A 1,042,535-nucleotide genomic window follows, 5' to 3' on the forward strand; every position below is an offset into this window, starting at 1 on the left:
GAAAACTCAGGAATGAAGCTGCAGTCCACTGAGGGATACTGATGGATGTATGATGTTATTACTACGGCTTGGACGATACAGCTATCTCCCAATTCCATACTATCACGATACTTTGGTGCCGATCTGATATGTATTGCAATTTCTAAATATCGCGATTCGATATTACGATTTATTGATTTACTTTTTTAACACTAGACCATGGGAAAAAGTTGAATCATACACTTCTAGGGACTTTTACTTTGGAAAATACATAAATGTCAGTATATGGTGCTCTACAGTTGTAGCGTCGGCCCATTTGACCGTGGCGATGAGGGCGACGGCCGGCTTGACCGCATGTTACCGCGATACGATAACGTTTCCTGTCCGTGACAGAGTTAGCAAGCAGATGTCTAGCTCTGCTTTTCCTGTCAATGTGTGAAACCCAAAGTGTTTACATCCTTTACTGGATGTGTAGCGTTTACCACGCTGGATTTAACATGTGAGGGTGAAGGTCGTATCCACGTGGACCCTCCGACGTTTTCTGCTTTCTCGTTTCGGCTCGGTTTGTTTTGGTTGACGGATACGGAAAAGATATGACGTCACGTCTCTCAGACTACAACAATAAAGCGGTGACTTCCTTCTACCTCTGTGAAGCAAATATATCGATTCTGGCATAAAAAAATCAATTTAAAAATCATAGAAGTAGATTTTGATCAGTAGATTCTCCTTCATTCACGTCTTACTTCTCAGAGCTTGGGCCCGATGTGGCTGCATCATGTATCCCTGTTAGTCCGGTGCAAAAATAGCCAGATGCTCATCCTGAATTTAAATTTCTCTTTGATTCATTATTCACCTCGTCCCTTGGAAAATAATAAAAAAAAAGCTTTCAGTGGTGTTTAAACAGAAGGTGCTGAGCAAATTGAATCCAAATGCATTCTGGATGTTTGCTAACCACTCACAGATGTTGCTGCTGAGGCACAGAGGCCAGCTCTTTGTTTCTGAACACACACTGATGTATTTTTTAACACTTAATATAATTTATCCACAAGGATTTGACTGAGTGCTATTTTTCTGCATCACTCTTCTTCACATTCATGTCGTGGAGCTCATTCGTACCAAGTAGCTGCTAAGCCGTGCTGCTGCTGCTGCTGGCCACGGATCAGCTCAGGTGGAGTAACTGCCTTCCTCAGGGGCAACTCAACATGTTGCTTGAGGCAGAAATAATATTTTCTAGCTTGGTTAAGGTCTTTGCACACCAAGTCCGTATAATGTAACACGTTTAAAAATAAATACAATCTGGCGTCAATCTTGTTTACACCTCGGCCCTGAAACTTTCGTCCGTCATTACATTTTTCAGAACAACTTTGATTTACTAGTTGTTTTTTTTGCATTCGTCAAAAGGCAAAAGAGAGTTGTTTGACCATTCAGAGCCACCGTCATCATCCAAAATGGCATGATAAACATTCACTCCGTCTCCCAGCACAAAACTCTTTACGATAAAGAAATAAAAGAATACTGAGGTGCAGAATTTAAAGATAGATTGTGGCAGATGATTGTAGAATAGCTTGGAATCGATGGTCGCAAAACAAAAGGATGTATGAGATTAGACCGTCGTGATTGTGAATACTAACCACCAACCACCATGCGTGTAACCTCTACAAAGTCAGCCACAGCTTTCTGATGTTTCCTGGAAGTTTTGATGGCGTCTTGAGCCAGCACGTTGTCAGACACCGTCAAGGTAAAATTGGAATTTATAGTTTCCAGCTCCCGTCTTCTTCCATCCCATTGTGTTATCACCTCAAGCTGAGTCCATCTCTGATTTATAGAGCACACCTTCTTTGTCAGAATCGGCGCCTACCCCTCGTTCCCATCATCTGTTTCCTTTTTTGGCATCTGTTCTTTTGATAGAGGAAGCTGTGTTGGCTCCCAGCAGCTTTGTGCAATATGAACTCGGGCACCTTGTGTATGAAACATCCGTTTTCCCAAAAATAACTGCGTCGGCGGGGGAATAAACAACCTCCATCCTGTACATGACGTAACGCAGATCTGGAATCGATTCTCCCCGCAGCAGTGAGAAACTCGTAGCTGCAGCACAGTAGTTTCTTAAAGTGCATCTGTCCTACTGCATTTTACTCTGCATGCAGTTCACAACAGAGCCGAGGCTGTGTAGTCTCAGGTCCATTTGTTCTCACTTCTGACAGCAGGAAAGAACTGTAGTAAAGATCTTCTTATGAATGAATTATAGCTCCGCTCCCCTTCTATTGTAAAAATATCACGAGGTCGACATGAATCAATGAACTAAAGGAGCGTGCCAGCCCAATGGCATCCCATCTGTGCCACGCAGCGGGTGGCTTCTTTCTCAAGGTGGGTCCCGTGACGGGTCCCAGATTGGCGGTGCCAGTCGCCAAGCGGCGGCGCCAAGCGTCACATGATGCAGCAGTCTGTCGTTCTCCCCCAAGGCAGTCTCTTTTTTTCCAGGAAAACGGAAGCAAGCAGGTTGGAGCTCGAGCAGAGGGACTGGAAACAAAAAAAGCATGTATCTGACTCACTGAATTCAAAATGTGGGTGCGGGCGTACGCGGCTGCTGAGGAGGCCTCGGTGCCATGCCCCCAGGCCCTGGTCCAGCTCCGAACAGCAGACTGTCCTCTGTGTTCTTTCACCACTTAGCTCGTCTTTACGCCGATCTCCTGACGTTCCAACTGGACCTCACCGTTCTGCTCCTTAATTCTAATTTCTCTCATTTTTGTGCAGCACTTTCTCAATCATTTTAGGTGCCCAAAAATGGCGCCAAGTCTTTATGACACAGATCCAGAGTGAGCAGGATTGATAATTATGTAAAATACAGGGCTGTCAAAGTGAACGCGATAATAACATGTTAACGCAAATTCGTTTTAACGCCACTAATTTCTTTAACGCATTAATGCAACTTGCAATTTTTAGGTTGTAGCGAGCTCAGTTTTAAAGCTAGAGTGAAGATACTGGCATCATATGAAACTAGAAAACCTAAATAATCCATCGGTACCAGCCATGTCATACTAGCTTGTCACAAAGGAGGTTAAATAACGCTCCAAACGTACGCAAAATTTTGGTGAGGAAAAACAGGCATGGCCATTTTCTAAGGGGTCCCTTGACCTCTGACCTCCAGATATGTGAATGTAAATGGGTTCTATGGGTACCCACGAGTCTCCCCTTTACAGACATGCCCACTTTATGATAATCACATGCAGTTTGGGGCAAGTCATAGTCAAGTCAGCACACTGACACACTGACAGCTGTTGTTGCCTGTTGGGCTGCAGTTTGCCATGTTATGATGTGAGCATATTGTTTTATGCTAAATGCAGTACCTGTGAGGGTTTCTGGATCAATATCTGTCATTGTTTTGTGTTGTTAATTGATTTCCAATAATAAATATATACATACATTTGCATAAAGCAGCATATTTGTCCTCTCCCATGTTGATAAGAGGATTAAATTCTTCACAAATCTCCCTTTAAGGTACATTTTAAACAGATAAAAAATGTGCGAATAATTTGCGATCAATTACGATTAACTATGAACAATCATGCGATTAATCAAGATTAAATATTTGAATCGGTTCACAGCCCTGATTGAATCCCACCAGAACACAACGGAGTACTTGTAAGAGATCATTCTTAGGCCTTTAGTTTGTCAAGGCTACCATATGGTTGGTTCTGACCACATCTGGGTAGTCCAGATGTGTGTCAGGTATGGTGTCATTGACTGTCAATCACTGTCAGTCTCAAGCTAAACAGACAACGGAATGGACTACTAATTGATGGACACTTGTTGCAAAGCTTTGTTTGGACAGGAAAATGTAACTCCGTGTCAGCACTTTACACACACTCATTTAAAGATACCCGAGCAAACTCCGACTCACACACACACACCCAGAAACACAAACAAACAGACGGCAAAGCGAGTCTCAGAATAAGCGACGCAGGAAGCGAGGCGGCTCTGCACAAAGTAACCCGAGACGTCAGCGGTCGCGAGGACCAAAGGAGAGGATCTCCGTGCCTTCGGGAACTGATGTGGGCCTCCGGGCCAAACCCGAACAGGCCTCCCTGCACCTCCTTTATATCCCAAATAATCACCGGGCCTCCAAAAACCAGAGAAAATAACTTAATTGGTATGCTGTTTGAGTTTGTCTTTTTCCAACAGCGCGGAGCTGCTATAAATTATACATACTGAATTTCTCTTACCAGGCAGCTCTTTGCAGTCTTAATCAAACTGCACTTCTCACAAATCTTTCTTTCTTGGTAGTAGCTGTGAAAGCATCATAATGTCGACAAGTTAACTATGTCTCCGTTGCACTGTTATTTCAGTAGTTCTACTACGAGAGAAAAGCTCAAAGCGCGGTCAACAGTAGGGGGAAAACGCAGAGCCTGTCAAATTAAAGGCAACACAAAGACGCGCTTGTTGAGAAGGGAGGGGGGGTCATGAACTCTGGATCCGGACGGAGACCACAGCGTAAATTCTACCTCGCTGCAGCCTCCACCACCACCACCACCACCTTCCTAAAACACCAAGACGTCAAAGAGAAACCAGAGAAATTCACCCGGGTCTTTCCTCGGCCTGTCAGCGGCCATCCGTCTCTCTTATGTGTCCCTAATAGCATCTGACCGCGGCAGCCAGAGGAGGAGCAGCGGCGGTGCAGCCGCAGGCTCACATCTGACCGGACTGGAAAACTCTTTATTACTTCTAACTCTATCCGTCCTTTCTCGCTCTCTCTCTCTCTCTCTCCGTTATACCGTCAGAGCAAACGTAGCATACGAGGATTTAGCCGTCTCGAGGCGGTCTGCAACGGAGTGGCTCTTGAGCTATTGTAACCTCTGACCTCTTACCCAGCATGCAGTGAGATGCTCTGCTGTAGGGGATTGGAAGTGTTTTTTTCTTTTTAATCCTTTGCATTCGTAACCTTGCGCGTCTCCTTGACGACAGCGAGGTCAGCCGGTCGCGACCTTGTCGTTGCAGAGCAGTTAAAAGTCCCATTAGCTACACGAGTCACGCTGGGACGGCTCCATTACACCAGCTCACCTCTCGGGGGTTAATTACATAAAGGGATCACTTTTAACCCTTTCCACTCGCAGTATGTATTATATTTATGATGTGTGTTGCAACAAGACATGATGTATGCCTGAGGGTTGGTCAAGTGTCGCTGTAGTGCTATATCTCAGACCACACACACACACCAAGTGGAGTCTTCCAGGCTTTATCCCGGCTGTGCAGAAGCACTAACCCTGTTTCAGACAGCACGGACCGGGTCACTCTGAGCCTCCCGAGAGGGGTGTCTGGCTCGGGGAGGGGGGGATCAGCAGGGCTGAACGGCAGATCTGTGCTCAGTGTTTTCCTCAAGATTCAAAAAGAGATCTATTTTAAAACATTTTGTTTTAAAGTACTATCATTATGCATTTAATCATTATACCTGTTAAGAGCTTGGATGTGGCATCCTGATCCGATGCCCGAACCACCTCAACTGGCTGCTTTCGACGTGAATGAGCAGCGTCTCTACTCCGAGCTCCCTCCGGATGTCTGAGCTCCTCTCTAAGGCTGAGTCCAGACACCCTACGGAGGAAGCTCATTGAATTAAAACGTTCTATATTGTTTGTTTAATACATCCAAAAGCATTTTGTAGTTTAAGCTTATGTATGAGACTATTCCTTGGCAGTGCACCGTGACCTCTTGGAGTCTTGTCGTCACTGTGAGGTTGCCAGGCAACCAGTGAGACCTCAGGTGCGATGCTTTTATTCAGAAGGATTTTTCGCGACAAAGATGAAACTTTAAGGGATAATGCAACAGTAGTTTTTTTTACATGTAAGATTTTAGCATATTATGAATTTGCAACAGTAATTCACCACAAAACATGCACATCATTTGTTCTTGTGGAGCACATTTGAATCAATTACTGACCAGACCTCATTTCTCCGCACCTCCTTATCCTCCTTCACGACTCACTACCTCTCCTCCCGCTGCTCAAACTAACACCACCTCCCACTATCAGCAGCACCCACTCACCGCGTACTGAAAGCTGATAGTAAATATTTGGGTTATTCCAGCAGTAACCACAGTCCAATCCCCCCCACCTCCCCACTATGATAACATAATGCTGAGAAATGCTTATGATAGGGTCTCCGAGTGGCTCGGCTGCCCGCTGCCAAAACCACATACTCAAAGTCAAACCCTTGGCACATAAAACTGTGGCTTACACTAAGCTTTGGAAGAGCTTTTTCTGCTGACTCGCCATTTCGGAACAATTTCATAACTATCAACTGTCATAAAAGGTGAGAAAGGGCCTGAGAAGGAGACGCTTTTCTGTGCTCATCTGATGTTATCTGCATGATAATGAGGACGGGAGTCAAATAAACGAATAGCCTCATCAATCAAAACACACTAGAAACTAAACACACATCAGCATGTTCGGGGTGTTGCATGAGTTGACAAGGACTCAAGTGGAAAAAAGTTATCTTACTGTATGTCTGCTTGTCTCGCAGCTACAAACAGGCAGTGATACATATGATGTACCAAAATTAAACTTTTTTACAAACTATTGAGTTAATGCGTTAAAGTGTCTTAATCAAATAAAAAATACAGAATGAGTGGAAAATGCAAAAAAAAATAAAAATGAATAGGCAAAATTAAATTATGTCAAATAAGAAATATATATAATTAGCGTTGTAAATTGATAAAAAATATTTAATCGCGATTAATCACATGATTGTCACAATTAAAAGCAAATTAATCGCACATTTTTTGTCCAAAATGTACATTAAAGGGAGATTTGTCAAGTATTTAATCCTCTTATCAACATGGGAGTGGACAAATATGCTGCTTTATGCAAATATATGTATATATTTATTATTGGAAATCAATTAACAACACAAAACAATGACAGATATTGATCCAGAAACCCTCACAGGTACTACATTTAGCATAAACAATATGCTCAAATCATAACATGGCAAACTGCAGCCCAACAGGCAACAACAGCTGTCAGTGTGTCAGTGTGCTGACTTGACTATGACTTGCCCCAAACTGCATGTGATTATCATAAAGTGGGCATGCCTGTAAAGGGGAGACTCGTGGGTACCCAAAGAACCCATTTACATTCACACATCTGGAGGTCAGAGGTCAAGGGACCCCTTTGAAAATGGCCATGACAGTTTTTCCTCGGCAAAACATAGCTCAAATTTGGAGCGTTATTTAGCATTCTTCTCGACAAGCTAGTATGACATGGTTGGTACCGATGGATTCATTATGTTTTCTAGTTTCATATGATACCAGTATCTTCACTCTCAGATGTTGTGTTATTGCGTAAATCGAATTTGCGTTAACGTCGACACAGCCTTAGTTGTAACATTATCTGCTTTTATTCTGAAGTCCTATGGAGTATACCTAAAGCCTCTTTATTCATCACCGTGAATATGCGTTGTCGTTTCAGCTGTTTAGTTATGTTTAGTTTAAATTTGTCATATACTTAAAATATCATTAAAAAGATCTAAAAAAAGTCTTATATTTGACTACCTGACACCTGCATTGACCTAAAATCCACTAGAAACCACCGCTGTAGCAGACACACCAGCTCTCTGCACACCACTGTACTCTCCGACTCTCTCCACCGTCTCCAGTTCCGCCCCACAGGAGCCCATTTATAGAGCCGGCGATGAAATGCTCGACATCTCAGTAAATAAAGACAAAGGAGGATTTATCCAGGCCACCGTTCCCCTCGGTTTATCAAGGAGAAGTGCTGAAGAGGCAGCTGACCTTTTCCCTGGCATTCCCAATCCGCCTCGTCCTCCTCCTTTACTTTTTCTTTCTTCGTCTTCTGCTCCCATTTCCTCCTCGTGTCCCTCCCTCCTCTTCTCCTGGCCCCTACCTCTTCATCCTCCCACCTCTGTCCTTCCTTCCCTCTCTCGTTCTGTCTCCCACCAGCAGCATGCAGAGATGATAATGAGCTCATTTTTATCTTATGAATAGATTAAATATGAGGAATGGACAGAAATCCTAAAGTAGATGACTTACACAATCAGAGTGTGATGGTTTCCTCTATTAGTTGGAGAACTAGCAGCTGAAGCTTATCCTACTCTACTTGTCACAGAGGATGGAAGCATCTGCTAAACGCCTTTAATATAAATGTAAAACGTTGTTAATCGTCGGTTCTGTGGGGAGAAGGCTGCAGCTCCGCCCGATCTCTACCTCGGCGGCTCATTTGCAAGCCCAACAATCGTCTCCCAAGGTTAGATCCATCATTACAGCAGCAGCAGCAGCATCCCTCTTTGCAGGGGTCTGCTGTGCAGCTGCTGCCTCTCTCCCCCTCACCATCTCAGACAGAACAGTGCCATCTGTTGACGGGTGGGGCTATTACACGTCTGGGGTTACTCTGCAGGTAAGCTGAGGCTGATGTACTCGAGGCTGAGGAGGCTCTGAAAGAGTCAAGATTGTCAGTTCACCCAAACTACTAATACATATTTCTCATTTACTCCTTCGTGGCATCAAGTGGCATCGTGTCTTTAGAAAACAACGCCTCTTTTACGTGAAACATTCGTTGTTAGGAACGTTTCTTTGGTGAATGGTCATCTTTTCTACATCTACTTACATTTTTTGCAACCCCTAAATATTCAGTTTTTGCCCTTATATCCCCTTAATTCATCAATCAATAGACCCGTTTTGTTTTTTAAGAAGGTACAGGGGGTCTTTAGGGGAGATAGCAGGTCAACAGTAGATGTCACATAGAAGTGGTGTACATCATCTGAAAGCTGAGAACCTGGAGATGAATTTAAGAAGCAGCTCAGCACTGTGTGTCAAGTTGTTCTAGTCATGAATCAGGAATAAACATGAATTAATTAAGAGTATAAGGGTTTAGAACATTATGATAGAAGTATACGATGGTCATCCCCCATGCTCTATTATGTCTCATAACTTGTTGCAGTAATTTTTGGGTTGATACCATTTGTTACACAGATTTGGTGCTAAATTTAATTTTTTTTGAAATTTTGTATTGATAAAAATGATCAATAATCTCTCCAAAATACCACATTAAGACACCAAGACCTTGAGGAACACCATGGAAAAAGTCAAGCTGTGATTTGGTATCAAAAACTTTTTGACAACATTTGGAGATTTCTGCAAGAATTGCATTTTTTTTTGGCGATTGAATTGGCGAGCACTTCTGTTGTGTAAAACCCCCTTATTGTCAATCTAGCTAGGAAAGCCATCCATCCTCTGAATGCTCTAGGTCTCTAGTTTGATCCATCCATCCTCTGAATGCTCTAGGTCTCTAGTTTGATCCATCCATCCTCTGAATGCTCTAGGTCTCTAATTTGATCCATCCATCCTCTGAATGCTCTAGGTCTCTAGTTTGATCCATCCATCCTCTGAATGCTCTAGGTCTCTAGTCTGATCCATCCATCCTCTGAATGCTCTAGGTCTGTAGTTTGTGGCTGTAAAGTGTCATGAGGCTGTGATTATCCTAGAGGTCACCACAGGTCATTTTATACAATACAGTTGGACTCATTGGATCCACAAAAGTCTCAGCTTTACAGTGATTCCCAATTTATGTAATTCCAAAACTGTTCAGCGACCCCAGTACGCAGAAATATTCAAAACCATCATTTTAGAATTGCGATAATGAAATCTCAATAGTGAAATTGGGACCATTCTGAACAGCTAAACTTGGTTGTAGACAGAAATTGTGACAGAAGTAGTTGAATGAAAATGAGTGAGAGAAACCTGCTTGTCGGTTTTGGAAAGTTGATGCAGCCTCCCCACGTCTCACGTAAGAAATATGTCGGGGGGGAGAAGGGCTTGGACGTTATTATTTCCCCATTGGACCCGATCCATTTCTCCTCTACTCATTCTGATCGGCCCTTATCTTTACAATCATACTCCACTTTCTGCTCCTCTTCTGAGACTCACAGGAAGTGTGTTGCACATGTTTCCAGGCAGTGTGATTCATACCTCCTACTCCTCTTAGTCGAACTTCCTGTGCTTCATCTACTCCTAAAAAATCTTTGCAAATCGCTGCGAGTAAGCGCGTCAGCGAAATCCTTTCATGTAAAACACGGGCTGTTGATATTAAAAGGCTTTGGCAGGAGACAAATGTTCTAATTCCAGGCCGATAATGGGCTGCGAGCAGCTTTGGCAGGCCCGCCGCGGCCTCCGTTTGATGGTCCCCGCTGGTTCGTCCTGGGTGCTTCTCGGGCCACACAGAGGTTGGGTTCGGGTGGGCGTATCAGTTTGGCCGGTGCCGAGCCGATCAGTCAGACACCTCGTTAAACGACCCCGCTTCCGAACCCACACGCCGTCCCCCCCTCCACCCCCCGCTGAGCTGCTGCTTCAGCTCCCGATCCGGTTTCACTCAGCCTCCACCGCAGAGCAAGCATTCAGGGTGTTTTGTCATGCCGCGGCTCGAGGAATAATGCTCCAGAGAGGCTTTGACTCACTAGCTTTATTATTGTACTCAACTTTTTAAATCTCCCAGCTCTAGAGCCATGCCAGCGGTGGCATACAATCCAGTCTTTTCATTCCGTGGCCCTGACCTCCCTGCTGGTCGGTTTGTGTGCCGATGTGTGTGTAATCTTTACTTTAGTAAAGTGCTGTACGGTCGCATGGACCAAGGAATCGCTTCCATGTCTGCCTTCAACTTACACTTGTTCTGCTGTGGTTCACTTCCCTCTCACTGACTGCCATTCATCTCTCTCTCTCTATTTGTCTTTCTACCACGCTCTACCTCTCCCTGCTCTTCTGTTTTACCTCACATGAAGCCCTGATCCGTCTCTTTTCCCCTCCCTCTGGCCTCTCGTGGTCTCTCTCTAGTTACCTCCCTACCTCTCCTGCGCTCCAAGGCCCTGACGGTGGCCCCGGCTACGTTCGGGGTCGGGTTAGGGTCACCTATGGCAACCTTTTTCCTTAAGGGACATATTTCATGTATGTTTCATATTATATTTAGGTCTGTCAAAGTTAAAGCGACTTCATTGTCGTCATTGCAGCGCGCAGGTTTTGGTTGTTTAGTAACGACAGGCACGACAGGAGCGCAACCTCCCGAACACCTTGGATAAAAGGATGAAAGCGGCACTACGTTTTTAGACGCGGCATGTGTACACCCCTTAAAATTAATACGGCCTCGCGTCCCCCCGCGAAGCTTTGGCGACCCTTATGTAGGTTGTCTCTTTCTTTTCATATGAGCTGTTGTATGGCAGTCAGTTAAAGCTTCAGTAAACTGCCAAATGCATTTCTCTGTTGTTACGCCGGTGTATCAGAACATCAGTTATTCTGAGTTTTTCCACGTTGATGTGGTTACGTTTAAGACGTTTAAGACGTTTGGGAGTTTGTTTCCTTCAGCCGTCCCCGTGTTTCCATCTGGGGAGCTGGCAGAGATTTGGATTATATCTTCTGTGACCATAAAAACATGTGAAGCGTTTATGTTAGATTAGTCTGACAGTCGGATGGAAACGTAGCTTCTGTCTTAGTTTCACTCCGTCCCTGTTCCTCCCCTGCCTCTCCTCTCCTCTCCTCTCCTCACGCTCTGTTCTCTGTTATGCTGTCACTCTTCACACAGAACAAAACTCATGCTTGATACCACTCTCTCCTTCTCCTTCCCTCTGAGCATTTCTCTCCTTTGTTCTTTCATTTCAGTCTCCAGTGCTGTTTTAATTCGGGTTAACGCTGGCTGAGAGCCGCGGTATTACAAAGATGGCAGAGGGGCTTTCGTAATCTTTGGTCATCTGAGAACCGGAGTGATTCTCGGCGCTCTTTGATCCCGACTGCTTAGACCTAGATGTAATTAGCGCCGTGGCTTTAATATACATTTTGTCATGCAGCGAACATCGCGCCTTGAAACACCTGAGACCAGCGTTCTTTGCTGTCATTTCTCACCTTCACAGACGATTCTTCCTTTGTTTTGTTCTGCCTTGTGCTCAGGAGGATTATTGGACACGTTTTAATGCCCATTTGTTGATGAAGTAACCTTGAAATCAGACATGGACAAAAACCTAGTTCCTATACCAGATCTTACACCTGTTTTTTGTGGTTTCGAGTTTATCTAATGCCGGTCACCTGATTCAACTGTTATCAGGCCATTAAATAGACGTTATCAGTCGCTTTAAGCACCATAGATGTGAGTCAGTAGGGGCCTACTACAAGTGAAAGTTGTAAAAGTGAAAGTGAAACTTAAAACCAACACGTTCTAACATGTTGTAAAACTGAATGAAACGTTACGTTTTGAACACAAACGGAAACACTTCTTTAGGTTTAGGCAACAAAACTACAACTTCTTTAGAATTAGGCAACAAAACAACAACTTCTTTAGGTTTAGGCAACAAAACTACAACTTCTTAGGTTTAGGTAATACAACTACAATTTCTTTAGGTTTAGGCAACAAAACTACTACTTCTTTAGGTTTAGGCAACACAACTACAACTTCATTAGGTTTAGGCAACAAAACTACAACTTCTTTAGGAGTTTCACACTGTCTATACTGTCTATCCAATATTTTTAGTCGGGACTCTTGTTGTTCAAGAATGAATCTGTTAGTTTTTGTTGTGCTGTTTTGGACAAAATGTTGTTCTCCGCACACTATAGGAAGAAACTGTTAAATTTAACATAACATGTTGTTATGTGTGGGCTCTCTCACATTTCCAACATCTTTTAGTGTAGGCCAGCCTTTAGGGACAAAATATTAAAGACATCTTGGGGCCAAAGTTACTGCATAAGGTACAAGATTTGGTGCTATAGAGAATATTGAAAAGTGCGATGGTTTATAGGCAATGTCATACTTTGCAGGTCCATTGATACAAAGTTTTCCTCCGAGACCAAACCTTTATCAAACTTGGTCTGTGTCTTGAAAAAGTTAGTAAGCCCCCCTGCTTTAAGAGGCCCTGTAGGCTGCTCCGAGGTACACAGGTTATTGAGGCTTGTCAGCAGTCTAGCTTAATGTTTACCTCCAGCGTCGGGGTCAAATGCAGGTCTGGAAAAACCTCTTCGCTCCGTTTGAAATGAATTGCTGGATTAACGGGGCCCAGGGCTCAGACAGTTAAGAGTGCAGCCACTTTTGTCTGGGAGTGAGTGAATGGTGAGCATGGGTTACAAGGGACATGGCACCGGGTTGGAGGAGTGAATGAACTGCTACAGTTACTCTCTGTCAGTCTATTCCCCTCTCCGGCTGTAGAATTTAAAAACCTGCCCGGGCATTTGAATCAGAGCACGACAAGAGAAAAATTCTCTTTGCAATTCTTGTCACTCTTCCAAGGTGCTGGCATCTCGTAACCATCGGTAACCGCTCTACAAAACAGTCCTAGACGGGCCTAAATCGGCTGCTTGCCATCTGAAGGGAGAGACACATCCCAGTGGACCAAAACCTGTCGGAAAGAATCTGCCCGCAGATCGCAACAAAATGAAAAACAGCAGCTCTCCCAGAAACCTCTCCTGACAGGTATTCCCATAATGGGGGGAAAATGTCCAAGAAAGCTTCATTCATAAAGTAGTAGCAGTTTTACAAGTCCCCCTCCGTGCATTTCTCTTGCTCATACTTCACTTTAATACTGCTGACATTACTTAATGCTTTCTATTAGAACCAAATTAGTATATCAGAACAGACCTGCTGATTTATAGACCACAATTCCTTTTAGTATTTGATTGTTGCATAAATACATATAACATTTTAGATCTGATGGCATTCAATGTTTGATATATTTTACATAAAACACATTATATGCATGGTAAATTTCAGTGTACGAATTACACCGTAGCTTCTGGAGGAGCCCTATTTTTTTGGGGATGGGAGGGTACTATACACAGTACTGTACTATACTTTGTTATGTCCATCTATAGTGGTCATATTAGCTCTCTAATATCTCTTTTATATTGCTGTGAAAACATCTCCTTCAAACTGTATTTATTTAAGTTTCTCGCCAAAAACTAAATTTTACGAGATTACATTTGAATACATCGTGATAAATTTAGAATTTACCTTTGCCCAATAGTAATTTTTACTACGGAGCTTGAACACACCATGATGTAACTCAGTGGAACCTCCGTTAACGTTAGTAGCTCCGTTATTTAGCCAAGCAGGACTGTGCTGCCCACCAACTTCTAACAGGTAACGCTACTCTCCTCCTGTTGATTTCAGCACTGATTTGTTTGGTCACTGTGTTGCATTATCAGGGAAAAAATAGGGTGCGTCCCATCAGGTTTAGTCGTAGTAACACCATGCTTTTGAACGCTTTTTTTCTCTCTGCCTTGGTTCCAGTTTAGGGGTGAAACGGTACGTGTATTTGACCCGAACCGTTCGCTACAGGACGTTCGGTTCGGTTCGCGACATCCTTTTGGTTCGCTGTTACCCAAACAGCTGTTTATGTCTACTACTTGCACGCGCGGAACAGAAACTCTGGCAATCAATTGACGTTCACTTGTTGGCAATATACGTTCTTTGGCTTTACATTCTGTCTTCCTACATTATAGGGCACACTACTTCCTGCAGTGGCATTGAACGTTGGCACCGGACGTCAGTTGGGAGGTGCGGAATTGTCCCATGGACGTAATTCCTAGGCTTAATGGACTGGTCGGTCATTGTACTGTTTCCATTTTGCATTAAAACACAAAATTCAAATGTGTTCTGCTACAAGCATCAGCCATGATTTGAATGCAAACTTCCAACTGGGAAGAACTGACCGTTCTCATAGTGTCCATAAATGGGTGACCACTATTTACAACCCGTCCTCCACGGCAGCAGCTTGTAGTGCCGAGGGAAAAAAAAGAATTTCCTCATCTGAAAACAACATGACCTAAAATAGTAAAAAATGCAGCCCACAGAATCAAAAAAGACTGTTAAACTGAGATGCATGGGGCAGGAGGCTAATTTCTTAAACCTGTTAGCACTTAGCATGAAGGTGATAGCCCAGTACTATCTGTGCATCTTCATTCATTTGTTTTTTTCTCTACTGCATATTTTCACCTGAATGCCGCGTTCTCAGTAGGAACACATGTCAGACCCTCGGGGTGTTCCCTGTCCACACAAGTTCCCTCGCCTGCTGCTATTGGATGGGTGTCAACGGGACCCTAAAGGCAAACACAGCCCCCTTTTTCTCCTTCATTCTCCCCTTCATTGCCCCTATAAAACCTCCTTCCACTCACCCCAACCCCTTGTCCTTCAATCCTCACCTATGTCTCCTAATTTATAATCTCATCTCAACTCAACGCACACACTCAGGTGTGTGAAAGCCTCTTTGTTCACAGTCTATGGAGCCATTGTCCTCCATTAAACCCAACTCTGTTCACTCTCCTCTCTCTCCGCTTCGGTCTTCAATCGGTATTCCAATCTCAGAGCCGCTCAGAGGAAGGGGGACCTGAGACTCACCTCTCACAAATCTCCGCAAATCTTCCGCTTATTTCACCAGCAGATGGTTTGGCTCTCATTCCGTACCGACTTCTCAACGTCCTCGCACGCCGGGAATCTTCACGCTCGCAGCTCAGGAGGAAATCCTGTCTTGACTTTTGTCTCGCATTAGGAGTTCACCCATCAATTACGCCGTTGTAAATCCAATCGGCGCTGAACTATGCCAGACACGGGCGCTATTAATCACAGGAGCTTGGAAGGAAGGCCTCGCGCTTCTGTTTTTTTTCTCGCATAATTACTGCCTTTTTGGAATCGGAGGCAAGGTCAATCTGTAGTATTGCTAAACACATGTATTAGACGAGTGTAACGTAGCATTAGAGGGCAGGCGCTACTGTCATGATGACACTTTTATTTGCTCAGGTGAATAACAACGAAAATTGATGGTGTGTTTTACGAGCTGTTTGTTTTTGTCTTTTGTCGGTGACTCACTGAGGTTTTGGTTGAAGGCGCCCTCTGTCAAAAGCCTCTGCCTCGGGGTGTGTGCAGGCATGTGTGTGTGTGCACTTGTGGTTCATGTGTGCACACTTTGGAATGCGGTCAGATTGGGGAGGACCAATGTGCCACCGGCGTGCTGATTTTTATCAGCCTCATGTTGAAAGTAGACACGGTGCTGTGTTCAGCCTGTTAGAACTGATGAGATAACACACGAGCTGCGCCGCAAACACACACCTCCCCCCCCCCCCCCCCGCTGAGGTTTGCAAGCTCTGATCTCAATCTGATCTGGTCGGAGTGAGCCGAGCGACAAGCGATGACCTTGGTTCTATCAGGAGCTTGTTTGTTTTCCATCAAATTAGTCATTCTTTTAGCAGCATTTATCAGCATTCACTGCTTGAACTTTCGGTTAGTTAATTGGATTGGAAGCAGGACAAAAAGAGAGCGACGCATGGGGGACCGCAGAACAAAAAGGCAAAGATAGGTGGGAAATTAAAGTGGAGATTCGGGTTTATTATCTCAAGTGGGACGGGATGTGCCTTGAACTGTAAGCTAATTCAGTGAGGTGTGCCAGAATGAAGTCGCTTGGAGATAAACCTTCAGTATCTATTTACACACCGTGCACGTGTGTGTGTGTGCGGACGCCTGGTGTGTATGTACACACGGGTCACTACCCTTCCCCTGTCAGATGTTTTTGTTTTTCATTGGTGCAATATAACATTACAAAAAGACATAGGACAATTGGACAGTGTTAAAACATACAGACATTAGGACATTAAGACAAATACAGAACAATAGAATGGTTTATATTGAACTGGGAGTTCAGTAACGTGATTATGTGCAGTGTGTTTGTAACAAGGATGGGTTGTAACGAGGATGGTTTAGTGACGAGGATGGTTTGTAACGAGTATGGTTTGTAACGAGGATGGTTTGGTAACGAGGATGGTTTGTAACAAGGATGGTTTAGTGACGAGGATGGTTTGTAACGAGGATGGTTTGGTAACGAGGATGGTTTGTAACGAGGATGGTTTGTAACGAGTATGGTTTGTAACGAGGATGGTTTGGTAACGAGGATGGTTTGGTAACGAGGATGGTTTTTAACGAGGGTGGGTTTGTAACGAGGTTGGGTTTGTAACGAGGTTGGTTTGTAACGAGGATGGTTTGTAACGAGGTTGGTTTGTAACGAGGATGGTTTGTAACGAGGATGGTTTGTAACGAGGATAGTTTGTAACGAGGTTGGTTTGTAACAAACCGCAAACTTTGAGTCTGCTCCTCATATCTTCTATTATCTCACCTTTAAGCTTTGGGGTGCAACATTAATTCTGTTTTGACACTTCCTCTTCACCTGCCTCAAGTTAATTTCCCAGACTGTTCCTCTCCATCGAACAAATATCCTCTCTGCACTTCTGGCTGCTTTTTCTTATTTCTTCTTCTTCGTTTTGGGTCTCTGCTATCTGGCTGTGGAAGAGGAAGCTGAGCTGGAGCAGACCAGCAGCCTAGAAGCTGTTTTCTCAGGAACAGAGCTCCCTAAGCCCTGTAATCTTTTTTTTTTTATAATAGCGTGTGTTGCTGGTTGTCATGTGTTTTGACAAAACTGTGTACAGATAGTAGTTCCCTCTTTACATTAATCCTTCATGGGTGGGACATGTTGTTATTTGTTTTAAACATTACACAAAAGGATCAAATCTGGCTAATTCTTGAAATGATTTATGTAATCTAATCCTAAATTTGACATCGTCCAGCAGCCAAAATGTGATCATACCAAGACTGAAACACAAGAAAAAGATTACATAACAAATGATTTACAGTAAAGCTTGAGCTTGTTGGGATTAACCTCTGCAGGACGAGGCTGTGCAGCAGGTCATGGATCGCTTTAATAATTCAGCTTCTACTGTGCAGGAGGGGAAGCTTATCTCCAGCCGGCACGCACTGCTGACCTGACCTCAAACATCATGTAACCACAAGAGGGGGGTGTAGAGAAGCGCACCTGTCAGTCTGGGTGGGAGACAGTCAATCCACTTTCTTTGTTTGTTTTGTGGACGTATTTTAAAATGACCAGCACGTAGTAGGACAGAGGTACAAGTATAGAAAGTTTGTTTTCTGTGTTCTCTTTCATATTGGTTAAAATGCTAGTGCTGGGACGACACACCTATCTCCAGATTCGATACTACCAGGATACTTGGGTGCTTATTCGATATGTTTTACGATCCTACAAGTATTTTGATTCAATATTACGATTTTATTTTGATTTTTGTTAACATTTTTAACACTAGACCATGGGGAAAAAGTTTAATCATACACTTCTAGGGACTTTTATTTCAGAAAATATCTAAATGAATACAGTACAAATTTTGTAAGTCGTCAGAAATGTCCTAAAGTCAAATATGTCAGTCCTTGTCAGGCATAATTTATTAAATTTTTACAGTAACCCAAAAATCAAAGATTAAAGACATTTCCCTCACAAATTAGTGCTATTTTCTTTTTAATTTATAAGGGACATGTAATGTTTTATACTTCTGGTGAATATAATCCAATCAATCTTATTTCCATAGATGTATTTTGTGTTTACAGTTCCCTTTGTTAACACCTTATTTTGAAAACCGAACGTAGTCACACGTGTCTACTTCCTCTAACTTCTCCAAGTCCGTCTCTAGCTCTCCCGTCAGCTCCGTTCTCTTTATCCATCCATGGTCAGCTCCATCGGGGCCGTTTGAATGTATTTAACATAAATGTCAGTATCTGGGTGCTCTACAGTTGTAGCGTCGGCCCATTTGACCACGGAGACGAGAGCGACGGCCGGCTCGACAGCTTTTCCACGCAGACCGTTGAACGTTTTGGCTCGCTGCAGGTTGTTTTGGTTGACGGATACGGAACAGATATGACGTCACGTTACTCAGACTACAACAATAAAAGTGGTAACTTCCTTCTACCTCGACATAGACTCAAATGAAGCAAATATTGATTCTGGTATTAAAAAATCTATTTCAAAATCATAACAAATAAAATGTGATTCATTCTTTTTTTCCCCAGCCCTATAAAATACATGATAATAAATGATTTCCCCATGCATCAGAGTAAAGTATAACACTTAAAAATGTGACAGCTCTTGGTGAATCCTCTCAACATTCTCCAAGATAAAAATCCATCTGTGGATTTGGAACTATGACAGAATCCGTTTTCATTGTTTACAGAAAAGTCCTTCATCTGAATCATTCCAACAAATTATGGAAATAAATCAAAGTCTTTGAAATCTAAAAAACACGGGTCAAGATCTAAATGAGTTGCAGGCTTTCTTTCATTTGGGGTGCACATGTGACGAAAAATCACAGCTGCGTTTCTGATTCCAAAGAAGAGACAGTCAAATATTCTGTTAGGTCAGATCTGGAGTTGAGATCATTCTTTGGTTCTTTCGTTTAGTGTTGTGTGGTTGATAAAAGCCTTACTAAAGTGATACTCTTGTGTGTATAGTATGTAATAGAAGGTGCCACTGGGATTTCCGTGTTTCCAGTCTAGTAATATTGTTTTTTTAGCAGCCTTAAGTTAAAGCCACTACGAGGAACTTTCATTTTGTGTTGATTTTGGCGTTGCACCAGACTCCCTTTAGAAAACCTCTCGTTTTACTGCAGCGGGGTGTGACAGTCTTCTCTGCTCAGTCCTGGTTCTGGTTCTCCTCCCGTGCCTTCCTTCCCTCCAGCGGGAGCAGCAATACGGCCCGGGTCTCCAGCAGGCGCGTTGTCTGCGTTGGCACCATGGATGTATTAAGAGAACTGGTTACAGCGTTGGAGGCGGGGCCCCGTTCACTCCTATGAAAGTTGCTCAGTGGCGCATGAAGCCTAAATGGCTCGACTTCCATCTGGAAAAGTACCCGGATCTTGGGCACACGGAACATGTGCAGTAGCGTCCGCTAGGTCACATGACTCAGTCACGGGGTCCCAACGTCACGCCGTCGTCACGGCTTGGTGCTCCAGCCTCGGTCTGGGTCTCACTCACATGAACGGAGGAAGGGAAATAACTCTGGATTCAGCTATTAGTGCATTTTACAACTTTAAAAACGTATTTTTTTAAATAAAGGCTATTAGAGTGTTCGTACTGGGAAGTTGATTCACCTCAAAAAAAAATATCCGCTGAGTTACAGACGTCTCTTTCCCAATGTAAGTCTATGGGAAAAAGTCTTTTTGGGCCCAATGGTATCACGTGAAAGTTGAGATCAACGAGCGGCGCTCTTCTTGGGGGCTTGGTTGGCACCCAGCGGAGACTCACTGACCAGAGAGATGAAGCTCGCTGCTGCCGGGCGCGGAGCTCTTCACCTCCCGCCGGAGCTCCGACTGCAGGTCGAAGGCGGCAGCAAAGCTAGATCCGACCCGGTGGCACCGATGACGAGCATTAAGTATAACTATATATTTTTCTAGCTGATGGTCTTATATGCATATGCAGGTCAAATAGAGGTCTCAGTTACATTGAGACTGTTTCATAACCAGTTAAAGGTTCCTCACAGTAACTTTAGACAGTGTAACTGGTTTGCTCTGTAGTTCTCCACACATGTGGAAGAGCTTGTTATTTAGTCATCTGGCTCTTGGAAATCATGTTTCTTGAAGCTGCAGATAAAAGCGGACAGTTTGTAAAAATCATGGATCAGAATCCAAATTGGGTCACAGCACATCTTCCACCGGATCTTCATGTGACGCAATCAGAATCAGCCTCTCCTGAAAGGCAGAATTCAGTTTTCCAACTTTGACTGCTAAAAACACACGGTATGGAAGGTGTTGTGGAACAAGTCGTGACCAGAGATGAGTGTGTGACAGGTGCAGTAATTTATGAGGCTCACATGTGAGTGTTTCACGTAAAGCACGGTGATATTTTTTTTATTTTTATGAATGAGACAGACCGCTGCAGCGAGAGTCGATTTGGAGCTTCACAGTTTGCTGCCGGCCGTGATGAACAAAGAGCGGCCAGTGCTGTATGTAGGTCAGGTCGAGTGTGTGCACCGTGTGTGTATGTGTGTGTGTGTGTGTGAGAGAGAGGGAGAAACTTTGACTCCTGAAGTTCTTTAATGAAATGTAACAAAACCTTGAGGGAATAGTAACTAAAAATACCTTCAAAACTCATTCAGAGAGTCGGACCATATTTTGTGAGTGCAGGTTCAGTCTGAAGCTCTGTTATTCCCCTCACCTTCTTAAAAAGTTTGAGTTTGGTGGCTTGAGTTGAATGAATAGAACAACCAGCAGATCGGCAGCCTTCCTGATGTATTTCTTGAAATCGGCTATAAGACATATTTGTATAATAACAATGGGCCTCATGCAAGAACCGCTCGTACGATCAGATCCGTTCTTAAGCGGGGTTCACTCTCATCGCTCTGATGGTGTTGTTTTAAGCCACCACAGGTTTTCTGCGTCACTACCTGCCAGATATTAAGCTACTAAAGCGGACATTTGTGTCTTTGTTCATGTTATAAAGTTGTTATTGTCTTTTCCTATATGTGAAGGAAGAAACGGAGCTGTGCTTGTGTTTGTCTCTCGTGTCCCTCTTGCACTGTTTACTGATGTTGAACACTGGGAATGGATGAACCTCACAGCAGCCGTGTCTTTCAGCATTGTTAGAGTCGTATGATAATGAGGCAGGCTTTCCTCGGCATGCTATTCTTCCATCTCTCTGACCAGTCGCTTGGTGATCCTCCGGCCGGATGAGATCTGTTCAAAGAGCCCCTCGGCTATCAGTAAATGCCAACTTATTACATAATGCCGGACTGACCTCGGGGCAGATGTAGGCTGGTGGGCTGGCTGCCGTTGTTACCCTGGAAGCGTGCAGCAGTCTGGCTCACTAACAGCAGGCTCAGTGCAAACAACTGGTTGAGCCCTGAATGTTAAACAGCCTGCTGTGTGTGAGAGAGAGAGAGAGAGAGAGAGAGAGAGAGAGGAACAGAGAAAGACAGCGACAGAGACAGAGTTGCATATTTTTATTTACCTGTCTTTGCCGGTAAATTTGTTTTCCATTTCCCTGTATGCATGTGTTTATCAGCCGTCTCTCTGAGTACACACAATGTCAAACGCTTGTTTATTCTGTAAGGTATCTGTTAGTGAGTGTACTGTATATCTGTGTGCACAAGTCTCTGTTTGCCGAGGAGGATGCAGCCCTGAACCAATACCCCGTTGCTCTGATTTGTTTTGGAGACAGAGTTTTTGTTTTTGTTTTAGCAGCTTTGGGTAAATGTCATTTGCCCGATAAGCGGTGATGTGCCAAGGATTTCCTTTTTAGGTTGTAGTGGGGAGATACTGGTATCATATGAAACTAGAAAACCGAAGGAATCTAGCATGTTGCAAAGGAGGTTAAATAACGCTCCAACTTACGCTAAATTTAGGCGAGGAAGAACTGGCAGCATATTTGTCCACTCCCATGTTGATAAGAGTATTAAATACTTGACAAATCTCCCTTTAAGGTACATTTTGAACAAATAAAAAAATGTGTGATTAATCCCGAGTAACTGTGGACGATCAACAAACACAGACAGACGCATTCCTGCACAAACCTAAATCATTTTCTCCAGCAGACCGGCCTTGAGATCCTGAAAATGCTGGTGAAAAGAAGACATATTAGATGCCAAACTGAGCTAAATACTGTAATTGTGATAACTGATAGAAACTGAATATTATGAGTAAAGAAAACTAAAAGTTTATTCAAGAAAGCCAGAGCCATAATCATGCTGTTTTACTTTAAAATGTGGTGCCAAAGCTGTGAATCTAATCCGTGATCATCCACCTGCAGCCGTTTGTTCGCTCTTCATCAAACAGCCTGTTCAGACGGCTCTCAGTTCTCCCTCACCTCACCGGTCCTGTTAGTCTGCCAGCAGCATCACAGGCTCCTATACGTGTTGGTCTAAGTCATGTTGAATGTCAGAAGAAGTGACAACAGTGAGCCTCTTAGTGTCAACAGGCTAACCACAGAGTCTGGGAGATGACACTTCAAGTGCATCACTTATAGCGGCGCTGCATCCATCAAAGCATCTCGTTTCCAACCCCGCATCTGTCCTGCAAATGTCCTCTCAGGCACATGGCGAGTCTGACAGCTCTAATTGGACATGAGTGGGGATTCTAGATGTACACACACTATAGTATGAACTTGAGAAGCAAGAACAAGGGCACAGTAATTTGTCGATGGCGAGCACATGTTGACCGACCCTATAAATCTGTGATGCATTTAACTATAAAGAAAGCAATGTGTCTGACTTTCCCTCTCTGTGTGTGTCACTCAAATATCTCAAGAACCGCTCATCCGATCCACTTCACGCTTGGTGGGCGTGTTGCTGGGGACCCAAGGGAGTGCAGTGTCGAATATGGTGCAATTTGGCCAGATGGTGGCGCTAAAACAATGAACTTTACATTTTGGCTCGTAACTTTTGAACTGTAAGTCTCAGAAACACAATTCCCCTGGACACAGACTGTATATAAGAAGGGGACGTAGTCACCGTGATGTCATCCTCCAGCCCTTTTGAATAGGGCTGTGTATTGATAAGAATCTGGCGCTACGATATATATATATAATGATATGGGGGAAACGATTCACTATATTACAATATATTGAGCGAAAACTGTCATAGTATAAAGAAACACCACCATATGTATAAAATCTGAGTAAAGAAAAGTCACTATGTGAAATGGGGACGCATGGAGATGATGGGGAGTAACATCATTAGGCTACACATGAATACAATTTTACTCATAGGAGTCTCAGCTTTCCAGTCATACTCAATTTATGCAAATCTAAGACTGTTTAGGGACCCCAGTATGCAGAAATATTCAAATACACCAATTTAGAATAGTCAAAAATAACACATTTGTACTAGTGGGCATGTCTGTAAAGGGGAGACTTGTGGGTAACCATATTGAACCCATTTCCATTCACATATCTGGAGGTCAGAGGTGAAGGGACTCCTTTTAAAAATGGCAATGCCAGTGTTTCCTCGCCAAAATTTAGCACATGTTTGAAGTGTAATTTAACCTCCTTCCCGACAAGCTAGTATGACATGGTTGGTACCGATGGATTCCTTAAGTTTTTTAGTGTCATATGAGCCCGTTACAGCCTTAAAATCGCAACTTTGACACACCTAAATATAATATGAAATATACATGAAATATGTCGCCTTAGGTGACCCTAACCCAACCCGGAACGTAGCCGGGGAGTGTTATTTAGCCTCCTTTGCGACATGCATGGTTTTCTAGTTTCATATGATGCCAGTATCTTCACTCTAGCTTTAACAGTGAGCCCACTAAAACCTCCGAAATACAGAATAGCATCCAGGTCCGCCGTTGGGCCGTCGGATCTTTAAGAGGTTAATTAAAAATCAATACAGCGTTTTGGAGAATCGATACAGAATCGCGATTCTCATGTGTATGTATGTATATTTTCTTTGAGTTCAGCATTTTGTCTGTCACCATCAGGTAAAGTTAAACCAAGACGATGAGCGGAAAGACGCTAAAGCACTCTGTGAACAAAGAGGAGCTGCAGACACCTTGGCTCGCAGCTTTTAATTTTCCAAATTGACAACATGTTACTTACTGCAGCCTTTCATGGTAATTTAATATTGTAGTGAAAGATTCAAAAGGCTGGATGTTTTTGTATTTTTACTCTATTTTCAGGGGATGTAAATCAATTTGTAAGAGATTCCACCGAGAGCTAAAAAGATTAGTTTCGCTTGAACACATGTATTTGATTTGGAGGAGGAGGAGGAGAAAAAAAACAAAAGAAGTGACGACACTAATGAGAAATTAGAATGAAAGAATACGCTCCATTCTTTCTTCACTAATTCCCCGGCCCACTCTCTTAATAGCCTCTTAAATGTCTTTAGTTGTTCTAATCACTGAGTCTGGCTTTGCTGCCAAATAGGGCTGTGGTGCTGCAACTGATTGAATGATGAGGTGGAGAAGGCTCCTTTTGCTTGTTAGTGCATAATATACAGTACACTATTTAGAATAATTACTCAGAAGTGATGTTCAGCTGTTACGTAACCGGTTCCCTGAGAGGACTGCAGGTAGACGGGCAGTCCCCATGTGTCCCCATTTCACATAGTGACACAGCCCTATAAATGACTACTTTTGGTTGTTTTCTCAGAAGACAACTCTGTTTCTCTGGTCAGCCTTTATTCCCCTTCTGTTGTTCAACCAGCTCCGACAGGAAGAAGTCTGGTCAGTGTTTTGTTGATGTTTTTACTGCCCTACAGTGAGCCCAAAAGCCAGTTGCACATACAGCAGCAAAATGAGCACGTAACAAACCACAGATAACCTCTCCTCTCTGAAGTGCCGAGGAAAGAAGCGGAGGAAGCCTGAGGGGAAGCGGGCCGATGTAAAATTGTTCCTCTAGCGGACGGAGGCTCTCCGTCGCGTGTCTAACCGCCAGTGGCCAAAAGAGAGCTGTAAACATCTAGTGCTCCCCGATGACTTCTCCGTCTCTGTTTGTGTGTTGCTGAGGTACAGTTTGGATGTGGGTGTTAAGTATTTTTGAGGAAATGAGTGTGTGTGTGTGATTTTGGGCAAAAAAGAAGCCCAGATGGCCACAGGGTCACAATCCTCTCTCGCTCTCCTCCAATCCTCCCGTTAAACATCACCATGAAAGCAACAAGGAACTGATGGGGTAGGGAATTAAATATTCACTGTGCTCCTCGGTAGTTTAACTCATCGTTCCAACGTCAGGATATTACAGGATATGGTCTGTAATAGAGATGGACGTTCCTGAGGACGAAGCCAAAAGCCTCCCAAGAGAGAGACGTGAGGCAAAAGATACTGCGTCAGGTGAACTTATCTAAACATAGCTCTCCATCTCTGAGTCATAACTCAGTCATATCTGTACACACAGACATGAAACATCCCCTTAGATTCACTGTGACTTGCTCTTCCCGAGGATGTCTATGTCTTGGTAAATAAATAGATGAATATAAATAAATAAATGCCCATAAATCCGCTTAGAAATCATCGGTACTAATCGTCTTTCGGAGCCGCCATTGTTGTTTTGAATGAAACAGTCTCCTCTCTGTGTCATCTCACTCACACCTAAACCACGGCCGTAGCTCCCCACAGGACGCCGGCTGGTGTGATCCACTGCGGGTCGAATACAAACGCACTACTTGCAGCTTGGCAAAATAGATTTTTGTGTGATCCAGCGAGAATCCAGCTGCCGTGCAACGTAATCCTTGAATAGGTTTGGAATTACATTTGGTTTGCACTATTGAAAGTCAACATATACACCCTGTTATTCCCCACTTCTTCTACTGCCACAGTCTACTTCATGTAATGCTTTTGTCTCTCTTTTATAGCACAGAGAACATACAGTATTTACATTTGCTCATTGGTCATTTAGGACGCCTTGAGGAAGAAACAATGTCTTCATGGATTGGTATAAAAAGTACCTCTTCTCCTCTACCCACTGTTTCTCTGCAGCCCCCCTTGCGAGTACCAAAGTCTCTGTGAGGAGACTAACTTAGCATGTAGCCTTGCAGAATCCTACATAACCCCGCTGTTAGTGACACCAGATAACAACAACGGCTCAGCCTTGTGCAGCATTAGCACGTCGTTCTGGGAGGGAACGGACTGTGGCATCCCATTCTAAGCAGGGATGAGGGATGGAGAGCCGCTCCCGCTCGGGATAGGATTTTCTGCTGCAGGCCTGTTGTTCCCCTAATGCGGCATGAGGATGGAGGCAGCAGCGTGCCGGGATTCAGCTCTGCTTTTTTTCCAGCTCTCAGCTCTTTGCCCGCCGCGCTGCCAAAACCAGAACCTTTTTCACATAGTGCTTCGTCTTAACAAGAGGAGCTGTTTGGGTGGTGGTGGTAGTGGTGGTGGTGGTGGTAGCTTTCCCAGCGAGGCTTCTTTCATCTGCCAAACACCCATTGTTCGGCAAATTACTGAGGCCTAACTTTTATATGACGCAGCAAATTCTTTGGTCGCACATAATTGCCAGAACTCACTTGTTATGGCATGTGCTAATGTATTTTACATACTAGTTTTTCCTCAACCAAACAGTTTGGTCACAGATTAGTTCCAACTGTGCTGATAATTCCCACGAAGCCCAATTAGTCATGGTTTTATACTGCTTTTTGTTCTCGAGTGCACACTGCTGAGGAGAAAAACATTTGGTGCGGTTGTAACTGTGAAAGAAAAGCAGCGCCAGCGAGGATGTTCTCTCCTGTGATTGTTAGTGTGGGTGTGCTGCAGTTTACTGCCTACCTGTCACAATACTGTCACATCCATGATGGCCAAGGGCATGCATATTTATCTCACATTTTGAATGACATTTAGTACTTTTTCAGCGTTTCCTCACTTCTTCTGCAACCTAAGTGGATCCAGAGATGTGGAATGTTATAGGGCTCAGTTGGGGATCAAACCTACAGCCTTCAGGCCAAGAGCAGTCCGTCTAACCACCGAGCAATAAACTGAATTCAACTCTGCCTCGTCTTAAATGTAAAACTATCTTAAAAGTTATAGCTTCGGTATTCTTCAACCTAGACCCTATTTTCTCATAGACCTATACAATCGGCCTTCTTTTTGCAACCAGATGAGTCGCCCCCTGCTGGCTATTAGAAAGAATGCAAGTTTAAAGATTAACTTAACTAACTGACAAATAAGGATAACCATTTTGGAAATTGGTCCAATGTTTAGGGAGAGCGCTATAGACGGCAGCTGCTCAAGGGTTGCAATATGGTGCTAATGGGGCAAGCTGACACCGTCATTAACATCCACTAAAAGTGGGTAGCCTTGGTATTTATCAACCCTATTTTCCCGTGTTTTTTGTGTGTAACTGACTAATACGGACAACAATTTCTGAAATTGGTCCAGTATTGAGGAAGAGCGCTGTAGACCCACAGGCTGCAATGTAATCCTATTGGGGCAAGCTGGCACCATCTTTTAAATCCATTAGAAGTGCTTGTTTTTGCCATGACAGGCTCTGGTTGTTATTATAAGTGTCTGACATTATAGAAAAAGTCTCACTCAAGTAGAAGTCTCGTTATGAGTACAGCCAGAAAGGATAGTTGATACACTGAGCTTTAAAGGGCAACTTTGGTATTTTTCAACCTGGACCCTATTTTCCCATGTTTTTGTGTCTAACTGACTAATAGTGACAACAATTTCTGAAATTGGTCCAGTTTTGAGGGACAGCGCTGCAGACCCAAAGGCTGCAATGTAATCCTATTGTGGCAAGCTGACACCGTCATTAACATCCACTAAAAGTGGGTAGCTTTGGTATTTATCAACGTGGACCCTATGTTCCTGTGTTTTTGTGTGTAACTGATTAATAGTGACAACAATTTCTGAAATTGGTCCAGTATTGAGGGAGAGCGCTGCAGACCCACAGGCTGCAATGTAATCCTATTGGGGCAAGCTGGCACTGTCATTAGCATCCACTAAAAGTGCTTATTTTTGCATGCTCTGATTGTTATTATACGTGTCTGACATGATGGAAAGAGCCTCGCTCAAAGAGAAGTCTTGCACTGAAATCTGGCGAGGTGACGTGTTGCTGGAGGACAACGGTTGAATAGTGGAATACATCCATGGTGGAAATGTGAGTGTCAGCCAGACAGAGTTTGTTGTGTTGGAGTATAAAAAGCTGAGCTTAGTGTTGTCTAAAAGACTTTCAATGTCTGAATATTTGGATGATTTCCACAATGTGAATGCGAACCACCTCCATGGGTGGCTGATCCTGACCTCTGACCTCCCAGTGGAGGGAATAAAAAAAAAGAAGCTGCTTCACCACCACATTTTGGTCATAGAAGAAAGAGTATTGAAGGAGGCCAATACATATTGTGCGAGCAGATGACTGCTGACAGTGAAAAATGCAGATGGACCACATGTTTCCTGCCAACGTCTTCATCGGGACGTGATGGATGGCGCTCGCCTGTTCCCAGACGTGACCCTGCAAATGGTGCTTTAATGCCATTCCAATCAGCAGCCCTAAACTACAGCGTTGAGCCGGTGGCTCCAGCCCACAGCTGGAAGTTTCCGCAGCAGTTTTGCTGCGATACCAAAAAAAGTTTGACCTCAGCGCTGCACTCGGCATCTAAAATTTGATGCTATCGCAGTACAAATAAGAAAAACCACCGAGCAGTGTTGCAAAGCAACAGACGCTCGCCTTAGTTCCCACATTTGGGCGGCTTTTAGTAACTCTAGTGCAGTGGTTTTAATGTAAGTTGTTCGTTCTTGTCATGTCCGTGACCTCATGACACCAATCTGTCAATTAGTTGAAGCAGGACTGGGATCAACTTCAAGACTCTTGCTGTGTTCTCAGTCATTTGACCCTGATTGCTTTAGTCTCGAAAGAGCCAAACTTGAGCTCTGTCTTTTCCAATCCTTTCTCTCCCTATCTAACCTCACTACTGTTACAGTTTTATAAAGAATCTTTTGTAATAGCATTGATCCCTCTTAAAGTATGGTTAGCATCATGTCACATGACAGGCCAACCCACATCTCCAAGAGAATACCTCATGCGCTGTAATTCTTTGGACCTGCTCATCCCTTGATCTCTGTTTGACACGTTGGAGCTTCCACATGCCAAGACTTTTGTCTAGTTTGCGTGTTTAGCTCCTCACCAGAACTGCAGATATAATGATGGTGTCCAGTTTCCTCAGTTTCATGAGTCCTGCGTTCCCGTGGATTAGCCCCGTCAATAGTTGCCTCGGAGCGCCGTCGACTTTCCATCCGAGCGTGTTTCTGTACAGCCAGCAGATTTTGTTTACCCAGATTATTATTATGATTTTTTTTTCTCCCCCCCCTTCTTGTTTTCTATCCCAGCACTGAGTGCGGTCTTTTTATGGTTCTTATAAAAAGGACGGAGTTTGCTTTGAGGCCGTCTTGGTGCTCTCTTCGCCAAAGCCACAGCAGATGTGCCGCTTTTGTTCTTCATTACCGATTGGCAGCTGCCCGGCGCTCAGAGCTGCCCGAACGTTTCAAAGACACACAATGCGTGAGTGAAAGCTCACCCTTCTAATGAAGTAAACGGTGAGGATTTTCTTCCTCATGTCAGCAGGAGGAAATCAGAAAAATGATGTTTGGAACATATTTCTGCTCTTCTGGTGATATCAACAGTTGAAAACCTCAATATTCCGTCCAGGAACAATGGCTTGATTACGTCTCGGCGCACTCGCACACAAAGCAACAAGACGCACACACACATCCAAAACAAAATGCACTCACTGAGACGTTCTCTCATTCACTGAAATTCCTGCCGTGTGTGGAGCTCAGTCTGGGGTTTTGTGTTCTGGGACGAGACCTTGCCGCTTGTTTGTCCCACAAAGTCACCAGAGCCACTTAAAAACTCATTCACTCCCGCGGACGCCTGCTTTACCTCGAAGGAAAGCGGCAACACACAAAGGAAGTCAACTGAGGACCACACATGCTTGTGTATGAGACTATATTGGTGTCTGTTTGTGTCTGTGCCATGGGAAAACCATTATATCTGCCAGTACAAGACCTGTGTGCCTTTTGTGGTATGGTGTTACAGACGAGGGACCCATGTGATCAAAGGTTACTGGTGAAGCCCTCAGGATGGTTGAGAATGTCCCTCAATCTTGGGACAGTTGGAAATTTATGTCGGGTTACCACCACGAAGTTCCTGGTAAGTTTAGTTCCGGGACTGTTTTTCAAGGAACCAAAAGGTTCCTTCAGTCCATTGTTGTCTGCGTTTCCACCGCAACATGACATGGGACGAGGGCTGCTGGTGGTAGCGGTGGTAAACACACTCAGTGGGTCCGCCCGTCTCATCTCAAAAACATGTTAAAGAAATAAACATGTTTTGTGTCACTACATTGACATTCACTTCTGCACAGTATTTACTGATGCATGTTGGATGTCATGAATTATATGCAGAGGAGTTGAATTAAACTAAGAGCATCCGTCTCCACAGTGAATCATCTGTTTATTTATTTGTGATTTAGAACGTAACCGCCGTGAAACAATCAGAACCTTTTTTTCCTCTCATTCACAGCATCATTGTGGCATCCCTCTCTTCTACCGCTCGCCCTCTCAGCTCACTCGCAGCGGGGAAGCTGACAGCAAAGCCAAACTTTACTTTGAATGTCAACGAACAGAGAGAAATGTTCTCCCCTCGTCCTAAATGCTCCTAAATTGATACTAGAGTACTTCCTTGTTTATGAATGAAGTTTCACCGATCAGCGACGGTCATCCCTGCAAACTTAATTTAGACCCTAGTCCCTGTGGTCGAAACGCAATGAGTTCCTCAAAAGGTTCCTGGTTCGGGGGAACGTTCCTGTGGTCGAAACACATCGGGTTCCTCAAAAGGTTCCTTGTTCCAGGGGAAAGGTCCTGCGGTTGAAACGCATTGAGTTCCTCAAAAGGTTCCTAATTCCGGGGGAAAGTTCCTGCAGTCGAGACCCAATGAGTTCCTCAAATGGTTCCTAGTTCTGGGGCAAAGTTCCTGTGGTCGAAAAGGGGCTTTAGGCACCTAACCTATGACTGGTTCTCTGTGGCTGTGTCCCCTAGAGGAGGCCATACATAGAAGTAAAAGGTGATATGTCATCTTCAGTTAAATAATATGCATTATGCATGTTCCTTTTTCTTTTTCTTTTTCTTCTTCCCTGCTAGAAACTGGCCTTTCAGAGGAAGATGGTTCTGTTTTCCTCCCTTTGTCCCCAAACAGTTCATCTTTCACCCATCGGTTATTGGTGAAATGTGTTTTTTGACATTGGTTTCTTCATTGGTTTTGGTGATATGGTGGTTTGTGATATGTTGGCTTTTTTTTTTCTTCTTTTGTTGGCTCCTTGCATGGTGCCAACTATTACCACGGCTCGAGGCTGCATATTTATCTTGCGATCAAAAAAAACAACCACTCTATTTTTCTCACCCACAACACAATGGAAAGAGCCTCGGGTCATGTGCTTCCAACGCATAACATCTGGTCGGTTTGTGGGTGACAAACGTTGTATTCATGTGTGAATAAACAGAGCAATGCTGAAAAGAGCATGCATCTCAGCTCAAGAACGCGGCGTACCTTTTCACAACAACCAATCGGACATGGAGGCAGAGGCTTCTGGAACAAGCAGGCGGATGAAGAGACGAGCTGAAGAATAATTGAATTGTCAGGCTGCAGGATGATTAATTAAGTTGTGAAGCACGGTAGAGGGAGAGGTTGTCTAATCCCTGTGTTATATGGAAAAACCAGTCAAGCGTAACCCAGTCCACCTTGAGACACTGCGTTTGACCAGAATTAGTTTATTTGCAAAGTGATAAACAATGGATGTAGGAAATATTGACCTATTGTTCATGAGTTGAACAAGAACAACAAGAACCAAAAAACAACAGACAACTACAGCGACGTATTCTCATACAACAGTTTGTATGATACAGCACGTGTCAATTTCTGCTTGCTACATGCATACAGTCTTTCAAAATAAACTTCCGTCTTCACAGGAAACAACAAAACTACTCAGTTAGGTTTAGGCAAGAAAACTACGTAATTAGGCTGAGGAAAAGGTGGTGGTTTGCCCTAGAATAACTCTGGAAGTGGCGTTGCTTAAGTACTTAACTTACGTGACAAATAAATCAAGGTTGACTTCTGGTGTCACACGGGACACGAACGCCGTCTCCTGGGCGAAAGTCTGGTATTTTTTGACCCACTCATCCACCCCGACCTCCTCCCTAAGCGGCTTTTGCTGCTATTTATATTCCCTGGTTTGTTACGTTAATCACACATTAATTGATTTCGTGGGATATACACAAATTACAGTGCATTACTTTTCGTAGGTATAGTTACAAACAGTCAACAGTCCCAGTAAGAAAACAGTAGATTTGCTTGAATTTAGGTTCTTAAACCTCAGCAGGGGGAGTTATTTTCCTCTTCTCTCCGCTCCACAAAGGTCAAGGTCAACAACAACAGAGCGCTTCAGTCGGGTAAATGCTTGCCGATCTGAAACCTGAAGCTCGATTAGTTTCCCACTGTTATCACATTTCAATCACAGAGGAAGCAGTTTCATGTTTGTTGTGACAGTCGGATACCAGCTGCATTTCGCAATGCATTCATGATCCGCAGTGCGACGAGAGGGCAGACCTGTTTGACGAGATGTCGCCCTCACAATCAGACGAGATTTACTGTCAAAGCATTACGGGTGTTAGAAAAAGACACATGGCACCAGTCCAAGTTGGCAATGAAACAAAGCAGCAGTGTTCATCTTCTGTTTTGAGACATCTCCTTCTGTTGCTACTCACCGAGTTGCCTTCAGCTCCAACTGTAAGCCAGCACACACACACACCTGTGGGTGAATGTGAATTGATGAATCCTTTATCTCTTGACGCCTCTGCCAGGAGTACAAAACGTACAGCGTCAGTCACTGGAGAGGCTCACTCGTTGGGCCCGTTGTCTGCCGATGCACCTCGTGACCTCCTCCCCCGCCTCCCTTCCCCTATCGTGTCACAAACCAGACATCTGCTTGCCAAAAATGCCAGGCTGCATTTCTACCCTGTAATGCCCACTTATTATCTTTTTTTATACACACACGTATTAAAGAGCTCGTGTTTACTAGAGATTTTATTTTTGGCAGAAACTTCCCAGCCTTATTCTAGGGGAAAGTAGGGATAAATTATTCAGGCAGCGTGGGGAGTCGTTACCCAAAATCTATTCTGGGACTGCATTGTGCTCAGCAGCCACTTAAGGAGATGAAAGAAATCTGCATTTTTTTGCAAGTTCTATGTATTCAGGGAATGTTGTCCAAGTATGAATAAATCCATCTGTACAGCTGCCCTGTACAGTCACAGCATTTTACTGCTTTAACTGGCAATAAGTCTGTTGATCTAACCTTCAGGTTTACGCTGATCCCAGAGGTGTATTGTTGTATCAATATTATATCATGAACAATAGGCTTTCTATTTTTAAATAGATTTTTTAAAGCCAGATTCAATATATTTGCTTCATTTGAGTCTACGCGGATGTAAAGGGAAGTTACCGCTTTTAATGTTGTTGTCACATGACGTCATATCCGTTCCGTATCCGTCAACCAAAACAAACCGCAGCGAGCCGAAACGACAATGTCGAACATGGCGGAGGGTCCACGTGGATACGACCTGCACCCTCACATGATAAATCCAGCGTGGTAAACACTACACATCCAGTAAAGGATGGAAACACTTTGGGTTTCACACATTGTCAGGAAAAGCAGAGCTAGACATCACGGCTAAAGCTGCATGCTGACTCTGTCACGGACAGGAAACGTTATCGTATCGCGGTAACGTGCGGTCGAGCCGGCCGTCGCTCTCGTCTCCGTGGTCAAATGGGCCGACGCTACAACTGTAGAGCACCCATATACTGACATTTATGTTAAATGCATTCAGACGGCCCCGATGGAGCTGACCATGGATGTATAAAGAGAACGGAGCTGACGGGAGAGCTAGAGACGGACTTGGAGAAGTTAGAGGAAGTATACATGTGGGACTACGTCTGGTTTTCAAAATAAGGTGTTAACAAAGGGAACTGTATATACAAAATACAAATATGGAAATAAGATTACTTGGATTATATTCACCAGAAGTATAAAACATTACACGTCAGTTATAAATTAAAAAGAAAATACCACTAATTTTTGAGGGAACTGTCTTTATTCTTTGATTTTTGGGTGGCTGGAAAAAAAAACCAATAAATAATTCCTGACAATGATCCTGATATACTTGACTTCAAGACATCTCTGACTACATACATGCTGAAAATCAAACAGTTTTACTGCATTAATTTAGATATTTTCCGAAGTAAAAGTCCCTAGAAGTGATGAAATATCATGTCAGTCATGTAATATCGAATCACAATACTTGTAGAATCACAATACAAAAAAATCGCAATATATATCAATCTCCCAAGTATCGTGATCGTATAGAATCAGGAGATGTTTAACTGAATTTTATATCCAGGTTTTTGGAGGTGTTCTTGTATCACTGGAGGTCACTTTTCCATCTAATTCCCTCTCTTTATCTGTCTTACCTTCCCCTCTCTCCTCTCCTACACTCCTTTCTTTCCACTTTCCTCATTTCCTCTCTTTGCCCTTTTTCAGTCCCTCTCATCAAGTAAAAAGACTGTTGGATCAAGTTAAGAAATCACCCGACCTGTCCTACTGAAACCTCTGTGTTTTTCCACGAATGCCAGATTTTCCGTCTGTGACATTCTCAGTTCTTTTCCTTCCTTTGATTGACACACTCCCCCATGTGAAGAGAAACCGCTGATTCGGACTGTTTTCACTGGGGGGGTCTCAAAGCGCAGCAGTTGCGGTTCTGACCGAGCCAGGATCTGTGGGCTGCACAGTTGAAGAAGGGGATGTGAAAGGGAGGTCCTTTCCCTCTCATTTAAAAAAAAAAAAGAAAGTGTCTCTGCTTTTGCTTGTGTGTCAATTAATGCCAAAACTCTGGAGATGAAACTCAGCTAATCCCCCTCTGTTTCCTCCCCGTCATGAGCGTTTTGCTCAGTAATTGTTTACATCTGCCTCATTCCAAAAAAGCTGTTGCTTGGGGGAAATAAAAAAAAAAAAAGCCCTCCAAAAACGTCTCAAGTCCCCGCTGGCCTCTGGATCCTTTGGCAGAGGATAAGAGAGGCCGTCAAATGCTACAGCCAAGCTGCACTGCACTGCACCAGTCCTCCCGCTCCAAATGAAGTTGTCTAATCAAGGTCACCACGTATTTATTAAACTGCTTCCACTTCACCGTATCAATATTCATGTAACCGTGGCCCGTCCTGACCCTGCAGCATGTCATCCTCCAGTTAGTGCCACCTGTGCTGCCTTACTTTCAGCCAGTCCCGCTGCTCTGTGAGCCCAGGGTTGTTTATCACTCCATTCCAGCCATAATTATACAGTAGGCGTGTCTGTCGGAACATGTGGAAGATGCGACCGGTTGTACTTTACTTTAGGTGACATGGGTGATTTATAGTCCATTAAAGGAGCTGGGAAATGAGAGCGAGGTGCTGTTTACCCTCACGATGCAAATGCTGGTACACAGGTGATGAATGTCTCTCTGACAACTGACAGATAAGAGTCAGCTGCAGTGAGAGGCATCTTTCTATGCGGTCTAACTTCAGGCTGCTCATTTTGCATCAAAATTCACAATATCATGTGTATGTGTTATACCAACACGACTATTGTAACCATACCAGATTACAGTAAGAGTGAAAACAGCCCCGACAAAGGAAACAACAAGCACAGAGACCTCACAAGAGGGGAAACTGGGCATTGAGGCGGACTAACAAGCTCCCTGTATCCCAGCACCCTCTGGGATTTCCTGACTTTGTTCTTTTTGCTTCTTCTTAGCTCCTTGGTGTAACAGTAGCCGTATTTCCATTCAAATGTCAAGCCAAGTTTTAAGCCAACTTTGAAAAAGACGCAAAAAAACATCCCATCAACTTTTTGGAGCATAGACTGTATAAAATATGGACGTAGTCTCCTTGACATCAGCCATAGGGTTTCTGAAGAGCGGTTGTGAAGTTGTGGGCGGTTCCGGCCGTCACATTCTTGGCAGTGTCGACATAACTTAAGTTAGGCTAATACAAAAATGGGCAAAGAGGTGTGTCTTCGGTGGAGCGGAGTCTGGCCCTGGGGGACACAGCAGAGTAGACAGCTAACGACCTGGTACGCCACCTACCTCTCACTTTATGCCCTACTTTAAGCCTTTGTATAATTTAAACGGGTGACTACAGTTGTCATGAACGGGGAAAATTTGTAATAGAGACCAAAACCGTTTTTGTACCAGGCTGTAAACATGTTCATTTTTGCTGTTAAATTGGACATTTGAACATGGGGGTGTATGGGGATTGTCTCACTTTTTGGAGCCAGCCTCAAATGGCCATTTGAAGAATTGCAATTTTTGGCACTTCCGTGACTTTCCGTGACTTTGTAATGCCATATTTGTAAATGCAACAAGCAAAATGCAAAAAAAGATGTCTGATTGTATAGAAGTCTATGAGAAAATGAGCCTACTTCTCTCTTGATTTATTACCTCAGTAAACATTGTAAACATGAGTTTATGGTCTCAATGGCTAGTTTCAAGTCTTCTTCAATACAGCATGATGTTCATTTAGTAAATTATGGTTCCATTTAGAGTCAAATAGACCATAAAGCAGGGGATGCTTTAGGGCGGGGCTACCTTGTGACTGACAGATCGCTGCCACGGCGTTGTCCGTGTTTTTGTCTTACAACTTTAACCCTTTCACGGTGTGTTTTTAGTTCATGAAAGTTAACATTTTGGTCGTCTAAAAATGTTTTATTCGGCGTTCGTTTGTATTTAGCTCCACCCTCTCGTGTCACTTGTGGTTGCAAAAAAACAAGATGGCGACAGCCAAAATGCCGAACGCGAGACTTCAAAACGGCAGTCCACAAACCAATGGGTGACGTCACGGTGACTACGTCCTCTTCTTATATACAGTCTATGGTACTAATAGCAATAATCTGCTTGGAGGACACATTTTTCTGCGATGGCCACTTTACTTGTGTCGTCTGAGAGGAATAGATCTCCCAGCTTATTTTGTTTTTATGTTTTTGGAGAGGTATTTGTGCTGGCAGGGCCGTGAGACAAACACATTGTCCAGATCTGCAATGTGGATGATGCAAAGCCAGATATCATTTGTTCAAAATGTTGAACAATGAGTATCCCCTGTACATTAAATTCCCACACAAAGTCTTGGATTATCTCAAGGCTTTTGAACCACAGCTGTTGCAAGAGATGTGGTCCAAAGGTGACGGCTGTCCCCGCACGCAGCAGCGCTGTGTCCGAGGGTGGAGTGCTGTCCCGCCTGCTTTGGAAAAGCCCTTTTTCCGTCTTCAGGGAATTAGCTTTTAATGCCTCTCTCACGCCGAGACATTTACAGCCCTCTTGATTTTTCTCTCGGGCCGCTTGGAGCTGGATGAAAGCGGCCGTCTCCACTGGGGCATTTCAGCACAGAGTGAGCGCTGAAAACGTGGGAGGGATGTGGGAGCGGGAAGGAATGTGGAGGAGTTCCAGAGCTCGCCGTTCAAACACTCCTAACCCCGCCTCTTTCTCCTTCCCTCCTCCCTCCTCTTCATCTTTCACTCTCAATTTCAGTTAAATCAGCTTTATTGGCCTGACATGAAAGGCTATTGTTGCCAAAACATTAAGATAAAAAGATGATTTTTTAAAACCCATTTGTGCCCGTGTCCTTTCCCCTTCCATCCTCCTCCTCACCCCCTGTTGTGGTACAGAGTGTGGTTTACACTGAAGCTTGATGTTTATAAGTTTGGAACAAAGTCATGGCCCTCTGTTCTCTAGTCCGGCTTTGTGGTGGCTGATAAAGTGTTTTCTTAAAAGATGAAATGCAGCTTTCAGTATGGTGTCGACAGACGTTGGCTGCAGGCGGTGCTTTTTTAAGAGCTGAAGCTCCTTTGATTTGGAGGCGTACACAATCACCTCTTAAGATAAGTCCAGTAACACTTTGATTTCAGTTTTGAATTGCAGCAACCCTGCAGAGCCCTCAAGGACATCATTGTCACGAGGGACATGTCCCCTTCACTTTTCTAAACCCCACTGCACTTTCACTTTGATTTTACTCACTAAACTCTGTCTCAAAAGCGTCTTTCTTATATGTCCAGCTGTCATAATCCAGATAAGAGAACCTCGGAGTTGATAAAAATGTTAATACACTCATCTACATGTAGGTCGCCTTCCCTTTTTACAGTGTGCTCCCTGCAATAATCGTTAGAAAGGAATGGACTTAATTTTCCCTGGCTTATGTCTTTCAGGCTACACACAGGCTTCAGCCTGCAGACACTACTCTGGACTTAAAAAACACAGTCTCAGCATGTTTTGGGGAAAAAATTATTTTAGTGTATTTCCATGAGAATATAACATTTGTCCCAGGGCTGTCAAAATTAATTACGCGTTAATGCAAATTAGTTTTAACGCCACTAATTTCTTTAACGCAACCTGCAATTTTTAATTAATCTCTTAAAGATCCGACAGGCTGTCGATCTTTCGTAGGTTGCACCGGGCTCAGTTTTAAAGCTAGAGTGAAGCTAACCTAAGGAATCCATCGGTATCAACCATGTCATACTAGTTTGTTGCGAAGGATAAAATAACGCTCCAAACATGCACTACATTTTGGCGAGGGAAAACTGTCATGGCCATTTTCAAAGGGGTCCCTTGACCTCTGACCTCCAGATATGTGAATGTAAATGGGTTCTCTGGGTACCCACGAGTCTCCCCTTTACAGACATGCCCACTTTATGATAATCACATGCAGTTTGGGGCAAGTCATAGTCAAGTCAGCACACTGACACACTGACAGCTGTTGTTGCCTGTTGGGCTGCAGTTTGCCATGTTATGATTGGAGCATATTGTTTTATGCTAAATGCAGTATCTGTGAGGGTTTCTGGACAATATCTGTCATTGTTTTGTGTTGCTAATTGATTTACAATAATAAATATATACATACATTTGCATAAAGCAACATATTTGCCCACTCCCACGTTGATGCAACCTCTACTTCTTCTTCTACTTCTGTTTACTGGTGGATTACAGCCGTGCAGCCTATAGCGCCAACTTCTGACCAAACTGCACTGCGGCCAAGTTTATTTGCTCCAAACCAGTTGATGGAAACGCTCCTAATTTCTTTTTTTGCAACATTTTACTTAACAGCTACTTTATGAATATAATATTTTCCAAAACAGAATATCAGATCAGTAAGAATCAAATCCTACATGCAGGCTGCTTGAGAGCTGCAAATGCTACTCAATGCTGAAAACACAATGTCCTTATTTTCTCTTGGAAATATGCTAGAATTGAATTTTAATCAAAGTATCATGTCTGTATCAATGAAATAAATGTGATTCCAAGCAGAGTTACAGCAACTTACATCGTATTTCTATTATGCAAAGCCTTATAACCGATCAGATCAAATATCCTATTTGCTTTCATTATTATGAACATGTGTGCTTTTATAGTCTCCGTCCATTATTATTAAAACATCTCCATTCACAAACCACAACTGACACTGCTTTTATTTCCCATTCCACCGCCCACCGAAACAGGCACGCCACTTTGTCGTATTGCGCTTCGCCTTCGGCTGTATTCATGTCACAGCCATTGTTGGCTTTTTGCTTTCGTCTGAGGTTTAATTGTATCCTTCCCGCCGTAACGCTGAAGTCATTACGGCGACAGGGAAGTTTCTTTTACGAATCAAAGCATGAAAGCATCGCAGATAAGTCTGTGCCCTGGCGCGGCGACAAGTTCTGCATGATTCAGTGTTTGTTACTGGAAACGTCTCGCAGTCGGAGATTAGACGGAGTTGATGTCTCCCCAAAGGCACCGTTCCTTATTTGGAGACACACACACACACGGAGATGCATACACACAGTCACCAGTCATCAGAAGTAGGTTATGCTTGTCACTTCAGATCTCTTGTGTCCTCTTGATGTATCAATTCTTCTTCCTTTTTCACCAACCTCGCTTTTGTATCGAGAGCGAAGGTCCGTTCAATCGCGACGTTCCTGTGACACCCCGAGCCCACGCCGTGCCATATGCGATGCCACGCTGAGACAGAGGATTAAGAGATGAATTAATTCGAAGCTTTGGCCGCATCCTCGCCGGTATCACACGGACACCCGCAGAGACGGAGCGCCTGGCCTCCACATATGGCCACGGGCGCGAGGCCGAGCTGGACACACACTAACACACACGCTCTATGTTTCGTCTGGAGGGTGTCTTCCAGCCAGCAATAATACCGCCCAGCCCCTTGTAAAGCCTGTGGGGGGATTATCCTCTTTCAAAATGTACAAGGCTGACATTTGTTACCGTGCGCTGCTATTTCTGATCTGCAGGATTGTCACTTCAAAAACATGAAGCGCTGTCTTGTGGGATCAGCGTGTGGTTTTCATGAAAAGGCCCAGTCATATGGTCTTGAATAAGTGCATATTTAACTCCATCGCTCAAACACGCATTCCAATTGTTCCCATCGCTTCCTATAGCTAATCTTATGTAAACCAGAGAGCTGGTTCTATTCTTGTACATATGTGCTTCTTGGCAGGAGATGTACTTATGCTGTACGCATGCATTTGTAAGTGCTGCATTAAAACCCTGGAGATGGCGAAGAACATTTTTCACCATTCTTGCGGTTGCTTTGATGAAGCCACATCACTGACGCGGCCATGCCCGGCGTCACGAGAAACACCCCCTCTGGTGTTACTGCTGTAACACGACAAATCACAGTCTGGATTCATATCCTCAAAGGCCTGTGTAGGGCTTTAAAAAACAGCTGGATGTTGACCTTCTGCCTGTTGCATTTTGGTTGTACCAAGTAGAGGGCTGTCAATCGATTAAAATATTTAATTGCAATTAATTTGCGATTAAATATTGTCCAGAAACCCTCACAGGTACTGCATTTAGCATAATACATATGCTCAAATCATAACATGGCAAGCTGCAGCCCAACAGCTGTCAGGGTGTCAGTGTTCTGACTTGACTATGACTTGCCCCAAACTGCATGTGATTATCATAAAGTGGGCATGTCTGTAAAGGGGAGACTCGTGGGTACCCATAGAACCCATTTACATTCACTGATCTGGAGATCAGAGGTCAAGGGACCCCTTTGAAAATTGCCATGCCAGTTTTTCCTCGCCAAAATTTAGCTCAAGTTTGAAGCGTTAATTTAGCCTCCTTCGGGACAAGCTAGTATGACATGGTTGGAACCGATGGATTCATTAGGTCCACTACAACCTCCGAAATATTAACGTTAACGCGTTGTTATCGCATTAACTTTGACAGCCCTAGTAGACATATATTTTTATAAGTTAAAGGTACTATTTGGAGGCTTTGACCAGAGACATTATGTTCTGGCATGTGAATAAGGACGCACAAGTACTTGCACCAAGCATTAAAGTGATAAATTCCTTTTACCTTTTACGTGTTGTTGAGCTTTTTCAGTCCTTAGGATCCACAAGTTGTGGTTCGGTACCGTACTAGACACCGGTTCTTTGAATACAAAATACATTTATGTGAATGAAAGAATGTATTGTTAAAACATTGGACTTATCTTTTGTCTAGAAAGTGTTTTTTTAGGGATGAGGCTTTAGACATGCCAGGTAGCCTTTTTATCCAAGTGAATATTAAAGCCACTATGTGTAGAATTTGAACATTTCTGTCTAAGTATTAAAAAGATACTGAGCAGAGTGACCTTTTCAAAGCGGCATATGACTGCAAAAAGGCAGCGGCATACCAGCAGTCAGCAGCGACATCATTAGAATCAGCATCATCAGAGGTCACCACCCCACATAAATCCATTCTTCTCCCCCCCATGTATAAATCTACTGCACCGTCCCACCATATAATATAAATCACTATACAGTACGTCCACATGCAACCATGTAAATCCCTCCATCACAACCATAAATTGATCAGCTGTAACCATCAATCCCTCCATCTGTCCATTCCATCACAGACGCATGCATATCTCAGCCTGCAATATGAAGCACTAATGATGGACTAATGCCAGCCATCCATCTCTGCTGTGTGTGTGACGGCCGTGGGACACAGCAGGAGGTGAGTGTGTGTGTGTGTGTGTGTTGGTGTTGGTGGTGGGGGTGAAGAATGCAAGTCAGGGCTAAAGTAATGTGTCTGGAGAGCTGGGGGGAAAGTGACAGATGGTGATGGAGGGATGGGGGAAGGATTGTGTGTCACTAGGGTATAGTGGGTGGGTGGGGGTGTGTATCCATGTGCGGGCATGTTTGTAGGATTAGTGTGTGTTTGTGTGCTTGTATTAACCATAAGAGTGTGGATCTGTGTCAGTGTGTAGATGTGTGTGTGTTAGGGGGAATGGGCTGTGTGAGGCGACGGCAGACTGGTCACACGCTGGACGTACGTAGCGCGGTTCTCTCCATCCACCTCCAGGCTCGGTTTCACTCTTGCATCCCCGCCTCTGGAGACTTTTTTCTGGGGCACGTCAGAGTGACATCCCCCCCTTACCTTCTCGCCATCATGAAGTGGCTGGCATCTGTGCGCGCGGCGTTGTCCGGGGGCAGCCGTAGCGCCCCCGTGACCCCCGCTGCCAGCCCGAACATGCCCTCCAAGGCAGATCTGCACGCCAAGCAGGTAAGCTGCGAACAGGATGCTCGACCTACAAAAGCAGAGTGTTTGCATTGCCGGGTGTGTTGGTTTTGGCTGTTTTACAGTTCTTTTGAGGATAGCTTTTTTCTTGCCTTGCTCGAGGGTTTCCCAATCAATTCTGCCAGCTGTTTTTATGCGCCTCACACGGCTTGTAGTCTTTTCCTTGATTGCCTGTTTTATTGATTTTTACGATCCATGTAATTGCACTTGGATTTTAATCAGATGAAAATGAGCGCCGCGGCGGGCAGACGAGACACCGCGCTCATGTGCATGTGTGTGTGTGTGCAACCTGCACAAAATCACTGTCCGGGAATGCAGCACGAGAAGCCATGAATGGGATTGAGTTTATTTTGCTTGGACGTCCCGCTTTCCCCTTTGCTCACAGCGAGTCTGAATCAGAGCTTCTACTGTGCTATTGTATGGAAATAGCTCCCTCTCTGTACCGAATCTCCCATTATGTCCAAGCATAATACAAATAATCAGCTACATGTTCTCAAGGATGTATTGTCGGAGAGGAAGTGCGCAGCAACTTTGGAGTATAATGGGTCATCATGTGTGTTTGTGTGTGTGGAGCCACAGTAGTAGTATTAATCCCCCACTATGACCCCACACTGCTCTGATCCTGCAACGATCCTCTGATATCACTGCAAGCCCCCCCGCTGCCTGATCCTTTTCACTCAAATTGAATGTTGAGTATCATGTGCTTTACATTTTTTTTTACCAAGAGTTTCCTCTCAGAGGTGGAGCAGCAGGAAATAATTGCTGCAAGCGTGGGTTCGTTTAGCCGTCTCTCTCTAGAGCGCACTACAGCGAGGGGCGCGACCAGCCAGCCACGATTTGTCATAAATATTAATGAGTGAGGACTGCTCCATTACTAAAGCACCAGGGGGGCTACAAAACTCATTACACACCAATGAATGACACCTAAACATCAGTGTTTGTGTGGTGGCTGCAGGCTACGTCATGTTGTCCTTTTCGAACTTCAAGTACATGTCGTTCTTACTGAACCACCACCGAGTACCAGGCTTGGGCGGTGAAGCGGTATTACAGCAGGCCTCAACAATAACCCTTTCACGCTTGCCCGGGGGCAAGTAAAATGCCGCATCGGGCCAGTAAATCTAGCAACTCACTTGACCGATTGGACGAGTGGTAAAAGTGGTCGCTTGCTTCTCACCTCTGTTGAGATTTGAACATTATGAGCTGAACTGCAAGCGAGCATTTCAGTTATCCTGGAAACAGGAGTTTGGTTGGGTGGCGTTGGAGAGGATGTGGGCAAAACGACAACTATGTATTCCGCAGTTTGCTAATGCAAGTAAGTTGCTAGTGCATGTAAGTCACGTAAACAGATGCTATAACGTGGGCTTCAGAATAAAGTAGTGCTTTGGGCGTTTATTTCCTGAGTGACCCTGTCTTTGAACGATGTGAATGAGACAGCAGAGGAGGAGAGACAGGTGATCAGAGATGGGGAGACAGACAGCTGGACTCGGTGGGCTCTTTCAGTTCCACTAGCCAGCGCTCCAGTCACGTTACTGATCTCCGTTTCAGCAGCAGTTTATGAGATGGACCGTTTTGTCCTTGGTTTTAACATCGTAAAACTCATCTTTACGTCCACGAACAATACAACAGTGTCCCCTCTTTTGTTGTCTTCCGTCCTATGTCTCCTCAGTCTCCGTCTTTCACGGTCTCTACCGTTGTATCTGTAGAACTCAGCCGAGCCAACCAGCCTCGTGATGCCAAAGGCTAGAGAGCTGCAACACGGCGGCGCTCTCGCCATGAAAGATGAAACAAAGCTCCTCTACATTTATCATGTTTGTTATATAATTAGCAAACCAGCTTAACTTGGTTCACTGTTTCATCTCCACTTTAAGGACCACACAGCTACACTCGAGTTTTGCTCACACACCAAAGTGCAAGCGTTTACGTGTTTAAAGATATGTGCATGATAGCTGTCAGCTGAGGGCAAACTGCAATCTAAATCGATGCTCTAACAAAGGTAGATATCTGAAACGTGTGTCTACTCATGTAATGACTCCAGTGCCTTTGGATGGTACAAAGGCATGAGCAACAGCTGAAAGCAACTATCAAACTCAAAATTGGCTTTGCCCATTAATTGCTCCATTTCATTCTGGTGCGGTTTCTGTGGTTAGCTGCCCTCACTTGTACTGACGACGCAGCCGAGTGATTACTTCCTCATCCAGGGCCCAGACAGGATTTTGGGGGGCCACAGAGTCAGAATTTGTGCGTTCCTTCCCAGCCTAATAGCAGATAATGAGGGCAGAGTAATATTGAATCACCTAATATTTACAGCAGGAATGTCTCTGACCGAGGCTCCGGTGATTGATGAGCGGGTTGCGCCCCAATCATCCGGTCTTACCAAATCACCCGAGAGCCAACGAGTCGGGTTGCGATGTTGTGTCTTTTCTCAAACAACCGCAGACGGTGACAGATAGAGGAAGCCGAGGAGATGAAGAGAGAGTGCCAGGTAGAAAGTGAAACAGTTTCTGTGCACAGTTTTAGCCGATTCAAAGAGTGAATGGAAAAGAGAGGAAGAAAGAAGTGAAAAGAAAGTGCAGGAGATTGTGATTTCAATGAAAGCCACATAAAACCACCCATCAGGCAAAATTGCTGACAACACTCATCTTGTAAAGGGACAGGAGGAGTTAAGACAAACAGGTTTTAGGTGACGGACGAAGAGAGGAAACAAGGATTCGACCTTGACTTGCTCCTTTGATTCCTTTATCAGGCCACTGGCAGATAAGAAGGGAAGTCCCCAACAGCTATGTGCTGGTTTCAGAGAACAGCTTTTGTTCTATCAGTGGATGAGTGTATCATGAATCACTTCCAGCTAGCAGCACCTTTGCTTAATCCTCCTCTCAGCCTTCTCCTTATAGGCCGTTCGGATCAATATGGGAACACCTCATTGTGGTTGTAAGTGGTTCTTATTTTGTGTCGGTGCTGTGGTACTTTGACCTCATGGATTAAATCTTAACTGTTTCTATAGGTGGCACTCTTCATTTTTAGGAAAAAGCTATTATTAAAGAAAACACTACAACATGTGTGAAGGTCACTAGCATGAGATGGACATGTGTAGCCAACCAATGGGAGGATGACTGGTCCTCCTCAGTGCTGCGGCACATCCTGTCACCCTTTGCTCAAATCACCCTGAACTGATGTTTCCATTTTCTCTGCTCAGACAGACCGGGGGAGTACGACCTCCATCGCTCTGTCTCTCTCTCGCCCCTCTGTTGTTTTCACTTCATTGAGTGTAGCTGCTGTCTGAACTCCTCTCTTCTCCCTTCCATTTATTTCATCCTCCTTCCCTCCAGTAGTATAACAGTGAATGTAAAAATGGATGGAAGTTGAAGGATGAATAATGCAACGTTAAGATTCATTTCCCTAAGAGGCTCGTGTAGCTGTGTTTATCCTCTGTACATCCGCTCCGGCCTCCCACTGGGCTTCCACAAGTGCTACAATGCTAACAGCTCATTGACTGTCTGACTTTCTATCTCAGCCTCTCTCTCAGTTTCTCTCACTCCGCCTCGAGTGTTACGCTGATAAATTCCCATTGACTGTCTCTCTTTCTCTCTCTCTCTCTCTCTCTCTCTCTCTCTGTCTAAAGCCCCACTGACTTGCCCATTAACCTCTATTTATTTCCATCATCACTTTCCTCTTTAATTTTCTCCTCTTTTTCTTTTTCTCCCTCATCCCTCTGTCTCGAGATTGGCGACTCTCTGTCTCTCTCTCTCTTCACAGCTGCGTAGTGTCGATCGCTCTCTGAGCCACCTCTCTGTGCGTATCGGTGTGACTTCCTCTTCAACAATCAGTGCTCCCGGTGTGACTACTCAACACTGAACACACACTCTAAAGCCACACGTGTACTTATTGACTAGAATAAGCATGAAGGCATGTGAGCTCACTTCAATACACGCTCACTGACAAACACTCTTTTCTCTTTGGCCCTGTCGACTCCGTAGAAGGTGTTCAACGTTTAAATGTAAAGGTGATCATTTAAAATGTAAGAAAAAAACATGATATGTTTTTTGTGTACAAAATCTATTTATGCAGGTTTAAACTAATAAAGAAATATAAGATATAGTTTAACATTTAATTAGAGATTTTCCAATAAAATTTACTCCTTCCCGTTACCGATTCCGATACCTGAACTGCGTATCGTCCGATACCGATACGATACCGATACGATACCATTGCGTTAAAAACAAGTTGCCGTTTTACTGGTGGGATTTTCCAGTCCAATATATCGACAAATTGCTGACATTTTACTAGCTCAGATGTTCCGATAACATTTTTTCTTCCCGTTACAGATTCCGATACCTGAACTTGCGTATCGGCTGATACCGATCCGATATCAGTGTGTTAAAAACACGTTGCCGTTTTACTGGTGGGATTTTCCAGTGTAATATATCGCCAAATTGCTGACATTTTACTACTTCAGATGTTCCGATAACATTTTTTCCTTCCTGCTACCGATCCCGATACCTGAACTTGCAAATCGGCGGATACCGATACGATACCGATACGATACCATTGCGTTAAAAACACATTGCTGTTTTACTGGTCGGATTTTCCAGTGTAAGATATTGCGATACTGGGCATGTGCAACTCTGAACAGAGATGAGAAAGAAGCGAGACGGCTCACTCGTTTGTTACTTCCATCGTCGATTTCGGCCGTATATACAATTTTTTTTTCCAGAGCTGATGATGGGGCAGGATGAACGGATCGGGTATTGAGTGACTCGCGCTGTTGTTCCTGTTGTAGTGTAAATGAGCTGATAAATGATATTTTAACATGATATCTGATCGGTGCATAGACTTGCATACTTGTCCATGACTGATCCAGCATTTCAGGCTTTATCGGAGGCATTTAGGATTTACTGGTATTGGTGTCGTAACAACTCTACATGTTACTGTAATAGTAGTGAAAGTAAGAAAGATTAGGGCCTCAGGCTCAGGCTCATACTTTACTGCTACCATGGTAATGTCAGACTTTTCCCCAAGGACATGTGGACTATGTGGAATCTTCAGCATTTGAGTTTTGTTTTGGTAAAGAACCTGGTTGTTCTGGCTGCAGCGTAGCAGGAAGTGTTGCTCAGTCTACGGCTCTCGTTGTCGGCAGAATCTGTCTTATAAAGATTGCCAGGTTTTTCCGAGTCCCTCATGTCCCCAATGGCCAGGTTGTATCTAGTTAATGTCTGGTCACTGCAGCTCAGTGTGCTCTTTTCAGAACTAGACATCCACTGGTCTATCTCTCTCTATAGCCTCTCTCTCCTCAATAACCTGTCCTCTCTCTCTATGGCCTCTCTCTCCTCAATAACCTGTCTCCTCTCCAGCTTGGCCGAACGCAAAAAAAAAAGTAGCACTTCCAAATTTCATCAAAAGCCAGGACACGGTGCATCCCACCTCCAGCCTCCGCATGAGAGAGAGACGTATGAAGAGACGGAACGAGGGGAGACGGAGAGCAAAACTCTCAAAGAAAATGAGCAGGAGGGAGAGAAAGTGTTACGCAATGTGTTATTTTTGGGATTGCAGAAGTAGAAATCGACTCGCTCGTGTGTTAATACGATGCTGGAAGCCTGTGAGAGGGCCGTGTGTGTGTGTGTGTGTGCGTGGTATCTCCCATCCCTGCTTGATTGGTAGACCAGCGTCTGCGTATGTGTGTGTGTGTGTGTGTGTCTGAGAGAACGGCTGAAAACTTGATGCTGTTCCTCACATCGCTCTCTCACTGCTGAATCATATCTCTCCCCTCCATGTTCTCCTCCTGTGCTGGCCTCAGTTTGCTCCTTACCTTAAAAAAACTTTCTACCTCTCCGTTAACTCTGTTTTTTTTCTCCACATTGGTCTTCCAGAGCTGAAGGAAGACATTCTACCTTTGAAACTTCCCAATGAAGTCTATTTTAGGGGGGTACAGGGGGTCTTTAGGGGGACATAGGAGGTCAACAGTAGATGTCACATAGAAGTGGTGAACATCATCTGAAAGCTGGAAACCTGGAGATTAATTTGAGATTGAGTTGTTCTAGTCATAAATCAGAAATAAAAAATAATTCATTGATTAATTAATGAAATAAATGTTTAATGTGTACAAGGGCTAAGAACATTATGATAGAAGTATATGATGACCATTCCCATGCTCTATCTTGTCTCATATGTTGATGCAGCAATTTTTGGGTTGATACCATTTGTTACACAGATTTGGTGCTAAATTTAAAAATAATTTACTACTCGTGAATTGATGCAAATGATCAATAATCCCTCCAACATACCACATTAAGACACCAAGACCTTGAGGAACACCAAAGAAGAAGCCATGCTGTGATTTGGTTTAAAAAACTTTTTGACATTTTAGAGATTTCTGCAAGAATTGCATTTTTCGGCGATTGCATGGCGAGCACTTCTGTTGTGTAAACTGCTCAGAAACCCCCTTATTGTCAATCTAGCTAGGAAAGCCATCCATCCTCTGAATGCTCTAGGTCTCTAGTCTGATCCATTCATCCTCTGAATGCTCTAGATCTCTAGTTTGATCCATCCATCCTCTGAATGCTCTAGGTCTCTAGTTTGATCCATCCATCCTCTGAATGCTCTAGGTCTCTAGTTTGATCCATCCATCCTCTGAATGCTCTAGGTCTCTAGTCTGATCCATCCATCCTCTGAATGCTCTAGGTCTCTAGTTTGTGGCTGTAAAGTTTCATGAGGCTGTGATTATCCTAGAGGTCACCACAGGTCATTTTATACAGTGATGGTCTCACTACAATGAAATGGCTCCTATGGGGACTAACATCATCACACATGAATACAGTTGGGTTCATTGGATCCACAAGAGTCTCAGCTTTACAGTGATACCCAATGTATTCAATTCCAAGACTGTTTAGGGACCCCAGTATGCAGAAATATTCAACTACACCCCCACTCCCTGCTGTCCTGAGTTTGGTGTTTCCTTGTGAGTTAGATGGCGAGGTCAGACTCTACATCCACGTATAATCTGTCCCATGTGAGTCGGCCGACTGAAGCGATGGAAACGTTTGACAGAAATAAAGAAATAAGACTCAAGCTGTAATAAACCGTAATTCTCCTTTAATTTAGCAGTATCTAATTATCGTAAGGCGCTCTGAAGAAAAGCCCGTCGGCCCGAACACTCAAAATGTAAAACTGTACATTTAAAAAGGACGAGGGAAAAAATAAAGAGCGGCGAGAGACACATCAGTCATTGGCGCGCTGAGATGCAGGGCTTTCTCATGCTGTGTTATTCAACCAGAGTGGACAGTATTTGAGCTGGCACACATATGTTTGGCCCGGGATAAACAGCAAAACACAGAGCGGCGTCCAAGGAACCGTAGTCAGAATCATATACGAGTTGGCCAACCGGTTATTATAAGATACTTAGAGCAGAGCGTCCCGCAGGCAGATAATGATCACTTAAAGCTTTGTCTCCTGCTCTGACAGATCTGCTGAGGAGCAGAAGGGAACTATCTATCATTTAAAAGCAATTACCAGTATATTTCTGTTGATGTTCACTTTGAGAAGACTATGAAAAGACTGAAGTCTGACACCCTCTCACATCTAAAGAGTCTTTAGTCACAGACTGTAATATTTTGCAAAGACTGAGGATCTTGCAAGGTCACTATTTACAAGACTACAACTAGACATTTACAAGAAGAAAAACTGTTCACAAAGAACTGGACAGAAATTACTGCAGCCCTCAAAATCCCTGGTGAGTATGCTAAAGCTGTATGTTTTCAGCTGAACATCAACGAAAGTCAGCGTCGGGCTCGCGCTTGCTCGCTCTAAATATACCTGAACGAGCATCGCTCAAAGCAGTGAGGCGACACACGTCAGCTAAAACCACAATATCACTCTATATTTCAGCTGCTTGGCAGTAATGTTAGCTGACCAGACGAAGGTCTCTCCATGAACATGATTTAGATCTGATCCTAGTGTTGGCTTTTCCTGCTTCAGTGCAGCGGGGCTCTGCAGCGTGTCTCCCTGCTCTCTCCGCCCGCAGCCGGAGAGAGCAAGGGGACACCGGCACCCGGTCGGTAACGAGACGATAACGTAACTCGTTACAGAGCTCCGTCACTTCACAAGACACGGGAAACCTCTGTTGGTCTGGAGGAGCTGCAGCAGTTATTTCTGCACAAACGTCCACTGAATATTCACTAGATATTCTCAGAGCTAAACTAACTCTTCTGCAGTGTGGAGTGAGCGCGCGTTCACGTCTAGAGGTGGAGCGAGCTGAGCGAGAATGCGCGCTGTCTGAGTGAAGGCGAGCAGGTAGAGGAGGAGAGGCAGAGGCTACACGCAAACACGCATATGCGAGCGCGCATGTGTCCCGACCCGGTACATTTATACGCTTACAAAGTTACAAATAGTCCCTTTAAGACTGAGTTTTATGACCACCTTACACTAACCGATCGAGATCACGGGAGCGCGCTGCAACTCAAGCAAAACTCTTGTGATTTTATTCTGACGATGGAAAAATGTTGTGAAAAGTGTAATCGCAATCGAAGGTTGGCTTTAGTCTTTTTATTCTATATATGAAGTATCTGTTTTTATCCCTTCCACTGTGCTTTGCAGAGAGGACTATTTGACTTGGAGCCGATCCGTCAAAGCTTACCATTCATGTTTACCGCCCCTTTGGGAATGACAGAATCACTTCAGCCTTGAATTTCTAAATTATTTCCATCAATTAACTCTGGTGACCAGGCTGATCATTTTCCTGTCAAAGAACATATTCCAATCTCTGGAAGGAATCCAGAGTCAGAGGGCCAAACCACCACACTTACAGTACGCTCACATTCACACACTCTCTCTCTCCCTTCATGCATGCAGTAATGAGTTTTATGGCTGAGTGATTTATGCATTTAAAATGTGGCCAACGTTGTCCTTTAACTGTCCACAATGAGATAACAGAAAACACATCAGCTGCCTGACAGACAGACAGAGAGGTTGAAACGCCGCCCCGCCCCGCACCGCTGCAGAAAGGTCATTCGCCTCCTCTCCTTCCAGTCGACGGTAATTACTTTGCCCCGAGAGCGTGAAAAAAAGCATATTTTTCTTTGTATGTGATAGAAATGTAAATGAAGGAGGAAGGAGGAGAATGCAGCAGGGCATCAAAATGACTCCCTAATTTGTTTTTGGGCTCATTACCGTACATCTTCCCCAACACACACACAGTCCCACGACTAGATTAGAAATAAGTTGCGTAACCGGCGAACCACGATATAGGCTATAATCACTCTTAGACATGCTGGAGGATAAATGACATATATGATGTCTTTTTTTCTTCTTCTTCTTCTTCATGAGAATAGCTTCCAATAATTCCATGCTGATCCCAAAGCATCCAGTTGAGACTAATCCATTCACCCCCTCCTCATCACTGAAGCTGAGTCTGGCTGCGTCCGCCCCCTACTGGGACAGCATGATGGGAAACAGCATGTACAGTTGGCATGTTGTCATTTGATTTCTTTAATTTTTTCTTTAATCTTATTGATTTTTCTTATTCATATTTAGCTTTTAGAGAGAGAGAGTAGACATGTGGCATACAGGTTGGCATTTACAGTAGCCTATTACTTTGTATATTGTTGTATAGTGTATAACATTTTTCGTTACACTTCATAAAGCACTTGCTCTCATGTCAATCGATTCCTTAAGTTCTACGTAGCAGGAAAAAACGTTTTCTTGCTGGTAACTAGAGCTGCTGATCTTGAATGAATTGACTTGGTCTGGTTTGAAGGAGTTATAATGTCCAATGATGGTTTGAAAGCTGTTTCCGACATGACTGGAAACATTGTCTTTTTCTTTTTTGGCTTGACCGCAGAGGGCTCAGAGTGACTGAGTGATGAAGTTACACGATTAGTGGACCGAGTGTTGGAGTTTCCTAATTGGCCGTTGCTCTTTCCAAATGAAAAGGCGGGAGCAGTCCTTATTCAGCAGCCTGTTTCTTGCTTAAAATGTTTTCAGAAGTAGATTTTGGTGGATTGTTTAGACGGAATAACAGAAAGTTTACGAGCATGCTGCCACGAGGTTTTCTGTTTGAAACGGCGAGCAGAAAACCAGAGACCAATCAGATGCATTCAACGAGAGGGTACGTCACCGCTTGAACTGCCTGTTGAGTGGAGCAGCGCGTCCCCTAGTGTCCTCACTGGAGCTGGTGGACCGCTGGATTTAGCACTATAGACACAACCACTGACTATTTGTGTAACAATTTAGCCACAAATTCACAGACTGACCGAACACGGTGCAGACATATACTCAGTTTGGACCGAGTCTTGTTGTCAATATAGATAATGGAGGACATTTAAAAAGAAAACTTTACACTAATCCAAGCAAACTGTTGTCAGAACATCCCAAAAGGCCCATTAGCTTATTAAGACTAATACACAGATGTATATCCTTTGGTACTGACTGACTTTGTCACTTTCTCTTGTGCTGTTTTTTCATTGATCCACTGCTGTGCCCTGCTGAAGCTTCTTCTTCTTACCTCCCTCTTTCACTTCTTCTTCTTTGGGTCAAATAGAAAGGGTTAGGGTAAAGGAGTGAGAGAGGAAGAAAAGCAGTAGTGAAGAACAGAAACCACAGAGAGTCCAGGGAGCAGCAGGACGGTCTAGGCAGACAGTGACTTAATAGAAAGCAGCTTACAGCAGCTCCACTTTGATGTGTGGACTTCAGTGCGGGTCCCACCGGACGGCCCCTGGCTTCCAGCCCTTCCGAGCAGCAGCAGCTCTCACTAGTCTGCGACACCTCGCTGGGCCGCTGAGAGCCGCTAACACGGACCCGAGAGAGTTGTGTGTTTTTTCCGTGCAGAGCGCTGCAGCGCTGACACTTATTTCAAGTGTGCTGAGCCTGTGTCTGAATGTAACTTCTGGGAGAGTTCCAGACGGTGTAGAGTTTTAGTTTGTGTGAGAATTTCTGCTTTTTGCCCCCAGTTGTCACATAAATGTTTTATACTTCTGGTGAATCTTATTTCCATAGATGTATTTTGTATATACAGTTCCCTTTGTTAACACCTTATTTGAAAACCGGACGTAGTCACACGTGTCTACTTCCTCTATCTTCTCCAAGTCCGTCTCTAGCTCTCCCTTCAGCTCCGTTCTCTTTATCCATCCATGGTCAGCTCCATCGGGGCCGTTTGAATGCATTTAACATAGATGTCAGTATATGGGTGCTCTACAGTTGTAGCGTCGTCCGACCCTCCGACGTTTTCTACTTTCTCGTTTGGGCTCGTTGCGGTTTGTTTTGGTTGACGGATACGGAACGGATATGACGTCACGTTACTCAGACTACAACAATAAAAGAGGTAACTTCCTTCTACCTCTGCATAGACTCAAATGAAGCAAATATATTGATTCTGGCATTAATAAATCTATTTCAATTTTTTCCCCACCCCTACTATTTAAATCATTTGAATTATATCATAATTGTCGAGTTCCAGTTTTTCAAAATGAGAGAATTTGCTGCGTTTTTCTCATTCGAATATTTCTCTCTGGCAAAAAAAGGAATTTGAATACGTCACTTTGGGCTCTGGGAACTGGGGATCATTGTTTTGAACTATTTTCTGACATTGTCTTTAACAGAAAGACAGATGAATTGTAGTACAGTGCTGTTTATAAAACACTAACATGCACATTCTTAACTGATTTTGAAAACCTGTGTACTCAGCTGTGCTTTGGATTTAGCCGCTCCGTCGTCGTACCCGTCATCTCTGTAAAGATCACCCTCTTTGCTTTACACTGCAATGATGAGAAAAGATGGAGGACCAGAAGAAAAGCAGCTGATTTAATCCTTTACTCGCGGTGCAGACGTGCTTCCCCGCTTCCCCGCCCAGGTAAACACAATTAGTGGAAACGTAATCCCTGTAAACTACGTGATTTGTGCAAAATGGTTCTATGGTATACGAGTGAAAGGAAGGAAGGAAGGAATCAGAGGGGAAACCAAAATGACTGCTATGGAATAAAGAGGTCGTCCTGGGACACGCAGTAGATTCCTCGATCCTGCGGACGCACTCCGTGACCTTCGCCCGTCCCGCCGCTGTTTCACCGCAGCCATTTGTCCATACGTCAGAACTTTAAGAGCTGGCTATTACCATAATGAGTAGGTGTGCTCCAGACTCATTTCTGCAAATATTCGGAAGCCTATCGCCTGCTGCTTCAGGCCAATAGCATTCACTCCTCTTATCCACATCCCCCCCTTCCCTCCTCATCTGGGCTATTAGGCCCATTTCACAGTGGCTGTGCACAGTGGCTCCAGCGGGTATTAGCCGTGAGGAGAGAGATGGTTTCCCACCGTCCCCACAGCGAACGCTTAGCCAAACCTGGCCTCTCTCTCACCGCCTGACCTCACGCTCAAGTGGGCGTGCAGAGAATATGTCTTGGAGCACGGAGAAAAAACAACAACGTTAAAAAAAAAAACCCAAAGGAGGGAATAAAAATATGTGCATTTAATTACAGCTGTCAACTTCTTCAGTTGTCCACAGTTTACTCCACAAAGCTCTGCTTAATGACAAACATGCATTATCTCCTTATTTATTTTAATTCTGATTGACGGCACCCCGACTCTGCCAGATATCTCCTCACACCTCTCATCCCCACCTGACTTCCCTGCCGCCTCTGGCATCTCCATCAGTTGTGTTTTTTTTTCTAATTGGCCTCTCTGACTCATATTTTCAAGAGTTTATTTGTTTTTCTGTCCCTGTGCACAAACCACAGAAAAGGCTAATGCCCCAATCTCTGCGCTGCAGAATCTGGAGGGGAGTTTTGTTTGTGAAATTAACATTCCTGGCCGCTCAATATAGCGGCGGTGAAATATTTTCCTCGTCGTGTTTGTGGTAATTTCACAGTCCAGTAGTCGTGGGAGCGCTCTCCAGCTGGGCGGGGAGGATGCTACGGCCTCTGCTTGCTTTCCAAAGTCGGATGTTCGGTCCTGTTTTTAGCCAATCACGTACCTTTAACCCCCCCTGAGACATGAGACCAACTTTACTGTCTTTCAGAGGCTGGAGCCGGTTCAGTTTAAGAGATAAACTGGAAAAAACAAAGGAATCCATTGGTACCATAATGCTCCAAAGTTTTATCCTTTGACCTCTGACCATTTCTTTTTTTAAACTTGACCTCACTGTATAAAATGACCTGTAGTGACCTCTAGGATAATCACAGCCTCATGAAACTTTACAGCCACAAACTAGAGACCTAGAGCATTCAGAGGATGGATGGATCAGACTAGAGACCTAGAGCATTCAGAGGATGGATGGCTTTCCTAGCTAGATTGACAATAAGGGGGTTTCTGAGCAGTTTACACAACAGAAGTGCTCGCCATCTAATTGCCAAAAAAATTGCAATTCTGCAGAAATCTCAAAAAGTTTTTGATCCCAAATCACAACATGGCTTTTTCTATGGTGTTCCTCAAGGTCTTGGTATCTTAATGTGGTATTTTGGAGGGATTATTGATCATTTTTTATCAATTCTCGAGTGGTAAAAAATGGTTAAATTTAGCACCAAATCTGTGTAACAAATGGTACCAACTCAAAAAAATGCTGCAACAACTTATGAGACATAATAGAGCATGGGAATGACCATCGTTCTAAACCACTTTCACAATATATTTTAATTAATAAGTTAATTAATTAAATAATTCATGTTTATTTCTGATTTATGACTAGAACAACGAGACACATATTGCTCAGCTGCATCTCAAATTCATCTTCAGGTTCTCAGCTTTCAGATGATGTACACCACTTCTATGTGACATCTACTGTTGATCTGCTATCTCCCCCTAAATACCCCCTGCACACCCCTAAAAAAGACATAAAACTGGTCTATTGTGGGTCTCAGAGGGTTAATTTGCGTATATCGAACAAGAGAAGGGGACAAAGTAAACTCCTGTTTTGCTCACTACTGCAGTAATTTCTGCTCTTACTGCCTCTGAGAAATATTTGCTCTTTATGCCGGACGGCTCGGTGATGAATGTTTATCCTGGGTCTCAAAGCGGGTAATACAACAAATGTTTCTTTATGAATTATGGGAGAATGTGACTCCCTCTCTCCACCGCTCGCCGCCGCCTGGATTCAGCTCCAGTTTTCCTTCCTGTGGCGGAGCACCGAGTCATTACAAAGCCATCAAAGGTTATGAACTGGTAAGCAACCCCCCCCCACCACCTCACGCAAGAAAAAAAAAGTCCTTACACTTGCAGAAATGTCGACATAAATACAAGCGAGCGTCCGCACAAACACGCTTTCTTTACAAGTCATTGAACAGTCACTCGGGCCTTAAACATGACTCAGCGGCGAGGATGTTCAATTTCATAAAGTACCATGTGAAGCACTTTATTCCACTCCAGGAAACTCAATAATCTTCAGAGCAGCTCATCTCCAACTCCGACTCTCCTCCTTCTGGCTCAATAGCAACGATTCCGTCAAGTATTTTATTTCACATATCATGACAAAAGCACATTTTGATAGGTGGCCCACTTACTTACTAAGCTGTTGATATATATAAAGGAGGATTCCGGCTCCGCTAGTTCAGTTCTACTGTGCAACAACTCAAAACTGGCTTTTTGATTTTATACAATATCGCCTGTAAAATCTCACAGCTGCTCTCTTTTCTATGATATGTTGTTGAGTCATTCATTTCTGCATCGGCCCATTTAACAACCCATATGTAAAGGTTGCCTTAAGATATGCCTGTCATAGGTTTTCCACTGCTCTCCACCTGCTTTGGGCCTCAGGAGGTAATAAATCCAAGCTCCAGGTACACTCAAGGGGGGAAGGCATCCAACAGCTTGTTTACAACACGGCAACTAATAAAGCAGAATGTGCATTAAGTAGGGCCGTCAATCGATGAAGATATTTAATCGCGATTAATCACAAATTAATCGCATTTTTAACTCTTCAAAATGTACCTTAAAGGGAGATTTATCAAGTATTTAATACTCTTATCAACATGGGAGTGGACAAATATGCTGGTTTATGCAAATGTATGTATATATTTATTACTGGAAATCAATTTACAACACAAATCAATGACAGATATTGTCCAGAAACCCTCACAGGTACTGCATTTAGCATAAAACAATATGCTCAAATCATAACATGGCAAACTGCAGCCCAACAGGCAACAATAGCTGTCAGTGTGTCAGTGTGCTGACTTGACTATGACTTGCCCCAAAACTGCATGTGATGATCATAAAGTGGGCATGTCTGTAAAGGGGAGACTCGTGGGTACCCAGAGAACCCATTTACATTCACTGATCTGGAGGTCAGAGGTCAAGGGACCCCTTTGAAAATGGACAGGACAGTTTTTCCTTGCCAAAATTTAGCCTCCTTTTCCGAAAAGCTAGTATGACATGGTTGGTACTGATGGATTTCTTAGCTTTTTTAGTTTCATATCATACCAATAGCAGAATGAGTTTTAAGGGGTGGCGTATATCCAAAAGGTTCTGGTTCGTTAAACTCAGTGGAAATGTGGGGCAGAACTTAAAACTAAAGCCTTACTGTTTCCTAAAAGTTCAGGTAATTGGCCCTTCAGAGGAAAAGTGAGTAAACGTTAAAGGACTGATGGATTGATGCATTAATTTTTCACGCAGTTGAGTTACAGGCCAGGTTATTTGTGACACCCCCATCTTGAACCACACCTGATTTGCATCTCATGTTCTGTCCCTTTCTAGAGTTAACTCTGCCCTGCTGCCTCTCTCCGTGTCCCCTTTATGAAGTGTGCATGAGTACACGTGTAAAGTGTACATACTTCATCCGGCCGCGCTGCTCTCTCTCTCAGCTCCGCGCTATTTGTTCTGTCAGGTGCTTGGACGTTATTTGTTTGGGTGGAAAAAAAGTGGAGCTCAGCAGCCACTGGGCTCGAACACCAGTTAGTTCCATCGCTTCTCGTCTTCTTGACAAAGCCGCGTCCCAACAGCCTCACCAGCACCACCACCACCCTCTCTTTAGATGTAGATGGAAGAACCTGTTCCACTGTCTCCCTGCATATGAAAAGCTTAGAGACAGTCAGTAATGACTTCCTCAGGCCACGTGGAACACCAAGCCTATAGTTAAAGTTATTGATGGCAGATATTATAATATCACACATGTGAATACTTGTCATCTAATTACAGTGACTGTAGGAAACTGTAGCACCCGACTGTGACATACCAGTAACCACTGTCACTTCTGGAAAACTCTTTCCTGCACTGCACCGCCGCTTCCCTCGATAAATACAAGAAGACAGCGGTAGCTGAGGAGTTAGAGGAGCGAGCCCGCGGCTGGCTTTCGTCCTGTGTTTTCTGCTCCCAGGCCGGTCTTGGCGGCTCTAGCTCATTTCTGGTTTCTCCGAGGGGTTTTAGGAAACTCTGCAAACCAAATGGTCGGATAGGGATCAATGCCGTTATCTGACAGCATCTCAAAGACTTAGAGCGACGGGTTGAGATAACGCAGAGTGATGAGAGCCTCAAACCAATCCTGAGAATGTGGTTCTTTCTGTTCCACAGGTCGGGGTATAAAACTTCCAAAATCAGAAAGAGCTTTTCAACCTGCAAGAAATTGACCTTTTAACATTTTGGCTACAAGAAGATGCTGAGACATGATTGCTAACCCGACCACCATCCGTCAGGTCACTCAATCATCATCGTCCAGCTCTTCGGACAGGCTCATTTTCTATATGGCTGCAAAGTGATCTGCTAATAGTGCACTCTGCCTGGGCCCTGGTCCACTGATGTTGAGATAACATATGCATTTGGTGTGTTGAGAGAATGGAAGAGAGTGATTTGTTCCCTCAGGTCGGCCCTACGGCGGCATCAATCAATCTGCAAGTGAGCAACACTTCTTTTTCTTTTTTTCTGCCAAACTGCTGCAGCGCCGTTTTCACTGCCGTCAGCATGCAGTTTACTGGCCCGGCAATGAAGCATAAAAACATGTATAACATTTGTTACAGTCAGCTGTTTTTGAAAGGACTGCATCTATGTAAGAATATTATATATTATTATAATGTGTTATTAGAAAAATAAATATCTTTTGCTAATTTTATGGTCTGCCTCTGAAGAACGAGAGACGCTGCTTTTCGTAGCTCTACCTATGAAAGACAGTGCACTGTAATTTGTGTATATCCCACAAAATCAATTCGTATGTAATATATATGTATATAATTCAAGTAATTGTCAACAAACGCTACGTACGGAGGAGGTCGGGGTGGATTAGTGGGTCAGTGTCCCGTATGAAACCAGAAGTCAACGCTGATTTATTTGACACGTAACTTACATACTTGAGTAACGCCAGTTCTGGTGTTATTTTCAGCCAAAACACGATATTTTTCTAAACCTAACTAAGTAGTTTTGTTGCCTAAAAGCTAAGTCGATCTTTTCCTAAACCTAAGCAGTTTTTTGCCTAAACCTAACTGAGTATGTTTGTTGCCTAAACCTAACCAAGTTGATCTTTTCCTAAACCTAACTAAGTAGTTTTGTTGCCTAAACCTAACTTAGTCGTCTTCTTTGCCTAAATCTAACTAAGTTGATCTTTTCCTAAACCTAATTAAGTAGTTTTGTTGCCTAAACTTAACCTAAGGTGATCTTTTCCTAAACCTAAGTAGTTTTTTTTGCCTAAACCTAACCAAGTCAATCATTTCCTAAACCTAAGTAGTTTTGTTGCCTAAACCTAACTTAGTCGTCTTCTTTGCCTAAACCTAACCAAGTTGATCTATTCCTAAACCTAATTAAGTAGTTTTGTTACCTAAACCTAAGGAAGTTGTTTCCTGTGAAGACGGAAGTTTATTTTGAAAAGACTGTATGCATGTGCCGAGCAGAAATTGACACGTGTTGCTTGATATTTGTATTTAAATGAACAAAAAAGGAGGATTTGTATGTAGGTGTGCAGTATTTCGTTGCTTTCGGACTCACCCAAGCTAGCTGTTTCCCCCTGTTTCCAGTCTTTGTGCTAAGCTAAGCTAACAGGCTGCAGGCTGCAGCTTCATATTGAACAGACAGATATGCAAGTGTCTTCATGACTTTGCAAATTTTTGAATTATTTGAACTGGCACCATTCACACCCCTACCCCGCCACCTCTCCATTCAATCATCTGGAAATGGACCTTGACGACAGCTGAAGGCATTCTGGATCATTTTGATGATGAATTGTTTGCCTCCGTAGTTAACTGACGTGGGCTGTGCTGTTTCATGGCTCCCTCCCTGCAGAATGGCCTTTACACAGATCAGTCCCAGAGCAGCCGGTTACATTACGCAGCAGCAGCAGACCCACCAGCCAGTTGTGCCGTTGCCATTTTCACAGCAGAGCGACATTTCGTTTAAAGCAAAGTTACAGCTCAGTGTTATGGTTCACCGGCCGGAGTCTGCAATATGTTATAACACTGCTCACAATCCTGCAGCAAGTGTAAAGTCTAGCCACCTCGCTCCAGGGCACACACACACACACACACACACACACACACACACACACAAACACACACTCATTTCAGACTGGCAGTCGGTCCAAACACAGTGGTGGGAGGGAGGGTAGGGGGGCCATGGATCTGACTCCTCCAGGCCTTTTATAGCCCTGTGCCCACGCGCCAGTGCCCACCCACTGATGATGAAGTGTCAGAGCGGGCAGCATCACACACCGTGGCCTGTCAGGTCCAGAGAGCGAGATTAACTCCCCTGACCAGACTGTTTGGGGCTTTGGCAGCCTGTGGCAGTCTGCCTGGGCACGGAGAAGGGAGTAGAAGACCTTAATTGGACAATGCGCATGTGGTGGTGAAGGGTGATGGGTGAGAGGGGGTTTACTGACTGACTGACTGACTGACTGGCTGGCTGACTGGCTGGCTGGATGGCTGGCTGGCCGTTGGCCTCTCCCAGCCCCCGTTTGGTTTTCATCAGAGCGATTTGAGCAAGAGAAATGGGCTTCATGCTAGAGGCGCTCAGCACTTAGCCACATGTTCAGCTCTTTAATAAAGCCGGCATGCAGCCACAGAGAGGCCAAAGCTTCGTCCTCACTGTGCTGAACCAACTGTAATGACCAGTTAAAGTGATTTGCGAGTATGCTCTTTTTACTTTCTATCGCAAAAAAAAAATGTAGATAAGAGAGGAAAATGCTGGTCTTCACTATCCACTAAGAAGGGTCAAGGTGAGGTAAAGATACCGGTGAATTACTGCTGCTGTCAGTTGGATTATCAGCAGACATTGGAAACTGTTACATGTGGCGGTGATCTCCCAATAACCACCATTACCTCTGTCAAGCTGAGGTTTGTTTTAGCAAATCCTCCTCTCTTTCATCCCGGCTTTGTCTGATCCAAAGGAAGAATTTGAATAAACTAAAAGAACCCACAATCGTTGAGGCATAACTCAAAGTGAAACTTGATAAAGAGTGTGCTTATCTATCGATGACTGGAAACTGACTCATTTAACTGCATTGGTATATTCTTGCCAATGACAACCTGATATTGGCTGCGGTCCAGCTGACTGCGCCCCTCAGATATGTCCTCCCTACGGAGAACCCCTTAACTCCCAGAATAATCAAAGTCTAAACTCTGCGAGAGCCAAACCGACAGATCTGCACATGGCGATTTCAGTTTTTTCGACTGTTTGTCTGGAGGCAGGGAGCCAACAAAGGGAAGTAGGAAGGAATTAGAAGTTTTTGGCAGCTCCGCGACTCGCTCTTTCCTCCTAAATTTGATTTACTTCCACGGCTACAAGACAAAAATAAAAGTCTGTGTTACTCTGGGGTATGATTTCAAAGTCCATTTAGCCCTTTAATCACATCACGGTACCAGTAACCGTTTCTGCAAATTACTTTTACATGGAAGTGGCTGCCGGATGTGTGCAAAAGGAAAAGTGTCGATACCGACTCCTGCCAATGGTTATCCACAGTAGCGTTTGGGACGTGAGTGTTGGGACATTGTAGCGCCAGCTGCTACTCCGCTGCTAAATCATGAGTTCCCCACTGCTAGATCACTTTGACTAAATGGCTTCTCCACTGCTGCCCCACCACAGAGTTCAGACAACCACTCAGACTGGGTTGCTTCTGACTAATTACTGGCTTCTGCATGCAAATCTGAGAGATTCTTTTTCATTTTGGATTATGCTGCAAGGGGTCATTACCATCTGATTGGTTAATGACACATTCAGAAGCATGCTTGGCGGCCGTAGCCATGCTAGTCATAGGTGGCACAGTGCTTTCTCTTCTTTTTGTACCTTTTCTGCTTTATGACAGATGTACCTACAGATGCAGCCAACTCGAATTTCCACTCCCTCCGAGCTGGCCGATCCGTGAAGGGTCCGTGCTGGGTCCTTGAATGAAAGAAAATCCCTCATGATGACGTAGTGAACGCGGGGCCGATTCGTAATGCCCCTACGGCGCCATATGTGGTAACCAGTTGCAATGATTTATGTATCCACAAGGTGGAGCAGTGATTATCGAAGCTGAAGCGGTTGTATAGGCTACTTCACCGTTCATCTGTTCTTATCATATTTGATGTGTATAAGGAAGTGTGCTTCCCACACAGACCATACTTTTAACTTTTAACCGAAGTTCCAGCAACTCCTGTAAATCTGAGAAACATATAGTGCAAACCGTGGCCTTAACAAAGAAACCTTCAGTGTACTTCAGTGGTATATAGTTTTTTGTGAAGGAAGCACCATCTCATGGTTGTCAAGAGAATCGATACTTCTGAAAATGTGACAGTACTTGTTTTTCTACAGTATTTCAGGTACTGTAAGTATAGTCAGAGCTCGGGACTAACATCGTCCCGGTGACAATTGAAAATTTCCCTTATAATACTACATTGTGAACAACAAATCCGTGTTGAAATCGGCAGACGGAGAGCTAGTTAACGTTAGCTGCTAGCAGCCGTTGCGCAGCACAGTTCTTCATGGCTAAATAACGGAGCTAACAGCTAACGTATGGAGGTTGCATTGAGTTACATTATGATGCATTCAAGCTCTAGTCAGTGAACATTGGGCTAAAGTAAATTCTAACGTTATCATGATGAGTTCTAATGTAATCTTGTAAAATTTAGTTTTTGCCGAGAGAATTTAGGCGGATCATCAGGGATTAATAATACATTTGCAAAAAAGCAGTATGCAAACGGTAATAAAGTAAGTAGTACAAGAAGTACATGTTATTTATTGGGTTTTTTTTTATCGAATTGAGTATCAAGAATCGTGGAAGGTCCCTGGTATTGGTATCAACGACTAAATTTCTGGTATCATATTTACCAGATTTGGAAAGCAAAAGAGGTTGTTACAGTAGAGTAATAATAAAATGGCGAAGATAAACATGCATCTTTATGATACAAATTTCTGTTGACCCATCTCTAATGTACATATATTATTTGGTAGTTAAATAAAATTTGAGTTGGAGTGACCTAGTGACCTGTATACCTATACAGAGGCTTTATAAGGGGATTACAGCGCCTGTTTTTTAGTTGTGATTTTGCATCTAAAAGGAACCTAATTAATCTGCAGCGATAATGAGTGATATTAACATTTCCCGTCTGTAGTCAACAGCTGCCTATCACCACCACAACCAACACTCTGTGTTGTACTATAAGTATCCAGATGGTTGATGTAACAATACATTTGTATGGTTCCACCATATAACATACAATAAAGTCAGAACACAGAATAAAGCCATTAACCACTGATTACAGGACAGATGTCTTGTATAACATGAGTACTTTTACTTTGTCGTTTACTTTCCCCATTCAGTCCAAAACTTCTTTTTTTTATATTTTAGTCAGTCTAACGAAAACCAAACCTTGTGTTTGCCATTTAACTTTGAGAGAATCCTGTAATAACCGCCGCCATTAAGCTTTCAGCGGCTGTCATCAGACACAGCGAAAACACCGAAAAGAGCCTTGAGTGTAAACACTGGCTGGACCACCCTTAGATACAAACACAACACAGGAGGAAACACTCTTTACTCACCACTATCTTCTATTTTTACCCTCATTGTCTGTTCACATTAAAGCTCTCTCTGTCTCTTTCTCTCTCTCTCTCTCTCTCTCTCTCTCACTTATTTGCTCTCTGAAGTGTTTGTATGTCTCACTGTCAGACGGACACACACTTTACACTGCATGGCCTCCAAGGCTTTGGTGGCATCTCACTGATTGATGGAGACAGCAGGGGCAGGAAGACAAAAGAGGAAGAGCTAGAGTCTCGTAGAGAGGTCGTTGGCCTCAGCGATGATTCCACTTACATACACTTAATAGTTGTCTGGCATTCCAGTTCTTTTGTTTCTTATTGTTTTTCAGCAATGTTGATGTAACCCAGGCCTCATGTCGCTATCCATAAGCAGCTCAGCATGGGCCACACTTGCAAAACATGCCCACAGGAAACGACAAATTAACCCCAAAATGTCGACACATCATCACTGAGGCTTGGTATATCATGGTACCTTTAAGGCATTGACCGAAATAACCCCGTCCCCAAGTAGTATCGACATTTCTCCAGTCAAACTACACCTGGAGTCGATCCTTTTTGTGTCCACATGTAGACAATCAATGCAAGCGTTGTTCAATTTAATGCAACATGTGATTGGCCCGCTTCCGCAGCAGCTACAACCCATTACTTTAGAATGAGCCGTTCTTATCTACATAGGGAGCGGGTCCTGGTCACGGTGTCCGGCATGTTGCATCACCATGCTTCTACAGTAGCCCAGAACGGACAAACCAAACACTGTTAACTTTTCCGTCTCAGTCAATAATGTTACTCGCTGCTGACGCCGCCGCCGCCGCTCTCTCTCTCTCTCTTGCTTCACCACTCACTTCTCACATACATCCTTACTCTTACAACGACTGGCTCTAGAGAGAGTATTAGTATGGTGTTAGCACTGTGCATCGTAACCCATTGCCGGCTGGGTAAAAAGTGACGAGTGATGAGTGCAGCGTTTTACCCAAAGTTGAAGACCAAACGTGCAACGTTCGGCGTTGAATAGACGCTCTGCACCTTGTCACGCTGCTGGTGTTTGTAGCCAAGTGTGAATACACGGCGCTCCCATTGCAAATGATTCGAAAAAAGAAAAGTACGTGAACATAGCGGTTGTGGCGGTTGCTTGCTATCCGCTGTTGTTGGCTTGTCAATAGCTCGGTATTGCAATATTGAGGTTATTGCGACAGCCCTGATGATACCCAGCCCAAATCATCACTGAAATGTATTTCATACAAATGTTTAGTTTCTAGCCGAAGTTTATTCTCTGAAACAGCATTTAGACCCAATACAAAGTTATCATATTAACGTTACACATCCCGTGTTCGGGGAATGAAGATTCTAAGTGTACAGCAGTCATGAAGCAGGAGGCCCATAAGTCCCATCTGCTACAACACGCCGCCAGTCAACAGGATGTACGGCCGACACATTTGTGTCAGAGGAGAGAAACTCCCACCGCCGATACTGTCTTGTCACGCACACACACACAGTCATACTGTAGGTAGACACACTTCCTGCTCACGGCGACTCAGCTGCGGAGGTGGACCTGGATCTCTCAGAAAGCCTCTGAGTTGTTGCTCCGCAGGTCAGAGTGTACCAATTAGATGACTGTCCTCACTCCCCCTCTCTCTCTCTCTCCCTCTCACCCTCCCTCATCGCGCCATAAATCAAAACAGAGCCGAGACGCCCGCCAGCTGCTTTTTCTTAGAAATTTATGTAAGGACCGTGTGTAGTTTACAAGACAGCGAGCACGTATAGCGCAGCGCCGTAGGCCGTGTGTAAAGGCATCTTTAACAAGCCAGTGCTGTTGAGTAGACGTTAAACATAATGAGATGTTGTACAGTGAATGCAGCCGGCTTTTTTTTTGGTTGTCATGCAACGTTGTCTTTTCATGTATGTGAATTTCTGAACTGTACAGTATACATGAGAGGTACATGTGCACAGTATCACGCTCACATCTGGACACATTGACGGCGCGCCAGCTTCCAGGGGTACGGCCGAAGGCGGCCTCTAACCCCTCTTCTTTAATCAGACGGCGCTCTCAGACAGCGTTAAAGCGGCCATTACATGAGCCTCGGCGCTAATGAGGGGCCGAGGCAAAGCAACCCCGGGGCCGGCCACAGATGACACCAATATGTGTTTATCAGATGAGCAAACAACAAGCTTTCCCTGTTTACAGCCCGGGGGGGATGGAGGTTAAAAGCTGCGTGTGCCTTAACACACACATTTGAAAGTAATGAGGCTTAAGCTGGTGACTCAGGGGATAAAGAGCACTTGTCTGTTGTTTGGTAAAAGCTTATGAGGTTCAAACGCGCTGCCTTTGTTGATATTATAAAGGTGTTGACTGTATAATAAAAGAGTCCTTCTATGGTCATGGGAGCACAGTTTGTCCCAAAGCTCATGTGTTTTATTAAATCTCCTTAAGAAGTAACATGAAGGCTAAATGAGAAGCTTTAAGTGAATGATGAATGGAACTGAGGGTAGACATTGCACATACAGTATGCATTCAGTATTATGGTGTGTTGCACGGTGCGATTACATACAGAGTCAATACAAAGAGGCAAATAGATGCAAATTTGCGCCGGGCGACGTGAATGGCGCAAACAACACGACACAAGCTAGGGTTGCATGGATACCAGATAGGATATCAGGCCGATACTGACTCAAATAGCTGGATCAGGTATCGTGACAATTGAGCCGATCGATTCAATTCAATTCTATGTTTATATACTTTATACATTACATACTGGAATTTAATTCCTGTTTAAATTTTGACCAATTTGTTGCGAAACCCCATCAGCACTGAGATTCTCCTCCTGTCGTCACTGACGGAGGAAAACAATATTGTAACCGTCTGTGGTCACCGAGAGCTACGATAGTACGTCATATTTCTACAGAAACCGGACCAAACTCTGAATAAATGTATGTGTATAAACCACAGACTGTCGCTGCCGTATTTATGGCTAGATGACGTTATCTTGAGTGTTGATGGAGCAGCTGCATAGCCCGGCGCTGATCCATCCAAACTCCATTCAGAAAACAAGCATTTTAAAAGTTGCTTGCTTGTCGTCTGGTAGACAGACCTGACTGAGCATGAAGTTAGACTTTTTACAAATCTGCATTATTATGTAGTTATTTCGACATCTTTTTGATCTGTTTATTACAATTAAATCACAGCACAATCTGTTTATTTTTGGGGTTCATACCGCAGTAGCGTTGTGTGGCTTGCTAGATAAAGTCATGTATCACACTGCATGTGAATATAGCTCGCCGCCGGGTGATGTTATGAACCCACACAGGACGGCGTTTTGGTTTTCTTACAAAGCAGCAACAGCAACATTTCTTCCATGCTTGACGGTGGAAAGAAGCTGTTGGTATCTGTGGACCCAAGCTCCTTCTCCTCTCCGGCGTCTAGCACGAATGAACACAAATGATACCGGTCTTGGTCTGAACGCAGTATTACACCCCCACAATAAAACATGCTTTCACTCTGTGAATACATTATGATAAATGTGTCCCCGATGGAGTCAAGACACCAGAGGTGGTGAAATGTCTTCCTGCTGGTCGAGGCAGAGTTTCCTGCAGTCTGTCTCCTGAGGAGCTGAATGACCATGACCTTTGAGTTGAGTTTGTCTTCACCTTGTCTCAACATGGTGGCTGATTTTCAGCTGGACTTGCCGTTAATAAAACATTTCAACGCCATCTTCCCAATTGGTTTAGTTGTCAGCATATCAGACTGGAGGTCTGGCGTAACAACCAGGTGTATGTAGTGTTTCCCACACTTTGTGGTGATTGATGAGGTCAAGTTGTTCTGGGAAGCCCCAACAGTTTGGACAGAGCTAGTGTATGTTGTCACAGATGAATGCACTTTACCAGCTTACTGTACAATCAATCCACATTTTCAGCTGCATTTCCCTGTAGAGAAAATGCAGGGCAATTGAGACAGAGAATAATGTCTCTATCATAATAGGACATGTCTGTCATGGAGAACAGTATATTATGATTTGTCATGTGGTCATCCTGATTGTTGTTGCTGTGTATTCTCCTGTAAGCCAGTGGTACCCAACCTACTTTCCTTGAACCCCCCCTACTTTTATGTTAATTTACTATAATAGTGTTAGAGTCAAACTAGATTTTTTTTGTTATTGTGGTTAAATGTTAAATGTAATTTATGGCCCTGTTAAATTGCTGCTCTTCCGTCTTGTTAATACAGTTGTGGGCTCCATTTGCGTGCGGGGAGTGGGAAAGCCGATGAAAATGCTGTTTTTGAAAGGCTAATCGCCAACAAAGATGGACTGAAGCAGAATATTTTGTTAGATAAAAACATGTTGTGATGTTTTAAAATTATTACATCTATCTTTCTTTCATTCAATTTTGACTTTTGGACTTTTTGATGCTCTGGAGTTTTTGGAAATGTTTGGATCAAGCGAGTCTGAAGCAATCCTACTGTACGCATCCACCACTGGAATCTGATTCTACAAATAGTATATTACTAATAATATTAGTTTAGCCTGATCTTTATCTGCAGCTGTAGACAAATACTGGGTTTAAACAGAATGTGGCCTACTAAGCAGCAAAAAATATATCTTTTTGAAAAGTTTTATATACAGACTCTTGTATAATTTATCCAATAAGTGTGTCATTATCATGGTTATAATTATACATGTGCAAATCTAAATTTGACAACCTTACAGCAGACAGATCCTGGTGCCCGGACCCCAGGTTGGAAACCGCTGTTGTAAGCCAATATGGGCTGGGCACCATATGGTGCAGGACACTCAAATAAACAAATCAATCAATCTAACGAAAAAAAACAAAACTTTAAACTCCAGGGCAGTGGGGAGAGTTGCACCACCAAAGTTATCGTTTCCATTGATTGAGTCAATATTAGGCAAAAACATCAATTGACCATTTAAAAGAAAATCCAATTTTTAAGTTTCTTTTTTTCTATAATTCATTGTTGTGCCATATCTATATCTATATCTATATCTATATCTATATCTCTCTGTCGGGCAGAGGGCTTCCACCTGCAGCACTCCAGCTCACCCAGGCTTCGGGACAACTCCACATCCTCTCTCCTGCTTGTTGTTTTTGAGGGAAGAGTCCCCATTCAGCACTTCAGGACTTTATCAACTCCAGCTGTGAAATCCAAGATTCGCCGAGGACACACAAGTGTTTTACAAGATGAGGGAAACGTCGAGATATGGGGGTGGACGCGGGGAAGACCGCGGCGAATCACGAGAAAAAAGGAATGCGATGGTCATAAATGGGATTGATTTACGCCGACTGGGCCGCAAGGAATGAAAGTCATTGGCCTTTGAGATTTGTCAAGTGTTTTTTTTTACTGAAGGGAAGTGAGGAAAGCTTTGACAGCGGAGACTATAAAGCGATGTCGGGGTGAGCCGGGTGATTTGACAGGACAAGGAGCAGTTGTCATGATGTGTAAAGGCTGACATTGAGGGGTACTCTGCTGCTTAAAATGCTCAAATTGCTTCCTATATGGTCGATTTTCTAGCAGCCTGTCATTGAAAAACAGGAGAGTAGCTATAAGCGTCACATCGTGTAGGAGAAGCTGCATGAAAATGATGTATTGTCATTGCCTTCTCCTCCCTAATCCCCCCTTTGTAGTATCATTTTATCCTTGTGTCATAGAACAGGAATGATGTTTTGTTTTCACTCCTCCAACACAGTGGGATGGAAAGCAAGGACTCTTTTGACGTTCTTATTGTAATTCTGGATCCAAGTTCTGACCCCAGAAGTATTACTTTACTTGTAATATGAGCTAGGGGACTTTGGTACTGTTGCTTGAGAGGAAGATGGAGCAACAGTGGAAGAGAAAATGTCCAGGTGAAGTAGTGAAAGTGAAGATAGCAAGAACAAGCAAGTGAATAAGTAAAGGTTTCAATGAGGGAGTGAGCTAAAGCATATGTAAGTGAATGAGTGAATAAGAGAGAAATAGTGAATGTATAGCTGCAAAAGCAAACAGTGTAATTGTCGAATGTTATCAGCCGATTGAATGGGCGTTATCAGGTTTATCACTACCATTCTAATGCTTCAGATGGGGCAAACTGCACCTACCAGCACGTTGTTAAAGTGAAACCGTCGTAATTTTACCCATGTGGTTAACGTCGTGAACTGAAACCACTCGGTTAGATTTAGAATAAAAGATCATGGTTTGTGATTAGTACAGTATGTTTGGTACTTCCGTAAGTTAAATCACGTTACGTACGTTAAGTGAAGTTACATGCACGGACTTTGTCGCTCTTTATACTACGTCATCTGACTTCCTCCGTTGCTCCCGTTTTAATTACTACATCCAGTAGAGGTCGGCGCCTAACTTTGTCTTCTTGTATTAGTATTGGTGATCAACCATGTGAATAGATGATAACGGCACTTCTGAACCTCTTAGTAGGTGTAGCATGCCCCTTCTAACCATATCTATGAGGCTGATATTCACTGATTACGCTGGTCCACCTTAAGAGAGTCCATGTTACCCACACGCATGCTCATCAGAGTATAAATGATTAAACGATGAGTGCCTTAACTTCAAAATCATACCTTTAGGTTATTTTCATAATCCTGATTCTCTGACTAGTGTGAGTGAGATCAGGTTACTTCCAGGCGATAATTAATCGTTTACATGCTGGAATATCTATAAACAGTAATTGAGAACATCTCATATGGGCAGCGATTCAGAATTGAATATGAAGATCTGCAACGTGACCTAGAGGATGTGTGAAAGGAGGAGAGATTTCCCATGATGCTCCAATGTTTTTGGATGGATGCGTGGTGTTTTTTAGCGTGGGTGGTTGACCGCGGAGAAGCCAAAGGTTGACCGAGGAGCAGGAATCTATCTGTGAATCTTGAAACCAGAGAGACGGAGAGAGGATGAAAGCGAATGTATGTTTACGTCCTCCCCGGGTCACGCTTGATGTACGTTAATGGCACATGCCTGTGTTCACTGAGCCGCCGTACATGCCTCCGTACGCTCAGCCACGTCTCTGTTGTGTATGTGCCGGCGCTCAGAGTGTGTTTGTTTTATTTTCCATGTTGTCTAACGTGCGGTTGACTGATAGCATTCAGAGCGCTGACAGGTCCAGGTGCGTGACTATCTAGCCATCCTCCCTGGGGGGGTTGTGTGTTTGTTATACTCTGCGTGTGATCCTGTGTGTGTGGTGCATGCTGGGAGGGTGGAAGGTGTTGACCCCTCTTATCTCCAGCACCCCGGCGTGTTTGTTTTCACAGCCACGGCGCAACCTCGGTGCTGACGTCACGTGACCCTGGGCGGTATCTTTCATATAAACCACACAGGTTACCAAGCATCCACCCGCCGCCTGGAACAGATAATAAACACATGACATTATTGATTCCATAACCCAGATTTATATGTTTTTCTAACTGACTAAGCTGCTATTAGACTTGTTTTGTTTTCCAACACTGACATGAACATCACAAAGGTGACATCAAACTGAACCAGGAGGGAAACATGTTGGCAGAGTTTAACACCAGCTGTTAGAAAACTGAATCCTACATCCACACTGAGAAATAATATAATGAAAACTGTGTTTTAATATGAAAACGATCTCCGTACAAACGAGCCTTTTAGTACCGATTTAGACATAATCTCCGTCCATACTACCACGCCAGAAAACGCATGAGCATGCTGGTGTAAACAGGAAAGCAGATTTGACTACTCTGCAGTCGGTGGTTTAGTTACAGAAAATACAAAGAAGTATTATTGTACTTCCTATAATAAAACACAGGACTTTCAACCAGGACACTGGTGTTTTGTTGTGACGTTTGTCACGCATTTTACATCTTGATATTATGTTGTTTCTGTATATATTTTACTTAATTCAGCGATTGTTCCGAAAACTTTAAAGGTCCCATATCGTGCTCATTTTCATGGTTCATACTTGTATTTTATGTTTCTACTAGAACATGTTTACATGCTGTAATGTTCAAAAAAAACTTTATGTTTCTCATACGGTCTGCCTGAATATACCTGTATTTACCTGAAACGCTCCGTTTTAGTGCATTTCAATGGAATTGCGTTGCTAGGCAACAGCGTGGGTCCATGTTTACTTCCTGTCAGCTGATGTTATTCACATACACTGCAGCAGGAAATAAACTGGGACACATTTAGAATGTTTACATTTAAAACTGTGAAATGATCTAAATATTGTAGATTTGTGACATCACAAATGGACAAAATCCTGACAGCTTCTGAATACGGGCTGTGTGTATTTCTCTGTGGATTGAGTGTTTTGATACTTTCACAGTATTTATACAGCACTTAAACCTACTTTATGATATAAAAGACGTGAAAATCTCACTTTTTACAATATTGGACCTTTAATGACGGACGAAAGTTTCAGAGTTTGTGTGTAAATGCGATTGACACAACGTGATGTCTTTTTTATTTTTAAACGTACAACAATTCAGACGAAAAAATTCAGACTTGGTGTGCAAAGGCCTTAATATACCTAATTACACAAAGCACTGAATAATTGTATCAGAAGCTGCTTGCAAGTGTGTCAGCCCCCCCCGCCCCCAGCTTCCATCCCTCCGTCCTTGAACGCCACCTCCACCTTCCGCCTCCCCTCCGCTGGAATGCGTTCTCTCTCCACCACATATTTAGTGGTTGGTTTTTTGCCGGAAACCTAGGGAAGCTTTGCTGGGCAGCGCTACACAGGAATAGTCACCGGAGCTTTAAATTTAGGAGCGGTGAAGTCTGTTTCATGTCTGTGCCAAAATAAGACTGAAGGCATTTTAACAAGAGGTTATCTTCAGTAGAAAGAGAAAGTCTTCGTCTTCACCTCTCAGACGCGCACACATGGTCAGAATTCTACAAATCACTTTGCTGATATTGAAGGGATCGGTCGTGTTCCTGCAAATACATCTTTGTTCATAGTCGTTTATTTTACATTTAGTTAGTCTTGTTCCTACTACTGTAGGATTGAAGGTGCTGTATGCTTTGATTTACTGCGGTATTTTTCTTGTCTTGGTTGTGACCAATTGCTCAGACTCAGTTTATAAATTTGACAGGACCTAATCTTGGAACGGACTTGGACTCAACCGAGGTGGTCTTCTCGACTACAGCTCCCACTGATTGCTTTGCAGTCTGGCTGCCATATTTTCTGAAATATTACTCAAAGATGAAAACAAAAAGTTGAGCAATTCAACATACAGCGTGATCATTTAATCTCCCTTTGTCAACACGATATCCATTCCAGTCTTCACCTCGCACCACTCGCTCCGCATTTCGACCGTGACATGAGTTGACGTTGCAGTATTTTTAGAGAAGTGGTCGGCCCGCGGTGGCCAAACATAAGGATGCTGACCTGCCCGACGCCGTGTGTTAGGAAGGAAGTGAACCTGAGATCTGCTTTGCCGATGTTGACCTTGGAAGTGGTTCGCTGTTGTTAAACGAGGAGCTGCTGTGTTACAGCGGTGGCCTTTTTACCTGCAGATAGCAGAGACGCAGCAGGAAGGTGATTGTCTCGGCAGATGGTCGTCCACCCAGAGCGGGGTTCTGACCACGGTTTCCACCCGTTAAAGGGGACATATCAAGCTCATTTTCAGGTTCATACTTGTATTTTGGGTTTCTACTAGAACATGTTTACATGCTGTAATGTTTAAAAAAACCTTTATTTTCCTCATACTGTCTGCTTAGATATAGCTGTATTTACCCTCTGTCTGAAACACTCCGTTTTAGTGCATTTCAATGGAATTGCAACAGAATTGCGTTGCTAGGCAACAGCTTGGGTCCATGTTTACATCCTGTCAGCTGATGTCATTCACACACACTGCAACAGGAAATAAACTGGGACACATTAAGAATGTTTACGTTTAAAACTGTGAAATGATCTAAATATTGTATATTTGTGACATCACAAATGGACAGAAATCCAAACGGCTTGTTTCAAACGCACAGTTTCTGAATACGGGGCTGTGTGTGTTTCTCCATGGATTGAGTGTTTTGATACTTTCACAGTATTTATATATCACTTAAACCTGCTTTATAATATAAAAGACATGACAATCTCACTTTTTACAATGTGGGACCTTTAAAGATCTCTCTGAGGTTTGGTGTAAGCTTGTTTCGTCTCTGCCTCCCTCCCCACCGGGATGTCACATCCCCAGACAGTGTTGGACGCCCGCCAAGTGTTGCCCCCGATTCGTGCAGCTTGGCAGTCGGCAGCAGTAGAAGTGCTGGTTGGACCTGTGCCATTCATTCACGTGGTATCCTGTTGTTTTTTTAGGCTTGTCATGATAGCCCCCTGGTGCATGATTGAAAACATGTTGGAGTAGCTGGTGCTATTCTGGGCCGGGTGGAAGCAGCGTCCCTATTAAGGCAATTGACTGTCAAAGGCATCGAGGCAGCAGAAGGAGGAAGCAGTGGTGGTGTAAAGTAATCATGTTGTACTCAACTGATTCCTACAATACCTTGACCTTCTTCTACAAGGCAAACTACTAAACAAAAAAGGGGAGCACATAAGCCCGACGGATGGAGATACATTTTTGTGGTAAAATCCCATTTGTGAGACAACCCCCCCCCTTCCCCTGCTTCTTTTATTGGCCGATGCCGTGTTAAAAAGATCCGGTTTTCACAGTGACACTGCAATGTGCCCCTCTGATTCCAGCACATCTCCTCGCCTCTCTAAGCTGAACCAGATGGAGCCTTTTTCATATAAAACTTTCACTCCCTTTTATGTAAAAAAGGAGAGAGGAAAAAAAACAAAAACTTGCTACATGTCATATTGTGTCCGGTTAATGCAGTCCAAATGCAGTACGGCTCATCCGTCTCTCAACAAGCAACAAAAACATCTGATAGAAAACATGTAGTTCCCGATGTTGCACACAGCTGCAGTCTTTGAAGAAGACCTCCCCTTACAGATTTATATCTGTCCTGCATTAGTCCTGCTGTCCTTTTCTGTAGGATCGCAAACTGTAGCACGCAACTGTCGCTGAAACCCAACTGAGAACGATGCTAAACGTGATCAAAAAGCTTGAAGAGAGTTATTATTCAGGATGTCGAAATGCAGTTATTTTTATGTATCATGTTTGTGAGAGATGCTGTCAGCCTCCTGCTGTCCACACCAGTCTCATATATACTGTACATGCATAAGACGTTGACGCAGCCTCTGTTTCTTGTTACGTAGAAGCAGCCTGAAGCCAATTTTGTGGCCACTTCCAGCAGCTGCTCCGTTGTAACTTTCCTCCTGCTTCACATTGCCAATTTGGTTACTTCAGTTAACATCTTTTACACGCTTTTACCAACCTATAATGATATATTTACTTTAAAATATAAATTTTGAAGTGGCTTTTATTCATAAAGGCAACAGTCGGGTCAGTTTTGTTTCATTTAGATTAAGACGAATGCAACCACACACAACATTAAGCAAATTATATCCTATTTCTAATGAATGAAACTAGCTTTGTATTAGTCTAATATAAAGGGTTCAGTATGCGAGGTCATCTGACTATGTCCTAAGGTACTATTCCAAATGGAGACACGCAAAGGCAGGGTGAAAAGCCAGCTATCATAGAGAGAGGGGCAAGATATAATGAATCATATACTGTATGGGGACACGCTATACACTTTGGAACAGTTTCTCCTTGAAGGCATTCATGGTAAAAGAGAGCTCAAGAGAGATGTTAACATCATGCCTACTTATTCACCTCGGCATATCTAGATAGCTGCTGAGCAAAGTCACCCGATTCCACTGTTATCAGCTCATTGAATGTGCGTTATCAGTCTTTATTACGCGGCTTTGTTGAATACTTGATTCTGATTGGTCAATCACAGCGTTCTACGGCCTGTTATTGTTTTTATAGCAGACTGTTGCTATGTATAACAAACCGTTGCTATGGTATGATGTCGGACTCTGGCGGACCGTTTTTATGTCAAATTATTGATTTTTAAGTAAGTAAGAGTATAATAAGCAGGATAATGTACAGCTAGCGGGTCATTGTTGTGAAATAAACCCTTTCGAGTCCCTATCGGGATTTATTTCACAACAATGGCCGGCTAATAAGCCTCATAGATGTGAGTCAGTAGGGGTCTGCTACATCTACTGCAAAGTGAAAGCAAAAATTAAAAGCAACTTCTTTAGGTTTAGGCAGCAAAACTACAACTTTTTTAGGTTTACACAACACAACTACAATTTATTTAGGTTTAGGCAACAAAACTACAACTTTTTTAGGTTAAGGCGAGAAAAAAAAATCAACTTCTTTAGGTTTAAGCAATAAAACTACAACATCTTTAGGTTTAGGCAGCAAAACCACAACATCTTTAGGTTTAGGTAACAAAACCAGTTAGTTAACTTTCGGGAAAAACATATTTTTTTGGTTTAAAAATAACTATGTTTCGAAAGTGAAACTTAATGTTGTGAACACAAAGACATGCATGTTTTTTGTACCGTCCATTGCCCCCATCCTCCAACCCTTATGGAGTTTCACACTGTCTAAACTACAGCGCCTGACTTCCGCTTCTGCTCCTGTCATAATTACTACGGTCGCTAGAGGTCGTTGTCGTCTTCTTTTATACTTTCTTTTGGTGATCGACCATGTGAACCCTCATTTATGAGGCTTATACCGATAACGCCTCATTTAATGACCAGATAACAGTCTAACAGGCTGGCAGATTGTAGCTTTCAGAAAGTCGTAGCCTCGCCATCTCCGACATTGTAAAAGTGCGAAAGAAGGGTGTTTCAGACACTTTGTTTGAAGCATACTAAGGTCCATATATTACCGAAGGTTTCCTGGGTTCATTGGTTCGTTTTGGATCCAGCCACTGCTGCCACATTCCCGTTAAATCTTAACAATTTTGGCACCTGCTGAAGTGGTACCTTTTCATATTAATACTGAAACAACTGAAAGAAATTACAATTTCTGCAACACACTGCATGTGCACTTGATGAGGCTGTTTCTTTTAAAAAGTTTAATTGTTTCCATTCAGGAAGAATAAAAAAGGGAAAGGGAAAGAGTGAGTGTGGCCAAGAGTTGCTGTGAGAGAGAGACCGAATACTTTCCAATCTAAGGCAAAGAGCAGCCACTACAACAACACGCTCAGAAACCAGTTGAGCAACAACCAAAGTGAGTTTTTTTCTCACAAAGACAGCTCCCAGAGCTTCCAGCAGCTGTTCACAAACTGGAACTCCTTATTTCAACCCTCAAATAGTCTTTTTTTTTTTTTTTGATTTCCTGATTTTGTGTAACTCGTAGGGCTTTTCCCCCCCTCTCACATTTTCACTATTTCTCTCATCAAAGGGAGGGGCAGCTCCAGATGTAGACGTCTATTTCTAGTGTTCTCTGTTCGGGTGAGGACAGAGAGAGAGAGAGAGAGAGAGAGAGAGAGAGAGAGCTGTTTTGACAGTTGTGTTGAGGAGCAGCGAACACTCTCAGCCAGGTCTCAGTAATCAGGGTTTTGCCGAGTGGTGGTTCTACCTTCCAGAGGAGTTCACGCCCCCTTGAACTGTTTTGGCTGACTTTGTGGTACACTTCTGACAGAGAGAGAGAGAGAGAGAGAGAGAGAGAGAGAAGGGGAAAGGGAGGGAGGAGTGTTGCTTGTGGGAGGAGAAGGAGGAGGGAGTGAACGGGAGGAAGGAGAAGCTCTCTCAGTTTCTGTGAGTCCTGCTCGCTGTAGGCTACAGAATGAGCGCAGTTGCTTTCCTCTCAGTCTGAGAGGCAACTGCTGTCTTTTCTTTTTCTTTTCTTTTTTTTTTTTTTTTTAGTTTTCCCTTCCTGTCCTGTGTCAAGACATCAGAAGGAATCACTGCAGATCTCCTCATCGTACTTTTTTTGGACCTCTTTCTCCCCACACACACTCCTGTGTTATTATTTTTGTGTGCCCGGGGAAGCACCATGCCGGTGGTCGGCGTAGCCTCCAAGCTCAGGCAACCCTCCTCCGCGTTGGCCGCCAAGCCGGTGCACACCGCTCTCCCCATCCCCAGCGCGGTCCGGGCGGCCGCCTCGCAGGGCTACGCGGCCCGGCAGCAGGCGGGCGAGGGCGCCCCGGGGCTCTCCTGCCAGCTGTCGATCAAGTCCGAGTACCAGCAGCAGCAGAGGACGCCTGAAGGGAAGTCCAGGGCTGAGACGGAGGAGAGCAAGATCTGCAAGGTCAGTGGAGACGGATCTCGCTGAGTGGCTGTTTAGTGCTTGCGTGCAGGCAGCGTGGTGACGCTCCACAGGTGTCAGGGATGAAAGAACCAACAGTGTCATGCTCTGAGCAGGTGTCTGAAACTCACACAGTGATGAGTCATGTGTCCTACGGTGGGATGATGTCGCTGGTTTGTGGTCATCACCTAAAAGGAGAAACTAGATGAGTCATGCTGTCAGTGTGTTACCTCATCCTGATTCCCCTTCAGTCTGTGCATCATTTACTATGTGTAAGTGTAGCAGGATGGGGGGTTAGTCAAGACTATAAAGATCGCTACCTGGGAAGTGAACTGCTCTTCTATGGGGAGGTAAACTAATACCAGGGTAATGGGTGCTACCTGAGAAGCCCCACATTAGGGGGTCTGAATACTCTCTTTCCCCCCTGCTTTCCTGCTCAACCTGTCCCCCCCATGCTGGGTAATATTTCAGATAGATTACCCCTTAATGCCCCCAACAGCGACCAAATGTTGCAGCTGGTTTAATATACGCACAGAGATCATTGCTAAGCGTTCCACCATACTAAACACAGGCTGTGCCAAAGTCCTTTTCCTTTTTGCAGAGAAAGGTTTGGCTCAGTTTCTCAGGCTGCAGCAGAGAGAGAGAAGGCGGTCCCCCCGTCCCGAGGAGGAAGGAGTTTTCAAAACTCCCCGCCAAATAGTTGCAGCAGCGTCTCGGCCCGTCCCACCTCCTCAACTGTCAGAGCGCAAACTGAAACTTTCCTGTTTGGCTGGTTCATCTCCCCACTTCCCGCCCCCCACCCCCACCTCTTTCTACCGTTACAAGACTTCCCGAGAAAAAAAAAAAAAGACTCCCTGATTCCTTTTCTGGCTTTTGATAGTGAACAAAGCTGCTGATTTTCCTCGTGATCTAGAGGAAACGTGTTCAGGAGACATCAAAGTGCGGGTCAGCGCTCCCCTGCTTCTAAATCCTCCCAGCGTGTCCGTGACTGAGTCCAAATCGCCTGCAGTACGGGGGTTGGGGGGGGGTGTTCATCATTAACCTGCTGCTGAACTGGCAACTTCAGCCTGACTTTCAGCTTGTTAACGCAACTGGGTCCTTACAACTGGGTCTCTTGTCTCCGCCTCCTCGGCCCATTAGAAGTGGTTCCTATAGTTTGTTTTTATCTGGGTTTGTAGAAGATGAAGCATCCATCTCTCATCATTTTCTGTAAAATGAAACCCTTCATGCTTCCCCACATCTTCATCCTCAACTTGTATATTATCTTCAAGCTCTTCTGCAACAGAAACAATGAAAGAGTTCTAAGGCTCTGACCTTTGCCCTTCTTATTGTTGGTGGTTTGTTTTAACCGAGCTGTCTTAAGTCAGTCTTTTTCTCGTCTTGACATTCCCATAAAATCACACAAGTTTAATATTATCGTAAGTTCAATGATGCAAAAGCTAAAGCACCCCCACTGGGGATTTCGAGGGCTGCAGTAATTTCTGTCCACTTCTTTCTCAACAGTTTTCCTTTTTGTAAATTACCACCCGGAGCAGGATGTGACATCATCTCTCGTAGTCTTGTAAATGGAGTGCTGTAGGAAAGAATCCTAAAACCCGGAAATGAGTTAGCATTTTAGCACTTCCGGTTCCTTCGTCTGGAAGTCAATTACTTTTTTTAATGGGTTTTTAGTTAGATGCCTGAAATGAGGTCTGTGGTTAATGCTAACATGTGGCTAAATGAAATTACGTAACGTCATCACGCCGCCTTTACGGCTTCGTTGTGTATACTAGCGATTGCATTTACGCTTCAAAAATCATAAAAGTGGTGTTCAGTTGTGGAGATTATCTTGATGAACAAAACGTGTAAGTATCATAAATGTTTCTTTGCCACAGAGCTTATTTTTTGCTTTAATCCAAAACCCAATGGAACAATCCCATTGGCTTTTTGTCGAGGGAACCCTGGGAGATGCTAACTTCCTGGTTGGCCTACAAAAATACATCATCCCTGGAGCACTCTATAGTGACCCTGCAAGTTTATACAATATAATCTGTGACTAATATATAGTCTGCGACTAAAAACACATTGTCTTAAGATGTTAACAGGGTGTCAGACTTCAGCCTCTCCCAGTGTACGGTTGGCATCAGTTGCCTGAGATGTACAATCAGTGCACCCTGCTCTAGTCCTTGTCCTTGGGAAGCTCGGAGGCAGGCAGAGCTGTCTTGCCTGCCCCAGCCTGTCGATGAGGGTGAGGAATGGGTGGTATGGAGGGGGTAATTAGTCTGTCTAATTGTGTTTTGTAGTCTCTTAAGAGCTTTACTCTCCAGGCTTTCAGGGGGGGAAAGTGGGAGAGAAGGTGGAGTAAACGCTGTCATTACTCCTTCACATTAACTCCTTGTTTATTTCGGAGCACTATTATCAAGCGTATGACTGTGTGTGTGTGTGTGTGTGTGTGTGTGTGTGTGTGTGAGTGTGTGCAGTGCATGACTGCATGCTTGTTTGTGCACATGAGAGCCCCCCCGTATATACAATAGTCAGCATGTGTTGGCTTGTTTGCCAGAGGTTAAACATACCCTAACCTGGGCGGTGTTTGCCAAAGTTGGAACGTTATTTTTCAGTTGTTTGATGGTGGAAAATTCCACCTGTCAACAAAAAGGTTTCGACCCATGACACATTTATTTATTTATTTTATTGTGGCAGTCGTGCAGAACAGCGTGCGGTCAGCATAACAGATTGAAATTCCTAGATTAGCTAAATTATAAGCAGCCAGAAGCACAAGAATCAGCATCACAGTAACCCCCTCCCACCCCGACATTATTCCTGCAGCAGCAGAATGATCATGAAGAGTGAGCAGAATAAATAAGAGGGTTTAAGCGCCGGGCGGAGAGGAAGAAGGGATTTGTGTTTTTCTTTGGTGTGGTGTTTGCAGAAGACAGCAGGCCGGGCTGATGTTGTTTTGAGCAAAGCCAAAGAGGAAGTCCAAGGGAATCTTGTCCAAGTGAAAGACGAGCTCCGCTGAAACAAATTCGATCCGTCTGACACCGATGGCCCCCCCGACGGTGTTTGGATTGAGAGGTTTTCGCAGACGTGTGACTGCTGCACTCCAGGCTCCGTCTGCAAGAGAGAACGCACAGAGCTGATGGTGTCCAACAGTGTCTAAAGGGCACAGTTAAAGGGACAGTGGCAAACCAAACACTGGCTCCTGATAGAGCCATTCAGTTTTCGCGTCAGCCACCGTAGTTCTCCTACACACTTGGCACACATCAATTTCAGTTGGTTGCAATCTGCAACCTCACCGCTAGATGCTGCCAAATCCACACTGCACCTTTAAAGCTGCCCAGAAGAGGTTTATTTTTTGGAAAGAATTCAGAATCAGTTGCAGCTAATCTCAGCTGTGTTAATGCAGTCTGCTTGTATTGTGTGATAGATAATCCGTCAGATCCACTTTACAATACACAGCAACCTTGTTTCATGGGAGTGTCAACAAGCTGTGTCTGCATTTGTGAGTGTTTTAGTCCGTGCATAGGGGTTTTTAATGACATGATAAATGAGTTTATGGTCTCAATCGCTAGTTTCAAGTCTTCTTCAATACAGCATGATGTTCATTTAGTAAATTATGGTCCCATTTAGAGTCAAGTAGATCATAAAGCACCCTTTTGCAGTGTGTTTTCAGTTCATGAAACACTTATTCAGTGTTCGGTTGTACTTAGTTCCATCCTCTCGTGTCACTTTCTGCAAAAAAAAAACATGATGGCCAACCTTGAGGCTTCAAAACTGCAGTCCACAAACCAATAGGTAATGTCATGGTGACTACGTCCACTTCTTATATATAGAGTTTGTAGTCAAAACCAAGAAAGGCCCAGAGATTAGAGGAGTGAGTTCATCACCGGGACGCCGTTACTTTGAATGTAGCACAGGTTATTAAATACATTTCACTCAAATCATTTGCTGGGAAGCAAAGTGGAGATGAATCCCATGAAGCACCCACACAATTCCTTCAAGGATGAATACAGATGAATCCAATCAGCATCATTTGTTCCTCTGCCATACTGTAGATTTAATCAAAAGCTTTGTGATGCAATTTTCAGTTCCACCTCAAAAGAAACTCCAGCATTAAATAAGAAGTCCCCAGGGCGGTGTGTGAGCTGGACAGCTGCCAAAAACTCTTGATGCACAAGATAATTCGCTATCAGTGGTGGCGGCGCTGACACTTCATTAAAGGCCGCTCGACTACGGATGAGCTCTTCATTCCGGCTCGTCACCCCCGCAGTGCCAGAGGCAGAGACTGATGTGAAGTGTCAGCAGAGAGTGCAACAGGAAGAGCAAACGTCTCCATTATGCAGGGACGACGGGAGTTATCGACAGCACAGATTCATACACGGATTAAGACGGGAGGCCTCGAGTGACAAAAGGTGTTGCACAACACCACCTAAGAGACTTTTTGGGAGTGTGGGAGAGCTGTGCCACGTGAACATCAGTCACGTAAGATAGCCGGAAGAAACGTAAACAAAGCAAAGTGATTATCTGCATTGCATTCAACATTATGTGATGCTAAGGCACTTCCTCATTGGCTTCACTTTTCAGACCTGGAGGTCCTGACCCTGAGAATACAGACAATTACAGAACCTCCACAGTATGATGAAGACTTAGAGTCACCACATAGTCCCTGTGTTTATTACTTGCTCTATTCCCAAGAGACAAATATAGGGGAAACAAAGTTGTGCCTTCCTTTTATTATTCTCTGCATATCTTTCTTTTACATAGTAGAAGTAATTGGGTGCAGGATAAATGCACAAATTGTGTATTTACAACACCAGAAGTACCTACTGTAAACCAATTCTAAAGTTATCTTCCTCTGCTGTCAGTCTACCCTGACATGCCCTCTCTTGTGTCAACAGAATAGAGCCATACTACATGGCGAACGTGTCCTTATCTCAGAAATGCAGCTCATTGTATACTCCAGCCGTGACCGTCGCAGGCTGCTATTTTTTCCCGGCCTCTGATGTCAGTGAAACGTTATCCAGGAATGTTGCTTCTCAAGAATAAGTACACAAGCCGGAAGTGCGGACGAGTGCCAGACACGCTCACTCACTTAGAGGACAGAAAACATCCTGTTGGTTCTCTTTCTCTTTCTCTTTCTGTGTGTGTGGCATACTGAGGAGAATAATCTGTTTTTGCATATTTGTCTTGTTTGGTGCATCTCCTGCTCTGGCCCGATAATGCTCCAGGCAGCAGCAGCATGGGTGGGTTCAAACTAGGAAAGTGAGGTAGAGTGCCTCAGGGAACGGTGTCGGGGTCCAGTGAGTTTGAGTGAGCGAGTAGAATGTAAATAAACCTCTTCTTCCCTTCTTTTTCCTCTTTCTCTGGGTGGGCCTGTCACTGTCTCTTTCTGTTTTTCTGTCAGCATGCAAGGTTTTCATGCACACAATATCTGAATGATTGCTAACACTCCATAAAGCCAGTCATTCCCAAAGACTGGGTCGGGACCTACAGGTGTATGGAGGACGGAACCTGCCGAAATAAACAAATAAATTAATGAATAAATAAATAAATGACTCGATAAATAAATAACTGTCATTAAATGTAGCAAAAATAATATTAAAAATAAATGTAGCCAATAATTCATTGCTAAAATGTGGCATAAATTGATATTTCTGTTTTAATTTGCTTCTTTGCTTCATTTGCATCCTGAGGCAGAAAAAAAAGAAATAAATAAGGGGAGAAATGCAAAGGAAAAATTGTGCATAAATAAATAAATGAATACATACATTTAAAAATAAATATAAAATTTATCAAAATAGATGTAAAAAAGAAAAATATAAAAAAGAAAAAAATGCAATAAATAAATAAATGTAAAAAAATAATGAAAAATATGTATTTATTTATTTATTTATTTGGCAGATTCCAAAATCATCGCAGGAGACTTTATTCGGGTTGACAAATAAATTTGCAAAATTTCTTCCATAGTCTTTTATTTAACATTTATATCTGCAGTACACCTTTGAGCCACATGAGGGAGCCCGAATGCTCGTATTGTATTGTAATATGAAAGGCTAGCCTACATTCTGCTTGTTTTACTGATGAAAGGGAAAAGGCCTGTTAACTCTACCTAAATGCATTTATTTGGTGTCATTTATAAAGTATTTAAAATGTGTATATGTTTTCAATAACACATGCATAAAACTAAGTTATGATTTATCAAATACATCTCTTTGAAATGGCTGGTTTACCTATTCAAGATAATATACTGTGATGCGATGGTTAGTCATTCAGGTTATGTGATATGTAATTAAATAAACACATGTAGACTTGATCACTCCATCCATGTAGAGCTGCATGTAGCCTCTAATACTTAAAGATGTAAGAGTCATAAATGGCTTCTTAACAGCGACACCTGTGGCCGTTAAGTCAGCGATAGTCACCGTCCTGTTGTTCGCACTCCCGCTTGTGCTAACCTGGGTGTTGTTTGTCTAAGGTTGGGCTTCTAACATGATGATGTTGGCTCGGGGTCCACTAGAGTTTGTGTTGGAGTCTGAGTTGTGGTGGGGGCCGGTCGTTTGTTAGTGTTGGCAGACTCCATTTCTAACCGAACGTTAGCTATGGTTGCACACTGTTAGCTCTGTAAGCTGACCTGAAAATGAAGGCGCCATGCGCGCTCGCGATCTGTTGGATTTTCCCAGAAAAAACGGCCCGTGTTTTTCACATTAAAAGCAGTCTAAAGGCTGAGAGAGGAAACCCTGAAAGTCCTGTTCACACATTGGCAATAAAAAACAATTATACATGTAAAAAACTCACATACAGTCTCTTTAGTTGCAAATGCATTTATGTTTATTAGCTCCATTACAGTGACATCTGTTATGACCTCAACATTTGGAGTGCTGTAAAGGAAGAATATGAATAAGAAACTCATGTCATCTGGACCACAATTTTAGCAGTGATGCATTTATGGTTTTGTCCAGCACGCCAGTGGTCAAAGCTCTCTCTCTGTCTTTTTTTGCTCTCGCTCTTCCCCTCCTTCGGGTGTCTCTGACACTGCTGAAACAACAGAGAGGACAGAGGGAAGCGAGAGGGGGGCCAACTTGTTCCAGCTGAGGGAGGAGGAGGAGGAGGAGGGAAGGTTTGGACAGGATGGGTTGTTGGGGTGGTGTCTGAACGTGTCCTAGTCATGGGTGGTCTGACTCGCCGTGTGCCGGACTCCATATCTGGAAGTGGAGTTGTCGTCGCGAGGAGGAGGTGTGAACGCTAACGAGCAGGAGGAGCGGCGCTGCTGCATCTGCACATCTCCCAGCCGGCGAGGCCGAGCGAGGAGCGATCTTTAAAACTCATTGTGACGGGACTGAAGTGGTTGTTACGCTCTCATTGATTCTAAATTGCATTCTTTAAAAAAAGGGAACCACAACTTCTTGAACTTAAGTATAGAATGACATGAGAGTTGGCATGAAAATTGCCTCGGTTGAAAAACCGCTGACACGCATAACAAAAGGATGCAGGGCAAGTTTGTTATTTGCCGTCTCCGTGTTCTCGCTGCTGCTGCTCTGCAGTACAGTAGTTTGTCCTTGCTACTTTATAGGAAGGTCAACAGTCTGTGGTCTGTTCAACCAATCAGAAGTAATGTGTTAACAGGGGAGTCCACCCCAGCTCACTTGGCCTCATCCAAGCTGGAAACATGGCAGTGATTTTAGGTCTAACACATGATTTTTTGAACCATAAGATTATCAAATCAAAGGAAAAGATTGGGTTAACATGTGTCGCAGCTGCCACTGATGTGATTCACTCACATTTTTCTGCATTAGTCAGTCCACTTCTGCAACATTCCCCCGCACACTGCCGAGATTCCTTAATGACCCCCGGGTTGGAATTGGGAAAAAAAATATTTGAGACAATATTATGCTTTCCAGTGCTCTCTCTCTCTCTCTCTCTCTCTCTCTCTCTCTCTCTCTCTCTCTTTCTCTCTCTCTCTCTCTCCCTGTGCTTTTTGTCTCTCACACAGTATTTCATTGCCTTTCCGTGCCGCGGGGAGTCTGCTGCCGGCTGCGGTGTTTAAATCTTGGAGTGAGAACACACAGAGCGGCCGGTGTTTACAGTACAGCCACGCCGGTTAAAAATACCCTCCCCTGGAAGTACAGTCATCGTGATCGCTCCACCAAACACCAGGAAAAATAAGACTCGGTGCAAAACAAGTTCAAGTGCATGAGCGCAGCAGGGAAATATTTTTAGGTAGGAACTCCATGGGCTTCATTCTTTTACCGGAGCTATGGGTTACCTAATAATGACACTTTTTTAATGGGAGTTTTGTATAAAAGAAGAGATTACTCATTCTGACCACACGTTGCACTTGAATTGAATATAACACTACGGTCAGATCTTGAGATTTTGACGTCATTTGGAGTCAGAGTCAGCTCAGTAGTGGTCGTGAAATAGTCACGAAATTTAATGTTTTTGATTTGTGTACATAGGAACGAATTTCCCTTTTTTTTCTCAGCATGACTTTCAAAAATGTATTTTTTGTGCGTTTTCACTACGAATGTCCAGCAACACGTTTACGCATTTGTCAATTTCCGCTCCAGTCTTTTCACAATAAAATTTAGGTTTAGGAAAAAGATCAAATTGGTTAGGGTTAGACAACAAAACTACTTAGTTAGGTTTAGGAAAAGATTGTGGTTTGGGTTAAAACAACACCAGAAGAGGCGTAACTTAAGTACGGAAGTTACGTGACTACATTCGTTTTATAGCATCAAATAACTAATTAAAACCAAACTTATCAGAAAAATGAACACTTGAAGATACATCAGCTAGATAAGAACTACCTAAGATGACAGAAACCATCTTTGGGAAAAATAGATTTGACGTGTCCTTTGACTTTTTAGTTTGGCCCATGTCCCATCCGCTAACATGGAGGAGGCGGGCTTTATGACCTATATCACAGCCAGCCACCAGGGGGCGATTGAGATGTTTTGGCTTCACTCTTGGGGAGCTGTCAGGCCGTCCATCTTTATACACAGTCTATGGTTTGCCTTCACAGCGGCTTGCACCTGGGGTTTTTAGGTCTCCACGCACTCTCGCTGACCCGAGGCCGCGTAATTCAACAAATACACGAGACTAGAGTGAACAAAGCCTCCCACCGCCCTGTTATTATTGTCTCATCATATTCTGAGCTTTCTCTCTGATGTTTCTAACTCTGTTTTTGTGAGGCATCATGGCACTGATTAGATGCAGGAAAGTGTGTGTGTGAAAGAAAGTTACCCCGCTCTCATGCAGAGAGGTTGGTGTTTCTCTAGCACATACACACTCATGCACGCACCACTTGCTCCAGGCTTTCTGCTAGTTCAAAGGTAGAGCTCGCTAAATGATCCAAGAGAGGGACGGTTCACTTGTTTGTTGTTTAGCGCCATAAAAGAAGAAACGTGGAGAAGCAAAAGGAGCATGTGTTAAAGGCAGAGGCTCTAGCAGGATGTGTGACTATTAGGGCTGTCGATCAATTAAGATAGTTAATCGCAAATTAATCACACATTTTTTATCTGTTCAAAATGTACCTTAAAGGGAGATTTATCAATACTCTTATCAACATGGGAGTGGAAAAATATGCTGCTTTATGTAAATGTATGTATATATTTATTATTGGAAATCAATTAACAACACAAAACAATGACAGATATCATCCAGAAACCCTCACAGGTACTGCATTTAGCATAAAACAATATGCTCAAATCATAACATGGCAAACTGCAGCCCAACAGGCAACAACAGCTGTCAGTGTGTCAGTGTGCTGACTTGACTATGACTTGCCCCAAACTGCATGTGATTATCATAAAGTGGGCATGTCTGTAAAGGGGAGACTCGTGGGTACCCATAGAACCCATTTACATTCACATATCTGGAGGTCAGAGGTCAAGGGAGCCTTTGTAAATGGCCATGACAGTTTTTCCTGGAGCGTTATTTAGCCTCCTTCCCAACAAGCTGGCATGATATGGTTGGTACCAATGGATTTAGTTTCATATGATAACAGCATCTTAAATATAGCTTTAAAACTGAGCCCACTACAACCTAAAAATCACAAGTTGCATTAATGCGTTAAAGAAATTAGTGTTGTTAAAACAAACTTGCCTTAACGCGTTGTTATCTTGTTAACTTTGACAGCCCTATTGACTGTAAATGGTGAAGCCTATACGACTGTCTCTCTAAACGCTCTTGGTAACCTGCCAAGCCAACGCACAGGGTAGCACACGTTTTTTTTGCCCTGAGGCCCTCCTAACAGGTTAATCCAGCCAGGTTCACATCATCATATTGCAGCTTTTTCCGTGTAAAGTCACAGTATTTCGTGTCAAGTGCAAATTGCTTTTTTGCACTTGACAATAGCATTTTACTTGACACTGACAAGGTCTGAACTCTCCTCATGTGGGACGCTTCGCCCACCTGATGCTCATATAAGGTCACTATAAGGTCAACAGACAGAGAGAGACACATGCTCACACAGGGTGATGTTTGGAGTGGTGGCAGATCACCTCTACCTCCACATAAGACATCCTACCATGTGTTTCTCTGTCAGCTGTCTGTCAGCAGTCTCTCGATCTGCTGTGTTGCTTTGGCGTCCTCTCCTCTCCTCTCCTTTATTCTCCCTCCATCCCTTCTTTTCACTTCTTCCCAGCACTTATTTTTTTTGCCACTCCGTCTCCTGTCACCGTCTTTCTGCTCTTTCCCATTCCCAGCATTCCTCCTTGGTCTCCTTTTTTTCTGTCTCTCTTCCTCACTAGAGCCGTTCTCTTATTCCACTCACTTACTGGTATTTTCCTCTGACCTTTACCCCCTCCCCCCCTTTCTCTTTGTCATATTCTTTTTTTTTTTTTCCACCGTCATCTTTTCCCTCCACCTTTCTCTCTCTCTCTCTCTCTCTCTCTTCTTTCTCTGTCCATCTTTTCCTCTGTGATATTCATAATGAGAAAAGCAGCAGGAGGGAGTTAACACACACCTGGCCCAGTTCTGTCTCTCCAGCTGTCGCAGACAACCTTTCCTCTGCTCAACCAATAGGTCTCTCTTCTCTTCTCTTCTCCTCTCTAGCTCTTCTATCACTTTTTTATCGTTATCATGTGCAGCGTTTCTAACGGTGACCCAGGGCAGCTTGCAGGGAAACATCTGGGAAAGCCACAACAACGCGGTGTGTCTGAAGCATCAGAGTGAGCGTAGACAGGGAGCAAACATCCGAACATATCCCGTAACACATGCTAACAAGGATGTGTTGTTTTTTAAGGCATGCACGGAGAATGATTGCATGGTGTTATGAGTCAAGCGAGCGGCCTCTGTGGTATTGACTCACGGCTTACCCAGCAGCAGCGGCGGTAGATCACTAACAATCAACGTGATTACCGTTTCTTGGCACTTCGGAGGCACCTGGGATGAAGATGTTCTGCTCCGGGGAGTAACTGCGACTATACAGATATATACAGTTACAGGCTAATCGTGCACCTTCGGGCTAAATGATTGTCAGTTTTTCTTAAAGGAGCCGAACAGATTTGAACTCCCCCGTACTTCGTTGTTTCCTGCTGTCAGAAAACTCTGTTCATCACAATGTGGAGTAAACAAGGTCCTCATGAAGCAGCACAGATTATGCATCTAGTCAACCTAAATGAGCTGCTTATGCAACATAGTAAAAACCAAGAAAAATGCAAATGATTTCAAGTCATTGATAATCTGATCTCCCATTTATTGAAATTACATTTTCCAAAAATCTAATTATTTATGTTTTTTTTTCTTTTCTTTTTTTACTTTGATGCAATTCTGTGTTTGTTTGAATGCTGAAAAAATAATAAAGGTAATGATAACAGCTACTTGATCAGCATTAAAGGGACATTGTGCCTTGATGACACCGAGAGCATATTGCCAGAAATCTGGAGAAAAGGGAGGATAGTTGTGTTTTTATGGGGATGGCATCAGCTTGGACAGCTTGCTAGGCCATGTGGGAAAAACCCGAGGGACGACTCCAGTGCAAACTTCGTCTCCAGTTGCTCCAGTAAAGCTCCTCAGTAAAAAAAAACAGCGGTTTCAGTTGGTCGTTCCCAGGTGTGAATGTATGTAGCAGTTTGAATGTGAAACAGCGTCCTGCTGAAAAACAGCATCAATCATCCGACCATGGGCTACATTTAGGGGTTGACTGTTGGATGTTTTTGATAAATAAATAGAAAACACCAACCGAGCCGCAGACGCAGATGGCTGGATGAAAAGCTCTGGTTCTGGTGGGATGCTGGGTGGCGGTTCGTTTTCTGTACCCTCCCTTGGCACGAGCTTTTACAGGGCGCTCAACAGAACGAGCACACATGTTTTTTTGGAGCGGTTAGCCCTCACATTTAGACTCATCATTACCCACAACCAGCATCTATGTTCTCATTATTTTTCCGCTTTTTTTTTTTCAATCCAGACATGTTGGTTTTCTTATTTTCTTCATTTTGTCTCTGCGAGGGCTTATGTAAGGGGCCAATAAAACGGCAAATGGAAATCGTTGCTTTTTCTGTATGTTTACTCTGAGCGTCAACACCCTGTGAGGGATTTTCTTGGGTGCATTTGGTTGAAGTTTTATTCAGATTGCCTTGAAAGTACCACATGTGCATGCTTGTTTGGTTTGTGGCCCCAGTTGGATCAAACCCTTGACTCCTTGCAGTGGATTTACGTTTTCTTAGAAAAGGTTATCTTGTCGCTATACCTACGAAAATGATGCACTGTAATTTGTATATATCCCACAAAATCAATTTGTATGTAATCCATGTGATCGTGAACCAGGAAGTATAAAGAGCAACGAATGCAGCGTAGGGTGGAGGTCAGAGTGGATGGGTGGGTCAACAAAGACGGACTTTCACCCAGGAGACCGCTGCTCGTATTCCTGTGTGAAACCGGAAGACAACCGGATTTCTTTGTCGCGTAACTTCCGTACTTAAGTTACGCCACTTCTACAGTCATTTTTAAGCCAAACCACGATCTTTTCCTCAACCCAACTAAGTAGTTTTATTGCCTAAACCTAACCAAGTTGATCTTTTACTAAACCTAACGAAGTAGTTTTATTGCCTAAACCTAACCAAGTTGATCTTTTACGAAACCTAACGAAGTAGTTTTATTGCCTTAACCTAACCAAGTTGATCTTTTACTAAACCTATCTAAGTAGTTTTATTGCCTAAACCTAACCAAGTTGATCTTTTACTAAACCTAACGAAGTAGTTTTATTGCCTAAACCTAACCAAGTTGATCTTTTACGAAACCTAACGAAATAGTTTTATTGCCTAAACCTAACCAAGTTGATCTTTTACTAAACCTAACGAAGTAGTTTTATTGCCTAAACCTAAGTAATTTTGTTGCTTAAATCTAACCAAGTCAATCTTTTCCTAAACCTAAACAAGTAGTTTTGTTGCCTAAACCTAGATAAGTAGTTTGTTGCCTAAACCTAACCAAGTCAAGCTATACCTAAACCTAACTAAGTAGTTCTGTTGCCTAAACCCAACCAAGTGGTTTCCTGTGAAGACGGAAGTTTATTTTGAAAAGACTGTACGCATGTATCGAGCGGAAATTGACACGTGCGTCACGTGTTGATGGACATTCATACGAAAAATTAGAAATAACTTTTTCGGAAGATATCATACGAACCTTTGCATGAGGATATGTTGATCCGAAACAAAAAGACACATCTTTTAAAGGATTAAAAAAAAAAATGCACGAAAAAAACATTGAGAAACCTCCTTTGGCACTATTGATGAAATACTTTAGGTCCTCCATTAGTTATAGGAACTCTTTCCTTGTCTGAATTGAACATGTGGTTATGGTGGAATGTTTTGAAACCTGATTTTAATTCTGAAATGTAAGGCAGATGTCAGTTTGGCCTTTTCTAGTGTTATCCTGGCAGCGTTGGTACGATGCCGGACACACTGAGATGCAGCTCTCGGAGGTTTACAGTCGCGGAAAAGATCCTGCAGGTTGAGGCAGACTCACTAATGCAGTCATGAGGTCATAGGCTGACTCAGTGGTGCGTGACCCCTCCAGCCTCTGGCCTGTCTGCAGAGCATTGTGGCAGCATTTGATGTGTCCATGGCCTTTTGGTAACGGTAAATCGAGTGTGAAACTGCATGTTGCGAAAGCTGCAACTGGAGCCTTGTGGGTGCCGGTCTACGTCTGTGCGTCTGTGTCAATAAAAATGAAATAAAATGAAATGAGCTCTTTTACAGTAATATAAATTATAAAGCAGTTTTTCAGCGCGCGGAGGCTCGGCGGTTGAGTTTTTTTTTAACGTTGCTGTCTCGCAGCGAGAAGAACTTGGCCTTGATTCCTGGCCGTATTTCTTTCTTTATGTGGTTTGCGTGTTCACACCGTGTTCAAGTGTGTTGCCTCCCACAGTTTATAGACGTGTAAGTGCATTGGAGAGTCTCAATCACCCATAGGTATGATTATACGCCATGGCTATTTACTTGTATGCCGGATTATACAGACGATTCACAACCTGGAGTAGGAAACAGGCAGAAAATTAATGAGTGGTGATTTTTCAGTGCACCCCATTATAATATCATTTGACCATATGTGAGGACTCCATGTTTTGGAAAGCCAGGTCTTAATGATCTATCCCACAGTGGCCTACTATACTTCACTGTCAGGGCTGTTCTATTGCCCTTCTGCTGTCTTGATATTGCTCTTCCTCTGGGGCTGCAGGTGGGCCTCTTTCCCACCAAAGTGCAAAGCACCTCTCCATTAAAAAAAAAAAAAAAAAGAGTCATTTCCGCCTCAACATCACAACCTTATTGCCTCTGCCATTCCACTGTATTAAGTTTGCCCATAAAGCGTGTTAACTCTGCCATTAATGAGTGTTAAACATGAACTACCCGCCCTTGACACCGTCTCCAGAGATGGGGGAGCTGAGGTCTAATTCCACCTCCCCCTTCCTCTTTTCCCTCTCTCCTCCTCCTCCCTCCATTGGCCTCCCCACATGGCCAACAAAGCTCTGCTGTTTGGGCCGGAGCAAGTTTTCTCACAGTCTCCTGACACACATTAGAGTTTGGTTTTTATTTACTGGCTGCTGTTGTTGTTGCTCCCACGTGAGAGCTCATACTCGCTTTTAACAACCCCTCGTTTTTTTTTGTTGATGCATCCTCTGAGGCTTTTTCCGGAGCTCCGCTCATTTCCTCTCCCAACCCGGCGGCCTTGATTGTTGTCACTTAAACAAGCAACGGTTTTGTTGAATTGCATCTGCAACAAGGACGGCGGTATTGCCAAAGCTTACAACCGATGGGATTCGGTAAATCTGTGATTTCTTTTCCCCTTCTGCCAAACAAGGAACAATTTCTCCTCTATTGCTGTCGATGAATAGCACTCACTCTTAAGACTCATATTTTTCAGCATAATCTTAATGGTGTAATGGCCCTCCTCACATGGAAAAAGGGAGGCGAATTGCATACACAGAGAATCTTTGTCTCTGCCAACACTGGAAGGTCATAGGTCGAGGTTTCAGGTCGTACATTAGCCCGTAAGGCAGATTTGTGGTGGTCCAAAAAGGCTTGGGCAAATGAGCAAACATTTTCCCTCATAATCCTTTAATGATGAGGAAGGGCTGTTGGCCATCTTGGACTGAAGAGACTCATTACTGGAGTCATAACGAGAGGACAAGAGGTTCCTTGTAGCAGCTACCAGGGTTCACGTGCTAACGGGTCACATGCCAATAGCTTGTCCGACCAAAGTCAGCTGCCCCTTCGGAGATAAAGTATAAAAGGCTTTTGTGTTGCTCTACGGTACTTTCCAATGCAGATGTCTTCAAGCCTTTCTATGTGAAGCAAAATGAAGACTGGTGTTATGTAAGATTCCTTTGCCTTGTAGACATTGGCCAACTCTATCAACAGGACAGCTTATTTTCTTAATTTAGTTGTATCAGTATTTTGGGAGAGTCAACAGTAGGGAGATGACAGGAAATGGGGGGGAGAGTTGGGAAATGATGTGCAATAAAGGTCCCCTGATGGTTTTGAACCAAGGACATTGCAGCCCATGGTCGGTACCTTTAAGGGTAACCAGTATTTTACAACCTGGACCCTATTTTCCCATGTTTTTGTGTCTAAATGACTAATAGGGACAACAATTATTGAAATTGGTATCCAGTATTGAGCGATAACGCTGTAACCGGCAGCCTTGAAACGAACTGCTAGGGAAAATGAGCAGCGTCGATGTAACATTACGTTTACTAAAAGTGCTTGTTTTTGCCACTGACAGGCTCAGATTGCTATTATAAGTGTCTGACAAGATTATGGAAATGACCCAACGGAAAAACCTTTTTCTTACCTTTTGATTGATCTGGCCTGTTTGTTGTTCTGTCCAAGTCCCGCTCGAGGAGAAGTCTCGTTGTGAAATCTGAATATCCGTATACTCTGGCCATCGAATTCAAAGACCTCATCCACATTGTGGAAATCATCTAAATATTCAGACATTAAACATATTTTACATAAGCTTCGCTTTCTGTACTCCAACACATCAAACTCTACCCGGCTGGCACTCACGTTTCCACCATGGATGTATTCCACTATTCCACCGTTGTCTTCCAAGTCACCTTGCCAGATTTCAGAGCGAGACTTCTCCTTGAGCGAGACTCTTTCCATTATGTCAGACACTTATGATAACAATCGGAGCCTGTCACGGCAAAAATAAGCACTTTTAGTCGACATAAATGGTGGTGCTAGCTTGCCCCAATAGGATTACATTGCAGCCCGTGGGTCTACAGTGCTCTCTCTCATTACTGGACCAATTTCAGAAATTGTTACCAAAGTTACCCTTTCTACCTCTAGGCTACAAGCTTCATTTTAATTCTCTTATGCATTGGAAAACAAACAATATTAACAAACAATATAATCATTGCAGTGGTTAGTGCCACAGTTAATTGGCAGCACTGAAGGATAAATTGAAGACAATGATAATTTAAGGGCGGAGTGCTTGGAAAATGAAAGGCACAGGGGAGAGCAGTCAAGGAGAGGGCTAGAACAGATTATTTGAGTGTAATTAGAGTGAGTCAAGAGGATATGATTCATGTGGAGAGGCTGATGCAAGGTACTTCACAAGAAGATGAGTTGACCCAAGCTGGTGTGTGTCCCATCTTGAGAAAGGAAGGTCATTCCACCCTTGACGAACCAGGAAGTACACGGGTAGAAAACACTCAGAGAAGCGAGGGTGAGCGGCAGCACTGTTTCTTTTATTATTTATTCAAAGAAGATGTGGATGGTAGGAGTTAACTCGCCTCCGGATTGGAAGCAGATGCAGGCACCTCATTCAGGTTTAAAACCTTAATCACTCTCCGCATCTGGCTCCCTCCTCTTGGCCTTGTGGAGAGAGCAGCTGAAGGTAAGATACCGAGAGGGCGGAGGGTTGAGGATGTGGGGGCGAGGGGGGGAGGAAATTGTGGAGGGTGGGAAGGGAAAGTGTGAGCCCATGAAGGGGTGAGGAGAAATAGTGGTGGTTGTGTCAGGGACACTGCCTTGTGCCATGATTTAAGGAGCTAAATATTATCCCGTAGGTTACAGTTGGAGTCGAGCCATTTTTGGATTAAGTTGCGAAGGAGAGAGAGCGTGAGAGCAGAAGAAGAAAGAGAGGAAGTGGATTGAGGGTGGAAGTCTGAAAGCATGTGCCAGGCTGATCTTCTGGGATTGGGAGGTGGGTGCATTGAAGGCCAGGTGCTTCATGTCAAGGATACCCTAACAGAGATACATTTTGGATCATTCTTTGGAAATTTGCAAGGATCCTCGAGCATTCGATCCCACCGACTCCCCGCCAGTTAATCCATCCGTCGAGCCACGCAGAGTGGATCACACAGAAGCGTCTGGATGAGTGCGAGTAGCTTCATGGAAGCACAGGGACCAGCAAACATCGCCCCTTCTTCCCCCTCGCTGTCGTCAGATCGGCGCTGGCCGATATTAATTTCCGTGAGCTTGACAGGGACCATTAGTCTTGGGGAGTGAGGTTTGAGTTACAGCGTTTAGGGGGGGCAAGGATCCTCTGGCGCACGCAGCAGTATATACAGTATGTGTTATACAATAGCCCAGACCACAGAGAGGAGCAGAGGGAGAAGCTGTTGGACAGACAGTAATAGAAGTGTGGGAAAGATGAAATGTCTTTCTCAGCCAGTCCGTCCGCCTTGCACACTGACAGATACTGTAGGACAGCGATCTGCTCCCAATCATTCATCTTTACAGTAGAAGAGCTGTCCGATGGCTTTAAATGTGAATATTTCTCACTCGCTGTTACAAAGTTGATGCCTACTGCAGAGGGCAGCATCAGACTCAAGTAAAACACAGTGTGAATATTCAAAGATACTTCGCGATACTCCCTTGTGTCTGTTGAAGCACCAGGAGTAAGACATTAATGTTGCGTAGCAGCAAAACCTGAGGCGGACTGACTGCTCTTACCAAGGCCGCGGGGTCCGTCCTTTGTGCTGACTATGCTGTTCACCAGGATGTTTGAGTTCTCCTCGTGATCGCTGCACTGCTCCCCAGATGTGTTGAATGAGCAGGAGGAGGAAGGGCAGGTCTTAGGGGGGGCCTCCCGGGCTGGTCAATCCAGTACAGCGAGAGAAAGTGAGAGGGAGATAGGGCCTTTGGGTTGAAAGGTAATGTCCTCTCCCACATCCAACAAACCTCCACTTGATGACTGATATTTGGCTCGGCCCAGCAGCGGCTACACTTCCCCCTCCCATCAGTCACTTCCTCTCGCCCTCTCAGAATGAAGGTTGCTGTAATACTTAGGAGTACAGTGCGTGTTCAGCAGGATTGACTTGGTTAATTGGTACTGACAAGCTGCAAGACAGGTTTGGCATAAAGAGCCAGGGATAACAGGATGTCGGTCGCTCTGACCCGAGCACAGTTGGTGAGGAGGAATGGAGAAACCAAAGGTGTGTGCTGGTAAAGCTGCATCCCATTTCCTCCTTTCCCCCTTCGGATCGACCTAGTGGTGTCCCGGTTCCAAGCAGGAGCTTTTTACCTCCGCACTTGACATTCAGAACAACACCTTGTTAATAGCTCAAGTGTAAAAAATGAATGCAATGCAAGATGATTGGCACAAGAAACATCCCATTCCATAGTGGAGGGCTTTCACTACTTATCATTGTAGATGTACTTTTGGAGGGCCTCTCCAAACCAAAGGTGACTCCTTAAGAGTGAAGGCTGAGTACCGGGATAAAGCCAAAATGATTCTGACTATTATCAGGTCACTATAGTTTTAATATTTACAACAGGCAGGACAGTTCAACTTTGTGGTTTCTGCAGGTTTACTGCCTTGTAAAATGTCTTCAGGTCTTTATACACCGGGGATGTGACGAATAAACGACTCGGAAATAGGAAATACTTGCCTGCGAATATTATATATCTAGAGCTTTTATTGTGAAAAGTAAGAACAAAGAAATGTATTTGTTATACGTTGCCCGGGTCACGGTTTGAAAGGCGTATCTGTGTTCTTGTTTCATAAATATGGGCGGAACTCGACTCGTTCTGCACTATTTGATCTGTTGATTTGTGGTGCGAAAGCTCAGAAAAATGGGCCTTAATTGTTGCTTATTCGCCGTGTAATATTCTCGTTCTGTGTGAAAGTATTCATGACAAAAACAACAGAAAAACACATTGACGTGCTGTGTGTAAAAGCATGTAGAAGGAATTGCACTCCATGCAACCAATTAGCATGCAAGCATACACTTCATATACATGCATGTATATGAAATCAAAGCATGCATCAGCCCTTTTATGTGTACATTTGTATGTGTGCACATGCATCCACTCTGAGTAGATTGTGAGTGTGTGAAAAAGAAGGGAGGATTGTGCCGTTGCCTTTTATGTGTGTTTGTGTGTGTGAGGCTCGTTTTCCCAGGTCTCCACTCCAGAGTAGCACTTGGCGCTGAAAGGCCGGGCTGTAACTCTTTAATAGCAGAGCTGTTTACTCTTAATACCAACCCACTTCACCCTCATTTTGGGAGGGTTCCTCCGCCTTTGGCATAGCAGCATGTAGACATTTTTACAGCTTAGTATGCTCAACACCATCTTGCTAACAGATTTTATGGCCCAGTGGTTCTGGTGTGTGTGTGTGTGTGTGTTTTTATAATAACTGCAGGTTATGCAATCAAACTTCGGAGCAGCCAAATGCTTGATCGTAGCGCTTAGCTTCTTCTGTAAACTCAACAGGTTGCTGCTGAGAGTGTGTGTATATACTGTGTATGTATATACGTTGCTATGGTTACACTTCTTTTACAGTTTAGCCTATGGGTGCAACAACATTCCTGAGGATTTTGGAGATTATTCCATTTAATATCTGACATTTTCACAGATGTTTGGGTGAAAATGTCAAAGCAGCACCTTGCAGCGCTCTAGGGGCATACTGGAGTGTTAGCATGGGGGGCCCCAGTGAGAACAAGACCCCCAAACCTTGGCAGCGACTTACACTACACAGGCAATTTGCTTTATCTGGAGAGCAACACATGACGGTTTGCCCAGAAGGTATTACCGAACGCGTCGTATTAATACCGCAGCTGCAAACAGCCACAAAGGCTTCACCGGCACTACCATCCCTCTGCTCAAGCCTGAAGGGGGAGGGGGGGGGAAGTGCCGTTACAATATGATGATTAAAGGTGATCGGGGCTTGCCAGGAAGTTGACATTTTCAATATTTGGCTGCAGCAGCAACAGGCCTCGCATCGCACGCTCTCTTCAACTTTTCATCTTGTGAAAGGGTAACGGCTCCAAATGGAGCAGCGGGAACATGAGTCAGCAGCGGGAGGAAAAACTGATCAGCTTGATAGGGTGTGTGTGTGTGTGTTGCAGCATGGCCCTACTTATGTCCTTACTGTGAAGATGCCTTATTATTAAAATCTTGTCTTAGTTTGCATGAAAGTGTTTTTTTTACTATCCTTGTAGTGTTTCAGTGTAGTTTGACAAACATATCAGATTGGTTTTAAAAGCAGGCATGTAAAATATTAGAGCTAAATCATCAGAGGCTTCATTTTATGATATTATCACAATACGTAATCGCGATACGATCTTACGGTGAATTTAAACAAGTATTGTGATAAGATATATTGCAGTTTAATACCTTTTTCCAGCTGCAAATTGTGCAGTTTGTTAATATCTTTTTTATCTAATATGATACATTTTGCACTTGAGGTCAGAGGTCAAGGGAATCCCTTTGGAAATGGCCATGCACAGTTTTTCCTCGCCAAAATTTAGCCTAACTCTGCAGCGTTATATAGCGTTTTTGCTTGGTACCAATGGATTCCTTCTGTTTTCTATTTTCATATGATACCAGTATCTTCACTCTAGCTTTAAGACTGAGCCCGCTACGACCTCTGAAACTCAGAATAGCATCTGATTGTTAAGAGGTTAATAGTTTATATAATAAAAGATCGATATCTGTGTATGGATATATATCATATGTGTAGTGTTTCGTCGTCTGCAAGTCCAACTGAGCGAACCTGTGCATCCAGCCTGGGTTTTTCCATTTGTCTTACTTCATCAGAATAAATCAACTTTAATGTTTAATAACTACGTATACAAGTAATGTTTAACATTATTAAGTGTTAGCATTAGCTGGAGCTGTCAGCGCCGTGAGGAGACAAGGTGGTAAGAGGAAAAGAGGGGACACTTAATGCCTAAAAGGGTCATTTTGTCAGCAGACAGTCGGTGTATCAAGAGGTGGGTGGAACATTAGGAGGGAATTATGGGTACATTTTCCACCGCTGTCTTCAGAACCTTGCCAAGCCCAAACACCGAGCTGAGACGGCAGCCAGCTTACTTAGTGGCTGCGCTCTGTCTGTCCTCAGCATGAGACACCTCAGCTGATGTTCTGGGCCGGAGCATTAAGCCGCATTGGGTCGAAGTATGTTTGCCTTGGAAGCGGCGGCTGAGCCGGTGAGCACCGACGTCGAGCGGTGCGCCGTATTAATACCATGCCGGGTCGAACTTGGACGCCTGACGTGAGGAATTACATCTGCGGTTGTTTCAACACGAGCCTGAAGTGGTCGGCCCCGGAGGCAGCGTCGCATCCAGAGGTCGGGGAGGGGTGTAATTAAGGGAAATCTGTTTAAATATTTTAACATATTTATTGGTGCTCTGTGACATGTGGAATTATGCCCCTCTTGCGTCAGGACTGCACAGGCTTCCCAGAGAGTTCTCTTAAAGCGGCGAGCCTCCATCTGTCCTCTCTGGAAAAATCGCATGAGGTCTCAAAGCCGACCGGTCGCTCTGTATCAATACTCTCTGCAGGCTTCGATAAGTCACGCTCACCCTGAGGCAGTTAGGAGTTGGCGTTTCTTCCTTTTTTTTTTATTCCCTGGCATCCGGTCAACACCCTCCTCTTAAGATTTTAACTTGGAGATTTTACTCTGAAAAGAGCAGATTTCTTTCTCTCTCTGCTTGTCCTCCACTCCACCTTCAGTTTCCACCACGCAACCGTCATCACACACACACACACACACTTTCCACAGCTAGTGTCTTCATTCAAGTCGCCGGAGCTTTGAGAAAAAAAGTTAGTCCAGAGGTCACAGAAGCACTGCGGTTTCAATCTGGGAGGAGGATTTGAATGAAAAAAGCTTTTTTTTAAGTATGCATTAGTGCCCTCGAGCAAGGCATTGGACCTCTAAGTCCTCTGCTCGGCAGCCAACAGATGAAGATCTCAGACATGAAAGTGTAGAACATTGTTGAGTATAAAGTACGGCACCGCCGCACATGCATGCACGCTAAGTCAACCGTCCCTGGATAAATAAAAACTTTTTAAAAAATCCCGTTTCGGATCCAGTCTTCCTCACGACCTGCTGCAAACGCATCACATCCCAAGAGGAGCTCTGTTTTTATAGTGCAACATATTTTTGTTGTAAATCACAAAAATTCAAGAGATGTTTTTTTGAATTTATCTCTCAGGCCAGAGACACAAAAACGTTTTGCTTTTCCAAACGTCTGGAACTTAGAGGATCGTAAAAATAACTCAAGGGTGGTCGCCTGCTCTGTGGACTAACAGGCCAGGGTCAGCTGATAGGGGTTGTTTACACCGGTCAGCTGCTGGGAGCCTCAGCGCCCCCCCACCGTCTACATCCTTGTAAACACGTCACTAGTTATCTAGAAGCACTGCCGCCGCCGTCCATCCATAACTTCATCTGTTAGAGAAGCCGTTTTGTTGCCTTTCGAGCTGGAAATGATCATCCAGTAGCTCGTAATTGCAACCTCTGTATGTTCTATTAGATCAGCTCAGGGAAACATAGACGCCTGTAAGACATTCTTTAACCGCGGCTAATAGATGACGCCAATAATATTCGGGAACGTTGGCTAGCTCGACTGGACTGCTCAGTTACTTTTAGCAATATAAACAAGTCGTAAATAACGCTCTCTTGCCTTTACAGGTGTTGACGTGAGATTTGAGGAAAGTTGGGGTGGAGAAAGTTTCCTACTCTGGAATAATCACTTTGAGGGCTGCTGCTCCATTGTATTATTCATTTTGAAGAAGTCAGAATTTCCAACATTCTGACCTAACGGTTCAGAGAAACGCACTCACTCACTCACTCAGACAGGACACTGCGAGTTCGGGAAGGCAGATACATGGAACATTAGCAGCCTCGGGGCCGTGCTCAGTTCAGTTCAGACAGCTAAACATGGAAGTGAGGCTGTAAGCGTGGACCAGAAACACTGACGTACAGAGAGAGAGTGGGTGAGAGACAATCAGAGAGAGAGAGAAGCAAGTGCACGGGTGGTCTGCTGAGGATTGGCTTCATGTCCTCACACTCTGCATGATGTAAACACACGAGGTTAACATGCAGATTGTGTTGGAATCGCTGTTTTTCTACTTGGAAACACATGCTGCTCCTTCACTCCGTTCACAGGAAGAACTATCTGGTGTCATTAGGAATGATCTGCGTTTATTGGCATGATACCATTTATTTATTATTCTATTCATTGTACGAATTTGCAGTACAAGACAATACTGAATTAATTATCGTGGGTGTGATGGATAGCGCTAGACCTAAACGGGGCTAATGAATGAATGAATGACATTAGCAAGAAGCTATCGTTTAGCTGCCGAGAGCACAATCACTACCGTCTAATCTTTCCTACATCTTTTGTTTTGCGACCATCCCCGATTCCAAAGCTGTTCTGCCATCACCTGCCACGATCTATCTTTACATGCTAAACACCAGCATTTTGTTATTGGGAGCATATTAGCATGCCAAAATGAGCTGAAAGCACCGCTGTGCCTAAGTGCAGCCTCACACAGATGTTAGCTGTACACTGTTACACACTGTTGTAGTTGTTCTTTCGTTTCATTAACTTGCATGTCAATACATTTTTTTGGAACTGTTGTTGTTGTCATGAATACTTCCACACAAAAAGTGATGTGGCAAAAGAGCAACACTTTTTTTTCGTAACAAAGTCAAGTTTTCTGAGAAAACGGCACCAACCTATCACGTTGTGCGGGACAGCTTGAGTTGCACCTTTATTTATGAAACGACAACATGAAGGCTCCGCAGTCTGAACCAAGATGGCAAATTGATTTATCTTATCAACCTTGAGAACGGCAGCGCACACCGGATCCATTCCTTCCATTCTTACCTTTCACAATAAAAGCCCTAGATGTATAATATGTGCTGGCGAGTATTTTACATTTTTGTGTCATTTTGTGCGTCACACCGCTGGCGTGTAAATGCCTTTAGTCTTATATATATCCATGCATACCTTTTGGTATGCAACCTTCATTCATTTATATGAACCTACTGAACCTGATTGGGTTTTTACTGTCACGTTAAAGGACACTTCAGCAAAGGTGATGTTCGCTAACACTGGTTCCGTCCTTATTATGCACGTATTCAGCACCTCAAAGGACGTTGTCATCACAGCCAGAGAGGCTCATTTAACACAGTGCTTACTTGGAAACTGTTTCATAGCAGCAAAATAAACAGCAACAGCATCTTGAACCCCATATCATAAAGCATATGGCACATTATCAGACGTTCTGTCACTTTGCAGGCCGTCCAAGAATGCGGAGGGAGTTTTTCCACAGAGCCTGTTTGTACAGTAAGACGGAGACAAGGGCGTTGATTTGTATAATTAATTGGAATATTTGAGGAAGACATCTGTGAGGAAAACACGGCTGACGTGGGGAGATTGTGCGAAGCGAAGTGACCTCTGTTTGATAGCCTTCGGCGAGTTTTCCTCTGAGAAGCTGGAGCCGTTTCAGACTGTATCCAGGCATTTCATGAAGCTGTGAGGAAATGCAGACCGCGAGCTCTCCCTCACACTTCTTGATGGATTGTGTTTTTAGGGAGAGTGCAGCGGGGCTAATTCAGATGCGGTTGTAATTGTTTCAGTGGTCAGTTTTTTATAGTGGGAATGTACGAGGACTTTGATTGCTTAGTTAGCAGAAACTTCACATGGAGAGGAATCAACTTTTCACTTGGCTTCCTGACCAGGTCTGATCCACTTCACAGTTCACTTCAGTTCTTAATGAGGAATGAGTTTCATAAAAAAAGCTCAGTAAAAACATACAAGAAAATCACAAACATGAGCTGGTAGGACCAAATAGAGGACAAATAGCTGGTTTTACTAGAGTAAAACATTACTCATCCATGCATAATATTAATATGTATACGCACTCAAGCTGCGGGATTTTATATGCAAATTAAGAACTTTGGGAAAATACTTTTCCTGGTTAGTGTATGTGTTGGCGTTAGCTGCTCTCCAAAGTAGGGGAGAGCATGCGGAGTAGGGCTGAGCAACATATCAACATTATATCTATCCTGATGTGAGACTAGACATCCTCTTAGATATATTGGATATCGTGATATGGCAGAAGTGTTATCTTTTCCTGATTTTAAAGGCTGCATTACAGTAAAGTGATGTGATTTTCTGCAACTTACCAGACTGCTCTAACTGTTCTATTATTTGCTTTAACACGCTTACGCTTCGTCCACACTGGGAACGTCAGGAGCGTACATTGGCTGCCTCGCGTGGCGGCTGCGTGATTGATACATCGGGTGTTCGGGTGTAAATAATAGTAATAAATCGACTATTAAAACCCTGTACTATATTCATTCATGATGCCCTGCAAGTCACTGCATGTTCTACAACACTGTCTGGCACATATTTCAGAATAAAAGCTTTGTGTTAACAAATGAAGGAATTCTCTCCACAGAAAAAAAACGGTTGAGGGCTTTTATTTCTAAATGAAAGCAGGAAGTGTTGATTAAAACCCCGTACTTTATTCATTCATGGAGCTCATAGCTCTCATAGCTCATGAAATTATTATTTTTTTTAAACAATATGTTTATTGAGATTTTCCATTTTTCCACAACAAGAGATGCAATACAATCAATACAAACAGCATCAGCCATCAACTCCCACCCCACCCCCAAATGTCCATAATGGGAAAGAAAAGAATAAATAAATAAATGAATAAATAAAACAAAAAACAATGAATAAGTAAATAAATAAATAGATAAATAATTAAATAAATAAATAAATAAATAAATAAATAAATGTGGCCAGTTTAACCTTCACATACAGTCATTTAGCTGGCTGAACTGTTAGCATGTTTACAACCCCTCTGATCATCTGGCAGCTTGCGTTTCTTGCCACATCAGACTTTGCTGTATTGTTGCCATGTTCCCAGATTTCTTGCTTACAATGTTAGTCATAACTGAATGAACTGATAGCCAAAACAACACAAAAATATGGTCCAAGTTGTAATAAACCGGCATTATCCCGAAGGGGAAAGGAAATACTGATGAACCGTGAAGAGCTATCTGGCAAGATGCAATGGGGGGAGAAAGGGCAAGAGAATAGAGACGAGGATAATTCTCTCTTACTGGAAAATAAGAACTTTAATAGGTTGATTAGGACACAGGTCAAGTTACCGCTTCTTAAGGCTTCTATGTGTTTTCTTCTCTGTTCATTTTCAGATAAACTAGTTTTGTTTTATGCACATTATATAGTTGGTGGACAAACAGACGGATGGTGAGACACAGTCGCTAAAGACCTGAACTCTTCTCTGGTCAGCGAGGAATAAAAAATGTTGAATTAAGCGTTTTTCCTGTTGTCTCAATATCTCAGCCGTTTGCACATGCTCGTGAGATTCATAAGCTCAGCATTTCATCATGATAATAGCAGCCTATTTTGTTACCGCGTGGCTGGAGAAGTCTCTCTGTTTAATGTAGCGTTGTCATGTTTTTCTTTCTGTGAAATTACACTCTCGTCTCTCGTCTCCTCTTCCTCCCCCGGTTGCTGTAATGAAAAAAAACAACCACTTCTTTCTTCTTTGTTTTGTTTTCTTTCTATTACTTCTATAATGACGTCTATTTGATATGACTTTTCTGTGATTACGGAAGCAATCCTCACCCTCACTTTCAGTTCTGCAAGTGTGCAGATTATTTGAGGTTGTATCATTGTGATCTTTCTGAAGCATTCGTTGCTGTCTTTTAGAGCAATCGGCGGTGAAAAACTCTCTTCATGCATTTATTTAGCGATAAATCAGAGCTGGTTGTGTGTGTGCGTTCTGGTATCAGTCTGTATCTGGTGGATTCGCTTCAGTGGCCTCGACCTGGCGATACAGGAGGAGATTGGCTCTGCTTTGATGTTGTGAGGTCGAGGCTCGTCCCAGCAGGAAGCGACAGGAATAACTCGCCAGTCAGGGAGGACCACCGCGCCTGGCCTACTGGCCGACGTCTGTCTAGAAGTGTCTTTTCAAGTCAGATCTGGCTGACAGATAACCTTCTAACTCACTGTTATCAGAGGAGGAAGGAAGCAAACTGTATATTGCTCCATCGCAGACACATTCAAAAGGTTTCAGTGACCCACTTCCACACCTTTTGGAACGGCTCTCTTTTTTTTTAATGAACGCTCTTTCCTACGATTCAGATTTTTATTCCACTGGAGTGTAAAAGACGAGTGTATGATTTGAGTTAGTCGAGTGTGTTTCCTCCGGAGCTCCAGTCTGAACACTGCATGCTGTGACAGACAGAGAGCTGTCTGATGTCTGTGTTTGAAGGCACTCTGTGATGCCACCGGAGTTTACGGGCCGCCACTCTCAGCCCAGAACTCTTAGAAAAGACTTTTCTGAGAAGAGTCTGGAGGTGTATCTCAAACACACGATGCCTCTGGAGTGTGTGTGTGTGTGTGTGCTTGCAGATGAAATACAATCATATACCTCTCAGACATCTCGGTGTGTGTGTGTGTGTGTGTGTGTGTGTGTGTGCAGACGAAATAAGATACGCCACAAAGGCAAACACAGCAGTTGAAGCCGTGCGCGCCCTAACAGGTGAAATGAGATATTCCACAAAGACAACTTGGATTTATCGCATGTACTGTACGTGTGTTTATGTGAGCGCTAGCAGACAAAATAAGATACACCTCGAAGACAATCCCGCCACTTGGAGTTATTGTGTGCGAGTGCGCTGGCGGGGCCTGTTAAACCTCAAAGGCCAGCTTAACATTTGTGGCTATCACTTGTGTGTGTGTGTGTGTGTGTGTCTGGGACGCTGTCAATGTTGACATTCTCCTCTGAAGTCTCGTCCTCTGAAGTCTCCTCCAACAGTCGGCTTGGGTTCCTCAGAATCCCACCTGCACGCTTGACGCAAAGCCCACCGACAATAACTGACCCGTCCGTACCCGTCAGTCTGCGTCTGACGCCTCTAAACCACCGCGCTGCTTTGAAGTGACTGAAGTGTTTGTTTCTGGAGCAGATTCCGGTAAAAACACAGAGACAGTTAACGGTCTTAAGAGGGAAGCGGCAGCAATATTCCATAACGTATCAGGGTTGGTGTTCTCTTGATCATGAACGTAGTCGATGGAAACGTGTGGATTCACATTTTATCTTTTCAAAATGTACCTTAAAGGAAGATTTATCAAGTATTTAATACTCTTATCAACATGGGAGTGGGCAAATATGCTGCTTTATGCAAATGTATGTATATAATTAGTATTGGAAATCAATTAACAACACAAAACCATGACAAATATTTTCCAGAAACCCTCACAGGTACTGCATTTAGCATAAAAAATGTCCTCGAATCATAACATATCTGGAGGTCAGAGGTCAAGGGACCCCTTTTGAAAATGGCCATGCCAGTTTTTTCTCGCCAAAATTTAGCGTAAGTTTGGAGCGTTATTTAACCTCCTTCACGACAAGCTAGTATGACGATTCTTTAGTTTTTCTAGTTTCATATGATGTTAGTATCTTCACTCTAGCTTTAAAACTGAGCCCTCTAGATCAAATGTGTTAATGCATTATTATCACGTTAATGCAAGTTTGTTTTAACGCCACTAATTTCTTTAACGCATCAACACAGCTTGGGATTTTTAAGGTCGTAGTGGGTTTTAAAGCTAGAGTGAAGATACTGGTATCATATGAAACTAGAAAAGCTAATGAATCCATTGGCATCCAAAGCAGCATATTTGTCCACTCCCATGTTGATAAGAGTATTAAATACTTGAGAAATCTCCCTTTAAGGTACATTTTGAACGGATGCGTTTAATTTGCGATTCATCACGATAAACTATTTGAATCCATTGACAGCCCTAAAAATAATACGAGACACACACAGTGATTTTGACTCGGCCACATTTATCTCTCTGTCTCGTCTCTTCCTCTGAAGCAGGAAGCAGCAGATCAGGACTGGTTCCCGAGAGGATAAGATAATATAATAACCATAAAAACCTTCCTCCAGCCCCCACACACACACACACACACACACGCACCCACACACGCACACACACACACACACACACACACACACACACACACACACATACACGCCGTCTCCTCGCCTACAGCCTCCTGTCAGGACGGCGGCGCAGCAGCAGCACCTGTTTGGAAGCTCTCCAGCTCCGCCCGGCTCATTTCAAATCACCTCCCCGCTGAAGCCTTTTCATGTATCTCACAGGCTTTTATCCAGTTCAGCGCTGAGCAAACCAGGCTCGTTGTTGTGCGCTCATCCCGGCTATGACGGCTATGTTTTGCACCTGGCGGCTCAACACGGCAGCAGAGGGTGGACGGCATTTAAAGATGAATCACTGAAGGCATTTGCTGCACACTTGTTTTGGCTGAATATGCAACCCAACTGCATTTCTTTAGCATGTTTGAATAAGCACTAATTAGGTATTTATGAAACTTGCAGTTGCAGTTAAACCTCTTTGTAGTCTAAAAACTACAAACCAGCCCCCCCTCTGGGCCTCAGCACATTCCCAAGATGCACTTCCACGCTCTCACCAGCACTGAGATGAAATCCAGGAGGGATTGCCTCGGCCAGCAGGAGTTCCTGTGTTGCAACCGTCCTCGGAGCATGCAAAAGCCCATTTTCACAAGAGAAAGGAGGAGGAGGAGGAAGAAGAGGAAGATGCCCCTGGGATGAGCAGGAGTTGACACTGTCGGAGTTCATGAGAAAGGAAACGTTGGGAAGAGAGAGGACCGGCAAGGATCAGAGCCTTAAGCTACCATTTTGCTACAACACAACGAGTCAATATGTATGGAGGACAGAACGCGCCATAATGAAAAATAAATTAATTCATAAATAAATGCCTCGATAAATAAATAAATACACCATTAAAAGTAGCAAAAATAATATTAAAAATAATTGTAGTCATTAATTAATTGATAAAATGTGACATAAATTGACATTTCTGTTTAAATTTGCTTTTTTATTTATTTACCTTTAGTGTTAATTCCCTTATTTATTTACTCCTCTGTTTAATTTCCACTTTTGATTAATGATGTATTTGTTTGTATAATTTTAATTTATTTATTTTTGCATTTGTTTTTTTAATTTATTTATTTTTGCATTTGTTTTTTTTAATTTATTTTTAAATGTATATATTTATTTATTTTTGCATGATTTTCCCTTTGCATTTCACTCTTTATTTATTTCCTCAAACGTATTAATCTCTGTATACTTTTCTTTATGCATTTATTCGCACATTTGTTTTTTATATTTCTATTAACATTTTATCAATTGATTAATGGCTACATTTATTTTTAATATTATTTTTGTTACTTTTAATGGCATATTTATTTATTTATTAATTTATCAAGTCATTTATTCATTTATTTTTTTGATTTTGGCAGGTTCGGTCCTCCATAGATGTGCCTAATCTGTGAATGCCATCTAAATCCTCAGTGTTTGGTAGCTTTTCCCATGAAAAACCCTGGAGTTCTTCACACACTGTCACCAGAGATGGATAAAGCAGTTTTGTTTATGTTGTCAATCTCTCTGACCAAACACCGGCGTTGTGGCCAGTTAAGGCCAACACCCATAGACAAGGCCGCCGCGCCCGCCTCGGGATCAGAAGCGTCCGAGAGCGGTCGTGTTGCGTCTCACCGCAACAGCTCAACTTCTCAAGGTCCTGATCTCGGGCAGGCCGCACGACTTTGTGTCAAAGTTGCTCTCCCCACATTTCAAGGTCCTTGGCAAACCCAGGCTGCCAGCGACCAACCGCTGCACAGCGCCGGATGCTTTCACATCATCTGATCCAGAACGGAGGAGCAAATACGAGGAAGGAAGAACAAGACAAACAAAAGGAGAGGGAGTTTGGAGATTGGAAAGTCAAAGGAGCAAACAAAACAAAAATAAAAGGAGGATATGAAAGCTTCACAAAGAGACAGAGAAACCCAAGGGGTCGTCTTTTATTTTCCAAATTAAAAAAGTTTTCATCGGATACACGAGCTGACAATGGTCTGGCGACAAGGACGTCTCAAGTCAGTGAACTGTCATGTTTTACATCTGGTCTCATTTCCTGCTCGACGCGTATTGAGAAAGATGAGGGAGCGCGGCGCAGCACGGCGGCAGCGCTCGCCTCAGGAAGGAAGCGTTATCAGGCGGATATTGAGCGAGGATGCTCTGCGGAGTCATTTGGAAGCAACAAACCCCAGGAAGCAACTTCAGCCCTCCTCCTCCTCTTCCCCCCTGGGTTACCGTGGTGACAGGGCCTACTAATCCACTGACACACTTACTAGATCGCTATCTAGCTCTGGATTCAATTAGCTGGGTCTGGTTGGGAAGAGATAAAGAGCCTTTATTGGGACTTTGATATCCTAATGAGGCACATGTTTGATTCTGTTTAGGAGTCGAGATGAGAGATACGAGCTTATCAGTGACGTTGGAGGGAAGGAGATTTGTCTCCGAGCATTAGTGGCAGCGTAACATGATACAGCGGTTAATGATGCGTAACAACCATGCTTACCCTTGCCTCCGCTTTGTTCAATATGCAAAGGAAGGGGAGAGGAAAACAGCACCAATATTGTCAGAGCGTAATTTGTTCGACAGCGTCGCCGTCTGCAAAGATTTTCTCCAGTTTGTTCCCAGCGCATAATTCCTTTAGACAATTACACAGGCACGCCATTCATCTTTTATGGCACGCTAATTGTGTTTACCAGCGGTCACGGAGGCTTGTTTGCCGGCTCCCTTAAGTCACACACATGAGCTCGGTTTTTTCACCGAGGAGGCTCCGTCCTCCTGTCGCTGCACCGCTCAGGCCAGCTGCTGGTTTGATCTTTCGAGACGAACCCTGAGAAAGAGCTACCGGCGGCGAAGAGTGCTCGTCATCAAACTACATCATCAAAGACGGGATGGAAAACCCGACGATTTGTGAGTGCTGCTTGGTACCTGCAGGACCTGCTCAGCCACAAAATCACCTTTCCAATGATTTAGTACCGACGCCACCAAGACAGATTCACCTGTATTCATTATTCACGGGGAACAAAGTGAGTCTGATTGTGGCCAGAACTGCTGTGTATCTGCCCAACGGCAAAATGAATCAAATCCTCATTTGCATTTCCTCCTGAACCTTCTGCTCCATTTTTCTCGTTACCTTAAATGCCTCAGAAAACAAATCGACAGAGGTGTGGACTTGAGTCACAAATTTGATGACTTTAAACTCGACAAAATAAAATAAAAACTTGTACAAATTCACCAATGACTCACTTGGACTTGAATATTCCTCCCCCCAAGTGTGAAGCTTAATAATTATGTTATTTAGAAAGTGTACAATGAATCAATTCTACTCTTTTTTATGATGAAGTCCAGTCGCATTGGTCTTAACAAACTTGTTTTAACAAATTTTAAAAAGCATTCATGATTTTTATAAATTTAAAATGGCATTACATTTGGTGAAGAGCGCATTATGACTTGTTTAGGATTCGAAACTCAAAGTTTAGGACTTGGGAGACTTGTCTTGGGACTTGGCTTGGGATTTATCAGTCTTGACTTGGGACTTGATTTGGGACTTGTCAGTCTTGACTTGGGACTTGCCAGTCTTGACTTGGGACTTGACTTGGGTCTTATCAGTCTTGACTTGGGACTTGACTTGGGACTTGTCAATCTTGACTTGGGACTTGATTTGGGACTTGTAAATCTTGATTTGGGACTTGACTTGGGTCTTATCAGTCTTGACTTTGGACTTGACTTGGGACTTGACTTGGGACTTGTCAATCTTGACTTGGGTCTTGACTTGGGATTTGTCAGTCTTGACTTGGGACTCGTTTTGACTTGTTTTGGTTTGAACATTGAGTCTGACTAGCAGCATGGATTGCAGAGGATGAGCTGATGTTCAGAGACACTCAGTGCCTCTTTCTTAGCTTCTAAATCATGGAGTCATTGGTATCGATCAGCAGCTCCCTTTAGCTCCCTGCAGATATATAACGCTCATTTGGTGCCATTGGAAGTAAATTGCCCTTCGAACGAGTAGGCGAGAAAAATAAATGCAAAGCAATGGTTATTTGTGATTGATGCAATGATCATCCATCAGCCGCTGTTGCACCATTATATTCCTGTGACTAATGCTAGCGCTGTTTGTAAGTCACTCCTCACGTTAGCCTGTAAAACCCCACTGAGGACGCATCGTAACACCCGGTCTGAACAGGGCCTCATTCTCCCCTCCGTCTTTAGGGCTTTGCAGAAGTAATTGACCATATCAGCTTTTGATGTGCTTCGCTGTTGCACAACCTTCCAACATGCCGGCTGCCGCATTCCTCCGGGGGGGCTCGGGGTAAGGTGAGGTACCTTTTCTCAGTCGCAGAGATGCATTACTGCTTGTTTGTTTGACAAATGGTCGGGGGGCAAAGGTCGACCCCCTTTGAGGACCGTGTGCTGGCACGGCTCAGGGAAGCTGACTGACAGCTCGACTGTGTCGGAGCGCTGGCGGCTGATTTGCGACGCTGACAGCTGATTTTCTTATAGAGGTTTGTGGGGTTGTGCGGCAATTTTCACATACTGGGGTGAAAAATTGGACTCGTCAACCCCAGAGTGTCTTTTCTGATATGAAGGATATCCCACCATGGTAATAATAGCCTTCCAAAACCCATGATGACTAAACCCTCCTACTAAAGGTGTAATCTGAGCTCATGCATTTGTACTCCAAACCTTTAGAAGAGTAAGGAGGGACAGGTTCTTGAGATAAGGATCGTACTGACGAGCCTTGTGTTCACCAAATAGCTGTCTTTGTTTGCTGAAGGTCAGTGGGTGTTTACCTGACCGGTCTGAGGTCAGCCTGGCTGTGGGAACTATACCTCCACCTCTAGTTAGGTATTGTAGGAGCTGGAGGTGACACACATTCCTCAGTCAGCGTTCAGAGGCACGCTGACTGAGGAATGTGGTGCGTATGAGAAGGACGTGTTTATATATGTATTTACTTTGGATTAACGTACGTCGAGACGCGTTTTTTGTCGTATGGGTGTGATGCACCTGATGCACTGCAGGCTGATGCTGTGAACCAAACTGTGTGTACAGTGTAAATGGGCTGGTTTGGCTGTGAGGTTTTTAGTTACATTTTCATTAGATTTTTAATCCACCTAACACTGAATGTTTTGCAGATATAAGATGCTTACCAGTGACGAGCCATTTGTCAATGGTGTGGCGAGGTCTGGGCCGGGTGCACTGTAAACCTTCGCCCCGAGTCCTTCCAAGCCGACCTAGAGCCGGTCGCGGCGCATCGCCTCGTATGCGGGACTCCCCAGCCTGCCGTGTGTCACTTACACCCTCCATCTGGCTGTTAATGAGAGTCTTTTGGGACAGAGAAGTACGTGTACTTGTACTCGGTCTGAAAAAAAAATGGTATTGATGCATCCCTACCAATCATACCATCAATTTTCAATCAGTATTTGTAGCAGCAGTGATTCCAGAGCGAGCATTGTTTCCCAGCGTAGCGAGACATGAAGGCAGAGGGCGGTCATGGTTAAAACCAATCCTGCCAGATGTTGCTTCCACCACGGGCACCACTGGTCACCAGATAGAGCAGCGTGGATCCAATTCCACTTCAATCAGAACCACTGACCCTGCTGAAAAATAACATTTTCAAAATTAGAGCGTGTGTGCCAGCTGGCTGCGTTCCCTTACAAACTGATCTGGGAGCACTCTTTGAAGAAAACGTTGCTTCATTTGATATAACTCACTTCATTTCTCTTTTCATCTCTCTCTCCGCCCCCCCTCACTAGATCCTCTGTATATTAGGGTATTAAGATGAGGTTTGTGGTGATGGGGGTAATTCCCCCGTGGCTGCAAAATATCACTTTCTCCCTGTTGGGGTGGATGGATTACTGACACGCTCCACAAAAACCAAGTGGCCCGCGGTCTAAGGTTTCAGGGCCCCGACCATTGAAAAGCCTGCATTGGAGAGGAGCGTATCGCTTACAAAGCCTTCCCTGGGATCGCAGTTTTTATCGGTGAAAATGACTCACTGAGAGAGACGTCTTGACGTCACGTGGCCTCAAAGCATGTGGAACATTCTGGGTTTAGCGATAATTAGGGGGTTGCCCGCTTTCTTTAAAAAATAAAAAAATAAAAATCATCACGGTTTTGCAAAAAAGCAGATTTTTTCCTTCGTTCATATCCCATCAAAGCCGGTTCAAATTTTGCCCCGATGAATGATTTTTTTGTGTTTTTTTTTTGTTATGCCAAGTATATTTCAGTGGAAAGGTTGCGGTGACCTCAGTGGATGATGGATGGCATGGAAAAGGAACAGAAGGACAAGGACGAAAAGGAGCTCATAATAGAAACAGACGGTTCTTATAGAGACTCAAGTCATTTAGTTTGAAGAGGGCGAATTCTTAAACAGATGTGGCCTCTCAAATGTTCAGATCTTTGTTGTTTAATTTGGTTATAATTCAGTTTTAATTTGGGATGGATCAAGAAAAGATTCATCGTCTACAGTACTGGGCATCTACAATCACTGCAGGTTATGAATTTACGGCGATTCAGCTATCTAAGGTTTCATATCACCCTAATAGCTGCTACTATACTACAAGAAGCCACTCACTTTTAATTGCAAGTGACCGGCACGCACACTGTGGCTGTTAGGATTAACTGCTGCGAAGCCAGACGCCGCAGGAACTCGGCTGACACACACACACGGTCCCGTTTCCACCCGAGCCGGAGACACATCGTGCTGCTGCTCACAGAGCAGTGAGAGACAGACTGTCCAGAGGCAGGAGTGTGACCTGCGATCTGATCAGCTGCAGAGAAAACCACGAGGAGAAACCACTTCTTTTGCAAGCTTTTAGTTATTTCAAAAGCAGTTCTGCAGAGCGTGGAAAGAGCTCGTCTCCACCAGTCGTTGGTAGCTGCCCCCTCTCAGTTGATTAGTTAACTAAGAGGTCGTTTTGGTCTTAAACGACTATTTCTTTAGTCGATTAGTCATTTTTTATGCTTTTGTCATGCTGAATGACTTATTTCCAAGAAACTTATGAGGACATCTCTGATAAACAAGATTTAAAGTGTTGTGATTCTTTGTGGAGAAACTCAGTTTTAGAGTTTTACGGTCTTTGCACATCATGTCCGTATTTTTGTATGTTTTTTGAATCCGTTATCTGATAGAAAAAAGTGCTGACTTGACTATGACTTGCCCCAAACTGCATGTGATTATCATAAAGTGGGCATGTCGGTAAAGGGGAGACTCGTGGGCACCCATAGAACCCATTTTCATTCACATATCTGGAGGTCAGAGGTCAAGGGACCCCTTTGAATATGCCAGTTTTTCCTCGCCAAAATGCAGCGTGTGTTGTTGTTGATGTTGTGCAGCGTTATTTAACCTCCTTCCCCGACAAGCTAGTATGACATGGTTGGTACCAATGGATTCATTAGGTTTTGTAGTTTCATATAATGAATGTATCTTAGAGCCCACTACAACCTAAAAATTGCAAGTTGCATTAATGCATTAGAGAAATTAGTGGCGGTAAAAACGCATTTGCGCTATTATCCCGTTAACTTTGACAGCCCTATTTCTTTTTTCCTACCGTGGTGAAGGCATGACCCGCCCTGCTCCGTCTCTGGTTGGCTTACTCAGATATTCTTACCCTTAACCTAACTAATCTCACTCCTTATGCCTAAACCTAACCATCCCAACCAAAACAAAGGCAACAAGGAATAAGAGTCAGAGTGGCGGGTCATGCCTTCACCAGTATGAAAAGAAATGGTGAAGGTCCAATGATGTCATTCTGCATAATAATTAGCCATGTGCTTTTGTTTAGTCTGTGTTTTCGAAGCAGTGGGCATTCGGAACAATAGGCAGTCCCTGCTACTACTGTAGCATTACTGAATACATTGTTTTAAAAAGCAGACAAAGAACATTACCCACAAAAGGTTTATCACCCTCCGTCAGCATCTAATCTGCATTTTAACTGTGCATTATTGCTTTACAGCACTTTACTAACTCCCAAGCTCACATTAGGTTGGCCTGATCGGAGTGTATTTGTGCTGCCATCGCAGGTTCTCATCAGCTCTTCTACTTCTCCTTTCTCTTTTAAAACAAACTGAGCAAGGCCAAGGGGGTTTATGGGAAAGGTGGTTCTCATTTGGAGAAATCCAAACTGCTTGCTGATTTACGGGGGTCGGGGGTTTGATTCCCACCGGATCCCCCGCCTTCCACGCTGAAAAGCACTTTGGATTATAGCCTCCAAGAAATGGCATAAGTTATACTGTATATTTATACGTCAAATGTACAGCTGCAGCTCAGGGTCTGAATGAAATGAATTGCTATCTGTTCCCCAGAAGCGTCGCTGCGAGGCCTCTGGGGCGGCCACATTATATTAGGGAGGTAAATCAGAAACACACCCCGGGATCTCCCTCCCTGTTGCCTCTTGTTGAATTCTTATTCTCTGAGCTGTCCAAACCAAACCGCCCTATCGGAATTTGTCTTCATTCGCATTAGCCTGGTGAAGAGTGAGAGGAGACGGTGAAAAGGAAGGAGAGAGGGTGATCATTAAGTGGAGGTCTAACGGAGAATGATAAGAAGGAAAAAGAGACAGAGAAATAGGGGCAGAGGATTGTATATTGCAGAGTTATACGACCAGAATCCTGCTGTGAAACTTTGCTTATTCAGTCACATTATGTCATCCAGACAAAGCACCTGATTCTCTCATCATCTCCCTCCCGTCCCATAGGCCAGACTAGACTTCTCTCCCTCCCTTCCTCCCTCTGTATCCCACTAGGGTATACGCATGGCTTTGTGATCACTTGTCTGGGGTTGAAGATGAGGAGGAAAAGGAGGGGATAAATAGGAAGATGTAACACAAGACGAATGTTACGAGAAAGTACGAGGAGGAAGGTGAAAATGGGACAGAAATTGGGAGGAGAGGTGGAGGCCCAAAGAAGAAGTAGGAGATAAGGGAGAATATTAACAGCCGGCAGTGGATGTTAAGAGCGGAGAGAGGAAGGGAGATGATGCAGCTCTTGTAATGGTACAAGATCAAAGAGGCAGCATTTTGCAACAGCATGGATATAAAGCTATATTTTAGGAACATTTTGTGCATCGCTCGGCCCAGTTCCCACTCTGTGCCGCCACCAAAGTACAGCAGTCGTTATATTTGTGCCAACATTTTTAGCTTTTATTTATCCTCAAAACTTCCCCATCTTTGGTGCTCGGGGCTTGTTGTCGTGGATGTCTGCGCTGCATATCCCAGAGGTCACCTGTCAGTCAAACAGTGTAGTTATGTTTGACCCAGCGGACCTTGGGGCCACTGAACCCCCCCATTTCCTCCCATTCTCTGTGCATTGTGTTTGTACCAAGTGGTCATTAGACTCGTGCAAACTACACATGACTGCCAACCAGTACTACCACGCTCAATTTGTGCTTGGTCCCAAGTATGCAGTGTGTCAGATTGATTTATAGTCATTTGATGCAACACATTTTTTTAAGAAATGCGTTCTTTTTAACTACAATATCAGTTGGAACTAGATGGGCACTCGGAGAGCGCAGACCAAGGCCAATCCGCTCCTCGGCCCCTGCTCCACCCTTCCACCAAGTTTCATGTAAATCGGGCCAGTAGTTTTTCCATAATCCTGCTGACAAACGGACAAACAAACCGAATTGAAGACATGAACTTCTCGGTGGAGGTAACCAGTCACCTTTCAAAAGCTCCATTAAGGGGTCTGCATCCGACAAGTTTTGCAACCTTCCAAAAAGAGCAATCCAACAGTCAAACCCACACAAGTGAGAGTATTCAAGATTTGAAATTCTTTCTCAAGCTCATTTTTTCAGTCTTCACACAGCTACTTCCATCACTTTTTTGTGTGTAGAACTGAGTGTAACGTGAGGAACGTCTTTGTGGAGAGACTGTCCAAAAGTGTGCACTGTTATTCCTTTATTGGTGTGATTCATTTTGGCTCGGTGGGCTACGGTACCCTTGAGTCTGACGGCTGGATGATGGGCCAATCAGTGAAATACTGTAGAGGCGGAGGTGTAGATGGTGTGACTACTGGCTAGACTAGTAGAAAATAAAACACAAAGTTTAGATCTGACAAGAATCTGAATGAACGAAACCTATTCAGACACCAATTTTGAAAATAATCTACAACACAGCCCACTTGAAAGTAGACCTGTGTGAGAAATGCTAATCCAGTCTCCTGCTCGGTCTGTGCCAATCAACAAGACCCCTGATCCAAGACAATAGACCCTGATGTGAAGCATTTCTTGAAGGGTTCTTTTTAGCTGACAACAGAACGTGGTGATCGGCTTTGCTGCTGAGACTGCCGTGAAAAGGTCAGTCCTCAAATCAAAGCGGCCGCGAAGGCCTTCATCAGAAAGAGATTACGTTGCAACGTGGCAGTGGATAAACTAATTCACTCCTGTTTTGGCAATGCTTCCTTTATTCAAAAAACTAGTGAACAACTTCTGCTTCAAAATAGATGAAATCATATCGCTCGAACCAGCTGGATATATATCTCACTTGGCTGAATAATGAACTTGAGATAATGATTTTTTTTTACTCCTGAAGCACTTGTGAGTAGCGTGCTTTATCTGCTAAACCACAGGCGATGTTAAGAGACAGGTTATTACTTCAGTACAAGCACTTATTGGTTGCCTCCGCGTTATTCGTCTTCCAGCGGGCTGCAGATGTGACTGGATCTCTTGTTTGTTATTCACTGCAGGCAGCAGCACTCGACTGGATAGTTAACACCGTATCTGCTCTGCACTCCGGTCAGGAAGATGTGCTGATAAAGGATTCATTGCTTCCTCTCCTTTACTGTATCTCTACTTTCGTCTGTTCCCCTCTCATCCCTCCATCCGTCTTCCACATTCATTTTGCTCGCTTTGCTTGCATGGGGCTGATTGTTGTTTTATTATGCCTCGGACCTGGTAAGACTGTGAATCGACAATGATCTGGCGATTTGATACGTATCATGATACAGGGGTTACAGTTCAATATATTGCGATATACACTGATCAGCCATAACATTAAGACCACTGATAGATGAAGTGAATAACATTGATTATCTTATTACAATGGCACCTGGCAGTGGGGGGGTATATTAGACAGCAAGTGAACATTTTGAACTTTGTGTTGGAAGCAAAAAAAATGGGCCAGCGTAAGGATGTGAGCGACTTTGACGAGGACCTCATTGTGCTGGCTAGACGACCGGGTCAGAGCATCTCCGGAACTGCAGCTCTTGTGGGATGTTCCCGGTCTGCAGTGGTTAGGACCTACCAAAAGTGGTCCGAGGAAGGAAAACCGGGTCAGACCCGAGGCTCATTGATGCACGTGGGGAGCGAAGGCTGGTCCAATCCAATAGAAGAGCTACTGGAGCTCAAACTGCTGAAAAAGATAATACTGGTTCCAATAGAAAGGTGTCAGAACACACAGTGCATAGCAGTTTGCTGCGTATGGAGCTGCGTAGCCGCAGACCGGTCAGGGTGCCCACGCTGCTGACCCGTGTCCACCGCCAAAACGCCTACAATGGGCATCAGAACTGGACCATGGAGCAATGGAAGAAGGTGGCCCGGTCTGATGAATCACGTTTTCTTTTACATCATGTGGATGGCAACGAGTTTGAGGTGTCGACTACGAATGTCTAGCAACATGTGTGTGTCATTTGTTTTGTGGGATATATACAAATTACTTTCACTATTTTTCGTAGGTATAACTACGTACAGTGTGAGAGACCAGCTTGGTCTGTTGATAGAAGTGTTGCTTTTAAGTCTGTTGGTGCAAGGCCAAGTCAAACCTCAAGTCAGCTGAGAAAGCTGACTGCGTGCATCCATAGACTGAACATTAAATGTGTTGCAGAAAGCTTTCATGCATTTTCTTTGCTGTTCTTTTGACTCTCATCTTCATCTGCCACCCACATTTGAAATCTGAACTGTAATGTCTGATAAACAGAGTGGAAACATGTTGGACTGAATGCTGTTCTGATGGCTCTGCCAGCAGCGCAGAACGTTGACTTTATCAGCGCGCTCCTCAAGGTCTTTTCGGAGATGGATTTCTCTTATATTTGTTAAGGCTTTACGGTACATATTGATGTTGAAAACCCTCTCTGCTGCAGACAAATTAAAGATGTGTGTGTGTGTATATACAGATGAGGCTATTATAGATTCCCCGTGCATACAGTTCAAAATGTAAGATAGTATGTAGTTAGCAGAAAAAAGCATTCTATAAAGCAGTGAAAACGCAGCACACAGTCATTTTTACACCAAACACAGAGTCATTTTTTATAATTTGCTCTCTCTGCAAGGCAAACAATCGATCTACAACAACGCCAAAACCCCTGGGCTCTCCAGACGGCGTGTGCTGGCGTGTGCTGCAGTGTGTTCTGGGAGCGTGAAGCCAAGATTGCTTAGTCGGTGTCTGGTCGCAGCTCTGCACCTTTTGGGGTTGTTTTTTTTTCCCGGCTAAATAAGGGAAAACAAATCAATCAGTGTTTAGCGCAGGGACTGCTGACTCTGAGTCAGAAGAAGAGCGGTGACCTGTCATTTCTCTCTTCCTTACACTTTCACAGCCTTGATGACAATGTTTTTTTTTTTTTTTAGTTTAACCAATGGAAATATCTTTTTTTGACCGGACCACAGAGGGTCAACCCTACAAACGCAAAAGGTCTGTGACTGGGTGAAATGAATAACTGTTTTTCGTTTACATTTTCATTTTTATCATTGTTGTAGGTCTATGATACGACGGTACGACGGAGTATTAGGGCCACATTGAGGAAAAAAAATAAATCTGAGATTTTGAGAATAAAGTCATAATATTATAAAGTAGTAATTTTATGTGTTATTTTCTTTTTTTCTCGTAAAGTTATGACTTTATTCTCGTAATATTACGTCTTTTTTTCCCGTAAAGTTATGATTTTATTCTCGTAATATTACGTCTTTTTTTCCCGTGAAGTTATGACTTTATTCTCGTAATATTACGTCTTTTTTTCCCGTAAAGTTATGACTTTATTCTCGTAATATTATGACTTTTTTTCTCGTTAAGTTATGACTTTTATTCTCGTAAAGTTATGACTTTATTCTGGAAATCTCAGATGTTTTTTCCCTCAATGTGGCTCTAATACTCCATAGTACATTTGCACTTTGGTCCTCACTGCATTAGACTTATATACTATATACTTAGACTATAAACTATTCGTTCCTGGTGGACATGTACGGCTGGATTTAACATTATAGACATGACCACTGACTATTTGTATAATAATTTAGCATCAAACCGTACATGGTCCAGACATATACTCGGTTTGGACCGAGTCTTGTTAAGCTCAGGGTGGAGTCATTTTCTTAATCCTCGAAGGAAGCTTGTAATCCATATTTTGACACGTCATGAAAATTGCCAGAGATGGTTATTGAGAGTTTCCTCATAGCGTAATGAATGCATATGTTTCTAACACGCCCCGGTGGGAGTTGAACCCGTCACCCTTGCAGTTTCAGCGCCTTACTCAGCTTCCTGATGTCCAGGAAAAAGACAAGAGATCGTAGACAGTGAACAGGAGGCCCGTCACGCTCAAGCTACAGTCCAACCGTCCTTTTGATCACAGGACACTGATTATCAAACGCCAGGCCAAAACTCTGAGTGCATTAATCAGCGTCAGAATACACACATCCTTTTATATATGCACATCCCGATCCGTGCCCACATCAAACACTCTTACTGTAGACTTTGATCCTCAGTCAGCACCCAAATTTGATGTTTAATTTATGTATTTATCCCTTGGAAAGGATTCAGGAAACTGTGGAGTTTCTTCTCCGCACTGCTTAGCACTTCTAATTGCCCTATTTAATGGAAGCTAATGGAAGAGAGGGATTATTGTGTACTGTACTGTAGCTAGCGTTAGCTCTCAAGTTCACCTGCAAAGTAAAGTAAACACTACACATCCAGTAAAGTATGGAAACACTTTGGGTTTCACACATTGACAGGTAAAGCAGAGCTAGACATCACAGCTAAAGCTGCATGCTAACTCTGTCACAGACAGGAAACGTTATCGTATCTCGGTAACGTGAGGTCGAGCCGGCCGTCGCTCTCATCTCCGTGGTCAAATGGGCCGACGCTACGACTGTAGAGCACCCATATACTGACATTTATGTTAAATGCATTTAAACGGCCCCGATGGAGCTGACCATGGATGGATAAAGAGAACGGAGCTGACAGGAGAGCTAGAGACGGACTTGGAGAAGTTAGAGGAAATATACACGTGGAACTACGTCTGGTTTTCAAAATAAGGTGTTGACAAAGGGAACTGTATATACAAAATATATATATGGGAATAAGATTGATGGATTATATTCACCAGAAGTATAAAACATTACATGTCCCTTATAAATTAAAAAGAAAATACCACTAATTTGTGAGGGAAATGTCTTTATTCTTTGATTTTTGGGTTGCTGGAAACATTTTTAATAATTAATGCCTGACAATGACTGATATATTTGACTTCTTGGACTACATACATGCTGAAAATCAAACATTTTTACTGTATTAATTTAGATATTCTCCAAAGTAAAAGCCCCTACAAGTGTTTGATTCAACTTTTCCCCATGGTCTAGTGTTAAAAAAAGTTAACAAAAATCGCAATAAATCGTAATATCGAATCGCAATACATATCGAATCGGCACCCGAGTATCGTGATAGATTGAATCAGAAGATAGGTGTGTCGTCCCAGCCCTACTATACTGCAAAGGAGACAAAGACATGTTGTCACAGTTGAGGTCTCTCAGTTCAGCTATCAGCTGAGAGCGGCGAGCCTCTGGAGGATACATTAAGTTCTCTCAGTAGCTATCACTGGAGTTCAGTGTCCTCAGCTCCTCCACACTGCAGCCTTTCATCAGTATTTTTGGACTCTGCGTCTAACCCAGCCTCTGCTCTGCAATATCCAGCCCTTTTTTATTGGGCCTGTCCCGTTGACTCTGGGTCTAGACGCAGCGCAAATAGACTGGAAAAACGCTCGCTGTCTCGTCCCAGACACATCTCTCTCCATCACTCTCGCTCCTCTGAGAGAAGAGAAGTTCCCCCCGTGACCCTTCTTCCTTCATGTTCACTCCACCCCCCCCACAACCCAATAGGGGTTGGTTACAAAGCTGTCCGTCACCCTCATGGCATCAGCTTTCTGTTGTCTCTGCCTTTGACCCCGCCAGTGGACTGAAACTGCTGTCACTCTAAATCCATTAGGAATGGGTCATAAATAACGCTGTCAGCCGCTGGGTTCTTGTAACCTGATCACACCATCTCTCACCCCCGGGTCCCATCTGCAGAGACCCCCCCCCCCCCCTACCCTTTCTTTCTCCCTTGTTGGAAGATCTGTGGTAATTAGGGAAGCTAATAGGCAGCCAGCTTAAACAGGGCAGCAGCAGCCGAGAGGAGGGGCGCTGTTGATGCTCGGGTTAAAAAGAGCTTTTAGACAAAGGCCCCCCGAGATTTAAAAGCATGATATGATGTTTAAAAAAGAAGTTCCTGCAGCAGCAGCCTCCTCTTCAACGTCTCAAATTCCCCTCCCGACAACAAAAGGCTGAAGGGGAAAGAGAGGAAAAAAGGTCCCGTCCCCTCGCTGATCTTGACAAGTCTCTCTTCAGGCGGTGTTTTCTCGGTACAAAGCCCGCTCCTCGCACACTGAGCTCCTTTGAATGCACTTGAAAATCGCAAATTGGCAGGGCCTGCCTCGACCTTGCAGCGAGAGACCCAAGTTGTCCTGGAAGCAAAGGCTGTGCTTTCTGCCCCACGTCAGAGCCAAACAATAGAACTCAGGAGCGAAAGGAACAAAGTCGCAGGGAATTGGAAAGTCCGGGCCATTTGTCAACTTGACTCAGGTCAAAAATAGCCGTTCATGTTTTCTTTTTTTTGCCCTGACTGGAAGTCCTGCAGGTTCACTCGTAAAAAAAAAGTGCCTCCCTCTGTTTCCTTTTGTTTTTCCTTCATTTGGTTTTCTCCCCAGCACGACGCCTCCGGCAGTCCCGTCTGACAGCAGGTGTTTGTCCCTGGCTCTGCTCCATATACAGATGTTTTTAAAATCACAACTTTGCCCATATTCTGCTGAAGATCTCCGACAGTACCCGAAGGCCTGTTGTTGGACCTGGCCGCTATTCGATCTTTCAGAGGTTGTAGTTTTAAAGCTAGAGTGAAATTACTGGTATCATATGAAACTACAAAAACCTTAGTAATCTATTGGTACCAACCATGTCATACTAGCTTGAACTTCAACTGGCATGGCCATTTTCAGAGGGGTCCCTTGACCTCTGACCTCAAGATATGTGAATGTAAATGGGTTCTATGGGTACCCACGAGTCTCCCCTTTACAGACATGCAGTTGCAGTTGTTTGCATGCAAAATACAGTGTTACTTTAGCCTATTCTAGTGGTTCTGGTGTGTTATTTATACTATGACAGTTTTCCTAAAATTAGATTTTAAAAAATCGCAATATATCACCTTGCTTAAAGTATTGCAATATTTCGTATCATATTGAATTGTTACCCCAGTATCATGATACATATTGTATTGCCAGATTCTTGCCAATACACAGCCCTATAAAGACAGACGTCTATGATATTTTTTGACTATTTAAATGGCACCCAACACACACATTTTAACTCTTTTTTAAGCACTTACACTAGCCGTTCTTTGGTTACCTTTTGCCTCATTTTCTCTTCTTTAACACACATGTTTACACACAGATACACACACACACTCTTCCCTTGTCTGGACCTTGTTTTTGTAGCTGTGTGGGGTGACTGAAAGAGTGGAAGGCTAAGGCTATGTGTGCGACAGAGACAGCAGAGGGGGGACCCCTCCTGTTGCTTCTTGTCACCAGCCATCAGTGGTAAAAACACAGGGTTGGTGGAAGCGTTTCTGGCTGTGCCCCGTCTCCACGCATCTGTCAGTACGGGGCCATTTCCCTCTCGGCCGAGGCGGCTTCTCAGGTCGAAAAGCAAAAGAAGGAAATCCTGACAGAGCGCCGACTGAATGAACCCTAACCTCTGTTGTAACAGCTGCGTATTACAGCCTGAGGTAAAGGAATGGAAACAAAAGAGAAAACTGAAGTTGTTATGTAATGAAGCTGAGGCTCACACACCGTTAGCAGCTGTACCTATCAAAAGTAAATGCGCCGTAATTCGTATATATATCCCACGGAATTAATTTGTATGTATGAGAATAAGTTGCATAAAGCTGTGATCGAGAATGTTTCACTAATTTTCTGACACTTTATAGACCAAAAGATTAATTTGTTATTCGAATAAATGTATTAATCACTCATATAAATAGGTGTTAGTTGTAGCAGAAGCAATAGCAGTAGTCATTTTAACAGTAATAGAAGTAGTCCTTGATTGATAGCCTCAATTGGAAATCTCTTTTATCATCAAAACCAAAAAAAAACAAGCAACACATTCAGTATGAAGGCGCAATCAATCAGCAGAACGTGAGGAAAGGAATGACAGGATAAAAACAACACAAGCCTAATGGGCAACAGTGACACACAAGGCAAGAATGAGCGTCTCACAGTCTGTTGGCAAGTGAAAGGGGAAGATACAATGCAGTGAAGCCTCAGTGACTCTCTGTGACTCAGCAGCAGCCACCTGTGATTCAGGGCCGAGTCACAGACCCCCGGCCCCCAGATGTTCAGCACATACACACTGCGTTTACAGTAAATGTCAGGGCTGATGGGGTGCGAGCAGCCAAGCTAACCGCACCGTTATTCAACCCGTGTTTTGACACTGTGTTCGGTGTCAACTATCTGATGTGCTGGTTGCATAAGGTGGACTGTTACTGGAACTCCCTGTCTGCTAATGGAGGTGAGGTCTGGGGCGAATGGTCGTCATTGTGTTTTGGGGTTGTTCTCTTATTCTAGGTGATGATGAGTGTTGTCACAATGCCTATTGCATAGTTGCTCTGGAAAAGTTTCCAATTGTTTTCTATGATTAGAAGTCAACCCGTTCTCACTCCCAACTCGTCAAATAACGGCATTTGGTCAGTGCCCCTCGGCATCGGAAACAAAAGCACAGAGACACCCTTTAGCGACAGTATGTGACGAACCGGGCTTTCAACTAGTCAGTCCCGAGAGTCACGTGAGTCACATGAGTCATGTGAGTCGGTAGTATCGTTAGTCCTGTAAGTCACGTGAGTCGTTAGTATTTTCAGTCTTGTGAGTCCCGTGAGTCGGTAGTATCGTCAGTCCTGTGAGTCACGTGAGTCGATAGTATCGTCACTCATGTGAGTCCCGTGAGTCGATAGTATCGTCAGTCATGTGAGTCCCGTGAGTCGATAGTATCGTCACTCATGTGAGTCCCGTGAGTCGATAGTATCGTCAGTCATGTGAGTCGGTAGTGTTGTAAGTCCCGTGAGTCACTTGTGTCGGTAGTATCCTCAGTCTTTTGAGTCACGTGAGTCGTTAGTATCGTCAGTCACGTGAGTCGGTAGTCAGTGAAGTTAACGTCAACCACGACTATTTCCTAACCCTAACTAAGTGGTCGTGTTGCCTAAACCTAACTTCCTGTGAAAACAGAAGTTTATTTTGAAAGGACACTATGCAAGTAACAAGTATGTTAACACGCCGTCCCTGGTCCGTCCAAAAGTAATGCAAAAGAGTTACCCCGTGCGTCGTTCTTCGATGCCGAGGGGCACTGACCGAGGGGCGGTATTTGACGAGTTGTAGAAGCTGTATGTTAACTTGCAGTTTGCAGTTTTAATGTTTCTTTACGTTGCGGTTTTTCTTACCAAATCTCCTAAAAAACACAGCTTTTAATTTCAATTATCCTACGGTTCAAACAAAGGTTAGTGGAATGAAATGAGAGATTGGATTAGATAAATGATTCCCATCACAGAAACTGGGTTACTGAAGCAACAGTTAAGATTCAGATACAGCAGTTATCCTGCTTGTAGCCTGAGCACCAGCTCATTATAAACCTGCAATTAGCAGCTATTTCTGCTGGTGTCATGCACAGTGACATCAGATTCATGAATAAGGATGACTCTGTTCGTAAACGTAGAGGGCTCAGGTTTGACTGAGCTGGTGGAGCTGCAGTAAACACCATGGTGGGGATTAATGGCACTATCACTGGAATGACTCAATTAATCATCAACGCCATGTTTTCTGGTCTGCAGGTCCCTCTACTGGTGCCAGCACAGAACTGGCAGCCCAGCACTGGCTTAGTTACCATGATGCTCTCGCAGCTGAGTGTGTGGGGGGGTTTATTTAACCAGTGGATGACAGTCTATGCTGTGAAATGGGTTTGTGTGGGAGTCTGGCAACATGCCCATCTACTTGGCAACCCACATACTGTATCAGATTGTTTCTAAGTTTCACTTTCTGCTGGATACTTTTGGCTTCATCTCAAAGTTAAATTGAGTAAAACGTCTCTTTTAGGCCATTTGAAGTTACAAGGAATTGTAAAGTCACGTATTGATTTGTGTCCACTGATTTGTGTTGTATTAAGCGAGCTCAGGGCACATACTGACACTGAAGAAGACCTTCATTGAAGTGAAGTCAGTCGACCTCATTGACCCTGATGAAAGCACCATTAGACAGCCAATGAGGTCCATTCAGTCCTCAACCCCTTGAAGGTCATGATCCCAATCTCCCCCTGATTGGTTCATACTCAGCAACACACACAACCTCCTGTTGCCTCCACTGAGTTCACCGCTACAGTATGCTGCCACGTTAATTAAGTAATGACTGTAGATGGGTGTGAGAGGGGCATAGAGGTCATGGAAGTGTGAAGACAGGCTCTAGAGAATCAACTAATTTACCTATGTAGAGGAAAAGCATATGGAAGAAATAAAATTGCTGGAAAAATAAGTTAAAAATAATATTTCTAAACACAAGTGAAGTGTATTTGAGGCTTTATTGTGTTAGCGTCAGGCCTTAAATGTACCAGGTGTGGTCATAAACTCAGAGTAATTGTGGACTTGAGTTGATTAAGAAAACTGTTTTTCCCCCCAAAATAATGGTGGTTGAAATATGACTTTTAAAAGCAAGCTCATAATCTAATTTAAATCCCGCTGATTACCAACATCATTACGTATGCGTAACAGTTGTTGCTTGAAATGAATGCCACATGCTTTGCTGTAGTAGAGCTAAATAGGCTCTAACCTCTCCGTGCCCTATGCTGTCACTGTTCACCTAGCCCGTGACCCAACCTCATTTGGTTGGGTAATAATGTCAGAGAGATTAAACTGAAGGCAGTGAAAAATGGCACCAGCGTAGGTCAGTCAATATGGCACTGCATTGTGTTTTCTCTACTAGAAGGGCACCTTAGAGCGCACTTCATTGTGTTTTCTCCACTGGAAGAGCACCCTGGAGGTCACTAAACTGTGTTTTATCCACTGGAAGAGCACCCTAGAGGGCACTTCATTGGGTTTTCTCTACTTGAAGGGCACCTTAGAGGGCACTTCATCACATTTTCTCCACTGGAAGGGCACCTTAGAGGGCACTTCATTGTGTTTTCTCCACTAGAAAGGTACCTTAGAGGGCACTTCTTCACATTTTCTCCACTAGAAGGGCACCTTAGAAGGCACTGTATCATATTTTCTCCACTAGAAGGGCACTCTAGAGGGCACTTCATTGTGTTTTCTCCACTTGAAGGGCACCTTAGAGACTTCATTGTGTTTTCTCCACTGTAAGGGCACCCTATATTTTATCTACCAGAGGGTCATCCAAGAGGGCTGTTGCAGTGTTTTTTTCCCAACATTGTGTCCCTCCTGTGGGTCCACCAATGGTTGAAGGGGTTCTCCAGAGGATTAATATTGCACTTCCATAAATTTGGGATACTTGAGAGACAAATTGAAAAAAAAAAGGTCAACTTTGATGCAGCACGGGCCGACATATCCTGACTTTTAGTCCTTGGCATGCACCCTATACATTTCCCATCATTCAACTAAATATAGTCTCTTTCTCAAACCCTCCCTGGATGGTAAATGCCCACATATTTCAATCCCCTTGCTGACATCATCACGGTTATATTTTTTTCCGACGTGACAACATTTTTTTCCAGAGCCACAGAAGACGTTATGACCCTTTTCACAGTGTGAATAACACCCCGTGTGATGAGTAAACTCATAGTGGCGTTACCCTTTAATTTGCTTTTATATTGACTTTTGTTCTGCTTTAGAACTATTTATAAAAGTGAGTTTTAAAATCCTATAAAGGGGCATTTCATGCTTTCTGACCGTCAGTGCTCAGTGATGTGTTCCTTTAAGGTCTGGACAAGGGGGAGTCTGGTTTATAGGTTATGGCTGCAGTAGAACACAGGGAAATATGCCTCATTACTAACCAAAGAGCCAAAGCCACTCTGCATTTGAAGTGGCCGGCCGTTCTGGCTTTCACTCTCAAACAGTGATTCACAGATGATCTTTGGATGACTCATTAAGTTCATTCGTACCGACCCCCGACTGCTTTTCAGCAGCCAGCAGCTCCACAAAAGGCAAATATGGTTGATTCTGCTGCTGCTGCTGGATGGAGAAGGCTGAGGGTTAGTGAGGTGGAGCCCTCTGCTGGTCGCTGTGTGGAAAAACATTTTATTCAGAATGGATTGACAAGCGTTTGAGTGCTGTCTGTGTCTTTGTTGTCTCAAGGCTGAAAAAAGCCCTATATAGCCTGCCTCAGCCCTCCCTTACAACTAGAGTGGATTCAACAGGATTGTTCACCGTTCAACTGACTTGTGAACACTTTATTTCAGGGAAGGCAGACTTCTGGTAGAATTACATCTGGTAATTTATAATTATATATGATTAAACAATGACTTGTGATGCTTAAGGTGTATGGCTCAGTTAGATTGTTAAGGTGCTTTTTAAAGGGGACCTATCATGCTTTTGTGCTTTATCCCTTTCCTTTATATAGTTTTTTGTGCACGTAAAAGGTCTGCAAAGTTACAAAGCCCAAAGTCCACGCCAAAGGGAGTTACTCTCCCCTAAACTGCCTGAAATGCCTCGCTTGAAGTCCCGCCTTTTCTTACGTAACGTGGTGATGTCACCAAGTAACACATTTGCATAACGGCTAGTTTGGCACGCCGTCAAACAAAGTTAGGAGCTGGAGTCCGAAGTGTTTGGTTTGGTTGACCAATCACAACAGAGTGGGTTCAGCTGACCAATCAGAGCAGACTGGGCTTTTCGAAAGAAGGCGGGGGTGGAGCTCAAACAGAGCTTTTCAGACAGAGGGTGAAAAGAGGTGCTGAAGTACAGCCGGATATGAGAAAAATAAAGCGTTTTTTGAACATTAAAGCATGTAAACAAGTTCTAGTAGAAACCCAAAATACAAGTATGCACCTGAAAATAATAACACAATTGGTCCTCTTTAACATGTGGCCAGTGGCAGGCTGCATTAGCTCCCTCATATTCTCAGCTATTGTCCTTGAATAACCTGGCTTGTCAAATGAAACTAACTTATAACATTAGCGCATAAATACCAGTTAGAGAAAACAGAGAATTGCGGGAGGAGGGAAAGTGACTTGAGGCATATTTAGCACCTTTATTATAAACAAACAAATGAACTAAATACTTGAATCATTAACATTATTATGACTGATAGAAACGATGCCCAAAATTATCAAAATAACAAGAACATACAACTGGAATTATCCCTGAACAATAACTAAGATGGTTTATACCGAGCTCGGGAGTGACTGACAGCTGCCTCCGTTGAATGAACAGCCAATAGGAATGCTTTCTCTCTGAAATGACCTGTGCTTAAGTCTCCCATCACAGGCTACATTTTTAAGGCCGGAAAACGAGCCATGAGGAGGTGCAGAAGTCTAGTTATCTCTCAGAACACTTGAGTTACAATATGCTGAAAGGTTATTATGGAATATTTGCCCAATGATGCCAAAAACATTCTACCTACTGCCGCTCTAACACTTGATAGAGCAAGAAAGACACGTCTGAAACGACAAATAAAGGAGACGGAGTGATTGATTTCACTCTGCCTTCACAGAACAACTTCCATCCAAAAGTAAAACCAACCACTTGAAACAAATGACAGCCTCTCCTGTTCGAGCACCACCAACAAGCGTCGTTGCTCATCAATAAGTGTACAAAACAATCAACGGTCTGGCCGCTCCGCTAAGTGGCTGGGCGTAGTGTCGCCGTCCTGTCCTCGTCCTCTTGAGAGGCTTGTTAATAACAGAACCAGGCCCGGGCTCCTGGCAGTCTGGCCGGCACCCAATCAAAAACCCATTAATCTAGCGATCTACATTAATTTGTTTCTCAACAAGCAGATGGCAGTCCCCGATTGAAACCAAACAGACATGTGTTGCGTTCTGCATATAAATGGGTTTATAAAATGAGATTTTTACACAAAGGTCCAGATATGTCCGATGGGGCTGATACCTGATCAAGATTGTGGCAGTTGGTGGGCCCGCTGATAGCTTTCAGGGCTCAGTGTTTACCGTAAACTCAGGGCTGTAAATACGAGTATTTGTACAAAACTCTGCAACCTTTTGACCTGCCATCTGCACAAGCCTGATTACAACCCCCTTGTGTTCTTATTTCTGTGTTTTTCGTTTGATTTAAAAGGCAAATAAAATAAGTTTTCCCACCATGACGGCCCAGAGAGGGCGGCTTATTGTGGTGAAAGCAACAGTTGCAGCTGAGAGTGAAAGTGCCTTCAAACCAGGCTCAACTGGAGCCCGGTCTGTAAAAGCCAACCAACCACAACTAGTCAGCGGCTGACTCATCCTGATTTAACAAACGGTAAGACGCTGTGAGGAAGTGTGACTAATCAGTGCAGGCCAGCGGTGAGTCACGCCGACATAGATCGCGTCCTCATCATTTGGCTTTTTGTCGGTAGAGAATAATCGGATGGAGAATAATTCAGACCCTGCAGGGGGGGAATGACGAGGATGTGTTTGTATGCTTCTGTAACCGATGCAGCAGGGGTTTAGCTAATGACACGGTAGCCCCGCTCAGCCTCCTGATTTATTTGTGTGTGTTTTGGAGTGGGCGGAGCCTGCAGAGGTCTGAAGGAATGATTACAGAGCCCCGCGGCGTCCCGGAATAGACGGGTGTCAGCCGGGAGCTGCGGGGCGCTTGTTAAGGCCGCCGCCGAGCAGGAAAAGTTTGCCCGCCGCTCAACGCAGGGCCTCAATTTAGGGCTGCTACCACGACAGAGAGGTGATCTGAGGCTGTGGAAGGAGCTCATGTTGGGAGCTAGCGGCTAATCAACACAGGCTCTCCACAGAATGTCACACAAATGTCTGCTGGCTATTCATAATAGCTGGTAGAGGCACATTATTTTTCCCAACTGGCCAGAGCCAACCTGGATGTTCAGGTGACCTAATTGGCGAAGGCTGGAGACTATAGGGACACTGAGCATTGAACATGAGGCACCACAATTATGCCGGGTACACACTACGCGAGAATTTTAGATGAATTTAAATCATCAAATGGTGTATTTGATGAAGACAGAGGGAACAGGTCTGGCTGGTAGCAAACAGACAACTATCCTTTCCTCGTAGTTACAGTATGGGGGCGCTGATTGCATGCAGATTGAGCTCACCTGTGCCTCGTTATCTCTGAGCAGCACAGGTGAGCCTCTCTGAGCTCATCAGGATGATGACAGACACGGAAGACTTCCAACACTGGATCTGAGATCATAACAGCTGATTTAGTTTTGGTTTAGATATAGATTTTAGGTGTGATAGGCGCCGAGAGCTCGAAATGCTTGTGCCTGAGGTTGCATGTTGTTGCCAGTGCGTGCCCTCCCTTCACCAGCACGACGGTGGCAGCGTCTGGCACGCAGGCCACAGAGCCAGCGAGCCAGACGCTGCCTCACATGCTGCGGTTACCATGGTAAGGTGAGATACTGCAACAGTGTGTGTGTGTGTGTGTGTGTGACTGCTTCAGCATCTGCTGCAGACTACATGTCTGTACTTTAAGGGCAGAGATGATGATGGCTTGAACACACCGCGTGCTTCGGTTTAGGTTATTTATGGGATTCCTAATATTTTTATCTCGGTAATAAAACACGCTGTAGAGGGGAGGACATTTAATAACAGTGGTAGAATGAAATGATTCAAAAAGACTGACAATATATGACTGAAGTTCAAAGTTCGAGGTTCTTTTATTTGTCATTTGTCAATTCCAGCAAAGCAATGAAAATCTTTGGTCTCAGGTTCCTTCAGCTATGCTCATAAAATATGTTTATATAAAAGGGCAAATCACACAAGTTAAAGTGAAAGCAAAATGATAATGTAAGGTATAAAATAGTGCAGTTAAAATAAATATCAACATAAGTAAATCTAAAATATTAATGTAAATTTGTAATTTAGTTGAATGTTAACAGGATGTAGTAGCTACTGTATGTATACGCATGATGAGAAGTAATGTATGTACACACAGAGGTGTAAACAGGAATGTATAGAGAAGTAATAACTACGTTGTATATACACAGAGGTGTAACAGAGTGTATACATGATGAAATATATATGAAGTGCCTTTGTTTAGAGAACAAGATTAAAACATTAGTGCAACGTGGACAACACATTGCTACATTCCTCCAAAAATAAAGGCATTTTGAACACTTAGTCATGCTCGAATTTAAACTTTACATTGTAAATATCACCTCATGATTGATGTTTTATAACGTAATCGGTCTAACAATGTGATTGCTGTCATGACGATAAAGCACTCTAGCAATGAAATTGCGATTTACAAAACAAAAGAAAGTCCAAAGTCCACGCCAAACGGAGTTACTCTCCCCCGAACTGCCTTAAACGCCTCGCTTGAAGTCCCGCCTTTTCTTCCGTAACGTAGTGATGTCGCCAAGTAACACATTTTGCCCAGAAGCTAGTTTGGCACGTCTTCAAACAAAGCTAGTTAGAGCGGAGCTAGAGAGGAGTCCGAAGAGTTTGGTTTCGGTTGACCAATCATTACACAGTGGGCCAACTGACTAATCAGAGCAGACTTCAGGGCTTTTCAAGAGGGCGGGGTCGCGTTTCAGAAGACAGAGGGTGTAAAGAGATGCTGCAGCACAGCCAGTATGACAAAAATAAAGCATTTTTTGAACATTTAACTATGAAAACATGTTTTTGTAGAAAACCAAAATACATGTATGCACCTGAAAATGAGCATAATAGGTCCTCTTTAAAAACAACTCCTGGATTGAATTGTACATTTCCAACTACATTTAACAGTGTAAAAGCATCAAACTGAATATTTTTTACAGTGTATTTTCTCAAACCTATACTCTAAGTTCCATTAGCTTCTTTTAAATGTTTTTATAATGGCACGCCGGCAACATTATGAAAACATTCCTCCATATTCTCTTCTGCGTCTCATATTTTGCATTTGTGTAGTGTTCACCTCCTCACCTCTGTGTTTTATAGCCGTGCAAACTAAATGACCTGTTGGACATGGAGACGGTGTAAATCTAGTCCTCCGGTCCTTCTGGTTTGGGGTAAGAGGGAGGAAGTGTTTCAGGATGTGTGTTTGAAGGTTGTATAACATGACTCCTCCAGCATCTGATGGGTTTCCGTCACATAAACATGAACTCAGCCACTGAGTCTCGGTTTGTTGTCGGCGTAGCAATGAGAGTCTCTCCTCCAGCAGCGCTGCTTCATACATTCTCATTGTAAGGTCAGCGGGAAATTGATGTGTTGACGCTGATGTTCACAGTCATCAGGTTACATTGTGCTTGGTTTATTATACTTAGTGGATAGCTGTGATTTAGATGCGTCCTTCGTGTGCCATGCTGGAATGATATTAGATATTTTAGCATTTTTTCCTGGCAAAAAAAGTAATGGAAAGCTACTACGCGTAATAATTCCCCCGTGTGCTACCTTAAAATTGCGCTGCTTTGGCGAATGATTGTCTGTAATTGGTGCTCGTAACCACTGACGGTTTATCAAGATTGGTCAACAAACACATCTGTCTTGTATTCCTGTCCGTCTCCTAAACTGTGTTGTGCTCATACGTCTTTTTATCTGTTTTGGAGCTGTCATTTCTTTTCTTTTTTATCTGACCATCCCTTCTCTCTTTGGCCTCAGAGAGAGAGATCGGCGCTGACTGACGTGTGTGTGAGCACGTCCAACATGGATTGTGTGTCCAAACTTCTCCCCGCCATGCAATTATGTCATTTTCTGCTCAGGATTTCCCCTGAAACGACAAAGTGGCTTGGCAGGCCGTGGGCACGAGCAAACAATGACTGAATGTTTCAGTTTTTAGCAGCTTCTCTTCTGTTATCTTCTGGTCTTATAGTGAAGTCATGCCAGAATCGCTGTTAAGTGCTTCATTTGAGTCTATGCAGAGGTAGAGGGAAGTTTCCGCTTTTATTGTTGTAGTCTGAGTAACGTGACGTCATATCTGTTCCGTATCCGTCAACCAAAACAAACCGCAGTGAGCCGAAACGAAAAAGCAGAAAACGGTGTCCATGTGGATATGACCGGCACCCTCACATGTTAAATCCAGCGTGGTAAACACTACACATCCAGTAAAGGATGGAAACACTTTGGGTTTCACACATTAACAGGAAAAGCAGAGCTAGACATCACGGCTAAAGCTGCATGCTAACTCTGTCAAGGACAGGAAATGTTACCAGTATACAAGTATGACTACGTCTGGTTTTCAAAATAAGGTGTTAACAAAGGGAACTGTAGATACATATGTGGAAATAAGATTGATTGGATTATACAGACCCCTTTTCTGTTAGTAAATATGATGACATATGTTGTGGGCGGAGCGTTAAGTGGTGATCACGTTAGTTAAGTTTTGTGTCGTGTCATCCCAGCCGATTCTGCTAGAAGGTACCGAGGCACCTGTATGTCCAGGTCCTGGGATGGAGCTGCTCGGTGACGTATCAGTGGTTTAATGTGTGCAGCTGGCTTAATATGCAGAAGGAACCTTGAAAGCAACATCCTAATCAATTTTCCTTGGAAGCAATGAGCCAAACAAACAGTGATGCACACTTAACAGGCTCTCAGGAAACAGTGAGTAAGACTCTGGCTCAGGGAGGCTTTCTTTTGGTGGAGAAAAATTAGAGTTGAATAGAGTCATTTTTTATTCTCACGTGCATGAATTGATTATTCACATTCATTCCATCTATTCCACATCTATTGCTGCAGTTGATTAGTGTTTTATCACTGCGTGTAAGCTGCTGGTTGTAAACACAACTGGACAGATCTCTATAGCCAAACGCACACCCAGACTTGGCCCGCGATCGACAGTTGGCACGGCAACAATGCTCATCTCCCTCACATCCAGTCCATTTCTTGCCTCTTAAAAAATCGCTGTCACGTAAATAAAGTTATTATTTTTGATCCTTCCTCACTAGCGGCCAGGCCACAAGGAGACTTCGAGTCCTCCATTTGTATATTGCCGGCGTAAACTCCCCACTTGGGTGTTTGCAGAGATTGGAGTGGAGCCAATGTTGGAAAGGCGCCGGCTGCTATTACCTCAGGATTAGGTGGGTTTGAAGGAGGCCTCTCTATCCCGCTCTCGGGACAAGATAATGATGGTTTCTGAGGGAATAGAGATGCGTCAGACTTTATCCCAGGATACTCCAAGAAGGTTTATATAGTGGAAATGGCTTCCAGGTGCCTCCGTAACGTAGTCGGACGCTGACAGTCGTACCGGGCCCCGAAGGGTTTCGTCAGAAATCTCATGGTTATCTATCATTCTGACCTCTTCCTCACTGGACACGCTGAAAGCAGCAGATGCTCACAGTTGGATGTCTCCAGGATGAGGCAATTCATCTGTTTTACTGACCCTAGAAAAATGAATTCACGCTTTTGTTTTCTCTTAAAAAATTGGATGCTCAGCTGTCCAGTAACACCAGCTTTACTTTTGGGAAACTAATTCAAAACTCAGCAGCTTCTTCAGGCCAGAACGTTTTTATGACATTATTACCACAGTCTTCCTTCACGGACTCCCAATTTACAAGGTACCACAAGACCTTGAGCTGCAGTATTGCTGATCTACCCGACTTTCTATCATGTAAATTCAACTTCCAACTGTATTATTTAAAGTTCCCCTCCACTTAGAAATGTGTTTTGCTTATTTGCCATTTGAATGTGTGGCCTTCACTGTGCAGAACGCAGAGTTTTACACTAGAATGCTGATTTCATGTTCATCAGCTGGAAAGGGAAAAGTTTCTCTGCGCTCACCTTAGATCTGAGTTTCTTGGTATGAGCGGGATTTTGTGACATCAGCAGGGACTAGTTGCTGGAGAAGATGTGGGGAGCAATAGGATTTACCAGAACAAAAAATAAATAAATAAATAAATGAATGAATAAATAAATTACTCGATAAATAAATAAATATGTCATTAAATGTAGCAAAATAATATTAAAAATAAATGCAGCCATTAATTAACTGATTAAATGTGACATAAATTGATATATAAATAATTATTAAAATTAAAAAATGATTATTAAAAAAATTATAACAGAAATTCTGTTTTAATTTACTTCTCTATTTATTTATCTTTGTATTAATCCCCTTATTTATCTATTCTTCTTTTTAATTTTCCTTTACATTTATTCATGTATTTATTTATATATTTCTTTAATGTATGTATTTATTTATGTATTAATGCATTTATTTATTTATTTATGCATGATTTTCCCTTTACATTACTCATAATTGCTACATTCATTTTTAATATTATTTTTACTATGTTTAATGACATATTTTTTATTTATTTATTCATTAATTTTTTTTTATTTTGGCAGGTTCTGTCCTCCATACATCCCAAACATCACCTTTGAATAGAACAGCACAGTCAGAACAGATTTTCTGTTGAGTTAGACTTTTTGTGTGTGTCTTTTTTTCCTCTCTACCACCCTCCATAAACTCAGCAACAGCCGCCATCCCATCCTCGATGCTTCCATCCCTCCATCACTCCTGGTCTGTCATGACCCAGAGACATGGAGTCATGGAGGAAGCTCTGTCGCATCAATTCCGTCGGCTCATCGCTCGTTTAGTTAATGCAGCTTTATGTTGTGTTTAATTACATTTAGGAGCCATGCGGGAGCAGAGCTGCACCGTTGCCAAGTTGAGCTCTCCGAGCCGGCCTATAGCCACAGAGGAGACGTCTCTCCTGGCTAGACTGTTTCCAAAAACAGCATTACACAGCTGAATGTCTCCCAAGTGATTGTGTATACGCACAAACCCCCCTTAGATGCAATTAAGTTCTTAATTTATTAGACAGCGTTGGAATGATGCCCTGATTAAAGAGCCCATACATTTAGGACATTGATAAACAGTGCACTTCCTTCCTGCTCTCACTCCAGCATCTCGCCTCCCCCCCGGAGGCTGAGCGGCGCCACTGCAGGCTCTGCCAACCAAAAAATACCTGCGTAGCTGTAGTCACTGCATTGTGATCGGGACTGTTGAAGGCAGTTTATCTGCTCCGGGTGGTGAGAGCCGGCTGTTTGTTAGCTCTGCCGAGGGGGGAGAGATCTGCAGAGAGGAAGAGGAGGAGAGGGACGACACTTCATTGTGGCATCAATGAGGATAACATCAGCACGGAGACTGGACTTCTGCTGATTGATGCTGGCTGCCGAAACACAGAAAGAGGAAGGAGGGTGGGCAAGGGGAGGGGGTTCATTTGTGTTTGCTTGTGCATGAGCAGCTGGGGAATTGGTATAGATTGCATGTGCATGTTGTCTCATCTAGCATGTGTGTCTCTATACGATGTCTCTGAAGGCGGCGTTAATGCTGATGTTTTGCCGCTGCCGTAGCGACTGGGACTCAGAGAGAGGAGAGAGGGTAACGAGTGCAGGAGAGGCTGCTGACAGGCTGAACTCTCATGAAGTGAGTGGATCAGTGAGTCGGCGGCTCACGCTGAGACAGGAGGCAGGCTTCTTCTTGAAAGTGTCGCTTTGATGTTTGCGTGTTTCATCAGAAAGCTCAGAGAGAAGAGGTTGGATGACAGGTGACAAGAGGTCCCAGGACTTCAGGGTCAAACGCAGGACATTGCCGATTCACCTGCAGGCATCGACATGCTTCAAAGACCATTCTTAAGGGTTTTTTCTAACTGAACTTGAAGTCAGTGTGAGGAACAGGAAGTTGAAGCTGTTCTTTTGAGTCCGAGTCCTCTGCCTTGATTTGTTTGAGCTCTCCTTGCAACGTTTCCAACTTGAGTTCCCAAAAATGTCCAGATCTAGAAGTTGGTGGCAGACACTTCCTGGGGTTCCTCTGTGATGTGTACATTTTGGCATATTCCTTCAGATGACTGGCGATGTTTTATATCTGTGTTAAAGCAGCAGTAGGCAGTATATTTTTGGCATCATTGGGTAAAGATTCCCAAAAATCCAAAAATCTAGCCCATGACGGGAGACTTTGACCAATCACAGGTCATTTCAGAGAGAGAGCGTTCCTATTGGCTGTTCATTCAATGGAGGCAGCTGTCATTTTACACAAGAAATAGGCATTGCAGTAACAGAATATTGATTCATATTTGACCAGCGCTGCCTAGATTAACCGTTTGATCGGAGGTCGCGAGTTATTGACAGCTGCTCAGAGACAGCAAGGCTCCAGCTCGGCTCTGATTGGTTGTTTTCCGCCAGTCTGTGTCTGTAAAGGGGAGACTCGTTGGTACCCATAGAACCCATTTACATTCACATATCTTGAGGTCAGAGGTCAAGGGACCCCTTTGAAAATGACCATACCACGGCAAGCTAATATGACATTGTTGGTACCAATGGAATCTTTCGGTTTCCTAGTTTACCAGTAGCTTTAAAATTGACCCGCTACAACCTAGAAATAGTTGCATTAATGTGTTAAAGTTATTATGGCGTTAACCTTGACAGCCCTACTTTGAAGTAACTTTTCTGTTTGTGTCTTCAGTGCTGTTGTTTTCATTGGTTTCAGTTTGAAACTGACCTGCAAGCAGATCTGTAATCAGCCTGAGTGAAATTTTATCTATGACCACCTTCTTGTTTGATCCTTTTTTAGATTCCCGTATGGACGCTTTGTTCCATTCAGCAAGACAAGTGTTTGCAGATAAAGAGTGTTTGCTCAGAGAGAGATTTTAAACTCGCTTTAGTTTGCTTTCCTCGTGATTGTGTGAAGCCCCGTTGTCCTGCTGCTAAAACAAACTTTCCAAATCAAATGCAAATACTGTTTTGACCTCGGGGCTGAACAGCTATAGTGTGCAGCCCTGAAGATGAGTGTTTATTGGGAGTCATTTCCCTCCAGGAGCTGCGGCAGATGCAGAAGCAGCTGGCTATTTTAGCCACAAATTGAATTCATCCGCTGGGTATCGCTCCCTCCGCTAGGTATGTGGATCACTCCCCACCTCCTCCATTCACTTCTTACTTGCATCCACGAGTGTTGAGGAAGTGATTGAAAGGCCTCTGTGTTTTCCCGGAAACATTAAGTGTGTTTCCATCCACCTGTTTTGAAGTGCATTTTCAATTTAGAAAAGCACTAACTCTTTATTTTGATGCACTCAGCTCAGGTAGCGGATGGAAACGCAATTTAATTAGCATTTTCTTTTGCTGCTTTTCTGGAAATTTAGTTAAAATGCCTATTATGCCTATTGTGCTTTTTCCTTTTCCTGTAGTGTGTTATATAGTTTTTTGTGCGTGTAAAAGGTCTGCAAAGTTACAAAGCCCAGGCCAAAAGGAGTTCCTCTCCCTCAGAAATACTGTTCCTGAACTGCCTCAAACGCCTTCCTTGAAGACCCGCCTTTTCTTCCGTAACGTGGTGATGTCACCAAGTAACACATTTGCATAATACCTGCCTAGCGGCTAGTTTGGCACACCCTCAAACAAAGCTAGATAGAGCAGAGCTGGAACGGAGCCCGAAGAGTTTGGTTCGGGTGATCAATCACTACAGTGTGCCAATCGAACTAAATATTCTGCCTCAGTCCATATTTGTTGGCATTTAGCCTTTCAAAAACAACATTTTCACTCTGGTCCAAAACCTATTGGGTCTCCTGCTTGATGCGCACAAAGGGGCAGTATATCTTTTGGCATCATTGGGCAAAAACCTTTCAGCATATTGTAATTCAAGTGTTCTGAAAGACAACTTGAGCGTTCCTATTGGCTGTGCTCCGGCTGAACAGTACACTACAAGATGTTTCTGAAAACATTTGCGGAGAGAAATAGGCATTACAGTAACAGAATATTAATTCATGTTCGATCAGCGCTGCCTAGTTTGACCGTTTGATCGGAGTTTGCGAGTGACGGCAAGGCTCCAGCTCGGCTCTGATTGGTTGTTTTCCTCCGGTCTGTGAAATCTTGCAGATGCCATTAGGAGCACCAGAGGACACAGGGGCACATGATATTTTTCAGAATACCTGTCTCATGCACTACTGTCAGGATATAGTGACCGTTTTATATAAAAATAACTTTTTTTAAATCACATTTGCTCCATTTCTACCTACCGCAGCTTTAAGTGTGTTTCCATCCACCTGTTTTGAAGTGCATTCTCAATTTGGAAAAACCATTAACTCTTTATTTCGATGCACCGAGGTCAAGTAGTGGATGGAAACGCACTTCAATTTGCATTTTCTTTTGCTGCTTTTCGGGAAATGTTGTTAACGTTGGAGCTAAATTTGGATGTGAACCTGTCTATTGCTGGCAGGAGGGTTGAGTCTTTTTTACTCTGGTTCTGTGCTGCAGCGTTAATCCTCTGTCCCTGCTCCCTTTTAAGGGTACGGATAGAGAGAGAGAGAGAGATGTATGGCAGCGGGAGGTGGCTGCTAAGACATTGTTACAGATCAAACCCTCCTCCTCCTCCTCTTCGTCGTCCCAGGTCTCTAATGAACTTAGCTGTCCAGCAGCCTTGGTGGAATTTCCTGCAGCCTGATGTGTGACTGTATTTGACAGCATCCTAATTCCTCCTCACTTTCCCCATCCTCCTGCTCTCCTGTTTGTTTACTTGCCCCCCGATGGGATGCGGTTTGCATTTGCGGTGTATGTGTGTGTATTTATTTGCACGTGCACATGCCTCTTGTTTGCGAGCAGGTTTTAGTGTGTGTGTTTTCCTCCTGCGACGGCTCTCATTTTTTTGTCCGACTTTACGACTTCTCATCACGGAGAAAGTCGCCGAGGGAAAACCACAACAGATAGAAAACTTCTGAGAGGCGGCGTCTTTTAAAAAGGAGCGTCTCTCTCTTCCAAGAAAAAGAGAAAAGAGCGGGAGACAAATGTTTTTAATTACGGGCGGTGTGAGGTAAATGAAGGGAAAACGGGATTCTTTCATCATGAGAAACAAGTTTTATGAGGGAATTCCCATTTGAGATGCCGAGAAGCCTGTTGTGCTTATAGAAACTTCATCTGCAGAAAATTTTGGAGACAAAGATGTTAAAGTTCCACCACACAGTTTGACTGACAGGAAGTATATACATCTGAATTAATTCTACTTTTTGACACTAAGGACCCCCCATACTCCTGGAGGATCTTACATTTCTGAGGGGATTTTCACCACTTTTTTTATCCGGGGATAACAAGAAGAAGTTTCCGGCAGCAGAGGAGCAGTTAGTGTCTTTATATGGGCTGCTACAGATTTCCTTTTGGTCCCAAAATCTAATTTCAAGCTGAGCAGGAAGAAAGACGTTCCTCCATGGCTGTCTGTGGAAGTTTGTTTCAAACGCTCTCTCCTCTCCGCACAGTGTGAAGAACCAGATTGCTTTTCTAGTTCTTGTAACTTCCCAGGTGCCGTCTAGTTCTTCCTGCACCAATATGACTGTTCTCAGGCCATTAAATGGGCGTTATCAGTCGCTATAAGCTCCATAGATGTGGGTCAGTAGGGGCCTATTGCGTTGTAAAAGTGAAAGCGAAACTTAAAAGCAACAGGTTCTAATATGTTGTAAAACTGAATGAAACATCACCTTTTGAACACAAACAAAAAGGCTTCTTTAGGTTTAGTCAACAAAACTATAACTTCTTTAGGTTTAGGCAACAAACTACAACTTCTTTAGATTTAGGCAGCAAAACTACAACTTCTTTAGGTTTAGGCAACAAACTACAACTTCTTTAGTTTAAGGCAATAAAACTACAACTTTTTTAGGTTTAGGCAACACAACTACAACTTCATTAGGTTTAGGCAACAAAACTACAACTTCTTTAGGTTTAAACAATAAAACTACAACTTCTTTAGGTTTATGCAACAAAACTACAACTTCTTTATGTTTAAACAATAAAACTACAACTTCTTTATGTTTAGGCAGCAAAACCACAACTTCTTTAGGTTTAAACAATAAAACTACAACTTTAGGTTTAGGCAACAAAACTAAAACTTCTTTAGGTTTAGGCAATAAAACTACAACTTCTTTAGGTTTAGGTAATAAAACTACATCTTCTTTAGGTTTAGGTTTCTGCTAACGGCTATTTAATTGTCTGACAACAGTCTAATTGGCTGCTTAGTGAGAGAGTTCTGGAAGGAAGAAGAAGAAAAAAACACCACATTGGTGAAGTTTTAAGGTATATAAAACTACTTGGGGTGCTTGAAGCAGCCCTTCAACGTTTACATCTTCTTCGATCCTCAAGCTCATGTGTGAAAAACGGAACCAATTGCACACAAAAAGAACCTGATTCTTTTAGTCCGCAAGCCACAAGCGCTTGGACGCCAAATGTGATTCCCATCTTTCGCCTTGGGGGTGCCCGGTGAAATCGCAGCAGCAGCTGTCCAGACCACTCTGTCGTCCGCCGGACAAAGCGTCGCTTATCGGTCAGCTTATGGGCTCTAATGAAAGACGGAGCGGCTGTTTAAGAGGTTTAGGTGACAATACAAAAGATTATCCAACATGCTCCTCTTCCGGGTTTAGAGACTCCGTCGGGGGAAGTGAATCCACCTGTTACAGCAAACGTCTTCGTTAAGACTCGACTTAACAAGATTCCGTTGTGTGATTGCTCTGACTCGTGCCAAGTTTGCTTTGTCTCACTGTTCTGTGTTTGACCAAAGGTCCAGCACACGTCTTAAAGACTGTCCTTCATTTGGATGCTCATGTAGTTTGTCAGCGCAGGCTGTCACATTATCTATCTATGTCAGAGTGTTTCTCTGGGATCATTTATGAATCCCATTGAGGAAGATAAACATAAACAGCTCTCTGTGCGACCCTCGGGTGCCAAAGCTTGATGAAATATTTGTGTTTGAGTAGCGGAGATGTGCAGGGAACGGGGGGGGGGGGGGGGGGTGTTTGGACAGTACTCCTGGCAGGACATTTATCACATCACTGTAGAGAAGACAAGAGAGGCAGTCAGAGCGCTGTGCTGTCGGGAGAGAGGCAGCGAGGAGGAGAAGTTAGGTTAGAAATGACTGTAAGGATAAAGTAGACTTCAGGGTCAGAGACAAAAACTCAGCTTTCCTTCTTTTACTCCATCCAACATGCAGTATGTGATGTTATCGACACACACACCTCCTCTCTGTCTATGTTTCACGCATATATTGACAGGATGTCTTCTGTTATCGTTGCAGATTTACACGGACTGGGCCAATCACTACCTGGCCAAGTCTGGCTGTCAGCGCCTCATCAAGGACCTGAGCCAGGACGTCACCGATGGAGTCCTGCTGGCACAGATCATCCAGATCATAGGTAGACATCCACACACACACACACACACACACACACACACCTTTCCTCTATTATCTACTGCTGCATCTATTAATCCATCATCATCTCTCCGCTTCTTTCTTCAGCTTAGTGATTAAGTTCACACATTACAAGTGCATTCACTTTTAATAATTATAATTACTACATACATAATTATCAGGATAGATTCCTGCTACCAAAGCAGTATATTATAACGATACACCTATCTCCCGACATCACAATATGGCATGCATATTTAGCCGTGATGTCTAGCTCTGCTTTTCCTGTCAATGTGTGAAACCCAAAGTGTTTCCATCCTTTACTGGATGTGTGGTGTTTACCACGCTGGATTTAACATGTGAGGGTGCAGGTCGTATCCACGCCAACCCTCCGCTGTTTTCTGCTTTCTACTTTCTCGTTTCGGCTCGCTGCGGTTTGTTTTGGTTGACGGATACGGAACAGATATGACGTCATGTTACAGTAAAAGCTGTAACTTCCTTCAACCTCCGCATAGACTTGAATGAAGCAAATATTTCAATTCTGTTATTAAAAAAATCTATTTCTATATCTTAAATCTTACAGAATTTGATGTCTTACTTACAGTTTTTAAAAAAAAATAATATTAATAAAGCAAAGATGAATAAATCCAGCGTTAATAAAACACTGCGTGTGCCTATGATTCTGCTAGATGAAACGACCACCCACACACACACACACACACACACACACACACACACACACACTGTGTGTTTGGTCTTTGTTGTGGTGAGTTGGAGGGAAGCTGTTCCTCAGTCTGATATTTGGGCCAAATCTCAGCAGCTCTGTTGTTTTGGGTGCAGGGCGAGCTGCAGCAGCAGCAGCAGATCTATGGCCCTGACACCCCGGGGTGCAGAGGCATGTATCTCCCATTGGACCCCAGAGACAGTTTAAGTCTCTCTCCCTCTCCCCTTTATGCCTTTATGTCTCTCTTCCTCTCTGGCGCTCTGCTTCTCTTTGTCTCCATCTCTCTCTTTCTCTCTCTCTCTATCTCTCCATCTCTCACGCTGTTTCTAGGTCTCTCTCTCTTTGTCTCTCACCCCCTCTTGTCCTTCTTTCCTCTCTCTGATCTCCCTTTCTCTTTTTCTCCTCTTCATCTTGTACTAACACATTACTGACTAACGCATTACAGTGATCAGGGATTACAATTGAAAAGCAGTAATCTCATTACAGTTACTGTTACTTTGATATCCTGAGAAGAGGGCAGCCTTTTTGTAGATTGTAGATTTCAGTTTTTTTTTATCTTGGGGACGTGTTCGCTTGATGCAGCAGCTGGAAGGTGGTGGGAGGCGACCATCCTGAACGCCAGGAGAGAAACATCTGCTTTCCAGTGGCTACAAAGCTGGCTACCTACTGTACAGTAGTCACTTGCACGCCTGAGAATGTCCTCGCTAGAAAAGCAACAGCACGCACAGGGCGATCTATTTTTACGCCTCCACACCGGCAATTATGTTGATAGCGTTAATCGGTTAAAATGCTTAATGTTGGTTAACATAGGGATGTTAATCCCTAGTAGGGATGTTAATAATTAACTGTTTAACTGTTAACCGACATTAAGCATTTTAACCGATTAACGATATCGGTTAAAACGGTTAAAAGTCAAATCTTGTCGGTTAACGGTTAATAATCGGTTAACGAGGGTCGGTTTTCGGTTAAGAACGTTTTATCATCAATGTATTCATGTATGTATCAATATTTTGATCTTTTCGACACTACCATATGCGTTGCGGTCGGCACGGCAGATCGGAAAATGGTCACATGTCGTATCACATGCCTCCACTGACTGCTGGTTGAACCCAGCATTAATCACACAGTAATAAATAATGAGCAGCGCTGGCTCTTACGCAATTCTTGTGTCTTTTCAGACACATTTCTGTCACATAGTCTTTTTCTTCTTCTTACGTCTGCTGTCTTTGCTCTCTTTCTTTCTTTCTTTCTTTCTTTCTTTCTTTCTTTTTCGTTGTCTCCCCTTCCTGTTGTGAACTCTTCTCTCTCTGAGACTCCCTCTCTCTCTCTTTCTGTTTATCACACTCACACAAACACATTTTCCTCTCTATTACATATGCTGCCTTTCTCACTGATGCTGTCTGACTAACTTCCTTGCTCTCTCTCCATTTCTCTCTCTCCATCTCTCTCTCTCTCTCTCCCTCTCTCTCTGTTGAACTGAAACTTTACCCTCCCTGCTCGCCCCAACAGACAATGAGGCCAAGCCGGCCTGTCAGTAATTCTCTGGCGGCAGCTGACGAATTAGGCAGCTTTGCTTCCCAGACCTTTCCTCCTGCGTCGCTCTGCACCTCAACACACACACACACACACATTCACTCTACCATGCTAACCCTCAACAGAGGTTTCCTGCTGGATTTGTGCACCTGAACTCAACAGTCACTGGACGCCGGGATGTTTAGTAGTATTAAGCAGTAGTATTAGGTGGGACGACGGTAAACATCTTCATCTCCTCTCTCTCTCGCAGCGAATGAGAAGGTGGAGGATATCAATGGCAGCCCCAGGAGCCAGTCGCAAATGGTGAGTGCTTCAACTTTTATATTCATCTATGTTTAATGTGCTGTTGCGCAAAGGGAGAATTATCGTTATGAGGAATGTGTGAAGTACTAACTGCTCCGCCGTTGAGCTGTAATGATGTTTTATAGAGTTGTAGCAACAGTAAAAAATCCATTTAAATATCGTAGATTACAGGGATTACAGTTCTGCAGAGATCACACCACATGTTACAGGTGATGCTCTCATCCAACAGCTACTGACAACAGCTCAGCATCCACCGACCGTCTTAAATCAGCTTACTAGCTGAAATTCAGATCTGATTCTTCTCTCCCTGTTCTGTTTCAATCTGGTGATCAAGAGATAACTTGGATGTCTGCTTTTTGCTGCTTTATACTTCTACTCCGCTACATTTCAGAGGGATAAATTGCACATTTTACTCCACTACACTTGTTTGGCAGCTGTTTCGTCTACTTGCTTTTCAGATTTAGATAATAAAACCCACATGTATGCATTGTTAAACCCCCAACATTTTGGCTCGTGACTCCTTACGAAGCAGTGTCTACGTGCTGGCGCCTCGTCACATTTCAGATGTGTGAGTTGTTTGCAGTTACCCGACTTAACTTCTGCGATTGTTTGAATTGTTTGAATCTTTTGAATTAAAGGAACAGTGTGTAGGATCTGGCGGTATCTAGCGGCAAGGTTGCAGATTACAGCTTCTCCCGTGTGCAAAGCGTGTAGGATCGCTACGTGAATGGCCCTCTCTAGAGCCAGTTGTTGTAAGAGTTGAGTGTGTACGTGGGAAGTGAGTGGTGAAGCAAGAGAGAGAGATGGGGACGACGGGAGCGAGTAGCGTTATTGATTCCGGCCCAAGTAGGAAAAGTTAACAGTGTTTTTTGTGGCGGACTCTTTGAAGAGGACCCGCTCCCTATGTAGATATAAACGGCTTGGCGGCATCCAGTGGTGAGGTTGCAGATGCAACCGACTGAAACTTCTCCCGTGTGCCATGCGTGTAGGAGAACTATGACGTGGCCGATGTGAAAACGTAAATGTCCCTCTCTCGAGCCAGTGTTGTTAGAGTGAAGATACTGGCATCATATGGAACTCGAAAACCTAATGAATCCATCGGTACCTACCATGTCATACTAGCAAGAAGGAGGTTAGATAACGCTCCAAACTTGCCCTAAATTTTGGCGAAGAAAAACTGGCCATTTTCAAAGCCGTCCCTTGACCTCTGACCTCCAGATATGTGAATGTAAATGGGTTCTATGGGTACCCACGAGTCTCCCCTTTACAGACATGCCCACTTTATGATAATCACATGCAGTTTGGGGGCAAGTCATAGTCAATATTTATTTATGCTAAATGCAGTACCTGTGAGGGTTTCTGGACATTACCTGTCATTGTTTTGTGTTGTTAATTGATTTACAATAATAAATATATACATACATTTGCATAAAGCAGCATATTTGCCCACTCCCATGTTGATAAGATTATTAAATACTTGACAAATCTCCCTTTAAGGTACATTTTGAACAGATAAAAATGTTTATTAATTTGGGATTAATCGTGATGAAATATTTCAATCGATTTCTGCCAATAGATTCTCGTAAACATTAGACACTGTTCCTTTAAGTAAAGCATCTGAATATTACTTCTTCCATCTGCCGTGCACTCTCACTGAACCCTCTAATGTCACATTTCAGGCCGCTGTCACAGTAGAAACGGACAAACTGTCGCTTGTTGCTTTGCACGGAAATTTCATGCAGCCAATAATAACAACTCTGATCACCAATCATCATCATCTTTATAATTCGGAGAGACGGCTGATGACTGCAGTAACCGCACTTGACCAAAAAACCCAGTAAAGACCTGAAAAGTTCAAACCCCGACATACTTTGACTTCCTAATAATGTGTATAAAGCTGCTGCCACGCGGCCGGGCGCTGCGGGCGGTGTCGTCTCCCCCTTTCTGTTAATGAGATGACGGGCTGTATAACCGCTGATTGTCGTCACTGTGAGATAATTACCCCTCACTTTAACTACAGTTGACTAAGTGTTTATGCAGTGTCGGTTTGCCCTGGCATCCATCCCTCCTGCCATTAAAAGTGACTAAGGCTTGTTTAGCTGCTTTTGGCGCGCTGTCTTAGTGAGAGCATAGTGAGTGTTTGGTCCTTTTCTTAAAACTGTGTTTCTTATATGTTAACGCTCCCTGTGCTGCATTTATCAGACCGTTTCCATCTCTCTGTAACGTATACATCGTTCTAATACGTGTCAGTATTTTAAAGTCGCTGCTAGTTAGAAGAGAAGTGATAAACTCTCTGAGGAGAATCTGTCCAAAAGGGTCCCGTCACTGGAATGAAGCAGATTGTACAACTGGTTTTCTCACGTTCATCAGCTGTTTGATTTTTTTTCCTCCAGCTGCAATGGAAGCAGAGTGTTAGCACTTAAAGAAGCAGGAAGGAAGACAATGTCAAGGTCGTGTAATGTGAGTCCCGGTGAACCCTAATGTCACTGTGTGAGCTCAATGTGTCAAAACCAGCTCTGGAAAGATAAAGACCTGTGCCTTTTATTTAATAATTTATAGTCAAATTCAGAATCAGAAATACTTTATTGATCCCGTTGGGGAAATTGGGGCGTAAGAGTTGTTCTGAAATGTAAAAAGATAGAAATAAAGGAGTAAGTAATGTGCAAATTATGCACATATAAACAAAATATATGAAAATAAATATAAATTAAAAAATTTTAAATAAGAAAATGAGAATAAATATAAAATATATATAAAAATATTTGCATTAAGACATGCAATATATAGCATATAACCACAGTGCGAAAAAAAGTAAATGCAAAACGCTGAGAAGTGGGATCTATTAGGTGTTTTAAATATAAAGGCCAGATAAGAAATGAATAAAAATATTTCTTGAATGTACAGTATTGCCCAGTTTTGACAACTCTTTTCCAATGAAAGTAGCGAGCAGCACTAGCTCCAAAAGTCCCTAAATCTAGAGAGGAAGTTGCCAAGTAATAACGCGTTAACGCAAATTCATTTTAACGGCACTAATTTCTTCAACACATTATCGCAACTTGTGATTTTTAGGTTGTAGCGGGCTTAGAGTGAAGATACTGGTGTCATATGAAATTAGAAAACCGAAGGATTCCATTGGTAACAACCATGTCATACTAGCTTGTCGCAAAGGTTAAATAACGCTCCAAACTTACGCTAAGTTTTGGCAAGGAAAAACTGGCATTGCCATTTTCAAAGGGGTCCCTTGACCTCTGACCTCCAGATATGTGAATGTAAATGGGTTCTCTGGGTACCCACGAGTCTCCCCTTTACAGACATGCCCACTTTATGATAATCACATGCAGTTTGGGGCAAGTCATAGTCAAGTCAGCACACTGACACACTGACAGCTGTTGTTGCCTGTTGGGCTGCAGTTTGCCATGTTATGATTTGAGCATATTGTTTTATGCTAAATGCAGTAACTGTGAGGGTTTCTGGACAATATCTGTCATTGTTTTGTGTTGTTAATTGATTTACACAATATAAATATATACATACATTTGCATAAAGCAGCATATTTGTCCACTCCCATGTTGATAAGAGTATTAAATACTTGACAAATCTCCCTTTAAGGTTCATTTTGAACAGATAGTAAATGATTGGACAGGCGTATCATAGTCCTGCGACAGCCACAGATACCAGATATTCGTAATTGCTGTCGGATTGAAATGAGAATTTCAACTAATCACAGCACTACCAACCATGCCTTTAAGAGATTCTGGTCGTGGCTGGAAACAGACATAGTCCAGACTGACGCATCGGTCGCTAAGGGGCGAGCTGCAAGCACTCCAAGCATGTGACTCGATGTGCCAGCGACTTCTCTGTGTGTGTGTGTGTGTGTGTGTGTGTGTGTGTGTGTGTGTGTAGCTATAACTCTTTGTCTCAGTCACTTACTAAGCCCATTGATCCACCACCTGCTCCGACCACAGACGGTCCGGCCAGCTTGGGAAGCCGAAGTTTGAGGAAGCACGGTTGCTTAAAGCGTGGGCGCGAAGGGGGAAGGAAACATCTGACACACATATAACATCCACAAAGATAGAGCCAGCTAGCAAAACCACTGTTTGGAAGAATCTCACTATCTACGTTGTCTTACTTTTTTTGTCCGGTTTTTGGACCGAATGAGCTAACCTTGAGAGACCGAGGTGATGACACATGAACAAATTGCTCTCCTTGTGCAAAACTGTTTTGTTAGGCTTGTTTATCCCCTGGGCTTGAACGCTGATATTAATCTGAAACTTTAGTTATTCACTGACAACCTTTACCCCCCCCCCCGTCCTGAGAATAACTGGAGCTATTATTTAAACTTTTGGCCATGTATTGGCAACGCGAGCTGCGAATATTGGAAACCCGCCACTGGCCACCTACTGTAACACCTGGAGCTTAAACTCGTTGGCCGAAGACATCACAGTAGCAGCAGCAGCTGTCAGTGGCGGAGCAGATGAGTCTTGATTTACTTCCTCTGCACAGATTTTATTTCCCTCCATTTGGGACTTGAAACGGCGATCTTGCAGTCACACAGGCCCGTTTCTCCCAAGTGGCGGGTCGCCGCCGGCCCGGTGAGTGGACCGAGGCCAACTGAGCAGCTGCTGGAAGCCGAGGAGCAGAAACCGGCGCGGCACCAGCATCTGCAAGTTTCACAGCTAATCTGCTTGCATAATGAACTCTGTTTCTCTAAAAACTGTGTTCACAATGCGAGGGGATCCACAAGTCAGTTGAAGTCCTTGCAGAGCTAATCCAACTTGGCTGATGTGTGGACAGTCAGTAAGAGTAATGGCTAAGAAAGGTCTGCTCTGGCTTCTCACAGATATCTGCCACCAGCTGACAATTCATTCATTTCCTTCTTATCCCCTTCCAAAGTTATTTTGTTTTTCAAATGCTCCAGTTGCATCCATCGCTGGAGTGAATGGTATCATTTAGTGCAGTGCCCGTTTGGAGCGCGTGCCAGTCCGAAACAGGACAATTCTTTTGGCCCCCAAGAAGTGCTGCTTGCGTGGATATGCAGTCATACATACGTACACAGACAGACAGAGAATACTTTCTTTATAGTGAGATGCTGCTGCTACAGCGCCACCCATTGGCCAAATGGCACCAAATTTGTCGTGGTCACTCAGACATCATATCTCCACATGCCCACCAAATGTGGTCACAATAGCGTTCAGTAGATAAACAGGACGCTGAGTTTCGTTGACTTAACAGCCTCAGGTGTCACTGTTAACAAGCAATTTCTGATTCTGAAGAAAGTTAATTGTTATAGCACCACCGCATGGCCAAATTGCACCACATTTGACACTGCACACCCTCGGGTCCTCAGCAACACACCGGCCAAGTGTGAAGAAGATCGGATGAACGGTTCTTGAGATATGCAAAGGACACACAGACAGACAGACAGAGATTCCTTGCTTTATAGTTCGATTCATTTTGATGCACTGATCAGATCAAGCTACATAATCTCTACATTTCTCGTTCATTTAAACTCAGCCAACCACTCCATGCCTTCAATTGGCACCTGAATACCTACAGTAATAGGTTAAATAGTTATAAAATAGTTATAATTACAAGGCCAAAGTGTATGACCTCTGACTGCTCAGAGGGCTCATGGGATACAGCAAAGAGCTGGAGAAGTGTGAATTAATAGCCACCCCCTCCTCTACTTGCTCTAATTTGCTTTCATCAGGAACAATATGTTAAAGAGTCTGACCTTTGTACTGTAACAGTGAATAATAAAAGCCTGCATTTATAGTGCGCAGGTATCATCTATTTAATACTAAAAGGTCAAACTTTGGTCACTTTGGTGGCTAATGTGATATTGAAGACTGCAGCTTTTAAAAATGCTGTCCCATAACTTTTCCTTTCGTCTGGAAATAATGCAATAAAAAGGAGTTATAGTTACACTAACAGCTCGTTGATCCTCTCTTAGATCCCCCAAATCCCTGGTCTTACTACTTTTAATACTGCAGACAGATTTCCCCTTCTTAATGCTTCTCTTGAGGTTAGAGCAAACGTGCAGAAATCCACAACAAAATGTCAGACCTCTATGTTTTGGCTGTGCCGTGCAGTAGTTTGCTTTCGGCAACGGGAGGATAAGTGTTTTTCTTTTGCATTTCCTGTAAGCCTCATTTCATGTAAGACACATCTACATTGTTAATGCAAATGATATTCCACACATTCGAGGCCTGCGTGGCGTTCCCAGCGGTCAGACTGGACGGAAATGCCAAACATGCCCGTTTTTTTCCTCTTAGAGGCTGTAGTGTTTCGGGGAATAGTTCAGGTTGGATTTATTGGTAGGAACTAATGATTGATGGGAATTTATTGCTTGAAATTGGGAGCGGGGCTCGTGTACAGAATCATACCTCTCGACCACATTACTTGGTCCCGGAAGGAATCGTCGGCAACCCCGCTGTGAAGATGATGAGAACGAGGAGTGACGGGTGAAGTGGTATACGAGGGGCTTTCAACTCAGCGGAGATTTGAAGTCTTGTTGTGTTTCTTTCCACCGGATTGAGTTCATGTTTTATAGCTTTGTGATAATCAATAAGAGTGCTGACAAAATGTAGAACATGTGATTCAGTAGCTAGAGAGGGATGTGAGGCGGCTTTGGAGACCGAAGTTTATTGTATTATTCTTCTCTTAGTTTAGTTTTTAAAGGGCAAGTCCATTATTTAGTTGTTTTTTTTTAATCATTCTGTAGCTTCCCAGTGGTTGAAGTACGTATGTTTTAGCGTCAAACTGCTATTTCTCCACGCCCTTCTAAAAACGTTTTCCCATGTGACCTGACGTAGGTTTTGGCATGATGCCTTTTTACGTATATACACATATCCTTATGTGTATTATTACCTTCTGTGACTTAGATGGCAGTTGGCGTGCTCCCAGTTTGGAGCATGGAAAGTACGCAATGTACTGCAGTGTGGACGCCACGTTAGTTCAGATCCGAAACTCACACAATAACTCAAACAAAACTAACCAAACGATACAGCAGACTCTCCACACAGACTGTTTACCTGCATCTAACCAAAGTCTGCTCAAACGTGATAAGTCAAAACTACTTGGACTACAAACATAAATTGCTTTCGGGACCAACATCTTGTCCCGTTGCAAACTGATGTTGCTTTTCTTTTTCCTTTTTAAATCCATTTTTCTGCTGCTCCCGTCCGCAGCTGCTTTGTCTCGCTGTCAGACAGCCCTTTCTGACGGAGAACTGAAGTCGCTCTCTTCAAAGCCACCAGACTCCATTGATTAAAAACAATAATTTTACCTTGCAGAACAAGGGAGTATACATAATAACCCTACTTTGAAACCCAACAAAAAAATCCAAACTAACCCTTTCAGTTATTTCCAAACTTAGAACAGGTAACATTGAGTCAGCTAGTGCTAGCATTCACATTATTCACAACCTTATTGATTAGTTTACTTTAGTAATCTGTCATATGCTTTTTGCTAACAGCTGAGTGAGCGTTTCCATTTGAAAAATTACACAAATGGACTGCCCCTTTAATGTCCTCTCTCTCTCACTACGGCCCTCACATCTTCTAGATTACTTGTATACTTGCAACAGATGGATTCGACTTTGGGATTTTGGATAAAAGCGTCAGCTAAATGCACGTGATGTAAAACTATGAACGCAGTCTGTGGATTAAAGATCTCACACAACATGTCTTCAAATGCCTCGCTCATATCACGGTGCACTCTGCAATCCCTCTCCCATGTACAGCAAAACCTCACGGCCTCTGACGGTGCAGTTTCCCCGTAATTGTACTGACATCCAACAGAATTATATGCACACCCAGGTTTTTGAATGGAGTGAAGGGTTTTTTTCGTGCTCAAACACGAGAACGGCAGGCGGGGGACCCAGAAGAGGCCCATTCAGCAGAAAATATTAAAGCCTCGCAACACTAATCCGCCTCATTATAGACAGACATCATTAGCAAACCATAGAGCTCTTCACTGCAAATACGGATGACTGTGCAGTTTCACTTTCTCTGTGTGTGTGTGTGTGTTTAGCTTCTAGAGACCTCAGCAAAAGATGTCAGGGAAAAAACAAACACTGTCAAAATCTTACATGAATGCAAAGATGCAACATCTGTCAGCAGAACAGGGAGGGAGAGATTACATCAAAACAGCTCACCGTTTTTACAGTCAACTCCTCCTCGCCGCTTCTCATTTGTGGTATTGGATTTGAAAGTGTGTCATGGATCACACTTTAGGTCGGCTATTCGCAGCCTTGGCTCTTGCCCAAACCGGTTTGATTTGACAATTTAATTTCTTTGGCCGTTGATTTACATTTGAGGGAGCGTTTGTGTGAAAGTGCGACACAGTTTGTCAAATATGTAGTGCGCTTCATATTTCAAGATAAATCTGTTTATGTTCGCCGTTGGAGGAAGGCACCGTGGCGTGACTGTGACGAGGTAAAACAGGAAAATGTCTTGTTTGTTTTGATTTTTGTGTTGTCGGTATTTAGCACACAAAAGATCATTTCTGAATATAATAGATAGAAACATAAAGGGAAAATAAATGAGTGATTCTGTGAAAATGCTGTGCTCTCTCAGAGTTAGGTGCTGCTTTTTATTCCCATAGATTTTTAGAACATTGGTGAACAAATCTTTAACAGTAAATCTGCAACTGAAATACTCAAAACATGAGTGTCATTGACCATATTAGTAGCTTTTAGCAGTGGTTGCTGAGTTAATAACCTTTAAACAGTGATAGTTTTGTATCAAACCAAAAGAAAACCAGCAGTTCAAACAAGGGCTGTGTATTAGCAAGGATGTGACCCATTCACATATCTTGAAGTCAGAGGTCAAGGGACCCCTTTGAAAATGTCCATGCCAGTTTTTCCTCGCCAAAATGTTACATATTTATGGGGCATTATTTAGCGTTATTCGCAAATCTGACATGGTTGTTACCAGTGGATTTCCTCTAGTTTCATATGATGCCAGTACCTTCACTCTAGCTTTAAAACTGAGCCCGCTACAACTTACGAAAGACAAAATAACGGCCAGGCCCGACAGTCGGACGATTCTTTTTAAGAGGTTGATTAAAAATCGATGGCTACAGCGTTTTATCCCAAAACAAAATATCGCAATACTCATGTGTATCGTTATTTTCTTACAGCAAAAGGGCATGCAATAACATTAAGGCGTAATGAGGCAATCACTTATCAATGCATTTGATTGGTGGTATAATAATTTTGCAGGTATTTGGTGTTAAACCAAAGTATTGGACGAATTGAAAATTGGACCTGACGATGGTGCTCGATGAAGAGTCGAGGGATCATCAAAGTCATTGCAATGCCTGCACAAAATTCCCTGGCAATCCATCCAAAGGTTGCTGAGATATTTTAGTCTGAAACAAACTGAGAGACCCGACATTGCCATCCCTCAAGCCATGCCACAAAAAAAAAGACTTGACTGTAAATCTTTCAACTAAACTGAACTCAACAAACTCAATGGACTCAGTAAAGTGTGTAATTTCCACTACTAGAAAAGTCACACTGTTGAGTAATTTGGCCTTTGAGGCAGGTTTGGTGTGCTGCCTTTAAGGCCTAATTGGGTCTAGGGTTTCTTGGAGACTATAAAAGCTCACCAGTCTCATCTGGGTCCCATCTGTTGGCAGCCTGCACTCCAGCCAGACAAGAGGACAAACGGCCCGAGTCCCCTCAGTAGTATCATCTTCAACGGCTTTATCATCGGCACGGCTCCCCATTAATCTCTGCTTCTAATTGATCGCGTTCCTAATGTGAGCGGCCTCTGGCCCGGGTTCCTGCAAGGCCAAACCAACTGGCATCCGTCCGCGTGACACTCTTCCTCAGCTCGTTGATTTCTGAGAGCGCCGGCCCTGGCTGTCAGACGACTCACCTATAATGAGAGTCAGTTGGTGTGGAAACAAACAGACAAATGGATGATGGGAACTGTGGGCTTCTGGAGCATCCCCGACGTCATTGTGCATGCCCAGCGACTGGCAGCGAGCGGCCTGAAGAGAGGCAGAGGCAGATGGCCCGTTTAGACTGCTCAAACTATAGCTATACTGGGGGGGTATTATTCACCCTCTCCTCTTGTTAACAGTCTGGATGCCTTGATAGAAGAGAGGTGAGCTCGTGACAAAATCGAGTTTGTCCGCTGCAGATGTCATCTTTTTTTTGCCGTGTATAGCTTCAACGGAAACAGTTGGTCTTCAATATTTCATCTACGTATTGAAAAGGAGATCATTTCCAGTGTATCTTGTTTGGACCAACGCACATTTGTCTTCCTTTCAACACCAACTATACAGCCAAAGAACGAGATATCTTGTGTCAGCGTGTTTCATTATTAGCCCAATGGGTGTTGAAAGAGGCGCATGATGAACGCGTGATGCCCCGAATTAGGATGTCTGGAAGCGGTACCGAGGACTTAAGAGTGCGATCCAGTTCTTAATGTATGGCTGCTTCATGTATGCGAGTGCCTCGGCAGCTGTTTGGGCTAAAACTGCTTTCACACCGTGTGAACATCGCTCCCATCGCTCTCTGACTCCTGTGAAGCTGCTTTTAGGGGTCCATCTTGGGGTCCATGTATTTTATTGCAAGAGGTGTGTGTGTCCCGGTGCACAGGCTGACCCACTCATGTTAGTTTAGCAGCATGGAGCACGGAGCACCCAGGGGCTCGTTACAGGCTCACTTGTAGCTCTATTGGAAGCTTTTAATCATTCATTATAAGTGAATGAGGAGGGCAGATGTTCTGTTAAGGGAGCGACGAGCTGACTTGTTAAAGGACTGGTAACCTTTTATCTTGTTTGACTGTGATGCACCAGCTGCAGTCTCTCTGTGTAGTTCTTTCCCTGTGACTAGTAAATAGACTTTAACATGTAAAGAGTGTCACACAACTAGGAGACTGGAATACTCCAACACGGCTTTCACTCTAAACACTGAGATGCAGCTAGAAAACTAATCTTGGTTAACCTCGTCTCAGTTGATGTCTTTGTAAGTAAATAACAAACAGAGGCGCTATTATTAATCTTCATATCAGAGTACATTAAAGTAAGCATGCAGAGGAGGATAAATGAGCGGCAGATGTTTATTCAGGGCGAGAGGAGGCATTACTCTGCTGTCTTCTGTCTCTTCGTCACATCCACACTGTTACAGTCCTGGTCTGCGTACGTAGGTAGACATCACCAACGTGATGGATAGCATTACTGTTGACAGGAGACAGATTCGGCCTGTCAGTCCCATCTGAGGCTGTTTCTCCCCAAAAGGGTCAGCGGGGTTAAGCTGCTGACTCTTAAGGCGTCTGTTTGTATAACCTGCTGACCGGCCATAATGCAAGGTGAGAAATACCTCCACAGCCCTGCTGCTTCCTGCTGGTTCTCAACCTTCCTGTCTCAGTGTCTTCTTATGGCCTTGACCTCTGACCTCCAGATATGTGAATGTAAATGGGTTCTCTGGGTACCCACGAGTCTCCCCTTTACAGACATGCCCACTTTATGATAATCACATGCAGTTTGGGGCAAGTCATAGTCAAGTCAGCACACTGACACACTGACAGCTGTTGTTGCCTGTTGGGCTGCAGTTTGCCATGTTATGATTTGAGCATATTGTTTTATGCTAAATGCAGTACCTGTGAGGGTTTCTGGACAATATCTGTCATTGTTTTGTGTTCTTAATTGATTTACAATAATAAATATATACATACATTTGCATAAAGCAAGAATATTTGTCCACTCCCATGTTGATAAGAGTGTTAAATACTTGACAAATCTCCCTTTAAGGTACATTTTGGACAGATAACATACATAGGATGGACAGGAACTAGTTTGAGTCACTTTGAAATAGCATGTGTCATATTGTATGTCATCTTTGTATGACTCATGTGCATATTGTAAATAATAAAAATCGCAAGTCATAAAAAGAAAAAGAAGAATATAACAGACCTATTTAATGAGTATTACTGGCTGCTTGGATCATAATGTACCTGACTGAACCTGCTATGAGCCAATAAAAGTCAGGCAAAATGAAGCCGAGGTTGATGTGGAGGTAAAAAAAATAATTGTCACATTGCTCTTTTGTTTTGCGTTATGTGGTGCTTCACAGAGTAACTTAATGATGCACCTTTATTATCTGCTGCAATAGTCTTTAGGCCACTGCAGTCACTGTCTGTCTCTCTGTCTGTCTTCCTCTCTGATTGAACCTGGCTGCAGTCTCTCACCGTCTGTGTGCGTCAGATTAAACGCTGCAGCGGATTGTGCACCAGCTTTCCCCCGTATGTTAAATGTCAGATGCAGTTTCCTCTGCTGCAGTGGACAGTCAGCAGTGATAAATCAGGTGCAGGGGGCTGTTTACATGTACACATTTACATTCCCTCCTCCCATATGTTGCGCCTCTGAACATTAAAGCCAGTAACGTGGTGAACTCGGTGCAGCCCCTTTAGTTAAGTAAGGACAAACAAGTTTCTTTTACAAAGCAGCGAGTGAGCGCTTTGTCCTTTTGTTTCAGGGTGAACTGAGTCATTTTGGGCGCTAAAAATAAATCCAAACAGAAGTCACGGACTTTGAGCTTTCACGCAAATCACAGTCGTTGTTGTTGTTTTCGCTTCATGAGGCAGAGCAAACTACAAGCCTCCTTTTGTTCAGAGCAGCGAGGAACGGAGTTAGAGACGCTCAGCAATCACTTGCAGCCGCGACATTTGCCATGTCACGCTGCGGGTGGCTCGGGAGGGTGCCAGGCGGGTCGCGTTTAGTGTTTAGTGAGGGCAAAGGGGGGGGGGGAGCTAGCGGCCTGGCTGTGTATGAGCTGCCCATGGGTCCTTTGGCAAATACTCAACAGGGGGAAAAGGAGAGGATGAAGAAGAAAGAGAATCCAGCTTTCCTCACATACACTACACTTAATTCTAACAGGCTAAGGACCGAGACTTTATACTTTATTACGTACTCCAAAACCGCAGCATTCACAGTGCACCCAATTTGACTGTTATCAAGCCATTAAATAGGCATTATTGGTCATTATAAGCACCATAGATGTGGGTCATTAGGGGCCTACTACACCTACTACCTTGTAAAAGCAAAAGTGAGTTTTAAAACATGTAAAACTGAATGAAACTTTAATATTTGAACACAAACAAAAAGACCTCTTTAGGTTTAGGGAGAAAAACACTTAGTTAAGTTTAGGGAAAAACGTGTTATTGGTATAAGAAACTCCGAACACAAAGACAACTACACATTGTTGGTTTCACACGGGATGTGAACTCTGGTCTTCTGATCAAAAACCCCGTATTTTGTGTCTGACCTCCACCCCTTATTTCACACTCTCGATACTACAGCACCTGATTTCTGCTTCTGCTCCTCTCATAATTACAACGGTGACTGAAGGTCGTCTTCTTTATACCTTTTTTCAGTGACCTACCATGTGAATAGATGATAAAACCTACTAGTGGGTGTAGTAGGCCCCTATTGACCCACATCTATGGGGCTTATAGCGACTGATAACGCCTATTTAATAGCCTGACAACAGTCTAATCGTCTGAAAGAGACGGTTCCGCTGCTGGAGGCCAACATCATACCTCTATATTGGACTTTCTTTTCCTCCTCCTGTTTTCTCCATTTTCCTTAGCGCACCTGAAGGCTTGGACCTTTTCGTTATGAAGAAATGTACTACATCTGCGCCTCTTGACATCTGTCTGTCTAGCGATCTTACATCCTGACCCGTACCGTACCACAGCAGTGTGATGTTCAAGTGCAGCCGGGCAGATGAACAAGTGTGAAAAAAAAGGGGTGAAAAGTGAAGAAGTGCGCCCACTGGCATTTTTTAAAAACCCTAACCCTCAGGCAACAAAACCAGGCTAGACTTCGTGGTTTGGGTGAAAACAGATCAACAGATTTAAAGAGATTAACCCAGAGATTGATGAGATGAGTCGTCAGTCTTTGTTGCCAATGAGACATCTTTGTTTGCCTGTCTCTCTCTGCCACTCGCTCACACAGCCTTTACACACACATGCGGTCACACACACACACACACACCCCGTCTGTGCAGCAGATGCGTAAAGCCACATGGAGGCCCTCCAAGTTATTTGATGCTGTAAACATTTGAAATTGAACCGCCATATATCACGGAGACATCCGTGGATGTAGGCTCGTGTCGCCATGCAGATCCTGTTGATTATACATCATGTGTGTTTATATGCTGACTGAGCTCGTAGCTTCTTAAAGAACGAGGAACGTCACAGACAGTGAAGTCCTTATAGAAAATGATTGCTATATTTACATGAATATGAGGCATGATGTGATAAAAATTGCTTGTTTTGTCTCCGAAGCCTCGGCTACTTGAATTGAATCATTTTACTTTGGCTTTCTGGCGTTCTAAAAAGTTTTATGGTGTGCGGTTTTCATAACATTTAGGCTGCTCTGAATGCAAACATTGGCTTTGTCAGGCTGAGCTGGCCACATAAATCTGGCTGCACGAGGTTCAGTGTGAGGTTTACACTCATGGCGTTGCAAAAAAATTGAGCAATTACCTCTTTTTCAAAGATTTTAGGAAAGACAGATCCTCGGCTCAGCTCAGATTTTAGTCAGAGTAAGGAATTATGACGGACTGCCACCGTGATCAATATTGCATGGAGCAGTTTCTCCAGCCGGTGCCAGATGAGAAAATGTTTCTTTACTTTGGGTTCTGACGTGATGAGCGATGATCCCGGGATTATGAGACAGGATCCTTTAACCCAGTCGCCCCTCTGCCCATCAGCCGCCGTAAAGCTCTGTCCCGTTTGATTCATCGGCTGTCAGCAGCTGTCTGCTTTGGATGCATTTAGAGTGATAGGGCAGGGTGAAAGAGGAATCAATGTGTTTTTGGGTGAGACCAGTGTCAGAGCCCCAGTCTGGAGAGGAGCGTTGACGGAGAGGTGATAGACAATGAGAGAAGTGGTTTGTTTGCTCAAAGGAAGGCCTCATATTTTGACAGTGGAGTGAAGTACTCTGCTGCTACGTCTCTTCACGTCTTGGTCATTCATGGGACAAAACCAACACGTTCTAACTCCCAACAAGTCAAATACAGACGCTTGCTCAGTGGCCGTACGCTTCAGACTATGACACTCCAGGGCTGTTCTCATGCGCCGTTCGTAGCTATACCTTTGAGAAGTAATGCACTGTAATTCTTATCCCACAAAATCAATTTGTATGAAGAGCAACAAACAGTGCGTAAGGTGGAGATCGGGGTGGATAGGTGGATCAAAGAACATCAGACCTTTGCCCAGGAGATTAGTGTTCGTACCGAGTGTGGAACCTGAAGTCAACGTTGATTTATTCGTCACGTTATTTTAACCCAAACAACGATCTTTTCCTAAACCTAACTAAGTAGTTTTGTTGCCTAAAACAAAGTAACTTCGTTGCCTAAACCTAACCCAGTCAATCTTTTCCTAACTAAGTAGTTTTTTTGCCGAAGCCTAACTTAGTCAATCTTTTCCTAACCTAACTAAGTAGTTTTGTTGCCTAAAACAAAGTAGTTTTGTTGCCTAATCCTAACTAAATAGTTTTGTTGCTTAATCCTAAGTAAGTAGTTTTGTTGCCTAAACCCAACCAAGTTGTTTCCTGTGAAGCCTGAAGTTTATTTTGAAAAGACTGTATGCATGTAACGTGCGGAGATTGACACGTGTTGCTGAACGTTCGTAGGAAAACGCAAGGAAAATGAGGACTAACTTTTCATAAGATATCATACAAACCATTGTATGAGGATATGTTGGGCGCTCTTGGTACCCCTCTAGCGTCAATTTTGTACTCAGGAACAGCGTGTCAAGTTTCCGCTCGTAGTTTCCTCTTTTCAAAATAAAGGTCTGTGGTCTCCTGGTTGAAAGTCCTGTGTTTTCAGTCCAATTGTTCTGACTGTTTAATGATGACGCAGGTGGGTTTACATTGTAGGTAGTTCAAAGCCTGTTGCGTCTCATACAGACCCTAAAGGGTGCGTCGGTATCAGACTCCGTCGGTATCAGACTCCGTCGGTATCAGACTCCGTCGGTGTCAGACCCCTGACCAAGCTGTGGTACTTGACGCATTGGGATTGAAACCCAAATAAATCACACAAATAATTCTCGCCTTGTATTTTCAAACCCTTTGGGCCACAACTCCGCAGCAGCGAGCAGAGGGACTTGGCTTTGTCTGCATTTTAAATGTTTGGCTTCCAAAGCAGCTCAGCTCATCGGCAATGATTAATAAAGTATATTCTGGCTGCGTAAAGCATCCCAGTTATGTGTCGCCTCAGCGTGAGTGATGAGCTTTGCCTCATTAGCTTTCCAGTGCCAAAAGGAATTAATAGATACAAAAAAAGTCTGTATTCATCTTGTCAACGTTGTGGAGTGGAGGAAAAAAAGCAGCTCTGACACAGGGGTGTCTGAGGCAAAACTCATAACTTTAGCTGGTATCGATTTTGGTCTGCTGGCTTAAAACGATGACGTGAGGGATTTTTTTTATTTATTTGGATTCCCCTGACTCATGGCCAGAGTTTGATTTCTGCCTTAAGCGAAAGAACATGATGCTACAAAAGCCAATCAGCTCTTTGCTGTTTTGGTTTTATACCCATAGCCTTTATTAACCCCTGTGTTGATTCAGGTTCCAACCACCACGACAAGATCTGATCTCCATGTGGGTGTAAAATGAATTAATAAACACTGACAGCATTCAGAAAATAACCGCTGGGTTGACAGTAAAACAGATTGGAAAGAAAAACTAGAAGTCATCCCAAGACGTGCTCACGAAACAGCTTTATTTGTGAAGTCATCTGTGTTTTTGAAATACTGACTTAGGGATTTAAGGTGGCATGTATTTTCCAGTGGATATGTAGCATTTTGGAATAAAACCCTTCAATTATGGAGCTGTTCTCATGCGCTGTAAAGCGCTAACGCCTGCTTTTCCAGTCCCGTCTTGAAGGGGGTTGTTTTCTGTCCCGTAGGAAGTGGTAATTAAGGTGTTGGCCCATTTGTATTTGACAGTTGCATCGGAGGGGGATAACACTTTCCAATTCCAGCCAGTCACTTGATATGTTCAGAGAGAGAGGCCCGACGTGCCCCAGCAGCACGCTTTCATAAGGCGAGGAGGGACGCGAGGAAATGAAGCTGCAAACATGCAGATGTAGCCGCTGTCTCATTCTGTGTCTCATTCTGTGTCAGTGGAAAGAGTGTTGAAATACGCTGAAGTACTGTAGAAAACGCTGCAACATGCTGCAACATTGCTGTAGAGATTTACCAAAAATGGGACTTTTCAAGTGCAATCAGAGAAAAAGATGAGTCACGTTTTTACAAAGAACACTCTTCCATGTGATCTTTTCTGTGCAGCTTTAAAAGTACAAAAGGACAGAGTTCACTACGGTAGTCTTTCAAAAGAAGAAGAAAGAAAAGAAGAAGAAAACCTTAGAAGATAAAAGTGCAAAAAAAACGAATTAAAGCCGAAACACAAACGGACAATTTTACATTTGCTCAAAAAAGTGCAAGCCGAAAATACTAAATTTCTTGTTACACATACACAATAAACGTAAAGCACCACACCAGTGATTTTGAATGTTTTAGCCAGTTTACTAAAATCACATTTACTTAACTTCATAGTTAAAGGTAGGGTCGACGATGTTGGAAAGCTATCAATATTTGAAAGTAGCATCGCCTCAGGAGCTCCGTCGGCGACGCGCTTTGAGTTCAGGCTGGTGCACGCCAAGGGTAGAGTACGAGCAGGGAGGCAGGGAGGCATCTGATTGGTTCTTTCCAAGCGGACCGTGAGGCAGTGATTGGTAGACGTTTTTACAGGATTACAGCAGCTACAGATGACGCCTCTTTTCCGGTCCTTTTTCAGAGCTCATCAGTAACGGATCGATGTCGGGGTGTGAAGACCATTTCAACCAATATAATAGTGTCTACTGGAGAACATCGTCAACCCTGCCTTTTAAGCAACATTTTTGCGAGGAAAAACTGGCGTGGCTATTTTCAAAGGGGTCCCTTGACCTCTAACCTCAAGATATGTTCTCTGCCAATATAGAGTCATTTCAATATATCTTTAAAGACTTGTGTGCTGTACAGGATGGTAATGGATACAAGACAAGTTCATTCACTTGGTCTCCTCCTCTATCATGTCCCTCAGTCTCTACTACTCTTTCTTAAACTCATCAGTGATTATACAGGAGACGGTGGAGGACAGGTTGAGGCAGGGAGTGCGGTTATGCCTCGTGTCGACCAGCCATGGCCCAAAAGCTCCCCTCCGCTCTGCTGCCTGTGTCAGTTGGAACGTGATATTTAGATTTGTGGTGTGGCTTTGTAAAACCAAGCATAGCTTAATTGAAACTGATTATCACAGCTCCCCCCCTCATTCTTCTCCCAGGCTTAGTGGCAAGTCCTCTTCCCCCACATGTGCCCTCCTGTCACTTCTCCGAATGTGCTCCCCTTTTCGCTTTAAGTGCTTCACGATTGGGGCAAAGTGCGCCTCATCAAAATGCCCTTTTCCAAATTGCTTTTAATGGCTCATGCGGATCCGTCTGATGCCAGCCCGCGTCGGAAAAATAAATGATGTCGGTTTCTCGAGAAGCTGTTGCAGGATGCCGCAAAGCCAAACCGCCCACCAAACTAGCAGTTAAACATGGCCAGAACCCTGCGGAACATTAATGCCCCAGCCGTCATCAACGCCTTCAATCATTACCCCCGCTTGTTTACGTCATTTTGGAGTTAAGGCCGACTGAAAACAAACAGCGGTTTTGCCTAAAAGCCTCTGGTTGGAGTTTCACTCGAAGGCTTATTGGAAGACGGTGATGCCTGTCCTTAAGAAAGACAGAGCTCTGTCTCCGACTAAAGAGATTTACTGTTTATGAGTTCACTCCTTTTTGTCTTTATCAGCTATTAAAGCAGCCTTCAAACACACACGCTGCCTGTGGAGCAGATGCAAAAGTGCTCCATCAAGGCCTCCCAAGCTCTTTTGTCGTAAATATTTGAACCTAATTGAGAAGTCCCTCGATGGAAGTGGCTGTTATCATACAAATATTGTTGATTACATATCATCTGTGCCTGCAGGCTGCTTATTTTGGCACACGATTGCACTTTGAGAGCTCCTACACCCCACATCATCCCGATGCTCGCTCTAATTGAGACTGTAGTTAATGAGCGCTCGCAAACGCTGCTCGGCACATGTCTCTCTCCGACTTCTGAGAATTTGTGTGGGATAATCAAACCAGCTAGCACCCGGGCACACACATGTGTGTGAGCGTCTGGTGTGGGAAGAGAATATGGAAGCCCACATGTGAGGGTTTCGCCTGCTGTGAGAATGCGTGCGGCGTTTGGGGGGGAGTGGGAGGTTGTGTCAGGCAGATGGAGGAGCTCGATGTCTGACTTCTTGTCCCACTGGGCTCCCTGTTGATACAACCAGTGTAAACATATCAGTCTGCGGTGAGAGAGCGACGGGAAGGGGAGCACTCGTCTTCAGCAACTGCTTGAGGTGCCCTTGAGCAAAGTGCTTGATTCACGGTGCAGCTGCTGCGAGGCCTGTAGTAGAGGATGTGGTCGTAATGGACAGTCTGCACGACTGGTGCTGAGAAAGAGCATGTGTTGTCAGTGATCCGTCCTGTAAATTGGTTATAAAAATCAGTTAAAACTAGTTGGTCAACTACAATGGTTATTTTGCTGAGCAGACCGTGAACGTCTCTTTATAATAACTGAATGGCACCTCCGTTAACAGGTAACGTAACTAACTCTCCTCCTGCTGATTTCAACACAGATTTGTTGTTCAAAGATTATGTTTATATTAAACAGTAAAATGTCTTTCTGGAATTAGTGTCCCTCAAATCTGCCATTAAACTCACATGGCATACTCCTCTCACTGCAGTAAAAGTACAATGCACTGCTGCCACACAGCAAATTAAATGACAAAACACGTCATTCGTCCGTGGCAGCCCTGTAGAACGACACATAAGAAGCCTTTTCTGATCCGACGCCTGTCAAATCACTGTTGACAAATAAATCAGTTTTGTGATGTAGACGTGCTTGTCATTTTCTCTGACATTTCTCATGGTGAGTGGGAGGAAACCGTGTCAAGTAATTTGACGTGATAGTGAAATAGTTGGGCGAAAAGGACTTCTCTGCATTTTCCAGCTGACTCGGCTTCATCGGGTTCTTCTCAGATCAAATACTGCAAACTTCACAGGGCAAAAACTGGAGCAAACAGGTTGATATAACAGACTTTATTATACTAATACCACCCATGTTTTCTGGCTTTCAGTGGCTAATTCTCTCACATCATTAAGCCACGGAGGACAATGGAGCTGAGCTCAGTGGGAGTAAGAGAAGAATCAGCGAGTATCTAAATGGTCTGGGTGCAGATGTGACTCATTATCCCGGTTCTACAAAGTCTCCCTCTCACTAATACAGAGACACAGAGTGAGAGAGCATTTTAAAAAAGAGATGGAGGAGAGTAGTTACAGCTCATGAATCATCACTGCCCCGCTGGACGTCTGGCTGAGCCGCCCCGGCCTGCCCTTTGTGTTGCCTTGGCACACTGCGCTGACGCGGAGCACTCCGACCTTTGACCTTGTTATAAAAGACCTCCTGAGGAAGGGGGGGGCTTTGGCGGCCGGCCACCATGCTAACGAAGCCACCCGTTAGCCGCCACCGCCAATGAATGCAAAAAAAAATCCCCCTAATAACTGCGACCTCAGTGGGCCTTTGTGAAAGCGATACCCGTCTGCAGAGGTGACGGTTGTTGACTGTGCTGTGAAAGGCCTCAAGTGGGCCCCGCTGACCCACACGACCTGTGCAAATGTGTGTCTACAGTGCTGGATGTGAATTTATTGTACATATGTGTGAATTGCCGAGGCAGGCGTGTAGGTGGCAGGCACATTTCGGTCAGTATGCCACGCAGCCGGCTCCCAGGGTCAAGCGGGGGTCGGGAAATAACCACACAATGACGTGCTTTATGGGTAGTAATGCAGATCGCTCCCCGTCCTCCGAGCCCTCTGCCCCGAGACATTTAGGCTCATTGAATGTTCGTCACATTCCTGCTGCGTCTGTCCTTTGTGCTGACTGTCCGCTGTCTCGTCTCCTCCGCAGATCGAGAATGTGGACGCCTGCCTCAGCTTCCTGGACGCCAGAGGAGTGAATGTACAAGGGCTCTCAGCAGAAGGTAAGAAGAGCGAACGAGGGGCCCCGATGAAAAGTCTTGATGATCCCTGTTTGTATTTCTAATTTCTCGACCTGGAAAATTCATTTGGCTCCAGCGCCACCCAACCTTTCTGCGGGTAGCTTTCCATTTCTTCACAGCACCAAATCTCTCTCTATTTCCAAGACATGCTATTATACTTCATAGCAATGGAATTTACCACGTCGGTATCATGACAGGGCGCAACAGTTTCTCCATCTCCAGCTTTCTACTATGGCAGCGTAGGCAATCATTAGGGCATCAAAGTGGATTGTGGGAGGATAAAAAACTCCAGCGAGGGATTGGCCTGCCGACCATCATGGTATATACAGTACACGGCTTATACGACTGCAGCGGCGCTCTGTGCTGAGTGACTGCTCGCCAAATTGAATGATAAGCTAAAAATTGTCTCACAGGGCCAGAGCTGAAATTACACTTAAGTTCCAAACTATCTGTTCGGATTTTTGTTTTACACTTGATTTGGACTCCACAGTAGGAACCCAAGATTACCTCAAAGTTCCTAAATGAATCCAACTGCAGTCAGTTTTTTCACTGCATGCAAAGAGCTCATGTACTGTAAAGTGTTAACTATGGTCAATTTAGCTTAGTATTTTTCAACCTGGACCCTATTTTCCCATGTGTTTGTGTCTAACTGACTAATACGGACAACAATTTTTGAAATTGGTCCAGTATCAAGGGATAAAGCTGTAATCGGCAGCCTTGAAACAAACTGCGGGGGCAAGTGAGCAGTGTCAATGTAACGTTACGTTTACTAAAAGTGCTTGTTTTTGCCACTGACAGGCTCAGATTGTTATCATAAGTGTCTGACAACAATGACTTCAAAGACATCATCCACATTCTGGAAATCATCTTAACATTCAGACATTTAAAATCCTTCAGACAACACTAAGCTTCGCTTTCTGTACTCCCAACACAACAAACTGTCCGACTGGCATTCACGTTTCCACCATGGATGTATTCCACTATTCCACCGTTGTCTTCCAGCAACACGTCACCTCGCCAGATTTCAGAGTGAGACTTCTCCATGACTGAGAGACTCTTTCCATAATGTCAGACACATATAATAACAATCAGAGCCTGTCATGGCAAAAACAAGCACTTTCAGTGTACGTAAATGAAGGTGGCAGCTTGCCCCAATAGGATTACATTGCAGCCCGTGGGTCTACAGCGCTCTCCCTCAATACTGGACCAATTTCTGAAATTGTTGTCACTATTAGTCAGTTAGACACAAAAACATGGGAAAATAGGGTCCAGGTTGGAAAATACCAAAGTTACCCTTTAAAGCTCAGTGTATTAACTATCCTTTCTGGTTGAGCTCCAACACAACAAACTCTGCCCAGTCCTCCTCTCTCCAAATCTCACTCACGTTTCCACCGTTGTCTTTTGGCAACAAGTCACCTTTCGCGAGATTAACGAATGACACTTCTCCTTGAGCAAGACTCTTTCCATAATGTCAGAAGACACTTATAAAAACAATCAGAGCCTGTCATGGCAAAAAAAAGAACTTTTAGTGGACGTAAATGACGGTGCCAGCTTGCCCCAATGGGATTACATTGCAGCTTGTGAGCTCAATACTCGACCAATTTCAGAAATTGTTGTCCCTATTAGTCAGTTAGACCCAAAACACATGGGAAAATAGGGTCCAGGTTGAAAAATACTGAAGTTACCCTTTAAGAAGTCGGAGAAATTTCACCTAATCTCTCAGTATATCTGAAAAATTCACCAGACGAGGACAAAATGTGAAAACAAATGCTGCTTTTCTGGAGCTTTAACATGTTTCAAACCTGAGAAATGGGGAACTTATATTGATGCCAAGAGGCACAGATGGTTTTTGTACAGTTTACAGTGTAAAAATCAATGTTTTATAAAAAAGAAGGAGTGATGTGAGAACGATTTGGTTAATAGAAATCCTTCTGATTGGGTTTTGATACAAGCATGTCTCAATTATTCTACCAGAAAACGTCTCCTGCTGTTATTTAGGACCTCAGACCCCATGTTGTTCCTGCTCCCCTTTAAACATTAAAGAGCTGTGTGCCCTTGACCTCTCCAGCAGCAGAAATAGTGTGAGAGCCTGACACACTGACCGACAGCTCTACATTATGCCCCCCCCACTACAGCACTAAAAACAGCAAAGTGACTCACCAGGCCTGGCATTTCTAAAGTGGGCCTGTAAATATATGGGCTATTGGGTTACTATGTCCATCACTGTTGCTGCCGCGTTTCATCACTCCACTTCCATCTTTCTCTCCCTCGCTCCCTTCCTTTTTATTCTCTCACTCCATGTGCTGCATTGTGTTTGTGACGGCCACGTTTGCCCTCTCACGTCTTAATTGAATCAGGGCTTTCCACATTCTGTTGGCTGGCATATGCACTCTTTATTATCTTTTTACACGGCGTGGGTTTAAAAAACAAAGTGGAAGGTTTGATTTTTTTTCTGAGACAGCCTACTTATTCTAACAACCTCTCTAGAAGTCCCCTTGCATCTCTCTGGTGGGAGGCTGTAAACCCAAGGTTCCGGAAAAACTCATCATGTTGAGGAGTGTTCTAGTTTCCTCTCAGACGTTTCCGCTGAGGGAGGTTAAAGGCCGTAATGAGAACATAACGCTACGGACAAGTTGTCATTGTGAACCTGCTTAACCCCTCATCATACCAACGTATTTAACATACAAGGACTACCGACTGGGCACCTCAAGAATAAACTACTGTAAGGAAACAACCATCATAGCAAAATGTTAACTTATTCCTGATAGTTAGACCTGTGTATTGGCAAGAATCTAGCGATACGACATGTATCATGATACACGGGTAAATTCAATATATTGCGATATATTGCGATACTGTATGCAATATGTTGCGATTTTTAAAAAATGTAATTGTAGGAAAACTTTAAACTGCAAACATTTTGCCGCAAACGGCATGTGATTATCATAGAGTGGGCATGTCTGTAAAGGGGAGACTCGTGGGTACCCATAGAACCCATTTACATTCACTGATCTTGAGGTCAGAGGTCAAGGGACCCCTTTGAAAATGGCCATGACTGTTTTTCCTCGCCAAAATTTAGCCTAAACTTTGGAGCGTTATTTAATCTCCTTCGCAACATGCAAGTATGACATGGTTGGTAACAATGGATTCATTAGGTTTTCTAGTTTCATATGATGCCAGTTATCTTCACTCCTCTATAACGTCCAAAAGATCAAATAGTGGCAGGGCCCGACCACGGCCCATCGGATGTTTAAGAGGTTAATTAAAAATCCCAAGTTGTGTTAATGCATTAAAGAACTTGAATTTGCATTAGCCGTGTTATTAATGCGTTAACTTTGACATCCCTAGTATTTATGAAATGTAATTTTTGCTTCAGACACGTTGATATTCAACGTATCCCGTGGTTTGCAGAAATGTACAGTGCCAACAGAGAACTCTAGACTCTTGAAAAAAGCTCCACCAACTCAAACTCACACTTGACCCCTTAACACCAAAAGAAAAAGGTTTTACTACTTGAAATGTGATAATTATCCACAGGAAGTTCAGTCTACCGTTACCAGCCTTAAAAAAGCAGGTGTAAAGCTCCTAAACACACATTTCCTGCAGTTGATAATGGCTTACAGTGAGGGGTCCTTACAGCAGGTCATTAAAGCCTCTTTCCACTGCAGATGAGGCCATAGCAGAGCAGCCTCTTATAGTGCTAGCGGGCAACCTTTAGAACGACCTGCTCACCACATTAAAGTGCCTCCTGCTTGATCTCAGTGGGTGTCTGGTTTCATTAGGTCACTTTACTGGGTCAGCAAGGGGTATACATTTAGTCTCTGACCAGAAGGTGAGGCCCAGGGCGAGGGTAAGGTTTTAAGTTAAAGGGTGACTTTGGTATTTTTCAACCTGGACCATATTTTCCCATGTGTTTGTGTCTGAGTGACTGATGGGGACAGCAATTTCTGAAATTGGTCCAGTATTGAGGGAGAGCGCTGTAGACTGCACCAGCTAACGGGCAGCAATATAATCCAATTGGGGCAAGCTGGCAACGACAGTGCTTGCCCCAATGGGATTACATTGCAGCCTGTGAGCTCAATACTCGACCAATTTCAGAAATTGTTGTCCCCATTAGTCAGGTAGACCCAAAACCATGGGAAAAATAGGATCCAGGTTGAAAAATACTGAAGTTACCCTTTAAGAAGTAGGAGAAATCACTTAGTATATCTGAAAAATCCACCAGACGGGGACAACATGTGAAAAAAACTGCTTCTTTTCTGGAGCTTTAACATGTTTCAACCCTGAGAAAATGGGGAACTTATATTGATGCCAAGAGGCAAAGATATTTTGTACAGTTTACAGTGTAAAAATCAATGTTTTATAAAAAGGATAATAATAATACCAATCAGAGCCTGTCATGGCAAAAACAAGCACTTTTAGTGGACATAAAAATGTGGGCCAGCTTGCCCCAATAGGATTACATTGCAGCCCGTGAGTCTACAGCGCTCTCCCTCAATACTGGACCAAATTTCAGAAATTGTTGTCCTTACTAGTCAGTTAGACTATCTTTAACTAACTAACTATCCTTTCTGGTACTACAACACAACAAACTCTGCCCGGAACTCCTCTTTCCAACTCTCACTCATGTTTCCACTGTTGTCTTTCGGCAACACATTACTTTGCCAGATTAGATTTCAAAACGAGACTTCTCATAGAGTGAGACTCTTTCCATAATGACAGACACTTATAAAATACTTATAATAGCAATTGTAGCCTGTCATGGCAAAAACAAGAACTTTTAGTGGACGTAAAAATGACGGTGCCAGCTTGCCCCAATTGGATTACATTGCAGCCCGTTAGCCGGTGCAGTCTACAGCGCTCTCCGACCAGTTTCACAACTTGTTGTCCCTATTAGTCACTTAGACACAAAAACACAGTAAAATAGGGTCCATGTTGAAAAAAATACCAAAGTTACCCTTTAAAGTAGTGTATTAATTATCTTTTCTGGCTGAAAAAAAAAATGTCTGACTGTGTAATAAGCTCAAAACAGTGGAACAATAGTTGTTTGACAACGTAATTGGGAATTAAATGGAAGCCAAACATTGGAATTAAAACCAAATTTACACAGAGAAGCCGAGGGCAGCAGCGGAAGCAAAGACATAACCAGCTGTGGAGTTGTAAAAGAGAGACCCTGGCTGTATTGTCTGGGGATTAAACAAAAAAAAGAGGCTGATTAAGTAGGTAAAGACAGAATATATAGTCCTTAAATGCTCTCACAGCATGTGTCCTCTTCTTCCTATTACCCAGCCGTGCTAGAACCTCTCCTTCACCTCCTCTAAAGTCCTCTGTGACTCATGAAATAACTAACCTCGCCAAATAATAATAAAAAGGAAAGATTGAATGAAACCACGTCAACCACTTAAAAGGCCTCCAGAAGCAAAGGCCCATTTTCACTGAGCGTGGGCCAAAGCAGAAACACTTGTCTTCTACACTCTGCTGCTCCAGAGCAGCAAGAGCCCTTCTGCTTTCAGGGGATGAAAGCTGACAAAAATGTCTAATGGGAACTTTAAGCAATCGGAATCCAGCTATTCTTTTCTCGATCACAACTTCCCCCAAAACTCTCAGAAAGTTGAAAAAAGGTGCAACAGAAAAGGAGTTTTCAGCAAACACAATTATGGAGCTTTGTCCAGACGACAAGCTGAACTACAGACACTTTGATGGTCGAGCAGAAAATATCTGAAGTGCTAGTATCTCTGTCCTACATCACTGTGGAAGAAAAAGCCAGTATGGTGCACTCTTGTACAGCAGCAGCTTGTCAAAGTTTCCTTTTCATGCATAAATCCTGCATAAGTCCTATTTTGCAACTGCAGATAATTCTCCTCGAAACATTGTGCAGCAACACCAAAATAATTACAAGATAAAGCATTTGGCGGAGATTAACCCTGTTCATATGCAGCTACTTTGCGATACTATATGATATGCATTGAAGTGAACATTTGATAAACTAAAACACCAGGGATCTGGACAATTATTATGATTTATTAATGTAAGAAAAACATACAATTAATATGCTCTCCTCAAAGCCACCAGACTCCATTGGCAGAAACAGTCATTTTACCTTGCTGATTATCAAAACGCAACTTCATTCAACCTCAACAGAAACAAAATAAAACTCATCGAAACCATCTTGGTTCATCTTTCCACCGTTCCAACAATCAACAACTTTGTTTTGGTCGAAATAGAAACATTAATTCACTTAGTTATATGTGAAAAGACCGTTATATGCGCTCCTCAAAGCCGCCAGACTCCATTTGCAGAAACAGTAAATTTACCTCACTGATCGTTGTAAAACACGCTTCATTCAAACTCGACAGAACGCTGTTCCACTGTTTCAACAATCACCAACTCTGGTTTGAGAGTGTGAAAGAGAGACTGAATAAGTAACGGATATAAAGACAGCCCACGAAAAACTTACTGGGTTGACTTATTTCACAGTTTGTGGGTTGGTAGGAACTCCAGATACCCAGATGTATGTGCACAAGCACTGAAAAAGTGGGGTTTTTGACACAAGTTTGACACAGGGACATCAAGACAGGGCTTGGAGATCAGATCACCTTGATCTTGTCAGTTGATGCTGTGCTTTCGTGGTGCATAATGCCGAACAATTGTTCAAACAAATGATCATAAAGCAGTGATCCTGGAGCTCCGGGGTCCCGGCACAGTAGCCGAATTGCTTGGTTAGTAGTGTAACCTTGGTGCAAGCCTACACCTTGCTAAAGTTTCCTTGAGTGAGATACTCAAATGCAACTTTCCTTTTGGGATCGGTGAAGTATTATTATTAATTTCTGTTACCATTTGCCACCAGTTTCAGTCCACAGTGGCTCTTTGGTGCGGCTGAATCTGCAACACGTCTCTCCCTAAAGCACAGAAAACGCTGCTGCTCCGACTCTCTAAGGCCCGGTATAAATTACCGCCTCTGGGTGTTAGAAAATGAAAAAAAAACACCCCCAAGAGATTAATCTTCCCCAACTTTCACAGTCTCCAAACAGCGCTCTGTAGCCATGGATGGCTGAGGGGGAGAATGTCTGAGCCCTCACCAAATTGAAAAATGGAGTAAAAAAGCCCTGCGTCAGCCGCCGCTATCCTTCCCCGTGCCTCTGTGTGTGCCAGCTCTCGCTGAGGGTTTGATCTGAAAAGTCCATTTCACAAATGGGTGCGTTAGCCACAGTGATCAATTCTTCCGCCTCTGTGACTGCTGAATCCCATCCCGGGCTGTGTGTGTGTGGAGGAGTCCGCGGGAGATGCATTTGTTTGAGTTTTGTTTGTTGAGGATAAGATGAACACCCCAGACAAAGTTGCTCATTGATTAGGAGTTTGTTTCCAGCTCAGCATATTGAAACGGTGACTTTATCTGCAGGGCTGCAGTTTCTGGGAGATCAAAACCAGGAATATGAGCTCTTTAAATCTCATACATTACTCTTACGTTGTGCTACTGTTTTCTGGCTTATTTCATTGTAGTTGTCTTGTAGGTCCCCAGTATTATCTTTTTCTTTGTATGTTATCCTTTTATATGGTTACTGCTTTCGCCTCACAGCAAGAAAGTCCCAGGTTCGATCCCTAATCTTAGCATGGCCTCTCTGTGTGGAGTTGGTTGTAGCGGACTCGTTTTGAAGCTAGAGTGAAGATACTGGTATCAAATAAAACTACAAAACCAAAGGAATCCATTGGTACCAACCGTGTCATACTAGCTTGTTGCAAAGGAGGTTAAATAACGCTCCAAACTTTTGCTAAATTTTGGCGAGGAAAAACTGGTATGGCCATTTTCAAAAGGGGTCTCTTGACCTCTGACCTCCAGATATGTGAATGAAATTGGGTTCTCTGGGTACCCACGAGTCTCCCCTTTACATACATGCACACTTTATGATCATCACATGCAGTTTGGGGCAAGTCATAGTCAAGTCAGCACACTGACACACTGACAGCTGTTGTTGCCATGTTATGATTTGAGCACATTTGTTATGCTAAATGCAGTACCTGTGAGGGTTTCTGGACAATATCTCTCATTGTTTTGTGTTGTTAATTGATTTCCAATAATAAATACATACATACATTTGCATAAAGTAGCATATTTAGCCACTCCCATGTTGATAAGAGTATTAAATACTCCCTTTAAGGAACATTTTGAACAGATGGAAAATGTGCGATTAATTATATCAGTTGACAGCCCTAATAATATCACCTTCATCAATACACTGAAATGTGTCACTTCTGCCATCGCCCCACCACTGAACCTGTAAATACACTATCAGTTCCTCATTTCACGGCAGAAGCAGAACTGTAATTGAACTTCCTGTTTTATATTCTGGGCTGCGTGGCCTCAGACTTGCCCTCAACACAAGCCAGTTAAACACGCTGATGCTTCACTCCTAAATGAACCAGCTGTGTGTGTTAGCAGATGCTTTAGTCTGGATCTATGACAACTGGTTCTGCTTGTGTTGCCGTGGCTTAAATTATTCCTCTACAGAGTAAGTGTTACGTCGTGCTGAATACAGATTAAATGCTATAACTCTGCATATTATATACAGTACATCAATATTTCCTGCAGTTAAAGCCAGTGTATAATTACTCTTATAAAAGTTGTACGCTTGCTGTGCAACAGCTGCACTTGAGCTCCATCCCCAAGTGGCTTCTTTTTTTTTTTTTTTAAAGTCAACATATGTTCACTTTACAGTGTTTGAAAGTTACAATACATGGTGGGGAGAGCATCCTGGGACACAGCTTTGGTTCTAGACAAATGAAAAACAAAAGTTAGACTGTTTTCAATTGCAAAAAATGGCTTTATTCCAAGAAAATGCATCTGTTCTGCTGGAGCAGGGGTCAGCAACCTCTGTCTCTTTAGCTTCTCTCCAGTGGCTCCCTGTGGGTTTTTAAAAATGGAAATGAATAACTGTTTTTTGTTTACATTTTCATTTTTATTTATCATTGTTGTAGGTCTATGGTACGACGGTACGACGGAGTATTAGGGCCACATTGAGGAAAAAAAAAATCTGAGATTTTGAGAATGAAGTCGTAATATTATGATAATAAAGTCATAATTTTATAAAGTAGTAATTTTATGTATTATTTTCTCTTTTTCTCTTAAAGTTCTAACTTTATTCTCGTAATATTAAGCCTTTTTTTCTCGTTAAGTTATGACTTTATTCTCATAATATTACGACTTTTTTTATCGTAAAGTTATGACTTTTTTCTCGTAGTATTTTGACTTTGTGTAAATCTCAGATGTTTTTTCCCTCAATGTGGCCCTAATACTCCGTAGTAAATTTGCACTTTGGCCCTCACTGCATTAGACTTATAAACTATATACTTAGACTATAAACTGTGTTACTTTCATCACAATGATCAGATGTTTTGTGGCTCCAGACAGATTTCTTTTTTTTTTGCCTAAAATGTCTCTTTTCATAGTAAAGGTTGCCGACCCCTGTACTGGAGGATAGACGGTAAAGGTCCCGGTACACAGTAGTGATGCACGGATTCAGGATTTGTTCATACGATGGCACCAAAGCGTAAATCAGACGCTGACATTTCCTTCTCACTTTGTTCCTCCAGAGATCAGGAATGGCAACCTAAAGAGCATCCTGGGCCTCTTCTTCATCCTGTCGCGCTACAAGCAGCAGCAGCAGCAGCAGCAGCAGTACTACCAGTCCCTGGTGGAGCTCAGCCAGCAGACCAGCAGCACCGCACCGTCCGCCAGCAGCCTCAAGACGCAAGACATGCAGTCCAGGTAGGTTACGCTCCAGATATTCAGCAGTTTGGTGTCAGTCTCATTTTGGGGGCAGATTTGTAGCCCAAAGGTCACAGAAGCAGGCTGATGTCACTGGTTTGAATTAGTGGAGCAATTATTTTTTAGGATCTATGCTGGAATAGAGGTCGACTGATTTATGGCTGCTTAATTAGGTCCAGTTAGAGCTTTTGTAAACAGGAATTTGTTGGATATGACCGCCTCTCAGTGTGAAATGAATAACAGCCTTCATGGGGAATGTTTCTCATTAGGGCTCTTGCTGCGTCAGCTCTGTGAGGAACGTTTTGACTGGGAAGAGCGACAGCAAGCTACATTAGATTTACATCTTGAATGTCGTCCTAGCCTCAGAATGGAGAGGAAATATACTCATTCACTCTCTGGTTCAGAGATGAATTAGAAGATTTATACGACTCTCATATCTGTGTGTTAAATATGAAGCTACAGCCTGTTAGCTTAGCATAAAGACTGCAAGCAGGAGGGAAACGGTTCGCCTGACTCTGTCTGAAGACGACAAAATCCACCTGTGGGTCGTGTTGCGTTGTGGGTAATGTAGGTGCCAGGTTTTGACGAAGAAGAATTTGTTTCCATCCACCTGTTTTAATGCACAATTTGCACACAAAAAAAATATACGTTTCTTAAATATAGGGCTATCAAAACTAACGCGATAATAACGCGTGAACTTAAATTTGTTTTAACGACACTAATTTCTTTAACGCAGCTTGTGACTTTTAATTCCTAGTAGGCCTCCGTCGATCCGGGTTTGACCATGGTTGGTGCATCCTACGAGTCTGGCTGTCTGGGACAGCGTCTCTTGTGACTGAGAAGCCCTATGCAAGAGTGTCAGTCTCGATCACAGAGGTCGCATCTGTGTGTGGTTTCTGGTCGGCCGGCGTTGCTGCGTTCTTTCCCACGGGCCCTCTCGTCTGCCGCTGCGTCCGTCAGTTTTTGCTCCCCTGTCATGAGGTGTTGGTGCAAGGTGCTTCTCCACCTTGTGCAGCTTGTTGCAAAGGAGGCTAAATAACGCTCCAAATGTACGCTAAATCCACCACCCCTCACACCCACCCTTTGTGGAGTTTCTCGCTCTTTATGCTCGTTATTACACCACGTAACTTTCAATAACGGTTGCTCCGTATACTACGTCACTTGCTCTGCACGTCCCTCATTGTAATATGCCATATGAATGCACATCAACGTATTAGTGATTTACAGAATTGTGCAGTACAATGCCAGCAGTTTTTTTCCTGGCGACTGGCCAACATCACTGGTTCTTCCTTCAACTTCTCCACCGTGACAATGTTACAGGAGTGCAATACTAAATCTGTGAGGAGATTTCTTTTTTTAAGGAATGGCGAGTTCTCCTTTAGTTTAGTAGTTGTAGGTTTTTACAATATGAAGAAGTTTACGAGGTGCTTTATGATATGAAGACATGCATTGCACAGTAGAGGTGTTGGCATAGAGGCAGCCAGGCAGTGAAACGGCAGTAAAAGCAAAGCAGGCCTGACCCCGTGTGATGTAAATAGACGGAGCAGGCCTCAGAAGAGCATCTAAAGGAAGGCCTGACATGCCACACATGAGCAGCATTCCCCTCTGACCTGATCGAGTTACTGCACGGCCGCTCTGTTTGGCACTGCAGTGTGTGTGTGAGTGTGTGTGTGTGTGTGTGTGTGTGCATAGAATCAGTGCAACAGGAGCAGTTAGTCTCAGCACTTGAGGAGAGGGGCTTGTGGGTAAGTCGATATCGTCGAGCGCTTTAGCCCCGCTCTGTTTGGGCGAGTTAGGAGGCGGTAGCGATGGGGTCAGTGTATCGAGTGTGTGTATGGGAAGTTATTAGCGGCACAGCTGCCTCTCATTCCTCTCGCCTCCCCCCCTCCACCCACAACAGGTGGAGAACGCTGTCACACACACCGAACAGTTAAGTTCGAACACACACATACTGATAATAGAAGTTCACCATCACAACACACAAGGAAGTGTCTAATAACAAGTTGGTTAGTTGCTATTTGAGGTTGATGAGATATTCTCCACTGATAAGAAGGACAATTCATGGAGGAAGGTCTCCTATAAGTGGTTCAGTTAATTTCCAAATAGACCCCCTTCCCTCGTTGTCCACGAGTCACCAGTAATGTCTCAGTCCCCTGGGCTGATAAGTTAATCAGAAGGCTGCAGTGGAGGTCAGAGGATGGAGCCCGTGTCTGTCAGCGATAAAGTAAGCCGTTAATCGGTGAGCTTTTGGGGGAAAGTTTGGGCCATTCAGCCTCTCTCTCTCTCCGTGGTTCAAGAAGATGGGATTGGTGTGGAGAATGAATTTTATCATTTCCACACATACTGTATTGTGTGAAGAGCAGCCTGGAGGTATCGAGTAATTTGGCCTCGTGTCACTTAAGTTGGGAAAAGTGTGAATGAGTTCGGGCCCTGACTGTCCAGCTGGACTGGAGAGTGTGTGTGGTGGAGGCAGATGATGATGAGTGTGTGAGTTAAACGTCAGAGTGTTGCATCCCAAAGTTCAGGATAACAATGTCCAATCATAGACTGAATATAAGAAGTGGACATAGACACTGTGACGTCACCCATTGGTTTGTGGACTGCCGTTTTGAGGCCTCGAGTTCAGCGTTCTTGGTTTTTTGCCGCCAGAAGTGACATGAGAGGGTGGTGCTAAGTACAACCAAGCGCTAATTAAGACATTTTTTTAGGTACTAAAATGTTAATATTAACTTCCATGAACTGAAAACACACTGTTAAAGGGTTGAAGTTCTAAGACGAAAACTCCCAGACCGTCAACGCCGTGGTAGCGACCTGTCAATCACAAGGTAGTCCCGCCCTAAAGCATCCCCTGCTTTATGGTCTATCTGACTCTATATGGGACCATAATTTACTAAATGAACATCATGCTGTATTGAAGAAGGCTTGAAACTAGAGATTGAGACCATAAACTCATGTTAACAATGTTTACTGAGGTAATAAATCAAGAGAGAAGTAGGCTCATTTTCTCAGAGACTTCTATACAATCAGACTTCTTTTTGCAACCAGAGGAGTCGCCCCCTGCTGGCTGTTAGAGAGAATGCAAGTTTAAGGCACTTCAGCATTGGCTTCACTTTTCAGACCCGGAGGTTGCCACTGTGTTTTTTTATAGGAAGCTTTTATAATGCAGTGTTACTGCTGCACGTTTAATACATGTGTAAAGAAAAAGAATCCTCCCTAAACTGATTCTGAAATGCTTTGACCTCTTAAATGCGACTGACTCACTGATAACGTCAGTCATCGTGAACTCACGCTGTGCAGTCAAACATCATTTAAACCCACAGAAGTTTATTTTGAATTTCTAGCAGAGATCACAGAGTTTCCAAAGAAGATGGAGATCAAATATTTCAGGCTGACTTCTCGGGTATAAAATGATGCACAAGACAGCCACACGATGCAGCCATAAAAATATGTAATTTAGGGGTTTGAATATTTCACTCACTGTAAAGATGAAGTTCTTTATGAACTTCGGAAATACAGTAGAGAAACATTTATAATATTTCACTTGTCTTTATATGATAATCTCAGTTTAAGGCAAAACACCTTGTTGCTCGTTTCCTTTTAAATGAGATGATAACAAAAGGCTGTTATCCTTTTTGGTCCTTTTTGTACGAGCTGCAGTGCAGCATAATTTATGATGCTTGTCTCACCTTGACTCTTTATCTGAAGAAGTCACTGTACGTAAAGTAACTACTGCACAAACTAATGATATATCTGATGTTCAGCTTAGCTTACTCTGCCCTTTTCATATCGTACCACGTCAGCTTCAAATGATTTTAAAGATTTGTAACAATCCTTTTGTTGGAGGCTTCATGCCTGGCTGGCGTTCAGACTCCTTTTTCCTTTTCATCCACCTTTTGGAAGCACTGAAATGTAATTAAATACAGTCATAAAAACGATCTTTTCTACTTCTAATTTTCCACAGTGATGAATTCCTGTGAGCCCGAGCCGAACCCTGAAGATTCAGCTTGTCTGAGTAACTCCATAAAACATCAGATAAGCTCGAAGAAGAACGGATGCTTTAAATTAGAAATGTTAAGCTTTTTGAATTATCAAATTATCCGTCTCGCTAGATTTACACACAGACAGAGACATTTGGCCTGCCGCACATCTACAGTAGTGACATGGGGAGCTTTCTATAGACAGCACCTGCTGGGCTGACGGGTGTGTGTGTGTGTGTGTGAGGGGAAACTCCCTATTGGACAGGCCGCGACAGCCCGGAGCCACGGGAGGTTTTCAGTGCTCTTAGCAGGGCACAGCGAACCCTCCTTCTTTAACTCACCATGTCCCGGGGCGATCAAGTTGACCCCCTGGTCTGGCGCTCGTCACGCCTTCCCACCGCCGTGTCTCGCGACAGGAAGAGCCGTTTGCCTTATGGGAGAGCCAACAGCAGCCTGGCCAAGCCCGACTCGTCTCCTAGGTACACTTTTAACTCGTGTGTTTAGTGTGGTGACATCGAGGCAAACGGAGTTTTGGATCTTTCTGGAGAACACATGGTGATATGAGGAGGATGGATTAGTGTCAGTGGCATCATGAACTGGTAAATTGGTTTGGTTCCACTTGTGTTCTTTTTATTATAGGTTGTTAATGCATAGATGTGAATCATTTCTTGATCTATGTCATGGGATGCTGTCAGGGAGAAGTTTCAGTTGAAGTCTTGCCAACAGCTTGTTTTGATGAGTGGAGTACTACACAATAAAAGTTTGTACTGCATGTGTTTTGAACTAATTCTGTATGTAGGTTCCGTCACCAAGAGGAAGCGTTGTATTGCAATACTTAATCTTCTAGTGTATCCTGAAGAATGTTGCAAATAGATATTGGCGTATTGCAGCTATAGCACCTCAAAGCCTCATTAGGAGAAGGTCAGGGTGGATGGTTGGACATAACAAGAGTCACCACTGCTTGCATCCGATGTCCTGCTAACAGTCACTGTTTCTTTTAACCATGATCTTTCACTGACTGAAACTATGAACCTTTAGTTTCCTAAACCAAACCAAACCTTAACCGTAGCAGTGGCAGATCAGAAAATACTGATATAAATGATCTAGATCTGAAGGCTGTTTAAATGTACGCTAGATATTTTCGATGGCGAACTGAACTGAAAGGGAAACGTATCTATACTTTTGTCATTTCAGTTCAGTTCCGCGTCGGGTGGGGAGAAGGAAAGGGTAGTCTGGCGGCAAAATAAAGCGGTGAAAATATTCGAAATATAGCGTACACTTCAACGGATATTGATTTTTTTGTTGGCGAGCCTTTCTTTTAGGTGGCTAAAATAAGTTTTTCTGACGTCCACGTCCACAGCACTGTATTGCTTTGCTCCGGTGTCGGTTCTCCTGTCTGTTTCTTGATGCTGGGGGATAAGCACCTCATACAACCCCATGAAACACCTGAAATATCACTTTAGGGCGTCTGTATGCTTCATCAGAAGTACTTGTTGGATGGTTGAACAGCTTCAGAAACGCCCTCTATCGATCAATACATCCATCCATCTATTTGTTGATATATTGGTAATACAGGATATAGGTGCAAGATGAATGCAAGAGCTTCAACTACTGTAGATTATTCTGTGTACATCATTAATGCTGGTGAGCCGCAGCATACAGTAAATGCACAATTTACCCAGCAGCCACCTGTAGATGCTGAGTGCAACATGTTGTAACATAACAAGCATCAGTCCACAGTATGTTGAGTTGACTGTGTCACACTGGAATGGATATATGTGACTCCATGTGTGACTGCATCCAAGCAACAATGCTAGAAGTATAGCTGATTCAACAGCTGCTGATAGGGCTTTGAAAGGGCCACGTTGGACAAGAAGGTCGTATGACATCTCATTACCTGCTGTCATCACGTTGGCCCCGAGCGGCTGAACGCACGCCATGTTGGATCCCGAACCCCTCAGTTTGCGTCTGGCCTCAGGGCTGCGGCTACAATCAAGCTGAAAACTGATATCACTCACATTTAATAGGACAGCGGAGGCATCCAATATCGCTCGCATGCGCGCCGCAGTGTCGTGGACTATTAAACGGAGGCCCCGTTGATGTATGTTGTATTGGATCAAAAGTGACAGACTGGTCACCCCCCCCTCCTTCTCCTTCTCCATCTCCTTCTCCTCTTCACCTCCACCCCATCCCCCTTTTCCCCCAGTCCTAGATCCTGCCCTCATGAGTTCTGGTGTCTCTTTTTCCACATTGGAAAGATCTTAAATGCTGCGGGTTGGATAAGCACTCCAGGCTGGGGACTCTATACCATTGCCTTCATGTTTCATTGCATTTTATAAAGCTGGAGGTGGGGGGGTGGAGGTCAGGATGGGCCTTGTGGTGGAAAAATGAACCACAGCACTCCTGATTTCTCTTACTGTCATATACAACTGCTCCTACATGAGCTTCACTCACACTACCTTCTCTCACACTTCTGCGCCCTTTGCTGCCTTTAAAGATAACCCTTGCTAACAGCCCTGCATCGCATTCACACTCTGAATATGAACAAAAGAAAGACAGAAAGAAAGAAAGCAAAAGTTTTACTTAAAGAAGAATAAGCTTGACCCCTTTTTTCCATCGAAACGCTGAAAAAGCATTTTGGAGTGTGACAGGCTCCATTAATCTCTGTCTAAGCTGATCTGTCTATGTTTGTGTGTAGTTTTGTTCATAATTTGCTGGTAAAAAATGTAGTTTTATTTGTTTAAAGCGTGAGAAAATAGCAGAAAAAGCCACTTGTGTTTTAAATGCTAAAGTTATAATAACAATAAATGTTCATTAAGAAGCTTTCTTTCCTCATATATGTTGGTTACATTTTCAACATTTGTCTTTTTTCTATGTTCGTGTGTATTTTTTTCCATAATTTGCTGACAAAAATTTTGTTTTCTGTTTAAAGCGTGAGAAAATAGCGGAAAAGGCCACTTGAGTTTGTTGCTTTTAAAGATAACCCTTGCTAACAGCCCTGCACCGTCCACACTCCCACCCTGAATATGAACAACAGAAAACAAAACAAAAGCACAAAAGCTTTCCTTAGAGAGGAATCTGATGCACAAATTTAAGCTCGACCCCCTTATTTCCATCGAAACGCTGAAAAAGCATTTTGCAGTGTGACAGGCTCCATTAATCTCTGTCTAAGCTTGTCCTGTCTGTGTGCTAAGTGCCATTTAGGGTATTTAATAGAGCACAAAACATACCACTGGGAGATGAAATGTGTTGCGGGGCTGTATTTAGTTGCCAGACATCATTAACCGACGTGTCATGTATCATATAGTTTATTAATAACACCATACGAAGGTGCTCGCCTCGCCGCCATAATGGACCTGAACCTGTTTCCCCTCTGTTCTGCTGTCTGCTCCGGAGCTCGTTAGCATATCGCCGCATCATGAAAACCCTGCAAGGTCAATTAGAAACGCACAGTGACTCGGCACTTTATCACAGGTGGTTTAAAAAGCGACGTCCGGACTCGGAGGGAGAGGCGTAAATAGAGAAAGACTGTGTGTGTGGGAGTGCATCTGCAGCAGAGGCAGACGAGAAATGTGTGTTAACAGAGAATGGGAACCGAAAGACAGACTTTAAGAGAGTCAGACAGCTAATTAAAATTTCGCTCAGCACCTTAAAAGATCCTTGTCGCTCACAGCTCGACCTCTTCTGAACAAAAGCCTTAAATATCACACTGTCGCTCTCTCTGTGACGGCTGATTTGATTCCACAGAATGATGAAATTTATTCAAGGTATTGACTGAGAAATCGCCTCAGCAAGGACGGAAACTTCTGTTCCTGTCCTCCTTTTGTTGTACTTCTGCATAAAAGGAAATTATGCTTTGAGAAAGAGGTTTGCAAAATATTCATCAGCAACAGGTTTTTATAAAAGTCATGGCCGGTACTTGTACTGAACCCTATTCCTTAATATAATACCAATTTCTGATGGTATATATGGGAGGTGTAATTCCTATTATATAATAATTCATGGTTTATTCTCTTGTCCTTGTGATCATATTCCACTCAACGCAATATTACGACTAGGGATGCACCAATCCGACTTTTACAGTCCTGATAGCCATACCTAGGCTTTGAGTATTGGCCTTGACTTAAAGGTCCCATATCGTGCTCATTTACAGGTTCATACTTGTATTTTGTGTTTCTACTAGAACATGTTTACATGCTGTAATGTTAAAAAAAAACTTTATTTTCCTCGTATGGTCTGCCTGAATGTACCTGTATTTATCCTCTGTCTGAAACGCTCCGTTTTAGTACATTTCAACGGAATTGCAACAGAATTGCGTTGCTAGGCAACAGTTTGGGTCCATGTTTACTTCCTGTCAGCTGATTTCATTCACATACACTGCAACAGGAAATAAACCGGGACACATATAGAATGTTTACGTTTAAAACCGTGTAATGGTGTAAATATTGTATATTTGTGACATCACAAATGGACAGAAATCCTAACAGCTTGTTTCAAACGCACAATTTCTGAATGCGGGCTGTGTGTATTTCTCCATATATTGAGTGTTTTGATAGTTTAACAGTATTTATACAGCACTTGAACCTGTTTTATAATATTAAAGACATGAAAATCTAACTTTTTTATAATATGGGACCTTTAAACATTGCTTTCCTAACTATGTAAAACAAAATGTAACAAATAAATCGTACACCAGCAACTTGGTAAATCTTCAAAACTATCAGAAATTACAAATTAAACGTAAACCCTTTTAATGCAGCAACAAAACAGGAATTAAAATGCCAGTATATAATATATATGGTATAGAAATATAGAATTTAATTGAATAGATCGGCCCCGTTGTCACCGATATCCGATCCAGCAATTTGAATCAGTATCAGCTTGATATCCGATCCGGTAACGGAAAAAAAGTCTGTTGGCATTTGTTTCCTTTCAATTTCATGCAAACCCTAAAAGCAGACAGAGCGGAGAATAAGATGTGATGACGGCAGTGCGTCACTCAGCCAGCCAGCATAGGTAGTTTATTGTCCCAGTCCACTTTCACTCACCAACGCCACACCAGCAGCCCACAATCACAAAACAGAGAACAAGTTGTTCCTTGTTGTCAGTAAAAGAGGGGCGTCTAAACAGACTGCTGGTGTTTGTTGCTTCCTTCTGTCCTCCAGCTGAAGCTCAAACTGCTCTGGTCATTGAGGAGGACAGTTAAGACAGTTTTACTGTACAGTTGTTGAAGTACCGCGGCTCCCGCCTCAAAACGAACTGCTTGGAAGTGTTTTTGTTCTCTGGTCAGCCTGTGGAAGGTATGAATAAAAGTTTATTTGTGTAATGTGTAACAGTCAAGAAGGATTTGTTCCAGTATTCAAAACTAAAGGGGAGTTTGTTAGGGCGGCTGTGGCTCAGAGGCTAGAGCAGGTCGTCCACCAATCGGAAGGTCAGTGGTTTGATCCCCGGCTGCTCCGGGTCACATTGAGCAAGACACTTAACCCCAAATTGCTCCTGAAGGCATAGCGAGAGAATGAGTATTTAGATTAGATTCTGATGGACAGGTTGGCACCTCAGCAGCGTCTGAATGTGTGTATGAATGGGTGAATGCTGACATGTAGTGTAAAGCGCTTTGAGTGGTCAGAGGACTAGAAAAGCACTGTATAAAAGCAAGTCCATTTACCCACTAATGTTGGCTAAGCATGCCACACTGCCTGCAATATAATGTTAATATTTTCAACACTTGTCTTGTTTCTATGTTTGTGTGTGGTTTTGTTCGTAATTTGTTGGTAAAAATGTAGTTTTCTTTATTTAAAGAGTGAGAAAATAGCAGAAAAAGCCACTTTTTAACACTAACGTTATGCCGGCTGAGGCACACAGAATGTCAGTCAAGAAGCTTTCTTTCCTTATTGGCAGAAGTTAAATGATACTGTTGCTTTGAGTTTAGTTTTCACTCGCTTGTTTAGCAATAAAGCCAGCCACAAACAATATTTCCTCCCAGGCATTTACGCTACTAACGTTAGTTAAACAAGAAAATATGTCTAGTTGATATAGAGGGGCTTTGAATCGAGGCTCTGTTCACTCAGTTTATGACAACAAGTGAGAAACACTCACATGGTTTGCGAGTCATGCAGTTCACACAGGAATAAACAACAGCCTTGCCACCTGGCCTTCCACTCTTCATTGTTTACAGGGTGTACGCGTGATGATTAAAGGCATCTCTTTGTTCATAAAGCACTCTACAAGTAGCTTAACTACTTCCTGTGAAAGACGAACGCCGAGGCAGCCCGCGTTAATTCCCGTCTCTCCGTGAATGACTAACAGTGAGTGTCGGGTTATAAACTGTGACTGATGCTGTGGGCATTTCCTTGGCCTCTGCCTCGCGTGTTGTGTCTCGGGGGTTTTTCTTCAAACGATGCCACCGCGAAATTGATTGTGAAAGTTTTTCTAGCTGTTTTATGTCAGCGGACCTATAAATGGATTGAGACATGTTATTGGCTTAGTCATATGCGTGTGGTGATAAACATATGTGAGCCATCATGTGAAATGGTATGCTCCAGTACAGCATGTACTATGTGCTTCTTCTTCTCTCTCCTTGGTTATCTCTTCTTCGTCTTCTTCTCTGCTTCTATCTGAATGACTCCTCTCACGCACATTATTACATTAAGGCATGGATTAAGAAAATTCCAGCAAGACGCTGGTCTCATTCCTCCTCTAACTGTCTGTCTGTCCTCTGCTCTCTCTTCAGTCTCACAGCACGATATGCAAGTCCTCCGGGCCACAGTGGATTAGGGTCGCCACAGAAGAAAAACACGAGGTAAATACGGCAAACGCTTCATGTACCTCCTTTATTTTATTTGATTCTCAAACTATCTGTGTTTTTTTAAGTGCTTTATGCGTGACCCTGTGCCTTCATACGATCGTCCACTTTGCTTTTCATGTTTTGGTGATACCGTGTTAACACCTCAGGGAGGTCAAAGGTCAGGGTCAGCTAGAGAGCAGCTGGTATGCATTTAGTGTTTTGCTCGAGGATACTTCAGCAGGGCGTAGATGTGACTTTTTCACAGGTGATTCAACCTAATTAAACCCGTTCTTCTCATTAACGTCAAGTATAGTGCAATCAAATAGGCACACATGTAACTGTGAAGGTGCTTGTACAAAACCTTTCGAACAAGCGATTGACAAAATATAGGATAAGGGCTGTCAAAGTTAACGCAATAATAACACATTAACGTAAATTTGTTTTAACGCCACTAGTTTCTTTAATGCATTAATGCAACTTGCAACTTATAGCGGGCTCAGTTTTAGAGCTAGAATGAATAAGGCAAGTTTAAAATATATTTTAGCGAGGAAAAAGTGTCATGGCCATTTTCAAAGGGGTCCCTTGAACTCTGACCTCAAGATATGTGAATGAAAATGGGTTCTCTTCACATATCTTGAGGTCAGAGGTCAAGGGACCCCTTTTGAAAATGGCCATGCCACTTTTTCCTCACTACAATTTAGTGTAAGTTTGGAGCGTTATTTAACCTCCTTCACAACAAACTAGCATGACATGGTTGGTACCAGTGGATTCCTAAAACTGAGCCCGCTACACCCTAGAATTTGCAAGTTGCCTTAATGCGTTAAAGAAATTAGTGGCGTTAAAACTAATTTGCGTTAACGTGTTTTTATCGCCTTAACTTTAACAACCCTACTGAATACGTGAAGAAAGAACATTCACCTTCCAGTGACCAGCTGATGGAGCTCAGTGCATGAACACATCAGTGAGTCATTTTCACCAGAAAGGTCGCTCCGAACACTAAAAAAAGGAACTCGAGGATCGCTCCAAAGTTTTCACACAAGTAGTTTACATGCATTTGAGCCTCTCTGTCCTCAGTCCAGCGCTTTTACTACTCGAGAAGTGCTGTTCTGTGTGATGCGTCCTTCGGGAATAGCCCTTTTACACATCTTGGCAAAGAAAGCGGCTGCTAAATAAGCTACCAGACGTTATAATGACACTGTTTGTGTTGCCAGGCTCTGAGCTGTAGCCAGCAGTCAGGGAACCACAGGCTTCAAGCTACTCTTGAGGTGTGAGCTGGTAAACCTATCAAACACACACACAGGGCCACTGACCTTCCTACCGTCTCATTAACATAAGCGTTTAGACGCTCATGCCTGTTGTACGCCTACTGTACACATTTTAATGTTCGTGCATATGAGCAGTTCTGTACATGTGAGAGCCACAAATCTCCCACACATACTGTATGAACACCCCAGGGTCCAGTTGTCTGATGCTTGCAGCATTTGTTCCAGCTCAGAGGCAGCGGGGAAACAGCGTGTTGGCAAATAATTCCTCTCCAGCCGCAACTGAGCAATGGCAAAAATGCTGTAGCCAGCAGCTCCGGCCCTATGGGTGGTAATCTGCCCTCTCTCATCACTGACAACCAGCCTCCCTGCTGCTAGTATGAAGACACACACACAACGCAAAGCAAAGAAAAGACATGTATTGGAGGTCAGCGAGTGGTGATAGTGAAACCGTTCCCCCGTCCTCATTCATACGAGCGTGATTACTGCGTTTAATTGCTTTCTTGCAATCTGAGGAGTTATTTTTAATCACCGTGAATTGTGTCTCCTCTCCTATTCGCCCGAAGCGAGAAAGTTTTAGCGGTTCTAAAATGGGAAAACAATTGATGTCTCCTCTCGCATGCTGTGCTGAATGCGGCGACGAGCGTTCCCCTCAAGGTGCTGGAGTTTTTAGTGCGCTCTTTATGAGACGTTGTGCTCGTTAGCCAGAGCTGAAGGAAGAACTACCTTCTTTACAACAGCAACAACTGCTCTTTCCACTTGCAGGGACAGGAACAGGTCCACTGTAGTGCAGTTTTGTTTAGACTCATGCTATCCAGTTGGGTATTACTTATATTCTTTGGTGTTCATACCAGTTAAGTTTGCATAAACAAACGGCTACATAGGCTCAAGACAAAAGGTTGTTTCAGAGTTTTACGTTCGGCTTTCCGAGGATGAGGAACTGGTGATTATTATGGGTGCCGATATAGAGCTTGTTGTGCATCTCTACACTTCAGAATGGGTTGCTTCCTCTCGTCGGTACTCATTTCTTTCTTTCTGATGAACCGCTCTGTGGTTCTTTGTTTGTTGAAGACACCTGACCAAAACTATAACAGCTTTACAGTCTGAACAAACTGACCTGGTGCAAACACACACAAGTGCTTTTACTTTTACCCCTGGGGGTCACCCATGATCAGCATCTATCTATGCATATGCTACAGGGCACTAGTGATGGGCACACATGTTGATAAATACTTGACAAATCTCCCTTTAAGGTACATTTTTAACAGATAAAAAATGTGCAATTATGGACAATAATGCGATTAAATGCCAGCCCTAGTATTTAATCGTTACATTTTGTTTTACAAAGTTAAGAAAGCAATGTTTAAGTCAAGCCTGATGTTGCCTTACACATAAAAGAATGATCCCAGTCACTTCCACACAGCGAGGCATACAGCTTATTAATTATACACTGGTATCTGATCGGTACTCGATACCCAAAGCTCATGTATCATGTATCGGTATTGGGACTGAGAAAGTCGGATCAATGCATCCCTAGTTTCAAGAGTCTGCTCATTGATTTTTCATAAAATATAGAATACAAATCAATGGCGGAGCTGAACCAGTAGAAAATATCCATTTAAAACACTATAGCAATAATGTAAAAATAGATTTGATTATTATTCTAAAAGTGCTGAAATATGGTCCTTAAAGTTCAGCGTCTTTGCAGCAGGGGGTGATGTTTGACAGCTTGTTGGCCTCCCGCTAGCTTGTGGTATCTTTCTACCACTTTACTGAGCCCGAGGTGGCTTCAGCCTGAAGGTAGTGTGAACTCCCGGCTGGCTGCACCAGATAACCTGCACTCAGGCAAACTGGAGAGTGGAAGTTGGCATAATCGCTGGCGAAACCTCGGCAGGAGAAGTTAATCGTAAGCGCTCCCCTCCTCTGGTGGAGAGCCGGCGACTGACTGACAGGCTGAATGATGTGTTTGTCCGTTCCCTCTCGTCCTCACCTCTCCGTCCTCTGTGTCTGATACACTTCCCCGAGTACGTCATAAAACAAAATCATTGTCCAGAATTTCATTTCCCCTCTCACGCTCCATTTTGCTGAGGCATTATCAAACATGTATTTTGCGAGATGAAAGAATCTTATGATAAAAGGGACTTCCTCTGATTTCCATTTGAATTGCCTCATTTTCTCACTGTTTATCTCTCATCTTCTCTGCCTGGGTTTGCAGCTACACTATTTCTTTTCTCTCTGATTCTCTCTCCCTATCTGCGCACATTTCCCTTTCACTCCCATTCTTTCAATTCTCTCCTTTGTTCTTTCTTCATGTCTTCTTTTAATTGTTTGCTCTCTCACTCTCTTCCATTCCTTCCCTTGTTGATTGTACTAAAGGATGGGTGTGGATTCGATATGTATTGCGATTTTTAAGTGTTGCAATTCGATATTAGGATTTATTGCGATTTTCTTTTTTAAACTTTTTTAACACTAGACCATGGGAAAAAGTTGAATCATACACTTCTAGGGACTTTTACTTTGGAAAATCTCTAATTAATACAGTAAAAATGTATGTATTTTTGTATATACAGTTCCCTTTGTTAACACCTTATTTTGAAAACCGGACGTAGTCACACGTGTCTACTTCCTCTAACTTCTCCAAGTCCGTCTCTAGCTCTCCCGTCAGCTCCGTTCTCTTTATCCATCCATGGTCAGCTCCATCGGGGTCGTTTGAATGCATTCAACATAAATGTCAGTATATGGGTGCTCTACAGTTGTAGCGTCGACCGCTGAATGACCGCCACGTTACCGCGATACTATAATGTTTCCTGTCCGTGACAGAGTTAGCATGCAGCTTTAGCCGTGATGTCTAGCTCTGCTTTTCTTGTCAATGCGTGAAACCCAAAGTGTTTCCATACTTTACTGGATGTGTAGTGTTTACCACGCTGGATTTAACATGTGAGGGTGCAGATATGACGTCACGTTACTCAGACTACAATAATAAAAACTTCCTTCTACCGCCGCATAGACTCAAATGAAGCAAATATATTGATTCTGGCATCAAAAAATCAATTTCAAATTCATGAAAATTTCATAGGTGAATTGATTTTTTCCCACCCCTAGTCATTTCTCTCCTTTTCTCTCTGTATTATGGGATTGCTACTCTACTAGTCCATGTGTGAGTGGCAGCCTCAGACCAGCTCTGCAGCTCAGTTCAGACCACCAAGTCTCAGGCTTGGATCAGCTTTTTCCAATCAGAGTGAAGTCTGCTGGTGTCGCCGCCGTCGGATGTTTGGGGATCTGCTGCTTCTTGATGTCACTTATTTTTTTTTGCACTTGAGCACATTTTTATTTTTGAACAAGTGCCTGTGCAAAAACAATGTTTGCATCGTTCAGCACACGGACCGACTTATTAGGCAGTTTTGCTCCGACGTCACGCTGTGCAGGTTGCTTCATCGCTGAGCCTTGTTCTATTTTTCAAGGGGGACACCCAGAGTAAACTTTTGCAGCAGTCCCTCCACTGCAATATAGGAGGAGTGCTGAATTTTTTATTGCATGCTTTCTGTGTTTCTCGTTGCATCAGGAAATGCAGCGGATGCTTTGTCTGATAAACCCTGCAGCTTAGAGCATCATTTGCTTCACTGACATCAGTTAGTGAGCTGTCCTATAGAGGTGATGTTAGCATGGCCAGGTGATAACAGTGATATTTCATGTGTCAAGTCAAAAAAATACTTCATAAAAAGTATCCGTAAACTGAGATGTGGATTGTGCATTCCACTGAGACAGTAGGGAGCCAGCTTCAGTATGTGTTGCAGACTTTGTTCAACCCCCTGAGACTTGCAAACCCCGACCGTCTTTACTGTCTTGCAGGAGGTTCGGTGTTAGAGCTAGAGTGAAGGTACAAATATCATATGAAACTAGAAAACCTAAGGAACCCATTGGTACCAACTATACTCTTGTGGATCCAATGAATTGTATTTATGTGTGATGATAGTTAGTCCTCATTGCAGCCATTTCATGAATGCATTTTTGACCCGTGGTGACCTCTAGGATAACCGCAGCTTGAGTACTGGGCTTGAGTTTGCCATGTTATGATTTGAGCATATTGTTTTATGCTAAATGCAGTACCTGTGAGGGTTTCTGGACCATATTTGTCATTGTTTTGTGTTGTTAATCGATTTCCAATAATAAATATATACATACATTTGCATAAAGCAGCATATTTGCCCACTCCCATGTTGATAAGAGTATTAAATACTTGACAAATCTCCCTTGCGATTAATAGCAATTACATATTTTAATCGATCGACAGCCCTATAATAAAGAGAAACTGAGATGTGGATAATGCATTAGTAGGGTGCCAGCAGCAGTGCGTGCTGCAGACTTTCTTTCATGACTATCTCTCTTAGAATTTGGACCAAATAGATTCCAGATCCAGTGATGTGTTTGAGGCCAAAAGGCAGATCACCAGCTTTTAATTCTGCTGTATTACTGATCCGCATCCTGAAGTGTTGAACGGACACTCCGGGGAAATAAAAGATTGCTCCTCCAGTAACACTATTGATTTGGTCACTCTGTCGCCTTTCTTATCAGTTGCAACCAGTGTGACAAAATAAAGGTTGACTTGTTCTCGTGGTGTGTTTGATAGTGTATAAAGAAAAAGCAGAAAGTGAATCATGGAGAAGAGAACATCCAGATGAAGTTCATCATAGCTACTTCTATTTGCCAAAGGAATAAACCGGCTCTTCGGGGCAGTGTTTTATAACGTATAATCAAGTTTTTAATCAATGCTACATGTCAATTTCTGTTTGTTTAGTTTTATTTGTCAAAGCCGAAAAAAGACATAATGGAACAAATGAAATATGTTGGGGTTTTTTTTCCGTCGGGGGGTTTTGACCACTTCAGGATTCCACCCTTTTTAAAAAGAATTTCCCCCTCCGACATCTCGTCTCCATCTGCGATACAGACGCGAGTGACATATTCGGCGTAGCAAATCGATTATCTTTGTGAAAGGACATCACGGCAGCATTCGTGCAGGGAGAGAGAAGTCGTTAGAATCTGTCCAAGGGTGGTTTTTTTTTCCTTCTTAATAGCGACAAAGAGGCAGGCTATGAATGGAAACACCCACGGCCCTCTGATGCAGGCAAGGTCGTCACTCCGTGCCCATTTTTTACCTACCTTTTACTCCCACCTTGTCCGCTGTGAGACTCTGTGCTGCTTCTTGTCTTTCTATCTCTTGTCAGACGTACATTTTCTATTGGATTCCTCTGCAGTCTAGTCACAAACAAGCAGACTGTGAAGGAGAAAAAAACATATATATAACTAAACTGTGACGTAAAAAAAGCAGTCTTCGGAATCAGTTCATAAAAATCACATCAAACCGTAATAGTAAAGATTAATGGTAGAAATAAATCCCAGTTGTCATAAATCTTGTTGTGATCCGTGCGCCAGATGCCAAATCTGTTTTTGAAATAACTTACTAACAAATCAGATGGGTAAAAGCATCTGGCAAAGTGCAAACGAAACGCAATATAAAGTTATTGTACAATAACAACAGGTTTTTGATGAGATAATTCTTTTATCGTCCTCGTGGGAGTCGTGAAAATCCTCCAGCTGCGGCGCGGCAAATCAACATTTGACACTGGCAGCTTTGACTCTGTCGAGTAGAAAGGAGATTATGCGAAAGTGTGTAGAGAGACTGAAATACACAAAGAACCTCCCCGGTAGGTGTGCGTGTAAGCCTCTGTTTCTCTATACAGTGTCAGTGAAGACAGAAAGGCATAGTGACTAAACATGGAGGAGGGAATAAAGAGCCGTCGCATCGTCTCCGTCGTCTGTTTTCATGACGGATCTCAGTTGACCTGTCATGAAGCTGACTTTTGTGTCTTTCTATATTCTGTCACATAGTTTCACCAGAGTTCACCTCCTTCTTTCATCCTTCTTTCTCAACCCACAGTGGAACACACACACTCTGTCTCACAGCACTCTCTTGATCTCTCTTCATCTCACACGCCGAGCCCAGGGTCAGTATTCACGACACAACGGAAAGACTCTTTCAACTTATAGGGAGTCGGACTTTCTTTGCCTAACTCGTGGTCTTTTATCTGCAGGGTTTCTCACCATCCACGGCTCACATTTAAAGGACAGGTTCACAATGGTTTTCAAGCCTATCTTAAAGGGACTGTTTGTAACTTCTTACACGTATAAATCATTGCGGGTCAGTGTCCCATGCGCGCTCACGTGTGGCTACGCTGGTCAGACTCAGACTCCAACGCGAACTACACGGAAGCACCAAAACCGCAAAGTTGTATCTAGTGAAACCCGTCTGTTAAACAGTGTTGGTCGCGGTCGGAGGACGCGGAGGAGACCGTAGCTTTGGTAGAGGCCGGAGGGTTGTCCAAGCTTTGTCCAACGACACTCATTTCTTTAACGCATTAACGCAACTCTCGTTAGGTTGTAGCGGCTCAGTTTTAAATCTAGAATGAAGATACTGGTATCATATGAAACTACAAAAAACCTAAAGAATCCATCGGTACCAACCAACGTCATACTAGCTTGTCATGAAGGAGGTTAAATAACGCTGCAAACTTTTACCAAATTTTTACGAGGAAAAACTGTCATGGCCATTTTCAAAGGGGTCCCTTGACCTCTGACCTCCAGATATGTGAATGTAAATGGGTTCTATGGGTACCCACGAGTCTCCCCTTTACAGACATGCCCACTTTATGATAATTACATGCAGTCATGCACATCACATCGCAAATAACAATATGCAAACTGTAATAAAAGAGTGTATGTTGATGTACATAGGATTTATTGTTTTGTTTTTGTTTTTTTAACATGGTATCGTGAATAATGTAATTTCACTGGTTTTGGTATTGACTACTAACTTGTAATATTGTGACATCCCTTGTACATAGGAATGGAGTTTCCTCATGGGTATGGAGAAGAGAAACAATTACAGCAACCAATAACTCTTTGAATGTGCATGAGAGTTTTATTTATTCAAAACCTTGTCTGAGGTTAAAGTCTCCGGTGGGAGCAGACAGTGATTTACAATGTTTCTGGCTAAGTAATATTGTCATGTAGACATATTTCTGCCCTCCCAGATGAGCTCTACTTCAAATATGTTATCTTAACATCCAATCCCTTCTCTTGCAGGTTACCAGGCCCCTCCAGAGTTCCTGCTGCAGGCAGCGGGGCCTCCAGGAGCCCGGGCTCATCCAACCTCAACCGCCGCAGCCAAAGCTTCAACAGCATCGACAAGAGCAAGCCTCTTCAGTATGCCAGCGGCAACGACAGAGGTGAGGATATGAGATTGTGATATTGTCAGAGAGATGGAGTTGGTAGAAGTTGATGGTAGGATGGAGCATTTTACATTCTCCATCCGAACCACTTGGTGGCACCACTGACTCAGACAGACGAGGCTGCAGAGAGAACCGGTCCCTCACTTTGCCAGTCTTCACCAGTCTGCTGAATCATCCCCCAGTTCTTTATTCCAAGTGAGTTATAATGGATGCCATTAAATAGAGTTTTCACAGCACGGCAAAAGCCATTTGAGGGGACGACCGAAGGGGCGAATTCAGCTCCGTCAAGCATGATGAAGCTAATCAGAGTGATTATGTTTTTGAGAGAAGGGTCTCACAGCAGATTTTTTGGCAGTTTATTTAACACAAAATTGATTATTCACAAATAAATAGTTTCTTTAACGGCCTCTTTCTGTTGTTACAAGTAAATATATATCTGCTCACAATGCTTTAATTACTTCGCTATTGGCTCACTAACTACTTATAATAGCTTTAAGATTTCCTTTTTGGCACATTCGGCGGATTTATCGTGACTTATTGGCTCATAATAATAATTCAAATCGATCCCACTGCTCACAGTCGTTTTAATAATTAAAACCATTCGTGAGGAGTTTATGGCGTTATAATGAGAGACAGTTTTACTTTGGCTCGCAATATACAGCATGTAATCATATAATGTCGTCTAACTAATGAGATCTTTGATTTTAACCCTCTGAGACCCACAATCTGTCTTTTTTTAGGAGGGTGCAGGTGGTCTTTAGGGGGAGATAGCAGGTCAACAGTAGAAGTATGTGATGGTCATTCCCATGCTCTATTATGTTTCAAGTATTTGCAGCAATATTTGGGTTGATACCATTTGTTACACAGATTTGGTGCTCAATTTAGCAATTTTTTACTGCTTGAGAATTGATCAAAATGATCAATAATCCCTCCAAAATACCACATTAAGACACCAAGACCTTGAGGAACACCATAGAAAAAGCCATGTTGTGATTTGGGACCAAAAACCTCTGACATTTCTGCAAGAATTGCATCTTTCAACGATGTTCAGAAACCCCCGGAGGAAAGCCATCCATCCTCTGAATGCTCTAGGTCTCTAGTCTGATCCATCCATCCTCTGAATGCTCTAGGTCTCTAGTTTGTGGCTGTAATACATAGAAATACATGACAATACTTGCAGGATTCAGTTTGTAGAGTTGAGAGGGGATCAGTAGGAGGTGATGGAGGTGGAGGAAAGATGCAGTGAGTGGCTTCTCTCTTTGATTCTGTCTTTCTCTTGCGTGTTCAATCATAAAAGTCCGAGCAGGATGTGCACTCACGCTTCCGATTTCTGTCTGAAACGTCAAACTCTTCAGTGAGAGGAAGAGGGAAGGCATGGCGAGAGATCATGGAAGTCGGGAGGTGGACATGGAGAGTGTGAGCTCAAGTGTTTGGAGCTAAAAAGAGAGCAAAGGGGAAGTGGAAATGATTGAGAAACTGATTGTAATAGTCAATCATTTGTTTAGGTTTATCCTCAGCAAACTGCGTTATAAAAGGATCCAGTCGATCGGTTTCTTTTCATTGTTCTGCGAGAATAGTTGGCATTTTGTCTAAAAGGGGTGGATGTGTCCTATTCCGGGGCCGTTCACACGGTGCAGTTGAGTCCTGCCAGAAGACAAAGCTTCAGTTTGCAGAGGATAAGACACCAGGCGTTGGAGCTTCGCTGCAGGGGAGATGAAACGGTGTTTTGGTCTAAAGTAAAACGGGGAAAAAAAGAAAAATCAATTGTGGGTAAATGTCAGCGATGCAGACAGAACCTTCTGAGCAAAAGCAGGTAGCAGAGAGAGCAAGAGACAGAAACAGATACAGGAAGTGTCTTCAGGAAGAGTTTTTCTCTCTTTAATCTTGTATCCTTTTATGTTTTTTTTTCCACTTGTGGATTTACAAGCCTTTATTTTAAATACATTATTCAGATATGAACAGAAAATGCATTCTGAAAAGATCTCAGATTTGCGTAAAATCACTAATCAGTTCAATACTCAGCAAGGTTCCTCCTCAATAATCCAGCAGGGATCAATCTTTAACAGATTTGCAGTGCAGCATAAAGCTCGACAGATGTTGCACAGGTGTTATTTTTACCGTATGATGCGATAGCTTGAAGCGTGGGCCTTAAAAGACTTGGCAGAAGACAGGCTAAAGTTAGAGATCATCTCAAAAGTGCACGCAAAAAAAGCCTGGAGAGCTTTTCAGATTTTTGTCAATAGCCTTTTCAAGTTTTTTCTAAGACACTTCAGACCAACGTCTGTTTTTCACCAGAGCCACATCCCATTATATACAAAACCTCCAGTTTTAAGAGTGTGTCCCAATGCTTATGCTTATCAATACTCCGGTGCCCGTTTAATACCAGGTTTCGGTACCCATCCCCTCGGCATTTATGGCCTCATGGGGATGAAGTGTTGTTTTGTTTCTCTGCTGACACACAGTGACGCTCTGACCAAAGAGCTCAAAGGGCACAAGGAGCATCATTCTTGTTGCCATGCAACTAAATCTCATCAGCTTCAGCCAATTAAATTAAAGCATCAAAAGGGCACGCTTGTAAAAATGGGACTAAAAGAAAGTTGCTCTGCTCGTTGTCAGGAATGAGGATGAGGAGGCGATTGCTGAACTTGGTGAAAGCTGAGTGGAGAAGCTGCTGACTTCCTCCAGCGAGGCGATAATGTGTTATCTATCTGACAGTGATGTAATGGGAAGAGCAGCTACAGGAGTGCGATCCGATGCATCCAAAACAAGAGCTGCAGAGGTCGGAAGAGTGAACAAATGTTACTACTGCAAAACTGGCTGCAGGTGTTAACTGGTGTCCGTGCATCTGTGTACATGCATGTGATCCAAATATGCATGTTATCAATTAAACCTAGGCGTTCAGTTTCTGTGCATCACTTGTTGTGTAGTTGCAGACAACACGTATACGTGTGTCCATGAACAGAGGGGTCCACCCAGGAGAAATGACATTTCATTCCTCGGCTGCTGAAGCAACAAAAAAAAAAAAAAAAAAGAATAGAGGAGTCTGTTGCCATGGCAACGGCGAGTCACTGCACAGTGAAAAAGTGTGGCGGCGCTGCGAAAAAACAGCCTCCGGGGTTTGGGGAAGGAGGAGGAGGAACGGGGAGGGAGGGAGGGAGAGAGGGGATCTCTAAAGACGAGGTTAATTGAGTGGACACACAAACAGGAGAGACACACACAGAATCACACGAACGCTCGTGACCTCTTCATTCACATTCATAAACTGCCCCGAGGACCACCAAGTCTAAAGATGAAGGGTGGCGGAGAGGACACACACTAGAAACACATAAACACACGCTCTCTCGTCCATGTTTATATCATCAGTATCAGACGGCTATCTACACACAGACACACACACACACAAAATAAGGGTGTGGTTTCTTTACACCAGCTAATTAGTGAGTTTATCTGATGAGGATCTATTGGTTGGTCTGAGATCAGGACCCTCCGTACTCTGGCTCATCCAGCTTTCTAACCCGCGAACTCATTACAGTAGAACTTGAGAGTGTCTGCCGGTTCATTGCCCTTTAAATATGCAGAAACAATGTTCTTATGCAGGCAAGAAGAGGTTCTACTATTGTACTGACACACTTTCACACAACTCGCCGACACATTCAGACAAGTCACATGCGCTCTTTTGTTCGTGCTCGAATATTAAAGCTGAAGTAGGCGGGATTGGAGGAAATATGATTTAAAAAAAGGTATTTTTATTAAACAGTAAAACCTGAAAAAAATCATGTTCCTCTGTGTCCTCCGGTGCTCCTAACGGCATCTGCAAGATTTCACAGACCGGAAGAAAACAAGCAGTAAGAGCTGATCTGAGGTCTGCTGTCCATCTGCTGTCTATGAGAGCTGGCTGTCAGTCACTCGCGAACTCCGACCAAACGGTCAAACTAGGCAGCGCTGATGAAATATGAATCAATATTATGTTACGTTAATGCTTATTTCTCTAGTCAAATGTTTTCAGAATCATCTTGTAGTGCACGGTTTAGCTGTAAAATGAGAAAGTTTGTGACGCCGCCGCCGCCGCCATTGTAAAGTCTGGTGAAGGAACGCCAAGTTCTGGTCACATGACCGGAGCACAGCCAATAGGAACGCTCTCTCTCAATGAAATGACCTGTGATTGGTCAAAGTCTCCCGTCACGGGGTAGATGTTCTAAAGCCTGAAAACAGAGCCATGAGGAGGTGCAGAAGTCTCGTTTCCTCTCAGAACACTTGAATTACAATATGCTGAAAGGTCAATGAAGCCAAACATATACTGCCTACTGAAGCTTTAAGTAGAATAAATGAAGTCTTCAGAATTAGAGGAAGATGATACATTTCATTGGTCAAACTTTTTTTTTGAGACGGCTGGTTTTGTAGTAAGACCCCTAAATATTGTTATTGCACGGCTATGTTGAATACTCGATTCTGATTGGTGAATAACGGCATTCTACGGCGTCTGTTATTTCCTTATAACAGACCGTTGCTATGTATAACGGACCGTTGCTATGGGCGCAGCTCTGATGTCGGACTCTGGTGGACCGTTGATTTGATTCTACTCCTGTTCTATTTCAATGTATGTTAAACTTTTTGAGATTTACATAAAATGTTGCTTAAATTAATATAATATTTATGCCACAATAAATCATTAATGCTTCAACCATGTAGATACTTCACTATATATACGTATAGTGTTTTAGTCCAGTTCATGTATCGGTACGTTGTTTGTAAAAGTGATGACCGGTACGTTTTAGTACCCAGCTGGTTTTGTTGGCTTGTTTCTTGAGATGATGTCAGTAAGATATTCTTGAGCGCCCTCGGCATTAGCGGCAGTAGTTTTACACCTGATGATCGACCAAAGACCTATAAAACTAAATTAGAGTACCAGAAGTTTAGCAGAAGTTGCAGTGAAGTGTCTCTCTTGAAGTCGTAATGAGTATATGGTGATAATAATAATTGGCTGTCTTGAATGAAGACATACGGAGGTAAATAAAAAGGTTTTATTTTACTGTCGGCACACAATGTAAAGTCTCTGTTATAGCCTGACAGATTGCACTTTTCACTCTGGATCTGTCACAGTGCACTGAGGCGTCTTCGGGCATGTTTTAAGGTCTTAGAGAATGTTGTCAGACGTGTAAGCCGGTTAAAGTCTCTGGACCCCGGCCACAGCTGAAACTGAACTCCCTCCTCTCCTCCCCTTCACTCCCCTCTGGCTGCCTGAGAGAAGAGGGGCTTTAAACTGCAGACTGGAGGTGACTCACAGCCAGCTGAACCCTGCTCACCGAGCTGACTGACAGCCAGACAGACACTCACTCAGTCTAATGGTGCATAACTTCACGCTGTCACTCTGTCGCCTTCTTGTCTTTGTTCCCACCCCATCTCTAATTCCACCTTTCCTCTTCTTCTTCTTTTTCTCCTCCGTCTCCTTCGTCTGCGTCTCTTTCCCTCTGAAGCGACCTCAAACTCACATCCAGGAGGAGATGGGTTTCTGCCTGTCGTCTGTTGTGTCCATCTTCCTCAAATACTATACTTATCTGTCTGCTACTGCTGGATCCTGAATATGTGTTTGAGAGAGAGAGAGAGAGAGAGAAGGAGGATGCTGATGGTCTTAGTATCAACCAGCCATGAAAAGTGGTGTGTGTGTGTAAAGGTTAATGCTCTACGCTGGACCCTAAAACATTTATTTCACACGCATGATGGATGTTTATGTGCTCTGTGTGAATGTGTGTGTGGTTTGGCTCGGCATGTTTCAACTTTCTTTGCACCATTTGACTGAAAATCTGGTAGAAGTGAACACCTTTGTGATGCGTCATAGCTCAGCATTCAGGCCTGGAATTCAATAAATGCCAGTGAAAGGTAGTAAAAGTATGCCTGCTTTATGCAAATGTACATATTTATTATCGGAAATCGGCTAACAACACAAAACAATGACAGATATTGTCCAGAAACACTCACAGGTACTGCATTTAGCATAAAGAAATAAGCTCAAATCATACCTTTGCAAACTGCAGCCCAACAGACAACAACAGCTGTCAGTGTGTCAGTGTGCTGACTTGACTATGACTTGACGTGATTATCATAAAGTGGGCATGTCTGTAAAGGGGAGACTCGTGGGTACCCATAGAACCCATTTACATTCACATATCTGGAGGTCAGAGGTCAAGGGACACCTTTGAAAATAGCCATGACAGTTTTTCCTCACCAAAACTTAGCGTAAATTTGGAGCGTTATTTAGCCTCCAAGCTAGTATGACATATTTGGTACCAACAGATTCCTTAGGTTTTCTAGTTTCATATGAGACCAGTATCTTCACTCTATCTTTAAAAGCAATCGCTATAATCCTAGCTCTTATATGTGTAGATAAATGGCTAAACGTGGATGACATGATGACCCGATATTTCCATTTTACAGCAAGAAACATTTGAGGGATTTTCGGTTTTGAAGTCCCAAAAAGAGCAAGACAATGGCTTTCTTTTAGAGCTGCCATCTGCCACCGGTGTTGAATAGTCATGCAATTTCTACACCCACTGCAGCCTCAATATGAAGACATTTTTGAGTCAAGGTTGCTCACGTTCTTCTGCAGAACTTCACCAGAACTTTAAAAGTTTCAAAACTTTAAATTAAAAGATACATTCTTAAACTCCAAGAACATACTGATCATCAAAGACTGATGTTGAACGTTGAATCTGAGGGTGAATGGTTTCCCCTTCAGAAGGGAAATTCTCCATCCATTTTAACATGTGATCTCTTCTGTTGTCACGGTTACAACACGGTGGCCCGTCCCTTACAACCACTGTTATCCACCTGCAAACAAGCTGTGACAGGCCTCTGTAGAAGTGTGGGGCGGAAGTCTTAACAGGAAGCTACAGCACGCTCGAGTGCAGCAAACTCTGTGGAGACTCCAGCGTAATAATAACAGTGAAATCTTTTCTCTCTTTTAACCACGACCTACTGTAGATACTCTGTCAATCGGGAATAACGCTGAAATCCTTCTGAAAGTTTTGTTTGACTTTTGAGCTGAATGTGTGTAAAGCCATAGAGGAAGACAGCGTATAGAGTATTCAGCTGTGACTTTAGAAAAAGGTTGTCAAATAAATCCAGGAAGATTGTGAAAGTTTGAGTGTGTGCTCCAAACTTTTTGGTTTGCTTTTAAGATTCTTACCGGTGTCAGAGTCACTACAATGGATACTACTACTAGTATCTACAAATGTTCCAAAATTAGATATCAGATGTCTGTCTTATATGAATGAATAACAGAATTAAAACAAATTTACACGTAATTATTGTGAATAATGTGCGAAACTGACATCAGAGTCCCCAGTTCACCTGTCCGGGAGAGTTAGTAGCCATGATGCGGCGTGTATTGCCATGGACACATGCAGCCACTGGCGTAACGTTACTCAGTCAGCCCAGCATAACGTGTGAACGTAGCAGTGAGTGTACAGTTTATTTGTGGTGAATAAATGCTACAACTCCTCAAGACCTGAGCCAATCTCCTGTATCTGTAGCACCAGCTCAAACTCACTGACTGTTAAGGTGGACCAGCTATTCTCCTTTAAGTGACGAGCCGCTCCTCTGAGTTTTGTTATTTCACTGTATCGTATGAAATGTGTTAATTTACCAAATGAGCCCGCTTCTAATACCTGTCCTTCCTGTTCCTCTCTTCTCCCCTGGCTCAGAAGCGGTGAGGGGTATCCCAGTACCTGGTGGGATGAACGGGAGCAGTATTGGTGGGACAGTTCCCACCAGCCTCAGCGGGCAGCAGCTGGCCTCTGCCATCCCCTCTCCCACCACCGGCAAGTCCTGGCGCAGCAAGTCCATGAACCTCAAGCACAGCGCCACCTCGTCAATGCTGGCGAGCCCCACGCACTCCCCCGCCCTCTCACCCTCTGAGGGCCTTCAACTGCACGGTGGCGACGGGTCAAAAGCAGGGTCGGCCGGTGGCGGTGGACCCCAGAGGTCCATGCTGGAGAAGTTCCGCCTGATTAACCCGAGATCGGCTTCGCGAACGTCTCCGTCCGTGGCGGAGATGTCCCTGCAGGAAGAGGACGACTTGTCGGAGTATGGCGAGGACACACTGACGCCCACGGGGTCGGTGTGCAGCAGCGGCAGTAGCAGTGCTACGGCCAAGCAGATGTCCTCCAAGACCACTCCGCCGTCCCTCAGTGCGCCGAGCAAAGCTTCCTCCCCTTCCTCTTCATTTTCAAAAGCGTCTGCCAATGGCAGCAGGTCCATGGCCTCGTCCAAAGACAAGGAGGACAAAAGCAGATCTGGGAAATCTTCTAAAGACAGCACTCCACCCAAAGACGAGCGCGAGTCATTTGCAGACCCCAACAAGAAAAGCTCCAAAATCGCCAGCCTCATCCCCAAGGGAGGGAAGCCATCATCTGGGAAGAAAGATGTCGGCACCTCTCCGGCGTCCAGCGGCATCCCCAAGCCGGGACTTAAAGCTCCCTCCTCCGCGACGTCCAAGCCTCAGAGTCAGTCGCAGAGCCAAAGCCAGGCCGCCTTAAACAGCAGCGGCAACATGCGGGGCGGAGGCGGGGACGGGGACCGAGCCAAGCTGACGAAAGGAGGGCAGGGTGGGAGTTTCTACATCCAGCGCTCTGGTGGGGGCTCAGAAGGCAAAAGGACCAGCATGACCTCCTCCACCAGCACCTCGGCCCTGTCGGGGTCCACTGGGATGCTGGGAGGAGGAGGAGGGGGCGGAGGGGGAGCACTCGGAGGGAATGGAGTAGTTCAGCTTCCTCAACAGCAGCAGCACAACCACCCCAACACCGCCACTGTGGCCCCCTTCATGTACAGGTGAGACAAGTGTGTGTGTCTGTGTGTGTGTTGCAGTATCTATGTAGTCGAACTGTTTAGCTTAGTTTGCCACGTATCTAACTCCCGTTTTCAATCCAATTCCCCCTTTTTTTCCCCCATATATAGCAGATTTTCACACTTTTTGTACCCCCCTTTTCGTTATCTTAGCTGGTTTCTGGAAATGAACAGTGTGTATAATCCCTACTGTTTCCACCCGGATGACAATAGAGCTACACCAACTGTCGTTTCCCGGCAGAAGAGACCGCTCTACGCTTGCGACAGCTCATGTTTAAGCTGCGCTCGCAACAGCATGCAGCGCCCAAAGTTGGGCCTTGCTCGATGCGACAAAAAGCTGCAGCGGCGCGACGGCACTGCCAATGGAAATAATGTGTTTCAGAGCGCAGTGATGTCGCGTTGTGTCTGAAAGGACCTTCAGAAGTACGAAGAGAAAGAAATACTCATACTGTTGCTGCTCTAGAAACAACATTTAGCCTAGTTATATTTAAAGTATATGTATAGCTAATATGCACACTTAAATATTTGAAGTCATATTGAACAATGTCTAGATTTGTCTCATATCCTCCATAGCCTAATGTTGACCCTGTTTCTCAAAGTCCTACCTGCACACATCCGGCCACACATCCAGTATATATTCCTGGAGCACTCCCAGTGATCAGCTGACGCTCCCCACTGTGCTTCTTGCTCTCGCCTCCACATCTCTTCACAGTCATTACAGAACAAATTAACATCCCCTGCCTGACGCTTGCCAAAGCCTATTATTTAACTGTCTGGGCTTCATCTTTGATGTGAGCATCCAGACATCGGCGGCGTTCGGGAACCCTCTCCTCCTCTCACCATTCAACCGGTGATGTTTTTTGATGCATGCAGCTGGCGCGTGGTTCCCTGGCACTGCCGACCATCAGAGGTGCAGGAAGTGAGGTAAATCTGCCCAGCAGGGCCGGTTTTCTCTTACAACAGCAGAGGTAATCCAGGGGGAAAAAAAAAACGGAAGAGCCGCCAAAGTCTCTGGGATGCCTTTGTGCTCGGAGAGAAAGAGAGTTAGGAATCCCATTAAACAAGACTTAATCCTTCACCCCTTCTCTCCCTCTCCCGTCTCGCTCCTCCGTTGTGCACAGTCAGCTCTGCCACACTGAGCTGCGCCTTCTTTTGAGCATTAGCATTACTTTAATCCCACACATTTAGCAAGTTAAAACTGCCGCGACTATCAGCCCTGGGCCGATAGTGGGTGATAGTCAGCTGTGAAGAAGGAGGAACCAGAACTGAAACTGTAAAAGCACAGACAGCCCACTCAGTGAGCAGAAAGTAAACATTGAGTGTAGAGAGAAGTGGACCATCTGTGAAGTCCCCCCACAGGGTTCTGAAGGAGCATTTTGAAGCGTGGACTTGAGTTTACCACTTGCTGCCATATTTGTCAGTAATTGGGGCTAGAAGTTCAAAATGTTGCCGCAGCTCCAGCTGTTCAGATACAAACCTCTCGCTGATTCTTCACCAAATAACACTTTAGCTGTTACGAGACTCGGGGAACCAATTTACAATTTACATTTGGAGAGAGAAGCTGAAAGGTTTCCTTACTCACTCCAGTACAGTTTAAGTTTCTAGCAGCCATTAGACACCAAATATTAACAGTAATATCTGATTATTGATATTTCAAAATCTGACGTAGATGACCAGCAGAGTAAATGGACAGTCGGGATGTAAGAGGCTTTACTCTCTCTGCTAATGTTAAAGGGACTGTTTGTAACTTTCAGAAATGCTTGTTAACAGCGACACCTGTGGCCGTGAAATCAACGAAAGTCAGCGTCGGCTCGCTCTAAATATACCTGAACGAGCAGGAGAGGAGACACCGGCACCCGGTCGGTAACGAGACAACAACGTAACTCGTTGCAGAGCTCCGTCACTTCACAAGACACGGAGAACCTCTGTTGGTCTGGAGGAGCTGCAGCATTTATTTCTGCACAAATGTTCACTGTGCATTCACTAGATATTCTCAGAGCTACTAACTCTTCTGCAGTGTGGAGTGAGCGCGCGTTCACGTCTAGAGGTGGAGCGAGCTGAGCGAGAATGCGCGCTGTCTGAGTGAAGGCAAGCAGGCAGAGAGCGGCTATGAACGTGCATGTGTCCCGACTCGGTACATTTATACGCTTAAAAAGTTACAAACAGTCCCTTTAATGAACTTACACCAGATGACTTTTCAAGCTGTCGCAGGTATTTTTCCATTGTCGGAATAATATGAATAATAAATAATATGTGTGGAGAGTTTTGGTAGAGGTGCGGCGTGCTCCCGTGATCTCGATCATTTAGTGTAATTTCAAGGGGTGCAGCAATTTCTGTCCACTTCTTTGTCAACAGTTTTTCTTTTCAGTTTTTCATCATCTCAAAAGGAATCTAGTTGTAGTCTTGTAAATAGTGACCCTGCAAGATCCTGAGTCTTTGCAACATATCACAGTCTGTGACTAAAAGCTCTGACTGAAGACACATCGTATAGAGAACCTTTATATAATAATAGTCCTCGTTGTTGGCGCCGTGCCTTCTCCACTAGACTAAAGAGCGTATGAATCCGCTGGTTATGTTAGCACCTTGTTCTTGCCTTTGTGGTAGAGTGCATTGTCCTTCTACCTTTTATTTTCTGTGCCAAGACTTTTCCTCATGAGCATATTCCTGTAGCCTCCATCATCGTCCTCCTCCTCTCTCGCTAGACATCTTCTTCCCCGCCAGCAGGCCTCGCCCAGCATGCAGACAGTAAGCGTAAAGGCCCCCCGCTGTGCTGCAATTTACCATCATTTTCAGCCCAATTAGGCATCTTTGTCTTTGTTCACTTTCTCTTCCATGCCCACTCCTCCAGAGGGGCTGCAGGACTTTGGTGCAGTTAGTGTGCAGGATTGATTGGTGTTCCCTCCCCACTCTCTCTCTCTCTCTTAGCTGTCCATGGTGTCTGATGATTACGGTTGCTTCAGGGGGCTTGGGGTGGGGAGGGTTCAGCGCAGTTGGCGCCGGTGCCACTTCATGTGGCTGTGGAGGCCGATGCGTGAGCCACACACTCGCCCGCAGATGGGGCGAGGGAGCCCAGATGTTGGGGTAATGCCGGCTGCCCGCTGGTGTCGTTGGACACGCCTTTTTGGTCCTCCTCTGTTGAGTGATGTGATGTATTTGTTCGGCCGCTCTGGCACAGGTGTACCTGCCAGGCTGACCTATCGAGTGTCAGATGTTCTAGATGGGTGGGGATTATGTTGCAGCGCTTGAGGAGTTCTTTAGTATAGTCCTTGTAGCGCCTCTTTTGACCCCGTTTTGCATCGCTGAGTTGCCTGTAGAGCGCTTGGCGGGGCAGACGGTGGTCGGGCATGCAGATAGTATGCCCTATTCAGCGGAGATGTTTCTTAGCCACTGATGCTTGCATGCAGATGGAGTTGGTCACGGAAAGGATCTGTGTGTAAGGCACCTGATCTTCCCAAGAGAGGCCGAGGATTTTTTCGGAGGCATCGAATGTGGAAGGCCTCCAAGCTTGTGATATGCCGTCTGTATGGGGTCCATGTTTCTGCCCCGTAGAGCAGAGTGGAGGCACATACCGCGTTGTAAACACTAACCTTGGTTCTGATCTTTAGGTTTTTGTTTTCAAATACCCTTCTACGGAGTCGCTCAAAGGCGGATGAGGCATTGATGATGCAACTGTTTATTTCAGTGTCAAGGGAGCAGTCTGAGGAGAGTGTGGAGCCAAGATAGGTGAACTGGTGAACTACTTTGAGTGGAACACAACCGATTTGAAAGCTAGGGGGTGAAGGAGGTTGGGTAGTGAGTTGTGCAATGACGTTACACGTTAATAATAATAATAATAATTTGTCACCGTTCCTCCATATATCTGCTTTCTTATTTTAAGCCCAGCAGTATAGTGTATGTCTTTGCCTCTGTGTTTTTTGTGAATCTACCGAGGTGAGGTGAGGGAAACTTGCAGGCAGAAAAAAGAAAAAAGCTTTTTCACACGAGCTGAAGTCACAGGCTGATGCTGTTGTCGCAATTTTTATCTGCAGCTCTGCAGGTGGCGGTGGTCCCTGGAGTGTGTGTGTTTGTGTGTGTGTGTGTGTGTATGGGAGTGGATGAATACTATACAGTAGCTAGTGTGTTTCTGTATGAAAGCTTCACTGTGTGTATTTCAGGATTTTCATGTTGCTGAAAGTGTTAGTTTGCTTTTCATCGTGTGTGTGTTGCTGTGTGAGTGTGAGTATCATCTGTCAGCGTGTTTATCTGTGTCTGTTTCTGACTGTTTGTACATACGTGGTTTCCTCTACGTTCGCCGTGCACGTGCGTGCGTGTGTAGGACTGTTATCTCGCGAAGTGTGTTGGACTCGATCCTTGTTTCTTCAGATCAGCAAACAAACAGCGGAGCGTGGTGCAGCTCAGGGCTGAGGAAGGAGAGGCAGTCGCACACAAACATATTCCACACACACACACACACTCTGAAGCACTCACAGAAAACAGCTCATCGGAGACCGCCTCCCTTTAGAGGTGTCCATCTGTTGCTCATGTGACGGAGACTAAAAACGGACTCAGGAATCCAAACTCTTTTCTTGTTGAACATGGCAGAAACACAGAAAACAGACTGGATGCAGAAGAGAGAGCATTCTGGCTGATGCTTTTCTAACCCTTCAACTCCAGCTGTACAAACACTGCACCATTTCATACACTCAACAGACCATAATATGTTTATGTGGTGCTACATTTTTAATGTGATAATAGTTTTTTTTATGCCATACTAAACCAAATGGTGCTAATGAGACAATCTAACAACTTAAACTTTATTAGAATCATCATATACATACAGGTGCATACATCAAATTTGACCTTTAGCATCCAGGGAGCAACTTGGGGTTCAGTGTTTTGCTCAAGGACACTTCGACATACAGACAATAGGAACCGGGGATCGAACCGCAAACCTTGAGGTTAAATGACGACCTGCTCTACCCACTGAGTAACAGCCACCAAACAAGCACAAGAACCATATCAGATAACTAATGTTAGCACTTTTAATGCGTGTGCCAAATATGATTCATTTGCAAGCATCTCTACCCTGTCGAATACAGCTTCGTTTTTCATGGCGAATAATGGTTGCCATAGCAATGGCGTCCCACGAAAACTCAAAAGCTTTGCAGTGTTGCATCATTGAAGTCTTAACATTTCACTGACCAAATTTGAGGTAGATCTGGTTAACCTGCTGAGAGTAGCAAGCCAAAGTATAGCGACCGTAACTTCCTGTTGCCGCAAGGTGGCGCTATGAAAATGGCCTGTAGATGTCTTCAGGCTTGGACTCTCATCAAATGTGTGAAATTTCGTTGCATTGTCTGACAGTGAATGAATGAACGTAACACCGGAGAAGCTCTCACCACTTCCAGTAAAAAACTCTCCTTTTGAAATGAAAGTAGTGTCAGTGGTTGAGATATCCCAGCCCGTCTTCATAACCGCCGTGTTTTATATATATATTCTCTGTTGCCCTCAGGACGTTCTCAGAAAACGACTGCACCATGATGGCCCCAGCGGACCCCTGCCTCAGCCCCACCAAGGGAGAGCTGGTCTACAGCAAGACAGCCAAACAGTGCCTGGAGGAGATATCAGGTACAGCGGGGTCAACAACACACACGCTGAGGCGCTCTGCATGTATGATACTCCTCTGTGTGGGTGTGTGAATGTGTAAATGCCGTGTGCGTCAACATTTGTCTCATGTAATATTGGTCATATATAGTCGGGATTCAACCTTCATCTGCCGTTAAGCATCTATATTTAACCAACGTTGACCTGCTGCGTTGCTGCTCTGGATGTGAGAGGAAATGTTTAGATGATTCATTTGCACTCTTCAGGAAATAGAACGGTTCAGTTTACATTAAGACTGTTGTGTTACATTATGGATTAGCTGCTCTACCTAGCATTTGAGTGAGAGTAGGCTGCACTCTCTCTGAAATGACCTGTGATTTATTAAAGGCTGAAAACAGAGCCATGAGGAGGTGCAGAAGTCTCTCAAAACACTTGAATTACAACATGCTGAAAGGTTATTATAGAATTTTTGCCCAATGATGCCAACAAAGTGTTGCCTACTGAAGCTTTAATGCAGGGTAGTTAAAGGGCAGCTGCAGGATGGGAGACTTTTTGAAGGCTGCTGCTCTGGATAGCACAATTCACTGATGTCATGCAAGCTGGTGTGTTTTTGGTGTGTGTGTGTGTGTGTGTGTGTTTACTGGGGGGATCCCTGTTCCTCGCTGGTTTCATGTAGCGAAGGGAAAAGGTCAGCGCTGACAGACGGACACGGGGAGCATCTGCAGCTCTTTGTTTACGTCCCCGCAGGCCGCCGTCATGTGTTTACGAGCCCCGCTCTGCATCACGACCGGCCACATGACAGACCATCGTCAGTACGTACACAGCATTTATTGTTTTCAGCCTCAGCAGAGGGATTTGAAAAAGGGTTACTCGGCATTTGATGGATAGTTTTTTGATCCAAAGCTCCTCGAGTGCCGTTAGTTCAGATATTTGAGCCATGTCCAGATGGAGGACTGGATGAACTGCACCCATAAACTACAGTGGAGCATGACAACTGGCTATGGGGAGGAGTCTTAAGCCTTGAGTGATTCAATAAAGGTGGAGGTTTTGAGGAGAAGTTGCTTAAACACTAGGTTTAAGATCCGATATCGATTCATTAAATCCAGAGATCAATCTTTTATTATGTGCCTTTTTTCCCATGGGTGCGTGAAGCTTAAAACCGACTAGCCAACCTCAGTAGAATCGAAACATGCCGGGCAACTTCAGCGCTAATTTCGTCTCTGCTTCGATCGCTTCGAACAGCTGATAAACATCTGGATGGCAAGTCATAGTCAAGTCAGCACACTGACACACTGACAGATGTTGTTGCCTGTTGGGCTGCAGTTTGTCATGTTATGATTTGAGCATATTGTTTTATGCTAAATGCAGTACCTGTGAGGGTTTCTGGACAATATCTGTCATTGTTTTGTGTTTCTAAATGATTTCCAATAATAAATATATACATACATTTGCATAAAGCAGCATATTTACCCACTCCCATGTTGATAAGAGGATTAAATACTTGATAAATCTCCCTTTAAGGTACATTTTGAACAGATAAAAAATGTGTGATTAATTTGCGATTAATCTTGAAACCAGAGCGGTAGATTAGTTGACTAATCGACCGAGAGGTGGCAGCCCCAGTTCTCTGAAAACCTTGTTAACATCCAAGCTATATTGGTATTGTAACTGAAATATCCCTGATCAAATAGATATTGAATTGAATCAGAAATCGAATCTGCACCTTGTGAATCGAAACCCAGATAGCCAGCCTTAGCAACCACTCAGAAACAAAAGCCTGCTGGTTGAAATGAAATGGTACTGTTTGTTTGCAAAGCCTGCAGTGCAAACGTCTTTATTGTATTTTAATTACAGTCCGTGGACATCTGCGCAATTGAGCTTCTGCAGCTGAGAGGTCAGGGCTCAGGAACATTTGGCCATTTTAAAGGAGTTTCTAACCACGATCTTAAATTCCTGACAAGGAGATGGATGAGAGGTTAAAGCAGTCACAACACCAACCGTTGTTTTAATTGCATCTTGCCTTTTGCAAATGAAGACTTCAGTGTCACAACTCCATCACATTTTACATTAAAGATCGCTGCGTTGCCTGACATTCGTTTGCCAATATCTACTGTATATGTGTCTGTTTTAAGCAGAAGTTCAGAACATGACACTCTTTAAATGGTGGATTTCTTGATTTGGAATAACCATCCTTATAATAACAGAAATAATAGAGGTCAACATGGATGATGAATCAAACCAGCAGTTAAAATAAGATGTCAAGTTCAAAGTGAAGCCAGAAAGACTTTAAGCGCAGCATGCACAAACAACAGCGCGTGATTACAGGTTTCTGGGATGTCAGGTCGGCGCTGACATTCCAGACATTTTGCTTTCGGTCGCGGCTTTTCCGAAGCCCATCATTTGAAGGATGGAATTAGACTGCAGCGCCGGTCGTTGCCTTTGTTCGGGGGTCCATTTCAAACACTTGCTTCTTTGTCGTTACACGTTTCATGGTCGTTTCACATCCTCCGCTTTTTCCCGACTCTTTCTCCACAGAGGGGGAGGAATGAGTGTATGCGTACAGCAGTAAACACCACATGACAAGCCCAGTCGTTTCATAGACCAGCTCTTTATCCACATGTTGATTTTAAGCTTTTGTGAAATGATTTGTAGACAAGGAATGTAAAGAACAGCTGAGGGGAATCTCACTCGTAATTTTATAGATTTGTATCTCTCTGCTGTCAATCGATTAAAATCACATATTCGCATATTTCTTTTATTAGTTCAAAATATACCGTTAATGTCAAAATGTGCGTTAATGCATTAAAGAAATTAGTGGCGTTAAAAGGAATTTGCGTTAACGTGTTAACTTTGACAACCCTCTTTCTAATATAACTAATACTACAAGTCAAAACTCCTTAAAAACAAAACTATATGAAGGAATAGTTCACTCAAAACACCTGCTTTTATATTGAAAAGGCATTTAGGAGAGCGGAGCAACCAAAAAATGAAAGAATATCCGTGCAAACGGACTTCGACGGAGTCCGAACGAAAGACAGCATACAGCAAAAGGTTATAACCTCCTGCACTGCATTACCCGAGTGTCATGTATCTATCCGTGGGCTCATTGAAACACAACTATTTTCGCTAAACTATTGCTGAAAAAAGCAGTTTCAGATTAACCTCCAGTGAAGGAATTTGTGTGCACAACAAAGTCCTTCACTGGAAATGCTTTGTTTAGCAATAGTTTAGCCAAAATAGTTGTCTTAGTCAGTTTGCTGTCTTTCGTTCGGCCTCCGTCGAAGTCCGTTTGCACCCATATGCTTTCATTTTTCGATCGCTACGCTTACACCATTGCATGCATTTTGTAGTTTCATATGATGCCAGTATCATCACTCTAGCTTTAAAACTGAGTCCGCAACAACCTCCGAATTATTGATTGCGTTAAAGAAATTAGTGGCGTTAAAACGAATTTGCGTTAACGCGTTATTATCGCGTTAACTTTGAAAGCCCTAATAATAGCACAAAAATTGCTGCTGACTAATTTGTAGATGAGTCACTTACAGTGTAAACAAACAATTAGGAAAACCTTCATTAGGGTTTCTGAGGTCCCTTCTTTCTGTCGGTAACGAGGATGAAAGAATGTGTGGAAGACAGCTGTGACTAATAGCGACAGGGCTAATAAAGCTTGCACTGATTGATGGGGATATGTTGGTTCTGTGGTCTCATTGTTGATCCGCGATAAGCTGTGGGCTCGCTCCTCAAGATAGCATTTAATTAAGTCGGCCGGCCGGTTGGTGCGGCGGGGAGGGGGGACTCTGAGCTTACAGGTGCTGCTGTCCAAACAACTCACTGTCACACTGCGAGGGAAAAGATGGAGAGGGTGAAGGATAGTGTGAGGGAGGGAGGAGGAGAGATAGGAAGAGGAGGGCAGAAAGTGAGAGAATGAGAGGGATTAAGAGAAAGAGAGGGTGATAAGCACAGAGAAGGAGGGCTGAGAGACAGAGAGAGAGAGAGAGAGAGAGAGAGTACCGCAGGCTGCATGCAGGAATGAACAAGCAGACAGAGAGCCGGCTTCACCGCCCGTTCATTCTCCGCTGTGAGGAGAGAGCGACTGTCAGAGGGGAGGCAGGAAGAGTGTGGCGGCGAGGTGGTAATTAAAGGAGAGACAGAAGGCGGAGGGGAGAGAGATAAGAGTGAATGAAAAGAGACTGTCGTTTAATAGGAGGGAAAAGATAAAAGTGCGGAGCGCAGGAAGGGAGAGAGGACGTGTCGGTGGCGAGGGGAAGGGAGATGTGGCGACTCGTTCATCCACGCCCCTGACTGTGGTGGAGGAAGGAGCCGAGAGGACAGGAGACAAGGAGTGGAAGAAACAAGTGTTTGTCTCACCGTGAGCATGGACTGGCTCCAGGATGGATCCGGATTCCACCTACGTGCCTGAGAGGGAGGTTTCCTCTCCGATCTGCTCGCTTTCCCTGCAGCCCTCTGAAGCCTGGACCTCAGTCGGGGGAGGCGTGGGACGTGGGGACACATCTCTCCGTCCCCCGTCCCTCCATCTGCTCTCCCAGCAGTGACAGTGCAGCCAAGATGTGAAACAGAGAGCTATCGCACAGGTAGATCCGCTCGCATGCCTAGTTTCACTCGCTGAAGGTAAGCCAGGAAAAAAACCGGAGTGTGAGCAGAGATGAAGAGAGGAGCAGAGTTCTCGGTGTATCAGGGAGGCAGCCCGGCTCGCCGGCCTCCCCAGCCTCTCCCCGACAACCTCAACCTGCGGATCAAGCAGCGCTCGCTCACAAACCTGACCCTGCTCAGCGACGGCGAGCAACGGGTGTACTCCTTCGAGCTCGACGAGTCACCGCCTCGTCTCTCGCAACCTCAGAACTCTTCGCAGCGGGCGGGAGGCAGCCTGCAGGGGAGCCCCAGGAAGGAGGTGGTCGCCAGGGGGGGAGGCTCACGGGGCACCCGGACCAGATCCCTGTCGCTCTCCCTCACCAAGGTGCTCTCCCAGTCGGAGCACTCCCTCATCCCGGTGCCTTGGCGGTGCACGGGAGGAGGCGGGCGGCCGCAAAGGGCATCGTACGGCGGCCACCCGCGGGCCGAGCCGGCGCGGGTGTCCATCGAGGCCGGGGGGACCGACGAAGAGGGCAGCAGCGGGCGTTCGGACGAGGAGCCGGCAGCGGAAAGGGGCGGCGGGAAGCGGGTAGGCAGGGAGAAGGACGGCGGGTACTGGGCGGAGGAGGAGGTGTCAGGGGGAGGTCCTCGCGAGGGGACGGCTCAGCTGGACAAAGAGGTCATCCTCACCATGCTGGGCGACCTGGAGCAGGTGCTGCACACACAACCTCGCCCACGTAAGTCCAGGAAATGAGCATGAATGTGGAAGTCGTTACATACTATAGACACAAAGAATACATTCCTCCGACACCAACACAGGATTACTGTGACAGATTTGAAACTTTGTACAGGAAGAGAAAGAACTCGTGAAGTTTTGGTTTAAAAAAGCAGACTTGACCAGAATATTAGAACGTCAAAGCAGAACAAGCTGGTTATGTTCTTAATCCTCACGATGGGGAAACCTATTTCTCAGGGCACACTATTAGCATTTTAAGACATTATTTGAAAGGAATTTGTGAGACGAGGCTGTAAAGGCTCACACGCCCACCCCTTGTGCAATTCATACGCACACACACACACACTCAATGCACCCACAAGGTTTACTCCAGCAGCTGTAGTTTGAATTCAAAGACGCGAAAAAGATCCACTTTACATATAAAAACTACGGCCTTCGAAGTGAACGCGATAATAACGCGTTATAATTCCACAAATTTCTTTAACGAAACTTGTATTTTTGAGGTTGTAGCGGCTCAGTTTTAACGCTAGACTGAAGATACTGGTATCATATGAAACTAGAAAACTTAAGGGAAACCTAAGGGAACGCGAAGGAGGCTCATCGGTGGTGGATGGAAAGCTTTCATTCATATTATCTTTTGCTGAGTTTCTCGAAATTCAGTTAAAATTTGCGATACGATTTGGATGGAAAACGGTCGCCAGAAAAAAGTTCGGTATTGTAAGTTTCTGCAAAACACGGGATATTTTGAATGGCGACGTCTCTAAACCGAAAACAGGTTTTATAAATACTAGGGCAGTCAAAGTTAACGCGATAATGCGCAAATTTCTTTAACACATTAACGCAACTTGTGATTTTTAGGTTGTAGCGGACTCAGTTTTAAAGCTAGAGTGAAGATACTGGTATCATATGAAACTAGAAAACCTAAGGAATCGATTGGTACCAACCATACCAATGGTTGGTACCAATCGATTCCTTCTCGACATATTAGCTTGTCGAGAAGGAGGCTAAATAACGCTCCAAACTTGCAAAAACGTCATGGGGGTCCCTTGAACTCTGACCTCCAGATATGTGAATGAAAATGGTTTCTATGGGTACCCACGAGTCTCCCCTTTACAGACATGCCCACTTTATGATAATCACATACATACATTTGCATAAAGCAGCATATTTGCCGACTCCCATGTTGATAAGAGTATTAAATACTTGACATATCTTCCTTTAAAGGTACATTTTGAACAGATAAAAAATGTGCGATTAACTGCAATTAAACATTTGAATCGATTGACTGCCCTAGTTTGAATTCATGAAACACAGGCAGGTGAACAGATCCCCTTTTATATAAGAACATCCTTTTCATCACTTGCATCCGTCACAGTCTGCAAATGAGGCTCCGAGTGCAGCATTGTTAAGTGCTATACTGTGAGTTTAGCAGCCAGAGTCTAACCCATACCTACAGGTACATCGCCATACCTCGACAGCAGCTCCATTAACATCCAGCCTGCCACGGAGTCTGATTTGTGCTTCTGCAATGAGCTTCCATGTACCAACCTGGCTTTGATGTGAGAGAGAATATTGAGATGGACCTTTTTTTTCTTTTTGCATATTTTATTACGACTCTACAGAAAGTAAAATGCGCAGCACAGCGAGGGTGAGCTTTGGCAGATTTCCTTTAAGCGGGTTGAGGCATGATGCAGCAGAAAGAAGGAATACCTTGAGATATACAGTAGATGATGGAAAAATCAACACCTGCACCCACTGATGGAGCACAGCTTTTATTACTTACACCTCCCTCACTGCCTGTGAGTCACACAGCCAACGTGATCAATAGCTTATTATTACACCTCCCTGTGTGTGCTTATCTGCACTCTGTTCATGCATACAGGTGCTTTTTTTTTTCTTTCGTACATGCAAGTGTGTTCCTACTAGGGCTGTCAATCGATTTACATATTTAATGCATATATTTATTATTGGAAATTAACAACACAAAACAATGACATATATTGATCCAGAAACCCTCACAGGTACTGCATTTAGCATAAAACAATATGCTCCAATCATAACATGGCAAACTGCAGCCCAACAGGCAACAACAGCTGTCAGTGTGTCAGTGTGCTGACTTGACTATGACTTGCCTCAAACTGCATGTGATTATCATAAAGTGGGCATGTCTGTAAAGGGGAGACTCGTGGGTACCCATAGAACCCATTTACATCCACACATCTGGAGGTCAGAGGTCAAGGGACCCCTTTGAAAATGGCAATGCCAGTTTTTCCTCGTCACAATTTAGTGTAAGTTTGGAGCGTTATTTAACCTCCTTCACGATAAGCTAGTATGACATGGTTGGTACTGATGGGTTCTTTCGGGTTTTTAGTTTCATATGATACCAGTATCTTCACTCTAGCTTTAAAACTGACCACTACAACCTCTGAAAGAGCGGCCTGTCGGATTTTTAAGAGGTTAGAGAAATTATTGGCGTTAAAACGTTTTTGCGTTATATGATTTATTGACCAATCAGTCTTTCTGGTTGGAGTCGACTAAGATTGCTTTAGTCATTAGTCATTAGTCTTTGCTTTTTTCATGCTGAATGACTGTTTTCTAAGACATTTCTCTGGTAAACACCAGATTTAAAGTACTCAGTTTTACAGATCTGTCAAATTAAATCGTCAAAATCGTATTTGTCGTGTTTTTCGACTAACAGTTCCTTTGGTCGAGGAAAACTCTAGTCAGAGATCAATCCAGAAAGCTGATATCCATCCTTAAAGAACTCGTTCACCCCGTAAAAGCTGGCTGTCAAAGTACCACCGCTGCTGTCGTGGCAGTTTGAGCCTTTTTATCCTCTGGGAGCAGTTGTCGTTGATGCGCATTAACAAGCTCTCAATTCGCTGCAATGCCTGTTAGGAAACACATTCAGCAACAGGGCCGTAAAAATTGCGTGTGGACGCATCGATCTGTGTGTGTGTGTGTGTGTGTGTGTGTGTGTGTGTGTGTGTGTGTGTGTGAGAGAGAGCTGCCATAGCGACACGCCAGTGACTGACAGCCAAAGCTTCATTAAGGCTGATTTGTGACAAACTGCTGCGACAACGGTAGAGCTACTGTTAGATCTATGTGTGTGTGTGTGTGTGTGTTGGCATGCATTTGTATAATTAGATGACAGGGATGGTACCCTAATAGTATTCAGCTAGAGCGAGGGGCATCAGCACCGGCTCACATGCATTATTGAAAGAGAGGGGGAGAGAGAGCTGGCACTAAAGCACCCACTGCTACAGTGTGTGTGTCTGTGTGTGTGTGTGTGTGTGTGTGTGTGTGTGTGTGTGTGTGTGTGTGCGTGCGTGCGTGCGTGCGTGTGTGTGCGTGTGTCTGTGTGTGTGTGTGTGTGTGTGTGTGTGTAAATGTGTCAGCCCCAAATTGCATTTGCATTGCGATGCGTCAAGTTTATCTCCAACAGCGTTTGTTCTACACACCGAATGTGTGGGTGTGTGTGTGTGTGTGTGTACCTTCTCTCCCTCCGTGCCCTTTTCGAACGTCCCCACAGACTCAGTTTGGCTGCTTCTCAGCCTCACCGACCACGGCCAAGAACCGGACAGCGGCGTGAATCCAAATGAACGCTTTGTGGCTTCTCACCTCTCTGTAGTGTTGGAAAGTGGAAACAGCAGCTCTGTACGTGTATCAGCAGCCACTGCGTCGGGATATTAGGTGCCAGTGATATAGCACCTTTAGCTACTCCCCTTGATCCGCAAAAAGGGTGTTGAGCTGGTAAATTGCTTATAGGTATTGTGTTTTGGACCGAGTGTTCTAATTCAAAGAGGCTCCAATGTGTGAGTGTGCAGGTGTTTGTCTATATGTCCGACAATTAAATGAACATGATCGACTGCAATATTGATGTTCGGTTGAATGGAACCCTGGAGCGTTTACCCTCTCGGTGCGGTTCGTTTGGGCAGGTGTGAACACGGCAATCGCACTCGGGTGCGGTACGGTTCGGTACGCTTCGTTTGTCGACCCCGACCTCGATCCGGCCCAACTGGAGAAATCATTGCGCCTTTTTGGATTAAACCAGATCCGGTAGCGAGCTGCGCTGTGCATGTCAACACCAGACAACATTACTACAAAAGAGCCAACGCTTGCCCTCACTATGAGCCGATGAGCATGTCACAGTTTAGGAGGGTTGATGCACGCCTCCTCCTCCGTCCTCCGTACGTCTTGATATGTGACTCCAGTGCATCAATACATTGTTTTCCAGTTGCAGTCACGCCTCATTTTCAAACTGTATCGTTTGCCTTGAGGGAAAAATTGCTACGATGTAAAAAAAAAGATGACCAGGGCCAAGATCAAGCCGCACAGTTGTGTTTTTATGCAAATAACCACTATAGAAGACAATAACAAGGTATAAGGATAACATTTAGAATTTCTTCCACAAGATGGAAGTGAAACCAGCGCTCCGTTGATTTAAATATGAAACTTGCTGTCGCTGCTCCTAAACTATGGAACAAGTTACCCCCTGATATACGCGCTATCACTGACCTAATACTTTTAAAATCTAAACTCAGTACTTTTTTATTTAGATTTGCTTTTAATACCTAGTAGCGCTATGTACCTTTTTTATGATTTTATGATATGTTTTATTCCTGTTATTTCCTTGATGCTAATGTAAAAACACTTTGGGTACCTTTTGAGTATTGTAAAGGGCTATATAAATAAATGTTGATTGATTGATTGAATCTGCAATAAATATGTTTTGTCCCTATAATCGTGATGAATAATCCTGATCTCAATATTGATCAAAATAATCCCGATTAGCATTTTGGCCGTAAACGTGCAGCCCCCAGTGTGGGATGCAGTAGCGCTGCCGACCAGCTGGCCTCTCCTCCACCGCGCAGAGGAGAGACCTCTGCTCTGCCGTTCCGCAGTGAATTGCTCACAATAAAGCATAAATGCACACACACGCCTCCGGCTGCTTCTCAATGTTGCATGAAGTGTCCGTTCGCGACGGCGACTCCAGGGCCAGATCTCCTCGTGTCACTTTTATAATGGGATTGTAATTGGATCTTCCTGGAAAGAGGAGGAGAGGAAAGGAGCAGGGAAGAAAGAGAATTAGAGAAAATATCAAGATAACAGTGATGCTTTGAGTTTGTGGATGCAGAGAAACACATCTCCCAATAATGTCTCAGACTGGAGCTGCAACCTACTGGAAAAAATGACAACAGCATCACTCTGGGCTTCGAAGGAGAGTCGTCTTCTCTCAGCGTTGTTTCAGATTTATCCTGACAGGATAAACTCAGGGCCCAGAAGCTTCCGTGCATTGGCCGTGAACACAGTTGTGTCACTGTGATTGTGTGTATTCCTTTTTCTTGTAAGTTTTAGATCATATGTGGCTCATCCATTTCTGATTTCTGGCCCCAGAGTGAACACCTGATATGGGGTCAGAGGTTAAGAGCATGTGGCACCGCTTCGACCTCCCACAACCTCCGGTCTGTTTGCTCTGCAAAGACGAAACATGACCTCAATTATACCCGACTGTGAGGTCATTACACAGTGTACGATACGGGATAATTGAGGTCATGTCTTGACTTAATTTTTGGAAGAATACTTTTTAGAAAGCAGACACTGTGGTGTTTGGATCTTGAAGTCTTGAAACAATGTGACTTATGCCCTGTTCAGACCTGGTACTAACATGCGTTCTCAGTGAAGTGGACAGCTTTGATCCAATCTCACTTCCCCGCTCTATATGCAAATAAACACGTAGTAAACACACAGCTAATACAGCAGCCATTGTGACGTAATATTACATGAATGTCAGTAGTAATATCCTACATATTATTGAATTCTGGTATATTGTATTAACATCAAAATAAAGGTTATTGTACCGGCGGTCCCTGGGTACCTCCGTGCCGCCGGCACCGCTGCCTTTGCCAGGAAACAGCGGGGCACATGGCTCCAGCGGGCGGTTCGAGTGTCAACTCCGCGCAAAGTAGCGGAAGAAAAACACCGACACATCTCCGACAGCATGATAAAAATGCACTTGGCGTGCCTAGTCTGATAGTCTGTAGATATGTAGCCTATAAACAAGATATATTTTAATAAAATACAGTTGTGAATGTGGTCTTAAAGATCCGATCTCAATGCATCTTGAGTGTGTTCACACCTGTACTTAAAGCTGTCCACTTGTGATCGGATCACTGAGGACGCATGTTAATACCATGTGTGAACAGGGAAACAATGTTAACCGGTACTGAATCCTGTCATTGGCGGCAAGTGAAAACTTATGAATCTCTCATCCTATCTGCTACTGTTGCTGGCTTCCTGTCGCTGCATTTTCAGCTCCTAGCAGTGTCCTGTTAGTGTCCTGTTAGTCTGTTTAAATGAAATCATTTCTTTCCAGTATGTGGAAAAAGATAGGAATGAATTGTATACAGTCTGTGCATTTTTGCTGGACAATTTATCCAAATGCCATGAGGTCGACTCTCTAGTTATCCAGGGAAAACTGGCAGTGTTGCTTATTTTCAACACCGACCTGCTTCATAATCCCGCATATAAACACCTCGACAGTTTTCCTCCCCCTGGCATTGAGCTGCGCCGCAGGAGTCGCTGGGGGCCTTTTTCAAACCTCCACTGCTCCCATCTGTCCCCATTTGTCCCCTGTAATCACAGTAGCTTGCTCTCAGTACGTCTGCACAGAGAAGCTGAAACCAGCACGTAGTGACAGAGCACAGCTTCTCACACTCGTCTCACCATCGCACAGCGTTGTCGTCTCCAGATCCGCTGGGCTCATTTCATCTCTCGCCGTGGAGGCTTCTGAAAGCACCTTTAAAACCGGAGAGCAGTGTGACCGCCATCCACTCTGCGTCTCATGCCACTCGTTAATTACCCATTCTGTGGTACCCGCCCGCGGGCGTACCGTAGGCTAGCTTGACGAGCTAACAGAGAGGCTTAATTGGAGCAGACAAGCAGATACTTTGGTGTGCGCCCACAGCTCACAGCTCTGAAATGTTGCCCGCCCCGTGCTTATTAGCGGCTCCTTCAGAATAGGCCTGAGCAGCTCCTTCAGAACAAACCCGAGTGAAACAAGTGCTTCATCTGCAAACAAGACACTTAGAAGAACATGAAACATATGACTTATAGCCGTACGCCGCTGCAGGGCAAGGCAGGGCGAGGCAGGGAGACGGTACACTGAAGTGGCAGCGTTTTCCAGATACGCCTGACAGAGAAGCACAGGAGCTCTGACAAGAGTTTTGCTTTCGCAGTGTCCCGAACTAACTGACAGAGCGCACGGTGTCATGGCATGACATTTCCTCATTGGCCTGAAGGGGAAAATGTCAGTACTGCGTAAAATAATGTATCCCCCTTTTTAGACTAAAAGAAGTGCATGTGGTGCAGCCTGACAGGCCGATTCATTTGAACGGCTTTCCAGATTGTCAACGTGGGGTTTAAGAAGACGTGCACCCATGCTGGCTGCCATCGTGATCGGTCATCATTCTGTTTCCCTACCGAGACGTTCAGTGACATCCAATAAAATACTGCATGTCAGATGTCCTCCTCACTTACTTACATATTGTGGGTGTGGCTGACTGCTGTGTGTGTGTGTGTGTGTGTGCGGCTCCAAACATCTCAGTAAATCATATAAAATGTGTGTCTGCAGGAGAGGATCCTGAGGCGAGACGCATGAGGACGGTGAAGAACATCGCTGACCTGCGGCAGAACCTGGAAGAAACCATGTCCAGTCTACGGGGGACACAGATCAGCCACAGGTAGGCACACAGATGGTACTACCTGTTAAGCTAGAGTGAAGATACTGGCATCATATGAAACTAGAAAACCTGATGAATCCATCGGTACCAACCATGTCATACCAGCTTAGGAGGCTAAGTAACGCTCCCAGCATACGCTACATTTTGACGAGGATAAAACTGTCATGGCCATTTTCAAAGTGGTCCCTTGACCTCTGACCTCCAGATGTGTGAATGAAAATGGGTTCTATGGGTACCCACGAGTCTCCCCTTTACAGACATGCCCACTTTATGATAATCACATGCAGTTTTGGGGGCAAGTCATAGTCAAGTCAGCACACTGACACACTGACAGCTGTTGTTGCCTGTTGGGCTGCAGTTTGCCATGTTATGATTGGAGCATATTGTTTTATGCTAAATGCAGTACCTGTGAGGGTTTCTGGACAATATCTGTCATTGTTTTGTGTTGTTAATTGATTTACAATAATAAATATATACATACATTTGCATAAAGCAGCATATTTGCCCACTCCCATGTTGATAAGAGAATTAAATACGTGATAAATCTCCCTTTAAATGTGCAATTAATTGACTGTGCGATGGACAATCATGCGATTAATTGTAATTAAATATTTTAATCGACTGACAGCCTTAGTTACTAGTAATGGTAAATGACTCTGGTCTGTTTTTTTTTGTTAAGAAAAGTGATAAAACTGTAGACAATGAATTGTTTGGGATAGTTCCATGTACATAATGTATGGTGAAAGTGACAAAAGAGATTGATTCTAGTCTTGGAGATGCAAGAGTATAGTTATTTCCCATCATATCTCTCGTCCAACGATTCAATCCATCAACCATCCAGTCATAAACTCACTAAACTGTCAAGCCCGTAGCTACAGCACATGCAGCAAAATTGAGCAGTAATTCACTCCTCAAAACTACTTCATGTTCTCACAGTCAATCTGCTTCTACAGTGGCATTTATTCACGAAGACAGGAGGTTTAAATGAGCTCTAACAAATCAGAATACATTTTTAAAACAATTTAAAAGTTTTACCCAAATGACTAAGTGAATTATTCTGCACAGCCTGCTTTTCGGCTGGTATGTTATGTAACTGAGACAATAACTGTAATGTAACACCTCAGATCATTTCATCTCACAAACCAACTGTAAAAAACGCTCCCATCTGCTTCTCAGGTGGTTCGTTTAATTATTTATACTTTTACTGGCACTAGATTTGTATCGCCGTGTGTTATGTCTGACCACTACACCAGAACATTTGCCTGGCCGGCTTCAAAGATCCGCCTCCCCCCCACCTGGCTCTCCGCGGGCAGCACACGACTTCACTCAGACGCTGTTTTAGAAGTAAATCAAATGCAGAGAAAACGGATTTGGGTGCCAGCGGTTATTTTAAGACACTTAAGAGACTTATGATAAAATCTAAAAATCTAAAGTTCACTTTCTGTCTGAACAATATAAGAAAAGTTTGCTGTGTTTGGTTCTCCTGTCTCCTTAGCTGCTAAACGCTCCACTGCATTCATCCCCTAGTCGTTAACTGTCTGTCTGCTTTTTGGGACTGGGAAGTTAGTGTGCTGTGTTGGGCTGAAAACATCTGGCTGCAGCATCTGGAAACAACACTTGTGATACGATCTACATTGTTTTTTAGGAAATTCCTGCATAGTGTACTGTACCTTTAACCTCTAAAGCCCTATAGGGTGCTGGAAGGTGTGGTTCACCTAGACAGACATACCCAAAATAAATCAAGAATAGCTCCACAACTACCTGGTCTATATGCATGATCATGGTCTCTATGGAGAGGTAAGACCTCAGAGAATTCATCCCCAGTGTAAGAAACATTGTGACTGTCGTATGCGAGACTCCCCAGCCTGCCGTGTGTCGCTCACACCCTCCAGCTGGCTGTTAACGAGGGTCTTTTGGCACAGAGAGGTACTCGTATCGGTACTCGGTATCGGCGGGTACCCAAATGTAAGTACTTGTACTTGTACTCGGTGCATCCCTACATGCTGGTATAGATTCTAATGTCAAATCTGGAAAATGGAAAAGAATGAAGGAGCCTCTTTGAAATAGAAGAAAGGCCTTTAGGCCTGCTTTCAAAATCTTCATACTGACATACAGTAATGTGCGGCAAGTCTGAAGCTGAGACATGTTTCCTCAAAATGCGTCATAGCCAAAACAAAAGCCTGTGAAGAAGACCCACACATGTCACGACCAAACCACTGAAAATAACCAGTTTCCTTTGTGATCACAGTTTCACGTCCCAGCGCTGATTATCCAAGTCAGTTTTCTTTGTGCATCCGTTGTCCTTGGAAAATAAAAGCAGCTCTGATTCTGCTACCTCTGACTCACCCGACGCAGTTTATCTCACCGATCCAACTATTAATGATGCCGTTGCCATCTTCTCCTCCACGTTGTCCTGTATTTAATTAAAGCCAGGCGTCTCCCTTCCCCACCAGCTGGCACACATGTAATGACATTCAGGAGCTGATGGACAACCGGCACCTTTTAAAAAAGACCGTCCCATCTGTGAGCCACGGGCAACATGGACAATCTTAACAGTGTGGTGAGACCGCGGTCTCAGGCGAGGACAAAACGATAACCATTGGTTTATGTCAGCTCCCCCGGGCAGCGGCTCTCTCTGCTCCTTCCTCTGCTTCTCCCTCAGTCTATTATTTTGTGTGTTTTGCCCCATTTGCAGAGGAAGACGGTGGCCAGGCTGCAGACAGCCATGACAGATGGCAGTCTATGTGTGCGCGTGTTTGTTTTCTACTTTTTCCTCAGAGGAGTCTCAGCCAGTTTCACGATCAATACTGCGCCATTGTCTTACCACCACGTTTTAATCCAACGGGGTCTGCAGGATTGGGGGTGTGAGGTTTGTGATTGGTCCAAGATGACAAGTCTCATTCACATGCATCAGATGCACGAGGACAGCCGGCATGAAATATGTGCAAAATGCATCATGGGACTCCACATTAGCATCATATACAGCGTGTGGAGGTGTGTGAGCAACCATTACATTTAATGGAGATAAAAAAGGGGAAGTTGGCTCGTGAGTGTGTGCCTCTGCGGACATGTTTATATTCCCAATGTTAGGATAGCCTCAGAGTATGCATGCCAATTCTGTCCATGACAAAAAAGCCCGGCCAGACCATGCTAATCTCTCTCTCTGGAGAAGAACTGGCTGGTAATCACCGTGAAGCTTTGGAGCACCTTAAGTAATTAATCACCGTTATGCTCGAGCAGACATGACTGTCATATTCATCCCTCTGTGCTCTCTCGTTGGGATTCTCCCTCCATACCTGTTTATGCCCCCTTTTATGCTGACTGGGTGTTCAGACGTCCAGCAGGAGAAACATGGAAATGTAGTCCACTTCAACGTTAAAGGGACTCTTTGTAAGAATCAGAAATTGCTTGTTAACATTGACACCTGTGGCTGTTAAGTTAACAACAGTCAGCATTTTGTTGCGCTCGCTTATGGTCAAGGTCCCACCGTGAATCGAAGGCCCGGCCGATGTTGCGCCTAGTTTTCCTCTGACGTCGGTCACATTCCTGTTTTGCAAAACGTGCTTCACTAGATATAACAACTGAGTTGTGGTGGGGGGCTGGTCGTTTACTGGCGTTAATGGACTCAATTTCTAACCAAACGTTAGCTATGGTTGCACACTGTTAACTCTGTAAGCGGAGCTGAAAACAAAGACACATGACGTCACATCTGTTGGGTTTTTCCCGGTATAAACGGGTTCATCACATTAAAAGCAGTCTACAGGCTGAGAGAGGAAACCCAGAAAGTTGCGTAAGGTCTCATTTCTTAGGTTCGGTCACAACCCGTTCACACACTGGCAATAAAAAACAATTTATATGTGTAAAAAGTTACATACAGTCCCTTTAATGTTTTTTAGGGGCTGTCAAAGTCAACACGATAATAACGTGTTAACGCAAATACGTTTTAACGCCACTAATTTAATTAACGCATTAACACAACTTGTGATTTTTAGGTTGTTCAAGATACTTGGCATCATATGAAACTAGAAAAAACGAAGGAATCCATTGGTACCAACCATGTCATAATAGCTTGTGGAGAAGGAGGCGAAATAGTGCTCCAAACTTAGGCTAAATTTTGACGAGAAAAAACTGGCATGGCCATTTTCAAGGGGGTCCCTTGACCTCTGACCTCCAGATATGAGAATGAAAATGGGTTCTATGGGTACCCAGGAGTCTGTCATGGACAGCTGTTGTTGCCTCGACTCTTAATAGTGCAACTTAATTTAACCACAGTTCCTAACTGCATTGCCACGTTAGATAAAATCTACTACTGCAGTGATGGAGCTCACTAATACCTGCTCTTTCCACCATTAGTTTTGCATCATTATGCATCGGGCCTTTCTGCTCCATAAAGACTTTGCTCCCAGAAGCTCCATGTGCATTATGAAAATTTAGATTAAAACTGACTATAAATTGCGTGCTTGCCTTTGGAGTCGGTGGCTGCTAACGTTAACGTTAAATTACCGACCCGGTTGATAAGGCTCTGTGTTGTTAAGCTGCAGTTTCCGAGGCCCTGAAACCACGTCCCTTTCTCTGTGAGCTGACCTTGCTGCTTTGATGCTGCAGCCATCACGGCAGCTCAGTTCACATCCGAGACATTCTTCAGTGTGTTGTGGCCCCAGCAGACGATCTCTATTGATCAAAAAACACATTAAACCCTCCACTGTTTTTTTTCTTTCTATCCAGACAATGAAAAATGGTATTGATTGGCATTTTGAAGGGAAAAAGAAACAGCTCCACGCGTGAGGAAATGCAGTCATTTTCAAGGACAAACTTGGCTCAGCAAACAGAAAATCTCCACTTCTTGTATCCCTGGCTGCTGCTGCTGGGGCCTGAGGGATCCCTGTCTAGTCCCACGGGGATTCAGCCAGCGCCACATGACTTTTCCAACATAATAGCTTCACCCGGTCGGGGTTTGTTTTATTCTGTGTTTACATTTGGAGTACGTAGAGGCCAGCTGAATTATTCATCGCTTTTGAAGTGAGGAGATAGTCGCTGGTCATATTGTCAGGGCTGGCTTAGGGCATAGGCCATATAGGCAGACGCCTAGGCCACCACCTTCTGGGAAATAATCCAAATCCGAATTTCGCCTATGGCTGAGAAAAACCTAAGAATCCATCGGTACCAACCGTGTCATACGAGCTTGTCGTGAAGGAGGCTAAATAACGCTTCAAACTTACGCTAAATTTTGGCGAAGAAAAACTGGCATGGCCACTTTTCAAAGGGGTCCCTTGACCTCTGACCTCAAGATATGTGATTGAAAACGGGTTCCATGGGTACCCACGAGTCTCCCCTTTACAGGCATGCCTACTTTATGATAATCACATGCAGTTTTGGGCAAGTTGCGGTGTACGAGGCTAGGGTTAGGGTTCTGGGGGGGTTGAACCGATGGATGTATAAAGAGAACTGGATACAGCATTGGAGGCAGGGCCCTGTTCATTCCTATGAAAGTTCCTCAGTGGCTCATGAAGACAAAATGGCTCGACTTCCGCCTGGAAAGGTACCTGGACCTTGGGCACATGGAACATGCGCAGTAGTGTCCGCTCGACACATGAGTCCCAACGTCACGACGTTGCCACGGCTTGGCGCCCCAGCCTCGGTCTGGGTCTCATTCACATAAACGGAGGAAGGGAAATAACTCTGGATTTAGCTATTAGTTCGTTTTACAACTTTAAAACTTGATTTTTTAAATAAGGACTATTAGAGTGTTCGTACTGGGGAGTTGATTCACCTCAAAAATAATTATCCACTGAGATACAGAGGTCTCTTTCCCGATGTGGGAAAAAGTATTTTTGGGCCCAACGGCATCACGTGACGGACATGGAAGTTGCAGTACCGCCGTTTGGCCACTACGAAAGTTGGTATCAACGACCGGCGCTCTTCCTGGGGGCTTGGTTGAACCCTTACTTTAGAGCGCTGCCACCATGGGGGGGACCCCAAATCCTAATTTCGCCCAGGGCACCAAAAGGGCTAGAGCCGGCCTTGCATATTGGCGTGCATGTATGGGATTGTGAAACAAACATATTTTTCCCTTTTTTTAACGTACATGTAGTCGACACTTCCATCCCAAGCGATTTGCAATGATTGCAGCCGCACAGTAAATGTGAAGCTAAGCTACCACATTTACAAGTTCTCAACGGTAACGACGTTTCAGAGCCAGAGACACTTTTCAATCCCTGACAATGTTCTTGTGAGAGCAGTCGGACTGGAGTGGAGAAGTGACATGATTCAGCTGGAGGAAGGTAATACGAGGCACTTCTTGACAAGATGAGTTTTCAGTTTATGATGGAAGATGGAAAGTGACTTGGCTGTTCTGACTGGAGTGCACTTGTTGAATGATGGTTGCGTCGGCGGTGGGGCGGCGGACCCTATCTCAGGATCCAGATTGAAGATGTGCGCTGTGATGGCGGGGAACAATTGCTCTGAATTGCTCTCAATCCAGTAGAGTTTAACATCTGTCAGTTCCAATGCCAGCCTCGCTACCACATACGCGTGCACACTAAACAAGGCCAGTATTTTCTGCCCTCCAAAGCTGGAGAGCAGTAACTGTGAAACTCAACCAAGCATGAGTTGCTGACTTACAAATTATATACAGTATATTGGATATCTAGGTTCTACAGTGAGGCTGGAATACATTAAGGCTGTGAAATACCCAGTCATGACACTTTCTCAAAATAATTTACATAACAACGGAATATTTATTTGTAGTTTGATTCTTTCTTTATTAATTCTCTTTTGCTGTAGTATGAACACACATCCCACTCAATCTCAATGCAGTTTTAATTGCAAAGCTTTTTTTAAATTTATTGCACAACTGAATCTTAATTATGTAAATTCATTTTTTTACATAAATCCAGGTAATGAAACCGGACCGCTAACTGCAGCTGATAACTCAGAGCTGGTTTGATTAAAGGTATGATTTCCCAATAACAAAATACTAAATGACCATAAAGAAGTGGTCATAGCTGCTGGGTCTAAAAAGTGAAGCCAATGCGAAAGGTAATGTCAGACACTTATAATAACAATCGGAGCCTGTCATGGCAAAAACAAGCACTTTTAGTGGACATAAATGGCGGTGCTAGCTTGCCCCAATAGGATAACATTGCAGGCCGTGGGTCTACAGCACTCTTCTCAATACTGGACCAATTTCAGAAATTGTTGTCCCTATTAGTCAGTTAGACAAAAAAACATGGAAAAATAGGGTCGAGATTGAAAAATACCAAAGCTACTCACTTTTAGTGAATGTTAATGACGGTGCCAGCTTGCCCCATTAGCACCATATCGCAGCCAGTGAGCAGCTGCCGTCTACAGCGCTCTCCCTCAATATTGGACCAATTTCAGAAATGTTTTTTCCTATTTGTCAGTTAGACACAAAAACATGGTAAAAAAGGTTCCAGGTTGAAAAGTGCTTAAGTTAAACTTTCATTCTTTCTAACAGCCAGCAGGGGGCGACTCCTCTGGCTGCAAAAAGAAGTCTGATTGTATAGAAGTCTATGAGAAAATGAGCCTACTTCCCACTTGATTTATTACCTCAGTAAACATTGTAAACATGAGTTTATGGTCTCAATCGCTAGTTTCAAGTCTTCTTCAATACAGCATGATGTTCATTTAGTAAATTATGGTCCCATTTAGAGTCAGATAGACCGTAAAACTCCTCCCCTCTCGTCCAAATATGGTCACGTCTGGCTCCAAAAAAACTAAGATGACGACAGCCAAAATGCCAAACGTGAGGCTTCAAAACGGTAGTCCACAAACCGATATTACAGTTTATGTAAAAAAAAATGTTTTGTTTATTTGTTTATTTATTTTGCACAATTTAAGACTATACAGCATAACAAAAAAAAAAGAATAATATACAGTGCAAGAAGAGGCGAATAACCCACTGGGCTTATCTGAAGCCTCCACCTATGATAGATATGTTGACATCAGATATGGCTGACTAAGAGTGTGTTCCAATCCGCGTACTTCTGTACTTACACTTACTATTTTGAGTGCATAAGTGCGTTCACACTGGGAAGCACGGCAAAATGCAGTGCACTCAAAGTAGTGCAGTATACAGTATAGTTCTGCTAACAATCCCACAATGCAATGCGTGAGCACTGCAGATGTGAAAATCACAAGTTGTGCAACACTTCACCTGTCAGCCGTGATGCAAAGTTGTGATTCTTGAGTGCCTGAAATCTCCATCGACTGCTTACTACAGAGTGAAGCAGCAAGCGTATGTCCCATAGGGAGTTGTAAATGAGTGAATAGTGGGAGTGATTTTGGAGTCTTTGTTGTGATTTAACTCTCAGTTTATGATGCGGAGTGCACTCAAGTTCAGACCAACTCCCATAAAGGGAATATGGTGCGTTGAGCAGCAATAGTTTAGTTTAGAAGAAGAAAACACAGCCTGCATCTGGATCCTTTCACTGGGAAACCAAAACTAACAACAGTCCTCTAAAATAAAGTCCTCTAATGCTATTAAAACTTTGTAGGTGATCTAGTTATAAGGTTACAAGGAATGAAAGAACTGCTTCTATGAAAACATACTGAGGCTAATATTGCACATGACATTTGAGAGCCTTTGAAGTGGTGTTGCAGAATTACATTTGTACGTAGATCAGTGAATGAACCTCCATGAGAACTACATGTTAAAACTCTCATTAGCAGCAGCAGGAGAACCTTCCAGTGTATTTATATTTAGCATTGCTCAGCAATAACCAATCCCCTGCTGTCAACATGGATTCTTCTCCTGCCGAGCTCTTGGCTAAACAGAACAGTCCTCCCTCTGTTAGGATTTATTTTGGTTTTGGTTCTGCCTTCATACCAGATCGTGTAATCAAGCAGAGATCCTCAAAAAAGCAGCAGGGGTTTGTGGGAAATGTGGTTCTTAATTTTGAGAAAGAATTACATTTAACAGCCCAGTTTCACAGCAGTTTGTGAAATAGTCACGAAATGTGATGCATTGATTCGTGTACCTAAACACGTGGTTCAAATTGTTTTCGTGATGGTCAGCACGAAATAAATTCACTATGTAATCCATGTAATTGTGAACCGGGAAGTATAAAGAGCCAGGAGACCGGTGCTTGTGTCCCGTGTGAAACCAGAAGTCAACGTTGTTTTATTTGTCACGCAACGTCCGTACTTAACTTACGCCATTTATTGTTATTATTTTAACCCAAACTGTGATCTTTTCCTAAAGCTAACTAAGTCGTTTTTTGTAAGGCAACTTCTGTTCTTAAGTTACGCTACTTACGGAGTTATTTTAACCCAAACTGCGATCTTTTCCTAAAGCTAACTAAGTTGTTTTGCTGCCTTCAACACCAGACTTTCAAAACACACAGGCCTTTCGCCCAGGAGACCGGTGTTCGTGTCCCGTGTGAAACCAGAAGTCAACGTTGTTTTATTTGTCACGTAACTCCCGTACTTAAGTAACAGCACTTCCGGAGTTATCTTAATCCAAACCGCGATCTTTTCCTAAAGCTAACCAAGTAGTTTTGTTGCCTTAGCCTAACCAAGTGGATTTATTCCTAAGCCTAACTAATAAGTTTTATTTTGAAAAGACTGGAGCGGAAGTTGACACGTGCGTTGCTGGACATTCATAGGAAAACAAACAACGTTGTTGAAAACCGCGCTGAGCGACTGTTTCACAAACTGTCGTGAGACTGTGTTGCTATATTTACCGGAGACAACCAATGATATATAGCAACAATATGTTGATGTTATACTGTATGTAGTCTCTAATCATACATTGTAGAATGTGTTATATCCTGTGTGTTCATATGTGGTAGTTTAGTAAAATATCTCAGCACCTTTCCCTTCTTCCTGCTCAGTCATATCCTTCATCCTACACACACACACACACACACACACACAGTCTCCGTCAGTTTATCTGCCTCTCTTCTGTGTTTTTTTTTTCTCTCTGCTGCCTGGAGATAAAGATAAGCTGATTTAGCGAGTTACATTGTGTACGAACGGTTAAATGATTTTGATTTCTATACCGTGGCAAATTGATTTCTGTGTTTCCATATTCGGTCTGCGATCGCTTGTCAGATTGTTTTTTTTTTTTGTTTGTTTAATTTGGCTTCTCGGCACTCTGACACGGCGCTGCGTGTGTCATTGGGTTTTGTGTGTGTGTGTGTGTGTGTGTGTGTGTGTGTGTGGATCTCGGCGAGGTGTTGATGGAGATGCGTTGTGAATATAGGCTGGCATCGCTGCCCCTCTCATGTTGGCATCAGAAGGGTGCAGCGTCCCGCCCTTTACTCACCCAACACACACACATCACAGACGAGGCTGTTCTCACACCTCTCTCACTGCTATGTGTGAGACGCTGCTTTAAGATGTCATTGCTTTTGTCACCTAATGACGGCCAGCATACAGAGGCAGGCATGCAAATAGGTGTCTCGTCCCACATATCCAGCTACTGTCCTCCACTTCAACTGCATCTTTAGCTATGTTTTTTCCCCTTAAAGAATATTGTTTCTGTCTATTGTGTGTGTTTTTTTTGTATTGGCTGCATCTATACATCATTTATAAGTGAGTACTGGCAGACAATGAGTGTATTTACATTAGAATGAATATGCTGATAATGCTTCAATTTAGTGTTTTAATCAGGTTTGTCAAAGTTAACGTGATAATAACTCCCTACTTTAGTGGGGCCAAAGGTATTAGTGTAATGATTTGAGCATATTCTTTATGCTAAATGCAGTACCTGTGAGGGTTTCTGGACAATATTTGTCATTGTTTTGTGTTGTTAATTTATTTCCAACAATAAATATATACATACATTTGCATAAAGCAATCACATTTTTTTTTTAAATATTTGACAAATCTCCCTTTAAGGTACATTTTGAACAGATAAAACGTGCAATTAATCACGATTACATATTTTAATCGATTGACAACCGTTGTATTAATATACAAACATCACATCCTTATATTGTATAAATCAAATTGTTTATTAAAGTGTTAGCAACGTGTGCCAACAGGCACATATAAACCCCTTAATCCTGTTTACACTTTTCCTATATATATTAGTCTTGTTTCCATGGCGATACGTATATAATAGAGCACGCCGTCATTGTGTTGACACAGGGATGTCTGTGACTGGAATACACATCATCCTTAAAGACACAGATCAGAGCAGCTTCATGTGTGGTTTGTTCATGGTGTGAATGCAGTGCACTCTTTTTCCCAGCAGAGAGAGCTCACGCTAGGTACCACCGCCACCGCCGTCATGCTCTGCTCTCTCTCTCTGTGTCTGGATGCATCAAGTGAGTGGCCTTCACAGTCCTCACTTGCTGCACTTCTACTGTAACACGCCGTCATAAAAATGTGCAAAATCAAGCAGCATTCTTTTGTTGTAAAGATCTTGCAAGGCATCCTTTGATAGATGAAAGACGTGTGTTGCACAGTACTCGACACGTTCAGATCCTTCCAGAGAATAACGGGCTACAGTGTCTGTCGCAGGGCTAATGGAGGATTGTCAGGATAGTGAGTCAGTCCTCTTTGTCTCCCTCCATCAGGTTGCATTCCTTATCTTGGCTGCTTTTATTTGCTAACATCTCACTTACTCTCACACTCACACTGTTCTCTCTCTCCGACACAAGATCTGTCTTTCTCTAGTAGGGCTGCACGATTATGGGTTTAACAGCATTCGAAAAAAGTTGCTAATCTAATAAACTGTTTCTGTCGCAGCAATATTTAGTTCAGATAAGTTAGAAAAAGTACAATATTATAGTAGGTTAAATATTGATAACTTAAAAGGGACATGTTTTGTGTACAAAACCTCTTATTTTTCTCAGAGTCCCAAGAGATTTGGTGACCTTACTGCAGACAAAACCAACCAGATTTTCTCATCTATCAGAATACCAAAGAAACATGTTGATGCAACTTTAATTATTTCTATTTTATTTTACGTGCAAATGGTGATATAACAATATAGAAAACCTGATTGGAAATGACAAGTTATTAAAGATCTGTAAAGCTGCTGTTATTACCTCTTTTTTTCTGACATTTCGGAGGTATGTTTACTCGCTGCCACCCTGATGCACCTGATTCACATTTTATTTTCTCTGGCATTTCAAAAGTATTCATAAAACACACTTGATGGTTGGATGGAAGTATAGCTGTTTCTCTCTCTCCATCTCCATGTGACATATGTCCTCAAGGGAGCCTTCACTTTCTCCTCCTCCTCCTCCTCCTCTTCAAGTTAACACACTGGAAGTAACAACACTTTAGGAAGGTCACCCGCACACACACACACACACACACACACACACACACACACGCATACATAAAGCGATGTTAGAAGAAACAGCGTGAGATTTGAAGGGAGTGGCGCTCAACTGATGTAGACAGCTCTCTACTTAAAATACGACTGATCTTTTCACCTGAATGACTTGCCCTTCGCACAGGAGTGCACCTGATACGATGACTCAGGCTTGTGATTTTGGTGCATTTAACCCACAATAGACCAGATTGTGTCCTTTTTAGGGCAGTACAGGAGGTCTTTAGGGGGAGATAGCAGGTCAGCAGTAGATGTCACATAGAAGTGGTGAACATCATCTGAAAGCTGGGAACCTGAAGATTAATCTGAGATGCGTGGGTACCCATAGAACCCATTTTCATTCACATATCTGGAGGTTAGAGGTCAAGGAACCCCCTTTGAAAATGGACATGACCGTTTTTTTCCTCGCCAAGATTTAGCCCAACTTTGGAGCGTTGTTTAACCTCCTTCCCAGCAAGCTCGTATGACATGGTTGGTACCGATGGATTCCTTACTCCTCAGTTTCAAATGCTATCTGTTCTTCACTCCAGCTCTAAAATTGAACCTGCCGCTGAAAGACAGTAAAATAGGTCTCAAGGCACTTTTGTTTTTTGCTGTGTCATATCAAGAATCAGCGTTAACCCTTTGTTTTCTCTTTCTACCCCTCTGTCTCCACAGTACACTAGAAACGACCTTCGACACCACGGTAACCACCGAGGTCAATGGGCGGAGCCTACCAGCCCTCACCACGCGCTCCTCCCCCATGGCCTGGCGTCTGGGCCAAACCCAAACCCCGCGCCTCCAGGCAGGCGATGCCCCCTCAATGCCCAGCGGCTACACCGCCGCGCCCAGGGCGAGCACGACGAGTGCCGGCACCACCACGGGCCGCTACAGCGGGCACCCGGACCCCTCCAGGTTTGTGTACAGCGCCCCCCTCAGGCGAGCGGCGGCAGCGGCAGGGGCGAGGGGGGCGGAGCAGGGGGAGAAGGGAGGAGGAGGAGGAGGAGGAGGAGGAGGGCTGGAAGGAGGGAAGCAGATGGAGATGGCAGGGTACATGAGTGATGGGGACATCCTAGGGAGGAACGGCCGGATGGATGAGATCACCAGCGGGTAGGATGACGAGTGCTAAGCATGTTGGCTTCCTCTGATGCTCTGACTAATCCCTGCTTTAACGGCCCGATCAATAATTTGATTTAATTGATTCACATGTATAACAATGTTACTCACCAAAATGCATTTTGTGCATCCTTTACATGCATATTTGCTCGCTAACAGTCTTCTTTGTTGGCACATTACTGCCATGAGTGTCGACCAAAGGAATAACACGCTCACACGCATGCCTACTGTATGTGTGCCTGGTACTAACAAAATGTGCACCCACCCATAAAAACATGACTCCAAAGTGCTGCTAGGAGCCAAAACCTCCACAAGGTACCCTTTAACTGACGTAAACAAACATTGAACATCATCATAGCAAGCTTTAAATCTTATGCTCTAAAAATTAAAAGATTTGTTCATCAATGTGAGACTAATAGAGGGTACCAAACCTGGTGGTGGAGTCTTTATATCTGTATCAGTGATTGAATATTTATGGCTTCAATTGCAGCGGTGTACCAGCTGCAGGAGCACAACAGACGGTCCCCAGTTCACCCGTCCAGGAGAGTTACGATAGCAGGATTGCAGACACGCAGCCACTTTCTCCACCGCACATTTAGTTTAGTTTAGCAGCTGTGTGTCTGTCCGGCATAACTTTAGCAAGTGGCCGACAAACAGTGTGTGTATTTATGCTACGTTGATCGGTTAAAATGCTTAACGTTGGTTAACGGTTAAACGGTTAATTATTAACATCCCTAGCTTCAATCGCTATCACCTGAAGACACATGATGCATTTTGGTCTCCCGTCGCTGTTCTCAATAAACCAAGCTCGATATAACTGTCATCATATTTTTCTCTGTTTAACTAATTTGGTCTCAGCGTCACTTGATGATGTGGATTGACTCAAAGCTGAGCTAAGCAGCAGCAGGAACGTTTCATTGCGCCCCGAGTGAAATGACTGATTCATGACAGAGTTTCTATTGGCCCAGAGCTAACTATGGATGGTAGTTAATGGACACAATATACTCGTTATGTTGGCACAAATGGTTCCCATCTGTATGTATATGTACTTTTTAATGACTCAGCACAATTTTATGATTTATAGCTAATTATTTCGCCGACCCCCGGACAAAGTGCACTTTGAAAATCACTGATTCGTACGAACTAAATCACGACTTTAAAGGTTTTCATGAATCAGGGTCATCAGGAGAAGTGACACATTTCCATTCAAAGCCGCAGTGCCTTCTGGGTTTAGTAGAAAAAGAACGTCCTGTGATTCATGGTCAGCTGTGTATTCATACAGTCACCAAGGCCTCACCCATCTCTCTTTGTACATTAAAACGAATAGCCGGCTGACATCCACCAAGGCCGTCACAGCTTTGTCATGCCTTGAAAGTGAAGCGTGAACCTTGAGGCCACCGGATACGCTGACAGATTAGCTGAATGAATGAAAACAGATAAGTCGGAGTCTTCCACAAACATCGCGATGACAACGTGCGTGTGAGAGCTTCTGACCTTCATTCACTCAATAGCAGTAAATGCCGTGAGCGAGTGGGAACACACACACACACTCCCGCTTGGTATCCGTGCGCTTCCTGCAAAGAGTTTCTGTGAAGCAAGGAGTGATGGAGTAAAGCATCCGTAGGATTAAAGACGTGTCAGAACAGAAAATGTAGCAACATGTCGGGAGGGAAGGGTGATTAGCTGAATTATTAGCTTAATTAGCTGAACGCTAATGATCCCCGTGTCTTATCAGCCGTGTCTGATAGCTTTCTGGCAGCAGCCTTGGATCTTACTCGCTGCCACACATATACGTTTAAACATGCACTTTTTTTGTGCAGAAATGCTCATACAGCCTAAACTCATTAGTCAGTGTAACCATCAAGTCACTGTATTTTCTCTACTGGTTTAGTTTAATTAATCTGTTGCTCTTTATTAACCCTCTGAGACCCACAATAGAACAGTTTCTGTCTTTTTTAGGGGGGTACAAGGGGTCTTTAGGGGGAGATAGCAGGTCAGCAGTAGATGTCACATAGAAGTGGTGAACATCATCTGAAAGCTCAGACCCTGACGATTAATTTGAGATGCTGCTCTGTGTCTCAAGGGCTTAGAACATTATGATAGAAGTATATGATGTCCATCCCCATGCTCTATTATGTCTCATAACTTGTTGCAGCAATTTTTGGGTTGATACCATTTGTTACACAGATTTGCTGCTAAATTTAACCATTTTTTACCACTCAAGAATTATTAAAAATGATCAATAATCCCTCCAAAATACCACATGAAGACACCAAGACCTTGAGGAACAACATATAAAAAGCCATGCTGTGATTTGGGATCAAAAACATGACATGACATGAAGAGATTTCTGCAAGAATTGCATTTTTCTGCAATTAGATGGCGAGCACTTCTGTTGTGGTAACTGCTCAGAAACCCCCTTATTGTCTCTCTAGCTAGTAAAGCCATCCATCCTCTGAATGCTCTAGGTCTCTAGTTTGTGGCTTTAAAGTTTCATGAGGCTGTGATTATCCTAGAGGTCACCACAGGTCATTTTATACAGTGAGGTCAAATTAAAAAAAAAATGCTCTCACTACAATGAAATGTCTCCTATGGGGACTAACATCATCACACATGAATACAGTTGGGCTCATTGGAGCCACAAGAGTCTCAGCTTTACATTGATACCCAATTTATGTAATTCCAAGACTGTTTAGGGACCCCAGTATGCAGAAATATTCACCCATAAAATTTTCATTTGCATATCTTGAGGTTAGAGGTCAAGGGACCCGTTTGAAAATGGCCATGAAAGTTTTTCCTCGACAAAATTTAGCTTAACTTTGGAGTGTTATTTAACCTTCTTCGCGACGAGTTAGGATTACCTGGTTGGTACCGATGGATTCCTTAGGTTTTCAAGTTGCATATGATATCCTTATCCTCACTCTAGCTCTAAAACTGAACCTGCTACAGATTCTAAAAGACAGTAAAATCGGTCGTGATCGCGGGTCTCAGATGGTTAATTAATCTGTTGCTCTATATTAATTAAAAAAGTATGCAGCACCTTCTTTAACACCTACATCCTCTAATTACTTCCCCTCTCACAGATACCTTACAGACGGCGGCCTCCATCTGTACACGCGGAACACAGGCCGAGCCTCCGACGCCACTTCTTCTTCTCGAGAAGCATCCCAGAGAGGGAGCAAAGAGATGCAGGGTGACATCGACAGGTAAGGATGGAGTCTGTCAATCATAGCTGTCGCTTCTTGCTTCGCTGATGTGTGTTTGACGCTGTTGTGGAGTCGACCTCACCCGGGTCTAATTGAGGTTCTTTGAGATTCACACACGGACACAGCTGGATACATGAAAGCACATTGTTAAATATCCAAATTTGCATACAGTTTCACATTCAATTTTTTGACATTTAGCTGACGTTTCATCTGCAGAGCACCTTGCGACGAGTTTGAGTAAGCTCCAGTGGCTTGCCATTCTCTTTAAGCCAGGTGGATGTTTGCAAGGGCGAACGCACCAGACTGTGCTCGGCAGCCAGTGATGTGTGTGCGCGATGAAAAGTGGGTACGCTGAAAGTTTGAAAATGTATCAAAACTTTCCCAAGCAGAAACTGCAGGCAAGATCCTCTCAGAGCCAATTGAGTTGAAGTAATCGGCAGGTAAAGCGTCACCTTGAGGCCGCTACCTAACAACTTCTACAAGGATACAAGGAGAAGAAGCATTAGAAATTAAAGGGAGACACCTCAAGCAAAAACATTTTGCATCCATAACATGTCTTCTTTCAGACTAGTGGAAAGAAAACATCAAAAATACACACTTTGTCTATTTGCGTCGGGAGATTCCTCCTAAATTTGCCATTAGATAATGTCTCATTTGCATATTTAAACATACAATTTCAGAAAAATTGTAATACAACAAAAGTATTTGTCTTCATGTAAGTTATCAAATGGGGAAGTTTCCTGGCGATATCTATTAGTTAACATTTTTTACTCATCTTTATTCACCTGTAGTGTCTTGTAAAATGTATGGAATTTTACAATCCATATCTTTAAAGGCTCTGAGCAAGAAATCTCCACTTCAGTAGCACTTACGTCCACCAAATTTTCCAGTTTCACTCCTATCTATATTCTGAAGTTTTCTACAGAGGGTTTTGTAGGAAGGACAGAACCTGCCAAAATAAAAACTAATTGAATGAATAAATTAATTAATTAATAAATTAATAAATTAATTAATAATTAATTAATTAATTAAATAAATAAATAGATAAATAAATAAATAAATAAATAAATAAATAGATAAATACATAAATAAATAAATAAATAAATGACTCGATAAATAAAATTAAAATATCCATACATTATCTGTTCAGAGTTGTAGCCGGGCTGGAGCAGAACCTAGTTGACATTGGGTTAAGGCGGGGTAAACCCTGGACAGGTCAAAAATAAAAATGTATTAATTAATTAAAAAATTACCAAAACTAAATACATAAATAAATAAAAGGGAAAATTAAACAGAAGAGTAAATAAATAAGGGAATTAATACACAGATAAATAAATAAAGAAGCAAATTAAAACAGAAATTGCATTGCATTTATGTCACATTTTATCAATTAATTAATGGCTACCTTTATTTTTAATATTATTTTTGCTACATTTAATGACATTTATTTATTTATCAAGTCATTTAGGCAGGTTCCGTCCGTCCATAGGTTTGTTCATATATCATTCATAGCCCGGTTTATAGGACTATTTATCCCCAAAAACATGGCAATTTTTTTTTTTTTTTATGGCTGTTGACAGTATTTTGTGATTTATGGAATGATATAAAGAGATAGACAAAATTTCCTCTGTAAAAACCTTTCACCCCTAATATGTCAACAAAATGAAACAAGAATGTTCAGATATCTGCTCTGGAAATGTATGCAAATTAGCACATATTTAATAAGATAATGCATCATTTGCATATTTAAAGCAACCTTGAGGATTTAGTGAGTATCTACTGCTCTTTCTAAAAGTAACTTTAGAGCACTGACATTACAAGGAGCTAATCATAAGGCGAACAGTAAGGAGGACCACAAGTGCCACGAAAAATAGTAATTAAAGCATTTAATTGATTAATAACTAACTGTATGAGAAAAATAGGAATTAGTAATTTTTTTTACAAACAACTAGTACTTAGAATTATTTTTTATCAATTAAATGCTTTATTACTATTTCCGTGACTCTTGTGGTCCTCCATAGAACAGGAGTCAGACAACAGAGAGTTTTTAGTTGAAGATAGAAGCGTACTGGGGTATAACGGTGAGGTATTAGAGGGGAAATGTAGTGAAAAGGTAACGGGTGAAGAGCTTTCAGCCTACAGATGATATGGAGCAAACATCTGCTTTACACCAAACACATCTCATTTGCTCATAAAAAAACAAACATAAAATAAAAACTATGAAATAGGTTCATGTCCTTGAGAGAGACGACGGTCAGGACGCCGCCCCACTGCAGGGACATCCAAGACTAAACGAGGCGAAAAGGAGAGAGACGCGCTATCGATTTAAAGCTGCCACGCTACGACTGTGTGATGACAGGCCTTCAGAGAGGCTGCTGGGGAATCGACTGATGCGCTGACATTTACCCAACTCCCAACTTCTGCCAAGATTTTAATGATTGGCAGTGTTACCAGCCTCCGAGTGGGAGGCATGAAAAGCAATCAGATATGCTTCTCAAGAATTAGTTGGCTTTTGTTATAATGATTTTAATTAGTAAAGGGCTGTTAAAGACACAATGCATGGTCGGTTACGTAAGGCGAATTTAACCAGGGTGAAGTGCAGCTTGCAGACGTGCTGGTGATGGTTTGCTTCCTGCTGAATCTGTCTGTGCTACCGGTCTGTATATAGACCACTTTCCTGTTAGGTAACATGATGACGTATTTTGTGGGCGGAGCGTTAAGTGGAGGCAGAATTGAGGGCGTATAAATCTTTGGATGCCTATAGTTAACTATCCTTCAGTAAAGTCAGTCAAAAAGAGAGTCGTACAATGTCGGCGAAGCGTTTCAGAGATGGAGAGAAAGCTCGCTAGAGCCTCGAATCACAGTTTGTCATCTCAAATGTATGTGATATCTGGATTCTGGCACCCAACAACACAGTAAGGTGACATTTTCGATGTGTAACTTTAGCCCACTGCTAGCGTTAACCTCCAGTCTTTCCTTTGTTTTGCCTCCAGCTGACACCGTGACCGTAACCATGACGTTGACACACATAAAGGGTCTTTATAATCCAATTGTTTCACAGCCCAGACGATCCGTCTGTGTCTGGTGTGCGTGATCGCTCTCAAGAGCATGTTCGTCACAACAGTCAGCCGGGGGCGAGTCCGATCATATCTGCGAGCTTCACAACACGCCAGACCCGAGCAGAGGTTCAGAATAGTGTGATTAACCTGCCCTCCCTCCGTCAGTCTCACACTGATCTGCCCGTCAGAGCGAAGGGATGTGTAGGATGAGAATAAGCATGAACGCTGTGAACTGTCTCTTCCATTTGCCACGTCGCAGCATCACCCTGCATGCGTTTTCATCTCCGTATTTGAATATTACGCCTAAAGTGTCCCTCACCTTGCCTTGACATAAATCCAAAAGAATCGCAGCTTTTCTCAGCTAAAGTCTGTTAGCGCTCTGGGCCTCGGGGCCGATGAGGAAATATTGATGCCTGCTTCCCCGTAAGACGCCTGCAGGCAACAGACTCCAGATTGGATCACAATTTGAACTCTCTAACCTTCCTTCCTTCCATTTCCCTCCTTACAAACCTGTATGAACGTACACACAGAGCTACACATGGCTTTAATGCTTCCCCCTGCCTCCCTCTGACATGTGTGATTGTCAGAAGCTGAGCTGTCACTTCCCGCTGACATACGACAAAGCTCAGGGGAGGGATTCATTTCCGAAGCGATTGCACACCTCAGCCCAGCTTTAGCTCCCTCCGTAGGACAGGATCTGCCTTCCGTGATCGGTCCCCCTTCCTTCTTCATCCCAAAGCATTCGTCTTCTTTCCCACATAACCCCCCCGGCTTTAAGTGAAATGAGTAGCGGATAAAGCCCAAGTTCAAACCATCTGTTCGCTGACTTTGAAGAACTTTTCATTCCCTCAAATGCACACGCTGCCGTTCTAGGAATGACAAATAGCAGAAAAGCATACAGGCAAATATACGTTGTGTAGTTTCCCTCTGCCCTCTGTCATATTACTTTTATTTATGGACTTACATGTCTACTCCGGTGCTGCTTTATTACGGCTCCGTTATCCAAGAGAAAATGTTAGTGTCCTATTGGATAGGCTGTTTATCTTCAATTGGTGACATTCAGGATGGACCCCTTTGAAAATGGCCATGACAGTTTTTCCTCGCCAAAATTTAGCGTAAGTTTGGAGCGTTATTTAGCCTCCTTTGCGAATCCGATGGATTTAGCATCACTAAGCATTTCTCTTCTACCTCTCGGAGTGATAAGCAGTAATTGGAGGCGAGTACACCCGTCCCTCCACTCCCTGGTCCTCCCCGGCACACTGGCAGCAGTAGAGAGGCTTCCTGCGAGGCAGAAAGCGGGAGTGGGTCTGTGTACATAAACTGCTCTCCCACGAGGCTCGTTATGCTTCACGCTTTTTCTCCGTCCGTAACGACTCCCCCGGCTGCCACCCGTGGTAGCTTTATCCCAAACCAACAGAGCCCCCCGAGGAAATGCATCTCGATGACTCATCAGATGGAGACCGGCGGCCAGCAGGTGACTGAGACCATCTGGGGCTAGAACAGTGTGGGCTTATGCTTACTGCTCTAAACCTTACATGAGACATGTGCTTGATGTGACTATAGGTGGTGTTATTAGATACTGCTGATCTCTACTTCTTCAGATCAGCTATGTGGGTGTCCATGTTACTTGGGAAAAATGCTCTGCTGTACAGAAAATGATGCGTTATCTTTGTGAAGGAAGAAGATGAGCAGCAGCAGCTCTCGAGGGAAAGCGTTCAACCAATCAGGCGCCTTGTGTCTAGTGGCAGCCGATCACCCATCGTCTAATGCTGGGAAGCGAGGCGATCCCTCGCTATAAAAAATGCCCCCCTGTGGACATGTAACATTTGTGGAAAATGCCAGCTGTGCCGCTTTTGCTTTGCAGATTGCGCGCCTGCCGTTATTAAGCAACCAAATCCTGCGTGCTGCGATGACGATGATGATGAAGTTGCGGTAATTTAGCAGGAAGCCTCACTGACCAAACTAAATACAATCAATACAAAGATAAATGCATTTCCAGCGCCGTAAATCCCTCACGGTAGCTTTACACTCAATTTCTCTGTGTCAGTCCGACTCACCTTTTTAACCAGATGTTGTGACGTCCTCGCACAGAAAGGGTGAAGCCAGTAAAATACTGAGTGGGACAGATCATAAAGCTCTCGGTGGTCCTGCACTAAAATGATTAACTTCTCCACCGTATTTACCATAGACTGACATCTACGGAAGAAAGAAAAGATATCTGCCGGCTGTGATCGGTTGCTCCTCGTCACATGACATGCGGTGGGTGCTGCAGAGTTCCAACAGTTACTAACTATTTTCATCTTGGGTCGCAGCCATCATGGCCCGCAAAATAGGCGCTTGGGAACTCTTGTGCGTCGCGACAGCGTCGTTCTCGCGTTTGAGCGCCGTGCCGCACGTCTACAATGACAACTAGAATGGCACTCGGAGAGCGCATCCCTACGCCAAGGTGCGTGACTTTAAAAACAGATCACAGCTCACAGCTGGCGGTACCGTGAGGTGGTCGGCTTATTATTAACACGGTGTGTTTCCGTGTAACGTATCGGCGGATGCCTCTCTCATTCAACAGCTTTATTATGTCTGTATAACGTTACACTACGTTGTCTCTCATCCCGTCATCTACCGCTATTTTCTTTCTCACCGCGGACGGACAGCAGCTCCCGCCGCACCTCGCACCATCTCGCCACACATCCACACACGTATGTCTCTGCTCTCAGAAAGAGGCGGGGTCACGCGTCGTTCAACGCGTCATCAGTTACACTGCGCATGCGTTATACCCTGTGGTCTTAATGCTCAGGCTGATCGGAATCCTTAAAAAACATTCCTGAATCCGGATCGCCACCAAATTGCTAATGGATTGTTCATTGTGCTACACTCCACCAATGCCGGTGAAAACAATACTTCCTTCCAAGGCCTTTGGAAGGACGTAACAATAGATTTGAGCAAGGACGCGGCGTGTGTACGGCCCCTTAATCATCACTATGGGAACAGAGACTGCCTTTCACCACCAGTATTCATGAAACTGAGTGTGACAAGATACAGAAGAAACAATACAGAGTGTCAAAACTACTAGTTATTTTGGCTGTGTTTCTCGTTTATGCTGAGAAAACAGTAAAACAATTCCTGAAAGTGACCATCTGCCCCAGAGCAAGCTGAACAACAAAAGCTCAGCTCTCTCTTCTGATCAGTGCATTTTAAAAAAAAACACACAATGGTGAATTCAGCCTCGGCTAAAAAGCCTCTCTTCTAAAAATACCCTCCTGTCATGCAACATAGATGAGCGCATGCTCGTGGCTTTACTGTCAAGGAGAGGCGCCCTAAGGAGAGTGTCTTGACACCGACAGGCTCCCCCGTGCTCAGCAGAGACATGAATAAGTAACCGGGCCTCGCTTTTAGCATCCTGGTGTGGCGTATCTCTCTCGTCCTCGCTCACCCTCTTGTCTGACCATGGCAGCTGGCTTTGCATTTTTTTGTTGTTGTTGTTATTTGAAGCTTTGGGGGATCGGAGACCAGTTTGAATGTGTGTTGTGTTGTCCACGCTTGACAAAAAGAGAGCTTGTTTGTGTGCTTGTCCTGGACTCCATATGCATACTGTGTGTGTGTGTTTGTGTGCCGCTGAGCAGCAGGATCCCGGCTGTCACTCTGCAGAGCAGTGACTCCTCGGTGCTGCCGTAAGCAGCGAGGAGATTTGGGGGAGAAGGTTTTTTTTTTTTTGCCATTAATGACAAAGCCAGTCGTTATATAAGTTTCTGTGCGGTTCATCTCTGCCAGGGGCGCCGCTTAGGAAGGAAATATCCTCTCACGTCGCACCTGAAAGTGCAGCGTTTCTGCTTTCTAGCTTTCTGAAGTGTTTCTGGCACTCGTCAGTCTCTCTCTCTCTCTCCGTCTTTTTTTTTTCCAGTCACCTTAACGAAGAGCACACAGACTAAACTTAGCAAACTGTGATGGTAATTGGGAGAAGTTTTATCGCCGATTTGAGTACCCAGCTGTGTCTGGCTCGTGTGTGTGTGTGTTCATGCAAATGTGTGTGTCCTCACTTGTGCAGGTGCTCGCATACAGATATAGGCCCACACAAACACACACTCATTAACATCTATTCATTCAGAGTAGCTCAAGGGAAAGTGTTTTTTTTTGGAAGCTAAGTTTTCCTCTCATTTCTTATTCGCGGGCGTTGATTCAACTGTGTCTCTCTATTTGTCATTAATCTGAATATTTCTCTTAATTTCCTCCAGGGGAAGCTTGGTACCCTCATTAATGCCTGTTCTCGCTGAATTAATAAGAGAAGTCAAGTAGTTACAGAGTGGGCAGTGATGAAATAAAAAGACATCCTGCCCTACTTTGTTTTTCTGGAGTTTAGAGTCCACCGAACGCCGTCGTACTCAAATGAATCAAGTTATATTTTCCCCTTCCAAGCCTCAAATCGTCCACAGTGTGCTGTTTCACTGGCTAAATAAGAGCCTTCCAGTTTAGCAATCATGCATCCATTATGATTTGAATTCAGCCTTAGATGAATGCCCATTTTGGTCCATATTTTTACCAGCCCTGTCTCCTAAAAATTAAGTTCCCATTAGGGCTGTCAATCGATTAAAATAGTTAATCGCGAAATGTACCTTAAAGGGAGATTTGTCAAGTATTTAATCCTCTTATCAACATGGGAGTGGACAAATATGCTGCTTCATGCAAATGTATGTATATATTTATTATTGGAAATCAATGAACAACACAAAACAATGACAGATATTGTCCAGAAACCCTCACAGGTACTGCATTTAGCATAAAACAATATGCTCAAATCATAACATGGCAAACTGCAGCCCAACAGGCAACAACAGCTGTCAGTGTGTCAGTGTGCTGACTTGACTATGACTTGCCCCAAACTGCATGTGATTATCATAAAGTGGGCATGTCTGTAAAGGGGAGACTCGTGGGTACCCATAGAACCCATTTACATTCACACATCTGGAGGTCAGAGGTCAATGGACCCCTTTGAAAATGGCTATACCAGTCTTTCCTCGCCAAAATTTAGTGAACGTTTGGAGCGTTATTTGGCGTTCTTCGTGACAAGCTAGTATGACATGGTTGGTACCAATGGATTCCTGAGGTTTTCTAGTTTCATATGATGCCAGTGATCCCACTACAACCTCCGAAAGATCGATTGCTTTATTGCGTTAAAGAAATTAGTGACGTTAAAACGAATTTGCGTTAACGCGGTTATTATCTTTGACAGCCCTAGTTTGCAATGACAATCCACAAAAGTCCACGTAGGGAGGAGGTCGGGGTAGATGGGTCAAACATCACAGTCAGGATTTTCACCCAGGAGGCCGCTGCCCTTCAGCAAAAAGAGAACAAAAGCATAACCCTCTCTGTTTTGTGACCTTCCTCCCCCGCTAATAATTTTCATACAGTCCATAATTTTCCTCCCATCTGTCAGCTGATCCATTCATGTTTTGCTTTTTACAGAGTAGAGGAAAAATGAGAAGATTCAGAAAGCTTTCAGAAGGTTTATACATCCTACCGTTACGTCCACAGTTCTCTTTACTGCATACCTTCTTTATCTATCTACAGTATGTGTCTCATCACTTTCATGTTCATGGATATGAGCCCAGCACAGTTCAGAGATCTCAGGCTCTCTGACTGTGTGTGATTTACGGGAAACGGTGATGCTATAATGATGACTCACCTTTGAGGTGACATAAGAGGTTAATAAGACATTTATATCCCTCCCTAGTGCATAATGCATCAGAGATCACACATGAACGATCGTCCGGGCCATGCAGTCTTGATGTAAATACATGTTTGCTGCATTAGAGTTAATGTGATGTAATGTTAGAAGAGAACACAAAGGTGATCTTAACCGTGCAGTGACGTAGCGCCGGGTTAGAAAAGAGAGCGATTCCCTCCATTACCCACCCGCAATGGTTCCGATACATCTCGAGCCTCAACGCTCTGGTGGTTTTAAAACTTTTAATGGAATAAGTTTGTCTAGTTAAAAGGCCGAGTGTTTGCAGAGGAGAGAGAGCCGCAGCTTATTTGACTGTTGATGCCGAGCTCTGGTGTTTACTTGGATCGGAAAATTAATTTACGAGATTGAATTGTTTTTTCGAGTCGAATCATCTGCTTTGTGATGCATTTGGAAGTTGTGATAAAATCATTTTTAAGGGTATCTTGTGCCTGAATGATGACGTGTCGTCAGCAGTTTTCACCTTTCATTTAAAGCACCTTGTTCTTGTTCTATTCATAATTTTCAAAAGCAAACGGAGCGTTGGAAATCATTCTCTATTTTCTGAATGTTTTTACCCAGCAGCAGTGACTTAGGACAGTCTTTAACCCTCTGAGATGACCTACTTTACTGTCTGTCAAAGGCAGATTTGTGATGATTACATGCTGTCTTGCGCAAAAACCGTGCAGTTATTTGAATGCAGTATAAATGCGTTTATTTTCACCTATTCTAAACTGATGTGTTTGAATATTTCTGCATACTGGGGTCCCTAAACTGTCTTGAAATTACATAAATTGGGTATCACTGTAAAGTTGAGACTCTTGTGGATCCAATGAGACCAACTGGATTCATGTGTGATGATGTTAGTCTCCATAGGAGACATTTCATTGTAGTGAGAGCATTTTGTTTTCTTTTTAATTTGACCTCACTGTATAAAATGACCTGTGGTGACCTCTAGGATAATCACAGCCTCATGAAACTTTACAGCCACAAACTAGAGACCTAGAGCATTCAGAGGATGGATGGATCAGACTAGAGACCTAGAGCATTCAGAGGATGGATGGCTTTCCTAGCTACTGCTGACCTGCTATCTCCCCCTAAATACCCCCTTAAAACAGGACAAAAACTGGTCTATTGTGGGTCTCAGAGGGTTAGAATATACTGCAGTACCCTAATGTGGCTGTAGATAATGGGGTCCATGAACGATTTGTCTGTATATAGTGCTAATGCAAGATAGATTTTGGGATAAGTAGGCTAAGCGGGCCTTCTGCTGCAGCCGCTCCGATTCATTTTTGTTGAAAGTTTCCGAGGATATGAGTCCATTCATCATGTGACAGACCTAATGAGTTTGTGAAGATAAGAATCGACAAAGCTCCCGTCGTTGTTAATTCACTTTAGCGCCATGGAGCCGGACTCTGTTGTGGATTATGAAAATGTAATCTCGTTAAACGGCGAGTGTTATGGTGTAATTAAGGCAGCTGGACATTTATGAAGCTGTTGTTGTGTCTGTGTCTGTTTTTGATCAGTTCAACGACACTAAAAGATCCAAAAGAGGTCTTGATAGATCTTTTTGTTTAGGCGTCAAGCTTCAAGTGTCAGGACAGACGTACAGTCGCTGTGGCAACTCTGTCAAGTCCGTTTCCCACAGAGACTCAGTCGGCTGTCGGCTGCTCATCACTGATTCTGGACACTCACCAAGATCGCTGGTGGTGGGATTGGAGTCTCAGCTGAGGGGCTTGGGAGAGCTGCCACTGTGCTGCCTGCCGCTGTCTGTCAAGTTGTAATGCCATGATCCTGCAAAGATAAAGGCTTCCCTGTGCCAGAACAGTAGATGGTGCGAGGTTTGGCGGTGTACAGTTTTCCCCGTAGCGTCTTACCAGAACTCTTGATGATGGCATGTTCAAAATTGTTGCAGATGAATTTTCTTTCCATCGACTAATCGTTGAATTGACTTTCAGCTCATCCCCTGTTCATGCATTTTGATCATTTGACGTAACGGACCAGTTGGTTGTTCCTAATCTCCGTTCTTTTCCGATGTAGGTTACCACAGTAAGCTAATCAATAAGGTCATTTGACCTCGCAGAACACGGGAGATGCTCGTCTACCGCTGCATTGATCGGTTAGTTTGTTTGTGTTATTTTGTGACTTTCGGATGCAAACTAGCGTGGCGTCCACAGCTACTGTATGTAACGTTAACACACTGACTATAAGGCTGTATATATATACTGTATACTGTATATGCAGCAGCGTCATCATGCAGGAAACATTTTTAAAATGCACATTTTGGCACTAAAACTTACGTTCTTTGACCAAAATTTGAATGTTTGGATTTGAATACATAAGGAACACCACTGGGAAGCTACAGAATGATTTAAAATTAATAAATAATGGACCCGTCCTTTAAATTATTCATGAACATACACATATGTTGTGCACAGTACGGTGTATTTGTTTGTACTGAGGTCAGTGAGTGTGTCTCCTTTCAGGCCGGAGGAGGTCGGCGGTCGTGCCGGCGGCGGGTTAGCGAGCACTTCTGTGGGCTGTCTGTTTGTTTGTTTGCACACTCACTCGCCGGCACTTTGCCACACACTTGAACAAACCCCTGCCGGGTTGCATCAGCTCGCTGGAAACCCCTTCGCTTCTGAGCGGCTAAAGATTTTGTTTGTCGTCTTTTGACTGCATTGCAGCAGGGAAGTTTTGAACCAGCCCCAGCCAAGGCAGCGATGACGTCCTGCTGTCTGTCACTGCTTAGCAACAGACGCACTCACACCAGAACAGAACCGTCCTTCCAAGGTCACTCTGTTCCTCTTCTTTAATTGAGTTGTGCCGAGCTGAATTGGATTCCACAAACCTATTAAGTCTGTTTTTTCATCCTGTGACACAACATCTTAATCACCAAAAAACACTTTTCACAGTAGTGATTCAATCTGTATCACTTCCGGCATCAGAGACAAAAGTTTGATTGTAATAAAAAGAAGAATTTGGTGGTTAGCATGAGCAGTGACCAGAAAACCCAAAAGAAGGATGGCTCATACTGTTTGTGATCTCATGGAGGATATTTCTGTCTCTCCTGGTTGCCCTCTGACACCAGACTTCAGCAAATAAAGACGTGATACCGGGCAGCTCTGTGATTGTGAAAGACACTGATGGTTGGTCTTTCTTGTATAAATAAAGACGAATGAACTCCAGCATCATCTTCTTCTTCTCGCCCGCCATTACGGCGCTGAGAGAGTCATGAATAATGTCCCAGGCTGTATGGACTGACTTTTTCCTCACGTATTATGCATGAGATCACTTCCAGTCAGAGGCACAGTCGGCTCTCATCCAGCTCCTTGATTTGGCTCTGTTCTGCGTTGTCATCCTGCTTTAATTAACCCTCGGTAGCCCGCTGCTGACGACATGTCTGATTGCCTCTCCGAGGGCTGACAGGCCCATCCTGGTGGGGAGGGGAGGGGAGGCGAAGAGAGAGGAGGAGGAGGAGGAGGAGGAGGAGGAGGAGGAGGAGGAGGGGAGCCAGCAGGCAGCAGCAGCATCACAGGGTGAAAGTGGAAGAGAAGAGGTAGTCTTCCTTTGTCTCTCGTTCCCATTTCCTCTCTGGACTCCCGGTCGTCTCGCAGCTTCTCAGCTTCTCCGTCAGGTGGGGTTCTGCCTCCCGTGGTAGTGGGCGCGGTAGGGAAACAGCATCCCACTAGAGAGGTGAGTTGACAGCGGAGCTAGAAACTACTCTAACACACACAACCTGTAAACAGCTGATTGATGCTTCTTTGTTTCGTGTGAGTTGAGTCAGACTTCGGGGAGAAAGTGAGCCAGCATTTGGCAGCAGAAGAAGAAGTCATTTGAAGGATGTCTTGGTGTTTTTTCACATTTAATTGCGAGAGCTCAGGCACATAAACTCAGACTATGGTACAGGCAGATGAGGGAGTGCTTTCCATTTACATTACAGAGCCTTGCTCTATGTCTCCCTGTGTGGGAGAGAGGAAATACATCTCAAAGTTTGTGTGTGACACAAGATAGTTATAGTCACGGTGGTTGGAAAAGGACGTCTTTGTTGTTGCTTTTTCTACACTGAGCACTCTAGCTGTACAGTTAGTGATTCATTATCATACCTAAAGCAAGCATCCAGGAAACACAATGACACATCTTGACACTAAAGTTTTGATTTTAGGCCTTTATCTGATTTATTAGATGCTTTTTACGTATTTTTTTGACTTTTTTTTTTTGTATTCTTTGATCATCTGGTGGTGATATTTTTTATCTTTTCAAAATGTACCTTAAAGGGAGATTTGTCAAGTATTTAATCCTCTTATCAACATGGGAGTGGGCAAATATGCTGCTTTATGCAAATGTATGTATATATTTATTATTGGAAGTCAATTAACAACACAAAACAATGACAGATATTGTCCAGAAACCCTCACAGGTACTGCATTTAGCATAAAACAATATGCTCCAATCATAACATGGCAAACTGCAGCCCAACAGGCAACAACAGCTGTCAGTGTGTCAGTGTGCTGACTTGACTATGACTTGCCCCAAATTGCATGTGATTATCATAAAGTGGGCATGTCTGTAAAGGGGAGACTCGTGGGTACCCAGAGAACCCATTTACATTCACACATCTGGAGGTCAGAGGTCAAGGGACCCCTTTGGAAATGATCATGCCGTTTTTTCCTCGACAAAATTTAGCGTAAGTTTTGAGCGTTATTAAGCCTCAAGTTATGACATGGTTGGTACCAATGGATTTCTTAGGTTTTTCTAGTTTCATATGATGTCGGTACCTTCACTGTAGCTTTAAAACTGAGCCTGTTTCTTGAAAATTAGTCACTCAGCATGAAAAAAGCATAAAAAATGACTAATCGACTAAAGAAATCTTAGTCACTGTAGACTGTATGATATCCTAAGACCTACAGAAAGTGAATACACTTTAGCAGACTTCAGTTCCTACAGTATGAACATCACAAAGTGTCCAATAAACAGGTAAAGAAGTCCTTGAGACAGAATGACGATGATGAGTTGCTAATGAAAAGGTTTTCAGTCTCACGATTACAAACACAACGAAGTTATTTGGCTTTCATTAGACCTCTGTATGGGTTTCAGTTCAGAGTTAATATCTGATAAAGCTTATTTGTTCATTTAAAAATGATCATCCCATTCGTTCAGCCTCACATTTACCATCAATCGAGCAGCAGAGAAAGCATCTCTCTTTGACAAAGAGTTGTTCCTTTGAACCGTCTGATTTCCTCATCAAAGGACGAGGAGGTAGGACTTTTATTCACGAGGCGTTTTTTTTTAACTTTTAATCGCTGTCAGGTGAGAACTGTCTTTCCTGATTATTCATCTTGTATATATTTTCCAATTTAGCCACAGGATTTTTCAGCAAAAAGTTTCATGAATTGTTCCTTTAATTGAAGCTAAAAAATATAAATTTGCAAAATTGGAGTTAGGATTTAGATTATAATGATGATACATATTTTTATTATTTATTTTTTATTTTTTTTATTGGAGGTTTATTTGTTTATATGTTGTCAAGGTGGCTGGCTTATTTTTTTAAGTAATATTGTTTGACTAAGATCATGATTATTATTATTACTATTATCACATTTCTCTTCCATCATTGGTTATTAATTTAAAATATAATAAATACATTTAATATATATTTAAATAAAAACAAAGTACATTTAGTCTAGAAGAGAAAAAATAGATAAATGAATTATAATAATGATATTGACATATTCTCCATTAAGTGTGAGACAGCCATTCATGAATCCAAACTGGTCCCAGTGTCTTCAAACGCCATGACATGTGAGCGTTTCTTCTTCTGTGTTCTGTTATGTAAGAGGTCCTCTGAGTATGTGTTGCAGTCTCCCATCTGTGGACGTCCCATCTTCACTTCCTTCAACACTATTCCCCCCCGCCAAATATTAACAACCCCCCTCCATCAAATCCTCATCAATCTCCATGATTTAGCGTAATCACCGATGTTATCCTTTGTTCACGCTGCTAATAGCGTTTTTGTGTCCTCTGGGTCGCATTGGAAGAACAACAAGACCAAGTGTATTGAATATTGCATGAGATAATGTTTGCATGGCTGAGTGGAGCCCCGGCGCTGCATGGGAGCAGCTCCACGCCGCAACGCAGCGGGCAGAAATCAAGCACTTGCAATGGAATCTGCGGAAGGAATACAAACATGTAGAGACGCCCGTTTCCATCCTTTAGTTTCACTCTTTCCCCCCAACAGTTCCTGGGTTTTGAAAATCAGGTCATACCTTTTTATAGCACTAGTTATCATACAGTTCCACACTGCTTTACACTAAAGGTCGCACTATGTAGGCCATCGTAATGCATCAGAGTTGTGTTTGCCTAATGAACAGAACCATCACAAGGGAAACACAGTGTGTGTTTTCAGATGGATTTTGAGGAGGGAGACTATGACTTGTTCAGCGCCATCGCCATCGCCATCTGCCCGTTTCACCGCCTCACTTCTGAAAGTGGGAGAGAAGGAAGGAAGGCAGCGTTCTCCACAGCGGCCGCCTCTCAAGCGTTCTGCTCTGTACGTCGTTGCTCATCGTTAATTTAAGAAGTTATGACACAGAAGTCCGGCTCGCCCGCCCCCTTCCGCTGTCGGGTTGTTGAGTTCAGCTGTGCCATTTTTGAGGATGCAACCCCCCCCCGTCCTGTGGTGACGTGCATGTGCAGGTCTGAGTGGGGGGGGGAGCTTGGTTAGCCGCGGCTTTGCTCCGTCAGAGCAGCTGGAGCTGATCCAGGGAGTCGGCTGATTAAATATTCAGCCCGTTGCCCGGCTCTCTCTCTGGAGGAGGAGCGCAGTTTACTTTTGTTGTTCTTGTTTTCATATCAACCCTCTTTATCTATGGAAAATCCACAGAGCAGTCCCCAGCTTCCCATTCACACAGACAAACACAGTCATCTATTCACTGAGCGGCTCCACTGGAGCAGCTCGGACACTGAGGGGTGCAATAATGACGCTTTTCCCCACCCGATCTGCAGGGTTTACTGGGGACGCCGATCAATATCGATGACTCAGTGATTACCTCACTTTGTGCGGAGGTATCTGGCGTTCAGAAATCGTTTTCTGACCCTTGTCTAGATTGGCATCTTGAGACTTTTCACACAACTGTCCTGATGTGACATCTCTTCTCAATCTGAAGATTTTATACATTTTCGTATCTAGCAAAGCCACATGCTGTGATTTATTTGCAGTAAACAGATCAAAAAGGATGTCAAAATATTAAACATAATAAGGCGGATTTGTAAAAAAGTCTGAATTCATGCTTTGTTTTCTGAATGGAGTTTGGATCAATCAGTGCCGGGCTATGCAGCTGCTCCATCAACACTCAAGATAGAGTCATCTAGGCATAAATACAGCAGTGACGTTGTTGTTTATACCACAGACAGTCTGTGGTTCGATCCACTGTCAAAAAACTTCTAAAACAAACGCTGTTTTGTTTTGTAGGCACATTTTGAATTAACAACAGCGGTCATCGCAAACCCCTGTGAGATTATACATCACATATATCCCGTGAATGCTTCACAATAAAAGCCAGTTGAGCACCTAAAGATAGGGTCGACGATGTTGGAAAGCTAGCATCAGCTCCGTCTAAACTGCCCCCCTCCAATCGGGGCTCCTTCCAATGCAACGCCCCCCACACATGCACAAGCACCGCCGCATCGTAACTACTTCACAGACAGAGCGGAGAGAGGACCTCAACTCAACAACGCTACCTCATGACAAGTAACCGCGGCAGTGCTACTGCAGGGCTGAGTTTTCTCTTCCATTCTCCAGTAAACGTGCGGCGGCGACGCGCTTTGAGTTCAGGCTGGTGCACGCCAAGGGTAGAGTACGAGCAGGGAGGCAGAGAGGCATCTGATTGGTTCTTTCCAAGCGGACCGCGAGGCAGTGATTGGTAGACGTTTTTACAGGATTACAGCAGCTACAGATGACGGCTCTTTTCCGCTCCTTTTTCAGAGCTCATCAGTAATGGATCGCTGTCGGGATGTAAAGACCATTTCAACCAATATCACAAATAGTGTAGACTGGAGAACATCGTCAACCCTGCCTTTAATATGAACTAACAGCGGTAGGACACCTGGCGAATTACATGAGCAGTAACCTGTGGCTCTGAAGGAGAGTGATGCTGGATAGCGTGCTGCTGCGTCGTTTCCTGTGAATCCCTCATGCGTGTGAAAGGCAATTTAAGAGGACAACAATGTCATAATAAGAAACAAAACCAAAGATAGAAAACGTCAAGCTCCTGTAGTTCTCAATAGCACCTCAATAGTTGTTTTGGGAAGAGAGCATCAGTGTACACAGCCAATTATGTACATGTATTTTGCCCTTGAGCTTTGTAGCTATGTCCATTGTTTGCATTTCCATTCATTGTGTTCCATTACACTAACCCATTTGTGTTAATTAACACAAATTTGCTCTAAAGAATTACATTTACAGAAGAGAATGCAAAAGCTAAAGGGCATCTTTACTTTGCGATTATGACTTGGAGAGCTATTCACTGTGACTCATTATGTTAATTAAGAAGACATAGTTAGAATCATATTATACCCGCAGTTCAGGCTAATTCTCCAGAAAGCAGATTTTCAATATTGTATTAGAGAGAGACCACCCCTAGGAGGAAAGAGAGCGATATGCTGCAGCCAGGGGAGAAGACATGTTTAGATAAGAACTGGAAGTCAATGAGCTTCTTCACAGCCATCTGCCTCTGCCTCCGCCTGGCGTGTTATGATGATAGACTAACCGTCCTCTCACCGCTGTTTCACCATTCCTCCTTTTTCTATTACCCAAGTGAACGTGCGACACTTCATGTTATCGAGTCCAATTTGTCACCGTTTGGAGGAAATTAATAGCGATGTGGAAACCTTTTTTCTCACTTTAAAAGAAGCTCGAATGATATTTCAGATGTGCAATTAGGCATAAGTAGCAATCAGTACTTGCAAAAGACCATCTGTGTCTGTGATCTCCCCTAGTCTCCATCTTTAAAGCATGTTTCGCTCAGAGAATTTAACGCTTATATGCTCTCAGATCTAATATTTCTTTTTACACATAGAGACGTGACTTTCTGTATGTCTGCAGGCAAAACCCGTGTTTTTGGAGCGCAGCCAAGTCACTTTGCACTGCTTCGTTTTGTGGGTGCATTAAATTTGGCTCCGTCTGCCCCGGTTGTCTGTCACGCACTGAAGGCTGGTCTCTGAGGAAGCTGCAGAGTGCACTGCAACTCTCCCGTCGCTGTCAAGCTGAGCAGAGGGGGTAACTTTAAATCAGTTTGTCAAGATGACCCAGCAGCTGCTGTCATCGCCAAAACTTAAAGGTCCCATATTGTAAAAAAATGAGATTTTTGTATGGCTTTTATATTATAAAGGAGGTTTAACTTCTATATAAATACTGTGAAAGTATCAAAAGAAATACACACAGCCTGTATTGAGAAACTGTGTGTTTGAAATAAGCTTTCAGGATTTCTGTCCATTTGTGATGTCACAAATCTACAATATACTGTTTAGACCACTTCACAGTTTTAAACATTAACATTCTAAATGTGTTCCAGTTTATTTCCTGTTGCAGTGTATGTGAATGACATCAGCTGACAGGAAGTAAACATGGACCCAAACTGTTGCCTAGCAATGCAATTCTGTTGCAATTCCATTGAAATGCACTAAAACAGAGTGTTTCAGACAGAGGGTAAATACAGGTATATTCAGGCAGACAGTATGAGGAACATAAAGGTTTTTTTAAACATTAAAGCATGTAAACATGTTCTAGTAGAAACACAAAATACAAGTATGAACCTGAAAATTAGCATGATATGGGGCCTTTAAAGACCCTGCCAAGCAACAATTGCACATTTAAAGAGGACCTATTATGCTTATTTTTAGGTGCATACATGTATATGGGGTTTCTACTAGAACATGTTTACATGCTTTAATGTTAAAAAAAAGATTTATTTTTCTCATACCGGCTATGCTGCAGCACCTCTTTTCACCTTCTGTCTGAAACGCTCTGTTTGAGCTCCTCCCCCCTCCCGAAAAGCCCAGTCTGCTCTGATTGGTCAGCTGGCTCCACTCTGTTGTGATCGGTCAACCAAACCAAACTCTTCGGACTCCGCTCCAGCTCCGCTCTAACTTTAGCTTTGTTTGAGGGCGTGCCAAACTAGCCGTTAAGCAGGTATTATGCAAATGTGTTACTTTGTGACATCACCACGTTACGAAAGACTTCAATCAAGGCGTTTAAGGCAGTTCAGGAGCAGTGTTTCTGTGGAGGAGAGTAACTCCCTTTGTCGTGAACTTTGGACTTTGTAACTATGCAGACCTTTTACATGCACAAAAACTTTATAACACACTAAAAGAGAGGGAAAAAAGCACAAACGCATAATAAAGTTCTCTCTAACCTCATCGCTCAGATGTGTTCCTCAACTTGCTGTTGCATTCTTGGAACAAGTCAAAAGCAGTCAGCTGCCCTCAACTCAAAACAAACAAAGCCATGGTATCAGCAAAGACAGGCTTAAGTGCAGATGAGAGGAAATGATGAAAGGGAAACAAGCCATGCATCTTTCAAAGCCATCGATTTGCACAGGCTTTGTTTGCAAAAGCCTGATGTGTGCGGAAACACTTACTCAAACACTCGGTTTGACTTGTGTTTGATATCGGAGCTCCGCTCACAGTGCTCAGCCCCTTTTTTATTAAAGAACTACAGTAAAGCTACGAGACGGTAAAGCTCCGACTGACAGCGAGGGTGCCATTTATTTTTCGTATGACTTTAAAACATCCATCTCTGAAGCGCTTTTCCAATAATGGCTTTGAATCGAAGGAAAATGATATCTCAAAATGACAGATTAAGGATGGCAAAATAAGAAATTGGTTATGATGTTCAATAACACAAAGGCCCATTCCCTGTTTTCTTTTGCATGGTTTCTTCTTTTCGGAACTTTTTTCAACCACGTGACGACACAATCTTGAACACAGAGATGGCTTTATGTTTTTACGCATTATATAGAGCCCTTTTCGACGTATTTTGTGGTTGGAGCTTTAAGTGGAGGCAGAATAATTCTCTGAACATGTTAATTAACGCTGGCAGTCAGTCAAAAAGAGAGTCGGCAAAGCTTTTCAGAGATGGAGAGAATAGTTTAGCCTTCTGATAACCGCAGCCGTGAGCCATTGACTAAATTGGCTTAATATGAGCAACATTTTCTCTCCATCCCTGTCACGTTTCGCTGATGTTGTAGCTCGCTAGAGCCTCGACTCACAGTTTGTTAAGTCAAATGTATGTGATATCTGGATTCTGGCACCCAACAACACAGCAAGATGAAATTTTCGATGTGTAACTTTAACCCACTGCTAGTGTTAGTTAGCCTCCAGTCTTTCGTTTGTTTTGCCTCCAGCTGACACCGTGACGTCATCATGACGTCGACACAAAAAAACGGTCTATACAGCTATAATATTCCACCCTAAAGCAAAGCCATGCATTTGTACTTTTTTACTCCGCTATATGAGTCATGGACCCGGTCAGATTTTTGGCTGTGAAGATAAATGCTGCTCATTCTGAATCTGTCATAAGAGCAAATCAATTTCACACTGCACCAGTGGACAACTGGGTTGCAAGGTGTCTGCTCTGCACTATATTCATTACAGGTGTCAGGTCAATATAGACGTCTATTAATTTTTGCATGCAGACTCTAGCAACAGCATTTAACATTTATGATTTGTTTTATGTTAAGATGTTTTTATTTGTATGACTATTAACACTCCATTTAATAAAATGATGCTAATTAAAGGCATCTGTGTTTTTAAGCATAACAACTCTTATTGATTTTCTTCAAACTTTAGAAAATCAATAACGTCATTATCTCCCCCGTTCATCCGCTGCACACATCTCCAGCTCGCCCACATCTCCCCCTCCTCCTCTCTTTGTGAAGCCTTTTAAAGAATGAGTCATTATTCTCTCATTTTCAGCCTGCCTTCGGGTCTCATCCTCGTCCGCGATGAATTATAGATGGCGAGACCGAAATTGACTGGTTGAGAAATAAAGTGTAATTAGCTTCTGGAAGTTGTTTCAGAATTTTTATTTTTTAAAAGACTCATTTGAAAACGGCTGGGTGTGTGTTTGAGACTGAAAACTCACATCAGATGAAAGGATCTGTTACTGAAGGAAGTTGTTTGCTCTTTCACTGCGATGCCGTTGTGTTAACAGTCATTTTGTTAGCATTGATTGTCATTTCTCTCTCTCTCTCTCTCTGTCTGCTGCTCTGCTCATTCATCTTTCCTTCCACATTTAAATGAACCCATTATCATTCCACCCCGTGTCTTAGAGGGATCGACCGGGGATGTTCAGGAGTAGATAAATAGTCAACAGTAGAAGTGGTGTACATCACCAGAAAGCTGGGAGCCTGAAGATTAAATAATGAACCAATTGATTAATTAACATAAATTGTGAAAAGTGAAATGCTCATCCCCATGCTCTGTTATGTCTCATAAGGTGTTGCAGCCATTTTTGGGTTGATACTATTTGTTTCACTGATTTTGGTGCTAAATTTAACCATTTTTTTACACTTGAGAATTGATAAAAAATGATCAATAATCCCCCTAAAATACCACATTAAGACACCAAGACCTTGAGGAACACCAGAGAAAAAGCCATGCTGTGATTTGGGATCAAAAACTTTTGACATTTGGAGATTTCTGCAGTAGTTGCTTTTTTTGGCGATTGGATGGCGAATACTTCTGTTGTGGAAACCGCTCAGAAACCCCCTTATTGTCAATCTAGCTAGGAAAGCCATCCATCCTCTGAATGCTCTAGGTCTCTAGTTTGATCCATCCATCCTCTGAATGCTCTAGGTCTCTAGTCTGATCCATCCATCCTCTGAATGCTCTAGGTCTCTAGTCTGATCCATCCATCCTCTGAATGCTCTAGGTCTCTAGTCTGATCCATCCATCCTCTGAATGCTCTAGGTCTCTAGTCTGATCCATCCATCCTCTGAATGCTCTAGGTCTCTAGTCTGATCCATCCATCCTCTGAATGCTCTAGGTCTCTAGTCTGATCCATCCATCCTCTGAATGCTCTAGGTCTCTAGTCTGATCCATCCATCCTCTGAATGCTCTAGGTCTCTAGTTTGATCCATCCATCCTCTGAATGCTCTAGGTCTCTAGTTTGATCCATCCATCCTCTGAATGCTCTAGGTCTCTAGTTTGTGGCTGTAAGGTTTCATGAGGTTGTGATTATCCCAGAGGTCACCACAGGTCATTTTATACAGTTGGTCTCATTTGATTCACAAGAGTCGAAAAAAGCCATGCCGGTTTTTCCTCGCCAAAATTCAGCATAACTTCATAGCGTTACTTAGCCTCCTTCCCAACAAGCTGGCATGACATGTTCGGAGTGTTAAGGGGTTAAACTCTTAAGGACGTTTGGTCAGATTTTGCACATGCATATAAATGCAAACACACATGCAGTGTAAGTATCTGTGTGTCTATCACTGTACATATAAGCTGTCACAGCTGCAGTGCTGGCTGTCATTTTGTGGATGCGTGCAAGAGAGAGAAATTAATGAAAGAGAAGAATCTATTATTATTGATTCGTTGCGTCTGATAGCTGAAAAATGACTTTGCAGATTAGCGCGACATACTGCAGGAGTTTTAATCCTGTTGTAATTAAACGGAGCGTGTGTTGAAGTGATGGCTGTTGGATCCATACGCTCCTCGTTTAGGGCGCTCTCTCTCGGTGTCTGTCAGCCTCCGACAGCTAAATAATGCCGGTGCCGGTGAAGATCCTTTTTATTCCTCCGCACACTCAGAGTTAATGAGAAGCTTAACGATTAATGAGCCTATTTTTTTTTTTTTAAAAGAAGATAGAACTCAAATACCCACAAGTCAATGTGGCCCTAAAAAGGAGCGCAGCTGTTTTGAAGAGACAAATTGGGCAAATGATGTACAAGTCTTCTAGCCTAGCTGGTGAGAAAATTATATTTCATTCCGGCTCTTTTTTATTCTGCAAATCCTTCAGTCGGTGACATTTAGAAGTTTTAATTAGAAGGTGAAGATGGCAGAGGGAGTGTATGCTTGTTAGTGAAGCACTGCTGTGTAAGGTCAGATGAAACTACTCCTGTTAGAATCACCTGCTGAACATAAACCACAAGGCTCCGAATGAGAACTCAACTGACCTCTACTCTTCCTTCTCTCCTCCTGTAGTTGGGACGACAGCAGCTCGGTGAGCAGCGGCCTGAGCGACACGCTGGACAACATCAGCACCGATGATCTGAACACACCCGCCTACACCGCCGTCAGCTCATCATCCCGTAAAAGCAAGGGAGCGCAGGTAAGAACGCAAGCGCTAACCACTTCCCCTTGACCTTTCCTCTAGCGCCATCATCACGTCAACATTTTAATTTCTCTGATACTTTAGTTAATGACCATTCTTATTTTAACGTAGTCTCTTGTGAGTCCCTCAACTTTATGAAAGTGCAGTTCTAACTTCCTGTAGTTCCACTTTAACACAAAACATGACAGGGGAAAGTTTACAAAGCATCATAACTGATAGAAAATGAGTCTAATTTTGTGCTTAAAAAAAAAAAGATTGAATTGCCAGATCTGACTAAATGTCTTCATCAAATGCCGAGTTACAAGCATGCTGGTTTAGCATGAAACCGCGGCCAGTCTGTGTGTGTGTGTGTGTGTGTGTGTGTGTGAGTTCTGAAATCACAGCTGAGGGATTTAACTGTGAACTGAAGGCCACCGCTCAGCTCTCCTCACAGGCTTTTGCTTGTGTTCTGCCAAGTATCTTTGGCCCCTCATGAAATACTCAACAGACTGGGCTCTTAAGAGACTCTGGTGTTGCTAGGGAGACTGGCCATCTGTCAAGGTAGGCTAGTTATCGCTGTTGTGTGTGTGTGTGTGTGTGTGGGTGTGTTTGCATGCGTCCCAAAAGAGGAGATCTGGACACGGGTGAATCCAAAGATAGCTACGACTTCACACACACACACACACACACACACACACACACACACACACACCCCGCTGCTCTGTTTGTGCAGGGACTCATATCTCGCTGTAGTGACTGTATGTGTTTATATAACTTTACTTAAAGGATCATACCGGCGGTTTGTGTTTTAGACTATTAACTACAAATAGGCGATACTTTACATCATTGCTTACCAATTTTTTTAATATTTTGGGGAATATATTAGCAGAAATGGAATATAATATTCATAACTATGTTTTTATTAGTGTATAATCACCTGAAACTAAGAATCGTTTTCGTTAGTTTAGAATGAGTCCTTGACCAGAGGGGTACTCAGTTGGTGGCAATCTGCAACCACACAACTAGATGCCACCAAATCCTACGCACTGTACCTTTAATAACTATGTTTTCTTAATGTATAATCACCTAAAAATAAGAATCGTTGTGTTTTTATGAACCGTTTATATCAACATACTAGTGGGCAACTCCGGGGTCTGAAAAGTGAAGCCAATGCGGAAGTGCCTTAAACTTGCATTCTCTCTAACAGCCAGCAGGGGGCGACTCCTCTGGTTGCGAAAAGAAGTCTGATTGTATAGAAGTCTATGAGAAAATGAGCCTACTTCTCACTTGATTAATTACCTCAGTAAACATTGTAAACATGAGTTTATGGTCTCAGTCGCTAGTTTCAATTCTTCTTCAATACAGCATGATGTTCATTTAGTAAATGATGGTCCCATTTAAAGTCAAATAGACCATAAAGCAGGGGATGCTTTAGGGCGGGGCTACCTTGTGATGGACAGGTTGCTACCACGGCGTTGTCGCCTCGGGGAGTTGTCACTTATTTTCATTTCATGAAAGTTAATTGTAGCTTTTTTGGTCGCCTAATTCTTATTCAGCGTTCGGTTGTACTTAGCTCCACCCTCTTGCGTCACTTCCGGTTGCAAAAAAACAAGATGGTAACGGCCAAAAAACAAAACGGCGACAGCCAATACGCTAAACTTGAGTCTTCAAAACAGCAGTCCACAAACCAATGGGTGACGTCACAGTGACTACGTCCACTTCTTATATACAGTCTATGCTACATATGGAGCGGGTCATCTTCACAGACCCGGTCGCCATCTTTCTACAGTAGCATAGTAACATATTTCACTCAACCATCTATTAAAATCTTTATGTGCTTTCTTTGATCCCCCTCAGTCCCAGAAAGGAAGCAGGTCCAAGCATGCACAGCAGGAGGTGAGCAGCAGCTGGGCCGGAGCCGAGGACCTGAAGAAGGTGGAGGAGGAGCTGGACGCGAGCATGGACCCCGGCAGCGGCTCCTCCCGCTGGAAGACTTCCTCATCCTCCTCCTCTTCCTCTCAAGCCCAGGGCCAGTACGAGGATGCCAATCAGAAGGCGGCCGCGCTGGCCCAGATGTCCCAGACGGGCTCGTGGAGGAGGGGCATGACGGCCCAGGTGGGCATCACGCCACCCAGGACCAAGGGAACCTCTCCTGCCCACAAATCACCAGGTAGGAGTCGTTTGCATGACCATGTCAGTACTCATATGTGCATAAGTGTGCTCTTCAGTATAGGAAGACATTGGTGAATGTAATCTTTGTAAGTGGGTTTTAAGAAGAAATGTCTTCTTAAGAACGGTTCGTGAATGAGGCTCATTGATTTTGGAGTTTTGAGTTGCAGCATATTTGTTGCCTCTATGTGAAGATGTTTTTTCCCCGCTGATACCTGTGCTTGGAGACGGTGCAGCTGCTTTTAAACTTCCAGTCCACTCAGCAGGTTCAGCAGCTTTGTTGCAGATAAGTATTGCTATTCAATGCAGCTGAGCTGTGATAAACACGCTCCTGGCTGTTGGCCAAAATGTACACTAACTTGGCTTTTCCTGCTCTGTGGCCCCACATGTGATAAAAAAACAAGCACTGGGCCAAGAATCTGCTGAGGCTAATGTTTCTGGATTCGTGCTAATAAGTCTTTATGCAAATTGACAGGCAAAACTGATGATGCTAAGGCCTCGGAGAAGGGCAAGGCGCCTTCCAAGAGCTCAGCTGCCATCCAGCGCTCACCCTCAGATGCTGGGAAGAGCAGCGGAGACGAAGGTAAGAAACCTCCTTCTGGCATCGGACGCCCACCCACCACTGCTACTTTTGGATACAAGAAGATCCCGGGTGCCAGTGGTACCCTAATCACCTCCAGTGGTGCAACGCTCGCCAGCGGCTCAGCCACCCTGGGCAAGGCGCCCAAATCCTCAGCCGCCCTCGGCAAAGGCGCGGGCATCGGCGGCCCGCGTAAAACCAGCCTGGATGGCTCACAGCCCCAGGATGACGGCGTTCTCCTCAGCTGCAGCAGCTCCAAAGTGACCCTGCAGTACCGCTCTCTGCCCAGACCGGCCAAATCCTCCAGTGGGGTGGCGGCGGGGCGCAGCGGGCACCGCTCCAGCTCCAGCAGCATCGACTCGAATGTCAGCGGCAAGTCGGTCGGAGGGGCGGCGACGCAAGCCGGCGCCAAACGCCGGGACGGAAAGGCGTGCTCGGACCGCTCCAGTCCCATCACCATCAACCAGACGGACAAGGAGAAAGTGGCGGTGTCAGACCAGGACACCACAGCGGGACTGTCCACCTCCCCCAAGTCCAGCCCCACCTCCAGTTCAACAGGCCAGTCAGGCCTCAGGCAGCCGGGCTCCAAGTACCCCGATATCGCTTCTCCTACGTTCCGCAGGTCAGACACACATAACACGCCGACAGCTTCTGTTCCGTCTTTGTGCCTCGCCATGTGTTTCTACGTGAATCAAGCATATCATCACATGCTACTTTTACAGTCCCATGATTATTAGCTATAGACCCTTTCACAGCCGACGTCATGATTACGTCACGGTGTTAGCTGGAGGCATAACAAAGTAAAGACTGGAGGCGAACACTAGTAGTGAGCTAAAGTTACACATCTTGCTGATTTGCACATTTGAGATCTAGCGAGCTACAATATTGGCGAAGCGTTTCAGAGACGAAGAGAAAAAGCATGCCTTTAAATGCATTACAAGTCTTACAGTACTGATGATTCTGACTCGATCTATTTCAGAGTTTAAGGTTGTTTTCATTCATTATGATGAACTGTTTGTGGTGCTCAGCGATTTCCTGATGCAGACTCGCTCCCCAGACTCCTGTAACAGATTGGGGCATTTATTGAAGACGTCATCTGTGGTGGTGAAGTCTCACCATGGCTCACCATGTCACCTCTAGCATATTTAGATGCGTTTGGAAGTGCAAAACGAATATAAGACACTTAATAAATCATATTTCAGCGCCTTCATGGAGAGATTGATTGGGCGAGTTTACTCGGCTGCACAGCCAAGGGTGCCACGGATCGTTCCCTGGTGTCGGTGATAAGCCACTGCAGATGAAACATATCTTTACCCCGAAGATGAAGGGGGCGATGGCTCTTCATTCGGGTCAGGCAAATCCAGCTCAGCAGTCTTGATCAGAACAGACAGGAGACAGGAGTTTCTCGGCACGCCAAATCCCTGACTCATTAGAAGCGTGCGTTCTGCAGCCGTGTCCAAACATCCGTCCCATCCGATCTGTCAAGCCGACCCGTTTCATCTGCATGTCTTCAAGCTTCTTTTTTTTTCTCTCTCAAAGAGAGCGTCACCTATATATTTCATGTGATTGCGATGACAGGCTGGGACAGGCGCAATATGAGTAGCAGCAGGCTGTCGGAGCATATGTGGGAGGCAAAACAGGAGTTGAGTGGCCCTAACAGATTAGGTTCTTTAAAGTCACAGGGTTGAGACGGGCAAAGCTATCAAAGCAGATGTGTCGATGTAAATTAGTGGAAGTGGAGTTCGCTGCGAGGGATGAATGTGTTGCTCAGTACTTTATCTGCAGTTTAAAGTTACACTAAAGTTGTGGGGATGATTTAGTAGCTGTTACTTGATGCGTTGGAGTAAAGTAATTAATACAATGTTTTATAGATAGCTTAAAGTAATGGATAAACAGTTATAGTTTCTTGATTCGTGTGACCAATACAGTGATACAGTTTTATATGTAATATCCATTAGATAACATCAATGTAATCCACTTTCTCAAAGCACCACAGTTCTTCATTTTCCAGTATGGATCTTGCAGATGCTCCTCACTTGTCCTTTGGGCATTTCTGAATGACTGCACCCACCTCTCTGCCCCCCAGATTGTTTGGCACCAAAGCCAGCAGCAAGGCCAGCTCTCCGGGCACTCCCGACTCTGGCAAGTGCCCCTCAATACTGGGCAGCCCCCACGGCACGCTGGCGAGGCAGGCCAGCCTGGACTCGCCCTCCTCTGGCACGGGGAGCCTGGGCAGCGCTGGCGGCCTGAGCGGCGGCAGCAGCCCGCTGTACGGTAAAACCCCAGACCTGTGCACCGACTCCCCGGCGTCCAGCCCGGCCTCTGGCCTCTCCCTGCCCTCCAACGCTCGGCCCTGGCCTGCCTGTAGCTCGTCCGCTGGCAGCAAGGACACACTGAGCTGCCAAAGCATGACCAGTCTGCACACCAGCTCTGAGTCCATTGATTTGCCGCTGGGCCACCACGGGCCCAAGGTTACGCGAACCGGCAGTGTCAAGTCCACCCTGTCTGAGGGGTGAGTAACAGGGAATACGATTGGGCTGAATCGTATTCATTGTTTCATTTGAGAACAGAGACAAAGAGTGTATCTCCCTACCTTAAGACATAGACACACAATGCAGAGGAACCTCAGTAATACAAGTAGAACAAGAAGAAGAAACTCACCTATCCAGCATTCATTTTTCTGGCATGGTTTTGGTGTTATTTCCAGCGTAGTCTATTGCATTGACAAGGTACCAATCTTAGTGTTTATGGGATCATCATTAAAGCCATGCTAGAAAAAGTCCCACAATAATTCAGATCATTTCAGACCATTGTTTTGTCCACATACTGTGCATGCTATACATCTCATAACAAAGAATAATAAGTTCCCTTACTAGTTTAGCTGTATGTCTCAAAAATGAAACAATTGATTAACATTTAAAACGGCCTGTGTTTTATATTTGTTGTCTTTTTCTGTGATGCATCAGTAATTGTTTTCTCCATTGTCTTTGTGTTTGTCAAAAGTAAAAAAAAAAGAAATGTGATTTTTTTTCTCATGTATCACAAAAACAAATGTTTTCTTGGTGTTCATCTAATTCACTCATCCTCTGTGTTTTAACAGCATGCCTCTTGACAGAAACACGCTTCCCAAAAAGGGACTGAGGTACAACACATCTGCAGACAGATCCCATTCTCAACTGTTCTTCTTTTATTCACTCACTCACTCATATACATTATTAGTATACATTTGCATGAAAATAATCATTCTTCAATCTATGAAGTGTAACTTTCCATGTTATGTTATACATGTGGCATGCTGTGGCGTCATCTATAGCAGCGATTCCCAACCTGAGTTGCCTGTTCCTCAAGGAGTATTTCAGTTGCTCGAGTATATTAAGGCCTTAACGTAATAGATAAACAGTTATAGATATCGTAACATAATAGATAAACAGTTATAGATATCTTAACGTAATAGATAAACAGTTATAGATATCTTAACGTAATAGATAAACAGTTATAGATATCTTAACGTAATAGATAAACAGTTATAGATATCTTAACATAATAGATAAACAGTTATAGATATCGTAACATAATAGATAAACAGTTATAGATATCGTAACATAATAGATAAACAGTTATAGATATCTTAACATAATAGATAAACAGTTATAGATATCTTAACGTAATAGATAAACAGTAATAGATATCGTAACATAATAGATAAACAGTTATAGATATCTTAACGTAATAGATAAACAGTTATAGATATCTTAACGTAATAGATAAACAGTTATAGATACCTTAACGTAATAGATAAACAGTTATGGATATCTTAACGTAATAGATAAACAGTTATAGATATCTTAACGTAATAGATAAACAGTTATAGATATCTTAACGTAATAGATAAACAGTTATGGATATCTTAACGTAATAGATAAACAGTTATAGATATCTTACAGTGATAGATAAACCGTTACAGATAGCTAAAAGTAATAGATAAACAGTTATAGATAGCTTAACATAATAGATAAACAGTTATGGATATCTTAACGTAATAGATAAACAGTTATAGATATCTTAACGTAATAGATAAACAGTTATAGACAGCTTAACGTAATAGATAAACAGTTATAGATATCTTACAGTGATAGATAAACCGTTATAGATAGCTAAAAGTAATAGATAAACAGTTATAGATATCTTAACATAATAGATAAACAGTGGATGTGGGTGTGCAATTGACAAAAAGGGTTGGGAACCACAGATCTATTGATTAACAGATCTAGTGATTATCTCGTGCAACCTTCACACTGCAGGAACACATTTCTGCACAGATTAAACTAGCAGAGAGTTTGCTGTTCTCTTATATTTTCCAACACGTTTCAGTCACCTTATGTACCAAGTAATAGTTTTTGACTTAATTGAGGTGTCTTCCCTAATCCCCAATGAAGTCCCAAAATCCAGATTAGATTATAACTCTCATTAAGTAAGGCGAAAAAAAATCTGATGCAGTATAAAAACGCTGCGTCATGATGATCAGGACAGGAACGTTTGCATGTCTGCTTCTCTGTGTGCATCCTCATCCGATTCTCATTGCTCAGAAATGCGGCAAAACCCCGCCGCCATGACGGAGCAGTTCTTCCTCAGCTCCCTAAAATGGCCTAAACCCTCCTGATAACATTTGCTGTGCCGCTAGCCAAGGGGGGGGGAGAAGAAGAAGTAGAATGGATACTTTGATTTTAGCTGGGACTAAAGAGACTCTGACAGAAATACCATAACCCATTCATCACAGTGGCACAACCTCTGCAGGGAACAAGCCCTCTTGCCAATTATACAACTCTGCTGCAGAGGGGTCGGACGGGGCATGCTGGTTTCAAAACCATTCTTTCATTTCGATGGTGCTGATGCTCTTTACTGGGCCTTAAAAGCATCTGATCTCATAGTACACATTATGCCTGTTGGATGGGATGTTGAGTACTGACTGCAGTGTTTTCTCCACAGTGACGGTCATTTGTTCACATCTTAAATCAGCATTTTTAGATTTCCTACAAGAGGAGCTTAGACTAGTAATTGCCCCCTTTTAGTCATGTAAATAAGCATGTTGGTGCACAAAGTATACCGAGTCAAACGCTGACCCCTTGGATATTTCAGACTGTTACGAATGCTGCTGTGTCACACCATTCAACGCCACTCTTTAGACACCCCGATCCCTGGTGGGGAGAATGCGAAACACAGGCGTGGTGGGGACTGGAGCCGGGTCAGGATGTGACAAGCGTAGTAATGGGGGGCGTTGGAAAGGAAGACGGCGTTGAAAAGGAATGAGCGCAAACTCAATTATCATCCTCGGAGGATTAAATATGGCCGATTGTCATGCCCAGCGATAAGGGGGCCTTCTGTTGCTGAGCCACTTTGGAGCTGGGGGAAGAGAAGAGATGAACAGCAGCGTCAGTGCGTTGGCAGCTTTGAGCCGAAGCAGTGTGTGTGTATACAGTGTATGTGTGTGCATGCATGTGAGCATCTGTGTGTGTGTGTGGCTGCATGCTTTTTTTTTTTTTTGCCATCTGCTCACATGCTTCTATTATGTAGCTCTGCACTCACTTTCACCAACACACAACTTCACTTCTTGGACTTTCCACATATCTCTGTGTTTGCCTGGAGCTCACTGTGTCTTTGTGGGTTTTCAGGTACCCTCCGTCCTCGCGGCAGGCGTCTCACGAGGAAGGGAAAGAGTGGTTGAGGTCCCATTCAACAGGGGGGCTTCAGGACACAGGCAGCCAGTCCCCACTGTCTCCCCCCGGAGCCTCCTGCACCACCACTGGAAAATACCACTACTCCAACCTGCGTAAGTCTATAGAGGATAAACTCTAATAGATAGCTGAGTTATAGCATGTACGTAGGCAGTGAATGTCTGATGATTTTATGTTAAAGCTTCATTAGGCAGAATATAGACTGTACATTATCTCGCTTATTACACAGCTACTTACTTAAGAAATCAATATTTTGACACAAAAACGGTCCGCCAGAGTCCGACATCAGAGCTGTGCCCAAAGCAACGGTCTGTTATACATAGCAATGGTGTGTTATAGAGAAATTACAGACCGCAGAACGCCGTGGTTGACCAATCAGAATCGAGTATTCAACACAGCCGTGTAATAAATTGTTTTAAAGAGGACCTTTTATGCTTATTTTCAGCTTCATACTTGTATTTTTGGTTTCTACTAGAACATTTTTATATACTATAATGTTCAAAAAACGCTTTACTGACCAACCAAAGTCAAACTTTTCGGACTCCGCTCCAGCTTTTGTTTAAGGGCATGCCAAACTAGCCGCTATAGGTTACTCAGTGACATCACCACGTTACGGAAGAAAAAGGCGGGACTTCAAGCGAGGTGTTTCAAGCAGTTCAGGGGAGAGTAACTCCCTTTGGACTGGACTTTGGGCTTTGTAACTTTGCAGACCTTTTACATGCCCAAAAAACTATATAACACAGTAAAGGAAAGGGAAAAACACAAAAGCATGATAGGTCCTCTTTAACCATCTTCATAGAGCTCTTAAGTTTACATTTTTCTGTTTCTAAAATGTATGAAAATACTGTTTGTGAAGTGGAATATATGACAGTAGGACACATTGCCTTGGAAACAAGCTGTATGACACTGAACTGTATGCACATCTGCAACATGATTTGATCATATCCAGCTGTATATGTGTTTATTATTATCACTGAAAACTGTAACAGGGGAAAATATAACTTATCAACACTGATCTTGGTGTTTTTTCTTTTGTCCGTGCAGTGAGCCCCACTAACATCAGCCAGTACAACCTGCCACCAGGCAGCAGCAGCATGAGCCGCTCCAACAGCATCCCCGCCCAGGACTCCTTCGAGCTCTACGTAGAGGGTCACCCACTAGGTGGCAGCGCGACCTCCCTGGAAGACCGCCCGCGGGGCATCAGCCGCTCCGGCTCCTTCAGGGACAGCACTGACGAAGGTAGGACACACACGCTCTTAAACACACTCTTTAAATGACCTCCCTACTAAGAAGCCATTAGAACTCATTTAAGGAGCACATTAAGCAAAGTAAAGTCCCGTCAGTCATCAAGAGCTTTAATACCAGATTTAATGAGCTCTCACTGTGTTTGTTCACACTGTGACGGACTTGGCTCGCTCTGTTCTGATCTTTTTGTGGGTGATATAAGACGCTGTGATTGCATCCATATAGAGGTCAGCTTTTTAATGGACAAATCATGTTTGTTTTTTTCTGGTATAACTCTTCACAATTAGCTATCAAGTAATATTCAGTCCGCTTTGTAATCAAGGATAAATAAAAAAGCAATTAATAATGTCATATACATTTTGTATTAGTTTCTTTAAACCAGTTTGTCACTCATTGCTCTCCATATTTGCTTACAGTTCATGGCTCTTCATTGTCTCTGGTCTCCAGCACGTCTTCACTGTACTCTGCGGTAAGTTACAGCCACGTGCCGTATATCTAAAACTAGTAAAGCTGCTCCAACCACTTTTATATTAGCAATGTAATGACTTCGTAGTGGCATATGCACTAAGAATTACATTACATTACATTATTAAATTAAATTAAATGGAGACCAAAACAGAGCTTAAAGGAAAGTAAATATCGGTGGCCAAAAAACACAACTCCAAATATGTTGCTTTGTGTCTGCTAACTGTGTAAATAAATATGCAACTGTTTGCTAACAAGTTTGCCATCGCACCTTTTATAAGGTGATACTGTGTCAGTGTTGTGTTTACAGCTTGTTTCCCAGTTAATGCAGGGTTTAAAGCTGCACTGCCTTGTTGTAGTACCCAACAGCACCCCGAAATCCTTAAAGAGGACCTACTATGCTTTTTCTTTACTGTGTTATATAGTTTTTTGTGCATGTAAAAGGTCTGCAAAGTTACAAAGCCCAAAGTCCAGGCCAAAGGGAATTACTCCCCCACACAGAAACTGCCTGAAACGCCTCGATTGAAGTCCTTACTTTTCTTCCGTAACGTGGTGATGTCACCAAATAACACATTTGCATAACACCTGGTTTGGCAAACCCTCAAACAAAGCTAGTTAGAGCGGAGTTGGAGCGAAGTCCGAAGGGTTTGGTTCAGTTGACCAATCACAGAGTGGGCCAGCTGACCAATCAGAGCAGACTAGGCTTTTAAGAAGGGGGGAGGAGCCTAAACGGAGCGTTTCAGACAGAGGGTGAAAAGAGGTACTACAACACAGCCGGTATGAGGAAAGTAAAGCGTTTTTTTTAACATTAAAGCATGTAAACATTGATTTAGTAGAAACCCAAAATACAAGTATGAACCTGAAAACAAACCCAATAGGTCCTCTTTAAAGTCTCAACTCATTGTTTTGAGACTCAGTGAGCTAAGAGGACAGCAAGATTGTAATTTTAAACATTGACTGTTTAAATATAGATTATTTAAATGCGACAACACTGAGTTAAATCAAAGCCTTCCAGCTCTTCCCGGTGATGCAGTGTAGCATCGCATCTCATATCATACACTCTCTTCCAGTATTTCTATCTTCTGTTTCTGTAGAACCAAAAAAATAAATAACTTCCCATCGCTGCATGCTTGCTAACTTTGCCAGATAAGACTCTGGGCAAGTGTTGGGTTTCTAATACCACAGGCAGCGTTCCAGTCTTCATGTTCAGTGAGGCAACAGATTTGTTTTCGGGGGGAGAATCGATTACCACCCACCTCCGCCTGTTTCCAATTGCAAGTTGCAGAGGAAAGGCTTGGATGAACGATGGCGATAGCGATATTTTCTGTTATTTTAATCTAATTTTATTTATCCTCTTCGGCTATGTGGTGATCATAATTCCTCTTCATTGACATTAAAATGCATGTATAAGATGCTTGATTGAACACAATACACAGAGCCAATGATCTTTTTTTGTTGTTAATTATGTTATGCTTCTTCCTTGCAGACGGAGGAGAAAGCACACTCAGAGGTAAGGATGGATAATATTCCGTCTGGCTGCATGTCTGCTTTCTCTTTAGCACCTTCCCGCTTCACATTCAGACAGTTAAAGACATTTACAACCTTAAAGCTGTGAAGTGCTGCACTGTTGGCCGCTGAGCAGCTCTGCAGATACTTGGCGGGGGTTAATAAGTGCGGAGGAAGATAAAAAAGGAGTTTATCCTGTTTAGTTTACATTTTTATTCTGGGAAGTGACACGGGTGATTTGCATTTGTACGTCTTTACGTTTGCGTGTCTTTCTGTTGCACTGCATCTATATATCAGAGTCTGTCTATGTCAATCAAAGCACAAACAGTGATATTTGCTCATCTAAATTTGGCCTTTTATGGATGATAGCCAAAATGGATAAAATGGTATCAAGTTCTACAATAAAGCAGTTTAACACTATGTTGCATTGCTTTTTTACATCAGTAATATTTAGCATTAATTTCCTCTTCATCAGCCGTACTGTGCTACATAGCTTATATCATTTACTCATTATAAAATCTGACACTATACATATGTAATGCATGCTCTGCCCTTTGGCTCTGTTTTTGTTTTTGTTCAACCATCCTGTTCAGTTTATCACTGATTCTTCTTTGATTTCCTGATTATCTGTTAGAGTCTCTGTTCTGCTCATTAGAGCTTTAACTTCCAAGTTCAGATCAAACCGTAACGGCAAATACTGCTGCGGTGTTTGTTTTAATCCTGCCAGATGGGTGGAGTTTAGCATTTGAGGACAGCTCACGCAGTACAGACTGACAATGATGGACTACAGTTAGGGATGCACCGATACCGATACCTTGGATTTGAGTGTCGGCTGATACCGAGTACCGATCCGATACCAGTGTTTAATTAATAAGCTGTATGCTTTTATTCGTAAGTAGGGCTGTCGCAATTAATCGCATGATTGTTTATAGTTAATTGCACAGTTTTTCTGTTCAAAGTATAACTTAAAGGGAGATTTGTCAAGTATGTAATACTCTTATCAACATGGGAGTGGGCAAATATGCTGTTTTATGCAAATGTATGCATATATTTATTATTGGAAATCAATTAACAACACAAAACAATGACAAATATTGTCCAGAAACCCTCACAGGTACTGCATTTAGCATAAAACAATATGCTCAAATCATAACATGGCAAACTGCAGCCCAACAGGCAACAACAGCTGTCAGTGTGTCAGTGTGCTGACTTGACTATGACTTGCCCCAAACTGCATGTGATTATCATAAAGTGGGCATGTCTGTAAAGGGGAGACTCGTGGGTACCCAGAGAACCCATTTACATTCACATATCTGGAGGTCAGAGGTCAAGGGACCACTTTGAAAATGGCCATGACAGTTTTTCCTCGCCAAAATTTAGCGCAAATTTGGAGCGTTATTTAACCTCCTTTGCAACTAGCTAGTATGACATGATTGGTACCAATTCCTTAGGTTTTCTAGTGTCATATGATGCATGGATCTTCCCTCACTTAGCTTTGAAACTGAGCCCGCTACAACCTATGACAGCCCTATATATAGTATATAAACATAGAATTAAATTGAATAGATCAGCCCCATCGGCCCCATACATACCCCATCCAGCTATTTGAGTCAGTGTTGGCCCGATATCCAACATCAGTATCGGTGCATCCCTAACTACATACATTGACCCAATTCTGGTTATTTTTTCCTTCAAAACTGACTCACATTTTGATATTTTTCTACTTTCAGATCCTGAGACAGGTGACCTACACATGACTTGAATTTATCACCACTTACTTGTTTGTTGTTATGTTGGCACAACGGCAACTTGGCTAAGCATTGTCGGCACTGAGGATGAGAAACGGCAATCAAAAGAAGTCATGAAAAGGAATTGATTGGCAACCAAATCTAAAATGTCAAAACTGTCAATGAACCGTGTGAAAACATGTCTTTTGTCATATGGATTATATGTAAAAAAAACAAAAAAAAAACAGACATAAACATCAAACTAAAATTCTGACATTAAGAATAATTTGGAAATGTGAAAGAAACCAAATCCTTTCTTGTGATTGTCCATACTTTCTTGTACTTGTGTTGTCCACTTTGGTAAACTGACACATCTGGCACTCATTATATAAGGAACAATATCAGGTATATGCTCCTTGACCCATGTCAGGATTACTTACCTCTATCTCTGCTTCGCTGCTCAAAGTGTAACCATGAGAAACCCCGTGCTGTGGCTGCCTGTGCTAACCCCTTTCCTCTGCAGCCACATCACTAACATGCTGTTTGATGGAGGCGTGCAACATAGTGTTAATTTTTGTTACTCTTCTCTTTTCAATCAAGGGCCAAACAGTCCAAAATTCCACGGTAATCCCCCCCACACTTTGTGTTCACACTTTTTTACCCCAGTGTCTTATTCACACATGTTACTGCACAGTTTTTACATCAAAAGTTATCAACAAGGGAGTCCTTCTTCTCTTTTACGTTCTTCAGGAAGCGTTAACTTTACCTCTTTTGCTTTCTTCACCTGAAACAGCAAATCAGAAAGCTGCGCCGGGAGCTGGACGCCTCTCAGGAGAAGGTGGCGACCCTGACGTCTCAGCTGTCTGCCAATGTGAGTTTGTTTACCTGGAAAAGACGCCGTCAAAAAACAGCCGGCTCATTTGCATGATAACCTGCTGTCAGAGAGCTTTTACGGGGAGCGTTGCCTATCGAAGCTCTGGGAGGAATACAAATCTTTGAGACGCCCACTAATTCCTTTCCTCTGTGTTTGAAGCCACCGTGCGTGTTTTTAGGCTTTTTGATTTTTTGTTAGTGTGTGTTTTTGTGTCTTTAGATGGGATGTTTTCTTGTGTGTGTTTGTGTATCTATCGCGGATTGTCTCTTTGCTTTTTGTCTCAGCCGGTGGGGGTTTCAGCGAGAACTTTCCAAATCCAACCAAGCAGAGAGAATCAAATAGAGATAGACGGGGCGCGGGAAAAAAGAGAGAACGAGGGAGATGAGGATAAGTGAATCTAGACTTGGAGTGCGTCATACGTGGGTGAAACAAGAGTGAGATACAGAAGACCTCCAACCCCCCAGACGGAGCCGTCTTTGTGCTCAGATGCAGATAGATCGACAAACTCCAGCGTCTGACTCTGACTCGGCTCGGCACAGCCGCCCCGCCCTCGACGCCGAGTGCCTGATCAAGCGTGGAGGCAGACGGGGGTCTTCGCTTCGGTCTGACGCTTTGATCACTAAGTTGTGCGGAGCTGAAAACTGAAGGCTAAACGGCGGGGAAACTTGACGAATGGAAGAGGGAGACATGACTTTATAAAAGAGGAGTTATGTAGGGACAGTCAGACAAACTTTTGGTTTGTTTTGGTCATGGTAAATCTCACATAGAGATTCACATTTGGAGTATAGTCTGAGTGGAATAATTCACCGTAGTCTTCAGCTGTGAGTACTAACAATAGCCATGTTGATTGATTACGTCCTTTATGATCATTTTAGGGGAGTGGCTTTGGAGGGAGGCCTGAATGGACGGGCTCTCAGTGTTGCCGACTTGGCAACTTACTCTCTAGATTTAGGGACTTGAAAAAACGACAGCGCACGGGGAAAGCACCTGTGGGTGGAGCCGCCCTCGTCAAGTGGGTTGATAGCGCCTGAAAGACCGGTTGCCCGCCCGCCTCCCTCCACGTCGCAACCGGGTGAGAGAGCGAGGAGTCCAGTGCGCCGTTCGTCTACATGCACGCCATGGATGCGTGCTCGCGCTGCAGAGGGCAGAGCTGGCAAGCTTAGAGAGTGAATCGGAGTAACGTTTAACAACTCTTTACTAATAAAAGTGCTAAAAAACACTTTCATATAACGCTTGTCGTCCTTAAATACAAGGTGCAAATCCTTAGTATCGATACAATGGATTTTTGCGTTTCAAATTTATATCAATAAACGTCTCCCGTGAAGGACAACTTGCCGAGTAACTATCGATGTAGTTGGATCGTAGGAATATAAAGCTATACATCAATGTAGTAAATTGAATCGTTACACCCCAAGCTGTGAGTACTAACAATAGCCATGTTTGTTTGTAGAGACAAGCCACTGTCACTGGTGTCAAGTCTGTAAATGACAACAGGTTATAGTACAGTAAAAACATAATTATATACGGCATTTCATACTAGCTGGTTTCAAAACCCCACTGGCAGGATTCTCATCGTCCTGTAACAAGCGAGAGAGAGACGCTGCAACACTACGAAGCAGTAAAAACATTGAAGAACTAATCAAGTATAGCCAGGCGAGAACACAGTTTACATCTGCAAGGGCCAAATAATTTGCTCCATACATTTTATAACATATGTTGCCGTAGCTTTGAGAAGCAAAAACATTTAAAAAAAAGACTCTAGTGTTTCGCCATATGTGTTGTTTGGTTTTCACTGGCCATTAACAAGGTCACTGAGCATCAAAACAGCAGCTGAAAAAGGCTACCAGTCTCCTGTGCCAAGCCATATGCAAAACACCCACATGTGCTTTACAGCTCCCACTCTCATGTTACCGGCTCGGGGATTTAAAGAAGGAAAACAACATGTTGTACTGGAGCTGCATCACACTGTATCCACATGACAGCGTGGCGGTTTGCCGGTGCTGGTGCTATAAGCTCGTCTTATCCTCCCAGTGGGGAGTGTGACCCCACGGATACGTATCAGCCTCGGCAGCCTCTGACATGCTGTCCACCCACGGCTCACAAACCAGACACTCTCGAGTGTTGAGACCTGTGAGAGACATCGTTTAGTCATTAATATTCCTGAACGGATATAGACAAACGTTCCTTTGTACAGGAAACCTACACGTTGGTAGGTGTTGCATCCTTTAGTTAAAGGAAACTTTCATAGGAATAAACGTTTCCCCGCCTCCAGTGCTGTATCCAGTTCTCTTAATACATCCATGGTTGAGTTGCGCCTATATTAATGAAACAACAACAACACGGAGGCCCTGTAGTCCGATCCAAGACGGCAAACTTTATTACTCCTTTCAACCTTTTGACAAAGGCAGCTCAGACCAGATACACTCCCTCCGTTTTTACCTTTCACAATAAAAGCTCTAGACGTATAGTATTCGCAGGCGAGTGTTTCACATTTGTCACGCCCCCGGTGTGTAAAGGCCTTTAATGTGATGTTATACAAAACTAATTTCTTTAATACTGTATATGTTATGGTGTGTATGCTAAAAGGTAATTTCAGTTTGGTTGTGACCTCAACTTATTTGACCTTATCTTGTGGTTTCAGAAAGTGTGTCAGATACCAAAGGTCTAATTTTCTCAACCTGAAAATAACCAGAGTTGATAATGTCAATATATATATTATACGGTTGTTGAGAGAGAGCATTTTGTTGGGAAAAGATTTGCGTAACGGCCTCAGGTGTCGTCGTTAACCAGGGCTGCACACGATTGTTGAAATCGCAAATATGGCCTACTGCAATGTTCAAATCCCAATATTCGTTAAAAGTGAGATATGTGTCAAAATACCGTTCTAAATTAAATGTTGTGATGATGCATGTCCTGGCCTACACATCAAAAATGTATAATAAAAAAATATTATTCCCTCTCATATCCCAAATCATATCGCCATGGCAATATCAGTCAAAATAATCACAAATTATATTTTTGTTTTCAGAATCATGCAGCCCTAATGTTAACTTGTAATGGTTGAATGCGTATTCATTTCATCTCCTGTCTTTCCATCAGAGAGCCACGGTGGAGATCTTTCAGTGATTGAGGTCATCTGATGTTGATCTCCTCTCATTTGCTGCCGCTGCATACATAATTATAATAATAATGATCATTTTCTGGGTTTGTTTTTGTGCAGGAAATTGAATTTGGATCTTAAATAAAATATTACGGGGGGGTGTCTCTGACTCGGATTAAGAACACCCCCGTTGATGTCGTTTTAATTAACTGCGTATTTGTTTTTGGTCGCATTTGATCCAGACGGAGCAAAATTAGTAAAAACCAACATCCTGTCAAAGGGATTAAGAAGAATAAGATGCTGTATGTACCACCTCTCAGCCTGTGAAGGGGATGCGTTCTCCTGCCTGGACTGATATTAAATCGGGTTTAAGAGTTCACACAGACTCCCCTCCTCCTCCTCTCAGTCTTTTTCCTCTTTCTACTCACTGTGTCACCCTATCACCTCTCCCTTTCTGCTCAGCCTGCTCTTCTTCCTCATTTTCTCTCTCATCCCCTCCCCTCCTTTCCATTGGTTGCCTCCCCTTCATGCTGTAGTGTTTAAAGAAGGTAGCCCAGCAGCAGGTGCTGGCTTAGACCACTCTAGTCGTGACTGCGCGTCGTCCGTCTTCCAACTGACACACAACCTCTCCCTCGAGATGTCGTCCGCGTCTTTATCAGTGGCGTCTGGCAGCACTAACACCGATGACTTCTCCTCGTCCAGCTCACTTGTTTGGCCCACCGTCAACCTCTACCCCGGACCTCGGGGTCAGAAAAACGGGGGTTCGGGGTGCAAGCGTGTCCGCGTCTGGGGCCGTGTCCCGGGAGGAGCAGGACAGATGGTTCAGCCACCACGGGACACGTGGCAGGGTGATCGGCGCCTCCTTTGGGGAGGACAGGTGGGCAGAGAGGAGGGAGAGGGGGGTGTCGAGTCGGAGCTCACAGGTGGAGTTGGAAAGAGATGTGGAGTTTGGAGAGATGAGTTGGAACAGTTGGCATTTCTAAAAGGTCGAGACCTTTGTAGATTCAGCCAGAGACACGGAGTGGAAGAGACAGCTCAGGGTGCTACCGCGTGTTTGTTTCTGGGTTTATGAGGATCTTAAAGCAGAATAGGAACGCTCTCTCTCTCTGAAATGACCTGTGATTGGCCAAAGTCTCCTGTCACGGGCTAGATTTTTTAAAGCCTGAAAACAGAGCTATGAGGAGGTGCAGAAGTCTCTCAGAACACTTGAATTACAATATACTGAAAGGTTATTATGGATTTTTATGCCAAAAACATTCTGCCTGCTGCCGCTTTAAGTCCTCATAAGAATAGTAAGATTATGAATTTTCCCATTTTGACAGAGCTAGATTGCACATTTGGGAACTAAATGCTGTTAAATTCAGTAAATGAAAGTCCTTGAATGTATAATAATGTGTGTGTTTGTGTTAAGCAGAGATTGTCTGGGCTCGCTGCCCACCTCTCTGTGACACAGCAGGCCTGACAGGTGTCTCAGGATGAGAGGATGAGCTGGCACATAGAAATATATATATACACCGATTTTTACAGATTTGCACGAGGACACACAGCCGCGAACATAAGGCGACATTCAGACATAAACATACATTCAAAAAAGCACATGCACAAGTAAATCCAGATACACATGCAGACATCACACACACGAGGTTCAGCAGAGCAGATGGCGTGACGTTCGCCATCCTTCAGCGCGTCGCCTCTGCATCTCCAGGTGACAGATGAGGTCAGGGAGGTCACTGATCTGCGTCCCCTGTGTGATATCCAGACTGTTTTCATGCTGGTATTAGTCCAGGAAGTCTTTGGAGCGTGCTCAAATCCATAATTCACAGCGATAAGATGCAACTGTGACGTTATATAAAACTCTCCTAACAAACTCCCCGTTCAAGTAAGTCGTTCTGAACATGCTTTGTGTGAACTTGCCCTTGAAATCTGAGTCACTCAGAAGTGAAGGGCTTCATGTTTTTGTTTTGTTTTTTCTAAAGCTAGTTATCTCAGCAGCAGTTCTTTATAGGATACAGGGAACCTCTTCAGGAGGGCGCAGTAAGAGCCTTCAGACGTCCCACATCTCGTCTGCTCCTCATTCGTCTTTGGCTCAATCGGAAACTCACTTGAAAGCTTTCATCCCCAACCAGCAGACCAACATTTTAATTCTCTGTACAGGCTTTTTCTTCAAAGGAGGACTTGATTTGAATATTGATGATAACTTGTGTTTATTGCAGTGTACATTTTGACTGAGCTTATTTTACTCTGGCTAGGACTCCAAATTCATATTTGGGTCAGTTTTGAGTTTTGTAGTTGTCATTTTTATACCGCCGCGACAACGTAGTCGTGTCTGTCCTTACGTCCGTCCTTACATCCGTCTTTACGTCCATTCGTATGTCACACTTTCGTTTCCAGAGCAGAATTCGGAAACTATTGAACTTAGGAACTTCACATTTGGTATGATGGTCGACAGTGTGGTCTAGTCTTAAGAGAATATAACCTAATGAGACGTGTTCTACATTTAAATGTTCTGCCATTTTAAAGGAACAGTGTGTAACATTTAGAGGGATCTATCGGCAGAAATGTAATATAATATTAATAAGCAAATAGGTTTTCGTTACCTTATGGTGTGTTCACACCAAGAGCGATTACATACAAAGTCAATGCAAAGAGGCGAATAGACGCAAATTCGCGCCGGGGTGATGCGAATGACGCAACGCGAACACGCTCGCATATTCGCAGGAATTGAAGTATTTCAACTGGAGTGAGAAATTTGTGTGACGCTGTGTCGCGAAAGCCTATCAACGTTGAGATTCTCCTCCTGTCGTCTCTGACGTTCTGATGTTGTTGAATCACAAATAGAGGAAATAAATGTTGTAGCCGTCTGTGGTCACCCAGAGCTACGATAGTACATCATATCTGTACAGAGACCGGACCAAACTGTGTATAAATGTATGTGTATAAACCACATTGCTGCCGTATGTTTCTAGCCCAGAACGGACAAACCAAACACTCCAGATAGGTCCATTTACATTTTCACATTTCCGTGTCGGCCACTGTAGTATGCTTGGCACACAGGAGAAATTTCAGTTGGTTACAGTCTGCAGCCTCACCACTAGATGGCGCCATATCCTACATACTGCACCTTTAAATATAGTTGGTATCATTTGCCTAATGGAAAAATAAATCTTACGGTAACTAAAACGCTTGTTTCCCTACAGGTATAGCAGGTGAATAATGTATTTGTGTCTCTGTGTGTCTGCAGGCTCACCTGGTGGCGGCCTTTGAGAAGAGCCTGAGCAACATGACCTGCCGCCTGCAGAGCCTCACCATGACCGCTGAACAAAAGGTACAAGAGCTCAGTCCTGAGTTTGAAATATGCTGCATGTGAACTCCATAACTCGACGGGATTACAGGGAGGAGGAACGATTAGAAACAGGCATCGGTTTGACATTGAAGTAGCGCAGCGGAACGTACGGATTTAGAGGTCTGCGGTTGCGCATTAAAGGATTTTTTTCATCTTAAAGGTTCAGTTCCTGACCGATGTGAAAGGTTTCTAGTGACATTTTCTTTTTTCACCAAAGGTTTTTCTTATTGCAGTTTGCCTGAATCTTTCTCTAACTTCCCTCCTAACCTTAACCAAAGGTGTTTGACTTAAAGTGCAAATCTACAGGGAGGTAAAGGTGCCCAGTTTTTGCACAGGCATGCAAGAATTCAGCATATTGCATGAACCTAAGGCCCAAAAACCCATTTGAAACCAGTGTATTCACCAGAAATCCTCCAGCATTTATCTGCTCCTGGTTCTATTTTTTCTCCGCTTTCATACGAGTCGACATTTTGACCGACAGGACGTTTCAGAAGAGCTCGAATTGCTCTGAAACACTGATCTCACAGCAGCAGCAATATGCTCAAAGATATATCCCTACCATAAATTATGAATACGTCCCTCTGTTCACACACACATACAGAGTGCTGACAAGCCCTGCCAGCTTTTTAATCCTCTATAAATTAAAGCAAACTGGGATCTGGTGGGATGTCTTTGTTAAACAAGGCCGTCCCAACTTTTAATTAAAGCGGAAACCCTATCTGCGGCCCTCAGCAGGGTTTCAGGCATGCCAGAATAGGAGACTCCTTCTATCTGATCCTGTTGGTTCAACAGAGTAGAGCTTTTTTTTATTCTAAGCAGCAGCAGGTGGTGCCAGGGTTGGGACAAATCCACTGGGAGACTCTTATCTTCTTCAAAATATCCTGCCGACAACGCCAAATTTAGGAGTTTATGTCCAGTGACTAAGCTCCGCACATTCGGCCAAGCGAAAAGCAGTTTTTTTTTGGTGCGTCATCCTTTGTTTTAACAGCTGTCTCTCTCTCTCTCTCTCTCCAGGAGTCTGAGTTGGTCGAGTTGAGGGAGACGATAGAGGGGCTGAAAACCCAGAACACTGACGCGCAGACCGCCATCCAGGTGGCGCTCAACGGCCCTGACCACCTCCACAAAGGTAATGAAGGAAACCAGGATGTTGGAGCATTAAATCGTGATATTTTGAGGGTTTCATGAGTGGATGCATGTTTAGCCTGATTGGCCCTGGGGGGGAATCGAACCTCTAATAAATGAAGTGTTTGTGCTGTATAGGTCCGTTTTAGAAAGCCTTGATTAGTCACAGAAACAACCTGAGTCAGATGTGTAATCAATTTATTGAAATGACCTTTTCAAGTATCCAACCTCCTCGTAGCTGCTTATTCAACCCAAGTTTCAAGCCAACATAGCTGAACATTAAAGTTATAGTATTAATATAAAAACTAGGACTGTCAATCGATTAAAATATTGAATCGCTATTAATCGCATGATTGTCCATAGTTAATCGTGTTTAATCGCACATTTTTTATCTGTTCAAAATGTGCCTTAAAGGGAGATTTGTCAAGTATTTAATACTCTTATCAACATGGGAGTGGATAAATATACTTGCTTTATGTAAATGTATGTATATATGTATTATTGGAAATCAAATAACAACACAAAACAATGACAGATATTGTCCATAAACCCTCACAGGTACTGCATTTAACATTAAAAATATGCTCAAATCATAACATGGCAAACTGCAGCCTTTCCAGTCTTTTCAGCGCACTAAGGAAGATTTTGTCTGTCATTTCCAGACCTGCGGATCAGACGGCAGCACTCGTCAGAAAGCATGTCCAGCATCAACAGCGCAGCCAGTCACTCCAGCATGGGCAGCCTGGGCAAGGACGCCGAAGACAAGAAGAAGAAGAAGAAGAGCTGGGTAGGTGGAAGAAACTAAAGAAATCATTGTGTGGTAATCCTCAGACATGACCTTGCTCAACTGCTCTTCTGCACAAAATGCCAGAAAATATGAAATATAAGTTTGCAAATAACTCCCCAACAATCTCACTCTGCTACTTTGCAACACATGCATCTTCATCTCAAACCTGTTCGATCTGTTGCAGCAGACATCAGAAGATGTATGTTTTTACATTTAGTTTTCTAGTCATTGTTAAGGAGGTGGATTTGGTGTTGAAAGACTCAAACACACATACTGTATGAATTATTCAGTGGCCGTTAATCTAGTTCAAATATACTCTATATGCTTGCATTAAAAGATTAAATGTCTTCTTTACATAAATGAAGGCAGGAAATAAAGCTTATAAAGCGTGCTACTGTTGCACCCACTGAAAGAGCTTCGAAAAATGAAAAGGTAGAATACGTTTAATATTATGAATATAGCTCGATCTATCCAAGAGCTCAGGATGACGGAGTTTGGTCGCGACTCAAAACTCCACATCAAAAGTAGTACGATCATTTCTTCCCTAAAAGGCAATACATATTTTATGAGGTATATAAGATATACTAAAAAGGATTTACATTGATTTATTGCTATGGATTGTATTTCCATTAATCCCTTTGTGAAGCTGGTGTTAAAGTGCAGCTGTGTAAGTGAGTCAGCTTGTGAATAATATGTTCAGTCACTGCTTGTGATCAAGTCACCACTTACCTTCGCCATCCAAAAGGGTTTTTGTGTTTGGACATTTTCCAGGTTCGAGGCGGAACATAAGTCATTCACCTCTTGCTTTGTCGGCATTCCCAGTCTGCCATCATGTCCCCGTTGCTAGGTTACAGTGCTGGAGATGGTGTCAGGTACCATCCAGCGGTGAGAGGGGTCAACCGCCCTGCAATTATTGTCGGAGACGCATTTTGAATTTCATATACAGCGGCATGCAAATTAGGTGGCGAAAGAGGCAAAGTGGCCACTATCGTCATGGATACTGAAGCTTAGCTTGAAACCAGGGCGATAGGTTGCCCAGAGAGGTCAGAGAAGTGATGGTTGAATCTGTGAGTCGAGTAGGAAAGTCTGGATAGAAGAGACACTTCCCACAGTGCTTTTGAGAAGGGCTCTTAATCCCTCAGTTACTCAACTGGGCTCGGTTAAGTTTCAATGTCTAGAAAGACTCAAAATCTTGCACAAAAACCAAACTTCACAGTTTGCTAAAGTGTCCAAGATGTGCTCGCACCTGCTTTGGGGTTGCAATATAGCGTGATTATGTCCCACAAATCAATGCAAAAAAAGCTATATTATCTAAAAATGCGCATACACAAGCATTAAGCTTTCTCCTCTTCCTCTGTCCCTCTCTCTGGTTTCTCTGTTCTTTGCTCCACTGTACAATAGCAGCTCAGTGTCCCTGGCTGGAGAGCTGTTATTTGCTTGCAGCCCCCCCTGAGTCACACAGATGACATATTAGAAGTTCCGTCTCAGCCAAAGAGCGCAGAGAGCCAGCACCAGCACCATATTCGCTCTCTGCTGCAATGCAAAACGCCTGCCCTTGAAATGAAATGCAGCCCACTGAGAGTGACACCCTGGCCTGCTATGTTAAATGAGAACACCCCCCAAAAATAATTCAAGTCATGAATACAAATCAATCCCTTATTTAAGCAGCAATTAATTATTCATTTGAATAAATCCCGCCTCGGTGCGCGCGTGGTAGGAGACACGGATAGAGGTGAACTGAGGTGAAGTGAGTTAAGAGCGAGCAGGAAAGCAGCAGATCATGCTAACAAGAAGGGCGGCATAATGAATGGAGGTAGAGTGCCCTTCAGTGAGGCGGCGACTTTGTGCTGGCAAGCATCTTTCCTGCTAAAGTAGCCTTAAAGGTAGGGTCGGTGATGCTGAGAAACCAGCAAGAGTACGCTAAAATTTGAAAAATGATCCAACCAAATAACCCGGTCCAGTGTTTCGGACTCTTTTCCAATGAAAGTAGCTACAGCACTAGCTCCTAAAGTTACTAAATCTAGAGAGAAAGTCGCCCAGTCTGCAACACTGACAGTCTGACTGACTTACGCTTCTGCTCCTGTCATAATTACCACGGTCCCTAGAGATCGCTGTCGTCTTCTTTTATTCCTTCTTTCATGGTGATCTACCATGTGATTAAATGATAAAACCTACTAGTGGGTGTAGCAGGCCCCTACTGACCCACATAAACTGTACACATACTGCTACACCTACGTTCACAACTAGAACGCCACCAACAACCTCACACTCACCGCCAACACACACACGGTCTGTTGGAAACTCGCTAAAGTTACGCAGACTACGTGTGCGGCGGCGGCGAGCACGAAGCCTCCGGCAATGCTAGAGCTGCTAACGTAGCACAAATACACACACTGTTTGTTGGACACTCGCTAAAGTTCCGCCGGGCAGACACACAGCTGACAACCTGCTAAACTAAACTAAACGTGCGCTGGAGACTTTTACTGGGAAAGTGGCTGCATGTCCGCGACACTACACGCAACATCGTAGCTGCTAAATTAACACTCCCGGACGATGAACTGGAGACTCCCATCAATGAACATCTGTTGTGCTCCTGCAGCTGGTGCACCGCTGCATGTGAGGCACAAATCTTGTCGGTTAACGGTTAATAATCGGTTAACGAGGGTCGGTTATCGGTTGAGAACATTTTTCAAAATTAGCATCCCTAGCTTATAACCACTGATAATGCCTATTTAATGACCTAATAACAGTCTAATCTGCTGGTTTGTGTGTTCTGTTTAACATGATCAGGGACTTGTTGATTTCATGCAACATTGTGTACTACATGCTCATAACCATATATGCTTGTTTGGTGCCACATAATATACTGTAAACAAAATGCACTAAATAAACCATATAAAAAAACGATTAAAAGATTATTAGGATGCTCTGAACGTAATCATCATAGAATCATCTTCATCATCATCAGTGCTCAGTAAATCAGACACATTGACAGCGAGCAGGTGTGTGTGTTTGCGTGGCTTAATGTTGGGTGTGTTCTGCGTCTTCAGGTGGCTGATTCCATCCCGGCTCAGGTCAGTGGCTACATGAGTGTCTTCTGTATGTGTGCTGTGGTTGTTCTCCATCCTCCCCGTCCTTTTCCCCCCTCAGAGCAACCTCTTCTTTCCCTTTTCTGGAAACGTTGGCATGGATACGGCAACCCTTCCCTTTTCCTCCTCCCCTTTTCATTTTGATTGCCTGTTCAGCCATAATCTTTAGGGTCATTACAAAGCCTGATCCCCCTTTCCTCCCCTTTCTCTCATTTCCATCTCTACTTACGACCTCGCTTTTTGCCTCCCTCTTTACCTCTAAACCAGACCAGTGACCATTGCTTGGAAACAACACAGTGACTTCCTGATCTGGCAGGATGTGATGTCACCAGAGAACTCATCTCTTAGGATACTGACATGATGTGATTTTAGAGGTCAGCGGCGTGCGGCGATATTGACCATCTTCGCCTCTGTATCTTTGTGTGTCTTCTGTCTTACAGTTGCGTAGCTCCTTCAAGCAGGCGTTCAGCAAGAAGAAAACCAAATCCCAGTCGTCCCACGACGAGATGGAGGAGATGACCGACTCGCTGCCGTCCTCGCCCAAGCTGCAGCACGACAACAGGCAAGGCAGCATCGCCACGCTGCATTCTTCGCCCTCCACCACAGAGTGAGTTTTTACACATGCATCCACTCTCATACATATATATACTGTATATATACACACAGGTAATTCTCTCCCCTCGTACACACTTGCATATATCACTACATACAAATCAACTAAATTCTTTTCACTGTTATTATTATTTTTGTTTTGATTTCACAAATGTCTCGCCTTTCTTTTCCGACCTCTCTGTTCATCCTTTTCTTTAACCTGCTGTAGCAATTACATTTGGGATAGCAAGTCCTCCCCCATTTGGACGCCAAAGAAAAGGCAAAACGGTCACGTGGTCTACAAGCACAGATCTCGGTAATAGGCATGCTCCCAGGGAGTGTGTGTGTGTGTGTGCAGTGCTGTTTGTTGGTGTGACTTTCTCTCACATCTCGGCATGTCGGAGGTGATGATCTCTCTCTCTGGTTTGCAAACTGAACCTCTGAAGCGTCACGAGAAGTAGCAGTAGGCTGAATGAAGGGTGAAAAGGATGAGTTCACACCCCAGAACGAATCGGCTCTATGTCACTACAGAAGGGACAACATGTGGCGACATTTTGCCAACAAGCATGCAAGTGCTGCGAGTGTGCACATGTGCTGTGCAGTGTGGCATCTGAGGAGATGATTTGAGATGAGTGTGACGGATTCTTGTTGATTTTTGACTTTGCATCGAACTCTAGTTATTGTGTCGGATCTCTGGCTGTTTATTGTGAAAATAACTGAATCATGATGATGGGATTACTACCACAGCATCATCTGTATATCCTGTATGGGGAGCAGCGTCTGAAAGTAGCACCCGCCGCCCGTCAAATGCTGATAAATTGTTGGCAGTGGCGGGTGAAATCATCAGGCCATCCGCCACCTTAGCATCACATACCTCCGTGACTATCGAATCCTCTGTATTGATGCTTTACGACGGTTACGCACGCTGTATCATGTTTCAGTTTGTGTAGGACCAGAGCTATGGCGGAAAAAAAAAAAAGCGCTTAAAAGTGTGGCGCTGCTACTCCTAAACCTGAGGGGACGCACCTTGTTTCTTCCCTGATAATGCGACACTGTGACCAACAAATCAGTGAAATCAACAGGAGGAGAGTTAGTAAAGTTACCTGTTAGCAGCAGGTGGGCGGCTCCAGTAAACGTGCGGCGGTGACGCGCTTTGAGTTCAGGCTGGTGCACGCCAAGGGTAGAGTACGAGCAGGGAGGCATCTGATTGGTTCTTTCCAAGCGGACCTCGAGGCTGTGATTGGTAGACGTTTTTACAGGATTACAGCAGCTACAGATGACGCCTCTTTGCCGGTCCTTTTTCAGAGCTCATCAGTAATGGATCGCTGTCGGGGTGTAAAGACCATTTCAACCAATATAATAAATAGTGTTTACTGGAGAACATCGTCAACCCTGCCTTTAAATAATCTTAATCATTTGAATTGTGTGTTTTTATGCAAACCAAGATAGATGAAAATAGCAAAGTACAGTACAGTAGTGTGTACAGTATTCTCCCTACCCTGAAAAATAGGGCTCTGCCAGAAGTTACGGTGTAATTTCAACTCTGCAATTTACCATGCACATAATGTTTTATGTGTAAAATATATTGAAATGACATCAGATCTAAAAGGTTATTCCTTCATTCAGTGCAAAAATGGCAGATAAACATTTGATTCAGACCTCGATGGGGAGTATTGTAAATGGGGGTGGATTCGCTGTCCCAAATGTCTCAGTTCCCTTCACCTCCATGTTGTGCAGTATCCACCACTGACTCCAGCTTCCCTCTGAACTCCAGCTCTCTTGTTTCCTTTAAGTGTGTATTTTCTCGCTCTAGATTGTGTGTGTGTTTAGTATAACCCTCGAGGTGACCCCCGCCCACCCACTTCCTCCTCCCTGTGTGTAATCCCGGTTGCAGGCTCTGCGAATGCACCGAAGCCGAGGCGGAGACCATCCTCCTGCTGAAGAATGAGCTGAGGGAGAAGGAGCTCAAGTTGACGGACATCCGCCTGGAGGCGCTCAGCTCCGCCCACCACCTGGACCAGATCCGAGAGGCCATGAACCGCATGCAGGTGAGATTACTGCCTCGGCTAAAACGCAGGTCAAGCTTGCGCTTGCTGCCCTGTGGGCATCTATTTATGTTTGAGAACAGAGCGCAGAATTGCCCTTTTTATCAGGAGATCACGGTGATGAAGATCTCAAATTTAAAATGTCAAATTGGCTTTAGTTCTGTTTGCCAACATGAAAAATTCTGTCGTAACATCAGTCATATTTATACCTGTCTTTTGACAAATTCATAGGCCGTAACAAGCCACCAGTTTTCTTTAAAACAGTGGTTCCCAACCTATTTTCCTTGAGCCCCAACTACTTATATCTAAGAAAAAGCTGATAAATAATAATAATATTGAATAATAATGAATCAATTTGATTAATGTTACTGTTAAATTTCTGCTTGAGACTGCTCCGTTAATATAGGTGTGTGCCTCCCTTTGTGTGCGGCAAGCTGGAGAGCAAATAGATTTTTTTGACCGCAGTGAAAATGTTGTTTTTGAAAGGAAATCAAATATGGACTGAAGTCGAATTTCTCGTTCGATAAAAACATGTGAATTTTGGAAATGATTACAAATATTTTTTTTTCAATAAATTTCGACTCTTTGGACTTTACAACGCTCTGAAAATGTTGTTTTTGAAAGGCTAAACGCCAACAAATATGGCTTGAAACAGAATATTTTCTTAGATAAAAACGAATTTTGGAAATGATTACATCTATCTTTTTTCAATAAATTTTGACTTTTGGACTTAACAGCACTCTGGAGTTATTGGAAGTGTTTAGATCACACGAGTCCAAAACAATTCTACGCAGCCACAACTGGAATCTAATTCTACAAATGTGTAATGCTCATAATATTAGCCTGATCTTTATCTACAACTGTGCCCAAATACTGAGTTTAAACAGCTATTTAGTAGCAAAAAATATCTTTTTAAATAGTTTTATATACAGGCTTTTGAAATGATCCAGTATGTGTGTTATTATTTAGTTATACATGTGCAAATCTAAATGTGACCCGCTGTGATCTTTGTCGCCTCCGTGAACCAAGAGGCCCAGATAGAGGCATCTCATGGAGAGAAAAATACCTTTGGTTGTACAGTTTACTTTTTTCTGCGAAGGTAAAACTTCACTCCGTCTGTCCAATTTATTTGGGCTAAAGTGGTGTGCTTCTCCCTGAAGGCACTGGAGCATGACAGCTACTAGCAGTTATGAAGTTAATACTGCCTTCAGTGGGGTAGCGGATGGCTGACAGGGCTCTAGAGAGGCAGCAGGAGGGCTGACGGCAACAAACAAACACACACACTAACACAGAGCGTCTCTTACTAGATCTATGCACTCGTTCAGTTTAGCTTAAAAATTGTAGTTCTTGATATTGCTTTATTCTCCACAGAACTATTCCTTTAACGCTGGAGTACGTAGAATTGGAGCAAATATGATTAAATAAGACAGGTATGAGACAGGTAATCTGAAAATAATCATGTGCCTCCGTGTCCTCCGGTGCTCCTAACGGCATCTGCAAGATTTCACAGACCGGAGTTGAACAACCAATCAGAGCCGAGCTGGAGCCTTGCCGTCTCTGAGCAGCTGTCAGTCACTCAAGAACTCCGATCAAATGGTCAAACTAGGCAGCGCTGATCAAATATGAATTAATATTCTGTTACTGTAATGCCTATTTCTCATCGCTGCCTAGTTTGACCGTTTGATCGCGAGTGGTTGACAGCTGCCTCCTGTTGAATGAACAGCCAATAGGAACGCTCTCTCTCTCTCTGAAATGACCTGTGATTGGAAAATCTAGCCCGTCACGGGCTAGATTTTTCTAAAGCCTGAAAACAGAGCCATGAGGAGGTGCAGAAGTCTCTCTCAGAACACTTGAATTACAATATGCTGAAAGATTATGATGATATTCTTGCCCAATGATGCCAAATATATTCTGCCTACTGCCACTTTAAGATTGAAAGTCTGAACATTTTTGGAAGAGAAACACAAGAAAATCTAAAACTAGCAGAACATACAGGATACCATTCCAGCTATCCCACTGAGCCAGCATGCTGTCCAAAACTGGCATTTAATAAATGTCATTTAAAGAAGCTTTCAAGGTGAACACGCTCCGGAGACGTGGAATAAAATAGTTTAATTGCCCCATGAAATAAAAAGATACAACGTGAAGTTTTCTCCCCTGCAGATGCACACATTTGACTTTATTTATATCATTCCCATTGATGTATCTCAATGAGACGCCACCCCATCCGTTCACAGAATAATCTTCATTTCATATTCTTAAAAGGAAGCGCACGTTCAAAGAATAGCACCATGGATGTCTCCACTGTTAAGTGGGTCTTTGTGGATGTGGATTTGCCTCTCTCTGTAGAAGCCTATAGTCTCCTCTCAGATCTGGGGATCATGTAAGGCTCCTTATCTGAGACGTAACCTTCAGTACAAAGAGAGCCTTGAAGATCAGAACGCTGCTTACAGCCCATGATTCCAATAATACTGATTCAGAATAACAACGGTGGCCGGCCTGAATGCAGAACAACTATTATTCAGAGTCTTTGAATGCAGTTTTCATTCTTTTCTCAATGAACAGAATGAGATCGAGACGCTGAAAGCAGAGAACGATCGCCTCAAGTCCAGCGGCAACGCCACGCCGACGGCCACGCCACTCAAGACGGCCCGGCCGCCCTCCGAGACCTCCAGCACGTCCTCGTCCTCCTCGCGTCAGTCCCTGGGGCTGTCGCTCAACAACCTCAACATCACGGACACCATCATGTCAGGTCAGTTCAGCGTCAGCACCGTGAAGTGTTTGTGTCTAAATCAGCGTCAGTAGCCTGCAGGTGTTTCTTGAGAGTTGAGAGAAGTGTGGAGAGTGAGAGTGAGAGTGGTGGAAGTGAGGGAAATGGTCAAAATAATAATTAGGGCTGCCAATTGATTAAAATATTTAATCGCGATTAATTGCATGATTGTCCATAGTTAATCTTGATTAATCGCACATTTTTTATCTGTTCAAAATGTACCTTAAAGGGAGATTTGTCAAGTATTTAATACTCTTATCAACATGGGAGTGGACAAATATGCTGCTTTATGAAAATGTATGTATATATTTATTATTGGAAATCAATTAACAACACAGAACAATGACAGATATTGTCCAGAAACCCTCACAGGTACTGCATTTAGCATAAAACAATATGCTCAAATCATAACATGGCAAACTGCAGCCCAACAGGCAACAACAGCTGTCAGTGTGTCAGTGTGCTGACTTGACTATGGCTTGCCCCCAAAACTGCATGTGATTATCATAAAGTGGGCATGCCTGTAAAGGAGAGACTCGTGGGTACCCATAGAACCCATTTACATTCACATATCTGGAGGTCAGAGGTCAAGGGACCCCTTTGAAAATGGCAATGACAGTTTTTCCTCGCTAAAATTTAGCGTAAAGTTGGAGCGTTATTTAGCCTCCTTTGTGATGAGCTAGTTTGACGTAGTTGGTACCGATGGATTCCTTAGACTTTACAGTTTCATATGATACCAGTATCTTCTCTCTAGCTTTAAAACTGAGCCTGCTACAACTTCCGACAGATTGATTGCATTAAAGAAATTAGTGGCGTTATTATCACGTAAACTCTGACAGCCCTAAAAATAATACATCTTGGAATGCTTTCACCTGCCAATCAGGACTGAGTGTTCAACAGAAAACAGAAATGTTTTTTAGTCTTTAGAAGGATAAGTTCTTTTTTTTTTTTATTTCTAAACTGTTGGCAGGTGTATTCAGCTAATCAGAATGAAACCTCCAAGTTCTGGCGTTGTCAGCGCCATGTTCTTTTGTCTAGTTAAGCTGTAGGACACACTTTAACGGTCTGCAGCAGCTCTCAGGGCAGATTTTTTTTTTTTTCTCCGTGGCATCAAGTTGGATTAGCTCTCTCCACACTTGCCTCGATAAATTTGAGAGAATTGTGTTTGCGGAGAGAAATGATCCGGAGTAGCTGCATGAAATGATGAAATAGCTGCTCTCTCTGCTGCGAGGGCTGGCAACGCAGCAGGAGCCCGTTACACACACACACAAAATCTCTCCAGGCCGGCTCCGTTGGAGAAGTGAAAGAGTTCTGTCCCTCTCACTTGTCCTGTAATTAACATAGAAGGCGCGGGCGCTCTCCGAGGACTCGGGCCCTCATTAATTGATGGAGGGATGAGCCGAGAGCAGTGACGCGTGGGAAGACGAGTGGGCCAACGGGCCGTTATCGCCCCAACACAGAGCCCTCAGCTAAGGGAAGCCAGCCGAATACAAAGTACCTCCTTCCCTCTCCGAAAATGGAGTCTGGGAAAATGGGAATGAAGAGAGAGTTGTTTCAGTCAGGACCACTTTAGTCAAAGAAAAACTTTATTACCATTTGCAGTAATATATATATGTATATATTTGGCGGTATGGCTCTGTTCTGGGATCACGCTGCACATCCGCGTGCCTACGTGGATCCACGCGCCTACGTGAAAGCATAAGGCAAGGAGAGCACACCTCCTTGCCCTTCCATGTGCATACATAGAAAGCCAAAACAGACTCTTACCGACTACATGTTCAACTCAACAAAAACCTCAAATAAACCTAATTTTGAATGATTGAATTCTTTGTGTCCCTCCCCCTAGATTGTACTCTATTTAATTTCCTGACACAGTCGTTCTTACATTATCATTCTGTGCACTCGCTAGAAAACTCTCTGTATGAAAACATTGATTAAATGCAAAAGTAATTATCACATGAAAGAAAACCCATTAGCTATCTTTTACTTTGGAGTCTGTTTGTCCGTTTCCAGCTCTAATTTGCCAGCGGGGCAGAGTGAAAGTTTGTTTTCTAATGAATCACGGCTCTGACAGAAAGTTGTGTGTTTTCAGATATTCTGCTAGATGACGGCTACGAGGGCAACCTACGCAAAGAGGGCCGGAGTGTGCGAATAGTGGTTACCATCAGCAGTGGGCAGTATACCACCAAGGTTAGTGGATGAAGAGTGACATCATTTCTATTTCTTCTTGCTAAAAACCACTGAAAAAAAATTCTGACTCTTGTTGTTTTGATCCGTTTGACCACTCTTCAGGGTAAACAAAGCCACGCGTACCTGATCGGGTCTATAGGTGTGAGTGGGAAAACCAAGTGGGACGTCCTGGATGGGGTCATCCGACGCCTCTTCAAGGTAAACACAGCATTTAGGCACATTGACACTTGTCATATGAGCAGGAATAGCACACACATAATAACATTAAAGAGGACCTATTATGCTTTTTTCCCCCTTCCTTTAGGTTGTTATATAGTTTTATGTGCATGTAAAAGGTCTGCAAAGTTACAAAGCCCAAAGTCCACGCCAAAGGGAGTTACTCTCCTCCACTGAAACGCTGCTCCTGAACTTCCTGAAACGCCTCGATTGAAGTCCTTTTCTTCCGTAACGTGATGATGTCACCAAGTAACACATTTTGCTTCGCGGCTAGTTTGGCATGCCCTCAAACAAACCTAGTTAGATCGGAGTCTTAAGAGTTTGGTTCAGTTGACCAAACTCAACTCAAGTGTTTTTTACAGCATGTAAACATGTTTCTAGTAAAAACTCCAAATACAAGTATGAACCTGAAAATAAACATAATAGGTCCTCTTTAATGCTGGTTTCATTCCAATGAGGTTCCTGTTGTAAAAATGTGTTTAACTGGAATTACTGCACATTCATTTAATTTAAAATACAATTTTGAGATGAAACTAATTGAAAAAAAAAATAGAGTAATGCATGTGCTCTCATTACAAATGCTGTATCCATCCATCCAGCCGCACAGAGGCCCATATTTATTTATGAGGCATTTTATTCCACTTGATTGCCTAGAATTGGATTTTGTATGCCACATCCTACCCGTGGATGAAGGCATACCTTTTTCATCTTCTGAAGTTAATCTTAAGAATTATATACCTACAAAAATATTTAAAAAAAATCCCTGCCCACCTGAATGTGTGGCAGGTGCATCGGAGGAAACCACAACGTGAATAAAAATGAAAAAAACTCCTGCAGACCGGCTCTGATACTGCTATTATATTCATGTATTTACAATGTTTTCATCATTACAGTCTATATTTAAGCATGATCAATAGTTCCTCTGATCGCTCCCTTCCTGTAGGAGTATGTGTTTCGGGTGGACCCTCTGACCAGCCTGGGTCTCAGCTCAGACAGCATCGTCTGCTACAGGATGGGCGAGGTGGTTCGCTCCCACTCCTCCGAAGTGCCTGAGCTGCTGCCCTGCGGCTACCTGGTGGGCGACAACAACATCATCAAGGTCAACCTCAAAGGTACAGCAGCAAGGAAACAAAGGAGTTTCTATTTCAGGATTGCGGCTGATGTAGAAACCAGAGTTCTCAAGGAATGTGTTAGAGAGTAGAGAAATAAATATTAACTTATCCATCATATTCCCTCCCTCCTTTCCTTCCTTCCTCTTCCTAGGTGTGAGGGAGAACAGCATAGACAGCCTGGTTTTCGACACGCTGATTCCGAAGCCCATCATCCAGCGGTACCTCAACCTGTTGATGGAGCATCGTCGCATCATCCTCTCAGGACCCAGCGGCACCGGCAAATCCTTCATGGCCGCCAAGCTGGCCGAGTACATCATCTCCCAGATGGGGCAGCAGGTCACCGAGCACAACGTGGCCAGCTTCAACGTGGACCAGAATTCCAGCAAGGTAAGGAAGAGGAGTTCAAACTAAGGCAGCGATTTTTTTATTTCTCACCCAGTCTGCCTTATCTACAGTACTTATGTTTCAGTTTACTGACTTCCTACATCTCCCAGAATGCCTTTCAACAATGCATGTGCATGTAGAAGGAGACTTTTGATGGTGAAAAGCGACCACCAATCTACCAGACATGGTTTTGTATATCACCTGGACATATTAAAGGGAAAGTTCAGATGATTTGAAGTGGGGTTGTATGAGGTACTTCTCCATAGTCAGTGTATTACCTACAGTAGATGACGGTTTGCACCCTCCCAGTTTGGAGAAGCAGACAGGAGTACCAGCACGGAAGCGAAGCAACGTACTGCAGTGGACGGGGCCGGCAAGAAAACGTGTCAAAAATCAGTTTAAGTGTACGCTATATTTAGAATATTTACACCGCTTTGCCTTGCCGACAGACAGCCTTTTCCAAATGGGGAACTGAAGCTACGTTCTCTTCAAAGCCACCAGACTCCTTTGACAAAAACAGTAATTTTACCTCGCAGAACACGGGGGGTTTGTTGGTCTCCCACTGCCTTGATCGGTTACTTTTATTAGTGTTATTGTGTGACTTTGATGACTCCAAACTAACCCTTTAAAACACCAAAGTCACAAGATAACACAAACAAACTAACCAATCGAGGCAGCGAGCGGTCGACCAGCAACTCCCATGTTCTGCGAGGCAAAATTACAGTTTTTGTCAGTGGAGTCTGGTGAAAAGAGAGCATCGATTTTTATACAACGGCTTCAGTTCCCCCGACGGCAAGGTAAACCGGTGAAAATATTCTAAATATAGCGTGCACTTTAACTGATATTGAAGTTTTTAGGTGTCTAAAATACGTTTTGCTGTCGGCCCGTCCACAGCAGTACATTAATTTGCTCCTGTGCGGTAACTCCTGTCTGTTTCTCCAAACTCTGGGCGTGCCGACTGTCATCTACTGTAGGTAATACTCTGACTATGAATAAGTACCTCATACAACCCAACTTCAAAACACCCAAACTATCCCTTTAACAGATCTTCAAATATGTGCACCTGGTTGCATTACATTTTCATTCTGCCACTGAGAATGGTCTCTCTGCCTCTCCTACCATGGGTTTCTCCCTATAGAGTCATACTAGCATTTAAATAACTCCAGAATGTGACATGCATCACCAGTAGCTGTATGTTAAAAAAAAAAAAAGACATTGTAATTTTAATTATAGTAAAGTTTGTCCAGAGGGAGAATAGCACGAACAGGAGTGAGCATACAGAGCTGTAAGGCTTTCATTTAAATAACTAGAGTTTAACATAAATTTTTAAAAAAGACGCAGGGACTCAGATCATATTGCTCCATTTAAGTTAAAAAAAAATTGCATGCAAATGAAAACCTCTTGGTATTTCTTCCCCAGGACCTGCGTCAGTATCTGTCCAACCTGGCAGAGCAGTGTAACTCTGAGGACACGGACACAGAGCTCCCCACTGTGGTGATCCTGGACAACCTCCACCACATCGGCTCCCTCAGTGACATATTCAACGGCTTCCTCAACTGCAAGTACCACAAATGGTGAGTAAAGACGGGCATTGTATTAAAAAAAAATCAATAAAATCTTAACTAAAAGATTTATAATGTCAGAATAAGACATTTTTAAAAAAATGACAGGCCTAACACGGCAACGTGATGCAGCCGTTTTAATCTACATTTAGTGATTGATTTTTGATTCGGCATTCCCAGTATTGTTCTTCTAAAGTTTTTTCAACTTCTTCAACTATTTCTTCCATACTTTTTTTGGACTTTAACTACTTCTGCATACTTTCAGCTACAGAAACCATTCAACCATCAAAATATTCAGCTCTTTAAGGACATTAGTGATATGACTTTTCTTGTTTCAACTATTTATACTTTTTAAAATATTAAGCTTTTTTCACATTTGTTTTTACAATGTAACTCAATGGAGAAAATCTTCAAATCCTCTTAAACATACTCCTCTTTGAAATGCTACTGCATTGCATTTGGTCTTAAACATTTTTTCAGGCAAGTCATTTTACATTTCTGCATTTTCAGCAATGCTTTGCAATTAATTTCAGCTGTCAGCATCCCCACTCATTTTCTCACTTATCTTTGTCTCTCTCCAGCCCTTATGTTATCGGGACCATGAACCAGGGTGTTTCCTCTTCTCCTAACCTTGAGCTGCACCACAACTTCAGGTTTGTGACACACACTTTAACTACAACCTTGACTTCTTCAGAAATGTCACTGTTTGAACTCCGTGACGTCTCCCATTGTTTTTTCGACTACGGTTTTGTAGCCTCGAGTTCGGCATTTTGGCCATCGCCATCTTGGTTTATTGATACCGGAAGTGACACGAGAGGGTGGAGCTAAGTTCAACCGAAAGCTGAATACAAATTTTTTAGGCGACCAAAATGTTAAAATGAACTTTCATGAACTGAAAACACACCGTGAAAGGGTTAAAGTTCTAAGATGGAAACACGGACAACTCCCAGACCGGACAACGCTGTGGTACCGTAAACTCACGTTTACAATGTTTGCTGAGGTAATAAATCAAGTGAGAAGTAGGCTCATTTTCTCATAGACTTCTATACATTCAGACTTCTTTTTGCAACCAGAGGAGTCGCCCCCTGCTGGCTATTAGAAAGAATGCAAGTTTAAGGTGTTGGCTTCACATTTCAGACCCGGAGGTTGTCCACTTTTCCGAACCAAGACGGCAAACTTTATTACTCCTTTCAAACTTGATAAAGGCAGCGCAGACCAGATCCACTTCTTCTGTTCTTACCTTTCAAAATAAAAGCTTTAGACATATAATATTCGCATGCAAGTTCGCATTTTCATGTTGTTTATTTGTCACGCTCCTGGTGTGTAAAGGCCTTCACTCATCATATTGTGATTATTAATAATGTGTGCAGATGTTATTGGTCCCACAGATAAATGACTTGTATTTGCTTTGCATCATCTCACCTGTCAGATAATGTGTTGTGATTTCACTTCTCTGTCAACATTTTACTTCTCCCAGATTGTAAACTAAAGGCACTTTCACAGGCAGCGCTGTAATTACATCTCTCAGATAATTAGCTTGTTAAATGGAAATGATTAGACCATAATGCTTGCTCTGAGTGGGAATCATTTCTGCTTGGCATGTTTGACTAGCTGATGATTTGGCAAATATAAAGTCATTAGGGGAAAGCTCATCATGGGCCAGACATGAATTTAATATGAATATATTATGGGAAAGTGAAATAAGGCCAAATCTCTGAGCTGCTTTGATGTGGTTTATTGTTGAGCTGATTTATCAGCCTCTGTTTCACCATCGATCGTGTGTCCTGTCGTAGGTGGGTGCTGTGTACCAACCACACCGAGCCGGTCAAAGGTTTCCTGGGCCGTTTCCTGCGGCGGAAGCTGATAGAGACGGAGATCGATAAGAACATGCGCAGCAATGACCTGATTAAGATCATCGACTGGATCCCCAAGACGTGGCAGCACCTCAACGGCTTCCTGGAGGCGCACAGCTCCTCCGATGTCACCATAGGTCAGTCTCACACACCGACACACTCTCTTTCTCTCTCTCCCTCGCTTGTGTTTGTACTATTAGACAGATACCGAAGCTAGTATAGTGTAGTCTGTCTACTGAACACACTAATATTGAGTCTTTGGTTACGTGTAAGTGAGTATGGTAACCCTTTCAGATAATATTCTAAATATAACGTACACTTTTTTGGCAACGTGTGTGTTGAGATTCTGCTCCGTGTCTTTTGGTCTTTCCACCTTCCATTCAACAAATGCTCATCACCTGGACTCTTTTGTCCCTCGACAGGCCCCCGTCTCTTCCTGTCGTGTCCCCTGGATGTAGAAGGCTCTCGGGTTTGGTTCACTGACCTGTGGAACTACTCCGTGGTGCCCTACCTGCTGGAGGCTGTCAGGGAAGGGCTTCAGGTACGTCCTGGCAACACTTGAAATGAACTTGAAGTTGCTGCAATTTGTAATTGAACCAATAATAATGGTCCAATAATATAATACAGTACAGACAAGGGTCATTCACTGATATAGGGTAAGAATATCTTTCTTTGCTTGCGTCCGTTTCCCTCCCAAATTATTCATACCTCCTCTTCGTCCCCCTTTGACACACCTGCAGCTATACGGCAAGAGAGCAGCATGGGAGGATCCGTCCAAGTGGGTGAACGACACGTATCCGTGGAACGCCGCCTCGCTGCAGCAGGACGGCCAGTCGCTGCTCCAGCTGAGGCCGGAGGACGTAGGATACGACGGCTACAGCTCGTCCAAGGAGGGGGCCTCGTCCAAGCAGGTGTCTCAGAGCGACACGGAGGGAGACCCGCTGGTGAGGAAGACGTATACACAAAACTACTGTAGTGATACTTCTGTTAAGGAGTTTCTAGTTCATGTATAGCATTTAAGACAACATAGGAGAATGAGTGTTACCTTGGCGGAAGGAGGCAGAACTATTCAGCGAGGGTAGACAGACGGAGAGAGAAAGACAGAATGGATTTCCATTTGGTGGGTTATTGCAGCCCAAGACGACAAAGGGTAGTCATCCAGCAACAACTGGCGAGTGTGTGTGTCCGTCTAGGCGAGACCAGTTTTTAGTGCAGGTGTGCCAAGTCTCATATTCAGGAACACTTGAAGCGATTCGCCAGATGCAGCAGCTCATGTGCATTATTTAGTCCATTAGCTCAGTTGCAGGGATGAGAAGTTCTGCAGTTTTATTGCGGTGATTTACCGCAAGTGCTTTTTTACCACATGTTCTAAAGTATGGAGACAAAGTTTGAGAGTCATAACACTTTACATTTATAACAGGTGTTTTTAAAGATAGTGGTTGGTCTGCTTATTTTCGCCAGATCAGATGTTGTTTGACGTGCAGTTTGAGGGGGGAATTCACCCGTCGTAGAACAGCACAAAGTAACGCTGCCTCGCTCTCTCTTTGTCAGCATTGCTGAGGATGCAGTCGTCTTATCTGAATAATCATATTTGAACTGTCAAAGGACAAAACCTGATTATAATATGCAACGTGAGTACAGGATTTACAAAAATAAAAAAAACACAAATCACATGCAGTTTGGGGCAAGTCATAGTCAAGTCAGCACACTGACACACTGACAGCTGTTGTTGCCTGTTGGGCTGCAGTTTGCCATGTTATGATTTGAGCATATTGTTTTATGCTAAATGCAGTACCTGTGAGGGTTTCTGGACAATATCTGTCATTGTTTTGTGTTGTTAATTGATTTACAATATAAATATATACATATATTTGCATAAAGCAGCATATTTGTCCACTCCCATGTTGATAAGAGTATTAAATACTTGACAAATCTCCCTTTAAGGTACATTTTGAACAGATACATAATGTGATTAATTGAAGTATGTCTGTGCAGCATTATCTATACCAAACATTTCTATATATCATTAAGGCGTTTCTTTGTCTGTACGTTGCATTTCCAGATGAACATGTTGCTACGGCTGCAGGAGGCCGCTAACTACTCCAGCACGCAGAGCTGCGACAGCGACAGCACCAGTCACCACGACGACCAGCTGGACTCCTCGCTGGAGTCGGCGCTATGAGACCCAAGAGAGAGAGCTGCGCTGTTGCAAGGACACCAGGAACCTTTGAACCTCCATCGCTATACCAGACACCTCTAATAGTGCACACAGACGTATGAAAAGTTTTATTCATCCAAAATGGTATATACCCAGAACGCATATTTTTTACATTACAATGGTGCAATATTAAAATCGAAAAAAAGAGTTTTAAAGAGCAGTAGCCAACTTGGTCATCAGTGGTGATAAAGTGATAAACAATCATACAAGTTGGATCCATATATATATTTTAAACACATCAAATAGTCATTTTTTTTAATGGATGTATAACATTTTCGAATACAACTTTTCATATACGTGCAGGCAGGACGTGTCTGACGAGGGACAGTCGACTTCCACATTTGTGCTCAGCCACGATGAGCACCCGGTTATTTCAACTGTGGGTGTCAATCTACAGAAAAAAAAAAAGAGAAAGCCAAGAGTTTAAACTGGATTTTTCTTTTTTTTATTATTATTTTTTATCCCAGATATATCTTCAGATGTTTACAATGGGGGGGCAAGTTCTGTTGTTTATGTCTTTCCTTGTTTACAGAGGTGCTTCTCACACACATACACTCATGCACTTACACACAGGCAGCAGGAGGACACTGTCCTTTAATCAGCGGCTTCGATCGGGTTCAAGCCCCCATGTGACCAACAATCCAGCCTGCCAAAGTGTCCTTGAGCAAAGGCACTATTTATACCCTCATCTCTGACCACCCCACCTATGAGGGAGTCAAGTAAGAGGAGAGCGTTGAGTGTTATCAGGTGATGTAGTGCCCTCTGGTGGCCCACGATGGAGGCTCAGAGCTGTTAGAAAACTGATTCATCACAGATCCATCAGATTTTGCGTCTAATTGTTTACCACTATTTCACGATATTTGGGCGGCTTTGCCTTTTTCTGAACATAAAGAGCCCAACTGGGATGACATTTTCATCACCTACACACACACACCCTCCTGCTCAGTCGTCACTTTGAGCTCCATGGTGCTGGTCTCCTGCCCTGAGCCTCCTCAGTGTCAGGCACTGCCAAGCCGCTCCTCACCGCCCCGCATTGCCAACGACAAGCACAACGAAAGCGCCATTGTCCGTGTGTCATCCAGCCAACATTGCTACTGTGAAGAAGAAAAAAATGGATAAAGTGCCAACGTTCCCTTTGATTTACTGCCAAATGTGCACACACAGACTTAACATCACAAGACACAGCTGACCATGGTTATAGATTAAGTTGTTCTTGGCCTTCCACACTCCACACACCGGATGTCACTCCATGGCTTTCAAAGCACCCTGAGAACAGCAGGCAGTGCTGTCTGTGGCCCAAAAGGCTGTCTTAGTTGACCGTTCGCTAAACCCCTCCCTCGAAGCAGCGATCGTCCAATCATTAGCCGCCGTGACTGGGCAACTCTTATCAAGCTTTCTCCGCATGTTAAAGGGGACATATAATGACACTTTGTCAGTGCTTGTGCACATACATTTGGGTATCTGGAGTGTCTACCAACCCACAAATTGTGAAGTAAATCAGTTATTTTGTGGGCTGCCTAGATCAGAAAACATGTGATTCAACAAGCCAATCAGATTTGGCTCCCCTTCCTATGTCACATGCAGGCTCATTTGAATATACCACCCATGGCGAATTCGGGAAACTTTCGCGAGATGGTTAATGTTAAGCACCGATCTCAAATAGTTTAGTTAAGGGTTAAGTTTTTGCGCAAACTCAGATCAGATTTCACAATTTCGTTACCTTCTAGACACAACCCTTGAGAACTACCTTTGCAAAGGTGCACCATCTTTTTTTCGCAAGCCAATCAGAGCAGGCGCTAAAACGGAGCGTTTCAGACAGAGGGTGAATACAGGTATATTCAGACTGGAAAATAATGTGTTTTTTGAACATTAAAGCATGTAAACATGTTTTTGTAGAAACACAAAAATACACGCATGAAGCTGAAAATGAGCATGATATGTCCCCTTTAAGTTGTGGTGTGTATTTCGAGAGATGCTGAGCAATTTAAAGAGTTTGGAGGGTTAGTTGCAAATGTTAGCAAGATTGCCAAACAATTAGGTCACCGTAGTCCTCGTCCTAAAAGCCTTCTTCTCTTGTAACATTAAAAAGTGAAAACATACTGAAAATACAAAACAAGTATGAAAGCTATACAGCCAAACAGTTATTTTAGAATTCAATAGCAGTCTGCTTTATGCCGCTGTTTCTTCCATGTCTTCTACATGGATCAGCAACTGGTGAGGATGCTGACTGTTTGCCCTTGACATCTAGCTTTAGCTTAATTCTTTTACCCCAAAATCATGTATTTAGCCATCAAGTGCACATTTATGACCTATCTACAAGATTATCAATTTAAAACAAGTCATAAAACATTAAAAAGTAGCGACGGTTTGGGCCGGGGCTTAGCGAACAGTCAATCGCAAAATAGCTGAATTCTTGTGACATTTCCGTTAACCTGCGTGGAGAAGCAAGCGGGTGGTGTTTGCTGCGACGGGATATTTAGAAAGTAATATTAAAAAGCCTGACTTTGAAACACATATGAATCAGAGCTAATCAATCAACAAAGTAATATTGAATTGAATGATGCAAGCTGCCAGCGTCCTGCTTGGATCTTTTTCTGGCACTCATTTGATCAACATCAGGAGGTACCAAAAAATAATCCAAAGTATTTTGAAATGCAAGTCAACCAGAGCTGATTAAAGGAACAACGATACTGGTGCTTTCTCACTGCCTTAAATGTGCAAAAGTTTGGGACGCATGCTCTGCTCCTAAAAGTGAGAAGATGTTGATGTGGGATGATGATGATGATGATGATGATGATGATGATGATGATCTGCTTCCTGCTACGTCGAAGAAGCAGCTCTTTTGTTTGTTTGTTTGTCGCTCCCTCTTCCTCCAAACCGCCCTTTTCTTGTTTCTGACAGTGGAAGTATAAAAGAGTTGATGCTGTATTTCAATTTAAAAACTGACCAATATTGTAAAAACATTTAAAAAGGGGGTGGGTGTATTTTTTAAGTTGTCGTTTTCTCGCCCAGTTGAGCTGGGCTCACTTGAACTGACAGGAGCACAACCAAACTGTTTATGGGGGGTTTTTCTAGCCTGACGAGCATGTTTTGAAGCTTTTTAGAAAAAAGGGGGGATGCATCGAGAAGAGACCTTCACCCGTTACGTATGCGTGTATCGGACGGAAGCCATTTTTGAATTTTGATTGTCCTTCTCTTTGTTTTATTAACGAGTGGGTTGGTTTTGCACACTTTGAGGTTTGGGTGGGTTGTAAATACTTTAAGTCTTGCACAGTGAATCAAAGATGCATTCTGCCCTGTTGATGTTACAAATATGCTTAATCCCGCTGAGTAAATTATTGTACTTTTGAAAACAGAGAGAGAGATAAAAAAAAAAAAAGAAGCAAAAACTCAACACGCTGTCAGAAACAGGTGTGTGTCATGTGGTGATTGGATGTTTTGCCTATGCAGGAGGCATACGGTGTACAGTAAGAAACAGTTTTTAACTCACTAAAATCACAGAAAAAATAGGCACTTTTCCAGTATTCTCCCCCTCTCCCTACCTGCCGTAATATTATCTGGATTCTCTCCATCTTTAGGAAATGTTCTTTAGATGCACTTCCTCTCTGGACATTTTCAACCCCCGAGCTTACCGCCACGTTAGGCTGTCCGAGGCACCCGAAGCTGACCTGACACCGTACTGTATACATTTACCAACAACCCAACAGGTGCTACTGGTCAGTCGAAGCCCATCAGAGACCAAGAAGTCATGTTGTCACAACCTCAGGACAATCCTATATCCTCTCTACAATCCTACCTGTGCTCAGCTTCACACGTGTCTCTGCAGCCAAGCCTCTGATATTCGCAGACTTGTGTCTGCAAGGTGCATGGTAACAGGTCGCTCCTTACCTACAGTTAACACCCATATATCAAACCTGAGCTTAGATCTCCCACAATCCACCTCTTCTCAGCTACTCCAACACTCCCGTCGTAGGCCGTGAGTTCCCGAGCAAGCAAGACTCCGTTAAACAGTGTTACACCATTCGTGTTGATGATCAGCTGGTCATTTTTCTCCCACTTAACACTTTGCAGTTACATCTCAGTTGAAAAACCATAGCATTTAACTCTGGTTTGAGAAAGTTTTTTTTTTTTTTTTTTTTCTTCTTCTTCTTTTTGGGTGAAACATTTGTCCTTAAATGTTTTATATTTTGTACATTTGTATGTAACATATCATGTAAATAGACAGAGACAGTGATTTAACTCATCTGGAGGATTTTGTAGTCTTTGTAAAGCCCTAATAAATGGTATTTGGTGTCACACGAGCAAACAATGTGCTGAGCTTTTTTTTCTGTGTTCAATTGAAATGTGTTTGTGTAATATACTGAGTCTTTTTATTTTTTCAACATACTATGACTTATTTTATTTTTTTTAAATATAATATGACTTATTTTATTTTTTAAAACATACTATGACTTATTTAATTTTTTTGACAAACTATACTATGACTTTTTTTATTTATTTATTTTTAAAAACTGACTTATTTTATTTTTTGACAAACTATACTATGACTTTTAATTTTTTTAAACATAACTATGACTTTTTTATATTTTGTCGACATACTATAATTTTTTTTTTTTTTTAAAAATGACTTATTTTATTTTCTCAACTTAAAATATTATGATTTCGTTTTGACATACTATACAAGGACTTATTTAATTTTTTTGACATGATACTATGACTTTTAATATTTTTTCGACAGACTATACTATGATTTTTTTCGAAATACTTACTATGACTTTTTTTTCCACATACTATACAATGACCTTTTTTTTCATATTCTATACTATGACTTATTTTATTTTTTAAAACAACTATATGACTTTTATATTTTTTCAACATACTATGACTTTTTTATTTTTTCGACATACGATACTAAGATTGTTTCCCCACGTACTATACTATGATTTATTTATTTTTGCAACATACTATATTATGACTATTTTTTACAAATAAATACATAAAAACAACATTCAGCTTTTTTCGACATACTATATGACTTTATTTATTTTTTTTAAACATAACTATGACTTATTATATTTTTTCAACATACTATACTATGACTCTATTTTTTCCAAATATATATAATAATATAATAAATAAATAAAAACAACATTATGCTAAAAAAAAGACAAAGAAGAAGAAGGCCAATCAGCAACTCGGCCTCTGATTGGTCGACACTCGACGCAGTGCATCTTGGGATATACCTCAGCAGGCAGCTAACAGGTGGCTAACAGGTAGCTAACAGCAACAACTCCTCTCAACACGGATCAATAGATAACTGATCACTAAAGATAAGAACTGGTGGATTTATTAGTGTTATAAAGTCTCTAAATACCTTCACTGTTGTTCTCTGCTGGATTTATAAAGCTTCTAAAGAGACACGATGCTCGCCTCTAGCTACAACACCAGCAGTCAACGGTCAACGGCTAACGGTCAACACTAACGGTCAACACTAACGGTCACAACGGAGGACTTTACTGTCATATAGAGGTTTAATGTGTCTCCTATCTTTATGTTACCATGGTCACCTTCATGCAGATCTGCTACCTGGTTAATCACCATCATGCTCATCACCTGTTAGGGTGTTAGGGTTAGTTGTTTGGGTTGTTGTTATAGGAGCTGGACTAAACAAAAACAATCCATAGTCTTTTATATAAGTAACAGAATTGTATAAGTTCTTTTTTTGGAAATTAAAGTAAGATTATGGGAATAATCTGTATTACTGTTCTGCCACCTGTTGGGTGTTTGTGGGAACTACAGTCTTGTTTTGTTTTTTTGTTTTTTTTTAAATAGTCAGTATAGTATGTTGAAAAAAAAGTCATAGTTAGTATGTTGGAAAAAAGTTATAGTATAGTATGTTGGAAAAAAAGTCATAGTTAGTATGTTGAAAAAAAATAGTCATAGTATAGTATGTTGGAAAAAAAGTCATAGTTAGTATGTTGAAAAAAAATAGTCATAGTATAGTATGTTGAAAAAAAGTCATAGTATAGTATATTGAAAAAAAGTCATAGTATAGTATATTGAAAAAAAGTCATAGTATAGTATATTGAAAAATAGTCATAGTATAGTATGTTGGAAAAAAAAAGTTATAGTATAGTATGTTGAAAATTTCATGAAAAAAAAGTCATAGTACAGTATATTGAAAAAAAGTCATAGTATAGTATGTCGAAAAAAATAGTCATAGTACAGTATGTTGAAAAAAAGTCAGTGTAATATGTTGAAAAAAAAAATCAGAGTATAGTATGTCGAAATTTTTTTGAAAAAAAAGGTCATAGTAAAGTATGTTGGAAAAAAAGTCATAGTATAGTATGTTGACATTTTTTTGAAAAAAAAGTTATAGTATAATATGTTGAAAAAAAAGTCATGGTATAGTATGTTGAAAAAAAACCCAAAAGTCATAGTATAGTATGTTGAAAAAAAAGTCATAGTTAGTATGTTGGAAAAAAGTTATAGTATAGTATGTTGGAAAAAAAGTCATAGTTAGTATGTTGAAAAAAAATAGTCATAGTATAGTATGTTGGAAAAAAAGTCATAGTTAGTATGTTGAAAAAAAATAGTCATAGTATAGTATGTTGAAAAAAAGTCATAGTATAGTATATTGAAAAAAAGTCATAGTATAGTATATTGAAAAAAAGTCATAGTATAGTATATTGAAAAATAGTCATAGTATAGTATGTTGGAAAAAAAAAGTTATAGTATAGTATGTTGAAAATTTCATGAAAAAAAAGTCATAGTACAGTATATTGAAAAAAAGTCATAGTATAGTATGTCGAAAAAAATAGTCATAGTACAGTATGTTGAAAAAAAGTCAGTGTAATATGTTGAAAAAAAAAATCAGAGTATAGTATGTCGAAATTTTTTTGAAAAAAAAGGTCATAGTAAAGTATGTTGGAAAAAAAGTCATAGTATAGTATGTTGACATTTTTTTGAAAAAAAAGTTATAGTATAATATGTTGAAAAAAAAGTCATGGTATAGTATGTTGAAAAAAAACCCAAAAGTCATAGTATAGTATGTTGAAAAAAAGTCAGTGTAATATGTTGAAAAAAAAAATCAGAGTATAGTATGTCGAACTTTTTTTGAAAAAAAAGGTCATAGTAAAGTATGTTGGAAAAAAAGTCATGGTATAGTATGTCGAACTTTTTTTGAAAAAAAAGGTCATAGTAAAGTATGTTGGAAAAAAAGTCATGGTATAGTATGTCGAACTTTTTTTGAAAAAAAAGGTCATAGTAAAGTATGTTGGAAAAAAAGTCATGGTATAGTATGTCGAAAATTTCATGAAAAAAAGTCATAGTATAGTATGTCGCAAAAAATAGTTATAGTATAGTATGTATGTCGAAAAAAAAATCATAGAAACTAAAAAAAAATTACTCAGATTTAATTGTTTGATTCAACTTTATTGTCATTGCACAAAGTACAGGTACTGAGACAACAAAATGCAATATGTACAGTGTAAAAACAGAATAAAATATTGTATATTGAATGAACAGTAAGGGGTATGAATACACTAGATATATACAGTATGAACAGTATTAATAGAGTATATAATTGCTATCACAGATGTGCAGACTTCAGCAAGGTGTCAGCTGAGGAGAGAAAGCTGTTCTTGAGCCTGCTGTTCCTGGAAGGATATCCTGTAGCGCCTAGCAGAGGACAGGAGGGCATACAGTCAGTGACGAGGTGAGAGTTTTGCTATTACTGTCATAGTATAACATGTTAAAAAAAATATTACAAAGTCATAGTATTGCATGTTAAAAAAAATATTTAAAAAATCATAGTATAGTTTGTTTAAAAAAGACATAATATAGTATGTTTAAAAAAAAAATGTCATAGTATAGTATGTTTAAAAAATTAGTCACAGTACAGTATGTCGAAGTTTTTGGAAATAAAAGTCATAGTATAGTATGTAGAAAAAAATAATCGTAGTATAATATGTCAAAAAAAGTCATAATATAATATGTAGAAAAAAATAGTCATAGTATAGCATGTCGTTAATATCATGACAAAAGGTCATAGTATAGTATGTTGAAGATTTCATGAAAAAAAGTCATAGTATAGTATGTCGAAATATTTTTGAAAAAAAAGTACTATAGTAGATCGAAAAAAAGTCATAGTATGTCGAAAATTTCATGAAAAAAAGTCATAGTATAGTAGGTCGAATTTTGTTTTGAAAAAAAGTCATAGTATAGTATGTCGTTAATTTTATGAAAAAAAAGTCATAGTATAGTATGTCGTTAATTTCTTGAAAAAAAAGTCATAGTATAGTATGTCGAAAATTTTATGAAAAAAAAGTCATAGTATAGTATGTCACTAATTTTATGAAAAAAAAGTCATAGTATAGTATGTCGTTAATTTCTTGAAAAAAAAGTCATAGTATAGTATGTCGTTAATTTCTTGAAAAAAAAGTCATAGTATGTCGAAAATTTTATGAAAAAAAAGTCATAGTATAGTATGTCGTTAATTTCTTGAAAAAAAAGTCATAGTATAGTATGTCGTTAATTTTATTAAAAAAAAGTCATAGTATAGTATGTCGTTAATTTCTTGAAAAAAAAGTCATAGTATAGTATGTCACTAATTTTATGAAAAAAAGTCATAGTATAGTATGTCGTTAATTTCTTGAAAAAAAAGTCATAGTATAGTATGTCGTTAATTTCTTGAAAAAAAAGTCATAGTATAGTATGTCACTAATTTTATGAAAAAAAAGTCATAGTATAGTATGTCGTTAATTTCTTGAAAAAAAAGTCATAGTATAGTATGTCACTAATTTTATGAAAAAAAGTCATAGTATAGTATGTCGTTAATTTCTTGAAAAAAAAGTCATAGTATAGTATGTCGTTAATTTCTTGAAAAAAAAGTCATAGTATAGTATGTCGTTAATTTCTTGAAAAAAAAGTCATAGTATAGTATGTCACTAATTTTATGAAAAAAAAGTCATAGTATAGTATGTCGTTAATTTCTTGAAAAAAAAGTCATAGTATAGTATGTCGTTAATTTCTTGAAAAAAAGTCATAGTATAGTATGTCACTAATTTTATGAAAAAAAAGTCATAGTATAGTATGTCGTTAATTTCTTGAAAAAAAAGTCATAGTATAGTATGTCGTTAATTTCTTGAAAAAAAAGTCATAGTATAGTATGTCACTAATTTTATGAAAAAAAAGTCATAGTATAGTATGTCGTTAATTTCTTGAAAAAAAAGTCATAGTATAGTATGTCACTAATTTTATGAAAAAAAGTCATAGTATAGTATGTCGTTAATTTCTTGAAAAAAAAGTCATAGTATAGTATGTCGTTAATTTCTTGAAAAAAAAGTCATAGTATAGTATGTCGTTAATTTCTTGAAAAAAAAGTCATAGTATAGTATGTCACTAATTTTATGAAAATAAGTCATAGTATAGTATGTCGTTAATTTTATGAAAAAAAAGTCATAGTATAGTATGCCGTTAATTTCTTGAAAAAAAAGTCATAGTATAGTATGTCGAAAATTTTATGAAAAAAAAGTCATAGTATAGTATGTCACTAATTTTATGAAAAAAAAGTCATAGTATAGTATGTCGTTAATTTCTTGAAAAAAAAGTCATAGTATAGTATGTCGTTAATTTCTTGAAAAAAAGTCATAGTATAGTATGTCACTAATTTTATGAAAAAAAGTCATAGTATAGTATGTCGTTAATTTCTTGAAAAAAAAGTCATAGTATAGTATGTCGTTAATTTCTTGAAAAAAAAGTCATAGTATAGTATGTCGTTAATTTCTTGAAAAAAAAGTCATAGTATAGTATGTCACTAATTTTATGAAAAAAAAGTCGTAGTATAGTATGTCGTTAATTTTATGAAAAAAAGTCATAGTATAGTATGTCGTTAATTTTATGAAAAAAAAGTCATAGTATAGTATGTCGTTAATTTCTTGAAAAAAAAGTCATAGTATAGTATGTCGTTAATTTCTTGAAAAAAAAGTCATAGTATAGTATGTCACTAATTTTATGAAAAAAAAGTCATAGTATAGTATGTCACTAATTTTATGAAAAAAAAGTCATAGTATAGTATGTCGTTAATTTCTTGAAAAAAAAGTCATAGTATAGTATGTCACTAATTTTATGAAAAAAAAGTCATAGTATAGTATGTCACTAATTTTATGAAAAAAAAGTCATAGTATAGTATGTCGTTAATTTCTTGAAAAAAAGTCATAGTATAGTATGTCACTAATTTTATGAAAAAAAAGTCATAGTATAGTATGTCGTTAATTTCTTGAAAAAAAAGTCATAGTATAGTATGTCGTTAATTTCTTGAAAAAAAAGTCATAGTATAGTATGTCGTTAATTTCTTGAAAAAAAAGTCATAGTATAGTATGTCACTAATTTTATGAAAAAAAAGTCATAGTATAGTATGTCGTTAATTTCTTGAAAAAAAAGTCATAGTATAGTATGTCGTTAATTTCTTGAAAAAAAGTCATAGTATAGTATGTCACTAATTTTATGAAAAAAAAGTCATAGTATAGTATGTCGTTAATTTCTTGAAAAAAAAGTCATAGTATAGTATGTCGTTAATTTCTTGAAAAAAAAGTCATAGTATAGTATGTCACTAATTTTATGAAAAAAAGTCATAGTATAGTATGTCGTTAATTTTATGAAAAAAAAGTCATAGTATAGTATGTCGTTAATTTCTTGAAAAAAAGTCATAGTATAGTATGTCACTAATTTTATGAAAAAAAAGTCATAGTATAGTATGTCGTTAATTTCTTGAAAAAAAGTCATAGTATAGTATGTCACTAATTTTATGAAAAAAAGTCATAGTATAGTATGTCGTTAATTTTATGAAAAAAAAGTCATAGTATAGTATGTCACTAATTTTATGAAAAAAAAGTCATAGTATAGTATGTCACTAATTTTATGAAAAAAAAGTCATAGTATAGTATGTCGTTAATTTCTTGAAAAAAAGTCATAGTATAGTATGTCACTAATTTTATGAAAAAAAGTCATAGTATAGTATGTCGTTAATTTCTTGAAAAAAAAGTCATAGTATAGTATGTCGTTAATTTCTTGAAAAAAAGTCATAGTATAGTATGTCACTAATTTTATGAAAAAAAGTCATAGTATAGTATGTCGTTAATTTCTTGAAAAAAAAGTCATAGTATAGTATGTCACTAATTTTATGAAAAAAAAGTCATAGTATAGTATGTCGTTAATTTCTTGAAAAAAAAGTCATAGTATAGTATGTCGTTAATTTCTTGAAAAAAAAGTCATAGTATAGTATGTCGTTAATTTCTTGAAAAAAAAGTCATAGTATAGTATGTCACTAATTTTATGAAAAAAAGTCATAGTATAGTATGTCGTTAATTTCTTGAAAAAAAGTCATAGTATAGTATGTCACTAATTTTATGAAAAAAAAGTCATAGTATAGTATGTCGTTAATTTCTTGAAAAAAAAGTCATAGTATAGTATGTCGTTAATTTCTTGAAAAAAAAGTCATAGTATAGTATGTCACTAATTTTATGAAAAAAAAGTCATAGTATAGTATGTCGTTAATTTCTTGAAAAAAAAGTCATAGTATAGTATGTCGTTAATTTCTTGAAAAAAAGTCATAGTATAGTATGTCACTAATTTTATGAAAAAAAGTCATAGTATAGTATGTCGTTAATTTCTTGAAAAAAAAGTCATAGTATAGTATGTCGTTAATTTCTTGAAAAAAAGTCATAGTATAGTATGTCACTAATTTTATGAAAAAAAGTCATAGTATAGTATGTCGTTAATTTTATGAAAAAAAAGTCATAGTATAGTATGTCACTAATTTTATGAAAAAAAAGTCATAGTATAGTATGTCACTAATTTTATGAAAAAAAAGTCATAGTATAGTATGTCGTTAATTTCTTGAAAAAAAGTCATAGTATAGTATGTCACTAATTTTATGAAAAAAAGTCATAGTATAGTATGTCGTTAATTTCTTGAAAAAAAAGTCATAGTATAGTATGTCGTTAATTTCTTGAAAAAAAAGTCATAGTATAGTATGTCACTAATTTTATGAAAAAAAGTCATAGTATAGTATGTCGTTAATTTCTTGAAAAAAAAGTCATAGTATAGTATGTCGTTAATTTCTTGAAAAAAAGTCATAGTATAGTATGTCACTAATTTTATGAAAAAAAAGTCATAGTATAGTATGTCGTTAATTTCTTGAAAAAAAAGTCATAGTATAGTATGTCACTAATTTTATGAAAAAAAAGTCATAGTATAGTATGTCACTAATTTTATGAAAAAAAAGTCATAGTATAGTATGTCACTAATTTTATGAAAAAAAGTCATAGTATAGTATGTCGTTAATTTCTTGAAAAAAAGTCATAGTATAGTATGTCACTAATTTTATGAAAAAAAAGTCATAGTATAGTATGTCGTTAATTTCTTGAAAAAAAGTCATAGTATAGTATGTCACTAATTTTATGAAAAAAAGTCATAGTATAGTATGTCGTTAATTTCTTGAAAAAAAAGTCATAGTATAGTATGTCGTTAATTTCTTGAAAAAAAGTCATAGTATAGTATGTCACTAATTTTATGAAAAAAAAGTCATAGTATAGTATGTCGTTAATTTCTTGAAAAAAAAGTCATAGTATAGTATGTCGTTAATTTCTTGAAAAAAAAGTCATAGTATAGTATGTCGTTAATTTCTTGAAAAAAAAGTCATAGTATAGTATGTCGTTAATTTCTTGAAAAAAAAGTCATAGTATAGTATGTCACTAATTTTATGAAAAAAAAGTCATAGTATAGTATGTCGTTAATTTCTTGAAAAAAAGTCATAGTATAGTATGTCACTAATTTTATGAAAAAAAAGTCATAGTATAGTATGTCGTTAATTTCTTGAAAAAAAAGTCATAGTATAGTATGTCGTTAATTTCTTGAAAAAAAAGTCATAGTATAGTATGTCACTAATTTTATGAAAAAAAAAGTCATAGTATAGTATGTCGTTAATTTCTTGAAAAAAAAGTCATAGTATAGTATGTCACTAATTTTATGAAAAAAAAGTCATAGTATAGTATGTCGTTAATTTCTTGAAAAAAAAGTCATAGTATAGTATGTCGTTAATTTCTTGAAAAAAAGTCATAGTATAGTATGTCACTAATTTTATGAAAAAAAGTCATAGTATAGTATGTCGTTAATTTCTTGAAAAAAAAGTCATAGTATAGTATGTCACTAATTTTATGAAAAAAAAGTCATAGTATAGTATGTCACTAATTTTATGAAAAAAAAGTCATAGTATAGTATGTCGTTAATTTCTTGAAAAAAAGTCATAGTATAGTATGTCACTAATTTTATGAAAAAAAAGTCATAGTATAGTATGTCGTTAATTTCTTGAAAAAAAAGTCATAGTATAGTATGTCGTTAATTTCTTGAAAAAAAAGTCATAGTATAGTATGTCGTTAATTTCTTGAAAAAAAAGTCATAGTATAGTATGTCACTAATTTTATGAAAAAAAAGTCATAGTATAGTATGTCGTTAATTTCTTGAAAAAAAGTCATAGTATAGTATGTCACTAATTTTATGAAAAAAAAGTCATAGTATAGTATGTCGTTAATTTCTTTAAAAAAAAGTCATAGTATAGTATGTCGTTAATTTCTTGAAAAAAAAGTCATAGTATAGTATGTCACTAATTTTATGAAAAAAAAGTCATAGTATAGTATGTCGTTAATTTCTTGAAAAAAAAGTCATAGTATAGTATGTCGTTAATTTCTTGAAAAAAAAGTCATAGTATAGTATGTCACTAATTTTATGAAAAAAAAGTCATAGTATAGTATGTCGTTAATTTCTTGAAAAAAAAGTCATAGTATAGTATGTCGTTAATTTCTTGAAAAAAAGTCATAGTATAGTATGTCACTAATTTTATGAAAAAAAGTCATAGTATAGTATGTCGTTAATTTTATGAAAAAAAAGTCATAGTATAGTATGTCACTAATTTTATGAAAAAAAAGTCATAGTATAGTATGTCGTTAATTTCTTGAAAAAAAGTCATAGTATAGTATGTCACTAATTTTATGAAAAAAAGTCATAGTATAGTATGTCGTTAATTTTATGAAAAAAAGTCATAGTATAGTATGTCACTAATTTTATGAAAAAAAAGTCATAGTATAGTATGTCACTAATTTTATGAAAAAAAAGTCATAGTATAGTATGTCGTTAATTTCTTGAAAAAAAGTCATAGTATAGTATGTCACTAATTTTATTAAAAAAAGTCATAGTATAGTATGTCGTTAATTTCTTGAAAAAAAAGTCATAGTATAGTATGTCGTTAATTTCTTGAAAAAAAGTCATAGTATAGTATGTCACTAATTTTATGAAAAAAGTCATAGTATAGTATGTCGTTAATTTCTTGAAAAAAAAAGTCATAGTATAGTATGTCACTAATTTTATGAAAAAAAAGTCATAGTATAGTATGTCACTAATTTTATGAAAAAAAAGTCATAGTATAGTATGTCGTTAATTTCTTGAAAAAAAGTCATAGTATAGTATGTCACTAATTTTATGAAAAAAAAGTCATAGTATAGTATGTCGTTAATTTCTTGAAAAAAAAGTCATAGTATAGTATGTCGTTAATTTCTTGAAAAAAAAGTCATAGTATAGTATGTCGTTAATTTCTTGAAAAAAAAGTCATAGTATAGTATGTCACTAATTTTATGAAAAAAAAGTCATAGTATAGTATGTCGTTAATTTCTTGAAAAAAAAGTCATAGTATAGTATGTCGTTAATTTCTTTAAAAAAAGTCATAGTATAGTATGTCACTAATTTTATGAAAAAAAGTCATAGTATAGTATGTCGTTAATTTCTTGAAAAAAAAGTCATAGTATAGTATGTCGTTAATTTCTTGAAAAAAAAGTCATAGTATAGTATGTCACTAATTTTATGAAAAAAAAGTCATAGTATAGTATGTCACTAATTTTATGAAAAAAAAGTCATAGTATAGTATGTCGTTAATTTCTTGAAAAAAAGTCATAGTATAGTATGTCACTAATTTTATGAAAAAAAAGTCATAGTATAGTATGTCGTTAATTTCTTGAAAAAAAGTCATAGTATAGTATGTCACTAATTTTATGAAAAAAAAGTCATAGTATAGTATGTCGTTAATTTCTTGAAAAAAAGTCATAGTATAGTATGTCACTAATTTTATGAAAAAAAGTCATAGTATAGTATGTCGTTAATTTTATGAAAAAAAAGTCATAGTATAGTATGTCACTAATTTTATGAAAAAAAAGTCATAGTATAGTATGTCACTAATTTTATGAAAAAAAAGTCATAGTATAGTATGTCGTTAATTTCTTGAAAAAAAGTCATAGTATAGTATGTCACTAATTTTATGAAAAAAAGTCATAGTATAGTATGTCGTTAATTTCTTGAAAAAAAAGTCATAGTATAGTATGTCACTAATTTTATGAAAAAAAAGTCATAGTATAGTATGTCACTAATTTTATGAAAAAAAAGTCATAGTATAGTATGTCACTAATTTTATGAAAAAAAAGTCATAGTATAGTATGTCGTTAATTTCTTGAAAAAAAGTCATAGTATAGTATGTCACTAATTTTATGAAAAAAAGTCATAGTATAGTATGTCGTTAATTTCTTGAAAAAAAAGTCATAGTATAGTATGTCGTTAATTTCTTGAAAAAAAAGTCATAGTATAGTATGTCGTTAATTTCTTGAAAAAAAGTCATAGTATAGTATGTCACTAATTTTATGAAAAAAAGTCATAGTATAGTATGTCGTTAATTTTATGAAAAAAAAGTCATAGTATAGTATGTCACTAATTTTATGAAAAAAAAAGTCATAGTATAGTATGTCACTAATTTTATGAAAAAAAAGTCATAGTATAGTATGTCGTTAATTTCTTGAAAAAAAGTCATAGTATAGTATGTCACTAATTTTATGAAAAAAAGTCATAGTATAGTATGTCGTTAATTTCTTGAAAAAAAAGTCATAGTATAGTATGTCACTAATTTTATGAAAAAAAAGTCATAGTATAGTATGTCACTAATTTTATGAAAAAAAGTCATAGTATAGTATGTCACTAATTTTATGAAAAAAAAGTCATAGTATAGTATGTCGTTAATTTCTTGAAAAAAAGTCATAGTATAGTATGTCACTAATTTTATGAAAAAAAGTCATAGTATAGTATGTCGTTAATTTCTTGAAAAAAAAGTCATAGTATAGTATGTCGTTAATTTATTGAAAAAAAGTCATAGTATAGTATGTCACTAATTTTATGAAAAAAAGTCATAGTATAGTATGTCGTTAATTTCTTGAAAAAAAAGTCATAGTATAGTATGTCGTTAATTTCTTGAAAAAAAAGTCATAGTATAGTATGTCACTAATTTTATGAAAAAAAAGTCATAGTATAGTATGTCACTAATTTTATGAAAAAAAAGTCATAGTATAGTATGTCGTTAATTTCTTGAAAAAAAGTCATAGTATAGTATGTCACTAATTTTATGAAAAAAAAGTCATAGTATAGTATGTCGTTAATTTCTTGAAAAAAAGTCATAGTATAGTATGTCACTAATTTTATGAAAAAAAAGTCATAGTATAGTATGTCGTTAATTTCTTGAAAAAAAGTCATAGTATAGTATGTCACTAATTTTATGAAAAAAAGTCATAGTATAGTATGTCGTTAATTTTATGAAAAAAAAGTCATAGTATAGTATGTCACTAATTTTATGAAAAAAAAGTCATAGTATAGTATGTCACTAATTTTATGAAAAAAAAGTCATAGTATAGTATGTCGTTAATTTCTTGAAAAAAAGTCATAGTATAGTATGTCACTAATTTTATGAAAAAAAGTCATAGTATAGTATGTCGTTAATTTCTTGAAAAAAAAGTCATAGTATAGTATGTCACTAATTTTATGAAAAAAAAGTCATAGTATAGTATGTCACTAATTTTATGAAAAAAAAGTCATAGTATAGTATGTCACTAATTTTATGAAAAAAAGTCATAGTATAGTATGTCGTTAATTTCTTGAAAAAAAGTCATAGTATAGTATGTCACTAATTTTATGAAAAAAAGTCATAGTATAGTATGTCGTTAATTTCTTGAAAAAAAAGTCATAGTATAGTATGTCGTTAATTTCTTGAAAAAAAAGTCATAGTATAGTATGTCGTTAATTTCTTGAAAAAAAGTCATAGTATAGTATGTCACTAATTTTATGAAAAAAAGTCATAGTATAGTATGTCGTTAATTTTATGAAAAAAAAGTCATAGTATAGTATGTCACTAATTTTATGAAAAAAAAGTCATAGTATAGTATGTCGTTAATTTCTTGAAAAAAAGTCATAGTATAGTATGTCACTAATTTTATGAAAAAAAGTCATAGTATAGTATGTCACTAATTTTATGAAAAAAAAGTCATAGTATAGTATGTCACTAATTTTATGAAAAAAAAGTCATAGTATAGTATGTCGTTAATTTCTTGAAAAAAAGTCATAGTATAGTATGTCACTAATTTTATGAAAAAAAGTCATAGTATAGTATGTCGTTAATTTCTTGAAAAAAAGTCATAGTATAGTATGTCACTAATTTTATGAAAAAAAAGTCATAGTATAGTATGTCGTTAATTTCTTGAAAAAAAAGTCATAGTATAGTATGTTGGAAAAATATTTAAAAAGTCATAGTATGTTAAAAAATAAATGAATAAGTAATTAAAAAAAATAAATAAAAAAGTCAGTTTTGTATGTCGAAAAATAAAATAAGTCAGTTTTTTTTTTTAAATTAAGTTATGTAATATAATAATTGAAAAAAGTTTTAAAAAATAAAAGTCAGTTATGTTTTTAAAAAATAAAAAAGTCATGTCGAAAAAATAAAATAAGTGATTTAAAAGTAATTATTGTATATGGAATAAAATGTAAAAAGTCAGTATTTAAAAAAAAAAAAAAAGTCGTATAGTATATTGAAAAAATAAGATAAGTTAGTAGTAGTAATAGGGCAGATAGCACATCACAATTATTGCAAATTTGAACTTAATCCAAGTAATAGGTGAATAGGAAAATCCATTAGACTAAATTGGTACAACAAAAAATAAAAGAAAATATGAAATATTTTATATAAAAAAATCCAAGTAAAAAATACTTTGGTCAGTGATCATAAAAATATTTTAACAATTGTTATTTTGTTGAAATAAAATTGACCCTCTGCCCAAAAATGTCCACAAATATTTTAACTATTTTAACTGGTAAACCAGAAACAAAAACAGAGAACTCCCTGAGTCACAAGACAACATGAAGACACAGATAAGGGTAAATAGACTTTATTTTTCAAAGCTTGTTTACAGTATTGAAAATGTCATTATTTTTTTTTTTATTTCACCTCTTACCCCAGGCAACTATTCACTTTAATGCAACTTAAAAAAAAGAACTCCCTCTATGTACATTCATTCACATTTGAGAACAAGCAAAGATATTATTACATGTGTTTTTTACTGTACATATAAACATATGCTAAAGTGGCCAGAGAAGTTAAAGAACAGACTTTTGTACAATGTTAAATAGTAGTGCAGGTTCATGTTATTAGCAGTGCTAAGATGACCTACGTATGACGCACACGTTAAATGCCTTCATTCGTTTCACATACATGGGGAAATAAAGCCTAGAGGAAATATTTCAGCAGTATTATTTTTAATATTCTGATTTTACGGTAGTCAAATTTGCAAATTAATTGATGCATGTTATGTGTTAATGTGGTCTGACATGGTAAGGGCACTAACCGGACACCCAACAGATTATCTTTCATAGACCCTTAACATGTTACAAGTCAAACCGGACAACTTCACTTTACCAATCAAATACGCTTTTATGGAAGATTTTCACATGGCAGGAGCCAACGTACACACATTTCAAATTCATATTATTCATATTCTGCAATCGTAATTCAGCCTTCAAAAACTTCAAAACTGCGAGTACAAAATAAGAGCTGTCAACAGGCACACCGGCAGACTAGTGTGAACATGAGACGTGTTTATCCAGTCGTGTCAGTAATGGTCTCATCACGGAGCTTTGCAAACTTGTCACAGCAGAGAACACATGGGCAAACATGCCATATGCAAACCGTTATGTAAAGAAACCTGAAAATCAGCCTCTTCTTGGCCCTTTAAATGATGTAATGCTGTTTTAAAAATATGCTATGTTTGTCCAAGAGTCATCTGCTGCTGCATCCGCAAACATCCACACTCTCAAAGACCTCAACAACAAGTATAAAAAAGTCTATATAACTGTTATTCTAAGTCTCTTTTGTGCTACATGGAAAATGAAAAAAAGTGTGCATTATGTACAAGCAAAAAAACAGCACTTTGGTGTAGGCTTGTTAAAGTAACCAAGAGATTAAACTTGTTTTAGTTTTTTTAAGAGTGGCCTCCTAAAGCTCAAGGTCAAAAGGTGAATATCAAGAAGTTACTGACAGCAGCCATTATTTTTTTTTTTCTCCCTCCAACAGATGGTGCTCTTGCTCCTCCAGTCCCACCAACAACTGACTTTCATTACATTTTAACCAAACACAGATGTGTGTGTAACTCCACTTCTCCACTTTTCAACAGACCCTCAACACTAAAACGATGAATGCCAACAGCGGGCTCAGCAATGCGACAGATCATCACACTTATCTTAATACACTCACATGAATGAAAACTGGTCTACACGTGTATAAAACGTCCTTACTTCATTAGGACTGAACAGCAGTGTTTTTTTGTAAAGATGATTCCCCCGAACGTTCCCTGACGGACACGGAGCAGACAATATAATGGTTTGGTCTCGTTTATTACAGCATGTCTTACAGTCGATGTCACAGTGAATAAAGTTCCCCCGACACTGCTACCATGTGAACTGTCTCCTATCTAGCATGAACAAGGAATGTTCAAATTACAGTGAGATGCGAGCTTGTCCTCACAGTTAAGACTTAAGACAGAAGCCAAAAACGAACACGAAACGTACGTTACAGTGAAAATCTCCCTCGAGTCAAAAGACAAACAGTATGACTATTTAACCAAAGGGAGAAGTTAGATGTAAACACAAGACGCTCTCCTCCCAACTCCGTGTTTCTACCTTCAGTCCAGAAAGTCAAAACACACAAGCCCTCACCAAACTACGCAGCGACAACAACCACACGGCTTCTCTGGCGCACCACCCGTGCATACAGTATGCTGAGGAAAATAAGGGTGAAAACAAGACAGTCACAAGGCAGGCCACAAGTTTTCTTTTTTTTGATTTGGCTCATCTCAAATGGGTTTAAGGGACAGCACTGGCCTTTCCATGTTGGCATTTCTTTTTTTTTCTTTCATCTTCAGCGAACAAAGCGGGCTTTGTGTTGCTTTCACTTCGCTATAAATTTGGTCGTTAGCTGGGCCGGCTCTCGAAGGGTTTTTTCCCCACACGAATGCGCATACGAGGAAGGAAGTCTCCAGGCGATCAGATTAGTGTTTGGGCCACCTGTCGGTCATGTAGGTGGCTGCGAATGAGGTGACCACCTTCGTCTTATTATCGTAACGATTTGAGCTACGAGGAAAAAAAGCTGCTTACAAATACAATACGCTGATATCATGTTAGTCTAATTGATATTAGAATACCGCAGCAAATTTAGCCATGTGGGTTTCACATTATAGCAGGTCTCAAGTCTCTACTTCACACACGCGCCCACGTTACAAATGACTTGGGCGACTTAGCGGTTAATGTAGAGGGGACCTGTAGGCACTGAGCAGGACAGACTCTCAGTCTGGCTCTTCCCTACTTAAAAAACCCCTACGGGGCGCTCTGCGGTCGTCATGTGAGGTTCAGAGCAGATTGGAAGGGAGGAAGAGAAGATGAAGGGGGGTGTGAGGGTGGGTTTATTCGGGTAAGTTGAGCTCAGCTACCTCCAGTTTCATCTTGAAGTACTGGTTGAAGCGCAGGACTGCATATCTGAGACGCACAGAGAGGAGAGCGGCGTCAGCGACGAGATAAAAATATACATGTTAGCTAAACACACCGTGCGCTGCGGTGACACAAATGATAATCAATCTGGATGGGTCACATTTTGTTCTTAAACAGAGCTGTTGATAAAGTGAGCTTGATGGATTATTTTCAAGACGGCAACATACCCCAAGAAGTCAAAGTCGATGGTGGAGACCTTGGCCTGAATCAGAGCCCAGAGACCCCAGAAGAAATGAGATGCCTGGACACAGGAGAGAGAGAACATCGCAGAGACACAAAGGATTAGCATGTACTCGCCGTCTAAACAGTAAATGCCGTTTCTAATAACCCAACACAGCACACTCAAGCATGCACAAAGCCAGCAGAAGCCCCTATGGCAACAGCAACAAATAGCTGACACAGAAACACAATTGCTGCCCATCCTCCACACTGCCCTCTTTTTCCCTCTTGACAGTAAACAAGGGTAACAAGTTGTCATTAGGAGCGCCTTCCCGTGCGCTGGCCGGTGGCCGCCTCAGTGGGCACATCACAAACATCCATACACATCTACCTCTCGTAATCAGAGCAGGTAGCGGAGGCATGTTATGGCCTGCATCACTCTGTACTCTGTTTAACCCGCATCATGCTGTAACCCATGTTTGCTGACCCAACACCTGGCTGCAGGCCTGGAAAATCCCCTCAGATGAAGCCCCGAGGACGCTTTACACTTTGCTCTACAAGTGTTCAGTTTCAATCCTTTCACCATATCCTTCACCGTACAGTATATGACAAGGCTAACATTATTAACTGTTTAACTACTGAGAAAATACAGCACATGTTCATTTAATACTGACGTTACATTTCTTCATATTCTGATCAGATCCGGTGACAACTTTGTTTCACCAACTGTTCGGTATCAGCCTTCACTGCCCTCAAGGCACGTCAAGCACAAGTGTTTTAGCAAACAGAACTCAATATGGGTGAAAACAAGCCACTACTCCAACCGAGGCTCACAACCACGGTCTGAAATTAACTTATTTTACATCCTGCCACTGTGGCAGGCAAGTGTTTTGTCTGCCACTCAGAAATTGTATCTGCCAGTTTTGAAATCTTTGCGGGGTCCTAACGTCACGCCGTCGTCACGGCTTGCGCTACAGCGTCTCACTCACATGAACGGAGGAAGGGAAATAACTCTGGATTCGGCTATTAGTGCGTTTTACAACTTTAAAAACTTGATTTTTTAAATAAGGACTATTAGAGTGTTCGATGGGAAGTTGATTCACCTCCAAAAAAAATTATCCGCTGAGTTACAGACGTCTCTTTCCCAATGTAAGTCTATGGGAAAAAGTATTTTTTGGGCCCAATGCATCACGTGTCTGACACGGAAGTTGCATACAGTCGTTTGGCCACTACGAAACTCCGGATCGACGGCCGGCCGGGCTTGGTTGTAATTTATCTTTCACCCAATTGTCATTTTGCTGAGCAGTCCGTGAACGTCTCATAATAATAACTTAATGGCACCTCCGTTAACGTTAGTAGCTCCGCTATTTATCCAATCAGGACTGTTCTGCCCAGCTGCTGCTAACAGATAACATTACAAATTCTCCTCCTGTTGATTTAAACACAGATGTGTTGTTCACAGTGACGCATTATCAGGGATAAATAGGGTGTGCCCCCTCAGGTTTAGTAGCGCCATGTTTTTGAGCACTTTTTTTTTTCTCTCCAGATGTGCTCTACTGTAATCTAATGTGTTTCATAATGCATGTGCAAATAGAAATGCTTACCAGGGCAAATCGGTTGACTTGGACGTAAAGAACTTCCACCTCTCCGTCCGTCACTTCAGTGCCTTGGCCTTTGAGCTCCTTATAGGCCTCCAGGTAGGAGCGGAGCCACTGCAGCTGAAAGGCCCTCTGAGGGTAGTTACTATAATCCACCTCATTCAGGCCTGCAACACATAAAACACACACAATGAGCATTTCATACACACATCTCTTTTTTATTTATACATATCAAGCAGTGCAAGAAGAAGACACACTCACCAGCAAACTCATTGAAATGATTCCCAATGTCGTAGGCTTGGTAATTGTACCCAGCGTACTCGTAGTCAATGAACTTTACATTGCCTGGAGAGAGAAGCAGCGTCGTTTAGACAGGAGACACGGGCAGCAGACATAAAATGATTATGATGTGTTTTCCCTTTGATAACTCTGAATGTCAAGGCTTTTCATACTGTAACTTTCTTCCTGTCTGAACTGGAGTGGCTGGCTAGTTAGCCGATTGTGGGACAAGGAGTAAGAGCTTGCATTTTGAGGAACGTTAAGACTAGTTTGGGAGACTTCAGGACAGGAAATGAAATAAAGGGAAGACACATTTAAAACGTATTCTTCTGAAAATAATTACAAACATTTCCTACACATGCAGTATAATGTTTAGGACAATCATGCTGTTAAGTTTAGGGAGTTATATTCAGAATAAAAGCTTTTGTTAAGGACTACAAGGGAAGCATACAAGAACATACAGTTAGTTTGCACATTGAGTGGTCAATCTCCAATGATTAGATGCACTAGTAACCGATTTATCAGCCTTTTTTTTTTCCGCAAGACCTCAAAAAAAGGCAGCCGGGTTACATTAGCAGAGATGAAAAATGTTTGATGCAACACATGGAACGCAGACAAAAAACGAGCAAGAAAAAAAAAAAAAAAAGTAGTACATCTGGCTTTTTTAGAGAATGTTTGTTTTGGATACATGCACAGAATAAAAAAAAAGATAAAATGGCTGAGTTATTATGTTTTGAAGAGATGGAGGGGGAAAGAAAGGGGGCAAAGAAAGCAAGAGAGACAAAGGGAGGAAGATAGTAAAACACGAAAAGAGACACTAAAAGCACAGTGAGCTGCCAAAGCAAATGTACAGCAACACACTGTTTGATTCATGCTCTCTCAAGAGAGAGCAATAACTGGAGTTATAGCTCTTTAGATACACACTAAACCTTTTAGACGCGCCAATTTAAAACGTTTTTTATAGTCTTGTGATGTTTATGAGGATCCCGTACATCTCGACTAACAGCTTGAATGCTTAAAAAACATTCATCTACGTCTGGACAAAGTGTCTGTTTAACTTGTAAATCCGGTCAAAGAATGTGTTGTTGATTTGCATTTGAAGGTCAGTGAGAGATATGAGGCGTCGGCGTTAACAATGAACAAAAGGAGGGAAGATTTCGAAATGGTGGTGGTTGATCTCAAAATACAAACCCTTACTTTTTACAAGCCCGGTTGTTACAGAAATATATGCAGATAAATAAATATCATTATCAAATGTCTCCACTCTTTGTTTGTTTTGGCCTAGGCTAATTTCTTTGGTTTAACATGTAGTTTTTGAGGTGGTGCTGGACTACAGAGAAAGACACTTTGAGGTGGGTTACCAGCCGACGTGTAGGTCCTAGCGGGACACAACTGAACACCTCCGGGCAGTGGCTATAGCCCCCCCTGTGCAGCAGATGAAAAGGTTGGGGCAAACACATCTTTCACACATGCTCGCTCACTCACTCTCACACTGACATATTTGTCTCTTTATCCATTCTTGCTCCCACGCACAGTGTCGAAAAAACATCAGGCCCCCGCAGCCAAGCTCCCATTCCTTTACCTCCAACCTCCCCCCCCCCACCCGCACCCAAACACATGCAACCTCACTTCCCCTTCTCACAACACTCCCCTCCAATGCTCCCTTCCCATTGGTCCACTGCGAACCCAATAGCGTGACACCTCCGCGGCTTCTGCGAGTGACACAATCTTTGAGGGGGTTTCCTGTTGGCTGCTGAGCTGCGGGGTTTTGTGGCCCTTTGGGACCCAGTAAAATGTGTTTCTCTTTTCTTGAGTGAAAGTGAGAGAGGCAGGGAAACTAAAGCAGCCCGTGTTAGAGGCTGAGAGACACAGTAAAGAGAGACAAAAGGAAGAAAGAAGAAAGCAGCACTTGTTGAGAGTAGATTTGAAACTTTTAACAGTTTGAAAACTGAGAAAAATTAGCTTTCCACTTCTGTTTATGGTTTTATCAATACAGTGAGTGGTGGCTTGTCTGCGGTCGCGCTTGGCAGCTAAGAGGTGACAGGAAGCAGCGTGTAGCTGTTCAGTTTCTCTCCATGCCTACTCTGTCTTTTTTTAAAGTCAACAAAAGGCTGTAAGTGCAGAGTAAGATGAGCATTGCAACGACGGTTAAGAGAGCTTGAGGTGGGCGCGGTCAGAAATGCACATTATCCTGGTGTCCATTCCATTGAGGGTGTCATCTGTAGGGGTGGTCTAGTTGCAGTGTTAAGCCAACATGTGATTTAACTAGAGGTACTGGGGGATAAGAGGAAATTCATTTCTATTCTGGCTTTTAATTAATAATACTTCCAAAAAAAAGAACCTCAACCTTACTTATTGAAGCCTGGAAATATGATTCTGCAAATATGCATGGATGTTGAGCACAGCCTTTTTCAATAAATGTCTGTTCAATAGATACTATACTGTTCATTAACTTAATATTAGCATGTTGTATTTGTCACAACTGAATGTACAAGAATTTAAACGGGAACATTTGCCACCTTTAACGTGGATGTCCAATCAGTGTTGATGATGAATGTAGTCAATAAAAGCAACATTGCGCACAAGTTTGCAGACGGTACAAGTGAAGAGAACAAGGAAGCTCTGTATTGTTTTTTGAGCGACATCAAGAGCATGTACGATCCCTGGCTTTGCAGAGGCGGAGTCTAGAAATCCAAACTGAAATAGCAGTCTGTCGTTCTTACTTGCACTCCAACTACATCATGTCAAATGACGGCGCTGGACGCAGGAAGAATAACAGATTCTACAGCTGCAAAATCAACTTTATTGCTTCAATCAACTACATTTCCTCTCAACACTGACTGGACATCCACATAAAAAGTGGTGCATTTTCCCTTTCAGGGTGTTCTACGCCGGCCCAATCCCAGTGAAACTGGGTATCTTTCCTTGCTGAAACAAATCAGCACTTGTTTTTTGATATAAAGAACCACAGATTCAAATGAGAGTCTGCAGGTGTGCACGTCTACTCTCCTACGTGTGAGCTATGTTTACCCAGAAACACTTTTTTCTGTGCCCTCAGGCACAGGTACAGGTATTTCCCCGCATTTTTGCAGAAGCATGTTTCAGCTGCAAAAGGATAAAGCTGATGATATTCTATATATTATTGTTAATTTCAACAAATTCCATGAAAAGACCAACATCTCTCAATACTTTCTAACTTCCCCTGCATGTCTGTGGCTCTCAGCCCATCCTTTCTGAAGACAAATCTCTAAATAGTGAGTCACAAATTTACACTTTCATTTAGTTTTTTGTAGCAAATGTTACTAAAATATACATTTATTGACTATTTTCAGCAGTGGATTAATGCACATTTGGTGCACTAATGAGTATTTGGATGGTGAATGTGTTATTAACTCAAAATAAACTACATTGTGTGTGTTCATCATGTCGCCCAGTCAAAAATAGTGTGGCTCACTATGGCACAGAGGAATTATATATATATATATATATATATATATATGTATATATATATATATTTAGAGAAGGTTTTAACTACACAGGCAATTTTTTTTTCATGGGATTTGTTGACAATATAACACAAATACAGAATATCACCAGACATATCCTTCCACTTGTATATGGTCTGCCCAGTGATCAATACTGATGCTATGAAATGGAAATTGCGAAGTAAGGAGCAGTGACGGAAAAGTAGCTTTACACTTGAAGGCTGGTGCTCAGAGTGACTTGAAGCAAGTGCAAACCATAAAGATGTGTGTAATAACCAGCCTCACTACAGTCAGTAGGGACAACCGGTGGTGGGCGAGTAGCATTGGAGGGTAATAGGGAGGAACGTGAACTCCTACTGCTGCCGTGAACTCATCCCGATTAACCTGAGCAGTGGGCAGACTACGCGAGGGCCCCTCAAAGCCGACTGTGCGTGAGGTTTGTCTCTCTCCATTGCCTCCCCAGGGCAGGGCGGCGCGGGAGCAGCCCCAGCCTCGGCTGTCATTCCTAGGGGAGAAAGGCTAGACACAAGGAGCTGTGAGAAGGGCCCCGCCCCTCGCCGCGAATCCGACGAGGGGGCTGACAGCTCTAAAATCACCCCCCCATCCCCAACTCCCACATGCATCAAAAAACCCTGAACTCTCGTCTTTCCCCCCTTCCTTATTCGTTGTCACCCGTTTAACCTGACAAAGACAATGATTAGAACAGTTTCCCTGAGTCTCATTGACCAGTATAATATAAAGTCGCCCAGACTACTAAGTTTTCCTGAGGACAGGTCGATCTTCATTTCATCAACACAAAAAAAAAAAAAGAAAAGCACCAAAAACATGTGCTCTCAATAAAACTTGGTATGTGGTATGATGTAATGGTATTGTTTTTTTCAGGCTGATAACAGTGGTTTAAGTTTACAGAACAGAATTAGAACGACAGATCAGACACAATTTTGGAAAAATAAATGAAATCCATATTAGAAATCGATTTGCACCTCTGAACGAGGTCTTGTTACAGGGGGGGTTTCCCGGATTTAAAAAAAAAAGATATGGAAAATCTGAAATCAAATCTGTTACAGATGCAAATCTATTTGTGGCACATACACAAAACTTTGCCTCACCCTCTAATCCTCATTAGTCAACACACAACTTTAATTTAAGAGGTGTGGATGAGTTGCTTTAATACATATTGGCCAAATTAACTGGAAGCAGATGCACTCCACTTTGCCCCACCCTCCGATCCCCATCAATCAACTTTGTTTTTCAAACGGGGATTTCCATCTGGAGCAAAAACAGAGCATCCAAATTTGTCTTTTCTGACCGTTCTAATTCGACGCCTGCAGCCCAATGCAAACACCGACAATGAGTGAAGCATGTCACTACTAGGGTTTCGAGGAAGTGCAAGTTAATGCAGTCCTACCTGAGCGCAGAGACCAATGCGGTTCACACTACAACACAATTCAGTCACACACGGTAATGTCTATATGACTACACTTGTGCAGTTAATACTCACCTGCCTCCTCATTATATATTATGTTTTTGCAGAGCAGGTCGTTGTGGCAGAGAACAACGGGGGAGCCCAGCACAGACAAGCTCTGCTGGAGCCACACCAGCTCTTCTCGGAGGCACCGTGGGCTGGGCACCTCCGTACGCAACCTGGAGGGGGCAGAGTCACAGAGGAGAGGTATTAGTATTAATAGAAACGGACAAGATGGAGGTATGGTCGGTATGGGGGAACCTGAAAGTAGACTTAGAAATAGAGATAAGGATAGAAACGGGAACTGAAAATAAGAAGCAAGAGAAATGAATAACAGACTTCACAATACACTTTATGTGGCAAAAGTGGAGGAAAAAGATCACACATTTTTTTATCTGTTCTAAATGTACCTTAAAAAGGAGATTTGTCAAGTATTTAATCCTCTTATCAACATGGGAGAGGACAAATATTCTTGCTTTATGCAAACGTATGTACATATTTATTATTGGAAATCAATTAACAACACAAAACAATGACAGATATTGTCCAGAAACCCTCACAGGTACTGCATTTAGCATAAAGAAATATGATCAAATCATAACATGGCAAACTGCAGCCCAACAGGCAACAACAGCTGTCAGTGTGTCAGTGTGCTGACTTGACTATGACTTGCCCCAAACTGCATGTGATTATCATAAAGTGGGCATGTCTCACATATCTGGAGGTCAGAGGTCAAGGGATCCCTTTGAAAATTGCAGGTTTTTCAAGATTGGAGCGTTATTTAGTCTCCTTCCCGACAAGATAGCATTGGTAACAATGGATTCTTTAGGTTTTCTAGTTTCATATGATACCAGTATCTTCACTCTAGCTTTAAAACTGAGCCCACTACAACCTAAAAATCGCAAGTTGTGTTAATGCGTTAAAGAAATTAGCGGCGTTATAATGAATTTGTGTTAACGTGTTATTATCGCGTTAACTTTGACGAACGTTTCCGCTTCGTTAAAAGAAAGGTCAACTGAAATCCTCCCAATTTTACTACTAGAATAAAAGATTTAGTGGCTTTGAGTCCTCACTACAGCTTGTTTACAACTACGTTTCCTGCCTGTTAGATTAGGTTCTATTATTACAGTAGTTTTATCATTAATGACGGTCGGGCTGCAACTAACGATTATTTTCATTGCCGATTAATCTGTCGACTATTTTCAAAATTAATCGATTAGTTGTTCGGTCTATAAAATGTCAGAAAATTGTGATTGTGATTGTAAGATGATGTCCTCAAATGTCTCGTTTTGTGCACAACTCAAAGATATTCAGTTTTCTATCATAGAGGAGTAAAGAACATATTCACATTTAAGAAGCTTTTTTCTTAAAATTACTCAAAATGATTAAAAGATTAATAACTGCAGCTCTACACGCTGCTCAGTCACAGTGCTACTTACATACAGCAGTATACTAATTTTTGTGCATTTCCATTTTCTAGAAAATGTCTTTATTTAATGCAAATTGTCTTTCTCTGGCTGCTTAGATTTGTTTAGTTAAATCGTTTATTTGTCAGACCATGTGACTGCTAACATTTCGTGGTCACGGGACATGATCAGGAGACGACGTGCTGACAGTAAACAAACATTGTGCAACTCACAATGGAAAAAGCCGGCTTCATTCCTCGTGGTCGTAAAAACACACGCCACGCCTATTTTAATTGTTTTTGCCTTCAACATAGAAGAACGCCAAAGACGCTGCGGGTTTCGCTGACGGTAGTTGTTATTACAAACGCAATGTTCAAACAACATGTCATAACTCCACTTGTCTGTGATGGAGCGCACCTGTATTGTTTTGTGTTGTTATAGAGACACACCCAGCTTACAGTGGAACTGAGGTAACATACATATTTAGATGAAGAGATAGAATTACAAGGTTTGTTTGTGTCATTCCACAACACAGGGTTGCACAGGGACATGTGAGTGATGCCGGACGGCAGCAGGCGGTGAACAGGCTGTTGCTGGGGTGTGTATTGTTTTTTAATATCCTCTGGTTAAAGGATATTTAAGAGTAATACAAGTACTTGTAAGTAGAGCTGTCAAAGTTTACGTGATAATAAACACGTTAACGCAAATTTGTTTTAACACCAATCATTTCTTTAACGCATTAACACAACTTGTGGCAGTTTTAAAGCTAGAGTGAAGATACTTGCATCATATGAAATAAGAAAACCTAAGGAATCCAACCGTGTCATACTAGCTCGTCAGGAGGGAGGCTAAATAACGCTCCAAACTTGCTCTAAATTTTGGTGAGGAAAAACTGACATAGCCATTTTCAAAGGGGTCCCTTGACCTCCGACCTCAAGATATGTGAATGAAAATGGGTTCTATGGGTACCCACGAGTCTCCCCTTTACAGACATGCCCACTTTATGATAATCACATGCAGTTTGGGGTCAAGTCATAGTCAAGTCAGCACACTGACACACTGACAGCTGTTGCCATGTTATGATTTGAGCATATATGTTTTATGCTAAATGCAGTACCTGTGAGGGTTTCTGGACAATATTTGTCATTGTTTTGTGTTAATTGATTTCCAATAATAAATATATACATACATTTGCATAAAGCAGCATATTTGCCCACTCCCATGTTGATAAGAGTATTAAATACTTGATAAATCTCCCTTTAAGGTACATTTTGAACAGATAAAAAATGTGTGATTAATGGACAATCATGCGATTAATCACGATTAAATATTCTAATCGATTGGACAGCCCTACTTGTAAAGCTTTAAGCTTATGCAAGACTAATACAAGACTTAAAAAAAAAAATAGGAGTCACAGTGGTAACTAAGGGTAATATTAATGAGCCCTTCCATAGAAAGCAGTAGCAATAATCTGTTTGTTTTTTTAATAAATTATTATTTGTCATATTTTCAGGGTTCTGCTCTTTTATGTTTGATGCTGTTTAGAGAGAACTGGTTATTCACTCTTCTGTGTTATCTCTCTCTCAGGAGTGCAAGAGCTGTAAAGTGAAGTCACACCTGCTGAGATTATCAGAGGAATTCCACGTATTTCTTCCGGCATGTGAGACATCAACCACTGATAACTGATAACTGATAACTGATCACTGATAACGGAAACTCTGGTGTTGTGCCATCGCACATGTGGCTGCTTGGATCATCTATGACTCACTGATAAGAGAGGTAGGGAGTCATGCTTCCACGTGGAGATACGTCACAACGGAAATATACAAGAGGCAAAGCCATGTTTCCCAAACAATGTTATTAGAGCATGTTTTTACCTTTTTAAAAATGTCTTAAAAGATCTAAAAATGTGATACAAGTTCCTCAAATCTATTTGTTAAAGGGGTATTTTTGTACTTCATCATTTCCAGTTAAATGCAGGAAAGGGTTGGTAATAAAATGTGACGAAATTTATCTCATATCATTCTTCAAATAACTTTATACTCCTAATTTGTATTTTTCAATCCGTATTCTGCTTTTTAAATGTTTGTTCTTGCTTCGTTTTCATCTCTGTAATTTAAAACCTGTCTGGTGAGTCAGTATATTTATTTATCAGACGAGTACTTCGCAAAACATCAAGGCCGCACACATTTTTGACAGATAGAAAACTGAAAATCTCACAGACGTCAATGCAAATTTGACGTATTTTTGGATTGTAATTTCGACAAGTTTGTACGCATTCATGGCTTGTCAAACAAACGTTTGTTTTATACACATGTCTAATAATTATTTAGCGACCTTGCCTCAACCCTAAGTTGATCGCCGTCAGTCTTCATCCGTGGATCAATGACCGAACACGGTGGCCAGATATTGCTTATCCAGACTTCTAGACATATTTGATTGAATCCCTATCATTAGGCTAAGTGTTTGTCTGTAAATAACCAAGTGTTCATAGCCAACTGTTTGATCTATAGGCTGAGATTTAGTTGGAGACAACAGTTTTTCTCCATTTCTTTCCCCCAAAAGGGAGGCCTCGCCTTGGCGATGACACAGCCCTTCTATCAGGATCTTTTTTAGGACGTGGCAGGGGAGCAAAGCCTAACTCTGGATGACGTATGGCCAGTCTGATGTATAATACATCTTGCTTCTCAGCCAGGACTGTGAGAACGAAACTGAATTAGGACTATCAAACTCTCGTTAATGTTTTACAATGTCTGAAGGTCTATCAGCCACATCGAACGTCTGGCAGATGTCAGTAACCTTAATCTACTACGCGGCCTCACCTGGCGTTCCGCTCAGGGTCCGTGAAGTACTTGGGGATGAGAGCAAAGTATTTGCCCATCTTCAGCCACAGGTCAGACTGGGGCACCCAGCCGTTGTGGGCATGGATGGCGTGGTACTTGGACAGCTGCCTGGCAATGAGCCTGCAAGGTAGAAAACGGGAGGATTTGAATTAGAAATAGTTAGCAACAGTCCAGCAATTAAATTATGAAGGGAAAAAAGAAATATTGAAATGTTTTCATGAATGCAAAATCATATATTCACGACAAAAAGTAAACAATCGAAAACAAAAATGTGTTAAAAAGTGTTATTAGGATACACTTAGACCTAATAACAATGCTTTAAAGCAACTCGAATCTTTTCAGATAATTGTCAACCCTGCATAACTGGCCTCGGGGTGGTAGGGAACAGGTCACATAACACCCCTCGAGGCTCTTTGTTGCATAACAAAGGCGTGTTGTTTTACCTGAACACAGGTTGGCTGCGGATGTGCTCAGGCTCCAGCGCAGTTCCTTGCAGAAATTCATAACAAAGGCCATTGTTGAAGGTGCAGTATAGGTGTGGGGCGCAGCGGTTTTCGTGTAGTACACGGAAACTTTTCACTTCGTTTTCCCGGTCGACCAACAACTCCGTTTTGTTGCCATAAATGCGAACCAGGACCACATCCTGCATGACTGCGCCCACGTAGCAGCCCAGCAGCTTGTTGGTTATCCCATCTGTGAAAAACTGCAGAGAGACAGATAAGAGGAAAGAGAAGAGAAATGGGAGAAATTATAATAATATTAATTAATTAATTAAAAGACAATAATTTGTCTCCAACGATTTAGCTTGACGCCTTCAGTTGGAACGACAGCGGGACCATCCTCCACATTATACTATTTAAGTGCTGTGGAAACCTACATTGTTTTGAGTATTACATAAGTTCTGAGAGGAGTCAGAATCTGGCAAGCTGCACAAAAGAGAGGATGAATGTAGCATTGGAAAATTAGAGCTTGTCCGAGTTGATTTAAGCTGAACTGTCTCTGCTGGGAAGCTGGGAACATTTTTGTGGAGAGGTGGTGGTGGTGTTGGGGAGGGGGTGCCGACATACCAGCCCTAATTGTTCACTCTATAAGGGATTGTCTGAGAAAAACAGGACGGTCAGGAATTTTATTTTGCATGAGGAAACTATGGTAGGCATTTGCTGAGCTCTCACATTGCCCTCATTGATGAATATAGTCAGAGCATGGCGGAGCATGTGACCAGCTCCCATCCTCGCCGTGTTTACCAAGTGGAGCCACACCCCCCAGTCTGTTACTCGTTACTGGTACTAGCTCTGGGTGTATGCATGTATGCACAGGCTTTAATGTTGAGCATATGTGTCTCCATGTTTAGGACAAAATGTTCTCTTTTCTGTTTGTTTTATTTTAATTGGTTTGACTTTGGCAGATCAGGGAGGACACGTAAAATTACATTAAGTAAATACAAGTACTCGGTAGTGATGCTCTGTTTGTTTCTTCCAGAAGTTTACAAGAAAGAAATCATGTGCTTCTGTGTCCTCCGGTGCTCAAAACGGCATCTGCAAGATTTCACAGACTGGAGGAAAAACAACCAATCATAGCTGATGTGGAGCTCTGCCCAATGATGCCAAAAATATTCTGCATACTGCAGGTTTAATAGCATCTCAGCCTCTCGACCTATTTCATAAATCCCAGAAACTCTGGGCGCAGCATGATGAGAATAGTGAGTTGAAGCTGACAGATATAGCTCTCTTCTCTCTGTATATCCACCTCCAGGTTAAAACTGACCCTCAGATGAACAGGTACTGTTATTTTACAGGCTGCACCAAAAAAGCAGAGAGAGAAACTCCTTCTTGTTTGATCATAACCTGAAGTGACGCAGATGCTATTTGCAAAAGGCAAAAACATTAACCCTTAACAGGGGAGGAATTACAGCAGTATTTTCGAAAGCTGCAACACAGCTATTTTATAGTGACATTTATTAGCATTTCAGCTGCCTATGGTGTCATTATAATAGCTGGTTTCTCTTATTTTGCTTGCTTTATTGTGAAATATATTATCTCTGAAATCCACTTCGAACAAATGGCTTCAGAACTTGCCTGAGAAATATCACGTTTTTAGGTTTTCTTCAGTATCAAAGCAATCCTGTGATAGTTGTCTATATATCCATGGGTGCACTGCAAAAATGAGCTTCTAATAGATAATTCGGCATACTTTTAATGGCTAATTTGCCAAAATATAAAGAAATTTAGGCTTATCTCTGAAATCCACTTAAAAAAATAATCAAACAGAACTTGCCTGAGAAATATCACGTTTTTAAGTTTTCTTCAGTATAAAAGCAATTTAGTGATTAATTTTCTATAAATCCATGGATGTACTGCAAACAGGAGCTTCAAATAGATAATTCGGCATACTTTTAATGGGTAATTTGTCAAAATATAAAGAAATTTAGGCTTATCTCTGGAATCCACTTCAAAACATGCTTGAGAAATATCACGTTTTAAGGTTTTCTTCACTATAAGGGTAATCCAGTTATAGTTTTCTATACATCCATGGGTACACTGCAAACAGGAGCTTCTAATAGATAATTCGGCATACTTTCTTAATGACTAATTTGCCAAAATATAAAGAAATTTAGGCTTATCTCTGAAATCCACTTAGAAAATCTGAAATCCACTTCAACAAATGGCTTCAGAACTTCACTGAGAAATATAACATTTTTAGGTTTTCTTTACTATTACTGTAATTTAGTGTTTAATTTTCTATAAATCCATGGATGCACTGCAAACAGGAGCTTCTAATAGATAATTCGGCATACTTTTAATGGCTTTAATGTCAAAATATAAAGAAATTTAGGCTTATCTCTGAAATCAGCTTCAGAACTTGCCTGAGAAATATCACATTTTTTGGTTTCCTTCAGTGTCAAAGCAATGAAAGTGATTTTTTTCTATATATTTATAGGTGCACTGCAAACATGAGCTTCTAATAGATAATTCGGCATACTTTTAATGGCTTTAATGTCAAAATATAAAGAAATTTAGGCTTATCTCTGAAATCCACTTCAGAACTTGCCTGAGAAATATCACATTTTTAGGTTTTCTTCAGTGTCAAAGCAATGAAAGTGATTATTTTCTATATATTTATGGGTGCATTGCAAACATGAGCTTCTAATAGATAATTTGGCATACGTTTTAAATGGGTAATTTGCCAAAATATAAAGAAATTTAGGCTTATCTCTGAAATCTACTTAGAAAATTTGAAATCCACTTCAACAAATGGCTTCAGAACTTCACTGAGAAATATAACATTTTTAGGTTTTCTTTACTATTACTGTAACTTAGTGATTAATTTTCTATAAATCCATGGATGCACTGCAAACAGGAGCTTCAAATAGATAATTCGGCATACTTTTAATGGCTTTAATGTCAAAATATAAAGAAATTTAGGCTTATCTTTGAAATCAGCTTCAGAACTTGCCTGAGAAATATCACATTTTTAGGTTTTCTTTACTATTACTGTAATTTAGTGATTAATTTTCCACAAATCCATGAATGCACTGCAAACAGGAGCTTCAAATAGATAATTCGGCATACTTTTAATGGCTTTAATGTCAAAATATAAAGACATTTAGGCTTATCTCTGAAATCAGCTTCAGAACTTGCCTGAGAAATATCACATTTTTAGGTTTTCTTTACTATTACTGTAATTTAGTGATTAATTTTCCACAAATCCATGAATGCACTGCAAACAGGAGCTTCAAATAGATAATTCGGCATACTTTTAATGGCTTTAATGTCAAAATATAAAGACATTTAGGCTTATCTCTGAAATCCACTTCAGAACTTGCCTGAGAAATATCACATTTTTAGGTTTTCTTTACTATTACTGTAATTTAGTGATTAATTTTCTATAAATCCATGGATGCACTGCAAACAGGAGCTTCAAATAGATAATTCGGCATACTTTTAATGGCTTTAATGTCAAAATATAAAGAAATTTAGGCTTATCTTTGAAATCAGCTTCAGAACTTGCCTGAGAAATATCACATTTTTAGGTTTTCTTCAGTATCAAAGCAATCCTGTGATAGTTGTCTATATATCCATGGGTGCACTGCAAAAATGAGCTTCTAATAGATAATTCGGCATACTTTTAATGGCTTTAATGTCAAAATATAAAGAAATTTAGGCTTATCTCTGAAATCCACTTCAGAACTTGCCTGATAAATACCACATTTTTAGGTTTTCTTCAGTGTCAAAGCAATGAAAGTGATTATTTTCTATATTTTTATGTGTGCACTGCAAACATGAGCTTGTAATAGATAATTCGGCATACTTTTAATGGCCAAAATATAAAGAAATTTAGGCTAAAAATAAATGATTTCATGGCAACATTATGCTTCCTATAGCTAGCTAAACATCCATTTCCACGCCTTTAACCTCGATATACTGAACTATAGAGGATATTTAGACGCGTCATAGCTATCAGATTAACCAGTTAAAGTGTTATATTGAGTAAAAGTACCTTTAGTTTGACCTCAGCCGGCTTCCAGCTCGGTCGGAGCTCCTTGATGAGCTGCAGAGCTCCGGATCTGTAGTCGCTCTCCTCGACTGTCACGTTTATTTTAGGAACAGCTGGAGCCTCGTCCGGAACGTGGATGTAGTTCGCCATCTTTATGTCCTTTATTTGATGTGTATCTGTTAATAAAGAGACTCTGGAGGTTCTAGTGGAGCTGTTTGTGGTGTGTAAAGCCGTGTGACGGAGATATGTAATCCTCTGGAGGAGAACTAGTGAGGAGGAGGAGCTGCGGCAACGCCTCTCAAACACCAGAAGAAGAAGAAGAGGAAACCTACCGATGCATGCTGGGAGTCGGATGACTCACTTAGGAGCGCTTGTTTGAAGCGTCAGCGTGCCCGTATGGGCGGAGCTTAATCATTAAAACATATAAATAATGAGAATAATGTTAATGTAATACGAAGACAAAACAGCATACTTAACAGTTTAAAACATACACGAGTACAAATAAAGATATAAATCAAATTTATCAATGTTAATTCAAGTCGCTACCTCTTGGTGGATACATACAAGCGTACCCCCCCTTTGGCACACTGTGTTTCTGACGTCACATCTAGTGATGGGAATTCAGGCTCTTTTTAGTGATCCAGATCATTTGGCTCAGCTCACCAAGAAGAGCCGGCTCTTTCGGCTCCCAAACGGCTCTATTTTTTAACAACTTCTGCCTTTTATATAATTCAGCCAAATTTAGCTTTAGCTGTTTTTACCTATGATAAGTATGTGTGCACATATATCACTTAAATTATTCAATATAATTATACTAAACCTTATAATTTCCATAATACCATAATTTTACATGCTGCTTCGTTTCCGACTGTCACTCATCTTGTCTGCTATTCGCGCACCGCACTCCTCTCTCTCTTTCTCTCCTCCTCTTCCTCCTGCTCTGTACCTGTAGACTAGGTGTCAGCAACCGTTACTATCAAAAGAGCCATTTTAGACAAAAAAATATATAAAAAATCTGTCTGGAGCGGCAAAACATTTGAGCATTGGGATGAAGATAACACAGTTTATAGTCTAAGTATATAATATATAAGTATAATGCAGTGAGGGCCAAAGTGCAAATGTACTATGGAGTATTAGGGCCACATTGAGGGAAAAAAAACCCCCAGAGATTTCAGAATAAAGTCATAATATTATGAGAATAAAGTCATAACTTTACGTGAAAAACGTCGTAATATTACGATAATAAAGCCAGAACTTTACGGGAAAAAAAGAAAATAACTCACAAAATTATTACTTTATAATATTATGACTTTATTCTCAAAATCTCAGATTCTTTTTTTTCCTCAATGTGGCCTAATACTCCGTCGTACCATAGACCTACAACAATGATAAATAAAAATAAAAATGTACATAAAAAACAGTTATTCATTTCCATTTTTATAAATCCACAGGGAGCCACTAGAGAGGAGCTAAAGAGCCGCATGTGGCCCCGGAGCCGCAGGTTGCTGACCCGTGCTGTAGACCGTCAGCGTGCCGCCCCTCCCTGCTTCAATAACACAACATTCAGTCACATTCAGTGCATGGAGTGCCCGTGGCGCAGAGAAGATCGTCCTATCATTCTGCCTTGAATTAATTAAAAGAACCGGCTCTTTGAGCCTACTCGTTCGCGACGGACACATCACTTGCTTGAATCAAATGAGCTTTGTGTGTCAAGAGACTGAAGCAGTTTAAATGTCAGAGGCCTGTTGTATGTCACAGAGGTTAAATCCATTTAAACTCAAACTAATCTGGCTTTCTAGTCTCATATAAACACACACAGGTGTGTTAGCTGTAAAGGAGAAAGTTTTTGTAAACACAGAATGTATTTCTGTTGCTATTAAACCTGCAGAAGGGAGACTACTTTTTGGCATAATTGTGCAAAAATTCCATAATAACCTTTCAGCATATTGTAATTCAAGTGTTCTGAGAGAAAACTAGACTTCTGCACCTCCTCATGGCTCTGTTTTCAGGCTTTAAACAATCTAACCTAGTGACGGGAGACTTTGACCAATCACAGGTCATTTCAGAGAGAGAGAGCGCTCCTATTGGCTGTGCTCATTATACAGCTAAACCGTGCACTACAAGATGATTCGGAAAACATTTTATGTGAGACATAGGCATTAAAGTAACAGAATATTGATTCATATTTGATCAGCGCTGCCTAGTTTGACCGTTTGATCAGAGTTTGTGAGTGATTGACAGCTGCTCAGAGACGGCAAGGCTCCAGCTCGGCTCTGATTGGTTGTTTTCCTCCGGTCTGTGAAATCTTGCAGATGCCGTTAGGAGCACCGGAGGACACACAGGAACATGATTTTTTTTTTTTTTTACTCTCAGGATATAGTGATCATTTTATAAAAATAACTTTTATTATTCATATTTGCTCCAATTCTACCCACTGCAGCTTTAATTTGTTATCAAGAAGAGAAATCAAGCTGTTTTGTGGGCTCATCGTCATGCCCACTTTATCTTGTTTCTGCTGTCTATATCTACAATTTCATATATGTATTATTTATTAAAAGGAGATAAGAGTTAATGCATGTCATGAACAATTCAGACCAATATTTTTTGCAGTAAGGATTCAGGTCCATTGCAACATGCAAAATCTATTTGCAACCTATGTTTTAAAATCTAAATATACTGTACATCAATGGTGATACCCCCTGGTGTATTTCCATCTTGACCATGAGCCAGTTTGACCGACGTAGTGTCTGTTCCACGCTGGCATCAAAGTCATGCCAGCTCTGCCTCGTTGCTTGGTAACGTAGTAAAACATTACGAGGGATCTCATTGCACTAATTGTCCTTTACCCTCCATATCCATCAGAGATTTGAATTTTATCCACCACGGCCAGTGTTGACTCACCTTGTAAACAAAAGCCCTGCTCTCCACCCACACAGAGGTACACTTGGGAGAGCTGCCCAGTGCAATCAGTCTGTCATTTCCTGCTGATTGATGTGGAAAAAGCTCCAGTTGAGCTGAGTGGAGGTTGTCCAGGGATACCTCATCAGCAGCTCTTTAGGAAAATGAGTGATTTTTATTCATGCCCTTATGTCTTCAATCTGTTTTTGGAGAGTTACGCTACGTTCCTAATTACATACTTTTTTCTTTTTACTTTTAGTGCATACTGCAGCTGCCCTTACAAAGTATATACTGTCGCATGCAGTATGCAAACTATTGGACATCCTCATAACATTGTGCCTTGAACTTTGACCCTCTTGCTCATCCTCTTGCTCAGGTTCCTGTTGGTGAACCACTGACCCCAAAAACACACCTACAGGCAAACCAGCAAGTGGAAATGTCGGTTTGACTTCTCTCAGTCATTTAAATTCTTCTTGTGACTCTTTCCACTTTGCTTCTAATGTTTCCTTTCAAACGTGGAGTTTTAGGGGGTTTTCACGTACCAACTTATCCAAGAGCAACATGTCCAAAGGAAACAATGGACTGATAATGTCTATTGTTATAACGCCTGCTGAGGCGCAGGAGGAGCCGTAGGTTGAAATTTGATCGAGAATCACTAAGACAACATAGCAACAAGAGGATTATCTTTCTTTACCACCGTGTGCTGCTGAATGTTTCCCATTCTTCTGATTAAAAACGTGTCTCATACCTGCAACTGTTTCTCATATAAGTTAAAGTGGCAGTAGGTAGAATGTTTTTGGCATCATTGGGCAAAAATTCCATAACAACCTTTCAGCAAAACTAGACTTCTGCACCTCCTCATGTCTCTGTTTTCAGGCTTTAGAAAATCTAGCCAGTGACCGGAGACTTTGGCCAATCACAGGTCATTTCAGAGAGAGAGAGCGCTTATAGTGGCTGTTCATTCAACAGGGGCAGCTGTCAATCACTCGCAAACTACGACCAAACGGTCAAACTAGGCAGCGCTGATCAAATATGAATCAATATTCTGTTACTGTAATGCCTATCTCTCTCCTCAAATGTTTTCAGAAACATCTTGTAGTGTACGGTTTAGCTGTAAAATGAGAAAGTTTGCTGCGGCTTGGTATTTCCTAAACTGATCTCAACATTTTACAGATTGGTTGTTTTCCTCCGGTCTGTGAAATCTTGCAGATGCCATTAAGAGCACTGGAGGACACCAGAGGAACATGATTTTTTTCAGATTACCTTTCTCATGCATTTTAGATAAATAACTATTCTTGTAAACTTCTGGAAGAAACACAGATTACAAACAGAGGGTCACTACCGAGTACTTGTATTTACTTTATGTAATCCTACGTGTCCTTCTTGATCCAAATGAAAATAAAGCAAACAGAAAAGGGAACATTATGTCCTAAAAATAACCTTTGCTCCATTTCTGCTGACTGCTGCTTTAATGAAGCATTTGCATTCATGCCTTTTCTAAACATATCACTCAAGTGCTACTTTAGTACACTTGGTTTTCAAAATAATTTATTTTAAAGCAAAAATATATTCTTAAATTTACAAGTTTCTTAATAAGAACCAAGATAGTCGCTCATCAGAGAGCTTCTTCTCGTTGTTAATAAAGTAAAGTAAAAATCGGACACACCCATTATCTCGGACGTGCAACATTTCCTTCTCGCTGCCTTCAATGTGTTGCTGAGTCATACCCCCATCACGCTCAATCGAAGTAGTCCTCTATATCAATGTCAGGGTTGAGCAGCTCCTCTCCATACGGGGTCAGATCCATCTGGTTGAGGATCAGGTTCTCAAAGGTCTCCTCCAGGTCCGTCTCCCCGATCAGCACCGCCCCCACCATCCTACCTCCGCTGAGAACCACCTGCAGCAGAAACACAGGGGGGGAATTGAGTGTGAAAATGAGGCTAGATGTTGTGATTTCTCCAGTGGTGGATGATGCTATCCTTTTACAATTTGAACAGATAACCAGCTGATCCAGTTTTGCTTCTGGCTCGTTGGCAGCATTAGATCATAACCGCAGAAGAACAGTGGCTTCTTTCACACAGCTACAAACATTCAAATGGCACATTTTCCAGATGCCATTGGCATTACAAGAGTGTCTACCGCATCCACACAACTTGTGACTTTAATACTGCTTACAAAACAGGCATTAAAGGGGCTGTATGTTAGAAACAGAAATTGCTTGTTAACAGTGACACCCGTGGCCGTTAAGTCAACGACAGTCAGCGTCCTGCTGCTCGCGCTTGTGCTCAAACTATGTAGACGCGAGCATCGGTCAAAACAGTGACTGAACGTGATCGACAGGCACTAATGTTAGCTGACCTGTCCAGTAGGGATTTTTCCAGCTCGGGGTCCGTTTTGATACCCAAAACCAGACGAATGTTCAACCATGAATTGAGGATTGTCGGTCACATTTCTGTTTTGCAAGACGGGCTTCACTAGATCTAACTTTTTTGTGCTACAGTGGAGTTTGTGTTGGAGTCTGAGTCGTTTGTTGGCTTTAGCGGACTCCATTTCTAACCGAACGTTAGCTATCGTTGCACACTTTTAGCACTGTAAGCGGAGCTAAAAATAAAGGCACTTGCGAGCGTGCATGACGTCACATCAGTTGGATTTTCCTGGAAAAACGGGCCCGCGTTCTTCACATTAAAAGTAGTCTACAGGCCAATAGAGGAAACCCAGAGAGTCACAGAAAGTGCAGCTTTAACACACAAGAGCATTAGTGCACTGTAATTCTCTTCAGTTTCACCTTGACATACTCCCGGCCTTTGGTGCAGCGTACCAGCAGCTCCTGGTCGGGCCCCAGCAGCCCCTGCCCGTTAAACTTCCCCAGCAGGACCACCTGTGGAATGACCAGCAGAGAGGAAGTTATGTAAACGCACAGTGTGAACAAGCCTAGAGGTAGAGACGAGAGGAGGAGAAGGAGGAAGAGCGCTGTGAAATGACCTTGAAGGCGCTTGAAAGTAATGGTTATAATTTGCACAGTAGATGATTAACACGTTAGTTAAGTATTTAAACAACACCCCCACCGCAGTAAAATGTCACGCACCTTGTAGTTGAAGAACTTGGTGATGTGTGAGAAGAGTTCGAAGCAGAAGTCCAGTTCTATTGGTTCTGAAAGGACGTGCGCCGCCATGCAGCGGCCGGCGTACCAGCCCATCTGACGGGCCTGCGTCCACAAACGCATCTACACAGCACACACACAAACAGCTTCTTTTCAGTTTCTATATGGTCTCTTCTAACAGCCTGATGAAATGTACATGTTCAGCTCTCCCACCAGTGCCAGGAAAGATTTCATTAGGTGAATTATAGTGGTGTTGACTCCACATGTCTATATTATGTCTATATATAACTTATAATATTGTATATTTTCACAGATGTGTGTTTCCAAACCCATATTCAATGCCATCCTGCTGTAAATTAAAGTACTGTCTGTGTGTAAATGTCAGACTCATTTACTCATATCAGGGATATCAGGTTCATCTTTTAACTTCAGTAAATGATTGACAGTGCACGAGTTTAATGACTGATGACAGAATCAGCTTTGTTGCCTTTAAAGAGGACCTATGGTGCTTTTTTCATTTCCTTTAGTGTGTTTTATAGTTTTTTGTGCATGTAAAAGGTCTGAAAAGTTACAAAAACAAAAGCCCACGTCAAGGGGAGTTAAGCTTGGTTTATGCTCGCCGTAGTGAAGACGGCACGAGGTGCGCGAGTTAGAAAATTACGTCATCGTGGCTGTCGCGTGGTGCGCGAAGGCTCTGCCGCGATGTCTTCGAGGGAAGACTGGCCGAGCAGGTTGGCCTTTACAGACATCTCTGAAAACTGTTCATTTAGAGACAGTCACATGTCATTAAATACTTGGAAAGAAATAGGCAACACACTGGGGAAAGAAGAGGCTTTTTGCTGCAGGCTGTGAAAGAATGTGAGGGATCGTTTTGTAAAAGCTAAAAAAGAAAAGGTCTCATAGAGAAAAATCATTAGTTTTACTCTGTTCCATTTGGATACATTCATACTTTTATTTATTTATATATTTTCATTCATGATTCGTTAAGAGGCAGTTGTATTCAGACGTGGAGGATGTCATAAGGCAAAATAACCTGGCACTGTCCTGTGTACTGTAGTTTCTAAAGTAGTCGGAGGAAAAACACAGGTTGTGTGATGCAATGATTTGTCAGTTAGTTTACCTGCTGCCACAGTGGGCTGCGTTCCCAGCATGCAGTGCACACATCTCCTGCAGCATACACATCTGGCTCTGACGTCATCATGTGGTTATCTACCTGCAGGCCGCCATCACCTGCCAGTGCAAACTAAACACGTATAACACAGAGAGAAAAAAAAGAGACATTATCGTTAAGAACCAGTTTATGATTCATAATTTATGCTCACAAAGGGGAGAAACAAAGTAATATGCAAACTCTATACTGCAAAATTTTGCTGTAAAATTTACATTAATTCTGATGAGGTGGCTCTACATAGGGAAAAGCTTTCCATGAGGGATTCAAAGCTTAAAACCAGAGGGATTCAAGTTTAGTTTAGTTTATTTGAGAAGGGACAGTGCAAATGAAATGAAAAAAGGACACACAGTTAAAAGCAGTAGAAACAGTAGTTACCTTTGTTCATATATATATATATGCAGACAAGCAGGACATATAGATAGAACCAGCAAAAAGATAGTTTAGTGCTGATGTGTATATATTAATCATCCATTGTTTTAATTAAAGATCTATAGGTGTTTAGTTTTCTGTTGTGTGACAAAGCTACTTTGTCCTTTAGTGACATCTAGAGGCCTTAAAGGGGAACTACACCGATTTTCAAAACATCATACATGTTATTCCTTTATGGTCTAAGACAGTCTAAAAAATATTAGTAAACATGAACAACTCTCTCGAATCCAAAAACTAGAGTGCTAAAACTCAAACTTGTGATGTCATCGCGTATAAAGTGTGGAACCGCTCCATAGACAATGAATGGGGAGAGATGTTCGAGATAACACTGAGAGGGGAATGATCTGAGTATATGAGACTTTCTCTGGTTTCTGGCTTTGAGAGAGAGCAGCTCATGTTCACACATATTTATTGAACTTTACTAGGTCACAGAAATAGCATATTAGAATTTTTAATTTGGATGGTGTTCCCCTTTAATACTCAACTTCATTACATAACATAAGAAGATGCAGCCTTGCAGCCCAATTACAAGAGAGCTAATTTCTCCGTTATATATGCCTGCCCTTGCAATTCTTTCCAAGATGTGGCAGACATAATGGTCATTGAACATATGTAGTCCTGATTTGGCCATTTGATGTGCTTTACTTGATAGCTGGTCAGCTACATACGTGACCATATGATGGATGAGAAACAGCGGGAATTACTTGAATGTATTAGAAAACTGCAAAGCTTGAAGATCTCCAAAGCAAATGTGATTAATGTTTCATACGGGTGAGTTTACTTACATTGTTGCCATGGAGAAATGGCTCAGTGTTTGGCACGACGCCGGTGGCGCTGACGACAAAATCACAGCCAAATGTTTTGCCGTTGGTTAGCTGGATGTAAACGGGCCAGGATCCTACTGAGAGCAGAGAAATGCTTTAAGTTGGAGGAAAAAAGGAGGAGCAAGGAAAGGATGAGTCAGAGCTCTCATCTGAGCAGCAGGTCTAGTTCTCACCATTCTCTGGTCTGAGTGTTTGCTGAGGGGAATTGAGCAGCTCCTCGGAGGTGAAGATCTTTTCCATCTCACACTGGTATTCCACTGAAACTCTGCGGGACACCTGAGCGCACGCCGGCAGAGAGAGAGGAGAGATATAACATAACAGAAGGTCAAGACATATATAGAAGTTAATATCTACTTCCCAAGCTGCACACACTATCTCACCTTCTCTGCTCCTCGTAGAACTAATCCTTCATGCCAGTCTGGGCCGAGAGCGCTGCCAGCCTCCGTAGGACCAGAGCCACGCCTTCGTGCATTTCTATCTGGATTATTATCACACAAAAACAAGAATATGATGACCTTGGGACAGATTCTACTGTCGAAGAAAAATTCATGTGTAAATAAAAAACATAACAACCTGCTGTGAAGGTCTGGGACCCTCCGGGTGCTGGTTCCTCTGTGGTGTAGCGAGTTCTCTTACAGGGAGCAGCTCTTTCTGGTTTGTCCGCCTCCAGTGAAGGGATGAGGAACTGCGCCGCCCCGGCGTCAAAGAAGGTGTTACCTATGGCCTTGTCCTTCACGGCCCAGATCACCTCGCAGCCCTCCACCTCATACCTATACAGAAGTTATATTCAGAAGCACTGAACGACTGGTCAGTGGGAATAATCTCTGAACACGGTGGTAACGTTATTCGTTCTTCAGTCGGAAATAAGAACACATTGTCCAAAAGAGTAACATCTGAAATTTTTGTTTTAGTATTTTTGTTTTAATTTACTTACACTAATTCCAAGGCAATCCCTCCGTTGCCAACGACAACGATTCTCTTTGCTTTGGATAACCGCTTCTGTAAATCCTGAAACACAAAAACAGGGAAAACTGTTAAGCATCAACATGTGTTTTTTATTTTGTTTAAAGGGATAGACACTTTTGTCATAACGCAGGGTACTTTTGTGTATAAATCCAGAGTCCTCTGGTGCAAGCTTTTATTCTGTGCTATTATAATTGTGCTTGTTCAGCTTGGTGTTCTGGTCTATCAAAGAAAAAAAAATCCACCATGACTCACATCAGCTCCGGGGCATTTCACAAACCATAAAACTCCCCTGCTGAAATGAAATTTAGGCTACTCATATTCACGATGTTATAAATGGCATCTCTAAATGTCTAAAATTTTATTTTGGTGGTGTAGACGGCGTTCCTGCAAATAACCATGCAAGCTTAAAATCATCATTGCATAATCCCCAATATTAAAGGGATAGTTTAGGGTGTTTTGAAGTGGGGTTGAATGAGGTACTTATCCATAGTCAGTGTATTACCTACAGTAGATGGCGGTCGGCACGCCCCCAGTTTGGAGAAACAGACAGGAGTTACCGCACAGAAGCAAAGCAATGTATTGCTGTGGACGGGGCCTAAAAAAATCAATATCCGTTTAAGTGTACGCTATATTTGGTATACTTTCACCTCTTTACCTTGTCGTCACACAGATTTTTTTTAGGTGGGCCTTTCATTTAGTTGGCTATAATACATTTTGCTGTTGGCCCACTTTGCTTCTGTAGGGTAACTCCTGTCTGTTTTTCCAAACTTGGGGCGTACCGACCGTCATCTACTGTAGGTAATACGTACCTCATACAATCCCACTTCAAAACACCCAAATTACCCCTTTAACCTCTGACTAACGAGGTTATGTTTTCAGTCCAGTTGTTTTGACTGTCTGTAGATTGCAAGCACACGTTTAGACAACTTCTATTTTAAAATGAGAAAACTATATGTAATCTTTTATTGCCTTTGTGTTTTAAACAAATGCGACAAAATATTGTAGCAGCTGCAGTTGTTGAAATGTTTCTGGATGTACTTCTGCATGCAGAGCCGAGGCCCAGTGGCTGTGTAAATCCCTGTACCTTTAGCAGGAACATCACATTCACAGGAATAAAGGGAAGGATCACAGCACAAAACACAAAGAAAATATATAGTTGGAGGGTGTTCTTTCTCTCTGGACAAACTGCATCTTGCTACTATAAGTGGGTCTTGTGTCAATACCAATACAAACATCCAGAGTGATGGGGTTGTACCTGGGCGCTGTCTGTGTCCCGTATCCCCAGGACGTAAGGGTTGTCCTGGGTTAGGAGCTTTGGTCTGCCCCCGCCGCAGATACACAGTTTCTCATAACCAAAAACACGACCGTCTGCAGTTTCCACAGACTGGAAATAGAAAGAAGAAAGGGAAATGGTGATTCATTTTTACAACAAGCTTTGACTTTTGTTCCTCTCTTCTCACTTTGGGAAATTAATGTTCGTTTTTAGAAACTGGTGTTGGATTTTGGACATAAAAGTCATCACAGTCCTTTTACACTGTACTTTGACAGTATGTCCACAAGGTGGCGATACTAGACAGATAATAGTCTCCAAAGAGATATGTTGCAGGAAATCAGTCACAGTTGCTTATTAAATCTAGAATACCAAACCAGAAACAACATTTTATGTAAACACAGCATAACATAAAATAATAAATGATTGTCTTTATACACACCTTCAAGATCTGTCGGTTTCTGTTACACCCTGCAAAACAGATACTACTTACATGTGACTGTGTGTGAAGTGATTTGACAGCAGAGTGGATGACGGTCAGGTTGGGAAACTTCTCCTCCAGAAAACTGGATGGTCGCTCCTCCACATCAAACTCTTCCAGTGTCTTGGACACCTTGCCGAGGAGAACAAAGGAAATGGGTACAGATTATTGAGTGCAAATAGAGTAGGATGACAATTTAATACAAACAAGTATATGTCCAATATTAATATAAATCTGGACTACCTGCAACCACCTCTTCTAACCACTGGTGCACTTTAAACTTACTTTACACTACATCCCATATACCATTTTATAGACTGTATATAGACTGTTTATAATCTTTTTGTACACCTGTACCTCTGTACCTGCGCTTTGCTGCTTTGACACCTGAATTTCCCCACGGGGATTAATAAAGGTTCATCTTATCTTATCTTACTTTATCTTAATAAAAACAAAATAAGTTGTAATAGTAGTGGGAAACAAACCCTGTCAGTTGTTAGTGCACAACATGTGTATGTATAATAATGTTTCCCTTGCACACCATCATCCCCACCATCATCATCATCACCCTGACCTGTTTATAGTTGGTCACTGCCTTGATATGTGGACCTGCTGTAATCAGAGCCACGTCAGCTGATGGGATCTGGGATGACAGCTGTCAATGAAAGATTAAGGATCATGTTTAGTTGCTACATAGATAGATAGATAGATAGATAGATAGATAGATAGATAGATAGATAGATAGATAGATAGTTACTTTATTAAAGTTTCATGTTAGTAAAAAGGCAGTAAAAAAGTTAGTAGTGCAAAGTACAAAAAAATATACCAGATATAAAAATAATAATAAAATACAAATAAAATAAATATAATATAATATAAAAAATATATATAAATAATAATATAATATAAATAATATAATATAAAAATATATATAAATATAATATTAAAAAAATATATAAATAATAATATAATATAAATAATATATATAAATATAATACAATATAAAAAATAAATGTAATATAAAAAATATATATAAATAATAATATAATATAAATAATATATATAAATATAATACAATATAAAAAATAAATATAAATAATAATATAATATAAATAATATATATAAATATAATACAATATAAAAAATAAATATAATATAAAAAATATATATAAATAATAATATAATATAAATAACATAATGTAAAAAATAAATAAATATATTATTATATACAAATTAATAATAAAATAAAAATAATAATGCATTACAGTGGTACAAGTATGTTCATTCTGTGTAGAGCTAACTTATTAATTAATGTTCACCTGTTCAACACATGTCACACCTGCGATGCCTCCTCCCACGACCACAAACCTGAATGTTTTCTCTTTCCTATCTGCCATTCCTCTCAGAACAAAACAGATGCTAATGCTAAGCTAACTGTGTCTAGCCAACACTAACTAACTCCCTCAGTCAATTAGTTGCTATATTATTATATTTATTAATTTATTATTCTTCCTTCTCTGCATGAACACGTTAATACATATTTAAAACACAAATGGTAACTGGTAAGAGTGTCAGAAAGCTCTTAGAAACGTGTTGTTAAAGCTAGCTAATGAAAAGTCCCTTTAGCACATGACAACAGAGAGAAGAAGTGACGTCACTTCCGTGTTTACATTTAACTACGGCAAGCAGCAGGAACAGTTTAAAAAAGCGAACCCTATATAATATATTATAAAATAACATAATATATCATAACATAATATAGTATATTATAATATATTATAACATAACATAATATATTATAATATAATATAATATAGTTTATTATAATATAACATAATATATTATAATATAATATTATAACATACTATAAAATATTATCATATATTATAATATAGTATATTATAACATAATATCATATAGTATATTATGATGAGGAATTTTTACAAACAGTTTATATATTGCAGGTATTGTATACAAACATTAGTAACTAATTGCGGACAAATGTTGCACTCATCATAGTTTCCCCAGTATCTGCAGTGAAAAACACTGTCTGTCAGAAGGGGGATTCGAACCCCCGCCTCCAGGGGAGACTGCGACCTGAACGCAGCGCCTTAGACCGCTCGGCCATCCTGACTTCTTGGAATATACGGAACTCAAGCTCTGAGCACATATCTATTCACATACCTGTGTTTTGAAAGAGGAGTTTTTATAAACAGGTTATATTTTGCAGGTCTTGTTTACAAACACATTAAAGTGTTGCACATAGTTTCCCTGATGTTAGCAAGAAAAAGTGTCTGTCAGAAGGGGGATTCGAACCCCCGCCTCCAGGGGAGACTGCGACCTGAACGCAGCGCCTTAGACCGCTCGGCCATCCTGACTGTACAAAATACCGTCTGAAAACAGACCAATAAATAGGTGCAGAACACTTGAACTATAAAATGCTGAAAGGTTATGTACACATGTATCTGCACATACAATATATTATATCACAATATAATATAATACATTATGACATAATATCATATTGTATATTGTGATGAGTCATTTTTACAAACAGTTTATATTTTGAAGGTATTGTATACAAACACATTAGCAACTAATGTTGCACTCGTCATAGTTTCCCCAGTATCTGCAGTGAAAAACAGTGTCTGTCAGAAGGGGGATTCGAACCCCCGCCTCCAGGGGAGACTGCGACCTGAACGCAGCGCCTTAGACCGCTCGGCCATCCTGACTGTAAAACCTTCATAAACAGCCATAATAAATTACATTTTACTAGCCACAGGAGGGGGGTGGAGAGTATATTATAATATAACATAATCTAATATATTTTAATATAAAATAGTATATTATAACATAACATAATATATTATAATATAGTGTATTATAACATAACATAATATATTATAATATAGTGTATTATAACATAACATAATATACTATATTATAATATAGTATATTATAACATAACATAATATATTATAATATAGTGTATTATAACATAACATAATATAATATATTATAATATAGTATATTATAACATAACATAATATATTATAACATAATATAATATAATATAATATATTATAATATAATATAACATAATATAATATAATATAATATATATAGCCACAGGAGGGGGGTGGTTGTACTGGAGAGAGAGTATATTATAATATAACATAATCTATTATATTTTAATATAAAATAGTATATTATAACATAACATAATATATTATAATATAGTGTATTATAACATAACATAATATACTATATCATAATATAGTATATTATAACATAACATAATATATTATAACATAATATAATATAATATAACAATATAATATAATACAATATAATATAATATATTATAATATAATATAATATAATATAATATAACAATATAATATAATATAATATAATATAATATAATATAATATATTATAATATAATATAATATAATATAATATAATATATTATAATATAATATAATATAATATAATATAATATAATATATATAGCCACAGGAGGGGGGTGGTGGTTGTAGAGAGAGAGAGAGCTCTGCTGTCACTAGTCAGTGTGTGTGTGAGTGTGTGTGTGTGTGTGTGTGTGAGTGTGTGTGTGTGTGTGTGTGTGTGTGTGTGTGTGTGTGTGTGTGTAACAGCAGCAGATCGGTTCAGGCAGCAGACGGCGGCCCGCTCCTCCTCCGGTCCACATCTACCGTTTCTCCTCCTCGGTTCATCCTCCCATCCTCCCATCCTCTCTCTCTGTCTCCTCTCCTCTACTCCTTTCTTTCTCTTCTTTTCTGTTATTCACCGGCTCGGTAGAGATGTCCTCCGCCAGACCCGGATTCTACCGGCAGGAGCTGAACAAGACCGTGTGGGAGGTTCCGGAGCGGTACCAGAACCTGACGCCGGTGGGCTCCGGAGCCTACGGATCCGTCTGGTGAGTGACTGTGTGTGTGTGGAGGGGCGAGGCTGCACAGACACAACATCTAACACATATACTGGTCAGGATGCATCAGCATAGCGATGCTGTATGTGTCAGGATGAAGCACATTCAGATCATTTCTGGTGTTTATTGTTGTTGTTATTATTATTATCATCCATTTGCTGCTTCTGCATAAGGAAAAACACATACAATAATATGATTTCTATATATTTTAATATGCATATATTATTATGATCATCCCATTTGCTGCAGCTGCATTAGGAGAAACACATAAAATAATATGATTTCTATATATTTTAATATGCATATATTATTATGATCACCCCATTTGCTGCTTCTGCATAAGGAGAAACACATAAAATCATTTTTCTATTATATTTTAATATGCATATGTTATTATGATCATAAAATAATATGATTTCTATATATTTTAATATGCATATATTATTATGATCATAAAATAATATTATTTCTATATATTTTAATATGCATATATTATTATGATCATCCCATTTGCTGCTTCTGCAAAGGAGAAACACATCAAATAATTTTCTATTATATTTCCATATGCAGATGAGTATGATTTCTTTATGTGCGCTGCTGTCAGTCATATAGACAGACACAGCAGGACTTGTTTTTATCCCTCAGCTCACTGTCTGTCTGCTGTTTCTATATGTGTGGAGGGGAATTAAAGAATGAGGCAGCATCAGCACAGGAATTTCCCAAATAACCCCCCCCTCCAACCTGACACACATACACACACACACACATACACACACACACTGCAGATGCTGGTGTAGTGGGGACCCTAAAGATGCATGCCACATCTGGAAAGAAAGGGGGAAAACCTGCAGGCCCAGCTGCTCTCGGTGGCACAATACAATGCAAATCTAACACCTTGAAGCCTACAGCAGGTGCATGCATGCATGCATCATCATCATCATTGAGCATAAACCATACACCCTCCTCCTCCTCTCTGATGTCCCTCTATAGTGTGGATGCAGACATCTTCCAATCCTGCAACATGCTTTAATTATTTTTGAACTACTTTCGTATTACAGCTGGTGGGATCACGTTGCCATGGCGATGTGTCATGGTGATGATAACCACCTCCAAACAGTCAATATTAATTAAAGCTGTAATAGCAGGCTGATGGTTACCTATAAGGAAATGTGAGACTGATCTTATAACGGCATAATCAAGATGTGAATAAGATGTTAAAGCTTTTTCTATACGCAACATTGCATGTTGGCAGCTCGCTGACAAGTAACTGAAGTGGTCTGAAAATCTTTAAGAGAGATATCGATTGATCCTGGCAGCTGAACTGTGGAGAGACACGGCCAAACAATTTACAGTATAAGAAGCTTTTGTAGATGTCAAATTAAGGATCCTTCTGGAATGTAATGATCTTCAAGTTGAGATGTCCCCTTTGTGAAAACTGACCCATCACCAAAAAGAAGTTTATTCAAGTGTGCTATTAGTATACTTCTTTTAAACTTAAAATATTTATATTTCTTAAGTATACTTGACTTATACTGAAAAGTATATATTAAAGTCTAAGTATACTTAGCTTATACTGAAAAGTATACATTAAAGTCTAAGTATACTTGACTTATACTGAAAAGTATATATTAAAGTCTAAGTATACTTAGCTTATACTGAAAAGTATATATTAAAGTCTAAGTATACTTAGCTTATACTGAAAAGTATACATTAAAGTCTAAGTATACTTGGCTTATACTGAAAAGTATACATTAAAGTCTAAGTATACTTGGTTTATACTGACAAGTATACATTAAAGTCTAAGTATACTTGGCTTATACTGAAAAGTATACATTAAAGTCTAAGTATACTTGGCTTATACTGACAAGTATACATTAAAGTCTAAGTATACTTGGCTTACACTGACAAGTATACATTAAAGTCTAAGTATACTTGGTTTATACTGTGAAGTATACAGAAAAGTCTACTGGCGTATACTTGGCTTGCAGTTGTGCTTACTTTTTGATCTCATCACAAAACATTTAGTCAAATAGCAAAAGGAGCAAGTCTCTTTATGTAATGCATAAATCATTGGCTCAGTACTATAAGTTAAAGAAAACTTACAAGTATACTTGCAGTAAAAAAAATATTAAACGAGTAGTTTACTAAGAGTGTACTTAAAGCATTCTTTTATAAAGTAAAAAGTGGGCTACAAGTATATAACTAGTAAACTAAAAGTATACCTTTAAGTTCACTTGTAGTACAACTTAGATGTAAACTAATTGTGTACTTAAATTGTACTATTCTTACACTTCAAAGTATACTTTTATAAACTAAAAAGTATGCCAATTTAGTCCCAAGAAGTATTGATGTAGTGCACTTACAAGTATACTAGTATATCGATATTATTATACTTACTACACAAAGTATACTTGGGAAATGTACTTAAACTTCACTTCATAAAATAAACTTTAAGTATGCTACTTTTTCGTAAAGGTGGTTAAAAGCTAATCGTAGCATATGCCCACTGAGCCCTTCCAGACTACACTGAGGAAAATCTAAATTTGTGGGCCAGCTCTGCTACACGTCCAAATCCTGTGATGCTTTGTACCGGGGGGGATGAGAGAGGCGGAAGATTTAACGCCGCTTGGTCCAAATTTTCTCCCAGATGGAGCGCTCACTCTTCTGTTTAGGAGTTTGGAATCGGCTGTTTATCATTTTGTATTTGGTCTTCCTCTGCGTAGGCGAAGAAGTGTCCTTAACTGACACTTATAATCCGAGCTAAGATGAATTCACTACATCTTATTCTCACTTTTGTCAGACGTTTATGTCTGAGAGAGAGAGTTATTGTAGGATAGGATCACTCTGCTGATATGATGCTCATGTGCTGGCTTGTTCAGCCACACCTCTCAGAGAGGATGTATCATCCTCACAGCTGACTTCCTGTCAGCTCAGAAGTTAATTAAGACACAGTCTGAATGTGCTTATCTGTCGAAGCTCCACTTCACGAGTCAGGCTCCCACAGGAGTATTTGTGCGTAACATATTGCCGACATTGCAGCTTTAAAGCTCAGAATAGCACAGTAGTGAAAAAAACATGTAGAGAGCTGGATGATGCTTTCAGCTGTTTCATTCACCCTCGGGAAGATGACGATGACATGCACGTGAGCATTTTAGGAGAAGGAAACTGCTAAAGTTCAGGTTAGATTCCCATCTTGGACGCTACAAATGCATGTGCCGTGTTATCAAAGCGTCCATTCAACGCTACGTGAAGCTCGTCTTTGTTGACAGAAAAAAAATGTTGCCCGCCTAAAGCAATGTGGCATTCATATTTGCTACTCATGATCTCTAAAGGTTCAGTCAGTTTGTGTAAATATAGGACTGTTTTCTGGAGCATGAGATCAGGGTAAGATGTGTGAGTGAAGTCTCTTTATTTCCCATTGATGACAAATTAGTGTCGAGTGTGATATATACGACCAAGCAGTGATCATCAGTGGGCAACCTCCGGGCCTGAAAAGTGAAGCCAATGCTTTGACTTGCATTCTCTCTAACAGCCAGCAGGGGGCGACTCCTCTGGTTGCAAAAAGAAGTCTGATTTTATAGAAGTCTATAAGAAAATGAGCTGACTAGATTTTAATCTGGAACTTTTTTAACACTAATTAATTAATTATATAAAAGTGGATATTGTTACCAAATGTTTTCATACAATATATGAACAGTATATACTGTCAAATTAATTGAGCTACTCCATAATCTTTCCACGTACCCCCTAAGCAGCCCATTCGCTCGAAAAGGCATATGAATGACACGATAATGCGCAAGGCATGTAGCGTGCGATAAGAACGCCTTTCTTGTTATTGGCGTGTCATTTGTACGCCATGTAGTCTGTACTAACTGCAATGTAAATGCATCCGCGGTAATATGCTACGCTTAGAGCTATTGATGTAGAATAAAAAGCGAGAAAGATTGCTTATGGCTCGCGATGTGAAGGTGGATGGGTCCAACAAACACAGGACTTTCAACTAGGAGATTGGTCTGTTTTTTAGTGATGTTTGTCACATGTTTTCCGTACTTATGTTACATTGTTTCCGTACATATTTTACTTAGTTAACGTACTTATTTTAAGCCAAACAAGCATGACGTTTTTTCCTAAACCTAACTAAGTGGTTTTGTTGCCTAAACCTAACTGCGGACGTTATTGTGGTTTTGTTGCGTGGCGTACAAACGACACGCGAAAAGACTAAAATTCTTCCTCATGACGCGCATAATGTCTGTGTAATGTTGTGCTATTTCTACGCCTTCCCATGAGACCGGGTTGCCTTAAGATACATGTCACTGGTTGGGAATAACTGCCCTAAATCCTTGTAGTCTGGAAGCTGTTTTCCTGCCACAAAGGAAGTGGTGTATTTTATGTGTCTGGTTTGTTTGGAGTCATCAGAAGAATTAGCAGGCGTGTTTCTCCTTCTGTTTTATGCACTGCACATTCTCAGCTGTTAAAGGCATCATTTGGACAGTATATAAGTGTGAACTCTATCTTAAATTATACACACACACACACAAAGGACATTCCTCCACACACTACCCAGCTCTGCCCTGCATTGTTGATGTTGATCTCCAGCCATTGTCAGTGACTTTCTCATGGCAAGACTTGAGTAGAAACCCAGCTGGGGGATGGGAGTTCAGACTGCGACATATACATATATATATATATGCATGTGTTTAGTGATGTTGGGGGGCTAGGATAGTCCCACAGTCTACCTCTTGAGATGCACAGCAAAACAGCTCTCATCATTCATCTCTCGGTGAACCCTCTTGAGACTGCAGGCCCGAGGTCAAGGATCCGGCAAGCTCATATAATCCATTATAGTTAGAGATGAAGAACTTATGTCCTGCCACCCATGGGAGAGGGGGGCAGAAAGAGTTTAGAAAGAGAACAGTACAGTCGGTGTAAGGGAGTAATATTAAATAGTAAGACACGGACGCAAGAGAGTGCAGCACCAGAAATACAAAGCTTGTTTAATAATTTAACACGCAGTGCTTCTTGAATTTTGATAAGTCATGAGACATAAAGTTTGGAGGACTGAACACTGGCGTATCCCCTAGCCTAATCCAGACTCATTGTCTTCTCAGCTTCCTGCTGTCAAGCCCTAATCCCATTGAATATTCTCTCTTCTGCTTTTTGAGACTAAAAAGTGGGCCAATTTTTGGACCGGCCGAGACTGAACATCAAGCGAGAATATGCACGGAGCTGATCAAGGCTGCTTTCATCTCGTGTCGCCGTATGTAACATCTGTTCAGTACAGCAGAACTTTGGCATGAAGCCTCTCATTTGGATAGCGATGAATAAAACATGACTTGCTTCATTTTCTCCTCACACAATAGTTATTAGTCTGTGCTTGTCAGATTGTCGAACGGAAATATGATAAACCGGGCAGAGAGCTAGATAGGGGTGTTGATTTGTTGCTGATCTTGTTTGGGTGGATGGGTTATCATGTAAATGTGGTGCAATTTAAAAGACACAGATGCATGCCGGCTGTAATGAGTGGGTGTATGTGAGAATAGTACTTAAAGGGATAGTTTCTTATTTTGGGATGATGAGAAGATCGATACCACTCTTGAAATTACAGCAGTTAGCACAGCTTATCATAATGACGGGACACAGCAGGAAGCCACTGCGTGTGGCCAATAAATAGTCCCCAACGCAATTTGTGTAAAACCATAACCACAGATGTTTTTGCACATCTTTTTTTGTACGAATTAAACACACAAGATTAGTGAGCTTTAGAGGTGCTGGAAAGCGGATTTTGCTACTTTCGGACTAACAGGCTGCTGGCTGGTAGCTTCATTTTCAGCGTACAGACATGCAACCCGATCTCGTGAGAAGGCGCATGAATGGCAGGACATTACGTGTGTCATGAGGATGCATTTAGGCTTTTTGCGAGTCAAAGAGTGGTGCAGGAAGATCTCAAATCTAAACTAAAATTTTAGCTTTTATATGTCTTAAAAAATGAGACTACTAAACGTCATCACGCCGACACGTCCACCTTTACAGCCTCGTTGTGTATACTCGCGCTCATGCAACCGTGTTGTAGTTCGTTTATAGCCTAACATTAGCTTTTTACTTCTGGTGATTGCAACCACATTTCAAAAATCATAAAATGGTGTTCATTTGTGGAGATTATCTTATGGAACAAAACGTGTAAGTATCATAAACGTTTGTTTGCCAAAGAGCTTATTTTCTGCAATAATCCAAAACCCAATGGAAAAACCGAATTTTTTATTTTGTCAAGGGAACCTGTATGATTCTAACTACAAAAATACGTCATCCCTGCATCACTCTATTTGTACGCCACTTTTCACGTGCCAATTGTACGCCACGCAACAAAACTACGGTAACGTCCACAGTTAGGGTTAGGCAAGAAAGCCACTTAGTTAGGTTTAGGAAAAACATGGTCATGGTTGGGCTTAAAATAAGTACGTTAACGAAGTAAAATATGTACGGAAACTACATAACATAAGTACGGAAAACACGTCACAAACATCACTAACTTACAAAACAAAACACCGGTCTCGAACACCAGTCTCCTGGGTGAAAGTGTTTGTTGAACCCATCCATCGTAGGCAGTCTTTCTCTTTTATTCTACGTCACCAGCTCTGAGCGTAGCATGCGTTTACATGGACTGGACTCAAGGCGTAAAAATGACACGTCAAAAGCAAGAATAGCGTCCATCATACACCTTTTCGTGCAACCGGGCTGATATATGAATGGTATCTTGTTTTGGCTGCAAAGGAATGCATAAAATTGGATGCAGTGTCGGATGCAAGAAACAAACCCTGTGGACATTAATCTATAGAATAAATTACAGTTTCCTCTCTGTATTTCAAAGAGTCAATTCCCTCCCCCCTTTAGATATATGCAAATCATATAAGGGTTTCCTCTTGATTTAATCAGAATGAATCACATCAACTGATAAGATTTTCCTCTGTGGATAAACAGTCTACTTGTATCATCTCACACTGGATATCAGCTGCCCCTTCCCCCCTCTTCCTTTTTTGAAACCGTCAGTGCATTAAGAGCTCGGATATAAAAAAAAAAAACTGAGACAAAAGAAAAGGAGAGAAATCGATGCCCTGGCTGGGCCGTGTGTGCTGACAGCAGTGCAGTCAGACCCATGTATGGAAGATGGCAGGGAGGAAGGTATGTGTGAGGCAGCGAGGCCTGCTTCATGTCAGAGACGGAGGAGACTGGCTGCTGTCCCGGCTTAAAACCCGGCGGGGACTTCCGGGACGGGCAGCAGGCAGATTACAAGACGCATGGATGGATGGATGCACACAACCGTGCAAGAGTGTAGCTTACTCATGCATGTAAGCATTAAAGGTCACCATGATATGATAGTCATATTTCACACCGCGGAAAAGACAGGAGACACGCATCATTTGGTGGGCACTCAAGTTGACCTGCTGGGATCTGAATTTTTGCAGGTGTTTTAGGAAAAGCAAGGAATTGAAGGTTAGGTAGGTTGATGGCTTCTTTTCTAGAGCTTTCTACAGCTCCGTCTCTGAACAGCATTCAGTGAGAAATCAGTTATCGCACCCACAATAGAATAAAACAGATCAGAGTGCTGTGCAACGAGACAAGTTGGGTTTTGAGTAAGCAGATGCGGCTTACAGTTTTTTTTCTCACAGTAAAAAAAAAATCGTTATATTTGCATTTAATATACAGTATCACTGTCTCCACCCTGCTGCAAAAAGCTGTCATACAAGGTAGTCATGGGCAACCACGAACTTAAACGAAAGACCATAAGACGGTTTGTGGTCTCTCCACCTTATTACTGAGAAATTCCTGAAATGAGCGTCACACGTTCAGATGAACTTCAAGTGTAAGAAAGAGAGGATTTCCCCTTTAAGTGATCAGAAATCAGACAGATAAACTATAGTTTTATATCATGCATGGATTCTGTTCCACATGTAAATGTACAGTATAACTCATCCTCTCTCACTTCACTTTAAATGTCCACTTGTTCCACTCTGTGTTTCACTTCTTGTTCTATTTCTGCAGTGCTGCGCAGTATTTCACAATTCTCACCCATGTTTCCTTCCTGTTTGTCTGTTCCGCTCGCTTTTGGCTGTATTATTATTACCACTACTGTGAGTGTTGTGAAAAGACAGGAAGGACTGAAAAGACACTGGCACCACAAAGGCAGCGGCGGCATCACAAGCAGAGCTCAGCGTTCAATATGTGGAATGACATTTACATTTCAAACGCGGCAGATGAAATAAACCAACACAACATAACAATATCTGACATCCGCGCCTGTCTTGTTCCAACCACATCCTCTTTCACCATCTCCTTCCCTTTCTGCATTAGTCAAGTCTGTCTGTGTCTTTCCCTCAAACCTTATCACTAATGCATAGAGATGCTCTCAGTATCGATGGCTCATACTAGGTTTGAAGAATAGTGTCGCATTTTGGGAACAAAAGGGAATAAAGACTGGACACAGGGGGAAACGGCTAGTCTGGCTATTTCCAAAAATAATAAAATCCGCCTACCACTGTTTCTAAAGCTCACTAATTAAAACAACAGCGACACCTGTGGCCGTTAAGTCAACGAAAGTCAGCGTCCTGTTGCTTGCGTTTGTGCTCGCTCTACATAGACATGAATGAGCCTCTTGGTAAGAAAGCAACATATTTCCCATATATGCCATCGGTCGTGCTGAAACCGTATGAGCGCAGTGCAGAGCGGCGTCCGTGAGCTAGCCAGTTGGGCACGCAGATTACAACACACACAGAGGGAGAGTGACTTCATTCTCTGCTCAGGTAGACATTACTCCTCTTTATATAGCAAATAGTTGTTTACTGCTATATTAATGCTCTGGATATCGTATAGAGCACCTTTAAAATGGTACCTCATAGTTATTTTTTGCTGATTGTGGAATTCAACTTTTTAGGGCCACTTACAATAAAAACAATATAGTGTTAAAGGTCCCATATCGTGCTCATTTTCAGGTCCATACTTGTATTTTGTGTTTCTACTCGAACATGTTTACATGTTGTAATGTTAAAAAAAAACTTTTTTTCCCTCATACTGTCTGCCTGAATATGCCTGTATTTACCCCTCGGTCTGAAACGCTCCGTTTAAGCTAATTTTAACAGAATTTCAATGGAATTGCGTTGCTAGGCAACAGCTTGGGTCCATGTTTACGTCCTGTCAGCTGATGTCATTCACATACACTGCAACCGGAAATAAACTGGGACACATTTAGAATGTTTACGTTTGTGGTCTAAATATTGTATATTTGTGACATCACAAATGGACAGAAATCCTAACGGCTTATTTCAAACGCACAATTTCTGAATACGGGCTGTGTGTGTTTCTCCGTATATTGAACGTTTCAATACTTTCACAGTATTTATATAGCACTTAAACCTGCTTTATAGTAAAACAGACATGACTAATACTCACTTTTGTGACTTCAAAAACTCAGGTATGTTTATCTCTCCCTGTTTTCTCTCTCCAGTTCGGCGTACGATGTCGTCTTGCGGCAGAAGGTCGCAGTGAAGAAGCTGTCCAGGCCTTTTCAGTCTCTGATCCACAGCCGCCGCTCGTACCGGGAACTCAGGCTGCTCAAGCACATGAAACACGAGAATGTTAGTGCTCCTCGTGAAAATACCCAGAGACAGGCAGACAGGCTCTCTGCATGTTTCCACTCTGTTATTGATCAGCTCTGCTTGTCTCTGTCTCTGCAGGTAATAGGGCTGCTGGACGTCTTCACACCTGCTGCAACATTAGAGGACTTCAATGAACTGTAAATCTTTTTATCCCTTCGTGTTTAGCTGTACAGCTGTCCACCTTTCACCAAAAATGCAATGATTGTGTTAGTAGAGGGCATGTGGGGTGTCGGTGGAGGCGATCCTAGGGGATTATAGGCTTGTAGAGATGTCTTACGGTTGCCATGGCAGCATCGCTATGTTCTCCTCTATAACCTCCCCAACCCCCCATTCGCTCGCTCATACGCTCTCCCCTTTCTCCAGCTACCTGGTGACTAACCTGATGGGCGCAGACCTCAATAACATCGTTAAATTTCAGAGGTTGTCAGACGAGCACGTGCAGTTCTTAATTTACCAGCTTCTACGTGGCCTCAAGGTAATTTACAGCTACAGTGTGCCTTACATGCATAATATATGAGTTAGCATGCAGACAGTGATTCCCAACCGTTTTTGTCTGATGTACCGCCACAGCCCTGACACGTGACCAAGTGTGTTCATTTGAATTGATTTGAAGCTGTTATTTAACACTATTGATTATATAAAAGTGGATATTGTTACAATATTATTTTCATACAATTGAGCTGTCAATGTTTAGGTTGCTGTAGTTTCTCTTCATACTACTAACAGAAGTTGATCATTTCACCCATTCAGCCCGTTCACAGGGAAAGCCGTATGAATGACATTTAGCGTGCAATAAGAACGCCTTTCTTGCTTTTGGCGTGTGATTTGTACGCCATGTTGTCTGTACCTGTACCGACCGTGGAAATTGCAACGGTCAGAGTTAGAGACGTAGGATAAAAAGCCATGGATGTATTAAGAGAACTGGATACAGCGTTGGAGGCGGGGCCTCGTTCATTCCTATGAAAGTTGCTCAGTGAAGTCTAAATGACTCGACTTCCGTCTGGAAAAGTACCCGGATCTTTGGCAGACGGAACATGCGCAGTAGCGTCCGCTCGGTCACGTGACTCGGTCACGAGGTCCCAACATCACGCCGTTGTCACGGCTTGTGTTCCAGCCTCGGTCTGGGTCTTAACTCTGGATTCAGCTATAAGTGCGTTTTACAACTTTAAAAACGTACTTTTTAAATAAAGGCTATCAGAGTGTTCGTACTGGGAAGTTGATTCACTTAAAAAAAAAAAAAAGATCCGCTGAGTTACAGACGTCTCTTTCCCAATGTAAGTCTATGGGAAAAAGTATTTTTGGGCCCAATGGCATCACGTGACGGACACGGAAGTTGCAGTACCGTCATTTGGCCACTACAAAAGTCTGGATCGACGATCGGCGCACTTCCTGGGGGCTTGTAAAAAGCGAGAAAGACCACTTATGGTGGGCGGGTCCAACAAACACAGGAGTTGTTTTTGTACGTATCTTACTTAGTTTACATACTTATATTAAGCCCAACCATGACAGTTTTCCTGAACCTAACTAAGTGGTCTGCGGACGTTACCATAGTTTTGTTTCGTGGCGTACAAATGACACGTGAAAAGCCTAAAATGCGTCCTCATAACACACAGAATATCCGTGTAATGTCGTGCTATTTATACGCCTTACCGTGAGTCCGGGTTGAACCATTTATCCATTACAGTTACCTAACTGTTTTAACTACTGATTCATTACTTCCGCTAACTGTTTAGACTTCTTTGCTCGCTTGCTGAGCAGTTTTCACACGCTCTCTATCGCAACAGTGTTCAGGTGTTACAGCAGACTCAATAAGTGGATATCTATTTATTTTTTTTACATATATATATATATCAAATCGTAATTTCTATTTTTACAAATATTTGTTGAGCTACAATTTTTCCATGCATCCCCTGGCAACAGCTGGTTGGGAATCACTGTGGTATACCACCTGTCAGCGATCACCACAGTCCGAGTTGCACAAACACTTAACGCTATATTTATATTGAATTTGACATTCTGTTATTCTTTGTGGATTCTGTCCGAAGCTCGCATGTTCACACTGAATCGGTCCAGCAGCCGGGAGAGCCGGCTGTTCGGCCTTCACGGTTACCATGGAACAGACAAAAGCAGTCTCCCTTTAGGCAGGGGCTAATATGGTGAACTGCACTGTTGACCCCTGTCTCCCTTTATGTCCTCTCTCTCTCTCTCTCTCTCTCTCTCCTCCCCCATCCTCCTGCCCCTCCGCCTGTCGAACAGTACATCCATTCAGCGGGATTGATCCACAGAGTGAGTGCCTTTCTCCATCAAGTTTGCAAAAAAGCATAACAGCTCTTGCTAGATACCATTTTAACATTCAGTTTCCCCCTAAAGTAACTTTAAATCTTGTTCCAACTCTTCACTGAAGATCTGTGATGTTTACACTGAAGCCTGATACTGCATGGTATATATGGCTGCACCAACTGGAAATATTCTACATTCCTTATGGATCCTTTTATACACATTTCTAAACAGATCAGCCTCCATAGGTTCGGACAATGTTTGGCAGCACAGCATGCTTGTGTATGAGTTCAACTTTGCTTTTCAGTCTTTGATTGCAACTTTATTTTAAGAGATTGATGATAAACAACTGTTTGAATTTAAAAATGTAAAAGTGAGGTTGTAAAAGAGCCTCTGACATTTCTTTAACTTAACGCAACAAATTTAGGCGAGGAAAAACTAGAATGGTTGTTTTCAAAGGGGTCCCTTAACCTCTGACCTCCAGATATGTGAATGTAAATGGGTTCTATGGGTACCCACGAGTCTCCCCTTTACAGACATGCCCACTTTATGATAATCACATGCAGTTTGGGGCAAGTCATAGACAAGTCAGCACACTGACACACTGACAGCTGTTGTTGTCTGTTGGGCTGCAGTTTGCCATGTTATGATTTGAGCATATTGTTTATACTAAATGCAGTACCTGTGAGGGTTTCTGGACAATATCTGTCATTGTTTTGTGTTGTTAATTGATTTTAAATAATAAATATATACATACATTTACATAAAGCCGCATATTTGCCCACTCCCATGTTGAAAAGAGTATTAAATACTTGACAAATCTCCCTTTAAAGGTACATTTTGAACAGATAAAAAATTTGTGATTAATTTACGATTAACTATGGACAATCATGCGTTTAATTATTGTGTTTTTATGGTTTTAAGGTTGTTAAAGTTGCGTCGAATCCAGTTACCTGGACAGGAGTGAATATTTAATATTTGAATACTAATAGAAAAGTCAATCAGATACATGCATTTCTGTGTAGCGACATCAAAAAGTAATCACCAACAGTGTGCTAAATGCGGCGAAAATGGCCAAAAATGGATTACAAACAGAAGCTGAGTGGTATATGTTGTTGTTATGATCATATCCATCCCTCTCTCTGCAGATACATCCTCATTTTAATCATGGTTCTCTCCTCCTTTGTCTGCTTTTCTATCTTTCCCAGGACCTCAAGCCAAGTAATGTGGCAGTAAATGAGGACTGTGAGCTGAGGGTAAGACTGACCTTCACTTTAAACCTACGAACCCATAAACTCCATCAATTAACAAAACTGTCTTCCCGTCCTACAGATCCTCGACTTTGGATTGGCCAGGCAGACGGACGACGAGATGACGGGGTACGTGGCGACTCGCTGGTATCGAGCGCCGGAGATCATGCTGAACTGGATGCACTACAATCAGAATGGTACGATGCCACTAAACTATAGACATTTAATGAGCTTTTTTATCAAAAGAAAACTCAATAAATGATGCTTAAACCTCTGATGTTTCTGTTCCAGTTGATATCTGGTCGGTGGGATGCATCATGGGAGAGCTGCTGAAGGGAAAAGTCCTTTTTCCTGGCACTGACTGTATCCTTTATCAGCGTGGCAGTGAATCCATTGCAGTTTGCAGCTTGTTTCCACCTCTTAGCATCAAGCGTCCATTACCTCTTTTAATGTGCCCCTGTGGATGCAGACCTCTTGTGGATTTGCATTACAATCCCGGGCGTTTCTGAAGGGGAGGTGCGTCGACTGAGAGAAGCAGGGGAATGAATAGGAGCGATCACAAAAGGGTTGTTGTATTCGCTGTCTAAGAGTAGAGCTAAAACAAATTTGATTTACTGATCTTTGTGGGTTGTGGGACTAGAAAGGAAGCTTTGAGCAATGCTCAGCAAGTAGAGTTTCAGTCTTATGACGAGTCCTAACCAAGCCCCCAGGAAGAGCGCCGGGCTTTGAAACCAAATTTTCGTATTTGCCAAACGGTGGAACTTCCGTGTCCGTCACGTGATGCCATTGGGCCCAAAAATACTTTTTCCCATAGACTTACATTGGGAAAGAGACGTCTATAGCTTTGTAAATCAACTTCCCAGTACGAACACTTGCACTAATAGCCGAATCCAGACTTTTTTCCCTTCCTCCATTCATGTGAATGAGCCCCAGACCGAGACTCAGGAGGCGGGGTTAAAGGACAACGCTAGTGCGTCTGCTCTATGGGCCCAATGGATGCGGGAGATCACCAGATGATCCGGGTATCACTCGGCAGTCGAGCCATTTTGGCTTCATACGCCACTGAGCAACTCTCATAGGAATGAACAGGAGCCCGCCTCCAATGCTGTATCCACTTCTCTTTATATACATCCATGGTCCTAACAGTCCTTAACTCCTCCTGCACTAAGATATTGACCAGCTGAAGAGAATCATGGAGGTGGTTGGGACTCCGACACCCGACCTGTTAAAGAAGATCTGCTCCGAACACGTGAGAGAAGGAAGAATGAATGGAGGAGTGATTGTAATGTTGCATACACCGACGCAGGCGACCTCTTCTAATTGATTAGTCATTCCCTTGACAAGGCTGTTTGACTGAGTAATCGATATGTGTGAGCGTTGGGGTGATTGATCACTAACAAATCATCCACATTGTCACATGCCAACGCTGGTCTCTATTCGCAGGCGCAGAAATACATCCAGTCTCTGCCCTTCATGCCGCAGCAGGACCTGGAAAAGATCTTCAGAGGAGCGAATCCAATGGGTGAGTGATACACCGCAGATTGGATTATCAGCTTCTTAAATTCAATTGGAAGGCTTCCAGAGGCTGCTAAAGCTCAAGTTGTTCTTTCCATATTGGGAACGAGTAATTCGGTTATGCAGGTTTGGCCCCTTTGGGTTTAAACTGGTTTTCCAATCTTCCTACCACATCCCCTTTTCACCTCTCGTCTGTTTCTGTCTCCGTCAGCCGTCGATCTACTGAAGCGTATGCTGGTTCTGGACTGCGATGGGAGGATATCGGCCAGCGAGGCTCTGTCTCACCCTTACTTCTCACAGTACCACGATCCAGACGATGAGCCGGAGGCCCCGCCTTACGACCAAACGCTGGAGAGTAAAGACCGAACTCTAGAAGAATGGAAAGGTAATATATGTTTTAAAACAGCAGATAGTACAATAAAACACTTATTTCCCCTATTATAAAAATGTACAAATAGTGTCTACTTCTCAATTTCTTTCAAAATAATGCACTCACTTCCTTTTATAAATAATTGTAAAAGGGCAGGTTTTTATTTTAAGGAGGAAGTTGCACAAATTGACGCCACAGATCCTAAGTTAGCTTCAAGCTGCAGAGCTCTTAAAAGGATAGTTTGGGTGTTTTTCAAGTGTATTACCTACAGTAGATGATGGTTGGGACTCCCCCCAGTTTGGAGAAACAGACAGAAATTGCCGCACAGAACCAAAACAATGTACTGCTGTGGACGGGGCCGGCAGCAAACGTATTTTAGCCACCTAAAAAAATCAAGATCAGTTATATTTACGCTATATTTAGAATATTTTTGCCGGTTCACCTTGTCCTGCAACAGCTATACAATCTATGTTTCCAACGGAGAACTGACCGTCTATGCTCTCGCCAAAGCCACCAGACTCCATTAAACAAAACAGTAATTTTACCTTGCAGAACACGGGAGATGCTGGTCTACTGCTGCCTTGATCGGTCAGTTTGATTGTTGTTATTGTGTGACTTTTGCTAGTTTGGATTCACCAAAGTCACATGCAGGCAAGGCAACGATAGACCAACAACTCCTGTGTTATGCAAGGTTAAATTACAGTTTTTTTCAATGGAGTCTGGTGGCTTTGGCGAGAGCATAGATGGATACAACAGCTTCAGTTCCCCCGTCGGAAAGGGCTGTCTGACGGGAAGGTAAAGCAGTGAAAATATTCTAAATATAGCCTACACTTAAACTGATATTGATTTTTAGGTGGTAAAAAAACGTTTTGCTGCCGGCCCCGTCCGCAGCTTTGCTTCCGTGCGGTATCTCCTGTCTCCTTCCGACCATACCGACCATTATCATACTGTAGGTAATACACTGACTATGGACAAGTACCTCATTCAACCTCACTTCAAAACACCCTAAACTATCCATTTAATGTTGGGGATTATGCAATGATGATTTTAAGCTTGCATGGTTATTTGCAGGAACGCCGTCTACACCACCAAAATAAAATTTGAGACATTTAGATATGCCGTTTATAACATCATGAATATGAGTAGCCTACATTTCATTTCAGCAGGGGAGTTTTATGGTTTGTGAAATGCCCCAGAGCTGATGTGAGTCATGGTGGATTTTTTTTTCTTTCATACACCAGTACACCAAGCTGAACAAGCACAATTATAATAGCACAGAATAAATAAAAGCTTGCACCAGAGGACTCTGGGTTTATACACAAAAGTACCCTGCGTTATGACAAGTGTTTTTTTTCTCACCTTAAGCAGGTTTGAAATACTCCTCACCTCTTCTTTACACCAATCCTAATCAACACTTCTAACATCTTTCCCCTTATTTCTCTCTCATGTGTGCACAGAGTTGGTATTCGAAGAAGTGAGCAGCGTCAAAGCATCCGGCGGCAAGACTGATAGCCTTCAGGCGGAGCAGTAAGCCTCTCTCTGCTCTGCCTCAACCCCTCAACCCTGAAGAAGGACCACGTACTCAATGATTGGTGAAAAGGACTGTGTGGCAAAAAACACCTGAAGAAAACTCTGCATTCCCTCTGCTCAGCGTGACTGTGTTTGTTCGCCCTGTCATGAGTTTATTTGAGCAGCAGGGCAGGACGGTTCTTTACAGGATCATATGCACACACCGCAATCACAGGGGAGCATTTTAGAATCCGATAGAAGGAGCTTTACAGTCCAGAAAGTTGCTTCCTCTTATGTTTCCGTTTGTTGAGGGTAAAATGAGGAACCGTTCGACGTGGCTGCGTCGGGGATCGCAGAGGACACATACGAGGGAGCAACTTTACGGAACTAAACTGTGTTTACAGACTGATAAAAAAAAAGGTATCGAAGGATGGAAACAAAAAAACGCACACTAGGATTTCCAAAGCAACGACAAGAGTGCCGTTTTGTCCCTCATCATGACAAATGCCATAAGCAGTCGGCCGCTTTCATATATGGAATTCATGTTTAAAGGCTTGCAGCGATGCCACGTCATGTCACAGAGCAGCTTTGCATTTAGCCTGCTTACTACTGCATGATTTTTGTGCATTTTATTATTACAGAATATTACTGGCATTGTATTATATATAGCCATTAAAGACTGCTTATTGCATCTGCCACGCTGCTGTGAAAGCAGCCTGAGGGTCAGAGAGAGAGAGGCATCACCAGGAAACCAACCTTTCAACCTGTTTTATCTTTGTAATTAAAGTGCAGTATGATAGAAAAAGCAAACAAAAAAACGACTGTTCTTCCAGCTGGATGAGAGTCACCCTCTTCCTGCTTAGAGAGTAGTAAACACCAACTGTGCTATTAATTAGCAACGTAATGAATATATGTCAAAGCCTGGAAGCAGAAGGACTGTGTTGCAGGTCTGTGTTTGTTTACAGTGCGACCTCGCTTCTCATATACAGTTTCCCGCTGGTGGCTGATCACCTGTTGGCTTTGGCAGCGCTCCATCAGGTTGTGTCTTTTTACTGCCCCACGGTTTGTGTTTACAATAATTAAGATCATTTCTTAAACTGGATAATAATATATTAGCCAGCTCAATGAAAGTAATGACTGGTCAAACACTCTAGGCTCCCATAAATCATCCATATTTGGTTGCGAGTAGTGATCTTTTTTTCAATTTTAATGATGCTTGAGTGTTTTAATGATGCAGGGTGTACACATTCATTAGTGACCATAGTATAAAAGCACTGGGGATGTTCTTAACCTCGATTGTTGTGGGTGTTTTTCAGTAACACTGCAGTTCTCATGGCTTATTGCAACATAAGAACGCCCTCGCAGGTAACGCACAATGCAGATTATCACAGCAAATGGCTGACTTCCTCACTGACGTTGTGACACTCATCTTGCAGCAGACTGGAGTTTTCGTTTATATAAAAACAATTTGCTGAGGTAGAAATAATCCGCTTGTGTTGAACCACGGGTTTTCCAGCTTTACATGGCTGAAGGTCAGTGAAAATGTCAAGAGGTCAAAGAGGACAACGCTGATATTATGGAATTTATTACTTTGATAAGCTACTTAAAGAAATAAACTGTTGCATTTAAAGCATCTTGGATAATCGGATAACTACCTCTACTAGATTTTTAAGAAGAAGTTAAGAAGTTAAATGCATTAAACTATATACTTAGATTGTCAGCTCCTGTTTAGTGAACTACAGTATGAGGGGGGACTACATAGTTGGCACTTAAACTCAAACTGAGGTTTAATTAGCTGCAGATATGCAACAAACAACAGAACAAGAAGTTAAGTGGAGGGTTCCTTAACTGATGCCAGTTGGTATTTTTGGCAGATAAATCAGGAGCACACATAAATCCAGTTCATATCCGACTTCTGCAGATATATACTTAAACTTAATCTGATGCTATATGGGTGGCCGGTGTAAAGCGGATGTCTAATGCCAAGTAGCAGCACTAGTAGCTCCTTGTGTTGGCTTAAAGGGATAGTTCAGGTGTTTTGAAGTGGGGTTGTATGAGGTACTTACAGTAGATGATGGTCGGCATGCCCCCAGTTTGGAGAAACAAACAGGAGTTACTGCATGGAAGGAAAGCGATGTACTGCTGTGGACGGGGCCGGCAGCAAAACGTATTTTAGCCACCTAAAAAAAAATCTATATCAGTTTAACTGTACGCTATACTTAGAATATTTTCACCGCTTTACCTTGCCGTCAGACAGCCCTTTCCGACTGGGAACTTAAGCCGTTGTATTCATCTATGCTCTCGCCAAAGCCACCAGACTCCATTGAAAAAAACAGTAATTTAAGCTTGCAAAACACGGGGTGTGCTTTGTCTACCGCTGCCTTGATCGGTTAGTATGTTTGTGTTATTGTGTGACTTTGATGAATCCGAACTAACCAAAGTCAAGCAATAACACAAACAAACTAACCGAGCGAGGCAGCGGTAGACCAGCAACTCCTATGTTCTGTGAGGTGTTTTTTTCAAGGGAGTCTGGTGGCTTTGGCGAGGGCACAGATCACGACTTCAGTTCCCTGTTGGAAAAATAGACTGCGGTGAAAATAATCTATATTCTAATTATACACTTAAAGTGATATTGATATTTTTAAGTGGCTAAAATACGTTTTGCTGCCGGCCCCGTCCACAGCAGAACATCGCTTTGCTTCCGTGCGGCTTTACCTACTAAAATATAACCAATGAGATTATTTCTGCCTCAAAGAAACATTACAACTAAAGCATACTTTTTGAGGAGCACAAGCAAGGAAACCTACTATTAACGCTTTCCCCTCCCCTGTAATGGTTCACACTGGAGTGCTACATGTAGCCTTTTGCGCAAGTCGTCCATTAACACTGGATGCAAGATGTTGAATTTACAGTCCAAATGAATCCAAACTGTCCGTCTCAGTCGAAGCGTGTTAGAGCTCTGAATGTTCAAAGTGTTATGTGCTTATGTGGATGTTGTATATGTGGTGGATTTGAATAGCAAAACTGCAAAATCGAATGTATATGTATACCGTGTGTATGTTACAAGTTAGAAGTGTCTTTTGAATACAAGGTGGTGGTTATGTGATTCAACGGTAGCCATGGGTTTCAAATCACTTAACTGAATGTCAGCTGTCAGTTTTACAAATGATTCGGATGATTTCCTCATTCTTCATCAACGGGTAACATGACTTGGCAAGCCTTGGCTTCAACAGAATAAACACCATCGGTTCTGTTAACTCTGTTCGTCAGTAACTTTCTTGTCTTATATAACATTCAGACTAGTCCAGTTTACCTCGTTCCAATTAGGAGAATTATGTGTGGTGTGAATTGTGTCTTTCCACCTTTGTGGGATAAGTCTGGGAAAGGCCTTTTCCTGCTGCTCGAAGCGAGTTTCATAAAGTTATTCCAGTCTGCTGAAGAGGAACATGACTGCCCTTCACAGAGCCCTGACCTCAAGCCTATCCAACACCTATATGAGATGAACCTGAAGTGGTGTGGACCAGGCATTAACGGTCAGTCAGGCTCCAAAAGCTAGTAAATTAGCCTTCTGTTACATTTACATATTACATATAAGCACATAAGCTCGGTGGTCCACATATAGAATAGGATAGAATATAGTATAGTACAGTTCAGTCCAGTTAGTAGTGTACTATAGTATAGTAGCCTATAGTATAGTATAGTATAATATAGTAGCCTATAGTATAGTATAAGATAGTTGAGTAGCCTATAGTATAGTAAAGTATCCTATAGCATAGTATAATATAGTTGCCTATAGTATAGTATAGTAGCCTATTGTATAGTTTAATATAGTTGCCTATAGTATAGTATAGAATATAATAGTATATTATATAGTCTAGCATAGCATAGTATGATATAGAATAGTATAGTACAGTGTAGTGTAGTATAGATTAGTATGGAATAAATCTGTGTAAATAGAATAGCATAGTATAGTACATATAATCAGTACAGTATAGATTAGAATAGTATACTATAGTATAGCATAGCATAGCATAGCATAGTGTAGTAGCCTAGAAACATTGTGATGCCACCAGAGGGCAGTAAAAACAACATGACATGATTATAATTAGGATCAATATGCATATAGATTATTAAGCAACATGCACACCAAACTAACAATTTTTCTGATTTACTCACTGTAACTGTAACACAGAAGTATTCTCAAATTGATCAAAATTAAATCACATTACATAAGACCTATAAGTAGAAAAAGTAGGCTACAAGTTATTTTCTATGATGATCCTTAATGTAAAGTTACAGACTAGTGAGCCAACTCTGCAGGACTAGTATTATTATTATTATAGGAGTATTCTAGGAGTATTCTAGGGGTATTCTAGGAGTATTCTAGGGGTATTCTAGGAGTATTCTAGGAGTATTCTAGGGGTATTCTAGGGGTATTCTAGGGAGTATTCTAGGAGTATTCTAGGGAGTATTATAGGAGTATTCTAGGGGTATTCAAGGAGTATTCTAGGAGTATTCTAGGGGTATTCTAGGGGTATTCTAGGAGTATTCTAGGAGTATTCTAGGGAGTATTCTAGGGAGTATTCTAGGAGTATTCTAGGGAGTATTCTAGGAGTATTCTTGGGAGTATTCTAGGGAGTATTCTAGGGGTATTCTAGGAGTATTCTAGGGAGTATTCTAGGGGTATTCTAGGAGTATTCTAGGGAGTATTCTAGGGAGTATTCTAGGAGTATTCTAGGGAGTATTCTAGGGGTATTCTAGGAGTATTCTAGGAGTATTCTAGGGAGTATTCTAGGAGTATTCTAGGGAGTATTCTAGGGAGTATTCTAGGAGTATTCTAGGGAGTATTCTAGGGGTATTCTAGGAGTATTCTAGGAGTATTCTAGGGAGTATTCTAGGAGTATTCTAGGAGTATTCTAGGAGTATTCTTGGGAGTATTCTAGGGGTATTCTAGCCTAAGGGTGGGCAGATGTTTTGTGGTTTTCCCCCACATAGTAGACACACCCTCAGACTGCCAGGGGCGACCAGGAGCCACTAAAAATGTGTGTGTGTGTGAGTGTGTGTGTCTTTGGGGGGTTTAACTAAAGCGACCCCTCAAAGCGAAGAGCTGCTGCTTCATCTGGAGGAATTTACGCATCACGGAAGAGAAGTGTCCTCTGCGCGTCTGAAGACATCAGTGAAAACAACAACAACAACTCCGTTCGGTCACATGAGAGGACGGAGAGGACCAGACCCACATCCCTGCTCCTCCAGCCAAGTCTGGTCTGGTCTAGTCTAGTTGGGTAGGTATTGGGTTGTGTCCATGGCTGTGCGCTCCAGGACGGGATACTACCGGCAGGAGGTGAACAGAACCGCATGGGAGGTTCCGGAGAGGTACCGGGACCTGAAGCAGGTCGGAACTGGAGCCTACGGGACTGTGTGGTGAGTTCTGCAGCAACTTTACAGCTCAGAGGAGTACTGATTGAATCATGGTGTCAGCTGATTACCCAAATGTGCATCCAAAAACCACCTTTTTCTTTTTGCATTTGCAGTATTTTAATATACAGACATATACAGAAGTGTCTTTATCTTAGTATTTATTAGTATTTTAAGTATATATATGTATAAAAAAAACACAAGGAACTTTGACCCTTTTCCTAATGCATGAGATGATTGAATGTTGGTGTCAGCTGATTGACCAAATGTGCCAAAATGCACATCCAAAATCACCTTTTTCTTTTTATATTTGCAGTATTATAATATACAGGAGGAATACAGAAGTGTGTTTAAGTATTTAGTAGTATTTTAAGTATATATATGTAAAAACAACACAAGAAACTTTGACCCTTTTTCCCAATGCATGAGATACAAACAATAAACTTAAAGGGACTGTTTGTAATAATCAGAAATGCTTGTTAACAGCGACACCTGTGGCCGTTGAGTCAACGAAAGTCAGCGTACTGTTGCTCGCGCTTGTGCTCGCTCTAAATAGACATGAACGAGCATCGGTCAAAACAGTGAGGAGACACACGTCAGCTAAAAGCACAATATCACTCTATATTTCAGCTGCTTGGCAGTAATGTTAGCTGACCAGACGAAGGTCTCTCCATGAATCAATGCTGATACTAGTGTTGGCTTTTCCTAAAGAAACGTTATCGTCTCTGACCGGGTGCCGGAGGGAACAAGGGAGACACCGGAGTTTTGGTCGGAGACGATAACGTTTCTCTCTGCGGAGCCCCGTCACTTCACAAGACACGGGAAACCTCTGTTGGTCTGGAGGAGCTGCAGCAGTTATTTCTGCACAAACATCGACTGTACATTCACTAGATATTCTCAGAGCTACGAAGTCTATTGCAGTGTGGAGTGTGCGTGCATGCACGTGAGGTGGAGCGAGAACGAGCGCGGTGTGTGAGTGAAGGCAGGCAGAGGAGCAGAGGAGCAGAGACTCCGGTCCTGGAGACCAAAGCTACGGTCTCCCCCGCGTACTTCGACCGCGGCCAACACTGTTTAACAGACGGGCTTCACTAGATACAACCAAGAGGTTTTGGTGCTTCCGTGTAGTTTGTGTTGGAGTCTGAGTCTGAACAGCGTAGACACACACGAGCGCGCATGGGAAACCGACCCAGTAGATTTATACGTGTAAGAAGTTACAAACAGTCTCTTTAAGTAAAAAGTACCTAATTGGCCACTTTTACCTTCTTTTACTCGAGTACTTTTCAGTACTTTCACTTCTACTTGTGTAATATTCCTGCAGCATCAGTCAGTACTGCTTGTGTGGGATATATTTGGTCAGCAGTCTCGCCACAGCTGGCTCTGCAGGGCCTCCCTTTGCATTGTTGTGTATGGATGAGGGTCAACAAAGAAACCCACACCCCCCCAGGCTCATTGTTGGAGGAAGTCAAAGAACCAGTTAAATGCATATAGAGGAATGCACCACTGCATTGATTCAGTCACTAACAGATAGTTTTATAGTGGCTTGTCCTATAGGGAGAAAGGTTGCAGGTGTAATTAATATCATGACTTGGGCACTGTTCCATTTAGATGCTATTAATTACACTTAGATCTCCTTATAGACGTTCAAATGTCGGCCGTGGTGGAATTTGGGTGCAACATTTGAGTTTTGAAGGTGAATTTTAACCTGTTCAAGCTTTATTTTGAATTCCATGATGTATGTGTCTGTTTCCAGTTCGGCATGGGACCGCCGGATGGGGACGCAGGTGGCCATCAAGAAGCTTCATCGGCCCTTCGCGTCCAAACTTTTTGCCAAAAGGGCGTACAGAGAGTTGCGACTCCTCAAACACATGAAGCATGAAAATGTAAGAAGAAGTATTTTAAAGGTCCCATATCGTGCTCATTTTCAGGTTCATACTTGTATTTTGTGTTTCTACTAGAACATGTTTACATGCTTTAATGTTAAAAAAACAACTTTATTTTCCTCGTACAGTCTGCCTGAGTAAACCTGTATTCACCCTCTGTTTGAAACGCTCCGTTTTAGTGCATTTCAACGGAATTGCGTTGCTAAGCAACAGCTTGGGTCCATGTTTACTTCCTGTCAGCTGATGTTATTTACATGCACTGCAACAAGAAATAAACTGGGACACATTTAAAATGTTTACGTTTAAAACTGTGAAATGGTCTAAATATTGTATATTTGTGACATCACAAATGGACAGAAATCTTAACGGCTTGTTTCAAACGCACAATTTCTGAATACGAGCTGTGTGTATTTCTCCGTATATTGAACGTTTTGATAGTTTAACAGTATTTATAAAGCACTTAAACCTGCTTTATAGTAAAACAGACATGACAATCTCACTTTTTACAATATGGGACCTTTAAAGCTGTACCAAAGAGTATAGAAGCAAAGCAAAATCAAAGCCATTTTGGACTGAAGACACTTATATATATTTATAATATTTTATTGTTCAACACAGGCCATTTCGGTAGAATATGACAATAGAATATAAATAAATTTGTTATACTTTTGTACAGCTCTCTTTTAGACGTTTTACTGGTAGTCGCTTTCAGTCCAAAATGGCGGAATCGTAGCTATGGAACCAACAATTGACTTTCACTTCTCGGCAATGTACGTTCTTTGGCAGATTAGACAGGTTTAAGGGAAACAGTCATGAGTAAATGTTATTTTAATCCAATTTTAATTTATGCTTTATTTATTCTTCCTGATCAGGTAATAGGGCTGCTGGATGTTTTCACTGCGGAGATCGCGTTGGACCGCTTGCGTGACTTGTAAGTTCCCGCGCGTTCCTGATCCGTCGCCGACTTTAAAATGGGTTCTTCTTCCACTGGAGTGATTGGACTCCTCCTCTCTTGTCCACAGTTACCTGGTGATGCCGTACATGGGCACCGACCTCGGCAAGCTGATGAAGCTGGAGAGATTATCAGAGGACAGGGTGCAGTTCCTCATCTATCAGATGCTGAAAGGACTCAAGGTGAACGCCACGGATACATGCATGTTACTCATGATCATCCAGTATCTACGAGTTGAGCTCAAGTTGCTGACGCTGTCTGTCTCCTCTCTCTCCTCAGTATATCCACTCTGCAGGGATCATCCACAGGGTGCGTGAACTTTGACCTTTCAGACTATGAGCTTTGGGGGTGGGGGCTCTTGCTCTTTTTCACACTCGATCCCATTCATCCTGATTCCCACACAGGGGGGCTCCGTGGGTGTGTGTGTATTTTTATGTCTTTCTAAACTCAACAGGACGATACGCTGTCTATTTAATTTTATATTGAAATGTTTCACATTCACATTTATAATAATAATGGGTGGATTTAGCCCTGGAAGAGGCAGCAGCCTTCCAAAAGGCCCTTGATTGTGTCTCGGGAAATAAACATTTTGATTAATATGGACTTATTTAATGATTTATATATCCACTTACTTACATACTTTGTTACCTGATATTCTCTAGGCATTAAAATATAACCGATTCTTTCCTCAAAGCATGAAAAAATGACAAACAAATGTCTTCTGATGACTTCTCTTGATCTCTTTTGTCTCACATTTCTGTTTCTCAACAGGACCTTAAACCTGGGAATCTAGCCATTAACCCGGACTGTGAGCTAAAGGTACTCTAACTGTACATAAAGTTATGTTGTAATGTGAACATCCCATACACCTGCACACTTCAATGTTACAGTTCTGCTTTTTTTCTACGTCAGATTCTTGATTTTGGCCTGGCGAGGCAGGCCGATGCGGAGATGACCGGCTACGTCGTGACGCGCTGGTACCGGGCGCCCGAGGTTATCCTCAACTGGATGCACTACACGCAAACCGGTAAACTCTCTTTGCATTTTGTGTGTGCAGAAAAAAAAGGCAAAGAGACCAAAGCTGATGTTTGTTTCTCTCTCTGTGTTGCAGTGGATATCTGGTCGGCAGGTTGTATTATGGCGGAGATGCTGCTGGGAAAGCCGCTGTTCAAAGGAAGTGATCGTATCCTTAACTATCATCGGGCTGGTTTTGTCCTCATTTGACCTCATCATTACATCATTTAACTGCCTATTGTCACTGTATGTATATGTTTAATCATCATACTAGCATTACAAGCTGAATAGAAAGCTCATATTTGAAGGTAAAATCCATGCAACGTATGATACTTGACCATAGCTACTGCCAGATCTGGACCAGCTCAGAGAAATCATGAAGATTACAGGAACGCCGGCTGCTGACTTTGTTGTGAAGCTACAGAGCCAAGATGTAAGTACTGGAGTTAGACTGATATATTAATGACAAACTCAATGCAAAATCTGTATGAAACAACTCACTGGCTGTAAAGTTGTTGTTAAAACTTTGTAGTTTTCTCCCTCAAACCTCGGAGAGGTTGTTACAATGCTTTTTAATAGTGAGTTTCACAGCATTTTCATAGTTTATAATCATACAAATAAGTATCAGAATGTCCACAGAAACTTCTCAAACCACTCCTGCTTCATAACCCTGCATCCCTGTTTGCTCAGTATGTTTGAAGCATTCAACAAGCGTTTGATTGTTGATATATTTTGGGTGGAATAACACTTAAGGTGACTCACGCTGCCACTCCTGACAAATCATTATAGTCACAGAAAAACCTGAAAACAGTCATACAAAATATGCATTTCTTTTTGTTTAATTACGTTTATAGTAAATTAATTTAAATGCATTTTGGGCGTTGTTTCCAAGTGTTTCAATACCACTGAACCACTAGCCTATGTTGTGTGTTACATTGCATGAGGAAGTAACCCTTTCATTTAATAATTTCATCATGCATGTGTGACTGTGACTTATGAAAACCGCTTAGCTTACCAACCTCTGTCATCCTTCTCTCCACTTCCTCTCTCAACAGGCCAAAAACTACCTCAGAAGTCTCTCAAAAGTGCCAAAAAAAGACTTACACTCTCTTTTCTCCAAAGCTAGCTCAAACGGTACGTACAGATCTCCAGTTTAACCAGGTGTCGGTGCACTGAACTCTGTTGTAATGCTGACCTTGTTGTGTGTTTCTGCAACACAGCCGTGAGCGTCTTGGAGAAGATGCTGCTCCTGGACCCCGAGTGCAGGGTGAGCGCCTCGGAGGCCCTCGACCTGCCTTTCTTCAGCGAGTTCAGAGACGCCGAGGAGGAGACGGAGGCGCTGCCTTACGATCAGACCATGGACAACACAGACCTGCCGCTGGACCAGTGGAAACGTAAGAGAGAGGGGAGAGGCCGGGTTAGATTTAAAGCTGCAATAATCAACATTTTTTATATTAAAGAGGACTTAACGCTCATTTTCAGATGCATACCTGTATTTTGGGTTTCTACTAGAACATGTTTACATGCTTTAATGTTCAAAAGACGCTTTATAGAACCTCTTTTCACTTTCTGTCTGAAACGCTGTGTTTGAGCTCCTGCCCCGCCCTCCAAAAAGCCCAGTCTGCTCTGATTGGTCAGCTGGCCCACTCTGTCGTGATTGGTCAACTGAACCAAACTCTTCGGACTCTGCTCCAGCTCCGCTTTAACTAGCTTTGTTTGAGGGCATACTAAACTAGCCGCTAGGCAGGTAATTACGCAAAGGTGTTACTTTGTGACATCACCATGTTACAGAAGAAAAGGAGGGACAAGCAAGCAAGGTGTTTCAGGCAATTCGGGAGCAGTGTTTCTGTAGGGGAGAGTAACTCCTTTTGGCCTGGATTTTGTAACTTTGCAGACCTTTTACATACGCAAAAAACTATATAACACACTAAAGGAAAGGGGAAAAAGCACAAACGCATAACAGGTCCTCTTTAACAATGGATCAAGAGACAATGTGTAACGTGAACGATGTCGCTCATAGTGACAAACCTGCAGAAAAGTATCACCAAATTCTGCAGTTTCCCCTCAGCTTTACGACGCGTTTAGCCTCTTTCAGCTTATTGTTTTTATTTTAAGGCCCGCAACTTTAATGTTTTGGTTCACGCTCACCGCTCTCATCAACCAGCAGCTGATTTTTGTGAAAAAGTTCTGCTAAACTCACTGAACACTACCTGAACACCACCAAACAGCAGACCGACAACTGTTAGTGACTAGCCGGTAAACAAAGTGGAGCATTTAGCCGCTAAAGAATAGAATAGATCTTTATTGTCATTATGCATAAATAAATAAAAACAACAAATAACAATAGAAGCAGAATATGGACAGGCGATAAAAGCGATAAAAACAAGATAAAGTGACCAGTGCAATTGTGTTAAAGTACCAGCATACATGGTAGTATAGCTGAGATATGTGCGATAACAGAGCCAGATATTTCCTTCGTGATTTGGTGGAGATGAAAACAGAGCTAAAATGAGAGTGAATATTAGAATTGCATTTATCGGTTCACATAAAACACACAGGTTTAAGGCTTTATTCTCCTTTAAGGTCCAATTCAAATTGACAGTGTTCTTACAGTACTTAATGTTTGCCAGAGGAGGTCACTGAAGATCTTCTTTTAACGTGTAATAATACACAGAAGGGGCCATTTACTAAGTAGAAGTAACAAAGAAAATACAGTTTTATAAGAGGAGAGGTGCAGGTGTTGAACTTGGATGTAAAAATAGGACACAGACGTTATTTAGAACGTCTGATGATGTATAATCCTGTCTTTTGTGTTTGTGCAGGTCACACTTTCACAGAGATTCTCACCTTCAGGCCGAACAGGGACTCCAGAGAGACGTCACTTTAACAGCACACACACATACACACCTGCACCCAAAAATAATATTTTCTTACTGACTTTGTTGTGTTTATGTAGGAGTAAAGAATATTAGTTTAAGTTTTCAATAAATGTGATTTGTTAAGAGGCTCAGTTGAGTGTTTGTGTGCCGGATTATTCATCATCATCCATAGACGACGTGTTTAAACTCATACTAACTGCCACTGCTTCCTTAAAGTCAGTCCATCCATTCTGTCGCCTGTTTGCATTTTGATTTATTCTGATAATGGACGCTTTTCTGGAACTAAGGGCGAGGTCACCCATTGTACGGTACCAAGGTGAATGCTGGGAATGCAGAAGTGAATAATGTGGTCTCATATTAAGCACAGTACTGTAGGTCCCACAAACAATTTCTCTTCATGTAAGGATGTTTTAAATGTGAATGACATGATGATGCAATGTTACATTTTGTTGTATATGTGTGTTTTCCGATATAAAATCCCTATTTGTTTGGGACATGTACCCTTTTATGCATGGACATTTCCCTATTTGGGCCAGTCTCCAAACCATTAAACCATCCAACACTCCCATAAACTGGCTCTGAGCCACAAGCCCAAAGACGGGCGCAGCGCTACTCTGAAATCCTTTTCCATGAACTCTCCCATCTCATCTGGCCCAACACTCACCAGTAAATACATCTGAAGTGGTTACAGGGTGACTGTGGGTCACCTTCCACGGACTTTGATCTGCCATCAATTAACAGCTATGGACTTCTCATTAGAGTGACTAAGAAGGCAGATATGTTTCTCCCCGGCTCTCTCTGATAAGAGCTGTTTGCCTGCTGATGTTGACCGACTGTTGTAATTCTAGTTGACTAGTTCCTGGTGGCTGTGCACTTCAGATTCTTACGGGACGATGGATAATACCTACATATCTAAACAATACGGACGACGCTCAAATCTCAGGAGACTTTTGTTGCTGCTGTTTCTGGCAGGTAATACGAGGATACTCTTTCTGAGAGAAGTTGATTTTTAGTTGTGATAATATGGTGCTTTGGAACAGTGTGTGAGTGCTGCCGTATTGATTTTAATGGCTGTTGGGAAAATGTTTTTTACTTTTTGTATATTACCTGTTATAAATGTGATGGATCATGAACTACAGTAAACTTTTGTGCGTTTTCTTTTCCATTTCAAGTTACTTTATGCTTCTGGTCCTCTACATCTCAGAAGAAATATTGTATTTTTTACTCCAAAATATTCATTTGAAAGCTAAAATGAAGATTTTAGATACAAAAAATATATATGCTTTAAAAATATGAAGCATTGTTGTAGATTAAACTGCACAACACCATATAAAGAAGTTACAAGTAGCACCACTTAAACCAGCTACAACAGTAATATGCTACCTCCAATCCAATAATATAATACACTTTTTTTTTCGGTATAATGAGTGCTATTCGTTTTGATACTTCAAGTGTATTTTGCTGATAATATTTCTGTACTTTCACTTTTTTTAATGCTGTATTTCACATGTAATGTGGTATTTTTAAGCTACGTTGTTGTATTGCGAGCCCATTAATTTTAACATATGCTTAACAGTGGCTACTTTAGCCACAAGTGGCAATTATGGGCTAATGGTAAATGGTAAAGCATTGTTTAATGGTAGCACAAATAAAGTTAACAAACTGACTCATTACGCAGCAGCCTTAGCTAACATTAGTCAAAATAAGCTACTGGTCATGCCAGAACTAGTAAGGAAGTAGCAGCAAAATGATTTCTTCTTTGAAAAGTTACATAGTCTAGCTTTAAGTAAAAGACGTGGTACATCTTCTACTACGGAGGATGGAACCTGCCAAAATGAAAAATAAATGAATAAATAAATAAATGACTCGATAAATAGATATTTCATTAAATGTAGCATATCGATAATTGATAAAAATGTCTCAAAAGATTATATTTCTGTTTTAATTTGCTTAGTTATTTATCTTTGTATTAATTTCCTTATTTATTTACTCTTCTTTTTAATTTTCCCTTTTATTTATTTATGTATTTTTCTATGAAATGTATTTATTTATTTTTATTTATTTTTAATTTATTTATGCATTTATTTATTTTTTATTTACTTTTGCAATTTTTTAATTTATTTATTCATTTTTGCATTTATTTTATATATATATATTTTTTAATTTTTTTATTTATTTTTTATTTATTTTATATTTATTTAGCAAAAATTAATAAATACATGTAAAAATGTATTAAAGTAAATACATAAATAAATAAAAAGGAAAATTAAGCAGAAGAGTAAATAAATAAGGGAATTAACACAAATATAAATAAATAAAGAAGCAAATTAAAACAGAAATATCAATTTATATCACATTTTATCAATTAATTAATGGCTACATTTATTTTTTATATTATTTTTGCTACATTTAATGACATATTTATTTATTTATCGGATTATTGGATAAAAGCTGTTAAGTGGACTTGAGTTGGAATTGTTTCGTCTAAATAGTATTTCCAAGGCCAAGAATGGACTGTGCTTGCTTAATACTAACGTTCTGGATAACAATGAAACATGTTTCCATTTGGTGTGTAGGCCTTCAGCCAGCGCTGTCTACAGATGAAGAGAAACCTGAACTAGATGACGACGATAAGGGTAAGTGACTTTACTTTTAAATAAACAATAAAACCTATTGAAGATGCTTTCTGTATCAATTTTAAAGTCCAGATACTGAAAGAAATCACTGTAAAGAAAAGTGTTTCTAAATCACAGTGGTAATTGTGACATTTTCAGACGGAGAGAAACTCAACTGTACGATTGTCGGTCCGGACTACGTGACTGTGGGTGTGCCGAGCAGCGTCGAGTGTGTTTCCAACTGTCCTACATGCACCTTTTCCATGTCTCTGGATGGACAGAGTGCCCAGGGTCAGGGCAACGAGCTCGCCTTCACTGTTAACAGCTGGGCGGAGGCCTTAACGGTGACGTGTACAGCCACACGTGACCATACAGGGCTGACTGCCACGACGACTAAGCAACTTCGAGTGTTAGGTAAGTGACAGCTGATCTGTATTTTTAAAGGTGTTAAATGCAAGATTGGGAGTGTTTTTCAATACAGTCTTTCCCTTCTAATGACTCACATATATTTGTGTTTCTCACTTTAGCTGGACCCGCCAACGTTTCCATCACAGGACCCGATATGATGCACCCATCAGTGAGCCACACCTACAGCTGCCACGCCTACTGCCGGCCATCTTGTAGCTACGCCTGGAGGACGGGTAAAGGCCCATGGATTAGCGGACAAGGGAATGTCATTTCTATCACTCCTCAGGAGACGGACAGCTCCAAAATGCTCGTCTGCAAAGCCATCAACAGTGTGTCTGGGCTGTTTGTCGCTGCGACTCGAAACATAGCGGTGACATGTAAGTTAAGAGTTTCACTAGCGGGTTGAAAGGTCTATTACATTTGCATTTTTTTAATCAAGCTTTTTCCGACCTCTCCTCACTATCTTTCTTCCAGCTGGTCCATCAAATGTTCAGATCAAAGGCCCAGACGTAATAGACATTGCAGAAACGTATAAGTTTGTGTGCACCGCTGACTGTCTGCCTTCTTGCCGCTACGTGTCGTCTGTGGACAGTCAGACCGTGAGGGGCAACGTGATCGAGATGACCTTGGATTACCCTCTAAAATCTGTCACTCTCAAGTGTGAGGCCCAAAACACAGCTTCAAAGAGGACAGCTACAGCCGTAAAGACTGTACAAATAACAGGTTGATTTAATGTACGTCATCTTACATCATATATATTAACACTGTTAACTGTTATTTGACCTGTGTTTCTTTTTCTTGTGTTCAGGGTCGGATCGCAACCCATCCACTCGTCCTGAAGAGACCTCAGCCGTGCTGCTGCTGCTGGCCTTTATGTTTTCTGCTCTACTGTAGCGGTGTATGATCCAGCAACATGTTTTAGTTGCTTTTTAAATGATATTCTTAATTTTATGCATCTCAACATATTACTTCTATTATTAATATTAATACTGTTAATTGTAGTTTGTTTTATTGTATTTCTTATCATTTGGTACATTTATTTTAGATGTAATATCAGGTACAGACTTGTTGTTTTTACCATCATAAAAATAATTTCTCTCTCTGTCTTTGTCTCCGTCTGTCTGATCTTTCTTTCTGTGAATAACTTTGAAAAAAGGGTAGTTGAACTGTGGAGAGTTACTGACTCATGTCCCGGTAATCTCACGCTGCATTCTTTCCCCATTAGTGTCGTATGTTGACAGTAGGCTGAACCCTGTTTGAACTTTCTAGTGAGAGGTGTGGAAAAGCACTTCAACGTCAAAGTGTGCTCATGTAAATGTCAGAATTTGTTGACTATTTGTAAGATTATTCCACGTTGATACATTTGAAATGTCGATGTCTATACATAAATAAAATGCACTGATGACTTAACGCAAGACTCAAGACACCTTGTCGTGTTTTTCTAGTTCATTAATCTCCCACTTTTCATGTCAATTATTTGTGCTGATGATTATTGAAAATGACACTCACTCACACTCAAAGGATGTCAAATTGATGGTCTTGATTCATCCTTGGCTCCACCTGCTGGTTGGATGGTAACGGTACACCACTGAGATCTGTGATCAACACACGAGAAGTGGGTGTGATCACACAAGTGCATTTAAAAAAAGCACTTATAATGTGTATATACTCTGTGAGGGAAATTCTCCAGTGTTAAAATGCAATCTAAATGGAAAGGCCGGTTCAATACATCCACACACTTCAGGTATAAGTGTGTTTACTGTAATCTAACGTTGGCAAATAGCAGTGACAGTTAGAGGACACACCCAGGGTTCATATCAGTCTTTCTGAGAAGTGCTTCACTGTTGTTTGTACTTCTTTTTTTTTTTTACTTTGATAAAAACAAAGATGCCTTTTAAATCACTCCCAACATCTGAGATTTAATTCTAAAGGTTTGATTTACACCTGCATCACTGGCACATGCTTTTAATAGGGATACTGTAGAAGACAAGAAGTAAGACCGACTTTACTGTCTTTCAGAGGCTGTAGAAGGTTCAGTTTTAAAGCTAGAGTGAAGGTACAGATATCATATGAAACTAGAGAACCTAAGGAATCCATACATCACATGTCATACTAGTGGGTCTTGTCAGGAAGAGACTAAATAACGCTCCAAAGTTAGGCTAAAGTTTGACGAGGAAAAACTGGCATGGCCATTTTCAAAGGGGTCCGTTGACCTCTGACCTATTTTCTCCTATTCTAAAATGATGTGTTTGAATATTTCTGCATACTGGGGTCCATAAAATGTCTTAGAATTACATAAATTGGGTATCACTGTAAAGCTGAGACTCTTGTGGATCCAGTGAGCCCAACTGTATTCATGTGTGATGATGTTAGTCCCCATAGGAGACATTTCATTGTAGTTAAACCATTTTTTTTAAACTTGACCTCACTGTATAAAACGACCTTTGGTGACCTCTAGGATAATCACAGCCTCGTGAAACTTTACAGCCACAAACTAGAGACCTAGAGCATTCAGAGGATGGATGGATCAAACTAGAGACCTAGAGCATTCAGAGGATGGATGGATCAGACTAGAGACCTAGAACATTCAGAGGATGGATGGCTTTCCTAGCTTGATTGAGTTTCCAGAACAGTGCAAGTGCTCACCATGCAATCATCGAAAAATGCAATTCTTGCAGAAATCTCCAAATGTCAAAAGTTTTTGATACCCAATCACAGCATGGCTTTTTCTCTGGTGTTCCTCAAGGTCTTGGTGTCTTAATGTGGTATTTTGGAGGGATTATTGATCATTTTTATCAATTCTCGAGTGGTAAAAAATGGTTAAATTTAGCACCAACAAATGGTATCAACCCCAAAAATTGTTGCAACAACATATGAGACATAATAGAGCATGGGGATGACCATCACCAGCTTTCAGATAATGTACACCACTTCTATGTGACTTCTGTTGACCTGCTCCCCCATAACAAAGTCTATTGTTGGTCTCAGACTTTTGTCATAAATACATTAACAGAACCACAAAGAAACCACCAAAAACATATCAGATCTGGCAGGCGGCTGCTGGAGTTGTTCTCTATCAAGCCGCTGTGATAAATTGAGTTTAGAATCTTTACAACTGTTGGCAGATACGAGAAACAGACGGAGACACATTGTCTGACCTGAATCAAGTGTGCAGACACAAAAGAAACAACAACCCATAATCAGAAAACAAAACCACACGACACGTCGGCCGCCTGCATGCATCACGCCCTCTGCAGAGATTAAAGCCAGCTGATAACCTGCATGGTGATAACAGTGGGCAAGGCCTTTTATAAGAGTGTGGATGGTTATACGAGTGTTGGAGAGTTGTTCAGTCTGTCTGCAGCAGCACCATGGATCATCACTCAGCCTCTCTGCTGCTGCTGCTGCTGCTCACCTGTCTGGCAGGTAAGATGCTGGATCATCACCAACTGCAGTTTGCAGTGTTGTATAAATTGCAAGAAAATTAATGATGTTAATGAATTCTCTTTTCTCATAACCAAGGTTTGTCTGCCAGTGGAACTGCGGAGGGTGGAGCCGTGGAGGAAAACTCATGTAAGATCCTTTTAATTCTGATTCTTACGTTGAAATGGATCTGACTTATTCTGTCCCAATACCGATAGTGATACCTTGGCTTTGGGTATCGGCCGATACCGAGTTAGGGCTGCGTGATTGGCAAGATATTTGAGTCAGTATCGGCCCAATATCGGTATCGGTGCATCCCTAGCTCAAATATTTAAAAACGGTATCTCTCTTATTGTGCTGTATGTCATGGTCTTCATCATAGGCTTCAGTTTCCTTGAATATTTTTGAATTATAAAAGTCTTGTGTTGTTCTGCGTCCTCCTGCAGACGGGCCGTCCTCGGTGAAGATCAATGGGGTCGATGTAGTGACCGTGGGAATCCCGTACGGTTTCAAGTGCACGGCCGATTGCTTCCCGGGCTGCAGGTTCAGCTGGAGACGGGGTAACGTGACCTCTCAGGGGCCCGAGCTGAGCCTGCAGCTCCTTCAGGTAGAGCCGACGCAGACCCTGACCTGCACGGTGGTGAACCCCGCAACTAAGAAGTCAGCCACTGTCCACAAGACGCTGCAAGTGACGGGTATGAATAATTCAAATTCATGAGATCCCTCAGCAGCACCACTTCCTCTCAACCAAATCTATTTCCAAACTTTCCAGCTGGGCCATCGAACGTACGGATCAGAGGTCCAACCTATCTGACTATAGGAACCGCGTCCACCTTTACCTGCTCAGCCACCTGCTACCCCTCCTGCAGCTACACATGGACTACTACCTGGGATGATGAAAAGCTCGAGACTGTGGAAGGCGACACCATTTCTTTCCCTCCATATACCAGTACTGTCCTCGAAGAAACTCTGACGTGTGCGGCTGAGGACACCGTCTCACACCTCTACATCACTACCACTGTGACGCTGCCGGTGGCAAGTATGTGAGAGAACTCACCTCGAATGAGGATTAACAATCAATAAGCAACAAACATTTGAAATCAACCCCACTGGTTATGTTGAGTGGGAAAAATGTGTGTGCTTTCTGTTAAAGCAGTTTAGTGATTAGATACGATACGATACGATACGATACGATACGATACGATACAGTAAGATACGATACGATACGATACGATATGATACACTTTATTGTCCCCTTGGGGAAATTTGTCCTGGACATGATGGAAGTCAGTGATATTGTTCAAAATCAAATTTTATTTCTGTAACTGGCTAACGAATTAATGTTCTGATGTTGTGAAATGAGCACAATACATTCAAGCTTCTGTTTCGCAAACTCTCTCTTTAGGCATATCCAACGTTATCATTCAAGGTGACGGCACAGTGACGATGGGGAAACAGTACACATTCACATGCTTTGCGTTGTGCAACCCGTCGTGCGGCAGCTTTACTTGGACGTACATGGGGAAGACTTTCGACGGTGACCAAATCGAGATACCCATCTTGCATCAGGGGGACAAGAAAAAGTTCGCAAGTCACCTGGAGATCACTTTTAGTGACTACTCGAAAATTGAGCCTCTGACCTGTGAGGTAACAAACAGTGCATCTCACGCCACTGCCAGCGCCACGAAGGACCTCACCGTCATTGGTGAGTCTGTGACATTGCTCCCACCTTGTGATGAAAATGGTATGATGTAATCATGTCTTTCATGTTTTGAATATTCTCCCTGCACAGACCCCATCTCAGTGCGTCCCTCTTCCAAGGGCAAGTCAGAGGCAGGCATGCCTTTCTCTCTGCAGTGCGTCGGCTCTCAGAACCCGGCCTCCGTCACGTGGCTGAAGAACAAACGCCCGATGCCGGCATCTGAAAGAGTGCATTTCTCCCCCGACAACATCACGATGACCTTCAGTCCTCTCCTGCAGGAAGACGGCGGTTTATACCAATGTGTGGTGACAGAAGTGGGGGCACCCATCCAGTCTGTTGGCTACGAGATGCAAGTATTTTGTGAGTATATACAAGGGTCAGAAATATTTCCGTCCATCGTTAGAGGTGCCCTAACGCCTTGCTTCCACAACACTAACGCAAAAATGTCACCATATATGTTGCCGTGCACAATCCCTCTTGTTCTTTTATCCTGTTTATTATAAGAAATACTGATTTAAAACTTTCATGCAAGCTGATGTTATTTACATGTTTCTGCTATTTACGTGTTTTCCCAAAAATCTGTCTGTAGTAACTATCATCTGTTCTACCTCCAACTGCAGACGGGCCGTCTTTGGTGGTGATCACTGGGGTCGACATATTGACTGTGGGAGTGCAGTATGATTTCAAGTGCTCAGCCAGCTGCTACCCAACATGCTCGTTCACCTGGACCAGGGGTAATGTGACCTCTCAGGGTCCGACGCTGAGGATGCATCTTGGGGAACTACCGCCGACACAAACCCTGACATGCACGGCAGTCAATCCTGCAACAGGAAAATCAGCCACTGCCCAAAAGACGCTGCAAGTGAGAGGTAATAAAAAAAAAAGTGAATTCGAGCTTGTGTTTTTTTTTTTAAGAGGAATGCCTAAAACCAATTCCCTTTTCAGCTGGACCATCAAATATACGCATCAGCGGTCCAGTCTTCCTGACCGCAGGAGTTGCGTCCAACTTTACCTGCTCAGCCGACTGCTACTCCTCCTGCAGCTACTCGTGGACGGTGACCTTGGAAGGGGAGCCGATCGCTGTTGCACAGGGCAACGCAATTTCTGTCACTCCACTTTCTAGTATCTTCGCCTCTGAAACTGTGACCTGTAAGGCTCAGGACACCGTCTCGCATCTCTACATCGAAAAGGCTTTGCAGCTGCCGGTGGCCAGTATGTGAAAGAACAATCAATAAGCATCACCCCACTTACTGGATCGTTTGAATTTGATGACATTTCGATTGCACACATGTTCTGCTGTAACCTGAAATGTCTTTTGTCATCTCCTTCTGTAGGCTTATCCAACATCACCATCCATGGTGACAGCGCAGTGGCAATGGGAAAACAGTACACATACACATGCAGTGCTACATGCACTCCGTCCTGTGCGTTGACTTGGACGTACATGGGGAAGACTTTCCATGGTGGCCAAATCAAGATCACCGTTAGTGACTACTCCAAAATTGAGCCTTTGACCTGCGAGGCAACAAACACTGCATCGAACGCCACCATCACCGCCACTAAGGACCTCACAGTCATCGGTGAGCCTGTGATATTGCTCCAACAGATTTTGTATTGGTTTGAGTAATATGTTATGGCACCGGTGGACTCGGGACGCTGCAAAAGTGGTCTCTCGGATTCCCCTATGATAGATAAAACATGATAAAGTGCCCTCAAAGGTGCCCTTCCAGTAGAGAAAATGAGATGAAGTGTCATTTGGGCTGGGTCCACCACTGTGTTATGGTGTAGGAGCCTTGTGATCATAATAAACTAGCAATGTTCATCACTTGATATGTTAATATCCTCTCCACACAGACCCATTCTCAGTGCATCCCACCTCCCAGGCCCCACCGGTTGCAGGCAAGCCTTTCTCTCTGCAGTGTGTCGGCCCTCGGGGCCCCGCCTCCATCACGTGGCTCAAAAACGAACAGCGAATGCCGGCAACTGAAAGAGTTAATTTCTCCCCCGACAACATCACAATCACCTTTAAGACTCTCTTGCGAGAAGACGGAGGGGTGTACCAATGTTTGGTAGTAGAGGGTGGGAACCGCACCCTCTTCTACAACACACTGTCGGTAGCAGTCGAGGGTGGAACCCCCATCCTGTCTGTTGGCTACAAGATGCAAGTGAACTGTGAGTATACCAGGGTCATGAATGTACTTGTAGGGAGGAGGTCAGGGTGGATAGGCGGGTCAAAAAACACCAGGACTTTTGCCCAGGAGACCGGTGTTGGTGTCCCGTGTGACATCAGAAGTCAAAGTTGAATTATGTGTCACGTAACTTACTTGACATACTCAACATTTCCGCAATCTTCTCATCTCAATCTTTTCTCTTTATGGTTGTGTTATATTATCCAGATGGGCCGGATGAGACGCTTATTGTGAAACCCAACAAAGGGCCGGTGGGCGAGGTGATGTTCGCCGAGCCTGGATCCACAACAGAGCTCCGATGTTCAGCCGACTGCTTCCCCGCCTGCCACATCAACTGGGTTTACAACGGCAAGCCCCTGTCCACAAACGCCACCATATCCTTCACACCTGTAACACCTCCGTACGAGGCCGCCCTCATCTGCGTGGCGTTCAACTCGGTGACGAAGCAAAACAGAACAGCTTTGACCACAGTGGTGGTGCCTGGTAAGCAAATATCAGAGGTTGAAGTATGATTCCACGAACTTTACTGCACGTCTGCACCTGTGTGAGTACGGTTGTTGTAAAAGGTTTAGCATGTATTTGCGGCTCTTCTCTTACAGACGGACCAAAGCATGTGACCATTGAAGGGCCGGACGCTCTTGAAATCGGGGTTACGGCGAGCTTTACATGCAAAGCTGAGTGCTCTCCTCCCTGCACCTTCAAGTGGACCTTGTACGGGAAGACTATGACGGGTAGCGTTATTGACGTCACCGTGAACCGTCACGTTTCCAAAGAGTCCATCAGCTGCCAGGCTGAGAACCCGTACGACGGGAAGACGGCAACGGTCAACGAGACGCTCTCTGTCTCAGGTAGGCTGTCGTTGGAGGTGTTGGAGTGTATTTAGACGGTTGAAGCGGTTATTTAAATCTAATCTATGTTGCTTTTCGCTGCAGATCCTCACTGGTGTGGATGCTGAGACACTGGAAGAACTTTCTCCTGATCTGCAAAATGCTCTGAAGCACGAAGTTATAGTTTGACAATCTTCTTATTAATGACACTTTCTGTATGTGTCGGGGCTGTATTTACTCAAGCATTGTGTATTCTTAACTGTGATGGACTGGCGACCTGAACAGGGCGTTTCCTTTGACTTTAGCATAATGCATGCTGGGACAGGTTCCAACCTCTTTGTGACCCTGAACGAGATTAGACAGGTATAGAGCGACGATATGGATTGTGTGCTTGAGTAATAAGTCTTCGGGGTTTTTAATCACACAAGGCTAATCTCTTTTTCTTCCATGATATATATTCCCATTTGTCTTGCCAAACAATATGCACCTTTATGCTTAATAAACAATGAACTACTGTACTTCTTTTCCCTGATAATTCATCACCCGTGTGACACATCTGAGATTACGTACTGAGTTCAAAACTATTTTTTTTTTTTTTCTTCTGTAGTGACTGATTCAACAACACACAAATTATAAAATAACATCTTTATTTGTTGTTCAGCTTCTGAAAAGAGACGTGTCATTTCTCACAGTTCTCTCATCAGTCAAACTGAGCCGGTTTAGCCGATGAAATGTCCGTTGTTGGTTTGTTTTGGAACATTCAAACAGGGCAGAGTACTCACAGAGACCGATCCAGACTTGTGCTGCATTCAAACAGTCTTGTTAAGTTGGAAATTCACACCTCCTGTTAATAGAACATCCCTTCATCCGACAAAAACTATTTTTCAGGTTTGCATGCTCATATGGAAACAGTTGGTTAAACATATACATTTACACAGTAACGTTGCAGAGTTCACCCGTAACACTAAAAGGTCAGAATAACAGACTACAATTTGTGAATTTCCAACTTTAGACGAAAGCAGTGTTATGAAGAGAGAGAAAGTAGATGACATCATGTTTCCACAGGTCCATAACACAGCAGTCTAATTTAATGATTTTAAAGGGCGGGTCCATCTGCGTCCTTTTGCCGTCTTTTAAAAAAAAATAAAAACACCCACCTAGTCCTCAGTCGTTGCAAAAAGCAGTGACATAGGTTACCCAAGTAAGCTATTCAATAAGGTTATGAATAATGTGATCGCTAGCACTAGCTGGGTTAACATTAGCTGTGCTAAGTTTGGAAATAACTGAAATGGTTAGTTTAGTAAGTTGAAGTAAGTTCTGTGAAGTAAAATTACTGTCTGGTGGCTTTGAAGAGAGCGCTATAACGGCTTCAGTTCCTCGTCAGACAGCGCTGTTTGACGGCGAGGAAAAGCGGCTGTGGACGGTTGCAGCAGAAAAACGTATTTTAGCCGCCTAAAATCAGTTTAGTAGTTGCGTTATATTTAGAATATTTTCAGCTTAATTACGCCATCAGACAGCCCTTTCTGACGGGGTACTGAAGCCGTTATATTGTGGTCTTCAAAGCCACCAGACTCCATTCTAGGAATGCACAATTATGAAAAAAATACTGCATGTAATTGCAATTATTTTGACTGATATGCAATTAGATATGACTTGGGATATTGGAGATTTTTTGCGGGGATCTGTACGAAACTAAAACATTTTCTTAAGTCTGTAGAATATGATGTATAGGCCAGGACATCTCTGCAGCACCACAATATTTAATTTCACCTCTAACAAATATTGCGATTTCTTCCTCATCCTGCGATTTGAAAATTACAAATTGAAAATACATTCACAAAAAACAGTCATTTTACCTCGCAGAACACGAGAGTTGCTGGTCTACCTACCGCTGCATCGATTAGTTTGTTTGTGTTATTGTGTGACTTTCGGATCTGAACTAACGTGGCGTCCACACAGCAGTACGTCGCTTAGCTTCCGTGCCGGTGCTCCTGTCTGCTTCTCCAAACTGGGAGCACGCCGACCGCCATCTAAATTACTGTATGTAACGTTAATACACCGACTATAAGGATGTATAGATACTGTACATGTAGCAGCGTCATCATGCAGAAACCTACGTCAGGTCACTTGGGATTAAGTTTTTAAAAGGGCTTGGGAAAATAAATAAAACATACTTTGACCAAAATGTGAATGTTTGCATTTGAACACCACTGTGAAGCTACAGAATGATATAAAAACCTAAAGTTTATTCAGTAATTTAGAATATAACTACGTTGTTTAGTTGGCTTTGAAAATACTGTGTGTTTAAAGTCTGTAGAAGTTGCAGCATCACACACCGTACTTCTTCTGTAAAGCTGCGACAGACGATCCCTCCAGCTCAGCTTGGTGAAGGAAGTCAAACAGTTCTTTAAGCACTGCGGAGGGGAGAGAGAAAAGCAGCACAGCAAATTATCAACATGATGGAATGTGTGGGTGGGAAGTTATGAGTCATCCTCTGCAACAGCAACATCAAAAGAGAGACTCTCACCTTTCTTCTCCGGGGACGACAGGAACATGACGGCCATGTCGAAGCGCCTCACGCTCGCTAGGCTCCTGAGGATCTCATGCATGACGGCCGGGGCTTCGTTCCTGCGTGAGACCGGTTATCAGTGTACAGTACGATAATACAGGTGTAACAGAAAACCAGTTCAAGCATCTATTAAAACTCACTTGATATAGAAACCATGCAGTGTCCTCAGGATCTGATTGAGAATGTCAGGTTCAAGGGAGTTGTGGAAAATGTTTGCGTACGCCTCGGGTTTGATTTGCTGCAAAGACAAGAACAATAACAAGACTGAGAACTTCAGTTAAAATTAGGGCTGTCAATCGATTAAAATATATAATCGCGATTAATCACATTTTTTTATCTGTTCAAAATGTACCTTAAAAGGGAGATTTGTCAAGTGTTTAATACTCTTATCAACATGGGAGTGGACAAATATGCTGCTTTATGCATATGTATGTATATATTTATTATTGGAAATCAATTAACAACACAAAACAATGACAGATATTGTCCAGAAACCCTCACAGGTACTGCATTTAGCATAAAACAATATGCTCAAATCATAACATGGCAAACTGCAGCCCAACAGGCAACAACAGCTGTCAGTGTGTCAGTGTGCTGACTTGACTATGACTTGCCCCAAACTGCATGTGATTATCATAAAGTGGGCATGTCTGTAAAGGGGAGACTCGTGGGCACCCATAGAACCCATTTACATTCACATATCTTGAGGTCAGAGGTCAAGGGACCCCTTTGAAAATGGCCATGCCAGTTTTTCCTCACCAAAATGTATTCGTCAAACACACAGCTCACCCTCAGATATCTGTAAATCACTTCCGGCTGGTGTCCGATCTTGCGGAGGTCGGCCTCCAGCTGGAAGCTGCTGGTGGGTGGAGGAGGCAGGTCTACTGCTGTCGAGGAGGAGCTGGCTGACGGTGCAGGAGGAGGATGAGCGACTTCCTGCTGCGCTGGTTGTTTGGTCTGTCTGCTAGCAGGAACTCTGGGATTAAGAAGCAGAACATCTTGTTTACTGGGCGGGAATTATGGATACCACATTCCACAAAACATTTAGTGCTTTACAGACACGTTAATAAATATCATGACGTAGAAGAGGTGGTGCCACTAACTGGTCAGATGAGAGCGAGGGCACTTCTGCTATCTCCTCGATCTTGATCATCTTGGCGCTGGGTGACGTCGACAGCGGAGAGGATTCGTCCTCAGCCTCCCTCGTCACCTCCTGGACGAAGAACTCGGACTCCACCTCGGACACCGTCACCTTTCCACTCACTTCCTCGATATCGATCCTCCTCAGAGGTTTCTGAAGAGCATCAGATGTTCAGAATCAGTCAAATAACAAAACATTCAGATCACTGATTGAACTGAATTCTAGTAAAGATATCACAAAATGAATATTACAGAATGCAGATGTTCAATCTATATTGTTGTCTATGCTGCCACCTGCTGGACAAATAATGCTAAAGCATGCTGTAAACATGGGGAGTGAAATACTGGATAGAAAAATCATGTCTGACAATTTGTATATTACTTTAATTAATTTAGCTGATTCTACAGCTAAGTACAACTTCTATAAAGACAAAAACACTGGACCATTATTTTAAAATTCATAATTTTTTTCAATTGTTTAATTAATATTTTAGTCTATTAAATGTCAAATAAAAAGACAAATACTAATCACAACTTCTTAGAGCTCAAAGTAATCTTGTAAAGCACATTATCCTGCTTCTAAGTTAAACTTTTCACCTGACGTGCAGTCCAATCCCATCTGTGTTTTTTTAGCGTCAGACGTCTACTAATCTTTCCCTTTACGGCCTTCAGCGTAACAAAATGTACAGACAGTATTGTCATTTAAAAAACAACTTCTGCACTGAGGGGGAAAAACTCACGGTTGACTGCAGATGTGTTGGTTTATCTACCGGCTGAACTGTTCTCCTCCGTGTGCCGTCTGGTGTCTGAAGAAGGCCGCTGGAAGCCACGTCCTAACAACACAACACAGAGGGACGTTAAGAGAACAGAAGTGAAGTCTGTAGAAGATCAAACCTGATAAAGTACATTGATTGTAATTTATGCCTGTTCTCATAGCTACAGGGACGTAAAACACAGTGGAGGGATAAACTTCAGTCTCTGAGTTACCGTCACAACGTTACAAACAACCAACAGCAATCAATGTAAAGTTTAAAGTTAAAAAGACATTTAAAGTGTATTTCTGTAACGCAGGAATGTATTTGACTTGTAGCTTGAGTAGCACTGCTCTTTATATTCTTTGACATTGTTCCTTCTCCCACCATCACTTCTCTGTTTCAACCTCAGTTTAACTTTTTATATTTACTGAACTACGTTAATGTGAACTAATGACTGGATCTTACAATCTGGAGTTTCTGGAGCTCGTTCAGGGCCTGCTTGTTCCCGGGTTCCAGTTTCAACACCTCCTGGAAATCTGTAACACACACAGACACACACAGACACACACAGACACAGACACACACACGGACACACAGACACACAGACTATGTTTATATGTCACTAAACAGTCAATCTAACTATAAAGCGAGGAATCTCTGTCTGTCCTTCACATATCTCGAGAACCGTCCTTCCTATCTACTTCACACTTTGGCGGGTGTATTGCTCAGGACCCAAAAGGAGTGCAGTGTTGAAGGTGGTGCACTATGGCCAGATGGTGCCGCTATGACAATGAACTTTACATTTTTGCATTTAACTTTTTAACCAAAAGTCTCAGAAACAAACTTTTCCTGGATTATGTGGGTTCAGACGAATCTATCTATATAAGCCACGCCCATTTGCATCTAGATTGATTTTCTGCCAATTTGAATTTTGTCTAACTGTGACATTTTGCTACTCGTCCTACAGATTTTGAGCTTCTTCACCAAATTTGGTACAGAATATCTCTTTTTCTATAGCTGGCCCTTAAAGTTAGCTCAAATGCTGTGGCTTATATTACAAAAAATGTCATATCTCCTTTGTGCTATTTCGACCACATTTGATGGACATTTGTAGATATGATGTCTGAGTGACCATGGCAAATTTGGTGCCATTTGGCCAATAGGTGGCGCTGTAGCAGGATCATCTAACTATAAAGGAAGTATTCGCTGTCTGTGTATGAATGAAGTTGTTGAATGTCTGCATGTTAAATTAAAGCTGATTTAGAAATAAACAGAACTTGAGCCTAAGCTGTGAACATGATTAAAATAACTTAAGAACAATTTAGCAACATATGTAAGGATGAAAATTAAAGTAACTATAAAAACACAGCACAATGCAGCTAGATATGTAAAAGACAGAATGTGGTTGCTGCTGTTTGCCTTCGGAGGACAGTGTCGTTCTATACGGCACCTTGTTTGGCTTCCTCCAGTTTCCCTAAAGCCACTCTGGCGGTGGCGCGACGGGCGAGAGCCTTGGAGTAAGAACCGTCCAGAGAAATGGCTTTGGTGCAGTCCTCCTCTGCCTCCTTATACCTGCAGCAAACAGAAAAAAACACTAGGGTAAGTTTGAATCTTCTTTTAACAGATTAAACCTTTTCAGTCTAGAGATAAAAGTTGTTCTTACTTCTCCAGCTTGAGGAAGGCCATGGCTCTGTTGGCCGGCAGCAGGACGTTCATACAGTCTGCCTCCATTCCTCTGCTGTAGCACTCAACAGCCGCTTCGTACTTCCCCTCTTTGAAATAAGCATTCCCCTGAAAGGCACATTCAAGAAAACATATTTCCAAATAAACACAGCTGGATTTGTTCACAAAATGTTTTAAGAAATATCAGGATCTAAACATTTCCTTTGGTGCCAAACAGTGCTGAAATGTTAGATGCTGGTTCTCCCTTTTTCAGACATTAACAACTGAAAAGCTCACTCTTTTTTGCCTGTTCTCAAATGTTGCCCTTGTTGGCCAACATACACTCTTCTAAACCACAACTAATAATGCAAAAAAGAGTCCAACTGGGACGCTGCAGCATAAGTGGCAAAGCTTACTCTGTCTTTTTGTACAGCCGCCTCCTGTCGTCTCTGCTGTTCCTCCATCAGTCTCTGCTGCTCCTCCATCAATCTCTGCTGCTCAGGGTCGGCTGTGGGAGCCTCCGGTGGCTGCGTCGCTTCACTCGGGGCGGCCCGTGCCTGATGTCCGAGAACCTGAAACCAGCCAGGGAGAAAGAGGAAATAAAAGAAGAGGAAGATCGTTTTAAACAATTATTGTGATGTAAAATAAAGGCATTTTAATTTTGTACAAACTCTACAGTGTGCCTCGGATTATTTTTGAAGGAGACTTGCATTTTATTCTTTTTTGAGATCATATTCCACCCATGCAAGGAGCCCTTCACAAGATTGAATAAGCACAGTACACCTGAAGGATCCAAAGAGCACCTGTATGTGATTACCACAAATACCCAGCAGCGCCTCTACTCCGTTGTCTTCATAAAAGAAGAGGAGGACTTTGGGTAATGAGGCAAAACCCCAAAATGAGCCTCACCTCTTTGATTTTTGCCACTTCAGTCTGTGCTTCCGCGTTCCCGGGGTCAAGCTTGAGAACAGTCTCATAATCTATTCACAAACAGATTCATGTTGTTATCTCAGTGCACTCAAGATAAACAGATGATCTAATCTAAATCTTGGAAGTTCAGTTCGTCACCTTCTAACGCAGATTCATATTTTTTCAGTGCAAACCGTGCTGCTCCTCTTCTCGCGTACGCTTTGAAGTAGTTGCTGTCCAGCGCTATCGCCAAGTTGCAGTCGGACTCTGCCACAGCATACCTGCAAAGAACAAAGTCTCAATGATTTACAGGGGTACAAAACATCTTACCACCGTGTTCACATCCTCCTTAAAAGGATAGTTTGGGTGTTTTGAAGTGGGGTTGTATGAGGTACTTATCCATAGTCAGTGTAACAGTCAGTGTCCCCATCCACAGCAGTACATTGCTTTGCTTCTGTGCGGTAACTCCTGTCTGCTTCTCCAAACTGGAGGCGTGCCGACCGTCATCTACTGTAGGTAATACCCTGACTATGGATAAGTACCTAATACAACCTCACTTCAAAACACCTGAATTATCCCCTTAATGTTGTTACACTTATTGAAAAATACTTAAAACTATCTGTCATAGTGCAATACAGCAGCCTTATAATCTGTGCTGTTTACTTTTTGAGTCTGAAGAAGGAGGTGGCTCGGTTTGTGGGCAGCACAGGGTTGTAGGGATCTGCACACATCCCTCTGGTGTAGCACTCAATGGCATCGTCGTACTTCCCATCTTTGAAAAACGTGTTACCCTAAAAAATAAAAGTATAATCTGCTTTAGGAAAGGGTCATTTCTTCTTCTCTTTAGTTAGTTGTATTGCAGTACTTCTTATTTACCTTATCTTTCTCAGCCAGCGCGTTCTCCTGATTACCTGCAGCTTCCTCGGAGTCTGACTCATTTGACTCTGCAGGACTTTCCTCCTTATCCATCTCTGCCAGAGCCTTGTCCTGCGACCACAGAAGCATTTAGTCAACTACTCCACGACTTCACGTTAAGTAATATTTTATAAATACGCAGTAGCTACCACATCAAACTTGTCCCATGATTTATAGTCGTATGCTTTTATCCTTGAGGCTTCCTTGGACTCCTCTGCCTTTGCGTCACCGTTGCCTGTTGGCTCCTTCTTCCTCCTTTCCCTCATCTTGGTTTTGTAGTCTTTGTTGCGCACAGGTGGGAGCTTATTCTACAACAGAGAAGAGACACAAGCTGCTGACACCTGAATCATCCAGAACATCACCTGCTCCTGAGATGGATGTGTGTGTGTGTGTGTGTGTCCAACAGAGACAGACCTGGTCCTCCTTTAGTCCTCCTGTCCTCAGCTCCTCGTCCTTCTTCTTGATATCTGTCTCCCAGCTCCCCAGATCCCTCATGAAGCTGGTCAGATCCTCCTGATTCTGTCTCAGCTGCAGCTGAAACTCCACCGCTTTGTTCCCACTGGACATTTTACACAACCTGTCAAACACACAGTTATGTTTTTAGAGAAACTCTTAACACTTTGTTGCTGTAGTTGTAGTCTTGAAGTCGAAGCCAAGAAGTAAACACAGGAGAATCACGCTGTCATGCTTTCTGTTTTAGCTAGCTAGTCACCTAAAAAAGCATAAAAAACAAACAATTAGAGCAAATAAAGTACATTTAAGTGACTCTATAGCTAATGAACGTTGTATAATACCTTACACTTGATTCTCCGGCTGATAAAACGCAGTTAAATGTGTTAATTTGGCTAAAAACTACAACAACATGTGTCGCTATTCAGAGCTTCTGTTTACGTTTGCAGCCATGACACCCGAGTACCCAGCAGCCTTTGCGCCGCTGCTACTGCGCATGCACCTTGGGCGTAACCAAAGATCGTCTATGTTACAACTTACTACAAGAACATTTTGTGAGTTTATAAAAGTCCACAACCAACCGACTGAAAAGGAAACTACACATCGCACAGCCCCTGGGTCCATTTGTATTGCCGTGTTATAAAACTGTTGTACAAACATCTTCAGTAATTGTACTCGGAACTGTCGGTTTTGGCTTTGGTGCACGCATTGTAGTAGGAGTTGACGACTTGTCTGCACGTACTGAATAGATGATCTATACCGGATCTCCAGCAAAACCGCGTTGAAAAAAAATATATATTTTAATTTATTTTTATATTATATTTAAGTGAATTATATATTTATTTTGTATGATAATAAATAAAAAAATAAATAAAAATAATAAAAAATAAATATTCCCAATTCATTACCTTTGACCTTTTGTGATCACGTGATCTACAAACAGTGATGACCTCAGAGAGCTTCTGCTAGCTGTTAGCATCTCCAGAGAGCAGACAGCAGAATGGATCAGTCTAAACAAGAGGAGGAATATGGATACGACTTATTCCCGGAGAGGAACACGAGGAACTACAAGGGAGGATCCATCGCAGAGAGTCTGTTCACTTTCAACCACAAGTGTCAGGTCATGCTGCAGCTGGCCATGGAGACCAGTGAGTGATGGAGCTAAGCTAACTGCTAACTAGCATGCTAACTAACTAGCCCATTCATTGTAGCATACAAGTTAGCATGCTAACTAGCATGCTAACTAGCCCCTTCATTATAGCATACAAGTTAGCATGCTAACTAGCATGCTAACTAGCCCTTCAGAGGGAATGTCATCTATAGCAGTAAACAGCAGATATATTATTTAACTAAGAGGTTCATGTCAAATGTGTTTATGATTTTAAATACTGCAATGTTTATGTTTTAACCTGACTGTCAGAGGAGCAGCAGTGATTGCTATCTAGGCTACATTCAGCTCTATCTAACTGGTTTCTGTGTTTCTCTAAAGGTCCTTATGCCAAACTCCTCCTCAGTGCCATGAAGAGTTCAGGATGGTAAGTATCATAATACAATTTAAGTGTGTGTGTGATCACTGTTGACCTTCCTCTGTTTATGCTTTCATCCCTGCCTTGTTTACACAGACCTTCTACAGATAATAGTTTTGCAAATGCTACTACTGCTAATAATAATAATAAAGAAGAGGAAGAGAGAGAAGTAGTAAGATCAGATATTCCTTTATCTTTCCTGCAGTGGGGAGATGTGCAGTGTACAGCAGCAAAGGGGATAGTGCAAAAAACAAGATGCATCAGCTAACACAGTAAAAAAAGAGCTAAACAAAGTGTAACAATATGAACCATTTAAATAGAAGGAAGTATTAAAATAGGAGCAGTGTATACAGTATTGACAATAAACAGACTATTAACAAAATTGCACAAGTGGAAAATGATATTGCACAGTGAGAATTAAATTAAATTCCACCTGAGTAGTGTCGATCAGAAATTATGACATTAAAGGGGAACTACACCCATTTTCAAAATTCATACATGTTATTCCTATGGTTTAAGACAGTCCAAAAAATATTAGTAAACATGAACCAAACACTAGAGTGCTAAAGCTCTAACTTGTGATGTCATCGGGTACAAGTGTGGAACCGCTCCATAGACAATGAATGGGAGAGATGTTATAGATGACACTGAGAGCAGCCAGGGAGATGTTCTGACTATATGGGGACATTTTTTGTTTCACAACTGACAACATTACAATAGATAAAGCTCATTTGGGTATAAAATAGAAAACAAAAAAACAATCTCCCATTCATTGTCTATGGAGCAGTTCCAGACTTTGTACCCTATGACATCACAAGTTCGAGACTCTGGTTTCTGGCTTTGAGAGAGAGTAGCTCATTGAACTTTACTAGGCCATGAAAATAACATATTAGAATTCTTAATTAGGTGGTGTTCCCCTTTAATTAATTAGAAACACTACTACACGTGTGCACCAAAATTCAAATTCTGAGTTAATATTCCATGTCTCCAATATTGTCTTTTATTTGATCATTTCCACCTGTTTTCCTCCTTCCACTGCCCTGGCAACTTTTGACATTTTTACAACAATTAATTTAAATTTAAGCTGATTTGAGCAAAAAAAAAAAAAACTAACTCTGATTATTTTACTCCTCTCAACACAGCAAAGTGTTTAAAGACAGACACTTCTCCTGTGAGGATTGTGACGGGACGGTCAGCGGTGGCTTTGACGCAGCTTCTTCTCAAGTAAGAAAGAGATCTATCATGGCATTAATGAAGATAAATCCTGTTCTGACGGCGTAGAAGAATGCGACTGCTCAACATTAATGATATTTGCGTTTGTTTGCAGATCGTCTTGTGTCAGAACAACATCCACCAGCAGTCCCACATGAACCGAGTGGTCACACACGAGCTCATCCATGCCTTTGACCACTGTCGGGCCCACGTGGACTGGTTCAACAACTTCAGACATCTGGCCTGTTCTGAGGTGAGCCACAACGTGTTCGACACTGGCTGCATTTACGTGCAGTGGGAACGTTATTGTGGCGATACAGTTTAATCTGTGTCTCTGAATCTTTGGCACTGTGTTCCTGTTGAACCAGTCAAAATGCTCACTCATGTTACTGCTCTTTGACATCAAAATGTACCCAAAGTGCAGGGAAACACTCAAAGCAGTCACATAGTGAGTAAGCAGTAAGCAGTAAGCAACTTAATATGGCAATAAGGTGCATGTATGTAATGTAAATCTTTAAAAGCAGCTCACGAATATACTGTATGCTGCGTTACAATTACCTCGGAAATTGCAAGGCGGTGCTGGGAATGACGTCATGCCCAAGTTGACAGAAAAAAAAGTTGTGTTTGCTGATCATCCAAAGACTTTTTTTGTGTCGTTATTTCAGATTCGGGCCGCTAACCTCAGTGAAGACTGCTCCTTTAGCAATGAAGTCTCCAGATTCAACTTCGGCTTGAAGCAGCACCATCAGGTACCTGCACTGAGATACATGTGACTTTTACTGGCAGGTTTCAAGGTTTGTGTCTGTAATCTAACACTTAGATCACGCTGTTTTGCTCTGACAGGAGTGCGTCAGAGGCCGCGCCCTTCGCTCCATCCTGGCTGTGAGGAAAATAAGCCGAGAGGAGGCGGTGAAAATAGTGGACGAGGTCTTCAACACGTGCTTCAACGACCACGCGCCGTTCGGACGAATCCCGCACGACAAGAAGGACGCTAAATTTGCCAACAGAGATTATGAGAACAGAGATCGATATTACGCTAACCTTTAACGTCGTCACATTCTCATTTAACTCGCTAAGGGTGCTGTGACTGGCGGTGGTGCTGACGAGAGCTCTGCAGCGTCAAGGCACCCGGTCAGCAGAAAAGCCTCAACGGAATGACAAGTGTGTCGAAAACGATCAAATCCCTTCAGAGGGGATTTTCAGAGAGTGATTTGTCCTTGGAACAGGAAAGCAAAGGAAGGAGCGACAGTACATTTCATGTTCTACCTTCATTTTTTTATACTAATTCTGTATAAAGGGATCGTGAGGAGTGATTTTTGCCGTGGAAGTAAATTATTAGACGAGGCCCAGGTGATTTATTTCTTTGTTTTTATTCAATCAATCGGTGCTTTTAAGGAAATGCAGGATTTAATTTTTTGTCCATCGATGTTTGCCGTTGAAAGTTTGAAGACAAATAATGTATTTCTGTTTGCTTTTCATCTTGTTGCCACATTGACCTCCACTCATTTCTTGTAAATAGAGCTGATTGTGCTTAAATTAAACCGGATTGTGTTTGAATTAAAGTTCGATTCGTCTGAGAAAGTTATTTATGAGGACATTTATGAGGGGGGGGGTGTTACGTTCAACCTTGACGCAAAATTCATGACTTGCTACTGAAGCTCAAGTAGGCGCATTTCTGATTATAACACATTTACGTTCTAATCCCGAGAGAGAGGATTCTTCAAATTAACATGTGAGGCAAAGCGATATGAGTCGAGTGAGAAAAAGTTCTTCCACAACAACACGGTCAACTTTGTTCACATCTGCGCCGCGACTGTAAAATGTCACCGCTGACATCTTTATTGGACATTAGCATTTAAAGAATCTCGTATCCCTCCGCAGAGATTAATGAGGGAAAAAGTTATAAGGGAATTAGCCTCATAATCCCCCTCCTCCCTCCCTCCCTCCTCCACTTCTCCCTATCTCAAAGACAACACCCTCTGCATCATAATCACAAAGTCACTTGGTGTGTCTCCCGTTGGAGTGTAATATGCCACTTATCTCAACGCTCCTTCTCTTAGAAAACGCGAGACGAGCGTGGGCTCTGAACACCAAGGCGAGTGGGTGGGATGACGAGCAAAGAAGATTAGGTTAATTTTAGAAGCTTAACAGAGAAAATGATGAGAACCCGCATCGAGGCAGTGGGATTAATGCGGAGACAAACACAAGAAAAACAAAAGAAGGGAATGATATTTGGATTTGTGCACTGTCACACACCCAAGTAGGCTAAATAAAGAAATCATACGAAACAATAGAATTACTGCTGGAACTGTGCACATATCAAATGCCAGCTGCTAGATACAAAACAATTAGACTTGCAGAAGAAGGATGTGAATTTGTAATATTTCATTCTCTCGTACGGAGTTCAGGACCGTAGCCGGGATTTAAAGGTCCAGTGTTTAGGATTTAGGGGGATCTATTGGTAGAAATGGAATATAATATTCATAATTGTTTTCATTAGTGTAAAATCACCTGAAACTGAGAATCGTGTTTTCATTAGCTTAGAACAGGGGTCAGCAACCTTTACTATCAAAAGAGACATTTTATGCAAAACAAAATAAATAAATCTGTCTGGAGCCGCAAAACATTTGAGCATTGTGATGAAGGTAACAAAGTTTATAGCCTAAGTATATAGTATATAAGTCTAATGCAGTGAGGGCCAAAGAGCAAATGTACGACGGAGTATTAGGGCTACATTGAGGGAAAAAACATGAGAATTCCTGAATAAAGTCGGAATATTACGAGAAAAAAAGTCATAACTTTACGGGAAAAAAGTCGTAATATTACGAGAATAAAGTCAGAACTTTATGAGAAAAAAAGACGGAATATAATGAGAATAAAGTCATAATTTAACGAGAAAAAAATCATAACTTTACGAGAAAAAGTCGGAATATTACGAAAAAGAAGGTATAACTTTACGAGAAAAAAAGTCGTAATATTACTAATAAAAAAGAAAATAACACGTAAAATTACTACTACTATACTACTATATATATATACACTAATATTATAACTTTATTCTCATAATACTACGACTTTTTTCTCGTAATATTATGACTTTATTCTCGTAATCTCAGATTTATTTATTTTTCCTCAATGTGGCCCTAATATTACCGTACCATAGACCTACAACAATGATAAATAAAATTGAAAATGTAAACAAAAAAACAGTTATTAATTTCCACTCATTTTTTAAAAAAATCCACAGGGAGCCTCTGGAGAGGGCTCCGGACAAGTATGAACGTGAAAAAAATGCATAATATGTCCCCTTTAAAGTAAAATAAAATGTTTTTAGGCAGCAGTATACAGAGATTGTTGTCAAAGATACAACATATGTATGTTAAAATGTAATTATAGCAATATTTCTCTATTTTACAACATCACCTCAGCTGGTATATTGTGGTCTTTTTGTGTTGTGGAGCAGTCATAGTTTCCTCTTTCATGACTGCAGTACCATCTCAGTCCTGTAGATGGCAGCTTTGGCCACTAATCCTCCTCATCAGAACATCCAATCCAAACTTATAAAAGAAAGTGCTGTTACTGTTTTATTGATACATATAATTGAATCCATTTCCAGGTGAATGTTGGCCCTTTTTTATGAGCAGAGAGATAGGGCGCAGTAATGAAGTTGCCGCTGCGAAGAGTGACGACTTTCATTATTCCATCTATTTAAGCAGGCAGCGCCCACTGTGATCTAATTAGGATGCTCCAGCAACACTGAAATCCCCCCACTAATCTGCTGTAGGACAACACATTAACCCCGAGAGCACTGATGAACTCGTCTCATTAATTAGAATAATGCCAGATTTAGTTGTAGCGGCGGAGAGGCGACGGAGTGCGAGGACACCCGCTTGCCTTTGTGAAGTTTTTAAGGTGCCTGCTCTTCACGGGGGTGGAGTTGATAATGAGAGACTGCTGAATTATTTAGCTCTATACTGAGAGATTGGTATTTCTGGCCTTATTTTATGAAGAAGGCCATGCATGTTTCTGCACAATACTAAGTGATGAGCTTTGGGGGGAAAAATGATTCAACGCATTTGCTTCTCGAGGTCTTGGATGACTTTGGAATGAACGTGACGGAAAGAAGGAAGCAGACCTGGCTGGGGAAAAGCTGCTCGTCGTGGCATCCTTTGGCCAAGGTGGTCGTCTTTCTGTCCCGTCTCTCCAGCACTCTGGGGAAACACTCGAACAAAGAAAACATATTGAGTCCAGTCGCCTGTTCTTTAGCCCGAGGAGAACAATCATATTCAGCAGATTGAGGACAAGAGTGCATATCTAAAGATCGCCGCCGACTTGAACCTTGTTTTATTAGTTGACATCATATCTGAACACAGATAGATGAGGATACATATCCATGAGAAGAATAACAACATGAAAAAGAACAAAAACGAAGAAGAAAATAGGTCTAACAGTAGAAGTACAGCAGCTATTAGTAGACGTGTTTGCAGAATTAGCAGTCGTACCCTTATAAAAGCAGCAGTTGTAGGAGTTGAAGTAGCTTTATTAGCACTATCGCACCTGATTCGACTATTATCAGGTCATTAAATGTGCATTATCAGTTGTTATAAGCTCATAGATGTTGGGTCGTTAAGGGCCTACTACGCCCACTACGTTATAAAAGCGAAAGCGAAACTTAAAAGCAACACGTTCTAACACGTAAAACTCAAAACATTACGTTTTGAACACAAAGAAAAAGGCTTCTTTAGGTTTAGGCAACAACACTACAACTTTTTTTTAAGTCAGTTTAAGGCAACAAAACGACATGTTGTTTCTATTATTACTTCAATTAAAGGAATAGATTGACAAGCATGACTTTTAATTGTTATACTGCCAACAGACAGCATCTATTGTACTTCAATAATACAGACTTAAAAACTAATACAGTGCATGTGGTACTCTGGGATGTGATATAATTCATTAGGTAGTTAACAGGCGACATTGACAGCGGAGCGAACAGAAAGTTGAAATCATTATAATTCACAGCACAAATCCTCTGGAGGCGAACCTTCCAACCTGACAATTAACTTCCCCAGCAGGGAAGCACTGTTTGAGACAGCGGCGGGGGGTGGAGGGCATGTATATCAATTAATTATGTGTGCGAGTTGAGGATTAATTAAGGAGGTGTTTAAAGTTGGCAGAGATCATCTTTGTATTACGAGAATTTTGTGTCATTTAAACACAATTTTTTGGCACGAATCTCTCAAAGCAAGGCCGTCTATAACCGGGATTAACACTGAACCTGAGAACTACTTTTTACCTAAGAAATAGTTCCTGTGAAAACAGTGTGCTCTGTGGATTGTCTTGAGTAACAAGGACACCGTTTCTGGACAGATATGCTGTTGAATGCTGTGAGACGAACGTTAATTCACCTCCATTGCACTATTTTACAAGTTACAAGTAAACCTCAAGTCTTGGAAATGAAGTCCCAAAGACTTGAGACAAATGGCAGACTTGGATTTGAAAGCACAAATCAGAGAGCAATCAGTGTAGTTGTGTCTTACTCAGTTCAAAGGTCGGCTGGGGTCAAAACCAGAAGATCAGGTGAGGAGGTGGGCGGGGAGGTTCAGGTGAATGGCAGGTTATTGCAGAGCAGGAGGGAGTGTCGGAGTCTGAAACGACAGGAGAGTTAGTGCTATGGTATGAGGAACAGAACAGAATACATTACAGTAACATGACTCGGGGCTGGCTGGAGTCGTAACACATACACTTTGAGTCCCACGTAAGTCAATATGCACCATCAGATTTAACTCAACTTAAGACTTCTTAAAGGAAGTGTATGGCATATTTATATGATGGAATACAATATTAAAAAAGTATGTTTTCTTTAGTGTCTAATCACTTGAAACTAAAGAATAGAATATATGGACCATGTTTGTACAGGAGCCCAGAACGGACAAACTACTGCGTTAACTCGCTCCAGAGTTAACCACGGCCCCTCCACTCAGCCGGCGGTAAACAAGACACGAAAACCCTCTGTTGGTCACAATAAAAACAGTCTAAAGAGGTATGTCCAACACTCATCCCACTAGAAAACCTAAGGAATCCATCGGTACCAACCATGTCATACTAGCTTGTTGTAAAGAAGGTTAAATAACGCTCCAAACAAAAACTGTCATGGCCATTTTCAAAAGGGTCCCTTGACCTCTGACCTCAAGATATGTGAATGAAAATGGGTGCAAGCAAAACCCCGTGGCGCAATGAAAGTGAGGGCCGGCGCGCGCCGACTAAGGTGGGATCCCGGGCCCCGGGGGATCGGGCGCACCACCGGCCCGTCTCGCCTCCGATAGGACCCGAAAGATGCTGAATAGAGGTTAAAGTCACGCTGCCGTAAAGTGGTATCGGAGCCGTTTTGCAAGTACATGAGCACAGAATCGGACCCGAGAAAATCTAAATCCACTGTAAGTGTAAAGGTTTATGTTTCACGATCCTTCAAATAGTTATGTAGCAGTTAACTAGTTAAAAACATTACTGATAAGCTTTGTTGTATATAAGTCATTGATAAAGTCTGGCCTGTGTTAAGAAGAAAAGAAAATATAGAATGAGACTTCATGTTTTTAGTTGCTCTGATAGTCTTGGCGTGTGTGGCTGTCGTGTTTTCAAAGTCAAATAGAAAAAGGAAAGAGGTGGAGAGTTAGTTTTGTGTCCTTTTCCCACGTTTGTCTCAATAACAACAGTAAGTCGAGGGATTTGTGGCACGCTGAGTGAGGTTTATTAGGAATGAAAGGACTGGAGATTATATCAGGAAATCCCCCTGAAACATACAGTACACTCACACACAGTAGATCATGTTGATACCGCTAAACATCCTGTATGAGAGTTAAGTACAGGTTTATCTGGACAGTCAAACGTAAAATTTCTGAAACACAATGTCAATGTCTCTCCTCCATTATTTCTGAAAACTTTCTACAACATGTCATTTTTCCAGCACAGATGACGAGGGGGTTTCAAGTAAATTAGCGCCGGCAGACGGTTACCATTTCACCGCAGAAATGTAGATGACTTCTACAACAGTAATTAACGCACGCTGGCATTTGAATCTCCATTTTGCTAATGATATGCGTGGTATTAATTAGGCCTAAGTGATTAACATAACAACCGCTGGACAATGTCCCGGGGTAAGAGCAGGGCTGTGTTTTTTTCTTTTTATTAACGCTCCCTAAAGGCACCCGGCTCATTAATACATCCCAACAGACAGCTCTGCTAACCTTGACAAGTCATGTTGAAAGTGATTTAGTAAAACTCTGGATAGACTGAACTGAAAGCTGAGGACTATGTGTAGAAAGTAAGGGCACAACAGTAGAAGATAATTGTAATAAACACAAGGAAACATAAAACGACCAACCTGAACAGAATGAAAATAGAGAGCAGAGCGCAGCACAGAATGAATGGGTTTGTGTAATCATCATCAATCCAGTATCAACCTATGTTTAGAGGTGAATTTGTGGCTAATAAACCTTGACACACTTTGGTTTCTCTCAGTCTAGGAGAAAACTAACCACATGTAATTAGCAGTTAGCTCTGGCACACACAGTACAAGATGAAAACTTTGTCTTCCTCGTGTCCTTAAAGATACAGGTTGCATCCGATATTCCATATTAACATGCTATTTAGCACGCTTAAACAGCATGTGAGATCTTTTTAGTGTGTCCGAGTAGTACACGAATTGCATACTATTTCTGGTGAGACATTACAGTATGCATAGCTGGACACTACGGCGTCATAAATATCCCACAATGCAATGCGGTAGATGACAACGTTCATAACAGACGTTGACGGACAGCTCTGTAACATCAATTTTTTAACTGTAAGTATTAAAAAGTACATTAATTCAGACTTTAAATCCTCACAAACCGTTGTTTTGGTCACATGAGGTTGGCACACGTTACCATGGTTACGGGTCTCCAATCAGCAAGGAGGCTCTCAGGAAGTGACGACGTAAATTACTTGCTCAGTGCGTCCGAAAAGATACTGTTTAATCACACAAAAAGTATGTTGAATGATAGTACACATATTGTGCATAGTACACGATTTTGGACAAAGCCAAAAACAAATCATCTAGCGGTGGGTGAGGTTGCAGATTGCAATCAACTGAAACTTCTCACATGTGCCAAACGTGTAGCAGAACTATGGTGGCCGGCTCCGTGAAGACGACGCGCTCCGTATGTAGATATAAACGGCTCATTCTAAGCTAACGAAAACAAAACGATTCTTATTTTCAGGTGATTATACTCTAAAGAAAACATACTTATTAAAGGGACTCTATGTAAGAATCAGAAATTGCTTATTAACAACGAGCGTCCTGTTGTGCGCGCTTATGCTCGTAAACGAAGGTCCTACCGTGAATCGAAGGCCCGGCCGATGTTGAGCCTAGTTTTCCTCCGACGTCGGTCACATTCATGTTTTGCAAGACGGGCTTCACCAGATATAACTTTGTTTTTTTGGTGCTTCCGTTGAGTTTGTGTCGGGAGTCTGAGTTGTGGTGGAGGGCTGGTCGTTTATTGGCGTTAATGGACTCCATTTCTAACCAAACGTTAGTTATGGTTGCACACTTCTAGCTCTGTAAGCGGAGATCAAAATAAAGGCACTTGCGAGCGTGCATGACGTCACATCCGTTGGATGTTCCCGGTATAAACGGGCCCGGGTTCATCACATTAAAAGCAGTCTACAGGCTGATAGAGGAAACCAGGAAAGTTGCGGAAGGTTAGGTCACAACCTGTTCACACACTGGCAATAAAAAACAATTTATATGTGTAAAAAAGTTACATACAGTCCCTTTAATACTACAGTATATTCCATTTCTGCTGATATATCCCCCTAAAAGATAACCTTTAAGAAAAGGGTTAACATGGATCAATCATTAAGATGGATCTGATCCAAAACTGTAACCTTTGTCGTAAGAATCAACTAGGAGGTCACACACTAAAGTTTGAAGAAGTTGTAGAGTCGAAACAACAACAGAAGTTACATTCAAGAAGAGTTTGGAAGTTCTTTTTTATCAGCAAGTCAAGTCATGAACTCCACATGACAAGAATGAACCTGTTCTTAATAGTCCAAGAGAGGTTCTGAGAAATGGTCCGGAGACTCTGGTCTCGCAGCCTTGTGAAGTCATCCAAGACTGAAATCTCTCTCCTGCTCCTGCCTTTGAATTCTTTGTCATTCAAAACTCCAAGGACGCCGGGGAGGATCACCTCGCCCGCCTATCCGGCCCCATTTGCGAGATGTGGCCGGCCTTCTAACCGAGGCCGGTGGGACATCCAATTCATTGAAGGGAGGAGGAGCGGGATATCGCCTGAAGGGGTCGACTCCGCTCTCTCTGGTGAGCCAATTTAGTCTGACCCCCTCGTCCCGTCCCGTCTCCTGCGCCCAGCGAGTCCAGATAACTGTCCTCCAATCTGGCGGCTTTGTCACGGTTGAGTTGTGGCAGCGGCGGCGGCAGAGCAGCTGAACCTGAACACCCACAACCGGAGGGATTACCGCGTCTTCGCTGAGGACCTATGTGAGGGAGGATTGATGCCTTTTTTTTTTGCTGACATTCGCCTCGTCTCTGACACAGGAGATGAGAAGTGGGACAGCAGAGTGAGCTGTAGAGTAGAAATAGCTCGACTGTCCTGTAACTGGAAGGTCAAGGGTTTGATCGCTTATTAGGGCCCGAGCACCGACAACGTCAGGTCAGCGAAGGCGCTAATGAAACTGTAGGAATTTTATATTTTTCACAAAAATTAATCGCCTTTTTGAGGACCTTAACATGCTCAAAAAGTTGTTAAACTTGGCACACTTATCAGACGTGGTGAAAAATCTGATATTTTAAGGGTCTCAGGCTTGGGTGTTGCAAAATGGCTCGCTAGCGCCCCCTAGAGAGTTGGAAAAATTGAGCCCCTCGCTATGATTTCACCTACATGTATGAAATTTGGCAGACAGATGTAAAATGTGGAGACGCACAAAAAAGCCTCTTGGAGGTATACCCAAAACCCAACAGGAAGTCAGCCATTTTGAATTTTTGGTGCGATTTTGGCGTTTTATAGGCCGTGTACTTTAACGAAATCCTCCTTCGGATTTAATCAGATTGACTTGAAATTTGGTCAGGACCATCTTAAGACCTTGAGGATGAAAAGTATTTCAAATGGTGAGTTTTCACTGAACGACCTGACCGTTGCGTGGCGGCAATTTTGAGCCATTCGCCAAGAAACAGGAAGTTGTTGTTTACTCAACTGTGCATAGTCCGATCTGCCCCAAATTTCTCAGGCATGATAAGGGTCCAGTCCTGAGGACATGTGCATGCAAAAATACACTCATAGCCCCGCCCCAAGATGTAAGCCACGCTCCCTTTCATAACTCATGAACCGTTTCTCGTAGAGGCTTGTGGGAGGTGTCATTGCACTCATCAGAGTTCCGGTTTCATTGTGCCTGGCCGTGTTGGTTGGCGTCCCGCCAGTACCCCCGACGCGCGGGGAGGTGCGAGGGACCGTTCATCGCTGCTCGCAGCTTTAATACTATATTTGATTTGGTCAAAAACAGTCTGGTAGTTTAGTGTATATTTGGCTCTTTGAGGTTGTAAACAAAGGTCACATGATGCACAAGCTCTTAATTGATCGGACAGTTTAGAGATTTTAAATCGAGCCATGTTTGATTCCCCGGTAACGAGCGAGTGTTTTGCGTCCTGAGAAGAGCAAGAACGTTAACAAAACTAGAGTTGCCATTGATCATCAGAGCAGAACTTTAAACGAGAACACACCTTGAACCCCTCGCAGCAATCTGTCTAATTATCTTTTAACCTGCACCGGGGCTCTACCTCAGCATGGGGTTCATTATTCAGGAGGGCGAGGACGGCTCTGACCCCGTATCTTCACCACACATCACACTCATTAGTCACCGGCGGGCGAGAGGCAGGATCAGTCGCTTATCCAAGCTTTTAACACCGCGCCCCCGACACTATTGATCAGCTGCTTTTTTGCGCTGCCTGAGCCAGCAGAAGGCAATTAAAGAGTAAACTTAAAGAAAAAACACACAGAGAATACAACCTGAACACACTCTCACATCGTCTGAGTAGGAAAAACACACACATTGATCTTCAAGTGAACTTTGGTGACTTGAATAAAGAAAGGAACCAAAGTGAAGTCAAAAAGTAGTTTACATCAGCGTATTAGAAATGTAATTTAAGTAGACAAAACTTACTTTGTGTGCTTAATTTAAAGTATATTTAACATGTGCTTTTGAAAAGTACTTCAAATATCATCAAGTTCAATTTCAATGAACTAAAAATATACTAATTCTGTAATACTTGAATACTTAAAGTGTTATATCCGTGTACTTATTAAAAAGTGCACTTTATTGTAAGTGTATACTTAAGTGTACTTCTAAAAAGTATACTAAATTTAAAATACTTACAATGCTAATTTAGTGTACTTATGAAAAGTACAATTATTTTCAAGTCCCTTATAATACACTATTAGTATGCTTTTTTTAAATTAATTTAAATTTCACTTCATTAGAAGTGTATTTAAGTATACTTAAAAATAGTGCACTTTAATATAAGTTGATTTTAAGCTGCATTTCAGAGTACTTTTAAAAAGTATATTAAATTGCAAATACTTATAGTGGTAATTTAGTGTACTTATAAAAAGAACAATTATTTTCAAGTACCTTATGATACACTATTAGTGTATTTTAATTTCACTTCATTAGAAGTATATTTAAGTATACTTAAAAAAAGTACACTTTAATATACATTTATTTTAAGTTGTATTTCAGTGTACTGTTTAAAAGTATATTAAATTACAAATACTTATAGTGGTAATTTAGTGTACTTATGAAATACTTATATAAAGAGTACTTTATACTAAGTTAGTTTTAAGTTGTACTTTAGTTCACTTCATATACATGTACTTAATCTCAATAGTGTTTTAGTATATGTATAATAAGTGTACTTTATTTGCATGCTTGGATATCATATTATTAATTTGTTTACTTTAATCATTTCAAACTTTAACTAGAAAGTATTTTTTCTAAATCACATTTATTAAACTAGATTGTGATGTTACTGCCCTTTAATATGAAATGTATCTTTAAAAAAAAAAAAATACATTTTCAAAGATTTCAAAGGCTTGCAAAGATGGAGTTATTTCAAATCTTCAGATCCACCAAAATATGTGCAAAATGTTGTGTATTATTCTGTGACTAGTGACTAGACATAAACACATATTTTTAATATATTGTCCTGGTTTGAAATGTCCTGCTTTGGGTGCTTTACACTGGAGAAACTGGAACCACTAGAGGTCACTCTGGTGCTGCTTCCTGTTCCACACATGAGGATCCCCCACTGGGTAAAACTTCACGCCTTAATCCAATTTATTAACCTGTGAATTACCCTCAGGAACTGACAACAGTATTGTAATGTAAACACAAATCAAATCCCTGTGCTATAGTGTGAATACACACACAGTATATTGGAGGTGTGGCAGTATACAGTAGGATGACTGATGTGTTTATCTTTTTAAAGCCCCCCCACCACCATTAAGTTAACAAACTGCACCCATTTAAGACCGAACGTGAAAACATTTCTTACTTTAAAAGCATTTCTTTTAATGTGAGTTTAAGTGACTCATCTCACAGTTCATTAGTTGAGAAAAAACACTCTGATTGGGTTTGCCCCGCAGGGCCACGCCGACCTTCTTCACGTTTGTCTACACCGGCAGTAAATCTAAAAGTCTGCTGTATGATTCAGGACTTTGTTGCTAATAAACGTGTGCACGGAGCCGTACCGCCGAGTGCGAGGCACATCTCACTTTTATCTGTAGCCCTGATCCTGTCACTCCCCCGCTCTCCCCCCCCCCCCCCCCAGCCGCCTCAAAAAAAAATCTCCAGAAACCACTTCTGATGGAAAACGCAGCTGTTTGCAAGTTTGCTCGCTGAGAGAGGAGAGAGAGCATGGAAACGGCTTGTAAGGCATGCTCCGACAGTACTGCTATAGGCCTCCTGGCAGACTAACACACAGGGGCACAGAGCTGTGGTTTCACATGGTTCAACATGCTGCATGAGTCACTGACCAGAAACATGTCCCGTACAGCATGGCGAGGGCTCAGTGACTTACACTGTGGTGGGCGAGGGCCAAAGACAATAAGCCAGGGGGCTGCGTAATAATATATGTGAGTGATGTCCCAGCAAAAAAAAAAAAATGCATGTGAATACCAAGAGAGAAGCCCTTTAAATATGTCATAAGAGAGTCATAGATCGTCAGCAAACCCAGAAACAGATTGGACTGGACAGACGCCCCAAAATGACTCTATTATTATCACAATTTGAGCCGTTAGATCCAATAAAAGAATTAAAGCTGCTATACGCCATATTTTTTATTCTAACAATGGATGAAAAGATTATGTATACTTTAATTTTTGTGCTTAATTTAAAGTATATTTAACATGTACTTTTGAAAAGTGTACTTCAAAATAGATATCATTAAGTTCAACTTCAATGTACTAAAATTAAATATACCAATTTTGTAATACTTAAAGTGGTATTTCAGTGTACTTATTGTACTTAAGTGTACTTGGAAAAAGTATACTAAATTGAAATTTGTATAGTGCTAATTTAGAGTACTTAAGTGTACTTTGAAAGGAACCAAAGTGAAGTCAAAAAGTAGTTTACTTCAGTGTATTAAAATGTAATTTAAGTATACAAAAGTTACTTTTTGTGCTTAATTTAAAGTATATTTAACTTGTGCTTTTGAAGTGTACTTCAAAATATATATTAAGTTCAATTTCAATGAACTAAAAATAAAAAATTCTAATTCTGTAATACATGAATACTTAAAGTGGTATTTCCTTGTACTTATTAAAAAGTGCACTTTATTGTAAGTGTATACTTAAGTGTACTTTGAAAAAGTATAAGTAAGTGCATTTTAATTTCACTTCATTAGAAGTGTATTTAAGTATACTTACTAAAAGTGCACTTTAATATAAGTTTATTATAAGCTGTATTTCAGTGTACTATTTAAAAGTATATTAAATTGTATAATACTGTAATTCTGTAATACTTAAAGTGGTATTTCAGTGAACCTATTGTATTTAAGTGTACTTGGAAAAAGTATACTAAATTGAAATTCGTATAGTGCTAATTTAGAGTACTTATAAAAAAAGTATAATTATTCGTACTTACTCGTAGATGGTTAGATAGCCAAGCAGACTTGTTTCCGGTTCACAACCTCTACTTCTTCATCTACTCTGTTTACTGGCAGATTACTGCCACGCGTAGACTATAGCGCCACCCGTTGATGGAAACGCGCCTAATTCACATTTCTTTTTTGCGACATTTCAAAAGTTTGCTTAAAATTGACAATTGAATGGAAACATGGTTAGTCCCTACGCTCTAAAAACCCAATGCACACTACCTGCTCAACATCAAACCGCAGGAAGTTGTAGCGATTAGCAGATTAGTGGAGCATTTAGCAGCTAAAGAGACAGATATTACCCTCATGAGCTGGTGGAGACCAAAACAAAGCTAAAAGGAGATACTGTCATCATAGCCAAGAATGTGACTTTTACAGGGGATTTCTGTGAAGTGTAGTGCGGAAACAATTTACAGACTAACAGTGGTTGAAAACCATTTCATTGTGGTCACATCTGAGAATGCAGAACTTCTCCGCTAAAGCTTCTCTTCTTTGTCATCAAAACGGAGAAAATTCAATTTCTGTGTTTTTATTTGTGGTGCTGAATAAAGACGTGATTTATAGGATGTCAGGGCACATTTTTCACTGCAGGGAAGAGAGTCATAACAACGTACTCATGCAAGGGTGTTTTTGTCATTTCATAAAAACAGTGAGAGCTGGTGGCTGTTGTGCTTTTTTCTCCCAAAATCAGATAAATTAAATTTGCTCTTTCAGGCAGTTTTTGTGGGTGTCAAAAACGATCACTGCAGCCGTGGCGCGAGGTGATTAAAATCAGGTGTCGCTGTATGATTGATGCAGTGTGTGCGCCACATATGTGCTGCTTTCACACTGGTAATTACAACACTTTCAAAAAGATGTGGAATTCAACCGTTTGATGTATGTTCGCCTGCGAGGACTTTGAAGAAACTCAACGGAGGACCATCTGGGACTGAAAAGAGAGTCGCTGGTGGGAAAAAAACGAGTCACATTAATGTCTGAAAATGGAATGCAGCATGTTCTCTGTAGACCTCGGATGAGACTGCATTATGTGTTCACTGTATGTAGTCCTATGTGGCTGCTAGGAAATACCCTATCTGCGAAGGATTGAACATTTAGCCATTAAATAGGCGTTATCAGTCGCTATAAGCACCATAGATGTGGGTCATTGGGGGCCTACTATGCTGTAAAAGTGAAAGTGAAACTTAAAAGCAACATGTATCATGTAAAACTGAATGAAACGTCACGTTTTGAATGCAAACAAAAAGGCTTCTTTATGTATAGGCAATAAAACTACAACTTCTTTAGGTTTAGGCAAATAAACAGTTAGATTTAGATAATAAAACTACAACTTCTTTAGGTTTAAGCAACAAAACTACAACTTCTTTAGGTTTAGACAACAAAACTACAACTTATTTAGGTTTAGGCAAATAAACAGTTAGATTTAGGCAACAAAACTACAACTTCTTTTGGTTTAGCAATAAAACTACAACTTCTTTAAGTTTAGGTAAATAAACAGTTAGATTTAGACAGTACAACTACTACTTCTTTAGGTTTAGGTAACAAAACTACAACTTCTTTAGGTTTCGGCAACAAAACTACAACTTCTTTAGGTTTCGGAACAAAACTACAACTTCTTTAGGTTTAGACAACAAATCTACAACTTCATTAGGTTTAGGCAACAAAACTACAACTTCTTTAGGTTTAGGCAAATAAACAGTTAGGTTTAGGCAATACAGCTACAATCCTTTAGGTTTAGGCAAATAAACAGTTAGATTTAGGCAATAAAACTGCAACTTTTTTTAGGTTTAGACAATAAAACTACAACTTCTTTAGGTTTCAGCAAAAAAAGTACTTACTTACGTTGGTCTACCATATGAATACATGATGAAACCTACTAGTGGGTGTAGCAGGCCCCTACTGACCCACATCTATGGGGCTTATAGCGACTGATAACGCCTATTTGATAGCCTGACAACAGTCTAATCGGCTGGTTAATGTCAGGTTTTGGTGTCAGTACCTCAACACTGAAAGGTGGAAGGCTTCTTTCTAAACCCACCAATCTGCACAGATGAAGGAAATCACAACAGTGTCAAATCCAATGCAGAACAGCCACAGAGATCAATTTGTACAACAACAGCATAAAATAGCCCTGAAATGCAAGCGTAAGACAGGTGGAGTTCTTTTTTTACTTAAAAATCTTGCTCTACTGATGTGCATAGTGGTGCGGCTGTCATCGTTTTCTCCTCCTACTTCTAAAAATGCTGACAACAAGTCCCGACATGTTCTCTGGGGGGTAGCTGAAAGGCATTCTGGGAAATGAAGGAACTGTCTAACCAAAGTGGAGTTCATGTTGAGGGCAATAAAATTACACTTAATGAGAAACACAAAGGGCATTTTATTTTTTTCAGTTCCAAAGTATAGGCTCTTTTACTGTATCCAGCACAACAATGAGCATTTTTTTCTTTCCATTATTTCACTAACTAGGTTAGTTTAATGACATATCATTTTGCGCGTATATTAACAATAAAAATCCTCTCACAAATCAGCGAACTAATTTGCTTCAGTCCCGCGAATGAAGCCACATATAGGAATCCCAGACCTAAAAGCAACATCTGGCTGGTTTTAAGAGTCATGGACAGTTTGCCGCAGGTGGTGGTGGTGGGCGGGGGTTCATATGGGTTATATGGAGCGTGGACGTTTAAAAGGGTCAATACATGCAGATACAACACAACTGTGGCTCATGTGGAGAGCTGGAGAAAAGGGGGGGAAAGTAGTGGCAGAATTTCAGGAAAAGTCGGCATTCTTTCCGTATTAAAAAGATCTTTCATGATTCTGTCATTGATTTTTAGACAAATAGGTGACTTTTACTGTAGATGAGGAAGTTTAAGGGAGCGTAAAAACAGATTTTTGTGCTTAAAAATTTTACTTTTTTGATCATAGCTTGGTGAGTGAATTAGCCACAAATGCCGAATCGATCGAGAGTGGGGGAGAAAAAAAGTCCTGTTTGAGGCCCCGGATGATGGAAATGATTATGTTCCCCCCTCGCCATGATGGAAAGTAATGCTCGGCAGCAATTTGTCCACCTGCACCTCTGAACAGCGGGCTTGGTAACAATTACTGGTCCAGGAAAGAAAACATTACAGAGTCATTACAATAATGATAGTAATTCAGGGCTAGGGTAGACGTAGCCTCCGTAGGCCCTTCTCTCCTCCTTCTCTTTCTCTCTCCCTCTTTTCCTTTCTTTCCCACCTTGACTTTTTCTTTAATACAAATGTCTCCTTTTGCCATCCTTAAAATCATTATTCATTTGAGTGTCTCTTTAATACTCTGCAAGCATATCGGACGACCCTTTTTCATTGACGCTCTGCTGTGATTTGGAGTTTATAGCCCCCCATAAATCACATATATTACCCTGGAGACGCACTTTAAGTCTGGACAGGAATATCATAGGAATATTAGAGGGATTTAAGACTTCATGTGAAAGTCCCCTGTCCTGATTAAGGGAGGGGGGCACCGTAGACGACGAAGAGGAGGAGGCCTGGCGGAGCCCCTCGCCTGCCAGGCACAACTTATTTATGTTTCAGAAAGAGGACTGACGGTGCCAGGACATTATCCAAGACGCTGATGCAGTCGCCACACTGCTGCCATCCAGTCTGGAAAACATTTGAAAATCTTTGTTATGAAAAGAGCGTAAAAAGATGCCCGTCCACCCCGGCGCTGGAGGGGAGGTGGGAGGGGGGGAAAGATGTCTCCGTTTTCCATCTGGAGCTCGCCGAGGACAGTGTGGGAGGACGTGTGTACGTTTTCAGCACAACAGAGCAGAGATGATAAAATAGCTTATGAAAAAAGACAAATGGCTGCAGTCACTGTTCTGGGTGGGCCCCGCACATGACGTATTAAAGCCTGCGAGGGATTATTTTTGTATTTCTCAGCACTTTTTTGAGTAGAGTTGGACTGATATATGAGGCCGTTAAATATCCGTCACGATGCTCTGCTTTGATATGAAGTTTCACTCTGTCTGGAATTTATTATTTAGTGCAGTTATTTAAACCAGGTTCAATCAAGTGAACTTAAAAAGTGTAACAAATCACACAGTTTACAACTGAAAAGGTGTGTGAGTACATCATTCTGTTTTTGAGTTTTGCTTTTAGAATTTTTTTTATGCGGTTTTGTGGATAAATTACATCTATACGCATCTTTCCATTGACTTTATATGCAGTCGCGCCACCTCTAAAATTCACCTTGTGCTCTGTCACAGTCACACACAGTGAATCCTAAACCAGACTCTGATTGGCTGACACCAGCAGCAGGTCACACCCGCAGCTTTACAGCGCTCCCCGCCCGGGCCTCGCCACACCGTGGACAAAGTGCTCGCTGTGCCCTCTCTGCCTGCCTTGGAGGAACGGGGCCCCCTGGTCCCGGTGCGACTGTGAGACCGGGGAGGACTGTCCTCATTGCGCCCCAACTGCGTCGTGCTGCCAGTGCGGGGCTCGGCCCATGTAAAAGGCGCGAGGGGTCTGCGGTGTTGTCGGTAACCCACCGATACTGGTATCTGTATCGATGCGTCCCTACTGTCAACCATCACACCAAATTTGAAGTTCTTAAGTTAAATAGTTTCTGAGTTCTGCTCCGGAAACGAAAGTGTGACCCGACTACGTTGTCGCGGGGGTATAAGAATAGACACAAAATTGACTTCCTGCAATATGAGGCTGATGCCAGCCGAGAAATAATGTTTCAGAGGCTTTACCCCACTGACAAGAATAAAACTGACAATAAAACTCTTGAAATGCAAAAAAAAATATTATCTATCAGCTGCTTCAAACCAAAAATATCAGTATAGCTTTCAAGCGAAAACATTTCCTTTTATGGCCGTTGAGTTTCAAAGAGAATCAGCCAAAGACAAACCATCCATCAACACTCCACGCAGTCATTCTGTGCGTGGATCAGGCTCAGACAGCGCCGGTCTGAGGAGGGGAAAGTGGGAAATCCCCCCTCGCCCGAGCTGCTCCTATGCCGCCTACTGATGTCGTAATTTCTCACTGAAACCTTAACCAAACAATAAATATTCGACAGCTCAGTTGTTCTAAAAAAGCGGCGCTGTTTGCACAACACGGCCTGCCAGAACACGCTCGCAGGGTTCACCGTGTGTGACGGTGATCGGGGCCGTTTTGATTTGTCAGACTGCACCTCTTTTCACTTACAGAGATGCAAAATATAAATCCTGGATCCACATGAGGAAAAAAAAAGGAGTTGAATTCATCGCATGCGGAGGGACCGGCCGCCATATTGTACTCATTAATGACTGGCACACATGAAGAAAGTATGAGTTAATTGCTATGACATTCCAGCCAACATATAAACTGTGGCACTCCAAACGTTCCTTCCCAGAGAAGCTATTGGAAACCCAATTGGCCAAGATGAAACTGTTTGGAAGTGTTACTTCCCTTTAGTGAGGCTCAACGCAGCGCAGCAGGTTTCACAAACACCATTTGGCGGCTCTGGGTCTCAGTAAATAGTGGCGAGGTTAACTTATGAAAACACTCACACCCTGTTATCAGATCAGGCCTCTACAAAGGGCTCTCAGCATCAACAAAAGGAGGGGAGATATTTCTTCTTTTTAAAGAAAGAGGCTCGATTAGCGCTGTGTCGTGTTGGTCTTTCTCTTCTCCGTTTCCCCCCCTCGCCCTCGCCCTCATTCCTTCCTTTGCTTTCATTTGTTCGAGCTGTCGACAGCAGGCTTGGCCTGAAATTAAAAACCTTTAGTGTTTGTTTGCTCGTTGTCAACGCGAGGCTTTTCCCATCACTCCCGGGGACAGCATTGCTCACGCCTTTTTGAAAACTGCATTTGGTGGGGCGGGCGGTGGGCTCCGAAAAATGTTAAAAAGAGTATCACAATCCTGTCCTTTTTACCTCCCACACTCTAAGAAAACAATCCGTTTTAGAAAAACAGATAATGTCCTGGCAGAAAATTACCAGGACATTTTTTCGTTAAGTTTACGGACACTTTCTTCAACCCTAAAACTTAAATTTCTGTTGATTTACAGGATGTCCTCCGTACCGAGCCAAACAGCAGACCCAACCTGCAGCATTTGTACGTTACCTATCGGTCTTTGTGGACCGCCTGAGGCTAAAACTGGGACTAACTCTACCTGATGTCCACTGAAGTCTAAAATATAAGCATTGGTAAAACATAAATAACGATACCAATCTTGCGTTAGTCTCAAAATGAGTCAGCAAAATATTCCTGGCGTATCTGGTAACGTTAACGGTGGACATTAACAGCTGAACTAAACAAAAAAACAGCTTTCCAACTAAAACAACGTTGAGCTAATGTTAAGTCCTTAACATAAATCATTTTGGTTAGACATTAATTGGGTTTTTTTTAACACAGAAGTGTGAGAAAGGTTTCCTTCATATTAACACGGTACATTGGCCACGTAATTTTACGAACTTTTGTTGCACGAGAGAGAAAGCTACAGGTTAATTTTCAGCGTTATAATATTACATTAGGCTGTGTTTTCAGCTGAACTCCCCGGATGTTTTAAAAATCTTTTAACGTTTTTTATTTCTACCCGTTTTTGACATTTAAAAACAAAATAATTTGCGGATGGGAAGTCCTGAACAGAGGTGTAAAACAGACAGGTTTGTGTGTGTTTGTGGGCGGGTGTGTCCTCGGTTCATAGTCACGGGTCAAGCACACACTCAGTGTCAGTGTGTTTGACCCAGGAGTGTCTGAAGTGTTGATTCTCCAGGAGGTCAAAGGTCAGACGGAGACTGATGAGTCTACTAGACTGGTTTTAAGTTGTGAAAGGCACATTTTTAATTTGTATGTACACCACAATGTACTGTATTCATTTTTTATACTTTTCTTGTATATCTATCTGATATATTCAAATGTTGTCAGTGACATTTATACTCAGTCTCTCTATTTGCTGTCACTGTTTGCTTCTGCAGTTTCACCCCCGACAAAGATCAATACAGTTTTGTGCAATCATTTAAGTCCAGCTGCTGCCAGGAGTGCATAATGCCTACTGATATTACAAGAATTGTCTGTCAACCTAAGAGGAAAACACTTAAAGTGAGTCTATGTAACTTTTGAAGGAGGAAATTATGTCGGATGTTCTTCATCTTAAAGAGGATCTATTATGCTCATTTTCAGGTGCATACTACACTTTATTTTTCTCATACGGCTGTGCTGCAGCACCTCTTTTCACCCTCTGTCTGAAACGCTCTGTTTGAGCTGTGTTACTTGATGACATCACTGTGTTACGGAAGAAAAGGCGGGACTTCAATCAAGGCGTTTCAGGAGCAGTGTTTCTGTGGAGGAGAGTAACTCCCTTTGGTGTGGACTTTTGGCTTTGTAACTTTGCAGACCTTTTACATGCACAAAAAAAAACTATATAACACACTAAAGGAAAGAGATAAAAACATAATAGGTCCTCTTTAAAATTAAAAATTGAGTTCAAAACAAAAACACACCCTTACTTTGTTCAGTATACTGTATATAGAGGTTTTGCTGCTACTGCTTTATATGGTCTGGTATGATCGCCAGGCAGCTAATGGTGGCTAATGTTAACTTGTGCTAGCAGATTTTATAGGTAGATATCTCTTTGTGGGAGCGAAAAGTTGCTTTCTGGTAAACCCATCAATCACATGGAAGTTTCCTGTAGCCAGTAAGAGAAAGAGAGACCATGATAACCAATCGGTAAAGACCAAGAGCCCACATGCAAATTGGAAGATGTAGATTTGAGTCTTATTCACATTTGTGGATCTTCATTTGTGGTTTACTTTAGCCTCTTCAAGTTCTTAATATAATCTACGTCTCTGTCTACCTTGTCTGTTTTCATGTAATTTTGTTTTCACCTGTGTTGCTGCTATCCGTGCATGTCTTTATTTGCATCCACTCTCACAGGGCTTTTCCAGACACACTGTCAAAAAGGACTCAAACAAATTGAAAAGATAATTGCAGGCTGCCAGCAACACCAGCCAGCCACCGTGTCACAGCTCTGTTCGCGTATCCAGCGAAGGAATGCAACGAGAGGCTGGAGCGTCAGATATAGTGTTGACAGGACGAGCGGAAGCCACCTGGAGCTTAAAGACTGAACTTGAGTGTTCATCATTTTTGCCAACTTCTTGCGGGTCAGCCAGACAGCGCAAAGTGTGTTTTCATTCTGTGATGATGATGATAGACAGCTGCAGATGTTACACTGAATAAGAACAAGCAACACACAGTTGGGACTTATTTGTTTTTGCAGCTTGTGACAAAATATCTGGTCTAAAATAAACTATTAAGTGTGATCGCTATATATATAAACACACATATAATATAACATATAAATATCTTGGTGGCTCGTAAAATCCTCGGGGGTCAACGCACCAGCCTGGACTCCTCCAAGCCGAGTGTTTGACTAAAGACAGACAACAATTATCTCCTTATTCTCCACCAATTTGTCTGGGATTACTTCTGAGGTGTTTGACGCTGGAACCATTTAAGCAGCTTTCGTTGATGTAACAAATGTGCTGCTATCAATTCTGAGTTAGTATGCATTCCTGAAAATAAGTATTATGAGTGATGATGATGATAAGTAAAGCTGTAAACGTAAAACAAAGAATGACTACGTGTCCCAGGTGCAGGGAAACAGCTTCAAGCCTCTGGTGGTTGGTTGTCAGTGTCTGTGCTCATAAATCTCTACTGTCATCACTACGAGCCCTCACACCTTAACTCCTACCCTTCAGGATACACACTACAAAATACCCAAAAGCTACCTGGAAACACACTTTAATAGGCTACTCTATCAAAAAGTAAGCACAACTTGTTAAGTATAGCTCTTATAAGTACATAAAAAGTAAACTGTAAGTATACTCTCTTATTTTAAGTTTAAAAGAAGTGGGGCAGCTAAGCGGAAATATTTGTAACAATTGTTGTGAAAAGATATAGATATCGGGGCGCCGCCAAACGTCACCCCCTTCACCCGCCTTCATGATAGAATGACAACCAATACACCATTAGAACGACAAGATCTTCAGCTTTCCATCGGTGCATTTATCTTTTCATTGGCAGTAAAATTGACAGAGATATCGCTGGATAAAGTTCTGGGTCACCAGTAACCTCTAATCACAGTTAAAGCGATACTGAACTTTGGTAGAACTTTGGGTTGTATCGCTAACTAGCCTTGATATATGCCCAACTAAAGGAGATAGTCATCTTTAAATAAACCACTAATTAACATGTTATAAATCGCTTGTTTGATTTGAAGCTTTAGAAGTGCTGGTAGGCGGTTTTCTTTTAATTGGACAGAGTCATGCTTGCCGTTTCCTCCCCTGATTACTGATAGCTAGTCCTGTCCTGGCTTTAGCTTCATACCTAACAACAGATACGGGAATGGTTTAATTGATCTTCTTTCGAAAGAGAGAAAGCGAATATACTGTAGCTTGTTTCACCAAATGTCAAACTCCTTTAAAGTGCTGGACTTTAATTTCAATATATGTTGGCCTTTCCAGCTGCCAGACCTTTTTTCTAGCTTTGGGATTTCATCATTTCAAACTTTGTCATCCATCCCTCAAACCAATCCCTACAGAGGCTGATATAACCTGCAGAAAAAAGGGAAAATTGGAGTTGAACTGTCCAATTCAACTGTCCCTAATTGGCTTTCGCTCCTCTCTGTATCAGTGTTAAACCTTTTAAAGTACAAGGGTGAAGATTTGAGCTTTTGAAAGTGCCTATACAGACAGCATCTTTCTCTCCGATGCCTCAGAGACTGTGATTCACAGTCTCGGCCATTACGGTCGTGTCTTTTACAGGCGTTGGGGGTGTCGGTTACTGCCGACCACAGACACTCAAGCAGCCTGACTGATTTAGCTCTTTGGATTTGTGTGGAATTAGTCACAGTGGAGGGCTGGCCGAGACAGCGGGGAGTTTAAGACATTGTTGGGAAAGAGAAAGCCTGGAGTGAGCGGGCTTCTTTCTTTCTGGTTTTTACGACCCCTCAGGTTTCCACCTGTGCTGACACGGCTGAGACTTTACAATAGTCCTGAAAGAGTTACAAGCAGCCGCGTAGAAATTCCAGGCTTCTTCTACCCCTTTTCTTTTTTTCCTCTTTTACTAGAAGGGTGGGGTGGGGGGCCCGGTTATTGTGGAACATTTGTCAGGCAGCCAGTTGCAGAGGCAGGGCCAACCGGTGATTTATGGCAACATCTGCAAGATGCAAAGCCGTTTGTATGTGCTTTTAATCATACAAAAGAGCCCTGGCTGGATTGGAGATTGAAAAGAGATGAGGTCTGATGGGGTTTTTATGGAGTCCGTGCTGGGATTCACACTGATGGCAAACCCGTGTGAACATATTATATGACCGTGGGATTTTTTGCAGCTCAAGTGTTTCCAAGTTGGCTCGGGCTGGTGTTTGCAACAAAGCGAATGCCGTTTTTTTTGTGATTCGACACGGTCAAAAAGATTCTCACCGAGCTTGAAGATAATCTGCGAATGAATCGAAATGTTTCGTCACATAAGAGGAAAACCCAAAAGGATCAGCCAAGGGAGAGGCGAAAAACCATCTGCGAAAAGCAACACAACACAAATCTTGTTGGATTTGTCTGTCAACAGTTTGGGGGGGATTCGGGGTCCAAAGCGATACCGAAAACTGCAGGGTCACTTTGTTTTTAAATGTGTATTTTAGCACTGACAAAGCACATCTAAATAGTAGAAGTGAGCTCAGTGGTTGTAAAAGTCAGACACCCATCCCCCAGCAGATTTCCTGCTTCATAACAGAGGAATAATAATTCCTGCGAGCCGCCTTCAGCTATTTAATATAATAAACATCTGTCTGCATGTCACCACATCTGGCAATAATGAAGGGCAAATTAGCTACAAAATTCAGAGTGTCTGGCAATGAGATAAGACCACGGCGTGCTAAATTCATTTTCTTGGCTCAGTCTCTGGGGCTGTAGGAGAGCGGAGAGATGGCCCCGAGGAGCTGACCCCGGATCAGCGTCTGACTACTAACGTGAACACTTCCCCGGGTCAGAAAATAGAGATTAGACGCTGATCTGAGAGCAGGGGGGGTCAGCAGACTCCATCAGCCGTCTGCCAGTCATTGGTGGTCTGGAGGAATTGTCAACTTCCTGTCTCATTTCTCTGGACGCCGAATCAAAGTGGGGGAAATTATTCTGCAATCTGGCCGCTGTTTTTTCTTTTTCCCCCTCGGCTGGAAATGTGAAGGTTGCCGTTGCTGGCTGCAGACTCGGCAGGAGACTCCTGACTTTTTAAAAACCTTCTAGTCGCTTGTTAGGCCACAAATTGTTTTTTTTGGTTGCAGCAATTTCAGAGACTTTCCTTCAAGGAGTAAATAAACCATTCGGAGGGGAATTACATCCACCCGCTTAATTGTAACACGCATAGTTTAGTGAAGTGTAAAACCCTGCCTACAAAAAAAAAAAAGGGAATCACATATTGTTGAGAGGAGCGTTTTGAATCCACCACACCAGCTGCTAAACTGCTAAAGAGGGGAAGAAGTTTTTTTCCCACAGTTGCAATTAAGTGACCTTGAGCAAGGCAGTTCAAGGAAAAGTCCCCCCTCAAATCCTCTTACATGGTTTAACAATCAGTTTTTCAACATAATCCAGGAGTCATTTTGTAATAGAATATAGCTCTTTATCTGTTTTCCCTCAACCTGCCTTCCAGACATTTCCTTCATTATGGCAACTCCTGTGAAACATGTGTGAGCTTGTTGCATTCAGCATGTAGAAAGAGTGTTTAGTAGTGCATTTTAACTGATAAAGAGAGAGAATTGCAGCCTACACTAATAAATTAACCTGTCTTGCAGAGGCATTATAGTCCATAATATTCGTACTCTCAGTGGGTGTAGAAATGGATCTCACTGCCTCTTCTAACAATACATTTTTCCGCTGAAAGAAGCCTTTTGTCTTTCTGTCCATAAACTGTACGTAACAAGTGTACGTAGTCGTCGTGATGTCACCCATTGGTCTGTGAACTGCCGTTTTGAAGCCTCGAGTTTGTCAATTTGTCCGTCGCAATCTTGTTTTTTTTGCAACCAGAAGTGATACCAGAGGGCGGAGCTAAGTACAACCGAACGCTGAATATGACATTTTTAGGTGACCAAAATGTTACTTTCATGAACTGCAAACACGCTTTGATCAAAGTTCTAAGACGAAAACAAGGACACCTCCCAGACCGGACAACGCCGTGGTAACGACCTGTCAATCACAAGGTAGCCACGCCCTAAAGCATCCCCTGCTTTATGGTCTATTTGACTCTAAATGGGACCATAATTTACTAAATGAACATCATGCTGTATTGAAGAAGACTTGAAACTAGCGATTGAGACCATAAACTCATGTTTACAATGTTTACTGAGGTAATAAATCAAAAGAGAAGTAGGTTCATTTTCTCATAGACTTCTATACAATCAGACTTCTTTTTGCAACCAGAGGAGTTGCCCCCTGCTGGCTGTTAGAAAGAATGCAAGTTGAAGGCACTTCTGACTAATGCTTATAGGGCTGCTTTATAAATGTTTTTGTATTAAAAATGTGTAATTTAAAAAGTGATTCAACAGAGAATGATCCCCAGACTCTGCAGTTCATCTCAGTTCTACGGAACATTTTAGCATCTTTCAGCTCATTGTTTTGGTTTTAAGGCACACATACTTGTACTGTACCGGTTGACTCTCACAGCTCTCATCAGTGTAATTAATTTCAGCCACAGTACGCAGCTGTCTTTAGCACAAACACTCTTAAAAACCCACTGCATGCTACCTGCTCAGCAACAAACAGTAGACAGACAGTGACTATCTTGCGTATATACTGACCAAAAACACCTTTTGGTGATGCTTCAACACAAAGATTTGTATTTTTAAGGTGATTATACACTAAAGAAAACATACTTATATATATATTACAATCCATTTCTGCCAATAGATCCCCCTAAATGTCACACACTGTTCCTTTAAACTCCCTCCCACTGCTCCAGCGGAGCTATTGTGAAACCCACAACTACTAACAGCCCTTTCTGTTTTGGTCATACACATCTTACATGCATCACCAGCTCATCATACATCATTTTTGCCCACACAAAAGTTTGAAAATGTACTTTTCAAACAATACACAACGTGCCAGTCCTCTAAATATCACCACATTGTGCTGAGAACAAGAAGTGCAATCAGAGCCCACTGAGTTTATCATTAATCACTCCCAGGCCTCACTAATCCATCCTGGAGGGATCAGGTTTGTTAGACGTGATTTCTGCTCTAACCAGACACGACTTCGCGCTGAGATAAGGTTATTAGGCAGAAGTGGACTGGTCCTTGAATGTTGCCTCAGCAGCAGCAGCAGCAACAGCGGCTGCGGCGTCGGCAGCTGTTTCCCAGGTGTTTGGATGTGTGTGGCTCCACCATCTTGTCTTAATCGCAGCCTCCTCAAAGAACTGGCAAGACTTCCAACAAACCTCCTCATTCCTTTACAGTGGGGTAAAGGCATAGGACCCAGCGCGGCGTAGTAGCCAACAGCCAGGTGTACTTAAACATTAGTCAGCCAGAGGGATGGGAGCGAAATAACGAGTTCCTAAGAAAGCAAATCTCATCATCAGCATTTCACAAACTAAGTGAGAGGAATCCAAACAGACCTTTTAGGGTGCACATGTTTAAAACAAAATGTACTACTTTTCACTCCGCTGCTTCTCACGCTGCCAGACTGCAACAACTGCCCTTGAACAGGAGGATCTGACTAAACCTTCTTCTAAACTGCTGGCACCACCATCGTGAATCTGCCATTTCGTAAACACAACTCCACTGTGGCAGGCCGGGAGCCCGCAAGACGCTTTTCCAAGTGCAAGTTTCAACAGCTAGCCCCCCGGTGCACAAGCACACCTTTTTCCCCTCGTGTTGGAGAGGAGAGGCCTGAAACAACAAACCGCCAGGCGAGAAGGGCTGGGGTGGGGAGGTGGGGGGGTGAGTCATCCAGCAAACAGACAGAGTTTAGTTTGAGCTACATTGTGCCGTTACTGTTCTACCAGCAATTTGTGGGTTTAAAATGAATTACACTTCATTATTTTAAGTTGTTTGTAATTATGAGCATCATAATTAATAGAGTCATTATTAATGATCGTGGTTGCAGCAGTAAATATTGACAAAGGTGGTTGATCATAGCTGGCTGTAGGAGTAATAGAAGTAGTATTAGTACTACTTCTACTGCAATACTTTCAATACCACGGCTTCTTCTACTATTAATCTCTCAGCTACTTCTACTATTACTACTGATTGCAGAAGCAGCAGAAGGGGTAGTCCTAGTTGTAGTTAAAGGTTCTCTATATGATAGCCAGAGCATTATTATAGCAGCAAACAACTATTTGCCATGTAAAGATATAGAGGAGTAATGTCTACCTGAGCAGAGAATGAAGTCGCTGTCCCTCTGTGTGTGTTGTAATGAGGGATACACCGATACCGATACCAGTATCGGGTATCAGGTATCCGGTCCAATACTGTGCTCATGTACTCAAACGTTGTGTCGCTCACACCCTCCAGCTGGCTGTTAACCAGGATCTTTTGGCACAGAGAAGTACTCGTATCGGTACTCAGTATCAGCGAGTACCCAAATGTAAGTACTTGTACTTGTACCCGGTCTGAAAAAAAGTGGTATCGATGCTTCCCTAGTTGTAATCCAAGCTTCTCCTTGCTTTGCTTTTAGTGCATGTGAGTGTGCCCTGCTCACGGCCGCCGCTCTGCACTGCTCTTTCATATGACGGTTACAGCTGACAATGCCGCCCCGACCTATTGCGTCGTCGCAGCAGCGTAGCCAAAGAACGTTTATATTGCCAAGAAGTGAAAGTCCATTGTTCGTTTAAATTGCAACATCAGCACTCAGCAGCAGAGCTATGCTTCTGCCATTTTGGACTGAAAGACGCCAGTAAAACATCCGCCTAAAAAGTGTTGCACAAAAGGGAGATGCATGACTTAAACTGCATTGCACATGCATTTACTAATTGAACTTAATATTATCAGAGCAAAGCCAAATAATACTTGAACACTAACAGTATTTCAGTACATGGGAACTGAGTCAAAGTGAACACAAAGGCATAAAAAGGAACAACTCACTTTAGAAGACGCATTTGAAGACAGGGAGGATCATGTATGTCTGGTAGCACGGCAAACAGAGAAATGTTCTTCTCCTCCAAGCAGCACTGGTTGCGTGCTGATTGGGCTCACCTGTTACTATAGATCAGAGTCAACTAGACACAGGTGAGCCTGTGGCTTTGTCTCCTTGCTTCTATACTCATTACATTGGGAAAGAGACGTCTGTAACTCAGCGGATCATTTTTTTTAGATGAATCAACTCCCCAATACGAACACCTAAATAGCCCTTATTTAAAAAATTAAGTTTTTAAAGTTGTAATAGCTGAATCCAGAGTTATTTCCCTTCCTTCGTTCATGTGAGTGAGAAACACAAATGTGTTACGTGGTGACATCACCACGTTACGGAAGAAAAGGCGGGATTTCAAGCAAGGCGTTTCAGGAGCAGTGTTTCTGTGGGGGAGAGTAACTCCCTTTGACGTGGACTTTGGAACTTTGCAGGCCTTTTACATGCACTGAAAACTATATAACAAACAAAAGGAAGGGCATAATAGGTCCCCTTTAAATCACAATATGGCAAAAATATGCAAAATAACCTGAGATCAAAGCCTTCAGCTTGCTCCGAATCATTAGTTTGGACAACAGTAAAGTTGTACCACATGATCCCTCTGATAGATTTGTAATTCTTGCCCAGCCCTACATGGAACCAGATTGTGATACCAAACAGTTAAACATCCTCTCCGTCTCTCTCTCTTGGTGGGGGGGCTGACTGATGACAGACCTGAGGCGTCCTTGGCGGTCTGTGGTTCTGCTCTGGAAGGCCGGCGTTCAACACCCACCACCACCACCAGCAGCAGCACCACGTCCTCTAAATCTCCTGCGCGATCAAGACAGTGACGTCACTGAAGACTCGTAGCACTGAAGTGAATGTAGCAGCACACATTACGGTGTTTTTTTTATTGTTTACACATGTGCAAAACAAAGCTTCATTCAAAGCTGGAATAACTGAATAGGCAGGGCTGCAAAATACTCATACACAAAAAGGTAAGCAAAAATAATGGAATCTGTTTATATACAATTTACAAAATATAATAAACTTTATATAAAAAATGTATATATTCATCTATATTATTAAACTGAAGCTGGGTCCTTAAAGAACAGCTGCTAATATGCTCCTTTTGACTTTTCTCTCGGAGCATCAAATAGTCCGTTTACATTCACTCGTTGCACATTTGAGGAGTCCTTTTATTGCAAAAGTGTCCATCCAGTGAGGTAGAAATTTTCATTTTTGGTTGTCCTCTTCATGAAAACACAAGAGTCACTCAGCTAAGTGCTCGTTCTGCGCTGCGGGACGGGATCAGTCCTGCTGCTGTCGAACGGCTGTTCGTAAACGCTGTCGCTCTGCTCCGACGCCGAGTCCTTGGCGAGGCCGCTCTCCTCAAAGTCTGAATCGGCGTCCGGAGCGGCGTAAGGATTCTCGTGAAGAGTTATTCCGTTATGCGTAGCCAACGGCGGGGTGAAACCTGTGTACAGGTCCTTCTGAGGCCTCCAGGGAGTTTTCCCAAATGTTCCTGAGCGAGAAAGATAGGAGAAGTCAGACCGACGTGCGGACAAAATCCGGAAAAGTTCTGATCAACTCAAGACCTACCCATGAAGGTGCTGGAGGGGGAAACACACTCGTGAGGTCTGCCGTAGTCGTTGGCTTCTCCCTCCTCCACCGATGGTCGGCGGTCGCTTTGCTGCTGGTGGGAGGGGCCGTGATGGAGACTGGCGTTGGGGAGCTGCATCAGGACGGAGGACGAGCAGAGGTCAAAATGCTCAGACAGGAAGTAGTCCCTCATTTTAGAGCTGGTCAGGCTGCCGCTGTAGGAGTCGATGCCGACGGGCTTTTGGTCGATGGAACAGCCTGAAGGTCAAAAAAATTAATTATTAGTTACAGAAAACTTCAGGAATACTTGGATCAACACATGATTCACAGATGATCTGTACGGACCTGTGAAGACGTCTGATGGCTCAGTGGAGTACACGTTATCCCGGCGAAGCAGCGAGCTGACTGGACCTTGATAATGGCAGAGCAGAGGGTCGATGGCTGCCTCCATGTCCGCTTCACTACCTGTATCCAGCTGACAAAAACCTGTACGAGCGAAGGGACGGTATCGCATTAGAACAACGTGACGCTGCAGAGGGATTCGACTACGGCAGAGTATTAAATACTTGATGAATCTCCCTTTAAGGCACATTATGAACAGATAAAAAATGTGCGACCTTTAGGAAAGAAAGGGCGTGTGTTTTACCGTTCATGTCTTTAGGCTGCAGGTAGAAGCCGCTGATTGACGACGCCATATACTGGTGGCTGCTGCCGCTCTCTGATGGGATGTAGCCGTCCTGTCGGTCGGCGAGCGTGCCCTGGGAGGAGAGGTAGCTGGGGATGTCGGCAGGCAGGTTGGTCTCATCTGGAGCACAAGGACATTTGTATTGTTAACAGATTCGTCGATACTTCGTTGACCTTTATAAAATAAAACTCCAACAACCATCGTGAACCAACCTGTGTTGGTGACGCTGCAGTCCTCGTTGCGTCGCCGCGTGTGGTAGATGATGACGACCCAGACCAGCGAGGTTCCCACCACGCAGCACACCACAGCTATGATGACGATTCCCACCGTGGTCCACCCGTCGTCGTCCGATCCCGCCCCGACCACGCCGCTGACCGCCACGCCGCCCTGCACTCCGGAGTCGCAGTTGGGGTTCGGTATGACCGCCAGCCGGACGTTGCCCCTCTCCGTGCCCAGCGCGTTGGACATCTCGCAGGTGTACTTCCCCGCGTCGGCCTCCGCGGCGTCGACGATGATGAGGAGCTGGTTGGCGGCTGCGAAGAAGTGGCGCTCGGTCACTACCAGCGGGCTGTCGTCTTTGGTCCAGTTCAGCCTCGGGGGAGGGCTGCCGCCGGCTATGCACTGGAGGACGGCGGTTTCGCCCTTGGCCACGGTGCGATCCATGAGGGGACGCAAGAAGGAAGGTGTTTCTGGAAGAAGGACCACGGAAGCAGAATATGTTAGTGTGACAAGGAACCAACAATATCTATCCTTCATACACGCCTTTCATCCTTCATTCACGCCTCTAAACGTGGATTCCTGTTCCTCACCTAGCACAGTTAGCGTAGCGTTTGCAGAGATAGCTCCGGCCGTGTTCTGGGCCGTGCAGCTATAAACGCCGATGTCCTCGGTCTTGACGTCCACTATGAAAAACACGTCGTCCTCCGGCATGACGTGCATGCGGCGTTCGCGGGCGGCGGGGAAGTCAGTGCCTCCGTCTTTCTGCCAGGCGATCTGAGGGGAAGGGTGACCGACGGCGGCGCATTCCAGCCTGGCTGTCGCTCCGGCACGGATACTCAGGTCCATCGGCATCTTGGTGAAGGACGGGAGCACTGGGAGTGAGACAAAAGACCTTTAATTAGAATCATTTAAGACTTGGACGGACATTTTATGGACCTTATAGAGCAGGGGTCTGCAACCTGCGGCTCCGGAGCCACATGCGTCTCTTTAGCCCCTCTCCTGTGGATTTTTAAAAATGGAAATGAATAACTGTTTTTTGTTTACATTTTCATTTTTATTTATCATTGTTGTAGGTCTATGGTACGACGATACGACGGAGTATTAGGGCCACATTGAGGAAAAAAAGTAAATCTGAGATTTTGAAAATAAAGCTATAATATTATAAAGTACTAATTTTACGTGTTATTTTATTTTTTTCTTGTAAAGTTATGACTTTATTCACGTAATATTAACACTTTTTTTCTCCTAAAGTTATGACTTTATTCTCGTAATATTACAACTTTTTTTCTCGTAAAGTTATGACTTTATTCACGTAATATTACAACCTTTTTTTCGCGTACAGTTATGACTTTATTCTCGTAATATTAACACTTTTTTTCTCCTAAAGTTATGACTTTATTCTCGTAATATTACAACCTTTTTTTCTCGTAAAGTTATGACTTTATTCACGTAATATTACAACCTTTTTTTCGCGTACAGTTATGACTTTATTCTCGTAATATTAACACTTTTTTTCTCCTAAAGTTATGACTTTATTCTCATAATATTACGACTTTTTTTCTCGTAATATTCTGACTTTATTCTGTAAATCTCAGATGTTTTTTCCCTCAATGTGGCCCTAATACTCCATATAGTACATTGTCTCTTTGGCCCTCACTGCATTAGACTTATATACTATATACTTAGACTATAAACTGTGTTACCTTCATCACAATGATCAAATGTTTTGCAGCTCCAGACAGATTTTTTAGTTATTTATTTTTTCCCTAAAACTGCTCTTTTGATAGTAAAGGTTGCTGTATGTCTATAACCCCTGTTATAGACCAATTGGTTTGTTCCATCCCAAACTTACTGTTGACGGTGAGTCTGGCCTTGGTGGAATAGGACGATCCGAAGTGGTTGGAGATGACGCACTGGTACTTCCCCTCGCTGGAGAACTCCACATTGCGTAGCTGCAGGGTGGTGGTGTACTCCGTCACCTCCGTCTCGCCTCCCGTGCCTCCCTGCACCCGCAAGTGGGCCTGGTTGTGAATCTCCGCGTCGTTCAGGCCCTCGTTGTCTTTCTTCCAGGCGAAGGTCATGGGCGAGTCGCTGGAGCTGGCCGCCGAACACACGAACGTCACGTTGGTGTCCTTGAGGGCCGACTGGGTCTCCGGCTGCACCGTGATTTGAGGCTTTGGGAAGTCATCTTGGGAAGACAATAAAAGGGAGGATTTTAAATTTCTTTGGCTATTTAGCAATGTTTAGAAATGTTTGGTAAATTCTTTGGCATTTTGTTGGCATATCTGAAAGGGGAAAGTTTCCTCAGTACTTCTCTACGGTGGTAATCAGGAAAGCTGAAAACTTAACCTAGTACATTTCCACAACGTTCTCTCCGTGAGGCTCATTAGCTTGTCCAGAAGTCGGGGAGGAAAATACTGAACAATCTGGGTCAGCTCGTAAATGGAAAACCTGTGTGTGTATGTGTGTGTGTGTATAAAGGTGTTACACCAAGTGAATGCATTGCTTACCACACACAAACTCCTCCTGGCTGACGGCGAACACGCTCCTGCCCTTCAGCATCTGCGGGTGGGCGCAGCTGGCGTTGACGCAGGGCAGGAAGGTTTGTTCTGCCACCCAGACGGGAAGCCACTTCAGCTGGCAGTCGCACAGCAGGCTGGAGGTGTTCAGGCGCCTGCCAGGAGGGGAAGACACCACAGAACACTTCATTCACAATACGATAATATCACTTTAAACCAGGGCTGTCAATCTATGAAAATATTTAATTAATCACAGTGTTTTATCTGTTCAAAATGTACCTTAAAGGGAGATTTATCAAGTATTTAATACTCTTATCAACATGGGAGTGGGTTAATATGCTGCTTTATGCAAATGTATGTATATATTTATTAATGGAAATCAATTAACAACACAAAACAATGACAGATATTGTCCAGAAACCCTCACAGGTACTGCATCTAGCATAAAACAATATGCTCAAATCATAACATGGCAAACTGCAGCCCAACAGGCAACAACAGCTGTCAGTGTGTCAGTGTGCTGACTTGACTATGACTTGCCCCAAACTGCATGTGATTATCATAAAGTGGGCATGTCTGTAAAGGGGAGACTCGTGGGTACCCATAGAACCCATTTACATTCACTGATCTGGAGGTCAGAGGTCAAGGGACCCCTTCGAAAATGGCCATGGCAGTTTTTCCTCGCCAAAATTTAGCGTGAGTTTGGAGCGTTATTTCACCTCCTTCAGGACAACCTAGTATAACATGGTTGGTACCGATGGATTCATTAGGTTTTCTAGTTTCATATGATACCAGTATCTTCACTCTTGCTTTAAAACTGAGCCCGCTACAACCTCCGGAAGACCGATTGCGTTAATGCGTTAAAGAAATTAGTGATGTTAAAACAAATTTTGAACTTTGACAGTCCTACTTTGGTTTTCTGTGATTTTGATCAGTGCACGATCATGTTTTTCTTTTCGGAAATACGGCCTTTTAATGTTGCTTTGCTTACTGATGGAATACTTAAAACTGCGGGAAACTGTGTCAAACATACGACTTATTAAGTCCGATCATTTGGGGAAAATTAAAAAATTCCAATGCAACGCTTTATACTAGAAACTATCCTTTAGTGGAAGAAGACCTGGAACCTGTGAACCCGTTATTATTAACAGCGAAGCAAGCACTGTTTTGTTCCCGACTTTCCCAGCAGACCATAATGAGTTTCACCTGGTTGCTCTGTCCCGCATCAATACCAAAAACACTAACTAAAGCTGGCCGTACTCACAGCTCCTGCAGGTTCTTCATCTGAGAGAAGGCGTTCGCTTGGACGGACATGATGGCGTTGTTGCTCAAATCTCTGCGGAGAGAAGAAAGAGAAATTAGGACTCCTCGCGGAAAGATGGCAGCTTTTTGTTTTCTGCCAACATCAGCCGTATAGAGTGAAGGCTACAAAAACTTCAATCGAGAAGAAGGGAAAAAAAAGGTCTGGGCTCCAGAACAATAAAACTCTGGGCAGCAGTTTGCTGTGTTAATCAAGAGAGGCCCAACTCTGGGCTGCTTTGAGCTCTGGCAACGGCTGGGAAAAAACTCTAATTAGAATCAAATGCAGCTGTTGTACACTCTCTCACACACACAGCTCCACTTTGGTGATCGATATAGTCTGGCACACACGTAAAGATACTAATGGCGGAGCTTTTTCTTGATTCCACATCAAAGCGGAGGAACGGGAGAAGACAGTTTGGGTGTACGGCTGTAACAAACAGCCTGTGTGTCTCAGCTCCGCTTGGTTTACAGCAACAATCAGTGAAACACGAGGCCGACTCACAGGTGCTGCAGCGCGTCCAGGCCGGAGAAAGACTTCTTGGTGACCGAGCGGATCTGGTTCCCCTGCAGAAATCTGGAGGAAGACGACAAAAAGAAAAGTCAAACCTTTGTTCATAAAGTCCATAAAGTCACCAACATCAACGTCGATCATGAACTCACAGTTTCTTCAGCTTGTCCAGCGCAGAGAAAGGCCCGTTCATGTCTTCAATGGTCCACGAGATTTCATTATTTTGTAGATCCCTTTTTTCCGAAGAGAAAAAACACAAAGACAGACCACCTTGTAAAAAGAAAAATCCACACCCAGAAAAACAACTGCACTTGCGATGTTAATAAAACTTTACGCGGCTTTACATTTCGTGTGAGGGGGGAAATGTTTTGAGACTTTAAAATTATATTCAAAGCGGCTCCGCGGTGCCTCACAGGAAGTTCCTTCCTGGCTTTTGCGGCAACTTTTAAAAGTCTGCGACGGCTTTTTTTCTGTGTTGTATAGAAAAAAAGTTTTTACAAGGAAATGCTTGCAATATAAACATGTGTGCCGCATTTTAAACTTCATTTAGGGGATAAATATACTCTGCATGCGATTCAAATATGTATGAGTTAACCTCAAAAGGAAGTGTCGCCACAGATCTTCCATTAAATGTATAATGAACTTGTGATATTTTACACATTCTATCGGTTCTTCTGTGAAAAAGGAGCTTAATTGTTGTTTGTAAACCCCTAAACTCTAAATTAAATGACCTCAACAGTGACAGCTATTTTCCTATTTACTAAACTTGCAGAGCTTTGCATGCCTGTTCAAACTCAACCTAGTTATAACGTCAGTGTTTACTTAAGTGGAGATTTACAGGTCACTAAAATAAAACTGCTTGCACCAAACACACAATAGTTTTTAGCTTCTACTAAATATTTATCCCCAGTAACTTCCCCCGTCTAGTAGCTATGCAACTGCTATTTAACTAACTGAACCAACCAACAAAGCTAACATTAGCTTCCTAGTGTTAGAGTAGATGGGCACGTTTTTAAATTTCATTTAAAAAAAACAAAAAAAAACATAATAAACCTAGTTATAAAATGTTATATCAATAATCTGTCAATATGATAAAAAGCTCATCTCTCGATGCTTTTCCTAAACGGTCTTGCTGAAGCGTAACATCCGCGGTGTTCCCCTATTTGCTTGTGCAGAAAACAAAAGAACAACATTTTCCTCTAACATTTGTAAGGATATATTATGTTTGTATTGTGTGAATATCAACTGTTACCATCAAATCAGAGATACAGGGTTCCACGATTTAATAAGTTTAGACTGAAGCACTCTTTTGTACACCAGTCAATCCTAAAACTAAATATGGAGCCTAATCCCAGATCAAATGTACGTTGAAGGGCCCTGAATATCATCTTCTGTGATTGTTATGTTTAAATGTTTGTATCCTTGTTTCTTGTCTTTGTCCTTTCTGTGATGTTGCAAACGGAGCTGCTGTTATGCAAAACAAATTTCAGACCTGTCTGACAATAAAGTATTATCGAATTAATAATGTTATGGCTTAATGAACAACTAATGCTGTAGCCTACGACTAACTCTGAAACACAATATTTCTCCATATATGCATACTAGCGTAGTATTTGATTTCACTAACTTAACCAGCATTAATCGGTCATTTAGTCTAACATAATTTTTTGGGGAATTGGAAATTTAAAATCCCAGTTTCCATCGTTGTTAAACAGCATTTTGAAGTGTCCATATACAGTATGTCAACCATATTCCATCACTTCTTATACTCTTAAATCTAAATGTCACGAGAGAAAACCCGTTAAATAGGAGATAGACTCATTTTCCATCGGCAGTAGACGAGTATTGTTTTTGTTTTTGTGTTTTTGATGTGTCATGTTCGACGTCACGAACACGCCGGAAAACAGAGTAAACGGTAGAAAGGCCAGTGAAAATGTTAAGGTGGTTACCTCATCTTTGTATCTGTTACTTATTCAGTCTCTCTTCAAACTCAGTGCCGACTAATTTGGAGCGATATTGGAGCGCTGCTTGGACGGAGACGGACGGAATTTATGGCTGAGATAAAGACAAAGAACGCGCCGGAAAAGGGACGTCAAATGTTTTAGCTATGAGTCACATCGGGCAGATAGTATACGTAAATAATTAGTAAGAACTAATCTCTATGTAAGAACCAGTTTGTGTGGTGCAAAATGTTTTGATCTAGTGTTGATCTCTTAGCCTATTTACAAAGTTTTTACAAAGTTTGGCCTTTACTTGAATGGATTTCTCTGTGTATGATCTCCGAACGTCGGAGGCAAAGTAGCGGCTCTACAAAGAAAGCTCTCGCTCTTTGATTTTTGGGGGAATAAACGATTAATGTTGACGTTCCCTGAAAAGCTTTTTTTCTGCTATCAAACTCCAACTGTGACAGCAGGTATAATGTGTCCACAGAAAGACATAAATAAAATACACCAAACAAGTAAATACGCAGCATATATGAGAACTAAATCACTAAAAGCCACGAGAGAAAATTGCTTCCTTTGATCCCTCAGCTGCTCTAATGCTTTCAAACTGTTATTTTCCTCCTCGACATGCCTGGTTATGGCTGATTAAGATTGAGGAAGGGTGTGTGTGTGTGTGTGTGTGTGTGTGTGTGTGTGTGTGTGTGGGAGGGAGTGGCGGACTCGAAGCCCTGAAGCTATCCATGTCCACCTAGCTGCACACCTGCCCTACGGTGACCTCAGCAGCACAGCTCACATTTGGTTCCAGTTAAAACGAATCCCAAACAGGGGAAATGTTACGGAGCCTCTCTGTGGGAAAGGAAGGGGGATGGGTGGAGGAAGGGGAGATGTGGGGGGGGTTGTTGAGGTCGGGGGTTGTGCCTCTCTCGGAGGTTTTTTTATGTGTGCGGAGAGACCTCAACACAGTAATCTATTTCACATCCCCAAAACAAATCAGGCAGGATATTTCCACTCAGGCGGAGGATTGATGGTGGAGGTGGGTTTAAAAGAGGGTGGGAGGAGCAACGGGGCAGCATAGGAACTACTTTTAGGGACTGAAACACTGAATCTTAAACTTAAACTTAAACCTAAGGAAACAATTTGACATTTTAGGAATAGTGTTTATTCCCTGTTTTGGAGCTAGACTTGAGACGGGATTAGCTTAGTTTAGAACAAAACCTGGCAAATTAAAGTCCGTATTTTTGAATACGACCTCGCGTTGTGTGAATCGCGATAACACACCGACTCCGAAACTTTCGTGCATCATTAGATTTTTTTGGAACAGGTTTGATTTTCTGACTTTTCTGCATCCGTCAAAAGGCAAAAGAGGGTTGTTTGACCACTCAGAGCCACCGTTCGTGCAAACGTCATCATCCAAAATGGCATCTGATAAACATTCATTTCATCTCCTAACCAAGCCCTCAGGAAGTCGATCCGGACTTTCGTAGTGGTCAAACGGCGGTACTGCAACTTCCGTGTCCGTCACATGATGCCATTGGGCCCAAAAATACTTTTTCCCATAGACTTACATTGGGAAAGAGACGTCTGTAACTCAGCGGATCATTTTTTTTTTGAGGTGAATCAACTTCCCAGTACGAACACTCAATAGTCCTTATTTAAGAAATTAAGTTTTTAAGTTGTAAAACGCACTAATAGCTGAATCCAGAGTTATTTCCCTTCCTCCGTTCATGTGAGTGAGACCCAGACCGAGGCTGGAGCACCAAGCCGTGACGACGGCGTGACGTTGGGACCCCGTGACCGAGTCATGTGACCGAGCGGACGTATCAGTATATTTGATTAAAAGTCCGATTTACACACGAAGAGGACAAAAACATTAGGAAATCTTTTGCTCTTTTGTTTTGAATAAATTCATTCATAAAATCAATATTGAATTCAACTGAATTATTATATAAATATTAATATTTTTTTTAACGTAAAACTAAAAACCCATCTATTTAGTCTGCCTTTTACGTATTTTATTTATCATCATCATTACAGTGTTTATTTTACTCTATTTTATTTAATCAACATTTTATTTGCTGTTCCTTATTATCTCTTTTATTCTATTTTATTTAATTAAAATGTTATTATTTTAATACAATCTCCTTATTTTTTGTAGTTTTATTTATTTCTTTTTATTATTATTTTTATTTCCTTGTATTTTATTTATCTTTTATTATCCTAAGTACCCATCTCTTATTGCTTTCTTATTCAAATGAACTTTTATATTGGTTGTTTTTGTGTGCATTAGATAAATCTAAATCCATTTTAACACTCTATTTTTGTCAACCGTCTGTCCAGCACTTTGGACTTGTTTTAAAGATGCTATATAAATAAAGTTTGATTGATTGAACTCACAGCATCTGCAGGTTGGAGAGTCCACGAAAAGCTCCGTCTGCGATGAAGCTCACGCGGTTGTTTCCGATGTGGAGCTCGTCCAGCACGCTGAGGCCTACGAAGCTGGACTCCTCCAGTCTGGACAGGTGGTTGGAGGAGAGGTTGCTGCAGGACAGAAGACAACAACAAAAACATGAGAACAGTAAAGAATTGAGGTAACTATAATCAGTGTTTTTCATTTTATAACTTTTTATTTTGTACGAGTTTGAGGAGATAAAAGTGTTGCAATAAAAACAGAATTCGAATAATTCCGAGAAGCCGGTTCTTTTTAAGTAAACTCAGATGAGAACAAATCAGATAGCCGGGCACGCTCCCAGCCGACGGGCGGCTTGTTTACTCTCAGCTCCGTGTGATAAGAGCTGTAGAGAGAGAGAGAGAGAGGAACCGGCGGGGGAAAAAGAACAACAACCTATCTGTGAAAAACACCCCAGAACTCTGCAAACACTGAACTGACCGCTGCTGTAAACAACAGCCACAACAAAGGAAATTCAATCTGCTTGCAGGAATGTGTGTTGATGTGAAGGGCAGGGGGGAATCACTGAAGTTTGTGGGTAACGGAGTGTTTGACAAAGACTAATAATGGAGTTTCCAATAGGAAAAAATAAGTGGGGACTTCCGGAGGTGTTGTTTTGGCTCAAGTGACGGCAGAAAAGAGAAGAGGCAAAGGGGTGTGTAATATGTTGGCACTCGCTGGCAGAGCATAAGAGACGCTGCTTTGTCTGTGTGTGTGTGTGTGTGTGTGTGTGTGTGTGTGTGTGGATTGGCGACGAGAGGAACTGGAGTGTGAGGAAGGGCAGGCGGGAGTGCCAGAGGGGAGGAGAGGGCGACACAGAGAAGTGTTGGGAGTTCAGAGTGTGAATGGAAAGTGAGGAGGGAATAACGAGAGGGAGGGAGGGAGGGAGGGAAAGAAAAAAAGGTGGACTCACAGCTCGCTGAGTTTCTGGCAGAACTCCCAGGCGTCAGGTCGGATCCTGCTGATGGCGTTGTGGCCGAGGTGGAGCTGCTGCAGAGTCAGCAGGCCGTACAGCCAGCCCTTACTCACCTCCGTCAGGTTGTTGTAGTCCAGCTGCCTGCAGGCCCACACACACACATAATGAGACTTTATACTACATTTGGAACGAACAGAACTTGATGCACATCTTAATTGTAGATTTTGCTTACAGGACTTCCATGTTGCTGAGGCCCCAGAAGGCTCCGTCCATCAGGCGGCTCAGGCCGTTTCTCTGCATCTTCAGGGAGCGGAGGGCGTGCAGGCCGTGGAAGGTCAGACCCTCCACCCGGCGGACCCGGTTCCTACTCAGCTCCCTGAAACACAAACACACACAGATCAGTTATCGTAAGAGCACAAGCAACAAGGAAAACCTGCAGATATTTTACAATGTATTGTAAAATGTAATGTTCCCTAAAAATATATTTTTTTATTATTATTTAATGTTTCCACAGAACTGTACTGATTTCAGGGTGGAAAGACCTCAGAAACAGCATCTGGACTGTAGGGGTGGGGGATCGATACACGGACGTCAAGTATCAATCTTTTATTATATAAACTACTAACCTCTTAACAATCCGCCGCTATATATGTCTTTCAGAGGTTGTAGCGGCCTCAGTCTTAAAGCTAGAGTGAAGATACTGGTATCATATGAAACTAGAAAACCTAAGGAATCCATTGGAACCATGTCACGTTAGCTTGTCGGGAAGAACGCAAAATCTCACTCCAAAGTAACAAGGCAAAGAAAAAACTGGCATGGTCATTTTCAAAGGGGTCCCCTTGACCTCTGATCTCAAGATATGTGACTGAAAACTCTGAGATGAACAGAGTGATAACTGTATCTTTTTATGTAAAACAGAAGTTGACAAAGTGCATAATGTGCGATGTAAAGTTTGTAAATTGTTCAGTACAAACGACTTTATGGACCTTCATTTCTTTGTTTACTCTGCAAAAATAATTGTATGTCCTCAACTTGGCAAGCCTCAAAAACTAGTGTGTAGTCGGGGCTTAAGTCAGAAAAGAGAGTTGTTTTATTTAGACTGTCTGGGAAAGATGTCGATATGAGACACATCATGATTCTGTCTCTAGGAGAGCAAAAAGAAAACAGCTTACAGGTGCTGGAGGTTGGGCAGCTGGAAGATCTTAGCCGGGATGGTGGAGAGACGGTTGCGGTTGAGCCGAAGAACCTGCAGACTGCTGGACAGGTTGGTGAAGCAGCCCGTCTCCAGCGATGAGATCCGATTGTTGTTGAGGAACCTGAGAAAAGAAAGATTTAATGAATAAGACACATCAAACACTGTATTTCAACAACAGATCTTGGAGGTCAGACCTAGTAATGTATTCTAATTTAGATTAAACGTTCACTAACAGAAGTGGAAACACTCACAGGTTCTTGAGAGGCAAAGCGGGGAAGGAGCCGGCCTTCACTTCCACGATGTTGTTGTTGCCGAGGTCGAGCGTCTCCAGAGCGAGGAAGGGCCCGAGCTGCTCCACAGAGATCCTGGTGATCCTGTTGTTTGCTCTGAAAACACAGACACCGTCGCTCCAATAAATGACAAAAATACTGTGTATTTGAGTAGCGCCGCAGCATCGGGTTCATGTTTCCAGATATGCAAACAGTCAAGTCCCTCAATTAGCCCTGTGGTATGAAAAAAAAAAATGACAAACTCTCACACGCGCTTGCGAAGCTATAACTTACCACCCAACGTGAGACACTGTTTTTTTTTTTTTTCGCTGATGCTGCATTTGAAGGATGCCGACAAATTGCTCCGAATGATCAATGTCGCTGCTCTTCAAAAACCGAGTCCAAACAACCTTTTCGGTTTAGCGATGTGTGATTTTTGTTTATAAGGTAATTACCAACAAGGTATTTAAAAACGTAACCTGCCAATTACTTGGCTGATGAATACCATTCCCTCAGTGAAAGCATGCCCCGGCAGAGGCCAGCAATTTCCTGAGCTGCACGCCTCCTAAATTGCAGTGCAGGGACTGCTTAGTTATAAACAGAGCATGTACAGTGCCCTCTTTGTGTGTATGAGACTCGGCACTAGAGAGAGAGTGAAGGGGGGGAGGCAGGAATTCCCTCCGATGCACCAGACTACAGGCCTCGTTTTCAGTATTCATTGCGATGGTTACAGTCCCCCCCACCCCTACACCTCCAGCTACACCTTACTGACCAGAAGGCTGTTAGTTTTTCTGATTCGTTTTTCCAGCAGCCCTCAAAAAAAACACGGAGGGCAGTTTACTAATGCAGGTTTAATTTGGGATGTGGCGTCGTTAATGTTTAATTGTTGGAAGCTGTCAATCAAGCTGACCCACAGTACTAATAATTGTTTAATTAATTCACATTTAGTTCAGGTATGCATAAGCAAATCACCTGTCTATTCTATTCACACCCAGACTGCTGATTTTACACTCGTCCACCTCAGGCAGAGAGAGAGAGACAGCACGGCACCAACGCCGCTGTGAAACCGATTCCTATTCATAACACCGGGAGAACTCTGACCCATTTTCCACATGTGTGTGTTTGCTGGCTACTTTCAGAGCACATATTTCCATAGAAACGAGGGGGTTCTCCCGTCTGGAAAGAAGTGCAACACCTTTTGGAAATCTTCTCTATTCAAACATACAGAAGGGGAAGATTCACAAGTCAACACAGAGATCCGAGATAGATGGCAGCCCGGAGAGTTTTGGAGAGAGACTGCGCTGGAATAAACCCTGCCAGCATGTGTTTCTGAGATTTAAAAGGTGTTATTGAGAACATTTAATGTAGAGAACCTTTATAAAAAGGTGCTGAATAAAGTATGGCTTTTCCAGAAAAAAATATTATGACTGTGAATTCATCATTTAAAAAAATTTGGCGGGTCCAAAATGAATGTTTTGTTTACATATCTGATGTTTGGTTCCCACTTCTAACAAGGCTTGTGAGCCAACAGTAAAACAACGTTGGTATCACGTGGTATCTCTGGGTCATCAGTTAGTGTGGAAATTGACGGTAAGTGTCCGGCAACGACTTGTTGTGAAGTGAATGCAATGGAACGGGGGGGAGAATGCAACATCTAGTGGCTCAATGTTATCAAAAGCACCTTTATGCTTGAGTCAACCTCGGTGCTGTGGCAGGGAAAGACGGTAAACTAGGGGACCCGAATTACACAAATAAGACTTTTTCTGATGCACTGAAACTGCTGCAAGAACTTAAAATCAAATCATTGCTGGATTAAATTGTTAGATTGTTACATGAAGTTTGGTGTATAAACACAGACCAGCTAGCATGCTTCTGCAAAGCCAGACTCGAATAGCTTGATCAGGTATCGGTGACAATCAAGACGATCTATTCATTTCAATTCCATGTTTGTATACAATATACATTATATACTGTTTGTACTGTCTGTACTGTGCAGTTTTGACCAATTCGTTAAAAAGGTTGCAGGTGTACGATTTGATTATTTTAATACATTTCAGTAAACATTTATCTATGTATTTATTTGTTACATTTTGTTTTACAAAGTTAGAAAAGAAATGTTTAAGTCAAGCCTGATCCACTCACTTCCAAACAATGCAGTTTATTAATTACACACTGGTATTGGATCGGTACTCGGACACCCAAAGTTAAGGTATTGCTATCGGTATCAGATCAGTGCATCCCTAATTCTGAAAATACACCACGGCCTCAGTTTTGCACATGAACCTTCTCACTGCAGCGGCTCCAGTCTGTCCCCACATTTCTCTAACCATCTGAACTCAAAACTAAATACTCAAACATCTAAAAAGAAGTTTTTGTTGTGCAGTAACTACACGGCTACGGTAAACTACAGATCATGATGGTCCACAATAAAAGAAACCGGCACAGGCAGCTCTTTTGTTCTGAGATTTGCAGAGGGCTTTCCACGCACCACGGCTCTCAGGTCCCAAACAAAAGCTCCGCACACCACCTGTATCTCAGTTTTCATGTTCCCCTGACTGGTCGCTGAGAGAGGGAAGGCCGCCCGGTGAGAAAGAACCAGTCTTTCCAGTTTCTCTCAGGGGGGGAAAGTGGAGAGGGGCTGGTGCACACTTCCTGTCTGAGGACGAGGCTGGGGGGGGGCTGTACAGGATTCAATAATCCTGTATCAGTCCTCTCAGATTCATTTCTGTAGTATTGTTCTGTAGTGCACCTTTAAAAGTCAACCATAAACTCTGTGTGACTGCATGACCAGACGGTAAACCCTACTGTTTCCCTTTCTCCCCTCTCATCTCAACAACAACAACAACTCCTCAACGAGTACGCCTCCGTCTTCTCCGCTCACACAAACAAGCCCCTCATTGTACACTTCAATTGCACACACTTCAAAATTTGTTCACCCACTTTGCCATCAGATAACGTGATTATAGAGCCATTACAACTGTGGTCTGCAGGGCTTTGCCCGCTGTTAGTGGAAGTCAATAGAATAGAAGGCCAGCCGTGTGTCAATAACACCCCGAGGCATTTTAAGTGTAGATAGAATATAGACTCGTAATTAAACTGAGGGCAAGCAGCAGATAGACAGGAATGAGCCCTAAAACCTGGATTTGAGTTTGCATTTTAGCACTTCCGGTTCCATCGTCTGGAAGTCAATGGGTTTTGTGAATGGATGTTTGGTTAGATGCCTGAAATAAGGTCTGTGGTTAACACAAGCTTTAGAGATTTTACCGTTTTGTTCTACGACATAAAATACATCAGTAATTATTAATTAATAATTAGTAAGTACATTTGGGTCCTCGCCGATACCGAGTACCGATACGAGTACTTCTCTGTGCCAAAAGACCCTCGTTAACAGCCAGCTGGAGGGTGTGAGTGACACACGGCAGACTGGGGAGTCCCGCATACGAGGCGGTGCGCCACGACCGGCTCTAGGTTGGCTTGGAAAGGCTCGGGGCGAAGGTGTTTCCCTGGGCGGGTTCTGCCCACGTAAAAGGCGCCAGGGGCCTGCGGCGACGTCTGCAACCCACCCGACCCATCTTGAAACACGAACCAAGGAGTCGAACGCACGTGCGAGTCAGAGGGTGCAAGCAAAACCCCGTGGCGCAATGAAAGTGAGGGCCGGTGCACGCCGATAGGACCCGGAAGATGGTAACGAGAGGTTAACGTCACGCTGCTGTTAAGTGTTATCGGTGCTGTTTTATCGGAGCCGTTTTGCGAGTACGATTAATGAGCACAGTGTCGAACCCGATACCCGATACTGGTATCGGTGCATCCCTAGTAAATACCCCATCTCATGAATTTTTAAGCTTTTACGTGTCTCCAAAAAGGCGGTGGCTGACAAGTGGCTAAATGAGACGACTGAACTTCATCACACCGAACACTAGTCCGCCTTCAGCTTAGTGGTGGTGACGTGAAGTCATGTGACCGTGGTGTAGTTTGTTTATAGACGTGTAAGTATGATAAACGTGTGATTGACAGAAAGCTTATTTTCTGTAATAATCCAATGGAAAAATCCCGTTGACTGTTTGTCAGGCGAACCCAGGACCATGCTAACTTCCTGGTTTTCCTACCATGTCATCCCTGCACCGCTCTATGCTGTCGTGCTGCTGTGATCACAACCACACAAAATGTTTCCTTTGCATGATATAAAGTCAGTTTAACTAACTAAAATGATCTTTATCTGCACGTTTCCAGACTTTCCAAACCTTATTAAAACTTGAATTCATAAACTGAGTGAGTGGGTAAAGCCTTTTTTTTATTACCAGCTCATTGCACCAGCATGGTGTGGGTTTCACACAGACTCCTACCTGCCAGCACTCTTTGACAAAACTAGTATTTTGTGCTGTCAAACTGACCACTTTTACAAAGTTGTGTAAGATTCAAAGATCATTGATGAAGTTTTTGTAGCGGCGACTAACGCTTTTAACGCTCTTTAACTGGAAAGTTGCTTTTTCAGTGTGTGTGTGTGTGTGTGTGTGTGTGTGTGTGTGCATATGTGTGGTGGTGCGTTCGTGTGTGTGGTATTTCCTATTGGAAAAAGAACAGAGTTTTGAGAAGCCATCCGATGACTCCCTCTCTCTCTCTCTCTCTTTGCAGTGGCGCCTGTAATGAAAACCAGGGCTGCGTTTGTTGCGCTGTTGAGACGCCATATTAAAAAGCTCATGCACATATCTCACTCAGATGGCTGATCATCTCTAACGTGTCGGCTCCCAGTCGGAGCGGAGGGGAAGCGGAAAGGAGGGGATCGTAATAGTAACGTGCGAACTGAAGGACCTTCGCGTGAAACGGCAGGGGAGCTGTAAAAATATTGATGTTTCTGCGTTGCCTGCAAACTGAAAAACATCAAATTATGGGTGTTATGTATGTTCATAAATGCATAATGTGTCTTTTTATTGTTGCTTAGCTCACTTTACTGTAGTGTTTCTTCAAACTATGACATGTTCTTAATCATTTCTGCTGATTAACTGTAAGTTTCCACAGCTGACGTCACCTTGGTTAACTGCGAAAAGCATTTTTAAAATAGACAAAACAATAAATATACTCAATAAAAACAACCAACAGATTATGAAAATTCATAATAGTTGCGGCCCTAGTTGAATCCATATCGCACGTTATGAAAACGTCACGGATTATTGCCATAATCGCTACTGTTTTGGTTTGTAACTCTCATCTTCAACAAGGTTTCCGTACACATACCACAAGAGGTTCCCCTCCTAATATACCTAATCAGACCTGGAATCTCCAGGTCATTTGTTGAACCTCCCCCCCTGAACATAGGCAGAGGGATTTAAGCAGCGGTGGGGTTCACCCCCTTCCATAAATTCCTGGGAAATTGTTCAATTAATTAAGATGATCACGACTCAATTACTACCAGCTGCAGGGTTATTGCCGTTTGTTTTTACTCGGAGCTGCGAGGTCAAAGAAGTCGGCGAGAGCTGCCGCTATGTCTGACTGGCTGTTTGAATAAGTGCTATTCGATACCCCCGAGGTCTTTTTCTTTTTTTTTACTTCTTCTTTACTACCCTCTCAGCTCGGAAGAAACTGAAGGAGGGAGAAGAAAATTCTGGAAAAATCACACTGCGCCACCTAATCTGAAGGAAGGAGGGCGGCAGCCAACGAACGCTGTGTGTGTGAAGGCGAAGTGTGAATTTCAATTTCTTCTGTGTGTGTGCTGTTTTTCTTCATATTGCTTTGACTAATTTGAAATGAATTATCCTCCTGACGTCCAAAAAACAGCCAAAAAAAACTGTTTGATGGATTCACAATGTGGCGTCTGATGTTTTAAAACCGAAGCGGCTAATAACCATAGTTCTGTACATTTAAATGTGATCCTTTAACACAAAAAAGGCAGTGTTCATTTTGTTCTTTCAGGGACTGAAAAGGCTTTGCCAATGCTTTTTACTGTAATCAATTCAAAACTGCTTTTATTTACTGTGACATTTGCTAAGATAAGATAAGATAAGATAAGATATTCCTTCATTAGTCCTGCAGTGGGGAGATGTGCAGTGTACAGCAGCAAAGGGGATAGTGCAAAAAACAAGATGCATCAGCTAACACAGTAAAAAAAAGAGCTAAACAAAGTGTAACAAAATATGAACCATTTAAATAGAAGGAAGTACAAAAATAGGAGCAGTATATACAGTATTGACAATAAACAGACTATTAACAAATTGCACAAGTGGGAAACGATATTGCACAGTGAGAATGAAATGAAATTCCACCTGAAAATATTGCTGCTTTGAAAGATAATCTTTATTTTGAGTGTGTTAAGGCGGCAAGGATGACACCACTTTGACCTCAAAGAGTTTAGCCAAACTAAAACATCAACTTAGCAAAATAGCAACTTTGGTCAACACAAAACATAAAAGTTATAATTATAAACGTCAGTCATGTCTTTGTTATTAAATTACCATGGAATTAGCAATTTTGGGGGGATAGCATGATGACATGACTGTGGCTTACTGGCTTGTAGCTATTATCTAGAAGTAAATAAGCATTAGCTACGATGCAAACCACTAGGATTCCTAATTTTAACGTCCTTGTATTTTAGTCATATAGGGTTTTTCTTCGTAATTTTATAATATGCTTGCACTTGAACGCCAAGTGTATCGTCTACACGACTTCCCATGTCGTAACAACAAGCTCATGAGTTTCATTTGAAGTCACCATTAGTTCAGTAAACTGACATTACTGAGCCACTTTGGTGACTTTATCGGTCTTCTCTACTTGTGCTTTTGTTACACTATATATCTATTATATCAATTGTGGTCACAGTGACCGTGGTTTAGGAAAGGTGTAGCTAAATGTAGTTCATTAGCTACAAAAAAACATCAAATTTCTCTGATAAATGTCTGTAAAGTTTCTCAAAACGCTCAAGGGAATTTGTTTACCCTTGAGAGTATACAATAGGACATCTTATTTTAAAGATAAGGATAACTGTTTCATGTTATTTTGTAAATCAAAGTTCTCTTTTTGCAAAAAACAATCAGTGCAGTATTTGTCTGGAGTGTGTTCAGGCAGAGCTACCATGGATGACTTTGGGTAAAACCAAACTGAACAACAAATCAAACAGAGAAATTATGGTTTGGAGAAAGTCTGGAATCTGTGCAGGGTCTCTGCACTTTAATAAGTTTAGTTGCTCAACGGTACTTGGACAGCACACATGCATAGCAGTTGCGGCAGAGGAACCTGTGACCTCTTTCTAACCATTAAGGGAACAAAGCCAGGTGTTTATTTGTATGGGGACCAAATAATCAAATCCGAGTTACCACGCGCAGTAGGGACACTTGCATAAAAATATATACAAAATAACCCTCAAATAATGCAGTGAAATATGACATCTGAGATGTTAAAGGTCCCATTTTATAAAAAAGTGAGATTTTCATGTTTTTTTATTATAAAGCAGGTTAAAGTTCTATATAAATACTGTGAAAGTATCGAAACGCTCAATCCACAGGGAGATACACACAGCCCGTATTCAGAAACTCTGCATTTGAAACAAGCTGTTAGGATTTCTATCTATTTGTGATGTCACAAATATACAATATTTAGACCCTTTACACAGTTTTAAACGTAAACATTCTAAATGTGTCCCTGTTTATTTCCTGTTTGAAGTGTATGTGAATGTCATCAGCTGACAGGAAGTACACATGGACCCAAGCTGTTGCCTAGCAACGCAATTCTGTTGCAATTTTGTTGCAATTTTGTCGCCATTCCGTCGAAATGCGCTAAAACAGAGCGTTTCAGACAGATGATAAATACAGGCATATTCAGGCCGACAGTATGAGGAAAATAAAGGTTTTTTTGAACATTGCAGCATGCAAACATGTTCTATTAGAAACACAAAATACAAGTATAAACCTGAAAACGAGCACGATATGGGACCTTTAAGTTCTCGCCTCAAAGCTACAGTTGGTAACGATAATAAAATTTGTCGTATTTGCTCAAACTGTCACTATATCCTGACAGCAGTACACAAAACAGATAATCTGTGAAAAAAATCAGGATCCTCTGCCTCCTTTTAGTGCTCCTAATGGCATTTGCATTGACAAAGTTTGTGATCCACATCCATGTTGTCAACAGTCGATCCAAAACCAAGCACCGCCCACCAGCCGGAGCAAACTTTCTCATTTTACAGCTAAACAGTACACTACAAGATGTTTCCGAAAACATTTGAGGCGAGAAATAGGCATTACAGTAACAGAATATTAATTCATATTTGATCAGCGCTGCCTAGTTTGACCATTTGATCGGAGTTCACAAGCTTCATGAGCTGTGATTGACAGCTGCGTTAGAGACTCTGATTGGTTGTTTTCCTTCGGGCTCGGTGGAATCTTACAAATGCCATTAGGAGCACTAGAAGGAGGCAGAGGAACCTGTTTTTTTCAGAGATTATTTGTCTCAAATATGATTAAAACAAAGTTATTTTTATTATAACTGCAGCTTTAAATAAATCCGCCCACCCTCCTGTGCTGAACTCATAGCTGGAGGCGACACTGCCGTGCCGAACGTGCAAACAAATTTGTCTGATGGCCACATGTCCCGCGGCTGCCGCAGAGCGTCGTGTTGGGGCACGATGGAGGAATACGCCTCATCAAGCCGAAGGAGACGGATGCATTCTTCCACAATAACTTCACGTCGGTCGGGTTTTTTTTGTCGGAGAGACACGCCACAGAAGGCAAATAAAATTGTTGAGGTTTCACACACTAATATCTGGTGTTCTTCTGAAAGCACGTATTGCACAACAATAGGCCGAGGGATTTTCTGGGTTAGAGTCTGAACATGATGGAATACGACAAGTCAAACGGTTTCACCCTGAATGATCTCACAGTAACAGGCGAGCTCTTTGAGACACGTTTGGTTATGTTTCTGCTGCGTATATATATACACACAGAAAAACTGGGATTAATTGGCTTCTTTAGAGAGGAACTCAGAGCCTTGTTTCCAGATTAACCCCCATTCATTTCCCATGAAGGGGCCACACAGAAACACGCAATCCATCCACATAAAAAAATCACCAAATTTGGATTTTCTCATAACAGATTTTCTTTCTTTCCAGCGTCACGTCACGGCCTCCAGGTTTAAAAATACACCAGCAGCCACCAAACAAAACATTTCCATTTCTGTTGATGGCATTTTGTCTTTGACCATGTGACCCGTCTGGGGCTGGCTGCCATGTCTCAGACTGCCCCGTCTGGGAACCGGCTCAGCCAAAAAGGGTTTGCTCTCTAGAGGGAACGAACGAAGGAGGGGGAGGAGGAACCACTTCCCAGCTCACTACTTTAACCAGCAATGACAACTCCGTGCGGAGGATTACCCTGACCAGGCTGAAGTGAGAAAGTTTTACTTACAGAATGAGTGTTGTGATGTTTGAAGCGTAAGGGCCCAAATCAGGTATTGAATCCAGTTCATTGTGGTTCAGCTTTCTGTACACATCGAGAGAAAGAAAAGAGTTCGTCACATGCAGGACAATCCTGTGTTTACTCCAGAAAGCGCCGAGAACATAAAGGCATACTTACATTTCACTTAGATGTTGTAGTTTGGAAAACAAAGTGCCGTCGAGCACCTGCAATTTGTTATGGCTCAGGTCTCTGTGAAGGAAGAAAACAAAAAGGATAAATTAAGGGGAAAGTATACACCATGGATTGTGTTTCTCAGCTGCTATAGTCTTCCATTTGGGTCAAACATAATTACATACAAATGCTCTGTGCTATTGTGCCTCGACGCTGTGAACAGAGGACGTGCATCAAAGAGAAGTAATTAAACGGTGAGAAAGTTGCGGCGATGAAATGAAACAGAATGGTCAGAAAAATAAGCAGGAACATGATTTATGGCTGACACACTGTCACAAAAAGGACGTGTGGTGAAAAAAGCTGAATATGAGTGAATTTGTTTTCAACAAATTCCCAACAAAGTAAATTAAAGTAACAGTAGGCAGTATATTTTTGGCATCATTATGCATAATAACCTTTCAGCATATTGTAATTCAAGTGTTCTGAGAGAAAACTAGGCTCTGTTTTCAGGCTTTAAAAACTCTAGCCCATGACGGTAGACTTTGACCAATCACAGGTCATTTCATTGAGAGAGCTTTCCTATTGGCTGTGCTGGCGGCGGCGTCACAACCTTTCTCATTTTACAGCTAAACCGTGCACTACAAGATGATTCTGAGAACATTTGAGGTGAGAAATAGACATTAATGTAACATAATATTGATTCATATTTGATCAGCGCTGCCTAGTTTGACCGTTTGGTCGTAGTTTGCGAGTGATTGACAGCTGCTCAGAGACGGCAGCTGGACAGCAGACCTCAGATCAGCTCTGACTGCTTGTTTTCCTCCGGTCTGTGAAATCTTACAGATGCCGTTAAGAGCACAGGAAGACACAGAGGAACATGATCGTTTCATGTATTACTGTCAGGATATAGCGATCGTTTTATAAAAATAACTTTTTTTAAATCATATTTGCTCTGATCTCGCCTACTTCAGCTTTAAAAGTAAAAGTTTTCTTGCAAAATGAAAAAGTTCCAAAACAAACTGCTTCCCATTCCAGCCCACCAAAAAAAAGGGCCTACAAGTTAAACTTGCTTTTCACCCTTTTCCTTATAAAACACAGAAGAGATCTTCGTGGATGCCAAAACAGCTCACTTCAGATCCAGACCTCTCTCTGCTGAAACGCAGAGCCAAAACAGACAAGCTGATAAGTTATTGCGCTGCGAGATTCTCTTTGTGCTGAAAGGAGGCCGAAAACCTGGCGAGAGGGGAAGTCGATAAAAATGCTGGAGTCGAGGTTTCAGCGCTGGACCAGATCTCTTTTCTGGTGCCTGGACTTGTATTAACCACATTCCTACTTTGACTTTAAACCCTTCAAACCCAAATCTAACAGATTTATGGATTTCCATTGATATTTGGTTTCTGTCTCGCATTTACAGTTTACAGGACCTCAAACCTCCGAAATGTGTGTTTCAGAACTCCACTAGACTTTTGCACATTTTAAAAAAACTTCTTAAACAGTATTTGTAAATTTCAAAAGATGTTGGTTATTGCATATTGTCGTCTAGAGTAGGTGATTTCGGATCTGAGCCCGACTCAAACTCGTCTGATCCTGCTCTTGGACTGAAGCGGTCCTTGGCTGCAGCTCACTGGGGGTGAGACTCTTGTTTTTGGTTTTGAAAAGGAGCCTGAAAATCAGCTCAAGGAGTCTGGCAAGCGGAGCCTCGTGCGCCCATAAAGCGGTGGAGTTATTGACGGTGCTGCGCACGATCAACGCTGCGGTGCCAGACACTTTTTTTTTACACCCCCTCACCCTCTACCCTTCCTCCTCCTCCTCCTCCTCCTTACCTCCCTCATCTGGAATCCATCAAGGAGCCCTGGGAGGAGGGGAAGAACCTATCAACTGGTAATGTATTCACAATGCCGGGAAAAGCGAGAGGGAGGCCTTTCATGCGTCTGTGAAACACCCCTGTCGAATTTTCTGGGGCCTGTTTTTGTCCTTTTGGTGGAAAGTTTCATAAACCACTCAACCAGAGTTTTTACTTCTTAGCCTCGCTAAAGCGAACCTCCTCCTTTTCGTTCCAAGCATGCTGTTGTTTTTTGTTGTTGTAGTTCCAGCGCTGGGGGCCATATGGGAAAGGTGTCCTATCATCATACTCCCTTTAGATAAACCCATAAGTAGCTCTGACACTTCCACTTCCCTCACAAAGCGGGCTCTGAGCCGGAGCAAGATAACACGCCGTGCTGCGTACAGGCCGGTATCTGCTGGTCTGGGTGAAAATGTACCACACCACTTTCTTATCAAAGACGGAAAAGTGAATAAATGAGCCACACTTTAGGGTTACACAGAGCTGTCAGTAATGTTTTAGATTACGGTGATGGGGACATTTCAGCAGATTTCATTAAAGGTCCCATATTATAAAAAAATGAGATTTTCATGTTTTTTTATTATAAAGCAGGTTAAAGTTCTATATAAATGCTGTGAAAGTATCTAAACGCTCAATCCACAGGGAGATACACACAGCCCATATTCAGAAATTGTGCGTTTGAAACAAGTCGTTAGGATTTCTATCTATTTGTGATGTCACAAATATACAATATTTAGACCCTTTACACAGTTTTAAACGTAAACATTCTAAATGTGTCCCAGTTTATTTCCTGGTTGCAGTGTATGTGAATGTCATCAGCTGACAGGAAGTAAACATGGACCCAAGCTGTTGCCTAGCAACGCAATTCTGTTGCAATTCCGTTGCAACTCTGTCGAAATGCACTAAAACGGAGCGTTTCAGACAGAGGGTGAATACAGGTATATTCAGGCCGACAGTATGAGGAAAATAAAGTGTTTTTTTAACATTACAGCATGTAAACATGTTCTAGTAGAAACACAAAATACAAGTATGAACCTGAAAATGAGCATGATATGGGACCTTTAAAGTAAGCTAAGAAGTGTCTGTGTTTCATGTCATTCTGTGACTCAGTTATCTATTTATCACTAAATTAAATGGTGTAGTATTTTGCCCTTAATGTAGGCTACACATTGTTTAATGACATAGGATTACTACATAGCTTCAACCCTGGAATGTTAGGTAAGTAGCTAACGTACCGGTAATTTTGCATTAGCTGTGATGCAAACGGGATTGATAACGTTATCTACACTTGTTCTTCTCGTCTTTTCCCCTCGTTGTTAGTCTCTATCTATTTATCACTAAATTAGTTTAGGATTGCTTGGTAGCTTCAACCCGGGAATGTTAGGAAGGCCTAAGCAGCTAACGTCCCGGTAAATTAGCATTAGATGTAACTCAAACCCCAAGCATTCCTATTATCATCCACCTCCTGGTTTACTTCCTGTCTTTTTCACTGAGCATTATTAAATAAATGTCCTTCTCTAAGTCCAAAAAAACATCAAATTCCTATGACCATTCCCTTCAACCCATGAATCTTAGGCAAAGAACGTATATTGCAAAGAAGTGAAACTCAATTGTTGGTTCCATTTCAACATCAGCTCCCAGCAGCAACGCTACACACAGCGAATACTGGATGCATAAAAAGTGCTGTACAAAAGTAAAACAAAATTATTTCTATTCTATTGTCATATTCTGCAAGAGATGGACTGTGTTGAACAATAACATATTGCAAATAAAATAAGCGGTTTCAGTCCAAAATGGCGGCAGCGGCTGTTGTCAAAAAAACACCGGAGTTTCGTCTCTTTATTTGCTTCTATACTCTTTGTCTTAGGTAACGTACTGGTAAATTAGCATTAGCTGTAACACAAATGCCAAGGATTCCTATTATCTTTCACATCTTGGTTTCCTTCCTGTCTTTTTCACTGAGCATTAGTGGTACCTGGCCAAATAAATGTAGCTTTTAAGCTCCAGAAAACATCTGTTTGTAAAAGTTTAAAGGGAGTTTGTATACCCGCTCCAGAGAAATCATGTCATTGAGACTCAAAGTTCTCCGAAAATTAATGCACATATTGTTTTCAAATTAAAACTACAGTCGTGCCCAACTCTTAAAAGTGCCGAGGCATTAAATCTGGGCATAAATCTGTAGCCTATTTCCCCTTTAACAACCTCCCAGATACTCATGGCTTAATCCCCCACTTCTTCTTCTTCCTCTTCTCCCTCCTACTTTCTCCTTCTTCCTCCCTCCCCCCGTTTTCTCTCTGTGAGTTTGTTTCAAACTAATCCTCCACGCTCCTCCTTAATCAGTACCATCGCTGGCTCTGGAGTTGCTAATTCAGCAGAAATAATGGGGTGCTGGAAAACAAAGGCTCGGGCGGTTTAAGGGGTTTAAGATGTGCTGGAGAGCCACTCGTAAATTAGCATGCCAGAGTGAAAAGAATTTTTCCCCCCATGTGGAACTTTTTTTCATTTTCTTTGGAAGGCCGGCCCTCGGTTATGAGGCTCAGGCTGGGTCTGTTTTCTCTGGCAATGTCAAGTTTCCAGAGCAGCACATTTTAGACTGAGAAAAATCCAACAGCAGGGCAACGGCTTCGACCAGGCAGTGGATCAAGCTCTACATACACAGTACAATAATAAAAATCAAGTACTGCTTAGAGCAATAAAGATCCAGTAAGCATAATTATCTGTAAAAGGAGAACACACAGAGAAGAACATGCCATTAAAGTTGTGTTTTTCTGCTTCAACAGGCCGAAGCTCAGGCAGCTTCTCGTCTCATCTCACGGAGCCAGGAGGCAAACAAGGAGAGTAATGGAGACATTACTTTAGGAAGCAGTCCAAAAAGGCTGCACACACACAGACTGCATCTGATTTATGGCTCTGGAGGGGCCTCGAGGTGTGTGTGAAGCCGAAACCTGAAGAAGCAAATCATTGCAAAAAATGCAAATGTGGATGTAACCACACTGTCAAAACTAAACATTATGGAGGCCTTTTAGTTTGCAATTATGTGGGAGACGTAGGAGTCTGGCCTATATAGTGTTGTTATTACTACTAAAACTAGTATTGGCACCATTACTATTACTACTTATATCCTACAATGTTACATGAGAATGCATGACTTTCAAAGCACTACCTGCAGGCATGCTGGGAAGATTTATTCACAAGTATTTGCACTTTAATGAAAAGGGTTTGGAGGGGACTGACAATAGCACATTGATGTGTAAAGAACACACTGAAAGAGCTGCTTGTGCTTCCCTGCTGGCCTTCAAGAAGTCTGACAGACATGCTGCAAAGAGCTAATACAAGAAATAAAACCTATTAAGACACATAATGCATGACTTGGTGTTAAGTTGGCAACATTTTCAGATCCTTTTTTGCCATTTTTGTAACTTCAGATGAAGCAGAAAAGCTGTGCAGAAAGTTTATAAATAAATAAATAAGTTTTAATCTAAGAAAAGTGGGTTTTCTTCTGCAAACACCAGATTCTTTAAGTGGTGCGTTTTCACCAGGATTGGAATGTGGATCATCCCAAAAGTAAACCAAAACTATGTGTTCCTTCAAGTGCAAAGAGGTGTGAAAAATGGAACAATAACACAATTATGCATGAGAGTAATAAAAGGCTGGCCTTCAAGAAGTCTGACATGCATGCTGCAAAGAACTAATACAATAAATAAAACCTATTAAGACACATAATGCATGATTTTTTGCCATTTTTGTTATTTCAGATGAGGCAGAAAAGCTGTGCAGAAGGTTTATAAATAAATAAATAAGTTTTAATCAAGGAAAAGTGGGTTTTCTTCTGCAAACACCACATAAGACTAGAATGTGGATCATCCCAAAAGTAAACCAAAAGTATGTGTTCCTTCCTAAATCTGACATGCATGCTGCAAAGGACTAATACAATAAATAAAACCTATTAAGACACATAATGCATGACTTGGTGTTTTAAGTTGTCATGATTTTCAGATGCTTTTTTGCCATTTTTGTAACTTCAGATGAGGCAGAAAAGCTGTGTAGAAAGTTTGTAAATAAATATGTTTTAATCTAAGAAAAGTGGGTTTTCTTCTGCAACACCAGGAATGTGGATCATCCCAAAAGTAAACCAAAACTGTGTGTTTCCTTAAAGTGCAAAGAGGTGTGAAAAATGTGACAATAACACAATTATGCATGAGAGTAATAAAAGGCTGGCCTTCAAGAAGTCTGACATGCATGCTGCAAAGAACTAATACAATAAATAAAACCTATTAAGACATATAATTCATGACTTTTTGCCATTTTTGTAGCTTCAGATGAGGCAGAAAAGCTGTGCAGAAAGTTTATGAATAAATTAATAAGTTTTAATCAAGGAAAAGTGGATTTCTTCTGCAACACCAGGTGCAGTGGTGCATTTTCACTAGGACTGGAATGTGGATCAACCCAAAAGTAAAACAAAACTATGTGTTCAGAGGTGTGAAAAGATGTAACCATTAAATGAAGAATAACACAGTTATGCATGAGAGTAATTAAGGTGTATTTAAGTGGACTCACAGTTGAACTGTCCATTCTGGGATGGTTTCTGGTATTTGTCCTCTTCTCAGCCGACTGCAGTCCAGAAGCTCTCCAATGCAGACGCATGGAGGTGGACACGTCCTTGTGTTAACAGCAGATCCACCATGGAGACTCAAAAACAGCAGAAAAACCACAGCAAACCTCGCAAAAGCCTGCGTAGAGGAACACATTTTCTGACCCCTCCACTGGCCACACGAGAGAGAAAACACCACCAGATGAAGCAGCAAACAATCCCCCAAAAAAAGAGAGAAATCACCAAAACAAATCCCAAATCTGGTGCAGTAGTAGTTTATATCCAATCCGTTGTTCTGAAGGTGGAATTTAAAAGAAAAGTGATCCTCTGAAAGTTGCCCATTCCTGTGGAGAAACTTTTTCTTGTTGGTGCGGTGCGCCTCTCTGCCTCTCTCTGCCTCTCTCTGCCTCTCTGCGGCTGTTCGGGGCAACTGGTGCTGCAGGATCTCCACACAGCGCAGCGTGAGCGCACAGCAGAGGTATGCAGAGGAGGGGGGAGGGATCACAAGAGCGCCTGGGTAATGTAGTCCATCCATGCTGCTGCTCTGGATCCTGAAAAAAAAAAAAAGTTTTATTACAAATGGAGATATCTGCTAAAAAAAATAAATAATTAAATTAAATTAAAAATTAAAAATTAAAAATTAAAAATTAAAATTTAAAAATTAAAAATTAAAAAAATTCCGTAAAAAAAAAAAAATGAAAAAAAGTTTTGTTTCAAAGGGATATCTGCTTTAAAAAATAAAAATAAAAATAAAAATAAAAATAAAAATAAAAATAAATAAAAATAAAAATAAAAATAAAAATAAAAATAAAAATTATTTAAAAATTAAAAATTAAAAATTAAAAATTAAAAAAAATACATTTACAGCATAGTTTAAATAATTTAATCCAACAGAGCAGCTACACAACATGCTGCTGCCTCTGGATCCTGCATATTTGGATTTGGACCAGGAAGACCAATTTCAGTAAAAAAAAAAAAAAATTAAAAAAAAGTTTTGTTTCAAAGGGTAATCTGCTTTAAAAAAAAATAAATAAAAAAAAATAATAATAATAATAAAAATAAATATTGCATAAATTAAAAATTAAAAATTTTAAATGTAAAATGAAAATAACTAAATAAATAAATGTACACTATAGTTTAAATAGTTTAATCCAACAGAGCAGCTCCACAACATGCTGCTGTCTTTGGATCCTGCATGGATTTGGACCAGGAAGGCCAATTTCAGAAAAAAAAAAAAAAAAAAAAAAAAAAAAAAAGTTTTGTTTCGAATGGATATCTAATTTAAAAATAAATAAATAAATAATTTAAATTAAAAAAAAAAAAAAAAAAGTTTTGTTTCAAAGGGTAATCTGCTTTAAAAAATAAAAATAAAAATAAATTAAAAATTAAAAATTAAAAATTAAAAATTAAAAATTAAAAATTAAAAATTAAAAATTAAAAATTAAATAAATAAATTTACAGTTTAGTTTAAATACTTTAATCCAACAGAGCAGCTACATAACATGCTGCTGCATCTGGATCCTGCATATTTGGATTTGGACCAGGAAGACCAATTTCAGTAAAAAAAAATAAATAAAAAAGTTTTGTTTCAAATGGATATCTAATTTAAAAAATAAAAATAAAAATAAAAATAAAAATAAAAATTTAAATTAAGATTAAAATAAAAAAATAAAAATAAAAAAAAAGTTTTGTTTCAAAGGGTAATCTGCTTTAAAAAAATAAATAAAAATAAAAATATTAAAATAAAAAAAATAAAAAATTGACAGCCTTTATTGAGCTCAATTGACACATTTTAAACAAATGTTTTGTCTGTAAAACCCCAAAATATTCAGTCAATTATCAAATATAGGCTGAAGATAACTAACAATATTCACATTTAGGAAGTGCAACTAGTGGATATTTGGCATTTTGGCTTAAAAAAAACAAATAAATTAAATGATTAAACGATTAAAGTTTCTGTCGATCGACTCGATTAACTGACTAATCGTTTCTTCTCTACTTACAATAGAGTATTTTCTATTGTAGTCTTGTTAGTTTTGCATAAGTAAACGATCTGAGTATTTCTTCCATCACTGCTCTTGTTTGTCTGTACCGGCTGTTGTTGCAAAAATCCCCTAACTGGAGCATTGGTTAATTAAACCCAACAGTAATGTTGTTGAAGAGTTTTATAAAACATAGTTTTTATTTAAATTTTATAATAGAATATTATAGTTATGCGGCGGTGAGCTGTGGTTTTAAGGTCTTAGGTGCCTCAAGGGGCGGCAACCCTCGAACACCGTGGTGGACACCGGTGGTCAGGGAAGCCGTCCGACTGAAGAAGGAGGCCTTCCGGGATATGTTATCTCGGAGGTCTCCGGAGGCAGTTGCAGGGTACCGACGGGCCCGAAGAGCAGCAGCCACTGCCGTGACGGAGGCAAAGCAGCGGGTGTGGGAGGAGTTCGGAGTAGCCATGGAGAAGGACTTTCGGTCGGCACCAAAGTGCTTCTGGAAAACCATCCGGCACCTCAGGAGGGGGAAACGGGGAACCATCCAAGCTGTGTACAGTAAGGATGGGACACTGTTGACCTCAACTGAGGAGGTAATCGGGCGGTGGAAGGAGCACTTTGAGGAACTTCTGAATCCGACCAATACGCCCTCTATGGTAGAGGCAGAGCTGGAAGCTGATGGGGGACCATCATCAATTACCCTGGTGGAAGTCACTGAGGTAGTCAAACAACTCCACAGTGGCAAAGCCCCGGGGATTGATGAGATCCGCCCAGAAATGCTGAAGGCTCTGGGTGGGGAGGGGCTGTCTTGGATGACACGTCTCTTCAACACCGCGTGGAAGTCGGTGACAGTGCCTAAGGAGTGGCAGACCGGGGTGGTGGTTCCCCTTTTCAAAAAGGGGGACCAGAGAGTGTGTGCCAATTACAGGGGTATCACACTGCTCAGCCTCCCTGGTAAAGTCTACTCCAAGGTGCTGGAAAGGAGGGTTCGGCCGATAGTCGAACCTCAGATCGAAGAGGAACAATGCGGATTCCGTCCTGGCCGTGGAACAACGGACCAGCTCTTCACTCTCGCAAGGATCCTGGAGGGGGCCTGGGAGTATGCCCATCCAGTCTACATGTGTTTTGTGGACTTGGAGAAGGCATATGACCGGGTCCCCCGGGAGATACTGTGGGGGGTGCTGCGGGAGTATGGGGTGAGGGGGGCACTTCTCAGGGCCATCCAATCCCTGTACGCCCAAAGCGAGAGCTGTGTTCGGATCCTCGGCAGTAAGTCGGACTCGTTTCCGGTGGGGGTTGGCCTCCGCCAGGGCTGCGCTTTGTCACCAATCCTGTTCGTGATATTCATGGACAGGATATCGAGGCGTAGTCGGGTGGAGGAGGGTTTGCAGATCGGTGTGCTGGGGATCTCATCGCTGCTTTTTGCAGATGATGTGGTCCTGTTGGCATCATCGGTCTGTGACCTCCAGCACTCACTGGATCGGTTCGCAGCCGAGTGTGACGCAGTCGGGATGAGAATCAGCACCTCTAAATCTGAGGCCATGGTTCTCAGCAGGAAACCGGTGGATTGCCTACTCCGGGTAGGGAATGAGTCCTTACCCCAAGTGAAGGAGTTTAAGTATCTCGGGGTCTTGTTCGCGAGTGAGGGGACGATGGAACGTGAGATTGGTCGGAGAATCGGAGCAGCAGGGGCGGTATTGCATTCGCTTTACCGCACCGTTGTGACGAAAAGAGAGCTGAGCCAGAAGGCAAAGCTCTCGATCTACCGTTCAATCTTCGTTCCTACTCTCACCTATGGTCATGAGGGTTGGGTCATGACCGAAAGAACGAGGTCGCGGGTGCAAGCGGCCGAAATGGGTTTCCTCAGGAGGGTGGCTGGCGTCTCCCTTAGAGATAGGGTAAGAAGCTCAGTCATCCGTGAGGGACTCGGAGTAGAGTCCTTGCTCCTTTGCGTCGAAAGGAGCCAGTTGAGGTGGTTCGGGCATCTAGCACGGATGCCTCCTGGGCGCCTCCCTTGGGAGGTGTTCCAGGCACGACCAGCTGGGAGGAGACCACGGGGAAGACCCAGGACTAGGTGGAGAGATTATATCTCTACTCTGGCCTGGGAACGCCTCGGGATCCCCCAGTCAGAGCTGGTTAATGTGGCCCGGGAAAGGGAAGTTTGGGGTCCCCTGCTGGAGCTGTTGCCCCCGCGACCCGATCCCGGATAAGCGGTTGAAGATGGATGGATGGATGGAATATTATAGTTTTTTTTTAAGTAGTTTAATTGATCGTTTCCTCACACCTGGAATCAGTGTGCACATAATTCATGAATAGTGCTAATTGGACAGAAGGCCAAACTCCACCTCGTTGTAGGACGCAAAACAACCTCATTCCCCTTAAAGGCAAAGCCACTAACAGAAGCTTTAATTGACATTCTATACACTTGAAAGCTGACTGATATTTTCTCATTTGCAATTTAAAAAGGTGTGTGCTCTTTGTCATTTCCACATTAAAAGGCCCTTCATGGGATATTCATGGCCATGCAGATGAGCCAGGTTTCCGCCCTCCAGGCAAAGTGTTCAACAATTTCCTGTTGACCAAGGTCATACTTTCACTGTCCGCTGGCACTTCCTCTTCTCAGTGAGGACACAAGCTCATTAATCTGTTGACACACACAGAGATGAAAGTCAGGAAGTCCATGCTAAATTCTTACAAACAGCCTTAACGACTATCTAGTTTCTAACTAGAGATTTCCTAGACATCAGCAATGCAAATTGGTTATGTTAGGATGGTGATATGTTAGGATACGATGCAATTCGGTACGATACGATACGATAGGATAGGATATGATAGGATACAATAGGATAGGATAGGATACGATTCTATACGATACGATATGTTACATTAAGATATGATGCGATAAGATACGATACGATACGATACGATACGATACGATAGGATACGATAGGATAGGATACGATAGGATACGATAGGATACGATAGGATACGATACGATACGATAGGATACGATAGGATAGGATACGATAGGATACGATAGGATACGATAGGATACGATAGGATATAATACAGTACGATACGATACGATACGATACGATACGATACAATACGATACGATACGATACGATACGAGACAGTACGATACGATACAGTACGATACGATACAGTACGATATGATACGACACGACACAACACGATACGATATGATACGATACGATATGATACGATATAGTACGATACGATACAGTACGATACAGTACAATACGATACGATACGATACGATACGATACGATACGATACGATACGATACGATACGATACGATACAGTACGATACGATACAGTACGATACGATACCATACGATACCATACGATACCATACGATACAATACCATACGATACGACACAACAGGATAAGATACAATACGATACGATACTGTCTATATATAATAAGCACTCTGAAAGGAACAATTCTTTACACTTTACTTTTTACATTTCAGTACATTTTAAAGTGAAAACCTTGTAGTGTTTTTGGGGTACTTTTATTCAGTCACTCTGATCACAATAAACTAACTGGCAACAGTATATTAGATGGGTGATAAGCAATTCTATTGTGTTTTCGAACACTGTCTTGCGAATGGTTTATTGCCTCTGCGACAGCTGCTCTTAGAGGTGTGAGACTCACACGTTGGTCAGGTATAGCAACTCATTTGTATTAAAAAAAGAGCAAATGGGCGGCTACAAAAGAAGACTGCACGCAGATATTCTAACATTTAATATAATAGTTTACTCTATTGTTTTATTTAACATTGTTTATGCCACTTCCAGCAGCTATTAAGCATTTTATAATGGCAAAAACACAGCATGCAACAGTTTCCCGCTGCTCTATTTTGCTTCTATCTTCAGTCATTTTTTTTAATTAAAAGTTGTCAATAAATTGGATTGTGCCAGAAAAGGAACTGGGCTGTTGAACAGCGTATCGATTCTACACTTACGGGATAGAACGTATAATATACGCCAAGTGGTTTAATGTTATCCTCCTGAAAAAAAATAATGAAAACTTTATTTCCACTTACCGCTGTTATGGTTTGTTAAATCATTAATTTAAACCTATTTGTGCGAGGAGGAGCGGTTTAATTTAATTTGAACAAATGAATCAATTTAACATTAAGAGCCATGTGGCGTGAATCCAATTGGCTCATCTACTATAAACTGGCAGGAACATAATGAAATCAAATTCTCGTCCGCAGCTGAATAACTAACCGTATAAAGAGAAAATGTCCCACTAGCTGATCAATGCTGCCGTTAATACTTTTCCTGAAGGCATCTGGTGTGTTTTTTTCAGCGTGCTGACTTCTCAGCGGGGGAAAAAACAAACAAAAACACTAAACTTAGCAGGAATCTGGGGCAGGAATGGCATGCAGGGGTATTTTGCCGGCTTGTAGTGATTGATTAGATCCCTGCAGACTCCTGCAGGACTTCGGGAGAGTAGAAGTGGGGGATCACACCGTCCCAACAGGCCCACTCATCGATGGGCTGATTGCTTCCTCATGGTTTCCTCGACTGAGGCCTCACGCTGGAAACCAACTCCAGACGGCAACAACACCTCCCTCCGTAGCTCGACAAGTTGTTCAATCTAGAGACCAAGGAGAAAACCTTACCTCTTACTTCCCCTTACAAAAAAAGAAGCAAGTATACTTTATGTAATACATATACTAATATCAATGTACTTGTATATTTGTAAGTTTACTACTTCAATACTTCTTGGGACTAAGTTGGCCCACTTTTTAGTTTATAAAAGTATACTTTTAAGTACTTTAAATACAAGAGCAGTAAACTTTGAGTACACAACTAGTTTACATCCAAGTTGTATTTTGTACTGCAACTATAATATGAACAATACTATAAGTGAACTTATAGGTATACTGTTAGTTTACTGGTTATATACTTGTATCCCACTTTTTGGTTTATGAAAGTACACTTTAAAGTATACTCTCAATAAACTACTAGTTTAATGTTTTTTACAAGTATACTTGTAAGTTTTCTTTACTGATAGTACTTAGCCAAACTATACTTATACTTTTCTGTATACTTTTCAGTATAAGCCAAGTATTCTGGGACTTTTCTGTATACTTGCCAAGTACATTTTGACTTTTTTGTATACTTGTCGGTATAAGCCAAGTATGCTTGGACTTTTCTGTATACTTTTCAGTATAAACCAAATATACTTGGACTTTTCTGTATACTTGCCAAGTATGCTTGGACTTTTCTGTATACTTTTCAGTATAAGCCAAATATACTTGGACTTTTCTGTATACTTGCCAAGTATAATTGGACTTTTCTGTATACTTTTCAGTATAAGCCAAATATACTTGGACCTTTCTGTATACTTGCCTAGTATACTTAGACTTTTCTGTATACTTGTCGGTATAAGCCAAGTATTCTTGGACTTTTCTGTATATTTGCCAAGAACACTTAGACTTTCCTGTATACTTGTCGGTAAAGGCCAAGTATTTTTGGACTTTTCTGTATACTTGCCAAGTACACTTAGACTTTTCTGTATGTTTGTCAGTATAAGCCAAGTATTCTTGGACTTTTCTGTATATTTGCCAAGAACACTTAGACTTTCCTGTATACTTGTCGGTAAAGGCCAAGTATTCTTGGACTTTTCTGTATAGTTGCCAAGTACACTTAGACTTTTCTGTATACTTGTCAGTATGAGCCAAGTACACTTAGATTTTTCTGTGTACTTGTTGGTATAAACCAAGTATACTTGGACTATTCTGTATCCTTGCCAAGTACACTTCGACTTTTCTCTATACTTGTCGGTATAAGCCAAGTATACTTTAACGTTTTGAAATGTCTCATCAAACGGCGTAGCTGGGACTTTCAGTCCAGACCTCCCCCGAGCACCTAAAGGGCCTTTTCCATCAGCTCTCGCCAGCTGTACGCCCCTTAGAATCGTCCCCACAACCGATCCCATCATGCGTTCTTCCTGCACAGCGTACACAGTGTGCAGCAGCCTCGCAGCGTGCCTCAGCTCTCACATTCCTCTCCTGGTGAAATCATATTTTCTAGCCGCCGCTGATTTGTTTGGTCACAGCGGCGCCTGCATGATAGATGTTTTTCTGGCTGTGAAGCACCTCCCCGTACCCCTCGCTGCACCCCCCCATCCACAGACAGTTTGGAGGATAGTTTCGAGGTATGCAGAGCTTTAAGTTGGTCCGTCAGTATGCCAGAACCTCATGCAGTCTGTGTGAAGCACGTACAGATGTTGGCAGCGAGCTCGCCGAGCTGCTAATGCTGCGAATGGCTGACGGCCAGTCATTATACTCAGAATAGTAACGTTTGCTGAAAAATGCCTACCCATCATGCCTAGCTCCAGGTATCGCTCTCTGCCAGTAACAACATACAGTAAACGGGGCAGAGTGGCATGGAAGGTATGTCTGTGTGTGCATAGGTGTTTTCAGTGGATATTGCTTATATAAAAGGGGAGAATAGGAAACATGTTATGCATCAGATTAAAACTATCATTGTTTTTCTTTTTAATTTTGAGACAGTCTTCTCTTCTATACCTACAAAAAATAATTTGTATATATCCCAAGAAATCAATTTGTATGTAATCCACGTAATTGTGAACCAGGAAATATAAAGAGCGACTAAAGTTGAGTAGGGAGGAGGTCAGGGTGGATGTATGGGTACAAAAACACCCAAACCAGAGCCTTTTAACTAAACCTAACTAAATAGTTTTGTTGCCTAATCCTAACCAAGTCAATATTTTCCTAAAACTAACGAAGTAGTTTTGTTGGCTAAACCTAACCAAGTCGATCTTTTCCTAAACCATACTAAGTAGTTTTTCTCACGTAACTGCCGTACTTAAGTTACACCACTTCCAGTGTTATTTTAACCAAAACCACAATCTTTTCATAAACCTAACCATGCAGTTTTTGTTGCCTAAACCTAACTAAGTCGATCTTTTCTTAAACCTAATTAAGTAGTTTTGTTGCCTAAACCTAACCAAGTCGGTCTTTTCCTAAACCTAACTAAGTAGTTTTGTTGCCTAAACCTAACAAAGTTAATCTTTTCCTAAACCTAACTAAGTAGTTGTGTTGCCTAAACTTAACCAAGTCGACCAATTCCTAAACCTAACTAAGTCGTTTTGTTGCCTAAACCTAACAAAATTAATCTTTTCCTAAACCTAACTAAGTTGTTTCCTGTAAAGACAGACGTTTATTTTGAAAAGACTGGAGCAGAAATTGACACGTGGGACGTGTTGCTGAACATTCGTAGGAAATACGCACAAAAAATTAAGAATCACTTTTCGGAAGATATCATACGAACCGTCGTATCAAGATATGTTGACTGATGACATTAGTATGTAGACTGATAATGTCTGCTGCCACATCTACTTCACCAGAGGAGGTCTAGAGAGGAATTTGGTGAAGGAGACCTTTGGGATTTCTGAGGTGGCCACTTTTTTTGTCAGCAATTTTGAGAGCAACACTGGTTGGTTCCAAAACAACTGTTGCATAATTTTATTATTGTAACAATCTGCTGCGTCTCTGCTTTTTTATTACTGACTGTTGAACTTGAATTTCTCCTAAGCTCCACGAGTTTAATGGGGTAGAGGTCTGGCTATTAGTTCAAAACAAAACCAGAAACATAAAACAGGTCAGGGTATTACTTTAAGTACACGTGTGCATCATGTCTGTTGGAGGAGTTGCTGCATCGAGGCTCATTCCAGGTGTCGAGCCGTATTCACGTCCTCACCGCCCAACACAGGAGCATTTAACCGTCAGAACAGTGTACGTGTTGTCAGGGCTAAGCCTGTGTGAGGTTGATGTTGACGGGTGGCTGAGGGGCTCCAAAGTGCCCCGTGTTAAAGTCTGCGTTGTGTGGCCGCCGCCAATTACAAGTCCCAGAGCCCCGAAAACAAAATGTCTGCTGTGTGAACCGGTCAGCGGGGATAAATGAGGCAGTGTGTGTGGGGCTCGGTTAGGATGCCTGCCTCTTATAATTAATGGGACGACTGACTTTGGCATGTGAGTGTGGTGGCCATATGATTTGTCAACATGCGTCCTTTCACCCCATAATTTCACCCCCAAAAACACACACACACACACACACACACATAGTGCCTGGAAATCAAGCAGAAGCACTTTTTCCTCAACAGCTTGGAGCAGGTTCCTTATCCTGAACTTGACTATCTTTGCTCTTGACACCGGTGTAAAGGGACATTTTACTGCTAATATGGAAATCATTACTGATATCAGTATCTAAATGTGTGAAGGAAACAGATGCATTCACCTTGGGTTCAAGGTCAGAGTATAGAGGACAATTTGCCTGAGGTTAGTATTGATTGTAATTATCTTTTAGCCCTGAGGTGAAATTGCACCTCATTTGTAGCACAATAATCCTGTAGTTGTTAGACTGGCGTGCCTTTTTATCCAATAATAACCCTCTTCTGCACGAAGACACACTGACCGACATGCAGACTAGCCAGTTCAATATCCAATTTAACTTCCCAATCAACCTTTTGCACTTTCCCCCTCACTGACATTTACTTCACAACTCACCCCGGTGCTCGACTTAATTAGTGTGTACGCGTGTTTCACATGTTGATACACATGGATAAACATGCTAAATAGGGCCGGCACAGAGCAGTTATTAGATGGCAAACATGTGCTTATGCTATATATATATATATAGAATTCCCTTCCTAGAGAAATATTAAAGAGGAGCTATTATACTTCAGAGCTGTTTCTTTGTTATGATTGGTCACCAGACTCTTCACACTCCAGCTCCGCTCTAACCAGCTTTGTTTGAGGGCCTGCCAAACTAGCCGCTAGGCAGGTATTATGCAAATGGGTAGTACCCTAGTGACATCACCACGTTACGGAAGAAAAGGCGGGACTTCAAGCGAGGTGTTTCAGGCAGTTCAGGAGCAGTGTTTCTGTGGGAAAGAGTAAGTGTGGACTTTATAACTTTGCAGAACTTTTACATGTAGAAAAAACTGTATAACACACAATTAGAAGCAAACACACTAAAGGCTGCAATAAATTCACTATGGACGAAACCATCCAAGTGTTGCTCGTATCTCAAAGTAAACGAACAAATGCAAACAGTCACTGCAGGGACTTTAATTAAAGATGCATCCCGATTAGGTATAGGTTTAGGTATATCAATGGCGTATGAATGACACGATAATTTGCAAGTCATTTCATGGGCAATAAGAACGCTGTTCTTGCTTTTTGGCATGTAATTTGTACGCCATGTAGTCTGCACTGACTGCAATGTAAACACACCAGCGTAAATATGCTACGCTCAGAGCTAGTGACGTAGAATAAAAAGTGAGTAAGACTGTTTAAATGGTGGGTGGAAGGAGAGTTTGGGATGCGTCCAACAAACACAGGACTTACAACCATGCATGAGACTGCTTTTCGAGACCGGTGTTCATGTCCCAAATTATTGTTGAGTTATTTTAAGGTGACGTTTTTCGTGTTTTTCCTAAACCTAAGTGAGTGCTTTTGTTGCCTAAACCTAACTGCGTCCGTTACCGTAGTTTTATTGCGTGGCGTACAAATGACACGCTAAAAGGCTAAAAATGCGTTCTCATAAATGTTGTGCTATGTCCCTTGAGATGGGATTCCTGTTAAACCATCGATTTCTGTGAAATAACTGTGTTTTGTTCTCCCTCTTTTGGCAGGGAATCCTTCAATGGTCTACTTCAGTGACTCTTTGTCTTGCTCAAGGACACTTCAGCAGATCCTCAGCTTGAAGAGGACATGCTTTTGTGTCCTTGGAATCTCATTTTCGTTACACATTTTTCTATTTTTACCAGTTATATCTCAGGCATTTCTGCTCTATTTTAGCATCAACTCTTGAGGACATGATCTCTATAACGACTTATAACGCACCTTTAATCAGACTCTTGCAGTACTGGAGGTCTTCCGGTGATGGCGTGCGTCTCTCTCCTGACTCCGGCTGCCAAACAAGGCAGTATAGTCACACCGCCAGACCTCCTTCCTGCTGAGAGCCTCCAACCCCCTCGGACCCCCCCACCTTCACCTAACTCACCTCACGTACCCCTCCCATCGGGGAGAATCAGCGGTGGGTCCACAGCAGTGATAATGAAAGCCCAGCTGTTCAAACAGTTGGAGGCAACACATCGGGGGTGGTGGGAGGGATACACATCAGCATATTTAGTTTATAGAAATCACATTTGTTGCACATCAACAGACCACCAGACCACTGGGGCGCTAAAGCTCTGCATTGACTGATGTTGTCCCCAAAACACGTTTTAGCAGAGGGGATCTACCAGCCTCCAGTAGCATTAAACATTAACTAAAAATGTTGTTTTGTTGCCAGCATTAGTTAGCATTTTAGCACTTCCAGTTCCCTCGACTGGAAGTCAATGGGTTTTAGTTAGAAATAAGGTCTGTGGTTAACACAAGCTTAAGACATTTTGACGTTTTGTTCTACAATATAAAATACGTCAGTAAATATAATATGCTATTACTATACTATATAATACTCGCGCACAACAAACAAAAGAACCAGTGAAGGCAGGCCACACAGACCTAACCCACTCTAAGAGACTCCAGAGAAGAGAAGAAGCTAAATGGTGAGTGAATCCCACAGATAGGTTCATGTGGTACTTCTGCAGATTCACACACCCCTATGCATTTTCACTACCTCTGTCAAAGAGACAATGAGTCAGCACCTAAGCACTGAAATCAGGGGTAAATATACTGTAGGCTTCAACCACCTGATCCTCATTTGGGACAATTAGGCTCCACAGCTGCCTCTGCTCAGAGATAATGAACCCAACCAGCCTGCTGAGTGGCAAGTGACCCTCACATGGCCGACAAAGATACGTCATCCCCGGAGCACTCTATTGTCCGTATTGTACTGTAATCATGCAGTAGCATCACTTTGTGCATTCCTGACACAGTAGCGAAAGCATTATGACTTTATTCTCAGAATATTACGACTTTTTTTTCTCGTAAACTTCTGACTTTATTCTTGTAATATTATGACTTTATTTTCGAAATCTCAGTTTTATTTTTTTTCCTCAATGTGGCCCTAATACTCCGTCGTACCGTCGTACCGTCGTACCGTCGTACATTAGACCTACAACAATGATAAATAGCAATGAAAATGTAAACAAAAAACAGTTATTCATTTCCATTTTTAAAAATCCACAGGGAGCCACTGGAGAGGAGCTAAAGAGCAGCAGGTTGCTGACCCCTGCACTAAGGGGTCACACATTTGATCCCCATAACTTGTTCATCAACACCCTCAGGGGCAAAAACAGTTCCTGATCCTCCTCACCTGCTGGCCAGAGCTGAGACGTGACTGTGACGTCGGTGCATGCCAACAAGGGGGTCGTTACATTTGCATTTCAAAGAACACTTGTTAGATTAAACCACGCAGCCGTCGGGTCAGTGATGGGTTAAAAGGGTCATTGCTGCAAACAATGTACTGTTAATAGGTGACTCATTTTGAAAAGACTATAAAGGAAGTGAACACAGCCTAGCTGATGGGAGATAACTGGGGAGAGAGCCTGCGGGGGAAAATGTGTTTTCAGTTAGAGCGTCACCAGACTGCTTATTGTTTTAATTCAGGGAGGTACTCACATATTTGTAAAAGCCTTATGTAACACCTATATCTAATAACTTATATCCACTTTAAAATGTCTTCTGAACGGTAATTCAAATGGTTGAAATTATTAGTTGTGATTGGGTAACACCCCTCCAACTGTCAGGACCAAATAAGTCTGATTATTTGCGGTGTGTGCTCAGCATTGAGGTAATCAGGAGGGGGGACTCTGATGACTCAACCCAGACCCCCAACCCAACTTTTATCTTCCCCAAACCTCCTGCTGCTCGCCTCCTGAATGCTCGCCCTCCTCCTCCTCTCACCTCCTCATTGTTTGGCGACCGATGATGCGCTGCATTCAGGCCCGGTTCGAGCTTTTTGTTTCCGGAGATACCTGGTTGACCACCTGGGAGAAAAAAAGAAAAATATGTATGGGAGGGGAGGTGATATCTTGCTTTGATATTCTGTTTTACTCTTTGTAATGCTTAAAAAATATGGAAGCAGTAATGGAACATTTTCACGACCCGTCACATGATATTTTAGACCGATCACTGACCTTCATACAGTCTTTGCTGCATCAAGTCTTTACAGCGCTTCAAATTGTCTGCATGTTTTTTTCCAAAGTACCTGCCAAAATATGTTTCTACAGCAGGCTACATATGAACACTTTAAATCTGGCTGAACACACCAAACAAAATCAAATCTAAATGGTGGGATTGCGAGCACAGTGAAACTCTACATCTGCCTTTGACTTTTAAAGTTTGTGCAAGGTTACTCCCCAAACATATTGACATTTTCACAAAGTCTCATCTACCTCCCCCCAGTTCACCGCTGCTTGTTATAGCTACTTGATATCCAGTAAATGGTTGTATAACCCTTTATCTTCCATACCACAGACCAGTTATGTTCACACATGTTAAAGGAGTGTTTTGGGAAATGTGTTGATTTGCTGTCTTGCCAAGAGTTGGAAGATTGATATCAATCTCATATCTGTACGGTAAATACTAGTGGGCAACTTCGGGGTCTGAGAAGTGAAGCCAATGCTGAAGTGCCTTAAACTTGCATTCTTTCTGACTGCCAGCAGGGGGCGACTCCTCTGGTTGCAAAAAGAAGTCTGATTGTATAGAAGTCTATGAGAAAATTAGCCTACTTCTCACTTGATTTATCACCTCAGTAAACATTGTAAACATGAGTTTATTGTCTCAATCTCTAGTTTCAAGTCTTCTTCAATACAGCATGATGTTCATTTAGTAAATTATGGTTCCATTTAGAGTCTAATAGAACATAAAGCAGGGGATGCTTTAGGGCAGGGCCACCTTGTGATTGACAGGTTTGGTGTTATTGACATCTTTATGAAGAATGGACTGAATAACTGTTAAATCCGAGGTTTGTGGCAGTATATGGACGTAAAGAGCAGCATGAGACAGGTGGAGGATGTCACCCCCACACCAGAGGGAGGTGTTGAGGTGAGAATGCAGCCCTCCCCCAGCTGCAGTCCCTCCGACCCAAACACAGTCGGGGTCTTCGCTGGCTTTTGTGGAAACAAGCTGACAGGAAAGGTAAACATCAAGGTGTGGAAAGAGGAGGCTCTTCCTTCGGTGGTCTCATCGGTCACACAGGTTTAAATATACGGCCTTAAATCAGGAACGCAGGCTGTAAAGTGAAACACCAGCCAGCACAGAGGGAACATTATGATGTGAGAGGTGACGTGATGATGTGATAGCTCAGCTCTGCTCCTCTCAACACTTTGTGAAGGTGATTTCTGGTGCATAGTGACCTCTAGAGGTAGAGATAGAGGAGAGGAGTTAGTTTGCTCTTGTGCATGTCTGTCCCTGCCTCTGTTGACTCAGAGCTTCAAAACCCCTCTAGGACTAGTGTGCTTTTCTTTATCTAAAACTCCTCCTTTGATTTACCTGCATTCCTGTCAGCACGGAATGAAGGAGTGTCTCTGAGAAATAGTACATGGTAGAGTCAGAGGTTTTCTTCATGACTTAAACTTGTAGTCTGCATATGTTTCTGAGGACTGGAGGACAGAACCTGCCAAAATCAAAAATAAATTGTATGCACTGATTAATTGATAAAATGTGACATAAATTGATATTTCTGTTTTAATTAGCTTTTTTAAAAATGAATTTACCTTTGTATTAATTCCCCTATTTATCTATTTAATTTTCCCATGTATTTTTTCTTTTCTTTTCTTATTATTATTTTATTCATTTAATTATCTATTTATTTTGTATTCATTTTAAAGTTTATTATAATTCTATTTGTTTTAATTTTCATATTTTTTAATTTATTTTAATTTATTTATATATTTTTTATTAACTTTAAGTTTATTATAATTATATTTATTTAAATATTTTTTTCATTTATTTATTTATCTACTTTTTATTAACTTTAAAAATGTATTATTATTGTTATATTTATTTTTAATTTGAATATTTTTTCATTTATTTTTAACTGTATTTATTATTTATGTATTTATTTATTTATGTGTAATTTTCCCTTTGCATTTCCCCATCTATTAATTTCCACAAACGTATTTATTTCTGTATTTTTTTCGTCATACTTTTGTTTTTCCATTTCTTTATGCATTTCTGCTTCATTACGCGAATGAGGGGGCTGTCATTCAATATGTGTCATCAGGAGTGTCATTTGTCCTTCATTCTTATACAAATAGAAAGGAGGGAGAAAATAAATTGACATTTTTTTTTTTTTTCTCCATTTCCCCCCCTTTTCTCACCTTTATTTTTCATAACTTTTTTACTTGTTTTGCTGTCTCTAGGATCATTTTGCTAGTGTGCAGGTGCTCAAATTGTTGATTTCATAATGTGTCCTTTAAAAAGAGAGCTGTCAGGCTGAACGTCTGACTGAAATTCATGGCAGGAGAAGTGCACTTGTTTCCTCTGAGGAAGTATTGCATGCTTAATGTAAGTTCATACAAAGATGAACATACTCTAGACGTTTATGAAATACAAAAATTCCAATATATTCAATGCATCTTTCTGTCCACTCATTCTTGTAATTTAGCACCACGTATCTGCCGTCCTTGAAAACTTAGGGATCTCCACTAGAATTTGAAATACAGCTCATGGTGTGTTTGAACAAGCTCATCCGCACCACAAGAATTTATAGAAATAGATCCGCCTCTGGGGTTCACAGCAGGGTGCAAGTATGTATGAATATTAATGGCTGGCTGCTGTGGTGTTTAGCTGGACTAAACAAAGCCATGCCGCCTGCTGAACATTTATATTTACAACCATGCAGTATATAACATTTACTCTCCAGTCTCTACTGCGGGTCACCTTGCACTAAATGATTTGCTTTAATCACTTTGAGTCACTTTTGCTCAAACTGCATCTCACTTTATTCAAAGTTTATATATTTATGAGTTATAAGTAATATAATATATGACCTCCTGAATCAATAAAGCAGAACCTTATTTATTTTATTTATTTTATTTATTTTATTTATTTTATTTATTTTATTTAGTATTTAATTCAATTGGTATATTGATAATGATTATAATGATTGTAATATAATATATGACATAAACCAATAAAGCAGGACCTTATTTATTTTATTTACTATTTAATTCACTTGATATATTGATTAAGATTATAATGATAGTAATATAATATATGACATAAATCAATAAAGCAGGGTTTATTTATTTTATTTATTTTATTTAGTATTTAATTCACTTGATATATTGATAAAGATTATAATGATAGTAATATAATATATGACATAAATCAATAAAGCAGGGTTTATTTATTTATTTATTTAACTGTAGTATTTAATTCACTTGATATATTGATAATGATTATAATGATATCAATATAATATATGACATAAATCAATAGAGCAGGGTTTATTTATTTATTTAGTATTTAATTCACTTGATATATTGATATATGTTATTGCATGTGACAAATACCAGTTTATTGTGTTTGGTGCACTCTTAAAACCAGCAGAGATTTCACATTTTCCTTGATCTCCTCTTTGATTTACCGAACAACTGTAGAACAGATATTCATATTTCATCTCCATGTAGCGGATTATATGCTGCTTTGTTGAGTTAATCCCTCTCCAATAACATTTGGTAAACTTAAAAAATATACTACAGTGGTGGTAGGGAGGAAAAACAACACAGCTTTACCAGCTTCTGAGAAGTGGAGACATTGTTTTAAACCTATAAGCTATAAATGACAAATGTTTAACCAGGATGGGAAAGGTTTGGCTTTATGACACTATCCTCTGCCCTCATAAAGGAATGAACCTTAATAAATATTCCACTGTGGTTGGATTCAAGGACAAACTTCAGCTCATTTGTGACCTTTTTTTTAAAAGTGTATTTACCACATCGCCCCCTGCTGGTGGGATACATCATGTCCACTAGTTGCCTACTCCTCATCCATGTCTAATTTAAGTTAGCATGTTTTTACAGTGCAAAATCCAGCCATGTGGAGCCAAGTGATTTATGTGTATGGACAATATATCTGAGCTATTTCATATACAGTTGTAATGTGCTGAGACTTGCCTTCACTCTGCCTCTAAGGTATAACAGGTGTTCTCGTTTAACAGCCACACCTGCTTGTTACTGTAAGTGAGAACACCTGCAGAACGGGACAACTGTATCTTCACTTTAGTAGAGCTTCGTCTATTTAATCTCTCTAAATTTATGCAAATTTGAATTATTCCTAATTAAGGTAAAAAAATCTATTTGAAAACCAAATATCTGACTCTGTATTGAACATATTATGCGGACGCATGTGTGGGCTTCTGTAAATTATATTGTTATATCTCTGCTTGCCTCCCTTTTTCTTTTTCTTTTTTGTATTATTAACTTATTTATTTATTATTATTATTTCCTTTTTTCTCTCTTTCTCTCTTTGTATTATTATTATATATTTTTTTTATTTTATTTTATTTTTTTTAATTATTTTATTTCAATTTTGAATGCTGACGTTGTTTTCTCTTGTGTACTTATTGTGTTTGTTTCTAAGCTCAATTACTTAAAAAATGGTTTATAAACTACTGTAATTACGAACTGTAAATTACATATAAGATAACATATAATGTATTGAACATATTAGTGTAGCACGCTGGTTGACATGATGAGTGTGGAGGGTAACAAGTGCTGACTCGTTTTGGTATGTCCAAATACATACAGTACATAGTGTGTCAAACGCAGTACGCCAAAAGTAACAGGATGTCCTACTACATCCTGTCACATTTTGCAAGCCAGCAAGTTATTCTGGCTACTCTGACCCACAATCCTCTGTGCAGTGTGTATATAAGCAAGAGGGTCAAAGTTCAAAGTGCAAGTAGTATGTCCCAATTGTATGCATAGTGCATGCAACAGTACGTACTTTGTAAGAGCAGCTGCAGTATGGAATAAAAGTAAAAAGTATGCGATTGGAACATAGCCACAGTTTGGCTGGTTTAATGAGTCCAAAAGCTTAATGAGCTCACCTCAACCTTGTCTCCTAGAAATGACCTTATAATACTGAGACACTAAAGTTAGATCTGCTCTTTAAAGGTCCAGTGTGTAGGACTCAGGAGAGCAGAAATGGAATATAATATTCATAACTATGTTTTCATTCATCACCTTCTCATTTCTAAATTTTGTGCCGCCTCATCTCCTCGTCTCCTCTGTCCTCCGTCCTCCTGCCTGTGACCTGGAAATCGATCTCAGCATGCCATCTTGAAGGACGTCTCAATTCTTAAAATGTGGAGAGAGGAAAGGAATTGAGGATGTACAAACTGAGAAATGAGAAGAGCCCCTTAAACTAAGAATCGTCGGGGTTTTCGTTACCTTAGAATGAGCCCTTCATATCTACATAGAGAGTGCAAAGAGTATACAGTAGATGCAAAGAGACGAAACTCAGGTGTTTTTTGATAACAGCCTCTGCCGTTTTTTAAGTTACCTAAAAGCCACCGTAGTTCTCTGACGCGCTGAGCTGAGCGGAGGAGGACTCAGTCGGTTGCAATTTGCAATCTCACAAAATGCGACACCCTGCTCCTTTAAGGGAGCTCTTAAAGAATCCGAGCAGGAGTCTCCTCAGAGAACTTATCCTCCCTTAACAAACATGGACATTGAATCTTAGTTATAACAACAATAGAGCCTGAGGAGGGGGTTGGGGTGATGGAAGGAGCTGATCAGCAGAGTAAACAGTGATGGTGTCGGGTTATACTCCTTTATATGGAGAGCTGGTAACCTGTTGTGTCTTTTGTCTGTGTGTGTACTCATATTCCCTTTAAGTATAAACATAATAGATGTCCCATCAAAATACTATCAAAAAAAATGCATTTTGCTGTTTTAATATTAACACAAATGTTCCTGAAACAATAGCGATGTTTGGATTCTAATGTTTTTTTTATTTTATCTCAGGGATCATGTTCACTCTGAATCCCTTCGGTCTCAGCTAAACTCTGTCTGTGAGACAAAAATCACATTTCTCTTGGCTTCCCTCTGCGAGCTGCACCTCAACCTCAACAGTGCGAGCCGGTGTGAGGTTTCTGTTTGGACTTTGGGAGCGCCATGCTTCCATAATCTGAGCTCCAGTGTTTGTGTTTTTATCTATGACCTGATCACTTATTGTTGACTGTGTCAAACAGTGAGGATCATGTGAATTCTCACAGACAGAGCAGTGCATGGAGTGTTCTGTAGCCCTATAGCGGCTTTATTTGGTACTGTAGAGCTCGTAAATATTGAAAGTAGTCAGTGAAGAGACAGTGTTAATCTAAATAATGTATTTTATAGACATAATACCTTGTTATTCTCTGCCTTTTAACTCACTTATGTACTTTTAGACAGTGTCCCATTCGATTATAAATACTATTACCACGTGTAATCTATGGAGGCCTGAAACCGACTAAATTTAATAGCCTATTGTCATATTCTACGAGGGAGTACTGGGGCCACATTGAGAAAAAGAAAAGAGATTTCAAGGTATAAAATCATAATATTACGTGAAAAAAAGGTCCTAATTTAATAAGAATAAAGTCATACTATTTCAAGAAATAAAGTCGTATTATTATGAGAATAAATTCATAACTTTACCAGAAAAAAATTGTAATATTATGAAAATAAAGTCACAACTTTACGAGAAAAAGTCATAATATTACAAGAATAAAGTCATAACTTTACGAGAAAAAAAGTCATAATATTACGAGAATAAAGTCATAACTTAATGAGAAAAAAAATTGTAATATTACGAGAATAAAGTCATAATATTACGAGAATAAAGTCATAACTTAATGAGAAAAAAAATTGTAATATTACGAGAATAAAGTCATAATATTACGAGAATAAAGTCATAACTTAATGAGAAAAAAAATCGTAATATTACGAGATAAAAAGTAATTTTTAGGCAGTTTCCCCATCAGGTCTGTGTGTTTTTTTCTCGGAATAAACGCAGTTTCTTGCACAATCTTTTCAAGGTCCTGATACTGATGATAATGTGGTGCTGATGTGCCAAAAGATGAAGTATTTCCGTTATTTGTGAAACCTAAACTAAAGTATAACTTCACAGCTGCTCCACGTTCCTCATTTTCACACTATTTCCCAGCAGCAGCTGTTGTCTCTCTGCTTCTGTACTCTTTGACAACACTGCTACAAGGATGGTTGGGCTGATTGGGTTGAAGGACAATGAGCAGCCTTTGTCAGATATAAAGAAATCTGGCAATAAGCACTATTGTTATTGTGATATGTGGCCAAACTACAGGTGCACTGGTGCAAAGAACTGCTAAATCTTTTATGTTTCAATGAAATACTGTGTGTGCCTCATAGATATTTGATTCTTCTCAGTGTGGACAAGTCTCTGAATGTCTCGGCATGTGACACTCAAACTCTTGACTGAAACCAGCCGAACAAAAGGACGTTTGTGTACGGAGCTCTTTTAGTGCAGAGTGGTGCACCGCGTGGGACAATTCATTACATTTACATGGGGGAAAATTCAGTATTAGAGAATGTACAAAGAAACGCAAACGTCACTGCGGGTTTTCCAGAGATGAACTTAATGCAATAAAACCCCGTCAGTGGATCAGTGGAAGGAAACAGACTTCAGGACTGAGCAGATTACAGATAAAACGCTGCTGTAGTAGCTGACTGCAAGATTTTGAATTGTTATTGACCTTAATACTAAAACTCTTCAAACTGTGGGGGTCATTTTCTACTTCATTTTGGACAAAAATCAAGTGACCTTCAAAGATTTTTTTCAAAACCTACAAGACCAGGCAGCCCAGTCGCACAGCAGTTCGTGAAATAGTCACAAATGTAATCTATTGATTCATACACATAGAATTGAAATTCACATTTTATTTGTGATGGTCAGCATGAAATCAATTTGTATGTAATCCACGTAATTGTGATCCGGGAAGTGTAAAGAGTGGCGAAAGGTCGGGGTGGATGGGTGCAGGAGACCGGTGTTCGTGTCCCGTGTGAAACCAGAAGTCAAAGTTGATTTATTTGTCACGTGACTTCCGTACTTAAGTTACACCACTTCCGGAGTTATTTTAACCAAAACCGTAATCTTTTCCGAAACCTAACTAAGTAATTTTTGTCACGTAACTTCCGTAACTTAGGTTACAGCACTTCTGGAGTTATTTTAACCCAAAAAAAGTGATCTTTTCATAAACCTAACTAAGTAGTTCTTTCCAAGTAACTTCCGTACTTAAGTTACACCATTTTCTGAGTTATTTTAACCCAAACCGCGATCTTTTCATAAACCTAACTAAGTCGTTTTGTTGCCAACGCCTAACCAAGTCAATCTTTACTGAGTAGTTTTATTTTGAAAAGACTGGAGCGGAAATGGACACATGTGTCACATGGTGCTGGACATTTGCAGGAAAACGCACAAAAAATAAGTTGCACTGAGCGTCACAAAAATAAAGGGAAATTCCTGTCTATGCACACAACAGATGCTGTGAGACTGTTTTGGACAAGGATGTATTTCCTGTGCAGGTAATCCACTGTGTCATTTATCCACATGCCTGCACGATTATATTAATACTTCAGGTATAGCCTACATGGCAAATACTCCTGACAGGAAGTAAGAAGAGAGAGAGCATCTCCCCCAAAGTTATATTCAGCACCTTTGCTATACTGACGCATTTTAGGAATGAAAATTTAATGACCAACCTCTCTAGGGCAAGCTGACAGCAACAGCCATCATCTGAGCTCAGGAAAAGTGCACTTTCCTGCTTTAGTTTGGTGCATTTGTCCGCGTGAAAATGATGCAATTCACCAAAGAGCAGCTCAAGAGATGCCCTAAAAAAGGAGAAACATGCAGTCAAACAGAATGAAATGCTGTCGACGCTTGAATTCAGCAATTTTTTTAACTGGCAAGGAAACACCACAGAGGAAGAGTTCATGCTAAAGTTACAGGCGGGAGGATCACAGTTCTTTTGTGTGTATTAAGCTACAAAACAAATCAACTTGAAACATCAGCAATGAAAAACTGGAAATGAAGAATGAAGAAATGACTCAAGCAACTGTAATCTTGCAAATTCTCCTGAAATTGATTTGTCATCATTATTATAAGTGAGTCACTCCCAAAATCACCGTTGGGTTTGTCATTGCATTTCTCTTATTGCACTCCCATAATAACAGGCCAAGCAAGTTTTCACAGTTCATCAGCTGTTACTTCATCTAACACTTCTTTGTTCAGTCGTTCTTAAATGTCTTCTTCACATTTGGCAAAGTCCCTCTCACCATATGCACGGGCTTCGCTGTGTGACCCTTTCACATTAATCCAACGGATTGAGCTCAAATGACCCAGATTGAGTTTTCCGCCCGGCGCTGCCAGCAGCTTTATGCACGCAAAGAACATTTAGGGAGAAGAGAATACATCTGACGCTGACAGAGCAAAAAAAAGTCAATGTATAGAAAATCAATCTGACCGACATGTCAGCTGCGTTCAACTGAATATTTGACTTGTTTCAACACGTTCACTTCAACTGAGCCGACTGACAGCTTCCCTCAGCGCTCACACTTAAACTGGCATTTCAACTTAATCTGAAAATTTCAGCTTGAACATTTCAGCTGCCACTTCAGCTTTTTTCATTAGTGTAGTTATTAGTAGTAGTAGTAGTAGGCCATAGTAATCACAATAATAAAATGTTTAAGACCCTAGTTGAAACAGTGAGTCAATTAATCAATTAGTTGAGTTATATTTTCACCAATATTTATTTTAGCTGGTACACGTAAACGTGAGCACGTCTCCACCTATTCTGGCTTCTCTTCACTGGCTCTCTGTGCGTTTTAGGATTGATTTTAAGATTTTATTATTAACATATAAATCGTTAAATGGGCAAGCTCCAACTTATCTCTCAGACCTTTTAAAACCACGTCTTTTATCAAGGACACTCAGATCCACTGAGCAGTTGCTTCTGACTGTCCCGAGGTCTATAGGTTGAAGCTCAGGGGTGACAGAGCCTTTTCAGTTGCAGCTCCAAAGCTCTGGATCGTTCTGTAACGCTCTGTAACGCTCTGCCTCCACATGTTCGGCTGTCCCCCACACTGCCTGTTTTTAAATCAAACTTCAAAAAGAACTTTGATTCCTTGATGGCTTTTGGCTCGGCATCCTTTCCAATTGGTCTTAATGCTTTTATTATTTTAATGTTCTGTTGGTTTTAAGTTGGTCTTAGTGTTTTATTGTATTGTTTTTTATGTTTTTATGTTTAGTACAGCACTTTGGTCAACTTTTGTTGTTTTTAAATGTGCTTTATAAATCAATTTGGATTTCATATAATGGTGCTTTTTAAAAAAACATATTTTAAAGGAACACTGTGTAACATGTAGGGGGATCTATTGTCAGAAATGGAATATAATATTAATAATAAGCATGTTTTCTTTAGTGTATAAACACCTGAAACTAAGAATCGTCGTGTTTTCGTTACCTTAGAATGAGACGTGCGTTCACGTTTCCGCATCAGTTGTAGTTCTCCTACACGCTTGGCACACTGGAGAAGCTTGGTTGCAATCTGCAACCTCACCGCTATATGCCGCCAGATCCTACACACTGCTCCTTTAAGATGGAGAATGTGTTATTTCTTCCTTCAAAAGTTACATAATCTCATTTTAAGTGGGTTTTTTGGACTGGACTGACACTAAACTGAATGTCTCACAGACAATTCTTGTAATATCAGTACACTTCTGGTATTGACGTAAATGATTGCACAAGACTGTATTGATCCGTGTCGGGGAGGAAACCTGCAGAAGCAAACAGTGACAGCAAAGAGAGAGACTGGGTGTAAACATCACTGAGAAACAATTCAGCTACTTTCAGTGGACACTAGGGTCACCAGATCCCATCAAACCAAAGAGGAACAAAGAGTAGGTTTTTTGTGGGACAATGTGGGACACGTTACCACGGCTGAGAGGTAGTCTACAATTCTGATATCATTTTCTAACTTAAGTAATACACATTTCTACACTGCCCCTTATCTTGTCACATCTCTAAGCTTTGCCCGAATGCATCCAGAGATCTGCACATCTCCTTTATGAGCCGCACGTTTCTTGTGAGACTCACATGAACTGTGTCGCTTCATGTCACATCCCCCCATACATAACTGGCAAATTACACAGAAAGTTTCACAGTAGTTTCACAGTCTTTGCTGTAGCTGCTCTTCCTTTTCTTTGTGGTATAGTTTCCATCAGATTCCGCCTAAATCTGCACAGCTTGTGACTTTGCCGTGACTCGCAAAGCATAGCAAAGACGGCAAAAGGTCAACCTGCACTTGACTCGTGTGTGCAGTTTGACAGCAAACAGCCCCGTGATGACAACCTTCCCTGCTTTCTTCACAGCCAATTGGATAAAAGACAGATTTCAAAAAAAAAAAAAAGCGTCTGTCATGCAGTGGTTTGACTTTTGAAAACTATGTGGGACATCGTCTCAGTATGTGGGACGTGGGACAAGGGATGAAAATGCTGTGCAGTCCCTCGTAAAGTGGGACACCTGGTCACCGTAGTGGTTTACATTGTCAACTGAATAAGCTTCTTCTTATTACTATTGCTAGTATTCAGAATAAAATACATACAACAATAACTATTTTGAAAAGGGATTATTTTTTTTAAGCAAAAATATCAAACATTGGATTAGATCCAGCTTCTCAATTGTAAGGATTTTGTGTTTTTCTTTGTCTTATATGCAGTGGGTACAGTTGGAGCAAAAATGAATAAAAAAAGTTATTTTTATAAAGTAGTAATTTTACGTGTTATTTTCTTTTTTCCTCGTAATATTACGACTTTTTTTCTGACAAAGTTATGACTTTATTCTCGTAATATTACGACTTTTATTCTCGTTAAATTATGACTTATTCTCGTAATATTACGACTTTATTCTCATTAAGTTACGACTTTATTCTCGTTAAATTATGACTTATTTTCTTGTAATATTATGACTTTATTCTGGAAATCTCAGATGTTTTTTCCCTCAATGTGGCCCTAATACTCCGTAGTACATTTGCTCTTTGGCCCTCACTGCATTAGACTTATATACTATATACTTAGACTATAAACTTTGTTACCTTCTACCTACTACCAATACTTAGTTGTAGCATTGTGTTTTTTTTTAAACCCTATCAGCACTTATCAGATTGCGTGCATGGGACACACAGTAGCAGCAGTAGACCTATACCCTGCAGCAGCAGCAGCAGCAGCAGCAGGAGGAGGAGGGTTGAGGGGATGTAACGAGTATCTACTGATAACATTACAGCATGTAAACATGTTCTAGTAGAAACCCAAAATACAAGCATGAACCTAAAAAATGAGCACGATATGTCCCCTTTAAAATATTTATTTTTTAAAAAGCACCATTATATGAAATATTGGTCAGTATATATTCCTAGCAACACAATTCCGTTGAAATGTGCTAAAACGGAGCGTTTCAGACAGAGGGTAAATACAGGTATATTCAGACAGACAGTATGAGTAAAATAAAGTTTTAACATTAAAGCATGTAAACATGTTCTAGCAGAAACACAAAATAAAAGTATGAACCTGAAAATGAGCATGATATGGGACCTTTAAAAAAAATCTAGAGGTGCAGAAGTCTCTCAGAACACTTGAATTACAATATGCTGAAAGGTTATTTTTTGGGGGATTTTTGCCTCAAAATGATGCCAAAAATATTCTGCCTAATGCAACTTTAAATATCTTTGGATTCTGGGAAAATGTTTACAATTTTCTGACATTTTATATGCAAAAAATAATACTTAATTGCAGCATTTGTGTTGTTTTTCAAACCTTAATCAGCACCTATCAGATTGCGTGCATGGGACACACAGTAGCAGCAGTAGACCTATACCCTGCAGCAGGAGCAGGAGGAGGAGGAGGAGGAGGAGGACTGAATGACTGAGTCTATTATCCTCCTGCTGCTCTAAAATAGAAAACAGCCAGCACCGCCCTCTTGCAGCTCCACGTCAGGAAGCGGCTTCATTTACTACTCAGGAAATTTAAACACACACACACACAGAGAGAGAGAGAGAGAGAGAGAGAGAGAGAGAGAGCTCGTCCATAGCAGCAGACACGCATCTTTCTGCTGCTCCAAGGTCAACACTGAGCTCCCAGCAGGCTGCAGACCTCCACATCTTCATCAGCCTCACAAAGGTAAAGTAACATTGCAACAATATAACAAATGCATGTTTATCATCAGCACGCTGCTGCTGGTTAACAGGAGGATTACCAGGCTCTCGGTATGCAGAGATGAGCATGTGCTGCTATGAATGAGACACACATATGAAGAGAATAAAGGAGGCTTAGTGGTGATGTTATGAATGCATTCTGTGATGCGTTCAGGAGCCTTTTTGGTGGGTTGTAAATCTCTCTTTCCGAGCTGCCATGCTGTCAATTCCTGCAGGAAATGATTTTAAATAAAATCTTATTTTGTTTTTTTTGTTAAGCTTTTACTTTGCCTGTGTGAGCGCCTCGTTTAGCTCGTGTAGGCCCCATGTTGGAGCATTTTATAGACTGGCTTCAGCCGGTCTCCTGTCTGTCCTGTCCTTACATCAGCAGCATCATATGATCATGAGGCTGCAGTGCTGAGGAATCCCTCTGCTGTTGCATCCTCTGATTGATAGGGGGAACAACTTTTACACCTTTTCTCACAATGACAGAAACTGTGTGAGTTTCTTATTGTTCCAGGATGTGATGAGTCAGTTTGAAACAAGATGAGGAAGTAAAAAAATAACTACACGTCATTAGTTTTTCCTTGGAAAGTGTGTCACAGCTCTCTATTTGTATTCACCTCTCATGCAAGTAGTTTGCTTTTGAAGAGCATTACAAGTTAGTGTCATTTTTACATGAACAAGATACAATTATAGGATGTAAGAGTCAGCTAAAATTATAAAAAATATAGTGTAGAAAGAGTCATACAGTCAGAGAACTTACTTTGTAATGTTATCTAAACCGTATTGTTACCTAAACATAGTTAACGCCTCCTTTATTTACCTAAAAGCTTACACCAGCCTCCATAAGCTGTATCAACAAAACGCCTCTATGTATTTAAATGAGTCAGTTTGTTTTATTTTCTTTCTCACATTTTTTGCTTTAACATTAGCCTAAACATTTAAAAAAATATTTGTAATAATTTTTAATAATATAATCCACCTCCCAGCACCTAACGTTTCTAATTAACACGTTATATCTCCTTTGTTTAATCTGTACACAAACTGAACTGTAAAAACCCCCAGAGATGTGTGGTTTTATGGGGGTGTGTGCTGGACTATATCTTCCTCTGCCAGGTGCAGTCACTTCCTGGAGCTAACCATCTGCTGCTGGTAGCTTCATATTTACTGTACACACGTGGTAGTGGTGTCAATCATCTCATTTAATTCTCACCAAGAAAGTGAAAAAGCATGTTTTCATATTCCATATTAACACACAGTCTGCACCAACTTTCTATCAGCATTTTACAAAGTTCTCTTCTTGGTGAGGACATTTTTGGAGTGTACTGTATGGTGCCTTCAAAATGAAGCTCCAGAGCTCGTGTTTACAACACAGGAAGTTGGGTATGCTTCAAGTGGTTAAGTCGCAAGAACGCCGCTGCTAAGCAACGGCAATATTAACGTTGCTGTTGGCATCTAGAAGCCACAGAGGGTAACGATTTAGCAAGCTAGCAAGTGGGTAACATAATGCAGTAAATGCAAAGACATAATGACAGAGGAAGAAGATGAGGTCGTTGGGAATAGCAGCATTTTCCTCAGACCGATTATAAAATTCCGAAGAAAAACAATATAGGACTAGGGATGCACCGATACCAGTATCGGGGATCGGGTCCGATACTGTGCTCATGTACTCGTACTCGCAAAACAGCTCCAATACAACGGCACCGATACCACTCTACAGTAACGTCACGGGCCGGCTCCCACCGGGATCCCACCGTAGCTGGCACGCGCCAGCCCTCACTTTCATTGCACCACGGGGTTTTGTTTGCACCCTCTGACTCGTGCGTGCGTTAGACTCCTTGGTCCGTGTTTCAAGACGGGTCCGGTGGGTTGCAGACATCGCCGCAGACCCCTGGCGCCTTTTACGTGGGCACGACGCGGTTGAGGACAGTCCGCCCCGGTCGACAGTTGCAACGGGAGCAGGGGGCCCCGTTCCTCCCCGGCGGGGAGAAAGGGCGCAGCGAGCACTTTGGCCACGGCCCCACGAGCCACCTTCGCCCCGAGCCTTTCCAAGCCGACCTAGAGCCGGTCGCAGCGAACCGCTTCGTAGGCGGGACTCCCCGGCCTGTCGTGTGTCGCTCACAACCTCCAGCTGGCTGTTCACGAGGGTCTTTTGGCACAGAGAAGTACTCGTATCGGTACTCGGTATCGGCGAGTACCCAAATGTAAGTACTTGTACTCCGTCTGAAAAAAAGTGGTATCGGTGCATCCCTAGTTACGACAAATAGTACAATATATTAACTTATTATGCACTGAAAAATTAACTTCCATGGACTCGTGAGCTTTCAGAAAGTTTCCACTTACGAGGTTGTGAACACAACAAGAGAAAAACCATTTGAAGGCACCACTATATATATATATATATATATATATATATAAATATATATATATATATATATATATATATATATATATATATTTTTTAAATGATGCTGTTTGTATTGGAGGAGGCTCCTTTGGAACTACAGTAGAAACAGTGTTTGGTGGCTGTTTGAATGTATTCATGGATGGGGGGTGTCGCTGCTTCTCTTTAGGTTGAGGCTGCTCCTTTGACCTCCAGGCTTTCTAGTTCCTGCCCTTTGCCCTAAAGGCGAGATGGTTATTTGTCTCGGCCTTGTTTTTCTTGTTATTTAACGGTGTCTTTAGTGTAGTTTCAGTCTGCAGGTAACCTAAACATTCTTCGGTTGTCATTGTCCACACAGTTTGTTTCCCTGAAAAGCAGAGGCCTCTTTGATCATATGGGCAGGAACATTCGTGTCACACCTTTTTTTGACAGACTTTCTCCCTCTCTTTCATTACCCAGGTGTTAAAGGCCGACATTTTTGGCATATTTGGTTGGTGAGGTTCTCCTCACATAGTATATACTGTGCAGCACTGACTGACAGGGTTGTGCTCCTGTATACCTCGCGGGTATGAAGACTTTTCTCTGTGTGTTTGTCTTACGTTTGGCTCAGACATCAGCTTCAGGACCTCTTTGCATATTCCCTGGGGGACGCTTATTGTGGACACAAACGTGCTTTGTGCAAACGAAACCGCCTGATACAGAACAAAGCTTTGTACTCCACATTAAGAACAAGTTAACACTTAACAATGACCTAGAAACTAAACATCCAAATTAGTTGTCCAAGATCTATACACCTTATTTTTAATATTATAATAAATGAGTTCATTGGTGAGATGATTGGCAACCTTTAGTACACCCATAAAGGTCATTTATAGCTCAGTCTGCTCTGGAAGAACAGCACCCTCTTCCTGTTGCGTAAAGATGCATTCAACAGATTTCCCTCCAAATATGACTCCATGTTTAACACATGATAATGTATAAAACAAAAAAGGTAAATACAGAGACTGATCGCAATTAATCGCATGTTTGTCCATAGTTAATCTCACATTTTTTATCTGTTCAAAATGTACCTTAAAGGGAGATTTGTCAAATATTTAATACTCTTATCAACATGGGAGTGGGCAAATATGCTGCTTTATGCAAATGTATGTATATATTTATTATTGTAAATCAGTTAACAACACTAATCAATGACAGATATTGTCCAGAAACCCTCACAGGTACTGCATTTAGCATAAAACAATATGCTCAAATCATAACATGGCAAACTGCAGCCCAACAGGCAACAACAGCTGTCAGTGTGTCAGTGTGCTGACTTGACTATGACTTGCCCCAAACTGCATGTGATTATCATAAAGTGGGCATGTCTGTAAAGGGGAGACTCGTGGGTACCCAGAGAACCCATTTACATTCACTGATCTGGAGGTCAGAGGTCAAGGGACCCCTTTGAAAATGTCCACGTCAGTTTTTCCTCGCCAAAATTTAGCATAACTTTGGAGCGTTATTTAACCTCCTTCCTATGAAGCTAGTATGACATGGTTGGTACCAATGGATTCCTTAGGTTTTCTTATTTCATATGACACCAGTATCTTCACTCTAGCTTTAAAACTGAGCCCGGTGCCCGGGTCTGATGCAACAAAGGTCATTTTTTTAGTTCGGAAATTTTGGAGAATTTTGAAGCGTAGAGACCATATTAGAAGAAGAGCTACACCAATAAGTCAGCCAGGTAGATATATCAGTGGATGTTACCTTATTGGTGATATAACTGATAAGAAATTGCACTACAGAAACTAGTTTTTGGAGTAATTTAGACAGTAAGTGTCATCATTTAATCGCTTCTCCACTAGAGAGCACTGACATGTTGATTAAAATGTCCCGCTCATCACACAAAAAAAGTTAATAAATAAATAAATGATGTATAAATATAATTAGAAGTCTAGATTTTTATGGAAAAACTGCAAGTCAAACCACTTTATAAGCAGTGAGAAGTGGCTAATTGGTAACTGACAGGGTTTTAATTAAGCACTTTACCACCCAGAGATCACGTCAATCAAACTGTGTGGGTAAATTTAAGAAGTCTTCTTCCTCGGAGTCACTGTTAAAGTTTCTGTAGTTGGATTTCTTAATTTCTTTGACTAGAAATACAATTTTAAGAATCAAAGCCTCATTTTGTACTGCATATACTGACTTTACAACCTGGCTGCAGTGAGGAGATGCTCTGTTAAATGCTAAATGTGTGATATTTAATCTCCTATATGAGCACATAATATCCGTGCTTTTGCTTCAGGTGATGAAAGCTGAAGGCTCTACGTGTTAAAACAAAAGATGTAACAGAGATCAGAGCCTCTGACCTTCACGGCGTGTTCAGAGGTGTGGAGGGAAGCGGGAGCTTTTGATTGGATGCTGAATGTGGGTGTTGGCAGGCCCACATGGAAAAAAAGTGAAATGTACGGACTGAATCCCAGCATGCTATTGTGTCCACAACGGTGTAGTTGTGACGCATGAGTCCTTTTTGTTTTAACAAATGGCATGTCTTGATGTCAGTACCAAGCTGCCAAGGAGCGCTGCGTAAACGTGGCTTGGAGACTCATTAGACCACTTGAAAGGTTTTTTAAATCAAGGTTTCATCTCCAGATTTCAAATTTCAGTAGCTAACAATTCAGTAGAAAGGGTATTATAGTATATTTGAATGTGAAGACGTCCGCTGCATCAGAAAGCAGCTTTCAGACGGAGTTTCTGTTGCATCTTCCCCCTGTTTCGTTGGTGCTCGGGATGAAGGTCACGTGTGTTTCAAGGGGTCACTGTGGGGAGATTAGATGCTGATAAGAAGAATGAAACTTGTGCTTCCGTCATCAACATTCAGAGTGTTGCTGATTGGGTTAATGATGAACTGTTTCTACAACAAAGTGAGTAGTGTTGCTCGAAGGTTACCTTGCGTTGCCATAACTTAAAGTCCCGTGAGGCATGGGGTGGGGGCGGGTGGTGTGGTGTGAGGGTCACGCTGGTAGCCGCTGACTCTTAGAGGTCAGGTTTCCTTTTTGTAGAGTCTGACCGGTTTATCCAAACAGCATTTAACTGTTGAATTCTCCTGCTGTTCAAGGTCTCAACTAATATCACGCTTGCCTGTAATTTCAAAGATATGTATCGTAAAACATATGATTTAGTCATGTTCCCACTCATGCATCTGTCAATCTGCTTACTTTCTGTTGTCATTCTTTACACTTCAAGTCCTACAGAGCGTCACAAAAAGCCCACATTAAGAAACCATTATCAAGTAATCACTGGCCGACCTTTGACTATCAGTGAAGTCCATTTAGCAAATAAGAAGCTAAAAGAAAGCTTTAATCAGTGAGGAATGGAAGGGAGGAATTCTGTCATTAAAGGCCGGCTCCAAACAGTCGAACTGTATTCAAGTCCCAGTTTCTGTCAAAATATAAAGTGAGTTATCTTCCCATCCCAGTAATTTATAATTGACCTTCATACAAAAATGATAATTCCTCCAACAAATAGAATAGAATAGAATAGAAAGCTTAATTGTCATCGTATTAAATACAACGAGATTCACAGTTGCCACTTCTGGTCAGTGCTTTAAAACAAATATTTGACAAGACTTAACGAGGCAGGTAAAACACACAGTTATAAAGCAAATAAAACAGGTAGAGTGGATGTTATAAATAAATATAAACAGAGGTTTTACACTTGAGGAATAAAATAGGTAAAATAGATGTACTGTAAAATCTAATCTTGGTGGTGTTTGAGAGTTATTTCTTCAGTTATTTGAGCCGCACGACTCATTTTAGAGTCGGACCCAATTTCAGCTTCATCAGGCGTCGTTTGCCGTGCAGTGTACGGGAGGGACCGAGGACCGATTAATCCTCCTGATCGGCCGTCGGACAGTCGGATGAATTTCTGACATCATAGCTATCAAGATAACAATATACATTGATACAGTAAAACGTAGTTAGCTTCCCTTCAATTCTCTCTGCAAATTGGACAAGCCATATTGTCTACCTACCTAGCCACCTGCGAGTCCATATGTTTTATAGACGTTTCAGCAGACAGGATGGCACAGATGATCAAGGTAGCACGTTTCTGCCTTGTTAGCATTGTGACCTGTACAAACCAACAAAACAAACTAACTTTACCTGCCTCGGAGCTTTCAAACTAATCTTTATTGACAACTGTCAACAGGCCGACGGGCGTGTTTTTCTATCTTACACGTACAGTTTGAGCACTCCGTTCGTGGCTGACTATTGGACTGTACAGTGTGAGCACACACATGTAAATTGTGAGCTTTGGCTTTACATTGCAAACAATCTACTCGTACAGTAGGAGCAGGAATTACACAACAACATTTCTAAAATCATCCAGTGTACTGTTTGCCCAGCTTAAGAGAGATAGGCTTAAAGCTGCACTACTCATTATTATTATTATATTAACAAAGGATCAAATGATTGTGTGTATTATGAAAAGGGTCACTTGTAGTGATGAACCCACAGAGCATCTGCAGTTCCACTCAGCTTTATGGAGCATTTTAGCATCTTTCAGCTTACTGTTTTGATTTCGCGGCCCACAACTTTACTGTTTTGGTTGAGTCTCACGGCTCTCATTGGCGTCGTTTCCAGACGCAGGCAGCTGTTTTCAGCAAAGAAGCTCAGTTAATCCCGAATCTACACAATCTGACCAAACAACAGAAAAAGTTACCGACTACCTGGTGAACGTAGTGTAGCATTTAACAGCTGTGAAGTGTTAGCACGCCTCTTTGGGGGCTAACGCCACCAAGTGTGTGGGCTTACAAGGAAAACAATAGGTATGGATGTTTTGCAGAGGTGGAGGAAGAAGTAGCATACGGTATTTTACAATATTGTATCGATACACGGACATCAGGTGTCAGTCTTTTATTATATGAACTATTAACCTCCTAAGAATCTGATGACCCGCCGGCAGGCCCAGCCTCTATTCTGTCTTTCAGAGGTTGTAGCGGGCTCAGTCTTAAAGTTATATGATGATATCATATGAAACTAGAAAACCTAAAGAATCTATTGGTACCAACCATGTCACGTTAGCGTGTCAGGAAGAACGCCAAATAACGCTCCAAAGTTACGCTAAATTTTGGCGAGGAAAAACTGGTATGGCCATTTTCAAAGGTGGTCCCTTGACCTCTGACCTCAAGTTACGTGAATGAAAACTCTGAGATGAACAGAGTGAAAACTGTATCTTTATAAGATAAAACAGATGTTGACAAACTGCAGAAATTGCAATTGAAAAAAGGTAATAAATCCCAATATATCTTATCGCAATACTCAGCATATCGCATAATGTCACACATTTCACACACGTCTGCTAGTGTGTGTTTTCTTTTAAAGGTTACTTATCCCTCCTCAGCTCCACCCAGGCCTTTCTTTACATGTCTATGTGCATGAGCCCGTTGTTGCCTCGGGCCTCTCACCTTGACAGCCACACCCATATAACCCCTCCTTTTACTGAAACTCACCTGAAATACAACACCGGGGTCTCAGCTGAATTAAACCTGAGATCCTGTGTCTGTCCATGCTGCAAAGAATGCAGTCTTTTAGGCTTCCCGGCAAAGAGACTAAGTGATGTCTTTGGAGGTCACACAGACGGACACACACTCTTATAGTGTAGATACTGTGTAACTCAGCCTGATTAGCTTTTTGCCAGTTGGATGATTTGATTATAGAAACACTATTCTGGTTGCTTGCTGTTCACTTACTCAGCTCCGTTGTTTGAATAGGCTCACCAATGTGAAGGCAACCAGTCAATCTCAAGTACACGCAGAGGGCATCGGACCAAAACAAACCGTGTGTTCGACCCAGCAACACACAAGGGCGAGCCTTAATGTGTGTGTTTCCATGGTTCAGGTGTTTTTTAACTGCGGGTCTTAACTGTACCTGGTGATGATTCTCCCCCAGCCTCGGAAACAGGATTCCATCTCTCCGTTCTGTGAATTCAACGAGCCATTTAGGACATGACTTTGTGTGCTTGTGATGAATTTTCGTAATTTTTTTTGACACTGTAGCAATTGATTAATCAGATTAATCAATGATAATCCTTTTCTTTTAGCCAGGCTAGGGTTGTGGCTGTAATGGATGACAATGTCACCACTTTGATCCATACGGAAATATCTTTAATTAACGTAATCGATACCGGGCTATTGTCATACTAGCTCGTCGCAAAGGAGGCTAAATAACGCTACAAAGTTACGCTAAAAAAAACGAAGGAAAAACTGTCATGGCCATTTTCAAAGGGGTCCCTTGACCTCTGACCTCAAGATATGTGAACGAAAATGGGTTCTCTGGGTACCCACGAGTCTCCCCTTTACAGACATGCCCACTTTATGACAATCACATGCACCTGTGAGGGTTTCTGGTCAATATCTGTTATTGTTTTGTGTTGTTAATTGATTTCCAATAATAAATATATACATACATTTGCATAAAGCAGCATATTTGTCCACTCCCATGTTGATAATAGTATTAAATACTTGACAAATTTTCCTTTATGGTATATTTTGAACAGATAAAAAATCATGGACAATCATGCAATTAATCGCGATTAAATATTTGAATTGATTAACAGTCTAAATATTTTGATCATTGATTCTGAATTGAAACCGTTTTCAATACTCATTTGTCTGCTTTCTCGCCTGCTCTTTAAAGAGCGACACAGCTGGACACACACACGCTCTGCCAGTTGCCACAGCAACGGAAGCTCACACTTGACCCCAGCATCCTCCCAACCTGTTGATGACCCAGAGTGACCGTTAGCCCAGGCCAGTGGCTTTTCAAACTCTTTCACGTCAATGACCCCTAAACTGACACAGATTAAACCACAGACCCCCTTTTGATAAGATGACCAAAATAATCATACACTTAGTCATTTATTATGGCTTATGACTTATGGATGGAATTACATTGAAAATAAATGATTCCCCTTTTTGCTGGGGACCATTTTTTACCATTTTTTTGCATTTTTCGCTTTTGATATTTTGCATGTGATATTTGGGTCATGGTGCAGCTGGCACTCTTCAAAACTTCCTGTTTTAACTTTCCGCTGGTAGAACGCTCCGGCTGCGACAGACATCCAAGCCCTTTGACCTTCATGCCTAATGAGTGATTAAAGAGAGTTATAACTGGTTACAATTCAGCTAGTTGAGCATTTTTTAGATGGGTATAGAAATAGTATAAGCTTCTTCCGTGTGCTCCATAGTGTATAAAAAGGAAACACATCTTTATTAATTTATTTTTTAATGTTTTGATAATTTTGGTTGAGTACAAGCAGGCTCTTCTTTTTCATTTTCGTTTTTGCCTGTTCCAGCTCTTCTTTTCTTTTTGGCATTTTGCCATTTTTTTTTTACTGCTTTGTTAGAGGTAGAGAGGAAGGATTTTTCTAGAATTGTCATAGCAGCATATATTTGTTAGGCTTTTTAAATAAAAACAGGTTGTACGTTCAATCTGCTTTAAAGTCCCTGGTTTCGGTCCTCTCTCTGAAAGCCACAGCGTCAACACCAACGGTAAGAAATCCCTTGAGATAGGCTTAACGGTTTTACAAAAATTAGGATACTAAATTAATGCTAAATTGCAAAGTTACTACTGAAGTGTCACATGTTGAATTAAACATCTTTGGTTTGAATGAGTGATGCTAAATTGAATAGTTACAGCTGACTGTGTTATGCTGAAGTCAATATTTGTCAGGTATAATTTGTTTTTCAGCCTATGGTGTTTGATTCTAATGAGATGTCTCAGTTTTAAGTGTTTGAACTGAGTTGGTTGTTTAACTGTTTTAAATATTTGAGTATTTGAATGAACTATTTTCCAGTTTGGGGTGTTTGAATTGAATGAAACCTTTTCAGTTTTAATTACTTGCTGCTGAGGTTTGATTTTACTTGTTGCAGATTTGAGGATTTTCAGTTTAGTTACTTGATGTTAAAATGGGAATTGATCTGTTTTTGAGTTTTTACTAAATTGATGGTATAGGATTAGAAGAGGTTCGACACGACCTCATTAAACCTTGGCGAGGCCCTTGACCCAGACAGGAGCCGTCCTCAGTGTATCTGAGGTACGACCAACTTCCGTAAACCTGCAGAGCAAACACTCGGATGTTTATCCAGCCTCGTCTCTGAACGTTCACTGGGACACGGTGGTCTGAAAGAAGTGACGTAACCGAGCTGGTTATCGCCAGTCAAATGTAATAATGTTTAACAGCGTGTAGATTATAGAGAGCCGTCTGATACCCCGGTCATAGTGCATCAGTCAGCTGTCTCTGGGTGTAATATCAGCTAGGTAGATCACACATCTCCATCCTGGAGGGAAAAAAAGCTAAAAAATGGTTGTATTGTTAAAGGTCCAATATTGTAAAAAGTGAGATTTTCATGTCTTTTATATTATAAAGCAGGTTTAAGTGCTTTATAAATACTGTTAAACTATCAAAATGCTCAATATACGGAGAAATACACACAGCCTGTATACAGAAATTGTGTTTGAAACAAGCTGTCAGGATTTCTGTCCATTTGTGATGTCACAAATATACAATATTTAGTCCATTACTTGGTTTTAAAAATAAACATTCTGAATGTGTCCCAATTTATTTCCTGTTACAGTGCATGTAAACAACATCAGCTGACAGGAAGTAAACATGGACCCAAACTGCAAAACAAACAACGCAATTCTGTTGACATGCACTAAAACGGAGCGTTTCAGACAGAGAGTAAATACAGGTATATTCAGGCAGACAGGTTTTTTTAACATTACAGCATGTAAACATGTTCTATTAGAAACACAAAATACAAGTATGAACCTTAAAATGAGCATGATATGGGACCTTTAAGGATATATAAGAAGGCAAAATTCCCCTGCCAAGTTCTTGTTAACTTTTACAGATGAGCAATAGGAAGCATCCTGACAAACGGGCATGGGATGTGCACGGCTCATCTGCAGTAGATGATTAAAACCACCCAGAACATCACTGGTGCCCATCTACTGAGCATGAGTGATATCGGTGAGGTAAGGTGCCTGCGCAGAGCGTATCTGTGAGTATCTGCTGACTAGATAGCGGCTTCTTTCCTCAAGCTGTGAGACTCCTCAACTCATCCTTCACACGCCACCATAACAAATAGTTTTAGTTTTTTCTTATGTAGCATAAAGGGACTACAACTGCATTTTGTTGCGCAACCCTGTGTTGTACAATGACAATAAATTAACCTTTTTAAAGGGGCTATATGTAAGGATCAGAAATTGCTTGTTCAGGGATCCGTTTTGATACCCAAAAACCAAACGAAGGTCACTCCATGAATCGAAGGTCCAAGACGGGCTTCACTAGATATAACTTTTATTTTTTTTGTGCTTCCGTGGAGTTTGTAGTTGTGATGGGGCCGGTCGTTTGTTGGCGTTAGCGGACTCCATTTCTAACCGAACGTTAGCGATCGTTGCACACTGTTAGAACAATTATATGTGTAAAAACTTACATACAGTCCCTTTTTAAAGGTCCCATATGCTCATTTTCAGGTTACTACTTGTATTTTATGTTTCTACTAGAACATGTTTACATGCTGTAATGTTAAAAAAAAACTTTATATTCCTCATACTGTCGGACTGAATATGCCTGTATTCACCCTCTGTCTGAAACGCTCCGTTTTAGTGCATTTTGACAGAATTGCAACAGAATTGCGTTGCTAAGCAACAGCTTGGGTCCATGTGTACTTCCTGTCAGCTGATGTCATTAACATACACTGAAACCAGGAATAAACTGGGGACAGATTTAGAATGTTTACGTTAAAAATTGTGTCAAGGGTCTAAATATTGTATATTTGTGACATCACAAATGGACAGAAATCCTGACAGCTTGTTTCAAATGCAGAGTTTCTGAATACGGGCTGTGTGTATCTCCCTGTGGATTGAGTGTTTCGATACTTTCACAGTATTTATATAGGACTTAAGCCTGCTTTATAATAAAAAAACATTAAAATCTCACTTTTTTATAATATGGGACCTTTAAACCGTATCTATTAAGTGCTGCTGGTTGCAGATTTATAACCTAATCTTTCCAAAATTGTCTTTCAAGTGATGCTGAACTCTTTCAAGTGGGTGTAGACAGAAGTGATGGATATTTTCAGGCACCTTGGTGTCACCGGCGTTCCATTTGACTCGGTGCTCACCCTGTGTTTTTAATTTGCAGTTCAGAACATGTGAACGCCGCCTGTCAGTCACTCCTCTTGTCAGCTGCTCTTTTAGTCAGTGGCGTCTGGAACTGGTTGAAGGACACAGCGGAGACGGCACATGATGAGGGTTCTGGGCTTCTAAAGCAAAGAGGAAGTGTTGACATTGTAGTGACTCAACGGTGACTTTGCTTTGTTTGACTTCTAAGGTTGATCATAAACCCGAATTCGTCAAGCGTCGTCTGAAAGTGCGCCTCGTCTCATCTCCTTTAGCTGCTCTTTTATAGTCAATCTGTTTGGAACTTCATATTCGAGCCCATCAACCTAAGCTGCTTATGAGTTCTGAGGTTTGTCCGCGCATTGTCGTCACGTTCGATCAATCAAAACCAGTATCTACGCCGAGTGCTGCTGCGGACAGTCTGTAATCTGATTAGCGTGGATTAGACCCACAGTATGGACAGGCATAATCTCTAACTTTGATTAAAGGGGCAATACAACGGATATACGCAGGGGATTATATTTCCATTCACTAGGCCGGTTTTAGCACAAGATGTTTTGTTAGGATTCAGTCATCCCATCCGGTTAAAACCAGGTACTACCTACCAATACCAATGTTCCAATGCTACAGGACCTATAATGTGAAAGCAACCGTCTTATTTTGGAACACACCCGTCAACAAGTTTATAATTATTTTGCTGGCACTCTCCGGCCTCCATACAGGCCAGCAACTACTCCTTATTTTCCATATTTCTTTCTTTCTAGTGACAAGTTTATTTATGTTTTTTAACACTTGCCAAATGTGTGAGTCCTCCCACTAATTGCTTCCTGTTGACACTTATAGATCTCAGTATGTGTGAGTCTAGTCATCAACGTCGCAACCTGATCTGGCAAAAAGAGAGAGACATCATTTATTGATGTTGTTAGCTGATGTTCGCGGGTCATTTACAGACGCTCTGAAGTGTCCATTTCCTTCGTAAGGCTCTGATGTTTGTAAATGTAAACTTCCACCAACAAATACCCAGTGTTGGGTCTTATTTGTCAGCAACAGAAGCACCAAAACGTCTTAGTTTAGCATTCAGATTCAACTCTAATTTATGTTTGCCACAGAAATACTGAACTCATAATGCAAAAAAACATTTTTTTACACTAGATTTCACATGGAATACAATGTTTGGTTTAAGAAACAACTTAGTGTAATACTATTATACATAATAATAAGGGTTTTAATTTGTTTAATTTGTTGGGCCAGTGTCTTTTTGTGCCTAAACACTTACATGTGTTTGTGTTTAAATGCAGCAAGGCTCATGAGTTATGTTCAAACTAGTGTGGATTGGTTTTAAAACGCAGTTCATGTGTTTTTAAAGATGTGTAAATCATGGTGATAAGTAGAGCTATAATAGTGATAATAATTTTAGTAATTTTAACTTTTTTTTCATGCAAAAAAAGCAGAACATTTGCTGGTTACAGCTTCTGAAATGTGAGGATGTGATGCTTTTCTTATCTGTCTTATATGATAGTATAAGTAGGGCTGTCCTGAACATTTTTGTTTTTGGGCTTCAAAGCTTCGGTGATACATTTTCAAAACTCTTCAAAGCTAAACAAATAAATTCAAAGCATTCGAATACTGATTTGGAGGTCGATTTCCATGACAACGATCGAGGCTTCGAAGCATTCGTGTCAGCCCGAAGTAGAAGTTTGGGGTATTGGTATGTTGATGGAATAAAACGAGGATTTTGAATACATCTCTGGGCTGTGGGAAATCTAACATAATCTTTATTTTCTGAAATTTTACAGACAAAACAATAAATGAATGAAAATAATTGTTAGTTGCAGCCCTAGTAAAAAGCAAGCGCAGTCCACCTTGATTTCCAGTAAATCACAACATTTCATCGTCCACACTGCGACTGTATGTATACTGACGTTGTACATTTTGAGTGGAGATCATCGTCAAAAACACTGGGTTAAGAGAAGAGAATAAAAGATGCATTTTCAAATTTAGCTGCTTTACCACGGATAGGAAATTCTGATATGTTTGCAAATTGAAAATAAACAATTTAAAAGGGGCGGTTCAGTGGTATTTTTAGTACAGCACTTCCATAAAGTTGGAGGGAAACATAAATTGAAAAGCAAAAATTGGAGCAGCAGAGGCCGAGATATCCTCACTTTTAGACCCTTTGTATGCGTCAAAATCCAAAAAGGAGAGCTCCTCAGATTCCCATAATGCAACTCCGATGACATCATCAGACTTCAGAAAGCTCCCTCCACAGCCACAGAACACAATATACCATACTGTATACATTATAGTGTTTTTTCAGTGAGTGGTAGAACGATGACAAGTCAACTGACCTCGATGTGTAAAATGGAGCGTCCCTTTAACTTTGTCTCTGTTCTGATACAGGTAGCTGCTGTTGCAATCACCGGTGGCAATTATTAGTAACCGCATCTAGCTCTGTTAATCTCACATAATTGCTCATGTGTGATGCTGCGATGCAAAACATGAGGAAACCTGTTTCTTCATGTTCATTGATGTCAAACAACCAAATTGTCTGCCAGTAAGCTATTCCTGGCTGATTAGAAAAGGGAAGCTAATAAAAACGGCTGGAGCGCAACAGCTGACCATTTTGCACTATGAAGGTGTGGTAAGTGTGGTTGTGGACAACAAGTGCCACCCTTGGCTCTCTCTACATGTAATTAGGGCGTGTTTGCTTTGTACACAGCAGCACCTGGTTTGAAACGCTTCTATCAGCTGACGGCCTCTGCCCTGTTTCCATAACTGCTTGAGAACTTGTAGGCGTTCAAGGTGAATAGTGGGCGCGGCAAGTCTGGTCTCTCAGGTAGAGTGAGTGCATGCTCTCTGAGACGCATAATTAGTACTGTGTGTGTGCTTCTTCTCCAGGATACGGCCCTCTGTTATGTCCTTGTCCTTCTCGTGTCGTATTACTGCTGGCATTTGTTCATGTAAATGGGCGGACAATGCTTTTCACTTCCTTTATAATCCCACAGCCGTCTGTATACTGTCAATAAGAGCTGCAGCTGCTGATCTGATATGTATATTATCAGTAGTGAGCTGTGACTTTTTCCTATCAACAACTGCTCAGATTGAGGTTAATTCATTTCTAACCCTAACCCTTAATCTCCGCTTCTTGTCTGTCGTTGCAGTGACTAGTCAGCGTCGAGGTTGGGCCAGCGATGCCGCCCCCAGCCACGAGTACCCCCGCCGTGCCCCCACCAGACGGCGGTTGGGGGTGGGCTGTGGTGTTGGCATCTTTCATCTCCATCGGCTTCTCGTACGCCTTCCCCAAGGCCATCACGGTGTACTTCAAAGACATCCAGATCATCTTCGATGCCTCCTACAGTCAGATCGCGTGGATCTCCTCCATCATGCTCGCGGTCATGTACGCTGCTGGTGAGTCATTTTATCTCATTTTAAAGTCACAGACATTTTAAACAGTTAGCAAATCTAAACTATAATCATACTGCAGTTATTCTTAGAAATGCGTCCAATTACTTGACGTTTCTTATGGAAACAGTTGACTGAAAAATGAGAGCGGGTGATTCTAGGAGATACAAGGCCTCTTAGCGTTAGCTATCAACCACTAGCAATTTAAATTGTCTGTCTCTTACATAGACTGTCTATAAAAATGAATGACATCACAGCTCCCTAAAGGTGAAGTCAAATCATCTCGATCGCCCCCTGGTGGCTGGCTGCAGTGTAGGTCATAAAGCCCGCCCCCTCCATGTTAGCGGATGGGACATGAGCCAAACTAAAAAAATTCAAGAGGAGCTTGAATCCAGAGGCCTGTACTACGAAGCAGGATTTTGCGTTAGCGAGGTAACTTCAGGTTTAACCCTTCAGGATTTTCCGTCCTATGAAGGTGGATCAGTTCTTACCGGGGTAGATCGCCATGGTAACTGATGCTGGGTAGATCGCCATGGTAACTGATGCTGAACAGCTAACGTGCTCCGGAGCAGGTTATGTTCCAGATAAGAGATCAACTCGTATGAAAGCACCTATCAGAGCTCGGTGTGCGGATCGTGTGGTAATATTACACACATATGAAGAAGTTACAGTCATAATCCAGGCTAAAAACAACCCAGTTTAAACTGACGAATTACAGGAAGGACAGCTGGATTTATGCTGTGAGTGTTTACCGCTTTATATTTTCATACTTATTTTTTAACTTCCTCTCGAGTCCGTTTCACACCGCCGGAGACGGGGACGCAGCGGAAAGAAGGTTAAAATAGTCACACACGTCACATCCTTGTTACCGGGCATGATTAGGTGCAATCCAGTCATCCGTTACACATTTAATAGCTATTTATATCTAGACGAGTATATCTGACTTTTGAGTGTTCCAGTAAATGAATAAGTCTGTTAATTTACGCATTCACACATCTGGAGTTTTTTCTTTTGCCAGCTGTGCTTCCTGCATTTGGCAGCTTCAACTGTGTTACTTTCAGTCTGGATTAAGTGTTTAACTTCTTCGTATTTGTCTAATATAGATTGCCCCTTTCCTTTGTAAAATGTGCCACTATGTCTGTCTGCAAGTCTGTGGACTTTTCCATGTCAGATAAGCCAGATAACGAAAAGATACCCCGGGCGATGTTGAACTGGCTTCGTAGTACAGGCCTCTGGTCCTCTATTTTAACTGTGATCCTTCAAATCACAATGTTAACCTGCTTTTAGGGGAATCTCTTTAAGATTTCATCTTGTTACGCATGATGTCGTTGTCGGGGGATTATTTCTGTTGCAAGGAGGCGGTGCGTTGTTTCCTGAGCGGAACAGGAAAGAAGGAGCCACATTGGATTCATCTCTTTGTGATTTACTCAACGGTGTTCGGTCTTGTGGGAACTCTTAGTGGACTTTTATGTTGTTGTTGTTGTTGTTTTTTCCTGCCTCAAGTTACTAGAGGAATTAACAGGATAGAGATGGAAGTAGGTTGTGTCATCAGATCGTGACCTGGATTTGAAACCACGGCTTCACAGGATGCCGGCGCAGCGTCACACGCTGAGCCAGAAAAACCACCGCGCTCTGCCAAGCTCAAACAAAACACCAATGAGATTTAAATTGAGTATCAGTTACAGAGAATCTACATGTTGATTTTGGGGAAATGATTTGCAAGGAGCCCATGGGGGGAAAATCAGTACTTTGTATGAATTCAAAATGGATTTTAAATGTTATTGCAAATTACAAATGCTACAGCTGGTCTTGCATTGTTTCTTGAATAAGGAACATTTAAAAGCCTCAGATTGTGTTTCGCGCAGGTCATTTCCTCCACCGTATTGCTCTGATCACCTGCTGTATTTCCCACTTTGGCTTCAGCCCTTTTGCTTGGCAGTGCCACGGCTGCCATCTGTCCACGCCGTAATCCTCCTGTCACTCGATGTACTGCTGTTGTCACCATCTGTACCGGTCAGCAGCAGTACTGGAAAGCTCATTTACTATGTTGTGTAGCGCAGCTTCCACCAAGACCAGTAAAAGAATTTAAGTAGGACTGTCAGTCGAAATATTTAATCGCATGATTGTCCGTAGTTAGTCGTGATTAATCGCACATTTTTTATCTGTTCAAAATGTACCTTAAAGGGAGATTTGTCAAGTATTTAATACTCTTATCAACATGGGAGTGGACAAATATGCTGCTTTATGCAAATGTATGTAGATATTTATTATTAGAAATCAATTAACAACACAAAGCAATGACAGATATTGTCCAGAAACCCTCACAGGTACTGCATTTAGCATAAAACATATGCTCAAATCATAACATGGCAAACTGCAGCCCAACAGGCAACAACAGCTGTCAGTGTGTCAGTGTGCTGACTTGACTATGACTTACACCTTCTCATCAACAGGTGGCATTCGTCAAGGTTGAAACAAGCGATTTACAACAAGTTTGTGCAGTTTAGGTTGCTGGATTTTTTAAACCAGTGCACCTTACGAAAACATAAAAGATTAAGGATGGAAATATAGAAAAGAGGCCCAGTGTCTGCATCGCATAGTTTGTCCACCAGAGAGCACTTGCATGTTTATTTTCCAACTGGAAAGAGTCCCACTCAGTACTTGGTAACCATTCTTTAATAGCCACACTAAAAGGATCTTTGTGAAATTAATATTATTCTGAACAAAATAATATTATTGGAATAAAATATTTTGACAGAGCGACACTTGGAAGTGTGTCAGCCACGTCGGTTTTGCACCGATCTGCCAAGCGCTGCTTTGGCTTCACAATGGCTGTGTGGCATTATCATGCGGCGACGCCGTCGATATATGCAGTTACTAAGCGAGCGGCTCTTGTTGCTCGTTCATTCATATTGATTGCACTCATCAGCTATTCATTAAACATCTGCTCTCTTGTTCTGCCTCTTGCGCTGATGAAGCAATCTCTGTTTGAATGTTTAACACCTCTCTAATTCCCCGCTGCTCTGTGTATGTGTGTGTATTGATGTTTACATAGCTCAGTCATTACTGTGAACCTGCCTGATAATGAACCAACAGCCTCAGACACCCAGTGATATTAATACAATCACTGCAGAAAGGACCTTTTCACTTCTCACTACTGTCCAGTGCAAACCGTGTGTGTCTACAACCTGCCAATATTTTACAAAATAAAAATAATATTCAAGCTTAAAAAGGTCAAATCCATGAAGGGATATGTAATCCTTTAATTTTAATTTAGACATTAAAATCGTGGAAAAAATAGAGATGCACGGTTTTCACTCAGCAAACAGAAAATTTAATACAAAATATATGCAAAAGTTTAAATCTTTTGCATAAGACACAATACTGTTTTGTCCAATACTTAAGTAATTAGCAAATATCTGCACAACTAATGACATTCCCATCAGCCTCAGCTGTACTTTGTGCTAGTTAGCATGCTTTTTCTTTTTACTTTTAGTACATCTGCACTTACAAAGTACGTATTGTTGCATGCAGTGTGCAAACAATTGGGACATACTGCTTCATCATGACGTTGCACCTTGAACTTTGACCCTCTTGCTCATATATCTGCTGTGCAGAGCATTGTGAGTCAGAGTAGCCAGGAAAGCATGCTGGCTTGCATCCTGCAAAATGCGACAGGATGTAGTAGGACATCCTGGTATTTTTTGGCATACTGCGTTTGACATACTCTGTTTTGGGCTGTCAATCGATGAGAATAATTAATCACATGATTGTCCATAGTTATGGCAATTAATCGCAAATTAATCACACATTTTTTTATCTGTTCAAAATGTACCTTAAAGGGAGATTTGACAAGCAACACTACAGGGGATTAGCATAAAGTGGGCATGTCTGTAAAGGGGAGACTCGTGGGTACCCATAGCGCAAGTGGAGCGTTATTTAGCCTCCCTCGCTACTATAACAACGTTGGTACCAACGGATTCCTTAGGTTTTCTAGTTTGATATGATACCAGTGATTTCTGTCCTTAAAGTCTCACAGAGCTGCTAGCATTCGTCTTTACTTTGAATTTGTGATGTAAACAGTAGAGTTGTGAAAAAAATGCTAAAACAAATAATCTTACAGCATACTGGACACAAGTGCAAAAAAACAAAAACAAAACTAAGAAACTTGCATTTCCCCGTTATCTAGGTAGTTTAACACCCAGGCGTAAAGGGACCTTCACGTAACGTTATCAAGCAGCAGCTGTGGTTCTGAGGGTAGAGCAGGTCATCCACCAATCGGGAAGGTCGGTGGTTCGATCCCCGGCTCCGGGTCATATGTTGAAGTGTCCTTGAGCAAGGCACTTAACCCCAAATTGCTCCTGAAGGCTGAGCCATCGGTGTGCAAAGTTGGGCAAAGTTGGCACTTTGCATGGCAGCCTCTGGCATCAGTGTATGAATGTGTGTGTGAATGGGTGAATACTAACATGTAGTGTAAGACTAGACTAGAAAAGCACTATATAAATGCAAGTCCATTTACCATTTTATTTGTTAGTTCATTATTAGTTAATCAAAAAATATGGATAGATTAATGAACATAATCATTAGTCGCAGCTCTATACTCCTGTAGGAAGCCATACAAAATAGTCTTTATCTACTAACAGTGTAAACGACCTGATACCCACAGACTCAATGTGACTTCCTAGAGGAATCCAATGTTAACCTGCATATTATGAAATGTTGGCAGGATAACATAAGTTGCCTGAGTGACCATGCAAATCAACTCGCAAACAACAGCTTTTCCAACAAACAGATATTTCTTTTAAGCATAAAGAGAAGATCCGTAATCTTAGGGAGTGCTGTTAGTATTGTGAAAGAGGAGAAAACTGGTACCCTTTGCTCTGAATTAGGTGTAAGCTTGTAAGTTCAGTTGAAGCGGGTGTGGTTCAAAGCTGGGAACTCTACAGTAGTCACACTTTCTGTTCCGTGTAAAGGCAGGGTTGGGCGTGTTTCAACTCTGCAGTGCGACCCTTCGTAGTATTACATCAGACTGCTGTGAAGCAAGACACCATCACTCATTCCCTCACAGTCAGCACAGCCAGCGTCGCTCTGTGATGACGCCTTTAAGCTGCAGGCTGTGTGTCCGTGTTGGATCAGCGTCTGTAATCCAGTCAGAGAGAGAGAGAGAGAGAGAGACTTGACCTTGGGCGAGGCAGCGTGGAAACGGTGCACGCCCGTGTTGCATTCACTGTCTGTCGTAAACACAGGTAGATGTCAAACGTGTGCACCTGTTGGAGGCAAAATGAAACTTCTGTTTCAGGGAAGCATTGAAGTAATTCCTTTTATATTTTTATATACGAAATAATTTGTTGTGGTTGTCTGTAGAGAATCCCAGGTGCAATTAGTTTGTTTTTTTATTTCCACTTTGATGAACACCCAGTCGGTGCTTTTAAAGACATTATACTCAACTAAATAAAGGCTTTTAAAATCATTTTTCTCTTTGCTCCGCCTAAGAGTCCCTGAAGAGCGTTCTCGTGAACGTGAAAAGCCTTTTCCACTTCAAGAGCACCTTGAGGTTTCCTGGATTTACTGCATGTGTAACTGAGCCTCCGCAGTCTTTTACTGTAGATTAGGTAATCCATGGAGCATGCTGTGAACAGTTTTCATCGGCACTGTTTCTTAAGTAGAAAGTCATTCAAATGTTGTCAGTGTAAATTATCTGAAGTAACGGAAAGATTGTTCCCGGAAAAATATTTAAAGGGGACCTATTATACTTTTGTGCTTTTTCCCTTTCCTTTTAGTGTATTATATCGTTTTTTTTTGTGCATGTAAAAGGTCTGCAAAGTCACAAAGCCTACGCCAAAGGGAGTTACGCTCCCCCAACAGAAACACTGCTTCTAAACGGCTTGAAACGCCTCGCTTGAAGTCCCGCCTTTTCTTCTGTAACGTGGTGATGTCACTAAGTACATATTTGCATAATAACCTGCCTAGCAGCTAGTTTGGCACGCCCTCAAACAAAGCTAGTTAGAGCGGAGCTTGAGCGCAGTCTGAAGAGTTTGGTTTGGTCGACCAATCACAACAGAGTGATCCAACTGACCAATCAGAGCAGACTGGTGTGCTGGATCCTGGGAGTGTGTGAGGTTTTATATGTTTTTTTTACGAGACGTGCATGACCATATGAATTTCCCCTTGCGGGATAATAACGTTGACCGATTTGTTGTATCGGTTCACATGACATCCCCTAGTGGTGTTAACATATCCCCATCTAGATTCATCTCGCCAGTCCTGGATATCCAACTGACAACCTTCTTGTCACCAGCCCACCTTTAACCTCTAACCATGTTAACATCATCCAGCGTGATGCGTCTTACTGCTACACAGCTCTAAACTCTACCTCATGTCAACCTGAAAATGTGGATCAACTTTTATCACATAAATAAACAGGGTTTAGGCTGGTTTATCCTCCGTTATGTGCCTGTAAATATCGGTGTAATGGGTCGGCCAGACACGCATTCACTTCAGAAAAACCCCCCATGTCTGTGTCCTCTTGCAGCAGAGCAGCTTTTAAAAGTTGTTTGCTTCCATTTCTGTGGACTCTATCCCATTTGAAGCGTGATGGATAGCCAGCATCCTCACATCATCACGAGCTGCACCAGCCTCTCTTCGCCGCAGCTCACATTAAAGGGTCGAGGAAAAAAAAACGGTTTCTATATGTGTCATTCCCTTTTGGGATCTAGGTGGTTATATTTAGTCTGGGGTTTTGTCCACTGTGTAATGAAGTCCACGCCGCGTCTGGCCAAGAGATGATAAGCCTTTTTTTTCAAGGGAGGTAATGTGCAGGCTCAGGGGCTTCCTCGTCTCGGCCGATTCGGGTCGCGCCGAGCCCCCGAGAATACCGATCACTGCTGCGGATGCAAATGAGGAGGGGGGGGGGGGGGAACTTTCCTCAAGGTCGAAAAAAGATTCTTGCAGAGCAAATTAGGTCAGATGACTCCTTGCCCGTTGTGGCTTTTTAAATTTGCACCGGGCCCCGGCAGAAATATGATCCATCTTCTGGCTGGTAATGAGAGTATTATTTAAAAAAAAAAGAAAAAAATACATCTTTCATTACTTTTCTCTCTCTTCCCTGTTTCGATTTACACCTACCGTGCTTAAAAGTTCAGCAAAGAGATAGGAGACGGCGTCAATTATAAGATGCAGATCAGTGCTGTGGGCAGCCACATTATTTATACGATGTACCAAGATGTATAAAACTGATACCTCAAGTTGGAAATGTAAACAATAGAACACAAAGTAACAGCACATATATAATATAAAATGTATAATCTTCTCTCAACACAAGTCGCAATTCGAAAATTCAACAACCTTCCTCACCCAAGAAGCGTATCGGCTTTTCTGAAGTTACAGTTATGATTCACCTCATTAGACGACTGAGCAACATTTACAGTGATAACCGAGAATACAGATGCTGAGTCATTAGTGTGGAGGAAACTCGCACATTTGAATGCTCTTTCTGTCAATCACGTATTCTGTGTTCTGGCGATACTGAATTTCAATCACAACAAAGTTATCATCCTTACCAGTCATGCTAACACTTTAAAGCTGCACACACAGAGCGCTCCAGGGATGACGTATTTTTGTAGGCCAATCCGGAAGTTAGCGCCGCCCCGGGATCCCTCAACAAAAAGCCAATGGGATTTTTCCATTTCCATTTCTAATGCATTTCATCACCATAAAACCTTGAGTTGTGTCTGTGTTTGAAAAGGTGTTGCGACACTAAATAAACCTTCTCGCCTTAAGTTCTGAAGCCAATTTGGACTTGTAGTAAACCTGCAAAATGTTGCTGAAAGTAAAGTTCAGGTGTTTTTCATTTGGTCATTTTCTTTGGATGACCAACACAGACAAAAAAACTATATTTGGACCAACATATAAAATCAGTTGAGCCAACTTACTGTATATTGTCAGGCTCATCAGTGCTTGTCCCCTGATTTATACATCAAACAAAGCATTTCATATGACACATGAGAGGAGTGCACGCTACAATTAACATTTTTTTAGGTTTTTATTCCCAAGAGGAGATAAATGGTACATATTTACAAGATTAATTAATTAATTAATTAATTAATCACACACTTTTTTATCTGTTCAAAATGTACCTTAAAGGGAGATTTGTCAAGTATTTAATACTCTTATCAACATGGGAGTGGGCAAATATTCTTGCTTTATACAAATATATGTATATATTTATTATGGGAATCAATTAACAACACAAAACAATGACAGATATTGTCCAGAAACCCTCACAGGTACTGTATTTAACATGTTCATCTCAGAGTTTTCAGTCAGAGGTCAAGGGACCCCTTTGAAAATGGCCATGACAGTTTTTCCTCGCCAAAAATGTAGCACAAGTTTGGAGCGTTGTTTAACCTCCTTCATGACAAGCTAGTATGACATGGTTGGTGATGGATTCCTTAGGTCTTCTAGTTTTATATGATTCCAGCATCTTTACTCTAGCTTTAAAATTCAGTCCCTTACAACATCGGAAAGATCGATTAATGCATTAAAGAAATTAGTAGCGTTAAAACTAATTTGCGTTGGTTAACGTGTTATCGTGTTAACATTGACAGCCCTAGTGATGATATATCCAGTATAATTGTGCCCCCTTGTGGCCAATTAATCAATTAATGCAGTTTAAACACTGATTCAGAAGTTTGATGATCAAATAGGTTGTAAACTCTCGCTTCACAAGATTATAAACCAAATTTTCTGCAAGTGGAAAATGAGTGAACACATGCCCGAATGTCCATACAGTAGCATACAGTTCAACAATTACAACTCACAGCAGAGTAAAAGTGTGTGTATGTGTGTGTACACATAACTGTGGTACTAGAAGTACAAGAAGTGGCTGTGCAAGACCGTTTACTATGGACCGTTTGGCTAATAATATTACAGTTGACCTTTGTTTGCACTTCTAATTAAGTCATTTAGATAATATGGTTAAACGGGGGATTTGGTCACAACTTAATTAACCTCATTTAAGACTTTTTTTCTTGTCAGCTCTCTGCGACAAAGAGGTCTCCGGCACAGCTTTGCCTGAATATAACCGTTACATGCTCAGCAAATTGCAGAAAGTGCTTTGTCATTTGTGATGCCGGTTTCTTCTTTACACATCACGCAGCTCAAAACAGAATATGTCCGACATAGACACTGTATATTAAACAAAACATATAGAATAGAAAATGACTCTCTTATACGGAAGTCTTTTCTCGTTCTTCACACTGTCAGTTACTTCTCCTAAATTGATTTGGCGCCAGACGACGGGAGTGCCGTGTTTTAAAAATTGAAACAGCTTATAGTTGCTGCTATTAATAGAAGCGGGGGCTCCCGCTGGCGTGCAGCACTAACCAGATTAAATCATTATGCACTCACTTTCAGTTATCCTGACTGCTGTAAACATCCGACATGTGTGGTTTAATTTAATGTTTTTCTCTTTTTGTTTCCAGGTCCCATCAGCAGCGTCCTGGTCAACACGTACGGCTGCAGGCCCATCGTCATGATGGGGGGCTGCCTCTGTTCCACCGGCATGATCTTAGCTTCCTTCTGCACCAGCGTGGTGCAGCTTTACCTCTGCATAGGAGTTATCGGTGGTGAGTTCATCCAAATCCACTTAAGTTAATTAAATAAGCCTCTACTTCTAAGTAGCAGGTTAAAAATACAACCGTTGTAGCAGGAAGAGCATTTGTGTTTGTTTACTCCATCTATTTGGGTTCTTTTCCTTAATTTTATTAGGCTGTGATTTAATATAATTATATATGTTACTTACTACAACTTACTCTTAGTAAGGGTTGACAAATATAGAGGACTGAACCTGCCAAAATCAAATAAAATTACTTGATAAATGAATAAATGTCATTAAATGTAGCTCCTTCATTTGCATTATAAGGCAGAAATGCATAAAGAAATGTATAAAAGAAAGAAAGAAAGAAGTTTGAAAATTGTGCATAAATACATAAATAAATGCATACATTTAAAGATAGATACAAAATAAATAAATAAAAAATAAATTCAATAGTAAATAAATAAATTAAGAAATTTATATATATAAAAAAGAACTACATTAATGAATAAAAAGGGAAAATTAAACAGAAATGTAAATAAATAAATAAGGGAGTTAATACAAAGATAAATAAATAAAGAAGCAAATTAAAACAGAAATATCATTTTAGATCACGTTAATGGCTACATTTATTTTTAATAGTTTTGCTACAGTTAATGACATATTTATTTATTCATCAAGTTATTTATTTATTCATTTATTTTTGGTTTTAGCAGGTTCTGTCCTCTGTAGACAAATAGCAGACTACCTCCACCAAAATAACGTTGTTCCCTCATGAAAGCTGAAATGCTCCCTTCCCTTATTTGGCTTTATCAAATCTTTTAAGGCATATTTCAAAAAAGAAATGGGAATATAATATTAAAAAGTATGTTTTCTTTAGTGTATAATCACCTAAAAATAAGTATCATTAGCTTAGAATGAGCCGTTAATATCTACATACGGAGCGGTTCCTCTTCACGGAGTCTGCCATGTTCATCTACAATAGCCCAGAATGGACAAACCAAACACTGGCTCTAGGCAGGGCCATGACACGTTTTTGCGCCGGCCACAGTAGTTCTCCTACACGCTTGGCACACGGGAGAAGTTTCAGTTGGTTGCAATCTGCAACTTCACTGCCAGATGCCGCCAGATCCTTACACACTGCACCTTTTAAAGCGAGCAGGTCTGAGGTACGCAGTTGTTTGGTTTCTTATTTAGGTGAGTAAGAAGTCAAATAGTTCCTTTTCTAAGTGTTGCAGCACGATTGTTACCAGTCTAAAGTTGCTCTGTCATCTTTTCTGATAGGTCTTGGACTAGCCTTCAACCTGCAGCCAGCGCTGACTATGATCGGTAAATACTTCTCAAAGAAGCGTCCCATTGCTAACGGGCTGGCGATGGCGGGCAGTCCGGTGTTCCTCAGCACCCTGGCTCCCCTCAACCAGTGGCTCTTCAACCACTTCGGCTGGAGGGGCAGCTTCCTCATCCTGGGCGGCCTGGTGCTGAACTGCTGCGTGGCCGGTTCCCTCATGAGGCCTCTGGCACCGCCGCCCAGCAAGCTCAAGAAGGACGAAGAGTTGGCCATCGTCGCCACGACGACGACGAAAGAGAAACGCAGCGCCTGGCAAATAGTCAACAAGTACCTGGACTTGACGCTCTTCAAGCACAGGGGCTTCCTCATTTACCTGTCGGGCAACGTCATCATGTTCCTGGGCTTCTTCGCGCCCATCGTCTTCCTCGCGGCCTTCGCCAAGGACATGGGCGTGGACGAGTACTCGGCCGCCTTCCTGCTCTCAATTCTGGCTTTCGTCGACATGTTCGCCAGGCCCACCATGGGGCTGCTGGCCAACTCGCGCTGGGTCCGGCCCAGGATCCAGTACTTCTTCAGCTTTGCCGTGCTGTACAACGGGGTGTGCCACATCCTCTGCCCGCTGGTGGAAGACTACACCGGTTTGGTGGTGTACGCCATGTTCTTCGGCTTCGCCTTTGGCATGGTCAGCTCGGTGCTGTTTGAAACCCTGATGGACCTGGTCGGGCCTCAGCGGTTCTCCAGTGCCGTGGGACTCACCACCATCGTGGAGTGCTGCCCGGTCCTCCTTGGTCCACCTCTAGCAGGTACCATCTGTCTGTCTGAGAGCATATTTCATTCAATTAACAACACAAAACAATGACAGATATTGTCCAGAAACCCTCACAGGTACTGCATTTAGCATAACACAATATGCTCCAATCATAACATGGCAAACTGCAGCCCAGCAGACAACAACAGCTGTCAGTGTGTCAGTGTGCTGACTTGACTATGACTTGCCCCAAACTGCATGTGATTATCATAAAGTGGGCATGTCTGTAAAGGGGAGACTCGTGGGTACCCATGGAACCCATTTACATTCACATATCTTGAGGTCAGTGGTCAAGAGACCCCTTTTGAAAATGGCCGTGACAGGTTTTCCTCACCAAAATTTAGTGTAGTAAGTTTGGAGTGTTATTTAACCTCCTTCACGACAAGCTAGTATGAGATTCTTTAGGTTTCCTAGTTTCATATGATGCCAGTATCTTCACTCTAGCTTTCAAACTGATCACGCCACAACCTCCAACAGATGCATTAATGCGTTAAAGGAATTAGTGGCGTTGAAACGAATTTGGGTTATTATCACGTTAACTTTGACAGCCCTGATATTTATAGCACTGACTTTTGTCTCCTAATGTTTACACTCTGACAGAGGGGGTTCAATATAAGTGGAGAAACTGCAACACAGATAATACGATGATAGCTTCTCTTGTGTCGGGCTCTACGGCTCTCTGCTCCCTCGAAGGCCAACATTGTCAAGATCGTATGTCAAATTGTGATTGACATACGAACCATTTTTAAATACGTGCATGACCTTTACTCAAATGGGTAGAATTAATAATAGTTGACATATAAGACAAGTTTTCTGTAATGTACATCTCAGTTCTACTTGGCAATACTTAAAGATTTTATATAACTGTGCAGCTACTTAAACATTTTAAAACCTTTGTGCTGTCTTGCAGGGAAACTGGTCGACATCACAAAAAACTACAAGTACATGTATTTTTGCTGCGGAGCTGTCGTGATTCTGGCCAGCATTTGGCTCTTCATCGGAAACTTCATCAACTACAGACTCCTGGATCGCGAGCGCAAGAGCGCAGAGATGTACAAACGGACTGAGACGGAAGATCCGGATAAGAAGGAGGCCGACGGGGAAGCCCAGGCGTCGCAGGAGCTGATGGAAAAAAACGAAAAGGGCGACGAACCCATGCAGCGGGAAACCAACATCTAGATCCTTCTGCTCTTGCCAACAGCCCACCCTCACCCTTCGCGACAACCTCGCAAAAACGCCCTCCACTACGATCAAACTGAGCCCCAAAGCCAAGAGGTGCCTCTCGGTGTTCCACCAGGCTCTATTCGGGGTCCTCTGCACTTCTCTAAAACTACCTGCCAAAGCAACAACTGCGTTGTAGGAGGCTGTGGGGCGTATTATCTGTTTGTCAAAGAGCATCAGCTGTGACTGTAACAGAAATATTAACCACAGGGGAAAAGTGTAAGATAACTGTATGCATGTGAGGAGACTAAAAGTCAGAAAATGGAATGGAAAACAGTGTAGTACTAACTGTATTTTCTTTTTTTTTGCCACGTTCACCTCATATCGGATTTACTGTAAATACATGACTGCAACTCGGGGGAGAAAGTACAATCAGACACAAATACAATCAGGATGTGGGATTATAGTTTCTGTAAGAACTCCAAAATAGTGTGCGAGCTAACATGAGCAGCAAATCCACAGATGTCGGCAGATAATCGGGAAAATTAGTCAGACAATCAACTTGAGAAAAGTATTAGCAGCTACAGTTTAACGTATTTCGGTTGATCTCCATTTGTCCCAACGAGTCCAAACATTCCAAGCCGCAGCAGCAAGCGTCATTCCGTTCTTCCTACAGTGTTTTTTCCGATATGACGTGAATGCAGTGCCAGCGGGTCGCCACCGTTCCAACAGCACCAGCAAACTGAATTCATGTTCCCAAATAAAAAATCTGTCTCTTCCTTCACAACACACTAAAAGTCTTAAAACGTAAACAAGGTTAAATTAACAAGAGGAAGCCGGTTAGAAGGACCTTCCTGTTAGCGATTTGATGCTAACAACAGCCAGTGTCCGTTCTGGGTGAAGCTTTGATCTAACACTGATCCCTAACTGTGCGTTCACACCACGAGTAACATTTTTGACAAACTGTGGACAGTTCGAGGCTCTGAATGTACCAACTGTACGGTCAGATCAGACGTGCTACAATCACAGGTGCTAATTTGTTAGCATAGAAAACCAAGAATCAGTCTTTAAAGCTGGGGACACACCGACCCGACATGAGAGAACTAGCTACGACGAAGGCCGCCTGTTGAGTCGCCTCACGTCGCCTTTGTCTTGCAAAGTTGCACTCAAACACAACGTAAAGACGACAGCCAACGGCCACACACTACGTACTTGGTAAATAACTCTCCCTACGAGCAGGCGGCGGTAGTCTGTATTCGTCATTCAAAAAGGGAAACCAGAAGACCGAGGACGGCGGCTATACAAGCCGTTGTTAGGATACGTACATGAAACAAAAGCAGCGTTTGCCGACCATTTTCACAACACTCACTCGCCACTTAGCTTCATCCCAGATGGCCATGTCTCTGTGAAAATATAAAAAATATCAGTGATTTCTCTCACTGACGAGCTGCTGCATCGGCCGGAAAAACTCCCGCGGGCAGACTAGAGGCGACGGTGCAGAACACCGAAACATGTCCAACGGATGCTCACCGACGACCCCAAACTGCCCGACGACCGACCGTCGTCTTGGTCTGTCGGGGCCTTAAGATGTCTCTTCCAGTAGTCTTTCACATCAAAGTTGTGGAGGACTGTTTTGAAAGGCTGGAATCAAGGCTGCTATTTTAGGCTAATTGGTGAAATCCTATCAATAGGGAACAAAAGAGGAGCTGACTGGATGGTGGCAGCTGTCGAGCCTGGCTGATTTTTCCTTGGTCGGTCAGCTCCGCAGGAAGGAAAAAACCCTCCCGATAACTTGTTGCTCGCAGTGTGAACGCAGCGTTAGCTAATCCAAGCGCACTCAGAGATCCATCTGGTGATATGTGTCAAAGCAAGATCTCTGTTTTAAAATGGCATTTTGGGTGCCATAAAATTCCCACTTCCATAAATAAAGAACAGATGTGTTCACAGCTGGTGACGCTGGTGCCCCGCGTATTATGCTGCCCGCCTGAGCACCGTAACACCGTGTAGTAAAATCCTGCACAAAATGTCCCACTTTTTTTTCGATCAAGTTATAAAAGGCTTCCTGTAAGTCGTCACTCGGATACAGAGAAACGACAGGCCATACTTCACCCCCACCCTCCAAACATCTTTATAAAACTGCTGCAATTAAATGAGTTTAATTACGGTTGAATGTAATTTCCTCTGTGGGCCTTAACAAGGTATTAATGACCAAAAACCATCTGCATAATGGTGGTTTTTCCTACACACACAGAGCTCATGAGCAATATCATTTCTCATCTTTTACTGCAGGTATACAGGGAAATGTATTTATGGTGGTCAGCGCGACACTCCAAGTCTATGATACATTGCCTTAAATGTAATGTAAAGAATGCAGGGGAGTGAATACTTGGTAGTATTATACGAAGCTGTTAAATGTGACCCACGTTTTTTTTTTTAACTTTAAAACTCCAGTTTGTCTCCTAACACGTCTGTATTAATGTTAAAGCTATGAGATTACGTGATGTCCTGTAACTAATTCACTAACAAACGTTCACAACGAGTATTGTTAAAACATTTGAAGGAACACTACTGACGCTACTAACTGCTGATGAAGTAAACCAGTATTTTCAATTTTTCGTATTGTGCGCCAAAAAACAAACGTGCTGGATGAACATATCACGTAACTGTTGCTATGAATGTCAATATTGTTCAGTGTTCTATCCATTCCACGTGTTTTTTGTAAAATGTCATCCTGCTGTGCTGTTGATCAGTTCTCACGTCGTCCTAACAAAGCCAGACACATTCTAATAATAACAAATGTTATTTTCAAAGCAATCACGAACAAAAAAAAAATGTTATTGTCCCTCGTTTTTCGTGCTTTGAATAGTCAAATGTGTATTCATGAAAATGGATGTCCAGCTGTGTGGCGGTGGCTCTCAACCTGAGACTCATCGTGACCAAACGGCTATGTTACTGTGAAACCCTGTTTGTTGTGTTTAGCTGGAGTTCTGACGGTATCAGTTGGACATCGTTGAGAATATCTGCTATGACATTTATTGTAAATACGATTTTATTTTTTTTGAAAGATTTGCACACTTTAGGTCTCAGCTCAACGAAGCGCTCAACTTCTTCGGGCTTGCTTTTGGTCTACTTCCATTTTAGAGATGATAGTCTCGGGGTTTTGACCGTTTCACCTCCAGCAACATGCGGTCAAACTCAAGTCTGCTTCACACACCTTGCGTGCTATGACGAGGTGGAAGTAACAAAAAAAAAACAAATGGACGTTAAATGAAAATATGTGTGATGGAGTATCAAGTGATTTGATTAATTTAAAGCTGATTTGACTAAAAATCAGTCGTGATGTGACAAAAACGGAGCCGCATTTCATCATTTTCATCAGCTTACTTTCATCATTCACAACACTAAAATGATATTTATCATTTAAGGAGGTGAAGTGGCCTCAAGGGTGGAAGTAACAAGACGATGGCGAAGAGATGATGAAAATGCTCACGAATTATTATTATTATGTTGAATACTCTGATTGGTCAATCACGGCGTTCTGCGGTCTGTAATTTCTGTATAACAGACCGTTGCTATGTATAACAGACCGTTGCTATGGGCGCAGCTCTGATGTCGGACTCTGGCGGACCGTTTTTATGTCAAAATATTGATTTCTTCAGTAAGTAGCCGTGTAATAAGCGGGATAATGTACAGCTAGCGGGTCATTGTTGTGAAAGAATCCCCCTGCGTGTCGGGTCAGTGTATCTTTTGGTCATTTGATTTTCCTTTCACAAACGGATATTAAAAAAACAAAAAATTAGTAGTTATTTGATTTTCGTTTTAAAATACAAAAATGAATATTGAAATACGAGGCGTTTTTCTTTATAGGGGTCAAAAAGAGCGTGTATGAGGACGGTGCTGTGTAACTGAAGGTGATGGACATGGATCAGTATGTAGTTTATTTGAAACAATGAAAGAGTGTGTCTCAGGGAAGAAGACATGACGTCATGTCACAGCACCGTCGTCATACGCGCTCTTACTTTATAAATGGCAACTTCTGGTTGCAGAATATAAAAAATCTAGGCGTTTTCTAGTGATTTTATTTTTTGATTTTAGAATCAACCCGTTTTTTAAGTTTAGTTCATCCCTTTTTGACCCCGATACAGAGGAGCCATGAAAATGTCACATTTTACAATGTGGGACCTTTAAAGGTTCCATATTGTAAAAAGTGACATTTTCATGTCTGTTACATTATAAAACAGGTTTAAGCGCTTTATTAATACTGTTAAACTATCAAAACGCTCAATATATGGAGAAACACACACAGCATTCAGAAATACGTGCGTTTGAAACAAGCCGTTTATAATTTCTGTCCATTTGTGATGTCACAAATATACAATATTTAGACCATCATTACACAGTTTTAAACATAAACATTCTAAATGTGTCCCAGTTTATTTCCTGTTGCAGTGAGTATGTGAATAACATCAGCTGACAGGAAGTAAACATTGACCTAAGCCGTTGCTTAGCAACGCAATTCCGTTGAAATGAGCTAAAACGGAGCGTTTCAGACAGAGGGTGAATACAGGTATATTCAGACAGACAGTATGAGGAAAATAAAGTTGTTTTTTTAACATTACAGCATGTAAACATGTTTTAGTAGAAATACAAAGTATGAACCTGAAAATGAGCACGATATGGGACCTTTAATTTGAAATGCACCGACAGCCTTATCCGTTATACTGCACAGCATCTCCTGAAATTTTGTTTTTCTTTCTTTTTTATGTGTAACAGTATATTTAGAAATAAGTTTAATTTGAGGTTTGCTTAATAAGACTTCCATTATTAATTCATTTTCATCACTTTCTTTGTCTTCAATTTCTTTCTTCCAAACTTGAGGCGATAAATGGCAATTTTAGTGTTGTGAATGATGAAAGTAAGATGGTAAAAATGATGAAACACGGCTCTGTTTTCATCACGTCACGACTGTTTTAGTCAAATCGGCTTTATATTAATCCAGTCACATGATAATCCATCATTTCTCGTCCCATTTTTATCAATTAATTCTTGTCACTTCCACCCCTCATAGTGAGTTTAACTCTCCTAAGTCTGATTCATTCTGATCCCATAATGCACATCACCAGCATTTCATGCCGATATTAGGCAGTATTTTTCTATTGCCACAACCGTACCTTCCTCATCATATAGCTTTAAGTTAATGAACACCTGATGAATGTTTAACCTATCCTGCTTGCACTTAATAATTAGTGGAAAGAAGGGAACACGTCACTATGCTTGTTGTACACAATGACTCTCAGTGAGGGAGAGATGGACCGCTGTACAATCACTTTCTACCAAATAACACTGCCCCCTGCTGGTTTCAAACCGCCTCGACCAAAAGGTAAAGAAAGCCAAGCTTCTTCCCTTTCAACACATCTTTTTGTAATGACCAAACAAGGTTTAGTGCATCTTTTCTTTTCTTTTTGTGGGGGGTATTGTCGGTTTTAATATACTTTCTTGGTATTTATATGTTTAAAGTATACAACCTTGTAATGGTTTAATGAAACTAAGGGGAATACCATTGAATTTCAACAGTAGAGTTTATGAATTTTTCTCTAGAATAAGAACAAAAGAGCAACGTTATTTTTCTATAATTGCTATTTTTTCCTATTAAATACTACATAGTTGTTTATCCCTTGATATTAAATCTGTGAGAAGGGCTCTCCAGTTAGATGCTGTTTTCATTTTAAGACGACATAAGCCAAAAAACAAAGGTTTGGGAGCTGTAGGTTCAGAGGTGGTATTCTCCTTACTGTGTTCAAAATTTAAGCAATACATTTCTATGTTTTTTTGGGTTCATAATGTTTATTCTAAGAACAACGCTGATAATTTAACCCCTCTGAGACCCACAGTAGACCCAGTTTTATTTATTTTTCTTTAGGGGGAGATAGCAGGTCAACAGTAGATGTCACATAGAAGTGGTGAACATCATCTGAAAGCTGGGAACCTGGAGATTAATTTGAGATGCTGCTCAGCACTGTGTGTCAAGTTCTAGTCATATATCGGGAATATTTAAAATACATTGTGAAAGTGTGTAAGGGTTTAGAAAGGATTATGACATTATGAAAGGAGTATATGACATCCATTCCCATGCTCTATTATGCCTCATCAGTTGATACCATTTGTTACATAAGATTTGGTGCTAAATTTAACCTTTTATTCACCACTCGAGAATTGATAAAATGATCGATAATCCCTCCAAAATACCACATTAAGACGCCAAGACCTTGAGGAACACCATAGAAAAAGCCATGCTGTGATTTGGTGTCAAATACTTTTGACATTTTTTAGATTTCTGCAAGAATTACTATTTTTTTGGCGATTAGATGGCGAGCACTTCTGTTGTGTAAACTGCTCATAAACCCCCTTATTGTCAATCTAGCTAGGAAAGCCATCCATCCTCTGAATGCTCTAGGTCTCTAGTTTGATCCATCCATCCTCTGAATGCTCTACGTCTCTAGTTTGATCCATCCATCCTCTGAATGCTCTAGGTCTCTAGTTTGATCCATCCATCCTCTGAATGCTCTAGGTCTCTAGTTTGATCCATCCATCCTCTGAATGCTCTAGGTCTCTAGTTTGATCCATCCATCCTCTGAATGCTCTACGTCTCTAGTTTGATCCATCCATCCTCTGAATGCTCTAGGTCTCTAGTTTGATCCATCCATCCTCTGAATGCTCTAGGTCTCTAGTTTGATCCATCCATCCTCTGAATGCTCTAGGTCTCTAGTTTGTGGCTGTAAAGTTTCATGAGGCTGTGATTATCCTAGAGGTCACTACAGGTCATTTTATACAGTGAGGTCAAAAAAATGGTTTCACTACAATGAAATGTCTCCTATGGGGACTAACATCATCACACATGAATACAGTTGGGCTCATTGGATCCACCAGAGTCTCAGCTTTACAGTGATAACCAATTTATGTAATTCCAAGACTGTTTAGGGACCCCAGTATGCAGAAATATTCAAATATATAATTTTTAGAATTGGCGAAAAAAACACATTTATACTGCATTAAAATAATGCATAGGTTTTGAAAATGGCCATGCCAGTTTTTCATCGCAAAAATTTAGCCTAAATTTGGAGCGTTATTCAGCCTCCTTCTTGATAAGCTGGCATGACATGATTGTCACCAATATCTTCCTTAGGTTTTCTACTTCCATATGATACATGTACCTTCACTCCAGCTGTAAAAGTGAACCTGCTACAGCCTCTGAAAGACAGTAAAGTCGGTCGGGATCGTGGGTCTCAGGGTGGGTTAAATCCAAGCGGAGATAATTGATTTAATCTGAAATGCACCGATAGCCTTATCAGTTATACTGCATAGCATCTCCTGAATATTTGTGTTTCTTTCTTTTTATGTGTACAGTATATTTAGAAACAAGTTTATTTTTGAGGTAAGACCAAATTTAGCAGAGAGAGGTTAAAAGAATATGAAATACTTTAACCCCTCTTGGATTATTTCTGTACACGCACATACGTGTTGTTTGATAAATGAAGTGTTCCCTTTAGCTCTGGCTGAAAACTGTTTTATTAACTACTGTATAGTTTTTTTCCTCCTGATATGTGGAAGCAATATGTAAAGGTTCCTGGAAGAGATGTCACTTAAGTTTCCTGTATAGGATTTACACGCAGTCGTCGGCTAACACGGTGTTTATCTGATAGTTTCGAACATTCACACGGGTCCGATCATGAAGTTCGGAGTCGAGGAAACATAGTTTTTATAATCTTTAGTTCTGGACCTGGATGAAATTGAATGTTTTTATTTGGATCAGAATTCTGATTTTGGATTTTCACATTCAAAACTCCATTTGGGAAACGCTGATTTTTTTAAATAAGCTATAATCTCTGCCCTCCTTTCCCTTGTGAGCCAACGGGATCATATCTGCCTCCATTTAAGTGTTTTATTGCTTAACAAAATTCCAATCTGCAGAACTAAATCTTGCAACTTGTTGAACAAACTAGATATTTGTTTCTGGATTGATGTGGTAAGAAGAAGAATTGTATACGAGGTGGTTTGCTACTGGGAGGCTGCAGGACTGTTGATAACATCTCTGTGCCTTATTGTGCTACACTGGCCGTTATAAAACGGGTGCGAACGCGGTAAAAATGGTCTTGCGTTGCTCAAACTGTGACATTTAGGTTCAATTCCTGCCCTACTGATTGTATGTGTCTTACTTATGTACCCAAACTTCACTCCGATCTGCAAATAATAACACCAGATGTAGTCTTAATATTTATAAGTTATTTTCTTTGTGTTTATAGGATGCAAATATTTCTGTGTGAACACTTTTTTAGGACAGTCTGGACCTCAGCACTGTAGTCTGTCTCAGCAGTGAACTCCAGTCCGTTATATACTGTACCGTCCTTCCAGTAGCAGACGCACCACCGTGTGCTCTCTCTCATCAGGGCGACCACACCGTACGGCATTAAAACAAACCGTCTTTCCACTACCTCTGCAGCCGTCACGTCAGAGCGAGGGAAAAAAAAGAAGTACCACACGGGTATAGAAAAACTGATTTTATGTTTCTTTTTTTGTGATTCTAATAGAAGGTTATCACTTATCACTGTAGCTGAATAAAATAAAAGTATATATCCAAAATGAGGCTTTGCCACGTGAGTCTGTTTATGATTTTTATGGGTTGACTGATGTTTTATCTAACGAGCTGTCTGAGGGGGAAAAGCTGCTATTAGTCAAACGCAGCATAATGTGTGTGAGATTACAAATAAATGCATTTTTCCGACTTATTTATTTGGTCACAGAGAAACCGCTAGTATTGACCACACATTTGATTCATATTTTATTTTTAAAGGACAATATAGGTCCCATATATGAGTAATTCTTAGTTAAACCAGCAGTAGGCAGTATATTTTTGGCATCATTGGGCAGCAATTCCATAATAACCTTTCAGCGTATTGTAATTCAAAGTGTTCTGAGAGACTTCTGTACCTCCTCATGGCTCTGTTATCAGGCTTTAGAAAATCTAGCCCGTGTTGGGAGACTTTGACCAATCACAGGTCATTTCATTGAGAGAGTGTTCCTATTGGCTGTGCTCTGGTCATGTGAGCCGGGTCACAAACTTTCTGCACTACAAGATGATTCTGAAAAAATTTGAGGTGAGAAATAGGCATTGATATAACGCAAAGTTTGTCCCGAAGTGGCCGCTGTATTTATACCCTGTAAACGCCTTACAGAAGATTGCTTCATTCAATTCCAATCCGGTCCCTACACCCTCAGTTCCTTTGAGGGTTTGACTCTTTTGTTGCTGTGAGGAATTTTGTTTGTATCTGCCTCTTGGCAACTCCTGAAAAGTGAAGCCAATGCTGAAGTGCCTTTAAAACTTGCATTCTTTCTAACAGCCAGCAGGGGGCGACTCCTCTGGTTGCAAAAAGAAGTCTGATTCTATAGAAGTCTATGAGAAAATGAAATCTCACTTGATTTATTACCTCAGTAAACATTGTCAACATGAGTTTATGGCAGGTATGGGCAAACTACGGCCCGCGGGCCGTATACGGCCTGTTGGGCTTTTTAATCCGGCCCGTCGAATATAGGTACAAAATTGTCCAAATTATAGTAAAGACCGCATTCATTTTGCCTTTTTCCTGCAATACCCGGCGTTTCAGTTGATCCCACTCCCCAGTACTGTACAGTACTTTGTTCTTTGGAGCACATGTGTTCCGAAGAACAAAGAGGTCATGTGGTGATATGCTGGCGGCCATCTTTGATTCCGCCATCTTTGTAGTTTTACAGTGCTCGCCCTGTTGTCTGTAGGCAGACATCTTGAGACAAGAAGCCATCTTGTCTCTCTCCCCCTCTCTCTCTCTCTCTCTCTCTCTCTCTCACACACACACACACACACACACACATGCTTACACACTTTGTTTGGTTTGTTTAGTTTAGTTATTTAGTTAGATTAATCAACATTCCAAATTGATAGTATAGCATATATAATGAGACTATATTAACGTTTTGGTTATTGGTCCCTGATTCCAGGATGGTGCCCCGTTTATTATTAATGTTTATTGATAATCTTTATTAATATTAATAATTCTATTATTATTTATTAATTAATTTGCTAATAATCAAAACCTGTTACAGCCAAATCCCTACATAATGGTGCCCCATGTGAGGCATAGTATTATTGTTGGCAAATGTTCATAATTGTGCAATATTAATTTTCAGCATAATTTTTGGTCAAAAACAAAAATTTCATATTCCACTTCTAAACAAACCAAAAGTGTTTACATTCTACACCACTAGTCTTCCACAGGAGTAGAAGTCCAGCTGTACTTTTAAAGTAAACATTGTAAACATGAGTTTATGGTCTCAATCGCTAGTTTCAAGTCTTCTTCAATACAGCATGATGTTCATTTAGTAAGTTATGGTCCTATTTAGAGTCAAATAGACCATAAAGCAGGGGATGCTTTAGGGCGTGGCTACCTTGTGATTGACAGGTCGCTACCACGGCGTTGTCTGGTCTGGGAGTTGTTTTCGTCTTACAACTTTAACCCTTTCACAGTGTGTTTTCAGTTCATGACAGTTAATTATTACATTTTTGGTCGCCTAAAAATATCTTATTCAGCGTTCGGTTGTACGTAGTGCCACCCTCTCGTGTCACAAAAAAAACAAGATGGCGATGGCCAAAATGCAAAAGGCTTCAAAACGTCAGTTCACAAACCAATGGGTGACGTCACGGTGACTACGTCTACTTCTTTTATACAGTCTATGGTATCTGCCAGGTGAACCTGCCTGCCTTTTTCAATCTGTAAGACTTTTTTCGTTATTAAAGTATCGTCATAGAGCCATAACTATTCCATAAGCACCTCACAAATGTAAAAGATATTAACCAACTCAACTCTCAAATCAAATTCCGCTCAGTATTTCATCAGCGCTGTGTCACCATCACGTCCCCACCCCACCTCCGGAGGTCAGAGGACAGCCACACACTCATGGTCAACTGTGAAGCAACGCAGCTGTTGAAATCATCATCGGCTGTAGAAATACAAGATTACATCATATGGCATTAAAGAATGTGCAGAACAGAGCGCCAATAGTTTTCATAACATCTTCTAATAGTGTGCATATATGTCCAAGTATGATTTTAGTTTTCCTAAAGTTGTTTTGTGATAAATCGCTGTAGTGAACAAGACATGACTTATTCATTTATGTATGGTTTATTAAATAAGGACAGATACAGTATACATGGACAAAATGAAAACAGCTATCAGACTGACTCTGCTTCCTCTACTCACCTCCACCCGTAAATTAGCAAAGTGAGGATATAAAGCCAGTGACAGCTCTCACACAATCGTTACTCTCCATATTCTCGTTATCAAAATCAGTCCTAATCATAATGCAGGCCAAGTTCCCCATAAAATCTTAAAGGGACTGTTTGTAACTTCTTACACATATAAATCATTGCGGGTCGGTGTCCCATGCGCGCTCGCGTGTGGCTACGCTGTTCGGACTCAGACTCCAACACAAACTACACGGAAGCAACGAAATAACAAAGTTATATCTAGTGAAACCCGCCTTGCAAAACAGTGTTGGCCGCGGTTCGGAGGACGCGGAGGAGACCGTAGCTTTGGTCTCCAGGGCCGGGGTCTCTGCTGTACTCTGCTCCTCTGCCTGCCTTCACTCACACACCGCACTCGTTCTCGTTCTCTCGCTCCATCTCTACACGTGCATGTGCGTACACTACACACTGCAGAAGAGTTAGTTTAGCTCTGAGAATATCTAGTGAATGTACAGTGGACGTTTGTGCAGAAATAACTGCTGCAGCTCCTCCAGACCAACAGAGGTTTCCTGTGTCTTGTGAAGTGACGGGGCTCTGCAGAGAGAAACGTTATCGTCTCCGACCGGGTGCCCACTGTCGGCAGGCTGAGGCAGGAAAAGCCAACGCTAGGATCAGCAATGATTCATGGAGAGACCTTCGTCTGGTCAGCTAACATTACTGCCAAGCAGCTGAAATATAGAGTGATATTGTGGTTTGAGCTGACGTGTGTCGCCTCACTGTTTTGACGGATGCTCGCTCACATTCAGGTAGCACATGCACACGTGCGAGCACGAGCAACAGGACGCTGACTTTTGTTGACTTAACGGCCACAGTTGTCTCTGTTACAACCAATTTGTGATTCTTACAAACAGTCCCTTTAAATGGATAAATAAATTGTGTTCACCTATCAAACTTCTTTTTTCTAATGATATCCAGGTGGGGGGATATTACTGATTGTCACGATCATTTTGGCAAGTTGTGAATCGATCAGTCTGATTGCTGTAAACATATAAACACTGTGGTGACACTCGTAACATGCTGCATGCCGGGTACACTGTTACTGCGAGGAAGGAAAGAATTAGGAGTTAACGAGTGTTCAGGGACCACGTCGCCCACAAACACCTCCATCTCTGTGTCAGAAAAAAACTTTTCTTGGTCTTCCTCTCGGTACTTGCGGTGATTCACCGTAAAGATCCACCGATCAACAGGCCCATTACTATGCAGAAACATTCACGAGGTGCTTTGCATCGACCATTTATGGTTGAATGTGGGCGTGTAGAGGGCGGAATATGAGGCTGATCCACGTGCGCACATTCCCAGGTGGGCTCTGATTTATAAAGGGAACATTGCCTGCAGGTGTGCGTACGCAGTTTTATAAGTCTGATTTTTTTATTTTTATGCGCACATACATTTTTAGTGTGGATCCTACGCACTGTTTTATAAATGAGACCCCTGAGTCACATGTCCTAACATGTGCACTTTCTTTGCATTAGCTGGCTCGACAAAACCTAAAACCCAATCGGAGATAATGGGTATAATTTAACAGTGGTTATCAACTTTCTTTGTTAACGCAGGTTTTCTTCAGGCTCTGTGCGCATTCCCATAAAAGGGGGCTTTTGGCGCGTCATTTGAGTCCTCTACCGCACAAAATGGACCAATCGCATGCTGCCTACTTCAGTCAAAAGGAACAGCGGTCTCCACTTCCCACACAAAAGTTGTGATCTATAAAAACAAACTTGGCGGGAGAATGTGCGCACCGCTACGGAAACTTTGACCCATGCGTACGCACGTTACGGAGGCAACGAGGTTAGGGGAAACTGGCGACGCAGGTGGTGAGGTGGTGAATTGAAACCAGACTGTAGACATTAAATGTGAGATATATCTCACATATTTAACTTCACTTCATATCACACGTTACTTATAGATCCACTTTATCATAAACATTTAAAACAGCAGTGTTATTTGTGCTAGTGAGCCATAACTGTTCCATAAGCACCTCACAAATGTAAAAGATATAAACCAACTCAACTCTCAAATCAAATTCCGCTCAGTATTTCATCAGCGCTGTGTCACCATCACGTCCCCACCCCACCTCCGGAGGTCAGAGGGCAGCCAGACACTCATGGTCAACTGTGAAGCAACGCAGCTGTTGAAATCATCATCGGCTGTAGAAATACAAGATTACATCATATAGCATTAAAGAATGTGCAGAACAGAGCGCCAATAGTTTTAATAACATCTTCTAATAGTGTGCATATATGTCCAAGTATGATTTTAGTTTTCCTAAAGTTGTTTTGTAATAAATCGCTGTAGTGAACAAGACATGACTTATTCATTTATGTATGGTTTATTAAATAGGAACAGATACAGTATACATGGACAAAATGAAAACAGCTATCCGATGCAGCTATCAGATTGTCTCCAGTGCGATCACACACACTCTGCTTCCTCCAGTCACCTCCACCCGTAAATTAGCACGCCAGTTTCGGCTTTTGTGCGCACGTAAATGTTTTCATATGGATCCTACGCACTGTTTTATTAATGAGACCCCAGGTCGTTATAATGGTTAGCTTTGAAGAATATTAAAAAAACATTACTGCAAAAAAACAACACGGCTGCTGCAAATAAGGCAAGAGAGGAATTGTTAATCATGTCGTTTAGTAAGTTAATATATTTATTTTACCACTGATACGGTATTTGGTTAAAGAAAAATTCTTTGGAATATGACTCCTCACAAGTAATGATTGCACATTAATCGACCAACTGGTACAAGGAAGTAATCAAAGATTAAGCAAATAACTGAAAGTTAAGACAAAAAGATGAGTTATAAATGCATGCATTAAACTAAATGTTTTTTGACTAGAACCTATTTTCATTCACATATCTTGAGGTCAGAGGTCAAGGGACCCCTTTGAAAATGGCCATGACAGTTTTCCCTTTCCAAAATTGAGCCTAATTTGCAGCATTATCTAACCTCCTTCCCGACATGCTGGTATGACATGGTTGGTACCAATGGATTCCTCAGGTTTTCTCGTTTCATATGATACCAAATAAAAACAGTAGTGTCGGCGGTCTCAGAGGCTTTGATAATTATTTTTTAGGGGTGCTGAAATGCCCCTGGATGGGTCCAACAAGCACAGGATATCCAGCCAGGAGACGATGTTCCAGACCGGTGTTTTGTCTTGTACGTTTGTGACATGTTTTTTAGTAATGTTTATGTCGTGTTTTCCGTACTTTTTACATTGTTTCCGTAAATTTTTTACTTAGTTTACGTAGTTATTTAAAGCCCAAGCATGACATTTTTCCTAAACCTAACTGCGGACGTTAATGTAGTTTTGTTGCATGGCGTACAAATGACACCCGAAGTGCCTAAAATGCCTAAAATGACGTGCAATGTCCTGTCCTGTAATATTCTGCTATTTATACGCCTTCCCGTGACATTGGGCTGCCATGGACTAGTTGAGGGGTCACAGTTAGTTCACTTCAGACATGTCTGTAATAACAGCAGGACAGAGAGGGCCGGAGGCTGTAGAGGGTTTTAGACAGCTGAGATTACAGCTAAAAAGTTGAAACATAACTGTGTCATCTTCCTTATCTCACACAGTGAGGGGTTACCCTCATGCGTCCTGAGTACGACGTGAGTGCGTACGCATGGATGCACCTACTGTAGTCTGTGTCTGTGAGAACATTTGGCCGCTGAGTCCAAGGCACGCTGGTAAATAAACTTGGCGCTCCGGCTGCAGTCCGTGATGCTGAGCTAAAGCTGGTTTGCAGGATGGGAGTTGCATGGTGAGCCTCTCCATGGTGGCATAACAATTGTCTGGAGTGGTTTTGTGTGTACGTGCATGTGTGCGCACCGAGTGAGAACTTGTGTTTGGGCCGATGGCCCAAGAAAAAAATTTGCACTGGGGCCAATCACAATTATGTTATGCTGCTGTAACCGGTAGTTAGGTTTAGGCAACAAAACTACTTAGTTGGGTTCAGGTAAAGATCGTCAATCAACATCTTTATACTTCCTGGTTCACAATTACATGGATTACATACAAATTGATTTTGTGGGATATATATGAATTATTGCTTTTCTTTGGTTTAGCTATGAACGGTGTATGAGAACAGCCTGCGCCCATTGTAGCTAACTCGTACATGGAAGGTTGGACCGGTTCACCCTAAAGACATGATTTAAAATATTAAGATATTATGTTTTATCCAGACTGAAACTGTTTGCTGCATTGAACTTGAAATGAGTAACAATAAACGCACCCAGGGCGTGGGAAAAGATGAGCTATTTTTCTCATTTCTTTGGAAAACTCACTGGTACTTTCCACGATGAGCCAGAGCATCTCTGTTCTGTATATAAAGGCAGCTAACTTGTGCTCAAGTACAACAGAATTCAGAAGACCAGCTGACTTCTTACTGCCGATCACCGACTGTCAACAGACACGTAAGTCTTTAAGAATTTATTATTTCCTTGATGTAGACCATTCATTTTTCTATTTCAGATCATGCACTTGACAATTTTGAGATTTGAGGCTATTTTGCTTCCATAACATGTCTTCTTCTTTCAGACTAGTGGAAAGAAAACATCCAAAATAAATATTTAGGTGTTTATTTTATTACATTTTGTCTATTTGTGTCTGTAGATTTCTCCTAAATTCACCCAAAAGTTAGCATTAGATAATGCTTCATTTACATATTTAAACATAGCATTTCAGAAAACTTGTAATACAAAAAATAATTGTCCTAATGTAAGTTATCAACTGGGGAAGTTTCATGGTGATTCCTATTAGTTAAATATTTTAAACTATTCACCTTTAGTGTTTTCAAAATGTATAGAATTTTAAAATCTGAATTTTTTCTCAGACTCTGAATCAGAAATCTCCACTTCAGTAGCACTTACATCCACCAAATTTTCCAGTTTCATTATATCTATATTCTGAAGGTTTTTACAGAGGGGTTTGTTCAGATATCATTCATAGCCTAATTTATAGAACATTTTATTTTTAAAAACATGATAAAATTTTTTTTGTTTTTATGGCTGTTGAAAGTGTTTTCTGATTTATGGAGTGATACAAAGAGATATCCAAAATTCACTCTGTAAAAATCCTTTACTCTAATATGTTAACAAATTGAAACAAGAATCTTGAACCTGGTTTTATCCAATGTTCAGATTTCTGCTCTAGAAATGTATGCAAATAAGCACATATTTAATAAGATAATGCTTCATTTGCATTTCTAAACATACATTTTCAGGAATCTTGTCATAAAAAAAAATAATTGTCTTAATGTAAGTAATCAGCTGGAGAAGTTTTATGGTGATACCTATTAGTTAAACTTTTTACCCTATACACCTGGATATCTCCCTTTAAAGCTGAAGTAGGTAGAAATGCTACTGTTTAGCTGTGAAATGAGAAAGTTTGTGACCCGGCAGCCATGTTGAGATCAGTTAAAGCTGAAGTTGGCGAGATTGGAGCAAATATGATTAAAAAAAGGTATTTTTTAACATTAGTGTTAAAAAACAGTAGTGCATGAGACAGATAATCTGAAAAAAATCATGTGCCTCTGTGTCCTCCGGTGCTCCTAACAGCATCTGCAAGATTTCACATACCGGAGGAAAACAAGCAGTTAGAGCTGATCTGAGGTCTGCTGTCCATCTGCTGTCTATGAGAGCCGGCTGTCAATCACTCGCGAACTCCGACCAAACGGTCAAACTAGGCAGCACTGATCAAATATGAGTCAATATTCTGTTACGTTAATGCCTATTTCTCTCCTCAAATGTTTCCAGAATCATCTTGTAGTGTACGGTTTAGCTGTAAAATGAGAAAGTTTGTGACGTGGCAGCCAAGGTAAAATCTGTTGTAGGAACGCCAAGTTTCAGTCACATGACCGGAGCACAGCCAATAGGAACGCTCTCTCATTGGTCAAAGTCTCCCGTCACAGGCTTTTTTAGATTTTTTAAAGTCTGTAAACAGAGCCGTGAGGAGGAGCAGAAGTCTCTCAGAACACTTGAATTACAATATGCTGAAAGGTTATTATGGAATTTTTGCCCAATGATGCCAAAAAATATACTGCCTACTGACACTTTAAGGAAATATCAAGCACCGCCCTCCAGTCGGAGCAAACGTTCTCATTTTACAGCTTAATAATACACTACAAGATGTTTCTGAAAACATTTAATGCAAGAAATAGAAAAAGAAATAGTTCCCGAGTGATTGACAGCTGCCTCCGTTGAATCAGCCAATTGGAACGCTCTCTCTCTCTCTGAAATGACCTGTGATTGGTCAAAGTCTTCCGTCACGGGATAGATTTTCTAAAGTCTGAAAACAGAGCCATGAGGAGGTGCAGAAGTCTAGTTTTCTCTCAGAACACTTGAATTACAATATGCTGAAAGGTTATTATGGAATTGGATTATGAATATATGGATTATATTCAGTGTAAATTAGTGCAGTATGCATGCACATTTAATATATTATTTATTTTAGATGTCATTGTGGTGATCCATATTTGACTACTGATATTCAAATTTGTCATGATTATATTGGATCTTACATGAAAAGGCACAGTAATGCTGGTAACTTGTCATATTCTGTTTACTCACGATTTGTATTTCTTTAATGCAGTTACACACAATGGGAGGCGGTGGCTCAGTTATTATTCCCAAGGATAATGTGAAATACCTCCAGTCACATGGCTTCGATAAAATCGATAGTAAACTGACCAAAGCCACAAAAGGAAGTGCCAGCCGTCTTTGGGTGAATCGAAGAGCCGACACTGCGGCAATCACCAGGATTCAACTCACATTCAACGAGCAGATGAGTGTTGGATTGATCAAAGCAGGGTACAAAAAGCTCCCTTTTCCAATCAGTACAGGAGCTGATCCCATCTACATGTGGTTCTTCCAAGGGTCTGGAGAGTATGATACTCCCATAGTGGACCTTGAAGTCACTACAACTGCAGAAGAGGAAGTCCAGAAGTTTCAACAAGGCTGGGAGAAACTGGCCTGTGATCTGAACCGCAGGGCTGGAGGGTCCTGGCTCTACATATGGGTGAAGAGAGAGAATCCAACCTTCATCTGCGACGTCGCCGTCACCGATTCCTTCAAATCCGACGAAGAGTACATTAAGGATGGTTACATCCGTGTGGATGAAGACGCTCGCAGGGGTGTGGGAAGAGAGTTCATCTTCATCTGGTACCGTCAGACCACCGATCCCTATCGTGCACTCAGAGATCTGAAAGTCTCCACCACTGAATGCGAGTTTCAGGCCCTTCAGCAGCAGGAATACCAGCCAGTGAATCTAAACTTCCACGAGTGGATCGGAAGCCACCCGATGTACCTGTGGTACAAGAGAGAGGAATCCGGCAAGCCCATCAAGGCCATCACCCTGGTCCTCGACACTGCTGCCGTTCCAGTGTTCAATGAGGCTGGTATCCCTGTTATTGAGAAAAATCTCAACGCGGGCACTAAAGGCCACGCTGAGTACCTGTGTTTTAATCAGTGAAAGCCTGAGAGAGTCTTCTTCATGGTGGCAGAGCTGAGAATCCCCAACACTCACAATGTTAAATCATTTTGGTGATGGCGTCTACAATCCTTTTTCTCTTTTTCTATATAAAACAATGTGATTAATTATATTAGAGTAATACTACCGGTGAAATCATAAAGTATCAATGATATATGGGTTCTACTGTTAAACTCAATGAAATCAAACTATATCAAATGGCTGTTCAACACCAGTGTTAATGAATGATTGAATATTAAGTCTCTGTATCACTTTATTCTGCATATTTCCTGCTTCATCAATAAAGACAACTTTGCATGAGAACTGTGTTTGCATCACTCTCTACAAAATAGAAACTTTACTTTATTGTTACCTTATTCCCATCATGCTGACAAACCAGGGCCTGTATTTATCAAACTGATAAAAGGGACATTTTTATTTGAAAAAGAAAAGTACAAAAAAGTTGATACTGATATTGTTCACAGAAAAATTCAATCAACTAAGGTCGTCAATCGCAGATTTTTTATCTGTTCAAAATATACCTTAAAAGGAGATTGGTCAAGTATTTAACGTTATTACCAACATCAGAGTGGGCAAATATGCTTGATTTATGCAAATATATGTATACATTTATTATGTGAAATCAATTAACAACACAAAACAATGACAAATAGTCCAGAAATCAAATTTAGCATAAAAAATGTTTGCTTTAAAACTGAGCCCACTACAAACTGGCGAATTTGCATGAACACGTAATTATCATGTTAACTTTGACAGCCTTAACTTTAACACAACTACTCTTTAGCCGTGCCAGTTCTATGTTAGAACATATAGCCTATCCTTCTAGATTCTGCAAATCAGCTAAACTGTACATGATAATAGTGTCATGGTCTTGGGTTTTTGTTTAGTCTGTTTCCTGTTTTATTTTGAAAGTTCCCTCCTCATGTGGCATGTTTGGATTTTACTTCCTGTCTTTGTGTGTTTTCCCGCCTTTTTGATTGTGTGCCCAGCCCTGATCACGTTCACCTGTCACCTCATTAGTCCTGCACTCACCTCACACTCCTGCTCACCTGTAGTATCGAAACTTCTCCAGTCAAACTGTAATCGATCCTTTTTGTGCCCTGATCTAGAAAAGAAGGACTATTTGCTTGTAGCCAATCACCACAAGCGTTGTCTGATTTATTGCGGCGTGTGATTGGCCCACTACCGCAGCAGCTATAACCCGTAGCGCCGGATTTACGTGCATGAACACCGAGGTGTCTGAGCCGACGGCTAGTCATTAATAAAGATAAAATATTCATTTTAATGCATACATCAGACCAGAACATAATGGGTACTTCGCAAAAAGTCAAGACGCCCTCTTTTGGGGAATAGAAAACTAAAGATCCCATCGACTTCAATGCAATTTGACGTGTGTTTGGATTGTAATTTTGCATCCATCTCTTGTCATACAAATGTTTGTTTTATACGCATGTCTAATAATTATTTTGTGACCTTGCCTGAACCTGAGCGTTCGCAATACCATAATAAATTAAGGTTGATTGTAGTGGATGGATATTGCTTATCCAGACTTCTATACATATCTGATTGATTCACGTTAGGTTAAGTGTTTATCTCTACATAACCAGCCTGTTAATAGCCAACTGTTTGACCTTTGATGTGGTATTTGGAAATAGAAAAATTCTTTGGAATATGACTCTTCACAGTTAATTATTGCACAAGGACTGTCCAACTGGGAGGACAATTGCAACAGTTAGTTCTCCTTTTCTATATAAAACAATGTGATTATTATATCACAGTAATACTGCCGGTAATATCAGAAAGTATCAATGGTATTTGGGTTCTACTGTTTAACTCAATGAAATCAAACTATTTCAAATGGCTGTTGTTCAACGATTTTAATGAATGACTGAATATTAAAGCTCTGTATCACTTTATTCTGACAACTTTGTATATGAAGTGTGTTTGCTTCAGTTTCTACACAATAGAAACTTCATTTTGAGTGTTTTCATCATCTTATTCCCATCATGCTGACAAACCAGGGTCCATATTTATCAGATTGCTAAAAGGGACATTTTGGACTCAAAATAAAGTGAAAATCCTTTGCTTTTATTACTTGTGAACCCAAGATTAAAACTTTCTAATGGGTAAGAGTTAGGGTTTGCTCCTCACTTGCAGCGTGTTTTCCTAGCGGTTTTTAGACGCACATAAAAGTTAAAATATTACAATACAGTAAGTTAAATATTAAAATACAATACCCATCCACCGCAACCCTCCTGTCTACTGAAGGAACTGGCCTTCTACCTCCGAGAGGTCAAGGCCCAGTTACGTGCTGGTTAATCTTGTGTGACAAAGAGAATTTCCAAACAGACGGGTTAAAGCATAATAATACAATTTATTCCGAACACTTAATGTTGCATAAGTAAAATAAAAGAGTTTACAGATATCTGGATCCAACCTACATGTCCCTGACAACATACAGTGCATGGGTCAGTTCGTGAAGTCTGAACCCCGAGCTATCCCTGATCCAGCCTATTCATGGTTTACACAATATTAATATTCATGAGCTTATGGCACGTGATGTTTCTGCTGCATGTCTTCTTCTTGGTTATCTCTTTCTGACTCCTTCCTCCCTTTGGCCTTGAAAAAAGAACAGAGCATGCCATCCTCCCTGTCCTCGCAAACACTTCACACACAACAAATCCAACAATCAGGTTATTGTAGGTCATTGTAAGCACTTTTGTATATAATAAATCCAACACTACATGGCATTTGTCTCTCTTTATTCTAACTGGTTACATACAAATTGATTTTGTGGGATATATATGACAACATTCACTTAAAGGTTAGATATGAATCACTTTTGGTTATGTATGAATTTCTTTGGAAACTGAGTCTTCACTGGTAGTGATTGCACAATGAGCCAGAGCATCCCACCTCTCTATATAAAGGCAGCTAACTTGTGTTCAAGTACAACAGAATTCAGAAGACCAGCTGACTTCTTACTGCCGATCACCGACTGTCAACAGACAAGTAAGTCTTTAAGAGTTTATTATTTCCTTGATGTAGACCATTCATTTATCTATTTCAGATCATGCACTTGACAATTTTGAGATTTGAGGCTATTTTGCTTCCATAACATGTCTTCTTTCAGACCAATGGAAAGAAAACATCCAAAATACACATTTAGGTGTTTATTTTATTACATTTTGTCTATTTCTGTCTGTAGATTTCTCCTAAATTCACCCAAACGTTAGCATTAGATAATGCTTCATTTACATATTTAAACATAGCATTTCAGAAAACTTGTGATACAAAAAATAATTGTCTTAATGTAGTTATCAACTGGGGAAGTTTCATGGTGATTCCTATTAGTTAAATATTTTACCCTATTCACCTGTAGTGTTTCCAAAATGTAATGAATTTCACAATCCATATCTTTAAAAGCTGTTTTCTCTAAATGAGTTCTTTCTCAGACTCTGAGTCAGAAATCTTGATTTCAGCAGCACTTACATCCACCAAACTTTCCCATTTCAGTCCTATTTATATTATGAAGGTTTTTACTGTTGGGCGTGTTCATATTTCATTCACAGCCTAATTTATAGAACATTTTATTATTAAAAACATGGTTAAAATTAATTCTTTTTTATGGCTGTTGACAGTGTTTTCTGATTTATGGAGTGATACAAAGAGATATCCGTAGATATCTGTAGATTCTTTCCTCATTTTACAGCTTAATAATACACTACAAGACGTTTCTGAAAACATTTTATGCAAGAAATAGAAAAATAAATAGTTCCCGAGTGATTGACAGCTGCCTCTGTTGAATGAACAGCCAATAGGAACGCTCTCTCTCTGAAATGACCTGTGATTGGTCAAAGTCTTCCGTCACGGTTTAGAGTTTTTAAAGTCTGAACACAGAGCCATGAGGAGGTGCAGAAGTCTCGTTTTCTCTCAGAACACTTGAATTACAATATGCTGAAAGGTTATTATGGAATTTTTTCCCAATGATGCCAAAAATATTCTGCCTACTGCTGCTTTAAATGATTATATTCAGTGTAATTTGGTGCAGTATGCATGCACATTTAATATATTATTTATTTTAGATGTCATTGTGGTGATCCATATTTGACAAATGATATTTCAATTTGTCATGATTATATTGGATCTTACCTGAAAAGGCACAGTAATGCTGGTAACTTGTCATATTCTGTTTACTCACGATTTGTCTTTCTTTAATGCAGTTACACACAATGGGCTCCAGCGACTCACACAACAACCCAGACAACTCACAACACAACTCACACAACAACTCACACAATGTTATAGGCTCTGGTAGCAATAATCGGATCTACCTCCGGTCACAAGGCTTCACCAGCATGGCATGTCCACCGACCAAAGCCACAAAAGGAAATGCCAGAAGCTTTTGGTTCAAACATGGAACCGACATCGCGCCAATCACCAGGATTCAACTCACATTCAACGATGAGATGAGTGTTGGATTGATCAAAGCAGGGTACAAAAAGCTCCCTACTCCATTCATTCCAGAACCAGGAGCTGATCCCATCTATATTTGGTTCTTCCAAGGGTCTGGAGAGTATGATACTCCCATAGTGGACCTTGAAGTCACTACAACTGCAGAAGAAGAAGCCCTGAAGTTTCAAGAAGGCTGGGAGAAACTGGCCTGTGATCTGAACCGCGGGGCTGGAGGGTCCTGGCTCTACATATGGGTGAAGAGAGAGAAACCAACCTTCATCTGCGACGTCGCCGTCACCGATTCCTTCAAATCCGGCGAAAAGTATTTTCAGGATGGTTGGATCCGTGTGGATGTAGATGCTCACAAGGGTGCGGGAGGTGAACACATCTTCATCTGGTACCGTCTGACCACCAATCCCAAGCGTGCACTCAGCGATCTGAAAGTCTCCACCACTGAATGCGAGTTTCAGGCCCTTCAGCAGCAGGAATACCAGCCAGTGAATCTAAACTTCAACGAGTTGTGCGGAAGCCCCCCGCTGTACCTGTGGTACAAGAGAGAGGAATCCGGCAAGCCCATCAAGGCCATCACCCTGGTCCTCGACACTGCTGCCGTTCCAGTGTACAAGAAGGCTGGTATCCCTGTTATTGAGAAAGATCTCAACCCGGGCACTAAAGACCACATTGAGTACCTGTGTTTTAATCAGTGAAAGCCTGAGAGAGTCTTCTTCATGGTGGCACAGCTGAGAATCCCCAACACTCACAATGTTAAATCATTTTGGTGATGGCGTCTATAATGCTTTTTCTCTTTTTCTATATAAAACAATGTGATTAATTATATTACAGTAATACTACCGGTGAAATCAGAAAGTATCAATGGTATATGGGTTCTACTGTTAAACTCAATGAAATCAAACTATATCAAATGGCTGTTCAACACCAATGTTAATGAATGATTGAATATAAAGGCTCTGTATCACTTTATTCTGCATATTTCCTGCTTCATCAATAAAGACAATTTTGCATGAGAACTGTGTTTGCATCACTCTCTACAAAATAGAAGCTTTACTTTATTGTTACCTTATTCCCATCATGCTGACAAACCAGGGCCTGTATTTATCAAACTGATAAAAGGGACATTTTTATGTGAAAAAGAAAAGTACAAAAAAGTTGATACTGATATTGTTCACAGAAAAATTCAATCAACTAGGGTCGTCAATCGCAGATTTTTTATCTGTTCAAAATATACCTTAAAAGGAGATTGGTCAAGTATTTAACGTTATTATCAACATCAGAGTGGGCAAATATGCTTGCTTTATGCAAATATATGTATACATTTATTATGTGAAATCAATTAACAACACAAAACAATGACAAACATTGTCCAGAAACCAAATTTAGCATAAAAAATGTTTGCTTTAAAACTGAGCCCACTACAAACTGGCGAATTTGCATGAACACGTAATTATCACGTTAACTTTGACAGCCTTAACTTTAACACAACTACTTTTTAGCCGTGCCAGTTCTATGTTAGAACATATAGCCTATCCTTCTAGAGTCTGCAAATCAGCTAAACTGTACATGATAATAGTGTCATGGTCTTGGGTTTTTGTTTAGTCTGTTTCCTGTTTTATTTTGAAAGTTCCCTCCTCATGTGGCATGTTTGGATTTTACTTCCTGTCTTTGTGTGTTTTCCCGCCTTTTCGATTGTGTGCCCAGCCCTGATCACGTTCACCTGTCACCTCATTAGTCCTGCACTCACCTCACACTCCTGCTCACCTGTAGTGTCGAAACTTCTCCAGTCAAACTGTAATCGATCCTTTTTGTGCCCTGATCTAGAAAAGAAGGACTATTTGCTTGTAGCCAATCACCACAAGCGTTGTTTGATTTATTGCGGCGTGTGATTGGCCCACTACCGCAGCAGCTATAACCCATAGCGCCGGATTTACGTGCGTAAACACCGAGGTGTCTGAGCCGACGGCTAGCAGCTCTCGGTACAACAAGTGCTGACAGCCCTAACCCTAACCTGCGGTGGGGGACCGTAGGGTGGGTGTTACGCTTCCCTGACAATGGTAAGTCTCCAGGAAATTAATATTTGCAACGTAGGACTTTGATTTCTCTAACTAGTTGTTTCATTTACTACACATTATTGATCCGAATTGGTTCATTCAAGGCAACTTTCGAGTTTTTCTACTTCTGCAAAATGGCGTCTCTGGGACACATGCATGTTCGATAGGTAGTAGGCTACTGCCCGTCCCACAAAAGTTCTCTTCAATGCAATACCAGTCATTAGGTATAAGTTTACATTAATAAAGATAAAATATTAATTCTAATGCATACATCAGACAAGAACATAACGGGTACTTCACAAAAAGTCAAGACGCCCCCTTTTGGGGGATAGAAAACCAAATATCCCATCGACTTCAATGCAATTTGACGTGTGTTTGGATTGTACTTTTGCATTCATCTCTTGTCATACAAATGTTTGTTTTATACGCATGTCCAATAATAATTTTGTGACCTTGCCTGAACCTGAGCGTTCACGATACCATAATAAATTAAGGTTGATTGTAGAGGACGGATATTGCTTATCCAGACTTCTATACATATCTGATTGATTCACGTTAGGTTAAGTGTTTATCTCTACATAACCAGCCTGTTAATAGCCAACTGTTTGACCTTTGATGTGGTATTTGGAAATAGAAAAATTCTTTGGAATATGACTCTTCACAGTTAATTATTGCACAAGCACTGTCCAACTGGGAGGACAATTGCAACAGTTAGTTCTCCTTTTCTATATAAAACAATGATTATTATATCACAGTAATACTGCCGGTAATATCATAAAGTATCAATGGTATTTGGGTTCTACTGTTTAACTCAATGAAATCAAACTATTTCAAATGGCTGTTGTTCAACGATTTTAATGAATGACTGAATATTAAAGCTCTGTATCACTTTATTCTGACAACTTTGCATATGAAGTGTGTTTGCTTCAGTTTCTACACAATAGAAACTTCATTTTGAGTGTTTTCATCATCTTATTCCCATCATGCTGACAAACCAGGGTCCATATTTATCAGATTGCTAAAAGGGACATTTTGGACTCAAAATAAAGTGAAAATCCTTTGCTTTTATTACTTGTGAACCCAAGATTAAAACTTTCTAATGGGTAAGAGTTAGGGTTTGCTCCTCACTTGCAGCGTGTTTTCCTAGCGGTTTTTAGACGCACATAAAAGTTAAAATATTACAATACAGTAAGTTAAATATTAAAATACAATACCCATCCACCGCAACCCTCCTGTCTACATGGCATTTGTCTCTCTTTATTCTAACTGGTTACATACAAATTGATTTTGTGGGATATATATGACAACATTCACTTAAAGGTTAGATATGAATCACTTTTGGTTATGTATGAATTTCTTTGGAAACTGAGTCTTCACTGGTAGTGATTGCACAATGAGCCAGAGCATCCCTCCTCTCTATATAAAGGCAGCTAACTTGTGGTCAAGTACAACAGAATTCAGAAGACCAGCTGACTTCTTACTGCCGATCACCGACTGTCAACAGACACGTAAGTCTTTAAGAGTTTATTATTTCCTTGATGTAGACCATTCATTTTTCTATTTCAGATCATGCACTTGACAATTTTGAGATTTGAGGCTATTTTGCTTCCATAACATGTCTTCTTTCAGACCAATGGAAAGAAAACATCCAAAATACACATTTAGGTGTTTATTTTATTACATTTTGTATATTTCTGTCTGTAGATTTCTCCTACAGTCACCCAAAAGTTAGCATTAGATAATGCTTCATTTACATATTTAAACATAGCATTTCAGAAAACATGTGATACAAAAAATAATTGTCTTAATGTAGTTATCAACTGGGGAAGTTTCATGGTGATTCCTATTAGTTAAATATTTTACACTATTCACCTGTAGTGTTTTCAAAATATAGTGAATTTCACAATCCATATCTTTAAAAGCTGTTTTCTCTAAATGAGTTCTTTCTCAGACTCTGAGTCAGAAATCTTGACTTCAGCAGCACTTACATCCACCAAACTTTCCAATTTCAGTCCTATTTATATTATGAAGGTTTTTACTGATGGGCGTGTTCATATATCATTCATAGCCTAATTTATAGAACATTTTATTATTAAAAACATGGTTAAAATGAATAATTTTTTATGGCTGTTGACAGTGTTTTCTGATTTATGGAGTGATACAAAGAGATATCTGTAGATTCTCTCCTCAAGACGTTTCTGAAAACATTTTATGCAAGAAATAGAAAAATAAATAGTTCCCGAGTGATTGACAGCTGCCTCTGTTGAATGAACAGCCAATAGGAACGCTCTCTCTCTGAAATGACCTGTGATTGGTCAAAGTCTTCCGTCACGGTTTAGAGTTTTTAAAGTCTGAAAACAGAGCCATGAGGAGGTGCAGAAGTCTCGTTTTCTCTCAGAACACTTGAATTACAATATGCTGAAAGGTTATTATGGAATTTTTTCCCAATGATGCCAAAAATATTCTGCCTACTGCTGCTTTAAATGATTATATTCAGTGTAATTTGGTGCAGTATGCATGCACATTTAATATATTATTTATTTTAGATGTCATTGTGGTGATCCATATTTGACAAATGATATTTCAATTTGTCATGATTATATTGGATCTTACATGAAAAGGCACAGTAATGCTGGTAACTTGTCATATTCTGTTTACTCACGATTTGTCTTTCTTTAATGCAGTTACACACAATGGGCTCCAGCGACTCACACAACAAGCCAGACAACTCACAACACAACTCACACAACAACTCACACAATGTTATAGGCTCTGGTAACAATAATACGATCTACCTCCGGTCACAAGGCTTCACCAGAATGGCATGTCCACCGACCAAAGCCACAAAAGGAAATGCCAGAAGCTTTTGGTTCAAACATGGAACCGGCATTGCGCCAATCACCAGGATTCAACTCACATTCAACGATGAGATGAGTGTTGGATTGATCAAAGCAGGGTACAAAAAGCTCCCTACTCCATTCATTCCAGAACCAGGAGCTGATCCCATCTATATTTGGTTCTTCCAAGGGTCTGGAGAGTATGATACTCCCATAGTGGACCTTGAAGTCACTACAACTGCAGAAGAAGAAGCCCTGAAGTTCCAAGAAGGCTGGGAGAAACTGGCCTGTGATCTGAACCGCGGGGCTGGAGGGTCCTGGCTCTACATATGGGTGAAGAGAGAGAAACCAACCTTCATCTGCGACGTCGCCGTCACCGATTCTTTCAAATCCGGCGAAAGGTATTTTCAGGATGGTTGGATCCGTGTGGATGTAGATGCTCACAAGGGTGCGGGAGGTGAACACATCTTCATCTGGTACCGTCAGACCACCGATCCCAAGCGTGCACTCAGCGATCTGAAAGTCTCCACCACTAAATGCGAGTTTCAGGCCCTTCAGCAGCAGGAATACCAGCCAGTGAATCTAAACTTCAATGAGTTGTGCGGAAGCCCCCCGCTGTACCTGTGGTACAAGAGAGAGGAATCCGGCAAGCCCATCAAGGCCCTCACCCTGGTCCTTGACACTGCTGCCGTTCCAGTGTACAAGAAGGCTGGTATCCCTGTTATTGAGAAAGATCTCAACCCGGGCACTAAAGACCACATTGAGTACCTGTGTTTTAATCAGTGAAAGCCTGAGAGAGTCTTCCTCATGGTGGCACAGCTGAGAATCCCCAACACTCACAATGTTAAATCATTTTGGTGATGGCGTCTATAATGCTTTTTCTCTTTTTCTATATAAAACAATGTGATTAATTATATTACAGTAATACTACCGGTGAAATCAGAAAGTATCAATGGTATATGGGTTCTACTGTTAAACTCAATGAAATCAAACTATATCAAATGGCTGTTCAACACCAATGTTAATGAATGATTGAATATTAAGGCTCTGTATCACTTAAGTCTGCACATTTCCTGCTTCATCAATAAAGATAACTTTGCATGTGAAGTGTGTTTGCTTCAGTCTCTACAAAATAAACTTTACTTTGAGTATTTTAAAGGTCCCATATTATAAAAAGTGAGATTTCCATGTCTTTTATATCACAAAGTAGGTTTAAGTGCTATATAAATACAGTAAAAATATAAAATACACTCCATCCACAGAGAAATTAACAGCCCGTATTCAGAAACTGTGCTTTTGAAACACGCCGTCAGGATATTTGTCCATTTGTGATGTCACAAATATACAATATTTAGACCATTTCACAGTTTTAAACATAAACATACTAAATGTGTCCCAGTTTATTTCCTTTTGCAGTATCAAACTGCTAAAAGGGACATTTTTATGTGTAAAATGAAAGTACAAAAAAGTAATACTGATATTGTTCACAGAAAATTTCTAAATCAACAAGGGTAGTCAATCGATTAAAATATATAATTGTGATTAATTGCACATTTATCTGTTCAAAATATACCTTAAAAGGAGATTGGTAAAGTATTTAATGTTCTTATCAACATGAGAGTGGACAAATATGCTTGCTTTATGCAAATGTATGTATATATTTATTATGTGAAATCAATTAAAAACACAAAACAATGACAAATATTGTCCAGAAACGAAATTTACCGTAAAAATGTTTTTTCTCACCAAAATTTAGTGTAACTTTGGAGCGTTAATTAGCCTCCTTCCTGACAAGCTAGTATGACATGGCATATAGCTTTAAAACGGAGCCCACTACAATCTAAAAATCTCAAGAAACTGGCAAATTTGCATGAACGCGTAATTATCACGTTAACTTTGACAGCCTTGACTTTAATACAACTACTTTTTAGACGTTCCAGTTCTATGTTAGAAAATATAGCCTATCCTTCTAGAGTCTGCAAATCAGCTACACAGTATATGATAATAGGGTCATGGTCTTGGGTTTTTGTTTAGTCTGTTTCCTGTTTTATTTTGAATGTTCACTCCCCATGTGGCATGTTTGGATTTTACTTCATCAGACCAGAACATAACGGGTACTTTGCAAAAAGTCAAGGTCACGCTCCCTTTTGGGGGATAGAAAACTAAAGATCCCATCGACTTCAATGCAATTTGACGTGTGTTTGGATTGTAATTTTGCATTCATCTCTTGTCATACAAACATTTGTTTTATACGCATGTCTAATAATTATTTTGCGACCTTGCCTGAACATGAGCGTTCGTGATACCATAATAAATTAAGGTTGATTGTAGTGGCCGGATATTGCTTATCCAGACTATCCTGTTAGGCTAAGTGTTGTCTGTAAATAACCAGCCTGTTAATAGCCAACTGTTTGATCTACAGGCTGAGATTTAGTTGGAGACGACAGTCTGATGCTGCTATAACGTTAATGTACGACTGTATTACTGCAGCAGCCTCACACTCAAGCCAACGTTAGCTAGCCATGCTAGTCACTATCACCAGCATCATTTAGCCATTTAGCACACTGACAGTGAATATTCATGCCTCAAATCTCAGTGTGAAAGCCTCGGTTAACCCGCTACACAACAGCTTTACGGCAATTACTCTCCCGCGGCCTCGGCGATGACGCCATGCTGGTCTGGTCTATAGCTTGGAGCCATAAAGCCCCTCTATTATATATTTTTTAGGACATGGAAGAGGAACAAATCGGAGATCAGAGTTTTGGTAGTTATTGTTCCCTAACGTATTTCATGGCTCACCTGATCCGTTTCCTTTGCTCTTTGTTGTCAAATACTGGAAACAGCTATCAATGTGTTGTTTAAACGCTCTGAGCAATAAAATACAACACATCTTCTTTGTAGCGTCCGTGTTGTTTCCACATTACGACTTAAAGCTCACGAACACACCAAAGTCGGAAGAACGACTACCCAACTCTTGGAATATATGACCATCGGGGGAGCATGTGAGTGCACCATTAGTTAATATATATATTTTTACCATTGATGTGGTATTTGGAAAAAGAAAAATTCTTTGGAATATGACTCTTCACAGGTAATGATTGCACAATAACCGACCAACTGGAACGACAATGTCAACAGTTAGAAAGAAAACTTCTTTGGAATAAAACTGATTGTACAATGTCCGACCAACTGGAACGACATTGGCAACAGTTAGAGAGAAAAATTCTTTGGAATATGACTCTTCACAGGTAATGATTGCACAATAACCAACCAATATTTGGAATATGTTTTTTTCTCTTTTTCTAACTTATTGGCTGTTTAAATGTTAGCTAGAAAGCTAACCTTAAGTTTAAGCTGTGTTAAACTTGGCTTCGAATCGATTATGCATTTTATTGAGAAGACATATCGTGCACAGCGCACCTCGCTGCAGTCGCGCTGTTAAGGCACAATTACGCACGCACACCAACAGATCCGCTGGTTACATTTAGTGTACCTTTTGTGCTTGTTTTGGAAGGAACTTAGAGGTTGAGTGTGAGAACATTCACTTAAAGTTAATCTCTTTTGGTTATCTATCAATTTCTTTGGAAAATGAGGCCTGACAGGTAGTGATTGCGCAATGAGCTAGAGCATCTCTGTTCTCTATATAAAGGCAGCTACCTTGTGGTCAAGTACAACAGAATTCAGAAGACCAGCTGACTTCTTACTGCCGATCACCAAATTTCCAAAATATACCTTAAAGGGAGATTTGTGAAGTCAATGTAATGTCCTCAAAAGTGATGGAAACGCGCGTGTGTGTGTGTGTGTATGTGTGTGTGTGTGTGTGCGTGTGTGTGCGTGTGTGTGCGTGTGTGTGCGTGTGTGTGTGTGTGTGTGTGTTTGTGTGTGTGTGTGTAACTTGTTTTCTTTTCACATTTCTTCCTCAAAGTCCTGCCAAGCCCAACATATCCTTGGGATTTTAATCAAAGAAGGTATCACTTACACGTAACTGAAAAAAAAACAAAGACTTCCTTGTCACGCAAACACTGGAAACAGCTGTCAATGTGTTGTTGAACGCTCTGAGCAATAAAATACAACACATCTTCTTTGTAGCGTCCAGGTGTAGATTTTTTATCACGGCAGAGATTGCTTCATTCATTACTACGATGCGTTATTTTTTGATGATCAAATTCGTTGTTAAAAAATGTTTCTAAAAGTTTCTGAAATGTATGCCTTCATTGTTTGATAGCTAAGGGATAGTTTACAGCCTACCTATGCACAAATAATAATCAGAGGTGGTTTGTAAACGTTCCATTTGAATACGTGATATTCCCATAACATTATTATTATTATTAGTATTATTATTATTACTATTATTATTATTAAAGCAGCCTACGGATTGAAATAAAAGGATTACAGATTTTGTTAACAATATTTATTTATTCTTAACTCAATATTTTCAAGGGACACTTCACTTGCAACTTTTTTTTAATTTGCCATGTTGAGCATTTTAATTTGACTCGCCATGAGCCCTGTAAAGTATATCTATAATCACCTTTTCATCAGAATTTCGTATGATTTGACTTGTTACTTGCTTGACTTACAGCAGGGACTCAATTTGACTTGCTTGATTCTCATCACAGTGACTTGGGACTTGCTTGAAACTTGAAGGTTGAGACTTGAGACTTGCTCGTGACTTGCACATGTGTGACTTACTCCCACCTCTGGTATATGGGTTCTACTGTTAAACTTGTTGTCAATGAAATCAAATTATTTCAAATAGCTGTTGTTCAACAATGTTAATTTTGAGTGTTTCCATGTGTTTTCAATATCTTATTCCCATTTTGGACTCAAAATAAAGTAAAAATCCTTTGCTTTTATTACTCGTGAACCCAAGATTAAAACTTTCTAATGGGTAAGGGTTAGAATTTACACACATTGATTTTGTGGTATATATATATGAATTACAGTGCATTGCTTTTCTTTGCTATAGTTCTGAATGGAAGGTTGGACCGGTTCACTCAAAGACATGATTTAAAATATTAAGATATTATGTTTTATCCAGATTGAACCTTTCTGCTGCATTGACCTTGAAATGAGGAAATAGTCAGAATAAACACACCCAGGGTGTGGGACAAGACACCTTTTGTGCTTGTTTTGGCACGAATTTAGATGTCGAGTGTGATAACATTCACTTAAAGGTAAGATATTAATCTCTTTTGGTTATGTATGAATTTCTTTGGAAAATGAGTCACTCACTGGTAGTGATTGCGCAATGAGCCAGAGCATCTCTGTTCTCTATATAAAGGCAGCTCACTTGTGGTCTAGTACAACAGAATTCAGACGACCAGCTGTTTTCTTACTGCCGATCACCGACTGTCAACAGACACGTAAGTCTTTAAGAGTTTATTATTTCCTTGATGTAGACCATTCATTTTTCTATTTCAGATCATGCACAGGTCAATTTTGAGATTTGAGGCTATTTTGCTTCCATAACATGTCTTCTTTCAGACCAATGGAAAGAAAACATCCAAAATACACATTTAGGTGTTTATTTTATTACATTTTGTATATTTCTGTCTGTAGATTTCTCCTAAATTCACCCAAAAGTTAGCATTAGATAATGCTTCATTTACATATTTAAACATAGCATTTCAGAAAACTTGTGATACAAAAATAATTGTCCTAATGTAATTATCAACTGGGGAAGATTCATGGTGATTCCTATTAGTTAAATATTTTAAACTATTCACCTTTAGTGTTTTCAAAATGTATAGAATTTTAAAATCTGAGTTTTTTCTGAGTCAAAAATCTCCACTTCAGCAGCACTTACATCCACCAAACTTTCCAGTTTCATTATATCTATATTCTGAAGGTTTTTATAGAGGGGTTTGTTCAGATATCATTCATAGCCTGTTCTATTTCATTCTTACTGACCGCCAGAGAACGGTGCTTTAGCACTGGATATCTCCATCTCGCATATGCGCAGGTCGAGTAATTATACCAACAAAGTCACCTGTGACCATGTGATGACGTATGGCGCATGCCCCAGTATAAATCCCCTACGTCATCACGCAATCTGTTCCTTCTATCTTCTCGCCAGCGAGTATACTGGTAGCAGGTCAATCTGGCTCGTCGCTTGTAGCTTCGTAACCTGAGGGTTGGTGCCTCGTTTTTACGTCCACCAGAGGCTGCGACAAGCTTATATTGAAAGAAAAAAAAAAAAAAAAAACGTTATTGTTTTCGGCGAACGGACAGCGGTGTTTCACCGTTACAGTTTGTGCTGAACTAACGTTACTAGCCAGGTGAGTAGATTTTTTTGTTTAAAATATACATTTTTAAAAAGTGTCTCACCTACCTGCTGTGTCTACAGTGACCAATAAACCTATAATATCATTATTATTATTATTATTATTATTATTATTATTATCAAACTGATACATTTCCGAACTTCCTAACTGCAAAAAACTATTTCCCATGAGCAGACAATCTAAAGATGCTCATCTTTCACATGATCAAAGTCTTGTTTTTCTGTGCTCATGTTCTTTAAAACAAACACTGCCTTTTAGCTGTCTGAGTAGCTCAGCATTTGATATTTTAAATAACAATGCTTCTGTTCTGTGTTTCATCTGCAGCTGAAGCTGAGTGTTGCTGAAGATGGCTAAACCAGGTAAAGTGAAGCTGCCGTCACAGTATGATATTTCCATGCTGCTGTTTCTTTTCGTCACTTAAAATGGGATGAGTAGAAATATAGCTTTTTACAAAAAAATATAACAAGCAAAAAATCCTATGGAACTAGAAGAGTGACAGTAAATGTTGGCATTGAAAACAGAACTTGAACTGAAAAAGGAAAGATTGGAATTGAAGAAGTTCAACTGAAAAATAAAACACAAGCATTAAAAAAATACTTGATATTATTTTGATGACGTTTAACAAGACTTATTGTGTGAATACTGTAATACAGCATTCACAGTATGTTATCCAAATCTTTATTATTCTGCTTCTTCTTCTATTTCTTCCGTACGTTTTTTGGACTCTAACTACTTCTGCATACTTTCAGCTACAGAAACTGTTCAACTATCAAAATATTCAGTTCTTTAAGGACATCAGTGCTTACATTCAACTTGTACCTCTTATACTTTTTAAAATCCACACACAGTGGAAAAAATACTACACCGTGGATATGGTCATGAATGGGACCTCTTCTTTTTATGTTACCTGTAACTCCACAAACTAATAGTTAGCTAAATGATATGCTCCTAAGTAACACTCTTACTAGTTAGCTTGACATGCTAACTAGGGGTGTAACGATTCATCTACTACATCGATGTATCGATTTATATTCCTATGATCCAACTACATCGACAGGTACTCAGCAAGTTGTCCTTAACTGAGACGTATATCGACCTATAATCGATCTGCAAAGTAAGTTACCGATTGTATCGATACTAAGAATTTGCACCTTTTATATAAGCACGTCAAACGTAATATGACTGTATTTTTTTCACACTTTTGATAGTAGAGAAATGTTAAATGTTACTCCGGTTCACTCTCCTTGTGTAGCGGCAGCAGCGTATCTCAGACAGACGACAACAAAACGAAGCAGGCTGATAGAGAGGAAGAGCCAGAGAAGTGAGAGATTTTCAAGCCGGGTTTAAGGTCGAGTGTATGGAAACATTTTGGCTTCTGCTTAAAGGGAGATGTCCTTGATAAATTGTCCGCTTTTTGCAGAATATGCAAAGGCCAGATAAAATGCAACAACAACACGACCAATCTTTCCACGCACCTACTGAGACACCAATATTATTGCTCTACTGTTTATATTGAAAAAGAGAACAGAAGTAGGTGCTTAAACTACGGTGACCAGACGTCCCGGTTTGTCCGGGACTGTCCCGGTTTCAAGTTAGGTGTCACGAGTCCAGAGAAATATCGGTCAAACACTCGCATGTCCCGGTTTTCAACAGTCACTAACTAATTGTCCCAGTTTTCACCACAATCAAAATAACAATATTATACTTACATAGACGTTTATCATGTTCCACTTGTGACGACCCCTCCTATCCACTAGGTGTCCCGTGTCTTTTTGCTGGTTCTCCTTTGTTTTGCAGGAGAGAGGGTTGTCAGGTTGATGAGCCGCACCTGGGCTTGGTGTGGTTGGGATAAAAGCTCTCTACCTTTCAGCAGATGCCGCTCTCTTCCTTGGCTGGCACACCTGTTTTGGTTTTGTTTGCGTGAGACATTTTCACACACCCACCCATGCCTACATCACTGATTACTGACTTTCCACGTTTATTTAGTTATTTATTGTTAGTTTGTTAAAGACACGTCTGATTCGCTGGTTACATTTTGTGCAGTTTTGAACCACAGAGCCCTCCGTGCTTATGAGCACATCAAACGTGTTGTTTTGATTAATTATACACAGTTCCTTCTGCGCATCAACAGGCATTTCGCTCCTCTTATAACTCCCTCAGGACCGTCCATTCATGTCAGTCTTTCACCCGGTGTCTCCATCCTGGACAAAATGTCTGAGCTCCACAATTCAATTATAATAGCCTGAGGCAGAGCCGAGCAACATGATGTGATCAAAATGTTGTTGGAAGTTGGTTGCATTTTATTTTTTGTTAAATATTATTGCTCTACCTTTTGCTTTGAAAATGAGAACATCATTTAACTTGAATTTGATTACATTTTTTGTTAAATATTGCACTGCCTTTTGTATGTGTTGTATGTATTTGCCATTAATAGTTGTGTTTACTTGTTTATATCCATAATTAATTTATCCCTGATTCCCTTACAAGAAAAACGTTGTGGAATCCTGACCTGCATTGTCCAGTATCAGCTATTTATTTCACAGTCACACTGATAGAATCTTTGGCAAAAAAAGGTATTGTGTCGATTTCAAGTCATTGAATTGAATCGCATCATATCGTATTGCTCTAGATGAGCCAATATCGTCCTTGAACCGTGCTCGGAATCATGGAAAATTATAATAACGCATAGTTGTAAAAACGTATCACCGTTACACCCCTAATGCTAAACATTGCAGCTTATGTTAGAGCAGTTGAACACACAGTTGAGTCCATTCCCAACACTTTTTCCAAACTCTTTAAATGAGTTTTACGGTGTATGCACAGCGCTTCAACATGTGGAGAAATGCCTAGTTACGGTTGCTAAGCTATGGTTGGATTATCACTGTTTGGGCGAGGGGTTAAGCATTTGGTCAGTTTGACTTCTTCTAAAATTCATGACAATTTGATAAGTGATTTAAAAATAATTGAGATAAATGTCTGCTTTTCACTCTCCATTGGCCAGTTTTTGTTTTGCCCTATAAAGCATTCATTCCAAGCTTGTCTATTTTCAAAAAGCTTCGGGAATACATAGATTGATTAGTGATGTCATTTGGTTTATACTTAACATTGTTCCTATCTGTGCCTTCTCAAAGTGACCCTTGAAGAAACCAACCTGAAATGGGAGAGCTTTAACGGCTCTATTCCCGACGGAGCAGTTTCAATCTACAACGGATACGAAAAACGCACCGAATACGTTGCCAAATATGGGAACGAGCCCGGCTTCTTCTGCCCTGACCTGGATCCTTACTGCCACTACTCCTATGGCGGCAAAGAGCTTCTTCGCTCCCCATTTGAGATCCTGGTGAACAAAGACGACTTTGACTCTTTGAAGTGGAAGTATGGGTCCTGGGGTTCAGTCCCTGCAAATGCAGTATACACATCCCCCGATGACATGTATGTTGGGAAGAACGAGTATGGTCTTGGGAAGGTGCATGTTAAATATAAGAACTTCTACCATGCCTGGGGAGGTAAAGAGTATGAATACAAGGAATACCAGGTTCTGACCTTTAACCCAGCTGTAATCAGCGAGCACATTTCTGATGTCAAGTATAAAACTGATGATCTTAACATCATTAAGCATCCTCCAGAGATCTTGACCATTTCTGTAGTCGAAAACAAAAGCGGCCAGCCAGTGAAAGAGACTGCCACCCTCTCAAACACAACCGAAGTAGAGCAAAGGTGGGACACCAGCTTTTCCATGACAGCGGGCTTCACGACTAGCATCACTGCTGGAATCCCAGAAATTGCCTCCGCAAATGTTGGGTTTAGCGTCGAGACAACCCTCCAGTTGTCCGAGGGGACCACTCATAAAAAGTCAACCACCTACTCTGTTGCTGTTGAGTGCAAAGTCCCACCACACCACTCCTGCAAAGTCAGTTTGGTGGCATATAAGTATGGGGCAGACATCCCTTACACTGCACGCCTCAAACGCACCTACAAGAACGGGGACATCAAGTGGACGTCCATCACCGGGACCTATAAAGGCGTCAATGTGGGAGAAGTCCGGGCTGTGGTGGATCCCTGTGAACCTCTGCCGGCCCTGTCCGTGAAAAAATAATGGAAGAGGCTCCATGAGTTACAGTACCTGACATATTGAATGTTGGATACCCGTAATGAAAACCTTAAAAAAAAAAAAGTTTGATTTTTGCTTTAATTTGGCATTTAACGATTTCTTCAGTTTTTCAACAAATTGTTTACCAGGCAACAAATGTATTGTTGAGGTATTCACCTATAATGTCAGAGATACATACTCCAAAAACCTACCCTAATTCAGAGTTTAACCAATTAATTAATTCATTGACTTTAATTGACTATCCAATTGAAAATTACAGAAATACTTGGAAACATTGTTGTGAAACTGCGGTGAATCGGTATGATTTCTTTTCTTCTATTGAGCTTAGAGTGATTTAGTCTCAGATATGATTTTATTCCACATATATAATCCCATATGTCTTTGTGCTCATTTAATAGTGATAACAAGTAGTTGATTTTATTTCATTCTTCAATATGTAATCCTGTGTGCTTTTATATTCACTGGCTGTTAAAAATATTTAAGAAAGTTTTCTTTGCTAAAGGTCTTATGTATCCAATAGTTTGTTGATGTTTAGGTTGTTAACCATACATGGATCCAGAGTAAAAAAGTATAAATAAGGGGAGACAACAGATTATAGGGGGCTTTTTTTACTCTGAGGATATTTTGGACTTTTTCTTTTGGACTTTTTGAAGCTTTTGGGGATCTTTTGAGATTTTAGTGGGTGTTTTGGTTCCTTTTTGTATCATTCAATTCATGTAACCAGTAATCTTCATATTATCTTTAAAAACCAATAAAACTGGATTGTATCCTGTACATTCCAACCAAAGTCCTGTCTTGCTCATCTCTGAGGGTGTCTGCTCGGTGTCCTTAAGGTAAGGTAAGAGAGCCCTTCCCCTGGGATAGGCTGACAGTTAAAATGTAATTGTTATGAATTACAATAGCAAAGCTGAATACTTGCTAAGGTTAAAGTTGTGTTGTTTCCTTTGTCCTGACTTGCTAAATGGGGATAGCTTGGATTGTTTGATGTTCTACTGATTGAGTTGTGTTTAAGTCGCTTATGTTATCAAGGCTTAAACATAGTTGTGTGTTTTAGTGTACATTAGGTGTTAGATTGGCATCCAAATTAGGGGTGATGGGGCCAGGGTCCTGAAGCTGCCCTTCATAACCGAGCGAAGTGCCCAACCGACATAGGGTTCCTCCTCCAGGATGGACTTTAAAAACTCCAGGAGTACTTCCAGTCTCCCAACACCTATTGCATACACATTTCTGTAGCATACTAAAATGAAAGACCTGAAATACGCAATACATCAGCAGCTGGTGTTTTTAAGCCTTGCTGAACTCCTGCCTCCCTGAGCAGGCTGAGACGGTCTACTTTCTACATTTTCCAGTGCCTTATTCACACTGGAAGGGGGCACCGGTTATACTAGGCTGTATGCCATAACCGTATGAAAATAACACATTTCATATTCCATTATTATATAGTTACAAAAGTTATAAAATAAACTGACATGTAAACTAAATCTGTGTCACAATCAAGTTTCACTTGCAGAGTTGGATAGTAACAGGTTATTGAGTCTCTCTTGCAGTTCAATTGTCTGGCTGAAGTGTGAACATACAAATTTAAGATGATGAGACATAATTTTATTGTTATTCCACAAAAAAAATCATTAAGAAGAGCACCTTTTTATGGAGCTTGTCTGGGTAGTGGAAAGTTATGTAACAGGTATGTCACCAGTTCTGCTGCATAATTAGGAAATGAATGTTAGTATTTTAGGGGAAGGCAATAAATAACGTAAATAATACATTTTTAACTTGCCCAACACTGGCCATCTGCCTACTTGCTGCATATATCAAATGAAACTTTGCAGATTTCTCTTATAGTGAGTGAAGTATTAGTACTGGATCATCCAAATGCTATCAAAAGTTTGGTGTGCGACAATCCAAATGTTCATGGCGGGGTGCAGCAAGTAGACGTTTGCATGAAGCATCATGGGATTGAACATCATAAAATGAAGCTCGTCAGTAAAAACTCCCTTCATGTCTTCATCTGAATTTGCAATAGAAAAAAAATATGTTATCAGAAAAACAAAATTACAGTTGATTGATTTTATATAAAATAAACATAATTTAATGTTAATTAAATTATTAAAACTGAGTGTAAAAAGAAATGCTTTGTACTTTTAATTCCACCTGCAATCAGTTGATAGACAATACAAAAAAATTCACATCAAATATAAAATAAAATAAATAAATTTGACTAATTTCATGATATTTTTCTGCCTTTTGTCAGTTTTGGGGCTAAATACATATGGCATCAAAAAGTGTTACAAATAAAGAAGCTGTGTTAAAAAGGTATGACGCCTATGATAATATACAGTTTTAGGGAATAAAACAGGCTTCTGTTTGCTTTATAACTTAGAATTATTTCTATATTGTGGGAAACATTGGACAAAGTTGCTCAGTTAGTTTGTCAGCCACAGCTCTTCAGGTTAATGCTAAATGCACATAGTGAGTTTTTTAGTAATGTATCTCCATTTAACTAAGCTCTGCTGGCTGAGTATAATTTGTTGTTAAAAACACTTACCAGGAAAAAACTGTTAAAGGGACTATTTGTAACTTTGTACGCGCATAAATGTAGCGGGTCGTCACACATGCGCGCTCGCATATGCGCGTTCCCGTGTAGCCGCTGTACCCTCCTCCTCTGCCTGCTCGCCTTCACTCAGACAGCTCAGCTCGCTCCACCTCTAGACGTGAACGCGCGTTCACTCCACACTGCAGAAGAGTTAGTTTAGCTCTGAGAATATCTAGTGAATGTACAGTGGACGTTTGTGCAGAAATAACTGCTGCAGCTCCTCCAGACCAACAGAGGTTCTCCGTGTCTTGTGAAGTGACGGAGCTCTATAGAGATTTACGTAGTCTTCTTGTTACCGACCGGGTGCCGGTGTCTCCTCTGCTCTCTCCGGCTGCGGGCGGAGAGAGCAGGGAGACACGCTGCATAGCCCCGCTGCCTCAGCCTGCACTTAGGCAGGAAAAGCCAACACTAGGATCAGATCTAAATCATGTTCATGGAGAGACCTTCGTCTGGTCAGCTAACATTACTGCCAAGCAGCTGAAATATAGAGTGATATTGTGGTTTTAGCTGACTTGTGTCGCCTCACTGTTTTGAGCGATGCTCGTTCAGGTATATTGAGAGCGAGCAAGCGCGAGCCCGACGCTGACTTTCGTTGATTTCACGGCCACAGGTGTTGCTGTTAAGAAGCATTTCTGAAAGTTACAAATAGTCCCTTTAAGCAAGCAGATGCTCATGAAGCAGCTGAAATATAAAATAAATCCAGTAGATGGCACTGAATGAAAATTTACTGATCTATTGAGCAGGTATGCTGAAACATCAGCACACTGTCTGCTTTACACTAAGTTTGAAATACAAAAATAAACGTTTTGTAAATTACTACACACGGTGTACCCCTTACACACACTCACTTATGTCTTTTTTTCAAGATAGATATTCAAATGTACACGGTATGATAACCTTCAGTTTAAATACTGAGGTATAACGTCACAGCCTTGCTCCCTGCATCTAATTATTTTCAAACTGTGATAACGTTTCAATGATCCATTATGTTGTGAAGAGGGTCCACTAGACCACAGACCCAGGATGTAGAAGAGGGTCCACTAGACCACGGACCATGGATGTAGAAGAGGGTCCACTAGACCACAGACCATGGATGTAGAAGAGGGGCCAATAGATCACAGACCATGGATGTAGAAGAGGGTCCAATAGACCACAGATCATGGATGTAGAAGAGGGTCCAATAGACCACAGACCATTGATGTAGAAGAGGGTCCACTAGACCACAGACCATGGATGTAGAAGAGGGTCCAATAGACCACAGACCATTGATGTAGAAGAGGGTCCACTAGACCACAGACCATGGATGTAGAAGAGGGTCCAATAGACCACAGACCATGGATGTAGAAGAGAGTCCAATAGACCACAGACCATGGATGTAGAAGAGGGTCCAATAGACAACAGACCATGGATGTAGAAGAGGGTCCAATAGACCACAGACCATGGACGTAGAAGAGGTTGTGTCCTGGTCTTTTGCCCTGCGTGTTAGTAAATAGCCGATAACTCCATCAAATCCTGTTGATGTCGTGCTACTAGCGCTACTAGCTACTGGCCGATAGCCGGTTGTTTTTCAATTCCATTCAATTCAATTCAATTTATTTTTATTTAGCGTCAAATCATAACAGAAGTTTTCTCGAGACGCTTTTTATCTAGAGTAGGTCTCGACCGAACAAGAGATCCCACACAGAGAGAGAGAGAGAGACAGAGACAGACAGAGAGAGAGAGAGAGAGAGAGAGAGAGAGAGAGAGAGAGAGCACTGTAAGAACTAATACAAGTAGGACTAATAACAAGAATCAATAGCAGTGGATGTAAAAGAGTGATAATACAACTATTGGAATTGATATCATTGGGTCGTCCTCAGACGAGCTGTCCAGCGGATCTTCCAGCTATCTCATTAACATAGGAGCCCTATGTTATATTGAGAGATGGCATTGAATTTAATGCTGATGAAATCACTTCCTTAAATTTAGCTACAACACTATCAGATAGACATCTAGTATACTCACTTTTGTCTGATGGTGTGTAGTCTAGTAATAAGAATTCAAGAGTGATTAAATAATGGTCTTATAGAAGAGGGTTCTGTGGAAAGACAATTAAATGTTCAATTTCAACACCATATGACATAACAAGGTCGAGGGTTAAAACGGTGAGTGGGTTTATGCACGTTCTGAGAGAAGCCAATTGAATCTAATAAAGAGATAAACGCAGTACTGAGGTCTATCATTATCAACGTCCACATGAATATTAAAATCACCTACAATGATTACTTTATCTGTTTTCAGGGTTAGGCTTGATAGAAACTCTGAGAATTCAGATAGAAATTCAGAATATGGGCCTGGAGCGCGGTACACTATAACAAAGATAATTGGCTGTAGTGTTTTCCAGGTTGGGTGTGAAAGACTAAGAACAAGGCTTTTCAAATGAGTTATAGTTTAGTTTAGTTTGGGAACAGAGACGTTAATATGTCCACCACGGAACAGGCTTATACCATACAGCCCATGGGTGTATTAGAAGATAATAAAAGTGATGAATTACAGCCAATATATCCATTATTACAGCCACATACAGCTAGCAGGAAGCTGGTAGAACCAAATATGTCATATGAGCGTGCAGGGCGGTGCGGTCCCGTGGGTCTGATGCACGTTCATTATGGCGAGGAAAATAACTCTGGATTCAGATGTTAGTTCATTTTACAACTTTTAGGACATAATGTCGTTTGTACTTCTGATAAAGTATATTGTAGTTATTAATGCTATTTACATCTTTACATGACTGTGTCTTTTCATGGACTTGGCTGGTGGACACAGTTTCATTTTGACAGGATGGTTGCAAACAGTTTTTGTTCATCCTAAAGTTCTCAAACATGTGTTCGTAAATTTTAAAATCACGCAGGAAGTCCAACATGGCTGACTTCCTGTTGGCCAAAAAAATCTCAAAAATATTTAATCCAGGTATGAGAATATGAGCAATGACATACTTGAATTTCATGAAGATCGAAGAAACTTTCTCTGAAAAACTGCCTACATTAGGGGGCGCTATCTCGCCCCCTGGAGACACCCGAGCTGGGTCACTCCAGAACATTGAAGTTCGCGCCACTTCTGACGCATATTCCACCTTTGGTGAGTTTTTGGGGATGGCTAAGGTCCCAAAAGGGCAATCTCCGGGCAGAAAAATAATAATAACAATAATTCTTAGAAAAACAATAGGTTTCCTCGCACGAAAATTCGTGCCAGGACGCCGTTGGGTCCTGGCACTTTCATGCTCGGGCCCTAATTAGCTTTTCCTCAGACTCTGAGTCAGAAATCTCCACTTCAGTAGAACTTACATCCACCAATATTTCCAGTTTCACTCCTATCTATATTCTGAAGGTTCATTCAGAGGGGCCTGTTAATATATAATTCATAGCCTGATTTATGTAACATTTTATTTCCCAAAACATGGTGAAAATTGTTTTTTTTACTTTAATGTGTCAACAAAATTAAACAAGAATGTTGAACCTGGCTTTATCCAATGTCCAGATTTATGTTCTGGAAATGTACTGTATGCAAATTAGCCCACATTTAATAAGATAATGTATTATTTGAATATTTAAAGATATTTTCAGAAATGTTGTTGTAGGGACCTGCCATTTCTGGTGGCAGACAGGGTGACTGTCTTCTCAGGATCCTTGAGAAGATGCTCTCATTGGCCGTGAGCTCAGCTCAATCGTCATTGGCCGCTGTAGCAATTCACACCTAGGTGTGAAAATTCACCCAGAACAAAACCAGAGGAATGTCCTTTGTTCCTCCTCTTTCTACTCTTCATCTCATCTCTCCTGACCTGCGAGAGGTGAGCTGCCGCTCTCCAGAACATGCAAAGCAGTTCTGCTTCTGATCTATGGTCTGTTAGGAAACAGCCATTTCAACACAAGGAACCAAAAGGCAGAAGACGCGAGAGCCTGCCTTCTCGCAGTTAGCACCAAGCTAACCAATCTGCACAGCAAAGACGACATCTTTGATTTGGAACCACAACTTCACAAACCCTGTTCTTCCATGGATCGGTAACTTACTGGGCTTACCTTAGCATTAGCAATCGCACATGGCTGAGCAAGACTGTCCAACTTTGATTTCTAGAATTACCTGTATTAATATGTTTAATGTTATTCATTGAGTTTGACTGTGGTGATTCATTTGTAGTTATTTGTATTTGGGTATCTGGCTTCGCCACATCTGATGTGTTTAGTTTATGCTTCACATAGACAAGGTCTTGCATGCACACTAACCATCTTTTCTAACCCACTGCATATCTAACACACATTAAGATCACATACATAAATTGTGAATTAGTTAAACATAAACATACAGCTTCAGATAATCTTAACCCCACATCACCCCCCCTCCTCTCTGTCCTTCTTGAGCCCATGTGCTCCGAAGAACAAAGAGGTCATGTGATGATATGCTGGCGGCCATCTTTGATTCCGCCATCTTTGTAGTTTTACAGTGCTCGCCATTTTGTCTAGGCCATACAGACATCCTGAGACAAGAAGCCATCTTGTCTAGAGTCACTCTCTCTCTCTCTCTCTCTCTCTCTCTCTTTCTCTCTCTCTCTCTCTCTCACACACACACACACACACACACACACATGTTTACACACTTTGTTTGGTTTGTTTAATTTAGTTATTTAGTTAGATTGATATTGTGTTTTAAACCTTTATTAACTTGTAAATAAATGTTTGTGGAATATACATGCTGGTCTCTTTAATATTGCACAACAGTGAATAATGCCAACCTCTGCTATGTCAAGAACTCCGATATCCTTCAACCTTTACTATCTAGTTTGGTTATAGTTATTAATTTAATTATTAATCAACGTTCCAAATTGATAGTTTAGCATATATAATGAGACTATATTAATGTTTTGGTCATTGATCCCTGATTCCAGGGTGGTGCCCCGTTTATTATTGATGTTTGTTGATAATCTTTATTAATATTAATAATTCTATTATTATTTATTTATTATTTTGCTAATAACCAAAACCTATTAAGTAGAATCCCTACATTGTAATACAAAAAATAATTGTCTTAATGTAAGTTATCAACTGGGGAAGTTTCATGGTGATGTCTATTAGTTACATTTTTACCCTATTCACCTGGATATCCCCCTTTAAAGCTCAAGTAGGTAGAAATGGAGAAAATATGATTATGAAAAGTTATTTTTATAAAACGGTCACTATATCCTGGCAGTAGTGCATGAGACAGGTAATCTGAAAAAAATCATGTTCCTCAGTGTCCTCCGGTGCTCCTAATGACATCTGCAAGAATTCACAGACCGGAGGAAAACAAGCAGTAAGAGCTGATCTGAAGTCTTGCTCTGAGCAGCTGGCAATCACTCGTAAAATCTGATCAAACGGTCGAACTAGGCAGCGCTGATCCAATATGAATCAATATTCTGTTACTGTAATGCCTATTTCTCACCTCAAATGTTTTCAGAATCATCTTGTAGTGTACTGTTTAGCTGTATCTGTTGAAGAAATACCAAGAACCGTCCACCAGCCGGAGCAAACTTTCTCATTTTACAGCTAAACAGTACACTACAAGATGTTTCTGAAAACATTTGAAGAGAGAAATAGGCATTACAGTAACAGAACATTGATTCATATTTGATCAGCGCTGCCTAGTTTGACCGGTTGATCAGAGTTCTCGAGTGATTGACAGCTGCCTCCATTGAATGAACAGCCAATAGGAACGCTCTCTCTCTCTCGCTAGATTTTTTAAAAGCCTGAAAACAGAGCCATATGCAGAAGTCTAGTTTCCTCTCAGAACACTTGAATTACAATATGCTGAAAGGTTATTATGGAATTTTGCCCGATGATGCCAAAAATATTCTGCCTACTGCTGCTTTAATTGAAGAAGTTTCAAGAAGGCTGGGAGAAAGTGGCCTGTGATCTGAACCGCAGGGCTGGAGGGTCCTGGTTCTACATGTGGGTGAAGAGAGAAACCAACCTACATCTGCGACGTCGCCGTCACCGATTCCTTCAAATCCGACGAAGAGTACTTTCGGGATGGTTACATCCGTGTGGATGAAGACGCTCACAGGGGTGTCGGAAGAGAGTACATCTTCATCTGGTACCGTCTGACCACCGATCCCTATCGTGCACTCAGCGATCTGAAAGTCTCCACCACTGAATGCGAGTTTCAGGCCCTTCAGCAGCAGCAATACCAGCCAGTGAATCTAAACGTCCACGAGTTGTGCGGAAGCCCCCCGCTGTACCTGTGGTACAAGAGAGAGGAATCCGGCAAGCCCATCAAGGCCATCACCCTGGTCCTCGACACTGCTGCCGTTCCAGTGTACAAGAAGGCTGGTATCCCTGTTATTGAGAAAGATCTCAACCCGGGCACTAAAGACCACATTGAGTACCTGTGTTTTAATCAGTGAAAGCCTGAGAGGGTCTTCCTTTCTCTTTTTCTATATAAAACAATGTGATTAATTATATAACAGTAATACTACCGGTGAAATCAGAAAGTATCAATGGTATATGGGTTCTACTGTTAAACTCAATGAAATCAAACTATATCAAATGGCTGTTCAACACCAATGTTAATGAATGATTGAATATTAAGGCTCTGTATCACTTAATTCTGCACATTTCCTGCTTAATCAATAAAGATAACTTTGCATGTGAAGTGTGTTTGCTTCAGTCTCTACAAAATAGAAACTTTACTTTGAGTATTTTAAAGGTCCCATATTATAAAAAGTGAGATTTCCATGTCTTTTATATCATAAAGTTGGTTTAAGTGCTATATAAATACAGTAAAAATATAAAATACACTCCATCCACAGAGAAATTAACAGCCCGTATTCAGAAACTGTGCTTTTGAAACACGCCGTCAGGATTTTTGTCCATTTGTGATGTCACAAATATACAATATTTAGACCATTTCACAGTTTTAAACATAAACATACTAAATGTGTCCCAGTTTATTTCCTTTTGCAGTATCAAACTGCTAAAAGGGACATTTTTATGTGAAAAATGAAAGTACAAAAAAGTAATGCTGATATTGTTCACAGAAAAATTCTAAATCAACAAGGGTAGTCAATCGATTAAAATATATAATTGTGATTAATTGCACATTTATAGGTTCAAAATGTACCTTAAAAGGAGATTGGTGAAGTATTTAATGTTCTTATCAGCATTGGAGTGGACAAATATGCTTGCTTTATGCAAATGTATGTATATATTTATTATGTGAAATCAATTAAAAACACAAAACAATGACAAATATTGTCCAGAAACGAAATTTACCGTAAAAATGTTTTTTCTCGCCAAAATTTAGTGTAACTTTGGAGCGTTAATTAGCCTCCTTCCTGACAAGCTAGTATGACATGGCATATAGCTTTAAAACTGAGCCCACTACAATCTAAAAATCTCAAGAAACTGGCAAATTTGCATGAACGCGTAATTATCACGTTAACTTTGACAGCCTTGACTTTAATACAACTACTTTTTAGACGTTCCAGTTCTATGTTAGAAAATATAGCCTATCCTTCTTTATTCTGCAAATCAGCTACACAGTATATGATAATAGGGTCATGGTCTTGGGTTTTTGTTTTGTCTGTTTCCTGTTTTATTTTGAAGTAAGTGTGTGTGTGTGTGTGTGTGTGTGTGTGTTCAGGACTTGACCATAGACAAACACACATGTTTCTATGAGGAAGTATAGATCAAGGGGAAAAAAAGTCCTGCCATGCACAATATGCCCTTTTGATTTTATTTGAAGCAGATATGACTTACACGGAACTGAAAATAAACAGATTTTATTTTCTCGATACATACTTCCTCAAAGTCCTGCCAAACACCAAGCATGGTCCCAAACCACGCTCTACATTTTTATTGTAATTCAATCTTGTCTAAAAATATGTTTACAATGAAAAAAATATCCACCGTGTGGATAAAGAGAGGGTAACTGTCGTAATGAATACCACAGCATATGAAACAAAAGTTAAGACGACTGCATTTATATTAGGGACGTACCCAAATCTGAATACGTTATTCAGGAAAGCACAGATGATGTGATGGAAACAGATTTTTCTTCAACCCAAAGTTGCTTGTTATTATTCAGCGGGGAAAAACAGCCATGATTGGCATGTCAGTTATGCATCTTCAAATCCATTCATATCATTGTGGATACCATTCTGTTTGCAACGTAGGACTTTTACTTCTCTAACTAGTTAATTTACTACACATTATTGAACCGAATTGGTTCCTTCGAGGTGATACGTGTAAATGTATCAAACCTTTCTATCCTATCAAACCCGAGTTTTTCTACTTTTTGCAAAATGCTGTCAGTTTCTCTGGGACACATGCATGTTCGATACATCAGACCAGAACATAACGGGTACTTCGCAAAAAGTCAAGGCCACGCTCCCTTTTGGGGGATAGAAAACTAAAGATCCCATCGACTTCAATGCAATTTGACGTATGTTTGGATTGTAATTTTGCAATCATCTCTTGTCATACAAATGTTTGTTTTATACGCATGTCTAATAATTATTTTGTGACCTTGCCTGAACCTGAGCGTTCCCGATACCATAATAAATTAAGGTTGATTGTAGTGGCCGGATATTGCTTATCCAAACTTCTATACATATCTGATTGATTCACGTTAGGTTAAGTGTTTATCTCTACATAACCAGCCTGTTAATAGCCAACTGTTTGACCTTTGATGTGGTATTTGGAAATAGAAAAATTCTTTGGAATATGACTCTTCACAGGTAATGATTGCACAAGGACTGTCCAACTGGGAGGATAATTGCAACAGTTATAAAGAAAGATTCTTTGGAATAAAACTGATTGCACAATGACCGACCAACTTGTACAAGGAAGTAATAAAAGAATAAGCAAATAACTGAAAGTTAAGAAAATAAGACGAGTTTTAAATTGGAATTTAAAGGCTTCAAATGTCTGATATTAGCAGGAAGGTTATTCCAGAGGAAGGGGACATGATAGGAACTCTGGGGACAGACAGGAGTCCTGTATTCTCAGAGAGGACATCACAGGATTCAATATTTTGAATATGTTTTTTCTCTTTTTCTATATAAAACAATGTGATTATTATATCACAGTAATACTGTTGGTAATATCAGAAAGTATCAATGGTATATGGGTTCTACTGTTAAACTCAATTAAATCAAATTATTTCAAATAGCTGTTGTTCAACGATTTTAATGAATGACTGAATATTAAGGCTCTGTATCACTTTATTCTGACAACTTTGCATATGAAGTGTGTTTGCTTCAGTTTCTACACAATAGAAACTTAATTTTGAGTGTTTTCATCATCTTATTCCCATCATGCTGACAAACCAGGGTCCATATTTATCAGACTGCTAAAAGGGACATTTTGGACTAAAAACAAAGTAAAAAATCCTTTGCTTTTATTACTCGTGAACCCTAGATTAAAACTTTCTAATGGGTAAGGGTTAGGGTTTGCTTCTCTGCGTGGTGCGGCGTGTTTTCCTAGCGGTTTTTAGACACGCATAAAAGTTAAAATATTACAATACAATAAGTTAAATATTAAAATACAATACCCATCCACCGTAACCCTCCTGTCTACATGGCATTTGTCTCTCTTTATACTAACTGGTTACACACATTGATTTTGTGGTATATATATATGAATTACAGTGCATTGCTTTTCTTTGCTATAGTTCTGAATGGAAGGTTGGACCGGTTCACCATAAAGACATGATTTAAAATATTAAGATATTATGTTTTATCCAGATTGAACCTTTCTGCTGCATTGAACTTGAAATGAGTATATAGGGTATGGGTATATATAGGGTGTGGGACAAGGCAGACTTTGTGCTTGTTTTAACAGGAATTTAGATGTTGAATGTGATAACAGTCACTTAAAGGTAAGATATTAATCTCTTTTGGTTAGGTATTAATTTCTTTGGAAAATGAGGCTATAACAGGTAGTGATTGCACAATGAGCCAGAGCATCTCTGTTCTGTATATAAAGGCAGCTCATTTGTGGTCAAGTACAACAGAATTCAGAAGACCAGCTGACTTCTTACTGCCGATCACCGACTGTCAACAGACACGTAAGTCTTTAAGAGTTTATTATTTCCTTGATGTAGACCATTCATTTTTCTATTTCAGATCATGCACTTGTCAGTTTTGAGATTTGAGGCTATTTTGCTTCCATAACATGTCTTCTTTCAGACCAATGGAAAGAAAACATCCAAAATACACATTTAGGTGTTTATTTTATTACATTTTGTATATTTCTGTCTGTAGATTTCTCCTAAATTCACCCAAAAGTTAGCATTAGATAATGCTTCATTTACATATTTAAACATAGCATTTCAGAAAACTTGTGATACAAAAAATAATTTTCTTAATGTAGTTATCAACTGGGGAAGTTTCATGGTGATTCCTATTAGTTAAATATTTTAAACTATTCACCTGTAGTGTTTTCAAAATATAGTGAATTTCACAATCCATATCTTTAAAGGCTGTTTTCTCAAAATGAGTTCTTTCTCAGACTCTGAGTCAGAAATCTTGACTTCAGCAACACTTACATCCACCAAACTTTCCCATTTCAGTCCTATTTATATTATGAAGGTTTTTACTGATGGGCGTGTTCATATTTCATTCATAGCCTAATTTATAGAACATTTTATTATTAAAAACATGGTTAAAATTAATTCTTTTTTATGGCTGTTGACAGTGTTTTCTGATTTATGGAATGATACAAAGAGATATCCGTAGATATCTGTAGATTCTCTCCTCATTTTACAGTTTAATAATACACTAGAAGACGTTTCTGAAAACATTTTATGCAAGGAATAGAAAAAGAAATAGTTCCCGAGTGATTGACAGCTGCCTCTGTTGAATGAACAGCCAATAGGAACGCTCTCTCTCTGAAATGACCTGTGATTGGTCAAAGTCTTCCGTCAAGGTCTAGAGTTTCTAAGGCCTGAAAACAGAGCCATGAGGAGGAGCAGAAGTCTAGTTATCTCTCAGAACACTTGAATTACAATATGCTGAAAGGTTATTATGGAATTGGATTATGAATATATGGATTATATTCAGTGTAAATTGGTGCAGTATGCATGCACATTTAATATATTATTTATTTTAGATGTCATTGTGGTGATTCATATTTGACAACTGATGTTTAAATTTGTCATGATTATATTGGATCTTACCTGAAAAGGCACAGTAATGCTGGTAACTTGTCATATTCTGTTTACTCACGATTTGTCTTTCTTTAATGCAGTTACCCACTATGGCCGGCTACATCACACACATTCGTGTGCACCAGCACGGAGCTGATGAGAAAAGCCTCAACTCACAAAGCTTCAAGAAAATCAATGTTAATCTGAACAAAGGGACAGAAAGAAAAGCCAGCCATCTTTGGTTCAAAAAAGGAAACGACGATCCACCAATCACCAGGATTCAACTCACATTCAACGATGAGATGAGTGTTGGATTGATCAAAGCAGGGTACAAAAAGCTCCCTGATCCAATCATTCCAGCACCAGGAGCTGATCCCATCTATATTTGGTTCTTCCAAGGGTCTGGAGAGTATCATACTCCCATAGTGGAGCTTGATTTCACTTCAACTGCAGAAGAGGAAGCCAAGAAGTTTCAAGAAGGCTGGGAGAAAGTGGCCTGTGATCTGAACCGCAGGGCTGGAGGGTCCTGGGTCTACATGTGGGTGAAGAGAGAGAAACCAACCTTCATCTGCGACGTCGCCGTCACCGATTCCTTCAAATCCGACGAAGAGTACTTTCGGAAAGGTTACATGCGTGTGGATGAAGACGCTCGCAGGGGTGTGGGAAGAGGAAACACCTTCATCTGGTACCGTCAGACCACCGATCCCTATCGTGCACTCAGCGATCTGAAAGTCTCCACCACTGAATGCGAGTTTCAGGCCCTTCAGCAGCAGGAATACCAGCCAGTGAATCTAAACTTCAACGAGTGGATCGGAAGCCACCCGATGTACCTGTGGTACAAGAGAGAGGAAGCCGGCAAGTCCATCAAGCCCATCAAGGCCATCACCCTGGTCCTCGACCCTGCTGCCGTTCCAGTGTACAAGAAGGCTGGTATCCCGGTTATTGAGAAAAATTTCAACGCGGGCACTAAAGGCCACGCTGAGTACCTGTGTTTTAATCAGTGAAAGCCTGAGAGAGTCTTCCTCATGGTGGCAGAGCTGAGAATCCCCAACACTCACAATGTTAAATCATTTTGATGATGGCGTCTACAATCCTTTTTCTCTTTTTCTATATAAAACAATGTGATTAATTATATTACAGTAATACTACCGGTGAAATCATAAAGTATCAATGGTATATGGGTTCTACTGTTAAACTCAATGAAATCAAACTATATCAAATGGCTGTTCAACACCAATGTTAATGAATGATTGAATATTAAGGCTCTGTATCACTTTATTCTGCATATTTCCTGCTTCATCAATAAAGACAACTTTGCATGAGAACTGTGTTTGCTTCACTCTCTACAAAATAGAAACTTTACTTTATTGTTACCTTATTCCCATCATGCTGACAAACCAGGGCCTGTATTTATCAAACTGATAAAAGGGACATTTTTATGTGAAAAATAAAAGTACAAAAAAGCTGATACTGATATTGTTCACAGAAAAATTACTACAACTAGGGTTGTCAATCGATTAAAATGTTTAATTGTGATTAAGCACACATTTTTTATCTGTTCAAAATGAACCTTAAAGGGAGATTTGTCAAGTATTTAATACTCTTATCAACATGGGAGTGGGCAAATATGCTTGATTTATGCAAATATATGTATATATTTATTATTGGAAATCAATTAACAAAACAAAACAATTATTGTCCAGAATCTCAATTTAGCATAAAAAATAAGTTCAAATCATAACATGGCAAACTCAAGCCCAATAAACAAAAACACATTTGTGTTAACACGTTATTATCGGGTTACCTTTGACAGCCCAAAATCAACATCTTCTCCCATTCTTTAGTCTCTAAAAAACAATCTTATTTTTACTTTCTATATTTGCCTTGGAGTGGAAATCATTCCAATAAAGTTGCATTTTACCGAAAGAAATTATACAGAACACTAACCCTTTATAATTAACCACATCTCCACATGTAAAGGACTAGTGCGCGCACCAGATGGTGTTCAAATCCATGCAAATAAACATGTAATCGAATTGTTGTAAAACATACAATTCTGAAACCTTGTTTCCACCCGGCACGTTCAAAAACACAATATTAAAGCTAATGCTTCGATTCCATTAAACAAACCAAACGTTTATTTCATGTACCATCAGTTTTGAGGCCAGCACATGAAGAAATGTTATGTCACGTTATTGATCTTAAAGTAAATTATACACTTAGTTATATCTTATTAGATTGTATTTGTTTACACATATGAAAAAGGTACAAGTAGAGATTACATAAACAACAACAAATGTGATGGAGAGGAATACATATTGGCAATAAAAAGGATTTTAACATGTGTGAAAACTTACATACAGTCCCTTTAAGGTTAAAGTTAAGGTTTTTTTATATACCAGAGAGGGACTTTAAGGCCACACAGAAAGAAAGCCACGAGAGCTAGATCACAATATATACATTTCTATTCAAGCTAATAATTATACTGAGAGACAGCCTGCCTACCAAATTTCAAGTCTTCAGATATCCTGCTGACAGAGAGACAAACAAATAAACCACCAGGTGGAAACAGAACCTCCGTGGTGGAGGGAATAATCCTTCAGCGTGTCAGCACAATGAATAAATAATATCTGTGTGTATTTCCATTAACAGTCAGCACACGAGATCACCTGGACGAGACCGGCGGCTCTCATTACACTCAACTCCTCCCGCTCTCCTCCCGCTCTCTTCCTGCTTCAGACCCCCTCTAATAACCGAGCACGAGCCCGTCATTAATTCTGCCTGGTAACCAATCCCAACCCGCGCTTTAAAGACGCAACCCCCCCCCCCCCCCCCCCCACCCCCCCATCCATCCCTCTGTCTCATTAGCATGCCATGCTTTGGCGGAGGCTGCGCATGCCGATGATGGCTGGAGACCCTCAGGCAGAGTTTCAGGCTAGATTTTAATGGGGCGGGAAGGGTCAACAGGAGATGAGAGAACAATAAGCCTCTCCAGTTCCCTGTGATAGGCGTTTCAGCACCCCAGGGTGGTGGTGGTGATGGTGGTGGGGGGGGGACCTGTTGGGGTTTGAATGCACAAGAAGTTGACCTTCAAAACAGTGTCAAACTCTGTTCCCTGTAACGCTGCGGAGTTTCAGGTCGGCTGCCTTTGAGTCCTGGCGGTTGGCAATTAGCTGTCACATCGGCATACAGGCCGACCGCACTTCGCTACCGATGTTGTGGTAATAGGTTAAATACTGAAGGGATGCAGGCGGCCCAGTGGAGATGTTACCATTGTTTCTGATGTGGCGTTGAGCTGCTGATTGCCTTCCATCTACCTCTCCCAGTAGCTCTTATTCCTCTGATTTACTTTCCTCTTTTTCTTTTACATGGGCTGCATACACATGAAACAGGATGATATATATATATTGCGTGTGTAGCTGCTTAAGCTACCCCGGCTCTAACCCTTTTGGTGCCTCGGTGAAATTTGGATTTGGAGCCCCCCCCGCCGCTGCCTATGGTGGCAACGCCACTCTAGGCCCGTAAACCACAACAAACAGCAGACATCACAATGGTTTTAAGACAAAATTCAGATTTTTATTTTCATAAATAACTGTATTTCTTATAAAAATATATAATAATATAAATAAACTGCTGGTCCCTGATATTGTTGGCTTAAAAGTGTTTAGTCAGTTTCACTACAATTTACACTTTTATTAACAAATAAGTACGGCCGGGCAGATGAAAAGTGTAAGAACGAGAGTTATAGGGGTGAAAGGTGTATGTCTTTCTTTCTTTCTTTCTTTTTTGATTCGTTACCTCAATGCAGAAAATGAGGAAGGGCGCCCACCAGCATTTATTTTTTTTATTTTTTTTAAGAGGGCGACCAGCGAAAGCCCTGCAGATATTTACCTACAGTATGCCTTAAGCCGGCCCTGCCCTGCTGCATGCATCTGGGTGGGAGCAGCCGCCACATGTTTATGTATAAATAAATATATATATGTACTGTGTGTCCCTGTGCGCTCACTTACTGAGCACTTTTGCCCCCGGGCGTCAGGCTTATGCCCAAGCGGCAAAATATGACAAAAAAGGTTTTGAGATCAAATCGTTGTCAGCTTGTCACACAGCTACTTTCGTCACTTTTTGCGTGGCCAAATGAGCGCAACACCATGAAAGCCTTCAGAGAGAGACTGTCCCGAAGTGTGTGCTGTTATCCCAATTTATTACACGGTTGTGTTGAATACTCGATTCTGATTGGTTACTTTTCATCTCTGAAACATATGAAGAAAAAGTGTGCCAGAACATTGATCTTTTTTCTGTTTGTTATAAGTTAAGATTGTCTTATGTTCCTCCTTTGGGTTTATTAGTTCTGTTAATGTGATTTTGGTTTGTGTTGGATTTGGTTTCTTTTATATTCTTTCATTCCAGTGTTTCCTCTTTTATTTTGTAATTCACTCCTCCTGTGTCTTGTCTGGTTTTACTTCCTACCTTTGTTTGTTTTCCCACCTTTGTTGATTGTCTGCCCCGCCCTGATTTGTTCCACCTGTGTTTAATCACCGTCTTGTATTTAAGCCTGTGTGTTCCTCTCTGTCTGAGGTCAGTTCGTTTGTCGCTCCAGCCTTGTCTACCTTGTCCCCCGTTTTGCTCGTCACTCCTGCCTTATTCCTCGTGTTCCTCGTGTCCTCTGGTTGGTAATTTTTGTTTTTTGTTGTTTGTTGGATTTATTCTTTTGTACTTTGTTCCCCTCCCTGCATTTTTGGTTTTTGATGCCTGTTGGTTTTTGTTGTTTGGACACATGCTTCATTTATTAAAGCTCACTTTTATTTAAATCTACCTTTCTGCCTGGTAACTCTGCGTTCAAACTCACACCCTGACAAACCCCCTAGCACTATTCCCACATTCCCTTACTTTTTTTTTTTTTTTTTTTTGTACTGTTCTGTACGGTGCCATATTGTAATGTAAATTTCTCAATAAAAAAAAAAAAGTACTGCATCACTCTGGGTTTGTAGTTACTTAAGATGCCTGAAATAAAGTCTCACTCGCGTGTGGATACGCTGTTCAGACTCAGACTCCAACACAAACTACACGGAAGCACCAAAAATGTTCAGTGGACGTTTGTGCAGAAATAACTGCTGCAGCTCCTCCAGACCAACAGAGGTTTCCCGTGTCTTGTGAAGTGACGGGGCTCCGCAGAGAGAAACGTTATCGTCTCCGACCAAAACTCCAGCGTCTCCCCTGTTCCCTCCGGCCGCAGACGGGAGGCTGAGGCAGGAAAAGCCAACACGCGTCCTCCGACTGCGGCCAACACTGTTTAACAGACGGGCTTCACTAGATAGAACTTCGTGGTTTTGGTGCTTCCGTGTAGTTTGTGTAGCCACAAGCGAGCGTGCATGGGACACCGACCCGGATTGATTTATATGTGTAAGAAGTTACAAACAGTCCCTTTAACTAAAACTAATTTCCAGTTTTTAGGACTCATTCCTGTAGCACTCTATTAGGTGAGTGTGGTACAGGATAGTCCTCATGACAGCTGTTTTCATGGAATATGGGTATTTTGTGTGTGTTAATTGAAGACAAACACACATCAAGATGATTTATTTCATGTTTCATGGTGTTAAAGTTGTAGACCGTGTAAAATATGGGTTTGATGTCACCCATAGGTTTCTGAAGAGCCGTTGTGAAGCTCCGGCCGTCGCCATCTTGGCAGCGACGACACAGCCTAACTCCCGGCTAATCCAACAAAGAGGGCAAAGAGGTGGATCGTCGGTGGAGCTGAGGCGGGCCCGGTTGACGCAGCGGAGGAGACAGCTCGCGGCTAGAAGCCTGGTAGGCACCCACCCACCTCTCACTCAGAGCAGCACACCTTTAATCATGCATAACTTAAGCCTTAATATATGGCTTAACATTGCGGCCTATGGGAACTGACTTGCTTTTGGAGCCAATTTCAAGTGTGTTGTGAATGTTCATTTTCTATACGCTGTGAATCCATAACATGCGAGTGTTTTCGTGGTATCCCCTCTACGGTACGCACAGCTGTCATCGGCATCAGTTTATTAGCTCCGAGCAGTGTGGGAATTAAATCAATTACACACCAGTAGTAGCTGGTAACATAGGCCTACTCATCACGTGATGTTTTGAACACACCTGATGCAACTCCAGCCCTTAACTGTTGGATCAGGGTGGAGCATCAGCTGGTTCAGGTATGCAGGGTCTGGAGGTCTGGAGGTCTGGAGCTGGGAACCCAGTGTTGTAGGCTATAGGCTAGAATAAATATAATTAATGAAACACTATTTAAAAGTTTTCTGAATCTGCGCTATTGATTTACAGAATATGGTTTTACATGATTGACAGAAGAAGTAAATGTTCAGACAAAGGTGATGTGTGTAAATAGTGGTATGATTATTATAGCAAGTTTTGTTTTTAAGCTTTTTGGGCATTATCTATCGTAATAATAATGTAAAAAACGTTCAGGTTTTCTTTGCCTCTGATGTTTGGGGGTTTTGAATTGAAAAGACTGATCTTCTTGTGTTGCCACTGTGCACACAGGCCTATGTGGCTCAATAACCTAGCTTTGTCTTGACTTTATTGTTGGCGTATTTTCTTATAATGATGATTTTCATATTCTATTTACTGATCAGGAAGGCACTCCATTTAATATCTATCGCTGTCCATTAACGGGTGGTTTTGAATTAAAGTTGCCTTGGCATCTTGTGAAGGGAAGGGAGGGCCTCCAAAACGTCTGATGAAGGCTAAGCCTAAATATTCTTAACAATATAATTGAATGTCATGTAATGAGAGTAGGGTGACTGTATTTTCTAACACCCAAACCAGGACCTTTAAGTGTACTGTAAGTTGATGCTCGTGCACATGTTTTGCACTTTAGGCATTTTCATCAGGATAGACTGTTATTTCAGCACCATGGACAGCGCCTCTGCAGACAAAAGAGATGTTTAGTCTCCCAGAATCCACCAAATCATAGTTTATTTGAAAACTACTAGTAAACACAAAACACAAGGACTGCATTGGTGTAATATAATTAGCCTAAAACTAAAACACAAGGTCTTTCTGAGTGTGCACAAAGGCAGGCTTAATGCCAGCTATTGTATATTGCTATCTAACCATATTAATATGATCTTTTATATCAGCGTTTTCACCGTGCGTGAAGGAATTACGCCTCCTGGAGCGCTTTAGAAGAGACCGATTTTCTCTTCGGCATTACAGCTTAACCATTAGTCGACTGAAAGGTTCTGTCGGGAAGCGTCATAGCAACAGCCTCGACAACAGCGCATTCATTGATTGACACACGTACAGACAAATCAGTGTTGAATTCAGACGCGTGGTGCATTGTTTCTATATTGTGTTAGGTCATAATGAGTGGGACAGAACATGATAAACGTATGCAGTATGTAAGCGCTGAAAACAAGTATATTTTTATTATTTTAATTGTGGTGAAAACCGGGACATTTGAGCTTGAAACAGGGACAATTCTGGACAAACCAGGACGTTTGTTGACAGTAAATTAGAGACACAAAATAACATTTTATTTACCTGTATTTTATTTTTTTTGTACAGGTTTTGAGTTAGTCTCAAGTTTGTAGTGAGTGTGTATTGAACTTGACTGCGGGAGGTGTTTTGTTGTGAAGATAGAATTCGTATTGCAGCATTTTGCTCAACAAGACATGCCAGTGTTCAGCATCTGATTGTGCACCAGAACACAACGCAGTGTAGTCGGGACCTGCAGACCGTTACGGCTACATAACAATGAAATTCTGCAGCATTTCCCGCCTGTTTTCTTGTATCAGCAATCGCAGAGTAGCATGCATCATATCAAAGGTGGACGATTCCAAATGACTGATTTCCAATGTTGTCTGCCTCTAGTATTACAGAATATGTACTGAAGCTAACAGAGGAAGATCTGACCTGGAAGAAAACTGCTCTACAAGCATCCGTTTAAAACCCCCGTTATCGCGCTGCACACATCGACTGTGTGAATGAAACCAATAAACGGCGGCCCCCAAGGCGTTGTGACCCCTAACTGGACCTCAAACCGTGATGCCCAAAAGCTACAAGCTGCTCTGGTGTCTCAACAAGACACACATTAACCTTTCCTGCGTTATTTTTCTGTGGAGATCTCCCACTTTGAAGTGCTTCCATTTAACCTTCATTTAACTTTTGTGTCATGCACTCCCAGGCGCCCCACTTTGACAGCGGAAGCCTTTAGAAGTCAGAAAAGGCCCGCGGCTATAGATGGCATATCAGCACATCTGTCTGCTCCAGCGCCAGGTTGTGGAGTGAAGAACTGGCTGTTCGCTCTCCTGCGAGTGTTCTGCCGCTTACTGACTGGATCTCGCTGTAGCTCAGTGTCAGGAAGACACTTTGAAAAGACATAATCCTGATCGTGAAGACGCAATTGTCTGATTTTTACTGGAAATTATTCAGATACTAACACCGGCCCGGCAAAATGTTGGAATTTTGAAAAATGAGCTATAGCAGACTTTTAAATGTGTCTGTTTTGGCATGAAAATTAAAGTTTAAAACACCGTTTTCTTTTGACAAATCTAATTATGAAGCGAGGAATCTCTGTCTGTCTGTCTGTGGGTATGTCCTTCGCATATCTCGAGAACCGCTTACCTGATCTACTTCACAATTTCCGAGTGTATTGCTGGGAAACCCAAGGGAGTGCTTTGTCGAATTCGGTTCAATTTGGACACGCTACATGCTCAATATTAATAAGCTTTGAATAAAAAAGAGCGCTCTGTTCAGCAACCTTTTGCTGGATATACTAACGTTACATGGATGCTAGATCTACCGGTACTAACGTTACAACCAGACTCTTCTTCATTTCCCTGGAGTCAACACGAGAGTGTATTTCACCAGTGTGGCCGTGAGTAAGCTGCGACTTGAGCGTGTTTTCCTCCGCAATAAGGCCGTCCCCGGTGTCAGACTGATACTAACTTATAACACTAATAACGTTACCACCAGCAAAATACCAACGCTAATTAAATCCACGCTCTACGTTAATACCGCAATAGTTGTGTCAAAACAAAAGACTAATACGCCTATTTGGAAGTTACCTCTGCTAAGTGAATTTCACCGATGATTCTGACTGGAAGTAACAGCGTCCTGGGTGTGTTTTTCAGGGGCGGATGATTTGATAATGATATGAGGGCCCCAGGCAAACACCATTACGCCGTCTTGCTTTACTTTTGGTATTGGCAGTGGTAGAAGAAGTAGGCCTATTCAACACTTTTTTTCTGAAGTAAAACTATTAACTATTAAAGGTCCCATATTGTAAGAAGTGAGATTGTCACGTCTTTTATATTATAAAGCAGGTTTAAGTGCTATATAAATTCTGTTAAACTATCAAAACGCTTAACCCTTGGAGAAAAACACACAGCCCGTATTCAGAAACTGTGATTTTGAGACAAGCAGTCAGGATTTCTGTCCATTTGTGATGTCACAAATATACAATATTTAGACCATTACACAGTTTTAAACGTAAACATTCTAAATGTGTCCCAGTTTATTTCATTTTGCAGTGTATGTAAATAACATCAGCTGACATGAAGTAAACATGGACCCAAACTGTTGCCTAGCAACGCAATTCCATTGAAATGCACTAAAACGGAGCATTTCAGACAGAGGGTAAATACAGGTATATTCAGGCAGACAGTACGAGGAAAATAATGTGTTTTTTGAACATTACAGCATGTAAACATGTTCTATTAGAAACACAAAATACAAGTATGAACCTGAAAATGAGCACGATATGGGACCTTTAACGTCTGTTCAAGGTTGAGCTTTCAATTCTAATATGATGCAGATGCAATTTGGAGAGATAGGAAGAGATGTGTGTTTGCATATCAGTGGGTTGAAAACATTTTTCTTGTACAAAACAGTGTGGCTGAGGCCTTAATTAATTTCAAGGTTTTGGCTCGACTGTTTTTAATATAGCTGCCGGGTCACAAACGTTCTCATTTTACAGCTAAACGGTACACTAAAGTGTGTTTCTGAAAACATTTGAGGCGAAAAAAAATAGGCATTACAGTGACAGAATCTTGATTCATATTTGATCAGCGCTGCCTAGTTTGACCGTTTGATCAGAGTTCACCAGCTGCTCCAGCTGGGCTCAAGTTTTGAGAGATGGATAGCTCCACATCTCCTGATCTTAAGCCAAAGAAAGCTTTCAACGATGCAGCACTAATATTCAGTCATTTAGCTTGACGGGACATTACAACGTGCTTCTGTTGTTGCTGTCACTTTTCTACCTGACTTCTGCAGCACATTTACGTCAGCTACAGGCCGAGCTGTTTTGTCAGGTTGAGACAAGTCAGTGGTGGCATTTTAACTGACAGTTTTAGAAATGCCCTTACAACTTCTATTCACACGGCTCTCCAGATATTTTGACGAGATAATTCCTGTTATGGCTTTGAAAGCATTTGGCCTTCCTTTGCGTCTCCGTGTTATTAAAAAATTCTTACGGAGTGTGTTTTGTTTTTTTCTGTACTCTCTTAGTGGTTGCTGCACCTCTGTCATGTGTGTGTGTGTAAAGCACCAATAGCTTTTCTTTATATATACAGTCTGACATTATGAATTCCCTTGTTGTACAAAACGTACAAAAATACTATAAATACTGTACAGAAATATGAATTAAAACTTGCTTTACTGACTCTATCCTATTTACTGTCTCACGTACCATATGCACATGTATATACAGTACATGCCGTTGTATGTTAATGTACCTATGTAGCATGTTATGATTGTTAATTAATTCGGCGCATCAGTACGAGTGTCTTTGCATAATCTGACTGGAGCAAATCAGCTGGGATTTTGACACTGACTCCAGATTTTCCATCTAATTGCAGTTTTTATAGCTCTGTAATGGACTTATTAACCAAACAAGTCTTCAAACGGAGCGCTTTGATTTGGGTTACACAAGCGTGACTGCTGTGTGTAGCATCATCCGGCGCTGGAGGGAATAATGAGTCCGGAAGGGAAAATCTATTTTTTTTTTTTTTTTGAGCATCTGAGGTTGTGACAGGGTTTCTGGGGCTTTAGCAGAGATGAAGTCAGACAGTGAAGATCTGCTTTGCTGCTTTGATCTGGCCTGCCTTCCCACTTAACTTCTGATGACACTGCACTTAGAGAGGGCACCGGGAGCGTGAAGCCTTCCCTCTCACTTTTACCTTAGATGCTCTTAATATTGAGGGAGGAAGGGGGGGGATGCAGCGTCTCAGCTGCTTAAGAGGGAAAATGTTTTACCGATCAACTCATCCCATGCAGAAGCAGCTGATTCTGTATATTCAGTGCATATCTTGAGCATTGTTTGCATTGCATTGACTGTGTGGCACATTTTCCAGGCACAGAGCTCCAGCCTGCACGTAGAGGGCACTCTTAGCTCGGTTTTCTCTGCATGTAATACCACTGGGAAGTTATTTATAGAGGCTGGCTTCAAAGGGGGAGAGAGCAAGTTTTATTGAGGTGATTTTGCTTTTGTGTGATAGCTCTGTGTCTTCAACTTTGCAGACCGCATTTCCTAATCTCTATCATTTAGGGAAATTATACAGTTCTAAATTTGATAACTCTGTGAGGTCTGACATGTCTCTGTCGCAGCGGCAGCGCTGGTTTTCAAGGCCAAAGTCCGCCCCGAAGGAGGATTCTGGTTTCATTTTGGACAGTTCGGTTTAGATGAAGAGGCTCCAAAATGCGCCGTCATCGCACACAGACTTTGTCTGGCTTTATTGACAGTGAGTGGGAGGCCACAGTCGTGGACACTTGTCAATGCTGAGGGGGAATTTTTCTGGTTTATGGGCAGATTTTTGTGCTGCACAACTGTCAGGCGGACTATGAAATACGCCTCGGGCGTAAAAAGCTGAAAAACAAACAAATAAAGTTTGGAATCAATCAGCCTCGGTGTCGCCGTCTGGTTTCCAATCATTGATTATAATATTTATCAAGCAATATTTAGGAAAATATTGTCCTTAGTTCCTGATGAAATTCGCCATCAATAAATAATAATATAGACACCAGCACAAAACCACAAACAAATAAGGCCTCGGGCAAGAAGACTGGCAGCTTCTACCACTGAAACGGCAGAAATTTATGTCTCCCAAAAAATGCCTTTCCTTGGCAGCGTGTCCTTGTTTTGTCCTCGGCGTGTGTTGTTGTTCTGCTTCACGAGGAAATTACAATTTAATAACGAACATTGGTTTCCTGTGTTGTGAGAAATTAAGATTACAAATGAGTTTGATCTCAGGTAATTATGCAGAAGCAGAAACAAACAAAGTTGCTTTCATTTCTTTGGTGTCAGATGAAATGTTTTTTCTTAAAGAGCTGTTTTACACCGAACATTATTGATTTTAGCCAGTGGTGGAAGCTATGGTTGGGAATCACCAGAGGCCTCACGATACCATATTATCGCAATCATTTCATCACCATACAATCTTATTGTGATTTTAAACATTTTGCGATAAGATATATTGCAATTTATTACCCTTTTACAACTGGAAATTATGCAGTTAGTTAACATCTGTACATTTCCACAGGATCCGTCCTTTCCACGCTCCCCATTCATTGTGTATGTAAGCAGCCGTGCAATGCATTCTGGTAGCGTGGCGGCGCGATTAAAGAGACGGAGCGTCACGACTCCCGCTCCTCATTTGCATAAAGTTGAGGTCCAGGCTACTTTATGCAAATCACGAGCGTCCGACGCAACTCGCCGCCTCCAGAAACTCCAGAGAATCTTTTAAACTAAACGTTGTCGATCCAAAATAAAGACAGATTCAGCAACTGCACGGATTATTTCTCGCCTCAAATGTTTTCAGAAACACATTTCGGTGAACTATTTTCGTGAAATACGAGAAGAAAGTTTCCAAACGAGCCTCCATGTTTCCGGTTTGAAAGCCGGGAGCAGCAGCCCACGGAGGGAAAGCGTTCGTCCAATCAGGTTGGAAGAGCCTTGTTTTGTAGTGACAGCCCATCAAGCGTCCAATGCTGGGTAGCGGCGCGTCCCCTCGCGATAAAAAACGCCCGTGTGGACACGTACCATCAGAGTTTTCATTCACATAACTTGAGGTCAAAGGTCGAGGGACCCCTTACAAGACTACGACCTCTGAAAGAGGTTAAGAGGTTAATGGTTTATGTAATAAAAGATCGATACTTGACATCCGTGTATCGATACGATATTGCCACGTAAAATATCACGATGCTATGCTGTATAGATTTTTTTGACGTACTGTACTGTATTATAATTGATAGTTATTCATAATAATGGCATGTCAAAATGTTTCTGACAATCTAATAAAACAGTGGTAATATTGAAGGAGACAGTAAAGTAGGACAGGCAGAAGCTGGCAGGACGCACACGCCAGGAAGTGTAGAGAGCAAACAGCATAACAGATAACACCAGAAACAACAAGGACGCCACAAACACACCATTAAGCATAAAAGCTGCAGTATGTGCTGACATCAGAACATCAGGAAACAGAACAATGTCTGCACATTTTGGCGGTGGAAATTCATTTTCAAACACACTGACACTGCATCACATTCACAGAGGTATTTTTTTTACTTTACTCAACCTTTACTTTGGTTTATTTAAGTACAATCTCTTGATGATAATGGCAGCCAGGCAAGAGGAAAAAGGCTAACCGTGTTGGAGAGCAAATAAAGTAATAAGTATTCTTGGAATCCCCATTTTCCAGTTTGTGTTACTCAAGTTTAAGGCTGCAACTAACGATTATTTTCATGATTAAGTTGCTTGATTTATAAAATGTGGATCAGATGATGACATCAGGGCCGTCTCTAGCCCTTTTGGTGCCCTAGGCAAAATTCAGATTTGGAGTCCCCTTGCTCTAGGTTCAAACCCCCAGAACCCTAACATTGTAAACTGCAACACACATCAGACATCAAAATAGTTTTAAGACAGAAATTAAGATTTTTATTATTATAAACGACTGTATTTATTATAATATGAATATCCCTAATATTGTTGGCTTAAAAGTGTTTAATCAGTTTCAGTACAATTTACACTTTTATTAACGAATAAGTGCGGCCGGGCAGATTAAAAAGTGTGAGAAAAAGAGTTATAGTGGTGAAAAGTGTATTTCTTTCTTTGTTCATTTGTTACCTTTATGCAGAAAATGAGAAAGGGCGCCCACTGGCATTGTTTTAAAAAAATATTTTAATATTATTATTATTATTAATTTTTTTTATTATTATTTTTTAGAAGACGCCGCCCTAGGCGACCGCCTACAGTAAATGGCCTATGCCTTAAGCCGGCCCTGGATGACGTCCTCAAATGTCTTGTTTTGTCCACAACTCAAAGCTATTCAGTTTTACTTTCACAGAGGAGTAAAGAAACCAGAAAATATTCACATTTAAGAAGCTGGAATTTGAGAATTTTCACTTTTTTTTTCTTAAAAAATTACTTAAACCGATTAATCAATTATCAAAATAGTTGGTGATTAATAGTTGACAATTAATCATTGCATCTCTATTCAAGTATTTACAGCTCTTTTGAAAAAAAAAAATCCCATCCCTGGAATTAATTTTAGACCATCGTGTGAAAGACACACAACTGGGAGATAAATCACAGCTGAGACGGAGGACGTTAAAAAAAAAAACGTACCCTCCATCTCCTCACACGCACACACACACACACACACACACACACACACACACACACACACACACACACACACACACACACGGAGGAGAAGGAGGAGAAGGGGGGGGAAAAATCAACAAACAAACAAAAACAATAGATGACACAGACTTTTGTCTTCACGCCGGTGTCATTAATCACGTCCTTCAACCCGCCGGCGGTGCGGAGATTGTGTGCTCGGCTGCCAAAGTTGGACAAAAGTAGGGCACCAGTTTTTTGGTATTTAATTACAATCAAAGTGCTGACATCCGAACCAATATGCTGCAAGTCACAGCAGTTTCTCTGACGCCTCTCATGCTCATCTCTATCTCACCGGCAGCCCTGCAGAAAGCACCTTGCAACGTCTGTTTCTGCTATAATTTATTACTCTGGCTGTTTTACGTAACCACAAAAAGACACCGTGATCCCGACATCCAGCTAGACTCCGATTGCATCCTGTGCATTCAGAGTATTAATTGAGAGTAGGTGTACAAATATTGAAGACTGAAGCGTGCATGATCTGAATCCTTATGGTATAATTATAGTCGTCCGCCCCTGCAGGAGTGTCACAACGGGAAGTTTGAATGCGCAGGAAGAGTTCACCTCGGGCTCAGGTGCCATCACGTCTCCAGCCCTTTCCATATCGCCTCTTTCCACCTCTCAGCTCGCTAAAACCCATCCAGCTTCACTTAACGTCACATCACATCATCATATGGTGATCCCTGACCGCGCTCTCTTTGCATGAATTCAGGATGCTTTTTTACCGACGGTTCCCCCTCTCTTTGAAATGCAAACGCACAGGTCTGAGCAGGAGACGAGGATGCTTTAAGCACCGAGGCAGTTTTTTCTCTGACGAACAGGCCGACTCCTGACCTATCACACCGCAGGCGGCTATACTTAGGCATGTCCCGTCTACGGGGCAAGGTTACATAGAATTCATACAGCAGCAGGTTGCATCTTTCATGCCATGACGTGAGGTAAAAAGGTCACCTGTCTGGGCGCCGAGTCAGAGTGTGGATGAACACACTGTGAAGTGAAACTGCACTAGATACTAATAGACCTCTGAGCTTGTAATTCATCACACGTCTGATATTGTGGGTTGTTTATTTATTTTTTTGTTGTGCAAGGTATCTGCACACTTGTGGTTTTTCATATCGATTGCAGGAAGTATTGTGTGTCTTAAAGCCCCCAGAAAAACGTGGTTTTAAATCTGAAGTATTTCTCTATAACCTTAAATATTCACGACCGAATATGCAACAATTACAGTTAGAGTTTTGCAAAAACAACTACCATTAGTTAGGTTTTATTTATTAAGAGTTTAACACCCTAAAACTCAAAAGCCAACACTAGGATCAGCATTGATTCATGGAGAGACCTTCGTCTGGTCAGCTAACATTACTGCCAAGCAGCTGAAATATAGAGTGATATTGTGCTTTTAGCTGACGTGTGTCGCCTCACTGTTTTGACGGATGCTCGCTCACATTCAGGTAGCGCGTACACACGGGCGAGCGCGAGCAACAGGACGCTGACTTTCGTTGACTTAACGGCCACAAGATGTGAGCTTCGGTTTCTTACATGAAGGACACTTTGCTTCCTGACGTAGCACTGATCCTCACTAATACTGAGCTAGCAGTCCAGAGGGGAGAAAGAACAGCAAAGCTAAAGCTTTAGGGAAAGCTTCGCCTTTGGGAAAAAATTACATCAAAGACAAATGTTGGCACTGTGGGCAGCACTATCAATACACTTCCTGTCTCAAAGAGAATTGGATTTGCAATTTCAGCATATCTCTTTGCTAATCATCACCCCTTAATTGGCAAGAAGTAGAGGCCATTTCACTGTAATGAACACCTCTCTGCTCATTATATAAATAACAATAGAGCATAAAAATGAATCACTTTCAGTGTGTTCCCCAAATTACTGCGCGGATAAAGCACTTTCTCTGCAGCTGCACTGAATCTTCCAGCTCCTGTAGCGACGTGGTTCCTAACGGCAGAGCGAGCTTCACCAGGTCAGGTAGCATCGATGACTTCCCCTCCTCTAAGTTTACTCCCTGGGAGGAGGACCAACTCTTTCCTTGAACCTCTTTGCCTTTCTATGGATCTGACGTGCTGCTCCTCACCCATTAGCTCGCCTGATGGTTACATACCCTCCCTGCAGACCGGCTCAAACTCTGTTAAGCTCAGAGAGGCCAACTGTGGAGTTTGTGGAAAACTCAGTACTTTGTATTTACCTGCCGTGTGTCGCACCAGCAGGACACGTGTTAGACGCGAGACAGTGCTCACAGAACATGAATATAGTTTGACACTAAAGCTGTGTCAGTTGAATCATATACGTCTTATTGAAGTTTAAAGGCATCTCCGTCCTTAATCAAGACTTAGTAAGGCAACAGCAAAAAACACAGTTAGCTTTATATCATCAAAAGTCAAGAAATAACATTATCAATTAAAAAGACCATATATAAATGCATTAGCTTATTGAAATGCAAATAATACAGCCCATAAAAAGGGTTGTTTGGTAGTGCCACTGCTAATTTGAAGGGGTAAAATAGCTATGGCACTGCATGCATTACTGTTTTCTGTATACATTTTTAAAGAGCACATGCCTAAAGGAGGCTCCCTCACTCTTCATCTGAAACTCATTTCAGGGAGTGATGCAACTCAAAATGATATTCTGTCATTTTCAAAAACTGTTAACCCTTAAACACCCAGTGAAATAAGAAGTTCTTATCTTTTGTCCCTGCAGTAATTGTTATGTTACGCTTTTGTTGTAAGCATTATTAAACATGAATCATTTTTGATGACACATCCAGCACTCAGGATTGTATACACACATGTGCACTACTGATTATGATTTGGGATCATGCCTTCACCATAACAGGATTTGTAATTTAGCGACCAGCTAACCCCTCTGTACTTGACCGTCAGCTTCAAGGTCAGAGGTAGGCTTATGTGTTTTAAGTTTTAGTTGACATAAAGCTGTTTTCTATTAAACTAAACTATTTCCAAAACAACGTGGTTGCAGTCATCCTCTTAAACTAACAATGCAGGTGAGGGAGGTGTGTCTACATCTACTGTATATCAATATTGAAGGTGCTCTGTACGATATTCAGAGCATTAATATAGCAGCAAACAACTATTAGCTATGTGAAGATATAGAGTAATGTCTACCTGAGCAGAGACTGAAGTCTCTCTACCTCTCTGTGTGTTGTAATTTGAGCTTTTCAGCTAGCACACTGATGCCATCTGCTGTCTTGCCTTGCCAGTAGCAGTCCCCGTGGGCCGTATATAAGAAGTGGACATAGTCACCGTGACGTCACCCATTGGTTTGTGCACTGTCTTTTTGAAGCCTCGATTTTGGTATTTTGGGCGTCACCATCTTGGTTATTTGCAACCAGAAGTGACCCGAGAGGGTGGAGCGAAGTACAACCGAACGCTGCCATTTTTTTGGCGACCAAAATGGTTCTAATTAACGTTCATGAACTGAAAACACACTGTGAAAGGGTTAAAATTGTAAGACGAAAACACGGACAACGCCGCGGTAGCGACCTTTCAATCACAAGGTAGCCACGCCCTAAAGCATCCCCTGCTTTATGGTCCATTTGACTCTAAATGGGACCATAATTTACTAAATGAACATCATGCTGTATTGAAGAAGACTTGAAACTAGTGATTGAGACCATAAACTGTTTTCTCAGGTAATAAATCAAGTTAAATGTAGGCTCATTTTCTCATAGACTTCTATACAATCAGACTTCCTTTTGCAACCAGAGGAGTCGCCCCCTGCTGGCTAGTAGAAAGAATGCAAGTTTAAGGCACTTCAGCATTGGCCTCACTTTTCAGAGCCGGAGGTTGCCCACTGGCAGTCCCAGGAGAACATCACACTTTAAGGCGATCCTGCAGCATGTGTAAATCAGTCAAATACTCCGACACAAGAAATCTGAGTTTGACCACTCAGCCCAAGAAAGAAGAACTACAGTAACCCCTCGAGACAACTGCTATATTTTTGTTACTGACTAGCCCAGACAGGACCAACATCACTGTTAAATTATTTGAAGCGGCGCAATAAGCTGCTAGTTCAGACGGAATTGTTGACATGGGATTCCTGTGAGTCACTGCGATGTTTGATCCATTTTTCTCTTGACACATCCATCCTGACAGCCCGGTTTGTGGCTGCAGTTTTTCTAATCCAAACTATGTGCTGTACATCTCTGTGGAAAAAAAGTCTGACTCAGTAGCTTAAAGTTTAGGCAGCAAGTTAGAATGTAGTGCTATTGTAACCGATGTATTTACAGTCTTTGCTGACTGCCTGGCTGCAGTGACAGTGAGGTAAATACAGTGTGACCAAAGACCGTAGCAGGGAGGCTTGTTAGTGCTGTAGCCCGCAGACTTGAGACAAACTCAAAGGACAGGCAACACACAAGGTGAGAGCAGCAAAAGAAGGACATTTAATATATGCTGTTTGAAAGCTGTCTCTCTCTCCTCCCTTCGAATGAGTCTCCTGTTGTTGTGGCAGAACTCAATGTGTCCACGGGCCATAATAACATTACACTACAAACAGGTTCCCCGAAGCAAGCGAAAAGCGGAGGTGTCAGAAAACCTTTCTCCTTTACTGAAAGGCTCGAGCTCTGTGTGTGCAAAACACGGTAAACGTACTTTCCTCACTCTTTAACCGCCTGCTTCCATCTCCCTGAAAGACTTTGCACACCAGAGTTCCCTCTCCTCGGCTCCGTCTTCCCCGAGTCCGATCGTCATCGACAAACACTCCGTACGGCAACCGTCCTCTTATTATATCTCATGAATAATTTAGGCCGCGACTGCTTTGTTTCCAACACACAACTGTTGTTGTGCAGCTGTGCAATAAATCATCTTTCAGAGCTGATTCATGCTAATGTTATGCTGCTGTTGTTCGGGCAAGATTTGTGTCTGGACAAACTTAACATGCATCCACACTTCTGTAAGTCTGATCTGATGGATTACTTTATCCAACAAACAAATCAGATTTAATATATTCCTTTTCATGTTTTTTCATGCGAGTGAAGGCTACACGGCAGGATTACTTTTATAAAATAGACAGTTAATTGTGTGTTATCTTACTTACATACTCCAATAATCTTTACAGATACGTTTCAATCCTTACATAATGCTTTTAACAGCACTAGAAAAGATGGGTATAGATAACAAGACAAAGACAGCCATGCCAGCAGCTCTGTGAGGCTGTACTTCGCTTTATGCAAATGTATGAATATATTTATTATTGTAAATCAATTAACAACACAAAACAATGACAAATATTGTCCAGAAACCCTCACAGGTACTGCATTTAGCATAAAACAATATGCTCAAATCATAACATGGCAAACTGCAGCCCAACAGGCAACAACAGCTGTCAGTGTGTCAGTGTGCTGACTTGACTATGACTTGCCCCAAACTGCATGTGATTATCATAAAGTGGGCATGTCTGTGAAGGGGAGACTCGTGGGTACCCATAGAACCCATTTACATTCACACATCTTGAAGTCAGACGTCAAGGGACCTCTTTGAAAATGACCATGCCAGTTTTCCCTCACCCAAATTTAGCTTAAGTTTGGAGCCAGAATCTTAACTCACTCTTTAAAACTGAGCTTGCTACAACCTAAAAATCGCAAGTTGCGTTAATGCGTGGCGGTAAAAGGAATTTGCGTTTATGCGCTATTATCACGTCAACTTTGACAGTCCTAATTCTGACAAATTGATATTTACTGGATAAGAAGTTAAAGGGGAAGTACGCACATTTTCAAAATTCATACACGTTATTCCTATAGTCTGAGACGGTCCAAAAATATTAGTAAACATGAACAACTCTCTCCCAAATCCAAAAACTAGAGTGTTAAAATTCAAACTTCTGATGTCATAGGGTATAAAGTGTTAACTGAGCACACCTGTGATGTCACAAATGGCCTGTCTACACAGGAGGTGTTTTACAGTCGCCCGTCTCGCACACGTCTGACGGAGCAGATATGTTTCTATTTTAGTCAATCCAGCTGTCTACACAGGCCATGTAACGGGTCATTTTTCACTCAAGTTATGCGCCTGTAAACACAACCTAAAGCATATTCTTACACTTCAAAATCTATTTTCTACCGTTTTAAACTCACTTCGAGTCAGTTTTGGTAACTCCACAACCCCGTATGTTTGTCTGACAGAGAGAAGCATCCCATCCCCTCTAACTGAGAGGCTGTAATCTCATGAATCAAATGCAGGTGTCGAGGACTATTCGGCTCTCGTAACACCGACAGATGAATCTTATTAAAAACCAGAAAGAGCTTTCACAATTAGTTGAGACATGTTGGCAGCACTTCTTTGTCATTTACAATATAGCTTTATTCTGACACACTGTTCTTGCAGCTTTGTTCTGCAGCGTTTGTACAATATTGTACAGTAAAAAAGTCCCACATGCCACGCCAAGATCATTATAACCGAACATGTCACGCAGCGTGGGTTTGCACAAACACAATCACACACACACAGGTGCTTACACGCATGTGTGCACACGCGCTCATTCGCGGAGACATCATTTGATAACTACAACCCTTGGTGGAACTTCATTTTGCGTTTCGCTTTGTCTGCTCCGGTCTACATTTTTCATGCAGTATTAGCCGCCTCGCTGCCGTTTCCCCGCGGTGATCGCTAAAGCAGACATCAATCAATGCAATGCAACGGGCGCTGAAACACGGAAAGAACCTCTCTTAATTAAGGGATTCAATTTAAACCATGAAAATTGATTTCACTGAAGGGCCCGCAAAGCAATCAGATAAACAAGGTGACATATTCATGTAATCATCGTAATTAGTTTTGTTCCGAGCGTTCGTAATAAAACTTTACCTCATCATTGAAAATATTTCATCCCACTCGTGTTTTTTTTGTGCTATTTGAGCGCTGGAAATTGAGTTTCAGATCTTCTTTGTCATTTAAAAAAATACATTTATGTTGCTGGTAAAGTCTGTATTTGTCATGTGTGAAACTCTTCATGCCTTATATAAAGGGGAACGTGGAGCCGGTTGGCGCAGGCAGCAGAAATGCCCTTGACTAGCTTCAGGCGACAGATTTCCTCACAACTGGAGCAGGGCACTGAGGGCAGCACTATCACAAGGTGGCTGAGCGGCTGATATAAAGGGACAGCTGGCAATAACACACTAAATGCATATATTAGCCAGGTGGTGACTGTCAGCCTGACCAGCAGCTAGGAATAGAAGTACAAAAACACGTTCAATTGAATTTCTTATTCTGTCTGTATTTATCCGAGGAAAGGTTTTGCAGAGAAAATGTTTAATGTGAGTTTGACCAACCCGTTCTCGTTCCCAAAGATCGTCACATACGGACGCCTGGTCAGGACCGCTTGGCGTCATTTTTATCGCACCAGGTACGCCTTTACGTCACACTTAGGTTTAGGCAACAAAACTACTTGATTAGATTTAGTAAAAGATTGTGATTTGAATTAAAATTACGTAACTTCAGTAAATTGCATAGCCTACGTTACATGACGTAAATTAAGAACGTTGTGAAACGTATCATACTAACGCAACTTAGAATAAGTCAACATTGACAAACAGCAGTCTCCTCCTTGAAAGTCCTGTGTGAAAGAAGAGAAATGGATTTGAAGCGATGATGTGATTCCTCAGTAAATTCTCAGCTGATTGAAATCTGTCTGTTGTCAATATGTGACTGCGTGATGGACACTGGCAAGGTCACAAGCTTCTGCCGGTAACTAAATCCGGTGCAGCCTTCAGTGTGGAAAGACGAACGCTCAGCTCGTCCATTAACGGCACTGCGTCTTGTAATCCGATCGAGTCACAACTTAACATGTCAAGACAAATTGGCGTCTCACTCATTCTCTGGCCCCGCTGCGATCTCCGTGATGTACAGGTAGCTCCGTCGCAGGAATCTGAGAAGCTAATGAGAAGAAACGAGGGCCGCTTTGATTTCCCCGAGCGGCCCCGGTTCATTTGTGTGGGGTTTTTTTTCATCCTTTTAGTTTGTGTAGCTCGTGTTTTTGGTTTGGTCATGTCCTTTTGAAGTGAGATGTTTCAGTCGGCCTCTCACACAATCTGTCGGGTGTTTTTTTCTCTTCTATGAAAAAAAATCTTTTAGTTCTAGAAAATGTTTTTCGAAGGAAAAAAAAGCGCAGCGCTTTGATGGAGTGAGCGGTTCATTCAGCTCTGATCAGTGAGTCAACAAAACAACACGGAAACATTGTGAATGAGGGCCTCGCATTGTTATTGGTTAATTAAAAGGCACATTCAGTTTCAAGGGTTCACAGAGAATACGCTGTGTAGCAAGGCTGACTCAGGTCTCAGGTCAAAACCTTTTTGGCCGCATGACATGAAATATGATTTGTGAAAATCCTCTGAATAAGGACTAAGTGGGCATTTTAATATAATAGTCCAAAGCTGGCAGTTTCACTATTTTGTGTAAATACAAAATGTGAAGTATAGTATATTGAAAATCTATTTATTTATTTATTAGAGCTGTCAATCGATTAAAATATTTAATCGTAATTATTCACACATTTTTTTTATCTGTTCAAAATGTACCTTAAAGGGAGATTTGTCAAGTGTTTAATACTCTTATCAACATTGGAGTGGGCAAATATGCTGCTTTATGCAAATATATGTATATATTTATTATTGGAAATCAATTAACAACACAAAACAATGACAGATATTGTCCATAAACCCTCACAGGTACTGCATTTAGCATAAAACAATATGCTCAAATCATAACATGGCAAACTGCAGCCCAACAGGCAACAACAGCTGTCAGTGTGCTGACTTGACTATGACTTGCCCCAAACTGCATGTGATTATCATAAAGTGGGCATGTCTGTAAAGGGGAGACTCGTGGGTACCCATAGAACCCATTTTCCTTCACATATCTGGAGGTCAGAGGTCAAGGGAGCCCTTTGAAAATGGACATAATAGTTTTTCCTCGCCTAAATTTAGTGCAAGTCTGGAGCGTTATTGAACCTCTTTCTCGACAAGCTACAATGACATGGTTGGTACTGATGGATCCCTTAGGTTTTCCAGGTTAATATGATACCAGTTTCTTCACTCTAGCTTTAAAATTGAGCCCGCTACAACCTAAAAATCAGGACAGCAGACTTTCCTGTAATGAGAAGTATACAGTACATTTTACTGTATTTTACATTTTATTAATACATTTTTGTTTTAATTATTGACCTATTTTTAATGTCATTTCTGTTGTATTTAATTTAAACGCCTTGCTTTTTTGTGTGTGTTTGTGTTGACTGATCAGCCTCCGGAGGCTCCTCTGGCTGATTTAATAAATGAGAATCAGGTGTGCAGGTCTAATTAAGGTATAAATCCACAGCTGCAACTCAGCAGGAGCTGAATCTTTTCATGTGCGTGCTACCGAGGCTGTGCAGTGCAGCTCTTATTCAACACCTGATACAAAAACTATGGAAGCTATGGAAATGAAAAAGTAGATGTCAGAGATGCCAGACATGCCAATGTTAGGCTATAGCACCTTGCATGGTAGTTAGCTGCCACTGGTGTGTGTGAACGTGTGATTTTTAAAATTACTTTCCTCATTAAAACTACAGTAGGAACAGCCGACTAGCACTTTGAAGGCTGACAGTTGGTTCACAGGTTTGAGCCAGGTGTGACTTCCTGTCAGGTTCATTCTCTTTTCTTAACACAGTATTATACGTAATGAGCAAACGACTTCACAGTTTGAGGGCTGTCGCTTAAATAATGCTCAAGGGATCTTGAGTAGAGCACAGCGGAGAGTTTTCTCGTATTCCCACAAGCTCGGCGCCATCCTTCATCCACTGTTGGCCTTGAAGGAGCTTCCCCAGTGTGACCATTTCAGTCGCATCAAACACTGTGGACAGTTCGCATCTGACTTGTGTCCTTGGCAGCAGCTGACAGCGAGCCTGACAAACAAATCTATAAATACCACAGAAGAAGAAAAGAAAAGTCACAGATATTCCTGTTACAATTAGGTATTTACCATCCTAAAGGCCAAAGGTTGGCCTTCAGACAGCCTCGCTTTCAGCTGTAAATGTGCAGCGTCACTGAAGTGTTTCTGGAAAACATGGAAATACAGGTGCACCGTTTTCAGCGTGATCTAAAACACGTGGAGTGACAGGTGCAGCTGATCATTTAATTAATTACTGCGGTGCAATAACAGCAGGAGCGGAGACATCCTTCATTAGGGTTATTCCTAATGAATAGCTCCACCTGTACTTTTCCAGTGGTGGAATGTAACAAGAGTACATTTACTCAAGTACGCACATTCATTTTAACGTAACTAATTTCTTTAATACATTAACACAATTTTTACATTGTAGTGGGCTCAGCTTTGAAGCTAGAGTGAAGATCCTGACATCATATGAAACTATAAAACCTAAGGAATCCATCGGTACCAATCATGTCATACTAGCTCGTCAGGAAGGAGGTTCAATAACGCTCCAAACTTACGCTAAATTTGGCGATGAAAAACTGTCATATCCATTTTCAAAGGGGTCCCTTGACCTCTGACCTCCAGATATGTGAATGTAAATGGGTTCTATGGGTACCCACGAATCTCCCCTTTACAGACATGCCCACTTTATGATAATCACATGCAGTTTGGGGCAAGTCATAGTCAAGTCAGCACACTGACACACTGACAGCTGTTGTTGCCTGTTGGGCTGCAGCTTGCCATGTTATGATTTGAGCATATTGTTTTATGCTAAATGCAGTACCTGTGAGGGTTTCTGGACAATATCTGTCATTGTTTTGTGTTGTTAATTGATTTCCAATAATAAATATATACATATATTTTGCATAAAGCAGCATATTTGCCCACTCCCATGTTGATAAGAGTATTAAATACTTGACAAATCTCCCATCCCTACCAGATAAAAAAAATGTGTGATTAATTTGCGACTAATTGTGATTAAATATTTTAATCCATTGACAGCTCCACTTTTTACTTGATTAAATTTATCTGCCAGCTATCATTACCAGTTACTTTACAAATTAGGATTTTACATACAAAACTTATGAAGAACTTTTAAAATGGGATGCACTGAAAAAACAAAAAAATAAACTACTAAACAGCATATACAATTTGAGATTAAACAATTAGTCAAGTAAAACTAATTTCAAACCAAACAATAAACAGATTAATAATGAAAATAACCAGCAGATGATGATAATGAAAGTCATCATTAGACTATATAGACTCACAGAGGCCATTTTCACAGTGTGGTATTAGTACTTTTATTTAAGTAAAGGATCTGAATACATCCACAATACAACCGCTGTGCTTTTCCTGCAATGACACGTCAAAATATCTGCCGTGCTGATGATAAAAAAAAGATTCATGATTGGAAGATTTATTCAAAAATACAAAACAATTGAAAGCACAAGCTGGACTGAAGACTTTTGACATTGAAAGAAAAAGAAAAACTGCTGATTCTCATCATGCAAACATTGAAATCAAAAATCTGAAGAGCTGTATTTTGCTTTTGAATTCAGTCAGTCGGCAGGAGAGTGTTTTGTGTCATGAAACCAAAGAAGAAACATGCAATTCATGTTCTTTATAGGGAACAAAAAGCTGTAGCCTGGATCAGTGTGTCATACGGAGCAATATAACAAATTCATTGATATCAAAATGCCAGTGATTATTAGTTTTAGATGAAAGCAGCACACACACTCTCACTGTGATATTACTTGTAATATTAGAGGGGAAGAAGTTGTCCCCTGCAGTGTGGCTGAAGGATGAGGACAGCGTTGCCAAGTAATCTGCCGTCCTCCCCCAGTATCTGCTGTCCACTTCAGACGATAACCTCTCTCCCAGGCGGGCGGGGGGGTTAGATCTTCATTATTTCTGTGTCACATTAAGGCTCATGCACCAGAGCCTGTCCGCGGCCCCTGGGGTGACCTGGGCGAAAACACACAGACCCACCCAGATGTAAATACACAGCGTAAACGGACTCAGGAACACCGACTGCGAAAACACACACACACACAAACTGAAATAAATTGCACACATGCTCAAGTTGTTACCTGTCCTATTTGTCCTCTCTCGTTTTTTCCTTTTCACACATTGTACTATCGCTCTTTCTCTTTCACACACACACACAAAAAAAGCACTGCACCACTCTCCCCGCCGCTGACAAGATACATGATGAACGCATCCACAGTGATTTATAATAACTCACTTCAGAGCGATGCCATTGCAGAGGAGGAAATTGAACAAACAGGCCATGTTATCTGTCACCAGATGACCCAGTTCAAGTTCAAGAAGCTGCCTGTCAAGTACAATTGACTGCACAACTGATATATTAGACCTTAATGGCAGCAGAAAAAAAGAAGCTCTTAACGATTGCCTTTGCTGGGCATGTGAAGGTCCTGCGGAGGGGTGGATTGCAAAAAGGAAACAAATGATTTCCTGAAGCAGCATCTTCCTTCAAAAAAAAAAAAAAAAATCCATCTGATACAGATGCTAGTATGGCACTTTAAAGGGAGCGGTTTGATGGTGAGTTAGCTTTTAGTGGATTAAAGGTTTTATATACGATATTCAGAGCATTAATATAGTATCAAACTATAGTAATGGCTACCTGAGCAGAGAATGAAGTCTCTCTACCTCTGTGTGTGTTGTAATCAGAGCTTCTCTGTGCTTTGTTGACATAGCCGGGCCGGCCGCACACGCTTTTAGTGCATGTGAGGACAGCTGTTGATTATTTATCACCTCAGTAGCTGTTTCAACATCCAGCAGAGAATTATTAACATACGTTTAGAGTCATGTGTCTGGTCACCTGATGAACGTAACTCCAATATTCACTCTCTTTTAGCTCCGTTTTAGTCTCCACCAACTCTCGAGAAAGATCTGTCTCTTTAGCTGCTCCACTATGTTCACCAGCTAGTTGCTAACTTTGTGATCTGCTGTTTGGTGCTATAGACTAGTCGCATACAGAGGGTTTATCTGAGCCTTTTCACAGGAAACAGCTGCTGGAAATACAAAGTGTATGTATGACCAAATTTGAGCCTCGCAGATCAAATGTCCAGGTGCAAAAATCCTTTTCTTAATGTATTCGATCCTGTTACAGGAATGTTTTTTTCCCAATTTATGCAACACACTTGTCTCCGACAATTTCTCATGTACTGAGAAAAAAAGGGCTGGCTGATAAAATGACGGCGTCAAAACAAAACACGAAGAATCTGCGTTATCAAGAAGCCTGTGGAACATATGTTGCAGCATATGGTCCAGAGAGGAGATCAGGATCTGATCCGCCGTCAGACGATTTCAACTCGCTGTTAAAAGTTTGAGAAATAAACCCAGCGCACGGCTGCTTTAGGAAAACACATTAACCTTTTGGAGTGAAAAGGAAGCGAAGGCACAGCTGTGAGGGTGAAGTGGAAGCAGTGGAGGTGCATTCAAATTTGCAGTCTCGCACCTCAGCCCACTGCCGTCATGACTCCGACAGACCTCGTGCTTTTTTTAAAAATGTCTTTCCGTCACGGTGAGGCAAATCATGCTCAAGCATTTCCACAGTGGGGGCGATCTGCAGCAGCCTACAATTGCAGGGGAGGTAAAATTGCAATCAATCGATGTTGCTGGAGATCCCCAGGGGTCAGTTTACAGTTTCATTAGAGGAGCAGCAGAAAAGCTCCACAGTGACCCCGTGGAGTGCGAATCTCACACCACTAAATTATCTCCTGGTTTAGCTGACAAAACATACTTTGGGCTCTCACTTACAGGGCTGAGCTTTAAGTTGTGTTTAGTATCAGTGCAGTTAAGACCAGCACGCACTACTCTGTGTGTTTTCAAGCTGTTAATGTGCCCACCACTGCCATGTTTTACCCCCTTATTTGCAATCGCGCATTTAACTAAAAGAATGTAAACTAAACTAAACTTCTATTTCATTAATTGCGTTTTTTGGCCTCTTGGTGGTACCACAATAAGCTTTAAATGCAACATTTTACCACCTTACCAAGTTGATATGGCTAATATGTTGGACAGAGTTGTATTTACATATTAATGGGCCAAATTCCCAACAAGGGAAATGTATTTTAAGGTACATCATGGCGTCAGTATTTTCTTTAAACATTGGATGTCACATTGGAGAAGTCTTTATTTAAAGACTCTTGTTTTTTTCTTCTTCCTTTGGTGATAATGTGTTTTTTTTCCAGCTCATTAACACCTCATTTGTCAATGTGTAACTTGATAGTTAAGCATGGAAATATAATGCAAGGTGATGTCAACTTATTAAGATAAAACCCTGTAATTAATAATAACTGCGCTCATATTAGCAAAGCAGTGTTAATCGAGCCTTCTAGGGATGTATGAACGTGAGAGTCAACGAGGCCACGTTTCAACATTTTCTGACCAGATATAAATAAAGACAGAACATTAAGCCTTTTTTTTTTTACATATAAAGCTTTCCAAAGTTGGATCAATAATACGCTTAAGAAATGAGAAGAGCTCTCTGCAGTCAGCTCTCATCTTGTGTCGCACATTACTCTGTAAGCTGTTAAGGAAATAAACTCAAGAGTGATGCTGGTGTCTGTCAGGATGTTGGGAACACATGCTATAAGGCAAATGATATCCTGCTTACATTGTTTTACAGTAACCCCGCTATTATTGCAGTCATTAGTCTAAATTATTGACTCATAACGCAGCGTTTCGGTGCAGCCTTCGCTGGGTTTAGGGTTTAATTTATATGTAAATGCATTTGTACCCTGTGTATTATTTGTCAGCACATCATTTGCTGAAATGAGATGTGGGCTGTTTGGTTTGGAGGGATGTTGATTACAACTCCGATGGTTCCAACTCCAGAGAATAAGTCCAATTTCCTTTAAGTTGGAACACAGTTTTCGGGTGGAATAAATGGAAGATTTCTTTTGCTGATTTCTTCTTTGACTTGAAACAGAATGGGTTTATATTTATTCTCAGTGTTAACCTGCAGAGGCGGCCTGGAAACAACAAAATCTCTTGATAGAAGCAACAGAATGGTAAATATATAAGCTATCCTACACATGGTATATAATAATCACTGTAAGTCAGTAGCTAAATGAGCATTTATTTACACATAATGGTTATAAATTATCTACCAGCTGTAACAGTGAGCAGGAAATATTTATTTTACAATTTGAATACTTAATCATATCCCTAATTAAGCAATTTTATGTGGTATTATTTGCAACATAAAGAGTCCCAAGAGGCCGTGATTATACCGAGCTAATCATTAGCAGTCTCAAATATAACTTGTGACAGCCCTGTTGCTGTAGGCAATTAAGGATTTTTTGAGAGAAAGCGAGTTCTTCTGAACTCGGCGTAGAAGCGGGTTTAGAATTTCAAAACAAAGAAAACAAAGCTGTCAAAGCTGCAACAGCTCGATAAAAGATAACTGAAGGTCGCGAGCAGCCATGTCTTCACCTAGACTTACTTGGTTATTAAATTCGTAAAAAAAACACACCTGCATTCAGTGTTTCTTCCTCTGAAAATATAATTTCTGATTGAGCACATAGTACATAGTGGGGATTATAATGTTCTGTGTGACCTTTAATAGTTATCATATTCAGAAAATTAAAATGTTCTTCTTTCTTTTGGGGGGTCTAATAGAATTGAAAGACAATAAAGACTTCTTTAGATATTTGAAATCATTCATATATTATGAACTGTATTATGAAAAACCCTTATATACAGTACATAAAGCAGTTATGAGGCTTCATTTATTGGTAGAATTGCTCTTGTCGGACTTGATTCATTGCCAAACAGCAAACATTTTGGTGGCATGTCAAGCATAAACTCTGGTGGTTTTCATAATGTGACAGAGTACAGGAAAGAAATACTATAAAAATCGTATCTGTTCGTCCACCGTGGAGAAATTGCAGGAAAATATTAAATACAACAAACTTGTTTTTTTTTTCAAATGGGAGTTAACAGTTCAAGGGCTCGTATAATTCTACGGTTTAGTACTGTTGTGGACTCTGCTCTTGTGTGAACAGGCAGTGCCAAATGTTTGTCCATGACTAGTACGAATAGTCAAAAGCAGGCTGAATGTGTGCTTGTTATTGCATGAATGTGTTGGAAGTGAAGTAAAAGGTGAACATGCAGGTGAAGGTGGTTCACAGAAAACATAGTGTAGCCACTTTATCATGAAACGCTAACATGTGTTTAAACACAGATGACTTCTAAGCCCCTTTTTCAGTCATGCACCTCGTGATGGCAGTTGTAGACGTAAGCGCCCGAGTCACTTTTACATTAAAGTTACGATGGCGATCTTACCAGGTCGGTCCCCATAGACTGTATATATGGATGGACGACGCGCCTCTACTTCCTCCCACTGTACGGTAGCTGTTTGGCTAGAAAGACACAACAACTAACCATAATATCTCTACAACTACATCTACGTATAATCAAATTGTTCTGTCGCACAGACTTGTGACGGTTATGGAAAATTAAAGTTACGTCTCCTCTCGCAGGGACTGCCGTTGTCAGGAGGTTAGCCGCTACCAAAAGAGGAGAAATGCCGTTCCGCTAATTCCATAGTTGCCTAATTTATGTGCTGTGTCTTCTTAGCTGGCTAACGTTATCCACCGGTCAGCTTACAGTCAGAATGACCTGGTTTCGTTCAGAGTTGGAGGGTACGTGAACCACAGGGGTGTGCAGTTACTGGGGCTAAATTAACGTTAGCTGTTGATGGCCAGTAAAAATACCACAAGATGGTAAAAACAGACTATATAAGAAGTGGACGTAATCACCGTGACGTCACCCATTGGTTTGTTGACATGGTTTTGAAGCCTCGAGTTTGGCATTTTGGACGTCACCATCTTGCTTCTTTTGCAACCAGAAGTAACACGAGAGGGTGGAGCTAAGTACAACCAAACTCTAAATAAGAAATTTTTAGGTGACGAAAATGTTACAATTAACTTACATAATTGTAAGACGAAAACACGGACAACTCCCAGACCGGACAACACCGTGGTAGCCACTAAAGCCCTAAAGCATCCCCTGCTTTATGGTCTATTTGACTCTAAATGGGACCATAATTTACTAAATGAACATCATGCTGTATTGAAGAAGACTTGAAACTAGAGATTGAGACCATAAACTCATGTTTACCATGTTTACTGAGGTAATAAATCAAGTGAGAAGTAGGCTCGTTTTCTCATAGACTTCTATACAATCAGACTTCTTTTTGCAACCAGAGGAGTCGCCCCCTGCTGGCTGTTAGAAAGAATGCAGTTTCTGGCAGTGGCTTCACTTTCCAGAGCCGGAGGTTGCCCACTGGATAAGAAAAAGGTTGGCTGCTTGTTAAACCATAACGTATCATTGCTTATTTCTACATGTGTTAAATGCAGAAGATTTAACATGTGGGTGTGGAGGCTTTGGAGTTGTTTAAAGGCACATTTGACAGCACTGATGACTGAGTAGGCTAACGAAAGAAATGTAACAAGTGATGTACAGTAAGTAATTACTTTTGCTATTGATTATTTAGTTAAGTTAAAAGAAAGCGCTCATCATTAAACCTTTTTAAGAAACTCCAACACTTTGTGATGGAGGATTTCCCCATTGTAATGTCTCTTTGTAAACACTGCTGTAGCAGTGCAGCATGTGCAGATATGCAGTCAAAGGTGTGTGCACGGAATAATTGAAGGGCTCCGCTGAAGTTTTTTTTTCTCCCAGAAATCTGATGGGTGTGATTATTGATATGGACTGTCAGTGATTTACAATAAAGAAAAACCCTCTAACAGCAAACTGCCACTGCTCGGCAGCTCCAAAGTAGCCCGCTGGCAGCAAACCAAAGCGGGCAGTCCTCTGTAATCTGCTCTGACTCTGCACCTCCAGTCCTCTTTGATCTCAGACAGAGCGAATACTCCGGAGAGCATTTAATGCAAAAGTTGTGGATCTCGTGTGTGCATGTTGGAGTTCGGCTAATGTCTTATTAAAGGCGTTTTCAGACCGACTGTGTGCAATAGCTCATATGTTGAACAGACTTCCGCTGTAATAATCCCCTTACAGTACCAGTATAATAAAACAGACAGACAGTGGCTTAAAAGAGCTTCAATTACATAAAATAGAAGATGGAAATCAAATCAAGAAGACTATGGGGAAACAACCAATTGATGTGGAAAATGCATTAAAAACAAAGACAGGACAGTAAAAGGATGAAAGATAAAAAAGAAAATCCAATATCTTTACATTGGACCATTTTATGCAGAAGCAATCATCATGTTACACTGAAACTTTTAATATAATAAAACTAGGGCTGTCAATCAATTAAAATAGTTAATTGTAGTAATTATTAATTAATTAAAAATTTTTAATTTGCACATTTTTGATCTGTTCTGAATGCACCTTAAAAGGAGATTTGTAAAGTATTTAATACTCTTATCAACATGGGAGTGGGCAAATATGCTTGCTTTATGCAAATGTATGTATATATTTATTATTGAAAATCAATTAACAACACAAAACAATGACAGATATTGTCCAGAAACCCTCACAGGTACTGCATTTAGCATTAAACAATATGCTCCAATCATAACATGGCAAACTGCAGCCCAACAGGCAACAACAGCTGTCAGTGTGTCAGTGTGCTGACTTGACTATGTCTGTAAAGGGGAGACTCGTGGGTACCCATAGAACCCATTTTCATTCACATATCTGGAGGTCAGAGGTCAAGGGACCCCTTTGAAAATGTCCATGACAGTTTTTTCTCGCCAAAGTTTAGCGTATGTTTGGAGCGTTATTGAACCTCCTTCGCAGCAAGCTAGTATGACATGGTTGGTACCAGTAGATTCCTTCGGTTTTCCAGTTTAATATGATACCAGTATATTCACTCTAGCTTTGTTTGCAGCGTTCTTTAGCCTCCTCGACAAACTAGTATGACATTATTGGTACCAATTCCTTATGTTTTCTAGTTTCATATGATACCAGTATCTCCACTCTAGCTTTAAAACTGAGCCCGCTGCAACCGCCGAAAGATCGATTGCGTTAATGCGTTGAAGAAATTAGTGGCGTTAAAAACTACTTTGTGTTAACGTGTTATCGGGTTAACTTTGACAGAAATAATTCTATTTATAGCATCTCTCTCATGAAAACCAAACCTAATCAATTACTGCCTTTTAGATGAATAATTAATTTACACACACATCTAACAATGCAACAACACTGCAGGTTTTTCCAGCCTTTTCTAATTCCTAGTTCCTAGTCTAGTGCATAATATTCTGCACACATGCATTATATTTTCTGTGATTCTGTGTGGGAGCAACTGGGCGATGGAAAGGCGTGACATTCTCACCCAGACAAGTGTACGCAAAGGGAACTTTTGCCCGCCGGCAGGCTTCCTTTCTTCTTCCAACCTTGTTGCCCTGCTTTTTTTTTTACTGTCTGCATGGCTCAACGTTCAGCGCTCAAATGTGACCTTTTAGATGTCGATAAATGTTGAGGGCGGGCCGGATCAACCCAGAGAGTAGAGAGGGATACAGTTGACCTGCGCTGGCCCCAAAAAGTTGTGAGCCAACTTATGTCCTGTCAGCTGCTCGCACCGTTAACCCTCACAAAACTTAACGAACCTTTAGCTTCACCAAGTACAGCCGAGCGGTCTCTGTAAACCAGCTTGTGGCCCTATAAACCGACTCATACGATTAGCTGAACTTAAAAAGGTCTAAAGGGGCTTTCATAATCAATTCCTTATTGTTTCCTCCCCTGACATAAAATCGATGGATGGCCCATCATGAAAGCTGTGCTACTTTAATCGGGGCATGACGCGGAGAACGTTCGATTATCGGCCACCAGGTGAAGGACCTTTGGAAGCCTCCTTGAAGGGTGGAGGTGTTTTTAAACTAAAGCATCCTATAGGATGAGAATGGATGAGTATGGATGAGTATGCAGTAAGGCTGCATTCAATGTCAGCATGATCCAAGAGGTTTAATTAAAGAACAATTTATTATTTGATGCATTCAAATCCAGAGCGACTGAGACGGAGTGGATTTCTCTTTTAACGTCTGGATAAACGGTCGTTGTCCAGATCTAGTGGAATATGATGTTGCGCTGTACTGGAGGGCGCGGAGCACAAGGCAGCATCATAGATTTTTCACGTATATTTCTTAGGTCTAGAGGACAGATTTTTTTGCTCTTCTGTGGGAAAAGGCAGTGATGTTTTAAATTCAGTTTCAGTCGAGAACACTGCAAACTCTGGTGGCAGCAAATGATAACATATTTTTGTTTTTTGTGTCCACAGCATTGAAAGATTACGTGGACAAAGTCTGTCTTTTCAGAATCAATGTCCTCATTTTTTAAGATAATTCAAGTTGTCATTGGGCAGGCTGTTCTCATACACCGTTTGTAGCTATACATGCGAATATATGCAAAAGGTAATGCACTGTAATTCGTATATATCCCACAAAATCCATTCGTATGTAATCCATGTAACAAAGAAGTATAAAGATCGACAAATGTTGCAGAGGTCGGGTGGATGGGTGGGTCAAAAAACATTGGATTTTCACCCAGGAGACCGGTGTTCGTGTCCCGTGTGAAACCAGAAGTCAACGTTGATTTATCTGTCTTGTAACTTCCATACTTAAGTTACGCCTCTTCTGGAGTTATTTTAACCCAAACGTTGACTTATATGTCACATACTGTAACTTGACCGAGTTGTTTTGTTACCTAAACCTAATCAAGTTGTTTCCTATGAAGACTTATTTTGAAAAGACTGGAGCGGAAATTGACACGTGCGTCACGTGTTGCTTGACATTTGTAGAAAAACACACAATAAGTCTAGTATACGAAAATAACTTTTCGTAAGACATCATACAAACTGTTGCATGAGGATACGTTGCATTGAGAACAACCTTCGACCGAAGAAAATGTGTCACAGTTCTGTAGTTTTCCCACATTTCTGGACCTACATTTCGCACCAGATAGTATCCCGTCCAGAGCACGCAGTTTCTGAGGTTATGCTAAAGCTCATGTTGCTTTAGGCACTCCGTATTATGAATAATACTCTGGGTATTATCCGATGCTGTTTCTGGAAAGACCTCTTCAGATAAAACAGTAGGAGAAAGATGCAGTTACTCCTGCAAGAATCAAGCAGAACAACAGTTTAGTTGTTTTTGACTCTTTAACCAGCAGGATGAAGGGTTACCACGACTACTTGTGATTAATGTCTGCAGGCTGGTCTCTGACCGAGGACTTTACAGGACTTCCCAGCTATGCGCGTGACATTTGCAAACCGACCCAGAATGCAGCAAAAGCCAACTTTTTTCCACTCTGGCTCAGACTGAAGTTACTCAACTGTGCTGGAAGTGTGACCGCAGCCTAAATTGCTCTTTCCACACTTGGTGCTGGCCTGCTCCTGAAAACCGCTGGCCCAGTTTATTCTTCTCCTCCACAATCAAACTGTAATAACTGATGGAGTCTGAGCTTGAAAGGTGCCGCCGCTCCACTCTGTTCAGGCTGGTTTGGGTTTACTCAGCCGTTTAACAAAAAAAATACAAATAAAACCCTTTTTAACAGCCTTTATCCGTCCTCCGTCGCTGCTTGCTACCAGACAGTCCCCTGACTGTCGCTGACCTGCACGAGGCTCTTGTCACATCTCTCTTTCAGCCCGGAGAAATGGAGTTTGACTCGGGCTGTTCTTGCCCTGAATCCTCCGGGGGCTGTATTAAAAAGGCATCGCAGCAATGTTGACAGGAATACATTTATCGGGATTGTGTCTCCTTTCAACAGGCGGCTGGGGGTGGCGCTGGCTGCCACAGGTCGCCTTGGCTGGCTGGCAAGCCATTTGATCTCCATATCACCTGCACTGGATAGTCCCGCACCAGGCTGGCGCTTCAGACGGAGCCTCACATCATCAGACGAGCTTTTTACTTTTTTTTTTTTTTAAATCATTGAGCACAAAGCTCATTTTTCGGCAAATAAATCCACAAGCAGCAGTTACTGTTTCTCTTCTCCTTGTGATTTCTTCTCCTCAAGCTTGGCAGTAATTGCCCTGCTGTGAGGCATTCGGAATATGAATGTAGAGGCTAATGACATCAGTAGCTTCATACTTCCTGCACTCAAATGCTGCGCTGTCTTTTAAAGCATCTAAAACATCTACGCGGGATGCCATTTTAGCTTTCCGCATCAGCTCACATCAGTCAGCAGTGGGACATTTCCCTCCGCTGTATATCTCTCATGGTTTACAGCACCTGCAAAACCTCTTAAAACGTACTGTAAGAAGCGTTATTGCAGTATAACTATCAATGTCTGTTTTTTACTGCAAATGAACACCTCTGCAATCCCATCTAGAAAATGCAGATTGTAGCGTTTGTAGGACTACACGTAGATCAATTATTTCCAGTCCAAGAAACTTCCAGCTTCTTCTTCCTTTTCATTAAATCTTTCAACACGGCAACAGTGATGTCTTTAACCCTAAATATCACTCCACTGTTGGAAGCTGTAAGACATGTGTGAAGTGAAGCATCGCTCCTAATTATTCTCTCCTGAAATCCTACAGTCACAGCTGGGCAACTGAGACGTCTGACAAGATTTTGTGCTGTGTTGATGGGACGGTGTTAATGGCGGTCACATGCAGCGTCCCTGCGCTGCTGTGGATGAAGACGTGTTTGTGTGACTTAGCAAAGGAGCCGAGAAAAGAACGGATTGCATGTGTTTGTTTGAGGCTGGTCCATAGAGGCAGAGGAGGTTGCTTAATGTACTTCATTTTTTTTAATGCTAATCTGTTATTGGCTGAATCACTTTTTTTATCAAGCAGTAGCCAGCTACTTATGTTAACCAACGCAATAGTTAGCTTGCAGTAGCAGCCCTGAAGGACTGTTAACCTAAAGGCCTTGACACACCAATCGTCAGACAGTTTGGGGCCGTCGGTGAGCGTCTGACGGTCTAGTTTTTGCGGTGTGTCCTGCACAGTCTAGTCTGCCCGTGTCAGAGTTTTTTGGCCGATTCAGAATGTTGGATCAGCGGCGGAGCCCATCGGTGAGAGAAATCACTCTGATTGGCTGTTCAGCTTAAACAAATCACACAAGAAGAGAAACGGAAGAGAGGAAAGTAAGCCAACGAGTAAAGTCAAGAGGACACACAGAAGGCTCTTCTCATTTTTCATCTTCATCACATCTGATCATTCCAAGATATTTTCACAACGTCGTGGTCGTCTGGAATGAAGCTAAGTGGTGAGTGACAGTGGTGTGAAAATGGTCGGCAAACGCCGCTTTGTTTCATGTACGTATCCTAACAACGGCTTGTATATCAGCAGTCGTCTGTCTTCCGGTTTCCCTTTTTGAGTGACGAATGCAGACGCAGAACGTACGTGCTAACTTGCCGTCGGCTGTAGTCTTTGCGGTGCGTTCAAATGCGACTTGTCGGCCAAGACAAAGGTGAAGTGAGGCGACGCAACAGTTGGCTTTCATTGCTGCTAGTTCTTTGATGTCGGGTTGGTGTGTCTGGGCTTTAACGGCGAGGGGCGGGGTACCAGGGAGCAGCGCAGCCTCTGGCCTCCCTGCCTCAAGCCGCCTGGTTCAGCGTATATCTGGCTAGCTGTTTGGGGAGGACAGAGCAAATTAGGCGGGGTTTTCAATACTTTTTGAGGGAATACGTAATTTTGTTGTTGCCAGCGATTAAGATGCATCTGTCCTTTGCTAAGAAGCGCGTGCTGGCACTAGCCCTGCTCGCACTAGCCCTGCTCGCATGCCCGATACGCCTACTTGGTTGGAAACGTATTTCCAAGACGGGGCTTTCCTCCCGAGGTCTCAAAACAAGCGCAAACTTGTGTTGTGCAATTCAGGGAATTCAGACAAACACAAGATTAGTATTTTCCTCCATTTTGCTTCCCATGCCTGGCTGGCTGCCTCGTTTCTATTGGCCAAACGGGTGTTCATCACAGAGCGCAGTGAAAAGTGGCGCAAGTCATTGCAAATAATGGGTTTCAGAGTGCAGTGGTGACACGTGTCTGAAAGGGCCTTCAGCTGTCTTTGCCGGACCCACAGAGGGACTACGGCGGTGTTCCTGACCGACTGCTGCACTCGGCTCGCGACGGACTGCTGCACAGACTTCTAGTGACACATTACACACACACACAAGGTTCATTCCTATCCAAAGCCCGCAGTGATAGTTGTTAAGAAATCTTGTAAGCCATTGTTTTACTGCTTAATTTCATGTGGTCAACCAGTGTAAAAAAAGCACGACAGCGTGGGTTGGTTTTCCTCCTGTTCTCCCCAAATGTTTGAGCCACCAGCCGCCACTGGTAACCACACATCTCTATGTGGTGTTGAAGGTTTTTAATGGGCCTAAAGGTGCAGTCTGACTCAGGCAAAGTGCACAGCAATTAGTTCCATTTCTTACTTCCACTAAAGCCAGTATCCAGTAAAATAGCTCTTCTAAATGTGTGGAGAGCTCTGAGCTGGCCTTGATGGAAACGCTGCTTTAATCTCTGCCATTATTCAGTATAATGAGAACATACCGTATACGGAATGAGTATATAGTATATGAGTATGTAGAGAGGGGGTGAGTGGTTTGTTAAATATGAAAGTTATGTGAGTCATATGCCATGACAAATACATTTTTTAAGGTAACATAATCTTTGTTTAGCATGCTAACATTAGATAAAGATAAAATACAGCTGAGGCTGATGGGAATGTGATTAGTTTTGCAGTTATTTCTTAATAAACCAAAGTATTAGACTAATTGGAAATTTGACCTGATGATGGCGGTGGATGAAAAGTTATGGGATCACCAATGTTATTACAGTTAATCCTGACGGGGATATGAATGTATGTAGTAAATGTCATGGCGATCCATCCACTTGTAGCTGAGACATTTCTGTGAAAAAAACACAAATGTCAACCTCATGGTGACACTGGAGGAAATGTCTCCAAAGTCATTAAGATTCTGTCTGTATTAGATTTCATCTGAATCCATCCAATAGTTGTCGAGATATTTCAGTCTGGACCAAAGTGGTTAACAGACCGACCGACAGGCCGGCACTGCCATCCCCTTGAGCCAAGCTGCTAATGTGGCTAAAAATCACAAGCCTCTGTATCCATGAGATCTTCATGGATTTTATTAACCACCCATGAAATATATGAAACAAGACTCTCTGCAAATGTCTCTGGACCACAAAGAAGAAATCATTAAATTATGTATTTAATGTGATTTCAATGCAGAAAGTCACAGATTGTGTTGATTGATAAGCAAATACTAGCAAATGAAGTCTGAGAACTAGTGCTGATGCTGTAAGCAATTGCTGACTTTGATCACTCCAACCGTCCTTGTTTGACTGTCAGTGAAAATACTAGACCGTATAAAATATTGACGTAGTCTCCGTGATGTCACCCATAGGTTTCTGAAGAGCCGTTGAGAAGTAGTGGTAGTGACGACACAGCCTAACTGCCAGCTAATCCAAAAATGTAAACATGATTATTTCTAAAGTCGGCAACCTCCGGGTCTGAAAAGTGAAGCCAATGCTGAAGCGCCTGAAACTTGCATTCTTTCTAACAGCCAGCAGGGGGCGTCTCCTCTGGTTGCAAAAAGAAGTCTGATTGTATAGAAGTCTATGAGAAAATGAGCCTACTTCTCACTTGATTTATTACCTCAGTAAACATTGTAAACATGAGTTTATGGTCTCAGTCGCTAGTTTCAAGTCTTCTTCAATACAGCATGATGTTCATTTAGTAAATGATGGTCCCATTTAGAGTCAGATAGACCATAAAGCAGGGGATGCTTTTAGAGCGGGGCTACCTTGTGATTGACAGGTCACTACCACGTTGTTGTCCGGTCTGGGAGTTGTCCATGTTTTTTCGTCTTTAACCCTTTCACCGTGTGTTTTCAGTTCATGATAGTTGATTGTAACCTTATTGGTCGCCTAAAAAACGTCTTACTCAGCGTTCGGTTGTACTTAGCTCCACCCTTTTGTGTCACTTCTGGTTGCAAGAAAACCGAACATGGTGACCTCCAAATACCAAGATGGCGACGGCAAAAATGCCGAACTCGAGGTTTCAAAACGTCAGTCAACAAACCGATGGGTGACGTCACAGTGACTACGTCCACCTCTTATATACAGTCTATGATTTAGACATCTATGAAGATTGACTCGCTTTTGTAGCCAGCCTTGAGTGGCCATTTGAGGAACTGCACTTAAGCGTTGGATTCATTTTTCAGCACCGGACGTTGCCGCCTGGTGTAAATGCATGCAGTTCCAACATGCCACCACAGTGATGTCACCATTGCTACAAAAATACTTTTTTGGTTCATCACACGAAACCTCAGATAAAATAAATAAATCCCTGCTTTTTCAACGATCCGTGTTGCTGCCACCGGAGTTTAAATGTCAACTGTTGTCATCCACACAAACACAACTAAACATGAAAACACAGCTGGATTCAAACAAACAGCTTAGAAGCTGCTGGTTGTGATGCTCCATAAGTCATTCCTTAAATAATGTGATCTGCGAGTGAATTTTTGCCATCGGAAGCATAATGGCTCTTCATGGGTTTTTGTCATTGCATTTCACCTTAAAGGCCCCGTAGCATTATGCAAACAAGGTTAGGATGAAATCTGACTCTGACACCTACTCTGACAGCAAAGTCATTACTAAGAGATTATATGAATCAAACATTTAGTCCACAGTCAGGTTTATGAGATGGATTGCTAAGGGCTTCTGGACTCTTTTGCATTTAAATAACCTCCCGTGGCCCGCTCAAACACTTCGCTTTATTAACGCTAACCCAGACTAATGATGTAGAACGCCCTATTAATTGCTGAAAACGCCGGATTCGGATCCCCCCGTATCGCTCTTCGTTCCTACCTTTTTTACCCGCGAGAGATATATCTGTTGACATGGTGATCAAAGCCGAGCACCGATGGCACGACTGCAGTGTGAGTCGACGCGGAAGGTTAGGCTCAGAAGGATCAAGGGTCTTTATCACAGCGGAAGCCTCTCTGAATTCAAAGCAACAGATGCGCTGAGCTTCTTCTTCTCTGGTTCTGCTCGGTGTTTGGTTTCGAATCAAATATCCAAACACCACATGAGATCCAATAAAAATGTATTGATCCCTGTGGGGGAATTTGGCTGCTGCAGCGACAACAGTGTGATGACAGTCTAATACCAAGCATTGTATTCAGCAAGAAGAATGAGACTACTAGAACATAAACACAAAAATAACACTTATATTCACAATAAATGCAAGTAATAAGCAATGAAACAGTTGTATGGTTATAAACTTGATAATATTATTTTTCCACCTAAAATAAACTCATAATAAACATGAAGTTACTATTCTATATGAAACTGTTCAATATTAAATAATAAATAAATAAGACATTATGAAATAAATATTGCCATGAATAAATTGTGTACAAATTATAAATAACTAAATAAATGATAAAATACTTACTCATTACTTTTGAAATGTCATTTAATTATTTGCACAGTAAATTTATTTAATTGGAGTTTTTTTTATTATTATTATTTAAAATGTCTATTTTCAAAATTGTGTTTTTAAGTTTATATAAGCATTTTCCCCATTGACACTTTTATTCCACACTTTCATGACAGTGGAGTTGTCAACAGTCATCTCCCACTCATGTTTCAGCATCATAACATTGTAATTTACCTTCGCCCAATACTCTTATTTTACTGAATAGATCTTGAACGCATCATAATGTAACTCAATCCTCAAACCTCCTACATTAGCTGTTAGCTCCGTTATTTAGCCAAGCAGGACTGTGTTGCCCAATGGCTGATAACAGCTAACGTTACTAGCTCTCCTGCAGATTTCAAAATTGTTGTTCACAGTATGGCATTATCAGGGACATTTTCTACCATCCCCGGGATAACGGGAACGCCGTTAGTCTCGAGCCCTGATCCCTGGTACCTGCGGTACTGTAGAAAAAAAAGAGTACTGTCACGCTTTCAGAATTCTTGCATTGACTTGGTACCGAAGTATCGGTTCACTTGACATCCGTAGTGGTGACTGATGACAACTCCGCTGTCATGAATGAAGTGACGTCATAGAATAAAAAGTGTCATTGGGAAAAAAATGCCATCATAAAGTAAAAGCAGAGTTTTGTAAATGTGCATGTGGGAAAAACAAACCAATAAAAGGATAATGAAATAATAATTAGTTGAGTTTTAAAAGATGTTATGAAATTAACACATTTATTTTTAAATTGTTAAATATATAAATGAACAAATAAAAAATGTATTATTTATTTAATATTGACCACGTTGGGGCTCCATACCACTAAATCTAAACGTGTCCTGAACTAAATCAGATACTATTTGAAGCTGTGACCTGGTCGAATATTTGAAATCAATACGAAGGAGAAAATGTTTCTGAGGTGCTGTATGATCTCAGTCTACATCCTGATCAATATTACACCCTCGTTAGCGAGACAAATTATCCCCGGTCTCAGTGTAGCGGCTGTCCCGCTGCTGGAATGCTCTGCCTCTCTCCCCTCAGCCCAGCTTGTTTCTAATCACACCTAAAAGGGGATTTTTGATCGAGATTAATTGCATCCCTTGAAACCCCGGCTCCCACCTGCCAGTTTGGGCCCTCGCCACCCATCCGGCCCCTGAGAGTATCAGTTTAACCCGGGTAAAACGCCGAGACGGCTGCCAGAGAGGAAGAAGGGGGAGCTCTGGAATCAAGCACAGTGTGGTGTGACAGTAATGCAGGAAGGGGAGTATCGCTGATGGATTTTGGGAATTTGAGTGAACACATGTGTGTGTATGTGCCTGTGAGCTTTCCCCCCCACCTCCTACTTCATATACTACGCCTGAGTGGCTGCCGGATCTGACAGCCCAGCTTCCCAGGATTCCCGTGTGGCCGACCTCTTGAGGTTGGAGAGTCTTGTTGCCATGTGAACCGCGCCGAGCAGGATGCGCCACACCAGGAGCCTTTTCCCATCTGAGCAGCGAGGGTGCAATCACACCTGCTGTTCATTTACTTTAGTCCAGACCAGGAAAGTTCACTATGGTATATTTTATTTGTGTCATTTATTTTGAAAAGAAGGGCTCGTGAACAACATGACGCCAGCTCGTTTATTGGACAGTTTTGGTGACAGATGGGCTGTGTTTTAATTAAATAAACTTGAAATTAATTCTTACATTTGCATATTGTGTAATTTTAGTTTAAAGACGCCGAGAGGCTGAGAAGTAGGACTTTTTACTACTGATCAGATTTCTGTTTCAAGAAATTGTGTTGCTTTCTTTTTGGCCACTGCAGCGTGATGATACGCTGCCAAGGCACGAATCCTGACAGAGAGAGCTAATTAACTCCTGAAGTGACAGTAAACTTTGACAAATCAAGGTTTGCTGTGCTTTTATGAAGCTTCAGGTGCCTGCTCCTTTAGATGTTTGGCATTATTCAGGTTGGTTACTTTGTTGGCATGTCATTATGGTTGGCATTTTTTATGGATATTTCTCTTTTCATTCGTTTTGATCGTTTTAATTAATTTATTTAATGGTGTTTTTATTTATATTTTTGTCTTTTCAGCTTGAAACCATAACTACCAGGCACCGTCGTATCCCGTGTCACCATTCGGAATATTGTTTTTCTTATTTAACCCACTCAATTTGTGCTGCAGGATCTCTCGCGAGTTGAATTGCAGGCCTCCAGGCTTCCGCGTTACTCCAGAGCGAAGACTCTTAACCACAGTTTGTGTCTCTGGGCACAGCGGATTGATGAATCTGTAGCAAATTAAAAATGCAAATGCTGTTTTCTGTGCCAAATACTCATTTACTCAGCGGCGTATAATCAGAGCAATACATGCCTCTGCAAGATTCCATGTGTCCAATTACACTTAAAGGTCTTATTGATAACATTTTTATGTAGACGAATACATTTTAAAAAGTAATAGTATATCCACAGAACTTTTAGAAAGGTTTTTATGAAACCTCTTTTTTAATAAAAGTTTTTCCTAAAAAAAATGTTATGATTGTGAATTAATCATTTAAAAAAATTGGATGGGTCCAAAATTAATGTTTTGTTTATCTCTGTGGAAGATATCTGACATTTGGTCCCCACTTCTAACAAGGCTTGTGAGCCAATAGCATAGCGGCGTTGGTATCGCGTGGTATCTCGTCCGAACAACAATAACCCATAACATTACATTTCGGCATATTCATCCCCTCTCTCTCTCTCTCTCACCCCTTTCAATACCATCTCTGTCACTATAAATAAAGGCAAAAAGCTCAAAAAAATAATCTTAATATATCCATTTCAGCATGTTGATAGTTGTGTTTGTTGTCCCTTGTTTAGTTATTATGTTTCTCAGTTGACAAAGTCCAATATTAATTCTCATATTAGCTCTGTTTTTGGTCTCCACCAACAGAAAATAGTCCTCTTTTTCCTCATTTGCAAAACAAATCACCCTCTCAGACTGGGGATCCTGGGAAAAATGTTTTGCTTTTTCTGTAGAAATCAGATTTCACATCCTCCTATAGTTCCTTGCATTTTGGATTCATTTGATTTAGTTGGTTGGGAGAACGTTCACTCCTAATGAACCATACCACAGAACTCAAACTCTCATTTTCAGGGCTCTCTGTGTTGTCATTTGCTGGAAATTGTAGCATTCTCTGTTGGACTAAGTAAAGCATGAAAAACTGCAGAGTTCAGACAACATCCTGGCTGCGAACACAGCCCGAGCAAGCTGCTAAAACCAAAGCACACACCAACCAAAATAGACTCGCTGAACCCTGACTGACGCTTATGAACGTGTTCTCCCAACAGGAATGAGATAAAAGGGACGCGGCGGAAAACTAATATGAGATATATCCCCGCTCAGATTGTTGTTCATGTCTCAGTTACTTGTCACAGTCTTTTGTAACCTCTGACCGGCATAATCTTTTAATATCTGAAGATGTGTCTGCTGCGGCGAAGCTGGGGGTCAGTCCTGCTGCGATGGGGAAAATGTGAGACAGCAGAGGCACAATTCCTCCTTGCAGTCTTATCACCAGCCTCATTTCACCCCTCGGAAAATGAAACCGAAGTAAGGAAGACACCCGCATATATCTTAATTCTGCCATTTTCTTTATTTTAATACTACAAAGTGCTCCTGAAAGTACAAAGTAATTTGCATGTAAAGTGTCTTGACTTCCAAACCCCCACTGGGTTTTTATTTTGGCTGCAGGGTAGGTAGACGATATCTCTCTCCCACCGCCTCTCTCAGAGATGAATGAAGTTGCCCATCTGGAAATTCAGACTGCTTCTTAAAATTTGCACATGTTTCTGTCAAACCTCTGGTGTGGGACGGTGAGGAGATAGCCAGGCGAGGGTTTTAGGGGAAGCTCTCTCTAAGCCTTCATTCACAATATTCGTATCTATTCTGGGAGGAAACCAGTATGCCAGTATGCACCGAACAATGTGAGAAAGATCCACATGAGAAATCACAGCAAAATGTGTCACTGGTACTGTTTTCCCATTATTGCTGGTCTGTTATTTTAGGTATTTTTTATTACGTTTTTGTCATCATTTCTGTCCGATATTATTATACTTGCCAAAATAAAATGTAAATTGATAGAAGCTTATGTCAGGCTGTTCTCATACACCGTTCATAGCCATACCTAGGAAAAGTAAAGCACTGTAATTCATACAGTGTATATATCCCACAAAATCAATTTGTGTGTAATCGTGAACCAGAAGTATAAAGAACGACAAACGCTAAGTAGGCTGGAGGTCGGGGTGGATGGGCGGGTCGAAAGACCTCGGAGTTTCGACCAGGAGACCGGTGTTTATGCTGTGTGAAATTGAATTAATTGCCACGTAACTTCCGTATTTAAGTTACGCTACTTCCGTATTTTAACCCAAACGTTGACTTATTTGTCATGTAACGTCCGTACTTACCCTCTTCCACGATCTTTTCATAAACCTAACCAATTAGTTTTGTTGCCTGAACTTAAAAAGTTGTTTCCTGTGAAGACGTAAGTTTATTTTGAAAAGACTATTCATGTAATGAGCGGAAATTGACATACGTGTTGCTGGACATTCGTAAGAAAATGCACGAAAAATGAGGAATAACTTTTTGTAAGATATCCAGCAGACACAGATAAACATTAGCATTCATTTAGGTTTGTGTTTCTGGCCATCTGCTGCTTTTATTCCAATACTCTCCTTTTAGCTCCATTTTGGTCTCCACCAACTCTAGATGGCTCTTTAGCCGCTTATTGCTCCATTTTGTTCGCTAGCTAGTCACTAAGTTTGCCTGATGTTGCTATTTGGGGTGGGCAGGTAGTGCACAGTAGGCTTTTCACAGCTTTTTGTTTGATGAGATCGGTGAGACTGAACCAAAGAAGATAGTTGCGGGCCAAAAAAAACAAAACACTGAGCTGAAGGATGCTAAAATGCTTGATTAGGCTCTTACAGTATTGCAGCTCAAAGTGTCAAAACCAGACTGCTGTTTTCTAACATCTGCATGGAGACCAGAGTGCATAGATGTGCTACTAATTTTTTAAGGCACCTCAAGGATCTTGTGGCACCTGCCTTTGAGTAGTTGGACACTCAAATTGGAATATTTTAACGTTGCCATGACAATAAGTAAAACTCGATTCACCTGAGACGGAGGCTTTTTTTTCTTTCTCTCCTGCACCGTCATCAGCTGATGCAGTCATTACAGACTCGCGGAAAAAACATTTTATTGGAGGAGCGGAAGCCCACAGCAGGCCAGTGTTAGGATTTCAGAGAAGCCACAGTGGGAGAGGAGAAACGCTTTTCACCTTTCAGGACCAGAGTGCATCAGTCTGGTGCAGTCTTACAGTCTGTGATGTAGTTTTTGTCTGATGTGTGTCTCCAGATCTTGTGCAGTGTATAGAACACAGATTTAAAGTACGTTCTCTATCACTCCCTATCCGTCTCTTTAAAGAAGACAGATCAAATCCAATCCAGTAGCCGGAGCATGAACTCGTACCACGACACATTTATTTTTACATTCCCAAGCTGTAGATAAAGTCCGAGGCCCCGAGGTCATGTTGACTGAGATGGAAATTTGTTCACGACAAGCGTAACGCTGTTCCGTTGAACTGGCGGAGATTTGTTATTAAGACTGTATTCACACTTCTGGAAGAAGAAGAAAGCTCCGTCCCCTCCATCAGTTATTTAGATTTAAGCCTCCCCTGTGTTTTCTCTCCACCTCGCATGGCTAACCCAGGCATCAGCAAAAAAAAGCTCTTTTTATCACTAGCAGGGCTTTTGCTAGGAAATCATTCACCTATATAATTACGAATCGACAAAAGGCAATTTGTACAATATCTGATTGCAGGTGAAAGACGCATAGGAATCAATATCTCCCTATCCATCTCTTCTTGTGGAATTAAGGTCTTACGGGTGTTCTTTGTCCCTGTTCAGACACCCATATGTTCCTATCTTCACACTCATCACACAGTTTTTTTGTTCATCCTGTATTTGGTTATATTTTGTCCTGCTTTCGATTTATTCAGTTTGTTCATCTGATTCTAACTCTGCCTCGACTCTGTTACATCCCCTCAAAGCAAAAAATCTGGCCAATTAAAAAATGAAAAAAATAGATCATTCACCTTGACTTCGTTTTCTTAGGATCAACAGCTTTGTTCCTGTCTTACATCACATTTATTTTATTCACGTTATTTACAGACTGTGTTTGTAAAAACTCTTACTAGCTCGGTCCACTTTCAACCGTAATGTCCCGGAGGTTGATCTGTTGATATGGACCAATCTGACCCACATGCACGAGCACCGCCACCTCAACTCAACAACGCTACCTCATGACAAGTAACCGCAGCAGTGCTACTGCAGGGCTGAGTTTTATCTTCCGTTCTCCAGGAAACGTGGGCGGCGACGCGCTTTGAGTTCAGGCTGGTGCACGCCAAGGTTAGAGTATACGAGCAGGGAGGCATCTGATTGGTTCTTTCCAAGCGGACCTCGAGGCAGTGATTGGTAGACATTTTTACAGGATTACAGCAGCTACAGATGACATCTCTTTTCCACTCCTTTTTCAGAGCTCATCAGTAATGGATCGCTGTCGGGGTGTAAAGACCATTTCAACCAATATAACAAATAGTGTAGACTGGAGAACATCGTCAACCCTGCCTTTAACTGTACATTGTGTGTTAAAGTTTAAAGCTCATGGAGAAAGCTAGCTAGTGAACCTGAAGTTGTTATTATTTCCAAGGCCAAGAGGGAACTTTCATGTTTAATATAAAGTGGTTTCTCGGGTCCACCCACTCAGTTCTAGCTATTATTTCTGCCTCCAGGAATATTTTTTTTATGACTGAAACAACAAAATCTAATTATAGAGAATCATTAGCTGGCATGTAGTCACTACAGCAAAGCTGATTGACATCAGGATATTGATGTTAATGGAAAAAAGCCCACACTTCATTAAAAACACTTTACCTAATATTTACTTCATAAGAATGAAACAGAAGAAAACAAATTACATTATTTATAATGTAAATTGTCGACTTTTGGTAAAAACTGTTCAACTTATCCATTTGAAATACTGCCTTCCTCAAATTTATATTTACATTACTTATTTTATATTTATGCATGTTGATATTTAAGTCCAATATTTTAAAGGTCCCATATTGTAAAAAGTGAGATTTCCGTGTCTTTTATATTATAAAGCAGGTTTAAGTGCTTTATAAATACTGTGAAAGTAACGAAGCGCTCAAAATACAAAGAAATACACACAGCTCGTATTCAGAAATTGTGTGTTTGAAACAAGCTGTTAAGATTTCTGTCCATTTATGATGTCACAAATATACAATATTTAGTCCATTACACAGTTTTAAACGTAAACATTCTAAATGTGTCCGAGTTTATTCCTGGTTGCAGTGTATGTGAATTACATCAGCTGACAGGAAGTAAACATGGACCCAAGCTGTTGCCAGGCAACACAATTATGTTGCAATTCCGTTGAAATGCACTAAAACGAAGCGTTTCAGACAAACGGTAAATACAGGTATATTCAGGCAGACAGTACGAGGAAAATAAAGTTGTTTTTTTAACATAACAGCATGTAAACATGTTCTAGTAGAAACACAAAATACAAGTATTTTATTTGTGTGATTTTATATATATATAGAAATTGTTGAAGGTTACCTGAGACCAAAGATTTTCATTGCCAACAACTGCTTGCTGTAATTGTTGTGCATACGATGGATAATGAAACTTGAACTTGAACAAAACACGAGTGGGTAAAAATAGTGACATTGCTGTGACCTGCCTACAGTTCATCTCCCATTGTGAGGAGGAGACGTGGCATTTTGATGGAGTGCACGTCTGAAATTGTTTGTACGTTGTGTTGTGTAGCCTTGCCCTGGGTGTGTGTGAGTTCACTTCCACGGGGCAGAGCAGAATATTGCTGCTACTGAACTTGGCAACCTCCGATACAGTGTGTTTGTATTGGTGCAAAGATAATTTGTGAGTCTATAATAGAAAACGGACACGACACATTTTTTTGTAAAGATACAAAAATTGCAGTCTTTTATTAGCGGAGAAAACAACGTCTTCTGGGCCTAGAGTTACACTCCATTTGTAATAATAACTTCTCAATTTGGAAAGACTTTTCAAAACAGTAGTTACAGAGTGCTTCAGAGGAAGAGACACTTTAAATAAACAGATTACAAGAAATAAACCACCTCTGTCTATGTATAGCTTACATCCTCCCCCAAGCGCTTTGCAGTACACGCAATTCGATTTCAAACCTTGCTCGAAATTACCTGCTTCCCTTTCTTTATGTGGGTGTCAGGTGATTGATACCGAGCAGAAAGTAACATTATGCAGCGCTGATATGAAAACACTGAACTTGGCTCAGCGAAAAATAAGAATAAAACAAAAGTTTCTCTGTGTTTACCGTGATGGATTATCTCATTCTGTTGAGGCTGTTTTTCATGCTGAACAAGTATGTGAACAAGCAGCAAATGGCTTCTTCTGAAGGAGGAGAACAAGCGCTCATACAACCAAGAAGTGTACAGTATCCAACTCTGCTGACTGTGTGCACAATCCAAAGACTGCAGTCAAGTATTCCTGCCAAACACCATTGTGATCCTCAACACAAAAAACACTTTTGGATCATTTACTTTCTCCTCATGTTTTTGCTTGTTTGCGCTCTCACTTTTGCAAGTTTAATAAAGTCGGATGTTGTTTAGCTAATTTACTGACAGAGAATGGGCTTGCAGCTGCTGCTAATCACTCAGTCGTTGTCACGGCGAAGCAGAGCAGCAGAGCAACGAGACTAAACAGTGTCAGCGTTTCGTTTAAAAAAACTCAGCTCAGAAATATACTACTTGGAAGCAAAGATTTACAAGATAGAGCTGAAATAAAGCCGACACCAGGTTCACTTTAGTGTGCATTTACACCGTAGACTGTATATAAGAAGTAGACGTAGTCACCGTGACGTCACCCAGTGGTTTGTGGACTGCCGTTTTGAAGCCTCGGGTTTGGAATTTTGTCCGTCGCCATCTTGGTTCTTTGCAACCAGAAGTGACACGAGAGGGTGGAGCTAAGTGCAACCGAACGCTGAATAAGACATTTTTAAAATGTTACAATTAAATTCAAGAACTGAAAAACACACTGTGAAAGAAGCCGATTAGACTTTAAATAAGCGTTATCAGTCGCTGTAACCCCCATAGATGTGGGTCAATAGGGGCCTATTACACCCACTAGTAGGTTTTATCTTCTATTCACATGGTAGATCACGGAAAGAAGGTATAAAAGAAGACGACAGCGACCTCCAGCGACTGTAGTTATTATGACAGGAACAGAAGCGGAAGTCAGGCACTAAACTAGCTTAATATGGGGCGGCTGTGGCTCAGAGGGTAGAGCAGGTTGTCCACCAATCGGAAGGTCGGTGGTTCGATCCCCGGTTGCTCCGGGTCACATGTTGATGTTTCCTTGAGCAAGACACTTAACCCCAAATTGCTCCCGAAGGCTGTGCCATCGGTGTGTGAATGAATATTTAGATTAGATCCTGATGGGCAAAGTTGGCACCTTAGTAGCCTCTGCCATCAGTGTGTGAATACTGACATGTAGTGTAGAGTGCTTTGAGTGGTCGGAAGAGTAGAAAAGCGCTATATAAATGCAAGTCCATTTACCATTTTACCATTTATAAAGACTGGACGCAAGACTCCAGAAAGTCACTCCGCCTGGCTGCTGTTAACCAAGAAATAGTAACAGCATGTAGCCTAACTCCCTGGAAAATTATTAAATGTCACTTGTTGTGTTTGGATTAAATTACCCCAGATACTTTGTGTTAAATAGTGAGCTTTAAAGGTGCTGCCAGGCGTATTTTTAAAGTTTAGAAGGCACTAGGCTAGCTGTTTCCCCCTGCTTCTAGTCTTTATGCTATGTTTTAATTTATAACTTGTATATTTAGCAGAATATTTGACAGACTGATTTCATTGTTGGATACTGACTGTACAATATGTGTGTGTGTGTGTGTGTGTGTGTGATTGATGTTCTGTTGTCTCTTGTTAATATGCAAATCAGCTATTGATTCTTTTACTACATTGATTTCCATTCCCAATATTGTACTCAATTTGTTAGCTGTGAGCAAAACAGAAAAAAAAAGCAATGATTTGTGTTGTTAGTTCTCTTTAAAAACACGGGTTAAAGGGTCAGTTCACGCTGGAGGTTAATAGAATTTGTACAGAAAAATGTCTTTTTGAAATATTCAAAGGCGAATTCATTTTTTCAGGAACAGTGTCCTTGCTACAGAAGATAGTAATAACAACAAAAGCTCCCACTGTGAATAGATTCCTTTGGTTGAACATGCAGTAATTCCAATGAAAACTGTTGGTAATGTCCCTGGATTTTTATTGTGGTGGAGGCAGAAACCTGAGGTTCTAAAAAAAAACAATTAAAAGCAATATCTGCATGGATACCACTAATGGAAAGTGAGAAAATATGTTGTTTTGTAAGTTGGGTGACCCGACCCTTTAAATAAATATGAAACGTGTGTATTTTTCAATCTAGGAAATAGAAATAGTTCATGATACAATCAGTGGCAGATATATTAGCTTCACATTCCTGCATTAGAATCATTTACATTGTGTGTACGTGCATGCAATTTCACTATCGGCGATGTAAATATATAGAATGGGAATGATAAGAGCTCTACCTGTGGTCCGCCTGTCACGACTCTGTGCTGCTATCGGCCGGGATGAAGGTGACTGAGGATGACAGGCAGCCAAATGCCTTTTCACCTGCAGCTGATTTCCGAACGCAAACGCCCCGGCTTAGACAAATGGGGACGGGACGCAGCAATTACGTCATAGCTGACCTTCAGCTCGCGCATGCGACGGCGTTCCGTGATGGAGCTGTCACACGCTTCATGCTTGGCCTCTTTTAGCTTATCACAGTCACGCTGTTTGCACCTTTAATAACTAAAGAGTCCAAAGGCAAAACATTTGGTTTCTTAGTTAAGTCGTCAAATCAGAGGCTTCCTCATTTAGTGGATGGATTATTTTTTTTCCCCCTCAGAAAACGGGCACTTTATGACAATTTTTGCCTGATGGCTTTTCAATTGTGTTCATCTATTATGGTGGAGACGGGCTCTTCATCACTCTGCACTTCCTGGGAAAATTACTAAGAATTTTTTTCCTAGACAGACAAGGGAGAATGCAGCTAATAAATTCTGCATGTAATGATTAAATTTAAATACAGAGGTCAAGAGCCCTCATTATTTGGACTAAAATATTAAAATACTGTTAATATTTTATGCCAGCCAAATATGCGGCACTGAATTAATTTCAAAAGAAAAATGTTTGCACAGAATAAAGTGCTTTTGGGGCCAAGCATGTAAGTGAGAAACTTTTATCCCGGAGCTGAATTTTTAATTTGTCTGTGCGGGGCCTTGTTGCGTCCCCCCGGTTGCTCCCACGTGCCTCGGTGTCAGTGTGACTCATTGAATCATGGGAAAAATAACAAAAACACAAGTGGTGTTACCACATTATTTCTCGTTTGAATACCACCACATAGAAGATTTTTATATTATTTTGTACACTGGCTTCAGATCAGGTCTTTTTATGTATATATTAAGCACTTAAAATGCACTGGTGAGGTGATACATTTCCAGTGTGTGTGAACAGAGAGTTGAATTCTCACTTTTCATGTCAGGAAATATAAACTATTATGATACTGCAGCTATTGTGTCAATTTTTCCATTTTTTTAAAAAGGATAAAAACCTATTTTTGGCGATATTTGCTTGCAAGCGAGCCAGGAAGATAGCTACTTTAGCTTGCTAATGTTAGGACTGATTCCCACTCTATGTCACTTTTTTCTTTTTCCCGCATTCACTTCATATTGTTCAAACTTAATTACAAGCAGAAGAGTGGGAAAAAACGTTCACATCAGGCGGACAAGTCAAATGTTTTGGGAATTTCTTACAATTCATGTAGAAGAACTACAGAAATGTCAGCAAACCGTTGGCAAAATGTCTGTAAAGCCACCGTCACTGGTGGTTAAAACTAGCCTAAATAAAAAAAAACTTAAACACAAATACAAAGGATTCAGTTAATTTAAAAGGGGCTATATATCATTTGTTTGAATCTGGTTTCAATCTTGTTAGCTACCACTCCAAGCGGGCTATTTAAATGATGTGACTACACGGTTAGCTTCCCATTTTGCTGACATTGATTAAGTGCAACATTTTTATTCATGGTATTTCAACACCTGCTGAGTCATCTGCAGTTCCTGCATACTCAGTGCTATGTTTGTTACACTGGGCAACATCTGGTTCTGAAAAGTGAAGCCAGTGTGGAAGTGCCTTAAACCTGCATTCTCTCTAACAGCCAGCAGGGGGCGACTCCTCTGGTTGCAAAAAGAAGTCTGATTGTATAGAAGTCTATGAGAAAATGAGCCTACTTCTCACTTGATTTATTACCTCAGTAAACATTGTAAACATGAGTTTATGGTCTCAATCTCTAGTTTCAAGTCTTCTTCAATACAGCATGATGTTCATTTAGTAAATTATGGTCCCATTTAGAGTCAGATAGACCGTAAAGCAGGGGATGCTTTAGGGCGTGGCTACCTTGTGATTGACAGGTCAATGGGAGTTGTCTGTGTTTTCGTCTTGCAACTTGTTTTCTGTTCATGAAAAATGAAAAATGCCGAGCTCGATGCTTCAAAACGGCAGACCACAAACCAATGGGTGACGTCACGGTGACTATGTCCACTTCTTATATACAGTCTATGGGTCTAAGTAGCTTTAACAGTCCAGTTGTTGAAAGGACAAATGACCAGCAACTGATGACTTCAGCACTCTTACATCACGACACGGAGTGACTAACATACACAACATTGGAGTAATGTAGGGAGTGTTCAAAACACAGATGGTAACACCTGCGGCCGTTGGAATTGAGGTGATATTGTGAATTTGTGGTGCACACAGATATTGCACCAATCTAATTACCTCTACAGACATTGTCAGCTGGTATCTGAAATTCACACCACCTGGAGAACACTAAGGAGGTACGGGGGTGTTATTATTACAGCAGAAAAATAAATGTAACTTTTATCTCTTCTTTTTGGTTGTTACCATTGTGACACAATAAGTAAAGAAGACAGAACTAAAACTAAAGATATATATACTTATTTCATAGCAGGAATAAAATCCCAGAGAATCAAAGGAAAGAGTCCAGACTGTTTCCTCATCATATCAGCCAACATGACTGGCTGACAGTCAGTATCTAATAGACTAATATATCAGTCTAAACCTGTTAATGACTATATAATCACCTCTTGATACACTCAATCAATCTCGCTGATCAATTACACAGACGACAGATGAACTCCTCGCGTCTCTGACGCCGCAACAGATCGGCTTCCCATCAGCACACCGGAGAGATTCTGGAAATAAAATCCAATTCTGCTGCACTTCTGTTCGTCGCTTGCATACATTGGTAGGACAAGTCACGCATGGACAGCAGTGGGGCAAAGTCTCTTCTCCAGCCTGATTAGTTCTGCTCCAGAAATGTGGAGAGTGACAAGCTAATCGCTGCCGTGGCGGCGGCGAACGGAGGCCTCCGAGGGACCGGGGGGGGGGGACAGATCGATGATCCGCGGGGCTCGGCGACAGCAGGAGATGCACGGCTTCATCCAACACACAATGTCAACATGAGGCATGCGAGACACGCGCCGCCGAGGACACATTGTTGTTTAACCTGCTTTTCTATATCCAATGACACGATTAAGATGTCACCGTTTTATTACTTTTAGAAATATAAACCCCCTTCAGTGTTATATATGACTTCCATCTGTGAGCACTAGAGACTTGAAACTTGACTTGGACTTGCAAAAAATGACTTGTGAGCATCTCTGCTTTTTAGTACATGAAAGTGGACTTTGTATACTTTAACTTATATCTAAAGGATATAAGTTAAAGGAAGTCTAAGTATACTTGGCTTAAAGCATTTTAAGCCAAGTATACTTAGACTTTAATGTATACTATTCAGTATAAAACAAGTATACTTAGACTTTTCTGTATGCTTGTCAGTATAAGCCAAGTATACTTAGACTTTTAAGTATACTTATCAGTATAGGCCAAGTATACTTCGATTTTTCTGTATACTTGTCAAGTATACTTAGACTTTTAAGTATACTTGTCAGTATAAGCCAAGTATACTTAGATTTTTAAGTATACTTGTCAGTATAGGCCAAGTATACTTAGACTTTTGTTAAGTATATCTCTGATAAGTACATAGAAAGTAAACTAAAAGTATACTCTCTTATTTTCAATTAAAAAGACGTATACTTGAATAAACACTTTGGTAAGGGAGGTGTTATTTTATGTAGAACATGGCATAAAACACGTACAAACTACACCAGGAAACTTGGTATTTTGTACCACTAGTCCATACATATTAGGAAAATGTTCTAGTGTACAGTATATGAAAAATAGAAACATTTTTGCAAAGTCAACCGTGCCCCCCTTGGGTGCTCTGGCAGCAAACACTTTCACACCTTAAACATTTGCATTTTACACCTTTATGGTCTCTAGACTCCGACTGGCTGCACTTGAACCTTGCCCGAGCCGTGAAACTCATTTGCTTATTGGGCCATTTCATGTGTTACTTTTACCAGCGGTGATTTGACGGACTGCAGGTCAAACTTGTAGGACTATTAAACGTATATAATTTTTTTTTTATATTTTATGTAATTGATAAACCACAGTATTTATGATGATTTAGCGCTCAATGCAGAGAATATACACTGTGAAAAAAAAAATTATGCTGCAGTTATTATCAAGAATAGTTGTGTGAGTCTTATTTTTGTACTTTTATATTTTATTTAACAGCTTCACTGCTGAGATCAGAACTTTTATTTATTTTAATTTTTTTTTAGATTCTTTTTTTGGGGCTTTTTAATGCTGACAGTGAGAGAGACAGAGAGAAGATGACATGCAGCAAAGGGCCACAGGTCGGATTCTAACCCTGATCCACTGCAGTAAGGACTGGCAGTGTGTTCCAATCCACGTACTTCCAGAAGTACACTTCAATGTAGTGCACTGTGTGACTCTACTTACTTGAGTAGTGCGTGAATTTCAACGGGGTAGGGTCGTCTCAAATCAGATACTCTGCAGCGCACTTAACGGAAATGACGATCGCAACATTTCACCACATCGCTACCCGCCAAAATATCTTCTTCTTCTTCTTCGGGGTTTTACAGCAGCTGGCATCCTTTGTGTTGCATTGCTGCCTCCTTCAGGTTTTACACGTCCACTACCCGCCAAAATATCTGCCTGCTTTGTTGATCAAGAATACTCCGAAAATGAAAGTAAAGTGGAAATTACATTTCCAACGTTGCCGCCTACGCCTACGATGTGTCCTCCTGTTGGCTGAAAAAGCACCGGTATGTTTCCATATTGTTTTATTCTTATATCTTCGTAGCCCATAGACATCTATAAGGTACGTTGTTCAGCACCGCAGAAGCTCCTGCATCATCTGCCGCCATTTTCACATGTTTGAATAGTGGTCGTGGTCCCGCCTCTTCCGCTACGTAGCCAAGATGGCGACAATTGAGTGTGAAAAGTGTCCAACGTTCCACACTCAATGATTTGACTGTTTGGAGTACAACATCCGGGTACTTCGAGTGCACTGCATTTTGCCGTACTTCACAGTGTGAACGCACTTATGCACTCAAAATAGTAAGTACAGAAGTACGCGGATTGGAACACACTGTCAGCCTTGGTAGATGGGGCGCCGGCTCTACCAGGTGAGCTAGCTCCTGTTTAAGAGTCTGGACATGCTACCTCCCAAACATGACAATTTCACAGGAAAATACATTAATTTCCCCCAATATACATGTCCAAGCTGATACTCTGTGACTGACAGCGTATGAGGAAAGACTAATGAGATGCAGAGAGCGTTGCAGGACTTGTGGACGTGTGCTGTAACAACTGTTTACTCCCATCCAAGACGTAATTCCTGACATAAAGCAGAGCCACACTAGATATATAAGGTGCTACTTTGTCCTTCCCTGCCCGTCCTGCTTCAGATGAATTTACATGCTCGGAGTGATTTCCACACTAAACACTTTCTCGTCTCTCGTCAGGACGGATTTAGACAATGTTCCTCCGACTATATTCATTTCTTTCTAATCGTCTTTCCTCACCTGTCCTTGTATTACCTGTCCCCCCTCCCTCCTCCTCCATCCTCCTCTCTCTCCGCCTCCCTCCTTCTCTCTCGGCTGAGTGACTTGTTGAGATGGACGTAATGAGACAGGTCCATGCAGGGAGGGGAGATAGAGGCAGTGCCATGAAGGAGTGCCGCTGTAAACAAGGTGAAAAATAATCAGGTGAGGGTGGACCGCGGCTCTCTGAGGGCCCCGCCGCAGCCACCGGGCGCAGCAGCCGGCACAGCCACGCAAACAATACATCACTTTCTCCTTAGAAATGACTTCTTTACCTTCAGTCAGCTCTCGTTAGCTCCCTCACAGTTCAGCGTTTTTTTTTTTGTTTATTTGCTTTTACGTCCGTCTTGATTTAGCACTGATTCGCCGTATTACTTGTTTGCTCTCAGGCCGATTTGATTATTCCTATAAATCATTTCTTACATCTCAGTCTGTGACCTTTGCAAGCGCAAGTGTAAATTTCAGGTTTAGTGTTATAGATGACGATGTCTCTTTTCGCTTCTGTATGGTGCTGCTGAAAATGCACGGTGACGGATGTGATCGTATCTAAATTAGCCATTTTTAAACATTTAAGGTGGACTGCATCTGATTCTCTTAAAAATTGTATAATTTTAATTATTTTGTAACCAAACGTGCTCAAAGAAGTTTGGTTTAAGGCATGTTAGAGACTTTGAAATGATCCTTGTTATGGGGAAATCATTTGAAACCGTATATCTGCACACCAGGCGAATGCAAGCCATAAATTTGTCTTAAATGTGTATATATATTCACTCCCATTTTTAATGACGTCAACAACTATGATGATAATAAACAATCCGTCCATTATCTGTAATCCTATTCAGGGTCGCAGGATAATAAGAATTATAATCAACTTTATTTCTATAGCACAATTCATGCATAAAATGCAACACAAAGTGATTTACATAAAAAGCAAAGAATCATGACTTTTACGACATTGTTAAAAACAATCTCTGTTCCTGGTCTCCACCACCAAGTCTCCTGAGGGAAATATATGTCTCTTTATCCGCTAAACGCTCCACTATGTTCACCAGCTAGTCACTAACTTTGTGTGTCTGCAGTTTGTAGCTGAGCAGGTAGCGTACTGCGTGTTTAACAGAGCAGTTTTTGCTGAAAACAGCTGCCTGCTGCAAATGGAGACACCGCTGATGAGAGCAAACATCACAGTTGCGAGCTCAGGAGAAGAAAAAAAACAACAACAGACAAAAAGAATTGAAATCTGAAAATGTAGTGAAGTAAAAAGTACAAATTTGTCTCTGAGATGTAGTGGAGTAGCGGTATAAAGTTGAATAAAATGCCTATAATGTATACTTCAGAACAGTACATACACACTGTTCTTTTCTTTTTTGTAAACATCTTTTTAACTCTGATGTTAAATGAGCTGGAGCTGCTTGGTTTTTGCAACAGTCCCTGTAAATATACAACACTTTACAATCAAATTACTACCATTAGACAAGGGTAGATTGATCCAAAATACAATATAACATTACGGTGTTAAATATCTATTTAGTTTGAGCAGTTTACGTTTGTACGGGTAGTTGCACGGAACTTACATTTGTACGGAGCGTGTTCCGTGACGAACACAACGCGCCGTTGCACGTGGCCAGTAAGTCGGCATTTATGCAGGCTCGCTGTTGGAGGGTTATTTAACCCACCTCCACTCCACCGCTAACTGGTTTGAGATGGCACTTTATATGACGGACCCTCCATCAGGCGCGCAAACAGAGTGGAAGTATGTAGGGGGTGGTTTGAGAAAAGCCCCAGGTGTGAGTGTATCGATCTTATAAACAGGAATTCCCAGTTTGTCTCTTCCTCGTGTTGGAGGTGGTGGCGGCCTGACCAGGATGTGGTTCAGATGAGATGGTTTGATCCCACAGCGAGGCGGGCAGATGCAGCCTTGGACCGCAGTGGTGGATGACCTACCCTAATGGCCCCCGAAGGCAATTAAAACTGGCCGGTGGGCAGCCTTTCAACTAGTGAACCCATGGAAATGTTAAACTTCAGAAAATGCCTCCCAGAGGCCCCATTGCCTCCCGCTCTGTGCAGACTGTGAAGGTGGGGGAGCTGTGTACAAAGAGGATCCTCCGATGAGCCATGAAGTTTAACTTCAGAGTATTTGTCCTCATTTAAATTATCACAGCTTTTATTCAAGTTATCTGGAAAAAAGATCCAAGAGAGGACTTTCATAGAAATCTCATGGGAGCAAAGTTTCACAGCAAACTTAGGGAGAACAAACTTGTTAGGCTTTCCCATTAGGCTGTGTTCAATGAGACCTGCAGTATGAAGCTGACAGCACTCCGTCAGCTTCATACTGCTTGTTGTAGTCCATCTGTCCAGGTAAAGGTTAAAGGTCAGGGTAGGACTATGTTCTAGTGTCTAGAGGCAGCTTGTGTGACTTTTTTGTGTCCTACAAATCTTCTCGCTACTTTTTTGATTAGCTTATAGCTGCATTGTTTCAGTATCATTATACTCATAAATAATGTATTTGTTTATTAAAAAGCTGTGGGTTGTTGTTGCATTAGCTGCAATTTAGTTGTTTAGCTCACCCTGGCACATTTACATTGCTTTTTTAAGAACGCCAGATTTGATTAATGTCCACTGGCCCTTAGAAATAAACAACAAAATATCACACTTGCTTTTAATTCGACAGGTGAGGCCTTTGTGTTGCCCGTTTGTTGCATTTTGATCACACTTAATGTGTGTTTTAAGAGACTGTAAACCATGTGAGGAGTACCATGGGGATGAAACATTTATTGCATTAAGAGCATTACAAGCTCTTTAGAAACTTTTAGTCATCAAGTGTTTATTCGCCAAACGGCAGTGAGGACAACACTCCTCTGAATAAATGATCAACACAGGAACAGAGTAAAGTCAAAGGATGCAGTTCAGTGTCTTACGTCGAGATCAGACACAATATATTTGTCTTTTGAGGTTATTTCTGTGTCAACTTTCACTTTTACTCCACTACATTTCCTAAATAAAATGTGTATTTTTACTCCAATATCTTTCCTAGCAACTTTGGTACTTGTTGAGATAAGATTAGATAAGATAAGATATTATTTTATTAGTCCTACAGTGGGGAAATGTGCAGCAGCACAGGGGATAGTGCAGAAACAAGAAGCAGCAGTAAAAAACAAAAATCAAGATACAACACAGTGCAAAAAGCAAAACGAAAGTAGACAGACATATAAAATATGAACAATTTAAATAGAAGGGAATTTAAAAATGGGAACAATATATACAGTATTGACAATAAACAGACTATTGCACAGGTGGAAATATGATATTGCACAGTGATTGGAATGAAATTGCACCTGAAAGTATTGCATGGTATGAATTGAAATTGCAATTGAAAGTATTGCATGGTATGAATTGAAGTTGCACCTGAAAGTATTGCATGGTATGAATTGAAATTGCACCTGAAAGTATTGCATGGTATGAATTGAAATTGCAATTGAAAGTATTGCATGGTATGAATTGAAGTTGCACCTGAAAGTATTGCATGGTATGAATTGAAGTTGCACCTGAAAGTATTGCACGGTATGAATTGAAGTTGCACCTGAAAGTATTGCATGGTATGAATTGAAATTGCACCTGAAAGTATTGCATGGTATGAATTGAAATTGCAATTGAAAGTATTGCATGGTATGAATTGAAGTTGCACCTGAAAGTATTGCACGGTATGAATTGAAATTGCACCTGAAAGTATTGCATGGTATGAATTGAAGTTGCACCTGAAAGTATTGCATGGTATGAATTGAAGTTGCACCTGAAAGTATTGCATGGTATGAATTGAAGTTGCACCTGAAAGTATTGCATGGTATGAATTGAAGTTGCACCTGAAAGTATTGCATGGTATGAATTGAAGTTGCACCTGAAAGTATTGCATGGTATGAATTGAAGTTGCACCTGAAAGTATTGCATGGTATGAATTGAAGTTGCACCTGAAAGTATTGCATGGTATGAATTGAAGTTGCACCTGAGAAGTATTGATAGACAGTCGGTGTACGGTATAGTGCAGTTATTGTTATATTACAGTTATAGTTACTATTGCAAGCAAGCATGTTTGGCGAATCAGTGGTCCGAGCTTACAAGTTACATCATCCATGTGACGGGCAACTTCAAACAAAGTGCTCTCCGTAGTTAAGTTTCCATTTCCGCTCAAGTCCAGGCAGGCTGCATGTCAGATCATGATACTTGATACTCGCGATTACAACTTTAAGTTGTGAAGACCTCGTTCTTCTTCAAGTGTAATGCAGCCTCCGTTTTAAAGATGCTGTACATGTTAAAATTAAACCACAATGGATTTTGAACATCCTAAGACATTTTCAAAGTTTGAAAAGCAAAGATCTGTGACAGTGACTCAGCTTTTTCTAGTGTTAAAGAATTTCACAGTGTAAGAAAGTCTTGTGTGTTGGGTATGTATCATGGTAAATGTCAACTGTAGGTGGCTGATTCTGATTCCTATTTATTTTTACATTTTACTGCATTTTCTGCAGAGATCTACAGAAAGCATCCGGAGTCAGATTCCTTCCTGTAAAGAGGAAATTGAGTAATGTGGTCAGCTTTGATTTTTTAACCACACCGCTGTACAACACCTCAGCGCCAACAGTAAAGATAAGCCCAACCAATCGCATCGTCTTGGCTCATCCCCGCTGCTACAACTGCTGTTTTTCTCCCAACTCGTGCTATAATCAAGGTTGCAGAGGCGGAATCGATCCGCTCGTCCTGTTCTGCTGTAAAACCATTTATTAAAACATCAAATACTCTGCCCCCGGTGGATGCGTGCCCAGTGATTACCTTTGCAAATCAATTAAGCCACCGAGTAATTGATTGGATACGAGTCCGCGGTTTTCCAGGATCTCGTGCTTTCGGAGCGAGTGAAGGTCAGCCGCGTTTGTACCGGCTTTCTCTTTGGATCCCCTCGCTCTCTATTGAAGGAAGTAGAGTTAACATGGCGGGTTGAATCGATAGAGAAGGGATTGGATTTATGTTTTGGGGGTCTCTCTGTGGAGTAAAGGAACAAACTGTGAGGCTGTAATCAGTAAATGCGCTTTTCCCTTAAAGATCTCAGTTTTCTGAGTGAAGAAACGTCTTTCACTATCAAAGTTTACACGCAGATTGAAGCATTATGATAAAAAAGTATTGTGCAGCTTAAAAAATCCCTGGCAATATGTGACAGACATGGATTTCTGTGGTTGTAGAAACAAGTTTGACTAAAAAAAACATGCACAGCCTTCAGTAATAAACAGTTGCTTGGCTTTATCTTTCTGTTTTAATACTGATGGGAGTTTGTGGTCAGTGGCCGCTCTCATGCTGGGAACAAATTAAGGCAGACGGTCAATGAGCCGCCTCCATCCTCCACCGTCTGAATCGGAAAAATAAAAGCACCAGAGATCCCAGACAACCTGTTTTACAATAGCCGAATTCCCTGCAGCATGAAGATGTGAACGTCAATGCAATTAAAGACGGTTCATCCTCGCCGCCGCCGTCACGAGTTTCATTTAAAACAGGTAGCAGTCGGCAGCTTGAACGTGTGAACTCGGCTCCACATTAGTGGTCGTATCCTCCGAGGCCTTTTGCCATTATACTAGAAGAGGCAGGTTTTCCAAGAAGGCAATTATTCATTAAATTAGTGTGGAAATGAGGTTCTGGTGGTTGTGTACTGATGAATTACAGTGGCCAGTAATTTGCACGGTAATTAAAGATTTGAGCTCCTCGACGGCCGTAAGCATAAATCACATTTGCAACGATGTCGGCCAGAATCTGTGAAGCACTCCACCTCGTTACAGCCAAACTCTCTCTGAGTTTTATCTGAGTGTTTGAACTTAAACCTTTTATCACAAAGACTTTTCTACAAGGTCAGGTCTCCCACATTGACAGCGTTGTGTTAAGAACATAGATAGACTCACTTATCAGAGTTAAAGCTGCAGTAGGCAGAGTATTTGTGGCATCATTGGGCAAAAATCCCCATAATAACCTTTCAGCATATTGTAATTCAAGTGTTCTGGGAGACTTCTGCACCTCATTATTGCTCTGTTTTCAGGCTTTAGATAATCTAGCCCGTGACAGGAGACTTTGACCAATCACAGGTCATTTCAGAGAGAGAGAGCGTTCCTATTGGCTGTTCATTCAACGGAGGCAGCTGTCGCGAACTCTGATTAAACAGTCAAACTAGGCAGCGCTGATCAAATATGAATCAATATTCTGTTACTGTAATGCCTGTTTGCCTCTACGAAAGTTGGGATCAACGACTGGCGCTCTTCCTGGGGGCTTGGGCCAGACACATCGCCACGCTACCCGACGGTAAAGATCAAAGTAATCGCGCTACATATATCGACCTTATATGTCACCTTTTTTTGTAAAAATGTCCGGTGTAGTTGGTAACACCGGTGTTGCCACGAGTTAATTAACCGGTGAGAAAGATTCCTCACCGTCACATCCCCTAGCTCAGAGACGGCAAGTCTCCAGCTTGGCTCTGATTGGTTGTTTTCCTCCGGTCTGTGAAATCGTGCAAATGCCATTAGGAGCACCAGAGGACACAGAGGCACATGTTTATATGATTGTTTTATAAAAACAATCATATTTGCTCCATTTCTCCCCACTGAAGCTTTACAAACCTAACCACATGGCGCTGTGCTGCTGAGGAGTGGCGAGCGCTAGATGGATTATTACATCATTTCAATAAAAAGTGGTTCATTAGAAAAATCACATCACTTTGAACTGCGCAGCGTTCAAACGCTGTAAACAAAACATCGCCTTAAGCAGATTACCGCCAGTGATCAGGGTATACATGTAAATGTACTCAGGAATATGCAGTGAGTTTTCCAAGATGATTCAGATGGAAAGAATTGTTGCTGGCAGTGGTTCCTCTCTGGAGGACTTTGTTTACAGCCGTCTACGCATTGTTTGAGTAATGATGTATTCGCGTATACATGTACATACATAGACAAAAGCATGCTGGGATACATGAAAGCTAAAGAAGAAAGACACCACGTTGAAGCAGCACTTGAACCAACGAGAGGCGACGTGTAAAGCACAACGAGCTCGGTCGGGCTTTCCCCGCTTAATGAACTTACATCCTGCAAGATTTTATATTTTCCTTTTACCACAGACAAAGTTAATTTCCACAGTCTCTGTCAAACAATGTTTTCGGCGCTTGCCGTTGTTTAATTAAGAGGTGTGCAACACAAGAGCACGCACGCTCGGGCCGGATGAAGGAACTCCTCCGCTGGGACTTCATTGGGTTTGAGAGACTCGCGTGGGTGGAAGAGAGGAGATACGCTTGCCAGAGAAACGTACAGTACTCCACCAACACACTGAACACCCCGAGGGAGTTAAGGCAAAGAATTCCTCCTGGATTCTCTCTCTCAGCCTCTTGCTCTCTCGCTTTCTTGCTCCCCCTCCTCTCTCTCCTTCTCATTTGGCTGTGGTAATTCATCATGGAATATCAAAACCATTCAAAGCTCCCAGCACAGAAACGAAGGCTTCGGAGCCCGTGTATAATTGGTTTCAGTGAGGTGCCACCGTCCCTATTGAACCCTCTTGACTTCCTGTCCCCAGCAGTGGTATGATAAAGAGACAAGAAGAAAAACCCCGGAGACACGGAGATCATGACGACTGCGAGAGGACGGAGAAGCCGCTGCGTTTCTAACAGTCATGAAATTACAAGCTTTTTGATTCGCTTTCGTCCTTTTCATCTGTTTTAGGAACATGCATTCACACGGCATCCTTTTGAACACACACAGGAGATTTAAACAGAACGGGGCCCTGAAGGCAGAACATCCAATGGGGTCCTTCTGACCGACTTCCTTTATATCTTCTAGACCTGTAAATAAAATATGTAATTATACCCAACGATACCAATGAGGATAGACCTATTTTTGTCTTTTTTAGGGGGTCTTTAGGGGGAGATAGCAGATCAACAGTAGATGTCACATAGAAGTGGTGTACATCATCTGAAAGCTGGGAACCTGAAGATTAATTTGAGATGCAGCTCAGCACTGTGTGTCAAGATGTTCTAGTCATAAATCAGAAATGAACATGAATTAATGAATTAAAATAAATTGTGAAAGTGGTGTATGAGGGTTTAGAACATTATGATAGAAGTATATGATGATCATCCCCATGCTCTATTATGTCTCATAAGTTGTTGCAGCAATTTTTGGGGTTGGTACCATTTGTTACACAGATTTGCTGCTAAATTTAACCATTTTTTACCACTCGAGAATTGATCAAAATGATCAATAATCCCTCCAAAATACCACATTAAGACACCAAGACCTTGAGGAACACCATAGAAAAAGCCATGCTGTGATTTGGTATCAAAAACTTTTGACATTTGGAGATTTCTGCAAGAATTGCATTTTTCTCTGAATGCTCTAGGTCTCTAGTTTGATCCATCCATCCTCTGAATGCTCTAGGTCTCTAGTCTGATCCATCCATCCTCTGAATGCTCTAGGTCTCTAGTTTGTGGCCGTAAAGTTTCATGAGGCTGTGATTATCCTAGAGGTCACCACAGGTCATTTTATACAGTGAGGTCATATTTAAAACAAAATGGTCTCACTACAATGAAATGTCTCCTATGGGGACCAACATCATCACATGAATACATTTGGACTCATTTGATCCACAAGAGTCTCAGCTTTACAGTGATACCCAATTTATGTAATTCCAAGACTGTTTATGAACCCCAGTATGCAGAAATATTCAAATTCTATGCCCCAAAGTGGGCATGTCTGTAAAGGGGAGACTCGTGGGTACCCATAGAACCCATTTGCATTCACATATCTTGAGGTCAGAGGTCACGGGACCCCTTTGAAAAATGGCCATTTCAGTTTTTCCTCGCCAAAATTTAGCCTAAATTTGTAGCGTTGTTTAGTATTCTTCCCGACAGGCTGGTATGACATGGTTGGTACCAATGTATTCCTTAGGTTTTTCTAGTTTCATATGATACTAGTACCTTCTAGCTCTCAAACTGAGCCTGCTACAGCCTCTGAAAGAAATGTAAAGTCGGCCAAGCGCGTCGGCGACCTCAACGAGTGGAAGAGGTTAAATCTTGTCCCAGGACATCTGGATCATAGAGGCTGACAAAGCCCTCTAGCAGCCGTAGGAATTGAGTGTAGGCCGTCATGGCGCAAAGGAGGAAGCAGTGAGACCAGTGTGCAGAATATGGGGTTAAAAGCTGACTATGTCCAGCAGTATTCCTTATTCAAATTGCAAAACATTTATTCTCACAGGTCGCAGCGAAGAGAGCCGGTCTTCACTTCTGTTCGTGGACCTAAAACGGACCCCCTTTGGACAAAGTTGATCCAGTGCTGTGCTTGAGGAACCTGCATTAAAGCAGGAACATCGTCTCTCCTCTTCTCGGATACCAGGACGGCAACGAGAAGAAGCCGAGCCAAAGGTCAGTGGCGGGTTCAAGTGTGTGTCGGGTTAGAGAGGGAGAGGTGGGTGTGCTGTGTGGATTGTTGCAGGGCATACTGTAGACGTTGTGTGGTTGTGTTAGGGGCCTTATTGTTAACGATATGGTGATGTGTGTGCTAAGCATGTATAGCCTAGTTGATTACTTTGCTTTGCATCCATGAAATCTTGTATATTGCGTGTTGCGTCCGTGTAAGACTTCAGCGTAACACTGGAGCACTAGTTAAGGGGCAGGGCTCTAAACTGACTTTTTTCACCGTCCTCCCGGAACCGTCCCCAATTTAAAATCTTTGTTTTTCCACATTATCATTAGTTAATCATTCAAAGTGACCTTTAACATTAATTGAACATCAAAAGTGATTATTTTATTTTTATTCATACATTTATAATTTATCAAAAACATTTATTTATTTATTTATTTATTTATCTATTTATTTATTTATTTATTTAAGTCATTTTATTGTTTTGTTATTTATAATTTGTATGTTTGTTTTGATTTTGATGTTAACAATTCAGCTATGTTAAATTTAAATATTTTTGTGTATGTGTAAAGGTAGCATTTGGTTAAAAATACAAGATTTTGCCCCCAAAAAGCTAGAACCGGCCACGCTAGCTGGTGCGTCCTAAAGCTGGAGGAGCTGCAGGACAAGATGCTCCTGTCAAAACATGCACGTATTTTTCTTTCAACTCTTGTCCCAAATTCATCCCAAAATTAATTTTCATTTCCATGCGGCCCCGGGACGACAGGACGTCCTTAAGCTCAAGCCCTATTAGGGGGGACCCCAGATTGCCACCGGGTGAGACATTATTATTATAGAGGGGACAACACAACGTTGGGCTTTAAAACCAGAGACCGCCAGTCGACGTTTCTTTTTTTCATTTAATCATAAACAATATTCACTCTTCTTCAGACTCTTTAAACTGCTAAATCCTCCACTCCCGCCACTGTTCACCCCACAAGTCGCCAACTTTGTCCGTCATATAATCAGTTTTCAGAGCCTTTTCATGCAAAACAGCTGCCAGCTGTGGCTCAAAATGTGATTGATGACAGCGGCGAGAATAACCCCGAACAGTAGGTTTTCGGGAAGTAAAACACTGAGCTGTAAGATGCTAAATGTGTTGAGCAGAGTTGAGGGGAACTGCAGTCTTCACATTACACATTGATCCATCAGTAAAATATGAATATTGATCAGTGCAGCTTTATGTCGCCACGTTAAAGTAAGAAAGAAAATCCCTTTATGTGTCAGCAAAAACAGCATAACAACAACAATGGAAATCCATTATTTCATTTCACCTTTATTTAATCGGGTTAATAATCCCACTGTGGGTTGTCACTTCTTCTGTAAAACGGACCTGGCCAAGAATAATAGCTGCTTCTAAGTACCAGAACATTGTTATATAACAGTTTGTGTCAGACTGCTGCTGTCTGCTTCTACTTTTAATCACAATGAAGACAGCGTTAGAGTTGAGAGCTTCTTGAGCCTCCGCGACTGCAAAGCGCCAATGGCTTTCCAACGCCATCTGTGACTTTGGCCAGACAGTTCCTGTTGCCTGGCGCAATCACACTAGATGACACACACACGGCACCGCTGCAGCAACACTTCCAGTCGGGATCCGACAGTCATCTCCAGCCAACAGCGGGCTCCCTCTCCCTTCCCTTCCTTCCTTCCTTCCTTCCTCCCTCTCTTTTCGAAGTGCCGAGGAGGGGGAAGACCGAGCATGCCTTCTGGTTTTAAACCGAGAGCGCCGCCGAGATGAGAGAGCCTCTCAATTTACCGTGGCATCTGCTCCTTCAGACGGCGTCATCCAGCTTTCAGCCTGCGAGCAAAGCGGCCCTTTCTTTTTCATTGTGGTGGGAAAGGTCCAGGAAAGTTTGGTCATTAGGACCTGCACTCTGAACTGAACTGGTGATTACTGGATGAAGGTCTGGCTCACTGGTCACACTTTACAAAAATGGACGTTGAAGTTTTAAACGTCAGGATTAAACACGTCTCTGAATCAGTAGATAATGACTATCGATATGATAATGAGACCATGACTAGTGATTAGTTTATGGACATCTGTGAATCTGCATATTGACCATTTACCTAAGATCTTTTTTTCCTGATTAACTCTGATCTAATGTGAAATGGCACATGACCAGTAACTAATCATTACTTCACTATAGGGGTGTCACGATTCGATTTTAACGACACGATTCAATTAGATTTCTGATTTAAACCTGTCATTGTTAGTCTATGGAGTCTTGATTCATAAAGATCAATAGATCATTGGTTTTATGCCCTGACAACTGGCATTTACACTTTCAAATTCTTCTTTAACACTCCCTTTCTATTATACCTCCGTGACAACATAGTCGTTATATATATATATGTATATAGCGCTCCGCGGGTCCGTCCATCCGTCCATTGTGTTCGTGTCTCACACTTTCGTTTCCGGGGCAGAACTCAGAAACTATCTACCTTAGGAACTTCAAATTTTCTTCAAATGTCTTTCTTGACTTAAGCTTCAGCAGACATTTCCCCCTTGAGGTTTCTTTTGAGTTTGCCCAAGGGGTTCATGGGTCCCACTTGAGGGTCGTCAGTTAGGCTTTGTCAATTTGAGGGTGAGTATCCATAGTTTCAATTTTTGTAATCATTTATTCGACAGCAGGGTGGGTGATTAGCCCATGCTGCCGTTTCCACCAGTTATCCGCAGTGGTCGTAGACCATTTTTCTAAAAGCTCCATGGTCAAGAGGCGGTTTTGACTGTTTTGTCTGACCCCTCGCTCTAGACCTGTCTGGTTCAGGAGTTGCCTCCCACCGGCATAGCTCTAAAGGGTCAGTGGGGTGCACAAGCTCCCTTACCACGACAAGGTAACCGTCATAAAGAAGTCAGGTCAGCCCTGAATGTCCTTAATTATCAAATTATTTCATAAATGAAAGCCACATCTTGTCCAATTTGTTCTTATTACCACTAAAGTGGGAAAAGTGTTTTATCTTTTCCAGCTATATTGAAAGCTAATGTCACTCATCCATCCAGCATGTCAAGGTCACCCGGAGCCCTTCCAGTTCGCTACAACCGTTTACATGTAATTTGACCAACAGGCACTATCGCTTTTACCCAGAAATAAGCAGCGACGGTTTGTGCTTCAGAGTAGTCGTTGTATGTAATTTGTTCCTGGATGTGAAAACAGCTTCCTGGACCGCATGCGGTTTGAGTGCAGATCCAAAACATGAAGAAGAGTAGCTGGTGAAGTCTTGTTTTTTTCATGGGTTGGGTTAGGGGCTGCTTGATTATGGTATTATGATTATTAGAGTACTCGTATCGGTACTCGGTAGTGGCGAGTACCCAAATGTAAATACTTGTACTTGTACTCAGTTTGAAATAAAGTGGTATCGGTGCCTCCCTACCCACAAAGCGTGGTAAACGAGACGGGTTCCGTGTTTCAAGACGGATCGGGTCGGTTGCCAACATCGCCTCAGATCCCTGACTAACTGAGGACAGTCCTCTCCGGTTGATAGTCCGCCCCGGGAGCAGGGAGAGAGTGCAGAGCGAGCACTAAGCGGCTATATCCGAGCGAGGGGTGCTGTAAAACGCCACCTTCCCCCCCTGGCCTTTCCAAGTTGACCTAGAGTTGGTCGCGGCGCACCACCACCGAGGAAATACGCCCGGTGAGGGCCAGCCAGCGCCAGGCAGAGTTCCCACAAGGTGATCCTCCCACATCTAGTGGCCTCCCGTGATCCGCCGAGCGGGGCGGAGATTTATATCACAAGACAAAACGAGAGTGTAATTGCAAAACATAAAGCAGAACAATAATCGTTTTATGTCGATTATCTTGTTTTCATAATCGTCGGAAGCCAAACTTGTAATTGCTCAGCCTCCAGGTTGGGTCATTATTGTGCTACGTGGGACACATCCTGGCGAGCTCGGCTTTGGCAGTATGGAGACACTAAACCATGAGGGGCTCAGTTTGGGTTTCTGTCTTCAGCCGAGCTGCCACTCCGTGTTTGTGTGTTGGTATTTGTGAGGATGAGGGAGATATCCTGTCATTTGGCCGATGCTTACAGGTGCTTACCGTGCGGCGCTCTCAACGAGAGAGCCGGCGCGCCGCGGAAATGAGCGGTCATTAATGTATCACAGTAGCAAGCCCAGTGTCCACTTAAGCGCTGCTGCTCGCCGACGTTTCTGTCTGCTAAACAAACAGGCTGCCTGCCGGAGAGAGAGAGGGGATCAGAGCCGGAGAGCTGTGCCTCTAATAAATCCCACGGCTTCACATACTCGTGAATAGACAGTGAACAAAGGGTAAGGGGGGGGGGAGGTCGGGATTTACTGTCATTCCCCCATATGTATGTTGATTGGAGCAGCAGGGGACGTATTCATTAGCAACCCTGTTATCTGACTGCTCCAACACTGTTAATGAGGTGCTGCCGTGTTGTACAGTATAACTAATAGCAAACATGTTTTCACCGGAGTGCGTATTCATGCTGACATCAGTGCAGCTCTTCAAATTAATTGTGTCTAATTCATGAAAGTGACGTGCGTTATGTGCTCTGGAACCAAATGACATGACTTCATGTGGCGGAATTAGTTTTAAACTTTCTGAAACAGGATCACAGGAACAGTGTTTTTCAGTTTTTGCGTAGCAACGAGGCAATTCAAATAGCTTTACATGAGACATAACATAATTAAAACAAAAACATGAGGTCTGTCAACACGATGATAACGTGTTAACTTTGGTGCAAATTCGTTTTAACGCCACTAATTTCTTTAACGCATTAACGCAGTTGTGATATCAATCTTTTGGAGGTTGTATCGAGCTCCGTTTTAAAGCTAGAGTGAACATACTGGCATTATATGAAACTAGAAAACCGTTAACCTTTAACCCTGCGAAGGGTTAAGCTCAATTTTGGCGAGGAAAACTGTCATGGTCATTTTCAAAGGGGTCTCTTGACCTCTGACCTCCAGATATGTGAATGTAAATGGGTTCTATGGGTACCCACGAGTCTCCCCTTTACAGACATGCCCACTTTATGATAATCACATGCAGTTTATGGGCATGTTTATGCTAAATGCAGTACCTGTGAGGGTTTCTGGACAATATCTGTCATTGTTTTGTGTTGTTAACTGATTTCCAATAATAAATATATACATACATTTGCATAAAGCAGCATATTTGCCCACTCCCATGTTGATAGGAGTATTACATATTTGACAAATCTCACTTTAAGGTACATTTTGAACAGCTAAAAATGTGATTAATTTGCGATTAATTGCGATTTAACTATTTTAATCGATTGACAGCCCTAGTCGAAATATAAGGGATTGTAAAGTTTGATCAGAACTTTTCTAATGGGAAGGTGAACAGGCAAGCTGACTAATTTGCTTATCCAGAGAATAAAGGTAATAGAAGTAGGCACAGCAGAGAAGTGTGATATTCACAAGATTGCAATGGAAGTGCAAGATTTGAATTTTAACAAGTCAGCCAACTTAATAGTTCCACCTGTGTGGAGCTGAGGCTAACACAGTGAGTTTGAACTCAAATTAGACAACTTTGTGTCACCGCACTGTATTTTTTAGGTTGTAGCAGATAACTAGCGTTGGAATCGGCATCTTCCTCACTTTTAAATCCTGGATTTTTCATATCACCAAGCTAGATCATAAATCTTTGCATATTTTACTTTCAATGCTCAACACAAATTTACTTTGTTCAAGGCCTTGCCAGTAGGCACGGACCAAGAATTAGCCAAGACTTTAACCAGATGGAGCCATAAACCAAATTCATGGCTCTGTGAAAAGTAAAAACAAATACTGTAATTGGCATGTTTTTTAGATGTTGGCCTAAAAGTATTATTAATAGATGTCATCCAGACTCGATGTAGGGAGACACTGAGGTCACATGATTGTGATTCTGTGAGGCTACTCAAACGTGTAAGGCAGGGAAAAGCTATTTTTTGGCTCAAGGTTTATGCCATGTTCATGAAATATGGTCGTGTCTAGAAGGTAACCCACCAATTGCAAAAGCTGATCTGAAATCTGCAAAACCTTGCTGCCCGACGACCTATCCTAACCATAACCATTCGAGGTCAATGCCTAACATTAACCATCTCTCGAGAGTTACCCCAACTCGGGGGTTACCTTCTAGATATGACCACAAAATATTACCGTTATTATCAGATTCTGGCAAATAGATAGTGTTCATGTCAACACTCATGACTGGGAAACTCCAAAGCTCCAATATAAGCGATTTTGTGCTTTATAATAGTGCCTTATATATTTAATGCATAGCATTTTTAACCCTCACACCACCAACTCTGCATTTTTACAACTGTTTTGAGTTGTCTGATGTCCCTCCCTCCTCTTGTCTCACCTGGTCTTCATACTTCTCTGCCACGACATAAAGAAGGACAGGAGAACAACACTGAAGGTGACTCAGTAGTATCTTCTCAATCACCTCTTGAATGCACCTTCACAGCCCTTTTCGATAAAACTGTTTTGCTGTTAACAAAATGTTCCCGTGTCAGCCAAAACAAATTAGTTTTCATCTGGCCAGTTGTTATGAACGCACTAGATGCCAGAGTGCTGCTGCCTTTATGTTCTGCTTCTGCAGGTACTTAATTGCGTTCAACGTGTATCCTGGGTGTAAAATATTCCACGATTAGACGGCTAGAATGAAAAGCAGACAGACTGAGAACCACTAAATCACCACATATGTAATGGTAAAGTGTTTTCATGTGGTGTATTTGTTCGTATGTCAGGTGATCAGAATCCCAGTCGTTCACACGGGTCGGCAGGTTGACACATACCCACCAGTTTGTCCCTTTTTAGAGGACGTTGAACCTTTGCTGCTTCAACCGTGGCAGCATCCTCTGTTCCGCTTCTGTGGTTCCCCGCAGCAGCAGCATCCTCTCCTCTCTGCTCCTCTCCTCTCACCCCCTCCCCTTCGGCAGAAAGCAGCGCTGCGTCCAAATAGAGTTGTACGAACGAGAGAATCCCGGGCTTAAAGAACAAAAGGAGAGGCCAAGTTCGAGCGAGACGGAGAGAGTCGGCGAGATTAGAGCCGTCAATCCCGGCATCTTTAGCACCTAGCGGGGCCTCCTTGTGGGATCAACCGCAAAGTTGTTATAGAGGCGAAGGGAACTTTTTCTAGTCCACCGCCGCACTCCGCCGCCCTTACCCACGTCCCTCCCCCCAGCAGCACCAGGCCCGGGGTTCAGATAGATTTAGGCGGGGGTGAGTGGGTGGGTAGGTGCGGCGTTCGGAGAACTTTCCCTGAACTCTTCGCCGGCTTTGCGTCTCCTACTTTCATCTCAGGTCACTGTCAGTAGAGGGTTTATCTCGTTAAAAAGCGGCCCGGAGATGAAACGGGGGACCATCGCCGCTGAACACTAAGGGGCCTCGGCTTCCGGTGCTGCTTTTCTTCTTCTTCACATAGTGAAGTTTTTCTTTGTGCTAAATATGGGTCATTTAGTCTTGAGATGAAGTAACCCCAACCGTCTCCACCTGATTAATTAACTTGTGACTGGAGAAAGCGTGAAATTGCTAGGAATAAAATGGATTGTGCACAGGAGGAAAACGAGCCCTGAAAAATATCTAATCCCATATTTTATTCCTTATAATTGAATGAGTAAAATAAGAAAAGCCGCCACGAGGGAGTAGAGAGAGAGAAACTCTATTATGATTCCTTGGCATATATAGTCAACGCTGGGAGAAAATATCTCAGCCTGGCCTTGATGAACACAGAGGCATACCTAGACGGCGTGTTTGGATCAGTCAGATAAAGACACTGTCAGGAAACAAAGACGCTGACAAAACTGACAAAAGACACATTCGTTTAGTCCTGATTTGCCACCAGACATCTGACAGTTATTGAAATGACTTGCTTTCATGAAAAGCTCGGGTTTTCTCACTCACGTGTTATTTGGTTATTGTCAATCTCCCTCGCTGCTATTGTTGTCGCAGGCCTGTTTTTATGATGGCAAATTCATCCCGCACTGCCCAGATAATAAAAACCGTAGCAGTGGTGGTAGACACAATGGCAAAGCAAATGACTTTATCAGCCTCTCCGTGCTGCACACAGGTAAGTTTGATGACACCGATGGCTCACTCTAAATCATCAATGCCATCCGTTTGTCTGCTTCGCTGTAGCAGATGTAACGCTCAGCAGCATCTCATTTGCTCTTTTTTTTTTAACCAATTTTCAACCAATTTTTAGCTTCACAATAGAATCAGAAATTTGTGTCATGCGGGCAGACAATGAAGAGACAGCTTTGAGGAAAACTGATTTCTACAGACATTATGCAACGCCAGATGCCTCGGTGTTCATTGTATCCGTGCCTCTTTAATTTGGTCGCTAAACCTCGCCGGAGCATAATGCAAAGCTGCTCACTTCCTCTGAAAGCAAAGCTTTGACAGCTTTTTTTTTTTTCCTCACAAAAACTGCCCCTGATATGAATCAGTGTGGTATAAAATTAACATCAATGGTGCTACATACTTCCCAGTTTATTGCTTTATTGCTGTAAGTCGATTGAGCTCTAAATTTAGTGATTTATTCACCAAAAGTGCAGTTTTAGGTCAGCTTTAAGAGCTGAATGTACGTATTATGTATTGAATAGCAGTGTGACTGGTACTGTACAGTACAGGTTAGGGATGTCACGATAGCAGAAATTTAGTAGTCGATACCAATGCCAGTGAAATTCAACAATTCTCGATACCACGGAAAAAACAAAAGTAAATCAATAGTTAAACACATCATAATTCCCTCTCGAATATCTAGTTTATATTGCTGTGGAAACATCTCCTTCAATCAACCGTATTGATTCAAGTTTTTGTCAGAAACAAACTTTTACAAGGTTACATTTGAACACATCATGGTAACATTATAATATACACCGATCAGCCATAACATTATGACCACCTGCCTAATATTGAGTAGGTCCAAAAACAGTCCTGACCCGTCGAGGCCTTGACTCCACTAGACCTCTGTAGGTCTGCTGTGGTGTCTGGCACCAAGCCGTCAGTAGCAGATCCTTTAAGTCCTGTATCAGTTGCGAGGTGGGGCCTCCGTGGATCGGACTTGTTCGTCCAGCACATCCCACAGATGCTCCATCGGATTGAGATCTGGAGAATTTGGAGGCCGAGTCAACACCTGGAACTCGTCGCTATCCACATGATGTAAAAGAAAACGTGATTCATTAGACCGGGCCACCTTCTTCCATTGCTCCGTGGTCCAGTTCTGATGCCCATTGTAGGCGCTTTTGCGCGGTGGACATGGGTCAGCACGGGGCACCCTGACCGGTCTGCGGCTACGCAGCCCCATACGCAACAAACTGCGATGCACTGTGTGTTCTGACACCTTTCTATCAGAACCAGCATTAACTTTTTCAGCAGTTTGAGCTCCAGTAGCTCTTCTATTGGATCGGACAACACGGGTCAGCCTTCGATCCCCACGTGCATCAATGAGCCTCGGGTCTGACCCTGTCACCGGTTCACCGGTTTTCCTTCCTTGGACCACTTTTGGTCGGTCCTGACCACTGCAGACCGGGAACATCCCACAAGAGCTGCAGTCCTGGAGATGCTCTGAACCAGTCGTCTAGCCAGCACTATTTGGCCCTTGTCAAAGTCGCTCACATCCTTACGCTAGCAATATGATTAATATAGCACATTAAGTATATAGTAAACATTCTTTCATCTGATGTTGCTCCATCATGCCCATTGTGTTTTTACATTGATTTCTTTGTACACCTGTGATAAAGTGTCATATAATTCTGGGTATTGAAATACAAGTATCATTGGCTGCTCCATTGTCTCTCAGTGTGGTCCTCGTGGTTGCCATGGTCATGGGATGGAAAAGTGGAACGTAGCGCTGTGCACTCAGATGAGAGCAGCAGCCGCGCCTCGGCAGGCATTGTTACTTTTTTGAGTGTGTGATCACTTTTGGTTCCACTTCAAGATGAGTGCTGTAGATATTGTGGCTTAATGAGGGGTTTGTTGTGTGATTGGACCTTGTTGTCGTAGCGATGACATCTCCAGATCTGAGTATAATGTTGAGATGTGATCCATGTTGTAAGCTTTAACTGTTTAATTCCAATCCCTGGTGTTTTCTGAGATCAGAGGTTGATGAGACGTCAAGCAGGGAGGGGGGGGGGACGTACTCACTTTGACACCGAGACACAGGAAGTCAGGTGTTATAAGTATAAACAGGATGAATCCCTCCCTCTGCTTCCTTTGTCTTCTCCACATGTAATCCAAACCCCGCGCTGTGAGGGATGTTTCTCAGAGCTCAGGGGAACGCGGCAAACAGGCGCGATCCATCTTGGTTCTAATTAGAGACGTCTCAGTTTTTATTGGCGCGAGAAGGACCGGATACCGCTCATAACGTCGGCTCCGGTCGGCGTACGTGCTCGTGGGATCCATCCCTCATCAAATATCCGATAACTAAATATAGCGATAACACCCCCGAGGGCGGTCTTAACAACATTAATGGGTACAACTGTGATGCATCACTGTAGCACCTACAATAACAGTAAAGAAATGTCCTCAGGGGAGGTTCAGCATTTATGCAGCGGTTACCGACGCATGTGGTCTGAATAAAAAGTTTTTCTTTACAACGTTGTGCTCGGCAATCATCAGCATGGTGAACACGTCTTTAGCCAATTACATCGCTCGGGTGAAACCACAGCACCTGTTGATTAAATAGAGTAATGCCTCATATTTATTCTGAACATTTTAGTCCAGCTTTTTTTCACAGCTGCAGTCAGACTTTACGGGCTGCTACACCATGGATTACAGATTCATTTAAAGTATTGATTTAAGTTTTTCCATTTCCTTCTCCGAATACTGTGATGTTTTTCTTTTTTTTATTATATATTTACTGAAATTGGTTGTCTTTTTTAAATTCTTATTCTTATTAGTTATTTATTTAATTTATTATTATTATTATTATTATTATTATTATTATTATTCATTGTTGAATTTATTATTATTATTCATTATTTAATTTATTATTATTATTATTATTATTCATTATTTATTTATTTATTATTATTATTATTATTTATTTTATGTTTGTTTTCTTTATCTTGGGTTGGTATGTTTGTAGATGTTTGTTTGTATTGAAAATTAAAAAAAATATAATAAAAAAAGAAACGAAGTAGAAAAGATGTATACTGTAACATAAAATGAAAATATATATAAAAAACAAAAGAAACAAACAAGTGAATTCTGGGAAATGCAGTTCAGAAATGGTAGCGCTTGACACAAAAGTCTGCAATAAACAAACAAATCATAAATCAATCTAAAAAAAAATGACAAGTAAAAGCTCAAACAGTTATTAATCTGATTTTAGTGAGATTTTACTCAGATAGTGAAAGTCATGCTCAGGCCCACATTAATCCACTCCACCTGTCAGGAGTAATTACAATGTACAAAGTGAGAGCACTAATTTGGGAGTGCCAGATGGATGATGTATTATATTAAAAATGCATTACCAAATCTGTAATGTAATATAATCATTTGTTTTATATTAAAAGTGCGTAATGAAAGCAGACGTTTATATCATATTCGTTTGCACGTCTCGAATACAAAGTGTTACAGCAACGAGGCAATTTAAGATGTTACGGAACAGTCTGGGAACTCTTTAAAGCAAGATGATGTGATAGTTTCTGCAGCAGCTGAAGGCAGAGAAATTCTTTGTAATTTAAATAAATACATTTAAATGACAGCTTGGGATCTCAAATATATCAAATACACATTAAAGCTGCCCTAATCAATAACTTTAAATTTAACAATAGATCAAATGACTGTTATGTGAAAGGAGTCGCCTACAGTGACAATCCTTCAGAGAATTATCACCTATAATATTACAGATCTATTATTCCCTTCAGCTCTTCTGAGCTTTTAGCTCGTTTTTCTTTCAATGATTTGGTTCATTCTCATCAACCTTGTTTTCCAGAAGCAGCAGGCAGCTGTTTTTCTTTTTATAACAATACTAATAAACCCACCATCCACCAGCACCAAATGACAGACAGACAAAGTTACCTAGTAAAAAAGCAGTAAAGGAGCTGCTAAAGGCAAAATACCCCTTTTTTTAAATTGACGGATATCAAAACAGAGCTGAAAGAAGAGTGAGTGTGTGGTCGCTCCACATCTTCTGGATGTGTAAATAGGCAACTTTCTAAAACATTCACCGTATCCTTGAGTTGCTGCTACTGTGTCTGGCTGATTCGAGATTTGCTGCAAGCGTCAAACAGATCGCTCAAGTCTTTCAGAATTATGATTATTACAAAAATAAGTTAAAATTTAGCAGAAATAATTTGAATATACTTTGATTATTTACTTTTTTTTTTTGTTAATCTAGTCTCACGCCACTTACAGTAGCCCTCAGACTGGCTTTACTGAGCCAGGAGAGACTGTTGATCCTTGATGACAGATGCACACAATGTAACAGATGGTTATACAAATTAAAATGACTTTGTAATAGGTGTGGGGAAAAAGTCTGATTCACTTTTGTATCACAATTTTTTACGATTTTGTAGTTGATTTTTTCATGCCTGAATTGATATAATTGCTTCATTTGAATCTATCCGGAGGTAGAAGGAAGTTACCGCTTTTGTTGTTGTAGTCTGAGTAACGTGACGTCATGTCCGTCTCAAGAAAAACAAAGCCAAAGCGGGAAAGCAGAAAACGGCGGAGGGTCAGCGTGGTTACAACCTGCACACTCACATTTTAAATCCAGCGTGGTAAACACTATACATCCAGTAAAGGATGGAAACACTTTGGGTTTCATGCATTGCAGAAAAAGCGGAGCTAGACATCACGGCTAGAGCTGCATGCTAACTCTGTCACGGACAGGAAACGTTATTGTATCGCAGTAACGTGCGGTCAAGCCGGCTGTCACTCCTCTCCGTGGTCAAATGGGCCGACGCTACAATTGTAGAACACCCATATACTGACATTTATGTTAAATGCATTCAAACGGCCCCGATGGAGCTGACCATGGATGTATAAAGAGAACGGAGCTGACGGGAGAGCTAGAGACGGACTTGGAGAAGTTAGTATACACATGTGACTATGTCCGGGTTTTCAAAATAAGGTGTTAACAAAGGGTATATACAAAATTCATATATGGAAATAAGATTGATTGGATTATATTCACCAGAAGTATAAAATATTACATGTCTCTTATAAATTAAAAATAAAATACTACTAATTTGTGACATTTTTACTGTATCAATATAGAGATTTTCCAAAGTAAAAGTCCCTAGAAGTGTGTGATTCAAGATTTCCCAAATGATATAGTGTTAAGTGTTAAAAAGTTAACAAAAATCAAAACACTTAAAAATCGCAATGCATATCGACTCTGCACTCGAGTATCGTGATAGTATCTGGAGATAAGCATATCGTCCCAGCCCTATCTTGTAATGTTTATTTCTTTTTATTGTGAGATGGGTAGGTGGAATGAAGACTTCAGGCGTAAGTTTCCATAAGCTGCTGTTTGTTTGCATTCCGGTCACGACTGGAGAAGATGGAGGTTTCACGGCTGAGACAAAGCAAAGTTTTCCGACTGGAGTTCCCAGGCTCGGCTTAAAAGGATTTCAACACACAGCAGCGGCGAGAAGGCTACCGTGAATCAACACTTCTCTCTCTCACAGCTATAGCCTTTATTATACCCGCAGAAACACATAAATAATTCCATTACAGCCAGTGTCTCATTCGTCATTTGATGGCTTGATGAATACATCAGAGGATTTCCCCCCATTGCCGGATGCGAGGTGCATCCATAAAAAAAAACAGCAGCATTCATTACTTGTATATCACACATATATTGAAATGTCATACAGACTATACCGCGTTGCACCGGGGGAAAACAAATTACATGATCGGATGAAAAATGTCCCGCGTGTTGGTACCTTTCTCCGACATAATCTCCTCTGGCCTGGAAAGTTTTGGACGACTCCACATCACATCTGTAATTCTCTCTCTAACATGTAAAGTCCTTTTGTTATGTAAAACGATTAAACGAAATGAAATTTCTTTTTCCCAGAGAATCAATGAGCTCTATTCCCCTGGTGGACTGTGTAATTACAAAACCCTCATTAGATTATGAAACTACACAACATATGGTGAGAGGAGGAGATTCCTTTGATGTGCTCTTGTAATGACTGCAGCAAGAAAAAAAAGAAAAAGGAAGAGAGAGAATTGCCTGCCTTTACTTCATTTGAATCTCTTGAAAGAAATCAAAGCTTTGAAAGCGAGGTTTTTCTGTATTTTCCATCCCCCCCTCCCCACCACCACCCCCGAACGCTCCTCCGACTCCTCTGAAGTGACTCAGATGCCGAACGGGAGTCTGGCATTGACCCCGGAAATGTCAAACTGTTTGGACACGCCGAGGCCAGCGGTGTCGCAGCCTTTTGATTCACAGGGAAAAAATGTTTGTCGTTTAGCCAAAGGACGCCTTCGGTGAAGGAAGAATGAAGCTCAGGATGTTTTTGAAGTCGAAATGTCGAGAACGACGCTCCGGGCGGCGCTTCTTCTTCTGTTCTCGGTGCAACACATTTCACAGACTCGCTGTTTGGAGAAAAGGATAGCGAGGCTGGGAGTCATTCAGTGTGTTTGACAGACGCAGACGAGCAACAATGTTTACAGCGAGCACAGAGAGGGTAAAGAAAAAGAAAACCAAGGTCCATTTAAAAAACTGAACAAACAAGATTTTCAAATTGTCTCATTTCTCTGTCAAACATCTGCAGCTGGATAACCTCCTGATAACAGCTTCGCCTCCGTTGTGGGAACTTTTTTTTTTTTTCCCCTCTTGTAATTTCCCGAAAGAGATTTAGAAATTGAGAGGTGTCAGCAATGCAACATAAAAAAAGCATGGAAAATCCTCAACAGTAATCTGGAGCAGCGCGTCTTAAGCTGCGGGTTGAGATCCAAATTGATTTACAGGCTTGTTGCTGGTGGGTCCCTTTATGACGAGGATATGAAATTTTTTAATAAGCCTGTTTCCCAGAGCAAGGGAAGCTAATTTCTCACTGGGGTCTTCAGCTAAAAACATTTAAGAAGCTCTCATCTAGACAACAGAATTATATGTAATATTGGGAAATTTGTAGATGAGATAGTGTCGTTAACTATATATTAATTTATGGGAGGATCTTGTCTGTATAGGTCAGGGGTCAGCAACCTTTATATCAAAATAATAATCTGTCTGGAGCCGCAAATCATTTGAGCATTGTGATGAAGGTAACACAGTTTATAGTCTAAGTATATAGTATATAAGTCTAATGCAGTGAGGGCCAAAGAGACAATGTACTACGGAGTATTAGGGCCACATTGAGGGAAAAAACATCTGACATTTCCAGAATAAAGTCGTAATATTACGAGAAAAAAAGTCGAATAGTCTGACGCTTCATTCACAATGTTGACATTTTAATTATTATTATTAAGGCTGTCATTCAAATAAAATAGTTAATCACGATTAATCGCACATTTTTTATCTGTTCAAAATGTACCTTAAAGGGAGATTTGTCAAGTATTTAATACTCTTATCAACATTTGAGTGGGCATATATGCTTGCTTTATGCAAATATATGTATATTGGAAATCAATTAACAACACAAAACAATGACAGATATTGTCCAGAAACCCTCACAGGTACTGCATTTAGCATAAAGAAATATGCTCAAATCATAACATGGCAAACTGCAGCCCAACAGACAACAACAGCTGTCAGTGTGCTGACTTGACTATGACTTGCCCCAAACTGCATGTGATTATCATAAAGTGGGCATGTCTGTAAAGGGGAGACTCGTGGTACCCAGAGAACCCATTTACATTCACATATCTGGAGGTCAGAGGTCAAGGGACCCCTTTGAAAATGGCCATGACAGTTTTTCCTCGCCAAAATGTAGTACAAGTTTGGAGCGTTATTTAGCCTCCTTCCCAACAAGCTTGCATGACATGGTTGGTACCGATGGATGTACAGACAACTATCACTGGATACTGAAGAAAACTTAAAAACACCATGATTCTGAGTTAAAAAGAGCGTCTTCTTTTCTATGATATCTAAGCAGATTTATGGACGTTAATTTGCGATGGACCTCCGAGATAATGATATCCTCGGGAAGTGTAACTCAGGCTGAATCTCAAAAAACCTGTGTCGTGTCATTGTGTTCAGATTTGAGTTATGATTCCGAGGAGGAGGAGGAGTATGGATTTAGTGGCTAATTGTGGCTCAGTGCGATAGTGCTGTTGTCTCCTATCTAGCTAGAGAGAATTGTTTGCCAAAATTCAGTGTGAGTGTTTTTCTGTGATGAAGCATCGGCTTGTAATTTTGGAAGGTTGTTTCATTTTTATTTATTTATTTTTTTTAAAAAGCAGAAAGATTGGACTCCGAATGGGTCAACATGACGATAACAGATGGTGCTCTTGTTGTGGAAGGCAGGGTGAAATAAAAAAAGACAACCATTTGAGACAATTTAACAAGAAACTAGCAGGGATAAATCTGTCGCAGGGCTGTGCCTTTCAAAATAAAGTGACCAATTTGCCTGCTCATTTACATCAAAACGTTTCTCTCTTCTCCACATTACGTGATTTCACCCACTGTGTCAGTCATGACGGGGCTTTTTTTTTTTTCTCAGATTTGCTGAAAACCAACTTTGACTGTTGATTTGATAACTTGAGCATCCCTCTCTGAGGTTGTAAAGGACCCTTGATGTGTTTGGGGGAGTTTGAAGTGACAGGCAAGCAGCTGATTAAACTTTACTGAACTCGCATTCATTCATCAGGCGACTTAAAAACATTTTCTGCAGCTTTCAGGGTCTGTAAATTCTATACCGCGACATTCCCATTCACAAACATGCTTTTTACATGAGCAATAGAAGATGGCATCAATTAATCACTCAGCAATCAGCAACACAGCGACCATAGCCATAACCTCTCTGTACAAAGCAGTCCAGTCAACACCACCACGATTAACAGCTGAGTCAGCACCTCTCTGACACGGCATCATCAAAACCTGATGAGCTCCATAAAGGTTGAATTTATCGCGGCCCTGTTGTATTAGATTAGATTTAGACAGGTGTGCCCGACAACCTTGTAACGCACCTCATGATTATCCTCCTCTGCAATTCATAAGATACTGTAAATTCTGTATATTACAAGCAACTGTGAGGGATGCACTTCATACCCCTCTCTCTCACCTCTTTAATATTCACCTTTAGATAAAAAAGGCAAGGATGCTAAAAGAAATCAGTCTATAAAAAACATCTCAACTCTTTCAGGACCCTTTAACCACATCTCGTTGTCGGAATTTGTAGAATTGTAGACTCACATGTGCAATAGTACTTTGAGCAAAACAAAGAAATCAAGAATATATACTCAACTGCCCAAACCCCGTCTTAAACCAGTGGAGTAGCCCTAGCATTTTGCATCTGATTTCTGAGTTAAAGGGATAGTTCAGGTGTTTTGAAGTGGGGTTGCATGAGGTACGTATCCATAGTCAGTGTATTACCTACAGTAGATGGCAGTCGGCACGCCTCCAGTTTGGTGAAGAGTTACCGTACAGAAGCAAAGCAATGTACTGCTGTGGACGGGGCTGACAGTAAAACGTATTTTAGACACCTAAAAGAAAGGCTCACTTACAAAAAAACGATATTCGTTTAAGTGTACGCTATATTTAGAATATCTTCGCTGGTTTACCTTGCCGTCTCCGACAAGGAATTGAAGCCGTTGTATCGATCTATGCTCTCGCCAAAGCCACCAGACTCCAGAACACAGGAGTTGCTGGTCTACCGCTGCTTCCATTGGTTTCTTTGTCTGTGCTATTGTGTGACTTTGGTGGATCCGTTGTGAATGGGAATGTCGCTGTACAGAATTTACCAATCCATCATTTTCAGACCTCTTGATGACTGAATGTACATCGCTTTGCTCCTGTCTGCTTCTTCAAACTGGGGGCGTGCCGACCGTCATCTACTGTAGGTAATACACTGATTATAGATAAGTACCCCCAAACTATCCCTTTAAGACTTGGCCCGAAACATACTTGTACCTACAGCCATGCTAGCAGATCTGTGAGGCTGAACTTGGGCACAGCGGTGCATTGAGCTACACCGATCAGCCATAACATTAAGACCACTAACAGGTGAAGTGAATGACATGGATCATCTCGTTACATCTCGTTACTAACATTGCCATAAGCAGTTAGCATACAGATGCTTAAAAGACACACGGCTTTAGTTACACAACCATAGTTTATTACTGATGTCATCACTTACACAAACAAAGGAAGTGTCAGCGATACTTGAGTAACTAGTCAAACAGTTTTGGGAACGTCGTTGTCATTAACGCAGCCAGCGACCAGATGCTGTGTGTTTAATTTACACCGCTGCTGCTTTTGAGAATCTGAACTCCAGAGCTGTGAGACAAAAAACAAAAAATCTGGCAGATGCGGCAGGAAATGGCAGAGTGATTTTCAAAAAGGAAAAAATAAACCACTGACTGGATCCAACTTTCTGTCTGTTAACAGCTTGTAGGTTTGATCAGCTTATACCCTTTTAGTTCAGTTCAGCAGTCCTCATAATGTGTAGTAGAATGAGTTTCTTTCTGTGTTGTGTGTGGCACACAGTGTTAACAATACAATGATGAATGTGGTAGTTCTTCTTTGAAAATCACCCTGAATATCTGCTGCTCAGCTACATATTCTCATCTGAACCTTTTGAAACTACACGTTGTTAGAGAAGAAAGCCACAGTCGACCGATAAAACAAAATCACATTTTTCTGTATTGAATATTTGCGATGCTTACAACAAACCTGCTGCCTCACCCCGGTCCAACTTGTGATGCAAATCCTCCCGCGAAGGACATATTACTCTAGAAATGAACACAAGTTCACTGTTGTATTCCACTACAAGCAGTACAATGTCAAGAGGATAAAATCCTGTAGTCCGGTAAGGCTAATCATATGGAGTCCTTTCCAAAAAGGAGTGCTGAATGATCAGTGCTCGATGTCCGTAGAGTTCAAGAAGAAGCATTCAAATCAGCATTTTTCCAAAGATTAATTGCAGTCCAGAAGAAAGGAAGTCTCTATTTACAGAAAGGTCCTTTGCGTTACTTCTCTGTTGATGATCCGACAAAGAACTGTTGGTTCACCTGTGATAGAAAACAAAAAAAGGTGTTAAAATGAAATCAGAGCCATCAAAGCAGCGCTAACATCTCAGAAAGCTAACTCCACAAGCAGCACGTGTGTTTAGTTTTCATCTATATTGTACATAAATACCTGTTTCCCTCTATATCAGTGGTATAACACGATGGAAGTGAGCACTTGACATAAGCAGAGACTGATACAGAAAAAGAAAAAGAGCAGCAATAACGGTAATAAAACTCAACTTTATCAACAGAAAAAATCCGAGCGAGAAGACATGAGTCTTCCACCCACACTGATTGACATGTCAAAAGAGGTTGGCAAAGCAAGCTACAAAAATCAGATACATTATTCAATACCGAAGCCTCTTTTCATTCTCGCAGTTTATTTTTAATGTTTGCCACTGTGAGAAAGCTCATTATCTTCAGAGGAGGAAGAAGGCTAAAGGTCTAAAACCCCTGCTAGTGGCCTTTAGAGAATATACTGCGGAATAGTTGGATGAAACAAACTGCTGGCTGACAGTTTTGCTTTTTTATAGAGGCTTAGCAGTAGTTTATCAGAGGGCTGGTGCTACGGGGATGGGTCACTAAAATCAGAAGGGGTTATCCCGGGTTAATTTGATTGATCGAATTTCATTTCCAGATATGATTTGGGCTTCCAGCGATTATGGAAACAAGATAGTCGAGATAAAACGATTATTGTGTGATTACGCAATAATGCTCTTGTTTGATCTTGTGTTATAAATCCAACGCAACCGTTTCATTTATAGCGGTGTGGCCGCTCGGTGTGTGGGAGGATCCCCTCGTGGGACCTCTCCTCGGCAAGGGCCAGCCAGCGCCGCATTACCTCCATGGCGGTGCAACGTGACCGACTCTAGGTCAGCTTGGAAAGGCCCGGGGTGAAGGTGGCTCCGGCCGTGAGCTTTACAGCACCCCTCGCCCGGACTTCGTTGCTTCCCCGGGACCGTGGACTTAGTGCTCACTGCGCCCATAGACGGTATATAAGAAGTGGACAAAGTCACTGTGACGTCACCCATTGGTTTGTGGACTGCCGTTTTGAAGCCTCGAGTTTGGCATTTTGGTCGTCGCCATCTTGGTTTCTTGCAACCAGAGGTGTTACAATCAACTTTCATGAACTGAAAACACACTGTGAAAAGGGTTAAAGTTGAAACACGGACAACTCCCAGAACGGACAACGCCGTGGTAGCAGCCAATGTCAATCACAAGGTAGCCACGCCCTAAAGCATCCCCTGCTTTATGGTCTATTTGACTCTAAATGGGACCATAATTTACTAAATGAACATCATGCTGTATTGAAGAAGACTTGAAACTAGCGATTGAGACCATAAACTCATGTTTACAATGTTTACTGAGAAGTAGGCTCATTTTCTCATAGACTTCTTTTTTAGCAGCCAGAGGAGTCGCCCCCTGCTGGCTGTTAGAGAGAATGCAAGTTTAAGGCACTTCGGAATTGGCTTCACATTTCAGACCCCGGAGTTGCCGACTGGCTGTCCTGCGGGGCTCCCTGTTCCCATGCAACCGAGGCGGACTGTCCTCAGTGGATGTCTGCAACCTACCCGACCTGTCTGGAATCACCGACCCCATATTTTTTACCATGCTTTGTGGGTGTGACCTTTTTGTGTCATCACCATTCATACATACACAACCAATGTGTTTATGATTACATTTTTTACTAAAGCGCAAAGTTCTTCATAGATCTAGTCTCTTAGTTTTGCTCTCAAAGTGCACCAGATTGATGCATTTAACTTTAAAATATACAAGATCTTCTTCTGGGGAACAGACCCCCTTGAGGGTTCGAGGTCCACCCACCACAGTCTGTCAAAATCCTGAGGAAAACTCTGTTCCCCAAAAGGCTATGGCATGTTCCGAGTTCAGCTCGAGCCAAGATGACAGAAAGAGAGCCTTCATGTAAAGTAAGAATCCAAGAAAATCAAGACAAGTTTTTTTGAAGTTCATTAAATGCATGATGTTGCCAAAGTCAGTGAGTAATCCTGTTAAATAATCGTGATCTCAATATTGACCAAAACGATGGTGATTCGTGATCAGCTCATGGATCTATCAGTTCGAATGCAGTATGCAGTATCCAGAATGAAGGAGTTGGGTTCGTGCTCCACACTTTCCTCTCTCCTAGTTCGATGCTGTCAGATACTCTGAAGACCTCCATTCTCCTTGAGATTAAATTGCCTGTCATGAAGCCCAGTGGCTGACTGGCAGCTCCTCTGCTCCTCCAAAAAGTACATTCTGGAAAAAAGACTCTCGAGGAACATAACATAACAGCCTTCATAACGACGTCCGCTATCGATTCCGAACCGTCTGTCAGCCGCCACGCGGGTTTGACGGACTGAGGGGAAGCCGTCGCCCAAAACTTGTACTGCTCCATTATCGATGCTGAACTTTTGATAGGAAACGGACAGCTCTGACAGCCCGCATAGATTAATTCACAAATGGCTCGTTTGACAAAGAACAGGCCCAGGAGCAGCGACGCCGCCGCGCTGCATAGTGTCATATAAATCATCCTCAATTATGCAGAAAAGCAAAACAATCCGAAAACCATCAGGCCATCACTTGACAAGAAAACCTGCATAATCATATCAAACCCGGGGTGAAGAGTTTCCATAAATTTAGGTTGTCGCAGCACTTTGCCGGTCTCTGTACCAGGCTGTAATAAATTCTTCCCTTTACAGAGTCATTTACATTCTCAGCTGTCACCGTGATTAATGTGGTACTAATTTGAGAATAATTCCACGGCGAAAAGACAAAGAGCAGAGCCGCTTCTTGTCAGAAGAGAAAATGTCTTCAGAGATGGATCTCACTTCATGAGGAGGGAGGAAGGGATCATTAACAGTATTTGAGTGACTGTCTGAAACAACGCTAAAAATACTGAGAGGAAAACTAAGTCTTCAGCGGGTGTTGCGTTCGTTTAATTGCTGGCTGACTAATTTAACTGGCGAAGGATTCGTTTCCATTTAGTGCCTGAAGTAAGGTTGGCTGAAAGATTTAACACAGCAGGTGCACGGGCTTGTGTTTGTGTAATTCAGCCGTGTAATTGGCACACCGCAGTGTCCTTCTCAGCAATATGTTTTGTGTTGTAACTATACTGAGGCTGGGATTTTTTCATAATATGGCCATTTTAAGGCTGCACTAGGCAAGATTTTTAAAGTCTGACTGTAAAATCAGCGAAAAAAAAAGAAAGCAGGGACACTGCAGATCCAAATAAAGTTTCACTGTCAGGGCTACCTGGGGATTCTCACTACAAATCAAAACTTCTAGTGACTCTTCTGGAGGGAAATTTTGTTGGCATGATGTCCCTCTGCGTTCATTTGAATGGTATCATAGGAATTTAGTACATTAGCATCAAGGAGAACTTTGGGGTAGTAGTTGGAGAAATCAACCAAAATTCCTTTGTCAGACTCGACTGTTACAAACCAAACGATTATAACCCATTTACGCAACTTGCGATTTTTAGGTTGTAGCGGGCTCATGGTACGTGTCCACAGGATCCGTCCTTTCCACGCTTGCCATTCATTGTCTATGTAAGCAGCCGTGCAATGCATTCTGGTAGTGTGGTGGTGCAATTCGAGAGACGGAGCATCGCAATGGCTGTTCCTCATTTGCATAAAGTTGAGGGCTAGTCTACTTTATGCAAATCACGGGCGTTTGACGCGACTCGCCGCATCTCGAAATTCCAGAGAATCTTTTAAAATATATGTAGAATATATTACGGACATAAAAAAAGTAAAGATTTATTTTGAAATCAACACTTCCTGCTTTGATTTCAAAATAAAAGACCTCAAGCATTTTTTTTTCTGTGGACAGAATTCCTTCATTTGTTAGCACGAGGCTTTTATTCTGAAATATTTGCAGGACAGTGTTGTAGAACATGCAGTGTCTTGCAGAGCTCCATGAATGAATATAGTACTTTTTTAAGTTTAAATGGTGGATTATTACTATTATTTACAAATTATCACACATTTCTTAACCTTTCTCTGTCTAAAATAAATATAAATGACATTTATAATGAAATGAAATTATGCCATTATGAAAGGCAAACTCACAAAGCAATTACGCCTAGGGCACCCAAATGGCTAGCAGCGGTCCTGCAGATCATTACCATATATATTCTGGTCCTGCCCTGTTTTGATCACTTATTGTAAGAGTAGACACCAGACTTTAGAATAGATTTGATGTTCTACACCTATACAATATCTAACAAGTGATAAACTCTGAGCCCTTATGGCAATTCTGCTGGTGGCACATTTTCTTCTTCTTTCTTACCCTCCAGGATTTCTGCGTTTACGAGTCCAAAAGACACGCTGCCATGTACAGATTTTAACGCCGCAACACAACATCTATGCATGTCAGACGCTGTTCATCACTCAGAGATTTTACTCCACACTGACAGACCGTATTCCCCGCCGCGTCCTGGGATTTGTAGTAGCCAGTCGCTGCTTTTGTTTACGTTGTGAATCCTCCACGGTGTTTCCAGTGTGTATGAATGCATTTATGATACGGAGCGATAGAGGTCAGTATAGCTGGGAGATTCCCACTTTATGTTGTTGCTGTTTTCCCCCAAAAGCTCTGCAGGGGTGAAGAAGAAAGCTCCGACCCCTCGCTGCTTCAAGCAGCCCGCAGAAAGATTTGAAACTTAAGAGAACTTGTTTCTCCAGCTGAGTTCAAAGGTGTGCGAGATAAATCCGCTGGGTAATGCCGACCGCTTTGAACAGGTTGTTGTTGTTGTCTTTGTGGATCGCACACCTCTTCTCCTCTCCATCTCTGGTGTTGCTGCACCGCTGGGAAATGTGGTTAATAATACCATTTGCCTTTTAATGAAAATGTGAGGCGACACTACGCGGTAAACATTCTTTTTGTACAATGAATAATGAGACATATTAATGATCCCTGTTGTGGATTTCCCTATAAGTTAAGGACCACAATATATGGAGATAAGTAAAACCTTCAAATATATATATAAATATATCTAAAAAAAACAAGTTTATTACCTGGACTCTGCTGCGAGGCATCCGACGTTACCAAAGCTGCTCTTTGTCCGCAGAAATCTTTCCAGGCGTCCATGTTAAAGAAGACAACAACAGAAAAGATACGTTTAACGTTCATACTTTAAGGTCTTATCAAGATCTGCTAGTCATTCCTAGATGTTAGACAGGCTTGTCTCAGAACCCATGACCACTAAAAGAAAAAAACTATATATATATCCCATTTTGAGGTCCCGACAAGTCCCTGAATCAATAGCCCCAGGCTCCAGGCTCCCGGCTCCAGGCAGGTGTGGTGCGGGCAGTTTAAATAATTAAGTACATGGAGAGAGGCAGAACTGAAGTCTACGGGTCGTCATAACACAGTGAAGGATATGGGCATCGTGTTACAACGTTAAAAGCAGGTAATTGGAGTGAGTAATTGGCCAGTTTGGGTGCTCAAAGTGGCCTGAAAGTGCTAAGGCGACATGGCAGCACATTGATTAAAGGCCCCCGGGGGTCCAAGCACCGACTGTTTTTAGGGATAAAGGCAGCGCAGACGACTGTTACAGAAGCCACAGCCGGTTGACTTTGAGGAGCTGTAAAGTGTGCGAGGTCAGATTCAACAGGTTTGAATACGGCCGCATGAAAGTGTTTTTTGTTCCGTAAACTTACCTTAGTAGTTTTGATCTTGTTCCCCGTAGCGCAGCTCCAACCCTTCTGATCAGGGAGATTTTTGCATTCCTCTCCGTCAAGGCACGGATGCATCTGACACCACCACTTCTGCTCCACTATCGAGGCTGGTGATGTAGAGAGATTTAGAGGTCAAAGAGCAGATAGTGTCTTTGTTCTCTGTAATAGTGATGTCACAATACCAGAAGTTTGAGTCAGTAGTTGATACCGATAACAGTGAAATTCCACGCTTCTTGATAGCAATTCGATACCACGGTAAAAAAACTAATAAATCCCATTTACTTCAACATTCAATCCTTTATTAAAGGCCTCGACGGGTCAGGGCTGGCGGCAAAAGGGCGACCTACTCAATATTAGGCAGGCGGTCGTAATGTTATGGATTGTTGAGGCTGAAACGAAGCGTCTCCTCAAATAACCGTCATCGCTGTGTCTCAACAAGTCACGTCACATTTCACATTTTGACAGCTGTCTCAGGTAAATGATGCAAGATTAGCTTTTTGACTGGCAACACTCGCTTAAATCTAGTCGAGCATTCAAACGCACTCTGTTGTTGTCGTACATATCCACAACGTTCAAGCCGAGAACTGGAAAAAGAACTCCAGCCAGCTGAGGGGAAAACCTTCAGCTGCAGTGAGCTGCCTCCATAAAAGAGCACATTAAGCTTCTGCTACTCCATTGTACAAGACATCATTTAAATTTGGCATATTACAGAGGTCATTATCTACGTTCCACATCCCCCCTCCACCGGCATTAGTGTTCTTTGCTAATGAAGAGGACTGTTATTATAATCCACACATAACACCGGAGCCTCACTAGACTAAATTGCACAGAATGGATGCTTTATGACATGAGGGAATCAATTTGTACCACCCAGCCGGGGTTATGGCGGCGGCGTGGTGTAAAACGTGCATCAGGTCAACTGCAAGCAGATGGCGGTTGTGTAACAGCATCTATTAAAAAGCCACAAAGGTTTCCTCGTGAAATGAAATGGGAGTATTGATAACCAAACATGCATAAAGTGCATGGGATACATTTCACTTAACAGTTAATGACGCTTTAAAAACAAGAGGGCAGCTCCGACTGAAAACAGCTGGCAGCGAAAAATAGATTTATACTTTTAGTTATTTTATTGGATTTGTTGTAGCGGTTAGAAATTCCTACGAATCTTTGCTTTGACCTTGAGCTCATTTTCATTATTAATCAGTCGTTTTTTTGCACTTCTTATGAAAATAAATCTGACCTGCGTGGCCACACACATAATTTAAAAAACTGTTGAAAAATCAAGGCGTTTATCCTTAAATCAGAAGTTAAAAATGCCTTAATTGCAATCATGTGCCAGGATTGAAGATTACAGTGTGAGTGTTATGGCTGAGTGTCTTTGGAGTGTGGCCAAAGCATACGCAGTAGTTCTGGAAATTGTGGACATTAGCTGGTTCAAACAGAACAGCAGATAGTGAGTTGTAATTTTGCTGTTAGTGCAGAATTGGAAACCTGGTAGTTCTGTCTGACTGTCTACATGTGACCTTACAAGGGTTATTTTACACAGATAATTGATGATCAGGGTAACTTCTCCGCCAGATTCTTTCAAGTTTTCTTTACTTCGACCGCAACACGTTGCGATCAAGACTTTATTCTGTGGCTACCTCTCTCAATTACACATTCAAATCTATTCGAGTTTTCTCAGACGTCCGGAGGTTCATTTGTCTTCATATGAAGAGGAGATTGTCTCACACGGAGTGGAGCTAAAAGGTAATCCCTGGTTGTAGAAGAAAGAATAATTAAAAGGTTAAGTGCTGAACATTTTTTTTTTCTGAGATCACCCGTGGAGCTTTAAACTGAAGCCAGTGGCTCACAGCTCTAATTTGCAGAAAATGTCAATACTAAAATGTCAAGGAATAGGTCAAACACGATTGGGTCCAGAGTTTAGCCAGAAAACCCGCGCTTTTCAGACCAAAGTGAAGCAGCCACTTCAGCTGAGTCGGGGAGTCTGACACATTAGCATGCTAAGAGAACCTCGGAGCCATTTAGCATCAGGCAGTGGGGCAGCTTCACATTCATTCATTGGTGATTAAAAAAACACAACCTCAGGAGCCTCTTCGTAAGGACCCCCTGGATTCACAACGCAGTATCCACTCAGGGTTTCCGCCAGAAAAGTTGTTAGGCCTGGCTGCCAAGTGTTTTTTTTTTTTGGTCACTAAAATGAGGATAGCTGGTTCGCCTTAAAGGTCAGCCCACCTTCAGCGAGCCGGAGCCAAAGATGATGTCTCTCTCTCTGTCTAACGTTAAACTCACAACCTACGCAGGGAGTTATTCCTTAGAGGAGTTTGCTACTTCTATAACACATTTGAATAGATTAAAATATTTAATCACAATTAGTCGCATGAGTGTCTTGCGTGATTAATCGCATATTTGTTATCTGTTTAAAATGTACCTTAAAGGGAGATTTGGCAAGTATTTAATACTCTTATCAACATGGGAGTGGGCAAATATGCTGCTTTATGCAAATGTATGTATATATTTATTACTGGAAATTAATTAACAACACAAAACAATGACAGATATTGTCCAGAAACCCTCACAGGTACTGCATTTAACATAAAACAATATGCTCCAATCATAAAAAAACTGCAGCCCAACAGGCAACAACAGTTGTCAGTGTGTCAGTGTGCTGACTTGACTATGATAATCACATGCAGTTTGGGGCAAGTCATAAAGTGGGCATGTCTGTAAAGGGGAGACTCGTGGGTACCCATAGAACCCATTTACATTCACATATCTGGAGGTCAGCGGTCAAGGGACCACCTTTGAAAATGGCCATGGCAGTTTTTCCTTGCCAAAATTTAGCACAAGTTTGGAGCGTTATTTAGCCTCCTCTGCGACAAGCTTGTATGACATGGATTCCTCAGGTTTTCTAGTTTCTGGGCCTGCTACTTAAATTGTTATAGATGTTTTTAGGGTGACTAAAATCAATTTTGCTGTCAGTAGTACATCACTTTGCTTCCATGCCGGTAACTCCCGTCTGTTTCTCCAAACTGGGGGCCCACCGACCGTCATCTGCTGTAGGTGATACACTGACTATGGATAAGTATGTCATACAACTCCACTTCAAAACACCCAAACTATCCCTTTAAGCCAGGTGAACACTTAAATCTTTCTGACAGTTTGAAGACCAAAACATTAATTTAAGAAAATAATAACAGATTATTTAGAAATCCACAGCATATGAAGATTTTAATGTGAAATTTCTACATTTAAATTTATGAATTTAAATTGAAATGGTGTAATTATAATATGCAGTTATCACCAGTCCCTTTCTCATATTGCATAAAAAGGTCTTTGTGTCCGTGGTATGGTGCAGTAATAAAAATCACTTTTTTCCTTATTAGGATTTGTTCATGAATAATCCAACATGTAATTACCTATTATTCCCATGCAGCTGTAATTTGCTATGATAACAAACTGTGACGTTTATAAATGATCACAGACTGACTGCTCTATCTGACAACATTCTCAGAGAAAGAAATTACACTTCAGTGAGTTAGTGTGTGATAAAACACTTATCGATGATCTCAGCAAAACTAATCCTTAAGATTTGTGGAAAGGAGTATCAGCAAAAAAAGAAAGAAGAAGAAGAAGGGGCCCATGAAATATTCAGCCGGATCGTACCATCTACGCAGGACGGGGCGGCTCTGGTGGTGCCGGCCACTTGCCCGGGAAAGCAGGAGCACTTCACCGTTTGCGACCGCTCCTCGATTTTGTTCTTGTTGCAGCAGCGATGCAACGCCACCACCTCGCAGGTGCCCGTCGGGACATGGTGCGCTGCTGGAGAAAACGACAGGAAAAGATGGAATAATCAGTAAAGATTCAAGTCCAGCGGTGGTGCAGTAGTCATTTTCCCCTCATCTACACACCCCCACACTGCCGGCCTTGGATTGGAGTCCCATATGAATATCTCTCTTGGGTCTCTATTGTCTGCTCTGCATTCATCTAATCTGTCTCAATAATGAAAAAATTACCAGGGAGAGCAGACTACCATTTTCCTTTTAAAAGGATCCTTTTATTACAGCGGGTTCAATCTTCCTCTCTTTATGTGCATTATTCTTTTGAACGTATCGTTTTGTTTGAGTGGCTTAAAGTTTTTGAGGATGAATGCTGGTTTTCATTCACACACCTCCGCTGTGTAACCCAGGCTTTCTGCTATAAATCTGCTTTCTCCGAGCGCAGGCCAAGACAGCTGTGATAATATCGCTGCTGTTTGACATCAGGGTTATGTTTTGATTTGACAAACTTCTTCAAGAGTCACAGAAGACGTTAAACAACTGCTTTCACAGGCTGAGTGGTACGAACCCCGCCAGGTAGACTGAATGTGTAAGATCAAATGAGAGCCCTTGAAAAGTGTTCAGTGTTTACCTCAGAACTTTCCTTTTATCCGTATTTAAACCTCTCAAAAAGTATGGGTCAATCTCCAAACACACTGGAATACATGTCCCATAATGCAACTCCATAGCATCATTCCTCAGACCCTCCCTGACTGGTAACAATGTATGCTCGTACAACAGTTCGTATGATATCTTACCAAAAGTTATTCCTCATTTTTCATGTTTTCCTACCAATATCAAGCACAAGTGACGATTACCTCTCTTTACATGCATACAGTCTTTTCAAAATAAACTCTCACAGGAAACAACCTGGTTAGGTTTCGGCAACAAAACTACTTTGATAGGTTCAGGAAAAAGATCGTGGTTTGGGTTAAAGTAACTCCGGAAATGGCGTAACTTAAGTACGGAAGTTACGTGATTAAAAACTGCTTAATTAAGTTCAGGAAAAGATCACGGTTTGGGTAAAAATAACTCCAGAAATGGCGTAACTTAAGTATGGAAGTTATGTGACAAATAAGTCAACGTTGACTTCTGGTTTCACACGTTTTCTTTTACTCATTCATCCACGCCGACTTCTTCCCTACGCTGCGTTTGTCTCGGATGTAGCCTGAATGTAAATATAACTTTTCTTTGTTTACAAGAAAACTCCACTAGGCACCTTTAAGCTCCTGATGACATCATCGGGGTTATTGTCTCAGACTTTATAGAGCTCCCTTCAAGCCGCAAAAGATATTGTACCTCTGTTTTCACAAGCGGAGTACTACTCCTTTTGACGAGTAAACTAATCATCATGTGTAAAAATTGGTGGAGTGTCCCTTTAAGACCATTTAGTACCTGCAGTAGCTTTAAACGGTGTAGTAGTAGGTGGTAACCAATCAGGATCTGGTATTGCAAACATCATTAAGAACATTATTTTCATCATGATCAGTGTATATCTGATGAAAGAATGGTACCTTTTAAATAAATAATAAGTCAAGTATGAGATGGTAATGATTGGAACTGATACCGCTCCAGATTTCCCACAACAGGCAGCAGCCTTTAAAAAAATTCAGATATGTGAAGGGGGAAAGTGCAGCGCTGCAGTATTTGGAGCCAATTTCCAGATCACGCTCCATTGTCTGAATTATTTAGAGCCTGAGCTGCTCCATTCTCTTTTAATTGCATGTGACATTTTCTTGAGGTGTCCTTCTGCTGAGCTACTCGCTGCTGCTGCTGCTGCTGCAGTAAACAGTAAATCTGAAATGACTGCGTGAAACTGGTCCTAACTGTCTGTACTGTCGCGCCTCAACCAAACCCAGTTAATTACGTTTTCACTTCGCCGTGTCATATCGGCGGACGGCAGCGCTTCCCAGCTGCTGTAACAAGCAACCACTGAGACTAACGGTGATGGAGTCGGCCGCTCTGCTGAGACTGAGTGATATTAAATCTGACAAAGATGTTCTGCAACTGTTGAGCGTCACTATACCTCTGAGATTTACCTGTTACTGATTTTATTTAGAGCTCAGAAAAACATTACATTTACATTGCTTGCACCATATGTTTTTCCTCCTCCTACACTATTTGACTGTCTATGATTTCATAGCATCAAATATTTCACTGATGGCTGCTGCTAGAAAATATCAGCGAACAGCAGGTAGAAAAGGACAAATGCTGTATTCGAAACCGCATACTATACTAGTAGTACGTACTGCCAAGATGTAGCATGTAGTATGCAAACAAAAGCAAAATCTACAGTATGCCCAAAATACCCTGATGTCATACTGATTGGGAAAAAATCTCCAGTATGCATCCAGGACCAGTCTACTTCACCTACTGTATCCCTGAATGCAAAGCGCTGTAGCGGTACAGGCTATGGTCACAACAACAGCAGCCAAAAACAGCATGTTTTTCGTAGCTATTTCATCACTAAGGCTGCAGTCAAAAAGTATTTTTGCTTAAGATGGTTCCTAACGGAGTGAAATGGCGTATCTAAGGCCCTGTCCTCCGTGATCGGATCACAATTGGACAGCTTTAAGTACGTTTGTTCACACCTGGCATTAGAATGAGTCTGGGAATGAGTGACCACTTGTGATCTGATCTCACTTCCCCGCTCTATATGCAAATATACAGGTAGTAAACACACGGCTAATACAGCAGCCACGCATGTTAATCCCAGGTCTGACCAGGGCTTAAGTAGCTTCCTCCTTATCTCCTTTAGCATAGGATACACCGGACCGTCCTTTACCAAAGGAAGGGGATAGTATGTACTGTATGCAGTATGTACTGTATACTGCGTTCCTCAGTAGTATGCAGTATGTACTGTATACTGCATACTGCGTTCCTCAGTAGTATTCAGTATGTACTGTATACTGCATACTGTGTTCCTCAGTAGTATGCAGTATGTACTGTATACTGCATACTGCGTTCCTCAGTAGTATGCAGTATGTACTGTATATTGTATACTGCGTTCCTCAGTAGTATGCAGTATGTACTGTATACTGCATACTGTGTTCCTCAGTAGTATGCAGTATGTACTGCATATTGTATACTGCGTTCCTCAGTAGTATGCAGTATGTACTGTATACTGCATACTGTGCAGTAGGCGATTTTGAATACCGCCAAAGTGAAATTTAAAAAGCAAAAAGACAGAGCCAGGAAAAGGGAAGTTCTGTTTTGATTATTCACTCATCTTTTGATATCATATCTGCTCTAACAATCCCCCCCTCGTCCGTGTTCATACAGCACATCAAAAATAACAGGTAGTACCAGACGCCCAAAAGTAGCGGGATGCTTACTCGTGCTCTGGTCCGAACAAGAAAAAGATATGAAAGACAAACACGCAACAAGCCGAGCCGCTTCAGATGTGAGAGAAGCGCTGTCAGTATCTGTCTCTGAAGGACATGTTTCACACTGAGAGGCTGTGGTTTTTTCCTGACTGGATTTCTGGAGTTCTACTTGGATGCCTGCTCAGATTCCCCCTGCCAGCAGATACAGAGAAAAGCTTTTCACTCGGGAATCAGTCAGTCCTGCAAACCAGCTTTAAACCTGCTGCGCTGCCGCTGTGACAGAGAGGATCCCTCCGGCCCCGGACACGCCGCTGCTGCTGCTGCGGTTGTGTTTCGTAGATGTGTGTCTTTCAAAGTTTTATACGATAAAGCGTGATGCCATGAAATTTGAATAAACCGGATTCAGGGACGTCCTGGTGGCCTGGCGGGTAACAAACATACCATAACGGAACCGCAACATCCCCAGCTTGCTTCTGGCTGGCGACCTTTGTTGCATTCCCTTCTCTCTCTACCCACGTGTCCAGTCTGCATCTCAGCTGTCTCTATCCAAGAAAGTCAAAATGCCAAAAATAAAAGTACCCATGCATGAAAAATTAAAGAAATGTTTCGGGAGAAGGACATGGAACTGTAGGACATTTACTGAACTCTTAACTACAAGTTTTGGACATTTTTTTTTACATGCAAACAAAACCAAAATGAGTTTTAATTCTCTAAACTAAACACTTAACTTTGGTTTCATTATTGTCTCCATCAGGAAGTCAATCAATGGCAGTATCAAACAGGCAATTAAAGGTGTTCTGAGAAAGAGTGAGTCACCACAACCACGAGAGGTCCTTGAGCAAGCAGCCATAAATGAGTACCGAAAATATTATGCAGTTTGGTGAGATTATGCGAGATTAATCATGGACGGACACGGAGATGCACACACGCATACGGGTGCTCATTTATGGCTGCTTGGTAGGGGACCTCTCGTGGTTGCGGTGACTCACACTTTCTCAAAAACCTTTAATTGCCAGTTTGAAACTAGGGGTGGGAAAAAAAATCACCTATGTAATTTTTTTTGTTTTACAATTTTGAAACAGATTTGTTTAATGCCAGAATCAATATATTTGCTTCATTTGAGTCTATGTGGAGGTAGCAGGAAGTTACAGCTTTTATTGTTGTCGCCTGAGTAACGTGACGTCATATCCGTTCCGTATCCGTCAACCAAAACAAACTGCAGTCGGCTGCTGCGAGTCAAAGCAAACAAAAGTAGAAAGCGGTGGAGGATCGGCGTGGATACGACCTGCACCCTCACATTTTAAATCCAGCGTGGTAAACACTACACATCCAGTAAAGTATGGAAACACTCTGGGGTTTCACACATTGACAGGAAAAGCAGAGCTAAACATCACGGCTAAAGCTGCATGCTAACTCCGTCACGGACAGGAAACGTTATCGTAACGTGCGGTCAAGCCAGCCGTCACTCTCATCTCCGTGGTCAAATGGGCCGACGCTACAACTGTAGAGCACCAATACACTGACATTTATGTTGAATGCATTCAAACGGCCCCGATGGAGCTGACCATGGATGGATAAAGAGAACGGAGCTGACGGGAGAGCTAGAGACGGACTTAGTTAGAGGAAGTATACACATGTGACTACGTCTGGTTTTCAAAATAAGTTGTTAACAAAGGGAACTGTATATACAAAATACATATATGGAAATAAGATTGATTGGATTATATTCATCAGAAATATAAAACATTACATGTCTCTTATAAACTAAGGAGAAAATACCACTAATTAGTGAGGGAAATATCTTTATTCTTTGGTTTTTGGGTTGCTGGAGAGAAAATATTAATAATTCCTGATAATAACTGATATATTTGACTTTAGGACATCACTGACTACAAACAGGCTGAAAATCAAACATTTTTACTGTATTCATTTAGATATTTTCCAAACTAAAAGTCCCTAGAAGTGTATGATTCAACTTTTCCCATGGTCTAAAAAAGTTAAAAGAAATTGCAATAAATCATAATATCGAATTACAATACTTAAAAATATTGAATCGGCACCCAAGTATCGTGATAGTATTTAACCGGGAGATATGTATATCGTCCCAGCCCTAATATATAATGTTTCAAGCTTTTTGAAATGGCCATGGTAGATTAAGATCTTGTGGAAAAGAAGTAGAGCAGAAGTCTACATCCTGAGAAACAGGCGGTATTATCTCTGATATTTTTACATTTTCAGATTAAATAATTGACAAAAGGAAATATGTTCATCACAGATGTATGAAAAACAGAACCTGACCCTAATGGGTGATTTACTACAGTTTTGTTTTCTCTTGATTGTACCGTTTTAGAGTAAATATTTGCTTTTGAAGAGAATTTAATGCTGCAAGTTACAAACAAAAGCCTTCGGGCTTGTTGCATTTGCTTTGCCTGCAGGTAAAAAGCAAGAACATCATGTACAGTAAAACAGGTAACAAACAAAGGATAACAAGGACACAAAAGACAAAACAATGTCTCTTTTAATCATTGTTTCGTTGCGCGTACAGGCCGTTGTTTTCAGTGCTATTTGCAAATTTTGTATCACACACAAGCTGAGAGAGAGACTAGTCATAACACCCATCGCCGATACAAGCGCTGAATACATTTAAGATATCACAGGATGTAAAAAACGGCGTAATTGTCTCCCCTCAGGGTTAAACCAGCTGAAGACAACAGGATGTAAAGACTGAATATGTTGCAGACGGAGCGAGCAGCGAGGGGTTTCACATGTGGAGGTTGACACTCGGATCCCCCTCCATCCATCCACACAACTCAACCCATCCTTTTGTGAAAGTTCCCCTTTAGTTGAAAGGTCTGATGTTTCTGTTTTGATGAAAAATGAAGACGCACTGTTGTGAGCTTTCAGGAACCCACATCCAGTGAGTCAAAGCGTCAATCATCTCAACAAGAAAAGAGTTTGTAAACAGAACGCTACCTTTCTATCGGAGCATAATGCAGCGTTGCATAGAGACTAGATGGAGTCAACTTTCAGTAAACTGCAGTGACCCGACGGGTTTTAGGGTCAAAATGAGTGCAAAGTAAGTGCTTACTTTGACAGATCTACTGATTTGATGTAGTAAAAGACAATCTCCCGGGGTCTTATTGGCCCACTCTCAGACCGAACAATAACTACATTGAACAATAACTACATTGTTTTTTGTAATTACATGATAATTTAACAAATTGCTCTACAGTAAGTGCAATATTTTGCACAAAAAAGTCCAATATGACACATTATTACCGTTAGCTATCTCAGGCAAAATTGTCTTTTCTTTTTTTGGGCTCATTTTAGTTTCCATCCATAAACAATTACCTTTAAATGGATAATCACCATAATAATGTTTTTGCCATTTTTCTACCTGTTTTGCCTCCCTTAAAATAGACAATTAGTAATTCTGACTACATTGTGTCTGCTGTTTGTTGACAGCGTGAACGTCAATACCAATTTCTTGTTGATTTCTTGACTAAGTTACAGCTTTGTCCAAAATATATTCAGAATATCAAGATACATATATTACAAGATATTACAAAACGTGAAGAACTGAATGTGTGGAATGAGCTCGGGCATCACTCATCTGATCCCATCTACCACATCTTCCCCTTCTACCTGCTCTAAAAGTCTTAAAAATATATTTCACCCTTGTCCTTAGCCCTCATTTCTGTTGTTGTCGGCGGTATTACAGTTGTCTGTTTTTTTTATCTGACATTTGCTGTAAGGCACATGATGAAGTTCCAAATAAATATCTATCCATCTAGCAGGAATATTACCCAGGTACTGTGACTGTGATCTGCATACTTTCTACTGCTATTTGCTTGTAAAAATCAAACACATTACATCACATTAGTGCTGATTAACTTCGCAGCGACTTGAAATGAATTTTAATTTGCAGAAAGCCTTTTAAATTAAAGCAATAGTAGACATTTTTGGGAAATCCGCCTTTCTACTCTCTGGCAGAGAGGTAAATGAGAAGATCGATACCACTCCCATGAAGACTGGAAAGAGGGGGAAACAGCTAGCCTGGTTGTGTCCAAACACACCTACCGGCACCGTCTAAGCTCTCTAATTAGTACGTTATATCTTGTTTGTTTAATCTGTACAAAAATCACTTCAGAAGACTTGAGCGAGACTTCAGAGCATTACTGGTACTGGCCAAGGAATAGTCTGGCCTCTTGTACAACCACAACATTTTGTATAAGTTAAGGTGAACCCAGTCGGTAACCTCTGGTGCTGAAAAGTGAAGCCAATGAGGAAGTGCCTTAAACCTGCATTCTCTCTAACAGCCAGCAGGGGGCGACTCCTCTGGTTGCAAAAAGAAGTCTGATTGTATAGAAGTCTCTGAGAAAATGAGCCTACTTCTCTTTTGATTTATTACCTCAGTAAACATTGTAAACATGAGTTTATGGTCTCAATCTCTGGTTTCAAGTCTTCTTCAATACAGCATGATGTTCATTTAGTAAATTATGGTCCCATTTAGAGTCAAATAGACCATAAAGCAGGGGATGCTTTAAGGCGGGGCTACCTTGTGATTGACAGGTCGCTACCACGGCGTTGTCTGGTCTGGGAGTAGTCCGTGTTTTCGTCTTACAACTTTAACCCTTTCATTGTGTGTTTTCAATTCATGGAAGTTAATTGTAACATTTTGGTCGCCTAAAAAATGTCTTATTCAGCGTTTGGTTGTACGTAGCTCCACCCTCTCGTGTCACTTCTGGTTGCAGTCTATGGATGAACCCCAAAAGCAGCGTGGAATCAAGTTGCGATCAGAAAGCTGAGAACAAATTGTAACATGAACGTCCAACATTCGATGCCGACTATCAGACAGTATTGTTTTCACCCGGCTTTTGTTCCTTTCTGAGAATCCCTTGAACCAAAGTTGGTCTTAGAAGGAAGTGATGGGCCATTTCTCTCTGAGCAGTCCTGGAATTACTCTGCTCGAGAAAGCTTTTATACGTCGGTCTCTAGAGACGCTGGAGAAACTGCACATGATGCATGCTTTGTATCATTCATGAAACCGTTGTGAATGATAATGTAATCATTGCTTTGCTTTACACACTGTTGTTGTGTGTTGCCAAAAATACCAGCTCTCATATAGAGAAATGATCTCTGACGATGAGCTCGCTGAGTGTTATTCCCTCTGTACAAACCTAAATAATGAGTTGTAGAACTGTTATGTTAATAGTGATGAACACATTTTCCCCTCAAACTATTTGTTATTTTGTTGGTAGCAGTTTTTAGACGAGTGACAGATGAAGATCCATCTTTCAGCCACAATTACAAATCAGATTCAGGGAGCCAAACTCAATATAAAATAGCGAGCGTGTGGATTGATTGTTATGTTTAACATGGGGGATCCTGTTGTGTCGCTGGCTGTTAGTTACTGCTCTCTCAAGGGTGCAAGCAGTGTTTTCCTTTCTTGGCAAGATGGCTTCTTATTCATCATATAAGTCATTTTTATTACAAAGTGCAGAAAGTGGAAGGTGCAGAGCAAGCAACAATCTTTGATGCATATAACAGAAGAAGACGTACAGTAAGTCAGACATGGAGGTCATACTTCAGTGCAACATTTACAACCATTGAGGGAAGCACCTCTAAAGACATATACTGCAAACTGAAGCTGCACCTGTACCACCTGAGTGCTACATGTCTAAAAAGAAACAAAGCTTTGAACCATCAAATATATTTCATTCCACTCAGGTTCAAATTCCCCTTAGCAACCCCGCGTGCTTTGATTCTTGCTAAGTGGTTTCCCATTGTGGACCACTGAAATCCAAGGCTGTAACGTGTCTGCAGGGATCACACTAGCACAATCTGAAGGTCAGAATTTAAACTCTCTACACCCATTTGGACAAACCATAAAATCTGAAGGCGCCGTGTCCAGAGACTTGCTGCGTTATTAAAGCCAGGTGGAGATTTACCGCAGCCATTTTCCTGAGAAGATTTTTACATAACTGATCTTTGTTACATATGAACACATATGAGCTAATGTCACCTACTTCACTGATGATTAACGTTTACATATTGGTCACAGGTTGTATCTAAATATCAAAACTATGCTCAGCGCAGACTGTTCTCATACACCGTTCGTAGCTATACCTACAAGAAGTAAAGCACTGTAATTCCTATATATATCCCACAAAATCATTTTGTATGTAATCCACGTAATTGTGAACCAGGATGTATAAAGAGCGACAAAACGCCCTGTAGGGAGGAAGTCGGGGTGGATGGGTGGGACAAAAAACACCTGACTTTCGGCCAGGACACCGATGTTCGCACCCCGTGTGAAACCAGAAGTCAGCGTTGATCTATTTGTCACATAACTTCCGTACTTAAGTTACACCACTTCCGGTGTTCTTTAACCACAAACTACAATCTTTTCCTAAACCTAACTAAGTTGTTTTTGTCACGTTAGTTCCGTACTGAAGTTACGCTACTTTTGGTGTTATTTTAACCCAAACCGCGATCTTTTCCTAAACCTAACTAAGCAGTTTTTGTCAGGTAACGTCCGTAATTAAGTTATGCATCATACGGTGTTTAACCAAAACCACAATCTGTTCCTAAACCTAACTAAGCAGTTTTGTTTCCTAAACTTAACCAAGCTGTTTCCTGTGAAGACAGGAATTTATTTTCAAAAGACGGGAGCAGAAATTGACACGTGTGTCACATGTTGCTGGACATTTGTAGGAAAACGCATGAAAAATGAGGAATAACTTTTCGTAAGATATAAGAACCGTTGTCTCTGTCAGTGTTTTTTTTGTTGCATTCATTTCTTAAACATATTTAGTCTTTGCATTTTACTCCTTTTCTTTCCCAAAGTGGAATAGGCAGGTCTCTGCTTGTTGCTTGACACCACTGTTGGCCTGTAAATGTGTGTAGACAGCCAAGCCGATCTTTGCAAGGTGAACCTGAGTGGTAGTGAGATTATTAACAAAGATAGGAAATAAAGAAAAAAAAAAAAACACATTTCTAAAAATATTCAAGTTATTTTTTTTTCTCCAATTTTTCACAAATCTCATTTTACTGTGAAATTCTTGATCATTTTACCTCTAAAGACCTAAAAAATTTGAAATGTTATCATTTCAGAGGCAACGCCGCTCTTTGGTTGATTTGCTCACAAGAAATGTGGCAGGAGGGATCACAAAATGTCATCACTTCGCTTTAAACCGCTGACCTAGCGCTTTTTTCTGAAAGCTTTTGTGAAGTTAAACTGTGAGAGGAGAAAGACAAGGGTGCGGACATGACGGGGTCGAATAGTGCTGAAGAATGAATGAATGAACAAATATGTTATTAAAGGTCCCATATTGTAGAAAGCGAGATTTCCATGTCTTTTTTGATTATAAAGCAGGCCTAGGTGCTATATAATTACTGTCAAGGTATCAAAACGCTTAATCCACGGAAAAATGCACACAAATTGTATTCAGAAATTGTGCTTTTAAAAGAGCTGTCAGGACTCATAGAAGTGCCGCTAAACTAGGTGTAGGTGTTGTTGACACACCTGGTGAGTCCTAGATGCGGAAGACTGGAAAACGCTGACCAATCAGAGCAGACTGGGCTTTTTCAGGAGGGGGGTCTTAAAGAGACAGGCGCTAAAACGGAGCGTTTCAGACAGAGGGTGAACACAGGTATATATTCAGACAGACAGTATGAGAAAAGTGTTTTTTGAACATTAAAGCATGTAAACATGCTCTAGTAGAAACACAAAATACAAGTATGAGAACAAGTTTAAAAGGGGGCATGTACAAGAACAAGAAAGCAGGTAACTCAACAGATCCATTACAACTGATGCTAATGGAAATAAATCAGATGTCCTCACAACCTGTGTGCAAAGCCGGCCTGGCTGGGACTGAATCCTGTCTGACCTGATCCTCTCTCTGCTCTGCCTGCCTTCTGGTTAATAAAGGACGAGCACAAAGCCAAATAGAAAAACCACTGACATAAGTTTGTGTTGTGAACATCCACAGTAGTAAAGGGTCACTGTCTGACAGGAGAGAGAGCACAAAGCGAACGTTCTTTCTCCACATATCAGAGAGCAAAATAAACTGAATTTACATAACTGTCAGAGAGTAGAAAAGCATGTTTGAAACGTGCAAATATGATCCCGTCTTCTCCGACACAGAGCGGTTATTTAAAGACCTGAAAGCTCAAAATGTGCATTAGAACATCAACTCGTCTCCGAGCTGAAATGGACTGAATTCGCCCTGCTTGTCAAGAGAGCAGGCTTAGTTTTCTTCTTGTGTTTCTCCGGGAAAGAAATACATTTTCTCTACTTCGGACGTGTTCTGTGTTCATTTCATCCCTTGAATGATAACAGGTTTACAGCAACAGAAATAACACCCGGGGGAAATTAGGGGGGCTGCGGTGTCCATCGGAATGAAATTGAATGCGCCGCGAGATTATTCTGATCCACTTCCTGCTGAAAATGATGAGCGCCTTGAGTGGGGGGATCGCTGCCAATCAAAGCCACGCACATCAAAAGCGCCGCGATCCTATCTAATTGGTCGACAAAGAGAGGAGAGAGAGAGGTATGCGCGATTTCCATCATACTCGCAAATAGACATCCTGTCCGGCCAGCAGCGCTGCCTAATACACCACCAATTACCTGAGGCTGTGTATTGTCAGTGGGACTCCCGGTGATGAAACATGTGGGTTGGCCTCTACTTGTAATGTTGCTGAGTTGCCATAATTGATCTCCCCGGGTTTACTACTGACGACTCGACAACACTTTTAATGAGGCGGGGGGAGACGAGTTTGACTCATACCTCCAAAATAGCTATTTCAGTCCAATTACTCCCCCATTTACTACTGTGACATTTTATCTGTGATGCCGCATGGTGAGAAATTCCTTTTCCAAACACCTCACTTGACAAATGGAAGCCGCTCCTCCATACTGTTTTGTCCTACGTGTCTCCGTGCGTCGGAGCAGCGGGGGCACTCTGTTTTGGATGGAGAGCTGAGGACTCACACTATGAGCCAATCAAAGAAGCCTCCGTAAGTCCACTCGGTTCCTACGGAGCTGAGTGAATAGACGGATGGAGGCTCAACAAGCTTGTGGACATAGAAAAGTTGTTTTTGTCAAGATGTGGAGGAGAACTTTGACCTTATTTTGAACCTTGTCGGGCCACCATGATGGGGAGCAGGACAACTGAAATGTCTCTATCTTTATTTGCCCTTCTTTATTGACAGACTGGAGCAGCGGTCTCACTGTTTGGAAAGAAGAAACAAATGCCTACAGCCAAACTTTCAATGGTCTTTGGCTGTCATCTTTTCTTGTTCTATGAACAGCAGATCACCTGTCAGGGTTGGGCGATATGACAGTATATACCATGCAGCGGTAGGAATTAGGGCTGTTGATCGATTCAAATATTTAATCGCATGATTGTCCATAGTTAATCGCAATTAATCGCACAATATTTATCAGTTCAAAATGTACCTTAAAGGGAGATTTGTCAAGTATTTAATACTCTTATCAACATGGGAGAGGGCAAATATGCTGCTTTATGCAAATTTATGTATATATTTATTATTGTAAATCAGTTAACAACACAAAACAATGACAGATATTGTCCAGAAACCCTCACAGGTACTGCATTTAGCATAACAAATATGCTCAAATCACAACATGGCAAACTGCAGCCCAACAGGCAACAACAGCTGTCAGTGTGTCAGTGTGCTGACTTGACTATGACTTGCCCCAAACTGCATGTGATTATCATAAAGTGGGCATGTCTGTAAAGGGGAGACTCGTGGGTACCCATAGAACCTTTTTTCCACGTCAACTTCTGACTTTATTCTCATAATATTACGACTTTATTCTCATAATATTACGACTTTATTCTCATAATATTAAGACTTTATTCTCATAATATTAAGACTTTATTCTCATAATATTAAGACTTTATTCTCATAATATTACGACTTTATTCTCATAATATTAAGACTTTATTCTCATAATATTACGACTTTATTCTCATAATATTACAACCTTTTTTCCAAGTAAACTTCTGACTTTATTCTCATAATACTTCGACTTTTTTTCTCATAAACCTACGACTTTATTATTGAAATCTCAGATTTATTTTTCTTCCTCAATGTGGCCTTAATACTCCGCTGTACACTTGAAATTTTTGTTCTCAAGAATTTGAGTTATACAGTTTTGAGTCTGTTTTTAACTTGTGTTGTCTCATGTGAGAAAGTTGTTTTTGTTTTGTACGGAAGCTCCAACTAAAAGAAGAGAATAATCAAATGGCATGAAGTAGGGTATTACGGTTATTTTATACCATTACTTAATTAAATTGACAGAACAATTACTTTACCGTGATATGAAACCATTATCATGTGGAATGATTCCTGCCATTCAAAGCTTCCCGGCTCCCGATATCTACTGGAATAAACATCTCAAAGGAGAACTCACATCAGTATCAGTTTACTAGTCATAAAGAGTATGACTCAGACAGTTGTTTGTCTTGTCTGGCTCTGGAGGAGCTTTGTAAAGTCTAAGAAAAAGAAAAACTCTTCATGATGTCATGAGGGATATCTCAGGCTTGGCTTGGAGAATATATTATTAATGGTACAGTAAGCCTGCGTTAAAAACTGTATGTGGACGCAGGCATTTACCAGGCAGGGAGAACAAAAAACACATACTCTGCTGCGATGCTGAATTCCATAGCCCGCTTATCATTTAGTATTCGTCTTTTTATATGATGAAGAGTATGTACTGTATCCATGTTCTGGAGGGCACGCATTATGCACACCCCTGTGGAAACAAATTCCCCCTTTGGGGACAATAAGAATCTATCTATTAAGCTGCGTTATGGGAAATGTAGGATACACGATTTTGGAGCTTGACTCACACTAGGGACTAAAAAGTCAGCACATCTCAGGCCCTGCGGCATCAATTGTTGACCATCATTTTTTTAATGTCTGTTGTGATGTGATTCCCCGAACATTACCCAAGCAATTTCTGCTCGCTACCTAGCTACTTTGGGGTATATGTATCTGATAAAAGTGATTTAAGGGAGCAGCCCGGCATTATCAGAGGACCGAAACCAGCCATTCATTAGTCTCTCAATACTTTACGACTCCCCTACTCTGTCTGTGACGCTTAGCTCCGAGCCCACTCGTTTCAACTGAGGGTATGAATCTTTAAAAACAGGTCACAAATATACACCGATCAGCCGTCACATTATGACCACCTGACTAATATTGAGTAGGTCCAACAACAGCCCTGACCCGTCGAGGCATGGACTCCACTAGACCTCTGGAGGTCTGCTGTGGTATCTGGGACCAAGCCGTCAGTAGCAGATCCTTTAAGTCCTGTAAGTTGTGAGGTGGGGCCTCCGTGGATCGGACTTGTTTGTCCAGCTCATCCCACAGATGCTCCATTGGATTGAGATCTGGAGAATTTGGAGGCTGAGTCGACACCTCAAAACTTGGAGCCATCCACAAAAGAAAATGTGATTCATCAGACCGGGCCACCTTCTTCCATTGCTCCGTGGTCCAGTTCTGATGCTCACGTAGACGCTTTTGGCGGTGGACACGGGTCAGTACGTGGCACCCTGACCGGTCTGCAGCTCCATACGTAACAAACTGCTCCTCACTGTGTGTTCTGACACCTTTCTATCAGAACCAGCATTAACTTTTTCAGCAGTTTGAGCTCCAGTAGCTCTTCTATTGGATCGGACAACACGGGTCAGCCTTCGCTCCCCACGTGCATCAATGAGCCTCGGGTCTGACCCTGTCGCCGGTTCACCGGCTCTCCTTCCTCGGACCACTTTTGGTAGGTCCTGACCACTGCAGACCGGGAACATCCCACAAGAGCTGCAGTTCTGGAGATGCTCTGACCCGCTCTTCTAGCCAGCCTTGTCAAAGTCGCTCACATCCTTACGCTGGCCCATTTTTTCTGCTTCCAACACAAAGTTCAAAGTTCAAAATTTTCACTTGCTGTCTAATATATCCCCCCCACTGCCAGGTGGCATTGTAACGAGATAATCCATGTTATTCACTTCACCTGTCAGTGGTCTTAATGTTATGACTGATCGGTGTATGTTTTTATATTTTCAGTAATTCCCTAAAACAGCTGGGGATTGTAGTTTTTAACAAATGTTAGTAAAACAGAAGTAAATCGTGCATTTTTGGGGGACAATTTTAAGCCGTGGATTAATACACGTTTGGTGCTCTATTAGTTTTATAGTATTTCTGGCAGCAGGACGGTTTATGTGGGATTGATTCAAAAGAGTGTGTTTGTTCATTGTAATGAAGGAACATGTGCAACAGTGTGGCTCATTGATGTGTTTTTCATAGTTTTTGAACAACAGTGGAGCTTTGTGGCTCGGGGGGATAAGATATATATCAGGCTTTAGGCTACACAGACAACATTTGTTAGTCTTTTCATGGGGTGTGAAGGCAATAATAAAAAAAAAATAGAGAATATCACCAGCTTTATCCCTTCACTCTGCCAATATCAATGAGATAGAACATCCCAATATACATAAACCGAGCTGCTCACACTATAAGTAAGCAATAAGGCAGTAGGATCAAGGTAGTCTGTCAGACGATATGCTAATAACGCCTCTCAGCCAACAAGTTGCTACAACAGATTTGGGAAGCTTCTTAAGTGGTATCATGAAGATATTTAGGTTCTGATTCCACAAGATGATGCGGGGATTAGCACAAATTGGATAAAGACAGAAGCAGGTGGTGATAGTTTTAACCTTTTGTTAGATTGCTTCATTGGAACGGGCGTTTGTTCCCGTAAGAAACAAGTGTTTAATTAACTGTGTATACAGAGAGAGAAACTCCATCGGTATTGTAGGAGCTATTTATTTGTTGTTAGTATTTAGTTGTTTTATTTGTTTGATTTATTATTCTAGATGTTAACTTTATTTAGACTTAATTTTTGAGTGTTTTCTTTCGCTAGTTATTTGTTTAGTTGAACTATTTTCTTGTTTAGTATATTTAGTTTTTTGCCTAATTAGTATTTTGTTTTCTTTTGTTCATGAATTGGGTAAAATTGTTGGCACCTGCGAGTTATATACTGTAAGTAGGTAGGCAGGTCGGACCAGCATGCACCTGGGTGGGCTTATTGTGTTTGACCAGAACAAGAGACGCAGGGATAGCCACGTTTTCTTTGTGCCCAGCCCGGCAAGCTGACGGCGAAGCCCGAGCAGCCTCGGCCCGAAAGATAGATTGTGGCAGGTGATTGCAGAACAGCTTCGGAATCGGGAATGGTCGCAAAACAAAGACGTACGAAAGATTAGGCAGCTAAATGTTAGTTTCTTGCTAATGTCGTTCATTCATTAGCCCTGTTAGGGACTAGCTCCATCCATTGCACCCACGTAATTAATTCAGTTTGTATTGCAAATATTTGCAACAAATAGAATAATTTGTGCGTAACGTTTTTTGTTGGATTAAAAAAATGCATACGAAAAATACGGACTTGGTGTGACCCTTTAAGGAGCAAGATAAAACCAGGTGTAGATTCAGTATTATTGTACTCACCTGTTGCTCCTTCTGTCGGTACGGTCATCTCCCAGACACTGATCACAAGCACCATTACAAGTAGAGCCCCTTTACTTCCGATCTGCGTGTATCGCTCACTCATCCTGGGAAAAAGAAAAAAAAGGTCATTTATTACAGAAGCAGATTTAACCTATATCATTCACACCTTTAGAGCAGCATTATGAAAGGACTATATTTAACTACAACAGGAGGAGGGTGCTGCTCCAGCAGCTCACAGTTTAACTTCACAACAGCTCAGCTTGTCTGAGTGCATATTTGCTCTTATCAAGACAGAGATACAGGCTTTTATCCTCCGTCTTGCTTTTCAAAACAAACTACAGCTGTGAATGTGCCCTAGATCACTGTCTCCAAAGCCTCTCTTTTCTTCCACTGCACCTCCTCCCCTCTCTCCTACCAAACACGAGGCTCTCAACAGCGGGAGCACGAACAGAAGGTGAAGACCCTCCGCTGCCCCAACGGGCTTCAATAAGCCTCTCTCGGCTCTGCGGCGGAGAGCAGTGGCTAATCCACCTCCCTTCCACACTACCCTTTTCCTCTGCACTCCCCTCTCCCTAATGAAGTGGCGGAGCCGAGGCCACACTGCATCCCTCCATCTGGCACAGCGCGTTATCATCGACAGACGACGATCAGGTTTCAAACGGGGGATGCGGGAGCGCTACGGTAATTACTGGAAGAGGCCCCGGTATCGTATGGCGTGAGCGGACAATGTTACAAGCTGCGTTTACGCCTTATTTACCGCCTCTTATCTGCCTGCCTCATTGACGTATAGATTGGCCAAACCTCGTCAGGGGTCTCAGATTATTTGTGTAATTAAGTTTATTTTGGCAAGGCCAACATGACCTTTTGCCCAGATCTTCTCCCGTGTTGCACAGGAATCAGGTGTCAAAATAGCACCGACAAGACTCGCAAGATTAGAAATAAGATATCTATCATCAAGACATGCAGGCAGTGACAACAGAAATACTCATACTGACTATATGCACATATATTTGGTCTTGTTGTCTTTTCGCTTTTCTGAAATGACGTGAGGAAACACCAGGTGAAGACAGACATGCGCTGGCTGATATTTGCCAGACTGGCTCGCGTCTCTGAAGCATGAAATTCACTTTTTCTTCACTCTTTTTAATGTCTATATTTATTGAGAAATAATTAAAATTGGCAAAAGCTCGACATTTATGGAAATGCTCTCTGCTTAGTCGCCTGGCATCCTCACAGTGACAGCAAGACTCCATGAAGTCTGGACCAAACCCTGACCAAGGAATAGTTTGACTTGGACTGATATGTTGGCCTGATATGAATCATTTTGAATGTAACTAAGTATCTTTACACAAGTACTGCACTAAGTACAATTCTGAGGTACTTGTACTTTACTGGAGTATTTAAGTTTTATGCTGTTTTACACTTTTACTCGACTACATTTCAAAGAGAAACTTTTCACTGCACTCATTTGACAGCTATGGTTCCTCTTTACTTTTCAGCTTTATTTGTATAGCACATTTCAGCAACAGGGCAATTCAAAGTGCTTTACACAAACATTCAAGAACACTGCGACAAAGTGCAAAAGAACATTAAGACATAATTAAAACAGTCATAAAAATGTTAAAGATTAGAAAATAACAAGCTAAAAATAAAAAGCTAGAATAGAAATTAAAATAGAATATAACACACAAGAGTGAACGCTCTAGTGCAGTACTAGATCATTATTTGGTTTAATAAAAGGCAGCAGCAAACGGGAAAGTTTTAAGCTTTGATTTAAAAGAACAAAGAGTTGGAGCGGTCCTGCAGTTTTCTGGGAGCTTGTTCCGAATATTTTGGTGCATAAAAACTGAAGGCTGCTTCTGCATGTTTAGTTTTGACTCCGAGGACACACAGTGACCGGCTCGTTAGCCGACAGCACGGAGCTCCACGGCTTCGTTAACGGAGGTTCCATTGAGTTCCATTATGATGCGTTCAGGCTCTATTCAGTAAAAGTGTAGTAGGCGATGGTAAATTATTACGCTGTCATGATGCGTTCAAATTATGGGTGGGCAATACATCGAATATAGCCAATGAAGAGGATATTTGAAAATATCGCGATATATATCATGTGTCGCGGGATATAGCCTTATTTTTAGTTTTTGGCGAGAAACTTGAATAAATCCAGATGTTTGAAGGAGATGTTTTCACAGCAATATAAAATAGATAACAGAGAGATAAAATCGTTCTAACATTAGCTCTAAGCAGCTTATAATATATAATTAAATCTACTAATGAAAATAATTATTTTTATTTAAAGCAAATATTTAAATGAAAAATTAAATTAAAATTATATTATTATATTATATATTCTTAGAAAAAAAAATCGTAATCAGCAGGTCAGACTTTTTAAAAAATTTGAAATTGGAATCGGCCAAGAAAATCTCAACTCTAATCATCTTATCATGTTTATTTCACAAAATATGATGCATTGTTATATATCTCCCCAATATTATATACAAAAAGTTCAAACTAGCTCCATGTTGACCAACTACAACTCAAGATGCTGCTTATACTGTACAGTTATGCGTCAGTGTTAACAATCAAAATATATAATAAATAATATAATACTCACAGGGGGGGATTTTTTTGATAATTTTAGTATATTTTGCTGATAGTATTTTGTACTTTTACTTAAGGAATATTCAACATTTTGGGAGATACTGCTCTGATTTGAGACCTTCAGGTTAGTTAAAGCGGCTACAAAGCAAAGCTGTCGGTCTTTATAAACTGTAACCCCCAACCTGCCGTATCTGCTTTGATTAGTGATGCTCTGCATTTCCCAGAATGCTCGCTGGGCATGCTGGAAATAATCTGAACATCATGTTACTTTATTCGCATGAGGAAGAAAAATACGCCTAACCACTAAAAAAAATGGACCCAACTGATCTTTTATGGTTTCATGGTGGATTCTTTTTCCATCTCCAACATGATAAAACCTCCACGGAGAACCCGAGATTGGCGGCTTTCGCTACACTTAGCGGGGAACTCAGAGGTAACTGGAGAGACATGTGGAAGGAGACTCGCTCCAATGATGAGTGTGATAGCGACGTAATGGCGAGGTTCATGTATTTGCTCAAATGGATCTCAAATTGTACACTCAGGTGCTCGTATTAGTAGAGCGGTGGGCGCTAATGTTCACCTTCACGGCGACAGATTTACAGCTGCTGGTTAGCAGAAGAATTGGAGGCTGGGTTGAAATGGTGGCCAGCTGATGCTGCTGTGCAATTCACACTATGTGCGTGTGTGTGTGTGTGTGTGTGTGTGTGTGTGTGTGTGAAGGGTCATTGGTGACAGAGTGCAGGGCAGAGCACTACAGCATCATTTGTTGGGTGCTGTCTAAGGGTGCAATTCTATAAATGACATCTCATTGTCCCTGAATGTGCTGTGTTGTCATTGGTGCGGCGGCGTGCTCGGCAGAGCGAGGCGCTGAAGATTTGTTACAGTTTGAGGCCATTTTACATCTCGACCTTGAATTGGAGGTCTTTAGCGAGTTTGCAGAAATACAACAATACTGCTGCATGAAAAACTACGTGCTGTTGTAGTTCTCACCATATACTGTAGATGTATCTGTTTAGCCAGCCTTTATCCACTTCATCGAGGTCTGGTAGCTCTTCTCTGCTGCACAGGAGGTGTTATATTTTACGTTTTCCAAAACTGTTACAACTGTATGATTCATAAATGATTAATTTCCTGATCTGCTACTTCTGTGCTTACGGTTTGGTTAGGGAGCCGTACAGCATATCATGGTTAAAAGAAACCAACATGGACCACCTACAGAAACTGTAATCCTATTCTCCTCATTTAAAGCTGCACTAATTAATATGTTTATATTATTAATTGGTTAAATGGCCTAATGTAATGTGAAAAGGGGTCACTCATAATGACAATCCCACAGCGAATTATCACCTGACTCTGCAGTTCCTCTCATCTTAAAGCTCATTGTTCTGGTTTCGAGGATGGTTTTGAGCATAGACTGTATATAAGAAGTGGACGTAGTCAACGTGACGTCACCCAGTGGTTTGCAGACTGCCGTTTTGAAGCCTCGAGTTCTTGGTTTCCTGCAACCAGAAGTGACACGAGAAAGTGGAGCCAAGTACAACCGAACGCTGAATAAGACGTTTTTAGGTGACAAAAATGTTAACAGAGACGAAAGCTCCCAGACCAGACAACGCCGTGGTAGCGACCTGTCAATCACAAGGTAGCCCCGCCCTAAAGCATCCCCTGCTTTATGGTCTATTTGACTCTAAATGGGACCATAATTTACTAAATGAACATCATGCTGTATTGAAGAAGACTTGAAACTAGAGATTGAGACCATAAACTCATGTTTATAATGTTTACTGAGGGAATAAATCAAGTGAGAAGTAGGCTCATTTTCTCATAGACTTCTATACAATCAGACGTCTTTTAGCAACCAGAGGAGTCGCCCACTGCTGGCTGTTAGAGAGAATGCAAGTTTAAGGCACTTCTGCATTACTTTTCACGGAGTTGGCTCACTGGTTTTGAGACGCAGCTGTTTTTTTAGTGCAGACAGATAAAGCTAGCAACTAGCTATTGAACATAGTGGAGCATTAAGCAGCTAAAGAGCCTCATATTTCTCTCAGGAGTTGGATTGAGCGAAGCCCAAAACCAAAGCTCTCAAAGGGAAGTGAATATTGGAATTACATTCAATTCATCAAATGACTGCTAATATTGCTCTGTGTCTGCTGGATGTGTAATTAGGTAATTATTCACTAACGACTTTATACAGTCATAACATGTCAGTGTTGTAAAAAAAAAAACTTTAATTAAATAAATTAATAGCACTTAGATTAATGCGGAAATAATCAGCAGCTAAATGCTTGAATACATAGCTCCAACACTTTACTCCCCCTAAAATCAAATTACATCTATGTATGTATGGGTTAAGCAAACAAGATTATGCTAAGCATGTTCTGACCATAGACTGTATATAAAGCATATTGTTTATGCTAAATGCAGTACCCTTGAGGGTTTCTGGACAATATCTGTCATTGTTTTGTGTTGTTAATTGATTTCCAGTAATAAATATATACATACATTTACATAAAGCAGCATATTTGCCCACTCCCATGTTGATAAGAGGATTAAATACTTGACAAATCTCCCTTTAAGGTGCATTTTGAACTGATAAAAAATGTGATTAATTTGCGATTAATTATGCACAATCATGCAACTAATCGCGATGAAATATTTTAATTGATTGACAGCCCTAATATTCATTTTGCAAGTTGGAATAGTTGAGTTTTTATTGCACTGGGATCGTTAAATTGCAGGTTTTAATAAAGATTCAGTTGAGTGTTTTGGAAGGAAACAAACTCTGAGTCAGAAGCTGTCGACAGCGGTTGGAAGTTTTAATTGTTCATGTATAATGTATACCTTTAGTGACAGAATAGTCCCTGAAGAGAAACACATAATGTATGCAGATGATTGCCATAAGCATTGAAACATGAGCTGCACATTGAAAGTTTGGAGGATAGCAGATGAAAAACAAATACTAATAAACCAAAGCTTAAATGAAATGTGTAATTATCCTCTGATTGTCTGCCGTGCTTCATCCCTCCTCCTCCTCCTCCTCCTCCTCTTCCTCCTCTTTGCCAGCAAAGACAGAAGCGTTTTTCCTATCTACAGTATGTTGCGCTGCACTTGAGGACACTTTCAAATGCAAATGAACACCTTTAGTGAGGGAATAATGCATATTCTTTTCACTGGCAGCCACCTCAGTAGTTCTCCTGGATTCTGTGTGCTCAAATTTATCCAGAGATTGGACTTTTATCCCTTTGTTATGAGTTGGCTCTGTTGCGCGGCCGCGTAAGCCAGCGGTGTAGATCATCGGATTTCCTTTCAAGAGTACAAAGTGAATTAGTTTAAAACTGAATGAAGCAAGAAATCCCCGTCTCTGACCGAAAACTCCCACTCCCCGTCCTCTCCCCCGTCCTCTCCCCGTGAAGCAAATTGAACGGCAGCAGACCAATGAGTAAGAAAAAAGACTTCACTCGATGCTTGACCTTGGCGAGCGGGACACACACTGACTGAGGATCTGCTGCTTCTAAAAGACACTCACAAAGATGAAAACACCTTTACCGTAACAAGCAAATTCCCACCTCAATTAAATCAAAAGAAATAGCTGCGTTTTTATACTGCAGTGATGCCGCCAACCTGATCTCTGATGCACTGTAGCAGGAACGTCCCCGCACCTCATTACACCCGTCCAATAATAAATTATGAACAAAGCAAATTAGATTTCCTTAACTCATGATTTTCTGTTAATAATGCAAATGCATTAATTTTCCTATTTCCTATTATAGTACAGTTACAGTATGAATTAAATTAACATTATTAGGCAGTTCCACTTTTCACTGAAGGTTTTTTTTAACTGCGGAAAAAAAGTTTTGACAGGGCAAAGTGCAGCACTACCCAGAGTCTGCTTTCACTTTATTGCTGCCGATGGAGAAATAATAACATATGGTTTACTGTTGCCTAGAGACACACTGAACAAACCCCCCAATCTCGAGACTTTGCCCAATATCTTTTTTTCTCTTGTTCTGACAGTGAGACTGAACAATACATCAAAAAGGTTACAGGTTATGTTCCCTTCTGTTATGTTCCCCTCCTCTGCTCCTGGCAGCCAGATTGGGGCTATCTCTTCTTTAACAGCTCATTAGCATGCTACCCAACATGTTTTAATGTCCTAATTACACACTTAAATGAAGAGAACTCTATATAGCTATACTCTATACAGCCGTAACATTCTGACCACCTGCCTAATATTGAGTAGGTCCCCCTTTTGCTGCCAAAACAGCCCTGACCCGTCGAGGCATGGACTCCACTAGACCTCTGAAGATCTGCTGTGGTATCTGGCACCAAGCCGTCAGTAGCAGATCCTTTAAGTCCTGTATAAGTTGCGAGGTGGGGCCTCCGTGGATCGGACTTGTTTGTCCAGCACATCCCACAGATGCTCGATCGGATTGAGATCTGGAGAATCTGGAGGCCGAGTCGACACCTCCAACTCGTTGCAATCCACATGATGTAAAAGAAAACGTGATTCATCAGACCGGGCCACCTTCTTCCATCGCTCCTGATGCTCACGTGCCCGTTGTAGGCGCTTTTGGCGGTGGACACGGTGTCAGCGTGGGCACCCTGACCGGTCCCCATACGCAACTAACTGCTCCTCACTGTGTGTTCTGACACCTTTCGATCAGAACCAGCATTAACTTTTTCAGCAAATTTGAGCTCCAGTAGCTCTTCTATTGGATCAGACAACACGGGCCAGCCTTCGCTCCCCACGTGCATCAATGAGCCTCGGGGCTGACCCTGTCGCCGGTTCACAGATTTTCCTTCCTTGGACCACTTTTGGTCGGTCCTGACCACTGCAGACTGGCGGCCGCTTCACGTGATGGCTGCGTCGCGTGGCAGCTGCGTGATTCGCGCGTCCAGCTCCGTTTCTGCTGCTGCTGTTGATTTAAAAATAATTCTTTACTTTTTATCATCACCGTAACTTTTTCAACAGAGAGAGACATCGAAACTGTAGTAATGTCGCTGATATGATGTCAATATACAGTCAATAGATCACCTTCACTGTCTATTGTTGCTGTGAACTGCGCGGCTCGCGTCAAAAATAGGCGAGACCTCGAATCTCTAGAAGACACACAGCTGAGCCGAGCGTGAGACGCAGTGCTCTAATAACAAAAAAAAACAACAGGTAACGCAGCCGCCATGCGCTCCTGACGTTCCCAGTGCGGCCGAGGCTTTAGTTGTTGTATGTGGATTGAAAACGCTGATTGGATCACAATCCGCCCTCGATGCGCTTTGGTCATGTGGTCAAACACTACTCAATGGCAGTCTGATCAGCCATTACAACGCCAATGTAAAGGGGGTCTTCACCTAAATCCTGAAATAAAGTTACCTCAGCTTGCTCAGCAGCTAATGTGCAGCACACACACACTACGAGCTAACTCTCTGTTTCAGTTGTCAGATATAATTAACCAACAGCCATCTCTACACTGATTTTCCGTGACAGAGAGACTTGGCTGGTGGCAGATTTCCGATGTCTCTACAAATTCTGTGTTTGTGTGCGCAGGCAGGTGAGAGCTTAACAAAGATTTAGACCGACTACAGTATTCTGTTTGACAAGAGCTGGAGCCAGAAAGCCTGGCACTGACAAGACAGAACATAAAAAAAGATATCTCTCTACCTTTTAGCTAAGATTTCTCCGTCAAACCTGGAACAAATTCAAACGTATTACACGTCTACAGTTTGTAAAACATCAATAGGGGAAAGATAAGCATCTTAAGTATCTTCTTCTCATACAGTCACGCTTTAGAATAGTGTTGAGATGAGAGAGGAAGGTTGAATATAAAAGGTGAAATCAAGTAGATTTTGATTCTGACCTCTTTTTCTCAGTTGTCCCATTTGTGTCACTTATTTTCCTGCTTTGATGGGCTTACACAAAGCCACAATAATTTCCATTAGCCAGTAAAGGACTCCGTCGTCCTTGGCCTATTAATAGTAAATGTTGTATGCAAAGGAGAGGAAAAAAAATGTATCTTTCACCTGCTTTCTGCACGATGAGGACACGTTTTTAAGGTGGTTGTAACTAAAATGCAAATCATTTCTACAGCATGCAGACCTTGTATTATACAGTTTATAAGCTAATATGTCGTGTGCAAGGATGTATTTTTATAAGAGACAATGATTGACAAAGGCTCTACTAAATGATACAAATCGATTTTGGCAGTTTTTACCTTTACCCCAATTGATTTATGGAAATAAAAAACTGGTGATATGTTCACTTATGCAAATACAGGAGGTGACAAATATAATTTTATAAGATTTTCAGATGTAGACAGTAGGGCTGTCAAAGTTAACGCGATAATAACATGTCAACACAAATTAGTTTTAACGGCATTAAATTCTTTGACGCATTAACGCAACTTGTGATTTCTCTTAAAAATCTGACGGGCCGCCGATCTTTCGGAGGTTGTAGCATACTCAGTTTTAAAGCTAGAGCTAAGATACTGGCGTGATATGAAACTATAAAACCTAAAGAATACATTGGTATCATGTCATACTAGCTTCTCGGGAAGGAGGTTAAATAACGCTCCAAACCTGCGCTAAATTTTAGCAAGGAAAAACTGGCATGGCCCTTTTCAAAGGGGTCCCTTGACCTCTGCCCTCCAGATCAGTGAATGTAAATGGGTTCTATGGGTACCCACGAGTCTCCCCTTTACAGACATGCCCACTTTATGATAATCACATGCAGTTTGAGGGCAAGTCATAGTCAAGTCAGCACACTGACACACTGACAGCTGGTGTTGCCTGTTTTGAGGATTTGAGCATATTGTTTTATGCTAAATGCAGTACCTGTGAGGGTTTCTGGACAATATCTGTCATTGTTTTGTGTTAATTGATTTTGAGTAATAAATATATACATACATTTGCATAAAGCAGCATATTTGTCCTCTCCCATGTTGATAAGAGTATTAAATACTTGACAAATCTCCCTTTAAGGTACATTTTGAACAGAAATGTGCAGTTAATTTGCTATTAATCATGGTTAACTATGAACAATCATGCGATTAATCCCGTATAAATATTTGAACGGATTGACAGCCCTAGTAGGCAGTCTAGATGTCTGACATAAAAGTCCAGGCATTCATGTGCGTTGTGTTGTAAAAGAGAGTACAAAGTAAGTAGTATTTTAATATGAACAACACTCTACATAAATAAACCATGTTTTCGTCTACTTTTGAAACGAATGCCTGGACTTTGGGGGTTTCTGTTCTAACCACAACCTCATTTGGAGGACTTCATTAGCCAGAAACACTGTGCAGCAACATCAGTGAACTAAATGTCACCTTCTCAGTGTGTGGTGGGCGGAGGTGACGAGGAAGTTCAGCGATCGCTGCAGAGCTCAGTGTGTTGTTTCCAGCTTGTTTTCTTTAGAATAACCCCGTCGGTCAAGTACAGAAAGGGACGTATCCGAAGTTAAAGATCCCCCTCAGACGTGTTGGTCAGACATAACTGCTGGACGCCAAGATGTCACTGAGAAACTTTCAGTGTATGTGCACTGGAGGCTTTAAATTTCCACATCTCACTTATGTAAGTTTAAATGAAATCAGTCCTCTGCATATTTTTGAGTGCAGATGGACATTAAGCCTCCTTGTTTCAGTCACTTAAAAGTAGGGGTGGGAATCACCAGAAGCCCTGCGGTACAATATTATCACAATACTTAAGTTACGATATGATGTTATTGCGATTTTGAACATTTTGCGATATGCTGTGCATTGCAATAAGATATATTGGGATTTATTACCTTTTATCAACTGCAAATTACGCATCAAAATGCACAAACGGCCGGCCCGGCTATGTCAACAAAGCACAGAGAAGCTCGGATTACAACACACACAGAGGGAGAGTGACTTCATTCTCTGCTCAGGTAGACATTACTCCTCTATATCTTTACATAGCAAATAGTTGTTTGCTGCTATATTAATGCTCTGGATATCGTACTGTGGAGAACCTTTGAGGCTTCTAACACTGCCGCATTTCTCCATAAATATCTTGCCTGTAAAGCAGCTTAAGTAGTAAACCATAATGTGTTTTACTTTGGTGCCAGTAATCATTTTAAAAGTGTAAGATTCAATTTTCAGTTTCCCCTCAATTGTAGGAAGATGCTGCCTTCAAATGCAAAAGGCATGTGTGTAATCCACAGTATCACAGAGACTGCAGGGCGGGCGGAGGGAGTGTTACCAAACCATAAAAAGCTGGACTTTCCCCCTCTCTGTTTCTGCAGCCGGATTCGATACAGGGATTACCCTCCCCTTCTTCCCCCCCTCCATCTCTATCTCACTCTTTACTTGGACCGTGACAGAGACTGTCACCTCGGACGGCTGCAGGGAGCCGATTGCTCCGTCGCAGAAGCAAACATCGCTCATTCGCCAAAACACAGCTGTTCCCTCCTGACAGCCGAGGAGGGGGAGCTCTCAACCCTGTCACGCCGAAACAAGGGAGTGTGCCCACTCTTTGTCACGCGCTCTGTGAAGCATCAGCCCCAAATCCCGCTTAGTTCACTTCATAAACAAGACAAGACAGCTGTCAGGGCCGTGTTGACGTATGAACTCGGGGACTATAAAAGGAGCCGCGCTTTAGCACGTTGTCCCGACGACTTGCTAATCAAATCATTATACAGCAGCCTGCAGCGGCACCGAGCTACTCCGCCGTGTGAGTCGCCGTCCAAATTCTGTCATAAGAGACTCTAAGTGGCTGGGCTCGCTCCTCGGGCCTTCATGCCCACTTCTGATCTGCTGCTCGTATCTGATTATTTTTGGATGGCTGTTTATATGAATTCTAGGATGTAATCCATATCACAAACCCAAGGACCTGACAGCTCTGAAATATCTACATGCAATGAATGTTGTTTCACTCGCTGGCTTCTGACAGATTTCAGTTGAGCATTTTTCACGAATCTTTCCGAATCTTCCTCCAACATACCAGCCAACCCGGGTTTCAATCTCCGCTCCCGGTTTCCTCCACGTTTTACAATTCTCCCGTATTTCTCCTCATTTATGACAAATTATCACACTTTGTTTTTGTTCCTTTTCGTTATCACAACCTGTTTCTGGCACCGTACAGCGTGTAGAAGCCTTACCGTTTCCACCTGGACAACAATACAGCTACACCTAATATCGTTTACTGGCAGAAGAGATCTGCTAGCGACACAACTCGGTTTGAGCTGTGCTCGCCGTACAACACAACGCACAGCGCCCGAAGTCGGGCTTGGAAATAACGGGTTTCAGAGCGCAGTGGTGCTGTTGTCTCGTTGTGTCTGAAAGGACCTTCACTGAGTGAGAGACGGAGAGAGAAATGGGGAGTAGCCTACTGAGAAACACTCAAGAAGGGACAAAAAATGAATGAATGAAAGAAGGACTAAAAACTGATGAATATTAGTATATGCAATAGATTCACACAATGTCAGTAAGTAAAATTAAAAGTATTTAACAGTAGGTAGACTATTTTTGGCATCATTGGGCAAAAATCCCATATTAACCTTTCAGCATATTGTAATTCAAGTGTTCTGAGAGACTTCTGCACCTCCTCATGGCTCTGTTTTCAGGCTTTAAAATAATCTAGACCGTGACGGGAGACTTTGACCAATCACAGGTCATTTCAGAGAGAGAGAGCGTTCCTATTGGCTGTGCTCCGGCTGGTGGGCGGTGCTTGGTATATTCTGACAGATCTCAACATGGTCTCATTTTACAGCTAAACAGTACACTACAAGATGTTTCTGAAAACATTTTACATGAGAAATAGGCATTACAGTAACAGAATAATTGATTGATATTTGATCAGCGCTGCCTAGTTTGACCGCTCGATCGGAGTTCACGAGTTGATTGACAGCCGCTCCGAGACGTCAAGGCTCCAGCTCGGCTCTGATTGGTTGTTTTCCTCCTGTCTGTGAAATCTTATAGATGCCATTAGAAGCACTGGAGAACACTGAAGCACATGATTTTTTTTTTTTTTCAGATTACCTGTTTCGTGCACTACTGTCAGGATATAGTGACCGTTTTATAAAAATAACTTTTTTTTAATAACATTTGCTCCAATCTCGCCTACTGCTGCTTTAAGATGAATAAAGTCACCAGAATGCAGGAAGAAAAGTCTCTGAAACACAAGGGGAAGACTCCCAGACCCCCGACTTTTCTATTTTTAATGTCTCAAGGTTGAGAGGACGCCCTCAAATCACCAATCGAGCTTCACATTTTTTCCAGTTGCTTTTAATTGCAGTGTCTAGACGTGCTAATGTTTCTCAGAAATGATTACTTTGGATTTCAGCAAAACAAAAATCATCTGATTCCATCTGGTTCTGAGCAAAAAACCTGCTCACGTTGATTATAAATTGTAATCTCTGAGTCACATGTGAGGGGAGGGGGGAACTGATTGGCACGCTTCTAGCTGCGGCGTGAACCGATGCCGAGCTAGGAAAAGGCCTCGATTTCAAATTTCACCCCATGAAGAAGCCCAGGCAGAGCAAATATCAGCGCTGTTACCCGACACCGACGCTGAGTGCCCTTTCAGAGAGTTAACCACCAAAACGACCTTCCGTAACGACACGTCGAGATGCTATCTGAGAGGCCGCGCTCATCAAAACCGCAACAGCCAAATGGTCTCAACCCCTGGTCTTCCTTTTGATCAGAGTGTCTATGCATCACCGTCTCATGATCCAGTGTGCTATTTCAGTCCAACCCCACCTTCAACATATTGGCTGGGCACCATCAGCGTAGCGTAGCAAGCAGTCCTACAGATCACAGTGAAACCTTTTTATAGTTAAGATCTCATAACACAGCAGCCTACTGTTTGCCTTCCTGTAATTGCTTTCTTAGTTTTAGGCTTTATGAATTATCAATGAGTGCAGTCTAAACATTTTAGTAAAAAATAAGCATGTTTGTGTCACGAAAACTGGAGAGATTTCAGAGAAATGTATTTTTTTTCATACAAAATTATCTTTATAGTTTATTTTATAAAATACGGTGTATTGTTATAGAATAATCTCCCCCATTATTATATATAAAAAAGTTCAAATTAGTTCCATAATAACCAAATACAACAGTAAAATGCTGCTTATACAAATACACATCGGTATTAACAGTTCCATAATATGATAAATAATAATATTATAATAACAATAAAGCACAGAATAATTTTATGTATTTTGATACTCAGCAAAATAATATGCTATAAATCACAAAATTTAGCTGTATCATAAAAAGTGATATAGATGGGGACCATTCGCGGCAATAAAACAAGCATATTGTGTCCATTACTGCCGCCCACGTTCGCTTTGGGCCAATAGAAACTCTGATATGTTTGTGACACACAGCAATAAGTTCATTATTTTTGAGTTGAAGCAACGACTGAAAGTTTAAATATCTTTAAATACGTCTATTATTAGGACTATGCCAGTCTTGTTACTTGAAATGTAGGCTATAAATGCTGTCAAGTTAAGTCCAAATGCAATTAATATAATAAAAGATCCCTCTGTTTAAAGATAAAAGTGGTATTAACATTCAATAAAATCGCACATTTCCCTGTTTCTGGGAGTAATAATGGATTATCTCATCTTTATTCAAGTTGAAATGTGTTTCTGTTTATCACTATGAAACAGGTCTGAAGTATTTGGGTTGAAAAGTTGTAGAATAAACATCTAAGAGCACAAATGGTAGTAAGTTTATGCTTAATCGGTGTTATGATTAAGTACATTTTGTCCCCTGTGAGTTTGAGAACCCCTGACCTAAAAGAGTAGTTTGACATTTTGGGAAGTAACACTTATTTACTTTCTACGTATTACAACAGGGAGGTAGAGATACTGAATACATTTTCCATAAAAAAAAACAACATACAACTAAAAATGAATTAACAGTGGAGAGTTTTAATGTCTCACAATGGTCTAAATGTGTTTCAAATACTTTTCAACCTTAAACTTGGAAGGGGAAACGCCACACCAATGTCTTCTTCCCCAACAAAGTAGAAACAAATGTTCTATAAAAAGAGTATCAGGACTTAAAAAAAATGAATTATTATCATACTTATGCCACATTTTGCGATAATACTTCTGTGCTTTTACTTAAGTCAAATTTAGAAAGCTTTACTTTTACCGGACTCTGTGGTATATTAATACTTTTACTAAAGTAAAGGATCTAAAAACAGTGTCTCAGTGTCACAAACAAAAGGATTAAAAAAAAAGACTTTTAGTACATTTTGTGGTTCTATACTTTTACTTAAGTCCAATTTTGAAAGTGTTACGTATTAGTATACTGTGGTATTAATACTTTTACTAAAGTAAAGGATCTGAAAACAGTGTGTCAGTGTCACATACACATCAAAAACAATGAAAAACCAGCAGTGAAAATGCATTTTCTTTGCAGAAGTAAAGGCCAGTGACTGTTTTCTACCAGTGTCTCCTAAAAAATGAAAAAGACAACTAATGATAAATTAACTTTGTTCAGTGACAAATAGTTTCAGGGGCTTAATTTCCACCTTAAACTTGGAAGGGGAAATACCACGTCCTTGTCTTCTTCCCCAACAAAATAGAAAGAATCTACAAAAGGAGTATCCGGACAAAAACAAAACCTCAATGATGACACTTTTAGTTAATTTTGTGGTAGTTCTTCTGTACTTTTACTTCAGTCCAATTTTAAAAAAATAATTTATGCTGGTATTTGTACACTGTTGTATTAATACTTTTACTAAAGTAAAGGATCTGACTCTGTGTCAGTGTAATGTACACATACAAAACAATGGAAAACCAGCAATGAAAATGCATTTTCTTTGCAGAATTAAAGGCCAGTGACTGTTTCCTACCAATGTATCATAAAAATTAGCTTAAATAAATTAATTCTGGTCAGTAAGAAATGTCCCTTGATGATCTCAATGTGTTTCAGAGGCTTAATTTTGCACCTTAAACTTGGAAGGGGAAATATCGCGTCCTTGTCTTCTTCCAAAACAAAATACAAACAAATTGCTTATAGTAAAATATCAGTTATCGTTAGCTTCCATACTAAAGTAAAAGTCAAAAAACGGCACACAGCGTTCAGAAAATACACAGTTAAGTGTCAGATTTCATAAACCCAAACAGTTTCATGAAGGACATGCAGGAAATGAAGTCAACCTGTCAAAACGGCATCAAGGTCTGAAGTAGGTTAAATCACCAAAGTGGCATTTTTTGTCAGCTCTTCTAAAGTAATATCTTGGTGTCACATTGTGGTCTCGGCGTGTCCTCGCTGAGTCCGTCCCGAGACTGGAAGGACACGGGTCTGATCCCCTCCCCGTGTGACAGCCCCGGCGTCCTTGTGCGAGAATCCCTCTGTCGCCGCACGTCGCTGTGGACGAGTGTGTCGGCTCGATGACTGCGGAACAACACGGAGGGGTAATAAATAAATGATGTATGAGAAATTATATTTATACCTGACAGCCAGTCAGGTGCGTGGGAGTCGGCAGGAAGCTCTCGGTCTGATTGGATTTCAGCTTTGTGGGTCACTGTTTCACGCTGCTGCAGGTTTCTAATGATGTTTGATTTGATTCAATTCAACCGGCTGCAGAGCTTATTGTCTCTCTGACTGTCTCACAAAAATGATTATTAAAACATACCGGGAGTTGTTCGTCGGGATAAAAAGGGGGGATAACGTGACATGGCAACCTGAGTTTGTCCCTCGACTCGGCTGTCAGTCGTGTGATAAGCCCGAGCTGAATCACGGCCCTTTTTCTGATTTTAACATGTATCAGAATATTAAATGCCATTTTTTATTTTCGTCCCAGTTTGATAACAAGTAGAGAAATTGCATTTCTGTGTCAGAGAGCAGATAGGAGGACTGTAGTCTTCACGTTATATGTGCTGCATTTAGTTGCTTTTTTAAATTTATTACAGAAAGATTTATTATGTACTCATTAAAGGTCCCATATCGTGCTCATTTTCAGGTTCATACTTGTATTTTGTGTTTCTGCTAGAACATGTTTACATGCTTTAATATTCAAAAAACACTTTATTTTCCTCATACTGTCTGCCTGAATATACCTGTATTCACCCTCTGTCTGAAACGCTCCGTTTTAGCTCATTTCAACGGAATAGTGTTGCTATTGAATAATAGACTAATTCCTGATTTTCTAATAGTATTTTTGCGTGGAATGCACATTCCTATCACGTAGGAACCCCATCGGTCACACTAAGAACCTGAATGAGAGAATAGATTTTGAGGGCCTTTAATGTAAGTCTGACTGTAATACAATATCCTCGACTTGGTTGATTATGTCTCCGTGGCGAGAGTCTCCTGAGAGAAAAAATTTACTTTTGCCAGAACAAATGAGATTAGTTATGTTTAGGGGGTCGGCTTTACAATGCGGCTGATGCCATTTCTATATGCACAAACAACCACAAACACAATCAAATTACAGCTAAATCTCTGCTGCAGCGTGGGGGGGGACTGATCGCCCGCTACTGTACCACGACCGCTGCTCATTTCAAATTCACAGCGGGGTCGACTTCTTTTTATAAAATAAAGAAGAAAAGCGATTTAAAGAAATCACATAGGAGAGTGGGAATACATTACGCTCCGAGGTAGCCCGCCATTTATCATCATTATTAAACAAACAGCGCCTGAGTCTTGTGCCTGTACGTGTCAAAGCTCTCTGGATACTCTCTTACCTTTCAGTTAAAGCACACATAGAGAGGAGCTTTTGGCAAGTTTTTCTTCGCTCTGTGAAATAATAACAGGCTACATTATGAGTAAAATAAGGGTTTTCTTTAGTTTAAACTGGTATAATTGGCTTTAGATCCTTGCTGTGGTTTTACAGAGACGGAGGGGTTTTTATATCCAGGTTCAACACGGAGCTGAGGGAAGGTATATAAACACTTAGAGCCACAGAAGAGGAGAGTGTCAATCAAAACATTGTGACATTCGCGTGCGCTCCGCGAGACGTGTGAAATAGCTGTCAAGGCTGCAGCCGCCTCGCCTCTTTGTAAAGCTAAATAGGAAAATAAAGTGAGCAGGTACGAACAAGGAGAGAACTAAATTCAGACGTGAACTGCGCAGCTGTGAGGAGCAAAGAAAAGCAGTGATCGTGAGTTCTCTCGCCGAGTTTCCTCGTCATGTTTAAGAGCAATTTTCCCTTCTTTTTTTTCCCCCTCCTCCTTTGCGACTCCGTCTCACTTGTCAACGTAAATGCTTTCTTTTTGGTGACAGGCTCAGCGGCGCTCAGCCCCGGCGCGCTTCCTTCCTTCCTTTCTGTCTGTGTGATCGGAAACTCCAGAAATTCCCACCTCGGATTAGTTGCAGCCAATAAGCGCGGGGAGGGTGGAGGGCGGGGGAATGGAACATGAATAGAGTCGGATCTCGCACGCTTTGATGAGAAGAAAAGGTGAGGAGCGAGGTGTCGGAGCACGGGGGAAAAAATCTATTTTTAGGGCGTCTAATGAAACTTTTCAGCGGCGCACCGACGACAGGAGAGAAGTTGATAGGCGATTATGATTCTCTTTAATTAGCTCCCGAGCTCTTTGGTATATATCTGTTAGCCAACGCTGCCTCCCACCCAGGTTTTATGTCAAAGCAGAGCCAAGGAAGTAGGGATTCATTTATGACGTGGTATTAGTACCCATGTGTGAAGGACTTTTCATGACAAGGTAGCACAAGTTACATCATCACCCACTGAACCATGAACAACATAAAGTCCTCATCAACTCCGCTGTCACCGTTAATACACGTGTAGACATCGACTGTATGTGGGATAGAGGGAGTTAATTGAGCAAACATAGATAACGTGACAGATATTCCCAGCAACTACAGGTGTTTAAAGGTTCCTGTGATCTAAAACGTCAACTGTAAAAACCATCTTTCCACACGTTTTGCACTGATGTTTTAGCACTCAGACTGGAGAAGAGCCGTTGTTAGAAGAGCAGTAGAGGCCAATTTATACACCCTCACAAGGAGAAAAAGACCAGCAGCTGCAGACAGGTTGGGGTTTTTTGAGTCGGGGGTCAGCTGGGAAATCTCTCGCCATCACTCTCTTTCTCTGTGTAAAACCTGCAGCTGATTGCAAGAAACTTCACACTGCTTCTCTGGAAAGCATTCTGGGAAATGTAGGAAATAAGATAGATGAGACAGGCTGAGGGCAACGTAGAATTACAACTAAAAATAAAAAATGAAACAGAGTTTCAAGGATGATTCAAGTGTTTTTCCAACTTGGATGTTATTCTCAAGGCTGCAGCTAATCACTATATAATCATTGTGTAATGATTATTGATTAATCTGCTGATTATTATGTTGATTGATTGATGATCATTTAGTCTTTAAAATGTCAGAAAACATTGAAAACCAAGGCGACGTCTTAATAAAGTCTTGTTTTTCCGACCACTGGCCCCAAATCCAAAGATATTAAATTTACGATATTAGACAGAGAATGGTAAATGGTAAACGGACCTGCATTTATGGAGCGCTTTTCTAGTCGTCCGACCGCTCAAAGCGCTTTACACTAAGTCAGCATTCACACACATTCATACACTGATGGCAGAGGCTGCCATACAAAGTGCTAACTTTGTAGCTCTATACTCCAAGGCCTGTGGAAAGGAGGCTGGGTCACGGGCGGACATGGGTCTTGGGGTATGGGGTATAACGCATGCGCAGTGTAACTGAAGCTGCGGTCGTGCGTTGCGATTGGCTCAATTTTGGCGAGGGCAGACCAGATTTTACTGTGCATGTCTTATACCCCCAAAGATATGACCTAACCTCCTTCAATAGGCCTTGCTGTACTCCAGGATGTGTCGGTACACTGTGACATCACTGTTAGGTGTGGTTACAGGTGCAACAGAGCACTCTTCTGACCACAACCATCAACCAGAGAGGGCAATGAAACACTGATTTAGGGTCATTTCCTGACTGATTTCAGACTGAGGTGAAGTGATGAAATGCTTTTGCAACTGTAGTAGAGAAATGTATGTGTGTGTGTGTGTGTGTGTGTATGTGTGTGTGTGTGTGTGAGAGCTGAACAGGAAGAAAAAGAAATTGGAGAGAGAGAGATGGCAGCCGTGCCAGCTTATCATCACCGATCGTCACCCTCCTGAGCGGGTCGTATTTACATTCCGCCCGTCTTTGTGTTACAACACTAACGGCGGTCATGAACACGCGCCGCGGAATGACGAGCTCCGCCGACACCGGCCATAAATCAGCCGGCGCCTCGCGTCCCGTTATCTCCAGCTCTTTCGTGTCGACCTATCTCGCGTGTCAGAGCGGCGAGCGCCGGAGGCGGCCCCTGCTTGCTCCTCTGTCTCCGACGGCTGGCGAGGGCTGCTTGGACAGAATGGCCAGAAGAAAGGGGGAAAAGTGTGTGAGGGGGGGGGGGGGATCAATTTAATTACACAAGGCGATTGAGCCGAGCACACAGGCTTTAAAATGAAATTGCACCTGTTTTTTTTTTCTGTGGTTACGCTCCTCTCTCCGCTGTTTTACATCACGGAACAACGAGGCTCAAGTTATTTTAGCCGTGGCCCTCGTGAGGCTTATAATCCAGGCTAAGTGACAGGCTAATTTGTGGTATTAGATTGCTTTCATCGGGTCGTTTGGGCCTGCTTTGAACGTTAGCGGTATGAAAAGGCTGCTCTGCCTCAGCGGTCACATTGACTTGTGTGCTGTGACTGCTGGGGGGTGGAAGTGGGAGCAGAGGAGGAGGAGGAGGAGGAGGAGGAGAGGTGGGGGAGTTACAGCGGCTCTCAGAGGCCATATTTCCTCAGTCGTGTTCAATCTTCTCACTGCAGATAGAGAACAAGAAAGAAGGATTGAGCCGAAGGTACGAAAATCAGAGCAGCGCGGGGGTGGGAGGGGAGTTCCAACCAGCCGAGATCAGTCGACTGTTCAGCCTGAATTTAGTCTGTTTATAATGAGCGATGAGAGTTAAATTGAACTAAAGGTCCACGGAATGAGAAAATAGGTTTTTCTGCAGGAGTGGAAATCCATCAAAAGGGACAAGAGGCGACTCTAGTGGCGTTAACATGGCTCAATAGTGAGACAAAAGACATCCAGCTGAAGATTTCTTCATGAAGAAGTCTGAAAGTGCCTCAAGATATACCCTGAAACACAGACACAAGACCGTTTCTCTTTAACAATAAGACCCCGCGCTAAGTCAACTTATTGCTGATGACCATTCACAGTGTCACAGGCCAGAACAAGTAATTAAAGGCGATAGAAAAATGGAGGATTAGTTTGAATTAATCCGCCAACTTTTCCCATTTTCTGTGCAGAAAATGCTGAAATGGAAGGATATGGAAATCTGGCGGAGCATAGCAGAACTAATGGGTTGGCAGCTCTGCCCCCTGAAATGAGAAGGGACTAATGGATCCGCGGCCTTGGCTAAGATGGCTGAGCCAGATTGCGTGTGGATTTAAGTGATTAAGAACATGGTGCCCCCCCCTTTCCCGGTCCTTCTTTTTTGTCGGGAGGAAAATGTAATGTATGACAATGAATGCTAAAATATGAAATTCCACAGTTAAAGAATCCATCGCCGCCGCCGACCCGCGGAGAATTCAGGGCACAATTCACGTCCCAAGATTAAGAAAATATTATATATATATGCTATTTGAATGCATATCGGGCTGTAAATGACGGGGAGGCAGAAGGTGTGGTGGGAGGGACGGTAGGAATCCACATACTGACTCAGTAGAGCAATGCAGGAATGAGTCCTAAAAGCAGGAAATGAGGTAGCATTTTAGCACTTCCGGTTTCCCCGTCTGGAAGTCAATGTGTTTTTAGTTGGATGCCTGAAATAAGGTCTGCGGTTAACACAAGCTGAAGAGATTTGTTCTACGAAATTAAATACGTGAGCAAATATCCCAGAGCTTTTACCTGTCTTAAAAAAGGCGGTTGCTAACAAGCGGCTAAATGAGACTACTAAACGTCATCACGCTGACTCGTCTGCCTTTACAACCTCGTTGTGTATACTCACGCTCATGCAACCGCGGTGTTTATAGCCTAACGTTAGCTTTTTACTTCTGGCGATTGCATTCACGCTTCAAAAATCATAAAAGTGGTGTTCATGTGTTGAGCTTATCTTGCTGAACAAAACGTGTAAGTATCACAAACGTTTGTTTGCCACAGAGCTTATTTTCTGCAGTAATCCAAAACCCAATGGCAAAATCCTATTGGCTTTTTGTCGAGGTAACCCGGGGCGATGCTAACTTCCTGGTTGGTCGACAAAAATACGTCATCCCTGGAGCGCTCTATAAGAGTTATGATAAAGTTTTAACAATTTAAATTGATTTATCTCATTCATACTGGTTTAAAAACTTGATTAAAGGTGCAGTGTGTAGGATATGGCGCCATCTAGTGGTGAGGTTGCAGATTGCAACCAACTGAAACTTCTCCCGTGTGCCAAGTGTGTAGAAGAACTACGGTGGCGTGAAAACGGCGCTCTCTAGAGCCAGTGTTTGGTTTGTCCGTTCTGGGCTACTGTAGAAACATGGCGTGAAGAGGACTGGCTCCGTATTGTAGATATAAACGTCTCATTCTAATGCAAAGTAAACACAATGATTCTTATTTTCAGGTGCACTAATGAAAACGTACTTATTAATATTATATTCAATTTCTGCCAATAGATCCCCCAAAATGTTCCACAGTGCTCCTTTAAAACGTGACAAAGTGGAATTATCTCACTTAATTAGCAGCAGTTTTTCATTTCAAGACTAATCATTGGTGAAATTGGTAGTTATCACAGACAGTTTTGCACCATTAAGATCGACATGAATTATTTCAGCAATTTAAAGGATACGCTAGTGAGACTTTTACTGTGCTTTGACAAAAAAAAAAAAAGTGATTATTGATTAATAGCGCTGATTAAGTCAGTGTTGTAGCACATTTTCAACTACAGGTGCAATAATAATAATAATACTGCATAAGATGTGTCAAGTTTCCTCACATTAGTGGCCCCTTAATAGTGTTAATATTATTATTGGCTCATCATTTAACATTATGTTATGCCTATGCCAGCAGATAATGTAATACCGTGATGTTATGTTATCTGAGAATTGATAGCCTCGCCAAACGTTATTGCATTTTTAAGCCATGTAAAGACAATTTATTACATTTCACCAAGTTATTACATCATCTATCAACGAAATAAGGGAGGACTGTGTGTGTGTGTGTGTGAGAGAGAGACACATCAGAGAAACTGAATGCAAATGTACAAATTACAAATTTGACATGAAGCCATCGAGAGTCAGAGGATGAATATCTTTTGCCGTGTCATAAAAATGATTTATTCCAGTTATGTGTCATATCTAAATGATAGAGTGGGACGTTTGTCAGTGTGTTTAAAAAACAACTCAAATGGTTCAAGGCAAAACAAGTAGAATTTTCGTAAAAAACATTGTATAGACTGATATATATATATATATATATATATATATAATCCCTGTCAACCATCACTTATGACCCTTTCACTTTCACTTTACAATCAACTGTTCATTCATGTCCCCTGTTCACAACATTCAGTTTCATTTTCACTTTATAAATGTAGTGTTATGAATTCACAACATTAAAGCTTCAGTAGGCATTTGTGGCATCATTGGGCAAAAATTCCATAATAACCTTTCAGCATATTGTAATGCAAGTGTTCTGAGAGATAACTAGACTTCTGCACCTCCTAATGGCTCTGTTTTCAGGTTTTAGAAAATCTAGCCCGTGACGGGAGACTTTGACCAATCACAGGTCATTTCATTGAGAGAGAGCGTTCATATTGGCTGTGCTCCGGTCAGGTGATTACAAGATGATTCTGAAAACATTTGAGGAGAGAAATAGACATTAACGTAACATAATATTGATTCATATTTGATCAGCGCTGCCTAGTTTGACCGTTTGGTCGGAGTTCGCAAGTGATTGGCAGCGGTCTCTCATAGACGGCAGCTGGACAGCAGATCTCAGATCAGCTCTTACTGCTTGATTTCCTCCGGTCTGTGAAATCTTGCCTACTTCAGCTTTAAACGGACCAAATAAAGAAAATATTTTGCTGAGGGTCGTGGACTAATTTATGTTTTTCATCTTGAGAGCTGCTCTCGTACGTTTATGCTTGAAGACAACTAGCATATTTTGTACGACATTAGAAATTGAAAGACTTCGAGAGGTTACTTTGTGTTATTTCAGTTTTAGTCAGACTTTTGAGGGAAGTATATTGAATATGATAACACATTGCTACCTCCGCCCGTTCTCATTTCCAGGGCGTAAAATACTGATGCTTTGTCACGCCCCTCGGCGTGTGATACCAACGCACAAAGCACCCTTTTAGCTCCCGTATCAGATTCATCGGGCTTCCAATTAACTACAATGTAAACCCATCCGCAGCAAAATCAAACGCTCAGAGAAAGTGCTCTGGGATGGATGGGGTCCAACAAACACAGGGCTTTCATCCAGGAGACTGCTGTTTGTGTCCCGTTAAATTTCACTTTCACTTTACAATCAATTGTTCCTTCACGTCCCCTGTTCACAACATTTCATTTTCACTTTAAAAATATAGTGTTATGAATTCACACCATTTAAGCATGCGTTTACTGCCACCGTAAAGTGGTGCCAAGGGGTCCTGACAAAGCCTCAGTGTGCGACGAGCTGGGACGAGAACGTGTCGGCTACCTGCATATAACTTCTTTCATCTTCAGCTGTCACGTTGATATAAGTCTTTGTCTGAAGTCTTTGTCATGCACATGTGTACATGTAGAGAACTGATTAGAAACCCGGTTACATTTGGTGCATGTGAAAGCTGACTAATTAGACATACATGCTGAGTGGAATCGTTCCAGTTTAAAGGCAGCAAACTGATTTCAGTCATTCTTTAGTGAGCAGAGCCAAGTCCAAAATCTGACGAAGACTGCTAGAAAGAAAAAAAAAAGGACAATTCAGAGAGAAGTGAAATCCTTTCATAGAGCCTCTTTGAAATATACAATTCATTGTGCTCGTGCCATAGCAATCCCCCCCTCATTATAAGAGAGTAGAGGACATACAGTAGAAAAGAAGAGGTGTGGGACTGCGTGCGTGCCGTCTGAAGGCGCCACTCCGTACAGCCCCGACCGACTTCGACAGGTGCCGGCGGATAATTGGGCGCCGTGCCGGCTACAACCGCAGCGCTGCTGTCGCCTCGAGCTCATTACTATCACTCAGAAGTTCCCCCTTAAAAACCTCCGCAGCCACATGACTCGACGTATTTGGTAAAGCGGCGACTGAAATCTCTTGAAACGCCGCCATTAAAGGGGCCTGTCACTCTGCGAGCTGTTGACGCGCTGTTTGGACAGGTAAATGATTGCGCTCAGCACGTCATAAGCCTGGGAAAGCATGAGATGTGACACACTGGGTTCAACTGCACGCAAACAGACGCATATGGTTAGGTTCAGTCAGTGCTGTTATGAAACAAATGTATATTAGCTGGTGAGCAGAGCTTTAAAGCAGGACTTTTTCTGCCTTATTGCACAGAATGTTTGTAATAGATAACGGGGTTGTTAGTGAGCCAACAGTCTGCTCCCTTACTGGCATACATTTTTGCTTGCTCATTAGATTATTAGATAGTTAGAAGTAGATGGAGACAGTAAGGATGGAAAGACAGGAGAGAAATGATTCCCACTAAGAAAGCAGCAATTACCCTTCTGACGAACTGACCAGCCAGAATGCCACCCACCAGGGCTATTCAGACTGAATATAGCCCTCAGCAAATCACTGCAAGGGTCTGCGTTGGTGTCGGTGTGTTGCCTGGGAGGCTTGTCAAACACTGCAGCATGAGTTTACATTATGCTTTATTCACATTAATGCAGGTTTGTACAAGAATGAGCAATCGTTTTTTTCTCCTCCTTCTTCTCGACGCTTGTGAGGTAAATTGTGAAATCAGCAAAATGCTCAACACAGTCTCACGGAAGTTGGTGAAACAGTCACGAAATTTAATGAATTTAATTGTTCAGCACGACTTTCAACAACGTAATTTTCGTGCTTTTTCCCACGAATGCCCAACAACACATGATGCACATGTCCATTTCCTCTCCAGTCTTTTCAAAATAAAACTAACTTAGTGAGGTTTAGGAAAAGATCGGCTTGGTTAGGTTTAGACAACAAACTACTTAGGTTTAGGAAAAGATCGACTTGGTTAGGTTTAGGCAACAAACTACTTAGGTTTAGGAAAAGATCGACTTGGTTAGGTTTAGACAACAAACTACTTAGGTTTAGGAAAAGATCGGCTTGGTTAGGTTTAGACAACAAACTACTTAGGTTTAGGAAAAGATCGACTTGGTTAGGTTTAGGCAACAAACTACTTAGGTTTAGAAAAAGATCGACTTGGTTAGGTTTAGACAACAAACTACTGAGTTAGGTTTAGGAAACAAAACTACTTATATAGGCTTAGAAAAAGATCAACTTGGTTAGGCAACAAACTACTTAGTTAGGTTTAGGAAAATAGGAAAAGCCGGTATGAGAAAAATAAAGCGTTTTTTGAACATTAAAGCATGTAAACATGTTCTAGTAGAAACCCAAAATACGAGTATGCACCTGAAATAGGCATAACGTTTCCTCTTTAAAATGAATGTGGAGCTCATACTTTCGTTATTAATGGCCTTACAAGCTTTCTTGTCTTGTAGTGGTGGTTTAGTGTTCCACAGACTTTCGTTGACTTATTGCAGCTTCTACTGCCGCCTATAGCAGTCAATAAAAGAGATAATTACTTAAAGCCCCTAAAACAACTCTTACAATCGTGTCATGCTATTGAGTCATGAATTTCTGATAACTGATTTCTGTACACAACGCTGTGACTGGGAGGCATCGTCTAGCTTTTCGAATAGACACCGAGCCTCTTATCAGACAAGTCGACCATTTCTTTGTCTCAGTAGACAGAAGACTGGAGGGGACAGACTTACAACATCTCATAAGTGAGCAGTCAAACTCATAAGAATACAATCTGAGTAGTCACAGAGGCCTGCTGACCTTCCTAATAGTTCTCATAATGATGCTAAATTGGCAGCCATGGAGCTAGTTACTAATAGATTCACATACCATTCCCAAAAAAAGCTTCTCCATTTGGTAGCTGATGGTCATTACAGACTGAAATGACAGCTTCAAGAGAGCAAACAAATTCAGAAGTGTTTGATATGAAGTTCACTTTACATGCCAGAAATAATTATGTCAAAGCAGATGATGTGTGTCACTCAAGCAAATCTCTTCTAATTCAAAATCTATAGACATTTTGTGCATAGTTTTCTAAACTGCTCTTGTCAGTTGTTTTTTTTTAATTTTATTTTAGTTTTGGATAGCAGTGCACCGTCATGTGCACACTCTCACACACACCCTTCAGTCTCATTACGAATACAGACAGTGCTATGTTGAGCAGATGTTCCTCAGTTTGCATCAGATCTAACACCTCCTGAGGAACAAAGCCTCCTCGGGAAGCAACTGCAAATTGCTGGGGTGTGCTGATACCCTGAGTGCCTTCATGAAGTGGATGTTAAGAGAACATTTATATTTTATTAAAGCTTTTGGTCTCTATTTCTGTCCTCATATCACATCTTTTCATAAACTAAACCCAATCTGCCCGTAAAGTGTAATATTATCACCATTTTGGTGTTATACCAAGAATACTACTTGAATTAAGTTAAAGAGGTACTTCTTTAGTACTTCATGAAGTTGGGGGAGTCACACGAGGCAAATTCAAAAAATTATCTAAATCAATGCAAGATACCCTGATCTATAGTAAAAGGTAGGATCCTACAATTTCCATAAAGCAACTCAGTAACCCTGATGACATCATCCAATTTAAGAAAACTCCCTCTAGAGCTGCCAAACGCATGAAACAACAGTTTTGTGATCAGTAATCTGAACGTCATGTGTAAAATGTAGGGCTGTTAAAGTTAATGTGATAATACGCCAATAAGTTCTTTAACGCATTAACAGAGTCGATCTTTCGGAGGTTGTACCGGGCTCAGTTTTGAAGCTAGAGTGAAGATACTGGTGTCATATGAAACTAGAAAGCTAGGAATCCATTGGTACCAGCCATGTCATACTAGCTTGTAGCAAAGGAGGATAAATTACGCTCCAAACTTGCGCTAAATTTTGGCGAAGAAAAACTGTCATGGCCATTTTCAAAGGGGTCCCTTGACCTGTGACCTCCAGATATGTGAATGTAAATGGGTTCTATGGGTACCCACGAGTCTCCCCTTTACAGACATGCCCACTTTATGATAATCACATGCAGTTTGGGGGAAAGTCATAGTCAAGTCAGCACACTGACACACTGACAGCTGTTGTTGCCTGTTGGGCTGCAGTTTGCCGTGTTATGATTTGAGCATATTGTTTTATGCTAAATGCAGTACCTGTGAGGGTTTCTGGACAATATCTGTCATTGTTTTGTGTTGCTAATTGATTTACAATAATAAATATATGCATACATTTGCATAAAGCAGCATATTTGCCCACTCCCATGTTGATAAGAGTATTAAATACTTGACAAATCTCCCTTTAAGGTACATTTTGAACAGATAAAAGAATGTGTGATTAATTGCGATTTACGATTACGACACAGATACAGGAAACTGACTCTCAGTGTGCCGCCTCCTTTCTAAACCGTCTCTGCTTTAACTCCATTCTTTATATAGCCCACCTATCAATTGTTTTTAAACCAAATAACACAGATAATATTTGACCGGAATTTTCTCCCATTCATCCGGGACATTGAAATCTGGACCAGCCCCAATTCTTTCTAATGTAAGGCGGTCTCCTCTGTTACAATTGAGACCAACAAGAGGGGTGAATTCTCACATCTAGTACTGCCTGAATATGATGTCATCTCTACAGTCAGACAGGTGTGACGTCCGAGGAAGCGAGACCGCTCATTGCAAGTGTTTCCTCACTCCGGGCTTTGTAATTAGCTGTCAACACCTCGAGCTTGACGATGTAATTGGTTCCTATGCTGCTTTAAACTCATTAAAGTTGACTATTTGAGAACTTGATTAACGCCGTGTCCTTCAGATTGACTGAAAAGGAAACATCCAGTTCATCGGGAGTAAAAAACAATCCTCCACCAATGTGCACAGGCGGCTTTAGAAGAAGAAGAAGAAGACAGCTGAGAGGCTTACAGGCTCTTCCTTCTCTAACAGTCAGATCCAGTGCTGACTGGTCACAGGGCGTTATGTGGCACTGCTTTTCATCTCTCACTGACAGATGTGACACCCTCCATCAGTGCAGTACATCACTTCTTTTTTGGATTTCACCACAGCCTGTCCAGAGATGACATCTGCTGTACAGGATAAATAAACCAAAACAATACTGACACTGGACTAACTGATAATCCTGTTATAAAGCCAGGCTTTTGGTGCTGATATGTATAAGTAATGTCATTAGTAAGTGTTATGAAAGTCTGTACTTTTATAATGCCTACTGTATATGTATAATCGCCAGCTGTGTGTGTTTGTCGTCCGGTGCTGGGGAGTTAACGTACAGAGCTTTTTACTGTAAACAGCTGCCTGCTGTGCCTTGAAACAGGATTGATGACAGTGATGAGACTGAATCAGGCACATTATCACAGGGCTAGGAATAAGGTGGATAAAACATTGTAGAGCTGAGGGCTTTAATTGTGGTTTGAACAGTGATTGCATTATCGTTCAAATGCATCAGCAAGCAAACCAGTAAGCGATTACCTTGCTAAGACCTCGACCTAAGGTGCTGATGGTCTAGAGTTCAGTCGTAAAGTTCAGTCTGTCCCCGGTTCAAGCTCTGGTTCAAGCAGAAAACAATGAAAGTCCTCTCACTCATTCAGTGATACAGACCAAAACACATTGATAATTGAATAATTTGAACATTCCGGCAACTACAACAGATTGGCGACCGTCCCAAGTGGCACCTGCAACATCTGGCACGTATACGTCAACAAATCAACAGATCTCCCCGAGCCTCGAGACCGGAGCTCAGTGGGTTCTGCAGTCTGGAGGCTTGCTGTTACTCATTTCTGGCATGTTACGGTACTCGCAAGCCAATGTGACTGCATTTCTTCTCTTTCTCTGTCTCTCCCACAAGTGTATAGTAGCCTGACGTTGAGCCAGAGCGGATAGGGAGCGAGATGTAGAGTATATATTCATCACCGCCTCCACTGCTCCTTATTCTCCATCAGAAATTCAGGGTTTTTTTTCAGGATCACATTTAAATACACAAGACAGTCTGCATGACATTTGATTACAGTAGAGCAGATTTTGCATAGTTTATTTTTACACTAACATGTTTAGATCATAAAATAGAAGCTTGAAAGCAAAGTCACCAAACATATATATATAAAAAATACTTCTGTTATTATTCATTGATGATCATGTTGTTGAAAGGTCACCAGGCTGGCAGACCAGATTACCCAGATAGCTGTGGGCTAACACGTCTGGCCTGAACTTGAAAGGTCTGCTGTATTTAGCAGCACAGCTCCAGGCTTCATAACATTATCTCTCCGCTCACGTATGTCGTTCTCTTTTCTTGAGGATCAGTCGAGGGGTTGGTGCGGATCAATACCTGAAGCGTCAATACTATCAATACTAAATCTTGTTTTGAGCACCAATAGGACTGATACAGAAATGGGTCTGTCTCTGTTCTCCGTTGTACCCATTTGTATTTCATTATAGTGTGGGGGGGGAGACTGTCTCAGGGAAAAAAGCTTTCTGTTGTCTTCAGGTGTTAGATCACGCTCTGGGTAGAGCTGCTGGCTTCATGTTCAGCGTACAGATATAAGAGTGGTATTGATCCACTATTCCGATGAAAGCCAATAAATGTATTTCTCAAAATGTGAAACTATTGCTTTAATGTTTGGCAAGTCATTTGGTGGTTCAGGAAATGTATTAGGAGGTAGCTTATTAATGACTCATTTACATTGGTAATCATGACACGTTACTCTTCCCGACATGATAGCATTGACACATTATCACCTCATATAGTTGATATGGTGAACGAGTTAGAAAAAGTTACCTGTTTGCACATCCAACAGACGCAAAGTAACTTTAGCAGTCGTTCAGAGTCGTGTTTGTGTCCATTTTGGAATGCAGGTCTAATATATTCATTCTCCTTTTCGCTCTGTTTTGGTCTCCACCAACTCCTGAGGGAAATATCCGGCTCTGTAGCTGCTAACTGCTCCACTATGTTCACCAGCTAGTTGCTAACTTTGTCTGCGATGAGAGCGGTGGGACCGAACTAAAACAAGGTGGCGGGCGTAAAACCAAAACAATCAGCTGAAAGACTCTAAAACGCTCCGTATTGCTGAGGGGAACTGCAACATTGTTTTCATTGCGCATAGTATTTTTTTTTTTTCATTGTTAAAGATGCAAAATTTGATATCCAGAGCATTTAATATAGCATCAAACAACTATTTTATATGTAAAGATATAGAGGAGTAATGTCTACCTGAGCAGAGAATGAAGTCTCTCTCCCTCTGTGTGTGATGTCATAAGAGCTTCTCTGTGCTTTGTTGACATAGCCGGGCCGGCCGCGCGTGCTTTTAGTGCGTGATCGTGCCAGGGTTTACATTAGCCGACATATGACAGCTTTTGGCCGGCATCACATGTAGTTGTCCGGCAGATTAAATGATCCGATCAGTTGAGAAATATGCCAGATAAATAAATAAAAAGCCGGTCTTCATACACAAATACAGACAAATATAAATAATGATTACATTACAGACAGAGAGAAAGTGATAGGGGGACGAGAAGATGGACTGCATGCAATGTTTTGGTAAGGTATTAGTAATAATTTGAATGTCAACGTTATGAATGAAGCTATTCGGTAGTCTGCAGCCCTCAAAGCCACACAACACTATTTTGAATTTGACAAACGCAGAAATCAAACTATTATTTTATTTTTTAGACCTCTTCTTCATTTAACTTACTTTCATGTTATGTCAAATGTAGGCTATTATATGTCAAAAAAAAAAGTCTATCGTAAACCCTGGTTTGTGCATGTGAGCGTGCTCCACTGGCTCTGCACTGCTGTCATACGGCGGTTACAGCTGATAACGCCGCCCGGAACAACGTCTGTCAGGTTAACGCTGTTTGGACTGTTTGCGCTGTTAGCACCGTCGGCATGTTGAAAGCCGTTGAGATGCAATGGAGATGCTCCCAGTCCTATATTTAGCACCTTTAATGTAAAAATATAGATTTTTTTGCAGCATTAACCAGAAAAAAAATAACCTTGGCTCCAAACTCTGAGGTTTAACTCAACCAATGAGATCATTCTCAAATGTTAGCAAAACTGAAAACTACCATTTTTTTTTTTCCCTCTCCTGCTGCCTCTTGGTTTCACCAGCTCTCCCTGTTTCCACCTCTCTCTCTCTCTCTCTCTCTCTCTCTCTCGCTCTTTCCGTTCATATCTCCAGCTGTCGCCTGGTAGAATGTAAATGAGCCTCTCAGCACCGAGCCTATGATGGTGTCAGCCCTCTCCTTAGTCTCTGGTCTCATTAGAAGCCTAGTGTAGCTGACATTTACCCAGCCGCTGTGTTGACTCGCTCTTCATGGCGGGCCACATGGGTCAAAACAATACACAGTGAAACTTCAACAATCCAAATCTCTTTGGAAAGGAAGGTCGCCGGAGTCTGTGAAACGGCCGAATGTTGACTAAAAAAAAAAACACTAAAAATGCTAAAATAAAGCTTTGAAATGTAAAATAAATCCATACACGTTCCTTCCTAAATGATCCTAATTTGAAGCATGTGCTGTGTCCTTGCTGTACTGTAAGCATCTGACTCATTAAGATTCTGAATTAACGGCAAATGCTCAACATTAGTCATTTTATCTTCACAAAAAAAGAAATCGTGAAGGTCGTTTTGCACAACAACCTGTGTGATTTTACACGTTAGTTACTCCCAGTCCGCCCATTGATAACGTCAGAACACTGCACGCTATCGCCTTTAGGAGGTAATTCAAATTTGCTTTGATTGGGGTGAACAACAGCCGCCTCCTGAGCCCCAACAGTAAAGCTGGAGGAACGTCTCTCTGCGAGTTTGAAATTAATAGGATGGCCGCAACTATTTCCTGACTCCTCCGTCCTCCCGGGACCCCGCAGCTCTGTTTTTCTGCGGTCCTCTCATCCTGTTACTAATGCCTGAGTCTGTGTAACCCTTATCTCCATGCTCACTACATGGCCTGATAGGGCTCTGTGTGTAAGCAATTAAAAGAGCTTATTTGCCAGATAAGTGGGGGAGAGCGGTCAGATTGAAAGCCACAGGCTGCCAGTATCAGGTCTTTAGGTTACAGCCCTACGGGTTAAATAGCCCGGGGGTGCAGAGTGAGCCAGACGAGGCGTACGGCTCAGCGTGAGTGTGTGGAGGGGCTGAAACTCTGCCAGAGGGAAGCACACACACACACACACATACACACACAAGGCACTCTGTATGTTTTCCACATAACCAACATACACACCGGAATGAATATTTAACCGTCATCATAAATAAACATGGGTAGAAAGGATACATTTCTGTGTTCATATGTATGTATGTGGATTTAAGTAACCGTGCACAGATAGAATATAATATTGCACATCAAAGGCAGTTTCCACCTCTGATTTCTAACAGGCAGACAGGTGCAATGTGATCTCAACATGCTGTATTTAGGGATAAAATACACGGCTTTAATATTACAATAAAAAAACTACTATAGCTGTCAGCTGCACAGTTACCCTTCGTACACTATTTACTTCATATATAAATAAAAAATATGTGATTACACATAAAAATGTGTGATTCATCGTTTAATTAGAAACAATTTGTTTAGTTCAACTAAGCAAACTCTTCTCAAGTTTCTTACATGTTCTGTGTCACGTTAACCACAACAGTCGAGTCTTTTTTCCGTTCTGTTCTACTCTGTCTGTTCTGTCAGCTTCCCTCCTGTCTCATTTGATTGTAATGGAGCAGACAGATCACATCCCCATTATGACTCACAAATAGAGCAGCTGACAATAGCCTCAGTTAGCTGAACGATGAGAATGAACAGACATAACGTATTCCCAAAACAGATTTTTCTAATAACATTTCAGATCTACAGGTAATATCAAATAGCTCACCTGTTCTACCTATTGGACCACCAGATGTGGTTGCTTGGAGATTCGCTCACAAAGCCTGACATGACAACACGTGTGGATTAGAAAAAGAGAAGCAGTAACAGAGTCTTTCTGAAGACGGGGGGTGGCAGAGTAACGGAGAAGGAGAAGACTTCGACCTTGGCCGTGACCTGAACAAACTGTAATGAGTTCTGAACTTCTGCCTCGGCTCAGTATTGTTGTGGTTTTCAGAGTGCTGAGAGCTGGTAAACAGGATATTGAGTCCCAGATGGGTTTGGCTCACATCATGAAAGTACTGTAAGGCCCACAGCTCCGCACAAACCATCAGCCATCGAAATGAAATGGAGGGAAGGGGATGGGGAGGGGAAGAGAGGGGAAGAAAGATGTTTTTTGTCGTCCAAAATGTGCGTTGGTGTGTTTGTTCGGAGGCTGGGCTTATCCTGCGTGACGGGCACATGTTTATGAGCCACTGGGCCACACACAGAGCAACACTAAGACGCTGCTGAAGAGATAAAACGTCCACGCGGGGGGTAGAAGAAAAAACCCTGGACGCAGACCAGCGGAGCTCCGTTTTCTCTCGCTGTCTTTTCCAGTTTCTCTACTTCTGTCTCCGCCTTTCCTTCTTCCCTCTGTGTGATCACAGCTAAGTGGAGTAGGACTGCTGGATGAGGGGGAGGACAGCGTGATCACTAACTACAAAGACTGGGCTGTCCCAGCAGAGGAGGATTCTGGGATGGAAACTAGACGACAAAGAAATGTAGACCATCGAAGCAGAAGTCTATTTCAAAAAAAGGCTTAATTTCTTGAGGCAGGACAGCCCTGAACTCCACATTAAAGAGGACCTATTGTGCTCATTTTCAGGTTCATACTTGTATTCTGGGTTTCTACTAGAACATGTTTACATGCTTTAATGTTCAAAAAATGCTTTGTTTTTATCATACCAGCTGTGCTGAATCACCTCTTTTCACCCTCCGTCTGAAACGCTCTGTTTAAGCTCCTTCCCCGCCTCCTGAAAAGCCCGGTCTGCTCTGATTGGTCAGCTGGCTCCACTCTGTTGTGATTGGTCAACCGGACCAAACCCTTCAGACTCCGCTCCAGCTCCGCTCTAACTAGCTTTGTTTGAGGGCGTGCCAAACTAGCCGCTAGGCAGGTATTATGCAAATGTATTACGTGGTGACATCACTACGTTACGGAAGAAAAGGCGGGACTTCAAGCGAGGCGAGGCGTTTCAGGCAGTTCAGGAGCAGTGTTTCTGTGGGGGAGAGTAACTCCCTTTGACGTGGACTTTGGGCTTTGTAACTTTGCAGACCTTTTTACATGCACAAAAAACAATATTAATATTTAAGAGAGGTTTTGGAATATCCAATATTTTTCAGCCTGGGTTCTCTTTCGGGAGTTGTGGTCAGCATTCCACTATAACAATTTATTACAGTGTTGCATTGTTGTGATCTGGGGGAATAGCCGCAAGTTTACAAAAGATTCAAATAGGCCAAGCAGCCCAGTATCCCAAGGAATTACGTGCATATTGGACAATTCGGCAACATACATTTTGCATTCAGTGCCAACATTCAGTGCCAATGTAGGAGTCAGTGTGCTCTTTATGTTGTGATGTGAAGATAAGGACGTGGGTGGTTGATGTGCGTCTAACTTCCATGTAGGAGACTGCTTTTTAACATCCCTCTTTCTTTTTCATTTGGTATGAAGTGTTTTAGTTCATATATGACTAAACTGTGAAAAATTGTTTAAGATGTCAACAATCATGTGGATGAGTGAAATGAAGGTCAAATATGGAATCCTGGTGGTCTTAAACTCTTCGGACTCCACTCCAGCTCCGCTCTAACTAGCTTTGTTTGATGGCGTACCAAACTAGCCGCTAGACGGATATTATGCAAATGTGTTACTTGCTGACATCACTACGTTACGGAAGAAAAGGCGGGACTTCGAGCGAGGTGTTTCAGGCAGTTCAGGAGCAGCGTTTCTGTGGGAGAGAGCTACTCCCTTTGGCGTTGACAACTTTGCAGACCTTTGACATGCACAAAAAACAATATAACGCACTAAAGGAAAGGGAAAAAACACAAAAGCATAATCGGTCCTCTTTAAGACACTGACTATGTAATCACGTTCCCGTCTCTTTTTTAACTTCTACCCTGTCTTTTATCAAAATAAAAGCAAAACTTCCCCTAACATAATCATGAATGAAGCTATGAAAGAGTATAAATGGCCCTTGCTCCTTGCTCAATGTCAGTTATAGACATGTTTTCTAAAAGAAAAATGATGAACTACTTCAAAATATGCTGCTATTATTTTATCAATGCTGGCTGCTTCAGATGGATCTTGATCATCATATTCTACTAATGGGCCCATTTTATAGTCTATAAATTATTAACTGCATAAACAAAACATCATTTTTTTAAAATGGAAAAAAAAAATATTGCTGTGTCTATACATCCGGCCATACTTTTCTGCAACTACTGCCAAAAAAAAACATTATTTTTTAGTATTGGACAGACCTGAACTCTGAACAAGCAACCTCCAGGTCACAGTGTGAGTATCCAGAGTTTACAGCAGTGTGTTTATTAAAGCAATAGAAGGTTAAAATCAGAAGTGGTGTTTAAAATGTATCACACATTTGGCTCAAATTTCCACAGCAGCCAATATAAAAAATAGAGAAAGGGCCGGTCAACATAAAGGCCTGCCAAAAACTGTCAGCAGGCAGGTAAGACAAAACAATCTAATCAGAAGAAGAAGAAGACGGAGGTCAAACTGAAAAATGTATAGGAACCTTTTGCTGTTATTTCATCTTCTCTGCCGAGCTCCTGTTTATTCAAAAGCTGGCAATTTCTTTTTCTTTTTTTTACTCCAAATGAATCAGAGCAGAGCGAGCTGCAGATCAAATAGAATGTGAAAGAGAGTATGGAAAAAAAAAAGCCCTTGCTTCTTACTTACATCAAACACCCGCACGGTGGGCGCCAATCAGCCGCCGATATTTTACACAAATTCCAATAGTTTCAGCCTATCAAGCACATGGCTTTGTCTCGAGTCACGAGGCTTTCATGTGGAGCCACGATGAATGAATCCCTGGGCAGCGTACCGACGTGTCCGGTCTCATCTTCAACACTGTTTTCTAAGAACAATGAGGTGCCAGTGGTGACGTCATCATTTCTCTGATTCCACTGTGGTTTCACCAGCTAAAAGCATTTTCTGGAAACCAGTGAAGACAGATTGCTCCACCAGTTTTAAGATAACGACTCAAAGTGTGGTGTTTTGGAGTGGGGTTGTATGAGGTACGTCATCCATCGTAGGTGTATTGTTTACAGTAGATGACGGTCGGCGCGCCCCAAGCATCGACAAACAGACAGGGGCACCGACACCGGAGCAAAGCAATACACTGCTGTGGACGGGGATGGCAGAAAAACGTATTTTAGGCACCTAAAAGAAAGGCTCACCTAGAAAAATCCATATCCGTTTAAGTGTACGCAATATACAGAGTATTTTCACCGCTTTATCTTGCCGTCAGATAGCCCTTTCCTTCTTTTTTACTGACGGAGAAGTGAACTGAAAGTGAAACTTATCTATGCTCTCTCCAAAACCAGCAGGCTCAGATGACAAAAACAGTATAGATACATTTTACTTTCAGTTCAGTTTGCCATTAGAAAATATTCTAAATATAGCGTACACTTATACTGATATTGATTTTTTTTTAGGTGGCTAAAATGTGTTTTTCTGCCGGCCCCATCCACAGCAGTACATCGCTTTGCTTTGGTGCCGGTGCTCACGTAAATAATACACCTACTATGGATGATTACCTCATACAATCCCACTTCAAAACACCCGAACTATCACTTTAAGTCAATTTGGACGGACTAAACAAAGCTGTTCACTGCTCAGTTGACTCCCATCCATCAATCTATTAGCTATACCTGCTTATTCTTGAGGGTGGCGGGGGGGCTGGAGCTGGGGAGAGGCGGGGTACGCCTTGGGACAGGTCGCCAGTCAGTCACAGGGCTGGCACGCTCACATTCACACCTACAGGCAATTTTAGACTCAATTAACCTAACCTGCATGTCTTTGAACTGTAGGAGGGAACTGTGTGCGCCTGGAGGAAGCTCACGCAGGCCCAGGGAGAAGGCAAGGCAAGGCAAGGCAGCTTTATTTGTATAGCACATTTCAACAACAGGGCAATTCAAAGTGCTTTACAGAAACATTCAAGAACATTGCGACAAAATGCAAAAGAACATTAAGAAATAATTAAAACAGTTATAAAAACATAAAAACATTAAAACATTAAAGATTAGAAAATAAAAACAAGCTAAAAATAAAAGCTAGGATAGAAGCTAAAATTGCATAAAACTCAAAAGAGTAAAAGTTATAGTGCAGTGTCAGAATAAAAGGCACCCGCAAACAGGAAAGTTTTAAGCTTTGTTTTAAAAGAAGTGAGAGTTGGAGCGGTCCTGCAGGTTTCTGGGAGCTTGTTCCAGATATTTGGTGCATAAAAACTGAATGCTGCTTCTGCATGTTTAGTTCTGACTCTGGGGACACTAAGCAGACCTGATCCAGATGACCTGAGAGGTCTGGATGGTTCATAACACAGCAGAAGATCAGAAATGTATTTTGGCCCTAAACCATTTAGTGCTTTGTAAACCAGCAGCAGTATTTTGAAATCAATTCTCTGAGAGACAGGCAGCCAGTGTAGAGACTTCAGAACTGGACTGATGTGATCCACTTTCTTGGTCTTAGTGAGGACTCTAGCAGCAGCGTTCTGAATCAGCTGCAGCTGTCTGATCGATTTTTTAGGAAGACCGGTAAAGACGCCGTTACAGTAGTCAAGTCGGCTGAAGATAAATGCATGTACTAGTTTTTCCAAATCCTGCTGAGACATCAGTCCTCTAATTCTTCTTATATTCTTCAGGTGATAGAAGGCTGTCTTTGTAATTGTCTTAATATGGCTGTTAAAGCTCAGGTCTGAGTCCATGACTACACCAAGGTTTCTGGCTTGGTCTGAGCTTTTTAGAAGAAGAAGAAGAAGACGCCGGGCGGCAGAATCGTCTTGCTGTGAGGCGACGGTGCTAACCACTGCATCACAGGCTCAGTCCAGAGGTAACAAAATCCACCTAGCAGCACCTCTATAGCTCACTAACGGGTCTTTTTCACATCAGACATTTTGACTCATCATAGTAGGAAAAGCAGAGATTTTCACAGAAACATTAATGATCTGTTCTATTCAAGTGTCTCAGTGAGCCATGACAGCATGCACAATACCTCAGACCGGCAATCCACGCCCCCTTTTGAGGGAGAACAATCCCGTGTCCCTCAGAGACAGTAACAGAGTAAACAGAAGAAGTTGAAACACGTCTCCAAACTTCTACTTTTAAACAAACCGGTAATAGTAATAACGCTATGCTGAAGAGTTGCTGTGTAGTTGGTTGCACCAACAATAAATCCAAAATGCTGATCTCAGGTTTGTTCCTCTGCCACGTCCTAAAAAAGATCTAAAAGAGGAGCTTTATGGCTCCAAGCTATAGACCAGACCAGCGTGGCGTCATCGCCGAGGCTGTCGTCTCCAACTAAATCTCAGTCTCTAGATCAAACAGTTGGTTATTAACACGTTGGTTATTTACAGACAACACTTAGACTAACGGGATTCAATCACATATGTAGAGAACTCTGGATAAGCAAGTAAGTAGTCGGGGGGTATATAGCGCTCCGCATGTCCGTCCGTTCGCGTGTCTCACTTTCGTTTCCTGAGCAGAAAAACTCGGAAATCATTTAGCTTAGGAACTTCAAATTTGGTATGATGGTTGATAGTGAGGTCTTGTTGTGCCTGAAATTTTGGCCAAAAACTGTGATTTTTTTTTACTTCAGTTTCGTTTCCGGAGCAGAACTCGAATTCTAGTCTTCTACTGACTTTATCCTCAGGAAGTTGAGCTCATAACAATCTACATTGTGCTCAATAGACTAATTCAATTAGTTCCAAAAGGGAATGTGAGCCATGCTTGTTTATTAAGGTACCAAATAATATTAAAAATAATTATCAGACATATGTATAAAACAAACGTTTGTATAACAAGAGATGAATGCATACGAACTTGTCAAAATTACAATCCAACCACACGTCAGATTACATTGAAGTCAACGGGATCTTCGGCCTTGACTTTTTGCGAAGTATCCGTACAGTATGTGCCGGTCTGATGTAAACCTGAAGCAGCTAAATGGAATTCAGCCATCATTCATTTTATTATTTACAGCTGTTATCGTCCTTATATGATCACACATCTGGTATGTGTTTGTGTGTGTTTTTGATAATGCCATCTTACATCCCGGTGTCCCTTCATTTGCTTCTTTCTCTCTACTGTTCCTACTGTAACTGTCCGAGACGTTTCAAAACACTTATTTGTAAATGTAATTCCCAAATGTATTGTTTATCAAAAAAAAAAGAAGTTTAATAAGTAAGCTCCCACAAAGACCCCCCACTGCTGGCGAGTTGCGTGTCACAGCTGTTTGGAGGCAGCGCTAAGTCGGCCCGGTTGGCGAGGAAGGAGCAGCGGACCGCGAAGCCCTCGGTGTCACCGCTTTGGATCGATGGCGAGGCAGCGCGAAGGACGAGGTCACGTGACCCGCCCCCAAAAAAAAAAAAAAAAAAGGTGACATTGGCTGATCCGCCGGCGCTGACCAGACAGTCGGCACCAGGTCGCCCAGCTGGAGGGGGGAACCGGTGTGACCTGAGCCAGACGGCCCCGAGCTTTAGAACCCGATCACTGATGATGGTGGTGGAGGAGCGGCTGCTGATGCTTCCAGCTAACTGGGGACTTCCTGGGCTGCCAGTTCTTAGGAAGTAGCTGTTGGCTGCTAAAAAGCTGCTCGAGGTTGCCAGATGACGTCATGTGTGATCTGCTGCATCCTTCTCTGCTCTGTGCTGAGAGACGAGGACAAGAATCCCCGTCCTTTATTCTATAGTGAAAGTCCCGATTCATTCATGTAGAAATACTCTATTACCAATAACTGTACTGCATTCAAAGTCTTACTGAAGTATTGGCAGCAAAATGTACTTAAAGTATTAAAGGTAAAAGTAATTGCCCCTGTGACTGATATTATATTTTACATTGAGCTAGTTTTATATACAGTTACCCAACCTAAGGGTCGGGCCCCTCCAAAAGGTCACAAGATAAATCTGAGAGGTCGTGAGATGATTAAAGGGGAACAAAGAAGAAAAGACAAAAGTTCTGCTACACAAATTTCTTTCAAGTCATGACGGCAGAAATGTTCTAATTGGTTAACTTAATTCGTCGAAAGGCCTTTACGCACTGGGGGTGTTTTTTTAGCATGATTTAGTGTACGTCAATATATCTTTTTAGAACTGTTGTTTTTGTCATGAATACTTTCACACAGGATGTGAATATTCTGCAGCGACAAATCTACGTACTTTCTTTACTGGAACAAGGTTGATTTTTCTGAGCTTTCGCACCCTGAATAAGGCCGTTACGCATCGGGGGCGTTTTTTGTTTTGTAATATTAATTCGCACATAAATATATTTATTCGAACTGTTGTTTTTATCTTGAATACTTTCACACAGGACGCAAAAATTACGCGGCGAAAGAGTGAAATTTTTTTTCCGTAACAAGGTTGATTTTTCGGAGCTTTTGCACCTCGAATAAGGCCGTTACGCACCGGGGGGCTTTTTTTTTTTTTTTTTCAGTTTTGTGCGATTAATTTGCACGTCAATATAATTTTTAGAACTGTTGTTTTTGTCACGAATACTTTCACACAGGACGCAAATATTACGCGGTGAAAAAGCGGCGTACTTTTTTTCTGGAACAAGGTTGAGTTTTCTGTGCTTTTTCACAGTGACGTTACGCACCGGGGGCATTTTTTTTGTGCGATCAATTTGCACGTCAATATATTTTTTCGAACTGTTGTTTTTGTCACAAATACTTTCACACAGAACGTGAATATTCCGCGGTGAAAAAGCACATTCTTTTCACAATAAAAGCCCTCGACGTATAATATTTTATTCGTCACGTCCCCGGTGTGTAAAGGCCTTCACTGTGGAGCCACAGTTTTTCTGTCTATATGATCTTAAGCTTAAAGGTCAGATCCCCACATCATCTGGGACCTAAAGGAGTTTATTCTCAACCGTTCCAAGTTTGCTTATAATTAACGCTGTAAAAAAATGTGTTGTTCTTTGTGCAGCTCCACCTCTGACAAATGACACTACAATCTGCACGCTTGCCCCGCTGCTCCACCGTATACTCTTTGGTGTGTATTTTATTTCTGTCTCCTCCATCCACCGTGTCATCCCGTGTGTTGTAAACTGACAGCATGTCCAGTCCTGTTGTATTTATCAAATTAAAAGCATTAAGGTGTGTGTGTCTGCAGGTGGAGGAGTCACTGTCGCTGTGTCACTGCATTTCATCATCGGAGGAGGAGGACTCACTCGATTTGCTTCAGGTGAGCCGACATTAGTCTCAGGTGCAGGAGGTCACATCGATACATCGCTATTAAAATGAGTTGACTTCCTGACAGCAGTTTGGTACTTCCACTGACCCCTACCTATAACACTATATTAGCTCTGGACACTGTTGACTTTTAATGAAGACTATCGGCATTTTACAGTACAGAATACCTCTGTTGGACTCATCTGATCCAGACTTCAGTGTAGACTCCATAAAAGAGTCTCTATCAACCCAACCTGTTGTATAAATACTGAGGTCTCCATGGAAGTTAGAGTTAATGATTTGGTGAAATAAAGTCAACAGAATTGATTGTTAAGCTGCAAGACAGGGACTAATAATAACTGGAACATTGCACTCACTAAACCCCAAAAATTAGTTGAACTAAAAATACACAGGAGTCTGGTTTATGAGGGTTTTGTTTCTCTCGTGGGGAAATTTAGGAGTTTTTACAAATGCTGCAATGATATAAAATAAAAAATTAAATTAAATCCACACAAGTATGAGGCATCACTGCACTATGAGCATGCACAAAATTAATTTGTTCTCCTGTTTTAAAAGCTATATTTTAGGAATCAGTCACAGATAAATGACACAGATAAACCAGGCCTGATACTTGGTAAATACTGAAGTCTCCATGGAAGTTAAAGTTAATGATTTGGTGAAATAAAGTCAACAGAATTGATTGTAAAGCTGCACTACAGGGACTAATAATAACTGGAACATTGCACTCACTAGACCCCAAAAATTAGTTGAACTAAAATACTCTTTTTTTTCTCTCGTGGGGAAATTTAGGAATTTTTACAAATGCTGCAATGATATAAAAGAAAAGAAAATAACATTTCTAAAAAAAATAATAATGAAGTATAAGGCATCACTGCACTATGAGCATGCACAAAAGAAAGTGAAATTTGTTCTCCTGTTTTAAGAGCTATATTTTAGGAATCAGTCACAGATAAATGGCTATAAATCAGGCCTTATACTTGGTAATTGTTTCAGTCCTGATTGGATGTTGATGCTGTGCTGATGCTCCACAATAAAACACTTCCCATGCGCACTAACCAGCGGTGGAAACTCCTCTAACAAACACACACAGGGGGGCACAAAGACAAAATGACCATGTGAATGTGTCTTACCTGTAGTTGTCCCACTCCCTCCTCACACACCTTTAACGCCCTCTCAAACCATCTGCTGCTGCTGCTGCTACAATCCAGTGGTGTTCCTGTGATCTGGACACATTTGCGTCCTGGAAAAACCAGGGAGTGGTGCCTCTCCTATTTTTTTTTTTTCCCTCCACTGGATGAAATCAAACAGCTGTTGTCAGAATCAGACACGATTCTTCTTTATTCCTGCAGCGTGGTGGAGCATCTCATCCTCCCGCATCCACATCCACCTCCCCTCTCTCCTCCTCTCTCTTTATTCCGTTATAGTCCACAAACAAGCAGCTTTAATGTGCTGGTGAGCTCACAGTCACCCTGAGGATCAACACCGCACACTCAAAAATGAATATATATATAATAATTTCTCCAAAGTGGGATCGATCCGGATCAATCACTTCTTCTCTAGTCTGCAGTCTGCGGTCTTCTCCTCCGCGTCTCTCCTCAGTCTGACAGCTCGGCTCCGTGCGCAACAACTTTTTATGGAGACTCCGGAGCACACGCACAGCCGCTGTACCTCCAACCTGGGTAACGCGTTACCGCAGACAGTACTCTGATTACTGTCATATTTAGATGTTCATTTTTTAAACGTCACAGTGACTGCTTCCGTTATCACCTCCAAATGGAAAGCAATGTGATAATCAATCATAATGTGATTGGATGTATTTATTTATTTTGTCTTATCTTTTATTTTATTGGTTTTCTTTGTTAGATATGTGAAATACATGAAATATCATGTCTTTGAAATTCTGACTAAACATTTAATTTTATAATTTAATTATTAATATTGTTAGTCTGTCTGTATGTGTGTATATGTATATATGCCTATATTTAAAATTCAATAAAAATATTGTTTAAAAAAAAAAATGTAATTAGATTATGGGAAAAACTAATGATTATACTTGAAGGCTCATTTGGACATTTGTAGAATCACAAAACATAATTATTCCAATTAATTCAAAAGTCTAAAGACACTAATTTAGGAAGTGTAACGTCAAATTAAATTTAATTAATTAATTAATTAATAAATAAAGTCAAGCTGCCAGGGTGCAATTAGTGAATAACATTGAAATTGGTCATTAATAATTAATAAATCACAGTTGATTAATAATTAACCTCAACAGTGACATCATCAATACAGCCAAAATGGAAGACATAAAACACCATAATATGATCATTTCTTCCATCTTCCCAAAAAGAACTGCAGCCACATTGTAATCCTGTAAGTGACCCTTTAAATGAGAAGCATGTTTGATGAACTGTTGAACTGTGGACAGCATCATAAATGGTCCAGTACTGCCATCATGTGGACATTTTAATGTGTTTCACCAAATGTGACTCTTGCAGAGAAACACTAGAGAAAAATGTGATTTATGTTCATGGAGATATCTTTTTAAGGTTAAAGGGATAGTTTGGGTGTTCTGAAGTGGGGTTGCATGAGGTATTTATCCATAGTCGTTGTATTATCTACAGTAGATGGCGGTCGGGAAGCAGACAACATGGAAGGAGTTACCTCATCGAAGCAAAGCTAAACATATTTTAGCCCCCCTAAAAAAACATATTTAAGGCCCATCTAAAAAAAATCAATATCAGATTAAGTGTACGCTATATTTAGAATATTTCCATGTCTTTACCTTGCCATCAGACAGCCTTTTCCGACAATGAACTGAAGCTGTTGTTTCCACCTACGCTGTCGCCAAATCCGCCAGACATTTTTCATTCATCACTTAACGGTCATTTTACCTCGCAGAACACAGGGAGTTGCTGGTCTACCGCTGCCTCGATCAGTTAGTTTGTTTGTGTTATTGTGTGACTTTGGTGATTTGGAGAATCCAAACTAAGTTAACACAAAATAACACTAACGAACTAACCGATCGAGGCAGCGGTAGACCAGCAACCCCGTGTTCTGAGGTAAAATCACAGTTTTCTTCAATGGAGTCTGGTGGCTTTGGCGAGAGCATAGATGGATACAACGGCTTCAGTTCCCCGTCGGAAAGGGCTGTCTGACGGCGAGATAAAGCGGTGAAAATATTCAAAATATAGCGTACACTTAAACTGCTCTTTTAGGTGACTAAAATACGTTTTGCTGCCGGCCCCGTCCACGGCAGTACATTGCTTTGCTCCCATGCCGGTAACTCCTGTCTATTTCTCCAAACTGGGGGCGTGCCGACCGCCATCTACTGTAGGTAATACACCTACTATAGATAAGTACCTCATACAACCTCACTTTAAAACACCCGAACTATCCCTTTAAGTACACTCCACACTAAGAGAATACAGTTTGATCAAAAATGTTTATTCCATGGTGAAAACATTCCTGTCACACACACGCACACACACACAATTTTCTTTTTTACAAACAGCAAAAATTCCATAGTATAATGCAACGTGAGGAGACAAATAAAATCATCAAAGTGACATAAGCACAAAGTGATTGGCTTTTTGCAGTTCATTCAGAAATAAAAAGGGAACACTTAGAAAGTCTTTTTCAGCTCCGTCCATCAGGAGAAATCACAACAACTGATGCTGCTTTTCTTCTTTTTACTTTAGGAAAAAAAATACCATCCTAAGGCAATCTTAAGAGAGGATTCATGTCCGTCTGGTACGAGCGAACGTCGAACGTGCTCCAGATTCAACGACGATTGTTCCGGCTGCTTCTGAAAGGCATCAGCGGCTGTAGTAGTAGTAAGTAAGTAGTTCATGGACTCGTTTTTTTTTACCCCAGAGTTCCTCAGCATTCCTCTTTGATGTAGATTTGTTCGTCTGTGTCGGACTCTATGTGCTCCAGCCGGTCCGTCTGTCCGTTCATTATCTCGTCGGGAGTTTTCATGAACCTGGTGAACAGACGAACAGAGATAAGTACCTCATACAACCCCACTTCAAAACACCCAAACTATCCCTAGTTAAATATATGTTAAATATATCATGAATAGCCGGAGCAGTTCTGTTTAAAAATGTTGTCTTTAAGTTGATATACCTGAATAGAAGTCTTTGCCCAGGCTCTTTCCTGATAATGTTCAGTTTGTAGTAGTGTCTCAGTGCTCGCGACATCTTCTCGTACGTCATGTTGGTCCTGTTCTGTAAGAGGTAAAAGAACAAAACAGAGTCATTTATATTGATAATAATAATAATGTGGAGTTACTGATCTGCTCTGTGCCATTTAAAGCTGCACCAACTAATGGTTTGGTCACATGGGGGCAGAAGAACACCGCAACAAGATATGATATTAAATCTGTCATCTCATAAAAGTGTTGTGGAGAACATGTTGGCAAACAGTTCCCCTTTCAGACATCATTGTGGTCCGTAAAAACCAAAACAATGAGCTAAAAGAGGCTAAAAGCATGGTCTCAATCGCTAGTTTCAAGTCTTCTTCAACACAGCATGATGTTCATTTAGTAAATTATGGTCCCATTTAGAGTCAGATAGACCATAAAGCAGGAGATGCTTTAGGGCGGGGCTACCTTGTGATTGACAGGTCGCTACCACGGCGTTGTCCGGTCTGTCCGTCTTTTCATTTTACAAATTTAACCCTTTCAGTGTGTTTTCAGTTCATGAAAGTCAACTGTAACTAACTAATTTTGGTTGCCTAAAAAGCTTTCGGTTGTACGTAGCTCCGCCCTCTCGTGTCATTTGTGGTTGCAACAAAAACAAGACGGCGACGGCCAAAACGCCGAACTCGAGGCTTCAAAACAGCAGTCCACAAACCGATGGGTGACGTCACGGTGACTACGTCCACTTCTTATATACAGTCTAACTCATCACTATGAGCAACACCTCTCATTTTACATAGTAAATCAATACATTAATATGAATATATTCACTAGTGCAGCTTTAAACCTGCTCAATGAGCCGCCTGCAGTCTGATCATAGACAACAATAACACCTGAGGCCTGTACTACGAAGCAGGATTTGCGGTTAGCGAGGTAACTTCAGGGTTTAACCCTTCAGGGTTTTCGGTCCTACGACGGTGGATCACTTCTTACCGGGGTCGATCGCCATGATGAACAGCTAACGTGCTCCGGAGCAGGTTATGTTCCAGATAAGAGATCAACTCGTGTGAAAGCACCAATCGGAGCTCGGTGCGGTGATCGTATGATAATGTTACACACATATGAAGAAGTTACAGTCATAATCCAGGCTAAAAACAACACAGTTTAAACTGACAAAAGCAGGAAGGACAGCTGGCTGTGAGCTGTGGGTGTTTACCGCTTTGAATTATATTTTTATATTTATTTATTTTTACTTGCTCTCAAGTCCGTTTCACACCACGGGAGACGAGGACGCAGCTGAGAGAAAGCTGAAATACTCACGCAGCCACATCATTCTTTAAAGGGCAATGAAGTGTAATCTATTCATCCATTACACTCCTAAAAGCTATTTATGAAATCACTGCCCCATCTAGACGACTATATCTGACTTTTGAGTGTTCTGTTAAATTAATAAATTAATTAATTTACGCATTCACACATCGGCAATTTTTTTCTCCTGCCAGCTGTCCTTCCTGCATTTGGCAGCTTCAACGGTGTTAATTTGAGCCTGGAGTATGTGTTTAACTTCTTCGTATTTGTCTAATATAGTTTGCTCTTCCTTTGTAAAATGTGCCACTCTGCTGACAGCAGACTTGTCCATGTCTGTGATTGGTCATATGCCGCCCCGTTCATGTGAACGCGCTCATAGCCAGACTGAGAAACCCTGGGTTGACTTACTGAGTTGATAACCAGCATCGTAGGACTTAGCGGGATCTTGTTTGTTAGGGTTAGTGAAGCCAGATAAGGAAAAGATACCCTCTGGGTATGTTGAACTGGCTTCGTAGTCCAGGCCTCTGGAGCCCAGCTGAGTGTGTGTTTACCTTGTGATTGCCCCAGAGCCTGGCCAGGCCGTTGGGGTCCATGATGCGGAAGACTTTGCTCTCTGTATCCTCCCAACGGATGTAGTTCTCGTACCTGCTGTCTGACAGGAGCTGGTAGACGTAGTCCCACAGCAGCCTGCAGTCTGCAAGGACACCACAGGGAAACCCAGAGATGAGATGGATGGAATATTTAGTTTGATGCTCAGAGAATATCAAAAGGACAAGATAGAGGTCATTCTGTCTCTATGAGAAATGTGACGCCACCTCTTTGACCTTGTGAGGGCTGAATCCTACCTGCTATCCGTCCGATGGGTATCTGTTGCTCCTCTGGAGGAGACACGGGCATGATGACGTGGTTCCTGTAGAGCGCCTCCTCCTGCTGCTGCAGTAGATGCTGCTGCTGCTGCTGCTGCTGCTGCTGCTGCTGCTGCTGCTGCTGCTGCTGGGACAGCTGTATCTGATGGTGGTGGCCGTGCACTTTCCCCTCGCGCCCGTTCTCCAGCGCCGCCTGAGACGGGGGCCCACCGCGGCTGTGCCTGAAGTCCATGGCAGCACCCCCGCCACCGCCGCTCCTGTTCGGGCTGAGGAGCAAGGGGTTCATGATGGCGCTGGGCATGAGCTGGATGACGCGAGGAGGGCCCGCCTCCTGGCCCCCGGGGCTACCCGGGCAGGGGGCTTCTCGCGGCGTGGCGCAGCGGCCGTTGGGCGCATTTGGGGACACCGACAGAGGGTACATTTCCTCGGGCAGGTGGTGGTTGCTGTCAGGCAGCTGGGAGAAGGTCTGGAGGTGGTCGTCATTGGCGGCGCGGGGGTGGTTGGGCTCCGGAGGGGACCGCCTGGTGGCTTGATGGTGGGGGGAGCGGGAGCGGTGACGCAGCTCGATGGTTGGTGGATGCTGGGGGAGCGGCTCTGTACCACGTGGTGCCCGCCGTACCGTTTCTGGGTTTACAAAAGATACATGTTAAACAATTAGGGCTGTCAATCGATTAAAACATTTAATCGCAAATTAATCGCACATTTTTTATCTGCTCAAAATGTACCTTAAAGGGAGATTTGCCAAGTATTTAATACTCTTATCAACATGGGAGTGGGCAAATATGCTGCTTTATGCAAATATATATAAATATTTATTAATGGAAATCAATTAACAACACAAAACAATAACAGATATTGTCCAGAAACCCTCACAGGTACTGCATTTAGCATAAAAAATATGCTTAAATCATAACATGGCAAACTGCAGCCCAACAGGCAACAACAGCTGTCAGTGTGCTGACTTGACTATGACTTGGCCCAAACTGCATGTGATTATCATAAAGTGGGCATGTCTGTAAAGGGGAGACTCGTGGGTACCCAGAGAACCCATTTACATTCACATATCTGGAGGTCAGAGGTCAAGGGACCCCTTTGAAAATGGCCATGACAGTTTTTTCTCGCCAAAATTTGGCGTAAGTTTGGAGCGTTATTTATCCTTTATGACAAGCTAGTATGACATGGTTGGTACCGATGAATTCTTTAGGTTTTTCTAATTTCATATGATGCCATTATCTTCACTCTAGCTTGAAAAGAACTGAGCCCTCTACAACCTCCGCAAGATTGATTGCATTCAAAATAATTAGTGGCGTTGAAAGGATTTTGTGTTAACGTGTTATTATCGCATTAACTTTGACAGCCCTAGAAAAAAATACACAGCTTTATATGAAAGTAGAGTTGAGCCATTATACAGTTAGTTATTTTTCAAGCAAAAATGTGAACATTTGATGGTTCCAGCTTCTCAAACATGACAGGTTGCTGCTTTTCTTTGTCTTGAATCATATTAAACTGAATATCTTTTGATTTTGGACTGTTTCTCAGACAAAAAGAGCAATTTGAAGACCTCACCCTCAGCTCTAGGAAATCATGATAGGTGTTTTTTAGTGAACATGTATTGACTATCAATTGATAGTGACAACTAAAGTTAAATATTATGAGCTTTAAAGGTGCTATTGACAACATTCAGCCACTAGATGTCGCCCTTTTCCTCTCCCGTTCCACTGCTGCATTCACTTCACAACAAGTGGTTTGTTGCACAATCTGCATATTTTATGGTCGAGTGGAGTGAGACTTAAGATGTTGGTGTGTGATACTAACGTTGTTACACAGTTGGCTCACAAGCCTTGTTATCAGTGGGAACTAAACGTCTTCCACAGAGATAAACAAAAGATTAATTTTGGACCCATCAACATTTTTAAAATGCTTAATTCACAAACTTTTTTTTTTTTTACGAAAAGCCATACTTTTATTCATCACATTTCTAAAAGCTCTGTGGATACATAATTTTAAAAAACAGATTTGTCTACATAAGATTGTAATCTTTAATACTGGTGTTACTGGTTTCAGGACTGTGGCGTTGGCTTGCATTAAAATCTAATCAAGCATGTCCACATTATTCTGTCCGCTCATTGCACATGTATATCAAGTTGAACCAAGCCTGCCTCTACTTCCATCTGTCCAAAGGAGCAGTGAAGCAGTAACAGAGCATGAAATGAAGTGGCTTTTCATAGCTTTCACAGTCCTTTAGATATATACAGTGTGTCCTCACTGCCGGTAAATTAAAAAGGTGCTTATTACTGTTCTGGCTTCACACAGAAACGACCACTAGGTGTCACTAATATCCTGCAGTCGGGCTGAGAACAGCTGATTACATTATAGTTGAAGAGTTTCAGTAGTTCTCTGGAGTTATGCTCTGATTCCTTCAAGGCACAACCCAAGGATAAAAACATGTACAAAGTGGCACTCAAAACAAGGAAGCAACAGCAAACCTGCGATAAGCCACCCGGAGCAGCTTGTTTAAATAACGCAGCGTTTCCTTGTGGAGCAGGTTTTACTTGCCAACAGGTCACCACTTCAAACCCATCTGATTGTTGTTGGCTCATTTCCTCAGATCAGAGCCAGAAAATAAAACTCATTACTTCCTTGATTACAACAAACACAGGTGACACCTCTTTTACTTTTTAAGAAAATATTTTTACCCCAACTTTCCATTAAAAATGACTCATGTACAACTCCTATGAACATTTTGTAGAAACGGTTCCGGTATATAGTAAACCTTAAGTGTCATTAGCATCAATACTCAGCTACATTCTGACATTTGGTACATGTAATTACAGTCTTCTAATAATAATCATCAGTTAATTGATACCTACTATTTTAAGATCACATTACCTAGCTAATATTAGATCTCTGGATAGCGTCACTGTTGTTGTGGATGAATTGTTAACAACTATATTTTAATAGCTTAGTGGTTTAGCTCAGTAGAGAATAACGTTTGTCTATTATTACCCCAACTTTTTAAAAAATGACCACCTTAAAGGTCCCATATCGTGCTCATTTCCAGGTTCATACTTGTATTTTGTGTTTCTACTAGAACATGTTTACATGATGAAATGGTAAAAAAAACACCTTATTTTTCTCATACTGTCTGTCTGAATATTCACCCTCTGTCTGAAACGCTCCGTTTTAGCGCCTGTCTCTTTAAGACCCCCCTCACGAAACAGCCCAGTCTGCTCTGATTGGTTTGTGGGGCTGTCAAAGTTAACACTGTAATAACATATAATATAATAACAATAATATTCATTTTAATGCCACTAATTGCTTTAACACATTAATGCAACTTGCGTACTGGCAACATATGAAACTAGAAAACCTAAGGAGTCAATCGGTACCAACCATGTCATACTAGCTTGGTTAAATATTGCTCCAAACTTGCACTACATTTTGGCGAGGAAAAACTGTCATGGCCATTTTCAAAGGGGTCCCTTGACCTCTGACCTCCAGATGTGTGAATGTAAATGGGTTCTATGGGTACCCACGAGTCTCCCCTTTACAGACATGCCCACTTTATGATATAAACTAGTCTCTCAGATGCTGGGTGAGGAATTATTAAGATAGCATATATATTTATATCAATGAAATGCAATCATTTTGGATCCACCTATGGAGGAGTGTCGGTTCCAGTAACCTAAGATCAAGTGTAGGCCTGTTGAAGCTGTATGTGATGACGTTTATTGGACTAACCTTCAAGCTTGAGGTGCTGCGCGGCGCTTTCAGGCAGCGAGTGGAAGGAGTTCCCGGGGAAGTAGGCAGACGGGTAAAACACGTGGGGCTTCCTCTGCTTCAGGATGTGCTGCAGCAGCTCGTACAGGACGTCCCCTGCAGAGACGCAAAAAGGTCAGAGGTCACCACAGATAGCCTGCATTAAAAATGGGAAATGAATGCCACCGTCATCCAAAGAATCTGGTTCCCTTTATTCTTCTTCTTCTTCTCTCTTGCTTTTCCAGGCAGCAGGGAGCTTGAGCAATAATGGAAGAGTCTCTGAAGAGGGGGGCCGGGGCGCCATGGCAACTCGAGACTTTGTTTGTTATTAGAACAACATTTCCTAGATATTCCTACATCTAATCTGGCGAGCCGGCGAGCACACACGTCAGGCGTCGCAGGCTACTTAGCGGGCCAACCTGGACTAGATGTTGACACAAGCAAATGGGCCGTATAGCTCTATATGACCCCGGCGTTCTGCTTTAAGTGTTCATACAGTAGCGGTGGTGACACCAGGCACAAAAGCCTGAGCAGGAAGCTTGAACTGAATGACTAACAGCTGTTTGTTCAGCCTCAACGCCGCCGAGGACAGCGGCGCAACAACAAAACATTTACACGGTTAACAAATAACTCCCAAGTAGTGGTTGTGATTTTAACAACATCACACATTACCTGAAAGACGTTGTTTTTTAAAGGCTTACCATAACAAGGAAATGATTCTCATAAAGGAAGTGATGGTGAACACACGTACACAAACAAAACACACACCCCTTTCAGTTCTCACTTTCTGGTGTTGTGGTGTTGAGTTGCAGCGGGGGGGAAAATTCCCGCTTCCTGATGCTTTGATTCTGGATTTTAAAAGCTAGTTTTAAACGTCACATTGTTTGCTTACAAAACAATATGTTTATCATTATGAATCATGATTCCGAGGGAATTAAAGAAAGCAGGAGAAAGTGTCATCTTACGGTTAGTCATAGTACCAAAAAACAGCCTTTTGTGCTTCACAATTCTCCCATTAAACATTTTCAAGTCTCAACATGCAGCTGTGATGTGGCCCATTGTGGGACGTGAGGTTGAGACATTCCAGGAAAAGAAAGAAGATTATATTATTCTTAGAGCTTCTACAAAAGGAAAATATGGCACACAGCAAAGGGCTTGATGGGAACTGCACACTTACAATCCCCAAAAGGAGGAAACAGACGCATCGCCAGCCAGAGTATTTGCTCGCTTCCCTAAAATGACGTTTTTTGCGCTGATGTCACTGACAACATGGAGCCAAAACAACTAACCGATATTAGAATGTGATCAATCGCTGTCAGCGTTTTATCTCTCCACGCCGCCCAACGTTTTTAGGTTTAGGAAATAACACGATCGTAACATCTACAGTCAGTCGCTGATGCATGAAACCGTTTAACAACGGAACATCACATCGAGACGACTAAAGACAACTAATAAAACCTGCGATGATGAATCACATTTTCCAATTTTCTTTTTCCCCAGAATTTAACAGGATGTGAACATTTTTTTTGCACAGTTGAAATGAAAACACATGCTCGACAACAGCTGTCAGCTGGGCCACATCTCTCCATAACTACAGATTACTCCTCACAACATGTAATCACATTTAAAGAGGCACATTGTAGGAAATATATACTGAACAGAGCAACCTTTGCTCACGTCCAGATCGATGCTACGGAGGATTAATAATGACTTATTAAATTAATCAGTGTTTGAATCAAATACATAAATAAATGCTGAAATAAATTAATAATATTTGTGTTAAGTAAAATAATAAATACAAAATAAAAGCTGAATTAAATACATAAATAAGTGCTGATAAATAAATGAATACTTTAAGTGTTGATTAAAATAATAAAATTAAAAGCTGAATTAAATACATAAATAATTGCTGATAAATTAATGAATACTTTAAGTGTTAAATAAAATAATAAATCAAAAAAATAAAAGCTTAATTAAATACATAAATATTTGCTGATAAATTAATGAATACTTTAAGTGTTGAGTAAAATAATAAATTAAAGAAATAAAAGCTGAATTAAATACATAAATAATTGCTGATAAATAAATTAATACTTTAAGTGTTGATTAAAATAATAAATAAATAAAAATAAAAGCTGACTTAAATACATAAATAATTGGTGATAAATTAATGAATACTTAAAGTGTTAAATAAAATAATAAATACAAAAAATAAAAGCTTAATTAAATACATCAATAATTGCTGATAAATAAATTAATACTTTAAGTGTTGAATAAAATAATAAATAAAAAAATAAAAGCTGAATTAAATACATAAATAAAATTAAAAAATGCATAATCAAATGAATAAATAAATATATGTTGATAATTAATTGCAAAATAAATAAATGATTATACATTTAAGTCTAAAATTATTTTATGTATTTCTCCATGTAAAGACCTTTACAGTGAAGTTATTTACCCTTACATTATTAACGTAAAGACAGATTAAAAAAAAAAAAAAAATAGATGAAGAAGTAGAAATATATTATAAATTATTAATTTCCTGATTAATTAGCAACATCGAGTTATGTATTCATTTAATTGAATATGCGTTCAGTTCAGCTTTCCTTTATTCTTTTATTCTTCAAATATTTTTTTTCTATATTTATTTCAGTATTGATTATGCAGTCATTTTTTGTCCTCTATACAACTCCCACATTTTTCTGAACTTTCCAGGCAATGGGTGGTTTATCTTATGTCTTATCTTTAGTATTTCACAACGTTGCTCACTCATTTCTTCCCACCATTTATGACAATCATCCCGACCCACGCAGCGCTGACTGACTGTGTTGTGTAAAATTTCCAGCAAACACACTCAGACATTGAATCCTGATTAATTTCAAAATAGAAATCCAAAACTCTACACTGACTTTTTTTTTTTTTTTTGCATTATTCTCATGCGCCTGGCCGCTAGCGTTGCCAGGGCGACAGTTGAGGTCGGTTTGTACTTCCTGATCAACCGTCCCCTACTTCCTCCCCCAGCAGCCTCGCTGTGACAGCTGCCTCCCCTCCGCTGTCGCCAGATACTGTCGCCTGACACCGCCGCCTTCCCTCCTCTGCACTTTATTGATTTTTAAAGGGTGTAGTTTTGCTGTAAACACATTGATTTTAAAGCTACATCGGCTTCATGTATAAATAAATATTGGTCTAAACCACAAAGTGCGACAGCGAATCAAAGGTCACAGTGTTGGCCCCGATTACATTTTGTCATGAGACAAAAAATGTGATCATGGATGTTCATTTATCAAGTGTTTCACTCTCTTATCAGTCATTTTGTGACAGCAGGTGTCACTTTTTCCCTTAGAAAAGGAGCTTCTATGTATAATTGCACCATTTTTCCATGATTTTTTTCTGCAACTAGCCGGAGTGTTTCCATGATCTAAAACTCTTTCCTCCTAGTTGGTTAAATTCTGTTTTCCAGTCTGGGTTCTTGCTCCAGTTTGGACTAAAACAAACCATCTAATGCAATCAATGACTCATTTTGTAAAACTTTTCCCCCAGTCTGGAATACACGTCTTAATATCTCCAATATAAAATTCATGAAGATGTGGGAATGTACCAGAGTGGGGGGATCGGTAGCGGAAGTCCTCCTTGGTGAGCAGCAGCAGGGCTTTGCCGTTCATTTGGAAAGAGCCGCTGGTGATCGGCCGCAGGGCGAACTCCTTCTCGGCCCAACGCAGCCACTGGGCCACGTCTTCTCTGCTCCAGAAGACTGGCTGCAAACCTGGAGGTGGAGAGGAAGAAGATGGAGTTGAGACCAGGGTTTTTGTAGAGAAGCAACAAAGTGGAGGTGACGGGGAAGGGAAGGAAGGAGGATGAGCTCAGCGGAGGAGAAGAGGCAGAAGGACGGGGGAGGAGGGTTGGGGGGGGCGAGGAAGGAAGAAAAGAAGGAAAGGCAGGAAGGAGGGGAGGGTGAAGGGGAGGGAGGAAAGGAGGAGGGGAAGGGGGGGAGGCGAGAGGAAGGAAGGAGGCAGAGGCAGTAAAAAGGATATTGAGGAAGTGGAGATAAAAGCCAAAAGGAGGGGGTGATTACGGGAACGGCAGCGGAGATAAAGAAAAAAAAAGATGAAGGAGGAGACGGAGTCAGAAAGGGAGAGGAGGTTAGAATAAAAGATTAGAAGATGATAGGTTAAGGGGAAGAATACAGAATGAATCACAAGGATATAAAAAAGAGAGGAGAGAGGAGGGGGGGATATGAGACTGTTATTTTATTTGATCCGTTATGATCTACGCTTTTCTCAGCTCCAGACAGGCACATCAGAGGACGGGCAGTTTATTAGTTTGTGTATAAACGGACAAGGACACATGGAGGGAAAGACAGCAGAAGGAAACAGCAATGAAAGTGTCTTTTTTTTTTGTTCTCCCGCCCTCGCACTCTGAAATGCTTTTTTCACTGCCGTGGGAACAGGAGTGTAAAACATCTGCACTGGTGACCAACAAGCATTTAGAGGCAACAGAAAGAAAAGACTGTGAAAATGAAAAAAAAATGTGAACAAGAGCTCAATTTGAGTGTTTTGTTGCAGAATGAAGGATTTGGTTATAAAAACATTTCTCAGATGTGCTGTGAATGCAGAAACAATCTTACTGGCAAGGTTAGCTGACAGAATAGAAACAGAGGAACCTGAACCTGTCAAAATAATAATAAAAATAACGTAAATATGTGGTCATAAAAACGCAAATGGCGGTTAACGTTATATTTACACTCTAATATGTTGATGTAACAGCCACTAAAACGATACTGGCCTCAAGAAAACTCAGACTGTATTGAAGAAAATGAAAACTGTTTTCTCCAGAAAAATTTTAAAATGTTGCATTTCATTTTACGTTTGCCCTGAAATACAATAATTCTGGAGTCTTTGTACAAGTATTTGTTTTTTGGCGCCTGCAAACGCTGGTGTGCAGGCTAGCGAGCTTAACAGCAAAGAAACCTGGTCAAATTCTAAATAGAAACACAAACTATGGACGAATCCGCCGACCGCTTTGTGTTTTACGCCATCTGGCGACAATTCGTAGCGACTTTACTGTTTGCTACCAAGTGAGAGTAGGTAAAAACAGAGATGAGTATGTATTCAAAATTGATTTAAGTAAAATTGAAGGCTTCTACGAGGACACAGCTGCCATCACTACGAGCAACCGCGACGCATTTGGCTGAGAGTCACCAGTTCAACGCGGTTAGCAGGCGCTTTGTACGTGTTCTGTTTGTGATGCCGACCGTTTAACGAAGTTTACTTTGTGGCCGTTAGGTTGCCCCGGTTTGAGCGTTTTATTCCACAATAACGCCACAGTTAGTTGAATGAGGTAATTCATTCTGTGGGACCACCGCAGCCCGTAACGTAGCTGTTACCTAAGCATTGACGTTACTTGTTTCATCAGGTTATCAGGCTAACGTCAGGCAGCTGAGAACTGCTCAGGTTCTTCCTGAACTCTTAGACATTTCTGTCAAAAGTAACATTACGTAGAAAGTAAAGGTAGAAGTGGAAAATTGTACACCTGATAGGACAGTACTGTCAGGAGACGCCACCAGTAATGGTGACTTGTTTACTTCCAGTACTTCCCCGGATTCGTATGAGGACCAATGAATTAGCATATCAAGAAAGCAATGGTAGCGCTAACTTCACCCTATAGCAGCGACCACAACACCTCAAACTAACGTGGGAAAGTGATGAAGTGACTGAAAAGGCCCCCAATAAGCTAGACACCAGAGCGCTAGGCTTCATCATATTTGCTTCCTCCTCCGTTACCAATTGTCTTTTTCTTTTTATAGCATTAGAACAGAAGCTCATCTGGTTTGATCAAATCTGATTATGAGGTTTATTTTCAACCACTGAGACTATTATTGAAATGTCCTCAAACTCTGATATTCTTGATATCGTCTGACATAAAAGGCTGTACATATTTTTAGCATTAAAACAACAGTTTTGGACCTTTATTTATCCCGGTTAACACACAGATACTGCCACCTCATCGTATCATTTTGCGCCCTCCGTGTAACCCAACGATTTACAGCATGAGTCAGACTCACCTCCCTCTCTTTTTTTCTATCTACTTCTCTCTTTCACACACACACACACACGCAAATACAGACTTGCGACAGTGTATAGCTCCGATCAGAACATCCATGACACCCACACGGAGCATCACTCCTCATTTCTTACATCTCACTTATCGCCCGGCCTCAAACATTTCCTCTGGGAGTCGGACAGCTGTTATCTTTGGCCGCCAATGTCACTGTCAGACAAGTAATAGGAACCTTGTGCTCGCTTTCAGGCCTGTCCTCCCTCAGCTCCCCAGACCCGTCAAACAGAGGAAGTTTTCACAGAGAACAATCAATATAAAATGAAACCCTGTCTAGATTGTCAGATTCCCATTTTCTTCCCTTCCCTTCCAGTCCTCTATATTCAGATAGAGGCACGAGTGCTGCCGATAAGCCCGGGAAGGCCTCGGTTATCTGAAGCACAGCTTACGGCCTGTCGAGCTCTGACCCTCAGCTTGTCAACAGACATCCTGAGAAAGTGTCGGGGAATGGGATACAGGTGTTTCACAACCACAGGAGCTAGTGGGGGGGCAGATAAGGAGCTTTACTCTGTCATGTTTTTTTGACTGGGTTTCTAGGATTGTTTTCTTGGCCACAGTAGAAATCATAGCCAGGCTATATTATCTCTAACCTCTAAATATTCTTTTTAATCCCGATTTCCCCAATGTGTCATTAAAGCAGCATAACGTTAGGTAACTTTAATCAATAAAACATCAGAGAACACGTTGAAATATTCCTGGTAGGGCCGTCAAAGTTAACGCAATAATAAAGTGTTAATGAAAATTTGTTTTAATGTTACTGATTTCTTTAACGCATTAACGCAACTTGCGATTTATAGGTTGTAGCGGGTTCAGTTTTAAAGCTAGAGTGAAGATACTGGTATCATATGAAACTAGAAAACCTAATGAATCCATCGGTACCAACCATGTCATACTAACTCGTCGCAAAGGAGGTTAAATAACACTCTAAATTTGGCGAGGAAAAACTGGCATGGCCATTTTCAAAGGGGTCCCTTGACCTCTGACCTCAAGATACGTGAATGTAAATGGGTTCTATGGGTACCCAAGAGTCTCCCCTTTACAGACATTCCCACTTTATGATAATCACATGCAGTTTGGGGCAAGTCATAGTCAAGTCAGCACACTGACACACTGACAGCTGTTGTTGCCTGTTGGGCTGCAGTTTTTTCATGTTAGGATTTGAGCATATTGTTTTATGCTAAATGCAGTACCTGTGAGGGTTTCTGGATCAATATCTGTCATTGTTTTGTGTTGGTAATTAATTTCCAATAATACATTTTTACATATATTTGCATAAAGCAGCATATTTGCCCACTCCCATGTTGATAAGAGTATTAAATACTTGACAAATCTCCCTTTAAGAGACATTTTGAATAGAAACAAATGTGGGATTAATCGCAGTTAACTGTGGACCATCATGCGTTAATCCCTAGAAAAAATTGGTTCTTTCCTTTAACATGAAATGTGTCCCTTTTGTAGCTTCTACAAATGACTTTATGTTTAAATTTAACTGAACTATATTACGAGAATAGATCTAGGAGGATGCGCTGGAATACTCCTGACTGACTACATCATTGACTTTCTATCAATATTGAATCAAGCTACCATCTGCACCGCGTGCACCAGCTGTACGCTCGTCTCTCGTGGCCGACTTGTGAGAGCAGCGAAGGCCGGGCCGGGCAGCAGTGCAGCGCGGGGTCGCGGGGGTCACGGCTGCGGTATGCTCTCTCCAGAGCCGGAGAGAGAGAGGTTCTGCTCTGCCAAAACCCCTCCGAGATCCGGTCTGCCGGCCTCAGCCATCTGCACCGAGCCCAAAGGAGGAAGCAACAAGGGGAGCAGAAGGGACGAGGAGGAGGAGGAGGAGGAGGAGGAGGAAGAAGGGGGCCCAAACAAATGTGTCCCACAACGCACTTTGGCAGGAAGCAATCCAGCGTGGGCTCAGTTTCAGCACAGGAAACTTCCTGCGGTAAGGTTAGAGAGCGACGCCGGGAGGTTTATTAACAGACAGCAGCAAAGACGGAGAGAAAAAAGGAAGAGTGGAAACGGAAAGGAAAGAGTGATGAGAGCAGCAGCGCAGAGTGTGAAGACGGTGGGGGGCAGATGGGGTAAAATCACAAGAGGACTAAACAAAGACGCAAAAAAAAGGAAGGAAAGTCAAACAGGAAAGGAAACGGATACTAAGCCGGTACTCGAGTGAAGTTCACAGAGCGGGACGTGAATTGTTGCTCGTATCTGATTCTTGTGACCGTTCAAACCTATTCTGGGATGTAAACCAATATATGAAGCGAAGCCTGCGAGCTGTTCAGGCACTCAACCTTAGTCAAACTCTCTATTGGCATACTCTCATACCAACGTATATCCCACGCACCCTTCGGTTATGCTGGTGTACTGTATGTGAGCAGTCAGTGCTCTGCTACCACACTGCTCACTCTGGAAACTATGCTGTCACTTGCTGTCCACACTGCTGCAGCTGTTCATACAGTATTTCCATCTCCACCCCAGCATCCACCTGTGGGGACGAAGTCACCGCGACGTCACCCATCGATTTGTGGACTTCCGTTTTGAAGCCTCGAGTTGGGCATTTTGGCCATCGACATCTTGCTTTTTTGCACTCAGATGTGTCACGAGAGGGCGGAGCTAAGTACAACCGAAACGCTGAGTAAGACTTTTTTTAGGAGACCAATAAGGTTACAATCATGAACTGAAAACACACTGTGAAAGGGTTAAAGTTGTAAAACGAAAACACAGACAACTCCCAGACCGGACAACGCCGTGGTAGCGACCTGTCAATCACAAGGTAGCCACGCTCTAAAGCATCCCCTACTTTATGGTCTATTTGACTCTAAATGGGACCATAATTTACTAAATGAACATCATGCTGTATTTTAGAAGACTTGAAACTAGCGATTGAGACCATAAACTCATGTTTACAATGTTTACTGAGGTAATAAATCAAGTGAGACTCATTTTCTCATAGACTTCTATACAATCAGACGTCTTTTAGCAACCAGAGGAGTCGCCCCCTGCTGGCTGTTAGAGAGAATGCAAGTTTAAGGCACTAAAGCATTGGCTTCACTGCTTACCTGCCCACTTGCTCTGAGTCTACTTTCCCCTGTCGTCACTCCCCACTCTCCGCTGTGCCGAACTTAGTGCTTCCTCATGGGGAGCGACGAGTCTACAGCTTTTGCCAGAAATCATCTTCGCCCCTTTGCTTGCGTCACTCATGAGTCAACGTATGAGTGTGGTGTTTGCAATATGGCAGATAGAACGCAGCACTCAGAAGGGTGTCTAACTTTACAAAATAGTCGTAATAAAGAAGAATGTAGCCAAGATGATTTCATGCACGGGAGGAAGAAGTGCATCCAGGATGCTTAAGTATTTACTGCAGCATGGTATAAAAATGAATAGTACTACGTTCACTGAGTCAAAATCAAATTGTGTAAGCAACAAAAAGTCATTATTTTTCCTCTCTCCATTGACGTGTTGCTAATGTCATTATTGCTCAGCAAGCTGCCAAAACTATGACAGTTGTAGGTGAATCACGAAGATTTATTTGCAGTTGTGTCAACTTTCATCGTATCTGATTTCAGTTGTAAAAACCTGAGTCACATCCAAGCTGCGTGTTTCTGCTTGTTTTTGTATCTTCGCATCCGTGCGATCTAAGGCGGGATCTGATTCTAAAAAAAATGATTGAAAACTGTGTTGGAAGTGCAGCCAGCGAGACACAACATATCCTTGGCTTTACTTGGAGGCGGAGAGGGAAATGGATGGCGTGGACAGGGTGTGAGAGGGGAGAGCACCTTGGATCTTGACACTCTGTTCCTTCACCACATTCACACACACTTCCTTGAGCTGATGAATCTCTGCTTGTTTTTCCGTTGGAGAAGTTACAGATGCGTCGCAGGTTACAGGAAGGAAATCAATTTCAGTCTTCCTTGTCATCAGTCTTGCCTCTTGTTGAATGCATCTCAGATTCACAAGAGGGAATGTGTATGTGTGTGTGTGTTTGCGTTTCCGAGTGTGTGTGTTTGTGTGTGTGTTTACATTGAATAAAACCCTCAAGCACGACAGCAGCAGGATCCCAAGCCCCTGACTAAACCGTGGGCTCCTAATCCTCTCTGATGACACATAATTTTCACTTTGTGGTTTTCTCAGGCCCCCGCTCATGCACACTGGCACACACACACACACACACACACACACACACACACACACACACACACACACACACACACAGAGCGCACAAGTTGCCAAGGCAACTCATAAGCGCTTGGGATGAATGAAGGGAGAAGAGGAGGATGAGATCACTGGTATCTTGTTTCGTTGTTGCGGTACAGAAGCCCTCAACTTCCCCTCGCAGCCAGACGAGTTAATGAGGTCCGTCCTGCTGTGGAGCTCAGAGGTCCCGTCCAGACTCACAGTTTAGCTCTGAACACTCAACACTGCTGCTTATGTTTCTCTCACCCAACTGACAAACTGCGACGACTGCTTCTCCATGCTTTGACTGACAAGAAATAGCTTTTAAAGCTAGGGTTGGCAATTTTCTTCTTGTAGTTATGTTATATTTCTTCGATTCTCTTTACATCCCAACAACAATCAATTAATCAAATGTCTGTCACAGGACTACATTTACAGGACTGTATGTAATAAGCCCACCCAATCATTTCATTTGGCCTGAATTAAATGATGTGCACTCATTGGGATGTTAATAATTAACCGTTTAACCGTGAACTGACATTAAGCATCTTAACTGATTAACACTATCGGTTAAAATGGTTAAAAGAAATGTTAATAATTTATTAAAAGCTGAGAAAAACTCTTATTTAAGGAGAAAAGCTGGTCCACCTTAAGAGAGTCTGAGCCGGCGTTACAGATACAGGAAGTCGGCTCCCGTCTATAGCTGGATTGAGCGGAGGAGTTGTAGCCTCGTAGCATTTATTCACCGACAAATATCTGTACACACACTGTCTGCTACACCTACGTTCACAGCTATAACGCCACCGACAACACACACACGGTCTGTCGACTACACTCGCTGAAGTTACACCGCGCTGACAGACTGTATGTGTGTGACTACGGTGAGCACGAAGTTACCAGCAGAGCTACAGATTCTAACGCAGCACAAACACACACACTGTTTGTCGGACAATCGCTATCGTTAATCCGGGCAGACAGAGTGTCGTTACGCTGGGCAAATACAAGCTGACAACCTGCTAAACTAAACTAAATGTGCGGTGGAGACTTTTACTGGGAAAGTGGCTGCATGTCCGCGACACGACACGATGCACCGTGGCTGCCAAGTTAACGCTCCCGGACGGATGAACTGTGGACTCAGTTGTCTGTTGTGCTCATACACTGCAGCTGGTTCACCGCTGCATGTGAGGCAAAAATCTTGTCGGTTAACGGTTAATAATCGGTTAACGGGGGTCGGTTATCGGTTAAGAAAAATTTTCAGAATTAGCATCCCTAGTTCATAATGATAATTTTGGAGGGAAGCCTTAAGGGACGGGCTGTCAGTGTTGATGACTTGGTGACTTTCTTGCAAGGTTGAGGGACTTTTGGAGCTAGTGCTGCTAGATACTTTCATTTAAAAAGAGTTGGCAACACTGGGCTGGGTTATTAGGTTGGAACATTTTTAAAATCTAGCGTTCTCTTGCTAGTTTCTTAAGATTACCAACCCTAGTTTTAAGTGAAACCCCCACCATGTCATTCTGAGTGGATCTACAGCCACACAACAAGCTGTTTTAACCAGTTCTCTGGTAGATATTTCGTTTTCCGTCGCACTGGTTGATGAATGAGACAAGACAAAAGTAAAGTGTAATGTTAGTGCCAAGATCTCAGGTTCATTTTCTATTAGAAAATGAATCATGGGGATCTAAGAAAAGGAATAAATATTACCTATTGGTATTTTTTAGTGTTACAAGTAAGGTTAGCTAAAGGTCATGTATATTAATTTCCCATAATTTCGTAAAACATCAGATGTTCTTGTGCGTCACACATTTCTGAGCACAACATGCTGTATTTTTGAGTCATACTGGGATCCTGACTTTTCGACAGCCTAAAAGAAACAGCTGATGTCCATAAAAAATTCTAAGACAGAGGATTTCAGCTCAGCCTGGCCTAAGTGAACTATAACTAAATAAACAAAAAAGGCAGCGCCGCGTCGGTAAGGCCGGGACTTTGCTCTCCAAACTCAAAGCTCCTTAGTCACTCAGTTCTTCAGTAAATGTTTGCCTATTCTCTCCAAGCAGAAGTAGGCGGATACTGGTCTTGCTATCTCAATAAAGAAAAGGTTTTTCTTTCTCCAGACAGGAGGAGGAGGAGGAGGAGGAGGAGGAAGAAGGAAGGAGGAAGGAGGAGGAGGGCTGACCGTGACCTTCTGACACCCTGACTCAGGGACATATGGGTATGAGAGCTACACATTTCCACAGTTAATGCTCACACTATTCATCTCCTCCTCGGCTTTGTGCGGCTGTCTGTACATTGATTCCCTGTCAGGTGGGTGCGGCAGGGGAAAATCCACCTCCACACACACAAACACACTTTTACTTTTCAGTCAAGAGAAATCCCCCCTCCCAACCTCCACTTCTCTCATATTCATCCTCCGCTTCCTCCTCCGGCATGCGAGCGCTTGTCCCCGTCCAGCAAATCTGGACCTCATCCAGTCAAAACAAACATAAAACAGATCATCAATCACGCAGAACTTTTTATGGCCAGGAAGTAGCACGACCTGTTTTTTGATAGCTTGTTGTTGAGCGCGAAGAGCAAGCCGGCTCTTGTAGGTTAGTTCCTGAATCCAGCGTCAACTGCCACTCTTCCTTTTGTTCAGGAGCCAATTTTTTTTCTTTTTTTTTGAAAATGCACAAGCTTCAAAGACATTTGTTCGCTAAGTCAGAAAGGCCCCTGCTTGTCTGAACCCCCCCTACACACACACACACACCCTTTTACTACTCTCTTTTCTTTCCATGTGGAGAAAGTGAAGTCAGCATTTTGTGCAGTATAACACTTAGCTGATCACCTCTACTGCAAAGCTTCCATGGCAACCTTTTTGTCTTAAACAACGTCTACTTGTGTTGAATGCATGCTGTATGTCTACGACCTGCAAAGAGCTCAACCCAAACCGCTTCTCACATTTAAATAATCAGAAGTCAACCTAATCCAGGGGTCAGCAACCTGCGTCTCTTTAGCTCCTCTCCAGTGGCTCCCGGTGGATTTTTAAAAATGGAAATGAATAACTGTTTTTTGTTTACATTTTCACTTTTATTTATCATTGTTGTAGGTCTATGGTACGACGGTACGACAGAGTATTAGGGCCAAATTGAGGGAAAAAAAATAAATCTGAGATTTAGAGAATAAAGTCATAATATTACAAAAATAAAGTCAGAAGTTTACAAGAAAAAAGTCGTAATATTAGAATAAAGTCAGAAGTTTACGAGAAAAAAAGTGGTACTATGAGAATAAAGTCAGAAGTTTACGAGAAAAAAAGTGGTATTATGAGAATAAAGTCAGAAGTTTACAAGAAAAAAGTCGTAATATTATTAGAATAAAGTCAGAAGTTTACAAGAAAAAAGTCGTAATATTATGAGAATAAAGTCAGAAGTTTACGAGAAAAAAAGTTGTTATATTATGAGAATAAAGTCAGAAGTTTACGAGAAAAAAAGTCGTAATATTATGAGAATAAAGTCATAACTTTACGAGAAAAAAATATATATAATATATATATATATATATATAATATAATATAAAATTACTACTTTATAATATTAGGACTTTATTCTCATAATATTCTGACTTTCTTTCTCGTAAACTTAATATATATATTTTTTCTCGTAATATTATGACTTTTATGACATTCTGGAAATGTCAGATTTTTTTTTCCCTCACTTTGGCCCTCACTGTATTAGACTTATATCCTATATACTTAGACTATAAACTGTGTTACCTTCATCACAATGCTCAAATGTTTTGCTGCTCCAGACAGATTTCTTTTTTGCCTATAATGGCTCTTTTGATAGTAAAGGTTGCTGACCCCTGACCAAAACAGTACATGAACAATCTTATGCAGCCGAAATCTGTTTTGCATTTAGCTTCCCTGACCTTTCCCCACCATTGGGAACCATTGGTCACTGATTTATGTCATTTATTTCCATATTCGCAGAGCTAAACGACTTTTAATGAGGGTTGGAGTGGAAAGCATGATCCTCATGTCGTAATATTGTCTCCATCTTTCTTGGTGAGTGTTCAATTTTGTGGGGTTTCAACATTGCATTTCCCAGAATCACCCCTCAATTAAAGGGGAGCTTATCATGTCAGAATCAACTTACTAGTCACAGAGAGCTCCACACAAAACAGTTAAAGGAACAGGGTGTAACATTTAGGAGGATCTATTGGCAGCAATGGAATATATATTATTAAGAAGTATGTTTTCTTTAGTGCATAATCACCTGAAAAAAGGAATCGTGTTTCAGTTTGTTTGCAATCTGCAACCTCACCGCTAGATGCCCCCAGATCCTACACACTGCACCTTTAAGTAATCTCAGCATGGGCTTGGAAACTTCAAATTTATAACAGAAAAATATCGTAAAAAACATGTTGACTTGCGAAATTATGCTTTAAATTGACAAATATCATATGTGTGATTGACGGCGCAATTCAAACGGGATCAAAATATAAATATTTGTCTCTCGCCGTTGACTACCGATCCATGGGGTCCACCAGAAGGGGGAGGGACTTCACCTCTATATAACGCTACTTTAGGAGCAACGGAAGTCAGACGGCAGCTGGCGGTACCGCGGTTTTGCACTCTCCGCCTCATATTATCGCAGTTTATTACACGGCTGTGTTGAATACTCGATTCTGATTGGTCAATCACGGCATTCTGTGGTCTGTCATTTCTTTATAACAGACCGTTGCTACGAGCGCAGCTCTGATGGCGGACCATTCTTGTGTCAAATATTGATTTCTCCAGCAAGAAGCCGTGTGATAAGCGGGATAATATACAGCTAGCGGGTCATTGTTTTGAAAGAATCCCCTTCAGGGCAATGAGAGTCCAACCCTCTGCGGGATTCTTTCACAACAATGACCGGCGCGCTGTACATTATCCCTTAGATCACAAGTGTGTCGGAGAACTACGGCGGCCTTTAGGTAACGTAAAAACGCGAAAGTCTTTCTCTAGAGTTTCATGTTTGTCCGTTCTGGGCTTCTGTAGAAACACGGCGAACTCCATGAAGAGGACCCGCTCCCTATGTAGATATGAAGAGCTCATTCTAAGGTAACGAAAGCAATTCAGTTGATTATACATTAAAGAAAACAAGGTTATTATGAATATTATATTCTATTTCTGCTAATAGATCCCCCGAAATGTTACACACTGCTCCTTTAAAACTGCTGTTTGCCTGTTAATGAAGTTCAGTAGGAGGTCTGTTCACTGCTCACGCTCAATGCACGGCATCTCTTCTTCTTCTTTTTCTTATTCCAAACATGTCTTAGAAATAAAACACCTCATTACCAAACTACTAAACCGAGTGTTTATAGAGCAACTGGAAACGATTTCATTAACTGGGGGTATTTATCAAGAGGGGAAGAGCTTTAGGCTTTTTTGCGTCTTTTCCTTATTAAAGAAAAAAGCCTGCGATCAACCAACACGCCGTCAGTAAGTCATACGAGTGTGTGTGACGTTTAGAGTAAAGCCCACACTGTCAGAAACGCCATGTGGAGTGTGTCGCGAACCGGAAGACGGAAGGGGGGGCACTGCGCTCGGCTCGGCTCGCTCGCTGGCATGTGAGAACAGTTTCCCTTTCAGAAGAGAAAAGAGAGTTCAAACACACATACACACACACACACATGCACACACACAACAACAACAACAACATTTATTCAGGAAGCGCCGTCTGCCCACTCAGGAAATTCCTGAGGACAAGAGCTGCTTCCAGGAGGCAGGAAATTTCCCCTCAGAAAGACCAAACGCACACACACATTCTTTATAACACCAATCCCCCCCCACACAGTAAAACGGGTAATATACCACAAAGACAGAGAGAGAGACCAAAGGAAGCTGGTAGGGGGGGGTTTGCAGTCATGTACGGTAACACACACACACACACACACACACACACACACACACTTACTCATATACACATACAGTATACACCTACACTACCTCTGGCAAGCTCTGCACAAAGACACAAGATTCACTCATACTCATCCACCCACTCGCACAAGCATGCATAGTGCTAGCCCAGCTGTGAGCGCGCACACACACACACACACACACACACACACACACACACACACACACACACACACACACACACACGCACCAAGGAAACCAGCCAGTCTTGTTTCCATGGACATGGATTTTTCACATCATCCAGTAAGATATTTCCACTCTCGCAGCCACTCTTCTTTTGTATTTCGTGCATGTTTATTGTGAACTATCACTGGAGACGTCTCGTGTTTTTTAAGACCTTTAAATAATTCAGTGTTTTTTTCCCACCGATTAGCTCTCTCAGTTGCGTCACGCTGTACGAGTACGTGGGAGCCGTGTCGGAGGCGACGTTGCCTGGATCGCGATCAAATTAAAAACGTTAACGGTTAACGTCAGCGCTGCTTTATTTATTGAGAGCGGTGGTGAAATCCCTCCCAGGCCTGTTCAGTATTTGTCTCTTGACTGCGGACAAACAAACAAAAACATCTCGGGCGGTTGACAGCACTCCTCTGCGTGCTGTTTTAAAAGAGGACTAATGGATGATTCCTTTAATGACGTGTTTAATGGGGATTCTTTTTTTTAAAGCCACAATGGAATAAAAACAATTCCTTTTTAACAATCGTGTAATTAAAGTGTCTTAGTGTGGCTCTGTCTATTAGAGATTGGCACAGCCGGTGCACAAGCTTAAACTGGTTTGATTTTATGCAAAGCGGCTGAACCGGAGGTGTTTGTCATTATGACACATTCTGGCAAATTAAAAAGTAACCTGACGGCGTCACGGCGCTTAATCCAACTCGTATTGCATCACTAATAAGCAATATGACAACGTGATTAACGTAATTACTTCCGCCAAGGCCGAAGGCCTAGGAAGGAGGTTATGTTTTCACCGGTGTTGGTTTGTTGGTTTCTTTGTTGGTTTGTCCGTTAGCAGGATTACTCCAAAAGTCCGAGATGGATTTGAATGAACATGTTTTGGAGGGGTGGGGTGTAGCACAATGAACAATCCATTAGATTTTGATGGCGATCCAGATCATGATCCGGATTCAGGATTTTGTTTTAAGGATTCTGATCAGCCTGAGCATTAAGACAACAGGGTTGCATTAATACAATCGATCTTCAATTGAACTAGAAAACCTGATGAATCCACTGGTACCAACCATGTCATACTAGCTTGTCGTGAAGGAGGTTAAATAACACTCCAATCATACGCTAAATTTTGGCGAGGAAAAACTAGCATGGCCATTTTCTAAGGGGTCCCTTGACCTCTGACCTCCAGATATGTGAATGTAAATGGGTTCTATGGGTACCCACGAGTCTCCCCTTTACAGACATGCCCACTTTATGATAATCACATGCAGTTTGGGGCAAGTCATAGTCAAGTCAGCACACTGACACACTGACAGCTGTTAAATATATACAGACATTTGCATAAAGCAGCATATTTGCCCACTCCCATGTTGATAAGAGTATTAAATACTTGACAAATCTCCCTTTAAGGTACATTTTGAACAGATAAAAAATGTGCGATTAACTATGGACTGGCACCCTGCTTAGAACCCTCCTTTATTCAGATATTTTTTTTCTAATTTACCTTTATTTGAATCCATTCATGTATATGTATGTACATATAGTATATTTATAGTATGTATATATTTATTTTACCATGGATATCGAGCATATTGAGAACAAAAACTTGCTTCAGAATGAATGAATCTTATCTTAAGAACATAACATACTGCATGTGGTGACATTAGACTGCAGAAATTATGAGGTGTTTATATTGAAATGTCTTTTTTCTAATGAATGGAATACTTCAGTTATTTAATTGAAGATTCAGTGCTTCAATGCAAAAGAAAAAATAAAGCAAAGGATCAAAGTGAAAGGAAGTTAATAGAAATATGTTTTAGGGAGTGATTAGAAAAGAAGGTGAGGGTTTGGCGTGTGATGTCTGGCTGAAAGGGTTAAAATCGAGCCTGGTAGCATTCTTTAGTGTGAGGAGCAGGCTGTAACTCTCCCCGATCTAATCCACTTCCTCCCCAGGAAATGGAGAAGGCGGATTTCTGCCCACACTGCAATTTCCTCCCTCATTCTTTTTCTTTCTGTCTTTTTTTCCCCCTCTCCTCCTCTCCTACTCCTCCTCCTCCCTCCTCCTCCTCCTCCTCGTGCTCTCTTCCTCCCCTCAGGACAGAACTCCCTCTGAGTGTGGGGGTTAATGGACGGCTTGTTTTCCAGCACATGTGTGTTTAGATAGGCGAGGGGGGGAGAGAGAGAGGACGAGGTGTTTTAGTCTGCGTGCTCGGTGACAAAGACATGTTGCCGTCTGTCTGAGAGTGGATCCCGACCAGATAGCGTCCGTAAACTAAACACTGAGGAGGAAAAAAAGAAGTGATATGTTTCCCTGAACCTGCAGATGTGCGAGAGTCTGTGTGAGGAACCGGGTTTTGTAATCTGATTAAAAGTAGGACTTCCACATGTCTGCGGATGTGAACTGACCCATCGGTTTTACTCGACAGGAAACTCAACGCGGACCTGTTGAGCGTTCTTCCTTTTTTCTGCAACAATGCAAAAGAGGAAGTGGGCTGAGGGAGTTTCCTGTGTCGTCTCATCCAAGCCGCCTAGCCAAGCGCCCCCACAAAAAGCCCTGAACTTCACACTTGCTAAGAAAGAAAAAAAAATGAACTGGTTAAATATTGATGGGACGCATTGGACAAAGCAGCTCAGGGATTACTCTTTGAACATCGAGCCTATCTCTTGGCTCAGGTCCAGCCCCGCCTTCTCTGTGATTGGCTGAGCAACAGTGTGCCAATGCAAATGACCCAGCGTTGCTTCATTGAAATATGAAAACATATTTCAATAGATTTTTTTCCCTTTACTGCCTCGCCTGCAGACTATTTGCTTCTCACTTTGTTCAGTTAAGACTGGAAAGTTCCAGTAGTGTCACATCTGACCCCTTCAGGTGGTCAGATGTGCACCTACAATTGGATTTCCTTTGGCCTGAAGCAAAGTGGAAGAGCTGTCCTTGTTGTATTGCTGCTATATATTTGGTTTGTTCTGATTCAAAGGAGCCAATAAAAAGACAATCAGTGCTTCTAAACAAAAACCACATGATTTCCAATTAGGTTGTTTACTGGTTTAGCTGTAATCATGCTGTTCATACTGGTTTAAAGAGGACCTATTGTGCACATTTTCAGGTGCATACTTGTATTTTGGGTTTCTACTAGAACATGTTTACATGCTTTAATGTTCAAAAAACGCTTTATTTTTCTATTAGCGGTTGTCCTGCAGCGCCTCTTTTCACCTCTCTGTCTGAAACGCTCTGTTTGAGCTCCTGCCCCGCCTCCCGAAAAGCCCAGTCTGCTCTGATTGGTCAGCTGTCCCACTCTGTTGTGATTGGTCAACCGAACCAAACTCGTCGAACTCCGCTAGCTAACTAGCTTTGTTTGAAGGCGTGCCAAACTAGCCGCTAGGCAGGTATTATGCAAATGTGTTACTTGGTGACATCACCATGTTACAGAGGAAAAGGCGGAACATCAAGCGAGGCGTTTCAGGAAGTTCAGGACTTTTTGGACTCTGCTCCAGCTCCGCTCTAACTAGCTTTGTTTGAGGGCGTGCCAAACTATCCGCTAGGCAGGTATTATGCAAATGTGTTACTTGGTGACATCACCACGTTACGGAAGAAAAGGCGGAACATCAAGCGAGGCATTTCAGGAAGTCCAGGACTTTTTGGACTCTGCTCCAGCTCTGCCCTAACTAGCTTTGTTTGAGGGCGCGCCAAACTAGCCGCTAGGAAGGTATTATGCAAATGTGTTACTTGGTGACATCACCATGTTACGAAGAAGAAAAGGCGTGACTTCAAGCGAGGCGTTTCAGACACTTCAGGAGCAGTGTTTCTGTGGGGGACTTTGGGCTTTGTAACTTTGCAGACCTTTTACATGCACAAAAAACTATATAACACACTAAAGGAAAAGGGAAAAAGAACAAAAAGCATAATAGGTCCTCTTTAAGCCACCTGTGTTTAAGCCTACAAACAAGCATACCTAATATTAAAGGTGCCTTGGGGAGTTTTTTTGTAAAGAAACAAAAGTTATGTTTACATTCAGTGTTACTCACAGAAACACAATGTGTGTTTCCTTGAGGCCACAAAAGTGCTAAATGCATTTACTTCCTCGTAAACTATTTGCAAAACAGATTTTTAAACCGTTTTAAATTCTGCATTGTTTACATTTTTGTTTGCTTGCTAGCAGTCTTCTTCTTTGTTGGTGCATTGCGACATCTATAGCCGCGTTTTTAAAGCGTGACTACTGTGTTTGTAATGTGTCTGTTCAGAGCATGGTGGTTTGGTAGTTGTCTCTTTTGTTCTGGTTTATAGCGGTAACCATCAGTAAGAATGCCGTCACATTTCATCACAGCAGGTAGCGCGTTTCGTCTGTTAAACTCGTGACCGGAGAATGGCCGTCATTGAGCCACCCAATCTTTATGAATCAATAACAAAAGCTTGAGATGTGGGAAGCAATTCAGAACTAATCTTATTGCATTGTGCTGCCTTTATTTTTCCCCATCATTCAATTATCTGTAGTGCAGTTTGCAAGAATGGACTGATTCACCTGGCTGATGCGTTTACGGAGGCTCAAGGACGCCTCTAATGCAATGGTCATGAGAAATGTAAAGTAAACGTACTGCGTAGTGAATGGGCTTTGTGAAAACATGATCCTTGAAAGAAGAAAAGCTGCATCCATGTCCTGCACTTGAGATTCGAGGGGAGGAATTTTCTAAATGGTTGGGATCTTATCAATTTGTCCTCCCTTGTTCTTCGTCTTCTATCATTCCCAGCCTCCACATTATCTGTACCTGACTGTTGTGTATCTGTCGGTTGTTCCAGTGCAGTAGGTCCGTCTGTCTGTTCCGGTCCAGTGGAAGCGTGTACGGTTCAGATGTCTGACCCCCGGATCTGCTTCAACGCCTCCCAGCTGAGAGATCCAGCATGAGAGGGCCGGCGCTCATGCAGTGATAATAACGTGTTGTCATAACTGCATTGGTTTTAACTAGGGCTGTCGCGATAATAACCCGTTCACGCAAATTTGTTTTAACGCCACTAATTTCTTTAACGCAACTTTTTACTTTTAAGATACTGGTATCATATGAAACTAGAAAACCTAAAAAATCCATCGGTACCAACAATGTCATACTAGCTTGTCCAGAAGGAGGTTAAATAACGCTCCAAACTTTGTAACTTTGAAAAACTGGCATGGCCATTTTCAAAGGGGTCCCTTGACCTCTGACCTCCAGATATGTGAATGAAAATGGGTTCTATGGGTACGCACGAGTCTCCCCTTTACAGACATGCCCACTTTATGATAATCACATGCAGTTTTAGGGCAAGTCATAGTCAAGTCAGCACACTGATGATATGATTTGAGCATATGTTTTATGTTAAATGCAGTACCTGTGAGGGTTTCTGGACAATATTTGTCATTGTTTTGTGTTGTTAATTGATTTCCAATAATAAATATTTGCATAAAGTGGCATATTTACCCACTCCCATGTTGATAAGAGAATTGAATACTTGATAAATCTCCCTTTAAGGTACATTTTGAACAGAAATTATCATTAATTTGCGATTAACTATGGACTATCATGCGATAAATCGTGATTAAATATTCTAATGGATTGACAGCCCTAATATTAACTATTTACGCAACATTTTTATTTATTCATGTTGCCTAATAACGCCGTCTAGAGCTTTTGTTCCCTGTTCTAAACTCTCTTATATTATCGCCACTCTACAGAAAATCCCAAAGATGTCACAGTCCCGCCCCCACACGGGTTTGATTGACAGGTGATTTCTGAGACAAGACAAATACAAATCTTGACTTCCCAGATTCCCACTTCCAACCACACAGAAACATTTAGATGCTTAAAAAAAAACACTGACAAAAATCAATGTGTCCTGTTCATATGGCCGACTGATCAATGCATGTAGGAGTCACTGCTCATCTGTGTGTGTGTGTGTGAGTGTGTGTGACTCACGCAGGTGCGCAGGCAGCCTGGCAGGCTCGTCCTCCATTCGGCTGGCTGGCCTCGCGGCGGGAGCATGGACGGGGGAGGAAGTGGAGTTTGGCAGCGGGTTCGCGGAAGGACTGAAAGAGCTCCTCTCCTGCTATGAATAGACACAGAGACACAAAGCATGGCTCACAAAGCTCCACGACGCACCGGCCCTGAACCCAAACAGCCCCCACGCCAACTCGCCTCAACCTCGGCGTGCACCCACAACATCGGCTAGCCTCGGTCTCATCTCCGCACGCAAGAGAGAGGCGTGTGTGTGTGTGTGTCCTTCTAATAAACTGTCATGCCGTGAGTACACACACACAAACACACGCCGGTGATGCACATACCCAGAATGCCACACGTGCTTTGAGCACACATGTTGCTTTGCAGTGCAGTAAAAGTCTGAAACCAACCAATGCTCTGTTTGGTTTGGTAAAGATTGTAATCTCAGCGTCTCCGAGATGCATTAGTGGCTCGGAAAACAACACAGCTGGATTTTCATCATCAATCATCTGCTCTGTAAAATGTCTGAAAACGGTAAAACATTTCCATCACAGCTCAGGAACCCTGCAAACGTTTGACGTTTCTGCTCGATAAATGAAACATTTCATCTATATATCCAATATTTGTCGACGTTAAGAGATGATTAATTGATTAGTTGTCAGTTTTAGTCATTTTTTTAAGAAAAAAAAAGTCAAAATTCTCTGATTTCAGCTTCTTAAATGTGAATATTTTCTGGTTTCTTTCCTCCTCTATGACAGTAAACTGAATATCTTTGAGTTGTGGACAAAACGAGACATTTGAGGACGTCATCTTGGGCTTTTGGGAAACACTGATCCACATTTTTCACAATTTTCTGACATTTTAAAGACATAAATCAACTGAAAATAATCACTAGTTGCAGCCCTAGTTGACGTTTTGGCGATCGCCTAATCAATAAATCAATTAAAGCTTCAGTAGGCAGTATATTTTTGGCATCATTAGGCAAAATTTGCATAATAACCTTTCAGCATATTGTAATTCAAGTGTTCTGAGAGACTTCTGCACCTCATCATGGCTCTGTTTTCAGGCTTCAAAAAATCCAATCACAGGTCATTTCAGAGAGAGAGAGCGTTCCTATTGGCTGTGCTCCGGTTGGTGGGCGGTGCTTGGTATTTTCTCATTGTTTTATCGGACTTCGCGAGTGATTGACAGCTGCTCAGAGACGGCAAGGCTCCAGATCAACTCTGATTGGTTGTTTTCCTCCGGTCTGTGAAATCTTGCAGATGCCGTTAGGACCCACTCCCTAAGTAGATATAAACGGCTCATTCTAAGGTAACAAAAACATTCTTATTTCCAGGTGATTATACACTAAAGAAAACATACTTATTACTATTATATTATATTTCTGCCAACAGATCCCCCTAAATGTTACACGCAGTTCCTTTAATTGACTAATATAGAGCTGAACGATTAGAGGTGTAATTGGTTAGTAGATTGACAGAAAATTATTCAACAATTATTTTCATAACCTATGTGTCGTTTAAGTTATCTTTATTAGCATTTTTTATTATATATTTTTTAGCAAAAGTGTCAAAAATTAGCTGGTTACAACTTCTCAAACTTGAGAATTTGCCACCTTACTTTGTCTTACATTATAATAAATAAGATCTTTAGGTATTAGACTGAAAAAAACTATTCCAAGACGTCGCCGTTGTGGGGATTTTTCACTATTCACTATTAATTGATAGATTTTGGAAATAATCAGCAGATTATTGCAGCCCTAGAATAAACCTACCCATAATGGATTTCTGATCTGAAGTCAATGGTAATTACAATATGGGTCTTTTTTGAATTGTGTTATGTTCATTCCAAGTACCGGGATAATTTGAACTTTAGTTTAAATATTTTCAAAGTTGTTTCTTCCAGATGTTTCATTGCAGGGTGCCAAGTATACTGTACATCTGTATTTTTGGTCCCTTTCAAAGAGGACAAATGCAGTGCCCTTTTCTTAATGAGTCAGTACAGGACCAGCTGTGTAAGCACTGCTTTATGAATTCCCAGTTTTCCCTATTTTCTTTGCCATAGAAACACCTGTTACATCTCCAGGCACCAAACCAAACACATGTACAACCATCCATGTCTGAACGGAGGATATTCACGTGAGTATTTTGGATGTTTTGAAAAACATAAAGCCTCAACTGTAACGTGTTTGTGTGTGAAATCAGATCAGATTGATGATTCAAAATGAGATCAGTCAGAGAAAACCAGCAATTTGAATATGTCACCTATGACATTGTGACAGGCACAGGCACTACATTGAAACCACTGCATATTTTTCCATAATACCAGTTGTTAGTTGCAGCTCTCTCCAGGATCCTCTGAGATTTTAGACACTCTGCTATTGTAGACTTATTGAATCTAGGTTAAGGTATGAGGTTTTCCAGCTTGTGGTCATTCTGTTGACTGGGTTTCTTTTCCTTCAAATGAAGCCAGAGCATGAAGCCACGTTAAGTTTCTTGAGGAAATGAAGCTTCAGTTTCTCCCTTCAGTTTCAGCGCGCTGTCACCACCCAGCCACTCGGAGACCTGCACACACCAACAACCCTATGCACCAGGAATTTCCTGTGGAAGCCGAGCAATAAGCCTTCAGTGAGTCTGCTATTTCTTCCTCTCAAGAGGCGAAAGGCTTCTCTCCCGTCCATAAAAAAGGTCAGGTTAGTGGAAAGGCGACGGGGGGGCAGTTGGGACAGAGCTTATGATAGAGACGCTGCAGAAAGTGATTAGTGACCAAACTGGGCTGCAGTATAAAGGTGGAGGAGAGTCCTGTCTACCGGCAGCTGGGGTGGAAAACTTCTCATCATTCTCCGGCATGCAATTACTGCAGACGTGCATTGACATCAGACTCCGCAATGAGACATCCCTCATTCACAAAACACCATTGAACAGCTTGCATTAAGGCTAGGCTCTCGATATATATCATGATATAGCATGTTTTGTGGTAATATAATAAATAAATAGTCTACATTAAATAACACTATTTGTATACTCCAGTGTAAATTAAATAAATAAAGTACAGAGTATTTTCTCATTTGAAGAACTTTAGTGCAAAATGAACATATCAGTTTTAAGTTAAATTATAGAGAAAAAATAAATAAATATAGGCCGAGCCGAAACGATATAGAAAAACATATGTAATAGACGTTTTAATATCGTTTTGACGGTATATATATCGTCATATTGCCCAGCCCTAGCTTGTATTGAGGCTGACCTTGAATTCCTAAATGGTCCTATTAGGGCTGCAACTAACGACTATAATAACAATTAAAGGGACTGTTTGTAAGAATCAGAAATTGCTTGTTAACAGCGACACTTGTGGCCGTGAAGTCAACGAAAGTCAGCGTCCTGTTGCTCGCGCTTGTGCTCGCTCTACATAGACATGAACGAGCATCGCTCAAAACAGTGAGGCGACACACGTCAGCTAAAAGCACAATATCACTCTATATATCACCTGCTTGGCAGTAATGTTAGCTGACCAGACGAAGGTCTCTCCATGAATCAATGCTGATCCTAGTGTTGGATTTTCCTGCCTCAGCCTCCCGACTGCGGCCGGAGGGAACGGGGGAGACGCCGGAGTTTTGGTCGGAGACGATAACGTTTCTCTCTGCGGAGCCCCGTCACTTCACAAGACACGGGAAACCTCTGTTGGTCTGGAGGAGCTGCAGCAGTTATTTCTGCACAAACGTCCACTGTACATTCACTAGATATTCTCAGAGCTAAACTAACTCTTCTGCAGTGTAAGAAGTTACAAACAGTCTGTCAATTAAAGGTACTATATGTAACAATTTACATGTATTAATCAATTTGTATTGCCAATGTGTAAACGGATTGTAACGTAACTTAAAAACTGAGACCTTCCCCGACTTTCTCGGTTGCCTATAACAGCCTGTGGACTGATTTCTATGTAAAGGACTCAGGACTGTTTTGGCGGGAAAATCCAAAGTATATGGCGTTCATGCGCGCTCCCGAGTACCTTTCCTATTTTGTTTTACAAAGTTAGGAAAGCGATGGTTAAGTCAAGCCTGATGCTGCCTCACACATAAAAGAATAATCCCACTCACTTCCACACAGTGAGCCATACAGCTTATTAATTATTATTATAAACACTGGTATCGGATCGGTACTCAGTATTGGCTGATATCCAAAGCTCTGGTATCTGTATCTGTATCGGTGCATCCCTACCCAATTTATCAGTTATGAAAATTGCTGCAGATGAATCTGCAAAATTTTCCACTCTAGTGCCTGTCGGGACTCTGAGCGAGTCTGTGCTGACTCTAATCTCTCAGGATCTATAGATTACTTTCATTACTGATTAATAAATGATCATTAAGATTACAACATGTCAAACATTATGACGCATCGCAAGCACAAAGTGTCTTTAGAAAAATCATTTACACAGTCTGATCCGCAACGCCAAAGGCCAATATATCCTTTTAATAATGTTTGTTTTTCAACTATAATGATTATTTCCCTCATCGATCAGTCTATTGGTTGTTTTCAGGACTGCCTGGTTTTTAAAATCAGCGCCAGCTAAGGTGGGATCACCGCCCCGCAGTCGGGCGCACCACCGGCACTGTCATGGCACGTGTCCACAGGGGCGTTTTTTATTGCGAGGGGACGCGACGCTTCCCAACATTGGACGCTTGGTGGGCTGCCACTCGACACAAGGCTCTTCCCACCTGATTGGATGAACGTTTTTCCCTCCATGGGAAACAACATGGAGGCCCGTTTGGAAACTTTACTTCTCTTATTTCACGAAAATAGTTCACCGAAATGTGTTTCTGAAAACATTTTAGGCGAGAAATAATCCACGCAGTTGCTGAATCTGTCCTTTATTTTGGATCGACAAGGTTTATTTTAAAAGATTCTCGGGAGAGGTGGCGAGTCGCGTTGACTAGCCCTCAACTTTATGCAAATGAGGAGCGGGCGCCTAAGGAGTGGCAGACCGGGGTGGTGGTTCCCCTTTTCAAAAAGGGGGACCAGAGAGTGTGTGCCAATTACAGGGGTATCACACTGCTCAGCCTCCCTGGTAAAGTCTACTCCAAGGTGCTGGAAAGGAGGGTTCGGCCGATAGTCGAACCTCAGATCGAAGAGGAACAATGCGGATTCCGTCCTGGCCGTGGAACAACGGACCAGCTCTTCACTCTCGCAAGGATCCTGGAGGGGGCCTGGGAGTATGCCCATCCAGTCTACATGTGTTTTGTGGACTTGGAGAAGGCATATGACCGGGTCCCCCGGGAGATACTGTGGGGGGTGCTGCGGGAGTATGGGGTGAGGGGGGCACTTCTCAGGGCCATCCAATCCCTGTACGCCCAAAGCGAGAGCTGTGTTCGGATCCTCGGCAGTAAGTCGGACTCGTTTCCGGTGGGGGTTGGCCTCCGCCAGGGCTGCGCTTTGTCACCAATCCTGTTCGTGATATTCATGGACAGGATATCGAGGCGTAGTCGGGTGGAGGAGGGTTTGCAGATCGGTGTGCTGAGGATCTCATCGCTGCTTTTTGCAGATGATGTGGTCCTGTTGGCATCATCGGTCTGCGACCTCCAGCACTCACTGGATCGGTTCGCAGCCGAGTGTGACGCAGTCGGGATGAGAATCAGCACCTCTAAATCTGAGGCCATGGTTCTCAGCAGGAAACCGGTGGATTGCCTACTCCGGGTAGGGAATGAGTCCTTACCCCAAGTGAAGGAGTTTAAGTATCTCGGGGTCTTGTTCGCGAGTGAGGGGACGATGGAACGTGAGATTGGTCGGAGAATCGGAGCAGCAGGGGCGGTATTGCATTCGCTTTACCGCACCGTTGTGACGAAAAGAGAGCTGAGCCAGAAGGCAAAGCTCTCGATCTACCGTTCAATCTTCGTTCCTACTCTCACCTATGGTCATGAGGGTTGGGTCATGACCGAAAGAACGAGGTCGCGGGTGCAAGCGGCCGAAATGGGTTTCCTCAGGAGGGTGGCTGGCGTCTCCCTTAGAGATAGGGTAAGAAGCTCAGTCATCCGTGAGGGACTCGGAGTAGAGTCCTTGCTCCTTTGCGTCGAAAGGAGCCAGTTGAGGTGGTTCGGGCATCTAGCACGGATGCCTCCTGGGCGCCTTCCTTGGGAGGTGTTCCAGGCACGACCAGCTGGGAGGAGACCACGGGGAAGACCCAGGACTAGGTGGAGAGATTATATCTCTACTCTGGCCTGGGAACGCCTCGGAATCCCCCAGTCAGAGCTGGTTAATGTGGCCCGGGAAAGGGAAGTTTGGGGTCCCCTGCTGGAGCTGTTGCCCCCGCGACCCGATCCCGGATAAGCGGTTGAAGATGGATGGATGGATGGAGCGGGCGTCGTGACACTCCCGTCTCTCGAATCGCGCCACCACGCTACCAGAATGCATTGCACGGCTGCTTACATACACAATGAATGGGGAGCGTTGGAAGGACGGATCCTGTGGACAGAATATTGTTTCATATTTGATCAGCGCTGCCTAGTTTGATCATTTGATCGGAGTTCGTGAGTGATTGACAGCTGCTCAGAGACGGCAAGGCTCCAGCTCTGCTCTGATTGGATGTTTTCCTCCAGTCTGCAGATGCCTTTAGGAACACCTGAGGAACGTTGGTTTTTTTTTTCAGATTACCTGTCTCATGAATATAAAGACATAGTGACCGTTTTATACAAATATGTTTTTTAATCATATTTGCTCCAACTTGCCTACACCAGCTTTAAATTGCAGTACACTGAGTTAGTCAATAGCAGTACTCCTATCTATCCCATTACAGTAGTAGTAGCTTGCGTTAATAACAACCGTGTTATTATGTGGAGGTCACGACTTCTTCTTGTCAGTTAACGGTTAATAATCGGTTAACGAGGGTCGGTTATCGGTTAAGAACATTTTTCAAAAAGAGCATCCCTATTCATATTTCATCAGCGCTGCCTAGTTTGATCGGAGATCGCGAGTAATTGACATCCGCCTCAGAGACGGCAAGGCTCCAGTTCGGCTCTGATTGGTTGTTTTCCTCCGGTCTGCAGATGCCTTTAGGAGCACCGGAGGAACATGTTTTTTTTTTTTCAGATTACCTGTCTCATGCACTACTGTCAGGATATAGTGACCATTTTATAAAACTAACTTTTTTTATTATATTTGCTCCATTTGTACCCACTGCAGCTTTAAATCATTTCAGAACTATCTTTGCAGCAAAAATAATTGGTTACGGCACACGATGGCAGCTGACAAATAGGGCTGCAACTAATTACTTTTATGTACACATCTCTCAATTGTTGTTTGAATAAGTCAATTAAAATGTCAGAAAATTGTGAATAATGCCCATCGCAACTTCCAAGAGTCCAAAAAAAACCCCTGGATATTACATTTACATTTTTTTGCATTATTTTTATCGTAATTTTTGTTGTCATTAAAAGGTGCAGCGTGTAAGGATCTAGCGCCATTTAGCAGTGACGCTTTTTCAGATTACCTGTCTCATGCACTACTATATAGACATAATGACCATTTTATAAAAAAAGAAAAAAAATTGTAATCCTATATTTGCTCCAATTTGCCTACTCCAGCTTTAAACTGCAGCATACTGAGTTAGTCAGCTGCAGTACTCCTCTCTATCTCTCCCATTAGAGTAGTAGAATCCTCTTAATTATGTGGTTATTATGTGGTTATTATAACAACAACGTTTTGTCACGAACAAACAGTCACGACTTCTTCTTCATCATCACCAGTAGCAGCAGCTTTTAGCAGGAGGAAGAGGAGGAGGAGGAGGAGAAGTAAAAAAGCGTGGAGCAGCGAGCAACAGATGACTAGCACAACAAACGGACTGAATGGCTGCTGCAGCTCGATACAGACAGAAACACATGCAGGGCTGTAAATGCACCACAATGCAGGATTAAATGGATTAAAACCTGTAGATATAAAGTGAACAAAGAGGTGTTTACCTTGTTCGAAGAGGAGGAGGATTCAGACATTATCTCCCCTCAACTTCTCTCTTCTCTCTTCTCTCCTTCCACTTTTCCCTTGTGTCTTTTTATCTCCCTTTCTTTGCAGAAGAAGAAGAAGATCAGCTGTTGTTGTTGTGGTAGAAGTTGTTGTTGTTTTCTATCAGCTGTGCGGCTCCATAGTGCAGCTTGTCGGTGCGAAAACTTCTTTTGTCTGCGTGTGTTTTCCTCTTCTCTTCATATGTCGGCAGCGTGCTGGTTAATAATCCCTTCCTGGAAGAGCAAGTCTCTCTCTCTCTCTCTCTGTCTCTCTCTCTCTCTGTGTCTCTCTGTCTCTCTCTCATTGATCTGGATGTTGTGTGTAAAACGGTGAAATGACGTGAATTCCCAGCATTGAGCCTTGCCCCCTTTTAAAGGGAAACCCAAAGCAGGAAATAGCAGTTGCTGCTGCTGCACACAGAGAGACACACAGACTTTTCTATCTGTTTATTTCAATCAAACGCGGTTGCATAACACAGCTGCTTTAATTACACAGCATGCAAAATGATTATGGTGTGATTTTTTTGATGTTTTCACCACAATAGTTAATCTAAAATGGTATTTTGACACATTTAGCCTTTAACAAATGCTGCAATTTGAAAGTTGCAGTAGGCCATATCGATACAATTTTGATTATTTGTGCAGCCCTAATTGTTTTTTTCAATTAATCAATTAGTCGGTTAGTCTATAACATATTAATCCGTTAAAACTAATGAATCAACATTTTCTACAGCAATTTTTTTTTTTTTTTTTTTTTTTTTGCAAGGATCTGTAACCAAACAAATATGTTTTCACCACGATAGTTAATCTAAAATGGTATTTTGACACACATTTCGCCTTCAACAAAATGTTGTGATTTTAACAAATACTGCGATTTGAAAATTGCAATAGGCCATATATCGATTACAATTTTGATTAATTGTGCAGCCCTAATTGTTTTTTTCAATTAATCAATTAGTCGGTTAGCCTATAACATGTTAAAAAAGTAATGCATCAACATTTCTCATAATCTCTCAGGATCTATAGATTATTTTCATTACTGATTAATAATTGATCATTAAGATTACAACATGTCAAACATTATGACGCATTGCAAGCACAAAGTGTCTTTAGAAAAATCTCTTACACAGTCTGATCGGCAACGACAAAAGTCAAAATATCCTTTTAATAATGTTTGTTTTTCAAATATAATGATTATTTTCCTTATCGATTAATATATTGGTCGTTTTTAGGGCTGCCTGATTTTTAAATAAAATATCTAATTGCAATTATTTTGACCGATATTGCAATTACGACAAAATTTGCAATATTAAAGGGACCGATAATATAGGCATCATTATTCTCATTTTCATTAAAAAACATTAAAATGATTATGGTGTGATTTTTGTACCAAACAAATATGTTTTCACCACGATATTTAATCTAAAATGGTATTTGACACACATTTCGCCTTTAACAAAATATTGTGATTTTAACAAATACTGCAATTTGAAAATTGCATTAGGCCATATATCGATAACATTTTTATTAATTGTGCAGCCCTAATGAATGAATGAAAGATTTTATTTCGAACATAAAAATAAATAAAATCAGATACAAAATAATAACAAACAAAACAAATAGTGTCCGAAAAGGAGTAGGTAGAAATAAAACTTATATATTATTTAATAAGTAGATATAAACCAACCCTTAACGCAACCCTTATCAGATATACAGCATGCAGCACAAAAAGCAACTATAAAAGCATTAAAGGAGATGTAAAGGAATAGCCGCATGTAGGAGCACCATATATGAAACCAATTATTTCTTGCTAATTAATAAAAAAAAAATTATTGTGGTCATATAGCAATAAACTTTAAAGTCAATCATTCACAAAAGATATAATACAAAAGGCTACTGAAGGAATACTATATGAGGAAAGGAAATTAATATTACAGCATGTGTAGGACAAAAGGGAATATGTTCGTTGTCATGGTGATTCTAGAAATTCAAGTTGTACTGGCAAATTTGAAATGACTTATTTTCTCACATATTGGCAGAATTTTCCCACTTGTTCACAAAAAATTCATATATTACTATTTTTTTTACATTCAACTGATAAAGCTTTATGGAAAAACAAGATATTTGGATGAGGTGGTAAAACGTTCTGGTGGTTGTGTCCACATTAGTATGTATGATGTTGGAATTCAGATGTAGTAGACATGAATATCATGATGAATACGGCACTGGCAGATATATTAAAGCTGCACCAATCAATATGTTTACATATAAGAGGACATATGGTCATATAGCATCAACTTTAAAGTCAATCATTCACAAAATATATAATACAAAAGGTTACAAAAGGAATACTATATGAGGAAAGGAAATTAATATTACAGCATGTGTAGGACAAAAGGGAATATGTTCGTTGTCATGGTGATTCTAGAAATCAATACATCCAGTCAAGTTGTACTGGCAAAAGTGAAAAGTACAAAAATGTATATAGTAGTTATTTAATGTTCAATAAGCGCTTTATTTTTCTCATACCATACTCTGTTGTGATTGGTCAACCAAACCAAACTCTTCTGACTCTGCTCCAGCTCCGCTTTAACTAGCTTTAAGGTATTATGCAAATGTGTTACTTGGTGACATCATCACGTTACGGAAGAAAAAGGCGGGACTTCAATCAAGGCTTTTCAGGAGCAGTGTGGGGAGTAACTGCCTTTGTCCTGGACTTTGGGCTTTGTAACTTTGCAGACCTTTTACATGCACAAAAAACTATATTAACACACTAAAGGAAAAGGAAAAGGAAAAAGCACAAAAGCATAATAGGTCCTCTTTAACGACAAATTAAAGGACTGTGTGTAATGAGAACAGAGCTAAAAGGAGAGTTAATATCAGTCTTACATTCATCAAGTAGCCAGAAACACGACTCCAAATGAACGTTATTGTTGTTCTGGATCCTCTGGCTGTGTAAATAAATAAGCACATCTAATTGTTTTACGACTTATAAAAATTTACAACTTTAGTAGTTGATTATATTTCAATGGTGTATTTACAGCTTGTTCTGCTGCCCCCAAGTGGTCAAAATATGTTAATACTTCTGATGAGGGACAAATTAAAGGACAAAAAACACATAAAATGTCTTTGTTAAGGTGTCAGACCACCATGAGACTCCAGAACAGCTTCAGTGCTCTTTAGCATCTATTTTCCTGAGCTCTATTCTTCCAAAAGATATGCTCTTATTTGGTGTTTTCATGATGGTGGAGGAGAAAGAATCTCTCAAATCTCCCACAGGTGTTTGGTTCAGTTGAGATCTGGTGATTACATATGATTTAGGTCCCCAGTCTGGACACAAGGATGCTCCGTTAATTAGTGTTGTCAGATGTGACGGGGGATCTGGGTTGCTTTACGGCACAAAACAGAAAGAAGGCTCTTGTTCTTCCAGTCTAGAGAGCTGAAATCTAAAGCTTCAGAGTTTCTGGTGGCAGCAGATGGTGTAAAAAGACCATGGAAAAATCCCTTCCAACATGTACTGTATTATTCTCTTGGGGGGGCAGGAAGCAATGAGGCTGATGGGAAATGTGCTGTGAGTTAACGAGCTAATGCAGATGAGAGAAACTGAGAGAGATGATGAATGTTCATCCTCATGCTCAGACCTGGTAAATAATTGGACTTGCATGTTTTATGTTATTTCATTTATTACAACATTTAATCACAGTGTAATCAATGTAATTAGGATTTTTTTTTTCTACCAAGACCAACAGAAAAGGAACATTTAAAGGTGAAAACAAATCTACAGAAGTTGATCTAGATTAAGGACAAATTTAAATCACAAAATAATTTAGGTATTCATCGGTATAATTTGACTGTCAGAATATATACAGAGTATATACTGTATATGTGTGTGTGTACTGTATATATACAGACATATGTGTGTATATGTACAGTATATGTATATGTGCGTGTATATGTATAAACAGTATGTTTGTATACTGTATATGTACATATGTGTGTGTATATGTGTGTATGTGTGTGTGTGTGTGTGTATATATATTACATGTTTAATATATATAGATATATATTAAATCATGTTTAATAACATATATATTAAATAATGTTTAATAATATATATATATTAAATCATGTTTAATATATATATTAAATAATGTTTAAAATATATATATATTAAATAATTGTTAATAATATATATACATATTAAATATGTTTTATATACATATATTTATTAAATAATGTTTAATATATGTATATATTAAATAATGTTTAAAATATATATATTAAATAATCTTTAATAATATATATATATATTAAATAATGTTTAATATATATATATATTAAATAATCTTTAATATCTTAAATCATGTTTAATAACATATATATTAAATAATGTTTAATAATATATATATTAAATCATGTTTAATATATATATTAAATAATGTTTAAAATATATATATATTAAATAATTGTTAATAATATATATACATATTAAATATTTTTTATATATATATATATATATTAAATAATGTTTAATATATGTATATATTAAATAATGTTTAAAATATATATATTAAATAATCTTTAATAATATATATATATATTAAATAATGTTTAATATATATATATATTAAATAATCTTTAATATCTTAAATCATGTTTAATAACATATATATTAAATAATGTTTAATAATATATATATATTAAATCATGTTTAATATATATATTAAATAATGTTTAAAATATATATATATTAAATAATTGTTAATAATATATATACATATTAAATATTTTTTATATATATATATTAAATAATGTTTAATATATATATATATTAAATAATGTTTAAAATATATATATTAAATAATGTTTAATAATATATATATATTAAATAATGTTTAATATATATATATTAAATAATCTTTAATATCTTAAATAATGTTTAATAATATATATATATCAAATAATGTTTGATATATATTATTAAATAATGTTTAATAATATGTTTTGATACAAATAGATTTATGATACAGTAATCTTTTTTTATTTCTTATATACAGTAGTCTGTCCTCAGTTGCAGAATGTGTCACTTGACCTATAGATGATTCAGAAGGTGAATATGAGAATGTGACTCCAAATATATTTTTTGCATTTTGTTTCATTCTTATTTGATTTCTGGTACTCCTACAAAAACAATACAAGAAAAAAATATATATCATAAGAATGTCCTCTTCTGGATCCAGGCCTGTGTTGAGGTCATATAACACAGCGACGCCCCCAAGTGGAGGACAGACAGCATTTACTACTAAATATAGTTAAGTTTCGTTTTCCAATCATCAGAAATGATACTGAACTGTCCCACTGCCATTGAACGCAGCAGTCCTCCTCCTGATTCTGTGCGTCTTTTCTCTGGAAGGAAACAAAGAAACATCAGAGAGCGCAACAATGTTGCAGTCTGACATATTCAGGATCATCTGCGACAATCAAGGATCTGTGGACACCGACTACCTGATCTATAATCTGGGTTTAGGTGATTCTATGAATGAGGTTATTAGTGACAGAGAGAAATTTGCTCTGTGTTGTCCTTTTGGACAGCCTAAGGTGGTGGTCCGGACTGGACTGAGACTGTGTCGAACCAGGGACTGTCCTGGAGCCTGCAGTGGACTTCACCTGTGTAAGAAGTTCTTCTTCTCTGGTTCCTGTCCTTTCACTGGGTCCAGGTAGGTTCACAGTATGAGGTGTTGGTCACATGAGTGCTGGTAGAGAGGCCTGCTGGGACTCCTTCAGCTGTTTTTTTAAGGAAGCTGTGTTGTTTAAATTCAAGTTAACTTAATTTTCTTTATTTAATTGAAGTTATTCAGTGAACAACAACACTGTCACAGGTTTGTTTCCGTGTTAAAGTTGCATTTAATGACCTGTTTTTAATGGCCTTGACTCACGTGGTGCGTTCAAGTACTGTTGGTTTGCAGTTTGCAGTTCATGGACACCTTATAGCTTTACAGGCTGATGTAACACATTGAAGTCTGAATAGAAAGCTTTATTGTCATATTAAATACAACGATATTCACAGTTGCCACTTCTGGTCAGTGCTTTAAAACAGATACTTGACAACACTAAACGAGGCAGATAAAACATATAACAGGTAAAGTAGATATAATACATAAATATAAACAAGTGTTACACTAGAAGTATAAAATATAAAAATAGATGTAATGTAAACAGAGGTAATTGCATTTGTAAAACAGGTAGGGTATAGATGTAATAAATAAATACATGTAAACAAATGTAGTTGCACTTGAGATGTATATTATTGATGGTTCCTTTAGACTTTTTTAGGTAGCTTCAAAGTTAAAAAGAAATGCTATTTAATGAATAAGTCTTGACATTTTTGGTAATTGATTTCTGGCAGAAAATTAGATGATAATATTGATGCCACTCTCACGTCTGTAAGCTAAATATGAAGCTATCTCCAGCAGTATTATGACATCATTACCAGCAGCTACAGCAACACAGGCATTGGCCCCCTCAGTTTACGCCCCTGGCCCAATTTAGGCCTTTAATAGCATTATTTAGCGTATTTTAATAGACTAATCCCTTAATGCCCACTGCAGAATAATTTTATGTTACACCACTACTCACTCCATGTACAAAGTATATATGGGGGGCATATTTTTACACGCTTTTTATATCTTTATTTAAGATAATTTATCTTTTTTTAAGGAAGCTGTATTGTTTAAATTCAAGTTAACATCATTTTCTTTATTTAATTGAAGTTATTCAGTGAACAACAACACTGTCACAGGTTTGTTTCCGGGTTAAAGTTGCATTTAATGACCTGTTTATTAATGGCCTTGACTCACGTGGTGCGTTCAAGCACTTGTTGGTTTGCAGTTAAGTTCAGGTGTTGTTATAAAAAACAAACATGGACACAGTGGAGCTTTACAGGCTAATTTAAAGGTCCAATATTGTGCTCATATTTGTGTTCATTCTTGTATTTTGCGTTTCTTCTAAAACATGTTTACATGCTGTAATGTAAAAAAACACTTTCTGCTTGAATATGCCTGTATTTCCCCTCTGTCTGAAACACTCCGTTTTTAGCGCATTTTGACCGAGTTGCAACAGAATTGCGTTGCTAGGAAACTGTTTGGGTCCATGTGTACTTCCTGTCAGCTGATGACATTCACATAAACTGCAACCAGGAATAAACTGGGACACATTTAGAATGTTTACGTTTAAAATTGTGTCAAGGGTCTAAATATTGTATATTTGTGACATCACAAATGGATAGAAATCCTGACAGCTTGTTTCAAATGAGTTTCTGAATACGGGCTGTGTGTATTTCCCTGTGGATTGAGTGTTTTGATACTTTCACAGTATTTATATAGCACTTAAGCCTGCTTTGTGATTAAAAAAACATGAAAATCTCACTTTCTTTATAATGTGGGACCTTTAAGATGTCGTGGGAAGCATATTTTGATGGACTAAACTCAAAACGAGTGCTAATTATGTGCTTTACAAGGCAGACATAAAAGTAATAAAGGATAGAATCCAGATAAACACACATTTCCACATACATTTACCAACAAATATAGATAAATCACAACGTGGTCTGAAAACTAAGTGGCCTACAGATTGGATCTAACAGGAAGTAACTTTTTCTGTGACTTCCTGTAAATTTTCTGAAAGCTGCTGGAAACTGTCCGACTTGACCGCAGCTTTTTCTCGAACAAGCCTATTGTTTTTTTACCTTGTGACCTCGTGTGTGTGTTTGTGTCATCACGGCAAAATGTTGTCCTGGAGACGTCCTATTGTACGGGGGAACTACCGCAGAGGAGGTTTGGAGTACTCTTCCAGGTGTTTATAATTCTATGTGTGTTGTGTTCTTTGATGACAGGAGAGGATGCAAATTCTCCCACGACCTGCACTCCTATCACAACTTTGCGCTACTGACAGCGCACGAGCTGGACAGTCTCAGCCTCACGGAGCTGCGCACGCTGCTGATGCAGAGCGACAACTGGCTCCTGCCTCAGGTACGTCTCACTTCATCCGGAGGAGTTTTTCACATCAGGTTTTTGGATCAGTCACAAAGTGGTTCACAGATAAAAACTGTTGCCTCAGAGTTCCCGGAGTTCATCGTATTAACAGAAGTTTAGTTGACTTGACATCTGTATTTATCATAATACTTGCTTTTTGCTTTGCTTGATTGTAACCACCCTTTTCTCCCCACGCCAGATATGTCATAATTACAACAACGGTGGCGGGGAGTTCGGCCTGTGTAAGGATGGTCATGCTTGCCGTAGGATGCACATCTGCGAGAAGTACATGAACCGCGACTGCAACTGCTCCAAGACTCACGATTTCAAAGCTCCGCAGCCGTACAAGAACCTGCACGAGAGATTCGTGCCGGACGAACTCATTCAGTCCTTGAAGTCTGTTTACGCAAACATATTGGCTTTGAAGTACGTCGACAGGCAGGCCGATGGGGGCAACCGTGAACAGCAGCAACCAAACGCAGACGCGAGCAGCGACGATGGTTTGCAACAGAGGGAGTGGTACGGTGGGAGAGGGAGAGGTGGTAACAGGGGCAACTGGGGCAACAGGGGAAACAGAGGCAACAGGGGCAACAGAGGCAACAGAGGCAATAGAGGCAATAGAGGCAATAGAGGCAACAGAGGCAACGGGGGCAACGGGGGCAACGATCAACAGCAGCAACCAACCTGTTCCACTAATGACGACCTTCCTGACATCGATGCCTTTGATCTGTACAGTGAAGATGGACAGAGGGACTGGTTTTCCACCACTGTCAGCTATGCTGACGCCAACGACACCGATGCAAGCAGCGACGACGGTCAGAACAGAAAACAAAATCCAGATAAAACTTCGACTGCCGTCAGAGGGAGAGGAGGCAACAGGGGCGACCGTCATCAGCCGCAACGAACCCGTTCCACTGCTGACATCCCCGGTGCTGTCAACAACACTGATGATGGACCGAACAGAAGACAAAGAACTGGGCCTGTTCGAGGTAAATTATGCCAGTTTAGGGATGCTAATTTTCTTAAACGATAACCGTAGTCACACACATACGGTCTGTCAGCGCGGCATAACTTCAGCGAGTTTCCGACAGACCGTGTGTGTGTTGTCGGTGGCGTTATAGCTGTGAACGTAGGTGTAGCAGACATTGTGTGTACAGTTTATTTGTCGGTGAATAAATGCTACGAGGCTACAACTCCTCCGCTCAATCGAGCTATAGACGGGAGCCGACTTCCTGTATCTGTAACGCCAGCTCAGACTCTCTTAAGGTGGACCGGCTTTCCTCCTTAAAGTGCCGAGTCTTTCTCAGCTTTTTAATTCATTATTAACTTGTTTCTTTTAACCATTTTAACCGATAGCGTTAATCGGTTAAAATGCTTAATGTCGGTTAACGGTTAAACGGTTAATTATTAACATCCCTACGCCAGCTGCAAAAGCTTTCATTCAAAATGTTGTTTGACAGAACTGTGTAAAATTGAAAGAAACAACACTTTATCGTGCACTTGTTGTTTGTTTCCTTTAGATAAAACTGAGATATGCATGTACTTCGTCAAAGGACACTGTATACATGATGACGGTGAGTAATCAATGATACATCCTAGATCAAATTAATTGCACATTTTGTATTTGTTCAAAATATCTCTTAAAGGGAGATTTGTCAAGTATTTAATACTCTTATTAACATGGGAGTGACAGTCACATGAATTTTATCATCCGATGTCTTCCCAGAGCGATGCTTTAAAGTTCACACCAAGATGCCGTACAGATGGGAGGTCAGAGAGGATGATAAATGGACTCCCTTGCCTGATAATGAGACCATTGAGAAGGACTACTGTGACCCCAAAAACACATACAGGTACTCTCTGCTGACAGTCAGTGGGATGTGGGATCGTAGTTCTGGGACGATGTTATTCGTAAACTCAACCATGTCAAGATGTATACTGAAACAACCAATTTCTATTAACTTAACAATGGCAAAAAGTCGTAAGTATTTCATGCAGATTTTTTTTTTTTTTGCCATTTCTTTAAAGGAACAGTGTGTAGAATTTTGGGGGATCTGTTTTGCAGAAATGGAATATAATATTCATAACTGTTTTAATTTTTAACAGACGAACCAAACTCTGGCTCTAGAGAGAGCCTTTTGCATTTTTACATTACCGGAAGGCCACCGTAGTTCTCCGACACACTTGTGAAACTGCTGTAACGTGAGCTGCAGAGTGCAAAACCTTGGTACCGCCAGCCGCCGTCCGACTTCTGTTGCTCCTTAAGTAGTGTTATTATGGTAAGGATGGCCTCTGAGCGGGAGAACGGTGTTACCACGGTTTTGCACTAGGCGGCTCACGTTACTGCAGTCTTGGAAAGGGAGGAGTGAGTTGAGGGGTTCTCAGTTGGTTGCAATCTGCAACCACACCACTAGATACCACCAAATCCTACACACTGCACCTTTAAAGGAACAGTGTGTAACATTTAGGGGGATCTATCGGCAGAAATGGAATATAATATTAACAAGTATGTTTTCTTTAGCGTATAATCACCTGAAAATTAGAATTGTTTTGTTTTCGTTAGCTTAGAATGAGCCGTGTATATATACAAACGTAGCGGGTCCTTTTCATGGACTGTTGTTTCAATAAACTGCTGTTGAATTGTATGAATTAATAGTTATCTATTTTGCTGTCTTTAGTGGCAGCAGCCCACAAGTGCATTTTGACACGATGACCCGTGGATCGGACAAAGTACGACGGGTCTCTACCGCAAATTCTCTGCTTGAGCCGACCTTCATCCACACCACCGTGTGGCTTTGGCACTGGGAGGACCAGCACGGAAAGTGGAACGTGTACGCTTCAGCTGTGAGTAACTGCAGATATTTTTAGTTTGATTTACTGGTGAAAAGAAAAAATTCAGAACAGGATTAGAATTTATTTATATTTTAAATATAACTAAATGTTTTAGGGCAACAACAGTAATGTTTACAAAAGCAACGTCACTATAGAAACTCAATAATCTCACTGTAAACAAATCTAAAATGTCAATAAAATAAATTTTCCTGAGTGAAGTTAAGAAAGGATAAAGCACACAGACATCAGTCAGTATCAGTCCTTCCTCCTGTCCTCTGTCCTCCTTTTTAAGATTAATTATTTAGCACCGGTGCCCGTTTAATACCGGGTTTCGCTAGTTCTGTTAAAGCCGCTCTCATCAATATTTTCATAGAAACAACGGATTAGTTATGTAATGCTATCTGGGGAAATATTCTGAAATAGAAATGTCCCAGTCTCCTCAATCTGCAACATTGTATTACAGCCAATCGAGGTATATATTATCCGACCATTATAAGGCTGATCAAAGTTCGAAGTCATTACTCTCCCATAACGCCACGTCAGTAAGACCTTGTAAACATTGAAACAGTTCCTCATAGATAAGAGCTTGAGTTAGCAAACAGCGGCGCAGCATGAAAAATATGCACCCTGACAACATGCCTCGGCAAGCGAAGCTAGTGGTGCTGATCTGGGCTAAAAATGGCCTCTTTATCTCTATTTCAGTGACATTTTGCAGGCATCCCACAACCCTAAATGCTGCTGTAGTGACAACAGTTCACTGCAGCGAAACTTTGCACACGATGAGAAAAATAAGTTAGGCTGTCCAAGCTTTGCTGAAGTTGAATTTACTGTATACATCACATTACAAGTTTATATATATACATCTCAGGCTGTGTGGCAGCATCCCCGAGGAAAGAGATTAGCAGCAATTGTAGCCAGATTTTATGAATCTGAATTGTTCATGCTCATATTGGACTGTTGAATTAAGACACTGGAATGGCACTCAGAGAGCGCAGACCTCCGCCAAGGTTCCAGAGTACGGTTGCCTATCTCTCTGAAGGAAAGAGGCGGAGTCATGCGTCATCAACGTGTCATCAGTCACACTGCGCATGTGTTATACCCAGAGGTCTTAATGTTCAGGCTGATCAGAGTCCTTAAAAAATTCCTGAAGCCGGATCATGATCCGGATCACCACAAAAATCTAAAGGATTGTTCATTGTGCCAATTCATCTAAATCCATTGCAGACTTTTGGAGTAATCCTGCTAACAGACAAACCAATGCCAGTGAAAACATAACTTCCTTCCTAGGCCTTCGGCCTTGGCGGAGGTAATAAAGTTTTGAAGGCGTTTACCGGAGCTCCCGCAGCTAAAGCTGATCAAATTCTCCAACTTTCAAAGCTGACTCCGTCTTAACAGTTTGTCTTTTGTCCTCCAGGTTTACACTTCCATTACATGAAATAACAGATAAAAAATGATCGTTGGAGAAGTTATTTAATAAACGGTCTCTGGTCATTCAGTTAAGAAGCATTACTCAATTTATTTTAGCAAATGCATTTGGGTTCATACAGCAGACAAAAAGTAAAAGACAAAGCACTACAGCATTCTTTATAACCTTGAGTTAGCCTCCCTCCCCGGTGGCCCACACCTTCCACCCTGCTTGTGTGTGAGAAAGCATTGTCTATTCATACAAGGGGAGTTACTTGTGATTAGCTTGTTTTAGCAGAGTGCAGGTGTGAGGGGGATAAGAAGTGTAACACGTTAGGACAGTCTGTGCTCTCCAGGAACATTCAGATTTATCTGAGTACACGAATGATAACCTTTTGCTATGTACACATTCCAAGGGACTGCATATTCACAAACTTTAATTCGTTGTTCACTGTTGGACATTTAGGGTCTAAAATAAGCTAAAAATGGATATAAATGAATAGATTGGTAGAAATAAATGTTGAAATTCACATGTATTTATATATACAGATTTAATTTTTTTCATTGTTTGTTTTCTGATGTTTTTGTTTCGTAGGCAATAGTCTTTTTGCATAGTTGGTCATCTACCATTTCAGTTGTGCTCTGAGGTAAAAACAGACTTATCTGTCTTGTGTTGCAGGGCGGTGGACACAACCTAGCAGACATGGACAGCCATAAACTGGAGCAGAAGTTTCTGGCCGATGACAAAGATGTGGTGGCCTTCACCGCCGGTTCACAGTCATACTCGCTCAGTTTCCAAGGTAAACAAACATTACGCCATGGAGCTCTGTGTTTACACTTGTTGTGCATTTAGAAATATTCAAGCTGTGTTGTAATATTTTTCCTCAGACATGATACAAACAAACACGCAGTATGGCACTAAGAGGCTCGTGAAAAGACGGCCGCAGTTTGTCTCTGCGGCTGACGTCCAAAACAAGAAAGTGAGGTACGTCGTCCTAAATATGTCACATTTATGTTTTACACCTTTTTTTAAGAAACATTTTATTCAAACCTTCTCACAATAAAAACTAATCCCTCTTTGCTTTCTGACCCCAGACGGCCTGCTGGTCTAGCAAATTTCACCTCAATGCCCGACCGCTGGGACAAGACACAGACTCCCGAAACAGGATACAGGGTATTGTGAATACACCACACCTGCAAACTGCATGACGAACGTAACTTCAAAGTCTCTACTGTTTTGGCTAATATTCGTGCCCTGAAGAAGTTCGAGGGTTTCTCAGAAAATTTAATTCGTTCCGGAAAAATTTGTTTTGCTTTTCCACCATATCAACCTAAAAAGTGATATGTCAATGTTGTGTTCACAACGCTGCCCCCATGTGGCCCAAAAATCAGTTATTGCAGTAATTGTGCCTGAAAATTATGAGAAGATTTTTTTTTTAGAGAATCAAAAAAATGTGCCTGGGTAAAATTAATTTCTTTTCTCTTTGTGTGCTTTCCAGCGAGTCCCCCTCCAGCGTTCCTCAGACGAATTTAAGGAGATTGAAACTCTTTTCTGTCAAACTATGAGAGGCTATGACATCGTCAAAATAGAGAGGATTCAGAACAAACCTCTTTGGGAAGTCTTTCAGTGGTACGTATGTGATTATAATGTGTTTGGTCTGGAAACTGGTTGTGTGTTTAATATCTTCTTAGCTAGATTATCAGTCAATCTGCTCAGATAACCACCTCTCTCTGGGTGTTAAAGCGCTTTTATATGCAGTAAAATACACTGTTGCTCACTTGAGGGGTTTTGCTGCTACAGTAAGTAGCTTATGGTGGCTAATGTTAGCTAACTTTAGAAAAGTTTAGATAGATATTGATAGTCAGTTCCCTGACTTTATGACTTTTTTCTAATTGTTCTTTAGCAACGTATTGGTATTTATTATTATCCCTTGTTTGCCACTTGTGGCCGCTGTTGAGCCAAAGTTTCATGCTATGTTAGCACGCAATCCTAAATGTCTCAGCTTGATTTAAAGTTTCTTATGTATTTTTCCTGAAAAAAAAGGCAGAAAAATCAGATGACGAACAGCAACAAGGGGCGCAATGTGACAGAAAAACAGCTCTTTCATGGCACTGACTCTAAATACGTAGACGTCATCTGCCACACCAACTTTGACTGGAGGATCTGTGGAATTAATGGAACTGCTTTTGGCGAAGGTGAGTTGATGATTCTGGGCTTCTTACTGATTTGATAACAAAAGTTGTTTAAAAAGAAAACTTACTCTAAGAGGATGGGACGGTATTTTAGATCAATCCTAATATCTTAACATCGCACTCATTCGCACTCAAATTTAAAGGGACAGTTCACCAAAATCTTAATGGAACTTAATTTTTTACCCTTATGCGGTGTTTCTAAGTTGCTCCTTAGTTGCATCCCCTAGTGTCCATATACAGTATGGTAACATTACAATAATCCCACAAAATTTGGGATCTCTCTCTGTGTCCAAACACAGGTAGTTATTTTGCCCGGGACGCAAAATACTCCCACAACTACACTGGTACCACTCATGTCAAATCCTTGTTCATCTCACGGGTGCTGGTGGGAGACTACACCAGAGGGTCGTCCAGCTACCGCCGACCTCCTTCCAAGGACGGCGGGGACATAAACTTCTTTGACAGCTGCGTAGACGACGTCACGAACCCTTCCATCTTTGTTGTGTTTGAGAAGCACCAGATCTACCCCGAGTACCTGCTGGAGTACAAGACCATGCACCCACTTGTTGCCTCATATGGTTCTGGTGCTGCGGCAGCACCGGCACCAGCACCAGCACCGGCACCAGCCCCAAGACCAGCTGCCCGACCCAGTTGGGCAACATCATACCAACCCAGCACATCCTCATACCAACCTAGTACACCCTCATACCAACCCAGCAGAGCATTCATCCAACCCGTCATGGCACCTCCTCTACCTTCCCCACCAACCCCGCCCCCAAAGAAAAATGATTCCTGTGTCATTGCTTAGGGACACAGGTGTAGTGAGGGCAGGTGTTTTTTGATGGAGCTTGATGGTGGTGTGGCAGAATGCTTTGGCAACGAGTAGAGTGACTTTTATGCAGTAGTGTCACCAATGCCTAGTTCACACTACACAACTTTAGCCCTGATTTTCCGATCCCAAACAGTTTGTGGAGCTCCCCGACAAAAAAGTCTCAGATCAGAGGCATATCAGCGTTGGCTCGCCTCTCGTCGCCTGTAACAATAGGAACTTACTCTGTGTCGGGGTTCCCGCGGGGTCTTAAAAAGTCTTAAAAAGTCTCAAATCCAATAACTTGAATTTAAGGCCTTAAAATGTCTTAAATACAATTTAGGCAGGTCTTAAAAATTAATTAACGTTACATTCATTTAATAAAAGAAATGCATTATCTTGCTTTTATAAATATTTTGTTTTTGAGCACGCCGTAACAAAACTTTGAAACGGAACCAAAAGGGAATAGTTGTGCTCCCCGAATAGAATTTATCGGAGCACACCCGTTTCACGTGCAGTCTATGGAAGTGCAGGGTTTTTCCTGCATAGAGAATTACGAGGCGGCCGCCTCTGTCAAATTTCGCCCCGCCTCCAGCTTTCAACAAAACTCTGACAGGTGTCTTCATGGATTACACTATTTTCTAATAACAAGCATTGCACTTTATGGATTTCTGTCATTTGTATCTGCAATTGCGGCATTACTCCGATGTGTTGGCGCTGTATCATAACCATCATAGTGAACCAGGAAAGGCGCTGCCAAAACTACCAAAGAAGAAGAAACGAGCCGTCTATTTAGATTTTCGGCTGGATCGCTGCAAAGCTGGAGCGACAGTGTTTCCGCTGGTAACGTCTTCGCCACCACAGCAAACAATTTGCAAGTAATTCCGGGGTTCCGATTTTCTTTCATGTCCTTACTGATTTCTTGACAGTATTGACATGAAGTAGGTCTTAAATTACATTCATACTGGTCTTAAAAAGGCCTTAAAAAGTCTCAAATTTGACTTGTTGAAACCTGCAGATACCCTGGTGTGTGTTGCATTTGCAACACGGAGCAAAGTTGTCGTTGCACCTCGAGGAATAAATAGTAAATAAGAGTGTGGAAACAGGCAGTTTTGTGAACATCAGCAATGTGTCTCGTATATGGTATCACGTCATTTACCGTGTGTTTCTTCTGTTTTTTTCGTGACAAAACGTAGTTTGGAGACCTCATCGGGGATTCCTCCCGGTGAAAGATCTTGTATTGTGTGACCCCCCCGTCTCCGGTCATTCATGTAGTGTAAACCGTAACGACTAAAGACAGGAAGTTGTGTAGTGTGAACAGTACAGCGATAATAGAGTGCTTATTTAACACTAAAATTATTAATCACAAAAAAACTACGGTGAACTGGAAATATTAATGCCAAGTTCACAGTAGCTAAATGTTCGTGTTGTGCACTGAATCAATAAATAAATGCAAAACAGGAACAGTGTTTTATTCTCAGGTTTGCATTATACGGCCATGTTTGTTCCTGTTAGAGCTGCAGGTCTCTCTCCGTCTTTCTCTGTGTCTCATAAGCGAATTGAAAATGCCAATCATGAAAATGTAATCAGCAACTGATACTCAATAAATTGTTTAACGAGGACCTATTATGCTTATATTCAGGTGCATACTTGGATTTGGGGTTTCTACTAGAACATGTTTACATGCTTTAATGTTCAAAAAACACTTTATAAAGAGACAAAACTTTGTCTTTTCTTGACAACAGCCATTGCCGCCATTTTGGACTGAAAACGCTTATATTATTTATATTATTTTATTGTTCAACACAGGCCATTTCGGTAGAATATGACAATAGAACAGAAATAGTTTTATTTTACTTTTGTACGGCACTTTTTAGGCGGACGTTTTACTGGCGTCCGGTAGTCGCTTTCAGTCCAAAATGGCAGAAGCGTAGCTCTGCTGCTGGTCGCTAATGTTGCAATTGAACGAACAATTGACTTTCACTTCTTATCAATATACGTTCTTTGCTAACAATACTAACAGCACAAACAGTGCAACCAACGGTAACAGTGCTGACAGAGCTAACAGTGCTAACCCTAGGAGGGGAATTAGAGGGTGGGCACACGATTTTAAAGACCAAACAAATAATTGTTTATTCAAGAAAATACTTGATGAATCGATAATTAAAATAATCCTTAGTTACAACCCCTAGTGTCCATATACAGTATAGTGACATTACAATAATCCCAAAAAATTGGGATCTCTTTCTGTGTCCAAACACAGGTAGTTACTTTGCCCGGGACGCAAAATACTCCCACAACTACACCGGTACCGCTGACGTCAAATCCTTGTTCATCTCACGGGTGCTTGTGGGAGACTACACCAAAGGGTCCTCCAGCTACCGCCGACCTCCTTCCAAGGACGGCGGGGACATAAACTTCTTTGACAGCTGCGTAAACGACATTACGGACCCTTCCATCTTTGTTGTGTTTGACAAGCTCCAGATCTACCCCGAGTACCTGCTGCAGTACAAGACCATGCACCCACTTCTTGCTTTATATGGTGCTGCGGCAGTACCGGCACCGGCACCGAGACAAGCTGCCCAACCCAGTTGGGCAACATCATCAGTTTATCAACTCGGTACATCAGTTACTCAACCCAGCACACCCAAATACCAACCCAGTACATCAGTTACTCAACCCAGCACACCCTCATACCAACCCATCACAGACCCATTCAGAACCATTACAGACCCATTCAGACCCAGCACAGACCCATTCAGACCCAGCACAGACCCATTCAGACCCAGTACATCAGTTACTCAACCCAGCACACCCAAATACCAACCCAGTACATCAGTTACTCAACCCAGCACACCCAAATACCAACCCAGTACATCAAGTACTCAACCCAGCACACCCTCATACCAACCCAGCACAGACCCATTCAGAACCATTACAGACCCATTCAGACCCAGCACAGACCCATTCAGACCCAGCACAGACCCATTCAGACCCAGTACATCAGTTACTCAACCCAGCACACCCAAATACCAACCCAGTACATCAGTTACTCAACCCAGCACACCCAAATACCAACCCAGTACATCAAGTACTCAACCCAGCACACCCTCATACCAACCCAGCACAGACCCATTCAGAACCATTACAGACCCATTCAGACCCAGCACAGACCCATTCAGACCCAGCACAGACCCATTCAGACCCAGTTCATCAGTTACTCAACCCAGCACACCCAAATACCAACCCAGTACATCAGTTACTCAACCCAGCACACCCAAATACCAACCCAGTACATCAGTTACTCAACCCAGCACACCCAAATACCAACCCAGTACATCAGTTACTCAACCCAGTACACCCTCATACCAAGCCAGCAAAGACCCATTCAGAACCATTACAGACCCATTCAGACCCAGCACAGACCCATTCAGACCCAGTTCATCAGTTATTCAACCCAGCACACCCAAATACCAACCCAGTACATCAGTTACTCAACCCAGCACACCCAAATACCAACCCATTACATCAGTTACTCAACCCAGCACACCCAAATACCAACCCAGTACATCAGTTACTCAACCCATTACACCCAAATACCAACCCAGTACATCAGTTACTCAACCCAGCACACCCAAATACCAACCCATTACATCAGTTACTCAACCCAGCACACCCAAATACCAACCCAGTACATCAGTTACTCAACCCAGCACACCCAAATACCAACCCAGTACATCAAGTACTCAACCCAGCACACCTTTATACCAACCCAGCACAGACCCATTCAGAACCATTACAGACCCATTCAGACCCAGCACAGACCCATTCAGACCCAGTACATCAGTTACTCAACCCAGCACACTCAAATACCAACCCAGTACATCAGTTACTCAACCCAGCACACCCAAATACCAACCCAGTACATCAGTTACTCAACCCAACACACCCAATTACCAACCCAGTACATCAGTTACTCAACCCAGCACACCCAAATACCAACCCATTACATCAGTTACTCAACCCAGTACACCCTCATACCAACCCAGCACCGACCAATTCAGAACCAGCACAGACCCATTTAGACCCAGCACAGACCCATTCAGACCCAGCACAGACCTATTCAGACCCAGTACATTAGTTACTAAACCCAGCACTGACCCATTCAGACCCAGCACAGACCGATTTAAACCGAGTACAGACCCATTCAGACCCAGTACATCAGTTACTCAACCCAGCACACCCTCATACCAACCCAGCACAAACCCATTCAGACCCAGTACATCAGTTACTCAACCCAGTACACCCTCATACCAACCCAGCACAAACCCATTCAGACCCAGTACGTTAGTTACTCAACCCAGTACACCCTCATACCAACCCAGCACAAACCCATTCAGACCCAGTACGTTAGTTACTCAACCCAGTACACCCTCATACCAACCCAGCACAAACCCATTCAGACCCAGTACGTTAGTTACTCAACCCAGCACACCCTCATACCAACCCAGCAGAACAGTTATGCAACCCACCAGGGCATCTCCTCTGCCTTCTCCAACAAGCCCGCGCCCAAAGTAAAATGATTCCTGTGTCATTGCTTACGGACACAGGTGAAGGGAGGCAGGTGTTTTTTTAATAGTTTAATGACATTAGAAGGAGCTTGATGGTGGTTGCGCAGAATGCTCTGGCAACGAGTAGAGTGACTTTTATGCAGTATGCAGTGTTTCCGCTGGTAACGTCTTCGCCACCACAGCAAACAATTTGCAAGTAATTCCGGGATTCCAATTTTTCTTTCATATCCTTACTACTTTCCTGCCAGTATTGACATGAAGTAGGTCTTAAATTACATTCATAATGGTCTTAGAAAGGTCTTAAATATGACTTGTTGAAACCTGCAGATACCCTGGTGTTTGTTGCATTTGCAATACGGAGCAAAGTTGTCGTTGCACCTCGAGGAATAAATAGTAAAAAAGAGTGTGGAAACCGGTGGAACAGGCTCTTATGTGAGCATCAACAATGTGTCTCGTATATGGTATCACGTCATTCACCGTGTATTTCTTGCGTTTTTTTCGTGATAAAACGTAGTTTGGAGACCTCATCAGGGATTCCTCCCGGTGAAAGATCTTGTACTGTGTGACCCCCCCCTGTCTCCGGTCAGTCATGTAGTGTGAACTGTAACGCCTAAAGACAGGAAGTTGTGTAGTGTGAATGGTACAGCGATAATAGAGTGCTTATTTTTAACACTAAAATTATTAATCACAAAAAAAACTACAGTGAACTGGAAATATGAATGCCAAGTTCACAGTAGCCAAATTTTTGTTTTGTGCACTGAATCAATAAATAAATGCAAAACAGGAACACTGTTTTATTCTCAGGTTTGCATTATATACGGCCATGTTTGTTCCTGTTAGAGCTGCAGGTCTCTCTCCGTCTTTCTCTCTGTGTGTCTCATAAGTGAACTGAAAATGCCAATCATGAAAATGTAATCAGCAACTGTTTTGATACTCAATAAATTGTTTAACGATGGCCTATTACGCTCATTTTTAGGTGCATACTTGTATTTTGGGTTTCTACTAGAACATGTTTACATGCTTTAATGTTCAAAAAACACTTTACTTTTTGTCATACCGGCTGTGCTGCAGCACCTCTTTTCACCCTCTGTCTGAAACGCTCTGTTGTGCTCCTGGCCCGCCCAGTCTGCTCTGATTGGTCAGCTGGCCCACTCTGTTGTGATTGGTCAACCAAACCCAACTCTTCAAACTCCACCTCAACTCCGCTCTAACTAGCTTTGTTTGAGGGTGTGCCAAATGTGTTACTTGGTGACATCACCAAGTTACGGAAGAGAAGGCGGGCACTTCAAGCAAGGCAGTGCAGGAGCAGTGTTTCTGTGGGGGAGAGTAACTCCCTTTGGCGTGCACTTTACATGCACAAAAACCTATATTACACACTTAAGGAAAGGGAAAAAGCACAAAAGCATAATAGGTCTTCTTCAAAGGTGCTAAATTTGAAATTCAGAGCATATCTATTGCCTCCACGTGGCTCTCAACATGGCAACGGCTGAGCCGGCAGCTTGCAGCTAACGGCAAAGAGTATAGAAGCAAAGAGACAAAACTTTGTCTTTTCTTGACAACAGCCGTTGCCGCCATTTTGGACTGAAAATGCTTATATTATTTATATTATTTTATTGTTCAACACAGGCCATTTGGGTAGAATATGACAATAGAACAGAAATAGTTTTGTTTTACTTTTGTATGGCACTTTTTAGGCGGACGTTTTACTGGCGTCCGGTAGTCACTTTCAGTCCAAAATGGCATAAGCGTAGCTCTGCTGCTGGTCGCTGATTTTGCAATTGAACGAACAATTGACTTTCACTTCTTATCAATATACGTTCTTTGCTAACGGTGCTAATAGCACAAACAGTGCAAACAACGGTAACAGTGCTGACAGAGCTAACATTGCTAACCTGGGGGGGGGGATTTAGAGGGTGGGCACACGATTTTAAAGACCAAATAAATAATTGTTTATTCAAGAAAGTACTTTGCAGATGAATTGATAATTAAAATAATCCTTAGTTGCAACCCCTAGTGTCCATATACAGTATAGTGACATTACAATAATCCCAAAATGTGGGATCTCTTTCTGTGTCCAAACACAGGTAGTTACTTTGCCCGGGACGCAAAATACTCCCACAACTACACCGGTACCGCTGACGTCAAATCCTTGTTCATCTCACGGGTGCTGGTGGGAGACTACACCAAAGGGTCCTCCAGCTACCGCCGACCTCCTTCCAAGGACGGCGGGGACATAAACTTCTTTGACAGCTGCGTAAACGACGTAACGGACCCTTCCATTTTCGTTGTGTTTGAGAAGCTCCAGATCTACCCCGAGTACCTGCTGCAGTACAAGACCATGCACCCACTTGTTGCTTTATATGGTGCTGCGGCAGTACCAGCACCGGCACCGGCAGCGGCAGTACCAGCACCGGCACCGCCACCGGCAGCGGCAGCGGCGCTTGCACGAGCACCGGCACCGGCACCGGCACCGGCACCGGCACCGGCACCGAGACCATCACTCTATCAACTCGGTACATCAGTTACTCAACCCAGCACACCCTCATACCAACCCAGCACAAACCCATTCAGACCCAGTACATTAGTTACTAAACCAAGCGCACCCCCATTCAGACCCAGCACAGACCCATTGAGCCCCAGCACAGACCCATTCAGCCCTAGCACAGACCCATTCAGACCCAGCACAGACCCATTCAGACCCAGTACATCAGTTACTCAACCCAGCACACCCTCATTCAAAGCCAGTACATCAGTTACTAACCCCAGCACACCCTCATTCAGACCCAGGCCATCAGTTACTCAACCCAGCACACCCTCATTCAGACCCAGTACATCAGTTACTAATCCCAGCACACCCTCATTCAGACCCAGTACATCAGTTACTAATCCCAGCACACCCTCATACCAACCCTTCAGAACATCAATGCAACCCACCAGGGCATCTCCTCTACCTTCCCCAACAAGCCCGCACCCAAAGAAAAATAATTGCGTCATTGCTTAGGGACACAGGTGTAGTGAGGGCAGATGTTTTTTTAATAGTTTAATGACATTAGAAGGAGCTTGATGGTGTTTGCACAGAATGCTCTGGCAACGAGTAGAGTGACTTTTATGCAGTAGTGTCACCAATGCCTAGTTCACACTACACAACTTTAGCCCTGATTTTCCGATCCCAAACAGTTTGTGGAGCTCCCCGACAAAAAAGTCTCAGATCAGAGGCATATCAGCGTTGGCTCGCCTCTCGTCGCCTGTAACAATAGGAACTTACTGTTTGTCGGGGTTCCAGCGGGGTCTTAAAAAGTCTTAAAAAGTCTCAAATCCAATAACCTGAATTTAAAGGCCTAGAATTTATTGGAGCACACCCGTTTCATGTGCAGTCTAGGGAAGTGCAGGGTTTTTCCTGCAAAGAGAATTACGAGGCGGCTGCCTCCGTCAAATTTCTCCCCGCCTCCAGCTTTCAACAAAACTCTTGACGGGTGTCTTCATGGAAAACACTATTTTCTAATAACAAGCATTGCACCTGATGGATTTCTGTCATTTGTAACTGCAATTGCGGCATTACTCCGATGTGTTGGCGCTGTATCATAACCAGCATAGTGAACCCTCCCCGTCTCCGGTCATTCATGTGTGAACCGTAACGACTAAAGACAGGAAGTTGTGTAGTGTGAACGGTACGGCGATAATAGAGTGCTTATTTTTAACACTAAAATTATTAATCACAAAAAAAACTACGGTGAACTAGAAATATTAATACCAAGTTCACAGTAGCCAAATGTTTGTTTTGTGCACTGAATCAATAAATAAGTGCAACACGGGAACACTATTTTATCTTCAGGTTTGCATTATACGGCCATGTTTGTTCCTGTTGGAGCTGCAGGTCTCTCTCCGTCTTTCTCTGTGTGTCTCATAAGTGAATTGAAAATGCCACCAGCGGTCGGGTTGAGCCTCTTAGTGAAATGAGGCAGGGCATGAAAAATGATCAATATAGCTGCTGGTGCTTCCTGTGACATTAGACATTAGGCCTGCAAATCACCCCCCCTCCTCACAACACACACACACACACACACACACACATAGTAGTATACATACACTAGCAACCGCCGCCTGTTGTGTTTCGTGACAGACTGCAGTGTGAATGTGAATATGTTTGCATGTTAAGATGACACATGCACCATGATGTTTTCATTTAATCAATCCACATGCTAAAACATGCATTGCTTTTCGCTAAAGCTAACTAAATCTGACTTTATGCAATGATTTATATTTACTGTATGAACATTAAGACAATTTGTTCTAAACCAGAATACATTTTTCTTTTCCATGTTTTTTACTGTTTGCAGACAGACCACCAAACCTTGGTCCAGATGTACTTGTGCAATGTAAACAATCCTAGCAGAACATTTCATTGAAATAAACCACTGTTGTTTGGATCAAAGAATATTTGAGAGTTAAGTTTAAGGGATAATGTACAGCGAGCCGGTCATTGTTGTGAAAGAATCCTTGACGGGGCGATGCTGCACCCCGACGCAAAGGGGATTCTTTCACAACAATGACTTGCTCGCTGTACATTATCCCGCTTATCACACGGCTACTTACTTAAGAAATCAATATTTTGACACAAAAACAGTACGCCAGAGTCTGACATCAGAGCTGCGCCCACAGCAACGGTCTGTTATAAAGAAATTACAGACCGCAGAACGTTCCCGTCAGCTCTACCGAGCAGTTTTATCATCTTTCAGCATGTTGTTTTGGTTTTGCTGCCCACAACTTAACTGTTTGTTTTTTTAAATCTTGTGCGTACAACATAAAATACATTCTTCAGTTGGTCAACAACAATAATGTCGCTCTGCATCATCAGCTGGATGTTTGTTGCGCTGCCACCAAGTAGCCAAACAAAATCCATTCATGCCGCTTTAAAGCGGAAGTTGGTAATATTGAGCAAATATGATAAAACTGTAATGCCCATTTCTCGCGTAAAATGTTTTCAGAAATATCTTGTAGTGTACTGTTTAGCTGTAAAATTAGAAAGTTTGCTCCGGCTGGTGGGCGGTGCTTGGTATTTCCAACTGGTCTTAACATGGCGGCAAACTTTCTCATTTTTCAGGTAAAAAAATGTGTTTCTGAAAACATTTGAGGAGAGAAGTAGACATTACAGTAACAGAATATTGAATCATATTTGATTAGCGCTGCCTAGTTTGACCGTTTGATTGGAGTTCACGAGTGATTGACAGCTGCTCAGAGACGGCAAGGCTCCAGCTCGGCTCGGATTGGTTGTTTTCCTCCGGTCTGTGAAATCTGCTGCTTTAAATGTATTATTAGTTAGTTGTTTGAACAATAATGATAACCAAACTGAGGTGATTTACAAGCACTGGTGGATACTTTGGTGTTGGTGGTTGAGGACTTTTTTTTCCCCAACGGACCCATGCTGTAAATGGTTGGAGCACTAATCGAGAACATTTATTCCCCTTTGGTTCTAAACATACAGCTCCTTCTGTGCAGAAAAGACAAAGAGCTCTGCCGGTACGGTAGATTACGAAAAGACAATTCCCAGGGTGAAAATGGATTCGGCTGTCACTGCCGCTGCATCCATTTCTCCGCCAGCCGTGCTTCATTATGCATTTGCTGCCCATTAAGATGGAGAGGTCCTATGGGAAATGCAGCTGTGCCCCACGGGATGCAACAGCCCACCCAGTGACAGTAAATATCCACTGACATTAAGCAGCCCTACTTCCTGTCTTGTGTCTTGGCCCGACTGTCTTTTGTTGGAAGTCAGAGCTTTCAGGCCTCATCCAGCATATCAGAAAATCAGTTTATCCTGCATTGCGAGAGCTCATGAATTAAATATGACTCCTTCCCCTTTGTTTGCGTGCACCCCTCCTGGTGTTTGAGGTGTTTATGTTTCTGCTGAGTCATGGTCGTTGTGTTCCAGCTGATAGAAGAATGCTATGGCGTGCAAAAGCCCCGGGGTGAGCGGAAGTGACTCACATCTTTATTTGGCTGATAGCAGGAGAAGTTTTTGTTGAGTTTGTGGTGATTTCAATAACCGCTGAGGTAAGTGATAGATCAATAAGGCACCTGTTGATGAGCGAATTATTAAATGTGTAGAGCAGGTCTAATGTACGACGGTACGACGGAGTATTAGGGCCACATTGAGGGAAAAAAAATAAATCTGAGATTTCGAGAATAAAGTCATAATATTACGAGAATAAAGTCATACATTTAAGAGAAAAAAGTCGTAATATTATGAAAATAAAGTCATATTATTATAAAGTAGTAATTTAAGTGTTATTTTCTTTTTTCTCGTAAAGATATGACTTTATTCTCGTAATATTACGACTTTTTTTCTCGTAAAGTTATGACTTTATTCTCGTAATATTACGACTTTTTTTCTCGTAAATTTATTCTGTAAATCTCAGATGTTTTTTCCCTCAATGTGGCCCTAATACTCCGTAGTACATTTGCACTTTGGCCCTCACTGTATTAGACTTATATACTATATACTAAGACTATAAATTGTGTTACCTTCATCACAATGCTCAAATGTTTTGCGGCTCCAGACAGATTTTTTTTGGGTTTTTTTTCTAAAATGGCTCTTTTGATGGTAAAGGTTGCTGACCCCTGGTGTAGGGTAACTAAATTTTACACTGGGCGTCATGAGGGAAATTCAGCGCTGCCTATTGTGACCATTTGATCGGAGAAGTTTAGTTATCGCTCAGAACACTTGAATTACAATATGCTGAAAGATTATTATGGAATTTTCTGCCCAATGATGCCAAAAACATACTGCCTACTGCTGCTTCAAGTAGCAATTGGGATAATGGTAAATGTGAAAGTACTGTGAAATAGAGACTACCAATCCTCTGAGACTGTACCCTCAATCTTAGTTTCCGTTTTCGTGCAGCTGCTGTATGCAGATGTGTCTTGCTGTGATCGGATCACAACATTTGTGCTGCTCTTTTGGGTGCACAGCCTGAGCCTCTGTTCTTGTCTCAGATGCAACATCTGTTTCACTGATTCAAGAGGGAGCTGGGGCAATAAATGCATTCACAGCAGAGTCGGTTATGTCATGAATTCACGCTGCCGCCAATGAGCAACCACACGGAGGCTCCGAGCTGAAACATGGAGGTGATTCAGGCTCAGATTTGATATATTTGCCTGTAAATGTCCAACTTAATGCTGATGAAATATTACACTGCAGTGTAGCATTAAATGTGGAATTAATTAGTGGCTATCGCAGTCTGTGCTGTTTGCCTTCAGAGGGCTGGAACCTGGACCATAGCTTCTCATTAATTAGCTCCAAACACAATCCCAGGATTTGTGCATTCATTCACACAGTTATCCATGAATTAATTAAAAGTTTTCTTCATCCAGCTTTGTGCTTATGATCCTGTTGTGTAATGTGTTGACTGCAGTGTCATAATTAGGCTCTGTATGTTCTCATCATTAATCAGACATATTAGATACCCAACAAACTTCTGAAAAAACAACATACAAAAGACAAATCACAGCTTTATCAGTCTGCAGTTTAAAGAAATTGGCTTTTGACCACATGGATTGTACTCTTTCAGGGCAGCAAACTCCACGATGGAGCTACTCGGTGGCATCACGGCTGCAAAGTGTGGGTTAAAAGAGATTGATGATGTTGTGATTACACCCTGTTACATCAGTGACAGCCGTGGGTCGACATGTTCTTTGGTGCCTCAGTGCCGTCATGAAATATGTACCTCTGCTGATAATAGCCTGACAGATATCTCCATCATTTAACGTTCCAGTGATGTTTTGTTCATTAACTACAAAAAGGTAGTACAGTAATTGGTCAAGTTATCGCGTCCGTTATAACAAATGTGTTTTCAGACATGTTGCCTATTTACACATCCAGCAGACACCTAGCAACTAGGGCTGTCAATATTTAACCGCAAATTTATCACACATTTGTTCAAAATGTACCTTGAAGGGCAGAAATGCATAAAGAAAAGAATACAGAAATAAATACGTTTTTGGAAAATAAATAAGGGGTGAAATCCAAAGGGAGAATTGTTCAGAAATAGACAAATAAATAAATAAATAAACACATTTAAAAAATAAATATAAAATAGATAAAAATAAATAAATGCAAAAATTAATTAATTTAAAAATTAATAAAAATAAACAAATAAATAAAAGGGAAAACTAAACAGAAGAGTAAATAAATAAGGGAATTAATAAATAAGTTTTGGGAAATAAATAAGGGGTGAAATGCAAAGGGAGAATCTATCAGAAATAGACCAATAAATAACTAAATAAACACATTTAAAAATAAATGAATTTAAAAATGTATAAAAAATAAACATAAATAACTAAAAGGGAAAACTAAACAGAAGAGAAAAATAATTAAGGGAATTAATATAAAGATAAATATAGAAGCAAATTGAAACAGAAATATTAATTTATGTAACATGTTATCAATAAATTAATTAATGGCTACATTTATTTTTAATATTATTTTTGATGCATTTAATGACATATTTATTTATTTATTTATCGAATCATTTATTCGTTTTTTTGTATTATTTTGGCAGGTCCCGTCCTCCATACAATGCTCCAGTATGTTCACCAGCTAGTCGCTAACTAGATCTGTAAGCTGTTCAGTGGGAGGGTAGAGGGTTAATCAGCTTTTCCTATGATAGTCTAAATGAGAAAAATACCGCTATTTATAATAACAAAAACAACTATATTATATTTAGGATTTTTTTTTTTAATTTAAATAAAAATACATTTTAGATATACATCTCAGAGGGATATGGCAAATAAAACAAGAAAATAAGTATTTAAATAGTATTACATTTATGTGATTCTTTTTTTAAATTCTTTTCCTGCTTAAAATTTGATTCCCCTTTTTACTGAGAGATGCTCCCACAATTTCCCTGTTGGCCAATGAGCATCATGGACCGACTGCAGTAATGAAGGCACAACACCCCCCTCACGTTCCCCAAAAATAAATAAATAGAAAATAAATGCAAAAATAAATTAATTTAAAAATTTATAACAATTAAATAAAAGAGAAAATTAAATAGAAGAGTCAATAAATAAGGGAATTAATATAAAGATAGATGCATTAATTAATTAATTAATAGCTACATTTATTTTTTATATTATTTTTGCTGCATTTAATGACATATTTATTTATTTATATTCATTCATTTTTCATTTTGGCAGGTTCCGTCCTGTCAGCTATTCAGTTGAAAGGTAGAGGGTTAATCAGCTTTTAGTCCGAAAGGAGAAAAATACCACTATTTATAATGTATATATATGTATGTATATATATGTATATATATATATTTATATATATATATACATATATATAAAATTGATCTAAAACATATTTTTATTTCATTTAAAAAGAATATCCTAAATAGAATATATATATATATATGTATATATATACATATACATATACATATATATATATACACATACATAAATATGTATATACAATATATATATACATATATATGTATATATATGTATACATATATATGTATATATATTCTATTAAGGATTTTTTTTTAAAATTAGGATTTTTTTTCATTGAAATAAAATAATTTATATATATATATATATAAAATATATATATATATATAAAATTTATCTAAAATGTATTTTATTTCAATTAAAAAAAAAATCTTCAATAGAATATATATATATATATATGTATATATACATATACTTATATACACATATTTGTATATATATGTGTATATATGTATATATATACATGTATATATATTCTATTTAAGATTTTTTTTTAATCGAAATAAAAAAAACATTTTGGATCAATTTTAGATACATCTCAGAGGGATATGTTTTTTTTATGGGGTTTATTTTTATTATTATTTTTTTTTTTTATTCTATCTGTGAATTATTTTCCTGCTTCACATTTGATCCCCTCTTTTTACTGAGAGATGCTCCCACAATCTCCCTGTTGGCCAATGAATGAGCTCCATGGACCGACTGCAGTAATGAAGGCAACTACACCCCCCTCATGTTCCCGGCATGCATTGTGGAAAGAGAGAGAGAGAGAGGAGAGAGAAGAGAGGGAGGCTGAGGAGGACTGTGGACCTGAGCGCAGAAGAAGAAGCAGCAGCATCACTATCATCAGAAGAAGAAGAAGAGTCATTATCAGACACTTGCTCATCACTGACAGCCGCTCAGGTAAACCTTAAATTGCGCATTTATCTCCTGCATTGTTTCCTGCTTTTCATTATTAGTATTCATCCTCGGATAAGATGTAGTTGTCGGTGTTTTTGCTGTGTCAGGCTGCTGGTTCTGACAGCTTGGTTGAGGAACTACAGGAGGTTTATTGTGTTGTTGCAGGGATTCCCTCTCTCTCCATCTCTCTGCAGCCTCTCACTCCATCTCTATTCATTATCAGGTGGAGGGAGGTGGAGATGTAAGTGGGGTAGTATCTATTTCATCATTATGACCGAGGATTTACAGAGATGCTGGATTATAAAGTCAGTTTACTGTCACAATAACACACTGTGCATCCTCTTTAGAGGTGTGACACTGGTGCAGTAAATTAACACTAATTAAGCTAATTATTCTTTGATTCAAGATTCAAGAGTTTTATTTGCACCTTTACGTATAAGTAAATAATATGTCATTAAATGCAGCGAAAATAATATTAAAAATAAATGTAGCGTGTGACATAAATTGATATTTCTGTTTTAATTTGCTTCTTTATTTATCTTTATATTAATTCCATTATTTATTTACTCTTATGTATAATTTCCTTTTATTTATTTATGTTTATTTTGTATTAATTCTTTTAATTAATTTATATTTTTTTAATCTGTTTTATGTTTATTTTTAAATGTGTTTATTTATTTATTTGTCTATTTCTGAACGATTTTCCCTTTGCATTTCACCTCTTATTTATTATAAATAATATGTCATTAAATGCAGCAAAAATAATATTCAAAATAAATGTTGCCATTAATTAATTAATTGATAACATGTTTATGTTTATTTTTTATACATTTTTAAATTAATTTATATTTTTTTAATCTGTTTTATATTTATTTATTTATTTGTCTATTTCTGAACGATTCTCCCTTTGCATTTCACCCCCATTATTTTTTTCCCAAAATGTATTATTAATTCCCTTATTTATTTACTCTTCTGTTTAGTTTTCCCTTTTATTTATTAATGTTTATTTATTTTTTTAATTTTTAAATTAATTTATTTTTGAATTTATTTTCTATTTATTTATTTATTTAACTTACATTCAGCAGGTGGCCAAAAATAAATTAATTAAAAAAATAAAATAACAAAAGAGTAAATTAGTAATTAGTAAATGAGTAATTAAACTAAACAGAAGAGTAAATAAATAAGGGAATTAATAAATTAATTTTGGGAAATAAATGAGGGGTGAAATGCAAAGGGAGAATCGTTCAGAAATAGACAAATAAATAAATAAACACATTTAAAAATAAATATAAAACAGATTAAAAAAATATAAATTAATTTAAAAATTAATAGAGGGTTAATCAGCTTTTTCACTGACCCCATATTTAGTTTTTTTTTGTCTATTATTTAAATAAACATTACATTTATGTGACTTTTTTTTTTAATTCTATCTGTGAATTATTTTCAAAAGGAGAGACAGTGGATTATAAAGTAAGTTCAATATTCATTTTTCTTTGTAGCTCTTGTTTGTCTTCACCAACTCTTGAGGGGAAATATCTGCTTCTTTAGTGGCTAAATGCTTCATAATGTTCGCTAGCTAGAGGCTAGGTAACTTTAGCTGTTTGTTGCTGGGCAGGTTAATGTACAGTGGCTTTATTAGCTTATTAAAGGTCCCATATTATACTAATTTTCAGGTTTATACTTGTATTTTGTGTTTCTACTAAAACATGTTTACATGCTGTAATGTTTAAAAAAAACCCTTTATTTTCCTCATACTGTCTGCCAGAACATACCTGTATTTAGCTTCTGTCTGAAACGCTCCATTTTAGTGCATTTCAGCAGAATTGCAACGGAATTGCGTTGCTAGGAAACAGCTTGGGTCCATGTTTACTTCCTGTCAGCTGATGACATTCACATAACACAGCAACAGGAAATAAACTAGGACACATTTTAGAATGTTTATGTTTAAAACCGTGAAATGGTCTAAATATTGTATATTTGTGACATCACAAATGGACAGAAATCCTGACGGCTTGTTTCAAACGCACAATTTCTGAATACAGGCTGTGTGTATTTCTCCGTATATTGAGCGTTTTGATACTTTCACAGTATTTATATAGCACTTGAGCCTTCTTTAGGATATAAAAGACATGAAAATTTACCTTTTTACAATATGGGACCTATAAGAACAAAACGGCTGCCTGAAATTTTTTCTCACCCTAAACCTTTATGTTCTCTACTAACCCCTGAGAGAAATATCTCATGTTAATGTTATCTCTTTAGCTGCTAAATGCTCCACTATGTCCACTAACTTGTAAGCAGGTAGTGTACAGTGACCTTTAAGAGCTTTTTTTCGCCCAAAACAGCTGTCTGGGGCTGCAGCAAACAATGCTACTTTAGTGGGCAAATATGCTTGCTTTATGCAAATGTATGTATATATAGGGATGGAATGGTTAACGAAATTCATGGTTCGGTTCATATCAGGGTTTTGGGGTTATGGTTTTCGGTTCGGTTCGGTACATTTATGTTACAGCGAGGAGGTCATGTTCTGATTTCAACACGCTTTTCATTTATTTGCCAAAAATAAGTTAACAAATGTATGGCTTACATAAAGAATATAAACACTTCTTCATTGTCAAATCTTAATTGAAAGAATAGGACCTCTACAGTAATTAGTGCAAACGAAAAATGCAGCTTTGTTATTTTCATATAAATATGATGTAATTATAGACTAAGGCCATCAACATAAGTTGAAGCATAAGCTCAACCAGAACTTTACTGAAAAAAGAAAAAAAAAGAACTTTATAACATATGTCTCAAGTCCCTGATCATCAGCTCGTAATTGAAAGATTAGTTTTTCCACTCAAAGTGCAGTATTTGGAGGAATACGGTTGGATTTCTGTGGCACTGTGTTATTTAAAAATAATAAATAACTATAAAACACATTACAGGGATTGGGCTGTTGGAATCACTGTGTTGCCTAAGTGTATAGTGCGCCTCAAGTAACGTTATGTTAATCATATGCTGAAATCCAGCATCCTCCACGACTGCATGAAGCTGCATATCTTTCATTATAAACCTCCCCAATGTTGTAGTTATGTTTTTTGCCCTGTCTGAATCTGCATGTAGAGGATGTTTAAATACTGTGGGGAGAAGGAGTTTGCCTTTCCTACCCGAAGTGTTGCCTCTAGCATAAACCACGCGTGTCGCACAGTGCTCACACACAGTCGCCGTTTTATCCACCCCTTTTTTCCCGTCATTTTCATAGATGACACTAAATCCGTAATGCTCCCATACAGCAGAGCGAAACGATGCTGGTGGATCCTCTAAATGTACTTTATCGTGTCTACTCGCCACTTCCTTAACTGACTGACAGCCGCACTCTGCACTTCATCCGTGAAGGAGGCTGGGTCACGCTTCATCAATGCGTCATATCTTTGGGGTACAACACACACAGTAAAATCTGGTCTGCAATCGCCGAAATTGCGCCAATAGCAACGCACGGCCGCAGCTTCAGTTACACTGCGTATGTGTTAAACCCCGTAACTCAAGACCCATGTCCGCCCGTGTCCCAGCTTCCTTCCATAGGCCTTGATTACTAGTGTGACAATAAACAGAGCCTAACTCTACATGAAAAAAATACACAATCTGCCTCATAACTTATTTCAAATGAACCGAACAATTCATACACGTCCCGAACCGTGACTAGCGAACCGAACGGTTCAGATTTTTTACCTGATATTTACCTGATTTTTACCCATATACTCAAATCATAACATGGCAAACTGCAGCCCAACAGGCAACAACAGCTGTCAGTGTGTCAGTGTGCTGACTTGACTATGACTTGCCCCAAACTGCATGTGATGATCATAAAGTGGGCATGTCTGTAAAGGGGAGACTCGTGGGTACCCATAGAACCCATTTACATTCACACATCTGGAGGTTAGAGGTCAAGGGACCCCTTTGAAAATGGCCATGACAGTTTTTCCTCGCCAAAATGTTGCGTAACTTTGGAGTGTTATTTAGCCTCCTTCACAACAAGCTAGTATGACATGGTTGGTACCAATGGATAACGGATAAAATGACCCTAGCTCCATATACAGTGGATGCTGTGTTACAGCTCAGCCCTTAATATTGATGATAATGACGCCATACTGCAAAATAAACCCCATGAAATATTAATCAGGCAATCGGGAGCAAGGCAAAAGAGTTCCCTCTATAACCAGTTATCTATTTTGTCTCCCAACAGATGCCCTCAGCATGAAAGGCAGGCAGGCTGCAGCCACTAATTATCCCCTTTTTCTTCTGGTGGAATGATTAATTGAAAAATAGTGTTGACCTTTCTGTCCTTAATCAGCTGGTTTGGTGCTTCTCTGCGTGCATTCAGACCTCGTGGAGAAAAGTGTCCAGTTTGTGATGGGAGGAGACTTTGATGTGGAAACAAGTTGTAGTAATGTGGGGGCTGGTTTGTTGTGAATGGAGCTTTGAATCAATATGCAACTGATGCTGTGTACATGGAAATGATTCATCAACCGCCTGTTAGTCATAACTTAGATATGAATGGACTGGATGTGTTTTGTATTAAGTAGGGCTATTTTGAAGTGCTGAAAGACAATATTTTGTTGTTCGTTATCTTTAGAATTCTTGCATTTTTGCATGAAAATGACAAAACGCATGAAATCTCTGCCTATTTGGCTCGTCCCACTGATGCGGTGAGTAACGTCTGGGTCTTTCCCGAGCTGAGATAAGTTGTTGCTTTTAGCCCGGAGGTTTCTTGAGTGTGTCAGGAGTGAACCTGTCTAACCTCTGGAATAGTCCAGCATGTACAGGGAGAAAGAAAGGTCCGAGGTCATTTCTACCTCCTGGTCTCGTCGCCTCATTGTCTGCGCGTGAATACTAATGTGGCGTCTGCAGTGGGAAGTGCGGTGAGGTCACTGCGCGGTGACTCGGCTGTGACTACTCGCCTCACCAGCTCGTCGCTGCTGCTGCTGCTGCTGCTGCAGACACTCTCGCAGCGAGCTGAGACTGTTGTGTCGCCGAGCACATTCTGTCACTGCAGTCGTCAAGGTTCACAGTTAAAGGATGACTTTCTCATTCCTTCTGGGTAGTTCTGCAAGTGCAGGGAGCAGCAAGATTCTCAAGGTTTTAAGCTGCCTTGTTGTTAATTTAGAAGTAAATCTGCGTGTGGTGAAGTATTGTAGTCGTAATTATGTCCCCGTTATCTTATTATGTCTCGTTCTGGTTGCACTTACGCTTGAAAGCGCCTGTAAAGTCAGTGCGAAATAGAGGCAGTGTACTGAAAGCATTTCACAGCACTGAAATCAACAGCCTCAGCCTAATAGTGTCTTCACAAGCTGGCATTTTACAAGTTTCGCAACGGCTGATTAAAATAAGCCGCGGGCCTCCACACAACCTCCCACAACAACTCAACACCATCTTCTGTGGAGACGTCTCGCCACGGCATAGCTTTAAATATCTCTTAAATTCATGCCATTAATGAAGTTTAAGATATTGTTCTATGAGTATAATCCACCTCTGATATGACGGATGCTTCTCGCAGATCATATTTGTGGAAAAACAGCCTTGAAACATGCAGCAAAACTTAATTTGTGTTCTGTTACTTCCCTGACTATTGAACACTTGCGGTTTGTTAATCAGCCTTAAAGAGTTGTCCACCCTCAAAACATTTAATTAGGCTGGGATTCAGTGATTAGTTTTAGTGCATCACGATATTCTATATTGTAAGGAAGAATTGAAAGGATTCATGTAGGAGGAAACACTAAATATTACCGTTTTGTTGACGTCTTCTGGCACAAAATTGACAGTTGTTGGTGGTCTAGAATTTAATTTTATTCCACTACTGCATACATTATAGGTAAGTGTGGACAATATACACAATACTTATGATTATGAACACTTAATATCAACTATCAGCTATTCTTATGATGATAAGTTTAAGCAAAAAAAACATGTCTATTGCCACTTTAATGTTGAGATTATTGATATATGACAGTTTGTTAGAGGCTCTAAAGAAGCTTTTGTCGTGACATATTTAGCCTCTTAGTTCACTCCTAGTAGCAACACTAAGCAGAGTGCTAGACACACGATGATGAGTCATAATGTTACCATCACTGTTCCCTGAAAAGTAAGAGCAGAGCGTTACGTAGTTGGACTTCTGCACATGCAGGATCATAAGTAAAATAAGGAGCGGTTTGCCAAGAGATACACTAAAAATAACAAATAATCTGTTAAGCTGCAAAGAAGTGTCACACTGAAGTTAAAACAGACAAGAGGAAAGACAGGAGAAAAACTGGTATGAAGCCTCACAGTCTCCTTTTAACTGAAACACAGCTAATAAGCCCAACTAGGCAGACGAAAGCACTGAACAGAAACAGAAACACAACCATGATTTCATTAGTTTTAGAGCCCGGAGCCAGAATGGAATTACAAAAGAGGTCAAGGAAATACATTCGGAAGAGAATAAGATTAGATGTTATGGCAGTGTACTTATTATATTAAGATATTTTCTGTTTTCTGTGGAGATTTTGGACCAATTGGGTCACCAAAAAACATTAGGGTTCATCCTCCGGGGACCATGAATATGCATAGCAAATTTCATAAAATGCTATGGTTGCACCTGGTCGCAATTGGTGCCTTACAAACTTGTAAGCTTGTGTTTACAACGTGGGAAGTCGTGTACACATATGTGTGGTGTTCAAGTGGTAAAGGTGTGAGAACACCGCTGCTAAGCAACGGAAATATTAACTTTGCTGTCAGCGTCTAGAAGCCACAGAGGCTAACAATTGAAAGAAATGCAAAGACATAATGACAGAGGAGAAAGATTGGGTTGTTGGGAATAACAACATTTTTCTCAGACATATTATAAAATTACGAAGAAAAACAATATATGACTAAAATAATGATATATTCACTTATTTTGTACCAAAAAATTATGTCAACAAACACGTCACAACTTGTAAACTCTGAGCTTTCAGGAACTTTCTACTTACGAGGTTGTGAATACCACAATAGGGGGGCGTTCATATGGACTCTTCTCGTGAACATGGTAAACAAGACCCCATTTGTAGGCACCATATAATACGGAATATCTGCTGTAGTAAAAGTGGCACAAGGATGAAGGGAAGGCTGAAGCACGTAGGGAGAGAGGACGGACCTGCCGGCCTATATGTATTCATTTTTCCGTTGTGGTTCTTCAGCACTTGTACAGATGTAGGATGTGACGCTGTGGTCTTTGCAGTATTTGTCCCGCCCTTCCTCCACTGTGATTGGATGGCTGGGTCAAAAGTGACAGTGACGAGCGCAGGGTTTTACCCAAAGTTTTTCAACTCTCTGTGACCAGAAAAAAAAGTCCAAATTTGCAGCACTCAATGATGATGAAAAAAAGATAAAACATGAACATAGCAGTTGTGATGGTTGCTTGCTATTCCCTACGGTTGGCTTGTCAATAGCGCGGTGTTGCAATATTGCAGTTATTGCGACAGCCTTACCAGTATTAGTACATATAAGTCAAGGCGAAAAGGACAGGAAATAGGTATAGGTATCATCCTCTGGAGACCATGAATCTTTGGTGACAAGATATCTATAAACTATAATATATGGTAACCATGGCAACGTCTCTGACTCCAAGGGAATTTTTACTGTAAAACTGCGGGTGGTAATTCTCATGAACATCCATCTGGCAGCGAGTCCCACATGGTTATTTATAATCCCCCAGAATGCCCTGGGGCAGGTTCATCCCAGCGTTTGGTCCGTCTGCTGTCCCACCTCTATTTAATTTCATTCTCCTCACATTGACTTGAGTCCAGCGACCCTATGCTCCAACCAGTTACACTCACAGCCCCCCCATCAGATCAGACTGTCATGAATAATAAAAGCCATGTTTGACTGCTGCACAGCAGGGAGACTCATACCCTCACACTATCCCTTTAAGCTTACCAGTGTTGGACAATGACTGTATGTGTCTCGGTGGTGGGTGTGAGGAGGGTTCTTGTAACGGGCAGGCTACATTGAACTCGTAACCTTTCACGGAACGGCTGCTGCAACGCTACGCTTCCACTATAATCAATGAAACGGGCTACACCAGGCGTGAGAGCAGCGTGGAAGTGGTGCCTATTTTCCACGGAGATCCACTCTACAAACGTAAAAATAGGCCAGTCTTCTAGTTATATTTTTTACGTGCGTTGTGCGCGGACATTTAATACAGAAATGGGTCTCCCTCTGTGTGTGTTGTAATCAGAGCTTCTCTGTGCTTTGTTGACATAGCCGGGCTGGCCGCGTATGCTTTTGGTGCGCGTTACCTCACGGCCCCTGCAGCTGATCACGTCATCCCGACCATCGGCGCTGTTAGGGAAGCGTAGCACACTGTTAGCTCTGTCACCACTGTTGCTGTTGTTTTCACTGTTAGCGCTGTTGGCACCATTAAGCCGCCGGCTCATCCGTTGCCATTTTGAAGCAACAGAAATGCTCCCAATCTCGCATCTCTTAGCACCTTTAAAGATAACAGAATGTAAGTGTTAGTTGTTAAATTATATGAAAGTTGCCTGAACGTATCCCTAGAATACAAAAAGCTGTGGGCATCCCTACCCCTTTACCACCAATTTCCCACACAAAATCAACATCTGGTGTGTTTGCAGTTACATTTGAAAACACATAGTAGTCATTATTGCATAATTTGGTCATGTAAGGTGGGAAACAGCAGATGGAGTGACAGCACTGCATGTTCTTAACTAATTAGCCAACAATTCTAACAGGCTTTGGTGTAAATTCACAGAACAGCCATCGGAATATGTGATAGATTCAGCAGATAATCAGGATGCAAAAAAAATGAAAAAATAAAAATTGAGACCAGCAGGAAGGAACTTTAAGCTGTGCCTTCATCAATTACAATATTTTTAAAATGTTGAATAAGTATCACACACACTGTACACCAGCAGGGGTCCCAGAGTGTGGTGTGGCATCATCCTCCTCTTCCCCGTCATTACAGAGAAAAGCCTGTGATTACTGCTGAGCCAAAGTCTTTCCTGCTGTTAGAGGCTAAGGACTTTTCTAATATTTTTTCCTTTACACACTGCTGACTGGACTACTCATCAGCTTCCAATTATAGGTTTCTGTCAGGGTGGAGTGCAGTCTGTAAATATTGAGCATCAAATATCATATGACATTACAACAACCACGTCCTTTCTATTGCTTTTTATAGTTAGGCCCCAACAGACTCTTACCACACAAGTATTAAAAAGGACCTATTATACTTTGTGTGTTTTGGCATACCAAACTAGCCGCTAGGCAGGTATTATGTAGGGCTGTCAGTCGAATTTTAATATTTAATCGCATGATTGTCCATGATTATGACTAAGATTTGTCAAGTATTTAATACTCTTATCATCATGAGAGTGGGCACATATGCTGCTTTATTCAAATGTATGTATATATTTATTATTGGAAATTAATTAACAACACTAAACAATGACAGATATTGTCCAGAAACCCTCACAGGTACTGCATTTAGCATAAAACAATATGCTCAAATCATAACATGGCAAACTGCAGCCCAACAGGCAACAACAGCTGTCAGTGTGTCAGTGTGCTGACTTGACTATGACTTGCCCCAAACTGCATGTGATTATCATAAAGTGGGCATGTCTGTAAAGGGGAGACTCGTGGGTACCCATAGAACCCATTTTCATTCACATATCTTGAGGTCGGAGGTCAAGGGACCCCTTTGAATATGGCCATTGCAGTTTGTCCTCGCCAAAATTTTGCGTAAGTTTGGAGCGTTATTTAACCTCCTTCCCTACAGGCTAGTATGACATGGTTGGTATTAATGGCTTCCCTAGGTTTTTTAGTTTCATATGATAGCAGTATCTTCTTTATAACTGATTCCGCTACAAACTTAAAAATCGTAAGTTGCGTTAATGCCTTAGAGAAATTAGTGGCGTGAAAACGAGTTTGCCTTAACATGTTATTATCGCGTTAACTTTAACAGCTCTAGTTTTAATATTCAGGGTTTTCTAACTCTGCAGACCTTTTAAGTGCACAAAAACTACATAACACACTAAAGGAAAGAGAAAAAGCATAATAGGTCCTAATTACGTGGATAACCCACAGTGCTCTTTCACTTTCCTAACAAACTTGTCACTTATATATTTGCCACCAGGCTAGGAGTCACAGAGTTTGGGGTTCCCGTGGTTTCCTCCCAGTGTGGATACACTGTAGAGAGAACTAAAGAGGAAAAACCCTTAAAGGATCTAAAAGCTTCGGTTGTGCTCAGGCACAGAGAGAAAGCAGCTCATCGGGTGTTGAGAAAGTGGGGAATGTGCCAGCGGGGTAAAGATAGTGATTTTCAGCAGACGGCTCCTTATCTGTCCAATGGCATCGAGTCGTTACAAAGAGGGATGAGCTGGCAATCAGAGGCCCTGTGACTGTAATTGCCACTGCTCGTCTTGTTCGTCTCTATTCTGTATTTTCTAGCAATTTTCTATAATTTGACTTGAGCCCTGCCGGTTGACACATATACATGATTTCCAGGGGGAAGCCCCTTCACTCTGTGATAGGATAGACTGTTCAGCCCGGCTGCTGGAAGGCATATTACATCTCCCATTTTGGTGTTATTCCTCACGACATCAGGCATCTGTTGTGCTGAAACGCCCTGAGGCAAAATAGTGAATCCTCAAACTCGAGAATTAAAGGATTACTCTGAAGATATACTATCTTTTTTTAATTGTTTTCAACAAATGCCATGTAAAGATTCAAACAAACAATATTGTCTGTGTAGCCAAGCGCTCACCGGCTGGGGTGGGATCCCGGCTCCGCGGGGTCGGGTGCACCACCGGCCCGTCTTGCCCGCACTGTCGTGGGAGTGGAGCGTGAGCGTGTGCGATAGGACCGGAAAGATGCTTGTGCCATACAGTACTGAATTCATAAACATATTTATATATTAAGAGAGTCGAGGAAAAGAAATGCTCACCCCCAGAGGGTTAAATAACTTCATGTAATGTTAAGAGGGATCATTCGTAGTGACAAACCCTCAGAGATGTATCACCACTCTGCAGTTCATTTCAGCTCTGTGGAGCATTTTAGCATCTTTCAGCTCATTGTTTTGGTTTTATGCCGCGCAACTTTAATGTTTTGATTCACTCTCACTGTATGGTAATGCACTCAGTTTATTAGGAACTCCGTGCTGAATATAATCTTACCTTCATGAAGGTGATAATAATAACAATCATTTTTTGTCAAAATTGTTTTAGAGAGGTGTTAATTTAACTTTACGGTCATTTTGGAGGTTTGTGGTGCTGTTGGAGGTGTTTCTAATATTTTGTCTACCCTCATTGATATAATTGGGGGTATACTCCATGGCCTCTGTCATGTAGCTGCTGACCTCTGACTTCTCTCTGGAGGGAGGCAAGAGAAAAGAGAATTTCCCCTTTGGGAATCAGTGCAGTTCTGGGAACATGATTCCACTACTACTACAACAGCAGTTGTGATCAGGAGATATTCTTGCCTACAGATGCTCAGGCAGAAGCTACAACTTTCACTCTCCATGAAGACTTCCTGACGGTGGCTGTCTGACTACATTAACTTGTCAAGATGAAACATTTGCCCCACATCCTTTTCCTCCTGCTGACGGCTTGTTAGACCCTCATCCCCTCCTATAACTACAAAAACACCGCCGCAAACACCGGGCACATCGGCCTGGGACGTGAAGCCTCAATAAGAAATGCGCTTTCATCTCATCCGAGCTCCATTTACTACGAGCGCGCCCTAGTTTTAATCAGGTTTAAGGGGTTTCTTTTCCCCTCCGCTAGCATGCGTGCTCCGGTGCAGTTTGATAGCTAATCTGTTTGAATGTCTCTTTTCTGCCACGCTGTGTTACATAACTTGTTTCCAATCTCCCAGCGGGCTCTATCTGCTTTACAAAGAAATGAGCTGTGAATCACGGCTCCAACTTTGCATCATCACTACTGTGTCACTGAATTATTTGCCATTGGTTTCGGTCCCACCCTGTGTGGGTAAATTAATCTTATGCAAATCAGGTTTAGCATATTCATAGCTGTTCCAAAAATCACCTTAGTACACCTTTTCAATATAACACCTTCCTGAGCTTGACACTTGTTTTCCATCTCAGCTTTGCTAATTAGTGTGAACTTCAGAAAGCAGAAAAGCATCACGTTTAACTATTTCCATCTGAACTAAATTTATATGTGCCACAAAATTTAATCCTGAGTGTTGTAGCTTGTTAAATACTCAAATTCTTCAGCCAGATAAAGGCTGTTCTCATACACCGTTCATAGGTATACCTACGAAAAGTAATGCACTGTAACTCACATTTATATCCCACAAAATCAATTTGTTTGTAATCCATGTAATCGTGAACCAGGAAGTATAAAGAGTGACTAAAGTATCAAAAAACACCAGACTTTTGCCCAGGAGACCGGTGTTCGTATCCCGTGTGAAACCAGAAGTCAACGTAGATTTATTTGTCACAATATTTCCATACTTAAATTACCGGTATGCCACTTCCGTAGTTATTGTAACCCGAACGTTGACTTATTTGTCACGTAACTTCCGTACTTACTTAAGTACGTAAGTTTATTTTGAAAAGACTGTATGCATGTAACGAGTGGAAATTGACACCTGTTGCTGGACATTTGTAGGAAAATGCATAAAAATTAGCAGCTCTTCGTGAGATACACAAACCGTTTTGTGAATATACGTTGTGTGATAATATGCTTATGTTATTTTACTCACTTGAGAAACTGTCTGAAAGCCACAGTTAAACAGCATCTGTCTGCATACATAGATTTTTTTGGTCACTTGGGGGCAGCGCAACAAGCTGTAAACACAACGCTGACATATAATCACCTTCTAAAGTTGATATGATGAATGTGTTCAATATTCACTCTCTTCTTTTTTGCTCTATTTTGGGTGTCCACCAGCTCCTGAGGGAAATAGCTGTCGCTTAAGCTGCTAAATGCGTTCACAAGCTAGCTTTTTCTGTCTGTCGTTAGATGCTGGGCAGGTATATTACAAATATTACAACTGCGGCTGGAAACAAGGTTTATGAGAGCGGTGAGACCTGAACAGAAACAATTAGCCGAAGGATGTTAACACTCTCTTCAGAGCTGAGTGGAACTGCAGAGTTCGGTGATAACTCTCTATGACACCTTTCCCATTACATGTGGTCATTTTTTTCCTTTGTTAATATAAGAATACTAACTAATGAAGCTTTAATTACTTTTTTCCCCTTAAAACAGGATGTTATAAATAATCAGCTATGTACGGCATTATAAAACTGATGAACAGATCCTCTCTCCCTTCCTTTGTCCCCTGTGCAGGACTTCAGGCATTCTTCCCCCTCACCTCCTCTGGCCTGACGGACCCACCAGCCCATCACCATGAACTACCTCCGCCGGCGCCTGTCAGACAGCAGCTTTGTGGCCAACCTCCCCAACGGCTACATGATGGATCTGCAGAGGCCGACCCCTCCTGGCTCATCCACTTCCTCCACCTCTAACCCTGCCTCCCCGGCCACAGAGAGGCGGCAGCCACCGAGCATCCCGCCTGTGGCCTCCAACCCAGCCTCGGGCACGGGCACGGGCTCGGGCTCGGGCTCGGGCTCGGGCTCGGGCTCGGGCTCGGCCCCGACTGCGGGCGCAGGGGGCTTCCTCAGCTCCTTCTCCAGCGTGGTGAAGAGTGCTCAGATGGCCCAGAACGTCGCTGCCGCTGCGCATGCCAAATCAGCAGCAACAGCAGCTGATGGAGCCTCAACGGGAAGCAGTCAGCCAACTAAACCCGTCATACGCAAGCCCAAGATCCTGCTGGTCATCGATGATCAGCACACAGACTGGTGAGTTGACATGTCATGGTATTAGCGTGTGTGTGCTGGATGTTTTCTGAAAACTGCAGCGTGTAGAAGAGAAATCATTTAATTTTTTTGCTCAAACCAGTTCTTAGTTCAGCAGAACTCAACAGTGAGTTATTTGTTTTCGCGTGTCCCAGTGCCAAAATCGTTTAGGGTTCATTTAAAGTTTAGCTCCCTTGAAAAATCCACAACGGATTCCAAAAACCAATGAGCATCTTGGCTCACTCGCTATCTTTACTGACTGGAAGTAACATCACCGCTACTGCTACATGAAGCGTAGCGAGAGTATTATCTGAAAAATACAAGATGACAGCTCGCCCTTTGTTTTCAAAAGGTTAGCATGTTTAAACTGAATAAGGGGCATCCTGTTTCCCCCCGGGAATCTTTATTACATACAATATCTGACAATTTGTTGTATTTCATAAGTCATTTAAAGAAAGGAAGTAAGTGTATTTCCCAAAATGTTGAACTAGTCCTTTAACGTGCCGTTTTGGAAGCTACTTATCAGTGTCAGTGAGCTAATTAGACATCAAAATTATCGGGAAAAAATGTGTCTGAGGGGTGAAAAGTTCACACGAAGTACTTCTTACCTTTTCTTTTTTTAGCTCCTGCTAGATCAAAAACATTCGTCTGGTTCGGTTTTGAAAGGAGCGAAACGTCTTATTGTTTATGATAGACTCGTACGTCCTTGGCTTTTGCAGGCTTATACCATGGCTGTCATGGTAACGGGAGGAAGGTCCTTTCCTCTGGAGACAAATGAATGAACTTTAATGAGAACAAATGGGTTCATCTTTCAGCAGCAGCACATGCACGCATGTTAGAGGCTGATATGTGGCCGTCCTTTGCCGCACGCTGTAGAGGAATTGATTTCAGTCAAGACATGCAGCGACCTGGTTTATCATGTTTGTCTTACTGAATCAATAACCCGCTCTTCCATTTCATGAACTGTTATTTTGTCGCCTGACATTTGCTGTTAAATCGACCTCGTATAAGCTGTTATTAGCTATTTCCAGCCCTTTGAATTTATCTACACAATTAGCCGGGATCATTATGTGCCGAAGCATCTGTATCTCAGGCTCTGCTGGGAGATCAAGCCCGGGTCTAAAAATGATCACTAAATTAAAGCACCCCCGCTGACAGCCGCGTCAAAAGCGCCAAGATTGCTCTCACTGTTCTGAAAAGCCAGGCGGCCCTCTTTTCTTTAATCCAGCTGGCTGAAATCCCAAAAGGGCTTCGTTCCTCCTCAACATCCCAGTGTTTCTGAAATGAGTCGACAGAGGATCATCCACCCTCTGAGGCGTCCAGGCTCATTCAGACTCTCTGAGGGACCATCCTCACTCATGAGAGAACAGCAAGGGGTTTTTATTCACCTAAACAAACTCAGTTACTTATACAAAGAGAGAATAATGGAGGCTTTGACAAATGGTTGGCTGCTTTTTCGGCACCAAAAAGAAAGTGGGATTTTATAGAGGGTTAACACAGCAACACCTGTTTAATATCATGCAATCCACTGCAACAGCCCTGCAGTTAATCCTACCTTTGTTGAGACTGTGACTAAATACAGTTGATTACATTTTATGGTCATTTCCAAGGTCATAATTTGTGGTGATGTACTGGATTGTAGACTCATTCATGTAGACTGTGACCTGATGCACCAGATGGTTTGTTACACAGAACCATCTGAGTAGCCGTCATAAAAATAGAGCCGTGATAAGTGAGTGAAGTTGTTGCATATAGTGTTTGTAATGCTGGGTGTTCCTATAAAGCAAACTACTGTCATCTCTATGGCTGGATTAACCCATGAGGGTGCCACTCACACTGCTGGTAATGAAGTGGTTGTTGTCTGTAACATGAATCCAAGAAAGATTCACTTCATTGTTTGATTTGTAACTCAGTGTGTTCCTTTTTTGGCCGCTGCGTGGCACTGTTGTTCAACTTCAGCTTCACAGAGAAGCACTCCTCAGGTCCTCATGCTGTGATATTTCTGTGTAGAAGTGAAGGTCTTTGGCCAGCAGATGGTGATGTGCGACAGCCTCTGAGGTTTATATGAAACACTCCTCTGCTGGTGAAATAATCAGCACTCTGCACTCGTGTCTGAGCTCACAGATGTTCTGTAATCAACAGCAGCTCTTCTCAGTCAAAGCAGGGTGTCAGCCACAAACACGAGCTGAAATACTCAACGTCACACTGAAATGATTCTCATATAAATGCATGTTAAGCTCCATTAAGACACGTTTTCAGGATTGATCTTGAAGTTTAATATCCAAGTCAAGGTTTCCCATTGCTATTCAAAACCTTAGAGCAGAGGTCTTTAAAGTGGGGAGGCGTGGGGGAGTTGAAAGAGGGATGTGAGGCAATAATTCTGCATGAGGTGAAAGAGACAGGTGCATGCCAGTTTCCTAAAAACAAGTGGGAAGTTGGTTGTTGTAGTTTGGTTCGCTCACCAGCACGAGCAACAGTTGCAGCAGTGGCTCCGACACACAGCTCATGGAGACGGTTATGAAAACTGTCATGGCCATTTTCAAAGGGGTCGCTTGACCTCTGACCTCAAGATATGTGAATGTAAATGGGTTCTATGGGTACCCACGAGTCTCCCCTTTACAGACATGCCCACTTTATGATAATCACATGCAGTTTGGGGTAAGTCATAGTCAAGTCAGCATACTGACACACTGACAGCTGTCTGTGCCTCAAGATCATTTGAAAAAGTGACTCTAAATCCGAGACCTTTCTCTGACTGTTATTAGTGTGTTACATGGAAATATCATTGAGTCTCAGAGGCCACTTCAAAAGGTGCAGGTGGAGCATGTAGCAGCAGTTTAACAGTTAAAGCTCGACCCCCTGAGACAACTCGTAAAGGAGACCAAATATTTGGCTGCTGCTTTGGCAACTTGTCTGTGTCATCGTGTTGGCTTTTTCTGTCACAGTGTTTGCTTTTAGGCAACTGAGTCCTGTTGTTGCTCCATGAGGAAATAGGCATACTGTTATGCTGCTTTGCTGTTGAAATCTCTGTGCCAAGTTGCTGAAAAAAAGTCAAGATAAAAGTTTCAACCACAGCGGCCAAATTTCTAATTTGCTTGATGGCCATGTCGTGATTCCAGATGTAATCTTGTTTTTATTTTTTTAAGCCACTATGTGGTGTTCCTAGAGTCTTTTCAACAATCACCCTCTAAACAGATGTGTCGTGTTTTTCCCTTGCATTTCCATAAATCAACATTGATCATATCCCATCTGTGGTCACCGGTTTGATAGGGACCACAGCAGCCAACAAAACAGTTTTATCTGAAGGAAAAACTGTGATAGAGAGCTAAAGCCACGGTACAACTTAACACTATTGTGTTGGCAAATGTCCACCAGATAAGTAATCACAATAAACTTTAGGCGAACCATCCACCATCTACCTTCGCTCTCTCACCGTCAAAGGCAACCACACAGCTATAGCCGGCGTGTTGCAAATGTACACTCAATATTTTTCTTCAGACATATTATCATATCAGGGAAAATATAAAAACACCTGAAACACACTAAAGAACAAAACGTTTCAAACTTCTACAGATAAAGCTTCATATTTCACTAACAGCTTCTAGACAGCTTTTTAAATCTAACATCAAAGTATAGATTGGACAGATTGTATTAAAGTAAAAAGAAATTGTCTGCTGTGGTAAATGCACCGTCTTAAAGATGTTATTGATAACATTTTTATGTAGACGAATAATTTTGAAAAGTATGATGCATCCACAGAGCTTTTAGAAAGGTGCAGATTAAAAGTATGGCTTTTCCTAAAAAATATATATTATGATTGTCAATTAAAACATTTTGACGGGTCCAAAATGAATGTTTTGTTTATTCACTCCAGTAAAAATGCCAAGTGCTGAGCGCACATTATCACTGGAGTTAGAGAGAATGGTGTCCTAACTGGCACTTCCTTGTGTGTACTGCTCATGTGTAAAGACATCCATGTTTAATTTCTTAAAGTGTACTTTCTTTGCTATATTTTAGGAATAATCAGAAATCATTACATTCATATTTTCAAACGTAATCAAACTGGTATCCATAGCAACGATAGAATTAAAGGATTAAAGGAATAAAGGAGTAGAATGGAACATGGTCCGTCATCGCCCTTGACGCATCATCAGTTCTAGAATGTTGAGAATCTACCTATAGCCCAACACAAGAAGTTTAGATCAGATCGTAACTTGACTGTGGCAGAGTTGTTATCAAGACGAGAACAAACACCAAAACAATGACGGCATACATTGACTTCGACTCGCAGGAGTTTGAAATGAGGGATTTCTTCCTCACTACCCTGGAACAAACATGCAGGGTTCAACTGAATGACAGCGAGGCGAAGATCTCCCGCAGCACATCCGAGGGGAGAATCCTCCTGGAGGTCCAACAGGACGAACTGGGCAATTTCTTTGATTGCCTTCCTGAACAGCAGGACAACAACTGGGGCCAAGAGAAGGCCCTGTTGCAGAGGGAGATATCTGGCCTGAAAGCCCAGCTCGCTAAGGCTCAGGCTAAATGTGGACACTCTCCATCCAGGGATAAATCCCTGAAATCAGAGATGGAGAAGATGAAGGGGGAGAACGAGGCACTTCGAAAGGAATTGGAGGACATGAAGTCTGAAAGGAAGATGCTCGCTGTGGCTAAAACCAACATGGAGTGGGAGATGGAGGGCTTGCTCGAGATTGAAAAGGCTCAAACTAAAGAACTACAGGGAGAGCTGAGCAAGACAAAGATGGACCTCCAAAAGACAAAGGATGAGGCGAAGACCCATCAAGCCCAGCAAAACGAGCAGAGAGCAGAGACAGAGAAGCTCAAGAAACACTACTTTCAGACGGAGAATGCCGCCATCCAGGAGGCGACAGAGAAATACGTAACCAACTGTCTGTCTGAACTGGAAGAACTCCGAGTCAATAGGAGTGAGATGATGGCTGCTCTAAAGGAAGCTGAGGAGGAGCTGAAGTCTGGATATCACATGTGGCAAGAGAAAAAGTCTTCCCACTTGGCAGAGCTGGAAACATCCCAGCGCTCCCATCTTGCCCAGCTGGAGATGCAGGATGAGGAGCACAAGTCCATCGTGGCTGATCTAACGTCAAAGTTTGAAGATCAGCTAGCGAGTGAGCGTCTCCTCTGGCAGCAGGAAAAAACCTCTCTGCTGGAGGAGACTGAGAAAACCAGCTCCTCCTTTGCTGCTCAGCTGCACGAGCAAAAACAGAGCAACGACACCCTCGTGGCTGCTCTGGAGACGGCTGAGCAGCAGATAGAGAGCCATCGCATCGAGTGCCAGGAGTCATCCCTCCTTCAGGCCAAGGTAGGAGAGCTAAGTTTGAAAAATATTCTTAACCGATACCCGACCCTCGTGAACCGACTATTAACCGCTAGCCGACAAGATTTGTGCCTCGCATGCAGCGGTGTGCCAGCTGCAGTGTATGAGCACAACAGACAACTGAGTCTCCAGTCCACCGTCAGGAGAGCTACTGCAGCAGCCACGGTGCTGCGTGTAGTGTCGCGGACACGCAGCCACTTTCCCAGTAAAAGTCTCCACCGCACATTTAGTTTAGTTTAGCAGGTTATCAGCTGTGCGTCAGCGTAACGATACCGAGTGTCCGACTAACAGTGTGTGTGTTTGTGCTATGTTACACATACTGTACGTTCTGTCGGCGCGGCGTAACTTTTGCGAGTTTCCCACAGACCGCGTGTGTGTGGCGGCGGTGAGTGTGGGGTTGTCGGTGGCGTTATAGCTGTCAACGTAGCTGTAGCAGTGTGTGTACAGTTTATTTGTCGGTGAATAAATGCTACGAGGCTACAACAACTCCTCCGCTCAAGACGGGAGCCGACTTCCTGTATCTACAACGCCGGCTCAGACTCTATTAAGGTGGACCAGCTTTTCTCCGTAAACTGACGAGCTGCTCCTCTGATTTTTTCTCAGCTTTTTATTAAATTATTAATATTTATTTTAACCGTTTAACCGATATCGTTAATCGGTTAAAATGCTTAATGTCGGTTAACGGTTAAACTGTTAATTAATATCATCCCTAGTCCACCGAAAGCGTCCAGCAGACTCTGCAGCAGAAAGAACAGGAGTGGACGACCACTGAGAGCTCCCTGAGGTCCCAGCTGGCAGATTTTGAGAACCAGATCGCCAAAAGAAAGAGGACCAAGTGGTACCGGAAGCTCATCTGATGCCACGTTATGCCACGCTCAGGAGAAAGAAAATGCACATACACATTTGTTCTTGTATACTTGTGAGGATCAATCCTGTATGGGAAAGTGAATTGAGTTCACTTTTCTGGTGTCAAACTGGTCCTCACAGAGATATGATTACTAATCCACACACATACACAGGCATTTGTTCTTGTGTACTTGTGAGGATTACTCCGTCTTGACCCTTAAACAGCACTTGTGAAAAGGGTTGTTTGAGGGTTGACACTTTATTTTACTCATGGAAAGTGAAGTGAATTCACTTTTCTGGAAATAAAAAAAAAAAAAAGTTAATTCTATACTGCACTCCTCTCATGTGTTTTATGAAATGCTTTGTTTGATGTATAAATCAGGGGACAAGCACTGATGAGTTCTCATTTGCTCCCTATAGCCTGACAATGTACAGTAAGTTGGCTCAACTGATTTTACATGTTGGTCTAAATATAGTTTTTTTTGTCTGTGTTGGTCATCCAAAGAAAATGAAGAAATGAAAAACACCTGAACTTTACTTTCAGCAACATTTTGCAGGTTTACTACGAGTCTAAAGTGGCTTAAGAACTTAAGGCAAGAAGGTTTATTTAGTATCACAGCACCTTTTCAAACACAGCCACAATTCAAGGTTTTATGTTGATGAAATGCATTAGAAAACATCATATTAATTAGAATAAACTCTTTCAGTCTCATTTGGCTGCTTGTTAGCAACCGCCTTTTTCAAGACACATAAAGGCTTCAAAATTCCTGAGTGGGGTATTTATTGATGTATTTTATGTTGTAGAACAAAACGTTAAAATCTCTTCAGCTTGTGTTAACCACAGACCTTATTTCAGGCATCTAACTAAAAACCAATTAAAAAAAAAAAACATTGACTTCCAGACGAGGGAACCAGAAGGGCTAAAATGCTAACTCATTTCCGGGTTTTAGGACTCATTCATTTCCTGGCAAAAGATTAATTGTACGGTATGAATAAAATGTGGATGACTCGTTGAAGGTATCGCAGTGGAAGGGCGTCCGTCCATCGCTCCCTGTTTCGGGATTGAATTTCCTCCTGTTGGCATTCCAGCCGAGAGGCTGAGGTCTCCGGGGAAACGCTGCTCTGTCCTGACAGGCTTGGCCTCCAGCAATGACTGATGCACAATAGCAGTACACAACACTGAAGCAAAGTCTCCGGGAGCATCACCACCAACAATCCCTCCTTTTCTATCTATATGTCTCTCTCGCTCCCTCTCTCTCCCCCTCTCTCTCTCTCTCTCTCTCGGGCTGACATGTAAGACGTTTTTGCCAAGAAGCTGTCAGTCTGTTTGCGCTGTGTTCTGAATGATATGAGCATCTGATTGCTCAATTCAGCCCCGCTCTGGCAAAGTGTTCACTCCTTCATGTGCGTAGCGGAGTACTATGAGATCCTCCGGATGCCCTGAGCCATATGAAGGCAGTTTTTTAATTTCATGTCTTGTCTGTAAAGAAAAAGCAGGGAGCCCACACACTGCTGAACATCTCAAGGGCAAAAAGAAGCAGAAAATCTTATTGTGGCATTCCTTAATCCGTGCTCCAACACGGCGAAAGTTCACTAACTGCAATGTGCAAACACCAGCTTTAGAAAGTGCCAGAACTATTTAAAAATAAAAGTACTTAATAGGAAAAGGCAGTACTTAATCTGGACAACTTTGACCCCATTATCTCCTGGTGTCGGACGGACCATAAACAATGAAATCCCAGACATCTCTGGTCAGATTTTGATGAACTCAAATAGCTGACTCAATATACTATATGCAGAGAGATTTCCCTGGTGGTGATAGGCTTAATCAGCATTGTGTGAACTCATTTGGCAAGGGCTTGTGTGTAATGGAGATTCATTTATATGTAAAAGTCCCGCACTCCAGCTTTAAAAAGGTGATTATGTCAGTGTTGTGTTTTTTACGGCTTGTTTCCGCCGCCCCCAAGTGGCAGTGGGCAAGAGAGCTGTCATGTCGTCCATCTTTATAGACGGTGTATGAGCTAAACCAACACGCAGGGAATTTAATCTTCATGTATAAATATGTGTCCAGCATAGAAAATCTCCTTTGTAAACACAGCAGTATTAGCTCAACATCAAAATTAGCAGAGTGGATACCAATAGAAGCAGGGATGACTAAAAAAAAAAGGGGCAATTTTGTCCACATACATGATTCATACGTTTCCTATTAGTGGTACACAAAAGAAGGAACATATTATCATGGTAAAAAAAAAGGAATCCACCTCCGTGGTGTTTACATAGAGGGTGTGTGCGCGGCTGGGAGGAGGAAAGCCCGGACCTCTTTGCGGAGCTCGGTGTTTACATTTGGACACATGTAAAACGCTTGTTCAAACCAGAGAGAGCCCGGCAGCCTGTAAATTAAATTGATCACTCGGAGTGACGACATGTTTTGCAACGCCTTTGGAACGCATACCGCTCATTTTTAGCCGGTGAGCCTGAGGGGTCCTGCCTCACGCTCTGTAAGGGGTGGTGGTCCAGGGTGACGGGGGGCATTGCCTGTCTAGTATGTAGGTCAGTCACGCCGAAGATTCACGGCTTCCAAAATTACAGAGAATGAGACGCAAAAAACAGCTGGGAGACGTTAAGAACAAGATCCCCCCTCAGTGGCCCGTATGAACAGACTTAAAAGGACAGATGCAGGGGAGATGAAAAACAAAGAGGCGGACATGGAGAAGACGAGCGGAGGAGGAAAGAGGCTTTTGTTTGTGCTGCAAAAGGAAAATGTGTTTCGGTGTGAGTAGGTCGCTCTAACTCCCAAACAGCCTGTCCCAGTAACCGAAGGCCTCGAGCATGTAGCCCAGATCCTCAGCCACACACAGCTCCAGCCCCCAGCCCTCGACAGATTGTTAACTGTCCCACGCCTGCAAGGGGTGAGAGTTCAACGCTGAGACCCACAGAGCACCGGGACGCAACATGGCTTTGAACAATAAGAGGGCTAAAAATTTGCTTAGAGCAGGGGTTCTCAAACGTTTTGGAAACAGGGAACCCTTAAAGGAGAGAAAATTTCCTAGGACCCCTTCATAATCATGACACCGATTAAACATAATGCTTACTACCATTTGTACTCTTAGGGCACTTTCATATTAGGTACGATTGATCCGTACCGTGCCCGAGTACGATTGCGTCATCACCCACGTGTATTTGTTTATGTTGAGATCAGCTGTTCTAGTGCAGGAGCATCGTAAAACACTTCATTCAAACTTGACAGAAACAAAATAAATTTATTGGGTTACCTTCTAGACGGTTCCTTTTTAACGGGTCGTGAAAAAAAACAATCAGATTCGGCAAAAAAAGCAAATTTCATAACTTAATTCATGATTTGTCACTTGCAAGTCCCCCGACTTTATGGAACTGCAAAACTAAATGGCTAGATTATCTATTCAGGTGTCTAAACATCAGAGAAGGAGAAGAAGACAATCGTGAAGTTACAGGAATTGGAATCTGGTTTTGACTCAACCCTGGTGGGATGACATGTTGGCAAACTCCAGTAAACCAGTAAACAAGTTTAATTGTGCAATGTGGGCTTAAATGAGCCGAATGTAAAACAATGACAACTTTCCACTCTGGTTTTTCTGTTTACAAACTGCGGCTTTAAAAAGCAGGGTGAATCTCTCGGTCAATCTAAATCCTGCAGGTCTGATGGTCAGGGAGATAACTCTTCCAGTAACTGGAAGTTCACAGTGTTCAGACCGCAAGAAAACAAGTGCATCAGTGCTGGATGATTCCTGTATTACTTCCATGTGATCGTCAGATGGTTGCAGTGTGAGAGCTGGCGGCGTGTTTCTTTGATAATAGTAACAGAAATGTCAATTAAATGTAGACCTACAAATAAAAAAAAAGAAATCACAGACACACATCAGTGATTTCTCTTTATTAAAAGTACTTTATTTCACCAGTTAATCTTTGCCAAGAGATTCTGTTTACTCGAAGCTCCGCAAGGTCAGATTCTGTGATTCTGGAAAACATGAGTCATTATTTTGCCCGCTCAGAAGGTATTTAAGAAGGTCTGTTGAGATTTGAGCTCTCCTTCAATCAAATAAACAAAGGATATTTTAAGGTTGTTTTTGACTGTTGGGAGCGTTTGGAGCACATGCAACTGGACTGTCTGTTCAGGGGAGGAATCCACATGTTGAAGTACACGTATCATGTATATTGTACCTTGCAATATAGTCATTTATACGGTATATGGTTGTTCTACATTGTCTAATTGTCACATCTCCAGTTCCTTGACAGTTTGTCTTGTGTTTCCTTGCAGGGCGAAGTATTTTCGCGGGAAGAAGCTGAACGGAGATTACGAGATCCGGGTGGAGCAGGTACGGTGGATTTAACATAAATTCTGTCTGCTTAGATATTTTTAATGAATCATTTCTATGTCATAACTATGATATTTAAAGCCAGTTTTACTTGCTGTTTTTTGGGGTGAAACTGGGGGGTGAATGGGGACGTGGTTAATAGTCAGATGTAATTCATTACCATAGCAACCAGATTGCATCGTTTTCAGCCCAATTGTAGATGAATTTACAGTTGATCAGACCACAGATGAGACATGAATTAGCGCAACACACCGACTCTCTCTCTCTCTCGCTCTCCTCTTTACCGACGGGAAACCGAAGCTGTTATATTGCTGTATTCAAAGCCACCAGACCAGACATCATTCACAAAAACAGACATTTTAACATCCCAGGACACGAGAGTTGCTGGTCTACCTCTCCATCGATCGGTTAGTTTGTTTGTGTTGTTGTGTGACTTTAGCATCCGAACTAATGTGGCGTTCACACAGCAGTACATTTGCTCGGCTTCCGTGCCGGTACTCCTGTTTGCTTCTCCTAACTGGGAGCGAGCCAACCGCCAACTAAATTGTGTAGTAATATGTAGCAGCGTCATCATGCAGAAACTTACGTCAGGTCCCGTGGGAAAACGTTTTTAAGAAGGGCTTGGGAAAATAGCATTTTGACGCTAAAACATACATACTTTGATTGTTCGGATTTGAACACATAAGGAAATATGAAGCTACAGAATGATATAAAAAACTAAAAAATAATGAATAATGGACTCGCCCTTCAACAGACACACATGTATCAATCTTCTCACTTAACTCAAGAAAAGCAAAGAAGCATATTTCCCCAAACGTTGAACCATTCCTCTAAAGTAGCCTGATGTTAATTCAACACGATTGTGACATTATAATATACAGTATGTGCAGAAATATGTGTCTAGACATACAGTATTTACAGTGTGCAGATAGCATCTAATTTACCTCCAATAACTCTAACAGTTATACATCTGCAAGCCATTGTTGAGCCCGGAGCCGTCTTTGAAATGGAGTGGCGGTTTTCTTTTTATGAGGGAAGGAAAAAAGTGGGACCACAAAGAGCTGGACCGGTGATTTTATAACCTGTTTGCTCGACTCTCTACTGTTGTGGTCACGTCCTCTTTCTGGGTTCGGGATGGGGTTGGAATAGGAGTCAAGACTTTTCTGTGAAATGTAAACTTTTCAAGAAATAGTTTTGGTGTCACCGATATTGGACCCCAATAAAAATGTGGCGGAGTTAATTAGGCCCCTTAAGTTCATAGTACCCCTCCCCCCAAAGCTCAACTATAGCTCCAACTGTGACCTACTTAGATCTTTCTGGACCCTTCGCTCTTTCCCAGAAGCCCCTCCGCGTTGACGATAACAAGTCAGTCGCTAATTGCCTTCAGCAGCCAGACTCTTCGTAGGCTGTTTGTGCACCTCGCTGAGAGCCTTAGGACGATGGAAACACAATCTCTGTGTGAAAAGTTTACTTAACCCTTTCAGGGGATGACAATAAAAAGCAGAGAGTCCCACTGCACTTTCTCCCTCTCTCCCTCTCTCTCTCTCTCTCTCTCTTTAATCCCACTTTCTCGTTGGCTTCTCTACCCAGCAAACATTTTGACATTTGAATAGACTGAAACATAGCACCAACATTAAGGTTAAAGGTCGTATTGATAACGTTTTAATGTAGACGCCTTTTAGAAAGGTGCCGAATAAAAGTATGGCTTTTACTGAAAAAAATGATTATGATTGTGGATTAATCACTTTAAAGATTTTGGCGGGTCCAAAATGAATATTTTGTTTATATCTGTGGAAGATATCTGACGTGTGATTCCCATTTCTAACAAGGCTTGTGAGGCAATTATATAACAACGTTGGTGTCACGTGGTGTCTCTGGGTCGTCAGTTTGTGTGGACGGTAAGTGGCAACGACTTGTTGTGAAGTGAATGCTGCTACCTAAATGTGGTTATCCATTCAGACTTTACCTTAAAGGAATAATTCAACATTTTGGGAAGTATGCTTATTGACTTTCTTGCCAGGAGTTAGATGAGAGTATCGATATCACTCGCATGTCTGTGGGTTATGGAGTTAATGCCAGGAGGAGTTTAGCTTTGCTTAGCATAGAATAAAGACCGTAAAGACAGGGGAAAACAGCTAAATGGCCGAATCCAAAGAACTGAAGTTCAACAAAACGATATTGCAAAGTGGGTGTTTGCATTTGCGAGGTAAAATTACTGTTTTTGTGAATGGAGTCTGGTGGCTTTGAAGAGAGCGATATAACAGCTTCAGTTCCTTGACTTGTTGTGAAGTGAATGCAGTGGAACGGGGGAGGGAGATATCTAGTGGCTGAATGTTATCAATGTTGTCAAGAGCACCTTTAAAGCAATCTTAGTTGTTCAAAGCTGCGACCTAAATGTCATGCATTTTACATTTACCTACTATAGTAAGTATCTAATTTGAGTTCATAACAGCTCTAAAGGCTTATCTTAGTTGGATGGACATTGACAGTTTGCCCCACATCTATCATATTCCTGCTGTTCAAGCTCTCTGAACTACTGCTCACAAGCACCCAAACCAACACAACTCTTCTCTGGCCTACTCGCTGCCATATAAGGTTCCATCTTTAGACTCCAGCACAGACTCACCGCAGCATGTGATGCTGCCCGGTGCCAGTCTGTATGAAGGAGAAAGAGAGAGAGCGGCTTTGATTCCTCCATGTAACATCTCTCATTAAGGCTGCCCTGTGCCACCTGTACCTTCCCCCAGCTGCTGCCCACGCAGCAGGTCTCTGAGCCCATTGTTGTGGACCGTTCCCTCTCATTTACATGACCCACTTTGAAGTTACATTTGGCAGACCGTCTGAGGTCTTGTGTCCACCGGGTAACTCTTTTTATCCACGGAACAGATGCTCATGGGAGCGCCGGTGGTGGTGCTTTGTGCTCCTAAGTGACTAATAAAAACAGGCTCGAAGCCATCGCTCTTTTTTTTCTTTTTTTTTTGCAAAACGATGAAATATGTTCAGTAGTAGTTCTTGATGCTCCGAGGGCATGCCAAGCGATCCTCACAGTCAGATTAGGATAACAGCATACCTTTTTTTTTTTTTTTTTATTCCAAATGAAAAACACAGCCAGAAATGTAAAGAGGGCCGCGCTGACATGGAACTACAGAGCCAAATACAAAAAGGTCTCTATTACTCTTTACACGGCCAGAGCTGGGAGTTGTATATTAACGTCTTTCACTCTGTCAGTTAATCCCTTGTGGTTTAAAAGGAGAGTTAATGTGCTGTCACATCAGGTCAGCGCTCGTATATCACGAGCCTGTGACTCACTTAAATTATGAGATCCAGATATAAAACTAAGGCAAAAAGAAAAAATAACACAGTTTTCTCTCTGGTATGTGCCTCTTTTTTTAACCATATTGTCATACTCCTAATCTACAGTCATGCCAGTAGCATTGTGAGGCTGAATTTAGGCACAATGCTACTGTCAGCATGCTAATATGCATGCTAGATTTAGCCCAAATTGATATGATCAGAAAAATGAAGGATAGGGCCTTTGAAAGTGAACCTGTAACTTTTACTTCCACAAGCGACAATTGACCATTTGCTAAGCTCCGCCCCCTCGCTGCTACTCCGTAAAGCCGTCAGAGCTACCATAGAGCCCACATTGTCACTAACTACACTCCCTGCATAAGTATCTAGCTAATTTTTTTGAAAAAACGAAAGCAGACAGAAGGGTTGACAATATGTGTTTGGGGTAAATATGAGGATGTTAAACTGATTGAGCAGTGAAAACAGGTTAAAGAGATAAAGATAGAAGTTAAAGGCTACAGATCACAGTGTAAAAGTGAACCACCATCACCTGGAGACAGAAGACAATGAAATTAAGGACAACAACACTGTTCCTGTAAAGCCGGGTCTTTATTCACCGTTAAAGGTCCTATAAATTGTAAAAAGTGAGATTTTCATGTCTTTTATATTATAAAGCAGGTTTAAGTTCTATATAAATACTGTGAAAGTATCAAAACGCTCAATCCACAGATAAGTACGCACAGCTCGTATTCAGAAACTCTGCGTTTGAAACAAGCTGTCAGGATTTCTGTCCATTTGTGATGTCACAAATCTACAATATTTAGACAATTTCACAATTTTAAACGAAAGCATTCTAAATGTGTCCCAGTTTATTTCCTGTTGCTGTGTATGTGAATGACATCAGCTGACAGGAAGTCATGGACCCAAACTGTTTCCTAGGAACGCAATTCTGTTGCCATTCCGTTGAAATGCGCTTAAACGGAGCGTTTCTGATAGAGGGTGAATACAGGCATATTCAGACAGAGAGTAAGAGAAAAATAATGTGTTGTTTGAACATTAAAGCATGTAAACATGTTCTAGTAGAAACCCAAAACACAAGTATGAACCTGAAGATGAGCATGATATGTCCCCTTTAACTTAACGTCAAAATGAATGTCCACCACCTACAAACACAAACAAGATGACACCCAGCGTAAGGCTGCCAAACAAACTGCCTGTTTTGCTACCCACAATCCCTGCAGAGTCATAAACACTGCAATTTACACAATTGGACAAATTAGGCAGTTAAATTTGAAAGGGGTCTGTTGTTTGTGAAAGAACAAGGGGCGGTTCTTCAGGGTTGCCGGACCATGTGTGGTTTTGGGCCGGGGCAGGGCAACATCTGCTCGGCAGGCACATGACCTCAGCGCTGTCCACGCTCCTTTCTGCTGCAGTCATGGCAGCTCACAAGCAGTTGGCCGTATGTTATCCGTACCCTTTTTTGGCTGGTGTGTGTTTGCACATGACATAGGGCATCTGGGTGCAGCTTTGCTCAAGGCGGATGATAGGGTTTGGTACTTGCTGCAGACGTTTGACTGATCCAGCTGCTGCATTTAGCATCTGTGCTGGATTTCAACATTCAGTGCCTCAATGAATTATTTCACTGTCGTGGTACAAGGTGGTAGTGATTAGCAGCAAATACTTGTCCGTGGCGCACATGAATGGTCCACTGTACTTCTCAATTGCACCAGTATGTGATTCAACCGAGCTTATCAAGAGTTTATAAAAATTCTAGAGGTCGTCGACAAAAACGTAGCGGCCCTGCAGCCGCAAATCAAACAACTGCAGTCTGTTCTCTCTTTGTACACAAGACTGAATAGCTTTACCTCGTGTAACTTCAACGTGTCAATTCACCACTTTGCCAGTAAGCATTCTTTGCGATCTGGGAGTAATGCAACAGCTACTTCTATGCAACATTTTCTATTCAAAGCTGTAGTTCTTCCAGGTTTTTGGTTGGTCAAGGTTTTTTTCCTCCCATTGAAACTAGAGAGGTGAGGCAATAAAAGAAGCACTTTGTGTCACAGAAAAACATCTATTTTCAGATGAAAGGAAACCACACAATAAGAGGCTCCATCTGGGCTACAACGATTTTATCAACAGCATTTCCACTTTGGTCTTCTACTCGGGACCAAAAACAAAAAAAAAAAAGAACAACTCGATGACAAATCGGTGGGACAAGGTCAGTGCTAAAGGAATATAATAGGCATTTGCGGGGGGAAAATGAAAGGTCAGTAAGGTTAATTAGGGCCTAGATCCGCGTAAATAGTTATTGGAAAATCTATTCTCTTATTTTGCGTTAATTCTCCTCGTAATACCTGCCTCTATAATTAGAAATCCTAATAATTTCACATTCAATGAATTGACATTTTTAATACATTTTAACCCGTTTACAGTGTCTGCATCTGCAGTATTCAGCAGTAGTGCACTTTCTTTACAACATTTAGCTTTTTCTAGTTCTCTTCCTTCCCAAAAAAACGTTGCAGATTGTAGTTGAAGTGCAGCTTGACCCGTCCTTCCAAGTTGTTTTTAGGCCAAAGGACAAAAGATCGTGTTTACAATTTCACTCATGACCAAACAAAAGGCACCTCAACCACCTGAATCTCAGTGGCACTGGAGTTAGTCCAAATCTAAAAATACTCGCAAAGATTCCAGATGAGCTGCTGTCAAGTGGTGTTTACTGTACCGTCCACAGGTTCACACGGCTTGGTAGTCAGGACAGAGTGCACGCAGCGCTGCAGGGATAAATGAGGCTCGCCTGTAAATTGCTGTGGCTAAGTTAAACCAGTGCCTTACACTCAGGTAGCACCCTCCGGGTCTGAAAAGTGAAGCCAATGCTGAAGTGCCTTAAACTTGCATTCATCCTAACAGCCAGCAGGGGGCGACTCCTCTGGTTGCTAAAAGAAGTCTGATTGTATAGAAGTCTATGAGAAAATGAGCCTACTTCTCACTTCATTTATTACCTCAGTAAACATTGTAAACATGAGTTTATGGTCTCAATCGCTAGTTTCAAGTCTTCTTCAATACAGCATGATGTTCATTTAGTAAATTATGGTCCCATTTAGAGTCAGATAGACCATAAAGCAGGGGATGCTTTAGGGCGTGGCTACCTTGTGATTGACAGGTTGCTACCACAGCGTTGTCCGGTCTGGGAGTTGTTCGTGTTTTCGTCGTAGAACTTTAACCCTTTCACGGTGTGTTTTCAGTTCATGAAAGTTAATTATTGCATTTTGGTCGTAAATATATCTTATTCAGCATTCGGTTGTACTTAGCTCCACCCTCTCGTGTCCCTTCTGGTTGCAAAAAAACAAGATGGCAACGGCCAAAAACCAAGATGCCGACGGCCAAAAACCAAGATGGAGACGGCCAAAATGCCGAACTTCATAGCTTCATAACTGTAGTCCACAAACCAAAGGGTGACCAATAGGTCCACTTCATTTATACAGTCTATGCTTGCACTACAGTTTACACTACTTTTTGTCAGGTCTGAGATATTGTTATTTCAAGAGGACGATTGTCTTGATTAAAGTGGCATTTTCATATAGATAAAAACAGTTATCCAGTGGTCCATGGAAGCTTTTCCATTATCTGTTTTCATGTAGTAAAGAGAAAGAAATGTATTTTACATTTCTAGTTTGGGTTACTGTAAATAAACAGATGAGTTATCAGTGAGCAGTGGGAGTAACTATGGCTGGCAGAAACTCAAAACAACAGAAGAAGAACAATTCAGCTCGAGACACGGTTAAACCTAATCGCAACCGTGCTGTCTTCCGTAACTCTGTTCCTCCTAACAGATTAGCTGAAAGCTATTCTTAATTCAGCCTGAATGCAGGTCAACAGATGAGAAGAATCAAGCTCTTGAGGCAGTTTGCCCCCCATGTATCACTTCCTGTTTTCCTTTCCCAGGGCAAGAGCTGCTCCGAGACAAGTGTCTGAATGTGTTACCGTGATGGTAACCATGGCGCTGTGAAAAGCCTCCTGTCCTGGCTTCTGGGCCTTCTGCCCCGCACCAGCCACTCAATCCATTACGGCCAAATGACAGTGGTTGTTAGCACTCCTCTTTACCCAGAACCAGCCAATCAGAGATGACGTGGAGGGCTCGGCCCCTTGCCAAAATGTTGCCCACTCTGGTTTTATCAGGTTGCCGCAAAAGTCAACGTAGGCCCCTGTGTTTGGGATGGGATTTGTTTAGGAGATGCAGTGATGGAGGATGTGTGTGCGTACATGTGAGTGTGCAGTCTCTTTTTTAACAAGGCTGCTGAGCACACAGATGTTTCTTTCAGTGGCGGGTATCAGTAGAGAAGAGCTGAGAAAAGGAAGGGAGCCAAATGCATGTCCTTGAGGCACATTGAGTGTGAGTGGCGCCTCGTTGTCCCCTAAATAAGATTACGGCATTTACTCGCCCCCTGCTCTTCCTCAGAGAGTGCAACACAATAAATAAAAGAGGTGGGTGTTTTTTTTTCTTGGCAAAAAAAACCTAGTTTCGTTACGTTGGCACATTCTTTTCAAAAAACGAACTCACTCCCCCATACAGAGTTTACACGGGCCACGGCGCCGGATGAAAGGGAAATTTATCTCCGAGGGAATATTGCTGATAATATTTCCTTTTTATGTAGCAGAAAGCCGGCTCAAGTGATGATCACATCGTGAGAATGTGCAGATAATAATTGACTTAACTTGCTATGCAAATTAGCAGGAGCTGGGTTGAGCAGAGGGTCAGCTGGAGGATTTGCTTCCATCCCCATCCACGTTGGCGTCGTTGAAGGCTGATCTATATGAGATGTGTGACACAGAGCAGCTTACTGCAGGGTTGTGTTGTCATGACGCTATCACAGCATTAGCTAATGATGCTCTTTATAGACCCTTTTACAGCCGGCGTTATGATTACGTCACGGTGTTAGCTGGAGGCAAAACAAAGGAAAGACTGGAGGCCAATCACCTCAGAGTAATAGGCTAAAGTTACACATCCGCATACTTTTGAGATGAGAAAATGATTCGAGACTAAAGCGAGCTACAATATCAGCGAAGCGTTTCGGATACGGAGAGAAAACATTGATAATTCGCCATCATGGCTGCTCCCCTTTCACGCAGAAGGCTATTTTATATCAAATGAGTTAGTCTTTTTATTGAATCAACTTTTTTAAATGAATAGAACTCGTTAATTTCGTCAACATGAATAAAGTGATGATGTCTTGACGGATTCACCAAGCAAATGCAGATACATAATATGATTTTTTTTTGTAACGACTTAAATTTACTATAATAGTGTTAGAGCCAAAATAGATTTTTTTCTTACTGTGGTTAAATAAATGTAATTTATAGTGTTGTTAGATTGCTGCTAGAACGCCCAGCCGACAGGTGTGTCAAGCAGGAGATAAAATAGTGTTTTGATTGCAGTGAAAATGTTGTTTTTGAAAGGCTAAATGCCAACAAATATGGACTGAAACTGAATTATTCGTTCGATTTTGCTACTAAATAGGAGAAAAATATATCTTTTAAAATTGTTTTATATCCAGATGTTCGTATAAGTTTTCCATCTTTATGTATAAATTATAAGAGATTATTTTTTTAATATGGTAATGATGTCTTATTATGAATTTGGGGTCAGACTGTCCAGTCAAAAGCAGCGTAGACAGACACATGTTGTGTTTTTCTGTGGCAGCATGCTGTGGTCATGTGACAGTAACAGCAGAGCTGAACTCCTGGTCTCAGTTTGGCACATCTATGGATGGCATTTTCATTTGATTATGTTTTTTCCCCTTCATTGTTAAGAGGGAGTCAACGACTGAACGCGGTCCACCGCTGACTCAGGTTTCGAGTTCTCGCAGGCGAATGAAATGCAGCCATGTTCTTTTTGTAGTGTTTTGTTTGGTAGTCGCCCGCGTCATGTCAAATTCAATTTTTGCTTTTCCACAGAGAGTCAGCAGGCTGCTTGTTTAGGGCCCATTAAATCCACTACATTAATGTCACTACTCATACTTAAAGGCGATGTGAAGACTAACAAACGGCGGTGTTTCATGTCTGAGGTCAACTGGCTGCTGTTTAGCATCCGTCCTGAGGCTTTCTGTACCTGGAGTTTAGGATGATGCAGCCTTGAGGTGGACCCTGTCTGGGAACATGGGACATATGTGATCCAACAGTGTGTTAGTTTGACTTAAACCACTCTCTGGACGCCACAGCCACAGTCAAGAACAGCTTCTTAAGCATTCAGCAAACTGTTATTATATTAGTAGACAAAATTGTACACATGTAGCCAATAGCCATGACTGTGAAAACGCCATCATTAAAGGTGACAGAAGAAAAGTTAATTTCAGGAAAGCTAAATGTGGTCAGGAGCATTAACATCAACAGATATTCCCAACTATAGTGACAATCATTAGCAGAAAAATTGAGTTGTCCCTGTCTGGTCCTTGTCCATCTAGAAAGTCCATTCCCAGAAGTCGACTGTCGCCCCTCCTTTGGAGTATCTCTGGGAGTTTGACTGAGTCATTAGGTAGCCGGGCTACGGCCTTTCACAAGGCTCTCACTGTCCGGGAGGCCACAGGCTGGTGGATAACTCAATTTGCTTCCTCTCACCAACTCCGTCTGTCTCTCTGACTCTTGTCTTTTTCTCTCTGCTGTGTAAATGCAAAAATGTAAAATGAAGTCAACCTGAGAGAATCTATTGTCTGTACTTGTCTTGACTTTTCCTGTCCTTTTTTTCCTTCTTCTTCATAAGAAAGATGTCCAGTTAAACTGCATCTGTAGCTCCATCACATGACTTCATGAGTCAAAGGCATAGCGCAAGAGAACATTTTTACTTTCACTTTATAAAAGGAATATATTTCTGTCAGAAAGACCTTTTGTGCATCAAAGCACTGAGTCAGGGAGTTAAATTACTGTAGACAAATTTGACCTTTACACAGTATGTTGTTGTAGGATGCGACATCTAATCTTATTTTTTTTTCTTTGTGCTCCCTCAGGCGGAGTTCTCAGAGATCAACCTGGCCTCCTACGTCAACTCGGGATGCATGGTGGACATGCAGGTCAACAAAGGTGGCACCAGAGTGGTCAGGTAAGACGCTCGAGGACGAAAGAGAGCTGGAGCCCTTTGACGCATTCGCCCACGCAATCTGTAATCTGCCTCAGTGAGCCTGCACAAAGACTCCTGTTCTTTTCTACTCGGTGGCATTGTGCACGACCCGTGTATATATAACATTGCTTGCACTCAGAGAAATCAAGGCGGTAATGTGATTATGCCATGGGAAAACATTAAAAAAAAAACCCTCTTACCCTATTTTCAGCCCAGGTGGGAAAACAACATATTTAAACTTGTCACCTCTTCCACTGTTAGTCCTCACAATGTCAATATAGTGCTATTTCACATTGCAAAATGCATGTTATGCATGTTATGTAACCAGGAGTTTTGAGTCTGATCAGAGCTCTGACAGTACTGATAATTCCCATTAGGTCAGTGGTTGCAATACCAGCTCTTGTGGTAACCAGGAAGCTACTTCAGCCGATGAGTCATAAAACCCGTCATTACAGCTATTGTGGGACTGACAGCAGCGACAATGGCGTACACTTTATTCATCACCTGGATGCCAACAATCACAGCAAAGAATGAGATGTCTTAAAAAGCTTTTCATCTTGCCGTGTCAGAGGTATCCGCTGGCCAGTGAGCAGCTCCTGTAGCAGCAGCAGTTAGACACGTGAAGCTGGGTATTTAAATAGACTGCTCTGTTATGTGAAGTTGGCGGTCAAGGAGATCTCTGATCAGCTGATCTGGGTGGAAAAGATGACTTCATACTCCTGCCTCAACCTTCATTATGAATGCACATTAGTACTTTGAAAAAGGTTATCAACAAAACCGATATACAACAGTCAGACAATCACAGCTTTAAAGCGGCTAGGATCAATATTTTTTGGATTACTTCTACTTATTTATTCCCTTATGCTGTGTTCAGAAGCAAATTTTCGCCCCGCTTTACTCGTGTGAGTTGGGCCGCTGGTATCATTTGTGTTCATTCGCACTAGACGCACCGGAGAGGAGGAGGAGCTTATCTCCATAGATACCAACAACTTTTCTTTCTGCCATCAACCATGGAAGAAATAACCACTGTTGCTGTTCTGTACATTTTGTGGAAGTCCCAGATATGTCAGAAAACCAAACGCCGTCGTGTCTGGGTTCCTAACATCACCCGGTGGCGAGCTGTATTCACATACAGTACCATTGCATTGACTGTATATAGCAAGCCACACGTTGCTACTACGGTATGAGCCCCAAATTTTCAGATTGTGCTGTGATTTAATGGCAATAAATGGATCAAAATGATGCCAAAAAAACTACATAATGATGCAGATTTGTAAAAAGTATGCAGTGGTGCTTTGTCAGGTCTGTCCGCAAGACGACAATCAAACAACTTTTAAATTCTGAATGGATAAAAATAAGAAGATAAAGTCATCTAGGCATAAATACGGCAGCGACGTTGTTGTTTATACCACAGAAAGTTTGTGGTTTTATACACGTACATTTATACACAGAGTTTCATCTGGTCTCTGTACAGATATGATGTACTATCGTAGCTCTGCCCACTTTCATTTCTGATTCAACAACGTCAGTGACGACAGGAGGAGAATATCAACGCTGATAGGCTGTCACGACACAGCGTTGCATTGACTTTGTATGTAGTCAATGCTTCGGTCTTGGTGTGACCACACCATTACACCTGCAGTACAACCATTTGTCCAGCTGTCTTTTTTCTTGTCTGGTTGTTATGTTATAGCTCTGTCCTTGACACCCAACATGGCATCAACTGTCATTGCTATGAGAGTGACCAGAGTTTACACCGCATCTGTAAACTCTCTCTGCGTCTCATTCTCCATTGGTCCATTAGATCAGCTAACTTGAGCGCATGCCATCCAGTGTCAGCCCACTCAGTCCTCATTCCAGCCTTCTCGGGGAATAACCAGCTAATCTGTTGTTTCGGCCTCGACTCCACACACTCTTTTGCAAAATAACTTCTTTATCGGTGTGGAAAGTAGCATTCGTCCCGGAAATGGCCTCACCGCGCAGCGCAGCGTGAAATCAAGCGAGAGTAATCGCAGAGCGGGGGAGCTGATGTCACAATGCAACCTGTTGTCAGAAATGGACACAGAGGTCATTGTGTTGGGTTGAGTATTTTTTTTGGTGATATTGCCGTAATGATAGAGAAGCCAAATTGGCTGCAGATGGTCTGACTGCTGCCGCTTATTCACAAACACCAACATTCACTGCCAAACTGTCGCGGTTCAGCTTGTCGTTTGTGATCCTGAACTCGACTATGAATCGTGTAATGGTTGTTTCTAGCGAGCAGTCTGATTGGTTGATGACTAATAAAGCATAGCGGTTAGAAGGACACATTTAGAAGTTCAATGAGTGAGACGCTGAAAGTTTTTCTGGATAAAAGATGAGCTTAAAACCTCAGAGTGTGAGCTGATTAAAATCTGTCCTTGTCATAGCCAATTTAAGCTGATCATTTCTTTGATAGCATGTTGTAATAGACACAGGACAGACAAAACACCAGTTCCCCAAGCAGAAAACTAAATGCACTCTGTCTGATTGTGTGCGTGATCACGGGAGAGCTGCTCACATGCACACCAGCACGTTTACACTCTACTGTATATTTAAATCCTGCTTCTCCACGTGTCCTCTGGCTGTTGTGTTCTCAGCGCTCCGGACCTCTGACCTCTGTCCACCGGCACGCTCTCTGATCACACTTTCTCACAGTTCTGTGGTTTCAGGGTTGTTTGCGCAAGTGAGGTTTCCCTCACTTACGAAAATATAAATCTACTGTACGGTTAAAGATACCCAGTGGAGTAGAGACAATCGATCTCACATGGCCACTTGAATTATGAAAGCAGGTTTGTGTGTGAAGCATGTTCTTGTTTATGTTTGGCACACTGTTTGGCACATCTGATAAAAAACAATGTGCATACATACATATGTCTGGCTTTGTGCACACAATTTGCAAAGTTGTTGGTGGATGTGTTTACGTGTCATATTACTTCCGTACCTTTTGTTTTCCTCAGAAATGTATCTTGGTGAACTAATGAGCCAAAACAGTTTACTTGCGATTTTGCCACCACTACTGTACTGTATGTGCGACGTGCAACGTGGCACGCACTGCACGGCCTACAGCACAGCCGAGCGACACACCACAAGGTACAGTAGTTATGGCGTGTTGTTGCCCGCTCTACTGCTGTAGTCAGCCCTTTGGCTTCTCCGCTCACCGCTGCCAAAACCTCCAGCGAGCCGCTCGGCTCCAAGTGGGAACACTGGTCTGGCTGAAAGACGGACCACAGCAGCCGACGTATGATAAGCCACGGAGCAACGTCTCTCTCTCTCTCTCTCCTCCTCCACCATCCTCACAGAGCTCCTGGTGCAGTTAATAAAACCCGGTGATTAATTGGTGGCGATTAATGTCGGGGACTGGGCGCGTTAACTGCTGCTGATTGAGGCTTGTTTTAGCCACTCACTGGTGGCAGCGTCAGCTAGATGGATACAATGTGGATGTAAAGTAAATGTGAGGTGGAGGTTTCCATCATGTAACACTGAACTTTCAGCACAACAAACTTCAGAATACGATAAAAGAGCATGTATTGCTCTTAGAGGGCCTAATTAACACTCGCTGCTCACATTATTGTGCCTGTGAGGACACTGATACCAACACTAACACTGAATTTCAATGGAAAAAGCTTAATTCAAGCCAAGCAAGCTGTTTTTTCTTAATACACGTATTGCTCATATGGAGAAGGACTATTGATAATTGACACATCCTAAGTCCAGGACTTGGGATTTTACTTAGGCTGGACTTTGAATAGGTCAATTATAGGGCTGTCAATCGATTAAAATATTTAATTAATGGCATGATTGTCCATAGTTAATCGCGATTAATTGCACATTTTTTATCTGTTCTGTTCAAAATGTACCTTAAAGGGAGATTTGTCAAGTATTTAATACTCTTATCAACATTGGAATGGACAAATATGCTGCTTTATACAAATGTATGTATATATTTATTATTGTAAATCAATTAACAACACAAAACAATGAAAATATTGTCCAGAAACCCTCACAGGTACTGCATTTAGCATAAAAAATATGCTCAAATCATAACATAGCAAACTGCAGCCCAACAGGCAACAACAGCTGTCAGTGTGTCAGTGAGCTGACATTGCCCCAAAACTGCATGTGTTTATCATAAAGTAGGCATGTCTGTAAAGGGGAGACTCGTGGGTACCCATAGAACCCATTTACATTCACATATCTTGAGGTCAGAGGTCAAGGGAACCCTTTGAAAATGGCCATAACAGTTTTTCCTCGCCAAAATTTAGCGCAAGTTTGGAACGTTATTTAGCCTCCTTCCCAACAAGTTTGTATGGCATGGTTGGTACCAATGGATTCAATAGGTTTTCTTGTTTCATGTGATGCCAGTAAATTGCGTTAATGTGTTAAAGAAATTAGTGGCGTTAAATAAAATTTTCGTTAACGCGTTATTATCGTGCTAACTTTGATAGCCCTAGTCAATTGATATGTGTATTGACAGTAACATACACCAGTCGGTTTACACATGAAACTTGGTGGAAGCGTGTAGCATGAGCCTGAGGAGGAACCCATTCAATTGGGAGAGTATTGGCCTTGACGGATGTTGCGCCGGCTGTCGCTTGTACCAGTAAAGTTAACATTTAGCTTACTGGATTTTAAAATGTTCTCTGAATTTGTCTCAACAATACACTGAATTATGAGTTCAGATGGCCGTTTTTTTTTTTTTGTCGTGTGATTCCCGACCTTTGCGGCGGCCGTGTCACATTCCTCGCCGTTCTTTGCCCCCATAGGTGAAGGGAGGGATTCAGCCAGATTACATTCACAGATCCCTGTCTGATTTTTTTTTTTTTTTTTTTCTTGTACTCTCCTTCTATTTAATTTTCTGTCCTGAAAGCTACCGGTCTCAGCCAGACCCCTCTTCCTTTATCCAATCCCTACAGAACACATAACAAGACTCTCCTCCTTCGGTTACCTCAAGTGACGATTTACCGCTTAGACCACACAGAGAAACTTCACACACACACACACACACACACACACACACACAAAAACAAGCCTCAACCCTCCCGTCCCTTGACCCCCTTTGAAAGCCCATTTTAATCAGTGAAGGAACTGTCTGCCTGGAGCGGCCTCAACACCTAATACCTCAGACAGGTTCATCTTGTTACCGAGCAAATAAATCCCGCTCACAGACGCGCTGAGTTCAGACATGGCTTTAGGAGCCCTGAGGGGTGGTTTCCTTTCGGAGCGCTGTGACTGTAATGAAAGCATACAGAGGCCCACTCCACCATCCCCGCTTTTGTAATATAGCCATGAATACAAATGGCCCCGCTAATTCACTCAAACTCCTAACAACACTCATTTCCCCTCCTGCCAGAGGTCATTTGGTGCTCTATCGCTCTTACAAGCTCCTTTCCTCATTCCGTCCGCCTCCCGAGGGACTCTTTCTCCAAATCCTCAACACAATCACCGTTAAGCAACTAAACATTCTCTAATTGTTTTGCTAGTAGATGTGCCGAAGCTACACCCTCGCCTGTTTGGATTTTAGAGGCGTTTTGGTCGTTGGAGCGCGTCCTTTTTGTTTTCTATGTGACCTTCGATGCGTTCAGATTGGTGTGGAGATGAACCCTGGAGTGCGATTGCAGCTGAGAGCTTTGGCTGCCCTGACCGGGCCACCGCCCCGGATCGGAGCCACTGCCAGCTCGCTCTGGAGCCACCGGGCCTGGAGCCACACGGCCACAACCACAGGGAGCCCTAGATCCAGGCCAGGGGACCACAGCGTGATGCTAGGCTACGGGGAGTCACTGTACACACTGAGGATGGAGACTTCTTCAGGGTGCTTTGGGCGTTCTGTGCGTTACAGTTCCAGATAAAAACACAATGAAAGAACCATTCTTTTTTTTTTTTTGGAGTAAAACTTCACAACTTTCAAAACATAAAACAATAAAACGGCGTCGCTTTATCAGTTTACTTTTTCCAATTATTTCAACAGAGCGCTTTTCCAAAACTCACTCTGTCCACCTTTGATCAAACTTTAACAATTTGTTCCCTGCCGTCAGCCAAGTGGATCTCAATCCACCAATTCAAATAAACAAAAATGCTGATTTTCACAGAATTGGATTAAGTGGACAGAGGTTTTTTTTTTTTTTTTTGGAAACCCTCTAGTCGTTTCTGATTGATGATGTTTATCATTTAACAAAAGCATACAATGTTTTCATTAGCGGAGCGCCAAAGTCAGAATTAAAGTAAACCCCCAAAGGTAACGTCTTTGTTTAATGTTCGACCGGACTAAACATTTTCTTACTGCTGCGCTGCTGCCAAAAGGCAATCCTTCTCACATGTGAATGATTCATTTAATTGCTTTGGATTTGCAACAGTTATTATATTATCATATTGCACAAAGCACAATTGTAATTTAATAATAATGCAGCTTTGTTGACCTTTAAAGACAAAGTAAAGTTGCAACAGAGAGAACTGAGTGAGCGACCCGTGGAGATAAAACTAGACTCCCTAAAGTCCAATTTACTGATGTTATGCTTTAGATGTTTTGACCATTGAAGTACTTTTCAAACTGTCATCTCTTAAAGAACCATAATAACACTTCAAATTGTTTGACATTTTGGGAAAATATGTGTATTTGCTTTCTTTCCGAGAAGATTAATTCCCCTCTCATGTGGTCGTGTCTATAAGGTAACCCACAAGTTGGGAAAACGTGCAAAAACTCTTGCTAGACTCGCTGCCCGACGACCTGTCCTAACCTTAACCATTCAAGGTCAATGCCTAACCTCAACCATCTCGCGAGAGTTTCGCAATTTGTAGGCTGCCTTCTTAGCACAACCCTACCTTCTTGTCTGTGGATTAGCTTCCACATAGCACTGGAAGCTGAGCTAAATTGCTAACACGTTGTATCTTGTTTCTTTAATCTGTAGACAAAGCAGAAATACTTAATTTGACATCTGCAACACAATGCTGCATTCACGTGTTGTTAGCAGAAGAACAAGGAAGAACAGGGAAAACTCTTGTTATTCCCACTTGGGGGGTGTGTACAAATTATTCCAAGATGGTTCCTCCCACTTGTGAGCTTTATAGTCATATCATTTATGTAGCCTAAACTAAAACTTTAGCTGTTTTACATGTTTGGAGTGGTTCCGTTAATAACAACAACAACAAAATTCAATATATTGCCAACTCAGAATTAGAAGCCAGAGCCTGACTTGAGCATTTTTCCCTCTTGGTTGCCTGTAATTGTCGTCTGTAGTTGATGTGGCACAATACTGTAGAGGGGACTCAATTAAAGGAACAGTGTGTAGAATTTAGGGGGATTTATTGGCAGAAATTTGAATACAATATAAATAAGTATGTTTTCTTTAGTGTATAAGCACCTCAAGATAAGAATCGTTGTGTTTTCGTTACTTTAAAATGAGCAGTTTATATGTACATATGGAGCGAGTACTCTTCACAGAACCGGCTGCCATATTTCTACAGTAGCCCAAAACGGACAAACCAAACACTGGCTCTAGATAGGGTCATTCACATTTTCGCATCGGCCACCGTAGCTCTCCTATACGCTTGGTTGCAATCTGCAACCTCACTGCTAGATGGCGCCAAATCCTACACACTGCACCTTTAAGACAAGAAACACTTACAGCACGCAACGCCCCCCTAAAACCACAAATTGTCGTTTTTACATTAGTATTTATATTAAACAAAAGAGATGTGTGTTACTCTGTGAGCTTTAGAGGTGTTGTTAGGCTAAGTTTTTAAATTTTGAGAGCGCTAAGTTAGCTGTTTCCCCCTGCTTCCAGTCTTTATGCTAAGCTAGCCTCAGCCTCCCAGCTACACTCACAGACATGAGAGTGGTATCAAGCTTCTCATCTCACAGAAAGAAAGCAAATAAGCTTTGAACTTCTTTTTTTTCACAAAACAAGAACTTTTTTTTTTGTGGTATAAGCCCACATAACAATTTGTGCCACTCTGTAGAGTTGAGTTTTTACTGTTGCGTCTGTCCTCGTAACAGGAAAGCACAGACTTTTCTCTCTTAAGGTGCATTTCACTCCGATGACGGAGAGCCAGTTTGGCACAATGCACCATTGTGTACGAGCGTTGCGCTGATCCTCGGTATGGACTGTTTGACATTTGTGGCATTCCCGTCGAGTTCTACCCCGATTATCCTTATCATTGAGAGACAGACTGATGGGAGGAAGATAAGGCCCGTACCAGCCTTTGAGCCAGGCACAGGGCCGGTATAAAGACAAATGCTCTGCGCAATTCAGACATCCCTGTGGAACCTATTAGAAGGTCAGAGATTCTGTATGATAAATGCATCTGGAGGATAAAATGGCAGCACATTGTCTTGGGTTTGAATAGTTTTCTGCTCTCAGAATGCTGATGAAAACATCCTGTTGGCATTGTTGTGCAGTATATCGTACGTAGGTCTTGTACAATTGTTTGGCTTGCAGTGTATTCATAACCAGACAGATATAGAGAGTAGTGAACTCCTTTCTGGCTTTAAACATGTTGATTGGCACTTTGAGCATTACCTGCCTGTCGCTATCACTCTTCACAGAACATCATTCTGTTCATCTCAGAGTTTTCATTCACATATCTTGAGGTCATAGGCCAAGGGACCCCTTTTAAAAATGGTAATGCCAGTTTTTCCTCGCCAAAATTTAGCGTAACTTTGGAGCGTCATTTAGCATTCTTCCCGACAAGCTAACATGACATGGTACCAATGGATTCCTTTGGTTTTATAGTTTCATATGATACCAGTCTCTTTACTCTAGGTTTAAGACTGAGCCCGCTACAACCTTTGAAAGATAGAGGTTAATAGTTTATATAATAAAAGATCGATACCTGACGTCCGTGTATCTATACAATATTGCCACGCAAAATATCACGATACGATGCTAAGACATAAGACAATGAGCTCAAACATCTGAGTCCGGTGATGCTTCTCTGTGGGTGTGTGTGAAGTGCACGCAGTCATTAGATAATTTGTTAATACAAAAAGATTGATTGTAGCAGCTTTAGATATTTTAATGTTTTGCGGCATGCTACAGTTCCCTACAAACAGCCCATGACTCTCTCATACGTCAAGCACAATTATGCAGCGTCACTTTGAATATTAATTAAAGTCTTTTTAACAAGTAAAAAATCTGTCAGTAGTGTGAAATAATTCTAAATTTTATGAATAAATCTAGTGAATTTGTCATATGTGACAATAGCATCACATAAGGCAGATTCACTAGTATTGAAAGTTAAACTTTTAGTTATAAGCTGTTACCCTTTTCACAGGTTTATTTGACTCGACTTCAAGAATGAATGTTCAGATGGATATTCATTTCCAGCACGCCTGTACCTCTATCTTGCTCAATGTACCATTGAAGTGTTATGATCGTGCTCATGATTCCACATGGATCCATTCCCTTGTCATGTCCTAATCTATAACCCTGCCATCCCCCCTGTCAGTGCCTGTTATCAGCCTTTATTGCACCACCGATAACCCATTCAAAGGGCGCATTAGCATATCGCCCGCGATGTGATGACTGGGGGGGCCCGAGCGATTCGGATCGTAAAGCATAAATGTGCCGCTTCAGTGTAATCCCCGAGCCGCGGGGAGCCCTGATTCCGCATAACGAGTCCGAGTGAAGAGACAGAAAAACAAAGTTAATGGGTGACAAACCTCAGTAATGCTCTGCTGCTATAGGGCACTGGCTCCATTAACCGTGGCCCGGTGAAAGCCATCCCACCGAGCTGAATGTCTCCTGCATCTGGCCTTTCTGTGGTAATGAGGGAGCACAAAGGTGTAGTCTGTATCGTTATATGCATGCATGCGCTTAGCTTCGCGGAGAGAAAACTGTTTTCCTGTGCTATCAGCTTCTAGTAGTGATCATAATAGATAAAAACAAGCGATAAGAGGTTGTTTTAACTAATGTACATCTGCACAACAACCTTGGACTCTTGGAAGTTGTGATGGGCATTTTCTTTTTTTACTATTTTCTGACATTTTACAGAGCAATGAATCAATTAATTGAGAAAATAATTGGCAGATCGATAATGATAATTGGATGCAGCTCTACATTTTGTTTTAGGCTGACAGTACAGGTGTATTTTAAGTCAATGCCTTGGCTCATGCAGTGTCAAAACAGCCGATTAGACTGTTGTCAGGCTATTAAATAGGTGTTATCAGTCGCTATAAGCCCCATAGATCAGGGTCAGTAGGGGCCTACTACACACACTAGTAGGTTTTATCATCTATTCGCATGGTAGATCACCGAAAGAAGGTATAAAAGAACACACAAAAAACAGGGTTTTCACCCAGGAGACCGAAGTTTGCATCCCGTGTGAAACCAACAATGTGTAGTTGTCTTTGTATTCGTAGTTATTTTAACCCAGAGCACTGTGTTTTTCCCTAAACTTAAACAAGTGTTTTTTTTACCAAAACCTAAAGAAGATGTAGTTTTATTGCCTAAACCTAACTGGTTTTTTTTTGCTTAAACCTAAAGAAGGTGTAGTTTTTTTTGCCTAAACCTAAAGAAGCCTTTTTGTTTGTGTTCAAAAAGTGTCATTTCATGTTATAACGTGTTACTTTTAAGCTTCACTTTCACTTTTATAACGTAGTAGGCGTAGTAGGCCCCTACTGACCCACATCTATGGTGCTTATAGCGACCGACTACGCCTATTTAATTAACTAATAACAGTCGAATCGGTGCTTAAACTTCCCATGCACACTCTTACCCACAATGTTGTTCTCTTTTAACTTTGGGGTGTTTGCTAGAAACAGCACGTTACACAAATCAGCCAGTGCATTTATCAGGAACTTGTGTTTCACATGAACTGTTGAGTCTGGTTTGGTTCTGGAGCCTCAATAAACAGCTTCATCCAGTATAAATAGCAGAGCCTTTGGTCCGCTGCCACTGCGGCTGAGTGGAGCAGCAGGGAGGAACAGCTGTAGTCGCTCTGTCGCCGAGACCAGATCACTCCTCAGTCATGCTGCCAGTGCCGTCCGTGCCGTCTAACATAAGCAACACTTGAGGACCCAGAGCCTGTTTGAGGGCCTGGCTGTAATTTCAACCCTACAACCTGCAGCCCTTTACTTCCTGCGTGTGTGTGTGTGTGTGTATACCTGTGCATACATGCATGCATATTTTTGTCTGGACCGCAGAGGGCCAGCCCTACAACCGCAAATGTCTGTCACTGAGTGAGTGATTGACTGAGTGATGAAGTTACACGATTGGTTGGACCAGTCTTGAAGTTTCCTCATTGGACATTGCTCTTTCAAAATGAAAAGGTGTTAGAGTGTTTCAGAGGTTCCACTCGCATTTCCACCAGATCCGGTGACAAGGGCGTCTCAGCGCAAATAGCATAATAGCCTCGTCGGACCTGGTGGATGTGTAACGCTGGATTTAACATTATAGACATGACCACTGACTATTAGTGGAAGAATTTAGCCAGAAATTCACAGACTGACCATAAATGGTCCAGACCTATACTCGGTTTTGAGCGAGTCTTGTTATTGTGCATGTGAGATGGGCAAGTGTCTGCAAGTTAACCAAAGTAATCTAGCAAGAGTTTTGTGAAGCTGCTGGTCACAATCGATGATGGGAATCTGAAACATGCACAGCTGCGCAATACCTGAATCCAAACTGAAAGCATTAATAAGGTAAAACACGGCTGCTGTCAAAGTGAATTTCCTGCGTTAATGTGAAATTTAAATCTTTAAACGAGGCCTCCAGGTGCCCGATGGTTCACTTGGCCCTGCTCCCAGAACAGTTTGTAAAGGAAAGGATTAGGCTGTGTTAATTGGATAGATGGTCCAAAAAGATTAAGGTGCACCGAGGAGCATTTCCTCACCCCTTTCAGCCCGACACGGTCGCTGAATAATGGAGCCCTCCACTCTAAACACAAGGCCCAGATACGGCGTGTTAATGTGCTGACGGAGCTGTCGGCCCGGGTGGAGCCAACGTGGTGGTGATGTGTGACCTGAGCACGGTCAGGTCACAGTTACTGTTTAAAAAAGGGAAATTTATCATCACATATGTCTATGCGTCCAAATGCTGCTGATGATCCTGTCCTGAGACCCCATCCTCAGGAGTGGATAACCTTGAATTTACTTAAAGGTGCTAAATTCAATATTCTGAGCATTGATATAGCAGCAGGCAGCTATTTGCTATGTAAAGATATAGAGGAATAATGTCTACCTGAGCAGGGAATGAAGTCACTCTCCTGCCCGTGTTTGTTGTAATCCCAGCTTCTCTGTGCTTTATTGATGTAGCCGGGCCGGCCACATATGATTTTTGTGCATGTTCGTGCAAATGAGCTCTGCACTGCTGCGGTTACAGCTGATAACGCCGTCCCAACCGACGGTGTTGTTGTGGAAGCGTAGCACATAAAAGACATAAAAGTCAGTTTACACTCTCCCAGAACCTTGGTAACCCAAACCATGCCAAACCATGCCACTATCTGATGGTTTTTCATTTCCACGTCCGTCTTGTTGCAGGTCCTTCAAGCCAGACTTCGTCCTGATTCGCCAGCACGCCTACAGCATGGTCCCCGGTGAGGATTTCAGGAACCTCGTGATCGGCCTGCATTTCGGCGGCGTCCAGAGCAGCAACTCTCTCTTCTCCATCTACAACTTCTGCAGCAAACCTTGGGTGGTAAGCAAATCTTTAACTGCTCTCTTTGCTCTACTTTAACCCACACACAGGTGTCGTGAGTCCCTCCCTCGGCGGCTCCACTCCCTCCACGACTGATTTATTTGGGCTATTAAGGGGAGCTGTAACACCTGTCTCTGGAGTCGGCGGAGCGAGTGGCCTCCACCGCCATCCACACATAATTACTCACTCTGTACTCAGAGGAAAAAACAGTGAAAACGCTGTGAATGCTCAGGTCTTCGTGAGTTCATAATTGTAGTCTTGTAACCTACAGTACAAGTTCAAAGGAGCAAGTACGTTCCACAAAAGACAACACATACTTCCGTAATGTGGTGAAAGAATGCACTTCTCCATGATGTAGCTCATTTCCCACAAATATACAGCTCTGTTCCCTTTTTTACAAAGCATACCATACATTTTTAGATAGCCACAATGTTTCTGTTTATCGTGATGCTCAGTGAAAATCAAATGGTTTGGAAAATAAAAGTTTTTTGACAGATAATCCATCACTATTAGGGCTGTCAAAGTTAACACGATAATAACGTGTTAATGCTTATTTGTTTTAACGCCACTAATTTCTTTAATGCATTAACGCAATTTTAGGTTGTAACTGGCTCAGTTTTAAAGATAGATCCTGGTATCATATGAAACTAGAAAACCGAAAGAATCCATTGGTACCAACCAGGCCGTAACTTGTCACGAAGGAGGCTAAATAACGCTCCAAAATGTCATGGCCATTTTCAAAGGGGTCCCTTGACCTCTGACCTCAAGATGTGTGAATGTAAATGGGTTCTATGGGTACCCACGAGTCTCCCCTTTACAGACATACCCACTTTATGGTAATCACATGCAGTTTGGGGCAAGTCATAGTCAAGTCAGCACACTGACACACTGACAGCTGTTGTTGCCTGTTGGGCTGCAGTTTGCCATGTTTTGATTTGAGCATATTTTTTATGCTAAATGCAGTACCTGTGAGGGTTTCCAATCCTGTTAATCGCGATTAAATATTTTAATCGATTGGTAGCCCTAATAACTATTATCATTATTGAATGATAATATACTGTATGGAAATATGTCCTGCATGCAGCCTTTGGTTCCCAAACTTTTTATGTCTCCGCACTGGTGACAGCCGTGGCAAGAGGCATTATGTTTTGGGGTTGTCTGTCCGTACGACTCCTCTCTTCATTTTGTTGTCCGTCTTCGGAACATTGCGGTTTCATCACCGCGGCAGACCCGCTTCACTAACATCCGCTGTCGTCGCATCATAATTACAGGACCCAGTATAAGTTCAGTCGGATTCTCTGAGTGCCGCAGTCGTCTTTTCTTAAGTCCTTATGAATTCTCCTTCACATCTTTCCTTGACCTTGTGACGTTTTCCATGGAGATCAAGGAAAAGTGGTTAGGAAAAGACATTAGGACATCATTTTTTTTGTCCTTTTTGACTGCAGCCTGGGACTCAAGGATGAACTGAGCTAGCTTTTTAAGACCACGGCTAACCTCACTGTTATATTAAATCACAGCTAGATGTTCAACACCATTAACTGCAGTAGGTAAAGCAGGTAAGAGGAAGTCTGTCTGTCAGAAAGGATCTGAAAATAGATTTTCCTTTTATGGCAACAGGTGTTCAGAGCTGTGTCTGACCGTACTGGTTCACATTTTATAAGCATCTGAGAATGCCATTACGAATGATGAACACAGGTGTAATTTCTATCAAGCCTCAGATGTCTGTCCTCCGCTGCTTAAATAAATGTCTGACTGTCGTGTTTATTTCTGCTTGCAGTTTTCTCAGATGATCAAGCTCTACCACTCCCTCGGCGCTGAGAAATTCCCCCTGAATGAACAAACCTTCTATCCCAACCACACGCAGATGGTGAGTGCCTCGCAGATGTTATTCTTTATCGACACAATACAGACGCACACAAGAACAAAATCCCCCATAGACATCCTGTGGCCCGTTTTTCATTAAATCTTTATTATAAAAATATAAAACACAGAAATTAAGTCAAACATTTCTATAACCCCTACAAGGAACCCCCCTCCCCCACCTCAACACACACACACTTCAGGAATCAGTGTTTACACACAGACTGTACACAGCTTCCTTGATTGGATTTTTTTTTTTTTTCTTTTTAAGGATCAAACTTGACCAAGTGTTTCTGTGTTAAGCAGACAGTATATTTACACAAACATGAACCACAGAAATAGTGACACAGAAACGCCACAGCCGGAGAAAGAGCCTCGTCAACACGTATAAAGACGGAGAGGACGTGTTTTTGTACAAAATAAAATCTCTACAGGCGTAGATTTGTTTGCTTTACACAAAGTCTTTTCCCTCGAAGGTCGGTAATTATTAACTTTTCTTGTAACTTCCTTAAAAACAAAATGATAGCTAATCATGACTCTCTGTACGCTGCAAGTCAAAGATTCATTATCAAGAGGAGGCTGAATACTATTCAGAGTTTCAATTTTCTTGAAAGCTGAGTACAAGTGATGCAACATTAAACACTGAAATCAAATAATTTTATTGTAATATATATCAGCCCAATATTGTCCTTTTTATCAATCTTCCTCCTCTGATATGATCTGACTTTAGCTTGAGTGTCTGGAGGTGGTTTAAATGCTGTTTTCACATGAAGAAAACTTTGGGAAAACGCCACATTTTTGTCATTTTGGAATGGAGATGAATGAGTTTTAAAAAAAAAAAATGTTTGACTTTATGGGAAATAAGCTTATTTGCTTTCTTGCTGATGGACGCAAATTTCTATATCCTTCTCTCTCGTGTGTCCGTTAAATATAAAGCTACAGCGACAAGACCGTAGCTTAGTTTAGCAGCAAATAAACGTATTTCCCAAAAATGTCAAACTTCTCTTTTGAAAACAACCAACTTGGTCAAAGCCACAGTGCGTTAGCGACGTAATATTCTCTTGGTGTTAGTGATGAAGGGGGCTGTTACTCCCTTTGAAAACAAATCTGTGTCTGTTAATGGAATGGACTGAAGGTATGGCACTGGGGGTATAAAATAAGAAAAAGAAGGGAGCAGGTGAAGAAGAATGAATTTAGTGACAATATTGTTACTTTCATTTATATATATATATATATATTTATACTGTATATATATATATAATGTCCATTTGAAATAGTTAAATACAAAAAGATTGAATATACACTTACAAAATATCTCAATATCTGAAACCTCTGCTTATACTTGACTTTCATTTGGATTGGTGAAGAGTACCAGTCTGGGGAACTACGATCAAACTAACCAACAAAAGTACCATAAGTACCATACCACTGGAGATACTGGTCCTTCATTCTGGACGGTTGCACAGGCTGTGATGGTTGTCACAATGTAGTTTTGACCAGTTATTATATTTTTTCCTCTTTTTTTTTTATGCAGATGATACCACGTAGTTACTGTGTAATCCGATAAACATATAAATAAATGCAGTACAGAGGTTTCAGCTGAGTTGATAGTTCATTTCTGTAGCTTATGTTATATACAGCAAAAAATAAAAATATCACCATCTCTGCAAGAGCTCTTCCCGGCGCTGGCACTGTTAACACAGACTTTTTTTTTAATTTTTTTTTTAGCATTTCTCTGATATTCGCCAGTGCTCAACAGAAAGGGCGTTGTTTGTGATATAACTGCAAAATGAGTTACATTGCAAACATTCAGGTAAGCAGAGATACTACCATCCATAAAAGACACATGTTACAGTAAAAAACTGTGAACATAATCGATGTTTACTTCACTGTAAAACAATACCATTTTCAAACGTTTCTTTTGAGGCCGCAATAAGACGTATAACGCATCATACCTCACATTCGATCTGTATTGTTGATGCGTAGAACTGTGTGAGTTCTGCAGCTTTACATCTTAAATTTACATAGTGGATATTGGCAGTACTTTTTTCATTGATTGAAATTCATCTGATACGTCACGACCTAGTAAAATGACCATAACACTAGGTTAGCAGTAGGCTAACCGCAGGTCGCTCATTAATACCAATGATACTTATTGATGTGTTTAATTGTCTACAAGCCGCTGTTTGTCTTGGAGAATAGTTCTTCAACTTTGTAGATCCAATAGAGTTTGTATAAGGTCTTACACTTCTTATTGGTCTTATAAATGTCTGTCTTTGTTTTTTACACCACTGAACCCTGAAGAGACGGTTTGGTTTGATTCGTGGTTTGGGGAAAATGGTAGTTCAACAGGGCGATCTGCACAACAACAAAAAAAAAGGTATTGTTTTCTATCAGAAGTGCTACGAAACAGGCACTGTAATGGATTCGTTCTTTTTGCCCCTTTTAAAGAGGCCGTCACCCAGGCCAGTGAGCTTAAAGAGTCCTGTAATACTCTAGAAGTGATCGGGATGGGACGGAGTCAAGGGAGGCGGCGGTGGATTTCAGGGGAAGGGTGCGTCGGGGGTTTCAGGGGTCGGTGGCGTTGATGGTGGTTTTGTCGCGTGAGGTCATGCCCCGGTACCAGCTGCAGTAGCCCTCCTTCTGCTGGATGCAGGCGTAGTGCCGGGACTGGTAGCCGGGATAGCCGAAGTGGGACAGCATGTCCGTCCATAGGCACTCGTTCTTTGAGGTCACGAAGCAGGGCAGGTAGTGGCAGGGCTTAATCTACAGAGAAGAGAAGCGAAACTAAAGATGTAGCCATGATGCAGGAAACAAAACTGGATACTAGCAACAACTAGTGTAGACTCACTGTTTTCTTTTACTTAAGTAGTTATACCTCCCTTTTTACTGTAATATTATACCCTAATATAAACTGGAAAAACAAAGTTCGGAAACTTGTGTTCGGTCAATTATTTCTCTGTTGTTACAATGCTAATTGGCATTGTATTTTACATCGTTGGAAAGCCTGTTTATTTACCTTCGCAATGATGTCCAACTTGTAAGGATCATGCATTTGTAGGATGAGCAGCACAGCTGATTATGTGGGTAGCGCCCAAGAAAAATTTGCCAAAATGCTCCGTCAATGGTAAACAGTGTATTCTCCAGTTAGTATTGACTCTTGTTTTGAGTTGTTTGGTGGATTGGATCATTGAACTCTCTATCAGTAACAAGGAACAAACAAGACATATTGGCAATTTTACACTTTATTCATTTAATACAATATGTCAGGAGCCTCAGTAGCGGTGGAAGATCCTTGTTTTGCCAGTGAGGGAGATGCCGCCCCACACCATGACACTGCCCCCACCAAAAGCTGTTACTCCATCGGTGCAACAATCAGCAAAGCGTTCTCCGCGTCGTCTCCATACTTTGACCCTGCCATCCAACTTTGGCAGACAGAACCTGGACTCATCACTGAACATGACCTTCCCCCACATGTCGACACCAGCGCAAACGGGCCTGACGGTGAAGGGCAGTCATTGCAGGCTTCCTGGTAGCCTTATGAGAATACACTGTTTACCATTGACGGAGCATTTTGGCAAATTTTTCTTGGGCGCTACCCACATAATCAGCTGTGCTGCTCATCCCACAAATGCATGATCCTTACAAGTTGGACATCATTGTGAAGGTAAATAAACAGGCTTTCCAACAATGTAAAATACAATGAGCATTAGCATTGGAACAACAGAGAAATAATCCACCAAACACAAAATTCCAAACTTTGTTTTTCCAGTATATATAGAGTGGTGCAGGGATGACATATTTTTGTAGGCTAACCAGGAAGTAAGCTTCAACCTGGGTTCCCTCGACAAAAAGCCAATGGGATTTTTCCATTGGATTTTGGATTATTGCAGAAAATGAGCTCTGTGGCAGACACACGTTTATGATACTTACAGGTTTTGTTCTGTAAGCCACAAATGAACACCACTTTTCTGAGTTTTGAAGCAGAAATTCAGCCATAAAGGCGGACAAGTCACCATGATGATGACGTTTGTAGCCTCATTTAGTCACTTGTTAGCACTTGTAAGAGCTTCAAAATTCATGAATGGGATATTTACTGATGTATTTTATATTGTAGAACAAAAACGTTAAAATCTCTTAAGCTTAAGACCTTATTTCAGGCATCTAACCAAAATCCCATTAAAAAAAAACCATTGATTAAAATGCTAACTCATTTCCTGGTTTTAGGACTCATTCCTGCACCACACCCTTCCTTTGCTCTTGTTTTTTTCTTTTCTTGTCTCTCATACTTAAAAAAAGCTAGGTTAACTTTGAAAGAATAGTTTGCCACTTTGTGAAATAGGTTTATTTGTTTTCTTATCGAGAGTTAGATAAGAAGATTGACACCACTTTCATGTTTTTACATGTTTTTAAATATGAAGCTAGTTAGCCTGCAGGCAATTAACTTAGCACCTCTTAATCACTAATTAACAAGTTGTATCTTGTTTGTTTGACATTTTAATTAATTAGTGAGCTTGGCTGTCTTTTTAAAAGCTGGACAGAGCCCAGCTAGCTGAGTGGTATCAATCTATTCACCTAAATCTTGCCAAGAAAGCAAATAAGTATACTTCCCCAAAATGAAGGACATTCATATTGAGCTTATTTACTTGTTGAAACTAACCATAACTGGTAGTAACATGCAACGTCAACAACAGTGAGTCTACAGTCTAGAAGTCTATGCAAAGGCCAAAGTAGAATTAGCTTAATGAGCCATTAACATATGAAACATATCAAAACTGTACAAGCTTGGAAGAAAAGGAAGTGAGTATATGATTTGGTTGAAATATAAAAGCGTGAACATGCACAAACATTTAGAACGTGGAACATCTCATCATTGCTCTACTGATTTTCAGCTTTTGCTTTCAGTCATTTTCTGCAGCAGATTAATAGATGAGGTGTAAAAAAAGGCAGCTTTTTAAACAACTTAAGTGCAAAACCAATAAGCCTGGCATTCGTATGCTTTGTGCTGTGGAATGTTAAATGAATGTCAGCCATCATCCTGAAGCAGTGATGTTTTTTGTAAGTTTGTAACGATTCAATTTGATTTTTACTGAGCGTCTCTTTCGTGCGTCACACCTCCAGGTGCTCGCACAAAAAAAGCAGCTTCACGGATGAATATACAGCGTGAATTGACAGGAAGATTCACATAGCTACTCAGAGAGGTGATGAACGGAAACATGGTGTTTAGTGTCATCAGCTGCATGGAGCTGCGCTTATATCTGGATCTGAATGAGCCAGCAAATTTCAATTAGCAAGTGAGGGGGCACACTTCTCCATTTCGGGTGTTTTTGTTATTCAAGCCTGGAGAGTGTGTCCTCCACGGTTCGGGGATGTTCGACATACAACTTCCTGGTTTGAGTAGTTTTAATGATGTTTGGGGAATGATTTTCTAACCGGTACGCCACGCTTCCTGCTCTCCAAGCGCAGTAAATCATCATTTGTGAAGGAATGCAGAGGCCGGCGGAGTGCGTTTTTAATAAGTGTGATGATGTTTACGCCTGCCTGTGCTTACCGACTCTCAGACTGAAGTCTCGGTTGATCGATGGCCTTCTCCGAATGCCTCTGGGCTGCTGCCATGTACGCACTGAACACAGTTTACAGGCGCTGGGAACAAATAGGTCTCTCTGCTAATCCACTTATACTGATAGGGCCCGATGGTGTTAGCAGATGTCCGGGACAGTGCTGTACAGTAGGACGTTTTTACGAGGCAGGTCAACAGCTGCACAGCGGCAGGCTACATGTTTGAGTCGCGTAAAAACTTGGAATGAAAACTGGGAAAACTTCCAGAGCTGTTATTTAATAACTCCCAGTGATAGTGGATAAACTTGTTTTCTCCTTATTCCTGTTTCCGCTTAACATCCATGATGAATATTAGTGGAAATTAGGCTCATAATTCAGTCTCAATAACAATAACAACAGTCATGTAACAGTGAAGGTCGTTTTTAAGCATACGTAAATGATTTTTTGCAATAGAAGTGGAACAATAGGATTATGAGCCTGAATTTGTTTGACCCTTCGCATACAAAGGTACGTCTGTTTGAAGTATTTCCTTCCACCTGTAATCATTAATAAGCACTCTGGTGGACTTTAAAGAAGCGGTCAACCTGTTGCAGCAGTTTTATGTTTGGTTTAAAGGGGAACACCACCTAAATTAAGAATATGTTATTTCCACGGCCTTGTAAAATTCAATCAATATGTAAGAACATGAGCTACTCTCTCTCAAAGTGAGAAACCAGAGAAGTAAGTCTCAAACTTGTGATGTCATGGAGCTGCTCCATAGACAATGAATGGGAGACTGATTTTGTGGATACAGAATGTTTGTTTTCTTTTTGGGAGAGAGTTGTTCATGTTTACTAATATGTTTTGGACCGTCTTAGAGCATAGGAATTAACATGTATGAATTTTGAAAATCGGCGTTGTTCTCCTTTAAGTTGTAAAAGGGAGGAACAGTGAGCTCTAGCTCCTCTTTCTCTTGTTCTTCCTCCTGCCTCCTCTTCCCTCATCTTTCTTGTCCTTGCCGGGCAGAGGTCGCTGGTTTCCACTCACCCTGCAGTTGCAGCCCAGCTGGTAGCGATGGTTGATGCCTTTCTTCTGGGCCAACGAGAGGCGCTCCCACCGCTCGTTGAAGTTGCACAGCCCCGTGTAGACCTTGCCGTCGTACACACGTCCTGAGAAAAGAAAAGAATGGAGGGAATTGGTTAGCATGTTGAGACACAAGTTGAATCTATAAGTTTGGTTTGCTTTTGAAAAAAAAAGTGCCACTTGGAAACTTGGCAGCACACAAGTGTAGGTCATGCCAATCGATAGTAGTTGAGATATTTCAGTTTGGACCAAAGTGGTGGACCGATCGACAGACATTGCCAACACAGCGTAGATGATGGCATCAACCAGATTTCGAGTTGGCCTACAAAAAAATCCCTGCAGCACTCTATAACTTTACTAATCTCAGTCTCATTGGCACTTTATCAGAGTTGGCAGCGTATCGCTGGTATCTCATTTTGTCATTTGTCTAATTTCATAATCCTCCACATGTAACATAGGATAATGTAAACATACCGCTCAAGCAATCCAACTTGTTTATCTATGGTAAGACAATCTCACACAGTAAGCCCATATTAAACCAACACCCCTATTTCTGAATATCAAAAGGTCAGCAGACGTCTATTTTTAGCCGCCGGACCGTTCGCAGCTTACAGACCCCTGAGACAGGTGCACCGCGGCGGGACTGCGGCCTGCGAGCGCTCAGGAACATCATGATTTGTCACCATATGTCTCCTTCACCGTGTTGTCACCACGCGGGAATTTGACAGCTCACAAATATGTGCTTCTTCGAACCCCCCCCCCTTCCCTGCACCTCCCGCTCCGCCTGCATCCACCGCACTTACTGGGATTACTGGAGTCACTCGCAGGCTTATTACATGGTGTTGAATGTATGACATGCTCCTCAAATACTAATCAGGGCCGGAGCACTCGAGGCTCGATCAAAGGAGAGCCAAGCAGCTCCTCTCAGAGGCCCCGGTGCCTTTAAATTGCCCGTAATGCAGTCATGATCATAATGCAGGAACTTATTATAGATGCCTTGAGAGCAGCGAAAGACGTCAGTGATGTCACTCGCACTCCTCGGACTGGGTAAACATAGCCGTCGCTGCCTGGCAACGCCGGCTCGTTCGCTTGCACTGTGGGGTGCAGTTACAGTATTTACAGGTCGGGACTTAGCGACAGTTATATACGCCAAGCACCGCAGGGTCCAAAGTAAACTGCACCTCTGTTGGAAATAGCAACTCATAAAAAAGCTTGCACTGGAAAACGCCAGTCGCTTCCTGCTAGCTGTTAATTACAAGTTGTGAGAGAGAGAGAAAACTGCTTTCTGGCCTGAGAGGTTGAGGGAAATGAGTGCAACATGTTTTTTTAGAAAGGACCCCTGCTTTGCCTGCTTGCACAGTGGCAGGGTGGTAGGGTATAAATAGTGGGAAAGTTTGTGTCACAGGACAAATGAAGATGTCCTTGGGGAGGGGTGACAAACTCGTAATGCTGCAGGCAAAGACTCTGAAAGGCAGTAATCTGACTGGAATGTTTACAGCATCTCTCTGGTTGTGTCGTGTCACAAACTGGGTGGCAAATGTTTAATTTGAATTAAAGCAAAGATTTGAAATACCAGATATAATAAACCAATTTTCTGTATTTAAAAAAAGAAATTCAAATATTCCAATCCCAAAGGCACCTCATTAGTAACTATTTCATCTTTCATAAATACTGTAGAAGCGTAAAGGGACAGTGAGAAAATATGTGTCCTTACGTTTCTTTATACAGGAACATATGCATGTATTTAGTATAGGGCTGTCAATCGATTTAAATATTTAATCATGATTAATCACATGATTGTCAATAGTTAATCTGTTTAAAATGTATTGTAAAGGGAGATTTGTCAAGTATTTAAAACTCTTATTAACATGGGAGTGGGCAAATATGCTGCTTTATGCAAATGTATGTATATATTTATTATTGGAAATTAATTACCGACATAAAACAATGACAAATATTGTCCAGAAACCCTCACAGGTACTGCATTGAGCATAAATGACAAATAAAAACTGGTCTCCTGGTATAACTTTGAACGGTGTATGAGAACAGCCTGAAACCCTCCTTGCCAACGTTGACCTTTGATAAAAAATAATGTCAGCCCGAGAGCTTACCTGTGATCAGGTACTGGTACTTGTTGATGTCAAACTTCACACCGCACAAACTCTCCGAGGCGTCCGTGTAAATGTGCTGCACGTGCTGGACTTTTTCGAATCCTTTGTACATCTGCAAGACACGAGAAACCAAAAAATTGGGGGTTAAAACCAGACTCAAAAGTGCAATGTGGTACCCTTCACCCTGGGCGACTCCACCTCTCCACATAAATAATCAGGAATGAAAACAGTACACCGGCTTTATCAGATGACATTCCTAAAGGAATGCCTCTCGGGAGAAGGAGTATTAGGCTCTGCCCTTAACTAAATCATAGATAACATGATTACGTTGTGTAATGTGCTTTTGACTTTGATGCCGTTTTGGCAAGGACATCGCTAAACCGTGGACCTCGGCTCCTTCTATTCATCCCGGGTATGCAGAGCCAACAGTCAGTGTTTGTCCTGAGAACGGTTGTGTTTTCTTCAGTGCAATTTATTTGTCTGGGAACAACAGGAAATCCCTGTTTAGACGCGTCGCTCCCAGAAAAGCAGAACAAGCTGTTACTTAAGCCTGAAACTGCGGAGGTTTGGGAAAGCCAAAGGCATTTGTCTCAGAGGATTTGTTGAAATTTGGATGGAATCGCATTCTATTATAGCCCCACAAGGAAAACCACTGTTTGCAGTATAAAACCAGCAGGCTGTAATACAAATAAATAACCCGAGAGAGGTGCAAAGGTCGCATTTAATTCCTGAGGATAATCCTTACAGTGATGATTGGTGTGCTTCACTAACAAGAGGCCACTTAATGCTTTTGTACAAACTGGGATTGTTCTGATGCAGTGCATGACTCTGTTGAAATGTTTACACTCGGAGCGAGGAGTTTGGTTGAGCTGTAATGCCTGTAAGCCCGCTAATCCTCCGGCCTGGCTCCTGTCTGAGCAGCAGGCCGATGTCAGCATCTGTCAGAAATATTCAGCAGTTATGTAACAATATAGAGGAAGTGAAGAGCGGGGCTTTCAGGCTAAGTATCCCGAACTGCTTTTCAGCTATCACACAGCGGCTGAGGGGGCGGAGAGACAGTCAGAGTTCCTGTCACATCCAGTGTTCGGCGTTTTATGCGCCTGTGCTTTTAAATATGAGATAAAAGAGTATTCTTAAATGGAAGAAAATAGTTTAATAACACTTTCAGTGCAATGGCCTTGTGTTTACGATCAGAATCATGGGTTATATACAGTACATAGCAGAGAATTTGTCATGTGGGATCATTGAGCATTGGTCTATTTGACCCTTTTGAAATATACTTATTTTACTTAAAGCAATAATAAAAACCAAATAAAGTCCACTAAAGAAAATTGCAACCGCAGCCAATTACTCCAGTATGTCCAAGTTAACCATTCTGCTATATACACAAGCATGTTCATTCCTAAATCCATCACTACATTACAACCAAAGGAATAGTTCAACATTTTTGGGATTACGTGTATTTGCCTTCCTGCCGAGTGTTAGACGAGAAGATTGATACCATTCTCAAACATAAAAGTGGTATCAATCTTCTTGTGTAATTCTCGGAAAGAAAGTGTGTTTTTCAAAATGTCCTACTGTTCCTTTAAAGCTGAAAGAGATTCGTTGTCTCGCTTTAGCAGAGGACTGACGCGCTCACCTTCATTTGTTTGACTGTGTAGCGCATCGTTCCAAAAGGTCCATCTCTCAGAAGCTTCTTGCCCACGACTTTAGCTCGAATCACTGTGAAAGAGAGAAGAGACAGACATCAGACATCAGCAGATGACTTTGAAATGATCTGACCAAACTGTCACGTTCCTCTAACATAAAAACTATGAGCTTTCCTCTCCCAATCCGTCAAATAGCACTCTGCCTCGGCCAGTAGGAGGCATTAGCGAACCCATTATAAATACCATCTCAGGACCGGTTGGCACCACCGTTAATCCGTTTATCCGATTTTCTGCATTGCTGCTGTTTGCCAAGAAAGGCCAATGGGAAAAAAACAAGACAGGGACTTTGGAGTTTGATACAGAAATTAGAGGAAAAGAGGCCTCGTCCATTTACCAAGACTGCTCATATGTAAATGTGGAACTCGTAGCAATTACAGGAAACTTTCTGAATCTTGGATTTGATTTCGTAGTTGTATTATTCAGGTCAGAATTGGCAAAACGTGACAACACCAGTGTCCTATGAGGGGGAAAAAGGTGCAGCGTGTCTCCTGTTTCCGTCTATATTGGGATCAGGGCTTGAAAAAAGATCTTATCTGTGTGCAGGACCCTCATGTAAACGTCTGCGAGGTGAAAACGCTCAGCGGTGACTTTGATTTGTTTGCTTTCACCCGTGTTGGAGTAAAAGGGGGCTTATTGTGGAAGGCCAGGGAGCTGGGAGTGTAGAAATGAGTGATAATTTGAGCCGGTGAATGGAGTCTAACCAGAGCTGCGGGTCCTGCATAAGCAGTCAATCCTCCTGTGTGAAGTTCACCTGCTGCCCACAGCCGACCGGCCGCAGACACAACTAACACTGGCCGTGTTTGTTATCTTCTCCCGGTGGAATTTCCTTAACACATTCTTCAGGGGCTCGCATTCCCCAGAAAGGAAAAAAATGAGACGCCTTTCATTCTTTTTCTGGAGAAAGAAATGAGGCATGTGGCATGTTCTGTTTGGTCTGTTTGTCTAGCTGTCTTACATCCAGGCAAATGGAAATGAGCATAAAAATAAAAGTCAAAACAGGAAGCAGTTACAGCACGGCCACCCAAAAATTGGTGACCACAAATTTATTTTGGACATGAAGACCCCAGTTTGAACCAAGCGTTTATTTAAACAGCCTCAAAAAACTTTATTTCAAGCCAGTATGAACTAATCAAAGGAATGTGGCCATCTAGCAGCTAACCAATAGAAATACAGGGTACTCTTTTTGGTTCATTTTTAGAATAATTTTCTTTCTGATCATGAAGTTAAGTGTGAAATATAAAGGATTCAACACAAAAGGTCAAACAGGGGTCAGATGAGATCTCACGGCTCTATACTTAGGTACTCTCAGCTAAATTGCTAACGTGAGCATGTTAACAAACTCACAGTGACAATGCTTACATGCTGATGTTTGGCAGATAATGTTTACCATTGTCTCCATGTTAGTGTTAGCATGCAAACATTTCAATTTGGACCAAAGTGGTGGACGAACATCCATCAGTGGAGCTACGCAGCTAGCATGGCTAATAATCCCATTGTTGTACTTATGCTGTAAAAAAATTAACATTTGATATGTTTTAAGACCTTAACACACCGGTGGCGTGACGAATAAACGACACGAAAATGCAAAATACTTGCCTGAGAATAATATATATGTAGGGCTTTTATTGTGAAAGGTAAGAACGAAAGGAGTGGATGTGGTAAGCGCTGCCTTTGTCAAAGTTGAAAGGAGTGATACAATTTGCCATCTTGTTTCGGACTACGGAGCGAAACTAAACTAAGTTAAAGTCAAAGTTGATTGGTTGCCTTTATCTGCGGTACGAAAGCTCCGAAAAATTGTGTTCTGTGTGAAAATACTCATGGCAAAAACAACAGTTCGAGAAAATATATTGACGTGTAAAGGCCTTTAATTTGTCCGAATTTTAACTTCGTAACTCCACCTGTTAGCTTGTCACCTACGTGACGCAGTAAAGGCACCGTAAGTGAACCTACAATCCTACAATGTACCCTATAGGGGCTTTAGAATATCAACCGTACATTAAACATGCAACACTACAAAACTGCAAAATGGAAAAAGTCTTTCAAAGTGCATGTGAGGCAACAGCATATACTGTAGGCGTTTTTCACCTGTCGGCATCGTATTATAACTCACTCTCACGCTCGGTTTAAATGCATCGACCCCCTGCCTGCCACTCCGCTTTCTGACCTTTCACAATAACTTGCCGCAGAACATTTAATCCATTAATCTGTCAACTCGTCTAATATGAACCGAGAGCACCATTGCCTGACGGACCTGTTAAATGTACCCAAATGCAGTTTGACAGACATTCGCCGCTGCAATTACAGAGGAAGCGGGGCACAATTACACAGGAATGTGCAGATATATAACAGGATACTTTTGCCTGTGTTAAATACACTGCTGCCGTTATTTCCAAGTGTCACCCCAAAACCTAGTTTCCTCCTCTGCCCTGACCTCAAAAAGCAACCCTCCGGAGAAACAAGTGTTTGAAGGGCTACACAGGTCAGCTGGTTTTACCGAAGCACATCCAGATAGGCCCCCTCTTGTTGGACGGCGGCCACTAATTGGCCGGCGATGGTGCCATCACCCAGAGGAATGTGTGAAGGGCCTCAGCTGCTCCAGAGACAGAGGATCTGTGTCATTCCCCCGCAGTGACCCCTTGACCTCCTCTCAATCCAGCAGTTATATTTACGTATGACCACGGGGCTGCCTGCTCACGTCAACGTGTCGAGTCTACGTTACGAGTGTTTATTTAACCCAGTTTCATCATGTGATCTCACATCACCCTGGTTCAACTGGAAATTATGGACCATCACACTGTGTAGATTAAAGTTTCTACCTTCTAAACTCCTCTTTTTACGTACCACTTGTATTTTAACTACCTGTACTTGTACATATATCTGTGTACAGTATCTCATAAGGATATATATATATTCATTTTCAACTTTTATTGAACACATACTGCCACCACTGTTTCCTCTACAGAGGTGATAATCTGATCCAATTTTGTGGCATGTTTCTGCATGACTATACATAATCATGTGGAAACATTGATTAGTTCAATGTGTCCTCATACAACGGTTCGTATGATAATCTTACGAAATGTTATTCCTCATTTTTTGTGCGTTTTCCCACGAATGTCCAGCAACACGTGTCAATTTCCGTTTGTTACATGCATACTGTCTTTACAAAATAATCTTACGTCTTTACAGGAAACAACTTGGTTAGGTTTAGGTAACAAAACTACTTAGTTAGGCTTAGGAAAAGATCGTGGTTTGAGTTAAAATAACTACAGAAGTAGCGTAACTTAAGTACAGAAGTTACGTGACAAATAAGTAAACGTTTGGATTAAAATAACTACGGAAGTGTTGTAACTCAACTACGGAAGTTACGTGACAAAAACTACTTAGTTAAGTTTCGGAAAAGATCGTGGTTTGGGTGACGTGACGAATAAATGAACGTTAACTTCTGGTTCCACATGTGATACGAACACTGGTCTCCTGGGCAAAGATCCAGTGTTTTTTGGTGTCGTTCTTTACACTTCCTGGTTCACAATTACATGGATTACATACAAATTGATTTTGTGGGATTTATCCGAATTACAGTGCATTACTTTTCGCAGATATAGCTACGAACGGTGTAGGAGAACAGCCTGATTAGTTTTATATTGCTGTAACCGTTAATAACCCGGTAGTTAATATAGTTGAGTTGAAATATCTATCACTTTCTCTATACTGTAATATAAAAGTCTCTCTCCCTTTTACTTGCTAAATGAGGAATTACAGGCCAGTGCCGTGACGCACAAGTATTCATCTTCTGCAGAGGATCTGACATAGATTTTCAAGAGTGGGAGGCTTTTTTGTGATAAAGAGAGGTAACCAGGGTCTGACAAAAAAGAAGACGTGAATCCATTTCTCACTCGGTATCTCTTGCCTAAAGCAGGGGGATTACACAAGCATGAATGCAAATGCGAAATCTTAAGGTGAGCGTGTAATTTAGTTCAACATTCATTTCAGCCTACGTACAATGTGGCAAACTGCAGGCATGACAAGAATAAGGTTACTCATTCATGTGTGTGTGTGTGTGTGAGGGAGAGAAAGAAAGAAAGAAAGACAGCGAGGCGCAGGGCGGGTGACGGTGATTTTAGTATGCAGAAAGTGGTCCAAGTTTGAGGAGGCGAGTGGGAGGAAGAGGAATTCTCAAGACGACACCACTACCACGCTCGAAAATAAACACTGAAACTGAATCCGATGAAAGGCTGGGGCATAAAGCCTGTAATGCAAAAGGCAGCATATGAAGTGTGAGTTTTTATCACTACCTCTGATACCTGATGACGACCAGTTTTCAACAAGGCGACAAATGCTTCTGTTTGGGTTGAGCCATGGGAATCTTTAAAGTCGTTTAAATCCAAATGTGACAACCTCGAAAACGATAGTTGTCCAAGCTAAAAATCTGTGTCTTTTAGTAAGCTTTGTGTTTAAAAACAAACAAAGCCCCGTCTACAAATTACTGAGTGTCTTTTGAGTGCACTGGAAAAAGAGAGTCACAGCCAACACCTGAAGCGTTGACAGTTGGCCTGGCGTTATCTGAGCATGCTGGCTACCTTGCTGCCTGCTTTTCATATCTCTCTTTTTTTATCTTTGTCATTCACTCACTTGTTGTGTCTCTTTCTCGCTGGCTGCTTCTCGCCTTTTCTTTTTAGACTTGTTGCTCAGATGATTACCTAATTGTTAGGGGTGGATCTTTTGTTATATAAACTATTAACTGCAAGGTTGTAGCGGGCTCAGTCTCCAAGCCAGTGAAGCTAGCAAGTGAAGATACTGGCATCATATGAAACTAAAAACCCTAATGAATCCATTGGTACCAACCATGTCATGCTAGCTTGTCGGGAAGGAGGCTAAATAACGCTCCAAAGTTAGGTTAAACTTTGGCGAGGATAACTGGCATGGCCATTTTCAAAGGGGTCCTTTGACCTCTGATGATGAACAGAGTGAAAACTGTGTCTTATTGGATAAAATCATTTGACAAACTGCATCTTTTGTAGCTGAAAAAAGGTAAATAAATCGCAATATATCTTAATACTAATATCGCAAAATGTTTAAAATCACAATCAGATCGTATCGTGACTGAAGTATGGTGATAATATCGTATTGTGGGGCCTCTGGGGATTCCCACCACTACTAACTGTAAACTCCTGTGTTTAGTTTGATCTATCTTACTGCTCTCATTTGTAAAAGTCTGACTTCACATCTTTTGACAGTTACAAGCCACCATAAATAAACACTTTTCAAAAGGTCAATAAGGGTCAAATTACTCAACACCAGGCGAATAAATCATTGGTTTGTGGCGCAACAGTATCATGAGTGTGTGCTGGGCTGATGTCCATCGCCCCCCCCGTGCTGGCCTCCTGTTTAAAAACAGTGGACCCCCTGAGCGCCTGTGTGGTCATCAGAGAAGGGAAGGACGGACTGGACACTCGATACGCCTGGCTCATGGGACGAACATCCCAGGCTTGTACGGAATCCAGAACCTTTGACATCTCGTCGTATTTTAGCTCGCTTTTGGGAAAACTACGGATATCTGATCCAAGCTTACATAATGCGTCTCATAACAGGAGTCCTGGCTTCGCTCAGGTTATCATCCGGCACCTGTTGACCTGCGGATGCCGAGGGGGGAGTAGTGATTTAACTAAACGCTACTCATTAGTAGAAGGAGGAGGAGGAGGAGGGTGTACTGGTACCAGGAGAGCGCCTGTCACAAAGCCCCCAGGCGCACGCATCACTCTAAAACCTGCTACACACAAAGCTGCTCTATGCTGCACGAAATACCCACAGCAGAGCGGGGCGGGATCCGTTTTCTCTCAATGGCCTGATCCTCAATCCCAAAACCCAGCGTAAACACATATCACGCTAATCCTCAGCAACTGACCTGGTTCGCGCATGCAAGCATGTAAAGGTTTGCTCTGTCACCCCCGAGAGCGCTTGGGAACCGGCGTCCCTTACGGAGCGATATTAAATCTCAGGGTCAAAGTTTACTGCCGGGCCTCTAATCTCGCTTTTGGAGGGTTTTGGAAAAACAAGCGCTGCTCATTTCCCACTGGTGAATGGGGCTGCTTTAACCCAAGCTGCCTCATAGCAGCCAACTAGGTCTCTGAACGAGGAAGCAGCCAGGTCACTGCCTGGTGCCCAGGTATGTTAGTAGGGTGTCTGTAACCCGATCAGAACAGAGATAAGCCGACCAAACACACTGCAGAGGATTTCCCACTTATACTTCTTTGTAAACAAACCACAGAAATGACATTTTGTGAACAAATGGAAGGAATAAAATGAACTCAGATACATTCCAGGCCTCGCCAAAGCAAGACACAAAAACTCTTAAATATTTCTATTAAAATGTGACAGACTCCAATAACCCAATTGCCAACCTAATTGTGATTCATCCAGTGGAGTGCCTGCGGGTGATTATGGGTCAGGGCCAAGAAAACAAGAGCTTTGAACTCGACTACGGGTCTTAAATTGGGAAGATTCAGGCATGTCGCCTTTGATGTCGACGGTGAGAATTACAGGGTTTCTCCGTCACCGCATTAGCATTTCAACCCCGTACTTTTTTTTTGTTTTCCACATCTCCAGGTTTTAACCCGACTTGGTGACACAAGCAGAAGTGAACCTGTATTTTACGCTTCCTACACACATCTTGAAAGTCTGGACTTTGTTCATTCTCATCCCCAAAAAGTAAATTTGACCCAGATCAATGGATCTCTGCATCCAACCGGCGTTTCAGAAGTGTTTCCCTCCGAGGACCGGAGGTGCGAGAGGGGCCGCAAGCATTCAAAGCACACCTTCAAGCTAAGCTGGGGACCTCGGAAATGGTATTTGCGGGGCTCACATGTGATCACTGCACCCCATTGAAGTCAGTCCCAGATTCTACACAGGGCAAGTCTCAGCGGGGGTCAACACCACAAACTCATCTGAAGATCTGAAGGACTGTGAAAGGCGTCGCATGAGTGTTTGTGGAAGCGGCATTTTCACTCGCTCCAATCGGGTCACTTGGCCGAAGACGCAAGAGCGACCATTCTGGGTCCTTAAAGTTGCAATATCTGTCCTTCTCTTATAAAGTCGGGGTCCTCAGAAGGCCAGTAGGCTAAAGCTGCACCTCCTCCCCTTAGAGACTCGACAGAGGATTCACCAAAGCATCGCCGTGAGTTCCAGCCCACGTCCGAACTAAAAGAAGTGACTTGCGCCTACATAAAGAACCCTGGTTGTGTGTCCTCCAAATTTGGGCAAAGAAGCCTCATTTTCTTGGCTGCATTCGGAGGAGCCTTTGGAAGAGGAGAGCCTTGTAGGACGGTGATGATGTGAAGTATCGAGTAAATAGGACACTGCTAATGAAACAGCATTTTAAAGGCACGTTATGTCTTAATGTGAAGTATACCTCGTCGTTGCGGTGGGATAAGCCAACAGGAGATCAGTTAGTCTGTTTTTATCTCATGGGAAGAGTGATAGGGGCACGACAGTTCAAAAATATGTTGTATTATTGGCTAATAAGGATTCATATTTTCACCTAGTTATACAATATGAGGTCATAATTAAAGGAGTTGTACAAAAGTTTGGGAAAAATGCTTATTTGTATCTTGCCAAGTGTTAAAAGAGAAGATCGATACCACTCTTTTTAGCCTAGCTTAGCTCAAACTTCTTATTTCCCTTACACACATGAGCCGTATCAGTTTTCTATCGCCAATGAAAGTGAATAAGTGTATTTCCCAAAATGTCAATCAATTCCTTTTAAGGATATTTAACATGAAAAAAGGTTCTATTTCCTTTCACTGTGATGTCAGAGCATCAATAAGGAAATGTGTAATCTCTCATTCTCACCTCTACTGGTGACCAGCAGTAAGTGCAGCATCATTAAAAGTGACGTCGGAGTGTGTGTGTGTGTGTGTGTGTGTGTGTGTGTGTGTGTTTAGGGGCGTTGCCGCAGAAACTAGGGCTTCCCTTGTTAGTCGACACTTGGCGAAGAACACATGGGCTACACACACTGCTGCAGTGTGTGTGTGTGCTCAGTTTAGACTGAGAGATTATTGTTTGATTATGTGTCAGGGTTTTAGAAATGGTTTCACATTTTTAGGTCAAATGATCTTAGAGCAAAATATCAACTGCACTCAAAAAGACTTTGTAAATGTAAATGTGTGGCTTTAAGTGACGGGTTGTCAGTCCTTCCTCACTAGAAATCAGCTGCCTTCCTGTCCCATCTGACACATTTCACCCTCCCCAAAAAAACGCCTGCAATTCTCGACCCAACAGCTCCAGGGCAGATCAGATAATCCCAAAGTCTTTACCAGTGTTATCTAAAAACAGAGAGGCTAGGTTGGACTGGCGCTCCAGGCTCAACCAGATCCCAAAGTTCATATTATTCTCAGAGAAAGCACAACCAGGCAGTAAAACAAGCTCCGCTGTTTGTGCACCAGAGGCCGGGCATATCTGCAGATAGAGTCTGCAGATAAATAAGCACGATTTGAAACACCTAAACTGACTGTGGATGCTTTTTTTTTTATCAACTCATACTTCTTCTACCTTTGAGCCACACAAACATGCCTGAAGCTTGAAAAGATAAAAAAAAATCATCATCAATTTGGGGATGAAAAGCATGGAGATGTGGGAAAACCCTTTGACTTGAGTGTAGCAGCCATCACCTTTAAGAAGCATCACATGGTGCCTTCACTGACCATAAACATATTCATAATTGAATGAATGAATGACTTTATTTCAAACATAAAATAAATTAAAACAAATACAAAATAATAACAAACAAAACAAGACTAATAGTGTCCGAAAAGGAGTAGGTAGAAGTAAAACTTATATTTCCCTATTCTCACTTCTCCTCTAATAACTCATATATCATAGTATGATAATATAATATAATATATAAACTATCCCAGATTTATTTACATCCCAAATTAAATATATGAACAGCATCCAAAGTTTATTTACAACCCACAATATCCATCCGGAGTTAAAAAGTAGATATAAACCAACCCTTATCACAACCCTTATCACAACTCTTATCACAACTCTTCCTCAACCACATACCTCCCAAAAATATCTTTATTTATTTAGCAATTAAATAGTGAAAAAAAACACTTGCTGGAGAATACAGTATAATATTATTCTGAAATTGACACAAGCACAAGTATAGCTAGTAGTTCTGGTGTAAACATGTTAAAGTAGTTAATGAAATAAGAAGTTTTTTTTATACTCAAAAACCAGCTTTACTAAATGACTTGCATCCAGTCAGTCCTCTCTCCTGTACTAACATGACAGGCAGCACTTTGATCTCAACATCTGCTCTCAGTATTTGCTCTCTTAATATGAAAAACACACTGTTCTACATCAGTAAAAGGGTGGTTATTATAAGATGAAGCTGTTTCTTACCTATGTCTGAGTTGCAGAATGCGTCCTGTGGGTGCGTCAGAGCGCATGAACAGCCTTCTGTCAGCTGGTGAAGCTGCAGGCTGCTGAAGATGAACAGCAGGCTGATCAGCTGCTGGTACACTGACTGCATGTCTCCAAACTTTTCCTCTCCTTTTCTGCTGCTGCTTGAATATAAAGGAGTCCTGCTGTAGTAGTAGTAGTAGTAGTATCAGGCTGCGTGCGTAATGTCCAAGGTCTCTGCTCCTCTGGTGTGTCTCTACTTCTCTGGAGCGTTTCTCTCCCTGACTGAGAGGAGAGAGGCGCACTCAGCCGTACATATAGAGCTCTGGAGCTGGAGAGAGGAGCGTTCACTCCTCCTCTCCACCTCTGCAGCTGGTGGCCAATCAGAGGCCAGTGATGCCATTCAGGAATCACAGACACACCAGACAACCATGACATACTGGAATACTTTACTCTCAGCTCCGTCTCATTTTACCAGACTAGACACACACAAAAAAAGGTGTACAGAAAAAATAAAACATATATAAGATCGACTAAGAAGATGTTTATGCATATTTGGACTGCTTGGTGAGAGATGGAAATAAATGATAATAATATATATATATATTAAAGTTGTCTGGAAGAATAATTCCTGTACCTATTGGTACCTGATTGTATTTCCTCCCATGCTGCAGTATAAAGAACAGAGGATTTTTTAAATATATATATACTATAAATGACATAAACCTGACATAGATAGATATTAAAATGTAGAAATAGGTCACACACAGTTACAGTTACATGATTGGCTAGAAATTAGACATAAAAATTACTTTGTCAGATAGATAGATAGATAGATAGATAGATAGCAAAAATATACCAATCACATATACAAGACTCTCCGTAGAATATACTATATATATATATATATATATATTAATATCAAAATATATATATATATATATATATATATATATTAATATCAAAATATATGAGAAAAAGCAGTCATCTTTTCCAGTTGTTATTTTGAAATCAAATTTGAAGCACAAGCTTATCATTCCATCTACATATAGATATATAGAATTTTTTTTTTTTTAGATATTTTACAGCTGCAACTCATGATCATTTTCATTATAATAATAATCAGCCTATTAGCAATGTGATTAATTGTTTGACCGGTGAAATTCTTGAAAATTGTGACATATACCCGTCACAGTTTCCCAAAACCCACGATGACGTCTTCAAATAACACGTTGTGTCTGAGCAACAGTCCAAAAAACAGAATTTAATATCACATAAGACAAATAAAAAACGATAAATTCTCACAATTAAGCAGCTGGCGTTTTTGTTTAATAAGTGACTTAAATGATGAATTGATTATCAAATTAGTTGTTTATCAACTAAATGATTCATTTGACTAATTCTGACAGCTCTAATATAGTTTTCCGTCTATCTAAAAAACAAATTAATATAAAAGATTATCTGCTTTATTCTTTTATTTTAACAGCATTTTGCTTTTTTTTCTCACTTCTCACCCAGAGTCTCACTTAGTCATCCTGCACACCCCCTGACGCCCCCTTAATTAGTAATACTTACAGTGCATTGAAAGCAGGGTGCAGCCAGATTCCTTCAGTTTGCTGCAATCAGAGGCAACAGATGACTGTTTATCTCCAAAAACAGTTAGAAACAAGAGCTGTGAAGGAAAACAAAAGAAGGCTCCAGTTGTCTTTTACACATTTGGTGTCTACGCGTGGTGTTTAAGCAGCTTTCATTTTATTTATTTTAATATTTTTAGTTAATCTTCAGCGCTTAAAGTAGACATTTCAGCGCTACCTGTGGCTCACTTAGTCAGATTTTATTCTGAAATGGATCCACTCAACTTACTTTCAGGGCACGATCAGTCAAATTAGCCAATTAAAAGTCTCTTTTCCCTCCTTCCTGACTGTGTTCGTGGACCTGAGTGGAGCTTTCGTTATCGCTGCAGAGGCTTATCTGCAGAGACTGAGGGAGCTATGTCAAGCATTGACTCTACTCACGGTTATATAACCAAGCCAGAAATAATCAAGTCGGGGAACTCTGACCCTTAATGTGCCTTCATTAACAGTTATCTCAGATTAAAGGACCTGCATGGCCAGATGTAGACTATATGTTGTACTTACCGCGGCATTGGTGAGATTGTGCTTCAAATTTCTGTTTAAAAGGGAGTTTGATTCAGGCGGCAACCTCCAGGTCTGAAAAGTGAAGCCAATGCTGAAGTGCCTTAAACTTGCATTCTTTCTAATATCCAGCAGGGGGCGACTCCGAGAAGTCTGATTGTATAGAAGTCTATGAGAAAATGAGCCTACTTCTCACTTGATTTATTCCCTCAGTAAACATTGTAAACATGAGTTTATGGTCTCAATCGCTAGTTTCAAGTCTTCTTCAATACAACATGATGTTCATTCAGTAAATGATGGTCCCATTTAGAGTCAGATAGACCATAAAGCAGGGGATGCTTTAGGGCGTGGCTACCTTGTGATTGACAGGTCGCTGCCACGGCGTTGTCCGGTCTGGGTGTTGTCCGTGTTTTCGTCTTAGAAAATCGTTTTTTTTCTATTCTATTGTCATATTCTACCAAAATGGCCTGTGTTGAACAATAAAATATTATAAATAATGATAAGCGTTTTCAGTCCAAGTTCCGTCTCTTTGCTTCTATACTCTTTAACCTAATGGACAAACCAATGGATGACGTCACGGTGACTGCTTCCCCTTTTTATATACAGTTTAGTCAGTCAGTCTATGGTTTAATTTAAAAAGACAACTGCTTTTCTTATAATTTGATATTAAGAAAAATATTGTCATTTATTGACCACTAAATTAGACTCTTTTGTCCTTGCTTTGCAAATAGAAACATTTACTCGAGCTTATGATGACACAAACAGGATATATTGTTTTAGACTAGAATCATAACACAGGAAATGTCTTGAATTGTTTCACAGTTTCCATTCACCTTTCACCCATGACTCAGGCTCACATCAAGAATTCATCATCCACTATATTTTTTTCCTTTCACTATATATATTTTCACTTTTACCCAGAAATTAAGCCGGTGTTTGTACAGCGGTGCGTTCAGGTACTGTACATCAACACATTCCTGGTTTCAGGCCAGCAGTTAGGAACAGCAGGACGTTAACCATCTGCAGAAACATCACAATCATAGAGGTCGTATTATTTCAGCCTCCGACCTGAAGTCTGAACCAACAGATTTGTGACATTCCTTAGTTAGACACTGGATCGGCATGCAGGACAGGTGGATTTTACATTTTTGTATGCCCAAAAGAGGCGACGTAAACGGAAAAGTTTCAGCCTCACAGGAAGTAGCAGGGAGGCTGGGGAGAGGAGTGATTCACTTGTGCAATGCTACATATGACTTCACTCATACATAAAGAGGTAAAACCGCCCTGCATTCCTAACATATGTCCCAAAGATAACAAGTAGAATCAGGCTGAGAGAAGGAAACAGACCTAATAAGGAATATGTTACTGCATCAGTAGCGGTAAAGGGAAGTCCACCCACTCATCATTATTAACATCCAATGTGAAATCCAGTCACTAAACTCAGTAATGCTGTGTTACTCTGATCATTTGTGTGTTACTTGTTCGCCGTTTGACCGGGAGTTTGATGGAGGGTTGATATCAGTTGAGTCTCTGTGTGTTCAGGTGATAAGACTGGTCCAGCAGCTACTTGTTAGTTTGCTTCAGAGGCTGGAGATGTGGGGAGGAGGTTAGCAATTACCAAAAGAGGAGAAATGAGACTCTCGGTTACAAAGTTGTTGTCCAAAGTTTTAGTCTTATGTACATGTCGTGCTGCCACGAGTTAAGCCTTGAATCACCTGTTGTCGTTCAGAGTTGCATCTTCACTGTGAGGGCAGGACTTCTGTGGCGTTGTTTGCAGTCAAAGAACTAACTTTTGATGTTCATTTCCACCCAAAACCACGGTATCCTTTTCTAAAACTACACGTTTAATAGACAAATCCGGTGAACTAGCGGCGCCGCCATTACTGCGGTGGCAAGTCGTAGTGTAAGGACGGTCGGAAAGGTAGTGTGACTCACTGTCGGCTAAACAGTATTAGCTGGTGACTTTCAGCCGAAAGCGTTCATGGTTGCTCGTAGTAACTCACGTAAATGGTGAGTAGATGAGTATGTATTTAAAATGGTTTAAAGTCAAATTGAAGGCTTTTACGAGGACACCTACATGTTCTGTTCGTGTTTTCAACTGATGCCGTCACTATGAGCAACCACGAACGCTTGATCCCGACCGATTAATGATGTTTACTTTGTGGTCATTAGGTTTCCCCTAGTCAGAGCAACTAACGTTATGTTTCACAGTAACGCCACAGTTAGATGATTGAGTTTAGAATTTTATTCTGTGGGACCACCGCAGCTCCTAGACAGTGTCTTTAGTCCACTAACATTAGCTACGCTAGGTAAGCAGTGTTAACATAGCTGATGTTACTTGTTTCATCATGTTATTAGGCTCAGGCGTCAGGCAGCTGAAAACTGCTCAGGTTCTTCCCGAACTCCTAGACATCGTTGTCAAAAGTAACGTTACGTAGAAAGTAAAGGTAAAAGTATTGAAATGTGTGCGTAGTACGGCAGGAGACTTCTGGTATTTCCCCGTATTCGTTGCTTGGGGTTGTGGGGGATTTGAAGTTGATTTGAAGTTGTTTAAAAGGCGCCTTTGGCCAAGTTATAATTGTCCAAATATAGTGCTCCAGGGATGATGTATTTTTGCAGCCCAGGGAAAAATTCATAATGACATGGACCAATTTCTACGTCCACAAGAGCAGAAAGCCAACGGAGCTACATACGTTAAGTTATGTTTTTGTTCTGTGATTGATTGTTGGGTACATGTTTGGCCCTTTGAGAGTCATCTGCAGACTCTCCTGTGATAAAGAGCTATAAATGAACTTGAACTTGCACCAGCGTCTGTCTGTGTATGCTCTCTTTAATCTGGACAGAAAGCAACGAGTTCGACCTCTGCTTTCTGTCAACAGCCCTTCTTGAAAATGTTTACGAGTTTACGAGGCGGGTTGATGGAAATGGGGGCTTTCAAAAGGGCAGCAAATATTTATTGTACAGTAGTGAGTATCAAAAAAATGATTTAGATTTTTCCTTCAAGAGTGCACAGTTGAACAGAGAGAGAGCTGCGCACCATATGTGTGTGGGATCTGTCTTCTTGCCCTGCAGCTGTCCTCACATGATAGTTCAGACCACCATAAAGTAGACGAGGCCTTCCTCTTATGTCTCAGCCCGACAAACAAGGTCACTGTGTTTGAATGTTGTAGCCAATAAACCAATAAAATCGTGGGCCACTTCTTTGCAAAAACTGTGTGCTCCAGTTTAACTTTACTGTCAGAAATGGGACAAGATAAAACGTCTCCAGAATATTCTGGTTACGTGCGTCTCTCACAGCTTGTAACTTTGACTCGACTCAAGCAACAGGGAAATGATGTCACCCAACTAGGCCAACGTACTGTAAGCGTAACGCGGACTGAAAAAGTCCAATTATAGTCAAAAAGAAAATGCATGTTTTGAGGCTCGCCGGGGGAGCAGACAAACAGCATTGTGTACCGGAGGTCTTTAAGGCGTGCGCGGTTTTGGGTCGACAAAAGACAACACAGCGGCTGACTCAGAGGAAATACCTTTCATCCGACTGACAAGCCGCTAAAGAGACACAGGAAGAGGCGAAACTGGAAGAGATAGCACCGCCGGGAGCGACGGTCACCGAGGGACAGCGTCCAAGCCCTGACTCACTCGGCCCCTGTTGCACAGCCCACGTGCCGTTCCGGTTAAATGGGACAGACAGGACGTCCCCAGCTCTGTGCTGTGAGGAGGACGGGGCAGTGGGAGTCGTGTCACATGAGGAAGGCCGTAATTGGATGTTTCCCTATAGTTGCGAATAGTGTTGACCTCGCTTCTCGGGTCGCGAGGAGGATTTGGGATCTTGTGGTTTGACGATGGATCTTTCTCCAACTTCTTGTGTGGCTGATTTGTCAGAGAGGAAACACCTGTAGTCCGCTGAATAGACTGACTATTAATATCTCACAATGTGATCATGGGTAGGATGGTGATATTACATAATTGGTCTGGAGTGACATTAGATAATTGTTGCTTTTATCTGAACAATGGAGTCTGAATTGATGGAAATGAGCTCAAAGTTCAGTATCTGAGCGCCGTCAACACGGTGAGATAACGGTTGTTTGACTGGCGTTCTCGTCCTCGCCCTCCCAGTGGAATAAGAAGTGATATGAAGGCCTGGTGGCGCTTTCATTAGCCGCGCAGAACATTCTAACAGATGCTCACCGGTTTTCCAGCTCCAGCGGGATCTGTCATCTGACGTGGAGTTAAGACATCAGAGAAGGAAACACAAACACGGCCCTGACCCACGATCCCCCTCACAATGGGACTCCCCCCCCCATCCCTGCAATAAAATATGATGAACGGTCAGTAACTTCCCACTCAGGCGGGCCAAATGCAACCACAGCGCTCGCTGCTCAGACGCCGGGTCCCCTGTTGTACTCTACTGTACATATTTGGTGTGCACGCGGTCAGGAAACCCCACAAAATGACTACGTTGTATTACGGCATGAGACACCAGGCCTGACCATAAACACGGGCACATGACAGCATGGAAATAGCTTTGAGGAATTCCTTAAGGTTGAGGGAATGCCTAAACTGGGTCTGGTGCTGAGCACAGTGAAAACAAAATGGTTCTTAGCTTCAGTCTTATAATGCTTTGTATCCTGCAAACTAGGTCACCGTACAGTAGCAGTAGTCCGTTACATTTTCATTTAAGTAAACATAGAAATTAGATATAGGAAGAAATGCAGTACTTTGACCCCCCAAATACACAGATCTATATGTATTTATATCCAGTATACATACAGCGATCAGTCATAACATTAAGACCACCTACAGGTGAAGTGAATAACATGGATTATCTCCTTACAATGGCACCTGGCAGTGGGGGGGGGATATATTAGACAGCAAGTGAACATTTTGAACTTTGAACTTTGTGTTGTAAGCAGAAAAAATGGGCCAGCGTAAGGATGTGAGCGACTTTGACAAGGGCCAAATAGTGCTGGCTAGACGACCGGGTCAGAGCATCTCCAGAACTACAGCTCTTGTGGGATGTTCCCGGTCTGCAGTGGTCAGGACCTACCAAAAGTGGTCCAAGGAAGGAGAACCGGTGAACCGGCGACATGGTCAGACCCGAGGCTCATTGATGCACGTGGGGAGCGAAGGCTGGCCCGTGTTGTCCGATCCAATAGAAGAGCTACTGGAGCTCAAACTGCTGAAAAAGTTAATGCTGGTTCCGATAGAAAGGTGTCAGAACACACAGTGAGGAGCAGTTTGTTGCGTATGGGGCTGCGTATATATAATATCTCTATAACTACTAGGACTGTCAAAGTTAACGCGATAATAACGCATTAACGCCACTAATTTCTTTAACGCATTAACGTCGACCTTTCGGAGGTTGCAGCGGGCTCAAGGTTAAAGCTAGAGAGAAGAACTGGTATCATATTAAACTAGAAATCCATGTCATACTAGCTTGTCACGAAGGAGGCTGAATAATGCTCCAGACTTACGCTGTGTTGTGGCGAGGAAAAACTGGCATGGCCTCAAGATATGTGAATGTAAATGGGTTCTATGGGTACCCACGAGTCTCCCCTTTACAAACATGCCCACTTTATGATAATCACATGCAGTTTGGGGCAAGTCATAGTCAAGTCAGCACACTGACACACTGACAGCTGTTGTTGCCTGTTGGGCTGCAGTTTGCCATTTTATGATTTGAGCAAATTTTTTATGTTAAATGCAGTACCTGTGAGGGTTTCTGGACACTATTTGTCATTGTTTTGTGTTGTTAATTGATTTCCAGTAATAAATATATACATACATTTGCATAAAACAAGCATATTTGCCCACTTCCAAGAGTATTAAATACTTGACAAATCCCCCTTTGACTTACATCTTGAAAATAAATGATGTGCGATTAATTTGCGATTAATCGCGATTAAATATTTGAATTGATTGACAGCCTTATGGAGAAGAAATCAAAGTTGAAAGGAGAGTGATTATTGGATCTACATGCGAACATAAACACAAGTCCAAATGCTAATATCGCTCTGTGCTGTGTCATCATGTATTCCAGTGGGAATACATGATTTGTGTTTGTATTTTTGGCCATTTTTCTGCTCATAGACAATTTTAGACTTGAGTTCCTACAATTAACTGTGAATACTGTGTGGTGACACGACAATGCTAGGAAGCTACATCCCTCCAGCTATTACCAGAAACCTGTGTGTGTGGTGATCACTGGGAATACAGTACCAGCAGTGATGGGCTCTTAAGAAGATCGAGACTGAAATGCAAAATGTGTTCCTCAGATAACCACTTAGATTGTTTTGAGAAAGGAGAACAAACCCACAAGTGTGTTTACCCAAACATGCTCCTCTATAAACTAGTGTGTTATTCCATCTCAGCATCATAGTGTGCCCTATTAATTTGCCTCAAGTAGAGTTCATTTGGAAGACACAGTAAATCCCACCAGTGTTTCTTTCTTCTGCTCAGAAGACTGTTCAAAAAGCCAATGTTTCCCAGAAACCTGGGCAGCGGAGGGAAGGAAGGTGCGTGTGGGAGGACGGCAGAGAAAGTTAATTTAGGGAAGATGGTCGAGGGGGAGAACCAGTGAATCACCGGCAGGTCGGAGGTCAACAGGGTCCTCGGGGTGCTGACGTCACACAGCAGTGGGAGGGTGGAGGGCTAGATGGTTAAATTTAGAAATGACATCACAGTGTCAGGACATCCCCATCAGTTGTTTCCTCTTGTCTCAGCATATGTAGAGTTTAATTCCGAAACCTTTTGAGAGTTGTGCTATCTACCCGCGATGTTTGGCAGGAAGGAGGCGATTAATGAGTTACTGTTTTTAGGAATGAGTCATCTGACCTTTTGCTTAAAGAAGAGCTATTATTTTAAGAATAGCTTCATGTCACCGTCTCTGTGGGAAGTAGAGAATGCCACAGAAATGACTGTTTATGATGTAACATTTCAATAATCCTGTGAGACCTGTAAATCTGTAAGCCATGTTCTATTCAAAGTTCATTCAGCAGCAGGTTGTGATTCTGGATACGCCACTCTGCTCAAACAGTCTTGTTGCACTGCATTGTGGTCTATTCTTTTCTCGTAGCATGGACTATAAAGAGAAACAGGCCTTTTGTCCTCTTTTACAATGGATGTTTGATATTTTAAAGGTGCTATAAATAATATTTTTTATTAGGGTCAGCGATTAATTGCATATTGTCAATAGTTAATCGTGATTAATCGCAAATTAATTGCACATTTTGTTATCTGTCCAAAAATGTATTGTAAGTTTGGATCGTTATTTAACCTAGTATGACATCGTTGGTATCAATGGATTCCTTAGGTTTTTGTAGTTTTATATGATGCCAGTATCTTCACTCTCGCTTTGAGAATGAACCCGCTACAACCTAAAAAATCGCAAGTTGCGTTAATGCGTTAAAGAAATTAGTGCCCTTAAAAATTAATTTGCGTTATCGTGTTAACTTTGACAACCCTATTTTTTATATTAACAATGAATCAAATAACTATGTGTACTTGTAGTAACAAATCCACAGATAATTATCACCTGACTCTCCAGTTTCACCCCAGATCTATGGAGCGTTTTAGTGTCTTTCAGCTTATTGTTTTGGTTTTATGGGCCACAGTGTTTACTGTTTTGTTTTTTTTTCATTCTTACCGCTCTACAAGTAGCTATTTTCAGCAAAAAGCACATAAACAAAGTTAGTAACTAGCTTGTGAACACAGTGGAGCATTTAGCAGCTAAAGAGCCAGATATTTGGTTGGTGGAGAACAAAACGGAGCTAAAAGGAGAGTGAATATTGGGTTTATGTTCATCAAGTGGCCAGAAACACGACTCCAAATTAATTTTAAATTTGCTCTGTGTTTATTGGATATATAAATAGGCAACAGTTTAGCCAGTGTTGTTTTACAGTTTCTAAGGCTGCCCCCAAGAGGCCAAAAAATGAATTCATTTATATTCAAGATCCGTGGTTGGCAACCTTTTTGAATTGAAACCCCTTTAAATGAAGCTACGTCCACTTGTGATCCTTCATCAAAGGTTATGACCTTAGCGTAGATGTGATTTGTATGCCTCTGTGCCAATGACAGCAGTGGCCAGAAGGCGTTATGTTTTCGGGAAGTACGTATGTCTGTCCCATTTTTGTGGTCAAAGGTCGCTGTGACCTCACGTCCGTCCCATTCTCATGATATCTCAGGAACGCCTTGAGTGAATTTCTTCAAATTTGGCACAAACGGCCACTCACGGATGAATGATACGATTGGTGGTTAAAGGTCACTTCTAGTGGTAATTCTAGTTCCTTCTCAGATCGTTTCACTTGAAGGATGTTATTTTAAAGGTCCTGAGAGGGTTGAAGTTTTTTCCTTTTCTTGTAATAGTTTTACAAGAAAGGAAAAAGGAAAACTTGGAGAAAAAATAATTTTGTGAAACAGAAACATAGTGTATGTTTTTCTTTCTTATCCTTTTAATTAACTTCTGACCCCTTAGATTTATCTTGGGACCCTTGGAGCTGTCCTTTGCTAAATAAACATCTGGACATGACGTCATGTGTCTGCATTTGCTACGTTGCCCACAAGACAATAATAAAATACACCCATCTCGATGGAGAGATCCCACACACTTCTCCAATATTTGTTTTGAGCTCTGATACTCTGCTGTTGGGAGTTTTCCCCTTTAAAAGCTCTTCTTCTGGATGGCTCCGTGTTTCTGTGGGTACTGATGAACCTTCCCCTGGTTGAGACCAGAGGGTGTGGGCTTTGTTGACCATAGTTCACCATGATTTGCTGTACAAACCACAGCAGGAGGTAAGTCATCCCACATTTATTTTTACGGCTGGAATCCCCCATTAACCAGACGGGAGACTCTACACAAACATTTATGCACAGCATGGAAACGCGGTCGCATATCGCAATTCTTTTTCTAGCTGTTACGAAATTCATAATGGTGTTTAGATAGCTTGCAATAACAGCGTCTTTGTTAAACTTGCAGAGGGGATCTCCTCCCGTTATCTGAGTCACATCACAAATACTCAACCCTGTGTTGCATTTGTTCCTTTGTTTCTTCTGGAGCTGTTCATTTCATTTAGAAATGGATATCTATGTTGAACTAATGCAAATGCCCCCAAAATGTTAGCATCACCCTGGATTCCCTCGAAAAAAAGCCAATGGGGTTATTCCATTGGGGTTTTGGATTATTGCAGAAAATAAGCTTTATGGCAAACAAACGTTTATGATACAAGGTACATATTTTGTTCGTAAGATAATGAACTTCACTTTTATGATTTTTGAAGCATAAGTGCCATCGCCAGAAGTAAAAAGCTAATGTTAGGCTATAAACAAACTACACCACGGTCGCATGAACGCGAGTATAAACAACAAGGCAGACGAGTCGGCGTGATGACGTTTAGTTGTCATTTAGCCACTTGTTAGCAAACGCCTTTTTTAAAGACACATAAAGGCTTCAAAGTTCACACGCAGGTTATTTATTGATGTATTTTATATGGTAGAACAAAACTCTTAAGCTTTTGTTAACCACAGACCGTATTTCAGGCATCTAACTGAAAATCCATTTTTTAAAAAGCATTGACTTCCAGACGAGGGAACCGGAAGTGCTAAAATGTTAACTCATTTCCGGGTTTTAGAACTCATTCCTGTAGCGCTCTATAGTAAATGTGAAATGGATTTTTTTGCAAAAACAAATAGATAAATAGAAATAAAAATGAATAAACAATCACAAATTGCCATTAAACCAACTTTGTTTTTTAAAATTCCATACCATTCTCCAGTTGCCAAATTATTCTGTATGTGGCCTATTTAAAGTTCCTGTGAGGAACTTTTAACTGGTTATGAAACTCTCAATGTAATACTGCTGCCTCTGTATGACCAACCTAAATAAACAAGACCATCAGTAAGAAGATTGGTTATTTCTATATACAGTAGTTATTCTTAATGCTTGTTATCGGTGCTAAAGGGTTGGATTCCACGCGGAATCAGACGAAATCATGCAGGTTCACCAGAAAATCCTTCAGCTCGGACTTCAGCGGGGCCTCCGGCAGCGACCATGACCCATCACGGAATAGAGATGGGTCATGATTTTCAATTTTTAGAATAGTCTTTCAATTATAAAAATCAAATAGTGTATGCGACTATCGTCTTCTCTTAAAAACTGACTAGTTTTCGAAAAATGATCAACTAGTTCCAAGTGACAGACCGAGATCTGCAATCGGAGCTCCAGCTTATAAGATAATAAATTCCTGTTATTGAAATATACTCAGAGGATTGCACAGCCTTTCTAGTGATTTATGATAACTAAGTGCATCACAGTCGTTGCTTTCATATCGCTGTAGTGTATTACAGAGAACCACCCGTTCCTGCTGCTTGCACAGCCGGTTTAAATACAGGCTAGGTTCGCCACATCCAGCTGTTCCAAAACATCTTCCTCCTTGATGTTCCTCCTCTCTCCTCCCTATGTACCGTGTCTTAATTGAAAACAGTGGCGGCGCTGACATACGGGCTGAGCCCTGGTATGCGCTCTGCAGAAGCCCGCCTTTCCTTCCTCGGCTGTCAAAAAAGTTGCTGACTCCTCATTGCCTCGTGTATGCATTCATTCTCTGCGCCTTATCAGCGACAGAGAGCTGGAACCATTTCTTAATATGTCCCAAAGTTACTGTCATGTTGAGTGAGTGTGTTTGCACCTGTTGCACTTCATGGTTTAATTTGTAGTGTAAATCAGTGGTGTTCAAAGTCGGACACCGTGTTCCCCATCGGGCTGCTCCAAAAGTTTTTGTCTTTCACATTATTGTTCTTTGTCTTACTTTCATTTGGCTGATAATCGTGCTTTATCATGCAAGTTTTAGAACTACAGTTCCCATAATGCTTTAGGCTACAACTTGAGCCCTGTTTTTGTTTACATTTTGGCATATTGGCACCATTAAAAGTATAGCTGAGTTAGCTATTAGCAGATCCTGTTTGCATCGTACCCGTTGATGAACACAACCATCGCTGGATTACTTTGATACCGAAGAAAACGGCATTGATTCTTAGGAAAGTTCTGGAGTTATAAGGAGTGTCCTTTTCTGAGATAATGACTCCGAGAAGGAGTGTGATTTTTTTTTTTTTTTTTTTTTTTTGAATTTAACCCTTGGGTCTATATTACAAGGTTTACAGTTCAAATAAATTGAACAAGTTCACTGTTGGACCATTTGAACAGTTTAACCTCTTAACTTAACTTGCCTGTTGCTGCTTTTGAATACTTTTTCATTCTAACTTTATGGGATCTCTGCTTCGGTGAGCCGTAATATTCTCGATAATGTTCCATGAAACGGTGGCACACCACTGAGTAAAGCCCAGTGTAATGGTAGTTAAAGCGACACTCTATCCGTGCCGTCAAAACCACACTCCCGACGTCTGCTTTGTATCCTGAATGTTATAATGACGCTGCATGTTTAGAGCACCCGGTTTCCTTCATTTGGTGTACTTTCTGTGGAGACAGGATATTGGGGCAGGAAGGAATTATTCAAGGAAAGACTGCGTAGCATGTCTTCTCGGAAACCACGTGGGGACAGAAAGGTGACTGACTTGTAGGGCAAGAACTGCCAGCAATGTGTGGCCTTGACCTCTGACCTCCCTGTGTGTGAATATGTGGGTACAGAAATGGGCTGGAGTCACAGAAACAAAACAAATTTGACCTCTTTCTGCCTGTTTAGGTTTCACATTTATGCGTCACGTTGCTCACAGATGCAGGTTTGGATCCACGATTGTTTTCGCCAGCACCACTAAGCTGAAAGGATTGAGTGAATGATTCCATTCAGCCTTTGGATCATGAGACAGGGAATCCAAAACGGCACACAGTCACCTCATTTCTGCTCAGCCTTTTCCGAGACCTAATACAGCAGGAGTCCTTGGAAAATGGGAAAGAAACATCACTTTTCCTTTTAGACGGAGAGGAATGTGGCACAGCGTTGATGGTTTTTGCAGGATTGGCTCGCCCAAGGCCCGTCTGTCCTTTTTCTTCTGAAGCAGGAATGTAGGTTAGTGAATTGATTAACGCTAATAAGGCCTGTCCAGGTCCCTATTACAGCACGACCGCAGAGAAGCTGGACTGAAATAGCTCCGCTTTAGTACAGTCTGGACATGTACTTAACACTGACTTTCAAACAAATCTCTGTTTATTTAAAACGAATGGACTTGGACTCAAGTAGTGGCTGTGTTCTGTTATTAAACGATATTGGTTAACCATCTGTAATATTAACCACCTGTGAGATCACTGAGATATTACAAGCAACTCTCTCATAAGAGCAGTTTTTGTCAGAATAAGACAGCATGAAGGGGGATTTATAGTTGTGTGTGTGTGTAGGGGTTGTGTTGTACCTTAGGCTCATAACCATCATAGCTACGCTAAAGGGCTATAGCGTAGCTTACGTGCGCATCCTCAAAACTGTAACTACAAGGCGGATTTGGAGATACCACATGGAGACTACAAGAACTGTGACTGACAGAAAAACTGTATGAAAACGGCAAAATTCAATGAAACTTCCTCAATTGCGAAGAAAAAGGTTGTACACTCCATTGAGGTAGTTTTTGCCTTTGTCGACTGATCAGCTGTTTTTCGCTGTCGGCGTCTTTTCGGATATTCCCATAGCTTGTCTTCATGTCCGGACAACAGGAAACGTGGCCAATACTAGCTGAAGTGAAAGAACAATTAAAACTTGCCCAATTGAAACAAATTCCTGAACCTCTCTCCATTTCTTCTATCATAGATGGTTAGATCACCCAAGCTGACTTGTTTTGTTTTCGGTTCGCAACCTCTACTTCTTCTTCTGCTCTGTTTACTGGCGGATTACAGCCATGCGTAGCCTATAGCGCCAACTTCTGACCAAACCACGCTGTAGCCCAGTTTATTCGCTTCAAACCAGTTGATAGAAATGCACCTAATTTGCATTTTTTGTTTTTGCGACATTTCAAAAGTTTGCTTAAAATTCGCTTGATAATTGAATGAGAAAACAGCTAATTAAATAAAGGAAGTTGTAGGAAGATAGTAAATGAAACAGCAAAATAGTTACCTGGGTACGCCATCATCACTCTATATCACAAAGTAAATGAAAGACTGTGAATACAGTTACTGTAGGGAATATAATGGAAGGAATTGGGTTGGCTGTGGCTCAAGAGGTAGTCCACCAATCACATGGTTGGCGGCTCCATCCCGAGCTCTTCCTGTCCTTGGGCAAGACGCTGAACCCCACCTTGCTGATCCTAAGGGGACCATGAATGTCTATACCAAATTTCATGGCGATCCATGTAGAAGTGGTGGACCTACATGATACCATCCCCAGAGCTGTTGATTTAATAAGTAGATACTGACAGCATTTTTTAACAGTCTGTACTCTTGAATGAAACCTCCACAATGAGAAAGACAGTCATGGCAACTTCCACTAAACAATCAACAAACAATCAGTGTTGTTCTTGATGTTGGTGTCATCGTTACAGCAGTTGCTTTGGTGATGTGACTCAACTTGTAATAGATATCATACCCTGTACAGATAGTTGTTTATTTCATCTGAATCTGAAGTGAAGTCATTAAGTTTTAGTGACTCGCTGTAGACATAATCACGACTGTATTGTATTTATTGTATAGTAATGACTGGCTTGAGTAAAGTGGCAGTTAAAGCGTGACACTTCCTCCAATCACTTAGCTAGTTGCTATGACAAAGCAGGTGGCTTGACCACCGACCGTCTCCGTCACTTCTCCATCATCACCTTAGCGTTCTCAGGAAGCGTCCGCCCTGGAAACTTCCATTCTTGAGGAATAAGTTGTGTTTTCCAGACAGCTGTCCTCCTCATGGAAATACACCAGGACGGACCCTAATAGAAGCCAGATGAGCTTAAATTCCACAACAATAATTGCCATGCCCCATTAGAAGGCCTTTACTGTACACACTTTAACACAACGGGCATCTTTTGTTTAGTTGCGAGTGCGGGGCGGATGTTAGCCCAGAGGGGTTACCATGACAACTTGTAAAAGTTTGTTTATGGGGGCGTATCCAGGAACCACTGTCTGTGTCATCCTTATGTCACTCTTATTTGGAACATGTGTAAAATTGTGTTTTAAAGGTTTACAGCCTGGGGAATTTAGCCTTCACGTGTTTTGTTCACTTGAAACCCATTTCAGTGCATCGTATATACAACACCTCTAAAGCTGTAATGTTTCATTTGAAAAAATACCAAAACATCACAAACAAGACGACCATCAATTGTAACAAATAAAATTGTTGAATCTTTAAAATGATCAAAGTTAGTTCCTCCAACGACAGCCTACTGATGACAGTAACTGATGTCTGTAACAGTGATACGGTTTCACTCCGTTGATTCTCCAATTTTATTGATCCGTATAGTTCAGACAGGTTCCTGCCTCCATTTGAAACGAGTCGAACGTTTACGTGCTTTCAAAGAGAGCTGAATCCAGTCCTGTCAGGTGTATGAATTCAGTCAGTAACTTAGCCGGGACTTGCATGATAAACATTATTGGTCTCTCGAGGCTCACTTAATCCACAGGCAGGGGGATTGATGTGGGCAGGCAGTCTTTGGTCCCCACTGCGGTCGGGCTCTTGAAAAGGATTCTGGGTCGGGGTACCCTGCTCTCGTCGTCTGCCCAAACCATTGCGCCGCATGTCTCCTCCTTGATGTGGCAGGTTTGAGTTGCCATAATAAAAATTAAGAGATCATAAATGCAGGATGGATGCACCATGTGTTTTGTTGGATAATGCATGTGCCCCCAAAGAACGATCCAAGTCCTTCTGCTCAGCGACTGAAGCACTGATCTGCTCTCTACACACTTTTCATTTGAAGAAGGTGTGTGTGTGACCCATTTTTGCTTGGCTTGTGTTCAATACTTCACTGTAATTATATTATTTTACTTCATTATATGAATTAAATTGGAAATAAACACCATTTTTATCACCACAAATGGCACAAATGTCTGTAATCTGAAGGGACTGATAGTGTTGTGGATCAAATGTTGGTGACTGTACTCTACTTTGGAATTACACACATACGTTTCATGATTTTCCCTCCCTATCTGTGACAGTGTGTCTATATTTAAGTCACTGACAGGCTGTAGTAATTCAGTGTAGTGCAGAAGAAGTTAGTTAGTTCAATGTTGTTGCTATTCCTACTGGTTGCTTATAGCAGTTGAAGGTCTAAGTTCTTTAAAGGATTTCTGCAAGAATTGCATTTTTTGGTGATTGGATGGCGAGCGCTTCTGTTCTGTAAACTGCTCATTAACCCCCTTATTGTCAGTCTAGCTAGGAAAGCCATCCATCCTCTGAATGCTCTAGGTCTGTAGTTTGTGGTTGTAAAGTTTCATGAGGCTGTGATTATCCTAGAGGTCACTACAGGCCATTTTATACCGTGAGGTCAAATTTCAAACCGTGATCTCACTACAATGAAATGGCTCCTATGATTACTAACATCATCACACATAAATACAATTGGTCTCATTGGATCCACAAGAGTCTCAGCTTTACAGTGATACCCAATTTATACATCACCTTACACCATTTTAGAATAATAATCTTGAGGTCAGAGGTCAAGGGGCCCCTTTGGAAATCGCCTTGCCAGTTTTTCCTCAATTTTAAAATTTAGCATAACTTTAACATTATTTAGTATTCTTCCTGACATGCTAGGATGACATGGTTGGTACCATTGGATTCCTTAGATTTTTCTAGTTTCATATGATACCAGTATCTTCACTTTTGGCTTTAAGTCTGCTACAGCCTGTGAAAAAAGTAAAGTCGGCCGATGGCGATGGCGTCCTCAAGGAGTGGAAGAGGTTAAGGACTTCTTTTATTGACAGAGGAAGATTGTATTTGATCAAAAGCTCCTGATTTGTGCTAATTGTTTTGTCAGATAGTAGGGCTGCTTTTAGTTGTGAGTGGTCCTAATATGTGACACAAATATGTCAATAATGGAGACAGTCCTTCTGTCTGCTTTCGTTTTAAACGTGCACTGTGGGATCTGCAAACTTCCAGTTCAACTATAGATGACTGTTTCTGGGATCGGAATGTCACATGGAGATGTTTGGTAGTTAGGGGAAGCATGATTTACCTCAGACCATGACCTGAGCGAGTGACTCACTTACAACAAGCTTTGCATGTGCAGCCGGAGGGACGGGATGCGCGTGGGGGTGGACGGGCTTCCCTGAAGCATTTCCATCATGTGCCAGGCCCGGTCGTCTGGCACATTTACTGTAAATGAAGGGAGCCTCTATGTTACGAAATGAAAACCTCGACTGGTGAAATCACCCACCATATAATTAGCTTTTTTAAGCATGTGACTTCTTAACGTCTTTACCACACTGGATGCCTTTTACAGATTTCTGCTGGGAACAAAAGAAGGCAGAGTGGCGCACGTGCAGCTGGGATGAAACAGTGAGCTGAAGTTTTTAAACCAAAATTTCCACATCTGAGAGCTCATGCGCGCTAATGGAGACCAAAGGCTATTTAAAGGATGGAAACTTGTTTTGTTGAACAATCTCATAAAGTTTATCAATCACTGTAAAATAAAGACTCTTCCCATAAAACGGCCTCCCTTCTGTCTGAAGGAAAGGCTCCAGCCACAGTTCAAACCAGTGACACAAGATGTTTTCTAACTTTATAGTTGGAATCTCCAACAGAGGAATATAGAAAGAGAAGGAAAAGAATAAGTTATTCAAATTGCAGATTCTATGCGACTTATATAAAACAAATTCTGTAAAAAGAAGAGTTCAAAATTTAAAACATCGTACAGATTTACAGACTAAACACCTAATCACACCAGCATTTAAAAAAGGCAAAATTTTACACCAAAACCAATCACAGTTGTCTCGGGCGACTGTGCCCTTGCAAAATAGAGTACTTCAGGAACGACCCCTTAAACCCGGAAATGAGTTAGTATTTTTACACGTCCGACAAAGAACGTCTATTGCCAAGAAGTGAAAGTCAATTGTTCGTTCCATTCATGGATGTATTAAAAGAACTGGATACAGCGTTGGAGGCGGGGCCCCGTTCATTCCTATGAGAGTTGCTCATAGAAAAGTACCCGGATCTGGGCGGAGTAGCGTCCGCTCTGTCACATGGCTTCATCACGGGGTCCCAACGTCACGCCATCGTCACGTCTTGCACTCCAGCCTCGGTCTGGGTCTCATTCACATGAACGGAGGCAAGGAAATAACTCTGGATTCAGCTATTAGTGCGTTTTACAACTTAAAAACTTAATTTCTTAAATAAGGACTATTAGAGTGTTCGTACTGGGGAGTTGATTCACCTAAAAAAAAATGATCCGCTGAGTTACAGACGTCTCTTTCCCAATGTTAGTCTATGGGGAAAAGTCTTTTTAGGCCCAATGCATCACGTGACGGACACGGAAGTTGCAGTACCGCCGGGAGGTGTAGCTTTGCTACTGGGCGCTGATGTTGCAATAGAACAGTTGACTTTCCCTTCTTGGTAATATATGTTCTTCCCGAGCGGCGGTGCTCGCTAGATACAGTAGCTTACTAACTACCCCTGCAAGTAGTCCCGACGGCACTAAGCTCTTAGAACTACATCGTTTCTGAATGATGAATTTAGCCACCAGGTTATAAAACAGCCAAAATGCAGACACAGGAACAGCCAGAATGAACCTGCTCATATGGTGTCAATATGTAAGGAGTTACTTTATGACTTACTGTACATATGATCTAACTAATTGAATTTACTTGAACTGAGGCAATTTTATGTTTATGCTGCGTGAGTCTGAATCAGAAAACAACAGTGAGCGCATGTCTCCGTCTGCCGCTCCGGTTTCATCGGGGCCAGAGGATGTGGTCGTCTCCCTCCACAACTTGTACAGCATCTGCCGTCATTGCCACACTGATGGGAATGACTGGGAGGAACATGTCCAGACAGAGTGGGTGGCTACAGCCCCTTTCACTCAAAACACTCCGACATTGTGCTAACTGCTGTGCTCTTCTCAGATACTCGCTAAAACCTCAGGCATCTCTTATCATTCGTCATGTGACGCACTCCCGTAACTGCTGGAGAAGTCTTGAACTCCTGACTGGCCTCATATACCTTAGTGTTTGTAAAACAAAAAAAAGGTTTAGTGGCTTTGTTTTAAGCCACTAAACCAATTGAATTCCTGCTAATTACAAGACAAATTTATATGGAGTGTATTTTGTGTCACATTTACCGTAGTAGCTATGTGAAGTCTCTCTGCTGCTTCGTTTTGACAGTTATTTTTTTACATCTGTCTCTTGTAAGTCCACCAACTCACTGGCGATAATGGCCACTAATAATGGCTTACGGGCATTTACAGAATTTAAAATACAGTGAGTGGCTATTGCTGAGAAAATGCTGACCATCAACAGTAATGTAACTTTAAACTTATGAGCGAAAGTTATAGAAATTGTGTCTCTATGACTACCAATATCTTAAAGATCCCTTATTATGCTCATTGTCAGGTTCATACTTGTATTTTGTGTTTCTATTTGAACATGTTGACATGTTGTAATGTTCAAAAAACCCTTTATTTTCCTCATACTGTCTGCTTGAATATACCTGTATTCACCCTCTGTCTGAAACGCTCCGTTTTAGCTCATTTAAACGGAATTGCGTTGCTAGGCAACAGTTTGGGTCCATGTTTACTTCCTGTCAGCTGATGTTATTTACATACACTGCAACAGGAAATAAACTGGAAAATAAACTGGGACACATTTAGAATGTTTACGTTTAAAACTGTGTAATGGTCTAAATATTGTATATTTGTGACATCACAAATGGACAGAAATCCTAACGGCTTGTTTCAAACGCACAATTTCTGAATATTTCTCCGTATATTGAGAGTTTTGATAGTTTAACAGTATTTATAAAGCACTCAAACCTGCTTTATAATATAAAAGACATGAAAATCTAACTTTTTACAATATGGGCCCTTTAATAATGATTTGTTTTGTATCAGTTCTAAGATTTGAACTGTAGTTAAAATGTGCTATATTCTTCCAGTAGATATTGTCCTCCCTTTACTAAATGCTTCAAAGTGGATTACAAAGTGGACTTCTCGAGTCTCACCTCCCCTCTGTATTCTGGCACTTGGGAAGTGATAATGGAGACAATTAGAGCACACTTTATCTTGGCAGCGTGTCGGCCAGGCCCGAGCCGTCAAAACCTGTCAACAGAAGCGCCGCTCACGCCCTCAAGCAGCTCGGTGTCTGTTCAAGGCTCCGCGCAAAACAAGCTGACAGCAACATTAGGATGTACAGTCCTGTCAGCTGGCGGGGAGGGTTTGGATGGAGCGATAGCAGCTGTTTGGGCGTTCCCTTCCTCCTCGTGGGTCTGAGCTTACACCATATCTCCATGCATGATTTTGGCCTCGTGCCTCTGGCCTGAACATTATCTGTTACCATGTTTATTTAATTGTCGGCTTCACCGGGAGGTGCCCGTCGCGATAATCACTGTTAAACTTTTGGATTCTTACTAGGGCTGTCATTTGATTGAAATAATTAATTGCAAATTAATCGCACATTCTTTATCTGTTCAAATTGTACTCTTATCAACATGGAAGTGGGCAAATATGCTTGTTTTATGCAAATACATGTATATGTTTTTGACTGGAAATCAATTAACAACACTAAACAATGACAGATATTGTCCAGAAACCCTCACAGGTACTGCATTTAACATAAAGAAATATGCTCAAATCATAACATGGCAAACTGCAGCCCAACAGGCAACAACAGCTGTCAGTGTGTCAGTGTGCTGACTTGACTATGACTTGACCCAAACTGCATGTGATTATCATAAAGTGGGCATGTCTGTAAAGGGGAGACTCGTGGGTACCCATAGAACCCATTTTCATTCACACATCTGGAGGTCAGAGGTCAAGGGACCCCTTTGAAAATAGCCATGACAGTTTTTCCTCTCCAAAATTTAGCGCAAGTTTGGAGCGTTATTTAGGCTCCTATGCAATAAGCTAGGCCTACAACTATGACATGGTTGGTAGCAAAGGATTCCTTCGGTTTTCTAGTTTCACATGATACTGGTATCTTCACTCTATCTTTAAAACTGAGCCGCTACAACCTAAAAATCACAAGTTGTGTTAATGCGTTAAAGGAATTAGTGGCGTTAACAAACAAATTTGTGTTAACACGTTATTATCGCATTAACTTCGACAGCCCATAGAAGTGTATGTTTAGTATCTGTATTTAAACATCAATAAATGATAACAAAAGTACAGTTTATTCTTTATCATAATTGCTGTAAACCTGACCGAAGAGCCCCTTACATAATCTGGCGTTGCTATTACATACGAGTGGGGAAAGTGCTTTTGAAACTGGAAAAGTCCCTCTTAGATTACGTCCCATTTTCACTCATATCAGTGGATTTATCAAGGGAGCGTTTAAACCACAGGGAGGTTTGAAGTAATCTGTTGATGTTTCATCCACTTCAAGTCTACAAGCTATGAGAAATAGCATGTTTGCGGTGTGTCGGGGTTCGTCCAAACCCGTCCAACCCAATGAGCTGTGGTCTTCCACCCAGCTTCCCAGAACCTCGTTCTTTCGTGTAATAAACCAACATTCTTCCGACTCCACCTCATGCCTCCTAAACTGAGCAGCTTTAAGTTCAGCGGGACGTGAATGCATGAGAGCCAGTGTGTCTCTTTACAAGGCCACGGTTCTGGACACTTCACGTACACATACAAATCGGCTGCAAAAGGAAATAGTTTTCCGCTTCTGGTCGTCTCTCAATGTGGCGTTTACCGCACGTCTGTCTCTCTGTATATTTAGAACACAGAGTACAGCTCTGAATGTTCCTACTTAGTGTGACATCCTTTTCCAAACAGTTGACACAAACAATCCCAGAGCTTCCAACTTTTATTCTGCAGGTTCTGATCTTAAAGTTAGCAGGCTTGAAGACACATTTTAATCGACCTGTTGGTGGCCTTTTTTTACTTTGGCACTAACTTTTGTAGGGGAGTGCTACTTAGATGCCAAGAAAGCAAATACAATCTCCATCACCCCCACCCAGCTATGGAAAGACGGAGGTTATCACACCCGGCTAATAATCTCATGTTGTTCTTGTCTGCAGGTTACAACCCCTTCCTACCCTGTGGTGGTCAAGATGGGGCACGCCCACGCTGGCATGGGAAAGGTGAGTTCCTTGAAATATACAAAAACACTCACACACATTCATCTGTTCTGTGTTCTGAGAGGTAAAATTAATGTTTTTGTGAATGGAGTCTGGTCTGGTCTTGAAGGCCACAATATAACGGCTTCAGTTCCCCGTCGGAAATGGCTGTCTGGTGGCGTACACTTAATCTGATATTGTTTTTTTTAAGTGGCTAAAATATGTTTTTATGCTGCTCCCGTCCACAACCGCTTTACCTCGCCGTCAGACAGCCATTTCCGACAGAGAACTGAAGCCGTTATCTCACGGTCAAGTCCAGACCAGACTCAATTCACAAAACAGACATTTTACCTCGCAGAACACGGGAGTATACAGTACATACAACCACACTTCCGAACTAACCCTCTAAGTTATTCCCAAATTTAGCACAGTTAGCTTTGCCTCAGCCAGCTCTAGCATTCACATTATGCATAACCTTATTGATTAGCTCCCTTTGGTAACCTACGTCACTGTTTTTTGCGAGCACACGAGTTCAGATTTCCTCCTTCCCCGGCTCAGATCGCAGGCATGATCACGCTCCGATCTAGATTCCAGTCGTGCGAATCAAACATGCGATATTATCACAACAGCTTTGACTGGTCTGCGGTTCAAAGAGCAGACAAGAGATCGGAAACCCAAACCCCCCGTTTTGTTCTAGTTTCTACAGACCAGTGCTGATCTTTAACATCAGTTATGATGGCCAAATCACGGTTCTAATCAGGCTGTAGAGCGTGTAGTGTGTTCCTGGTTTACTCTCACTGAGTGGATATCTGATCGCTACAAAGGCAGAGGAGTATGCAGACAGAAACACCACTGATAATATCGTACAATCCACCAGTGGTTTTTGATGTTCCCTTATACTAAAATCTGGCTGATTTCAGATGATCTGAAATAATCGCTGCATGGAAATAACTGTAGAAGGATGTCTATCATCTCTGTTGATAGATAATGAGCAATGAAAATGAGTTAAGCTTTTGATACAACAATAAGAAAGTTCACACACTCTTTCTCTCCCGCCAGTTATTTGGATTCACAGCGGCAGACGCTTCCTATATGTCTGGACAGGCTCGGTTTCCTGTTCAGGAGCCAGACGTGCTATAGCATTTCCCATAAGGCTCGAGGGGGAACTTGGCAGGCCCTTGTGGAGCAGGACCTCGTTTAACCCCTCAGACCTCACAGAGCTCTGAGAACGGACAGGACCACATGTGGGATTTTTAGGTCGTTGCTGTTTTGTTTGCTTTTGACAGAAGCTCGTAATGCTTTTTTAAGTGGATCAAAGAAAATGAATTTGCATTTTGATACCACATTCACTTTGACATTAACTTCGAAATTAAAGCAGCAGTAGGCAAATTGGAGCAAATATGATTTAAAAAAAATAAGTTATTTTATAAAACGGTCACTATATCCTGACAGTAGTGCATGAGACAGGTAATCTGAAAAAGAAAACATGTTCTTCTGTGTCCTCCATTAGTCCACTAACCTAATGACCTTTCTCTTCTTTTGTTACATTATGTTTTATCATGTCACACATGAACAGTTCAAATCGTTTTATCACAATATAAGCACTATCTCACCAGGAAACATGTTTGTTGTTTCCTGCTTGTGGTCTCATTTCACTCATTCTCAGTCTAGGCTATACATATATGGCAACTCATTTAGCCGTTTTCATTTGACAGACATATTGACCAAACAGTGGCAGAGTGAAGCTTTACACCCAATGTTCCCATTACGTGTTTTTAAACCAGTCAGGCCCTGTATGTCACTAGTATGACATGACTTTTTCCACCAGGCGCTGTTCTTCATCTCCTCGCCAGTGTTTCACCTTCTCTGGCTTACCTTTTTACTTTCTGTTTGCATCACTACGGTTTTGTTTGGTTCCTCTGAGGAATTGCGTAATTCTCTGGACCTGCTACTAGCTATCAGGTTCTGAACTGTGAGTCACTTCCCTTAATTCAGTTGTTTGTTTAGACTGGTGCCCGTTTACTGTAAACAGGCAAGCTTCAGTGCTCAGCCTCAATGCTTTAGTCACTCTGTTAGCAACACTCACAGTATGAAAGATGTTAGACACATTTATAATACATTTGTAGTACACACATCTACTATTTTGTCATTTATGAAATAGTATGAGAGACAAAAAACAATGATACACCTAGATCAAAAGAAAGAAAGAGGACAACAGAAGTAAGGATGTTAATTTTGAAAAATGTTTTTAACCAGTAACCGACCCCACCGATTAAAAAATCTTTTAAAGGTCCCATATTATAAAAAAGTGAGATTTTCATGTTTTGTTATTATAAAGCACGCTTAAGTCCTATATAAATAATCCACAGAGAAACACACACAGCCCGTATTCAGAAACTCTGCATTTGAAACAAGCCATCAGGATTTCTGTCCATTTGTGATGTCACAAATATACACTATTTAGACCATTACACGGTTTTAAACGTAAACATTCTAAATGTGTCCCAGTTTATTCCTTGCTGCAGTGTATGTGAATAACATCAGCTGACAGGAAGTACACATGGACCCAAGCTGTTGCCTAGCAACTCAATTCTGTTGCAACTCCGTCGCAATTCCGTCAAAATGCTCTAAAACGGAGCGTTTCAGACAGAGGGGGTAGATACAGGCATATTCAGGCCAACAGTATGAGGAAAATAAAGTTTTTTTTTAACATTACAGCATGTAAACATGTTCTAGTAGAAACACAAAATACAAGTATGAACCTGAAAATGAGCATGATATGGGACCTTTAAAAGAAGAAATAACACATTCTTCTTCGTAACTCGGAAACTATTTCACTTATGAACTTCAAATTTGGTATGATGGTTGACTCTGTGGTCTAGTTGTGCTTTTTAGGGGTTAGAAGTCCAGTCCTGGACTTGAGGAAGGTGAGCTAATAACAAGCTACATTGTGCTCAATAGACTAATTCCATCAGTTCCTAAAGGGCAAAACCTTTGGCGCTACTTTAGTAGGGGTCAAGCGGTGAGCGGTGGTATGTGAGCCACGCAACAACGAGACCAGCAACTGGTAGAAAGGTTCAAAGACAACATCAGCTGTTCTCTAATAACTGAGGTTCTCCAATATGGACACCAGAGTGTGTGTGCTGTATTTCTGTACTCTTGGCTTCAACTCTTAAGATAAATATCTATTTTTAAATCTGTTCATCTGACATGTACTTTATCATCTTGACAAATTAAATATATTAGCCAGTCTGCCCTATGAGCTCATTTGGGGGAAACTAATGGATTTAGTTGCAGTAGAACAGCTTTTTATGTGGCTTCCAACAGTTTTCTTTTTATCACCCATCAAAGTGACAACACTGTTTATTGGACCACATTAACCAAATCAAAGTCGCCCGCTCTCCTTTTAAACGTTTAAACCTACTTTTTATTGTTTCGCTACCATTCCCGCTCTCGCCCGGTTTTTGCTTTATTTGTTTTCCAACTCTCGGGTCTCTTGTTCATTTTTTGCTGAGCGTTGCATCATTTTTAAAAGCTCTCGGGGATTTCTTTGTTCCACCCGGACAATTAGTGTTCTTTTTTTTTTAGGATTTGTTTGTGTGTGGAAGTGCACTAAACTTAAACTGTTATAAACACAGCATTAAACTGTTTCCTAAGACCTCGCAAAATCAGACTGAGTCATGCAATTTACATGCAACTTTTGTAATAACTTACTGTATATTAGCATCTGAGGCCAAACTATTGTACCCTGTAAAACCCTAGAAAGGACATGAAGCCTTGTTTAGATCAATCACATTCCCATACCATCCCAGAGTGAGTTGATGACCTTTACACCCACTAAGTTCACTTAAACTTACCTTCAAAACAGCAAAACAGAGTGATGAGTTAAGAGAAAACCAGGGCTTCCTGGTTTCTCTATCTGGTTTGTCTTTCTTCATGATCCGTTCCCAGCGCTTCCACTGTGTAGAACTGGGATGATACCAGTGAGAGAGATGGTGACGAGTGAGTGGAAGCTCTGGACTGAATCATTTGGCATCTTTAGACACTTGTGACAGCCATACATTAAAGCTGATTAATGTGTTTGTCTGCTAAGATGGCCCATTTCCCATGACCTGATAGAATACACCCATAGAAATAGAACAGGAGGAGAACGGACAGTTGTTTTTCCGTGGTCATTTGACCAGTACCAGTGCTCAAAGTGGGCCAATACTCACCGGTACGCTGTACTGGCACTTCTATATTTTACTCCTTAGCGTACAGAGACTTTTTCTTGCGTACCAGAACTTCTCACAAGCTGCCGGTACTCTTTTTCTGCTCTCTCTATATCAGGTTCTCTGGGAGACTCATAATGGTGATTCAAAACGGCGTTTTTGCGCCGCGCCTCATAAGCCGTACGAACATAAAACACGATGTGGAGAGCAACGAGACGAGCCGACGCACGTAAAAATAATTACTGAACTGTTCGTCATAATTTTTTTTTATTTGTGAACAAATTAAATTATATAATTTACAATAACTAATGAAACATTATTTAAAAGATTTCAGAATCTGCTCTTTTGATATATGATATGATTATAAATATGATTTTACAGGACAAACATTTCCAACGCTACAACATTCGCAATGTGTGTCAGAGTGAGGCCAATGAGAGCTCCTGTATGCAAGATAAGAGTCTAGATAGAACTACATGAGGGACTTGGAGATTACCACTGAGCGGCAGCTAGTTGTTTCCTTCCTATGTTTCAATGTCACACGTCATCGTTACCTAATTATCTAAAAGTTCTAGTGAAAAATACCTTTGTATTGTATGTCATGTAAGAGGAGTCATGTTTTGTGTTGACGGGTTCCCATTGCGTCGTTTCCCCTCAGCCTGTGTGTGTTCAGTCTAATCACTTGACGAGAGTGCGAGGTGACGTAGTTCAAAGCAGCCTCCGGCAATGTTTCCATCCAGGGACCCCTTCATTATCCCGCCAGCGTGCAAGTGTAACATTCCTGTGGAATTCTCAGCGGCCACCACAGACTTTAATTAGCCACTAACTAACTAACTAAGTGGTGTCTCTCCCTCCCACAGATCAAAGTGGAGAACCAACAGGACTTCCAGGACATCACCAGCGTGGTGGCCCTGGCCGGGACCTACGCCACCACCGAGCCCTACGTCCTGTCCAAGTACGACATCCGCATTCAGAAGATCGGCAACAACTACAAGGCGTACATGTAAGATGTTTCACACCGCCGGCATCGTACATTTGACAGTAGGGGCCAACAAGATCAATTTATGTAGGTTTCAATCAACACATATGATGGCTGATACCATGAGACCCAAAGTGGCCCTGGGTTGCCTTAAAGGGAAAGTTTGGGTGATTTGAAGTGGGTTTGTATGAGGTACTTATCTATAGTCAGTGTATTACCTACAGTAGTTGACGGTCGGCACGCCCCCAGTTTGGAGAAACAGACAGGAGTGTCAACACCGAAGCAAAGCGATGTACTGCTGTGGACGGGGCCGACAGCAAAACATGAAACCATTTTTTCAATGGAGTCTGGTGGCTTTGGCGAGGGCGTAGGTAAACCAGGGAAATATTCTAAATATAGCATGTATTTAAACTGATGGGGCCTTTCTTTTAGTTGATTAAAATTTGTTTTGCTGCCGGCCCTGTCTACAACAGTACATTGCTTCGGTTCTGTGCGATAACTCCTGTCTGTTTCTCTAAACTGGAGGCGTGCCGACCGTCATCTACTGTAGGTAACACACTGACTATTGATAAGTACCTCATGCAACCCAACTTCAAAACAACCAAACTACCCCTTTAATGATGGACAAATGGTGCCACGAGATCTGGTATTTTTCATTGTTCACGGTACATTTTTTTTAACATTTTACCAAATAAAAAAATCACATCAACTAAATATTTATTATGATGTTTTGAAACATGTCGAAACAGAAGAAACATGTCTTAAAGCTTTGAAATGACTATTTAAAAACCCTGGTAAATATGGCAGAAGGCCTCATCTGCTGGCAAAATATATTTGCAGACACAATGCAACATTGCTGCAGTAGTCACTCTGTTCATGTACAATATTGAGCTTTTATGATAAATAATAAAATAAATCTTAGATTCTGCAGATGTCTGCACTCTCACAAAGTCATGGTCCCACTCCTCCTTCAAACCCACACACCCATTTGAGACCTCGTTCTGTAAGTTAAGTCGAGCGTATAGCAACAAAGAATATGAGTCAACACCCTCTTCGCTTTCAAGTCTCTAAATCTAAACAATTACTTGACCAAAAAAGCAAAGGAACAGAGCAGCCAAGCCTTATCTCATCTCGTTATTCCCCCGCCCCTCACCATGAAAACACGTTTTTAAATGGCTCTGACACAGTCGTAATGTAGGTGTGGATGGCAATCATCATCATCGCCGATGGACTGATGATAGCTTCTCCCGTGAGGTTTTCTATTCAGCTACACATGCACAGAGTTGACTCAGTCTTGATTTCTAACCGGAGGCAGGTTGATTCATTTCTTGTTTTTGTTTTTTTGATTTGCAGGAGAACGTCCATCTCTGGGAACTGGAAGGCCAACACCGGCTCTGCCATGTTGGAACAGATCGCAATGACCGACAGGTGAGCTGACTCAGAGATACGATTCAATCTGTTTAGACAATTTACTGCCTTTTGTATAGTTCGTACCCTCAAAGGCTTCTGTCAATTCCACATATGACACAGCTTTTATGTATAAAACTGCCCTAAAAATCCTGAAGTTTTAGAGTATTATAGTTCAAGTGTATTCGTAACTGTGAGCCCTGTGAAGTGCCACGCGCCCTTCATGATATCTCTATTGTTGGGTCTTTAATTATTGTTTTATCAGTTGTTGGCGTCACTGTGTTCCAGATATCGGCTGTGGGTGGACTCCTGCGCTGAGATGTTTGGCGGTCTAGACATCTGTGCAGTGAAGGCTGTCCACGGAAAAGATGGCAACGACTATATCATCGAGGTCAGTTTGTTTTCAGATTAACACCCAACTTCAGTCTAAAGATCGCACAGTGGAAAAGAATTTCAAGAAAAAGAGGCTGAAACTTGCTATAAGAAAAATGTACCTAATGTTTTGCAAATATTATTTAAATAATTACTAGATTACTTTCAAATTTCATCAAAATCGTTTTTGCCAAGTTACCAGCCCTCGACCTTCACCGGTCATTTGTGGACCAGTTCTTAGTAGCATCGCATCGTAAAACGCCGGTAACGTTTTATAATAAGTATAAATTGATAATTAATTAAACTTAGTTAATAGTTATTTTATAACGCCAATCCAGTGTTAACATTTGGGTTTTTCATATCACAGTGAAAGTCAACAGGGAAGGGTGTAGCCAGACTTGATGGCACATAATCAGAGCCTTGAAAGGATGATTAGTCTGTAGACCAAACAGAGGCAGCGGGAGAAAGAAAACATCAGGCGGCAGCTGTTGACTCACTGCGTCTACCAACATCAGCTTGTTTATTTGGAGTCTACTGGTAAAGTTTGGCTTTCCTACGTGCAGTTTCCAGTTTGTAGACAAATAAAATCGTCTGTTGCATGACTTGACACAAACCAATTTGGTAAGTGGTAACTTCAGGTTTGTGGTTTTGTTCCCCAATGGGATGAGCATGGCGGTGACACTGCCTGGGGTAAGAGTTCAACTACCACTGGGGCCACCCATGCTGGAAAAGCATTCAAGGGTCTGTAATGCTGCTTTAATCAGTATTTTTCATATTAATCACTGATCAACTGATTATGTGTAATGTGGAAAGAGTCACTCATAGGAATGAATCCCCAGAGAATGACAGACAGAGTGGCCAACCTCCGGGTCTGAGAAGTGAAGCCAATGCAGAAGTGCCTTAAACCTGCATTCTTTCTAACAGCCAGCAGGGGGCGACTCCTCTGGTTGCAAAAAGAAGTCTGATTGTATAGAAGTCTATGAGAAAATGAGCCTACTTCTCACTTGATTTATTACCTCAGTAAACATTGTAAGCATGAGTTTATGGTCTCAATCGCTAGTTTCAAGTCTTCTTCAATACAGCATGATGTTCATTTAGTAAATTATGGTCCCATTTAGAGTCAGATAGACCATAAAGCAGGGGATGATTTAGGGCGTGGCTACCTTGTGATTGACAGGTCGCTACCACGGCGTTGTGCAGTCTGGGAGTTGTCCGTGTTTTCGTCTTAGAGCTTTTACGCTTTCACAGTGTGTTTATAGTTCATGGAAGTTAATTGTAACATTTTGGTCACCTAAAAATGTCTTATTCAGCGTTCAGTTGTGCTTAGCTCCATCCTTTTGTGTCACCTCTGGTTGCGAAAAACCAAGAAGGTGGCAGCCAAAATGCCGAACTCGAGGCTTCAAAACGGCAGTCCACAAACCAATGGGTGACGTCCCGGTGACTACGTCCACTTCTTATATACAGTCTATGGGCTTGCTTTCTCTCAAATGTTAGATATCTCAGTCTTCTCTCAGTATTGTTGTCACTTTCTCTACTTGCACATAATAAAACTGTTAAAATGTTCAGGCAGGTTCAGTCCTGTTATATGGGGGGTCGTTGCAAAACAGGAAATCAGTGGCTGAAGTGGAATTAGACGAGGCCGGTTGAGAGAGAAGTACAGAGGTGAATCATAGCATTGCCTTCAAAAGAACTCGCACAGGAGGTGACTGATGATATACTATGTAAGAGGACGATGAAGTTGGGGGAATTTTCCTTTAATGATTATACCCCGGAGAGACGGGGAAATAGTTCTGTAATCAGTTTTGTTTGTAGAGCGGTCTTTTATGTCTTCAAATCTAAAGGAAACAGGCCGGTCTGTTGGACGTCTGATGTGCCCATATTTAGCTGGAGACCATGACATCACACTTCTCTCTATCTACACGCTGGGTGAGGTCAGCAGTGAGAAAATAAGCCTCTTTTTTTTAAAACTCAGTCTCAGGAAATATCTGCCAGCTCCCCAGAGATGTGCAGTCTTTAGATTTGGGACTGTTTAGTCAGAGAAACCGGTGACACAGTCGAGTAACAATGTTCTTTGACAAGCAACACTTCCTCCTCCTCGTCTGTTGCTCTCTAACCCTTCAGCATGATGGAATTTAATTAACCGCGACAAGGAAGAGCTGCCGGTCCATCACGGCGGGAATCTGTTTTTTGTTCCAGACAGAGACATCAGCCCATGACACCTCTCCCTAATGAAAAGTAATGAGCTGCTCAGAGGCACTTCATTAACAGTTTACTTCCGCTGGTATTAACACGAGGAAAACTCCAGCTTTGTGTCGACTCACTGAAAACGTGTACAGACAATAGAGGAGGCTGCGATAAGACATGATATCCCACAACACCATGACACAGCAAAGAAGAGCTTCAAGTCAAATGACATGACAGTAATTATACAACACCACAATATGACATGTAACATGACAATAGGAAATCAACATGAAATGACATGACATGATGCAACATAATGATAATGGGACTCAGGATGAATTATAATCACTTTGGGGATTCTTTCTCTTTCCATATAGTGCTATCATCAGGTCAACATTTTAATGTGCTTACCTGCAAAGCTAAAGTCATTCCAATCAGCCTCAGCTGCATTTTGTGTTCAGTGCTGATAAGCAAAAGTTAGCATGCTTAAACACTAAACTAAGGCTGTGAACATGGTAAACCTTATATATGCTAAACATCAACATGTTAAGATACTAAACTAAGACAGTGAACATGGTAAACCTTATATATGCTAAACATCAACATGTTAGCGTGCTAAGATACTAAACTAAGACAGTGAACATGGTAAACATTATATATGCTAAACACCAACATGTTAGTATGCTCGCATACTAAACTAAGACTGTGAACATGGTAAACATTATATATGCTAAACATCAACATGTTAGCGTGCTAAGATACTAAACTAAGACAGTGAACATGGTAAACCTTATATATGCTAAACATCAACATGTTAGCGTGCTAAGATACTAAACTAAGACAGTGAACATGGTAAACATTATATATGCTAAACACCAACATGTTAGTATGCTCGCATACTAAACTAAGTCAGTGAACATGGTAAACATTGTATATTTTAAACATCAACATGTTCGCATGCTTGTATACTAAACTAAGACTGTGAACATGGTTAACATTGTACTGTATATGCTAAACATCAACATGTTACATATGATGGAGTTTTTTTTTACATGACATTATTGTACTTTATACTGTACTCCGCTACATTTATTTGACAGATACAGTTAGTAGTTACTTTGATTTAACATACAAAACATAAAGCCAGCTCATAAAATATGATGCATTCTTATTATTAAACTGAACCATAATTCATGACTAATAATAATCTAATAATATAGGATAATATAACATTCTGATAGAGGCCATTCTGTCACCTATATTAACATTTGACACTTAAAGTACATTTTGCTGCTCATGCATTTATACTTTTATACCAACAACAAGCAGTATTGAATCTCAATACTTCTTTCACCGTTGGCATCATACGTCATATTATGATCCGTGATATGACACGGCAGGATGTCGCATTCTATTACAGCACAGCTTAGCGTGATGTCACATGACGTGTTTTTTTGGCATGTATTTGGCGCATGATGTGAACAGAAAGTGACAACACGGAAAGGTCACCGGGCCTTTAAGATGCATGACTTCACATGACAAACACATTGATGGAATACGACATGACTCAATACCATGATCTTACTTGACACAGTGACGTGACATACCTGAGCTATTTGAATGATACTGACAGAGATAGAAGAGATACAGTGAATAGAGTTTAAGGACACAGTGTACTCAATAAGATAAACTATCCATGGGTTTTTATTTTTAGCTTTAACTCTTTTTCAACTTTGAGTGAATCCTAAAAATTAAGCTAGCGAGAGGGAGGATTACAAACGTCGCTATCTTAAAGCCAAAAATTGTTTTCCCAGGAAAACACCACCCTGTTGCCCATCCCTGTACCGCGACTGCACCATAATTTCAAACGAGCACATTTCACATGTTGTGCTCCATGAACTTTCCCATGCAGCCGCGGGTACATTGTCCAGACAGACAGAACACTGCAGCTCAATAAAAGAGCAGAATAACACCTCCGTGCTCCAGCGCTGGCTGCAGAGAGGGTTCAGCCTGCAGCTCCAGTCTTCTGCTAGATGACTCCGTATCCTAATAAATCAGCAGGGTGGATCCCGGCTCTGCTCGCCCACCGCACGCCGTTTGAAGTGGGGGCCCGGCGGTTGCTTTTGCCAGGCCTCTGCTCAGTCCCCTGTGGTAATGACTCAACTGGCCAAAACACCGTGCCACGCCCCACCTCGCCGCCAAATCCTCTCCAAGAAGCTGGGTGCACACAGAAAAAGGAAGGGTTCTCTGGTAGTGGTTCTGTGGAGAACAGTATGAACCCAAGTGGTTAGATCTCAAACTAAAAACAAAGAAAAAAAGTAATAAAATGTTGGATTTGACTTCATTACATTCGAGCATGCATGAAACAATCCGGCCCTCGTTAAAGATTTTAATTTTACTCTGTGGTTTGACATATTTCCACATGAAACATGATGTCGGGAGAGGATTTAACATCAGGAAGGGTTTTAACTAACGGGACCTGAATGAGACTCTGGTCAAGGATGGTTTGGCTGCGTCTGACCAAAATCTACGTCCTGTTTTATTGGAGGGAACTTTTATATACTCTGCAGAGTATATAAAAAAACTAGCACTTTCACATGCTGTAGCAAATAGAGAGGGGTTTTCAGACAGTGCACGTTACAGTAGATACCAGTACAACGATAGATTGTGGAATTTCGTAGCAAGGCGCCCTTAGTTACTGTTGCTATGCAGGTCAAGCTTTCCGTTCTCCCACATTTACAAGGACAATTATGGCACATTTGCTATCAAACTTCTGTCATTTTTATACCTCCTCGTCAGGCAACAGTTGTGGCCAGAGATATTATGTTTTTAGGTTGCCCGTCTGTCTGTACGTACCCACGTATGTTTGGTTCATTCTTGTGAACGCAATATCTCAGGAACACCTGGAGGGAATTTCTTCATATTTGGCACAAACGTCCACTTGGACTCAAAGATGAACTGATTAGAATTGGTGGTCAAAGGTCAAGGTCACTGTGACCTTATGACCGTCCCATTGTCATGATATCTGAGGAACGCCTGGGAGCAAATTTCTTCAAATTTGGCACAAACGTCCACTTGGATTCAAGAATGAATCGATCAGGTTTTGGTGGTCAAAGGTCAGGGTCACTGTGACCTAACAATTATGCTATTATCATGAAAGTGATATCTCAGGTATGCCTTGAGCAAATTTCTTCAAATTTGGCACAAACTTCCATTTGGACTCGAGCATGAACTGATCAGATTTTGGTGGTCAAAAGTCAAGGTCACTGTGACCTTACGTTCATCCTATTATCATGAAAGAGATATCTCAGGAACGCTTTGTTGTGGAATTTCTTCAGATTTGGCACAAACGTCCACATGGATTCAAGGATGACCTGATCTGATTTTGACTGTCAAAGGTCACTGTGACTTCGCGAAACACTTTTTTGCCCATAACTCAAGAATTCATATGCTAATTATGTCAATTTCTAACAAATTAGTAGTAGGACAAGTAGGATAAAATGATGAAGTGATAACATTTTGGACAGACATGGATGTAAACTACAACTTGACTGGTTGGCGGAGGCATACAAGCATGAGTACTTCTAGTTATAACATTAGCAACAGGTCCCTGGCTCTGCAAAGTCTTTTTGTACATCAGTAGTGTTTTGTACCATCGAAGGTCGCACAATTTCAATCTAACAAAACACCACACCACATGATTTGTGTGTTTTGTCTTGAGGGATGAATTAAGTATTTTGACTTGAATTGATGTCACTAACAAAAACAACTCCAACCAGAAACCGAGGGGGAAGCACTTACAGGGTTGTTTGTTTGGAATCACATCCCTGCACGCTCTCTGCAGCACGTGGTCGGGCTCCGCTCGGCGTACACTGTGTACAAGAGGATCAGCACATGCATGCATGCCCGTCATGCTGTGTGTTTACAGCCTGTGGGTCGGGGCGCGGTGCAGCAGCCTCATCCAACCACACCGGGGCATCTGCATCCAAAGCCGGCGGTGCCAGCAGCCACACTTCTCTCTGCTCCTGTTTGTTTTGGTCTTGAGGGAGGAGGAGGAGGACGGCGGGTCTCTGAGCCCCATGTGCTCTGCGGTTCTGCAGTACACGTGTACGTGCATGTGAGCTCGAGCGGTGGGAAAACGGTTTCTTTGAGGTTAATTATTTGTGCATGGCGATGGATGTGGTCTGTGCCCTTCCAAGTCATACCCGGGGCAACATAATATTTACAGAGGGAGTCACTTTTTATCTGCCGCTCACTGGAAAGTCTAGTTGTGGGTCCCCTTTTTTGCACATCAGGGGGTGGCACGGAGACATAGCTGTCAGTTTGAAAGATGAGATTTGAGTGTTCAAATTTCAGTTTATCTACTGCTTAAACAGAGAATGGGTCTGGAGCTCTCAACATTTTAGTCTCCTGAGCCCTTAAAATAAAGCTATATATCATCTCTGCACATGCACAGTAAGCTATTGAAGTTTCTCTTTTTACTTTGGTTCATTTTATTTATTATCAGGATTTTAACTTCAAGGATTTCTACTTTGTTTTTCTCAATTTTGCATGCAGGACTTAGCAGGATAGATCCAGTACAAGGGGCTTTCTGAGGAGTACAATAGTGCATGGGAACAAACAGAAAAGTCAGTGTCATGCTCAGAGCATCCGGCGATAAATTACGTTAAAGGCCAGCAGAGTGTTGTGTGGCTTATATTGTCTGAACTCAATAACGGCCAAACTACTGTGGAGAACACTGTTGTGTATGTGATCTCTCTGTGAAATGACTCATCGTCGCTGGCAAAGCACCACAGAGTCCATTATCGCTGACATCATCCAGGGGTCTGAACAATCCTCATGATAACGCTGCCATCTAGTGGAGGAATCGTAGAGTTACATTTCTGTGGTTGTTTCTGCTATCCAGGACCCTGATTGGCTGTTGTTTGTGTCTCTTGTGTAGGTGATGGACAGCTCCATGCCTCTGATCGGTGAGCACGTGGAGGAAGATAGACAGCTGATCACAGAGCTGGTCATCAACAAGATGGCCCAGGTGCTGCTGGGAGTTTCCACACCTCAGCCTTCCTCTGTCAAGGTACATCAGTATAATATATCTGACGCGTCACCTTTGCATAAAGGTAAGTCAGACTACCCTACCTTCAGCGAAAAGAAAAATTGCACTACAATTTCCAACAATTTCTGACCCCCTTCTGCCCTTTAATCCTTTCCTACTACTGCTGCTGTTGTCATTGTAACTGCTGATACTACTACTACTGGTATTACCACTGCATACTATATATATATATGTACATTCTCGGCCATAGCTGAGGCCAGTGAGGTCATGTCCTCATTATTACTTAGCATTTTCAGCATTGTTTTAGCAACCTGGGGTTAGTTTACACTCTGCAATTCAAAACGTACATAAGCGTACATAATTGTTGCAATGGAACCAACAATTGACTTTCACTTTTTGGCAGTATACGTTCTTTGCCCTTAGCGTCCTCACTGGACCTGGTGGACATGTGCCGCTGGATTCAACATTATAGACATGACCACTGACTATCTGTAGAACGATTTAGCCACAAATTCACGGACTGACCAAACACGGTCCAAACATATACTCGGTTATGACGAATCTTGTTGTAGCTAATTCCAGTACAGGAGAGTAGTGGACTATATTTAAAGGTGCAGTGTGTAGGATGTGGTGTCATCTAGCGGTGAGGTTGCAGCAACCAGCTGAAAGAAAATGTGAAAACGTGAATGTCCCTATCTAAAGCCAGTGCTTGGTTTGTCCGTTCTGGGCTACTGTAGAAACATAGCAGCCGGCTCCGTGAAGAAACAGCTCATTCTAAAGTAGCAAAAACACAATAATTTATATTTTCAGGTGATTATACACCAAAGAAAACATACTTATTAATATTATATTATATTTCTGCCAATAGAGCCCTCTAAATACTACCCACTGGTCCTTTAAATGTGACGACCTTTAGGCCAACGTAATAATATTTGACATGTTTATGGGCTTTGAAGTAGCATTCAGACGTTCATGTTGCAAAAGCTCAAAGATGTTTGTGTGCACAGCTGCACTCAGCTACATTACCATTAACTCAACCTTTTAAACCTGATTCACTGTGCTGATATCCCTGTGTCTTCATCCACAGACCACACAGCCCAGACGAGGTAGGAGACTCTTTTTGGTTGTTGTTTATTACCGGCTACAGTAGTGTTATGGTAGAGTAGAACAATTCATCTACATGTCATTTGTGTGTACCTGCTGCAGGGGGACACCGCTCTGCTTCCGCCTCTCCATCTCAGTCGGCCCAGGGCTCACCTCAGCGAGCCCGATCAGCCACCACCTCACCCAGCCAAGCCTTCCAGCCCGGTCCCATCCCCGCCACCTCCGGGCCTGGAGCTCAGAAGCAGTCACCACAGCTAAAGTACGTTCCACACTGAGGTCCCACTTATAGCACGCCAATATGATCTATGATACCATCAGTATAACATTAAAGGTGCTATTTATAACATTTCGATACCACGTGATACCAACGTTGTTTTACTATTGGCTCACAAGCCTTGTTAGAAGTAGGAACCAAACGTCAGATATCTTCCACAGAGATAAACAAATAATTAACTTTGGATCCACCAAAATGTTTATGTTTATTAGTTTTAAAAACAACATTTTGTATACAAAAGTACAGGAAAACATTTTTCAACTTTTTTTTGTCAAGGAAACAAACAAATCAAATCAAGTATAGTAGGATAATAATAAAATAAAATAATAATTATAACAAATTTATAATAATAATTATAATAATAATAATAATAAAAAAAAATAAAATAATAATAATAATAATAATAATAATAATTATAATGAATTTATAATAATAACAGTAATAATAAAAACAAAATACAAATTTAAAAAACAGACATAAAAAAATAAATAATAAATAACCAACAATAGACAAGGTAGACAAAGCCATACTTTTATTTGTCTACATAAAAATGTTATCATAAGACCTTTTAATGTGCCAAATAATTATTTGAAAATTGACTATTTCAAGTATTAAATGTTTACTTTTGTCATCTCTCTTTACTGCACAGCAAATCCCAGTCACTGACCAACACCTTCACAGAGACGTTACGAGGAAGCCTGACCGACGACGAGGCCAAAGCTGAGACCATCCGCAGCCTCCGACAGTCCTTCGCCAGCCTCTTCTCCGATTAGCAGCCTCCTCCAGAAGCTTCCTCTTTCTGTCAGTTGTCAGGTTTGAAAAACCCTGACTGGTTAATCTGTTCTGGAGTTTCCCTCCTCCTCCTCCTCCTCAGAGCCTCAGCTTCCTGTTTCCTCTCTTTCCTTCTCACTGTTTGTGAAGTTTAACACCCGGTGCAACCCGCTGTCCTCAGATCAATGATTAATCTATCACTAGAAAGGCCAATCGATTCTTTTTGGGGGGTTCTAAGATGAAGGTGTTAACTGAAGATGTCAAACTTTAAAAGCTGACATATTTGCTTATTTGTCTTCCTTACAGGAGATTTTAAAGAGATGGATATTAGTGCAGGCGCAGAATCAAACCAGATCCCATTCAAATTACTACTACTTTTACTCAGATTAATGATTATGTCTGTTTCTTATTTGCTGTTCATGCCAGTTAACAACAGATACAGAAATAGGTCCATATGAGCATCAGTCCGGCTGTTATTGTGTCAGTCTTTCGCCTCTTCGTACCCATAATGCTTTGTGTTTTTATAGAACAGCACTGCAGTGATCATGTGAGAGGACATTTTCAGACATCTTTGGTGTGTTTAAAGTTGAAACAGAGTTGAAAAGCATCAATAAAAACACACGAATGCCCCGTAGAATTAAAGATCAGCAGTCAGCTGACGGCAGCTTGGCCTTTCTAGTGGTAAATAATTATAGTATATAATCATGATCTAGCTCACAATGCTTGGTATGTAGTCGTTATTCTGCATTCTGTTTGTCCAACCAGTGAAACTGTATCATTATTGGGTCGTGTCTTACTCGTTTATATATACAAATTTATTTATGAAATTTATTTTAATTACTTTAATTGACTCGCAGCTTCCAAACTGTTTTGCAGAAGTCTACGGCAATATTCTTATCCGAAACTGTTCCAGTCAACTCATGAGAAATGTACTGAATCCTCACGGTTCACCAGCGATTTTGAGCATCTTGCCAGCCAGCCACATTTTCTCAGACGTCCACGTGCTGTAGACACATATTGGCTTAACGTAGTGACTCCTCTACCTAACATTACCAAAGTGCTTTTTAATAAAATAACCCCCCTCTGCACTGAGTCACACACACACAGCGAAACAACCTTTGAGCTTGTGATTTCACAAGGTGCAAACGCTGTACTGGCTTACAGCCATCGTCTTCCATCACAGCCCAGATCTTCCCCCCGCAGTTCTTCTTTTATTCTTAATGTTGCGTGCTTTGTGAGAAGCACTACGGTGTATTTTTCTGTGGGGGATTTGTATCATAACTACTACCGCTGTGTGTGTTTAAAAAGGCGAACAGTGAGGACGTAATATTTTGTAATGTGCGCTTAAATTTCGACGGAAAAAGATTTGGTTGTGCAACGTCACCTCTTCTATCTTTCTTCTCCTTTATTCTGTACAACCAATGATAATTTATCATCATCTCTTTTTTTGTTGTTTTTTGGGTCAATTGGTGTGTATGCAACATCTGCAGTGGTAGCAGCCGAAGCAGACACATCCTCTTCCATCCTGCTTTGGAACTGCATGTAAATGTAAAGTGAACGTACGTACAGTCCAATTGAGTCCAATTTTCTAACAGAAAACCAACACAAGCTCATGATCTCAACTATTCTATAAAGACAGCAAAAACAATGGCAACGCTTTATTTAATAGATAATGTTTATTTGTGGCATAGGTATCCAAAACCAGGAAATGTTACCATTTACAGTATAAGCGGCTATTGACTTCCAGGGGAATTTCCTTTAACTGCTCTAAAGACGGGATGTGCAACATTGTCATTCAAATTTAATGACAAAAAAGTGGACAAAGATCCAATTTAATCTATGTAAATATTTATTTATTTAATGGAAACCTAATTGTATGCTAACATTTCAGTGAAAGAAGTTTAAGCTACCACTTTTTTTGGAATTATTTGAAAGTGTACAGCTGATGACTGTCTCTATTTTCCTTATAATTAGCACTAAATTGGAAATAATTAAATCATAATTTATATATAAATAATAAGGAAGCCTGTAAAATAAATTGTTAGCAAGGTTTTTCCAAAATAGTTCCTTGGTGCATCCACTTTGTTGCACCGATCTCACAGAAGGAGATTGACGGTATATTTGGCTTTCCATGCAGAGCACAATCACAATCTAATTATCAAGCTGTCTTGTACTGTAGTTGTCTCGATAGTTATCTATGCTACAGACTGGGACCTGGACAAAAAAAACAAAATTATAATCCATCTTCTCTCCTATTTTTTTGTCCAAATACCCCAAACAGAAATACAATACAAATAGGATATTTGAATATCTTTTCATAATAATAATAATAATAATAATGCCCCCCGTTTTAAGGTAAATTTTCTTCAAATGCATGAAGTTGTATAAAAGTTATAGTGTGAGTGTGTGTATGTGTAAAGTTGTAAATTTGCCGTTATGATTGATAATAATACCACAAAAAAGAACTGCCCATTCTTGCAATAATTATGTTGATAATACACCATTTTTAATTTTGAACTATGAAGCTTGTCGCTTTAAGAGAAGCTCTTATTTATTTATTTTTACCAAGTTTTTATTTGGTGCTTTGCCATAGCCAGTCTCAACTGGCACAAACAGGAAAATGAAATGAAAAACATTGTTTGTTCATTGAGCTAAATAAAAAGCTCAATGTGTGCTAGCTTGACAGAATTCACACTACAGTGCTCATTACCAACAACAAAGCATGATGGGGATTGTAGTTTTACTTCTACAAAGCAGTTGCTCTGGAGGGAAAAGAATCTGATTGGTTGCATTTATCATCGGTGGGTGGAGCCACAGAATCACAGCTGTTAGGCTCGCTAATGGACCATTTGCTAAGCCCCGCCCCTCTTAGTTACCTGTTGCTACCTGTCGAGCTTTCTGTTCCTGCACGGTAAATATGGGCTTCGTCCCGTAACCCGTAACAACCTCATGTGACCAAGCGATGAGTTGTGAGAATCATAATATCAAATAATCAATAATGCCTAGCAGAGTTATTGACGTTACTGAGCCGTCCGCCTTCGTTTATAATGAACTTTTGTTGTTACTACTGCATTGCATTGTGGGATATTGTAGCGGAAATAGTATGTAATACTATTGGTTTCATACTATCTTATGAAATCTTACATAGGTCTACTATTTTAGCGTACTAAATAGCATGTTAGTATGGAATTTCGGACGCAACCACGCTGTTTACAATGATAATGGTGACAGTTTTACATTCTTTTTTTTCTTCTTTTTTTATATCTTTGAAACAGTTAGTAGAAAAAAGGTTTTCATTGAAATGACGTGCCTTGGCTAAAATGACCACTGTCACATTAGCTCCATGAATTAGGTGAAAATGCTGTCTCCACCTGACTTCTTAATGTATCCAACAGTTTAAAACAGGACTGCTGTAAAAGTGTCTTAAATATGCACTCAATGGATACATACATGATATTATGCTAAAAAACTGAGGCTAAAGCTTTTTACTGTTACAAGAGTACAGACTTTTAAGAACCAAAAATAACATTATCTTGGGTAATGTTGGCTGGGATGTCTTCCTCAAATCTAATAAGAGTAGAGCCCCTAATGTTAGCCTTCACTTTATGTAGTATCCAGGCCGAGTTTACACCCTTGCTATCAATTTCTACTTTCCTTGAGCCGAGAAAAGCGATTTAAAAAATCTGTGACGTCATCAGAATGTAAAGTCTATGAGCTGAGTGGGAACTCGCGGGCGTATAGCCAGCAGGAGAAATACTACTACGCATATTCAGTGGGCCGCATACTCCGGAAGTAAACCCTGGAAGATAGAAACTTTTTTTGGCATATGTGCCAGGCTAGCAATTCTCATTAGAATGAATAAGCGTCATCTTGTGGACATTTTTATTTATATAACTTGCAACCCCACAGAATAATGACCGAGGTTCGTTCGTTCGTTCGTTCGTTCGTTCGTTCGTTCATTAGTTCATTAGTTATTCTTTACTTTTTTGCTCTTGTTTTTTGGGGTTTTTGAAAGGTTAAAATAAAGACACCACGCTCCAAACACGTAAATCCAAAGCTTGGCAAGCCTGCTGTGCCTGGTTACGGTTGCTAAGCTATGATTGGACAAATGCTGTTCAAGGGAGGGGTTTAGTGAATTGTCAAATATCCTGCTGACGCTCCGACATCAGGACAGTCTGTGTTAGTGATATTTTCCTTTATTGACATTTACAACACTGTGATTCTAAAGCTCGCTCCAACCGTTCTCTCCGAGTGATTGTTTGTAAAAGCAAAATACTGATCTGCAGTCAGCTTTATCTCGAAGTGTCTTGTTATTGAGCACTTTTTGCAAGCGTTTCATCACCTTTGGCACTGTGTCAAAATGGACCAAATTAGCATTTCATTGTGAGACCGCTTGTAAAATCATATTGTTTTGTCTTTATTGTAAAGATGCCTACCACTTAGTATGTAATACTGCAGTGTGATAAGCCATAACCAAACCACGAGGATTTACTATCCCTTATACGCCACGCAATAATGGCTGCGACGTCACTGATGAACTGATATCTTAGTTTAAATCACTGTGTCCGTTCACTTTAAAGACATTAGGAAGCTGAAACTGTTTTTGATTTTTGAGTTCAAATCAAGAGAAATCATACTGCGCAGTTTAACGATGTGCTACTAGTACTTCTGTCAGGATGAAAGATAAACTTTGATGTCACTTTTTAGTTTCTCATCAGTGTAGATTTGCTTTATTTGTTTTATTTAGTGCCAGGTAAAGTCTCTCATTCATCTGTTATATCTTAACAAACCTTTTGATTTGACTCAATTCCAACTGAGCTGCAAAGTTGACTACCTCAAGTTCAGCAGTGCTCTGCAGAAACTGACTATAGCGTGGTAGTGCTGGAAAAAGATTTTGTGAAATGAGAAATCCATGTCAGTGCAAAGAAAGGGGATTAGAAATCGCCCCGTCAGCCGGAAGGGATTTAGTTTGATTCATGGACTGTAGAAAAATAACAATGTAGTGTCTGTGACATCAACCTGGCGAGGATGATAGATTTCCTGCAACATCCGAGTTGCTAAGAGCTACTCAGTCACTCAATCACTCCCCAGATATACTCTATACTAAAAGCCCTTACACACTGGGTCTGGGTGCATGACCAATAAATGACACCAAAATGCAAAATACTCGCCTGTGAATATTTCGCGTCAAAACTATTCATACCAGCAGTGATGCAAATTTGCGACAGTTGAAACTCTTTTTCAATAAGAGGTTTGAATAGATCCATACAGGATGAAAAAAATGTAATATAATATTCACAATCATGTTTTCATTAGTGTACAAACACCTGAAACTAAGAATCGTTGTGTTTTCGTTAGTTTAGAATGAGCCCTTCACATCTACATAGGGAGCAGGTCCTCTTCACAGAGTCTGCCAAGTTGCTCCGTCATGTTTCTACAATAGCCCAGAAAGGACAAACCAAACACTGGCTCTAGAGAGAAACTTTATTGTTTTTACGTCACCTGAAGGCCACCGTAGTTCTCCGACGCGTTTGGGGAAACTGCTTTAACGTGAGCCGCAGAGTGCAAAACCGTGGTACCGCCAACCGCCGTCTGACTTCCGTTGCTCCTAAAGTAGTGTTATTATGGTAAGGATGGCCTCATAGCAAGACGAACGGCGTTACAACGCACTCTGTGGCTCACGTGACCGCAGTCTTGGAAAGGGAGGAGTGAGCGTAGGGGTAATAAATTGGTTGCAATCTGCAACCACACCACTAGATGCCGCCAATGCCTACACATTGACCTTTAAGGCCAGATAAAGTTTATGTAACAAAGATAGCATTTGTAGCCTGCATTGTGAGCTCTACCTTAAGCATACATACTCAGAGAAGGGGCCAATTGGGGCCCACAGCTCATTTGCGCCCCCCAGCAGGTTTATCCGGCTCTGGTACCCACTTTTATTTCGTACTTTTTTGGTGCCAGCATGTAGCGGGCAAGAGAGGAACACGTCTGAAAGGAATTCTCCCATCGAGAAGATAATAAAGCTTAAACAGAGATATATTTTAAGGTCTTTTACTTGACTGACAGCTCCAACTACTTCCTTCCAAACGTATCTTTAAAGACCTGTTGTTGATGTCACAGATGCTGCGTCCATGTTCTGAGACAGAGTTGCGTCACTTCACCCCATCTTTTCTTTTATGTCAGTGAAACATGACCTTTAATTTGGAGAAAAGGCAATACTCTACTATGTTTAACATTTTCTTTCAGACATGACACGGTTGATTCACAGGCTCAACTCTTATGTGTGTTGAACCGATACATAGCCGAACACTGAGTTGAATATGCAGCCATTAAGTACAGCTAATACTACAAGGAAAAAAAACACTTTGTAAATGAGAGATATAATGTCATTGCACGGGTTTATTTGCCGATATTTCAGTCCACTGTGTCCCTTCCTCTCTGCTGAATGGTGGGTGGTATTGTATGGTATTTTAAGTGTATTAACGTTCTGTATATTGGTGTAAATGTGGCATGAAAACCAACCCCTCTTGTGTGCCTCAGGTGTGTAAATCCGGTCGTTACGTGATCTTTAATGTCTGGCTGCTTATTTGTGAGACGTGTGATGCATCTCATGTGTTCCTGTAATTTATTAGTATTAAGATGATTTAGTTTTCTGTATTTTTGTTCTTTTGTCTGAAAAGCAAGATTTCTGTTATTAAAGGTAACAACTTTTATTATACCTGTGGTGCATTCCAGTTCCTGTCAGTCATCCTGCAGAGCTGAGAGGATTTCAGTGTTTTCCTCCCATTTATGGTCACTGTAGCAGAAGTCCTGGCTCTCAACTCCACTTTTAAAAAGTCCTGTTTTGAAACACGCAACTTTCAGAATATGTGGTGATAATCTCAAAATCCCTTCATCTTGGATTTCTACCATATTTTATTCCTCTTGGCATGGAGCTCGGGGTGTTAAAAACTGACTGGCAACACGAGGCCGCAGAGAGGGAAACCTGCTGGACTCCGACGCTGCCTTTCATCTGCCGCCCGCTTCACGTCAAGCTCTCAAATGAATTAGGCACTAATGTTACAGAGGTAATATGAAACACATTCAGTCATGAATAAGTCACTGCACGCGCACACGTTATTACTTTTCATACAATGCCATCATCACGCAGATATTTCTGAGACTACTTCATGTCTGAATGTGCCTGAAAATATGTCCAAAATAGTTTACACCGCCTTTAAGGGAAAACAATTCGTCAAGTTTGGAACTGTATTCATGGAGATGATTATTTTTTAGTGTCAATATCTTTGAATATCATTTAGGTAAATCATTTTTAAACCTGAATTGATTGAGTTTTTGAATTTGTTTTTTTATATTTTTTTGGGGTCATTTCGGGGCAGCGGTTTCAAGCTAAAACACAACATTCACATACAGTATTATCACCGTATCAAGCTGATATACTAACACGTTAGCAAACAGTTTCTAATTTACACATCTAGTAACATTAGCGTTTATTGCACCTGAGTCTAATATTTCCTCTCCTCGTAGCTTTGGTCTGGTCTCCTCCACCTCCTGATGGAAATATCTGGCTTTTTTTCTAACTTTTTTCTAACTTTTTCTGTCTGCTGTTTGGTACTGTGCAGGTTTTTTTCTGAACAGCTGCCTGCTGCTGGAAACAAGGTCAATGGGAGCAGGGAGACTGAACCAAAACAGTGAAGTTGCATGCCCTAAAACCAAAACAACGAGCCGAAAGATGCTAAAACGCTCCACAGAGACGACGGGAACTGCAGAGTTAGGTGAAAATTCACTGAGGGTTTGTCACTATGGGCAACACCTATCACATTACACACACAGTCATTTGATCCATTGTCATCATAAAAATATGCAGCTTTAAGTTTACAATTTTTTATAACAGAATATTATAAAATTGTATTTAAAGGTGCTAAATGCGAGATTGGGAGAATTTCTATTGCCTCCAGTTATTTCCAAAATAGTTTACACTACTTTAAGGAAAAACTAATTTTGAAGTTTGGAATTGTATTCATGGAGATAATTTTTTTGTGTGTCGATATCTATAGACATCGTTATTGGTAAATCCATAAAACCAAAACAATGAGCTGAAAGATGCTAAAAGAGCTGACGGTAACTTTTGTAATCATTTTTGGGTGATAATTTACTCTGGATTTGTCACTATGCACAAGATCTATCACATTACACACACTCATTTGATCAATTGTCATCATAAAAATATTGATTGGTGCAGCTTTAAGATAACAATTGTTTATAACAGAAATAGTATAAAATGTATTTAAAGTATCTGGAGCTCCATTTAGACCATCATGGACCATGTAAACAGAAAACACCTACAATACTTGATGGCAGGAAGTCTTTACATGATAAGTTAATTATAAAGATGATTAAATATTGTAAATTATTGAATCCAATTAAAACGCAATGTGTGGAGAAAATAAGTTCTTAATCTAAGATATAGCACAATAACAGTATGCACTTTTCAACCAACACACACATACTGCGTACCTACTATCTATACTATCTAATATAGAAATAATACAGAATGATGCAAAATGTGTGTATGCAGCATCCCACTGCTGATAAATACAAAGCACCTTTTAAATCAGCTTGCAAATACTCCCCAATAGGCTTCTAATATGGTAAGCATCTGCACAACTCCAAAGCCAAAAACCTCCCGTAATAAATAATAAATGCATAAATCTTGTAGAACTTCACCGTTAATCTGCAGTAAAGTGGTTTTAACTCCAAACAAGAGCTTCTCTTTCATGTTTGCTTCATTATGATACCATTTGTTGCTCCTCCAGCTGCTCTCCAATACATCTCACTGAGAAAATAAAGTGGTGACAAGTTTAATAAAAGAGTGTTTTGTTAAGATTAAAAACACCACATGACTGTAGGGTACAGTATGTTCAGACTGCAGACCACCTTGACTACATTCAACAGCAGATGATGTAGAGATAAAAGATACAGATCACATACTATACCTTACAACATCATTAATAATTCACCTCACACAGTCGATTTCAATTATCCTTAAGAAGGGATTCAGCTCGCCTCCTCCTGTTGACCTTTGACCCTCTGTGGCATCCTTAAACTTGCTCACGGTTTTGTCCTGTGCTTCACATTTTGTCTCTCAATCTGAGACACGTGTTGCATACCAGGCCACTGGCAGCCCGATGGTAATCTGCTGCCAGCGCGATTTCGTGCATTCTTAAGGTGGAATGTCAAATCTCTCATCTGCCGCAGGTCCCTGCCTGCCTGCAGCCACGGCAACAGCCTGTAAACACAGCATCTAGATAGATAGTCCATCTCCACAACACCGTTTTGTACTGTATGCAAGGAAATAATCATCTGAATTTAGTGTCTTTATTCTTCACGTCCCATCTTGAAGTTCTGTTTTTGGTAGAAATCACAAGTAGAGAGGGCAGTTACAAACTCCTATAGTGAATGACCAGAAGGGGGCGTTGTCCTCCCAAACAAAACCCCCCATCCATCCTCATATCCATCTTCTTTCTGCCTCCTAACTGTGCACATGATTCTCTCCTATTAATGAAGTTTTCAGCAACAACTTATCTGCACACATTTAGATTCAAAGGAAAGGAAGTCATTGCTATTCGATCAATCAATCAAGCTTAAATTATACAGCAGAAGTCATACAAGCGCTGAACATAAAAAGACACTACAGAGCATAAGTAAAAAAAAAAAAAGATATTTAAATGAATAAAAACTGAGTAAAATAAAGTGTAATATAATACAACTTGTAGATAGATAAAAGCCAGGCTAAAAAGGTTTCTTTTTAAGAGGACCTATTGTGTACATTTTCAGGTTCGTACATGCTTTAATGTTCAAAAAACGCTTTATTTTCCTCACACCGGCTGTGCTACAGCACCACTTTTTACGCTTTTTCTGAAACCCCGCCTTCCCGAAAAGCCCAGTCTGCTCTGATTGGTCAGCGGGCCCACTGCTGTGATTGGTCTATCGAAACAAACTCCGCTCTAGCTCTGCTCTAACTAGCTTTATTACATGGCTTTGTTGAATACTACAATTCTGATTGGTAAATCACAGCGTTCTACCTGGTCTGTTATTTCTTTATAGCAGACCGTTGCTATGTATGACAGACCGTTGCTATGGACGCAGTTCTGAAACCCGCTTCACGTCGCTGTCCCTGTCAGGGTTTATTTCACAGCAATGACTGGCTCGCTGTACATTATCCCTCATTTGTTTGAAGGCATGCCAAACTAGCCGCTATAGGCAAATGTGTTACTTTGTGACATCACTATGTTACGGAAAAAAAGGCGGGACTTCAAGCGAGGTGTTTCAGGCAGTTCAGGAGCAGCGTTTCTGTGGGGGGGAGTAACTTCCTTTGCCATGGACTTTGGGCTTTGTTACTTTGCAGACCTTTTACATGCACAATGAACTATATAACACACTAAGGAAATGGAAAAAGCAGAAGAGCATAGTAAGTCCCCTTTAAAGATATCCACTCTCTGCTCCCCTCAGGTCCTCCGGCAGGACGTTCCGGGCCTCGCCGTGGGTCTTAGACCACAGTCTAAGAACTACTAAGAGACAGCTAGAGGACCTGGGGATCTAGTGGGTGGGCCTACTTTTATAGCCATCTGTAACACCAATCTGTCTGGGATCCAGCTGTGATTTATCTTACCAGGAAACAGGTTGATGGATTCAACAGACATTTTATTGTATCAGCATAGTCCCACTGTTTACCTTTACACTACAGACTTTATGTGACTCTGTTACACAGTTTTATGGTACTCACTAATATGAAGTCTTAGTAGTATTCTTTCCAGAGAGTTATTAAAGGGGACATGCTCATTTCCTGTTTCATACTTACATATACTACGTATTTTGGGGTTAGACTAGAACATGTTTACATGCTTTAATGTTCAAAAAACACATTGTTTTTCTCATCCTGTCTGTCTGAATATACCTGTATTCACCATCCGTCTGAAACGCTCAGTTTTTGCGGCCAAAAAGCCCATTTTGAGCTGGCTGTTAAATGCTGTTCACTAGTTCCCATAGCTATTTAATGACATAACTACGTTAACGAGCTCTTCAGCAACACTTCAACGGCGACTCGGCAACCATGTAGCTCGCCACGCTTGGACGTTTTGTTGCTTTTGTCGCTCATAGTGTGAACACAGGATTAGGCGACATTATAGTTGATCAGGGTTGATCTTCTGTCCGCCGGGGACCAAATATGCATGAATGCAGCTTTATGGTGCCTTCAGATGGGGGTCGTGTTTACCGTGTTCATGAGAAGAGTCCATATGAACGCCCCCCTCATGTCGTATTCACAACCTTGTTAAGCGGAAAGTTTCTGAAAGCTCCGAGTTGTGACGTGTTTGTTGACGTTGTCAGAAATGGCGGAGGCCATGGAAATAAATTTTTCGGTGCATAATAATATTGTAAATTTAGTTGTATATTGTTTTTTTTCGTAATTGTACAATAGGTCTGAGGAAAATGTTGATATTCCCTACAGCATTATGCCTTTGCATTCCCTGCATTGTGTTACCCGCTTGCCAGCTTGCTAAATTGTTAGCCTCTGTGGCTTCTAGACGCCGACAGTAACTTTAATATCACCGTTGCTTAGCAGCGGTGTTCTCCACTACTTAAACACTTGAACGCCACGCATATTGTGTACAACTGCACCAGTGTTGTAAACACGAGCTAACAAGTTTCATTTGAAGGCATTGTATATTCAACAAGTTGAGCGTTGAGGTAAATGTGAACAGGAAGGATGCAACAGGATGTTGCTTAGCAACAAGGAAAAACATTTTTTTTCGAAGTGGAACACCGAATAAATGAATAAAAAGAAAGATTACATATTGTATTAAAAACAATAACACACTCAAGGCTGTACTTCACTGTGAGACACCGGCACTGTTGTGATGCAGCTGTATGAACAAGGCTACTGCCTGAGGGTCGAAAACAATTTCATTGAGGGTAATGTAGTACGACAGGAGTTTCAGAAATACGATTGATGAAGTGACCATAACGGAAGTATGATAAATATATTGTGATGCTGAGCAAGAGCAGTGTTGCAGGAGTTGAAACCAGACTGACTTTTCCATTCTATGAAACAGTTATTTTACAATGTCGTAGTTCCCCTAATGACTATGAATCATATTTTCTTAGGAAAGCTGAGCTGCAGATATAAGTGAGTAACTATACAGCCCTCAGGAAATGCAGCATCGATTTTTTTAAGGGCAGAGTGGCACATCTATATTTAACCTTCAAGCTATTTTATCCAGCTCAATTTATATGTTAGACCCTGAAGGTCCCAGCATGCATCGGAGGTTTCACCATTCATCATTTAACCACGATGCGTCTGCACATAATGTGTGGATGGGTAGGTCTCTATGGATGTACCTGTATTAGCACACTCAGCGTGAGTGTGTGTGTGTGTGTGTGTGTGTGTGTGAGAGAGAGAGAAATCGTCTTATTCCCCCTCTCAGACCTGCAGAATGTACAACAACGCCTTGGTCACCATAGTGAGTATCTCTGAAACAAGGAAAGGCCTTGGTTGTCATGGCAACTGCAATGCTTCATAGAGCACAGGGTGGAGAGAGAAACGGAGAGGTGGAAATCCTCTACTTTGGATTCCTCAGTTTCGTCGTATTTCTACTGCCGTCATGTTTATGTACACATAGAGAGATGGTGAACTACATTACTAAATTATATGCCTCTCTAACCGTCATATATAAATTTGGATTTATTTGCAGTGGTAGAGAAACTTTTGCACATAATGGAGGGCGATTAAAATGTATTTGTGGTGTCTAAAGAATTTAAAAATTACATTAAAGGAACAGTGAGGGATCTATTGGCAGAAATGGAATTTAATAAGTATGTTTTCTTTAGTGTATAATCACCTGAAAATACGAATTGTTGACATTCGCGTTTTCTTGTCAGCCACCGTAGTTCTCCTACACGCTTGGCAAACGGGAGAAGTTTTAGTTGGTTGCAATCTGCAACCTCACCGCTAGATGGGGCCAAATCCTACACACTGCACCTTTAAAAAAAAAAAAAAAAACTCATGTCTTTATGGAAACAGTGTCTTGGTTAGTGATGATAATCCACCGACCTCGCTGTCTGCAGTTTTTATCGTGACGGTGTCTTCCATAGTACTTGGTCGCCAGCAGAAATCTCAAAGATAGATATTTCAAAACGTCGGCAGATAAATCCTAAATGATCAACATGGACAGATGCCACCGTGGGTAAAGGGGAACATTTTTTTTTCTGCAGCACTCTGCCTGTAGATTTCAGAGGAGATTTTCCAAGCTGCTGCTTCTCTGACTATAAATACGAATGGCTTGAAATACTGGAGTATTTGACATTTCAAACCATACATGGTTTGTATGCTGTACCATACATACACCACTTTATATAAATCCCATAGCAGTATGTATTCATGTTGGTGGGTAAGTCCATTGAAGCCATCATTCAATGATTTTACAAAACTACTAGTATAAGATAAGTCATGGGCTCGTTAAAGGTGCAGTGTGAAGGATTTGGTGGCATCAAGTGGTGTGATTGCAGATTGCAACCACCTGAGTAGCCCTCAGCTCACTCCTCCCTTTCCAAGACTGTGGCTCACGTTACCGCAGTTTCACAAGCGTGTCGGTGAATTACGGTGGTAATGTAAAAATGAGAAAGGACTCAAATTTAATTTCAGTTGTCTATTCGATTGTGTGCTAGATTTGTTTTAAAGACAGAAATATGGGGAAGAAGAAAAATTATGGGATAAAAAAGTGTTTTCATTTTGTCTAGATAAATAGTTATGACAGTAAAAAGTACTGTATAATATATAAATTGTTTCACTATGATAATTGCCACTATAAAAGTTTAACAAAAAAGTATTCTTCATCGTAAATATGACACTTATTGTGACAGTCTGAAGTTGATGAAATGCTTACACACTCTCCATAAATGATGAACTCGAGGCGATGATGTTTTTCCTCCTCTAAAGCGGATGTTCTGTGTAGCGCTTTTGAAATAAACTCTCCCAAGTTCAACCTAAACAGCTTGTCAGTGTATCTGCAGCTCCACTCAGTGAAGAAGTATGTGCTGTTTGTAAGAGATCGGGGCTGAAGAGGAGAGAAGAGCCTCGGAAGAGTCGGCCTGTTTACAGAGGGAACGTTTCCCCCTCTCTCTGTAGGCCTTTCATTTCCTCTGCTATGAAGCTTTCCTCTCTGTTTTCCCTCCTGCTCTGCCTTATAATGGAAGATTTCATCAAGAGGCTACCGAGTAAGTTCATAAAGATACAGCACATGTGAACACCACTTTTATTGACTTTCTAGGAGTGATGTTTGTCGACTGTAAATTATCTTCTGCTGTGTTTTTTTTATCTCAGTCTGTCAGTCAACTTGCTCTCCCATGGTTATTTACGTGAGTCTGCCGACATCACTAATTTTCCCCCTGGTTGCATATCTAAACAGGATGTATGGGGATATCAGTCTCTGCAAGGATATGGGAATTGTTTTCGCTCTAGAGACGCTTGTGTCCCTCCAGAGATATTTTTACTGTAGTTGCATCACCAGAGAGAGAGAGAGTTGCATGCTTTACAAGAGTGTTTTGCAGAATATTTTCCTCTAGCTGAGCACAATGCTGCAAAAGACTGGCAGTCAGATAATAGCTTTTAAACCACAGTTCAAGGACAATTATTTAAATGTGCTTCGGGCAATTCAAACTGGCAGTGAAGTGGGAAAAAACAACTTCAAAACTCATAAATATATCCTTGACAAAACAATCTCACCTCAAGGTCCACTTAAGGTTCCTCTGGAGCTTTTTGTCCACATCACATCTTCATCAGCAGATGAGGTGAGATTGTTTTGTCAGCTTCTGTTTTCATGGTCAAGAGTGAACTCTGAAACTCAACTTTAATGCCAACATCGACAAGAAGTCCTTAAAGGGACTGTTTGTAACTTCTTACACGTATAAATCATTGTGGGTCGGTGTCACAATGCGCGCTCGTGTGTGGCTACGCTGTTCAGACTCAGACTCCAACACAAACTACACGGAAGCACCAAAACCACAAAGTTATATCTAGTGAAGCCCGTCTTGCGCAACAGTGTTGGCCGCGGTCGGAGGACACGGGGGAGATCGTAGCTTTGGTCTCCAGGGCCGGAGTCTCTGTTCCTCTGCCGGCCTGCCTTCACTCACACACCGCGCTCGTTCTCGTTCTTTTGAGAATATCTAGTGAATGTACAGCGGACGTTTGTGCAGATATAACTACTGAAGCTCCTCCAGACCAACAGAGGTTTCCCATGTTTTGTGAAGTGACGGGGCTCTGCAGAGAGAAACGTTATCATCTCCAACCAAAACTCCGGTGTCTCCCCTGTTCCCTCCGGCCGCGGTCGGGAGGTCGAGGCAGGAAAAGCCAACACTAGGATCAACAGTGATTCATGGAGAGACCTTCGTCTGGTCAGCTAACATTACTGCCAAGCAGTTGAAATATAGTGTGATATTGTGGTTTAAGCTGACGTGGTTCACCTCACTGTTTGGAGCGATGCTCGTTCATGTCTTTGTAGAGCGAGCACAAGCGCGAGCAACAGGACGCTGACTTTCGTTGACTTAACGGCCACAGGTGTCGCTGTTAACAAGCATTTCTGATTCTTATAAACAGTCCCTTTAAAGAGCTGCTGATGAAGATCATATGACTTAAATATCCTTGTTTTCATGAACTGCACACAACCTGACCATTATACTAAAGGAGGTCAAAGGGCAAAGGAAGAAAAGATTCAATATTGGTGAGTTCACTTTTATGTGGACAGAAAAAACTTTCCACAGCTTTGCATATCTTATTTCCTTACTTTACGGAGAAAGAGGAAGATTTTAGAAAGAAAACAGAAAAACAAACAGCAACAGGTAGGAAGGACAATAGTTCGAAAAAGTAGTTATCTCAGGTAACGTTAACCAAACTTGTAGATTTTGTTTACATCATTGATTTGTTTGACAAACAACTCAGTTTACAAATGTATATTTTAAAAATAATGGCAAAATAATGTCTTTTGTATCATAACTTTGACATTAAAGTTTTCTTATTAATTTAATTTTAATTCTCGCAAAGTTCCACATTCACAAGTGTAAATTTACCCCAAAAAAAGCCTAATTTCTTTGTATTTATGAAAGAAATGGATCTTTATCTGTGAACAATTTCTTCCTCACAAAACAAAAAAGCAATGAAAACAATGAATGTATGCAATATCTTTAAAGTTTTTAAGTGAAATTATTATCATATTCTCGCTTTTTTTTATTATTATTTATTTATTTATTTATTTTTATTGTGTTTTTTTTTTTTTTTATTAATTTTATGTTGGTTTTGTTTCATTTCTGTTGTCCTTTTATGTTTGGCACAGCTCTTTGTTTATGTTTTCGCTATGCTTCTTTTGTATGTAAATGTTTTTGATGTTTTCTGCTGTTACTATGGATACTGTCATTTTGAAATAATAATAAAAAATAAAAAATATGGTCAAATTAATAGTTTTATGAAGAAACAGAAGTGTCCTAAGTTTGGAGCAGTCCTTGAATCCATCATGTTTCTCGGTTTCCTATTGGTCAAGTCAGGTTTCTGTCTAATGTTAATTAGCCAATCAGTGACGAGCATTGTAACCTACCGAGTTCCTGATGGGCGGGACTAAAGAGAACGGGAGACCAACAACGAAGGAACCACAAAATACGCCGTTTTTTTAGCGTTAATTCGGTAAAATGCGTTAACTATCAAGTTATTTTATTACACGTTAAAAGCCAGACGTTTTGTGTCGTGTTGTAGTCGTGTAAAAACGGGAAAGTAAGCTGTTTTCTGCCGGTAATTTCGCTTAATTGGCGAACGGACGGTTGCTAGTTGGCAGTTGGCAGTTAACAGTTGGCAGTTAGTTAGCTGTCACTGTCACTGTCTTGGACGAGAGGAGACGTTAAGTTCGGTTACTGTCTTTAAACTGGATTCATGTGGACGTTTCTATGGTTATAAAGAAACTATGTTTTATTAGTAGTTGAGGGTTTTCTGGATATTGTGCTTGTTGGGACGCTGCAGCAGTAGAGGTCAGGACTGGACATCAACGGCCCGCTGCACGTGAACCTGGACGGAGCGTCCATCGCACGAGCCACAGCCGTTAGGACTCGTTTCCATGGAAACCGTGAGTACTGACCGGCTATACATGAAAATTCAAAATGAGCAACATTTCCATGCATGTGTGTCATATTGTGCAGGCCTAGTGGGAGAGGCTGCCCCTTGCGTAGTATGAGAGTTGTGTGGAAGAGTTTAAGTGCCAGTTCTAGTGCTACCTCTTTGACAAGTCAACAGTAAGTAATATTCTTATTAGGAATAAATTTGCCTCCTGCGTGAACTGTGCATTGCTGAATAGGGTAGGCCTATGCTACTGTATTTTAGAGAGCCAAATGTTTTCTGAGGTGGTACTTGGTAAGAAAAGTTTGAGAACCACTGGACTAGTGTGATTCTAGTTCACTGGCTTGTCCTTTGCTGTATCAGGTGTTTGTTTGTTGTTTTTTTTCATGTCGATCACACCAGGCAGATGTTTCAGGCAAACAGTAGATATGTGAGATCATGAAAATACTGTTGAAGATAAAAAAAACGCTGATAACAGTAAAAAAAAAAATAGTATTTAGATTCTCTGAGGTTTGCATAGGGAACTATGTATGTATTTTTTCAGCCCAAGACATTTGACTACACAGATTGTACGCACAGACAATCATTTGTAAATGTATACGAGTATATGCAGACACCCGCAGGCGTCTAAACACAACCACTACTGTTTATGTCTGTTTTTGGAGTATGTAACCAGCCAAGAGGCAGCAGGGGATTTTATTGTTTTTTCCGGAAAAATGCCGTCTACTGAAATGACACCCATGTGTCTAAACCATAGTGATGCACAGAGAGCCAAATCACAGGCGGGATGGGAACATTTCTGCTCGAGGCCTACTGTGAAATTTCCCCGAGCATGGCACTCACTCCCCGGATCATCTTCTCCTCTGGTCAAGAAGAGAAGGGACTTTTTCCTCCTTCTGTTTTCCACTGTTAGTCCCCCCCGTTTGGTCTCCCATGTCCCTTTTTATAATGACGAAAGAGATGAGAACCGTGTAAACTCAAACCCCTGCAGTTTCAGTTTCAGTTTACACGTCTTCGTGCCCGGCAGCGCCTGCCTGCATCACTCACATCTACCCAGACGCAAAGACCGTGCTGGAAATGAGAACTGTGTGGGATCAATCCTCTTAGCCCTTACTCATTGCAGCTGCCCTTTCCAACCAACCCACCACGGGTCTCTTTCTTCAGAGCGATGGAAATTGATGAGAGATCTCGAACTCCCGACCCCACTTCGCACCAGCTTTCAGAGCATGACAGCACGACAGGAAATTGAGGAGACGATACACACACCAACCCCCCTCCCTTCTGGCGCTTCTTAAACACTTCTCTCTCCAACCATAGCAAGACAACATGACCACTAGAGGCCATGCTCGTAGTCATAGAACTTTTTAACTATCTGTATGTAACCGTCATCGGTACAGAGGAATTATGTTTTCGGTATGTCCTTCCGTCCGCACCATTCTCATGAAAGTGCTCCCTTGAGGGTTTTTATTTATGTTGGAGGTCAAAGGTCAAGGTCACTATGTCCTCAGGTCTGTTCCATTCTGGTGATATATCGGGAACGCCTTCATCGAATTTTGGCCATAACTCAAGAATTCATATGTTAATTATGACAATTTCCCAGAAATGTCTCGTAGGATAAAATGATGAAGTGATGATATTTTGGACAAACATGAATATAAACTGCAACTTGACCGGTTGGCGGAGGCATACAACAGCGAGGCGGTAATTCTAATTTCATATATGATCATTTAATCAAAAATGTTTGATAGTAAAGCTGCACTAATCAATTTATTTATATTGACAATTGGTCAGAATGACTAAGCTAATCACCCAGCTCTGCACTTCCCTTCAGCTTTGCAGAGCATTTTAGAGTCTTTCGGCTCAATATTTTGATTCTGCTGCAGAAAATATTACCGCTTTGGTTCACACCACACACATTAATCTAATTTCCAGCTGTTGTTTACAGCTAAGATGTGCTCCTGGCCAGCACCAACTGACAGACAAAGGTAGCAGCTAGCCGGTGAACATAGTGAAGCATTTAGCATCTAAAGGGGCCAGATATTTCTCTCAGCAGTTGGTGGAGACCAAAACAGAGCTTACAGGAAAGTGAATATTGGACAGGAATTCATTAGGTGGACAGACACATGAATCTAAAAATTAACGCTAATATTGCTCCATGTATGATGGATGTGTAAATAACTGTTTACTAATACGTTTTCCCTGTCAACTTTATAATGGGATAATACTGTATGTCAGTGTTGTGTTTTTAGCTTGCCATAGGCTTTGTGCTGCATTCACGTGGTGTCAGAATAACCGGAAAAATGAGTTCCCGACTAGGAAAATTAACATAAATGTGAAACATGTTGAACTTTAAACAGTCAGAATTCATATTGCAGTGATGGCGAAAAAACCTGGAATTGTCCTTTAGAGTCTCCAACTGGTCAGAATGAGGAGGAGCACTGTGGCTCCTTCCCATGGTTATTATGGGATTTTTGCCTCCAGTAATTATCTGCCAGATAGCTGGGCCACTCCTTTCTGCTTTCTGAAAGCATTTTTTTGTTTCTGTGTCCTCTCCTGAGTCAGCAGTCTATTTGAAGTAACAGGGTGTATTTAGTGGGAGGTTTCCTCTTTCCACTACGGTGCTGTGACAGAAGTGGGTTGAAACGGTTTTAATTTCCTTTGGCTACTAAATGGGGAAAGTAAGAGAAAGTTAGATCGAGTAGGTTTTGATTTCAGGCCTCAAGGCAAAAAAAAAAGAAAAACTGAAAGGAGGTTTATTTGTTGAAATCCATATTGCCCAGAATACTGCTGAAATAGTGAATAGCTGTAGTACCAAGAATCTACCCAGTATTGTCAGTGGCTGTAATATGATAAGCAGTTTTTTATGTGCGTGAGAGAGGATGAATCGACATGTACAGAGAATTACTTGCGACATGGATATTTTGTTTCATTACGAAAGGAATGATTGATGGGAATTAGAAATACTGTTGTTCTATCAGTGATATTTGTTGTCAGAAATAAATTCAATTAATTTCGATTTAAGTTATAATCCTTTCATGAAATGAAACCCCGTTTTTGATACTATTTATGGTTTGGGATTTTCTCTGTAATAACCATTCAGTGTATTTACATTCAGTAATTATTTCTCCGTATCGTAGCTTTTATTGGTTGTGGCAGATTCCCCCCATTTCCGTGGTAGATTCTACCCAAACATGCAATGATAACCCCACTGTCACTCTCTTTACACTGCGTCAGAACTGAAAGGAGATCGCGGTTGTATTGTTATTGACAGACTTTATAAAAATGACGTGAGTGTGTTTGGTTGCACTTAAAACAGATACGCCGCTCGCTCTTCTGTTGTAGTTCTGACAGAAAGAGGCCTTGGAGCACGTCTGTGCTGATGCAGCTGCACCACCGGTGCAGAAGGAGAACATGTTGCTGGATTTCCTTCCCGTGAAGGGAGTGCTTGCAGGATCGGGAAATCCCACGTTACAGAGAATCTGGTAATTCCAGTCTACAGCGTGGCAGCAGAGCGCAGGTTCAGCCTTCAGAATAAAATGAAAACGGCCGTGAAAAGTTGTCTGTCCGAGGCAAAGATTACGGAAAAAAATCATTCATCTGCTTCTGTGTGTTGACATGAAAAGAGACGGCACGGTCGGTGTCGTGTCTTTGTTCATCTTTTCTCTCCATGCCCTTATAAATGCATAATCTATAAGCTTGTTCTGTATATTATTTAAAAAACACACAGCGAGCGCTGCTGTGAGTCATTCTTCAGTCCAATACTCTAAATTTATTTTAAAAATTTAAAAAAGGCCCGGGTTCGAATCCGGCCTGTGGCCCTTTCCGCATCCACTCTCTCTCTCCCCCCTTTCAAGACTCTATCCACTGTCCTGTCAATAAAAAAAAAAATGGAAAATGCCCCCAAAAAAATAACTTAAAAAAAAAAAAAATTTAAAAAAGATATGGCTGTGTATGAACACTGGATTTTTTGTACACGCAGAAAGGACAGATAGAGGACTGTGAGGAAATATTCGCTGAATTTGACAAAAAGTGTATTGGATTAGAATCACAGACTCAACCTTTAAATAGGCATGCATGCGTTATTGTCATTAAAAAATTAAAATTCAAAAGATGGTTAATAATAGATTATGACTAATGCAACCACTGGTTTGATATTTTAAACATGAATATCTGCAAAAAATAGCAGCATATGTCTCAGAAAGCCAGATGAGCCTTAGGTTGCAAATGAGTTTCAGGAGTCTGACATAAACTTGTATGTTATTTAAACTGTCACCGCTCTGCCCGTCTGGAGACTGTCACTATATGTAAATGTGACATTTTATGGTCTGTCTGAAGTCGTCTGTATCAGTCACAGTGGTTATTATTTGAAACATGGCACACCACTGAGGGCTTCTGTGGAACGTCATGCACCCAGCGATGACATTTACATCGATGCCAACCAAACATATGGACTCATTAAGAGGAAAACTGATGGGATATATCTTAGTTTTTAATTACAAGTGCACAGCTGGTTCTTTTGATCATACAGGTCACATACATAAAAACATTTCAACAATTACAGTATCTTCTACTGTAGATGCCTTTTAGGTTCTGTACACACTTAAGACACAGCATTGCTTAAGGCAATATACCATATACATACTGTAGTTTACAGTATTAAAATAACAGCCATGAAGAACATCCCTGGAATGTGACATGTTCGGATGGACGGCGACTGCGACTGCGACTGGACAGTCGATCCACTTTTATATAATAGTAGTTCTCTGATCTTATTTCTCTTTGATCACTGCTGACAGAACAGTAACACACATGTGGGCCGAAGCACATCACAATATCCCCCAACAGACAAGATACAGAGAGGAAACCACGAATCTTCTTGTTAGACGTCAATAAATCCTTGAATTCTTTGCATGCTAAATAAGACAGCTTGCAGTTTGATGAAAGGATAAAATAAAAAGGTTGAGAACTTCACCGTATTAATGAATCATCATGAAACATCTCATATCTCACCAGTATCCAGGATTATTTTCATCCGAACAAGCTCAAAAGTTTGGACGAGAAATCATGCGATAAGGCTCTCACTCTGAACATGATTTACCTCTTCCACGGGGAAGAGATATTGCACTTGGGGCCTTTTAGATGGAACATGATCAAAGAATTAGTAAAGAACACATTCCACATTAAATCAGTCACATTTTGTCCATTTCAGAGCCAAATATTGAAACATTTACATGAGAAAAATGTACATTTCCTGTCATCAGACAGTAGTGTGGCTCTTCCCTAGCTGCTGATCTTGGTCAGCATCTTGTTGATGGCCTGTTTAACGTGCGTGGTGGAGCTGCGGCGTCTGGCCTTGCCCTGCACGGCCTTGCGGCGCCTTATCTCGCGGCACAGCTCGTGGAAAGCCTCGGCCACGGTGCCCCCCTCATTGGCGCATGCTGAACATTCATAGAAGGCGCACGCCATTTCAGCCGCCAGCCGCTCACCTTCCTCTGTGCCGACCTGCCGGACGTGGTCCAGGTCGGACTTGTTGCCCACGAGGACCAGAGGCACGTTTTTCGGCTTCTTCACCTCCTCTAGGAGACTACGGAGCGGCGCCACCTCCTCAAAACTTCCCCGGTCTGTGATGTCGTACACGATGACAAATCCTTCACCCCAACGCATGTGGCTCTCCTTCTGCTGGGTGTCCTCCTGAGATGAAGACAAAGATTTTGGTTACGAGCTCTCCTAAAATTTTGATTCTGAAAGGAGTAGTTCGATATTTTGGGAAATTCCCTGGCAGAGGATTATACAATAATATCGATACTGCTTTTATAAAAAAGCAAAAACGAGGTAAAAGCAAGGCCTTTCTAAAAAAATGTATTCCATAGGTGACAGTTTGAAGCCAGCAATTTTGGTCCCTGCACACTTCATCTTCCTTTTTGCATTTGAACAAAAAAATATTCCATCTTGGCATAATTTAATTTTTAGTTTACATATGTAACTCATCAAATTTCTTCATGGAGAATTAGTTTCTAATTTCTGACTCTTTCTCTCCGCTCTGTCCCACACCTGCCTACGCCAGAAAGTTAATTCTGCAGCCGTTTGAGGATTGTGAACATTCAGCAGGCATGTGCTCTTAATTTGATCGTGTTGAAATAGAAACAGTCCCTCCGGTTATAACCACTTAACTGGTCGTGTGGCAGACTTTAAATCGTAACCTGACTGGAGGGAGGCACAGAGATCCTCATCTCATAATTAGTGTTAGAGGAAGCTTAAAAAAATCCCACATCCCTCCAGAGGAAAGACGAGAAAGTTTGACGTTTGTATAGCTGACCGACTTTTGAACTTGCAATTTATGAGCTACCAAAGAAGACTCCACCTCCACAAATCATGATAGAGTTAGCACAACGCTTTGATACAATCAGAGTCAGGAGAGGCCTGACATTCAACGCAGCCGTGTCTGGAAACATTCAGACCGCATCCTAATGCCAGCTGAAAATAGACTACAATATAATGAGAGAGAGATGACTTGGCTGAAGTGTCGCAGGGGAAATCAGCCGCCAGCAGAACACCTACGCAGCACTGCAGCATATTTATCTACAACTCGAGGACTTACGCAAGCTCTCCCTCATGGTCAGGACCATACAATGCTTCTGCCAGACTTACAGGAAATGGCCATGTTAAAGTGCCATTCAGTCTCATATCCACTCCTACAATTACTCAAACAACTCTTTCCAAAATAAGTGTCAAAATCTGTAAGAACAGGCAGCAAAGGCAACATCACACCCGAGCAAGTTAGTGGAGCCATCTCACTTTTTTTTAAAGAAATATAAAAGTTAAACTCAAGTATTGATTGTTTGCAGTGTACGGCAGCTCTCCATGTCTAATATGCCTTCTGAAAATGTATGTGTCAGTTCTTCATTATTCATTCACCATCTCACTATTTCAGTAATATAGAAAATGTATGTGGTTTTCTATTACTTTTATTGGTAACCACACAATACTTTGCTGGCATAGAAGTAAGCAGTTGGAGAAGACGGAAAAAGCCCTTCATCAGGATGGACTTTATAGACTGCTTTCAGCATTTTTTCTGCTATTGAGTATACAATTTATTTGAAATTTTACAAATATATATTATGTTATTTGAAAGCGTACAGAGGTACATATAATGTCACAATTGTTTTTTCAATGCATTGGCGCGGGCGACAGCCGTTGCCGGAGGTATTATGCTTTCGGGTTGTCCGTCTGACCCGTTCTTGTGAACGCGATATCTCAGGAGTGCCTGGAGGGAATTTTTTAAAATTTAGCACAAAGGTCCACTTGGACTCCACGATGAACTGATTAGATTTTGGTGGTAAAAGGTCACCGACCTCACAAAACACGTTTTTGGCGAATTCATATGCTAATTATGAGAATTTGACAGAAGTGTCTAATAGGATAAAATGATGAAGTGATGACATTTTGTACAGACATGGTTTTAAAGTGCAACTTGACTTGTTGGCGGAGGCATACAACCGCAAGGCGGTAATTCTAGTTCTTTTGGTTTTGTGCATATGTTACCAGCAAATGTCTTTTGAGGTTTGAGAAAAATTATATTGAGCTGCATCATGGGGAAGTGTAGTATCCAGTGCTTTTGATATTTGAACCATACTGGGGACTAAAAGTCAGGATATCTCTGACTTTGTTGCATACATTTTTTACCATTCTTTTTTAAAACCTGTCTTTGGCAAGTCCCCCAACCTTATAGAATTACAATACTAAATCACTTTAACTGTAGACAACTTCAGATAACTTTAATTTACATCCATTACTTGTCTTGTGTTGATACTTCTTTGTTAGTACAGTACACTATCAGTATAAGTACCTCTATCAAGTACTGTACGGCACTATGATAATCCTTCCTCTCCTGTTAGTGTACGGTACAGCTGGGATGAGTTGAAGATGATGGTAGAGAGCTCAGGTCTTTATGTTTCTGTTTCGACAAAAGGTCGGATTAGGGACACATGGATAATTTGTCTCACCTGCCCTGCAGTGTCCAGAATCTCCATGGTGACGACCTCATCGTCAATGTTGGCTTGATGACGATATGTAGATTCTGTAAGACACAAAAGACAAGGAAAAAAGTTAATCCGTGCGCGCCTAGCTACCAATGTAGGGGTGTACATAGAAAATAACAGGGGTGGCTATTTTGATGCCCTTCAGGCTCACTTAAGGTGGGCTGACCTTTTAAGGTGGACCAGCTCTTATGAGTTTTGCTCAGCCCCTCAGCACTGCCTGCCTGTCCTTTGCTTCCAGCGAGTACTGCTGCCTAGCTGGAGACAGCCAGACCAAATACATCTGGCTTCAAACATCCCTTTAGAGACCTGTATGTGTGATATGGACATGACAGACCATGTTTTTCTGGACTAACAGAGGTCACAACAAGGAGACCCACTTTAGCTTTTGCCTGGCAGAAGGCAGACACTGCATTGTTTAAAAAGGACATCGCGTTACCATTTTCCTTGGTACCTTTTCCATTAAATCATTATCTTTCATTTTGGAGCCTTCAGTTTTCAGCAGGTTGTTGGACCTCCCCGGTTGCTGGATGAAGGCTGACTCTTGACCTGAGCTTCACCTCTAGCTGGTTTACAAAGCGGGATAAGAGCTTCTTATTCCTGGCACGGGAACACAGGTGTGAACTGTGGCTGTGACCTTTCATTCCATCTTGAACAGCACAGGCATTATCTGCCTGAATTGCCCCCCTTGTAAAAATTCCATCTGTGTAAACACCTCCCAGAGAGCACTGAAGCCCCTGAAACCCTCCTTGTAAAGAGAAAGATTCTGATGGATTTTGCCGTCATCTCAACCAGAGGGTTTAAGCCAGCGCTTTCTAAAGCTTTTTCACTTTGTCAAGTCTTACAATTGCTTTCACCTTGTGACTCATGTCCTTCCTGCTCTGCTAGTATCTTGATGTATGGTTCTCTTGTGATGGGAGGATATTAGAAAGCTTAGTAAGTCAAGAAATCAATAGTAAAATAAATCCCCAGACTTCCGTATTTTCTTTAGGAGAAATTACAACATCTTGTTCCTTCCATCATTTTTTAATGAAAGAACAACATATTTTCTGATGCAGTTGTTCATCTTTTGCGCCGTCACCAAGCATGTTATGTTGCATAGTACATTATTGTGCAACTAAAACAACTCCTTAGTCATAGTATTTTATGCATCATATTGCTTGTTTATGCTCCAAAATGTAATTAAAATGACACATTATCTGCGTGGAAAAATGATTGTGACTTTTACGAATACTACTTCCACTTTGGAACTCTATTGTATGTCTTTGATGAATCCGAACTAACCAAATTAAAACCAAAATAATGAATTAATGATTTTAATCAATTAAAACAATTAATTAATTCTAAAACTTTTAAATGACCCTTTCCCCTTCATGACTAAATTGTTGAATCCGTACCAGCTGTAGTGAAAGCCACATCAGTGATACTAAACACCTGTCAAAAAGATGTTCTCATCGAAAAAGAGTCAAAAATAGCAGAATCTGAGCTTGTTGTTGCTCCAGTCTCTGCACGTCCTACCCGCTGTGTCCCAGGTGCGCTCACCTCTCCGGGGGATAAACTGCACCCTGTGACGTAAATGTCAGAGAGAACCAGAAGTGGAAGCAGAGTGGCGATTTATAGCTGTTTGGCTGGAGGCATGTGGAGAACCAGAGTCTTACGTGGTGACCCGTGGGACAGCCTATTTCAGGAGTCATCACTCTATCAGCTGCAGACAGCGTCTAATCTGTCCACGTCCACCCTTCTGTGTGTTTGTTGCTAAATGCACTGACATGGGGCCGGGCCGGGATGATTTAACCAGCCTCACCATCCCATCTAAAGGCCTCGGAGAGAAACAAAAGCAGTAATTTTCCTGGCAGCAAGCAATTCTTCCCTCATAATTCAAAACCCCCTCACTGCCTGAGGGCTATTTTGGCAGAAGGTAGAAAGAAAGTGTCACGCCAAACTCAAAGTGTCAAAACTGGAAACAGAATCAAGTTTTGTTGATATAGCGTGTAAAATCGTTTCGCTCTTACACATGCTTTACAGTACTTGTTCATACCAGGAATTCCCTCTGCGCTATGTGATACAACTTTAAGCACTGTTGCTGTTGTGATGCCAAACCACAGCAGAAGTAGCAGAGTTCATTTCTGTTGTGCCAAAGGAGATTAGATTCTGTAACTGGATGGTGCGCACAGACAGAAATGACTAATGCAATATATTGTGGCCATCTGCATTGTGGTCATCTTGTAACACTGTCAGCAGATGATTTAGCACGTCTAGCCATTACTTATGCACATATTCATGTCCTCTTTTTGCATCATTTATGATGATGCAGGAACACCCGATGCCACAGTTTGATGATACGTGCAACAAACAAGCCGACTCACACAGTTTACCACATTATCTCCCTTCTTTGCTGACGTAGCATTGGTGAAGTCACCCACAGGTGTCTGAAAGAACATTTAATGCCTGGATTTGTGAATTTGGTACTTGCTCACTAGAGCCCGAAAATGCAAATTTGGTGTCAGACACCTGTCAGTTTAGCACTCCAAAACATAACTTAGGTTTAATATAAGGGCTGTCAATCGATTCAAATATTGAATTCATTGTATGTTTGGCCATAGTTAATCGTGATTAATCACACATTTGTTATCTGTTCAAAAGGAAACTTAAAGGGAGATTTGTCAAGTGTTTAATACTCTTATCAACATGGGAGTGGACAAATATGCTTGTTTTATGCAAATGTATGTATATATTTGTTATTGGAAATCAATTAACAACACAAAACAATGACAAATATTGTCCAGAAACCCTCACAGCTACTCCATTTTGCATAAAAAATATGCTCAAATCACAAGGAAACACTTGTGGGTACCTATAGAACCCATTTTCATTCACATATCTTGAGGTCAGAGGCCAGTTTTGGAGTTTGGAGCGTTATTTAGCCTCCTTCTTTGGCTAAATCTGGCATGGTCTTTGGTTTGGAGGAAACCATGATTGCCTGGTCCTGCACTGAATGGACTACATTTCCCAACAGACACCAGTGATTCCTCATTGTTGAAAAGAACATCTGAGCTTGCTCATAACTCTGATCAAAGTGAATAGGTAGATAATAAAAATGGATTTGAATGGTGAAAGGCATATTGAAATAGATCCAGCCCACGTTCTGGCAGTAATCTTGCATCTTTAAGACCGCTCTGCACGCACCTGTGTGATGTGCCCATAATAGGGTTTTTTTTTTTTTTGAAGTTATTTTTTGGGGGCATTTTTAAGTATTTATTGATAGGACAGTGGATAGAGTGTTGGAAAGGGGGAGAGAGAGAAATGACATGCGGAAAGGACCACAGGCCGGATTCAAACCCTGGTCCACCGCTGCTAGGACTGAGCCTTGGCCATACATGGGCGCCCGCTCTATCGACTGAGCTAGCCAGGCACCCCATAATAGGGTTTTAATAATGTGTCGACCACTTCATGGGTAATTTCAGCCAGGCAGTCTGATTGGTCACAGACACCCTCCAGCTGGGCTTTTATTCCCATTATGCAGCTCAAGCTGTGCTTTCTTGGTTCCGACGCCAACTCTCGGGGTAATCAAGGAGGCAGTTATTGCTCTTTTCTGCCTTTTTCTCTTTTTTTTTTGTGGCTAAATCATGTGCACTACTTGAAGTTAGTACAGTACACATGTTTTGTGAAGCTGGTACACACAGTACCAATACACTACATTACAAAAGGTTATTTAGGGGTATTATTGCTGTGCTATACTTCGAGGACAGACAGGTTAGCAGGTTAATAACAGGTGCCAGTGTCCTGCCCTTAAGTTCCCTCTATGCCGAACAAAAATAAGTCAATCAATACCTGGAAAAATAAGTGTTCCTGCTAAAAGTACCTCACCAACCTGCCAGCCATATGTTGTGATGTGAAGCGGAGGGCATAATGGCTTTGAGATGGTGATCATTTTGTCGTTACATGAGGTGGTTGATTTAAAAAGGAGAGAAAATGCTGCCTAGTGTGGTAATTGCACTCTAATGAGATGCTGCACCTTATTATGTTAAAAAAAAATAATAGATATGGTATTGAATAGAGCACCATGTGAGCAATGCTGAGGCTCTGACCTGTCGTGTACAGCCAGGAAATGAAAAGCACCGTACAGAGGAGATGTGATGTCTTTGTGCCCTGTAATTACAGTGTCGGGAATTGGCTCCATCTGCATCAGAATATAAAAAGGCCAATTCTATATTGCTCTGACGAGGGCAGAAAAAAAATAACGGTTCTGCATAAAACCTGATTGCATCGCTTTGAATTGTGCTTTTAGAATAACCAAAACTAATTTAATTTGCTGCATGATTACTGTCTTAATTTCTTATGAATATTTTCTATGTGTTTTTTTTATCCTGATACTGTTCCTTATTTTCACACCTTTTGGTATAGCAAAAACTCTTGAGAATAGGTATTTGTATATAATTCCATAAAGGAATAGATCAACATTTTTGGATATATGCTTATTCGCACTCTTGGCAAGTTTTAGATGAGGAGATTAATACCACTGTCATATCTGTATGCTAAATAATAAGCTACAGCCAGCAGGTGGTTAGCTTAACTTAGCATAAAGGCTAGAAGCAAAGGAAAACAGCTAGCCTGACTCTAGCAGTGGTAAAAACAGAATCACAAGCATGTCTAAAGCTCACTAATTACTTTATCTTGTTTAATTTGTGTAAAAACGTAAGTATGAAAACGTCACTTTGTAGCTTAAAGACTTGCGTGCTGAAACAATTTCTTTCCGGGCCGGAAGAGACTTTAGGAAGTCACTGTTCCAACACGTATCTTCCTATAAAAACATCAATTGACATTTTTACACTTTTTGTACAGAAAACAAGATACAACATAATAATTAGTGTGATTTATTTGCCAAGCCACCTGTGTGCCTCTGTGTCCTGTCTTTATGCTAAGCTACTGCTGCAGGCGTTAGCTTCATATTTAGCCTAAAGACATGAGTGGCATCTATGCTCGCCTTCAAATATTATATGTCTAGGGCTTTTATTATGAAAGGTAAGAATGGAAGGAGTGGATCTTCTTCTGCACTGCCTTTTGTCAAGGTTGAAACGAGTGTTACGATTTGCTGACTTGGTTCGGACTACGGTGCCTCCGTGTTGCTGTTTTATAATGCTTATAAATACAGGCGCAACTTAACCCGTTCCACTCAACGTGATTGGTTGAAGCTCAGGAAAATCGAAAAAATACGTCACTTTTCGTTGCACAAAAAATAAAATAAAAACGCTCCCGGTGTGCAAAGGCCTTAACTCTCAGCAAGAAAGCGAGTAATTCCCAAAATGTCAAACTATTACTTTGACAAGGATACAATATGTGTTTACAAGATGTTAGAATAGATGTGCTAGTAGTAGCAGTAGTGGTTTCAGCAGCAGAAGTAGTGGTACATGCTTTAGTGTTGATGGCAACAGCAGTAGTAATAGTAGTACCAGTGGTCATAGTAAAAGAAACAGATATCTTGTTGTCTTACCGAGTGTCGGGTCGTACTCCCAGATGAAGCGTCTGGTCAGAAATCTCACCACCAGAGCTGCAGAACACAACAAATAATAACATGTTCAGAATATGAAAACAGCACAAGAAAAACTCACCAGGGAAGTCTTCATGAATTTAGAATTTATTCAGAATTTATTCAGAATTTATGTAGAATTATAGGATTTTTTTATACTGCATATTGTGTCTTGAGTGCGGATTTCACTGCATAAAAAATAAACTTGAATAGAGCTGCAACGATTAATCGATTAGTTGTCAACTATTAAATTAATCACCAACTATTTTGATCATTGATTAGTTGGAGTATTTGTTTAAGAAAAAAGTCAAAATTCTCTGATTCCAGCTTCTTAAATGTGAATATTTTATGGTTTCTCTTTTTGACAGTAAACTGAATGTCTTGGAGTTGTGGACAAAACAAGATATTTTGGACATCATCTTGGGCTTTGGGAAATTTTTCACCATTTTCTGACTTTTTATAGAGCAAACAACTAATCGATTAATCGAGAAAATAATCAACAGATTAATTGGCAATGAAAAGAATCGTTAGTTGCAGCCCTAATCTCGAAGTGCTTGACCATCAGTTTATAACAATGCTGATTGTATCAGGCTGTGGTCCTAATATCCACATCCACTGACAATATGTCTACTCTAATAGCTAATCATCTGTGGATAACCACCAAGAGGCCAAACCACTTTAATATAATTCTCATCTAAATGCTAATACCTATTTGAAGAGCTCCAGATCATTAAGGCAGAGTTCAAACAGCCTTCAGGATGAAACATCGGCTATCAAAGTTCACCATGAGAGAATTCTCTTATGAGGGGTAGTTAGCCTGCTCTTTACAGCATCAACCTTCATCACAAATAAACAAAACAACATCCCCAGCAGGCCACTGACTCACTCTCCTAATGATTTACCATCAACAAGCAATCTGCTGCACGGAAATGTTGATCTCTTTCATTCAGACAGAGTTAGGAGGTCGTTACCTGTGAACCAAACCGTCTGTGCCGTCTGTGCCAAAACCGTGTGTGCTCTTTGCTCATTTGAAATGTGGACTCTTTTGAGGAAAGCCTGCATCAAGTGTGCCGGCTCCATGATACGATTCGTACTTGGCTGTCTTTCCCAGCAGCACTTTTCATCTGGAAGCCAAGATCCACTCTTCCATTTGATTTGTCGTATCAATAGGACGACGTCTTTAATAAGACCACAGGTCTATCTAAAGTTTGCTAACATTAGCCACTGTAAAGGTCGGTTTATACACGATCAGAAATCAAGTGTTTATAGTTGTTACTAACGGTTGCACTCAAAGGCAAAGTGAAAAGCCGGCCGTACTACACTTTCCAGGCGTTTGTATACCTCTATAGAACCCCCCCTTTTTTGGGGGGTTAATTGTTTGCTTAAACACACCAACAACCAAGTGTTCACACCTTCAGTCCGCTTCTCTGCAGGAGCTGTCATGCGCCTGAGTGACTCCCTATGGACCTGAGTGGTCCACTTGAATCCAGGCGTGTATCTGTGTCCTTATGTCAAGTTGCTGAACTGCTGCTTGTATCAAAGAGACAATAGGGGAAACAGTTCTGCCTTTGAACTATGAAAAAAAAACACATCCATCTTGGCCAGGCCTTTTTTCCGCTCATAATTAGCCACGACAAGGAACGTGAAGGAAATCTATTATGTAGACACAGAGTGTCGCTGCCACGTTTCATTACGCGCCTAAAGAACTCAAGTCCAGTCTTTGAGCTCGGGGCAGTGTTTGATGATCGCTGAGAGCCTGGTGCTCAAATGTTTTAATTTGTCTCTCGCACTTATGGAGTAGCTGTGGAAAGCTTCACCGTAGTCTCTCTTTACTAGCCAAAACACGTCTTTTACTTTACAGTGTTACATCAGTTTGTTCACTAGCATGTGTCCAGTGAATGGACTCAATACAACATGTACAGAGAGACAGGCATGTCTTTTCATGTTGCATATACATAGCTTTTTTTTTCTTTTAAAATAGCCTGTTGTAAACAGTTTTCTGCTGCAGTAAACCACATTTCCCTTTCTTTCCTAACACACTTATTGTGTTTTCAGGCAATGGAAGAGTGTGTCATGCAACTTTCAATTATTCCCCGAATGCACTCAAAGCAGAACAGCAGCAGATAATTTGTCACGCTGTAGAGAAGGCGGAATGACGTGCGCGTTCCTTCTCCAGGCACATTTACTCCTCTTGTTGCTGAGTGAGTTTCCCACTGAGGTTATTTCGTGCTGTTTCTGCTACAGTGGCCTGGATTCCAGGTGGACAGAACAACCAATGGGTGTGAAGTCCATTCCTCATTAGAGGTAACTGTATCTCCTGCTTTTCACTGCCTCTAGAAGAAATGTACACACGGAAGAGAGGAGCCTTTGTTAACGTGCGTCAATATGGACATTGTGGCCCAGATTCACTACAGGTTTGCAGAGGGAATAATGTGCTCTGTATCAGTGAGCTGACTGGATCACAAAGGCAGGCGATTCACTGGCTGTGTGCAGTGAGAGGAAAGCTGATAACAGCGCTGGTAAAAGAAATGAAGCCTCTTTGCACCTGCCACGGTCATACATATCGCTGCTGTGGAAAGCTCCAGGCACCGGTTTTGTTTTTGTTCATTTTTCGATTTAATTGAAGGATTACATTGATTAAATTGAAGCCAAACTTTTAAAACTCCCTGATTTACTGCAGCACATATGAATTATTTTGAAAGGCTGTGTTAAGACATGGCATTAAACCTTGCACGCCAGCTGGATTCTCACGATGTCACAAAATCACGCGAAAATTACGGGATTACATATCGCACGAAAATCCATCTTTTCAGGCTTCAAGTAGTGCTTTTGTGTCCGACAAGCCAGTGCATGGACCAAACGGCGTCCTGTGAGGAGCTACGGGTGTGGCATAGGTGTGTGTGTGTGTGTGACACGACACAGAGAGGCGACTCCTAAAGAGGTTAGCATGGATGCTGCCATAGCATCAGTTATATCCGAACCGGAGTGTACTCCTTCATTGAAGGAACTCTCCTCGATGGAAAAGATGCTTTCGCTCTTCTCCTGACTGGCTTCGGCAAGAGTTTGATGGACAGATGGTTCATCCAATCACCTGCCAAGTATTTATACAGAAAGAGAGGAGAATTGACAGAGCGTTTTGTCTTTTTTATGATCGTAGCTGCCGTTTTATTATATTTCACAAACCTCACGTTGCATAACATTACGTTACAGCATCTCTCCAAAACTAAAACGGTAAACGACTCATTTTACTTTAATATTTCAATAAACCAATATTAACATACAGAGATTGAAGAAAACTCAGATCTCTACTTAAGTAAAAGTAGTAATACTACAGTGTAAAATACTTGCTACAAGTAAAAGTCCTGCATTCAAAATATTAGGCTACTCAAGTAAAAGTATTAGCACCAATATGTATTTAAAGTACCAAAAGTAAAAGTACTCATTATCCAGAATAATATATATTATATTATTGTATTCTAATTATTGATGCATTAAAGTGTTCATCACTTTAATGTTGCAGCTGGTAAATGTGGAGCTCATTTTAATGAATTTATATACTGCTAGGTAGTTTAATCTATAATAATACATCATCATTTATTAGTTAATTATATTTTGTATTAATAACCTGAATCTGCAAAGTAAGTTTAAGTTATTAAATTTATAAAACTTAGTTGTTTATGAGAGGAAAAAAGACGGTATCGGACTGGTATCTGTGTAACAAACCATCTGGCGGGTCAGGTTAAAGATGTGTATATGATGGCGATACCAATGGAATGCTGCATTTCATACCTTTTTTTTTCTACATCATTCAATACCCGTCATGTGAATTGAAAAGAGACGTTGTTTGCTCAAACAGTGAGGTTTTGGAGGACTTGTTTGTGCCACAGTTTGATTTGCATACATTGCTTAATGGATAAAAAATAAAACCCAGTGTTCTTGGCTGAGTCACAAAAATTGCACTAAACACCTGCATCTCTGAAACACAAATGTTCCCCTGGAGCAGGGACGTTGTTGAAAGCTGCAGGGTTGCGCTGGTGTTTTTGGCTGTCAGGTTTGTTGTGCTACATATTTACATAATGATTCAAAATTGGTCAAAAGCTATCTTTAAAGTGTGAGCCTTGCTGACTGCCGTGCATGAAACATTAATGGCAGTGTTGCCTCCAACACACAGTGTGCTACTTATGGCTGTTTGAGAAATTCCCTGCCATGTTAACCTGAGCTTTTGCCACATAATATCTGGTGTCTGGCATGCTGACAATATCAATACCTGGCTGCCTTCTGGAGGCGGGTTGTTGTGTTTCTCATGTTCTCAACAACTTCATATTTCCCAATAAATACTGCAGCTGAAGTCTGAGTAAAAAATCTGATCAGACTTGATCAAATTCTCCAGCCCAGACTTCACAGGGCCGCCGCCACCGCTCTGAGTGGATAGATGGAGGAGTGCCGAGTTTTCAGATTTCTGTCAAACACATCATCCGCGGGAGGTGTTCGCCAAAAGCCGCTTTTGTCCAAAGTGACCTAATCACATTAGCAGCAGAATGTTGGACTAATTGCAAACAAAGCAGGAGCAATTAGCGGCACCCATGGTCCTGTTCTGAGCCGGCACCGTGTTACTCATTGAACAGTCTCTATTGATTCCCCCGCGGCCATCAGACGGACACCCACGGCTCTTTGGTTCCCTTCGGCCACAAAAACACCTCTTTACTGGCTGACGAGTGGAGCTCTCCCGGAGCTGTGCAGCTGCAGTCAAGTTTTCTACCTATTGTGTTCATGCTACATCAGGTCATATCATAGAGGCCAGCGGTGCAGATAAGACTGCAAAGGGAAAAGTACCAGCACTTAACTGAAGAAAGGGAAAAAAAAAAAAATACAAAACTATTCTGCCTTACACAATCAAAAGGCATGACTAAATATTTAGTCAAAATTGAGTTAAGACTGAATCTGATTTTTGACATCTGTTTTACTTAGGGCTGTCAAAGTTAATGTGATAATAACATATAAAATAGCAATGTTGTGTGAGTCAGCTTTCTCAAGTCACTCATGAGGATATTCACTATTATCCCGATAATGGAAATTCACCATGATCAACTTATTGTGAGTTTTCTTTATTTTTTTTATCGAGATACAAGATAAAATCCTATATCGTCCCATGCCTAACTGTATGTAGGTTCTATGGCAATGCTTGTTATCAGCCTAAAAAGCATACATTAAGACATTCCACTTTCTGTAAGTTAAACATTTTAACCTTTTTTCTCAGCTTCAGTGTTCCTGCAGTTACTGCTCTCTGCCTTTGTAGGACAGTATTGATGAAAAACGCCCTGTTTAATGCAGCGTACATTCAGACATTTGATGCTCAGTGACTTCTTGAGTAACTTCATCTCTATTAAGCTGCTGAGAGCTCAGAAATATTAAGAATGCAAGAAATTTAAGAAATTCATCAGTAACATAAAATCTCCAGCAAGACCTCAGATAAATAATGAAGAAAGATCCAATTTAACTGTCCATAGAAATATTATCATGACATAGATTATTATAATGTGCTGATTGATGTCACCAGACTTGCTCCTTTGCTGGCAGGAAATGCAGTTTTTCCTCCTGTTTTACGTGAATAGAAGAGGGGTGAATCATTAACCAGGCGAGCTGTTTCTGGGGTTTTATTGTATTTCTGTCAGATGAAATGCAGACAGTCGCTGGCCTGCTGTTATGTTGGAAGACAGGAAGCGACAATTTGCACACAATGTGGCCCCAAATGCTTGTAAAGGACTTCTGAAATATGATGTTAACAGGAATCTTGAATCTGTGCAATGAATATGCCCTACATACTTATCCTCTACACTCCAAAACACAATTGACTTTTTTGTTCCAATTACGTCAAGCAGTTTGAGACTGTGAGACTCATTACTAGCTTGAATGACTATGAAATTACCTTTTGTAGCAAGCCATCATCTCTAATCAATATCCTCACCACTTATTACCAAAGATGCTGAGAACAGGCTTCGAGATTGCTCCACTTTGTGCACTGATTATTGATTTATGATTTCCTGCAAATCCACTTGGCAGTTAAAAGGATACTGAGATAATTAGGACACTTTAGTCCTGCGGCTTTGCAGAGCTAGTCTTGTCCCAGCTCAAACATTTACCCTGAACATCTGTAGTAGGGAGGTCACGGGAACTCCTAACTTTGTTACCAAGTCGATGCCAAAGTTGTTAAAACGTCATGGTACTCGCTTTTCTACAGTACTGTCAGGGCTCTAGACTAACGTTGTCCCGTCGTCCTGGAGACGATAGAACATTTCACTGATAATGCTGCATTATGACCAACAAATCTGTGTTAATTGGCAGAAGGAGAGCTAGTTGAAGTTAGCTGTTAGCAGCCGGTGGGCAGCACAGTCCTGCTTGGCTAAATAACCGAGCTAACAGCTAACGTACCATAGACTGTATATAAGAAGTGGACGTAGTCACCGTGACGTCACCCATTGGTTTATGGTTTTTCAAGCCTCAAGTTCAGCATTCTGGCCGTCGCCATCTTGGTTCTTTAAAACCAGATGTGACACGAGAGGGTGAAGCTAAGTCCAACTGATCTCTGAATAAGACATTTTTAGGCGACCAAAATGGTTATAAATAACTTTCCTGAACTGAAAACACACTGTGAAAGGCTTGAAGTTGTAAGATGAAAACAACTCCCAGACCGGACAACGTTGTGGTAGCGACGTGTCAATGACAAGGTGGCCACGCCCTAAAGCATCCCCTACTTTATGGTCTATTTGACTCTAAATTAGAACCATAATTTACTAAATGAACATCATGCTGTATTGAAGAAGACTTGAAACTAGAGATTGAGACCATAAACTCATGTTTACATTGTTTACTGAGGTAATAAATCAAGTCAGCAGTAGGCTCATTTTCTCATAGATTTGCACACAATCGGACTCCTTTTTGCAACCAGAGAAGTCGCCCCCTGCTGCTTCCGCATTGGCTTCACTTTTCAGACCCCGGAGTTGCCCACTGTAATGTACGGAGGTTACACTGAGTTACATTATGATGCGTTCAAGCTTCAGTAAAAATGAGTATGGCAAAGGTAAATATCGTGACATCGCTAATCTATAGAGCTTTAGCATTTATACAAGGTGCTACTGGACTAAATTTCTTCCACTGAAGGATAATTAAAGCAAACAAGAGGATGTGAACCAAAGGATAGACACAGGAGAAGGTTGCTTCCAGAGTTCACACAGATTTATTCAACCTTTTTTATTAATGTGACCGATACAGAGTTACTTTAAAGTACTGTGATAAATCTGTTGGAATGCTGGCGGCAGCATATTCTCCTTTTTTTTTTTTTTGCTATTTCTTGCTAGATAAAGCAGATGGAAACACATTTTTACATTGTGTCTGAATGATATAAAAGCTCAGCCAGCATTTTTCTTCTGTGTAAATATATACATGCATTATAGTATGGGAGTGTTTCTTCACACACAGAGACGTGACAGTCCTTATGCACGAAACAGGCAAATAGATTAGCTGCAAAAGCACCCAGACCACTTCCTGAACAGGAGGTCAGGCCACTGTTCCCAGTTTCAGAGCTTTCCCAGAGTTCCTTTCACCACCAGTCTCCCCCTGGGGCACGTCTGCATCCCTAACCACCAACACCAAGCCTCTCTGGAACTGCTGGATAGACAAACTAGATTTTTCACTATAAGGAAATGTATTTATGTCTGAGGAACAGGAACTTCTGGGAGTCTCCACGGTGCCAGGGGAAATATTCAATCTCTGTCTGCTGCCAAATATAAATGAGATCAAGTCAGACATCTTATCTTCTCGACCTCTTTTCCAGATCTGATTAGAGCTCGCCTATCAGGCTCCATTCATATTTATTCTAGGATTCAACCAGTACCCTTTAAGAAGGGATGTGGGAAGTCTAAAGTGAGCACAGTAACAATAACACACAAGGCAACAGTAAACATGTCATCTCTCACGAGTTATGGCGTCACTGTCTGGGCCAGTCAGGAACAAATATTTCACTCTGTGTGAGCTGGGGCTCAGCTTTGTGTAAATAATGGCTTAAACAGTGTGTTTGTCTGCTCTAAATAAGCCACAATTGTTAGCATGTCCTGCTAACTTAGATTACTACCTACTGTAGTAACTGAGAGTTACTTGAAGCCAAAGGTCTGGTCATGACTAGTACATCCACTGTGTAGTATTTCCCTGCTGTGTTGCAGTCGGTCCTGGATGCTATCTAAGTTTAGGGTAACATTAGCCTTTCTGTTGTGCAACGCTCCAGGCAGGTTGGAGCAAATTTTAAATTTTAAAAAAAAAGTTATTTTTATAAAACGGTCACTATTTCCTGACAGTAGTGCATGAGACAGGTAATCTGAAAAAAATCATGTGCCTCTGTGTCCTCCGGTGCTCCTAATGGCATCTGCAAGATTTCACATACCGGAGGAAAACAACCAATCAGAGCCGAGCTGGAGCCTTGCCGTCTCTGAGCAGCTGTCAATCACTCACAAACTCTGATCAAACGGTCAAACTAGGCAGCGCTGATCAAATATGAATCAATATTCTGTTACTGTAATGCCTATTTATCGCCTCAAATGTTTTCAGAAACATCTTGTAGTGTACTGTTTAGCTGTAAAATGAGAAAGTTGTGACCCGGCAGCCATGTTGAGATCAGTTGAGGAAATACCAAGCACCGTCTACCAGCCGGAGCAAACTTTCACATTTTACAGCTAAACGGTACACTACAAGATTTTTCAGAAAACATCTGAGACGAGAAATAGGCATTACAGTAACAGAATATTGATTCATATTTGATTTGATTTGATTTGATTTTTTAGAGCCTGAAAACAGAGCCAAGAGGAGGAGCAGAAGTCTAGTTATCTCCCAGAACACTTGAATTACAATATGCTGAAAGGTTATTATGACATTTTTTACCCAATCATGCCAAAAATATTCTGCCTTCTGAAGCTTTAATTAGCTAGCTAGCTACAGCTGATACAATCTGCCAGTTGTCCTCTCAGGCCTGCTTTTGTCTTCCTCTGTCTGATATCAATTGTGGTTAATCTGCCACAGTTATCATCATAAAGTGAATATGAGCCAAGTGAGAATTGCTACATCCGTAGCAACAGTAACTAAAAGGGAAGGGGCTTAAAAAATTACCAATTGAGCCATGAGCTATCTGCTTCACTCTCCTTTGTTGAGAGTCATTACTTTCCATGCTGCTTAGTCACGCCTCAGGAATCTGATTATCCATGTGACCCAGATGGGGATTGAATAAAATGCAACTTTTTAACAGCAGCTTTTTACTGTTCACACAAATCAGAAAACATGCATCCTCAAGGAACAATATCTTTCCCCAAAATTTGAAACCAGCAATACTTCAAGAAATCTCATCATCTCCCTCGTTCTCCAGATCATATTACATCTGGCCAATTATCAGCACATGACTCATCACTTTTCTTGCTGTAAACTCATTAGTGACTAAGGTTTGCAGATCCCTGATTGTTATACATCATTTAAATTAATGAGATGCGGGGCCGTAATCAGAGCAAATGCTCTTCTGAGAATAATAGACCAGCTTTCCATTTTCTGCCACGCTTGATGAGCCATTAGCTATGGGATAATTAATAATTAGGCCTATCTTTGTAAACAATGAATTACATGTTTTAAATGAACAACCCCTTGGGCGCTGTAGGGTTTTGTATATGAACCCCTTTTAATCCCACACTTAGAATTAACATCTGATGTCCAACTTGTCCAAAATAGACCAAATAAATGACCACTTGAGCTGCTGTGATCGGCAGTGAATATGAATCCATCTCTCTTTTAATATCAGTGTGAGCGGCCTCCAGTCTGTTTGCTGGCTGGCAGACAGCTGATCATTCAAATTTGTTGTGCAGTAAACACGTTCCCTGCGTCACAAGATGGCTGCTAGATCGGTTTTACCGCCTCAAGCCAAGTTCCCATAATAAATCAAACTGCAATTAAGTCATCAGGCAAAGTGTTTTACTCTCCTGAGCTATTAAATCGTCTCCTCCGTAAATCCCTAATGCTGAGGGATTTGCTGCAATCATGAGCTGTGTAATTAGATTAGCTGGTAATGTCGGTAAAACAAAGAAAATATTTGCATTGTGTTGACAGGTTGATGGAAAATAAACAGGGAATTCAAATTGCCTTCTACATAAACATATACATGTATAATTACAGATATGTATGATACTGATAAAGTTATCTTAAATATTATGGCTGTCATCCAATTAAAATATTTTACCTGCGATTAATCGCATGATTGTCCATAGTTAATTGCAAATTATTCCGTCATTTTTTATCTGTTCAAAATGTACCTTAAAGCAGAATTTGTCAAGTATTTAATACTCTTATCAACATGGGAGTGGGCAAATATGCTGCTTTATGCAAATGTTTGTATATATTTATTATTGAAAAATAATTAACAACACAAAACAATGACAAATATTGTCCAGAAACCCTCACAGTACTGCATTTAGCACAACAAATATGCTCAAATCATAACATGGCAAACAACAGCAACAACAGCTGTCAGTTTGCTGACTTGACTATGACTTGCCCCAAACTGCATGTGATTATCATAAAATGGGCATGTCTGTAAAGGGGAGACTCGTGGGTACCCATAGAACCCATTTTCATTCACATATCTTGAGGTCTGTATTATTATTTAACCTCCTTCGCGACAAGCTAGTATGACACGGTTGGTACCAATAGATTCCTTAGGTTTTTCTAGTTTCATATGTAGTAGTAGTCTGATAGTAGTATCTTCACTCTAACTTTAAAACTGAGCCCGGGACAACTTCCGGAAGATCAATTGCATTAAGAACGAATTGCATCGAAAACAAATTTATGTTAACGCGTTATTATCGCGTTAACTCTGACAGTCCTAGAACCATCACAACACAAAACCCTAGCCTAAGTTGAAGCTAACCACCATGAGAGCTGGGGCAAACCAACTGTATTGGAGCTTGACAAATACTGATAACTGTCATGCATGTCGTGCTGACTCACTCGCAACAAGCCCAAAGTTGTTTGCTCACCCCCTGAGAAGCCTTAGTGCCTTATGTAATGCTGCAACTTTTCAAAACACCTCTACTTTGCCTTCTCATTATGAACGTGGATGCCTTTGTTTGAACAACAAGAAGTCACCGCATGTATCGAGTTCACTTTGAATGACAGTAAAGGTCAGACCAACTCCCCCTCCGCTCCACTTTGGACAAGCTCCATGAGCACACAATGGCGGAGAGAGAGTCGGTCATTCTCCTCAGGTCCCTGCGACTCTGTAAAATGGGACACCAGAGAGGCTTGGATTTCAAATCTCTGCAGACGCAAAAAGGACAGAAGCTTGCAGTTGTGGGGTTTCGAACGGGAAGGGCGTGAGGATTCTAACACCGCATTCATCCCTTTAATTTAGTCTCCAACAATAGCACCGCAGCGCTATTCATCGAGAGCCATCTGTGAGGCAGATGAGGGCCGAGACGCTGTGGCAACCACACCTTAGAGAGAGATCCTCACTGTGATTACACACACGAAGGTGAAGCTCTGTGTACAGAGAGCAGCTGGGAAAAAGTGAGGTACCTATTTTCACCATGAAGATTGTCAGCCTGGGTATTATAGCTTTTTATACAATGGCCTTGTTCACACTGCAGCGACAGTAACCACTTAGTTTAAAAGGAAACTTTCACATAACTGTAGACATTTTTTCAATCGTGTTACTTCAAATACTGGCTTAGAAAATCAACCTTTCCCGGTTTCTTGTTCAACGATACCTTGTTGCCACTGTTAAAATCTGAGCAAAGAGTCACAAGTTTTAAACCTGTTTCTCACCAGTGAGATGCGAAAATGCAGTGCAGGAATGCAAATTTTCCACGAGACAACTATGTGCCCTGGTTTTGGTGCAAATTATCCGCGTTGCCGTGTTCCATTTTTGTCAATGAGGCCCAAATGAGTTCCCATATAGAGCGCTACAGCCTGAAATTAGGTCTGTGGTTAACACAAGCTTAAAAGATTTTGATGTTTATTTAATGTTCTTTTTTGTAAGTTTGTCGTAACGTGGACAGAAACTGAGTCTCCGTAAAGGCCTGTGATAGTGTGCTATCACTCATGGATACTGAAAGGTTGTTCGAGGGAATCTCTTAATCTTTTAATACCTTCCAGAAGGCATGAATGTATGTATGCAGAGTAAAGCTTTGAATTAAAGTTTGAGGATGATTAACAGGAAAGTAGAAAGTTACATAACTGATGTGAAGAGAAGGAAAAAACGTGTTTGAGGTGGGAGGGAACAGTGTTGAATAAATCAAATATTGCTGGAAGTGTTCGTGAATATTAAACATTAACCTGAACCTTGGCTGATAACGCGCCTTCAGAAGCAAAAAAGGAAACACTTAATGGATCTATTATGAAATTTTAAAAGCGCTGCTATTCTCCAGAGAGTAGGTTGTTAAAAGCAAGGAGGGAAATAACCAGCGATGACTCACACGCCGGACGAGGACAGCAGCGGACTACACGGGTGGAGAACGGACAATATGCGAAGGCGGAGGAAAGTCGGAGGTGTGCACTAAAAATAATTCAACAGAAGAAGAAATAAGCACTGGAGAAGCCCACCTTCCTGTGACACAGTCATTTCCCTTTATGGCTCCACTGCGTCTTTGTGTGTGTCGAAGGAGGTCTGATTAATTTGCTGATATTTTCAGAACATTGGCCGCCAGGAACTCCACTCCAGAAATACATCTTTTCTTTAGTTAAGCCTGTGAGTGTGTGCCAGGTGAATAGAAACACTGGAGGGAGGTTTGGAAGCTGAAACAGGCAGATGGCCTTTAGAGAACTCAAACAGATAAGGTGAATGGCAGAGACACCCTGTTCCTTAGGTAAAAAGGAAGTGGAGGAGGATGGAGATAGACGAGCGGAGCGTGGGCATGCAGAGGAAATTCAGGTTCTCTGACAGTTTAATGAAGCCTCAGAGCTGTTAGGCGACGGTGACAAAGGGACTGATTGTGTCTACCTGTCATCCAAAAAGTGCTGCTCCTTAGTTAGACTATTGTTGTAGGTGAAATTAAAAAATGTAATTTATACCTGCTTGATGTCTCTCAAAAACATTTCAGAACAGACTTGCTTACAGCTAACAGTTGGAACATTATATTGGCTGTTTGTGGCGAATAAACACAGACTACAAAAATGGCCCAGCAGTCAAATTTGTGTGAATAACGTGACATGAAAACTTGCTTAGCTATCTGTCTGAAAACACCCCAAAGCCTATATTATACTTTGCGCGTCCACAAATACGCGAGGGTCCGCTGGGGTCAGTGTGACAAAAATTTTGTCAGAGGGTGCATGTGTAGGCTCTGTGTGGACGTCCGCCTACCGGCAACTTGTTGTGACCGAATAACCCGGTCCGCAAAGCCGCTACGCTACAAGTGGTAGCGTAGTGATCTACTGACATGTGTACATGTGCTACATAATGCTAATGTCAGCATGCTAACAGGTTGATGACTTGGGGTAGGGACTAGACGAGCACTTGTTTCTTCCTACTCCATTTCGGACATGAAATGTTTATGTTGCTTATTGAAAGTCGGTTGTATATGTTCATCGTTATTTATTGGTCATTTTTATTTTGTTTTTTACATATATATTTCATTTATTATTTCTTTAAAAAATTTCAAAATAATGTAGATTCAATTCAATGTTGAGCAGCTACTGTTTAGCATTTCGTTGCTGAGAATGTTAGCAAGCTAAAATTTTTGCGCAAAACATTGTCTTTAGTTTAGCAGGTATTTGATCATAAACTGAAGTATTGGACAAAATAACATTTTTGACCTGATGATGGAACTGAACAAAGAGTTAGAAATTTCATTGCAAACCATCCAGTAGTTGTCGAGAGTCTTCCCTCTGAACCAGAAATGTCAACCTCATGGTGGCGCTGGAGAAATACTCAAATAATCATTAGGATTCATTCTCTGGGGACTGTGGATATCTGTAGCAAATTTCATCGCAATCCATGCAAATTATTTCTATAACATTATGAACAACACCCAACATAAGTGCAAAGCTATTTCATTCTCATTCCCTGTGGCCTCTTCAATCAGTTCCTGTGAGCAGAAAACAGTGTTCACATTGGCACCACTTTTCTTTGAGCAAATACAGAATCAATTTGGCTTTGTTATCCTAATTAATTTCTTATTTAGACGGGTGTGTTTGTACATAAAGCTGCAGCTTTATCGGCGCCTGTCTCAGCTGTGTGGGTTATTTGGAAATTGCAATTACCCGACGACAATGTCTCATTTCAGTGCTCATTTTCAAGGCTAAATGAACATGCTTACGATTCTGCTCGCCTCCAACCTGTAATCATTGAGATGAGTGTTATATCGTAAGCCAGAACAGAGTGAGGTGATACAGCTGATAGTCTGATACATCTGAGCTCCATTAGAGCTTTCTGAGCATTCAGTACTCAGTGCAGTTGTATCTATCAGGATTTAATCAATTCGCTCTTCAAATTCAGTTGTTTTCTGTGATAGATTAACTCAACCTGATCAAAGGAAAGGACTCTGGCAGTTTAATCATTCATTTGTCTCCGTTGGTGCGTGATGCTGTTATCGATTTATACAGGCTTGATGCTATCATTTTAAAATACACTTATTGAGGAAAATCAATGAGTCCATGCTCTTCTTTCTTACACTGGTGATTGTAAAAGGAGAGTCACTGGCTCCCTGTCATGCCAGAAGTGTAATACAAATCCAATATTTACTTTTAGCTCTGTTTTGGTCTCCACCTGGCTAGGTTTATCACAGCTTTTTCACTGAAAACAGTTGCCTGCTGAGGCTGGAACATAGACTGTATATAAGAAGTGGACGTAGTCACTGTGACGTCACCTGTTGGTTTGTGGACTGCCGTTTTGAACCCTCGGTTTGGTGTTTTGGCTGTCACCATCTTGTTTTTTTGCAAACAGAAGTGATACGAGAAGGTGGAGCTAAGTACAACCGGACGCTGAATAAGACATTTTTAGGCGACCAAAATGTTACAATTAACTTTAATGATCTGAAAACTGTGAAAGGGTTAAAGTTCCAAGACGAAAACACGGACAACTCCGTGGTAGCGACCTGTCAATCACAAGATAGCCCCGCCCTAAAGCATACCCTACTTTATGGTCTATTTGACTCTAAATGGGACCATAATTTACTATACCATAATAATATCAAATTATCTATTTGTGCAAATTTAATATGATTGCTTTTGGTTTCTGTTATTATCACAAAAACGTTGTCCATCGTCGTTCAGCAATTTTTGTCCTCCAATATAAAACCAAGGAAAGAATTAGTGTTGTGGACAAAAGCCTTATTTCTTTCAGACAAAGCTACAGCCATCCAAGGCTCAAAAACACCGATACCTGTAATTGATGTCCTCAAGCTTTCTTTCTCTGTGCCAGTTTTTCTGTATTACAGGCAGCTTGGAGAAAACTCTGTGCACTCTGTGTATGCAGAATTTATAACTTAGTGTGTTTCGCCTCAGAGGTTCCTGTCTTTCCTAATCCCAACAAACTTCTTTCCCATCCCATCCTGAAAATACTAGCCCTGAAACTCGTTCTTTTACACTGCAGCCACATAATTCAACTCCCATAAGAATCCTGTTCAATTTCACAATCTAATGTTCTTCATTTACGCACCTGGCTCTGGTTGTACTGTTGCTAAGGCCTACTTGACCTTACCCCACCAAACTGAACAAATAAGCGCAATTAAAAGGAACAAAGCCTTAAAGTTAAGTAAAGTCTTATGTAATACACTCAAGAACATAAGTCACTTAATGATCTGAACACTCCCATCACTGCAGTCGCTCTGAAAGCCACTCGTGAACCTTTTCGTATCTCTTATCGAAAAGAGTGAAATCTACCTCTGACGCGCTGATTACAGCACTTGTGCCGCAGCATAATGCATTCAATGAGTCATAGCTCGCGGCTGCTCACCGGGTCCGACACGCAGAATGTAATCAGGGGAGTCAAACAGCCAGCCGACTCCACAGCTGTGGCCCCCTCTCGGCTGTCAAAGGCCAGAGATGTGCAGCAGGACGAGCGTCTGTCCGCGAGTCGCTGCATCCTGTTAATTGCTCGGTGGTGCAGAAGCGAGGAGCTAAGCACAGAAAGCCTGATGGACGTGATTTGATTGCTTTCCGGGACTTTCATTTCCTCCAACAGGCATCACAGGAAGTTGATTTTGGAAGCAGCATGATCACGGCAACGGTGATTTGAGTGTAAAAGATTGGCTGGCCCATCTCTCAGCAGCAGGAAGCCTATTTCAGAGTCGTTAACATGAGCTCACAATGTAATATTGTCAAACTCATTTAGAGACCTGCTGTTATCTTGTACAGTGTCTTCTTCATAGACTATATCACATTTTATTACACGGCTGTGTTGAATACTCGATTCTGACTGGTCAATCACGGCGTTCTGCGGTCTGTAATTTCTGTATTACAGACCGTTTCTATGGGCGCAGCTCTGATGTCGGACTCTGGCGGACCGTTTTTGCGTCAAAATATTGATTTCTTTAGGTTGCTCCGGCGGGTGGGCGGTGCTTAGTATTTCCTCAACTTATCTCAACATGGCTGCTGGGTCACAAACATTCTCATTTTACAGCTAAACAGTACACTACAAGATGATTCTGAAAACATTTGAGGCAAGAAATAGGCATTACAGTAACAGAATATTGTTTGACCGTTTGATCAGAGTTTGTGAGTGATTGACAGCTGCTCAGAGACGGCAAGGCTCCAGCTCGGCTCTGATTGGTTGTTTTCCTCTGGTCTGTGTAATCTTGCAGATGCCGTTAGGAGCACCGGAGGACACAGGGAAATGATTTTTTTTCAGATTACCTGCACTAATGTCACGATATAGCGACCGTTTTATAAAAATAACTTTTTTTAATCATATTTGCCCCAATCTTGCGTACTGTTGCTTTAATTGCTAAATCTACTAGCCCGATGTGGCATTTTTCTTGCCCCGGGAAAGCAGGCAATCCTTATTGTTGATCCATGTGTGTGTGATTAGTGAGAGTCAGCGGTATTTGGTGAATCTCTAACTCTGAACGTTGTGCCTGTAGGGAAATATACCATATAACTAAGATGTTCCCTTGTATATTTGGCACCTTTTTGTCTATTTAGTGATTAACCTTTCCATTCATACTGTACACCACTCTAAAGAGCCTTGGGGGTTTGTCTTTGCAGGGTCTGGCGGTAGGGAAGAGATTGGATGTAAATTGCAAATTATAAATAAAACGTTTACAACCTCATTGGTATGTTACCTCACATACCGTAAGCTCTATAGCCAGAAAATCTTTAGACTAATAATCTAAGCCATTTACATATTAATAAATGTCTTGTTCCTTTCTAACTGCTGTGACACAACAGTGACTCATCAACAGAAAAAAATGCAAATGAGGAGCGCAGAGGTAAAGTGAAAGTGTTTCCCTGCAGCAAAGGATTAGACAGAGGAGACACGACTAGAAAAGCTCCAACTGGTGTTTCTGTCACTTATTGCTTTCGTGGTGAAGGAATATGATCTCCACTTTATTTTAGTCCACTATGAAAACATAGTCTTTGTTTCAGATTTAATTTGGGGAAGCCATCAGCTTCTTTGACGAGTATGAAATGGAGTGCAGAAGAACCACAGTAATGTTCAACATCTACATGGCTTTTAAAGATTGCTAGCGTCACTTCAGTCCAACACAGTAGCTGTCAGTCTGTCCAGCGCCGTTTGTTTTTGTGGCTATCGCCTCGCCTGCCTGCCCTCTGAATGACTGTTTACATCATGCTCCAGGCCGACGCGTACATTAGGCTGATTCATGGTCCCTTCCCGGCGTCGGAGGTGGTAAACAGTAGTATTTCTGAGGCAGACACATGTTGGCCAGCTCCTTTGTTATTGTTCTGCTTTCTGGCCGTCAGACAGACTGAGGGGAGGAGGCGGAATGTTTAAGGAGCAACGAGACGAGATGTTTTACGAGCCGGCGCATTGCACCCCATAAAGTTAATTTCCCAAAAGAACATCCAACCATCTTCCAAAGCCCACTACAGTATATGTGAATGAGAATGTGTGCCAGAGTTTTCACAGCAATAAACAGCCTGATTTTATTCATATCATTTGATGAAAGCCAGGTAGTGACTAACATGTTCTGTAAGTTTTTATTGGGGCTGTCAATCGATTCAAATATTCAATCGCGATTAATCGCATGATTGTCCATGATTAATCACAAATTAATCACACAATTTTCATCTGTTCAAATTGTACCTTTGTCAAGTATTTAATACTTGGGAGTGGGAAAATATGCTTGCTTTATCCAAATGTATGTATATATTTATTATTGGAAATCAATTAACAACACAAAATAATGACAAATATTGTCCAGAAACCCTCACAGGTATTGCTTTTAGCATAAAACATATGCTCAAATCATAACATGGCAAACTCAAGCCCAACAGGCAATATTAGACAGACTCATCTTACTCCTCAAAACCTTGCCAGGGACTACTTTACTTTTCATTGGGTGTTTGTGCTTGTGTACACATGTGTGTGTTTAGCAGGGACCAAGTTGGAGGTACAGTAATTGGACAAATTTATCTTATTGCCTAACCCCAGTTTCCCTCTGCGGAGTCAATAAACCAAAAGCCTGCAAAGTGCCAGAACAACAAACTGGAGTTAATACACTCTGCTCTTTATTAGGGCTGGATGGCTCTGTAGGAGTCCAGGTCAGACCATCACGAAGGGCCCAGAAAACTCCCAACGACGCCAACACACCCCGCAGGTCTGCTCCTGCTCGTTAGGAACACATTCTTTCCACCCAGCAGGGGACCAAACAGCTTCTGGATGTCAATGATCACCACTAAAGCACAAATACCGAAGTCCAACTAAAGTAGGAAACATTCGCATCACATGAACACAAACTGCTGTCCGAAAGTCAAGATGGAAACACTCGTGGATGAACCATGGACCGTATATTAGAAGTGGACGTAGTCACCGTGATGTCACCCATTGGTTTGTGGACTGCCATTCGGAAGCTTTGAGTTCGGTATTTTGGCCGTCGCCATCTTGGTTATTTGTAACCAGAAGTGACACGAGAGGGTGGAGCTAAGTACAACCGAATGCCCCTGGAGCACTCTTTTCCATTTACGGTCATACAAAATAGTTGTTGTTCATTAACTTTATGTTGATTGGCTAATTGATTTATCAACTAGTTCTCTCAGCGCTATCAAGCTCTATCAGATAAATTGCTTATTATAATAGGAATATCTAACACCTCCTACATGAGGAGGTCAGAGTTCAGATAGAGAACTAGCAGGAATTTGGTGTCTTGTTCGAGGATACATCAGCTGGGTAGGTGGTAGGTTGAACTGTGGCTCTCTGCTTAAAGCCTTAGGCATATAACATCTGTAGCAGAAATGGAAGTACAGTAAATAGAGACGTATGAACCATAAGAGTGCTCACTCCAACACACCAGAAGGTTCAAAACAACATATTTTTTCCACTCTGTCTTATTGTTCATGAAGTGGGGGTGTACGGCCCGAGTCCCGATGTTTGCCCATTGAGGGGGAAGGCTGATTCATTAGCATCCGTGGGCTTCCACTAAAGGACTATGTTTAGATGAGAGCCGTTCATTGTTGGAGGGATCACCAGGGCTACATGTAGCGTCAGATGTGACAACAGTGACTGCTATCCTGACGTCTGTCTGTTTTTGTGCATTTGTGGTCGACGGAAGAGAAACAGGCAACCACAGAGCTACGTTAATCAAACGTTCAATGTGAAAAGGGAGTTGGTATTGGAGACAATTTTCCAGCAAGCAAATAACGACTTTATGTGGTGAACTCGTTCTTGCAGGTGTTAAAATGTAATAATGATCACTGCAGTGCTATTTTTTTTAAAGAAAATGAGCAGTGACACACAGTAATGCCTGAAGCCTGAACATAACCTAATCAACCATTTCTAGTATTTTATATGAAGAACATGACGTTAGCAAGCCACAGAGCAGGAAGTCACAGTAAAAACTGGGAGAAGAAAAAGAAGGAATGACGTCAGGGGTGAAAGATCAGAGCAGGACAACTGATCAAGAGGATTGACAGGCTTTTGGGGGGGGGGGGCACCTTCATTATCGGCATAGTTCAGGGGTTTTAAGTGGGGTTGTATGAGGTACTTATCCTTAATAGGTGTATTACTTACAGTAGATGGAGGTTGGCACACCCCCAGTTTGGAGAAACAGACAGGATAAGTGTACGCTATATTTAGAATATTGCCCGACGGCGAACTGAAACGTATCTATACTGTTTTTTTTATCGTACTCCTGTCGGTTTCTCCAAGCTGGGGGCACGCCGACCGTCATCTGCTGTAGGTAACACACTGCAACACAGTCTCATGGCAATTTCTAAAATAGTCCCAACATTTAATCTATTTGATTTGTATAGACAAAAATTTCCCTTCTTTTTTTTGATGCTCAATGCGACTTTCAACAACGTATTTTGCGTGTGTTTTTTCAGCAACACGTGACGCAGTCTTATCAAAATAAAACTACTTTGTTAGGTTTAGGAATAGATTGATTTAGGCTTAGGCAACATAACTACTTAGTTAGGCTCAGGAAAAGATTGACTTGGTTAGGTTTAGGCAGCAAAACTACTTAGTTAGACTTAGGAAAAGATCGACTTGGTTAGGCAACAAAACTACTTAGTTAGGCTTAGGAAAAGATCGACTTGGTTAGGCTTATGCAACAAAACTACTTAGTTAGACTTAGGAAAAGATCGACTTGGTTAGGCAACAAAACTACTTAGTTAGGCTTAGGAAAAGATCGACTTGGTTAGGCTTATGCAACAAAACTACTTAGTTAGACTTAGGTTTAGGCAACAAAACTTAGTTAGACTTAAGAATAGATCGACTTGTTTAGGTTTAGGCAACAAAACTACTTATGTAGACTTAGGAAAAGATCGACTTTGTGAGGCAAAAAAACTACTTAGTCAGGCTCAGGAAAAGATCAACTTGGTTAGGCTTAGGCAACAAAACTACACTGAAATTGCATTTTGTGACTATTTCACGAACTGCTGTGCGACTGGGCTGTACACTGACTATGGATAAGTACCTCATACAACCCCACTTCAAAACACCCAAACTATCCCTTTAAGTGAGGAAGAGATGGACAGGGCTAACAGTACACCTCTTAGTTCAAGGAAAGAAGTTGCAGATTAGAGTTTCAATGTCTCGGCTTCCTGAGCCTCACTGCCGCGTTTTACAACCGCGCTCCTTTCAGCTGAAAGTTATGAACTCTGCAGTCATTATACTTTTCATTACAGTACTTGAGTTGACCTCCACAGGCATTTTAATGGCCTCCTTCGACATGGAGGAGATCTGGAAGCATGTTTTCCAACAGCTGATTGCAACGCAGGAGCAATCTGTCTTGATTTTCAGCCAGGCAGGAAACATATGGTCTGTGTTATTGTGTTAGCTACTGGAGAAAACATACAGGGCCCCAGCTGAGGCCGAGCTAACGCGGCTCACACAGGAATGCTGAGACCAAATGATAATGACTCGACGGACTTATCTGTGGGAGTGAAGGTATTTAAGCCAGACCAAAAACAACCTCCTACTGTTGTAATGCTGACTACGCAAACAAATGTGCGAGGAAAAATTATGGCGAGTGTAAAAATACTGGCAGGATGTTGGAAGAAAACATTAGAAAGCAGAGGTCATGCTGAGACACAACATAAATGAGGCAGAGAGCTGTAAATCACACTATGAAACCGCAGATAGCCAACAGCCAAGTTAAAGCCTTTTAAATGTTGTCTGGAAATGGATTTCAGATCATTCGAAGCACCAAAATAAACTCAGTTTTCAGAAGACAACTGTTTTGTAGTTTTTGGAACTTTAAAAGAAACTCAATTATGACTTACACAAACTTTCAAATATTTGAATACTTTATCAAGCGGTTTACCTGACTTGCCCACCCCCGCTCTGCCGAAGACGGCCAACTTCACCTCCGGGCTTTTGGCCATGACGGCAGCTGCGGCCAACGAAGATCAGCGAACCAATCAGTGAGCTCCGAGGTCAGCCATCCATTCTCGCAGTGTCTGAGGAAACATGTAGGACGAGTTTATGTTACAATGCTAAAGCACAGTTCAACACTAACAACTTCATTATTTTAATGGCACATGATTTTGAATGCTGTATTTTCCTTTTTTGCTGGTATTTCCACTTTTAGGTCCCGCTGCCATTCGTGAGTCATACAGTGATTTCTCAGTGTCCTCCAGTAAACTGCAGGACTTACATTAGCAGAAGCATAAGGCTATGAATGACTGAACTGAAAAAGGCTCATAGTTACCTACTGTGTAATACAAATTTGTTTTTCCAAATAAGTTTTGCAGGAAACATAATCATTGCCTTGAATATGTAGAACTCAAAGCACTCTTTCAAGGGAAAATTTTTAAATCACACTCAGGAGACATGACATCTATTAGGGGTGGGAATCACCAGAGGCCCCACGATACGATCTTATTGCGATAAGATATATTGCGATTTATTACCTTTTACCTTTGCTTATGCAGTTTGTTTTGATTTATCTAATAAGATACAGTTTCCACTCTGTTCATCTCATAGTTTTCATTCACATATCTTGAGGTCAGAGGTCAAGGGACCCCCTTTGAAAATAGCCATGCCAGTTTTCCCCGCAAAAATTTTGCGTAGCTTTGGAGCGTTATTTGGCATTCTTCCCGACAAGCATGTCATAACGTGACATGCTTGTTACCAATGGATTCAAAATGAATGGGAAAGTTTGCTGGTGGGCGGTGCTTGGTGTTTTCACAAACTTTCTAATTTTACAGCTAAACAGTACACTACAAGATGTCTCTGAAAACATTTGAGGTGAGAAATAGGCATTACAGTAACAGAATATTAATTCATATTTGATCAGCGCTGCCTAGTTTGACCGTTTGATCGGAGATGCGAGTGATTGACAGCTGCTCAGAGACGGCAAGGCTCCAGCTCGGCTCTGATTGATTGTTTTCCTCCGGTCTGTGAAATCTTGCAGATGCCTTTAGGAGCACCGGAGGACACAGGCACATTATTTTTTTCAGATTACCTGTCTCATGCACTACTGTCAGGATATAGTGACCGTTTTTTTAAGTCATATTTGCTCCATTTCTACCCACTGCTGCTTTAAGTGTGTGCATAGTAATGTGGAACTGATGAACCTTCCTTTGTTGAAAAGATACCAGTCTGGTGTGTGAAAACGCACAGAAAAAATGTCCACTTATTTTACTTTGATTATGTAGTACGAGACGGCGGGGTCGGTCTGTTTTGGGGAGTTGTTTACCTCCTAACTGTGATTTTTTTCTTCATGCTGGTGTGTGAGAGATGTAACAGGAAGATAAAGAGACAGAGGGAGCAGGGGAGTGTAGGATATCGCACGCACAGAGCAGAAGTCATTCAAAAGGAAAACACAACCGCAGCCCATTAAAACAACCAAGCACAGGTCTGTTTAATAAGAAAACAACCCACTGTGAAGTTATCTCATCAGGTAATTGATTCTAAACTTCTCCCTCAAACTCTCTGTTTTTCTTCTGGCGGCTCTTCCAACTTTTAACCCAAAACAATCAGACAGCAGCTAGAATCTAATTGAAATCTATATATCTTAATGGCTCCAGATGAATCCTGGGATACACTGGCTCAAGAATGGTGCATGTCCAATTAGTAGCAGTGCTGACTGGGATATACAACAACAAACACACCAGGCTGGGGCTTGTGTTTTTATTGAATTTATTCAGTGGTGGCAGCCGCAGTTCCCTGATAGGGAAGTGTGTTAGTAAAAGGAGGGTCATGGATTTGAACCGCTGTTGCTGCTGTGAAACTGCAGGTTCTCTCTATATTATCTATTTTATATTGCTGTGAAAACATCTCCTTCAAACAACTGGATTTATTGAAATTTCTCGCCAAAAAGTACATTTTCATGATAACGTTAGAATATACCTTCGGCAAATATTACAACAAATAATAATTTTTACTGAATAGAGCCTGAATGCATCATAATTTAAATCAACGGTACTTCCTGTGTTGAAGCCGGCAGGACGAGAGCTAGTTAACGTTAGCTGTTAGCATCCGGTAGGCAACACAGTTCTAACGGCAGCTAACGGCTAACGTTAACTAGCTCTCGTCCTGCCGATTTCAACAGATTTCAGATTTGTTGTTCCCAATGTAGCATTATAAGGGAAGAAATAGGGTGCATCCCCTGGATGTGTCGATAGTGAGTTTACTACATCCCAAACACCTTTTCTATTGTCCCCAGGATGACGGGATGCCATTAGTCTCGAGCCCTGACGGTGCCTGCGGTAAAAAACAAGTGCTGTCATGTTTTCAGAATTTTAGCATCGACTTGGTACCGAAGTATCGGTTCTCGTGACATCTCAAGTAGAGACGCATGTCATCACCCCTGTCGACCTGACCCATAATGCAGCTGAAACACAGTGAAAAGCTAATTAATTAAACCTAAAGATGTTGTTTGTTTAAAGGTGCTATTGATAACATTCAGCCTCTAAATGTTGCACTCTCCCTCTTCTGTTCCATTGTATTCACTTCACAACAAGTTGTTGCACAACCTGCATATTTTACGGCCGAGTGGAGTGAGACAGTCATGTCAAGTGATGAATCTATCACGGTGATGAAGTCATTTTGCAACATGTAGCTATAGACCTACATTAGCTATAGATTTAGGTTAGTTTGTGCGGTGGTGTTTCAACATTCATGTAACCTAATCCATGCTAATCTGAGGATATGGCTATATAGTTTCAGGTAACATTTAGCTTGTCATATAAGCAGTGGTGTAGTGCAGGGTATACGCAGGTGTACAGCTACTTTTTCCAGTCGGCCACCCACTTCGAAATTCCCTCTGATGCGCGTCTTTGTTATACATTGTTTTGAGCACTGTTGAGCTACGGTCTACAGTGTCACTTAAATTGGGGCAGCTGTGGCTCCGAGGTAGAGCCACCATTCGGAAGGTTGGCGATTCGATCCTCAGCTCCTCTAGTCCACAGGTCGAAGTATCCTTGGGCAAGATACTAAACCCCAAATTGCTCCCGAAGGCTGTGCCATCGGTGTGTGAATGAGTTAGTTATTAGATCCTGCAGCCTCTGCCATCAGTGTATGAATATGTGTGTGAATGTGTGGATGCTGACATGTAGTGTAAAGCACTCTGAGTGGTCGTAAGACTAGAAAGGCGCTATATAAAAGTATGTCCATTTACCATTTAAATCTAACAGCACTGACACTGAGCACCTGCGAGAATCTGCATCCATCAGAATGTCAGATCAGTGCTTCTCTAGCTCAGAGCGGGGGAACAGACAATTCAGTGCTGTTATTGTTGGATGAAAACATGGTGCTAATGGTTCAGATTACATTTTAAAAAATGATAGACACTTCTGTGGGTTGAGGAAAAGCCTTTGTGGATTTAGAGTTAAAAGCCAACTTGGATGAAATTAAAATTGCACCGTGGTCAAGGTGAATGCCGTTTACCTCACATTCTGGAGGGATGACATTTTCATTCTAATGTGTTTTTGGCAAAATACAGATATGTTCTGCCAGAAAGTTAAGAATCCAGATTTCTACTGGCTCAAACTGGCCGATCATTGACAGCTTTTAATCTTTTTTTTAATATGATAATACATATTCACATCTTTCTGTTTCTCTTGTCAAACAACTACATGACAAAAAAAGAACAATATCTGGCTATCCAAAGCTAACAGTAATTCCAAAATTGTTAATTGTATTGTGTTACACAACATCTGGTTCTGAAAAGTAAAGCCAATGCTGAAGTGCCTTAAACCTGCATTCTTTCTGACAGCCAGCAGGGGGCGACTCCTCTGGTTCCAAAAAGAAGTCTGATTGTATAGAAATCTATGAGAAAATGAGCCTACTTCTCACTTTTTATTTATTTGATTTATTACCTCAGTTAACATGGTAAACATGAGTTTATGGTCTCAATCGCTAGTTTCAAGTCTTCTTCAATACAGCATGATGTTCATGAATGTTACACACAATAATGAAACTCTCACATGTGATCAAAGGTGACGGAAAACTGGCTTTCAAACATATCTGGCAGTTGTGAGAACAATTTTTTTTTTAGCATGCTGATGTCAGCCATTTTTGAGAAATGATCTATCATTCAGTGGCTGTCAAGAAAATCTCTTCACTCCTCCCTGTGTTAGTCTCTGTTTGTTGAAATGAGATATAGCGAGAAAAGTGGGAGAAAACTGAAAACAGACGTTCAGTACACGCTGTCTGAAAAATGTGTTTATGTGTGTGTCAGTGCCAGAGACATGTTAGCCAGCTTCACACTGACTGAAGTTATGAAGTGGCAAACTTCCAGCGCTTTGCTTCCTCAGTCCACTGCAGCATACACACACACACACACACACACACACACACACACACACACACACACACACACACACACACACACACTCAGAGTTTAAGCGAACCTTTTCCCTTTTTATACCAACACACACATGCCCATATATGGTGTGGCTGTGTGCCGCTCGGTGTGGCTCAAGTGGAGGTCGATCATCCATCTCTGTGTCTGTCTCTCAGCAAGGGGCCATCATGGCAGACGTCAGCGTCTTTAAATATTATTGTTTTTTATCAGGATTAATGGTGACTCCACAATTCCACCAACCAGACAGCACAGTCAAAACAGTGCCTTATATTGTAGGGATGTCGTAATGGTAAGAACAGTGAAAACATTTGTTACATTTTGTTCTGTCTTTCCAGTTTAGTTTGAGGTGTTTTGAGCATTTAGGAGATGGTGATACAGTCTTTTCCAACTGAGTTGAATCAATTGTCAACCGTGCAATGTATGCCACAACTAAAGCTTGGTTAACTGTAATCTATAAGTTCTCCGGGACCACTTTGATTATGGCCGTCAAAGTGTAAGGAGCAACAACTGTGCCACATACATTTGGAGACTGTTTTCCCCAGAAAAACAACAGAATCATTTCAGCAACTGCCCCAAACCAACATGTTTATGTTCAAGAGACAAACCCTTCGAGTGTCCGTAAAAAAATACTTGAAGCCGCTGTTCGTTTTCTGGTTTTCAACTGTCGGTCAATGTTTTTTTTAAGCATGACTGCGATTGTTCCCTAACATGATTGATTGACAGGTCGCTACCACGGTGTTGTCCGGTCTGGGAGTAGTCCGTGTTTTGGTCTTACAACTTTAACCCTTTCACAGTGTGTTTTCAGTACATGAAAGTTAATTGTAACATTTTGGTCACCTAAAAATGTCTTATTCAGCATTCGGTTGTACTTAGTCCCACCCTCTTGTGTCACTTCTGGTTGCAAAAAAACAAGATGGCGATGGCCAAAAACCAAGATGGCGAGCACTATAAACCAAGATGGCGATGACCATAAACCAAGATGGCTACAACCATAAACCAAGATGGCGACAGCCAAAAACCAAGATGGTGACGGCCAAAAACCAAGATGGCGACGGCCAAAAACCATGATGGCGATGGCCAGAAACCAAGATGGCGAACTGGAGGCTTCAAAACGGCAATCCACAAACCAATGGATGACGTCACGGTGACTACGACCACTTCTTATATACACTCAGTAATGCTGACATGAGTCCTATCTTCTCACCTAACACTCAACAAGAAAGGGAATATTTTCCTAAATGTCAAACCATTCCATTAAAAACAAGAACATCCAATACTCCTCTAGCTGCGGACAGGTCCAAAACATATATCCGTTGGTGCCTGAATCACTTAGCCAATTCTTATCTACCCAATCAAAACGTTTTGCCAATAAGTTGCTGGTGAGATGGAGCCTATAAAGTCCTCTAAACTGTAGTAACCAACGGCTGCTGCATATTTCATTAGAGATGAACCAGACGAAAACTTGTTTGTTGAGGAGAAAATAGCAAGTTCTGCCTGAATCTAATTTCATGTTAGCTCTAAAATGAGTGGGTCCATGCACGGTGTTTTTGCATCATTTGCACGGACAGCCACAGGGGTTAACCACGCTAGCAGTGTAACAAAAAGATAGGGTTTGTGGTTTACTCAGCCTATGAGAGAGAGAGAGAGAGAGAGGACAAGTGTGGAGGGAAAGTCTCCAGCCATTTGTTGGAATATGTTGTGTAGAATGTAAACAGAATATGAATGGAATAGTAGTATCCCACATAAAGAGCTTATACGGCTCTTTTCTGTAACAACAGACTTGTATCTTTCTTCATGTTTTATATCTCACACATATTACTGTGAGCACACACCACTGCAGTGTTCCCTCGCTCTCCCACGAAGCAGCGGGGAAACACCAGCGAGAGAGGCACACACAGCAGTGTCTCCCCACCGACAGGGTCATTCTTCTTCCCATTTTTGCCATTTATGGCCTCCACCCACTCCACCCACCATCCTGACTCTCTCTCTCTCTCATGCACACACACCTCAGTCATGTAATGAAGTCACAGGATGAACGGCTTTAGTGAGGCTGAAGCGGCTGCTAAACACAACACAGTGACGCATCGTTATCCCAGATTAGTTGTCTCTCTCTATGTACATTTAAATGAGTCAGACTATTGCAAAAAAACAAAACAAAAAAAAACAGTCTGGTCTACAAAACAATGTTTATACACCTGCACATATCGTCACTATGACACAAGACAAACGTATACAGCAAGAATCCAGGACAAAAATCAGTAGTACAAACTGAAAACTAGGGCTGTGACAATACTCCTATCTCCAGATTCTACACTATCACAATACTTTGCTGCCGATTCGATATGTATTGTGATTTTTAAGTATTGCTTGGACTTCTACTTTGGAATATATCTAAATTAATACATTACAAATGTTTGATTTTCAGCATGTATGTAGTCAGAGAAGTCCTGAAGTCCTTCATATATCAATGTCAGGAATTATTTATTAAATTTTTTCCAGCAACCCAAAAATCTAAGAATTTCTCTCACAAATTAGTGGTATTTTCTTTTTAATTTATAAGGAACATGTAACGTTTTATACTTATGTTGAATATAATCCAATCAATCTTATTTCCATATATGTATTTTGTATATACAGTTACTTTTGTTAACACCTTATTTTGAAAACCGGACGTAGTCAAACGTGTCTAGCTCTCCCGTCAGCTCCGTTCTCTTTATACATCCATGGTCAGCTCCATCGGGCCGTTAGAATGCATTTTACATAAATGTCAGTATATGGGTGCTCTACAGTTGTAGCGTCGGCCCATTTGACCACGGAAATGAGAGTGACGGCCGGCTTGACCGCATGTTACCGCAATACGATAAAGTTTCCTTTCCATGACAGAGTTAGCATGCAGCTTTAGCCGTGATGTCTAGCTCCGCTTTTCCTGGAAATTTGTGAAACCCAAAGTGTTTCCTTACTTTACTGTATGTGTAGTGTTTATAACGTTGGATTTAAAATATGAGGGATCCACGCGGACCCTTGGCTGTTTTCTACTTTTTTGTTTCGGCTCGCTACGGTTTGTTTTGGTTGACGGATACGGAACGGATAAGACGTCATGTAAAAAATCTGTTTTGAAATTGGGTTTATTTCCCCACGCCTACTGAAAATTACAAGTTTCAACTGTGCCAAGTAACGTGCTATACGGCAAAGTCAAAGTAGTGGTACTGCTTTTCGGACTGAAGCCAAACGATACAGAACAGATGTGTTTCCATCATGCTGAACTACTTTAATTTCTACATAGCTGAAGTGTCTCTGTGACTAAAACTGTTGTCTGTTACTGTCGAAATACATGAGATCGATGGTCATAATTCCAGAGCAATAATGAACCTGATGCCCTCTGTCTAGTATCCACAATTTCTCTTCTTTTACCCGTGGACCTCTGCTCCACAGGGACCCCATCCAAACTGTCACACTGGGCACGTGTACTGTATATTTTTTTCCCGCTGTGTGCCCAGCTGGGCTTTTGTGTCATTTTTACCCTGAGAAATGAATCTGGGTGGTGGTGCTGCGGTTCAGGGAGATTACAGACCAGCCTGAGCTCCAAACCATGGGAGGAGACCTGCTGCACCACAGGCTATAGAAAGCCTGCAAACCACAGGCCTGTCATCTAAATGCATATAGTGAACTGGTGCACTGCTTCAGGAGGGAAACCAGTACTCACTGCTAGTGTTTTCATCCAGACGGTGCAGGTCTCTGTCAGACCGCCCTCATACTGATAGACTTTGGCACAGTTTGATCAAACTTTTTCATCGCAAGCACTCCTGTCTGAGAAGATTTTGTCTTTCTCTGCTGTCAGAAGGAAGAAAACAAGCTATTCTTTGAGTCATCCGAGGTGGAAGAATCATTTGCTTAAATAGCAGTAGAAATACCACAATGTAAAATATACTTTTGATTAGGGCCGTCAATCGATTAAAATATTTAATTGTCATCAATCGCAAATTAATCACACATTTTGTATCTGTTCAAAATGTACCTTAAAGGGAGATTTGTCAAGTATTTAATACTCTTATCAACATGGGAGTACTTTATGCAAATTTATGTGAAAATATGATTAAATATTTTAATTGATGGACAGCCTTAATACAAACAAAGTGGGGACCCACTCATGAAAACATTTCCCTATAGCGCTACTAGCACTCAAAGCTTCACAGGGTAACTTTAAAGTATTAAGAGTAAAAGTATTTATTATGTAGAAAGGCCATTTACAGAGCGATACTGTAAATATTACTATTATATATGAATTTATCGGTAAACAGCAGCATATTTATGAAGATAGTCAAATATTTTATGTGAAATCTTGACCTACAAAGTAAGTGGAGTTAAAGTATTAAGTAGCATAAAAAGTAAAGTACAAGTACCTCATAATTGTACCAGTACTTGAGTGAATGTACTTAGTTACATCCCACCACTGAGTCCTTAGTTCTTCACTTCATTGGGACCAAAATGCATGATGGACCAAATTTATCATGATATGTGCATGTCGGCTGAAAGTTGCTGTAGGATGTTGAAGTTTCTGTATCTACTTTTCATTCCCTCTGTCTTCATATTTACCAGCATCCCCGTGGACCCCGGTTTGGCAAGTGTAGGGTTGTATGTGTCCGCTGACCCTAAATCCCATTGAGATGTGGGGCTATTATGCAACACTCAGATCTGCTCCTGAATACCAATTACAGTCCTGGAACTCAGCAGTGGGAAAGGTGGAGGGAGACCAAGCAGCAAAGTAACACAAAACTGCATATTCATGAAGAATGAACTGGAGATGCACTATATTGGGACACAGAATTAGTTCCCATTTAACAAGTGACTGGAAAGATTTGTCCAACTTTTAAGATGTTTCAGCACTGTTCATGTTAGAAAAAAAACCTATTTGAATATCAAGCAAGATAATGTGCATTTAAAGTCACATGAATGCCAAAACATGAAATCCTAGAAATCTTATTTTATGTAATGAGAGAACATGACCTTCCCTAAAGGTGTCATTCGGTCAGTAAGATGTGAAACCTCCTGGCCTGACTATACTGGATCATTTCCACCCCTCAGTGTCCGTAGAGGACGCACCTCACGTGAAAACACCGGCAGGAAGACTCACCAGAGACCGCTGAATGCAGCAACAATCCCCCGGTGATGAGACGCTGATCAGGATTAGAGAGGAATTAAAAAAACAAAAAAGTTGTCCGGTCCGCTGATCAAAAAAATTATGCGTCTGACCTTCTCCGGGCAGATGTGGACGCAGCGCACCGCTGGATGGAAGGAGGGATATAAAGGCTGAACAGCTGGATGGAGAGATCCCAGACAGACCGAGCAGCAGCTCCGACTGGGATGAATGAATCCCTGAAACGGAGGGTCAGAGGAAATATACGGAGCGGAGCTGCTGGAGTTCCCGACACTCTGCTGCCTCTGACCGGACTGCTGCTGCTGCACCTCCACACCTCCACACCTCCACACCGAGGGGCGACAGCGACCTCTAGTGGTGAGAAGCGATAACGCAAGCTGCGGGCTTCAAAAAGAGGAAATCCATCCGTTCAATTCCAGCTCAGCAGTCATTGGAAGTAAAATCTTTGGTGTCAGGTTCCTTCAGCAATGCTCATAAAAATATTTATATATATAAAAGGGGAAATAGCACAAGTAAAAGTAAAAGCAAAATGATAATCTAAGTAAATATAAACATAAGTAAATACAAAAATAGTAATGCAAATTTGTAATTTAGTTAATGACAGTATTTCAGATGGGAAAACTGATTTATAATATTAATAATTGTATTTATATAGCACCAAGTGCTTTACAATAAAAGCATGATAAACAATAATTAACACCAAGAACTTAAAATCTAAACAAAATAAAATCATATAAAAACTAAATAAAATCACATAAATCGTTGCAACAATGCACCATCAGTTAAGAAAAATTCATAATATAAAAGTGAGTCTTAAGAAGAGATTTAAAGCTGAAGTAGGCGAGATTGGACAAATATGATTAAAAAAAAAAAGTTATTTTTATAAAACGGTCGCTATATCGTGACAGCAGTACATGAAACAGGTAATCTGAAAAAAATCATGTTTTTCTGTGTCCTCCGGTGCTCCTAATGGTATCTGCAAGATTTCACAGACCGGAGGAAAACAAGTAGTCAGAGCTGATCTGAGCTCTGCTGTCCAGCTGCTGTCAATGAGAGCCGGCTGTCAATCACCCACGAACTCCGACCAAACGGTCAAACTAGGCAGCGCTGATCAAATATGAATCAATATTCTGTTACTGTCATGCCTATTTCTCTCCTCAAATATTTTCAGAAACATCTTGTAGTGTACTGTTTAGCTGTAAAATTAGAAAGGTTGTGACCCGGCGCCCACCAGCCGGAGCAAACTTTCTCATTTTACAGCTAAACAGTACACTATTAGATGTTTCTGAAAATATTTTACACGAGAAGTAGGCATTGGAGTAACAGAATATTGATTCATATTTGATCAGTCCTCCCTAACATGAGCGTTTGATTGCAGTTTGCGAGTGATTGACACCTGCCTCAGTTGAATGAACAGCCAATAGGAGCGCTCTCTCTCTCTCTGAAATGACCTGTGATTGGTCAAAGTCTCCCGTCACAGGCTAGATTTTTTTTAAAGCCTGAAATCAGAGCCATGAGGATGTGCTGAAGTCTAGTTTTCTCTCAGAGCACTTGAATTACAACATGCTGAAAGGTTATTATGGAATTTTTGCCCAAAAATGTTGCTGCTTTAATAGCTAATAGCAGGAGTTAATGTGAGGAGAGTCCAATTCTGCAATTAAAGCCGACGGGTTGAGGCAGAAAGTCAGCAGACAAGGGCTGTCAGGACAATAGCAATACAAAACACGGACAAGACTGGAGCGATAAGACAACAGGAGCTTCAATCCAAAAGGTGTTGGCCTTTAAAACCTGTCCAGGTCAAACATAATACCCTCTTCTTTCCAGTGCCATGTTATGGATTCAATTTAATCAGTAACTGTATTTGTCTTTCAGCGTTGGTGATTGTCTGTCTGTGGCAAAAGAAGCTCACTGCCGACACGAATAAGCTCTGACCGTTATGTCAAACCTGGTGAACTTTTTGCAACTCCATTATCAAGATAGACAAGATGTTCATTTTTATTCCTCTTTGATACCCATTTCTCCATGATTGACACGGGTGGGTTACTGGGGTAAAGTTCACTCTTTGGTCCCAAAAGGATGTAGAGGGAAGCAACCTCAACTGTACATTGAGTGGAAGGGGGCTTCCTGCAGTCTTTAGTATTTGGCTTTTACAGTATCATGCAACTTGCAACCTCACCACTAGATGGCGCCATATCCTACGCACTGCACCTTTTAAAAGATGTTTTATGTTGATCCTATTTAGTTATTGTTAATTACTCCTGTGTTTGGTTTTCTTTTACTTAAAAGCGTTTCTCTCTGACAAAAAAAAATGGTTATCATATTTAGTTATTAATTGCTCGTGTGTGTGTGTGATCATCTTTATCCTGTTGTGTTATGTATGTGTGTGTGTGTGTGTATATATATGTATATACAGTATATGTGTGTGTGTGTGTGTATATATAGTATATTGACAGTAATCTATATATATACATACATATATACACACATATAGTATATGTGTGTATATATGTAGGTGTGTGTGTGTTTGTTTTACTTAAAAGCGTCTCTAACAAAAAAATATGTGTGATTGACATATATATATATATGTGTGTGTATATACTGTAAGTGTATGTATATATATAGTAGTGTATATATAGTACACTAACAGTAATATATATGCATATATACACGTATATACATACATATGTATATATATATATACACATACATATGCATATATATGTATATACGTGTGTGTGTGTGTGTGTGTGTGTGTGTGTGTGTGTGTGTTTGTGTACATATATATACTGTTATTGTATAATTTGTATTTTGATGCTTTGGCAACATTGTTCTTGAAACTTTCATGCGAATAAAGCCCCTTTGAATTTGAATTTGCTTGATGATCAATTTGAAGGTCGTCGGGAGGTTTGAACATGTGAAACCAAAGGAAACGAGATTAGATGAAAAGGAGTCCTTACAGTATAAAAATAATATAAAAATAAATTATACAACAAATAAACTGTAAGGAAAGGAAAAGATGAATAAAAACAAAACAATAAACAAACAAATGAACAAACAAAAAACATTCGGACACTTGGAATAAATTTGAAAATATCTAAACAATTTAATAGTTTTGGTCAATTTAGAATTTTTGAGTTTTAAGTGTTCAATCATAGTCAAATATGTTTTAAAATCAGTATCTTTAATTAAAAAAAAGGAGGGTATTTTATGTATATAATATTTTGCTAGGATAAAAATCTAATTAATTATGTAATTATCATCCTCCGAAAAACTGGGATTGCCCACAGTGAGTAATAATCTCTATCTTTATTGAATTGCTGACAGGTTGCTGTCTAGAAGGTAACACGCAAATTGTGGAACTCGCGAGATTGGTCATGGTGAGGTTGATCTCGAATGAATAGAATAGGTCGTCGTGCAGCAAGTCTCGCGAGAGTGTTTTGCGAGTTCTTGCAGGTATTCCCAATTAGCAAAAACAAACTGCTGACCACTTCAACCACAAGAGGTTTAGTTAGCCTACAACAAGACTCTCTGAAATGATGTAAGTAAAATATATTTTCTACATAATGTTACTAACGTTAATTGTTTAAAAGTTGTTTTTTTTGTGTTTTATAGTTTAGCTATAGAGGGTAAATGAGCTAGAATAGTAACAGGCCATAAGCCTATGGTAACGGTTGCTATGTGTCCTGTTTGTATGGCTATATTGTGAGTATGGTGCTAAATTATGAGTCCATATATCACACCTACACATTAAAAAAAAAAATGTTTTAATGATAAATGGAGAGAAAATCTAAATATACACGTATTTGTATTGCTGGTGAAGAGAGATTGTGTTAAATCTTGTCTGGTGGTCACCGTCAATGTAGTAAAACTTAATGATTTCAGCAAATAGTGTCATCTCTCTAGCCAACAACGAGAAGAAAAAACTTTCATTAATTGCAGCATTAAAAGTTATTGTAGCCATTGATTGATTGATAAAATGTGACATAAATTGATATATCTGTTTTTATTTGGTCCTTTATTTATTTATTAATTTATTCATGTATTTATTTCCTTATTTATTTACTCTTCTGTTTATTTTCCCTTTTATTTATTTATGTTTTTATTTTTGTTAATTTTGAATGTATTTATTTATTTTTGCATTTATATTTTATTTATTAATTTATTCTTGAATGTTTTATTATATTTATTCATTTATTTATGCAGTTATTTTAAATTTCTATTTATTTATTTATATATATATATATATATATATATATATATATATATGTATGCATGTCTACATAATTATTTTCATTTTGCATTTTATTTATTTCCCCAAACTTATTTATTTCTGTTTATTTTCTTCATACATTTCTTCTTTGTGCATGTGTGGCTCTTAATGCATAAATACATACATTTTAAAATTAATTTTCATAAATGTTTTAAATGATTACATTTTTTTCTATATTTATTTATTTTTGCACTTATTCTTTTATGATTTATTTTTAGGTGCACGTATTTATTTATGCATTTCTTGTGGACAATCAATATATAATCAAAATATAATCTTTCTGCTTGAGTATACTCACATCTGCTGGTAGAACAATTAACAAAAACTTCCCAAAGCTGACACTAGATGTCATCCAGACGTCATATTTGCTGTACTCTACTTTGAACATGTTGCATATTGCATTTTCAAACGCTGGTTATCTGACACTCAATCATAATGTGGCATATTGTTGCTAAAGCGTGGGATGTTCAGTGACTTGTAGATGCTGGGTGAGCGTCAAATATGCCATGCAAATCACTCAAAATGCCCCTTAATGATGGGTAGGGATCATAGTCATAATGTGGATTGATTATATAGCGGCCAGTCAGTGAAAAACTCTCTGCTGCTTTATTGAGAATCTGTTTACTCGCTGGATATCATGATGAAAGTGCATCAAACGCTCAGTGAGCTGGAGGCTGTCATCATCTGGAACTCATGTGATTGGACTAAAACTGTTCAGGCTTTTTTTGGAAAACATGGTAAAAAAAATATGGGATAAATGTAGTGATGTTTCAAATCATCATGTCTGTTAGTTTTTGGTTTCGCTGGGCGCACTCCCTCCCACTTTTCAGCACTTCTCTTTTCACCAAAGGCGCATTGCGCTTTTACGCACGACTCCAGTGACACTGTGGAGGAGAGCAGAGTGCCATGAAGACCGTCAATGTAGTAAAACTGAATGATTTCAGCAAATAGTGTCATCTCTCTAGCCAACAACGAGAAGAAAAAACTTCCCAAAGCTGACACTAGATGTCATCCAGACGTCATATTTGATGTACTGTACTTTGAACAAGTTGCATATTGCATTTTAAAACTGTAGTGATGTACCAAATCATTATGTCTGTTAGTTTTCGGTTTCGCTGGGCGCACTCCCTCCCACTTTCAGCACTTCTCTTTTCACCAAAGACTCATTGCGCTTTTACGCACGACTCCAGTGACACTGTGGAGGAGAGCAGAGTGCCATGAAGACCGTCAGTGCGTAGAGAGCGTTTACGCGGCAAGAAGATGATGATCCTGCTGCCTGGTCTGTTGTTCATTCTCTGGGGAGAACCGGGTCGGTGCCTGGAGGAGAATGGAGGCTTCACGTTTGATGGAGACATCCGCCACTTCGCCGTGGCCACCAACATGGTTTACGTCGCTACAGAGGAGAAGCTGTACCAGCTGAGCCACGACCTGACTCTGGTCCAGAGTCTGACCCAGAGAGGAACACTGAAGGGGAGGTATGAGACGAACGATGCGCAGTTTTCTCGGGTTTCTGAGATGGACCGGAGGAACGCAACTTTCAGCGTCAACATTTTATTGCCGTTGGTTAAGGATGAAGTTCTGATCAGCTGCGGGGTGATCAAGTGCGGTTACTGCGAGATGCTGGACCTGAACAACATTTCCAATGTGCGGTACAGGGAGCACATCCAGGTGGGATCCCCATGGTCCAGCAGCGCGTCCGTTGGCTTCCTGGTGGATGTGAAGCAGACAGAGACTTACATTCTGACTGCCATACAGCAAGATGAAGACCCATCCAAAACGAGCAGCTGCGCCTCGGAATCAGGAGCGGTGAACCTTCGTAACACGAATAACGAGCAGAATGGAAAAATATTTTCCCTTGTTGGCAATTCCATTACCACTGTAATCAAACTTATCAAAGGCAACGTGGAGTTTGTGGATGGATTTCAGAATAATTCAGTCATTTATCTGTTCTCCAACCTGCCCTCAAGTGACAAAAGCAACAAAGTCCGTCTCATTTGGCTCGAGGGCAAAATGAGCAAATTAGCAACTCTCAAGTCGCTGCGGGGCGCGACCCTCCGCATCTCTGGTGGTGGAGGGACAGACGGCAGACTCCTCGCCTCCTCGGTGATCCCGGGTGGACCGCCGGTGCTCTGGAGCGGCGTGTTCAGTGTGGACGGAGGACAAACCAACACCGAGCTGCTACTGTTTGACATCAGCCCCGATCTCACCATAGTAGAGGATTCAGATCCAGACTTCTGCATCGCCTGCACTACCGGGCAAAGACTGACAGCGACGGTTGGTCGATTTATTATAGGCTGGATAAACGTGTTTTTTGAGTGATCGGATGTTGTTGTCTCCACCTGTTACAGCAGTTTCATATGTGGTCTTACAAATGCATCAACAAAGTTGCAAAACTAGAAACATCAAATGGGCTCATTTTACGCACTGACAAAATCTTCCACTCCACATGGGAACGATCTGTTTCAGTTTGTCCATCTCTATGGCTGACGATCATAAAGGCATAACCAGGCCTACCACTACTAATAATAATGTGTATTTTTCTAATGACAGTTTACAAAGTGCTCCAAGAGGGAAGTGAAAGCAATCTTCTAAGAAGCTAGAAAAATAATGCAAGAAAAATTATTTGAGACTAAATACCTTTATTATACATTATTATTTCTGTAAATAAATACATAAATAAGGTTTAAATTTATTTCAAAGTGCAATCCTGTCTGCTGGTGACGGCATATTTAAGGAAGGAACTAGGTTTTGCTGACTGAACTGGCTCATTACACAATCAAGGTGAGAAGTCAATTTATGAAACTCTTATGGAGTTGACTGCTGTAGAAGATGGTGACAAAATAATTAAAATGTTACTGTCAATCGATTAAAATATTTAATCGTGATTAATCTCATGATTTTCCATAGTTAATCAAGATTAATTGCACATTTCTGTTCAAAATGGACCTTAAAGGGAGATTTGTCAAGAATTTAATACTCTTATCAACGTGGGAGTGGGCAAATATGCTGCTTTATGCAAATATATGTATATATTTATTATTTTAAATCAATTAACAACACAAAACAATGACAGATATTGTCCAGAAACCCTCACAGGTACTGCATTTAGCATATAAAAATATGCTCAAATCATAACATGGCAAACTGCAGCCCAACAGGCAACAACAGCTGTCAGTGTGCTGACTTGACTATGACTTGCCCCAAACTGGATGTGATTATCATAAAGTGGGCATGTCTGTAAAGGGGAGACTCGTGGGTACCCAGAGAACCCATTTACATTCACATATCTGGAGGTCAGAGGTCAAGGGACCCCTTTTGAAAATGCCAGTTTTTCCTAAGTGTGGAGCGTTATTTTAACCTCCTTCACGACAAGCTAGTACGACATGGTTGGTACCGATGGATTCCTTGTAACCATGTAATGTAGTATATGCCAGCGCCTCCCTGTTGCAGCTCACATTCAAAGACGCAATGAAATGAGAAACAAAAAATGAATGAACATGACGTTCCATAAGTACACTTGATGACCTAGCAGTGCAGTTAATTGAGCTTTATATAATCATAAGCGGTTTCACGTACCCCAAATACTTGTTTAGTAATCCATAAATACCTGTTGGATCCTAATCTGATGATCAATGTGTTTGTGTCTCTCAGCCAAAGATTCTGAAGCCGAAGGCAGTGCTCTTCAGGCAGAACTACATGACCTCTGTGCTGGCAGTGAGACAGAAGGCCTGGATGGTTTTCTTCATCGGGACGGGAGACGGGCAGCTCATTAAGGTGTGTATAAACAGTGATATATATATATATGATATGTATCTATTATTGAAAATACTTATTTAGAATCACTATTAATGTGAATTAGTATCAATACATTAACTTCAATTTAAAAAAAAGTCACAAAAACCTGTTATGAATATATTTCCTGAACAATAGTGTTTATCAAATGATAGAAAGGATGATGTTCTAAAATGCTTCCATTACAACTTTAAATTGGATCCATAATGTGATTTTATTTGTTGTGCGTAAGTGCAGAAGGTGTTGGCAAGTAGTCATTTCAGTCTTCTTAGTGGGGCGTGAAAAATAATGTCCAGTTTCTTGCATTAGTTTCAGTTAATACTGACCAGCTTCCTGTCACCCTCTTCTTTATTTCCTCTGTCACATCTCCATCACATCATCCTCCGTCTCCTTTCCATCTCCTTGAGAAAACAATTTGAATTCTGCAGAAAGTCTTTATACGTACGCACTCACGTGATTAAAGAATTGAACTTAAGTCTGGGAACACTCCACAGTGACCCTCCGCTAGACACAATAGGCTCTTTCATGCTGAGTTTACTTCCACAAAGTGTTCGTAAAACCCCTTAAGTGTATTTCTCCCTGCTATGCAGCCGAGGCCTAACGGAGAAGAAAAGGCTTTTCTATAGTCTCGCTGGCAAATGTAACACATAAGGGAAGACACCTGATAGCTGGAAACAATGATGCAGAAAGGGCCGACCACAAGATGAAAGTGTGATGCTGTGTTTTTGTTTCTGTTCTGTTTGTTTGTTTGTTTGTTTAGCTTTATTTGGGTCATTTAGGGTGATTATGTTTATGTTCTTAAATTAAGTATAATCCTTCAACGAGAAACAAAAATTAACAGAAACAAGAGCTCATTATCACGCTCAGTGTATTAGTCTTCAACGCCTGTCCGTTCTTATCATGAAATCAAATCTCAAACCACACATCATGTGGTGGGAGACTAGGGCTGTGTCTCATTTCCCGATTTTTGTGTTTCCTCGCTCCTCCGGCTAGTGACCCGGAAATCAATCTTAGTGCTCCATCTTGAAGGACATCCCCAATTCCTAAAATGCATCTCGAGGAGGCTTGCCGGAGGAGCTATAAGCCAGGATACACCGGTTTGTCCTTTGCGGAAGTGTTTTCGGCACCCGCAACGTAAAAGAGGCGTGACAGACAGCTGGAGTAATCTCAAATCATAACAGGACTCTAAGAATGTAGAGGAATGTAACGGCTTGTTTCAAATGAACCTGATAAACTCCAAAATATACTCTGGTGAGTGAGTCTGAGACTGAGAAGTTTCTGCTTAAACACTAACCCAGAGCAGCACAAAATATAGTTGCATCACATCCTGTGTGTTGGTAAATGATAAAGTAAGGCAACACAGTGGAAGTTACATGATGTGGACATAAAGACAGAGACTTTCCTGTGCTGGTGTGGTGTGCTCTCTGCAATCAGAGGATAACACAGCGTCCCCATTAGGACTGAAAGGCATCAATGGATTCAGGTTTTTCCTCAACGACCTTAATGGTGCTGGTCATTAGCAAGTGGCTTGACGTGTAAGAGATGCCCGAACCACAGACTCACCAGGAAATGCAACTCTACTTCTGCTGAATCACCACAGCCGCTGATTGCAGCAGCAGCAAATAGTTTTCCCATTATTTGTTCCATACAGTTCTTGTGTAATACACTGGTACATAATACCCTTTGTTAAATTCTATTTTAGTAATAAAGACAGTTGTATATGCACATGTTTTTGGCAGACTGGACTTTTAGTTGTGCTATTTGTCATAAGCAGTGGTAATGTTCTTTAAGGAATACATTATTTTATGGTTGTGCAGCGCTAAATCTCAAGACATTTAGACTTGTCGCAGTAGGAGGTGTAAAACATGAAATTAGTGATAGCTGAATTCCATTGGACTGCGTTGATTTAAAGGTCCAGAGGCCTGTACTACAAACAGGATTAGCAGTTAGCGAGGTAACTTCAGGTTTAACTCTGAGTTTTTCTGTCCTACGACGGTGGTTCACTTCTTACCGGGGTAGATTGCCACGGTAACTTATGCTGAACACCTGCTCCGGAGCAGGTTATGTTCCAGATAAGAGATCAACTTGTGTGACCAATCAGAGCTCGGTGCGCAGATCATATGATAATATTACACACAGAAGTTTAAGTCATAATCCAGGTTAAAAGCAACACAATTTAAACTGACAAATGCAGGAAGGACAGCTGGCCCTATGCTTTAGGTGCTTACCACTTCAAGATTAATTTTTTTATTTGCTCTCAAGTTTGTTTTCACACCGCCGGAGTCAGAGACGCAGCTGAGAGAAGGCAGAAATAGTCATACAGGCCACAACCTTGTCGAAGGCCATAAAGACGTGTGATCCATTCATCCATTATACTCTGAAAGCTTTTTATAATCTAGACGATTATATCTGACTTTTGAGTGTTCCGTTAAATTAATAAGTCTGTTAATTTACAAACATCACACAACGGCACTTTTTTTTTCTTTTGCCAGCTGTCCGTCCGGCATTTGGCAGCTTCAACTGTGTTTCAATTAGTCTGGATTATGTGTTTAACTTCTTTTTATTTGTCTGTTATTATAGTTGTCTCTTCCTTTGTAAAATGTGCCTCTCTGCTGACAGTAGACTTGTCCATGTTTGTGATTGGTCGTATGTCGTAGGACCGCTTAGCGTGATCGAGTTTGTTAGGGTTAGTTAAACCAGATAAGGAAAAGATACCCTGGGTATGTTGAACTTGCTTCGTCGTACAGGCCTCAGCTCTCTCCATCTTTTAATCCTCTCATCAAACCATAACCGTTGACATTTACCAGCAGAGCAGCTCAGTCTGTCAGAAACGTATCAAAGCTACATTCTTGTTTTCAGCTTGCTGTGGACAACAACTATCACTCCACCTGTCCCAGGGTGCTCTACAGGGCCAATGACGACCGGCAGTTGTTTCCCAAAATGCATCTGGATCAAGTGGATCTTAAACATGTGTACATGCCATTTCAAAACCGGGTAGGTGCATTGTACATGTATAAACATATCAGGGTTTGGTGAACACCGAGAGATTATGAATACTTTAACATTTTCAGATGTTTTTATTACCACAATGGTCATATGTACGTATGCTGTATTTTAAAGCGCTGCTATGTTTTGTGTTTTGTTCCAGATGAAGCGTGTACCCGTGTCAAAGTGCAGCACGTACACAAATGTGCAGGACTGCTGGTCTGCACAGGATCCATACTGCGTCTGGTGCGGCTCTAAAAAAAGGTCAGGGAAACAACATCTGCAGTTGAGACACCTTCAAACAATTATAAACCTGGTGGTTAAAACATAATTTTCTCTTCCTAGTTGCACATTTGAAGACGACTGCCAAGATTCAGACTGGTTATCCATTCCTGATGATTTTCAACTGAAAATGGTTTCCCACAAAGTTGTAAAAGACAAGACTGGTCAGGTACAGATTACATAAAATCAACTATAGTCAGTTGTGACTGTCAGTTATTTATCTTTTAAACACTCACATCCTTCCTTTCTCAGATCGAACTTATCATCCTCACACACCTGACTGTGGGCCAGGACGCGCTGTCTAACTTCGCCTGTGAATTCCCCTCAAGTTCCAGAGAGCCTTATTGCAGGGAAACCCTTCCTCCACAGTTCCCAAAATGCACTTGCATCCTTACAAATAGCACACTTCCTGCTGAAGGTCAGTGACCTTTGATAAATATAAGAATCCAGTGAATTAAATACGTGATGATCAGTGACTTTCACACCGTCACAAGAATCCTATGAGATGAAAAGTTGACAAATCTGTGTTGTTTCATGTTATATATTGTTACATCACATAAAAACGTGTGTTGCTGAAAATTATACCCAAGACTCTGACATTCACTGTATTATTTTAACTCAACAGGCCTGCATGTCGCAGTTAGGGTTAGACTTGGGACGACATACTTGTTGGAACGACTGACGCTGTCCAACTGCTCTGACATCAGGGGACCGCCAACTTCTGTCCTGTAAGTCTACTACCATTTTTAAGTAATTTAAGTAGACTGATAATTTAAACATAAATTATATAATATATAGCTGAGAAAGTAAAAAAAAAAAAAGCTGAAACACGTCAGTCAGATGCACCACTGATGAAATTATCAGGTCCCATTTATGTAGACAACTGTCCAAATTCTTTTAGATAAAAGCCAATGTTCCTGAGAAAGCCTCATTCTTTCTTTCTTTGCAAGGTTTATTTATCATTAAATTAACATTTTTGCTGTTAGCTCAACCTCAGGAATCCAGCTGACATACAACAAACACATATTCATACAACTTAAACCTGCACACACAAACACATTATGATTCATATCCAGGTGTTATCAACAACAATAGGTGATAACATTTGTTTTCTCCTCAGGTGTCGGAAGTGTATCGAGGCTGGATGTGGCTGGAGCAAAAACGTCTGTTCCTGGGCAAATCAAGGAGCGCGGAATGTAATTATGCATGTTTTTATGTTTTTTCCAGACTCCATACATGTTGTTTTTCATGCATGCCGTGTTTCCAAGTACTGCATTTGAACATCAATGCAACAGCACAGCATTCATTTTGAGACATTTGTAAAACTGAAGACTATGAACGACACTAAAATTCAGATATTTGTTATGACTAGTTAACAAGAATTGTTTCAGACTGTCAGCAACAAATGTTTAACAAGGTATGTGTAAATCATGTTGACTACTGGAAACAATTAGCAAATACTAAGCTAACGTTAGCCGAAACAAGTCCTGAATCAACTCTTAATAGTACCTTTTACAGTGAATGTCAACCTGCTTAATTCCTTCCTGTGACTTCCTCCTGCAGGACAGTGTTTGCAAGATATCAAGCATGAACTTTTTTGTGAGTTTGAACCTCAATTCTCACACACATTCTTCCTCCGATGCTCGCCTCATTCACATTCAGTAGAGATTAAAACCTCAGTAGAAGATAATGCATTAGAACTGATTTATCTTTGTGTGTGTGTTTTTTACTCTCAGATACCAGAGATCTCCTCCATCACTCCCAGTGTCGTGTCTTTCTACGGCAGAAACCATGCGATGTTGTCGGGTCATAACCTCAGTGATGTGACCAGAGTGAGGATCCATGCGGACATGGACTGCACTCCACGAGAGTGAGTTAGTTTACGTTCGGCTAAGATTATGCTGACACTATAAATGAAATTTCAAATTTCACAATTATTATAGAGAAGTGACACCCATATTACAAGTGTTGTCAATTCACTCAATACTTATCGGTGACCGTTTAGTCAATACTATATGTGCACTGCTCTTTCCTAAAATCAGAAACTATATTTTTTTTGGTGTAAAATAAAGTTCTATTCCACAGAGGAGATTTTGTTTGAGGTTTTTAAGTACTTTAAGTACTAAAAGGAGGCTTACATTGTGGTTCACACATGCTAGCAAATCCAGATTATAAACTTCAGTCTGGTGTTGCAGCAAGTCAGAAACCTCATTTTGTCAATGGAGCAACTGCCTTGTTTTTAACTTTAGGAAAGCCTCAAACAACAAGCGTGAACACGTTAAACACGACACCATTTAAAGGCACCATAATTGATTTTTTAAGTAAGGCTTTGTTGAATACTCAATTCTGATTGGTCAATTACGGCGCTCTAGGGTCTATTATTTCTTCATAGCAGACCGTTGCTATGCATAACAGGCCGTTGCTATGGACGCAGTTCTGATGTCGGACTCTGGCGGCCCCTTTTTTGTGTCAAATTATTGATTTCTTCAGTAAGTAGCCCTGTGATAAGCAGGATAATGTACAGCGAGCCAGTCATTGTTGTGAAATAATGACTGCATCGCCCTGTCTGGGTTTATTTCGCAACAATTACTGGCTCGCTGTACATTATCTTTTACTTAGTGGTTTATATTTTTTAATAGCAGTTATCATTCAGATGTGTTAAGCTTATAAAACACCATCTTGGAGAGTTTAAACTGATGTTTATTTATGTTGAGGCAGATTTTGCTGCTATGCTTCTGGCTATTTTTCAGGGTTTTCTGCATATTCTAGTTGTTTTGATGTTTCTTAAATTCTTAAAAAAGTGAGTCTTGATCTCAGTGCGACTAACTGGTTTCTCTCTCTCTCAGATCTCCTGTATGGAACAACACCGGTGTGAATCTGACGTTCCACATTCCCAGTACCGATAACAAAGGAGCGGTCAAAGTATGTGTTCTCCTCCCAGACGGAAGTTGCCATGGTAGCGCTACAATTACCTACCGGTCATCCCCATCCTTCACCGACATTGCACCACGCAGCACCTGGATGAGGTATGACTGGATATTTTTTCCCAACACAAACATACAGACTTTGATGTTTGTACACCGATCAGCCATAACATTAGGACAGCACGGGTCACCCTGACTGGTCTGCGGCTACGCAGCCCCATACGCAACAAACTGCGATGCACTTTACTCTATCTCTTTATATGGAGAGGCATTATGAAGCAACGCGGGTTGACAGGAAATGTGGTCTTGATTATAAAAGAATACATCATGGTTATTATAAAGATCTTATAACTGATTTGACCATTTATTTTGATACTTTGGCATTACAGATGTTCTAGACAGCACTGATGGCTATCAAACAGGGCAGTGAAAACTTCAGTAGGCTATTTTGGGATCTGCACCCAGTGCTTTGTCACTAACTTCAATAGATCTGACCAAGACTTATTCTAGGAAACAATGTTCGTAAGTAACAGTTACAGCTTCAGGGTCATCTTACGGGGAAAAGACGGACACTTCCCTAAAGCCACGTCTTTTACCAGAAAGACCACTTCCCTTTTTTTTTTAGTTGCAGCAACTGAAAGTGCCACTTCTGCCTTTGTTATAAGATGTCTTTTAACCCTTGTCAAAAAACATGGAACATGCACATGAAACATTGAAGGGTTACCCAGGGCTATAAGCATTAATGTATCACCATTATGTTAACTTAAAGAGGAGATACGTATTTTACTTAAATTAAAGAAGAACAGAACTTTTTCCTCAAAGTTATCATTTTAAAACTCAGCCCTTCCTCTGAGTGATAATATTACAGTTTCCAGTATGGTGGTTTGTCACTCATATCCACCGTGTAGGTAACCCTTTTATAAAAGTGGTAGACACAGATGTGATTTTTCCATCATATCAGGCTATCGTGGTCGGAAAACGCTTTCTCTTGTATTGAATCTGTATTACAGTAAATGTTGTGTTCTCTGTCCTGTAGTGGGAAGAGGAAGATGACACTCATGGGATCCCACATGGAGTTTGTGGAAGGGGTCCTGCACAGCCACGCCCCGAAGGAAGTCCAACTTCCCGGAGACAGCAACTATCAGGTGGGTCTGTAAATGTCCACAATGCTGCAATAGAGTACATTGTCACATTATATCGCAGCATGCCCATTTCCTACAGTTAATATATTGTGACACCGGTGTTACCGATTACACCAAGAAAAGATGACGCTCAATATCTGCAGAGCGCTGACTTTGATCTTTAACGTTGGATGTCCGTCTCTCCGGTCGATGTTGCACCGAGGGGCTGCAGGTTTCTACCTGGCGCCACTACGCCGCGCACACCAGCTGTGACCTGATCTGACAGCCGTAGAGTAGGGAGGACAATCCATCGGAGACAACTTATAAGGCATTGTCTGACATATAAAGCTCAGGATCGACAGACACGTCACAAACAAGCTTCTCCTCCATTTTCTACGGTGACGTCACCAACGCTTTTCTGAAAAGTTGCAGCGGCCGCACAAAAAGGCGGAGCACTCAGAACAAAAGATGTTTTTTCCTCGAGGCGGCCACATATGGCGGTATACGCTCTCTCCTCATTGGGAACAAATTATGCCATATACAGATTATGTTATATATAACATATATAGGACTTTTTTTTTTTTTTACTCTCTGCAGAACCTCACCTATGACACACCTGCAGCTGAAAAAGGGATTTCTAACAGCACTGTGTCTGTGAGAGTAGCTAATAAAACCTTGGCCTGCTCCACAACAATAACCTACTACCCAGACCCCGAGTTCATTAGCTTCACCACCACAAAGACTGGGGACGATGTGCGCATCACCATACAGGTAAGGCATTTTTTTTTTAGCACGCATGCACAAATATGGGACATGAATACATTATAGGTGAGAGTTTGTTTCTTGTTGTTATTTCAGAAAAAGGCAGACAAGCTGGAGATGAGCCCAGCAGAGTTGACAGTGTGGGGCGTTGAGGAAGGAAAGCAATACCTCTGCATCATGGAAGACAAAGACAACAGTACTGAGATTGAATATTTCATCTGCGAGATTAAAGGGACACCCAACGCTAAATTTCAGCAGTTATTGGTAAATCTTTCAGTCACACGACATCAATCTAGACAATACTATACAACAGCATGATACAGAATACGTCCAAAGTCCTCAGAAGTATATTGGTTTCCATTAGGGCTGTCAAAGTTAACGTAATAAATTACTTGTTAACGCAAATTCGTTTTTAACGCCATTTCAAAGGAAGAGAGAAGATACTGGTATCATATGAAACTAGAAAAACTTAAGGAATCCATTGGTACCAATCATATCATACTGGCTTGTCATGAAGGAGGCTAAATAACGCTCCTAACTTTTCCTAACCTAACTAGCTAAATTTTGGTGAGGAAAACTGTCATGGCTATTTTCTGATCTCCAGATATGTGAATGTAAATGGGTTCTATGGGTACCCACGAGTCTCCCCTTTACAGACATGCCCATTTTATGATAATCACATGCAGTTTGGGGCAAGTCATAGTCAAGTCAGCACACTGACACACTGACAGCTGTTGTTGCCTGTTGGGCTGCAGTTTGCCATGTTATGATTTGAGCATATTGTTTTATGCTAAATGCAGTACCTGTGAGGGTTTCTGGACAATATTTGTCATTATTTTGTGTTGTTAATTGATTTTACATAATAAATATACACATACATTTGCATAAAGCAAGCATAATTGCCCACTGCCATGTTGATAAGAGTATTAAATACTTGACAAATCTCCCTTTAAGGTTCATTTTGAACAGATAAAAAATGTGCGATTCATTTGCTAATTATGGACAATCATGCAATTAATCACAATATGTTAATCGATTGAAAGCCCTAGTTTCCATGCAATAGTTACTAAAACATAACTTTAAGTAGTAAACATGTGTTTGTGCTCTGTAAAATTCCTTTCAGATATAGTGTGATTATTGTTTTTTTACAGATAAAGTATGGAGACAAGACGGTACAACTGAACATTAAATCTTCTTTACTTTTGCTGATACTGCTTGCCCTCCTGCTGATACCCTGCATTATTGTTGGTAAATACCCACCAGCCTCAAAAGCACATACAGGTCAAACCTTACCTGGAATACCATTTTCTATTTTTAAATTCTCTTTGTGTGCTTGGTTATGTCTTTCAGCTGTGCTGATCATCTACCGAAGCCAACAGAAGAAGCTCACTGATGGGATGAACAAGCGTATGGAAGACCTGGAGCTCGACATCAGGAATGACATTAGACAAGGTCAGTCTTCTCAAGCCACTTCTGCAGCATAATCTGCTTTTCTGCTCTTCTTAATGTATACTCCGTAATCCCCAGACCAGAGGAAAACAAGCAATCAGAGCGAGCTGGAGCCTTGACGTCTCTGAGCAGCTGTCAATCAACTCGTGAACTCCAATGAAACGGTCAAACTAGGCAGCTTTGATTGGAGTTTGCGAGTCGTTGAAAAATTTTTAAACTCCATTCATCATGGGCCGGACAACGGTACAGGAGTGCAATGCTAAATCGTTGGAGTACTCTTTTAACTTTTCATCTAGCACCATCACCAGGTCAAAATTTGTCCAATAGCCTACTTTGGATTATAACCAAATGCCTGCAAAACTAATGACGGCTGTATTTTTTTTTTATTGCTAATTTAGTAAATGTTAGCATGCTATCACACTAAACTACGATGGTGAACGTGCTCAACATTACACCTGCTAAACATCAGCATGTTGCATATAGCACTGTGCCTGAGTGCAGCTTGGCAGAGCTGCTAGCGAGGCAGTTACAAATTGTGGAAACTGTATCTGATCGTACTTGATAAATGACTCAACCTTATCAGAGACTGGCTCCCATGTTTAACCACTTCACTTTATTATCTATAGCCTCAAAACACACACCCATGCAGTTCCTGTTTATGGTGTGAAATGCCCTGAACTTGTTCCTTTTTCGGATGCAACACTTGTCACACAAATACGGTCGATGTTAAAAAAAGAAAATGTCTCTTGTGTCCGTGTTACTCAACGGAGAGAAGTGATCCACAACACCTTGTGTAGCTGAGGGTTTTATACTTTATGAAGGTGATCAAATAAAGGCAAACACTTGATTAGCAGCGCATAAGAGCGTCACTCCTTCCGTTCTGACCTTTCACAATAAAAGCCCTAGACATCAACACTGCACACTGACGGCTGTATTGAGTTTGCCATGTTATGATTTGAGCATATTTTTTATGCTAGATGCAGTACCTGTGAGGGTTTCTGGACAACATTTGCCATCGTTTTGTGTTGTTGATTGATTTCCAGTAATAAATATTTACATACATTTGCATAAAGCAGCATATTTACCCACTCCTGTGTTGATAAGAGTATTAAATACTGCAAAGACAAATCTCCCTTTAAGGTACATTTTGAACAGATAAAAAATATGTGATTAATTGCGATTAACGATGGACAATCGTGATTAATCACGCTTAAATATTTTAATCAATTGACCGCCTTATTACTAATTTAATGTAATTCACGAATGTGTATAATTATAAATATGACTACTGCTGCCTCCCGTCGGTTAAAAACAATACATTTGGTCTTTGCAACAGAAATGATGTGCGTGTTTATTTTCAGTGAGATCACAAGTGGTCACTCGACACATTCTAGTGCCAGGTGTGAACTGAGATACTTGTGGCTGTCCCCTTGTTATCAGAATACCCAAGACGCATGTTAATGCCAGATCTGAACAGGACCGCAGTCACGCGTTTTCACTTCCTCTTTATTTGTGACTTGCAAACTGATGCTTTCTTCACAGTTAAGCTTTTTTTTACCTGACACTAAAGCGAAATATTTATAATCTGCTTTGTCCTTGCTACTGTTTTTCTGTACAAAGTGTTTTCTCCAGCCACGTCACACACACAGGTAAAATAGTCCAATAAAAGCAGCCTCACCTAACTGTCTTCCGTAGGCTTTGTGGATCTGCAGACAGAGAAAACTGACCTGATGGAAAATGTTGGAACGATTCCTTTCCTGGACTACAAGCACTTTGCCTCCAGAATCTTTTTTCCTGAGGTACAGCAGAGCTGGAAAGAAATCCTACAGACTGATTCTGTAAAATTGTGAAATATCACATATAATACATCATCATTGCCAGATTTACAAAGCTATTGTTTTTGTTATTGTTTTTCAGAATGAATCTTTGATGACATCATGTATCAAAGACATTGGTCAGGTAAGGTCTGACACCAGCTGTTGTCGATGTTGGTACCACTTTGTAATGGTGTGTTCACGCCAAAAGCAAATTTTTCTCACAGCGCGGTTACATAAAAAGTCAATGCAAAAGAGGTGAATGGACGCAAATTTGTGCAAACAGGTGATCTTGCGTATTTGCAGGAGTTGAAATATTTCAACTCGAGCGACCAATTTGTGTGACGCTGTGGCATGAAAGCCTATCAGCGTTGAGATTCTCCTCCTGTCGTCACTGACGTCCTGATGTTGTTGAATCAGAAATGGAGGAAAAAATACTGTAGCTGTCTGTGGTCACCCAGAGCTACGATAGTAAATCATATCTTTACAGAGACCGGACGGAACTCTGTAAATAAATGTTTGTGTATAAACTACAGACTGTCTATGGTGTAAACAACAACATCGCTGCCGTATTTATGCCTAGATGACTTTATCTTGAGTGTTGATGGAGCAGCTGCATAGCCTGGCACTGATCGATCCAAACTCCATTCAGAAAACAAACAATTTAAAAGTTGTTTGCTTGATGTCTTGCAGACAGACCTGACAAAGCATGAATTCAGACTTTTTACAAATCAACATCATTATGTAGTTATTTCGGTATCTTTTTTTTAATTGTTTATTAGTATGAAATCACAGCACAATCTGTTTATTTTGGGTTCATACCACTTCAGCGACATGTGGCTTGCTAGATACAGTCAGGGCAATGGCACTGTATGTAAATACAGCTCGCCGCCGGGTGATGTTATGAACCCAGACAGGACGGTGTTTGGTTTTCTGACATATCTGAGACTTTCACAACATGTACAGAGCAGCAACAGTGGTTATTTCTCCCTTGGTTGATGGCAGAAAGAAATGTTGTTGGTGTCTATGGAGATAAGTTCCTTATCCTCTCTGGCGCGTCTAGCGGGAATGAACTCAAATGATACCAGCGGTCCAACTTATGCGAGTAACAACTTGTTTGTGAACACAGCATAACTGTTGTCGGTGATGTGTTGTTGTATATCTGACCTGAAATCAGGATGCGGTGAAGGTTCAGCTTGACGACTGTTGCCAGGGCTTGTCCAGGCTGCTCCAGGACCGGCTCTTCATCACATCTATGGTGCACGCTCTGGAGGAGCAGAAGACCTTCACCATCAAAGACAAGTCAGTTTGTGGTGTTTTACTCTGCATGACTGTTATATACAGTAACAAAAGATGTCTGAAGTGTAAAATGCAGCTTTAAGTCTATTCTGAATAAGCTTGAATAGAATGATAAATAAATAAAGTACATCTATCTATCCTGTTCTCTTTTACTAGCTTTCTCCTCTTTAGCGTTTACCATACTCGATTCTAATCTTCCGTCCTTTACTGTGGTCTATATTATTTCATTTTTGTCTGCTCTTGTCTATTCTGTTATCTTCAGTTTCAGTTCTCTATTCTACTATTGTTGTTCCATTCTTGCCTATTTTGGTCTCTTCTAGTATGTCCTATTTTCTTCACCTTCACTTTCATCCTTGGGTAATTTTTTGTGACTAATCGTTGTCTTGTCAGTTGCTTACTGTCAGTTATGTCTATGAAATGTTAAACTTTGACATTTTTCAGAACTCATGTTGATAAATTTGCTTGTTTTGTCCGATCAACAATCCAAAACCCAAAGATTATTCAATTTACTGTCATATGTGACAAAGAAAAGCAGCAAATCCTCTCATTTGAGAAGCTGAAACCAGGTAGTTTTTTGCATTCTTGCTTGAAAAATGTATTTATTTATTTTGAAAATCATTTAATTTTCATTTTTTTAATTGATTAATTGACGGAATAGTTGAATCGGCACACCTGTTTTATTCTCTTCTATAGTTCTCTTCGTACTCTCTTATGTCTTCATCCAATCAATTATCCTGTTGCACTCATTGCTCTGTCTTCTTCTTCCTCTTCATTGTATTATGTTTGAACCCGCATCCTGTATCCTGGCGTTGCCTACTTTCGTCTCCTCACCTTTGTCTGCTCTCGTCCAGGTGTACGATGGCGTCATTACTGACCGTAGCGCTCCACAACAACTTGTCGTACCTGACCGAGGTGATGGAGGTTCTGCTGAAGGCTCTGATGCAGCAGAACAGCAACGCTCAGCCCAAACTGCTGCTACGACGCACCGAGTCCACTGTGGAGAAGCTGCTGACCAACTGGATGTCCATCTGCCTTTACGGCTTCCTCAGGGTCAGTTTCTCTCACGTCTCTTTTTTGTCTTTTGCTGTTCTATAAAACTTCAAGGAAAAGTTCAGTTATTTTAACCATGCCAGCATCTGACTTTTCATCGGATTAAAATTTTAACTTCTCCTAAATTTTGGTTTATAATCAAATACCTGCAAACTAAATAATATTCCCATCAGCCTCAGCTGTACTTTTCTGTGTTTATTGCGAATTAGCAAATGTTAGCATGCTAATCTAAGATGGTAAGCATTTTACCTGCTAAACTTCCCCATGTTAACTGTGTCATTGTGAACATGTTAGCCCGATAATAATAGCATTGACCTCAAAGCACCACTGTGCCTATTAAGTGCAGCCTCACAGAGCCGCCAGCGTGGCTGTAGACTCTTTACTTTTGACTCTTTTTTTTGTCAGTTGAAAAAAATTTGAGAAACTTGTGTGACAATGTGTAAAGTCAACAGGAACATATTCTGCGAAGCTAAAAAAAGACCTCGTCTGTTTGCCCACATACCTAATAAAGGAAACGTTACCATGGTTACGGACATTAACTGTTAACTGCATACATAGTTCACAGTTCAGTATATTTTTACTTTTGTTAACAAAAACTATGATGAAATATGTTCGTCAACAACTTTTTTTTTCCCATGACTGAGATGAGACGATGACGAGCACCAACGTCATTAAACACTCAGGGTGACGAAAAAAGACTAAAAGCCTAAAATGCAGTTTAAAATCTCTTTATTTTATCACCTTCCACCTTCTCCTCCCCTCTCTCTGTCACTCTCTCTCTGTCTCAAACACACTTACACACCATGGGCTAGAAAATCTAGCCCATGACGTTTGACCACGTTTGACCGACTGAGTTCCTGTTTCTGATTTTGTGCAGGAAAGCGTCGGCCAGCACCTGTTCCTGATGGTGAGCGCTCTCACGCAGCAGACCGCAAAAGGACCTGTGGACTGTGTGACAGAGAAAGCTCTGTACACACTCAGCGAGGACTGGCTGCTGTGGCAGGCTCAGGACTACAGCTCCCTGGTACAAACACAAACACACACATACACACACACACACACACACTTTTTATATCTCAGGGCATTTGCACACTTGAGCAGATGACTTGGGTCTAAACAAGAGATCATCTTGTGTTGTTTTATTCACTCCACACTCATGGAATAACTACCAAACTATGTGTGGTACATTTCCGTATTCGCTTAGTACATCACACGTTTAGCCAGTTGTGCTTTTACATGTGGAAGCAATCCTTAACACTTCCCAATTCTTAGTTCTGTTTTTAGTTTGGTAAGTACAAAACTGTGCTTACATAATGCTCTGTCTAATGATGAAATATGTACACAGTACCCCCCGATATTGCAATATTTGTAGAACAGTGCACATTAATCAATATTTCAGTTAACTTTCTACCTTGATGAAAATGTGCCAGAGTTGGCTAAAGAGCACATTTTCATCTGTAGTTCCTGGGCAGGTTATATTACAAATTAGAAATATTATCAATACAATGCTTCAGCAAGCACTACAGTACAACACAGTACCATACAATAGAATACATAAATACAGTACAACACAGTACGATACAATAGAATACATAAATACAGTACAAAAGAAGAAGATATGTGAAAACAATACACACCCTTTGTTAGCAAAAATGATGTATTGATAAGACAATGTTTGTCTACAGAGTAGACGGAGTATTAAGACAGCTTGTCAGTGCACTGCGGCTGGTACTGAACTACTTCCTCCTCATGTATTTTAAGGCCCCCTTTGAACATGCAAAGCAGTATCGCTTTAAAAAGCTTGATATGGCTTCATTTACTGCATGTGTATATGTGTGTATATATATATATATATATATATATATATATATATATATATATATATATATATATATATATATATACACTCACCGGCCACTTTATTAGGTACACCTTGCTTGTACCGTGTGGTCTTCTGCTGCTGTAGCCCATCTGCTTCGAGGTTGGACGTGTTGTGCGTTCAGAGATGGTATTCTGCATACCTTGGTTGTAACGAGTGGTTATTTGAGTTACTGTTGCCTTTCTATCATCTCGAACCACTCTGCCCATTCTCCTCTGACCTCTGACATCAACAAGGCATTTCCGTCCACACAACTGCCGCTCACTGGATATGTTCTCTTTTTCGGACCATTCTCTGTAAACCCTAGAGATGGTTGTGCGTGAAAATCCCAGTAGATCAGCAGTTTTTGAAATACTCAGACCAGCCCGTCTGGCACCAACAACCATGCCACGTTCAAAGTCACTTAAATCCCCTTTCTTCCCCATTCTGATGCTCGGTTTGAACTTCAGCAAGTCGTCTTCACCACGTCTAGATGCCTAAATGCATTGAGTTGCTGCCATGTGATTGGCTGATTAGCTATTTGTGTTAACAAGCAATTGAACAGGTGTGCCTAATAAAGTGGCCGGTGAGTGTCTATATATATATAGATATATATATGTCTATATATATATATCTATATATATATACTCAGGTAAACATTTGAATGTCTCACACATTTTAGTTTAAAAGCAGTTACCTGCAATAGTACTGACATCCCCATCAGCCTCAGCTGTACTTTGTGTTTAGTTTGAACATGTTAGCATGCTGACGTACAGCACCTCGGTATGTGGGTGAGTAAATGAAGGATATTTGCCACACTGAGAGTCTTGAGACAGCTTGTCAGTGCACTGCGGCTGGTGCTGAACTACTTCCTCATTTAAGGCCCCCTTTGAACATGCAAAGCAGTATCGCTTTAAAAAGCTTAACATGGCTTCATTTACTGCATGTTTTTGGGTTTATATTTCCTGGATGTTGCACAACAGCGAAGTTCTAAAATAGTTCAGAAACACACTGACATATGTATATGTGTGTGTATATACAGTATGTATATATATATATATATATATTTGCATACTCAGGTAAACATTTTAATGTCTCACACATTTTAGTTTCAAAGCAGTTTTCATGCAATAATCATGACATCCCATCAGCCTCAGCTGTACTTTGTGTTTAGTTTGAACATGTTAGCATGCTGACGTTGGCATTTAGCTCAAAGCACCTCGGTGTGGGTGTTTATATGAAGGATTGTACTGAACCACTTCCTCCTTCACGTGTTCTGCAAAGCAGTGCAGCTATAAGCTTGACATGGCTTTATTTATTACATGTTGTCGGGTTATCTTAACTTGACTAATTTCCCGGACTTTGCACAACAGAGAAGTTCTGGAATAGATCCAGAAGCACACCGATAAGAATATAAATCAGATTACTAAATCCATCGCTCAATAAACAGGAACCTTGGTAACACAAGTGAAACTGAGAAACGGTACCATCTCATCCTACTTGTAGGAAATATCTGTTAGCTGTCAGTCATTGACTGAAAATGAGAGTGAAAGATGTTTGGTTACGGCAATGAGGGATGTGTTAAGTATTGTGACAGGACGCTAAATATTGAGAAAGGCATGGATTGATCAATAGAGGATTAGTATATGAAGATGTCCACACAAGTTCTTTACTGAATACTTGCTCAACCACTGCAGCTCATCAAAGGTCACATGTCCTGCAGATGTAGCAGCCAATAGCCAGTTTTTACAATTGGACAGTTTTACAAGTGAGAACTCATTGCATACAGTCTTTCATTTACATGAATGATGCTGCTTCTGATGAAGGAGAAACCCTAAAATACATCACATTTTAAGCCGTGACAGAACCTGTTTTAAGAAAAGCAGCTACTGAGTCAGACTCTTCACGAAAACACTTAATTCAAGGAAGTGGAGCGTCTCAGCGTTTCTCAGATTAAACACATCAATGAACCCACACACTGCATGAACAGACTTCCTTTGAACACACCCTACTCCTCAGAGAGAAGTTCCTGACACTAGATGCAGACCAAGGTATTTTAGTCTTCGTTGTTTTATAATTTGGGTGATATTAGCATGAAAGTTAAGTGATGATTGATGACTATTTCAACCTTGTTTCAGTTGCGTCCCCGTCTCCGGTGGTGTGAAACGGACTCAAGAGCAAGTAAAAAAGAAATTATAAAAACATAATTCAAAGCTGTAAACACCCACAGCATAAATCCAGCTGTCCTTCCTGCATCTGTCAGTTTAAACTGTGTTGCCTGGATGATGACTTCTTTGTATTTGTGTAATATTACTATACGATCTGCGCACCGAGCTCTGATTAGTCAGTAGGCGGTGCTTTCACATGAGTTGATCTCTTATCTGGAACATAACCTGCTCCGGAGCAGGTTAGCTGTTCAGCATAAGTTACCATGGTGATTTACCCCGGTAAGAAGTGAACCACCTTCGTAGGACGGAAAACCCTGAAGAGTTAACCCTGAAGTTACCTCGCTAACGCCAAATCCTGCTTCGTAGTACAGGCCTCAGATCAGACAAAGCCCAGCTTTGGTAAACAAACATCTCCGTAACACTTTCTATGACGCCCATGTCTATAATGCATTATAAACACACTTACTTATACAATAATGCGTTTATAAACTGAATTTTTTATAGTTATACTCATAAATATTCATAATGATTTATAAAAAATATATATATTTAAATGCTTGATAATTAAATGAAGAAAGTAAGAACATGTGATTAAGTGGTTAAGTTCTGAAACTGAAGCAGAAATTTTTATTTTTTACCTGCGTCATCAAACTTTTTGTGATCCTGTGGCTTTGACAGTGAAGTTTATGGAACTACAGTCGCTGTAAATGCTGACACAAGAAATGAACCGGTGACATCAGCCTCACATGACAAGGATAAATGTGGGTTAAAGTTACATTCAGTAGAAATCATTCATACGTCTGACAATGATACACACAAGATGATGTATATGTTGATTTAATCATCTGAAAGTCCCTGAAAACACATTTTCTTAATCGGTGTACTGTGTAATTCACATTACACACATTATTTCTGTGTTTGTGCTTTTGGTGTTAAACCCTTAATAAATAATAACTAAGGATGCTTTTTCCACATTTTAACTTGCTTGTGTTGTCACAAATATTTAAAGTTATAGAGAAATACTTAAGAGTTCAAACCAAGTTTTCAGGGCTTTAATGTTTTAGTCCCTAAATATTTTAAGGGTCATATTGACTGCAACAGTAATCCCTGCCAATCATCTTGTATTTCCCACTCGGTCTGACAGTAAGCTAGCTCCATTTGTTTGTAATTCAACAGCCACTAATGCACAGCAAGACATTTATAGGACATTTCTACACGCGTGCTACCTGCAAACACTTCATGTTATTTTCGATTTTAGCACTTAAAATGCACATTTGCAGTATCCGACAAATGAACGCACAAACAACAACAGCAATTTATCTTTTGAATTATCCCCAGTACGCTTTTCTAATGTAACACTTCACTCTATTACATCTTCAGCACTCTGTGTTCCCTCTTCTTTTGCATTTCCTTCTCTCTCGACTCAACCCACAGCAGTCACGAACATTTTATCTAATCTAACAAACCACCATCTCACTTCGCTGCTCATTTCAAACCATTAGACGGTGTGTGTGTGTGTGTGTGTGTGTGTGTGTGTGTGTGTGTGTGTGTGTGTGTGTGTGCATTAGCCGCAAAACTGCAGAAAGGAAATAAGATGGAATCTGATGATCCATTAACTCGTGCATTACTGCTGTGAACGCCTTTCATTAACCACACCCTCAAAGAGCCATACAGCTGTGTTATGCTTTCCAACCGTGAAGAATCTGTAATATTTTTCTAATGTGTTGTGATATGAGGCTTTGATTCAGGTACTGTTTGCATGATGGGAAAACTGAGGTTAGTGGTTATTTTAGTGGTACGTATGGTAGCGTACTGCACATGCAGCTGTGTGCATGTGCTAGTATGGTAAGCTTTTAATCACTATTCACACATGCACTCTTGCGTAGATCCTAGAATCTGTGTATCGGAGTGTATACCGCACGTCTCAGAGTAGTGAGTGAGCTCATGAATGAATGATGAACCTTAGGAGAGACATTCAGAGATGGTTGCTTACATTTATGGCTGGTTATAAAGATCGAACAAGAGTCATAAGAAGAAGAAGAAAAGGAAAGGCACTTTATTAATCCCCGAGGGGAAATTAAAGTGTTTCACTCTGGTATATACAGGACACACACATGCACAAACAGGGCCTATATACATGCGTTAATGAGAGAGATGTCGGCGCGAGGGCGCTGCCCTGACAGGCGTCCCGAGCAGTTGGGGGTTTGGTGGCTTGCTCAAGGGGCACCTCAGCAGTGCCCTATGGACTGAGCTACTGCCGCCCCCATAATAGCTGGTAATTAGCGAATGCAATGGAGTGTCAATTTTGTCCGTGTTTCTGTCTATTGTTTACAGAAGCTGAAGGTGCTGTTTGCAGTAGGCATTGACGGAGAGGTCAGCGAGTCTCTGGAGGTTAACGCTCTCAGCTGTGACTCCATAGAGCAAGTCAAAGAGAAAATCCTGTCCACCTTCAAGGCCAAGTTTGGTTTCCCCTACAACTCTTCCCTCAGGGACGTTCGGATCGGTGAGTAACAGAACAGTCTCTTTTAGTGCTGTGTCTTTAAGATCAAAACCAACTATGAATTGATCCTACTAACATGTTTTATTGATGTAAATGAGGCCAGATATATTATCTTATTCCTCTGTGTCATAGAGCTGCATTGTTGTCCAGAAACTGTTAAAAACACATGCGTGAGCCACACTGTTGCACTGGGTGACCTGTCCGTTCATTACCAAAAGTACCATTTCCACCTGTTTGAGTAACATTTGATGCAAATTACTGTGGCCAGCAGTTTTAGAGAAAATACCGAGTCAAAAGTATGTCTTTTATAAAGACCTTTCACACAGTTTAAAGGGACTGTTTGTAAGAATCAGAAATTGCTAGTTAACAGCGACACCTGTGGCCGTTAAGTCAACGAAAGTCAACGTCCTGTTGCTCGCGCTTGTGCTCGCTCTACATAGACATGAACAAGCATCGCTCAAAACAGTGAGGCGACACACGTCAGCTCCCCCGCGTACTCCGACCGCGGCCAACACTTTTGCAAGGCGTGCTTCACTATATATAACTTTGCGGTTTTGGTGCTTCCGTGTAGTTTGTGTTGGAGTCTTGTCTAAACAGCGTAGCCACACGCGAACGCGCATGGGACACCGACCCGCAATTATTTATACGTGTAAGAAGTTATAAACAGTTCCTTTAACCATAACTTGCTCCCTTTTTCCCCACCAGAGTACGAGAGGGATGGATCGTTTGTTGCTCTTGAGGAAGTGGATGCGAGCTCCGAGGTTATCGGGGAGGTCACAATGCTCAACACACTCAAGCACTACAAGGTGAGAAATGAGAGTATTTAAAAAAAAAAAAAAAAAACAAAGCTGTTAGTGGAAGAGGTAATCCCCTGAACTCCCCTGCAGAAAGTCATGAAGTATTTCTGCATCTCAGACCATTGCCAGTCAACATGAGAGCAGTGCGTCAGTTGGAGGAACTCCCCTCTCACTTTGACTGTTATTGTTCCTGTCTCCGCCCACAGGAAAAGAGCATACGTGCAGGTATTTTCTGTGGTTGTTGTCATATGTAATTCGCATGATGGCTTCACAGAAACTGGATTCAAAATGTAAATAACAAAACCCTCATTGCAATTTACTTCCCTTAATATTTTTAGGGCTTAATAGAACTTAATCATAAACACATTGGTTGTATAGATATGAATGGTGAAGACACGGCAAAAAAGTTCCACCCAAGCATGGTAAAGGAAACGGGGTCCATGTTTCAACGCGGGTCGGGTGATTTGCCGACATCGCCGAGACCCCTCGCACTGAGAACAGTCCCCCGTCCCTCTCCACAGGGAGAGAGGGCGCAGCTAGCAACACAGCCCCGGCAATAGGTGAGGTCCGGGCAAAGGGTGCCGCAGAGATCACGGCCGGTGCCGCGAGCCACCTTCACTCCCGGGCCTTTCCAAGCTGAGAGCCAGTCGCGACGCACTGTGGCGAATCCCCTGGGCAGACTGCCTCACTGATTGAGAGGTGAAAAAATATTTTCGGTTCATTATGAAACTGTGGCTGACCACATTTTGATCGCATTTGACTACGCTAATTGTGGTTGAAATCATCCCTGAAACTCCAGATAGTCTATATGAAGAAAAAAAAGATAAGAGTCAATAGTCCAATCTTCGTATTGAGCAGCCAAATCTGAGCCAAACATCTCTGATTCGGCTAAACAGTACACTACAAGATGTTTCTGAAAACATTTGAAGAGAGAAATAGGCATTACAGTAACAGAATATTGATTCATATTTGATCAGCGCCGTCTAGTTTGACCGTTTGATCGGAGTTCGCGAGTGATTGACAGCTGGCTCTCATAGACGGCAGCTGGACAGCAGACTCCAGCTCGGTTGTTTTCCTCTGGTCTGTGAAATCTTGAAGATGCCGTTAGGAGCACTGGAGGACACAGAGGCACACGATTTTTTTTTAGATCATGTGTCTCATGTACTACTGTCAGGATATAGTGACCATTTTATAAACATAACTTTTTTTAATCATATTTGCTCCAATTGAATCTAACATGAAATGGCTACATAGTTCCACATGCTGGGACACCCAAACAGCAGCGAGAAGTAGCTGTTTTAAATGTAGGTTTATCAACGAGGTAACACAGCAGCTGTTCCGCGTCTCAGTGAGATGGAGAAGTGAAGCTCTTCTCCGTCTCAGAGAGCATTTTATAAAAGAGATAAAAAACCACAAACCCTCTGGAGGAAGAGTAATGGCTTAATAATGGGATCGTGGAGTGCTCTATGTGTCTATCATCTATCAAGAGTACCATCAGAGCCTGGGAAAGATGGACTCTAACACATTAGTTGTTTACAGTAATAGCCTGATGGCCTGGACTGTGTTGGCCATATTATTACAAAGCCAAGCCATAACTAAAAACTAACTTTGTTACACATGATTAGTAAAGCAGGAAACGATACATAGGTGTTGCTGTCTGGGGAAATCCTGATAACACGCAATACTGGGAAAAATGTGTAGAATAAAGAAGTTCTTAGAAAGTGGATGTTTCTTGAACATCTTCTTGCAACACCTGGGTCAGCATGAGTATCTGCAGGTTTTCTGTGGGTGAATGTGGTTTCCTGTTCCATACACACAAATAATAAAAACAAAACACGGTGAAAGGTAAAACCGAAAGCATGTCTGTGATGTTATGCAAGCTTTTATTGCAGTAAATAATGATAACATACATTCGTACAGGTCGATTTGATTATTAAAAGCTGATGATTGTTATTATTTTCTTTTTCTTTATTTGTCTTATTGACATTTGTTTATTTATTATATGAATATAAACTAATGAAACTGACAGCTTTGCTATTTACTGATTTTTATTGACTTTCAAAATACAGTACAGCTGTCAAATTCACATTACTGTACAAATTAAAAAATACTGTACTATTTATAATTGAAATACAATATAATACAGTTGTGTACTGTATATAAATATAGCTTACTGTAGTTCAAATTATACATACATTTACATATACGCTAACAAATACAGTAATGTCAGTAGTGCAAATAGGCTACTAAACCACAGCTTGGCGGGGGTTTCTGTGCTAATTTTTTCTAAATAATTATCTAAATAATATAAATTCAATATAATTATAAATTATTATTTATAAATAATAATATAATATAAATACAAATAATAATTTAACAGGCCTGAAAATAAACTGTAGGCTATCATTGCCTAATATAAAAATAAAATATATAATTTTTTCCATAAGTTATGTATGAAAAGACTCAAAATGAACACTGTATGTGGACTACCTGATTACAATAAGCAAATCATTTAAACAGTATTTGTATAAGAACGATTCGTTCCCAAGCTTTTTGATCTATATAAGCGGTTGATCATTGTAACCGTGATCACTTTAAAAATGTAAGCCTTGTTTGTTCTCATCTCGTGCTGTTGTAGCCGTTTCATAGCAGTTGTCTCTTTTTGGAGCAAAGGTTGTAAAATCAAAGGAAATGTCATTTATTAAGGTATTTCTGTGTGTTGGTCTGTTTGTAGGTTCCTGATGGAGCGACAATCAAAGTGCTTTCGAAGAAAACTCATCCTCCTCTGAGCCCGCAGGGAAGTCTGAAGGGTAAGAGCTGAGAAGGAAAACACTGCTTTCTTAACACTTAAAATAGTTTTGTGAAATATGCATATTCACTTTTTTTTTTAACAATAGTTAGATGACCTGTAACCACCAAACTAAATGCTAGATGGCGGAGGAGGAAGCTAATTATTTCTGCTAACAATCTCTGTTGATTTTCTTTTAGATGATGAGAACTTCTCTGGAAAATACTTCCACTTGGTAAGAGCCAGTTTGTGTTTTATGTTTGAAGAGGTGAATCATCATATCAGTTTATAAGACAGGAACGTTTGACTAATTCAACCAACTATATGGTTGTGTTAATGTCTCTTTCCTGCAGATTGATCCTGATGTAGACGAGGACCAAAGAAGGAACCCAGAGAGGAAGAAGTTAAAACTGAAGGAAGTGCACCTCACTAAGCTGCTCTCCACCAAGGCAAGAGGAACCAGTCGCAATGCCTCATCTTACTTAGACAAACACGCACTAACACTAATACACTTTTTCAACCAATATTGGCGCGTCCATGCAGGTTTTTTAAATACAGAAAACCAGCTGAAAATAGACGATAGACTCTTTTACCGTTGTGAGTATGCCGTGCCGTTCCAGCAGAGTTAGTAAACAGTGAAAATGTTACCGTGGTTACATCTGCTTCTACATCTGTTATTTATAAATGACTGCAGTAGTCACGGGTATTTATCAGCTCCAGCTCCGATAACATGCTGGAAACATGACTCCCGGGTGGACACACTAGTTTTCGCCCTTTTTCCCGCCACAATGTTATATGACGCAAGTTGATTTGAATATATAATAAATTAAATCAACAGGAATTTGCACAAATATTATAATTTATTAACGTACAAAACATACAATTAACATGCTCTCCTCCAAGCCACCAGACTCCAGACAACTGTAATTTTACCTCATTGATCATAGAAATAGACTTCATTCAAACTGGACAGAAACAAAATAAAACTCATCAATATTTTCTTGGTTAGTCTTTCCACTGTTCCAACAATTACCAACTCTGGTTTGGTTGAAAATAATCCCTTAATTCACCAAGTTAGATGTGAAAAGAAACAGCCTTTATAGTATGCGCTCCTCAAAGCCACCAGACTCCATTGACAGAAACTGTAATTTTACTTTTCTGATCATTGAAACACACTTCATTCAAACTGGACAGAAACAGAATAAAACTCATCAGAACTGTCTTGGTTAGTCTTTCCACTGTTCCAACAATCACCGTCTCTGGTTTGACAGTTTGAAAGAGAGACTTAATAAGTAAGGCGTATGAAAAGAGAAGTAACCACCATAACATTTTCACGGTTTATTAACCCTGTTTTCGGAAAAGAGTCTATTGCCTATTTTAGTGGGTTTTCCCGTAAATACGCACACATTTTGGTAGAGAAAGGGGTATTACAGTACGGTATTATTGCAGAGGAAGCATGCTATGTTCGTTCCTCTTGTGGTGGCCACACAGATTAAAATAGGAGCATGTCTGTCCAATCAGAACCGTGAAACAGACTGAAAAACACAGCAAAACCGCTCTCTGTGTAGACATGGTGTTACTGTGAATTCAGAAGGGTTTTTGTTTTCAACTCCGAGAAGAGAGGAGATGGCACTTTGTAGTATGAATTATTCATTTCCTGTCTAAAAAAAAAAGGGAAGATCAGAGTTCTGGTGAGACTACGGTTGCATGTAATTATTTCAGAGTAAAAGGAGTTCAAACTTTTCTTTATACTGTTCTGAACTATATAAGGGACAGCAGAAATTGACATTTACCATGTGCTCTGTCTCTAAGGTGGCGGTGCATTCATTTGTGGAGAACCTGTTCAGATCTATCTGGGGGACGCCGCACAGCAGAGCCCCGCATGCTGTCAAATACTTTTTTGACTTCCTGGACGCTCAGGCGGAAAACATGAAGATTACCGACCCAGATGTCCTGCACATCTGGAAGACCAACAGGTATTGTTGGACCATCCAAAGCTCTGTGGACCGTGTGAAAAGCTTTAATACATAAGTTAACACTTAAAAACTGCACCTTTTCTTCCTGACATGTCTTGATGCTACTTTGCAGTTTGCCTCTGCGCTTCTGGGTCAACATTCTGAAGAACCCCCAGTTCGTTTTCGACATGGAGAAGACTCCACAATTGGAGAGCTGCCTGTCTGTCATCGCTCAGGCCTTCATGGACTCGTTCTCGCTCAGTGAGCTCCAGCTAGGAAAGGTAACGTACAAGACAAATGTCTTATACTATACTTATGCTATGGCTTGTTAATGACTTATTCTGACATACTACAACATTAATTTTGTATGACTTTGCTTGACATTCTATACTATGACTTTTTTTTTCGACATACTATACTATGACTTTTTTTAATTTTTCGACATACTATACTATGACTTTTTTCCGACATACTATACTATGACTTTTTATTTACATACTATACTATGACTTTTTTTCATTTTTCGACATACTATACTGACTTTTTTTTTTTTCGACATACTATACTATGACTTTTTTTTATTTTTCGACATACTATACTATGACTTTTTTTTATTTTTCGACATACTATACTATGAATTTTTTTTTTTCCGACATACTATACTATGACTTTTTTTTTTTCCGACATACTATACTATGACTTTTTTTTATTTTTCGACATACTATACTATGAATTTTTTTTTTTTTCGACATACTATACTATGACTTTTTTTTATTTTTCGACATACTATACTATGACTTTTTTTCATTTTTCGACATACTATACTGACTTTTTTTTTTTTCGACATACTATACTATGACTTTTTTCCAACATACTATACTATGACTTTTTTTTTTTTCGACATACTATACTATGACTTTTTTTTATTTTTCGACATACTATACTATGACTTTTTTTTATTTTTCGACATACTATACTATGACTTTTTTTTATTTTTCGACATACTATACTATAACTTTTTTTTATTTTTCGACATACTATACTATGACTTTTTTTTATTTTTCGACATACTATACTATGACTTTTTTCCGACATACTATACTATGACTTTTTTTTATTTTTCGACATACTATACTATGAATTTTTTTTTTTCCGACATACTATACTATGACTTTTTTTATTTTTCGACATACTATACTATGACTTTTTTTTTTTTTCGACATACTATAATATGACTTTTTTTTTTTTTTCGACATACTATACTATGACTTTTTTTCATTTTTCGACATACTATACTGACTTTTTTTTTTTTCGACATACTATACTATGACTTTTTTCCGACATACTATACTATGACTTTTTTTTATTTTTCGACATACTATACTATGACTTTTTTTTTATTTTTCGACATACTATACTATGACTTTTTTTTTTTTCGACATACTATACTATGACTTTTTTTTATTTTTCGACATACTATACTATGACTTTTTTTATTTTTCGACATACTATACTATGACTTTTTTTTATTTTTCGACATACTATACTATGACTTTTTTTTTCGACATACTATACTATGACTTTTTTTTTCGACATACTATACTATGACTTTTTTTTATTTTTCGACATACTATACTATGACTTTTTTCCGACATACTATACTATGACTTTTTTTTTTTTTCGACATACTGTACTATGACTTTTTTTTATTTTTCGACATACTATACTATGACTTTTTTCCGACATACTATACTATGACTTTTTTTTATTTTTCGACATACTATACTATGACTTTTTTTTTTTTCGACATACTATACTATGACTTTTTTTTATTTTTCGACATACTATACTATGACTTTTTTCCGACATACTATACTATGACTTTTTTTCATTTTTCGACATACTATACTATGACTTTTTTTTATTTTTCGACATACTATACTATGACTTTTTTCCGACATACTATACTATGACTTTTTTTTTTTTTTCGACATACTATACTATGACTTTTTTTTATTTTCCGACATACTATACTATGACTTTTTTTCGACATACTATACTGACTTTTTTTTTTTCGACATACTATACTATGACTTTTTTCCGACATACTATACTATGACTTTTTTTTATTTTTCGACATACTATACTATGACTTTTTTTTATTTTTCGACATACTATACTATGACTTTTTTTTATTTTTCGACATACTATACTATGACTTTTTTTTTTTTCGACATACTATACTATGACTTTTTTTTATTTTTCGACATACTATACTATGACTTTTTTTCATTTTTCGACATACTATACTGACTTTTTTTTTTTCGACATACTATACTATGACTTTTTTCCGACATACTATACTATGACTTTTTTTCATTTTTCGACATACTATACTATGACTTTTTTTTTTTTTCGACATACTATACTATGACTTTTTTTTATTTTTCGACATACTATACTATGACTTTTTTTATTTTTCGACATACTATACTATGACTTTTTTTATTTTTCGACATACTATACTATGACTTTTTTTTTTTTCGACATACTATACTATGACTTTTTTTATTTTTCGACATACTATACTATGACTTTTTTTTATTTTTCGACATACTATACTATGACTTTTTTTTATTTTTCGACATACTATACTATGACTTTTTTCCGACATACTATACTATGACTTTTTTTTATTTTTCGACATACTATATACTATGACTTTTTTTTTTTCGACATACTATACTATGACTTTTTTTTATTTTTCGACATACTATACTATGACTTTTTTCCGACATACTATACTATGACTTTTTTTTATTTTTCGACATACTATACTATGACTTTTTTTTTTTTTCGACATACTATACTGACTTTTTTTTATTTTTCGACATACTATACTATGATTTTTTTCCGACATACTATACTATGACTTTTTTTTATTTTTCGACATACTATACTATGACTTTTTTCCGACATACTATACTATGACTTTTTTTTATTTTTCGACATACTATACTATGACTTTTTTTTTTTTTCGACATACTATACTGACTTTTTTTTATTTTTCGACATACTATACTATGATTTTTTTCCGACATACTATACTATGACTTTTTTTCATTTTTCGACATACTATACTGACTTTTTTTTTTTTTCGACATACTATACTATGACTTTTTTCCGACATACTATACTATGACTTTTTTTTTTTTCGACATACTATACTATGACTTTTTTTTATTTTTCGACATACTATACTATGACTTTTTTTTATTTTTCGACATACTATACTATGACTTTTTTTTATTTTTCGACATACTATACTATGACTTTTTTTTATTTTTCGACATACTATACTGACTTTTTTTTATTTTTCGACATACTATACTGACTTTTTTCCGACATACTATACTATGACTTTTTTTTATTTTTCGACATACTATACTATGACTTTTTTTTATTTTTCGACATACTATACTATGACTTTTTTTTATTTTTCGACATACTATACTATGACTTTTTTTCATTTTTCGACATACTATACTGACTTTTTTTTTTTCGACATACTATACTATGACTTTTTTCCGACATACTATACTATGACTTTTTTTCATTTTTCGACATACTATACTATGACTTTTTTTTTTTTTCGCCATACTATACTATGACTTTTTTTTATTTTTCGACATACTATACTATGACTTTTTTTATTTTTCGACATACTATACTATGACTTTTTTTTATTTTTCGACATACTATACTATGACTTTTTTTTATTTTTCGACATACTATACTATGACTTTTTTTTTTTCGACATACTATACTATGACTTTTTTTTATTTTTCGACATACTATACTGACTTTTTTTTTTTTTCGACATACTATACTATGACTTTTTTCCGACATACTATACTATGATTTTTTTTATTTTTCGACATACTATACTATGACTTTTTTTTTTTTCGACATACTATACTATGACTTTTTTTTATTTTTCGACATACTATACTATGACTTTTTTCCGACATACTATACTATGACTTTTTTTCATTTTTCGACATACTATACTATGACTTTTTTTCATTTTTCGACATACTATACTATGACTTTTTTTTATTTTTCGACATACTATACTATGACTTTTTTCCGACATACTATACTATGACTTTTTTTTATTTTTCGACATACTATACTATGACTTTTTTATTTTCCGACATACTATACTATGACTTTTTTTCGACATACTATACTGACTTTTTTTTTTTTCGACATACTATACTATGACTTTTTTCCGACATACTATACTATGACTTTTTTTATTTTTCGACATACTATACTATGACTTTTTTTTATTTTTCGACATACTATACTATGACTTTTTTTTATTTTTCGACATACTATACTATGACTTTTTTTTTTTCCGACATACTATACTATGACTTTTTTTATTTTTCGACATACTATACTATGACTTTTTTTCATTTTTCGACATACTATACTGACTTTTTTTATTTTTCGACATACTATACTATGACTTTTTTTTTTTTCGACATACTATACTATGACTTTTTTTTATTTTCGACATACTATACTATGACTTTTTTTTATTTTTCGACATACTATACTATGACTTTTTTTTTTTCGACATACTATACTATGACTTTTTTTTATTTTTCGACATACTATACTATGACTTTTTTTTATTTTTCGACATACTATACTATGACTTTTTTCCGACATACTATACTATGACTTTTTTTCATTTTTCGACATACTATACTATGACTTTTATTATTTTTCGACATACTATACTATGACTTTTTTTCATTTTTCGACATACTATACTATGACTTTTTATTTACATACTATACTATGACTTTTTTCCGACATACTATACTATGACTTTTATTATTTTTCGACATACTATACTATGACTTTTTTTCATTTTTCGACATACTATACTATGACTTTTTATTTACATACTATACTGACTTTTTTTTTTTCGACATACTATACTATGACTTTTTTTTTTTTCGACATACTATACTATGACTTTTTTTCATTTTTCGACATACTATACTGACTTTTTTTTTTTTCGACATACTATACTATGACTTTTTTCCGACATACTATACTATGACTTTTTTTTTCGACATACTATACTATGACTTTTTTTTATTTTTCGACATACTATACTATGACTTTTTTTCATTTTTCGACATACTATACTGACTTTTTTTTTTTTCGACATACTATACTATGACTTTTTTCCGACATACTATACTATGACTTTTTTTCATTTTTCGACATACTATACTATGACTTTTTTTTTTTTTCGACATACTATACTATGACTTTTTTTTATTTTTCGACATACTATACTATGACTTTTTTTTATTTTTCGACATACTATACTATGACTTTTTTTTATTTTTCGACATACTATACTATGACTTTTTTTTATTTTTCGACATACTATGCTATGACTTTTTTCCGACATACTATACTATGACTTTTTTTTATTTCGACATACTATACTATGACTTTTTTTTATTTTTCGACATACTATACTATGACTTTTTTTTATTTTTCGACATACTATACTATGACTTTTTTTATTTTTCGACATACTATACTATGACTTTTTTTATTTTTCGACATACTATACTATGACTTTTTTTTCGACATACTATACTATGACTTTTTTTTTCGACATACTATACTATGACTTTTTTTTTTTTTTCGACATACTATACTATGACTTTTTTCCGACATACTATACTATGATTTTTTTTATTTTTCGACATACTATACTATGACTTTTTTTTTTTTCGACATACTATACTATGACTTTTTTTTATTTTTCGACATACTATACTATGACTTTTTTCCGACATACTATACTATGACTTTTTTCATTTTTCGACATACTATACTATGACTTTTTTTCATTTTTCGACATACTATACTATGACTTTTTTTTATTTTTCGACATACTATACTATGACTTTTTTCCGACATACTATACTATGACTTTTTTTTATTTTTCGACATACTATACTATGACTTTTTTATTTTCCGACATACTATACTATGACTTTTTTTCGACATACTATACTGACTTTTTTTTTTTTCGACATACTATACTATGACTTTTTTCCGACATACTATACTATGACTTTTTTTTATTTTTCGACATACTATACTATGACTTTTTTTTATTTTTCGACATACTATACTATGACTTTTTTTTATTTTCGACATACTATACTATGACTTTTTTTTTTTCCGACATACTATACTATGACTTTTTTTTATTTTTCGACATACTATACTATGACTTTTTTTCATTTTTCGACATACTATACTGACTTTTTTTATTTTTCGACATACTATACTATGACTTTTTTTTTTTTCGACATACTATACTATGACTTTTTTTTATTTTTCGACATACTATACTATGACTTTTTTTTATTTTTCGACATACTATACTATGACTTTTTTTTTTTTCGACATACTATACTATGACTTTTTTTTATTTTTCGACATACTATACTATGACTTTTTTTATTTTTCGACATACTATACTATGACTTTTTTCCGACATACTATACTATGACTTTTTTTCATTTTTCGACATACTATACTATGACTTTTATTATTTTTCGACATACTATACTATGACTTTTTTTCATTTTTCGACATACTATACTATGACTTTTTATTTACATACTATACTATGACTTTTTTCCGACATACTATACTATGACTTTTATTATTTTTCGACATACTATACTATGACTTTTTTTCATTTTTCGACATACTATACTATGACTTTTTATTTACATACTATACTGACTTTTTTTTTTTCGACATACTATACTATGACTTTTTTCCGACATACTATACTATGACTTTTTTTTATTTTTCGACATACTATACTATGACTTTTTTTTATTTTTCGACATACTATACTATGACTTTTTTTTATTTTTCGACATACTATACTATGACTTTTTTTTTTTTCGACATACTATACTATGACTTTTTTTCATTTTTCGACATACTATACTGACTTTTTTTTTTTTCGACATACTATACTATGACTTTTTTCCGACATACTATACTATGACTTTTTTTTTCGACATACTATACTATGACTTTTTTTTATTTTTCGACATACTATACTATGACTTTTTTTTATTTTTCGACATACTATACTATGACTTTTTTCCGACATACTATACTATGACTTTTTTTTATTTTTCGACATACTATACTATGACTTTTTTTTATTTTTCGACATACTATACTATGACTTTTTTTTATTTTTCGACATACTATGCTATGACTTTTTTCCGACATACTATACTATGACTTTTTTTTATTTCGACATACTATACTATGACTTTTTTTTATTTTTCGACATACTATACTATGACTTTTTTTTATTTTTCGACATACTATACTATGACTTTTTTTTATTTTTCGACATACTATACTATGACTTTTTTTTTCGACATACTATACTATGACTTTTTTTTTCGACATACTATACTATGACTTTTTTTTATTTTTCGACATACTATACTATGACTTTTTTCCGACATACTATACTATGACTTTTTTTTTTTTTCGACATACTGTACTATGACTTTTTTTTATTTTTCGACATACTATACTATGACTTTTTTCCGACATACTATACTATGACTTTTTTTTATTTTTCGACATACTATACTATGACTTTTTTTTTTTTCGACATACTATACTATGACTTTTTTTTATTTTTCGACATACTATACTATGACTTTTTTCCGACATACTATACTATGACTTTTTTTCATTTTTCGACATACTATACTATGACTTTTTTTTATTTTTCGACATACTATACTATGACTTTTTTTTATTTTTCGACATACTATACTATAACTTTTTTTTTTTTTTCGACATACTATACTATGACTTTTTTTTATTTTCCGACATACTATACTATGACTTTTTTTCGACATACTATACTGACTTTTTTTTTTTCGACATACTATACTATGACTTTTTTCCGACATACTATACTATGACTTTTTTTTATTTTTCGACATACTATACTATGACTTTTTTTATTTTTCGACATACTATACTATGACTTTTTTTTATTTTTCGACATACTATACTATGACTTTTTTTTTTTTCGACATACTATACTATGACTTTTTTTTATTTTTCGACATACTATACTATGACTTTTTTTCATTTTTCGACATACTATACTGACTTTTTTTTTTTCGACATACTATACTATGACTTTTTTCCGACATACTATACTATGACTTTTTTTCATTTTTCGACATACTATACTATGACTTTTTTTTTTTTTCGACATACTATACTATGACTTTTTTTTATTTTTCGACATACTATACTATGACTTTTATTATTTTTCGACATACTATACTATGACTTTTTTTTATTTTTCGACATACTATACTATGACTTTTTTTTTTTTCGACATACTATACTATGACTTTTTTTTATTTTTCGACATACTATACTATGACTTTTTTTTATTTTTCGACATACTATACTATGACTTTTTTTTATTTTTCGACATACTATACTATGACTTTTTTCCGACATACTATACTATGACTTTTTTTTATTTTTCGACATACTATATACTATGACTTTTTTTTTTTTCGACATACTATACTATGACTTTTTTTTATTTTTCGACATACTATACTATGACTTTTTTCCGACATACTATACTATGACTTTTTTTTATTTTTCGACATACTATACTATGACTTTTTTTTTTTTTCGACATACTATACTGACTTTTTTTTATTTTTCGACATACTATACTATGATTTTTTTCCGACATACTATACTATGACTTTTTTTCATTTTTCGACATACTATACTGACTTTTTTTTTTTCGACATACTATACTATGACTTTTTTCCGACATACTATACTATGACTTTTTTTTTTTTCGACATACTATACTATGACTTTTTTTTATTTTTCGACATACTATACTATGACTTTTTTTTATTTTTCGACATACTATACTATAACTTTTTTTTTTTTTCGACATACTATACTATGACTTTTTTTTATTTTTCGACATACTATACTATAACTTTTTTTTTTTTCGACATACTATACTATGACTTTTTTTTATTTTCCGACATACTATACTATGACTTTTTTTCGACATACTATACTGACTTTTTTTTTTTTCGACATACTATACTATGACTTTTTTCCGACATACTATACTATGACTTTTTTTTATTTTTCGACATACTATACTATGACTTTTTTTTATTTTTCGACATACTATACTATGACTTTTTTTTATTTTTCGACATACTATACTATGACTTTTTTTTTTTCGACATACTATACTATGACTTTTTTTTATTTTTCGACATACTATACTATGACTTTTTTTCATTTTTCGACATACTATACTGACTTTTTTTTTTTCGACATACTATACTATGACTTTTTTCCGACATACTATACTATGACTTTTTTCATTTTTCGACATACTATACTATGACTTTTTTTTTTTTTCGACATACTATACTATGACTTTTTTTTATTTTTCGACATACTATACTATGACTTTTTTTTATTTTTCGACATACTATACTATGACTTTTTTTTATTTTTCGACATACTATACTATGACTTTTTTTTTTTTCGACATACTATACTATGACTTTTTTTTATTATTCGACATACTATACTATGACTTTTTTTTATTTTTCGACATACTATACTATGACTTTTTTCCGACATACTATACTATGACTTTTTTTTATTTTTCGACATACTATACTATGACTTTTTTTTATTTTCCGACATACTATACTATGACTTTTTTTTTTTTCGACATACTATACTATGACTTTTTTTTATTTTTCGACATACTATACTATGACTTTTTTTTATTTTTCGACATACTATACTATGACTTTTTTTTATTTTTCGACATACTATACTATGACTTTTTTCCGACATACTATACTATGACTTTTTTTTATTTTTCGACATACTATATACTATGACTTTTTTTTTTTTTCGACATACTATACTATGACTTTTTTTTATTTTTCGACATACTATACTATGACTTTTTTCCGACATACTATACTATGACTTTTTTTTATTTTTCGACATACTATACTATGACTTTTTTTTTTTTCGACATACTATACTGACTTTTTTTTATTTTTCGACATACTATACTATGATTTTTTTCCGACATACTATACTATGACTTTTTTTCATTTTTCGACATACTATACTGACTTTTTTTTTTTTCGACATACTATACTATGACTTTTTTCCGACATACTATACTATGACTTTTTTTTTTTTCGACATACTATACTATGACTTTTTTTCATTTTTCGACATACTATACTATGACTTTTTTTCATTTTTCGACATACTATACTATGACTTTTTTTTATTTTTCGACATACTATACTATGACTTTTTTCCGACATACTATACTATGACTTTTTTTTATTTTTCGACATACTATACTATGACTTTTTTATTTTTCGACATACTATACTATGACTTTTTTTTTTTTTCAACATACTATACTATGACTTTTTTTTATTTTCCGACATACTATACTATGACTTTTTTTCGACATACTATACTGACTTTTTTTTTTTTCGACATACTATACTATGACTTTTTTCCGACATACTATACTATGACTTTTTTTTATTTTTCGACATACTATACTATGACTTTTTTTTATTTTTCGACATACTATACTATGACTTTTTTTTTTTCCGACATACTATACTATGACTTTTTTTTATTTTTCGACATACTATACTATGACTTTTTTTCATTTTTCGACATACTATACTGACTTTTTTTTATTTTTCGACATACTATACTATGACTTTTTTTTTTTTTCGACATACTATACTATGACTTTTTTTTATTTTTCGACATACTATACTATGACTTTTTTTCATTTTTCGACATACTATACTATGACTTTTTATTTACATACTATACTATGACTTTTTTCCGACATACTATACTATGACTTTTATTATTTTTCGACATACTATACTATGACTTTTTTTCATTTTTCGACATACTATACTATGACTTTTTATTTACATACTATACTGACTTTTTTTTTTTTCGACATACTATACTATGACTTTTTTCCGACATACTATACTATGACTTTTTTTTATTTTTCGACATACTATACTATGACTTTTTTTTATTTTTCGACATACTATACTATGACTTTTTTTTATTTTTCGACATACTATACTATGACTTTTTTTTTTTTCGACATACTATACTATGACTTTTTTTCATTTTTCGACATACTATACTGACTTTTTTTTTTTTCGACATACTATACTATGACTTTTTTCCGACATACTATACTATGACTTTTTTTTTCGACATACTATACTATGACTTTTTTTTATTTTTCGACATACTATACTATGACTTTTTTTCATTTTTCGACATACTATACTGACTTTTTTTTTTTTCGACATACTATACTATGACTTTTTTCCGACATACTATACTATGACTTTTTTTCATTTTTCGACATACTATACTATGACTTTTTTTTTTTTTCGACATACTATACTATGACTTTTTTTTATTTTTCGACATACTATACTATGACTTTTTTTTATTTTTCGACATACTATACTATGACTTTTTTTTATTTTTCGACATACTATACTATGACTTTTTTTTATTTTTCGACATACTATACTATGACTTTTTTTTTTTTCGACATACTATACTATGACTTTTTTTATTTTTCGACATACTATACTATGACTTTTTTTTATTTTTCGACATACTATACTATGACTTTTTTCCGACATACTATACTATGACTTTTTTTCATTTTTCGACATACTATACTGACTTTTTTTTTTTCGACATACTATACTAAGACTTTTTTCCGACATACTATACTATGACTTTTTTTCATTTTTCGACATACTATACTATGACTTTTTTTTTTTTTCGACATACTATACTATGACTTTTTTTTATTTTTCGACATACTATACTATGACTTTTTTTTATTTTCCGACATACTATACTGACTTTTTTTTTTTTTCGACATACTATACTATGACTTTTTTTTATTTTTCGACATACTATACTATGACTTTTTTTTATTTTTCGACATACTATACTATGACTTTTTTTTATTTTTCGACATACTATACTATGACTTTTTTCCGACATACTATACTATGACTTTTTTTTATTTTTCGACATACTATACTATGACTTTTTTTTTTTTCGACATACTATACTATGACTTTTTTTTATTTTCCGACATACTATACTATGACTTTTTTTTATTTTTCGACATACTATACTATGACTTTTTTCCGACATACTATACTATGACTTTTTTTTATTTTTCGACATACTATACTATGACTTTTTTATTTTTCGACATACTATACTATGACTTTTTTTTTTTTTTTCGACATACTATACTATGACTTTTTTTTATTTTCCGACATACTATACTATGACTTTTTTTCGACATACTATACTGACTTTTTTTTTTTCGACATACTATACTATGACTTTTTTCCGACATACTATACTATGACTTTTTTTTATTTTTCGACATACTATACTATGACTTTTTTTTATTTTTCGACATACTATACTATGACTTTTTTTTATTTTTCGACATACTATACTATGACTTTTTTCCGACATACTATACTATGACTTTTTTTCATTTTTCGACATACTATACTGACTTTTTTTTTTTTCGACATACTATACTATGACTTTTTTCCGACATACTATACTATGACTTTTTTTCATTTTTCGACATACTATACTATGACTTTTTTTTTTTTCGACATACTATACTATGACTTTTTTTTATTTTTCGACATACTATACTATGACTTTTTTTTATTTTCCGACATACTATACTATGACTTTTTTTTTTTTCGACATACTATACTATGACTTTTTTTTATTTTTCGACATACTATACTATGACTTTTTTTTATTTTTCGACATACTATACTATGACTTTTTTTTATTTTTCGACATACTATACTATGACTTTTTTCCGACATACTATACTATGACTTTTTTTTATTTTTCGACATACTATACTATGATTTTTTTTTATTTTTCGACATACTATACTATGACTTTTTTCCGACATACTATACTATGACTTTTTTCCGACATACTATACTATGACTTTTTTTTATTTTTCGACATACTATACTATGACTTTTTTTTTTCGACATACTATACTATGACTTTTTTCCGACATACTATACTATGACTTTTTTTTTTTCGACATACTATACTATGACTTTTTTTTATTTTTCGACATACTATACTGACTTTTTTTTTTTTCGACATACTATACTATGACTTTTTTCCGACATACTATACTATGATTTTTTTTATTTTTCGACATACTATACTATGACTTTTTTTCATTTTTCGACATACTATACTATGACTTTTTTTCATTTTTCGACATACTATACTATGACTTTTTTTTATTTTTCGACATACTATACTATGACTTTTTTCCGACATACTATACTATGACTTTTTTTTATTTTTCGACATACTATACTATGACTTTTTTATTTTTCGACATACTATACTATGACTTTTTTTTTTTTTCAACATACTATACTATGACTTTTTTTTATTTTCCGACATACTATACTATGACTTTTTTTCGACATACTATACTGACTTTTTTTTTTTTCGACATACTATACTATGACTTTTTTTTTTCCGACATACTATACTATGACTTTTTTTTATTTTTCGACATACTATACTATGACTTTTTTTCATTTTTCGACATACTATACTGACTTTTTTTTATTTTTCGACATACTATACTATGACTTTTTTTTTTTTCGACATACTATACTATGACTTTTTTTTATTTTTCGACATACTATACTATGACTTTTTTTTATTTTTCGACATACTATACTATGACTTTTTTTTTTTTCGACATACTATACTATGACTTTTTTTTATTTTTCGACATACTATACTATGACTTTTTTTTATTTTTCGACATACTATACTATGACTTTTTTTCCGACATACTATACTATGACTTTTTTTCATTTTTCGACATACTATACTATGACTTTTATTATTTTTCGACATACTATACTATGACTTTTTTTCATTTTTCGACATACTATACTATGACTTTTTATTTACATACTATACTATGACTTTTTTCCGACATACTATACTATGACTTTTATTATTTTTCGACATACTATACTATGACTTTTTTTCATTTTTCGACATACTATACTATGACTTTTTATTTACATACTATACTATGACTTTTTTTTCCAACATACTATACTATGACTCTTTTCCGACATACTATACTATGACTTTTTTTTATTTTCCGACATACTATACTATGACTTTTTTTTTTTTCGACATACTATACTATGACTTTTTTTTATTTTTCGACATACTATACTATGACTTTTTTCCGACCTAATATACTATGACTTTCTTTTAATTTTTCGACATACTATACTATGACATATTTTTTAAAATATTTTTTTTGAATTTTACATATTAATAAAAATATTTACAATATACAAAAAAAACCATCAGATGAGGAAAAAAACAACAAGGACAACAACATAAAAGCACTCAACAACACATAATAATTTCAACCTTCCAACAATGGTTTCCACTTGTTTTCAAATGCTCTTGTTATGTAAGTCAGTTTCTCCAATACAATACAAGATGCCGTCTCCTTCACCCGTATGTGCATTGAAGGTACATCCATATTTTTCCCCCAAAATAAAGCTGTCATCCTCCTGGCCTGCAGGAGTCAATTAAAGTTAACTGTTTTGAACTAACAATAATGTCACTTGGATATATACCTAGTATACACAGCCTTACTTGGTGAGGCACCTTCACTCCAATAATCTCAGATATAATCTGAACAAGTGTTTTACAGTATTTTTTTCAAATTTGGGACAGTCAGTGAAACAGAGTACACTGTACATGCCTACACAATTATTAAATGATTAAACTTTAGCATACAAACTCTGAGGTATTCAATTCAGTATAAGACTTTCATGGTCTTAATTGTCGCTAAATTGATTGGTCAACTTTTAATACTTTTTTAGACTCTGATGAAGGCAAAATCATGCATCTAGTTATAGCAATTTTACAACTATGAATGCAAAAAGTTTGAGTCATGCTATACTTAATGCATATTATTTTGTTTCAGCATGCACCAACCAACAAGCTCCTCTATGCCAAAGACATTCCCAAGTTCAAACATGAAGTAAAGACTTACTACAAGCAGATCAGAGACCAGTCAACAATCACTTACTCAGAATTCAAGGAATTCCTGCAGGAGGAGTCAAAGGTAATGTCCAGTCCAGTACACAATCTTTAAAAAACTGTCTCTGTGAAGAGCCTCAGAGAATGAATGATGATGTTTTCATTTCAGAAACATGAAAATGAGTTCAACGAAGCCGCAGCCCTCCGAGAGCTCTACAAATTCATACAACGATACTTCACAGAGGTCAGTTCATTTCATCTAGACGAACACACAGATGCTACGTCTGGTTTTTGTTTCAAATATGTTTTAGTCACAATCACACATGTTGACACCCTTCAGTAAAGCTGCAGTGGGTGACAAACTGCCAACTGTCTGTGATATATTTCCGTTTGATCACAAAGTTAGGCTACATCAGTTTGGGTCAAATTTTCACACCAATCATCAGGTCTGTGTCATGTATGGGTGTCAGCAAATCTAAAACCAGGAAACTTTTAGCTGTAAGTGTGAACACAGCCTGACACTGAGAGGAAGATGAGTAGATAATGCTAAAATGAATTTAGGCTGACATGTCATGACATAAAATGGGATGGTATGCATCACAATAAGTGGTGTCAAAAGAAGTAGGGCATGGTCATGAGTTATTTGAAATGTATTTATACACAAACGGTCTTAGCCCACATTTTTATCTGTGGGATGCATTGGAGACGAGAGCAACAGTGACTTCACTTGTGAAACCGACGGTCACGGGGACGCCTTGTGTAGAGGAAATGAGATTTGAAGCCTTCTGATTTCCCTCTGCTTCGTTTATCAGACTGTCGTTTCCTGTTTAAAAACTCATCACTGCAAAAGCTTTTTATGAGCAATACAATGTCTTTATAGTATATATTATATTTAATATATATGTTATATATTATATAATATGTATAATATATATAATATGTTAAAAATCCACCTCTATAATCTCGTCGAAATTCGGTCAGTGGGGTGAGATGTATTTCAAACGCCTTACGATACCTCTCTTGGGTACTTTATGCTTTTTCTCCAGATCAATGAGAAGCTGGACCAAAACGGAGCCCCCACCGAGCTGACGGAGCAACTACATCACGTTAAAAAGTCGTTTGATGGACTAAAAAGCTGCTCCTGGAACTGAGCCGCCATCTTTTCATTTATATGAATGAACTACGAATGACAAAGTGAGAGGACCGGGAAGTGTGGATCATCCCTCTGCTACTGAGATGGAGATGAGGTACAGCCAAACCATGTTGGTCATTTCATGACTCAGAGGGGAGTTTTGTGGCTTACACTGAAATGCCTTCTCTGGGTTTTTTTGGCACTGCTGTGACAAAAACCCTTTTGGAAACTCTTGAATTCTGGGAATTTTTTGGCATTAAAATAGTCTTCCGAGATGACGTTATCAGCTGGAACTGCCATGTGAGCAAAGTGCAGAGCAGCGGCCGTGAGCTAGGCAGTAGGGCACGCCCACATTACTCCTCTATATCTTTACAAGGGATGCTAATTTAGATTTTTTTTTTAACCGATAACCGACCGCCGTTAACTGATTATTAACCGACAAGATAAGTGCGTTGCATGCCGCGTTGCGCCAGCTGCAGTGTATGAGCACAACAGACAACCGTAACTAACCCTAATTTTTAATATTTCCTTTAACCGTTAAACCGATAGCGTTAAATCGGTTGAAACTCTTAATGTCAGTTAACGGTTAATTATTAACATCCCTACTTTACATAGCAAACAGTTGTTTGCTGCTATATTGATGCTCTGGATATTATATATATATATATCAACGAATTTAGCACCTTTAAGCTTGAATCATAAAGTCAAAACCACAGATGTCAGGAAAAACAGTGACAACAGTCTGTATAAACATTGTGCAATTCTTTTTATCAACTCCTCTGTATAAAAACATTTTTTCCACAGTGGCTTCAGAGCAAACCTCTGTAAACAACAAATCCTGAGGATGTCATGGTCAGTTTTAAAAAAGGTGCTACAGCATTTCAAATTACATTAGAGACGCATGTAAACGCTAGCGAAATCCATTCCCATAGCTCCATTTAGATGTAAATACGCCAATAAATATGCTATTTTAAAAACACCACAGGCGTCCTCCATGTGACAAACAGGACACCTGTTGCTCTACTGTGCGCCCTCGTGCCTGTGACCCGGAAATCCATCTAAAATGCGTCAGAACTATGAGCGAGCATGCAGTTGTATCCATTGCGGAAGTCTTTTCGGCACGTATAAAAAAAGGGCGTGCCACACGTCACATTTAATTGATCTTGCTTTAAATTGACAGCTCCAAAGCACGAATGTCTCATTTTGTTAAATACCTGTTACCCTGACTCCACTCGCATCTCAGGTGGGAGGGACTAAGACGCGAGGGCGGGACGTACAAACTGTGAAAAGCCTCATCTCGCTTTGTATTTCAAATGCAAGTCCAATGTGAAGTAGGGGTCAGAGGTCAGGCTGGTGGGCGGAGTCCCGGTCCCTCTGCACTAGAGATCCCAGTTCCTCCAGCTGCTGCTGCTGGGCGCTTTCCAGGTCCTCGAGCCGCCGCCGGAGCAGAGACAGCTCTCTCTGATGCTGCTCCTCCTGCAGCACGGAGGGAAAAAAGGATAAGCAAGCTAATGTTACACTTGCTTCCCTCTCTCAAACACAATAGTGGTCTTGTTATGCCATATTTCACACTTCAGTAAATAGACATCACTCTGTTAGTTTCACTGTGGTGACGCTGTTCTACAGATGGTGTTTGATAACAGCTTCAACAGGGTGTGTCTGTGGGGAGTTTAACCAGTCAACCTCTGCCATGTGGGTTTATTTGTGTGTATAATTTAATTAGCATATGATTGAAACTGATATTTGTTGGTTTGTAACTTCAGATGCTCTGTATGGTCTACATAACCTGTATGTTGCTGCTTCAGTTAGTGATTTGACCTTTTAGGAACCACCTACAGAGAGGAGGTGTGATCTTAGTGCATTGCTTATTGCACTGTGGGTTTCGTTTGAAGAGAGAAGGGGAGATTTCATCTCTTCTAATCTCAGCCTAACCTCTGTTGTTGCCACATGGCATTCTGGTCTATTTCCTGTGGGTGTAGAAATTGCTCTCTGTGCCTTTTCTATGATGGATGTTTACCTGTTTTTGTCTCCATTAAACTAACATTATGATCCATCTACAGCCTGATGCAAAAAGTTCTGTTCGCTGCGAGTTAGACTCACTGGTATGTTGGCCAACGGCCCCTCAGGCCCGAGGAGGAGGAAGGGGTTGGGTGCGTGTGCGGAGGTCAGGAAGGCGGGGCCGGCGCTGTAGGGACCCTGGCCACCCAATAGGAGGCGTCGAAACTCGTTGTGTCGTCGCTGCAGCTCCTTCAACCGTCGGTTGAGTTGAGCTTGCTCCTCTGAGAACGATGAACGTCTTGACAGAGAAAAGAAAGTTTAAATTGGGTGTTTCAAGCAGGCGTGTGACTGGAGTTTCCTAATGTTCATTTATCTTGTATGGATAGTTAAAAAGAGGACAAAAGATCTACTTTGTGAGCAATTTAAGTTTGTTGAATAGTTCACACAGGACTATCTATATCTATCTCTCTCTATCTTGCTCTCTCTAATGCTCTATCTATAGCTACAGTATATCTATCTCTGTCTATTTATATCGCTCTATCTATCTATTGCTCTCTCTCTCTCACTATCTACATCTATTTCTCTATCTATATAGCTCTCCTTATCTATCTCTCTATATGGCTATCTATTGCTATCTCTCTCTATCACTATTGCTCTATCCATCACTCTATGTCTATGAAAAAGAGCTAAAAACAGTTTCAGTATTTCATTCATAAAATGAGGTTTGAAGTTTACTTCTTAGCTGCAGCAGTTTCCAGTTCCAGCTCTTCTATCTTGGCCTCCCGCAACTGGATCTTATCCTGCAGCCTCTTCTCTTTGTTCTCTGTCAGCGTTTTTCTCTGTACAACACACACACACACACACACACACACACACACACACACACACACACACACACACACACACACACACACACACACACACACACACACACACACACACACACACACACACACACACACACACACACACACACACACACGTGTTATCTGCAGGTTCCAGATAGAAAAATTCAAGTCTCTCTTAAGACCATTTCAATGCTAAAAATGACTTGTGAATAAGCAAAGGGACACCAAGATGTGACTGGCTCTCAGAGTCCTCTTGTGATCTCAGGATGCAGATTGTACTAACCCATTACAAGACAACATGTAGCATAAGCAAACCTCTTTGCAAAGTGTTTGCTGAGAGACACAATAAGGAGCAGCAGTACCTTCTTCTGGGCCACCGCTGCCCTCTGCAGTTTCTCTTTGACCTGGGAGTATTTCTGCTGCAGCTCAGCGTCTCGCTCCTGCAGCTTGTGTTTCTCCTCCAACCACTCGACCCGACGGTCCTCCACCAGCCTGGAGGAGGAACAACACACGGAGAGAAGGAAAGAGAGTTGGTGGAATAGCGGTATACACGTTGTGTAATAGTGATACTAACTACTACTGAATGTATACACATGCTGCTTTTGCTTTTTAATGATTGTAACTGTGAATAAAGACCCAGCTTTACAGAAAACATGTTGTCCTTAATTTCAGTCTTATGTCTTGATCACCAGGTGATGGTGGATCTCACATGATGTTATTTGCATGATTTGAGGTTAGTAATTATTAGGGCTGTCAAAGTTAACATGATAACGTGCCACTCATTTCTTTAACACAACTTGCACATTTTTAAGTTTGTAGCAGAAACTAGAAAACCTAATGAATCCATTGGAATCACCCATGTTTTACTAGCTTGTTGTGAAAGAGGTTAAATAACGCTCCCAGCTTACACTACATTTTGGCGAGGAAAAACTGTCATGTCCATTTTCAAAGGGGCCCCTTGACCTCTGACCTCCAGATCAGTGAATGTAAATGGGTTCTATGGGTACCCACGAGTCTCCCCTTTACAGACATGCCCACTTTATGATAATCACATGCAGTTTGGGGTAAGTCATAGTTAAGTCAGCACACTGACACACTGACAGCTGTTGTTGCCTGTTGGGCTGCAGTTTGCCATGTTGTTAATTGATTTCCAATAATAAATATATACATACATTTGCATAAAGCAGCATATTTGTCCAGTCCCATGTTGATAGGAGTATTACATACTTGACAAATCTGCAAATAATCGTGATTAAATATTTGAATCGATTGACAGCCCTAGTAATTATCTGACCAAAATAAAGAAGGGAGGCGGACAGAGGCTCAGCAGTACAGACAGAGCAGCAGATGTACCTCTCTGCTTCGTGTTGGCTCCTCTCAGCCTGGGCTCGGGCCGTCCTCAGATCCTCCCTGACCCTGTCCAGTGTTTCTCTCAGTCGCTGGTTCGTCTCCATCAGGTCACTTTCAGAGTGAGACAGCGTCCCCAGCTGGATACCCAGTTCCTGGTTCTGCTGTTGGATCAAACGAAAATCACATTTATTTCAGCCACACAAACTCCCCCCTGACTGCAGAACAAAATAACACTTTGATGTAGTTGATGTTGACTTACCTGCTGTAGGTCGGCGATCTCTGCTTTCTGTCTCTCGAGCTCCTCAAGCTGTGAGCTCTGCTGCTGTAGTTTGCTTCTGTGAGACACAAAACAATTTCATTAATGAGCACTGAATTTCCTTAAAAGAGTATAAAGATTAGATGACATGCCATCACAAATGAAAGCTCTTTTTCTTGTTCATGTTATTATTTCTCCCTTTTGTATGATCTGATGACACTAAATGGTTGGGCAAGTCACCTTGACGCCATTTATTTTGAGCAGCAGACTAAAAACACATGTTTGCAGACCGAAACTGTGTCAAAGAGGCTGAAGAGGAAACTGAGACTTTCCTACTATACAACACATCCAACCACAGACTCCGATGGCTGCCAGATGCAGTAATCTCACAAACTCCGCTTTCCTTTCATCTTTAAGGAAATAATCTGTGGCCTCTTCATGCACAGATATGTTTTATGTTAAATATAAATTACATGAAGAAAGAGCATCTTGACCTACACTGGCTGTAACCTGCTTTTTTCTCCTCTGATGAAGGCAGCGTATAGATTTAGTAACACTCAACATTCAGTACAAAGCTGACCTGAGGTTTTGCATTTCCCTGCGGGCTGACTCTTCTCCTTGTTGGGTGCTGCGAAGACGCTCCTCCCATTCCTCCTTCTGGGCGAAATCTGCAGCGTCCTGCAGCGCCCTCTGCTGTTCCAGAGCAGCAAGATGATTCTCAACCTCCAACCTAACAGCAGAAAACTATTAGAAAATGCTCTAAAATGAACACTAGCAGAAAAGACAATAACAGAAGGAAAAACAGGAGTTGCACAGAAATGATCTTTTTGATTTTGTACCAATAATGCATTTAGATTGTCCACTGATCTTCCCATATTTTCTGGGGATTCAAAACTCTTCTAACTGCAAGACAGCCCCCAGGTGACTGATATCAGTAACTAACAGTAAATAAAACAAAGGGGATTCTCACTTTTCCTCGTGCAAGGCTGCAGTTTTGCGGAACTCTTCCTCGCGGGCAGACTGCACCTTCCTCACCAGCTCTCGCTCTTTCTCCATCAGAACTTCCTTGTGTCGCTCCACCGCAGCCTTCAACACCTCCACATCTGCCTGCAGACCTGAGACACATGAGTTAGTTACGATGAGAATCTGAGGGTGATGGAGAGACAGGTTGATACACAAACAATACATATTAAGGGTAAAACGGCCATCGATCATTATCGGCTGATATTCGTTCTAAATAGTTTGATCGATGGTCTCTATAAGGGCCGATCAAATGGTGCATCGATTCTGGACTCAAACGTTTTTAATACTCATTTGCCTGCTCTTTAAAGGCAGGGTTGGTAAAGATTGGTATCTGTGGCTGTCGCAGGAGTGGAATAAACCCGTCCAATCATTTCATTCAGCTGGAATGTAATTATTGGAGAGAGAGAGAGAAGTGTGTGTGTGTGTGTGTGTGTGTGTGTGTTTGTGATCCATACCGTCAGTCAGCCCCTGCAGTGTGTCTCTCTCCCTCTCCAACTCCCCTTTAGAGCGGGCACACTCCAGTTTGACGCTCGCCACCTCCAGTTTATGTGAATGCTTCAGGCTTTCAATCTGAGAACCAGAAAAACACAAATTAGATCATCTCATTTTTAAAACTTCAAACCACGTGTAGGTTAATTTTAGTTTATTGAAAATTTGTGTATATTGCTATGTTTTTGTATATCGCTAAGTTATTGTACTGATTGCATGATACTTTTGTCTTTTTTGCTAAGCTGCTGTAACAGTGAAACTTCCTGCAGCGATTATTAAAGTATTTATCTGTCTAAAACCTGGATAGACAAAAAAGTTTAAATTGTTCTTCATTACTGACAAACTCTTCCAGCATGACACATCATAACCCTTTCACTGAACCTAGCATGGAAGCCCAGAGATATTATGGTCGATTAAAACATCTCAGAGGTCAGAGGTCGAAGAGCAGCGTACCTGGCAGGTGAGAGAGTTGACCTCTCTCTCAGCTTTGTGCAGTCGTCCGGTGAGCTGGCTGTTCTGCTCGTGTGTCAGATGAAGCTCGCTCTCCATCCGCTCCAGCTGCAGACGCAATGACTGACGCTCCGCCTGTCACACCAACCAACGACCAATCAGATTACCAAAAAATTAAAAAAATATATTTTCCCTGTCATATTTTTAGCTAAATCATAATACAAGATTGGTAAGTTTAGTCATTTCTGCAGCAAAATAACAAAAACGGTCTCACCTCCAGCGACTTCACTGCAGCCTGAGACTCCGTCAGCTGTCTGATCTGGATGCGCTGGACGCTCTCTGCCTGCTGGCCAGAGTTATCTTTCTGGGCGCGAAGCTCCGTCACCTCTGCGTCCAGGCCCTTCAGCCGCAGGTGGAGCTGAGCTTTCTCCCTCAGCAGAGCCTCCACTCGTTTCCCATCACGCAGTGGGTCTGAACCCTGGTACTGAGCAAACAGGTCCTCCCTGTCCTTCTCCAGACGACAGATCTGACAACAGCAGGGGATCATTTTGATTAGGATCTACTTTTATCATCAGACACCAGCAGCCTGTTGCACCAGCTGTACGTAAGTTCTCTCTTAAGTTAAGTCCACACTAAACTATACATTGAAACTAGTTAGTTTGATCCTAAAGCTGGGTCTATGGTTGGTTGCATCACGGACACGTATAGTTCAGCTTAGTTACTCTGGCTGAAAGTCCACACTGACCATAAAATTGTCGCAGAAAATTACATTTCACATTCTATGGCCAATAAGTGAAAAGAACTAATCCTGATGCATTATATTTTGCATGTTTACAGAGTGCTGACATAACGATAGTGCAACTTATCTTATTGCTTTACACACACACAGTAGATTTATGCACTTGAATTGAATCACCAACCACGTTGACGTTATCCTGTAGTAGAATAATGGCACCAGACGCTTGTATGGAAGGACCGAGGGCCCCGTTTCTGTCTGTGCTATGTTGCTAATCTGCTGCCAGCAGGTTGGTAATCCTCTTGTAACCGCTCGTGGAAAGCGGGATGTATAAATCAGTCATCATGAATGGCCAAGGGGTGTAATCTATCATGGGGGCGTTGCAGACGGCGGTATAACAGCTGGTATAATTCACTCCTCCTCATCCAACAAAGTTATCCCACCTTTCAAAACAACGCGTCATGCCTACCGCTATTTTATGGAGGACTTTACACCTACTAGGGTCTAGGTGTAAGATTTAAGTTGTAACATTTGAGCTGGTGCAAGCATTAAGATGTTAGTAGCTCATAAACTCTGACTTAAGTTAGAAATTACGTTCAAACTAGGCTACTTTTGAACTTAGGCATAGCTGGTGCAACCCAGTACAGTACAGTATATACAGTATACAACAACTAGAATTCAATTGAAAAGCATAAACAACCCAAATGCTGACCAACCAAACAACAAACCTACCTCGGCTTCGTAGCGGATCCTCATCTCCTCCAGTTTATGAGCGTGTTCTTCTCTCTGGTGGTCACACTGGGACTTGAGGAAGGTGGACTCGTACCGCAGCTTGTTGTACTCAGATCTGTACTTCTCTGTCTCCTAAAAAAAAGAACCACGAGTAGACACATTAGAAAATCAGTGAGAGGAGAGTGGGAGCAATCAAGCAGACAAAATGGAAATTAGCTTGAAAGCACAGATTTTCAAAAGGCAATCAATGTTCATCTCTTGACTGTTGCTACGGACTTAATAGTCACAGCTGCTGACACCAATTTATAGCAGGTATTAAAAGATAATACCAGCGTTTTCTTTCTTCAGTAGAAGCCATTTGCAGATGTTTATCCATGTACAATTTAAACAAATGACATAATCCATAACAGTAAACATGAATGGACATTCTGTTTTAGCATTTTAGCATATTTTATAAGAGTGCTGCATTACATTATGGCACCAGTGTTCTCTCTCATATACAGTAGGTACAGCTGTCAATAGTTGCTGTTGGAGCTAAACCTATCCAAGACAAAGGATATGATCATAGACTTCAGAACTCAGGCTTCAATCTATGAGTCTACAATCATTAAGGACCAGGCTGTTGACTGTGTATAAAGTTACAATTATCTTGGGACAGTCATCAATTCTAAATTGATCTTTGGGAAGAACAGTGTGTAAACAGGTACATCAGCATTTGTTTTGTCTCAGAAAACTGTCCCGTTTTCACACTGATAATTAAATCATGCTCTTTTATCTGTTCTTAAAATGTATAATATTTTAATACTATGATGATGTTTGTTTTAATGCATGTTTTGATGTCCTTTGAGCTGTGAGTGTTTGTCTTGTTTTAACTCTGGATGATGAATCTCCTGTCTGCACGACAACTTTACTGTTGGGTATTAATAAAGAAACCTTGACCTTAATACAAAGAAAATGCATGGTACTTATGTTACACATTACTGACCTCCTCCAGTTTATTGAACCTCTCTCTGACCGGAGCCTCCATGTCATGCTGCACCTGAGCTCTGAGCAACTCCAGCCGCTGAGGGGTCATCACCTGGTCAACACAGACACACACACACAAACACACACGTTTCAAACAGTTTCATTGTGTGAGACTTTCTCTCTCTTGAGCTTGGTTTACCTGCAGTCGCAGCTCCTCCAGCTCCCTGGTTTTGTCCAGCAGGTCTCCTTGGAGCTCCGCCAACAGCAGCTGCATTTTCTCCTGCTGAGCCTGTCTGTCGCTCAGCAGACGCTTCAGTTCACCCTGCGAACGGGTGAACTCATCCTGCAAGCTGCAAGAGAGATACCGGGGCTGAGAATGAGCACAGTGCAGCACCAACATACATCACAACAACATGGTTTCTTCTTTTTTTCACTGTTTGCTCTACTACTGCAACCACACAATGTTCATATATCGATGATATCTTTCTCCCGGGTTTGATTCAGTGTGTTCCTTCATAATTCATATACAATTCATTCAACTTTTATTTAAATGTCAAGGAATCATTGAGGGCATGCCCTCATTTTCAATGATGTTGAGAGTACAATAAAACAGAATAAATACACACAAGAACATAATTAACAAATTACAACAAGCATTCAGCCAGACAACCATAGATCAATGTTAAAACAGTTACATTCAAGAGTGGAGTAGTTTATAATCATGGATTTAAAAATCACCTATAGGTACAATTGTATTTAAATTTAATGTGTTTTGAAAACTGTTCCAAGATTTTGACACCAAAAGCAGTTTCCCCAAATTTAGTGTTTGCATGCGGGACTTCAAGCTTTAGCCAAATCACTTGAACGAGTCGAATATAATGACTATAGGACCAATATGAAACAAAGTCTGCCAAAAGGAAAAAAATAAGTTGATCTTAAATCAGATTTTACCTGGCGTGTTCAGCCTTTAGTGTCTGGTAGTTGGTCCTGTGGTTTTCGCACTTCATCCTCTCGTCGATTAGCCTCTTCTGCAGCTCCATCTCTGCTCCCCCCAACCCAGCAGACAACCCCAGCATGGCTGCAGACTTCCCCATCCCAGGCTCCAGGTTTGGGAGGAGAGGTGCCGACTGGCCGAGGCCGGAGGAGGAGGTCATCTCACCTCTGCAGCTAAAAGACACAGAAACAGGAGGAGGATAAAGAAAGAGCTGTGTGAACCAAGCAAAGGAACTGCTGTGTCTGTATTGTTTCTTAACAGTGACAAAAACTGCCTGCATGCTCTCTCTAAGTTGTAGTGAGGTGCTCTGAGAGGACAAATGTTAGTCCAGGGTTTGTTGTCAGTTAGTTACCATGGTGGCTTTGAGAAGAGTCCCCCAGCTACTTGTTAAATCACAACCACTCAGCAGTCAAGGCAAAGGCTCTAAAATCAATCTCAAGTGATTAGTTAGCTCCACTCTCTGGCTGCTGGGTCTGCTGTGGATACACAGTCTGTGATTGCAACTTAAAAAAAAAACACTTAAGATTTTCATGTCTTTTACATTATAAAGCAGGTTTAAGTGCTTTATAAATACTGTTAAACTATCAAAACGCTCAATATACGGAGAAATACACAGCCCGTATTCAGAAATTGAGCGTTTGAAACAAGCCGTTTGGATTTCTGTCCATTTGTGATGTCACAAATATACAACATAAAGATCATAACACAGTTTTAAACGTAAACATTCTAAATGGGTCCCAGTTTATTTCCTGTTGCAGTGCATGTAAATAACATCAGCTGACAGGAAGTAAACATGGACCCAAACTGTTGCATAGCAACGCAATTCCGTTGCAATTCCATTGAAATGTGCTAAAACGGGGCGTTTCAGACAGAGGGTAAATACAGGTATATTCAGGCAGACAGTATGAGGGAAATAATGTGGTTTTTCATCATTAAAGCATGTAAACATGTTCTAGTAAAACACAAAATACAAGTATGAACCTGGAAATGAGCACGATATGGGACCTTTAAAAACAACTTTGCTATGTAGTTATTGTAGTGTTAGCAGAGCTTGAGACTGATGTTTGTATACAGGTAGGAATGTGCTAAGTGAGCACAGTACATTTTGGGTGTGAAGTTTATTCTTGTTAAGATACTGTATAAAATTATATGTTGTGAAGGTTATTGTGCAATGAACGTCATTAAATTATTACTGCTTTCAAGTGGTGAGGTTGTGTTTAAAGGTCCCATATCATGCTCATTTTCAGGTTCATACTTGTATTTTGTGTTTCTACTGGAACAGGTTTACATGCTTTAAGTTACCTAGGTTACCTACCTAGGTAGGTAACCTAGGTAACTAGTTAGGTAACTAGGTAGGTAGGTAACCTAGGTAACCTAACCGTTATAGCCGTTACCGTTAAGTTAATCTAAATTAAAGTTAAACCGGAGACTAACACAAAGTCTAGACTCTTGAACAACAGTTGTACTCATAATCACAACGTCTTTAGATGTAATTGAAGCGGTAAAACTGTAAACTGACGTCTCAAACTGGTCAAAAGCACCGAGTTGTTTTTAAATGTCCCGCTACATCATCAACATGCTAACTAGCCTGCTGAGCTAACGGCTAACTGATTTAGTGCGTCCGTTATCGGACACTCACTGTTTATGGGCATTTTCCTTAAAAAGTCAGGGCAACAAACTTTAAATAAACACTCTTTAACACCACTCGGACATGTTTTCTCGATGTTAATGCATATATAACTACAATTCAAACAATTATGAGCAACTTAACGCTGCAACGGCTGACCTACCTGTGAGCTAATCAGGTCCTGTCTAGAAGGCAACCCGAAATCTGGCTAACATCTCGCGAGACTCACTGCTACTACCACCTGTCTATTCTTAACAATCTCGCGAGAGTTTCACAACTCATGGGTTACCTTCTAGACATGACAGTTAAACCACTAAACAGGAGCTTGGAACTTGTTCAACGGCGCATATTTGGGTTTAAAATAACGAATTACGACCACATAGTGTGTTATTAAACAATACTATCATCTACTTTACAGACTGGAGCAGTTGGGTGTCAAAAACCACGTACCTCTTGTTGAATTTGGGACTTTACTTCCTGCTGTTTGTGTTTGTTTGGCTAGCTAATGTGTAAAAACTACAAACTGTTGCATCATGGGAATTTTTTCCCGAGATGCATTTCTCTCATTGAAAAAGTCAACTTTGACAATATCAAGGGGTTAAGTTATTTCAATCATTGCTTTCATGCTGGCAATATATATGTTTTGTTGTGTGCACAGTGATATTACCACACAGTTTATATTATAATAAGTAATTACATAAATTATATATCACCTATGTAAGATTAAACCTCCAATACTCAACACTGAATATGCTCAGCATATATACTAGTCCTGCATACTTATTTAACCATATTAGAGTAACCAATGGTTACTAATATTAAACAGCAAAGTGAGCATATCTTTTACATTGTTTTCAGTGTACAGACAAGTGGAAAAAGTCATGTTATATCCACCCAAAAACGAACACACCTGCTTACATCATAAATGCAGAAATCAGCTGAGCAGATGCAAACATGTGGAATGCTGCAGGGACCAAACTGCACATTACATACTGCAAATACTCAGATGATACCAGCCATTCTTGCACTTCTCAATGATAATTACTCTGCTATATATATATATATATACACATATACACATACACACATACACACATACATACAATAGACTCAGCAACACTGCCAGAAATGATTTTCATCCACTAACACTACTCTTAGTTAAACACTTTGGTTATTGCTTTAAAGTCATATTGTTCCACAGGTCCCATTTACAATTTTATTTGTCCCCAATGGGAACAAATTCAGCTGCATTACACACACTGCATCCAAATTGATAATCTGTGGCTAGTACATGAGTGATTTTTCCTTTCGAGGACAATAAAGACTCGACACAGGGATCGATAAAAGTCTACCCTCATCTCCATTCATCTTCAAGGGAAATAATGAGTCTGCAGTTCCGATCAAATTCAGAATGTTAAAGCTAAACAATACTCGTATGTGCATGTCCTGACCAAATCTTCTTCAACCGGGATAACAATCTCTCCATATGTTTCTTCACTACACCGGTTAAAAAGGGCCTGTAATAACCCAGAGTCCAGACATGATGGAGGAGGATAGGGAAGATTATAATAATAATAATAATACTTCTTGCCCACTAAATGGTGAGCTGGTCAAACCAGAGGGAATAACAGTGTTAGCATGCAGATCTCTTCTCGTAATATCTGTGGTGTTTTTCTTTTAGTAGTGCTCTGCTCTTTGATTGTAGTCAGCGTCAATTTTGTGATTTAGTAAATAGTAAACAATGTGAATAATCTGGTGGAAATGATAATAAAAGAAATCATAAACCAACAAATGTGATGCAGAGATGTAATGGTTAGTGAAAGTTTGTAGTAACATATGGCTGTGTACATTGACAAAACACATTAACAAAGTTCTTAAAACAAAGCTAAATCATAGTAAACGATATGATTATAAAACAATAATACAACTGGTATTTCATATTGGATCGTAGAAGTGGTCCAAGCTATAAAAAAATAAAATAAAAAAAAGATTTTCTTTCATTCAACGGCATGACATCAGTGGCTGATGCTGTTAGCTCTAAGGCACCTCCAATCTTTTAAATCTGAAATCATACTTGTAGTTTGATCTACATATTACTTAACAAAACAATTGTTTAACTAAAATAGCCAAGTGGTCAAGCTTCCTATGAAAAACTATTTACAAGGGAATAATTAAATACGTTAAAAAAAATAAATTAACAAAACTATCTATGAGATATACAAAAATCTGAGTGGCGTACGTTGCCAACTTCCTGAGTGCACGTAATGTTTCTTCCAAAAACACGGTGTCGTTGGTCCGAACATTTTCAGCTGGAGCTGCAAGAAAAAAGGAAAAGCAAGAGACAGGTCATGAAAAATTCCAAACAAGAAAGTGAAAATGAACATGAATGGTCACTCTGGTTACCTGTCAGCAGCGTCCTGGTCAGCTGCAGCATTGCTGTCGGCTTTGGATGCAGACGCTCGCAATTTAGTAAAAGGATCTAAAAAAGACAGAAATAGGTTGAATCAAGTTGGCAAAAAAAAAAGAATAATAATTTAATGTGAAAAATGAGCAAATCATTCAAGCTCCTCCACCTTGAATCCAGCGGATCTGCGTCGCCGGGCCGTAGCCCTGCTCGTTCTTAGCAGCTATGCGGAAGACGACAGCTGGCCGGTTGGAAGCGGAGTAGTCAATTTGGGCGTTATCCAGGTGTGTGGAGCTGACCGAGCAGGACGTCTTGGTGCCACGGTAGATCCTGATGAAGGCCATCTGACCCGGACGCTCCGAGCTGCTGGAGCGGCTCTTCTTTACCGCCATGTACATGGAATACTCCAGGATCTTGCCCGATGGAGAGGGGGGAGCCTCCCAGGTGATGTGGACCGAGTCATTGGCCTGTGAGGAAAAAGGAGTATTCATAAAACAAATTATGAAAACAAATTTTAACTGAAATTTTTTTACTGGTTGTGCACCAAGGAGGAGAATGTTTTTATTTTAAATGGTGCAATTTTGTGCATTTTATACCAAGCAAAGGCACCAATTTATGCATTAAAAGTTTAAAATAAAACATTTTACCTTCAAAAAGTATGCTTCTAGTGATGGAGTCCTATTTCTCTCCTTAATGAACAAATAATGTACTTATTTTAGAATAAAATAGGGGTTGTCAAAGTTAACGAGATAACGCAAATTTGTTTTAATTGCACTAATTTCTTTAACACATTAACGCAATCGATATTCCAGAGGTTGTGCCGGGGTCAGTTTTTAAAGATAGAGAGAAGATACTGATATCATATGAAACTAGAAAACCTAACCATGTCATACTAGCTTGTCGTGAAAGAGCGTTAACGAAACAAATAATCCACTTTTGACGGAAATCTATAGACGGAGCTCTGCCACCAATGAGTATTAGGGGGAATGTGAAGAATGCAGCAAGTCTTCCTTAATTTATCAAGTTTTTCAGTCTGAGTATTGTTGATATTTCACCTTGGAAATTTTGACAGCAGAGGGCGCTCCGGGGAAACCAGGCTTGCAGGTCTTGAACTCGCTGACTGGGCTGAAGACCCCCTGGCCCAAACAGTTGATACCTGCAACTCTGAACCTGTAGGTCTGACCTGGAGCCAGCTCCTGCTTCTCTCTGCTCTGGTAGTCCTGAGGCCCTGGAAGCTTTCTCTGATGGGAAAGCAAAGGATTGACAGAGGATGTGTAGGTGAGATAAAAAAAGGCATGAATGGCATCTTCATTGAGTCCCAATCGATACCCAATATGTGTTAAACAACAGTAAAACCAGTCTTTCAAGATTGAAACTGTACAGAAGTTTTGTACCTCTTTAGTGTGTGGCGGCCGGCTGCTGATGGCTGGAGTCGCCTGGTCACCGTCAGCAGGTAGAAAGTAGTGGCTGACCTCAGAGAAGAGTGTTTTGAACACACCAACATCAAACCACACTGCTTCATCTGGATTCTGCTGGTGAGAGATTATAGTCTTAGTTTAGACCAAGTCAAGTGAGAGCTAATAATTACTGTTCAGAAGTGGATCTGACCTAGGGGTGGGTGATATATCTAATATACTCGATGTATTGCGGCTTGTTCTACGTGGGATGTACTAAATGACCATATTGCGAAGTACAAATAAGACATGAGACTCGCTTTTTCGCTTCTCTCACGGCTCTCTCCCTCTCAGACACACACTCTCCTTGGTTTAAATCAAACAGTTATTTTGGAGAAAATGTAAAAAAAATATCAAGATATACATGTATATCGTATATCCAGCATAGCCTATAGATATAGAGATATTATTTATAAGCCATATCACCCAGCTCTAATCTGACCTGATGTATATGGGCGTAGAAATCTGTTGTCTTGTCAGTTGAAACAGGTTGATTCTCTGTAAAAGCAAAGGAAAGCCCACAGTGAATTTCACTTGACGACATGCTGCAGTCTGGTTTATCTCTGACATTTTGAGCTTGAGCATTATCGTTACCTGGCTGGTGCTGAGCTGAGCTGCTGACCTCTGTTGATGATGTCACCTGTCCAGCAACTACAACCAAAACACACATAGAGAGCGAAAGGTCAGTGCATCAAAGCTGAGAGTTCCCTAACGCTGTGTGGGAAATAGAGCAAGGGCAATAACGGAGACATTTACTGATGCAGCTTTATTACTTTAAACATACCTACTGCCTCTTTATTGTCCCTAACAATTACATTTTTGGAAGCTCAAAATCCATGCAGCATTTAATCACTTGACATCAAGACTTACCGCAGCCTTTTGTGTCAGAGACCTTCTGTGTCTCCTTCCCTGCACTCGTTCCTCCTTGTGCTTTGGCCTCTGCTGAGCCGTTGGACGAATCTGCCGTCGTTTCCTTCTGTGCTGCTGACGCATTCTGAAATTCAGGGAGAAGATTAAAACACAAGACTTTTTAATGTTTAAATAGGAAGCACTGCATTAATAGGTCAGGTCTTTAACACAATCGATTTTTCGAAGGTTGTAGCTGGCTCAGTTTTAAAACTAGAGTGAAGATACATCATATAAAACTAGAAATCTAATCATTATTTACAGATTTAAGCATGTTAAGTAAGTCACGGCTACCTGAGCTGATGCTTTTGCTGCTTCATTAGTGGTTCCTCCAGTCTGAGGTTGAAGAGACTGGACACCTGAGAAAGGAGAGTTTCAATGTGGTGCCAAAAATGTCCATAGCAAGTTCCTCATCCTGATAAACACGCTACAGACTCTTGTCTCTTTTTTTGTTTATGTATTTTTCAATTCCATGTTATTTCGTCGTGTCCTCCTGAGCCTCGACTCTCCTCACTGAGCTGACAGCTGAATATGTTCACCCTCCATACCTGCAGAGTCTGTACCCTCCCTCACCGGCCCACCTGTTCCAGTTTGATCGACTGGTTTTGCTGGTAGAGGTGCAGGCTGGATCTGAAGGATGTAGCAGTCGGCTGCCGCCAGGGGGCGCCATGCCACGTGAAGCATGCTGACTGTGGATTTGATGAGTAACACTGCCTCTGGGGCGGCGGGTCGATCTGAGGACAGAATAATAGAATATATTGAGGAACTGTATTTGCTTTTGGTTTGTTTTTTTAGAACGAGTTGCTCTGTCGCTTGCTTCAAAGCACCCTGTTCAGGTGGCTTTGGGTGATACGATCACAAGCGGAAAGCTCTAAGTACGTCGGTTCACACCATTAGAATGCGTCTCCACATGAGTCTCCAGTGACCACTCGTGATCGGATCTCATTTCTCCGCTCTATATGCAAATAAACACATAATTTCTGTTGTTGCGTTGTTGTTTTTAACCGGCGGGAGGCAGCAGTAGTAATATCCTACATATTCGTGAATTTGGGTCGTTCTCAGTTCTCACCTGTCTCCAGGAACCAGAGGTCCTTGCAGCAGACCTGGTAGTTCCAGCTCTTGCGGTATCCGTCACGGCCGCTCCAAATGTAAAGCCTGGACCCGACGGTGGCAGCACAGTGGCCGGCCCTGGCTCTGGGCCTACAGGCGTACGGATCATCACTCTGGGGTCCCTGGCTCTGCAGCTGGGACTCTATGTCGTCTTGCTGCTCTGGGCCCAGGTTCTGCCAGATCATAGTGTCTGTGACGGAAAAAACAGGGCAGCAGTGAACTTGCTGGCCTCTGAACGAGGCTGAATAAGAACTGATCCAATAAAGATGCTCTCTAGGGCTCCTTCACCCTGTGTGAAAACTCTGATAAGAGTGTGGGATATTTACAGAGAAATGTACTGACCTAAGTTGAGTACACTCAAGGAGTCACTGCAGATCCATTCAGTTCCTGAAGCATTGTCTTCGTCTGACTCTGGTACAGGAACCCAGCCACCAAAAACATACATCCTGCAAACAGAGGGACACTCAGGAGTTGGTCAAAGGCTAGCCGGGTCAGGTGACACATACTAACTGGACATCTGCTTTAACAGAGATATAACACTGATAATGACGGATCCATTACTTGTTTCCAATGACATTGGCAGAGTGAAGGCTTCTGGGAAGTGGCGGGGAACCTCTGGTTTCAGGCATCGACCAAACCATTGTGTCTGAAGAAAAAAAAAGTTTCCATATTACAAAGAGTTGTTTCTCATTACATGCAAATAAGCACACCACAGTTTTCTACTGGATTGGAGGAACTGTAGCAACTAAAGGATGCAAACTGTTTCAATTTTCCTTTCTGAAACTTGCAGATAGTCGATATTATCTGTCAACAAAAACGTCCTACCGAGGTCAAGCTGCCAGATGTCGTCTAACCGGCATCCTTGCATCCCTCCATAGATGTAGAGCTTCGGGGATCCGAGGCCTGTGTAGGCAACCGAGGTGTGGGACTCCCGTGCTGAGGGACCCCCACCCTTCGTCTCTGGGATGCTCCAGCCTCTTGCCCCCGATAACGACGGCAGCTCCAGCTCATAGAAGTCACCCATGTATCTAAAATGGTAAAAAGTCAAACTTGTTTATGCAACTATCTCTCAGGTACAGAGAATATATATCAAACTGTATAGTCTCCATGTTGGTTAGCTGTAAGGTTTTATTGAATAGAATTGTGGATCCACGCTAAGAGCAACATGATCAATTCGGCATTCAACACTAATTTAAAAGCTATATTTTAAACTAGAGCTAAAAAGATTAATCCATCAAAAGGAAAATAAGCGATTGGATGGCGAGCACTTCTGTTCTGGAAACTGCTCAGAAACCCGCTTATTGTCAATCTAGCTAGTAAAGCCATCCATCTTCTGAATGCTCTAGGTCTCTAGGTTGTGGCTGTAAAGTTTCATGAAGCTGTGATTATCCTAGAGGTCACAAAAGGTAATTTTATACAGTGAGGTCAAACTTCATAAAATGTTCTTCTCACTATATGAAATGGCTACTATGGGGATTAACATGAATACAATACTTCTTCCACCACTGGTATTTGCACAGTACCTTGGTACATTGCCGTTGGGGTCTTCACTATCATTGGCCAGCCCTCCAAACAGGTAACACTTGTTACCCACAAGAGTGAAGCTGTGTCCAATCCGAGGGCAGGGAGGCAAGCCGTTCCTGGGTGCTCTGGGCTTCAGCTTCTTCCACAGCCAGCGACTAGCCTGAGCCACACAGGGACCAAAGTCAAGATTTGAAATTTCACTTCACTACAGCAGCAAGGTTACAAATCCCAATCACTGTGACAGCATTACCTGAAGTTCATAGAGGCTGTTAGTGTATTTCCCGAACTCAACCATGCCGCCAAAGACCAGTATTCTGGTGCCTTCACAGACGAAGCCATGGGCAGCACAGCCGGGTGGGATGTCACCCCTCACCGCAGGCAGAAACCACTGCTTTGAGACTGGAAGAAAAGGGCAGATTTCAGACATTGTATCGGACAAAACATCCTAGTGAATGCTGCCTTTTAGACATTTTATACACCCTGTTTGGAAACAACTCTTACAGACAGAGCTACAGTATGTTTACAGTAGCAAGTTATATATTACCTAAAACACAACCTCACCATCTGAACAGGACTTTTAATTCAAAAAGCAGTTAATTGCACAATGCCCTCCACAACATATCATTTATACAGTATCTTAACAAGAATAAACTTCACACTCATACTGTGCTCACTCAGTGAAACGTGTCAGCACACTCATACCTGTAAACAAACATCAGTCTCAAGCTCTGCTAACACAACAACTACATAGTAATGTTATGTTTAAAGCTACCTTCAGCTGTGTTGTTTTGTCACACTTTTTCATTACATTTCTTTCACTTAAAGCTACACTGACCAAACAGATGACATCTAACATCTAACATCTAACATTTTTCTGTTTGTTAGTTTACTTTACC

At 41.2% G+C, this 1,042,535-nt stretch overlaps 25 protein-coding genes, 7 long non-coding RNA genes and 3 other non-coding genes across 67 annotated transcripts in view; 20 read left to right on the top strand and 15 right to left on the bottom strand.

Moving 5' to 3' along the window:
- Positions 1–490: 490 nt before the first annotated feature.
- Positions 491–18,787, bottom strand: LOC119482563. The gene is made up of 3 exons (XR_005205462.1): positions 18,649–18,787; positions 15,425–15,427; positions 491–527 (listed from the first exon to the last, which is right to left on the bottom strand). It is a non-coding gene; the product is annotated as an uncharacterized LOC119482563 (long non-coding RNA).
- Positions 18,788–78,336: 59,549 nt separating this feature from the next.
- On the top strand, positions 78,337–305,825 carry nav3 (neuron navigator 3). 13 transcript variants are annotated; one of them, XM_037760193.1, is made up of 42 exons: positions 78,337–78,915; positions 144,930–145,047; positions 147,551–147,603; positions 168,657–168,729; positions 178,336–178,510; positions 189,218–189,286; positions 197,674–197,816; positions 205,520–206,645; positions 212,152–212,267; positions 225,203–225,311; positions 238,279–238,710; positions 241,800–241,922; positions 264,900–265,026; positions 266,866–267,178; positions 267,653–268,379; positions 269,844–270,269; positions 270,858–270,899; positions 273,427–273,584; positions 274,534–274,728; positions 275,151–275,203; positions 276,686–276,709; positions 278,436–278,447; positions 279,033–279,056; positions 279,226–279,303; positions 285,648–285,731; positions 286,764–286,875; positions 287,534–287,658; positions 290,709–290,732; positions 291,188–291,354; positions 291,568–291,654; positions 293,233–293,386; positions 295,949–296,135; positions 298,246–298,343; positions 298,446–298,541; positions 299,503–299,671; positions 299,823–300,058; positions 301,475–301,629; positions 302,199–302,270; positions 303,411–303,607; positions 303,893–304,011; positions 304,211–304,414; positions 305,533–305,825. In XM_037760193.1, exons 1-42 carry the CDS (start codon positions 78,661–78,663, stop codon positions 305,650–305,652), a joined length of 7,377 nt encoding a protein of 2,458 aa, XP_037616121.1. In that variant the 5' UTR covers positions 78,337–78,660; the 3' UTR covers positions 305,653–305,825. The 13 variants fall into 13 exon arrangements, with proteins under 13 accessions (XP_037616121.1, XP_037616126.1, XP_037616123.1 ...); XM_037760198.1 differs by lacking the exon at positions 291,568–291,654; XM_037760195.1 differs by lacking the exon at positions 290,709–290,732.
- On the bottom strand, positions 268,414–275,556 carry LOC119482562. Its single transcript, XR_005205461.1, has 3 exons — positions 275,546–275,556; positions 268,884–268,893; positions 268,414–268,606 (listed from the first exon to the last, which is right to left on the bottom strand). It is a non-coding gene; the product is annotated as an uncharacterized LOC119482562 (long non-coding RNA).
- Positions 305,826–323,974: 18,149 nt separating the features above from the next.
- On the bottom strand, positions 323,975–342,665 carry etnk1 (ethanolamine kinase 1). Its single transcript, XM_037760208.1, has 8 exons — positions 342,373–342,665; positions 338,319–338,578; positions 337,855–337,995; positions 333,663–333,805; positions 328,659–328,742; positions 328,404–328,564; positions 326,808–326,881; positions 323,975–326,628 (listed from the first exon to the last, which is right to left on the bottom strand). The coding sequence occupies exons 1-8, from the start codon at positions 342,517–342,519 to the stop codon at positions 326,556–326,558; spliced, it is 1,083 nt and encodes a 360-aa protein (XP_037616136.1). The 5' UTR covers positions 342,520–342,665; the 3' UTR covers positions 323,975–326,555.
- Positions 342,666–346,699: 4,034 nt separating this feature from the next.
- pyroxd1 (pyridine nucleotide-disulphide oxidoreductase domain 1) lies at positions 346,700–355,155 on the bottom strand. 2 transcript variants are annotated; one of them, XM_037761304.1, is made up of 13 exons: positions 354,828–355,155; positions 354,083–354,163; positions 353,521–353,640; positions 353,013–353,141; positions 351,726–351,799; positions 351,365–351,561; positions 351,172–351,269; positions 350,965–351,067; positions 350,753–350,865; positions 349,488–349,610; positions 348,353–348,490; positions 348,053–348,145; positions 346,700–347,164 (listed from the first exon to the last, which is right to left on the bottom strand). In XM_037761304.1, the coding sequence occupies exons 1-13, from the start codon at positions 354,903–354,905 to the stop codon at positions 347,006–347,008; spliced, it is 1,506 nt and encodes a 501-aa protein (XP_037617232.1). In that variant the 5' UTR covers positions 354,906–355,155; the 3' UTR covers positions 346,700–347,005. The 2 variants fall into 2 exon arrangements, with proteins under 2 accessions (XP_037617232.1, XP_037617231.1); XM_037761303.1 differs by having other exon boundaries at positions 350,753–350,868.
- A 404-nt stretch (positions 355,156–355,559) lies between these two features.
- trnal-cag lies at positions 355,560–355,642 on the bottom strand. Its single transcript has one exon. It is a non-coding gene; the product is annotated as a tRNA-Leu (tRNA).
- Positions 355,643–355,803: 161 nt separating this feature from the next.
- On the bottom strand, positions 355,804–355,886 carry trnal-cag. Its single transcript has one exon. It is a non-coding gene; the product is annotated as a tRNA-Leu (tRNA).
- A 271-nt stretch (positions 355,887–356,157) lies between these two features.
- On the bottom strand, positions 356,158–356,240 carry trnal-cag. Its single transcript has one exon. It is a non-coding gene; the product is annotated as a tRNA-Leu (tRNA).
- An 882-nt stretch (positions 356,241–357,122) lies between these two features.
- On the top strand, positions 357,123–375,628 carry mapk11 (mitogen-activated protein kinase 11). Its single transcript, XM_037760791.1, has 12 exons — positions 357,123–357,447; positions 366,953–367,082; positions 367,182–367,240; positions 367,467–367,578; positions 369,360–369,389; positions 370,589–370,636; positions 370,713–370,827; positions 370,922–370,993; positions 371,800–371,879; positions 372,074–372,152; positions 372,357–372,530; positions 373,973–375,628. The coding sequence occupies exons 1-12, from the start codon at positions 357,332–357,334 to the stop codon at positions 374,044–374,046; spliced, it is 1,089 nt and encodes a 362-aa protein (XP_037616719.1). The 5' UTR covers positions 357,123–357,331; the 3' UTR covers positions 374,047–375,628.
- A 3,399-nt stretch (positions 375,629–379,027) lies between these two features.
- mapk12b (mitogen-activated protein kinase 12b) lies at positions 379,028–387,302 on the top strand. 2 transcript variants are annotated; one of them, XM_037761221.1, is made up of 12 exons: positions 379,030–379,445; positions 381,190–381,319; positions 382,192–382,250; positions 382,342–382,453; positions 382,551–382,580; positions 383,043–383,090; positions 383,184–383,298; positions 383,383–383,454; positions 383,639–383,718; positions 384,341–384,419; positions 384,506–384,679; positions 386,108–387,302. In XM_037761221.1, the coding sequence occupies exons 1-12, from the start codon at positions 379,327–379,329 to the stop codon at positions 386,170–386,172; spliced, it is 1,083 nt and encodes a 360-aa protein (XP_037617149.1). In that variant the 5' UTR covers positions 379,030–379,326; the 3' UTR covers positions 386,173–387,302. The 2 variants fall into 2 exon arrangements, with proteins under 2 accessions (XP_037617148.1, XP_037617149.1); XM_037761220.1 differs by having other exon boundaries at positions 379,028–379,445; positions 383,184–383,454.
- LOC119483142 lies at positions 386,999–390,597 on the top strand. Of its 2 annotated transcripts, XM_037761222.1 has the most exons (6): positions 386,999–387,136; positions 388,741–388,800; positions 388,939–389,193; positions 389,307–389,564; positions 389,662–389,910; positions 389,996–390,597. In XM_037761222.1, the coding sequence occupies exons 1-6, from the start codon at positions 387,058–387,060 to the stop codon at positions 390,079–390,081; spliced, it is 987 nt and encodes a 328-aa protein (XP_037617150.1). In that variant the 5' UTR covers positions 386,999–387,057; the 3' UTR covers positions 390,082–390,597. The 2 variants fall into 2 exon arrangements, with proteins under 2 accessions (XP_037617150.1, XP_037617151.1); XM_037761223.1 differs by lacking the exon at positions 389,662–389,910.
- Positions 390,598–399,553: 8,956 nt separating this feature from the next.
- Positions 399,554–437,823, bottom strand: rpap3 (RNA polymerase II associated protein 3). 4 transcript variants are annotated; one of them, XM_037760940.1, is made up of 18 exons: positions 437,747–437,823; positions 414,007–414,114; positions 405,693–405,855; positions 405,428–405,586; positions 405,240–405,350; positions 405,027–405,154; positions 404,523–404,644; positions 404,364–404,434; positions 403,871–404,026; positions 403,456–403,583; positions 403,243–403,364; positions 402,258–402,328; positions 401,778–401,870; positions 401,001–401,191; positions 400,687–400,873; positions 400,038–400,135; positions 399,856–399,956; positions 399,554–399,742 (listed from the first exon to the last, which is right to left on the bottom strand). In XM_037760940.1, exons 3-18 carry the CDS (start codon positions 405,843–405,845, stop codon positions 399,657–399,659), a joined length of 1,977 nt encoding a protein of 658 aa, XP_037616868.1. In that variant the 5' UTR covers positions 405,846–405,855; positions 414,007–414,114; positions 437,747–437,823; the 3' UTR covers positions 399,554–399,656. The 4 variants fall into 4 exon arrangements, with proteins under 4 accessions (XP_037616868.1, XP_037616867.1, XP_037616866.1 ...); XM_037760939.1 differs by lacking the exons at positions 414,007–414,114; positions 437,747–437,823 and adding an exon at positions 406,078–406,220; XM_037760938.1 differs by lacking the exons at positions 414,007–414,114; positions 437,747–437,823 and adding an exon at positions 406,073–406,215.
- On the top strand, positions 406,697–410,047 carry atp23 (ATP23 metallopeptidase and ATP synthase assembly factor homolog). The gene is made up of 6 exons (XM_037760942.1): positions 406,697–406,876; positions 407,218–407,263; positions 408,397–408,478; positions 408,582–408,719; positions 409,132–409,215; positions 409,310–410,047. Exons 1-6 carry the CDS (start codon positions 406,729–406,731, stop codon positions 409,511–409,513), a joined length of 702 nt encoding a protein of 233 aa, XP_037616870.1. The 5' UTR covers positions 406,697–406,728; the 3' UTR covers positions 409,514–410,047.
- An 823-nt stretch (positions 437,824–438,646) lies between the features above and the next one.
- lrig3 (leucine-rich repeats and immunoglobulin-like domains 3) lies at positions 438,647–467,894 on the bottom strand. Its single transcript, XM_037761095.1, has 19 exons — positions 467,321–467,894; positions 460,927–460,998; positions 460,759–460,833; positions 451,355–451,489; positions 451,081–451,224; positions 450,141–450,284; positions 449,906–450,049; positions 448,941–449,084; positions 444,756–444,836; positions 444,598–444,669; positions 444,058–444,129; positions 442,785–442,948; positions 442,127–442,462; positions 440,865–441,146; positions 440,268–440,744; positions 440,017–440,175; positions 439,716–439,856; positions 439,371–439,628; positions 438,647–439,293 (listed from the first exon to the last, which is right to left on the bottom strand). The coding sequence occupies exons 1-19, from the start codon at positions 467,887–467,889 to the stop codon at positions 439,049–439,051; spliced, it is 3,714 nt and encodes a 1,237-aa protein (XP_037617023.1). The 5' UTR covers positions 467,890–467,894; the 3' UTR covers positions 438,647–439,048.
- On the top strand, positions 449,019–452,806 carry LOC119483068. The gene is made up of 4 exons (XR_005205606.1): positions 449,019–449,134; positions 450,143–450,315; positions 451,083–451,172; positions 452,512–452,806. It is a non-coding gene; the product is annotated as an uncharacterized LOC119483068 (long non-coding RNA).
- On the top strand, positions 454,888–480,222 carry LOC119483069. The gene is made up of 3 exons (XR_005205607.1): positions 454,888–455,342; positions 466,576–466,580; positions 480,211–480,222. It is a non-coding gene; the product is annotated as an uncharacterized LOC119483069 (long non-coding RNA).
- Positions 480,223–494,315: 14,093 nt separating this feature from the next.
- On the top strand, positions 494,316–526,139 carry LOC119482969 (monocarboxylate transporter 2-like). 2 transcript variants are annotated; one of them, XM_037760883.1, is made up of 5 exons: positions 494,316–494,555; positions 510,287–510,536; positions 520,013–520,156; positions 521,410–522,216; positions 523,132–526,139. In XM_037760883.1, the coding sequence occupies exons 2-5, from the start codon at positions 510,320–510,322 to the stop codon at positions 523,398–523,400; spliced, it is 1,437 nt and encodes a 478-aa protein (XP_037616811.1). In that variant the 5' UTR covers positions 494,316–494,555; positions 510,287–510,319; the 3' UTR covers positions 523,401–526,139. The 2 variants fall into 2 exon arrangements, with proteins under 2 accessions (XP_037616811.1, XP_037616812.1); XM_037760884.1 differs by lacking the exon at positions 494,316–494,555 and adding an exon at positions 504,066–504,490 and having other exon boundaries at positions 510,290–510,536; positions 523,132–523,400.
- A 19,025-nt stretch (positions 526,140–545,164) lies between these two features.
- On the top strand, positions 545,165–547,668 carry LOC119482733. Its single transcript, XM_037760565.1, has 2 exons — positions 545,165–545,219; positions 546,431–547,668. Exon 2 carries the CDS (start codon positions 546,440–546,442, stop codon positions 547,367–547,369), a length of 930 nt encoding a protein of 309 aa, XP_037616493.1. The 5' UTR covers positions 545,165–545,219; positions 546,431–546,439; the 3' UTR covers positions 547,370–547,668.
- Positions 547,669–550,100: 2,432 nt separating this feature from the next.
- On the top strand, positions 550,101–552,388 carry LOC119482734. The gene is made up of 2 exons (XM_037760566.1): positions 550,101–550,236; positions 551,413–552,388. The coding sequence occupies exon 2, from the start codon at positions 551,422–551,424 to the stop codon at positions 552,349–552,351; it is 930 nt and encodes a 309-aa protein (XP_037616494.1). The 5' UTR covers positions 550,101–550,236; positions 551,413–551,421; the 3' UTR covers positions 552,352–552,388.
- Positions 552,389–557,860: 5,472 nt separating this feature from the next.
- LOC119482732 (natterin-3-like) lies at positions 557,861–562,750 on the top strand. The gene is made up of 2 exons (XM_037760564.1): positions 557,861–558,211; positions 560,984–562,750. The coding sequence occupies exons 1-2, from the start codon at positions 558,199–558,201 to the stop codon at positions 561,946–561,948; spliced, it is 978 nt and encodes a 325-aa protein (XP_037616492.1). The 5' UTR covers positions 557,861–558,198; the 3' UTR covers positions 561,949–562,750.
- Positions 562,751–574,372: 11,622 nt separating this feature from the next.
- On the top strand, positions 574,373–577,035 carry LOC119482735. The gene is made up of 2 exons (XM_037760567.1): positions 574,373–574,633; positions 575,815–577,035. The coding sequence occupies exon 2, from the start codon at positions 575,824–575,826 to the stop codon at positions 576,715–576,717; it is 894 nt and encodes a 297-aa protein (XP_037616495.1). The 5' UTR covers positions 574,373–574,633; positions 575,815–575,823; the 3' UTR covers positions 576,718–577,035.
- Positions 577,036–580,162: 3,127 nt separating this feature from the next.
- LOC119483103 lies at positions 580,163–726,600 on the top strand. Of its 2 annotated transcripts, none has more exons than XR_005205617.1 (4): positions 580,163–580,379; positions 581,353–581,518; positions 643,192–643,358; positions 726,552–726,600. It is a non-coding gene; the product is annotated as an uncharacterized LOC119483103 (long non-coding RNA). The 2 variants fall into 2 exon arrangements; XR_005205616.1 differs by lacking the exon at positions 726,552–726,600 and adding an exon at positions 682,433–682,636.
- Positions 661,581–732,669, bottom strand: LOC119483102 (chemokine-like protein TAFA-2). The gene is made up of 6 exons (XM_037761154.1): positions 732,057–732,669; positions 688,847–688,950; positions 671,839–671,994; positions 668,155–668,279; positions 667,510–667,566; positions 661,581–662,497 (listed from the first exon to the last, which is right to left on the bottom strand). Exons 2-5 carry the CDS (start codon positions 688,947–688,949, stop codon positions 667,537–667,539), a joined length of 414 nt encoding a protein of 137 aa, XP_037617082.1. The 5' UTR covers position 688,950; positions 732,057–732,669; the 3' UTR covers positions 661,581–662,497; positions 667,510–667,536.
- On the top strand, positions 727,491–730,993 carry LOC119483104. Its single transcript, XR_005205618.1, has 3 exons — positions 727,491–727,569; positions 730,661–730,726; positions 730,847–730,993. It is a non-coding gene; the product is annotated as an uncharacterized LOC119483104 (long non-coding RNA).
- Positions 732,670–734,352: 1,683 nt separating the features above from the next.
- On the bottom strand, positions 734,353–771,636 carry etv6 (ETS variant transcription factor 6). 3 transcript variants are annotated; one of them, XM_037759864.1, is made up of 8 exons: positions 771,300–771,636; positions 763,331–763,457; positions 744,602–744,766; positions 740,983–741,117; positions 737,221–737,865; positions 736,927–737,069; positions 735,055–735,155; positions 734,353–734,911 (listed from the first exon to the last, which is right to left on the bottom strand). In XM_037759864.1, the coding sequence occupies exons 1-8, from the start codon at positions 771,327–771,329 to the stop codon at positions 734,809–734,811; spliced, it is 1,449 nt and encodes a 482-aa protein (XP_037615792.1). In that variant the 5' UTR covers positions 771,330–771,636; the 3' UTR covers positions 734,353–734,808. The 3 variants fall into 3 exon arrangements, with proteins under 3 accessions (XP_037615792.1, XP_037615791.1, XP_037615793.1); XM_037759863.1 differs by having other exon boundaries at positions 763,331–763,460; XM_037759865.1 differs by lacking the exon at positions 763,331–763,457.
- Positions 771,637–776,691: 5,055 nt separating this feature from the next.
- LOC119482408 lies at positions 776,692–791,320 on the top strand. Of its 2 annotated transcripts, XM_037759861.1 has the most exons (14): positions 776,693–777,055; positions 779,230–779,365; positions 779,568–780,357; positions 780,889–780,942; positions 781,095–781,221; positions 782,047–782,212; positions 784,284–784,404; positions 784,493–784,589; positions 784,700–784,778; positions 785,104–785,234; positions 785,649–785,800; positions 786,097–786,424; positions 789,161–790,347; positions 790,453–791,320. In XM_037759861.1, the coding sequence occupies exons 1-14, from the start codon at positions 776,781–776,783 to the stop codon at positions 791,181–791,183; spliced, it is 4,374 nt and encodes a 1,457-aa protein (XP_037615789.1). In that variant the 5' UTR covers positions 776,693–776,780; the 3' UTR covers positions 791,184–791,320. The 2 variants fall into 2 exon arrangements, with proteins under 2 accessions (XP_037615790.1, XP_037615789.1); XM_037759862.1 differs by lacking the exon at positions 786,097–786,424 and having other exon boundaries at positions 776,692–777,055; positions 788,869–790,347.
- Positions 791,321–793,037: 1,717 nt separating this feature from the next.
- Positions 793,038–795,610, top strand: LOC119482410 (DNA-directed RNA polymerase II subunit RPB1-like). The gene is made up of 2 exons (XM_037759867.1): positions 793,038–793,882; positions 793,988–795,610. The coding sequence occupies exons 1-2, from the start codon at positions 793,230–793,232 to the stop codon at positions 794,175–794,177; spliced, it is 843 nt and encodes a 280-aa protein (XP_037615795.1). The 5' UTR covers positions 793,038–793,229; the 3' UTR covers positions 794,178–795,610.
- Positions 795,611–801,037: 5,427 nt separating this feature from the next.
- On the top strand, positions 801,038–913,631 carry LOC119482690 (synapsin-3-like). 2 transcript variants are annotated; one of them, XM_037760490.1, is made up of 14 exons: positions 801,043–801,364; positions 814,693–815,204; positions 825,692–825,749; positions 836,039–836,130; positions 848,642–848,798; positions 850,576–850,665; positions 893,720–893,782; positions 898,830–898,972; positions 900,302–900,376; positions 900,644–900,746; positions 907,854–907,985; positions 909,052–909,070; positions 909,171–909,327; positions 909,992–913,631. In XM_037760490.1, the coding sequence occupies exons 2-14, from the start codon at positions 814,753–814,755 to the stop codon at positions 910,113–910,115; spliced, it is 1,665 nt and encodes a 554-aa protein (XP_037616418.1). In that variant the 5' UTR covers positions 801,043–801,364; positions 814,693–814,752; the 3' UTR covers positions 910,116–913,631. The 2 variants fall into 2 exon arrangements, with proteins under 2 accessions (XP_037616419.1, XP_037616418.1); XM_037760491.1 differs by lacking the exon at positions 909,052–909,070 and having other exon boundaries at positions 801,038–801,364; positions 909,992–910,130.
- On the top strand, positions 819,422–821,725 carry LOC119482691 (centrosomal protein of 55 kDa-like). Its single transcript, XM_037760492.1, has 2 exons — positions 819,422–820,536; positions 821,265–821,725. Exons 1-2 carry the CDS (start codon positions 819,463–819,465, stop codon positions 821,406–821,408), a joined length of 1,218 nt encoding a protein of 405 aa, XP_037616420.1. The 5' UTR covers positions 819,422–819,462; the 3' UTR covers positions 821,409–821,725.
- LOC119482692 (metalloproteinase inhibitor 3-like) lies at positions 850,748–870,800 on the bottom strand. The gene is made up of 5 exons (XM_037760493.1): positions 870,505–870,800; positions 861,030–861,112; positions 859,391–859,502; positions 857,244–857,365; positions 850,748–853,424 (listed from the first exon to the last, which is right to left on the bottom strand). The coding sequence occupies exons 1-5, from the start codon at positions 870,632–870,634 to the stop codon at positions 853,227–853,229; spliced, it is 645 nt and encodes a 214-aa protein (XP_037616421.1). The 5' UTR covers positions 870,635–870,800; the 3' UTR covers positions 850,748–853,226.
- Positions 913,632–926,748: 13,117 nt separating the features above from the next.
- LOC119482695 lies at positions 926,749–974,733 on the top strand. 3 transcript variants are annotated; one of them, XR_005205495.1, is made up of 3 exons: positions 926,749–927,275; positions 972,542–972,790; positions 974,306–974,733. It is a non-coding gene; the product is annotated as an uncharacterized LOC119482695 (long non-coding RNA). The 3 variants fall into 3 exon arrangements; XR_005205497.1 differs by lacking the exon at positions 972,542–972,790 and having other exon boundaries at positions 926,754–927,275; XR_005205496.1 differs by lacking the exons at positions 972,542–972,790; positions 974,306–974,733 and adding an exon at positions 930,608–930,959 and having other exon boundaries at positions 926,755–927,275.
- Positions 932,000–972,548, bottom strand: rerg (RAS-like, estrogen-regulated, growth inhibitor). Its single transcript, XM_037760494.1, has 5 exons — positions 972,410–972,548; positions 962,791–962,926; positions 940,793–940,849; positions 935,269–935,342; positions 932,000–932,956 (listed from the first exon to the last, which is right to left on the bottom strand). The coding sequence occupies exons 2-5, from the start codon at positions 962,849–962,851 to the stop codon at positions 932,546–932,548; spliced, it is 603 nt and encodes a 200-aa protein (XP_037616422.1). The 5' UTR covers positions 962,852–962,926; positions 972,410–972,548; the 3' UTR covers positions 932,000–932,545.
- A 3,074-nt stretch (positions 974,734–977,807) lies between the features above and the next one.
- plxnc1 (plexin C1) lies at positions 977,808–1,024,829 on the top strand. Its single transcript, XM_037760480.1, has 31 exons — positions 977,808–978,977; positions 980,355–980,477; positions 983,355–983,489; positions 983,644–983,744; positions 983,826–983,931; positions 984,015–984,180; positions 984,388–984,490; positions 984,883–984,958; positions 985,326–985,361; positions 985,499–985,632; positions 986,609–986,788; positions 987,723–987,831; positions 988,405–988,578; positions 988,666–988,833; positions 989,721–989,817; positions 989,920–990,021; positions 991,714–991,817; positions 991,936–991,977; positions 993,010–993,134; positions 993,983–994,181; positions 995,059–995,205; positions 1,000,542–1,000,710; positions 1,001,413–1,001,513; positions 1,004,239–1,004,314; positions 1,004,493–1,004,527; positions 1,004,646–1,004,741; positions 1,006,105–1,006,268; positions 1,006,381–1,006,528; positions 1,021,585–1,021,725; positions 1,021,810–1,021,884; positions 1,022,687–1,024,829. The coding sequence occupies exons 1-31, from the start codon at positions 977,964–977,966 to the stop codon at positions 1,022,789–1,022,791; spliced, it is 4,551 nt and encodes a 1,516-aa protein (XP_037616408.1). The 5' UTR covers positions 977,808–977,963; the 3' UTR covers positions 1,022,792–1,024,829.
- cep83 (centrosomal protein 83) lies at positions 1,023,522–1,034,819 on the bottom strand. 5 transcript variants are annotated; one of them, XM_037760489.1, is made up of 16 exons: positions 1,034,692–1,034,819; positions 1,032,572–1,032,787; positions 1,031,820–1,031,970; positions 1,031,640–1,031,732; positions 1,030,655–1,030,786; positions 1,029,461–1,029,712; positions 1,029,190–1,029,321; positions 1,028,703–1,028,817; positions 1,028,195–1,028,339; positions 1,027,805–1,027,954; positions 1,027,228–1,027,303; positions 1,026,972–1,027,126; positions 1,025,981–1,026,110; positions 1,025,506–1,025,609; positions 1,024,873–1,025,068; positions 1,023,522–1,024,248 (listed from the first exon to the last, which is right to left on the bottom strand). In XM_037760489.1, exons 2-16 carry the CDS (start codon positions 1,032,772–1,032,774, stop codon positions 1,024,111–1,024,113), a joined length of 2,172 nt encoding a protein of 723 aa, XP_037616417.1. In that variant the 5' UTR covers positions 1,032,775–1,032,787; positions 1,034,692–1,034,819; the 3' UTR covers positions 1,023,522–1,024,110. The 5 variants fall into 5 exon arrangements, with proteins under 5 accessions (XP_037616417.1, XP_037616412.1, XP_037616414.1 ...); XM_037760484.1 differs by having other exon boundaries at positions 1,026,972–1,027,129; positions 1,034,692–1,034,818; XM_037760486.1 differs by lacking the exon at positions 1,034,692–1,034,819 and adding an exon at positions 1,034,405–1,034,552 and having other exon boundaries at positions 1,026,972–1,027,129.
- Positions 1,034,820–1,036,033: 1,214 nt separating this feature from the next.
- hcfc2 (host cell factor C2) overlaps positions 1,036,034–1,042,535 on the bottom strand; it is a 7,794-nt gene continuing 1,292 nt past the window's right edge. The window contains exons 2-17 of one of the 3 annotated variants that reach the window (XM_037760481.1): positions 1,041,890–1,042,038; positions 1,041,639–1,041,799; positions 1,040,941–1,041,143; positions 1,040,677–1,040,761; positions 1,040,458–1,040,561; positions 1,040,075–1,040,305; positions 1,039,554–1,039,739; positions 1,039,300–1,039,364; positions 1,038,970–1,039,093; positions 1,038,694–1,038,750; positions 1,038,542–1,038,597; positions 1,038,040–1,038,177; positions 1,037,701–1,037,886; positions 1,036,815–1,037,112; positions 1,036,645–1,036,720; positions 1,036,034–1,036,556 (exon numbers count right to left, since the gene is read on the bottom strand). In XM_037760481.1, coding sequence (XP_037616409.1) covers positions 1,036,547–1,036,556; positions 1,036,645–1,036,720; positions 1,036,815–1,037,112; positions 1,037,701–1,037,886; positions 1,038,040–1,038,177; positions 1,038,542–1,038,597; positions 1,038,694–1,038,750; positions 1,038,970–1,039,093; positions 1,039,300–1,039,364; positions 1,039,554–1,039,739; positions 1,040,075–1,040,305; positions 1,040,458–1,040,561; positions 1,040,677–1,040,761; positions 1,040,941–1,041,143; positions 1,041,639–1,041,799; positions 1,041,890–1,042,038 — 2,129 coding nt within the window. In that variant the 3' untranslated portion in view covers positions 1,036,034–1,036,546. The remainder of the gene's footprint in view (positions 1,036,557–1,036,644; positions 1,036,721–1,036,814; positions 1,037,113–1,037,700; positions 1,037,887–1,038,039; positions 1,038,178–1,038,541; positions 1,038,598–1,038,693; positions 1,038,751–1,038,969; positions 1,039,094–1,039,299; positions 1,039,365–1,039,553; positions 1,039,740–1,040,074; positions 1,040,306–1,040,457; positions 1,040,562–1,040,676; positions 1,040,762–1,040,940; positions 1,041,144–1,041,638; positions 1,041,800–1,041,889; positions 1,042,039–1,042,535) is intronic. The other 2 variants (XM_037760483.1, XM_037760482.1) reach the window with 2 other exon arrangements.

The sequence above is a fragment of the Sebastes umbrosus genome, chromosome 23 (genome assembly GCF_015220745.1).
Source record: "Sebastes umbrosus isolate fSebUmb1 chromosome 23, fSebUmb1.pri, whole genome shotgun sequence".
Classification (NCBI taxonomy): domain Eukaryota; kingdom Metazoa; phylum Chordata; class Actinopteri; order Perciformes; family Sebastidae; genus Sebastes; species Sebastes umbrosus.

What these genes read in the sequence shown, in the direction of transcription:
- LOC119482733 (XM_037760565.1), top strand. Translation starts at nt 546,440, where the DNA reads ATGGGCTCCAGCGACTCACACAACAACCCAGACAACTCACAACACAAC.
- nav3 (XM_037760193.1), top strand. Translation starts at nt 78,661, where the DNA reads ATGCCGGTGGTCGGCGTAGCCTCCAAGCTCAGGCAACCCTCCTCCGCG. An exon ending in GTCTACAAGCACAGATCTCG is followed by an intron (nt 291,655 to 293,232) that starts GTAATAGGCATG and finishes TCCCGGTTGCAG; the next exon opens with GCTCTGCGAATGCACCGAAG. An exon ending in ACACGGAGGGAGACCCGCTG is followed by an intron (nt 304,415 to 305,532) that starts GTGAGGAAGACG and finishes TTGCATTTCCAG; the next exon opens with ATGAACATGTTGCTACGGCT.
- LOC119482691 (XM_037760492.1), top strand. Translation starts at nt 819,463, where the DNA reads ATGACGGCATACATTGACTTCGACTCGCAGGAGTTTGAAATGAGGGAT. An exon ending in CATCCCTCCTTCAGGCCAAG is followed by an intron (nt 820,537 to 821,264) that starts GTAGGAGAGCTA and finishes TATCATCCCTAG; the next exon opens with TCCACCGAAAGCGTCCAGCA.
- mapk11 (XM_037760791.1), top strand. Translation starts at nt 357,332, where the DNA reads ATGTCCTCCGCCAGACCCGGATTCTACCGGCAGGAGCTGAACAAGACC. An exon ending in GATGCACTACAATCAGAATG is followed by an intron (nt 370,828 to 370,921) that starts GTACGATGCCAC and finishes TTTCTGTTCCAG; the next exon opens with TTGATATCTGGTCGGTGGGA. An exon ending in CAGAGGAGCGAATCCAATGG is followed by an intron (nt 372,153 to 372,356) that starts GTGAGTGATACA and finishes TGTCTCCGTCAG; the next exon opens with CCGTCGATCTACTGAAGCGT.
- rerg (XM_037760494.1), bottom strand. Translation starts at nt 962,851, where the DNA reads ATGGCCAAAAGCCCGGAGGTGAAGTTGGCCGTCTTCGGCAGAGCGGGG. An exon ending in AGCGGGGGTGGGCAAGTCAG is followed by an intron (nt 940,850 to 962,790) that starts GTAAACCGCTTG and finishes TGTGTTCTGCAG; the next exon opens with CTCTGGTGGTGAGATTTCTG. An exon ending in GGAGTACGACCCGACACTCG is followed by an intron (nt 935,343 to 940,792) that starts GTAAGACAACAA and finishes TGTGTCTTACAG; the next exon opens with AATCTACATATCGTCATCAA.
- LOC119482734 (XM_037760566.1), top strand. Translation starts at nt 551,422, where the DNA reads ATGGGCTCCAGCGACTCACACAACAAGCCAGACAACTCACAACACAAC.
- etnk1 (XM_037760208.1), bottom strand. Translation starts at nt 342,519, where the DNA reads ATGGCGAACTACATCCACGTTCCGGACGAGGCTCCAGCTGTTCCTAAA. An exon ending in AAGTCAACCGATTTGCCCTG is followed by an intron (nt 326,882 to 328,403) that starts GTAAGCATTTCT and finishes TCCTGTGTCCAG; the next exon opens with GCATCTCATTTCTTCTGGGG. An exon ending in ATCGACTTTGACTTCTTGGG is followed by an intron (nt 326,629 to 326,807) that starts GTATGTTGCCGT and finishes TGTGCGTCTCAG; the next exon opens with ATATGCAGTCCTGCGCTTCA.
- rpap3 (XM_037760937.1), bottom strand. Translation starts at nt 406,707, where the DNA reads ATGCTAACAGCTAGCAGAAGCTCTCTGAGGTCATCACTGTTTGTAGAT. An exon ending in GCCTTCCTCAAGCTGGAGAA is followed by an intron (nt 403,365 to 403,455) that starts GTAAGAACAACT and finishes TGTTTGCTGCAG; the next exon opens with GTATAAGGAGGCAGAGGAGG. An exon ending in CTGCATGGTTTCTATATCAA is followed by an intron (nt 399,957 to 400,037) that starts GTGAGTTTTAAT and finishes GGTCTCACGCAG; the next exon opens with GAACGAAGCCCCGGCCGTCA.
- etv6 (XM_037759863.1), bottom strand. Translation starts at nt 771,329, where the DNA reads ATGTCTGAATCCTCCTCCTCTTCGAACAAG. An exon ending in GGCTCTGGGGCAATCACAAG is followed by an intron (nt 735,156 to 736,926) that starts GTAAACACACAC and finishes TACCTCTTACAG; the next exon opens with AACAGGACCAACATGACGTA. An exon ending in GGGCAAAGACTTCTATTCAG is followed by an intron (nt 734,912 to 735,054) that starts GTATATCAACTT and finishes TCTGTTCACCAG; the next exon opens with GTTCATGAAAACTCCCGACG.
- atp23 (XM_037760942.1), top strand. Translation starts at nt 406,729, where the DNA reads ATGGATCAGTCTAAACAAGAGGAGGAATATGGATACGACTTATTCCCG. An exon ending in TTGACGCAGCTTCTTCTCAA is followed by an intron (nt 408,479 to 408,581) that starts GTAAGAAAGAGA and finishes GTTTGTTTGCAG; the next exon opens with ATCGTCTTGTGTCAGAACAA. An exon ending in GACATCTGGCCTGTTCTGAG is followed by an intron (nt 408,720 to 409,131) that starts GTGAGCCACAAC and finishes TCGTTATTTCAG; the next exon opens with ATTCGGGCCGCTAACCTCAG.
- plxnc1 (XM_037760480.1), top strand. Translation starts at nt 977,964, where the DNA reads ATGATGATCCTGCTGCCTGGTCTGTTGTTCATTCTCTGGGGAGAACCG. An exon ending in TAAAAGACAAGACTGGTCAG is followed by an intron (nt 983,932 to 984,014) that starts GTACAGATTACA and finishes TTCCTTTCTCAG; the next exon opens with ATCGAACTTATCATCCTCAC. An exon ending in CTAAGCTGCTCTCCACCAAG is followed by an intron (nt 1,004,742 to 1,006,104) that starts GCAAGAGGAACC and finishes TCTGTCTCTAAG; the next exon opens with GTGGCGGTGCATTCATTTGT.
- LOC119482735 (XM_037760567.1), top strand. Translation starts at nt 575,824, where the DNA reads ATGGCCGGCTACATCACACACATTCGTGTGCACCAGCACGGAGCTGAT.
- LOC119482410 (XM_037759867.1), top strand. Translation starts at nt 793,230, where the DNA reads ATGTGGGATCTCTTTCTGTGTCCAAACACAGGTAGTTACTTTGCCCGG. An exon ending in GACCCATTCAGACCCAGTAC is followed by an intron (nt 793,883 to 793,987) that starts ATCAGTTACTCA and finishes TCAACCCAGCAC; the next exon opens with ACCCTCATTCAGACCCAGTA.
- LOC119483102 (XM_037761154.1), bottom strand. Translation starts at nt 688,949, where the DNA reads ATGAGTGAGCGATACACGCAGATCGGAAGTAAAGGGGCTCTACTTGTA. An exon ending in ACCGACAGAAGGAGCAACAG is followed by an intron (nt 671,995 to 688,846) that starts GTGAGTACAATA and finishes CGTTTTCTCCAG; the next exon opens with CAGCGCACCATGTCCCGACG. An exon ending in CGCCCCGTCCTGCGTAGATG is followed by an intron (nt 668,280 to 671,838) that starts GTACGATCCGGC and finishes CTACATCACCAG; the next exon opens with CCTCGATAGTGGAGCAGAAG.
- LOC119482408 (XM_037759861.1), top strand. Translation starts at nt 776,781, where the DNA reads ATGTTGCAGTCTGACATATTCAGGATCATCTGCGACAATCAAGGATCT. An exon ending in TGTCCTTTCACTGGGTCCAG is followed by an intron (nt 777,056 to 779,229) that starts GTAGGTTCACAG and finishes CTTTGATGACAG; the next exon opens with GAGAGGATGCAAATTCTCCC. An exon ending in GACCCCAAAAACACATACAG is followed by an intron (nt 781,222 to 782,046) that starts GTACTCTCTGCT and finishes TGCTGTCTTTAG; the next exon opens with TGGCAGCAGCCCACAAGTGC.
- pyroxd1 (XM_037761303.1), bottom strand. Translation starts at nt 354,905, where the DNA reads ATGGCAGATAGGAAAGAGAAAACATTCAGGTTTGTGGTCGTGGGAGGA. An exon ending in GTCCCAGACCTTCACAGCAG is followed by an intron (nt 351,270 to 351,364) that starts GTTGTTATGTTT and finishes ATAATAATCCAG; the next exon opens with ATAGAAATGCACGAAGGCGT. An exon ending in CCAAGTTCTTCAACTACAAG is followed by an intron (nt 348,146 to 348,352) that starts GTGCGTGACATT and finishes GTCATTCCACAG; the next exon opens with GTGGTCCTGCTGGGGAAGTT.
- LOC119483142 (XM_037761222.1), top strand. Translation starts at nt 387,058, where the DNA reads ATGGATAATACCTACATATCTAAACAATACGGACGACGCTCAAATCTC. An exon ending in TCGAAACATAGCGGTGACAT is followed by an intron (nt 389,565 to 389,661) that starts GTAAGTTAAGAG and finishes TCTTTCTTCCAG; the next exon opens with CTGGTCCATCAAATGTTCAG. An exon ending in AAAGACTGTACAAATAACAG is followed by an intron (nt 389,911 to 389,995) that starts GTTGATTTAATG and finishes TCTTGTGTTCAG; the next exon opens with GGTCGGATCGCAACCCATCC.
- LOC119482969 (XM_037760883.1), top strand. Translation starts at nt 510,320, where the DNA reads ATGCCGCCCCCAGCCACGAGTACCCCCGCCGTGCCCCCACCAGACGGC. An exon ending in CTGCATAGGAGTTATCGGTG is followed by an intron (nt 520,157 to 521,409) that starts GTGAGTTCATCC and finishes CTTTTCTGATAG; the next exon opens with GTCTTGGACTAGCCTTCAAC. An exon ending in CCTTGGTCCACCTCTAGCAG is followed by an intron (nt 522,217 to 523,131) that starts GTACCATCTGTC and finishes GCTGTCTTGCAG; the next exon opens with GGAAACTGGTCGACATCACA.
- lrig3 (XM_037761095.1), bottom strand. Translation starts at nt 467,889, where the DNA reads ATGGATGGACTACATTACCCAGGCGCTCTTGTGATCCCTCCCCCCTCC. An exon ending in CTCAGCAACATGGAAGTCCT is followed by an intron (nt 450,050 to 450,140) that starts GTAAGCAAAATC and finishes GTGGGCCTGCAG; the next exon opens with GCAGCTGGACTACAACAACC. An exon ending in CCCCTCCAGCACCTTCATGG is followed by an intron (nt 439,294 to 439,370) that starts GTAGGTCTTGAG and finishes TTTCTCGCTCAG; the next exon opens with GAACATTTGGGAAAACTCCC.
- mapk12b (XM_037761220.1), top strand. Translation starts at nt 379,327, where the DNA reads ATGGCTGTGCGCTCCAGGACGGGATACTACCGGCAGGAGGTGAACAGA. An exon ending in AACACATGAAGCATGAAAAT is followed by an intron (nt 381,320 to 382,191) that starts GTAAGAAGAAGT and finishes CTTCCTGATCAG; the next exon opens with GTAATAGGGCTGCTGGATGT. An exon ending in CTGCAGGGATCATCCACAGG is followed by an intron (nt 382,581 to 383,042) that starts GTGCGTGAACTT and finishes GTTTCTCAACAG; the next exon opens with GACCTTAAACCTGGGAATCT.
- LOC119482692 (XM_037760493.1), bottom strand. Translation starts at nt 870,634, where the DNA reads ATGCAGTCAGTGTACCAGCAGCTGATCAGCCTGCTGTTCATCTTCAGC. An exon ending in ATTCTGCAACTCAGACATAG is followed by an intron (nt 861,113 to 870,504) that starts GTAAGAAACAGC and finishes TCTCTTTCACAG; the next exon opens with TGATTCGAGCTAAAGTCGTG. An exon ending in ACACAGTCAAACAAATGAAG is followed by an intron (nt 859,503 to 861,029) that starts GTGAGCGCGTCA and finishes CGTGTCTTGCAG; the next exon opens with ATGTACAAAGGATTCGAAAA.
- LOC119482690 (XM_037760490.1), top strand. Translation starts at nt 814,753, where the DNA reads ATGAACTACCTCCGCCGGCGCCTGTCAGACAGCAGCTTTGTGGCCAAC. An exon ending in TCTGCAGCAAACCTTGGGTG is followed by an intron (nt 848,799 to 850,575) that starts GTAAGCAAATCT and finishes TTCTGCTTGCAG; the next exon opens with TTTTCTCAGATGATCAAGCT. An exon ending in CAGATCGCAATGACCGACAG is followed by an intron (nt 900,377 to 900,643) that starts GTGAGCTGACTC and finishes ACTGTGTTCCAG; the next exon opens with ATATCGGCTGTGGGTGGACT.
- cep83 (XM_037760484.1), bottom strand. Translation starts at nt 1,032,774, where the DNA reads ATGACCTCCTCCTCCGGCCTCGGCCAGTCGGCACCTCTCCTCCCAAAC. An exon ending in CTAAAGGCTGAACACGCCAG is followed by an intron (nt 1,031,971 to 1,032,571) that starts GTAAAATCTGAT and finishes TCTCTCTTGCAG; the next exon opens with CTTGCAGGATGAGTTCACCC. An exon ending in ACTGCAGGGGCTGACTGACG is followed by an intron (nt 1,028,340 to 1,028,702) that starts GTATGGATCACA and finishes CATGTGTCTCAG; the next exon opens with GTCTGCAGGCAGATGTGGAG.